A 998,231-nucleotide genomic window follows, 5' to 3' on the forward strand; every position below is an offset into this window, starting at 1 on the left:
CCTAGTCAGATTCTAGGAACTCCTGGTGTTTGCCTTTTTAATGACCTGACTTCATCCAAAGATTAAATTGTAGAGTTTAGAGCTAATCCTTCCCAACTTTTTTTTTTTTTTGCTTTTTAGGGCTTCACTGCAGGCATATGGAGGTTCCAAGGCTAGGGTTCCAATTAGAGCTGTAGCTGCCAGCCTACACCACAGCTCACAGCGACACCAGATCCGAGCCCCCGTCTGAGACCTACACCACAGTTCACACAGCAACGCTGGATCCTTAACCCACTGAGCGAGGAGGCCAGGGATCGAACCCACAACCTCATGGTTCCTAGTTGGATTTGTTTCTGCTGCACCACGACGGAAACTCCCACCTTAAGCACTATTTACTGCAGTGGAGCTGTTGGTAAGTATGGCACAGGAGGATTTCAGATAACATCTAGTCTACTGCCGGATTTAGGCAGCTCCCTGGCTTTTACCTCCAGTGACTGGAACTTGGAGGCCTTCAGGGGCAGGGCACTCAACAGGCCCAGCCCTGAAAAACAGAGAGGAAGAGAAGGCCTCTTGCTGTAGGTGAAGGAAATCACAAAGGGAAGGAGGTCCTGGTTCTTGACAAAAGAAACCCAGGTTGATGATGTCATGAAGTTCTTTTCCATTTTCAGCTACAGTGAGCCCCTTCCTTCCCTTCAATCTCAGCAGGATCCGGTGTTTTGGTGTGGTAGGCAGGGTGTGTGGCTCAGGCATGCCCCAGAGCGAGCATATGATAGAGAACAGGGATGCGCTGGTAAACACAAAATGTTGGAGGTGTCCACTTTATCAGAAGGTGGGAGGGGAGACTATGTCTGTGTCAAAGCTTAGACTACTAACTTTTCGGGGTCAGGAGGTTTAGTTGACAGGTTTGACTTCAGTTAAGCGGCAAATGTTGGTCCAGGAGGCCGGCTGAAGGTGGTTCAGCCACCAATCTGGAGTCACATATGGATCCCAGCAAAGGCCTGAGTCAGGGGGCATAGAGGCAAGGTCAGAGGAGGTGGGCGGGTCCCCAAGTGGGGGCGGAGCCTGGGAAAGGCTGGTGAGAAGGCAGGGGCGGTGCCAGAGGTGGGCTGAGGCCGGATCCGGGCGGCGGGGGCGAGCTCGAAGGCGGGGCCTAGCCACATGAGGCTCGCGCCTGCGCAGGCCGTCCCAGGGGGGCGGGGCTGCGCGCGCGCGTTGCGCGGGCCCGGGAGGGCGGAGTCCATGCAGGCGCCGGCCGAGGGAGGGGGCGCGGTGGCTCTGGAGTCCTGCGCTCCCTCAGGCCGTGGACGTGATGCTGGCTGCTGCGGGTCAGGCGGTGGGGCTGGCGGGGATGTGATGGGCGGCCCCTCGCCTCACCTGCCGTCCTTGGGCCTGTAGGTCGCTGGGCGACCCGCAGCCGGGCAGAGGAGGCAGTGCGACCTCCGCACGGTGAGAGCCGGGGTCGGAGCGGGAGCCGGGGCCGGAGTCGGGGCGGGGCGAGCGACCGCGGCTGCTCCGGGCGGGGGGCGCGGTTTGGTGCCCAGGCCCGGGCGTCTAGGATAAGGCAGTGGCGTTCTCTGGTCTCCTGCTCTCCGGAGCTACCCCCTGAGCCCCCGTCAGCTGCCTGAGGCCGAGAGGGCGCGGAGCCCGGAGGCCGGACTTCCCTCGCCTCTGGGACTGTGACAGGCGCATAGGGGGCCTTGGGCCGCTGGGTTTGCGGCCCTTCTCTCAGGAGAAATCAGGGCGCGGCTGAGGTACCCAGTGATTTCAGAACCAGGATGCTTGTGAGGTTGATAGAGGGGAAGTACTTGGGTTCCCAGAATGACTTTTTTTAATTGCTGGGCCCAAACAAAGACACACCCTGAAACATCCTGAGAGAAAACTTTGGTGGACCACACCGTTGCCATAGGTTCAGATGCTGCTTCTCTCTCCTTTTTAGGCATCTGCTGTTTTTATACATACATACAGACAGACAGACATATGTATTTTTTAATGCACCTACTTTTTTTTGTCAGGCGAAAAGGGAATGACTCTTTGAGGGTTTGATGGCTAAGCGTGAATTTGAATTTCAATAATTGCAAATTCATCTTTGTAGGCTACCCAGCCAATTAGGCTTGCTGTTCCTACACTAGGCCCGAACAGTGTGGAAATTACTGATGCAGGGACTCTTAGCAGTCTCAGATTAGAATGTGTATGTTTCATTTCTGTTGGTGAGATAAATGGAGCTCAGACTTTTCAGAATAACCCTTTGGGAAGTCATTCTTTTTCTTTTTTCCTGAGCATTAAAATATTAATGGAACCTATTAATTTTGCCATTTTTCGCCCCCATTCTTAAGCATCATCTTTTAGGCTAGTTTAAAGAGAGTTGGGTGGTGGTACTTCTTCTTTAACCAAAGGGAATTTAAGATACCTTTTGCAAAAGATGTTCACAAAAGTCATAACTGTAATCAATATATGTATTATAAGGATTTAAACATTCTTAAATGTTTTGCTTGTAGTCAGTCTTAGACATTTTCACTGTTTGCCTCTTTTATTACTTAATGTCTTTAGTATTTTTGGCTTGTTTTCTTTGGTGTTCTCAACAGTACTGATGTCAAATAATCTTTAGATAAACACACACTTTCTTGAACCATTTAGATGTGATGTATACTGTTTTTCTTTAGTGTTGTATTAATATGCCATAGTCAGAAACCACCAGAAGCCATCCTGAACAGCAGGAGCTCTCCATTTAAAAAAACACAACAAAACAATTTATCCTACCTTTCCACATTCAGACCTACATTTTCTGTTTGTTGTCCTGACTCATCTTCTTTGGTTGGTGGAGAAAGAGGACTTTGATTCCATGTTTAAAAGGCCGTCAGTGACTCTTCATAATTTGTATTTGATAAAAGTCAGAGTACTTCATGATTTCTGGTAATTGCTTGTGTTGCTGATTTCATCTTCTACCATTTTGCCTGCCCTCTCCATACAAAGACTACTTAGAGTTTTCTGAAGATGATAACCTTCTTTTGTGGTTTTACACTGTTGTCTCTATTGAGAATTCTTCTCTATCTAGTAAACAACTTGCCCTTCAATACTAACCAAAATATAACCTCTGAATCTTGTCCAAACAGCTTACCCCTGCCTTGTCTCCACTGATCCATTAGTACATTGTTCATTCTGCAGTTAGTATTTGTCAGTTGGTAGTTAATGATTTGTTAATATGTCTATCTCCACCAGACTTTTGGGCTTCTGAAGGGAAGGGACCTTTACAGCTCTAACACGTGCTGTGGTATGGCACAGGGGCTCACAAACTATTTACTTAATGAATTTTTGAGGAATGCCCCTAATGTTGAATATAGTTTTAACATAAGCAAAATATATTTACTACCTCTTTCCATGTTAGAAAACTTAGAAAAGAGGAATGCATAAGTTATTTCAAAATTTCCAAGAATAAAGTCAGAATTGTTGTTGCTGGTTAGAAATGAAACCCAACTTAGGACAGAAATAACCATATGTTTTATGACATAAGGATAAAAAGGATAAGGCCACCAGTAGGGATTGCTGCTTCTTTAATCTTAGAACCTGATTTTGAGACAAAGAAATTTGCCCAAGGTCATGCAGGTAGAAAGGGACAGAGGTGGGATCCAATCCAGGTGTTTTTGACCGTATGTGCCCTTGCCCCCAGTTTCCTAATTCTAAGTCTTGTTTTATAATTACGGTGGGGAGGTTGAGGGATTTGGTCATTTATTGGTCAAGGAGGTCTAGTAATAGAATATTGAACTTGAAAGCATTAATAGATTATTTAGTTTAACTTTTAAAATTTTACGCATTAAACAACTAAAGCCCAAAAGGGCAAGTAACTTGCTTGAGGTTATTTAGAGTCAACCTCATCCCACATCTCCTGACGTCATGCTTGTGTATTTTTCATTATTCTATGGTACTTTGGGGGAAAATGAGGAATTTAACCATTTTTCAGTGGGAGAACAAATGAGCTTCCACTGTCACCCTCTGGGACTGCTTAGCTGCCTGCCACTCCTGGGATCTTAGAGCACTTAGGGCTAAGAAACATGATTCATTTGGGAATATAGGAGAAACCCAACCTTCTCTATTCCATTTGTCTGGAGAGTTTTTGATCTCTGTGCAGGACAGAGTGCCCCATAATTTCTGCTCACCATATGGAGACCCAATGTACAGTTAAATTTTGATGGTAAAATGAGATTTAATAAAATAAGGTTACAGCTGGCCAGTAGCATGGCTCAAATTACATATATGGCTAGTTTGTACAAGAGAAAAGCCTGTCTGATTATTCCTATGTGATAGATTTTTTTGGAAAGAAAAATTGTGATTTTTATGCTTTTGAATAGTTAGTTTTAAAATGTGAGCTTTCTGTGGTAGGCCTGATCAGTCCCAACAGGTTTATTTCTCATATATACATGATTTTGTACTGTAATCAAAACATAAATGTTTAATATTTGCATTAATATTTAATATTCTTATGCTAATGGTTTTTGTGCATTTAAATTATACAGTGATACAGTGAATTGATTTACTTATTTTTAATAATTGGACATCTAAGCTGTTTTCCATTTTTCACGAGAGGCAGTTAATGTGTAGATGTCCTTTGTTTCGCTTCTTTCCTTTAGGGTAAAGTCCTGGGAGGGGGATTATAGGGTTTTTTGTCACTTTTGGAAAATATTGCCAGGTGTATTTCTGAAAGGTAGTATTGATTTACACTGCTTCTGTCAGTTTAGTTGATCAGTTTATCTTTTATCTTTACAGGCTTTTGTTTTTAATTTTTTTTTTTTTTCCTAATGGGTATAAGAATACCTGCTATCTAAGATCTTAATTCAAATAGAAAAGGACATGTAGTATTTTTCTAATTTTATTTTCTTCTTTGTATTAATTGTCCTTTACCTATAAATTTACTGGATTTTTCTTACCAATTTTCAGTAGTACCTGACATAAATATATCATTCTCTGGAAATAAGTTTGTAATCTGTTTTATTTTTGTTATATTGTTGTAGACTTTGCAATTTTAAAATTATTAAAATTGCTGACTTAAAATTTTATTATTTCATCTTTTGATTGTGAAGTCTGTGAACAAATGTCACTCCACCATCTGGTGCATGTTTTTTTTTCTTAAGTTTTTAGAGTTCGTTTTGTGATATGTATATATCTTCAACAAATGACACATGCAGTTGAAATTGTATTTAATTTATGTGGATTTTATAGAGAATGACATGCTTTTAAATATCTAAGTTTTCATTGGTAAACTGCTGCCTTTTTTCTTCTTGAACTTGAATAGGAAACAAAAAACGAAACTAATCTTTTTTTTTTTTTTATAAATAGGTACTTGTTTTTTAATAAATGTAGTAAATTTAGGCGAACCAAAAATTTCATGAAAGCAGTATTTTGGTTGATTGAAGTTTTTACTGGTTCAGAGTTAAATAGAAGATCATTTCTGATTTAACTCCTACTGTTAATCATTCTGAAATATACGAAAATAAAACCTTGGTTATGTGCTTCCTTTGGGGAGTAAGACATTCTAGATGGACGAGACAACCCTGGGGTAATAGTTAACATTGATTGGAGTGCTGGGTGTTTTGTGGGTACTTGGATGGAATTTCTTACTTATAAGGGCCCTAAGAAGTAGGTTCTTTTCATCTTTTTGCCAATGAGAGAGGTAAAGTGACCTGCCAAAGGTTAACATAGCTAGTAAGCTTTGGAACTAGAATTCAGACTGTCTGCTTGCTTTTAAAGGGCTTTGTTTGAAAAGTATGTTATCTTATTTTGTCTGCTAAGTATTTGAACTTATCTCCTAGATACTGGAAAAATATTAGACGTTTCAAAGCGAGGGGATGATATAGTATGTTATATCTTTTAGGGAGATGGCTAGTGTGGCAATGTAGAAATATATCAAATTGTGTTTTCTGATGTAAGTGGCTGAAGTAGGTCTAATGAGGAACAAAGCCTGAATTGCAAGTTGGAAGGGGAAATCAGTGGGTTTTATGGAAAGATAACAGGGCTCAGTAACTGATATGAGAGTGGGAAGCTGGAGTGTTGATTGGACTTATTGACAGATAATCAATAATGGGGTAATGACAGATGAATATGTGCTCACAGCACTTTGTTATATTTCTTTCATAGCATTGGTTGTGATTTATTGTACCTGAGCTAGTGACATATCTACCTCCCCCACTGGATTATGTGCTTGTGAAGGACAGGGACTGAGTAGAAGGCATGTGCTCACACAGGAAGATGGCAAGAGACTGAACCTGAGGTAGGAAACACCAAATCACCAAAGTCACAGAGTGGCTGGAGGAAGAGGAGCTCTAGAGAGTGACAGCTCTCAGGAGGAAGGGGGAGAGCCATCAGTGGAGGATTAAAGGAGGGGTGTTAAGGAGAGGTAGTATTAGCTCAAAAGTAAACATAGAATGTCCCCTCAGGTGACAGTTTTGATTGGTGCCCTAATGTGATTTGCCCATGGCCAGTGGCTGTATAGAGTTAAATTGACTTTACTTTGTTATTGACTTCTTTTCCCCCAATACCTTTCTCAAAGTATCCTGTGGCCTCTTTAGCTTCTAACAGCTGCTTGCTGCAAGCTCTGATACTGGGGAAACTCAGCCTATAGAGAGCAACCAATCAGAACACTCCTTTCTTTTTAAGTGAATTGACCAATCAAGAATATGATAGGTGTAATCTCTGAGTTTTCAGTTCTTCTCTGCCAAGTTGATTGCTTTTGAATGCCCCCAAGAGTTACATCTCTGACTTGAAGACTTCTAATTGGTTATTTTGATATTTGGAGCCATTGGGAAGCCAGAGGATTCTTAAAGGCTGCATCCATGAAAGCTGAAGTGTGATTTCACCTTTTCCATATTGAGCCATAAGTTAGTTTGAAATATGTGGATCATCTTTGAGGATTGTTGATCTAAAATATATCCCACAGAGTTCCCTGGTGGCTTAGCAGGTTAAGATCTGGCATTGTCACTGCTGTGGCTCAGGTCACTGCACTGCTATGGCATGGGTTCAGTCCCTGACCTGGGAACTTCCTGGGAGTGGCCAAAAAGAAAAAAAAAAACGCCCTGGGACTATCATTCCAAATAACTAAGAATCTCTGTTCTCTATATAGTTCTGTAGTTTTCTAAGATATGGGGACTTGTTTTAAATTTTCTTGGTCACTCCCTAACTTCATATGTCTGTTTTTCAAAGAGTCACTTGGAAAATGAATTTGTGCTTGATTTCTTCTGTTACCATTTGCTTCAGAGCATCTTTGTCCTTCATATTCTGCCTTTTCCTTCCTAGTATTCATCTGCCCAGTTTCTGTACTTTGGTAAGTAGAATGAAAGTGAAGCTGGGGCGGGGGGAGGAAAAACATGGATAATTATACCTCTCTTCCTCTCCCTTTTCATGGTTGTTAGCACTCTTGTCTCCCCATCACTGCTCCCAGCTGTACCTTGTGGCATGGTCTCCTACCTCATCTCTTTAACTCTATGCAGTACAGCTCTTTAGCTGAGGAGTGCTGGATATCTTAGAATTTTGGTCCTTCTGTGATCTCTTTTTTGGTGTCATAATGAAGAGCCCAGGTGACATATTTTAACAGAGGCATTCTATTCCATAGAAAATCTACCTCTCTTTAAAATGTAAAAAATAAATCCAGATCCTGTTTATTTGAATCCTCTCTCTCTTCCTCCCTCTCTCTCTTACGCACACTCACACACATACACACTCCTCCCCCATACCAAGATCCCGCAATCTTTGATGACTGATACCCTAGTGAATGCACTGAGACAATAAAGATAGGCAGACACCAGAAAGTACTTTAAATTGTTGTTGTCATCGTATTAATGATATTTGGTTGCAGCCTGAGTGCTTTGGGGAAATTTGAGAGCTTTCTCTGACCATTATGTCTTGGCAGCGAGGGCTAGGGTTGGGAGTTACAGTTTTCTCAGAAGACCCTAGTTTAGAAAAGCAGGGACTACTGTTCATAACAGCTATTTAAGTGTGTAGAATGGGTCTGGTGATATTTTGGTCTGACTTGGTAGGCCAGCTTACAGGAAACATATCCAGGTACTGTTTCTTTTCACAGAATAGGGAGGCAGGGATGGCCATTTCTTCTTTCTTTTATTTTTAATTTTTTTCCTTGATGTATTTCCTTTACTTTACAAATAGTCTGGACTTATCAACCCTTATTTATTGTTGACACTAGCTAGAGTTGTAGTCTTGGCCATTGTTGTGGCCGCTTTGCAGTTGACATTTTTTCAGGATATGAGGATTTCTGCAGTGTAAATTTCCTCAACCCAGGCTTTGAGACCAGATTTTGAGTCTGGATTTTCCTCATTTGTGCCATCTATCCATTCAACAAATATCCACTGGGCACTTGCTAGTAATTATGTAGTGAAGGAAACACATTCTCTAACCTTGTGGAACTTATATTCTAATAACAAATTATAGAAAATAAGAAAGTATATATGTAAAAATGTCAGCTGCTACAGTGCTGTGGAACAAAGAGCAGAATAAGGTGGAAAGAACTTGTCAGGGGGATGCTGCTGTTTTACATAAGGTAGCTAGAGAACACTGCAGTGATGAGTGGTGTTTGAGCAGAGATGTGGAAGAAATGAGATTGTGATGGGCACAGTTAGTACTGATTAAGGTACTCTAGAGAGTGAGCGTGAATGGAGAAGTCCAAAGACTTTGCCCATGGTACTAACAGAGACAGAGGGACTGGGAAAGGGAGAGTTAGAACTAGCAAAGGAGAGTAAAAAGCACCCTCCGGAGAAAAATTAAGATCAGGTGGTATCCCTGAACCCAAGGGAAATGTTTCATTAAGAAGGAGGAAGTGAGTGATCAGTTGTGTCAGCTGTTATTCAGCTGCTATTAGATCAAGGACTAACTTGTGACTTAGATTTAACAGTATGAAAATCATTGGTGATCCTAAGTTGTTCATGGTGGACTAGTGGAGATGAAAACTTGATTGGAGAGGGTTTAAGAGAGAACTTTAGGAGAGGAATTGGAAATAGCCCGTTCTTTCAAGGACTTTGCTCTAAACTGAAACCAAGAAAAACAAGGTGATAGCTTGAGGGGATGTGGAGTCAAGGATTTTTTTTTCTTTTTTTTTTTTTTTTAGGGCCGCACCGTGGCATGTGGAGGTTCCCAGGCTCAGGGTCCAGTCAGAGCTGTGGCCGCCAGCCTACATCACAGCCACAGCAACTTGCGATCTGAGCTGCTTCTGCGATCTGCACCACAGCTCATGGCAACAACGCCAGATCCTTAACCCATTGAGCAAGGCCAGGGATCGAATCCCACAACCTCATGGTCCTAGTCGGATTTGTTAACCACTGAGCCACTACGGGAACTCCCAGTCAAGGGAATTTGACAAAAAAAATTACAAAAGCCATTTCTTTGAAAAATAAATGAAATTAATTTTATCCTGATTTGTGACCCCAAGGTCTGTCTATCATTATCATATATATGTTCTTATGTACTGAGTTCTCTTTCTTTCTTTCTTTCTTTTTTTTTTTTTTGGTGGTCTTTTTAGGGCCACACTTGTGGCACATGGAGGTTTCCAGGCTAGGGGTCAGTTGGAGCTGTAGTTGCTGGCCTGTGCCACAGCCACAGCAACTTGGGATCCGAGCCATGTCTGTGACCTACACCAGAGCTCATGGCAATGTCAGATCCTTAAACCACTGAGCAAGGCCGGGGATTGAACCTGCAACCTCTTGGTTCCTAGTAGGATTCGTTTCCGCTGTGCCACAATGGGAACTCCTGAAATTTGTTAAATGGTCTTTGCTGTTGTTGTTAGCCTTTTTATCTGTTAACTTTCCACTGATTGTCATTCTCAGCAGTTTTGCAGTTTTAGCCGTGTGGTAAGTTCTGAATTTTGATATGATGATCTCTGCTTGCTGTGATAGTCTGATCATAAAGTATTTGTATAAATGAAGTAATTTTTTAAAAAATTTATTATTATTTAAAAAATTTTTATGGCTGCACCTGCAGCATATGGAAGTTCCTGGGTCGGGGATGGAACCCATGTTGGATTCTTAACCCACTGTGCAACAGTGGCAACTCCTAAATGAAATACTTTCAAGGGGAAAACTTAATGGCTACTCTTTTTCCCTTTCTTCTTTTCTACTGTCTCTGACTGTACTTTTGCTGTAATTGCTTCTGATGATTGAGTTGTTATCCAAGATGAGTTTGAAACTCATGTTGAAAGCTCATATTACAGTTACAGCACTTTATGTGCCATTTTCTGTTGTTCATTTATGTTTGAGTAAGTAGTTGTCAGTACTTAGTGCTGGAGCATTATTGCAGTTGCTTCTTTATTGTCTTCATTGGTTTTCCTCCAGATTTTTTTTCCCATAGCCACTGATCCATGCTACTGACTTTTGGATTTTTGAAACAGGTTCTGTTTTTGTTTTAAAATCATTTGTGGCTCCTTGTTGTTTATGGAAGTTAGTTCATCCTAGTTTGCTTTGTTTCCATCTCCTGCCTGTACTTGCACTCTGCTTTAGGGGGTTTGAAGTGCTTCTTAGGGAATTCTAACAGACATCGGAGATTTCTGACCACAGGACTGCAGGATAAAGGTCAAATTCCTTACTAGTGTGCAGAAGGTCCTCCATGAGCTGTGGCCCTCATCTTCTGTCATGGTTCCACGAAGATGAGAAACTCTGATGTCTCATGCTTTTGTACATACTGTTCTGTTTGTTTTTCCAGAATATCATTAGCTATCTTGTTAAATTACTTCAACCTTCCCCCACCCCCCAGGGCTGTACCTGTGGTATAAGGAAGTTCCCAGGCTAGGGGTCAAATAGGAGCTACAGCTGCCAGCCTGAGCCATAGCCACAGCAATTCGGGATCCTAGCTGCATCCTGCACCACAGCTCATGGCAACGCTGGATCCCCGACCCACTGAGCAAGGTCAGGGATCGAACCTGAACCCTCATGGATACTAGTTGGATTTGTTTCCACTGCACCACAACGGGAACTCCTTGATTGACGTATTTTATATCCACTTAATTTGTACAGAATATGTAAATCTTAAAGGTAGAATATTTTGTTAAATGTTTGTTCTTATGAGCAAATAAGATTTGTTGATTATTTCATTATGTATCTCAAATTTCTGTTTTTGTCTGAATGTCTGAATGTAGTCAATCCTTGAACAACACACGTTTGAACTTCGTGGGTACGCTTATACATGGATTTTTTCCAATAGTAAATACTATAGTACTATATTATTGTGGTTAGTTAAATCTGAGTATACACAGGGACTCAGTACGGGGAGGTAGATTTTTGGCTCTGCAGAAGGTCGCTCTTCCTAACCCCCTTGTTGTTTTTTTCTTACTGTGGTTTCATTTTTTTCTGTTTGATGTTTTTTTTTGCCTGTTGCCCTTAGACATCCCCCCTCCAAATATATTTTAAACTCATTCCCTAAACTGGATCTTAACTTTTTCATTAGTGTTTTCTATATCACCATCTTATAAGTCACTTAGGTTCCTTGGCAGTAATTTTCAGTCTGTTTCACTTCTATGTCTCATTATTACTGAATTGTTTTATAATTCAACAGAATTTTTTTGGCCTCTTCTTAATGTGCCTGTTTTGTTAGTATTAGTGATTAGCGACTGAATAAAGGTCCCCATCCACAGGTGATTATGATGCAAAATGGTGAGTGTAAATAAATATAGAAATGATGGAATATCCAGGGAACCCGGGGATTAGAGAATCCCTTAGTTCTTACTTTGTCTACTGCCAACCTCTTTCAGGCCTTCATTACTATGTTTTGATAATATTAAGACTACATTATAGGAGTTACTGTTGTGGTGCAATGGAAACGAATCAAACTAGTAACCACGAGATTGCAGGTTCGATCCCTGGCCTTGATCAGTGGGTTAAGCATCCAGCATTGCTGTGAGGTGTGGTGCAGGCCAGTAGCTGTAGCTCCAGCTGGACCCCTAGCCTGGAAACCTCCATATGCTGAGGGTGCAACCCTAAAAAAAAGAACAAAAAAATGTCTACTTTATAGCTTATAACTCTCTGGTTATTCTAGTTCATCATGGATGCTATCACCAGAATAGTTGTCTCAAAAAGAAAAAAAGTTACGTGTTTTTCTTTTCCTCACAGAATAAAGTCTAAAATAGAATAAAATTTGGAATGCAAAGCCTTTGGCCCAGACTTCCTTTCTTGTCTTCTGCTATATGAACCTTCTGTTCCAGCAAAACCCTTCTGCATTCCGTACCAAATGCCCTTTGCCCTCTGCCTTTTTTGTTTCCCCCTCCCAACAGTGTTTTTACTCTTGCCGCCTCTTCTTATTGAAATTATATCTATCCTTGGACATAGTTCCTAACAGTTAAATCCTGTGTGAACCATTTAGATAATCATGCCCATATCCTTGACACCCTCTTTTTCTTTGCCTTCCATGATATCATTCTCTCCTGCTTCTCTTTCTTACCTCTTCTTTCTCAGCTGTCATTACTAATTCCTGTCTCTTAATGTTCTTGTTTTCCGAGGTTTCAGCCTGACCTCTTTTGTTCCTCATTGTTATGCTTTCTTGAATATGTGTTATTTTTTGTTGTCTCATATCTGTTTCATTTATTCAGTCTGCTTTCTCTCTTGAGCATTTCAGTCTCTATGTTTGCTATTTAGAATGCCCACCTGATTTTCAACAGAAAACCTGAGACTTAAAACATCAAAAATTAGTACATGGTCTTCTCCAGACTCACATAGTCACTTCATTTCATGCCTTGGTCAATGATGCTGCCAGTCATTCAGTTATACAAATTATAAACCTGAGAATCATCTTGACTTGTGTTCTTCTATCCTTCATTTTCCTTTGGCTGTCAAGTTCTGCTGATGGAGCTCTTCCTTCTCCATTCCCTTTACTGTTTCCTTGGGTCAGGCTCTAATATTCCGTGTAGACCATTGTAAAAGCCCCTTTGAAAGTAAGTCTTCTCCTTGGTCCTATATTTTATAGGAAATGCATGTTGGTTGTATCCATTAGGAATGCCACCTGAAATAGTGCTTGAACCACAGAATTTGTGTATCCATTGAAGGTCAATTTCCTAAATATGTCTATTAGGGGACATTGTTAGGAAATAATTTATGCTTTTTATAAGAAATTTGTTTAAGGGTTAAGAATATGACTTGTAAGAATTAGTTGGGGAAAGCAGTAAAAGATACATGGATAAGTGCCAGAAATGATCTTTTAGAACATTTTCTCAATGAGCTAGAAAAGACATTAAAAGTTTGAAATTAGGAGTTCCTGTAGTGGTGCAGCAGAAACGAATCTGACCAGAAACCATGAGGTTGCAGGCTTGATCCCTGGCCTCATTTAGTGGGTTAAGGAGCCGGCGTTGCCATGAGCTGTGGTGTAGGTTGCAGACACGTCTTGGATCTGGCGTTGCTGTGGCTCTGGCGTAGGCTGGCAGCAACAGCTCTGACTAGACCCCGAGCCTGGGAACCGCACCCTAAAAAGACAAAAAGACAAAAAAAAAAAAAAAAAAAAAGTTTGAAAGTAACGCTTGGTACTTAGTATCCAAATGCCAGTTAAAGAGCAGCTAAGTATAGGAGTATCTTGAGACTATGGATAGATAAAAAAGGGGGCTTTAGTGTGGGGAATTGTAAGCTAATATATTTGAGTAGTACTTTGAAAAGATGCTGTTTAACTGTCAGTTAATACCAGGAGAGACTCCTGATATCATTGTCGGATGTTTCTGGAAGATGCTGGCCTAATATACTGATGCTGCAGATGTGATAACATAATCATTGTACCTCTCCATCTTCTAACATGTTTCATAAGCACAAGTCATTTAGTATTGAATCATCATTTTCTGAACCCAGATATAGTCAGAGAAGAGCTCTTTAGTTTCTTGAATTTTTTCTTGGTTTGTAACAGATTTTAAATAGAACTTGTTTTGCTTGTAACATTTAAAGAAGTCCAAATTTGCAGAAGAAAACACTTTAAAACTTGAGTCCTTTATATTCTGGATGATGTAGCACATATTTCAAAATAATTGAATTTTACATGTTGGGAGTTTTACAAAAGTTTTAAGTGTATTTTTATTGGGTTTTGCTATTGCTTCATTGTCGTTCTTTATTTACTTTCTGATAAATTTAGGGTTTATGAGTCTGGCACTAGATTTTCACTTGGAAACTACCTTGGAAAATTGATTTAAGCATTGTCTTTTTGTTTTTGCTTTTTAGGGCTGTATCTGAGGCATATGGAAGTTCCCAGGCTAGGGGTTGAATCAGAGCTGCAGCTGCTGGCCTACGCTACAGCCACGGCAATGCAGGATCTGAGCCGAGTCTGCAACCTACACCACAGTTCACAGCAGTACCAGATCCTTAACCCACTAGCTAGGCCAGGGTTCAAACCTGTATCCTCATGGATACTAGTTGGGTTTGTTACTGTTGAGCCACGATGAGAACTCTGAGCATTCTTTATCATAGCATTTTAAAATTTAGAGTTGGGTATGTGCACCATTTTGCCTTGTATTCTGCCTAGGGAGCTCCCTTGTGGTGGAGGTAAGAACAAAAGGAGGTAAGAAAGAAAGGAAAAAAGTCTTCAGAGGGAGTTCCCAAAGTGGACCATGTTGGCTGAGTGGGCTTTTTTTTTTTTTTTTTTTTTTTGTCCTTTTTAGGGCCACACCCACGGCATGTGGAGTTCCCAGGCCAGGGGTCAAATCAGAGCTGTAGCCGCCGGCCTACACCACAGCCACAGCAACGCCACGTCTGAGCCGCATCGGTGATCTGCACCACAGCTCATGGCATTGCTGGATCCTTAACCCACTGAGCTAGGCCAGGGATCGAACCTACAACCTCATGGTCCCTATTCAGATTCATTTCCTCTGCACCATGACGGGAACTCCCTGAATGGGCTTTTTTTTTTTTTTTTTTTTGACAGGCCTTTTTTGTTTTTAATTTAAAAATTGTATACAATTTTAAAGGTTACCTTCCATTTATAATTATTAGAAAATATTGTCTATATTCCCCATGTTGTACAGTATATTCTTTTTTTTTTTTTTTTTTTGTCTTTTTGCCTTTTCTTGGGCCGCTCCCATGGCATATGGAGGTTCCCAGGTTAGGGGTCCATTTGGAGCCGTAGCCGCCGGCCTACGCCAGAGCCACAGCAATGCGGGATCCGAGCCGCGTCTGCAACCTACACCACAGCTCATGGCAACACTGGATCCTTAACCCACTGAGTGAGGCCAGGGATCGAACCCGCAACTTCATGGTTCCTAGTTGGATTCGTTAACCACTGAGCCATGATGGGAACTCCTGTACAGTATATTCTTGAGCCTATTTTATATCCAATGGCTTATACCTTCCATTCCCCCAACTTATATGGTCCCTCCCCCACTGGTAACCACTAGTTTGTTCTTTATATCTGTGGGTCTATATCTTTTTTGTTGTATTTACCAGTTTGTTATATTTTTCATATTCCATATGTTATATCATACAGTTTTATATCTTTGATTTATTTTGCTTAGTATAATGCCTTTTGAGTCCATGTATGTTCCTGCAAATGGCAAGATTTCATTCTTTTTTATGCATTTTGAGCCAAGGGAGTAATGTGGCACCAAGACTGATAAGGAGTTCTGAAAGATTATAGCATGGTCACAGATCCTTGGGTGGTTTGGTGTAAGTGGAAGGCAGAGTTTGCTGGGTAGTGGTGGGAGAGAGCTGCTGCAGAGGAATAAAAGCCATATTTTGAAGGCTTTTGTAATCTTAACTGCATTTGCTTACTGTCCCTCTCTCTATGGACAGAATATGTGATTTCTCTTAAGTTTCAGTTTGTTTAAATCTGCAAAATAAGAGTAATGAAAACATCTACATTGCAGGACTGTTATGTGATTTAAATGAGGTAATGCAGGTAGGTACCTGGCACACTAATTCTCGATAGCTGTCACCTGGTGTTCTGTTTTAAGGTGTTTGTTCTTTCATGGGTTACTGAAGGATTTTAAATTTAAGAGTGATGTGATCAGATTTACAATTTTAAAATATCAGCTCTGGGGGAAACTAGGGATGGATTGAAGGGAAAAAAACTAAAGATAGGGAGTTAAGGAAATTTATGCTAGAATACTGGCTAGAGGTGGTGAGATTCTAGATTAAGGAATAAGCAGAATTCTCTTGTGGCATAGCAGGTTAAAGATCCAGTTTTGTCCCTGCAGCATCTTGGGTTGCTGCTATGGCGTGGGTTTGACCCCCGGCCTGGGAGCTTTCACACACTGCAAGCATACCCCCCCCCACCAAGAAAAGGGAATAAGGTAGTGTTGGAGAAGATGAGATGGGGTTGAGAATTATTGTGAATTGACATGTGCACTGTATTCCTTGGGTTGGAGAGATCTTAAAGGGAACTAGGAGAATCCACAGCATGTATACATGTAGACAGAGTACCACTTTGAGTAGGAAACATTGTATTCTCTTACTCATAATAAGAGAGGGCAGAAGAGGGTAATGACTGAGCTGAGCTGCCTGCTGTCCCCTAGATGGGGTTGGAGCATTTGGGCAACTCTAGGGGAGTCCGGAGCGTTAACTTTGGGCAGCACACAAGGTCATGTGCCAAGTGACAGGAAGCTCTCATGAGTGGAAGAGATAAATGACATAGCCCACAGGTAGACCTCAGCAGTACCAGGCATGAAATAGAGGAAGAGCTATTCTGACCTAAGGGGTTGGAAGGACAAGCTGGCAGTGTTATATTTGGATTTGAATCTCTCGGTTTTGGTTTTTCTAAGTACAAAAAGAGGATCAAGCCCTACTAGGGACTCATGTAAGTTTTGTTAATATTATGGGCTCAGAAGTATCCTTTATTTATTTATTTTATTTTTATTTTTTGCTTTTTTTTAGGGCCACATCCGCGGCATATGGAGGTTCCCGGGCTAGGAGTCCGGTTGAAGCTACAGGTGCCAGACTACACCACAGCCATAGCAGTGCGGGGTCCCAGTCGTGTCTGCGACCTACACCACAGCTCATGGCAATGCCAGATCCTTAACGCACTGAAACTGCATGGTTCCTAGATCGAACCTAGTCGAATTCATTTCCGCTGTGCCATGATGGGAACTCCGGAAGTATCCTTTAAGTATTTGGTATTTTAACATTTTGATAGTGGGACATTTTGAGTATTACCATATAGTCATTTTGGGTAAACACGTATTTCTACACTATAGTTCTATTTTTGAGGTATTTTATATGTATTCTCATTTAATCATATTTTTGGCAAATTTAATTATAGCATTTGAAAAACTGCCTTTCAGAGTAAAATTGTTACTTTTTAACTTGTTTCCTAAGTTGAGTATTTTTATCTGACATAATTTAACTTAAAAGTTCTTTCGCAATAGAGAACGAAGTTCCTTCTAGAATATTGTATTTTTTTTGTCACCGAAGTGTTCCTTGCCTTGTTTGACTAGTTGGCTAGTATAGGTTAAATATAAACGTACTTTGATTTTAAGGTGTGGTTGATACTCAGGCCTCAGCCTTTAACTCTTCATCAATCATATTTTGTGAAAGTATTAATTATTTGTATTATTGAAGTAAACTAAATTTTGACTTTGTGCATAGTGTTATTAGCATTTTCAGTTGTTTATCAGCAAACTCTAGATGTTTTGTTTCCTTTGCTATTGTATTAGAATAAGACTTTTTCTACATATTGTTATGTACAAGGTAAAAAAAGAAAACAAACAAAACCTTTAACCAGAACTGTAGTCATAACCTACTTAGATTTTTTAAGCAACTTCTATTTCTTCACTCATTAGTTTTAATTGAGTGTTTTTTCTACACCTTTAGGAATTAGAAAAAAAAACAAAAACAAATATGGTATGGTCGTTTTTTTCATGAAGCTTCCAGTCTAGTAGAGAAAGTAGACATGATTTTAAAGATAAAATAGTTGGGGAGTTCCTGTTGTGGCTCAGTGGTTAACGAATCTGACTAGGAACCATGAGGTTGCGAGTTTGATCCCTGGCCTCGCTCAGTGGGTTAAGGATCCGGTGTTGCCATGAGCTGTGGTGTAGGTCGCAGACGTGGCTTGGATCCAGCATTGATGTGGCCCTGGTGTAGGCTGGTGGCTATAGCTCTGATTAGACCCCTAGCCTGGGAACCTCCACATGCCATGGGAGTGGCCCAAGAAAAGACAAAAAAAAAAAAAAAAAAAAAAGATAGTTTGATAATTGCTATGCCCGGAGAGGTTATGGGAGTGTTTAGGAAGAGCACTTAATCCAGGTAGATATCACGGTACTATGCTAATTCCACCATGAGATTTATTGCTATATATTACATGAGAAGAGAAAATGTAAAACTGAAGCACTGTCATCCAGCAGCCTGATATACATCAGAGCATAGGACAAAGAACATTCCAAAGAGCAGAAATATAGATATTGTACTTCATGGGAGATTGCAGATTGCAAGAAGCCATTTGCAAGAAGCCTGTTATTACAGTCTTCACCTCTTATCATGCCATCTCTCTCTCTCTTTTTTTTTTTTGGCTGTGCCTGCGGCCTGTGGAAGTTCCTGGCCCAGGGATTGAAGTCAAGCCACAGCAGTGATAACACTGAATCCATAGCTATTATGCCACCAGGGAACTCCATGCCATCTCTTTATAGAGCTATTGTATATGCTTCTTGTCTCCCTGATGGGAACACTACGCTGGATAATGAAAAGACAAGATTGGTTGCGGCGGGGGGAATACATATGAGATGGGTTGAAAAGAATTGTAATTCTTTAGCATGAATAAGAGAAATCTTAGACTCACTGCTTAAATTTTTTTTAATTTGAAAATTACTTCATACTCAGAGAAGTCGCAAGTGTAAGAATAGTATAAAGAGGATTTTCTGGAATTCCCGTCGTGGCACAGTGGTTAACGAATCCAACTAGGAACCATGAGGTTGCGGGTTCGATCCCTAGCCTTGCTCAGTGGGTTAAAGATCTGGCGTTGCCGTGAGCTGCAGTGTAGGTCGCAGACGTGTCTTGGATCTGGCGTTGCTGTGGCTGTGGTGTAGGCCGGTGGCTGCAGCTCCGATTGGACCCCTAGCCTGGGAACCTCCACATGCCATGGGAGTGGCCCTAGAAAAGGCAAAAAGACCAAAAAAAAAAAAAAGAAAAAGAGGATTTCCTGTCATGGTGCAGCAGAAACAAATTCGAATTCGACTAGGAATCAAGAGGTTGTTAAGAATAGTATAAAATCCCATCATGACACAACGGAAGTGAATCCCACTAGGAACCAAGAGGTTGTGGGTTTGATCCCTGGCCTCGCTCAGTGGGTTAAGGATTTGGCATTGCCATGACCTGTGGTGTAGGTCACAGACGCAGCTTGGATCCTGTGTGGCTATGGCTGTGGTGTAGGCTGGCATCTGTAGCTCTTATTGGACCCCAGCCTGGGAACCTCCATATGCCATGGGTGCTGCCCTAAAAAACAAAACAAAAGAAAGGAGTAGTATAAAGAGGAATTCCTGTTGTGGTTCAGCAGGTAAAGAACCCTATAGGATGTGGGTTCGAGCCTTAGCCTCACTTAGTGGGTTGAGGATCTGGCATTGCCGCAAGCTGCAGGGTAGGTCACAGATGAGGCTTAGATCCCGTGGCTGTGGTGTAGGCTGGCAGCTGTAACTCTGATTCGACCCCTAGCCTGGGAACTTCCATATGCTGCAGGTGTGGCCATTAAAAAAAAAAAAAATAGACTAGTACAGAGTCTTTAATCCAGATTTACTTATTGTTAGTATTTTATGCCATTTACTTACCATGCTTTCACATGTCTACATATACATGTACGTGTGTACATATATGTTTACGTATATATGTTCTTGTATATGCCCACACATGCCAAGCATTTGCATACATCATGATACTTTACCCCTGAATACTGTGTCATGCACTTCCTAAGAATAGGGTTTTAAAAATATTAATACAACCACTGTATAAATTACTTCACTAAATTTAATGTTGATACAATAATTTTTTTTTTTCCTTTTTGGCTGCTCTGCAGCATGTGGACTTCTAGGGCCAGGGATCAGATCTGAGTTGGATTTGCAACCTGTCCTGCAGTTGTGGCAACGCTGGATCCTTTAACCCACTGGGCTGAGCTGGGGATTGAACCTGCATCTCTGCAGTACTGGGAGATGCTGGGAGACATCCCATCACTGCAGAGATGCCACTGGTCCCACGATAGGAACTCTGTTACGATAATTTAATCTAGTATTCCAGTTTTTAAAAATTGATTTGAGTCTCCTTTGTAGCCTTAACCCCCTTCCACAAACTGCCATTTAGAGAGCAGAGAATGAATTATGAGAGATTTTTGGTAGAAATTTTCTATTAAGGGTCTAATGAAAATCACAGAGACTTAAAAGTTGGATTCCTCTTTTATTCCACATTTCTCTTTCCTCCAGTCTTTATATCTCAGAGAATGGCAGCATCATTAGAACAACCATTAGTTATTCAGGACAGAAACCTGAAAATCATCCTTGATTTCTCTCTTTCTCTTTTTCCTCATCCTTTGCATTTAGCCAAGTGCTCCAGCTCTTAACTGTTTCTTTCATCTTGAACTCTTTTGTTTATTATTTATTTATTTGCTTTTTAGGGCTACACCTGCAGCATATAGAGTTTCCCGGGCTAGGGGTCCAGTCAGAGCTACAGCTGCCAACCTACATACTCCACAGCCACAGCCACATCAGATCCAAGCTGCATCTGTGACCCCTACACCACAGCTCACGGCATCACCAGATCCTTAACCCACTGAACGTGGCCAGGGATCAAACCCCCAACCTCATGGTTCCTAGTCGGATTCATTTCTGCTGCACCACGATGGGAACTCCAGGAAGATGTTTTTAAATAAGAAAAGAGGAGTTCCCATCTGGGTCAGTGGTTTATGAACCTGACTAGTATCCATGAGTACGGAGGTTCAATCCCTGGCCCGGCTCAACAGGTTAAGGATCTGGTGTTGCCAGGTGAGCTGTGGGGGTAGGTCGCAGATGTGGCTGGGATCTGGAGTTGCAGTGGTTGTAGCCTAGGTTGGCAGCTATAGCTTCTATTCACCCCCTAGCCTGGGAACCTCCATATGCTGTGGGTGTGGCCCCAGAAAGACCAAAAAAAAAAAAAAAAAGAGTAAGAAAGGAGAAAATGTATTGCTTATAATGTCATTGCAGCTACAGTTAAGTGAGACTTTAGTAGTCTACATTACCTCTTCTGACTTGGATATTGCATTTTAGTGTGATCTAGGATTGCCTGTTTTGTGGGCTTATCACACATTAACGTATTTGAACTTGTCAATTGAAATTGCTAAAGTTAAACTAAAGCACAGAATTTATTTTCTTGAGATTTAAAAGCATTTTACTTTTTCTATGGTGACATTCCAAATGAGATAGACTGAATGACTGGTCAGGGTGTTCTTTCCTAAGTTATTTCTTGAAGGTACCAAAATCTTGGACTTATTTAAATGTTTTCTACCAATACTGTAGTTCCTAATATCCTGACATAGGCTACTACTTTAATATTATTTTTAATCAAAACTAATAATTAAGTGGTAATTATAACAAGTTTAGAAAGTTTTTTCTGAGAAAAAGCTTACTTTTATACCATAGCTAGCATATTTAAAAACAAACTTAAAAATAAATTCATACTTTTGTTTTTAACAGAGAAATATCTTTAGAATTGAATTATTATAATCTTCAAACTTAAATATATTCAACACTTAGATTTTCTTCTCATAAAAGCATTATTTTATATTTTCAACCCAAAATAATAGTAACACCATTGGATATTAGTTAAATCCAGGAAATAAAATTGATTGAAATTATTCTTTTTAATTGATATGAGATAAAATCAGGGTTTATTAGATATGCATTAAAAAGATAGGTAGACATTTAAGAAGAATGATGGGCTTGAGAGAGGGATTTCTACCTTACCGTTCTTTTATTTTATTGAAATGTAGTTGATTTATAATGTGTTCATCTGCTATGCAGCATGATGATTCAGCTATACATGTCGATATACAGTCTTTTTCATATTTCATTTCCATTATGGTTTATCACAGGATATTGAATATAGTTCCCTGTGCTATACAGTAGGGTCTTGTTATTTATCCATTCTGTGTATAATAGTTTGCATCTGCTAACCATAAACTCCCAATCCATTCATTCCCTACCTTGGCAACCGCAAGTCTGTTCTCTCTCTCTGAGTCTGTTTCCATTTTGTAGATGAATTTATTTGTGCCATATTTTAAATTCTACATTTAAGTCATAGCTCATGGTATTTGTCTTTCTCTTTCTAATTTACTTCACTAAGTATGCTAATCTCTAGGTCATCCATGTTTCTGCAAATGGCATTTCATTCTTTTTTATGGCCAAGCAGTATTCCATTATGGGTACATACCGCATCTTCTTTATCTGTTCATTTGTTGATGGATATTTAAGTTGTTTCCATATCTTGGCTATTTTTGAATTATGGTTTTGTCTGGATATATGCGCAGGAGTAGGATTGCCGGATCAAATGGAAACTCTGTTTTTAGTTTTTTAAGGTACCTCCATTCTGTTTTCCATAGAGGCTGTACCAATTCTTTTTTTTTTTTTTTCGTCTTTTTGCTATTTCTTTGGGCCAGTTCCGTGGCATATGGAGGTTCCCAGGCCAGGGGTCGAATCGGAGCTGTAGCCGCTGGCCTACGCCAGAGCCACAGCAACATGGGATCTGAGCTGCATCTGCGACCTACACCACAGCTCACGGCAACGCCAGATCGTTAACCCACTGAGCAGGGGCAGGGACCAAACCTGCAACCTCATGGTTCCTAGTCGGATTTGTTAACCACTGCGCCACGACGGGAACTCCCCAATTCTCACTAGTAGTGTAGGAGGGTTCCCTTTTTTCCATACCCTCTCTAGCATTTATTATTTTTGTAGATTTTTTAATGATGGCCATTCTAGCCTGTGTTTGTTAGCACCCCACTATAGTTTTGATTTGCATTTCTCTGTCTTATTGTTCTTTGTATCTAGTAATTTGTTATAAATGGTTGTTGAGGGAATTCTGAAAGAATTTGTGGGCACAGTCTATGTTAGAAAAGCTGGCTCTGTGGTCAGCAGACTCTGAATGGCAAGTCTCTTAACTTCTTGGATTGAATTTCCTGTATGATTGGTAATTTCCTAATTCTAAAATTCTTATTTATTAAATTTAAGGTACACTGTATGGCAGTGACATTTTTAAGGGCATAGAGGTTGTTAATAGCAATTTTATTTGTTGTATCTAATTTTACTTAGAATATTTTTCATGGTAAGTATTTTTCACTGGTTTATCTAATTTTCAAAGCTTATCTATCTTTAGGCACACTTTATTATTTATAGTGGAGTGAAAATAAACAAAAGGATTTTTTTCTCTGACATAGTAACTGGACAAGAGTTTGAAAAGGCAGAAGGGGAGATGAATAAATACTTTGTTTTTAAGTTTGTGTATAAGACTGTACTACCCATTATGGTAGGCTCTAGCTTTATGTAGTTTTTAAATTTAAATGAGTTAAAGGAAAATAAATTTAAAATAAATATTCAGTTCCTTAGTCTAGTTACATTCTAAGGCTCAAGAGCTGCTTGTGGCTAGTGGCTACTGTATTGGACAGGACAGATATAGAACATTTCCATTTTTACAGAAGGTTCTGTGGGTAGTGCTAGAATAAGAGATTGTAGGGGATGGGATTATTCATGACAGTGAAAGCAGACAAAATGGTGACTCTTGTGCACACATTCCTTTTCAGGCTAAAGAGGCCAAATCTTAAAGAGGGGTGCAGGAGAGGAGGTGTGTGAATATGGCCTGAAGACATATGGTTCTTTTTTTTTTCGTCTTTTTTTAGGGCCACTCCTGCAGCATATGGAGGTTCCCAGGCTAGGGGTCTAATTGGAGCTGTAGCCACCCCCCTACGCCAGAGCCACAGCAATGCGGGATCCAAGCCACGTCTGCAGCCTGCACCACAGCTCTTGGCAACACTGGATCCTTAACCCACAAGCAAGGCCAGGGATTGAACCTGCAACCTCATAGTTGCTAGTCAGATTCGTTAACCACTGAGCCACAACGGGAACTCCCATATGGTTCTTTATAATGGCATCAGGCGACAGTGTCTACTCAGGTCAGCTGGTTATGGGAGAAGCACTGGGGACAAGGGAAAAATGAGGGGAGCAGTCCCCTGGCTGAGGGGCAGCTGGTGTGCAAAGTTCTCTGTATATGCAGAAGTTCGTTGGTTGGGTCTTTACGTTTTAGGAGTATCTACACTAAAGAAGTTTCTTAGACATTGCAGTAAAATGTTTTATCCTTTTATATTTTACAACTTAGAATGTTCAGAATATTTTACATGCTGCATACACATACATACAACAGAAACTGAAGTGTCATGAAATTGTCTTCACTATGTGTGATGCCTTCTGATACTTTTTGTTGTCGTTGTTTTATTAATGACTGATTCTGTTAATGTACTGTGGCTGCCTAATTCTTTTTTTTATGATTTTTATTTTTCCATTATGGTTGGTTTACAGTGTTCTTTCAGTTTCTACTGTACAGCAAAGTGACCCAGCCATACACACACACACACACACACACACACACATTCTTTATTTCACATTATCCTCCATTGTGTTCTATCATAGGTAACTAGACACAGTTCCCTGTGCTATACAGCAGGATTTCATTGCTTATCCACAACAAGTGCAATAGTTTGCATCTGTTAACTCCAGATCCCCAGTCCATCCTATTCCTTCCCCCAGTATTTTTTATTTTGTTCTGTTCTTGTTGTATATTTACAAGGATATCAAATCATTATTAAGTAGGAAAAAAAAAAGTGCTTTAGGATATTACTACAGTAAATCTAACTTCCAAAATTTAATATAAAAGAGACTGAAATGTTGCAAAATTAATTTTAAAAATCCAACTGAACATTATAAAAACTGCTGAAGCTGTAACCATCTTAGATTCTACATTGGTTTCCTTGTATGAAACATTTAAAAAAGCAAAAATGTTTACATAAAATAATTGCATTTTATAGTACTGTTTTGGGTTTTAACAAGTATTGCAGGCAAGTTTCTCACTCTGCTCTAAGTGTACTGAATGTGACATGCCTCCTTTGATCTGACAAGTAAGAGACATTAGTACATACACATGGAATCACTCCACATGAAGAGATTGAGTCTGTCTCCATTTTACAGTCTTTAATCTACCTTAATCTTTCATCTACGATGATAGAATTCTGATAAAACATTTTGAGATTTTATGGAACTTCTGTCCTCCTTTGCTGGTGTTTTCCCTCACAGTGGTCCATTCTAGTATTGTTTTGCAGTTCACCCTAAGTAACATAATAATTTTTCACCTTCAGACAGTTTTGATTTCTCAGTTAAATCAATCAGAATTTCCGCTTGTTTGTTTTTCTCCTTCAAACAATCAGTGCCTACATGTATTTGTATACTCTTCCAACATCTCTTTACCTTCTCTTTGTCCTATAATAAGTTTTAGATTTCCCTGAAATTTACCTGCTACCTCTTTACAAAAATATGTCTTCTTTCATCTGTCCTCTCGTCTCGCTCAGAATTTCCCAGTTGTCATTGTATAGTTTCATTTCTCCTTATTTGTTCCTTAGCTTCCTTTTAATGACTAAGCTGACTGGTTTCCAGTTCAATATCTCTGTATCTCTCCTTTTACCTAAGATTTCTTCCCCAAACTGCTTTTCAAAACTTCTCTCTCCATCATTTGAATCAGACAGTTCTACTTCCAGTGCTCTTATGTCATCTTCCTGTTTACAGAATTGCTTTTCATTTTCCTCTGTTTTTTTTTTAGCTACCTCTAATTCCTTTAGAAGTATCTTCTTTGACTTAATGTATAAGAGATTTTAGTTCTTTTTTTGTTTGTAGTAGTTCCGTGTTCCATTTTCTTGGCTTTAGCTATGTTTGCATAAAGAGTTATTTTAAGATACAGTTCCTACCCATGTTATAATTCATTGTTAAAAAGTGAATTTTTTTCTTACTGTGATATTCTTGGAAAAAAAGGTAATTTGCTTATTGTTTAATTTTCAGTTCTTCGGGAGGCTCTACTAACTGTTCCATCTCCTCTTGTGGCTACATTTTTTTTTCAGATTAAACTGAGCATCTTTTTCAGCTTTCTGTTTGTTCATTTGTTGGCCATGCTGGCAGCATGTAGAAGTTCCTGGGCCAGGGATTGAACCCTTGCCTCAGCAATTACTTGAGCCACAACAGTGACAATGCCACATCCTTAAATGATTCTTGTCTCTGTGCTGACAATTCCCAAATCATTATCCCCATCCAGACCTTGCCCTTGTGGTTCAGACTTATTTACATGACTAATTAACACCTCCACCCCTGTAGTTACCTTAGAGTCAGCTTGGCATGCTAAGTTTATGATCTCTTTTCCCAGATGTAATATTTGCCCTCAGTTAAAGGCACCATCCTCTGGTGCCTAGAATCCTAAATTTTTCCTCTATATCTAATCAGTCAGTCAGTTATTCATCCATTTCCATCAACTACACTTGATCAGTCATTAAATTATTCATCCATTTATTCATTAAATATTGTGCTCTCATTTTATGTCCACTATTGTGATAAAATTCTCGAGATTCAATATTGCTAATATCTTATGTATTTGTACCTTTTCTCTAACCTTTTTGCTCTAATTCTTGCCACCTTTCTACTGTTAAAACCTCTTAACCTGGGAGTTCCCGTTGTGGCACAGCAGAAACGAATCCAACTAGTATTCATGAAGATGTGGGTTCGATCAGGAATCTGGCATTGCCGTGAACTGTGGTTTAGGTCGCAGATGCAGCTCAAATCTTGTGTTGCCGTGGCAGTGAGAGGCTGGCAGCTGTAGCTCTGATTTGACCCCTCACCTGGAAACGTCCATATGCTGCGAATGCAGACTTCTTAACCTATCTCCCTTTCTTCTTCTGGTCCATCCTTCATACTGAAATCAGAGTAACTTTTCACAGTTCAGATCAGATCATTTTTTTTGTTTTCTTGCCTAAAACCCTTTGGCTTCCTAACTGCTCATAGTAGAGTTCAAATTTCTTAGTATAGTGTTTAAGACCTTTAGCTGGCTGTTTTTTCTCCATTGATCTCTTTTTACTTGGTGCATTTCTTTGAACCTGTTCACTACCCTTGTTTAATTAATAGCAGTTTCTTGAATATGCCATGCTGTTTTTCTGCTTTTGTTAATGCTCTTTACTTAGGCTATATTGCTTCTCATATTCAGTGTCTTTGTTATTATTTACTACTTATCATTTGAGACCCAACTCAAGCATTGCCTCCTCTATAAAGCCATTTATGAAATCCCCTTCTTTGATTTAAGCACTTTCTTTTTTGTGCCCCCATGTACTACCCTATACACTCTCCAGTAGCAAATATGGCACTTCATTGCCCTTTTCTTGTCTATATGTCTTTTTCTCTATATTGGAGTGTCTGTTATATCCACAGCCTCTACTAGCACAGAGCCTTATTTGTAGTAAATCCTTGAATAAATGTCTTCAAAGAAGCTTTCAATAAATGTTTGATGACTGAATTAATGTACTCTAAGTCATTATCATGTTGAAAACATTCCTTCCTTTGCCAGATCATAAGCTTCTAGCAGGTATTATATCTTGTTCGTTTTTTAGAATCCTGTCTCGCAGGTGCTTAAAAAAGTGTTGTAAAAAGTGTAGTAATCTGAGGTGGAGGTATGTGGTGAACTCAGTGGGGCTTCTCTGCATAGGAAGAAGTTGAATTGAGTTAGTCTAAGCACAAAAATATTGCTTTTATATTTAGTGGTCCTTATGTCTTACATCATGATCAACTTATAGATGGAAACATTGCATTTAACTTAAATCACTTTGATTTTTGCCAAATCAAGAGGATTCTCAGTGTCAGTACCTCTAGGGATTGGTTAAATGTTGTTACCTAGTTTGAGGATTTTTTACTTTTTAAAAATGTTAAAGTATGGGTGTCCTCCTTCTATTAAAAGTTGCAGAGTAATTATTTAAAATACTTGTAATTAATCACACAAAGAGCATTTAAAGAGCACAATCAGACTGAGACTGCTGTGTCATGTCCTATTTCTTTTGTAATGTAGTTATTTTTTTAAATAATTTTTTATGCCAAAAGTTTTAGGTTTCTTGAAAAAACCTGAAAGAGCTAGGTGCCATGGATGTAGGTAAGGATTGAGATTCTAAATTAGGATAAATTATCGTGCAAGAAGGAAGCCATCAGGGAAGAGAGTGGCTCCTTCAATGGGTTAATAACCTAGTGTGGTTTGTGGAGGGGCAGGAAAAATTAGTATCATGAATTTGGGTACCTATTTTACCAAGATCAATAACAGTTTATAAACTGAAACTGATAGTTCTTTAGGATCTCAGTTAATAGTTGAAATATACTACCTATTTTGTGTCAGGCTGTGTTATGCTTTATACATATAAATGTTTATATTGTTGATTTGAAGTAAAACTAACAAAATTCTCAGAAAGTCAGTGTTAAGGGATATGGCTGTTCTTACTTTCAACTGATTTGTAAAACACCATCCTGTTTCCGAGGGGCACAGTATGGAAATAGATGAGTGAAAGGCATGATTTGTGTTCTCGAAGAACTTGGTCTCCAGTGAAGGGAACATAAACGTGGTGTGGTCTCAGGAATGCTAGGCTTTTTGTCAAGAGATAGGAGTCCACATTCATTTGAATGCCTTACACAATTTTTGAGTTTTACTTGAACTAAATAATAAAATTTGGAGGGAGACCATTTGTGGCTTTGTCAGGGGAGCTTCTAGTCTTCTTTACCTACTAGTATTCTGTTTCTTAAAGTTTCAGAAAGTAATATACTTTGAATTTATGTTTAATAACATCATTTAATGTTCTTTTTTTTTTTTTTTTTTTGGTCTTTTTTTGAGCCGCTCCCGGTGGCATATGTAAGTTCCCAGGCTAATTGGAGCTGTAGCCACCGGCCTACACCAGAGCCACAGTAACTCGGGATCTGAGTCGCGTCTGCGACCTACACTGCAGCTCTCGGCAATGCCAGATCCTTAACCCAGGGATCAAACCCACAACCTCATGGTTCCTAGTTGGATTCATTAACCACTGCGCCACGACGGGAGCTCCTCATTTAATGTTCTTAAACCACCAAATTCATTTTGAGACTTTCACAAGTTGCTTTGATCCCTATCTGCCTGAGTGAAAAGTTGTAGCTAGATACAAAAATGGGGTTTTGTGTTGAGCTTGGTGTGCACTCTTTAAAATCATGAAGAATCTGGAATGAAGTTGTATTGTTTTAAACATTTGCTTTTGAAGGTGTTATTTTTGCTTATTTAATTGCTATAATCAAGGCTTTGAATCAGTTTGACATAGGTGACAGCCAAAAAACATGGGAGAAGGGGATATGGGGGAAGGGGTTGAGTAACACAAGGTAAAAAAATTAAAAAAAAAAAATTAGTTATTTGAATGTGAAAGCAGGTTTCAAGAAGTGACTGGTAGGAACATGTCATTAGCATTGTTGTTCAGTTAATTAATTGCCCTTGGACTCTAGCGAATTTATGCCTTTAAAATCCCTAAAAATGCATGCAATTCACACTGTCTAAAAAGCTCTTTGAAAAACTAAAAAAAGAATGTGAGTGGGTGGTTCCTCAGATGATAAGGTAATGGATATGAAAGGAGTTTGAAAAAATGAAAGCTCTTACTTGTTCCCCTGCAAAAACTTCTTTAATCAATTAATACCTAGGTTCTTTGCAGGCTTCATGCTGCTTTTCTAACCTTAGCTATCCAGTTTATTCCTTCACTCTTGACCCTAGCCATCAGTAAACCTCTCACAATATTTTATTCCTTTGTCAAGAAGACAGACTTCATGGATCCCAGAGTCAAGTAGACTTGAACCTGAATTCTCTTCAGTAGTTTATGAGCTTGTGACTTTGAACAAGTATTTTAGCTTTTCTGAACTGTGGTTTATCTATTTAAAATGAGATGAAATCTGCCACCTTAAAATGTTAAGATTAAACAGTTAACAAGGACAAAGTGGTAAGCCTGGTACCTTTCATGTAAGTGCTCAGTAATGTTTGCTCCTGCTTCTCCCTTCTTATCTCATTGTGGATTCCTTTTATTATTATTTTCATTTTTGGCATATGGAGTTCCCTAGGCCAGGGGTTAGATTTAAGCTACATTCAGGACCTAAGCCACAGCTGTGGCAGTGCCTCCTTAACCCATTGTGCTGGGCCAGGGATCGAACCTGTGTCTTAGAGCGCCCAAGATGCTGCTGATTCCGTTGAACCACAGTGGTAACTCCAGTGGATTCCTTTTAAAAGGAAAAAATTTTGATTTACTTTTTTTTTTTTTTTTTGCTTTTTTAGGGCTACATTTGCAGCATATGGAAGTATGTAAGTTCCCAAGCTAGGGGTTGAATCAGAGCTACAGCTGCTGGCCTATGCCACACCACAGCAACAAGGTATCCAAGCCAAGCTGCATCTGCGACCTACACCACAGCTAAAAGCAATGCCGGATCCTTAAACCACTGAGCAAGGCCAGGGATAGAACCTGCAACCTCATGGTTCCTAGTTGGATTCGTTAACCACTGAGCCACAACGGGAACTCCGGTCTGTTTTATTTTAAAGTTGTAAAGAATGTAGGAGAAACTTTTATGATACTTAAAGACAGGTAGCTCATCAACAAATGAAGTGACAATATTCATAATATAAGCAGATATGAAAATTTTATAGTTAAGCTGTCAGATTAGTTTAGTCTCACGACCACAGTCCAAGACGATTGATATCATTTAGGTTGTAATTATTTGTGCATTTAGAAATCAATAAATATTCTTGATAGGAAATAGTGCAGTCAGGTTCTCATCTCCCCACCCCCCCAAACACTTTGTAGTAAATAACAGTGTGTCTTTTTTGTGGGCTTATTGTGTTATATTGAAGATGTTCTTGGGAGATAACATATATTGCCCTTGTTTCAGATAGTTACCTAGAAGCATAGAGAAGTAAAAGAACAGAATGTTCTGTTCTCAGTCTACTTGTGACTGGCAGGGAAATGTTAATGCCTTTCTGACTCACAAACTGACTCACCAGAGGACAGAATCTCTAATGTGTTTTATTTAGTGATATGCAGAATGACCCTTATATCTAGTATTATTACCAATTTCTTTCTGGTAATCCTGAAAGTATTTGTAGGTGTGGAGTATATTTTGTGCTAAAGATCATTATCAGAAAATGGAGATGGCAATCATCTGGCATGGATATACTGTCCCTTTTTTTGCTCATGGCACGTATTGCTGTTTGATCATGATTTTTACTGTAGAGTCTAAATTTTTTTGGCTATGACCACATGGAAGTTCCCAGGCTAGGGATCAAAACCCAAGCCATAGCAGCAACTCCCGCCACTGCACTGACAATGCTGGACCCTTAACCCCACTGTGCCACAAGGTAGTCTAGGGATTTAAGTTACCATAAAGTGCTTGGAAACTATCTGTAAGTTGACATGACTATAAAAAGTAAACTAAAAGTTTATCAGGATAATCATTCAATTTAAAATTTAAAGTTTTGCATTTTCATAATCGTAAACATAGTATGTAAGTAATACTGGTTTATTTGATCAGTAAACCTATATACGTTTTAGAATGTTACTGTAATAGAATAAATATGTATGCTTGTATTGTACTTACCACTGATTGAAAAAAGGAGAAGATAAACTTATTTTATTAAACGGTTTTTGTTTGCCATTTACCTTGATTATACAAATTTGGTTCTTAAAACCTTTCTGAGTTAATTTCTGTAAGAATAACAGCCATTTAAAAGATTTTTAAAAGATTTTTCCTGCTGTGTAGCACCGGAAACTATATCTCATCACTTATGATGGAGCATAATAATGTGAGAAAAAAAGAATGTATACATGTATGGGTCACCCTGCTGTACAGTAGAAAATTGACAGAATACTGTAAACCAGCTATAATGGAAAAAATAAAAATCATTATAAAATAAAAATTTTTTATTATAGTTGATTTACAATGTTCTGTCAATTTCTGCCGTACAACAGAGTAACTCAGTTATACATGTTGTTATACATGAACATACGTTCTTTTTTTCACACTATCCTCTATCATATTTCATCCCAAGTGATTAGATATAGTTCCCTGTGCTATACAGCAGGATCTCATTGCTTATCCACTCCAAATGCAATAGTTTGCGTCTCTTAACCCCAAATTCCCAGTCTCTCCCACTCCTTCCCCCTTCCTCCTTGACAAACACAAGTCTGTTCTCCAAGTCCATGAGTTTGTTTCTTTTCTGTAGATAGATTGATTTGTACTGTATATTAGATTCCAGATATAAGTGATATAATGTGGTTTTTGCCTTTCTCATTCTGACTTACTTCACTTAGTGTGAGAGTCTCTAGTTCCATGTTGCTGCAAATGGCATTGTTTTGTCCTTTTTTATGGCTGAGTAGTATTCCATTGTGTATATATATCACATCTTCTTAATCCATTCATCTGTTGATGGACATTTAGGTTGTTTCCATGTATTTTTAGCTATTGTGAATAGTGCTGCAGTGGACAGAATGCATGTAGCTTTTTACAAAATGCATGTAGTTTTGCCCAGATAGATGCCCAGGAGTGGGATTGCTGGATTATATGGTATTTCTGTATTTAGTTTTCTAAGGTCTGACCAGTACTTTTTAAAGTTTAAAGGTTCTTAGTTTAAACATTTTCTTTTTTGACTACATCTGGTGGGTTTTTGGCTGAAAAATTACACACACACACACACACACACACACACACACACGTGTACAGTCTGTCCCTTTTATTAGTTATTGGGATAGGAAGTTCTGTAATTCTGTTTGATCCATTGTCTTTACTTAAAAGTGTGTATGATTTTCTAAATACTTATTTTTGGTATGACTAATAACACATGTGTACTCTAGGAACTCTAATTTTTAAGGCCAGGGAAGACTTGGAATCATTTTTCTCTAATTAAAAAAAAACAAAAAATTAAACACAGTGTCTTAAGGTACATAATTTTAAAAACGCTAGTGACCCTGAGGCATATATTTTTCTTTTTATTTGAATTTTGCTCTTGTGTGTGGTCTTGTAACATTTTTATATTAACCACAGTGAATATATAGCGAGTGTATTATATTTCTGTTAATGTTAGGACATTTTAATATTTTTATCTCATCTTTGTAATCTTATCACATGATATAATTTATTAAAATTACCTAAATAGAGGATACTCGTTTTCAGCTTTATGGTCTTGTATGTTCATTGAACCTTTTGGTTGTTTTTCTATTACCTATAAAATAAATGTGAGAGGTTGAGATTAATGGGCTAATCAATGTGATAAATCATTTTACCTCTTACCCTACCAATAACTGTAGTGTATTATATTACTAGATAGAAATTCTTTTGAGATAGTTACATAAAATGACAGCTTATAGCGTAGCCCTCAGTGCCAGAAGAATTTTTTTTGTGCTGTTGGTTTCTTTACGAACGTCCTTCTCATAACTTTTTTTTTTTTTTTTTTACTTTTATTTGCATTTATTTTTGTGAAATTTATTCCTGGGCCATAAGTTTTTGCTTCTTCAGTTTCTTCTGGGATATCTTTTTCTTTGGTGCAACCTCCTCTTCTGGCTTAGGAACAGTCTGCTCTTTTTCAGTAAGAATCATCTCAATGTGGCAGGGAGAACTCATGTAAGGGTTGATCTGACCATGAGCTCTGTAAGTCCTGCACCACATCTTGGGGGCTTGGTTCACCTGGATGTGCTCAATGACCAGAGAATCCACATCTAAGCCCTTAAGTTTAGCATTACTTTCTGCAGTTTTAAGCATGTGTGATAAAAATTCATCACTCTTTTGGGGCCACTGACCCTGTGTCCAGCCCCACTGTTTGGCCTGGGCATACCTATGAACTCTGTCATTGTAACAACGGAATGGCACACATTGCTTCTGTAGAGTGACGTCCTTTGGATACTTGGTGGCTTTTCAAATATGCATACCCTTAATGGCCTGGGCAGTTTCACGAGTGTTTTTAAAGTGAACACGAAGATTTGAACATCTTCATTTGCATGATTTTGTGGGGTTTTCTGGGTCAAGTGAATAGTGAGCCATTTTTAGAGGTCACCTCAGGCCACTTACTGGAACAGCCTTCCCATAACTTTAATAATGAAGATTTTAATATGTATTCCAGTTTTTATAAGATCATGTATGCTTTAAAAAGAAAAACAAGATCACTTTTTTATTTTTAACAAATAATATTACTGAAAATGAAAAAAATAATTTGGATTAGAAATTGGAAAATGTGCTGTTGAAATTTTTTTTTAGTACAAATTCAATAGTCTAATTTTATTATTTCTGGATTTTGCTATTACCATCCATAGCCCAAATTTATAAAGTGTTCACCAAAATGTTCTATATTTTCTTCTAACATAAAGTTATTAATTTGTGCATTCAGTATTTATTAAGAGATCTGTAGGAATCACGAGTAGCTTTTGGGCTTTGCCACGTTTAATTATTTAAGATATGTATTCATATTATGTAATAATCATGTAATTATCCTTATTTAAGAATGTTCAATCTGCTGTTTTGTCTCCTCAGATTCTGTCAAATTTTAAGAACAAATGCACCATATAGCTCATGGAAGAAAAAACACAAATCAAGACTTTTTTGGGTTCCAGGTTGCCAAAGTATGGAACAAAATCTGTAAGAAGTACACTGCAGCCAATGCCAAATGGAAAACCTGTTAATTTATTGGGAACGTCAAAGAGTAGCAACATCAAAAGTTTCATCAAAAATAATGGCTCTGATTGTTCATCGTCCCATTCATTCAATTGGAGAACGGCAAATAAATACCAGTTTAGTGCACAAAGTCCTGAGGAACCTAACAATACTCAGAGTTCACATGATAAAGTAATTGATCCTGAAAAACATGTACCTACTCAAGGAGTATTTGATAAAAATGGGATAAAGGGAGGTTTGAAAAGTATCTCTTTATTCACATCAAAATTAGCGAAGCCAACAACTATGTTTGTGTCATCTACAGAGGAGTTAAATCAAAAGTCTTTGTCTGGACCATCTAATTTGGGTAAATTCACCAAAGGCACATTATTAGGAAGGACTTCGTATGCTTCAGTCAGTGCTCCAAAATCACAGTTGAATGGATTTTATGGAAACCGATCAACTGGTAGCATACAAAGGCCTAGAGCAAACTCCTGTGCTACCAGAAGCAGTTCTGGAGAAAGCTTAGCACAATCCCTAGATAATATTAAATCTCTTGCTTGTGAAAAAATGGTAAGGTCACAAAGTTTTTCACATTCCATTCAGAATTCATTCCTTCCACCTTCATCTATAACCAGATCACATTCCTTCAATAGAGCTGCAGATCTTACAAAGCCTTATCAGAACCAACAGCCACCCATTAGAGTGCCTCTGAGGTCAAGTATGCTAACAAGAAATTCCCGACAGACGGAAGTACTCAATGGGAATGAACATTTAGGGTATGGGTTTAATAGGCCTTATGCTGCTGGTGGAAAGAAGTTGGCTTTACCAAATGGCCCAGGTGTAACTTCCACTTTGGGTTACAGGATGGTTCACCCCTCTTTACTGAAATCTAGCCGACCGCCATTTTCTGGAACTATCACAGTTGATGGTAATAAAAATTCACCTGCTGACACATGTATAGAGGAAGATGATACACTTGTGACTAAAGACAGAGCTGCTAATAAGGACCAAGAACTAATTGAAAATGATAGTTACAGAACAGAAAATGACCAGACCGTGAAGCATGATGCTAAAATTAGATACTTGAGTGATGATGTGGATGACATTTCCTTGTCTTCTTTGTCATCTTCTGATAAGAATGATCTAAGTGAAGACTTTAGTGATGATTTTATAGATATGGAAGACTCCAACAGAACTAGAATAACTCCAGAGGAAATTTCTCTCAAAGAAGAAAAGCATGAAAATGTACCACCAAAGGATATATTTGATTCCCCTAAGGAAAATGAAAAATCCTTCATTAAAACTGAAGAGTGGATAGATATAAGTGTCTCTGGTAAATATTAATGTCCTTATTTTTTTGCATTCTCCTGGATAATATAACTGAATTTACATTTAGAATTATCTTCTGTTGGAGTTCCTGTCATGGCTCAGTGGTTAACGAATCCGACTAGGAACCATGAGGTTGCAGGTTCCATCCTTGGCCTCGCTCAGTGGGTTAAGGATCCAGTGTTGCTGTGAGCTGTGGTGTAGGTTATAGATGCAGCTCGGATCCTTCGTTGCTGTGGCTCTGGTGTAGGCTGGCGGCTACAGCTCTGATTAGACCCCTAGCCTGGGAACCTCTATATGCCATAGGAGCGGCCCTAGAAAAGGCAGAAAGACAAAAAAAAAAAAAAAAAAAAAAAAAAAAGGATTAATCTTCTGTTTAATTCCACAATACTGATAATTTCATGGAGGGATGGATCTAGATAAAATTGGAATGGGGCAACATTTACCTTCCTTATGACTTTTGTTCCTTGTCCTGTTTTTTACTCTGAAACATCATCTGTAAAAACATTTTTCCCCCTGTGGTGTCTTACCTTTGTTCTTTGTCATACACAGGCCTATTCCTGGTTGCTTCAAAATTATTTTTTCTTGGGAGTTCCTTTTGTGGCTCAGTGGTAACAAACCCAGCTAGTATCCATGAGGATGTGGGTTTGATCCCTGGCCCCACTCAGTGGGTTAAGGATCTGGTGTTGCCGTGAGCTGTGGTGTAGGCCATAGACATAGCTTGAACTGTGGTGTAGGCTGGCAGCTACAACCTTGATTTGATCTCTAGCCTGGGAACTTCCATATGCCCCAGGTGTGGCCCTAAAAAAAAACAACCCAAAAAAGAAATATTTTTTCTCCTGCTTCCTCACATCAGTGGCAATCTCTTCCTTTATGGTAGCAGATTACTGCTATTTGTTGAGTGGAGCTATACCAAAGGGTGAATGAACCTAATATAGGTTATGTCTGATCTAATTTTTATCCTAGGCAATTTTCATTTTTGTGAAGGAGGACTTAGATGTCTTGCCTAGCAAACTTAATAGTTGTACTTTCAGAGGAGCTTTATTTTTTTAATTGAGGAAAGTGAGAAAGTACCTGTTAAACACTTCTTCTTTTACTTGGTAATCCTGGTGTCAGTGCTGGCAGAAATATATCTCTGTGCCCATATAGCCTGAAAAAAGAACAGACTGAGGAATTAGATATAGGTATGTAGTCTGGTTGGGGGACTAGGCCATGCCTGGAGATGTGCATACGACTTTGACTGTCAGAGAGTCTTTTAGTTAGGAGTGACTGCTTGGCTAAGTTATTTCCTTATAAAGAGGCAACTGCAAGATTAAATAATATACACAGAGTAAGGAATTTCCTGGGCAGTGCTTAAAAATAAATGTCTTAGGAAATATTCAAATGATATGAGACTTTTTACATTTCTAGAAATATTGCAGAAGTGAAAAGCGGTTCAATGAATTTTCTTTATTAGGAAACATTTCAGTAGGTTATTTTAAAGATTTTGTGTCTTTTTAATTTAAATTTAGAGGATGCTAGTTATGAATGCCTTTTTTGCCAACTTTTTTGCTATAGTATATCAAACTATTAGAGCTTATTAGAACTTGAACCTGAGAAATAATTGTATTTTTGTGAATTAATGACTTTTTTTCTCTCTTTTAAAACATCAATTGAAGACAGGAGTGAATGTTCAAAACATACTTCTGGAAATAACTTGATCTCACCAGATACAGATTACAGAGCTGGTTCTTCGTTTGAACTCTCTCCATCTGATAGCTCTGATGGGACATACATGTGGGATGAAGAGGGCTTGGAGCCCATTGGAAATGTCCACCCAGTTGGGAGCTATGAGTCCTCTGAAATGAACAGCATAGTATGTATGGATTTATATACCCTTTCGGAACATTTTGTTTACCTTATTATACAGAGACTTGGGATACTGATTGGATTTTTTAAGTTTATGAAGAAGTCTCCTAGTTTGAGAAGTAGGAATTCATTTCTATTAAGGGCCTGTAAGACGTGTGATGTTAATACATAATAAAGCATATATTTGTCATATGACACTTGAGTTGACTATGGTCTCATACATATATGTTCATAATACCCTTGAACAACATGGGTTTGAACTGCAAGGTTTCACTTTTATGTGAATTTTTTTTAATGGTAAATACTGTAGTACTACACGCTTTGTGGTTGGTTGAATTTGTGGATGCAAATATGGAGGAAAAGTGTATTTGGAGAACAGGCTGTATATTATATGTGGATTTTCGACTGTGAGGAGGGTTAGTACCCTTAACCTTGTGTTATTCAAGGGTCTGTACATAAGTAAATACACACACACATATATATGTGTACGTGTAGACATACGGTATAGTTCAGGTTAAGCTAGGCTGCTGGTTCTCAAAGTAGGAAAAGGCAATGTCTGAAAACATTGTTGGTTGCCACATTGAGGGGTGCTGCTGGGATTTAATGGGTAGAGACTGGGGATACTGCTTAATGTGTTGTAATGCACAGAATAGCACCCACAACAAAGAATTATCCAGCCTAAGGTATCAGTAGAGCTGCTGTTAAAAATCCCTAGGCTAGGCTGTGCTGAGGTAACATTCTCAGTGCACTAGTCTCAGTGACTTAACACAATAAAAGTTTATTTTTTACTTCTAAAATGTCTATTGTAGGTCTGGACAGATCTCTTCAGTGTTCTGAGCTGGTTTGATCTTGAGGCTTTACCATGGCTTTTGGAGGCCCAGTGTCACTTTGGTAGTGCATGTCAGAGGGTCTCACATAAACGCAATTACTTGCTTTGGCCTGCAGATGGCATATGGCACTTTTACTCATAACATAGTGACCTGAAATAATCTTATGTACTGAGTGGGCAGGAAGTGTAATTTTCCTGTGTGCCTGGTAAGCAAGGGAACTGGATATGGATGCACACCAGAAGACTTAACATACATTTTTAAATACATATTTTAAGAAAAATTGCAAATAATGTGAATTATATGCCATGTGGGTAAAGTATAGTTGATGTGATTCGAGTTAATCCCTGAAATTACTCAGTATATGGAATATGATTTTTCAGCAGTTGTATGGGAAAATTGGTAGTCTTTGTGGTATATTAAATTCTAGATGGATGTCAGGTGATATAGTTTTCTACACTCATAAACCTGTGACTTGGAAAAAAATAAATGTTGTTACTAGAAGCATGTTAAATTGTACAAACATGGAGAGGACATATAGTTAATTTAGAGGCAGCATCTTTATTTCATTAGATAAAGAAAGTCCAGAAAAGATTACAGTTTAGGGCCTTATGTGTGCTCTTAATAGATTTGAGTATGATTGAAGTGAAGGTGAACATTTTGTCCAGCAGATGGCAGTAGTAACCCACCCGACATTTTTCAGACACCTCGTTCTTGTATCTTAGATGATGTAATAACCTAGAGGAGTTCAGTACATACCTGGGTTGACCTTTAGTCTCTAAGATCCATGAATTTCCCCCATGATCATTTGGCTTTTATATATAGGATGAAGTGTTCATTCTGTGCTTTGGAAGAAAATGGTGTCTCTGTGTCCTCTTCAGATTTAAGAGGAAGAGAGTCTGAGAAAGGATGGGGAATTGATGGCAAAAGTTGAAAAGGGTGTGTTAAGATCTAGAGTTCCTTTGTGGCACAGCATGTTAAGGATCCGGTGTTGTCACTGCAGCAGCTCAGGTCACTGCTATGATTCGGGTTCCATTCCGGGCCCAGGAACTTCACACACTCATACACAGCAAAAAAAAAAAAAAAAAAAAAAAAAAAAGAAAAAAGAAAGAAAGAGAAAAGATATACCATGATGGTGGGTTTACCATTTTTGGCTCTAAAATTCTATCAATTTTCTGTTTATTATACTTTTAAGTTAATTTTATTAGATGTGCACCTGTTTACTATTGTTTCCTTGGTGAATTGGACTTTGTCATTATTTAGCAATCCTCTCTAACCCTCATACTTTTTGTCTTAAGGCAAAATTAGTATTTTTTTTCAGAATTAGTATATTTTACCAGTTTTATATATATATTTTTTTTCCATCCTTTTACTGTCAATTTTTTTGACATATAGTAAATAGGTTATTATTTTAAAAAATGCAATCTGTCTTTTGCTTTTCTTTCTTTTTTTTTTTTCCTTTTTTAGGTCCGTACCCACAGTATATGTAAGTTCCCAAGCTAGAGGTCGAATCAGAGCTGTAGCCACCAGCCTACACCAGCCACAGCAAAGTCAGATCTTAGCCTCATCTGCAACCTACCCCACAGCTTATGGCAGCACCGGATCCTTTAACCCACTCAGCAAGGCCAGAGATCAAACCCATGTCCTCATGGATACTAGGTACTAATCGGGTTTGTTAACTGCTGAGCCACAACAGGAATGCCTAGATTGGATTTCTGTTCCTTTTTTCTTTCTTCTTTTTTTCTTTTTAGGGCCACACCCACGGCACATGGAGGTTCCCAGGCCAGGGGTCCATTCGGAGCTACAGCTGCTGGCCTACACCATAGCCACAGCAATGCCAGATCCGAGCCGCGCCTGTAACCTACACCACAGCTCATGGCAGCGTGGGATCCTCAACCCACTGATGGAGGACGGGAATCAAACCCACATCCTCATGGATACTAGTAGGATTCGTTTCTGCTGCACCACAGTAGGAACTCCTAGTTTGCTTTTTCTTTTCCAAAATTCATGACATGGAAAGCTAGAATATGATTTTCAGCCTTTTTTTCTTCTGATATATGAATGGATTCTCATAAAGAGAAGGTTTTATTATTTAGTAAATAATTCTTTGGTTAGCATCCTAGTGTAAATGTAAGAATGAGTTTCTTCTAATGTGCCTTACTTTAAAACATGAATTCTAAGTCATGTTATATAGGCCATCTTCATTTTTATTTTAACCTTTAATGTGTTTGTGTATCTGAACAACACATCATATTGTTTCTTAGGTGTATTTTACAACTTATATAAGTGATACATAGTGTTCTGTAACTTTTTTAAAAATCAGTTTTATTGTTTTGTGCTATACATGTATTCCTGTTATAAGTCTAGTTTATTTAGTTTTAATACAGTATAATATCATTTAAATATACCTTTTTTGGAGGGGGGCTGCACCTGTGGCATGCAGAAGTTCATGGGCCAGGTATAGAACCTGTGCCATAGCAGTGACAATGCCGTATCCTTAACCTGCTGTACCACCATGAAGTTTTGTAAATATACCACTTTTTTCTCTCTGTTCCTTTGCTAATGGACATTTGAGTTATTCCTCTCTAATAATAATCACAGTGTAGAATGAACATTCTCTTCATGTCTCTTTGATCATATATGTTAGGATTTCTCTAGATTATAATCCTAAGAATAGCTTTACCAGATCAGAGGATATGTGGATCTTCAGCTTTACTAGATGCTGCCAGATTATCTTCCTAAAATGGTTCTACTGATTTATATGTCTCAACAGTGACTGAAGATTTCTCTTGATCCTCATCTTCGGCTATTATCTGACTTTAAGATTTTAAAGTCTGAGTATGCAATGATAACTCATTTTAATTTGCATTTACATCACTATTTTATAGTTTTTTTCATATATTTACTGGCTGTTTGATTTCCTTTTATGTGAATTACTTATTTTTACTGATTTTTCTACTGAGTTGTTTATCTTTTTCTTACTGATAAGAAAAAGTTTCTTATGCGGTCTGAATTTAATTCTTCTTAAACGTGTCACATATAATCTCTTAGCCAGTGGCTTTTAACTTTTTTTGTTGCCTTTACCATGCATAGTTTTAGATTTTTATGTAAATAAACTTAGTAATGTTTTTATTTATAGTTTTTAGTGTGTGTGTGTGTAAGACATAATTTTCTGTCCCAGGGCTGCACAAGGTATTTAGTATGTTGAGAGACAGTACTGTGCAGTGATTAAGAGCTGGGGAACAAGCTAGACTAAAAATCCCATCTCTGTCATGTACTCATTGTATAATCTTTGGATTCTCTGTTCCTTTTTTTTTTTTTTTTGGTAAGAAAAAAAATGGAGGTAAGAGTGGTACCTACTTCTGGGGCTGATATTAGAAGTACATGTCTGAGTGTTGTAGCAGCCGTGGTAATGATAATTGTTGTTGAGTGATCTGAGTATCATCTTAGACTACCTCAGGGGATTGCTGTGAAAATTAAATAAGGTCATACATATAAAATATGCCAGGGAAATGGCAAGAGCTCAATAAATGTTAGCTATTTATCATTTTCTTTTTGTTTTTATTTTTTATTTTTTGCAATTAAGACTTTATATGAAGTTGGTATGAGGCATAATGAGTTCCTTCATTAATATTCTTTTGTAATATACTTGAGGTGCTATGCAAAAAAAGACAACATAGCAGGCCTGAGATTGCCTAGCCTTAGAAAGGCCAGCCCTTTGCTGGTAAACAGTTCCCTTATTGTGATACAAAACTTTTCCTAAGTGATGAGAATGGTTCACTGTGACTGAACTGTTTGGGCAGTGTGGTTTTTGCTGCACATGTGGTTTTTGCTGTGCACGTGATTTCCTTCTGGGGCTCTAGAGTCTTGGTATGTGCTAGGCAAAGGATGCCCATGTCACCAGCCCTCAATAAAAAACCACAGAATTTCTTAGGAACATCTGTAATAGACAACATCTTTCATGTGTTGTCGCAGCTTGTTGCTGAAAGAATTAAGTACTGTGACTCATTGGGAGAGGCCTCTTGGAAGCTTATATATACTTCGTTTCTTCAGCTTCCTCCCATGTGTCTTTTCCTTTTCTTATTTTGTTTTGTGTCCTTCTGCTGGAACAGATCTTAGCTGTGACTGTGACTGCTGAGTCCCGTGAGTCCTTCTTGAAAACCATTTAACCAGGGGAGCAGTCTTGAGGACTCTGACACGTCATGATTTGAAGTTATCTTTGCTCACTGCAAGGGCGGTGTCTTTTTTATTTATCATGTTTTATATTTTTATAGTAATAATTTGAAGTAGCTGTGGACCAGTTAGTAACTCCTATATCAGATTTGAATTTCAGATGAATTGAGTAAATTGATATTGATAGTTTGGGAACTAGCTTACTGACTGTTATACTCTCAGTCTGGTATTCTTGATTTTCAGCCTTATGTCTACTCAGGATAACTGAGCATTTTAAACATCAGTAAACTTTTAGTTGATATTTAACTTTTTGAAGATGAAATAAAGCTTTTTTGTTTGTTTGTTTTTGGCTAGCAGATACTGTCAGAACCATATTATATGTTCACAGTGTGAGGCAAAAACATTTTCCACTGCTGTTAGAACAGTGAACCATACTTAGACTCCTTTGGTTCAATGCTGTGACCAGTATAAGAATTCTCATTGCAGAAGAGTCGAATTTCAATGTCATGATGACTGAGTTCCTAACACTAAAATATTTAGGGATTGATAATTTTAAATCATCACATGGAGTGCTTTTATTTTTGGAAGGATTTTTATAGAAAGCTAAACATGTGGTTGAACCAGGTTATCCCTGAGAGTGTCTAGCTTTATTTTTCTGTTTTACCAGCCTTGACCTATCTTCACATAGTAGGCAGGTTTAACTTTCTTATTCTTTAAACAGAGTATTTTTCACTTTAAAATGTAGATTCAGACTCTTTCTTGAACACCTTTGACATATCATTAAGTAGTTATGCCTTATGATGCTAACATATTTTATTACACAGTTCTTTACCTGTTTTTACTAAAGGAACAACTGCCTAGAATTTGGGATTCTACCTTGGTAACTGATGCTGTTAGACTTTACTGAGACTTAAAGCTATGATGAATGTCATAATATTCTTGGCAGTAATTTATGTGGGAATAGACATTCCCTAGGTTTTTTAGCACTGAATTTTGGAATTTCCTGTAGCCCAGAAATATAGCAGAGGAATACCAGAATATCAAATTTGGTTTGTTTTTTTCATATTTGGTCTTATTTTAAATTTTAGAGGAAATCCCAATAAGTTGTAAGTTACTCTCTAATTTTGCAGCAGTGTTCTTAATTTAGCTTGGGTTATTTTACTTTAAGGAAGGCACTGGGAATGCTTTAACTTTTTAAAGTGTATTCACATATATTATCCCAATGATGGTGGCAAAAAAATTGGCTTCCTTCTGCTTGTTTTCCACCCCATTCAACAGTCTTTCATACCACTGTTACTATTTTGTTAAACTCTGGTGAGATCATGCTGCTTTAAATCCCTTTGTTCAGGGGCCTTTTATCTTATGCTGCTTCTCTCTTACCTGCATCTCATGCAAAGACCATTTGGGATAATTTACATTTCTCTAAGTGTACCCATTCTGTGCCTTTCCCTGTGTTGTTCTTTAGCCTAGCATGCTCTCTTCCCATGCTTCCTCTGTATATCAAGTTTATTCATCCTCTGAGGCTCTATTCAGATCTGTTATCTCTTCCTACCTCCTAAGGGTTATCTGTTCAGTGATGGGACCTCATGGCACTCTTAAATCATGTCCTGGTTTTCTGCTTTTCTTCTTTCTGCTAAATAGTGAAGACTGCTGTTTTTCATCTTTTTTTTTTTTTTTTTTTTTGCACAAATTCTGACTTAGTGTGGGTAGATAGTCCTTTGAATTACAGTTAATCACTACTTCCTCTCTGCTTCTAACCATATTGCTTCCTTCTAGTTTTAGCACTTTATTTGCTTCTGATGTACTACACTGTATTGGTCTCCCCACCTACAGGGAGGTACTTTTGAAGGCAAGAACTGGCCTGTGTCTTATTCATCTTTTTTCCTGTCCCAGGGTAGAACCTGTCATAGTTTGAAGTGAAATTAAGAACCTAGATAAGGTCCAGTGATATGAATTATATTTAAAAATTTTAATTTACTTAGTGAATTTCTAATTTTCTGATGTTTATGTCATCCTTCAGTCAGGTTTTACCTTAGATCTTGAATCAATATTAGGTTCTTTGTTATTTATGTTTGTCTTTTTTTTTGTTTTGGTCTTTTTTTTTGTCCTTTTATGGCTGTACCCATGACATACGGAGTTTTCTGGCTAGGGGTCTAATTGGAGCTGTTGCTGCTGGCCTACGCCAGAGCCACAGCAACACCAGATCCGAGCCGCGTCTGCGACCTGTCCTACACCACAGCTCATGGCAATGCCGGATCCTTAACCCCCTGAGTGAGGCCAGGGATCAAACTCACAACCTCATTCCTAGTCAGATTTTTTTCCTCTGTGCCATGATGGGAACTCCTGTTTGTTGCTTTTTTTGGGTGGCACATGAGGCATATGGAGGTTAGGGGTTGAATTGGAGCTGTAGCCTCTGGCCTACGCCACAGCAGCGCCAGATCTGAACAGTGTACCAATCAGATTTGTTTCTGCTGAGCCGAGACAGGAACTCCTATTTATGTTTAAATTGTATTGTTTCAGTTTAGAATAAAGCCCCAAATTTTGGTCTGTGGTCCATGAGGCTACTTTCATAGCTATACTTTTGACTCTTATAGTATCATAGTGCTTGAGTTTACATAACCCTCGTTTTATTTAATAATGGCCCCAAAGCCTAAGAGGAGTGATACTGGCAATTTGGATATGCCAAAGAGAAGCAAAAGACTGCTTTCTTCAATGAAATGGTAAGAGTTCCTGACATAGTAAGGAAAGGAAAAGTATATGCTGAAGTTGCCAAGACCTAGATAAGAACAAATCTTCTATGTGTGAAATTGTAAAGGAAAAAGAAGTTTGTGCTAGTCATGTACCTCAGACTGCAAAAGTTAGGGCCACAGTGCATGGTAAGTGCTTCATTAAGATGAAAAAGGTGGAGTTCTCCTTGTGGCTCAGTGGAAACGAATCTGACTAGTATCCATGAGAACATAGGTTCGATTCCTGGCCTTGCTCAGTGGGTTAAGAATCCGGTGTTGCCGTGAACTGTGGTGTAGGTCACAGATGTGGCTTGGATCTCGTGTTGCTGTGGCTCTGGCGTAGGCCAGCAGCATCAGCTCCAATTAGACTCCTAGCCTGGGAACCTCCATATGCTGTGGGTGCCGCCCTAAAAAGAAAAAAAAGGGCATTAAAAGTGAACAGTAAGATATTTTGAGAGAGAAGAGAGAGACTACATTCATATAACTTATTACAGTATATTTTTATAATTGTTTAATTTTGTTGTTAGTTATTACTGATCTCTTACTGTGCCTAATTTATAAATTAAACTTTATCATAGGTCTATATGTACAGGAAAAAACACGGTGTTTGTTTTGTCTGGTACTATCTGTGGTTACAGGCATCCACAGGGAATCTTGCAAAGTATCCTATTTGGATAAGGGGGACACTGCTCTACCTGTTTACTGCTGTCCTCTGGTTTTCTGTTTGTTATCAGATGTCAGCCTTTTGGAAAATGATTAATATGCAATTATTGGAGAATAATCTCTTTTTGAAAATGAAAACAAAAAGTCATCTGCTTCCCCTCTTACTCATTTCTGCACTGAACTATAGTAGACTGGGGAAAAGAAAGGGGAAAAAAGCTAATATATGGAGGATTTCATTTGTATATTTGCTCTTTTTGGTTCATTTATTTGTTCAGCATATATTTTAAAATTTTCATGTGTGTTACTACTGGTTACTGAGAAATACATGTGAAGAAAGAGACTGTTGCTACCTCAGCAGAAACTCATGATCCACATTAAGAGAGGGGATATACTTGTGGCCATTAAAGGAAGGTTCCATGCTGACCTATTTCAGGTTCAGAGTTTGGGGAAGTTTGTATGGTATTTCAAGAAAAGCTTCTTATGAGTTTAAAATGTAAAGGAAAAATTTTTGGCTTTAATTTCTGTCTCCTTTTTCTTCAGGATGTATTAACAGGGGACAGCAAGATACAGCCTTCAAGCTGCCCACCTATTTTTGTAAATAAATTTTTGTACATGTAAAGTTTAAATTACCTACAGTCTGTGGCCGCTTTCATGCTACTGTGGTAATATTGCATAGTTGCATCACAGACTGTATTGCACACAAACCAAAAACATTTACTATCTGGCCTTTAAGGAAAAGTTTGCTGACTCCTACATTAGAATGCTGCAGATAATTTTAAAGATCCAGAAATTAACTTTGTAAAGCAAATATAAATCTGTGGAAACCTTTTGGGCACTCAGTTTTCTCTGTTGTCATTGCTATAACGTTCTTCCTCTGGCCCCCAGTGGACGGTATCCATCAATCCATTTAACATATTTGAGTGACTACTATGTGCAAAGCATTGAGAACACAGTGACCAAGACAGCTATGGGTTCTGTTCGGGCTTATATTTTGTTGAGGCACATGTAGTTGAAATATTTAACTAATTAGCTTCAACTGATAAGTGGGAAAAATGTCACAAAGGAGAATCACAAAGTGTGAAAGTGTATTATTGGAAAATTGGTCTGGTGTGGTTTTAGCTAAGGCTTTTTCAGGAAATGATGTTTAGGCTAAGTTGGTCCAGGAATACAGGAGGTAAAAAGGGTATATGTAATTGGAAGAATGTTAGGTGTTTTTAGTAAATGGCATATGGAAATGCCTTGAGGTAGGAAGGGATCATGGAATGTTTGAGGAAATATGAAAAGGCCAGTATGGGCTGAGAACTGAAACAATGGGGAGGAGTGGCAGGAGAGAAGAGGCTATTGTATAGAGCTTTTATGGAGCTTAGCAGGTTTGGATCTTTACCCTAAAAATTAAAGACAAGCTGTTGGAGGGATTTCAAGCTGGACAGGGACACAATTCAAATTATATTTTTAAAATGCTCCATATAAAGATCGAATTAGAAGGGAGGTAGACAGTATGCCGGAAGCTATCATGCAAGTGAGGGAAGGTAGTGGCTTGGGCCAAGGTGGTGGCAGAGTTGAGATGTAGAGGGTCCAGCAGTTTTGGAAACAGGTTTAATGAGAGTTCAGCTGTTGAAATTCTGTTATTCATTGAGCATAGAGGAAAAAGGTATCACCTCCCCACTTTCAGACATTATGATTAGTACTATTGCTCTCATTCATTCTCAGATCCTCAGAATCATCCTGAATTGCCAGTTTGAGTTGTTATTTTCCTGTTGGTTTTCCCATTCCTTATAATGTCAAATCTAAACTCCTTGACTGGCTCTCCATGGTCCTTTCTTACTTTATACAAGTCTATCTAGTTTCTTTTAATCTCCAGTTCCTACTATGTGCCTTGAATATAGTTGATATTTCACTCTCTCTTATCACTCTTTTAGGTTTTTGGCAATAAATATTCATTATATGTTTGTTGAAGTGGGTGCCATAATGGTATGTCATTTAATTCAAAAGAAGTAGAAACTCAAACTAGATATAATGTTTAATATTATTCATTATTTTCTGTACACATTATGACATAACCTATTTACAAAGTAAGTTTCTAAGGTACCACGTGTCATAATAGCAAGTTGCAAGTAACTAAAGGGACAGCTTACAGAAAGTTGAGACCGTCCTAATATAGGTAAATGAAAATCTTAAACTGATATTGATACTTTCAGTATGTTCTGATGCAGAATATAAGACTTAATGGCATAGAAGGAATCTAATCCAACTCAGTTGACTGTTTTATAGATAAGGGGGCAGAATGAGATGAGGAAACTAAATTTTTCTTAATTTCACATTTTTGGGGCCAGACTTGGCGAATCTCCCATGTGCATTTAATTACTAGCATGGCTTCCTTTTGACCTGTTGATTTAATTTTTAACAAAAAGTTTAACCATGAGGTTGTGGGTTCGATCCCTGGCCTTGCTCAGTGGGTTAAGGATCCGGCGTTGCTGTGAGCTGTGGTGTAGGCTGCAGACACGGCTCAGATCCCGCGTGGCTGTGGCTCTGGCGTAGGCCGGTGGCTACAGCTCTGATTGGACCCCTAGCCTGGGAACCTCCATATGCCATGGGAGCGGCCCAAGAAATGGCAAAAAGACCAAAAATAAATAAATAAATAAATAAGTTTAAATTTATCGTATATTGTTGTTGCGACCCTTTAAGCATATTTTTCTTCACTCCGTATTGTTTTGTCTAGACTAAATCTATTTAATATGAAGTTGGATTCAGTAATTGTTTATTGAGCTTCTACTATGTTTCAGATACTATTAAGTTCCAAAGGTACTGAATATGTAAAAGTCTTTTTTGGTCCCTAATTCAAAATCTAGTATGACAGGCAAACTTATAAATAGATAATCATAAATATAGTTTTTAAGTGATATCATGCATGCTGTGTTAGCATATGAATGATATGCTAAGAGGAAGTGATATCTGAGTTGAGTTGAATTTTGAAGATGGATACAAAGTTGATCAATTGGTCAAGGAAAAGAGAGGGTGAGCATTTTAGGCATAAGAAATAGCATGTATGGTGACATGGAGGGATTACAAAATCATGTTGTACTTGAGAGGAGTAATTGCATTGCTAATAAATTGTGAAGTGGATAGTACAGATGAAGTTAGTTACAGAATTAAGAAAGTAGAAAGGAAGGAAAGTTTTGTATCTCAAATCAGAAAGACAAACGAGGAGTTCCCGTTGTGTCTCAGTGTGTTAAGGAACCCAGTGTGGTTTCCTTGAGGATGCAAGTTTGATCTCTGGCCTCGATCAGTGGGTTAAGGATCCACCTTTGCCACAAGCTTTGGCGTAGGTCACAGATGTGGCTTGGATTGGTGTTGCTGTGGCTGTGGTGTAGGCCTGCAGCTGCAGCTGTGATTCAGTCCCTAGCCTGGGAACTTCCATATGCTGCAGGTGCAGCCATTAAAGAAAAACAAACAAAAAAACATGTGACATTTGCAAATCAGATTTTAGAATAGTGTAAGACAGACATAACAAATATTATATCAGGAAGTTCCCATTGTGGCTCAGTGGTTAACAAATCCGACCAGGAACCATGAGGTTGTAGGTTCAATCCCTGGCCTGGCTCAGTGGGTTAAGGATCTGGCATTGCCGAGCTGTGGTGTAGGTCGCAGACACGGCTCAGATCCCTCATTGCTGTGGCTCTGGTGTAGACCAGCGGCTACAGCTCCGATTAGACCCCTAGCCTGGGAACCTCCACATGCTGCAGGTGCAGCCCTAGAAAAGGCAAAAAAAAAAAAATATATATATATATATATATATATATCTGTCTGTATTTCAGATCTTTTTTTTTTTTTTTTTTTTTCTTAATTTTATTTTCCCACTGTACAGCAAGGGGGTCAGGTTATCCTTACATGTATACATTACAATTACAGTTTTTCCCCCACCATTTCTTCTGTTGCAACATGAGTATCTAGACATAGTTCTCAATGCTATTCAGCGGGATCTCCTTATAAATCTATTCTAGGTTGTGTCTGATAAGCCCAAGCTCCCGATCCCTCCCACTCCCTCCCCCTCCCATCAGGCAGCCACAAGTCTCTTCTCCAAGTCCATGATTTTCTCTTCTGAGGAGATGTTCATTTGTGCTGGATATTAGATTCCAGTTATAAGTGATATCATATGGTATTTGTCTTTGTCTTTCTGGCTCATTTCACTCAGTATGAGATTCTCTAGTTCCATCCATGTTGCTGCAAATGGCGTGATGTCATCCTTTTTTATGGCTGAGTAGTATTCCATTGTGTATATATACCACCTCTTCCAAATCCAATCCTCTGTCAATGCACATTTGGGTTGTTTCCATGTCCTGGCTATTGTGAATAGTGCTGCAATGAACATGCGGGTGCATGTGTCTCTTTTAAGTAGAGCTTTGTCCGGATAGATGCCCAAGAGTGGGATTGCAGGGTCATATGGAAGTTCTATGTATAGATTTCTAAGGTATCTCCAAACTGTTCTCCATAGTGGCTGTACCAGTTTACATTCCCACCAGCAGTGCAGGAGGGTTCCCTTTTCTCCACAGCCCCTCCAGCACTTGTTATTTGTGGATTTATTAATGATGGCCATTCTGACTGGTGTGAGGTGGTATCTCATGGTGGTTTTGATTTGCATTTCTCTTATAATCAGCGATGTGGAGCATTTTTTCATGTGTTTGCTGGCCATCTGTGTATCTTCTTTGGAGAAATGTCTATTCAGGTCTTTTGCCTATTTTTCCATTGATTGATTGGTTTTTTTGCTGTTGAGTTGTATAAGTTGCTTATATATTCTAGAGATTAAGCCCTTGTCAGTTGCATCATTTGAAACTATTTTCTCCCATTCTGAAAGTTGTCTTTTTGTTTTCTTTTTGGTTTCCTTTGCTGTGCAAAAGCTTTTCAGTTTGATGAGGTCCCATGGGTTTATTTTTGCTCTAATTTCTATTGCTTTGGGAGACTGACCTGAGAAAATATTCATGATGTTGATGTCCGAGAGTGTTTTGCCTATGTTTTCTTCTAGGAGTTTGATGGTGTCCTGTCGTATATTTAAGTCTTTCAGCCATTTGGAGTTTATTTTTGTGCATGGTGTGAGGGTGTGTTCTAGTTTCATTGCTTTGCATGCAGCTGTCCAGGTTTCCCAGCAATACTTGCTGAAAAGACTGTCTTTTTCCCATTTTATGTTCTTGCCTCCCTTGTCAAAGAGTAACTGACCATAGGTGTCAGGGTTAATTTCCGGATTCTCTATTCTGTTCCATTGGTCTGTCTGTCTGTTTTGATACCAGTACCACACTGTTTTGATGACTGTGGCTTTGTAGTACTTCTTGAAGTCTGGGAGAGTTATGCCTCCTGCTTGGTTTTTGTTTCTCAGGATTGCTTTGGCGATTCTGGGTCTTTTGTTGTTCCATATAAATGTTTGGATTGTTTGTTCTAGTTCTGTGAAAAATGTCATGGGTAATTGATAGGGATTGCATTGAATCTGTAGATTGCTTTGGGTAGGATGGCCATTTTCACAATATTGATTTTTCCAATCCAGGAACATGGAATATCTTTCCATTTCTTTACATCTTCTTTGATTTCTTTGATTAAGGTTTTATAGTTCTCGGCATATAGGTCCTTTACCTCTTTGGTCAGGTGTATTCCGAGGTATTTGATTTTGTGTGGTACAATTTTAAAAGGTATCGTATTTTTGTATTCCTTTTGTAATGTTTCATTGCTGGTATACAGAAATTCAACTGACTTCTGAATGTTAATCTTATATCCTGCCACTTTGCTGAATTTATTAATCAGTTCAAGGAGTTTTGGGGTTGAGTCCTTAGGGTTTTCTAGGTATAGAATCATGTCATCTGCATACAGTGACAGTTTGATCTCTTCTCTTCCTATATGGATGCCTTTGATTTCTTTTGTTTGTCTAATTGCTGTGGCTAAGACTTCCAAAATGATGTTGAAGAGCAGTGGTGAGAGTGGGCATCCCTGTCTTGTTCCAGATTTGAGTGAGAAGGCTTTCAGTTTTTCCCCATTGAGGATTATATTTGCTGTGGGTTTCTCATAAATGGCTTTGATTATATTCAGGAATGTTCCCTCTATACCCACTTTGGCGAGGGTCTTGATCATGAATGGATGTTGAACTTTGTCAAATGCTTTTTCTGCGTCTATTGAGATGATCATATGATTTTTGACTTTTTTTTTGTTAATGTGGTGTATGATGCTGATTGATTTGCGTATGTTGAACCATCCTTGTGAACCTGGGATGAACCCAACCTGGTCATGGTGTATAATTTTTTTGATATGTTGTTGGATTCGGTTGGCTAAGATTTTGTTGAGAATTTTTGCATCTATATTCATCAATGATATTGGGCGATAGTTTTCTTTTTTGGTGGTATCTCTGTCTGGTTTTGGAATGAGGGTGATGGTGGCCTCATAGAATGTCTTTGGGAGTATTCCTTCTTCTTCAACCTTTTGAAAGAGTTTAAGGAGGATGGGCACCAATTCCTCTTTATATGTTTGATAGAATTCACCTGTGAAGCCATCTGGTCCTGGACTTTTATTTGTAGGGAGTGATTTTATGACCTCTTCAATTTCATTTCTAGTGATCGGTCTGTTCAGTTGGTCTTTTTCTTCTTGATTCAGTTTTGGCAGGCTGTAAGATTCTAGAAAATAGTCCATTTCTTCCAGATTGTCAAACTTATTGCCATACAGTTGTTCATAGTATTCTCTTATGGTTTTTTTGCATTTCTGCTGTATCCGTTGTGATTTCTCCTTTTTCATTTATAATTTTGGTGATTTGGGTTCTTTCTCTCCTCTTTTTAGTGAGTCTGGCCAGGGGTTTGTCAATTTTGTTCACCTTTTCAAAGAACCAGCTCTTGGTTTTATTAATTTTCTCTATTGTTTTTTGAGTCTCTATTTTATTGATTTCTTCTTTGATCTTTATAATTTCCTTCCTTCTGCTGACTTTAGGACTTTTTTGTTCTTCTTTTTCTAATTCGTTTAGGTGGAGGGTTAAGTTGTCAATTTGGGATCTTTCTTCTTTTTTGAGAAAGGCCTGTATTGCTATAAATTTCCCTCTGAGCACTGCTTTCGCAGCATCCCATAGATTTTGAGAGGTTGTGTCTTCATTATCATTTGTTTCAAGGTAGTTTTTAATTTCCTTCTTGATTTCCTCATTGACCCATTGGTTTTTTAGTAGCATGTTGTTTAGTCTCCATGTAGTAGGTTTTTTCTCTTTGCTTTTCCCTTGGTTGATTTCTAATTTCATGGCATTGTGGTCAGAGAAGATACTTGAGATAATTTCTATGCTCCTAAATTTATTGAGATTCGCTTTATGTCCCAATATGTGGTCGATTTTTGAGAATGTATTTGAGATCTTTATACACACTTCCAATGTATTGGGACTATGAGCAAAGTAATTTTTTTCTGAGCATTTTTTTCTTTTTTTCCATCAAAATGGAGTTATTGGACTCTCTAAACTCCTCCTGGGTCAGAGCCTGTGTTTCAGAGAAAAAGTTAGTAAACTTAAAAGTTTGTTAAAAAAAAAAAAAAAGTAATTTGTTCGCTACCAAGTCCCTTTTACCTATCATAGTACCTAGCATAGAGTATATGAGTAATTAGTAATATTTATGAAGAAAATACTAAATTTTGTGAGTTACCTCATGTAGATATTATAAACTAGTTATGGTTAATGAGGACACTGAGGCTAAGGAGTAAAATGCTTTTTACTAATTAAATGAAGTCACAAGTTGTTGAATTGCTGTTATAGCCTGAATGAGTAGTCCTTTCAAAAAAAGTGTTAATTTAGAGCACCAAAGTAAATACCTTTATCAGTTAGACTATTATAGAATGCCTCTGCCTTTGGTCTTATAGACTCCATTTATTTCCAAAGTTACTTAGGACAGTCCTTTCTTCCCCTCACCTCCTTCAATGAGGTTTTTTTTTTTTTTAAACTTTTTTTTATTTGTATGCATTAAGGTTTACTCTTTGTGCTATAAAGATCATTGGATTTTGACAAATACTTAATGTCTTGTATTCACCATTACAGTATCACAAATAGGTTCACCATCCTAAAATAGCCCCTGTATTTCATCTAATTCTCCCTGCAATGAACCTCTTGAAAACACTAATGTATAGACCATCTCTAGAGTTTTGCCTTTTTTCTTTTCTTCTTTTTTGGCTGCCCTGTGGCATATGGAGTTCCCAGGTCAGGGATCAGATCTGAACTGCTGTTGCACCTATGCCACAGCTTTGGCCATGCAAGATCCTTTAACCTACTGCACTGTGCTGAGATTTAAACCTGTGTCCTGGCGCTGCAGAGACACTGTACTACAGCAGGAACTCCAATTTTGCATTTTTAACAGTATTGTATAATTGAAATCATACACCATATAGCTTTTTCATACTGGCTTCTCTCATTTAGCAGTATGTATGCATTTGGGATTCATCCATGACTTTTTGTGGCTTGTCACCTGATTTCCTTTTATTAATGAATAATACTACACTGTATGGATGTACCACAGTTTATCTCTGATTCAGCTATCAAAGGATATGTCGGTTGCTTCATTTTTGGCCATTTTGACCAAAGCTGCTATAAATATTCATGTTTAGGTATTTCTGTGAACAAGTGTTTTCAACTTGGGAAAATACCAAAGAATGCAATTGCTCAGTAATGTACTAAGACTGTTTAGCCTTGCAAGAAACTGCCAAATTGTTTTACAGAGTAGCTGTAGCATTTTGTATTCCCACTGGCAGGGAGTGAGAGTTCCAGTTGCTGTGCATCCTCACCAGCCATTGGTATTGTCAGTGTTTTGGATTTTAGTCGGTTTTAACACACGTGTCTTATTGTTTTAAATTTGAAGTTCCCTCCATGGTGAATGATGTTGAGCATCTTTTCATATACTTGTCATCTGTGTATCTTTGTTGAAGTGTCAGTTTAAGTCTTTTGACCATTTTAAAATTAATTTCTTAATGTTGAGTTTTTTAAGAGTTCCTTTTATATTTTGGGTATGTCTTTTATCAGATATGTGTTTTACAGATGTTTTTTCCCAGTCTGTACCTTGTCTTTTCATTCTCATAAAAGTATCTTTCACAGAACAAACTTTTGTTTTGTTTTTGTTTTTTCTTTTGAGGGCTGCATCTGGGGTATATGGAAGTTCCTGGGCTAGGGATCAAATTGGAGCTGCAGCTGCAGCCATAGCAATGCAGGATCTGAGCTGCATCTTCGACCTACACCACAGCTTGCAGCAATGCCAGATCTTTAAACCACTGAGTGAGACTAGGGATTGAACCTGCATCCTCATGGAGACTATTCGGGTTCTTAACCAGCTGAGCCACATGGCAACTCCTTGGAGCAAACGTTTTAATAAATTCCACTTAACAATTTTTTCTTTCACAGATCATGGTATAGGTGGTGGTATTTAAAAATCATCACCAAAGTAGTTTTTTCACTTTGTTTACTTCAAGAAGTTTTATAGTCTTGTTTACTTTTTGGTTCGTATCCATTTTGAGTTAATTTTTGTATGATGCCTGTGTTTGGGTTGATTTTGCATAAATTTTATTTGAGTTCCAGCACTATTTGTTTGGAAGACTATCCTTTCTTCATTAAATTGCCTTTGCTCTTTTTTCAGGATCAGTTGAGTATATTTGTGTGGGTCTGCTTTTGAGCTCTCTCTTCTGTTTCATTGATCTATATGTCTTTTCTTTTGCCAGTAACATTCTGTCTTGATTATTGTTTTGTTATATCTTATAAGGAAGTCTTGTGTTGTATAATAAAGAATCTAGCTGGTTTTTGTTCCCAGTTTCTGCGTGGGAGCCTCTACATCTTTGGAATTTTCCAAGTGATGGGAGTGTTTTTGTTCGTGGTGGGCCCTAATAGTTTATGCTAACAAGATGACTCAGGGTGGGGATAGCCCATGCAAGAAAAAATAAACATGTGATTAGATGGTTGGGGTGTTGAGTCCTGTGATATATTGTTGAAAACTAGTCAAATTTTTTAATATCACAACATGGAAATTCCTTTTTTTTTTTTTTTTGGTCTTTTTAGGGCTGCACCTGTGGCTAGGGGTTGAATTGGAACTTCAGCTGCTGGCCTACACCACAGCCATAGCAATGAAGGATCCGAACCACATCTGTGACCTACACTCCAGCTTGTGGCAACAGCAGATCCTTAATTCACTGAGCGAGGCCAGGATTGAACCTGTATCCTCATGGACATTATGTTGGGTTTTTAACCTGCTGAGCCACAGTGGGAACTCAAAAAATCATATTCTTTGCCTTCCTTGGGGTTTGTTTTTGTTACTTTCTGTGGGGTATATCTGTTCTTTTAGTGAGTTTTCTAAACTATATTTGCAAAATCTCTTGTCATGCGTGGCCTATGAAGGCTGTTACTTTGGCTTGTGTTTCTTTAGTGTTTTATACTAGACGGAAAATAGAAAAGAAAAGAGAGAGGGAGGGAGAGTGGGTATAAAAGAGAGGAAGAGAAGGAGGGAAAGAAGAGAGGGAGGCAGAAAAAGAACAAAGAATTAAAAAGAAGGACAATAAAAAATCTTAGAGTCAAGGAGTTCCTGTTGTGGCTCAGTGGAAATGAATCTGATTAGCATCCATGAAGATGCTGGTTTGATCCCTGGCCTTGCTCAGTGGGTTAAGGATCCAGCATTGCTGTGAGCTGAGGTGTAGGTCACGGATGTGGCTTGGATCTGGCATTGCTGTGGCTGTGGTTTAGGTCAGCAGCTATATCTCCTATTCAGCCTCTGGCCTGGGGACCTCCATATGCCATGGGTGTGGCCCTAAAAAGACCAAAAGAAAAAAAAAAAAAAACAAAACCCACAGAAACTTAAAGTCAAAATTAACAAATAAAACCACAAACATCTCAGTGTTCATGTCTTTGTATATTGGCTCTGCGTTGGGGCAGTCCTTCTGTGTTTATCCTGACCATTTACAACTTTACCTCAGCCTTCCCTTGCTACTTTTTCCTGGCCTGCAGATTAGCCAGAGTTGAAAGGTTTGGGTTTTCTTAGGTCTTTACTGAGAATCCATTCTGCCGTGGGCATTTTTGTGGCTTTCTAAATTCCCCAGCATACATGGCACTTTTGAGTTACCTAATTTTCCTAAGAAATTCTCTCCTCAGTCTTTTTTCTCAGTCATTTAGTATTCTGTTACGTATCCCAACTATAATCTTTTGCCTCAGGGTGATTGTGGATTGTTTGTTTGACTTAAAATGTTTTTGAGCAATTCCCACAGCTTCTCTGCCTGAGTGACTTCCAAGTTAGGCAAAACAAAGACAAGCACTTTGTGTTAGTCATTTGGGTAACCCTAGGCAGGTTAGAGCAGACACAATACTTTGTGAATAAAGTCACCATTGTGCCTTTTGGAACCAGGTAGCAGAGTCCCACACTAGGGACAAAGTCTGCCTTAAGTCTTCACTCAAGCCGGGAAGGGGCTTATGGGAAAGGCCCTTGGATGATTGGAATGCAAATTGTTACAGCAATTCTGGGAAATAGTTTAGGAGTTTCTTGTGAAGTTAAATGTAAACTCACTGTATCATCCAACAATCTCATTCACTTGGGTATTTACCTTAGAGAAGTGAAAGCTTATATCCATACAAAAACCTGCACATGAATGTTCATAATAGCTTTGTTTAAAAACTAGAAAAACCAAAATGTCCTTCAGTGAGTAAATAGATACACAAACTGGTACATCCATGCTGTGGAATATTATTCAACAGAAAAAAGTAATGTTGTGTATTACTGATATTTTTAGGCATGCTGCTGAATAAAATAAGCCAATTTCAGAAAGTTATATTCTGTATGATTCTGTTCCTATCACATTCTTAGAAGATAAAATGTAATGATGGAGAACGGATCATTGTCTTCTAGAGGTTATGGGTGGGAGGAGGGTGTGATTATAACTGGATAGTACAAGAAAGTTTCTTTGGGTGAAGAAGTTGTTATGTTTCCTGATTATTGGTGTTTACAAAAATTTACATGTTATTTAAAATTCAGAAACTGTATGCCAAAAGAAAAATTAATTTTACTGCATGGTACTTATTTTAAATTAGTGATGGTATCATTCATTTGTCAAAAAACATTTAGGCTTCTGCCAACTTATTAGTGAAAGAGAAAAAATTGTTGAAGGAAGCACTAGTCCACCATCTCATAATTCACTCTTTTTAAATGGAAGATTATTCTCAGAGGCCAAGGAAGTTCTGTGGCACTTCTGCTAGTATGTGCTCAGACAGGGTTTTAATTCCAGTGAGGCTTGTGAGAAGCCTCTGAAAGCCAGAGAGTATACACATTTAGGTTTTCATTGTCATACTCCCAGTTAATAATTGTACTAGATGGTTTCCCAACTAAAACAGGTATGTGTGGATATTGGCTTCCAACAAGTGTAGGCTTGCCAGTGAGAGGAAGAGCCTGCCATCACAAACATGGAACAGAAACTCTTTCCCTGTTAAGTAATCTCCATGCTTATATGGCTTCCTTTCTTCCTCTAATAATGCATTTTCCTGGTCTGTGCAGATGACAGATTTCTAAACTGGTGAAGAAAAATTATAATAGTTTAATTTTTTTCTTAACTCTTTGCCTGAATACTTATTGAAAGGTCAAATAATCTCTGACAGAACTCTTCTCAAAATTGATACTGGAGAAAAAGAGACCTTCCATAAAGATGAATATGGGAAAAACTGTCTAAGACAAATATCAGAATCCATTCTTCTCTCTCAGCACTGTCTCTCTTGTCAAACCCATTATTAAGTATCTTTCAGTTCTCATCTGTATGACTCCCACACCTTAAATCTCTTTGCTCACCTCCACGCCCCTGTATATTCAGTTGTCTGGTGGTCATGTCTTTTTGAAGATGCAGTGGATGTGTCAAAATTGTCAGATTCTAAAATTATGTATTAATTTTTTTCAACTCCCAGGTCTGGTTATCTTTTTTTAATACTTTGTTTCAGTGAATCAGAATCATCCATCTGTTTCTAAATCCAGGGACCAAGGAATCATTCATGGCTCTTTCTTACTTAGTTAACTTTGGTTCTATAGATACTAACTCCTCAGTATGTCTCATAATTGCTTATTCTTTCATTATCATGAATACTGGTTAATATCAGGTGCTGTTATATGTCACATGGATTCTGCAATGGCCATAAAACTTTTTGACCCCCATTTAAATCCGTTGTCTTCACTGCAACCAGAATCATGTTTCTTTAATACACATCTCAATTTGTCACTTCTTTAAACTCAATAGTCATACCCCCTCATTGAAATAGAGCCCAGACTCCTTAATGTGGCTTAAATAGTTGTTCATGTATAGGTATACTTCTGTCTCTTCCCTTTGCACTCTGTATTTAAAGTGTTTGTCTTAGTTCTGGCTACTATAACAAAATACCATATAGACTGAGTGGCTTAAGCAGCAGACATTTGCTTCTCACAGTCTTGGAGCCTGGAAGTCCTAGATCACAGTGTTGGCAAATTCAGTTCTTGGTGAAAGCCTTCTTCCTGGCTTGTAGACAGCCCTCTTTTAACAGTATCTTCACCTGGTGGAGAGAGAGTGTATGTGCTCGGCTCTGGTCTCTTTCGTTTTTCTAAGGACACTAATCCCATCATCTTGTCCCCACCATCCTGACCTTGTCTAAACCTGTTACCTCTCAAAATCCTTACTTCCAAGTACCCTTACATTGAATAGGGGAGGGGGTGGGTGCAGCAGACAAACATTCAGTCCCTAACGAGCGTTAATGAGTTACTGGGAAGTCATTTGACTAGAGTAGGTCAGCAGTAGGTCCTGTAATCCAGATTTGACCAACCACTTGCTTTTTCACAGCCTGCAACCTGGGAATGTTTTTTACATTTCTAGAGGTTACACTTTAAATGCTTGTATAAGTACCTACATAATTAATATACTTGATTTCTCTGTAGGTCTCTAAAATCTAAAATATTTACTTTTTGTCTTTAAAAATAGTTTTTGTCAACATTTGGAGTAGATTATGCTTTTTGCTTCCTTGCCCTAAGGCAGAAAATAGTCTCCTGTGTTCTAGAGCTCAAATTTGCTTGTTTCTTAGATTGTCTTTGACTTGACTTTGTTATAGGTTGTCTCTGATTAGCCAAGACTTATATATCTGTCTGCTGTACCCTCATGGCACTGCCCAAGTTACCATACCATGAAGAAAATGTCTTGAGAGGAGACATGTAATCTCGGAGGGTTGTTGTGACATTGTTAAATTAGCATTCATTAAGTGAGACCCAGTGTGTTGGCTGGTGAATTCCAGTTCAATAAAAGACCACAAGGGAAATTGAAATAGAGATGTTTATTACTAACAGGTCTTGGAGGAAGCACATAGCACTCCTGGAGTGGCCACATGGGTGATACATGGCATCCCTTGAGGAGTCATACAAGGGAAGACAGAGTGGCAAGAACCTGTGTGTCCAAAATATGGACCCTAATAATAAAAGTGCTTTGAGGTTCCTAGGCTAAGGCTAGAGCCAATTCAAACTAAAAAGTGCAGGATTTTAGTAAGCTCTGTGGGGGTCTTACCCTAGATTGTACAAAGGGAAGGCCTGGGAGCCAGGGGAGACTAATCCTCATAGGGGCTACTGGAGAAGTCATATTAGGAACTTTTGTTTGCTTGTGACTCTGGGGCTGTTATCTAAGGCATCACTCATGGGAGGGGCTAGTTTTAGTTTAAGGCCTCTGCAGGCTGCTTGGTCACATAAAATGGATGCCAAGGCACCAATATTGTGGAGTAGTTTAGCTAAACTCTCAACAAAGATAGGGACTCTTTTTATATGGATATACCCTGTGCCTAGAATTATGCCTTGCATACATTGTTTTTTTATATGTGTTGAATGTTTGAAAGTGTGTCTTGTAGTTGTCACATGGAGGGGCAGGATGAACTCCCCTCCCTCAAAATTTGTTTGAGTGTTAAGAAGAACGGTGCCACACCCACACCAAGAGAATGTGAAAAGATTTATTACTCACATAATGAGACTTTCTGGGAACACCAGGGCAAGCACCCAAACTGGTCCAGGATGGCCTGAGTGGAGAGGGGAGGGGCAGGCGGCTCTGGTTATCATTGTGGTTAGGGTGGGCTCCCTTATGCAGGCGAGGTTTGTGTGGTTTGAACTTCCTTACTGTTGCCAAGGAAGGTAGACTTTTTTCAGCATGAAGTTTTGCTTATTATAAAAGCAGTATGTCTTTATTACAAAATCAAAAAGAAGTATAAAAATGAAAATCAAAAAATACAAAGAGCAATTAGCATATATCTCACATAATGGAAAATAATAATTATTTGGTTTATCACTATTCAGATATTTAAATGTATTTTTCAGCATTAAAGGTGGAATCATATTTTATATATATGATTGCTTTCTCCCCACCCCTACCATTTTCCAGAACGTCTTTCCATAAATTTCCGTAACATCATGTATAATTATTTATTGGTGAGTGTTAACTTGAAGCATGAACATGAATGTTTTTCTCTTCCTGTAACTTTGCTAACTTTGGTCATTTCCTTTTCCACTGAGCTTTGTTAGTAACTTCTCAAAGTGATACAGTTTTTTGACCACTTTAGCATTCATTAGAACAAGATCATTCCCATTTTTTAAGACTATGTTTTTAAGCCTTTCATTATAATATGAAACCTACAGAAAGCCACACAAAACAAATGTAGAGTTTAGTTAGTTATTAAACATTGAACACCTTTTTGTCAGTGGGGGCAATGTTCCTTTTGCTAACTGGTGCATCTCAGCAAGCCCCACTTTAGACTTAGAAAAGCAAAGGTTCATTGCTGCCTTGTCTGCAACCTACTCCACAGCTCACGGCAACGCTGGATCCCTAACCTACTGAACAAGGCCAGGGATCGAACCTATAACCTCATGGTTCCTAGTCGGATTCGTTTCTGCCGCACCATGAAGGGACCTCCTATTATCTTTCTTTAAGAACAACATAATATTCTGTTGTTGGACCACATCATGCTTCCTGTTTAACCACTTTTCTATTATTGGGCATTTAGCCTATTTCTACTTTTTTGCCATTCTGTACAATGCTGCAGTAACCACACTTATACATATATTTTTGCATTTGTCTATTTATAGGAGATTAATTCTTAGGAGGGAGAATTTTTCCTTTTTAAAAAATGTTTTATCTAAATTTTAAGAAATTTGCCTCCAGAAGCTTTGTGAATCTAATCCTATCTGGAATATAGATGAATACTAGATTCTTCTAAATCACGCAAAGTCACATTGGTGTATTAGCATTCTTTCTACATCATATTTATTGGCAATTTATTTTATACTTATTTTTTTGAATTATCCATTATGGCTTTTGCCAGTTTTTTTTTAAGTTTAATTGAAATATAGTTGATTTGCAATATTGTGATAATTTCTCATGTGCAACAGTGATTCATTTGTACATATATACACATATCCATTCTTTTTCAGAGTCTTTTCCCATATAGATTATCACAAAATATTGGGTAGAGTTCCCTGTGCTATACAGCAGGGCCAGTTTTTTTTTCATATTTATTTTTTTCCTTGGGTTTTTTTTTTTTTTTTTTTTTTTTTTTTGGAAGACTGTATTAAGGACAACAAATATTTCATGATGAAAAGAGGTTCTGCAAAATATCTTTTTCTTATGCTAAGGTTAAATAATAATGCAGTTTTTGTTTGTTTTAAATAATAGCAATTATTCCAAGTACACTTAGTTTTTACTGGATCCTAGAAGGAAGGCCCAACAACACAAAATTGGGAGGATATTTATGGAATATCCAATATAGGGAACAATTCTAATTTTATTCATATTATCTGTGATAAAGTAGATATTCTCCTTCTGTAAGAGTTTTTCAAGTCCATAATCTCCACATAATTTCAAGATTTGCAGATTATCATCTTTTTTAGTTATAGATACTAAGGCAAGGTCTTGCAGTACTGGATCGGTTCTTCAATTGGAGGGATTCACTAGTGGGCTATAGGCCAAACTGAGTTCATTACCTTAAACTTAGTTTTTGTTTATTTAGTTATTTAGACTTAAGAGTAAGTCTTTGCAAGCAAAACACTACTTTTCTGAGGATAGATGATAGCTAACAAGATTGCAAATAGAACCCAGGAGGGGATGCTTTTAGCCAGTTTGACTAGTCTAGTCCTATTGTAGAAAAAGAACAAATTAAGGTAAACCAGGGACATAGTGGTGCTGAAGGTAGTAGTAGGTGTGTTTGGCTCAAGAAAGGAAATGGAATAATCACATTGTTAAAGACTTATTTCATTATTTTATGTAAGTAGTCTAATTCCTTGAGATAATAAAATACTACCTTTCACACAAAATATGAATAGATTTTGAGATTGTTTACCATTTTTGATTATTCGGTTTGTTAGGGAAGTTAAAAGGATGGTAGACCTCTTGTGTTCACAGTCTCTTTTGGCTAGGGATTTAGGTAATCTCGCATTAGTCTCATCATTTGTTACATGGAGATTGTATTAGTTACTAAATCAGAGTGAAGACTAAAGAAATCTATATCTATAAAGTAATTTAGAATAATATCTTGAAGTTTGTGAATACTGCATAAGTTTTTGTTTTTTTTTTTTTTTTTTAGGGCCATACCTGTGGCATATGGAGGTTCCCAGTCTAGAAGTCTAATCGGAGCTACAGCTGCCAGCCACAGCCACAGCCACAACAACACCAGATCCGACCTACATCACAGATCATGGCAATGCCAGATCCTTAACCCACTGAGCAGGGCCAGGGATCAAACCTGTAACCTTATGGTTCCTAGTTGGATTCGTTTCCGCTGCACCACGATGGGAACTTCTGTGTAAGTTTTTAAAAATAAAAAAATCTATTGGTGGAGAAGAGGACTAGGAAAGGGATTTTACAAAAACAGCTTAACCAAGTAAACCAGTTGAATATTTTTTCATTAAAAAAAATTATCTTTAAAATCTATTCTTGTGAATTCCTGTTGTGGCTCAATGGGTTAACGATCTGGCTTGTTTCTGTGGAGGTGCTGGTTCAATCCCTGGCCCAGCATATTGCTGTGGCTGTGGCTTAGGTTGCAGCTCTGGCTTGGATTTGATACCTGGCCCGGGAACTTCCATATGCCTTGAAGTTCCATATGAGTGAAGCTGAAAAAGAAAAAAAAAAAATCTGTTCTTAGCCACACAAACATTGAGTATAATCAGATTCTCATACAGTATGTTCAAAACTGGTGATTACACTGAGGTAGGTTATAACATTTTTTCTGCTTTTTTCCATAGGATATTCTGAATAATCTTGAATCATGTGACCTTGAAGATGATGACCTTATGCTTGATGTGGATCTGCCTGAGGATGCACCTCTTGAGAATGGTAAGTAGGGACAATATTGAACCTCTGGAAGTATATATTTGAGCTACTTGACTACAGCTGATTTAATACTTGTTAATTACAGACTTCCTAATCTCTGTGGAGGTAGACTGAGAACAAATCTTAAGTGATATTAGATAGGTTCATTTGCAAACTTATTTAAAACCTTGGGGGAGGGAGTGGGATGACTGGGAATCTGGGGTTAATGGCTGCAAACTATCACCTTTGGAATGGATGAGCAATGAGATCCTGCTGTATAGCACTGGGAACTTTATCTAGTCTCTTGTGATGGAGCATGGTAATGTGAGAAAAAAGAATGTATACATGTATGTGTGACTGGGTCACCTTGCTGTACAGTAGAAAATTGATAGAACACTGTAAACCAGCTGTAATGGAAAAAATAAAAATCATTACAAAAGAATAAAATAAAAATTTAAAATTTTATTTTGTAGATCTTTGATATAATTCTGTATGATCCAGTACTATTTTATCCCTATACCATAAAGCAGGTGGTACATAGGATTTGTCCTTTTTTTTCCTATGTATATATCCAATTTTTCCTCCCTTTGTCTCATATCAATTTTAAGAAAAAATACATTTAGAGAAACAGAGATATCATTTGATTCATGAAAAGCAGTAAAAATCATTGTTAATAAATATTTTTTAAAAAAATCTGGGAAAATGGTGACTTGAATGAATTGTTCTATCCATTTTTCTCCTAAATGCGATCTGTCTTCCTCTCTGGATCCCCAAAACTACTGAGAGTGGGATTTTAGATAATCCATGTGCAAGAGAGGCCTGGGTGCTCTTACCCCCACTGCCACAGCATTTGTAGGATTTTCTATCCTTTTTTTGGGGGGGGTATCTTTTAGGGCTGCACCCGCAGCATATGGAGGTTCCCAGGCTAGGGGTCCAATCAGAGCTGTAGCTGCTGGCCTACACCACAGCCACAGCAACACCAGATCCTCAACCTACTGAGCAAGGCCAGGGATTGAAGCCACAACCTCATGGTTCCTAGTTGGATTCGTTTCCACTGTGCCACGATGGGAACTCTGGATTTTCCATCTTAAAGATGGTCAAGGAGTTCCTGTTATGGTGCAGCGGAAATGAATCCAACTAGTATCCATTAGGATGCAGGTTCGATCCCTGGACTTGCTCAGTGGGTTAAGGATCCAGCATTGCCGTGAGCTGTGGTATAGGTTGCAGATGAGGCTTGGATTCTGTGTTGCTGTGAATGTGGTGTAGGCTGGCAGCTGTAGCTCCAATTCGACTCCTAGTCTGGGAACTTCCATATGCCATGGGTATGGCCTTAAAAAAGAAAAAAAAAAGAAGACTGATCAAGAACCAGAGAGATCTAGGGAGCTCCTGGGGCAAGGGTTGAAATGAAGAGGATCCTCCTGGGAAGAAGAATCTCAGAGAGCTGCACATTCCCTGTCAACATTCTCCAGGTTTTTCAGGCCTTCCAGGGGCCAAGGATGAGCTAAAAAGAGTGGTGAAGTGCTTTTTGTACATAATGCTAGAAAAATGCAAGGATATTTCAGAGAGGCTGTTTGGTTGTTCTAATGCTTCATTGAGTACTAGGAGCCAGCTTGCTTCTCATATTTATCATACCTAATAAGGTTTTTTTGTTTTTGTTTTTGTTTTTTTCTTTTACTCTGCTCTCTTAGAATCTCAGTGGCTTACAAAATAAACATTTATTTTCCTCATTTACAGATCTTTGGATTAGCTAGTTCAGCTCAGTCTGTGGGACCAAGTCTACTCCTTTCTTCTTCATTTTGAAACCAGGACTCCTTAGAGCAGGTGGTGCTCATGGCAGATGGCAGAAGGAAAACAGATATATACATATAATATTTCTTCAAGTCTTCACTTAGAACCAGTACACTTGCTCCTACCCACATTCTGTTGGCCAAAGCAAGTTACGTGGCCAGGCCTAACACCAGTGGGCCTGGAAAGTATACTCTGTTCACTGCGAGAAGCTCTGTGGCAGAGGATATTGGCTTTATAATTCTATTGAAGGTTAGCGTGTAGAACTTGGAGCAGTCTCTACTCTACCTACTCTGTGATTCTGCTGTCACTTGGGATATTTTAGCAATCAGTGCTGAATTCTAGTCAAATGAGAAGGAAAAATCACAGCCAATATCCAGGAAGAAGAACAGGGAAAACAGCAGAACTCCCAGGATTAGAGTGGTCCAAAGAGATAGTAATGAGAGCACTTAGATTCACTTGCAGCGCAGTGCTTTCTGGAGCTTATTGTAGAAAAAGATTTCCCAACAGAACAGTTCAATTGATGACAGAAAGTGTAGCTGCTGTTGAAAACTGAATTAGTGGCCTGGAAAATCAAGTGGAAAAACACTGTAGAACACAGAGGAAAGACATAAACCATTAATGATTATAGGGGAAAAATATTGAGACTGGATGATCCAGGAGATTTAATGTGAAGTTTTAAGGGCCGGTAGTGAAGAATGAGAGATTTATTTCTGTGGAATAAATTACACCCTAAATAATGCATTTTACTTTGACAGAACTATAACAAATTTCTCTTTGGAAACCTTATGTCTTTCTGAGCTAAAACAAGAAGTAGAGAGATGGAATTGGTCTTAGAGCCTGCCTCATCTTTAGAACACAACAAAAAGTTATCCAAATATTTGGTAAAAGTAGAATTGAAAGGAAATTTAAAGTTTGGAGGTCTTGGTTGGAGACTTGTGTAAAATAGGAGGGAACTCTTGAGGCATAACATCTCCCATAGGTTATAGTTTTCCTAGGAGGCAAACAGGTATTGACTATTTTTTGAGCTAATTGAACACTGAAGGAAGTGGAACCTTAATCTAAAATATGTAGCCTTCAGAAATGCCAAAGATTAAACAGTATTTAGATTGGGTACTGCTGGAAAGTAGGGAATGACTTCTTCATAGGTCTGTGGTCCTGAAGACTATACCCACTGCTGCTGAGTTTTTTTTTTTATTGGGAGGATAGGAATGTTACAGGGACTGGTACAAAGTTTAAGGAGTCTTCTAGTATACTTTGACTGTTGGTTTTAGTTTCCTTTAGCTTCTGGTTTTTGAGGCTATTATGCAAATTTGGGTAGAGTTTTGAATGGGTCACTCTTGGTTTTGATGGGTTTAGCCCCATTACTTCTGCCAATATCAGTGGAATTTTTGTTGGCAGGAAAACCGATACCTTGTTGAGATCTTCTCTTTGGATTTGATTTGGATTCTAGTTTGCTGTGGCTTCATCAGGAATAGGGGAATCTTCTGGGATTTCAAGAAAGGCCATGAGGAGAATATTTATCTGGCAGTTGCACATGTGTAGTCAGTCATTACCTATTAAGGTTTTATATGTGGAAGAACAGACAAGGAAAGAATGTGTGTTGGTCAAATGTTTCTGGGACAGTTATGGGCTAGGATTTGGGAACTGTCTGAGTTATTGGAGATATCTCTCCTGGGTGGTTAGGTGACACTGAGGGGGAGGTTATAGAATAGTCGGAGAGTTTATAAAGATGATATTTTAGTGCCTATATAAATAATGTATTTGCAAGGTTGTTTTTTAATGTTTAGAACAGTTTACTTTTGAGTTTAAGGGTAAAACCAGAAATTGGGTGCTTGATTTCCCCCTCAGAACACTTTGATTAATCACCCACTTTATTTTTTTCCCTTTTATTTCTTAGGCAGTACAAGACACTTGTGTTTTTTCAATGCCTGCTGTTTATAATATCTAAAAGTATATTAAGTGGTTCCTCCTCCAGGAGTTCCCACCATGGCTCAGCAGCTAATGAACCCAATGAGGACACAGGTTTGATCCCTGGCCTCGCTCAGTGGGTTAAGGATCTGATGTTGCTGTGAGCTATGGTGTAGGTTGCAGATGCAGCTCGGATCTGGCATTGTTGTAGTTGTGGCGCAGGCTGGCAGCTACAGTTCTGATTCAGCCCCTAGCCTTGGAACCTCCATGTGCCGAGGAAGTGGCCCTAAAAAGACCAAAAAAAAAAAAAAAAAAAGGTTCCTCCTCCAGTGTTTAATTTTCCATGTGGAGACATTTAATTGTTATAGTTGAAGGACATCATTTTATTCTGAGTCTTATTCTGCTTCTTTCTAAGGCTCTTTCCAAGCATTGGAAGTCTAACAATGAGGCCATTTACCCTATTTCTGCCTTAAAATCTTTCATAGAAAGTGAGGAGAGAGATGGGGTCATATCTCTTTCGGAATCAATTCCTGCTGTCTAATGGCGTTAGTCTATCCTTGAAATCTATAGTGGATTTATTCTTTCTTTGCTTAACAGAACTGAATCAGAGCCCAGTGTGTGTTCACAGAAGAGACTTTACTGACAGCCTCTGAAAAAAGTCCTTTTCTAACTTCTTCTGATTTCCCCTGCAATTAATGGAGTTCAGGACACAATACCCCAAAATCTGGCACCTTTACATATTGAATATTTTAAGTTGAATGAGTACGAAAAAAATGACAGAAGCAGAAAAGTCACTCTAACTCCCTCACCCTCTCATCCATCTTCTTTGAAATGGATCATAAAACCCTCATGTGAGAGGGTTTCCTCACATAAGAACATCACCAAATTGGGTGCTTGATTCCCCTTCAGAACACTGATTAATCACCCACTTTATCCTACCTAGAGAAAAGGAGCATCCTTATCTCTGAAGACAAATGAGACCAAGAAGATCCTAACTTTCCCTCAGTTTACCACACTTATCTCATACTCCTTAACCTGTCATATTCTCCCTTGTTTTATTCTCTGCATAAAAACACACAGGTCTGCAGAGTTCCTGCTGTGGCGCAGTGGGTTAAGAATCCGACTGCAGCAGCTTGGGTCACTGTGGAGGTGTGGGTTCGATCCCCTGCCTGGTGCAGTGGGTTAAAGGATCCAGCGTTACTGCAGTTGTGGCTTGGATTCAGTCTCTAGCCTGGGAACTTCGATATGCTGTGGGTACAGCTATAAAATTAAAAAACAAAACAACGACGCCAAAAAAAACAAAAACAAAAAACAACCACAGGTCTGTTTCTTCATTTCCTCATGAAGGTTCCCCATGTCACATATTAAATAAATTTGTGTGTTTTTCTCCTGTTAATCTATCATGTCAGTTCTATTTTCAGACCCTAAGAGAATTGAGAAAAACTTCCCTCTTCCACAGTCAGTCATGGGTTCTTGAGTCAACTTTAGGTTTTTCATACTGTGCTTTTCCCATTGTACCTCGAATTCCCTCTAATGTGTGACCTAATGGGTATAGACCTGGGGGCCCTGGAATATCAGTTCCAAAAACTATTAAAGAAGTTAAATTTCTCCCATTCTTGGGTAGACCTTAGAAAGTTTGTAGCCCTGGCTGTCAGGTCAGGATGAGACCAGATCTAAGCAATTGACCTTAAGGCATTTTTCTCTCTTCCGAAGGAAGGTTAACTTTAAGAGTTACAGAGCTTTTGAAGTTCCTGGTCAGCTTGAGGAGTAGGGAAAGAGGTCAAAGGGAGAGATGAGGCAGAGGAAATCAAAAAGAATGAGGGAAGAGGAGTAAAGAAAGGACTTTAGATTTGAATTGAGATTTGGGAGGATTTAAAAAGAGAGAGCGATTTCTTTTATATTTTCCTTTTACCTTGGTCACAGAATCTCTTAAGGAAACAATTTTGGAATCTGAATTTCTTTTAGGAGACCAATGGGTATTTGAGATTTACTCCCTTTTAACTCTAAAGTGTCTCTTCGATGAACCATTTTGTTATACCAAAGGCTTAGTTGTATTGCTTTATTCTCTTGCTCAGAAACTTCTCATGGTCACTCACTGTCTATAGATTTGGTACTCACTGCCTAGCATTTGGTATATTTATAGTGTCATCCTCAGGTTTAGGGAATTTTCATAGTGTATATTTTCTTAGATGTGCTCTTTCCTTGTTGTTTTAAACTTTTCTCTGTTGAAAAAGATGTCTTTCTAATTATTTTCTGAATTCTACCCCACCAAGTTATAAGTGCCTGTTAAATTGCACTTATTTCATGTATATTTCTTAAGGTCACATTTTTGCTAAACATTTTATTGAGATATAGTCATATGAAATCAATATTATTGCTCGACCACTTTCTGATTATTGTATTTTCTTCTGGAAATGTATATTTCCTTTTCAGTGCTAATTGTGTTTAGTAATAACAAGTTCATGACTTTTTTGAAACAGGAGCTTTTCTTCTTTCAAGCCAAATTTTATTTAAAAGTTTTCCTGCTCAGATTATAAAATTTTGTGCAAAGCGCATTCTTTTCCAGACTCTATGATGTGTAATTTCCTCCTGCTATATTCATAGCCATTATTAGTTATAGATTTAAATACTACCTGTGTTATCCATTATCATCTTAGGACTTTAAGTTATCAGAGGAAGAATCTAGGTTACTTTTGGCATCATATTTCATTCCTTATCAGATCAGAAGAAATGGATAGTGTTAGACATAGGCATCTCCATATCCCATACCTTTCAGTTAGCCATATTAGATTTTCTTTCCCTCTCTAAACGGTAGGAGTCCTGATGTTATTGTCTCCTACTCATATTAAAAGAACTACTGAAATATGCTGCCTTTTACTCTTGGAGCTAGAAATCACTTTAGAAGGCCTGTATTTTCTGTCCCTAAACTTATGGGTAGATAGCATATTGGGTTGAATTTTTCTTTGAACTGGAATGGCTTTAGGTTAGCCCCATCCTTCTCTATGGTATTACACATTTTAGAAGGATTTTTTTTTCCTTTCTTAGTCTTATTTGCCCTGTTCCTTCATTGCTCTGGACACTGATTTTAAATTAACTCCATCTTGTCATTGTTTTGGCTTTCCATTTTATTTTCTGTATTTCTTTTGTTCTGTCAGAGAATCCTTAATGTTTTCCAAGAAACCACCACTAATGCTATTTCACAAGCATAAGGCTTCTCTAAAATTTTTTTCTGAGAGTTCTTTGGTGGCCTAGCAGGTTAAGAATCCAGTGTTGTCACTGCTGTGGTGCAGTTTTGATCCCTGGCCCAGGAACTTCTACATGCTGCAGGTGTGGCCAAAAACAACAAAATTTTTTTCCTTAAAAACTTTTTTTTTAAACTATAAAATGTATTTTTTTCTGAAATTGATTCCTCTAATGGAAATTTTCTAGTAAATAAAATTTTAATGTCCTTTAAAACCTTATTTAAATAGTATGTGAGTATTGAATATCTATACTTTAACTACATCAACTTTTTTTTTTTTGGAGTGGGGAGGTTTGTTTTTATCTGGTATACTGTTATTAAACACTTTGCATATATCAAATTCAGGTTTAAGTTAAGTGACGATAATCATTGAAATAATTTTTTTTAATTGGGCAGGATTACATTGATTTCTAAAGCTTTCCTAATCACAAGGAATTCTGAACATGCAGGATTTGAACTTTCTCATGTAATAATTCTTAGACTAGAGAAACCTCTCCTGTTCCTGGCTTGGGTTAGTGTTCAGCTGTATTTTTAGTAACAGTCCTAACTCAGTAGCTATGTAAGCCCTGAGCGAAGATGGAGTCACAGGGTAAACTGGGCTTGCTTCCCACAGGGAGGGCTGGGAGTTGAGCAGGAAGGAAGGCCTGTTTGTCTCAGTGCCTTGTATGCAACTATGTCTGAGTAGGCAGCAGGGGACACAATGTCTCCCTTGTACAAAGTAACTCTCTTAGTGAGTGCTCAGATATGTGAGGAAAAAGTGTTTGGGTAAGTGAAGGAGAAGCTTGGGGTGTTTCAAAGAGATTCTTTTCATGTTTTTGTGGCATTTGGATTCCAGGGAGTGTACTGTTTGTTGCTGCAAAGTACTGGCTTTGTTTTCAGTGGTATTTTAGACTTTTTGAACAAGCTCTACTATCGGCAGATTAGAACGTTTTATTTTCTAAAACTGTGAGCTTAATTTAAAAAATATGATTTGTTTGTGATGAAAAGCTAATTTGTACTTCTTGAAATCAGTAAAAGTTGATTGTGGCGTTCATTTTTAAGAATGAGTTCTCTATAGAACTTAAAATCTTCTACTTTTTCTTGTCGTTTTCATTCTAAAGTCAGAACCAACTACTGATAATGATGAAAACCTCTTAAAACTGATTACTGGTGTTTAAAATGTATAATGTTGATTTCAGGGATCACTTGCTTGTTTTCAAACAGTGGGGCTGTTGTTACTTCAGTGACTGATATGAAAGTTCTAAAATTTACTTCAGTTTGAATAATATAAAGTTTAATTTTCACCAAAAGAACTAGTTATTTTTCTTCTGGAGATCTTGCTTTTGTGGTTAGCTAACATAAATGGCTGGTATTTTTAGAATACTACTTATATATTTTCAGCAGCATTTAATTATCAAGTTATAAGTAGTTAACTTTTATAGAGTGTGCATACATGTTTAATAGTGTTTTGCTTTTGATTTTGTGTAGTGGAGTGTGACAATATGAACCGCTTTGACCGATCAGACAGAAATGTTCGGCAGTCTCAGGAAGGATTTTGGAAAAGGCCACCCCAGAGGTGGAGTGGACAGGAACATTACCACCTCAGCCATCCTGACCACTATCATCACCATGGAAAAAGTGACTTGAGCAGGTGAGACTAATTTAAATTATATTTTCTTTCTTCTGATTAGTTTTGAATCTTATTCCCCCGACCCCGCAAAAACTGTTTTTTTTGGTCTTGTTTTTAGAGGCACCAGAAAATTATTCAAGTTATATGTGGTACTAATTGGAATGATATGTCTAATTCTTTTCTTTTGGCTCAAATCTTTTTTTCATTAGCTTTGTCCTGAACAAAAATATTTCTGTCTGCTTGTTTGGATTTTAAATTTTGGTGTGACATTCTAGTTCTCATTTGGGAATGATCAGATGTTGACTTTGTTAAAGTTTATTATATTTAAAATATTAATCTGTAAAATTGGATTTGTCTATTTTTACTTATATAAGAAATTGAAATTTTGAAATTCCTCAAGTCCTGCACTAGAATTCTTTTTTCTTTTTGAAGCATAGCATCATCTTTCATTTGATCAGACCTTATGTGTAATGTGGCTATGTAGTCATTCAAACCTGGGATCAAACCCTGGGCCTGGCACAACTTAGCTTTTTGAGCTTAGATAAATTTTTAACCCCTCTCTACTTCAGTTTACTATCTGTAAAACATAGTAATACCTTTCTCTCAGTGTTCAAGGATGAGGGATAAAAGTGCCTGGAGCAGTGTTTGGCTTACCGTAGGCACCCAAATGGAAGTTGTTATTTTTATTTTTTTCCTTTTTCCTCTCTCAACTCATTCTCTTAGGGTTTAAAATCATTTGGAGCACATTTATAATACAAATAATAAAATTGGGATAAAGAAGGGAGTTCACGTTGTGGCTCAGCAGTAATGAATCTGACTAGCACCCATGAGGATGTGGGTTAAATCCCTGGCCTTGCTCAGTGGGTTAAGGATCTGGCATTGCCATGAGCTGTGGTGTAGGTCGAAGACTCGGCTCAGATCCTGCATTGCTGTGAATGTGCTGTAGGCTGGCAGCCGTAGCTCTGATTTAGCCCCTAGCCTGGGGACTTCCATATGCCGCAGGTGCGGCCCTAATGAAAAATAAATAAATAAATAAATAAATTCACATAAATAAATAATGGCAGTGTGTGTGGGGGAACTAAAGGTACCTTATAGTTTCTGAAGTAAGAGAAAAAAAATTGGCTCTAAGATTCCTTGCAGCAAAAGCAAAGAACAAAGCATGATCTATTACAAAATTTAAAATGTACAGAAGATAAAGGATATGTTTCTCCTTTAATCGATTTGCTTTTATGAGACAGAAATATGAAAGAATTGCCTTGCATGAGTTCCTATAAGGAGAATACCTTGCTATATAATGGACAGGTCTCACACAGCTTCCCAAAGCAGAAATAACGATTAATTCCTTAAGTCTGTTTCTTACTTACATTCTGCAATCCATGTTAAAAGGAACTCTAGTACAAGTGAGAAAAGGCAGTTCTACAGTGGATCGTGAAACAATGAGGTCTAATTAAAGATCCTTCTATTGGTAATTTAATGCAAGGATAAAATTTAGATCTGGAAGAATGTATGGAGTGCATATCCTTCCAGGCATTGTGGCTGTTGCTCACCCATGGGCTTTTGATAAGGAATGGGCATCAGACAGTTGGTATTATCAGGCAACAATGTAATATAAAGATAGTCTTCCTTGCTCAGAATGATGATGTTTTTATCTTTAATGGTTGGTTTGTAAGAAGGTAAATTTAAGAAACTCATGAAAATTTAGAAGTTTCACTAAATTATGAACCTTTGCTTATAAAATATAATTTATTCAACCATTTAACAAGTATTCATCGAGAACCTGTATGTTGAGCTCTGTGCTAAATTCTCAAGCTAGAATGAATTTAGAGGTGGTGTGAGAGGTAAAAGCTATAGATTGGTAATGGTTTTTTTGGAGCATTGTTTTGAGAAAGATAAAAAGAATTGTGCTCAGTTGGAACCATTGCAGTTATTAGGTGAGTAGATTCTTATGCCTCTGGCATCCCCTACAAAGATGAGTAGTAAATACTTCCTGCTGCCAGGGTTTGAGTCTATGGGAGAGACTGGTATATAGATAGTTATAATACACTTTCAGTACAGTGCAATGATAATAGATGCCTAAATAAAGTGATGTGTACAGGACTCTAGGAGCATGCATATTTTGTCTAGGATAATAGTGTATAAAGGAAGTTACTATTGAACTGATAAGTATGACTCTAGCAATTGCAGAGGATCAGTTTCTATAGAAGGGTGAGTACTCGATGGAAAAAAATAGCATGTAAAAACCATGTTTGAAACAGTCCTACCAATCCTTTAGACGTATGAATAAATGCTATCTCTGACACCAGATAGCAAAAATATCTATGCATTTTAAGATAAAGTGTGGCACATTTCAGCTTTGAGAGACTATTAATCAGAATGTCCAAAATGGACAGATTAGTTATCTGTTAGAACGTTAAGCAACATTTTCCAAAAACTATATTTCTGGGTGTCAATAGTTGGAGAAAAGAGAGACTGATCAGATGAGTATAAGAACAAATTAAATGAAGTTCACAATTTTTAAAAATAATAAACTCCACAGTGCCTTTAATATACAGTTATAGTCCTGTGATGTGGCAAAAATTGGCAGAAGATAAAATACTTGCCATTTCCCAAAACAAATGACCACAGATTCCTTCTACACAGTGTATTTTGAGGGACTAGTGATTTGGTGATCTTCCACACTTGTTATTTTCATTGTGAAGAGAGAAATGTACAACATTCTTGGGGGTTGCTAATCTGACTGATTTAGCATAGAACTCCCTAGCAAGTGGACTGACACGCAATGGTTTGTTATGACTAATTATAGGTTAACCAGTTTATTAATCCCCTCAGGCTCTTGGGTGGCTGTGCAGGATTGGGACTTGCTAGATTTCTCAGAGCCCATTATGGGGATGGGTGGTAGAGAGAGGAACCTCATCCAAGATAGCCTTACTCCAGCAAACCATACAACAATTATTTTCTTTCAGTTCCTTAATTTTTAAAAGATTTGGATATACTAACCCCAGGGCCTTTTAATATATATGTATAAAAGTTCCTCATCTCTTTCTATGACTTCTTGAGTGTTGCTGGTTCCCTTTCCTTCTGTCCTTCAATTCTCATCTTTATTATAAGATTATGTCTTATCTACAACTCAGAGGACTGGTGGTTCAGAAACACTGATCTACTTTATCTATATTTTTGTCAGTAGTGCTTTTTCTTTTCACCTGACCCAAGCTTTCACTCTTTTCTCCCCAGACCTTCCCTTTTCCACTAAGCCATGTCAGATTTTCTCACGTCTTAACAAACCCACATCCTGGATCTCTTCACCTACATTCTCCTGCTTGTAACTTTTTCCTAAATGTACTAATTCTTCAGTAGCATTCTTACATAAAAGATTCTTATTTTCCAGTGACTCCAGTGCTTTACTGTTTAGAGGTGAAGTCTTTTTCTTCACTTTTCTTCGTCACTTCTAAATGAAATATTCTTAAGCCTCTTTCCTTTGACACTTAGGGCATTTGGCTGTACCAGCTCTTCCTTAATGGTCCCTGTCCCTATCTCAAAAATCTTACCCTTGGCTCCCTTTCCCTCTTCATTATAGGCTTTGTTACAACCCTGAGTGTAGCCTCCAGTGTTCATGCACATGATGCATTTAACCTTCTGCCTTCCTAGTTCCCTAGTATGTAAGATATGTCATCTGAGAGTAGAGATAGTTTTACTTTTTTCTTTCCAATCTGGATACTTTTCTTTTTTTCCTGCATAATTGCTATGGCTAGAATCTCCAGTACAATGTTGAATAGCAGGGATGAGAGCAGACATTTCTGTCTTGTTTCCGAAAGTAGGAACAACATTCAGTGTTTCACTGTTAAGTATGATATTAGCTGTGGATTTTCATAGATATCTTTATCAGGTTGAGGAAGTTCCCTCCTTTTCATATTTAATTGAGTGTGTTTTTTTAAAATCATGAAATAAGTATTAGATTTTGTCAAATGCTATTGCTATGTCTGTTCAGATAATCATTTTCCTTCCTTCCTTCTTCCTTCCTCCTTCCCTCCCTCCTTCCTCCTTTCCTTCCTTCCTTATGTGTTTTAGGGCCACATGTACAGCATGTGGAAGTTCCCAAGCTATAGGTTGAATCAGAGCTGCAGCTGCTGGCCTACCCCACAGTAACGTCAGTTCTGAGCCACATCTGTGACCTGTACCACAGCTCACAGCAGGGCGGTGTCCTTAACCCACTGAGTGAGGCCAGGGATTGAGCCCTCACCTTCATGGATACTAGTTGGATTTGTTTCTGATGAGCCACAATGGGAACTCCTATCTTTTCATTCTCTTAATGTGGTACATGACATTGACTGATTGTCAGATGTGGAACCAACCTTGCATTTCTCAAATAAATCCCACTTGGTCATGGTGTTATATGTTACTCAATTCAATTTGCTGGTGTTTTGTTGAGGATTTTTCTGTATATAGTCATAATAAATATTGGTCAGTAGTTTTCTTGAGATGTCTGTGGTTTTTATATTATCACATAGATTGAATTGGGAAGTGTTTCTCTCATTTCTGTTTTTGGAAGAATTTGTGAAGGTTCTTGTTAAGTCTTCATTGAATGTTTTGTAGAATTCACCATTGAAGTTATTTGGGCCTAGGTTTTTCTTTGTGGCAAGTTTTTTGATTACTAATTTAATCTCTTAGATGTTCTACAGATAGCGGTTAGGTTTTGTTAGTTTGTAGTGTTGTTCAAGTGTTCTATTTCCTTCCTGATATTCTTTCTAGTTGCTCTGTCCATTAATGAGAAGACATTATTGAAGTTTTCAACTTCAGGAATTAACATTGTGGCTCAGTGGAAATGAAACTGACTAGTATCCATGAGGATGCAGGTTTGATCCCTGGCCTCACTCAGTGGGTTAATGATTCAGCATTGCCATGAGCTGTGGTGTAGGTCGCAGATGCAGCTTGGATCTGGCATTGCAGTGCCTGTGGCGTAAGCCAGTGACCATAGCTCTGATTTGATCCCTAGGCTGGGAACTTGCATATGCCGTGAGTACGCCTACCCCTCTCCCCCCAGAAAAAAAGAAAAGAAAAAAATGGTGAAGTCTCCAAAGTCAGTATACCTTGTAACCAAGGTCTGATGACAACAAATTATCTTGGTTTGTGTTTATCTGGGATTTAGTTACTCTTTAACATTAAAGGATAGTTTTGCTGGATATAGAATTTTTGGTTAACAGTCTTTTGGGCTTTCTTTTAAACATTTTTTTACCCCTAAGCTTTCTAATGAAAAATTAGCTGTTAATCATACTTCTACATGATAAATCACTTTTTTCTTGCTGTGTTCAGGGTTCTTTATGTTTTCTTTAGCTTTCAACAGTTTAACTATGATGTTTGTTACTCATTTAGTTTATCATATTTTGGAGTTTGTTGAGCTGATGATTAGAAAATGATTTCCTTCAATGCTCTGAACCAGTAAATTTCCCAGCTTTTGCCAAAGGGGCTCTGTGTGTGTGTCCAGGGATGCCTTCAACAACCTGATAAGCAGTTTGCAGCACTGCCTTGGCCTTCATTTCCTGCTTGCTCAGAGTCTCAAGGTCAGCCAAAGGTGAGAGATTAAGATCTTCTCAGGTATTTCCTTGGCATGCACACAGCCCTGTACATGTACATGGCCTTCTCTATGCCCAGGAGTATGTTAATGCTTTTCAAAGCCTTTCTTCAACATCTCATTCCTCAATTTTGCCTCTTCTGTTTCTTGGTGATCTTCTTGCTTGCCCCACTGGTATTGATATCTCAGTCAGCCGAGATTTTAAACAATTGCCACTGAATTTTTTTAATTTTTTAATTTTTTTTTTAATAAATGTACTAGAGATAAGACAGTTCCTACTGAGGGAACTCTGAATCAGGTCAAATAAAACAACTGCTGAGAATGGCCTTTTTCTAGGGAGGTGTCATTTAGGTCACATAGTATCAGTTCAGTACTTTTGGAGAGTTCTAAACCCAGTTTACCTCCTATCCCACATCCTAAAGATTGCTGAATTTCATAGCTACTGCAGTTGTAAAGTTCTTTTCATTCAAGCCACCACAGGGCTAGGAAGATAGACAGGGAAACAGAATAAAATGCCACAGAGCTGGTTTTTCTCATGAGATTCTGTTTTGTTTTGTTTTGTTTTCCTCCAATAAGTGCTCCTCAGTTGTTACAAGTAATTGATTTTAGAGTTCTTAAAAAGTTGATTTTGAAAAATTTACCAGTGCTTTCTGACCTTTTATAGAGGATTGGATTTTTAGAAGTCTTTTATTCTTCTTTTCTATAAGTAATTCTTTTCCTTCTGTCATGATTTTTTAAAATTAATAAACTTAATTTTTTAGAGCAGTTTTAGGTTTGCAGAATGTTTGAGCAGAAAGTACAGAGAGTTCTTATACACTCCCTCACCTTATTTTATACATGGTTTCCCTGCTGTTAACATCTTACATTAGTGTAGAATATTTGCAATGTTAGTGTAGTATATTTACAATTAGTGAGTCAAATATAGATACATTATTATTAACTAAAATTCACAGTTTACATTAGGATTCATTTTAAATGCCTTGAACCATTAAGTTATGTGTACATTCTGTGGACGTTGACAAATGTATAATGATGTGTATATACCATTATTATATCATGCAGAGTAATTTTGCTGGCTCTTGAAATCCCACATTCTCCATCTGTTCATCCCTTTCTTCTACCTATCCCTACCCTCATCAACAGTCCTGGTAAACAATGATCTTTTTATGGTCCCCAAAACTTTACCTTTTACAGAATGTCATGTAGTTGGAAATAGCAGTATGTATTTAAGGTTCCTCCATGTCTTTCCATGGCTTTATATCACTAAAGAACAGTCATTTCTTTTTAATCACTAAATAATAGTCCATTATATGGATGAACTACAGTTGTTTATCCATTCACCTACTGAAGGATATCTTGATTGCTTCTAAACTTGGCAGTTATGAATGAAGCTGCTGTAAACATTTATGTGGATAAGTTTTCAACTCATTTTGGTAAATAGGTTGAAAGCATGATTTTTTGTGTGTCTTTTTTTTTTTTTTTTTTTTTTTTTTTTTAGGACTACATCCATGGCACATGGAGGTTCCCAGGCTAGGGGTGGAATTGGAGTTGCAGCTGCTGGTCTACACCACAGCTGCAGCAGCACGGGATCTGAGCTGCATCTGTGACCCACACCACAGCTGATAGCAATGCTGGATCCTTAACCCACTGAGCAAGACCAGGGATCCAACCTACATCCTTATGGATACCAGTCTGATTGGTTTCCACTGAGCTGCTACGGGAACTCCAAAAGCATGATTACCTGGGTCCTATGGTAAAGATATGTTTAGTTTGGTAAAGAAACTGCCAATTTATCTTGCAAAGTGTCTGTACATTTTATATTTCCTCCAGCAATGAGTGAGAGCTCCTGTTCATACACAAACTTGTCAGCCTTTAGTGTTGTGGATTTTAACTTTTGTAATAGGTGTGTAGTGACATCTCATTGTTTTAATTTGCAAGTCCCTGATGTATGATGTTGAGTATTTTTTCATATACTTATTTGCCATCTGTATATTTTCTTAGTGAGATTTCTGATTAGATCTTTAGCTCATTTTTAAGTTGGGTTATTTTCTTGTTGAATTTTAAGAGGTATTTATACCAGTTTTTTATCAGATAAGTATTTTACAAATATTTTCTCCAGTGTGGGTTTGGCTTCTCATTCTCCTAATGGTGTTTTTCATAGAGCAGACATTTTTAATTTTATAGAGTCCAACTTGTCAGTTTTTTCTTTCATGGATTGTACTCTTTGTGTTCTATCTAAAAATGTACTGCCAAAGTCACCTGAATTTTCTCCCTTGTTATTTTGTAGTTTTGCATTTTACATTAAGGTTTTTTATCCATGTTGATTAATTTTTGTGAAAGGTGTGAAAGGTCATTTTTTGGAAATCAATGACTAATTGTTTCAGTACTATTTGTTGAAAAGACTATCCTCTCTCCTTTGAATTGCCATCATTGGAGTTTTCTTGTGGTGCAGTGGGTTAAGGATCTGGAGTTGCTGGGTTGCTGCTGTGGTGTGGGTTCAGTCCCCAGCATAGGAACTTCCATATGTTGATGCAGATGTGGCCAAAAAACAAAACAAAATGAAAAGATTGCCCAGGTTGAATTGTCATTGCTCCTTTACCAAATATCAGTTGACTATATATATGAGTGTATTTCTGGATTCTGGATTCTGTTCCACTGATCTTTCTGTCTCTACCACAGTCTTAATTACAGTCACTTGATACAGTAAATCTGGAAGTCAAATAGTGTCAGTGTTCTGACTTTCTTTTTCAGTATTATATTAGTTATTCTGGGCCTTTTGCCTGTTTGTATAAACTTTAGAATCACTCTATTGATACCCACAAAATAACTTGCTGTCAAGCTGTGACTCAGATTAAAAGAATAACAGTCTATCTGTCTTAACTGTCTGCTGGGACTTTCAAGAAATAGGAGCCTAAGGGTGTGTCCAAACTGCAAATTAATAAGGGTAGCATAGTTAGTGGCTAAAAAAACATGAGGTTTAAGAGGGTAATTAAAGTTAAAAGCCAAAGATCAGACAATGAGTGCAGGGAAAGAAAATAATTGTAATTTTTTCCTGATGAGGCCTTTTCCCAGAGGTTTTTGTTTCTACTCTAGTTCTTAAGGAATAAAATTTATTTATCCAATGTGTAAAATACACAAAAGGGGGAATACAGATGATAATTGTATTCATGACAGCTAAAATTGATTGAACCTTGCAGTGGAAACAAATTTAGTATCTGAGGGGAGTAAAAGTTGAAGGTTTTGTGATAATGATAAATGATTTGTAATAATCACTATAATAATTTCATAACTGTTATTTCTTTCTGAAATTATATTGTATATCTTTTCCCTCCAACTTCTTCCCTTGTCCTTCCAGAGGCTCTCCTTATAGAGAATCTCCTTTGGGTCATTTTGAAAGCTATGGAGGAACCCCCTTTTTCCAGGCTCAGAAGATGTTTGTAGATGTACCAGAAAATACAGTGATACTGGATGAGATGACCCTCCGGCACATGGTTCAGGATTGCACCGCTGTAAAAACTCAGTTACTCAAACTGAAACGGCTGCTACATCAGGTGAGTACGCAGTGAACATTTTCAGCTCTCATACTTTGAATTGCAAAATAGATCTACTTCTTTTTTCAAAGTAAAGTTGAGATTCTAATGTGTATTTAGATTTGTGGAGAGAAAATGATTGTAAATAGTTCATAGTAGAAACTTTTCTGAGAAGAAAAAAACATGGGATTTTACATGAGAGTCTCCACAGTCCCCAGCATAGCTGTGTGATCTTTGGTAAGCCAATCTCTGTTTCTGTTTCCTCATTTTTACAGTACCAACATTGTAAGATTATTGAGAGAATTAGAGTTAGTAGTTGTAAATTGAGTGATCTAATACCTGAAACATAGGTATTCAGTCATCAGTGACTGCTACTATAATTTCAGCTAAGTTGGAAATAAGAAATAGCCATTTACATGATCATAGTCATATAATTTCACTTTCATCTCAAACTTTCAAGTTTAATCTTTCTGGATCCCCTCTGTCTCTCATTGAGAAAATCTAGACTCATGCAGTGATGTGGTTTGTTCATACACAGAGTGAGCTGATGGTAGAACCTGGCTTCTGAGTCAACTGTACTTTCTTTGTTGGAACATGTAGCACATACAGACAAGGGCCAATGCAAAACAGAAAGCTAAGGAATAAAATACTAATTTTAAATCATGAATGTCTTTTTTTCATTTTTTAAAGCTTTATTGAATTATAGGTGACTTACAAGGTTGTGATAATTTCTGCTGTACAACAAAGTGATTCAGTTGCACATGTACACACATCCATTCTCTTTCAGATTATTTTCCCACATAGATTGTCACAGAATACTGAGTAGTGTTCTCTGTGCTTTACAGCAGGTCCCCATTGGCCAGTCATTCGATTTATCTCAGTGTGCGTATGCCAGTCCCAAACCTCCTGCTATCCTAAACATGAATATCTTTTTTTTAGTTTTAAATCTATATTTGTCTTTTGTTGACTAGCCAAGTTTAACTTAAAATTATTGTTGAGAAAAAACAGTCTAGATTCTTTGGTCAACTTACTTTCTGAGTTACCTTCCTCAGGGTTGTATATTCTAGTTTCTTTTGAGTGGGAACCAAGTCTTAGAATTTCTGGTGGCCATTAAAACCAAGCTCAAGATATATGCTTAGTAAAGCCTAGTTTAAGTGGAATATGGCTCCTATGCTCATAACTACAATATCCTGTAAATATCCTGTTAGTCATGCAAACTATTCTATGTTGCTTGATTGTAGATTCTCTGGACTATTCCATTGTTGTAGATATTTGACTACCTTTTGAAAAGACCCTTTTCTGTGCTAAGGCTGGGAGTAAGAAAGTGAAGGATCCTTTTTGGATTTGAGATTGTTGGACTCATCTCAAGGCAGAACGAGATTCCATGACTGAAATACCCAAAGAGCTTACAACCTAGTTTAACTGTAACTAGGAGATAGATTCTGTTTATAGTATTTATCTGCTTGCTGGTCTGGGGAGATTCTCTGATAAGGAGATTCAGAGTCAAGCAAAAGAGGAGGTAGAAAATGTGGGAAATAGCTAATATATGTTAAATATCTACTTAGAGTTAGTCATTGTACTAGCTATACCACATACCCTCTTTTGTGTTTGGGTTATTGCTCTGAAACATAAAACGTGATTAAATACCATCTAATTAAGACAAGGCTACTTATAATGATGAGAGAAATAACATAATTCAGTATAAAATAGATCAGTTGGTAACCAGTGTTAAACACCATAAAAATAGAAAACTGTTGAGGTACTTTATGAAAAACTGTGAATATGTTAATGGATCTTTTCTGTCATTATTGGCTCTGAAATTTTACATGGTACATACACATACTGATCAAATTGACTTTCCCCTTTGTTTATGCAGTGGAAACAAAATTATGAGAGGAAAATTTCAGAATCTTTTTAGGACATCTTTAAAGTTTCCCAAAAGAGGTTAAAAGCTGAATTAGTCTAATATTTCATATAACTGCCTCTTAATTTTTCCCTTTTAATATTACTGAATTAAAAAAAACTTTAGTGTTATAAAAAATGGTTCAAAAAAATTCTCATAGTGTCCAGAGGCTTAGTGAAAAAACAGTAATTTTGCCCTCTCTCCATCTTAGTCAACCTTTTTGAATCTAAACAGGTTGTTATCCGTAGCTTCTTTAGAACTTTTTTGGGATTTGTTCTGGTTATATTCTGGAATTGGATTCATTATTTCCTGGATAATGTTAGCTTTTTTTTTTCTTTTTTTTTTTTAGTTTACTCTCTTCATTTTAGCTGGGGAATATCCTTAATTACTTTAAGAGATGGTAAATGGATAGTACATTTTTTTGTAGTTACTTCATTATAGAAGATCTCTCTTAACTACTCTCACATTTTGATATTCATAATTTGGCAGGGATGGAATAGTTTGGCTGGGGTAGAAGTGAGTTTTCCCTTAGAAATTTGAAGGCATTGCTTTTCTAGCATCCACTTTAGCTACTGAGGAAAGTCTACTACATTCTAATCCATTTTACATTGTATTTTTTCTGTTTTTTTAATGATTTTTATTTTTTCCATCATAGCTGGTTTGCAGTGTTCTGTCAGTTTTCTACTGTACAGGAAGGTGACCCAGTCACAAATACACATATACATTTCTTTTCCTCACATTATCATGCTCTATCGTAAGTGACTGGATATAGTTCCCAGTGCTAGACAGCAGGATCTCATTGCTTATCCATTCCAAAGGCAATAGTTTGCACCTATTAACCCCAATTCCCAGTCCATTCCACCCCCTCCCCCTCTCCATTGGCAACCACAAGTCTGTTCTCCGTGTCCATGATTTTCTTTTCTGCGGAAAGATTCATTTGTGCCATATATTAGATTCCAGATATGTGATATCATATGGTATTAGTCTTTGTCTTTCTGACTTTATTTACTTAGTATGAGAGTCTCTAGGTCCATCCATGTTGCTGCAAATGGCATTATGTCATTCTTTTTGTGGCTGAGTAGTATTCCATTGTGTATATATACCACATCTTCTTAATCCATTCATCTGCCGATGGACATTTAGGTTGTTTCCAAGTCTTGGCTATTGTGAATGGTGCTGCAGTGAACATAAAGGTGCATGTGACTTTTTCAAGGAAAGTTTTGTCCAGATATATGCCCAAGAATGGGGTTGCTGGATCATATGGTAGTTCTATATATAGGTTTCTAAGGTACCTCCATACTGTTTTCTATAGTGGTTATACCAATTTACATTCCCACCAACAGTGCAGGAGGGGTCCCTTTTCTCCACAACCCCCTCTAGCATTTGTTATTTGTGGACTTGTTAATGATGGCCATTCTGACTGGTGTGAGGTGGTACCTCATAGTAGTTTTGATTTGCATTTCTCTGATAATTAGTGATGTTGAGCATTTTTTTAATGTGCTTGTTGGCTATCTGTGTATCTTCTTTGGAGAGATGTCTATTCAGGTCTTTTGCCCATTTTTCAATTGCATTGTTGGCTTTTTTGCTGTTGAGTTGCGTAAGCTGTTTGTGTATTTTAGAGATGAAGCCCTTGTCAGTTGCATCGTTTGAGACTGTTTTCTCCCATTCTGTAAGTTGTCTTTTTGGTTTTTTTTTTTTATGGTTTCCTTTGCTGTGCAAAAGCTTGTCAGTTTGATGAGGTCCCACTGGTTTATTTCTGCTTTTATTTCTGTTGCTTTGGGAGACTGACCTAAGAAAACATTTGTAAGGTTAACGTCAGAGAATGTTTTGCCTATGTTCTCTTTTTAAGTCTTTAAGCCATTTCGAATGCATGGTGTGAGGGTGTGTTCCAATTTCATTTATTTACATGCTGCTGTCCAATTTTCATAGCACCACTTGCTGAAAAGACTTTTTTCCATTTTATATTCTTGCCTCCTTTGTCGAAGATTAATTGACTGAAGGTGTCTGGGTTTCTTTCTGGGTTCTCTATTCTGTTCCATTGGTCTGTATGTCTGTTTTGGTACCAGTACCACACTGTCTTGATTACTGTGTCTTTGTAACAGTGCGTGAAGTCTGGGAGAGTTATGCCTCCTGCTTGGTTTATGTTCCTCAGGATTGCTTTGGAAATTCTGGGTCTTCTGTGGTTCCATATAAATTTTTGGATCATTTGTTCTAGTTCTGTGAAAAATGTCATGGGTAATTTGATAGGAATTGCATTGAATCTGTATATCACTTTGGGTAGTATGGTCATTTTTGTAATATTAATTTTTCCCAACCAGGAATGTGGAATATCTTTCCATTTCTTTGAATCCTCTTTAATTTCCTTAATAAATGTTTTATAGTTCTTAGCATATAAGTCTTTCACCTCCTTGGTCAGGTTTATTCCCAGGTATTTGATTTTTTGGGGTGCAGTTTTTAAAGGTATTGTATTTTTGTATTCCTTTTCTAATATTAAATAAGAATTTTTGATTCTGATTTAAAGACATAGTCACATACAGAAAATAAATTTTTTTAGCATTATCATATCTCCTTACTTTAATTTTTTACTTCCTGTTTCAACCACTCGAAGCATTATATGCATGTAGAGAAAGGTGCATTTCATAAATGTCTATCTCAGTCAGTTTTCATAAACTGAAAGTACTCATGGAGCCAGCACTCAGCAAGAAAGAGAACTTCACCAGGACCTCAGATCAGAGCCCCTTCCAGTCACTACCCACATTTCTAATAGTGACCCCTTGATTTCTGAAAATGTAAATGTTTTCCTGTATTTGAACTTTACCTAAAGGAAGGAGTATGTTATATCCACTTTTTATATCTGACTGCTTTCGCTCACCATTCTATTTGTGAAGCATTCATTTTTTGCATTTGTTCTCATTGCTGTAAAGCATTACATGATGTGAATATACCACAATTTATTTCATTTGTTCTACAGTTGATAGACACTTAGTTTTCCAAATTTTGGTTATTATGAATAGAGCTGCTACAATATTATCACATATGTCTTTTGATGAATATATATGTGTGTATTTTTGTTAGGTATATGAGTGGAGTCAGCTTTAGTAGATACATAAAAAACAGTTTTCCAAAGTAGTTATGCTTATCCATTTTCTTCCCTCTTATTTCATTATTTTCCCTGTTGGTTTTTATCATATTATTACAGTCAGCATCTGTTTTGACCTTGGAGTAAGAAATGAAAAATCTAAAGTGGAATAATGAGAAGAACATGATGTTACCTCTTTCTGACATTTTTATTTGGGATTGCAAAATATTTGATCCTGGCGATTCATACCCTGCCTACCTGTTTGGGTGATAAAAATAGAGAAGTATACAATAGTGTTTTATGAACTGTCAAGCATGATATACAAATGTTTTGTTATTTCCTTTTGCCTCCAGTGTTGAGAATAAACCAATAATTTGCCCCTCACATAGTTCTCTTGTCTGTCTCTCTCTCTGAGTATCCCTCTCTGTGTGTGAGGGGAGAGGGTTGTTGGGTGCAGGGTATTGGATGGAATATTTACAGCAGCAGCATCCTGGGTGAGTGCACTAAAAGTGAGTGCCCTAAGAATGATTACCACTTGAGCACAGAGAACCACAGAACAGTCATGTATTCATGTTTCTCTATCCTCAGACTTTTCCCATCAATCCAGGAGAAGAAAAGTTTATGAAATATACATAAAAGAGCATACACAACATAATGCTTTAATGAATAATGTGAAGCAAGTTTGTACTCACCATCAGAAATGAGACATTAAGAAGCTATGTGATCCTTCCTGATTGCAGTGTCTTCCCTTTCCAGAATCTACCATTTCCCTTGTTTTTTCTTTTATTTTTTTAACCATCTTTGTGTCCTTATGAACACTAGTTTTGTCTCTTTTAGTACTTTATATGAATGGAACTATACTGTATTTCTCTGTGAATTGCTTTTTACATTCAGCATTTTCTTTAAGGTCCTTTCATACTTATGTTTAGTTCTACCTCATTCATTTTCATTTTTGTACTATTCTATGAACAATTTCTTTGTTCATTTTACTCTTGATATCCATTTTGTTTCTACGTAGATTTTTTCTTTTTACTATGACAAATAATGTTGATATGAAGTTTTCCTGATATATATGTGTGAAATTTTTTCTGAAGTAATAACTAAGTAGAAGTGGAATTTCTTAATCATGGAGCATGGAAACATCCTACTCTAGAAATACCAAACTATTTTCCAAAATTGTTCAATCTGTTTCACTCCCTTCAAGTAGTTAGATGCTTTTTTTTTTTTTTCGCCATTGTTCTATGTCTGTGCAACACTTGGTATTATCCAACTGGTCAGTTTTTGTCATGTAATGGAATCTAAGTGATATTTAATTGTGGCTTTATTGCACATTTCAGAATCAGGAGATCAACACTGACACCATACCACCATTTAATCCTCAGAGCCTGTTCAGGTTTTGCTGTTTGTTTTGGTGGTATCCTTTATAGTAGACAGATTCAGTTTAGAATCACACACCATTTTTACTTGTCATGTTTCTGTAGATTTCTTCAGACTGCAGCACTTCCTCAGTTTTCTCTCAACTTTGGTGACCTTAATGTATTTACTCTTTTGGGAATTCCTGACTAGCATCCATGAGGATGTGGGTTCCATCCCTGGTCTTTCTCAGTGGTTAAGGATCTGGCATTGCCATGAGCTGTGTAGATCGCAAACATGGATTGGATCTAGTGTGACTGTGGCTGTGGTGTAGGTTGGCAGCAGCAGCTCCAATTCTTCCCCAGCCTGGGAACTGGGGCCACAGATGCGGCCATAAAAAGCGAATACATATATACATTTTAAACTCTTTTGACCAGTTCTCCTGACTGTAACGAGCTTCTCACCACCACCGTCATCACCTCTTCTATTCAGATGCCCCCCCTTAACCCACTAAAATTCTGAATCCCCATGCCTGGCTGCAGGTGCGGCCCTAAAAAGACAAAAGACAAAAAAAAAAAAAAAAGAGAGAGAGAGAGATACAGAACTTTCTCTTGCTGCTAAAATTCTCTCATGTCCTTTTGCAGTCAGTCTTGTCTCAAAGCTGGCCCAGGCAGCCTTTGTTCTGCTTTGTCTTACTAAAATTTTGCTCTTTCTAGAATTTCATCTAAAAGTTTTATCTTCTAGATTATCTAATGTGTGTTCTTTTTGTTTCTGGATTTTTTTTTTTAACTCATCATAATGGTTTTGATACTCATTTGTGTTTTGTGAGTTTCAGTATATTCTTCTTTATTGTTAAATAGCATTCCATTATATACATAAGTACCACAATTTTATTTTTATCCATTTACCTGTTGATCGATATTTGAGTTAGTTTCAGTTGTGGGATAATTGAGATAATGCTGAATCTCTAGATTAATGATGAAAGTTAGTAAGAATAGATATATTAAAAACTTTAGAATTTTAATTTAGGCCACTTCTTCCACTTGTTTGTTGTATGATCTTGGATAATGTACTTAAGCTTCCTATGCCTGGATTTCCTTATAAAAGAAATAGATATTACAATAGCTACTATCTTAAGACTGTTGTAAAGGAAGCATGAGGAAATTCAGATAAAGCACTAAGCATAGTGTCTGATGCATAGAAAGCAGTTAATAAATGTTAACTATTAATTTGCTGCCAATAATAGCAACATCAACAATGATAAAAATGTGAAGGTCAAAGGTTTTTAATTATTTGTATTGCTTACAATTTTATGTAGCTGCTCAAAAAACTAATTCCATTTACTTTAATAATTCATTTATTGTTATTTCATCATTCAGTATACCTTACTAAATACTTGTTGAGTATCAAGGATTGTGGTAGTAATGAAGATGCAAAGAAAGAAGACATAATTCTCTTCCTATACCTAGTGAATTGTTCTCAAAACTGTGCATTAAAATTGTTTAGTGAGGAGTTCCTGTCATGGCACAGCGGAAATGAATACGACTAGTCCATGAAGATACAGGTTTAATCCCTGGCCTCGCTAAGTTGGTCAGGCATCCAGTGTTGTCATGAGCTGTGGTATAGGTCGCAGACATGACGTGGATCCCACATTGCTGTGGCTATGTTGTAGGCGAGAGGCTACAGCTCTGACCAGACCTCCTAGCCTGGAAACCTCCATATGCCACAGGTGCGGCCCTAAAAAGCAAATAAAATAAAATAGGTTAGCGAGTTTTGAGATAAATTTTGTCCATCATAACTAGCCTTTTTCTCTAATAAAATAGAATAGTATGAAAATTATCAAGGGGACAGATACTGTTTTGTGAACTTGTTTTTAGAGTGACATCTATATCTACCTCTCTGTCTGCCATCTATCCAGTATCATCCTTTTAGATGTATGTATGTGCACACATGCATGTGTGCGTGATACACATTCAAGTATATGTGTATATGGTTGTAATGTAAAATATATTCTTTATTGTGGGACATATTCCAAAAAAATTCTGTTCTAGTAGTTAAAACAGTACAATATTCAGGACTCCAAGGATAATGAAGATTTAAATTTGAAATAATGAAATAACCACCTCATCAGTAAAACATGAGATTATCAGTAAATCTACTGAGAGATGTTTGTGATGCTTCATAAAGAACCCTACAGGCGTTCCTGTTGTGGCTCAGTGGTAACAAACTCAACTAGTATCCATGAGTGGGTTTGATCCCTGGCTCCGCTCATTGGGTTAAGGATCTGGCGTTGCCCTGAGCTGTGGTGTAGGTCGAAGATGCAGCTAGGTTCCCTGTTGCTGTGGCTGTGGCATAGCTCCGCTAGCTCCGATTTGACCCCTAACCTGGGAACTTTATACGCCACAGGCGTGGTCCTAAAAAAAAAAAAAACAAACCCTGTACAACTTTGTATGAAATATTTAAAGAAAACACTTATGATCTGTAGGAAGGATAAATATTGTAAAAATTACCATATCCCATGGATATTAATATAGTAACCAAGACAACTACCTTATAGTCTAGGAGGACATGTATGTATTAAATAATTGTAAGAATGATGTGTTGGCGTGTCACATGGGAATTTCTGGGGGACACACTGAACTGTTAGGGTCCTCAAGCTTCTAAACAGAGTTGCTAATTCCCCTGAAGCCAGATCTCATGTGAATGCCTTAGCATTTCCTTCCAGGGCATTGCCAGGGAGTCCAGTCCATGAGAGGCACCTAGGAGACCTATCTCCCAAGATTGGGGTATTTGTGTGTATGGGGTTTTGGGTGGGTGGAAAGAATGATGTTTTTAAAACAACAAAGATAAGCTATAATCGGAGTGTATGATTGGAACCCATAGTTCTTCCCAGTACTATTTGTAGAGGTAATACAATTTCAGCCAAAATCACAACAGCTTTATTTTGGGGATTCATCAAAAATTGTTACTACCAAAGCATAAGATTTGTGTACATTGAGAAGGACAAAAAGAGAAGGGAAAACCGTTTAGAGTAGGGTAATATTTTTTTTTTATGCACTTGAGGCATATGGAGGTTCCCAGGCCAGGAGTCCAACCAGAGCTACAGCTGCTGGTCTACACCACAGCAACGCGGGACCTGAGCCGCGTCTTCAACCTATGTCCCAGCTCACAGCAACGCTGGATCCTTAACCCACTGAGTGGAACCAGGGATCAAGCCACCTCATGGTTCCTAGTCGGATTTGTTTCTGCTGCACCATGACGGGAACTCCTAGAGTAGGGTATAATATTGACACAAACAGAAGCAGAACAGTGGAAGAGAATAAAAAACTCAGATGTGTTGAAGTACCTACTAAAATCGGTTGGATACAGATGGGTTTTGAAGTAAATGCTGAGAAAAAACTAGTTCTAGCAGCAATTATTTAGTTTCTTGTTCTATATTATAGTAAACCCAGATGGTTTGAAGAGTTAAATTTTTTATTAAAGTATAGTTGATTTGGAGTTCTTGTCGTGGCTCAGTGGTTAACGAATCTGACTAGGAATCATGAGGTTGTGGGTTCGATCCCTGGCCTTGCTCATTGGGTTAAGGATCCGGCGTTGCCATGAGCTGTGGTGTAGGTGGCAGATGCGGCTCGGATCACATGTTGCTCTGGCTAGGCTGGTGGCTACAGCTCTGATTCGATCCCTAGCCTGGGAACCTCCATATGCCACGGGAATGGCCCCAGAAAAGGCAAAAAAATAAAATAAAATAAAGTATAGTTGATTTGCAGTGTTGTGCCAATTTCTGCTGTTAAATATTTTTAAATGTAGAATAATTAGAAATCTACAGCTAATATTTTTAAGTGAAAAAAGGAAACCTATAGAAAAGCATATCCTGATTCACATATGTACAAATTAAACACAGGTTTAATTAAAAAGTCTAAACTTTTAATTTGTAAGTAAAGTTTGTTTAGAATATTACCGACTTCACCCATATACAGCAATGTTCTGTCAATCTGAATGTCAGGTAGATTATTCTGATTCTAAAATGTCTTTGTCCCAACCATCTGTGAGGATCAGCTCGTCTCTGAAACACTGCAAATCAGGCTTAAATGTAGTTTGGATCACTAGATTTTAAATCCCATAGATGAATTATATTATTACTCAAAAATTATTTTCAGTGCACATTCTACATTTTGTATAATGTGGTGTTCATCCATATACTTTTTTTAAAGTGACTTTTGAAAAGAAAATGAAAACAAAACAAAACACCTCTTCTCTTCCTCTATTCCCTTTCCTAGGATGCCTCTTGTAATTGTGTTGTAGCATATTTGAAACACAGGCAGCTTTGTTGACATCACTGATGATGCTTGTCAGCAGAGATTAGTCAACACTGCCAAACTTTTTGGTTAGTCATTTCAAGTGTCCATGTCCATTGCAGCTGCTCTGGAACTCATAGGAAGATCCCAGTTTTTGCAAACGCATGGAAGAACCACGTGGGTAAGACTGAGTTTGTTATAGGGTTTTCTAACAAGTTAATACAAAGAGTTTAATATTAGAACACAAGTTTATCTTTATGCTTTGTCAAAAAACGAAAGTGATAGATGGTTCGCTGGCATCGGTTCTCTTAAGCGATCCTAGAACAGAAGTTTTTCCTGTCTTTTTGAATCTGTAGTAACATGCTAATGACAGGAGTTAATCAGCTTAAGGTTAATTGCGTTCAGAGTTTAAAAATCCTAACTAGAACCCATAGAGACTGCTAAGATACTTAGTAAAGTAGGGAGAATACTTGGACAATCAGTTAACTATGAATTGCTTACTTTTGTGCAGTTGTGTTTTATAATTTTTATGTATTACTTTTTCATTAATGCATTTATTAAATATGTTTATGTAAAATGCTTAAACAGCGGCCAGCACTGGTCAGTAAATGTTAGCTCCTTAGGATGTGTAGTGTGAAGCATGAACATTTCGTTCATAGTTGTTTGTTATTCAGTGTGTTTTTTTTTTTAAAAGAATGTTTTCTCTACATTTTATGATTCCCTTCCCCTGTGCTTAAAAAGCTTTTCTCAGAGTGTTTCCTGATTTTGGCCTAAACACTATTCATCTTAGTCAAGGTTTTATAGAGACTACTACCATTATTTCATATCAAAGTTATTTGGGTAGGTGGTTTTATTATTGATTTAGTTGAAGATTACATTCATGATCTTTAAGCTCTTATGCTTTGATGGAAATAAGCTTTTTCCGTCTTTGATCTCATGAGTCTAGACTACTAGACTGTTTTAAAAAATTGAAAGCCTTTTTTCTTTTCCCTTTGAGGCATGGCAATACCTTAATCATTACTGACTGTCCCAATTATCTTGGGCTGTACTATAAATTTATTTTATTTCAATGAATTTTTTTCATTTTTCAAAAATACTGGTTTGGTATATGAGGCTTTCATATTTTAATTGATTTCTAATCTTAATACATTAATAATAAAGAATAATATTTATGTGATATAAATCCTTTGAAATGTGTTGGTATTTCCTTTGTGTCCTAAAGCAGGTGTTGGAAAACTTTTTTTTGGCCATATAGTAAATAGTTTTAGCAGTCTTAGGCAAGAGGCAAAATTGAAGTTATGTAGATATTAATAAAATAATTTAATTATTAACCATTTATGGAGTTCCTGTCATGGCTCAGTAGAAACGATCTGACTAGCATCCATGAGGACGCAGGTTCAATCCCTGGCCTTGCTTAGTGGGTTAAGGAGCCATGAGCTGTGATGTAGGTAACAGATGCAGCTCAGATCTGGTGTTGCTGTGGCTATGGTATAGGCTGGCAGCTACAGCTCCTATTCAACCCCCAGCCTGGGAACCTCCATATGCTGTGGGTGCAGCCCTAAAAAGACCCAAAAAAAGTAACCATTTTAAAATATAGAAACCATTTTTAGCTTATCCACTGTAATAAAAGTAGACAGTTGACTGGATTTGTCCTGTAGACTATGTTTGTTAACCCCTGGGTTAGTATGATCTGTTTTCATTTGTTTGAATAAGACATATATTCTCTATGTTTCAAGTAGCAGTATATTATTATATTAATCTTTTAGTGTCTTTAGGATATTTTATTAGGTATATAAATCTTTATGATTGGCGTGTCTTTTTGGTGGATTGTTCTGTGATCACTAATTAAAGTTTTTCTTTACCCTCATTAATGCTTTTCATCTTTAATTATACTTTCATTATAACCTCTTATAGTGATACTGCTATGTCAGCTTTATTTTACTTGTGATTATTGAGATTTGTCTGGTGTTTCTTTTTGTTTGCTTTTAATTGTTTTTTATTAGTCAGGTCTTATATTAGTTTTCTAGGGATGCCATAACAAAGTGCTATAAGCTGGATGGCATATAACAAAATTTATTCTCTCGAAGTTCTAGAGGCTGGAAATCTGAAATCAAAGTGTCATTAGGGGAGTTCTTTTCGTGGCCCAGTGGGAACAAATCTGACCAGCATCCACAAGGACGCAGGTTCTATCCCTGGCCTCACTCAGTGGGTTAAGGATCCAGTGTTGCTGTGAGCTGTGGTGTAGGTCGAAGATGCCGCTTGGATCTGGCATTGCTATGGTTGTGGTGCAGGCTAGCAGTTACATTTAGCTCTGATTCAAACCCTAGCCTGGGAACCTCCATATGCCATGGGTGTGGCCCTAAAAAGACAAAACAAACAAAAACAAAGTGTCATTAGGGCCATCTTTTCTCTGAAGGCTCTAGGAGACGGCCCTTCTTCGCCTCTCTAGCTTCTGGAGGTTGCTGTCAGGCCTGGGCATTCTTTGGCTTGTAGATGCATCACTCAAATCTGCTTCTGTCTTCACATGACCCATGTGTCCAAGTTTGTCTTCTTATAAAGGCACTAGTGATGTTAGATTTAGGCCCTACCCTCACCCAGTATGACTTCAACTTTATTACATCTCCAAATGAAGTCATAGTCATAAGTTCTGGGTTAGCATGAATTTGTAGGGGGACACCATTCAACCTAGTATTGTTGTATTGAGGTATGATGTACATGCAGTCAAACTCAGTCTTTTTTGTGTACAGATCTGTGAGCTTTGACATATGCATGCATCTGTGTAGCTATTACAGTTACACCTTAATTTTTCCCTTTTCCCCCCTTTAAAGTCAATCCCTTTATTTACTTCTAGCTCCTCACAACCATTGCTCTGTTTTATGGCTATGTAGCTTTGCCTTCTCAAGACTGTCACATACATGGAATTGTGTATTATTCAGTCTTTGGAGTCTGGGTTTTTCAATTACTGTAATGAATTTCAAATTCATTCATGCTATAACACGTATCAGTAGTTTGTTTCTGTTTATTACTGAGTAGTATTATATGCATATACCATAGTCTGTTTATCCTTTACCAGTTGAAGGATATCTGTGTCTCTTTCCAATTTGGGGCAGTTTTGACTAAAGCCTCTCACTATAAACATTCATGCATAGATTTTCATGTGAGCGTGGTTTCGTTTCTTTTGAGTAAATATCTAGGGGTGGGATTGCTGAATTGTATGGTAAGTGTATATTTAATTTTTTTTGTTTGCTGCACCCGCAGCTAGGGATTGACCCAAGCCACTGCTGTGACAACACTGAATCCTTATTCCACTGTACCACAAGGGAATTCCAGTATATATTTAACTTTTTTAAGAAATTGTTGAACTGTTTTTCAAAGTGGTTATGTGAGTTTGTATTCCCACCAGCGCTCATGAAAGTTTTAGTTATTCTGCATTCTTATCCACACTTGGTATTGTCAGTGTTTTTCAAAAGCCTTTCCCAGGAGTTCCCACTATGGCACAGTGGATTAATGATCCAGCAGCTCTCTGGTGACCTGAATTCAATCCCCAGCCTGGCACAGAGTGTTAAGGATCTGGCATTGCCGTGGCTGAGATGTAGGTTGCAGCTGCAGCTTGTATTTGATGTCTGGCCCAGGAACTTCCATATGCCTCAGGTGTGGCTGAAAAGGGGAACAAATGCCCTTTCCATAGGTGTGTGTTGGTATCTCATTGTGGTTTTAATTTGCATTAGCCTAATGACTAATGCTCTTGAACATGTTTTCATAGGCTTATTTGCCATTTGTATATCTTTGATAAAGTGTTCTTTTGCCTATTAACAAAAACATCTGTTTTATTATTATTATTATTATTATTTGTTTTTTAGGGCTGCACGCATGACATATGGAAGTTCTCAGGCTAGGGGTCAAATCAGAGCTACAGCTGCTGGCCTATACCACAGCCACAGTAGTGCTGAATCTGAGCCGTGTCTGCAACCTACACCACAGCTCATGGCAGTGCCAGATCCTTAACCTACTGTGAGGCCAGGGATAGAACCTGCATCCTCATGGATCCTAGATGGGTTTGTTAACTGCTGAGCCATGAAGGGAGCTCCCAATTATCGATTTTTGTTGGTTCTTTATAAGTCCTTTATCATGTAGATACATGATTTGAAAAAATGGATTTAGCTTTTTGGGCAAGTACTTACAATTATGTGTTAATGAAGTCAGTTAAAAACATTAGACTTTCATGTTATTATTACTTTTGTTGTTACTATTGTAATAATAGTCACTTTATGAATTCTCTCCAGGAATTAGAATCCATGATCAGTATTTTACCTGAATTATTGCAAATATTTTCTCCTAATCTGTGGCTTCTCTTTTCATTCTGTTGATAGTTTTTGTTTGTTTGTTTGTTTGTTTAAAAAACAGAAGTCTCAGGACTTCCCATTGTGGCTTAGCCAATTAAGAACCTAACATAGTGTTCTTGAGGATGCGGGTTCAATCCTGGCCTCACTGTGGGTTAAGGATTCAAGTGTTGCCGCAGGTTGTGGTGTAATGTGGCTTGGATCCCATGTTGCCTAGGCTGTGGCGTAGGTTTGCACCTATAGCTCTGATTCGACCCCTAGCCCATGATCTTCCATATGCCATAGTTGCAGCCCTAAAAAAAAAGGGGGAAAGAAAAGAAAAAAAACAGAAGTCATATTTTTGAGGTCAAGTTTATTATTTTTTTATGAATCATGTTTTTGGTATCGTATTTAAGAAATCTTTGTCCAGCCAAAGGTCACAAATATTTTCTGTTTATTTGGAGAAGTTTAATAGTTTGAAGTTTAACATTTAGATTTACTGTTTTGAGAATTCTTGTATATGGTGTGAGGAATTTTATTGCATAGGGATATTCTAAGACCATTTCTTAAAGACTGTCTTTTCTCTATTGATTTGTCTTTGCACTTTTGTCAGAAATGCTTTTGAGCATATATGCGTGAGTCTTTCTGGACTTTTTTCTGTTTCTTTGATCAATGCTTGTCCTTTTGATCACTCACTCTTAAAATAACTTTAGAGTAAGTCTTAAAGAAGTGTAACTCCTCCAGCTTTGTTCTTTTTAGAATTTTTTGACTATTTGATTTCTTTTGCTCTACTATGTAAATTTTAGAAGCAGCTCTTTTGTTTCTACAAAAAATCCTACTGGGATATTGGTTGGGAAGACACTGATCTCTAATTGAATTTGGAAAAGGGTTGATATCTGAGTAATACTGCATTTCAATCATTAGAGTATTTCTCTCTGTTTACTTAGGTCATCTCTGCTTTCTTTCTCATATATATATTATTTCTTGATATAGAAAGTTTGTCTATATTTTGCTAGTTTTATTCCTAAGTACTTCTTTTTTTATTTTGGAATTCAATTTTTTCTTTTTTATTTATGCTTGTTTTGTGGATTTAGGTCTGTTATAAGTGGCATTTAATTTTTCTTTGTAAATTTCCAGTTCTTTGCCATAGAAATAGTAGATTTTTGTCTATTGGTCTTATATCTTTGTACTTTCCTAATTGTTACTTCTCATAATAATATTATAGATACTTGGGGTTTTTTTTACACCAGTAATTATATTGTCTAAATGGAGATGGCTTTATTTCTATTTCTCTGTATTTTTCTTCCAGTTTTATTGAGGTAAAATTGACATATAGCAGTGTATACAGTGTACACCATAACGATTTGACTTACATACATCATGAAATGATTATCACAGTAAGTTTAGTGACTATCCACCATATCATAGATACAAATTAAAGAAATAGGAAAGTACTTTTTTTCTTTGTGATGAGAATTCTTAGAATTTCCTCTTTTAACAGGCTCTCTTCTGTTCCTAGTTCACTGAGTTTTATTGTGAGTGGATGTTGAATTTTGTCAGAAACTTTATCTGTATTTGCTGGAATAATAATACAGTTTTTTAATCTCTTGATTTAGTGGGTTATATTGCTTTTTGACTACTGAACTAACTTTTACATTCTCAGAATTACCCACTTGCCCATGATGTGTTTTCCTTTAAATATATATTTTTATTTGATTCACAGATATAGTGGTAAAGGAGTTTTGTGTCTCTTCTTGAGAAATATTGATCTGTAGTCTTATACAGTGGTATCATTAATTGATTTGATTATTTTTCTAATTTAATTAACTTGGTTTTTGTCTTCTCTAACAGATTGTATAGAACTGATATTAATCATTTAAATTTTGGAAGAGTTTGCCAGGAATACATCTGGCTTTGTTTTATGGAAGGGTTTAAACTATGAATTCATTTTATCGGTAGTCATGCATCTACCCAGGTTGTCTAATTTTGTGTAAGTTTTGATAGTTTGTGGTTTTTGAGTAATTTCTCCATTTCATAGAAGTTGTCAAATGTATGTGCATAGTCACTTATAGTATTTTTTGCCTTATTTACTTTTAATGCTTGAGATATCTGTAATGGTATCCCTGCTTTCATTCTTGATATATGTCTTGTGTTCTGACATGTGCTTTCTATCTTTCTCCTTTAGCAGTTTTGCTAATGGTTTTGCATTTGTTTAAAAAAACCTTTTGGTTTCATTGATTTCTGTTTCTTGATTTTCAAGTTCATTAATTTCTACTCTATTATTTTCTTCTTTCTGTTTGTTCCAGGTTTATTTTGCTCTAACTATGGATTTGATACCTTTATTTTACTTATAAGCATCTCATATAATGATTTTTCCTTCTAAGCATTGCTTTAGTTGCATTCTGCAAATTTTGATAAGTGCTGTCTTCATTTTCCTTCAGTTCAAAATATTTTCTTATTTGCCTTGAGACGTCTTCTTTTGACCCATGGATGATTTAGAAGTTTGTTGTTTACTTTCCCAATGTTTGAAGATTATCTTTCTCTTACTTCTAGTTAAATTACCTTTTGTTCAGAAAGCTCACTCTATTTTCTATTTTCTATTTTTTTAATCGAGGTTCTCAAATATATAGGTTTATGTTTTTCACCAAATATGAGGTATGTTTATCCATTATTTCTTCAAATATTTTTTCTACCTTATATCCTTCTTTCTATGACTTCAATGATACAAATATTAGCTCTTTTGTTACTGCCTCACAGCTTCTGCAGCAGGCTCTGTTTTTTCCCCCATACTCCCCTTTTTTTCTCTTTATTGTTCAGATTGGATGGTTTCTGTTGATCTGTAAGTTCACTCCATTATCTCAAATGCTGGTATTTAGTTCATCTGCATTTAAAACTTTTGCTTATTGAATCTTTTCAGTTCTAAAATTTTCATTTGTTTCCGCTTTATGTATTCTGTCTTTATTGTGACTTTCTTTTCATTCCCTTATAGAGTTTGCTCTTACTTTCAAAGAATTGTTATAATAGCTCTTAGCTGCTCTTTTATTTTGGCATTGATGTTTGTTGATTGTCTTTTTCTGTGTGAGTTGAGGTTTTCTTTGTACATTGAATAATTTTGGATTGCATCTTAGATATTTGAATGTTGTGTTATCAAACTCTTGATCTTGTTTAAATCCCTTGGAGAATATTGATTTTTTTTTTTTTTAAGCAGAAAATAAATTGGTTGGAGTCAGACTACAAGTTCTAATTAGCTACTTTTGGATTGTGGTTGTAATATCAGTTGTTTACAAATCCTACCCATGCTTGCTAGCTCTATTCTGAGTGTATACCTTTCAAAGACTACCTTGGGACCTGGGCATTAGTCTTAGTTTATTTCTCAAAGGCTTTGATAGGCAGATTAGGATCAGATCCAAGCAAGTGGGGTGCTCAAGGTTGTTGAACCTAGAAATTTATATGCAACTTTTTGGGGTCATTTTCTTGATGGTCTTACTGATATTTTCTGTTTCTCTGGGCTCTCCTCATTATTCCTCCACATTGAAAGCTGATCTGTTATTTTTCCTGTTGTGCTGCACCCTTCCCGCAACTGTACCCATTTCCCAGGCAAAGACAGTGTGTGTGCTTACATTGTCTCCTGTTTCTTGGGGTTCCTGCTTTGTAGTGGGCAAGAAGATATTGTGACTGTTGGGAAATAAGTTAAATTTTGCAGTCCCTCTTTTCTCTAATATATACTTGTATGTAGGACTGGCCCTGTTTTTATATGTCAAGGCATTTACACCAGAGATGAACTTTTTACTGAGATGAGTCTTGTAAAATTTCTGACTTTTTCTTTTTTAAAATATTTTTATTTATTTTTTGTTTCTTTTTTTATTACTCAAATGAATTTATCACATCTGTAGTTGTATAGTGATCATAACAATCCAATTTCACAGGATTTCCATCCCATAACCCAGGCACATCCCCCCACTCCCCTAAAATATTTTTAATGTGGTGTTCTGAGAATATTTTTTATTTATTAGGACATTATGATCTCTCTCAAGTCCAATTCTTATTTTCTATATGGCGTCACCAATAAAAATGTGACTTATCTCTGTTGGAAATTTGACAAATGCTTATACTTCACTGGCAGTCACTAATTTTTTTTCTTTTTATGGCTGCACCTGCAGCATATGGAAGTTCCCAGGCTAGGGGTAAAATTGAAGCTGTAGCTGCCAGTCTATGCTGTAGCCGCAGCTACCCTGGGTCCAAACTGCATCTGCAACCTGCACTGCTACAAGCACAGCACCAGATCCTTAACCCATGGAGTAAGGCCAGGGATTGAACCCACATCCTGATGTTGGATTCTTAACCTGCTGAACCACAACGGGCACTCTATCAATCGCTATTACCTGTTGAATTTTTCTAAGTACCGATTTCTAGGCCCCATCCCTAGAGATTCTGATTTAGTAGATATACAGTATAATACATAAAGAAGAAAATGTTCTACATATTTATGTCTCCTATTTTAGCACTCCTATTTCAGTGCAGGACATCCATAGTCTAGAAGATTTTCTTCAGGACAGATGGGTGTGAGGAATGTTGTTAGGGTCGTGCTCTTTAAAGGCTGTTCACTTCGTGGGTGTCCCAAGGCAGCTAATAAGTACCATCTGAACAAATAAAGTATCGAATTGCAGTTGTACTGCCTTGGTCAGGAGCTCAGCTCCTCACCATCATCCCAGGCATATTCTTTAGTGTTTCATCTTTCTTGAGATGGTCTGTGAATCACTGAAAATACCATTTTTGAGCCAGTTATTCCTTAACCCTTTCAGCAAGGGGTAGGAGTTATTATTATCCTGTCATTTTAAAAATTGGATTTAAGGATAAAAAATTTAATTTCTTCAACTTTTTAAATTGAGGTATAGCATACAGCCAGTGAAGTGCTTAAGTTTTGAGTCTTGAGTGTAAGGCTTGTACTTTTCATTTGTATATACCCATGTAACCGCCATACAGACAAAACATAGGATGTTTCCAACATCGTTATAGGATGTTTCCAACATCGTTATAGGTTATCATTGCTCTTTACTGTCAATAAACACTTTCCCTGGAGTTAATCACTGTGATTTTTAGTACCATAAATTAGTTTTGCCTGTTCTTGGCATTCATATATAAATAGAGACATGCCATATATCTGTATACTCATGTGTCTTGTATTTTTAAACAAATGATTTTTGTGGTCTGACCTTTTTGAGCCATTTAATATTGTTTCTGACTCCTTTATACTCAAAACACCACATCTGAGTTTAATTTGGCTTTTATTTTACATTTTTACTTGGGTGAGTTAATCTTAAAATTTTTAAGGAAATTTCCCATATTCCTTTTCTCACTCTAAAACTTTCAGTGGCTTTCTATGTCATCCACTTATATAGTGTATGTTACTTATTTCAACAAAATGTTCTTTCCTGAGTTCTCTTGTTTCCTCTTTCACATTTCCATCTGCTTAAAGAGGAAAAGGAGATTTCCAGAATCTTACTTCCTGTTTACCATGCTAGCATTTGGTCAGGGGTTAATTAGATTGAACTGAATGCTGTAGTTAATTTTATTGATCTTGTGTTTTCCTTTACTTCTTTCTCACAGCATGATGGAAGTGGTTCATTGCATGATGTTCAGCTCTCATTGCCATCCAGTCCAGAACCAGAAGACAGTGATCAAATATACAAGGTATGATGACTAGGTAGCCTTGCTGAACTTTTCAAAAGAATTTTTTATTACTAAAATTATAAAGCAGTAGAAATTAAAACATTGAATAATAAGTGTATTAAAACCTGCAGCTTTGTTGTCTTGGGTTTTTATTAGAGTTACTTTGACTTTTACTACCTTATTAAGATAAAATGATATCCTTGTGGTACTTTGAGTTTGTTTTATCAATTGAATAATCATCTTTCCCTGTATTAATATTGGTTACAGAATTCTTTTTCAAAAAATTTTTAAATCATTAAATTCTTTTTTCACATTTACAAATAAAAGATTTAAAAATATTACTAATAAAAATTAAAATGGATAATAGATGCCTCATATATAATCAATGATATTGAAAAAATATTAACTAAAAGTGAGATTAATTTTTTTTGTATTTAAAGATATAATTATAGAATGCAGAGGCATTTTAGTATTTGAAGGTATTTCTTTTTATATAGTTTTCATATTTAGGTCTATTTTGCATTGAAAAAAGCTTTTTAGGTTTTCGTAGCTACCTGAATCACATATTTATTTCTTAAGCACGTATAAGTATTCTTGATTTCTTTCATATTTCCAAGTAAAATTATTTCCTTTCAAATTCTGTTTTCAAAGTATGCTAATATGTGCTATTCATCTGTATTAACTGCCTGAAAAATTGATGGCTTATAGTAATAAAAGTTTGTTTCTTGTTATTTCTCAGTGTGTTACATTTGGTTGTAGATCAGTGGGACTTCATGTGTCCTCTTCATTCTGGGATCCAGACTGAAGTATCAGCCCTTAATCTGGGACATATATTTCATACCTGAGGGAAAGTAGCATTGGCAGAATAACCTGTGGATTCCACTTGGATGTGACACATGTCGCTTCTGAAATAGGCCAAGTGGCCAAGTTTGGGATTAGGGGTCAGAGAAGCATAGTTCTCTCATGGGCTATGGACTGACTTATTAGGAACAAAATTATATATAAAAGGAAAAATCAAAATAATATAGGATAGTAGTTGTATCTAGTTATCTAATCTTTTCAACATGTTATCTACCTGTCCTTGTGCAAATTTCTTCCCATCCCTGGGCTTCTATCCTATTGTGAGCACAATAATAGGTCTGTAGTACGACATCTTTTCTTAACAAAAATTTTACATGTATTGAGGACAATGACTTAGATGATTTCTGATTATCTCTCAGTTTAAGTTTTGTGACTGATATTTTAGAAGTAAAGTTGATGTTTCCTGAATTCTTTCCTATGAAAAGTTTTTCACATATAAAGAAATTCTTTTTAACTGAATTAGTGTCTTTATTTTTTTCCATGTTCCTTTATAGTTTGTCTCTATTTAACATTATATGATAGACATATTATTATACAGTATTTATTTTTTAAAAATTTATTGGAGTGTAGTTAACTTACAATGCTGTCTTAGTTTCAGGTGTACAGCAAAGTGAACCAGAAATATAGATCTCTATTTTTTTTTCCCATATAGGTTATTGCAGACTATGGAGTAAGATTTCCCTGTGCTATATAGTAGGTTCTTGTAATTACCTGTTTTATACAGTAGTGTGTATATATTATTCCCATCCTCCCAGTTCCTCCCTACCCACCATGGTTTCTCCTATGGTAGTAACCCTTAGATTGGTTTTGAAATCTGTGAGTTTGTTCTGCTTTATAAATAAGTTATTTTGTATCATTTTTTATTAGATTCCATATATAAGTGATATCATATGATATTTGTCTTTCTCTGACTTACCTCACTAAGTATAATAATCTCTGGGTCCATCCATGTTGCTATAAATGGTATTATTTCATTCCTTTTTATGGCTGAGTAATATTCCATTTTATATAAGTACCACATCTTCTTTATCCAGTCCTCTGTTGATGGACATTTAGGTTGCTTCCATGTCTTGGCTGTTGTAAATAGTGCCTTAGTGAACATTGGGGTGCATGTATGTTTTCAAATTATGGTTTTATCTAGATATATGCCCAGGAATGGAATTTCTTGATCATATGGTAATTCTGTATTTACTTTTTTAAGGAACCTCCATACTGTTCTCTATAGTGGTTGTACCAGCTTACCCTCCCACCAACGTGTAGGAGGGTCCCCTTTTCTCCACACCCTCTCCAGCATTTCTTGTTTGTAGACTTTTTGCTGGTCTGAAGTGATAGCTCATTGTAGTTTTTATTTGTGCTTCCCTAATAATTAGTAATGTTGAGCGTTTTTTTCTCTCTTTTTTTGCCATCTCTTTTCTTTGGAGAAATGTCTATTTAGATCTTCTGCCCATTTTTTGATTGAGTTTTTTTTTTTTTTTTTTTTTTTATAAAGCTATGTGAGATGTTTGTATATTTTGGAGGTTAACCCCTTGTCGGTTGCTTCATTTGCAAATATTTTTCCATTCTGTGGGTTTCTTTCTTTCTTTTTTTTATGTTTTTCTTTGCTGTGCAAAAGCTTCTAAGTTTAATTATGTCCTGTTTATTTTTGTTTTCATTTTCATTAGGAGGTGGGTCCAAAAAGGTTTACTGCAAGTTATGTCAAAGAGTGTTTTGCCTATGTTTTCCTATAGGAGTTTTACAATTTCTGGCCTTATGTTTTAGGTCCTTAGTCCATTTTGACCCAGTGTTTATTTCCTGTCCCTACTACCTTTCCTTCCAGGCAGATCATTCATGGTCTTTCTTCCTTCTTTCTAAGGTTAGATGCAGTAGCTCATACTACCTCTCTCTGGTACACTAGACTATCCATCATTTTCATCACCTCATCCAAGATGGATTTGTAGTTCAGTTTCAAATGATACGATATGATGAGTAATGCCATTCAAATTTAGGGTCTAAAGTCGCCGCTGGACCTGACATGTCTCCTTTATCTCAGGACAGCTCCCGCTTTCATTCACCTGTGGTGCTGTTACAGACATTGAACACTCTACTCAGCCATTCTTCTCAACTTCTGCAGGTAGCCTGGGTTTGTCAAGCAAATCTTCTGCTCTCCGCCTTCCTGACATCTGACCTATCTGTACCTATGTTACTCTCATTCACTTTGTTCCAATTATGGCAGAAAAGTGATGACTATGCTGTGGCAGACCACCCTTTCTTCTCATGTTCTCGCCTCTGTCTTCTCTTGCTGTTGAAGACCCAAGTACATCCTCCTCCTCTCCTCTCTTCTGTGTGCTTTCTCTACTGCCTCTTCTTCCTCACTTTATAAATTTCTCTATTTCTATATCATAAGTTCAGTAAATCAAATAAACCTTCTCTTGATTCTCCTTAAACTACCTTTTCAGTTAAAGTGAAAACCTGGAAAAATGATAATAGCTACTTTTTTAATGCTGTAGACATTTGGCATGGCCTTTGTTTTGTCTTTTGTTTTTGTGTCACTTCTCTTTGAATTCCCTATATGCTTCTCAACACTGCCCCCCTCTCCCATTTTCTTTGCAGGTTCATTTTCTTCTTTAGAGTGTAGATTTATATCTTCAATCCATTCCTCATTGAACTTTCTACTGTCATGATTTCACATGTAACATATGTGTTGATAATACATAAAATCAGTCTCTTTCATACTTGGTAATCCATTTGCCCACTAGACATTTGCACTGTGTATCCCACGTACAGGTCCCTCTAACAATATATTTGAAACTCAAAAACAACTTCTTTGGACATACTTTTCCTCTTTCAGTCTCTGTTTATTCACTGTATCATCTAAGCTAGAAATTGGAGATGTCACTGTTGACTGTTCTCACTGCTCTTCTCTCACATGCAGTGAACCACCAAAACCTCTTTTCTTTTTTCTTCTCCTCCCTATGATCAATCTTTTGAGTCAGGTTCCTGCTCTTACCTGGCGTATTACAACATCTTGATAACCAGTTCCTAGCCTAGTTTTGTTGTTGCCTTGTCAAATATATCCTCCAAACAGCCTTCAAAGCTGTCCCAAATGCAGATCTATCAGTTACTCCGTGGCTAAAGCCATGCTTGATGCTCAGGCCCTCTATGATCTGGTCCTTCCCTAGTTTACTGACCACATTGCTCTCCACTGTTCACCCCAGCCTTTGTGGAACAGCGTCACTGCTTGTCATTCTCCAAATATACTATATTTGACCTCATCTCTGCATTGTCTTATGACACTTAAAATCTCTTACCCTAAAACCAAACGTTGCCAATTTTGTGTCTTCAGAACTTATTTATCCTTTAAGACTCTGCTGGAGTTAACCCATTTCCTGATGTGTTCTCCTTTGGCTGTCTTCATGTGTAAAATCCTTAGAGCAGTGCCTATCATAAAATAAGTGCTGTATGCATGTTGGCTTATAGATGTTATTACTGCATTGTATTTTGATTTCATTTTAAGTCCATTTCCTCCAACACCAGCAGAACCTAGCAATGAGCAAATGATAGTTTTGTAGTATTCCATCAAGTTGCTACCTTACATTTCAGTTGTACTCTTATAGGACAATTGTAAATTTGTAAACTTAAGATAATATCTTATAGGTTTTCTTGTACTTAAGATCATTTCTTTGGCATAGGAATTGGAGAACTGAATCAGAGAGTGCAAGTATTTTTATGATTCTTATATATTCAGGCATATGTTTGTCTAGAAAGGTCAATTAGTATATCTGATAATGTACCATTTTTCTGCAGTCTTGTTAATCACATTGAGTATTTCTCCCCCTAATTTTATTACCTATGAAACAATACCTTTTTAATACTTTAATTTGTATTTCTTCTATAAGTCAAATAGAACATTTTGCCAGTTGTATGCATATTTGTGAGAACCGACTATTTATCTATTGGGGCCTAAAAACGTTCTTATATGTTTGAACAGGCTCTTAACATACTTGAGATATAAGTTATTTGTCATATTAGCATAGGTTTTCACCAGCTTTTAACTGTAATGTTAATTGTGTAGGTGATTTAAATTTTTATATAACCAAGTATATTTATCATTTGTTAATAGCTTCATTTACTACTTAGCTTAAAAATGTATCCTTAATGATTTGTAATCCATCTATTTTTGGGGTCTTGATTTATGGTTTTTTTTGAAGTATCTAAACTCTTTAAATTCAACTGGAAGGTTTTTTTTTTAATATATACAATAAATGCTCTTTTCCAATTATGGTATACATAACAGTATTTTAAAAAATCTTTCCAATGGATAAATAACAAGGTCCTACTCTTAGCACAGGGAACTATATACAGTCTGCTGGGACAGACCATGATGGAAAAATCAACTATAATTTTTAAAAAATTAAAATAAAATAAAATCCTTCCTTCCCCATTGTTTCTTCCCTATTACGATGCTTACTTAATATGTCAAAACCTTCATAAAATGTCTGTTTCTGATCTCTTCTTCTTCTGAGACTGAATAATTTTTTTTTGTTCTCAGTGTGTCTGGGGAAGATGATATATTTTGCTCATTAACGCATAATTACTTGCTTACTCATTTTTCTTTATGGAAAAATATATCATTAACATATTCTACAGTTGGCCCTTGAACAACACAGGTGTGAACTTCATGGGTCCACTTAAATGCGGTTTTTTTTTCAGTAAATACCCCTACACCGATCTGTGGTTGGTTGAATCCAAGCGTGTGAAACTTGTGGATATGGAAGAACTGTGGATATTGAAGACCAACTGAAAGTTATACCCAGATTTTTTACTTTCCAGAGGGTTGGCGCCCTTAACCCCTGTACTGTTTCAAGAGTGAACTGTAATTTACTTGCTTCTACTTCATCAGTGTGTATTTGCATATAATTGAATAATGAACAAAATGGGCCTAACTCTAGGGTAGTAATACTTGGAAATGTAACTGGATTCCTACTTACCTTGATGATAGGTTTCCACTAATACTGCTTAGAATTTCTTATAGACTAAGCTTTGTTTTAGGCAGTTATCATGAAAGTAGTTGATGGAAAAAGAATTGGCCTTGTTACCTTCTGGCACGTTTTACCTTTCTGCTGATTTCCGAACCAGCCATGACTCTGTGCTTTTAATTATGCAGTTTCCTCTGCTGGTTGAGCCTTTCGTTTCTTTTGACAGACACTTTTATATATTCCTTGGAATCTAGCTGAAGTTACTGTTTTGTGTGTAATTTATTTTACTACATGGTTTAGTTCCTAGTTTTCTTATCTGTAAAATAGGAATAATAGTAATTACCTCAGAATTGCAATCACCTGCTAGGATACCTAACAGTACTTAGTTCTTGGCACCTGATTAGTACTCAGTGAGTGTGAGCTACCATTATTGTTCATTGTTTACATGTCAGACTACATTAGGCTATGAATTCTTGGATGACCAAAGTGGTTTTTTTTTTTTTTTTTTTTTTTAATGGTTAACAGCTGGCATATTTAAGAAGAATTTCCCCCTTAAATAAACAGTTACTTACTCAATCTTTATCATTGATTTATTGCTTATCATTAGAGTTTTTAAGTACAATTAAATGCTTCATGTTAAGTTTTTTAAATGTTTCAGAATGAAGATTTGTTAAATGAAATAAATCAACTTAAAGAGGAAATAAAGAAAAAAGATGAAAAAATCCAACTATTAGAACATCAGCTTGTAAGTATTGTAGTGTGTAAAATGAAGGTTTTTCAAACTGGGTAATATGTATATTTTTAATAAAACTAGCCAGAATTGAAATTGGACTTTATATTTGGCTTTTAAAATCACATAGTATTGTGTTATTTTTAGGTTATATGCACTCTAATAAAAGTATGTGGTTTAACTTTCAGTCTAAATAACACATTTTCAAGCTGAAAAACTCAACCTACCTTCAGTTGCCTCTGTTTGGGAATTATAAACTCAGCAGTTAACATTCATGTTATTGATGAATGAAATTGGATATTCAGTCTTAGGAATCTGAATGGCTGTCTGTTGGAGTGAAGTTTATTCTAAAAAAAGTTTCTTCCTTTGATGTTGGGTAGTCTCTCAAAGCTATGTTTGAATATCTATAATTGTATAATTGTTACAATATCAAGTGTTAGTTCCATATGAAAACTGTATGTGCTGTCTCTTGAATTTAATTATAATTTAGTTTGTAATAACAAAAGGCCAGGATAACAAGAACAGAATGGCATAACAATCATAACAGACCAAAGAAAATCTTTGTGGAAAATCAAAAGCTCATTTTTGGCATAGCAAAGCAATTCAGGAATATGAAATAGTAATCTCACTCAGAATATAAAAGATACACTATATTGAACTCTGAGCCACTGGGGTCAGATCAGAAATCCAGTTTAAGAATAAAGAGTAAGGATAGATGGATCGGATGTTATGATTAAGGGTGTCAGAAAAGAAAACTTACGAATGTGAAAAAAGAATAACCGAATATTGCAAATTGAGGACTTATCAAATATAAAATTTTGAAAAGAGTGAGACCAGTATTTGTATTTAAAAGCTAGAGACAAAACCCAACCAACCTAGTCAATTTTTAGGGAGAAAAAAAAGGCACCTTTAGGAAATTAAGCTTCAAATTTTGCAAAAATGTATTATAGAGCGTAACAAATTGTTGTATCTAGAGCACTTTAGAAAAAAGGATTATAACCTTCATATTTTGTAGCTAAACACGTTTTTATTTATATACAAAGGCATATTCATAGATCTTTGATGTGCCAAAAAATATGCCACCCAGAAGGAATGATTTGGGTAGATGTTTTTCTGTCTCTTGAAATGTCACTAAAAACTGGGTTTTTCCAAATTAGGAAAATTCAAATATTTGCCAGTTGTTGTTCTTCATATGTTAGGGTACAGAAAGGAAATTATTTCTAGAATTGCAGCAGTCAGGCTATAATAAAATGTGCTTGCATTAAGATAAATGCTTTGTATTATCTTTCTCCTTCTTTACATATATCCCATATATGTTAAAAATTAAGTTCTATTATGTTTAATTCCAAGAGATCTAAGTTGATCTGCTTATATATTGAATTTTGTTTCAATAACTATCTCATGTTTTGGAATGGGAAATATGTCTGTACTAAAGAGATTTTTGTTTTGATTAGATTTTATTTTGATTATGGAAATTGTGATGATCTAATTGCAATTAAGAAAGAATTTGAATATTTTAAAAGAAAAATGGTACTTTAGCCTGATGCAGTAATCAAGAATTTTTTATATAGATTTTCCTACAAGAAAGTATATTTACCTCCAGCGGGGTTGTTTAATAAATAATAAGGTTATATTCCAACTTCACACTAAGGAGAAATTCTCATTATCAATCTTTTCTTTTTTAAAATTTGGTATTTATTTGAGAGACCATAGGTGTGTTACTTTGTGTTGTATAAATGACTAAATGAGTGAATTCATGTGATGAGAGTTTATTTATGAACTGAGATGATCAGATGGTTCTTTGTCAAAGGGCAGAGATCCTTCAAAATACTCCAGTCCAGTAAAATCAACACATTATTAAAGGTACTTTTAAAAGCATTTTACATGTGAAGAGGCAACCTTACTTGTAGACTGGTGGTGTTTAATATCTAACAGAGCCCTATCAAAAATGAATTTAAAGGGAGTTCCCTTCATGGCTCAGCGGTTAATGATTATGACTAGGATCCATGAGGATGTGTGTTTGATCCCTGGCTGTGCTCAGTGGGTTAGGGATCTGGCATTGCCCTGAACTGTTGTGTAGGTTGCAGATGCAGCTCAGATCCCACATTGCTGTGGCAGTGGCATAGGCTGGCAGCTGCAACTTGGATTCAACCCCTAGCCTGGGAACCATATGCCATACACTGCAGGTGTGGCCCTAAAAAAAAAAAAAAAAATTAAGAACCCCTGCATCAGTGACTGTAGTAACATAATAGTTGAGGGAAATATTTAAAGTTTTGGAGTTAAATTCTTTGTACTGTATATTGCTATATATATTCTACATCTATATACATTTGTTTCTATACATAAAATCATAGGTAGTATGTTTTGTGGGCAATATAAGAGATTGCTAAGGGTAATTTGAACTACTGAAAATTTTAGCCTTACTGTGTGATTCTAAAACCCAATCTGTGAAAAAGGTGGGAGACTACTGAATAGACCTTTATGTTTACCCTTTTCTTGTTAATCCGCTAAGAGAGACCCTGATTACTTTGTATGTATATGTGTATATGTAGAATTATACCAATGTAAAAATTTGTGTTTTTGTTCAGGCAACTCGGTGTAACTGCAACCAAAAATCTAAAGAAGAAAAATGTACATATGCTGATAAATATACCCAAACACCCTGGAGAAGAATTCCTGTAAGTAATTCATGCTGTTGTTATTTTTTTCTTGTCATTTACTATTTTGATGTTTTGTTCTACTCTTTTTTCTCTAATAATTTTGTACCTGCCATGGCTGTCAATTTTTTTTAGGTAAGTTGATTTTCCTTGTCTCTTCAGTATTTATGTGCTTTTTCTAAAGCTTCTCTTCTGTGTCTTTTATGAATGAATGTGCATTTAATAGCTTTTCTGTTCTGCATACTGTAGGTCATTTTATTTGAGTGTCTAGTCTCCCTCTCATTGCATGTATTATGAGAGTAGTATTTCCCCATGCCTGAAAAGAAACACATCCAAAGTGCAGTCTTCTCTCTTTAGCAGCATGTGACTCTGAAAATATATGATGTAGCATGTTCTTTTTGTTGACACTTTTCAAATACTTTCTATTATGATGATTACTCAAATAAATGTCAAGGCTGTTAGAAAGTATAAATGGATTAAGATACAGACAGTAAAGGTTATGTTTTAGACATAGTTAGGGTAGGGAATGGTTTCTTCTAAACAGTATAAAATAACCATGCAGCCTGTCTTCTTTGTTGTTTTTCAGAAAATATTTTATTTTAAAACGTATTTAGTGCTGAAAATATACTTTCTGAACTCAGTTTAGGATGTACCTGAGCCAGAGAATTATCATGGCCATTAGTCATCATTATCCTATTGTATGGTGCAAGTAATAGGTATTTCTTGGCAAGAGAAGACCTGATAAGCCAGCCTTGACTCTTCTTTTGCCTTATATTATGCAGGAGTCCTAGTAACACAAGTGGAAAGGGAATTACAATAATTAATTAATCAACAATCTGATTTTTAAAACTTAGCTCTGTGCCTTTAAGGTTTATAAAATAGTTCTTTTTATGTAATAAGTAGTTATTTTTGTGTGCTCTATATAAAGTACAGTGCTAATAATTTCTTCCATATAAGTTTGGTGAGCCTTTTTCATTTCAGCTGTTTGGCTCTTGAAGTGGAAGTGGGGGATTGGGGAAGAAAATACACAGACGAATAATGATTCCTCCATTAACAAGTGCTTATTGAAGGAACTAGTGATGTAATATAGTTAAAGCATAAAAAGTTTTGTAAGGGTCAAAGGATTGGGAATGTCTAGGTAGCAATTGAGCCTGGTGAGAAAAGTGAAGGTAGTAGTTGAATCATAGAAAGCAAAAATGTGAGTAGATAAGGATGAGTTCCAGAACTGAGAAAGAGAGGCTACTTTATTTTGGCTCCCTTTTTTTTTTTTTTTTTTTGTCTTTTTGTATTTTTAGGGCCGCACCTGCGGCATATGGAGGTTCCCAGGCTAGGGGTTGAATTGGAGCTGTAGCCACCAGACTATGCCAGAGCCACAGCAACACCAGATCTGAGCCACGTCTGGAACCTACACCACAGCTCATGGCAATGCCAAATCCTTAACCCACTGAGTGAGGCTAGGGATTGAACCCACATCCTCATGGATGCTAGTAGGATTTGTTAACCCCTGAGCCACGACGGGAATTTCTGGCACTCTTCCATAGAATTTTCATTGCTGTCCAGTGCAGTAGCCACTAGCTACATGTGACTAGTGAGTACTTGAAAATGTGGTTCAGAACCATGACTACAGAAGGTAATTTTAAATAATATTTAATTGTAATTAATTTAAATGTAAATAACCACATATGGCCAGTGGATACCATATTGGTCAAAGCATCTCTAGAGTTAATGATGAAGTAGATTGATATGGATATAGGAAAGCTACTTGGAGAAATAAGTAAAGGGAAAGTCAGGGAAGGTAATTTTTGGAAGAAAGCAAAGGAGAATAAAAAAGATGGAGTTCATATTTAGGTAATGGAAAAAAAAGAGGGACAGGGCTAAGGATGAGTTGTAGGAAAAGATGGTGCCTTCAAAGGAGACTAGATAACTGTGCTTCTGATCAAATATTCTCATCTGAGGGACAGAATACCCAGACAAAATGGCGAAATGGATAACGTGAAAAGAAGGATAACATTGTGGAAGGTGCCTAATCATTCACTCAAGAATACTTGAAGAGACTAGGAGTATGCAGGAAAATAGTGATTATGTGAGAAATAAGGATACACTTTAAACGTATAAACTTATAAAACTTTATTTTGAATATGGTATGACAGTATTGATCCTTGTACATGCATGTTCTTATAAATAGCATTATTTCTGACTGAATTATAAGCTTTTTATGCATTTCCAATATTGTTTTAAAAGCATATAACATCAGTATTTGATTTGAATAGTTATTTTATACATTAAGTAAATTCTAAATTTTCATGATATATATTTTTACAGAACATTTGCTTGAACATCTTAAATTAACTAGAGAAGCCAGAATATCAGAAAAAAAAAATTCTAGACTCACACCTTCAAAACTCATTATTTATGCCCTTGAATCTCAAAGAAGGGATTGCAAGTTGGACCCAAAAGAGTCACATGATGACCCAGCCTGGGTTACTCTGAAAATTGAGTATAGAAGTGGTGTCAGTGAGAAAAGCTGCTTATCAGTTAAAACTCAAATTGTACACAATTTGATCTGATACTAGTTTTCTCAAATTTTAAGAACTATTATATATAGCAAAGCAGTGGAGAAAGATAATTTTGTATCAATTTTGAATATTCTGTTGGAATTAGTTTCTAGTATTGAATCAAAGTTTTATTCACTAAAAGATATAGTAGATATGAATAAAATTTATATAAATTCCAGAATCAGAATTTGGTCAGCATTATTTGTAATCTTTTGTACTTAGAATTATGTTCTCATGTCTCAGATTTATTGGATCATGCATATATTTCAAAATATCATGGTTGTGTTCCTATTGTAACTATTTATAAAACAAAATATTGAATAAGAAAAATTTATCACAGACATATCACAAAAAAAGTATCAACTGTTTATGATTCCCAAAGGAGAAACAATTTACCTAGTCTTAGCAGTCCTGATATATGTACTAGCAAAAAATTCTGCTCCTTTTTTTTTCCCCCTTGCCTGGGGGATTAGATGAAATGTTAAATGAAAAGAACAATGTAACTCAAAGATTTGTCTCAAGAACTCTGTCCTAAGTCCTTTTTCTTTTAGACTACATGCCTTTCTGATTTGGGAGTAGGCAGCATTATTGGCTAATTTTTATGTTAAGATTAGTGTCCTGATTTTAAACTTAGATGTGCCATTTTCTCCCAGTTGGAGAGACATTACATTCCTATTTATTTATGTTTCTGAAGGAATTAAGGGATTTATTTCTTTACCAAGGTCTTTTATTTGTTTACATTTGCTATTACTTATATTTAAAGTATGCCACTGGAAGTATTTTAAGTGAAACACACACATACACACGCACACACACACACATTTTGGTGTATAAATGTGATATTTATCATGTGGTCATACAATAATGTTTAGTCAATGTTAGACATTGAACATTGAATATGGCCCATGTTTCAGTGAGCTAAATGCTGATAGGAACCATCTTTGGACTGAGGCATTACATTCTAGCATGCATGTAATGACAACACAAGAATTCTATTATGTGTGTCTTTTACACTGGATTTTATAAACAATAGTACCTGAAACCAATAACTGAAAAATAGAATTGCTTTTCAAGGCTAGGTACAACTTAAATATAGATATTAGAGCAGTTGAGTGACTTCTCTGATTATATTTAAGGGTATCTAAATAACTGTCCTTTAATACAGAGTACCAGAACTGAAGTGGGCATTTTTGTTTATTTAGTTATTTTTTCTCTGTCTCTCTCTCTCTTTTTTTTTTTTTTCAAGGGCTACACCTGTGGCATATGGAAGTTCCTAGGCTAGGGGTTGAATCTGAGCTGCAGTTGCTGGCTTGTGTCATAGCCGCAGCAACATGGGCTCTGAACTGCAGCTGTGACCTACACCACAGCTCATGGCAACGCCAGTCCTTAACCCACTGAGTGAGGCCAGGGATCAAACCCAAATCCTCATGGATGCTAATCAGGTTCATTACCACTGAGCCACAACAGGAACTCCCTAAAGTGGGCATTTTTGGAGCTTTGTTTAAAATATCCACTGAAAGAAGCAAAGTTTGTTTGCATAGCAGTTAGAAAACAAAAGACAGCACCAAAATTTTCCACTACTGGGATCCATTTCATTTGTGTAATGTAGTTTAATTTACATTAAATTACTTGATTCCTGACTTGTATGTTGAGGGTGTTGGCAAGACATAGATTTTACTTTAAAAATTAAACGTTTGGAGTTCTCTTGTGGTGCAGTGGGTTAATAAGGATCCAGCGTTGTTACTGCAGTGCCTTGGGCCACTACTGTGGCACAGGTTCGGTACCTGACCCAGGAACTTCCACAAGCTCACATGCTACAAGCATAGCCAAAAAAAAAAAGAAGGAAAGAATTTAATATTAGACACCAGGCAGTGAGCATAGATGATTTGGTTAGCGTTCCAAGAAGTAGCATAATCAAATCAGTCTCTCAGAATAAATTAATCAGCTTCCGTAAGAGGTAATGAAAGTTGCTCCTCTTTTAGTCTCTTTAGCTAGCAGAGTGGTAATTTATTAGGCCTTTATTCTGGAACATTCTAACTTTTCTTTTTCTTAGGTAATTAGAAAAATGTATTTACAGATAATTTTAAAAATACTATTTTTTAAATGTCAGATGTAACTAAATTTTTTTTCCTAGAGAATGTCTCTTTAGTACTGTGCTCACAGGGTTCCTTCAACAAGTTACATTGATATTCCTGATATAGCAGAAAATAATATCTCTCTTACTTAGTCCTAAAGTTTCTAAACAATATAGCTATCCTGATCATTCAGAGCGATGAAGTGTCAATAACCTTGAGCCAAACCCCAGGTGTATACTCAGTGAAACAAGTTGGGTGGATGACTTCTTTTGGCCAAGGAGAACACAAGGACATCATGAGAAATGATCTCAAGCCTGGGTCAGAAAGAAACTTATAGGATTTGAGCTTTTCTTGGGTCATTTGAGGGAGGGTCTCAGGAAGCAGGGGTTTGCTCAGATTAGGTGCTATCAGAACATAGAGAAGTCTAGGGTACTTTGTGGTTGGAACAGTGTGATCTAGCTTTTATCTGTACTTAGACAAAATTATGAAGTGACCTTGTTTTGTTTCATGTTACCATGGTCTCAGAGTAATCTTGGTGTTCTGTAAGATTATGTATGAGATCACTGGGCACTAGAGGCCCAGAAGGTATACCTGGGCATGGATTGAATACACATTTTCCAACCAGAGGAAATTTCTTCTGTTATTAAAACTAACATTTGGATTGTTACCTCTCTATTTTTTAAAATTACTTAATATGCTTTGCCATGTTTTTGTGTAGTTATTGCTGGTGGTAGTAGTAATGAGTACATAAGAATACTATGAGAAAGGAGAGAAGTTTGAAGATTTATACTTGGATCCCATTATGGAGGGACTTAATGTTAGACTGAGAACTTTGAACTTAATTCTGCAGCCAGAAAGTTTTAGCAGGGGCCAGACTTAATTATATTTTGCTATAGGAAAGTAATGTGAGAGGAAAAACTGAGACTGTCCTGAGACAGGGGCTGTGTCTCATTCCTTCCTGTGTGCCAAGTGGCCTAGCACAGGGCCCAGCAAAATTAAATCAATCCCAGTGAGAACAGACTGAAGGTATGGAAAACTATTTAGAAGTTGTAATAGCCTAAGCAAGAGGAGATAAAGACAAGCCTATGATTTTTTTTTTTTTTTTTTTTTTTTTTTGGTCTTTTTGCTATTTCTTTGGGCCGCTCCCACGGCATATGGAGGTTCCCAGGCTAGGGGTCGAATCGGAGCTGTAGCCACTGGCCTACTCCAGAGCCATAGCAACATGGGATCCGAGCCGTGTCTGCAACCTACACCACAGCTCACGGCAGTGCCGGATCGTTAACCCACTGAGCAAGGGCAGGGACTGAACCCGCAACCTCATGGTTCCTAGTCGGATTCGTTAACCACTGCGCCACGACGGGAACTCCAAGCCTGTGATTTTTAAGCTTTCATGGAGATGGAGAAAAGATGGAGGCAGAATCTGTTGTCTTGATAAGTGATTAGATGAAAAAAATGTGAAGAATGGAAGATGAATATGTTATCAAATGTGGATGACTGCAAGGATGGCATGCCAGTTAAGAAAATCAGAGAACCAAAAGGAAATATTTTATTTGGGAAGAAAACTGCTAAAGATTTTAGATATACATTTTAATCACTTGAGTTTGAGATTCTGGTAGGACAGTAAGGTAGAGGAGTTTGAATATGTAGGATTGGAACTTGGAAGGTACAGGAGAAGATTGATAAAGATGTATATTCAGAGTGGAGTAGGGGAGGGAGGCCTTGAATGTTTTGGAAGACAGAAATCTTTAGTTTCATCCACTAAGAAAGCTCAGTGCTACAGTGCCATGTGCCGCAGACACTTTTGGGAGCAAGGAAGACCATTCCAGGAGGCTTTCTAAGCTCTCCCAGAAGAGGGAGATACAAGCAAACTAATATTCATGAATCAGGGAAAGTTTCATCTCTTCAGTGCTAAGATAAAAATTCCCTATCCTTTAACCCCGGGTGGTAACTCTCGTCTCTTCTCATCTCTGCTTTAAGAAAAAGTAGCTGCTGAAGGAAGAGCTGCAAGTGTTCTGGAGGACTTGGCTTACAGTTCTTTTATCTCAGAGTTAGAGTGCACAGAAAAATGTTTTCATTTGGTCTCCATAAGAACTATCTTGAGAGAAATGAAAGTTCCTCTAAACCCTGAGTCCAGATACTCCTGTATTTTTATTTTTAATGTTTTGTTATTCCTTCATTTTCTTCTTGTTTATATATGTATGTGTGTGTTTTGTCCCACAGATTTGAAGGGTAGCTACATACTAGGCATATGATCAAATTATATGTCAGGTATTCTAAGTTTTCCTACAAGTATATTTTTTCCCCCTTGGATGTGATATATTTATATATACCTACTGCTTTTTATTTTTATACACAGCCACTACGGATGGTCTAGCAGAAAGCATTTCGTATATACCATTTCATCATAAAAGTCAACACAAGATTTAAAGTAGACTCACATGAGCAAAGGCGCTTTCCTGGGCAGAGCTTAGGGATCTTTATGGCATCAACTAAGAAAGAATTAATGCACTCTCTGTCCTCTAGAGCAGTGTTCCAATATAAATATAATGTGAACTACATATATAATATAAATGCTTCAGTATACAAATTAAAATAAAAATGCAAAATTACTTTTAATGTTTTATTTAACCCAATAGTACCATTTGAACATGTAATAAATATAAAGAAAATATTGGGATATATTACATTTGAATTTTTGTTTTTTGTTTTATACTAAGTCTTTGACATCTTGTGTGTATTTTACACTTACAGCACATTTCAATTCAGACTATCCACTAGCTTCATTTAGCTGCCAGCAACCATATTGGACAGTGCATCTGTATGGAGGTCACTGGGTTTGGCTTTAAACCTGGACTAGGTAGTAGGATTTGACAACCCCTCCCCTCTCAGTAGTAAATTTCTCAGCTTTTAAAGTATAGGTCCATTCATTCATTCATTCAGTGAACTTTGACCAGTTTTTTTTTTTTTTTTCCTATATTTCAATCTCAGTGCTAAGGGCTTTAGATACTAAATCAAAGACTTTGCCTGACTCTGTTTATGACACTCATGGACAGACAGCAAAGTATAAAATCAGATGATAGGTCAGTGAGGCCTTGTTTTTGGGCCAGAAGATGGTGGACATGTCTTCCAGATGTGGGGACTAGACATTCTGGCTCTCAAATCTATCTTCAAACTGCCTTGACTTCCAGCAGTCTTCAATTCTGGAGTGCAGTGTATTCCAGCATTCATCGCTGGAACAGATCAGTCCATCTGAGAACTTTTTCTTTCATTGGTAATGCTGTCAAAATCAGGTTTCCCACCCTTTCCTTGCATCGTAAAAATTATGCGTCATCTAAGTTTCTAAGTTAGGGTTTCCCTTTTGTAGAAACACTTCCAGTAGACATGGAACCATGAGGAGCCAACACATGCTGTTTCTTAGTGCTGCTGCTTGGTGTTGCTCACATGTCTGCTGTCTCTGAAATTGCCTAGTCTCAAGGTTTAGTCAGTCATATTTTATAGCTGGTTTAGCTTATGTAAAAATCCCTATCTGAAAGTTTCTTTACCTAGTGTGGTGAGTAGAAGCTGGCCCTGATGAAACCCATAGTGAGGGAAGTTCATGCTGCTTCTTGGCTAAGGACTTACTTTGTGTAAAAGTTTTGGTCAAAACATCTCTGAAACAGCAAAATGGAGTTGTATCATGTAATATCTATGGAAAGCCCCTGGGGTCATCACCCTGTTAAATATTTTCTATTTTCACAAGTATACATGGCTAAATTGGTGGAGACATTATAATAATTTTAAAAGGTAGGATCTTTATTTACTAGGATGCTCTAAGGATCATTAATTTTATTTAGTTTCTTGTGTTTTGTCCCTTTATCACCATACAAAATGGATCTTTTTTGGTTTTTGTTTTATAGTGAGTAGTGATTGCTCTTAAATTTAAAGAAGTGTCTGATTATACTGAACTTGAATCAAGAAATATTGATACAAGGGTGGATAAAAGTGTTTTATTTTGACCAATGTTCCTGAGAATCTCTGAACACCAGTAAAATAGTAATCTTCTAACACATCATTTCTATATCAGATTAATTGTCTCATGAGGAGACTAGGAACAGAGAGACACGAAACCCAATCTGATTCTATTTGTGTTACATTGAACAATTCTCTCTTGAAGACCCAGTTTTACTTGGAACATGAAGAAATTGATGTAAATGACATTTCAGTTGTATTCCTTTTTTTTTTTTTTTTTTTGCTTTTTAGGGCCACACCTGTGGCATATGGACATTCCCAGGCTAGGGGTTGAATCGGAGCTGCAGCTGCTGGCCTACACCACAGCTTATAGCAATGCTAGATCCTCAACCCACTGAGTGAGGCCAAGGATTGAACCCACATCCTCATGGATACTAGTTGGTTTTGTAATCTGCTGAGCCACAATGGAACTCTAGTTGTATTCCAGTTCTGATAATCAGATTAAAATAAGTAAAGTTAAGAAACCACAAGTTATTAAAATTAAAAAGCTTGCATGTAGAGAGTTGCCATTGTGTTCCGCAGGTTAAGGACCCAACATAGCCCATGAGTATCTTGATTCAATCCCTGGCCTTGCTAAGTGGGTTGAGGCTCTGGCCGTTGCTGCAGGCTACACACAGGTTGCAGATGTGGCTTGGATCTGGCTCTGGTGTTGCTGTGCTTGTCGCCTAGGTCTCATCTGCAGCTTCGATTCAACCCCTAGCCTGGGAATTAGCATATGCTGCAGATACGGCCTTAAAAAAAGCTTGCATGTGAAACCTATAGCCTATATGTCACATAGTACTCACTCTCACATCCTAAGTCTTTTGAATGCTCTGTTGGTTCTGCTATCTTCAGCTGATGTTCTTTATTTTACCTGCTAATCCTTTGAAAACCTATCATTTTAAAAAGCAGTGCAAATTTTTGTATGGTAATTTTTTATTTCCTGATTTATTGTTGATGAAGTTTCTGTATGTTTAACACCTAAAGTCTATCTTACCTTTTAAATGCTTTCATTTTTTGTAAAAAAACAACAACAAAAAGCCCAAAAAACCCCCTGGAACCTGCTACTTTAAAAAAAGATACATAATGATAAATGTAATTGTATGCTAGAAAAAATGTTATTTTATGCACTAACTACAAATATTAGAGGAAAATAATTTTTTCTTAATATATGAAAAATAACTTGATATGGATTATGATGTATTTTTAGTGATTTGGACTGCCTATATTTTAAAAAATGAAATCTATCTTTTCATTAACACTATTGTTATTTTTTTAAAAGTGTGACTGTGGTTTCTCTATTTTTCGGTTCCCTTTTTTATTATACCTCCCTGCCCCCATCTCTCTCTGCACAGGGTGGGTATTCTGCTCCCTCCTTCTCTCCTTGGCAGGGCTCCTTCCAAGGGATCCCACGGACTGTTCCGCCGCACCGCAGACAGAGTGAGTCTGTGTCTCTCACTCCTATCCTGCTCTGGCTTCCTGTTCATGGTATTCCCTTCTGCATGACTGTCCCTCCCCAGCACCTTCTCTTCCGTCCAGAGTGACCTGCAGGCACATGCTAAACCAGCACTCCCTGGGCTCTCCACTCTTGATTAACACTTTCTTTGACTGCATGTAAAATAGACTTCTACTTAGAGCCTCAGGAAAGCTGTCTGGGATTAATTCCATTCTAATGCTGTTTAAACCTATTGCCAGTGACCCTAGACCTACCGACATGCATCTGTCTTTAATGTATTTTCTATTTTCATGACCTTGAGGTATATGAATAAAAAATTTTTTTTTTAAATCTAGTCATATTAAAAATGTATACACTATCCACAGTGGTGTAATGAACAGATGCATATTGTTTAGGGAGCAGGCTTACTAGACCATTGCACATTTCTTTAAATATTTCCTAATCAAAAGGCTTTGATTGTGTTTCACTGTAATCTAATAGAAAAATCTTTTAAATAATTTTTAAGGGTTTTTTTTTTTAACAACTAATATGTCCTTGTAATTTATCAGCTGCTTTACAGTAAGAAGAAATGGCTTCTGAATATGCATGGTTTACTAACATTTCTAATGATTTAGTAATTGTTTGACTTAAAAAATGTTTTTGTTTACGTTAAATCTGCTTTCCAAAACAGTGTTTATTATTTTGTGTTTTGTACTTAAGTATACCTGGTAAGTTGGTTATATTTTATCTTTTCTGAAAAGTCACCCCCCAAAAGCTAATATTAATGAAAAAGATGTAAATACTGTCAGTCACTTTTATGCCTTCTCCATGTATTTGCCCTGATTTGTGATTCCTATCAGTTTTTTTCATAAACTATCCTTATGTAAGTAATGTGAAGTATCAAAGGTCTAAAAGGAGGATATTTTAAGCACTTAAAATTTATTGTGATTTATTCAAATAGAAATTTATTTCTTGAATTAGTCAGTTATGAGGTATCAACATAAATTTGAGGCAAGGTTTGAAGTTTATATTTTGGCCAGTATACCTTTCCTTCCCTTTTACACTGTTTTAACAGTGGAATAGAGAGTTTACATAGGCTTTTATATCATTTTTTAGTAGCAAGTTAATTTGTTGAGCGGAAACATCCCTCTTTCTTTCCTTTTCCATCTCCTATCACCTTTGTAAATCCTCCTTTTTACTTCCTTTTCTTCAATAAAGTTGTTTTCTTTTCTCCTCTAAAGATTGCTAGTATATAAAGAATAATACTAAATTACAAGTGAGCTAATCTGAATTTTAAAGGGCATTTATAACATTTAATAATGTATTCTTAGGCTTCTAAGCAGTATGCTGCATGGTTGACAGATTTACCTCAGATTGATGTACCTACCTTAAATTTTCTGAAGCCCCTTTCAGTCTCTGCGCTTTTCCCCACTATTCTCCTCCCCTATTCTGCCTCTCAGCTAGCTGTAAAATGGAATTGAAGTTTAAGGTTAATTATTCAGTATTACAACTAGTTTTAGATTTATTTTGGAAACATGTTTCCAAGGAGCACCCATTTCACTAGTTTCTCATTTGTATAGCTTTAGAATTTTCTTGTCCCTCATCTGAGTCTTTGGCCTACTTCCTTTTGGGTTCTGAGCTATTTTTTTCATTTCCAGTTATGCAGCAGCACTGTCTGTTGTTCAACACTACTATCAAGATGTCTTTCTAGCTTTTCTAGATCAGAATCCTTTCTCTGGATCTCCAAGTTAGCAAAGAGAAAGTTTTGGTTCTCCAGAGTTTGGATGCGTTTGCCGCCTAGAAGAGACAAATGCATTGGGTAAGTTCTCCTGCCTAATGCAGCTAAGAGAACTGGCCCTAAGACTTGATCAGTGAGACTATAGGACCCTGTTTGTGGAAAGTGATGACTGGAGGACTTTTTGATAGTATTGATTGAGCTTCCAAGTTTCCTTTAATGGAAACGTTTAAACTACTACACTATTTTTAATTTTCCCTGATAACAGCTGGAGGAGTTCAATAATAATTATTATTTTATAGCGATAAAGTATAGAGAAGGAAAAGGGTATGAACTTATAAGGGTAAATCCAGTAGTTTTTCAGAGGGTTTTGGAATGGATCTCCCCTTTTCCTATACTAAACTTGTACATATTCAGTAAAATAATATTCATCTCCACATTTAGTCAATATGTGCTTGCTAATGCTGATTTTTGGAGAGGTTGATTCTGTACGTGATGGTAGGTAGTTGAGAGAATCCTCTTCCTCATACATTATCATGTTCAATAATAAATTCTTTTTGATGCCCTCTTGAATGTCAGCTTGAGTGAGCTACCTTTTTTTTTGGTAAATGCAGAAGCCAGGTAAACTTGGCTGTTAGTCTTTGTAAGGAAGTTTGTTATTCTGGTCTTGTTTTTTAAAATGTATGAGAGTAGTTAGGCCTAAAAAGGTAGCCTATTGTAGATACTGCAGAGTGAAATAACAAATGTTTGCATGGGCTGCTTTGCTGTGGTCACTCCAGAAAGCTGCAGTGGCCAATGTTCCTGGTGAATTGAAGAATGATTCTTTAAAAATGGAGGTAAAAGGGGAGTTCCCATTGTGATGCGGTGGAAACGAATCCAACTAGGAACCATAAAGTTGCAGGTTCAATTCCTGACCTCACTCAGTGGGTTAAGAATCTGGCATTGTGGTGAGCTGTGGTGTAGGTCACAGACACAGCTTGGGTCTGGCGTTGCTATAGCTGTGGTGTAGGCCAGCATCTGTAGCTCCAATTCAACCCCTAGCCTGGGAACTTCCATATGCTGTGGGTGCAGCCCTTAAAAAAATAAAAATTAAAAAAAAAAAGGAAAGAAAGGGGGGCGAATAAAAGGGACATTCTGGTCTTTAATATATTTTTTTCTTTCTCAGGAAATTTTTGACTTCTATTTCTTTTCTCAGTGTATTACCAGTCTTAACTTGATGCTTATCTTCCAGTGTCAAATTAAAATTTTCTCTAAGTTAGCAGAAAATAATCTACATTTAGACATTCAAGGGTCTTCCTGTTGTTGGTAGGCATTTTTGTCCAAATTGACTTAACTGACATTGGTAGACTCTTTCTAATTTCCAACTGTGTAAAATTAGGAATGATAAGTGTAGCCTAAAATTTAGGTTTCACAGTATAGAAATTTAATAGAAATAATTACTTTTAGCAAGTAAAAGCCTTTATGGTAATCTCAGATAACATTTCTTGTCAGAGCATATGCTTCTAGGAATACTTGGCTTTTCAAAAAGTATATTTTGAGATAATACCTATTTCTGACCATGCCTAAAAAGACTTACAATTTGCTCTTTAGCACTTTGCTTTAAAGACTAGAAGTCTACCTACCTTTACCTTCCATGTGCAGTAATTTAAATTGAAAGAAAAAGTTTTTAAGCAACAAAAATAATACTTGTTTGTGTCTTAATAGCCATATCCCTTAATAGCTCAGTAGTTTCTTGATACAATGTTGCATAATTTCTAAATGTATAATAGTAACTAAGTCTATTCATCAGAATTTTATTATGGATGACATTCTGTTGTCTTATATTTTACTCCTCCTCTTATAATCTTCAGGAGTTGTTTCACAAACCTTTTTTGGCAAGTGACACAAATTCATTTTACATCATAGCCCCGTATGTATTTACTGAATGAAACTATGTGTTTACAGCCAACACATACATGTGTGTATATTTAAAATTTAGATAAAAGATTCATGAAACAGTGCTTTCTCTTAGAAAAATGATCATGTTTTCTCCATTTTTGTTTTGCTTTTTTCATGTAGTATCATATGAGCATTTTTCATATAGTAAATATTTCCTGAAAACATCATTTTAATGGCTGCATGATAATACATTATCATGGGGATATTATCATTTATTTAATTTTTTCCTGCTGTTGACATTGATATTGTTTCCATTTTCCCCTGTTAGAGATGTTGTTGAATTGCAGTTTATTATTTTGTATAGCTCAGTGTCAGCAGTAGAAGGATGGTACTTGATTAAGGGGTATTTTCTTTGTAGAGGTGCTTAATGTGTATTCTTAAACTGTCAAACATATTCATAAAGTATACATTAACATGGTGCAATTTGATTGGCTTCCGTAAGTGACTGCAATCAATTGTATATGTAAGGAGAACATCAGCTTTAGTGCTTTGATGAGAAATTAGCACTGGGAATGACTTTTCATAAAGATAAAATATATTCATTGGTGAAATGGAAAAGGGTAAATAACTTGATAAAAACTGAACAATTTGATTTTACAGTAAGCTATTTTTTTAAAGTGTGATTGATATAGAATATGTCATTGTGTTCATTTTTGCGGCTAATTGAAGTGCATATTCGTCACTGGTAATTGACTAGAAATGTGCATCAAACTCATGGTCCAGGAGGCCATCCCATAAACATAGGCATAGGTTACTTCCTCCCTCAATACTTTAACAATTACGAGAAACACAGCAATTGCTGTTATCTGTATAATCCTTTCATAACAACCTGCTCTATAGATTGTGGAATTGTTCTGTTAGCTGTATTTGTTGCTGTATCATAGTGCCTGCAGTATCCTACTCTGGATAAATACGCCATGCATATTGGTCACACCAGTGGAATTGTACTATTATGATGTTATTTAGGTTTTTATTTTCCTCTGAACTGTTCTGCATCCCAGAGGTAAATGCCAATGGGTTCTGTATCTTAGAGATGTAGGCTCTAGAAAATTCAGCATCTCACACTGATTATGCCTGTGTTGTAAATGCTTAAGTCACTATTATTCACTTAGTTTTTAAAAGCGGTTAATTGATCAACTTATAAAAACCATTGAATTCCTTGTTTCAGAAATTGTTTGTTTATAACATTTTATTAGTCAGGTGTCTTCCCCAAGTTCTCTTAGATTTAGAGGCACTTTTCTGAGATCTAGGGAGTAAGAGCATTTCTAGTCCCCAGGAATCCTTGGAAGCTGTGATTAGGTTCCTGTGAATTTTGGAGTGGAATTCTTTGGATCTAGTTACACTAGGGATTCATCATGTCTTCCATCTCTAGTGATGTATTGAGCCTTGCAATGTAGAACATCATATTTAAGACATACTTGAAGATTAGATTATTCTCTAATTGGTCTTTAATGCAGCAGCAGTAATAAACTAACATTGAGTTGTGTTTATTTATAATATGCAAGACCCTGAAATTATTAAAAATAATTTCTACTTTCTTTATTAAGGATTACATGCAGCCAAACCTTTTTAGATGTTTGGAATATGAATATTCATTGTGTCAGAATTATTTTCAATATTCTATTTGGTAAGATTCTTCAAGTGGTTCCTTTTAAGGGTAAGAAATTTATATACACTGTTCTGTGGATATAAATATTTGTATTAACTTGCAGACAACTTCAGCGAAAGTATAAATCTATTAAAATATGTTTTCATTTTATATAAATATATTAAAATAATGATACTTAGAAAAATGCAACAAAAGCAAAGTAAATAACTGTTGGCTGCTACCCAGTCATGGCAATTCCTTGGTGTTGTATGTGGTCTCTGACACCATTGTCCTGTCTTTTTCTTGTCTCTGCTCTCCCATTATGCCATTGGCAAGGAGTTGAGAAGTTAGTCCATTACTTCTCTGACAAAGCGTGGTACAGTACAATTTCAGATTTTTTCCTACCACCTTCATTATCACCTCCTTCCCCAGTTTGCATGATGCATGTCAGAGCCTGCATGAAATTACAGGCATGTTACAGATGGCCCTGTTTCCATTTTCTTTTTAATCTATAAAATGTATTTAATAATAATAATAAACTTAGATGAACCAAGAAATAATATTAGGTAATTCCTGTATCCGTTATGCAATAGTGTTTTTATGCTTTAGAACATTTTCTGCCCTCCTGCATACACACATTGACATATTTTTACTCCTTCAGGGCTTGACTAGCTACCATCTTACTGTTGGTGACAAGAATGTTCACAGAAACTGATACGAGCGTTTTTTTCTTTTGTTAATGCTAGACTTGGAATTGGTATGAAATAGTAAAGGTGAAGAGTTTTTCTTAGTGATGAGTGCTTTTTGCCTTTCCTTGTATTCAGTGTGTTTCCTCCAGTGGGCCATTTGGAACTACTTTTTCCCAGAAATTCTGCTCCACAGTATGGCTTGAATTTGGAGTCTGAGTGTTATCCTGTGTAAGACAGATCAATTAAGAAGGAAATAGGGCTTTATCTACCTGAATGTTGTTAATACCTGAATGTTGGTTTTAAATCTGCTTTTTGAGTTTTGAAAATAATTATCTGATTATATTGCATATTCTGAAAGTCTGTGAACTCAGTGGACTTAACCCACATATCACAGAATAATAAAGTTTTAGTGTTGCATTTAAAATTCTTCGTCAATTCAAATTCGGGATTTGCCATTTGCTATAAAGTGTGTGAGTCTGGACATACTACTTAATTTCATTAAACTTCGGTTTACTTATGTTCAAAAAGAAGACAATGCCTTCCACTTAGGGTGTTGTGATAATTAGAGATCATGCCTGCAGACTTAAGAGTTGGACTGTCTACCATTGGGAGCCCTTCTTTTAGAGTCCAGAGTATACTTCTTATATTTGTAGTTTTTCAGACAATATAATAAGCACTTTGTGTGTATGTTATTAATTATTTACAGCAATTGAATGAGGTGCTGGTACTCTTAATATCCTCATTTTACAGTTATGAAATCCCATTTCTGAGTAGTAAGATAATTTACCCAGTATCTGATAGTGATAGAGCCAGAACTGAAACCCAGATCAGTCTGACTTCAAAAGCTAAGAGTGTTATACCAGCTCCTTCATATACATTAAACATTCTCTGTAAACATTAAAGTGTCTTGCTTGTCCTAGCTCTGGTTTATCTCCAGGAGGGCACTTGAGGAACCTTGACCTCTGTGTCATATCAAATTTTTGCCTGCTGTGGATTTGAACATTAAGATATGAATGACATTATTGAAATATGTTTTTTTTTTAATTGCCTTTTTTAGGGCCACACCCATGGCATCTGGAAGTTCCCAGGCTAGGGGTCGAATTGGAGCTACAGCTGCTGGCCTACGCCAACAGCCACAGCAATGCCAGGTCCGAGCCATGTCTGCAGCCTATGCCACAGCTCACGGCAACACCGGATCCTTATTAACCCACTGAGCAAGGCCAGGGATCGAAACCGCAACCTCATGGTTCCTAGTCAGATTTGTTTCTGTTGCACCACAGCTGGAACTCCAAAATATGTTTTTGGAGCCTAGAAACCTTGTATTATATAGCAACTAGTTTAGAATTTGCTTTCTTTTTTCCAAGACCCAGCTACAAAAGGGCTTTGGCTTGAATTAATCATCTTCACAACTTTTAATACCCATGAGTGACATTTATTGAGCAATTTTGATGTGTTCTGTGAGGTCCTATCCTAGATGTTTTACATGTTACAGTCATTTTCATTATTAGAATTAGAAATGGAAAGTAGTTGAATGTATGTTAAGACAGTTTCCCTAACACACTTCATCCAGAAATACCTAGTTTTCAACTAAAAAACATTTTTGACATAGCTGGTAGGTCATTATAGGAGGTGCAGGTCATGTTGGGAAGTGCTGTGTTCATGTTAACATGTAATGAATCCTTCATGCTATGCTTCAAACATGAATCATTAAGCTGACCCCAAGCTTACCTAGAGAAAAAATTTTTTTAATTATGTGTTTTCCATCAGTGTTTTTTTAAAACTTGTTGAAATTACTGCTGTTATCATTGACCTAATAGAGAAATACCATTTTGATAGTTTATTACCAAAAAAGCAATTCTGGAATGTACTACTTACAAATATTCATTTATTATTTTATTTAGCAAATATATATTTAATCCCTACCATGTGCCTAATTCTGAGGATACTAACTACAGCAACAAAAAATGAGTAATAAAGCATGATACCTGCCTTAAGGAGCTCATAGTCTCTGGTTATCTTTGTAAACAGCACAGAGTAGACATTTAAGATAATCATTGAAGGAGTTCCCATTGAAGCACAGTGGAAACAAATACGACTAGTATCCATGAGGACAGAGGTTCGATCCCTGGCCTCTCAGTGACTTAGGGATCTGGTGTTGCCATGAGCTGTGGTGTAGGTTGCAGACATGGCTTGGATCCTGTGTTGCTGTGGCTGTGGCATAGGTCGGCAGGTACAGCTCTGATTTGACCCCTAGCCTGGGAACTTCCATGTGCCATAGGAGCAGCCCTAAAAAGACCCCCTCCCCCCAAAAAATTATCATTTAAGATGCCTATCAATCCCTTGCATAACAGCAACAGTAGTGCCTGGTGCTGGCCCTCTTGACCTTGATACCTATAACTGTTCCATCTGAGAATTCTCTGAGTAATGTGCTGATGTGTATTATCTGACTGCTAAAGTAAGACTTGAAGTTGCTGAATCCAATGAGAAGCACTTAGCTCTTTAAGTCTAGGAATGGGTCCACATTTTAAACCTTCAGTAAGCAACCCTTCTACAGGTTGCAGGGATGGAGTACTAAAGCTCTGGTTGTCTGTGACTGCATGGGGTTTCCTGACATCCCCCCAGAAGTGGGGAGATTCCTTTTGTCTCTGAGTCTTGTGGGCCACTGAAGCTGTGAAGTGAATGGGCTGGTGGGCAACTTCCCCAGATGTCTTTTTTTGATGCAGAGCAGTACCACATCTTACATCTTCAAAACCAGAAACCCAGAATTCATCTTTAAGTTTCTCCCAGCTAGCCACCTATCTGTCTCACCTTCAAAATCTGTTTCTATCCTTTCCAACTTTCCTCCTTCCCGACATCCTAATTTTAAACTCTTATATTTATAACTTGGGCTGTTAAGCAATAGCGTACTACCTGGCTGTTCTGCTTAACAGTCTCATCTCCTTCTGTAACATTCCTCACTGATTCCATCAGAGTGACATTCCAAAATACACATTGGATATTATGATTCCTCTGCTTAAAATTCATCAATGTCTCCCCTCATCTATTGTACAGAATGAGAACTACTTGGTCTGACTTGCGTTCATTTATGAGCTGGCCCTTGCCAACACTTTCCCACCAGCATTGTGCTTGCCAGTTCAGTCTAACAATTTGAAGTTACTGGAACATATCATTTTCTTGTTGTGCCTTTGTGTTTAGTATGTTCTTCCCTTCTTATCTACTTGGCAAACTCCTACTCATCTTAAAACTCAGTCAAGATGTTTGCAGTTCTTGGATGCCTTCTGTGACCTGTTGAACCAGGCACGTGTTTTCTTTTTTTTTTTTTCTACATGTTGTTATGCTTGAGACATGGTCTCTTCATTTTTTTTTATGTGACTCTGTCTCTGTCTTTCTCTCACTCTCTCACGAAGCCTCTCAACCACAGGAATGCATTGTTTTCAGCTTCTTTTTTTTCCTATACCTACTACAGTGCACGATATGCCAGACAGTTTTAAAAATGATTGAGTGGTTTTTGATATTCCTTCCTATTGATCTTATTATCCATGAGAGCATGGGATTTTTCTTTTTATATTTAGAATTCATTCTAAAAACCATTTGTAGTAGTACAGTAGTAAATCTGGGTAAGATGAATTTTTAACATCTTGCTTTATATTAATATGGTGGGAGTGTTTAGAATTTGGGTAATTGTACTACAAGCAGCAAGCTGTCAGAACACATCTCTGCTTTGCCTGCAGATGTTAAGAGGCAACTAGCTTGTTCAACTTGCCAGCAGGTAATTAATAACAGTCCAGTCTTTAGTGGGAAACCAGTTCCACACAATCTTTTGCACATCAGGAGTAAGTCATTTCTTTGATCTTCACTGAGGCGATGTCTTGATCTTCTTCAAGAGACTTTTTTCTTTATAAGTAGCAGAATGGATTTCCAAACTAAATAATAATAAATAATAAAACAAGATGTTTATTTTGGGATAGGGAAATTATATCACTAAAATAAACTTTTAATAAAAATAGAAATACTATTTATTCAACATTTAGAAATGATGGATTTATTTAATGTAATTAAATGTTTTGTAGACTTTTTTGTGTAATCGTGGACTCTAACTCTTCTCAGTTAAAAGACTCAAAATTTTATTATTCTTAAAAACCTGATTATTTTCTAATCTTTATTATTTGATATTAAGCTTTATTGCATTTAATACATGCAGAACATCTTCTGACACTCTGATGTATTTCCATTTAGTTCTCTTATAAGCATTAGTTATTTGGGTAGTATAAGTAATCAGAAAATTGAAAATGGATAATTTATCTACAGTTCATACTGCCCCTTTTCTGGAGGCTTGATTGTCTTTATTTTTTTCTTCTCTGCTTTTTAGGGCCACACCTGCAGTATGTGGAAGTTTCCAGGCTAGGGATTGAATCTGAGCTACAGCTGCTGGCCATAGCAACACAGATTCTGAGTCACATCTGTGACCTGTATGACAGCTCATGGCAATGCCGGATCCTTAATCCACTGAGCAAGGCCAGGAATTGAACCTGCATCCTCACGGATACTAGTTGGGTTCATTACTGCTGAGCCACAACGGGAACTTTTGAGGCTTGATTATCTTAATAATCAGTTTAATACATTGTCTTAATTAGAAAATTTTACCTTTTTATGCTTTGAGCTGATAGTACATGTTTATACATTTTTTATGGGTAATAGACATATTACAATAAAATCATTTTAAAATTGTCACTGATATTTTCAACGATCTTAAATTGCTTCAAGATTTTTAGCTCGAGACTAGAATATCTTGTTTTTAAAGATGAAAAAAGGTAAATAGGGAAAACAAATCCCCATTCAATCAGCCATTTGTTGTACTTTTCTCCTGCTTAGTTGCTTTGTTTTTTCCTTAGGTAAATTTTGGTTTGCTTAATATGGTCATCCTTTATACCTTTACTAATCTTTCTAAAATGTGTATCACTTTGGCCTGGTCAGTTTTTTCTACCTTGAAGAGAGCCATGAATTAACTCTTTGGTGATTTTACCTCTAAATCATCTTGGTGGTAATATATTGTGAAAATGTCCGGTGAATTTAAGTAGGACATTTATCTTGAATTAGATCTTGAGATAGCTTATTTATTTTAAATATTCCAAGATGAGGAGTTCCTGTCAAGGCACAGTGAAAATGAATCCATTTAGGAACCATGAGGTTGCAGGTTTCATCCCAGGCCTTGCTCAGTGGATTAAGGATCCGGCGTTGCCTTGAGCTGTGGTGTAGGTTGCAGACGCGGCTTGGATCCTGCATTGCTGTGGCTGTGGCATAGGCCAACGGCTATAGCTCAGATTATACCCCTAGCCTGGGAACTTCCATATGCCGTGGGTGCAGCCCTTAAAAAAAAAAAAAAATTCCAAGATGAGAAAGAGTTTAATATTCTGTGTAGATTAATTTTGAGCAGTCATTTTCTTGACTTTATTACTTTTTTAAATAGCAAGTAAACCCCATTCAATCACGACCAACCATCTTTCCATGAATCAGTGAATTTTGTTCTCAGTCACCATAACCCTTTCACCATCTGATCCCTGACACTGACTCTGGCACTTATTGTCAAGTGCTAGTCAAAGAGGTGAAAAAAGTAGCAAAACACAAGCATTATAAATAGATTCACCCTTTCTGTTGGAGAAATTAGAGATATGGTGTAGATTTGTTTGTGGATTAGCATGGTAAAGAAATTATTTTATGAATAAAAAATGGTCTTTCAAAAATGTTAATGTTTTTAAAGCCCCTTTGCCAAACCTTTTGACATTTTCAGCCCACATTAGTTAGTAGAGAGTATATGTGAGTGTATGTATGTGTATGTGTTTTAAAATATTTATAGCAACCATCCCTATATCACGATATGACCAATAGGCTCATCACCCATATACTTTAACTATTTGGCTCATTGAAAGATAACTTTAAGATTCATATTTCTTTACGGAATGCCCCAAAGTAATGAAAGTTGAATGTTTCCTCTGGTTTGTATATAATGTAATCACACAGTGAGCTCCAAAGAAGTGTGTACAAGGCATATCGGCCTTAAGAACTTTGCTATTGTAGGCTTCTGAGCTTTAGTGGTCAAGTTACAGGCAACTTCACATCTGTTTCATTCTCAGACATCATTCAGAAGTCTGGTTATTTTCGAATCCGACTAGGAATCATGAGGTTGTGGGTTTGATCCCTGGCCTCACTTAGTGGGTTAAGGATCTGTGTTGCCATGAGCTGTGGTGTGGGTTACAGACTTGGCTTGGATCTGGTGTTGCTGTGGCTGTAATGTAGGCTAGCAGCTGTAGCTCTGATTCTACCCCTAGCCTGGGAACCTCCATATGCCACAGGTGAGGCCCTGAAAAGACAAAAGACACACACAAAAAAAAGTTTGGTTATTTTTAGTTTTATTTATGGACATTCACTCTTGGGAAGTGTAAATCTGTTTTCCCCATATCAGCCATAACAGAATGGCAGTGGGACAGAAGAAATAAGCTGTGAAAACATTTTATTCTAAAAATTTTCAACAAGAATATTAAAGGTAGGTTAATATTAGATAAATGTGTTGATCTGTTTTTGTTTAATTACAGTTTCATATATACTGAGAATAAAATCATTCTAAACTGTGTTTATCTTCTGGTAATTTTAATTCTTGATAGAAGTACAGCACCTGATAGTTTAAATTAATGCATCTTTTAGCAAAGTGTACTGAAGTGGTATTATACAATTTTCCTTTTTTAAAAAATTTTTAAATGGGTAATATTCTGAAGGTCATAGTTACTATCTGAAAATTTTATGGAGATTAATCCAAAGTGCTGTAGAAATTACTGTGTCAAGCTCTTATATATAGTTTTAAATAATTAATGAGCCAGTAGGATAGGAATCTTTTTTCAGCAATGAATCAGTACTTTAGGATACTTATTTTCTCCTGTTCGATTTTGGATGTTGTTTAATGTTTATTGCCTGTACCATTTCTTTGTTTGCATTATCATAGTGTGTGTCTCATGAATTACTTGAATACTGCAATTTATTTTTTGATTTAAAAAAACCCCACATACTTTCCATATTAAAACATAATAAGTATCAACACAGCCTATTTGGAACTTATATTGATTCTGGATGATATTTCTAAAATGAATTCTTGTTAATACTATTTTTAATTTTAATAGCCTCCAGTACTACAGCCTTCCAGCAGCCTTCCCAGACCCACAGACCACGCCCAGGGAAAACTAATAAAGCCGCAACATATCGAGGCCCACAGTGAGTGCACAGTCCAGAGCAAACATCAGGGTGTTGCACATCTGGACGAAGGCTTTACACATGGCTTGCAACAGGAAAGCAACCATGGTCTGGAAGATCAGCCTTTTTCTCCGAGCCCGCTATTCACTAAGGATGTGGTGAAGAGTACACCTTCTGAAGCAAACTTGAACATGACCACGAATTGTCAAGAGCCTTATCATTTGGCAAATGATCAAATTAATGACATGCAAGTTGTACCCACTTCTCTTCAGACACTTGCCCCGTCAAGTACAGTAGACCAGGCTAAGAGAGTTGGAAGAAATCAAACTTTACCAGAGGGCTACGCATCTCAGCCCAAGTCCTTGCATCTTTTGAAGCCATCCATCTTAAATTCTTTGGTACCTCCTCCAGTTCCTGAAACATCTCCAGGTAGGACTCCCACTTGTAAGAAGTCACCAACAATCACACCAGATAATTCAGCAAAACTTCAGCCAACCTCTAGTCAAACAAATCTTGCAAATAATCCAAATCCAAAAGTATCTAAGCTCCGCCCCCCTTCTGGCTCTTTCAAACAAAAACAAATAAGCAACCCCCGCCTAGAACCTCAAAACTTCCAGGCCAAGACAAGCATCCCAAGGCCACTGACAAGAAGAAAAGAAATCATGCAGAATACTAATGACAATTTGAATTCTGGGGATTGTTTGGCCTCTAATCAATATTCTCGTCTTCCTAAACCAAAGATACATTAAATACATAGCCATCACCTGCCAATTTAAAAAAATCAACAACAATCTGTTCTGTACTAGCTTTATGTGCAGTTTGCTACCATGATGGAGGTTCCTTTGAAAGCTTGCAAATCTTAAATTAAAATGTGGAAGCTTCTTCTAGTTCGGCTCTTCCATTTATATCCTGGTTGAAGTACATAGCATTTGAGCATATTTGTCTCAGGTAAACAAAAAGTTTGCTTACCCACTCACAAGTCTACAGAAGGCTCTAATCATGTTATCCATCTCTCTGCACATTAGAAAATTCATAATATTCCATTTGGTGGGCAACAGATGTGCTTTGCTGATCTAGTCCTTTTAAGGTCTGTGTTAATTGTGGTTCTGAGAGCCTCACCCTTTTCACTTAGTCCCTCCTGTGAATATGGTTACTATTTTAACTAAAGATTTGATGATAATGGAAAATGGTAGTCTGTAAACAGAGTTCTGGCCAGTGATTTGTATATATAAAAGGTCTATGCAAACGCTCTGTGATGAATAAAGGAGATCGGGCTTTTAATGGGAAGTTTATGTAAATTTTATTTTTCTTTGCTCTCTAGTCTCAATATTTATTTGTTTACCAAACAAATTCTCCAGGCTACAATGTTTCACATTTTATATATATATAAATATATATAAACATATCAATTATATGTTGCTTTAACATTTTGTTTTACACACACACACACACACCCCATTTGTGTTTGTTTTTACTGGATACATTTGGGAAAGCTTGAGTGAGGATACATCTTGAAATCTGATCTAAAGATGTATTCTTTTGTAACATACGTTGGTGCTAGAGTTTTGCTGGTAATTCCATTTTGAACCCTATAGGTTTATGGATCCATGATAGCTGTTTAAGGTTCCACAGCATATATTTTAAATTAAGTGTTTATTGTAATACTTATATTTATTGACTTTCTGCTAATATCTGAAGATTGGAATAATGGACTTGAAATGTTTGCACAAAACATAGGGATTTAAAACTATTTTCTATAGCAAAATGAGTTAAAATATTTTGAGTATAATTATAAATTTAAGTAAGACTATCTTGAGAAAACTGGAATTTGTAATTGTGTTTTTCTGAGTTTTCCAGGTTTCCCTTTTATGTTTGTCCGTGTTTGAATAACAGTTTCTTGAAAAGTAGATTTGGGAAGGAAAATAAAATTGGAAAGGGAAATTGCATTTTATTAAAAGGTTTTAAAAGCTATTTCGATGGCAATATGCTTACTTGTTTTAGTGTGCTAAGAAGGTATCTGTGGAACTGCCAAGGGACCACACACACTAACCTAATCGTGCTGTGGGCCACTCATCAGTGGTTCAGTGCACTTGCCCTCTCCTTCTTCCAAATCATGGCATCTCTAGGCTGTTCACCTGTTACTGCTTTCATTAGAATTAATGTATTTCAGACAGATAGTATTTACAAAGTCAGTTTTGTTGTCATCAACTGACCAAAAATTTACCAAAAGAGATTATGGCCAAAAAGTCACTCAAATTTCTAGGTTCCCTATGAAAAATGTACATCATCCCTTTTTCGAGAAGCAGCACAGCAGGTGCTTTAGTGGAGATTTGGAAAGAGGTGTTTACCATTTTGATGCCATCTTCCCTTACCCATTGGGGAACCACTTGAGTAAACTCGCCATTCACTGGATACCAGCCATTCTTGGCTTTGGTAACAGGTGGGTAACGAATCTTGTATCATTCTTTCATCTAATAGCACTTCTGCTGCAGAAGCACTAAAGTTTAGAAAGTTTTTCACATAGTCCAGGTATCATTAGTATACTAAGTGATCAGACATATCAGGAAAGCTTCTTTTCCTCGCAAGGGGGAGCAGTAATAGTTGATGCTGTAAGTGGGTACATGTAGTCTTTCATTTTGAAGGAGAAAGAAAACTGATCTCAGATACTGCTAATGGGATGTTTCCCTAAAGTAAAACATACTGCTTAGTAGGCTTTGGTTTATTTAGAAATTGATATAGACTCTTGTGAAACATCATTTACAAGTAACCCTTTATCTTGAGGGGAAAAGTGTTAAATTTTTACTTGATTTTTAACCCCCTTAGTCTGAGGGGAATGTCTTTGTGTGTTAAAAATGTTTCTCCTGCGATGTGTTTATTCTAGTTCTTCTCCTGATCTATATTTTTCTCCCTGATGAATTTTCAGAAATATTAATCCATCAGTTCAATTCCTCTGTACCTCTGTTGAGCCTTAATCTTGGCAGAAGGCTCATCAATACAATATAATTATGAAGCATACTATATTTAAGAGAAAAAAATCTAGATGTTTGTGTGAAACAATAAAATATTTGCCTGCAGTTTTATTTAAAAACTGCAAGAATATTATGCTTCTCTGCTCCTTAGTAAAGTTAAGTTAGAAGTGAGGTGGGGATGTGGCTCACTGGAATAATCAGAGATCTCTCCCAGATTTGGCTTCATCTCTCTTTAGTGCTTCTACCCATCAACTCTGTGCCAAATCCTTCTCCACGGGAACTCAGATCACTTTTTATTCCTTGGTTCTTGTGATTTCAGTGAAGATGGTTGCAGTGCAAGAGTTCCAAATCCTGAGGAAGAAGTCTTAACGGGTGTTGATGAAGCTTCACATCTGTGAAAGAGAAAATAGAGTATGTGGAATACATTTGGCTGTTAGTGGGATGCATATCAAATTCCTTAAAGACAGCTTGGCCTAAGGAGTTAATCAGTATAATAAGTGCAGTTGATTTTAAGGCATTAAAGGATTACATAGTTATTTAGAATGTTTCTAATAACTGAGACCCTTCTAGCACTTTTCTTTTGGAGTCTTTTAATTTGTGCAATATTTTCAGGCATATAGACTACTGTTCATTGTATTTATATAGATATTAGGGAACTTTATTAAGTATTTTAACAAGTAAAAATCTGAATCTGAAAGAAAATATCAGATTTGCACTTTAAATGAGCTGAATTGCTTGGAGTTGTGCCTGAAATATCGAAATGCCTCCTATTGGGTGTGGCTTTCTTTGTTGAAATGAATTTCTATGTATTGTTGCTGTTTGAAGTACAGCCTCTCACAGTTATATCCTAAGCATGTCACTTTTCCCATTAAAGCACTAAGTTCTTTGAATGTTTCATTGTCCCCTTAAGTATTTTATTCAAATGCATCAGAGAACATGATCCCCCGTAGCTGTCACTTCTTAATCATCTTGTAGCATAGATGGTGTAACAGACACAGAGATGCACTCTTCATTTCTGAGCAGAGTTGTCCTGATGGTTTCCTGGTCTGTAGGGCACTGAGGATGGAATTTGGGATCACTAAGTAGGCTTGCAATGAAGAGCGGTAAGACTGCAGCATAGTTTCAGTTTATTCTCTTACATAATAGTTTTCGTGTTTATGAATTAGTTGGGGTGGTTATGTTTGCATGCTTATGCACACACTTGAACATTAATTATAGCTGTAATACAAATAACCTGATGTTTTTCCTTGGGGATGATGGCCTTGCTATTTTTCTTAATTCCGATGCCTGAATTATATTTTAAAATTTTCTTTCCACACCTCCCTTCAATTTTTCTGCTGCAGTATTTGAAAGAAATGTTCGGAGAAATGATTTTGATGGTGAGCACAGATCTACAACTGTACTAGTAATTAAAGATACATCATATGTTGTAACCTTGTTGGGAAAAAGCTACTCACTTTCTCCTTGGTAAAGCATCACCATAGCAAAATAATACTGACCTTAAGAATTTAAAATCTCTTAAGTCATTACTGACAAAAGACAGAAACACCATGATCTTTAATATCTGCAGTATTGTTTTTCCCATTGATTTAAAAAGTTCAGAATAAATACTGTATATTAGAATTTGCTTGTAAAGTGAATTATAAAAACTGGATGTAAAGTCTCTTTCCTGAAAATGTTGGCATAGTAAATAAAAATAAAGTTCATAATTATAAGTTTCCTTGTCCTCAACATTGAAGTCCACAGTGTACTTTTTTCTCATATCTTTTCCCCACAAGATCTAAAATACTGTTCATTTGGTTGATTTTTTTTTTCAAACTCTCATTTCACACAGTCCCTTCTGCACATGCATCACTCTCCCCTGATTGAGTAAAAAGTATTCTTAGGGAATTCGTAATTTATTTTCCAATTCAGCTATATGTGATAGACATTATATAATAGGATGTTAAAAGTTGATGTGGTGATTATGTCATGCTATTAACTCCAAATCATTACATAAATGCCAGAAAGAGTGAAGGAAATTTGATGATGGCATTCTTTTTTTGGGGGGGGGGCCACACCTATGGCACATGAGGTTTCCAGGCTAGGGGTCAAAACAGAGCTGCAGCTGTCGGCCTATGCCACAGCCACAGCAACACCAGAGCGATACACACCTGCGACCTACACCACAACTTAGGACCAATTGGATCCTTAACCCACTGATCAAGGCCAGGGATCAAACCTGCATCCTCCTGGATAGGAGTTGGGTTCGTAACCCACTGAGCCACAACAGGGACTCCTGTGTTTACTGGATCTTAAGACACTTTTATCAGTTTTAAGGCCAAGTTATTAGCAAGTTTTAGATTAACTAAAAAAAGGTTCCTTTTTAATCTGTCATCATAAGCAGTCATTTGTTTCATACTGTTTTTTGCTACATTTTCCATTCTGAAAATCCTTTTTTCCCCCCACAGAAAGGACAAGTAGAAGTTAATTCTAACGTCTTCTGTTGATTGGGTTTAAGTAATTTTGCTGGGGCGCCTTACGTATGTTATCACCATTCTAGCTGCTGGGTGTGCCCATGGCCTCTGCCTCCATCAGTTTAAGGACCCACAGGTGGTTCTTAACACCATCCCCTCCAGCACTATCTTGTTCTGAACGTAAGGGCAAAACTCCTTTTCCCCTTCTTTCATTTCATTCTGGATTTTAATTCCTTTGCGCCATTCTCACCTTTGTGTCTCTATTATGTTCTTGGTTACATGCTTTCATTTCCCTTTGAAAACCAGGCCTTTTATAAACCTGATTTTATTCAAGAATTCCTTTTTCAGCTGTATCTTATATTCTTAAATAGTCTGCCTTCTCTTTTAGGTTATTGGTTGAGACTTCACTTCTAGTTTTCTTAACAGTCTTAAGTCACCCTTCCTTTTTGACCTCAGCCCATAAGATCTCAGTTTTCTGAAGTCTACCTTTAACATTCAACTTATGTTGGGGCTTTGTTTTCCTTACATCACCTCTTTCAGAGACATAAAGTCTAGTATGTCTAGTAGATACGTTTGGCTACTTGCCATTTTTTGCCCTGTTGTCTTTGAGGAGAAATTTTAGGTCATTTAAAGGAACCTTCATGAATTTTCCCCAAATAACCCTCAAATTAGCATTCGTTCTGTGGAAAAAAACAATTCTTCACAGACATTTCTCTGATTTTTCAACCATAAAAACATTGCTGTTTTTCTAGATTCCAAAATATGACCTATTAATCCCCTCATAAATTCACCCATTTGCAATCTATTTTGAGTATGAATAATGCTTCTTTGTTAATATTTTAGATGATTTACAGTTTCTGCAAAAGTACATCTCATTAATCTGCTAAAGTGAAAGGTAACTCTTTCCATTCTTCTCAATAAATATTATTGAAAAACTTGATGTGTGCCAGGCCCCTGGATTCGATCGTGGGGTAGGGGGTGAATGAGACCGTCCCTGTCATGGAAGAGATCAAATCCCAGCAGGACAAAACAAGATCTCCAAACAGAAAAATGGAAGAGGACTAAGTATCACTGAAGAGATGTTTGCAGTTTACATGTGAACTCACCTCCAAAACTTCTTCCTCGGCAAATGTGCATTTGTGTTAGAATTTTTTTAAAAAAAGATTACACTAAAATTAGATCATGATCATGTAATCTCTGGTAGCTAATGATACAGTTAACCAGCCTGAGACGTTTAAGCAATGATGAGTTCAAAATACTTGTGTTATAGGGACGGTTTTTTTTTTTTTTTTTGACAAATTTTTAGTTGAGACTTAGGATACACACACACACACACACACACATTCAAGTGTAGATGTGAATTGCAATGAAATTCAAAAATACTAGGACCTGTGATAAATTATTAATGGATGTTGTCTCTAAACTTGTATTGCAGAGTGATGCTGAGATGAAAACATGTGCACTCCAAACTCCTTGCCATCTTAATCAGGCTCAAAGATCCAGGCTAATCTTAGAGGAGGTGTCAGGAAAGGGTCTTGGCCTGATCTGGGCAGCTCATCTCAGGCCCACCTCCCCCAACCCTGGACCTTGGTTAGACTTGCTCTTATTGTAAAAGGAGATTGGGGCTGGGCCAAGGGAGGTGGGGTAGGGGCAAAGCCCACTGATCTGCCTTTCAGAGCTCCCCAGGAATTTTAAGGGAGAAGCAGAGGAGACCAGGGACTTAAAGCCATTTGTATTCATAAAATATGCTACAAAAAGCATTACTTAAGTTGCAGAATGGACCAACTACAGAAGTACAAAAGGTTAAAACATGAAAAATATGCAGGCCACTTACATACCTTTATATGCAAAGAGCTATTTAGAAGAAAATTAGAAACGTTTGATAGCATGGCCTACAAAATTGTTGCATTTTCTCTGTTAACTTTATTTACCACGTGAAGCCACATATAAAAAAATAAGCGAAACCCTAGAGAAGGATGCACTCAGAGATGAGGTGAAATATATCATGTATGTGTATCATGTATATATATCGTATATATACATGTATACACACACACACACACACACACACACACACACACATCTTTATACACACAGGCAGAGCCAGACGAAGAAAACAGCAAGGGCCTGAGAGACCTCCATTCCCCACCCTCTGACAGCCCATTTGCTCTGGTGACCCTCAAAATCCCATCAGTCTATATAGGTCAATATCCATTAGAGCCAATCCCTTGTCGCCTCCCTGTTGATATCTGCCTCTCTCCCCGTCCTGTAGTTGTCCGTGCCCTGTCTCCTGTGCTCCTCCATACTTCTGAGCAGGAACATGTATCCTTGGCCTCCTTCAGGGGTCCCCAAACCCAGCAATCTCTGTTTACAGGATAGCCACTGAGCTATTAGCTGACTTGGTTCAGTGCCCTGTTATCAGCGGAGCCAGCAGTCAATCCTACAACTTCATATACAGAAGAGCCTATGGGCCAAATGGAAGTCCCATTTCAAACATCCTAGGTTCATTCTCACAGACAAACTAGTACAAACCTCAGTTTATAAATAAGCACGGTGCCAAGAGCTCTGATGAGTGCTTTACTGTTAATTACAACAGTAGCTAGTAAACTTGATGTGCTGTGCGTACCAATCATCATTATAAGAACTTACATACTACTCTTCAGTTCCATTATTAAATAGCAGAATTGTCACTGGGGCAGGGTTGGGGGTAGCAGGCCAGCTGAAGCCAAAATATTTTATTGAACCATACTGCCATCTAGTGGTACCATCTGGAAACTTCCTTACACATACATACCTTGCCCATTTCCAAAAGACTTAAAATTTCTTAGTATTTCAGAAGTCAGAACCCTTGCAAAATACCCAAGGCATTAAAGTATGAGTGAAGGGACAACAACTAGATAATAATGTATGTGTGACTGGGGCAAAATATTTTAACTGACAGCAGACTGGTTCTGAGTTTCCTGGCAGCCAAGGCAAAGAGGGGAACTTGAGTGTTCTATTTTTCTCAGTACAAAAAAAAAAAAAAAAAAAAAAAAAAAAAGTAAGTAAATACATCACAAGAGTTTTCCTGGTCTTGGCAATTCAACAACAATAGCACTAAAAATGCTGGAGGTGCCTTCCGTGTGGACATCCATTTACCTGGAAAACCCAACCTAGAATCTCAATGGAACAGGTGTGCCTATTTCATGGAACAGGAGCTCAGCCTCCTCTTCTTCCTAGACAATCACTCCTTGGATGGGAATGCCCTATGAAAGCTTCAGCAAACTATCCACTAGATCTTTCATCCCCAGGCGCCTTACATTGATGGTACTTTGGTCACAGCTGTGTTTCAAAGGCAGCACCAAGGACCTGACACCCTGGTTTGGACTTTGGAGGATGACAATTATAGTGCTTAGTTGTGTGGTGAGCTGCCTAGACCTGAGCAGTCCAATAAGGTATCCATGACCAAGTGGCTGGTGAGCACTTGGAACGTGGCTGGTCTGAATTGAGATGTCCTGTGGGTGTAAAATCCATACCAAAATTCATATAAAAAAGTAAAATAGCTCATTAATAATGTTCATTCTCATTACATTTTGAAATAAATTATTTCATCAGGTTAAATAAAACATGTTAAATTAATTTTACTTGTTTCTTTCTAAATTTTTAAATGTTTTCTAAAAAGTTTAAAACCACATGTGTGGGATAGCATTGTATTTCTCTTGGTGCTGGTCCAGAACATTTACTCCCCTCTTCCTGTCTCCTAGCAGAGAGCAGGTGGACTGGGCATGGTGGTTGCCCTGCTATGTCCCAGACACCTGAGAATCTTCCCTGCCATCTAGAGGAGAGACTTTGTCCTTGTTTTCCAAACACAACCTGGCTCCAGAGAGGATTTTCAAAAGCCTGATAGGAACTATGCCAAAACTGGGTTAGGATGGGAGAATTTGACTAAAATGTTCAAAAGGCCCACACAACTTGTGCGTAAACAGGTAAACAGTCCCCAGACAGGGATGGGGGTATGAGTGGGGGTAGTATTGTCAACAGTGGAAGAGGTGGAAGCTGAAAGCAGGTCTGTTTTTCTGGGGTCCAGAATGAACAACCCCGTGTACCTGAAGTGGGTCTCTCTTTCATAAAAGTTTCTCTAGGAGTTCCTGTCATGGCTCAGCGGAAATGAACCCAACTAACATCCACGAGGATGCAGGTTCAATCCCTGGCCCCAGTCATTGTGTTAAGTATCCGGTGTTGCCAAGAGCTGTGGTGTAGGTTGCAGAGGCGGCTTGGATCCTGCGTTGCTGTGACTGTGGCAAAGGTTGGCAGCTAAAGCTCCAGGTGGATCCTTAGCCTGGGAACTTCCATATGCCATGAGTGTGGCCCTAAAAAGACACAAGATTCACTGTGCAGGTCTGGCCTGAATTTTGGGGGGTAGATTTGAAAGCCTCTAGTAACACCTAGAGGACACAGCTTGGGAGCCTGGAAAGACTGGCTCTTGGTGCACAGGCCACAAGTCCTGAGGAATAACTGGAGGGATGAAGCTTAGTGAGCTTTGTCAGTCTTGCCATCTGTTACACTGGATCATTTCTATTATGCTTGCCTAACTTAAGAGGCCTGAAGATGGAGGGGCCTTGGATCCAGTTCAGGCTGAAGCTCTCATGGGAAGGCCAAGTCCCTAGCTAAAGGGTGCTTCTTGAGCCCCCAAGAGGAAGAGGAACACTGGGGGTACAGGAGAGAGATGAAGAGGGGAGATACTCCTCAGGGGGTGGCTATCATATGAGATCCAGTTCTATCAAGTGTCTTCCAATTTGAGTGAGGCCTGTCTAAGGGCTTCTGGGGCCTCCCTCCTCCTCCTCCTGCTCCAGTAATTCTTTCTTCCTGGAGGGCCTTTCCCTGTGGATTCTGAGCTTTTTGTGGCCCGGTTCCAGGATCCGAGTTCCCATAAATAGCCACACGAGGGCGCGCGGCTTCCGCTCTCGAGCAGCTTCTGAGTCTGGGTCGGAGAGGAGCGAGAAAGGCAGGAAGCCTGGGGGCCCAAGACAGCTCCTGTTAGGGTCTCAGGAGCCTGGGGTCGTCTCCTCGAGTGCCTTTTTGAGGGGCTGGATCATCTTTTAGCATTTAAGGGTGGGAGGGTGGGTGACGCTGCTGTGCCTGGGGCTCTCCTATGACTTCGTTAGGGGCACCCTGGCAGGGACCTCTTGTACAACCCAGGTTCCCGCCCATAGTACGGGAAAGGTGACAGAAGCTTCTTCTGCAGGGTTGTTGAGAGATGGAAGAGGTTAACAGGGCACACAGTCTTTCTCAAGTGCAGGGGAGACTGACTGGAGTCTGTTTTGGGGGTTCTTTCCTGGCGGCGGGGGGTGGGGGGGGGCGCAGAACAGGAGACAGGGCGCCACGGAGGCTTGGGAACCACAGGCAGGTAGGCAGGGAGCCCCATCTGGGACCCTCTGCAGTCCCCGGCCTCCTTCCTCCCTGCCTCCCCACTCTTCCTCGCCTCCTCCCCACCTCCGGTTGGTCTGTTTGTCAGGGCTCCAGACTGTGCCCCCAGTTGGGGAACCTCTGAGGTAGGAGAAATGGGCTGGCCACAAAGTTGACAACTGAAACAGGGGTTCCTGATCTTCTGTCCCGTCCTGAGTGGTACCAAGAACCAGCCTCCAGACTCTCCAAACGAGAGGGGCTGGCGCAACCCTGCCCTGTCCAGGTACAGACAACTGGGGAGGTGGGGACTGGGGACCACCCTATGCAGGCTGGGGGCACTGCATGCCTCATGGGGAACCTCACTTAATACCATCACCGCTCAGGGACATAGGTGCTCATGGTTCTCCTACAGGTGAGAAAAGGAAGCACAGTCAGCTTAAGGAACTTGCCCACAGCTTCCGAGCTGTAGGTGGTGCAGGGCTGTGGAATCTCACCTTAACCACTGCAATTCTGTGGCCCCAGGACCTAGAGTCACCTCAAAGTTGAATCCCTGCTCTCTTAGTAGTGGCAGCTTCTAAGTTTTCTGGTCTGAGTTTAGCATCCTTGTCTAACGTGGCCTAGACCTTCCAGCCCTGGTGGGGTGAAGTGGGTTTCTTGTAAGGTGCCTAGGGCAGGTCCAGGCCCAGAATGGGGGTTCGGAAAATACTTTTCTCAGAGAGCCAGGGTGCAAAATTCCAACTGTGAAGGACCAGGGGGGTGTTGCATCAACTCTGTATTTCATAAGTGAAGGTCTGGCTTTCATTTATTCCACAAATATTTGTCAGGTGTTTGCTCTATGTCAACCCTAGGTCTAGGTGTTAGCAATGCATTAATGAGAGGAGAAGGATACAAATCCCTGCCTTCACGAAACTTACATTCTGGTGGAAAAGACAGAAAATGGATGATAAATAGAGCTTTAAGTGGTGATGCGTACTTAAAAAAAAAAAAAAAAAAAAAAGCAGGACAGGAGAGAAAGAGCCTGTGCGAGTGGGTGTGTAGGATTCTGTTTTTGACCTGGAGGCAAGGGCAGGGGTCACGGAGGAGATGACATTTCACTTGATGCCAGAGGGGTGTGTAGTGACCCACACTTCGTCCCAAGGCTGCAGGGGCTGGAGAAGCAAGTCCTGGTGCAGATGAGGTGCATATAGAGGGCCCCCCAATGTCCTTAGCACTGGCATCTGTGTTAAAAATGATGGGTCATGTTCTCAAAGGCTCTAGAGACAGCAATTCATGGTTTTTTTCTTTTCTTTCTTTTTTTTTTTTTTAGGAGCCAGCATGTGGAGACAAGTAAATCTACTAAAAAGGTGAATGTCCTCTAGAAGAGTAGCTGGTTACAGTTGTAATATATTTGACTGTATGATAATGTGGAATTTAAAACTTTGGATAGCAGCAGGCAGAAACGCTGAATTTGACCTTCATAAAGTGTTTTATTTAAAATCATTAAAAGCTACTCCAGTTAATGTGCTGAGGAGGCAGCTGCAAGGCTCCTACACACATGAGTGCCCCCAGGGTCCTGCTCCGGGAACTTACTGTCTCCTGTGGATGGGCCTTCAGGGGATCAGCCCTTGGTGGCCCTGGAAGTCAGGGCTCCCAGCCAGGGCCAGCATGGTTCTCAAAGTCTGCTTGGCAGGTGGATGCCCCAGCCCTATGTGCATGAGCACCCATCTCTGTGTGATTAGATTCCAGAACCCAGGTCTGGGCACAGCCCTCTGCTGTCTTCCCAGGGTTGACCATCTGGTCCTGATTCGGCCTGGTTCTAGGACAGAAAGTCTCACCACCAGAGAGACCCCTTCAGTCCTGGGGAAACCTGGAAGGTTGGTTGGGGGACCAGACACCCTTCTGTAGCCTCTGCACCACCTGCCGATTGATGCTGTGTTCCTGTAAGGGCTGTGTACTTGGCAGGACTCAGCTTGGCACGGGGGCTTTTCAGTTCCATGCAGCTACTTCTGGACTTCTTCCCTGGCCCTTGGGCACAGTGGCTTCCCAGGCTCAGTGTGGGAATCCCAAGGGAGGGCTCTGATTGGGCCATCCCGGAACTGTGGATTTTGACTAGCCAGGAGAGGGCTGCTTCTAGGAGAAGGGATATAAGCAGCTGTCACAGAGCCACTTGTATGGCAGACACCATTTCTATAGAATGATATTGATTATCTCCATTTTACAGAGGGGGAAACTGAGGCTGGGGGAGGAAAAAACTTAATCCACATCGCATGGCTTGAAGCGGTGAGCTGAGATTTGAACTCGGATCCAAAAGACTCCAAAATGCTTTTCCCTCCGTACCCCAGGCCTGTTCTATGGGGATTCAAGTAGAGGGCCTGTGAAAAGTGGCTGACTTAACCTCAGATAAGGTAAAGGCCTCCGTTCTGTCCCCTTGGCTTCCCGGCCTGGCTTTGTAGGTGTCAGTTCCTGTCTTGGCCTCTAGATGTCGCCCGCCTCCAACGTCCGGTTTCGGTGGCATGGTGCTCTTCCCTGGGTTGGCGGGCAGAACCCACTAACTCTGTGCCTAACCCAGCTCAGGTGGAAGGGCTGGGCCTCCTCCTGCAGGCCCCTGAGGCCCCAAACACTGTCTCTACCCCGGAAGGCTGCGCATCTGGGCGGCAGGGGAGGTGCGCGGGCCACTGCGTGGATCCCCAGCCCCTCCCCGCAAAGAAACTCCGCCAGCCCCGTGCCCACATCTCACCCGCCTCAGGTACGTCCCTGGGGCACCAGAGCTGGTCCCTGATGGAACAGCGCCAGTGCTCAGGCTCCATTCTGAGCAAATCCTCACTTCTCATTATTCTGGTGCTGGGTTTTCTCTCTTTGCAGAGCCTTTAGCCTTCCTTTGCCGACCCCACAGCGCGGGCCCACGTAGGCTGGAGGAGCCCTGGACATTCCGGCCTCTGCCTATATGTCCTGGCTTAGAGGGGTGCCCCGGCCGCCTCTATGGAGTTACTGGGCAGCCCTGGGGGACTCATCGACTCTGCTGCTTGAATTCCTCCACAGCACGCGGCAGATGTGAATTGGACAGTCATGGACTTGGATGTACCAAAAGAGTCGTGTTATTTCTCTACAGCACAATTCTGCTTGACTCACAGCTCCCGTTTCCACTAGAGAGCAGTTCTTTGACAATCTGAGGTAAGTCAGCCACTTTTCATTTTAGTGGGGTCGCTTTAGGTGAATGCTTCTGTCTGCTGGCTGGGAATGTGCCTGCCCTCCACCTTTCCTTCCGGGGTCAGGGGTGACTTGGCTGCAGGAAGCTGGGTTAGAGTGGCATCTCATATCGGAGCACCTCTGCCCTCATTGGCCTCAGTTGGGGAGTCAGTGGTCCAGCCAGGATCAAGAGGCCTTGTGCCTATGGAGCTCACTGGTCCTACCATCATCTGCTTTGCCTCCTCTTCATCCCAACCACAGGGCCTGTTCCATTGCCTCCATCCTGAGGACCACACACAGGTGCTCTGGGGCAGGGGGTGTCCCCTGCAGTGTTGGGCTGGGTCTGAAACAAAGAAAAGCCTTCTCTTCCATTGTATGACCTTTCAACTCGTAAAACCCAAACTGCTAGCCACCATTTCTCATCCAAGGAGCCCAGTTAACAAGGACATGGGCAGTGTGAAATCGTACCTCACACCTGCTGTGTCCACATGCACATCACACCTAATTATAGTCATCATGCCAGTTATAGCCAAACCCGGACTCGCCTGACTCTGAGCCCAGGCTTTCCACACAACCCACAGGGCCCCACGGAGGAAGGTAGATCGGAGGGAACTCCAACAAGAAGCAGTACCGGTGTTCCAAGGAGGCCAGCAAGGAGGGAGCCCCTACGGAGACCCTGAGGGAGAACAGGATGGTATAGAAGAGAGAGAATTGGAAGATGAGCAAAAAGTAGGGGGAGAAGTAAAAGAGCCCAAGGATGATCATCCTTCGGCCCTTTGGGGGAGGCCCAGCCATGTTTTTCTTTTGTGGGGGAGAGGGGTTAACACAGGGTGCCTGTCTTTGTCTGTTTGGGCTGCTGCAACAGACTAGCTTTATAAACAACAGAGATTTATTTCTCCTAGTTCTGGAGGCTGGAGGTCTGAGGTCAGGTTCTGTAAGAGCCCACTTCCTGATTGAATGCTGTCTTATCATTTGGCAGAAGGGGTGAGGGAGCTCTTTGGGGTCCTTGCTTTAAGGGCCTTAATCTCATTCACAAGAGCACCATCTGCAAGGTTTAAATACCTCCTATAGGTCCCAACTCCAAATACCATTGAATCGGAGATTAGGATTTCAATGTAGGAAATTTTTAGGGGACACCAGCAATTAGATCTGAAGCAATGACAGAGCTGTGACTCATCCCCTGTTCATCTGTGAAGGGTGCCTGTGGCGAGGTCTTGCCCTGAGCTCCTGGCTTAGGTCCATCCCTGGGAGTTTAAGGTGCAGCCTTGAGCAATGTCTGCAGTCAGCTTGGATGGATGGGGCAGGCCCAGGCTCACCCTTTAACTCCTTCCCCCACCTCTGCCTGACCCAGATCCCCATTTCAATAGGGGGTCCTTTCCTCCCAAGTATAGACTTAGCTCTGCCTCCCGCCCCCCCCAACTGCACACACAGAAACTCACACCCTTCCACAACTCACCAGTGGGGCAGCTAGACTCAGCTGGGTACACCCCTTTCCCTTTTAGGCTGAGTGAGGAGAGTACGTGTACGTGCAGAGTCCCAGGCTGGTTGTGGGGTATCTGGTGTCTCCCACCTCTTAATTTACAGCCTGTGCTGTCCATGCCACCCCCATCCCCTCACCATGACCCACTGTGATAAAGTTTCTTGGGTCTGAGTTCTTGAGCCCAAGTCCCCCAACAAGTACCCCAATTAAAGATGATTTTCTCCATTGTCCCTGATTTTAAACTCCTTTGTCCTTGCTATATATATATATATATATATATATATATATATATATATATATATCTCCTGTGGTTCTTGTGAAAGAACCTAGTTGCCAACACTTTGCTCAGAAATCTGATGATTTCATCCATAAAAACCCTGAGAAGTCTCCATAGGTAGATTGAAGTATTGGTGATAGGATCTATCTTGCCATGGCCACGTGCTCTGCAGGTTGTACTTCCTGGCCCTGTTGTTGGCCTTGGCCATATGACTTTGGCCAGTGGAATGCTAGCAGACATGAGGTTAGCAGAAGCTTTGTGATAGGCTTGATGAGTTGGCTTTGCCTCCTGCCCTCTGGGGACTGAACATGAGATCAGTCTCCCCTGTAGCTGCTGCCCTTTCATCCTGGGCCCCAGGCTGAGCAGGTATAGCTCAGGCCTGAGCCCACAGTGGGCAGATCACAGCTGAAGCAGAGCTGCCCTGTGGAGCCCAGCCATGACCCAGGGGCCTCAGTGGGACACACTCATAAGCATGAGAGTAAGTGTTGATTGTGACACACTGCTGAGGGTTTGTGGTGGTTGTTCGGCAAAGCTGAATGATTAGTGCTCTTTTTTTGGGTCAGACCTGGATGATTTATAGCTCAATTCCATGATATAAACAACTTCATGGAGACACTAATATTTTGAAGATTGTGTAAGTCAGACTGCTTTTGGTTTTCCTGCAGAAGGAGATTTTATAGTGTGTGTGTATGGTACATGTGTGTGATGAATGTGTGTATGTGTGATGTGTGTGTATGTGTTTGTCAGGGAGAGGACACAGTTTGTAGTCAGGGCTCAGGCAAATGGCCTGCATACCTGTCCAAGGTGAGCACCCCACCCCTGCCCCAATCCGTGGATGGAAGTCCTCCTAGACTTTACAGATGAGCTTGGCTTGATACTGTAACCTCATTGTTTGTTGTCTCCCAGTCCAACTTTTTTTTTTTTTTTTTGTCTTTTTATGGCTGCACCCATGGCATATGGAGGTTCCCAGGTTAGGGGTCTAGTCAGAGCTGTAGCTGCCAGCTTACGCCAGAGCCCCAGCAACATGGGATCCGAGCCATGTCTGTGATCTACACCATAGCTCACGGTAACGCTGGATCCTTAACCCACTGAGCTGAGGCAGGGACTGAATCCACATCCTCATGGATGCTAGTTGGGCTTGCTAAAACTGCTAAGCCACCCAGTCCAACTTTTATAGAAATGTTGATGCCTGTGGGTAGATTCTGATTTTGTTTTATTTTCTCTTTTGGGTGGAGGTAGGGCAGTTGTCCCATCTCTATTCCGAAGCCACAGCAGGGACTGCCACTGGTTAGATGAATATTTCTAAGCATTACAGACGTCCAAGTCCTTCTGTAATTTAAGTACAACACTGTGTTCCAAAGACCCTGATTTGTGCTGAGTTTACACAGCAGATAAGTGGTTTCCTTCCCCAGAGCTATAATGCACTGTGGCTGGGAACCTGAGGGCCCAGGCCAGGTATTCCACAGCAATCAGCCACCAGCCAGGAAAAACCATTCCATGAGCAGTGGGCCAAGGTAAGGTGGACAGGCAGCAAACTATACAGATTCAGTGTTAGAACTCGGAGAAAGAGGAGGCAAGGCAGGCTCCTAAGGTTCCACTCTGGTTTGACAAGTAGGTAGAAGCCTCCAGAGGCTTCCTGGAGGGCAGTAACAGCTGGCCTTTGGCCATCACTGTGGGCTTTCTTTCCTTCCTTGCTGCCCACTTGGACATGGTGGGGATTTCTGCCCAGCTCTGGATCCCTCCCCTACCTGCACCCCCTCCCCATTCCCTACCGTCACATGTCTTCTCTGGACATTGGTTTGTGCAAAGACAGAAAACACCAGGGAGTATTCAGAAAAGGCAGGGACCCCAGAGGATCCCTGTGTTCCAAGTCTGAGCTTCTTTTCTGAAATGTGGTTTCTAAAACTCCAAAACAGGAGCAGATTTTCAGCAGCCACTCCAACTCCTTTCGGTATGATGAAATAATGAGAAGCAATTGCCCCATGACATCTGACACAGAACATTTCTGTTTCCAGTTTACCCAAATAACAAGATAGTTTCATTTATAATGAGATAAACGGGAAGGATGCTCTGTACGGCTTGGTGTCATTATAGAGCTATTTCTATGTTAATGGCGATGAGAAGAGAATGCAGAAATGGCTGTCACAGATTGAAAAGGGTGATGTTAAATATGCCTCTTGCAGTGTAGCCAAGGTGGAAGGCCCCATTTCCATAAGGAGGATGAACAAAGAGTGTATGACTGCGTGTTTCCCGAAAAAGAGGGGGGGGTGTGGCCTTCTGAGCCCCTTTCTTGGAGTCCTGCCAGCCATCACTTTGGTCTTCTCAGGCATTTGGCCCTCAAGGTCTGGTGCAGCGGTTCCCAGGTGTGACCCCAGGGATCCTATGGGATGGATGCAAACCTCAGGTCACTGGGCAACAGCAGGCCGAGGAGGAGACAGACCATGGTCTAAGCGGCCAAGCAAGGGACCGGACATCGAAGATGGGGGAACTGACCCCACGCTGGGCCAGGGATGAAGCCTTGGGATTGACTCAGTAGATGACAGAAAACTAGGTGCAACCTGGCTTCAGCAGAAGGGGTTCAGGTGTGGCTTGATTTGGGCTTAAAGGAAGCCATAGAGTGCTGCTTCTCCTTTTTCCTTCTTTGTGCTCCATTCTCCTTTATGTTGAGTCTTGTCTCAGACTCCCCGTCTCGGTCAGGCCCCTATCCCTGGCAGTGTAGTCACATCCTGGCAGGCTCTGGGGAAAGAGAGAGAGTCCCTTCCTGGGGCTCCCAGGAAAGTGTCATTGCCTACCTTTGACTCTGATTGACCCATGTGCTCATTCCTCAAACAGCCCTTAAGCTAGTTCAAACACCGTGGTCTGGTTGGCCAGGCCTGGGCCATGGACTCCACCTGAATCCCACAATCCCCAAATGCTGGTCCTCTGTGAGCGAGTCACCTCCAGAGCCTGGTGATTTATAGTCACCGACAATGCTGGATGACAGGGAAGCAGGGTGGTGAAGCAGGGTCCAGCCCAGAGCCCAGTGGGAGGTTTTCAGAAGGTGGATCAGCCTGGGTCCTGCATTCACTTCCGTATAGCTCTTAGGTCCAAGCGCTTTTCTGCCTGCTCTGCTGCTGCTGCCTTGTTTTGAGCCCCCATTTTTTTTTTCCTTTTGAATCATTACTGTCCAAGACCCTTCTGTGGATCACAAAACCTAATAATGTCAGATTCCTCTTTTGTCATCCCAATGGTCCTACCCCCATGGGATGAGGCCAGAGTCCGTGTGGTCACAGAGCCTGTCCTAGTTAGGCCTCTGCCCCCACCCCAGCCTCCTCAGATCACTCCAGGTCCTTCAGTCATTGTGCTTTTCCCCATGCTTATGCTTTGCACACACATCTGCTTGAGGTGCCCAGTCACCTCCCCCTCCAGCTAGAAAACTCCTGTGTATCTCTCAGGACCCAGGTCATGTCGCCCCTTCTCTGATGCCTCGCCTGAGTCTTCCCAGGCCTTTTTCTGTCTATTCTCAGGCTCTCTGTCCTGGCTCTTTCTTTATTGGCTCTAACAGCTGCCTCCTTGCCTCATGTCCCAGGAGTCTGGACGTTCCTTAAGGACTGTGCTACAAAGTAGCCTTTAAAATTTTTTATTGTGAAACATTTCAAACATTGGAAAACTACAGAAAATAACAAATATGTTCACAGCCCAGATTTAATAGGTAACAACAGCTTGCCACATTTGTTTTAGCTCTCTCTTTGAAGAGATAAAGATTAAAAAAAATACCACTGACACCCCAGTTCCCCATTCCCTTTCCCTCCGCTCCCAGGCTCCTGAAGTTGGATGGAATCTCTAGGCAACCTTACGTTCTTGAGAAGAAATCATGCTGATTTGTGTAAATATGTTTTGCTCGTTTGTACCACAGTGGAGGGCTTTTGATTTTAAGAATAAGCCCTAGTTTACTTATCCTTTCTCCTCCCAGTGAATGGCTCTGTTGTTGACTCTTCAGTGTTATAAACAGGCTGCAGGGAACACCCCTGAGCGTGTCTCCTGAGATCCAGGCAGGAAGGTATCAACGGATAACCCAGGGTGGACATGTGGGCTCATAAGTATGTGGGGTCCATGCATCCTCAACTATGAGGAGCTTTGAGTTCTCACCGGGGTTGTACCTGTTTACATGCCCTCCAGGGATTTCAGTGCCCGGCTGCCCTCAGTCCTCCCCAGCACTGACTGTGAGGAGACTTTTAATTGTTTGTCACTCTGACTGGAAGAACATAAAGTTCTCTTTGATTCACCTTCCCCGTGACTGGTGAGGCTGCACCTCTTCTCCTATGTTTGTTGGTTATTCAAGTTTTCTTTTCTGTGAGTGGATGGTTTTCCTAGTGGCTTGTTTGTTGCTCTGCGTCGTGGAGCTGATGCCTTTGTCTGTTGTACACCTTGTCCTGTCCATCGCTGCATGCTTGTGTTCTAGCATTTCCCTCAGGGCCAGAGCCAGGCTGCCCCCGCCAGTGTTTCCTGGGAATAGAGGAAGGAGGAGTGAACCACGGGGAGCAGAGGAGCTGGCTGACTTGGACTGTAGGAGAGGGGTGACCTGCCTGAGCACAGCCTGCTTTAGAGGTATGTCTGCCTAGAAATGAGGTGCTGGGGCCTAGAATCTGACAGAGGGGAGTCGTTGCCCAGGCAGATCAGGAAGGCGGAAGACGGCTTGAGATAGAGAAGGCCTTGGGGAAGAGACTCTGGGAAAGGGGCTTAGCAGGAGCAGCTGACCCACCCTGTGAGGAGTGAGGAGGGCACGGCCCCTATAGGCCAGGACAAGGGGTCGGGGAGGCTGCCAAGTCCAGTGACCCTTCTCAACTCCGTCCTCTGAAAAGCAAGGAGGCTCTGGATCCTACTGATTTTGTTACAACTCTTTTTTTTTTTTTTTTTTTTTGTCTTTTTGCTATTTCTTGGGCCGCTCCTGCGGCATATGGAGGTTCCCAGGCTAGGGGTCCAATTGGAGCTGTAGCCACCGGCCTACGCCAGAGCCACAGCAACTCGGGATCCGAGCCGCGTCTGCAACCTACACCACAGCTCATGGCAACGCCGGATCGTTAACCCACTGAGCAAGGGCAGGGACCGAACCCGCAACCTCATGGTTCCTAGTCGGATTCGTTAACCACTGCGCCACGACGGGAACTCCAATTTTGTTACAACTCTTCTTCCCGAGGCATCCCTATGCTCTTAGGGGGCAGTAAGAAGCCAGCCTCTCCGTCCCCTTTCCAAGGGAACCCATTAGCAACAGTCCTCAAGATTTACATCTAGACATTTCATTTACAGTTTCTTCCTATCTTACTCCTGTTCTGAGTCATTAAATAGGCTTCCAGGCTCTCTCCGTGTGGACACACACTCGAGGGAGGGCAGCTCCTGGGTGCTCTGTGGAGTCAGTGCAACTGCCCTCTTCCTTCATTTGCCCTGGGACACGTGGAGGGTGGGGTCTTGAGTCCCTTCCATGGTTTGTCCTGGGACAGGTTGGGGAATGGGCTCTTGAGTTTCTTCCATCGTTATTTGTTCTGGGATATGGGGGGACGGAGTCTTGAGTCTCTTCCATCACTATCCCTGGGATATGTGAGGGATGAAGTCTTGAGTCCTTTCCATCATTTGCCCTGGAGCATGTGAGGGATGGGGTCCTGAGTCTCTTTAATCATCATTTACCCTGGGCATGTGGGGGATGGGGTCTTGAGTCTCTTCCATCATTTGCCCTGGAGCATGTGGGGGATGGCAGTCTGGAATCCTAATCATGTTCATTAGCAAAGGCCCACTTGCAGCCACTCTGTGGCCACAGTTCCTTTCTCACGTATGTGTGAGTGTTTCCTTAAGTAAACAAAGTTCAAAATAAACATTGAGAAGACAGGGATCATAGCTGACATTGCTCAGTGTCCCCAGCACCTTCAGTATACTCCACATGTAGAAGGCCTCTCTAATGATTTATTCAAAAAATGAATTAAACGGGAGTTCCCGTTGTGGCTCAGTTGTTAACGAATCTGACTAGGAACCATGAGGTTGCGGGTTTGATCCCTGTCCTTGCTCAGTGGGTTAAGGATCTGGCATTGCCGTGAGCTGTGGTGTAGGTTGCAGATGTGGCTCGGATTCCGCGTTGCTGTGACTCTGGCGTAGGCCAGCGGCTACAGCTCTGATTACACCCCTAGCCTGGGAACCTCCATATGCCACGGGAGCGGCCCTAGGAAAGGCAAAAAGACAAAAAAAAAAAAAAAAAAAAAAGAATTAAACGACCAGAACTCCCAGCACCACAAAGATGGCAGTTCTCCCTGAGTTTGTCTATAGAATTCCAGTTAAATTAAAATATTATCAGGGTCTTATTTTATTTTTTAAACACTTAATCAAATTATTCTTAAAGTTTGTCAGAAATCATAAACATAGAACAGCCAAGAAAACCCTGAGATGAAAAATTTCCATAAATTAAACTTCCTTCATATAATAAAATCTATCATAAAGGGATAGAAATTGAAAGAATATGGCACTGGTCCAGAAATGAATATGTACATGGACAATATTAAAATGTAGTCCCTGGCCTGACTCTGGGTCAAGGATCCAGCGTTGCTGTGAGCTGTGGCGTAGGTCACAGACACGGCTTGGATCTGGCAATGCTGTGGCTCTGGCGTAGGCTGGTGGCTACAGCTCCGATTCGACCCCTCACCTGGGAACCTCCACATGCCGCAGGCATGGCCCTAAAAGGACAAAGGACAAAAAAAAAAAAAAAAAAAAGAAAAAAGAAAAGAAAAAAGAAATATGTTCACGTAATATTGGAATTTTGGTCACAATAAAAATGGCATATCAAAACAATGGAAAAAATGATTATCTAATTGATGGTGTGGCAACTTCTGCCAGAATATTTGGAAAACCAGGACAATTCAATCTTGGCCTGACCCCACGCACAGAATGAGTTCCAGGTCCCAAGGGGAGTCTTTTCTGGAGTGCATTTCCAATTCCCATTGGATTGACGGGCCTGGAGAGGTGTAAGGGTTTGGGGTGCTGATTAAGGAAAAAGATATGACCGTGAAAGGCAGTGAAAAAATAAGCTTTGTTGGGTGGTGCTTGAACAGGGTTGTGTATGGGAGAAAGGAGTCCTGACCAGAAGGCTGTGGCATCTCAAGGTTGCTACTCAGAGGGCAGGGGAACAAGGGAGTTCCCCGGGAAAGAAGGGGATCGAGAGGTGGGCTTATGTTTCTGGTGAGGTCTCTCAGCAGCATGGCAAGGAGAGCCCCTTTAGTAGCTTGGGGCCTTATGACGGCAAAGCCCCATCTTCTCAATAGGTAACAACAGTTGGGTGAGGTGGTGTATGTAAAGCAGGCAGTCTCTAAATGGCTGAAAATGTGCTTGTTTGGACTATTTTAAAAATAATTGGGGGAGTTCCTGTGGTGGCTGAGTGGTTAACAAACCTGAACTAGTCTCCATGAGGACGCGGGTTTGATTCCTGGCCTTGCTCAGTGGTTCAAGGATCTGGCATTGATGTGAGTTGTGGGGTAGGTCGCAGACACGGCTCAGATCCTGCATTGCTGTGGCTGTGGTGTAGGCCAGCGGCTATAGCTCTGATTCAACCCCGAGCCTGGGAACTTTCATATGCTGCGGGTACGGCCCTAAAAAGACAAAAAAAAAAAAAAAAAAAAAATGGAGCGTTCCCTGGTGGCTTAGTGCGTTAAGGATCCAGCATTGCCACTGCTGTGGTTCGGGTTGCTGCTGTGGCACAAGTTGGATCCCTGGTCCCAGAACTTCTGTATGCCAGGGGTGTGGCCAAAACAAAACAAAACAAAGCAAAGCAAACTGGATGTGTAAAATGTTGAGTTTAGCATTGACAGGCTTTTGAGCTAAGGGTTCTCAGCCTGCGGTGAAGAAGTAAAAGCAATATGGAGGCCAATACAGAGGCCATGTTTGATTCATTTATACAACAAGTCCCCATCAGCAACTTCAGTGGCTGTGGCTGGTGGGGCACCCCTTCCCTTGCCAGAGGAGCTGTGTATGAGCAAACCCTGCGGGTAGGGCCCAGAGGCTGGGATTTTTTTTTTTTTTTAAAGCTTCCCAGTGATTCTCATGTTTTAAGCTGCACTGGAAAACACAGATGTAAGTCAGTGACCCTTAGACCTAGCTGCCTGTTAGTCTTATTTGGGTGGCTGTGAAAGTGATGATAGCTTCTGAAACATATTAAAACCTAGACCCCACTCCCTGAAATTCTAATTCTGTCAGGGCACACGTAGTCCTTTAACTCTCTGGTGAGTGTAATGAACTTGCAGCCAAGACAGAAGCACCCTGGGGGGCCTCGGGATGGGGAACTGGTACAGGTGTCTACTGAGGGGGGGTGCGTCCACAATGCCCACAAGTAGAGGGAGTGAGAGCATTTGGTTACAGGCTGCTTACACACTGCACGTGCCAGACATTGTGCTGCCTGCGTGATCTCTGGTCTCCTTGTATCATTTCAGATAGGATACCACCCCACATGGCCTTCCACTCTCTCCTGTTCCCTTCTCCATGTCACTCAGGCTTTGCCAAGAGTTCTCCTTGACTGGCAGTCCCACAGTGGTCATGTCTGCTTAATTCCCACTCCTGCCATGAGTTGAAAGAACTTGTCCTTTGCCTGTGGAGCTGAGATGAAAGGGTGGCTTTCCAGCTGAGAGGTGCTTCTTAATACCTGGCACATCTTCCTATGGACCAGATTGAGGCCTGTCTCTCATGCTAAAAGACATGTCTCTTTGCCACTTCCTTTCACAGGCCAGGTGGGCTCTGCTCAGCCTTCTGGCTGCTCTGCAGTGCCCTGGATTCCAGGTAGCCATTGTACCCTTCTTTGGGGGTGAAGATGGCTGAGTTCCCTCTCTAGACTGAACTGAGAACCATACACAGTACATCCTATGCATGCAGGGCCTGAGACTCAGCCTTGTTCACGTCCCCACTGCTGGCTCTTCTAGAGCCTGGATCCCGCTGAGTCCGGGGCAGTTAGCAAGTCCCTTCTAACGGCCTCTTCTTGGAGACAGTTCGGGCTGGGCAGTGAGGGAGGGAAGCTGAGTCCTCCGTACTTTTCTCCTTTCCCTGCTCACCTGCTCAGCTCCTTCCTGTCACATGTGTTTGCCCAAGCGTGGTACCAACACCTCAAGCAGAGTTTGACCTTTACAGAAAGGAATGATTTGATTTCCCAGGGAAGGTAGTGAACATCAGATAGACTTTAGCAATATCAAAGCAGCATATCAATTAAATATCTGCCTGAGAGTCCTCTCTGGGTTTCCATATTCCAAAAGGCTCACAATAAAATTAACTCCAAAGTTACTGAACTGAGAAATGTACAATTACTGTCTTGTTGGTACAATAAAATAGAAAAGGATGGTTTAGGCATTTAATTGGCATCCAACAACAGGCGATGGTATGTTAATTAGACATCAATTATGGCAGAGCACTAATTGACATTTGATAAGCATTCTGACTGATAACCAGTGTTTGCTCTGCCAAATTAAATGGCTCGGTGGACTGTGTTTGACAGCAGGGAAGGGCTGCAAGAGCCTGGAGGCCTCCAGGAGGCGAGGGCTCTCTCTAGAATGTCCTTCCACTCATTGAAAAAACACTTCCAAGAGTCTGGTGATTGCTTTCTGGTCTTGAGTTTTCTTCAAATGTCACCTCTGAGAAAAGAGATGGTCTTCTCTCTGGAACCAGGCTTCACCTGCCTCACATGCAGATAATCCTCCCATCTTCTGTTTTTCCTTCTCAGCTTTCTCAGCCCCGAGTTTGAGCCCCATTTTTGTGGGCTCTACAGTCAGGTCGATTTGAATGTGAAGGCTGGCTCCACCACTTCAAAGCTGTGAGCCCTGACAGTCCAGCTGGCCTCTCTGGACATTTTCTGTCTTGGTGCAGCAGGTGCACTGCCTCAGTGTCAGCACTACTGGAGAAAAGTACCAACCAGATTTTTTGCACAGAAGAGGAGCTTAATATGTTTTAGTCCTTCTTCTCTCTCCTCTTTCCCTTCTGGTCTCGTATTCTTCCTCCTGGGCTTTGGCTTTGCTCCATTCTTCTCATTGTGGCCCTGATGTCATCCTTCCCAGTGCTGCCACCAAGCTTTGACAACCACTGGAGAAGCAGAGTGGCTTGGGTGCAGGATTTAAATGCTAGTCTGCCCCTTGTTAGCAGTGTTACATCGAGCAAGTTTCTTCTGTTCTTTGGTTTCTCTCATCTGTGTTGTGGTGATAATTGACAATACTTAACCTTCTAGAATTGACAGAAGGACTTAGGATGATGCCTGTGCTTTTGAGTGCTCAGTATGTTTTGGCTGTTGTGATTATTAGACCCAATCGTGTAGGGTGAAGCCATTGAACTTGGTTCTCTTTTTCACTAACCAACCTTTGAGCGTATGCAGGCCTCCACAGTCCCTTGTTCCTAGGTGGAAGCATGCCAAGTGGCCTCATTCCATCCTCTTTACCTCCTTTCTCTTGAGTACTGCTGGATCAGTTCAAATAGACTCTGGCTGCTCTATGCGGCAACCTCGTGCTTTGTTAAAAGAGTGCTTTTGTGTGTGTGTGCACGCGTGCGTGCGCCCGCGCATGTGTGTGTGTACTCTTGCATATTGGCATGCAGACTGATTAAGAGTTAGTGAGTCCTAATTCCCTTACAATGTAAGAAAAATGTGACTCTTTTTTGCTACCAGTTGGCATTTTATTCTAAAATATCACTTGGGAACTTAGATTGCCGATGGAACTAGGTCAATTCAACGGAAGCTAATTTATTGAATGGCTAATTTGCCAAAAGTTAATTTGCTGAAAATAAATTTTGCTGAATCATTAAATCACTGAATGACCAGATCACTGAAAACTGTCAACCCCTCAACCCTGTTTAGGAATGGTGGCTGTAAATGTTCTGTTGCCTGAGCAAGAAACACATGTAAGGAAGGCTCAGAAGCAAAGGCTAGGGTTAGGCAAAGGCCCTTAAAAATAAAGAAGATAGGAACCTGAATTTAGGAGAAAGTCCAGTGGTTTACAGTTAAATACCTTCCATTTAAGAAGTACTCTGGGGTGTTCCCACTGTGGTGCAGGGAGTTAAGGATCCACTGTTGCCACAGCGGTATTGCCGGTTGCAGCTTCAACTCAGATTCCATCCCTGGCCTGGGAACTTACATAAATGGAGAATGCAGCTAAGAAAACCCCAAGCAAATGAACCAAAACCCCCCAAGCCCCCAAAGACAAACAAACAAAAGAAATAGTCTGCCTTTGAATAGTGAAGCAAAGAGGAATTTCATATGCAAGTGACCTGGGCAGGCTGCTCTGTGGTTGAATGGCTACAAAAAGCTATGAAGAAACTAAAACAACAGTTAACTCTAAAAAATTGACAACTCAATCATTTACTAATTGGCTTTGGCAAACTGATTTTCAGTGAATCAGTCTATTTTTTTCCTCAGTATGACCTTAGCCCAAGGCTGAAGTGAGAATGGCCAACTAGGAGAGGCCAGCCATCCGCCCATAGAAACAAGGGGCTAAAGATTTCGTCTGGTCTGCATCTGCCTCTCAGCTAGGGCTGGGGAGCAAGGTCCAGCAGCCTGTGCCTCTGGGTGGTGGTTGGATTGATGATTAAGCCAGTAGTGGTTCTCTGTTCTGGTGGATGCTTAGAAGGATGCCAGAGCCAGATGCTGCTAAGAACAGAACAAGTAGAAGCTCAGAATTGACCTGGATCTGAGGCAGTAGGTAGGGCTCTGGAAGGGACCCTATAGCTCCCTCCAGATCTTCTATTTAGGAGCAAAACAAATCTGGAAGGTGCCTGGGGCAGCCCCAGCACAGCAGGCTAAGCTGGGGACCCCAGGCTCCTTGAATGGAGGCTCACTTATTAAGTTAAAAAAATCTATTGTGTGCCCATAATGGTAAGAAGAAATGATATTAGCTGAATATATTGAGCATTTACTGTGTTCCAGAACTATGCTAAGTACTTGTGTGCATTATCTCCCTTAATCATGGGAGCACTTCTACAAAGGAGTTGCCATTCTTATTTCCATTTTACAAAGAATGGAGACGGAGAGATAGTAAGAATTTTGCACAAGAGCTAACAAGAATCAGAGATTGTCTTTACATCTAGCACTGTCTGGCCTCAGATCTTTTCTTTTTTTTTTCTTTTTTCATTTTTGGCCACCCTGCAGCATACGGAGCTCCTGGGCCAGGGATCAGATCTGAGCTGCAGTCTCGACCCGAGCCAAAGCTGTGGTAACCCTGGATCCCCAACCCACTGTGCTGTGGGGGAAGGAACCCTGAGCCCCAGTGCTTCCAAGACACCACCAATCCCGTTGCGCTACAGCAGTTGCTCCTCAGATCAGTGCTCTTGACTCAAACCTCACCTTATCTTCTCACCATGAAGCAAGCATTGCACTGGATTCTGGCAACAGTCTAAGTACCTCTGTTTTCTGCTTCACAGAGCTCGTATGCCGTCACATGCAGTCACTAGAACTCATCCTCTGCTTGTGGCTTCACCAAGTATTCAGAGGCCTCGAACAAAAGGCGCTGGGCCCTGGGAAGGACTAGGTATGCAGTGGGCAGATGTCAGCAGCAGGCAGAGCTGGTCTCCCACCTCCTACCTGCTTGGCCTCACACTTTGCCCACACTGAGAACTTCTTTCCTAGCAAGCATTCTCCCAGCCGTTGCAGAGTACTGCTAGACAGAGGTAGGCTGGGCTGGGAAATACCCAGGAAAAGAATCATGATCAGCTAAAGGACTGGCTGAAGGCAAAGAGATTGTAGGATGGGTAGTGGAGACAGAAATTTTAAATCCCTAAATATGGCTTCATATCTAGTTGCAAAAATGATTTGTACATGTCTTCCTTTTTCTGTAATTTATGTAGGGTGTGTTATGATGTTGAGCTTTACTATTTAGGCCCATCACTCCCAGAATATCAATACATGATTACCATAGAACTGGAGGAAGAATTGATATTATTCAGTATGCCTAAATGTAGAGTTGGGTGAAATACCTAATAAGGCTTTGGATTTTCTCTATTTTAGGGAAAGGCTTAAGTACTTTTTCTGGGGTTTCTTTATTTTATTTTATTTTATTTTACTTTGCTTTACTTTACTTTATTTTATTTTATTTTATTTTATTTTACTTTACTTTACTATTTTATTTTATTTTATTTTACTTTATTTTACTTTACTTTATTTTATTTTATTTTACTTTACTTTTTTATTTTATTTTATTTTATTTTATTTTATTTTACTTTATTTTACTTTACTTTACTTTTTACTTTACTTTACTTTACTTTTTACTTTACTTTACTTTACTTTACTTTATTTTATTTTACTTTATTTTACTTTATTTTACTTTATTTTATTTTATTTTATTTTATTTTACTTTACTTTACTTTACTTTACTTTACTTATTTTATTTATTTTATTTTATTGTGTCTTTTTGTCTTTTCTAGGGCTGCTTCCCGCAGCATATGGATGTTCCCAGGCTAGGGGTGTAATCAGAGCTGTAGCCACCGGCCTACACCGGAGCCACAGCAACGCGGGATCTGAGCTGCAACCTACACAACAGCTCATAGCAATACCAGATCCTTAACCCACTGAGCAAGGCCAAGGATGGAACCTGCAACCTCACGGTTCCTAGTCGGATTCGTTAACCACTGCACAAAGACGGGAACTCCACAGTTTCATATTTTAGGTGGAACTATTGGGATTTGGAAGGCTAGGTATGGAAGAAGGTCATATGTCGACATTGGGCAGTTAAAGGGAGACTACAGTGGACATTTCTCATCCTCTTTGGCTACTCAGAAGCACTGCACACATTTCTCATGTTTGGAAGTTTTCCCACTCTGTGCATCTTCTGGGAGGCAGAGACCATGTCCCCTTTATAAATTTCCTATCCTCCCTTGAAACCAAGACTCAGGCCTTTGACTTCAGCTTTGCCAGTTAATTATATCTTTCCAGACGTTGAATCAGAAGCCAGTGATGTAGAAGGATGTCCTGAGGCATTCTGGCATGTTTGAGGTAAAGTACGTAAAGTACGTAAAAACTTGCAGGGACAGATTTTCTGGTTGTGACATGTGGTGCCTTGCATCTATGGGTTGATGGCGCATGCTGCGATGCCTGGGCCTGGTCAGGGCAGTTGTAGTGACCCTACTGCTCCATTTCTGTGGGAGAATTAATTCTGTAGAATAAGTAATGCCACGTCCGAATCTCTGGCCCTCCCAGAGTTTCTCTATCTTTTCATACATTTCTTTTCAGTTTAGACAGTCCAAATTCATTGTTTATGCTAGGAATTCCCTGACTGTGACAGGGGAAAAAAAACAAAACAGTCTAAAGATCTTTGTAAAATTACCTTGTATTTAGCCACTGTATCACATTCATTCATTGTAATCATATGATGAATGTGATTCATTGCATGATTTTAAAATTTTAAAATAAAATTTCTGTGATTATCAAGGAATGCTGTCATATCATGTGTACATTAAGATACTTTTGATGTTTTTCCCAAGTAATGTAATGAATGAAGGTACAGATGGCAGAATTAACCCACAGTTACCATTCCTAAGGTCTGTTGAACAGGCTGTAAATGCTAGGCCTGTACACCTTGGCTCAAGGCTCTCCTGTGAGCAGACTAGGGGTGCTGTGGTCTAGGTAAAAGCAAGTTCTTGCTCAGACATGATCAGCATCAATACTCCCTGTGGATGTTATACAGAGTTCGCCTGGTGGTGGTCAACGGCACTAGGACTGTGATTTATGTCTTAAAAAGTCAGGAGTGGTTATCTATCCAAGTCAACTAAAAGTAGAATGAATCAAATTTTTAGAGATCATAAAGGACAAAGCAAAACACCCAGACATTGTTAAAATAATAAAAGTTAGCTGACTGCAAAGATAAAGCTGTGAAAGTGAAGTCAGAAATCAGGAAGCATCGGGGATGGGTCAGGAGCAAGGTTAATGTCAGAACAAGCGAAGTGCTAGGTGATGGGCAATGACGCCTCTGGAATTCCTCTGAATCGCTTCTGTTCACTCTCATTGGAGTAGCATATGAATTGTTTTAACAAATTATGGGTGCCCAGAGTTTATGAAGCTGAACCCTCACTCCCTCTGTAGGGCTAGCCTCCTGCCTTGACTCTCCACCCTGAAGTTAGCTCCATGACCTGCTTATGGCAGGACTATGGCTCCAGTATGGGATGGGGCATCTTATTTCCCTAAACCGAGCCTGTCCTCAGTGGTCGATTGGGCTATTCTATAATCATTTCTAGAATTAGGGCATTAGATTGATATTCTAAAAAACAAGTCATTTTTAAAATGATTTTTATTTTTTTTCATTATAGGTAGTTTACAGTGTTCTGTCAATTTTCTATCAAGTCACTTTTTTTGTGTTTGCCAACATTTAAAAGATTATAGTAACTTTAAAAAAAAAGATTTAGATATTTAGACATTGAAGCGAAAAATGGGGAGTTCCCGTTGTGGCTCAGCGGAAACAAATCCTACTAGTATCCATGAGGATGTGGGTTTGATCCCAGGCCTTGCTCAGTGGGTCGGGGATCTGGTGTTGCTGTGAGCTGTGGTGTAGGTTGCAGACACAGCTCAGATCCCATGTTTCTCAGGCAGTGGTGTAGGCCGGCAGCTGCAGCTCTGATTCGACCCCTGGCCTGGGAACTTCCATATGCCGTGGGTGCTGTCCTAAAAAAACAAAAAACAGTGAGCTGCATAATGAGTGTGTACATGTGTTTGTGTATACGTGTATTATGTAAATGAATGTGTACACATGCATATGCACTTGGTAAGTGTGAACACTATAAAATGTAAAAGCCTCTCTCTACCTTCAGTTCTATTTTTTTAAAAAACTCTTTCAACACTTTCTCGTGTATATTTCCAAAAAGTTTATGTAGCGATAAGTGTATTAACTTATATGTAAATAATACATGTTTGTATCTTTTCTTTTTAAAATCCGTATGAGATCACATACTATTCTTCCTTTCACTCTTTTCATTTAGAAACATGAATTAGAGTTCTTTCTATGTAAGCACTCATAAATACCTCATTCTTTTTAAAAAACTGAGTGGTATTCCATTGTGTAGATATATGGAATCATAATGTATTTAAACAAATATGAGAGTTCCAGCTGCTATTTTTGACAGTTCTTGGTCTTACTCATCTTTTTAAGTTTAGCTGTTTTGGTGGGTGTGGAATCATATTTCATTGTTTTTTTAGTATACACTTTCATTCTTTTTTTTAATATTCTTGATGACTAATGAAATAGAGTATATTTTCATATGTTTATTGAGGGTTTTTCTATTCTTTTATGAAGTACCCATTCAGTCAGGAGTCTTTCCCATTTTCCTATTGCAGTATCTTTTTTTTTTTTTTTTTTTTTTTTTGTCTTTTTAGGGCCTCAATCATGGCATATGGAGGTTCCCAGGCCAGGGGTCAAATTGGAGCTGTAGCTGCTGGCCTATGTCACAACCACAGCAAGGCAGGATCGCAGCTACGTCTGTGACCTACCCCGAAACTCAACGGCAACGCTGGATCCTCAGCCCACTGGGCAAGGCCAGGGATGGAACCTGCATCCTCATGGATGCTAGTCATATTGTCTTCCACTGAGCCACAATAGGAACTCCCTGCAGTGTCTTATTTTTATTTACTTGTAGTAGATCTTTATAAACTATAGATTCAAGTCTTTTATTATTTACATATGTATATTGCAAAAGTTCTCTCATCCTATGGCTTGTTTTTGATTCTCTTAACAGTATCTTTTGGAGAACAAGAGTTCTCAATTTTAATCAGGTTCAACTTAGTAGTTACTTTCCTTAAAGTTAATTCCTTTTGGGTCCTGTTTAAGAGATGATTCTTTACTCCAAGATAATGAAGAAATATCCTCTGTTCTAGAATTTTTATGTTTTTATTTAAATGTATAATACACATATATTTTTTCTTTTTTCTTCTTTTATTACTCAATGAATTTTATTACATTTATAGTTGTACAACATTTATCACAACCCAGTTTTATATCATTTCCATCCCAAACCCCCAGAGCATTCCCCCCATCTAATACACATATGTTTAATTTTTGTTGGTGGCATAGAGGTCAAGATTCAAGTTTTTTCCACATGTTTATCAAATTGACCCAACACCAGGTTGATGAAAAGTCCATTATTTTTCCCTCTGCTATACAAAGTTACCTTTGTTATAAACCAAGGAGTCATACTGGATTGACTATTTCTGGACTCCATAGTCTATTACATTGCTGTAATTACTGCCTTAACTATTTTGGTTTTCTAAGTCATTATATTGAGTAGCTCCTATTATTCCTTCTGGTTCTTCTTCCTCAAGAGGTTCTTCACTTTTCTTGGCCTCTTGCATTTCTTTCTTTCTTTTTTTTTTTAAGCTAAAGAAATCCTGTTTTTCTATTATAGTTGATTTGCGTTGTTCTGTCAATTTCTGCTGTACAGCAGGGTGACCCATATGTTTTCAATCATGTTCTGTCCCAAGAGATTGGATATAGTTCCCTGTGCTATACAGTAGGACCTCATTCATTGCTTATCCATTTTAAATGTAATAGTTTGCATCTACTAAGCCCAAACTCCCCACCCATCCCACTTCCTCCCCTCTCCCTCTTGGCAACCACAAGTCTGTTCTCTGTGTCTGTGAGTCTGTTTCCGATTTGTAGATAAGTTCATTTGTGCGATATTTTATGTCTTTTGTCCTTTTAGGGCTGCACCCATGGCATATGGAGGTTCCCAGGCTAGGGGTCTAATCAGAGTTGTTGCTGTTGGCCTACGCCAGAGCCACAGCAATGCTAGATCCGAGCTGCATCTGTGACCTATACCACAGCTCACGGCAATGCTGGATCCGTAACCCACTGAGTGAGGCCAGGGATTGAACCCGCAACCTCATGGTTCCTAGTCGGATTCGTTTCCACTGTGCCATGATGGGAACTCCTGTGCGATATTTTAGATTCCACATGTAAGTGATATCATATGGTATTTGTCTCTTTTTCTGATTTACTTCACCAAGTATGAGAATCTCTAGTTGCATCCATGTTGCTGCAAATGGCATTATTTTGTTCTTTTTATAGGTGTATAGTATTCTATCATATAGATGTACCACATTTTCTTAATGCATTCATCTGTTGATGGACATTTAGGTTTTTTCCATGTCTTGAGTATTGTGAATAGTGCTGCAGTGAACTTAGGGGTGCATGTATTTTTTTTTTAGGGCTGTACCTGCAGCATATGGAAATTTCCAGGCTAGGGGTTGAATTGGAGCTGCAGCTGCTGGCCTATACCACAGCCACAGCAACTCGGGATCTGAGCTATGTCTGTGACCTACAGCATAGCTCATGGCAACACCAGCTCCTGAACTCACTGAGCAAGGCCAGGGATCGAACCTACACCCTCATGGATCCTAGTCAGGTTCATTACTGCTGAGCCACAATGGAAACTTCTGAATGTATCTTTTTGAAATATTTTTTTGTCTGGGATTTCCTGTCGTGGCGCAGAGGAAATGTATCCGACTAGGAACCATGAGGTTGTGGGTTTGATCCCTGGCCTCGCTCAGTGGCTTAAGGATCTGGCATTGCCGTGAGCTGTGGTGTAGGTCACAGATGCGGCTTGGATCTGGCATTGCTGTGGCTCTGGCATACACCAGCAGATTATACCCCTAGCCTGGGAACTTCCATATGGTGCAGGTGCGGCCCTAAAAAGTCAAAAAGACAAAAAAAAAAAAAAAGAAAAAGAAATACTTTTTTGTATGGATATATGCACAGGAATGGAATTGATAATTAATTCCCCTCTTCTCTATTAGTTTGATGGCTTTTATATTTTTTTTTTACTATTTTTAAAATGGTTATCTTAGCTATTATAGTGGCGACCTTAATTTTTTAAACTCTAACAAATTATCTTTCCCATCTTAGTAATTAAGGGGCTTTAGGATACCTTAACTTAATGTATTTCTTGCCCTTTTTACTATTTTCCTCATGTATCTTAATTGCACTTTTATTTTATTTGTTTTTGCCTTTAGGGCTGCACCTGCAGCATGCGGAAGTTCCCAGGCTAGGGGTTGAATTGGAGCTGCAGCTGCCAGCCTATACCACAGCCACAGCAATGCAGGATCAGAGCTGTGTCTGTGACCTACACCACAGCTCACGACAACATTGGATCCTTAACCCTCTGAGTGAGGCCAGAGATCAAACCTGCACCCTCATGGTTACTAGTAGGGTTTGTAACCGACTAAGCCACAAAAGGAACTCCTGCATGTATATTTTAAAACCCCACATGATATTATTATTGTTTTTGTTTCATATAGTCAGTATTCACTTAGATCTATCTGTATGTCTGCCTGTCTATAAGTATGTATACCCTTTCTAATTCTGTCTGCTTTTTTTTACTGGAAATCCATGCTTCTATTTAGAATTGTTTTTCTACTGCCTGAAGAACTTTCTTTAGTGTTTCTTTTAACGCAGATCTGTTTAGTTTTGATTTTCTGAAAAAATGCCTGTATTTTGTCTTTATTTTGAGGGACGTAAAGGATTTTTATGCTGGGATAACATTCTTAGTTGTCAGTTAGTACTTTGCATATATAATTACACTATTTCAGACATTCTCCTCCTTGTCTCCACTGGGAAGCAGCCATTCTATTTCTCCTTGATAATCAGGGTCAGGTAACCCAGTCTGTGTAGTTAATCCCCATTATTGCTTGCTGGTGTAATGGCATGAGAAACTCAAAATTGCCATGTGGGAATCTCTACTCCCAGTGTCACTGGTGGAATAATTTCTCCCTTAGTAATTACAAACTTGAAACCAGGAGAGTTCCACATTTTGTCCTACTAGACTCATACCCTGTGTTATACTGGGGGTCTGAACTGAGTAATGAGTCTTCAAGTGCTGGTGGGGTGAAGGGGCTTGATCTTAAGGAGAATGGAACTCCTCTTGTAGTTAATCCTCTTGATCCCATGTAAGATCAAGGCTCTCGCAAGGCAAAGCAATGCACTTATCACTGAGGCGAGAGCGGAGACTTCTTTTGGCAAAGATATCCGAGAAAGATTTGGGAATTCCACGTTTTCAGTTTCATCCAAATCTACCCAAATGACCCCATTCTCAGGGTCCAACCCCGTTATTAATCTGTTACCATGAAAGATCTGGTGGGGGTGTGATTCTGGTTCTTTAAGCTGTGTGTGCTTAGACTCAAAACCTGCAGGAGATGCTTGCTTACCTCAAAATAATCACGCACCCTTAAGGTGGGTGAAAGGAAAATGACTTCTAAATCTGAAGAGAGCAGAGTCATAAACAGTATCAAAAAACAAATTGTAGGAGGAGTTCCCTGGTGACTCAGTGGATTGAGGATCCAGCCTTGTCACTGCTGCAGCTTGGGTCGCTGCTGTGGTGTGGGTTCAGTCTGTGCCCCGGGAACTTCTAAATGCCATGGGCATGACCAAAAATTGTTAAATGTAGTAGGCAGAATCATGGCACACAAAAACACTCATACCCTAATCCTCTGAACTTACGGATAGGTTGCTTTATGTGGCAAAAGGGCCTTGCAGATGTGATTAATGGACTTTGACACGGAAATCTATGCCCGGATCATCCAGGTAAGTTCAATCTAATGCATCCTTAAAAGCAAAGAACCTTTCCTGGCTGCAGAAAACCAGAGAGATGGCAGCATGAGAAAGACTGGGATTGTTGTTGTTTTTGAAGATGAAGGAAAGGGCCATAAACCAAGAAATGTAGGTGATCTCTGGAGGCTGGAGGAGGGAAAGAAATGGATTCTCTCCTAGAACCTCTGTATAGGAACATAATCTGGCCAGCAACTTGATTTTAGCCCAGTGAGACTCATTTCTCACTTCTGACCTTCATAGCTATAAGTTTTTGTTAAGTTACCAAGTTTGAGGTAATTTGTTATGGCAGCAAGTTATGGCAGCAATAGTAAGAAAAAGACAAATAACTCAACAGAAAAACTGGCAAAGAATATGAACAGACAATTTACAGAATTAGCCAATTAACATTTGAAGAGATGCTTAATCTTACTAATGAAGCAGGTGAATGCAAACGAAAACGAGATGCCATTCTTCAGTCATCAAGTTGGCAAATGTTAAAGCAATTGATAATATACCCTAATAGTGAGAAATAAGCACCTGTAAATATTGCTGGTGGGAATGTGAATTTCTGTAACTTTTGGGACTGTAATATGCTCATATCTAAATATATAAATAACATACAAATCCTTTGGCTTTGTAAATCCAGTTTTGGCTATCTTTCTTTTACAGAAACAATAGGGCTATCCTTTTTCTATAAATGTACAAGAAAATTTAGTGTCAGAAAACTGGAACTAATCTGAAGGTTCATCTTGGGGAATTGTTACATAAATTTTGATAAATCCACGATATGAAATATTATGCATAAGGTAAAATTAACTAGATCTCTGTACAAAGATCTAGAAGATGGTCCATTGTAAACAGTTGACTTAAAAAAAAGTTGGAAGATAATGTCCATAATATGAATCCATTGATATTAAAAATAATACAACAAAGTGTCAAGTAATATTTGTGTACATATGTTTATAAACATTCTTGTTTGTGTAGAGAAAGATGTGGAAAGAAACATGCCAAGGAGTGAACACTGATTATCTCCAGGAATAGCGCTGGGGGTGAAGCATGTGAGAGAGTGAGAGAGCTAAACTTTTCTTTATACAACTCTGTTGTTCAGCATTTGACAACACACCTTTTCAACATTTCTAGTACAGTATTTAGTAAAGGGATGAAACCTTGCATTATTGAACTTACACATTTGCCCATCAGCTGATAAACAACCCTTTGAGCTGGTGCTTGAGGAACTGCCTGCCAGCCAAGAGTCCAGTTCTGGCCACAGCATGCCATTGTTGACACAGCAGTGAAGGACCTTATGCAGCTCCTTCGGTGTTTTGTCCCTCTTTTATAAAAATGAGAGGAAGGTGGGAAAAAATGAAAGTGCAGATAGGAAGTGTAGGTTTCATAAATTTAAAACAATAGAATCAAAGATGGAAATCATTAGGCATACCAAAAGTAATAAATCTCTGACCTGAATCAGATACTCAGTGGACTTGAACCAGTTGACCGCGAGTTTGGTTGTGAAGGGAAAGAACAAAATTAAGGAAAAGAGGCAGAGATCGTACATCTTCTGAGACAAATATCTGGGGATTACGTGATATATTTATCTTTTCTCTCCAAGGAGGAATCACCTCTAAACACACTTAAATCATGTAGGTCTATTGCAAGTTTTTCTCATGTTAAACTTTTTCTTCTGGTACACGTTTGTGTTATGCAGTGGTAATTGTTTCTGTTACTGTCTTCCCCTGACATTTGCCATTTCCTTGTATGCTTTCCTTGTATGTATTCTCATCTCTAGTCAGTCAGGACCTTCATGTGGTCTTCAGGATGAGTAAGATAAATATGAATAAAAAGAGCAAGATATAGTCAAATTTCAACTATTTGTTTGCCCAAACAGGCTTTTAAGATTTCAAAGGGCACACCCAAATGAGGCAAGGTATAGAATTTTATTGAAGTGATAAGACTGGAGAGAAAACAAAGGAAGGAGGAGGCTCTCTCTCTTGTGTCACCTGGAAGCAGAGAAAAGGGTGGCCAGCTGGGGAGGAGGGGACCAGCAGGGGGTCTTTCATGGAGGTCTGTATGTGACCCAGGCAGGGAGTCATGGCAGCCTTTGGTCTTTGCTTTGAGCAAGAATGAGTGTGCGCTTTAAAACACCCCCACAAAACCCACCCTCTACCCCAAACAGCTTTGCTTATCTGTCTAGAAGCTACACTAACAATAACATTATGTATTCTTTAGTATTATTTGTGTTTTTCTCACTTCATCCTACCATAAGCATTACTGATCTGGGGACCTCTTGGCCTGCCTGTCGCCCACCTTCTTACATCTGCTGATGGGGTGGGGGGCTGTCACCTCCAGTCCTGCCTGTAGCTGATTGGTTGGGGCGGGACACAAGACCTGGATTTGTCCAACCTGGAATTTATAGTAGGACTCAGAGACTCTGCTTCTATAGTGCTGAGTGCTGGATGAAGCTTCATGAGGAACTGGGACGGCCGTGTGCCATGTGTGCAGAGAGGGAAAGCTGGGGAGAAAGAAGACTGAAGTCAGGCTGCTAGGACATAAGAGCTGCTAGAGGAATGAGACCTGTTGGCGTAGCCTTGATAGACAGGGAAGTCTACTTCCACACTTTTCCATTTTTGCTTCCCTCCAGAGCCTTGACTGTTATCTTTCAACTTTTTGCCACGAAAAGAGAGGCATTTAGGATATTTATATCTCCTTTCCCCTCTTGCCTCCTCCCCACTATTTTTATTAGTCCAACTGTTTTGTTTTAAACTTTCAATTTTGAAATAATTTTAGATTTACCAAAGTGTTGGAAGGGTGGTACAGGCTATTCTTGTATAATCTTCACCAGCTACCCCTAATGTTACCATTCCATAACCAGAATACATGAGTCAAAACTAGGAAATGAACTTGGTACAGTGGAATTACCAGTGTAGCTAACTCATCCAGGTTGTTCTGAGACTTTCCTGGTTTTAGCATTGAAAGTGTCCTGCACCAGGAAGCCCCCAGCTGCAGATGAACCTGGGGTATTCTGATTTTTAAAACTTCAAGTCCCATGCCCAAGGAGCCTCTTTGGTTCTGGCAAACCATGATGGTTGGTCACCCTACTACCTAAAGTATAGACTTCTTTTGGATTTCCCCAGTTTTCTGACTGATGTCTTTTTCCTGTTTCAGGATCCAATACAAGATATCACTTTGCCTGTAGTTGTCCTATCTGCTTGGTCTCCTCTGATTTGTGGCTATTTTTAGTCTTTCCTTAATGTACGTGACCTTGACACTTTTTAAGAGTACTGGGCAAGTATTTTGTGTATGTTCCTGAATTTGGGTTCGTCTGGTATTTTCTCGTGAATAGTCCTGGGTTACGAATACAAGAGAGTGAAAGGATGCAGTGCCTTTCTTATATCATATCAGGGGTACCTGACATCAACATGACTTATTACTGGTGATTTAACTCGAACCGCTTGGTTAAGGTGGTATCTGTCAGTGTTCTCCAGTGTAAAATTACTATTTTTGCCTTCCCATAGTCTGGAGGCGAGTCACTAATTCAAGCCCAAACTCAAGAGGGAGGAGTACCAAAATATTTCTGGGGGCATGTGTTAAAACCATCATAGAAATGTTTTGGTTTTTTTTGTGTGTGTGTGTGAAGATATTTTAAGGCTACGCAAATATCCTTGTTTTTAAGTTTGCCCACTTTTTTTTTTTTTTTTTTTTTTTTTTTTTTTGTCTTTCTGCCATTTCTAGGGCGGCTTCCGCAGCATATGGAGGTTCCCAGGCTAGGGGTCTAATCGGAGCTGTAGCCACCGGCCTGCACCAGAGCCACAGTAACTCGGAATCCGAGCCACGTCTGCAACCTACACCACAGCTCACGGCAACGCCAGACCCTTAACCCACTGAGCAAGGCCAGGGATCAAACCCGCAACCTCATGGTTCGCTAACCACTGAGCCATGACGGGAACTCCTGCCCACTCTTTTTTAGCATACATCCGTGAGTCTTGCCTATAAGCAGTTACTACTGTGGTGTTATAGTTGTGAATTTTTTATCATTTTATTAATTTAATTGTCAAATTTATAATATTGGTACTCTGTCCAGGGTGCTCCTTCTGCCCTTTAATTCTGTGAGCTTTATCTGAATTTTTGCATGGATTCTCCATTTTGCTTGGGTTAGCTCAGCTGGATTCTTTTCCTTACAGGCAAGTGATGCCTCCAAGAGTGACTTCCTAGAATATAGAAGGTGCTCAATAAGTGACTTTTCTCTATTGCCTTTCTCCCCAAGGTGCCAGGGATCTTTGCACAAGGGTAGCATCCATTTAGAGCCCTGTGGCTAGAGATTCTAGAAGCAGAGGGCTTGGGACCTTAAATGCTACTTCTCAGAATTTCTCTTCCACTTTGGCAGAGGACCCACCTTAACACAGAAGCACTTGCCTTCTGTTGTTTCCCTTCCTTCTATTCACTTCTCCTCCAGAGACCTTCTGCATGGCTGCCAGAGTTCCAAGCTATGTTCTGCAAACACAATACCAATCATGGTTCTCCCTGGAGGGCTATTTATTACAAACAAAATTACATTCTTACTTTTCACAAGACCCTCTGTGCACTGACCTCTACTTCCCCCTCCTCCTCATCTGTTATCATCCTTGTCTTAAGATCTGAAACAGGGGCCACATTGTATATTTTTACTTTTCCTAAAACATGGCTGCTATTCCAGGCCTCTGTGACTTTTCATAGGGAGTCCTTTCCAGCTAGAATGTCCTTCCACCACTTTCTTTCCCTGAAATCTTTCCTGACTTTCCCAAGATCTAGTTTCTGTGTTCCTACAGCATCTTTCACCTATAAACCTCTGGAATGGATCATACTGTGCTTTATAATGTATATGTGTCCTTTTCTGTCTTTATTTGATTTTTTGTTAAAATGTAGTTGATTTACAATGTGCCAATTTCTTTTGTACAACAAAGTGACTCAGTCATACATACACAAACATATGTGTGTACATATATATATTTTTTTTGGCATATGGAGGTTCCCCGGCTAGGGGTCAAATCCTGCTACAGCTACAGCAATGCAGGATCTGAGCTGCATCTGCGATCTATACCACAGCTCATTGCAAGGCCAAATCCTTAACCCACTGAGCGAGGCCAGGGATTGAACCCAAAACCTCATGGTTCCTAGTCGGATTCTTTTCCATTGCACCACAGGGGAACTCCCACTATATTTTTAATATATTATTTTCCATCATGGTTTATCCTAGGATTAAATTTTTGTTTTTCCAACTAGAGCGAGACCTCTTCAAAAGCAGATCATCTTGTTGATTTATATATTTTCATCACAGAGCCTGGCACCTAATAATATGAGCTAACATTTTTCAAGTGCCTCCTTTTTACCAGACAAAACAAATTATTTCATTAACTCCATTTAAGAGCTCCATAAGGGAGGTATTTTAAATAATTCATGGGCAGGGGGAGAATAGTCTTTTCAAGAAACACTTCTGGGAAAACTGGATATCTACATGATGTTGAACCCTCTACCTTACAACATTTACATATTGAATTGGACTGTAGACCTAAATGCAAGAGAAATTGCAAAACTCTTAGGTTAAAACATAGGACTAGGGAGTTCCTGTTGTAGCTCATAGGAAATGAATCTGACTAGTATCCATGAGGGTTCAGGTTCGATCCCTGGCCTCACTCGGTGTGTTAAGGATCTGACATTGCCACGAGCTGTGGTGTAAGTCTCAGATGCGGCTTGGGTCCCACATTGCTGTGGCTGTGGCATAAACTGGCACCTATAGCTCCGATTTGACCTCTAGCCTGGGAACTTCCATATACTGCAAGGGCGGCCTTAAAAAGCAAAAAACCAAAAAAAAAAAAAAAAAAAAGAGAGAGAGTTAATCTTCGTGAACTTGGGTCAGGCAGTGGTTGTTTATTATATTGCCAAAAGCATAAGGAGCAAAAGAAAAACAGATAAATCGGACTTAATCAAAATGAAAAAGCTTTATGCTTCAAAGCACATTATCCAGAAAGTGAAAACAACCCACAGAATGGGAGAAAATACATGCAAATCATATATCTGATAAGGGACTTGTATTGAGAATATTAAGAAGAACTTTTGCAACTTAATAATTAAAAGACAACCCAATTAGAAATGGGCAAAATATTTTAATAGATATTTCTCCAAAGAAGATACCCAGATGGGCAATAAGCACATGAAAAGATGCTCGATATCATTAGTTGTTATGGAAATGCAAATCAAAACCAAACTGAAATGCAACTTCGCATCCACTAGGATGGCTATAATAAAAAGGATCGATAATGACAAGTGTTTGTGAGGATGTGGAGAAATTGGAACCCTCATGTATTACTGGCGAGAATGTAAAATAGTGCAGCCACTTTGGAAAATACTTTGAAAGTTTTTCAAAAAGTTAAACATGGGAACTACAATATGACCCACAAGTTCCATTTCTATGTGCAATCATCTCTCTGTATTCATAGGATATTGGTTCCAGGACCTCTGCCTCAGATGTTCAAGTCATTTTTCTGAAATGGTGCCAAAATCCTCAGATGTTCAAGTCATTTTTCTGAAATGGTGTAGTATTTGCATATAACCTATGCACATCCTTCTGTATATTTTAAACCATCTCTGGATTATTTATAATACCTTGTACAATGTGTTATATAAATAGTTGCTAGTGCCCTGCAAATTTGAATTTTGCTTTTGGGAACTTTCTGGATTAAAAAAAATTTTTGATCCATAGTTGTTTGAATCCACAGATATGGAACCCGTGGATATGGACAGCCAACTGTATATTCTCAAAAGAAATGAGAACATGTCCACATAAGACATGTACATGAATGTCCATAGCATTATTATTATTATTTGTCTTTTTAGGGCTGCAGCAGTGGCATATGGAAGTTCCCAGGCTAGGGGTTGAATTGGAGCTGTAGCTGCTGGCCTATGCCACAGCCACAGCAAAGTGGGATCTGAGCTGCGTCTGTGACCTATACCACAGCTCATGGCAATGCTGGGTTCTTAACCCACTGAATGAGGCCAGGGACCAAACCCATGTCCTCATGGATACTAGTAGGGTTCATTACTGCCAAGCCACAATAGGAACTCCAGCAGGATTATTCACAGTATCTAAAAAGCAGAAAATAACTCAATGTCCACCAACTGATGAATGTGTAAACAAAATATAGTATATCCATTACAATGGAATATTATTCAGCAATAAAAAAGGATGAAGTATGGGTACATGTTACAACATAAAAGAACCTTAAAAACATTATTCTAAGCAATAGAATACAGTCATAAAAGGGTGTGTATTTTTTGATTCCATTTGCATGAAGTATTCAGAAGAAGCAAATCCACTGAAATAGAACATAAGTTAGTGTTCACTTGAACTTCAGGGATAGTGAAATGGGGAGTGACTGATAATGGGTATGAGGTTTCTTTTGGGGGGTAATTAAAATATTCTAACATTAGATAGCAGTGATAGGAACACAATTCCGTGACTATACTAAAACCCACTGAAGGATGGTACACTTTAAAGGGCTGAATTTTATGCAGTGTGAATTATATTTTGATTAAGTGACACCGATCATAATGTCATATGCATATGTTCAGATACACACACACTTGAAGGTATGAGGTGGAGATAGCTTGTGTTTGAGGACATCAACCGTAATTGAAACTAGTTTATTAGTTACTAATAAATTTCTTCTAATTAAAAAAAAATTGAAGGTATGTAAGTATTTATATCAATGCTATGTTCCTGAGAGTTTAATCAAATAATATTATGTATTTTGAGAGTGTTTCCTTACTCAAGGGTTTAAATAGTTCAAGAGGTGAAAAACTTCTAATCTCATAAGTCAGAATTCTGAGGATGTATGGAAGAAATGAAAATAAATTATTAGAGATGAGATAAAATAAACCCAGACACTTGAATGAAGTGCGGGAGCCATGAGGAAGGGCAGAGCACGTCGAATAAAGAGAAGTGTACTTGGGGAAGAGAAGCTTGAGAAGTCCCCTGGGACTCATCCAGTGAAAGTATTGCCTCTACAATTATCAGAAAGCTGGAAGGAGCAGAGAAGGGCAACCAGGGGAATATGTGTTTAACCCTAGGATCGGCAATGCAAGGCACTAGAGACAAGTGCCAAACACATCCCAAACCTATATAACCTTCTTCTTAATAACTCCTGAGATCTGCTGGAACAGTTTAAGTCACACTAGGTGCCTCTAGTCAGAAAATGAAAGGCCTGGAAGGAAAGTGTTCATTAGTTATTTCTCTGCCTTCTCTCTGTGCACACATTCCTTGTTTCATTTCCTACAGTTAATGTTTTCTGCCCTTTAAGTGTTCCATGCAACAGAAAACTCCTTAAGCCATTGTCTATGGGCTTGTTCTCCAGGGACAATGACAATACCACTGTCCTCAGCTTCAGTTGGAGAAAAAAAATTAATGGACAGCCAAGGGCAATGCTTCAGCATGAGTAGAAATGGCTGGTGGTTTCTGAAGACTTGGTGAACTGGGCTTTCGTACATTTTCATGTTGCCCTTCAGGCGATCTCACAGTAGGTGTACCTCTTAAAGCTTTGGCAGCTGCAAGGATTGCCTTTCTCTCCTGTCTTCCAGGACCAGCCTGGGTGGGCAGAGCCTGGCAAAGCATCTGATACTTCTCCTCATCCTCCTCTTCCTTCTCCTCACTCTCTTTTCCTGATGGTCTTTGGGCAGTGTGCACTGTGGGGAAGAGGGTGCCCCCCAACAGGAGTCTCCGCTGCTCAGGCATTTGTTTCAGGGCTATGTGGAGTGACAGTCTTGAGTGTGGTCATCAGTATTACATCTATTGATTCCTGACCAGTCCCCAGAAGGTTCTCCAAGTTCCAAAGGAGAAGAGGTTTCAGATCTTCTAAAACTGAGCCAAATGAAAGAGCTGTAAGAAAAGGCACTCAAACTGGTTGTCCCAGGCCAGGGAAGAGAACACCCAGAGCTGGTGTGTCAGGATACTACACTGAATGCCATGATTGCAGTCTGATGGATCTGCAGTGGGGTGGCAACAGGAGCTGCGGCTTCAGCCAAGATGGGTGAAGGTGAGGTTTACTTAATCGCTGTGAGCCTAGGGCTGCCTGGGAGGAGAGGTTTGGATGGGGACAGTGAAGACAGGAGTGTGATGCCTGTCTGCCCAGAAGCACCACAGGGCTCCGAGAAGCGGGTTCTTGTCTGAGGGGCTTTTGAGGATTTCACATCTGGGGCTGAAGTCTGAGACCCTTGTAAATTGGACCCATATTTCATGAGTTTGGTTTTCCAGTCTGGCCTTTGGGAATGGATGCTATTGCTAGCCCTGTTGGGTGCCCATCCTTCTAATCCTTGCAGGTGCCTTCCACTCAAGCCCCAGGTGGTTCACACACACACACACACACACACACACACACACACACACACACACACACACGCCCCTTTGCTGAGTACAGAGAGGACGACCTGCACATCTCTGGGGTTCCCTCCCTGTGCTGCTCTGTCCTCACCCACACTCTCCTCTGCAAACTCCTCCACTTTGGAGTCCCTGGCCTCTCCCTGCTGTCTCCTCAATGCACAGAGCCCGGGGACCCTGCCTGAGCCCTGCCTTCCCCCTTGACGCTCTGCTCTCTCAAGGAGGAAAGCTCCCCCTGTGGGTTTCCCATCTCTCAGAGATCACCGTTCTTCAAAGCGAGATATCTAGTGTCTTGAAAACCATAATTTCATACATTTTATCTGTTTTTGTTGTTGTTTCAAGGCAGGAGGGTAAATCCAGTCCCTGTTACTCCATCTTTTTCAGAAGCAGGAGAAACCATGTTTGGACTTAGACTCGGTCCACCCCAGTGCATACCTCACTTCCACCCACCTCAAGCACCAGGCAGATTCTTAGTCAGCATATCTCAGTTGACATGTCACCTCCTCAGCCATCCCGGCCTCTGGGTTTGGGTTGGGCCTCCTCCTGCTGTGCTCCCAGATCTCTCTTGGCCCCTGTGAGCTGCTTGCTGAGTCTTGTCAGCAGTTCTCCCCCACCTCCACCTGAATTCTGGGGCTCCCCACTCTCCCTACTAACTGGTCCCCTCTCTACCCTGTGCTCAGTAAAGACTAGTCCAGTGGATGACTGAGGGGATGAATGAGCTTATGAGACCCAGCAGACAGGGCAGGAGGCAGTCTGGGGAGGGAAATGAGCTGTTTTAAGCCCCTCGTAGTAATCCTGGCAGAAATTCCCTCTGGGGGCACAGTTTCTGGGCTGGTTGACCACGTGTGGGGAGTTGAACCTGTAAAAACAGAGTAGCATTTTCTAGGGAAGGAACTTTGCCTTCTTAGATGGCATATTTTCAAGTGAGAAAGGCACCCATCCATTGAGGTCAGGGTATGGCTCAAGAAAAAGGTCTGTCATCACGGCCACCTTCTCACAGGGGCCGCAGAAGGGGGCTCAGATTCAGATGTTCAGCATGATTCCCTACATCCAGGAAGATGTCAGGATCTGTCTTGCTGATGACGACAGACCTGGGCCCTGAGGGAGGTGTAGGGGGAGGTGCCTATGCAGAGTGGTGTGAATTGGGGAAAGCAAAGAAGGGGAAGACGAGGGTGCTTTGTTTTTAGGCAGGGGCTGTGTCATCTTATACTCTTTGTGACATAAAGGAAGGGGTGTGACTTTGGGGTCAGACATGCCTGGGTGTCAATTTAAGAACACTGGGGCTCATTGCTTCACTTCCTGGGGGCTCAGGTTTGCTATCTGTTGAATGGGTTGCTTGGATACAGGAGTCAGTATATAGGAAGCATTAAGCCCAACATGTGTAAATTCCTCCTCTTCTTCTTACCTCTTTCCACCTTTTGCCTCTTCACAGAACATGGGAAAAGAAAGGCCAGGTGTATGGTTTCCTTTCCTTAAGGAAATGATGACATGGGAGCAGATGCTCTCTCTCAGCCCATCTGGTGCTTCAGGGGGTGGGTAACTGAGCTGAGCCTCCTAGTACCTGGCTGGTTGAGGATGCTCAGATCAGAGGGATGTAGGCATGAGCAGTTTTATATTTTCCCAGTCATTTCTTTTATCCATGCCCCGTTGAATCTCTCTCCCATCCTTAATAGCATCATGGTCAGATTCCGTAACTTTTAGGTCTCTTTTGGATATTAAAATTTCACCCAAATTTACACCTTCAATCTCAACCTCGATTTAAATCCCACCTCCTTGGAGTACAGGAGATGCTTTTAGCAGGGTCCCTAACCACAAATTCTCAGGTAGTGGGGAGTCTTGTCACTCAGCAGTAGGAATTTCTCCCTTATGATGGAAGGGCAGGGATGGGCTCCTCTGGGGCTGTTAGAGGCACTGTACTTTCCTTGTCACCTTCAGCGGTTAGTGACTGCCCAGGAGTGAGGATCAGCCTCTGTCGGCTGTGGTTGTGAGCGAGCAGAACGCTGTTGTCTTGCTCTCTCTCCTGTCCCCAAACATGTGATGTCCATCTGGGGCTTTGGAAATTCACTGAAGAGCTGTTGAAATCATCTCTACCCCTGAGTTCTAGTTAGACAGTCCAATTGTCTTTCTTTCTGGTCCACACCATCAAGAAATATATCTCTTGGGGTTTCTGCCATGGCTCAATGGATTAAGAACCCGGCTAGTGTCCATGAGGATGTGGGTTCAATCCCTGGCATTGCTTAGTGGGTTAAGGATACAGTATTACCACAAGCTTCGTGGATTCAGTGTTGCTGTTGCTGTGGCTGTGGTGTAGTCTGGCAGCTGCAGCTTCAATTCCACCCCTAGCCTTGGAACTTCCATAGGCTGTAAGTGTGCCCCCCCCCCACCAAAAATAAAATAAAATAAAATAAATGTACCTCTCAGGTAGAGGGGTACCTGGTTCACAGCCCCATCTCCCCTTTGCCGTCTGCCGATGAGTGGGGAGTCTGGCGAGGGCTCCTGGAATGCCAGTTGGTCCTCTTTTCTCCTATGTCTAACTACCCACACTCCTTCCTGAGTCACAGCCACCCATCCTGGCTCTATGTGGGCTCTTGTCATTGCCCTGTAGTCTGGTCCCAGCCCCGTTCCTTTCCTTCATCTCTCTTGAGATGGTGTCCCCTTGTCTGATTATCTTTCCGGGCATACTGGGCCCACAGGTCAGGGCAGATGCCTGGCCCTGGGTCGGGAGTGGGTACTGCAGTGGTGTGGTGCAGGGCCTTGAGGATAGTGGTCCAAGGGCACAGGGCCAAAGGCACTGTCATCCCAGGACAGGGAAGAGAGTGCAATCCTGAGTAAAAGGGAAAATTCCAGGGTCTTGGAAAAGACAGGGAAGCTCAAGAAAATAGAAAGGTGTTGTCCCAAGTCTTCCAGGGTAGACTGTTTCTCATCAGCAGCAAGGGATGCCTTCTGGTCATGTGAGCATGTCCCCAGCCATGGCTGAGTTCCTCTTTCCCCCTGGACCCACTCGTGGCCACCTACCATGTCCAGATATGCACTGCCTTCTTTCTATATAATTTCTTAGAAGCTTTTTACACTTAATTTTAATCTCACTATCTATACCAGACATAAAACAATTTTATTTTGTATCACTGGTCTGAACATGCTCAGGAGACTACATTTTCAGTGAAGGCAGGACCACCCCTCTCACCACGTACTAACCAACCAACTTTAATCTTCGTAATGCAGTTTCTTCTGGTTTAAGACGTTGTCCATTTGATTAAGTATTTAGCCAAATTCATATCTGATCCCCCCCCCCCATCCCATCCTCACCTCTGGGGAGAAATAAGTTCTCAGTGTGTGTTCTCAGTATTTGTTTCTCCATTGTCCTGGCTTTGGAGGAATGTGGCAGAGAGGGCTTAGGAAAGTACCAAGAAGGCAGGGTGTAGCCAGGCACCATCATGGAGCTGTCTCTTCCAGGACAGGGGCAGCTGAGAGTGGAGCCCTGTTCACCTTGGCCATGGGCATTGCTGCTGCTAGATTGCTGGACTTCATCCCACCTCTGCCACCATGGAAACCAGCTACCTGACCCTGAGCCCTGGCTTCTTTCAGGAGCCAAGGCCTGGTGATAGCACCTGATTTGCCATATTCAGGTCATGTGTCCACTCTGTAGGTGGTAGGTGGGAAGATTTAGTACTTTCTCCCTTCTCTTGAATGCCTTGGCTTCAGAGGTAGAACTGCTTCCTTTCTGTCTTGTCATTCCCCCAAATAGGAGATATGTTTGGATTTGGGGGAGCCAAAATGAGAAATATTTTCTGGCACCAGAGAAGGCCCGAACCAGCCTCTGCCCACCCACCCACCCTAGCTCTCTCAGCTTGTGCAGAGCCTAGAGAAAATCCACAACAATTTTTGCACCCCTCAGAGAGGGCTGCAGACATTGGCTGAGGATTATGAGATGTTGTGCCTGCCAGAGGTTGTGGCACAGTCCTACCAGTGAGTGAGGAGTAGGCTGGGGACAAAAGTGGGCATGGCTGAGTCTCAGAGGGTCGGCAGTGCAAGAAAGATGGTATCATCTCCAGAAGGACATGGGTCAGCTTTGTGCAGCCAGCAGAGAGAATGAATTGCACCAGCTGCAGACACTCAGCCATGGCATCTGCAAGGGCAGAGGCCAAAGGTCGGAGATCTCCCAGCTGACTGCTCAAATAAGCCTGCATGCTCTGTGTCCCTTCTGTCTATTCTTTGGACACTCTGATATCTTACTGATAAATGTCTTTTCTGATTATTTAGTCAGAATTGCTTTCTTTATTTTAAACCAAGAATCCTGATAAATATGTTACCTAAACATACTGTACCACCAGCTCTGTCCTCCAGGGGTCCCATGTTGCTGTAAGGCATCTAGGTGATAATATTCAAATATTTCAGGAGGAAGTGGGGAAGCCTCCCACCCTCTGCTTTCAGGTTCTCCCTCTACATACCTCAGCTCTCTCTGTCCTTTCAAAGAAACACATGTCATGTCCCATTCCTGGTGTCACCACTTCCAAATCCTGTTGATGACCCCCAGCCTGGTCTCTGCAGGGAGCTTGTTCTTTGTCCCATCTTATCCTCCTCCTTCATCCCATCCTCCATCTTTCTTGGACTTCAACTCCTTGCTGCTTCTCAGAGATCTGGTTCCACCTCATCCAAGTCAAATATATTCTTTAAAAATCAAAGGAAAACCAGTTCCCTTTTAAGCACCTAGCTCTTAGGATTGAGCTCAAAGGTGAGGATTTAACTCTTTGTTCTGGTCTGAATCTCCCCTCCCTCCTCCACTGAGGGCAGTTCTGGGAAAAAGCCAAGTTTCCCAGAAAGGTGGGAAAAGGATCACAGGACAAGACGCCAGGGAACAGCCTTTTAATATCTGAAGATATTATGCCACTACATTTTACTTTTTAAGTTAGGTTACATTTTTATTAATTATCTCTGGAGGGCTTATTAAATTTTGAAGATTATGGCATGAAATTATTAAAGATGACTTTATAAATGGTAACACATTTTCAAGTCCAGATATTAAACTCAGTCAAAGATGCTCAATCCCTGATGAAGACGGGTTTGCAGGGAAGTCAGCTGCAGGCCCTCCTTGCCTCAGGGAGCAAATGTGCAGAAGCCCAGTGATCCCACTGTCCCAGCTCTCTCTCTGCAACCTCAAACCAGGGAGCTCAGCAACTAACACACCCCTGCCCACTCAGAGTTATTCCTCTCCCCTCCCCCAGGGCAAGCCTCTGGGATTTGCAGAAGCAGATTCAACCTACCCAGCCACAGTGACTCCACAAAGAGGAAGAGCACAGCCCCCATAGGAGGATACAGAGGTCTGAGGGTGGGCAGCAGTGCCGATGGACCTGAGGACCCTGTAGAGAATTCTAGGCGTGCTTCCTGTGTCCTTGAGCCACAAATAACTGAGGCCAGAATGACTCTCTGGGGGGAGGCAAAAAGCTTGTGGTGGTGTCCTTTTCAATCTGTTGAGGAGTGATTTTATGTGGATCTAGGAGTAATCAGAAGCATTGCATCCTAGACAATCTGAATTTGCTGGGACCTCAGTGACCTGGGAAGCCATGGCCATGGGAGGCCCGGGATCTAGGAGTGGAGTGAGCAGGCCTGGGCAGTGAGGTGAGGCTGGCAGCAGCAGAGAGTCCTGATCTGGGAGGTGGGAGGGGCAAGCTTTCCAATGACAGTATCTAAAGAGCTGTGGGTGCTTCAGGCCTGATTTGGCCAGATGCTGTTCTCCTCCCAGTCCTGGAGGGAGGGAGGTACCCAGGACTGTGATTTCTGCTGAGTCTGTGACAGTGAGTGGCTTGGCTCATGAGGAACAAGGTCAAATCTAGATGGGGAGAACTGGGCAGGTGAGCAGGGTATCAGCCTCTGTCTGGCACCTGTCATCTGGGCTGGACCCTGCCCTGCAGGGATCAGGGTGCAGGAAGTAGAAAGAGGCACACGTGTTCAGGTGCAGCTAACCCCAGACAGCCAGGTCCCTTGACTTTCCTACTCACCTGAGGAGGGGTATGGGCAGCAACTGGCCCAGAGGCCCTCCTCTCCCTGTTTAGAGACCGTTCTGTCCTAGAAGAATCAAAGGTCGAACCCCTCCCTCCCTGCAGCCCCTCCCCCCAATAATCCTTGTGTTTTCAGAAGGCTGAGGCCCCGAAGACTGTCCTTGGAAAGATCCAAGCAGGAATGTCTTGTCCCGTCCTGTACTCATTAAGAATCAATACAAGTAAAAGAACATGACTCGAGACTATTTAAATGAAAAGAGGGTAATATTTTTTAAATGCCTCCTCTGGTGACTTCCCTTAGGATAAAGCAGTTTTTCTCTCTGCATCGCATCTGACTAAGGATGGACGCTGAGACTCAGAGGTCTAGGGAGTAGGAAATGTGGGTTCTAGGAACAAGGAACCCTTCTCCCACTTGGCCTTCTGGGCGTTGGATAGAATAGTGGGCTGAGAAGAGAAGAACTTGGGGCTGCTGTGGGGAAGCCAGAAGTACAGGGGTCTTGTACCTCCAGTGCAGTTAACATTCTGGAACCAGTGGCCTGGGCTGGCTGTGGCTGAGGGACAGAATGGCAATGGGATGTTTAGGCAGAGAAAGGGCTTGAGATGCCTGAGGGTCTGCCTCCCAGCCAGTAATGCCAAAAGTATCCGAGAGGCAGGAGACTGGGAGCCTACAGTTGTATCGCCTGAGGATACCAGGGGGCGTCAGGGGGCTGAGTGAGGCCATTCGACATCCCACAGGGGAAGCCAATGAGGACTTGGAAGAGAGGTACATATCTGAGGCCACCCTCATGGGCCACAGGGGGCTGTCAACACAGCAGACCTTGGCTAGGAGAGGGAGGAGGGGGGTAACCTGCAAGTCTAAACGTTGACTCATAAAATTTAACCTGATAGAGGCTGTTTTATCTCAAAAGAGATGGATTTATCTTTGACAATCTTATAACACCCCCTCACTGCTCCAGACCCACACCTGTGCAGGTGTAGGGAACCAGGAAGAGCTGCTTCATTAGCAGGAATTGGGATTTCAAAGAAGAGAAGGATAGGGATGGAGAATTAAGAATGCAATTTTGTTTTCCAATCTGAGTTTCACAGCATAATTTTCGACCCTGATCCATAAGCAAAGGGACATTGTTGTTTTTAAATAAAGTATTGTTTTATGGATTCTAAGGGCAGAAATGCCTCTGGGCTTAGGAAAGGATGGCAACCGTGAACCGAAAAGTCCATGAGAAGAGCCTCTCCCCTCTGCCTTCTACCTGTCAGTTTTATTCTTTCTCTTCCATTGGCCCTTGTTTGCACCCATAGGATGTCAAATGCTGGTCAACCATGGGCCAGTTACTTCTTCTCCATTAAGAGGTTAGTCCCTCTTTCTCCTAATTCTGAATTTCCAGAGACAGAATCTCATCAGCTCAGCTTAACTTCAAGGTCTATACTAGATGCAACTAGTATGGCTTCATGGGTGTGTTCTGCTGGTGAGTGCACTGGGCAGGTGGGTCCTGACTTTTTGTGACCATTGTCTGTCCTGATTGCCAGTCTCATGTGATACTAGTGGTTAAACATTTTGACTTCCACCCTGGTGTTATTGTGTGTTTGTGTGTATGTGACTCTGCACACATGGCTAACTGGCCCTTACCTCCATGGGAGAAGGGAGCTCATGGGATTACGGTGAACTTGGACCTGATGGTTTCTGAACGTTGATGCTATAGCTACAAGAGCCAGGGAGTTGCTTTGGCCAAACTCAGGGTCACACAGGAGTCAGGCTGGGGCTACAGAGAGTGAGTGTTGTATGGATACAGTTCTATTCAGCCACATGGCCTCTTGGTGATGGGACCCAAATGGGCTTCTTACACTGTGTATGGGTCCATGCTCACTGATCCTGTCTCATAGAGCCCCCACTTAGGTGACCCTGTGTCTGACAAGGACTTTGCACTAGGAAGCCTGCTATGGTTGTCCCCACTGTGCCTGGGACATCCCCCCCTGCTCCCACCCTAGCCTCCAGAAGGATGGGCCACAGAAGTGCCTTCTCCCTGGATTTCCCCACGCTGGAGGCAAGAGCAGAGGCTGGGGCTTCAAAGGCCTGGGTTTTAACTGTTACTCTAAGACTTAAAGATAAGTGGTCTGGAACTCGTTAAGCCTCAGTTTTTCAATCTGTTCCAAAGGTTCAAAAAAATTCTTCTCATGCCATTACTGTGAGAATCAAGTGAGATGACAGGTTAAGCTGATTCTCGAACTACATCTGCCACTTGCTGATCCTTTGAAAAGTGCTAGTTCCTCTCCCCCTGCTGGGAAGAGGTGCCTTTGTGATTCAGAATAAAAATCAGAAGAATATCAATGTGTGCTCACTCTTGAGGGAGAATGTATTTTTTCCTGAATGTCTTACAATTCCAACTTCTTATGATAATAACAAGGTTTGCTTATGGCTCATTTGGATTCAGAAGGAGCGCCATGGATTGGGGCCTGGGGGTGAGGGGCACCCCACTTTCTCCTGCTCTGCTCTCCAAGTCAGGTTGGCACAACCAGGGCCCCATGGGTCCGTGGCTGGTGGTGTGACCCAGAGTACAGGTGGGCAGAAGGCATTCCTAAAGGAAAAGCTGAAATTCAGGCCTCAGGATGAGAAGGCTAAAGTGGGATTGTTTTGAAGGCACCCAGCTCTAGTTGGAATTCAGATGCCTGAAAGGAAGTCGGAAAATCAGAAAAGGGAGGCCTTTTTGTCCTCCTCAGCACTGCTTCCCGCTGAAAAAGGCTCTCAGTTCTGCATTGCCAACCACCTGAAACATCAAACCCCCAGAAACCAGTTTTACTGCATCAGAAAATGATTTATTCTCTGAAGTTAATGATCTGGAACAATAGATTGGCCTTGGTCAAAAATCAATTTTTATTATTTGGAGAAGGGGCTGGATAAAGTCTCCTTTTCATTATCAGGCCCACAGATGACAGTCCTAAGTTACGATTGTTCAAGGACAAAGCTTCATTTGGATTGTGGTTTGGGCACATTCACAATTTTTTCCTTTCATTAATTCTTAAAGCTTAAATCCAGACCTGGTGATGACTTGTGTAACTCTCACTTAAAATAAATCAGCTTGATTTGGTTTCTACCTAGAAAAGAGTGGCTGGGCACTCTTGGCTACAATCCTGAGTGCGTGGTTATTAAGCAGGTTGTTTGTGTGATGCTGCCTGGAGCATACTGGGTTGGCTCTGAGAATACAGCACTGAGCTGCTCCAGCACTAGGGACTAGTCTTAGGACTCTTACAGACCACAGTTCTCTGGGTCCTTGTATCTGGTGTGAAGAGAAGGACCCCCTGCTTAGCTGCAGAAGAGAAGGAGCCTAGAGGAAGATGATAGACTAGCTGAGGCTGCAGAGATGAACTTTCTTCCCAATGCTCTGGTTCCCCCTCCAGCGCCTCCCTCTGACTAATGAAGCTTATTCATTCTCTCTTTTCCCCAGAGCCAGGAGTCCAGCTGGCATTTCTTTCTTTCTTTTTTTTTTTTTTGTCTTTTTGCCATTTCTTGGGCTGCTCCCGCGGCATATGGAGGTTCCCAGGCTAGGGGTCTCATCCGAGCTGTAGCCGCCAGCCTACGCCAGAGCCACAGCAATGCAGGATCCGAGCTGCATCTGCGACCTACATCACAGCTCATGGCAACGCCAGATCCTTAACCCACTGAGCAAGGGCAGGGATCAAACCCGCAACCTCATGGTTCCTAGTCAGATTCGTTAACCACTGAGCCACTATGGGAATTCCCAGCTGGCATTTCTGATACTTCCTGTCTCATCAGGGCTCAAGGACTCTTGGGGTCTGGTACCCACCTTTACTTCCCACCCCACTGACCTCCCATGGACAGACCATCCCAGCTCAGGGGCCCTGCTGCTCTCTCTCCTGCCTGGACTTGCCTTGTTCCTTTGCTTTAAGCTTGGAGCAGTTTTTACTTTGGGAAGACTTAGTGCCTCCCTCCTGCCTGGATGGCACTAGTGGCCCCCTTCTATACTCCCACAGCCCCCGGATGGACTGCACCAGAGACCTTGTCACAAGGCTGCAACCCGCTCCCCTGCGAGGCTCCGAGCCCCTTGAGGGCAGCCCTGACTTCTCTCTGTGTCCCCAGAGTTTGGAGCAATGCCCAGCATACTCCTGAGAAGTGCTTCGTAAATGTTCAGATAAAGAACAAACATGTTTTTTTTTTTTTTTTTTTTTTTCTGAAATGCCTCCCTGGAGTCCTCAGCATATACTGACCTTAAACTTTTCTGAATTTCAACTTTCTTGTTATCTGTGGTATTCAAGCTGCCTTAGATCTCAGGCTATTGTGTGTAGTTAGAGCTGGTCTCCCTCGCCAAATATAAACTCTGTCCTTCCTGCAAGGAGTTGTGTCCTAGGTGCCTAAAATGATGCCTCTTTTCTTTGACTCTCTCCGGAGAGGCGCTCATAGCATATGTGTGTGCTTTGAATACCCCAGAAACGTCAGCATGTACGTACCAATAGATAACATCCCTGATATTAATCTGAAAGCTGGTGGCTGATTACTGTCACAGCAAAGGCAGCATTTTAGCTTTCCAGTTGTGCTTAGAGATCTCGGGGTCCTGGGGAATGTCGCATGTGATCACAACTATCCCCTCATTTTCTTCTTCTCTGGTCTCCTTTCTGGTCCTCTCTGGCTGTCCCTTGAGAGAGGCCTCACACCCCTGCCTCTCCTCCCTGGCCTTTGTCTCTGAGTGCCCTTCAGATGGGGCTACACAGTGTTGTATATGCCTCAGCCTTCCTGCATCAAGGTGGGCCCTGTGCCAGGAAGAAATGGAGCTCACATGCTGTGCCACCTTTTCACCTCGGCCCTAGGCAGCCCAGCCTATGTCTGGAACCTCACAGATGCTCATTAAAGGACCTCTTGGCTTTTCCTTGTGGTCACTTTGCCCCCGCAGGGTAAGTTGGGAAAAGACATCAATCTAGCCTTCATTTCTTCATCTCTACTTTTATCCTTTGCCTACCTAGGTGCCAATTCATGAGGATAGGTCCTAGGGCAGGGGAGGGGCTTCTACGGGGGCGGGGGAGGAGGGAGCAGTTGGTCTGGGAATCCCTGGTTGTGCGTGGCAAGGGCCCCTGCTCTGTGTGGTTGGTGCAGGCCTGTAGCTTTTGATCCTCAAGGGGTGATTTCATGGATCTTTTGAATTTGTTGCTCTAAGCCCCCCCCCCTTTAGATTTCCTGAGACCCATGGATAAGATTATTAGACACAAAGAGGTTGTGCCAGGGAAAAATGCCAATTGGAGTCTGCAAGTGCCACAGGGAGGAAGGCCAAAGACTGGGTCACGCTAGAGAGGCTGAGCTGGTCGGAAGCTGCACTATGTGGGGTGGAGGTCAGGGTGACCGGGTGTACGGTGAGGGGCAGGTGTATGGAGACGGCAGGTCAGAAGTGAACAGTGGCCCTGTATCTCCTGTGTGGACACTGTCTCACAGTGGCCTCCCCACCTCCTGGGACCTGATGATCTACCTCGTGTGTGCACTAAGATTTCCCAGTCGTGGTACTATGCCTTGAACACTGTCTCTGGCTCCCGTGGCTCCTCTGAGTCCTCGTCTTTACTGCACTGGGCTTCCCATTGTCTTACTGGCCTCCACTGCCAGTGGGAAGGAATCTTGCCTACTTTGGGCACTTTCTCTATGTCTGGACTTTTTTTTTTTTTTTTTTTTTTGTCTTTTTGTCTTTTTAGGGTCATGCCCACGGCATATGGAGGTTCCCAGGTTAGGGGGTCAAATTGGAGCTATAGCCGTCAGCCTGCGCCGCAGCCACAGCAACACAGGGTCTGAGCCGTGTCTGCAACCTACACCACAGCTCACGGCAATGCTGGATCCTTAACCCACTGAGAGAGGCCAGGGATTAAACTGCAATCTCATGGTTACTAGTTGGATTTGTTTCTGCTGTACTACAATGGGAACTACATGTCTGGATCTCTTTTTAATAGGTACACACCTTATTTCCTTCTCCATGAAAACTCATTGAAGGGGTAACAGAGAATATAATCTGCCCAGAGGCAGAGCGAAGACACAGGTTGAGTGGAGAGCAAAGGCCATGTCCCACCATGTCCTCTCCTCCTGTCTCTGAGTGGTGCTTATCTGTCACTTTTATTTAGTGATGTGTCGATACACTTTCCATTGTAGTGCTTCTAGATTGGAGGGTGTTGATGGGAGAGTCAGGGAGCTATTCAGCAGTTGGTTTTTACAGAATGCCCATAGGTTTAGTAAGACACCTGCCACAGGTGTTGGGAAGGACATGATGGGAGTTGCTAATCAAAAAGGAAATTTACATAAGGAGTTTGTAGGTTAGGTAGCATGCTTAGGAAATTTATCTTATCAGATGTGTGTATTTAGAAATATTTTGAGTATTATGCTTTTAAAAGAAGAATTAGCATGTATTGATTCAGCTGAATCAAGACACATATATCTAGGTCAGCAATACAGTAAGAGAGATAGGCATGACAATTGGGAAGAAACTACCTTTCTCTTTTCTTTAAAAATGTTCTTATTATGAACTATTTAATAATTACACAAAAATGGAGAAGAGAAACTCATATTCTCTATATATTCATCACCTAGCCTTTATAATTATCAACCATGGCCAGCTTTCTTTTTTCCTGAATCCTTCTGAAGCAAATCCCTGACAAATCATATGAACATTAAAAAATAGCCCAAATATAATTATATCTAAAAATTTCATAATAATTCTTTCAACATCGATGTTCAGTTAATGTTTAAACTTCCCTGATTGTTTAATAAATGTGATTTTTAAATAGTTTATTTTATTTTATTTCATTTCGTTTCATTTCATTTCATTTTATTTTATTTTATTTCATTTCATTTTATTTTTTGGTTCTTTAGGGCTGCACCCACGGCGTATGGAGTTTCCCAGATTAGGAGTCGAATGGGAGCTGTAGCTGTAGGCCTACATCACAGCCACGGCAACGCAGGATCTGAGCTGTGTCTGCAACCTACAGCACAGCTCACGGCAATGCTGGATCCTTAACCCGCTGAGAGAGGCCAAGGATCAAACCTGAGTCCTCATGGAGTCATTACTGCTAAGCCATGATGGGAACTCCTTAAATAGTTTATTTGAATCAGGATCCAAATAAGGTACACATTTTGAGATTAGCTGATGTCTTTTAAGCCTCTCCTTCTTTTTCTTTTCTTTAGCTTTTTAGGGCCGCACTTGCAGCATATGGATGTTCCCAGGCTAGGGGTTGAATTGAAACCATAGCTGCCGGCCTACACCAAAGCCACAGCAAGTCATGTCTTTGACTTACACCACAGCTCATGGCAACACCAGATCCTTAACCTACAGAGTGAGGCCAGGGATCAAACCAGCATCCTCATGGATGCTAGTCGGGTTCCTTACTGCTGAGCCACAACAGGAACTTCCCCCCTTTTAAAATTTTGTTGCATTTTGTTGTTGTTTTCTCTCCTGTAGAGTTTCCCACAATCAGTTTGGTTGATCCTCTGGATTGATTACATGTTCCTTGTCTCTTGTATTGCCTGTAAATATATACAGAGGCATAACCAGATCCAGGAGAGGTTTGTTGGCAGGGCTACTTCCTTGGTGGTGTTGTGACTCCCATTAGGGGTCATGGAATGTCTGGTTGCTTATTTTCATGATTTGCAGCCACGATGATCATAACCTAGGGCCATTAATTCATTAGAAGTAGCAATAGAGTGTCATTCAAGTTTTATCATTTTTCTTCATTTATAAACTGGAAAACATCTACAAAGAAAAAACCTAACTTTATTGGCTATTGGATTATCTAGAAATCTAGCTGTGTAGGAATGAGAATTAGGCTTAATTCTTCCCCTTTACTTGTAAGGTTTCAAAACAGTGAGCTGATTCCAGAACATTCTTCAGAGGTGACCAATGTAAATTTTTTTTTCTTCTATTGAGCAGCATTGTGGAACTCATGGATTGTAATCTATCAAATAGGGGTCAATCCATTGTAGCTTTTATCCTTACTGATGCTCAGTTTGCCTCTTCTTTGCCTGGAAGATCAATCTGTTAAAAGTGGCTCTAAGTCCTGTGCTTGTGACTGATGGCTTTCTCACTTCCCAGTTTAACAAGATGTAATGGACTCATCTTGTTTACATCCTGGTCTGGAATCTACACTTCCCCTTGGAACTCTCGCTCCCTTTCATGGGATTTGGAGACCACCACCTGACTGCTAGGGATACTTATTGCTATTAGGCTTGTTGTTATTTCTAGACCTTTCCAGTACATATAGTTAGGAAATGTGTACTTGTATGTATGTAGTAAATGAAATACATATTGACGCTTCCAATGCTAGTTCAGGGTTGCTGAGTTTTTACTTAACCATAACAATCTGATATCTGTGTTTCTGTTCTCTTATGCTGAAAACCCCAAGTCTCATTGATACTGACATCATCTTTTGAGAGGAAGTGATTTGCAGTTTGAGAGGAGCCTATGCAGAGTGTAATGACTCCATATGTATGTGGACACATTTGATTTAGAATAAAGGAGAAGGAGTTCACTGGACCTGAGATACTGAAAACTCCCAGGCATGTCCTATCTGTGGTTTATCCTGCTGCATCACTGAGTGTTTCTGAATCTACCCTTCTTATCTGTCAGCTCTCCTACATAGGAAGGCTCTGTCCTGGGAGCAGTAGAGCTCAGGCTATTGGTAACTGTAGTGAGTTACTCATGATGGTGGTAAGTTGGCTGCCTCAGTTAATCTTTTGCCTCCTGTTTTCACTAAAGGGAGGTAAATTTATTTCTCCCTCAGGGGTAGGATAAACCTCCATCTCAGTGTGAATTTTTATTCTACTTTACTTCCGCTGACTAGTCAATTTGGTGTGAATCTTGGCTTGAGTCTTGGACCAAGAACTAAAAACAGTATCAGTCTGGAGAGGAGTAGTGGGCTGCTGCCAGAACCTCTGGCCATTGTGGTCTGGTCCTCATGTTCACTCCCTGGTCTTTAGTCTGAGATTGCTGCAGGGCCCCACACTGGGCTTACTGTCCCTCTCCTCTTAAGTGCAAAGGAGTCCTTTCAAGGACCTCTTGACCACAGCAGGTGTCATAAGTGCTCTGGGACTACTTGCACTTGATCTTCTACTCAGTTTTGCCAAATTGGGTTTAAGATCAGAGCTTTCCTATTTTGGGAAGGACTTGAGCATCAGATAACAAGATATGCACTGTCTTCGCCTCCTGCCTGAGAAGTCTTCCCAACTCCCAACCTTGGCTCCAATCTCCCTGAGGCACAGGGTGTTACCACTCCACCCCAGGCCATCTGGAGTGCTGATTCCAGCCTGGGCGTGCACTCAGCTCATGAATGGTCAAGGACCATAAATAGTTTATTCTGCAAGAGGGTGTATAAAGGTAGAAACATATGCTGAGGCTTAAGAGCATTAACAAGAAGGATTAGCACTAAGCAAAGTTGGTAGTGAAGCTCAAGAAGCAGACATTTTTTATCGTGCCCTTGGGCCGATTATCTGGGCTTTAGAAAAGTTTCCAGTGATCACTGACCAGGTATCTGCTCAGAGGTTTTTCTCTCCCTCCTCCCCCTGTCCTCCTCCTCCTCCATCTCTTCCTCTTTCTTCTTCTCTGTCTCTGTCTCTCTCTCACAACTGGTTTAGAAGTCCTTTGTTATTTCCGGGGTTTCTTGGCCAAGTAGCCAACCCCAGATATACATAAAATTTACAACCCAGAATCACGTTGATAAGCATTAATGGTAGGGTTGAAACTTAAGAATATCCTAGGGGGAGATAGATCTCCTGAACAGGATTTCATCAAGGCTTTCTTCAGCTACTGTCTTGATTTGGTGGGTGAGGTACGGGGCTCCTGAGAATAGTGAGTGACTGGCTGGGTCACAGGTTTGCCCTTCCGTTCCTTGTTCTCAGACAAGAATCTCTCTGATAGATTGTTTTACTTAACCAGCTGGCCAAATCAGCAGATGGAGTGTTTTTAAAGCCTTTCCCTCCAACTTTTTATTATGCCAGCTTTTAAACTGTGGAGGGTTTAAGAGCATAGTGTTGTGAACACCTATAGATGGCTCATCTAGGTTCAACTGTCGTTAACATTTTGTCGAATTTGCTTCTGGCTCTTTTTTTCCCTTCTGAGCCATCTCACAGGAAATTGCAGGCATCATAAAGCTTCACCTCTAAATACTTCAGCATGTATCTCCTAAAAATAAGAAACTTCTCCCACATAGCCACCATACTATCCTTACACCTGAGAAAATAACATCCCCAAATAATTTAAAACCCAGTCTATACTCAAACGTTCCCAGTTGTTCCCAAAATATCTCCCCCCCCCCTTTTTTAAAATCAAGAGCCAATTAAGTTTCTTGCTTTGAAGGATGTGGAAACCAGGGCCTCCCGCTTGCACCCCTGGAAGTGAATAAGTGAGCAACCAGTGAGTAGTAAACCTGGGTTTCCGACCATGCCTGTAGGATTCCAAGTTCACATTCTCCCCTATATCACAGGTCCCCAGATCTGGTCTTCACAGGTTAGTTCCATTTCCCCAAAGAATTTTAGATACTAACCCAACCTTTTATTTTAAGCCTACCTGTTATCATCATCATTGACTATAAAGAGTAACATTTTAATGCCAAAATCAAGGACACAATTTTAGAATGTAGGATAGTCCAGTTACCATGGTGGCTGTGGCTCATAGGGCTGGGAAAGAGAAAACTACACCCCTGGACAGCTGAGCTCACCGGAAGGGCCTCTGAGGACCAGGAGCTGATTGGTTGTTGGGGTGGGGCATGGAGCAGGGCCTGAGGACTCAGGGATTTTCACATGAACTACATCACTTCACATTCCCCTGTCTCCTGCAGGTGCACCTGTTCCCCCACCATCCCAATATTTTATCATAACCATTTTCTAACATATAGCAATGAGGAAATACCTTCACAGGGAACACTGGGTACCCACCACCTGTATTTTCTCCCTGACATTTTATCAAATGCTTTTAGCCCAAGCCTGGCCTTCTCTGCCTCTAGGCTCAGTTCCTTGTGATCAGCTCCTCAGTTGCAGGGAAGGTTTTGAATCCTGATTGTCTCAGTGGTAGGGTGGCCTGCACGCCTGGGGTTTTACCAGCCCTGTCTGATGGGACAGAGCAATTGTGGGCTGGCCCTCCTCCCGCCTGGAACCTGATTGTTGGCTCCTATTTCAGGTTTCCCAGTGCGTTGGGTGAAGGCTTATTTGTTCTGCGGGATGACCTAGTTGAAGGCTAGCCAGCCCTGGCCAGTCCAGGGCAGGTCCTGCTCTTGGGCTCTCCGTGGCCAGGGCACCCATGGTGGCTTCCTTCCTACACTGTTCTCTGGCCTCAGCCTCCATCTTACCACAGACCTGGCTCAGGTGGTCCCCGCTTTAATTTATTGATCACTGAATTTTGTGGTCCCTGCTTTAATTTATTGATCACTGAATTTTGTTGTCCAGGTTGGGAGATATTTGGGAGAAGGAGAAACTTTAGCTGGAGTGGAGGCCATGATTTTCTGCCCTGCCAGGGCCTCTTAACACCCTGGTCGGGGCAGGTCATCCCCACTGCGCCCATCCTTGCCCTCCTCTGCAGATCCCTTACCTTCCATCAAGCTCATTGGGGAGGCCTAGGGAGTCAGGTCTGTATCCTAACAGGCTGCTCTTCTGCATAGAGGTACAGGAGCTCTCATAGGCTGTGAGCCCCACAGGATATGCCACTGTGATGTACGCTGCCTCTATCCAGTTTTATGTGGACTCATCTCTCACAGCCACTGCCACTGTGGGTCAGAGGACTGCGTGGGGTGGGGGTGGGGAACAGACCAGAAGGCACTGGAATTCAGGAGGAGGGGTGAGGGGACACTAGTCTGGGGACCCCTGTGAGGTTAGGTAGAACAGAAGCAGTAAAGGCAATGCAGGCTGCTCATAACTGGAGCCTGAGTGGCCAAGACACAGTGGTCTGTCTGTAGACTGCAAGCCTCCCTCGTACCGGGAGGGTGGATTTGGCTTTACCCTTGGGGGATACCCTGGTCCCCTGGAAGCACAGGGACAAAACCTCACAGGGTTGTGTGGAAACTTGATCCAAGAGAAGGGGACCTTTCCTCTAGAGCACCACCACTCACGCCAGTGAGCTCCAGGGGGGCTTGGTGGGCGCTTGGATCTCCAGGCTGCCCTGCTGTCCTCTGAGCCCACTTCAGTTGATGTCTCTGCCAAGGAGAGGTGCCCACCAGGCAGGGAGACCCATGGATGGACAGGCTGTTTCCAGGACACTGGCTACAAGGGGCTGCTTGCTCAGGGGATCTGATGGAATATGATCCACATCATACCTCTCTGCATGCAGCCTACACTGTACCACACACTACACACCCATACACACACACACCATACACGCTACACATGCAGCCCCATACTACACACCACACACACACATCATACATGCTACACATGAACCACCATACTACACACCATACCCCCCCACACTCACATAGTAAACACACACCACATACATCACACACACTATACAAGCACCCCCCACACTACACACACACCATACACACTACACATGCACCCCCTCCACTACACATTATACACACACACATACATCATACACACTACACCCCCTCCCACTCACGTTCTATACACACATCACACACACATTAGATACACTGCTCCTATACGTACCCCCACACTACACACACAAACAAGCATACACATCATACATACTACAACCCCTACTATGCACTAAATACACACATCATATACACCCCCCCACTACACACTAAACATACACACTATACACACTACACACCATACACACTAAACACCCCACACCTTACATTCCAGACAACATATATCCCACATACACCCCCATTACACACCCCCACATACACACACCACACAAAACACACAAACACAGAACACACAAATACCACTACACATGCCCTACTCATCATACACACACCTTAGAAGATTTCTCTCTCCTCCCTTGGTCTTCCAGGGCTGACCTGTCTCTTGTCTCTTATGTAAATCTTGTAACAGGCACGTATGTAGATCAAATGGAACAACCACAGACCACACCCCTCAGCCTGAGACCAGGGAGCAGCCCGCTGCCTGATGCTGGCAGTCAGTGTGGGCTGAAGTCCTAAGACCTAAGAATGCATGATTGCTGGAAGAAAGCTGTTACTTTTTCTCGAATTTTTAAATTCAGGAGGTGTCTGGTTGAGAAAATTGTACATCCCCTCAAACAAATAAACATCCAAGGAGAGAACAAGAACCCTAGATAACAGAATATTTTGCTGAGGTAAATGCCAGAGCAAAACAACCTTTAAATATATCTTCAGCCAGATTTTGTAACTGTTTCCTTGTAAGTTAAATTCATCTCCTGTGAGTTTAATGCTTTCAAGAAAGGTGTAGAAACATTGAGAATTGAAAGACAGGCCTGGATTTGTTAAAATGTTATATAATGTTCTGTAGATAAAAGTAACCCCTTCTTCAGTACAGAAACATACAATTTGTCCTAACAGAATATTTGTTTTGCTTTCTTCTGCCATGTTGAATACATTTAAAAAATTGGTTTGAAGAGGCTCTGTAGGATTGGCCCACCTAGAATTGGCATCCTCCCGCAGTGGTGGAAAGGCCAGGCTCATAGTCATCTGCTCAGCTTCTCCCTCAGCCTGGCTCTCAGTGGCCTACTGCCCCCCTCGCCTACCCCCACACTTGGGAGTGATGCTCTTGCTCCATAGGGGCCTTTTGTTCCAGCATCACAGGGAGGGGCTCTGGCCATTGCAGGGAGGAAGGCAGGGAGATAGAGGGGACCCCATGGAGGTGGCAGGCTATCTGGATGCTGTGGCCTCCCCTCCCTGGCAGGCCAGGTCTGCCCTTCAGGTGTAGGCCTCCCAGGCACAAGGCTGGGACCTGCAGAGGGCAAGGGGGAGGATTTTGTACTTGGAGACCTAGAGGAGCTGTAGTACATCTTCTTGGAGTCCTCTGAGCTTCTACAAGGGGGCAGTTATCTGTGGTGACAGCCCTGGGGCTGGAGAGGAAGCTGGGCTCCTAGGAGGCAACTTTCTTTGAGTCCGTCTCAAGGTCCAGCCACAGAACTCAGCAGCTCCTTCTTGGCTGGCTGTGGTTGGCCCCATGAAGCTGACCATTTATCTGCCTCTGGACAAAGCTGGACCTAGTATTCACCATGTATACCTATCCCTGGTGTGGCATTCCACACTGGAGGTGTTTGAAGGGCAAAGAGAATCCTGAAAACTTTTGCCTACTTCAGAGTGGAAAAAGAAACAGTGTCATAAAAATTGGAATGATGAGGGCATCTGGTACATATTAAGTGCTCAATAAACATTCAGCGAAGGCACAGAGGAGAATGGCTTCATGGGTCAGGAAATAAAAAGAGGCTGCCTGTTTGTACCTGACAGCCACCCTGAGGAGCTTTGCACACCCCAGAGGGGACATAAGATGGACAGTTTAATGGGTCACAGGGCCCACCATCGAGCCCACCTGCTCCCCCTCTGCAATACTGGCAGCTGTGTGGGGCCCTCCAGTTCCTTCCTGTCTGCTCTGAGCTTTGAAGAGCCTTTTGTAAAATAGCTCAGGACCTTCATTATAAAAGGGTTTGAGGGCCCTGGCAGGGAGGGAATTTCTGCGGAATCCAGGAGAATTGGCTTCATAGCTTAACCCACCCGAAACCAGAGAGGGGAGAAAATAAGATTTTTTTCTCTTCCATTCCACAAGAATGAAAGTAAGACTTTTCATCTTAGGGAGGAAGGACATTTATGCTTAAATATCTCCTGAGTCTTTAGGCTGTATCAAAAGAAAGAACTCTGCTGCAACCCTGTGGAGTGATTCTGTGAGTGGAGGTCAGCCTTTGTCTCGGCTGAAATGGAGACTGCTTCTGTTCAGAAGCCCTGGAGGGTGTTGGCAGTATGGTGGTGAGCATAGCTGCTTTCCAGAAACCCTGGGGTTGGAAGGACTTGCAGCAGTGGCTAAGCTTTTGCAGGGGAGAAATGGGCTTCTCCCAGGCTGCACAGGCCCTCCCTGTTCATTTAGCATACTTGCAATGTGGATTTGGGTCAGAATTGGCTGAACTCCATCCACCTGGTAAAGGCTACACCTTTTCTTTAGTTTGGAGTCTGTTTCCAAAAGATGCCCAGGGTAAATTGTGCCAGGTTGAAGCTTGGCTGAGCCCTCTTCCTGTTCGCTTAAATGGGGCCAGCCAATATGCTGCTGCACTGAAATCTGGAAATCTGGATCAGGAAAAAAAAAAAAAAAAAAAAACCTGCGCATGATTTTTTTTTTTTTTTAAGATGGAAAACTTCCCAAGCTGAAAAATGAAGCTACTGAACTTGGCAGCTAAAGTGTGAATACAGAGGTTTCTAATTGAAGGGCTCAGTGACTTCTGAGTGACATTTACAAACACTGGAGGAGTGGGGGTGGAGTGGATGTCTTCAGACCAGCCGTGGAGCTCCATCCTGCCCTGGAGCGTCTGCCATTTTTCCTGTCCCTGGCGATGCCTGTATTCTCATTAGTTTTCTATGGGCACCTTGCTTCCCCACCAAGGCAAGGATGCCATTTATCCCTGGGGCACAGAGAACTCAGCCTGGAGTGGCTCAAAAGTGCTAGTTATTCAGCCACCCTCTAGGTGGGTGTAGGGGCCAAGGTGCTCACCAGTTGCCCAGGACCCTCCATCCCCTTCTTATGCAGAGGACATCCTGCTTGTTTTTCCTGAGCTACCCTGGCACCTGCTTGCAGATGGGTGGTTTCTAGATAGTTGGAGCCCTAGATAGATGCATGACCTTTTTGAAGCCTACCGATGCCTTTGGAGGGTAGGCAAAGGGGGGGGGGGCTCTCTATAAGTAATTGACCTTGGCTGGTTGACAAAGCAGCCAGTCTCCTGTCTGGTTGACTTCATAATCTAAGTAGTTCCCAAATAACTCCCTTTCTCTTCAACGCACTGTGTTGCTCAAACATTTAAATAAAACTTTATTAGGACTTTTTGTTTACAAGTAACAGAAATTGAACTTGAAATCTTAACCGAAAAGGAAAAAAAAAAGATTCTCCTTCTAACCCCGTGAAATGCAAAGGAAGGACTGAGCCAAAGTTGGGCCTTAGAAGTGGGACAAGAGACTGGGCAGTGCTGAGCCCAGATAGCTTTCCATCATGACCTCACCTCTCTCTGTTTCTCCTGTATCATTTGCTTCATTTCTTGGGGAATAGCTCCCTCTATGCTTTATCTGGTAGCACATAAGACCACCAGCTTCTCTCAGGTTCATGGTTATAGACCAGGGTCCTTTAGGAGATGAAATTAAGCTTCTCTGGTTTCCAGTGCCAAGTTCCCCGGCATGGGACTCACTGGCCAGCTCAGATCAGGTTCCCCAGCAGGCCTGGGACTGCGAAAGGGCCTGTAATGTGTCCTGTTTATGTCACTGCTCATTTGTGGACCAGGACAGAATAAATATGAGATTCTTACTCTCTGGTAGGTTTCCACTGCAGTGGTAGGGGCTGGGCAGACAGAGTGTCCACTGTAGTTCCCCGTGGCTGTTCTGCCTTCGGTTTTCTCTCCTGTGCCACCATCGTCATTCCTCTAAGAACAAGCCTGATGGTCGCTCATCTGCTTACAGACCTGGCTGGCTCTCTTTGCAAAAAGGAGTGACTCCTACCTCCCAGGCACTGCACACGGTTTCAGCTCCCATCTTAAACATGTTACCTACCGCCAGAGACCCCAAACACTCTGGTTTGTGTGTCTGCTCCTTGGCTTACACTGTTTACGTTGCACAAAACTCTGACCTACCTCTCTCCTGTTCAGCTGCACCTCATCTTTCAGGAACCTGGCTCAGACACAACTGCTTTCTCCAGCCTTTCCCAGACGCAGGGTCTGCTCTTCCCACTGCCTTCCTCTGTACATGGCGCAGATCCTCTGCTGCCCATCCAGTGTGCTGTTATGAGTCTGTCCCCCAGTGGATGTTGACCTCCTCCAGGAAGGAGCTGTCCAGCTTCCCCTGTAGGAAGCCCTGATTAAATGCCTGTGAGAGGCAGAAATGAATTGCTAGTGCCACATATGTGGTCCTGGGTGACAGCAATGGACAGAGAGGGAGGGGATGCAGTTCCTTTGGCACTCTGGATATCTGGGTGCCTTTCTGGGCCCTGTCCTCTGAAAGGGTTGCACACTTTCCCATACAGGGCTGGGGGGCGGGGCTTTGAGACCCCCAGGGATGAGGTCTCTCACCTGTTTCACTTGTTTTTGGAAGCAGTCAGGCCGAGGTGTCTGGTTCGGAGGCTGCAGAGCTGAGCAATGCAGATGGGTTGGGGAGGGAAGATTGGATTCAGGCTGCAACCTTTGCTTCCTCCAGGGAAATTTGGGTGAAGTGAGAATGGAGAACAAGAGGGCAGAGACATCAAACCAGAGGCCCACGCAGGGCTGCCGTGTTTTCCCAGGGCTGAGCTCCCGCTGAGAGGCTCTGGCGGGTTATCCAGATGGGGAACCGTGTTCCAGCCTCGGGCCCTTTGAAATACACTGGAAAGGGGCACCACGCAGTTTCAAGGTGAGTCAGGTTTTAGATATCACCCCCCTCCCTTATTGTAAAGCAATGTGTATCTATTGTGGAGGATTGTGAAATACAGAAAAGTCAAAAGAAGAAACACTCTTAAGCTCATCATCTAGAAATAACCACTGTCAGCCCTAGGTGACTTTCCTATTTGGCTTTTCCTCTATGAATTTTTTTTTTTTTTTGCATTGTTGATCTCATGCTATGAATGTGAATGTGTATCTATTACTATTTTTTTATTATTAATTTTACATATAAGCGTTTATTTCCAGGGCCATAAAACACTTTGTAAACATGCTTTTTAAGGGCTCTGTAATATCATATTTCCAGATAATCCACACTGTGTTGAGTAATTTCAGGCCAGGATTTTAAAAGTCAGTTTATAAGTGCTTCCACCACCTTCAGGATGTGAAGGGTTGGTGATGACTGGGCCCCCCCCCCCCCCAAGTCAAGCTTGGGGACAGAGGAGGATGCCCAGAGGTGAGGCTGCAGGGTCCAGGTTGCCTTAGGCCACATCCTAGTTTTGACTGAGCATGAGATCCATCCAAAGAGCTGACACAAAGAAAAAGGCACAGTCTGGTTGCAGGAAGATGTAGGTGTGGATTCCATTTGTCACTTCTTTTTTTTTTTAATTATATAATTTTATTTATTTATTTATATTTAAATTTTTTTTGGTCTTTTCTAGGGCTGCACCCGCGGAATATGGAGGTTCCCAGTCTAGGGGTCTAATCTCTATGGAAAGTGTAGCCATTGGCCAAGCCACAGCCACAGCAATGTGGGTTCTGAGCCGTGTCTGTGACCTACACGACAGCTCACAGCAACACCGGATCCTTAACCCACTGAGAGAGGCCAGGGATTGAGCCCACAACCTCATGGCTCCTAGTCAGATTCGTTAATCACTGAGCCACGGTGGGAACTCCTATTGTTAAAATTTTTTATTATTTTATTATTTAAATTTTTTTAAACTAATTTAGCTTTACCCCAATACAATTTTCTTTCTACTGTACAGCATGGTGACCCAGTTACACATACATGTACACATTCTTTTTTCTCACATTATCATGCTCCATCATAAGTGTATTTGTCACTTCTTAATTGCAGAACTTTAGACAAGTTATCTAAGCCTGCTGGGCTTTAGTTTTCTCATGGAGTGACTAATAACTGATTCAAATGATTATACTAAAAATAAAATGTATAGTAAGGCACATGGGATATGTTTAATATTTATGTATTTATGTGTTAAATATAGAAAATATTTAGCTTTATTAACTGTCAAGTACATAAATTAATATGTATTTCATTAATTATATATTTATACATAAATAATTGAGTATAAATGTATAAAATATGTATGTATCAAATATATAATAAAGGTACATGAAATATGTAATACATGATGTATGATATACTTTTATATAACATGATATAGGAAATATAGTATAGCCTATAGAACATGGATATGGCTGAAGTGAGGGGATGGACAATGTCTGGCACAGGACACACTTCCTAGTACCTGCTGGAAGGAGGAGTCTCTTTCTCATTTAGCTGAATTAGATGCAGGGATGTGTTGAGTTCAAGTTACCTTTGTTTAGGGAACAGATTTAACAGGAGGAAGGACAGGAGAACCCAGGTCAGTGAGCCTGGCAATGCCTGGCCTCTCCTGGACATTTCTGTGTGGAGCTAAACCAAGAACTCAGTGGCCCTGTCAAGCAGAGAGGATGTGATGGTCCTTCCCAACTTCCTCAAACCTTGACCTCCCACTTTATTTCCTGGTGGACCATTCCAGAAGACTGAAATCCTGGTTTGTGTTAACACTTCGCTCTTAAAATTGCAAGGAGTTCCCATTGTGGTGCAGCAGAAATGAATCTGACTAGGAACCATGAGGTTGCGGGTTTGATCCCTGGATTTGCTCAGTGGGTCAAGGATCCGGTGTTGCCCTGAGCTGTGGTGTAGGTCCCAGATATGGCTCAGATCCTGCATTGCTGTGGCTATGGCATAGGCTGACAGCTATAGCTCTGATTAGACCCCTAGCCTGGGAACCTCCATACATGCCTTGTGTGGCCCTAAAAAGACAAAAAAAAAAAAAAAAAAAAAAAAAAAAAAAAAGAGAGAGAGAGAGAAATTGCAAGAAAACATTTGTAAAAAAGTATTAGCTTCTGCCTCAGTGGCAGAGGTGCAGAGTTGCCTCGCACAGGCTTTCAGTGATTCAGTGAGATTCCACTTGATAGGTGGACACATGGGAGAGCTGGGCTTCCAAACATTCCAGTGTCCTAGTCTCAGCTCCCTGTGATCAGGGCTGGTTAGAGATTTGGCCTGAATTACAGCTTCATCACCTGTACTGGCATGTCCTTGGACAATTCACTAATCCTTTCTGTAGCATGGGTACCATGACAGCCACATTGCAAGATTGTGTGGCCAGGATTAAATAAGAGAAAATGTGTAAGGTGTCTGACACAATTTCTTTCCCTCCCACTTCCTCCCCTCTCTCTCAAGAGGTGCTCCTGTCTCATCATCACCACATTCACAGACACACTTATGGACATATTCACACACAAGGCACACATGTGTTCAAAGCTCACATACATAGTCACACACATACACATGCATATATGCACTCAGGCGCATGTGCACACATGCACACAGAGCCATATACACATGCTCACACACACACACACACAAATACACTCCTGCACATTCACACACACACATGCTCACTCACTGTAGTCTACCCACGTTGAACCATTCAGCTCCCTAAACATGCTGTGCATTTTCACATTTGTGTGACTCTTCTCTCACAAGGCAAATGTCTTCCGTTCTTCACCCCCTACACACCTCCTCATCTTGTATAATCCACGTCAAATGTCACATCTTCTGTGAAGCATTTCCCGGCTTTCCTAGACAGAACTGCTAGCTCTGTTTTCATTTCCCTGGAAACTGTAGGCAGGCTGAGGGACATGTCTTTCTCATCTTTGGATCCTCAGCATCTGACATGGAGCTGGGGCTGCTGAAATGATGTCTGGATGATAAAGAGGCAGATGTGAGCCTTATTCTCTCAGGTTCTTCAGTCTGTGATCCCCTTAAAGAGGTTTGGGGGCCAGTCTCTGGGGAAAAGTGCTGTTTTAGAAGCACTTGGAAGGAGGAAAGACAGCTTGTCAGGAAAGCAGGAGAGAGGAAAGAAAACCAGTCTATGTCCAGAACACTGTCGGCCTAGCCTTGCCTGGGGCCAGGACACAGCTTGGGGTGAGGGGAGAGAAACAGAGAGAGAAAGAGAGAGGGAGGGAGAGGGAGAGGGAGGCACCTGATAGGAAATGTGCTAGATGTCCCTTGAGAACACAGGGATGAGAGAGGAGGACCATCCGCTGTAGGTGGGGGACACGGGCAGGTGCTGGGGTCAGGGCAGGGAAGGGTACTGAAAGATAAGCTGGAAAATAAAATTAGAGGTTCTCAAATTTTTTTGTCTTCTGACCTCTTCATACTCTTAAAAATTAGTGGAGATCCCAAAGAATTTTTGTTTAAGTGGGTCCTAGCAATCAATGTTTATGATATTATAAATTAGAAAAGGTAAATTTTTATGAACGCATTAAAAATAAAACATTTAAATATTTAAAAATAACTAAGTAAATAACTAAAAATGTAAACCTAACATTTAAAACTAACATTTAAAAATAAGTATGTTTTCTAATTCAAAAATTAGAATAAAAAATGAGAAGAGTGGCATTGCTTTATATTTTTGTACCTTTCTTTTATGTCTAGCTGATGGGAGACAGCTGGGTTCTCATCTCTGCCTTTGTATTCAATAGATTCGATGGAATAAAGTTTGCACCTACCTCTTCGTCATTTGACAAACTTTCAGGAGCCCCTTTCAGTCTGTAGCAATATTTTCAAGTCACCTCAGAAAAGTCCTCTGTGTGTTCATGCAAGAACTTGAGTGTAGAATCCAGATTGTACCTTAGTGTTACTGTGAAAATAGCTTCAACTTTATGGACCCACTGAAAAAGTCATGGGGACCTTTATGGGCCCTGGAACCCCACTTTGAGAATCATTGGATGCAGTCCTATAAAAGAGCTGATATTCTACTGTTTCCTTTTTCAAGTGGAGCTTTATAATATGTCTTAGTGTGATAGAGGGCTCTTGACCTTGGCCTGTGGAAAGGCAGACCCACCCATAGGATTTGGCGCTACCTGTGAGGCTTTGCAGAGCTGTGGGTCCTTGTTTTGCTCAGGCATACACCTTATGGGAGGTGGGGAATAGCAAGGGAAGGAGGTAAGGGCGTGAGTGAAAACCAGGGGCTGAGGTTGAATCCTGGGGTCCTGGAGGGCTGTGTGTCCTTGGATGAGCCACTGTCCCTTCAGCATACCTCATTTCCCTGGTCTGAAGCACAGGTTTGGGTAGATTCCTAAGGTGCCTTCAGTATGACGGATGCTGATCCCCTATCCTGAATCTTACGTGGTCGTCTGCCTTACCCCCTTCCTCATGGATGAGACGGACCATCACAGTGGGCAGCTTCCAAATCTCACCATTCATATGCTTCCTACAATAACCTACATTGTTATTTCTTTCATTGTAAAGTTAATAAAAAAATGCATTGAAATGGAAAAACTAGCTATGCAAAAAACAAAAGAAAAATAAGGATACAGGTAACACATGTAGTCCTCTGTCCTAGAGAGAACCACTGCTGACATTATGGGGAGTATCTTTCCAGGTGTTTCTCTATGCAAATAGTTCATGCTTCATTTTTTCTGGATTATTGCTTCTTAAATACACCTTTGCTATGTGATACCCAGCAATCAAATGTAGTTTGAACTGTTCATTCTGGCATTTGAAGCTTTCTCTATTGAGACTAATCTTCTGTTCTTTCCCTATCTATGCCCCCTACTCTTGCTCCTCCCCAAATAAACCACGTGCCTACCCCTTCCACACTTTTAAAGTCGTCTCCCTAGCTTAGTCCTCCACCTCTAAATTGAATTTATTCTGCAAGGCTCAGAAATTCTAACTTATTCATTCCTCACCTTCTTCCTTGATGACTCCAAAGAATTCTTTGAGATTCTGACCCAGTGTCACTTCTGAAGTCTTACCTTACCTTCAGGCTGTTTGTCCCTACCTCTTCTGGGCTCCCGCAGCTATCATACTTACCTTAATTGGCACTTTGCTCCATGGATTGTAATTGCCTGCAAGCCTCTTATGACCACCTGGTTCTGGAGCTGCCCACAGTATTGCACATTGATTGTTTGCTGACTGGGTTGGGATCCATGTGCATGGCAGGTCTGTTGCCATCACAGACTGTAAAGCCCAGTGTATGTACATTGTTGGTTGCTTGGTCATCCTGCTGGACTGTGAGCTCCCTGCAGGCCAGGTCTCCATAGGACCGATCCATTCCCACCTGGAGGATAGGGAAAAATCTCCTTCTGGTGGGCCTGGGGGCAACTTAGTCCAATGATGCTTGGGGAGGCAGGATTCCAGACCACAAGATGTCAGTGTTGTCTCAGCTACTAAGGAATGGCCAGGCCTTGACTTCCACACCTCCCCGGTGCTGGCAGTGCCTGGAGCTCAGAGGAACTGGCAGGGCTGGACAAACACTCCTTCCAAGCTACGGGCCTGATCTGGAGGAAAGTGAACTGCAGGGTGAGGGTGGAACTCTATCAGGGGAAGGCCCTGGACAGGGACAAGCCATTGAGTGGTCTCAGGCTGCCGTCAATGTGCTCGACGGGTTAGCAGAGTTAGAATCGCACAAGAAGGCCACTTATTATCCTACCATGTGTACTGTTGAGAGTGCTAGAGGGTCAGAAAGGGCCATTCAATGAGTTGGGCAGAGCCAGATTGAAACAGAATGTCAGTGGTGTGAGGATATGTGTATACTTTTTTTTTTTTTTACTGCCTTCATATCTAGCAGCCAGCAGAGTAGGGGCCACTGAGTTCATTGCTGGTTGTGGATCTCCTGAATCTGCAGAAGCAACTTTTCTTTGGTGGGGAGCCCAGGGGCTGCTGTCCTCAGCCCTGACTTCCAGTGGTTCATCGAATCCCTCAGCTCAAGGGGGCTGCCTAGAGCTGCATCTGTGCTGGTGGAGGATGATGGAGCTTCTGAGCTTTTCTCTGTAATGTGGAGAATGGGAAGGGTGCTGGGCAGCAAATCAGGAGGGCTGGGTCCCTTCTATCTCTGTTCCCTGAGGGCTTGGAAACTCAGGTGAGACACAAGCGCCTCAGAGCCTGCAAGCTTCCAACTTCTCATTTCCTTCCTCTCCCTCCCCTTCCAACTCCCCCACCCCGGGCCGCCTGCTCTTCAAGGGCATGGCTTCTGCCTTTGGCCTCTACTATTTCCACAGTGAGTGATTCACATTGTTTCTTCTCACATGGCCTAGGTATAAATATTTTAGTGGCCCAAAGCAGCATCGTGTTCTAAATGATGTTCTGCTATTCATGAGACAGTAGGTAAAGATAGGATTATTCCAAAGCTCCTTCAAAAGCTATTTTTAGTTTGAATGGGAAATAAGTCATTTTCAGTAAATCTGTTAATTTACCTTGAATTTGTCCTCATGTAAAAAATTTGCTGGCCTAAATACTCTCCACGGGCCCTTCCAATTCTGTTCTGGATCCTAATGAGAAGTTTTCCACAAACGCCAACACGTCAGGATCTCACAAATCCTGTGATTTTGTGCAGACACTGTTGTAAATGTCATCTTCACAATAAAATCCAAGTTGATTGTGTTGTTTAATATCTTTTAAAGACATCAAGACTGCTTATTGATTTTTTTTAAATTTAAAATTAAGAAGAAAAAGAAACCCACATGATTGTTTATAATTCAGTAGATGTTAGGATCTGGAATCTGCTGAAGCCAGATTCTCATTTTAAAATGTCGGAAAAACAATTTCAATGAAAGATCAATAAAATACATGACAGTAATGAAAAGATGAATAAAGATCAGAAACAGCTCTTGACCCCTGAGTCAACGTTCTATAAAACATTGAGAGCATCCAAAATATACTTGCCTGTGAGTTAAAGGCTGGGGTTGGGAATGCACAGGACAGGGATGGCTAGGGAAGACACAACATTTATTGGATACATTATGTGTCAGGTACTGGATTAGGTACTCAGGATTCCCAGTTGTTTACAGTATGTTTGAAATGGGAACATATGGTCTTATTGCCATTGCTACTGCAGTAGCTCCTGTGCATTTACTCAGTTATGTTCCCAATGCCCCAGGTCTCATCTGTGCAGCCCCAGCTGACTTGGGGATGAAGTGAGCCCAAGAGGCTTATCTGAGCCTGGAATAAGAGCCATAGCACCACAGTAGCACTCACATGTCACTCATATGCCATTTGACTCCTCTAAGCACTCTAGCTTTATGAATCCATTTGGCTCTTAAGACAGAATAAGGATAGACTTACTGTTATTATCATTCCCATTGTTCAAGCACTCTAGTTATAGTAATCCATTTGACTCTTATAGTAGTGTGTGAGGACACGGGTAAACTGTTATTATTATTTCCATTTCACAGAGGGGAAGATTGTGGCTCAGAGAGGTTAAGTAAGTTGTTTAAAGTCACACAGCTAGTAAGATGTGAACCTGAATTGAGTCTGGGGAGTCCAGCTCCAGAGGCTGTGTACTCAACTGTTATTGAATCAGGCTCTGCCACTCACTGCTTATGAAATCAATACTCACAAATGGTAGAAAGCATGCAGGCAATCTGGGGAGATGGTGGACTCAGCGTCACCTAAAAAAACACCTCTGAAGATTCTGCATGGCCCTGAAAGCTTTTAAAGGGAAGTGGAAGTAATCTCAGTTAATCATTGAGATGGGGGGTCGGAGTTGTTGCTGTCCTCAACTGCGTGCAGTCTTGTGTGTGGGCTTGTTGACTCCTCGGGACCTTCCTCTAGATGTTATCTTGTCCATACAGTTCGGTCACAGTTTACTGAAGGGGAAGCTAGGAAAGAGACCTGGTCATCTGTTCATTACTTAGTCTTCATTTCTACTTCTTTGATCTGCAGAAAGAACCAGCGTTAGGCCAAGTATCCTGTGATTAAAAGATTTGAAAGATGTGCTTGGGCTGGAGATGAATAGAGCAGGGAGGGTGCCTGGTTTAAGTTAGTTAAACAGTATAGCTTTGCTAAAGCAACAAGGAAAGGGGCTTCCTGCTGAGGGCAGTTTCCAGTCCCCACCTGATCCACCACTTGGAGTAGGTACTTGAATTGTGAGGAGAGGAGATTTTCCAGGAGTATTTTTGTTTCTGGCAGGTCCCTAATGGCCCACGAGGAGAACCTGAGTGACTCCCCTCACAGGTGAAAGGCACTGATGCTAGTCTAAGGCTTTGCATGTGCCTGGTGGACCTACCCTGCTCCATAGTTTTTCTTTCTTTTCCTTTTTTTCTAAGAAAAAGCTATGTATTTCAGGGAGGTGCATATGTTTGTGTGTGCATATGTGTGTGTGTTGGGTATGTCAGGAAATGCTTAAGGCAATGAAATTTGAATTTAGCCTACAGGATTAATAGGGGATAACTTGGAGGAAAATGGATTTGGGGATGAGGGCAGGAGGTGTAGAGGGCAGGGCTGAGAATCAGCAGGAGCAAGTACGGCCGAGCAGTGAGAACATGGAACAGTCATGCGTGAGTAACTTAGTATCAAAGCAGGATATCCTCAAATACCCCCAAATATATAGTGATCACAAGTCGAAGATTGATTTAACATATTGAAGAGAATACCAGCAGAGTGGTAAAGCTGGTCTAAAGGACCAGATGAGAACACGAAGCATATTGTCAGTGAGAGGAAGAGTGCTAAAATCAGATTGTTAATATTCCACATGGCATTAATACTGCAACCTTTGGTTATCTTTTCTATTGGACAAAATTAATTTAGCACTCTACTAAATTAAATTATTTGCAACTTATCAATATTCTGAACTTAACATCTACCTTCACGGAGTCTCAGTCTTAGTCAATAGGAAATAGTAAGTCAAACAAAATTACTGTTCCCTAGTACATCAGGAGATCCTTAGGTGGGCTTGCTAGGCAGTGCGCCAGAGTGACAGTGAAAAGGCACAAGACATCTTTTGCCTTATTTCCAAGCTTAGCATTTGTTTTTCCAAGTACCGGAAGGTTGGCGCTAGGGCGAGCTGGGGGATGAAGGGGTGACGGGGGCAGGGCTCATGTGGGGGCTTTGCCTGCTGTGGAAGGAGTGAGGACTTCATCCTGGTGCAAGTCCCTGGCTGGTTTTAACCAACGAAGTGACAAGATTCACTCTCCTTCCATCCATTTACTCAATATGACTTTATTGAAAGGGCTGAGTACTAGTCTCAGAGTTGGGAACAGAGAGGGATGGCTGGGAATAAGACAAGGCCAGTATGTTTCTCTTCTCACGCAGCTTACCTCTGATGGAGGGAGAAATATAGTAAGTGCCTTGATTTCCTGGGTGTACCAACCTGCGAGGGCCAAGGAAATTCTTGTGGAGAGAAGGGAAGTTGGCTGCATAGGATCTGGAGAAATGGATTCCAGCCGGAAAAAGTGACAGGGACAGAGGTTGGAATGAACTGGTTAGGTCCCACAGATGCAGGATGACACATGTGGGTGGGGGGCCTGAGTGCAATGAGCATCAAAGATGCAGTAGGATGAGTGGGTATACACGGTCCTCTGATCTGAGTTCTTTTCAGTGTGATGGTGGCTAAGCTGGGAAATGACCTAGTTTCTGGTTTTCACCTTACCATTTTGGCTGTTGTGTGGAGTGTGGTTATGGAGTACAGCAAGAGAAGACGTAAGGGGCCAGTATGGGTGGCTCTTGGGGAAGACAATTGCATTCATTTCTGTGGAAGAGGGCAGGGCCTGCTCCTCAGTGTTAGCTTGACCAAGTTCTTATTTTTGAAACTTGACCTTGGCAGCTGAGAGGGGTGCCTGGAGAGGGGTGGGGCTGGAGTGAAAGAACTTTAGAGGTTCAGAGAAGACTAGTGAGTCTCCAGACTGGCCAATAATATGGGGAGAAGGGGCTGGATTGGGATGTTTGAGCTTGAAAAAAATAATTCCCAAGCTGCTTCTAAGGGTCCCTTTGTTCTCAGGAGGAGTCTCATTTCTGTACTCAAAGCCCAGCTAGACCTAGGGATAAGCTCCCATTCAGACCTGGTTCTCCCTGATGTCTGCCCATTCTGCAGAGTGGAAGTTACCCTCAAGGGAATTTGGGGGGAGATTGGGTCAGCACCCCATAGGGGGATATCCTTTCTGATGTTCCAAGCTTTTCCTGGGGTCTTGTGGGCTACCCAGAGTTTAAGCCAAACTTTGATGAGAACTTCTCCCCTTGAAATGACCTTAGAGGCCCTTCCTGTGGTGGTGACTGAGTGTGTTGGCTAAGCAGCAAATGGTTTCAAAAGGAGAAAAGAGGCCCATGCATTTTCAAACCCATTTCTGCCTGGAGCCAGGCTTGTTTAGGATCCAACAGCCAATAAATAGTGGGGCAGGCATTTTCATCCAAGTCTCTGTCTCCCAAGCTCATGCTTCTCCATCACTCCAACCTGGAAGGCTGGGACAAGCCCTCAGGCGGAAGCTGTTTTCAATTCTGTTTTGCAATAAACTGCTAACCCTGGAGGCCCAGGTTGGAGGGTAAAGTCCCAGGGGCTCATTCAAGCAGGTTCCTGGAACTCCTCCTTGAGCTTTCTTTCTGATTGGGGTGTTTAAGCACCAGTCTTTTGTTGGGAAACAGTACTTTCCCATTCCAGAGCAAGACTAGCATGCAGTGAGCTTAGTGATGCTATTTATGTAGGAATGAAAATGCCAGGACTTGAGGAGCACGGAAGAGCCAGATGCGATCTCATTTGTTCTAATAAGTAACAAGGAAAATGTGATTGTATTTCCAAGTTCTAGTCTCTCTGGGTAATTACTTACGGTGTTGTATCCTCCGAGATCAAAGGGTGACTCTTTGGATTTGGGTTGCAAATGAGTCATTCCGTTTTGCAAGCTAACCAACTGCTTCCTAGGCCTGTTGTGAGCTGGGACAGGTGTTCCAGGACACGTGGCTTCAAAGGATTACGCTGCAAACCCAGTGAGGCAGGAGGTGCAGCTTTAAAACCAATTGGTGGGGAGAAGGAGGGCTTGAGAGTAGGACATGGGACACAGACAGTGTGCACAGAAGAATCCCAAGAAGAGAAGAGATTTTCAGGAAACTTCAGCTTGGAAGCTGTTCTTACAGCGAAGGCAGGACTGTCAACAGCCCTAATCCTCCACCCCAGTGCAGCAGCCAAGAAGAGAAGGTGTTCTGCTGCCGGTATTTACAGAGTGGTTTGGAAGGAAATGTTGCTCCTGAAGTTCCAGTAATTGCAGGCATCTGTCACTAACAAATGGAAAATGGAAATAGCTCAAGAAATAGACTTGCACTTGCTGGAGTTAGTACTTGCAAGGCTGAACTTGAAGCAATTTTAGACCCAGTTTGAAGACTCTGCAAATGAGTATATCGACACTGATTGAGAGGAAAGCCAAATTGGGTATGGATGGATCAGAACTGTGTGTGTGTGTGTGTGTGTGTGTGTGTGTGTGTGTGTGTGTGTATTCCTATGGACCTGGCCATGCTAGGTATGTTACACATGTAGATATTACGCTGCTCCTTTGACCAATAAAGAATCTGATACCCAGAAAATTAGTCCACTTGTCCCTGACAGAGAAGACTAGATCCATGTCTACAGAGCTAAACCACCCTCCTCATTCACAGATAAGGGGGACCAGGGCAGCCCTGAGGTGGGTGGGAAGGGGAGAGGCAGACCAGACAACAAAAGAAAAGGAATCTGAGAGCATGACCAGAGTAGCTCCATTGCTCAGCCTCTCCTGGCATACATTTATATTAGTATGTACGTCAACAAATATCAGCCTTTCTCAAACTGTGTCCTTTTTTTTTTTTTTACCATGTTACTCATATTCTATGAAACATTAAGAAGTGCCCTACATGAAACGCTTCTGTGTTCAGAGAAATTTGAGCTAAAAAATGGTCCTTTAAGTGGAGGACTTTTCCAAGCCTGAGACTCTTATGCATGATGAAGAGGAGATAGAGTGTGTTCTGTTTCCTAAATTTATTTGATCTTGATGCCTCTTCTTTTTCTGGATGGTCTCTATGGCCATAGCTGTATCCATGAATCGATCTGCTTCATTTAGTAAAATGCATATGAGTTCATCCTTTGGAGTCAGTTTAGGTCTCTCTGATTTTTTTTTTCTTGAAAATGTTCTGCATTGCAAGAGCCTCTACACAGTTTTCAGTTCAGAACGTTGTTGGGGTTTGTGAAGTGTTGTTGAGAAAGGTCAGGGAAAGAGACCTAGACCCTGGGGATCAGCAGATTTAGCTATATAGGGGAAGGATGCAAGCCTGGAGAAAGAATGGGATATGGAGAGAAAATGATGAGGGGGAGCCATCCAGACAAGGGAGGTATGAAAAGGCAAGCCAGTAGGCCCGAGGCTCTTGCAGTAGAGCAAAGAAAAGATGAAGGAAGATAAAAAAGGTGAGACTGCTGTTCCATGAGCCTGCATGTCCCCACAAAGGGAAGATGTCTGAAGGCCTTATCACTACTCGTCCCCATGCCCAACAAGAGTGTAGTGAGATAAGCAGGGGCTTTGTGATCATGCATTCAAGTCCTGCTCACCACTCTACTTTGTGACTTTGAGTAAATTCCTTCAGCTGTCATCTCTTGACTGCTCAGAGGCTTTAGTGAAATAATGCTCCCCAGCACAGCACCTGCCCCACATAGCGAGATACCCAGGCTGGCCTGATCCTCAGCCCCTTCACTTTCCTTTATGGGACTCAACATCCCTTTATCTGACATGGGCTCTGCCTTATCAACTTTTCACCTTCCACCCAGCTGGTCTTACCTCCTTTTCTAGGTCTCCATGTCAGGCTCAGGGCTGTTCAAACCTTGAGGATTCTGGATAAATGGTTTCTGCTGTTCTGAGACTGAATGCTTAAAGCCTGGAGATGGAATCTCCCCACACCATGTGGCCCTGTGTCTTGGTGGCTCTCTCAGACTGAAGGAAGGCAGCACACAGTCCCTCTGGGAATCAGGAACTGACAGCTGCGTGTCCTGGTTTATCTGTTTATCTTTGCAGCATTATATTCTGCCAAACAGGTTTAAAGAGAAATTTTGACCCCAATATGATGGATCTAGTGGCAGTGCAGCATTGGGAAATTTCTCGCTGGTTTTCGTTTGTTTGTTTATTTTTTGCCCCTTGACTCTATTTGTTACATACTCTCTTTGAAAATGTGAATCAGAACCCCCACTGTGTCCTTTCTTTCTGCCATTATTTTACATTATGATATCTTTCTGTTACATCTGGGAGAAAGAATGCTAGAAGGTCTGAAATGGCTGCTGTCAGCTTTCAAAATTCCAGACAGATGACTTCAATCTATCTGAAGGAACAATGGGTTATTTAGGAGAGTTGCTAAAACACTAACCTTGATGAATACTGTGCTTTTAAAAATGTTGAATGAGTAAATTTGAAGATTTATTATTTTCCCTTTGATTTATAAATGTGTTACATATTCATTGTAAAAACTAGAAATGAAGAAAAGAGAGTTATCATCAAAATTAAAATTATGACATATTTTCTAAGTCTCTCTTTCACAAACCAACCTGTGATCATACGTGGGTTGGCTTTTGACTTTTGACATTATACTATGAAGAATTTCTTATATTAATCTTCTGTCCATGATTTTAATAGTTATTATGCTATATGGGTATACCTCAGATTATTTTACCTATTCCTTATTGCTGTTGACTCCTACTCTTGGAAGTTTAGGTTGCTGCTAATTATCGTGAATGATAAATATCACTGGGAGGAACATCATTGTATAAATTCATCTGTGTATGTCTCTAATTACTTCCTGAGAAGTACTTTTTAAAGAGCATGACCTGATTAAAGGCCGTGGTTCTGTAATTCCAAATGCCACTTGGGAACTGCAGCACCAGTGTACATTCTCATCAGAGATTAATGGCCATTCCAATGCACTTCACTGAACAACGTAAAGGAAGGCAAAACCAAAGCAACGTTGCCAATTTGCTGTGTGAACCATGTCAACTCATTACTGTGTTATGTTCCATTTCTTTGATTTCACATGAGATTGACTATTTTATCTAGTGTTTATTTTCCATTGATTTTCTTATTTTTTAAATTGGCCTATGCATGCCCTTTGTCCATTTGTCACAGGGGCTGTCTATTACAGATGAAATATTTTAACCCTTGATCTGGTATATAGGTTACCCATATTTTTCCTATTTTGTCAGTAGGCTTTTTATTTTGTTTATGAGTTTTTAGAAAAGATATTCAGAAGTTTAAAATTTGTATAGTAAATTCAATCAGACTCTTCATTCGCTTTTGTGCTCACAAAGATCTTCCTACTCTAAGTTCTGAGAGCTCTTCACTGCTATTTTCTTCTATGGTATATTTCTTAGATTTAGCTTGTTAATTGTTTGGAAGTTATTTTAGTGTGTGAGATAAGGTAGGGACATTGTTTACACAATTGTCTCAGTATTAAATGAAACTCCTGTTGTGAATTGGTTTCAAGTGCCTGTCTTATATCAATGGTAAATATAAATACTTGGGTCATTTTCTGAGCTTATCAATTTTTTCCCCTCAATAATGTCTTTTAATTCTTCACTAGTGCCACATTTGTGTGGCTGGAAATATATAATAGGCTTCCTTAAAAAAGTAGATGCTTTCCTCTCTTTATTCTTATGATGGAATATATTTATTTTAGTGAGCACCACATAAACTTCATTGTAATTTTGATTAGAATTCCATTAAAATGAAAAATAATTTTGCATTTAATTTTCTTCTATATTTATGATATAACTTTCTGTTGATTCTAGGTTTCTTTTATTTTTATAGAAAAATAGTAATTTTCTTCACATTTGGTTAATTGGATATTAAGTGTTTTACATTGTTTGTTACTATTATGAGTGAATCTCTTCCACATCAATTGATCAGATTTTTTCCTGGTTGTATATAAATTTAATGGCTTAATACATATTTATTTATTTATTTATTTTGCTCTCTAGGGCCGCACCTGTGGCATATGAAAGTTCCCAGGCTAGGGGTCAAATCGGAGCTACAGCTGCTGGCCTACACCACAGCCACAGCAACGCCAAATCCAAGCCGCGTCTGTAACCTACACCACAGCTCATGGCAATGCCAGATCCTTAACCCACTGAGCCACACCAGGGATTGAACTCACATCCTCATGGATACCAGTTGGATTCATTTCTGCTGCACCACAATGGGTACTCTGTACATATTTATTTTGTAATTATTTACTTTAATAAACTCTCTTACTGGTTCTAATAGGTTCTTATTGATTTTTGAAAATAATGAATTATATATATGCATGTATGTTTATACATAATATACGTCTTATGTGTATATATTTATCTATGATCTTTTTTCTTTTTCTTTTCAATTTTTTTGCTTTTTCTTACTGCACAGATTAGAAATTCCTGAAATAATGATGGCCGTGGCAAACATTCTTTTCTCGCTCCTGAACTTAATGGGAATGCCTCTAAATTGGATCATAAAGAAAAATGTCTGGCCTTGGCTTGAAAAATATATTTTTGTCACATTAAAGAAATATGGTTCAATTTTTAATTTTTCTAAGAGGGTATTTTCCCACCACTATGAATGAGACTTTGATATAATCAAACAAGTTTTTTTTTTTTTTTTCCTGCTTCTGTCCAGGTAATAATGTAACTTTTCTCTTTATAACTTATTGATGTACCACAGTACTTTAATAGATTTGCAAGTATTAAACAACTCTTGAATTCATTGGCAAGTTTTTATATAGTTTATGTTGTATATTAATCTGAATATATTGTGGATTCAATTTCACAGATAATTGCATTTATATTTGCAATTGATTTATTAGTTTCCTTTTGTACTCTTATTTCGGCCATTTAGAAAACAGTTGAAGTACCTCTTAGGAGATTTGAAGGAACTCACCTGGAAGATTATATGTGCCGATGATCTTTTTTGTACTTAATTCTTTGAGTGTTTTCAAATGTTTGTCTGTGAAAATTTCAAATTTTTCCTCTCATCTTGGGTCAGTTTCGATGATTTATATTTGCTTTTTAAAGTTTTAATTCCCTTCTGGATAGCTGCAGCTGTGGCATAGATCACAACTGCAGCTTGGATCTGATCCCTGGCCTGGGAACTCCATACTCCAAGAGGGCAGCCAAAAAAGAAAAAAAAAAAGAAATTGCTATGTGCAATTTAGCCATTGCCTTGTCTATTTTGTGTTATTTCTAATCACTACCTAGGCAAATTCTCGCCAGGTCACTTTTTTACAGTTTTCTATGTAGCTACCAAGATGTAATTCTTTAGTCAGGATTTTATCAGGTGATTGTTCTGTTGTGTTTTGTATTGCTTATATCTACTAGTAATATTATAAATTGGATTTAAGGGGTTTCCATTGTGACTCAGTGGATAATGAACCCGACTAGCATCCATGAGGATGCAGGTTCAATCCCTAGCCTTGCTCAGTGGGTTGAGGATCTGTCGTTGCCATGAGTTGTGGTGTAAGTTGCAGAGGCGGCTTGGATCCCGCGTTGCTGTGGCTCTGGCATAGGCCTGCTTCTAGAGCTTGGATTGGACCCCTAGCCTGGGAACCTCCATATGCTGCAGATGCAGCCCTAAAAAGACAGAAAGACAAAAAAAATTAAATTGGATTAAAAAAAAATTTTAATTCCTTTAAAATTCCTAAATTCATATACATAAGCTTTTTAAAGTATAACTCTCTATTAAAAAAAAATTTCCCTATTTCTCGTTCTTTTTCCTTGCATATTTTTTACTTTTCTGTAAAATTCAGCTGCTTATTTTTTTTTGGTTAATTCTATTATTTTCTGTTTTATGAATAATTATTTTCTGTTGTTATCTTTACTACTTCATTTTTTTTTCATTTCTTAGATGTGCTTTTTTTTGATTTCTTAGGTCAAACAGTTCATATACTTTTATTCCTTCTTTTCTAAAGCAGTAAATTTGAATGATAGATTTGGTCACATCCCACATGTATTTATATGTAGTAATAGTCTCCATTATGTTGTATTTTTTTTAAAAAAAACAGTTTACCTTTGAAATTTTGATTTCTTTTTGACATCGTATAATTATTTTGAAAAGTTTTTTTTTGATGAGCAGGCTTTTTAAAATGGGAATGCTATTAAGTTTTTGTTTCTTTCTTTTGTGGCAAGGATATCTGTTTTTTAGTTTTGCTTTTTAGCATTTATTGAAATTCAATTTGTGATCTTAAAAGTAAGTATTGTCAATAGGGCAAAAATAAATTAATGTATATCCTTAATCATTAAAATTATTTAGATCCCTGAGAATCAGTAATATCAAAAGTGGTTTTTATATAGTTCAGAGGATATATGCAGGCTTTAGAAAGTAAATAATAAAACCATTATTTATTTTTATTTTAATAAAACAAATTTGGTTGTATTAGTATTTCTTGTATGCTTGACATGGCTACTCTAACTGCAATAGATGGAGTACAGTGATAGCCCAACTCCATCCTTCCCTGCATCCACACTTTTGGTATTCTCCCTCTCTGACTTGGAGTTCAGACATATGACTTACTTTGCCCAGTGGGATGGGAGCAAACATGATGCAAGCTGAGGCTTGAGGAGTGCTTACAGGCTTGGGTTTGCTCACTTTTGCCTCCTGTCATTGTCATTGAGAATACACCTGGGAGATGAGAGGAGAAAGAAGCAACCTGCTCCAGTAGTTCCAGATGAGGCCATGCTAGATAGTCACCCAACCCTCATACATGACAGCAGCCAGCCAAGATCAGCAGATCCTCTGAGCTGACCTCAGAGGCATGAGTAAACCCAGCTGCAAATCAGCTGATCTTCTCAGATTTCTGAGTGAAGTAAGTATTTATTGTCATATGCCATTAAGGTTTTGCGGCTGTTTATTACACAGCTTTATTCTGGCCATAGGTAACTGATGCCAGATAGTCATATGCCATATGCTGTGTGTAAGTTACCCTAAAAGATTGGTGGACATTTCCAAACAGTTATGTCGATAGCATCTCCATCCTGCTTTAATAAAAGCCTTTGATATATCGTGATGCGTTGCAGTTTACCTGTTCCCAGCTCAGTAGATTTAATTTTGTAGTTTTTACCAAACTAATTTCCCCTAAGTGGAAAAGTGAATTATAAAGATTCCTAAAAAATGATCCTAGAGAGAAGATGATTCTAATAATGCAAGCATAAAAAGACCACAGCAAAACACACCTCTACCCCCCAAATGGAAGAGCAACACTTCTTTTGCTCCTAGTATAAGCCTTCTTCAGTCACACTTAGAGGTGAAAGCAAAAAGCAATGATGATGTAATCAAGTTTTACCTAGGTGTTACAAAGTATATACTGTACCTTATCCAGGTAATGTGAAGCCCTCACAAGAGCAAGGCATTTGAAATTAAGCATTCAGTACCTGAAGACAAGCATCTGCATTTATTTCCCAGCCGTATTTAAGTTATATGATATTCAACCCATGTATGTTAAAAAAAGTATAAAACCTGTTTTGAGTTTTTTTTTTTGGCTACCCCAGTGGCATGCAGAAGTTCTAGGGCCAGGGATTAAACCCATGACATAGCAGTGACCTATGCCATAGCAGTGACCTGTGCCATAGCAGTGACAAAGCCAGTTCCTTAACTTACTAGGCAGCTAGGGAACTCCTGAGATTTCCTTTTGTATGGTAAATGACAGAAAACCACACATCATGGGAGATACACTTGTTCTTCCTTTCATGATAAAAGTCACTGAAATTACATGCATAAAACTGTATCAGGACAACCTAAAAGTATAATCCTTTGTTAGCAAAAAGGATTTGATGATAGGTAAAATGAATTGTTATATATTGGAAGAAACAAGTTTTAGAATAAATTCTTTGGTATGGGAGGTTTTCTACATCTAATTGAATTAAAGTACGTCTCTACAGTGTCAGCTTAGAGTGTTTATAAGATGATCTTTCAGTAATTAAATGCACAAAGCCCAGTGTGCGTGTGTGTGTGTGTGTGTGTGTGTTGAGCCTCTATGACACATTCTCTAAGTGTACTAGAAAAGATTGTTTTCCTACACGACATTACTTCTTTAATAACAATTTTTAAAACCCTGCTGTTTTATGGAAGAGGGGAGTGGAAAACTGAGTAAGTATTTCAGGTGGAGCAGCTGCTTCTGCTGGAATAAAATGGGTCTTAGGGTAAGTTATGGGTTGTGTCTCATGTGTACTTTATCCATTGCCTCCACAGTAAGTTAGGAGGTGGAACTCGTTGAAGCCAAACATATCAGTGACATAGTTAATAAAAAAGTGAGAGAATCTTTGTAACATTTAGGAGAGAAGGGCTGTGCTCATGGATATTACTTGTATCTCACAGAGGAGAGTTGGTTATCTTATGGTAAAATGTTTCAAAGTTTTGTCAAATTTGAAGTGAAACACATTTTCTCATGCAGAAAGATAAGCATCCCACATTTGATGACTTCTTCCCCTTTGGTGACCAAGTGGATATTTTTTAAGAAACAACCCATTTCATATGTCCCTTCAAGGTAGAGATGATGTTTTAACAAGTGAGAAACTGCTTTTTGACAGAAACTTATGCTAAGGAAACAGCATTTTGAAAACAGATGTCTGAAATGTTTCATGCATACATGATTTTGTTGCTGGAAACAATATATGTCACTTATAATACTTCTCACATATGCACATTCCGAAACCTAGGGATTAAAAAAAAAAAAAAGACTAACTTGCTTTAAAAACTGTTCAAAGAATTTTATTGCTTTTGAGCTTATTTGTTAAAAAAAGAATCAAGACACATCACTTTCCAATTATTTGGCATGAATAACTGATTGACAGCCAGGATGATGAAAATTTACTAACGGAATTTTAGCACAAAAAACACTTTGCATAATAGATTCAGAGAGTGTAGGCAATAGTGTGATTCTTTTAACTTCTTTTGTAAGTAGCTTTTTGACTATGTCGGCCATTAAAACTAAATATTGACATACACTGAATATATAACTTGATTTTTGGATCGGTGTCATGGAGATTTTAAAAAACAATTAAGTGTATTTATTCTACCCTTCTTAAGGCTGTGCTCTTCAAATGCAGGGTCATCTGAAATGCTGATATATAGTCCAAAATTTGCCTTCTAAGCCTGTTTTGTTGCCCCTCACCACATATTTATTACTATGTTATTTGGTGTATGAACCTTTTTTTAAAAAAATCAGAATGGTAGTGTAGAATTAGATGGTTCTTTTCATCAGCTTTAACACAGGAAAACATACTTTTACTTTCCCTTAAGTTTCATGTTTTTCACTTTTTTTTTTTTTCTTTTTTTTTGCTTTTTAGGGCCCCACCTGAGGCATGTGGAAGTTCCCAGGCCAGGGGTCAAATTAGAGCTGAAGTTGCCAGTCTGCACCACAGCTGCAGCAAAGTGGGTTCTGAACCATGTCTGCAATCTACACCACAGCTCATGGCAATGCTCGATACTTAATCCCCTGAGCAAGGCCAGGGATTGAACCCACGTCCTCATGGATTCTAGTCAGGCTTATTACCGCTGAGCCACAACAGGAACTCCAGTTTTCCGCTGTCTTTATGTTCATAGAATTATTCATTTATTCTTGTCATTTTAAAAGTCACGAGGACAATAAAAGGAATCCAAATTGGAAAGGAAGAAGCAAAACTATCCCTATTTGCAGATGACATGATACTATACCTAGAGAATCCTAAAGACTCCACCAGAAAACTGTTAGAGCTCATCCACGAATTTGGCAAAGTCGCAGGATACAAAATCAATACACAGAAATCGATGGCATTTCTATACACTAACAATGAAAGAGCAGAAAAAGAAATTAGGGAAGCAATCCCGTTTACCATCACATCTAAAAGAATAAAATACCTAGGACTAAACCTACCTAAAGAGACAAAAGACTGTACTCTGAAAACTATAAGCCACTGATGAAAGAAATCAAAGATGATGCAAATAGATGGAAAGATATACCATGCTCGTGGATTGGAAGAGTTAATACTATCAAAATGACTATACCACCTAAGGCAATATACAGATTCAATGCAATCCCTATCAAACTACCAAGAACATTTTTCACAGAACTCAAACAAAAGATTTTAAAGTTTGTTTGGAAGCACTAAAGACCCAGAAGAACCAAAGACATCCTGAAAAAGAAAAATAGAGCTGGAGGAATCAGGCTCCTGGATTTCAGACTATACTACAAAGCAACAATCATCAAAACCACATGGTACTGGCACAAAGACAGAAATATAGATCAGTGAAACAGGATAGAAAGCCTAGAATTAAACCCACACACCTACAGCCAACTAATCTATGACAAAGGAGGCAAGACTATACAATGGAGAAAGGACAGCTTGTTCAATAATTGGTGCTGGGAAAACTGGACAGCCACATGGAAAAGAATGAAATTAGAACATTCCCTAACACCATACACAAAAATAAACTCCAAATGGATTAAAGACCTACATATAAGACCAGACACTATAAAACTCCTAGAGGAAAACATAGGCCAAACACTCTCTGACATAAATGACAGCAACATCTTCTCAGATCCACCTCTTTAAGAGTATTGACAACAAAAACAAAAGTAAACAACTGGGACCTAATCAAACTTCAAAGTTTCTGCACAACAAAGGAAACCCTAAACAAAACAAAAAGACCACCCACAGAATGGGAGAAAATATTTGCAAATGAAGCAACTGACAAGGGATTAATCTCCAAAATTTATAAACACCTTCTGCAGCTCCATACCAAAAAAAACCAAACAACCCAATCAAAAGATGGGCAGAAGATCTAAACAGACAGTTCTCCAAAGAAGACATAAAGATGGCCGAGAAACACATGAAAGGATGTTCAACATCACTCATTATTAGAGAGATGCAAATCAAAACCACAATGAGGTACCACCTTACACCAGCCAGAATGGCCATCATCAGAAAGTCTACAAACAATAAATGCTGGAGAGGGTGTGGAGAAAAAGGAACCCTACTACACTGTTGGTGGGATTGTAAATTGGTGCAACCACTGTGGAAAGCAGTATGGAGATTCTACAGAAAACTAAACATAGAACTACCATTTGATCCAGCAATCCCACTCCTGGGCATCTATCCAGAGAAAACCATGACTCGCAAAGACACATGTACTCCAATGTTCATTGCAGCACTATTTGCAATAGCCAAAACATGGAAGCAACCTAAATGTCCATCGACAGAGGAGTGGATCAAGAAGATGTGGTACATATACACAATGGAATATTACTCAGCCATTAAAAAGAAGGAAATACCAGCATTTTTAGCAACATAGATGGACCTAGAAACTATCATGCTAAGTGAAGTCAGTATGAGACAGCAACATCAAATGCTTTCACTGACATGTGGAATCTGAAAAAAGGACAGATGAACTTCTTTGCAGAACAGATGCTGACTCACAGACATTGAAAAACTTATGGTCTCCGGAGGAGAGAGTTTGGAGGGTGGGGGGATGTGCTTGGGCTGTGGGATGGAAATCCTGTGAAATCAGATTGTTATGATCATTATACAACTACAGATGTGATAAATTCAGTGAGTAATAAAAAAATTAAAAAAAATTAAAGGCACCAGCACATATACCTGTGTTGATCCTTTTTGTTAATTATGTTCTCTTGGAGAACATGTTTAATCTGAGTTCTCAGAAGGTATTGCCTTTGTTTAGAAAATTTTTCTTTCATTATATCTCTGATGATTGCTAATTTTCAGTGTCTTATGATCCCTTTCCATTGCATTGCATATGTCTGTGTGACTTCATTTCATGTTATCTATATTTTTCATCTTTTTATTTCTTTGCTCTTCTTTTTTGCACTAAGGGCTTTCTCTTCTGCAATCTCTAAGGAAATATTAAATTTGAATATGATGTATTAATTCTTTTATATTCTTCCCTTAAGTAGGTCCCTCTTCTCTTTATCTTTCAGTTTACAGACTCTGTGCTTTCCTTAATTTCAATGAAAAACCAAAACATGTCGTTTTAAAAGCATTTTCTAAAACATTAACAAAATTTCTTCCTGCACGTTGGTGGCTGTGTTCTCTTTTTAATGAAACATTGCTGCTCAACTTTCTCTTTGGAAGCCTAAGGGTCCAGATGCTTCCTCCGTCCCTTCTTCTGATGGCCAGGACTCAATTCTAATTTGTTTGCAGAAGCAGGAGCAATAGTAGTGGTGTCAAGGAGTGACAATATTGATGTTCAGTTGGAGTGGCAATGATGTCCTGCCAAGAACATTCATGTTGGGTTGTCCATTGAATGGTCATTTGTCATTTCCTTTACTGACCAGAGTGTTGTCTTGTTGAGGAGGGGAGCGCTGAGAAAATCCTCCACAATTAAAGCTAAAAAGTCTGATGTGAAGTCCTAGGCCCTGCAACAAGCCATGAGCTGGGCACATGACTTGGCTGATGAGATGGACTTTCCTGGGATCCTAAAGCTCATGATGCCAAGATCTGGGTCATAGAGAATTCACTGGTTCTATGCAGTGGTGACAGCCATGACCAGTTGCTAGGGCAGGATCTGAGTTGTGGTTACTTGGGGCTGAGACAATGCTCGCATGTCACAGTGTTTCGTCTCTGAGGCAGATGTGCCATCCTTGTGGGAGGAATTCATGTGTTTCTGGCCATGCCTCTTATGAATCCTGATCATTTTCTGAGCCTGATTTTCCAATCTGTCTCTCAATTCTGGGGCTCCCAACAATGCTGTCAGTAAATTTATTTTCATTTAAATCAGCCAGGGACAGTTTGTGTAGCATTTAAATATGAGCCTGACTGATGCATTCTGTTCTTTCGGTGCCTGAATTTGTTGGTTTCTGCTTCTTTTCACCCCTTATCCTGTAGCCATCTGTTATATTACATCTAAATTCCCTGTTTAGCTTAAGATAATCACAATTGTTCTCCATTTAATGCAGCCGAGAGCCCTGACCAATACCATACGTTTTTGCATAAGCTCCGATGTTTCCCTGGATTACCCACAAGGTGAAAGATCTATCTAGGTCTTGTGTTTCCTCATTAGCTGGTCGATCAATTTGCTTGAACTGTTTTATCCCAGATCTTAAGCTATGGGATGGCTGACACACACAGCCCATAACCACATTTGCTAAGGTTTAGTAATTAATTATTTAGTGTTAATCTATTGACTTTGGAAGGACTCTCCCAGTTCCATTTATTTATTTATTTATTTATTCGCTATTCATTGCAAGGGGGGGAATTTGATTTCTTGGACAATGTAGCTTTGTTTCTAGAAAATAGGAATGAAGACCTCATGCTCACTGTTCCCCTAACTCACGCTCTGTGCCCTCTGTGTCTTACTTGCTAACCTCTTTAAAGTCCAACCAGGAGTTCCTGTCGTGGAAATGAATCTGACTAGGAACCATGAGGTTGCAGGTTCGATCCCTGGCCTTGCTCAGTGGGTTATGGATCCAGCGTTGCCCTGAGCTGTGGTGTAGGTTGCAGATGTGGCTCGGATCCTGCGTTGCTGTGGCTGTGGCATAGGCCGGCGGCTACAGCTCCAATTAGACCCCTAGCCCGGGAACTTCCATATGCCACAGGTGCTGCTCTAAAAAGCAAAAGAAATAAAAAAATAAAAATAACATGAATAAAAAAGAAATAAAGCCCACTACTGAGAATTTTCCATGGTAGAGAATTTAGCACTAAACCCACTTGTATCTCTGCTTTATGTGGCTGAGAGTTAGTATTGTTGAACTGAATCGTCTAGAACTCTTTGAGGGGGAAAAGCTATGAATCTGGAGAGGAATCCTGTGGATTTACCCCTTGTCCCTTCAAAGAGCAGCTCTTTTCCTCTCTGGAGTGCCTTCCCATCTCATCAACCAAAGCCTCTTCTTTTGGAGGAAAAAGTATGCAGCAGGGGTGGGTGGACACACACTTTTCTTTATCTTTTTTTGACTTGTGGACAGTCTTTTGCCCATCTGACAGATGTTACCTAAATTACAAGTTTAATTCCTGTTGAAATTTTGCAACTCCTTTTATAGTGTGTGTTTTAGGAACCATTAATTAAAAGGTGGAGTAGAGCATTCGATGTCTCTAGCTTCCTATTGGCATACTCTGTTCTATATTGCTGAGGGAAATTTTAAGCATTTTGAGAGTTTAATATTGCTAACACTGAAAAAGAGCTTGTAACCATAGCTTGTTAGTGAATGTGGAAGCTTTTATTATCAAGGAATTGATTTAGGTAATAATGTGAAAAAAATAAAGTTGGATTTCTAACTCACCCTTTATGCCAAAATAAGAAGTCCAGATATATTGACTATTAAAAAAATGGAGAAAATAAAAGAACTAGAGGAAGACATGAAAGAAAAATTTTATAATCTTAAAATAAAATAGATATTTGAAAGGACTTTATAAAATCCTAAAGTCTTAAGAGGAAAGATGGATACATATAACTATAGACATCAATTATTCTTCATGGTAAGAAATAATAAATGTGGTCAGAAGACAAATGAAAAACTGAAAAAAAATGCAAAACGTATGACAAAGGACACATCCTGTGACATATAAAGACTATTTATAAATCAATGAGAATATAAACATCACTTCCCTAGTGGGCAAAGAACATGATAGATAATTCGTCAAAATGGATTGAACTTTTAGGAAAAATGCTCCACTTCACTTATAATAAAGTAAATGGAAATTTAAACCAGTGAGTTGTGTACCTACATATATTTGTGAGTTATAATAGGCTTTGAAATAATACTGAGGTTTCTTAGCTTTCTGAAGGGATGCAGGGACAAGTAATACAGCTATAAAGTATATTCATATCTTTGGAGGACCAAGTGACTTCCTAAGTGGGCAAGCACCAAGGTGTATGTGGGCCACCCTGGCACTCTCTTTTATACCTGTATTCATGGTGGCTTGAGGCCTGCATGTCCATTCACAGTCCCTTTAGTCTAAGAACAGGCCCACACTGCAGGTGAGGCAGACATACCATTCCACATTTACTCTGTAGTTCCTGGAGAAATAGGACTCTGAGGTCATTGTCTCAAGCATTCCTGGCTCAGCCCAGATCTGAGGTTCATCCTCACCACCCAGATTGGCAAAGAACAAAAGGCATCATAAAACACTGTGCTGGGTGAGGGGGTAGTGTAACTTCACTCTTTTACATTGTTGGTTGGTGGGAATGTGAGAGGGCGGTTTAGCATACCTATGAATATCTTAAATGCACATGTCCTTTAACTTAGCAGTTTCAATTATAATTTGTCCTATGGATACACCCAAAGAGAGAGCATTTACCACAGCCCTGATTATACTATCAAATAGTATAAACAAATTAAAAGTTCATTCATAAAGGTCTAATGAAATAAGATATGCTAAAAAAAAAATCAATCCAAGGAAATACCATACAGCCATTTCAAAATGAGAGGCAGGTCTGTATGCAAGGAGATGGAACAGTGGAAAAAGCAAGGCATGAAGCAATGTATACAAATGCCAAAAGGGAAGGCATATACCTATATGTCTGTGTCCACATGGACCACCCCTAGAAATACTGTCAAGATATTGGTGCCTGTTTTTAATGGGAAAATTGGAGAGAGAGAGATATTTACTTTATACCTTATACTCTTCTGCACTCTGTGAGTTTTAAAAGAGGTCATGTGTATATTGGCTATTAAAAATAAAAACATAATGAATATATACATAGAGAAAAGAGTTACTAGCTTAAGGTTATTGTGGCTAATGAGAAAAAAGCACATTTGTCTTTGAATGAAATAAATTATTTAACTTACTAAAAAATAGAAGTAGGAGACAAAGCTGTGGTCCAAAAATGGAATAATTTTCCTTCCATCAAATTGAATTGTCATGACAACATTTAATGCTGGGTTATATGATGGAAATACTTCTGGTTTATTTTTGGTGGGCGTAAAAAGCTGAGTCAGTAATCATTTCCCCAATTCCCTTTGTTGCATTTTCTACTTGACCCATTATTTTGAGGTCATGAACTTTTGAACTGCCAAACCCAATCATTACTTTCCTATATTTACCTTGTTTGATTTCTTGGTCCCTGTTTTGGTCGTGTTGGGGGTATTGTTGAGTATGATTTTTTTCCCCTAAAATTATCTTATTCCTTGCTTTCATCACACCACTTCAGAATCTGTTATCTCTTCATCCTTCACCTGATCCTTTGATTTTTTGCCTCAGAAACATCTCTAGAATCTTCCCTCTTCTGTTCATACCAACACAGTGGGCTTAACTTCTGCCCCAGTTGTGTTCCACCGTGTTGCTGGGAACCTCTTGAGTGGTTCTTTCTGGGTCTCACCCTGTTTCAGTCCAGGTTCTGCAAGGTCACACGTAGCTCTGTGTGCTTCAGAAACATGCACTGACTTGTCTTTTGAAAGTTGTCCTTCGAGTGGCATTTAGGAGCCTTCATGTTTTTGCCCTCAGATTTCATTTCAACCTCCCCTACTTGCACACACCTCGTTAAGCAAGTATTCTTGGTAACAAGTGAAGAAGCCCAGCTGGAGCTTAGTTTAGCGAAGCTAGGACTTTATTGGAAGGATCCTGTGGCATCTCCCGAAATGACCAAGCCTTGGGGGCAAGTCAGGCCTGCAACTGGCCTCAGGGACCCCTGCAGCCAGAACCTGAATGTGGCTGGTATTCCTGCACTTCTTACCACTGATCTTCTCTAGGAACTGAATCCTTGCTTCTCTTTTTATCTTAGAGCTTCAGTCACCAAGGAGGAATGGATTCTCTCCATTCCAGGTCCAGATATTCCAGGAAAGTGATTCAATGGCTCATTCTAGTCTAGGTAAAAATAGTCAGGAAAGACAATGGTAGCTTCCCTCAAAACTTCATAGAGAGAGTTTGGGGAAGGATAGCTCATAGTCTGTGGTTGGCTCTTAGCAGTCAAATGCCCTAGATGTTCAGACCTTGGCATGCACCGCCCAATCTCTGCTTTAAACACATTCCTCTTCCTGCTGGACTCTCTTCTGCTTCCATGAAGTCCTCTTTATAATGCTCCTCTCCCCAGGACACACAAATGCAGAGATGGTGATGATTTCCCTTGCAATCTAGTATCTCCTTGCACATATCATCATTAGCACTCACCACACTGTGTTCTAAAATATCAGTCCACCTGAACCAGCAGACCCTGAACCTTTTCTGGTATTTCTCCCTTGTCTGTCACACTGCTGTCACTTACTAGAGCTCTGTTGAACTGAGGAGGAGGGAGGGAGAAGAGGACCCCTCACCTGCCTAGAGCTTTATCATCAAGGCTGTTCTCTTTTCTCCCTTCCCTTTGGTCATCTGGGTAAACTTGCTTGGTGCACTGGAGACAGAAGGCAGGGCTGGGGACTTGCTGTCCCTCTCTAGGACTGGCATTGTAAGTGCTTTGGTCTCTGCTACTCCCTGTGCGTTAAGAACAATGTGCCCTCCTGGCTAAGAGGAGGCGGGGAAGGTGAGAGTGAAGATGCTGAACAGAAACCTGATTCTCCTGGGAAGAGCTGAGCTCATCTGAAACTCTCAGAACTTTACCAGTGTTTCCTCCCTGGGACCTGATTTCTATCAAAGTCACACCCAGTTCCCAGGAATTAGGCCTTTGAGAGAAGAATTTCTTTCTCATCCTTCACAGGGAAGATTTAATGCTGAAAATGCAGCCAGATTAGTTGCCACTTTTGTGAGGCTCTTCTTCAACTGTGCTCATCACAGCTAGTCTCCAGAGGTGGTGCGCCATCTCTAGGGTGTTCTTCACTGTTCTTTTCAGGCCATAAATACTGCTGGGTAGTATTTAGGTACTTATTAAGTCCTTTCTCAGGTGCCCCTTTATTTTTAAGCTATCACACTTTAAAGGATAAAAAAGGTTACAGAGATAGGACCCCATGGTACATGTCAGTTTCTTGCCCAAAGCAGAGAACCTGGGGGAAGAGCGAGGAAGAGGGTGACCTTCACCTCCAAAAGTGCCTTTTGGAATCCAGAGAGGGATTGATCCAAAGGGAAGTTTGGTATCATGCTGTTAGACCATAGTAATTCATGGCAGCCCAAATATATGGGGTATCTGGAAGAAATTGATCAATCAGAAGCACTGAGGGCAGGGAAGCTTTGAGTCTTCCTGACCTGTGGTTTCCAGGCTCCTCCAGCCTCTGGTCAGGCCCATATCCCTTTCATCTGAACTCTGCGTGCTCACCTTTCTCTGACAAAGTGCCCGTGATGAGACTCTGAAAGTCCGCTGGGGTTTGGGTTGTAGGCTCCTCGAGTCTTGGCCAAGTCCCCAAGGGTGAGTACATTCCAGAGATAATTGACATAACCAAAGGGGTCATTGCAGCCATCCTTCCAGCTTCTTCCCCAGTATCACCCATTGCTGTGGATGGTACCCCATTGCCCAAGCCAGAATCCCAAGAGGCATTCCTCCTCTCCCCTTTTCTAGGTCCATTGCATTAGTCACGAAGTTAATTCAGTTTGACTTAAAAAATGTCTCTAGATCCATTCCTTTGCAGACCCTGCTCATTTCTCACACAAACTAGTCCAGTAACAGCTCTCCTTACACCTCACTTCCAGCGTTGTTTCCTCCCATCCACTCACCCTTCCATTGTCCACAGTTAATCACTGAGTTGCGTAGCACGTCGTTTGACTCTTAAACACCCTTTGCTGCCTCTGCTCCAGTCTGTGTCAGGAGTTGAGGTGGTAATGCATATTTCTACATTTTATTTTTTTATTCTTTGAGCATCTACATTTTTTTTTTTTTGGGCTCTGTACACTGGAGTGTGATGTGCCCATGAGTGCCTGGGCATGTGAGTATGCCTGGGTCTGGAATTGAACATCCACGGGTCTGAGGCTGTGAAGGTCCAGGTGGATGAATGCTGGTTTGTTTCTGGGCACGCCTAAGTATCTGTGTGAGTGGTTGTCTGAGTGTGTGTTCACTGCGCATTGGTGTGTGAATTTCCGTGGGTGCATCTGTGTGCTTCCATGTACCTTGCAATCCTGCATATTCTCTGATCCTTTGTTGCCTCTCCAAGCCGGTCTATCTGGGCAGGTGAGTGATTGCTGTCGATGGGGAATGTTCCAATAGGAACAGTGTGAAAGAAATCATTTCACACTCCCCACAGAGCAGACCGTGTGCTCCGTTCTTGGCGAGTGAGTGGTTGCTGAGTTACTGAAGGTCGGCACCTTTCCTCTTCAGCTAGGAGGCACCCACGGGTTGCTGGCTATTTTAAACTCAAGCTTCTCTTACTTTCTGTGATCCCTCTGAGGTTGGGAGTGCAGGGCTGGGCAAGCCCCCATCTTTCTCTAGGATTTACAGAGCCAGGGAGATTGTGGGGCAGCCGGTGTGGGGAGGGCTGCTTGTGCCTATCTCCTGAAGAAGAGACCAGGTGCCATGCAACATCTGAGGCTGAGAGTAGCTTCTCATTGCTGTGGCTCTGCTGGCTTTAGGGCCATTTATAACAGCAGATGAAAGTGAAAGCTTTATAGGAAAGTGTTTATTTGAAAAGAGCTGGCTGAGAGGAAGTGAGGAGTGAACAAGTTCATGCGAGATAAGTCTGGGCCGGGAGGACTCCAGCAGAGTTAAGAGAGCCAGGGCAGGCAGGTCAGAGCCCGCATCTCAGGCCCATATTTCCTCCGGGGCCTCCTGGTCCTGGCTTCATCCTTAGATGAGGCCAGTACAGACTGTTCTGTATTCCTTTTCTCCCCCCCCCCGCCCCCCGACCCCCCACCAATCATTTTATCAACCTCTGTGCGTCCTTCAAGGCCACTCTGACAACCAAGCATGTCACCATCATGCTTGTAATGATGCCTGGTAAACACAAGACAAAAAAGGCTTTGACCCATGGACAACACAGCTCTGGTCTTGGCTTTCCCCGCTAGTCCCTGTGGGAGTGGGGGTGAAGCCCTCACCAGATGGTGCCTCTTCTCCGTTCTGCGTCAGCCGCAGAGCAGCGACTGGAACTCGAGTGTCCCGATACCCCGTTGAGTGTCGCTCCCATCACACAAAGAGTTTTGGATGACTTTGGGGGTGTCGGGTGACTTTTATTTTATTTAAAACCAGAAAATCGCTTCCACTTGCGGGACCGTACGAGTGAAGTGGCAACTCCTGTAACGAGAGTTAGGAAAAGAGCATGTGGCAGTGGAATAGAAGACTTTCATCTGGAAGGAATGTGCCTGCCTTTGAAGAGGCAGTTGCAGGAAGGTTTGATGTAGGCCAGATATGGAGAGTTCTGAGAATGAGTGGCAGCGTGGCCAACTTCAACAGTCAGTTCAGTTCAGTTCAACCGCCCTTTACTCAAGACCGAGCATAGGTCAGGGGCTGGGAAGGGGCCAGGCACACAGAGAAGGCTAAGACTCAGCTCTGCCTTCAAGGAGTTCACATGCTGGTGGGGGAGCCAGGACGTAAAGAATTTTCCCAACTACAGTGTGTGGTGAAATTTCAGATGTCAGTATGTGAGGGTTGCTAAGGGAACATGGAAAAGGAGATATACTCCATCTGCTCAGCCTCGGAGGATACACAGATGCAAGTGTGGCATACAGTGTATGGGATGCTACAGACCTTTGGTTTGGCTGGAGCTTGGTATGCAAGGTGGGGAGTGAAAGGAGGAAAATCGAAGTTTTCTAAGAACAGATGATGTGGTTTATTGGAGGCTTTGATAAAATGCTTGAAAATGGGAATCAAAGTTTTGAGCAGGCTGGTGAATGGATCAGATTTGTGTTGGATATCTCCCTCTAAGACCACATGCATGGAAGGTTTAGGACAACAAGATCAAAGGGGGAAAATCAATGAGAAGAAAATCTTCAGGTAAAAGATGGTGGTGTCATCATTTGAGGTGAGGAATGTTGGGCATGAGGAATCAGGAATCAGGAATCAGAGAGGATGATGAAGTCCGAACATGTGTCTGAGGTCCTTTGGGTGCATCCAAATGAAGATTTCAGGTGACCAATAAGATATGACATTTAAGAAAGAATCAAAAACTGGACTTAGAGATCTGGAAACATGCAGCCACATAGGAGGATACAGTCACCCAGGGAGGGTATACAGCATATGAAGAGCAGTAGGTTGAAAAGAAAATTCTAGGAAACCCAAACCTTTAAGGGGAGTTGGAGGAAGAGGATTCCATATACATGCCTGGGCAGGAAAGGTGGAGGGAGGCAGAAAAAACCTGGGAGGTGTGTTGATGTGGGTGCTCACACAAGGGCTGGGGTGGAGGAATGGGGTGTTAGATAAAAAGGAACTGTTATTAGTGCCAGAAGTTTACAGGAGTTGAAGTTAAGAACTGACATAGATGGAGTGGTGGCAATGGAGGTCTGACTGGAGGAGGCTGAGGGAGGAATGGGCAGACTGAGTTAGACCCCACTTGTAGGAATTCCCATAAGAAGAAGTCTTACTAGAAGGAACACCAGTTAAAACTTGAGTTTTTCCTTAAGGGTAGGGGAATGACTAAGACACATCTATTTACCAAATGAGTAAAAAGGCCCAGTAGGAAGGCTGAAGGTATAGGAAACCGTAGTTGATGGATGGAGGTCCTGGAGGATCAGAGGATGGACAGAGAGGACGTTTGTTCTTGGACAGGAAGGGGGCTGGAGGAAAGGAGGCAGTTCTCTCTGTGGTTCTCAGTTAATAGGTTACAGGAGCTAGAGGTTGAGGGCATTTACACCTGGGATCTCCATTTTCCTAAAGAAACAGGAGACAAAGTTTTATGCTGGGCATGTTCAAGGATTGTGGAAGTAGCTTGAGAAAAATTAGGAATATGTGGATTGAAAATTAGGGGAAATGAGTGTGAGGCATGGCTGGTGGCATTGAGAATCCAGCGAGAACACCCATGTTTAATGGCAGGGATGGAAGCTTCTCAGAATTAGAAGATTTTATTTAGCACTACTCCATTTCCTAGGTATCAGATTTTAGAAGATGGGTTGTGACATTGAACCAGAATTGGGGTTTTGATGGACAAGAGTGGGGGAATGAGAGTAATAATGATACCTAATGTTTACTTAGTGCATCCTCCGCTCCAGACACAAAGATCTATGCTCTTTACGTGTATTGTCTTTTAAAATTTCTTAACAACTCTTGGAGGTCAAGTTAATATTAAGTCCACTTAACAGATGAGGAAACTAAGTGTAAATAAAATTAGCCCAAATTCACGTATGTAGAACATGCTAGAAATAAGATTCAAAACCAGGCAGTCCCACTCATTCCAGAGGCAGAAAATGATTCAGATAGTCAATGATTCAGATAGTCAATGAATTTGAAAGAGAATGAGGCTAAAAACTGACTGGTAGGTTGGAAGAAAATTAAGGATCTCAAGGACTGCTTCAAACACTCCCAGGTGTATGGAAGGATGGGCTGGAAGGAGAGCTGGTTGTGTTGATAGTACAGACAATTGGTGTGACTATGGGAATGGAGCTCAGGTACAGGTTTCTGGGGTTGAGAAGGCCAAGCAACCAAATGCTAGTGTTTTGGATTTGGTTGAGGATGTTGAAATATCTCAAATCGATGGAGCTGAAGGCAATCCATTAATAACTGGCTCCACAATGGAGGAGGTTGACTATGCTTGATATCTGCACCATGGATTGGACTTTGTTTTTTAACCATGGCCACTTTCTCTGCTATTCCTGGTTCTCAGGAACTGTCCATTCCTAATGGCGCATTTCCTCCAAAGGGGACTTTCCTAGGCACACTTTCCTCCTCACAGGGGGCAGGACTGGAATTCCATGTGAGGACCCAGGTGACTGTCTCCTTGGAAGGAAGTGATGGTGTTCCAGGGAGGCCAGGGCCACATCCCCCAGGTGAGGGGCTCGGAGAAGCCACAGACCCATCTGAGAAGAAACAAGGCAATCGCTAGAGCCATCAGTGTTTTTCCTTTGCTGTTCCGTGCTGGTTGGCTTGGCAGATTTACGTCCAGGAAAGTGTGTGTGTGTGTGTGTGTGTGTGTGTGATTTGTTGATGACAACTGCCCTAAAGAATGAAAACAGTGTCTAGGTGTGCAGGGATCGCTAGTCTATTCCTGACAGAGAAAAAGGCCTCTGGGTTGGTCTGGGGAAGACATAGCAGGAGGGGACGCTGTCTGCCTCACAGTCAGGCTGGGGAGGGGACTGCACGGGACAGAGCACAGCTAGCAGTGCCAGGAGGATGGGAGGAGCTCAGGCCACCCCACCTGAGCCAACCTGGCCAAAGAAGTAGCCTGGAAATAGAAGTAGAAAAGAATTATGGGATTCTCTGACAGTCCCTATGTCCATGAGGGACTTTTTAGATTGTTTTTATGACTTTTATGGAGCCACTATTCCCATGGTTTATTCCCAAAGCAGTGTTGTGGTTCAAAGGACACAGCATACACAACCCAAAGTAATTTCAAAACAATTTATGTTCTTTTCTTGTACATCTGCAGACCCATGAAGTGAAAGCATGGCCTCCACCAATACTTCTTAAATTCTCCTTTTCTTCTCCCTCACATTGCCTCCCTCACAGCAGCTGTTCCCCACGGCTTGGGTCTCAAAGTCCCCTGAACACAGCCATGGGCTCTCACCTCTGGGCCTGTCACTCATCCTCAGCCTCTGTCCCTTCCTCTCCGCTCTCCAACACAGAAGCCCTGGCAGTGACATGGTGAGGTTGGGGACCCAGGGGGTGGGGAGGGGAGAGACTGCATCAGGCCAGGCTAGAATGCTGCTCAGCAAGCATGGGCTGGCGACTAGGGCAAAGCCATCTTGTATTAATAAAGTTAATATGTTTTATTCCTACCACCAATATAATGGCCTCCTCAAGGAGATGTCAGTCATCACTAAGCCCCTTATCTGCTTCTTCTGCTCACATTCTCATGCCTCTCCTGCCAGCTCTGCCTTCTTTTACTCTGAGTGTGTGTTAGCATTTGGGGCGCCTGCAGGTGCCTGGCTGAGTTCACTCAGACCCTGTTACCAACCTCAGGACCAGGGAGCGAGCAACCTCATGAACTGAGATGAAGCATTTAACCCCCTTCCCTTTGTAAGACCAAGAGCTCTGACATGAGGAGTTCAAGGAGCTCTGAGAACAAGAAGCCACTTGACCCTCTGGCTGTCACTCCAAAGCAAGGGTGGACTCTTCTCACCTCCAGAATCCATTCACACCTGCTCTGTGACAGACCAGGGGGCAAGTGCCTGACACCTGTAGGATTTTAGCACGGGGCTCGTCTTCTGCCTTGGAAGCACAGTAAGGGCCAAGTCTTCAACCAGCATTAGCTGAGGACCAGTTTATCTCCATCCGCTGGAACTATGCCCAGACAAGCTCCATTTCTGAGGTGTGAAACCCCAGAGACCTCGTTTTTGGCTTCTCCAGCCTGAGGTGCTGCCTGAGGTGCCCTTTCCTGCTGTGGGTCCAATCCCTCCCCTTTTTCTTCTGTCCTAATCTGATCTTCCCATAGTGAGGATGGGGTGGCTCCTAGGAATCCAATGCTGCATGTTAATTTCTAACTATTCATAACCCCCTTATTTCCCTTTCCCCTCAGTATGTTTAGATGCTTCTGAGTCTTCAAGACCCATTTTCCAGCTTCTATTAATGATCATCTTTCAGAATATGGAGGCAGACATTTTTACTCAAGTATCTGCTACAGGGACCTTGGACCTGTAAATAATTATCTTTAGGAGCTCCTGTTGTGGCTCAGCATGTTAAGAACCTGACATAGTGTCTATGATGATGTGGGTTCAATCCCTGGCCTTGCTCAGTGGGTTAAGGAGCTGATGTTGCTGTGGCTGTGGCCCCGGCTACAGCTCCAATTCGACCCCTAGCCTAGGAACTTCCATATGTCCTAAGTGCAGCCCTAAAAAAAGAAAAAAAAAAAAAAAACTTTAGCTGCTTTAGCCCAGGCTCCTTCTTTATATTCTGCTGTTCTTGGCTTACATCCTTTCTTCTCATGGTCACCATTTGATGGAAAAATAGTGGCTACTCCCTCTCTAGCCTCCTATTTATGTCTCTGGCAGGAAGCAAAAGAAGGGACTGTGGGAAAAGGGGTGCTGTCTATGGAAAGCAAAACTTCCCAGATATTCCCCGCTGACTCCTCTCCTGTCCCTTTGGCACACAGGCCACAACTCTCAGCTGCAAGGGAGATTGCGAAATGTAATTTTCTAGTTGGTACCTTACCTCCTGGTGTGATTCTGTGTAAGGGAGAAGGAATAATTGACACACGACTGCACTTGTCAGTGTTTGGCACACATGCGAACCCTCTGCCATGAGTGAACCGTAAGTCTGAATATCTGAGTCACCCCCGAATGCTACTTCCAACCTCCATGAGATCTCCAGTGCCCTTGTGGCTCCAGGAGAGCCACTCCAGGGGCCCGATGCTCGCCTCATATCTTTTCACCTTGAATGCAGCCTTTGTGCGCTCATGGAGGAAACAAACATTCAGGCCATACATGATTGATCTTCTTAATCTGAATTCAGCCCTGCACCTTAGATCCAAGCCCCAAGAGACCCGCAGTCCTCTCTGCCCCAATAAGCTGCAATGAGCCATGTTGGTGTGTGGCCCCAGCTCCACTTCTTGGCACCCAGCGCTCTCACCACTGCCCCCTAGTGGCCGACTTCTGCTCTCATTACAGTCTTGCATAACCTCTTGCAGTGCTCACTCCACCTGGCTCCTGTTGATCTCCTTATCTCCCAACAAGCCCAAGGATCAGTGTGGCAGTGCAGGACATTTGTTAGAATGTAGTGAGTGGGGAGGCAAAGAGACTGAATGTGAAGCAAACTCAGGGTATGGCAAAACCAGAAATGCTGTCAGGTTGATAGTTACGTTCTCATCACTTTTGTTTTGCCAAAGGAGCCTCCAGGAAATGGCCAGGAAAGGGACAGGAGCCAGTCAGGGAAGAGCCTGTGGGGCCAAGCGGTTACTAGAGAGGCTGAAGGGGTCTCTTTTATGGTGATGACTGCCTGGCGAGGAAGACACGCTACTGGAACATCTTGGTGCTTTGCCAAGACCCCGCCAAACCCATCCTAGCAGGACCCAGGCTTCCCAGCTTACTGTAGCCCTGACCTTTCTCCATGAAGTCATGGATGTGCGGATTGGCTGGAGCAAGGTTTTCCTGTGGCCATTTTCAGCCTCACCTGCTATTTACTCATTTCTCCCTACTTTCCTGGGAAGTCCCTCAACCTTCACTGCCTTCCACCTGTAACTTCCTCCTTCATGCTCTGGGCGTTTGCCCACTGAGGCCTGGTGGGCGCTGCTAGATGCTTAAGGCCTTAATAAGATCTGTAAACACACACCTCCAGCAGCATCACTCTTGCCTGCCTCAGAAGCTTCTTGTTTAAGTGAAATCTAAACAGGCTTTAATTATATATCACCTCTCAAGGACCATTTAAGAACCAAACCAGTATTTACAAATGGATTTGAAATTTTCTCAGTAAATGGAATTAATTCTATCTGTTACCTCTTAGTACTTAGAAAAGCAAACAAAAGAGAAGGAAGGCTTATTATTTGTCCAATGATATGGGCATTGGGGCCTCCAGCCCACAGCAGCCAGCCTTAGGATTTTATCCAGTTGGAAACACAAACTTGTAATGTATTTGATCAGAGAGAATAAGAATTGCTTCAGAGAGGGTTATTGTTCCTTCTGAGTAGAATTTGCCCAAGTCAAAGAAGGCAGATAGCAGCAGTGTCGGCACCCACCTTACACAGCAGCATGCTGATGGCACTGGGGAGAGCCTCCTTCTGCAAGTTTCACCAGCACAGTCCCTGAACAAGGCCAGTGTCCATCCCACCTGGAGTGGAGTCTGGTCTTACCTATGAGGTCAAAGCCAAAGATCTGAGGAGTCCTAGGCCCAGGGAAGCCCAGTCACCCCTCACCCCAACAATGTGAGCTCAGCTGTATTAATGGTTAGTGCCTCAGTTTCCCTATTAGTCTGTGCTGTACTAAGACTAAAAATGTACCTTGAATTTTAACTTTTTAATCTGGACCCTCATGCTACCCCTTATCCTTGTTAACTCATTTCTACCCAGCCCTCTCGAGCACCACTGGCCAAGAGAAATCGAATGCGAGCCCTATATATGACTCAACATTTTCTAACAGCTACATTAAAAAAGTAAAAGGAAATAGGTAAAACTGATTTTAATATATATTTTATTTAAACCAATATGTCTGAATATTGTTATTGTCCTTTGACATATAATAAATATTAAATTATTCTTAAGATAGTTTACTGTTTGTGTTTGATACTGAGTCTTTGAAATCTTGTGTTTTGCTATTACAACCCTTCTTAATTAAGACTAACCACATTTCAAGCATGTGTCTACTCTATTGAATAGTACGGCTCCAGGGACTGGCATATGTATTCAAGACTTCCCATTTTTGGCTGTGGTCCTCTTAATTCCTGTGGTGGTTAATTATGTGTGTCAATTTGACTCGGCCATGGAGGGCCCAGATATTTGGGTAAATATTGTTCTAGGTGTGTCTGTGAGGGTGTTTCTGTATAAGATTAACATTTGAATGGGGATGGGCCTCATCCAATCCATTGAAGGCCTGAATAGAATAAAAGGCTGTGTAAGAAAGAATTCTCTCTTCTCTAGTCTTTGAGCTGGGCTATTGGGTTTCTCCTACATTTGGACTTAAAACTCAGGCTGGAATTTATACAATTTAATTTCTTTTTTCCTTTTGTAAATTTTGTGGCTGCACCTGCAGCATATGGAAGTTGCCGGGCTGGGGAATGAATCCAAGCCATGGCTACGACTTAGGCCATAGCTGCAGCATTGTGTAGGGCTGGGGATTGAACCCATACCTCCACAGAAACCCAAGCAGTTGAATTTTTAATCTACTGTGCCATGGCAGGAACTCCACAGTTTTAGCTTCTTGGTTCTCTGATTCTTCTGGTTCCTCAGGTTACTGACTGCAGATTTTAAGACTTCTGGTAAATTTCTTTGTGTGCAAATCCTGTTGGAGAACCCAGATGAATCCCCATAGACTGAGCACATGGAGCTGTCATGTTGATGCCCCAACATGCTAAGAAGATACCAGTTGGTGGGTTCTACCTCCACATGTCAAGGTATAGCAGAGGCAGCTTTCTGAGCTAATCGGGGTCAGGATCCAGGGAGAAATTAGTAGCAGTTATGCAGTGTGATCCCGGTAACAAGATGGCATCGCGGAGCCATCAGCAGAAGGTGGTATCAGAGAATGGAACTAGAAGTCCAGAAAACTGGAACTCTGAGGAATCATTTTCTTTTTCAATTTTTTCTTTTAATTTTTAATTAAAGTATAGTTGATGTACAATGATGTGCCAGTGTCGGCTGTACAGCAAAGTGACCCAGTCATACATATCATACATTCCTTTGCACATATCATCCCCCATCATGTTCTATCCCAAGAGAATGGAAATAGTGAGGAGTCATTTTAGAACGGAACTGTAAAAGTGCGATGAATGCATCTGCCTTGTGAAAGTTGAGAAAAATTAATTCTTGTAGGTGTGGCTGAACTTTGTGTTCTGATGATCGGGGAATGTGCCTTCCCTGAGAAATGTTAGGAGGTTACTACCTGCCATGATGCCCTTGCTCCTGCGGCCCTTCCTGGACACTGAGCTCTGGGATTACTTCTGTTTGCCTTCCTGGCTCCAGCCTTTCCTCGCCCTCCAGTGATCTTTACATGAGGCAAACAGCATTCGGCCAGTCAACTCCTGGCTTGCAACCATTTTGCCTGTGGTGTGATGCTCAAATTCCCAGCAGCGTATTCAAGAATATTCATATCTTCTCAACTGTGGTGGCCTCAATCCCTATTCAGCACATGACATTTTATGCTCCTTGCCCCATCATGTTTTTTTCGTATCCCCACCTTTGCGAATGGTTTTCTCCTTGCCTGGAAGTCACTACCCTTCCCATTCTTCAACTGAATGCCTCTATTCCTCTTCCAAGAAAGAGTATGGGCATCACTTCCTCCAGAAATCTTCCCTGACATTCTCTCTTCTCTTCATTCTAGGTTAGATTAGATGCTAGTATCTTATATTCTTCATTCTAGGTTAGCTTAGATGCTAGTATCTTGTATTCTCAGCTTACCTCTGTAATAGCCCTCATCTTACTACATATTAATCACTTGTTTGCATGTTTGTCTTCCATATCAGACCAAGATTCTATATTCTCAGGACACAGCTGAGCTCAGCCTGGGTGGCCTCACAAAAGTTTAGGTAGTGACTAATGCCTGGGTCTGCCTAGCATCTCTGAAGCCCATCCACTGGAATTAGGCCTCTCTGCTCTGGGCTTCCTATTTGATTCAAACCATGATTCCTCAACCATCTCATGGCTATGTTAGCATTTGCAGGGCCTGTGCCTTTAGGAAAGCAGTTTGTCAACATGTATACAGAAAAAGGCTGTGTGTCCAGAGATCTTTATTGCAGCATTGCCTCTGATAGAAAAACAGAAGAAACAATCAAATTATGATGAATAAGTAAATTATAGCATGCCAGCGAGTTGGAATTTATGCAGTCTTAAAAACCATGATTATGAAGACAGCGGAGCAGCATCAAAGAGGAAGGACTCAGTACTTTTTGTGTCCCCTGCCAAAGAGAAAAATCCAACTCCATTAAACAATCCTTGGTCTGTTGATTCATTCATTAATTCAACAAATATTTGTTGAATACTGACAGTATACAAAGCAAGAAGTCTAGATTTTTAATAAGGATTTTAAGGGGAAACAAGATATAATTACATCACCCATCACCCAAACAGCATTTGTGCTCTCACAAAGTTCCACTTTGAAATGCTCTTAAAAACTCTTTCCACCTTGCCAGTCTAGCTGCACCTTTCCCCCTTTCTAACATTCCCCATTTCTTTATATCCTTTCATGTCTTGAGCGAGTAGTTTAATCTATCTTTCTCCTAGTTTCTCCAGTCTTGCATTCTCATGTTCATTACCTCTGTCAGCAAGCCCAAAGGATTTTTTAGGATTTATTTTCCTTAGAAGGCAGTGGAGAGATTGTAAATGATGAAATGTGTTTCTCTGCTACAGTATTTGTTCAGTCGCCCCAAATGTGCTCTGGGAGCAGGACACCTGATCGGAGAGGTTGGTCACCTGGATCGTGGTCCACTCTGAGCTCAGGTTGGTGCGGCAGACACAACAGCCCTCTGTGCAGCTACCCCTCTTGGGGACTGGCTAGCCACTCCCTGGAGTTTTCAGGAGGGTCTGAGGCTAGTGCTGATTACGCTCACAGGGGGTTTCAGGGAACAGCTCCTGGCTAAGGCACACTCGCGCTAGGGATAATTTCCCCTCTTAGAGCTGGGAGGAGGGGGAGCAAGAGTCCCCTGGCCTAGTTCTAAGTATGGCCCAATGGTATGTAAATAATTCATATATTTTAAATAACAAAATAAATATTTTATGGGTCTTTAAAATTCAGGAATGAACTAAATCCTTGAAACCCACAGATTAAAAGCTAGCCTTGGAGCAATGTCACTAGGATGGCAACATAGGTGGTTCCTGATTCTGTTCCCCTTCACAGGAGGATCAGCTACAACCATTCGTGGACAAGGTGCCACTGAGAGACTCCAAGAACATGGTAGTGAGTTGGAAGCACCCCCTGCACGCACCAAGTCAGAGGGCATTAGAAGGGTGAGAGGAGCTAGCTATAGGCTGAGCACTGCCCCTCCCCCCAGCTGGTACAGTACCATGGCCAGAGGTCTCCTGGAGTCTAGATTCCTCCAGCAGGAAGAGGGAACTAGGGGTGGCATTCAGGAGGTCACATCACAGGAGCCCGTACTCTGGTTTTTGCCTTACAGGGATTGTGGGCAAATCTGCAGACTCAACCAGTGGGAATCTGACTGAAAGCTAACCTTGAGTCACAAACAGCATTGCATGGGTAAAATGTTGCTGTTCGTGGAAATGCTTAATTCTGAGCTGACAGAATTTCACACTCAAGGGCCTTAGAAATCCAGTTTGATTGTCTGGGCTTCCTCTTGTGAGATACCAAGAAGGATGTTGCCTCTTTCTCTGTCTCACGAGGCTTCTGTGTCATCTGAACAACAATCTCTTGGTCCAAACATAGTAGAATTCCTGTTTCTGCACACCGTTGTTGCTGAGGGAAGATTTACAATCCATTCCTGACCATTTTGGGTAAATCTCAGAAACACGGTTAATTAAACTTGGTGGGAGGGTGTGTAGTTATCGAGCAGAACAATAAGGTTGGTGGGAGTTGCATAATTTTTCTGTTTGTCTCTATTTCCCATGAGGATTTCAGTGATGATATAAAGTACTTGAAGCAATATGACTAGAATATTTCCTCCAAAGAGTTGCTTATTCTCAGTCCATCTATTTTAAAGTATAATGCTTATTGATTTTTTTATATAATTATAGATGTATGACCATTACATCAAATTTGGAAAATATGGAAAAGCATAAAGAGGGAAAGAAAAGGCATCCATAATTAGGTCACATGGAAATAACCACTGTCATTATTTTGCGGAGAGAGAGAAGGTCTAATTTCTATGTATAAGAGTTTTTTTCCCCTTCTCTTTGTTCTCTTAGCACACCCCTTGTGGTTTGTTTGTTATCTGGGTTAAAAGTGGTTTTGAAGGAGGGTATCCTCTTCTTCAACTTGGCTCCCCCCATCTTCTGTATCATAGGTTCTGGCAATGGCCCGTTTTTGGAGTTAATTTAAAATTTGTGTAATGTGAGCTTTTGATGTAATGATCCTGGAAGACTTATGAAAAAGATTTAAGGCAGCATCTCTCAACTTTGGCACCAGGGACATTTCAGATCAGATGATTCTCTGTGTGTGGGGTTTGCCTGTGCACTGTAGAATATTTAGCAGCATCTCTGGATTTCCCCACTAGATGACAGGAGCATAACCTCCTCCTCCCACTTTTATTTTATTTTTTGTTTTTGGGGGGCTGCACCCATGGCATATGAAGGTTCCCAGGCTGAAGGGGTTGAGTCAGAACTGTAGCTGCCAGCCTACACCACAGCTCATGGCAACACTGGATCCTTAACCCACTGAGCAAGCCCAGGGATTGAACCCATGTCCTCGTGGATACTAGTTGGGTTCATTAACTGCTGAGCCAAGATGGGAACTCCAAGAACCACTATTTTAACATGTCTTGCTGAACATCTGCAAGTTATGGACACCAGAATTTCTGGACTCTTAACTGGTCCTATTTTAGATCATGAAATGTCAAGAAGATAAATATGTTAATAGAATTTCTGAAAACATTAATATTAACATCTGTGTTCCTATTTTTCTTTTGAGCCAATGCCTTGTTTGGTGGGATGTAGATTTTTATAAAGATGTGAGAGGTTGAAATGTGGAAGTCCTGTCAGTCTCAGTCTGGGGTTGGTCAGGGACAGAGCAACTGCCCTGGGTATTTTAATCAGAAAGGGAGTTGATCTAGGGGTTGAGGAGCTTACAGAACTCTTAGAAGAGCTGGGCAGGAGAGTGAGAGCATCAGGGATGCTGCTGGCTTTCAGGGAATCCAGAAAGCAGGAATCCTAGCGCTTTCTTGGCGATTAGGAGGCTGCTGAAATCCCAGAGGGCTTGCTACTGATGATCTCAACAGTTTAGAGCAGCAATGTGAGCCGTTTTTAGGAAGAAAACTGGAAGCTGCTGAGGCATCCACATATCTGCCATCTGCTGATGCCTGAGAGTCTGTGGCTGCTGTGGGACAAAATAATGGCTCTTCTCTCTCTTCTGTTTCGTAGACCTCCTGTGAATGCCTCTCAGTAGCCACGTCTAACAAAAGAAAGGAGCCTTGGAAATGTAGTTTCAAGACTTTCAGCCCTGTGTTACTGGGAAGCTGCCGACAAGGAAGGAGTTCAATAGAGACAGGTGAGAGGATATTGTATTGTGTAATATGGCAGAGGACCCTTCATTACCAGTGTCCCTTTCTTAGCATTTGATTCGAAAAGAGGCATGGCCTACTTCAGTGCCGCTATATTGATAAAATAACCTTAAGGTTCTTTGATCTAAATTGTTTGCCAGATCTTGCCTATTGCTGTGAGATGTGTGGGAGGGATGATATTTCCTGGTGCCAATAAAACAAACATCCACTTGAATAAAAATATGTAAAAAGGTAGAATGATACAGCATATATAGTCTCATATATTATTCATTTATTTAATAATATCTCATGAGGTTACCCAGTAATATTCCCAATTTCAAATGTTCAAGTACAACTTTTTATCATAAAAATAAACTTGGGGAGTTCCCTTTGTGGCTCAGTGGTTAACGATCCCAACTATGATCCATGAGGATGTGGGTCTGATCCCTGGCCTTGCTCAGTGGGTGAAGGATCCAGCATTGCCAAGAGTTGTGGTGTAGGTCACAGATGCAGCTCAGATCTGGCACTGCTGTGGCTTTGGTGGAGGATGGCAGCTGTTGCTCCGATTCAACCCCTGTTTCAAAATATTTCAAAAACATTATTTTAATCCACTTTTTTAGTCATGTTTATTCACATTTGTACACAAATCTTTGTTCCAGGGGAGTTCCCATCGTGGCTCAGTGGAAACGAATCCAACTAGGGGGAGTTCCTGTCGTGGCGCAGTGGTTAACGAATCCGACTAGGAACCATGAGGTTGCGGGTTCGATCCCTGGCCTTGCTCAGTGGGTTAACGATCCGGCGTTGCCGTGAGCTGTGGTGTAGGTCGCAGACTCGGCTCGGATCCCGAGTTGCTGTGGCCCTGGCATAGGCTGGTGGTTACAGCTCCGATTTGACCCCTAGCCTGGGAACCTCCCACATGTCATGGGAGCGGCCCAAGAAATGGCAAAAAGACAAAAAAAAAAAAAAAAAACACCCAAAAAAAACAACAAAAAAAAGCAACTAGGAACCAAGAGGTTGTGGGTTCTATCCCTGGCCTTGCTCAGTGGGTTAAGGATTTAGTGTTGCCCTGAGCTGTATGTAGGTTGCAGACATGGCTCAGATATGGCATTGCTGTGGCTCTGGTGTAGGCCAGCAGCAACAGCTCCAACTGGACCCCTAGCCTGGGAACCTCCTTGTGCCATGGGTGTGGCCCTAAGAAAAGCAAAAAACAAAAATAAAAACAAAAACAAAATCTTTGTTCCCAACTTTGGCTAACTCCCTAGGCACAGATTTCTAGAAGTGAATTACTCATATGAAACTGTGAATTAATTGCTTTACCAAATGTTTGTAGTGATCACCACCAGCGGTGCATGTGATGCTCCATTTTCTGACACTTCGGAGCAGTGAGATCAAGCTGTTTGTCTTAAAACAAATCAAGAAGATTTTGCCATTTCTATAAGCAAATATTATTTCATTGTTGTATAATTTTACATTTCTTTGGTTTCACCAAAGGGGTGGAACTATGTGATTTTCTTTATTTAGATCCTGCACATGTCTTTAAAAATACTTATTATAATACAATATAAGCTCAAGGTACAAAATTCAAAATGAGCAAAAAGACATATGGTGAAAAATAAGACTCTTTTCCACGCTTCTATTCTAGCCAATCAGCTTCCTTCCCAGGAGACAACCATTTGCCTATTTTTAGTGTATACACCAGAGAAATTATACATAGATGTAAGCCAAAATATATATGTGAATATGTGAATATGTAAAATTATGTGTGTATATGTACACATTAAAAATTTTTATATATGAATTATACATAAATTATATATACTATAATTCACATATATACATATGTAATTTATACCTTTTACCAAAACGTAGACTATAATTCATGCTGTTCTGAAACTTAACAAAATCAATTAGAGTTCTTTCCATATATTAGTACATAAGGATAGTTCTTATTTTTTTAAATGGCTGTAACATGTCCTATTTTATGCATGTGCTATGATGTATTTAACAAGCCCCCTACTGATGGACATTTTATGTTGTTTTAGATTATTCTAAGCAATGCTGTATTGAATAACTTTGCATCTGCACATTTTGTAAACATACATAAAACATCTCTTGGATAAATTCCTAAAATGAGAGGCACAGGTTATATGTGTTATAAATTTTAATGGATATACACACAGTTATTTCTAGTTTAATTGTAAAATCACTAGTGTTCATAATTGGAAGGAAACAACTACCTACTTCTCTGAGTCAAATGGGGACCCTAGCCTAAGAATTTATTCAAATAATGATGGCTATTGTTTATTATCTGCTAGTCACCGTTCTGAATACTTTACATATAGAAAGAGATTTAATTTTGATCACGGCCTTATGTTTTGGGTACCATCATTGTCTCCATTTTGTTGTTGAGCAAACTGAGGCATGAGTTTAAGGACCATGCCTAAGGCCTTTGGGGGCTGTGAGTGGAGGTGCTCAGATTCTGAATGCAGGCAGTCTAGCTCCAGAGCCTAAGTGGTTAAGTACTCTGCTACACTTGCAGTCAGCCTGAGCTTTTCTTCCTTTTTTCTCATTTCCCACTGGTTTCTAAGGTGTAGATACTGGTAAATTTAGTGATCTTTGTTTGTTGGGTTTTCTTGTCCCCTGGGCTCTTTTTTTATGAGCAGTAATTTCAGATCTTTGTCTAGTTCATTTGGTGTTTAAGGCAGTAATCCTTAGATGTTCATGACACAATGATAGATCACTTGCTAATTTTTGACAGGCGGAAAGGCACATGGGTTTTGATAATTGTGGCTCTGGTCCTTTTTCTTAATATTTTAATTTCGTTCAGTTTTTGAGGTAGACAACCATATCATCTATGAATGTTGTTAATTTGATCTCTTTGATGATATTACACTTCTTATTCATTTTTTCTTTATTAGTGTATTGGCTTGAAGGTCCAGCATACTCTCATGTAATTTTGATGCTCTTTATCTTGCCTCAGATTTTAATGGGAATGAATGCCAACAGTGGTTCATAATGTACAAGGTGTTGGTTGTTTTCTGGGCCCAGAGTCATGATCATTCTCAAGGACGCTCTTTCTTTTTTTCTTTTTAGGACCGCACCCACGGCACATGGAAGTTCCCAGGCGAGGGGTCGAATTGGAACTGAAACTGCTGGTCTTTACCACAGCCACAGCAATGGCATCCGAGCTTACTGTGACCTACACCACAGCTCACGGCAATGCCTTAACCCTGTGAGCGAGGCCAGGGTTCGAACTTGAATCCTCATAGATACTACTCGAGTTCGTAACCTGCTGAGCCACAACGGGAACTTCAGATGCTCTTTCATCATTTACTATGTTCTCAATAAGGAATTGATGTTTAATTTTATCAAATGCTTTTTTATTATTATTATATATTATTACATTAATTGATTGACTATGTTTGATGATTAGATATGTTCTACCGGTCTATTGCTCTAGAACAAACTACCACAAAGTAGTGGCTTAAAGCACTAACAAGGAGCTCCCATCGTGGCTCAGAGGAAACAAATATGACCAGCATCCATGAGGATGCAGATCTGATTCCTGGCCTTGCTCAGTGGGTTAAGTATTTGGGGTTGCCGTATAGGTTGCTGATGAGGCTTGGATCTGGTGTTGCCATGGCTGTGGTGTAAGCCAGCAGCTGCAGCTCTGATTGGACCCATAGCCTGGGAATCTCCATATGCCATGGGTGTGGCCCTAAAAAAAAAAAAAAAGCACTAACCACCACATATTTTTCTTATGAATCTGTGAATTGACCTGGCTCAACTTGGGAAATCTCACACGTTTGCAGGCAGACAGACAGTGGCTGAGATGAGGTCATCTCAAAGGCTTCCTCACTTACCTGCCTGGTGCCTGGGCTGGGGAGACTCAGACTGATGGGGCTGAAGCAGCTGGGCTCCAAGGGTGTCCCACACTTTCTGCATGGTTTCTCCACGTGGGGTCCCAGGGTACCTAAACTTCCCCTGGAGGCTCCCAGGTTGAATGTTCTAAAAGAAACTGGCAGAATATACACGACCATGACAAACAACACCAGAACATAATTCCGGAACATAATTCTGCCACATTCTGTTTGTTGAGGTCATCATAAAGGTCCACCCTCCCAGATTCAAAGGAAGGGGACACAGAGCCACCTCTGGATAGGAGGAGGGTCAAGGAATTTGTAAGCATGTTTTAAAACCATTCCACTTTATGTACCAAATCTTATATGTAGAAAATTCTATGTGGTTGTGCGATCTTTTACTTTGAATGTACAGCTGGACTCAGTTTGCTAGTCCTTAATGTTGACTTTTTTTTTTTTTGGTCTTTTCTAGGGCCACACCTGTGGCATATGGAGGTTCCCAGGCTAGGGGTCTAATTGGAGCTGTAGCTGCCAGCCTACGCCAGAGCCACAGCAATGCCAGATCCTTAACCCACTGATCGAGGCCAGGGATCAAACCTGCAACCTCATGGTTCCTAGTCGGGTTCGTTAACCATTGTGCCACAATGGGAACTCCTATTGACTTTTAATTTGACTACATATTCTTTGATTTCTTTTTGGTGAGTTATGTCTATCTGGTTTTAGCGTCAGAGTTGTGCTAGCTTTCTAACATTTCTAGACTATTCAATAGAATAATTTTTTTTTTTGTCTTTTCTAGGGTTGCACCCACAGCATATGAAAGTTCCCAGGCTAGGGGTCTAATCAGAGCTGTAGCCTCCAGCCTACGTCAGAGCCATAGTCACACCAGATCCAAGCCCCGTCTGCGACATACGCCACAGCTCACAGCAATACCGAATCCTTAACCCACTGAGCAAGGCCAGGGATCGAACCCACAACCTCATGGTTCCTAGTCGGATTCATTAACCACTGAGCCACGATGGGAACTCTCTATAGAATAATTTTAATAGCAGAGGAACTAATTTAAATTTGGTGACTTCTGTCACCATTAATTGGCTATTTATTACCTGGATATTTACTTTTTCTTGAATTATTGTGGTAATTCATGTAGTTATCAGGAACTCATGGAACACTGATATTTTCAAATTTGCAAGAATAAACTTAAATATTTTATGTAATTTTGTTAATGTTCTTTTCTGGTATTTATCTAATTTCTCATTTATGATTTTGCTTATTGTTTTGATTTGATTATCTTGAAATATATCTATTTTAATACTTTTTCTGAATATAATCTCTTGCCTTTGTTTATATTTTTTCCTCTCCCAAAATGTTAAATACTTTTCTTTCTTTTTTTGGATTTGTTGTTTTTTTTTCTCATGTTCCTAAAAACCTCTTTAAGTTAATCATTAATTAACTTACAGTCTCCATTTTCAATAGCAGACACATTTACATTGGAAGAATTTACTGCTACATTTTTGCTTTGGCCTTCTCCCCAGTCTTTTGACCTGGAGATGAAACTGGCTCAGGAAAAAGAAGGGGTGCCAGGAAGTACTGAGGACCCCCTGCAAGCTGTGCCCACGAGTGTGTGGCTCCATCAGCTCTGTGTGCCCATGGGATCCTTTTAGCAACACTCAAGCCCCGGTGAGCTGGATTCTGTGCTGGACTTTTGCCAGGCAGCTGCAGTGCAGGCAAAGATGGAGGTTCTTAGTAAGAACGTGGTTGAGGGAGTTCCCTTGTGGCATAGTGCGTTAAGGATCTGGCATTGTCATTGCTGTGGTGTGGGTTTGATCCTTGGCCTAGGAACTTCCTCATGCTGTGGGCACTCCCTCCACCCCCTGCCAAAAAAGAGAAAATGGCTGAAGTGAAACTGACCTTTGGTTGGCTCTATTAATGCTTCTGTCTGGGACCCTCAGGGCTGGGAAGGTAGGGAATGGGGCTGGGGTTGGGGAGTGGGGGAGGAGGTAGGCAGTGGGGGTGAGGAGTGAGGGGTAAAGAATGGGAAGTGGGAGTAAGAGGTGGAAAGTGAGGGGGGTGGGGAGGGGGAGGCTGGGTACAGATTCTGCTATAGCTCTAAGTCAGTCTGGGTCAGACCCATGCACCTAAGTTGGGATGGGGGCTCCTAGTCACCCTGAAACTGGTAAGAAATCCTTGAGTGGCCTTGGGAAAGAAACAGCGACCCCCTTGAGAAGCATGTCAGATCCCGAGGGAAACAACATTCACTGTCAGCAGGGAGAAAGCAGAGCCTCAAGGCCTAAAACACAGTGAGTTGTTCAGTGAAAGAGGGGCTGATGTGGGGACATGAAGGGGGAACTGATCTGGACTGCACAAAAGACTTCCAAAGCATCACACTTGAAAATTCACTCTGAAAGCACTACATGCACTCCTGAAAGACAGACTGTTGGGAAGCAGGATATTGTTTTTAAGAATATTTAGGCTGTAACAATAAATACATAAATGAATAAATGAATAAACAAAAGTCACAGAGATAGGGCACTTGACGGGGGAGACCTGGGAGAGCTATGCTCCTGTCTCCTCTCCAACCACCTAGGATGAACTCCCCAACTAGCAAGTGCTCTAGTTCGAGTGACTGATTCCATTCCCTCATTCCATCCCTTAGCTGTGACCTTCAGCAAGGTGTTTAATTTGTCTGGACCTCAGTTTCCTCGTTACTAAAATAGGACAAAAATAGTGCCTACTGAATAAGAATATGAGTAAGGCTTAAATAAATATGTATATCTATTTATCTATCTGCTTACCTACATATCATCTATTACCTTCTAACACTCAGGCTTTTACAATAAGGACTTTAAGTTAGTGGCAATTATTACCTTTTTTCATGGTTATATATACAGTCACCAAACCACTCCAGATCTCTCCTCTGAATGTCCTCCTCTATATCCATCATGTCTTATCAATCCTCAGGACAACCATACAGGTGTCTTTACCATCATCAATTGCCCTGACTCAAGCCTTGACTTCCTCTGTTTACCCTGCACAGCTTTCTACACCAAGCATTTTGAAAGCATAAATCTGCTGTAGAGGCACCCTTCCTATTTCATAATTCTTCAAGTCTAACCTCCTTTGCCTGACCTTCAAGACTTTACTCCATCCTTTACTATGGATATATATGGTATATATATATGTATTCATATGTGATATATATTCATATGTATCATATATGATACTATATATCCATAGTAAAGAATGTGTGTGTGTGTGTGTGTGTGTGTGTATAGACACACTTAGGTACATGTGCATATACAAACATAAACATATATGTACATTTATATGCTTGTACATACACACATATATGTTTGTATATAGAGAGAGCCTTTCGTTTGGGTCTTACATAAATGGTAACTTATCATGTGTTTTATGTAACATTTCTGAAACCACAGAAAAGCACTTCATGGGGTGGGGGTGCTCTGAGGAGGCCTGGTTCTCTAAGTCTCAGTGCAGAAAGAATTCAGGCAAAGGTAAAAAGTGATTTATTAGAATAGGATGCTTGTGAGGTTTACAAGCTGATAGGCAAGGGAGTGCCGTACTGAGAACTTGGTGGGCTGCAGTTCTATAATCAAAGGAAAAATGAGGAGGGGAGAAGACCACCTTCTTCCTCATTCTTGAGTAGACCTCCAGCTTCCATCATCAGTTCCTCCTCCACAGTGGGGGAGTTTTCGTGTGCCTGGGTGTTATTGCACAATGGAAATGAGTAAAAAGGTGGTAACATATACTAAAATGTGGTAAACCATCTCAGATTTCAGTGTAATATCACATTTCTTTATATTTCATTTTTAGTGTGTGCAGAGAAGCATGTTCTATGAATCATTAACTTACTGACCTTACTGGGCAGGATGTGGGTCTCATTCCGCCACTGTTTTATTGTTTGGGGGCATGTTTCATGCTTCTGTTGTATGGCTTTGTTGCTAAGCAAGCCTACTTTCTGGAGGGATCATTAATTTACAAGGGTCTTCCATACTTTTTTTTCCTACTTACAATCCCCTTGTGGGATTAACTGTTCAATCACCTATGTTGGCCTTTACACTGTCCCTATCATTTCCACCATAATCTTCCTTGCTTTTATATATCAAGCAGGCTAATTTATTTTACCAATGTCTTTCTGATACACAGGTTCCTGGTTTTGGGCCAGTTTCCATCCCACTCTGCACGAGGTCTGTATGGAAGGGAAGATGCCTAAATCCTCTGCCCCAGGAGGGTGGCTTTTGATATGTCTCTCTAGTCATTTTGGTGTCATTCCGCTAATGGAGTCCAGTGCAGCTATTAGAAAAGAATGAGCTAGCTCAATAAACAAAGACATGAAAAGTTAAGGGGAAAAGTATTACATACACATATGGTAAGTTACTACCATTGGTGACTGACATGGGCAAGTGGCATAATTTTGACGATGAAGAATGGGGGACTTCTGGGAAAGGTTTCTTTGTTCTTGAAAATAAACACAAGGAAGAGACAGCCTCTTCCCTGCCTTTGGACTCTGTTGTGTCTGGACATGGTGCTTGGAGTTGCTGAAGTTGCTTGTGGTGTGGTGATGAGGGGCCTTCATGAGGGCCAAGCCAGGCGTGGAGGAGGCAAGGTCAGGGTCTCCACAGAACAAGGATGGAGTGTGGGGGAGCCCATGTGTGGACTGCTGTCTTGTGAGAACACCTTCCTTAGTCTTTAAGGGGTTCAGTGGTTTTCTGTCACTTGCAGCTAAGCAATACCTACCAGATGCATCTTCTTTATCATAGTTCCGCTTTATCTGTACAAGAGTCTCTCCAAACTGAGAAAAGGCAGAGTGACCCTGAGGCTCTGCTGATATGCACTGCTGCTAAACGTGGCAGGCAGGGGTGGGGGGCATCCTTCTCAAACTGCCTGTTGCACTGGAATCCCTTGTTACCTATTTTTGCAACTTTCCTGTGTTGTCATGGAATTTTAATGGCAGATCAAGAGAAGCTGAATCGTGTTCAGCCCAATGGCATTTTAGTCCAGAATTCCCATCATGTCCTCCCCCAGTATGTGAATGAATGAAGCAAATTCATGTCCCAGGTCAAGCCTCACTGCCTCTGAGAAGTCTTTCCTTTCTCTCCCCAGATAAAATCAAACCTCCCTTTGTCTATATTATTTTCATCCTTAGCATACTTCAATATTTGGATGTATAGTATTGTTTTGTTTATCGGGCCAAACACTGTCATAAACTTTTTATAGACATATCTCATTTAATCCCCATGACAACCAGTTCAGCAGGTGTTATTACTGACATTTTACAGTTGAGGAAAATGAAGCCTAGAAAGGTTAAATGACTTTCCCCAAATTACACAGCTACAAAATGGCATCAATACTATTTGAGACTCTTAAGCTTTACTCTTAATCATTATGCTGTGTTCTCTACCAAACAATCAAGCCATACGCCTGTGGGCCCCTGCCAGCTTCTTGAAGGTAGAGACTGCATCTTACTCCCTCTCCATCACCTGCTCCATTCACAGTCTTTGGTACACAGGAGACATGTAAAGTGGGAATGGGCTTATTAGAGCATGCTTTGGGGACCTTTGGAAAGAAGGGATAGAAGGGGAAGGGAAGAAGGGTAGGAAGCATGATTAGGTAAAGGGAGAAGTTGATCTGTGATGCAATTTCAATGGAAACCTCAAATGACCTTATGGGGACATCTGGAGATGGGATAAGTGTTCAAAGCTGTCCCAGTGGGAAGAGAGATCTGAGCCTTTATGCCCCCATATGCACTATTATTGGACATGGGCTGCCCTGGGTAGGAGCATGACCTGGGCACTCACTGGCAGCACTTGCAGCAATTGGGAGAATAAGTTCTTCATTCCTGGAGGGATCTGGTAGAGCCTCCCAGCCTCCATCACACCATTATGTAACTGCACTTGCCATTACTTTTGACATTTCTCAGCTGCTGTCTATCTCTCACACATGGATGTTTGGACTAGATACAGCAATTTTCTAGTTCTTCACCCAGCACCCAGGAGGATGAGCCTCAAACAGTGGAAGCCTGTAAGAACTGACTTGCCTGGGGTTTGTGTGCCTGATTTTGGTGCTTGCAGGCTTGCTTGTCTCTCTTCCCCCTGAAGCTGTTTCCTTCTGCTTTGGAGGCTGTTCTGAGGCTTGGCTTGAATATCAAACTCCCCAGAGGCTACTGAGTTGGAGCCAGACTTCACCCTCACACCCCAGCAACCTGCTCACTGCTGCTCCCTTCAGCTCCCAGTGGGGAAGGCATTTCCTCAGTCTCCAGGGTAGCTGTTGGTGATCTTGGAGCATGGTGACTTGAGAACAGCAGAACACTGACCACTCATTGCTAGCAGAACACCAGAGTTGCCTTGAGTTCCCCAGACAGTCTTAGCTCTGGGACTGAGAAGGAACCACACAGCAGACAGGAAGGCTGTGACCATCTGATGAAGACACTTGCAGGTAAAGGCAGGAGAGGGGGCCAGAGGTGTTGAATGAGTCCATTCTTCTCTGAAATTCAGTCTCAGTCTTTTGCTCTCAGATTTGTGTCACTCCAAAGAAAATATATCTAACTTCAAATTACTTTCATCCAGATCAGGATCAGCAGTCAAGCCAAGCCATGGGGTTGAGGTGAATAGCCCCATTTTAAGGGTTAAGGCTAAATCTCTTCCCTGGCTGGGGCCCAAGGGGTAGCTTATAGAAGCAAAAAAAGCACATACAGAAATCCAAGCTAAGGTCCCTGAGGGCATCTCGGAATCCCAAGGTGGCCAGCTCTGTTCCAAAGAACCGGGTCAGTGTGGAAATATCTTAGAAGCAAGAAAGCTGGCCCAAGAGTAGCATGTCCAACTTTAGCTGCTGGACTCAGCTCTCCTTAGGGACCCATCCATAATGCTAGTGGCCACAGGATCATTGGTCTGCTGTGGGACAGTCTGAAGGACAGGTAGCACCATACTCTGCCTTTGGAATTGACTGTCATAGTTGCTCCCTCATCACTCAAGGAACATTAGTTGAATTTCTACTCTGTGCCAGTTACAGGTACAGATTGGAGATGATTAAGACTCAAATGTTTTCTTCCCTTTATCGACTTGAAAGTGGGGTGAAATGCACAAAAGGTCATTTGTTTGAGGGAGTCTGTGAAATATTTTTGTAATAGAGAATTTCGAACATACACAGAAAAAGAGTAAATAATAGAATGAACCTCTGGGGACACATCTCCCATTATTTGTTTATTTATTTAGGTGTAGTTGATTTATAATATTGTATTAATTTCAGGTGTCTAACAGTGATTCAGTATTTTTATAGATTGTATTCCATTTAAAATCATTACAAAATAATGACTGTAATTCTCTGTGCTATATAATCTATGCCTGTAACTTAACCTATTTTATACATAATAGTTTGTATCTCTTAGTCCTACTTCTGCTTTGCCCCTCCCTCCTTGCCTCTCACCACTGGTAACACTAGGTAGCACTTCTTTGTATCTGTGAGTACGTTTCTTTTTTGTCATGTATATATTTGTTTCCTTTTTTAGCTTCCAAGTATAAGTGATAATATAGAATATTGTCTTTCCTGTCTGATTTATTTTCTAAGTATAATATAATATTCTCTAGGTCCATCTGTATGTTACAAATGGCAGAATTTCATACATATCCTCTTTTTAATAGTTATCAAACTAATGCCAAGAGGTATTGTCTAATACACCCACATAATATCCCCTCTTGCATATCCTAACCTCAAACCATTTCACCTCTAGTCTAGTATATCTCTAAATGACAATGATTTTTAAAAACATTACCACAGTACAGAGTTCCCATCGTGGCGCAGTGGAAACAAATCTGACTAGGAACCATGAGGTTGCAGGTTTGATCCCTGGCCTTGCTCAGTGGGTTGGGGATCTGGCATTTCTGTGGCTGTGGTGTAGGCTGGCAGCAACAGCTCCAATTAGATCCCTAGCCTGGGAACCTCCATATGCCACAGGTGCAGCCCTAAAAAGACAAAAGACAGGAAAAAAAAAACAAACCCCATAACCATAGTACCAATAACTAATGATAATTCCTAGTGTCATCAAACATTTAGTTAGTGTTTATATTTTCTTGATTGTCCGATAAATAAGTGTACTTTTTGAACAGTTATTTTGTTGAACTTATATCCAAACAAGTTCAACTGTATTTTACTACCTGCTGGATGCCACAGTAGAGTTGACGACCTTTATGACAGAGTTCATTGGAAGGCTACCTGGATTTGCCTCTGGTGAGGAGGGGTTATGGGCACCAGCTTTGGAATTCTGGTTATGTGAATGTAAGCCAGTGGACCACTTCAAGTCCCAGCTCCTCATCTGCATGACTCACAGGGTGGCTGTAAATATTAAATGAGATAATCTGCATAAGGTGCTTAGCACATGGGCTGGTGTATAGAATATGCTCAATAAACTCTGGATATGATTATAATAATAAAAAACAAAGTAACATTTAATTTAGATCTTTAAGCAAGCAGTCTTGTGCAAAGTAAGGGAGAAGTGATCTGTATTTTTAGGATAATAAACAGCTTTATGTAAAGGTAAGAATTGGAAATCTGACGTATTGGTCAAATGGTGAGAAGGCTCAAGAGTTGGGTGTGTTAGCTTAGAGACTGGAGTACAGTTTTTGCTGAGACTATATATCAGAAGTCTTGTGTATAGAGCTAAAGAATTGGGGCTTAATCTTATAGGCACAGGAGTAAGGGGTAGGCAGAAGTTTGTGGGGAAGTGGTAGTATTGGATTCCTGTGGCAGCAGGATGGAGGGGCAGACCCTGGAGGAGGGTGGCCAGGCATGAAGTCACAGCAAGAGCCCTGCAAGGAGACAGGGATGCCCTGAACCAACCAGTAAGTATGGTGATGGGGAAGAAACACTGCTGAGACAGTCTGGAAGGATGTGGTGAAGTTTAAATGTTGGCAGTTAAGCAGACAGGAATAATTTAAAAACCACTCCAGAATTTCTGGTTCAGTTGCTAGCTAGAAGGAGATGCCTGTGAATGAGTTTACAAACACAGGAGTCTGAGCAAGTTTCAGTGATGGGGTAATGAATTCTGCTTAGGATGTGTGCAGTAAGAGCTGCCTGCAGGACCCCCAGGTAAGACTACACTCTTACTTCCACGTCTTCAAAAGTCCAAGGAATCACTTAGAAGGAAAATTGAGAAGGGGTGAAGTTTATGCCTGGTGTGTCTCCTCTACCTGCTCCAGACCTTTCAGTGAAATCTTTGCACTGAGAGGATTCCAGGAGGGATTGATGGCCTCTTCAAAGGCCACATCATAAATGTAGTGTTGAAGGCAAGCGAATAAAATCCAGAGTGATTTATTTAAAATGTATCTGGTCACTGGACAATATAATTTTTGACAGAGACAAAGGTCCTTGCAATCCACCAAGCCACAATTCTTGAATGTCCACCCCCTTCAAGGATCTGATAACTCTGATCAAGCAGCCCATCATTTTGTCTCACCTTCTTGAAGTTTCCCATTTCTCATCCTCAGCTCAGACCAAAGTGGCCTAACATGAAGAAAAATATTTTTCTTGGGATAAGTCTGATTTGGTAAAGCAACTGTCCAAATGTAAATCCATTATTTTGGGAAGAGAGAGGTCTCCCTGTCATTGAAGTTTGGTTGACCATTTCAAGAGGGGTATTTGTAAAGAGGGTTGATGCCTTGAGTTGGTGGTAGTGGCGAGGATGGACTGGATGACTCTAGAAGATGGTCTTTGTTGTGAAATCAACAGCCATTTTCCCTTCTTCCTTGATGTAGGACCTTTATTTTGTTCAGTTTTGTTGACCAGCCTATTACAGTTGGTTTAGGGGCTGATTTAAATTGTGAGTTCAGATTCTTTGACATGCCTCCCATTGAGTTGAAGGGTTTCCCTTCCCTTGTGTCTGGGAGGGTTGTGACTGCTTCAACCAGCAGAACATGGAGGTATTGACACTGTATGACTTCCGAGATTATGCAGCATCCATTAAATTCTCTTGTAATGTCTTACCTGAATGCCTCCTCTTGGAATTTCTCCACCATGCTGTGAGAAAGCTCAAGTTACCTGGAAAAGGTACATGTGGGTGTGCTGGTCAACAGTCCTGAGCGTGAGCTTTGAGCCCACGTGTCAGACATGAGAGTGAAGAAGCTTCCAAGTTGAGCCCCCAGCCTTTCAGATAATCCCCTGCCAATGCAGTGTTCCAAGCTAAGGCACCATATCTCACAGGGGAGATACCTGTCACAGTTCCTGATCCACAGACTCTGAGAGTAAAATAAAATGGTCATTGTTCTATGTCGCTAGGTTTTGTGGTGGTTGATTATGTAGCAATAAAAATTAGAACCGTGTATGACCAGTTCTGAACAATGGGGTGTAAGTGGTAGTTCACTGAGGAGCTTCTGGGAAGGATTTCCCTCCCTGCAAAGAGGAGAGAGTATAAGAAAAATGCCCCTTTCTTCCCACTTTTCATAATGTTGGGACAGCTTGATGATTGAAAGGGCTGCAGTCCTCCTGAGACCAGGAGGGCAAAGCCAAGGAAAGTCTTTCATAGCCCTGACAGTATTTAGCTGGAGACTTTCTTCTTTGGGATTCCTCATTATGTATGAGAGTTAATAACCTTTGTGTTTCAGCCACTTGTACTGGGATGACATTTCAGCTGTGACATGAAGGATGAGCAGGAAAAACTCAAACAAAGGTGTCAGGAGAACTTCAGGCAGAGTCACTGGTATGTAAGAGGATCCTGAGGATTCAGAGGGCCTTAAGACAGCATCCAAAGTACTCATAGAAAGCAGAAAGAAGAAAACACCAAATGAAGCTGGCAAGGCTGGATCTCCTGGATCTTCTGAGCATTTTGGACTTTCTTCTGGGAACTGTGGAGACTAGTGATGGGTTAAAAGGGGGCCAGTAACACATTTGACTTGCCCCATGGAGAGAGGCAAGAGTGAGAGTGGGTAAGGTAGCTATTTTGGAAATCCAGGCTAGAATGTGGAGATGGCCAGCAGTAGTTAGACCTTAGGTATAATTTTTTTTTCAGGTCAAAACCAAAAGCCTTGATGATGGCTTAAAGGTGATGGACAAGGGAGAATGTCATGTCAAGGATTGCATTTGTGGCTTTTGCTCCCATGACTGGCTTCTTATAATTGATGCTCTTTACTGTGACATAGGCTTAGGAAGATGATGCATATTTGTTTAGCAACTTTTAGCAAGTATTTATTAAACACTTACTCTATTTAAGAACTTTTATTAGACCTTGATCAAACCACTGAGAACACTCTTTCTGCCCTTATGGAGTTTATATTCTACTGGGGGGGGGGAGGAGGAATTAAAACTAATCATGAAATAATTTAAATAGCAAAGAGTGAATCAAGAAGTTGAGAAAACTATGAAAGCTTACATTTGGATGCCTGACTTGGTCAGGGAGGATAAAGTTCATTTTACTGTGTGGAGAGTGGATTTGGTAGGAGTGGGGACATGATATGGGGAGAAGAGTTGAGAACATGCTGCAGGATGAGAGTTCAGAGTGCTATTGGTGGAAATGGAGAGACAGTGATGAATCTGAGACCTCTTTTGTTTGTAAAACTGGCATGAATTTTGAGGAAAAGAGAAGTGTTGAGGATGACTGCAAAGTTTTCTACTGTCGCAGTAGAATGGATGTTGGTCCCATAGGGACACTGGAGGAGGGACAGCAGGTTTTTGGGAGAAACACTGGGTTTGAAGTCTCTATGAAATAATCAAGTGTGGATGATTGTTTATTGGTGTCTGAACCTCAGTTTAGAGAGAGAGTTTTAGGCTGTAACTATAAATAGAGGTATATAAATGGAAGGCATTTAAAATTAAAGCAGCAGAAGAGATTCTTTATAAAGAGAGTAGAAAAGAAGAAGAGAAGAAAATTCCAGAAAAAATATAACATTTGAAGACTAGAACTAAGTGGTTAATTTTACATTTCACCTCAATAATAATAGAAAAAAAATCAGCCATAAAGAACAGAACTATGACAAAGATCCAGCAAAGGAGGCTGAAGAGGAGCTGGATAGATAGGAATAAGGAGGCCTGGAAATCAAGGAAGGAAGGCATTTCCATGACAGGTGGTGGCCAGATGTGCCGGATGCTGATGAAAGCTATGAAGAAAATGTCCAAAGGTCTTAATCATCATATTTATCATATTATTTATTTTATATGTCTTATTCCTAGAACAGTGTTTGGTACTGATTTGGGGTACTCAATAATTGTTGATAAATGAAATGTAAATATCAGAGCCATTTTAGCTGCCTAGTGGACATAGAACACAGCTAAGAATGGGTTAAATACTAAGTGGAAGGTAAGGAAATGGAGCCACAATTTGTAGCCAAACTTATGAAGAAATTTGGCTTGAAAATAGAGAATGAAGCATCACTAGAAGGGCTTCCAAGCTGGGTTTATTAGCTGAGGTCCACGCTCAGTATATTAAAAAAAGGTAAGTTTAAAAAAAGTCCTAATGCAGCTGGAAACAATTCAGTAGAGCTGAAACAGATGAAGATGCAGGTGAGGAGAAGGAGAATAAATGAGATGAGGTTCTTGAGAGAGCAGGAAGGGTTGCATACAGGAAACACAGGCATTGACATTTGCCAGGAAGAGGGGCTGTCATACCATTGTAACAGGAGGAAAGAAGAAGAATGTGGGAACCAATATGGATATATTGATATATTTGGAGGTGGAAGGTGGAAGGTATTTTTGGTCTGATATTTTCAATGGTGAATAAGCCAAAATTATCAGCAAAGATGGTGAGATAAAGAGGAAGTCAGAGTTTTCAGAACAGTGATAATGTGCATTCCTGAAGAGGTATGAAAAGTTCAGTTCATCAAAATTGAGGGCTCTTTGGAGTTCAGTTAACAATTATTTATCATGGTACCCATTTGTGGAGATTGTGTCTATTTACTAGCCTGTGCTAAAGATCTGTTGTTGATTTATTGAATGCCTACTATGTGTCACTGTGATATAATCTAGAAAGATAAAATATAAAACAAAATAAAGACATTGTCTTCATGACACTTAATGATAAGGGAAGAGACACATATTCATGAAGCAATTGCATAGATAAAATTCAACTGTGGTAAGTGCTTTAAAGAAGAGGAGCCAGAACTTCTAGAATAGTGGAGTGAGAATCTTTATAAATCCACTCCTCTGTAAAAGCTTCCCAAAAATTGGCAAAAAAAAATGTCAAAATCAACTTTGACAGAACTCTGGAAATTAACCAAAGGCTAGAAAGGATCTAAAGCATGTTATTCAAGAAAAATGACTGACTCTCAGTAAAAATAGTGAACTCTGTGTGGCATTTTACTTTCCTCTATTCTCAACTCCCTTCCTTCAGCTCCATGGTAGCCTTGAAAACCAGAGGCATTGTAACCATAGTAGCATGAAAACCAGCAGCACTTAATAGCCATTGGAAGGGGCAGACTGTGTTGGTGCTCCTCAAAAAGACTTATCCCGAGAACTGCCACTACTTGACATGTCTGCTACCTCCCTGAAAAATAATCATTTATAAGACTGTTATATTTTATGCCACTTAGAGCACAATAGGAAAACTGTATCTCTAGGGCATTTGTCAAAAACAATCAGTATCAGTTTTTTAATATTGCAGCTACCTGAGGTAGACATACCAGTTGGAACAAACAAGAAGCTGGCCAAAACACTTAGAATGTCTGGGACATGAGATGGTTATAAGGGATTTTAAAAAGGTATGGGGATTTAGAGGCCACAATCAGGGGTAGGGCAATGAACATGACTAAAAAATACCCAAATGGCCCTGATGTCTTAGATTTGGCTGACCCTGAGACTCTCCATAAGTAGGAGGTGATGACTACACTAGACCTGTAAATTACCACAGTGCTGAATGTATGCCTCAACATGTAACAGAGCTCCTTGGTAAAGGTGGAATATTTATTGCCTTGAAGTATTTCAGGAAACATCTGTCAGTCATTAGCTGACCACAAAGATAACCATGCAGAGGTTTCAGTGACTGTACACTGCAAGAAACAAAGAATCAGCATTAACAACAAAAACAACCACAGCAGCAAAATATAGCAACAAGAACAAAGCCTGGGAGAATGGGTGGATCTGATTTCCAAAGTTGTCACATAAGATTATCTAAAATGTCTGGATTTTCACAACATTTATAAAATGCACAAAAAAGCAGAAAGATATGGATTAGACATAGGAAAAAAAGTGATCAATAAAACTGTCCCTGAGGGAACCCAGATGTTGGACTTACTAGGCAAACACTTTACATCGGCTGTCATAAGTATGCTCAAAGAATGAAAGGAAATCATGTTAAAAGAAGTAAAGTGAATTATTACTCTCACTAATTAAAGAGTATCTCCTAAAGAGATAGAAATTATACAAAAAATAGAAATTTGAGGGTTGAAAATTATACTTGAAATTAAAAAAAAATCACCCTAAGAGCTCAACAACCAATTTGAGCAAGTAGAAGAAAGAATCAGCAAATATGAACATAGGTCAATTAAGATTATCCATTCTGTAGAGCAGAAAGAAAAAAGAAAGAAGAAAAATGAACAGATCCTAAGAGACTCATGGGTCACCATAAAGTATACCAACATACACAAATAGGAGTAACAGCAGGGGAGGGGGGAGAGGAAGAGGCAGAAAGGATATTTGAATAATGGCCCAAACTTTTCCAAATTGATGAAAAGCATCAGTATAAACATATAAGCAATTCAACAGACTTCAGATTAAACACAAAAGAAATCCAGACCTCAACAGTTAATAATCAAATTATCAAAAACCAAAGACAAGCTAACAAGGTTGAAGGATATATGAAACTCAGTAGCTTCTTCTATACAATAGCTCTGAACAATCTGAAAATGAAATCAAGAAAATAATTTTATTTGTAATAACAGAAAAAAGAATATTACTTAGTACATGTTGTACGTTAAGAATACCTAGGGTACATTTAACAAGAGAATTTCAAGACTTGTGCACTGAAAACTTGAAAATATTGTTGAAGGAAGTTAAAGAAGGCCAAAAAAAGAGGAATGGCATTGCACATTCATGGATCAGATGGCAGCATTCTCCAAATGAACTATAGATTTAATATGTATTTACTGAAATTCTAGCTGCATTTTTTTTTTTTTTTTGCGTGTAGAAATTGACAAGCTGATTTGGAGATTCATATGGAAATGCAAGGAACTTGAAGTAGCCAAAATAATCTTAAAAAAAAAAGAACACAGAGTATTCAAAGTTCCTGATTTTACAACTTTCTAAAAAGCTACAGTAATCAAGACAATGAGATACTAACATAAGGATAGATATGTAGATCAATGGAAGAGAATTAAGAGTCCAGAAATAAATCCTTATATTTATGGTTAATTGATGTTTGACAAAGGTGCCAAGACAATTTAATGGGGGGTATAATAGTCTTTTCAATAATTGGATATCCACATTAAAAAGAATTAAGTTGAACCCCTGTATCACAGCCACATACAAAACAACTTTGATGAGAGGATAGTCCTAAATGTAAGAGCTAAAACTATAAAACTCTTAGATGTAAGAAATAGGATCTTTGTAACCTAGAGTTAGGCCATGGATTAATCTTGATTATTTTAAGTGAAAGATACCAGTCACAAATGACCACATCACATCTTGTATGATTCTATTTATACAGAATGCCCAGAATAACCAAATCTATAAAGACAGAAAGTAGATTATTGCTTGCTTGGGCTGGAGGAGAGGGGCAGGAATGGGGTATTACTGTGAATGGCTATGAGATTTATTTTGGGGTTGATTTTGTTCTTTGGATCTTTTGTTCCAAAATTAAATTGTGATGATTTATTAAAATCATTTATGAAAATATTAAAAATCATTGAATTGTTCACTTTAAAAGATTTCAATTAACAACAACAACAACAACAACAAAAAAAAACAGAAGAGAGTCTCCAGCTCCATCTGTGTTGCTGCAAATGACATTATTTTGTTCTTTTTTATGGCTGAGTAGTATTCCATTGTGTATATATACCACATCTTCCTAATCCAATCATCCGATGGACATTTGGGTTGTTTTCATGTCTTGGCTATTGTGAATAGAGCTGCAAGATAAAATGTGTACATGTATGTGTAACTGGGTCACCATGCTGAACAGTAGGAAAAAAAAATTGTATTGGGGAAATAACTATTAAAAAATAATAATAATAAAAAAAGCAGAAGAGGTTCATGGTACAAGAGCAGGTCTGGCCACCTGTACTAGGTATGGATTCCCGCTTTGAGTAAGAGTGCATTCCTATGTTGATGTTCAAAAACTTGTAACCAAAGATATTTTTCTGGACCTTGCTTTTCATTTCCTTCATTTCTTCCCTCCTTCCTCCACTTTTTTCTCTTCTTTAACTTTTTTTTTTCCTTTAAAACTTTTGAAATGTTTTGGATATTTACTAAGTAATATAAAGTGATACAATGAATGGCTCTGTGTGTATTTCCCAGCTTGCACAATCAAACATTATTAATTTGGTTGAAGACACTTGGGGGGTTTTCTTTCTCTGTTAAAGTTTCTATCCTTGAGATTTAGTTTTATCTAGACTGTATCTCTACCCTCCTTAAACTTTAGTTGAATACCCCTCAGTCCACATGCTAGGTCTCAGAGAAACATGCTCTTCCCAAAGCCTCAGGTGCCCCTTGTTTCAGCCTTTTAATTCAGGTCTCTTGGAGGAGGCTCTCAAGGGGATATGATCTCCAGGTGATGTATGAACTGGATCTGGGCAGTCAGAGGCTCCCCAACCCTTCTTCTGTCATAGAATGTACGTTCTGCACACTGGTTCTGCAGTGGGAGCCATTTCAAGGAAGTAGCCTGGAGAGAGTAAGGTGTCATTGGGACCAATAGGGATGGAGTAGGATAAGTACATAGGTAGTAGTTGAAGTCCCAGTAGGGGACCATAGATAGAGAGGGAAGCCTAGGGAACTCTGGGAGACCAGTGTAAGATAATAATTACTAAAGAGGGCCATTGGAGCGAAGCAGGCTTGATTATCTAATGGGAACACAAGATATGCCTCAAGTCATTAAGTGAAATGCCTTCAAGCTCAGACCAAGGGCAGAAGTTTAAGGACCGCCCTTCTCCTGATTTGAATAAGCCAGAAGTCTACCTGGAGAAAGAGGAAGAGGCGGTCTTTTCCCACCCCCCACTTCCTGTGGATTAAAAACAGCCCACTGAACCCTGGGAGGGCAGAGCCTCCTTGCCTGCCCTATTTCTTGCCTGTCGCTTTGTCTCTCACTGAATTACTTCTGCGCTGAGGCACAAAAAACCTGAACCTCAGTAAATCCAGACACTGGGTGAGTGATTCCAATTTAAAAACTGTGGGTTCAAATCCCAATCTGGGTTTAGGCAGGGTTTGAATCCCGGCCCGTGGGTTCAAGTCCTAATCTGGGTTTTGGCTAGGTTGCAGTCCTGGCACATGGTTTTAAGTCCCAATCTGGGCTCTGACTAGGTTCAAGCCAAAAGTGTTGTTAAGTTTCAAGACCATCCAGATGGCGTATGTTACTGAACTCAGTTAAAGCCTTGTAGAAACTTCAAAGATTCTGGTGGGTGCATGTGCAGATTTATTTCTCTAGCTCCTGCCAGGACAAGCCTCATATGTAAATTCTCTTGCTTATTAAACCTGCTGTCTATCGGCCTGGAGTGGCCTGCATCCTTCTTCAGTCTCCTCCTTGTCCCCTGTGCCCGGAGGACACCACCAATAAGGTCTCTAGAAAACCGAATCTGGTCCATTGTGCAACCTAAATACCCAGCCATTCACTTCCTGGTGCCTGATTTCTTTTCCAGGGGTGCCTGTGGATGAAAGGTGGAGAAACAGCTTAAGCAGTATTGCCTGAGGCCTCTGTGACTTAATGAGGATTAAGAAAGATATCAGTTTCCTCTCAAGAAAGATATCAGTTTCCTCTTTCCTATCCATGGAAGGAGCTGGGGTGACACTGGGTCTTTGCAGATTTAACATCACCTCTTGTAGAGATTATCTAGAACATCCCCTCTTTTTTCGAGTGAATAAACAGGTCCAGCCAACACAGATCTAGTAGGACCAGTTCATGCCATGCGGGCAGGTAAGAGTCATGGTTGGCTATATTATCAGCTGTCTTATATTAATATGGGTATAATCTCTGAAAATGACATTTAAGGAAGATCAATGTAAAAATGTGCACTTAGGGTCTTCAAATACATGGTGTGCAATTATGTACTAAGGTATACTAATTAGACATCTCATGCTTTGCTGTATTCCTTCCCGGAAACCCATTTACACATCCTAGGGTTAGAGGCCTGCTCTCTCCAGTGCTCAGGCACAGGGAACACAGACATCAAGGGCAGTAATAGGGTCACACCCAGGAGACCCTGGGAGGAGGTTCTGAGCATCTCTTGCTGACAGACTCCTCAGCACCCCCTGGTGGTGTCACAGTTTTATGGTCTGTGGATCATGTTCCACACCTCACTTTTTTGTGTCTTGTTTCTGTTCTTGTGGTTGTGTCTCGAGTTTGTTTTTATTTTTTTTTAAGGCTGCACTAATGGCATATGGATGTTCCCAGGCTAGGGGCCTAATCGGAGCTACATCTGCTGGCCTACGCCACAGCAACAGCCACGCCAGCGGCATCTGCAACCTACACCACAGCTCACAGAATGCCAGATCCTTAACCCATTGAGTGAGGCCAGGGATTGAACCCGCAGCCTCATGGTTCCTAGTCAGATTTGTTTCCGCTGTGCCACGATGGGAACTCTGTGTCTTGTGTTTCCTAAGGCTGACGTTTCTCTAGCTGTTTCAAAGGCCCTGCCATTGTCACATTTGGCTGAAGCCTTTACAGCATGCTCCCTGCAGTACCTCCCCTTCCTGGGCTCAACTGCAGCTCCAGCTTTTGTTTAGGGAAGAGAAATAGCCTCGGACAGTTGCACTTGGAGTTTGGACTGGACTGTGCCACAGGATGGAAGGGGCCCCCTGGGTCTGCTCCCGCTGCACCATCCTCGGGCTCAGCTCTGGGAGGGTACATCCCATGAGTCAGATCCTAGTAGGATAAACCTACCTAACTCCAGGGATTCAGGGGCTGCTCAAATCACCCTGTTCGTGTGTCCTTTCTCTCCTTTTGGGCTATAAAATGAGACCTGTAGCTCAGCACGGCACTTCTTCCCCAAGCCTCAGATGAGTGGAATGGCTTTGCTCAAAACAAACCCAGCATTTTCCCCCAGGCTCCTCTGGTTGTGCAGCATTGAGGCCCTAAAAGCTTTTTGAGTACCAGTGCTGGGCATTTAGCTTTCTTTCCATTCTTTGTAAACAGCAATGACAGCAGAGTGTACTTTAAGGACAAAGCAGCAGGAAATCTTTTGAGACTTGAGTCCCGTTCAAGTGCTGAGTTGGGCGCTGGCAGAGCCCTTTCTGTGAGTGGAGAGCCATTATGAGCACCACCACCCTCCGCCTCGACCCCGAGGCTCCCTCAGCTGCACAGGCTCCTGGTCGGCCTGCCTGCTGCTGCTTATGGCCCCAGACAGGCCTTCCTTCCCCTGGTTGGCTCTCATCTGGGGCTTAGCAAACACTCTGCTAAGTGCCGCCCACTTTCCTCTGGGTCCAGCTGGGGCAGCCTGTGTCAGGAACTTTCCTAGAACGTAAGTTTCATAAGCGAAGGCTTTCTGTCTAACTTTATTCTTGTGTCCCCACTTTCTAGAAGGATGCCTGGCACACAGCTGTTGATCTATAGTGAGCGGTCTGTTAGCCATGGCAAGCCATTTACGATCTGATTCTCCATTCCTATACCATAGCTATTTTATAGTGATATTGTGATGATAATGATGTATAGGGATCTTCAAGAAGTGTCCAGCTTTGTTTTTTTTATTGAATATCATTTATTTTTTAACTGTGCAATCCTATGAGGTAAGTGTTATTACCTCAAATTTTATATAAAGGGAAATTGCACAATTGACAAGAAAGTGTCTGGATTCAAAATCTTTTTTTTTTTTTTTTTTTGAATTGCATTTTCTTTTTTTTTTTAATTTTTTTATTTTCCCACTGTACAGCAAGGGGGTCAGGTTATCCTTACATGTATACATTACAATTACATTTTTTCCCCCACCCTTTGTTCTGTTGCAACATGAGTATCTAGACAAAGTTCTCAATGATATTCAGCAGGATCTCCTTGTATATCTATTCTAAGTTGTGTCTGATAAGCCCAAGCTCCTGATCCCTCCCACTCCCTCCCCCTCCCATCAGGCAGCCACAAGTCTTTTCTCCAAGTCCATGATTTTCTTTTCTGAGGAGATGTTCATTTGTGCTGGATATTAGATTCCAGTTATAAGTGATATCATATGGTATTTGTCTTTGTCTTTATGGCTCATTTCACTCAGGATGAGATTCTCTAGTTCCATCCATGTTGCTGCAAATGGCATTATGTCATCCTTTTTTATGGCTGAGTAGTATTCCATTGTGTATATATACCACCTCTTCCGAATCCAATCCTCTGTCGATGGACATTTGGGTTGTTTCCATGTCCTGGCTATTGTGAATAGTGCTGCAATGAACATGCGGGTGCACGTGTCTCTTTTAAGTAGAGTTTTGTCCGGATAGATGCCCAAGAGTGGGATTGCAGGGTCATATGGAAGTTCTATGGATAGATGTCTAAGGTATCTCCAGACTGTTCTCCATAGTGGCTGTACCAGTTTACATTCCCACCAACAGTGCAGGAGGGTTCCCTTTTCTCCACAGCCCCTCCAGCGCTTGTTATTTGTGGATTTATTAATGATGGCCATTCTGACTGGTGTGAGGTGGTATCTCATGGTAGTTTTGATTTGCATTTCTCTTATAATCAGCGATGTTGAGCATTTTTTCATGTGTTTGCTGGCCATCTGTATATCTTCTTTGGAGAAATGTCTCTTCAGGTCTTTTGCCCATTTTTCCATTGATTGATTGGTTTTTTTTGCTGTTGGGTTGTATAAGTTGCTTATATATTCTAGAGATTAAGCGCTTGTCGGTTGCATCATTTGAAACTATTTTCTCCCATTCTGAAAGTTGTCTTTTGGTTTTCTTTTTGGTTTCCTTTGCTGTGCCAAAGCTTGTAAGTTTGATGAGGTCCCATGGGTTTATTTTTGCTGTAATTTCTATTGCTTTGGGAGACTGACCTGAGAAAATATTCATGAGGTTGATGTCCAAGAGTGTTTTGCCTATGTTCTCTTCTAGGAGTTTGATGGTGTCCTGTCGTATATTTAAGTCTTTCAGCCATTTGGAGTTTATTTTTGTGCATGGTGTGAGGGTGTGTTCTAGTTTCATTGCTGTGCATGCAGCTGTCCAGGTTTCCCAGCAATGCTTGCTGAATAGAATTTCTTTTTCCCATTTTATGTTCTTGCCTCCCTTGTCAAAGATTAATTGACCATAGGTGTCAGGGTTTATTAGTGGGTTCTCTCTTCTGTTCCATTGGTCTGTCTGTCTGTTTTGATACCAGTACCACACTGTTTTGATGACTGTGGCTTTGTAGTATTTCTTGAAGTTTGGGAGAGTTATGCCTCCTGCTTGGTTTTTGTTTCTCAGGATTGCTTTGGTGATTCTGGGTCTTTTGTGGTTCCATATAAATGTTTGGATTGTTTGTTCTAGTTCTGTGAAAAATGTGATGGGTAATTTGATAGGGATTGCATTGAATCTGTAGATTGCTTTGGGTAGTATGGCCATTTTTACAGTATTGATTTTCCCAATCCAGGAACATGGAATATCTTTCCATTTCTTTACATCTTCTTTGATTTCTTTGATTAAAGTTTTATAGTTCTCGGCATATAGGTCCTTCACCTCCTTGGTCAGGTGTATTCCGAGGTATTTGATTTTGTGAGGTGCAATTTTAAAAGGTATCGTATTTTTGTATTACTTTTCTAATATTTCATTGCTGGTATACAGAAATGCAACTGACTTCTGAATGTTAATCTTATATCCTGCTACTTTGCTGAATTGATTAATCAGTTCAAGTAGTTTTGGGGTTGAGTCCTTAGGGTTTTCTATGTATAGTATCATGTCATCTGCATACAGTGACAGTTTTCTCTCTTCTCTTCCTATATGGATGCCTTTGATTTCTTTTGTTTGTCTAATTGCTGTGGCTAGGACTTCCAAAACGATGTTGAAGAGCAGTGGTGAGAGTGGGCATCCCTGTCTTGTTCCAGATTTGAGTGAGAAGGCTTTCAGTTTTTCCCCATTGAGGATTATATTTGCTGTGGGTTTATCATAAATGGCTTTGATTATATTCAGGAATGTTCCCTCTATACCCACTTTGGCGAGGGTCTTGATCATGAATGGATGTTGAACTTTGTCAAATGCTTTTTCTGCGTCTATTGAGATGATCATATGATTTTTGACTTTTTTTTTGTTAATGTTGTGTATGATGCTGATTGATTTGCGTATGTTGAACCAACCTTGTGAACCTGGGATGAACCCAACCTGGTCATGGTGTATAATTTTTTTGATATGTTGTTGGATTTGGTTGGCTAAGATTTTGTTGAGAATTTTTGCATCTATAGTCATCAATGATATTGGGCGATAGTTTTCTTTTTTGGTGGTATCTCTGTCTAGTTTTGGAATGAGGGTGATGGTGGCCTCATAGAATGTCTTTGGGAGTATTCCTTCTTCTTCAACCTTTTGAAAGAGTTTAAGGAGGATGGGCACCAATTCCTCTTTATATGTTTGATAGAATTCACCTGTGAAGCCATCTGGTCCTGGACTTTTATTTGTAGGGAGTGATTTTATGACCTCTTCAACTTCATTTCTAGTGATCGGTTTGTTCAGTTGGTCTGTTTCTTCTTGATTCAGTTTTGGCAGGCTGTAAGATTCTAGAAAATTGTCCATTTCTTCCAGATTGTCAAACTTGCTGTATAGTTGTTCATAGTATTCTCTTATGGTTTTTTGTATTTCTGCTGTATCCGTTGTGATTTCTCCTTTTTCATTTATAATTTTGGTGATTTGGGTTCTTTCTCTCCTCTTTTTAGTGAGTCTGGCCAGGGGTTTGTCAATTTTGTTCACCTTTTCAAAGAACCAGCTCTTGGTTTTATTAATTTTCTCTATTGTTTTTTGAGTCTCTATTTTATTGATTTCTTCTTTGATCTGTATAATTTCCTTCCTTCTGCTGACTTTAGGTCTTTTTTGTTCTTCTTTTTCTAATTCGTTTAGGTAGAGGGTTAAGTTGTCAATTTGGGATCTTTCTTCTTTTTTGAGAAAGGCCTGTATTGCTATAAATTTCCCTCTGAGCACTGCTTTCGCAGCATCCCATAGATTTTGAGAGGTTGTGTCTTCATTATCATTTGTTTCAAGGTAGTTTTTAATTTCCTTCTTGATTTCCTCATTGACCCATTGGTTTTTTAGTAGCATGTTGTTTAGTCTCCATGTAGTAGGTTTTTTCTCTTTCCTTTTCCCATGGTTGGTTTCTAATCATGGCATTGTGGTCAGAGAAGATACTTGAGATAATTTCTACGCTCCTAAATTTATTGAGGTTAGCTTTGTGTCCCAATATGTGGTCGATTCTTGAGAATGTTCCATGAGCATTTGAGAAGAATGTGTATTCTGATTTTTTTGGATGTAGTGTTCTGAAGATATCAATTAAGTCTAACTTTTCTATTGTTTCCTTTAGGATCTCTGTTGCTTTATTAGTTTTCTGTCTAGAGGATCTGTCCATTGATGTGAGGGGGGTATTTAGGTCTCCTACTATGATTGTATTCTCATCAATATCTACCTTTATGTCTGTTAATATTTGATGTATGTATCTGGGTGCTCCTATATTTGGGGCATATATGTTGACGATAGTAACATCCTCTCCTTGGATGGATCCCTTAATCATTAAGTAGTGTCCTTCTTTGTCTTTCTTTATGTCTTTTGTTTTAAAGTCTATTTTGTCTGATATGAGCGTTGCGACTCCTGCTTTCCTGTCATGTCTATTGGCGTGAAATATTTTTCCCCACCCTTTCACTTTCAATCTATATGTATCTTTTGTCCTAAGGTGAGTTTCTTGTAGGCAGCATATTGGTGTTTGCCTTTTTATCCACTCAGCCAGTCTGTGTTTTTTGATTGGGGCATTCAGTCCATTGACATTTAAGGTGGTAATTGATAGATGATTATTTATTGCCATTTTGAACCTCGTGTTCCAGTTGATTCTATGGTTCTCCATTCTTCCTTTCTTTTTTTTTTTTTTTTTTTTGGTTGGATAGTCTCCTGTTATTATCTGCTTGAGTGTATTTTTTTTTTTTCATTTTTTGCAAATGCAATATTTGGTTTTGGCTTGTGGTTGCCCTGTTTTTTAAGTATGCTAACCCCTTCCCATAATTGTGTGTTTTAGCCTGATGGTCCTGTAAGTTCAAACACTTCATTGCTATATTAAAATTAAGAAGAGAAACATACAAACAAACAAACAAAAAGGGTTATTTACTTCCTAACATCCCTTGCCCACATTTTATGGTTTTGATGACTCTTTTTTATTTTTTTCTTTTTAATTTTATTTTGTTTGAAGCATGTTCATGATTAAATCTGTGTGCTGGCTTATTTGAGTGACTGCTCTCTGATTGCGGTTTCTTTTCTTTTCTTTTTTCTTCCCTTTCCTTCCTTTCTTTTTGGTTTAGAGAAGCCCTTTCAATATTTCCTTGAACCTGGGTTTTGTGTTGCTGTATTCTTTAAGTTTTTGTTTGTTGGAAAAAATTTTTATTTCCCCTTCTATTTTAAATGATATTCTTGCTGGATAGAGTATTCTAGGTTGCATATTTTTTCCTTTTCACACTTTAAATAACTCTTGCCATTCCCTCCTGGTCTGTAGTGTTTCTGTAGAGAAATCAACTGATATTTTTATGGGGGTTCCCTTGTAGGTAACATTCTGCTTTTCTCTTGCTGCCTTTAGGATCCTGTCTTTATCACTAACTTTTGCCATTTTTATTATGATGTGTCTTGGTGTGGGTCTGTTTGGGTTCAGTTTGTTTGGGGCCCTCTGTGCTTCTTGTATCTTGAATCCAGTATCCTTTAGATTTGGGAAGTTTCCATTGATAATTTCATCAAATATATTTTCCATCCCCTTATCTTTTTCTACTCCTTTTGGAATTCCTATTATGCGTAGATTGGCCCACTTTATATTATCCCATAGGTCTCTTATATTGCTTTCCAGTTTTTTGATTTGGTTTTCTGTCTGCTGACCTGATTGGGTGATTTCCATTATTCTATCTTCCATATCACTGATTCGTTCTTCTGCATTATTCATTCTGGTTTTTACTGCCCTTAGTTCAGTTTGCATCTCTGCAAATGAATGTTCTAGTTTTTCTTGGCTCCTCCTTATATTTTCTAGTTCCTTTCTGAGGGTGTCTGCATTACTGTTCATATCTTCTCTTAATTCCTTCAGTATTTTCACTATTTCTCTTTTGAACTCCAGGTCTGTCTGACTGCAGAGATCTGTTTCATTGTTGACTGCTTTAGGCGAGTTCTCCTGTTGGTTTGACTGAGGGTGGTTTCTCAGCTTCTTCATCTTGCTTGTTGTTTTCTTTCTCCTGAGGGAGTTGTACTCTCTGTTAACGGGCAGTGTTTGCCTTGTCACTGCTGTGGAATATTCCCTGAGGGCTGGCGTTGTTGGTCAATCTTTTTTGAGGCAGTGTGGCTTTTCTGGAGTGTTGATGGTGCTAACAGTGTTTCTTTGAAGCAAAGGAGGACTTCCTGAGGGCAGACAGGCCTGGGAGGTCCACACCACGATGGTAGCAGATTTCACTTGGTCATGCAGAGCTTGCTCTGGTGTTTTTAGGCTGTGGGGTTCTTGCAGGGTGTTGGCAGTGTTGGGCAGCTGCTCCTCAGGAGTGCACCACCCCCTGGGGGCTGGAGCAGCTATCTGGGTCACTGAGAACCTAAGAGGCTCTTCCCTAGGGCAGCCCAACTCAGAAGGACGGCCTGAGAATGTAGGCGGATCTTTTCACAGTCTGGCCAAGCTTGTTGCAGCTTTTCTGGGCTGCAGGGGCTCTTTCAGGGGGCTGGTGGTGCTGAGCAGCTATTCCGTGGGAGTGGGGCACCCCCTGAGGGCTTGGGTGGGTAGCAGGGCCGCTGAAAACCCAAGAGGCTCCTCCCCAGGGCAGCCTGACTCAGAAAGACTGTCTGAGATCTTTTCCTGGCTTGGCCAGGCTTGTTGCAGCTTTTCTGGGCTGCAGGCCTTTTCTCGGGGGCTGGTGGTGTTTGGTGCTGCTCTGCAGAAGTGTAGCCCCTCCAAAGGGCCAGCAGGCCTGTGCAGGGATAGCCCCTGCGGTGGTAGGCTTCAGGCAATTGTTGAGGCCAGCCCTCACAGATGGCAGGCAGCCCCAGGTCTGGCGAGAGCATAGGTGGTGGTGGGGGTGGTCGGAGGGGATGCACCAGGAAGCACAGCTTTCTGCTAGCTATCGGGCCTGTAAGCTTGCTGTGGCATGGGGAGTATTCTATGGGGACCAACCCCTTCTTCTCTCCCCTCCCCAGAATGGGTGCAGACCAGGCTCTTCTCCCAGGTTCCCTCTGATGCGGCTTTTCACTTCCCCGCCCCTAGGGTATTGCTCCCTTCCTCTGCAACAGCTTTGTTTTCTAGTCTCCCAGGCAGTCTCTGCCCCATCAAACTTGACAGACCAGTTTCTAGACCTCCCAATCAGTTTCCGCTCCGCCCCGCCCCCCCAGCCTGTTCTTGGGGACTAACCTCTGGAGCCGAGGACTCGGTGCCCAGCCCCCACCCAGGCATCTCAATTTTTGGTGACTGTGCCCGTAGTTCAGATGGTCCATTCGGTTCTTGATCGGCTTTTCCGTACTCCAACTTACTGCTACACTCTTCTCTGCATCTGGAGATTCCTCCGGTTTGTTTGATCTTTCGCCCGGTAGGTGACTTTCCAGGGTGCGGGATCCCTTTCTCCTCCGCAGTTCCCTTTCGGGAGTGCCCGTCCAGCTCGGATTCACCTTCTCTCACTCTTCTCTTTTCTCCTGTTCTGCCCAGTAATGTCACGAACTTCTTGCCGTTATTGTAGTTTAGGTTCCTCTGCCAGCGATTGGTTGTTGTTCTGTATGAGTCATTTATTCTGTAGATGTGCTTTTTTTGTTGTGTTTGTGGGAGAGGGCGAGCGTGTCCCTCTACTTCTCCGCCATCTTTCCTCCCTCCGAATTGTCCAGCTTTGGATGTAGGATTCTTAACGTTGGCTTTGGAAGATTTGGAATTTCTCAAAATCACCATAAATGGAGCTATATTTGTTTGTGGCCAAGAGCAGAGATCTCTAGCCATCTCAAGTCCATTTGAATTGAGAATCTGGGCTTTACTCTAGTCCCCACTCCCAAAGAGCTGCTCTTTCTATACTCGCAGGGACCCAAGTGGAAGTTGGGGCTAATTAGTGCCCGAGGGAACCAGAGTGGAGCCTGGGGATATTCTTAGAGCGGTGAGCCCTGGAGCTAGCAGTGCCCTCCTCGGAATGGCAATGGCCTGAGTATTCCTCCAGTGGGAGCTTTGACCATGACACATGTGGGCCTCAGAGACAGGGAGCTGATGGAGCTGGCTTTTAAGAATAGTCTGTTCTTTGAGTTGCTGTTGTGGCTAGTGGAAACTAGGAACCATGAGGTTGCAAGTTCGAACCCTGGCCTTGCTCAGTGAGTTAAGGATCTGACGTTGCTGTGCTGTGGTGTAGGCCAGCAGCTATAGCTCCGTTTAGACTCCAGCTTCTGCCCCTCATTAGCTGCATGGCTGTGCGCAAGTGACTTCAGTGCTCCAACTTCAATTTTCTTATCTTTAAAATGGGAAATTCAACACCTACATAATGCGTATAATCATTGCTAGTGTGTGTGTTAGTGTGCCTGGCAAACAGAAACACCTTCCTTCTCTGCACACTCCCTGGATTCCAGTGGGGCTCTGTGACATGAAATTCACAGCTAACTGACCTTGAGGTCTGCATCATGTCTTTTTTTTCCCCCTGGTGGGTTGGCCAGGTGCCTGATAATAAGCAGGGGAAGCTCCAACAGGAAAGTCATCTAGAAAGCTTTGAATCCACAGAGGAAAAATAGTAGTACAAATATCTAAGTGCCATGTATGTGATATAAATTCATAAGGTATATCACACATTTTAGAAATATATCGCCACACTATATATTCTAAATGTCACATAATGGGCTCAGTTTTCTGATATCTCAAATGTATATTCCAAACTGTCAAGTATATTTTAAAAATAAGTATCTTTTTAATGGCCTGTGGAGGGTAACTTCAGCAGAACAGGAGAAAATTCATTATTTCTTCTGGTGCTAAGTGACTTGTACATCTAGAGGTGGTTAGCATGAGTAAAGACAGACAATTCTTTTCAGTTTGGGGCTTAGGAGGGGTTAGGGAAGTAAGATTAGGAGTTAGGAGACTGTGTAAATGACCCAGATGTAAGATGAAAAGTATGCTAAATAATAGTTGGGAGAAGAGGGAGGATAAGAAGCTTCTACTGAGCCAGAGGAATAGCTTGGGTGGAGAAATACTGGCCACCAGGAGCCTGAGATGCTGCTTAAAATTCTCGCTCCACAGCACCTTCTAAAAAGGAAGGGAAGGGAAGGATTTGTTGCCACTGCTATTGGGATGGGAAGGGAGGACAGAAAGTGGGAGTGAAACTGTATTGGACACTGGCAGGACAGACACTTTATCTAGGTTATCTTATTTAATCCTCCTTGGATTCTTTTGAGGTGGTGGTGGTGCCGGTTTTATCTCTATTTTACTGATAAAAAAACTGGCTCAGAGCAAAGTCACGTGGTTAAGGTCATACTCCCTGGGCCTAGGACTCAGGTCTGTTGGACTCCAAGTCCTACTCAGCTGATTAAGGATGTGAGGTTGGCCCCTTTTGCATTTGCTGAGGTGGCTTTCCGGATATGACACTTTGAATTTTCTCCTGGAGTCAGCGGCCAAGTCTTCTTCAAGAGCTCCTGCTCCTGCTGGTTGTTCATCATCAGAATCTGCAGCAACAGAAGCAGATCAGCCACGGCAGGTTTTCCTAAACACATCCAGGGAGAAATACTAATATCCATCCCCATATCTTTCTCTTTGGCAAACTCCATTCCTCACCCAGATACATAGAACTGTCAATCACAAGATAGGCAGCCTGGACCCAGGCACTGTTGTTGTGGTTCTGCCTGACTAGGAGTTTTTGCCCAACCTCATCCCAAGTGGACAGTGGATACCCCTCCTGGCAAGAAGCTGGTCAGCTCTATTGGCCTGGAAGATGGAGCCCACTGAGGCTTCAGAGGGTCTCAAGCCCCATGATCATCTAATGTGAGAGACTGGCAGGGCTTGGGGGCAAGGCAGTGTCCAGAGTCTTGTCCTTGAGGAGAAGACTGAAGAGTTGGAGAAGGGTTATCAGTAAAGTGGGACCAGATGGTTCATGGGAGTTGAAGTGCAGACAGAGGGAGAAGGAAGGGTCATAGTGGCCAGAGGGGGGGCGTGGTTGGCATGAATTCTGAAGCTGCAGGCTTGAAGCTCCTGTTCTTGTTACTACTCACGTGTATTTTCACAGGGGGAGACCAGGACTTATTAATGTGCAGGAGGAAGAGAAGGACATGGGGGACTAAGCTGTCCTAGCTAAGCTGGACCACTGTGGTCCCCTGTGGCAGGATCCATAGTGCTAGATGGCTTCTCAGAGAAGAAGATCTTGGTGTCACAGAATTGTTTCTTCCAAGGCTTTCCAGCCCACTCCCCTCCATTCCTCCATGACCAAGCCCTACTCCCTCTATAGGCAGACAGTCTCCTGGGACAATCCAGACCTGAGTCAGGCAGGACAAAAGATCTGTAGTTCTTTGGGGTTCATCTCTGGATCCCATTTGGTGTGGTTCCAGCCATGTTCTTAGTCCCAGGACTCTGGTCACATTAATAGATCATGTCTTCTTCTGAAGCCTCCTTCCTTTCCTCGACCAGAGTCCCTGCCCAGGACATCTACCCCTCAGAGCTGGGGTTCTGTTCCCAGTTGTTCCCTCCCCCACTCTGGCTCCAAAAACCTTCTGGACGCTGCTTTCCCAGCCTTTTTGGCCAGCTCTGCTCTCCCGCTCCTCCCTCCACCTCCCAGGTCAGGTCCACAGCTGGAAGGTTCATGTTCAGTGTGTCAGGAGGGACTGGACATACTGGTCGTTAACGCTGAAGTCTGTTCCAGAGGGTCACTGTCTCTCCTGTACCAGACAGGAATTACTTTCTTTATTACCTCAGACACACTGTCATTCTGCAGCAATTTCTTTGCTGCTGGTCTTGCCCTGCCCAGCTGTGTCTCCCAGTAAGACACTATTCATTTTCCATCAGTGGACAGGATGGAACCCAGCTTATAGTAATCGTCATCATGAATATTTTTTTGCTTGCTCCTCCTGGCATTCTTTTCTAAGCACTTTCGGTCATCTCACTTATTTAAGCCACAAGCAACCCTCGGAGGTAAGATGATGTTGATCCCATTTTACAGATTAGAAAGCTGCCCAAGATAGAGGCAATCTACTCAAACCCTGGCGACTTTATACCAAAGCCAACATTTACAGTTCCCAATGCAGGCAGGGCTATGGGCTAGAACAGCTAGCATTCCTGGAGTTTGGCTGGAAATCTAGACCCAGAGCAGCGTTTCAGAGGCAAAGAGGTGTGCAGTCTAATATAGGCTTTGGAGAGTGACATGCTTTGGAATCACCAGCCTTGTGACTTAGGGCAAGTTTTTATGTTTTTATGTTGGGTTACCAACTTATAAACTGGGCTTAATAATTGTTACTTTGCAGGGTTGTGTTTGTGGGGATAAATTAAATATTAATCACTGAGCACGGTACCTGTAGGATGCATGGGAAATTTCTTTGGAGGGACAGACTTTGCAGCAAGTCACTGACCCAGGCTGTTTGTTTCTTCTGCTTGAGGCATCCCTGGGAAAATGCCACAGAATTCTCTCCTTATAAATCTTATTAATTGCCCAGTGGCTGTGACAGAGGGTTCAGGAAAACATTGTTATTGAGGCTTCTCTAATGGCCTCTTGGACAAAACTCTGGCCTCCTGCAGCAGCTACTGCCTGTCCCCAGCCAGCTGGGCTACAAGGTGAGTATTGCAGGATAAGGAGGAAGCAGGATTGGGCTGTTTCAAAGAGGCTTCTCATGCGGGGGGAGGCACAGCCCTGAACAGTTTGTGGTTGCTTGTTACATGAATGGCCCCCCAAATCACCTTCCTGAGTCCATATCCTTGTACAGATCCCCTCCTGCATTGACTCTGGGCCAGACTGTCGTTTTGCTTTGCCTATTGATTGGATGCCAACAAATGTGATGTGAACATGGGCTAGATCATCACCTGTACTCTGGGGCTTGCTTTCTGGGACCCAGCTTGTGAAGAAGGCCAAGTGGCCATATGAGTGCCCAACAGCCCGGATCACAGTTGCCAGACATGTGAATGAGGCCAGCAGATGCAAACCAGCCCCCAGCCGACCCCAGCCAACTTGCCATGACCACACATTGTGGTGCTTTCCTGTCCAAAATTAGAGATGTATTGGGGTTTCCCTCCTGTGTCCCTCCAAGGGTCTGGCAATTGAGGATGCTTTTCCCCTTTGTATCTCTCAAAGATAGAAGTCCTTTTAATCTGCTTTTTGTGGGTGTCTCTGCCATGACTTATCTGCACATGTTAGAGGGTGGCTTACCACATCTGTGCAATAGATGGCTGTGTTGAACAAGCTGCTCTTAAAATGTGTCATCAGGGACGTCCCCTACTCCCTCCATGTCCCTGCACCTCAGGCTCCATCGTACACAGAGGTCCCAACCGACCGGTCATTCCTGCTTCTTTACACAGAGTAAGTTCTGTGTATTTGCATACACTTAAAAAGTACACATACCAGGTCCTTCCCAGGTTTACAGCAGCTCATTTTCTGTGTGTGTCAAAGACAGTACTTGCACTTGAAATTAGGTCTCCCATTCAGTCCTGGACTGTAGAGGCAGACCCATTAAGAATGCACAGCCAGCCTGACACTCCTTCCTGCAAATGGTGTTAAATACTCGCACACTACAGCTCCGCCAAGGAGCAGGGATAAATATGGCAGGCATGAAATGGGTCTAAATTGCTCTTGATGGCTCTATTCAGTAATGTTGGTCTTTTCCTTACAGTGCTATATAACAATAGTCATTTTCAAAATGGGGTGCTGCAGTTGTTTTTAAAGAAGAATTGACAATTTTGACCTACAGAGTAGTAATTTGCAAAATGTTCTTTCTTTAAGCCATTTGCTGGGAAATGCAGGAAGCCCGCAAGTGCTGGACTTGAGGCAAAAACGGCTGTAACTAATGATAGCTCTAAGTGTGCGCAGCCGTGGTTGTGATCTTCCAGAATCAGAGCTGGGGCCAGGGAGAGGCAGAAATGAGAGCTTCATTACGGACAATTGGGCTCAGAAGTCCCCGAATAAACCTTTTTTACTTCACTTTGCGGGTACGTTTTACATTGTTGGCTCTGCACTTTACAGCCCCGAAATGCGTTTCAATCCAGGAAGGTAACTGCATTAGACAAAGGGACAGTGGCTTCTAGAACCACTTATCAGAGGTACCTGTTAAATGCTCTGAATCCACCAGACCATCTGCTGAGCACTTACAAAATTCTTAACAATTCATAAGAAATAGTCTGAAAAATTCTGTCTGGATTTGATTGCACTTGAAAGTTACAAGTGTAAATTGTTCTTTACTCTCTGATGCTTGTTTATGTGGCTCTCTAAGTTGTATATGTGTATGTATATTTTATATGTACTCATCTGAGGTATTTCTACCCTATTTTTCTCTGCTTAGTGGAGGGAGATTAATTTTGGAGTTTCTCTCTGTTTTTCTTCATGAAAATAGATAAGCTGTTATATCCTTGACACGGTTGGTGGATGTGGGAAGTGGGGGAGACAGTGTGTTACAAGGTCCAAAGCAGAAGTGGCTTTTAAGACATGGCCCTTTGGAGGTTTGATTTTTCTAAAACTTAAAACATTGAAGAAATGTTGTTAAAGGCCTTTCAGGGCAACAAGAAGAGAGAATGATGTTTATTATTCCCTAAGAAATGAGGTTGGTGGTTAGAACAGGAGTGAAAGGGCTGGTGACAGTAGGCCCCCATCTTCCCCCACTGTCTAATGACAGCTCTGTAGAGGGAGCTCTTCCCTCAGGGGAAACAGCTGCATTGTATATCCAGGGAGAATGACATATCATTTCTGCTTGCTTTGGGATTGTTAGCCTTGGTAAAAACTCCCACAGTCTGTCTCATGCCATGGAAGGGAGTGTTGCTGGTTCCCAAGGGCCCCCTGAGGCCTTGAGCTGTGAAGTGTAGTAGTAGCAACCCTGATAGGAGATGGAGGCCTCCTGGCTATTTTAGGGGCACCATTTAGGGGTCCATTTGTTGCAAACTTGGGAGGAAGGGAGGGCTCAAGAGCAAATGGGAGTAAATTTCCTTTTTTCCTCAAATATTGCATTATTTTAGCAAAGCTGTATTTAAGTAAATGTGAAGGCTCATTAATAGAAAACGGAGCAGCAAGCTGGGTAAGGAAATGCATTATTACTTTCACCAGATGAAGTCCTCCAGGAGGAGATCAGGTGAATGAGGCCTTTGGTTCATTGTTCAGCCCTCATGTCCTTGAGGTTTTAAAAAAGTACCTTCTGAGGAGGTCCATGGGAGAGATTGTGTGAGAGGCTCAGGAGCCTGGAGGAGCAAGTGATAGAAACGTAGTGTGGGCAAGATGCTGGGCATCAGCAGGAATATGGTCAGGAGCATTAGACTACTCTCAGTTTTCTGCTTTTAATTTCACCATGGCCAGTGTCTAGCTCTTAGGATTAGGAAAAAGCAGAACACCTTAATATGGGTATAATTTGTCTTCTAATGAAAGAACTCCATTATCTCATGGTTCCTTTAAATATTGTGTAAGAATAGGGGTTAGGTTTTCTCAAACATTAGCTATTAAAAATATGTAAAAGTTGATAACAGTAGAAAGCATATTGGTGCTGACCCCCCTCAACATTTCTTCCTATTGAATTACATTGCTTTGACCTGAACTGATAGTTCTTTGCATGATGACATCTGTTACCCTGTGCATCAGTCAGGATGGACTAAGTTACTGTGGTAACAGCCCTGAATCTCAATTGCTCAAAACAATAACAGCCATTTCTCTCTCATGTATTACATCCTCATCACAGGCTGACTTGTGTGCTCTGCTGTCTGTTATTCTTATTCAGGCAGTCAGGGAAGCTTTTATTTTCCATGCTTCTCAGGACATGGAGCTCTTGTCCAATGTCCTATGCTTCAGAGGAGTACATTCCTTGAAATTGTCTGTGTCCCTCTCTGGTGGCTGTGACCAGTCAGGGCTGACAGGATACCCTGAGATCTGACCTAGTCCCTTGTGGGTCCCAGTCACTGGGAGTGTACACCTGGAAATTTTCTAAATCCCCCTCACTAGTGTCTGGGGCTGGCTGGACCAGAGCTGGTAGAGCTGTCTTGGTGGTGTGCTCTAATCCTGGACCAGGAGCTGTGGTGTGGCCCTGGCCTCTGTTTCTTCCTTTTGGGATGCTTGTTGACCTTCTCTCTCAACCAGATGCTTCAGGGAACATCTCACCCCAACCTTGCACCTTTGGGGCCATTCTAGACTCAGGGGCCAGACTTAGGTTCCAGAGGAATGGTATGGAAAGTGGATTATTTCTGCTGGTTATAATGGTTTATTTTATGGGATTGTGTGAGATTGGGCCACCAGAATGGTGTCAATAAGCTGATTTTTAGTGATTCTCACTTATGTTAGATAGTAAATGAAATTAGTGTTCTGGACTATCAGTGGTCCACTTCTGACTGATGTGCTTGACCTGTGTGTCACCATGCATGTTCCAGCTTCAGTGCTGCCTCTGATCTGCAGCAGCCGAGAGCAGATGGGCTGTGTATGACAGGGGTCCTTTATTCAATGCATCTTTTCATTTCTTGGCTACCAGATAGTCACCCCATCCCTCTGCAGGCTTTATGACAAGTATCTAAACCTATCTCCAAGTCTTGAGGACTTTCAAGACTATTGCTTTGCAATGCAATAATCCCTCGTTTCCAGTGCCCTTTCTTGCTGCGGACCCATGTGGTGATGTGCTCGCCCAGGTGATCTTAAGTCATATAGGACAAGGGACAGATATTCTTGTGCAAAAGAGATGACTGCTTTCTTTCTATCCATTAGCCTCTTGCCTATGTCCCCACTGGAGGCAGTGCTTGGCAGGCAGGTGTGTGGTCTACACTGATGGAGATCCCATTTTCAGAATGCAGTGATTGCAGCACAAGGAACTCAAAAGAAACATACTTGGGAAAAGTGGGAATTCTACTTTTACACTATGAAATACCAAACAGTAAATTCAACATGACCAGAAAATGAATTATCTCTTGTGTGTTCCTGTGCATTCTGCTTAGGACTTGCATCTGTGGTCATCATCAGAGAAACACAGTAATGACTTGCAAGAAAGTCATTGGAAGCCAGTATTCATGGATGACATGACAGGTGATGTAATGAGCAAGCATGTACATGAATAAGAATTTAACCATGAATAAGAATTTAACCAGGATTAAATAGATGAAATTAGGGAATTTTAGGGGCAAAAATATCTGTTATTTCAGTACAATCAAGTTTCAAAGAAACAAAGCCATGGCCTTGTAAATAATAAAAGTATTACTATCTTTGTGTGTGTGTTTGTGCGTGCCCCTGCATGGCAGCATGTGTGTGATGGGCAATATGAAATTAGCTAGTAATGGTGTATTTGACAATGCAGAACATAAAGAGATACTTCCTGGACCTTAACAAGAAGAAATGGTATATTTTTTTCATTTTTTGTTTTTATTTTTTTAAGGAATGGTGTGTTAATTGGACAACAAATACATAAATAACCATGTATTTATAAATAGACCCACGAAACTATTGCTATAGTAATGTTAATGAACATACGATTCACTCTCAAAAGTTTCCTTTTGCTACTTTGCAGTCCTTTCTTTTGCTCTTTGTAGACCCCAGCCCTCTTCAGACAACTACTTGATCTACTTTCTATCAAGACAGGCTAGCTTGAATTTTGTAGAATTTCACATGGTATGCAAATGTATTTTTATGGACACCAGCTGCTTTCAGTTCTCTTAGGTAAATACTTTGGAGTAGAAAGCCTGCTTCATTTCGTAGCTTTATCTGCACTCCACAACTTTGTTGTTTGTAGCCTGTATGAAATTGTTACACAACAAGTTTGTTGTATTATCAGTTTGATTCAGCTCAGAATGCATTCTAATTTATCTTTGGATTTATTCTTTGATCCATAATTTGTTTAGAAGTATGTTGCTTGGTTTCTAAAGATTTAGTAATTTCACAAATATCTTTCTGTTATTGATTGCTAATTTAATGCCATTATAATTAGAGAATGACTTAAATTCTTTGAAACTTGTTGAAATTTGTTTTATTGCCTGCCATATGGTTTTAGTACATGCACTATACTTACTTGAAGAGAATGTTTGATCTTCTGTTGACAAATGGACTGTTTTATAAATGTCAGTTATATCAAATTGATTTATAGAATTGTTTAGTTTACTGTATCTTTATTGATTTCCTGTCTATTTTTTCTAGCAATTATTGAAAGAGATTCATTGAAATATCTGACTAAAACTATGAATTTGTTAATTTTTCCTTGCAGTTATTATCAGTTTTTGCTGTATTTGGTATGAAATTGTTATTAGATGGATAAACCTTTAAATCTTGATGGTCTCTTATAAATATGAAATATATCTTTTTACTTCTGGTGATATTCTTTGCTCTGAAACCTTTTTCAATATTTTGTCTATGTTCATATGCATGGTATTTTTTTTTCTTTTACTTTTGGCCTTTGGAGTCTTTTTATTTTAAGTGAATTTCTCATAGGCAACATATCTTGCTCTTTAAAATCCAATTTGACAATCTCGGACTTTTACTGAAGATGTTTAGACCATTTACATTTAGGCTATTTAGCAATATATTAGCTTTAAATTCACCAGTTTGCTATTTGCTTTCAATTTTCCTCATATGTTCTTTGTTTCCCCTTTCTTCTTTTTCTGCTTTCTTTTAAATTGAGTGTATTTAAAAATTTTTAAATCTCCTTTATTTTATTATCTTTTTGTGTAGTTACCATAGTATTTATTTATAGTATTCATCTATAAATAAATATATAGATAGTATTTATAGTATTCATCTATAAACCTATAACATTCTACCCTCAGATAGGATATTACAGCATGTGTAATACAGGAACCTGCTAACACTATACTTTTAATTTTCCCTTTTCAGCCTTTGTGCTTTTTTGTCAAACATTTAATTTTACATATATTATAAACAACCTGATAAACTGTTATGATTTTTTACTTTAAACATTAGTAATATTTTAGACAGATTTAGATAGTAATAATTAAAAACAAATTTCCCTACATGGTTAGCATTTCTAGTGCTCTTCCTTTTGTGTAGATCCAGATTTCTAACTAGAATCATTTTTATTCTACCTAAAAAAAATGCTCTTTAACATTTATTTGTAGTTTTATTACAGGTCTTATATTGGATTATTACTGATAATAGATTATTTCAGCTTTTGTGTATCTAACATTGAAACAAATCGCTTTCATTTTTGAGGGATATTTTCAGAATTTAGGTTGACTTTTTTTTTTTTTTTTTTTTTTTTTTTGGTTTTTCTTTCTGTACTATAAAGCAGCTGTTCCTCTGCCCTCCTGGTTGCATTGCTTCTACTTAGAAATATACTACCACTTTGTCTTTGCTTCTCTTTATGTGCTGTGTCTTTATTTCTCCAGATGCTTTTGAGATTTTGTCTACCATTGTTTTTCAGTAGTCATGAGCTATGGCATAGTTTTCTTCGTGTTTCTTGTACTTGGGATTAATTGAGTTTGTGAACCTGTAGATTTATAATTTTTATCAATTTGTAGCAATTTTGTCCATTATTTCTTCAAATATATTTTGTCTACCCATCTATGTTCTCTCTTTTGAATACTCCAATTACCTGCATGAAATTGTTACACAACTCGCTGATACTCATTTTTTCCCCCAATACTTTTCCCCTTAGGGTTCTAATCTGACCATTTTCTATTTATGTGTTTTCAAATTACTAACTTGCCTCCTGCCCCCACCATGTTAAACCCATTTATGGGATTTTTCAATTTAGTCATTTTAGTTTCATCTATAGAAATTTGATTTGGCTCTTTTGTATGACTCTATTTCTACTTAACACAATCGGTCTTCCTTCTAGCTTATTAAAGATATGGAATACAATTATAATACTTGTTTTAATGTCTTTATTATTTTTTTCTTTTTAGGGCCACATCTGCAGCATATGGAAGTTCCTGGGCAAGGGATTGAGTCAGAGCTGCAGCTGCAGGCCTATGCCACAGGCACAGCAATGCCAGATCCAAGTGCATCTGCAACTTACACCGCAGCTTGTGGCAGTGCTGGATCCTTAACCCACTGAGTGAGGCCAGGAATTGAACATACATCCTCACGGATACTAGTCAGGTTCTTAACCCACTGAGCCACAATGGGAACTTCTTGTTTTAATGTCTTTAATTAAAGACTTTTAATTCTATCAGCTTTATCATTTCTGGCATTTTTAAAAAATAAAGCTACTATTTATTTGTTTATCCCCCCCTTTTTTAGGCATATGGAAATTCTCAGGTTAGGAGTCCAGTCAGAGCTGCAGCTACCAGCCTATGCCACAGCCACAGCAACACAGGATCTGAGCCACATCTGCAGCCTACACCACAGCTTGTGCAATGCTGGATCCTGAGTGAGGCCAAGAATTGAACCCACATCCTCATGTATACTTGTTGGATTCTTAACCTGCTGAGCCACAGTGGGAACTTCCCATTTCTGGTATGTTTTGATATATTTTTCTCTTCATTTGGGTCATATTTTCCTCTTTCTTTACATGCTTGCTAATTTTTGGTTAGAAGCCAAGCATTGTAAATTTTATCTGTTGACTGCTGAGTACATGTTCTTACAATTTGTTCAGATAAGCAGGTAAATTAATTGGAAACTGATAGTTTTGTTTCTTGCTTTTAATCAATGTTCGGCAGTACCAGATAGATCAGCATTTAGTCTAATGTTAATTTCCCCTTACTCTTGTAAGATATCTTACTGATATCCTGTGAATTATAAGGTTGGTTGACTTTCTTGTTTTGGTGGTAGAGCATATCATCAAGTAGTTTATGAAGAGGTAAAATATTTGAGATTTTATGTATCTTTTTTCTTTTTTAAGAAATTTATTTTATTGGAGTTCCCGTCATGGCACAGTGGAAATGCATCCAACTGGGAACCATGAGGTTGCGGATTCGATCCCTGGCCTCACTCAGTGGGTTAAGTATCTGGCATTGCCATGAGCTGTGGTGTAGGTCACAGACACGGCTTGGATCTGGTGTTGCTGTGGCTGTGGTATAGACTGGCAGCTGTAGCTCCAATTTGACCCCTAACCTGGGAACCTCCATATGCCATGGGTGAGGCTCTCAAAAGACAAGAAAAAAAAAAAGAAATTTATTTTATTGAAGTATAGTTGATTTACAATGTTGAGTTAATTTCAACTGCACAGTAAAGTGACTCAGTTATACATATATATGCATTCTTTTTCATATTCTTTTCCATTATGGCTTATCACAGGATATTGAATGTAGTTCCCTGTGCTATACAGTAGAACCTTGTTGTTTATCCATCCTAATAGTTTGCATCTGCTAATCCCAAACTCCTAGTCCATCCCTCCCCCTTGGCAAGTACAAGTCTGTTCTCTATGTCTCTGAGTCTGTTTCTGTTTCGTAGATAAGTTCATTTGTGTCATATTTTAGATTCCACACGTTATATTACATGGTATTTGAGACCACACACACACACACATTTGCTTTTTAGGGCTGTACCCATGGCTATGGGTCTATTGGAGCTACAGCTGCCGGCTTACACCAGAGCCACAGCAATGCCAGATTTGAGCTGTGTCTGTAACCTACACCACAGCTCACAGCAACGCTGGATCCTTAACCCACTGAGCAAGGCCAGGAATCAAACCTGCAACCTCATGGTTCCTAGTCGGATTCATTTCTGCTGTGCCATGATGGGAACTCCAAGACTTTATATATCTTAAAACATCTTTTTCTCCCCTACTTTTATGTTTGGTTTACAGTTTTTCTAGGTATGAATTATAATATGAATTGGAAAAAGTTCTTTCAGCATTTAAAGGCATCATTCTATTGTTTTTAGCTTCTAATGCTCCCAAGAATTCCAAACCCATCTGGTTTTTGATCCTTTGTATATGACCTGATATTTCTTTATGAAAACTTATATAATCTTCTCTTTGTCCTCACTTCTATAAAGTTTGATTATGCTGAATCTGGGAGTATATCTACTTTTTATCAGTTTTCCTGGTCATTTGGTGAGCCCTTTCAATCTGAAACTCGTGTCCTATAGTTCTTGGAAATTTGCTTGAATTATTTTGCTGGTAATTTTTTTTCCCATTTGTTTTTTGGAAATCATATTATATGGATGTTGGATCTTTTGTTATAGTAATTGTATCTTTAAGAATATTTTTCATCTCTTTTCTTTTTCCTTATTTTCTTTGTCATTTTAGAACTTATCTTCCAATCATTCTATTGAGCTTTTTGGTTTTTGCTATCATGTTTTAAATTTCCAAAAGCTCCTTTTTGTTTTTTGATTTTCTTTTTTCCCCTTATGATATCCTGTTATTTTTTTCCTTGATGGATGCAATGTCGTTTCCTTTTCTACTGGTCGTTCTTTCTTATTTGTTGGTGTTTTAAAATTCTCTGTGTAACATATTAGAGGCTTTCCTCCATGTCTGATAATCTTTGGCTGTTAAAATTTAAGAGTCAAGTGGCTTAAGAAATTAACACAAACTCTGGATACTTGGGTGTGGCTTCTAAACTATGAACTTCACTATAGGATGGTCAGCCTGAAAACATTTACTGGGGAACCTCAAGTGTCATTATTGTGGTTTTTTTTCCTCTTGGGATGGTCAGGTTCTCCAGAAAAGGCTGTTCTAAACTCCTACTAGGAAAGTATGGCCTGGTTTCCAGTGTTCTGGGAACTAAGGAGAAAGAGGGTGGTCAATGTTTAGTATGCAGTATTTCCTAATACTTCTATTTTCTATGTGCTACGCTGCCTCTAACTATGCATGGTATTCTATTCACATATAGTTTCTTTTATTCTTTCCAAAGGAAAAAAGGCTTCAGACAAGCTGAGGTGGAGAAGAGGTAATTGCCTAGTGTTGTGTGATGGCAGTGAGGATTCATTCCTTCATTCATTAAAATTTTCTGTGTGCCAAGCCTGGGTATATATTTTACAGACCTTATCCTATAAGGAGGAAAAAAGTGTTAATGCCTCATTTTTCAGGAATTTCCATTGTGGCTCAGTGGTAATGCACCCAGTTAGTATCCACGAGGATGTGGGTTTGATCCCTGTCCTTGCTCAGTAGGTTAAGGTTCTGGCATTGCTATGAGCTGTGGTGTAGGCCCAATCCTGCTTTCCCATGGCTGTGGTGGAAGCCCACAGGTATAGCTCTGATTCAAGCCCTAGCCTGGGAACCTCCATATACCACAGGTGTGGCCCTAAAAAAACCCCCCCAAAATCCCCAAAACAGAACAAAAACCTCATTTTTCAGATGTAAGAACAGAATGATAAAGTCGCATGCCCCAGACTTCTCCCAGTAAGTGGCCAGCTGGGACTTACAGCCAGGCAGTTGAGTTCCTTAATGTGTCATCTTGACCATTTTGCAGTGTCAGCTTGTTGTCTGATAGTTACAGCTTACAAATAATCCTTTGCTTAGCCATCCCCACCATTCTACATCGATTCTAGAGGTGGTATCTGGTGCTACCCATTCCTTGCCCATTCCTAAGTCCTTTTGAGAGGATTTTGCATTCTCTTTTGGCTCCTTTTTTGGCTTTCCTCTCTACTGGCTTAGAACTTCCAACTTGGTTCTCACTCATCTCTCTGCTCTCCAGCCTCCAAAATTCAGCAGATATTTCCTTCTCTCTTCTTCTCCTGGTCCTTTTCTTTTCTTTTCTTTTTGTCTTTTCGCCTTTTCTAGGGCCGCTCCCTCGGCACATGGCGGTTCCCAGGCAGGGGTCTAATCAGAGCAGTAGCTGCCGGCCTATGCCAGAGCCACAGCAACATGGGATCCAAGCTAGGTTTGCGACCTACACCACAGCTCACAGCAACGTTGGATCCTTAACCCACTGAGCAAGGCCAGGGACTGAACCCGCAGCCTCATGGTTCCTAGTTGGATTCATTAACCACTGGACTGTGATGGGAACTCCTCCTGGTCCTTTTTGATTTCATTTTTGTTTAAAAAACAAAATCTCTTTTCTATAGTTTTAGGGGACTTACCAGAGAAGGTGCTTTGGATGCAGATGCTCAGTCTGCTCTCCTTACCTAGAGGTCTTGAGACGAAAGTTTCTACCACTCTGGTGGCACACAGGTTTAATTTGATGTATAGGTTATAGATGAATATTTCTTCTAGCCCTAAATTTGTAGATAGAACTTATCCCATGTTATCCCATGATGTGTACTTATTCTTATAATTTTGAGAAATTCATATATGTGTCTCTATGATGTGGACATTTTGGGGTCAATGTGAGTGTTTCATAAGCTGAAAGTGGCCTTAACCTACACCCCCATGCCAAGCCACCTGATCATCTGAAAGACATTAACGTCTAGTTTCAGCTTTCTCAGTGGCAAAATCCTCTTTCCTTTAGGAAGAAATCTGGGTCAGAAAGCTGGCATTCTTCTGCTGCTAGTGTGCTTGATTTTTTTTTTTTTTTTTTGGTATGTGATGTTAGTTGTGATAAAATTTCCCGTTTTAAAGAACTTTCCCTTCTTGTGGAAGTTTCCATTGTGTGTACCCCTTTGGTTTCCTGGTCACAGGTACAAGGCCTTGCCAGCTCCCAGCTCCTTATCACCCCACTGGTCCAGATGGCCAAAGCCTTGGTAGGTTTGTGACTGATTCAACATTAGTTAGAGCTGCTTATTGACCTTCCACTCTAGGGCAGGCACTCTGTTATGCATGGCGTACACAGAGATGAAACAGTCAAGTTCCCACTGACCTGGAGCTAGTGATCCAGCAGGGCAGACAAACAGAACTTGCTGACGTACTAAAAAAAAATATGTCCTTTGATAGCGCTAAAAGTAAAATGTGCTGTGCGGGAGTATGGGGAAGGAGCGATGAATTTTACCTGGAAAAATGAGGAAGAGCTTCACACACACTGTGACACATGCGTCAGTTCTCAAGGGAAAGTATGACAGTCCTAGGCTATGGGAATGGTGTTGGTAAAGTGGGTGGTGATGGAGAGGGAGAGAAGAGGGAGAACATGCAGTAAAACAGTGTGAACATGTATTGCTATTTTTCTGCATGTCAGCAGCCTAGTTAAGACGTGGGTGGGCATAGGGTTACTCATATAGAGCAGAGACGGTTGGCTGAGCAAAGTCCAATGACCTGGTTGAAGTCAGGCTCTAGAGTTTGATGCCCTGGTCTCCAGACTTTGCTTTATCACTTACTGACTCTGATCCCAGGCAAGAGACTTAAACTTTCCTCAATTTCTTTAAGTGAAAAATAGGAGTAATTATACAAATCCAACCAATTGATCCCTGTAAATAATTTTGCATAGTGTGTGGAACATACATACTCAAATGTTACCTCTAATTTTATCTGCCTATCTTTCCATCGTTCTGTACAAGTATCCATTTCTCTTTATGTCCTCTCTCATTCTACAAAGGATTGGGCAGCAAGAAAAAGACGTTGATGAGCTCTCAGGAACAGTATGATGAGTTCAATTTTAGACATGATGAGTTTGCTAGGCCAGGGGGACACTCAAGTGAAGATGCCAAAGATTTTAAAATTTGGATTTAAATGCTCAGAACCAAAGACAGGTCTGAATTAGAGATGTGGATTTGTGAGTTATGGGTAAAGTCAAGGTATGGAATGAGACTAAACCTGGGGGAGAGAGAGTGAGGATGGAGAGGACAGAACCATTATTACCTTGAGGAACTTCTCCATTTCAAAGCAGAAAGAGGAGTCAGGGAAGGTATATTAGTGTGCAGGGCTTGCCCTAACAATGGACCACGTGATGGGTGCCTTAAATGATAGAAATTTACTTCTTACAGTCCTGGAGGTTGGAAGTCCAAGATCAGTGTCTGACAGGGGTGGTTTCGGGTGAGAATCCTCTTCCTGGCTAATAGCTAGCCACTTTTTTACTGTGTCCTCAGGTGGCCTTTCCTTGGTGTGTATATGGGGAGAGAGTGCTCTGGTGTTTTTTCTTATATGGACACTAATCCTTGTTGGATCAGGGTCCCACCATATCACCTCCCTTAATTTTAATTACCCTCCCTAAAGGGCCTATCTCTATTATAGTCTTTTGGGGGATTATGGCAACAAATATGAATATTGTGGGGGAGGGACAGAATTCAGTCCATAGTAGACAGTGACTTAGGAAGATAGAAAAAAGGGGTAAGAGAGAACTAAGGGGACCAACAGGGAAATGAGGAAGAGGAGAGTTCATGGACACATAAGACCAATGATATCCAATGATGCAGGGATAATAATAAAATAAGTAAAATGTACTCTGAGCAGGGCCCTTTCCATAAGTTAGCTTGTAGTTCCTCATGTCACTCTCATGTCACCCCATATCCTCATGTCCATCCCATTGTAGAGTTTCAGAAACTGAAGCTCACCAAAGTTGAGTAACCTGATCGGGCCCCCTCAGCTGGTGAGTAGAGACCCAGTTTCAAGCTTTGGTCTCTCTGATCCCAAGGTGTGTGCCCTTTTCACGATGCTCAGCTGCCTCTCTAGGTGGAAGGTTGATGTTGAGAAGAGGCCATTGACTCAGTATGTATTTGGAAGGGGTCAATGGTGGTACAGGAATAAGAAGGGCAGGCATCAGGCTGCAGGTTGTACAGGGAGACAGAGAAGTGCACAGAGAGGGTAGCCTAGCAAGTCTACACCGTTTTGAGGAATGTAAGTCCTATGACATGTGAATTGGATACTCATGAATAAGATGACTCCATGGCCCAGTAGCTTTGGGAGTCTCAGCATGCTGTGTTCATAGGCATCAGAATGCATGTGCACCACTTCAGGTCTTTTTCTGCTTCATCCCTTTCTTGCTCTACCTGCATCTCTGGCCAGTAGCTCTGATGGTACCTTGCCTCAAGCATACACCTTTGGCTTCCACTCTTACTCTGATTCTGCACAGGTTGATGGAAAAAATTTCTCTTTTCCCGAGACTAGAATACAAAGGAGCCAGCATCACCCCCCATCTGGTGGCAACCAGCCTCATTTTTCCTCTTTGCTTTCTCTGCTTTCCCCTGCCTTGTTCCTCTGCTTTGCTCCTTGGGTTTGCACTTCCTAATAAAGTAATAGCACAGAAAGCCTCTGCCCAGGCTCATTTTCTTTTGAAAGTGAGGCAAAAACTCCTAGACTAAAACATTCATTCCTTTGGAATTCATGATATATATGAGCCATAATATGGTTTCTGAGAATTCTCCTAGAAATGTCTCTGCATAATCTAGAGAACTTTAAACTCATTAAATTTTGGAACTTAAAAAAGTAAGTCACACAAATTCAACTTCCAGGATTCTAGTGCTCCATGGGACACAAATTAGTTTTACCTTGCGTGGTGTATTCTGAAGGGCAAGGGTCAGTAAACATTTTCCCACAAAGGGCCAATTAATAAATATTTTAGGCTTTGTAGGCCATCAGGTCTCTGTCACAACTACACAAATCTGCCATTGCCACAAAAGCAGGCATAGAGCATGAAGAAACCAATGGGCATGGCTATGTGCCAATAAAAATTTATTTACAAAATCAGATGACAGGCTGAATTTGCCCTGTGGGCTATAGTCTGTTCACTCCTGCTAAGAGGAACACAACTGTGACTGGAAAGAAAGAAGAAGCCTCTGGCAATTGGTCTGGGAGAGACAGCGGAGCTAGATAAAAGGACAAGGAAGTTGAAGAGACTGCTGGAGGTCTCTCATTTTTCTTCCTCTGCCTCCTGAATTCTTCAATCTTGTTGGCAAGCAAGGAACATATCCTCTTGCTTTGTACATAATCTGTTTTGCATAATTAAAGTGGAACAGGTGGTCAGAGTCACCCTATGACTCCTCTGCCTTTGATGATGATAGATGCACAGCATTTCAAGTCCTTTTCTGCTGTGGGACATCAGGGATTAATGAAATCCTATCATTCTTACCCAAGGATAGCATTGATTTCATGACTCTGCCACTTTGAGCATGCTTGTTGTCTATGTAATGCATTTTGGGGAGATTGATGGTACCAGGCCAGGTGGAAAGGGGACTGAGCAGTCTTGCCCACCTCAAGCTGAGCTGTGGATGTCTGTAAACAAACCTGGCTTATGCAGAGCCTCAAGTATGCCTAGCACATTCTGATTCTTAACATTTTTCTTTACATGGTTAATATAACAGGAATACATCAGTAGGCTGATTTCAACCCAGATATATAAGGACAGAGAAGAGGAAGAAGTGAAGCAGGGGAGGAAAATTCACAGGTAGATGGATCTGCTGATGCCAGCCCCTCTGGTAGAAACGTTATACATATAATCCTCAGTGTCCTTGAGGAGTTATCATTGTTTTTAATCCTTCCTAAGGACCAGAGTGGATGTGTCTTTTGCCCCAAGTTGTGTAGGTAGCACTGGGGACAGCCAGAAGTAAAATCCAAGACAGACAACATTAAAACCTGTGTGGTCCTGCTACACTACACTGAGACATACCTCCTACGTAGCAAGTCCACCCATGACTGCAAATGGAATCCCCAAGGCACTGTGGTCAGTCTTGTCCATGGGTAAAAGAATTTGGGACACTGTTGTCAAGTGTAGACACACTCTACAATTTAAGCATGAAACCAGTAATCCTTGCAGTCGTCACACTAGAGCATGAGAGAAGCTGTGTCTCCATCTAGTGCCAATATTAGGAGGCAGGAGCTTGGGGCTAAAATGCTTCAGTGTCCATATGTCCACCTGAAGGACTAAACGGTTAATAGAACTCAGGGTTTCTTGACCCAGGTAACTGGTAGGGAGTCCTGCCAATTATTTAGAAATCTTGAGCATATATTAGTGGCAGAAATGAAATAGAGTATCTTTGTGCTGAGCTCATGGTATGTAATGGATTTTTTCAGCTCCATATTTCTCTGTGTGTGTTAAATCAACTGACCTGCTCCTGGCAGCCCAATTTGGCATCTTTTCTTTGTTTTTATCCGTAAGTGTTACTTCCCCAGTACATCTTGAGCTTCTCTCTCCATCTCAGTGTGTGCTTCCTGGAGAACAACAAGTAAGATAAAGTTTTGTCACTGGATCACTTCCCAGCTGGCGATACTCCCCATCCCAGGTGGTCACTGGACCATGGGTAGACTCTGGCACAAAGTGGTGGCCCTACTATCAAAACTTCAATGTGATAACTTGGGAGAATGCTGCAGTGTAAGATAATGCATTGATCAGTGTGATGATCCAGGTGTTTGGAATACATGGGGGGAATGATAAATATTAGGATAATAGAATTGAGTGGTTCTTACTAAGTTTCATTGACACCCCAGAGATAGATCATGAAAGGCTGAGAACAAGTAACTGGCAATTGAATATTGAATGTTAGAGCCAGACAGTCTCTTTGGTAGTCAATGAAAAAGCTTTATCTCATTCAGTGAACAAAGAAAAAGCTGGATATCAGCCCAAGATCTAATAGAGTGGCTGTATTTCCAAGATGGTTGAATGCTCAACTAAGGCAGGTCCTTTATGATGAAGTCAAGTCCCTGACTAGGGAAACATAGGGCTATAAACACATGGGACTAGGGCAATCTGGATGGATTTTCCTAAGAAGTTTGCTTCCCAAGACTTAAATTTTTTTATTTTTATTTTTAATTAAAGTATAGTTGATTTACAATGTGTGCCAATTTCTGCTGTACAGAGAAGTGATCCAGTTATACATATATATACATTCTTCTTCTTATATTATCTTCCATCACATTCTATCCCAAAAGATTGGATATAGTTCCCTGTGCAGTACAGTAGGACCCCATTGATTATCCATTCTAAATGTGATAGTTTGCATCTACAAACCCCAAACTTCCAGTCCATCCCACTCCCTCCCACCTGCCCCTTGGCAACCACAAGTCTGTGAGTCTGTTTCTGTTTTGTAAGTATGTTCATTTGTGCCATACTTTAGATTCCACATATAAGTGATATCGTGCGATATTCATCTTTCTCTTTCCGACTTCACTCATTCTTTTTTTATGGGTGAGTAGTATTCCATTGTATGTATGTACCACATCTTCCCAGTCCATTCATCTGTCAATGGACATTTAGGATGCCTCTATGTCTTGGCTATTGAGAACAGTGCTGCTGTGAACATAGGTGTTCATGTATCTTTTTGAATTCTAGTTTTGACCAGATATATGCCCAGGAGTGGGATTGCTGGATCATATGGTAGTTCTATATTTAGTTTCCTGAGGAACCTTCATACTGTTTTCCATAGTGGTTGTACTAATTTGCATTCCCACCAACAGTGTAGGAGTGTTCCCTTTTTTGCCACACCTTCTCCATCATTTGTTATTTGAAGACGTTAACTGTGGCCATTCTGGCCAGCGTGAGGTGGTACTTCATTGTAGTTTTGATTTTCATCTCTCTAATAATTAGTGATGTTGGGTATCTTTTCATGTATTTACTGGCCATCAGTATGTCTTCTTTGGAGAAATGTCTATTTAGGTCTTCTGTCCGTTTTTTGATTGGGTTGTTTGTTGAGCGTTATGAGTTGTTTATATACTTTGGAGATTAAGCCCTTGTCAGTTGCATTGTTTGCAAAGATTTTCTATAAATCTTCAGAACTTGTGGAAGTGCCTCCGGACTCTTGGTTAAGAGTTACTACCTACTACCCCAGTGTGGGATAGGAATACAGAGCTTTTTCTCCTACATGCAATAGTTAGCCCCTCTGGAGTTGATCCATTTCCTCTTAGGCTTCCCAGGCCTATAATTAGCATGGAATCGCACCATAATCCAGCAGGGAGTGTTTTGAGACTCAGAAAGAAGGAAATCATCTACACCTACCAGAATTTCATGACCTAGCCAGGGGCTGGGGGAGACTAGGTTCTGAATGTGCTCAAAGGGGGCAGAGCATAAGATTGGACAAGGGATACAAAGTTAACTGTCCTGGAAGAAACCTAGGGGTTGGCATGAATTTGCTGTTAAGGTGATTCTTAGAAGTATGGAAAAAGCATTGGCCCACTTTGAGTGATGTTGAAATGCCTCAATTTCTGTGGCAGATGGTACAGGAAGGGATTAAAAGGATCAGGAAGTGGGTGTACTGAAATGGATATATTATCTGAGGTTAAAAGACCACCAGAGGATTATGTACTATCAGAAGGCCTTAGGGGACACATAATCATTAAGGTCACTGGCAATGCACTTACTAAGAAGTTTGGATATGTCTCGCCTCTGCAGGCTGGGGCTAATAGTTGGGGAGGCTGTCGGATTTTAGCTTCATTAATAGCTATGGGGATGATAGCCTTCCCCACCCCACAGAGCCATAGAGGCCAGGTGGTGGTGCTTAACTATCAGAAGCGGGTTTGAGTGGGTGGGATTGCAGGGATCTGTAATTAATATAATGGTAGGCAGGGTTGGAGGGAGAGATAAGAGGACTTGGGATGTGGTTAATACAACGTGGTATCTCTAAAGCCAAAAATAGTTGGGCAGCCAAGGAGGGTGCTGCTTAACCTCTGTAATCAGAAGGTAAGAATGGAGAAGCAGGATGCTAAGGGTGGTCATTGGAATAAACAGCCTCAGTCAAGTTTCTGGACTTCCATCAATTTCCAGACCTGGAGCATCTATTGAAGAGATAGTAGACCATCAGGGGAAGACAGGGCAACACTACTATGAATAGGAATTGTCTTCAATCTTGTATCCTTCCCAAAAGGTCTATGGCTATTTGTTCAAGTAGGGAAAGGGAAATGCTCAAGCATTTTTGGGAATTTTGAGAAAGAGTCTGAGTTGCCATTGACTGACCTTATCCAGCTCCCCCCATAGCTCAGCACTGTTTGTGGCCACCATGGTGCTTGTGCAATGGACACACAAGGAAGTGGCCACAGTGGCAGAGAGATGGAGCTATACAAGCCCCTAACGTTAGAGTCAGACTCAACATGGCCATTCTATTTTTTTTATTTTTTAATTTTAATTTAATTTAATTTAATTTTTTTTGTGTGTGTCTTTTTGCCATTTCTTGGGCCGCTCCTGAGGCATATGGAGGTTCCCAGGCTAGGGGTCTAATCGGAGCTGTAGCTGCCAGCCTACGCCAGAGCCACAGCAATGCAGGATCCGAGCTGCGTCTGCGACCTACACCACAGCTCATGGCAACGCCGGATCGATAACCCACTGAGCAAGGGCAGGGATCGAACCCTCAACCTCATGGTTCCTAGTCAGATTCGTTAACCATTGTGCCATGATGGGAACTCCTAATTTAATTTTTTTTACCTTTTTTTAGGGCTGCACCTGTGGTATATGGAAGTTCTAAGGCTAGGGGTCAAATAGAAGCTGCAGCTGCTTGCCCACACCACGGTCACAGCAATGCCAGATCCGAGCAGAGTCTGTGACTAAACCACAGCTTACAGCAATGCTGGATCCTTAACCCACTGAATGAGGCCAGGAATCTAACTTGCATCCTTATGGATCCCAGTTGGGTTCATTACTGCTGAGCCATGATGGTAACTCTAACATGGCCATTCTAGCTACCTCTTCTTTTGAATGTCCAATCTGCCAGTAATAGGGACCTATGTTCCCACACCTGGGAGAGCTTTATTCCTTGAGTAGATCAAGTCACTTGGTGGCAAGATTTGTCTCTTCTATTCTGGAAGAGCTAGCATTTTACTTTTCCAGGAATGGATACCTAGTCTGGCTATGGGTTCACATTTTCAGCCTATGGATGTCTGCCAGAACCATTATCCATGGAATCCCATACACTATAACATCTGACAAGGTAGCCAAATTTATAGCAAAGAAGTGTGGGAATAGACCTATGACTATGGGATTCACCAATTGTATTAGATTCCTCTCCACCCAGAAGCTGCCAGCCTGGTAGAATTTTGGAATGACCTATTGAAGGCACAGCTGAATCACTAGTTCAAAGGAATACCCTGCATAGATGGGGGCATTGTTATTCAGAAAGAAGCACATATATTGAAGCAGAGACTTAATGCAATGCTATATCCTCAGTGGGAACAATATATAAGTCTGAGAAACAAGGGGTAGAAACAGGAGTGGTCCTACTTGATTTCATTGCCAATGACTTGCTGGAGGAATGTGTGCTTCCTGTATGCAACTCTGAGTTCTACAGGGTTAGAGGACTTGGTCTTCAAAAGTGTTACATACTCACCCACAAGGGTTAGATTTAACTAAAAGCTATTTTTTGTTTGTTTGCTTATTTGTTTGTTTTTTATGGCCACACCTGTAGCATATAGAAGTTCCCGGGCTAGGGACTGAATCTGAGCCACAGCTATGACCTACACTGCAGCCGAAGCAATGCTGGATCCTTAACCCACTATGTCAGGCTGGGGAATCAAACCTCACCTCTACAGTAGCCCAAACTACTACAGTCAGATTCTTTTTATTTTATTTTATCTTAGGGCCGCACCTACACCAAAACCATGGCAACACTGGATCCAAGCCGCCTCTGTTACCTACACCACAGCTCACAGCAACACTAGATCCTTAACCAATTGAGTGAAGCCAGGGATTGAACCTGCATCCTCATGAATACTAATCAGCTTCATTAACTGCTGAACTATGATGGGAACTCCTACAGTTGAATTCTTAACCCACTGCACTACAGTGGGAACTCCCTAACGAAATGCTATTGATGCCTGTCTGGATCCTCTGGATTCCCTGTGTCCAGAAATCAGCAGGCACCAAGGTGATGCAGCATCTTGTAGTTGACCCTATCAGCAGAAAAGTTAAAGCTTCTGTTATTCCATGGGGGTGATAGCCAAGGGAAAAATAAATTATAATGGGTAATAGAGATGGAAGTTGAAGAGTGGCAATTATTATAATCACTTGTTGGTTCCAGGAATTTTTGGTTGATTCTTTGAGATTTTCTACACAGACAATTATGGCATCTGCAAATGAAGACAATTTAATTTCTTCTTTCCCAATCAGTATATTTTCTATTTCCCTTTCTTGTCTTATTGCATTAGCTAGGACTTTCGGTATGATGTTGAATTGAGGTGGTGAGAGGGGATATTTTTACCTTGTTCCTTATCTTGGTGGAAAAGTGTCTAGTTTCTCACCATTGAGTATGATATTAGCTGTAGTTTTTTTTTTTTTTTGTAGATGGTCTTTATTAAGTTGAAGAAATTCCTCTTTACTCCTAATTTACTGGGAATTTTTTTTTTAATCATGAATGAGTGCTTAACTTTGTCTTTCATGTTTTCCCGCACCTGTTGATATAATCATGTGATTATTTTTAGCCTGTTTGTGTGATTGGTTTCATTAATTGATTTTCAGATATGGAACCAGTTTTGTATACCTAGGGTAAATAACGCTTGATTTTGATGTATTATTCTTTTTATACATTGTTGGATTCAATTTGCTAATATTTCATTGAGGATTTTTGTATATATGTTTATGAGAGATATTGCTCTGTAGTTTTCTTGTAGCATCTTTGTCTGGTTTGGGTATTAAGGTATATAATGGTCTCATAAATGAATTAGGAAGTGTTTCTTTTTTTTTTTTTTCTTTTTATGGCCTCGCCTGTGGCATATGGAAGTTTCCAGCCTAGGGGTTGAATCCGAGCCACATCTGTGACCTACACCACAGCTACCATAGCAACATTGGATCCTTACATCATCATGGATACTAATTGGGTTCATTACCACTGAGCCACAACAGAATTCCAGGAAGTGTTTCTTTCCCTTGTATTTTCTGAAAGAGATGTAGAGAATTGATATCATTCTCTCTTAAATGTTTGGTAAAATTCACCAGTGAAACTATCTGCACCTGGAGCCTTCTGTCTTGGAAGATTATTCATTATTGATTCAATTTATTTAATAGATAAGGGCCTATTTTTACCATTGAGTATGTTAGTTGTGGGTTTGTAATGATTTCTCTAATACTTAACCAACTTTACACTTGCAAGATAAACCCCACTTAGTCATTAAACTTTTATGTATTGCTAGATTATATTGTTAATACTTTTTGAGGATTTGGGGGTATATATTTATGAAGTATATTAGCATATAATTTTATTTACTTGGAAGATATTTATTTGATTTTGGTATCAGAATAATTCTGGTCATGTAAAATGAGTGTTTCATTCTCTTCTATTTTCTGAATGTATTTGCCCAGAATTGGTATTATTTATTCCTTAAAGAATTGGTGAAATTTACCAGTGAAGTTATATAGGTCTGGAAGTTTCTTCATTTAAAAGCTTATCACTATACATTCAATTTCTTCAGTAGATATTAGGCCTTTTTTTATATATTTATTTTTTAGCATGTTTTAGTATTTGTTGTCTCTCAAGGAATTTTTTCATTTCATTAAGTTATTGAATTTATTGTCATAAATTAGTTATAATTTCTTACTATTTTCTCAGGCCTGTGGGATATGTAATGATGCCCCCTTTTTAAAATTCTTAATACTGGCAATTGGTATTTTCTTGTTTTTATTTCCTGTTGAGTCTCACTAGAGATTGATAAATTTTACTGAACTTCTCAAAGAAAGAAGTTCAATGAATTTCTGTTTTTGATTTTATTAATTTCAGTTATCTTTATCATTTCCTTTCCTTCTGTATGCTTTGGATTTATATTGCTATTTTTTCTCAACTATTAAAATAAAAGGAAGGACTTCCCCTTGCATATGACCTATCACTCTATTCAAATAAGGCTCATTTTGCGCTACTGCTACATCAAACACACTACTCCAAAGGAAGCAAACTTTGGAAGGGATTCAAACCTCACTGGAGAATGTATGATTTAGTCCAGTGGATAGAAAAAAGTTTTACTGGCTTAGTCAGGCAGTAAATGGTCTGTAGTCATTGAGAAGCCAGAGGGCAAGGCTCTAGAATGCAGGTGGTTTGCAGGCAATCAACAGCCAATATTGAGTATGAGGTGGGGGTAGGAGTTTTTGAGGGCAAAGATGAGCTAGGTGGGGCCCGCAGAGGGAGCTAGCTCAGTAGTAATCTCCTGGGGTAAAGGCGGGCCACACAGGGGCTGGTGGGAGGTCTTTGGATGCCTACATGGAGAGGAAGCCTTCAGGGGCCATATGGATGGGAGGTCTTCAGGCATTGGTACAGGTGGGTGGCCCCTGCTGCTGGCAGGAAACCTTACCTGTGTTAAGAGGACGGTGGAGATGTTATCGTCAGGCTGACTGCAAGGTCACCAAATGATCACACATTCTGAGCCTGTGGCTTGTACATAGCTCCACTGGATGTACTCACACTCACACCTTGACCCTATTCCCCTCCCTCCTCTGTGCAGCAGCTGGAAACCTCAGGAGGGCCACTTCCTCCTGAAATTTTCTCCATTAAATCTACTACAAAGCTTAAAATTATGATAACTTCAAAGGAAAAATGCTCAAATGAATTCTATTATCAGAGAACATACATTGAAGGGTAAATTTGTAGATGAGATGTAATACATTGATAACTACCACACCTCTTTTCTAATATATATATGTTTTTCTTTTTTCTTAGGGCCATACCTGTGGCATATGGAAGTTCTCAGGCTAGGGGCTGAATCTGAGCTACACCTGCCAACCTACACCACAGCTCACAGCAATGCCAGATCCTTAACCCACTGAGCAAGGCCAGGGATCGAACCCACATCCTCATGGATACTAGTCAGGTTCATTACCATTGAGCCATGAAGGGAACTCCCCTAAATATAAATATTAATATTAAAATTTATCTGTAGGTACAGCATTCCACAAATTTTGATATTCTGTGTTTTCATTGTCTTTCAAATCAGTGTTTTCTAATTTACCTTATGGCTATGATTCCCATAGTCACTTGAATCATTGCTGTAAGTAATACATTGCTTGTCTCTGGATGCTTTCAAGGTTTTTTCATTCTTTTAGGCCTCAGTAGTTTAATTTTATATCTTGGCATGGATTTCTCTGGGCTTGTCCCGTTTAGGATTTTTTGAACTTTTTTTTTTTTTTTTTTTTTTTTTTTACATCTATGGCATATGGAAGTTCCTAGGTTAGGGGTCAAATTGGAGCCTAAGCTGTGGGCCTATACCACAACCACAGCATCTCAGAATCTGAGCTGCATCTGCGACCTATACCGCAGCTTGTGGCAACACTGGATCCTTAACCCACCGAGACAGGCCAGGGATTGAACGTGCATCCTGGAGACAGTGTTGGGTCCTTAACCTGCTGAGCCACAATGGGAACTCCTATTTTTTTTCAGATTTATACTCTTTCTCCTTTCCTTCTGGAACTCTAATGACATAATAATTTTTACAATCTATTATCTCCCTATTGTTCACACTAGATAATTTTTATTGGTTTGTCTTGGGTTTGCTGTTTCTTTCCTGTTATCTCCATTATGATATTGAGACATTTAGTGTTATTTTGAATTGCATGATTGTATTTTTCAATTCTATGATTTCCATTTAATTCCTTATATCTTCTATTTCTTGCTGTGACTTTTTTAAAAAATTTGTTTCATGAGTATTAGCAATTGCCTCCTGGAACATTTTAATAATAGCTGCTTCAAATTCCTGGTCATATAATTTTAACATTTGTTATTTCTTGGCATTAGCATGCATTGATTTTTTTCCCCCTATGGATTTATACTTTTCTGGTTCTTTGTATGTTGAGTATTTCTGGATTTTATCTTGGAAAATTTGAATATTATGTTACAAAGTTCTGGGGTTTAAAAAAAAAATCCCATGGAGAACATAGTTTTTGTTTAAGCAGGTAATCAACCTACATTTCTGCCCACCTTCTGTGGGCTGTGGTTTCAGAGTTAACCAAAAATGGCTTAAAGACAAAACACCATAAAACTCCTAGAAGAGAACATAGGCAAAACATTCTCTGACAACAACTGTACAAATGTTTTCTTAGGTCAGTCTCCCAAGGCAACAGAAACAAAAGCAAAAATAAACCAATGGGCCTAATCAAACTGAAAAGCTTTTGCATAGAAAAGGAAACCATAAAATCAAAAACAAAAACAAAATGACAACCTCCTGGGAGTTCCCATTGTGGCAGGAAATGAATCTGACTGGGAACCTTGAGGTTGTGGGTTCCATCCCTGGCCTCGCTCAGTGGGTTAAGAATCTGGTATTGCTGTGACCTGTGGTGTAGGTTGCAGACGTGGCTCAGATCTGGTGTTGCTACGGCTCTGGCATAGGCTGGTGGCAACAGCTCCGATTAGACCCTAGCCTGGGAACCTCCATATGCCTCAGGTGTGGCCCTAAAAAAAAAAAAAAAAAAAAGACAACCTACGGAATGTGAGAAAATAGTTTTCAAATGATGTAACTGACAAGGGCTTGATCTCTAAAATTTACAAACAACTTATACAACTAAACAGCAAAAAACCCAACAACCCAATGGAAAAATGGGCAAAAGCTGTGAATAGACATTTCTCCAAGGAAGATATACAGATGGCCAGCAAGCACATGAAAAAAATGCTCAACATCTCTAATTATTAAATAAATGCAAATCAAAACTACCACGAGATACCACCTCACACCAGTCAGAATGGCCATCATCAATAAGTCCACAAATAACAAATCTGGAGAGGGTGTGGAGGGAAGTGAACCCTCCTGCACTGCTGGTGGGAATGTAAGCTGGTACAGCCACTATGGAGAACAGTATGGAGATACCTTAAAAATCTATACATAGAACTACCATATGGCCCAGCAATCCTACTCTTGGGCATATATCTGGACAAAACTTTCCTTGAAAAATACACGTGCACCCATATGTTCATTGCAGCACTATTCACAATAGCCAAAACATGGAAACAACCTACATGTCCATCGACAGATGAGTGAATGGATTAGGAACATGTGGTACACACACACACACACACACACACACACACACACACACACACACACTGGAATACTACTCAGCCATAAAATGGGCAAAATAATACCATTTGAAAAAAAAAAGAAAAAAAGAATGTATGTGTGTATGTGTGTATGTGACTGGATCACTTTGCTGTGTAGTAGAAAATTGACAGAACACTGTAAACCAACTATAATGGAAAAAATAAAAATAATTTAAAAAATAATGCTATCTGCAGCAACATGGATAGAACTGGAGACTCTCATAATAAGTGAAGTAAGTCAGAAAGAGGAAGACAAATATCATATGATATCACATATCTGGAATCTAATATATGGCACAAATGAACCTTTCCGCAGAAAAGAAACTCATGGACCTGAGAACAGACTTGGGATTGCCAAGGGGGAATGGGAGGGAGTGGGAGGACTGGGAGTCTGGGGTTAGTAGATGCAAACTATTGCATTGGGAGTGGATGAGCAGTGAGATCCTGCTGTGCAGCACAGGGAACTATATCCAGTCATTTGTGATGGAACATGATGGAGGATAATGTGAGAGAAAGAATATATATATTCTTGCTATACAGTGGAAATTGACAGAACACTGTAAATCAACTATAATGGAAAAATAAAAATCATAAACAAGAAAAAAAGTCAAAGCAAAACAAAACAAAAACCCAAAGTTAATTCAGTTTTCAGAGCTTTTACCGTGTTAATTGAAGCTATCTTATATGTGTATGGTCTGTTTGAGAGCTGGGGATCTGTTTTTTCGTTCTGTTGTCAAATTTTTTACTGATTTAATCAAATCACAACCATGCATGCACAACTTTGGGGTAAGCCCAGGAATTCATTGAAAAATTAAGTAGATGTTGTCTCTCTTCCTAAGCTCCTTTCTCTACGATTTCCTATTACTTTCTAGTTCTGTGAGTCTCCTTTTCTTAATCCTTAGGCCAGAAAGCTAGGGCTTCAGTTACCAGTCTCTGCATGTGCTTCAACTGCTTCCACTTTCAGAGATAAGCAGCAGGAGGACAGAGGGAGAAAAAAAAATCAATAGGGATTTGAATCACCCTCTTGGGACCAGAACTCCATGGATTGTAAAGCATGCTTCCCCTCTCAGCCCTGGTTCCTGTGGGCTCCTATTGCTGCCACAGGAGATTGCTTGGGGCTGGAACACAAGTCAATGGGAAAAAAAAAAGGAAAAAAGAAAAAAAAAAAGAAACAGAAAAATCAATCCTGGGGAATTTCCACAGAGTGCTGGAAATCCCCTTTACTGCTTACTGAGCTGGAACTAAAGGGCTTCCCCTGGAGCTCTTTCTATACCCTCCCACCCAATTTTGGATATCAGATTGTTTTTTTGGGGGTGGGGTGGGGAGGGCTAATGGAATGCCAGAGGGGAAAAAATGGTAAATTTACCATCAGTTTGGTGGCATTTCAAATTCTGCTCTTCTTCCCAGATCTGCCTGCTGCTATTTACTTTTCAGATTCGTTAAATAACTGCTCCATGCATTTTGTCAGGTTTTATAGCTGCATTTGGTGGAAGAGCCAGGGTGGACTGTGCTTAGTTTATCTTACCCAGAACCATAACTCCTATATTGAATTTTTATTACAGCAATTTCATATTTTGTTTACTTTCAAGATGTCTTTTTGTTCCAAGCCCTTTTATTTTTTTCGCTTTCTTTCTTCTTTTAAATATATAATAATAAAATTCCTTGGTCAGGAAAAGGCTTACTTATGCAATCAGGATAAGAAAAGGGAAACCTCTTATAATTTCAAAATAATTTTTTTTTCTTGAATAGATTTGCTATTGTCTTTTTTACTTATATTGTAATTTCCTGTGGTTTTCTTTATTTCAGTAGTTCATTTACTGGTTCAGTAGTTAATCTCCTAATGGGACCATAGTACTAGAAATGGTGAAAACATTGAAAGCATGTTTCTCTCTTTATATAGTTGTGTTTATATGTCACAGATTATAATACACAGTTTTATAAAATTTGCCCTTTTCTCCAAAACAGACTGTTGAAACATTTTCATCTTATTTTAGACTAATGCTTAGTTTCTGTGCCTTTGCATGTATTAATATATGTCCTGAGAATAAAAAATATAAAATTTGTTTTTAAGTGCATTAGAATATTCTTGTTGTCTTGTTATGTTATTTTTTTGTATAGCACCTGTGGATACTATAAGAAAAGATATACTTTTGCAATTCTAGGGTAGTGAGCTGGTATCAGTTAATAATATCTATTAATTAACTGTTTATTTCTCTACCTCCTAAATTTGGCTGTGATTACCTTGAGGGAAGATGAAAATGGCTTCTTCATTTTTATATTCCCAGCATCCAGAAGAGTCAGGTAGACTGTGGATATAAGAAACATTTATTCATATTCTTTTCCATTGTGTTAATTTCTTTGACTTCTTTATGTATCTCAAGTATGTTTTCTATTTTACTAATGGATTTTTTTCTGCAACTTCAATTCTGTTTTTCACCACTTCCAATACTTATTTAAATTGCTTCATAGTGGGATTCGAGTTTATTCTCTTCCTTTTTGAAGATGCCATGGAAATATCTCATTATGATTTTAAGCTTCTTCCTGTTTGCTCAAATGTTCTCAGAGGTCCAGTTTTCTGAGAGGCTGTTTTGAAATTTTGCTTCTGCTGTTCCTCTAATGGAAAAAGACTGAATCATCCAAATTCTGGATTTGGGGTTGGGTAATTATGAAAGGAACATTCTTTTTTTTTAATGGCAAGAGATTTATTTCAGATAAGTTTTCATAATTCTTGGTAAATAGTCTGCATATTTTCTTTTTTATCTTAATGTTTTAATTTTTTAAAAAGTATTGTTAATTTACAATGTTGTGCCAATTTCTGCTGTACAGCAAAGTGACCCAATCATACATATGTATGTATTCTTTTTTTTAATATCATTTTCCATTATGGTCTATCCTAGGAGACTGGATATAGTTCCCTGTGCTAAATAATAGAACCTTACTGTTTACCCATTCTAAATGTAATAGTTCATATCTACTAATTCCAAACTCTAAGTCCATCCCCCTCCTTCCCCCCTCTCCCTTAGCAGCCACAAGTCTGTTCTCTATGTCTATGAGTCTGTTTCTGTTTTGTAGATAGGTTCATTCATGCTGCATTTTGTGTTTCAAATATAAATGATATCATATGGTATTTGTTTTTTTCTTCCTGACTTCACTTAGTATGAGGATCTCTAGTTGCATCCATGTTGCCGCAAATGGCATTATTTCATTCTTTTTTGTGGCTAAGTAGTATTCCATTATGTATATATACCACGTCTTCTTAATCCATTTATCTGTTGATGGATATTTAGGTGGTTTCCATGTCTTGGCTATTGTGAATAGTGCTGCAATGAACATAGGATGCGTGTATATTTTTGAATTCTAGTTTTGTCCAGATATGTGCCCAGGAGTGGGGTTGCTGGATCATATGCTAGGTCATATGTTAGTTTTCTGAGGAACCTCCATACTGTTTTCCATAGTGGTTATACCAGTTTATATTCCCAGCAGCAGGGTAGGAGTATTCCTTTTTCTCTATACCCTCTCTGGCATTTGTTATTTGTAGAGTTATTAACAAGCCATTCTGACTGGTGTAAGGTGGTACCTCATTGTAGTTTTTTTTTTTTTTTTAGGGCTGCACTGATGGCATATGGAGGTTCCCAGACTAGGAGTCTAATCAGAGCTGTAGTCACTGGCCTACGCCAGAGCCACAGCAATGTGGGATCTGAGCTACGTTTGTGACCTACACTACAGCTCATGGCAACGCCAGATCCTTAACCCACTGAGCAAAGCCAAAGATCAAATCCATGTCCCCATGGGTGCTAGTCGGGTTCGTTAACCATTGAGCCATGATGGGAACTCCTCATTGTAGTTTTAATTTTCGTTTTTCTAAATATTGAGCATCTTTTCATGTGCCTACTGGCCATCTGTATGTCTTCTTTGGAGAAATGTCTATTTTAGATCTTATGTCCGTTCTTCAGTTGGGCTGTTTGATTTTTGTTGTTGTTTATAAGTCGTTTGCATATTTTGGAGATTAAGCCCTTGTCGGTTGCATCATTTGCAAATATTTTCTCCTATTCTATAGGCTGTCTTTTCATTTTGTTATGGTGTCCTTTGCTGTGCAAAAGCTTGTAAGTCTGATAAGGTCCCATTTGTTTATTTTTGTTTTCGTTTCTATTGCCTTAGGAGACTGACCTAAGAAAACATTGGTACAGTTTGTGTCAGGGACTATTTGCATATGTTCGCTCCTGGGAGTTTTATGGTGTCATATCTTATATGTAAGTCTTTAAGCCATTTTGAGTTTATTTTTGTGCATGGTGTGAGGGTGTTTTCCAATTTCATTGATTAACATGCAGCTGTCCAATTTTTCCAGCACCACATGTTGAAGAGATTGTCCTTTTTTTTTTTTTGGCCATTTTACATTCTTGCCTCCTTTGTCAAAGATTAATTGACTATAGGTGTCTGGGTTTATTTCTGGGTAAAGGAACATTCTTAATTCTCAGGTCCAGTCAGAGTTGAGTGATGCTGATTCCTCAGTGCTGCTGAAGTTTGTAGTTTCAGTTGAAAAAAACTTGTTATTTCTCTCTTTTCAGCATGTCAAATTATTTCCATATATGGACTATGATTCATAACAAAGTTTTTTTTTAAATTTTTTTTTTTTTTTTTGCTTTTTAGGGCTGTATCCTTGGTATATGGAGATTCCTAGGCTAGGGGTTGAATTGGAGCTACAGCTGCCAGCCACAGCCACAGCCACAGCAACCGCAGATCCAAGTTGTGTCTGTGACCTACACCAGAGCTCACGGCAACACATGATCCTTAACCCACTGTGCCAGGCCAGGGCTAGGGATTGAACCTGCAACCTCATAGTTCCTAGTTGGATTTGTTTCTGCTGAGCCACAAAGGGGACTCCTGTAACAAAGAGTTTTCTTCAATTTGGAGTGAAGACCCTAAAAGCACCTCTCTTTTTGTAATCATATTGGCAGTAATAGAGGCGGGGCTGGGGCTCAGGATAGTTTGTACATTTTCACCTTAAATCTCTCAGATGAGAGGAAATAAGCTATCACTGCATCATGGCCTGAAGTGTGAGCCCACATTGTGAGGTTTCTCAGTCATGTCCTGCCTCTTTAGTTATAGGTAGAGTATAAGCCCTGAGTTGGCTCCAGGAGCTCAGGCCATAGCCAGTCTCTTCTCTTGACCCAATGTCCCTTATAAGATGGGGTCCTGGGCTTGGTCTTGCTGCTGGTGCCTACTCAGTTCTCTCCAAATTTTGTAAAAAAAGAGTATACATTCATTTTTGATGTTAATGTAGACTTTTCCCCATTTGACAGAGAATGTCACGGATATTTTACAAGGAAATGGAAAGAAGGACACTTAAGTGGATTCTCTCGCAGCAGTAGCTTTCTGAAATGACAATATATTTTCTTTCTTTTTTTTTTTTTTTTGGTCTTTTTTTATTTTAGGGCCACACCCACGGTATATGGAAGTTCCGAGGCTAGGGGTCAAATCGGAGCACAGCCACAGCAATGCCAGATCCAAGCTGTGTCTGTAACCTACACCACAGCTCACAGCATGGCTGAATCCTCAACCTCCTGAGTGAGGCCAGGAATCAAACCTACGTCCTCCTGGATGCTAGTCAGATTCATTTCTGCTGAGCCGTGATGGGAACTCCTATATTTTCATCTTAACTTCCTTATCTATTGTTTTTATCAGAGAATCCTTTCTGTGTTAAGTCTTGCACCACCTTAGTTTCCAGGTACATAATTTTTGGATGAAATTTTCATCTTCTTTGACAATTCTGCCTATCATCATTGTTGATCCTGTTTTTAAGTCTACTGCCTCACATCCTTCCCTGTCCTTATAAAATTCCTTCTGTCCTTTGCCATGACTCAGCCATTCTGCCATGCAAAGCCTTGAGTCGGAAGACTCAAGTCTTGTGTTAGCTTCTCCTATCTTGTAGCTGCATAGTCCTTTTCCTTACAGAGTTATGATCTTAAGAAAGAAAAAGAAAATGAAAACATAACCACTGTCTTTACCTGCTTCTGGTTTTACTGAGGTCTCTAAAATCTCTTGATGTGCAATCAATTTTCTTTTGACTTTATTTGCTCCCATGTGATAGGGATAAAATTCTTGATCCATGTGCTGGGTACATGGCATAAAACTCTCCATCATGTAGCATACTCAGGTTTCAGAAGGAGAGCATATCTGCTATAGCAATACATGATGATGGACACCAGGCATGTTGGTTACTATTTCACCAAATTCAGTCAGGCTAGTTTAAGCACTGCGGGTCAAGATCTGTAAGGATCTGTATGAATATCACAGGAGTAACTGGGAATCAGAAATATATACAGACTTACGGGAGACTGGAGTCAGGACCTGAAACAACCTGAAAGAACCAGTTTATTCTCTGTGTTTTAAGGGCTACAAAGTCTCATCTCTGTGCCTCTTTGTCATCTACACCTTCCTTTCTCTGTTGTGTATATGAATAAGGCCAAATATTGTCATGTCCAGTTTAGTTTCTCATCATTTCCTTGTTCAAGTATACCACAGAGATTGACTAATATCTCCCCAATCCAAGCTCCCGCAAAGGAAAATTTATTGGCCCAGATTGGGTCCAGTCAGCTGTGTCACGTAATACTGCAAGGGTTCATCTCTGTGAGTGGGGTGGCTGTTCTCAGAAAAAGGGTTAGTTGGAAAGATATCAGGAAAGGGACCTGCCACAGTGTCCCCCTATAGGACCTCACTGAGTCACACTGTCTTGGACCCAACAAGGGTAGTTTCTCTCCATTGGGTACACTTCACGCCTCAGATATTTCTATTACTCCAGAATTCCTGGTGTTCATCTTCCAAGGGCAGAATCCTGAATGTGTAGTTTTGGCTCTAAAATGGTTCACAGATTCCTCATTCTTTAATCCTTCTCTCTGTATATCTGTGCCCTCATCTGTAAAAAGTACACATAATGATACCTAATGGCTTTTGAGAAATTAAATAAGATCATGTATAGAAAGGTACCTGGAATAGTACTTGGCATGTGACAGATGTGAGCCACAGTTGCTTGGATTCTTGCTCTGGCCATTGGTTTATCTTTTCTTCTTTGGAATATTTTTCTTCTTTGTGGTTTCCTTTCCTTAGTGCTTTTTATGACAGCACACCGTCTTTGCCAAGGCCACTGTCTGTGGTTTGCAGAATTCTGCTTCCTGAAAATGAGAAGAGCATTTCACCATTTTCAGTCTACCAGAAATTTGCAATTTTACATCTGTTTCTCAAAGATCGCCGACAGAAGCTTGTTGATTCCACTTGAAAATTCTCTTTGAAGCTCTAATGAGTTGGCCAAGAGACTCGAAAACACTGGGGGGGGGGGGAGGTGCCTTCATAATGTCCTAATGAATTTGGGGCTTTCCTTCTCTCATAGCGGTTTAATCCTATTCTTCCTTGTCCAAATACCATGCTCTTGGAGGAGTGAGAAGCAAATGCAACATAAGGGAAGTCGCTTTCCAGTGTTCATCCATATTCCACAGTTGGTCCCAAGTTTATCCCTTCCATGAACGTTTCCAGGCTGTCAGTGTAACTGAGAAAGCCTTATGGAGAGCCTTAGCATTTTGTACCTACAACTCACACTGGTCCGTTTTTCATGTTTCTGTTCATCAGCTTTGATTATGTTCCTCCTTCCCATCTTTTAAGTGTGTTCTTTTACAATCTGAATTAGTTAGTGCTTGGTGGGCAGATCTAATGCTTTCTTTAGATAACAGTCTGATTAGTTGACTGACAAAATGATTCACTTATTCCATATCTAATTCCTGGGAGTGTTTGAGGCAGCTATAGCTGTATTATACTAACCATTACCCACTGCGTTTAAGTATTTAAAATAGCAGTTGCTTGGGGGCAGGGACCAAGCTTCATCTTTTTTTCTTTGTCTAGAATGGAATCTGGCACCTAAAGATAACAATAGCTTCTATCCATTGTGCTGTACTAGATGCCAGGCTCTTTAAAGATATTGTCTTATTTAACCATCACAGTAATCACGTAGAAAAATGCTGTTACATCTTCGTTTTTATGTGAGACAACTGTAATGTAGCAAGGTTAGTTAACAGGACCAAGATTCCTGCTATAAAGTGGTGGGGGTGGGGCTCAAATACCCCTGTCCAAACATGAGAGCCAAGCTCAAAGCTGCTCCTCTGTTCTGTCTTGTCCACTGGAGGCCCCCATCATGACTATTGGATTGAGTCCTCCACCTTTTCTTTTTCATCAGGGTTATTTACAAATGCAAAATGCAATCACAGTGTTGAGCATTATCTTCTTCACCAAAGTATCATTACTCATAATCCTGCTTACCTTTGCTCTTAAATTTCTGAAATCTGCCTTCTAAAATCTAGTACAAACCTTCATCTTTGCCCAGATGATTCTTTTTTGTTACCATGATATAGTATTGTAATTTTCTCTTAAGATTCTTTATTTTCTACCTCATTAACCCTTCCTTCTTGGTGGTCAGAAGGAAGTCTAAGGCCTTCGTGATCACTTCCTTTACTTCGGCCACTTCTCTCTCCACTTTAGTAGCTTTTCAGCACAACAGACTCTTACATCTGATTATTCCCAGCTTGAGTTCCTTCCCATTAAGATGAAGGGATAGCTCATGAGCGTCTTTTCCACACCATTTTAATTTCTCTTAATACATTGTGTGTTTTGTTTGATGTCAAAAGCGATAGATATTATTACCTGAGTCAGCTATTTCTTTGAATAAATTTTGGCTACTATTATTGTTTAAAGTCATACTTCTCTCTTCTGTAGGAGTTTGTTACATGGATTTATTTAGGCATTTGTCTCGTGGTCTTAGACCAGTAAATGTTTAGAACACTTACCTCCCCATCCCCTTGGATTTTTAGGATGGATTTTTTTTCCCTGTGGGATTACTGAAAACAACAATCCCAACTACTTATACACTAAAACAGTTCAAAGATTAGCAGAGGAACACCTGGAGAACTAAAGCTACACGGATGGTCTTCCTTTTCTAAGGTGGAGATGGGGACCTACAAGGTGTCTGGCCACTAGGTGGCAGCGAAAATGGTTATCACAAAGTTTATTCATTACTAATTTTTCTAGACTGACACAGAGAAAAGGGAAAAAGAACTGTAAACATTGGGGTTTAAAGAAGTTTTGTGTTAAAATTTCATGTTCATGAGCTTTAGAAAAATAACCTTAAAGAAGGGCTGTGGCTATCACGTATAGGCTCTGAGTTCAGCAACAGGTATGGTAAGGGTACCACTGCATCAGAGGAAAGATCTGATCCGTGTCATGGTGTGTATGTGTGTACATGACCAAATTCTCTGCTCACTTTAGCTATTTCCCATCTTTTTCAGCTTAAAGTCTTCTCTCTGAGATCAGCTGGTCTCTGGATACAGGCTTTAAAATTATCATCTAAGGTAAGAACTCACTTTTTTTTTCCTTCTTTTTAGGGCTGCACCCGTGGCATATGGAAGTTTCCAGGATAGGGGTCAAATTGGAGCTGCAGCTGTCAGCCTATGCCACAACTGGAGGAATTCGGGATCTGAGCTGCATCTTCAACCTACACCACAGCTCACGGCAATGCATGATCCTTAACCTACTGAGTGAGGCCAGGAATAGAACCCACATCCTCATGGATACTAGTCGGGTTTGTAACCTGCTGAGCCACAGCAGGAACCCCCCTAAGAGCTTACAATTTTGTCATCTTTAATTTTGGTCCAGAAATCCAAATCCTCATCTTCTCTTTCTCACATCAAATCTTCACTGGTAGGATAGGTGAAACTGCCATCCGAGCTTTTAGACCAACCACCTTCCCCTTGCAGACCCTACCAGCCCATGGGTCCTTGTTTTTCACAGTTATTTTCTTGAAACTCTGGCTCAGTTTCTGAGGGGATATTTATAAGCATTATTGCCTCTCTAAGGGTTTGGCATCTCAATTCCTCCTCTGGATCTTGAGTCCAGATGATGTTCTCCCCATTCTGCTGATGTCAGTGTTGAGGGTCAGAGGTCACACAGCCATTCCCCAAAGGAGCTGGGATTTCAATCCAGATAGACCTCATATCAAAGGGCAGTTGTCTTCACAGCCCTGTGCAGCATCCCTATGGGAGAGTCTCACTATTGGCCTCAGAATACAAGCCGTTGCTGTTTCTCCAGAAAGACAGGTTCTTCTTTTGTGGAGAGTTTCTCTGAATGCACAGCTCCCTCTGGGCTGTTCTTTGGATCCTTATGTGAGGCCAGCGTTAAAGAGATTCTTTATTAAGATACAGGCTTGAGTCCTGCACGCTGCCAGGGACAAAGCACATTTCTCTGCCCAGTTTTCTATGAAGTTTTCTTTAGACACATTTGCACTTTGTCTGAAAGGGAGAACTGCTGTGGGATGGTCCCACTCCGACACCTGCAGAAAACGGCTCCAGGACTCAGAGGCAGAAAAGATCAAGATTGTCCCACAGTGTCCCCTGGTTTACTTACTATATTTGTCCCTTGAGATGAGACGTTTATGGAAAGGAGCTGGTTTAAAGAGGATGCCACTGTGAAAATATGAAGAGAAATCAGCTATTTTCAGCTCTGCTATGCTTTAAAGCTTGGAAAATCAGGAGCCACATAGAAGATTAACCCAATCTGTTTCCTGCTGTGCTTCCACTGGGCCAGACTCTCTGAAGGCCTTGCTGTCTGACTCTCATTAAGAATGTCTCGTCATCAAGTTGAATCAGGCCCTGACTCTGAGGTGGGATTGCTTTTTAGGGATATGTTCTGAGAGGCTCAGTGGCAAAACAGTTGCTTTAGACATGGCCAAGGAGGAGAATATGGTTTTTGTTTGGTGACAAAATGAGATTGTAGCTATCAGGGAAAATAGGAAAGGTGAGAATTTCTCATGAGCGTTCTTAGCATAGTGTCAAGACCTCTAAATCTGCAGCCTATAAGTGACTAATTGGATCAGCCCCAGGAGTCAGGACATGCCATGGTTAAGCTCTGAATAATGCATGAGGACAGATGGTTTGGTTCGGCAGCTCTGGGCAGGCTCACCACACTTTACACACGGGAAGAAGGAGAGGATTCAAAATGTATGAATCACACTCCAAAGGTGCTTGATAATAAAATAAATGTTATTTTATTTAATCTTAAACCCTTTGAGAGTGAGTACTATTATTATCATCCCATTTGGTAAATTAAAATACAGATGTTTATCAATATTTAGTAACTTGCTTAAGGTCACACGGTGGTCAGCTGGTCAGCGGTGGGACCCAGATCTGACATTGTGGCCTCTGATTTGGAGATGATAGAACAGTGTGTATTATCTTGTACACGACCTAGCAAATGGTGGCTCTAAATGTAGGATATTATTTGTCACACACACACACGCACATGCATGCACACACAGCAAATAATGGCCTGTGAGCATTTGCAGAGAAAGTTTGAGTACTAGGACACAGATGGGATTCTGAGAACAGATTTCCATTTAACTTCATTCCTTTTGTGGATAAGTTTACTGGATATAACATGCTGTGAGGAGTGACCTTAATAATTATCTCCAGGAATAGCAATGGTGACTGGGAGTCATGGACTTGTAGAATATTGCTCTGACTCCCCAACTTTTGCAGGTGTTTCCTCACTTCATTTGATCCTTGATCCTTGTAACTCTGCTTAAGTTGTCACATCTCGACTCTATATGATGCACCAGGCCTGGACGCATTCCTGGACACTGGCTCTGAGTCCCAGTTTGCCCCACATTTATAACTTACACAGCCCCTCAAATTTTGGAGTCCCCTCTCTCTTCTAGTCTCTCCAGATGGCTTGAGTTTCAAGTTCTTATATAAACCTGACAGCCACCTTGGACAGGTGACTAGACCAGGGTGGTTTCCTGAGAAGGGAGTGGAGCTAACCTTGCCTCAAAAGCAGGGCAGGTGTGGCCAAAAGTAGGCGGGCAGAGGTACTGAAAGTTTCATGCACTGAAAGGACAAATATTTTGATTCAGGGTGAGGTGAGTAAGTCAGAATATCCATGAGTCAGGTCCAGAGACGGGGACAAAGAAGGCAGCACATCTGCTGTGTGATTGGGAGGACGTACGTGAAGTGAAAGGGATAGTGACCGTTTTGGGTAACTGTCCATGTGTAACAAATGCAGTGGCTCAAAACAATAAGTCAATTTAACTTAAGACTTTGCAGCCTGATTGAGTAGGGCTTTGTGAGGGAGGCCCATTACTACTGAATCACCATTAGTTGGAGAGGCTCTTCTGGGGCTGAGGTTTCCACCTCCAAGGTGGCACAGTCATGTGGCTGGCAAGCTGTTGCTGGCTGTTGACTGAGGGCTCAGCTGGGCTGCTGGCTGGGGTCTTGGTTCCCTCCTACAGAGGTTTCTTGATGTGGTTCCCACAAACTGCTTGGGTTCCTTCACAGCATGGTGGCTGGATTCCCAGAGTGAGTGTTCCAGAAACCAGAACCAGCTGCATTGCCTTCCGTGATCCTCCCCTCATGCAGCATCACTTTTGCCACCTTCTGTTTGTGGAGTCAGTCACAGAGGCCTGTCCATGTTCAAGCAGAGGGAAAGTAGAACTCAGTTCATGATGAGAGAGGTGTCAACATCGCATTGTAAGAAAAGAAGAGCAGGTGGGATGAAGACCTTGTTGTGAGCATTTTTGGAAAATGCACCCTGCTGCCAAGGCTATTGGAAGGAATGCAAAGAAGGGAGATTATACAATGTAGTCCCAGGCCTTGGTTTCAGAACCTTGGATCTAACTGTCCTGAATGGATTGTTACTCCTATGAGGCAATTAGCTGATGCTGGGAAAGCTCAGGAAAAAGGTAGTGTTCTGTCTTAAGAATATTGAAACTTCTGCTGATAGAGGTAGTCCAGTTATTGGCTTCTTCCTGCCCAGTTACAGCTTTGGTGTGATTAGTGGCGTTTGTCTTCAGTCTAGTCTGGTGTGAAAGGAGTGGCAATCTTTTATCACTGGAGTCATGGCAGAGGAAGGCCTAAAGCATTTGTGTGGAAACGTCACCTGTGTGTGTGTGTTTATGTGTGTGCATTTATGTCTTCTAGAAAGTAAGTGGTACTAAAGGTCAGCTATCATATACATAAGCTAATAGCTGCTGTAAACAGTTGGTCCTTAGGGCCAGTTCAACAGTGTAGGTGGAGTTTGGCACTGCTCAGTCACTAGGGTGAAAGGCAAGACTCCAGAGCCCACATGGCAAAAGTGATGTGTTGGGCAGAGTTATACAAGGATTGCCCAAGCTTATGAGCCTGATGATGTGTATCATGTGCAGAAAGAAGTCTCTGCTCACAACTGTTTCCCCTTTGTCTCTCTAATTCTCCTTTATGGGTCCTCATTGGATTTAGCAAACCATAGTTCCAGTAACACAAGGATGGGGTAGAGTTTCAACCTTTTAAAATTGTTAACGATGTATTTCTGTAAACGTAACTGGGCATTTGTTTCAAATGTAGGAGAAGAATATGGAGAAGAATCCTGGGCTAGAGAAGCACACAGCCAAAGAGTGATAAATGTTGAGCGAATCAGTGATTATACGCTCTATTTGTTTAAGGAGCTGGTACCTCTCTTAAATAGTTACCGCGGCTCGATGGGGAAAATTGGCTTTCAGGGATGTTAAATGTGTCTGTACGTGTGAGGGTTTGCACCTGGTTGGGATAAATATGTGTGTATGCAGGGTAAATTTCACTTTAAATGCATGATTTTCTTCATGAGTCGTAACTACCAGAGAGAATATGATTTTGTGCTTTTTCAAAGCTGTAATAGTTCTATCAACGAAAGAACAAAATTAGAAAATTCAAGCTTCTGAATATAAAATAATCATATAAATTGTACCTTCCTCAGGTTTAGGTGTTAAATGACCAACTTTGCATTTTCTTTAACTCTATTTGTCAGCCAGTCAGACAACAAATGTTTATAGGGAGCTTACCTTGTTTCAGGAGCTGCTTTAGATGTTGAGCAGATGGTGGAAAAATAACCGAAATCCTGCCTTCAATGATCCACAGACTAATTTGGTGATAAAAATAACTACACAAATAAATACAAGTACACATATGCTTATGTGTATATGTTATATGTTATAGATGTGTTATATATGTTTATATATGTTCAATGTTACACGTATGAATATAAAGCCGATGATTTCATGAACTGATAAGTGTTATGAATACAGTGAAAGTTATATAATAGAAATTGACTAGGGAAAGGGGCAGTTTAAAAGTCAGGCCATCAGGGAGGGTCTTTCTGACAGGTGACATTTGATTTTGGCATCAGGGTGGTGTTGGCCTTGTAAAACGAGTTAAGGAGTGCTTCCTTCTCTTCAGTTTTTTGGAAGAATTTGAGAGGTATCGGTATTACATCTTTGAATGTTACGTAGAATTAACCTGTGAAGCTATATGGCCCTGGACTTTTGTTTCTTGGGAGCCTTTTGATTACTATTTTAATCACTACATTAGTGATCCATCTCTTCAGATTCTTGATTTCTTCCAGATTCAGTCTCGGAAGGTTGTGTAATTTTAAGTCCGTCCATTTCTTCTAGGTTGTCCAATTTGTTGGTGGATAGATGTTCGTAATATTCTCTTATGATGTTTTGTATTTATGTGGTATCTGGTGTTGTTTCTTCTCTTTCATTTCTGATTTTATTTATCAGGGCCTTCTCTTTATTATTCTTAATGAGTGTAGCTAATGGTTTGTCAACTTTGTTTATCTTTTCTTTTCTTTTTTTTTTTTTTTTTTTGTCTTTTTGTCTTTAGTTGTTGTTGTTCTTGTTGTTGCTATTTCTTGGGCCGCTCCCTCGGCATATGGAGGTTCCCAGGCTAGGGGTCGAATCGGAGCTGTAGCCACCGGCCTACGCCAGAGCCACAGCAACGCAGGATCCGAGCCGCGTCTGCAACCTACACCACAGCTCACGGCAACGCCGGATCGTTAACCCACTGAGCAAGGGCAGGGACCGAACCCGCAACCTCATGGTTCCTATTCGGATTCGTTAACCACTGCGCCACGACGGGAACTCCTGTTTATCTTTTCAAAGAACCGGCTCTTAGTTTCATTGATCTTTTCTACTGTCTTTTTAGTCTTTATCTCATTTATTTCTATTCTATGTTTATGATTTCCTTCTACAGAGTGACATTTGAGAAGGAAACAGCTATTTGGAGATGTAGCTGAGGAACCTTCCAGGATGATCTTGATGGGATAAAGTGGGAAGCTTAGAAGGATAGAAAGAATACCACTTGCTGGTGAAAAATGAGCAAAGGGTCAGGGAAGTAGAATGATTTTGGAGAGACAGACAGGGATGCAATAATACTGGGGCTTTTGGGTATGGTAGGGGGTTTGGTTTTATTCCAACGGCAATGAAAATCTGCCGTAGAGTTTCTGCTGTCTGGGTTGCAGTTTAGGATGATTTTACTCTGAATAGATAGAAAGAATTCACTGTAGAAGTTCAAGTTTGAAGGCAGGAGGCTTGGCTTAGTTTAGGATTTAGCAACAGTGATGGTGCATAGTGATGTGGGGAGGAAAAGGGGTACTTCAATGAGAAGAGTAAAGGATACTGACCCTACCTCCAGGCATAGTGGTACAGGCCTGCTGGGGGGAAGGGTAGCCATCATTGAAAGGGCTGCAGGATATTTGGCACACATAGTGGATCAGCAAGAGGTTCCATTAAATCAAGAGAGAAGAAGGAAATCAAGAAAGTCAAATGCCAAAGCCCTAGGAGAATTTATTGATGATGGAATATGAATCCAGTGCTCACAGAGGCTGTCCTCTCTTAGCTGATGGGGGAGCTCTTGGGGGTGAGCACTTTGGTAGTGGCCTCTTTGCAGGAAATACATGGTTGGGGTGTGTACTGTGGCACTCAAGAGAGCAGAATAGTGAAAGTTCTGGGTAATTGTTCCTTCTAGAGTGCATGAAGGATTTCTCTGGGGAAAATTCTTTGTCTTTATAGTAGAACACATTCTAGAAGTGTCTTTGCACGAAGGGGAGGGGCAACTGTTGAGACCTGGTCCCTGAAGATTGTTCAGAAGAGTAAAGAAACCACAGAGGAGGGATGCTCAATGGCAGGTTGCAGCTCAGTGTATCATGGGACATGAGCGCTACATTTTGTGTCCCTATAAATGGATATGTTTTAACTTGGCATTTCCTTTGCTCACAAAAAGGAAGAAAAAAAATGAGGATAACACCATATGACTAAATGATATAGGAAAATTTGGGAATGGAAATGAGGTCATATTAATAAAATTTTAATTATATAATTACAGTCTCTGTTGGATGATTGCTTTACTTATTCTTAATTTGGATGGGGAAAATTTTTCTGAGCAATTATTGTGGAATTTTATGTACTCTTTGGTGGGCTTTGGGTGAAAGCACAGAGGAACTTAAAACTATCAATAAACAAAGCCACAGGCTCTACTGGAAATACCTGCCACTAGACTCTGACAGAATTTACTGAGAAATACTGAGCCATTTTGATTCCATAATTTCTCTCTGTGTGTATATGTGTGTGTTTGCTATATTTGGAAAGGATTCCAGAATTGTGCCATAGATGATGGGGAACCAATTTAAATAATTTGGGGGAATGCCTGAAGGCAATGAAATATAGAAATGCTTCTGGAACTACTGAGGTATGCAGGCTGTTTCAGAGTTCTCCTGGAATGCATGTCAACAGTACCATCTTTTTGAAAGAAAAACAATTTTCACTTAAAATTGTAACTGACATCTCTGATCAGTTTCTTGCAAAGAGTGGAGGTTGATTAATGAGTTCTAAGAAATCATCAGTTTCAGTTGTTTGAATTTCAAAAGATGCTAGGAATCTCCAAGAAAATGTTAAGCAAATCATAAGGAATATTGAAGGATAGAAGTTTGGCATGGAGGATTAAGTATCAAAAAGACTGATGCAGGAGTTCCCATCATGGCTCAGTGGTTAACGAATCCGACTAGGAACCATGGGGTTGTGGGTTTGACCCCTGGCCTTGCTCAGTGGGTTAAGGCTCCAGTGTTGCTGTGAGCTGTGGTGTAGGTTGCAGACGTGGCTTGGATCCTGTGTTGCTGTGGCTGTGATGTAGGCTGGCAGCTGCAGCTCTGATTCCTCTAGCTTGGGAACCTTGTGTGCCGTGGGTGCAGCTGTAGAAAAGAAAAAAAAAAAAAAAAGGACTGATACATTACTTCATCAAATACTTGCCACTTATTATAAAATTCTTCTTACTCTTATCCATAAGCCAGGCATCTTTCTGGGAGTTGGAGGCAGAGCAATAATCAAAAAGATAGAAATTTCTACTCTCATGGATCTTGTAGAGTAGTGGAGAGAGGCAGACTATAAACAAAGTAAGGAAGAGAAAACAAGGCATGTAGATAAGTGCTATGGAGAAAAATAAACTTAGAAGGGTAGGTAAGGAATCCTGGAGGTGGGGAGTCACTTTTAAATAGGGTGGTCAGTGAAGGCTTTTCTGAGAAAGAGAATTCCAGCAACAATTTCAGGATGTGAGGGAATAAACAATATTGTAAGTGTGATCTAGACAGATGGAATAGCAGTTGCAAAAGCTGTGACACTTAAGCATGTTTTAGTAAGCTCATTCTGGCTTTAATATTGAGAATAGAGCATAGGCCAGCAAGAGTGCAAGTGGGAGGATTGAAAGGCTATTGAAATAGTCTGGGTGAGACATGGTAGTCGGTTGGACCAAGGTGGTAACAATGAATATGGGAGGAGGTATAACAGTCTGGATATATTTTCAAGAAGAGCTAACTGGATTTGTTGACAAATGGAATGTGGGAAGTGAGAGAAACAGAGGAGTTGAGAATGAGGCTAGGCTTTGGTCCTGAATTACTGGAAGGATGGGATTGCCATTAGTTGCACTGGTGAAGACTGTAGTAAGTTTTGGTGGTGGGCAAGATCAGGGTTTCAGTTTTGTTCTTGCTAAGCCTGAGCTGTCGCTTAGGCATCTGCATTGTGAGGTCTAGAGGCAATTGGACTGATGGGTCTGGAAATCAAAGAGAAGTCCAAGCTGGGGCTGTAAGTATGGGTGTCATCAGCCTAAAGATAGTATCCAAATCCACGATAATGGATGAGAACAAACACTAAAGGAGGTATTAGAGAAAAAGTGAAGGTCAAGTAGAATGACTGACTATTGTTCTTAGCAACCTAGAGGCCGCTGGTGATGTTGTTAAGAATGGTGAGGGTGAAAGACCTGAAAGCAGTGGATCTGAGAGACAATTGGAGGAGAGAAATTAGAAACAGCAAGTAAATACAGTTCATTTTATTATTAGTTTGATTGTAAAGGGCAAGCAGAGATAAAGGGATGGAGTTGGAAGGGGAAGCAGAATAAAGGGAGTTGTTGATTTTTTTTTTTTTTTTTTTTGATTTCTTGGGCTGCTTCCACGGCATATGGAGGTTCCCAGGCTAGGGGTCTAATCGGAGCTGTAGCCGCCGGCCTACACCAGAACCATGGCAACAGGGGATCCGAGCCGGGTCTGCAACCTACACCACAGCTCACAGCAACGCTGGATCCTTAACCCATTGAGCGAGGCCAGGGATGGAACCTGCAACCTCATGGTTCCTAGTCAGATTTGTTAACCAATGAGCCATGATGGGAACTCCCTGATTTTTTTTTTTTTAATGTGGGAGAAATAACATCATATTTGTGAATAATGCATTAGCAAGAGAAGAAGTGATGCTACAGAAGAGGAGAATTATTGAGCTTCATTTGTGAGTAGGTGAGAAGGGCAGGGATCTAGTATGGAAATAAAGAGGCCAACCCTAGCTAGGAGTTAGAGCAATTTATTCAACGTACCGGAAGGGAATATTAAGTATTGAAGCCCTGATTCTGGGGGTGGAGGTGTTGTAGTTAATTCAGGGCACCTTCTAATTACTTCCGTTGGATTTAGGAAGGAAGGGGAACAGTGCAGGGAGTGTGAAGTTAACTAAATCTGCAGACCCTATCAGTGAGCTTGTAGTCAAGACTAGATCTGATCTGAGATGCTTCAAAAGCAGTGTGTGGGGTTGGTAAGACTTCCTGTGGAGTCTCCTTTGGCACCCAGTACCACCTCACCCATCACCACCCAGGATTCAGTCATTGATGTGGGTCCCTGTGTCCTGGGTACTCATCTGTGCTTTATTCCTGATTTCTATATTCCAAGGTTCTGCAAGCGTACACAGAAGGAAATCCTAGATTAGAGGAGAAGGCTGCTATCTGGAAAGTGCTTATGTGAATAACTAGATTGCAAAAATTTAAGTTTTTTTTTTAAGTGGTTGCCTTAGAATTTGCAATATGCATTTACGACACTTCTAAATCCATTTTCAAATAACACCACACCACCTCACAGGTGGTGTGAGTACCTTAAACACATTTCCAAATTCCTCCCTCCTGTCCCTTCTAACACTGTTGCTATTCATTTCACTTAACCTTAAGTTATAATCCATAAGTTATAATCACCCAGTATATTCTTCTATTCTTATTTTGAACAAAATATTATCTATTACATCAACTAAGAATAAGAAGAATAAAAGATTTTCTTTTGATTTCATTATTCCTTTTCTAATGTTCTTTTTCTCTCTGACCTAACTTAGATCTGAGTTTCTGACCTAACGCATTTTCCATCCTTCTGAAGAATTTCTTTTAACGTTTAACAGGTTTACTGGTGACAAATACCCTCAATTTTTGTCTGAGAAAGCATCCTCTTTCACTTCCGAAGGATAATTTCACTTCAGGATACAGAATTCTAGCCTGGTGTTTGTTTTTTCTTTCAACAGTATAAATATTTCACTTCACTCTCTTCTTGTTTGCATGGTTTGTGAAGAGAAATCTGATGTTAATTCTTATTCTTGCTGCTCTGCAAGTAAGGGACTTTCCCGCTTTGGCTTCTACAAAATTTTCTCTTTGGCTTTGATTTTCTACAGATTGAATGTGGTATACTTAGTTGTAGATTTTTTTTTTTTTTGGTATTTATTGTGTTTGATGTTCTCTGAACACTTGGATCTGTGGTTTATTTTTTGTCGCTAATTTTGGAAAATCTCAGCCATTGGTATGTTCAAGTATTTCTTGGGTTTTTTTTTTTTTTTTCTTCTAGTATTTACATTATGTGTGTGTTATACCTTTTATAATTGTCCCATAATTCTTGGATATTCTCTTCCCTTTTTAATTTTTTTTTTTTTTTTACTGTGTTTTTCAGTTCAGGAAGTTTCTATTGACATATCTTCAAGCTCACTGATGCTTTTCTCTTGGCTGTGTCTACTCTTCTGATGAGCTCATCGAAGGCATTCTTTATATTTGTTACATTGTTTTTTTGATTTCTAGAACTTCCTTTTGATTCTTTCCTAGAGTTTCTCTCTATTCATAGATTCATATCTGTATCCATACATTCTTGAATGCCATCCATTTTGTCCATTAGAGTCCTTAGCATATTAATCATAGTTATTTTAAATTCCCAGGCTGATATTTCCAGAATATCTGAGTCTGGTTCTGGTGCTTGGTTTGCGTCTTCAGATTTTTTTTCTTTTAGCTTTAATTTTTTATTTTTGCCTTTTAGCATGCCTTGCAGTTTTTTTTTTTGAAAGCTGAATATGATGTATAAGGTAAAAAGAATGAAGATAAATGTGCTTTTAGCATGAGGTTTTATGTTTATCTGGTAGCACTTAGGCTGTTTGTTTACTTTTTGCTGTAGTTTTAGGTGTCAGAGTCTAGAGTTTCCTCTGGTGTCCTTGTTTGTGTCCCCCTGTTGTCTGTGAGTTTCCCTAGAGGCTCTTTGCTAAGTAGAGCCTGAGCCTTGTAGTTCTTTTCAGCTGTTACCTCCTGTCATTACAGTTGATGTGGTAGTAAGATGTAGGGGGAGGGGACACCTTCTCTTTCCTTATGAGAAGGTCTCAGTATGTTGATGAGCCTGCGTCCCTGTGCTGTGGTCTTTACACGTGCTCCTCAGCTCTCTTCCATAGTCCCTGTCTGAGGGGACACAGGAAGCCGAGAGTGGCTGAGGGTGGGTGTTTCCCTTTCTCCCTGGTAGTTAGGCTTGGGTAAAACCCATGTTCCTTAGGCCCCAGTGAAGTGGTTTTCCTTGAGTGTTGGCCTTTGTTAATGAGAACGGAAATCTCTGGATGCATTACGAAATGGTTAGTTTCCCTCTCCCCCTGCCTACAGTGTGAGGAGATATTTCTCTCATCTTTACCCTGATAATCAGTTGATAGGGATCCTAGAGTTAAAACTCATCAAGCAATTCCCCTCTGCATCCCCCAAAAGGGTAAGTCCTCTTGAGGTTTTATCTCTTAAATTAGTCCACACTAAGCCTTGAGAAATTAGTTAACCTTGAAGTCTTCTTACCAGGCTCCAGCTGTGGCTCCTGCTGATTATAACCCTTATCCTCTGTATTTACCTTTCTCTCTAGATTTGGGGCAAGTGATTGCCTCATGCCCTCTATTCTCTGGTGGTTCTAAGAAGAGTTGCTAATTTTCAGTTTCCTTTTTTTCTTGTGAGGATAGAGTGACAACCTCCAAGTTTTTTTACATGGTGAAACTGTAAAATGTGGAAACTGAAGTCCAAAGGTTTTTCAATGGGAAATGCTTTAGGCTGTGGTACCCTTAGCCCAAAGGAGAGCAAAGGAGAGAAGTCAGTAAAGATTCCCCATTGTAAAGAGATAAGGAAGTGGGATAAGTAAACAGAGATAAGGGGAAATTGTCAGCTTCTGACAATAGTTTATAATTCTGTTTAACCCAAGCAAAAATGTTCTCTTTCCTCCTCTCCCTGGACCCCCTTTTCCTATTGTCTCTTTCTTCCCTTTACTCTCACCTTCCTCTTTGTCCTCACCAGTCTCCTTCTTCCTTTTCCTTTTCTTCCTTTGTGTTAAGATTATGAGAGATTTCCTCTGTGGTTTCAGGTGTGTCAGCTGTTGGCATTTCTCCCAGGGGGAAGGCAGCTTATCTCCTTTGCAGGCTGGCTTTGCTGGATTGTCAGACAGATGCAAAATGTTAGGATCTCCTTGATGCTCACATTGGATCCAGTCCCAGATCTTTTACGTAATGAAACAGGAGAATTCTTCCATGATCTTTGTTGTACATTCTATTTTTTTGTGTGGACAACAGGGTAGACATAGGATGGCTTCAATTGTTTTTAGAGGTAACTCCTTGGGCTCTCAAGTGGGGATGATTTAATCACTTGCCAAATGTTGAAGACAACTGTTCAAGGAGGCTGGATGGAAGCTACCAAGTACCCGTTCCATCTGCCATGTTGGAGTTTATGGAGGTGCTTCCCATTGGTTTTAATATGCTTTGCTTATACTCTTGTGAGCCATTTTATTCTTCATTAATTTTCACAGGGCTCTTGCTATAGACAGAGTGAACATGTAAGCGCTTCAATTTGGCTTCCATGGGAAGTTATTCGGAAGCAACTGTTGTAGCCTGGAGAGTCAGCATTCCAGGCCTTTTAAATGGCAGTCTCAGGACCATCCTTGTGTGGAGGCCAGCACTTTGCTGGGTAATGAACAAAGGCATAATAGTATGTACAGTGACCGTAGATATTTGCCTTATTGTATGGCGATGCTGTGAAGACTGAGGCATTAAAATGTCTGTAGAATTTCAGTTATCCAGGGATAACTGTCTTGTGGGGGACTATAACCCTAACCAGAGTTTCAAGAAGTCTTTAAATATAGTATAAAGTGTGCAAGAGCTTTTACTAGGAAAGCAGTGAGAAGAAGGCATGACATTGATTTTAGATGGAAGAGAGCAAGAATGTATCTTGCAAAGGAAGCTAAGAAGGGCCAGGTGTTACATCCCTGGCTAGAATGTGTAAAGGTAAGCAAACAAGGCTTGTGAACTGGGACAAAGGAATGCCCATTATTCATGAGAACTTGGATGTGAATCACCTTCAGGGAAAGGCAGCTCAGAAGGGTGGACGTATATTCTGGCTTTTACTTCTGTTTCTTGGGATTAATTATTTTTCAAGAACATTGCCCCAGGAGTCAGACTTCAGGGGATTGAAACCCAGTTTTGTCACTTACTAGCTATTTAACCCTGGGCTAGGTACCTAACCACTCTGTACTTAGAGCTATTATGAGAATCAAATGATTTATTTATTTATTCATTTATTTATTTTTCTTTTTAGGGCTGCGCCTGTGGCATGTGGAGGTTCCCAGGCTAGGGGTCGAATCAGCGCTATAGCTGCTAGTCTATGCCACAGCCACAGCAATGCAGGATATGAGCCAGATCTGTGACCTACACCACTGCTCATGGTAATGCCAGATCCTTAACCCACTGAGCGAGGCTAGGGATCAAACCCACAACCTCATGGTTCCTAGTCAGATTCTTTTCTGCTGTGCCATGATGGGAATTCCAAATGATTTATTAATTATAGAGCTCCTTGAATACTGCCTGGCAGGTTGTCATGCTTGAGGCACTCTATGTGTATGAAGTCTACATTCTTTAAGTATGGTTTGCTCCCTCTGAGTGATATTCTAAATGTAGGGTGCCCATTTTTTTGTGTATACTTGTGGAGCTTGGTTCTTTCACTAAGGACATTTTCAAAAGTGCAAAACCTAGAAAAATACTTTATTTGGTTTAAACAAGACTTTCTGTAAAGGCCTCTCATGATTTTTTCCATGGACAAGATTAAAAATACCAGTTGGAGCCAGGATAATAAGGAGACCATGTTGACTGTCCACTTCATATGGCTTGTATTAACTGATGAAGGTCAACTTGGAGAAGGATTTCCAGAGGTTTTGTGCATCCTCTGACCACAGCAATCCTACAATAATGTTCTTTAGTGATTTTGGTGAAGATATAAAAGGTGTGCACATTGGAGCTTTGGGAGACATAACATCCTATATGTTGGATAAAAGAATTTGAATCACCAAAAGTGTTTTCAGCTCAGGCCTTTCTAGCTTATTTCACCGTTAAGTCCTAACATTCTTCTTCTTTGATGGCTGTGCTACACTGCTTGCATTTTCTTATTCATGCTGTAGATTCCCACCTCTAAACCCTTTCCTCATGCCACTCTTTCTTTTTACATTTTTGGGTATGCTGTTCTTAGATGATCAGCCCTTTCTCTCTAGGGTACTTTCAAGGCTGTCGTGCTTTAGTCAAGATAGATCCAGAGCTTTGTTGGTGAATCCTGGCTTTGCCTTAAAGAGCATGATGCAGAAAGGCACCTGTACTTATGCGCTCAGTTTTTATACATGTCTTTATTTCACACTGAGCAAGAAGCTATTGACTTTGTTAAGGGAAAGGGATCTTGCCTTGCTTGTATTCCAGTTTGGTCAAAATACTAAATCGGCAGTGAAGAAGGGCTCCTGGTTTATTAAGTCAACAGAACTAGGCCAGGAGCAACTACGAAATAGCTTTAGTGTTCTCTCACACTGGCTTTAAATCTGTTCTGTCAACTCTCCCTTCCCTATCACTGGATCATATTTAGGGAGGTCTTGGAGCTTTTTAGAATCTATTTCAGGTATTAGAATAGTATTATCTGCAGGTTTGACCAAGTTGAGAATTTAAATCAAAACTTCCTCCCCAGATGCAGTATAAAGTTCTCCTTGAGCCCTAGTTCATGCTGACTCTCTGTTCCTAGATCAATATTGTGGTGGGGGTCCTGTCTCTTCTCTCACCCTTCACCAGCACTCATGGCATATGGAGTCCCTTGGATAAGGGGTCAAATCTGAGCTGCAGCTGCCAGCATATACCACAGCCACAGGGATGCAGGATCCAAGCCACATCTGCAACCTTCACTGCAGCTTGCAGCTCATGGCAATGCCAGATCCTTAACCCAGTGAGTGGTGCCAGGGATCAAACCTACATCCTTATGGTTACAAGTTGGGTTTGTTACCACTGAGCCACAAGGGGAACTCCCCTCCCAGAATTTTTTTTTTTTTTTTTTTTTTGTCTTTTTGCTATTTCTTGGGCCGCTCCTGCGGCATATGGAGGTTCCCAGTCTAGGGGTCCAATCGGAGCTGTAGCCACCGGCCTACACCAGAGCCACAGCAACTCGGAATCTGAGCCGTGTCTGCACCCTACACCACAGCTCACGGCAACGCCGGATCGTTAACCCACTGAGCAAGGGCAGGGACCGAACCCGCAACCTCATGGTTCCTAGTCGGATTCGTTAACCACTGCGCCACGACGGGAACTCCGCCTCCCAGAATTTTTGACTGCTCTGGGTCCTCTTGGATTTGGGCTTGGAGGAGGGAACCATTCATTCACTCAACAGATATTCTGTGTGTTCTATATTTGTGCCAGGAACTGTTCTGAGTTCTGGGTATGAAAAATGGGGGTACCGTTCCTGCCTTCATGAAACTTATATTAAAGAAGGTCAAGACAAAATATACTAATAACAATATGATATATCTGAAAATAGTGGGGACTGTGGGTAGAAGTATAGGAAAAGGGAAACAGTAGATGCTGGAAATGGAATTTACTACTTTATGTGGAGCCATCCATGAAAGACTTTTTGGTAAAGTGACATTTGAGAAGAGACCTGAGGTAAGTAAGGGAGTGAGCCATGGAGAGAGGCTGGGAGGAAAATCTAAGCAGAGAAAACCAATTACTCAGAGAACACAGGGAGCCCACTGTGGCTGGTGGGATGAGTGAGATGGAGAATATCAGACATTGTGGCAGAGAAGAAATTGGGGTGGGACAGTCATATTAGGCTTCTAGGTCATGGCTGGGATTTTGACTTTTACTTCAGGTAGGCTGGGGGGCCATTGGAGATGTGTGTGGGGATGAAGGGTGGGATCTGACTTTAACATGTTTTCTCTGGCTTCTAGGTGAATAGACTCTAGAGTCAAGTTCAGAAGTGGGGAGACCAGTTAGGGGGTGATTACAGTAATCTAGGTGACGGGTGGCTTAGACTAGGGAGATGGATGAGTAATAGTCCTATTCTGGATCATTTGAAGGTAAATCTGACAGGGTTTATTTATGGGTAGTATCTGAGATGAAGAAGAAAGAAGGGACTCCAGGTGACTCTACTAGCAAACAGACTGATGGATCTGCCATTTACTGAAATGGGAATGGCTGCTGAAAAAACAGGGCTCATTTGGGGGTTGGTGGAAAACGGGTTTGATTTTTGGACCCATCAAGTTCAAGGAGTGGAGTTCAGGGTCCTAGGCTAAAGATTTAAGTTTGGGTATTGTCATTATTGATACTCCATATAAAGTAGTAGGATGGCATCTGGAAAGCCTGACACTATCCACCTCAAAGGCCATCTTCTGGGAATAGTTAAGGAACTGAAGGTTTGAGGAGAAGGTGAAGATGTAAAGAGGAGGAAGACAAAGGACTAGGGAAATGTGATTGCAGGTTTGCAGCAGCCTTAATGACACCTTGGGGTTAGTCAGCATGAATTTAAACCAAAACCAGTCAGTTTGGTTTTACTTCAGCCACATTCTACAGCCTGAATAAAGAAAAATTTTAAAAAAAACTTAATTTTTTGGCGTTTTTGGATATCCCTGCATAAGGATCTCTGGTGCACCTCACCCTTTTGTGACTCCCGTTAGTCCCTGTTGGGCTGAGCACTTCTGAGTCCTTGCCTCTTGGTAGGCCACCACCTCATTCAGGATCTTTCAAAGTAACTTGAGTTTTTGTTTGTTTGCTGTTTGCACAGCATCTATTTGCCCCATGGGAAGCCTTGCAAACTTTTTCTGCAGATGGTAGACATGTAGCTGACTGACGGTTGTCCTCCTTCCTTCCCTAGCCGTTTCCCAGACTTGTCCAGGTGAGGGTTGGCAGGCTTCCTCTTTGCAACCCATCCTTTAGGGAGTACATGTTAGGTTCTTCCAAGAACTTTCCAGGCAAGACCTTTCAAGCCTTCATGTTTTTGTAGCACAGAAATTCTCTAACTAGAGATAAGATGGTAATTTGCTCCTCAAAAGTACAAAGTCTGATCTCTCTGCATTATTTCCTTTTAAAAAACTTTTGCTTAAAAATAGTTTCACATTTACAGAAAGATTGTTAGAATAAGAATAGTGTAAAAGACAAATGTACACGTTTTACCTAGATTCACCTATTGTTAAATTTTTGTCCCAAAAGCTTTATCATTTGCATGCTCTTGCTCTATAGACTGTTAAAGAAATTGCCCTCATTTTTTCCTTGCTCTCTCCTTAAATAATTCAGTATGTATTTCCTGAGAGTAAGAGAATTCTTACATAACTCCAACACAGCTCTCAACTTCAGAAATATCAAAATATATTGATATAATATTCTATATTTACACTGAAATACTATTCTATATTCTAATTAAGCAGTTGATCTAATAATATCCCTTAAAGCATTTTCCCCTTGAGTATAAGATCCAGTTTAGTATCAAGCACTACTGCATTTAGTTGTTATTCCTCTTCATTATCCTTTAATCGAGAACATTCCCACATAATTTCATGAGATCAACATTTTTGAAGCAGCCCCCTAAGGGCTTCCTTTGGTAGGAAGCGAGAGGGAGGGTCTTGGGCTGGATGGTGTGTGCACAGGTGACCATAATATCAGACACTGTATTTTCTGATCGTTGAACGCTTCATTATAAAAGGGGAGAAAAAAAAAGAATACTTTCCTTTCTTTAGAAAAATAAAACATTTCTCATTTGTGTTTGTATTTAAGTTATAGAATCTTTTTAAAAATTGAGATAAAAGTCACTTACCATAAAGTTTATTCTTTTTTTTTGTCCACACCCATGGCTTATGAAAGTCCTGGGGGCCAGGGATCAAGCCTGTGCCACAGCAGTGACAATACCAGATTCTTAACTTGCTGAACCACCAGGGTACTCCAAAAATTATCTTTTAATGTGTACAATTTAGTATATTTTAGCATATTCACAAAGTTGTGCAACCATCACCATTATATAATTCCGGACTATTTCCATCACCTCCCATGCCAAAGAAACTTTGTGTCTATCAACACTTACTCCCCATTTCCCACTCCTATCTAGCCCCGGCAACCATTAATCTACTTTCTATCTCTATGGATTTGCCTCTTCTGAACATTTCACATAAATGTTACCATGCAATAGATGACCATTTTTGTCTGGCTTCTTTGATTTAGCATAATGTTTTCAAGGTTCATCCTTATAGTGTATATTAGTACTTTATGGCTAAATAACATACCATTGTAAAGATATATAATATTTATTTATCCATCCATCATTTGGCAGACATTTGAGTTGTTCTCATTTTGTGGTTATTATGAATAATGCTCTTATGAGCATTTTTGTACATGGATTTTTTGATAGACATATTTTTTTTAATTTATCTCGAGTTCATATCTAGGAGTGGAATTGTTGGGTCATGAGTTAAATTTAATTTTTTGAGGGACTCCCAATTGTTTTCTAAAGTGTGTTCACTATTTTATATTACTACTCCCAATGAATGAGGTTTCCAGTTTCTTCTCATCTTTACCAATGCTTGTTTATCATCTGTCCATTTGATTATATCCATTCTAAGTGTATGAAATAGCATCTTGTTGTGCTTTTGATTTAAATTTCCCTAATAATTAATGATTTTGGGTGTATTTTTCATGTGCTTATTGGCCACTTGTGTATCTTCTTTGGAGCAATGTCTGTTCAAATTTCTTTCTTTAAAATATTGGATTATTAGTCTTTTTATTATTAAACTGCAAGTGCTCTTTATATATTTTGAATACTGGGCTTTTACTCTCTCTCTCTCTCTCTCTCTCTCTCTATATATATATATATATATATATATATATATATATATTTTTTTTTTTTAACAGCTGCACCTGCAGCATATGGAAGTTCCCAGGGGTCGAATTGGAGCTTCAGCTGCAGGCCTACACCATAGCCACAGAAACACTTGATCTCAGCCACATTTGCAACCTTTGCTGCAGCTTGATGCAATCCTTAACCCACTGAGCAAGGCCGGGAATCAAACCCACATCCTCACGGACAATATGTCAGGTTCTTAACCCACTGAACCACAACAGGAACTCCCAGTTTTATTTTGCACATGATTTTCCAATTATGTGTACTGTCTTTTCACTTTCATTTTTTTCTTTTCACTTTCTTGTTAGTGTTTTTTGATGCACAACATTGTTATTTTTTATCAAGTTTTATCTAATTTTTCTTTTGTTGCTTTTGCTTTTGATGCCATATCTAAAAACTATTGCATATTCAATGGTAAAGAGGATAAGCCCCTATATTTTCTTATAGGGTTTTTTAAAAAATAGTTTTAAAGTTTTTAGGTCTTTGATGTATTCAGAGATAAATTTTGTTGTGTGCTATGAGGTAGCTCAGTTTCATTCTTTTACATGTGGATGGCCACATGTCTCAGTGCCATCTTTTACAAAAACTATTGTTTCTCCATTGAGGTATCTTTATTTATTTATTTATTTATTGTCTTTTTGCCTTTTCTAGGGCCACACCCGCAGCATATGGAGGTTCCCAGGCTAGGGGTCTAATAGGAGCTATAGCTGCCGGCCTACGCCACAGCCACAGCAATGTGGGATCCGAGCCGGGTCTGCAACCTACATCATAGCTCATGGCAACGCCGGTTCTTTAACCCACTGAGCAAGGCCAGGGATTGAACCCGCAACCTCATGGTTCCTAGTTGGATTTGTTAACTGCTGAGCCACAATGGGAACTCTGATTGAGTTATCTTTAAATATTTGCAAAAAGCAATCGACCATAAGTGTATACATTTATTAATGGACTTTAAAATCTATTCCATTAATATATATATCTATCCTTATGGCAGTTCCATACACTATTTATTACTGTAGCTATGTAGTAAGTTTTGAAATTTGGAAACGCAAGTTTTAAATTTTGTCTTTTTTTTCCATTTATTTATTTATTTTTGGCTAAAGTAAACAATCACAACACTTTCCCATCAGGTTTTGCTTTTTGTTTTTTTTCCCCACTGTACAGCAAGGGGGTCAGGTGATCCTTACATGTATACATTACAATTACATTTTTTCCCCACCCTTTTTTCTGTTGCAACATGAGTATCTAGATAAAGTTCTCAATGCTATTCAGCAGGATCTCCTTGTAAATCTATTCTAAATTGTGTCTGATAAGCCCAAGCTCCTGATCCCTCCCACTCCCTCCCCCTCCCATCAGGCAGCCACAAGTCTTTTCTCCAAGTCCATGATTTTCTTTTCTGAGATGTTCATTTGTGCTGGATATTAGATTCCAGTTATAAGTGATATCATATGGTATTTGTCTTTGTCTTTCTGGCTCATTTCACTCATTATGAGATTCTCTAGTTCCATCCATGTTGCTGCAAATGGCATTATGTCATTCTTTTTTATGGCTGAGTAGTATTCCATTGTGTATATATACCACCTCTTCCGAATCCAATCCTCTGTCGATGGACATTTGGGTTGTTTCCATGTCCTGGCTCTTGTGAATAGTGCTGCAATGAACATGCGGGTGCACGTGTCTCTTTTAAGTAGAGCTTTGTCTGGATAGATGCCCAAGAGTGGGATTGCGGGGTCATATGGAAGTTCTATGTATAGATTTCTAAGGTATCTCCAAACTGTTCTCCATAGTGGCTGTACCAGTTTACATTCCCACCAGCAGTGCAGGAGGGTTCCCTTTTCTCCACAGCCCTTCCAGCACTTGTTATTTGTGGATTTATTAATGATGGCCATTCTGACTGGTGTGAGGTGGTATCTGATGGTAGTTTTGATTTGCATTTCTCTTATAATCAGTGATGTTGAGCATTTTTTCGTGTGTTTGTTGGCCATCTGTATATCTTCTTTGGAGAAATGTCTCTTCAGGTCTTTTGCCCATTTTTCCATTGATTAATTGGCTTTTTTGCTGTTGCGTTGTATAAGTTGTTTTGTTTTCTTTTTGGTTTCCTTTGCTGTGCAAAAGCTTTTCAGTTTGATGAGGTCCCATGGGTTTATTTTTGCTGTAATTTCTATTGCTTTGGGAGACTGCCCTGAGAAAATATTCATGAGGTTGATGTCAGAGAGTGTTTTGCCTATGTTTCCTTCTAGGAGTTTGATGGTGTCCTGTCGTATATTTAAGTCTTTCAGCCATTTGGAGTTTATTTTTGTGCATGGTGTGAGGGTGTGTTCTAGTTTCATTGCTTTGCATGCAGCTGTCTAGGTTTCCCAGCAATGCTTGCTGAATAGACTTTCTTTTTCCCATTTTATGTTCTTGCCTCCCTTGTCAAGGATTAATTGACCATAGGTGTCAGGGTTTATTAGTGGGTTCTCTCTTCTGTTCCATTGGTCTGTCTGTCTGTTTTGATACCAGTACCACACTGTTTTGATGACTGTGGCTTTGTAGTATTTCTTGAAGTCTGGGAGAGTTATGCCTCCTGCTTGGTTTTTGTTTCTCAGGATTGCTTTGGTGATTCTGGGTCTTTTGTGGTTCCATATAAATTTTTGGATTGTTTGTTCTAGTTCTGTGAAAAATGTGATGGGTAATTTGATAGGGATTGCATTGAATCTGTAGATTGCTTTGGGTAGTATGGCCATTTTTACAGTATTGATTTTCCCAATCCAGGAACATGGAATATCTTTCCATTTCTCTACATCTTCTTTGATTTCTAATTTTGTCTTTTGTTCTCAATACTGTTTTACTATTCTGGGTTCCTTGAATTTCAGTATGAATTTTGGCATAAGTATGAGAAAAAAAAGGACACCAGAATTTTGATAGGAATTATACTTAATCTATAGCACATTTGGGGGGTATTGCCATCTTAACAGTAATAATTCTTCCAATCCACAAAGAGAAATGTCTTCCCATTTAGACAGATCTTAAGTTTTTATGCAATTATCCTTCATAGATTTTAAATTTCGAGTCTTGTGCATTTCTGATAAATTTATTCTTAAGTATTTTATTTATTTATAATTGGAATTATTTCTTAATTTCATTTTTGGATTATGTATAGAAATGAAATTGATTTTTGTATACTGATCTTTCACCCTGCCTCTCTGAACTTATTTATTAGCTCTAATAGTTTCTTGCTGATTTCTCAGGACTTTCTATGTGCAAGATCATGCCATTTGAAATAGAGATAATTTCCGATCTAGATATGTTTTATTTCTTGTTCTTGACCAATTGCCATATCTATACCCTCCAATGAATGGTGAGTAGAAGTGATGAGAGCCAAAATATTTGTCTTGATCCTGATCTTTAGGAGCAAAGCTTTCAATATTTCACCTCTATATATAATGTTGGCTCTGATTTTTTTATGTATTCCCTTTATCAGGTTGAAGAATTTCCTTATATTCATAGTTTGTTGAGTTTTTTTTATTTTTAAGTCATAAAAGGATATACATTTTGTCAAATGCATTTTTAGTGCCTAAAGAGATGATCTGTGTTTTTGTCATTATTCTTTTTTTTTAATACATAATGCTTTTTATTTTTTTTCCATTATAGCTGGTTTACAGTGTTGTCAATTTTCTACTAAAGCATGGTGACCCAGTCACACATACATATATACATACTTTTTCTCACATTATCATGCTCCATCATAAGTGACCAGACATAGTTCCCAGTGATACACAGCAGGATCTCATTGCTAATCCATTCCAAAGGCAATAGTCTGCCTCTATTAACCCCAAGCACCCCATCCATCCCACTCCCTCCTACTCCCCCTTGGCAACCAAAAGAAAAAGATTTTCTTTTCTGTGGACAGGTTCATTTGTGCCTTATATTAGATTCCAGATATGAGTGATAACATATGGCACTTGTCTTTCTCCTTCTGACTTAACTTCACACAGTATGAGAGTCTCTGGTTCCATCCATGTTGCTGCAAATGGCATTAATTTGTTCTTTTTTATGGCTGAGTAGTATTCCACTGTGTATATATAACACATCTTCCTAATCCAGTCATCTGCCAATGGACATTTGGGTTGTCTCCAAGTCTTGGCTATTGTGACTAGAGCTGCAGTGAACATGCGGGTGCATGTGTCTTTTTCAAGGAAAGTTTTGTCTGGATATATGCCCAAGAGTGGGATTGCTGGGTTATATGGTAGTTTATATATAGTTTTCTAAGGTACCTCCATACTGTTTTCCATAGTGGTTGTACCAATTGATATTCCCACCAACAGTGCAGGAGGGTTCCCTTTTCTCCATATCCCCTCCACCATTTATTTTTTGTGGATTTATTAATGATGGCCAATCTGACTGGTGTGAGGTGGTATCTCGTGGTAGTTTTGATTTGCATTTCTCTAATAATCAGTGATGTTGAGCATATTTTCATGTGCTTGTTGGCCATCTGTGTATCTTTTTTGGAGAAATGTCTATTCAGGTCTTTGCCCACTTTTCCATTGGGTTGTTTGCTTTTTTGCTGTTGAGTTGTGTAAATTGTTTGTATATTTAGAGATTAAGCCCTTGTTGTCCTTATTCTATTAATATATTAATATGATTTATTGCATTGATAGATTTTAGGTTGTTAACCAATCTTGCATTCTTGGAATAAATACCAGTTGTTCATGGTGTATAATCCTTTTAATGTGCTGTTGGATGTAATTTGGTAGTGTTTTGTTGAGGATTTTTTCATCTATATTCATTAGGGATATTTGTCTATAATTTTCATTACTTGTGATATATTGGTCTGGTTTCAGCATCAGGGTAATACTGGTCTTCTAGAATAAGATGGAAAATTTTTTCCTCCTCAGCTGTTTTTTTTTTTTTTTTTTGAAGAGTTTTTGAAACACTGATTTTAGTTATTCTTTAAATGTTTGGGCAAATTCATCAATGAAGCCATCTGGTTTTGGGTTTTTCTTCATGGGGAATTTTTTTTACACTAATACAATTGCTTTTTTTTTCTTTTTGCCTATGCGTGTGGCATACAGGGGTTCCTGGGCCAGGGATCAAATCTGAGCCCTCTGAACCCCAAAACCTTAACCTCTAGGCCACCAGGTATCTCTCAATTTCTTTTTTGCTATTTATATATATTTTTAAATTTTCTATTTCTTCTTGAATAAATTTTAGTACTTTCTGTCTTTTTAAGAATTTGTTCATCTAGAATACTAATTTATTGGCACAATTTTTCATAGTATTCTCTTTTAATCCTATTCATTTCTGTATAGTAATAGCCCCTCTTTCATATCCGATTTTAGTAACTTAAATCTTCTTTTTTTTGTTCATTCTAGCAAAAATTCATCAATTTCGTTAATCTTTTCAGGAAGCTAACTTTTTGTTTCATTGGCTTCCTGTGATTTTTTTTTCTATTGTTTCATTTATTTCTCTAATATTTATTTTTCTTTCATCCTATTTGCTTTAGGTCTAGTACATTTGCTCGTAGATTTTGTTCTTCTAGTTTCTTACAGTGGAAGTTTATTTACTGATTTGGTATTTTTCTTATTTTTAATTATATGCATTTACAACTACAAATTTTCTTCTGAGCACTAATTTTGCTGCATCCCATTAGTTTTGGTATATTGTGTTTTTGTTTTCATTCGTCTCAAATGATTTTCAGATTTCCTTTTTTATTTCTCCTTTGACCTACTGGTTATTTAGGAGTGTTTTATGAAATTTCTATATACATGTTCATTTCCCAAATTTCTGTCTGTATTGCTTTCATTTTTACTTGACTGTGTTTGGAGAACATAGTTTGTATGATTTCAGTACTTTTTAATTTATTAAGACTTGTTATGTCACCTAACATATACTCTATCATTGAGTTTGTTAAATATATACTTTGAAGAATATATGTTATGCTGTTGTTGGGTGGAAGGCGCTATTGATGTCTGTTAGGTCTAGTTGGTATTTAGTGTTGTTTAAGTCTCATATTTCCTTGTTGATTTTCTGTTTTTCTATCTGTTATGGAAAGTAGGGGGAAATGAGCCACAGCAGGTGGTAGAAGCTGAGTGCTGGGAATGACTGAGTTGATCCAATTTTCTGTGTCCAAACATGGAAGTGATTAGGTCTCAATGTCTTCAGAGTGGAGTAAAGTCAGTAACAGAGTTAGAAACTGATCTGGTTAAGGTCAGAGTGGTTAGTGTAGCACAGGTGAAGTTGAAAGACATAAATTGAGAATGAATGGCTATCAGTGTCTGAGATGAGGGGTGGGGGTGCCAGAGTGGAGATAAAAACATACAATAAAGTCAAAGTAAAGGACTCTCTCTGGAAGTGTACCATTAAGTCTGGTGAAATCTTTCTTGATATCTTATTTCTGGCTTCTTTTATTTGTGCTTTGCCCTCAAGAGGATATTCCTACCTCTTTAAACCCAGGAGTTCTGATAGTTGGTGAGTTCCCTGTGTGCTTTCAGGAAGAGGGCACCTATGTTTGGCCACACAGACTCTTCAAGGGCCCAAACAGGCTGACCATGGAGAGAGTCTGGCACTGCCACCAGCCCATAGTAGAGACTCAACAGAGATGTCCTCCTGTTTGTTTTTCTCAGGTTGTGGTGTGTCTTGTATGATTCTGAATTTTCACTGAGATAGATAGATAGATAGATAAATTTATTTCTTGTCTCTGGGCAGTCCTTGAAGTTCTACTGGGGAAACAACATGGTCTAATGAAAAGAAATCTTTGGAACCATAAATCCTGATCATGCCTAGCTCTGACAGTTACTGTAATTTAGGCCAATTCTTAAACTTGCATTGTATCCACATGCATATGTCTAGTCATGCAGACATGTGCACCTACATAGAGATGTATATACTGGCACATGCAATGGAGAGCATAAACGATGCAGGTATTAAATAAATTACCATCATTTATTTATTTAACTTGATTTTTGGCTGTGCCCACAGCATGTGGAAGTTCCTGAGCCAGGGACTGAACCCATGCCAGAGCAGTGACCTGAGCCACAGCAGTGACAATGACAGTTCCTTAAGTTTCTGAGATACCAGGAAACTCTTTTTTAAAAAATGTATTTATTTCATTTATTTTAAATAAGTTACTGTGAAAGTATTAGTGCCATGTCTGGTGATCCAAAGAATGGAAGTTCTTAACATCCTCTCCCTTTTCCCCTTCCTTTCTGTCTTTGTGCCTGTGCCTGTGCGTGTGTGTGGCGGGGGCAGGGGGTGAAAAAGTGAAAAAAGGAGAGAGAGAGAGAACATACCTCACTCAGTTGGAAAAGCAAGCTTAAACACATCTGTTGCAGAGAGAGATAGCCTGGCTTTAGGCAAGTCAACCAATGGCGGTAATTGTTTTATTTCTGAAATTGACCATTTCTTTTAGGTAAATGAACTGGGTGGAGCAGAGGTTTTGATCAAGTGGAGGGTTAGGTGGAAGAGTATTACTGTGCTTTAGTACTCTTGTGAAATAGCTGTGAGTGTCCCTACCCTCTCCCGGACAGGACTAAGTGAGGACAAGGGTGGGTCCTGGACAGACCCCAGGTCGCTCATGAACATTTCAGCACCTCTTTTTCCTTTTGCCCTCTCTGTGCTCCCCATCCTCATAGAAACGGTGGCTGTGCTGCTGCACCTGGATTTTGTTACCGTGGTTACAGATGCAGTCCCTGATGGAGCAGGGGGAGGGAACTGTGTTTTTATAAGGGTGAATTGTACTGACATTTAAATTAGAGACATCACAGTGGAGTACAGCTGCCAAGGCACGCAAGAGTATGCCCCTCTATTTTCAACTGGGATGTTTGGAAGACTCTTGCCTCCTCCTCTTTCTCTGTGTTTGTTTGCAGTGGGGATGTGAACTCATCCTTTATTTTTTTTAATTTATTTATTTTATCCTGTGTATTTTATTTTATTTTTTAATTGTTATTTCTCCAATACAATTTTTTTCCTATTGTACAGCATGGTGATCCAGTTACACATACATGTATATACATTCTATTTTCTCACATTATCATGCTCCATCATAAATGATTAGACATAGTTCCCAGGATCTCATTCTTTAGAAGACTAAGATTCTGGTTGGGATCAGAGAGAGAACCTTTTTCAGTGAGATTTTGAGGAGTCATGGCTGAACTAGGGGTTTCTCCACAGACCCTATAAGTGATATCAGAACAAAGAGGGAGAACTAGTCAGATGTGAACCAGCAGACAAATCCATAAAGCCTGAAGGAGGTTAGAAGAGTGGTCAAATAGACAGGTCTGGGGATGATATGACGGAGAGGAGGAAGCAACGTGAGGGTAAGGAAGATAGGAGCAGCCTATGGTGAGGAGACTGGGACCTTGCTTTGAGTAGGCACTCGTGTTTGCAGTCAGCTCCTGGGGAATGGTGCCTGTGTGAGCTGGTAGAATTACCAGGTGGATCTAGATCTAGGATGCCCATGCCATCTGGAAGGTGGGAGAGGCAAGCAGGATGCTAAACCAGGGGCTCTTCTTCATCGTTAGGGAAGATGATAAACTAGGTTAAATTTGTTGCAAATGTTTTCTTCTAAGGAGTAGCAGGTTCAAAGTCTATAAATATAAATCATCATTACCCACAGAAGTGAATTTACTGATGGAACTTCTGGTCTCCTTTGTTGGTTGTTCAGTTGGTCATTTGGTCAAGACACCTGTTGAGTGGGTTCCCACTCTACCAGGGATAAAGGTGCCTAAAGGCTAAGTTGCTGCTCTTGTTTTCAACTCCATCATCCTACATTAACTAAGTCTCCACACTCAGCAGGTCAAGCATACTCCCCATTTAGGTCAGGAGTTGGTTACAGGATGTTGGAGGTTGACAAACTCAGAGCCCTGAAAAATTCTCTGAGTGGCCATTGGTGTAGCTTCTGCCTTCAAGCAGGCAGATATTTGAGGGCTCCTTGGGGTTGATGTGCCAATTATTGGCTCAGTCAGCCAAGAGTCTAGGGCAGTGTGGATGGAAGGCCTGCTTGGTCCACTTTTAACTTAATTTTCTGGTACTGAGTAAACTAAGTGTAAGCACGTGCTGATATGAATACTTCGAGGTGAGCTTGAGCCTTCTCTATCCCACTGGTCAGTCCAGATAGAATGTATACATATACAGGTGTGTATGTACAAAGCTTTTATCTATATAGACATAGACTATATGCTTGTGTTTGTCTCTGTAACTACACCTAAGCGGGTACCTACATGTGTCCATGTATGCAAATACATGTGTGTGTACATGTGTGCACATATATGGGTAAAGGACCTCTTGGTTCAGACATTTGGAAATCAGAGAGCTCTGGATTTGAGGGTTGAATATTCCTTTTATTAGCTGTGTGATTCCAAGCAAGCAGTGTTAATGTCTTTCAGCCAGTTTTCTCTTCTACCAATGGAAATAATCCTATTTCATAGGCATCTTTGTGAGGATTATATCCCATAATTAATATAAAGCATCTGGGATCATGTCTGGCATAGAAAAGGCAATTAACAAATAATTCAGCTCCTGTTACTTTATATACCTTTCCCTCTCCCTACCATGAGACGGCATGTCTCAAATTTTGTGTCATTATTCTCAATTGATGAAGGAGCAAACGGCTCTCAAAGCAGGCATGTCAATAGCTTGAATGGTAGGCAATTTATAGAATTTGTAAAAGCATATTCACATACTTGTTCTCCTAATATCCATTAACTACAGTAAAGCAGTCAAAATTATCTTGGTTGGCAATATGCAGAAGAAAGAACCAGAAAGCACAGTCAGAGGAGTTGTTATCATGGAGCAACCCCTGGTCCATGACTATCAGCACTCACCCTGGCCAGAGGAAGGGGGTACTGCCCTCTCCATAGGGACAGTCAAGTGCAGGGGAAAGTGACATCTCTGCCACCCTTCTTTGTGTTGGGCCATGACTGGTCCATTGGTCACAAGTCTTGGAATGGCACCCTAAATTGGAGTTGTGCACATCAAATTCCCATACCCTCTAGACTGAAGCAATTCCCAGCTTGTCATTTCACACCTGGCTGAGGAGAGGTCCTGCAGCCAGTGTGAGGGGCCCTCAGGAGGAAGTGAGCTCAAGACCCCTCCTGACAGCTTAGCCTGGCCAGGAACTGCTAGCTGCTTCCTGCTGGGAGGCAGTGCACACTGCTTTTGCAAGGCCAGCCTTCCATGCTTGAGACACACAGCCCAGCTGTGATAGGATTTCATGTGCATGTGTGGTGCTCACGTCTTCAGCAACATTCAGCAGGAATCACACTGGGTCTGTAGCCATTCTCTTTGGGTAAAGTCATTCTTTGTTGAACCCAAGTGGACAGGGATAAGGAGAAAAGATGTATACTGCAAAGAGCAGGATTTAGGGTAAATGTAGGGAATAACTTACCTCTCAGGCTGAGGGAGCACAAGAACAGATATTCTGAAGTGTTGGTTCATCTCTTTTTTTATGGCATTTCCTTTAGTCTTATGTCTTGGCCAGTGTTAAAGAGGGCAAGGGGAAAAGCTGAAGAGAAGGAATGGCCCTGAACACAGGTGTAACCAAAACTCTGAGATATTTACTACAGTGGAATCAAACTAATTCTTTTTTTTTTCCAGGGCCAAACCAGTGGCATATGGAGGTTCCCAGGCTAGGGGTTGAATTGGAGCTATAGCTGCCGGCCTACGTTACAGCCACAGCAACATGGGATCTGAGCTGCATCTGTGACCTACACCACAGCTTGCGGCAATGCCAGATCCTTAACACACTGAGTGAGGCCAGGGATAGAACCTGTGTCCTCATGGATACTAGTCATATTAATTTCTGCTGCACCACAATGGGAACTCCCCCAAACTGATTCTTTATTTGTTTCTGTCCCCACATGGCCATCCTGATTAATAGAAGCTAGAAACCAAAGATACTTACTAATTTCCACTTCATTCTCCAAGCCACCTTTTGAGCAGGCACTAGACTCTGCCCCATCTCATCCCTAATCTGGGCAGTGGGCTCAGGCCCACCAAACTATGTAGAAAAAGAAGGGGTGGTGGGGGGGAGAATTTTCAAAGGGAAATCAAGCTCTGACACCAAAAGAGAAGGAACCACAGATGACCAGTGTAATGACTTTATCCAGCCCTCACTAATTTGTCTTCTTCTGAAACATTTGGGGTCATTTGGACTCTAGAATTAATGCCCACGTCTTTGTGTTCTGTGTTCTTTTATTTCCTTTATTTAAGGCTTCCTTTCCTCTAACACTGGAAACTGTAGAAGGACCGTACTTCATCTGGGAAAAATGTGGTGCATTCAGAAGGAACCATACTTGTTTGAAACCAAATGTAGGTTTCCAAATGCTCCTCCTGTGTCATCATCATCCCCACTGTCATCATTCCATCACAATCATCGTCACCATGATAGTACCACCATCACTGTCATCAAAACCCTGTTTTTGAATACTTAACATGTGCCAGGCCCTGAGTAAGTGCCTTCAGTTATCTTCACAGCAACAAACAAACAAACAAACAAAAAACTGTCATAATCTCATGAGGTAGCTTTCTTTATTTCCTCTTTTTACAAATAAGAAAAATGAGGCTGAGGTCACAGTAAATAGATCCAAGATTTGATGTGGATCTGCCTGATTCTAAACTCCATGTGTTTAACTGCTGTGCTAGACTATACTGCATTCCCCCTGCCCCCCTCCTCCAAGCATTTTAAATAGTAATAATTTATAAAATATTAAATATAGACCTTTTTCTGTTCTAGAGTTTCTCAACATATGGTCCAAGGGCTGCCTATATAAAAATCTCTTGGGTTAATTGTTAAAAATTCAGATTCCTGAGTCCCATCCAGAAATACTTTTATTGAAATATAATTGACACATAACATTATATCAGTTGTAGGTACATAGCAGTTTTTAAAGATTCTACATGTAAGTGAGATCATATGGTCTTTGTCTTTTCCTGTGCAACTTATTTCACTTAGGGTAGTGCCCTCAGCTTCCATCTATATTGTTGCAAATAGCAGGAGTTCCTTCTTTTTTATAGCTGAATACAATTCCATTGTATATATATACACACATATATATATGTACACATATATATATATGTACACACACACACACACACACACACACACACACACACTGAGCAAGGCCAGGGATCAAACCCGCTGTGTGTGTGTGTGTGTGTGTGTATGTGCGCACGCGCGCATATCACCTTTTTATATATCCCATTCTCTCTTTCTATCTATCGCCTTTTCTTTATCCATTCATCAATCCATGGACTCTTAGGTTGTTTCTATGTCTTGATCATTATAAATAATGTTACAGTGAACATAGGGTGCAGATATATATTCAATATAGTGTTTTCATTTCCTTTGGATAAATACCCAGAGGTGGAATTTCTGGATCATATGATATTTTGATTTAAAATTTTTGGAGGAACCGCCATACTGTTTTCCACAGTGGCTGCATCAATTTACATTGCCACAATGGTGCATAAGAGTTCTCTTTTCTCGGAGTTCCCGTCATGGTGCAGTGGTTAATGAATCCTACTAGGAACCATGAGGTTGCGGGTTCGATCCCTGGCCTTGCTCAGCGGGTTAAGGATCCGGTGTTGCCATGAGCTGTGGTGTAGGTCGCAGACGCGGCAAGGATCCCACGTTGCTGTGGCTCTGGTGTAGGCTGGTGGCTACAGCTCCGATTGGACCCCTAGCCTGGGAACCTTCATATGCCACGGGAGTGGCCCAAGAAATGGCAAAAAGACAAAAAACAAAACAAAACAAAAAAAGAGTTCTTTTTTTTCCACATCCTTGCTGACACTTGTTATTTCCTGTCTTTTTGATAATTGATAGTAGCCATTCTAGTAGGTGTAAGGGGATAACTCATTGTGGTTTAGATTTGCATTTTGCAGTTCTCTGATGAGTAATGATGTTGAGTAGGTTTTCATGTACCTGTTGCCCATCTGTATCTCTTCTTTGGAAAAATATCTATTCAGATCTTCTGTTCATTTTTAAATTGGATTGTTTGTGCTTTTTGCTATGGAGTTGTATGCATTTTAAAAATATATTTTGGATATTAATCCCTTATTGGATATATGATTTATAAATATTTTCTCCCATCCAGTAGGTTACCTTTTTATTTTGTTGATGACTTCCTTTGCTGTTTAGAAACTTTTTAGTTTGATATCCATCCACTTGTTTATTTTTGCTTTTCTTGCCAAGAAATATTGAATCAGAATCTCTAGGGGTGGGATCGAGTGATGATATGTCTTTCACATGGTTCTTGCCAAAGTTTGAGAACTGTTGTTCAGAGAATAGGAAAATGTCCTGTCTTAATGATTGTCTTCAAACCTTTGGTCAATTCCTCATAATCGTACTCACAATAGCCATAATTTTATAGCTGCAGGGCATGCTGTGAAATCAAAGGGGGACCCACAGAGCAGGGATGGCCATCATCAATAAAAACAGTCTGACTGTAGAGTTCAAGTTTGTGTCTGTGGGGTGTAAGAAATTGTAGCTTCATCTAGAAGAGTCCTAATATGGCTCAGCAATTGCCCATGACTGGCTTATTCCCATCCTTCAGTTCAGATGTAATTTATTCTACACTATCTCATCATTTTTGTTATTTATTTCACAGTATTTATGCAGATCTATAATAGTATTTCCTTCAGTTACTTTTTATTTGTTACTTTTGTTACTTTTCTATTTACTTTTCTATTTATCTAATTAGAAAGTAACTTTCAGGAGGGTAAGGGCTGAGACTTTCCACAGAGCCTATTTATATGCCTGAAATCTTGTAGATATTCACAAATATTTTACCAAAAGAATGCATTAGTGATCTAGTGGGAGCGGCATGGTGGGAGCAACCTTCTGGTAGTGACCTATAGACTGACATCAGACAGACTTGTGGGGTGGGATATGCTTCATGTTGTTTGAAGTAGAGCCTCATCCACCACAAGGGGGTATTAGAACAACCAAGAAGAACCAACTGGGTAGGATTCAGGGCAGAGCTCCAGTCCAAGCAGAAGTCTGAACTAAATCAGATGCCAGACTGAGGAAGTACGATAGGAATTATGGAAAAAATAAACCTGATTGGTTTAGAGCATACCAGGCCCTGGATGTAGGTTCTATTTCCTTTTGTCCATGACCAGAGTAGGTTGTGCCTACCTATTCTGTTTGGCTGGGTCAGGACCAATCGAGGAATGGTAGGGTGGAACCTGCAGAGTGTAATTGTCCCTGTTTGAGCAGGGTGAAAACTCTCTCCACCTTTAAGCCTTCTCAAAGTCATCCTTCTCCCTGGGAGTGGAGTCTTAGGCAATGCAAAACAAATCGTTTAATTCCAAATAACCGAAAATCCACTTTGTATCATGGGTGGTAAATGTAGCCACAGAGGTCATATGAAGGTCAATGATTTCAAAGAAACTTAAGATAAATTCATGATTGCTATTCCTGATAGGCGTGAAGTAGGGATGTTTAGGAGTATTCCTAACATAACCATCCCATGCTGATTGGGAAAATGCCTTTTATTTTTGGTCCTTCATGGACTGTGCCCAGAGTTGTTTGGGGGTCAGGTGATGGATATTGAAGCATTTCTGGGGGCATTAGTAATACTCTTAGACTTTTGATGACAGGCATTGTCTTTCCTTCTTTAAAGCTTCCCATATCTCTGGCTCCTGCTCTCAATCAGGATTCCTGGAGCAGGTGGTGTAAAGTAATTTCTTTGGCCCAGGTACTGAAACATCCTCCATAAATGCTGAAATACCACATCAGGTGTTTTAACGCCTTCATGTCTCAGCCACGGAATTTTGAAAGGTTTTAATTTTCCCTCTAATTTCTAACTCTTCTCTGCTTCTAAAAATGCATTGGTGGAGATTTCAATGTGAAATGAATACATGCTCATTAAAATATTTGGAAAATATAGTAAATAGAGTGGCAAAAATAAGCATCAGTAATCCTACCACCCCCAAAACAACTGCTGCTAATATCTTGGCTAATTACCGTCCTGCATTTTTATTGTGAATAGCTGTTAAATTTTTTTGTTTGCTTTGCATAGTAGTAATCATGCTGTATACACAATTTTGTATCCCTAAGTATAAAATTATAATGATAGCATAACAGAGCTTTTTCCTGTGTTATTATAAACACTTCATAAATACCAATTGTGTATACCACAGCTGATTTAATCATTTCCTGACTATTGGACATTTAAGTTGTTTACAATTTTTGAATAATGCTTTGATGAATATCTTTGTAAATAAAACATTTTCCACATTGGGGAATTTTTTATTTTGTGCAGATTTTGTGGAAATGGAGCTAATGTGTTCACGTATGTGAATCATCACCCTTGCCAGTAGCTGACAAGGCAACTTTGTGCAAATTAGAAAGAGGCACCCTTTCCTCTGGACACTTGACTCCTATCTATGGGAAAATTGTCTCAGTAACTACACTGTAATTCCTACAAGTGAACGGTGCCCCTTGGGCTTGTGCAAAATAGAATTTGCACAATCATAAGTGGCAGACATTTTCTTTCCACAATTTTTTGTAGTAATTTATTCTCCTAATAGCCATGTAGTAGTTTGACAATTTGCCTCACCTTAGTCAGTATGGAGAATTATTTTAATTATTCTGATTTGATGGGGGAGAAATGCTACTTTATTGATTTATATTTATTTAGATTACCTGTGAGTTTTAGAATGTTACTTTGTTTCAGTTTTCTCTATAGAACAAAAAACCCTACTCTTTCCTCTCTTTTTTTCAACAAAGAAATGTTAAGCAGAAGTTGACAACTGAGCCCAGATATAGTTCCCCTGCTAAACAGAAGGTGTTTTGTGGCACAGGACCAAGACTTGTGCTTTCTGTCTCTGTGGCTGGGAAAACATGTAATTGATTCTTTGCCTTCCTTCCCAGGTAGGTTTCCTCCTGCTCTTCTGTTCACTTCTGGGCTTACCCACGAAACATGGGAGAGGTCAGGATTCTAAGGAGTCCAGAATGAGAGGGTCTCAGCATGATCTGATCTGATGGAAGCTTCTGCCCTTTCTCAGCTCCTTACCAGAGACTTTGAGAGATTGTGGAGGCATACAAAAGTAGATACTATGCAAAAAACCTCTTACCCCTGAGCTCTGATTCATCTGCTTAGTTGGGACCCTGTGTTAGTTGGGGTTTTCCAGAAAAGAAAACTGATAGTAGACAAAATAGGAATTGGCTCCTGCAATTAGTTAGCTGGAGAAGTCCCAGGATCTACCATTCATAAGCCAGAGAATCAGGGAAGCCTCTGGTGTAATTCAGTCCAAGTCTAAAGATGTGAGAATAAGGAGTGCTGATATCTAAGGGCAGGAGAAGATGGATGTCCCAGCTCAAGCAGAGACAACAAATTCACCCTTTCTCCACCTTTTTGTTCTATTAAAGGCCTAAATAATTTGGTTGATGCCTTCCTGCCTTGGTGAATGTGATCTTCTTAACTCAATCCATGGATTTAAGTGCTAATCTCTTCCAGGAGCATCCTCATAGACATACCCAGAGATATTGTCTTACCAGATATCTGGTATCCTTTAGCCCAATCAGGTTGACACATAATATTAATCATTACAGGCTCAGAAGTTCATGGCCTTCTTGTGAAGGTTTACCAAAGCCCTGGTCCCATAACACAGCAGGGTGGCCATACCTCCCTCTTCATACTGTGAGATCTTCTCAGCTAGAGCCCTCGCCTAAAGTTATTCACCCAACAAGTCTTTGTGGGTCCTCTCTGTCCCAGGAACTTCTCTGGGTATTGCATAAAGTGGCCAACAAGAACAGACAAGCTCAGAGTTCCCTTCGTGGCTCAGCAGTTAAGGAATCTGACTAGGATCCATGAGGATGTGGGTTCAATCCCTGGCCTCACTTAGTGGGTTAAGGATCCGGCATTGCCATGAGCTGTGGTGTAGGTTGCAAATGTGGCTTGGGTCTTGCATTGCTGTGGCTCTGTAGTAGGCCAGCAGCTACAGCTCTGATTCAACCCCTAGCCTGGGAACCTCCATGATGCTGCAGGTGCAGCCCTGAAAAAACAGACAAATTCCTGACATTCTGGAGGTTGTAGGAGTTTAAAAGGTACAAAATGAGCAAGTAATCAAATAGATGAATGATTAAACAAAATCTAAAAGGTGACATGCCCCTGAGTGGCTGAGGGTGAGGGCTGGAGGGTGCTTTAGCATGGGTGATCAAGAAGGGGTTTTTGGACACTTGGGCTGAGACCTGAATGACCTCGTTGACTTGGTATATGACAAAGAAAGGAACAAATATTTCTTAAGACATTACGAGGTTCTTTGGGGGTATAATTTCATTTAACTTACATTTCAAAGTGTAAGGTGGTACATGATACAGAAAAGAAGTCACTCGCCTGAGGTCTTGCAGCTTGTAAAGCACAGAAGCAAATTTGTAGCTGTATGGGCACAGGTCCAAAGCTTGTGCTCTTTCCACAAAACCACATCAGACATGAAAGGGAACTAATAGGCCAGGGGCTGAGGAGTTGGTCTCTGGTAGTTTAGGAACTGGTGAGGGAGGGCAAAACCAAGGTCAAGGATTATTTCCTTCTGTTTTCTTTTCTGAAGCTGCCCATGATTAAAATTTGAGTTCTTTTTCATGGAGAAGGCTAGCACAGTGAACAGAGAAACATAACAGTGGACTGGTTCAGGAAATCTCATGTGGGATCCCCGTCAACCTCCAGAGATAATTATTTATCCTTGAGGAGATAGGTGACATAGTTATTTTTATCATCTTGGTCATCAATAAATAGGAGCATCTGCCCTAGATGAAGACTCAAGTTGGAGCAAGACCTCCGTGAAACTCATTTCAACTTGTTCTAACGATGTTGTTACTTCTGGGAGATATTTTGGCTGTATGCTGATTCCAGAGTTCTCTTAGGATAGAAGTATTCTGGAAGGACGTGGAAAGAAGTAACCACCCAGAGACCACTGGTGGCGCTCTCAAGCCCTGACTTCCTTGCTCTGTGTCTCCATTGACATTTTCTTTTCTTTTTTTTTTGAAAGAAATATCTGTATTATTATTATTTTAATAGTTATTTCCCCAATACAAATTTTTCCACTGTACAGCATGGTGACCCAGTTACACATACATGTACACATTTTATTTTCTCACATTATCATGCTCCATCATAGGTGACTAGACATAGTTCCCAGTGCTACACAGTAGGATCTCATTGCTAATCCATTCCAAAGGCAATAGTTTGTATCTATTAACCCCAAGCTCTCCAACCACCCACTCCCTCGCCATCCCCCTTGGCAACCACAAGTCTATTTTCCAAGTCCATGATTTTCTTTTCTGTGGAAAGGTTCATTTGTGCCTTATATTAGATTCCAGATATAAGTGATATCATATGGTGTTTGTCTTTTTCTTTCTGACTTACTTCACTCAGTATGAGTCTCTAGTTCCATTCATGTTGCTGCAAATGTCATTATTTTGTTCTTTTTTATGGCTGAGTAGTATTGCATTGTGTGTATATATATATACACCACATCTTCCTAATCCAGTCGTCTGTTGATGGACATTTGAGTTGTTTCCATGTCTTGGGTATTGCGAATAGAGCTGCAATGAACATGCAGGCGCATGTGTCTTTTTTAAGGAAAGTTTTGTCCAGATATATGTCCAAGAATGGGACTGCTGTGTCATATGGTAGTTCTATGGATAGATTTCTAAGGTACTTCCATACTGATCTCCATAGTGGTTGTACCAGCTTACATTCCCACCAACAGTGCAGGAGGGTTCCCTTTTCTCCACACCCCAACCAGCATTTGCTATTTGTGGACTTCTTAATGATGGCCAAACTGACTGGTGTGAGGTGGCATATCATGGTAGTTTTGATTTGTATTTCTCTAATAATCAAGGATGTTGAACATTTTTCATATGCTTGTTGGCCATCTGTACATCTTCCTTAGAAAAATGTCTATTCAGGACTTTTGCCCATTTTTCCACTGGATTGTTGGCTTTTTTGCTGTGGGGTTGTATAAGTTGCTTGTATATTCCAGAGATTAAGCCCTTGTCAGTTGTATCATTTGAAATTATTTTCTCCCGTTCTATGAGTTGTCTTTTTGTTTTCTTTTTGGTTTCCTTTGCTGTGCAAAAGCTTGTCAGTTTGATGAGGTCCCATTGGTTTATTTTTGCTCTTATTTCTTTTGCTTTGGGAGACTGACCTGAGAAAATATTCATAAGGTCGATGTCAGAGAATGGTTTGCCAATGTTCTCTTCTAGGAGTTCGATGGTGTGTTGTCTTATATTTACGTCTTTCAGCCATTTTGAGTTTATTTTTGTGCATGGTGTGAGGGTGTGTTCTAGTTTCATTGCTTTGCATGCAGCTGTCCAGGTTTCTCAGCAATACTTGCTAAAAAGACTTTCCCATTTTTTGTTCTTGCCTTCTTTATCAAAGATTAATTGACTGTAGGTGTCTGGGTTTATATCTGGGTTCTCTATTCTGTTCCATTGGTCTGTCTGTTTTGGTACCAGTACCACACTGTTTTGATGACTGTGGCTTTGTAATATTGCCTGAAGTCTGGAAGAATTATGCCTTCTGCTTGGTTTTTGTTTCTCAGGATTGCTTTGGGTCTTTTGTGGTTCCATATAAATGTTTGGATTGTTTGTTCTAGTTCTGTGAAAAATGTGATGGGTAATTTGATAGGATTTGCTTTGAATCTATAGGTTGCTTTGGGTAGTATAGCCATTTTTCCAATATTAATTTTTCCAACCCATGAGCATGGGATATCTTTCCATTTCTTTGAATCCTCTTTAATTTCCTTGATTAATGTTTTATAGTTCTCAGCATATAAGTCCGTTACCTCCTTGGTCAGATGTATTCCCAGGTACTTGATTTATTGGAGTACAATTTTAAAAGGTATTGTATTTTTGTATTCCTTTTCTAATATTTCATTGTTAGTATACAGAAATGTGACTGATTTCTGAATGTTAATCTTGTATCCTGCTACTTTGCTGAATTTGTTGATCAGTTCAAATAGTTTTTGGGCAGAGTCCTTAGGGTTTTCTATGTATAGTACCATATAGTCTGCATACAGTGACAATTTTACCTCTTCTCTTCCTATTTGGATGCCTTTTATTTCTTTGGTTTTTCTATTTCTGTGGCTAGGACTTCCAAAACTATGTTGAGTAGCAGTGGTGAGAATGGGCATTCCTGTCTTTTTCCAGATTTTAGTGAGAAGGCTTTCAGCTTTTCTCCATTGAGTATTATATTTGCTGTGGGTTTGTCATAAATGGCTTTTATTATGTTAATGTATGTTCCCTCCATACCCACTTTGGTAAGAGTTTTATTGTGAATGGATGTTGGACTTTGTCAAATGCTTTTTCTGCGTCTATTGAGATGATCATATGTTTTTGACTTTTCTTTTATTAATGTAGTGTATGACGTTGATTTATTTGCATATGTTCAACCATCCTTGTGAAACTGGGATGAACCCCACCTGGTCAGGGTGTACAATCTTTTTTATTTGTTGTTGGATTCGGATGGCAAAAATTTTGTTGAGAATTTTTACGTCTGTATTCATTAACCTATTGGCCTATAGTTTTCTTTTTTGGTGGTATCTTTGTCTCATTTTGGAATTAGGGTGATGGTGGCATCATGGAATGTCTTTGGGAGTGTTCCTTCTTCAACCTTTTGAAAAAGTTTAAGGAGGATGGGTATAAGTTCCTCTTTGTATGTTTGGTAGAATTTGCCTGTGAAGCCATCTGGTCCTGGACTTTTATTTGTAGGGAGTGTTTTTATGACACACTCAAATTAAATTCTAGTGATCGATCTGTTCAGTTGTTCTATTTCTTTTTGATTCAGTTTTGGCAGGCTGTAAGTCTCTAGAAAGTTGTCCATTTCTTCTAGGTTGTCAAATTTGTTGGCATATAGTTGTTGATAGTATTCTCTTATGGTTTTTTTTGTATTTCTGTAGTATCCATTGTGACTTAATCTTTTTCATTTCTGATATTGTTTATTTGGGTTTCTTCTCTGCTCTTCTTGGTGAGTCTAGCCAGAGGTTTGTCAATTTTGTTTACTTTTCAAAGAATCAGCTCTTGGTTTTATTGATTTCTTCTATTGTTTTTTGAATCTCTATTTTATTGATTTCCTCTTTGATCTTCATGATTTCCTTCCTTCTGCTGACTTTAGGTTTTGTTTGTTTTTCTTTTTCTAATTCATTTAGGTGTTAGATTAAGTTGTTGATTTGTGATTTTTTTTCTTTTTTGAGGAATGCCTGTATTGCTATAAATTTCCCTCTGAGCACTGCTTTTGCAGCACCCCACAGATTTTGAGTGGTTTTGTCTTCATTATCATTTGTCTCGAGGTATTTTTTAATTTCCTTCTTGATTTCCTCATTGACCCATTGATTTTTTAGTAGCATGTTGTTTAGTCTCCATGTGGTCAGTTTTTTCTCATTTCTTTTCCTGTGGTTGATTTCTAGCTTCATGCCATTGTGGTCAGAGAAGATACTTGAAATAATTTCTATACTTTTAAATTTGTTGAGGTTAGCTTTGTGCCCCAGTATGTGATCAGTTCTTGAGGATGTTCCATGCGCACTTGAGAAGAATGTATACTCTGATTTTTTTTTTTTGGATGTAATGTCCTGAAAATGTCGATTAAGTCTAACTTTTCTGTTATGTCCTTTAGGATCTCTGTTACCTTATTGATTTTCTGTCTAAATGATCTGTCCATTGATGTGAGTGGGGTGTTAAAGTTTCCTACCATTACTGTATTCCCAACAATTTCTCCTTTTATGTCTGTTAGTATTTGTTGTAGGAATCTGGGTGCTCCTATATTAGGGGCATATATATTGACAATTGTAATATCCTCTTCTTGTATGAATCCTTGAACCATTAAATAGTGTCCTTCTTTGTCTTTCTTAATGGGCTTCGTTTTAAAGTCTATTTTGTCTGACATGAGTGTTGCAACTCCTGCTTTCCTGTCTTGTTCATTGGCATGAAATATCTTTTCCCATCCCCTCAATTTGAATCTATATGTGTCCTTTGCTCTAAGGTGAGTTTCTTGTAGGGAGAATATTGAAGGTTTTTGCTTTTTTATCCAATCTGCCACTCTATGTCTTTTGATTGGAGCATTTAGTCCATTGACATTTAAGGTGATTATTGATAGATACGTGTTTATTGCCATTTTAAACCTTGTTTTCCAGTTGATTCTATGTATTATTTTCTTCCTTTCTTTTTTTGCTTGGATGACTTACATTTATTTTATGCTTGAGTACTTTTCAGTTTTTGCGAATGTAATGTTTGGTTTTGATTTGTGGTTGCCCTGTTTTTTAAGCACGTTAAGCCCCTCCTAAATCTGCTTGCTTTTGCCTGATAGTCATATAGGCTCAAACACATCATTAAAATAATAAAAAAAGAATCTATATTTTCTTACTTTCCTCCCCCACATTGTATGATTTTGATATATATGTTTTTAACCTCTTCATATTTAGATCTGTATGCTGGCTTATTTAAGTGACTGCTTTCCAATTGTGGTTTCCTCCATCCTAATACTTCTTTCTCTTTTCTCTCTCTTTAATTTAGAGAAGCCCTTTCAGTATTTCTTTTAGAATGGGTTTAGTGTTGCTGTATTCTTTTAACTTTTGTTTGTTGGAGAAATTCTTTATTTCCCCTTCTAATTTAAATGATATTCTTGCAGTATAGCATATTCTAGGTTGCAATTTTTTTTTCCTTTCAGAACTTTAAATATATCTTGGCACTCCCTTTTTGCCTGTAGTGTTTCTGTACAGAAATCAGCTGATAGCCTTATGGGGGTTCCCTTATAATTAACGCTTTGCTTTTCTGTTGCTGCCTTTAGGGGCCTATCTTTATCTTTAACTTTTACCATTTTTATTATAATATGTCTTGGTATGGGCCTGTTTGGATTCAGCTTGTTTTGGGCCCTCTGTGCTTCCTATATCTTGAAATCAGTATCCTTTATATTTGGAAAGTTTTTAGCCATAATTTCTTCAAATATTTTTTCAATCTCTTTTTCTTTTTCTTTTCCTTCTGAAATTCCTATTATGCATAGATTGGCCCACTTTATATTATCCCATAGGTCTCTTGTATTGCTTTTGTGTTTTTTCATTTGGTTTTCTTTTATTTATTTATTTATTTATTTTATTTTATTTTTTTTTTATTTTTGTCTTTTTGACTTTTTCTTTTGTCTTTTGTTGTTGTTGTTGTTGTTGTTGTTGTTATTTCTTGGGCCGCTCCCAGGGCATATGGAGGTTCCCAGGCTAGGGGTTGAATCGGAGCTGTAGCCACCGGCCTATGCCAGAGCCACAGCAACGCGGGATTCGAGCCGCGTCTGCAACCTACACCACAGCTCACGGCACCGCCGGATCGTTAACCCACTGAGCAAGGGCAGGGATTGAACCCGCAACCTCATGGTTCCTAGTCGGATTCGTTAACCACTGCGCCACGACGGGAACTCCTCATTTGGTTTTCTGTCTGCTGTCCTGATTGGGTGATTTCTATTATTTTATCTTCCAATCACTAATTCGTTCCTCTGCATTATTCATTCTGCTCTTTATTGCCTTAAGCTCAGTTTGTATCTCTGCAAATGAATTGTCTAGTTTTTCTTGGTTCCTCCTTATATTTTCTAGTTCCTTTCTAGAGGAATCTGCATTACTGTTAATATCCTCTCTTAATTCCTTCAGTATTTTCAATACCTCTCTTTTGAACTCAAAGTCTGTCAGACTGCAGAGGTCTGTTTCATTGTTGTCTGTTTTAGGTGAATTTTCCTGTTCCTTTAACTGCAAATGGTTTCTGTGTTTCTTCATTTTGCTTGTGTTTTTCTTTTTCGTGAGTTTGGGGAAGCCAAACTATAGTCTTGTAAGGCCACTTATATGCAAGAATACCTCTTTGTAATTTTTTGGGGAGGTTATTATTTATTTTTGGTGTGGGGGTTTGAATATTTACTGTCTATTTCTTCTGTGTGAGCAAAGGCTGCTCAATGTGTTTTCAGGGAGAAGAAGGCAATGGGTAGGGCAAATAGTCAGTACCTGGTTGTTGGGCTTTCAATCGCAGCAAGGACCTGCAGGAAGGTGGCACAGGCTACTCCTAGTTTCAGGGCCCTGGGAAGTGGTAATAAGCTCTAGCCAGATCTTCAAGGTGACCACAGCATTTGGCAGTAGCAACAGATGGGTGCATGAGTTCCCAGGGGAGTGAGAGCAACAACAGCTTGTGTTTGCCCTCCTCTGAGGTGACTGGAACTGCAGGTGGTGCCTGCTCAGGGACCCCTATTGGGAGCAGGCCATGACGATCTCTAGAGTCAGTGATAACTGTGGGTGGTTTGCCCCTGCCACCTGTAGACCATGCACGAAGCAACCCATCTCACTTAGCCCACATATGAGGTGCTGTACAGGGTGTCCTAATTGCAGAATCCTGGGAAGTGATAGAGATCGGGTGTGTGGGTACTTCCCAGAATGATTGGCAGTGGCAGCAGCAGGGCGGGTGTGTTCCCAGGGGTGTGAGAGCACCAACAAGTGGTGTTCATTCACAATGCCCTCCTCTGAGGTGCCTTTTAGGTGAGTGGGGCTGGAAGGTTTTTGTTCAGATATCTCCAATGGCAGCAGGCCATGCCCTCCTTTGGAATCACGGATAACTATGGTGGTTTGCCCCTGCTGCCTGCAGACCACACAAGAAGCACCCTGTCCCACTTAGCCCACGCAGGAGGTGTTGCACCAGTTGCTCCTACTTGTAGGGTCTTGGGAAGGTACAGTGACCAAATGTCTGGGGGTCACCCTGAGCATTTGGCAGTGGCAGTTGCAGGGTGGGTGTGTTCCCAGGGGAGTGAGAACAACAGTGTATGGTGCTTGGTTGCAATGCTTTCTTTTTTGCCAATCCCTGAGGTGACTGGAATTGCTGGTGGAGCCCACTCACAGGTCCCTAGTGGTGGCAAGCCACGCTTTTCTCTTGCTTCTGAGACAACCGCCACAGTCTGTCCCTGCCACCTGTGGATTGTGCAAGAGGCACCACGTCGCACTTAGCCCACACAATAGTTTCCTGGCCACTGGTAGCCTGGACAAGAAGTGCCTAATCTCCCCTAAGTGAGCAAGAGGCTTCTCCATGCCCATAGCCTCCGCTGAGCAGCCCTGCCCTCTAAGCCCACAGGCATGTGCATGCTCTGGGGCAGGGAGTTTCCTATGGCCTCCTCTCCTCCTCTCCTCTCCCCAACAGTGGCACCTTGCCTCTCCTGCCATGGTGTTCCCCTCCTTAGGCTGTGGTTCACTGCTCCTTAACCCCTCGTGCCATCCCAAGTTCTCTCCTTGGGACTGACCTCTGGAGCCTAAGCCTCAGCACCCAGCCCCTGCCCGAGCATCTCAGACTGTGGTGTCTGGGCTGGTGATTCAGATGGACTGTGTGGGTCTCACTCTGCTTTGCTGTTCTCAATCCAGCTGCTGCACTTTTCTCAGCGACTTTGAGATCCTGCCAACTCAGCCAATCTTTTGTCAGTTAGGTGGCTTCCCAGGAGGTGGGTTCATTTTCTCCTTGATGACTCCTTCTCAGAAATGCTAGTCCCATCCTGATTCCTTTTCTCTCTTTTTTTTTTCTTTTGTTCTACCCAGTTATGTCAAGAGTTTCTTGCCCTTTTTGGAGGTTTAAGTTCTTCTGCCAGCATTCAGTTGATGTTCTGTGCAAAGAGTTTTACATGTAGATGTATTTTTTTGATGTGTTTGTGGGAGAAGGTGCGTGCGACCTCTTACTCCTCCGCCATCTTGCTCTGCCTCCGAAATATCCTCTGTTGACATTCTCTAATATCACATGCGGGAAGGAAAGCAGTAGGACCCTTTGTCTGGACCAGTTCTGTGGGCCACATATGAAATGGACATCACTTATATTTACTGTGTCCAGACAGGGCAGTGTCCTTTGGAAATCTGACAGCTTAATTGTGTTCTTACTCAGTCACCCACAACTAATGCCTCTTCTTGGCACAGCAGGTGTCTTCCATAAGGAGAACAACGGAGCAGATTGCTATAACAAGAGTCTGCCAAAGTCTGCTCTCAATTGTTCCTGAACCAGTGTTAATAAACCAAATTGCTACAAATAGACATCAATTTGCAGAAATGTGAGCTGGCCAAAGGATGCTTTTGACTTGGGGAGTAGAGGCAAATGTGTGATAGAGATCAGATTTTCAGGGAAGGGAAGGAAATTAAGGTTGTCTTGTGGGACAGCAGTAGAGCTGATCCCAAAAGATACTGATTTTCCTCCATTATTTGAATTACCAAGAGTTCAGCCTTTGGTCCCTTCAAATCATAATTTGTATCTTTGGCCACATGAGCCGATGGGCTGGACAGGTTTGCAGTCTTGGGGTTCCTGGGCTATTTGAGAGACTAAACATTTGTGTTTCAGGATGAGTAAGATTGAAGCCTGTGGGACAGTGAGAAATTGTGATCCTGTTTCCATTTAGGATGTGCAATGGAGACTGAAACTACTGTCCCCTTGGAAAGAATGGCCAGCATGATTTGGTATCACTCTCTTCAATTTCAGTTCAGTTTTCTTTTTTCTTTTTGGCTTTTTAGGTCCGTACCCACAGCATATGGAGGTTCCAGGCTAGGGGTCAAATCAGAGCTTCAGCTGCCGACCTACACCATAGCCACAGCAATGCAGGATCCAAGCTGCATCTTCGACCTACACCACAGCTCATGGCAGTGCTGGATCCCTGACCCACTGAGTAAGGCCAGAAATTGAACCCATATCCTCATGGACACTAGGTGGATTTGTTTCCACTGAGACACAACAGGAACTCCCACTTCAATGTTTATTGAGTACTCAGACCTTGTTCTAAGCACTGGGGCTGGAAAACAGTAAAATCCTACCCCTGCTTCCCAGATGCTAAGAGTTTAGTTAGCCAGACGTGGAGGGACACTCTTCCTTGGCGACAGGCAATAAACCAGCGATGCATAAGCCCTTCCTCAGGGTCAGTCTCTGGGTGGGACCTTTCGAAGGTCAGGGAGAGGAGGGAGGAGAAAATAAATGTCTTCTTTTCTTCCCTTTCTCCTTTAGTTCTTATTCTTTGTCTTCCTTCTTCTTTTCAAAACAAAGCATATTTCATTTAAAATGTCTTTATTGGAGTTCCTCTTGTGGCTTAGTGTGTTAAGAACCTGACATACTGTCCGTGAGGATTTGGGTTCAATCCCTGGCCTTGCTCAGTGGATTAAAGATCTGACATTGCCACAAGCTTTGGCATAGGCTGCAGATGTGGCTTAGATCCAGTGTTGCCATGGCATAGGCCTTGGTTGCAGGTCCAATTCGACCCCTAGCCCGGAAAACTCCATATGTCATGGGTGTGGCTATTAAAAAAAAACAACAACAACAAAAAACTCTTTATTTTACTAAATTTAGAAAATAAAAAAGGAAAAAGAGAAAAATTATATCTGTAATCTTGCTAGCCATAGACAAGTAATAATAACATTTGAGCCCTTTCTCTTTCAATTTTTTACTCTGCCTAGATACTCTTTCATAACTCTGATATTTTAACATACATTTTATTTCATATTATGTGTTATTACTAACTCTTTATTTATTTATTTTATCTTTTTTAGGGCTGCACCACAGCATATGGAGGTTCCCAGGCTAGGGGTCTGATCAGAGCTACAGCTGCTGGCCTACACCACAGCCACAGCAATGCAGGATCTGAGCCATGTCTTCGACCTACACCACAGCTCACGGCAACACTGGATCCTTAACCCACTGAGCAAGGCCTGGGATGGAACCTACAACCTCATGTTCCTAGTTGGATTCGTTAACCACTGAGCCACGACGGGAACTCCACTAACTATTTATAACCAGCTTTAATGGCCACATAATCTTCCAACAGATGGGAATAATGTAAATTACTTAGCACCTCCCCTATTGTTGAACATTTAGATTTTTTTCAATATTCATTTTTATAAATAAGAGTATAATAAACATCTTGGCAAATGACTACTTTCTGTTTTTAGAAATAATTCCTGAGGGGATTTCCCATTGTGGCTCAGCAGTGACAAATCTGACTAGTATACATGAGGACCTAGGTTTGATCCCTTGCCTTGCTCAGTGGGTTGAGGATCCAGCATTGCCATGAGCTCTGGTGTGGGTTAAAGACATGGCTCGAAGCTGGTGTTACTGTGGCATAGGCTGGCAGCTGCAGCTCCAATTTGACCCCTGGCCAGGGAACTTCCATATGCTGTGGGTGTGGCCTTTAAAAAAAAAGCTAAAAAAATTTCCTGAAGATGCAGTGCTCAAAGTGTAATTACTAGGTCAAAATATATAAATACACTGAATATTCTTAATAGAACAAAAGGTGATGTGTGTGTGTTTGTGTGTGCGTGTCTGTGTGTGCATGTGTATGTATAACCAGATTGCTTCCTGAAAGAGTCATATCAATCTACAAAACCAAATCTATTTTCCTAAATTTTGTATACTATATTAAATAACCACTACCACCACCACCACAATAAGCTTTGCTAGTTATACAAAATCAATTTTTATTTTGGCAAATAAGTGAAATATTTTTCAAGCACATTTTGTGGCTAAAATACACCTGATTGCCAAGTGTATTTGTGGCTAAAATACACCTGATTGTCAAATGTATTTGTGAGTCTCCAGCTTGTGGGAGCAGCAGCCTGGTTTGGTGGAGAACTGGTGCTGAAGCAAGAAACTCCTCCTGACATCTCAGGGACCCTGGCATATCACTCCTAGACATCCAGGATCTGCTTATCAGTGGAGCATGGTGACCTTCAGATCAGACTCAGGTTGGAGAGACATAATCTATTAATTCCTGGTCTGGCAGAACTTACATGTGATACCAGTTTAAAGAACATAAAAATTACTCTCTGTTCCATAGTAAGATAATCATATCAATATGAAACTTATAAATAAGAAGCCAAGTAGCAACTTTGAGAACTTTTTCTGGGACACAAAGGAGATCCTGCCAGAAAAGGATAAGTAAAATTATTTACATTTATATTTATATACTTTATGTTAACAGATATTTAATTGTATTATAATTACAGGTAAATTATGTGTATATATGTGTGTGGGTGTGTATATAATGTGTGAGTGTATATATATAAATATATTCTTTTTCTCATTCCCCTAGGCATACAACTTTAGGCTTCTCATTTTTCTATTAAATTATGTTTGTTTATCAGGATTTACAAATACTCAGTAGCTGAGAATGAATTTAAGTGTGTTTAGGAAACGCATCCGAGTTTAACTACTGGTGTGACAGTAACAAAAATAGAAAAGCTAACATTTATTGCTTATTGTGTGTCAGATACCATTAATGTACTGGGTGTTTTACATACATTTTCCCATTTGATCTTAATAGCAGTTCAGTGGGGTTGGTATTACATCCTTTTTATAGGTGAGGAGACTGAGACCTAGAGAGGGGAAATGAGTTGCCCAAGTTCGCACTGTGAGTAAATGGGGTTTCCTGGAGACAGATATTCTCAGTATGAGGGAAAGATGGAATAAAATTTGTGGGTCAAACCATAGGTCCTCTTCCTATGGAAATTAAGGAGTCTTGCCAAGATGAGCTTTACTAATTTACTGTGGCCTCATCCCTGAGTGGGGCACCAGGCTTTGTATCTGCAGTGCTGGCCATTCATCTAATAGTTTCAACCAGTGCCCACCTGGGACTGGTGTGGTCCATGGTCAAGGCTTGGAGAAGAGGGAAATAACTCTCTCTTGATAATGAATCCTGAAACACAGCATCATCATGGAAGTGGCAGATCAGTGGATCCTCTCTTCCCAAAATTTAAAAAGATAAGTAACTAGATTGATATAACTTATATGTTAAAAGTGAACTTATGGTGGTAAAATCATAAGGCAAAGCATTCCTTTTAGGTGTAGTAAGAGTGACTCTCAATTGTCTCTCCCACTCTCACAGCTGATGGCAAATTGTGTTCTCTGCAGATACTAACAGAAGTAGCACTGTGAGCTGAGCCATCCCTGAGCACCGATGTGGGGTTCACACCAAGGGCAGGAAAACTCTAGAAGGAGGTACTAAGGCTGGTGACCTTACTGTTAAAGGAAGAACCTCAGAGGAGAGACCCACACAAATGGTCTGCTAGTCTCATTACATGGGTGTTTGGTGATGCAAACTCAGTAGCCGTGCTTCTGAATGTTGCAGGTCCTGTTTTTAAAAACTTAATTTCAGGTCTTTAGATATTACAAGACCTAGATTCCTACCAGGAATTCAGCTCAACCTATGCTTTCAAATATATCATCATCAGGGAATATGGAAATTGAGTTAAACAAAATTAACAGTCAATTACAGGATTTGATGGGAAATAAAATATGCAGTTACGAACTAACTAGGAAGTAATGATAAGGATGTATCATGGTAAGATTTACAGTAGATGGCTAAGGCCATACCTTGAGGAAATTTTACTGCCTCAAACACCATCATTTTTTAAAATCTAAAGCTAAAAATAAACATTGTACACAATAAAAAATTCAAAGAATAAGAAGATAAATCAAAATAAAATGGAAGAAATATTTTAATGGAAACAAATAAAATAGAAAATAAATAGGAGTTGCTCAAAGCACAGTTTGTAAAAGAGGAGCAGTTTTGTGTTGGGAGTTTTTTACTCTCTCCAATCCTGGAGTATCCTGGGCAGGTTCTGCCAAAACGTTCAGATGCAGGCCCTGAGGGGCTCAAAGAGGGACCCACTCCAACCATAAACCCATTCCACTCCTGAAAGGGGCTTCTATCAGTGACTATGCTTGATTCCCTGCTATTCTCTATGATAATAAATAGCAATGATAATAGTAGTAATAATAATGGTACTGACAGCAGTTACTGTTATTACTGCTTACTAGCCAGGGGCCTTCCTGCATGAACACACTAATCCTTCCAACATCTCTATGTGGTAGGTATGTTTTCCACTGTTCTTAACACTAGAGAATGAAGCTTAGCTTAGGTACTATCATTCATTCAACAAATACTTATCGAGTATTTGCTTTCTACTGTACGGTCTTCTCAGCTCTGAGTTACAGTAATAAACAAAGCAGATTAACCTCTCTGCCTGAGTGGATTTTCATTCCAATAGCAGCTGCCCAAAGTTACCCATAGTGGACATTTGAGCTTAGTATGTAGTTGTAGTCACTTTGCTGTACAAGGGATCTTCCATCTGCCTCACTGGGAGCTGAAGGCTGGAGGAGAGGGAGTCTTAGTACAGTTGAGCACTGGTTGCATGGCCTCATGATCCTTGCCTGCACCATTTGGGGGGCGAGATAAAAGCACCTATTTCATTAGGGAATCGACACTTCCGAGAGCTATAACACAGGGCCTGGTGTGTAGAAAAACTCAGCAAATATGACTGATGCTGTTAATGTTCTCTTCATTATCATCTGGCCCTGATCTCTTTCAACTCTCCATACACACTACCTGAGCTGAAGGGGCAGCTCCTCTGTGCGGTAAAAAATTTACCCTCACCCCCAAAGAATCTAACTGTTGTCCTCTTGGAATGTTGTGCCTGATAGGAGTGTCTTTGTTTGCCTAGAGGCTTTGAGCCATGCTGTGTAATCTAACAATATGTCGTAGGGTGGGAGCTGGCCGCACTAGATACTCCTAGAGTGGAGACTGCCAAGCTAGAAAGACCAACAGTGTGATACAGGGTAGGGGCTTTGGGTCCTGAAATCAACCTCTAGAGGGCCTGGAGACGGAGATCAACCACATGGGCAATCAGTCAATCCCGTCTGCACAACTGGCCCCAGTAAAAACTCCAAACACTGAGGCCTCAGTAAGTTCCCCTGGTTGGCAATGCTCCATGCGTGTTGTCATACAACATCACCAGAAGAGTGACAGTGCCCTGGTTCCTTGGCGAGAACACAACTAGAACTCTTGTTCGGTTCTTCTCCTAGACTCTATCCTGTGTACTTCAGTCCTTAGCTAATTTTAATCTGAATCTTTCCCTTTAATAAACCATGACTACAGCAGCTATCAGCTCCTAGAAAATTATAAGACCTAAAGGTGGTTTGGGGAAACTCTCATACTTGCACCTGTCATCAGAAGCCAGAGTGGTCCTTGGGCTGTTCCCACGACATTCACAGTTGTATAATTGCAAAACACCAAAACCAAGCGTTCTTAGGTCTCATCTGGGAAGATGTTAGGTTGAAAGGAATGATCCAGAATCCCTAAAAGATATACACAAAACTCACAAATAGGAGGGCAAAAAAGTGAGACAGTTTTAAAATAATAACAAAATGGCCCTTCTTCATGCCAAAGTCAAAGGCTATTGTAAAGCTTCAGCAGTGGCCAAGGCTGAGCTGTATAGCTCAACAGTCTTTGACTTGACTGGAAATAATGGGGTCACAGAGAGATGTTCTAAAACCATCACCCAGAAGGCTCAGGGCTCTGCCTCTGGCAAGGGCAAAGGCACCCCATGGGTTCTGTAGCTGCAACAACTTCCTTCATAGCCTTGGAACAGTTTTCGTTTCTTATTTGATTATTTATTTATACTTATCATCATGCTAAAGGGATTTGAATTAAGTTATGTATATATATATGTATATATTTATTTATTTATATATCTGCTCCAGTTTCCTCACTTTCTTAAACAAAAAATGAGTGAGGAAACCAGAAGTAGAAGGGGAAGGGAGGATGGAGTGAACAGGATAGGAAAAAAGAGGAGCTTGGTTAAAGTTACTGTCCAAAGTGCATGCCATAAAAATTCTTCACATGTATTTATTATATTGTTTCAAACCTCCACGCCCTTATTTATTTGTTTATTTACTTCTACTATTTATTTTTGGCTTATTTAATCTTTCTTTGACATTTGGAACCACTAAAAGCCTTCTAGAGTAACAGTTTCTGTCGGTTTTCTACTGCATTCATAATAATTTTTGCCCTACACTTTGATGCTATGTAATTCATTCATTTCCAAAGTTCATGATTCTTAGGTTCTTCATTATAGGCTATACTTTCTGTGTAAAGTAACCTTTTCCTACTTAATGCATTTTGCCTTGAATTCTACTTTGATACTAAAATGCCAGCCTCTGGGTTATTTTCACTTGTTGGCAGCCACTATAACCTTGAGTAACATTTTAATTTTAATTTCTTAGCATCATTTGGTTTTGGTTGTATTTTATAAAAGTAGCATATATTTGTATTTTTATTTTCAACTCAATCTGAAGATTTTGATTTTGAGAGACGAGTTCAAAACAGTTGCATTTCTTTGTCCAGAGCTGATGTTTGATATTTTCCCATATACACATTAACATGTCTGAAGTAGAATTCTGGGTTTCTTTCACCCATTTCCTCAAGTCCCCATTACCAACTCTAAATTAATATTCTCTTCATCTTCCTTACCTCTGCAAACTGTATTCCTGTGCACAAAAATTGCTGCATACTTATGTGTAGAGATGAGTCCTTTTTTCTAACAAATGTCACCTTTGCATAGAAAGGTCAGTTATGACTTTGAATAAGTGAGAGAGGGGTCTACATTGGGTTTGTGGGAGTAGAGCAAGCTAGGGACCTCCCTGCTTCCTCATGACCGCCAAAATAATAAGGTGTTTACTTGGGCGGTGACCTGTTGTCAGGGTATCTATTCTGTGCATGTTATGTGTTTTTCTTTATTCCCTTTTCTCAGTGTTGGAGAGCTTTGGAGTTGGTTCTGCTGTAATCATCTTCCCTTTCCAAACTTACCACACTTACCTTAGAAAGTATTCCCCCCCCCCCACATTAACTGCTTTCTTTAGAGAATTGATATATGATATTATATGATATGACATAATGTATTTTGGTTTTGGGATGAATCCAGAGGCCTCTGTTTCCATAAGCTGTTCTTATGGGGAGAGAGTGGAAGAGAATTATGTTTTCAGCTTTTCAAGACCCAGGTTTTAAATCAATTACCTTAACACTCTGGCTTACTAACTACTGAGTTGCTGGAAGGGCTCTTGGTTCCAGAGAGCTCAATGCTAAATATTTTCCAGAAAGATCTTTAGGGGTTATTTTCAGGCAACTCTATTTCTCCACAGATTATGCTTCCTAAGGACCTTCAAAATTTTGTCAGTAACAGAAATATCTTTAAGTTCCTATTCAACCTTGAGAATCTATGAATCTGTGATTTTAATATTGTCTGTGGCTATCACAGTTTACCATACAATTATTGCTGTATTTAAAAAAACATTTTATTTTGAAATAATTTTAGACTACAGAGAAGTTGCAAATATAGGGAAAAGCAAAAGATTCATGTGATCTGAGGAAAAATCAGTGTATGGAAAGTTGCAAAGACAGTACAGAGGGTATATACCTGCGGAGGAAGAATAATGTCCATTTTCCAATATGTACCTGACCTAACCCCCTGAATCTGTGAATATGTCACTTACATGGCAAAACAGACTTTTCAGCTATGATTAAACTAAGATTGGAGATGGGGAGATTATTTTGGATATCCTGGTGGGCCCAATGTAATAATAAATGTCCTTAGACGGGAAAGAGAGAAATCGGAGAGCCAAACAAAGATTTGATGATGTTATGCTATGGGTCTTGAAGGTACAAGTGGGCTATGAAACGGGGAACATGAGAGAATTCCTACTGTGGTGCAACAGGTTGAGGATCTGGCATTGTCTTTAGGGTGGCATGGGTTTTATCCCCGGCCTGGCACAGTGGGTTAAGGATTCAGCATTGTCAGAGCTGTGGTATAGGACACAGCTGTGGCTCAGATTTGATTCCTACCGGGGAATTTTTGTATGCTGTGGGTTCAGCCAAAAATGAAAAAAAGAAAAAGAGAACCAACAAACAAACCCCAAACCCAAGGAAATTGAGTAGCTTCTAGAAGATGGAGAAGGTAAGTAAATGTATCATCCAATGGGTACAGAGTTTCGATTTGGGAAGATGAGAAAATTCTGGAAGTGGGTGGTGGTGATGGTTGCACAACAATGTGAATATACTTAACGCCATTGAATTGTGCACCTAAAAATAGTTAAAGTGGTCAATTTTATCTTATGTATAATTTACCACAGTAACAAAAAGTCAAAGAAACAGATTATTTCCTGTAGATGGAGTGTACGCTGCCAGAATCTTGATTTCAGCTCAGCCTTCTGACCTCCAGAACTATTAGATATTTCTATAGTTTAAATCACAAACTTATATTAACTTTTATAGCAGCAGTTGTCAACTAATACAGTTTTCCCTAATGCTGAAATCTTACATGAACAAAGTACAATGATTAAAACTAAGGAATGTTCTCCAAGTCCATAAGTTTGTTTCATTTTATTTTATTTTATTTTCCCACTGTACAGCAAGGGGGTCAGGTTATCCTTACATGTATACATTACAATTAAATTTTTTTCTCCACCCTTTGTTCTGTTGCAACATGAGTATCTAGACAAAGTTCTCAATGCTATTCAGCAGGATCTCCTTGTAAATCTATTCTAAGTTGTGTCTGATAAGCCCAAGCTCCCAATCCCTCCCACTCCCTCCCCCTCCCACCAGGCAGCCACAAGTCTTTTCTCCAAGTCCATGATTTTCTTTTCTGAGGAGATGTTCATTTGTGCTGGATATTAGATTCCAGTTATAAGTGATATCATATGGTATTTGTCTTTGTCTTTCTGGCTCATTTCACTCATTATGAGATTCTCTAGTTCCATCCATGTTGCTGCAAATGGCATTATGCCATTCTTTTTTATGGCTGAGTAGTATTCCATTGTGTATATATACCACATCTTCTGAATCCAATCATCTGTTGATGGACATTTGGGTTTGTTTCTTTTCTGAAGAAAGGTTCATTTGTGCTGTATAATAGATTCCAAATATAAGTGATATCGTGTAGTATTTGGCTTTCTCCTTCTGACTTACTTAACTTAGTATGAGAGTCTCTAGTGTGGTTGCCAAGGGGGAGAGGGAGGGAGTGGGTTGGACTGGGAGTTTGGGGTTAGTAGATGCAAACTGTTGCATTTGGAGTGAATAAGAAGTGAGATCTTCTGTATAGCACAGTGAACTATATCTAGTCTCTTGTGATGGAACATGAAGGAAGATAATATGAGAAAAAGAATGTATATATATGTATATGTGTGTATATATATATGTATGTATGTATGTATGACTGGGTCACTTTGCTCTATGTACAGCAGAAATTGACAGAACAATGTAAATCAACTATAATAGAAAAAATAAAAACCTAAAAAAACCTAAAAAAAAACCCCGCAAGGAATGAACACTGGTAGAATAATGTTCACTGAACTTCACACTGTATTCAGATTTCACCCATTTTCACAAGTGTTCTTTTTCTGATCCATGATCCCATCCAGGACACGACATTGCAATTAGTTGTTTCTCCTTAGTCTACTCCAGTTCATGAGTTTCTCAGGTCTTTACTTTTATGACCTTGACATTTTTGAAAAGTACTGGTCAGGCATTTTGCAGAACATCCATCAATTTAGGTTTGCTTGATGTTGTCCTATGATTAGAATAAAGTGTGGATTTTGGGGAAGAATATGTGTCCTCATCCCATCATGTTGGAAGGTATGTAATGTCATGAGGTGTTGTTAATGAAGCTAACTTTGGTTAAGATAGTACCTGCAAGTTTCTCCACTGTGAGATTCCAGTTGACTCTTGAACAGTGGGGTTTTGGGGCAGGGTTAATCTGTGTATAATTTATAGTTGACCTTCCATATCCATAGTTCTTCTATATCCTTGGTTTCAACCAACCCTGGGCCAAGTAGCACAGTAGTATTTACTATCAAAGAATATCTGTGTATAAGTGAACCTCTGCAGTTCAGACACACACTGTTCAAAGATTAACTGAACTAATTTTCCCTTTTCTTACTATTCCTTAAAGTTGCTGCCATTTTGTCTTATAATCTTCATTAGGGAAGGTAGGAAAGTCTTTAGGAGTCAAAAAAACTGATTTTGAATGCCAGATATGCCACATCTTAGTTGTAAAAAAGATGAAGAAAATTATTTCATGTTCATGTGTCTCTGGCCCTCCTCTCTACAACTGGGAGAGTGGTATCTCCTAGGACTGACCTGAGGATTAAATGAGATAGCTACCTATTTACATAGCAAATAGTTCTTGAGCATCCACAATTTGGTAAGAATTACATTAAGTGAAAAGGGTAACAGTGGCAGCTATCAGTTGTCACAGTGGTAGCTATCTTGAATACAAGATACAGGCTTTACCTATGGGCAGTTCCCAATATGACAGGAAAGATGAATTACTGAACAAGAAGTCACAGTAAAGCATTATACCAGTTATAGCTAGGGAAGTACAGAGTGCTGTGAGAATGCCTAGTGTGATGACCTATTGTAGACATTGGGAAAGTCACTTAGCACAAGTTCTATTGTGTGCAGAGGCCCTGAAGGAGGGGTGGATGTACCTTCCTTACCCTTTCCCCTGCTTGGATCTCTCCCTCCTCCCTCAATCTCTTAAACACACTGTGTAAGAGAACACCAGGTTTCTTTTCCTTTCCTCCCTGTAGGATTCAGCACAGTCCTTCAAGTGCTAAAGTATGTGATGACTCACTGAGCAGGAGCCTCGAGTGCAGCTGTTTTCTAAGTGTACATGGCAGTGGAACCCTTTCTTGCTTGGAGCTTGTCACAAGCCCAGTGTTGTGCAGAAGGGCTTTAGAGAAATGTCATTTTAGCACATTGGTTTCTTCACCACAAGAGATGAAATTCACCTCAACAACATCTGAGTTTTTAGCATGTTCAGATTTTCAGAAGCATTTCACAGGGGTATTTTGGCCATATCATTCCAGATCATTTCACTGCTAAAGGAGAGATTAATCTCTCCAAGGATTGAGTTGAAGGAAGATTTTTACATTTTGAATTTAAAAAACAAATTAAAAAAATTTTTTAAAAAGGACCCCTACATTCCATCACCAACATTCAACAATTACCAAGACTTTATCACATTTGCTTTATACCTCTCTCTCTTTGCTGAAATATTTTAAATTTTGGATACCATATTACCTCACTCCTATTTAGTATACATCCTTAAAAACACAAACATTTTTGACATAATGACAAGCCCTTGCCCACCTTTTAAAAACAACAAAGATTTTTAGTGTTATTTAAAAGAGAAAGTGTTTGGCAAGGCCCAGAATCCCTGTTTTAGAATTGGGTGCCTCCAGTTGGGGCTTCGTTTTTCTCACATATCTTCTGCCCAGGCAAAATTACTCTTCAAAGCCTTGCAGTGTCTCAGTCTCCCCCGCACCTATCACAGCTTTTCAATAGGGGACCAAGCTAAGGCGGTATATTCTGAGTCCAAAAGATAGAGGTCCCAGAAAGCAAAAAACATTTTTATATGTTAGATAGTCCAGAGGCTTTGAAGAAGAAATAGATTGTTCTTATTGCCATAGGCTTCTGTTATTCTTCAGGGAGAGACCAAACATTTAGTTGATCTAAATGGGTATAATGCAATTCAGTAATAAAAATTAAGCTGATTGCATTGTGATTGAATATAAACCAGCTAATTACACTGCTTTCTAAGACATTGTGTTGCACGAGGTAAATAAAACGGCCAACACAGTGTTTAGTGGGCTGGATAGAACCACTTCTTTCTTACCTCTGCGCAAATTTGGCCAAGTCTGAGGTCTACTGTTCTCTTTTCAACCAAACTACACAGTGTTTTTAAACTGGTTATCTGGTGGATCCACTAAATGACAGAGTAGAGGAGAGTTGTAGACTGACCAGGCACCCATACCTGAACCCATGGAATTTTCCTCTTTACATTTGTTCTTGCATTTATTCCACAATGATTTATGATTCCATGGCTCCAAAAATGTTAGAAAGACAGTGGTCTAGAGGGCAACATCTGTATCGAGAGAGCTGGCTCAGGCAGCTCTGCAGTGACTTCCCTTCACAGAATAGCTGAGGTCTGAGGAGTATGTATCTCCCTTTCCCCCTCTGGATCTGAGTTGTCCAAACACATGGTAGGACAGTGACAATAACCCAGTCTCCTCTTGTGTGGCCTCATCCCAAGAGAAACCTGTGGCTGGATTCCCGACTTGCAGTGTTCACACCAAGGAATCCCAGCTCCTCATCTTCCAGCAAGAGGGGAGACTGCGATTGAATGTAGCCCAGCTGTGGCTTCTCTCTGGAGCAGGACCCCGTCACCAATCATCCCATTTGTCTGACAGCTGAATAAGCCTGTTAAACAATGACCAAAACACTTACTGTCTGGGGCTCACAGGGAAGTGACAGCTTTCATATGTATACACTGATAGTTTTATCTGTTATTTACCTTAACATAGCAACTCAATGCAATTAGTGCAAACTACTGAAGGCTCCTGGTTATATTTAGCTAACAGATTCCATTTTAAAAGCAAGTAGCTAATGATCTGAAGCACAGACTGCTATCACGGCAGCCCTGATAAGCTGAAAATCACAAGAAGAATAAGCCCTGAATATTTGCCTGGTGGGGGAGTGATTGAACTTTGAAGGGCAGCAACAGGTTCCACTACATGTCCTCAGCTGTTTTATGCAGGGATACCCAAAATCAAGAGACCATGTGTAAAAGCACTGAATCCTAGCCACTCAAGGACCTCAGCTGTCAGAAAGAGAAAGACAAATACCCTATGAAATCACTTATATGTGGAATCTAAAATATGGCTCAAATGAACCTACGACAAAACAGAAACAGACTCACAGACATAGAGAACAGACTTGTGATTTCCAGCGGGGGCAGTAGGGGAAGGGAATGGGGTGGATGGGGAGTTTGGGATTAGTAGATGCAAACTATTATATTTAGAATGGATAAGCAATGAGGTCCTACTGTATAGCACAGGGAACTATATCCCATTTCCTGGGATAGAACATTATGGAAGGTAATGTAAGAAGGGGAATGTGTGTGTGTGTGTGTGTGTGTGTGTGTGTGTGTGTGTGTGTGTGTATGACCAGGTCACTTAGCTATATGGCAGAAACTGACACAGCATTATAAATCAATTATACTTAAATTAAAAAAAAAAGAGACCACATGAACTTTGCCCTCTTGTGGTTAATCCTTTTTTTTTTTTTTTTTTAATTATCAACTACCAGCTGTGAGCTTCCCTGGCTTCAGGCCAAAAGTGGTCAGCAAAGCCCTGACAGAACTCGGAAAAAAAAAATCACGGAGGTCAAAGTCCCAGATGCCAAGTTTAGAAAATAAAAAAGAGTCAGTGCCAGGGAGCACACTGACAGCAGAATTTTGAAGAGGTAGGAGCCAAAGGGATCCCCTGGCCCACAGGCCCTGTCAAATCATGGGTGGAATGTGGAAAAGGGAAAGGTAGGTACAGTCAAACCACAGCAAACTGTGGAGCTGGCATGGAGCCCGAGACCTGAAGGCTCTTGGTACAGGAGAAAGAGTAAAACTTTGGGATGGAGCTATAGTTTGATTCAAATGCTAATGCCTCCTCATTTGGGGTGATCCTTGCATGTTCTTGATCTTAGTTTTTTTGATCTATAAAAGGAGGAACCAGTAATGCCCATCTTTTAAGACTGTGTGACATGTCAGTATAATAATGTTAAAAAGAAAAAGGCATCTCACAGTGCTTGGCACATAGAGTGCTCGGCGTCTGGGGACGGCTTTGGTCTTTGACATTGTTGTCACAGCGCCTGTTTGTGGCTAGACGAGACATTAGCTAACAGTGGAACATCTTTCTCAGCGTACTGTGTTCTTGCTCTTTAACGGAGAAAAGATGTGGCTTCTCATTCCACTCTGAGTTTTTCTTAGGTCATAGGTCAGATGTTTTGACTTTATTAGCCAGATTCCTTGTGAATATTTTGGCTAATGTTTTTGTCCTCTACCAGGATGGGATATGAAATGACATTTTCAAATTCAGTGTCTTTGTGATGGGAACAGACTCGGGGAGAGCCAGTAACAGTTTTACATATACATTTAGGGCAGGTGTCTTTTGTGAACTGACATGGAGAATTATGGGTCAGCCTCTGTAGCGTGCATACACATTCTTATTTAATTCTCATACGCCTTAGGAGAAGTTATTCGTACATACTCCTTTCTTAATGGGAGAGGAGACTGAGGTGACTTGCCCACAGCCGCAGTCTTTGACATTGGTTATTCAGAGATGCTGTAAATCATTTGTGTTCCCTTCACAGTTTGGCAGTTGCCTGTTTTGTAAATCCTGACTTTCCAAAAAAATACACCACTACCACCACTACCATCAATCCCCTACATTTCCAAGCCTCCCTTACGGTCAGGGTGCTGACATGTGACTTAGATTCTATCGGGGTAAGATATAAGCCACTTGGGAAACCAAGCAAGGTATGGGGTGCCCTCTTTGCCATGGGAATAGAGTCAGAGGTGCCATAGTTGTGGGTTCCAGAAGCAGTGACTTCCAACTGGAACTGTAGTAGTTCTGGGTGATATTTCTGAAAGCTCAGCTTAGAACCTGATGCCTCTGACTTTCCAAAGGGTCAATTATTATTATTATTTTTTTTCAATTGCTGAACAGATTCCCCACTGTCTACAACTCAGAACCTCAACTGAGAATCTGGTCTTTATTCCTCTAAAATGTGTTATAACTAAGAAGAGTTCCTGCCTGCTGCCTGTGTCTCCTCCTGCTGTTCCAGTGGCCTTCTTCTGGGCAGAATGTGGGGTGGGGCCAAGCCCAGTGGTTTCGCCAACATCTATCTCCCCTTCCTGGGGACTGTGAAGCCTCAGTGATGAAAAGCATAGGCAGGGCCATCTCTCCAGCTCCTGCTGTCCCTTTCCTCGCAGTTAGATATTTAATTAACCCTCCCAAGACTCTAGGGCTCCAGGACTGAGATCCCATTGTGTCTTTGTCTTGCTTTCAGGAACACTGAGCCACATTGATGGCCATGACTTCTTTCTAGAAGGTTGGAAGATAACAGGTGCTTTTGCAACTCACTGCCTGTTCTGGTCCCAGCCGCATCATCTGCTTTGGGGCCAGCCACAGCTCTGAGCCAAGGAGCAGCCCTGGCAGGAATTTCCTGAGGGAGCCTCTATATAAGCTGATTGATTCCTTTAGGGGACCGAGCTTTCCAGTGCCATTGGTTGGTGTCTCTTTAGCTCTTATTCTATATCTAGGCTGTTAATAGTGTACTTATTGACTGGAGAAAATCTGTGATCCCATTTCCTTCCAAACCTTTCAGCTGTGTAGCCAACCCAGTAGTCCTTGCACTGAAAATGCCAGCTACTTTTGCCTACTGCTTGGAGAAGTGCCAGCTGTAGAAACAGGAAGTCAGTTTGCAAAACAGAGGAAAACAGGCCTTTCTCTGAGCATTTCCTTAAAACATTTTCCAATTTATCTATCACTTTTTAGCCTGTTCAGATTTCTTCTTACTGTGTCAATTTTTGTATTTTATCCTTTTCAGGATTCTCCCCCCCAGTGGTATCATTTTACTAGTATGCGGGATATTCACTTATAATTTAAAACAATCTCTTGTGTACAGCTGGCTCCGTCTCCATCCTCCTTCCATATTTTTCCGATTTATGCCTTTTTTCTTTGCCTTGATTAATTCCAGCATGAGTTTGTATCTCTTATTCGTATTTCAGAGTACCAGGTTTTAGATTTATTAATTTTACTGTTTTTCTCTTCACTTATGTCTACTTTTGTTTATGTTATTATTCTGAGTTATTGTCCTCTTTTCTTCCTAAGATTTTTAAGTGGAATGCTTAGCATCATTATTTTTGCTTTGATATTGCAGCAGAATCATCTAATGCTCTAATTTTACAAATGAGGTCTACTGTGCCAGGATCCCATAAGTTTTGCTATTTTTAGCATTATTTTAATTATCTTCTAACTTTACAGTTATTGTGTTCTGGATTCCTTTCTTCATCTATATCATGCAATATAGCATGAAAGTTAAAAGTGTGGATTTATCATAAGATCAGATAGGTTAGAAACCCAATTCCTATACTAACCAACATGTAACCTTCTTCAAAGGCATGGTGAAGAATGCACAGCTAATATATATAAAAGGTTCTGCTGAAACCATTGCACAAGTATTCAGGGCAAAGTTCCCTTGGGCATACTCCAGGATCTAAACATTTGGAGTGTGGGGGTATTGCTTACAGGCACAGGTGTCTCAGCAGGGGTACTGTATAGCCCTCAATTTTTTTTTTTTTTTTTGCTTTTTAGGGCCACACTCATGGCATATGGAAGTTCCCAGGCTAGGGGTCGAATCACTGGATCCTTAACCCACTGATTTAGGCTAAGGATTGAACCCATATCCTCATGGATACTAGTCGGGTTCTTAACCCACTTTGCCACGACAGGAACTCTCAGCCCTCATGCTCTTAATTTTGGGCTGTACTCCTATTCTCACTGCTGCTGTCCTGGGTTCTTTCTTTGGGTTTCCTATTTGTTCAGATGCCTTCGTTGAAGAGTCCACCTTTCCCCTACTTATGTAACTTCCTTTCTTTACATGATATAAATTATTCACCTCGTAAAGCAGCACACACCTTATTATTTTTCTTTTATTTAACCTTTTGGTTGAATGGCCATACTTTCTTTATTCTTAGTAAAGTTTCTTGTTTTTAGCAATTAAAGTGATTATTTAAAGACAGAAGGAGGCATTCTTATGTAATCATCCAGGTGTTATAAAATGCAATCATTTTAAACTCTTTATGGAATATGAAAACTTTTGGCTTTTTGGCTTGTTTTTGAGACTCCTTATCCTTTTCTGTCCTTTATTAATTTAATCTGTGACTTAAATTGTTCAATTTTTACATGAGGATTTTGTTTAAAAATCAGTATAGTATATTTACTAAAACATAGTGTAGTTTACTTATTAGCAAAAACCTTTGCCCTCTGTTTAGTTCATCTTGATTTTGTTCTCTCTTGGATAGTATCTCTGCCTCTTTAACAAAAAGCCTCTGAAGCAACAGTGCTTTAATTCAGCCCTTAATTTTCTGGATAATGTCTTCTTCTTTGAGTCAGATGGATAATTGGTTGACATATTTCTGAGGTTTGGTATGGAAGCATGTCTCTACAATCTTTACTTATCATTGATAGCTTGACGGGAATTCCCATCATGGCTCAGTGGAAATGAACCTGACTAGCATCCATGAAGACACAGGTTCCATCCCTGGTCCTGCTCAGTGGGTTAAGGATCTGGTGTTACCGTGAGCTGTGGTGTAGGTTGCAGATGGGGCTCAGATCCTGCATTGCTGTAACTGTGATATAGGCTTGCAGCTACAGCTCCAATTCGATCCCTAGCCTGGAAACCTCCATGTGCCATGGGTATGGCCCTAAAAGGATTAAAAAAAAAATAAAAATAAAGAGCTTGACTGAGGCAGTGCAGATGCTGGGTTGCATTTTCCCCTTCAAGTTTTCTGAAAATGAAATGAGATCTGTCATAAACTTTTGGGTCCCCTCCCCCACCATCTTGATTAAAAAAAGTTTTATAATCCCAGTTATAAGTCTGCACCCATGGCATATGGAAGTTCCCAGGCTAGGGGTCAAATTGGAGCTACAGCTGCCAGCCTACACCACGGTCACAGCAACACCAGATATCAGCAACATCTGTATCCTACACCATAGCTCACAGAAATGGATCGAGGCCAGGGATCGAACCTGCATCCTCCTGGATACTAGTTGGGTTCATTACCACTGAGCCACAATGGGAGCTCCTGTGGTCCATTTTAATTTGATTTATTTTTCTTTTTCTCTAAGAAGGTGTTAAAAAGTTTAAAATGTTCTTCCAATCCACCTCCCTGAGTGGAATCCTTGGGTCTCAGGTTATGCCAACAGAGACTACCTGAAAAACATTGGCAACTCTGCCCTTACCTATGGTTTTCATCATTTTGGAGGTTCTGGGTCTTTCAGTAAGTAAGGATCCACCTTCTGGCAGAGGAGAGAAATGTTGCTTGTAATATAGAGACATTAATGGACACTGATATTGAGTGGGAACAAAAGGAGAATGATGTCCTTTGATTGTTTTTTTTTTTCCCCAGGGTGAGGATGCTGTCCAGATATTGGCATAGCATAAAGCAGTCTCCTCTCCCAGATCAGTGGGTCTCTAAGTTTTGTGGGTATCAGCATCAACTGGGAAACTTAGAAACCATACAAAGGTCTAGGGTTTCACCCATGTTAATATACCTGGGTCACTCCCTACTGGCTCTCTAGATGATTGTGATATTCTGGAGAACCATGCTGAGAATACTCCCCTAAAAAAAGGTTGCCCCACTCATTTTTTAACAGGATGCATTTCATCTTTCCTGAGCACCACCATGACCCACCTGCTCTGCTCTCCTGAGAACCCTCAAAGAAACTCGAATCCTCTTATTTTCTTGCCCCAAACATGCCAAAAATTTGATTGAACTTCTGATTCATCTATATGAAAGGATTTCCAATGTTTTTCCTGATGTGAATGGCCAAGCCTCACCCTTGTATCTCTGCTTCTTCCATCTTAAGCTGCTCGCGGGGGCTCACAGACACATTGTGATTCTTAATTTTTTTTTCTCTTTTTGTCTTTTTAGGACCGCACCCATGGCATATGGAGGTTCCCATGCTAGAGGTCGAATCGGAGCTGTAGCCACGGGCTTACACCACAGCCACAGCAATGGGGGATCTGAGCTGCGTCTGCGACCTATATCACAGCTCATGGCAATGCCAGATCCTTAACCCATTGAGCAAGGCCAGGAATCAAACCTGCATCCTTATGGATGCTAGTCAGATTCATTTCTGCTGAGCTGCTAAGGGAACTCCTGCACTTTGTGATTCCTTGATAACTTTTCTGCCCTTATTGAAAACTTATTTCATTTTTCTTTTCCAATTTTTATTTTCTTTAAGTACCAATGATGTCATTTTTCTTAGCAATCCACCTGCCCCGCCCCCAAAGTCTGTTCTCAGAACAACAGCTAGATAGAGCCTTTTAAAATATATTTCCTCAAGTCCTCCAATGACTACCCGTGGCTTTGTAATAACCTGGTTCCTGGTATATTTCTGTCCTTTTCCCTCACATTATCCCCCTTGGTGTAGCGGATGCTTTAATGTGTGACCTGGATCCCCCTTCAGGACTGAAAGAATTGTTTCCTGTAGCCTCCAGGGTCCTGTGGAAGTTGTCCACCAATGGAGAAAGTTGCTTCTTCCAAGGCCATGTCCTCTTCCTGGGGCAGCCTGCATCCCATTAGTGATGGATAAATGGGAATAGAATCCAGCCTCTGAGCGGTGATGCAGGACAACTCCGAAGTGTCTTTCCAGCTTGAGAGCTCCCTGAGGGGCTGCCTGAGCCCTCTGTCAGGATCATATCAAATTCCTCTCTTGTTCAATTCTGCTTCCTCCCCTTTCTTTTTATATGTGTTGATCCTGAGCTTACTCATACTCCCTAAATACACTTCCTGAAAAATCATCTTTCTTAGAGTGTGCTTCCTAGGGACCCTGTTCTGTAAAATGTAGTTACTTCCATCAAGCTCCTCAGCTCCTTGCTTGGCTCAAACAGTGTCAAGCCTGATTGCACCTCAGGCCTTTGCATGGGTTCTTTCTTCTGCCATATTGTTCCTCCCTTGCCTGTCCTAATGGCTTGTTTCCTCACTTCAAGTCTCTGGTGAAATGCCACCTCACTGAGGAGGCTGTTGTGAGCGCCCCATTATAAAATAAAACCCTTTCCTCATTACCTAATTTTCTTTTTTATTATGATCTTTATGATCATTTGGCAGAAATATTTTTGTTTACTGTGTCTTCCCCTACCAGTGTATGCATTCCATGGGAATATTTTGTTTGTTATTCTTTCTCCAGTGTCTGGCATATAGTAAGAGCCCAGTAAATATGTGTTGAAAGAATGAATCAATGAGTGGATTCTCTCTGCTTTCTTGCTCTAAGCCTACAAGTACTTTCTCTTTCCATGCCTCCTTTTGTTTGGTTGCAGTTGGATGGCTGGGATTTCCAACTTGAGAGAGCACATTCTCAAGTATGCTCTCCACTAGCTGATTTAGTTAGAAGGGGGAAAAAGGTGGGATTCTTGGAAGAATGCCTGGAGAAAGCCCATTTTTCTATGTGGGGAAGGGGAGATAATCTTTGGCTTGTTTCTTTTCTTCCTGTGCTACTACTACTGCTGCTGCTACTAGTATTGCTGCAGCTGTTGCTACTACCACTACCACTATACTACCATTGCTACTACTACTGCTACTTCTGCTACTACTACAACCACCACTACTACTACTGCTACTACTGCTGCTGATGCTACTACTACAACCACCACTACTATTACTGCTTCTGCTGCTGCTACTCTTGCTGCTGCTGCTGCTGTTGCTACTGCTACTACTGGTGCTGCTGCTGCTGCTGCTACTTTTGCTGCTACTGCTATGACTGATTCTGCTACTGCTACTACTACTGCTATTGCTCCTGCTACTTCTCCTTTCCTCCTCCTTTTTCATCTCCTTCTCCTTCCCCTCCTCCTCCTTCATCTCCTTCTCCTTCCCCTCCTCCTTCTTCATGTTTCTTTTGCTCTATTTGCGCTGTCATGTTTCAAAGCATTGAACGCTGACCTCTGTGTCTATAGTGCTTTTGCCTTTAACCTCATCATTGTCTGTTACATGTGAATTGGGGGGGGGCAGTGGGGGTGGAGGGGGAGCAGGGCCTAGCTGATGTTCATAATGATCAGCAGCTCTTTGTTTGGCTGAAGAGGTAGATCTAATCATCATTTCTGAGGATCAGTTAGTCACTGGTGAGTCTGCTCAATTCATTCAGTCACTGACTTACGTACTTTGCTTATGTACAAATCCCTTCTTTATTAAAAAAAGGGTGAAGACCGAGCCCTTGTGACACAGTATTTCAATTAAGAGAAATGAATATGAGTAAGTCCTAAACCCACACTTATCCTATGGTTAACACTTTTTCTCCCACATAGGAATATGAGACCTGCACCTTCCTTTCCCATTGTGGGTGTGCTACAATTTGAAGGAAGCCAATCACTTATCCATCTAATTTATGGAAGATCTTGATGTGAAGGGCTCTTTGTAGATCCCATCAGAGCTACCCAGGTAAATGAGCAATGACTGATTCAATTAACTGATAAGAATCTATTACCACTGATCCAAACTATCTTATTTGAACACAGAGCATTATGTACCAGTAACTATCAGAGTGGCTGTCATTTCCTTTTGATGAAATAGAAGAGCCTGTGTGTGTTGCAGCCCAGAAGGTGGCGCCATACACATTCAAGGGATAATTGATTTTTAAGTGCCAGTGCACACTGCGGATAGCATTTCGTGAGAAATTCCTCTAACTGGATAGTTTGGAGAGCAGAATCTACCCTTTTTGTGTCCAACAAGCCTTCCCCTTTGAGAAAGTCAAGGCATTCACCCTCTACATGTTTTCTTCCACTGTCAAGTTCGGTGGGAGATTAGTGGGCATGTGAGTTGGAGGACTTTGAAATCCTGGCTTTGCCATTCACAGACTGTATGGCCCTGAAAAACCTTGGTTTTTCTCAATATGATTTAGGATTAATAAGAACTCTGTCATGAGGCTCTAAGGATTAAATGAAATAATGTATGCTAAGTGTGTTTTCTGTGGTCAGGCTGCACACCTGTCTTTGAATTAGAAAAGGGTATCATTTTGGAGTGATGGTAGCCCCTCAGACTGGCATGGGGAGTGGAGAGTGGGCTGGACTGCAGCCCCCACCAGCCCCTGCCTGGGCCAAGTGCCTGTACAGCTGCCTTGCCTCTTCTCCCCTCATCCCACCTTACCTTAGAACTTGTGAACCTAGAGTTTTTTGATATGGCCATGCTTATCTTAGATGATTAAGAGTGGCAAGTATTGGAGTCCTCTGATGGCTCAGCAGGTTAAGGATCTGGCATTGCCACTGCTATGGCTTGGGTTGCTGCTGTGGCACAGGGGCACGGAAAAAAAAATTGCAAGCATTGCTTAAAAGGAGAGGGTGCAATGTTATTCCTTTTCAGGGAGATGGAGAGATAACCAGGACAATTTAAGCCTTGTAGCCTTAAATACAATCAGTATGCTACAGAGCCAGGCTGGAGGAAACAAAAAGGCATGTAATTTGAACAAAGAATTGTTGGAGTTCTGAAGTGGAAGCTCAGCCCTCAAAGCAGGAAATTCTACCCACTTGGAAAATTGGATTTGTTAACCTCTGGGATGTTGAAATTCCTGGGTAACTTAACGGAGCATCTAAAATGTGGGTTCCTGTGAATGATGACTTAGAGCTGGAGCCAGAGTGCAGTTCTTGCAGCGGGGACACGTTGCTATGGAAACCATGAAGCTGGAAGTTCCTCCATGCCTCGGAAAGGCTGTCAATTAGATCCATGCACTTGGGGAGTCTAATGAAAACAGACACTTGTCATTTTTCCAGCAGCCATCTAACATTATATACATTTAAAATATGTCCATGGAAAGAAAAGCCTGCAGTTAAGTTTAGCTGTTTATTTTAAGAGAATTCCCTTGTGTGGCTTTGACAGGGCAGGTTTTTTTTTCACTCCCTCCACATTAAAGGAGAAAACTGAGGCCCTCCAGTGTTGAGCAGAAGCACAATTAGGAGAGTCACTTATGGTGGTTCATTGGAGGCTGTAGGAGGGGAGCCTCAGTCCTACAACCCTTATTTACATCACAGTGGGGGTGAGTGGGCCTTCCCTTCTTATTCACCCCTCTCACATTGGCTCCCCAGAGCTTTTGGAGTTGTAAGCCCACACTGATTGGCTGATAGGTACTTTTCTCTTAATGGGGCAGCTCAGAAGAAAACCTTCATTAGACATCACTCTCTTCAAATGTCATATGCTGAGGAATAAGGAATCATAGTTTTTGCTTAGATTGAACTTGCCATCTGAGGCCAACTGCTGGGATCTGACTCTCCCTGAGAACACAAATCAATAGTCAGTACAGAAACCACAGTCAGAAGAAGAGCTGGTTGAAGATGAGCTCTTACTATTCATTTTCAACTGAATGTATATGTGTATTCTCTTATTTTTAACCAAACTCATTAACTTTGAGTTGTGATTTTCAGAAGAAACACTTACACTCCTTATCGTGGGATGATTAATAATAAGATAGGAGTACTTTTTTCAGATTGGGCTGGGAACCGAGGACCTGGTGGTTTTGAACAAGGTCAGGCACAAAGAGCTGAAAGCACATATTCAATCAAGCCTCTCTTTGCCTAACCCATTAGGCTGCCAAATGACAATTGAAAATCCAATTCCCTACATTGAAAACTAGAGATTGATGCCTCTTTGACTTCTTGGTTCAGGGCATCCTACTCTTTCTACTTTCCTTTTAAATGTCAAATCAGAAGTAGGTCAATAGAAATCAGTGTTGTTAGTTCTCCAGTTAAGTTTGGTTCATGAGAATGTAGCCAACTTTACTACAATTTGGTTTTCAGCAATATTTGGAAATTGCCTTTAATGCTCTGAATCTGATTGCATCTGGTAATTATCATATTTCTGCTTGTGGCAAAGAAGCTAACAATATTGATATGGAAAGACAGATATTGCTTGGCTTCACGATTGGTTTGGGGGGTCAGTAATTACACATATCCCCAAAGTACCTATATTATGTGGCTCTAGATAAAGATTATGCTAAGAAACCCTTTCTTGGTGTAGTTATCATAATGAGGGTAATTAGTACAATAAAAACAGCAAGTCCAAGTCACATATCTGTCCCCATAGCTCTCTCCTCTAATATATAACACTGTAGATGGATGGCTAGATGAATGATTACCCATGGCAAATATATATTAAGTACAAAGTGTGGCTCCATTGTTAGAATGTAAGACTTAATGTGAACGCTACCACTCACTGACTGTGTAAACTTGGGAAAGTTACTCACCCTATCTGGCTATCAGTTTTAATGCCTATATTATAAAGGAGTTGATCTAATTGAGCACAAGTTTCCTTTTTTGATTCTGTGAGTATAGTCTGCCATGTGGTCTTTAGGAGCTGAGTGGACATCTACCTCCCGGATGGGCAGGGAAGGTCCCATTCCCAGAAGCAAGAGTTGTACTACAGCTTCCCAGTCTAACCACGAGGACATATGAGGACCAGAACCTTTGTTCTGCTTGTCGAGCAGAGTCAAGAGTCTAAGCACACCTCTCTCAATTAACAAGAGTTAGTTACCCAGGCAGTGCACTCACCAACACATTTCTCTAAATGTTCTTGCTTGAGAAGAAGAGATGTTTCTCTAACTGGGTCTTTTGGTCTGTATTTGTAGGATTGCAAAGTTGTGGCTACTTGGTAATCTCAGATTCCCTTAAATTTTGTGATTTAATGCATGATATGGTAGCACAGAATTGGACCTTGGAAAAGAACAAAGGGATGACCATCTTTCCTAGAAGCTCCATTAATGACAATCATTTTATAGAGAAAATTGCTCCTTTCTGGGCAGTGCCTCCTCCGACTTGATGCTGTCTGTAAGCAGAAGGTGAAATTACAACAATTACGGACTTAATCTTGGCTGTGACCCCTGAATTGACCCTTTGAAGGAACCTGGATTTCATCTGTGTGTGTTATCTCTGCAAGGAGACAAGCTGTCTTCAGAATTGCTTTGGGGGCCCCATCATGTCATTGTGAAATTGCAGTTAGTAATCTTGGCAACAGTTCTCAGATTTGGTGCAGATAAGCTCGAACATATCCAGTTCCCTAGTTTCCAGTGTTATTTAGAGAATTGGATGATTTAAGGCCCTTATTTTCCTTAACTCAATTCTCATCATAATCCATCAACATCACAGTACATTTACTCTCCATCTCATTCTTATATGATCCTATTAGTTGGGAGTAACTCAAATGATATTTTTCTTTACTATGGCCCTGTCACCTCTTTGTCTTTGCTAGAACCTTTTACTAATTCAGAATTCAGCCATACTCTATGGAATAATTTTCATAATTCTGGTTTTATTTTTTGGGTTGTTCTAGGCATGAAGCAAAAGAAGTTCCTCCTGCTCCATGCAAATGACATTAAAACAATGTCTTTAAATCAGAGGTTTGAAATGCCTCTCTTAGATTGTTGAGGCTGATACATGGTGGTCACCACACTCCATGGTGTCTTCGTGCTGCTCCATGGAAGTGAATGTAAGCTTTGGGGAGAGTGAGTGACATTTTCAGGCCCTAAGGAACATGGCCTCATGGTGGCTCCAGTGCAGTGATTCAGGCAAAATGTAGTCTAGGATGTGTGAACAGCATCGTTCTTGGCTATGTGGTCCTCTCCCACTAAGTTTCTAGGCAAAAATGACATTCCCTGTTGTCAAGGAGCCAGTGGCTCTGAGTGAGCTCACATAGAAGCAGGGGTGCTGGCCACCTTCGAGGGGAATTTCTGCTTTTCCTGAGTCTTTTGCTTCTGTGCTGGACACCTCATTTATCACCAGCCAGGAGAGGAATGCAAAACTTACTGTCTCTGTTCAAGGTCATATAAGAAATGCAGATTCCTCCTGTACAATTTTTTTTCCCTCCGCCACAGCAGTAGTATATATCAGTTGTTGAGTCCAGTTTGACAAAATACTCATAGAGGATCTACTGCGCTGGTTGGGAGTAGTGAGAGGAAGAAGAGGGAAGGACTGCCCTGCTTACGAGGTACCACTTAAGTAGATTTGGTGTGGGATGTGTCGAACTTAGGGACATGGTCTGTGGGGAAACAGGAGGAATCAAGGCTGGGACTCTGGAAATAAAATAGCTCTGGAGTTTTCTTCTCTAAACAGGTGGCCAGCATTGTTGTAATATTACTGAATAAAAGGAATTCTAATACTTTGTATTTAGTTTCCAAATGAATGTGATGAATGCATGGCTGGACTACAGTGGTCCTCTTTATCTGTGGGGATATGTTGTGAGACACTCAGTGGATGCCTGAAATCATGGATAACACTGAACCCCATATAAACTATGTTTTTTTTTTCCTGTACATACATACCCATGATAAAATTTAACTTTTAAATTAGGCACTAGAAGAGATTAGCAACAATAAGTAATCATAGAGCAATGATAATAGTATACTGTGAAAAAATTATGTGAATGTGGTCTCTCTCTCAAAGTGTCTTATTGTACAAACTTAATGCCTTTCCATCTTATCTAGGTTCTTACCCTGCACTGTGGCTATAACTTTTGCAGTCTGAAGTGTGACAGCAAAGCTAGCACAGATTTCTTTTTCCTTATTCACAATTTTTCAACAGAAGATTTGTTCTTCCTGTAGATTTTAGCAGCCTCAGCTTATGAATTTTTTTTCCTTTCCTTATTAAGTCGAAAATTTCACCTTTTTAGTGACAATTTCAGATAATTATATGGTCCAACCTCAGTGACTTTTCAGATTCATCCCCTAATGCTCAGTGGCTCCACTCCAGCCTCTGGCCCCTCCTGTACCCAGACAACCTCCTACCAGTCTCCATACTGGCTTTTCACCACTTATCTGCATCCTTAACCTTCCCCAACTCCTTCTAGTCTTTACTCCATTGCTACTATCTCAATATGGTCTGCTTAGATCACCCTATTTTTAAAAATTTTTTCTTTTATTGAAGTATGGTTGCTGTACAATATTTTATAAATTACAGGTGTACAATATAGTGATACATAACTTTTAAAAGTTAAACTTGATTTATAGTTATTATAAAATATTGGCTATATGTTGTACAATATAAACTTGTAGCTAATTTTATACCTAATATTTTGTACCTCTTAATCCCTTACCCTTATATTGCCCCTCCTCCCCCTTCCTTCTTCCTACTGGTAACCACTAGCTTGTTCTCTATGTCTGCGAGTCTGCTTCATTTTTGTTATATTCACTAGTTTGTTGTATTTTTTAGATTCAACATATACATGATATCACACAGTATTTGTCTTTGTCTGACCTATCTGCTTAGAGTAATGCCATCCAAGTCTATCTATGTTGCTGCAAATGGCCACATTTCATTCCTTTTCATAGCTTAATAGTATTCCATTTCATGTATATGTATATGTGTGTGTGTCTATACGTACACATCGGGGTGCACATATCTTTTCAAATTAGTGTTTTTTTCAAATATTACTGGGTCACATGGTAGTTCTATTTTCAGTTTTTTTGGAAACCTCCATATTGTTTTCCACAATGGCTGCACCAATTTACATAATTATCAATAGTGTATGAGGGTTCCATTTTCTCTGCATTCTTGCTAACACTTGATATTTGTGTTCTTTTTGATGATAGCCATTCTGACACATGTGAGTTGACATCTCATTGTGCTTTCGACCTGCATTTCCCTGATGATTAGCTATGTTGAACATCTTTTCACATATGCCTGTTGGCCATCTGCGTATTGCAACCTGCATCCGCCCTCCTTCGGCAGGAATTCCTGTCCTAAGTAAGTAGCAAACTTACTCAAGTTTTTTTTTTTGCCACAGAAATGATCACCTTCCGGTGTACCATGTTTTTCACTTATTCACTATGTTTGCCATTTGTCTTCCCTCAATCCGCTCCAAATTAGAATGTAGGTGCAAGTGGCAGGGTTTTTTACTTGTTTGTTCTCTATTTCATCACAAGCGTCTTGGAAAGGATTTGGTGGATGGTGGGGGACTTTTGTTGAATAAATGAATCCAGCAAATCCATGCCTTCTCAATAAGTATATTGCTTTCAAATAAGCAGGGATTCAGAGTTTGGTAGGTAGTGGATAGCTTTGGTAGATGGTGGGGGGATGTTTGTTGAATAAATGAATCCAGCAACTCCATGCCTTCTCAATAAGTATATTGCTTTCAAATAATCAGGGATTCAGAGTTTCCATTTGGAAAGGAGTGGTGAATCAATTCTTAACCCACCTGTTGGTTTTTCTCAGCTCTGGAATGTATTTTGTCATATTCTCCCATAGAATTTAGATGTGACGTAGTTTTAAAAATGACATCAACTAGGTTTTTTCCCCTCTGAGAAAAAAAAAGATACTCAAATGTTTTGGGGGAGAGTCAGACTCTTGGTAATCAAGCAGCTTGCACCACACCTTGGTCTTCTTAGGAATTCCTTGGCACATCATTCTTCTCATTAAACACAAGCTCTTTCATCCCTGACATGCTGGGTTCAGGGTGTTTGAGATAACTGACTCCATCACTGAGATATGCCAGTTGAGTAAGCCACCTGAAGTCATAGCAGTTGTCTTTGCTGGCATTATCAGTGCCATGAAAAACCTGCTCTTATCACACCTTTCATTTTGAAGACTGTGTGTGCATCTTTCTCCTTGGAAAACACAATAATGGATCTTACTCATTTCTTCATGTAGAAATTAAAATGACAGTCACTCAGGCATTGAAAAGATGAAATCCATATTTTCTTCAATAAATAATCAAGATCAGGAAATAACATTAACCTCAATTCATTTCTAAGAATACAGAATAATGAAGATCGGTATTTAAGTGCAAACACTTGCATGATCCAGCACAGCTAGCTGACCCACCAGTGGGGATTTCAAGCACTAAACCCTGCTTTCTAGTTTATTTAGGTTTGATGCTGTCAGGAGTGTTTTTAATTATTTTTTAACTCTTTGGCAAAAGGAAGATGATTGATTCTGATAGTTCTTCTCTAACCCATAATCTATTCTAGCCCTTTATATGCCCTTTGGAGTAAAGAAAGACAGAAAAATACATTGGTGATGGCTTTGCAGTATGAATTATAGGGGAGATAATAGGAACAGGCCCTTCTGAACTCACATTCTTCCTTTCTTGTGAAAACATTTCTTTGATTCCTTGCAATTCTCTCAAGACTGGAGGATAAAGATTGTGTTGTAGATGTAACAGTCTTAATTAGTAAAACTGACAAGAAAATACTTATCTCTTCATATTGAATGACAGGAAAACACAACTTAGGGAATTTGTCACTTATGATTGAATAGAATCACATTCGAGTCTTACACATTTGTCTTAACCTGATTAGTTCACAGGCAGGTTTTTGTTTAGCTTTCTGTATCATGAATATTCTGAATTCTTAGCTTTTCTTATCAGCAAAGAAAAGCAGTTTATAATATGAGGCCTGAACAAACAAAGTACTTTAGACATTTTTACCTTTTCCCTGCTAGAGAAGCTGATTTTCTGCATAAAAAGGAAACTCTTTTTAAAATTTCATATTTTTCTTTATCAAAGAGGGAGGGGCTTATTTATTTTCTAAATTTTTTTAAGGAAGGGAAGATTCATATTTTTATTTTTATTTTTTATTTTTTTGGGTCTTTTTGTCATTTTTATTTTTATTTATTTATTTTTGATTCATATTTTTAAATTATGCAATAAGTCTAAGATAACTTTTCTCTCCATAATTGTGTCTCCAAAAATTGTCTTAAACAACTGTCTCTTCTAAAGAGCATAGATATTTGTCATCTCTCCTTTACAAATACTACATACATATGCCAAGAACTGATTCATTCTTTGCAAGTCAGCAGTTTCATCCAATATTAAAGACACATGTCTACTATCATACATGATGTTATTTACTATAGAAGATTCTCCAAAAGCCTTTTCTGAGTCTCTCTGAGCATGATATTTGGCATTAATTCTGTGTGAATCACAAGAGTCTTATCAATAAATAGTGTAGCCGGTACCTTTTTTTCCTTATGTCAAATACAGCTTTGAAAAATTCCTCTTTGCTTTTGGTCTCTTACATAACTTAAATGACTGGATTAATTTGGGAACACTAGCATTATTTTTATTTTTACAGAAAAGACATTGCACCTCTGAAAGTGAACCACAAGCTCTGATGACTACATGTCATCACTAGCTGGGGTTTTCTTACAGTAGCAACATGGTTTTTCTGGGTTCCTGGGAGGCTGGAGGAAGGCAGTGCTGGGGTCTTGCTTAATTCAGTCCATGAACCAGGAGAGTGTCATATCTGTAAACATTTCTTTCAAAAAAGGGAAAAGTTTCCTGGTATAAATTTGTCCACATTGGTAATGTCAAAAAAAAAAAAAAAAAAAAAAAAAAAGGCAAGTAAGAATTGGCTTTCCTGTACTTCTGGCTGAGCCCTACCTGACTTGCAAAATTTTCTGGAGACTTAGATACCAGGAACAAGAGAATCCCACAATAACAAACTGTGCTGGTTTCTGTTTGGGGCCACTGCCATGCTTCATGCTTCTCTTAAGGTCTGTGTCCTTTGCCAAAAAACTTAGGAATTTATATAGGTGTGTAGGTATATGGATGGGTGTTTACTATCCACAAATCCAGACTCTATTTCCAGAGGTAGAGTAAAACCATAACTAAAGACTAGGAGTTTAATAAAGTGGTTGGTTCCATCAATCCACATTTTCAGATATTCATCATGGTATTTTCTAGTCATATTTTATTTTTTAGGTGATTGTGCTAAATCATTGTAGATACAAATTCACTTGTCCCAGTACATAGAGTTATGTTCCCACTTACGTCCTCTCTTTTATTTATATTTACAGCATCAGTGTGAGTGGTACTACATTTTCAAACTTTTCAGTGGCTTCATTGAAGTGAGTTGATTTATAATAAACTGCACATATATAGAGTGTATCATTTGATAAGTTGAATAGATGTATGTACCCATGATACCATCGAGAAACCATTTCACAATCAAGTTAATGAGCATATCCATCATCCTCAAACTTACTTTGTGTCTATTGGTAATTCCAGCATATAGCTCTCCAAGCCTCCATCCCCAGGCAATCACTGATATCCTTTTTTTTTTTATTGTAAATTAATTTGCATTTTCTGGAATTTAATACAAATTGAATGACATAGAACGCACTCTTTCTTGTCTGGCTTCTTTCATGTACCATACTTATTTTGAGATTCAAACATGTTCTATGTTATTTGTAGTTTTTTTTTTCTCCATTTTTATTGTTGAGTGGTATTCCATCATATGGATGTATAGTAATTTCTTAATCTTGTTTATGGACATCTGTATTGTCTTCAGTCACTGGCTACTACAGACAAAACTATTACTAACATTAATGTGTTCATCTTTTTTTTTTTTTTTTTTTTTGTCTTTTTAGGACCGCACCTGTGGGATATGGAAATTCCAGGCTGAGGGTTGAATCAGAGCTGCAGCTACTGGCCTGCACCACAGCCACGGCAATGTGGGATCTGAGCCGCTCTGCAACCTGCACCACAACTTGCAGCAATGTTGGATCCTTAACCCACTGAGAGAGGCCAGGGATGGAACCCGCATCCTCATGGATACTAGTTGGGTTCCTAACCCACTGAGGCACAACAGGAACTTCAATGTGCAAATCTTTTTTATACTTTAATTTCTTTGGGGTAAATACTTAGAAGTGGGATGGCTGCATCATATAGTAGATGTATTTTTAACTTTTTATGAAACTGCCAATCTCTTTTACAAAGTGTTTTTATCATTTTACCTTCCTTTTTTAATTTTAATTTTAAAAATTTTATTGGAATATAGTTAATTGATAAAGTTGTGTTAATTTCAGGTGTACAGTAAAGTCAGTTGTCATATACATATATCCATTCCTTTTCAGGTTCTTTTCTCATATATATTATCACACAGTACTGAGTAAATTTCCCTGTGCCATGCAGGAGGTCCACATTACCTGTCTATTCTATATATAGTAAAGTGTATATATCAGTTCCAACCTCACCCCAACCACATTTCCCCTTTGGTAAACATGAGTTTGGTTTCAAAAATCTTTGACTGTGTTTCTGTTTTGTAAGTTCTATTGTGTCATTTCTATTAGATTCCACATATTAGTGATCTCATATATTTGTTGTTCTCTTTCTAACTTAATTCACTTAGTATAATTATTTCTAGGTCCATTGTGCTGCTGCAAATGGCATTATTTCATGCATCTGATGGCTGAGTAATATTCCATTGCATAAATGTATCACATCTTCTTCATCCATTCCTCTGTTGATGGACATTTTGGTTGCTTCCATGTCTTGGCTATTATAAATAGTGCTGCTGTGAACATAGGGGTGCACACAAATTTTCAAATTATGGTTTTATCTGGATATATGCCAAAGAGTGGGATTGCTGGATCATATGGTAGTTCTATATTTAGTTTTTAAAGGAACCTCCATACTGTTCTCCATAGTGGTTGCACCAACTTGCACTCCCACTGACAGTGTAGGAGGGTTCCCTTTTCTCCACACCTTCTCCAGCATTTATTTATAGTTTTTTTTTTAAACATACATTCTTTTTTTATATTCTTTTCCATCATGGGCTATCCCAGGAGACTGGATATAGTTCCCTGTGCTGTATAGTAAGACCTTGTTGTTTATCTGTTCAAAGTGTAATGGTTCAAGTCTACTAACCCCATACTCCCAATCTATCCCACTCCCCCCCCCACCCCCATATTTGTAGATTTTTTTTTTTTGATGATGGCTATTCTGACTTGTATCTGGTGATTCCTCATTGTAGTTTTGATTTGCATTTCTTTAATAATTAATAATGTTGAGCATCTTTTCATGTTTTGTTTTGTTTTTTTTCTGCCATCTGTCTGTCTGCTTTGGAGAAATGTCTGTTTAGAGCTTCTTTGGTTGCCTGTTTTTCTGATATAAAGCTGTATGAGATGTTTGCATATTTTGGAGATTAATCCCTTGTCAGTTGTTTCATTTGCAAAAATTTTTTTCCCCTTCTGTGGGCTGTCTTTTTATTAATGGTTTCCTCTGTTGTGCCAAAGATGAGAGTTCAAAGTGCTCCACATCCTTGAAAGAGTTTTTATGGCCATTCTTTGTTTTTTAAAATTTTATTGATGTATAGTTGACTTGCAGTGTTGTGTTAATTGGTCGGTCTTTTAGTTTTCAAGTTTCTAACAGTGGATAGTGGAGTCTTATTGTGTTTTAATTTGCATTTACCTGATGTCTAATGGCTATTGACTGATGGGTTCCTCATGGTGACAGTGTATTTGCCATCATATATCTTTTTTGGTGCAATATCCATTGAAGTGTTTGGTCCATTTTGAAATTGTAAAGTTTGTTACTGTTATTTTTTATTGTTTTAGACTTTATATATTCTGGATGTAGTTTCATTGCCTTTTCTCTAATGGCCTCCTGTTATCTATTTCATTGATTTCAATCTAATTTTTATTACTTCTTCCTTGTATTTATTTTGTCTTTATTTGTTCTTTTTTTATCCTAATTTTTAAAGAGAGAAGCTGTGGTCTTTGAATTAAAAACTTTCTTCTTTTTAAAATACAAGTACTTCAATACTGCCTTTGTTACATTCCACAATTTTGATACGTTGTATTTTCATAATCAATTCAGTTCAAAATACTGTTTTCCCATTTTGATCTCTCCTTTGATCCATGAATTATTTGGAAGTGCAATCCAGTGAGAGGATAAAATGCATATGTAAATGGGGAAATAAACATCCTCAGCGGAGCTAGCTCTGAAGTGCAGGTCATTGTGGATGCTTGGGAAGAGAAGGAACAGGAAAGAATGGAATGCAGTGTCCCAGTAATGGTGGGCCCTAATAAAATTATTTGCAGAGAGAGGGTTTTGCTACAAATGGGAAAATACAAAAACAGGTCTGAGTCCTCTTAAGGTAGAAGGCTGTTATCAAGGAATTGAAATAAACAGACTAAAAAATATACACAACCAGAGTGATATTCTGGGGAAGGTTCTTTTTCTGTAGGTGTCTTGAAAGGCACAGGTACCCCTGGGTTGCTTTGTGGTAAAGATGAAGAAGGAAGCAGATAGAAGAAATAAACAATCCTACACAAGCAAAAGAGGATCGATGAATTGGAAGAAACTCCAACCCCAATTCTCTGTATCAAGTGAAATGGATACTCTGCAACTAAGAAACTCAGTAGACTAATCTGAAAGTTTGAATCTCCCTACATAGAAAAAGGTCAATTGCTAATCTAGGAAAATAGAAGATATTTTAAAATGAAAGGAAATCAAAAGCAGTAGCAGATGAAACCACCCTAAATAGAAATTGAAAATAAAAATCAGTTTATTTAGCTAATGAAAACATTTGCCTAAAATGAAAGTGAAACAGGAAAATGGTAATTCAACATTCTAAAAGGAATTAAAAACTATTAAACAAACACTTGCAAATATTAAAGAACTCCGTGGTTCAGAATTTACAACTTTGATTCAAAATTAAAAACTCACAAGAAAAATGAACCAAAGAAATTAAAGGAATAAGATGAAATGACAACTGATCAAATTCAGGAAAGAATTGGAAGAACACAGACAAATAATCTGAGGAATGAAGACTAAATTTTAAGTGCCCAAAGGTTAGTAGTAAAAATAGAAAGAAAAGAGACATGAATGCAATTAAGAAAGAGGCTAGAAGAATCAGAAAAAAAAGTTATGAAAGATAAGCAAAGAAGATCCAAAATACCTATTATTGGAATCTCTGAAGAAGAAAAACAAAATATAGAATGAAACTAATACCTAAAACTGTAATGCAAACAAAATCTATAAATAAAAAATGATCTGTATCTATATATCAAAATGCCATACTGTGTGTTTGGAAAATTGACTGGTAATGAACAGCTCTGGGACATATCTGGATGAAACTTTTAGACTTTAAAAATAAAGGAAGAAAAATCCTCTGGCCTCCAGGCAAAAAGATCATATAGCTGACAAAGGAAAAGAATCAGTGTGGCATCAAACTCCTTTCTAGCAACCTACAAAGCAAGAACAAAAAGGAGCATCATTTTTTAAACAGCACAAGGAAAGAAAGTGATATCCAAGGACTTTCTGTCCAAACAAACTGTTCTTTATATACCAAAACTAGAAAAAAAAACAGTTTTAGTACATTCACCCCTCCCAATGTGTAGGTTCTGCATCTGTGGATTCAACCAACTGAGGATCAAAAATATTTGAAAAGAAAAAAATTCCAGAAAGTTCCAAAAAGCAAAACTTGAATTTGTAGCACACCGGCAACTATTTACATAGCATTTGTTTTGTATAAGGTATTATAAATAATCTAGAGATAATTTAACATATTTGGGAGGGTGTACATAGGCTACTAAGTAAATACTACTCCATTTTATAGAAGGGGCTTGAGCATCCATGGATTGGTTCCAGTAACCTGTGAATACTAAGGTATGACTGTATTCAAAAACTCAGGGAACATTGTACTCTGAACCTTTCCTAAAGAATCTGTGACAGATGAGCTTCACCTCCACCAAGTGTGACTGGGGAGCTTTGGCAAAAGGCTAGAGATGACTATGACCACTGAATGAATCACTTCCACTCTGCCCTTGCCCTGAGGAAGGTCCAAGTTCAGCTCTATCTGCCTTCTATACTAGCTTAAATTTCAGAAAGGCAGCCCAAATGGACAGACCTGAGATGTTTTCTATGTGAATGTTGCCTGCATGTGAGCTGCTAAATCTTTAAAAACAAACTGAAAATGCGTTGCTGTTTCAATAGCAAAATATGTTCTCCATGGATTCCATTCCCAGTTGTGGCTGCTTGAGATAACAGACAACTGAATGACAGAAACAAAAGGCAGAAAAGGGCAGGAGGCTGCAGGATGCCCATGAAAATTTGTGGAGGAGAATTTATTAATTTGAGTTATACAGACAGGAGCAGACTGTCTTGCATAGGGGAAACAACGAAGAAGGTGAGATGTTTTAATTGTCCCCGTTGTTTATCCCATGGGTACTTGATGCCTTTGTTGCCTGATGAAGACAATGTTCTCTGTCCTTCCATATTTTGTTAAATTTGGGGATGAATGTGTTCTTCTAGTTTCCTAAGTAAGCTGAGCCCTCATAGAATCCTTGATGAGAGTAGGAGGATATTGGTATCCTTGAATTGTTTTAAGGGTTTCCTCCCTCTGTTTACATCCCTTGTGAGTGTAAACCCTTGTGAAATAGACCATTGCTATTCAAAGTGTGCTTAGTACCAGCAGTACTGGCATCATTGAGGAGCTTCTTAGAGATGCAAAATCTGTCTGCCTTTCTAAAGTGTGTCTTAAACTTGAACATACATACCAATTATCTGGAGATCTTGTTAAAAGTAGATTTTGATTCAAAAGTCTGGGATGAGGCCCAAGATTCTGCATTTCTAACAAGCTCTCAAGTGATTTCAATATTTTTGGTCCTACAACACACTAGATCACTTATATTCAGTTCCCTTCCAGAAGGGGTTTGTTGAAGGAACCCTTCCTGATATTCTCTGGCAAAGTAGTGTTCTGTGTTTTCCTATAAATATCTAAAAAGTGCAATAAGCCATCATAAGTGGAATCTCCTACTAATTTTCTGAGGACCCTAAACTAGATTTTATCTGTAGCGGTTATTTCTGAACTAAATTTCCCTTTTCTAGTCTTAGGAAATCACATAGAGTCAGAAATCACAGGTTTCCATACCTGTCTTGAAGTTTTTAGTGATCTCTTGCCCATTGCTCATAATATAGTGAAACCCAACAAACAAAAAACAGTGCTACCTCATCTTGATTGCTTATCACATCACAGGGGGCCTTTTATAAAGGTAATTTCCTAAACCTACCCTCAGAAGTATCCAGTTAGAATGGGGGAAAGGCAACAGGTACATGCATATTTAAAAACTCATGAATTATTCTGATGTCAAGACAGTTTGAGAACACTATTCTGTGCAAATGATTCTCCTGGAGTTATATAATCTTGTGGTACAAGATCAAACAGACAAAAAAAAAAAAAATGGACGAGACTAATAAAAATACTGGAAATTCAGACAACCCAATTAACAAGCTTGGTCTAATGGAGAGATATAGAACTGTGTTCTCAGTAACTGGAAAATAAATATTATTTTCAACCACACATGTAATACTTATAATATTGTTCACATACTAAGATATTAAATATTAAATGTAAAAGTGATAAGTATACAGATCATATTTTCTATCAACAATGAATTATATTAGGTTTCAACAACAACAAAAAACAATTTTTACTGAAAAATATCCACAGGCTCAGAAATTAAAAATACACATTTCTAAGCAATAAATAAGATGAACAATCATAGTGAATATTAGAAAATGCTTAAAATGGAAAAATAATAAAACCACTAAATATTGAAGTTTGTAGGATGAAGGCAAGTGGTAATTCAAGCTCATATTAGGAAAAAATAAAAGCTAAAAATCTACAAACTAACAATCCAACTTAAGATATTTGGAAAAGAATAACAGACCAAAATAACAAAAAAAGGAAGGTGGATCAAGATGGTGGAGGAGTAAGACGTCACACGTACCTTTTCCCAGAAACACATCAAAAAAAACACACCTACATGTAAAACAACTCACATGGAACATCTCCTGAATGCTGGCAGAAGTACTTAAACCTTCAAAAAGGGCAAGAAACCCTTGATATAACTGGGTAGAACAAAAGAAAAAGAGAGAGAGAAAAAAGGAATTAGGACAGGACTAGCATTCCTGAGAGGGAGTTGTAAAGGTGAAAAGAGCTCCATACCCTGGGAAGCCACCTATCCAACAGGGAGGTCAGCTGGGCTAGAGGGACCTCAAAGTTGCTGAGAAAAGCACGGCAGCTGGACTGAGGACAAAGCAGAGTGAGAGCCACACAGATCATCTGCACCACTGCCTTGGACACCGCAGCCTGAGACACTCTGGCAGGGTCTGGGCTCTGAGACTTAGGCTCTGGAGGTCAGTCCTGGGGAGAGGGCTAGAGTTGGCTGTGTGGGGACAGCCTGAGGGGCTAAGGAGCAGTGCACCATGGGCGAGGGAGCAGTGTGTATGGGGTGGGGAGTGGAATGCCACAGCAGAGGGAACCTGGGAGAAGGTCTGGGCAGCAGGAGAAGAAAGGCACCATTGTTGGAGAGGGAGAGAGGAGGAAGGGCAGACCACCATAGGAATCTCCCTGCTCATTCCTACTTGGCCTATCAGAGGATGGGGCGCCTCTGGTGCAGGCTATGGGCTGCAAGAAGCCACTTGCTCTGGCTATGGGAGACTGGGCACTTCTTTTGCAGGCTATGGGTGGCCGGGAACCTGTTGTGTGGGCTAAGGGCAGCATGGGGATAAGTGCAATGTGGTGTCTCCTGTGTGATCTACAGGCAGCAGGGACGGACTGTGGTGGTCGTCTTGGAGGACAGAGGGAGGCATGACCTGCCACCACTGGGGGCCTGTGAGTAAGCTCCACCTGCAGCCCCAGTCACCTCAGGTGTCAGCAAAAACAAAAACAAAAACAAAACAAAAAACAAAACAACAACAAAAAAAGAGGGCACTGCAACCAAGCACCACACATTGTTGCTCTCACCCTTCTGGGAACACCCCCACCCTGCAGCTGCCACTACCAAACACTTCAGTGCCCAGAAGCTTGATCATGTCCTTTTCCAAGACCTACAACTGGGAGCAGCTGGTGCAGCATCTCCTGCATGGACTAGGTGGGACAGGGTGCTTCTTGTGTGGTCTGAGGTGGTGGGGGAAAGCCACAGAAATTATCTCTGACTCCAGAGGTGGATGTGGCCTGCCACCACTAGGTGTCCATTAACAGGCATCACCTGTGGCCACAAATTATTTCAAGGGTACCACAGAGGAGGGCATTGTGACTGAATATCACCTGTTGTTGCTCTCGAACCCCTGGGAACACACCAGCCCCACTGCTGCCATTGCTAAACACTCCAGGCAGTGCCCACACACTTGATCTCTGTCACTTACCAGGTTCCTTCAACTAGGAGCAGCCCATGCAGTGCCTCCTGTGTAGGCTAAGTGAGATGGGGTGCTTCTTGAATGGTGGTGGGGGCAAACCACCACAGTTATCACTGAAACCAGAGGTAGGCACGGACTGCTGCCACTAGGGGCCACTGAACAGGCACCACTTGTGTCTCCAGTCACCTCAGAGAAGGGCATTGCAATTGAACACTACCTGTTGTTGCTCTCATTCCCCTGGGAACTGACGCATCCTGCTGCTGCACTGCCACATGCTCTGGGCACCTTGTTAATCTGCCTAGGCTCATTACCACTTCCCAGGGCCTTGCAACTAGGAGTAGCTGGCACCACCTTCCTACAGGTCCTTGCTGCTGTTAAGAGTCCAGCAACCAGGCACTGACTACTTGCCCTACCCATTCCCTCCTTATCCCTGCAAACACACTCAGTACCCTATAAAGGGGATATATTACTCACACTGAAGAAAAAGACAGCAAATATTCAAACTCCCACACCAAAAATAAGTAGTAAACCCCTACAAAACACAGAGGGGTGCTCTTGCATAGAAGTAGCCCTCTAAGACTATAGTTTGACTTCCTTAAACTCACAAAGAAAAACATAAGCAAGATGAAGAAGCTCATGAACCATTCTCAGTTAAAAGAACATAATTCACATGAAGCAGCAAACAGTGAAACAGACCTCTGCAGTCTGACAGACACAATTCAAAAAGGAGGTAGTGAAAGTACTGAAGGAATTAAGGCTGAATATTAAGAAATTAAGAGTGGATATGAACAGTAATGCAGATTCCTTTAGAAAGGGCCTAGAAAATATAAGGAGGAACTTAGAAAAATTATAAAATTCATTTGCAGAGACACAAACTGAGCAAAAGGCACTAAAGAACAGAATGAATAATTCAGAGGAATGAATTAGTGACTTGGAAGATAGAATAATGGAAATTGCCCAATCACAACAGCAGACAGAAAATCAAATGAAAAAACACAAAAGCAGCATAAGAGATTTATGGGATAATATGAAGGGGGCCAATCTACACATAATAGGAATTCCAGAAGGAGAAGAAAAAGAAAAGGGGATTGAAAATACATTTGAAGAAATTATGTCTGAAAACTTTCCAAGTCCAAAGGAAACTGATATCAAGAAACAGGAAACACAGAGGGCCCCAAACAAGTTGAACCCAAATAGGACCACACCAAGACATATTATAATAAAAATGGCAAAAGTTAAATATAAAGAGAGGATCCTAAAGGCAGCAAGAGAAAAGCAAAGCATTAATTATAAGGGAACCCCCTTAGGCTCTCAGCTGATTTCTGTGCAGAAAGACTACAGGCCAGAAGGGAGTGGCAAGATATATTTAAAGTTCTGAAAGGAAAAAATTTGCAACCTACAATACTCTATACAGCATGAATATCATTTAAAATAGGGAAATAAAGACTTTCTCCAACAAAAAAAAGCTAAAAAAATACACCAATACTAAACCCATTTTTAAAAGAAATACTGAAAGGGCTTCTCTAAATTATAAAAAAGATGTAAGGATGTAAGAAGAAATAGGATGGAGGAAAGCCCACAATTGGAAAGCAGTCACTCAAATAAGCCATCACACAGATCTAAACATGAAGATGTTAAAAAAAGCCTTCAAAATCATAGAATGGGGGGAAGAAAAGTAAGAAAATATAGACCCTTTTTTAAATTTTAATAAGGTGTTTAAGCCTATATGACTATCAGGCTAAAGCAAGCAGATACAGGAAGGGGTTAACATACTTAAAAAACAGAGCAACAACATATCAAAACCAAAAATTACATTCACAAAAACTAAAAAGTACTCAAGCATAAAATAAATGGAAGTCATCTAAGCAAAAAGAAAGGAAGAAAATAATAACATAGAATCAACTGGAAAACAAGGTTTAAAATGCCAATAAATATGTATCTATCAATAATTACCTTAAATGTCAATGGACTGAATGCTCCAATCAAAAGACATTGAGCAGCTGATTGGATAAAAAAGCAAAATATGCTGTCTACAGGAGTCTCATCTTAGGGCAAAGGACACATATAGATTGAAAATGAGGGGATGGAAAAAGATATTTCATGCCAATGAACAATACAGGAAAGCAGGAGTTGCAATACTCATATCAGACAAAATAGACTTTAAAACGAAGGCCATTAAGAAAGACAAAGAATGACACTATTTAATGGTTCAAGGATCCATTCAAGAAGAGGATATTACAATAATCAATATATGCCCCTAATATCGGTGCACCCAGATACCTCCAGCAAGTACTAACATACATGAAAGGAGAAATGGATGGGAATACAAGCATAGTAGGACATTTTAACACCCCACTCACATCAATGGACCGATCCTCTAGAAAGAAAATCAATAAGGCAACAGAGATCCTAAATGACACAATAGAAAATTCAGACTTAATAGATATTTCCAGGACATTACATTCAAAAAAATCAGAATATACATTCTTCTCAAGTGCACATGGAACATTCTCAAGGATTGATCACATACTGGGGCACAAAGCTAACCTCAACAAATTTAAAAGTATAGAAATTATTTCAAGTATCTTCTCTGACCACAATGGCATGAAAATAGAAATCAACCACAGGAAAAGAAATGAGAAAAAATTGACTACATGGAGAGTAAACAACATGCTACTAAAAAACCCATGGGTCAATGAGGAAATCAAGAAGGAAATTAAAAAATACCTTGAGACAAATGATAAAGAAGACACAACCACTCAAAATCTATGAGATGCCGCAAAAGCAATGCCCAGAAGGAAGTTCATAGCAGTCCAGGCCCTCCTCAAAAAAGAAGAAAAATCTCAAATAGACAACTTAATCCAACACCTAAATGAATTAGAAAAAGAATAACAAATGAAACCTAAAGTCAGCAGAAGGAAGGAAATCAAATAGATCAGAGAAGAAATAAATAAAATAGAGATTCAATAAACAATAGAAAAAATCAGTAAAACCAAGAGCTGGTTCTTTGAACTGGTAAACAAAATTAACAAACCTCTGGCCAGACTCACCAAGAGGAGGAGAGAAAAAATGCAAATAAACAAAATAAGAAATGAAAAAGGAGAAATCACAGTGGATACTGAAGAAATACAGAAAACCATAAGAGAATACTGTGAACAAGTTTGCCAACAAATTTGACAACCTAGAAGAAATGGACAACTTTCTAGAGACTTACAGCCTCCCAAAACTGAATCAAGAAGAAATAGATCAACTGAACAGACTGATCACTAGAAATGAATTTGAATATGTCATAAAAACACTCCCTACAAAAAAAAGTCCAGGACCCAGGTGGCTTCAGAGACAAATTCTACCAAACATACAAAGAGGAACTTATACCCATCCTCCTTAAACTTTTTCAAAAGGTTGAAGAAGAAGGAACACTCCCAAAGATATTCTATGATGCCACTATCACTCTAATTCCAAAACCGGGCAAAGATACCGTCAAAAAAGAAAACTATAGGCCAATAGGTTAATGAATACAGATGTAAAAATTCTCAACAAATTTTTTGCCAACCGAATCCAACAACATATAAAAAAGATCCTACAACACGACCAATTGGGATTCATCCCAGGTTCACAAGGATGGTTCAACATATGCAAATCAATCAATGTCATATACCACATTAAAAAAAGAAAGGTCAAAAACAGCATGGTCATCTCAATAGATGCAGAAAAAGCATTTGACAAAGTCCAACATCCATTCATGATCAAAACTCTTACCAAAGTGGGCGTAGAGGGAACATACCTTAACATAATAAAAGCCATTTGCAACAAATATAATACTCAATGGAGAAAAGCTGAAAGCCTTCCCACTGAAATCTGAAACAAGACAAGGATGCCTACTCTCACAAATTTTATTCAACATAGTACTGGAAGGCCTAGCCACAGCAATTAGACAAACAAAAGAAATAAAAGGTATCCATTTTTAAGAGAAGAGGTAAAATTGTCACTGTATGCAGATGACATGATATTATATATAGAAAACCCTAAGGACTCAGCCCAAAACTACTTGAACTGATCAACAAATTCAGCAAAGTAGCGGGATATAAGATTAACATTCAGAAATCAGTCACATTTCTTTATACTAGCAACGAAATATTAGAAAAGGAATACAAAAATACAATACCTTTTAAAATTGCACCCCCCAAAATCAAATACCTCCTGACCAAGGAGGTGAAAGACTCGTATGCTGAGAACTATAAAACATTAATCAAGGATATTAAAGAGGATTCAAAGAAATGGAAAGATGTCCCATGCTCCTGGGTTGGAAAAATTAATATTGTAAAAATGGCCATACTACTCAAAGAAATCTACAGATTCAATGCAATCCCTATCAAATTACCCATCACATTTTTTCACAGAACTAGAACAAACAATCCAAAAAATTGTATGGAACCACAAAAGACCCTGAATTGCCAAATCAATCCTGAGAAACAAAAATCAAGCAGGAGGCATAACTCTTCTGGACTTCAGGCAATGTTACAAAGCCACAGTCATCAAAACAGTGTGGAACTGGTACCAAAACAGACAGACAGACCAATGGAACAGAATAGAGAACCCAGAAATAAACCCAGACACCTACAGCAATTAATCCTCAACAAAGGAGGCAAAACAAAAAATGGGAAAAAGACAGACTTTTCAGAAAGTGGTGCTGGGAAACCTGGATAGCTGCATGCAAATCAATGAAGCTAGAACACACCCTCACATCATGTACAAAAATAAACTCAAAATGGCTTAAAGACTTAATGTAAGACAAGATACCATTGAGCTCTTAGAAGAGAACATAGGCAAAACAAAACATTCTCTGACATCAATCTTACAAACGTTTTCTCAGGTTGGTCTCCCAAAGCAACAGAAATAAAAGCAAAAATAAACCAATGGGACCTAACGAATCTGACAGGCTTTTGCACAGCAAAGGAAACCATAAAAAACAAAACAAAACAGAAAGACAACTTACAGAATGGGAAAAAATAGTTTCAAATGATGCAACTGACAAGGGCTTCATTTCTCAAATATACAAGCAACTTATACAACTCAACAGCAAAAAAAACCAACGACCAAATTGAAAAATGGGCAAAAAACCTGAATAGACATTTCTCCAAAGAAAATATTTGGATGGCTAACAAGCACATGCAACAATGCTCAATATCCCTGGTTATTAGAGAACTGCAAATCAAAGCTACTATGGGGTACCACCTCACACCAGTCAGAATGGCTATCATTAAGAAGTCCACAAATAACAAATGCTGGAGGGGGTGTGGAGAAAAGGGAACCCTCCTGAACTGTTGGTGGGAATGTCAATTGGTATAGCCACTATGGAGAACAGTATGGAGGTACCTTAGAAAACTATACATAGAACTACCATATGACCCAGCAACCCTAACTCTTGGGTATATATCCAGACAATACTTTCCTTTAAAAAGATACATGCACCTGCATGTTTATTACAGTACTATTCACAATAGCCAAGACATGGAAACAACCTAAATGTCCATCAACAGATGATTGGATTAAGAAGGGGTGTGTGTGTGTGTGTGTGTGTGTGTGTGTGTGTGTGTGTGTGTGTATACACAGTGGGATACTACTCAGCCATAAAAAATAATGACATAATGCCATTTGCAGCAACATGGATGGACCTAGAGACTCTCATACTGAGTGAAGTAAGTCAGAAAGGGAAAGACAGGTACCATGTGATATCACTTATATCTGGAATCTAATATATAGAAAAGAACATCATGAACATGGAGAACAGATTTGTGGTTGCCAAGGGGGAGGGGGAGGTGGAGGGAGTGGGAAGATTGAGAATTTGTGGTTAATAAATGCAAACTGTTGCTTTCAGAAAGGATAAGCAATGGGATCCTGCTGTGTAGCACTGGGAACTATGTCTAGTCACTTATGATGGAGTATGATAATGTGAGAAAAAAGAATCTATACATGTATGTGTGACTGGGTCACCTTGCTGTACAGTAGAGAATTGACAGAACACTGTAAAACAGCTATAATTGAAAAAATAAAAATCATTATTAAAAAAAAAGAACAGGTAAAAGCAAATGTAATGCAAATTTAAAGTTTGTCCTTTTAAAAGATCACTTGAAAGTTATTCAGTAAGACTGATGAAGGTAGGAAAAGAAGGACAAAAAGCAATATTAAGAATAAAAAAGGGCATCCCTCGATATCCAACAGAATTTAAAAGTTAGCAAGGTAATTCATAAATGGGACTTGTCTATAAATTTGAAAATAAAAACAAAATTATTGGAAAGTAAAATTTATCAAAGTTAAACCCAGTAGAAATAAAAACCAACAAAATTAAACTTGTGGCTAAATATATATATATATATTTCCATTCAAATACTACTACCACCAAGAAAAAAAGACCAAGACAGACAGTTTTACATTTGAATTCTAATGTATGCTCAAGTAACAATTATAATAGTATATAAATTTTACTAGATAATATAATTGCATTTTATAAGAATAATAACAAAACTGTATGAGGACAGGACAAGAAAGATAATTGTAGGCCAATCTCACTCATTAGCATAGATGTAAAAATTTTAAATATTTTGTTAAATGAATCCATGGTATAAAGAAAAATATCATTTCTGGTATGAATTATCCAAGGAAAGCATGGATGATTTAATATTAGAAAATTATTACTGTATTTCACCTCATCAATGAACTAATGGAGAAAAACACATCAGTAGATATAGAAAATCTCCCCATAATGTCCGCATGCATTCAATAATAAAAATGCCTAGAGAAATAGGAAGTAATACTAATGAAACTTGCTGAATCTTATTATGGATATCTATCAACAACTTACTGCATATAATACATGCAGAGTTAAAGTCTAGGACCATTCTCTTTAAAATAAAACACACTATAAGGAGCTGGAGTCTTGTTCTGGAGGGCCTAGCAAGTGCAGTAAGACAAGAAAGGAAGAAAAAGATATAAAAATAGAAAAAAGGTGTCATTATTTGCATATAACATAAATATAGCTATACCTAAATATTATGCAGGTGAATATTTATAAATATAAGAATTATTTGAGGAGTTTCCACTGGTGTGCAATTGGATCAGCAGAATCTCTGGAACACTGATACATAAGTTTGATCCCTGGCCTGAGAACTCCATATGCTGTGGAGCAGCCAAAAAAACCCCCAAAAAACAAAAGAACTATTTGGAAATTTGCTACACATAAATTCTATATCCAAAAATAATTTGTGTTTCTATATCCCAGCCACAAAAAATAGAAAATATTATTATTTTACAAGATGAATGTAGTAAGAGAAACCACAAACTAATGGATCAAAGGATATATTTGACAAAGAATACCCAATACCTCTATAGAGAAAATTATAAAATTTTGCTATTTCAAAGAAAATTAAAATTGATGTAGAGATATACCAAGTTCAGGGAAAAGGAGACTAAGTAATTTAAAAATGTCAAGCACCCCTTTGATTTGAATAATAGTCTTAAAAGAATTTTTCTTGGAACCTAACAAGCTTATTATTAAACTTATTAAGAGAACAATGTCAAGGACAGTTGAAACACACTTCAAAAGGAAGAGAAAGGTGATGGAAGATGCTCTATTGAGTATCACAACTTGTTATAAAGCTGTAAGTATTGTTAGTTAAGGAACAGACAACTGAAACAATAGAACAGGATTTAGGGTCCAGAAACAGAATAAAACTTGAACTGTGATGGAACCAGTGTGGCAGACTTTTATAAAAGATAACTATTTAAAACAATTGTATTGGGGAGTTCCTGTCATGGTGCAGGGGAAACAAATCCAACTAGGAACCATGAGGTTGCGGGTTTGATCCCTGACCTTGCTCAGTGGGTTAAGGATCTGATGCTGCCGTGAGCTGTGGTGTAGTTCTCAGACACGGCTCGGATCATTGCTGTGGCTGTGGTGCAGCTATAGCTCTGATTAGAGCGCTATCCTGGAAACCTCCATATGCTGAAGGTGTGGTCCTAAAAAATCAAAAGACAATAAATAAATGAATAAATAAATAAATAAATAAAACAGTTGTATTGGGACAGTTGTTTATATACATGGAGAATGATAGATTCGTATTTTGTATAGTTCACAAAAATTAATTCTAGATGCATATTTTAATTGGAAAGGAAATACCTAAAAATTTCTTATTAAAAACACGAGAGAGGGAGTGGGATAGATTGGGAGCTTGGGGTTAATAGATGCAGACTATTGCCTTTGGAATGGATTAGCAATGAGATCCTGCTGTGTAGCACTGGGAACTATGTCTAGTCACTTATGTGGAGCATGGTAATGTGAAAAAAAAAAGAATCTATACATGTATGTGTAACTGGGTGACCATGCTGTACAGGAGAAAAATGATAGAACACTGTAAACCAGCTATAATGGAAAAAAATAAAAATCGTTATAAAAAAACACAAGAAAATATTTCTATGACTTTAAGGTAGAGAAGGACTTCTTAATCAAGACACAGCAAGCACAAACTGATTGACTTGACCGCAATAGAATTAAGAGACCTGCTCATCAGACCATAGAGAGAAAGAAAATACGAGTTATAAACTGGGAGAAATTATTTTCCATAGACATAACAACAAACTGTTGGTATACGGAATATACAAAGAACTTCTCAGACTTAATAAGAATTAGATAAAGAAGTCCACAGAGTAAAATAATGAACAAAAGATACAAATAGTCATATTACAGAGGAGGAAATGCAAATGGCAATAAATATATGAAAAGATCTCAAACATTCATATCAAGGAAAAACATATTAAATGCAATATAAGATAAAAATTTATAGCTTCCTGAATTACAAAAGTTAATGTCAAATGATACAAAGACTGAGTGAGAATGTGGAGCAAGGCTAATTTTTATAGACTGTTGGAGGAATGTTGATTTGTTAAAGAAACTGCTTTGGAAAACAGTGTGTCATTGCTGAGTGAAGCTGAAGCTGAATGTTTCCTATGTCCTGGCCATTCTCTATAACATAGAGACACTCTTGTGATACTTGTAGTATCAGAAAACTATAAATAAGTATCAGTTGAGAGGAAAATGGAGTAAGTAGTTTTATGATTGTGCAAAGAAATACTATAATACTATAGTAATACAACAATGAGAAATAAGTGTGATGTGTGGATGAATCTCTTTAAAAAAAAAAAAACTTCCAGAAGAGCTAGTTTTGAATAATAAAACTTTTACGTTAAAAAATACAAAAAGATTTGACTCAATGCTGTAAATAAACTATACCCCAATAAACAATAAATTAAAAAATACAAAAAATAAATGAGAGTGCAAAATAGTAGGCTAAATGCATGCGTGGGAAAGCTGTATAGAAAAACAATAAGGAGTTCTCTTGTAGCACAGTGGGTTAAGGATCCCACCGTTTCACTGCCATGGTTTGGGTCCCTGCTGTAGCTCGGGTTTGATCCCTGGCCAGGGAATATCCACATGCTATGGGAGCAGCCAAAAAACAAACAAACAAAAAATCTGGAATGTAGTTATCTTTAAGTGGGAGAGAGAAGGACATAATTAGAGATTTTCACACAGAAAGCTTGAATAATGTTGAGATACATAGAAATATCTCAAATCAGGTGGTGAGTTTGTGGCTTCATTGCTATCTTTTATATCTTATGTATAATGTAAATGTATCCAATATTTGATATTAAAATACTTGAAATGATTAACTTAGTCAAATATATTTTTAGGAATTAAAAAGAAAAAAAAATCATACAAATGGCTACTCCAAAGCTGAGGCAAAACTTTGCTTGTCCCAGTTCTTGAGGCAGCCAGAATGCCTTATGTCCTGAAATAGGAAATGAATTCATTAAACATTTTTAGTCAAGACCCTCTACAGCCCATGTTTAGAAATATAATTGATTATTATCTTTTTTCGTCTTTGACCTCTGAGCTGAATGTCTTCTTCCTAATTACTATACTTTTCTGAGAAATCCTCTTATTTTGGCTTCTGAGCTATGCTCACCTGTTTGTTTTTTTCTGTTTCCTTGCCTTCCAGACATTTTGCTGGTTCTCTTTATTGGTCATGGAAAACAGAAATCACACTAGGTATTTAGCAGAGAGAATTTATAATGAAAGCTGGTTCCACAGGTGTTAGAGCTATATTTTAAAAAGTGGACCACAGAAATAGTACCTGCAAGAACCAGCGAATATCCTGAGGGCTGAGAAACACATGGGAGATGTTGGGGTTACTGGAACTAGAAACTCAGAGGAAGGTCCTTATGGAGTTGGGACTGAAACCTCTGAGGACTGGATACCATTTGGCTAGTGATGACATTTCAGCAACTGAGAGGAGATCCCTGGCAGAGTGGAGCTCAGACTCTGGGGAGTGGGTACTGCTGGTTTGCTTCCTCTGTTGCAGAGAAGATCAACACTCTAAGGGACCAAAACCATGTACTTTTGTCTGGGGAAAAGGCTGCTGCTGAGGCAACAATGGCAGAATCAACAAGCAAAGGGGAAATGAGAAGGAACAAGTCTCTCTCATTTCTTCCTCTCTTAGATTTCTTTTTCTTAATAGATTTCCTTTTAATGCCTCCTATTGACGGAATTTAAAAGGAAAAGAGCTGGCCAAGAATAAATTTTGTTTTCAGGGTTCCAGCTCTGGCATCACAAAGCAAAATGTCAGACGTTGGATTTCACTGTCTGAAATTGACTATGAGAACATATCATAATTGACTATCACTCTTTACTTGCCTTTGAGCTTCAAGTATCAGAGACCATTAGAACTTAGTCCTTGGCCCATTTCTTTTCCTAGTCTATGCTCTTTCTTTATGGAATCTTATCTGGTCTCATGCTTTCTACATCAGAGAAAATCAGATGACTCTCAGATTTATTTCTCCAGCTTTCAGTTGAGCTCCAAACTTCTATATCCACCTACAGATCTGACAACTCTGATGCCCAAAAAGCAGTAGTAAACTCAGTAGTTGTAAGACAGAATTCGTGCATTTCCAATCTGTTTTGTTTCCCTTCACTTTTGTTCTTCTCAGGTAGTATCACCACCACTTACAAGTCTTTCAAGCAAGAAAAGCTGGCATCATTCTTGCTTTCTCCTTTATATCTCCCCTCTCCCCACCCCCAAACCTTCAAAATTCTTTAGGTGTAACCACTGAAATATTCACACCCCTCACCTTCAGCCAACATGCATGACCACACCTGTTACAGATTGCCTTTCACATGGACCACAGCAGTAGCTTTTCAGTGGCTCTCCCTCATTTATTTTTCCATCCTTTTTTTTTTGTCTTTTTTTTTTAGGGTTGTGCCTGAGGCATATGGAGGTTCCCAGGCTAGGGGTCCAATTGGAGCTGTAGCCGCCAGCCTATGCCACAGCTACAGAAATGTGGAATCTGAGCCACATCTGCAACCTACACCACAGCTCAAGGCAACACCAGATCCTTAACCCATTGAACTAGGCCAGGGATCAAACCTGCATCCTCATGGATACTAGTCAGGTTAATTAACAACTGAGCCATGATGGGAACCCTTATTTTTCATCCCTTTTAACTCATCCTTCAGACAGTAGCATAAGTGATCTTTTAAAAATGTAAATTGTATTGTGCCACTCCCCCATATAAAATCCTTTGGATTTCATTAACTGAATCACAAAAAGCCTCACCGAGCCTGCATGACCTGGACCCTACTTCTCTATCCTGATCTCACACTGTTCTTCCAGCTCGCTACTCTCTAGCTATATTTGCTTAGGGTGCTCTGTGTGGTACCATGCATGGTTGGCTCTGACTGTGTTTCAGATATAAGCTTGAACAGCATTTCTACACAGAGGTCTTTCCATATTGTCTGTGTAAAGAAGCCACTTTACAATAGAAGTTACTCTCTATTGTTTTGTACTGTTTATTACCTTCATAATCATACTTGTAACTAACAATATTTTTGGCTAGTTTGATAGCTAAATTCTAACATCTCTGTGGGAAGTGACTCTGTCTTTAAACCACTGCATCTCCAGGATCATCTATAACAGTATCTAGCACGTAGTAGGTGTTCAATAAGTTGTTGAATTAAAGTTCAATAATTTGTTGAATTAAAAAAAAAAACTATGGGAGCGGTCCAGCTTTCAACCATCTCTGTGCTCATTGTTTAGGGCAAATTTAACAAAGAGTAGACCAAGGTGTGAGGGAGTCTCATGATATTCGGCAACATATTCACTTTTCTAAAGGTGAAGGTGACATCCAGTTTCTCTTAATGCCTGAAAAGTAGCTTAGAAAGGTTTAGTTCTGGAATTAGTATGTCAAAAAGCACCACCACTAGCCTCCCAGCTCCCCAACCATTTACATCTTCAAACTCCTGTTGGCCTCCCTTCCAGCCAGAATTGCTGATGAGAACCAGCTCACTGGGCCAGGCTGCGTTCTTGCCTCTGGACAGAGTTTATGATCTCCATTTGTATCAAAGAGGCCACACAGATCCTACTTCTGATGGGCCCTTTCGACATTATTTGTGTTCTTTTCCTATGGTGGCCTACCACATGGCTCAGCATACAAACCTTGGAGATTTGGATTTAAACGCAGTTTTCCCTCCTCACGTTCTTTGCATCTCGTCGGAGTTCCAGTTTCCTCGTTTGTAATGTGCCAACAGTAATATTTATATCATGTTTGCGAAGATTAAAAGAAACAAAATGTGCAAAGTATCTAAAGGAGTATCTGGCACCGGAAAGGCATGGGATTGCTAGGGATTTTGTAAAATGAATCTCATGGTGTTTGGTATCTAGGAGTTCCCTGCCAGCACTAGCCATTTCCTTTGCTTCTCTTTGTATTTCCTGGAAAGGAAAAGTTCTCCCGCTCAGTAACAACTGTCTTTGCTCCTTCCCACCACGGCCCTTTCTTTTCCCTTGTTCACCTGGCTCTTGACCAGGGAGGCTGTATGGGCCACACCCCTGGTGATGTGGGGCACTGGCAGGAGTGAGGAGGAGCGGGTGTTCCTCAGCCCCCTCCCTGCAGGGCTGCCACAGGGGCCCTTTCCCTGGTCCACAGGTCTCAGCTCTGACAATGAGCCCTCTGCATGGCATCCTTTCTTTCTCTGGATTGCTCTAATCTATCCTTCACCTTGCTCCTTTGGGCCTAAAGCGAGCAACTCCACTTACTCAAGATACTCTTTTCCCTTAGTCACCCTTGTCAGTAGTCCCTTTATTAAGCACTCTGTGGATTATTTTGATGCCATTTGTTTCTGCCAGAATTGAGCTGATGCAATCTTCCTAAATAGCCAAAGCGTGGTGCCAGACTGAATTCCACACTCAGGCTAGACTGAACATGTACACATGTACAAACACACACACGCACACACACATCATATGCTCCTTTTTTACCCTCTTTGTGGGAGCCACTGAGACCTCTACTGAGACCACCTAGATCTATCCATTTGGTCTTCTGTGGTCACCAGCCAACCCAACTATGATAGAGGATACTGCCCACCATCACCACTCATGTGGAGAGCTAAGACTCTGCCCTGCAGTTATAGCTCCAATTTGCCAGCTGACATAAGGTGCTAATCTGAGCAGGTCTTTTCGGCTTCCATGGCCTGTGGACAACAGTGATGTTGTGGGTCACTGACACTTGAGCAATGAGATGTCAGTTACTTCCTCAGCTGAGACACTTCCATGGACTCCGTTTCTTTTCTCTTAGCTCCTTGGCCAGGGCAGATCTGTAGAGCCATGGTGCTATCAGGAAGCAGCAGAGGGTGAATGGCAAAGAAGCCAGCATGGTGGATAGATGGCTTTTTTGAATAGATGGCAGTATCTAATAGTATTTGGTGGTAAGGACTGTGGGATGCTATTATTGGTAGATCCTGCACCTACTCAGAATCAACTCTAATGCTTCGGATAAAAGCATTATTCACAGCCACTTAGAGATAAAAAATTGCTTATTTTTTTAACATTTGAAAAAATGTTAAAGAGGCTTTTAAAATACTTTATTACTACCAAGACATATTTCTAATCTCTAAAGCATAGTAAAAGGATAATATCTACATTTCCTGCCTTGACCCTTTGTGTTTCTCCTGTCAAGTTTAAACTGTACACTTATCCCTAAACCCCATAAGCTATAGCTATACACACTTATTTCCATTTTCAGACTTACTCATCATGGCATAGGTATAGAAGGATTATTGTGAGTTATTACTCAAATTCCCCTGTGGTGCCGTGGGTTAAGGATCCAGCATTGTGCAGCTGTGGCTTAGGTCAAAAATGTGGTATGGGTTTGATCCCTGGCCCTGGAGCTTCCACATGCCGTGGGTGCAACCAAAAAAAAAGAAGTCTTTGTTAGGAATGCTATACTGGTAAATCAGAGAAATATAGTAGACAAATGGGACCATTTGACATGGTCTTTATAGACAAATTGGAGAAATAAAAATGTGCCAATGTTATGGTTAGATGTACCACTATTGGTGACCCAGTGATATCCAAAGTCTATTAATTCAATGACAGATATCTATGTGGAGGGAAGCTTCTTAGAAACTGGCCCATAGTTTTCCTCCCTCTTCCATCCTGCTCAAGATTTTATCATAAAATTGAATAAAAATCTAAGAGTAGTATTTATAAATTTACATATGACATTAAGTTATGAGGGATGGAAACTATTTGGGTGACAAAAATAGGGCCTATGTCCTCAGTGGATAGTAATAATGGACTAAAAATTGCAAGAAAAAAATAGTTTCAAAATATCAATTACAGACACACAAACTCACAGACAGACAAAACAACAACTTCTAATAGCAAGGCAGAATCTGATGGGAATTGCCACTAATAACAAAGCAAACTATTTTGAAAAACTCTTATCCAAGTTTGGCTTCAGGATGTAACTGCTTGATAGAAGATAAGATTCTTTATACTGCCTCCACTGTTTGCCTCCTCACTCTTATCCAGAGTTTGACAAAACTTGAAAATATCTTAGCAGTCACTGACAGTTTCCTGCAAGGAGACTGACTCCATGTGGTCTAAGAGTCAAATATTATTGCTTCCTCTTTACATATTTCTGTATAAGAGGTCATAAATGCAAATGGCTCCAGAGTCCAGGCAGGCAATATGTTGAGTGAAGTAAGGGGGTTGGGAGGTGGGAATGTAGTGAGCTGAAGTTGCTGAAGAATTCATGATCCTTGCTGAGTCTGGACACCACGGCTCATTTCCAGTTGTTAGTATCTTTGACTATGGGTAGGTACACTATTATTAGAAAGTCTTTTCTTTTTGTATTTTTTTTTTCTTTTTATGGTGCACCTGCTGTATATGGAAGTTTCTGGGCTAGGGATCAAATTTGAGCTGCAGCTGAGGCCTGCACCACAGCCACAACACCAGATCTGAGCTGCCTATGTGACCTATGTTGCAACTTTCAGCAACACCAGATACTTAACCCATTGAGCAAGGCTAGGTTTTGAACACACATCCTCAAGGAGACTATGTCAGGTTCTTAACCTGCTAAGCCACAATGAGAACTGCAGATAGTTTCTTCTTTAGGTTTATGTTAAGTCTCTTTGTAATTAAACATTAGAATATATTCAATTTCCTTTTTTGTTTTTTCTTTTTTTTATTGTGGTAGAATATACGTAATACAAAATTTACCATTTAAACTATTTTCAAGTGTATAGTCCAGTGACATTAAGTACATTCACATTATTGTTCAAACATCACCACAGTCCATCTCAGGAAAGTTTTCATTCTCTAGCTGAGACTCTGTCCATAGAATGATATCTTCCCATTTTCCCCTCCCCTCTTGCCCATGGCAACCACTATTCTACTTTCTGTCTCTATGAATTTGACTGCTCTAGGAAGCTCATATAAGTGAGATGATTCAATATTCATCCTTTTGTTTCTGACTTACTTCCCTTAGTATAGTGTTTCCAATCATCCATGCTATATTGCATGTGTCAAAATTTTACTCCCTTAAAATTAAAAAATATTTTTTATTGTGGTAAAATACACACAATATAAAATTTACCATCCTAGCTATTTTTAAGTATACAGTTCAATAGTGTAAAGTAAATTCACCTTATTGTACAACCAATCTCCAAGACTTTTTCATCTTGCAAAACTGAAACTCTACTTATTAAATAATGACTTCCCATTACCCCTTATCCCCAGCCCCTGGCAACCACCATTCTACTTTCTGTTTCTATGAGTTTGACTACTCTAGATTTCTCAGAAAAGTGGAATTGTGAGATATTTGTCTTTTTTGTGGCTTGATTTATTTTACTCAGTACAGTGTCCTCAGAGTTCATCTATGTTGTAGCATATGTCAGTTTCCTTCCTTTTTAAGGTGGAATAATATTGTACTGCATTTATATAATACATTATGTAATGTGTAACACATCCATCACCTGTGGATGGGCACTTGGTTTGCTTTCACCTTTTGGCTATTGTGAATAATGTTGTTATGAACTTCAGTGTACAAATATTTGTTCAAGTACCACCTATAATTCTTTTGGGTGTATAGCCAGAAGTGGTATTGCTAGATCATGTGGTAATTCTATTATGTTTTTTAAGGAACTACCATATTGTTTCCCACAGTAATTGCAGTATTTTACATTTCTATTAACAGAGCACAAGGGCTCCAACCTCTCCACAGCCTTGCTAACATTTTTTATTTTCTGTTTTTTTGATAATAGCCATCTAAATGAATGAGAAGTGTTATATAATTGCAGTTTGATTTACACTTCTCTAATGATGAATGATGTTGAACATCTTTTCATGTGCTTATTTACCATCTGTGTATTTTGGAAAAATGGCTAAAATCCTTTGCCCATTTTAAAATCCTTTGCCCATTTTAGCTGTTTCTTTTTAGTTGTTGAGTTGTAGAACTTCTTTATACATTCTGGATATCAATCACTTATGAGATATAGGATTTGCAAATATTTTCTCCCACCTCTTGAATTGCCTTTTCAAACTGTTGGCAGTGTCCTTTGATGCACAGTAGTTTTTAATTTTGATGAAGTTCAGTTAATTTCTTTTTTCTTTTGTTGCTATGTTTTCGATATCACATCTAAGAAATCCAATGTCATGAAGCTTTCCTCCTATATTTTCTCTGAAGAGTTTTATAATTTTAGTTTTTATTCTTAGGTCTTTGATTTTGAGTTAATTTTTGTATATTATATAACATAAGGGTACAGCTTCATTCTTCTGCATATAGATATTCAGTTTTCCCCATCATCATTTATTGAAAAGACTAACCTTTCCCCATTATCTTGCTGAAAATGATTTGATCATATGTGCAAGTGTTTATTTCTAGGCTTTCTATTCTGTTTCATTACTTTATATGGCTGTCTGTATGCCAGTGCCACACTGTTTTGATTACTATAGTTTTGTAGTAAGTTTAAAATCAGGATGTGTGATAATTACAACTTCATTTTCATTCAATATTGTTTTGACTATTTTGTATCCCTTGAGATGCCTTATGGATTTTAAGATGAATTTATTGTCTCTGAAAAGAAATCTTTGGGATTTTGATAAGGATGGCAATGAATCTGTAGACTATTTGGGTAGTATTCATATCTCAACTGAATTATCCATTTCTTTTTAAAGTACTGGTAAGGTAAAACAAAACCCATCCATGATTTATGTGACCTCTGTGTTTTTTTTTTTTTTTTTTTTTTTTTTGCCACTCAACGAAAGCAAATTCTAGATATAATTATGTAGAAAGTGATGTTGGGAATGTCCACAGTAACACATTGCATCCTGGAAGGTGAAGAGCATTGCATTTTGTTATTTACATTATCTGAAAAATAAAGAAATATATGTAATAAAATATATCTATAATAGCTAAGTGGCTCTTGGCAGATGAGAACTGAAGAACTGAACTAAGGCTCTATTCACTAACTTGGCCCTAAGTTGAAGTTCAAGGAGACAGATTTACCATCACTTAAGTGAGCAGAAAACATGTCAAAGGTTATCCACATAGCCTGTCTGTTAGCATAGAGAAACCCTCCATAAAAAGATCATAAAATGAAGAGTAATCAATCAAATAATTAATTCTCTAAAAAGAAAAAAGAAGTGATAATCAAAGGCATAATAGAAAAAAAAAAAAAACCTTCCTGGAGTTTCCTCTAGGCAAGAAGACAAAAAAATTACATTTTTTTTGGTCTTTTGCCATTTCTTGGGCCACTCTCACGGCATATAGAGGTTCCCAGGCTAGGGGTTGAATTGGAGCCATAGCCTCCGGCCTACGCCAGAGCCACAGCAACGCAGGACCCGAGCTGCATCTGCAACCTACACCACAGCTCATGGCAGTGCTGGATCCTTAACACACTGAGTAAGGCCATGGACCAAACCCGCAACCTCGAGGTTCCTAGTCGGATTCGCCAACCACTGAGCCACGATGGGAGCTCTCAAAAAACTACATTTGAAAGAATCATAAAATTCTTGAAAGAAGTCAATGAAAAACATTCATAAATGGATACTTTAGGGAAGAAACTATTTTTAGGCGCCTTTTTAAAGGAGAAAATGTCCTGTTAGTTTCTAGCCAAAAAAATAACATTAGCATCCCACAAAGACACAAGACTCAGGGAACCATGGCTCTCTAACACATCAATAAAAAGAAGAAAACAATGGAGTAATTTCTATGAGGACTGAAAGAAGAAAGTTTTTTCCTCCAGAATTTCAAACCAAACCAAATTCTCTGTCAGGAGGGACATAGCAGAAAGACGTGAAAGATTTTAAGTAAAGGCAAGAAAGATTTAAATAAATACCTACAAACATGTAATTTTAAGAAAAAAATTCTTGAAGACTCACTCCAGCCAATTTAAAGATGAAGTCAAATTAATAACTAAAAAATGGAAAAGTCATAGAATAAAAGTACTGGAGGGATCTCTGACATGAACCAATATCAACTGGCTACCAACAAGAATCACCGCACAGCCACAGGAGAACTCAGAATTGAATGAATTGGGCTTTGTGTCCTTGGCGGCACTCTTCTGGAATTCCCCAGTGAAAGAGGGATTAGCTGCTTTGTACAGTGCTTTTTTGAGAAGCTTTATACTCACATGACTCTAGAACAAGCCAGAATGTGATAAAGAAGAAAGATGATGAGAATTGAGTCTTGATTTTCTTATTTGTATCATAAGGATACTAATCTCAAAGTATTTCAAGAAACATAAAAGTACAGAGAAAAATAGTGCTTAGGTGAGTACCTCTCACACAATATACTAAATGAGACTGAATGTTAATCAAATTGAAAAAAAAAATAAATACCTTTATAGTATTCAACATTGGCAATGGGGCAGTCATTCAAGTACGGAATGCGAGAGGACTTGCTTGTCAGTTCTTCTTGGGAAGTACCTTGAAGCCAATCGCAGCTCATTACAGGTTAAATATTTGAAGGGGCTGCTTAAGAACTGATTTGACCCCAAGCAGCAAAATAAAATAGAGGATATAGGAATAGAGTGGAGATGGTCTAATTTCATTCTGAGCTGGTAAAATCATATCTGAGCCCAGGATTTTAAAGGCTGGAAGAATCCTAGGATTGTGGGGGCAGTTAGCAGTAAAAATGGTGATGTTTCACCACCCACTTCCCCAAACCAGGGGTCCTGAGTCCAGGTGGGTCTGGGGATCTCCTGTGTTGCCACATCGCCTGGTGAAGGGAATGAACAAATAATTTCTAATTTGAAGCCCTGAGAAATGCAGGGATTGGACAATACGTGGGCCATTATAGGAAGTAGTGGTTTGGGTTTCAAATGGAAAATTGGATCATAGAGGAAGGATGTTAGAAAAGATTTAAGGGTTGATCCTCAAACACCTGGGGTTTAGGGGTATGGACTGTGGTGTAGCTGAGTATAACTTTATTGTGGACTCTTCATGTCTGTGGTTCCACATCTGCAGATTCAACCAACCTATGGCTCTTGTAGTACCATAGTACGTATTTATCAAAGAAAAATTCTCCTGTAAGTGGTCTTGCACTTTTCAAACCTGTGCTGTTCAAGGTCAACTGTATTTTTAAATTTCCATATTACCATACATTTCTGATGACATTCTTTTGAGCAAAGGTATTATCTCCCAGGGGATGGGATATACTCTGCACCTCTGGAGGTTGTCTGCCAAACCCTTCACACTGGTCTGGATTCAGGCCTGGCCCAAGACCAAGGAAATGTTGGCAGGAATCTGATTTGGAAAATCTCCTACCTCCAATGCTATCAAAACTTTTTCTAAGATATTTTTGCACTGGTGAATGAAAGAACAAAATTTGATTTCGGCACATAGACCTTGAACTATAATACATCAAGGTAAAGAAATTTCTAATTTCTAATTCAGTAACAAATATGTACTATGGTTAGACACTCCCTGAGTCATCTGTGACTTGGCCTGTCTCTACTGGGCAGTCAGCACATTCTGGCTATACCAAGACTACAATTCTTGCCCAAGAATTGAGTCTGGGAATTCTGAGGCAAGTAAAATTCTTCCTATTTAGCTTCTTAAGCTAAATGCAAATGACTTTTTGTGATCTGATTTTGAGATATCTCTGTTCCTGACCTCTCTATGCATGGTCAAAATGGGGAATATTCATAACTACAGCATGAATTTTGTTTTAATTGAGTGTAACACTTGAGTGAGTTGGCGTGTCGTGTGTATGCTAAGGAAGGTTCAACAGGTCTTATTTGGGAAGAGGTACTCAATCAGAGAAGAATAAGATAATATTAATTGCTCTGTGAGATGGCAAGTGCCTTATGCAAACTAGGTCATTTATCAATATATTCTCAAAACAACCCATTGGTCGGAGGGGGAGCTGGGGGGCACCAGTGAGGTTTAAAGCTTGTGTGCAGATATATGGCTGGAGTCTAGATTTGAATCCAGCTCTGGGTCACTGCTTTGCTCCAGAGGGATACAATACTGTTTTATTAACTCGGCCCTACAGCTCAGGCCAAACCTTGGTCTAAAAGCTGCTGCTTTCATTAACCTTTCCCTTCATAACTCATGCCTCCTACCCCAATTCCTCTACCCTGACTGGGGGGACTATCTGTAAGAAGGACTTGAGCAGGGTCATGCCAGGGGTTTATAATCATTTTGATTTTATTGCTTCTCTCCAAGCCTGTCACTTAGAGCTGTTTTCCATTCATCAAGGTAATGATAGCCCATCTAAATTAAACATGATTTTTCTTCTCAGGAAAAAAAAAAGCTCAAAGGAAACATCAGAGTTAATTAGAGAAAGTGATACTATAGCTGCTGACAGAAAGAAGCCCATCAAAGGCAATGTTAAGGGGGATCCCAAATCATCAAAGCAGAGCCATTCAGCTGGAAATTGCTTTCTATTTCAGTTTTGTAGGGCAGAGGGTGTTCTGAGATCATGCTGGTCTGCAAATACAGGGCTTCATACCCGTGGTGTCTAAAGAGAAGTCCAGATGGCCCTAGAGAAAAGGAGCTTAGAGTCAACATGGTCCCTCTGGGTGATTTTGGAGCCACAGTGTTCAATTGAGTGTTCTCATGGTATGATGGTATGAGGTCTTTGACACATAAAACATTTATTCTTTGAGGTGGAAAAGTCTGTAGTCTCTTAGGTTTCCAATTCAAATTCACCCATGTGCTATGCGTAAGCTTCTGTGCTAGGTTCTGGTTGCCTTTGTTCACCTAAGATACTTTGAGACCTGTTTTTGATACCCAAAGTGATTCAAAAAATTGAAACCCAAAAGTATTTTTTTAATTGATGAAGAATTTGGCACTGCATGAAATAAATAATGCCCTACTCCTGCTTTGGGGTCTGTAATATTCATTTTCAGTTTCCTTCAAGTCTCTTGGAATTATTATTTTTTAATTTAATTTAATTTTTATTCAAGCATGGTTGATTTTCAGTCTTATTTTCATTTTTTAAAAATTTATTTATTTTTTTCCACTGTACTGTATGGGGACCAAGTTACACATACATGTGTACAAAATTTTTCTTCCCATTGTTGTGTTGCGATGTAAGTATCTAGACATAGTTTTCAATACTACACAGCAGAATCTCATTGTAAATCTATTCCAAGAGCAATAGTTTGCATCTGTTACCCCGAGCTCCCGATCTCTCCCACTCCCTCTCTCTCGCCCCGGGCAGCCACAAGTCTGTTCTCTGAGTCTATGATTTTCTTTTCTGTGGAAACGTTCATTTGTGCTGTATATCAGATTTCAGATACAAGTGATATCATATGGTATTTGTCTTTCTCTTTCTGATTTAGTTCACTCAGTATGAGAATCTCTAGGTCCATCCATCTTGCTGCAAATGGCATTATGTCATTCTTTTTTATGGCTGAGTAGTATTCCATTGTGTATGTATACCACCTCTTCTTAATCCAATTGTCTGTCAGTGGACCTTTGGGTTGTTTCCATGTCTTGGCTATTGTGAATAGAGCTGCAATGAACATGCGGGTGCATGTGTCTTTTTTAAGGAGAGTTTTGTCCGGATATATGCTCAAGAGTGGGACTGCTGGGTCATATGGTAGTTCTATGTATAGATTTCCAAGGTACCTCCATACTGTTCTCCATAGTGGCTGTACCAGCTTACAGTGCAGGAGGGTTCCCTTTTCTCCACACCCCCTCCAGTATTTGTTATTTGTGGACTTCTTAATGATGGCCATTCTGACTGGTGTGAGGTGGTACCTCATAGTAGCTTTCATTTGCAGTTCTGTAATAACCATGGATATTGAGCATTGTTTCATGTGCTTGTTAGCCATCCAGAATTTTCTGTGGAGAAATGTCTATTCAGGTTTTTTGCCCATTTTTCAATTTGGTCGTTGGCTTTTTTGCTATTGAGTTGTATAATATGTTTGTATATTTTAGAAATGAAGCCCTTGTCAGTTGCATCATTTGAAACTATTTTCTCCCATTCTGTAAGTTGTCTTTTTGGTTTCTTTTTGGTTTCCTTTGCTGTGCAAAAGCTTATCAGTTTGATGAGGTCCCATTGGTTTATTTTTGCTCTTATTTCTGTTGCCTTGGGAGAATTACCTGAGAAAATATTCATGAGGTTGATGTCAGAGAATGTTTTGCCAATGTTCTCTTCCAGGAGTTTGATGGTGTCTTGTCTTACATTAAGTCTTTAAGCCATTTTGAGTTTATTTTTGTGCATGGTGTGAGGGTGTGTTCTAGTTTCATTGATTTGCATGCAGCTGTCCAGGTTTCCCAGCAATACTTGCTGAAAAGACTGTCTTTTTCCTATTTTTTTGTTTTGCCTCCTTTATCAAAGATTAATTGACTGTAGGTGTCTGGGTTTCTTTCTGGGTTCTCTATTTTGTTACATTGGTCTGTCTGTCTGTTTTGGTACCAGTACCACACTGTCTTGATGACTGCGGCTTTGTAATATTGCCTGAAGTCTGGGAGAGTCTGCTTGATTTTTATTTCTCAGGATTGCTTTGGCAATTCTGGATCTTTTGTGGTTCCATATAAATTTTTGGATTGTTTGTTCTAGTTCTGTGAAAAAATGTGATGGGTAATTTGATAGGGATTGCATTGAATCTGTATATTTCTTTGAGTAGTATGGCCATTTTTACAATATTAATTTTTCCAATCCAGGAACATGGTATATCTTTCCATTTCTTTATGTCTTCTTTAATTTCCTTGATTAATGTTTTATAGTTCTCAGCATATAAGTCCTTTACCTCCTTGGTCAGGTGTATTCCCAGGTATTTGATTTTATGGGGTGCAATTTTAAAAGGTATTGTATTTTTGTATTCCTTTTCTAATATTTCATTGTTAGTATACAGAAATGTGACTGATTTCTGAATGTTAATCTTGTATCCTGCTACTTTGCTGAATTTGTTAATCAGTTTGAGTAGTTTTTGGGTTGAGTCCTTAGGGTTTTCTATGTATAGTATCATGTAGTCTGCATACAGTGGCAGTTTTTTATCTCTTCTCTTAGTATTTGGATGCCTTTTATTTCAGTCATGTGTCAACTTCTGCTGTACAACATAGTGACCCAGTCATATATATATACACACACTTTCCTTTTCTCATACCATCTTCCATCATGTTCCATCCTGAGAGAACTGATAAAAAGTTCCCAGTGGTGTACACAGGACTTAGTTACTTATCAATTCTAAATGTAGTAGTTTGTAACTACCAAGTCCAAACTCCTCACCCATTTCACTACCTCCCCTCTTCCACTTGGCAACCACAAATTTGCTATGTCTGTGAGTCTGTTTCTATTTTGCAGATAGATTCATTTGTGCCATATTTTAGATTCCATATTTAAGTGATGTCATATGGTATTTGTCTTTGTCTTTATGCAACTCTCTTTGCATTCTTGATTGGCTTCTTCCTCCAATTCTCAGATCCCTCCTCTTTTTCTTAGCTGCTGGAACTCTGACAAAAGGTCTATTTCTTCCCTTCCAATGTAGGTACTTGTACAGGTGCTTCTCATACACTTGGGGTTCTACTCCCCCTCCATCTGCCCAGCTTTATTGAGATATAATTGACATATAACACTGTGCTAGTTTAAGGTAAAAAATTATGATTTTATATATGTATACATTGCAAAAAAGATCAACATGATGAGTCAGTATATCACCTTACATAGCTACATTTTTTTTTCTAGTGAGGAAAAATTTTAAGATCTACTCTCATAGTAACTTTCAAATATGCAACTACATTGTTGTTAACTAAAGTCACCATGCTATAAATTACATCCCCAGAATGGATTTATTTTAGAACTGGAAATTTGTACCTTTTGACCACCTTTACCAGTTTTCCCCACTCACCGCCCCTGACTCTGCTAACCATCCATCTGTTCTTTGTATCTGTGAGTTTGGATGTTGTAGATTCCACATAAGTGAGACCATGCAGTATTTGTCTTTTTCTTTCTGACTTGTTTCACTTAGCATAATACCCTCAAGGTTCATCCATGTTTTTGCAAGTGGCAGGATTTTCTTCTTTCCAATATATATATATATATATATATATTTACTTAATATATATATTTAAATATGGACACTTAGATTGTTCAGTAACTTGGCTATTGTAAATAGTACTGAAATAAAAATGAGAGTGCAAGTATTACTTCAGGAGAGTGGTTTAATTTCTTTTGGATATATATGGGTTCTATTTCTCTTGTTCCTTTCACATTGCTTTCATTAAGGTGACTCATGGTGTCTATCTATTTTTTTAGATATGTCTCCTTTTGGCTTCCCAGCCGCAGTCATGCTGTGAACACATATTCTCTGATCTTTTAATTCTCTTGCCTAGTGCCCAGGACTCCTTTATCTTTCCTACTGGTCAAACTCTCTCAAATATCCTTTAACTATCCTTTCCTGATCCTTTTTTGGGACTATTTTTGTTTTTATTTTTCAAAACTTTTTGTTTGAATCATGATCAAAATAAGGTCCATGTATTATAATTGTTTGATATGTCTTTGAAAAGTTTTTAAATCCAGGGATTCATAAACTTTTTCTATAAAATACCAGATAGTAAATATTTTAGTCTTTAGGGATCTGTGATCTCTGTGCCAGCTGCTCAATTCTGGCGCTGTAGCACAAAAACGCAAGTCATAAGTAACTGGACATAGTTGTGTTTTAATAAAATTTTATTTACAAAAACAGTGTGGTGACCAGGCTTGGCCTGAGAGTGTAGTTTGCTGACCCTTTTTAATCTGTAGGTGATCCCTTTCTCCTGTTTCTCCTATGCAGTTTATTTGTCAAAGGAACTATATAATTTGTTCTATAGACTAAATCTGGATTTTGCTGATTACATGTTCTTCTGTTTCCTGTATTTCCTGGAAATTTGTATTTAGATCTAGAGGTTGAATCAGACTTAGTTTTGATTTTTTTGACAAGGCTATTTAATTCAAAGGTGGTAATATAAGTTTTTGTCAACTGGCCTATAATATGAAATTGACCCTCTTTTTGTGATTTAGCAGCTATTGATGACCATTACCTAGATTTGTCATTTTATTAGGGCTTTGCTTTTATAATTATGTAATTCTTTTTTTCATTTACTAGATGGAACACTTCTATAAAAGAAACTTCCCTTCATCAGCTATTTTCTTACCTCAAGATAGATTTTGTATAGAAAAGGTAGAATAAGTGTTTGATTTTTTTCCCCTTTATTTACCAGTTTTCAAAATAATGAGTTGGTTACCTAGCATCCTCCAAAATTGACTAACGAAGTAATTTTTTTCTGTAGTATAACTTTGAACTAATGGCTTTAGAATACTTGAAGTGTTACAATCTTTTGTACTGATATCCTTTTAACACTCAAATTGGGCCATTTTTGGCCATTTTGGGGAAATTTTTCAAGGTGACTTCTCAATCCTTTAGGCAAGCTCTCACTTGTTTTTAAGATATTCTTTGGTTTCAGGTATGAAGAGATATTTAGCATGTCTTATACATTTCTTGCTCTGGAACTGGAATCAAGGAGTTCTGGTATAGTAGAAATGGAATTTAGAGACCGCAATTTGGGCACTAAAGACGTTCCTTATCACTGAGTTGATCTTTATTTCTGAGGCTTTTTTTTTTTTTTTTTTTTTTTAATGAACAATGCTAAGAAAATTTAAAGTTAAAATCATCCTGGGGTCATAGCGATAGTTCCATTCAATTTCAGGACCACAGGACCACTGTGTTTGTTTTATATTCAATCAAATTGCTCTAAAAAAACCACTAAAAATACTTTCTTTTTGTGTTATCCTGCTATAGTGGCATGCCACCATGTATTTGTGTTCCTTTGTTTTATTCATCTTTTTATTTTTAGAAAATTTTAAATTTAATTTTATTATGTAATTATATAAAATGTTTGTAGAATTCCAAAGTCAAAGCTACAGATCTAAGAAGTATAGGTTCATTTGCCTCTGCCCTTCTTTACTCAATCTGCAAGTAATCAATCTTTCATTTATTTATCCATTTATTAAAAATAAAAACAAATAGTTATATACCCATATTACACCCAGTTTTGGATAATTAGTAGTATGCTATAAATACTTTTCTCCATGGTGCTTTTTTTAAGAAAATGATATATCCTGGAGATCATTCCATAGCAATATGTGGAAATATCCCCAATTTTTTTCATGGACTTGAGGGTACTTCATTGTGTGGACATACCATAGTTAATTCGACCATTTTCCTGTTAATGGACATTAGGGTAATTTCCAGTCTTTTGTTGATCAGTTATTTCTGCAGCTAATTTATGCAATTTTCTTCTTTTTTTTAAAAAAAATTGCCAAGGTATTATCTAGGTATTGCTAACTGAAGTACCCTCAGCGATATCGGTTTTATCATTTGGTATTTCCACCAACAATTTATAAGAATGCCTATTTCCCCAGAGACTTTTTAAGAGGATGTTATCAAATTTTTTTTCAAATTCTGGCAGTCTGATTGAAAAATATTATATGTGTAGATTTCATTTTTATGCCTTTGATTATAGGTGAGTCTGAGCATTTTTTTCAGTTTTTTTCTCTGAACTAGCTCTTTGAATATCTTGTCATTTTTCTATGAGATTTTTCTTGGTATTTTTCTCTCTTTTTATAAAATCTTTATATACTAGAAATTTTAACCCTTTTTAATATAAATTGAAAATCTTTTTTTCAATTTTCCATTCAATTTTGAAATTTCTCATTGTTATTTTTGCCCTGAAGTTTGTTTTTATTTTTATGTCATGTATATAAATCCTTTTCCTTATTGCATTTGTATTTTAAATCATCATTAGAAAAGTTTTCCCTACTAGCAGATTATGGATGAATTCACCCATTTTTTAGTACCTATAAGATTTCATTTCATTTTGTTTTTTACATTTAAATACCTTATCCATTTGAAATGTATATATACATATACACACACACATGTATATATACACACACATGTATATATACACACACACATGATATGAGGAATAGATTCAGTCTTAATTATGTGGTTATCCAGTTATCTTAATAGTGTTGATTTTTTTCCCTACTGATTTGAGATATTGCATTTGTTGCACACTAAATTTTCTTATAAAATTGTGTATTTCTGGATTTTCTATTTTTCATTGACATGTATGTTTATTTATTACATTCTCACCACACTATTTTAATTATAAAACTTTTGTAATTAACTGTAATGTCTTGAAGTAGTAACAACATTTGCACTAGACCCTACTCTTCTTTTTTTCAGGATTTTTATGGCTATTCTTGCTCACTCATTCTTCCAAATACATGTTATAATTCACTTGCATAAGCTCTAGAAAACTATATTATAGAGTTTTTTGCTAATCCATTGAATTTATTAATTAACTTAAAGAAGATCTGTGTAATATTGCTTACTTCCATCTAAGAATATGGTGTGTCTTTCCAGTTGTTCATGACTAAGACTTCAGATTTTTTCTTTTTGTCTTCAGATTCTTCTTTGGTCATCTTCCTTTCCCACTTTTCTTGCTCTTGAGGACTTGAGGATCTTATTGGATCACATGTATTTCCTCTAAGTTGGAAATGCCACATGTATGTTACTAGTCCTCTGTTTCCTTCAAGTGCCAAACCTGAAGATATACATATCCTACCTCTCTATGTAGACTGTTTTTTCAAAACGTGTTAATTATATTATGTCTTCTTTGTCCATGAGTACCTGTGTTCTACTGTTTATGACACTATTACTGGAAATCTACTGGTCAGGAGTGTGCAATAGCATCTTCTATTTAATCATCTTCTGCATGCAGTAAGCATAAGCCCATCAGTAATGGGAAATATTTGGAGAGTTTGATTATTTCTAGAATGCATTACTTGGAAGGACTTCATTTATAGCTGCCAATCCTGTTTATAAAAACTAAAATCAGAAAGGCTGAGCTTGCAAAAACTGTCTCAAAATGACAGGCATCAGTCATTCTTTCCCAAATCTTATGTAATCCTCTACAACTGACAGTGACACAGAAAAAGAAATACAGCAAACCAAGAAATTCATTTGCTGTGAATCAGAACATCTAAAGCTCCCTGCCTCTCCCTTGTTCCCTGCAGTGAGATTGGAACTTTAAATGGAACCTTAATAATGAAACAGTCTCCAGGTTTATTGATTTTCTTCAATAAGTTGCTTAAACTACTCAGGCATGTTTTTGTTTTCCAAAATAAAGCAGTGTCTAATTCCAAGTGCTTGATATTAAGTTATTTGAAGTTAGATGGAAAGTAATTCAATCAGCTGTAGTTACAAAGGGAAAACAATTTAAATACTCCTTAGACAATATTTATTTAACAGTACAGAGCATAAAAGTTAGCTTTCAAAAATATGTAATAAAATCTATGTACTGTAAGACAATAGGTCCCAGGATCAAGAAAAATTTAAACCAGGACACAAGGTGAAGATTGCTGAAGGTGGGCTAGGGTGTTAGAATTCAGAAAGAGAGACAAGTGAATCTTGGATATTTACTACAGATGAGTTCATTTGTAAAAGTTAAAAAGAGTGCCAAAGTTAAAAAGAGAAACATAGTAGTAAACTTTGTTTCTCTGTAGGAGATGTTGAATGGTAGACTTGAAATATCTTCAGCAAAATCTTTCTTGAATATATGAACAGGTCTTTTTTGCTCTTTCTTGTGGTAGCTCTTACCATCAGGCAAAGTCATGATGCTGAAGTATAATGAACAATTCAGAAGGAGATGCTGAGACAGTATGGTCCGAACCTTGTGGTCTAGCTAAGCCCATAGACTTGATGATCACTTTATAATGTCTTTTTAACGGGCTTAGAGGAAAGTTCATCTGAGACTGATTATTGTTAAATTACTCAGAATTATAAAATCAGAATATTTTTAAATTGTACTTAAAGGGAGCTGTTTTTGGAAGTGCCAATGGAGCCCTATGCTTCATAGTTTCTAGAAAACCAACATTCTTTCTCCCCCCCCCCCTTTTTACAGCCACACCTATGGCATTTAGAAGTTCCCAGGCTAAGGACAGAACTGGAGCTGCAGCTGCAGAACTATGCCACAGCCACAGCAACATGGGATCCAAGCCACGTCTGTGACCTATACCACAGCTTGTGGCAATGCCGAATCCTTAATCTACTGAGCGAGGCCACGGATCAAACCTGCATCTTCATGGATACTAGTCGAGTTCTTAACCCACTGAGCCATGATAGGAACTCTAGAAAACCAACATTCTCAAAGCTTATTTTCCACTTTTTTGGCACATCAGTGATACTCTAGAGCCCTATAGGATGCCTTCCTTTAAAGGTATAATTGTTGATATCAAATGCGTGGGGCCAAAAGCCCACACTGGTGAAATCTAAAGGAATTATGAATACACCTGGTCCTAAAACACCAAAAAACCACGTTGTAAAAACGTCCGCATCTACAAACCTCACAAAGCTGGGGAGGGGAGTCTTTAGAGTTGCCAGCTGTTGGTGAACCTCACTAGATAGATCAGACTTTTCTTGGAAGTTGTGAATTAGATTTTTTTTTTTTTTTTGGTTAGGAATTGCCGTGCAAAGCCTCCTGATCTTAAATTTATTGGCCTCATTAGTAATTAGTAAAGGTTTTATGAGCAAAGCAATGGCACATAAACATTCAGCTTATGCTACACGCTGCTTCCAAATCATAGTACTTGCTGTGATTTATGAGATTAAATGAGAATGAAGAAATGTGGGCTCTGGCAGATGTCACCAATGAAAGAAAGCAATTGAGATCCTTTCCTAGTGTCACACCGAGCCTCTCAGTAATGAACAGAAAGGAGTTTAAAGGGCACCTGTCATTAATGCATTTCACCAACTTTTGCTTGCTGGAAACCAGCGTACAGGCTACATTCAGATGGTACAAATGTACTTTCTCCAATGACATCTGCATTAACATGACATCCCAAGGGTCAAGGGAGACCTGGGAGCTGACTTCTCCAGATATACACTAAGGATGGCTCAGAAGCCTGAGATCCCCTTTCTCCCAGCCTCTCTGCTGTTTTGGACTACTCTCTCTCAGCCTTTTATCTTAGAAGTAAACACAAGAAGAGGATCAAATGTACAAAATCAGCTAAATAAGCTTTAGTTATTCATTAAGTTTTGCTTTTCTGCTATTTTCCTAGCATCCTTTATTACTTGACCAAAAGCTAACTGGTTGTTTGCATTGGTATTCTTTTTCCAAACAGGGGCAAGAGAGTTGCTTTTGAAGTCAGATAGACCTGTGCTTGAATCTTACTTATGCCACTTAGTTATCTGAGCAAGCCACGCAGTTTCTCTGAGCCTCCCTATCTTCTCTGTGAAATGGGGACAGAGCTTCTTGTCACACAGGATTGTTGTAGAGTTTAAATGAAATAAATCATACAAATCACATTGTGTAGTGCTTGGCACAGAGTTGAGCCAGTAAAAATAAAGATTTGTATTCTGACTATTCCCATAGTTGCAGTTGTTTTTGTTTGTTTGTGTGTTTGTTTTTGGACACACCCATGGCATATGGAAATTTCCAGGCCAGGGACTGAATCTGAACCAGAGATGTAACCTACATAGCTATAGTGACACTGGATCCTTATTAACCCACTGTGTGGGGCCAGGGATTGAACTGGCACGTCTACAAAGACAAGTTGGATCATTAACCCATTGAGCCACAGCAGGAACTCCCCCATAATTGTAGTTGGTTGCCAGGTTTAGACTCTTTTAAAGAAGGGGCCCCTCCGTGGCCAATGGGAAAGCAGATGGAAGCTTTTGGGAAGCCATGGATTACCCTCAGAATAGCTCAGACTTTTCTTTGCTGTCTCTTCTTTCCAAGGCTCCACACAGAAAGCTTGACATCCTACAGCCCTGGGAACTGAGAAGACTGAGAGATTTCCAGAGCCCTGGGGCTACTGGGTTCTTCCTGCCTAGAAAGTTGGGTTCATCCTCTCCAGCGACAGGCATATTCTCCTAGAATTAGACCGGAGCGAATGTTGGCAGGGATATCAAGGCATGGAGGACTGGAGGCTGGGGCCAGGCTGCAGGAGGGATGGGACTTCTGGGGCTCCTAAATTTCAGATGGAGCCCTCAGAATATTGCCAGGTCTCCCATAGGCAGTCAGTCTGGAGACAAACCATCATTTCTTGAGTATCCACTGTGTGCTAAGTACCAACATTCTCTTCATCATAGGTGAAGATTCCCCAAGAGCTTGGCTTGAAACCACAGCTTGAATGCAGTTCGTTTACTTTGGGATGTGATCCCAGGGAATAAGAGTGAGTGTGCTGAGAAGAGTAAGATCAGAAAGAATGTAAGGTGATCTAAAAGTCTGTTATTGGGTTAGTCACTGTTGTGGGCAGCTGGGGCTCCATCCCACCAGAGAACAGCTTCATAGAATGTGATTCAGAGTTGTCTGCCCCCGGATGTAGAAGTATCCATTTACTGATTTCTGTCTATTGTTGGTTATGCCCAGGTTGTGGTGTTGATTCCTTCCAGTTTCCAGGGTTGTGCATTTATGCCAGAATTGTTGAATGAGTTCCTGCAGGCATCTCACAGGGAGTGGCAATGGAACCCTCAGGGAAGAATGCAAGAGATGCTTGATGCAATGGACTGAGGGGCTCAGAAGCTACCCCTCTCTGCAACTATTTGCTGCAGCAATTGGCCAGACCAAAAAAGTCATCTGAGAGGATGTGAGAAAGGGCACATGAGATGTCTAACATAACCTTTAATCCTTATAGAAACCCCACAAGGCCAATAATACTAGCGTCATTTTAGCAAGGGAGTAACTGAAGCTTGGAGAAGTGAAGTAACTGGCTTATGGTCTTGCAGCTCTAAATGGCAGGGCAAGATTTTAAATGTTGGCTTGTGTTAACTTTAAAGCGTGTGTCAGACTTCTATGCTATGATGCTGGACTAGACACCTTCCATTTATCCCTCTAAATTATCTCTCCAAGATTCCCTGCCTGTGGAACATGATCTATATGAATAATATCAAAAAGCTCTTTCACATTGGCTTCTGCTTGAGGTATTGCAGGGGGAATCTCCCGCAAGTGACCAGAGAGAGGGGGATGGTGTCATCAGGGTAGTTATTTCCTTGATTCCCTTCCTGCAATGTTGCCTGGGACTGGCTTTTTCCCCAGATGGACTATTACTGCTCTTCCCAGGACATCTGTCCATACTTTTCTTTCCATCTTTGTTCTCCTGAGTTCCCTTTCTTTGCTCTCTCAATCCTAAGGGGCTCCCTTATACTCTTTCCGTACTTCTGTGAGTTGTCCTGGTTTGAGTGTGCTGTGTCACCTGCTAGGGGGATCCTGATTGAGACAGCTACCTCCCAGACATGGCTGGAAAATGCAGTCATAGCACAGGTGTTATCTACCTAGAGCTGCCTCCACATCACTTACCCACAGCAGAGAGCAGTGTCTCTAGCAACCAAACATGCCTCTGGACTAGGGCCACGCTCTCTGTCCACCAGTGCTGAGAAACATCAGTACCTTACTGCTCACTCCTTATCTAAGTTCCATGCAAACAATCATAGCGTAACCTTCTGCTGTACTTTGCTTTGATGTCCAGGCCCATTTTTTCCTTCTTTAGTTGGGGTGATAGCTATCCTTTCAGGTGTCCTTTGTGTGGCTAATCTCTTTAGTTCTGGATGGATTATGCTCATTTTCCTCATGGGGAATCTGAGTATTTCCAGGTATTTGGGAGACAAAGCTTATCAAGTGGTAAGCCTGTTGGACTGATGCGCCAACTACCTCCTTGAAGCTCAGATCATCTTCCCTTTGTAGGTAGCCAGGACTCAGCTGGGAGGAGCAGGGGGAGAAGAGGTTTGCCCCTGCCTCCTCTCTGCACACTGTAGCTCCACTTTTATGCCTCTCACTGCCTCTAGGTGTTCAACAATTCGCTGCATTCATTTTGGGGAAAAAAAAAAAAAAAAGACCAGCTCTGGATTTGAACAAAACATGTTTTTATTCAAGGTTTAAAGCATTTCTTTTATGGCTCCCCTGCTGTGCCTCTGATTGTTTCCCTTTCCTCAGAGCATGAATGATTGTTTATTAAACATAATAATAATAAAGTGGAGGTAGGGTCCCTTAGCTGGCATTAGTTCAGATTCCAATTTAATCCTTCCCAAGTCTCACTTCATTACAACTCTATTCAGTTGTGTATTTCATAAGCAGCATGTGTCATGGTGAATGAAGTCAAGCATCAGAATAACATGTCAGTAAGATGATTGTTCATGGAACACGCAGTGCTTTTGGTCTATAATTAAACAACAACAACAACCTGGTTCAAAAAAAAAATAGCGATTAGAAACTTGCTTCATTGCATAGAATCCAGGAGCTTCGAAAGAGCAAAGGCTACTTTTCTGAGCCAAGAGACTATCTCTGTGAATATCAGGATAGGGAGGGATGATTTCTAATCTTTCTGAGGGGTGAGCAGAGCTCTTCTGAACCACTAAAAGCCAGGAGGGGCATGAGACTTCAGTCCTTACCCTTCTAGAAACTGTGCTTAGGATGATGGGCTCTGCCTCTTGTTAGTAATGTGACCTCAACTCCTTCAGCTCTAAAGTGTGAGTGATCATAGCTGTGTCCACGGCTGTTGTACAGATTACAAAACATGACATACTGCAGGTGATATAGCAGAGTACCCACCATGGAGACAGTGCAAAATGCATGGAAGCTGCTTTTATTATGTGCAAGATTACATTGCAAATAACCTCATCAAATTGTCAGAAATAATGATTGTTTCAAAGGGCCTCAGGTCATGATTGGAGGAGGAAATAAAGATGATGCTGTTCAGAGTGTAAGCCTACGTGAATACATAGACTCAGAAGTGTAAGAAACACCACAGAAATGGTCTTTGGCTATAAGAAGAAAGGACATTGATGAGTTTGGGGTTGGAAGCAACTCTTCAAAAACATGCTCAAGTTACATTAAAAAAGCAGTTGTCTCAAAAATAAGATATATAGATGGCAAATAAGCATATGAAAGGATGATCAACATTGTATGTCATCAGGGAAATGCAAATTTATACAGCAGTGAGATACCACTACACATCTATGGAATGGCCGCAATCCACATGATTATGAAGATGTGGAGCTATGGAAACTCTCACTCATTGCTGTGGGAATGCAAGAGGGTACAGCCAATTTGGAAGACAGTGCAGTGGTTTCTTACAAAACTAAACATAGTCTTTCCATATGATCCAGCAATCATGCTTTTTGATATTGACCCTCCAAAATTGAAAACTTAGGTCCACCCAAAAACCTGCATGCAGACATTTCTAGCAACTTTATTCGTTATTACCAAAACTTGGAAGCAACCAGGTTGGTCTTCTGTAGGTGAATGGATAACTGTTGTATATTTGGATGATGGAATATTATTCAATGCTAAAAAGAAATGAGCTATCACGCTATGAAAAGACATGGAAAAAACTTAAAATTCATATTGTTAAGTGAAAAAAGCAGATTGGAAGGGCTGTATCCTATGTGATTCCAACTATATGACATTTTGGACAAGGCAGAACTTTGGAGGCAGTAAAATGTTCAGTAGTTGCGAGGGGTTGTAAGGGAGCATGGATTGAATAGTGCAGTGAAACTATTATGTATGGTACTGTAATGATGGATATATGTCATTATGCATTTGTCAAAACCCATAAAACGTGCAACACCAAGAGAGAATCCTAATATAAAGAGGGGCTTTGGATGATTGTGATTTATCGGTGTAGGTTCATGGATTGTAACAAATATACCACTCTGGTGGGGATGTTGATAACAAGGAAGTCTTTGTGTGAGTGGGGGCAGGGAGCATGTGGGAAATCTCTAAACTTTCCTTTCAATTTTGCTGTGAATCTAAAACTGCTTTTTAAATCCTTATCTTATTTTTAAAAAGGTGGTTGCCAACATGGATGCAACTAGGCATTATCATACTAAGTGAAATAAATCTGAAAGAGGACAGATACCCTATGATATCACTTATATGTGGAATATAAAATATGGCCCAAATGAACCTATCTACAAAACAGACACAGATTCACAGACATGGAGAACAGACTTGTGGTTGCCAGGGGGGAGGGGGAGGGAGTGGGATGGATGAGGAGTTTAGGGTTAATAGATGCAAATTATTACATTTAGAATGGATAAACAATGAGGTCCTACTGTATAGCCCAGGGAACTGTATCCAATCTCTGGGATAGACCATGATGGAAAATATTACATATTTATATAACATATATTATATATGTAAAGAGAATGCATATATGTATGACTGAGTCACTTGGCTATACAGCAGAAATTGGCACAACATTGTAAATTATCTATACTTTAATTAAACAGAAAAAAAGACTGTTGCCAGACTGCTATGCATAAGACAAGGATAGGATTTTGGAAGAGATGGAAGTCAAGGGTCTGACAGTGAGAGATTGGGGTGGAGTGGGTGGGTGTAGCAGGGTGTGGCCCAAGGTTAAAAGAAGTCAGAAACTTGGGATAACAGAAATGTCCAAGGGGTCTTTGAAGATTTTTTCTGTAGGGCCTGTGATGTAAACCATCTCTTTTCTCTCCTCCAAGATAGCCTCACGCACATACATCTAGTTTACAAATTATTTTGTTTGAATGGATTTTTTTAGGGGAACTAAAGTTGCTGAATTCTGTCAGTGGGCTGTTGTAGGTAAAAACTGGTACAGTTTTATGAGACATAGGAAGCAGAGAAAGAAGAGGCAACTGGCTTCTTGGTTATAGTAAGAAACACACTTTCCATGTCTTCTGAGGCTGCTTAGTCTCAGCCAGCTATGTGAGCATCCACGCAGGATCTGCTGGCCTCCTGAGAACAGGTGCTGAGCTAAGCTCACATAGCCCCCGTGAGGACGTTGGTCAAGTCTAGTTACCAGTAAAGCAAGTATACCCCTCCCCCATCAACTCTCTGCATGTGGTGGTCATATTTTGAAATGAAGTTATCTATAGAATTTGTATTCAGGAGACTTTTCACTGAGGCTCCTGCTTTGGTTAGTTTAGAACCAATAAACTTATAAAGAAGAGCTAAAACCAGGAAGAGGAGTATAACAATTATCTGTATCACATTATGGGAGTTTTGGGTCCTGGCTACCGTGTTGAAGTCAGCTAACTCTACCCAGTCATGCCCAGGTGGCCCATCTGGGGCTGGGCCCATAGCTTGGAGGGGATGCAGAAAACCTGTGGGGGTATGGAGTGCATTCCAGATTTTAGACCTGGACCACTTCTCTGATTGCATGTATGTCATTTAATAAACCACTATATTGCTAAATAACACTGAGACTTTCTTGTATTCTGATACTCCAGGCACTTGGGACTGAGAGAGACAAGCAGTCCTCTCTGACCACGGGATCTGTGGTGACCAGCTAGCCATGTAGCTGCAGGTACATCCTGTGCTCAGGGAGGAGTATGTCCCCTGAGATTCATCCAAGACCTGAAGAAGTTTGTAATGGGCTATGGGTTGGCCCTGCTGTCCCTCAGCATTGACGTTTTTCCAGAATGAAGCTCAAAGTCATGATGTCAGGGTAGCCCTCTTATGGGAACTTCTCCCTCGCTCGCCCAGGCTATGACATGGCTCTACTGCTCAGCTCTTAGAAGCCCAGGCAGAGACTGGGACGTGGGCATTTCCCAGCATTGGGGAGAGATAATTCTTTCTTCCTTGAAACCCTTTCTTCCCTGGTTTTGGGATATCGTACTCTCTGGCGATGTCCCTCCTGCCTCAGTGGTGCTCATTCCCAGCACCTTTGCTGGGGCTTCTGCATCCTCTTGATCCCTAAATGCTGGATGTGCCTTCTTCTCTTCTCATTTATATGTGTGTCCTGGCTGACCGTATCTAGTCCTATGACCTTAAGTATAATCTGGATGCTGATGATAATCACATTTTTGTCTCTCCTCTTAGAATTCTATACATATATTGGTCTGCATGCTTTATATTTTCACTGAAATGACTCATAGTCATCTCCAGGTACACATGTTGCAAACTGGACACTTGAGTTTTTGCCCCTCTCCTCCCCAAATTACACCCCCTGTATCCTCTAAATGAGGGCATGTTGCCTCAATTCCCTCTTTCGCAGACTCGTATACTGACTCCACTCTTCTCTTCTCTCTCACACTGCACATCCAGTTGGTGGGACTATCTCCAACCTCACCACTGCTCACAGGTACTCTGCTACCATCTGCTCTAAGCCATCATGTCCTGTCACTTGGTCACTAACTAAAGATTCCTAACTGGTCACCCTGACTTTGTGCAGTCTTGCTGCAGCCAGAGAGACCACTGTAACTTTTGAAACTGGTCATGACACTCCCATTCACTAGCTTGATATTACTCTGAGTAAAATTCTAAATCCACATCAAGTCCTCCAAGCTCTTTATTATTGGGAGCCTGTTTCAACCTCATCTTCTCTCCAGCAATGTTGGCCTCCTTGCTGTGCTTTGAACACAAAGGATTCTTCTACCCCAGGGCCTTTGCACTTGCTTTTCTCTGTCAAGATTGATCTTGTCTCATATGTCCCCATCACTTGGCCCCTCCCTTCATTTAAGCTTCTGCTTAAATGTCTCTTCTTCAGAGAGTTGTCACTGACCACATTATCTGAAAGAGCACTTCCCACTGCTTTTTTCTTTACTTTGTTTGTAGCAATTCTTCCTATCTGTGTTTATATTACATATTGATCTGTTTATTGGCTTACACTTATCACACTTCACTGGATTATAAATTTTGTCTTGTTTGGTTATACCTATATTTGAACACCTAGAATAGTGTCAGACATAAGCTAAGTGCTCTATAAATATCTATTGAATGAATAAAGGTGTAAGTAAACTAAGAAATTAGAACACATGTGGGCTTCCTGCGCAAAGAAGGAGTATACTCAACAGAATTGGAGTCACTCAAACTTTTCTAAAAACCAATCAACCTTTTGGGAAAAGAGCTTCTGTTGACACTTGGCAATGTCCCTGTGTGTGAAAGTGGTACAGTGTTGCATTGGTGGGGGGTTTTTGACAAGACTCCTCCCCACCTTGTTCCTTTTCTTTAGCTCATTCTAGGGTCTTTGGAATAGAAAAGACCCTATGTGGTATGAGGCTTGATTCTGACTTGCAGCAGCTATTTGTTATCAGGGATATTATATAACCTTTCTTATAACTGGCATTTGTTGTGAAAAACTGAGATATAACCCAGGCCTCACACAGTTATTGTGAAGATCAGACATAGTATATGTAATATACTTAATACTGTGCCTGACACATACTTAGTACTTAGTGAAGAGTAGCTGCTCTAAAGAAGATGGTGATGATAATGATCAGCATCATAAAGAAGAAAATAGATTATAATGTTGCCAACTGGAAGGCAGTATGGTTTGGAAAAAGATGGTAGCCCAGGAATAGGGGACTGATTGTTCAAGGCTTCCACTAGCTGAGCTGATAGTAGGCATGGAATAAATATATACTGGATGAATGATTCTCTTCAATTGATGGCCTTCTCCTATAAGAATCTTTCCACAGTGAGGTTCAGAGCCTCTGGGCAAGCATGGTGAGGGTATGACTTTGTATCATTCTTGGCTCCTGGCTGGAGCGCCACCATAGGCATTAGTAAACAGCTGTGATTGTGTGGTCCATGGAAGGAAAGTAGGCTAACCTTACTCTCAGCCATTCTCCGTCTATTGGTGGCCATCCTCCTGGCCAGTCAGAAACCCAGCCCCTTGTTAACAGCAGCATCAATGATTCTGTAACTCACCTTCTTTTTGTGACCCTGGCCTCTGACTCACTGTCACATTGGTCTCTTTCTATGTGGCCAGTCATATCTCTCTGTCTCTCCTTGTCTTTCTTTTACTTCTTTTTCCCCCTTGCCTCCCTTATTCTTTGTCTTCCTCATTTCCCCTTATGATTTTTTCCCCGCTTTACCTCCATTGCAAAAGCACAGAAATGGAGGGGTTAGGGCTGGGTGTCCAAGTAGCTGGTCACTATCTGGGGTCACCCTGGAGAACAGGCAGCCCCATGTATTCCAGGGGGAGCAGTAGAGTGTCTCTCTCTCCTTCATCTCTAATATAAGTAAGGTCAGGATCCTAACCCTGGTAAATTACAGGGCCACTTAGAGAGGGAATGGGGGTTATTGATTTTAACCTAGTTTCACCTAATGGGAGTTGGAAAGAAGCATCTAAGTTTGGATGGCCCAAAGTAATGGACTTTCACAGACTCTAGGAAAAGAACATAGTTCTGGGGTCTGGAAATTCTGACTTCTAGTCTTAAGCCTTCCAAATAATTACCTCTGCATTTTTGGACAAGTCACTTCCCCTGTCTGAACCTCAATTTCCTCATCTGAGAAACAGAGGGCTTAAACTATCTTCCAAGACAACTCTGCTTCCAGGGCCCCAACAATTTTAAACTGAGAAGTAAAATTCTGTTACTCATGGTACCTAACACTTTACCCTGATCCAGTACTGATCCTAGGACAATTGTGGCTTCACCTCTTGTCTCCTTGCTTACGTGGATCCCACTCAATGCATTGAGGTCCTATGTTGGTGTGGACATTTGCCTTTGACCTCTAACAAATGCATGCACATACTTTTCCTAAAAATATGCCTTCCAGTTTTTCCAAAGGTTATGGCATGAACAAGTCAATCTGTAATTTTAAAATCTGTGGCGAGGCCCCACCCAGTTACAGTCACTGTTAGGGGCTCCCTCTGCATGCAGGTGGCACAGAGAGGTGAAGAGCCTCCTTTCTGTCCAAACATCCTGATGTTTTTTGAGGACTTATTTTTTTTCTCACTCCTCTCACGTGGCTCTAATGTCATAGTATCCCCAACCCCAAACACAGAGGGCTGGGCATGAGGAACAAATAGCAGCCAATATTCTGCCCTGGGAAGGGCCACGGAAATGGCTTTTTGCATCAGTAGAGATAGGGAACTGATGGTAGCAATAAGTTCTGAAAAGGAAAAAATAGAGCTAGTGCTCCAAGAGAAGCAGAGACAATGGTTGGGAAAAGTGAATCCTGATGACATTTGAGTTCCAGGTTCTCCATCTAAGGCCCACATGATCCAGGTCTTTGCCACTCTGAAGCTTGGTTGTTGGGCTCTTCTTTAAATGCAGCCCAGCAAACCACCAAGAGCTCTGATAAGCCTCCCTTTTTGCTGAAGCCAGTGTGAGTTGGTCTCCCTCACAAACTTGGCAACAGAGTGGGAGACCAGCAAAGATGGCTGTGTTAGTCAGAGTTCTTCAGAAAAACAGGACCGATAGGAGATTAATTTCAATAAATAATGAAATTTATTATAAGGAACTGGCCCACATGATTATGGAGGCTGAAAAGTCTCATGATCTGCTGTCTTTCAAGCTGGTGTGTTGGTTGAAGGCTTGAGAGCCAGAGAGCTGATGGTGTAGATCCCAGTCAGCTATAAAGGCTGGGGAGCCAGGAGGGCCAAAGACAGGAGAAAATCCATGCTCAACTTGTAAGGCAGGGAGAAAACATTCAACTTTCTTAGCTTTTCTGTTCTGTTCAGACCCTCAGCAGGTGGGTGATGCCAACTCACACTGGTGAAGGACATATGCTTTATTCAGTCCACCAATCCACAAGGTAATCTCTTCCAGAAACGCCCTCACAGACACACCTAGAAATAACGTTTAACCAGATAGCTGGGCATCCTGTAGCCCACTCAAGTTGACACATAAAATTAACCCTCTCCACAGCCATAAGGTTGGGCTGGTTGGTGGCATCGTGTGCTGGGCTGGGGAGCAGGTCTTGACCTCCTCATTGTACCTGGACTCTGCCACCTGCCTGCTGTGTAACCATCTATGATCTCTTTACCTGCTTTGCTACCACTGGCAGTTCACTTGGCCTCTGAGCTTCACCTTCAACCTGTCAGTTGAAGAAAATTGAACTAAATAGTCTCTTGGGGTATCATTCCAGCACAATCATCTTATTTGTTATAAGGGCATCAGAAACTTTATCCTAAGAGAGAATTCTCTCCATTTTCTCCCCAAACCTCTGAGTTGCCAAAGGCACCACCACTGTTCCTGTTTGCAGCTGTGTTTCCCTCCATCCTTGCCTGAAGCCTCTGGGCATCTCAATAGGGAGTCTGAGTGATTGTTATAGATTCCACTGATGGCTCCTCCAGATGACTTTCTCTGGCTCCAGGAAGGCTGGAGGTGGTTTTGCAGGAGAACTGAGGAGAGCAGAAGGGATAGATATGTGAGAAGGTAAGGATCCCAGGAATTATGGAAATAATAAACTAGCATGCTTCTTTCTCAGGACTGTAATGCAGTCCCTGTCTTATGTAACATTTTTATCAGTCTAGGAAACAGGTCTGGGGCATTAGATGTGTGGCCAGGCCTGAGACATATCTGTCCCTTCACTTGTTCACTGAGAGCAGCCATAGTGCTATTATTCCAAGTACATGACTGTAACTTATAGCTTAGACTCTGGGTCAGATGGTCCTAGGATTTCAGCACCAATACCACTGCATACTCTGTTACCTTGAGCAAATTGAACCTCAGTTTCCTCATCTATAAAATGGGGGTGATGGGAGTTCCTTCCATGGCTCAGCAGTTAGCGAACCCAACTAGCATTCATGAGGATATGGGTTCAATCCCTGGCCTTGCTCAGTGTGTTAAGGATCTGGCATTGCCCTGTGCTGTGGTGTGGGTCACAGATGCGGCTCAGGTCTGTTGGTGTAGCTGTGGTGTAGGCTGGCAGCTGTAGCTCTGATTTGATTCCTAGCCTGGGAACCTCCATATCTTATGGGTTTGGGCCTAAAAAGACCAAAAAATAAAAAAATAAAAAGGGGGTAATGATACCTATATTCCAGGGTTGCAGTAAGAATTAAATAAATTGAGGCACAGTGCCTGGCATATGGTAAAGACTTAACATAAATGAAAATCAACATTTTTGCGGACCAATTCTAATCTGAAACATGTTTTCATTTATTACTATTATTATTATTACTATTATTTTTGCTTTTTAGGGCTGCACCTGCAGCACCTGGAAGTTACCAGGCTAGTGGTCAAATTGGAGCTATAGTCACCAGCCTACGCCACAGCCACAGGCAATGTGGGATCTGAGCCTTGCCTGCGACCTACACCACAGCTCACAGCATCGCCAGATCCTTAATCCACTGAGTGAGGCCAGGTATTGAACCCGCATCCTGGTGAATACTAGTCGGATTCATTTCCTTTGAGCCATGATGCGAACTCCTACGAGTGTGTTTTTGAAAGGTGGGTGGATCAGAGACTGAATCCTGTTTCTGACCTACACTTAAGTTTTAAACTGTATTTCTTATATGTGAAAAGTATTCTCTTGCCACAAAACTGACCTAAAGAACCTACATATAACAAAGGCCAACAAACAAGCCCAAACTACCCTTATGTTTTAATCTTGTTTATATATTCTTAGAGCACTTTTTATATGGATCTCCTTTATGGCTTTCATGCAGGACATTCAGTTGTTTTGAAAGATCTTTCTAGTATTAGATCCACCATCTATAAATAGACTTATTGATATCTTACCTACATACTTTTTGGGAGACAAATTTTTCCAAAGTTTTTCATAAATATTTTAAATAATTGCTGTTGAAAATTGCTCACAACATCCAAAGGAATATATTCAAAGCACTCATTCTCTGTGGTATCTGACAGGAAAACTGCCTGCCTGTTAGAACAAACAAAATAAGCTTGTCAATGATTTCTATAGAACTTTCCCATTATTTCTCTTTTACATAAAATCCTATAAAACAACTTATTCTTGGTACAGAAACTGAAAAAAAAAAGAAAAAAGGTTTGAGTGGATGCAGCTATCTTACTGAATGAGAAATAATTTTTCTTACTCTTCAATTATTTCTGTTCTGCTGGTCTCCTCCAGTGTTGGGAAACAGCGAGGTAAAATACTCTTTATTTCAACCTATTGTGGTAATTTAGATAATGACAACAATTACAAGACTGACAAAGATTTTATAAAGCAAACTTTTCCTGACTTCCATAGATGAGATCAAAGAGAGTGAAGAAGGAAGGGGGCACATTATGACTCCAAGCCCTATGGTGAGTGCTTTATAAGATTCTTCACCAAATTGAATCCTAGAAATCCTATTAAAAAAAATCCCACAACTGAACACATGTCGAAGCACTATGCTCACAGATACAGGAAAATGCATACGTATAAATATATGCACACATGTCCCCAGTTATCTTAAGGGCTTTAAAGATCTGCCCTCTGAGGCCAGAGGGATTTCTGGATTGGAACTTGGGAGAGGGCACTGTTTATGTGGACTTGTTCTAATCCCCCCCAGCTGGATTTTCACATCTGTGCATGGAGGAATTTGATAGGATCTTATCATATCCCTTTCTCTTTAATATTGCTTTGATATGGAGGGTCCCTTTGGGAAGTGAGGCAAGGCTAGAGTAGAGCTAACCGCCAGGCTTGGCCAAGCTGCTCGAGGATGCTGTCTCTGGTGCTGAAGGGAAATCATTAGCAATGCTCAAATCTAGGGATGGGGAGGCCTTACCCCCAGGGCTCTTCATGGTTAGTGCTGGCAGAAGGTCATTTCCTTCAACTTTGATTCAGCAGAGAGAAGAAAAAGCCTGTGTTTAAATTACATGTCAGAGGGAAGGCCAAGAACCATGTTTAAGTGTCCCCATGTGAGTGGTCCCACATGGATAACTGCATGAGCTACTTCAAGATCACAACTCTCCTTGGAGCCTTTAGGGAATGAGACCTTATACAGATCTAGCCTTGCCTTCAGGGAGGTAACCAATCACTCTTCCCATATGGATAGCACAGGGAAAATTGGGAATGGGGAGGGAGCACTGTGTGACAGCTATGTGACAGCATTTGTAAGGGGTGATATTAGGTGGGAAGCAGGGGTGGGGGGCTGAGGATGCAAGGGAGCTAGAAGTTGCCTCAGACTCCTTCTGTGGGCTGAGCTTCTGTCCCCTGGGGCCTTCCTAGGGTGGACCTCTACCAGAAGTGTGGAGAGAATCTCTAGGTATTCTGATGCAAGTCTGGGGCCATTTAGTTTCCCTTGGCACATGGTTATCTGTATCCCCTGGAGTACAAACTGCATGGGTGATGATGCAGTTTCTTCTTTGGAGTAGGAAGGATGAATGGGATGGAAGCTAACAAGTGGGCTCTGCAGGCTTCTTCTAGCTATTTGAGGGATTGGCTCATGGCTTCAGGAGACAAGAAAAAGAGGGAGATGGAGCCGAAAGACATGAAGCCAAGGAGAGGGAGAGTGGAAAGGATGCAGCAGCATGGGGAAGAATGAGAAAGGGGAAGATGGCAGGAGGGAGAGGGAAAGAACAAGAGGAGGGAAAGAGTGAGAGGAGGAAAGAGAAGCAAAGTTAAAGGGTAGGAGAAAGAAAGAGACAGAGATGAAAGAGAGGCAGGAAAATAATATAAGAAAGTAGAAAGAGGCCTGAGAACTCACTTTGGGAGATCTCAGTTGCCAATGATGGCCCTGTCTTTTCCCAGCCCCAGGGGGCAGTACCTGCCCACCAGCATATACCATCAAACTTTCTGAGGCTGCTCCATTTCTGGGGGGAGCTGGAGTCATGACTCATAGCCTAGGAACCCAATCAAGCTCACATGGGGCCCAAATAAGAGGACTTGTCTGCCTGAGACTGAGCCCTGGATGCTGGGAGAGCAGTAATATTTGGGTACCTCAGAACAGGGCTGGGGGGCCAGGTTGCAGGATGCTGCTCCAGTTGTAGGGCTGCTCACTGGCAAGGCTTAGGGAAAGACCTAAAGCCCAAAGAAGCTGACAGTGACATCTAAGACACCTTGGTTTGCTGCAAGAGGTAGGGCTCCAAGAGTCCTGGCCATTCTGGCTTAGACAGGGAACAAGAGCCTGTGTCAGGTGACCAGAGGCTGAGGCACAGGATAGAGCCCCTGAGGAGAGGGCCCCGCTCAAGTCTGAGTACCTTTGGGCAAAGAGGACCACTTCTCTCCAGTCCTCAACTTCCTACCCCACTGTATATTTCTTTTGATCAGTTCTCTCTTCCAACCAGAGCTACAGTTTGAACCCAGTGCTGTCTGAGGCCAAAGCACATGATCTCTTTGTTGGACAGAGAAATGTTTGAAAGAGCTACAATTTGAACCCAGTGCTGTCTGAGGCCAAAGCACACGATCTCTTTGTTGGACAGAGAAATGTCCTTGTGGTGGTGAAATCCAGGAACAGAGAGACAAGTAATGGGGAGAAAGAGGCATGAGGCTCTCCTCTGCGATTGTGCCTTATGCTAGATGGATAGAGAGAACACATACTTGCATTGAGATTATGAGAGCGAGGAGGGGAAATGCAGCTGGAACCAGATCCAAGGTTTCAGGATACATACATCCATAAACCACAGTGAGAACCTCAACCACAAAGAAACTGAAGGTGCACACACTTGGCCTTTCTCAAGGATAGGGGCTCATTGTTTTTGAATTTGATTCATCACCTCTTCAATTTAGGATTCCTCCTCCTGAGTTCACTGTACCCCAATGCCTGATTTCAACTACCTGCCAGGAGCAACTTTCAGAAGCTTGGATTTTTCCTGCTGCCTCTTTAGCCATTGAGGGCTTTATCCTACAGATAAGGTCAGAACTAAAACTGCCTTTTCAGAGCACCAGACATCTGTTTCCATGGAAACATGTACTCTAGAGGGTGGAGGTGGAGGACTAAGAAGAGCCAGTAGGTGCTGGAGGCTTGGAAAGAAACTTGTAGCTGTTTCTTGGTTTGTTCAGTGTGTTCCCCTGATTCAGAATAAAAATTAAACAACTCATCATACATTGATGGTTCTAACTGGGAGGAATTATGAACAGCTCCAGAAGCCTGATGCCCAATCAAGACAAACTGTGATAAAAGCTGTTTTGCTCAGGAAGATTCTGTGAGTCTTCCTGATAATGAGAAATTCAGCATTAACTTACCTTTCCCATTAAGTGACACTGCAAGGTGTTTACAGAGAACCCAGGAACTGTCCTTGGTGTAATGTCTTGTCAGCAGACTATGGAAGTGGTTTGAGAAAAAAAGCCTAAGCTCTAGCTTCAAACAGACCTGCATTCTACTCGGACTTTGGCCATTTGGTATCTGAATGCCCTCCCAGACACTTTCTTGGGACCTCAGTCTTCATGTTTCTAAAGTGGGATGGGTAGCAGCCCAGCATACTTCATGACACTTTGTATTGCTGATTGTTCACAATTCCTTTAATGTCTTATTTTGCTGAAATTCCCTGAACTTCTGCACAGGTGTGTTTTTAGAAAGGCATTGGGCAGGTCACCATAATAGAATATTTTTTGTCTTAAGTGTGAGAGACCCAACTTGAATTAGCTTTTTAATTAAGCATCTACAACAAAACGCTCTTTGGGAAAGCTGGAATCTCCCAAGAAAAGGCCATTTTATACCAAAACTTCTTTCTTCGTTCCTAATTTTGTTCAGTAAAGGAGTCATATCCTATAGGCACATGGTGACTATTCAAGCTTAGGTATGATGTGGCATTTATTGAAGGCTCCTCAAGGTATTGTTTATATAATTGTGGGGAGGGCAGGAGTGCATCCAGTGTTCAAGTCAACTGGAAGCAGAGACTTGCATGTTGCCAGGGTCCTCTCTCTGTCCCTTCACTCATTTCTTTATTCTCTCCTACTAAAACTTGTTCCTTCCTGATTATGAGAAATTCAGTTGCTTACAACTACCCAATATTCTGTATTCTGCCATTCTGTGTCTGTCAGTTAATTTTTCTTTTCCTTCCTTTCCTTCCTTCCTTCCTTCTTTCCTTCCTTCCTTTCTTCCCCCCCTCCCTCCCTCCCTCTCTTCTTTCTTTCTTTCTTTCTTTCTTTCTTTCTTTCTTTCTTTCTTTCTTTCTTTCTTTCTTTCTCTCTCTCTCTCTCTCTCTCTCTCTCTCTCTCTCTCTCTCTCTCTCTCTCTCTCTCTCTCTCTCTCTTTCTTAGGGTCATACTAGTGGCATGTGGAAGTTCCCAGGCTAGGGGTCCAATTGGAGCTGCAGCTGCCAGCCTACACCACTGCCACAGCAACACCAAATCTGATCTGTGACCTACACCACAGCTCATGGCAACACGGGGTCCTTAACCCATTGAGCAAGGCCAGGGATTAAACCTGCATCCTCATGGATACCAGTAGGATTTGTTACCGCTGAGCCACGATGGGAACTCTAGTTTCATTTTGAAAATGTTGGAAGGTACCTAATAATGGTCATGACCAGTAAATCAGGGTCATATGTCTGGCACAGGTGAAAACATGGGGATCATCTCTGTATTTACAGGCAATTTCCACAGATGGAAGATATTTGACATAAGTAATAATTTCAACTACTGTCAATTCTAGATCTTCATCCTCATTCTGATACCCATGCTAACATTGAATGCAAAGAGAATTCCAATATAAAACATAAGGTTAGGTCAGGTCTCTAGAGAAGGAATCCAAGAAGACTCTGTGAGCCATGCTCTAAGGTTTACGTATTCCAGGAGAACCCAGTCCTTTCTGCTAACTTCTGACTACTTCTATCTCATTAAATGATTATTCCTCTTGGTCAGAAAATAGTTCAGTGGAACTCCTGGCATTTCCTGTCCGTCCACATATTCTCCTTGGAAAAGTTGCCTGACTGCTGACTAGGAAGGGACAGCCCTACAGATCATGCAATTGCATTATACTGCCAGTGGTGTTTGGATCATGGGTAGCCTCTGGATTGGAGCTCAGCCAAACAGAATCTTGCTTCCAGTGTATTAGCTGAAGCTATTTTGGTTCATAATAGAGCCAAAACAAGCTTAATTAAATGTTCCCTCTTATCCTTACACAAAAGACTGTTGTACAACAAGGATTTGAGGAAGGAGTGATTAGATTTTGTGGATATGCTCTATAGAACCAGCTCTTTCTACCCTTTGGAATCATGATCCAGAGTAAGAGTGGCATTTTATGTTTGCCCTAGAAGACATACATATGCAACTGAAACAAAAGTTTATGAAACAATATTTATCTTTATTATGTTAAATGCACTATAACATTTTCTCATATCATTTTCTTCATTTAGATTTTTGTCAAAAGTGTTGGTCATCACTCACTATTTTTTTTACGTGATATACTAATCAGTTGTGTTTCACAGTTTGAAAAACAATCTTAGTCTTGAGTGCTTTGTTTGATATCCTTCAGTATGAACTCCATTCCAAAATTCTCAAGAAAGATAACATTTTTCAGTTATTTTTGGGGTATGGGGTCTTTTCTTGTCCTAATCAGCAATGGCTGTTGATGCCTGTGTCTAAAGATTAAGGGCATATATTCAAACTCTTGGAGTTGGACAGACACTTCAGATAGTGTTCTACTACATTCAGACATTGGGGATTGAGACAGAGAGCCTAAACCAGTCAGGTGGGAATGGGTACCATAGCTCTAAACCAGGAATAACTGGGACCAGTGTTGAAGCCATGGCAATACAAACAGATACACATACAAGAAGACTTCATGCTGGAGTAGAGATGTTCAACAAACAGGAAGAGAATAGAGGACAACCACATGACTCTCCAGGTTTTTCTGGAGGTTGGGGTGAAATAACTGTAGTTGAACTCTGAGATTTCCCTCCTGAAATAAGTTTTCCAGGATGTAGGATCTTAATTATCTCTCTTGTAGAATTTTTTTTACTCAATGAATTTATTACATATATAGTTGTACAATGATCATCACAATCCAATGTTATAGGATTTCCATCCCACACCCCCAGTGCATCCCCCAACCCCCAAACTGTCTCCTTTGGAAATCAAGTTTTTCAAAGTCTGTGAGTCCATATCTGTTCTGCAAAAAAATTCATTGTGTTCTTTTGTTAGATTCCACATGTCGGTGATAGCATTTGATGTCGGTGTCTCATTGTCTGACTGACTTCACTTAGCATGATAATTTCTAGGTCCATCCACGTTAGGAAAAATTCTGGTATTTTCCCCTTTTAATGGCTGAGTAATATTCCATTGTGTATATGTATCACTTCTTGATTCACTCCTCTGTTGATGGACATTTAGGTTGTCTCCATGTCTTGGCTATTGTAAATATTGCTGCAAGGAACATTGGAGTACATGTGTCTTTGCGAGTCATGGTTTTCTCTGGATAGATGCCCAGGAGTGGGATTGCTGGATCAAATGGTAGTTCTATGTTTAGTTTTCTGAGGAATTTCCATACGGTTTTCCACAGTGGTTGCGCCACTTTACAATCCCACCAACAGTGTACTATGGTTCCTTTTTCTCCACACCCTCTCCAGCATTTATTGTTTGTAGACTTTCTGATAATGGCCATTCTGGCTGGTGTAAGGTGGTACCTCATAGTGGTTTTGATTTGCATTTCTCTGATAATGAGTGATGTTGAACATCCTTTCATGTGTTTTTTGGCCATTGTATGTCTTTGGAGAATTGTCTGTTTAGACCTTCTGCCCATTTTTTGATGGGGTTGTTTGTTTTTTTTTTGGTATGGAGCTGCAGAAGGTGTTTATAAATTTTGGAGATTAATCCCTTGTCAGTTGATTCACTTGCAAAGATTTTCTCCCATTCTGTGGGTGGTCTTTTTGTTTTGTTTAGGGTTTCCTTTGTTGTGCAGAAACTTTGAAGTTTGATTAGGTCCCATTTGTTTACTTTTGTTTTTGTTGTCAATACTCTTAAAGAGGTGGATCTGAGAAGATGTTGCTGTCATTTATGTCAGAGAGTGTTTGGCCTATGTTTTTCCGTAAGAGTTTTGTAGTGTCTGGTCTTATATGTAGGTCTTTAATCCATTTGGAGTTTATTTTTGTGTATGGTGTTAGGGAATGTTCTAATTTCATTCTTTTCCATGTGGCTGTCCAGTTTTCCCATCACCACTCGTTGAACAGGCTGTGTTTTCTCCATTGTGAATTCTTGCCTCCTTTGTCGTAGATTAGTTGGCTGTAGGTGTGTGGGTTTAATTCTGGGCTTTCTATCCTATTCCACTGATCTGTATGTCTGAATGTGTGCCAGTACCATATGGTTTTGATGATTGTTGCTTTGTAGTATAGTCTGAAGTCCAGGAGCCTGATTCCTCCAGCTCCATTTTTATTTTTCAGGATGTCTTTGGCTCTTCTGGGTCTTTTGTGCTTCCAAACAAACATTAAAATCTTTTGTTTGAGTTGTGTGAAAAAAGTCCTTGGTAATTTGATAGGGATTGCATTGAATCTGTAGACTGCCTTGGGTAGTATAGTCATTTTGATAATATTTACTCTTCCACTCCAAGATCGTGGTATGTCTTTCCATCTATTTGTGTCATCTTTGATTTCTTTCATCAGTGGCTTATAGTTTTCAGAGTACAGGTATTTTGTCTCTTTAGGTAGGTTTAATCCTAGGTATTTTATTCTTTTAGATGTGATGGTAAATGGGATTGATTTCCTAATTTCTCTTTCTGATCTTTCATTGTTAGTGTATAGAAATGCCATCGATTTCTGTGTATTAATTTTTCATCCTGTCACTTTGCCAAATTCATGGATGAGCTCTAACAGTTTTCTGGTAGAGACGTCAGGATTTTCCTAGGTATAGTATCATGTCATCTACAAATAGGGATAGTTTTACTTCTGCCTTTCCAATTTGGATTCCTTTTATCTCTTTTACTTCTCTGATTGCCATGGCTAGGACTTCCAAAACTGTATTGAAGAGTAGTGGCAAGAGCAGACATCCTTGTCTTGTTCCTGATCTCAGTGGGAATTCGTTCAGCTTTTCAACATTGAGAATGACATTAGCTCTTGGTTTGTCATATATGGCCTTTATTATATTGAGGTAAGTTCCCTATATTCCCATTTTCTGAAGGGTTTTTATCAGAAATGGGTGTTGGATTTTGTCAAAGGCTATTTCCGCATCTATTGAGAGGATCATATGGTTTTTATTCTTTAGTTTGTTAATGTGGTGTATCACACTGATGGATTTGCGGATGTTGAGGAACACTTCCATCCTTGGGATAAATCCCACTTGATCATGATGTACAATCCTTTTCATGTATTGTTGGATGCGGTTTGCTAGTATTTTGTTGAGGATTTTTGCTGTGTTCATCAGTAAAATTGGCTTGTAGTTTTTTTTTTTTTTTTTGTGGTATCTTTGACTGGTTTTGGTATCAGGGTGATGGTGGCTCATAGAATGAGTTTGGGAGTGTCCCTTCCTCTGAAATTTTTTGGAATAGTTTCAGAAGGATAGGTGTTAGTTCTTCTCTAAATGTTTGATAGAATTTGCCTGTGAAGCCATCTGGTCCTGGACTTTTGTTTGTTGGGAGTTTTTTAATCACAGTTTCAATTTCAATACTTGTGATTGGTCCATTCATCTTTTTTATTTCACCTTGGTTTAGTCTTGGGAGATTGTACTTTTCTAAGAATTTGTCCATTTCTTCTAGGTTTTCCATTTTATTGGCATATAGTTGCATATAGTAGTCCCTTATGATCCTTTGTATTTTTGTGATATCCGTTGTTACTTCTCCTTTTTCATTTCTAATTTTATTGATTTGAGTCCTCTCTTTTTTTCTTGATAAGTCTGGCTAAGGGTTTATCAATTTTATTGATCTTTTCAAAGAACCAGCTTTTAATTTCATTGGTCTTTTCTATGGTTTTCTTTGTTTCTATTTCATTGATTTCTGCTCTGATCTTTATGGTTTCTTTCCTTATACTATCTTCTGGTCTTGTCTGTTCTTCTCTCTCAAGCTGCTTTAGATGTAAAGTTAGCTTGTTTATTTGGGCTTTTTTTTGTTTGTTTCCTGAGGTGGGCTTGTATTGCTATAAACTTTCCTCTTAGAATGGATTTTGCTGCATCCCATATGTTTTGGAGTGTTGTATCTTTGTTGTCATTTGCTTCTAGGTATTGTTTAATTTCCTCTTTGATCAATCCATTGATTGTTTAGTAGCATGTTGTTTAGTCTCCATGTGTTTGTGTTTTTTCCAGTTTTTTTCTTGTTGTTGATGTCCAGTCATATAGTGTTGTGGTCAGAAAAGATGCTTGATATGATTTCATTTTTTTTTAAAGTTAACAAAAGTTTGATTTGTATCTCAGGATGTGATCAATCTTAGCGAATGTTCCATGTGCACTTGAGAGCATGTGTATTCTGTTGCTTTTGGATGGAATGTCCTATAAATATCTATGAAGTCCATCTGGTTTAAAGCATCATTCAGGGCCTGTGTTTCCTTATTGATTTTCTGTCTGGATGATCTGTCCATTGCTGTAAGTCGGGTTTATATTCCACAGACCGAGGGGCAGCCTAAAACATTTTTGTTATAAAATTCAGGATGGAAAATTCTCTAATCTTAATCAGCATGTTTCTCCTAAAGTGGGAGTAAGGGACTCTGTATTTGTAAGAGGCAGATCCTTGGAGTGAGCAGTTGTCATAACCTTGGCTGATTGATGGTCAGGGTCACTCTTTCCAGAGCTACATCTATACCCAGAAGTGGTGGCCAAGTGTCATCAGAAGACAGGTACTGAAGAGAGTATCAGGATCCCCAGAGTAAATAAAATAAAGTATTCCAAATACCTTTAGTCGTGGTGATGAAGGCAGAGATGGAAGACAGTGTTGGCATGGTTTGGGACTGAAACTGAAGCAATGCATCCATACAATGAGATTTATTCACAAATAAAAGGAATAAAGCGTTTTGCCAGGCAAAAGCATCGGTGGATCTTAAGTGCGTATGCATAAGTGGGAGAAGCCAATCCAAGAAGTTGATGCAGTATATGAGTTCATTAATGTAACATTATTAAAAAGATTAAACTGTTCCAGAGTTTTAGTGAAGAGATGGCCAAAATATATGGTTCTCAATGTGTAACACTTTACAATATGAACTCAGTTAAAAAATATTAGTGGCATACTCATACCTAAGAGAGAAAAGCATGAGAACCAGCATAGAGGTTGGGCAAGGGTTTACATTTGTCTTAATTTCAACATTGTTCTGTGAGTTCAGGGTTACTTACATCTCCTTGGGCACTGAAGCTCAGAAAAGCCTTGAGGCGCAAGGTGGGTCTTGAGGTGAGAGAACTCAGTCTATTAGTGAGTATAAAATATCTGGAGCATCCTCCATAGAGCTCTCCTGTGTCAATTATAGAAAAGTAAATTCTTGAGCAGAAGAGCAAGAAGCCCATGGTTCTTGTCTCCTTCTCTCTCTCCTCTGAGAGTACCTTGCTACTTTAGAAGGGCAAATGCATGATGTTTGATATTGCCTTGAGAACATTGACTTCCTTTAAATGATTGTGACATGCATTTTATCTTCATTGTTTTATTCTAAAAATGTTGAGTCAATTAGGAAATTATTCTTCCTGTGGATCTTAAATTGTTTATCTTCATTTTGTTTTAGCTTAGTGTATTCCTTTCATCATGAAATACATTTTTATGAATGTTTAATTGGCACTTGCTATTTGTCCTTTATCACTGTGTACTGATTCCTTTATGCCAGGTTATTGTAGTTATTTATGTTGCCCTTATTCAATGAAATCCATGTATTCCTGTTGATACCAGCTCATAGATACAATAGGATCACAATTATTAAGCTGTTTTTATTCCTAAGCTCAGCCTCCATGTAAAGAATAATCACAACTTTCACTTCAATCTTCACACCCAAACAGAACATCAGATATCTAGGAAGTGGCTCATGTGTGCTTGAAACTCATCCTTCTTTGTTCTAGGCGATACTTATAACTTCCGTCTTTCTGTCCTTGGTCCAATGGCTCCCTTCACCATAGGAAGATTTATTGGGGATGCCTTTGGGTGTTTCCAAACAAGGATGCCTCAAGTCAATCTTGGATTCTTTCCCAACCATCACCTTCCTTTACTGGTACAAATGTATTCAACCCTTGTGTGGAGCAAGCTAGGAGTGCGGTGCCTCTTTTCCCAATATCTGAAAGAGATTTGCACTTTTTAATGATTTTTTCTGACTTCAAATTTAGCCTCTTTTCACTAGGTCTTGGGCATAAGTCTAAGAGAAGCTGGGTCAGCAGATAGCTGAAGAGCAACTATATTGTGAAACTCAGCATCTTTCCTCCACCTCAGTATTGCCCAGATTCTTGCAATTATTATATACTTCAAGCTCTTTATACCCTTGGGGATACTTCCTAAGAGGCTCACAGACAAAGGTTCCCTGGTGGAATATACCCCAACATTATTTTAGAATATACCACACATACATGCACACACACACACACACACACACACACACACACACACACGAAAACTTACCTTTCCCTTAAGTCTAATTTTTAAAAAATGGATGGATTTTGTTCCCAAACTATTAAAAGCTCTGCTGAAAGCATATTAGAAAGAGGTCAGCTGGAAGGGCAGTTAATAATTGAGCAAAGAAATCCACACACCTGTATTCTCAAGTTTAGCTGGGTGTAGTGTAGCCATCACAGAGCCTATGACTGGGTCTTCGTTTTCCTGTTACACTGAATGCTGACCAATGTTAACATGGAATGCTGATATATATATATTTCCTGAATTTATGAATAAGTACCATTGTTTCAGATCCTGTGTTATTATCCTATACCTTCATGAGAATGGCTTAATAAAAAATATGTGATACCTATCTTATCCCATCAGTGCACTATTCATTGGCAAAGATGGCTATATAACAAGATGGGGATAGGAGTTCCTGTCATGGTGCAGTGGAAACAAATCCAGTTAGGAACCATGGGGTTGTGGGTTCAATCCCTGGCCTTGCTCAGTGGGTTAAGGATCCAGTGTTGCCGTGAGCTATGGTGTATGTCTCAGATGCAGCTTGGACCTGGCGTTGCTGTGGCTCTAGCATAGGTTGGCAGCAACAGTTCTGATTAGACCCCTTGCCTGGGAATCTCCATATGCTGTGGGTGCGGCCCTTAAAAGACCAAAAAAAAAAAAAAAAAAGGGACAAAACCTCCCAAAAACAAGATGGGGCTAGAGTTCTACTTAGGAAAAAACTTTTAAGATAATGTTCATGGTTTAATTTTCTAAAGCAGCTAGATAGTCTTGATACTTATGATAATAGTCACTAAAAGGTGATACAGTAGGTTTTTGAAATATCTGTGCTTTCATAATTCACATTTCTGCTTTCAGGATTGTCTTGGCATAAAGATGTACCAATAAAAGCCTTTTCTTAGTCTATAGTTAATAAGAATTTGGTAAATATACATTGTATCCAGTGGGGTTTTTTAAGATAAAACTTTCCTTTTTGTTTGTCAAAGTTATAGATGCTTATTATAGGAAATAGAAAAACAAAAAGAATCACATATAAAATAATCATATCACCAAGAAATGGTATGTATGATTATTATTTGGAAATGATTTTATTATTTTGAAGTGTTAAGACTTTGTCATTGGACATCCTTGGTGATCCTAGGGAAGTTACTTAATCTTTCTGAGTCTTAGTTTCCTTTGTCTTAAAAATGGGAATAATTGTAACCGAATTGAAATCATAGAGTTGTCAATGCATGTAAAATATAATAATGCCTGACACATAGCAAATGCTCAGTAAGTGTTGGTTGTTAACATTATTATCATTGTTGTTCTTATAATGAGTCGTTATTTCTTTGTAGTTTTAGTCTTTTTCCTATAAATTTTTTTTTTACATGTTGAGTTCATGCTGTCTATATAATTTTGCATACTGCTTATTTAGGAACATTAAAACATAAACATTGCTAAAAGTTATTGCAAATTCTTTGTATGCATAATTAAAAATAGTGAAATAATATTCTACTTAGATGCTGAACCTTAATTTACTTAACTATTGTTAGATATTTATGTTGTTCATAATTTTTTAGCATTACAAATAATGAGACAAGACATCTGTGTATAGGCTTTTGTGCATGTGCTTAAGCTTATTTCTTTGGAGTGAGATTACTAGTTCCAAAGCAACCCTTGGAATACATCATGTAAAATTATTTTCTGAAAGGGTTGTGACAAACTATATTGCCAAGAGCTGTGTGCAATTGGGCATATTTCACTGTACCCTTGTCAACATTTGAAATTCTTTTTTAAGATTACTTCTATATTTTATAAGCGAGAGTATGCTAATTCATGCAATACATATTTTAAGGAGCCTACTGTGTGCCATCCACTGTACTAGACATTGAGATAAAATGAGGAGATGATAGGTATAGTCCCTGTTCTCATGGAATTTTTACTTTGGGATAAACAGGAAACAAGCTGTAACTCGTCACTTAACTGTGTGTATGATGTGTGCTATAAAGGAGAAGTAACTGCTACTATGAGAAGCTAAGGGGGAAGACTGACATGGTATTGTTAGTCTACAAGAGTAACACCTCATCTGACATGCAACTGTGAGTAAGAACATCCTGCCAAAGGGAAGGTGTAGGAGCAGCATTCCAGGCAGAGGAAAGGAGATGAGGGAGGACAAGGGAGCATGGCTTGCTGAGACATGCCAAGAGATGTCCATTGAGCTGGGGCGCTGAGAGTTAGGGAGGCAGCCAGGGTCAAGTCTGGGCTGAAGAGGAAATGAGGATGATGGCCTTATCCCAAGAATTATGGGAGCCAGGTGGCTTAATTTTTAGCATGAAAATAACATTATATTAGTGCTTTAAAGAGACCAATTTGGCTAGAATGTATAAAGAATGGTTTGGAGGGGGAAGGAGAGAAGACTCTTGAGCTTTATCAGTGGAGGGACCATGATAGCTTGAGTGAAGGTGGTTGCAGATACAGAGAGAAGTTTTGCCCAGGGCTTGATAGAAGGAAGAAGTTTGGGAGTTTAGAGGTTTTTAAAGAATGATGGACTATGAAGTCTAAGTTGGATGAGAAGAAAAATGGAGGCAGTGGAATGGGAGAAGGTAGAGAGGTCAATGGATTGGATGTCATGATGGAGGCAAAGCAAAGGTCCATGAGGACTGGAGAACAAGTGGAAAGGAGATTGTAGACCATGGAAGAGAGATTGTTATAGGAAATCCAGAGTCTACCTGGGGACTTTGTGGACTGAAGTGGATTGGTGGGGAGTGTTCTGTAGAAGTAAGGATATTAGTGAAGAAAAAAAGCCATGTTTTACTTATTCAGTAAATAAAACATCTGGTGGAGCTTTTAGGAATTACAGATGTTAGGAGCTGAGCTAAAGAAGGAGTAGAAGGAGCATGTGTCATTGGAGATCCATGAGTGTGAGCAAATATAAGGAGATGATGATAATGGAAAAGCTTGGTTCAGCCACAGAAGCTGAGCCTCATTATTTTCATTTGTTCATTTTATAGTGGTACATTTAAAGGTATAAAATTTGTACATTTTAAAGTTTAATTTGGTTCCATGGGTTCACTCTTATCTACATTGTGTTTTCTCTTGTGGCTTCTCAGCTAATGGCTTTCCACTATTTATCTATTGGAATTTTAGTATTTCTACTAATTACTGTATAAGTAATTTACATGTTAGGATTATTAAACTTTTCTCTCCTATTTGTTGCAAGTGTTTTCCTTACTTTTTAATTGTATATTTGGGGAGGAGTTATTAACACACAAATCAGAGTCAAATATAGAACTTGAAGGCTTTTAGGCCATGTATTTATGTTTTTTCTTTTGTTTCATTACTTTGAAATTAAAAATATTCTCTCAGAACCAAAACTTGATTAAAATTGATTATGTTAATTTTTATTATACATTTTTAAATGATCGTGACATTTAATATGTTAGTTTTTTGTTCCTCCAACTTTTCTCTTATATTTGATGAGTAGGTAGTTTTCTATAATTTTCCCTCCAAATATCTACCCTTGAGGAATTAATTTTCCCACTGATTCCAAGCTATAGTATGATATCAATCATATCACAAAATTCCTAAAAACTTAGCAATATGCTCTCCTAAGCTGGAACCTGTGGCTATAGCACACCACTGCTTCTTCTGATTCATTACTCTATTTAGAGAACTTCATTAGACTTCATCTTTGCTTTATCTTCCTTGGTGAACCTTGGAATTATTTCATTAAGTTCCTCTCAAAACTACTCAGTTTTATGATAAGAATAAAATTAAATCCATTCATTAATCAAATAATTAAAATTATGTAGTATATATTAATCTTCTCTATCCCAAGAATTGTCTTAAAATGTGTGTAATATTTCATAGTTTTTTCCATATACTTTTCCACATTTCTCTTTCTAGGGTATTTATGCTGTCATTCCTTTTATTTTTAAGAAAGTTTTATTATTATTATTATTATTAACATGGCATGTGGAATTTCCAGGGCCAGGGATAAAACCCACACCACAGCAATGGCAATACTGGTTCCTTAACCTGCAGAGCCACCAGGGTACTCCTCATTCCCTTTATTTTTATTGCTTATGCAATTTCATGTAATTGGTTAATTCTGGTTACATGGAATAAGTAGATTTTTAAAAATGTATTTTATTGAAGTGTAGTTGATTTACAATGTACAGCAAAGTGATTCAGATATATATGTACATATATATATTTTATATTCTTTTCTATTATGGTTTATTATAGATATTGAGTAGAGTTCCCTATGCTAAAAAGCGGGTCTTTGTTGTTGTCAATTCTATATATTCTACATATAATGGTGTACATCTCCTAATTCCAAACTCCTAATCCATCCCTCCTTCCCCCTTGGCAACTACAAGTCTATTCTCTATTCTGTGAGTCTTTTTCTGTTTTGTAGATAGGTTCATTTGTGTCATGTTTTAGATCCCACATGTAAGTGATATCACATGCTGTTTGTCTTTCTCTTTCTGACTTACTTCACTTAGTATGGTAATCTCTAGTTACTTTACTTAGTATGATAATCTCTAGTTCCATCCATGTTGCTGCAAATGGCATTATTTTGTTCTTTTTAATGACTGTGTAGTATTCCGTTAGATATATATACTGCATCTTCTTTATTCATTCATCTGTTGGTAAACATTCAGGTTGTTTCCATGTCTTGGCTATTGTGAATACTACTGCTATGAACATAGGGGTGCATGTATCCTTTCGAATTATAGTTTTGTCTTGATATATGATCAGGAGTGGGATTGCTGGATCATATGGCAGCTTTCTTTTTAGTTTTTTGAGGAACGATGATACTGCTTTCCACAGTAGTTGCATCAGTTTACGTGGAATAAGTAGATTTATGTCATTTAAATCTACTTTGCTAGACTGATGCTTACAAAATCATTATGGAACTCATTAGTGGATCATAAAGCTAACTCAACATTCACAACCCATAATTTTACAGTTTTTTAAAAACTCTTTTAAGACAAAAAATACATTGCAAAACTACTATAGGGAGTTTTCGTATAAACTTCACCCAGTTACCCCCAAATATAACATCTTATATAACCATAGTACATCATCAAAACCAGAACATTGGTATTGATGCACTCCAACTATAGTTTTTATTTATATCCACAACAAGTATTCCTTTAAAACATGAACAAAAGGGAATAGAATGGACTAAGAAGACTATATCAGAGTACCTCTTGAGTAATAAGAATATGTAACTTTATGAAAGTAAAATGTCAGGACTGTGATTAAAGAGCTTAAAAATATATTGTGTAGACTCTACTATTAATTATAATAATCTTTTGTGGTGTTTGAAAATGTTTACACATAGGCATTTCTGTTCTGTTTAAAATGCACTACTCCTCCAGACGATGGTATGTCACTTCCTGGCTGCATGCCTCTGCATCATTTTGCGTGCCCTATGGTTTAGTTATTTTGATGCCAGGTTTCAGTTGGACAGTGTCTTAAGTTCCATGTACTTTACACACTGGGTAATTAGAATAATTGTTTCATAATATATTAATTTCAGATTTGGAAGGTCCATAAGATAATTTGGATGGGGAGAGTTAGGTGACTAGCCAAAGTCAGACAGGTTGTTCTGATTCTGATGTGCATATTTTGGCATATAACAGTATTTTTATTGAACAAACACCTTCTCTGCTTACAGTGTGTGAAAATTCGAGTGTCTGTGGTCCTTAATTTGTCCCCCTGGTGGCTTCTCTTAGGGAAGGTGTTTGAAACAATGGCACTCGTGTATTATAAAGGTTCTGAGGGAGGGGTTTATGAATGTTACAGGAGGTGATCAGAGTACGGCATCTGGACACAATCAGTAGTGGCTTCATAAGCAGTTAAAGGACCCCTTACCTGGAATTCCCATGGTGGAGCAGTAGTAATGAACCTGACTAGTATTCATGAGGATGTGGGTTCAATCCCTGGCCTTGCTCCATGGGTTAAGGATCCCGTGTTGCTGTGGCTGTGGCGTAGGCTGGTGGCAACAGCCCCAATTTGACTCTTAGCCTGGGACCTTCCATATGCTGCCGGTATGACCATGGAAGGTGTACAGTGAGAGCCCAGTGAGATGCTCAGAGAAATGAGAGGTGTGGCCTTAGGGATATAATAAGTTACAGGGAATTTCCTTCCCTTCACCAGTGCATTTTTTTGGGGGGTGGGGGTTATACAAATTGGGAAGAAAATATATAATTCTTGCAATGGAAAAATAGAAAAAAGGACCCTTGAAGTCAGAAGATAGAGTGGGCTGGGCTTGGAGCACTGCCCTCTGGGCATTCCAAACAGAGCTCTGTAATTACTGTTCATCTCGGACAAAAGCAAATTTGATGGCAGAAAGGACCTATATACCTCAGATATCTTACAAGTGCATCATCTAATATTTCACTGAAAGCCTGCCAGATCTGCACTAGGAGCTCTATTTCTTATGACAGAAATATCCCAGCCCTGGCATTAGTACGCCACTGTACTTGGGTTCACTCTGCTGCATTAATTTGTTGTTTCACAGGGAAACAAGCATAAGTCAATAGTAACCACCCAGGGCACAGGGATTGTTGGAGGTTCAGCGCTCAGTGAAAGCAGAACAAACCCTTAACCACAGGCATACCCACATCCCAGACCCAAAGGCATCTCTGAAGGCCTGGGGAGTTGGGGAGCTATTCCAGCCCTCTGTGAGGGCCATAGGTTAGGAATAATAAGCGAAGTTATTTACCGTTTAACCCCTAACCACCTGAATTCCCATGAATACTTCAAAGTGTAAAAGGCACTTATTTGAGGGCTGTCATGGGAGGAATTCTGATGATGCCAAGCGCCTCTCCCAGTTTGCACAGTGAGGTTCCCCTACCTTCTCATAGCAACTGCCTCTGAAGACCCTCGGGATTATGGTGTGTGGACCTGATTTGGCTGTTGACACAGCAGGTTGCAACCAGCAGGTATGACAGACCACTCAGAGGGCATGCTCTTCTTCATCTCCTCCTAGCCCTGTTCAAGCATGTGATTGGGATTTTTTAACAAGGAATACTGAAGACAATCATTCTTGTGAATGTTGTTTTAAAAAACACTTTAGGAGAGATAACAAATTCCAAGGCATCTAAAAACACCCTGTAACATTCTATTTTGAGACTATCTTTGGGGACTACTACAGAATTTCCTTCCAAATAATGGTCAAGGACTTGGGAAGAGGAGCCCAGAGCTGGAGATGATCAAATCCCCTCATCCTTACACTGAAGACTTCTGTCATTAACCCTGAGTGACCAGAACTCAAAGAGTTGGAGATCTTAACCCCTGAAATTTTCCTCTGGTACTGAGGAGAAGTTTCCCTCCATGGCACCTGAGGCAGCAAAAGGGCACCATGGAGCATGTAGACCAATACCAAATAGGAATTGGACTATGCAGAGTCTGGGAGAAGGAACAGTTGAGTTCCAGCCAGAGAAATTTAAGGCTTCTGTGAATCCTCTCCTCTCCACTCAATAATTTGCTCTTGGATTTTGCCACCCAATTTTAAGTTTCTGTCATTTCCCTCTCCAAGAGTCAGCCACCTACTTAGGGGCAGACTTATTTCTTTACTTCCTCCTTATTGGGGAATCTTAATCTAGTTTAAAGGTCTGTCTATCAATGATCCAGATATTTTGTTTATGGCATAAACATTGAAGACCAAGATTTTCAAAACTCAGTCTTTTGAAATCCAGAAGCCTTTTAACTGCTTTTACGGTATGCCAGTTTTCTCAAGAAAACAATGTCACTGCTGACTGAAGTGGGTGTAAAGTGCAACGGGTACAAACAACTATGGGGAGCTATTTCAAAATACTATCCCACAATCCTTACATGATGGAAAGTAAACTTCTAAGTACTTGGATGCCCAGTGTCTTCATTAGCAGCTAATGGTATCTTGAAAATTCTTGTAATAAGACATGAAAAAGAAATGAGACTTCATGCTGGAAAAAAAAAAAAACTGATGATTCGATGGTCATATGAGTACCTACAAAATCTGAAGTAATCAATTTAACAACTATCATTATTATCCTTCAAAACAGAGAGGAGTGGCATTATAAAGGATTGGCAAAACTCAGTAGTTTTTTTTTTTTTTACTCCAACCACCATCAATAAGAAGAGATAATCTTAAAAATTTCAAGTTACAGTAATAGAAATAAGATGGACTTATAGTGATGGTTTCAGGGACTTCATTTTTTTTCTGTTAACTACCATATGTCACACACAGTATTATCCCTATTTTTAAAATAAGAATCTTGAGTGTCAAGGGCCACTTTATTGCTAAGTTGCTATGCTATCTCATCTTGGAATCAATAAAGCCACTGCATCTAATAGATACACAGATTCTAAAAACAAACAAATAAATGAACAAAAGCCCTCACAGCACACCTCTATAAAATGGAACATAATAAAATCAAGAGAACATAAGGACTACCTATTTAGAAAATGTCCATATCAAAGCTTACAGGCTAAGGAAAAAAGGTAATGAGTTAAAGAGTTTATTTTGCAAATGCATAAGTATTCCTAAGAACACAGTTTAGAGTGTAAAGAATGAACAAACAAAAGTTCACATACAATTAACAAAGATACGATTGAAAAGTGCACATCATTTTTAGTATTCCAGGAATTGCTAATGTAAAAAGTCTGTAGAAATTATTTTGTAGCTATTTAAGAAGCAAAATGAGAATTTATGATAATAGAACTTGAAGTTGGCCAGTGTATGGTCCTACTGGCAGGGTTATTCATTGCTGGTGGAGTTTGAAGTGGAAAGAACTCTTTTGAATGGTGCTGCAGACATATTTAGTAAGAGCCATAAAAGTATTCATATTTCTTGACCCAATAATTTCAGACCCTATGAATTTATTCTAAGGAAATATTTGCCAGGAAAAACCCCCCACATTTGCAGATAGGTTTGTTGCAGCAGAGAGAGGCACAGTGTTTCAGTGTGTGTGCTGAGGAATCGGATGCCCTTGGAGCTTCCCACTCAACTCACTACCTGGTGACCTTGGGCAAGTGATGTGACTTTCTTGTGCCTTGATTTCTTCATGCATATAATAGTGTTGAAGCCTAAATTACTGGTTGTTGTGAGGATCAAATGAGTTAAATGTGGAACCTTAGAAAATGCCTGGCATGTTGCAGGCACTCTGTTGCATAAACTATAATTATAGCAAAAATTTAACAAAAGGAATCAACTTAACCACCCCACATTTGGAGGAGTATTTAAAAAATATATTGCCCCGGCATGATGCCATTTTATAAAACTATCAAGATGGTATTTTGAATACTCTGAAACTGAAAAACAAGTTTATGAAGGAATGTTCATTAAAATGAAGGACGAAAAATTCTTGAGGTCACTGCAATCACAACCATACAAAATATGTATGAAGGAGGGAAGAGGAAAATGTTCTGTAAGAACATTTGCTGTTGGATGGCAGGCTGTTTGCAGAGCATTTAAAAAAAATCTCATATTGCCTTTTTTAATTAAAAAAATAAAGGAATACCATAACAAAACTAATTCCTTTTAAACATTGCCCTTGGCTTTGACTGTTCTGGTGTGCGAAATCAAGTACACCTGGAATGAGGCCGTTCAGGAAGCCTCAGGGAAGTGCAGATGACAGGCTGGGTAGTGGCAGCTGCAGCAGCAGCAGAAGCCACATGCTCACCTGCATTATTAAGCACTGCATTTCCTATGGTGGGGGCGAATCACGAGACCCCTCTTGCCAGATCACCTCACTGTCAGAGTAAAATTCTTTGTTTTTCTTTTTATCTTTTTTTTTTTTTTAATTTATGGTAGTAATGTCTTTTTTTTTTTTTTTTTTTTTTGTCTTTTTGCTATTTCTTGGGCCGCTCCCGCGGCATATGGAGGTTCCCAGGCTGGGGGTCGAATCGGAGCTGTAGCCACTGGCCTATGCCAGAGCCACAGCAACGCGGGATTCGAGCCGCGTCTGCAACCTACACCACAGCTCATGGCAACGCCGGATTGTTAACCCACTGAGCAAGGGCAGGGACCGAACCCGCAACCTCATGGTTCCTAGTCGGATTCGTCAACCACTGTGCCACGACGGGAACTGCAGTAATGTCTTTTTTAAAAACAGATTTTTTTTTTTTTTGCTTTTTTAGGGATGTATCCATGGCATATGGAAGTTCCATATGCTGGGGGTCAAATTGGAGCTGCAGCCACCAGCCTATGCCACAGCAACGCCTGAACCCACTGAGACAGGCCAGGGATTGAACCTGCACTGTCACGGATACTAGTCGGGTTCATTACTGCTGAGCCACAATGGGAACTCCTAAAAAAACAGCTTTTTTTGAAGAGTAATTGATATCCAAAAACTTGCCATATTTAAGGTATACAATATGATAAATTTGGACATATGCATATACCTGTGACACCATTGCCACAATCAAGATAATAAACACATCCATTACCCCCCAAAATTTCCTTCTGCACCCCACACCCCCTCTTTAAAGTTACTGTGGTGAGTGAGAATACTAAGGTGGAATGGGGAATTGTGAATCAACAGATATAAAGTTTCAGTTATACAAGATCAAAAAATTCTAAAAGTGCTATATGACATACTTTTTATACTTAACAACACTGGATTATATATTTAAAATGTATTAAGAGAGGAAATTCTTTGTTTTTCATTGAAAAGATCTTAAGGGCCTTGGGAACCTGCCATTATTAAAGGTTTATAGTCTAAATTTAAATGTTTTTCTTGAGGAAGAGGTGGGCAATGAGATGACTAGAATGCTAGGAATTTGGTCTGGCCTTGTCCTGGGGGAAGTGAAGTTGCACCAGAATGAAGGCTAAAACTAGGGCACTAGTTAATAAGAATAATTAAGATGAAGATAGTCTAGAGTAGTTGTCAAAATTCCAGTCTTTTAGATAGTAATGGTCCATTATTGATCTATTATTTTCCTTATGTGTAGAATTGGGATAAGACTAAAAAGCAGATGAAAATGATGTCAGTGCCTTACATCTAGTAAATACTCAGTAAATGTTTGTAATTCTGTTGTAGAATTCTTTTTTCTCACATTATTATGCTCCATCATAAGTGACTAGACATAGTTCCCAGCACTACACAGCAGGATCTCATTGCTAATCCAGTCCAAAGGCAATAGTCTGCATTTATTAACCCCATGCACCCCATCCACCCCACTCCCTCTCCCTTCCCCTTGGCAACCACAAGTCTATTCTCCAAGTCCATGATTTTCTTTTCTGTGGAAAGGTTCATTTGTGCCATATATTAGATTCCAGATATAAGTGATATCATATGGTGTTTGTCTTTCTCTTTCTGACTTACTTCACTCAGTATGAGAGTTCTAGTTCCATCCATGTTGCTGCAAGTGGCATTATTTTATTCTTTTTTATGGCTGAGTTCTCTTTTTAAAAATGTTTTTATTATAGTTGATTTACAGTGTTCTGTCAATTTCTGATTACAGCAAAGTGACCCAGTTATACATACATATATATACTTCCTTTCTCCTACTATCCTCCATCATGTTCCATGACAAGTGACCAGACATAGTTCCCTGTGCCATATAGCAGGATCTCATTGCTTGTCCACTCCAAATAGTTTGTTATCTACTAACCTCAAACTTTAAGTCCATTCCCCACACCCTTCCTCCCCCCTTGGCAACCACAAGTCTGTTCTTCATGTCCGTGAATTTGTTTCTTTTCTGTAGATAGGTTCATTTGTGCCATATATTAGATTCCAGATATAAGTGATATCATATGGTGTTTATTTTTCTCTTTCTGACTTATTTAACTTAGTATGAGAGTCTTTAGTTCCATCCAGGTTGCTGCACATGGCATTATTTTCTTCTTTTTTATGGCTGAATAGTTTATCATTGTAGATATGTACACATCTTCTTAATCCATTCATCTGTCTATGGACATTTAGGTTGTTTCCATGTCTTGGCTACTGTGAATACTGCTGCAATGAACATAGGGGTGCACCTATCTTTTTCAATGAAAGTTTTGTATGGATATATTCCCAGGAGTGGGATTGCTGAATCATATGATAGTTCTATGTTTACTTTTCTGAGGCCCCCTCCATAGTGTTTTCCATAGTGTTTGTAACAATTTACATTTCCACCAACAGTGCAGAAGGGTTCCCTTTTCTTTAGAGCCTCTCCACCATTTTTTTATTTGTAGACTTACTAATGATGGCCATTCTAACAGGTATGAAGTGGTACATCATTGTAGTTTTGATTTGCATTTCTGTAATAATTAGCAATGTTGAGCATTTTTTTTTTTCATGTGCCTATTAGCCATCTGTATGTCTTCCTTAGAGAAATGTCTATTCAGGTCTTCTGCCTATTTTTCAATTGGATTGTTTGTTTTTTTGCTGTTGAGTTGTATGAGTTGTTTGTATATTTTGGAGATTAAGCCCCTGTATGTTGCGTCATTTGAAGATATTTTCTCTTATTCCATGTATTGTCTTTTTTTTTTAAATGGTTTCCTTTGCTGTGCAAAAGCTTGTAAGTTTGATTAGGTCCCATTGGTTTATTTTTGTTTTTATTTCTTTATTGCTTTGGGAGACTGACCTAAAAAAACATTTGTATGGTTGATATCAGAGAATGTTTTGCCTATGTTCTCTTCTAGGAGTTTCAGTTTGATTGTTAATGAGCTAGATTGTTAATTTCTAAGGTCTTGATGGATCAAACTGTCTCACTGTCATCAGCGGTACAATTAACCTTACAAAAGTGGTCATTTCTTCTCCAGCTCCTCCCTTTTGATGACTTTCCTGTAGCTTTCAGCTCAGCAGTCTATGTACCATCACTAATCCTCAGAAAAAGATATTTTCCACTAAGGCTAATGAAGTGACACATAATGAAGGAGACTCAGTGATTGGTTTTCCAGACATGAGCAGATTCTTGCATCTCTCACTTCTTAGGGTGTCTCTTCCAGCTCTAGATGAAGCTGTTGCCAGTGAGGCCAATTGCCGTGATCCTACTGAGTATCAGAACGTAGCCTTCACAAATCAGGCAGTCTCTTCCATAAAAATCATAGCACACAGAATCCTAGGGGTCCCTTTGGCCAGACTAAGATGGCTTTTGTTAATTTTCCATAGTGCTGATGATACTTGCAAATACTTTTTAAGATGCTTGACTGACAATGAAAAGATCTACATAAAAGTACTAAGGCATGATTTCCAATCCTAGAGTTCCTAGGTCACAGATTGAAATTGGAAATCAATTGAATGTTGTTGAACAAGATGGATGAGGAAAAGAAAATATATGAGAAAAGAAAATGTATGCAGAGCAAGAGACCTTTGATGAGACTTTGGCTCTGGGCACATAGATCACAGCGGTGCTAGGCTTCAGGCCAGGTCACACTTTTCTTTCACCACTGATATGACCCCCCTCATCACAATAAATATGCTGCAGTAGAGGGCTTTGTGTATTTATTGCTTGATATGTTAGGAACAAGATTTGTGGCCCCAATAAGATTGATGGCATTGATTAAGTACTCATTTAAGAAATATGTGAGTGTCAACTATAGACTAGGGCTCTGGGGTTACAGTGAGGGCAAAGTCCAATCTATGCACTCATGAAGAGAGCATTTTATTTGGAGGGACAAGTAATTAACAGGTCAAAAAATTCATACATAATGTAATTTCAGGTAATTTCAGGTTTCCTTCCTGTAACAGCAGAAGGAAAGGGAAAACAGGAAAAGATGGAGAGTGGTAGGCCATGAAAGGGCTACTTCAGATGGAGTGTTTGGGGAACCTCTGAGATTATTACATTTGGACAGAGGGCTAAATGAAGAGAAGTGAGATGTGAGATCTAGGTGAATCACAACAGGAGATCAAGGTGGCTCTACCTTCCAAATATATCTAGAATCAGATACTTTTTACCACTTCTATGGTAACTCTTTGGACCAAGTCACCATTAATTTCTTGTTGAGAGTTATCCATTGGCTGCCATACTGCTCTCTCTTCTTTACCTTCCCCACGCCACACAGTCTGTTCCAACACAGCAACTTTGGTACATCTTCAAAATTCTAAGACATATAATGCTGAAAATCCTGAATGGCTCCCCACTTCATTCATCGCCATATTTCAAGTTCTTATTATGGCCCACAGGCCTGACATGAGCTGTATTTGTTTCCTGTGGATCTGTAAACAGGATGACTGCCCTCCATGGTATAGAGATTAGCACTTCCCTCCACTGTCATCCTAAACCTGGAGAAACTGAGGCTTTTCTTGCTCCTTTGCCAGTTGTCTGGGCCTTTTGTTCACTCTGGGAAGATTTGAGGAGGCTGGAGACAGTGGGGACTGTAACAAGTGCTTAGGACTACAAGGGATACTTATCTCTTAGACTTCATACTGGAAAATGATGAGAGAATCTGGTAAATGTCAAAGGGTCAAACCCAGTGTATTATTAAAAATAGAATTACCGTATGATCTCACAATTCTACTTATGGGTATTTATCCAAAGGAAACAAAATACTAGCTCAAAAAGCTATCTGTATCCCCATGTTAATAACAGCATAATTTGCAAAAACTAACATATGGAAATAACCTAAGTTTTCATCACGAGATGAATGGATAAAGCAATTGTGGGGAGGGAGTTCCCTTCATGGTGCAGTAGAAACAAATCCAACTAGTATCCATGGGGATGTGGGTTCCATCCCTTGCCTCACTCACTGGGTTAAGGATCCGGTGTTGCAATGAGCTATGGTGTAGGTCACAGATGCAGCTCAGATCCCATGTTGCTAAGGCTGTGGTTTAGGCCAGCGGCTGTAGCTCTGATTCAACCTTTAGCCTGGGAACTTCGTATGCCATGGATGTGGCCCTAAAAAGCAAAAAAAAAAAAAAAAAAAAAAAAAGAAGAAGAAATTGGGGGGATATATGTAATATGGACTGTTACTCACCATAATAAAAGGGGAAGTGCTGCCCTTTGTGAGAGGATGGGTGGACTTTGATGGCATTATGCTAAGCAAAATAAGTCTGGGAGAGATAGACAAATAGTGTATGATCTCTTTTCTATTGTGGAATCTGAAACAAACAAGAAAACATACTGAAAAACCTCCATCAAACTCATAGAAAAAATGATCAGATTTGTGGTTACCAGAGGTGGCGGAAGGGAGGAGGGTGAATTGGAGGATGGTGGTCAAAGGTAAAGGTACAAACTTCAAGTAAGATAAATCAGTCCTAGGATGTAATGTACAACATGATGACTGTAATTAACATTGCTCTATGCTATGTGGTAAAGTTGGTAGGAGAGTAGTTTTTCTTTTTTTGTTTTTGTTTTTTACTTTTTAGGGCTGTACCCGCAGCATATGGAAGTTCCCAGGCTAAGGGTAGAATCAGTGCTGCAGCTGCTGGCAACAGACACAGCCACAACCACAGCCATGCTGGATCCAAGCCACATCTGTGAGCCACACTACAGCTCAAGGCAACATTGAATCCTTAACCTAGAGAGCAAGGCCAGGGATTGAACCTGTATTCTCACGGATACTAGTTGGGCTCCTTGCCACTGAGCCACAACAGGAACTTCAAGAGAGTAGATCTTAAGAGTTCTCATCACAAGAACATTTTTTCTTTTTAAAATATTTGTATCTGGGAGTTCCTGTAGTGGTTCAGTGGTTAACAAACCTGACTAGCACATCTACGAGGACTCGGGTTTGATTCCCTGGCCTTGCTGAATGGGTTAAGGATCTGGCATTGCTGTGAGCTGTGGTGTAGGTCACAGACATGACTCGGATCCCGAGTTGCTGTGGCTGTGGTGTAGGCTGGCAGCCACAGCCCAATTTGACCCCTAGCCTGGGAACCTCCATCTGCAATGGGTGTGGCCCTAAAAAGACAAAAAGGAAAAAAAAAATGTATCTAAATGAGATGATGAATGTTAACTAAATCTATAGTAGTAATCATTTCACAATATATGTAAATCAAACCACCTTGCTGTATACTTTAAATTTATAGTGATGTGTATAGATTATTTCCCATAAATAAATAATAAAAAACTAGAGGAGTTCCCGTCGTGGCGCAGTGGTTAATGAATCTGACTAGGAACCATGAGGTTGTGGGTTCAATCCCTGGCCTTGCTTAGTGGGTTAAGGATCCAGCATTGCCGTGAGCTGTGGTAGGTTGCAGAGTGGCTCGGATCCCGCATTGCTGTGGCTGTGGCATTGGCCGGCGGCTACAGCTCCAATTCGACCCCTAGCCTGGGAACCTCCATATGCCGCAGGAAGCGGCCCTAGAAAAGGCAAAAAGACAAAAACAAAAAACAAAAAACAAACAAACTAGGAAAAAAGCTCTAAAAAACCCCCAAACCTAGTGTATTAAAATACACAGCTTCCAATAATAATATCTAAAAGCAATAAAAGTTTATTTTAGGCTCATGAAAAATCCAGGGATTAGCAATATTTTCTTGACAGTCATTCCTCAGGATCCATGGGGACTGGATCCAGGACCCCCCTGTGAATACCAAAATCATTTCTAGGTTACCTATAATACCTAGGTATTAAATGCTATGTAAATATTTGCTGGTGTGTGGCAAATTCAAATTTTGCTCTTTGGAATTTCTGGAATTTTTTTCTAGTATTTTCTATCTGCAGTTTGTTGAGTCTGTGTAAGAGGAACCTGTGGATAGAGAGGGCCTACTGTATACTTGTTCTGACATCTGCTAGAGCCCAGAGATGCTCTCCATCTGTGGTCTGAAGAAGAAACAGAGAAAACATAGAGGAGGCCACAGAGTATTCTGGGATCTTAGCCTAAAAGGAACATACATCACTCTCTACCTGTATTCCTCGGGCCAGAGCTGGTCATATACTGCACCTAGATACAGAAGGATTTGGAGGTGTTGTTTGCCTGTGTTCCTAGAACATATTAGGATCTCGGCATGTTTCACCACACCTAGGAGAGTTGCATCTTGAGACATGAGTTGGATCTAAGTGTTGAGAATTCTAGGCAAAGGAAATGACAAAATAGGGCATGGTTCGTAAAGGCAGCAGAGAAATCAAGGCATATTTGAGAATTTGAAAGGTGTTCTTTTTGACTTGAGAATAGACTGTGAGAGAATGTAAAAAGCTGGCACTTGAGAGGTGGTGGAGGTCATTCCACTTGGGGCTCTCTGTGTCTTGCTAGGATGTTTGGAGTTTGTTCTATAGTAAAAGAGGAGAGGGCATTGAAAGGCTTTAATTCAAGGATTGTCACATTCAGAGTGACGTTTTGGAAAGTCATTCTGGAATGGAAGACAAAACTAGAGGGAAGGACAATAGTTGAAAGGCTGTTGTTTTTGTTTTGTTTTGTTTTCCCTCTGGTATTCTATCCTATCTCAAAGATTCTCAAACTTGATTCATACCAGGGGCTATATTTTACAACTTGAGTCAGTATTTATATACTTATGTACATACATATATAAAAGAAGTTCATGACATTTTTTATTCTTGTCTTTTTCGTTTAAACAAGTGGTGACTGCCACCCAGTGAACTGAGGGGAATTATCTGCCCTCTAATGGATTACAGCCTGCATTTTGTAAACCACTGCTCTATCTTGTTGAAAGACACCACTTTACAGTCACCAGCCTCAAATCTGGGTGTCACAGGAGACACTTCGGCAACCCGTACCACCCTCCACAGTCCATTAGTCGTATTATTTCTGGTCTATTTCTTAAGTACACATCACCCAGTTTCCACTGTTACTATTGTTTCGATGAGTGGTTTGCCACAAGGGCCCAGGGGGTCCATGAGGCTCTCCAAAGCCCTTTTATGGGGTCCACAGGGTCAAAAACATTTTCACATTTTTATAAGAACACTCAGATGTTATTTTTCTTTCTCATTTTTATCCTTTCACAAGTGTGCAGTGTAGTTTTTCCAGAAGTTACCTAATGAGTGGTGACATTGATTGTTCTAACGCTTCATCTTTTCAGTATTAATTTCAGATATGTTAAAAAGTAATAGATGTGACCTTTCTAATTAAAACCTCAATAAGTTTTAAGATTGCAATGGCGTCCTGAGACCAAGGAACTTAAGACTCCTCGGTTTAGACCTACGACTCTATGTTCTCACTACTATTATTAATGCTATTAATGACATGATTTTTGTGGCCTAGGGCATCTCTAAACAAACACTCTTGCTAGATTATTAGGTCTTCCATCTCAGCAGAATTTTCCTTTCTGATTAACCAGAGCAATGTCTGCACTATGATTCCCAGAGCTCCAAGGCTAACTCTGTTCTTGATCCTCAGCCCCTTGTACCAATTTTTGAACATCAGGGGTCCTCTAAATGTTGGCGTGCCCTACTACTGCTCAGTCATTGGACCCTGTGACATAACAAGGAATGTATATTTGTTCTCTGCCCAGGGGATACAGAGCTCCTAAAACCCTTGTAATTTCTTGAGTAATAGGGATGATAGGAACAACTGACAAAGAGCTTCTAAATCCCTTAAAATTTTCTAGGTGATGTGGGAATCTTTTGTTCTGATTAGGACTCTTGGTGGGCTCCTAGATAGCTTCAGGGTGGAGAGGGGTTGCTGGACATAACCAAACTTTCTAAAACTTTGAGCCCCTACCTCCATCTTCTAAGAGAGAAGAAGAGCTGGAGACTGAGTTAATAAATGATCATGCTAGAGTTCCTACTGGGGCTCAGTGGTAATGAACCTGACTAGTTTCCGTGAGGATGCAGTTTTTATTCCTGCCCTGCTCAGTGGATTAAGGATCTGGTATTGCTGTGAGCTATGGTGGCAGGTTGCAGACATGGCTCAGATCCCATTTTGCTGAGGCTGTGGGTTTGGAAAGATTCTGGGTTGGTGAATGCATTCATGTGTCAGGAGAGTGGCACATCCCACCTCTATGGACAGAAGCTCCTGTGCTCAGGACCTTTTCAAGTCTTCATCTGGCTTTTCATTTGTATTCATCAATATCCTCTGTAATAAACAAGTAAATGGAAGTAAAATGTTTCCCTGAGCTCTGTGAGCCATTATAGCATATTATCAAATCTAAGGAGAGGGTGTGGGAACCCCTGATCTATAGCCAAGTCAAACAGAAATGTTGGTACCCAGGGAACCCAGTACTTGTGACCAGCCTCTGGATGGGGGCAGTCTTGTGGGACTGAGCCCTTTACTTATGGAATCTACACTAACTCTGGGTAGTCATTGTCAGAAGTGAATTAAGTTAAATTAATTAAACCCAATTGATGTCTGTAGAGGATTGGAGAATTGCTTGGTGTGGAAAATCCATACATTTGGTGTTAGAAGTGTGAGCAGAGGAACAGTTTTCTTTCAGACCTCTTTGCTACTCTGTCACTCTTCATGTCCCAGTCATCTCATCCTCTAGCTTTAAACACTATTTGCAGTCTGACAACCCATACATTTTAGTCTTTGATTCTGACTTGTCTTCTGAAACTCAGATTTCAATGTTGTATCCAGCTGCCTGTTGCATCTCTCTGTCTGGATATTGAACATGTAACTCAAAATTAATATTTCCACCTTTGCTCTTAATCTCTTCCACAGCTTCTTCTCCCTCAAACTTCCTTATTGTAATGAAAAACAATTGCATTCTTCTAGGTCCTCGGGCCTAAACCCTGGACTCTCATCTTGTCCTTTTAGGGCTGCACCCACAGCATATGGAGGTTCCTAGGCTAAGGGTTGAATCAGAGCTGCAGCTGCTGGCCTTCGCCACAGCTGCAGCCACGCCAGACCTGAACTGGTCTGTGACCTACACCACGGCTCATGGCAGCGCCGGATTCTTAACCCATTGAACAAGGCCAGGGATCAAACCTGCATCCTCATGGATACTAGTCAGAGTCATTCCTACTGAGCCATGAAAGGAACTCCTGACTCATCTTCTTGTTAATCTATCCAATTCATCGTCAAGTTCTGTTGCCTCTATCATCAATGCAGCAACATATCCTTGGCTTTTTCTTACCTCTGCCACTGCCACCTTCAACTTAGCAACCATCCTCTTTTGTCTGGGCTTTTTAAGTTGTCTGCTGATGGATTTCCTAGTTTTCACCTTTGCTCCTTAAGATCTGAATCTCCATGCAGCTGATAGATGTCTCCATAGAATTTTCTGAAAAAAAAAAATCCCATTTTTAGTAGATTGTGTTTGTGAAAGGACTTTTCCAGGGCCATTCCCACTCTCCTTTGGGGAGCCTGGATGGGAGAAATTTACACTGTGCCCTCATTCTTAGATTGTCTGGTTACTATCATGTCTTCAAGCAGCTGATCTCAATGCTATCAAGTATTTTTTCATTAAGACCACTTTTCTAGGGATGGTGGAGTCTGAGTACTTGGTACTAGATCTGAAGTTATTTTTAACTTCAGATCAGCTATTCATGCTTAATCAGTCAGCTTCATAGTGAAGGTGTTAGACTTTCTGGAATGGAGGTTGGGACCAAGACTCCAAGGAAGTCACATAATTCTAGTACAGGGGCCTCTGGTCTACCTAGAGCTCATTCATATGCTCCATCACCTGGACTTCTTCATCTGATTCAGAGCTAAGAGAAATCCCCAGTCTTGTTTTACTCTGAAGCTGAGATGGAATGAGTGGTTCTCAATATGTGGGGCTATATCTTATTACTTTAAGAGGCAGATGAGTCAGTGAACCAGACCTCATTTGTGGGGCCACAGAAATAAGACTCATCTAAAAATAATGAGCAAGAAAATGAGAAAGGCATGTCAGTAGTTCCGTAGGAGATGGGCGGTAAAGTAGAAAACTGAGATGGGATTTCAGACATAGGGAGAAGGGCAGGTAAGACAGAGACCTAACTGAATAAGACCGGAATGAGGGCCCAAGTCTCAAAGCAATAGCCTAGGTACAAATCAGAATGGTGTCAACATCCAGAGTGACTCGAATATAAAACTGTAAGCCTGTTAATTTTCCATCCTGTTACAATTTCAGGTTATAGGTAGGTGTGGGGACTAGGGCTTGCAGATGCCAGCTTCACAGTTTTAGATGTCACTCTTAGGCATGCAGCCTGAAGGACAGGAGCCAAGAAAGAAAATGCCTCTTATTCTCTCGCTTTGTGTCAGGTCTGATATTCAGTGCTGCACAAGCATTTTCTTATTGATTCTTTAACAACCTGTTAGTGAGGAATTATTGTCTCTATTTTAAGGGGGGGGGGAATTGAGATTCAGTGATATCAATAAAATCATTTAGAGCCACACAGCCAGTGAGCCGTAGAGTCAGGGTTCACACCGCCTGTTTCTGATTCTATGGTCCATGCTCTTAATGATAGCACTGCATTCTTAGCCTCAGGTCCTAAGGCTAACGGAGAAAACCACATCTAAGTAATCAGACAGTGAGCAGCTTGAGGGTAGGGACCAGCTGCTTTCATCTATGTGTCATTAGCATCTGGCACAGTAATTTGCAGACGCTTAGTAAAAATACACTGAATTAAAGTGGACTCATCTCATGTTATCTTTCAAATAATTGAAGAAACACATGAGAATAATTTGAGCTCCTAACAATTTGATAATCTCTAGTATAGGTTAGTGTGCCCATTTTTTTTTTTTGTCTTTTTTGTCTTTTTTGCCATTTCTTGGGCCACTCCCGCGGCATATGGAGGTTCCCAGGCTAGGGGTTGAATCGGAGCTGTAGCCACCAGCCCACACCAGAGCCACAGCAACGCAGGATCCGAGCCGCGTCTGCAACCTACACCACAGCTCATGGCAACGCCGGATCCTTAACCCACTGAGTAAGGGCAGGTATCGAACCCGCAACCTCATGGTTCCTAGTCGGCTTCGTTAACCACTGCGCCACGACGGGCACTCCAGTGTGCCCATTTTTATCAGTGAATTTTTATTTCATTGCACCTAGACTTCTATTATTATCCTGCATCTTATACTTTATACATCTCAAACCATTTGCCTCTTGGCGATATAGCTGAAATACAGGCTTACTTTCTGATCTTGGAAAATCAACAGCTTTGTTTTCATTATAACTAATATTTCTCTGAGCATCTAAGTCCATTGTCATGGTTACTACACCATGGAAACATGCCCCTTCTGCCAGACTCTGTGTCCTTAAAGGCACAGGAGGACACTAGGACAGGGCATGGTGGGATGTGAGAAAGCTCAGTTTGTTACACAAACCAGAGTTCATTTGTGGCAGAGCCTATACATGCATTTTAATGTTTAATATCATCCACAAAGCAACTCTCCCTTACCTTAGAGGAAAAGAAGCAGCCTAAAAGAATCCCAGCATTAAAGATGCTTCATGTTGTGAAAAAAACACATAAGTGATTCACAGAAATGCAGTGTTTGAGCCTCAACTCAAGGGTGAATGGAAATAACATAACTATACATTTCATTGAGTTTGTTGGGGGATGTGAAGACCCATGTGCTGTGCCAGCTGTGAGAAGCTGTTGAATTGGGATTTCTGGTTTGAGCTCTGAAAATAGCCAAGGACTTTGCACCAATATCTGGATTCCTAGGACCTCCAGTGTACTTGTTGGAATGGCAAGAGTGAGAAGGGCCTTCATGCCAATTCCTCCACCCCCTTCTTACTCACCAATGGTAGGGGCTGTGGAAAACTGATCTCCGTTTCATACCCAGAACAGTTTGAGGATTTTCTTTCCTGGAGGTCTCTACACTGTTCTCTCTTCCTAACCCACAGACTTTCCTTTATACAAAGAATAAGGCCTCTTCCTCTTAAGGTCAAGCCTCTATACTGTGGTTGTCAAAGCATGGGCCCTGAACCAACAGCATCGATATGCAGATTTTCAGTCCCCATCCCTATCTGTTGAATCAACAATCTGTGTGTGATTATTTCTTTTCTTTTTTTTTTTTTTTTGCCATGGTATATGAGAGTTTCCAGGCCAAACATAGAACCCATGCCTCAGCAGTAAAACAGGCTGCTGCAGTGACAATGCAGGGTCCTCAAACCTTGCACTAGAAGAGAACTCAAACAATCTGTGTTTTAACAAGATCCAGGTAATTCTAATGTCCATTAGGATTTAAGTACCACTGTTTTAGGAGTTCCCAGTGGCGCAGCAGAAACAAATCTGACCAGGAACCATGAGGTTGCAGGTTCGATCCCTGGCCTTGCTCAGTGGGTTAAGGATCTGGGGTTTCCATGAACTGTGGTGTAGGTCACAGATGCAGCTTGGATCTGGCATTGCTGTGGCTTTGACATAGGCCAGTAGCAACAGCTCTGATTCAACCCCTAGCCTGGGAACATCCATATGCCATGGGTGCGACCCCAAAAAGACCAAAAAAACAAAAGAACCATGTTTTAAACTCTGAAAGAAGCTCATTTTGATGTACAGAGGACTTGATAATAAAGAGGGAAGCTGGCATTTGATTTTTGCATCAAATGTCTTTTCATTCAGTTTGATCAAATCCAGTGTTTAAACTTTCTTTGTCTCACCAGAGCTTGCAAACTGAGCACTTGATGCTCCATCATTTTTGTGTTTCTTTGCAAATTGTATTCTTACCACTGTAGGTGAACCCTGATGCCTCTTCACTTTATTAACAGGTCCTGGATAGAAGGTAAAGATAAGGAACTAGTCTTTGATGCAGGGCGTGGGAAGTTAGCCTGGACATTGTGGTGGTGGAGGAGGGGGGGGGCAGGAGTTAAAGCAACCACAGAGAGATGAGGATTGAAAATGGTCCAGCTTGGTTTGGAACAAATTTCCTTCCCGGAAAATAGAGGGTAAATGCACATTTAGGGTCAGCGTGAGGTTGGTTCTGAAGCAGGTAGCTGCCCCCTCCTGGGATGGGGAGAAGTATTGTTGCCAGTGCTGGGAGGTATCTGTGCTCCTGGAACAGAGAGATCCATGGCAGAGGGGCATAGAAAGAACCATTCCTAAGAGTGGAACTGCAGAGAGGGCAGCAAGGTGTTTGGGCAGAGATGGTTGTCACAGGAAGCTGGAAGCAATAGTTGCAGAGGTGAAAGTGATGGAGAAGGCAGTACTTATAAGCAGGTGTGACAAAGTTTGCTCTGGCTGACTCTGCTGAAGGCTGTATCCTTGATACAGCCTCTTGCTCTCTTATTAAGTGCTCTGTTGGGAGTGGGAGGGACATGAATGCATTCCGAGGTATGGAATATCTCTCTGTGGAGAAAAGGAAGGAGGTACTAGGATTCTAGCAGAGAAGGATGAGTGCTTCAGCAGATTCAGTGGATGTGCTTGAACTGAGATGAGGAAGAGAAATGATTTATTCTATAAATATGAACTCCATAATCACAAGGTCTTAGGCAACATGCCTTTCCAGAGCTTGGGAATGAAGAGCTATATTTCAAATTTCTTTTTGTAGTTCTAACATGTCTTTCTCTTTTCCTCCTTTTCTTCCAGCTCATGAGTCATGTCTTGTTAGTGTCTGTAGATTGCTGTAGTATCATGTCAAGCTGAGGTTTCCGTAGAAACAAATAGAGACCTTGCTTTCTGAGTCTTGCAGAGTATTTCTGGCAATTTATCTGGAACAGCAGTATATTCTTTTGGACAAGGTATTTGCGCTCCTTGGAGGAAAAACATAATAAACAAAACATTATCCTAGAACAGAGCTCTTCCACTTTCTTTTTTTCCCCCCTTCTTCACCATGTCTGGCTCTGCCAACTCATCTTCAAGTGCTTCCTGAGCACCTCCTGGTGGAGGTTTGTTGGATCCCAGCTGTTCTCCACCCAATTCTGGTGCTGTCTTGCCTCCTCAGGACACAGGCCAGAGAATGTGTGAGAAGGAAGAGTAATGGAAGGTAGAATGAAAAAAGTATCATTGAGGGCACTCATTGTAACAAAGAAAGAGAGTGGAAGGCAGAGGGATCAAATAAAGCTATTGATTATACTCTTGAAAATTTTGGTTATTTGAGATCAAAGTTGCAAATGCTCTGTGTGCTCCAAAAATTTGGGGCAAGTTTGAATTCTAATCAAAATACCTAGGTGGTAGTCTGGAAATAATTGGATTTTAGAAGGAAAGGGAAGCTCAAAAGATAATAAAAATTCCTTATGACCATGTCAGGTGGGCTTAAAGAGGGGGTACTAAATTAGAATTGGGATCAGTAATGGCGTTGTGAGGGTTAAGTTAATAGGAATAGGTCTGGAGTCAGCAGATTTTCCAAACTGCTTTGGCCTTTACACTCAACAGTCTGTCCCTATGGACAGAGGTTGTTCAACAACCCACATTTTATTATCTATGGTTGTGCCTTGTGGTGATAATCCACAGCCTCTTTTATTTTAGATACATCTATAGTCTCCGTTTGCGATACAAGCAGAGCTAGATAGTTAGTGCTGAGATTCTTTCCCACCCCCCTTTATTTAATGTTTAAGGTTTATGCAAGTTTACAATTCATTTGAATCTCTAACATGTAGCTGCTGGATGTTGTTAAAGACATATCTATATCTGGGTATACCCTTGGCAGGAACACCCAGATGCATGAGGAATCCATCTGTGGGTTTTTTTCTAGAAGTGATGGGTGGCTTCCATAGGTTATAATGGGCTCTCAGGAGGTTATTATCATTTCACAAGACCCGCCTTGGACCGTGTTTCACAATCAGGGGTAAGGGTTGCTTTTTTTCTCACTCCATCCATCTCATCTGATGACGACCCTGCTCCATATTGTGGAATGTGTATCATTTGGAGAACATAAGAAGGTAAACTGTGATAAGATTTTAAAATATGATACAATGTGGAGATACAGCTGTAAAAATGGTGTTTTTCTTCTAGGCTCGAGATGTCCCATAGCCTCGTTCCCTAGAGCTGTGTTTTCATGTGAACAATTTGGCTATTCACAAATATGGGAAACAAACAGTTCTTTTTCCTCTGTTATCTTAGTGACCCCTGGATCCACAGTTAATTCACAGGCTGTACATTATTCATGATGCAACAAAAAGATGATGTTTAAGACAGAAGAGCTAATTTTATTTGCATACCATTTTCCAAGAGAATGGTGAGAGTGGTGGTTTTAATACAGGCCTACCTGTTCTTTGACTGTTTAACCATAAAGTGGGTATGTGTCCTGTGCCCTTACCTCTGAATAGGCTGTGACTGCTTCAACCAAAAGGGTATTACAGAAGGCTTTATGTGTGACTTCTGAGGCTAGCTCATGAAGGCCATTCAGCCTCTGCCTCATTTTCTGGACCATTCACTCTTGGGATCCTGACCTACCATGTAATAATTACAACTACCATTAGGCTGCTATGATGGAGAGAGTAGATGTAGGTGCTCTGTTTGAACCAACTATCCAGACTTATGAGTAAAAGATCTCCAGATGATACCAGCCCAGCTACTTGAATCAACCTCACCTAGTCAAGTCTTCTGAGCTGGGGCCCCAGACATTGTAGGGCAGAGAGAGTCAGGCCATCCCTGCTCTGTCTGGTCCAAATATCCAACCCATAGAATCTGAGATTATATGAAATCATTGTTGTCTTATGCCACTGAACTTTAAGGTAGGCTGTAGATAATCAGAATAGTAGTTCAAGTTGGAATTTGTACATGAATAGTTGTACAGTGTTAATAACAACACACTGTACAATTCCTATTCTACATTCAGGAGACTAAGGCAAAAGTAAGGTATTTCCAGTGACTTGAAGTTGGAGTGGACTACATAAATGCTTTAGTCCTGGGTAATCATGAATTCACTGAGAGGCAACCATGCCTCACTTAGGGGCCACATCCCCAGGGAATAGCCAACTCACAGGAGCAGTCACCAGAATAGTAACTGGCCAACTGGATTGTCCTCAGGAGAACCTGTCCCTACAAACATTAATGGCCCTGTTGGATACCATCAAGCTGTCCAAGCCCCACTGTGCCCCTCACTTTGGCAGGGATAGTTGGTGTATTAGTCAGTGTTCCCTAGGGAAAAACAGAAAAGCGTATTTTATAAAGGAGGTTTAAATTGGTTATGTAACTTGTAATGACTATCTATGTAGTGCTGTATATCATCTTCCCTAACTAATATTTGGTGGCTTAATACAGAAGCACACATTTATCTCATAAATATAGGTCTGTCCCTAGAAAGAGAAGTCCTCATGAAAGAGTAGTGAGGACTCCAGAGCTGCACTGGTAGGTTAAAGAGGAGCCTCAGCAGGGTGGTATTTAAGCTGTGTTGGAGATTGCCATGCTGCAGATGTTCAAATTTATGGTGGGGCCACTCTATGTCAGGGCTCCAGCCACTAAGATGAAGCATGCAGCTGTCGATGGCACTACTGATAGTGGCTGGGACCAGGAGTGTAAAAAGATGCTGGAAACATAGCTGTCTGTTCACTGTCAGAAAATGAAGCTGCACATCTTTTCTTCCCTCTACTTCTTTTCTAATCTTCTACCACTGCCTCCCATTGGCCGAAGCTAACAGGAAGATAGTTCACAAAGTGTTTGGGGATATGTAGTTTGCTGGCTGCCAGTTCTAGACTCACTGAACAGATGAGGGATAGTATTAGAGCTGAGAAATAATAAGTACCTAATGGACACGGCTGGAAATTTTAATCCCTGGAATCTTCAAGAAAACCCTCTGAAATATCGTCTGTATATAACAATACATTAGGACTCCTTTTTGGTTGAAAATCAAATTCAGACTAACTTAAGCAAAAAGTAAAATTTTGGCTCCTGTAAGAATCAAAAAATAGCTAAGTTCAGGTATATGGTTAAATGATGTCATGAGGGTCTGGTCTCTGTCTGCTTTTCTTTGCTTTTCTATTCTTAGGCAGGATCTCCTAGTATCAAAGCAAGATTTCTCCCAACTGTTTTATTATAATAATTTTTTTGTATTGAAAGTTTAGTTGACTTACAATATTGTGTTAGTTTTAGGTATACAGCAAAGCGATTTATATATTTATATATTTATATATATATATATATATATACACACACACACATATATGTATATATATAATTTTCCATTATAGGGTATTAAAGATATTGAATATGGTTCCCTGTGATATATAGTAAATCCTTGTTGCTTATTTATTTTATGTATAGTAGTTCATATCTGTTAATTTATCCCTAATTTATCCCTCTCCCCCCTTTCCTCTAGTATAATTACTTTATAGCTATGCAAATAACAGAAATAGAGATTCTTCCTCTCCCTTTCAGCCACTTTACTTAACATACCTGGGTCAGCTGTGATTGGTTCTAATATGTCATAGGCAGATTCTGTTAGGTTCAAGCACAAAAGCTGGCTGGGGTTCAAGGAATGGCGATAATTCCAACTTGGACTTAGTTCAAACATGCTTTACCTCCAAAGCATCGTCTAAGCAGGGCAAAAATCATACATATAGATAAGATGAGGGTGCAAATGTGTGAACAAGGCTCCCCAGTGACCTTGTTTTGCTCATAGGTAAGCTTAAGGTCTTAGCAACCCCTATAGAAGAGATGTTCATGAAGTCAGAGGACCAGATGCCTTTAACTCACTCAGCCACTTCAGCACCCAAAAACCACCTCTACTATGATCCAAGGCAATATTATCTTATTCAGCAAGAAATGATCCATTCATAATATTCAGATCTTCAAATTCTTGATATACTAGCACTTTAGCAGCCTCCTCTTTCCTGCAGTAAATGGCAGAGCCTAGGGAGTTTCTAATTATATCTACTTAGGGTGTTTCCATGGTCATCCCTGATCATGGTTTGTCACCCTACCTCTGCCTCTGACTTTGATAGCCCAGTTGTATGGATTAGGGCCACATGTCTATCCCTGGACCTGAAGTAAGGTGAGCCTAACCCAATATATATTCAAAGTCAAGGGGAGAGATGATTTCACAAAAGAAAATATTGGGCACTCTTTTCAGAAGAAGAGAATATGGGTGCCAGGGAAGCAAAAACAATATGTCTATTAGAATGGTTTCCTTTTATTCTTGTTACAGAAGATCCTGAGCATAAGCCCCTGCCTGCTTTCAACAACTTGGGAAAGGAGCCCTCAGTACTTTCTCCAACTCAGGCTTTTGTTTCTCTACACCCAGCATTGTCCACCGTTTCTCAGCTGCCATCTATTTATTGAGGATCATTGTCAATGCACCTCTGAATGCCATGCCTACATCTCTGGGTAATGTTCCTCCAAACTTGGCAGCTGTCCACTCTTTTTCAGCATGTACTGTCTTAGCAATGCTGTTCTTGCTGTAAGAAAGCGTTCCCATGTTGATTTTCTAGCAGGGTTCTGAATTCCTTCCAGCTCCTCTGGTTTTCTAAGGTGCAATCCATTCTATTGTTTTCAGTTGAGGAGTTCCCTCTAGCCAAGAATTACTTTTTGTTAAATCATCCTTTCCAAATGTTTTCTCTACAATCTCTGTAATGAACTGACAGATGGGTGTCTGATCTTCAGGAGATATAATGAAGATTTATTTTCTAAACTGTCAGGACAAGCCAAGGTTATCATACAAGAAAACTAACACACTGCAAATTGCACTCAATTCAACCAAAAATGTCAATTTCATTGGCTGTGACTTTTTCCTCTGTATCCCGTTGATAATATAGATATACTTATATATTCAGAGCTTGTATCATCGCATTGATTACCTTGCTGATAAACACTAATTTTTGAGAAGACCAGAGCTTTCATGAGTTCCATAAATCTTATCACATTCAGGATAATACTTTTAAAATTTTAACTAAGAATGGATAATGGTTCTGGTCATTTGGTTATTCTGTGTCCTTCAGAGAAATGATCTGAATATCCCACTTGGGCAACTTGAAGAAAAATGCCCACATCTATAGATCATCAATGAACACTGAATAAGCTTAGGTCCAGTTTATGCCTGCCCATAGACAGTGAACTCTGGAGGATAGAAATATTACTAGGTGACATCATGGTAGAAGGAATAGATCTGCCACAAAGAATTTCCAATTTTCTAAAACCAACACAAACTTCTACCCTTGCTAATAAATAACATCTGAGCCACTTGACTTTCTAAAGGGCTCTGTTCTCCTACTCATATCTCAGCTTCCTCCCCTGTTCCTCTCTTAAAGAGTTGTTGCTTAGGAATTTTTTCATAAATTGAATCCACCTGGATCCCTATAGATCGCTTCTCTTTGTAAAGAACAGTAACAGGCAAATATTCTGCAAATTAATACCACAAAATAGTTGGCCTCTCTTTGTCTGAAATCTACACAGTAGCTGCAATGCCACAGCTCGGTAGCCAGCAATTCACACTAAATGCTCTGGTGGATGAATTGGCTCTGTACCCAGAGTGAACAGTGCAAGCAAACCATAAAAAAGTAAAATGTACTAAACCACCAACTGACATTATGGAAATAAGACACTTGCTGGCCAAAAACCACAGTGTATCAATTAGCGGGATCTTAGTATTTGGCAGTGAGAACTCTTGGTTCTGGAAACAAAATGCTACATGTTTTATGCAGTCCTATAGTAAATATTTCCTTTGTATTCAAGGAAGACAAACACCTGCAGTATGTATTGGGAAAGCTCAGAATATGGTATTAAAGTTTACATCTATTCATTTTGAAGCTTCCATCAATTAATCTTGGTCAACACCATAACTGCTATAATCACCTAATGGGTTAGCCCATTTGCTTTTTTTCTCCACAATTCTCTGTAATAATTTCAAGGACACAAGTTGTTCCCCCCCCAATCCTGTGGAAGGGATGATGACAAGTACTCTTGATTGCCTGATAATTTCAAATGAGACATTGCAGGATGTTTCAACTTTGATGGGGTCCTCAGAACAGATGTAGGCAAAAGGTTTTGAATCTGTCAGTTCTCCCAGAGTTGAGAGGTTCAGAGAAGAAAGTTCACATGAGCCAGATTCACAGGGGCCTCACCTGGTGGAATCCTGGAGATAACATGTTCTTGGATCAGCCTGACAAGGATCTGGCTTTGCTGTTTATTAGTTCATTGACTTTGGGAACATCCCTTATCCTTTGTGAATTTCAGTTTCCTCTTTTGGAAAATGGAGAGATTACCTACCCAATAAAATTATTCTGAGAATGAAGAATAACATATGTAAGTGAAGTAAGAGTTTTAACTAAAGAAACAAGCCCCCCACCCCTGCTGAAGAAGCAGGTATGTGACTGACAGCAGCTTTGCTGGGCCCATACCACCCTTATTTTAATCTTGCAGCAACTATGTGTTTTATGTTCCTGCTAGCAGCTCTGCTAGCAATGCTACAAGAATTGCTTATCAATTTCATTTTTGTAATCTTGTTTACTCAGCTTCTTAGGCGGGAACACTGTCTGCTCCGTAAAGGGGGAGGGCTGGGCTACTTGTGCGTGGAGCGGGGGAAAACAATGCTGAAGTCTTGTATAAAAGTTACAAAGACCTGCTTAGACTCTGGAGGCTACTCCTGTGCTGAATAAACCTTGCTATTCTGCATCTCTGAGTGCTATTTGTCTCTTTTCCATGCCACGGTTTCTGCAACATAAGTAACCTAGCCTCCTGCTTGGGGTACAGTAGGTGACCTTAAATAGTATTACTCACAGCAATGTAAAATGTGAAGGGACACCAGTGGCTGGTTGACTGCTCAGGCAGGTAAAAATTATACCCCAGAAAAGTGTTTTGTGGCCATAAATTCAGGATAAAGATTTTTGGGTACTTTTGATACTCTTTAGGGAGAGTTATGTTTGATTTATTATTATTTATTATTTTTTACATAATGATTTTTTTTTCCATTATAGCTGGTTTACAGTGCTCTGTCAATTTCTATTGTCAATCAAATCATGGTGACCCAGTTACACATACATGTATGCATTCTTTTTTCTCACATTATTATGCTCCATCATAAGTGACTAGACATAGTTCCCAGCACTACACAGCAGGATCTCATTGCTAATCCATTCCAAAGGCAATAGTCTGCATCTGTTAACCCCAAGCACCCCATCCATCCAACTCCCTCCCCCTCCCCCTTGGCAACCACAAGTCTATTCTCCAAGTCCATGATTTTCTTTTCTGTGGAAAGGTTCATTTGTGCTGTATATTAGATTCCAGATATAAGTGATATCATATGGTGTTTGCCTTTCTCTTTCTGACTTACTTCACTCAGTATGAGAGTCTCTAGGTCCATCTGTCTTGCTGCAGATGGCATTATTTTGCCTTTTTTAATGGCTGAGTGGTATTCCATTGTGTATATGTACCACATCTTCCTAATGCAGTCATCTGTTGATGGACATTTGGGTTGTTTCCATGTCTTGGCTATTGTGAATAGAGCTGCAGTGAACATGCAAGTGCATGTGTCTTTTTAAAGGAAAGTTTTGTTCAGGTATATGCCCAAGAGTGGGACTGCTGGGTCATATGGTAGTTCTATGTATAGCTATCTAAGGTACCTCCATACTGTTCTCCATAGTGGTTGTACTAATTGACATTCCCACCAACAGTGCAGAAGTGTTCCCTTTTCTCCATATCCCCTCCAGCATTTGTTATTTGTGGACTTCTTAACGATGGCCATTCTTACTGGTGTGAGGTGGTATCTCATAGTAGTTTCGATTTGCAGTTCTCTAAAATCAGGGATGTTGAGCATTTTTTCTTGTGCTTGTTGGCCATCTGTATATCTTCCTTGGAGAAATGTCTATTAAGGTCTTTTGCCCATTTTTCCCGTGCATTGTTGGCTTTTTTGCTGTTGAGTTGTATAAGTTGCTTGTATATTTTAGAAATGAAGCCCTTGTCATTTGCATCATTTGAAATTATTTTCTCTCATTCTGTAAGTTGTCTTTTTGGTGTCCTTTGCTGTGCAAAAGCTTGTCAGTTTGATTAGGTCCTATTGGTTTATTTTTGTTCTTATTTCTGTTGCTTTGCAAGACTGACCTGAGAAAACATTTGTAAGTTTGATGTCAAAGAATGTTTTGCCTATGTTCTCTTCAGGAGTTTGATGGTGTCTTGTCTTACATTTAAGTCTTTTAGCCATTTTGAGTTTATTTTCGTGTATGGTAGGAAGGTGTGTCCCAGTTTCATTGCTTTGCATGCAGCTGTCCAGGTTTCCCAGCAATACTAGCTGAATAGACTGTCTTTTTCCTATTTTTTGTTTTGCCTCCTTTATCAAAGATTAATTGACTGTAGGTGTCTGGGTTTATTTCTGGGTTCTCTATTCTGTTCCATTGGTCGGTCTGTCTGTTTTGGTACCAGTACAACACTGTCTTGATGACTGTGGCTTTGTAACATTGCCTGAAGTCTGGAAGAGTTATGCCTCTTGCTTGGTTTTTGTTCCTCAGGATTGCTTTGGCAATTCAGGGTCTTTTGTGGTTCCATATAAATTTTTGGATTGTTTGTTCTAGTTCTGTGAAAAATGTGATGGGTAATTTGATAGGGATTGAATTGAATCTGTAGTTTGTTTTAGGTTGTATGGCCATCGTTACAATATTAATTTTTCCAACCCAGGAGCATAAAATATCTTTCCATTTCTTTACATCTTCTTTAATTTCCTTGGTTAGTGTTTTATAGTTCTCAGCATATAAGTCTTTCACCTCCTTGGTCAGGTGTATTCCCAGGTATTTGATTTATTTTTTTTAAGATCTAAGACAAATTACTTTCATCTTTGACTATTTGAAAAACAGGCAAGTCTTCCTATTCTCTATGTGGCCTTTGGAAACTTACTGGATCTTCCTGAGTCTCAGTTCCTCTGTAATAAAATGGATTTAATATGCCTGGTTTTCTATTTTTGCTGTGAAGATTGAAAAAGATGACATGCATGAGACACTTTGCATAGGGGCCTTAATAAAATAAGTGAGATAACTCACAAGCAAACCAATATTGGCCCTTCTGTTCTTCACTCTCAAGGTGATATTTTCTCTAAATGCCAAGGAAGACCCTTTTCACAGAACTGCCTGTTGGACCTATGAATATGTTCCCAGGAAGAGAAATAAGACTGAAGGTGAAGTTAAAGATTTTTACCACCCAGTGAGCATTATTAGTTGATGATAACCTCCTTGGCTTGGCTCCAATAAGAGTCTAAGAATTTTATTTTATTTTTTTAACCATTGAAAACATTGTATATCCTTAAGGGTCAGAAATAGAGAAGAGGGGAGGAGAAAAGTAAAATTCAGCATTACCTCTGGTGTATCAATTACTGGCATCCTAGTCCATGCTACAAATTTGTAAACCATCTTAGAGTTCCCTCTTGGATTAGTTTTCTATTGCTTCTCTAAAAAAGTGCCACAAATTTAGCTGCCTATACAACACTAACTTGGTATCTTATAGTTCCTTGGTCAGAAACTTAATACATTTCTCATTGGGCTTTAAAAAAGGGTGTCCACAGGGTTGAGTTAGTTTCTGGAGGCTTTAGGGAAGGATCTGTTTCCTAGTTCATTTGGGTTGTTTGAAGAATTCTGTACTTTGCTATTGTAGGGTCCAAGCACCATTTTCTTGCTGCTTATAAACTGGGGGCATCCTCAGCTTCTAGAGGCTACTGCATTCCTTGGCTGTGATTGGCTTTCTCCTTCTCAGAAGTTAGCACTTGCTCACCTAGCATCTCTCTGACTTCCCTCTTTTCTTCCTTCCTCTTCCACATTTTAAAGGAGCTAGAAGATTAGACCTGGCAAGGATGATCCAGGATAACCTTTTTAATCTCAAGATCCTTACCTTAATCATATCTAAAAGGTCCATTTTACCCTGTAAGTTGTCATAGTCACAGGTTCCAGAAATTAGGATGTGAACATCTCGGGGGGTAGTGGTTATGATTCTGCTGGCCACATCTCTGGACAGACCTGGGCAGATAGGAAGAACCAACTGTAAATAAATCTGAGATTTATTGATTTCACTGCAAATGACTTGAGTATTTGTGTGTAAAAAAATAGCTAATGAAATTGTACATGTTAAGATAAGATTAAGATATTTAAAAAAGAAAAAAGTAAACAAATTTTCTAGGATGTATTTACAGGTCCTGCTAACTGCAGTTTAAATTGCTCTTTAAGGAGTTTTTGACAGATTGGTAAATTACAACCTACACAACCTTAATTAATTTTGTCATATCTCAAATTCTCTCAGATTGCCTGAGTTTTTTTCCTTCCACATTTTGCTAGTGGCTTTGGGTTTGGTTGCTCTCCCAAGAAAACTGAGGCAAAGCAGAGAGATTGACTGGCTAGTGAGTGTGTGTGTTTCATTTATGCTCTGCCTTTTGGCTAAATTTATAAAGGCACAGAATATGGAATGGATTGTGTTGATGTAGAAAAATAACATGAAATAATAATGTGGGCCAATATCATGGAGTACTAATGAGAAACAATAATGTGAGACTACAGGTTAAGTAGCAATTAGAATCTAAAATCCAACAACCTACTCTTATAAGCATTCTGTTATGTGAAAATGGGCTTAACAAAGGCTCCAAAGGCAGAGACTGGGAGGAGACCAAGAGGCAGACTGGGAGAAGGTAACACTAGAAGAATTTTTCTCATGCACATTCAGAAATTTATAGTAATCCTGATACTAAGGTCCCCACTGCAGAAATTCAGACTGAATTGGTCTAGAAGGGGGTTTTTGTTTTTGTTTTTGTTTTGTTTTTACAGTGCTCCAAGTTACTCTAGTATTCAGTCTGGGTTGAGAATCATTGCATCTGATTCACCTTCATGACACCGGTGAGAGCTAGAAAAATTCTTGTGGCCAGGCATGAAACCAAGGGGATCTCAAGGGCAGGGATACAGCAGCAGAGGTAACCTACCCTAGGGTTTCCAGGTGCAGATATCTCTAGGCTGGGCCCTTCTGCATTCCTATATCCCTAGTTTCTTGCCTGTCCTGTGAGATGGAGATGGGGTTTCATGACTCTGACAAAGGATCAGCATTGATTTCTACTTCCAAGGAGCCTGAGCTCCTCATTTCTAGAGGAAAGAACTCCCCTTTCTTCTCACTGCAATTCAAACTCCTATAAACATATTGTTATGGAAATAAGTGTAAAGGGGGAGGAAAACTCTAAATGATGGTAAAGGTAATTCCTAAGCTTCTCGCTTCTTTCCATCTTGGGGGTCCAGTTTGTCTTCCCAATTGGAAGTCATCACATTCGAGTATGCAGTCTCTCTTCGGTCTGAGGCTCTTTCATCTCTACTGCTTACCTGATTCCTCCTTGGTGCCATTTCTCCACCTCCATTTATGGTGGCTAGCCTCTGCCACAAGATTTGGAGAGAATTTGGATGACCTTACTAATGTGACCATCAGTGATGTTGCAGGTTCTCCACAGAGCTGCTGCTGGGACAAGATTGCAGACGGTAATGAAGCCCTTTGAAAAAAAAAATAGGCTTAATATTGTAACTCTCGTGTTTCTTTTCTCATTTCAGTTTGTTTTAGTCTTTCTTCCTAATTGTCTATAGGAACCAGTGCAAGTTCTATTGGGGTTAAGAACAGGGCAGACATGTAACCATATTGAACATGGAGGTTTGGCCCTCCTGCCCGAGCTAAGTGGGCCTTTTCTATTTTCATACCTTTTCTCTTCTGTAGCTTTAATGTGGAAACAGCATTGTTGCCTTTGGTGTTCCTAAGAGTCTACATCCCATCGCTGTAACAGGTGAGAGACAAATTCCATGCATTCCGTTGTGTAAAGAGTCAGGAGAGGGCCTTCCAGAGATGCATTCAAGCTAGGAGATGTGGTTATCACAAGTAATAAATGTTCTATTCTCAGGAGGTGAGTCAGAAAAAAGATAAGTGACTGTGAATTCTGGGAATTAGGACATTTCCATATAATTCATCATCATCTGAGTATCTCTCAAGTGACACTTAATAGTAGCAGGCTTTGCGCTTGGATGGTGAGTGCCCTGGGTCACCATCTTAAATCTATGGTCAGAATGAGGTTAAGATGCGCATTTGTGTCTGGTATGTCTTCTCTCTACTGAATGAATTCATTTTGCCAACCCTCAGTACCTTGTGCGATGAGGCAATGAAGACTACAATTTCAGTAGACTTTGATTACAGTGTCTTTTGAATTTCAGCCCTTATTTACAACACTTCACTTGTAGGTACCACACTTCTGCAGTGCATTGGCAATATCAGTTTGCTTCAGCTATGGTTTTGCTTCAATATTTTCTTGGAATATGCATTTTATACCTCTGTTAAAAATATGTGTCTGGGTGAAGGAAAATTGAATCAGAGTTCAGCCTGTTTTACAGAGCACCATTTTCGGTGGAAAAGTTGGGCTTGTTTCCCAGTTTTCTGGTTGTTCCCAGGTCTCTGGGTCAAACAGCAAATTACAGAGAAGGCACTCCTTTTCTTCCTTCAGTTTTGCATATGGTCTCTGTTGTGTAACATTAAAATGGGATTTTTCTCTGATGAAAACCTTATTAGGATCTTACCAAGTCTGCTTTATCTAAATCAAAATGAGAGTCCTTTGTTCTCTAAGTCTGCATGACTTAGTTTACCATATTTTATTTTCATGTTTTCTCTGGGTTCTTATCTGTATGTTAGCAAGAGTTTGGAAGAGCTTGTACTGGAAGCTGCTGCCAGCCATCATTTTACACCAGAAGTCATCAAAGCTTTTTATCATTTCTCCTTATTTCAAGACACTTAATTTTTTCTCACTCATGCTCTTCTTGTTTCTGCCTTTTGTGTGATGGAAATATCGTAATTCTTGTGCTTTGTGTGAACATGATTATTGGTGATTGTAATGCTTCTTTGCTTAGGAAGGTCATAAAGGCAAAGAGTAAGTCTCTCTCAAAAAATAAGATAAAGGATGCTCCAGCTTGTCCTTTACCAAGAAAGTTCATTCTTCATCTTCCAAGGCTATTATGGGGACTATAATGATGCTGAAGGATGACATATGCATCTTTATATGCCTCCAAACTGTCCCAGGAATTACCTGGAAAGATGGTCCCTAGGAGGACAGGCATCATTCAGGGTTTCCTCACACCCCGCAAAGGTAGAGATGCTGCTTGTTTCCTTACATGACTACTGATGAAAGGGTAGGCCCCAGTTTCCAAGCTTTGGACACTTAGGCAGAGAAAACTCTGGGTTGGGCAGGACTGGAGTGTATTGATCTCTATTTAGAGAAGAAGTAAAAATCATTCCAGGTGAGGTGATATGATAGCGTGTCTGGGGATGGAGAGTGCTCCACAGAAAACAGATGTGAGGATGAGGAAGCATGTGTGAGAATGGAGGGGAGAGAGAAGGGCTATCGTGACAGTAGGATATGAGGCTGGGACAGGCTTTGAAGGCAGAGTGGTGGAGGATAAAGTGAGGATGAAGAGAAGATGGGATGGAAAGAAAATCTGTGTAGAGGAAGGAGGAGGGGGTAAGAATAGGATGAAAGATAAGGTTGAGGCAGTAGAGACAGGTGTGCTGGGTGCAGATGGAGAACAACTGGTATAGATGAGGAGGGGGCTTCTGAATAGAGAGGAGGATGTGTAAGAATGAACAGTGAGCCTGGGAAGAAAGTGACTCATAAATGGAACTGACTGTAAAAGTAGCTTCATATATAAAGCTTCATAAAATACAGACCTCATCAACCTGCAGACAACATGGGTGGGGCAGGGGAAAGAGATCTTGACAGCTTGAAAAATCAAAGGAAAGGTGATAAGCTATGGTGATTTTGACGAACTATGGTGGAAATAGTTCTTTCTCTGATCCTTGGCACAGCTCCCTCCCAGTTTGGAAGTTCTGAGGATAAAGTAGGGGTAAAGTAGAGGTAAAAGTAGGGGTGAAGAGGGTAATCTAGGGGAGGTGGTTGTTTCTGTGCCATTAGAGGTAGTCCAGTCAGAGGTGAGCCAGTGTGTCCTAGGAATACTGCATTATCATCCCTCTGAGGGTCCTTTTGTGAGATGTGATAGGATGAACTCAGGGGACCTCAGGTGTTAGCTCCACCTGGTGTGTCATTTATCTTTAGGGGCCTTTATTCTGCTCTCTGCAGTGTATTTGGACAAGGTGGAGCCCCTTCAGGTAACTTGCACTGAAAAGATAAACTACTTTCCCATCCCTCCCCAACATCCAGGAAAGATCAGATTGGCCATGACCTCATGGGACATGTCTTCAACCTGAAGATAGCCCAGGTGAAGACTTCTCTCTGGGGGCTGAGGCAAGTTCTCTGCTCCTTCCACTGCCTTCATGTTTGCCCAAATGGATGGGTTCATCCTTCAGAATTGAAGAGCCATTCACCCTTGTGCTGGGAAAGATGGATAACCCAAATGCCAGATGCTGTCCCCAGGGAGGCCATCCTTTGATTATGCTACCATTCATGCCTAACCCCAAACCTGTCCCACCCTACCAATCTGTCCTGCTTAAAACACAGCAGGCCGCAGAAGAATTTGCACAGGATCCAATTCTGCCTCAGCTTGCTAAAACAAAAAATAAGTCTGGAGAAAGACTCAGAGTCATATTTCACTGAAGTCTCTTAGTAAATTAATTATAGGCAGCTATAATTCATCATGCTTTCAATGAACAATTAATTATGTACAAGAGAGACAAATGTTTTATTGAGACCAAGAAACAACATGTATCATTTGTAGTGTGGCATTTTCTCCTCACACCGCAGGGAGGGCTTTATGGGCTACAGATTGCACAAACCAGTCTTGCTCTGGAAAATACAAATCCACCTGGACCCACTATGAAAATAATTTCCTGGAGTTGGAAGGGCTTGAAGTGTGGCACTTGGAATTATACTTAGGCGTGCTCCTTCCTCACCAGAGCAGGAAGGTCCTATACAGAGGATGTGGTCCTGGCAAAGACCTCAGAATGCAGGGCAGCCCCTCTCTTAGTCTACGGCAGATCTGGAAAGGTTGTGGTGTGGGAAAAAGGAGTCAGTGGCAGGGAAGCAGAACCAACCAGCTCCCCTGCTGCCCCGTCAATGCCCCATCTCTGTGAAGCACAGTCTCCACACACAGAAATGCTCAGAACAGAATGAGAAAGTCTCTTATTCTAGATCAGACCAATTAAGGTTAGTCTTTTCATGAGTGGCCTTTGAAGAAAGAAGAGGCATAGCCAAGGTGGCCTCAGCCATATGGCAATGAAGCCTGAGGACTGAGATTTCCTCTTACTAGAGGACATCTATTGCCTCTATGGAATCCATGACCCTTTTCCCCTTCCTGGCAGAGCCCTTCTTTCCCAGCCTAATTGGATTCACCCCACATTGTCTCCAGGTATCACTCCAAGCCCCTTGAGGCAATTGGTGTATTTCACCTTTGGGACCCTGTGATGGGTTCAAGGAACCCCAAAGGAGCCAAGGAACCTCATGGGATGCTGGAACATCCATTCCTTTTTCTCTGCTGTACTGGATGGAAGTAGAGAATGTTACTATTGTTACTGCTACTGCTAATGCTACTACTTTTACTGTTACTGTTGCGGAAACCGCAAAAACCATGGCAATGGAAGGGAAAAACAGCACTCAGAGATATGGAAAAGCAAGGTTTATTCAGCACTGGTGCGGGCTCAGAGGAGTCACCTCCAGAGTCTGAGCACCAGGTCTTTGTTCTCAGTAACTTTTACACGCTACAAGGTCTTGATTTTCCCATGTAAGCATCCCGGACCTCCCCCCATCCCCAAGCAGACAGTGTTCCTCCCTAAGAAACTGAGCGAGCAAGGTTACAGAAGCGGAACTGATAAGCAATGCTGGGTACATGATTAGCAGGGCTGCTGGCTTGGACATAGGGCACACAGTTGTTACATTATTGCAAGAAGGGTGGTGTAGTGACGAGCATAGCTGGAAAGGCTTGCAGCTGCCTTCTTAGCCAAGGGGGGTTGTTCTTTAGTTAAAACTCTATTTCATTACTACCAATAACAACAACAGTGCTAACATTTTAGGGCTCTCACTCACTGGTGGACACAGTTTTAAGTGCTTTATATATATTTACTCATTTAATTCTCAAATCCCTATGAGATATATTATGATTAATTTCTCCATTTTACAGAAGAGAAAATTAAAGCTTTTTTCAACTTGCCCAAGGTCATAGGTTAGTAAAAGCTTGGGCCAGGCTTCAAATTGAATCTTTGTAATTATATGAAACTTGTAACTGCTAAAGACCTGAGGGAAGTTTAAAGCTACTGGGAGCCCAGGATGAGGACCTGAAGAGGAAATGGATCTCAAAAGAACAGAGGGAATATCTTGTGAGTCTTCCTGGAGGCAGAATAAAGTCTGCCCTTTTAAATTATGTGAATCAAAAGATTTCCTCTATATTTAAGCCATTCTGGAATGAGTCCTTTCTTTGTTTCAACCGAATGTAGAATTTGGCACCAGGAAGCAGGAGTTGAAACTGTCAAGCACTGATACGTACGGAGTTGACTAAATTGGCATATTGGGAAAGGTTGTGGGTGGAAAACACTCTCTTTCAGGCAGAGGGATTAGCGCACCTTGTTATGCAGTAATGAATTAACTGGCTGAATTGTCATGTGTTGGTATTTGAGATTCAGACTACTGATCTTTCAAACTTGCAGCAGTAGGAATCTTGTAATAAAATCAGGATATTGAGCTTGGCCACTTCTCCCCATCTTTAGTAAGGCCTGTTCTGATTGTCTAATATATATTACAAATCACTCCAGAACTCAGTGGCTTAAAGCACATATTTATAGTGATCTGGCATGGTTCTGCAGGTTGCCTGGGCTTAGCTTGGTGGTTCTTGCTTAGAGTCTGTCATGTTGCAGTTTGATGGTGGCTGGGTCGGCTGTCATCTGAAGATTCAGTGGGTTGGATGATCAGACGGCTCACTCACAGGGCTTGAAGATAATGTAGGTTTCTTTCTGGGAGTTCAGCTGGGCTGTTGACCAGAGTGCCTTCATGTGATCTCTCCACGTGACTTGAGATTCTCAAAGACTGGCAGCTGAGTTTAAGAGGGACTGTTCCCAGAATTCCTAGAGGCCCAGGTGGAGATGGGTACAAGATGGCAGAGTAGAGGGGCTTAAACTCATCTTTTCTCATGAAAACACCAAATTTACAAATAACAGCTGAACAACCATCAATAAAATAGATTGGAAACTACCAAAAAAGGTATCCTACATCCAAAGACAAAGAAGAAGCCACATCAAAACGGTAGGAGGGCGCTTTCGCGATATAAGCAATCTCATACAGGTCAGGTGGGTGACCCACAGACTGGAAAATGACTATATCAGAGGCTCTCCTACAGGAATGAGCATTCTGAACCCCATGTCAGGTTCCCCAGCCCCGGGGTCTGGCTTTAGGAGGGGGAGCCCTCAGAGTATGTTGAGGTCCTATGCGACTTATGTGAAGGAGCTCCACAAGACTGGGGGTGGGGGAGCAGGGACTCTGCTCTTGGAGGGCGCACACAGGATTCCATGTCCACTGTGCCCCAGGGCAAAGCAGGGACCCCATGAGAATCTGGGTCAGACTTGCCTGTGGGTATTGGAGGGTATTCTGGGAAAGCAAGGGGCAGCTGTGGCTCATTGTGGGGGCAGGACATTGGAGGCAGAGGTCCCAGGAATATTTATCCATGTGAGCTCCCCTAGAGGCTGCTATTTTGGAAAAACCTGGCAGCAGCCATGGGACTGACAAGCCCCAGGCCAAACAACAAGCAGGGTGGGAACACAGCCCCCCCACCCATCAGCAAACAGCTGCCTAGTAGATCTTCCCAGGCACACAGCTACCTCTAATCATACCCAGATACAAAGCCCCACCCAACAGGGATAAGAATCAGCTTCACCTTCCAGTGAGCAGGCACCAGTCCCTCCCATCAGGAAGCCTATAACAAGTCCCTGTATCACCTTCCTCCACAAGAGAACAGACACCAGGAGCAACAGAGGCTACGACATTGTAGCCTGCAAAAAGAAGGCCAGATGAAAAGCTATACAAAATGATAAGGGAGAGGAATATAAGCCAGATGAGGGAACTAGACAAAATCACTTTAAGTGAACTGTAGATTAGCAGCCTCCATGAAAAAGACTTTAACATAATGATAGTAAAGGTGATCTAAGATCTTGGGGAAAAACTGGAGGTAAGGATTGATAAATTACAAGAAACATTGAATTAAGAGGCCCAGGTGTAGGCTGAAAGACTAAATATAATTCAGCCTGGGAAGTCAGAAAGTGTCACTTGCACTGTATTCTCTGGGTTAAAAGAGAGTCGAATGGACAGCCTAAATTCTAGGAAAGAGGACTGCGTCAGAGCGAGAACATATGGAGATATGGTTTATTGGTTGGCCAGTGTGGAGACCAGATTATGTTAAGACACTGTAAGGAAGTAAGGTGCTTCCTGTGACCTGGACCAAGGAGAACCAGAGAGACCATAGTCAGGAAGACTGTCTGAAGCCTGCAATCCAAATCCAGTGGTGGTAGAATATAACCTGTAGCCTTGAAGGTTTGGAAAAGTTGATCCCATGATATAGACAGTGAGACTAGGCTAGGATGTGGGAAAGAGGGTAATACTGGGGTGCAGAATGATACTGATCCTCTCATCCACCCCAAAAATACAACTCTAGTTCAGGTCTTGCCCAGCTGGCTGTAATTCCACACTCTCTGACTGGCACAGTGACAATGTCCTGCAACATTTCTTTGCACGAGTCAAATTTGAGGTGCCTCCCATTCTTAGACCGACTTGTCCAGGCGGAGTGTAGGGGGAACCTGAACACTGTGGTGGAGAGGGATGGGCAAAGCCCCTGGGCCTGCCACCAGATGGCGTTTTCCCAGGCCCATCTCACTTGAACGGCGTCACTTAAGACCTTTGGCTGAGGCTGCCTTCACGGATTAACTAGAAGCAAATAGACCAGAACGCCCACAGAGCCTGTAAAAGACTGATACCTAAGTTCCACCAAACCTAGTCTGTAATTGCTCAGGCCCAGATGAATGTGAAGAGAGATTACTTTAACTTGCATTTCTGTTGTTCCTAGTGAGGTTGAGTATCTTAACATGTTTCTTGAATGCATTTTCCCTTCTGTGAATTTCATTGTATCTTCGTGTTTCTATTGGATAGTTGTCTTTCTGTTGTACATTTTGGGGAAGTTTTGTCATATTATTTATCTCTGCTATAAATGTTTTCACAATCTATGTTTTATCTATTGACTTTAATAATCATATAATTCTCTATTAAAATATATAGTAATACTTCTATCTTCTAAAAAATAACTTCTGGATTCTTACCTTTATTTTAAAGGTATCCCTAATACTTCCTGACCACCCTCCACTGCTCATTCCGGTGGCTTCTAAGGGTTTTCTCATCTACTGTGAATTCTCAGAGCCCAGTTCTACAGCAAGCACAAAGTTACTGCTCAGTAAATGCTAGTGAAAATCTTTAAAAGTGAATGACAAAGGATGGTGGTTTCAGCCAAATCAGTGTTGTAACCGAGATGCAATTATCTTTTGCTTATGCTGCTGGAATCAAAGGGAGAGTCCCAAATGGTAGGCCTGACTTGGAGGGAGACAGCAGGCATCTCTCTGTGTCATCTTGTAACTATAGGTCAGCTTGGCAAAATATATATGGTGAGTCCTTGGGCTGATGAGAAAGGTCTGAGCTGAGAGGAGTCCAGTGTTTGATTCTTCTTCCTTCCTGGAACCAGTCATGCCCTTCCTCTTAGTCTGTCATTCCATCACATTTGTCACTCTCCCTTCCTAGTCCTGTTGTCTCATTTCCTACTGTTCCTACTACTTCTCTTTCTTTCTTTGAGTTGAGATCTTATGAGCACTAAATTCAGTCCCACCTTGGGACCACCCCAGAACAGAGCTCATGCCCCTGTTTTGTCTTTCAAAGACCCTGGCCCCTTCTTCTACAGGCAGCATTACTTCTTTCTTTTGTGAGCAAGGATATTAGATGCCACCCACATCCTTTTCCTTTGAGGAATTCATTACTCCTGTGAATAATGGGAGCTTCCCTCAGAGAACAAAATTTTGATACCATCTCCCTAACTCCCTCTTCCCTTAGTCCCCGATCCCCTCAATTATAGTCTGATCTGGGTCTCAGACACGTAAAAGACAGGATTATGTTCAGAGCATGATCAGGACAGGAAATTAATTTTATTTATTAAAATTGCTAAGCAGATATAAGTGATATCATATGGTATTTGTTGCTGCAAATAGCATTATTTCATTCTTTTTTATTACTGAGTAATATTCCATTATATATATATATATATATATATCTACATATATATCACATTTTCTTTATCCATTCCTCTATTGATGGACATTTAGGTTGCTTCCATGTCTTGGCTATTGTAAATAGTGCTGCAGTGAACATTGGGGTACATTTAAAGATGACTTTATCTTGTTTCAAGAGAAAAACTACAGGCTTGGAATTTTAATTGGAATTGAATTAAATGAATTAAGTATTTTTATATATCCCATATTAATTATGGGAGAAATCATGTCTTAATGATATTGTCTATATCCCACAAATATCTTTCTTTTATTTTTTATTTCATGTCCTTTAAGGCCTAATAGTTTTAAATTATAAGCATAATACTTTTATTTGTAAATTTATTCCTAAAAAATCTATTTCATTTAGTTGCTACCATGAATTGATTGTTTTTCGTCCATTTATGTCTAGCATAGAAATATGCTATTGATTTTTTTATACCTGTTTTGGACCCAGTCACTTTATCAAATACTCTTACTCATTTCTTTTTTTTAAACTGGAGTCTCTAGAGTTTTCCAGGTATACAATCATATTACCAGCAAAAATAATTTTATCATTTTCTTTTCGTTTTCATAGAAATGTTTATTGCTTCATTAATCTAGTGACTGAACAACAACTAAAAAAATAAATGCCTATCAATATGAGAATGGTTGGATAAATGTTGGCTTGTGCACAAAATTGAATGTTCACTGACTGTGGAAATAAGTTAACTTGGATAGATTTTAGCTATAAAGGGTGAAAGTGAGCAAGGCAAAATGCAGTCATATGGTCCTATTTTTCTTAAACAACAGAAAAAGTATCTGTGTGTATTTGTACATGCAATATATATGTATATAATTATTAAATAGAAGGAAGATTATGAAAAGGTGTCAGTTAGGTTATATTGGCAGTGGTAGATGAGCAGAAAAGGAGAGAGAAGCAAAAACAAACAAAAAAACTGCATTAAGAGGTTATTCACCATAGAAACAGCATGTACGATACAATCCCATTCATGTTAAATTACATGAAGCTGTGCAAAAAGAAATATGAAGAGATGGTCAAAGCAGTGTTAGTGGTGCTCATAATCTCAAGTAGGATTTCAGGAGATTTCATTTTCATTTTTGCTTTTTATGAATTATTCAAAATTTGTACTACAAGAGTATATTATCATAAAAACATAGATGATTTTTTTTCTATGAGAGATATTTTTTAAAAAGGCAAAATGCAATAAGGACAATTCTAGCTTGAGTATCAACCCAGCCGTTTTCCAAATTTGTGCTATGTTGTTTGAGTTTCTTTGGTGGAAAACATCAGACACTGGAAGACTAACGGTAAGAACTAGGAACTTAATTACAATATACTGAATTGAAGATAAAACTTTGCAATAGTCTTTTGGAAGGACAAGTTCCTACAGAGCACAAGAAGAGGGAATTAGGAGGTGGGAATTAATGGACAATTTCTCAGTACTTCAGGATGTATCATTTCTGAGAGTTTTCCTTCTTGGCACCCTTGTGGGCAAGAATCAAAATCTTAATTAGACAAGTCTGAATGTCCAAGTTTGGGTCACATGCTCAACATGGCCAGTGGAGGATGGATTTCATTGGTTCATTCCTTCCAAGATTACATGCAATAGGGAAAGGGAATAGTTTTCCTATAAGGGATTGGGGCGCATTAACCAAATGAAAGGGGAGCCAGTCTGGAAAGTTAAAAAAAAATACCAGATGTCTCTACAGAGTCTCACAGAGGCTGAGGTCTACCAGAGCCTGGATCTGCTGATGAGACACCCACTCGTCAATCTATGTGCATCTGAATTTCTCTCCCTCCCCCCAGGGCATTAGGTGTTCAGCCTGCTTTCCTTTCTAGGATGTACATTCATGGGACTCCTTTTAACTTTAGGTCTTACAGACGTTGATGCTTATTTTTCCTTCACTTGCTTGTTGGAATTCAGGCTCACTTCTTCCAAAGGAGACGGCGTAAAATCAAAACAGAGTAAGGAGATGAAGATGTCTCAGTAGAAGGGATAAATGATGCAAGGAAAGTCAGGTTAAAAAAGTTACTGCTATGATGAATTAAATCTTCATTGGGCCACCATGGTACCCGAGGGAAAATAGAGGGCCATGGTGGTGGAAAAAGTATTCTTAAGGGGTCCACCCTGATGAGGGGAAGTTCTATACTCAGATGAGTATCACCCATTTGAAGTAAGTCAAAGAGAACTTAAGAGAGGAAAATCTCCTTCTCGACATGTAGAAGTGCATCAATGAAGATCCTGTGCAGCATCTGTAGTGTGGACTCTGTCTTGAGGTACCTTTCTATGTTTGAATGCCAATGGTCAGTGGCTTAAAGCAACAAACATTTATTCTTTCTTCTCTGGGTCTGCTGGGGTGACTCTGCTCCTTGCCTCAAGCATGCAGTTTCCCTGAGACATCTCTGCTCTACTCTGGGCCCCCCACAGAAGGGGCAGCAGCCACTTTTCTCACAGGCACAAGTAGGAGAGGACAAGCCTCCCCATGCAAGCACATCTTAAGCTTTTGTTTCATCATTCAGGTGTCTCATTGGTAAAGGCAAATCATGTGCTGGGATGGACATTGTGGGAATGGAAGTTCCTATTCCCATGGAGGTTGTGGTCATGGCAAAGAGCAAATGTTTTTGAACAACAATCGAAACTACTTCGGTCACCACAAGATCTTACCTGAGTGTGCTGGGGGATAGTCAGAGGTCAGAACTGGGCAGTTATGTTAGAGAACTGCTTCTTTTTTCAGTGGCCTAAGAAAAAATTTTGAAAAAAGCTATTGAAAGAAGAGAAAAGGGGAAAGAGAGAAGGGAGAGATCTGGAACTATATGTTAAATGTTCACTATCATTGTTTTGGAGTGAATATAATACATGATTGAGATTCTCTGTATCATTTTTGGGATTTTCCACATTTTCTACAATGAATGTCTAATGATTTCATAATCAAAAATAACACACATGCACACATACATGAAAGAACAAAACTGTTCTCCAAGGAGTCTTTTTCTTTGCAGCTAATGAATGCAAGAACAACACTTGTTTTGATGGAGAGGAAGGGATAGCTTTCAGTTTTTTGTTTTTGTTTTTTGTAATATCTAGCTTTTAAAGGGAAAATGAACACTGCAAAACATTAATTTTTTTCTCTGCTAGGTAAATTTTGCTCTTAGGGAAGAGGCTAAGGATCACATTTTAAATTTAAATTTTGATTTTTTGAAGGGCAAGAGATCAAAAACACTTTAAGGAATTAATGTCCATTCTCAATTTTGTTAAGAGGGCGATGGCTTATTGGGTCAAGGATGCTGACTTTCTTCTCCTATTCTTCTCTCAGTTTCCTCATCTGTAAAATGAAGAGGTTAAATGCAATGATCTCTAAAGTGCCTTGAAGACCTCACTTACAGTAAGTAATTCTAATATTCTTCCTGTAGCTCAGTTATTTACCATCTGAAAATGCATGCTCCAAAATGAAAGGTCTGCTTTATACTGACATTTATGTAGTTACTAGCACAGAAGCCCATGTGGGAAGTTCTTTTATTATTGTTTTCTAGTTGTACAAATATTGTGTCTCATAGAAATTCAAAAATATAGAGAAAGGAAAATTACCAGAAAGTTACCACCAGTGTAGGGTTCACTGTATTTCTAGTATTTTTTCAGTGCATGTATAATTTATTTAAAAATTGATCTAATTTTTAATTTTATCTATTGTGATGTATTCCTATGCAGTTAAGTTATCTTCTAAGCAGTCATCTACAATGGCTAGATGAGATTTAATAATTTAAAGTTTTTATTCATTATCCAGTCTTTTTACCTCTTTGCTCTGTCAGTATGGGCTAGGGATTAAATTTATGATCTTTGATATTGGACAACCTGAATTGGAAAACCTGGGTCTATTACTTATGGACTATGAATCTAGACATGGGTCTTAACTAGGTTACGTTCATTTTCCTGATCACCAAGATGAAATCTATATTTTCTATTTAGTTTTATAAGTAATAAGACTATATCCTGAGTATAGAATGTTTCTTGTGAAAATTAAATGAAATAATGGCTGTGTAGCGGGGTAATATTTCAGGTAATATCATATGCTTACCCTCTGTCCCGCCCTGTGCCTTCACTGTTTGTCTTCTGGTTTATTTGCATTGGCCCCTCCCACCTCAGAGTGATTGACATACCTCATGAACTTTGGAATCAGAAAACAGTCTGTAAATTCTTGACAAAATTTGATATTTCTGGTCTGAGTAGAAGAAAGACAAATCTGTATAGATACTTGTAAAGTAATTGCTTCCGTTGCCAAACTAGGTAAACTGTAACATGGGCTAAAAAGGAAAATGGGGGGTTTGGGGGCATCTGAGTCTCCCTTGCATCTCAGCATCAGTCACCTTTGCAGAGTTGCCCCAGGGGACCATCTGTCTTCCACATTGCTCTATGGTGGGGATGCGCAATAGATAGTGTGCAGCAAAGCATCCACAGGCCACCCTTCTGGTAGTGGCTCCATGTTCCCCAGACTGCTGGGCGCCACACCATGGAATCCATTCAAATTGAATAACAATCTGTTTAGCAGCCCAGAACAGTCATGATCCCCCAGGCCATGGATTCCTAGAGGGCTTGTAGTGACAGAAAGAACAGGCTTTTTGCCTCAAAAGGAGGCAGGATCGTATAGAAACACTCCAGCTCTCCTACTCAGCAGGGCAATACACAATGGCCGGCTGCACACAGATGAGCCCAGCACAGTTCCTCCTAGTGTACAAGCTCAGAGCACTTGAATTGTTCCCAGTACTTCCAATTCTTCACTGGATAAACACTGAACATCCTTGATGTGCATATTTTCATATCTTATTGTTTCCTTAAGGTAGTTCTTAGAGGTGTAATTATCCTTTTGAGTAGAGACATTTTTAAGACTTTTAATAAATATAGATGATCTTGCCCTGAGAATAATTTAATAAATTTACTCTTTAATGAGAGGATATACTATCCTATGTTTTTGCCAAAATTTGTTAGTATAAATAAATAGCTAAGTTCTGGCTTTCTCATGTAAAAATAATATATACAGGCTTATTGCAAAATCATCTGAAAATTCTGAAAAGCAAGTACGTGTTTTTGAAAAAATTAGCTCTGCATCATTATTTGTAAGCCAAACTAGTATTCCATTGTATGGCAGAATTTTATTTAGCCACCCCTTATTAAGAGGCTTTTAGGTTGGATGTGTGATTTTGCTACTTGCTAAATTGTACAATGAATTTCTTGAACATACATTTTTGTGATTTTTGTCTAAATATGTTCTTAATATCCTCATCCACTCTACTATATCTCAGATATTTTTAATTTCGTCTAGGTATGCAATCCAATTATTCAAAAAGCATGATAATTTTGACCCTTCCTTTTCATTATTACATTTTTTTCTTTGTGGCAAAAATAGAAGTTTTAGAAAAATACACAACAATTACAGTGATGCTAGGTTTTCTCTTTCTTCCTGACTTTAATGGGAATATTTCAAGATATGGACAATGTTTTCTATTGATTTCAAAATTTTATTTTTTATTATTTTTAATTGAAGTAAAATTGATTTACAATGTGTCAATTTCTGCTGTACAGCTACGTGATTCAGTTATACATACATATACATTCATTTTATTATTCTTTTCTATTATTGTTTATCTCAGAATATTGAATACAGTGCCCTATGCTGTATAGTAGGACCTTGTTGTTGCATAGTAGGATGTTGTTGTTTATCCATTCTATTTGTAAAAGTTTACATCTGCTAACCCCCAACTCCCAGTCTTTCCCTCTTCCACCTCACCACCCCCTTGTCACACAAATCTTTTCCCTATGTCTGTGAGGCTGTTTTTGTTTCACTGACAGGTTCATTTGTATTATATTTTAGATTCTACACATAAATGATATCATATGGCATTTATCTTTTTCTTTCTGACTTACTTCACTTAGTATGGTAATCTCTAGTTCCATCCATGTTGGCAGTATTTCATTATTTTTTGTGAATGAACAGTATTCCACTGGATAGATGTACCATATCTTCTTCATTCTGTTAATCTGTTAATAGACATTTATGTTATTTTGATGCCTTGGTATTGTGAATAGTGCTGCTATGAACGTAGGAATGCATGTATCTCTCTGAATTATAGTTTTGTGAGGATATATGTCCAGGGATGGGATTGCTGGATCATACTTGTTGTTTTCTGAGGAACTTCCATACTGTTTTCCTTAGTGGTTGTACCAACTTACCTTCCTTCAAACAGTGCAGGAGGGTTCTCTTTTCTCCACACCCCCTCCAACATTTATTATTTGTAGACTTATTAATGGTGGCCATTCTGACTGGTGTGAAGTAATACTTCATTTTGATTTTCATTTCTCTAATAATTACTGATGTTGAGCATCAGAGGGCTAATTTCAAATCATACTAAATAAGTAGCTTTCTATGTTAAATTTTCCTAAGTTTGTTTTTAATTAGAAGAGGATGTTTAAATTTATCAAATGCTTTCTGGCATTTTTTAAATAGTCTCACATTTTTTCTCCTTTTACCTAATAATATAGTGAATTAAAATAAATATTTTTTTAATGTTGAACTCTTTTGGCATTTCTAGGTAAATTGTATATGACTTCTTCGAGTCTACTTTATAATACACTCCAGGATTCAGTTTGCTAAACTTTCGATGTTGTAGCAATTCCACCACCATCCCTACCATCATCATCATCTATTAACAGCATCATTAAGCCATAAACTGAATGTATACAATATTTTAGAACTTATTTACATCACTTTTTAAAACCCTCAGTTCTTTCTGAAAATATAATTCTCCCAGTTTTATTGAGGTATAATTGAAAATAAAATTGTAAGATATTTAAAGTGTGAAATCCTGGCAGTTGTTCTTAAGGTAGGTATTATAATCTCACTTTAGAGAAAGGATTTAGAATAGTTAAGTATCCAAGTCACAAAATATTTCTTTAAAATACAAGTATTTAAATACAGATGTATTTAATTCCCAAGCCTGTAATTTTAATCGTTTTATGTGTCTCTATATTTAGTGGAAAGATTGGTTGGTAGATTATTTCTTTGTGTTCTATTTGACAACTTTTATTATCAGGGTTATTCTAGTCCAGTAAAACAAATTAAAATGCTTTCCATCTTTCTGCTTAAACTATTAAATATTTTTAAGAGCATAGAATTAAATCTTTTTTTTCTATATCTGAGAAGATACCTACTTTATGATTCCCCAAAGTGTGCATTTCTATTTCCTTTCACTTTTCCTTGATCAGACTTGCTTGATTTTACATATGTTGTGGGTCTTGTCAAAGGGAAAAAAATTATGTTTCAATTATTTTTCTACTATTTTCTATGTTTCACTTTGAGGACCTTTTTTTTTTTTTTTTTTTTTTTTGGCTTCTTGGATTGAATATTTACTTCATTAAGTCTCTAAGTTGATGATCAGTACTGTGACCACAGCTCTTGCTTTTGTCTCCCTCCTACTTCCAATGACTTGCTGAAATGGCTCTATCAGTGTAGCAGGGAAAAATCCTATACAGTCAGTAAAACAAAAAGGGTGACCCTTAACATACCAAAACTGGGTGAGAAATTCAGCAATAGATTGAGTATATGACAGCAGAGGGATTTTATTGGGGGGTGGGGGAAAGAAAAGCCCACCAGGGTGGTAAAGATTCCACTCTGTCTCCATACCTCCACTAATATGGGAAATAGAGTGAATTAATTAAGCCATGACAGAAATGTTTTCTGAGTGAATCTATTTTAGCTATCAAAAGATCACATCAGCTGTAAGTTTGTGCAATGAATAAATAGCCAAAAAATGACTCCCAAGAAAATATAAATTTTTTTTAAAAATGGCGTTATTAGACACTTTTAAAGATCAGAGTATAATAAAAATCTGATTATAAGAAAAAAAATTCCATAGATTGCAAAAATTTCATTAAACTGAAATTTTTGCAGATAGTAAATATTGTGTAACAAAACAAACATATAAATTAGATAACTACAAGTCTAATGTGATAATTTACTACTATTCAGCCAAATAATCCCATTCTGTGGGGTTCCTTCTAGATTATGGTTCCCTCGACTAGATGAGGCTTTGCCTCTGTCAGTAGGCTTGGATATTTGACTTGCTCTGGGTACTGAAATGTGAGTGGAATTGTTGTGTGTCACATCTGAACAAGACCTTAAAGAGCCTACAGTGGATCACCCTCCTCTCTTTGCCTCTGCTTCAAGAGGGAAATGCCCTAGATAAGGGCTGCTCCTTCACTTTGGTCCTTTTCTTTTTTTTAATTTAACCCCCCCCCTTTTTTTTAAACTGAAGTATAGTTGATTTATAATAGTGTGTTAGTTTCAGATGTACAGTATAGAATCAGTATTTTAATAGATAATACTCTATCACAAGTTATGTATTTTATTTTTATTTATTTAATTACTCAATGAATTTTATTATGTTTGTAGTTGTACAGCAATCATCACAACCAAATTTTATAGAATTTCTCTCCCAAACACTCACAAGTTACGTATTTTAGCTTCATCATAAACATAATATGGAATAATATGTAGTAAATAGCTAAATTCTATAGTATAGGTCATATTTAGTGAACAACAGAATACACAGATAATAAACTCTACCCCCAATAATTCGCTATTATTTTTTCTATGAATTTTTTTACATAGTTGAGATTGTATTATATGTAAAATTTCACACCATGCTATTTTCTTGATAGCTTAATTAAGAATAGCTCATATTAATAATAAATTATAAACATAATTTAAGGAATAATAAATATGCTGATTCTAATAAAAGTGAATGGTTTGATGTTACATGTCTTATCCCTACATTAATAAAAATCAAATATCAGGGTCAGTTGCTTTTTGGGGCTACCCTTGGTTTAAAATGATTAAAAATAATTAGTGGCTGTATTTGCCTACTATTGCTATAAAATGTTATACAACCATATACTCAGTAACTTGCAACAAGCATTTTAAAAGCTTAAACTCAGATCTGATAACTCAGATCAGACCTATTCCACCATATCCATATTGAAGGAAAGCCACATGTTATGCTCAACATCAATGGGTGCAAAGCAGAATTTCTCCATAGAGGTTAGGATGGGAAGAGTAAGAATGTTTTCTGAACAGTAGTCTTATTTCTACAGTGGCAAATCTGTTCTTTCATTCATTATGACAGGAACATGTTCTGAGTTCATGTAAAAGTGGCTTAAAATTATTAAGGAGTATTAAGGAATAAATTTAAAAGAAGAGGTTTTTTGTTTTTTTGTTTTTGTTTTTTGTCTTTTCTAGGGCCACTCCTGAGACATATGGAGATTCCCACACTAGGGGTCTAATCGGAGCTGTAGCTGCCAGCCTATGCCAGAGCCACAGCAACACGGGATCCGAGCCGTGTCTGTGATCTACACCACAGCTCACAGCAACGCTGGGTCCTTAACCCACTGACTGAGGCCAGGGATGGAACCCGCAACCTCATCTTTCCCAGTTGGATTTGTTAACCCCTGAGCCATGACGGGAACTCCAAGAAGAGGTGTTAAACATGTCTAATTTATAATACTTGAAATTATTGTGTTTGCCAAGAGGAGTTGCTGCATTCCCAGAATCCTGCAGGAAATATAGAGCACAGATTTTGTAAAAGTGCTAATGCATAAGAAATTATGTCTTCAGAATTGAAGGTTAATAATAGTTGCAAATATTCTTATAATTCAGATCTCTCCATGCATAGATTAATGGGGCATTATTGTACTTATAATCAGACTTTTCTGATATGTTATTAAATAGAGAAATGTATATCTTAAAATAAAACTGAAAATTTGAGGAAATATCTAGCAAACTGATGCTCTTTGGGAAAGGTTTTCCTTTGTGAAAATGAAGTGTGCTGTCATTTGAGTTGATCTGGAATGGGTGGCATGCTAGACTGAATAACATCCCCCAAAGATATCCAGGTTCTAATCTCTGGAACCTGTGAATGTTATCCTGTATGGAAAAAGGGACTTCACAAATGTGATTAAGGATTTTGAGATGGGAAGACTGTCCTGGATTATCTGGGTATGCCCTAAATCTAATACCAAGTGTTCTTCTAAAGGGAAGGTGGAAGTGGATATTTAATTTCTTACAGAACAGAAGGCAGTGCGACGATGAAAGCAGAGATTGGAATGACACACTTTGAAGATGGAAGAGGGGGTTCATAAGCCAAGAAATACAAGTGGACACTAGAAACTTTAAAAGCAAAGGAAATGGATATTCCCTCAGAGCCTCTGAAGGGCAAATGGCCCTGACAATACCCCAATTTCAGCCCAGTGAGACCCATTCAGAGTTCAGATTTTCAGAACTGTAAGAGAATACATTTATGTTGTTTTAAGCCACCCAAGTTTCTGGTAATTTGTTAGAGCAGCCATAGGAAACTCATACAGGTGGTACCTGAGAAAGTTTGTCAAGTTTCTAAATTGACCTACAGTTTGGAAGTTCTGCTCTGCAAAAAAAGAAAAAAGAAAAAAAGAAAAAAAAATCACAAAATATTGTTCAAGGTATAAAATTAAATGAGTTTCTGTAGGAAATAAATGTATCTAAACTAAAGTTCTACTCATTTGGGGAATTTGTGTTGAAAACTAAAAACAGGGGCCTTCAGCTAACAATAGGTTGAATTGTATCCACCAAAAAGATAGTGACCCCCAGTACCTAACCCCCAGTACCTGTGAATGTGAACTTACTTTTAAGTAGAGTCATGGCAGATGATTAAGTTAAATGAGGTCATCTAAGGTGGGTTCTAATTCAGTATGACTGGTGTCCTTATAAGAAGGGGACATGTGAACACAGTGGCAGAAACACATATGGGGAGAATTCATGTGAAGATGAAGGCAGAAAATGAGGTGATGCCGCAGATTGTCACTCGCAGCCCTCAGAAAGAACCAACTCTGCTGACACTTTGATCTTGGATGTGTAGCTTTTAGGACTTTGAGACAACACATTTGTATTGTTTAAGCCACCCAGTTGGCAGCTTTGTTTTGGGAGCCCTAAAAAATGAATACACGGAAATCAATGAGAATTTATTCATCACAGCTGTTTTTTTTTTTTTTTTTAAACCAAACTATATCATGGATAGTTACACTCTCCAGTCCTCTTAATTATTAGTCCTAAAAGCTAATGTCAAGTCTTCCCTCTGGAATTAGTTTTAATCAATTTTTGTTTAGTTTTGATTTTTGTTTATATTTAAATTTTAAGTACATGAATTCTTAAGTAGCTAATTCTGTGTTTAATTTGGCAAGCTGCCTTGCTAACACAGCTAACCCAAGTTTTCCATCTATATGTCTCTTTCTGTCCATGTGTCTCTGTCTGTCGTCTTCCCTGTTATTTTCTCTCTCTCCCTCCCTCCCTCCATAAGAGAGCTATAACAACAAAGTCCTGATTTTGTGGAATATGGCATAGAGAGGATGCTTTTAACAAAAATAGATTGGTATGGGCTATCAGAGAAGCTTCTCATAAGACCCAATGAGAACAGAGCCCATCAGAGAATCAGATCATAAAAGGTTATTTACAGAGTTAGAAAGCTCTTCATTCCCCATCCATCTATGTGTTCCACAAAGCCAGAACTAAGTTATATGTATTAAGCGGTGAGTGGGCTCCTTTGGTTTGGGTTGATTCTGCTGGCTGACTGGGTGTTACTTCTGTTAAGAGGGCTTGAATCCAGCTGGTTGCACAGGGGCTGAAGGATCTGCATCCTGAAGGATTGATATGAGGGAGTTGTGTGTACTGTGCATCTTTACTTGTATCTATTTGTTCACAGTGCTCTTTCTTATCAGAGGAACACCCTCCCAGCCTAAGGTTTGGAGATTGGAGGCTACCCTCTAAGGAACTTCTGAAGTCTAAAGGATGAGGTCTGAGAAGATTGCACTCAGAGCAGCTTTCTCCCAATGCCATGCGAAAGGAGAGCAGGGTCATGGCCCCACTTACTCTGTCTGCCTGCCATACCTACACCGGGACTGCAGAGGGGGCTATGATAAGGGCTGGATTTTCTTTCAGTTTTACTCTTAGAGAGTTTTTTTTCTGCACTAGGACCTGGTGAGGTGATGCTGGGTGGAGTGGAGATGGGCTGGTGAGTGGTGGAGACACACATATTAGTTTGGTTTCTCTGAAATGTGTAAAGTTATTGTCACCAGTTTTTAGTTACTCCTACTGCTGACAAATGAATATGGAAGGTGTAAAGAATAATTTGACAGGATTTAGAGTGGAAGAAAGTTCATGTCATTTTGTTCACTCTACGATTGTTCAGATAATCACAATAGCTAACAGAGTCTACCGTGTGCGAGATCCTGTTCATGTATTTTTCCTGAAACAATTTACTTAATCCTCATAAGACCCTCTTAAGGAGGGTGTTGTTGTTACAACTGCTTTTATAGGAGAGAAGACTGAGAGACGGTTTGAGCAGTTGTTGAACCAGCAAATCAGAGGCAAATGTGGCTTAGCCATTTAGCAAATGGATAATGGTTTTTTTGAATTCTGGAGACCCTGTTTACAACTGTTGAGAATAAGCTAAAAAAGAAGGAGGCAGGAGTTCCCAATGTGGCTCAGCAGATTAAGAGCCCAGCGCTGTCTCTCTGAGGGTGTGGGTTCAGTCCCTGGCTTTGCTCAGTGGGTTAAGGATCCGGCATTACTACAAGCTGCAATGAAGGTAGTAGATGTGGCTTGGAGCTGTTATTGCTATGGCGGTGGTGTAGGCCTGCGGCCACAGCTCTGATTCAACCCCTAGTCTGGAAACTTCCATATGCTGCAGGCATGGCCTTAAAAAGAAAAAAAAATTAAAAAGGAGGCAGAGCAACATATCCCTGTCAAACTAAAAACATATTGCCTAAAACCTTTCTTCCATATCTAGATCACTGCTGCTTCCTGCACCTGATGTTTGTATGTGTGTGTTGTGTTTGTCTGCTTAAATTTAATATTGGTTAACATTATAATAACTAGTTGGTTTTCTTTTTATGTTGAAACTATTTCCCTGGGACTTATTTGCTTACTTATTCAGCATATACTGATTAAATAAATGCTTACGATGTGCAGACTTGTGCTAGGCATTGAAGATGCATCAGAAAGGGAGATAACCACATTCTTTGCCATCTGTATCTTTCCAGTCTAGCTTTATTTTAACTCTACCTGCTATAATACTCAGAAAAAAATCAGCATTTAAGCACAAGGGAAAGAAGAGAGAGAAAGGCAAGGAGGCAGGGGAAAGGCAGTCCCTTGGGGAGCTGTCTCCATGCCCTGGAAGTCAGAGCAGGGGTGTGCTGAGTTCAGTACTTGCCTCAGCTGGTTTCTGTCCTAGTTCTTTCTCTTTCTTCTTAAGCCAGATGAACAGAGATGCAAGTAACTTCCAATTAGCTCAGCTGAAGGGATTCCCCAAAAGCTGAGGGGGCAGAGCTTAGGTGTCCGCTGGGCTCTAAAGGTCGCTAGCTTATCTAAGCAGCTGGTAGAGCATCCTGTCCCTTTTTTGATCACAGACTTTGCCCTAAGCTGTGGCCATTTGCTTGTATGAATGCAGATGCGAGGGTTTTTATTTTTTCTCTCCATCCTCCACTGAAATACAATTAAAAGGTCAACCAAGGATCCTGAACAAATTGTGCCAGGGTTGTGGGGAGAGGAAGCAGAGGGAGCACTTTGTCTGTGGATTAGCTTGCTTATGAGAGAGCTAAAAAACATTTTGTTTCAAGCAGAGTTGTATGCTTTTGTTAATAAAACAAGACTTGGAAAGGGCAAAAATTAGCCTGTTTGTCACAGAGTCCCCCAATGCTTAAGAATCCAGCTGTAGCAGAGGGGCTTGGAAATGTCTCTACTCATCCTAATAACACTCCTGCTCTGGCCACTCAGCAAGGGGGAATGTGGAATGCTTTGTCCCAAGGGACCCTGGGACAAGGACTTGAATGCATGTATTTGTGCCAGAATCCACCAGTAAGGGACTGAGGAGATGAAATAAGGCAGGGAAGGAACTCAATATAGGGTGTGCTAATGTAAGTTACTACTGTTGGCAGTTGGGGCTCAGATTGGCTGGGGACCTCTGCTGCCAGAGTTGTCCTATCTAAGAAGTGATGAAGCTGCAGTATACATGCACCAACTCCCTTTGTCGTTGACAGAGGGTTGTTCCCAGGGGTTCATATTCTGCAGCCTTCTAGTCAAGTACTCTTTTGCATGCAGGGGAAGCTTTGCAACAGAAAATTGCTGTGCTTGCAGTAGGAAGTGGTGTGTGCAGAGGTATATAGGAGGACTCCCAGCTTTATTGCTACACACTGTAATCCTGATAGGGAGGGTGCAAAGAACTGGTGAGTTCATCCCACCCTGAGCCAAATCACCTTGTCAGAGTGATAAGACCATGGTCCAAGAATGAGCCACATTTCTCTCTGATGGTGACTGCTGGGAACAACAGGATGCCTTGAGGGGCCTGAGACTCTGGCTTCTGAATCAGATCTCCCCAAAAGCAGAGTCTATAGAACATACCTTTCGGAGTTGGAACTAGCAGCCCATGGACCTCATCTTTATCAAGTTGCATTTTGTTTTGCCTTCAGTATGTGTATTTGTGCATTTAAATAAATTGCTTACCAAATTACACAAATCTAGAGAGTTCATATAATAATTCAGATTTCTAGCTATCATTAAAAACAAACAGCAAGGAGATCCTGCTGAATAGCATTGAGAACTTTGTCTAGATACTCATGTTGCAACAGAAGAAAGGGTGGGGGAAAAATGTAATTGTAATGTATACATGTAAGGATAACCTGACCCCCTTGCTGTACAGTGGGAAAATAAAAAAATTATAAAAAAAACCCCAAAAAAAACCAAACAAACAGGAGTTCCTGTCATGGTGCATCAGAAACAAATCTGACTAGGAACTATGAGGTTGTGGGTTTGATCCCTGGTCTTGCTCAGCAGGTTAAGGATCCGGCGTTGCTGTGAGCTCTGGTGTAGGTTGCAGACATGGCTCAGATCTGGCTTTGCTGTGGCTGTGGTGTAGGCTGGCAGCTGTAGCTCTGATAGACCCCTAGCCTGGGAACCTCCATATGCTGCAGGTGTGGCCCTAAAAAGAAAATAAAATCGAAAACCAAAAACAAACCAAAAACAACCAGAAGATCTGACAATGCTGCTTTTATATGTGGCCACTGTACCTGGAAGGGAAATAGTAACTCCCATCCATGGATGGGAGGTCAAGAATCAATCACCACCTCAACTGTTCCCTGGCCATTCAGATCAACAGTCAGTTGCATTTACTAGCGAGCTTGTGCTTCTGCTTTCTTACATCCTGCTTCACTCATCTGTGTTCCATACCTGGCCTCTCTAAGCGTTTGGGTGGGTAGCCCATGATTTTTATAATCTACAACCTTCTCAACTACATTCTAAGGGCCACTGATGGACAGCTGGTTTCCAAGCATTTTAATGGCCTTCTATGACCTCATCCTCACCGTCAGAAAAGTATTCAAACTCTCATCTCTCTTATTTAAGACATTCAATGACCTTCCATTATCTTGACCCAAACCCCTGATTTACATCAGGGTTTTCATGCCTATAACACATTTTTCAGGCAAACTGACCCAACTGTGATATTCAGAATGCATAATATGAGTTATACTTTCCTGTCCTGAACCAAACCTCTTCTTTTCTCACTGAAACCTGATTGTTGCTTCTTATAAGTGGCAAACTATAAAACAACAGATTCATTCTGACCCCTCTCTTTAATCACAAAGCACACCCAATCCATCAGCAGATTCTTTCAGCATTACCTTCAAAATTTACCTTTGTTTTAAAGGGCCATATTCCATGTTGAACTCCAAAGCCGCCTTTAGAACACATGCCACTGTCACTTCTCTTTTGGATTAAGCTAGTGGTCCCCTGATGGCACTCTCTGCCTCCGCCATTGCTTCCAATAGTCTGTGCTCAACACAGTCTCGAGTGTGATTCTTTTGACACCTAGCTCAGATCATGCCATCCTTTGCTCAAAGCTCCTGTCCCATTTCCTCTCTGATCTCGTACTACTCCCTTCCACTCTCCTACCCCTCCCTGATCAACCTCTTCAAGTTGCACTTGCATCCTTACTCTTCCCTGGAAACCCTAAACATGCTCATGCCTTGGGCATTGTGCCTTTGTTGTTTCCTCTGCCCGTGTGCTCTTTCCCTGAATATCTGCAAAGCGTATGATCTCTTCTTCTTCAGGACACCTATCAAATATCATCTTCTGAATAAAGCCCTCTCTGACCATGTTTTTAAACACTGCAACCCCCAGAAATGCCAATTTTTCTCTTTCTCCACCTCTTCCCACCCTCTGACAATATTTCATTTATTTGCTCATTACCTGTTCCCTTGCAGGAATTTTATCTGTTTTCGTTTGTTTGTTTATGGGCCTGACCCCAAGGAGCTGCTCAGTCATATTTGTTGGATGAATCAGTCAGGGACTTCCCTTGCCAAATTCTCCTTTCCATGGACAGGAAACTTCCTGTTAATATTTAAGTAAGTCTAACCCATCTTGAGAACTTGGGTACCTTCCCACATCCTCCAAGAAGCCTTTCTGATTATTCTTGTTTAGTCTGACTGCTATATTTCCTAAAGCTAAAACTATAGATTAAAAAACCCTTAGAAGTGATTGTGTCTATCCGGAAAATTGAGGAGGGGATTGTGTGGTCTTCATGGTAATTTCAACAAATATTTGGAAATAAAGAGAGTGACCAAAAAAAAAAAAAAAAAAAAACCCAAAACAAAAACCAAAAAAAAACAAAAACAAAAAAAATGTCTGTGTTATACTCCCATTTATGCTGCAAAGCATTTCTATCTGGACCTGCTGATCTTTCTCCCAGACTCTACCAGGCTGGAGTTAACATACCTGTGAATTCCCTGAATAACTGAAGCAGACAAAGATGCAGGAGAAAAGAAGAGATGAAATAACCATAGCTTCCAATGTATGGGTTATCTGCTGCTACATAACAAACCACCCCAGCACTTAGTAGCTTGAAACACTGTTTAAATCTACTGATGATCAGTTCTTTTAATATGGGCTGGGCTCCCTTGATGCTTATGTGTCTTCAGGCAGCTGATGAAGTGTGGGGCTGTTTGAGTCACATGTCTATTGTTTTCCAACATGCTGACCTGGGGTTGTCCACTTGGGGGTGCTAGGGTTCCCAGCGAGTGCTTTGTAACACAGACCGTTAGGGGTGGGGAAACTCACTTGGGCAGTGTTAGCATATATATTTGCCCTAAGTGATTGTATTTTAATATTTCAATTCTCATAGAAAAGTTAGAGATGGAACATTAATTGTAAGATCAGCCTTTGCATTTATACCAGGATATTAGCTGCAACCTTCAACTGTAGAACAAACAATATCCTGCTTTGCTTAGGAAGAGCTTGGAGTGCATTTTGCCACCTTCAGACTCAAACGGGGAAAAAGGAGCACCAAAGCAGTCAGCTTGCTACAGCAGTGAGAACTCAAGAGGGGTCTCCAAGTCCTCTAAGCTCCAGGGGCGGGACAAAGAAAAGTCTGGGTCTTGTATTTGATGCAATGGGACAAAAGGAAGGGACGGGAATGAACTCGGGAGCAGAGATGGAGGACTGCTAGTGGACTTGAGGGCATTTTGGAATGAAGAAACTCAGCAGGGCCAGCTGAGTGAGGGAGGAAGTAGTGCTGAGACCCAGTATGTTCAGAGCCCTTTGGTAATGGACATGGTCTTGCTCTGTGAAGATGTGGCTGAAACAGTGTGTATTCTACAGCATATGCTCTAGCACCCCTGATTGTCAGATGGGGCCAAATCCTCGGTGGTATGGTCAGATCCCAACAGGACAAATTGAGGAGACTATTTTCCCTCTCTTTCCCACACTTTAACAAGTATTTTACCAAATTGCCTGCTATCAGCCATGTCGTAATTTAATTTTCTTCAAAATTAGCTTGTTTCACTTTGTTTTCTTTACTCACTATTTGGGAGACAGCCTGGTTAAAACCTTCCCACTCACTAAATTGCTAGTCAAAATATTTTAGGAAGGAAGCTCAAACATTCATTGTTTGCCTTATTAAAAATTAACTCAGGCAGATGGAGAAGAATACAATGTGCGTTCTTGTCTCAGTCCCACTTGTTCTCTGTCCCTGCACACCAGGTCTCACGTAATCTCACCCCACAAGAGCCCTGGAGCGCTCTTACCTGTGTTCACATGATGAGGCTGAGGTTAAAATGTCCAGCTCATGTATGCACAGGGTAGAGGATCAAAATCAGAACTAGACTAGAGGTTACATGGGCAAGACCAGTGGCACTCCCCAGGTACCATAGAAGGGCAAGAATAAGGCCTCAGAGTTTCCTTGTTCAGAAAACAGTGAGAAAATGTATTTGCTCTAAGCCCTAATCAGCTCTCTAGAAAATAAATCAGAGGCTTGCCTTTCAAGCTACTCTGCCCTCCATTTGTTTTTGTTTTTGACATTGTATAAGTTTATCTTCACCACAATAAGTTTAGTTAACATATTCATCATCTCACATAGCTACATTTTATGTGTGTGTGTGTGTGTGTGTGTGTGTGATGAGAATTTTTAAGATCTGCTTTCTCAGCAACTTTCAAATATACAATAGAGTATTTTCAACTATAGTCACTATGCTGTATATTACATGCCCAGGGCTTATTCATAACTTGGAGTTTGTACCTTTGACCCCCTTCCCTCACGTCTCCCAACCCCCACCCCTTGTCTCTGTTAACTACCAATCTTTTGTCTGTTTCTATGAGTTTGTTTTTTAGGTTCCATATATAAATGAGATTGTATAGTGTTTGTCATCTCTGACTTATTTCACTTATCACAATGCCTTCAAGTTCCATGCATGTTGTCACAAATGGCAAGATTTCTTTTTTTATCTGTCTGCCTGCCTGCCTGCCTATCTATCTATCTATCTATCTGTCTATCTATCTATCTATTGAGGGCCACACCTGTGTCATATGGAGGTTCCCAGGCTAGGGGTCAAATTGGAGCTGTAGCCTACACCACAGCCACAGCAACACAGGATCTGAGCCGTGTCTGCGACCTACACCACAGACCTTTTGGACCTTTTGGGTTAACTCAAGCTTGCATTCATTTCTACAGAGGTTCATTGAGCCCCTACTATGAGCTAGGCATGGTCCAGGATATTACAACAGGACATGCTTCCTGACCTCATGGAGGTCACCATCTTGCAGGGTTGCTGATGATAAGAACTGATTGTAGCAAAACGTTATAGTGAGTGCAAAGTGTTATAGGAGGAGATAGAAGGGGCACCTGCCATGGCCTAAATTATTGAAATACCTGTGTTTGGGAGTATAGCTCCTATCCTTACCTTTAGCAGTTTTTTAAAGAAATAGGGAGCACTTAGAAGGGGAAAAGAGGCCATCACCCTCCAGCCAGAGTCGGATGAACTGCTGAGCTGGCACAGGCCACCTCAAACAACAGTCTTTAAAATGGGTCACAGCCTAGAGTCTTGAAACTAAATATTTTGTAGTGAGATCAATTTTGAAAAAAGAAGAAATGCCCCATATTTTCCACTCCTATCCACACATTCTGATCCCCTCCCCCCAAAACACCATTCCCATTTTATCCCTCATGATCTGAGGATAGCCAGTGTTATGTCAACCACTGTGTGCAAGAGCTTCACAGACTTAATATTATTTAATCCTCCTGACAGTGCTCTGAAGCGGTTATAGATAAACTAAGACAGGGAGCAGTTTTGTTTTTTTTTAATGATTTTTATTTTTTCCATTATAGCTGGTTTACAGTGTTCTGTCAATCTTCTACAGTACAGCAAAGAGACCCAGTCACACATACATATATACATTCTTTTTCTCACATTATCCTCCATCATAAGTGACTAGAAATAGTTCCCAGTGCTATATGGCAGGATCTCATTGCTTATCCATTCCAAAGGCAATAGTTTGCATCTATTAACCCCAAATTCCCAGTGAATCCCACTTCCTCCCCTTCCCCCTTGGCAACCACAAGTCTGTTCTCCAAGTCCATGAGTTTCTTTTCTGTGGAAAGATTCATTTGTGCCACATATTAGATTCCAGATATAAGTGATTTCATATGGTGTTTGTCTTTCTCTTTCTGACTTCACTTAGTATGAGAGTCTCTAGTTCCATCCACATTGCTGACAATAGTATTCTTTTTATGGCAGAATAGTATTCCATTGTGTATATATACAATGTCATCTTAATCCACTCATCTGTCGATGGACATTTAGGTTGTTTCCATGTCTTGGCTATTGTGAATAGTACTATAGTGAACATACGGGAGCATGTGTCTTTTTCAAGGAAAGTTTTGTTGGGTTATATGCCCAAGAATGGGATTTCTGGGTCATATAGTAGTTCTATATTTAGTTTTCTGAAGTACCTCCATCCTGAGACAGGGAGAAGTTTGCTAATTCATCAAAGGTCACACTACTCTAGTAGGGCAAAGGGTAGTGAATGAAACCTAAAAGTAGACCAAGACCCAATGGGCAAGACTGTAGCCCAAAATACACTGTTTAAAAAAGCTTAGGAACCATGGGGCCAGCATAGTTTGGTATTGGTGAGCAAAATGTTTGTCCTAATAGATATGGGCAAAATACCAGGATCCCTGGAGAGTGGAGGTAACAGGCAGAGAGGTGTGGTGTCATGGCTCCATCAAATCTGCTTCTACCAGGGTCAAAAGGAACCAAACTTGCCCTTCATATGGATTAGAGGGATTGGGAAGGCAACGCATGCCAACAGGACAAGGGAGTTTGTGGCAGGAGTCTAGACTCAACCAATACCTGTGTACCAGACCAGGCTTGGGCATGCTTGGGGTTTCTGGTCGGAAGGCTGTCCTTCAGTCTGGAGACCCATTCCAGACTCATCTGCCAGTGGTAAGGAGTCTTTGAACAGACAAACAAGCCTGCCTAGAATTTTATTAGAACCAGTTAGATCTGAAACTCAGCTTGAACTTCTCATCCAAGCATTGGAATGGGTTGGGGTATATAGACTGTAAGTGCTGGTACTCAAACCTTTGTGAAGCAGAACCCAGTGTTTCCTTGGCAGGTGATGCCCCTGATTGGCCACTGCCATGATGAGTGGATTACCTTTTGGCAAATGTCATCCCATGGTCAGTATTCTCTCTTGAGGATTCTCAGGAAGAAGATAATCAGCCCCTCTGCTTTGCCAGAGACTCTGCCTTTGGGTCCTCTATTGGCTTCTCTCTGCATCCCTGAAGACAGAGATTTCTTTGTGCAACTTGATATTTTAAATTCTGAGATGTTTCCCAATAAATCTATCCTAAATCTTTAATCTGGATGCTTAGTAAAACCATTAGTTCCCAGCTGTGAACCATTGCCTGGAAAAGGCTTACTCTAGGGCCTTGGGTCTGTGCCTCACAAAATGGCAGAAAGATTCAAAGATCAGAGTGAGACAATGAGAAACACCCATCATTCTTACTCTTAAGTAAGTGAACACTCCTGTCTGAACTCCTAAGCTCCAGTTCTCCCCCGGCTCTGTTGATCTTCTACATGGATGCTGGAGAAATTTCCTAAAGTTCCTTTCTAAGGAACTTCTGGGACTCTCTGTTATGCAACAAACATAGTCCTAAGCAAAGAATAAAATCCAGAATACTTGGAATGCCACCCTTCTATTACCAGCTAATGTTTTCAAATTCAAAGCTATTTTTCCAGCTTCAGCTGTTCTCTAGTCTCCTTCTGTTTTCTCTGATGCAGTCATCCCCAGATACTTGCTTATCCCTGAATATGTCCTTTAGGCTTCAAGCCCTTTGTCATTGTTCATATTGTTAAAAAGTCGTACATATTGCCATTTCTTGAAACTGTTGTTCCTTCAGAGACCAGGTTTTACAGTCAATCTGTCTTTTATGCCTCCCAGGAGAATATAAACTTAATGTCTCTTATTCTCATAAATCTCTGCAATAAGCCTTTATTATTACTGGTTCTCGAGGTTTGCTTTTGACTCTGAGGAGTCTCTCCTGCTAGATCAGGAGCTTCTGGAGGGCAGGAGCAATACTTAATTTTGTATCCTGCAATGCAAATCACAGGGTCAGCCCTGAACATAATGATTCAGTACATGTCTTGGGGTTGAAACTGTACTGTAACGTCAGGCCCTTCTCAGACAACTTCCTAGATGGAAGCTGAGGAAGTGGTGAGAAAGATAATGGACTTGAGATTCAGATAGACTTTGTGCAATCCTGGTACAATCACTTACTAGTTTCATGTTACTTATCTCTCAGAGCCTTCAATTTCCTCCTGTGTAAAGCAGGATTATAAATACGTGATGAGAGATAATGCCAGAATCTAGGTGTCTGAACACCAATCCCGGTCCTGACAATTCTCACCACATGGGGGAAGGATGTATGCCCAGGACAGTCTTATTTACCCATGGAAGTTCTAGCTCCAAATGCCCACGTGGCTCCTACTCTCATGACCCTATTGGACCTTATGTAGATTAAACAGTGTAGCTGTTGTCTCAGTCCAAGATAGATACTTGAAGGTGTGTTTCAGAGACTTGCTGCATAGATATCCTGTCTCTAAAGCTCCCTACTGGCTAGCCCTTGGCTATTTGCAGAAAAGGGAAGGAAGTAGCTGTGGATCTCCATCTTAATTATTACTGGATGCAAAAGATAAGACCCCCACTCCCCACAGAAAAGGAAGTTTTTCTGCAGTTTGGCTCTGTTTCAGATCTTTTCATTTTTCCCACAAATATTCCTACCCCACTGAACCAACCTGTTTTATTAGCTCTATGTGCCATTTTGTCTTCTACCAGTTTCAAAGCTCCCCCTTGGTAGTGAGGTGGTAAGTGTCTATGTGTTTAGGATATAAACCGATTGTTTAAAAAATAACATTATGACCTGGATTAGGCAGATGTAGAGTGGAAAACAAAACAAAACAAAAACAGAGAATATACTGATGTTGGTGTCAGGTTTTGCCTCATCAACTACAGCATGGGAAAGTTCTCTTAACACCTTGGGAATTCAACTGTAAAATAGAGACGATTCTATCTACTACCTAGGACAGGAGGTATGAGCATCAAATAAGACAATTGTGTGGAGATCATGGTAACTAGTATGAAATAGGTGTTTGCTTAATGTTGAAACCTTTCTTTTCTCCTTTGAAAGTTAATCCAATAAAATACTTTCCCCCTTTGGCCACAAGTTGTTAGTTTCTCAAGAAGGAAGCCTAGGAAGTCAGGACCAGAGGCTCATGCTAATTTTATTATCTCACCATTTCCTGTAATCAAAAGGTATGGTACTATCAAGGGATAATTCCAAACTTTCTCCAGAAATGAATTTTTTAAATAATCCCATGGTGTCTTCCTAGCCCACTTAATTAGTACCTGCCTCTTTGACAAGTTCAAGACTCTCAGATTAAACCTGATTGTATCTGTTCCAAGTTGCTCAGATCAAAGCAGCTACTTTTTGCCCCATGGAGAGTTGTGAATGTTGTTGATCCGGAAGGAATGAGCTTCTAGAATTTTTTTGGTTAAAATGGATTTATTGTCCTTAATTTTCATGACCTATCAGGTACCTGGACTCAATACACTGTTACTTGAGGTCGTAGAGCCTGCTGACCTGCTCCTAGTTGTTCTTTCCCATACCCCTTCCAGCCATTGCTCCTGGAGCAAGTTATTTTCTTCTCTGGTAGTTGTACTTGAAGCAGAGTTTTAGACTTGAAGCCAAGTTGAGAAGATCATTCTGGCTAAGGAGAGTACCTCCCCTTACTTTTAGGGGTGTGTATTAAGCGACCACAGTTTTTCTCAGTATGTTTTTGGGAAACAGGAAAATGAGATAAAGTTAGCATATTTTTCGTCAGACCCAGGGAACCAAACTAAAGTCCTTCCACCCCACATATTAACCCCAAGCAGAAAGAAATGATGTGAGGCAAGCTTGGGCAATTCTGTCTTAAGAGAACCATTGCAGTGCCATTCCCAAAAGCACAGGTTTTGGGGTCAGTCTTCTGTGGCTGTGAATCTGAAATCTTCATAAATGTTTGACCATGGCCCAGGTCCTGAACTTCATACTCACTTGCCCCTCTGTGCAACGGATATAACAATACCACCTAATTCAGCTATTACGAAGATTCAATAAAGCAGTGTATGTAAAATGTGAATGGGGTGTTTGATGCTACTAATTAAATGCTACAAACTACTTAAGAGTGAGGACCTCCATGAATTTAGAAATTACTGATTTATAGGAACCAAAATGAGTTTGGGTTGGATTGATTTATCAAAAAACCGAAGAGTAATAGTTTACCTGGGGCAAATGTTAACTAAGTAGGGAGAAAACTGAGGCATTTTCTCTTCCTCTTTAAGCTGTTAAAAAACCGTCTATTTGTTATAGCTCTCAACTCTTTATGTCAAATGAGACATTGGACCAATCAGAGCCAGGAGTTGGTGGAATTTGCTGATCTGATTCCCAGGCTTGCATTTCTTTTTCTATTCATTTCCTTTTGCTGTTTCTGATCTTCCTCACCATGATGGAGGAAGAACTCACCAAGATGGGGAGCAAGTCCATTATCCACAGACAAAGGCAAATCTTCCCTTGGAGGAGCCATTTAAATGGTATACTGACCTCACAAAGCTGCTGTATCTGGATGGCCCTTTTCCTTTGGCTATGTTTCATTCCTATCACCTTGTCTTATGCCCTCCCGGTGCACAGAGAACCATGGATCATTATCAGCCATACTGTCCCAGCCATATGGACATGTCTGCACATTTTCCTCCACGCAAAAAAACATATGCATACGCAAAGAAAATGTATATACAGACATCCACACAAACATATCAGCTATGTCAGAAACACTCTGATAAGCATAAATACACACAAAGAGGCCACATTTAATCAATATGAAAAACAGTATTTGCAAACACTCTTAGCCACTCCTACTCTTACACATACACACACACAAGCATCACATGCGCACACTTTGATCATGTGACCAGTCTGTGAGAGTATAGGGTACAGAGAATGCAGTTCTTCTTCTAATCTCATTCTTTTTATTAAGAGCTTTCTATAGATCCCTAGATCAGCAGGACAATTCCATATCCTATTACAATCTGCCAAGAAGAAATAGATAAATCTATTAGCCTGCTCTTTGCTTGTTTCATCATTGTGACAGCCTCTCATGGGTCCACATCCATCAGGCTCCCACACCACCTGACAGCCAAGTCTTCACCACCACGCTGCAGGTTAATAGCTCTTTAATCTCTATTTAATTGCTCATTAATAATTCCAATACTGCTTTCTTCTGTTAATTGATTAAAAAACGGTTTCAGTGGAAGTGCATAATGAAATTTAGTAGCAGCCAACTATGGAAGGAGTTTTCTTGTCATCAAGATAATCAAGAATAAATAGTGACCAAAACACTCCCTGCTTCATTTGCAGATTTTTAGAATTCCAGAGCTGGCAGGGCCTTTGGAATTCAACTACATCAGCGTTTACCAAACTGTGATCCACAAGTGATTAGACAGTTTTCTAGGGAAAACAATGATTAAATAAGTCTGGCAGACAAGGTATACAAATCTGTCTCACATTTTAGAGTTTTAAATCAATGTTATCCTATTAGAGGCTCTGACAGTGCAGTTTGAGAAAACTATTTATACTGCACAGTTGATCTTCACCCAACTTATTTGATAATAAAATCATATTTATATTGAACACCATTTCAGTTTTTTATTGTTGCATGTAAATCACCCCCAAATTTAGTGGCTTAAAACAACAATGACGAATTATTTTTTTACAAAGTTCTGTGCATTTTCTGTGCTGGAAGCTACAAGACAATTGGTGTCATCTGAGGGTTTTTACTTCTCTACGTGGCTTCTCATCCTCCCAAAGGCTTCCTTGCAAGATGGACTCAGGACAAGCAACAGAAACTATAAGGCTTCTTAATGCCTAGTGTTGCATGTCAAATAATGTCACTTCTGCTGTGTAATTTTTAACTAAGCAAGTCTACAAGGCCAGGCTAGATTCAAGGGACATATAAATTAATGTCCACTGTTGGTGAAAGAACAGACATTGCAAAGGGGCACATGGAATGGATGGAGGAATTATTGTGGCCATCTTTGAATGTAATCTACCACAAGCCACTGAAGAGTTTTTTTGAGGACTATTTAGGAAATGCTAAAGAACTAACTCCATATTTTCCAGATTAGATATTAAAACTTAGGTGTGGCAGAGTTTGCCCAAGGGCAAATATCTGGTAATCACAAGAGACAAAATTAGAATCCAGACCCCAGACTTCAAGTTTTTTATTTTCATCATTGTGCTTCCAAAAAGATTCTCAACTGACTTTGATAGACTTGAATGACACCCAGATGCTTACTCCCCGGATTTTAGGTGTTCTAGACTCTGATCCTGGTCTTCCAGTAAGTCCACCAGGGCCTGTCAGGTCATGAATAACTCAGTAAACCAGAAACACAGCTGTTTAAATCTCTATTATGGGGATGATAGGTTCTGTGAAAAGCTAAACTTGGAGATTCTGAGTGGTGTGAGCTATGTCTCAAAAGTTCTGTTAGGTAAAGTAACCCTTTTTTTGGCCTAAATTTTTAACCATATTGACTGCATATCCATTGATTCCTATACATTTATGACCCATACTCAGATCTTCACCTAATCTCCCATGTCTCTTAAGCTACAGCTCAGCCTAACCCTTTGACATCTCATAAATGAATTTACATAATGCTCCACTGACTTGGAAACCTATCCCAAGCATGACTTCCATGCTGTTACAATGCTTCCAGGAAAATCCTGGGATAGTAATTCTTGCACAAAATCTTTCCGAACTGGTCAAGATAAGCATGAAAACTTACCCCAGTTTTTATGTCTGCAAATTCAGCTCAAGCCTTCTCCACTTATTTATCAGTATGGCCCTTTAACTTTGCATAGTCTGCAAGATTTTTATTGAGTCTACTGACAATGTATTTGTTACTTGAATGTATTCTATCTGAGTTCAGTTTATCTATTTATCTATCTCTCTATATCTTTCCCCTTTTTACTAATTTGCTACATGTTTGCATTTATTTTATTATAACACCATTACTATAACTCTTGGACTTGAAGCTATCTGATGACGGGACTGCATCTGCAATGCTTTTTGAAAATTCTCAAGGTCAAATGCCGCCTCAGTGCCTGGGGAATACTTGATGGTGATAACTTTTTCAGTATGCAATATCTCCAGGACATTGGCTCCTAGCAACATTGCTTAAACATTTTGCATTAACTCAGCTTTAAATTTTGCAGTTTTCTTTGCTCAGAAAGCTAATGAAAGAGAAACATTAAAATGAAGGCTAATGATTGTAGAGAAAAGTTATGTAGCACACATCACAGACAATACATAAAGGCTGTAGCCTCATTTTCCTTCTGTAACAACATATTTATTATGATCAGAACACAACCTTTTTTCAGGATGTCATTTTCAGCTGATGTGTCTCAGCATGAAAGAGTCTAAAGATTATATCTACTTCCATTCTTTGTTTTTTACAAGGCCAGAGGAACTGAAGGCCAAAGGATCTTGTAACTGTGATTTATACATGAAGAGCCAGGGTGGTGTTAAGTCCCTAGGCCAACACTTAAATCTATGACTACCTGGAAACTAAATAGGAGAGGGGAAAAAACAGGCTATATTATGAACAGAGCCAGTATCAAGTAAACTCTGAAAGATTTATTTGGCAATGCTGTTAAAATTCAGCTCAAACCACTATTTGTTTACCAGTTTGATTTTCACTGAGGCTGAGGCTAGAAGAAGAGAAAGGCAAATACCCAATGTGTTGCCTGTATTTGAGAACTATAGTAAAGCAGGTTAACTGATGAAGTTCATGTGCCAAGGAGAAAATCTCTTTTGAGCCACTTTAGATCTTGGGAGGTGCCAATCTTCCTGGGCCCTTATATAAAGTCCTCTGAGTGAGAAACTAGGTCTAGTTGGCAGGGTAGAACAGTAAATGACATTCTGGAGACTGGCCTAATGTGATAAACAATTAAATCACATTCCCCTGAAATTTGCCTTTCCAAATATTGTCCATGCTTGAGTCAAGATGAGAAATAAAACTGTGAAAATGTATTAGTTTAGAAATGAAATGACCTCTAACATGAATTAAAGCGATCCCTCTGTTCACTGTGTCACCTTTCTAGAATTCTTCTCACATCACCTGAAATCCCTTTTCCCCTCTAAACTACCTGTCCTCATATCCATCCATTCTATTTCTTACCTGGCTTTCTTTATTGCCTCACTGGCATTAGCTATTTGATGCTATTTCTGCTTTAGGACTACTCAAGTTAATATGTATGTAACTGCAGCTTACTTGTAGTTCTCTTGAATTTGATAAGTCAGAGGCAAATGCAGAATTAAAGAGGTGAGGGGACTCTAAAGGCGAGAGCAAGGTTATTGCAACCTCCTAACGAGATTTTCACTGGTGATTGGGACCAGTTTTCTGTGAAAATGTCAAGTTTCATGGACTCATATTTGTAATGAAACTAAGATCAAATGCTTCAGTTTTTACTTTTAAAGTAGTGGAACACCGAGGGCACAGATGTGTGCAGTCCTAGGTGAGGAAGGACTGTTCAAATGTGTATGTGTGAAAGAGAGAGCAGAAGGACCACCACACCCTAAAACAAACTTCAACGACAAGATCCATTGAGCCAATATATTGGGAGGCAACCCAGGAAAAGATCAAATGAAGAAAAAAATCACTCATCAAACTAAGAACCAAGAAGATCTCAGACTGAATGCAAAAAGATAATCATTAGATGCCAACAATAAGATGGCAGAGAAGTTAGAATTCCCTGAAAAATATTTTTAAAGCAGCCAAAATAAAAATTCTTCAACTAGAAATTATGAACATGCTTGAAAAAAAGTGAATAAATAAGAAAGTCTCTGCAAAGAAACATAAGAACCAAATGGAACTTTTAGAATGGAAAATTACAGTAGCTAAAATAAAAGGAAAAACATCTCAATGGATGAACTCAACATCAGAAGGGAGAGGAGAGTGTAAAGCATTGGTGAATTTGAAGATAACAGAAAGTTCTCAATCTGAACAATAAAAAATAGGCTGGAAAATAAATGGATAAGAATTCATGGACCTTTAGGACTCTAACAAAAGATCTCTAGTATTTGAGTATCATTGAAGTATTAGAAGGAGAGGAAGGAGTGAGAGGCAGGGTTGAAAAATACTCAAAGAAACAAGGTCTGAAAACATCCAGAATTTGACAAGAGATAAACTGACCAACTCAAGGAGCTGTTCAAGCCCCAAATAAGTTAAAAAAAAAAAAAAAGAGAGGACACAAATTACTAACATCAGGGATGAAACAAGGGATATTATCATAGACTACAGACATCAAAGGGATAAGGTGTGGTGGGATGAATGGTGGCCTCAAAGATATCAGATTCTCATCCCTAAGATATGTAAATATTACCTTATTTAGGAAAAAGTTCTTGGCAGGAGTCATTAATGACTTTGAGATGAAGAGATTATCCTGAATCATCTAGATGGGCCCTAAATGCTATCAAGTGTGTTTTTATAAGAGAGGAAGGAAGCAGATGGAAATTGGATACACACAGAAGAGTAGACTTGTAGCTACAGAGGCAGAGAGTGGGCAGATGTAGCCACAAATCAGGGAATGTCTCCAGAAGCTGGAAGATGGCAAGGAAGGATTCTTCCCTAAGGTTGCCAGAAAGAGTGTGGTCCTCCTGACAGCTTGTTTTGGTCAAGTGAAACTGACATTGAGCTAATTTTCTCCAGAAGTGTGAAAAAATAAATTTCTGTTGTTTTAAGCTACCAAATTTGTGTTAATTTGTCACAGCAGCCATAGAAAACTAACACATATAGACCCGTTGTAAATAACTAGTGCACATAACTGTGACAACTTAAATGAAATGAATCAATACCTAGAAAAGCACAAACTTCCTCACTTCACCCAATATGAAGGAGGTAATTTGAATAAAACCATAACTGTTAAGGAAATTGAATTCCTAATTCTAAAATTTCTCCAAACAGAAGTCTCTATGGCAAGATGGTTTCACTGGAGAATTCTACCAAATATTTAAAAGATAATTAACATCAATTCTACATAATTTTTTCTATAAAATAGAAAAAAGGTATCACTTTCCAACATATTTTATGAAGCTAAAATGACCCTGATATAAATACCAGATAAAAGGTTGTACAAAAGAAGAAACTAAAAACCAATATCCCTCATAAATATAGATGCAGACATCCTCAGCAACGTATTAGCAAATAGAATTCAGTGATATGTAAAAATAATTATATACTACAGCCAAAGGGTACTTATTTGTAAATGTAAAGCTGGTGCAACATTGACAACAATTAAACAATGTAATCTACTATATCAACAAGCTAAAGAAGAAAAGTTGTATGAGCCCATCAATTGATATAGAAAAAGAACATTTTAAAAGCTTAGTATTTATTCATGATGAAAATGTCAGCATAGTAAGAATGGGGTAGAATTAACAAAAATCTACAGAACCCTACAACAAACATACTGAATGCTTTCCCCTTAATATTTCAAAAAAGCTAAGGATGCCACTATCACATTCTTATATATCATAGTTTTAGAGTACTACACTGGGCAACAAGGCAAGAAAAGGAAACAAAGGCATATAAATAGGAAAGGAGGAAATAAAAACTATCCCTTTAAAGATGACATGTTGTTTATGTGTGCCATCCCAAGGAACCTACAAAACAGTGGCCAGAACTAATAGCGTGAGTTCAATCAGTTCATAGAATACAATACTTATAAATATCAATTATATTTGTATATACTAGCAATGGACACATGGACATCAAAATTAAAAATTAGGAGTTCCCATCGTGGCTCAGTGGTTAACAATCTGACTAGGAACCATTAGGTTGTGGGTTCAATCCCTAGCTTTGCTCAGTGGGTTAAGGATACAGCATCAGTGGGTTAAGGATACAGCGTTGCCATGAGCTGTGATGTAGGTCGCCTATGTGGCTCAGATCTGGTGTTGCTACAGCTCCGATTAGACCGCTAGCCTGGGAACCTCTATATGCTGTGGGAGCGGCCCTAGAAAAGGCAAAAAGACAAAAAAAAAAATTAAAAATTAAATATCATTCACTGTTGTTCAAAAAAAATCAAATACTTAGGTATAAAACTAACAAAGCATGTTCATGACTTGTATTCTAAAACTACACAAGGCTGATGGAAGTAATTAATTCTAAATAAATGAACAGACATACCATACTCATGGATTGAAAGATTCAATAGTAAAAATAATTTCCCTAAGTTTATATACAAGTTTTTAAATTAATTTTTTCCACTGTACAGCATGGGGACCAAGTTACACATACATGTATACATGCTTTTTCCTCCCATTGTTGTGTTGCAATGTAAGTATCTAGACATGGGTCTCAATGCTACACAGCAGGGTCACATTGTAAATCCATTCCAAGAGCAATAGTTTGCATCTGTTAACCCCAAGCTCCTGATCCCTCCCACTCCCTCCCTCTCCCTCTGGGCAACCACGAGTCTATTCTCTCAGGCTATGATTTTCTTTTCTGTGGTAATGTTCATTTGTGCTGTATATTAGATTCCAGTTATAAGTGATATCATATGGTATTTGTCTTTCTCTTTCTGACTTAGTTCATTCAGTATGAGACTCTCTAGTTCCATCCATGTTGCCGCAAATGGCATTATGTCATTCTTTTTTATGGCTGAGTAGTATTCCATTGGGTATATATACCACCTCTTCCTAATCCAATCATCTGTCGATGGACCTTTGGGTTGTTTCCATGTCTTGGCTATTGTGAATAGAGCTGCAATGAACATGCGGGTGCATGTATCTTTTTTAAGGAAAGTTTTGTTCAGGTATATGCCCAAGAGTGGGACTGCTGGGTCATATGGTAGTTCTATGTATAGCTTTCTAAGGTACTTCCATACTGTTCTCCATAGTGGCTGTACCAAAGTCCCACTAAAAGTCTTTGTAGACACCTGTAAGATCATTCTAAAATTTGTAGGTTTTGTTGTTGTTGTTGCTTTCTAAGGCTGCCATGGCATATGGAGGGTCTCAGGCTAAAGGTCCAATCTGAACTGTAGCTGCCGGCCTACACCACAGTCACAGCAAAGCCAGATCCATGCCATGTCTGCGACCTAAACCACAGCTCATGGCAACACTGGATACTTAACCCACCGAGCATGGCCAGAGATCAAACCTGCATCCTCATGGATCCTAGTTGGGTTTGTTAACTGCTGAGCTATGAAGGGAACTCCCATTCTAAAATTTATATGGGGAGATTTCCTGTCTTGACTCAGCAGAAATGAATCTGACTAGTATGCACAAGGATGCAGGTTCAATCTCCGGCCTTGCTCAGTGGATTAAGCACCTGGCATTGCCCTGAGCTGTGGTATATGTTGCAGACGCTGCTTGGATCTGGTGTTACTATAGCTGTGGCATAAGCCAGCAGCTACAACTCAGATTCAATCCCTAGCCTTGGAACCTCCATATGCCATGGGTGTGGCCCTAAAAAGACCAAAAAAAAAAAAAAGAAAAAGAAGGTAAATTTTATATGGAATAGCAAAGGACCTAGAGCTAAAAACAATTTTGAAAACGTAGTCAAAGTTGGAGGGATCAGTCTTCTCAATTTTGAGTATTATATAACTACAATAATGAAGACAGGTGGTATTAACAGAGAGATAGGCACATCAATCCATGGAGCAGAGCAAGATCCAAGAAACATACGCAAAAATATACTCATTTTACTTTGACAATGATAAAAAGTCAGTTGAATAGACTGACTTTTCAACAAATAGAGTAAATGGATATCCATAGTCTAGGGGAAAAAAAAGAAGCATAATCTAAGTCTCACAACATATGCAGAAATTAATTTAAAAGATATTGAGTTCAGACTAGTTGCCAAGGATGAGGCAGGAGAGAGAGGGCTAGTCTGGAGTGTAAATAAGCACATGAAAGATGTTTATCATTAGCCATTAAGAAAACACAAAACTACAGTGGGATATCTCCAAATCCCTATTGGAATGGCTAAAATAATTTATAAAATATTGGAGTTGCCATTGTGACTCAGCAAGTTACAAATCTGACTAGTATCCGTGAGGATGCAGGTTCAATCCCTGGCCTTGAAGTTTTGCCACAGCTGTATGGTAGGTCGCAGATGTGGATTGGATCTGGCATTGCTGTGGCTGTGGTGTGAGCCAGCCTCTGCAGCTCTGATTTGACCCCTAGCCTGGGAATGTCCATATGCCACAGATGTGGCCCCTATAAGCAAAAAAGAAAATAAAAAATAGTGACAACATCAAATGCTAATGAATACTGAAAATCTGGATCACATATAACACGTTTCTCACAGAAATTCAAAATAGTGCAGATACTCTGGGACACAGTTTGGAAATTTTGTAAAAAATGAAACTAAACATACAACACTACCATACTGTCCAGCAAGCACACTGCTGGGACTTTCTCCCAGAGAGAAGGAAACTCATGTTTACACAAAAATGTATTCACAAATATTAATAATAACTATTTTTTTAAATTTTAGTGGGGTATAGGTCATTTAGAATGTTGTGTTTCAGTTGTACAGCAAAGTGAATCAGTTATACATATGCATATATCCATTCTTTTTTAGATTTTTTTTTCCTGTATAGGTTATTACAGAATACTGAGTAGAGTTCCCTGTGCTATACAGTAGGTCCTTGTGGTTATCTATGTTATGTATATAGTACTGTGTATATGTTATGCATATGTTGGAACTCCTAATTTACCCCTCCCCACCATGGTTTTCCCTTTGGTAACCATAAATTTTATTCTAAGATGTGTGAGTTTCTGTTTTGTAAATGAGTTTATTTGCATCATTTTTATTAGATTCTGTATATGTGATACCATATGATATTTGTCTTTGTCTGATTTACTTCACTTAGTATGATAATCTTTAGGTCCATCCATGTTGCTGCAAATGGCATTATTTCATTCTTTTTTACAGCTAATATTCCAGTGTGTGTGTGTATCACATTTCTTTATCTATTCCTCTGTCAGTGGCATTTAGGTTGCTTCCATGTCTTGGCTATTGTAAATAGTGCTGTTATGAACATTGAGGTATACATATCTTTTCCAATTTTGATTTTCTCTGGATATGTGCCCAGGAGTGGGATGGCTGGATCATGATAGTTCTATGTTTAATTTTTTAAGGAACCTCCCTACTGTTCTCCATAGTGGTTATACAGACTCTAATAACTTTTTTGTATTGGCTATAACCTGAAAACAACCCAGGTTTCTTTCACTGGGTGAATGGTCAGACAAAGTGTGGTGCACTCATTCCAAGGAAAATTCTCAGTCATAAACTAAGTGATGAACTGGTGATAATACAAAACAACCTGGATGGATCTCTAAGGAACTATGCTAAGTAAAAAAGGCTAATCCCCAAAGTTTAAAGATGTATGAATCAATTTAAATAATATTCTTGAGAGGGAAAAATTATAAAACTGAAAATAGATTAGTGGTTTCCAGGGTTAATGAAGGGTTTAGGGCAGCAAGAAAGTGGGTATAGCTCTAAAAGGTCAGCATGAGGGATGCTGGTGGTGGTGGAAGTGCTCTGTATTTTTGAGTACATCAATGTCATTACCTAGGTTGTGATATTGTACTTAGTTTTTCAAGATGCTACCATTAAAAGAAACTGGGTAAAGGGTGCAGAAGATTAGTAAGTACTATTTCTTATAATTACATGTGAATGTATAATCATTTCAAAATAAAAGTTTAATTAAAAAATCAATGAGAAAAGAACTTTTTATATAAAGCAATTTACATTTAGAAGATATTAGAAAGTGTGTAAAAAGTAAGGGTAAATTTAAAATAAAAATTCTATACAGTTATACTTTGATGTATGTAACTTTAGACATTTTTCTATGCAAACATGAACATATGCATTTTCTTTGGAAATGAATCATGCTGTATATAGTCTTCTACAAACTCCTTTTTCCAATAAATATATGTAGTTTTATGCCTCTAAATATTCTTCTACAGTGTTTATGATTGTATAGTTTTATAACCTGTATATACCATCAGTTATCTAACAGATACCCCTTTGTTAGACATTTGGGTTATTTTCAACCTTTATATATGATCCTATAGCAAATATCCTTATTCATAAATGATTGTTCAATATTTTCTGTGTCAATGTATATAAGTATTTTTAAGATGTTTAAGAAATCTTGTTCTTTTATATCTCCAATCCCTCATGTTAGAACATTTAATAATTCAATAATTATTAAATTGGTGTTTAATAATTACATATTTGATAAGTAGATAAATAAAATATTGACAAATTGTTATCCAAAATGTTCATATTAATTTAAATTTTTTATTTTAAATTTGGGAATTATCATTAAAAAATTCTAGCTTACTTAGACAAAGCATATTATTAAAATCAGTACATATAAATATATATACATATATATATTTTTTACTAATTAGATGGAATCCTTTTTCAAATGTTGAATGCCCATTTGTGTTTTCTATTTTATGAGTATAGGCTCTGTGAATTTTACTACTGTTTCCACTGGGTAATTTGTGTTGTATATTCAAGAGCTCATTATGTAATAATATCATAACACTTTCTTAATTAATATTGTAAAATTTCCCAGTTTATATCTTGCCTTTTGATGTTTTGTACTCACATACATTTCATATGTTAAACAACATTTACCTAGTAGCATACTTAAGAAAGCATGACCTTACCTTGTTTGGGCTGCTTATTTGTATATATCCCTTAAATCCAAGAACTTTTTGAGGCTTCTTCCAGCAATGATAAATATTTTTCTATTGGAATGTACCTAGATGGAGTATTAAACACAAGATTTTTTTCTAACTTGTGTTCTAACTTTTCTAACTTTCTGTATTTTAAAATCAGAATCTAGGATTATAGATAATATAGTCTTTAATGTCCTATAGATGCTCTATAACATACTGCAGATAATAGTCCTTAAATACAACTAATAGCAAAAAGATCAAGGTGTCCACTGGGATTTTTTTTAATCTCAGGGGGACTGTCATCCAATTCAGGTGCTAACTGAAATCTGAATATTTATAAAAATGGATACAGATTGCCTTCAGAAAATATATTCACAGCATTCAAGGCACAAATATATATGTTTTTCTCTTTAATTTTGTTCAATGAAACTTCTGGCCAAATAACCATAGAAGACATAAGTTAAAGAGTAATAATCTCAATTAAAGAGGAAATCATGGTGTCAAACTCTTCTCTAAACCTTAATTCAGTTTTTTGCAAAGTGTTGTCATCAGACTACCTCCAGCAGAAGCTCCTGATATACCCACCCATATCTTAGGGGCCACCCAACAGGAATGCTAATATTCTTCATTTGTAAGAAATTCCTCAGGTAATTCTTATGCAAATTAAAAGTTGGAGAGAATCATTGCCACAAATCAGTATTGCCAAGTGGCAGTCTATTGACTAAATAAAATTTTGCTTTTGCTTATGGGCTTTTATTCCTGACTAGATAATAATTGGCTTATTCTTAGGTCCTAGTCAATATCTGGGAGATGAGCAGAAAATCAAGAAGTGGCTATTTCTTACCTGAACACTCTTTCCTTGTCAATTTTATGGGCATTAAGAACATCAGACTGGCATAATGAGGGTGAGGAGTGAAAGAGGCTGAGATGGAATGAGAACCTAGTTCATTACTGGTTCCCAGGAAAGATAGGCATATCCACATGTACTGCTGAACTCACTATATGCCTAAAATAGTGAGAGGAAGCTAGCAAATCTGGGGGTAGCAGGGAGGAGCAGGTGGAAGGAGGGAGAGGGTGAGGAGTGGTGTGCAGGGCTTAACCATGGGAAGAAGTTCATACTTGCAAACCATGTTCAGGGAGGAAGTCTGCAATTTCAGGTCATTTATCAGTAGATTTTTGAAAAATGAACAAAATATTGTTATGAAAACAGATCGTGTGCGTGTGTGTGTGTGCATGTGTGTGTGGTGTGTGCAGGAAGTACAAAAACAGAGGCAGGGATATTGGCCAGAACCAGATAATATCTAAATAATTCTACCTTAGCTTCACTTGCTCTCACCAGCTAATATAGACACAGATAGCCAAACTAGTTATGATGGCTCAGTAGGTGGGTCTGTCTCCAAAACATAGCTTACAGACTGTCCTCACAGAGTGTTCCAAAGCAATCTAACTTGTCTCAGTTTTGAATACCCTCTGGGGAGAAATGATCACCAGTCCTCTCTTTTGTAAGAGTGTGATGCTGAGGGTGGGGTGAGATAGTGGTGAGAGGCAATATTGGTAAATTTTAAGGGGAAACTCAATATCCCATCACTTTCAGCTTCTTTAAAAAAATTGGAATACGGGGATTTCCTGTCGTGGCTCAGTGATTAATGAATCTGACTAGGAACCATGAGGTTGTGAGTTTGATCTCTGGCCTTGCTCAGGTTAAGGATCCAGTGCTGCTGTGAGCTGTGGTGTAGGTTGCAGATGCGGCTCGGATCCCCTGTTGCTGTGGCTATGGCATAGGCTGGTGGCTACAGCTCTGAATAGACCCCAAGCCTGGGAACCTCTACATGCTGCTGGTAGGGCCCAAGAAAAGACAAAAAAAAAAAATTGGGATACAATTGACATATAGCATTGTAGTAGTTTTAAGTGTGCCGCACACACACAAATTATTACTTCAATAAGCTTAGCTAACATCCATCACCACACACTGTGACAAGCTTTTTTTTTTCTTACGGTGAGAACTTTAAAAATCTACTCTCTTAGCATCGTCTAAATGCACAATAGAGTATTGCTATCTACAGCTACTGTGCTGTACATTATATTCTCAGGGCTTATTTATCTTATAAATTTGTACCTTTTGATCACCTCCATCCATTTTACCCATCATTCTTTACTTAATCAGCCTTCATTCGTTCTTCATTCTGAAGAAGAGATTTCTGACATGTTCTCAGGAACAGAGTGAAGTTCCTGAAACCACAGAGGGGCTTTGGTGGAAGATGGCTGGGGAGACTGGGCTTAGAGACACCCCCCCCTTACCAATTCCTATTTTAATTTTTGGAGCTATTCATTCTGCAAGTGTTTTTCTATTCTTTATCAGGGATATTCTTGTTGCTGTAAGAATGGGTCTCTGGATGCCTCCTCAAGAGGAATCTACAACCCCAAACCAAGGAAAATCAGAGTGGGGTTCCTGGGAAGGGAGCCTTACACAAGCCATTTGGACAGCTTCTGGACCATGACATGAACTAGAAGGGTCATGAAGGTCATATGGTTCCAGAATCACAGTGGGAAAACAGACTGGCATTTGGAAGCAAAACTCTGGTCAGTGGCCATAGTGGACATTGTCCAGTGTGTATTCTGGGTATTAAGGGTGTATTACCTCATGGTGGCCATTTGAGGATTGGGGGATTATGGTTCTAGGCATCTCATTTCCACATTAAGACATAGCTAATGAGGTCTATGAGGGTGTTGGGCAACCGCTCCATACACTGTATGGAGTATACTATATAAACCCCATGGTTATTTCCCCATATGTGTTCATGTAGTCTTCATATAAACTGAGTCAGGTGTCTCAAAGCAGCAGTGATAACAAGTTAAAATCTAATTCAGAGAGAGGAATGTTATTTCAGCAAAGCAATGGCGTAAGAGAAAGTGTATCCTTGTAGATATGTACAAATTTCTTCAGACACTATAAATAGAGAGAAACTGATGGGAGGGTCCTAGAGATCTCCATCAGTTGGCAGTGATTTTCTGATACCTTAGTATCAACTTTGCATGATGTTTAAGACTATGCCCTAGAGAACTAGGTGCTCCCATTACTCTCTCTCCTGTCCAGTTGAACTTTGTGTTTGCTTCATGGGTAGGTGGCAACGTGGAGATGCCACTTAGTTGTTAGCTGAATGCTATAGAACGTGCCTTTCTACTGTAGTAAATGGATGAGTGTTTATGTAGAAGAATGTCCACCTCTTAAGAGTTCTATCTCTGTCTCTGACTCTGTATCTCTCTCTCTCTACACACAGACACACACACATATATGTCTATGCCTCCAACTATTATAACCCTCCTCTATGAATTTCTGTCAATAAGTTAAAACTTGAATGATTATTATATAGATTACATTAATAAAATATATAGATTATTACATGGCTAAGTTATGAAATAGATGACTCTTATGTAGATTAGAAGGTAAGAAGCCAGGAAATTCACAAATTAAGCCATTTTTATTAGGTTGCACTGCTCAGTAAAGTGGAAACATGGAGCAGATCCCAGACCTTCTGGCTCCAAGGGATTGCATCCAAAAGACATGACAATTCTATTTGCACAGTGTCTGGCACATTGTAGGTGCTCAGAATATATTGTTGAGTCAATGAATAAATGTTTTGAAGTCTTTGGGTCATGACCTGATTACCTCATTCTTTTTTCTTTGTTTGAGTCTGCTGTGTCAGCCTAGGCAAGTACTCAATTTTTATCATGGTAAAATCCCTCAGTCACCTTTTGCCCCCTTGGGGACTTTCTATAGTTTCTCCATCAAACTCTTTACTAGCTTTGCCAGGGAGCAAATGTTTTTATTGGAACAGCATGAAATGTGACATTACTCATAGATTCTGGCAGAAAATTAGTGGTAGTGAAAACTAGCTCAGCACAGCTGGGCAAGATTGCAGCTCCTCCCTGGAAGCAGTAAGCTGAGGGACTGCAGGGAGTCATAATGGTCTAATGACGGCTAATGGTGAGGAAACGATGGACCAAAGGCCCATAAATCAATCTGAACACCAGGATGGCTAATGAAATGCTCAGGAGATGCTTGAGTTCATCTGAGCATTGTTCATGGGGTGTTTGTCTCTTACTAGACCATTCTTTTCTGTTACATAAGGGAAAAATATGACAATTTGTAGTATATGGAAAATCTCAGAAGGCTGAAAAAATTGGCAGGTTAGCAAATAAATGGGGAAATATGAGGCCCATCTTCATGTTCCAGAGCTCAAAGTCCATGATTCTTTCACTGCCTAGAATTTATTCCCTAGGTTAAGCATTTGTCAAAATCAAAGATTGCTCTAGTTTTTAGTTTTGGTCTATTTTCTGTTTATATGTGATGGACAATGAGACAGAGGTTTAAGAGAACAAGAGACTAGAGTTTAATCAAAGGCTTATATGCTTACCTTTTCATTCTCCCATCCAACTGGTAGTATTAACCCTTCTGAAATCACAACACTGGTTTCAGTCTTCCCTATACTTGTAAGGTGCTTTTGTTTCAAATACTCATCTTTTAGGAAGAATCAAAATAGGAAGTGTGACTGTAACCACAGAAAGCTTCAAAGATGGGATTTGTCCAACCCTTATAATAGTTTTCTCTGAAGCATAAATGATTGGTAACAGTGACGTGTGATCAAAATGCCATGACTCAACATGACGCAGATTTGGAAGCAGACCCTTCTTTCTGTTCTTTCATAGAGATATTCAATGAAGAGTTGGCAGTGCTTGTAAATAGACATTCCTAATGTGAACTCTGCAAGCATAACACGCTACGTTTGTAAAAAAATATATAAAACATAGTCTGGAAGAAAAGCATAAATATCTTCAGATGATTTACTTGAGAGTAATAGTCAATGGTTACAACTTATTATTTCTGCTTTATTTTCCAAAATATAACCCCCACCCCACCTTTTTGGAAGTATATGGTGAGAATCAGAAAGCTATGGACTGATGGGACACTTGCCCAAGGGACTCCTGTAACATGCTCACATGTGAAATTATAACAACTACGTGTTTAGGATTTGAGATGTTGCTGAGTTGTGCCTGATAGACTCCACTAAAGCCTTCTTTATGACCCCTACAGCGATACAAGTCTTTTATGCAGCGTGGTTCCTGTGTTCCTAGAGGAAGGTGCTAAAGTGGACAAGCTATTTCAGAGATTGGAATGGGAAGTGGAAACTTCTTGGGACAGTTATATGACTCTTTCAGTTGCCAGAGTAACCTACTGGTTTTCAGAGATGTTGATATCATTTCTCTATCTTCAACACACTGCAAACACCCATTCTCTGTGGTAATTCACTTTATGGGGGTGTGGAAATGAGTTGCAGCCATGGATGTTAAGGTTAGGGGGAGAACAAGGTCATGACCCAGAGGAAAGGGCCGTGATTTACCTGAAAAACGAAACAGAAGAAAAGCAAAATCATAGCAGAAAGGAAAATAAGGCAGTTGTTTTGGCAAAACCCCATTCTGACAGCAACAATAATTAGGGTGACTGTCCCTGATGCTTCTAGCGAAGGTTGCTCCATAAATGGCCTTTTCATCTTCTGACTTCTGCCCTTCAACTCAGAATCATTCTCTTACATCAGCTGATTTTGTCTTGACCCCTTTTCATGCCCAACCATTTAGTCTAAACCTATTAAGAATATCAGCTCAGTCTGAGTGACCATGCAACTTCCTTTAAACTTAGATGAAGCAGTGTCTCACCCTAGTCCCAGGCTTTTCTTTATTTTCCATCTTATTACTTTCACATTCACCCCATTATTACCAGAAATAAAAGTAGAGGAAAATTCAAAGGGAAAGTAGCTTAGACTTTTCACTTCTAGACCTCTAACTTTCAGCTCTACATTGCCTCAGGAAGAGAACCTCTTATCATGCTATTCTGAAAATACCTCTTTTGCTGAGATCTGGGCAGAGGATTTCCAAGGGTAAATGACTTCCAGATTGGTGAGGGCTGGAATGAGTGCTTCCCATCTCCTTCTCCAATCAGTGTCTGCCTAGACAGTTCAACAGATATTTGGCCTTCTTGCATTCATTCACTCATTGAGAGATCAGTTAGAAAAAATGTTGTCATTTGCACCATGACATAAAGGAGGGTGCTGGTTATTTAAGATTTTTGAGTGTAACTTACATGTGGGAGGACTGGCCTTTTATTCTGAGACTGAAAATGGCGTGTGGATCTCAAAGATGCTTGCTGGATCTAATGATGTGTACATTGCACCTCGCAGAAGGATGGGGTTTTTCTAGAAAGGACTATCATCCAAATGCATTTTATGAAACTTGGATGCAATCAAAGAGTGAGAGATGAATAAACACATTTTAAAATGAGAAAAAAAGGTCTTCCCTTAAGTAAATAATGGTTTCTGGTTATTTACCTATTACTCAAATGACTGGATAGAAGATGTCAAGAATAATAATCCTGCCCTCTTCTTCCAGGGGATAAACAAATTCCTTCTTTGTGTTATTTACTTACAAAGAAATAACTACCTAGTATTTCTATCAAAGTGAGATTGTCATGTTCTAACAAATGCCAGGATCCTAAGCCCAATATAATCAAAATCTTTTATCCTGCCCCAAAGTTCCACTCCTGGGTGACCTGGGCCATGCTCTGAGAAATGTCTGGCAAAACTAACTAACCTCTGGAGGTCATAAATAAAGACACTGCTGCTTGTTGAGACACGTAGCTCCTTCTTGGAGTAGCTGGGAATCAGTGATAACAAACCACAATAACCCTGAGCTTAGAAATGGATTTGAATTTTTTTATTATACATTTTGCAATTTTGGCAGTTTTGAAGGTAAAAATGTGTCAAAGGGTAATATGTCTCAAGGACAGTCAGTGTTAAATCAATATTAATTAAATAGGCTTATTCTTATTTAACAAAGCATCGAAATGTGGAGGAAAGGATCTGCCGTGACCATTTTCTTTAATTTTCTTTTGCCATCTGTCAGGTAAGGTAAGACCTCCAAATCCCATGCATCAGCATTTTAAAAATATAGCCAATTTTCAGCTTAGGTTGCTTACTTAATGATGTATTTACTGTGTCTCAGTTATGATTTGCCAGAGATAAAGCTATATTATTAAGCTGAAATGAGGAGCACCTATGAAGACAATGTAAGTTTGGAAGCAAGAAAAAAGGGCAGATTAGTTCTTTTAATCAAATCAGAAATCCCAAAGAGTGTGACAGCACATAGGATTGAGATAACAAGTACTGTCTTACCATGAAAAACATAAAAGAAATCATTTGTGAGTCAGCCATGTAATGGAAATATGGCTATAGGGTCTTTATCCATTTCATATCTATTAAGGGCTATGGTCACTATTCCATACTTAGCATCATAGCACATAAAGGAAAAAGAGATTTCTATGAAAAGTAAAAACCCCATTTTGCCAATTGGTTATATCATGTCAAAGGTGTAGCTGTCCTAATGGAGTGGTCAATAAGACCTGAATATCACTTCTGTTGAAGGTGTTATTAAAAGCCGGAAAGAGTGGTGAGTACAGATCCCAAGAGCCACAAGAACAAAGCTCATTGTGAATGTGATTGGTCCTTTTGCCAATCAGGAACTTCAGAACATCACGCTGAGCTTTTTACAGATGAAAATGTATCAAATTTTATGAGAACCAACACCATGGAACTATCCAGGGTACTGACTTAGCTAGTGTCAAACTGTGGTCTCAGTTGAAAAAAGTCGGGTCCTGACCTCCTGTCTCCTTTGACTTTGTGCTCCTGACATCAAATGCATGCCGATTTTCACCTCCACAGTTTAACTTCCAAAAATTGAGTATGTTGGGATTAATCCAGGAACTATTTTATTATCTGCCTCCTATTACTTACCATAGCAAAGAGCAGTATGATGTAATTTGTACCATCAATGGCATTATAAAGCTGACAAGAGGTATTTGACAGTTAATCAAATAAATTGCATGTACCTTGATGGGGGGGGTTGAAGTATTTAAATTTTGACGGGTGTAGAATGTTTTGTAACGTCAGAAGGAAGATTTTTCTGCCTATGCATGGAAAGAAGAGAATACTCTTAAATATTTTCTTTCCAAATTTAAGTCGCTTCTGAGTTAGACTTGGAATTGGTTTACTACAGGGATAAAGGTGTCCCTGTCAAAGCTTTATCACCTGAAAAATGTTTCCATAGAGATAGCAACCTTTGACGTGGACCCCACCAATGACTTCCCGAGAGTGGGTTGTTTAGCAGCAAAAGGCATAATACACTTCTTTGAGAAAGGTACAAATATATGCCTTGATGCCACCACCACACCCATACTTACCTTGTGCTATAGACAGGGAGTTTCTAGCACAGAGTTTGAAGTCTTCGATTCTGAGGAATGTATTATTTCAACTATGGTAGTTATTTTCTTTTATTTCTACCTAAATAACCCACTTCAGCAATCAAGGCTAGTTGTCTTTTTGGGAGGGCCACAGAACTCCATGGTAGAACTTATCAATTCTCTTTTATTTTATTTATTTTTGGCTTTTTAGGACTGCACCCTCAGCATATGGAGGTTCCCAGGCTAGGGATAGGATTGGAGTTATAGCTTTAGGCCTGCACTACAGCCACAGCAACACAGGATCCGAGCCATGTCTGTGACCTATACCACAGCTTATGGCAATGCCAGATCCTTAACCCACTGAGCGAGGCAAGCGCTTGAACCTGAAGCCTCATGGTTCCTAGTCAGGTTTGTTTCCACAGTGCCATGACGGGAACTCCCCTATTCTCTTTCTAAACATTTTTAATTAGAATATAGTTGATTTACAGTGCTGCGTCAACTTCTGTACAGCATAGTGACCCAGTTATACACACACACACACACACACACACACACACACACACACACACATTCTTTTTCTCATACTATCTTCCATCATGTTCTCTCACCTCAAGAGATTAGATCTAGTTCCCTGTTCTGTACAGTAGGACTTCATTGCTTATCCATTCTAAATGTGAGAGTTTGCATCTACCAACCCCACACTCCCTGTCTATCCCACTTCCTTCCCACTCCCCTTTGGCAACTTCAAGTATATTCTGTATATCTATGAGTCTGTTTTGTGGATGGGTTCCTTTGTGCCATATTTTAGATTCCACATATAAATGATATCACATGGTATTTGTCTTTCTCTTTCTTCTGACGTACTTTACTTAGTATGAGAATCTCTAGTTGCATCCGTGTTGCTGCAAATGACATTATTTTGTTCTTTTATATGGTTGAATATGTTCCGTTGTTATGTACCACATCTTCTTAATCCTTTCATCTGTCAATGGACATTTAGATTGTTTCCATGTCTTGGCATTTCTTTTCCATGTCTTTTGAATAGTATTGCAGTGAACATAGGAATGCGTGTATCTTTTTGAATTATAGTTTCACCTGGATACATGCCCAGGAGTGGGATTGCTGAATTGTATGGTAGTTCTGTATTTAGTTTTCTGAGGAATCACCATACTGTTTTCCATAATGGTTGCAATCAGGTCTTGATTTAAGCCAAACACTTATGAACCTTATTGAGACCAGTATAAATGATACAAGAACATGATCATTTTCTACTATATGCATATATAGCAATAATAACTGCTTTTGAAGGAGCTTTAATTGCATAGAAGTTTTTCTTCAGGACAGGTGAGTGAACCACATGATGAAATAAATTCTATGGGATTTCCCACTTTAAAATTCTGGAAAATTGAAACCCTTATTTCCTCCTTTTGAAGATAAAATGGGAAAATAGCTTTAAAATACTTATGGAAACTTTGTTCTTATGTCATTCCTTCAATATGAAACACTTTATAGCTAGAAATAGATAAGAGAGCCAAGAAGCTGAGTGTTTTCTGACTATTTGAATATCTTATTTGTATTCTTACTGCACTAAGAAACAATTCCAGATTTAGTAAGAATCCATAGAAATGCATTTGCTTGTATTATGGATGGTATGATCATGAGAAACAATATTTTGGGATCAACAGTCAAATTAAGCTTAAGCAGCACTGGTCAGATAGCATCCTTATTTGTTGTGTTCATTAAGGGGCCTGGGGATACTGAATAGTCACAGATGGGACTATTCCCAAACCATGATGGGAATCCCTTTTATCATATTACTTTGTTCTATGGACTTAATTGTGTTTCTTCAAAATTCATCTGTTAAAATCCTAACCCCCAGTGTGACTGTATGGGGAGATAGGGCTTTTAAAATGTAATTACAGTTAAGTAAGGTCATAAATTGGGATCTTAATCTGATAGGATTGGTCTTATAGGTCTTATAAGAAGAACAAGAGATAAATCTCTTTCTCTCTCCATGTGCACACATTAAGAAATGGCCATGTGAACACATAGCAGGAAAGTGGCTATCTGCAAGCCAGGGAGGGGATCCTCACCAGAATCCAACCATGCTAGAACCCTCATCTTGGACCTCCAGCCTCCATAATTGTAAAGAAATAAATTTCTGTTGTTTAAGACACCCAGGCTGTGGTATTTTGTAATGACAGACTGATCTGGCTAATACACTTTTGTCCTAAAAAAAACCCATAAATTCTTTCTGAGGAAACACATTCATACCTGTGTTTGGATCACTTGGGCAATTGCTAATCCAGTTTCATGGTGTATATTGCCCTTCTTGAAGTGGAACACATGCGTAACCTTATAGTGCCCCTGGTAAACTTGTGCTTATCCTTCATTGACCTTATAAAACTCAGTGGTCTTAAACTTAGGACAATTTTTTCCTGACTACTCCCTGTCCATGAATAACCATTGAGAGACCACTGCAAACTTCAGGTAGTGTAACATACTATCTACACATGTCAAGTAATTGATAAATGGTGGAAAAGTGGGCAATAGCAGAGCATCTTTGGTTGACACTTGTCAGATTTCCACGTAAAATATTGAATGGAGAAACCTCACTTTCTAAAAAATAGTTGGAATCAGATTGTGAAAACATATCCCATGACCTGACAAATAAGAGGTTTGAGGGGGTGGAAGACTCCTTTGGAAAAATATGATTATCGTCTTCAAGATTTTTAGAATGTAGCCTATACTACAAGTTAGTAAAAGTAAATACTTTCACAAGGTTAGAGCAACCTAAATCCTGAAATGCTTAAAAATAGCAGTGAAGGTTAACCCTGTATCAAATATATGCTTTGTAAATATTTTCTCCCATTTTTTAGTTTGTTTTTTCATTTGTTGATGGTCTCCTGTGCTGTGCAAAAGCTTTTTAGTTTGATGGAGTACAATTTCTTGATTTTCATTTTTGTGGCCATGGCTCCTGGTGTCAAATAAAAAAAAAAAATCATTACCAAGACTGATGTCAAGGATCTTACCCCTTATGTTTTTTTCCTAGGAGTCTTATGGTTTAAGGCTTTATGTTCAAGTCTTTAATCCATTTTGAGTTGATTTCTGTGTATGTATGCTGCAAAAATAAGGGTCCAATTTCATTCTTTTGCATGTGGCTTTCTAGTTTCCGCAACACGATTTATTGAGTAAATAACCCTTTTCCCACTGCATATTCTTGGCTCCTTTGTCATGAATTGATTTACATTATATTATTGGGTCTATTTCTGGGATCTCTAATCTCTTACGTTGATCTATTGTTATGCCAATACCATACTGCCTTGATGTATCTGCTAAGGGGTTAATATCCTGAATATATAATGAACTCATACAACTCAACAGCAAAAAATGCAAACAATCTGATTTAAAAATGGGCAAAGGAACTGTATAGACTTTTCCCCAAAGATGTACAAATGGGCAACAGGTCTATGAAAAGGTGATCAACATCACTAATAATCAGGGAAGTGCAAATCAAAACCACAATGAGATATCCCCTTGCACCTGTGAGAATGGTTTTTGTCAGAAAGATAAGCAACACACGTTGGCAATAATATGGAGAAAAGGGACCTCTTATGCACTATTGGTGGACATATGTATTGGTTCAACTTCTATGGAAAACAGTATGAAGGTGAAAAAATAAAACTAGAACCACCACATGATCCAGCAATCCCACATCTGGTTATATATCTGAGGGAAATGAAAACAAGATATTAAAAACTCAGATAAATATATCTGTGTCTGTTCTTGCCTCTCCACTCCCGTCTTTTCTTTTTTTCTTTTCTTTTTTTGGTTGCACGCTCAGCATTGGAAGTTTCTAGGCCAGGAATCAAATCCAAGCCGCAGCTGTGACCTATGCCACAGCTGCAGCAATGCCAGATTCTTAGCCCACTGCACTGGCCTGGGATCGAACCTGTGCCACCACAGAAACAACATTGAATCCTTAACCCACTGTACCACAGCAGGAACTCCTCCACTCCAGTCTTTAAATCCAGTCTTTAAATGGTAGCTGGACTGGTAAGATAGCTTCCATGCTGGAGGTCTTTCAGTGTACTCTCAGGCTACAATGCAAAATTCTTAACATAAATTTCTAGGCTCAGAGTGTCTTACTAGCACTTTTAATTCCCTTTATTTTTTCCGCTGTTATCCAGTCACACCGGCCCTGATAATGAGGTACTTGAGAAGGCTACAAAGCCCCAGTTAATTATTAGATGAATTGAAATGAAGGAGTGGAGAAACCGTGGCAAGAAAAAAGCATAGAGAGCATTGATTCAAAGACAATAAGAGCCCAGGGCTGGCTATCTATGAGAATGAGAGTCATTAAAGAGAGGGGAGAAGGGAGTAGATCTTAAATATTCTCACCACATAAACACATGAAGGTAACTTGGAGGTGATGGAATTGTTAATTAGCTTGATTGAAATGCTATTTCACAATGCATGCATCTATCAAAACATCACCTTCTACATCTTACAGTTATATATAGGTTTTGTTAATTACACTTCAATAAAGTTGGAACAAAAAAAATTGTAGGTGTTATAAACCAGTACAAAGTAAGACTAATAAGGTAATGCATAGAGCTTGGGAGGATCTTGGGGAAAGGTATCAGAGAGCTAACTCCTCATCTTTCTTAGTATGGAGATAAATGCTACTGTCATAAACTTAAACGTAACATTAACAAATGAGTAATGACTTCAGGTTCCTCATTTTTTCCCCCATAATAGTATTTCTTTTTTTTTTTTTGGTCTTTATTTCTTAAACCCAAGGGAATCATTTATAAAATAAATACTGAAGAAATACTTTTTTGAAGTTTGGCAAGCCCTTTGACTTCACATAAGCATATTTGTTCATATTAAATTCAAGTAAAAAAAAATTCTGTCTTTATATCTATATTTATACAAATAGACATCTGAAATGATAGGAAGCTAGTATTAATAATGATTTTAAGGAATATAAGTGTGGTTAGCTCTTGCAGGAGGGACGAAAATGGATAAAGGACAGCTTTTCATTCTTTCATTTTCTATACTGTTTGAATGTTCTAATATCCCTACTGTGTGAATATTCGTCAGCAGGGGTTATCTGAACAGGAGCTCACAGCCAACTTTTTAGTTTTATCTTTGTACAATTTGCCATATTTGTGTATATAAATAGGCTGTATTTGGATTTGGATACTTTTAAAAAGAAATAGCTGTAAATATAGACTATAATTAAAAATAAAAGTAATAAAAGTAATAAAAAATTATATAATAAATATCCAAAGTTTTAAAACAGAAAATAGATACAGTACACTGATCTCATATTACAGAGAATGAGTGGAGGACTAATATTTTTGAGCATTCAATACATCTAAGGAATGTAGGAATTTAAAATTTCTTTTCAGTTACTTATATACTGATGAATGAAATGACTGAAGTGCATAAATATATAGTGTCAAAATAACATGTAAAGGCAGATGTACAATTAAAATATATAAAAATTCTAATAGAATATGGGCAAATAAAACAAAACAAGACCAAAACTCTAAGAGCTAGGAGATTTAAAAGGACAAAGAGTTAAGATAAGCTAAAACGAACAAAAGTAGAAATATTTACGCAGAGTACCTTACATATTTACATAGAAAATTAAATTTATTTAAAATAGGAAAGTGTTAAATGAAAAATTACTACTAAGTGCAAAGAAAAGACTAGATCAATATACAACATACTAATAAAATATGAAGAAAAGTACTAAAATTATGAAAGGACATAGAAGATAATGATTAGATTAAAATCTAAAAAGGAGAAATATAAAAAAATAATTCAAGATTACATTTTTTATTGATTGTTAAAGTTAACTAAAAGGAAACAGGATCTCCAAGTGCCCAGAGTGTGCAGGTTTGGATAATACACTTGCTAGCTGTTTGCTTTTCATACTGGTAATAACTGCGGACAGATTCAATCTGAATACTTTCTTCTGTGTTGCAGTTATTCCAAAAAAAAAAAAACAAACAGAAAATGCATATAAAGGAGAAGAAAATTTAAGCAAAAAACAGAAACAACAACAAAAATCAGTGATTGTTTCTATGCTACGAAGTCCTCATGCAGGTAATAATCAATACTCTCACCAGAGCAGAAAAAAAGGAAGCATGCATAAGAAAAATAAAACAATATTTCAAAAGTCAATATCTATGGTGAAGTATTGCGGAATGTAAAAATATTCAATCACAAAGGAAATGAGATAATGACAATAACATGAAAAATAAGTGAAATTAGTAGAAATCAAATGATGGTAAAAAATAAGTGCTTAGAAATAAACAGACAACAGGTGGTTGAAAGCAGAACATTAAATGAGGCTGGACAATGTCTAAATTCTAACAGCTTCCTAGTATGAGAATGACAAGACAAAGAATATATAATTTTATTTTCCTTTTATTTCTGTGAAGGTTAATGGAAACGATGGATATGGATCCTAGGGATTGCAGGAGCTAGGGCAGAGCTCAGTTTCTTGGAATAAGAGGGGGTAGGGGAAGAACAATGAAGGTCAAAGTATGAGGTCCAAAGCTGCATGGAAATTACAGCTATTAGGTTCAGAGTTCCAATTGCCAAAGTTCTAAACACTAGCAACCAAAGAAGCATCTGGTGGGGAACAGATATATCTGCTCTTAGGTGTTATTAAATATTGCTTGTTTTTTGGTATGAAATGGAATCCACTTGTCTTCATCTTGAACTGACACATTCCTGGGTGAGAGTGCTCATAAACACACACACACACACACACCACTAATTATTTGGGTAAGGGTTTGTTTGGAGACACTGAACACCCAGAACTCATTTCATCACTTTAGATGTAAAGAAGTGGGGATCATTTCTTTTCCCATCTCACAGATGAGGAAACTGAGTCACAGGGAGGTTAAGTAATGTGCCCAAGATAATAGAATTGGAGAGTGGCAGGACTATGCTGCAAAGCCATACAGTATATGCCAAACTCTGTACTGTATCAAAGTCGTACATGATGGGGGCAAAGGGGGCTTCCTGTACGAAGCCTCATATCACACTTATAGTTAACAATTTAGGGAGTTCCTGTCATGGCTCAGAGGTTAACAAACCCGACTGGTATCCATGAGGATGCAGGTTCGATCCCTGGCCTTGTTCAGTGGGTTAGGGATCCAGTGTTGCAGTGAGCTCTGTTGTAGGTTGCCAACATGGCACTGATCCCATGTTGCTGTGGCTGTGGTGAAGGCTGGCAGCTACAACTGTGATTCATCCCTTAGCTTGGAAACCTCCATATGCTGCAGGTAGGGCCCTAGAAAGATAGACAGACAGACAGATGCACACACACACAAAGAATTTGAAGATCACTCTCTCTTCCCTTAGACATCAAACAGTTGACCTATTCTTGTTTTAAAACTATTACATTTAGAATGGATAAGCAATGAGGTCCTACTGTACCACACAAAGAACTATACATAATCTCTTGGGATAGAACATAATGGAAGATAGCATGAAAAAAAGAATGTATATATATATGACTGGGTCACTGTGCTGTACAGCAGAAATTGACACAACACTATAAATCAACTATAATAAAAATTTAAAAATTAAAAAGGGTAAATAATAACCTCCATATTGCCAACCCCCAAAAAACAAACAAACAAAAAAACAACAAAGATGAAATAGAATATTCAAAGTCTTCTTGAGAATATTTACACTACAACTTGGGTCAAATATTTAGAGCACCTAGTTTCTGTGTTTTCATTTCTTCTGGTTCCTCCTTTATCCTAGGTAAGAAAAGATAGCCACCTTCCTAGGGTAGCGTGGTGTGACTTGGCCCAGCAAGGATCAGCTCTCGACAGATGGAAGGTGTTTGCTTCTTTGAAAGCAGGACAAAAAAGTCAGTCTGATTCTTCACTTGGCATCTTCCAAAGCCTTTAGAGTTTAGCCAGTTAGCCAGGGTTGTAAACCCCCCACTATTTTGGTGGCTCATTTCATTCCAGATCAACACCCCATTATGGTTGGAAGTCATTGGCCCAAACCTTATCCAACTTATTGGCTGAGGAGATGGATGTCTTCCTCTGTGGGGAAGTGAGTTTGCTTTCCACCCTGACAGCTGCTTCCTTGACCTACTTAGGGGATTTTAAGTAACTGTTGTCTCTGCAGATTCCTACACCTTACTCACTAGTTCCATGCTTAGGTTGATAAACATAAGCATGGAACAAGTGAGTAGGGTGTAAAGGCAAAGTACTTTGTAAAAGCAAAGTAAGGAGGAATAAATTGCACAGAAAAATATAGCAAAAGATGTAGCATAGGACATTCTAAGTTCTGGCTCATCATATGCCTTTTAATCACAGCATAATACTTCATACCTGCCCATAAGGCAAAACTTGAATTCCTTATCTTGGCCAGCCTTCCATGAATTGCCTTCGAAGATTTGCTTCTACCCTTGGCATCTCTTGATGATCACAGTTTTCTCTACAAGTATTTTCACCAGTCAGATGAGTCACTTTCACTCTATGGAGTCCTCCTCCTTCTCCCACCTCACTGCCTTTGCCCTATTCTCCTGAAGTGATCACCTGTACACTTTCCTCATCCAGCTTTTGCTTGAATTGTGCATGTGGTAGCTCATCTCCAGGTGAGGACCTTACACTTGGCAGAGAGCAGTTTGTTTAAGACAAGAGAGTCCTGTCCTGGGCCCACATGTCCTGGTGCTTCAGGGCCACTGAAGCCCCAGAAATGCAATTAGCAGTTCTCTTTACCAAGAGTAGTGGTGAAGAAATGAACACCTCTGTTTTGTTAATTTGCAAATAGGTGCTATATCTCCTCCTGCTCTCTGACCCCTTAACCTGGAGAGTAGAACCCACCAGCCAGGAAGGTCCAATGAGCTTTCAAAGTGAACCCAGGGCTGGGACCTAAGTGTTGGCATGAAATCCAAACATCTGCACAGAAAATTTGTTTCCATGCCAGGATGAATTTCCCTTCAATGTGGAATACAATTACACTTTCAGAAACAGCATGAAACCATAGTCGGTGTCCTTTCTTCTTTTCCTTTTATACTTATGACCTTCTCATTCTGCCATCTATTTGGCAGATCAAGGGAATACACCCAGTCTGTTAGAACTTCTTACCTGCCTTCCACTGGCAGTGACAACCCCACTTCCCTTCCCACCACCCCAAATTCAAGAACACAGCTGGGTGATAGGAATAAAGCTGTAATGTAGTGAGGTCCAACATGCGCCCAGAGATTCTTAAAATAATGAAGCATGGGAGAATTTTATCCATGTGGAATTGAAAGTAAAAATATCATAAACACCTACGCACAGTACATCCAATAAATAGAAAATTAGTTGAGCCTCTTGTTTACCCCTCATCAACTGTATTATTTGGAAGTCCTCCCTCTAAAACATGCCAACTATACTGCTTCGCTGTTATCATTCCTATACATTTCTTTCTTCTGTTAATCTCCATCTAAGTGTCTCTAAGGAATATATGGGGTTTAGTTGTATGTTTTTCAACTTTATGTAAATTGTAATATCCTGCAAGTATTATTCTGCCATTTGCTTGTGTTTTTTTTTCTCTCAGCACCTTGTTTATAAGATTTATTTATTCATGTTGATTTTTCCGGGTTTATTCATTTACTTTAAGTACTGTATGTTGTTTTGTTATGTGACTATGTTATAATTTACTCTATTGTGCTGTGAACATTTTTACATACAGCTCTTTATGACACGATTTTAAGGTGGTCTATAGAACATACATGTGAGTATAGAGTTGCTGGGTGGTAGAATATCTACATTTTCGACTTTGTTAGATATTTACAAATAGTTCCTAAGGTGGTTGCACCAGTGTATATTCCCATCCATAGTTTTAACACATGTCTCCATGTCTCTACACCATCGTCTTTACTTGGAATTGTCATACTTTAAAATTTTTACCAACTTGTTGGTATGGAATCATATTGCATGTGATTTTAATTTTCATCTCTCTAATGTCTGTGAAGTTTGGCATCTTTTCTATATTTCTCGGCCATTTCATTTATCTTTTCTTAAAATTCCTAAGAATAGTCATTCTTTTTCCCTCTCTCTGCCCTCAAGTCTACTTGCATTTGAACAGGAGCATATCTGTATCCAGAAATTTGCCTCATTTCTTGCTCTCTGACAGAGTATAGGGTCTCTCCCCAGCAGCTGAAGTTTCTCACAGAATTGTTAGCAGAGGAATTGGAAAGGTGAGGAAGATTGGGTACCAGGTCCCTGGTATGCTAAGGGCTAAATAGTGTTACTATTTTTATTAGAATAGACAAGAGTCAAGGACCCATGAAACATAAAATGATGACTCATGAAATGACTTTATGTTTCAATAGACAACTCTTTCCTACCATGGAGTAAATAGAGTTGCCTGAATTAGATAATTTCATAAGTTATGTTATAGAGAACTGAGAAATATTGGGAGCAAAGAAGAGGGAGAAATAGAATATTTTAATGATCATGCAAAGATTTTTTTTTTAACCTCGTTTTAATGTTCCTGCGATGTCACATTGTCTGCAGGATAAGTGCACAGGCTACCAGAAAGAAGACACAATTCTCTGGTTGGTTTTTCTCACTCCTTTTACCTCTGTGTTACTTTGGGTTGATATTTGGGAAGGAAATCAGAAGCTCTTTGCCTGAAAACCTGTGTCAATAAACACATGAAGAAGCTGGAAGGTGGGTGCTTAAGGTTGGGAAGGAAAGCAGGATAAAGAGCCAGACAATGCTGGGAGCATGATGTGCTTGCTGCTCTGGAGAAGCTCTGGGAGCTGAGATTTCTGGGGCAGAGGATGCTGAGTTCATCAGAGGCACTGCAATGAAGTGTTACTTACTTTCCTATTTGTGCTCTTTTGAGGGATGCAAGAAACCCCTTTTGTAATTACTTTGACTTTTCATAACTTCAGAAAAGGGAAAATCTTCTAGGAGTCTAACATTTGTTAGGATTACATAACTATCCTAAAGTCATACCACCCAGGAACCTTTGAAAATTCTCCCTTCTTGCCCTTGAAACATAGAGACTAAATTGAGACTTCTCATCCAATGGTGATTAGAGGTATATTAACATTGAATTAGTGTACTGTCAAATTTCAGACACAGTCTCATATTATGGAATACACACTGAAACTTGATTTAAAAAGAAAACTTCCAGGGTTTGATCTTTCTTAGCTTAGTGTGTGGTGTATTTGTGTATAGTGACTTTAATCTCTTTGAAGATGTTTTTGCCTGTGTAATATGATACTGAGTACCTCAGTACCTCCTTTCTGTCAATCTGATAGGGTTGTTGGGAAGACCATCAACTGAAAATATTTATGCCAATCCGAAAAATATACAGTAATATCACAGTGGTGGGCTAGTGCTTTTTATTTTTAAACATAATTAACCATTGTGGAGAAGTGATTGGCCGTGCCTTGTGACCTGTGGGTGTTGCTGCATGAATGGGGAAAGATATATATTGGCAACCCACAACTACTCCATCCCCAATTGACACGGCATAAAAAATCAGACTATGGAAAAAAATTGAAAAAATAAATAAATAAAACCATCTATATATACAGATATTTTGTTCCCTGGATTGGAAGGTTTATTGCAGGATACTATTCTGTGCATGTTTGTGAGGAGATGTGGTAAAGGCTTTGCCTTCCCATTTAGACACTTATTGTACTCAGAGAACTGCTGTAAATTACTAAGTGTGACAAAGGAACTAGTGTGAAGCATGGACCAAAGTGTCTGCCCCCCGTTGCCGGCATCTTCTCCCTGGTGGCAAATGTCTTCCAGAGAACGAGGGGCACGCAGGCCGGGAAAGACAAACCATTCTGTCAGGGAGGAATATGACAAGTGTGAGATTGCTTTATTTAAAAAGAAAATCTTCCTTGTTGGAGGCTTCTTATGTTCTTGGGACACAGATAAGATAACATGCAGGCTCTATGGCCATTAATACTTCCAAATGAGAAACGAAACATTTCTTTTTGAGTGATAATTTGGGCCAGCAGGTGTGTTTGCACATAGATAAATGGAAAGTCTGGAGGGGGCACAGAAGTGGGGATAGAGAATTCAAGTAGAGCCAACCCCACCCCCCAAACCCCCAAAAGACCAGGCCCTCCTAACTCCTGAGGACAGAGACAATTGGCAATCCACATAAACTACCAAATAATGATGGGCTGAAATGTTCAAATGAGCTTATGAGAATTGAATTACCTTTAGACTTCTGGTTGCTAACCATTTCATTTCAAAACACTGAGAAACTGATAAAAACAAAAGATTTTTTTCATGAAAAAAATGCAGATATTTATACCGGCAAAACATTTTGCATAATATCCATAAGGTTGATGATTTCTGGAATCCACCAGTGTATGTCTCCCAGGACTCCATGCTGACCTTCCTTATCTCTCTGATGTGACATGATGTGATATGTTATGATGTTGTGTGATATGATGTGATACAATATGATATGATAGCAAGGAAACATTGACTAGGTTGAAGAGGTGACTCTAAGGTGCGTGTAGGAGTTCCTCTGGTGGTGCAGTGGTAATAAATCCAACTAGCATCCTTGCAGATGCTGGTTTGATCCCTGGCCTCACTCGGTGGATTAAGGATCTGGAGTTGGGGTGAGCTGTGGTGTAGGTCATGGATGCGGCTCGAAGCTGGTGTTGGTATGGCTGTGGCATAGGCCGGCAGCTGTAGCTCTGATTCAACACCTAGCCTGGGAACTTCCATATGCCACAGGGTCAGCCCTAAAAAGACAAAATAAATAAGTAAATGAAGGAAGGGAGGGAGGGAATGTATACAGGGAGGTTAGACTTTGTTAGGGAGACCTTGCTCTGGAACAGTTGTGTTTACTGAATCTAGATTCCTGACTCTTGTTCACAATTAGGGGCAGATATATTTTAGAGGTTATAAGGACATCTGTTGTTCAACAGTATCCAAATATCAGGTATCAGTGTATGTTCTGGGTTCCAAATATAAAACTGCCATAGACAGCCCTGCAGACAGGAGAGTCAGTATTCCAGGGATACTTTCAAATGGGTTTTAATGTGAATGGTGGCCTCTGGGGTGGTTTAAGATGCTGATCTGCAAAAGAAGCTCCTCCAGGATGACCATCCCATCACTCCAGGCAGATGGCAACAGGAGTAGCTGCAGAACTGGGTGTAAATGAAGAAGCCTTTTGTTTTGTCCTCACATGTAGGCTGGGGTACATCTTTAGCATATCTTTACACAGACATATCCAAACCAGACAGTGGCGTCTCCTAAAAAACAAGAACCACAAATGGATCTTTAGAACGCTCACAAGGAAGGGGAATACCTTTGTGCTGAAGCCAATGGAGTGGCCTGAGTAAAGATGCAAATTGATTTGGGACTTTCAGTTCCATAGCTGTGGATTATGAGATGCAAAGAAGCACATTTGGCATTAATATTAGCTGCGTGAAAGTCTCTGCTGGCCCCCTCCTCTTCTTCTAATGTTCTTGGCAGAGGGTAGCCAGGATACCCAGGGGCCCTGTGCTGAGACATCTGAGTGAGAGAAAGGCCACAATTCTGGCCTGAAGTCTAATGTCCATCAAAGTCTGCCAGAAAGCAGTTCCTTTAGGGTTCTCATCTTTCTGACGAGAGTTTGCTTCCACCTACAGAAGTATTCATGGTGGACACTGCCAGAAATCATAAGGCAAATGGCAATTACTTCTCATTTCTTTTAACAATTGGATCACGGGGGGCTAACTTCATAACTCTGGAGTAAAAATATTCCTCTCCAAAGAATGTACCACAGATTTCTGGGGTGCCTAAGATTCCATCAACTCTATTTTGCTGTCACTGATATAATTGCATCAATACCTATTAAAACAGCCAGTTTTGGGTTCTACTATCCAGGAACTCTTTGGAACAAGAGAAGACAAATGAGCACTTATTGACCACCTGCAGTGTGCAGTTTGTACTGCCTCCTTCTGCTTTCCCAGAATTGTTAGAAGGTCATTTGTCTAAAGGTTAATTCTCCATTATTTCTTCTTAAATTAAATGGTCTAAGTATCACTGGCCCCCTCCATTTAGCAGCATTTATTGGAATTCAAACCAACATGCCGGCTTTATTGTGGAAAACAATTTAGAATATAAAATTAGTTTCAAAGAGAAGTGGGCAGTTTGGGTGTTTGCGACAGTGACATAGCTGTGTAAAATGTCAGATTTATGTCAAGGATCCAAAGTACCAGACCCTCAAGGTACCTATTGTTGTTTTCTGTTCCACAAAATGGATTTTATGTCCATTATCCATTTCTACCTAGAGAATAATAACAGAGAGCTAGAAGTTACCCTTGCAATAGCCAGGTCACCAAATGCAAGCCTTCCTCTGAGAGCATCCAAAAGCACTGGATCCTGGGCTGCTATTTCACACTATTCTATGCTTTCTGCAAAGTCACCAGTGGCTCTTTTTCCTTATCCATTCCCTCAGACATTGAGACAATATTTACTGAGTACTGTAAAAATACGACGAGTACCCTTCCCTCTAGAAAGTTTTTTCCCATGGGCATAAACATAACTAATCACTCTACAAAGTGACAAATAGGTGGTGAGGGGACAGGCTCTGAGTATGGTGTGATGCAGGGGAGCCATGCTAACTGCACTGGGGGGCTAAGGAGGGCTTCCAGAGGAGGTCACTTAAGAGATTCGTGATTGCAGAGAGAGTGTTTTCTCTGTGGAAAAACTGAGATAAGGGGTGTCAGCTGGTAGGAACATCACGAGAAGAGACTGGATACATACAGGCTGTCAGGGAGCTCCATGCAGGTGGAAGTCAGGCTTTGTGTGTAGGGAGAGCAGGACATAATGCCTGCATAGGGTGTGGGCATGGCATGTCAGAAAGCCTCCCGCTCTGGCTGCTTTGTCCTTACCCTTTGGGTCAAAAGACACACCTTACCATGAGGTGGAGGTAGACAAATAGGGGCTATGGAGGAAAAAGTGCATTCCCAGTGAACCTGATATAGCTGAAAAAACTTCTCGTGAAGAGAAACATTTTGTGGTAATCAACAGAAAGAACTTCTAGGGTAAGAAGAGAGTTTTTCTATGAAGATTAAAAGGGGAAAATGAAATTTTACCTTTCTGGAGTATTTTACAGAGAGATTTATACAAAGGCATGATTCCAACAGAACCTGTCCAACTTCTTTATTTGGGGTTAATAAGATCACATTTATCAAAAATTAGTAAGGTATTAATATTGACTTTGCTGGGCTATTGTAGGGAATAAGCAAATGACATATGAGAAAGTGCCTATTACAGGGTCTGGCACATAATATAGAATCAGAAAATAGGCTTTTCTTTATTCCCCTTCTCTTTCTCATTTCTTCCTTTCAGATTCCTCTTTCCTTGATTAGTTTGATGGCTAAGGGAGATATGGTTTTTCACAAGCTAGCTGTTGAATTTATATCTTGCACAATCCATGCATTCAAACAACAGTGACAGACTCTTTCAAATTTTTCAGCTCATTTTCACCCTGTGATTGTTGACAGTAAACCCGTGGAACTGAAATATGTTTCCTGACCACATTTCCCCTCCTCGCCTCACTCGGGAGCCCTTATTTGCTGTGAGAAGTTATTCCTAAATCTAATACTGAGAAGGCTGTTGCTGATGTTGTAGGAAAAGAGACACAAGCTCTGGCCTTGGGAAATTAAAGAAGGCATGGGACAGTGAGGTCTCCAGAGATCTGGGAATGCAGTATATAGTCCCGGAGTCTTGACTTGAGCTCTTATTTTTCTTTGGGTCTCTTTGAAGTAGAGAGATTTTGCCAGGCCCAGCAGTGGGCAACCAGGTAGGACCAGATGTTATACAGAGAACTGAAATTGCTGATCAGAAAACTTGCATTTTCAAAGGAGCCCTTGACTAAAGCACAGGGATACCAGAAGCTCAGAAAATATGGGTGTTTCAAGAGAATGAACTCCAACCACTTGGCATTCTCCCAAGCAAGCCACTGCCAGAGTTGTTTCTAAAACTTAGGTCTGATTATGTCATGGCTATGTGCACAAACCTTCTTTAACTGCCCATTGACTTCAATATAAAGTTTTAAATCTCTTTTCATGGATTAGTGAAACTCATGCATTTAGACTTACTTCTATTTTTGACTTTCTGTTAACCTGCTCTGAGTCTCTCAGATCCCCATGGAAAGCTGAAATCAAAATGGAGCCACTGCTCACTGTAGGAGAAAGACTTTTGAAAAGGAGTGTTCTTCACCTGTCATCATGAGTGTTGTCCCCATGGTTGGCTCATGAGAGTGACCTGCGAGGAGGTTCAGGTGCCCTGCAGCAGTTATTGCGAAGTTCTCTCTCTCTCTTTTTTTTTGTCCTTTTGCCATTTCGTAGGCTGCTCCTGCAGCATATGGAGGTTCCCAGGCTAGGGGTCGAATCGGAGCTGTAGCCACCGGCCTGCACCAGAACCACAGCAATGTGAGATCCGAGCCGCGTCTGCAACCTACACCACAGCTCATGGCAACACCGGATCCTTAACCCACTGAGCAAGGCCTGGGATTGAACCTGCAACCTCATGGTTCCTAGTCGGATCCGTTAAACCACTGTGCCACACCGGGAACTCCTAAGTATGAAGTTAGTACCACAGGGAACTAGGATTCAGGCTGGTGCATTTCCTCACTCAGGCTCTGCTCTGAGAGCAAGGCTGGCTGTTCATCTTGTGTCCAGGTCTTTGTTTCCTAATTCCTGGTCAGCTAGCTGACACCAAAGTACCTTTTTACCTCTTCTTTCTCACACCCAGCTCAGTTACAATGTAAATAAACTGTGAGTAGAGAAGTCAAAACAAAGCAAAACAAAATCCTTGGGTCTTGGTTTTCCAAAGTTACCACCTAGAAAAAAAGACCCATTTTTCTGGACAGAATGCTAGTTCATAGGTGCATTACAAATATATGTTCCAGCCCCCAAAACATTTCAAAATGGGTATTGTGAAGAAGAGGGAGCACAGCTATTGTTTAAAAGCTGGAAGGGGGCAGTGGACCAGGTCAGGAACTAGTGGAAAGATAAAACAATAATGTCTTCCTGGACTGAACCACCTGGAGGGAAGCAGTGTTCTTGACCAGTGGTTTCCAAAATGGCTTGTTCACACTATAGGGTTGCTCAAGATCATCTGTTGCAATACGGATTTTAAAATTTAGGGTTTCTATTTTAATACTTTATTAGAAAAGAATAAGAATGAAGTTCTGCTAGTTATATATGGATTGACATTGGCATCTTTACTTGGTTCACATGTCACATGGTCCCACCTCAAGTTTAGCTGATGAAATATCAAGATTCCAAAACAGGGAGGAGTTGACAGTGGTGCCTTACACTTCATTTACTCTTGGTGTATGGTGACGTTTTACAGTTTCAGTGTGTCTGGTTTAGTGGATTTGCCACTTACCTCATGTTGACTAACTTTCCATAAGACAAATTTTTAGAAATTCCTATAACCCCCCCCCCAGATTGAGTACATATTAAGGTACTATTTTGAATGCAAATAAAAGAGAATGTTGATAAAATGATAGGGTGGACATTTCCACTCATACAATGAACTCTTTGTTATCAACATTGAGAGTTGAAGCAGTGATGATATAAAATCTGAAAAGAATCAGTTAAAAAAGTATCCAGTAAGCTATCTGAAATATCTTTAAAACAATGTGATCTGGGGAAGCTTTGCCCTTAGTCTATATTTTGACTGGGTATTAGCTAATGACAGTACAAAGTACACATGACAAACAAAATTTTTAAAAATATGGTTTATTTCATTTTAACCTCTAAAATTTACACTTTTATGTATATTTTACAATAGTCATAACATAATGGCATGAAATGCAATATATACATTGTTAAAATACATAGATATATTAGGAAAATGCTCTAGTAATTTTACTGATTGGGAATATTGTTTATGTAATGATTTTTATTTTTTTTCCATTATAGCTGATTTGCAGTGTTCTGTCAATTTTCTACTGTATAGCATGGTGACCCAGTTACGCATACATGTATATGTTCTTTTTTCTCACATTATCATGCTCCATCATAAGTGACTAGACATAGTTCCCAATGCTACACAGCAGGAACTCATCACTAATCCATTCCAAATGCAATAGTTTGCATCTATTAACCCCAAGCACCCCATCCATCCAACTCCCTCCCCCTCCCCCTTGGCAACCACAAGTCTATTCTCCAAGTCCATGATTTTCTTTTCTGTGCAAAGGTTCATTTATACCATAAATAAATGATTCCAGGTATAAGTGGGATTTGCCTTTCTCTTTCTGACTTGCTTCACTTAGTATGAGAGTCTCTAGTTCCATGAGACTCTGCAAATGGCATTATTTTGTTCTTTTTTATGGCTGAGTAGTATTCCATTGTGTATATATACCACATCTTCCTAATCCAATCATCTGTCAATGGACATTTGGGTTGTGTCCATGTCTTGGCTATTGTGAAAAGTGCTGCAATGAACATATGGGTGCATGTGTCTTTTTCAAGGCAAGTTTTGTCTGGATATATGCCCAAGAGTGGGATTGCTGGGTCATATGGTAGTTCTCTGTATAGTTTTCTAAGGTGCCTGATTGGGAATATTGTTAATGCATTGCTCTAGGAGATGAAGGCAATCAGAAGAAAAAAAACATGTCAATGAGGCTTAATGTTTGTTAGTCCACCATTCTACCTGCCTGTCAATGTATCATGAAATGGTGATGGAGAGTATTTTAATTGTTTCCTTAGTAAACTACCCCTGAAGTTTTGAGCAAATTTATCTTTTCCAAATGGAAAGTGTCGTGATGTTTTGGTACATTGGATTATGTTGAGTACAGCACTTTATTCATCACTTGCTGATGGTAGATTTGTTCTCCTTCTGTGCTAAGTGGGTCTATCTCACAGTTTGCAGGAACTTCCATAAGAGGGGCCAGTTGGACTCTTCCTTCCATACACACCCTAAAGGAGAGAGGGCTCCATGAAGTTGTGAAGTTTTATTTATTTATTTATTTATTTTTTTTGTCTTTTTGCCTTTTCTAGGGCTGCTCCCGTGGCATATAGAGGTTCCAAGGCTAGGGGTCGAATCGGAGCTGTAGCCACTGGCCCATGCCAGAGCCACAGCAACACCAGATCTGAGCCACATCTGCGACCTACACCCAGCTCATGGCAACGCCGGGTCCTTAACCCACTGAGCAAGGGCAAGGATCAAACCCGCAACCTCATGGTTCCTAGTCGGATTCGTTAACCACCGTGCCACGGCAGGAACTCCATGAAGTTGTGATGTTTTAAGGACTGTTCTGGTTGGGAAAAGAGGGAATAATGTGCTTCGCTATGGATGAGTAGAAGGTGTGATATCCAATAACACATCAATTTAAACTGCATTAAACAGTGAGATCAGAGTGATTAGTTTTAAGTCAGGAGTTGAGACATGGAACTCAAAATTATAGAGTGCTTTGTGGCAGCATTATTTTGATGTACTGGGTCAGCCATAAAGGCCAGTAAAATGTGAGAGATGTCAAGAGGGAGATTGAAAACAATATCTGCCTTTAAATCTTGATTCAGCAAATTGTTGATTGAATACCTGTTATACGTCTTCATGTTGGGATGATACAGGTCTGCTTACTGTAATTTATGGTCATTTCAGAGAGTTTAGAAAGCTCTAGGAAAAAGCAATTAGAATTATCATTGGAAACAGCCAAATGAAGATAGAATACAAATAACAACAATTCCTTAGAAAGGTGGAAGAGGGAGGAGGGGCAGGGACTAGATTATAAGATAAAAAAGAACAACAGCTCTTTGTTAGAACCATAGTTTGGTCGTTTTTATTTGTTAGTAAGATAAAGAACAAGGCAGGAGATAGGACTGGGGGCAGGGAAGAGAGAAGAAAACCATTTGAACCAATGGTGTTTACATGAGTATGGTGACAATTCCCCCAGTCAAGTAGCCCAAAGTCATATTGTTGGAAAGGTAGGGTATCAACAACAAGACTCCAGCTCTCTGTTCCCAGAGATTTGATGAAATTTTCCCACATCTTATCCTTACCCCAACAGCTGCCTCTTCCTAAACCACCCTCCTCACCCGAGTCCTAGCAGCATCTTTTTCCCAGATGGGATTATCCAGGAAAGCAGAAAGTACTGTAAGATCCTAAGAAGGAAAGTTTTTCATATGGAAACTACAGTAGCATTAGATGGACTGGGGGAGTGACGGAGAAAGCTTCTAATGGCTTCTTAAAAAATTAGTATGTGAAATAATAATGAGAAACCACTACCAATTACCTCACCTGCATGTAGCACTATTAAAATATGCTCCAACCCCCTGGCATACTTCTAACATCTGCTGAAACCCATGCCTCGGCCTATGTCTACCACAAAAGCAATATGACTCCAGCTTCCTTTCCACCTTACACCTTTCATAGGAGTGCCTCTCACTGGTAGAATCTAAACTGGATCCCAGGTGGTTGGGAAGTGCAGGTCCTAGGCTGGTAACAGCAGGAGAGGACAGAGAAGGAGGCCAACAGGGCTGGGGTCCTAACACATGATCTAGCTGAGTTTTTCTCACTCTGCTTTCTCACTGGGACTCATCAGAATCTTTCTGCTCCGCTGGTAGTCTTGAAGGTGTTTCAGTCCAAGCTCCCTTAATATATAGAATTAGTTCATATAGGCCTTCAATAGACACTATATATGCAGTAATAAAATAATGTGACCTGATATCTGTTTTTAATGGTGTTAAAGCCTAAGAAGAAAGGGCCTCCTCAACTGCTTCAGGCAGGGCTTCCATACACACTGTGCTGATGTCATACTTCCCTCTGCCCCCAAGATAGGTGTTCATCCTCTCTTGAAACCTACTCTCCACAAACCCCTTACTCTCACTTTCAGCATTGTTTTGCCCCTCAATACCAAGGCTTTTCCTGCTCTCCTTCTGAGATGGCCAATAAGGAATACACCTTTCTCACTCAGCCACAAGATAGGCTTTGTGCTCAGACTTTTTGAGTGAAAAACCAGGAATTATACTATTACATTCAACTCAGGCTTTCAGTTTATCACTGGAAACTTGGAACATCTTCCTTTCAGACTGAAGACACTGTGAAAGAAAATACCCCTAGGTGATGCCCCCAATTACTGGTCATGAACAAAATTAGTCTTATAAGACTTATTTCGCAGACAGGGAAGTGTGCAGGTGTTGGGGGTGAGGGGCGAGGGTGGGAACACGGTTTCTTGTTTACTTTAGTGCCTGGAATTAAGAGCATGGTGTTTATTTTCATCTACTTTATCAAATTGTTTTCTGAACTCAGGGCAGGTCCTCAGCTTCAATTGTGCTTTTGCCTCATCCTTGCAGGAGGGTAAAATAAATACCATGAGATGAACCAGCGCTAGGAACTGAGCTGAATAGGACAAGACATGGTCAGGCATACCTGCATTTGAGCAATGGGCATACAGAAAGAAAGTTTGCTTTCTTTCTGTGACATCTACTGAATCTCAACAAGGAGATCAGCATTAAAGCTTTGAATAATGAAATTAAAAAAAATAGAAACCTAAAGACATTTATTTCAGCTTCAAAGTTAGAGAAATTGTGCATTAAGAGTTCTCAGTCAAGCCTGAAATTATAACCCAGGGCATAGAGCAGTGGTGATCAAGGGTGTCTGTTTTCCCTCATTCCCTGGTAGCCCTAGAAGCTAGAAAGACCCTGGGTAGCTGGGTAGAATCCTCTCCTTGTGGTAAAACCATGGGCTTCTCCTTATTAGCCATTGCAGATCATCAACACCTGAGACCCATAGGTGGAATAAGGAGATGCCATGAGTTGTCACACTTTGCCTTTGTACATTTCTTCATAGAGCACTAAAGTGTAATATTGATCCCAAAGACACTGGCCACAACTGATATTTCCTTCCCTAAATTAAAAGAATGAGAGAGAGTTTTGATGAATTGAAGAAAGTCTAGATGCTTTGTCTTGCACTGACATTTTGATTTTTTTAAGGAAATGCATTTCCTAACTGTATCCCGCAGATAGATAACTCCATTATTCCACTTTGTAGGAACTGTAGAAAAATAATCAAACTTGCCAGCATGCCCAAGTCTTAGATTTTTCAGCTTGTCATGATTCACACAGGCTCTGCCACAAGATCTGCTGGGATGCCAAGAAAGGGAGCCTAGAGATAGGAGAACAAGTCTGAAGAGGGCAAAGTTAAACACTGGTATTTATTGTTAGAACTAAATCCCAGAAACAATGGCCAGTGGACCAAATTGAAACGTCCAAGTTGATGATCAGAAAGCCAAAACATAACATCCTAAGACACTGGTCTAGAGGCTGCATATAATGTATAAGGAGAATAGTCACAAGACCATTTTATTATGTCTGAAGGGGCAGTCAGAAGGCCAGTTTCCAGTTTATCATGTCTTGGCAGGGTAAGGAGAGCAGATCATGAGACTACATAATGAAATCCAAAGTTATTATTTAAAAAAAAATTTAGTGTCTTTTTTGGTAAGATTTTTATTTTGTATATTATACTTGATTTACAATGTTCTGTCAGTTTCTGCTATAGAGCAAAGTGACCCAGTCATACATATGTGTGTGTGTGTGTGTGTATTCTTTTTCTCACATTATCCTACATCATGTTCCAACACAAATGACTAGATATAGTTCCCTGTGCTTTACAGCAGATCTCATTGCTTATCAACTCCAAATGCAATTGTTTGCATCTACCAACCCCAAACTCCCAGTCCATCCCACTCCCTCCCCCTCAGCAACCACAAGTCTGTTCCTCCAAGTCCACAGTTTGTTTCTTTTGTGTAGAAAGGTTCATTTGTGCCATGTATTAGATTCCAAATATAAGTGATATCATATGGTATTTGCTTTCTCTTTCTGACTTACTTCACTCAGTATGAGAGTCTCTAGTTCCATCCGTATTACTGCAAATGGCATTATTTTGTTCTTTTTTATGGCCGAGTAGTATTCTATTGTGTATATGTACCATATCTTCTTAATCCATTCATCTGCTTATGGGTTTTTAGGTAGTTTCCATGTCTTGGCTATTGTGAATAGTGAACGTAGGGGTGCACATATCTTTTTCAATAAAAGTTTTGTATGGATATATGCCCAGGAGTGGAATTGCTGAATCATAGGTAGTCTATATTTAGTTTTCTGGGGTACCTCTGTACTATTTTCCATAGTGGTTGTACCAATTTATATTCCCACCAGCAGTGAAGGAAGATACCCTTTTCTCCATACCATCTCCAGCATTTGTTATTTGTGGACTTGTTAATAATAGCCATTCTGACTGATGTGAGGTAGTACCTCACTGTAATTTTGATTTGAATTTCTTTAATAATTAGTGATGTTGAACATTTTTTTTTTCATGTGCCTGTTGGCCCTACATATCTTTGGAGAAATGTCTGTTCAGATCTTCTGGCCATTTTTCAGTTGGGTTGTTGGGTTATTTGTTGTCCAGTTGTATAAATTCGTATATTTTAAAGATTAAGCCCTTGTCAGTTGCATCATTTGAATTATTTTCTCCCATTCTGTAGGTTGTCTTTTTCTTTTTAGGGTTTCCTTTGCTGTGCGAAAGCTTGTCAGTTTGATTAGGTCAATTGGTTTATTTTTGTTTTTATTTCTATGGCCTTGGGAAGCTGACCTAAGAAAGCATTTGTATGGTTGATGTCAGACAATGTTTTGCCTGTGTTCTCTTCTAGGAGTTTGATGGTATCTTGTCTTATGTTTAAGTCTTTAAGACATTTTGAGTTTATTTTTGTGCATGGTGTGAGGGTGTGTTCTTGTTTCATTGATTTACATGCAGCTATCAGTTTTCCCAACATCACTTGCTGAAGAGACTATTCTTTTCCCATTTTATATTCTTGCCTCCTTTGTCAAAGATTAATTGACCATAGGTGTCTGGGTTTATTTCTTGGTTCCATTAGTGTGTATGTCTCTTTTGGTCTTTATCCATCCCCCAACTTTCAATTAATATGTGTCCTTTGCCCTAGAGTGAGTCTCTTGTAGACAGCATATTATGGGCTCTTGCTTTTTTATCCAGTCTGACACTCTATGTCTTTTGATTGGAGCATTCAGCCCATTGACATAGACGGTGATTATTGATAAATATGTATTTATTGCCATTTTAAACCTTGTTTTCCACTTGACTCTATGTTTCTCCTTTATTCTTTCCTTTTTTTGGTTGGTTGATTTCCTTTTATTTTATGCTTGTGTCTTCTTCTTTTTAGTTTTTATGGATGTAATGTTTGGTTTTGATTTGTGGTTGCCCTGTTTTTCAAGTATGATAACCCCTTCCTATATCTGCATGCTTTTGCCTGATAGTCCTATAGGCTCAAACACATTCTAAAAAAACCCCTCAATTTACTTAATTTCCTTCTCCACATTTTATGATTTTGAATACCTTTTTTAACATCTTCATGTTTGTCTTTTGTTGTTCCTTGTGTTTATCGTTGCTTTTACCATAGTTTTACTATTATTATTATTATTTTCCATTTAGATCTATATACTGGCTTATTTAAGTGATTGCTTTCCAACTGTGATTTCCTCCATAATATTCCTTCTTACTTCTTTTTCATTTAGAGGAGCCCTTTCAGCATTTCTTTTAGAATGGGTTTAGTATTGCTGTACTCTTTTAGTTTTTGTTTGATGGAGAAAATCTTTATTTCTCCTTCTATTTTAAATGATATTCTTGCTGGGTAGAGTATTCTAGGCAGCAGGTTTTTTTTCCTATTAGATCTTTGAATATATCTTGCCACTCTCTTCTGGCCTATAGTGTTCCTGTAGAGAAATCAGCTGATAGCCTTATGGGGGTTCTCTTATAATTAAGTCTTGGTTTTTCTCTTGCTGCATTTAAAATTCTCTCTTCAACTTTTATCATTTTTATTATAATACATCTTGGTGTGTGTTCAACTCATTTGGGGCCCTCTGTGCTTCCTGTATCTTGATATCTGTTTCCTTTAGATTTCAAAAGTTTTCAGCTATAATTTCTTCAAATATATTTTCAATACCTTTTTCTTTTTCTTCTCCTTCTGGAATTCCTATTATGCAAAGATTGGCCCACTTTATATTATCCTTAGATCTCTTATATTGCTTTTATGTTTTTTCATTTGGTTTTCTTTCTGCTGTCCTAATTGGGTAATTTCCATCACTCTGTCTTCCAAGTTAGTAATTCATTCCTCTACATTATTCATTCTGCTCTTCAGTGACTTTAACTCAGCTTGCGTCTCTGCAAATGAATTTTCTAATTTTTCTGTTGCTCCTTATATTTTCTAGCTCCTTTCTAAAGTAATCTACATTACTGTTCATATCTGCTCTTAATTCCTTTAGCATATTCACTATCTCCTTTTTGATCTCAGTGTCTGTTAGAATGCAGAGGTCTGTTTCATTATTTGCTCCTTCAGGTGAATTCTCCTCTTCTTTTAACTGGGGGTGATTCCTAAGCTTCTTAATTTTGTTTATATTTTTCTCATTCTGTGAGTTTAGGGAAAACTACTACTGTGATCTTGGAGGGCTATTTATATGCACGAGCATCCATGGGTATTTTGTGAGAGCTTACTTTTTATTTCTAGGGTGTTGTGCATGCTTTCAGGGAGATGGAGGCAACGGGCAGGGCTAGTAGGTAGTGCCTGTTTGCTGGGCCGTTGGCAGTGGCAAGGATCTGCAGGAAGGTGGTGCAGGCTACTCCTAGTTGCATGGCCCTGGGAAGTGACAGTGATCAGGCAGGTGTAGGTGGTGCCCTGAGCATTTGGCAGTGGCAGCAACAGGGCGATGCATTCCCAGGGGAGTGAGAGCAACAAAAAGTGGTGCTTGGTTACAGTGCCCTCATTTTGCTGACCTCGGAAGTGACTGGGGCTACAGGTGGTACCTGTTCACAGACCGCTAGTGGTGGCAGACCATGGCCCCCTCTGGTGTCTGACATGACTGCTGTGGTTTGTCCTCACTGCCTATAGATCACACAAGAGGTGCCGTGTTGTGCTTAGCCCCTCACTACCCTTAGCCCACACAAGTGGTGCCTGGCCACCCATAGCCAGCACAAGAGTTGCCCTGTCACCCGTAGCCTGTGCCAGATGTGCCCCCACCCTCTGAAAGTCCGAGTGTGCATAGGGAAAGATATTCCTATGGTGGTCCTCTCCTCCTCCTCCTCTCACTCTCCCCAAAAATGGCTACTTGCCTCTTCTGCAGACTCAGACCTCCTCCCGGGTTCCCTCTGCTGTGGCGTTTGGCTCCCCACTCCATGGTGCCCCACTCCCTAGCCCCTCAAGCTGTTTCCACACAGCCAACACTAGTCTTCTCCCTGGAACTGACCTCTGGAGCCTGAGTCTTGGCACCCGGCCCCTGCCTGAGCATCTCAGGCTGTAGTGTCTGGGAGCAGTGGTCTGTGTGGCTTTCTCTCTGCTTTGCCCTCCTCATTCCAGCTGCTATGCTTTTCTACATGACTTTGAGATACCTCCATTTCCCTTAGTTAGGTGGCTTCCCAGGGTGTGGGTTCCTTTCTTCTTTAACAGCTGCCTCTCAGGAATGCTAGTCCTGTCCTGATTCCTTTTCTCTCTCTTTTTTTTCCTCTTGTTCTACCCAGTTATGTGGAGAGTTTCTTGCCCTTTTTGGAGGTTTAAGGTCTTCTGCCAGCATTCAGTAGATGTTCTGGTGAATCGTTTTACATGTAGATGATTTTTTTGATGTGTTTGTTGGAGAAGGTGAGTGCCACATCTTACTCCTCTGCCATTTTGATCCTTCTCAAAAGTTATGATTTTAATGCTATTATCTACAGGGCATGTTTAAGGAAGTCGAATGATAATTTCAAAGGTCAGAAGACCAAAGGCCATGTCGTAGTGATCAAGAAGGTTCTCAGAGGCTGCACATTATAATACCTTGAAATGTTCCAGCGAAACCCATTTTTCTAATGGCCAATGGATTGACTAGCTGGTTATAGAATAGTGCCCAAGGATTTGGATATATTTCCCTGTGAGTTCTCTAGTTTTTGGACAAAGGTAGAGAACCAAAGGTCTGGGAGTGTCAGGAGTGAAATCATTTACTAGTTCAAGGGGGGATTTATTTGGTTTGAAATATCACCTTTGTTTACATTTACAGAGTCCTACAGGGCTAGCCCAGGTGGAACAGGCAAGGTCTCACAGAAAGTCTGCTGACAGGAGCTCTCGTCGTGGCGCAGTGGTCAACGAATCTGACTGGGAAGCATGAGGTTGCGGGTTTGGTCCCTGCCCTTGCTCAGTGGGTTAAGGATCTAGCGTTGCCATGAGCTGTGGTGTGGATTGCAGACGCGGCTTGGATCCCGCGTTGCTGTGGCTCTGGAGTAGGCCGGTGGCTACAGCTCCGATTCGACCCCTAGCCTGGGAACCTCCATGTGCCATGGGAGCTGCCCAAGAAATAGCAAAAAAGACCAAAAGAAAAAAAAGTCTGCTGACAAATCTCAGAGTCCAAGTATATTAGCCTTAGGCTGCCAAAACAAAATATCACAGGCTGGGTGGCTTAAACAACAGACACTTTGTTTTTTCATAATTCTGGAGGCAGGAATTCCAAGATCACGGTGTCACAGATTTGGTTTCTGGTGATGCCTTTCTCTCTGACTTGTAGTTGTCTACCTTCTTGCTGTGATCTCATATGGCATTTCCTCTGTGCTCTCAGGTAGGACAAGAGATCTTTGGTATCCCTTCTTCTTCTTATAAGGATAGTAGTCCTATCAAATTAGGGTCCCACCCTGATGACCTCCTTTAATCCTAATTAGTTCCTAAAGACCCTATCTCCAAATATAGTCACATTGGTGCTTAGGGCTTCTACATATAAATTTGGGGTGGGGAGCAATTTAGTTCATAGCATCATGTATCACTGGATCTGTTGTATATCACTCAGTCTTTGATTGGCCATGTTGGAAACTGGTCTTCCTAACCCTCCTGCAATGTAGGAATACCAGTTCTCTCTAAGGAAGATATTCTAAGAAGGATTCGAATAAAGGTACAAGTATGCTTCTGCTCAAATTCATAACATTTTATTCAAACTTCTTATAGCACTTCTTATAAGTATTTAGAAGTTAGGCAGTTGTGATACATACTTATATTCATGACTATTTTTGTATGTGTGGTTTTCTGGTTGCTTTTTGTGACTTTCTAGATCTATTCTTCTCTCTTTCTGTCCTATTTTCTGCCTTGGAAAGTTAACATGTATAATCCTCTTGCTATCCTATGGGTTTGGGAGCTGTATCTGGAAACATGAACGTAAAACAAGGAGGCTAGTATATTAATCCTTGAAGCTCTCTCCCTGAAAAGTCTCCTAAGACTGCCTACATTCTGCAACCAAAGTGTTCTGCTCCTCTTCAGCAAATTTTCTGTGCATGGGTCTAGTAACTACTTTCTTCCCTTATCCTTTTAGGCCTAGGGGTGGATAACAAAGTCCTTGCTGCTATGGTCAGATCTCTGTACTACCTCTCATAGTTCCTTAAACCAGCTGACACATTTGTGAATAGTCCCTTTATTAATAAACCTTAAGTGTATCCCAAACATGCTGTTTGTTTCATAGAGAGGCACTGACTGATGGAAAATGCATCATGTAGCTAGTGTTCCATTCTTGCTTAGTCTGCTTCAGTTAAATTATATGCACATAATTTCCCAGAAGAATCACTTTTATTGACTGGGATGATGCTATCATGATTTGGACATGCTATGAGCTTTCTAGGAGCTCAGAGTATGCAGGAAATGGAGGGGAAGCTGGGATAATTGAGGGCGTGGAATGTGGTGAGTTCAGTCCAAATCACAGTGTCCAGAGTATGTGTTGAACCTGAACCCTATCCAGTCTGGAGCTGAGATCCAGGGGAGTAAGAAATGCTTGTGGAGTCCATCTAATTTCAGGACAACAGATTGGAAAGAAGCCTCTACTATTCACATATATTAAGGTAAAATGTTTCCATGATGCTAAATGTATGTATTTCCCCTGTGGGATTCAATAAAATTTTATTTATTTTGAGTTAATAAATAATGCTTCCCTTAATTCCCCCCCACCTTTTTTCCTGAATGGACCTCATGCTCCAAAGTTGCCTACCCTAGTTCTAAGCAGTTATGTTAATCAAGATGGCCTAAAGCTTGGACTGTAGAGCCAGAAAGAGTTATACCCAGATACAGTCTTCATCATGTAGTAGCTGTCATCTACAACTGGGTATACTCTTATTATCTATCTTGAAGTATTGTTGTAAGATATGAATAAGGTTCCTTTTGTAGACTGCTTAGCTCAGTTCCCTGGAGACAGTAAGCATGGAAAAAATGATGGCCACACTCCTCCCGTCCTCCCCCTGCCTCCCTCCACTGCTCAGCATCCGGCAGGGGGGTACTTCATAGCCCTGGTTAGTCAGTGTCTTAGGGGCCTTCTCAGTTCATTTTAGCTGTTATAGAGGACAGGGTTCAACCCACATGGAAAGGGCAGCTTTGCAGAATAGCAGGTCTTCTTGAAATAGAGGTAGAACCTGACATACCCCAGTTCCAGACATGGGTCAGTTCCCCATCCAGAAAGGTGGCTGGATGGGAAAGCCGAGAACAGCAGGAATCTCAGCAAACCCACAGGGTAATGGGCTTTAAGAGCATGACTAAACCATGGCAGTCCACCCTGGCCAGGATTTGTTCTGCAGCTGAAGGCAGGGGGCATCATGGTCAGCCCTGGAAGCTAGAATGGGGGAGCATATAGAATTGACTGTGAAGAAATTTGGGTCAATTCTCCCAGCTCTAATATCCTTTGACACTGAGTAGTGGTTGAGTCAGAAAAATGAGAAAGTATGGTCCCAGAGTCTTCAGGAGAAGACACAAAAATATTGATCAAATAGGGCAGATGCTGATATATGTTGTTGTGTTTTCTGTTTGATATTAGATGTTCAAATGTATTGGAAATGATTTTTTCTTAGTTCCAATGGATACTATGAGCAATAATAGCTGTGATTTGCTGAGTGCATACCATGTACCAGTCATTGTGCTTTTTTGCTTTTTGCAACTTAATTCTGAGATAAATGTGGCTGTTATTCCAGTTTAGAGTTGAAGAAACAGGCACAGAAAAGGTAAATACATTGATCAAGTTCTTCTGGCTAGTAAATATCAGGACAACATTAAATCCGAGTCAATTCTTAATACTTACAAGGCTCAGGGTTTCTGATCATATTCTCATTTGTATCTCCAAACCAATGAATGGATGCATTCCCAGCAATTGCTATGTTTATCTGTTCAATCCATAGGTTAGTCCAGTTTTTTACTGCATGTGGGAATCTCCTTAGCCTGAAATAAAGAGTCATCTTAAATACCTTGCAAAAACAGGTGCTGCTGGTGAGATGTCTTAGTGGAATTTCTTCTGAATCTTATCTAGATGATCATGGATGGATTGGAATCTTTGATGACAGATCCAACAATCTGAAAGGTTACCTTTCTTAGCAGTGGCCTGGGAGATACAAATGAGTCTTTCTAAGCTAATGCCAACATAAAGGAAAGAAAGAAAAGCAAGGGTTTCATGCATAAAGTAGGAAGTCTTGATCTGGCATCCTGGGCAGAAGCAGTCTATCTTGATATCAGCCTCTTCTCTTCCTTGATAATTTGATTCAGAGATCTCCACATACAAGACCACATAAAAGGTGGAGTTTTCCTTAGCTCTGAGATAGCAGTGTTCCCAACGCTCAGTGCCTTGTTGTTTTGCATCAGTGGCAATGGTCAGGATGATTTAGTAGGCAACATGGTTATAGACGATTAGACTAACTCCTTATTTATTGCTTCTATCTCAAAAGCAAATATTTTGGAAAGACCCATGGAGGCTGGCTTCTGGCTTATCACTTTCTAGCCATGCCACCTTTGGCACATGACTTCATTTCTCTGAGTCTCAGTGTCCTTATGTATAAACTGGGAAAATACTATCTACCTCACTTAGGCAGGTGTTAAATGATAGAAGATTTGAAAAGTCTTATCATAGCGTAGATACTAATTTATGGTCATTCCTACTTTTCTGGCATTCTCCTCCAAAAGGTCATCCATCATTTTGGATACTTTCAGTGACAGGGACCTCACCACTTCCCTGGAACTCTTATATTTATCTATGATAGAACAACTCTATAGAGAGTTTACATTTTATAACGAAATGCTTTTCTGAGGTCAGTTCTCTGAGTTGACATAGGCTAAGTTGAATCCCTATTTCACAGTACTGGCCTTTTTGTATTGTAAAGCTAATCATCATGATTGCCTAGGTTTTTCGTTCTCCAAAGTAAATACCTCCAGTTCCTTAAAAAAAAGTCCCAAGAAGCCGATTTTCACCATATAAAAAGGAAAAAAATATACAGACTTGATTAAATAATGATTTCTGAGGCAACGTTTGCTCTTTCACAGTCCACCCCAGGGATCTTCATTACTTTGCCATCATGAGTTATCTGGTACATGTCGTTGATACCATCTCATGCTCTCTGGCCTGAAAGTAAGTGACAAAATATAAATTGCATTAAATTCCTAATTAGAGATAATTGAGAAATGGATGAAGAAAGGAGTGGTGACCCCTCTAAAAGATGCAGATACTACATTAATCTGCCTCATTTTCCACTACTCTTAGCTCAGATAACGAATTTCCTATACTTTCATTATATTTGTACAGCAAAAGAGTACCTGCCCAGAGAATTCAAGGAATGAGATGGACCTTGTGTAATGTGGCCAAGAATAGCATTCATTCCTCTGATCTTGGGTGATAGGAATCATAACCTGTTCTGTAAGGTCAAGTAATTTCTTAATTCATCCAGTTGTTATTTCCCATGACAATGTTTTTTGCCTAGAACTTCTTATTGTTATCCCAGGAATGATCTTATTGAAGTGTTTATTGAAACCATTACTTCTTGACTTGTCCCAAGTTCAATCATCTCCTCTCTCCCAATTCTCAGTCCTCTCATGGTTCTGAATACCTAGAATATATTGGATGTTTAGAAAGAGAAGCTTATGTAGCCAGTGTGGTTAGGGAAGATAGGTACTCTTCCCTGGAAAAGGAGAAGTAGTTTTCCAGATTTCCATAGAGTTTTTATCATCCTAAATGTACTCTCAATCACATCAGTCCACTCTGTAATAGGATATGTGGTCTCCAGCAGTGTCCTAGCTGCCTTACTGCATGCACATGCATACACACACCATGAAAGACAACTCAGGAAGAATTGGTTCTGAGGTTCTGAGCTTTGCTTATTTCCCTCAAGGCATAATTATCTCTTGACTTTCCAATCTCAAATCCTTTTTGTGAAGCTAAGCATTTCCTTTACTCACTGCTAGTGGCCTGATTCTAAGTATCCACTGAATTGATAATAAATTTGCAAATTTGTAGCTGACATGTGACACATCCTCCCACTCCCTGCATGTGTAAAATTCTGCAGTTCACAGTGAAAAGTGATAAGGTTAAAATGAGGATCAGGGAGGAAAACTAAAGTCAGAAGCTCTTGACTATCCAGGATTAGACTCCAAGGCATGGCAGAAAATTTTATTCATGTTTGTTTGTTTTGTTTGTTTTTCTTGTAAAAAAGTATGAAAGTGAAGAAGAATTTGGATCCCCAGAATTTGAGAGCTATACAAACTCTGTGGTATAAACCCAAGCTTTTGTTAGACCATGTGTTTCACAAAGGCAGGAGCTTCTGTACTGTTCATCACTATATTTTCAGCTTCTGGTACTTAATGAGTGCTCAATAAATGCTTGTTAAATAAAGGATTGACCAATACATGAAAGTTAAATGAACTTTTTTTTTTTTTGCTTTATATTTTCTCCATGGTTTTATTTGTTTGTTTGTTTGTTTTTTAGGGCCACACCTGTGCCATATGGAGGTTCCCAGGCTAGGGGTCCAATCAGAGCTGATGCTGCCAGCCTACGCCAGAGCCACAGCAATGCCAGACCCGAGCCATGTCTGCGACCTATACCACAGCTCACAGCAACACCGGATCCTTAACCCACTGAGTGGGGCCAGGTGTCGAACCTGCAACCTCATGGTTCCTAGTCAGATTAATTTCCGATGCATCACAATGGGAACTCCTCTATGTTTATTTTCTTTTTCTTTATTCTTTCTTAGTTTATCCCAAGTCATTTTGAAAATTCTGTGCTATCTCATATGCTTAGGGGTTTAAGTTTTAGAAAACTTGTATCAGTATTTGAGCCAGAGGTAAAAAAATGACATACCCTTGGAGCCGTGTGGGTGTAGGCTGGGACAAAAATGTGAATGGAAGAAAGAGAAGGAAGTACCCATAAGGTCAAATCCAACCATCTAAGTTCATCCATGGTGGAATTTTAATCTTTGTTTTGGATGGGATGCTGATTGCTTCATATACAGGGCATTTGGAAAAGCTGTCTTTCTTTAAGAAAAAAAAAAAAAAAAACAGGCAGAGTGAAGATAGTTGAAAACTAAGCTATCTGGATTCTGAGGCCAATAAAAGGGTGAGAAGTCAAAAAGTTTCATGTGGAGAGATGTAAACCACTTCAGGAAGAAACCACACTTGGGACATATTTTCAGTGCTCTGACCCTGTACTGGATCTGCCTGATGTGAGAAAACATTCTGCTTTTGGAATTTTAAGACCACAGTTTGCGAAGATTGTTTTTTCCTTTGAGTACCTAATGAATAACACTAGAAGACTACCTTAGGGAGGAATGAAATGAGTGAGAATTGCCTTATAGCTAAGTGGGTACTTCATCCAAAAAGTTTTCTTCTATGAGGTTGTGATCTGAGTGGTGGCTTGGCTTATGAACGGAACATGTGTTTCAGAAGCTCCCACTCCACAAGGCACAAGAAGAGATAAAGGACCTGGACACCCAGAGTCTCTCTGGGATCCCACTTGTTTTCTCTCAGACCTCAAACTCTCTTCTTTCATACTGATGCAGAACATCATCTGATGAATGTTGCTTGCTGAAGGACTGAGCAGACAGCAAGAATCCTTTTGTTGAATATTTCCCTCATCCCTGTCATCTAATCTCACATTCTTCTTCAACGATTCACCCACTCCCTACCCCACATCACGCTGGATGGTCCCACTGTACTGACTGATTCCAGACAGTGTCCTTGGAAACAGTCATAGTCTTGTTCAAGGCCAAGATGGGAATGAGTGTGAACAGTGTTTCCTTCCCAGGCAGAAGACTTTATGGTCCTGGTTTATCTCCTTGAAAGACTTTCCATACTTTTCTAAGGAAGAATCCTCGCATTGACTCTGTCTGGTTAGAAGAGTAGCTGGTGTGCCCTTTCTCCTTGTGCCCAACTCTTCCCAGGAGGCCCATGCATGCTGCTTTTTATAAGAAGGACAGAGGTCAGGCTAATGGTGTCAAAGCTCTGCGGGGCTGGACAAAGACTCCCCCAGGGAGGCAGACATCCACCTTTCTGAAGCTTGTTAAGGAAGAGCAAAGGAAAGTGCACAATCAGAATTAAAATGAATTGCCTTGGATAGCCAGGATGAAAGGTAAAGGATTTGTGAAAGATTTCTTGGGTCTTTCTTTTTTGAAAAAGATAACAGCCTTTAAAATAAGTAAGACTTTCTTCAAGGCCTAAAAGACCCCATGATCTCACTTTGAGCTTTGAGTGACAACACCCCTGATGCTTATTTCAATAGAGGCCTTCAGAATTCATAACTTAAGGGGAGGAACAGAGCATGGGGACAAAAGAAAGCGGAGAAAGGGGGGTGATCCCCCCAAAAAGTCTCGAGATAATTTCTTTATCCTGATGTTAAAGAGAGAAAAATAGGTGACGGCTTACTATATGATAAGTTACTAAAATCAGTTTTAAATCATGAAATAAATCCATTTTATACTCAATTTAATGAAAAAAAAATTAAATAATAATTATGGGAGAGAGAGAAACTGAATTGAAGCTGAAACACTGAATGCCATTGCATGGAGGGGCCTATTAGATACTCCCCTGGCTCCAGAGCAAACATTTTAGCTTTGTTCTCTCTTGGCTCAAGGGGCTTTGCAAATGCAAGTGCGCTGGTGTTTGGGAGTAAAGGGCACATGGTGAAGTGTTGGGAAACTTCTAGAAGCACCTGGGCCATTCACAGGCTGATTGGTGGTGCAGTAAGTAGACCATGACAGCAGGGGAACTGATTGCTTATTATGAGATGTAAGTTGTTAAAGTGATGGTGAAAGGGGAGAAATTGGGGAGGAGAATGGGGATTTTATTGCAGTTTGACAAAGAGCCTAATTCCTATAGTCTCCTCTAAGACTGACATACCACGGATCTTGTTTACCCGTGTTAGTAAGCTTTACCTAGGCGACAAGATATCTGCCTAGGGTATAAAAACTATATAATGTTTTTAATTTTTTTTCATTATAGCTGGTTTACAGTGCTCTGTCAATTTTCTACTGTATAGTATGGTGACCCGAGGTTCTGATCGTCAAAAAAGACTTCTTTCTTCACTTTATTACTCAATGCCTCCAATGACCATAACCACTAGATTAAGTACTGATGCTAGAGAAAATTTCTTAAAGTGATTCAAGGAATTCTGTTAGGGATAAATGTGACTACCCCTGCAAGCTTCATAGTCAGAATGCTTTTCTGGTTGGCAGATGGAAATAGTTTTTAGTATTGAAAGCTGTACACTCTCTCCATTATCTTCTATCTTCCTCATATTGCAAATCGAGAGAGAGAGGGAGAGAGAGGGGGTCAAATGCCAAAATTGACAGCTGTAGCTGCAGCGCTTCTTGAATAGGTGAGGGAGAGTGAGAGAGAGAGGAAATCCTGAACTTGATCAGGGTTAATGAGTGTTTTGTTTCAAACTTAAAATCCTGAACTTGATCACTTGATCAGGGTTAATCAGTGTTTGGCTTCAAACGTAAAATCGCATAGTGAAGTCATTATCATCTGCTTGAGTATGGTCCCTCAACTGCATAGACCTGGCTGCCTCCCTGGAATGGTGTACGTGTCTGAGGCTATGGAATGGGTGGAAATAAATGCATAGAAGATTTGGGCATAGACTTTGAACCTGTGCTTTAAACCCACAGCTGCCCTTCAGTGTTCACATTATGTATATCTGGAATGGGATGCTCCTTCTAGACTCTTACAGAGATCCATAGGCATCCTACAGGGAATAAAGATGTTTCCCAAAGAAATCATTCCTCTTTGGTGTGGAACACTTGCTTGAAGAGATTGAGAGACACAGCTAATTTAGCAAAACTTTCCAGCTATCTCTCTCTGCGATGGACTTTTTTTTCTTTGAAAACATTGTTATGAGATGTTCCCCCCATTAGTAGGGAAAGCCTGGCAGGCAGGCAGGACAAAATCTTTCTAAATTTGATCTCTTAATTAGGGCCCAGAAAACACAAATCATAAAAATAAAGTGGTAATCTTGATAGCATAATTAAGTGTTCTGTTTATTAAGAAATACACATAAAATGGCAATGCAAATTCTGGAAGAAGGCTGTGTGAAATATATATAAACTCCTCTCCACAATAGAAGAAATGATATACAGAATATATACAAAATTCTCCAAAGCACTAAGAAATCAAATAAGCAGGGGATGGGATGGAGAGGGAGGCTCAGCCAAAAAGGTAAACAGAAAATTCCCAGAAGAAATCTGAATAGTCAGCAAAGATATGTCAGAATGTTCCATCATTAGTAATCATGGATATTCAAACTAAAATCACAAATTTCACACTAATCAGGTCAGTAAAAATGCAAACGTGATGATAGCGTGTTGGTAGGGCTGACACAGGGATACTTAGACTTTGCTGGTGAATATGTAAATTGGTACAATTTCCTTGAAAAACAATTTAACAACAACCAGTAATGTTGAAGTTACCCATATTTCCTAACCTGGCCATTCAACTCATTGGTATATAACATTGAGGTATTTTGAACATCTATGCCAACAAACATGTAGAAAACACTCATACAACATTGTTCCTAAATAGTAAGATCTGGAACCAGTACAAATCTATCACCTGGAGAATAGATAATTCAGTTGTGATATATTCAAATACCAAAAAAAGGAATACAACACAATAGAGAAATGAAAGAGCTAGAGCTGCATATATCAGACATAACTGAGAAAAGAAAAAAGTTGTAATGAACATGACTGCATGTATATGAAATATATACATTTTGTTATACATTTCATGAATTTACATTATGCAAAACAATCTACATGTTGCTTGAAGATTCATAAAAATTTTTAGTTAATATATGAATAAAGATATAGGAATAAAAACTACTAAATTCATGACAGTGTTTTTTCTGGGAAAGGAAAGGAGAGAATTGGGGAGAGGTTCAAAAGTGTATTTAGTTCTACTGACAATATTTTGTTCCTTATCAGGGATGCAAATGCACAAGTATTCAGTATATTGCTTTAATATCTATTTGTATGTCTTAAACAGAGCAAATTAACTTTTTAAAAAAGAAATCATGGTAGCTTGCAGCATGTAGTAAGGCTTTTATTCCCCTCTCCTCAAGCAAAAGACTGCTCTCAGGAACATTCTCCACACTTTTCAAAAATGTAACAAGAAAAGAGAATGGGAAAAACAAATAAACAAAAATGCATTTCATATTAGGAAGACATTATGCCATGGCTCAGTGGACTTGGCCACCATGTGAAAAGGATATTTGCTTTTGTCACGGGTGTGTCTGACCACCTTTCATTCCTTCTTCTCTTTTAAAAGTTAAATACTTTCATTTCCCTCTGAAGGACTCTCTTTCCTCCATTCACAACCCCCATGTTTTGCCTAGACCTTTGTGGAGGAAGAGGACGTGATCTAAGTTAAAGCTAGTCGTCAGAATGCAATGACTGATTCAAGGATATATTGTTCAAATTCAATGAGATACAAAAAATTTTGCAGCAATCTTTGGGGAAAAAAATTCTTGCTTTTTCCCCTCCACTAGCTGAGACCAGGAGATAATATAGGTTCCAAAACTGCTTTAAAATTTTTGTGACGCTGAGGCTCACCAATTTCTGAACATGAAAGCCGTGAGGTGGAAATCCCTGCAAATAAATAGAGTGGGAGAAACTAGGTCCTGCTGGATTGTCAAACCTTCCAATCCAGCTGTTTTGACACCAGCCCCACCTCTGAGCTCTTCAGAACTGAAGGTCACTATACCCTCTTTATGAACATGTTGACTCTTCCCTTTCTTGCAACTCAAATGATCTTGACTGACAAATCTTTCATTCGTAGTAAAATATCAAAATGAACCCATCCTGTTATTAATACAAGCAATCACAATTTTGGCTGAAAAGAGATCTCTCTGTCCTCCTTGCCCACCGATCTCCCACCTGCAGGGTCATCAGCTCTCCTGAATTCCTTTCCTAACACCTCAGCAGCTAATAAAGGGAACACAGCTGGCTCCACTCGGATTCAATACCTGGTCCTTTTGTCTCAGAAATTGCCTAATCAAAACAACTAAAAATTGCCTTCCCATAAATTAAATCCTTTTTTTGACTAGAGACACTTGTCTCAGCCAAAAACACTTGATGAAGACCTAGTGAGGGGGTCATTGTTATCTTCACTTTGAATAGCTGAGAAAAATGAAGGAAACAGGAGATCAGTCCACAAGGAGGTAATTTGTTTCTACTGTCAAATGTTTCACAACACAGGTGATGGTCTAAATTTAAAGATTCTTTAAACAGCAGGTACCCAAACTAATGAAAATCAAAGTTCAAGGGCTTATTTCAATTCTGATGAACAATCCACCCATTTGTAAGGATTTATTGACTAGCTGGGGAATATTTAAAATTTGCATTTCACTTGCCACTTTAGAGTTTTTTCCAAGAGCATTTAATCTCCTTTCCTCTTTCTCTGTTCTTTGAAAGGTCTTGACTTGCTATTCTTAAATGAAATTATCCTTGTCTGCTTCCTCTTCAGTAAAATGAAACCAACTTTAAATAACTCACCTAGATGGCTGAGTTTTAAAACTTTTGAACAAATACTTTCTCTCAAAGTCCCTATGTGTTGTGATGTTCTATTCTATACTATCCCATTCCATTCTATTTTAAAGTTTCTTGGCCAAGACCCACTAAATTGGCTGGTGCTGAAATGACTGACCTCTTCCAGAATTGTTTGATATGTGTTTAGGAAAATCTTTGAATCAGAAAGCCAGTTTTAAAAACTTCCCTCATCTTATGTCTAATCTAAGACTACTTCTAATCTGTCAATGAAGGTAATGGTACCTGGAAGACGTGTATTTCTACTAGTTTCTCTGCAATTGGCTCTCAGAAAGGAGAGAGCCATTTGCCTTTTGCAATTTGATGCATTAAGTGTTCTGTTCTACACAAAGATGACTGATCCTACATTTCTCAGGCACTTTTCCCAACTATCAGTTAGGTTCATCCAAAAGGAAACATTGGCAATTGAGTGGCAGGCAGTGGAAAAGGAGAATCATACCTCTTCCTCTCTTCTTGGCACCAGCTCTGTCTCCCATGTGGTCCTCACTCTTGTGGGAAGCCTCCGTTCTGATAACCTCTGATAGACAACCTCTCTCAGGGTGTCTACCTGATAGACATGGCTCCTGGACTCTGTAAATACCTTAACACATTGTTCTCTGTCCTAAAAGCAGAAGCTGCTTTCTGTTGATGAGAATTGCTGGATTGCTTTCCCATCCCTTATTTGGCTTTGTAATGTTTCCAATAGCTTTGTCAACTGGTTCTCATACTAAATTCCTTCCACTGAACTACTTGGCACTCTATTTCTTTAGACTGGTTCATTGGACTGATGTATGTCAGGACTGGGTTATACTTGTTATTAATTTGATCCACATTTTGAACGTTCATTCTGGAATGAGTGGATTTGAGGGTCTAAAATTCGAAACACAAGGGTATCAGAGGAATGTGAGCCTGACATTCTGCACGAAGTTTTTTCTAGAGACATATACCAATTCCTAAGAGGCTGAGGGACCAAACAGATGTTAAAAACATTATAAAACTTAATCTCAGGGAAAAAGAGAGAGAATATAAGAGAGAATTTTAAGGTCTGCCATGGGAGAGGGATCTTGGAAACAACACAGACATTTAGTTGAGACCCATGGATGGCTCCTCCTAGGAATGAGTACAAACTGGAAGAAGGCCAAAAAAGCCTGAAACACAACCTGAAGTCCTCTTAATTCCTGATTAAATCAAGGTGGTCTTCCCAAGGTGGTCTGTCAGAAGAAAATTAAATTCTGTCTGGAGGAATATAAATCATCCAAAGCCTCTATATTTTAAAAATATACAATAAAACTAACTAAACTTGACAGGAAAAAAAAAAAGGCCATATGGCTGAAAATCAAGAGAAAGAAGAAGAAGAAAGAAACAGAACTATAATGTAAAAAAACCAAAAAACAAAAAACTCCAAATATACCAGTATTTGCATTAACAGACAGATACTTTAAAGAAAATATAGCTCACATGTTCAAGAAAATAAATAAAAAATTTCATTAGAGAACTGGAACTTATAAAAAAGTAAAATGGAAATTTTAGTGCTGAAATAATTCCAATAGATGGGTTCAGCAGAAGTTTTGTTGTAATAGAACTGAGTAATAGTGAACTAAAATATGCAGCAGAAAATATGTAGATTGAATTACAAAGATAAATATATGAAGGAAAAAAAATGGGGCATGCCAAAATGTCTAAATATGCAGGTTGTGGTCTTGGGAAAAAAAAGAGAGAGAGAGAGAGGAAAAAAAAAAAGGAGGGGCATAAGAAATATTTGGAGAGTTACAGGCTAAGAATTTCACAAGGTCTAATGAAAGACCTCAAGATCAAATTCAAGAGGTTCTGAAAACCATAGCAGAGTAAATACAAAGAAATCTCCATTTGAATATGTTATAGTAAAATTGCTGTAACCAAAGTCAAAATGAAAATCATAAATGCAGCCAGAGGAAAAGAAGATTCATTAGCTTCATAGAAGAAATAGTAAGATACTCAAGCAACAGAAGGTAAAACAAGACCAAGGTCTGAAAGGAAATATTCACTAACCTATTGTTCTGTATTTCAAAAATGATGGAAAAATACTTTTCAAAGAAACAAAAAGATATATTTTTTTTAATTTTCAGGTGTACCATTATAGCTGGTTTACAGCAGTCTGTCAATTTTCTATTGTACAGCAAGTTGACCCAGTCATACATACATGTATACATTCTTTTTTCTCACATTATCATGCTCCATCATAAGTGACTAAAGTTCCCAGTGAGACACAGCAGGATCTCATTGCTTATCCATTCCAATGGCAATAGTTTGCATCTATTAACCCCAAATTCCCAGTCCATCCCACTCCCTCCCCCTCCCTTTTGGCAACCACAAGTCTGTTCTCCATGTCCATGATTTTCTTTTCTGTGGAAATATTCATTTGTGCCATATATTAGATTCCAGATATAAGTGATATCATATGGTACTTGTCTTTCTCTTTCTGACTTACTTCCCTTAGTATGAGAGTCTCTAGTTACATCCACGTTGCTGCAAATGGCATTATTTTGTTCCTTTTTATGGGTGAGTAGTATTCCATTGTGTGTATATATACCACATTTATTGCCAGTGGTCCCACACTAAAATAAAGAATAAAAATGTAAAAATAAGCACGTCATAATGATTAGAGGCTTTGTTCAACTAGAAATTATAAAGACAAATTTGTTTACACTTAATAAGATTAATTATATAAGCTTAATATATACATGTGGCAAAATGATGTGTGTATAAAGGATTTTGTCAAATTCAAAATCATAATTGAGATTTTAGCATTTTTCTCCCAGTAACTGATAAGAAAAAGAGATACAAAGTTGGTGGAGCTATAGAAAACTTTCATAATAACAACAAATGTGTTAACAAGTAGAAACAAATGTCATCTGGTTATGTATATATAATCAAACACTCCAGACTATATTGTCTTTTAAAGTACGCATAAAGTTTTTATTCCGATAGACCATATGCTGGACCCCAAATTTCAAAGATTTTAAGTCATAAAGAGTGTATTCTCTGACCACAGCGGAATCCATCGGGAAATAAAATCCCCAAGTACTTGGATATTAAGCAAAACACACTGGAGTCAACCATGGCCCCCCAGAATAAATCACATTAGAAATATGCAAATATTTTGACTCAAATAATGATGAAAATACAACATTTTAAAATTTGTGGGATGCAACAAAAGCTATGCTTAGAGGAAATTTTATACTTGAATTTGATATAAAATAAAAGACTGAAAATAGATGTTATAAGCATGTATCACCAAAATTTAGGACAAAAGATACAACATAAAAGAGGAGTATTTTATTTATAATTAATTATGTTTATTTTATTATTAATACTTGATTAGAAATCAACAAAACCAAATATTTTTTCTTTGAAACATCATTTAAATTGACATTTCCTTGGCAAGATGAACATGAAAGTAAAAAGAGGATTATATTCCTGATATCAGGAATAAAAAAGGGAGCATTACTATAGGTTTTACAGATATTAAAATGTTAATAAGAAATATAGTTGCAGGAGTTCCCACTGTGGCTCAGCAGTAATAATCTGACTAGTATCCATGAGGATGTGTTTGATCCCTGGCCTTGCTCAGTGGGTTAAAGATCCAGTATTGCCATGAGCTGTGGTGTAGAGGCAGCTGGGATCCTGTATTGCTGTGGCTGTGGCAGAGGCCAGCAGCTGCAGCTTCAATTCAACCCCTAGCCTGGGAACTTCCATATGTTCTGGGTACAACCCTAAATAGACAAATTAGAATACACCCTCACACAATGCACAAATATAAACTCAAAATGGCTGAAAGACTTAAATATAAGACAGGACACCATCAAACTCCTAGAAGAGAACATAGGCAAAACACTCTCTGACATCAACATCATGAATATTTTCTCAGGTCACTCTCCCAAAGCAATAGAAATAAGAGCAAAAATAAACCAATGGGACCTAATCAAACTTACAAGCTTTTGCACAGCAAAGGAAACCAAGAAGAAAACAAAAAGACAACTTACAGAATGGGACAAAATAGTTTCAAATGATAAGGGCTTAATCTCTAGAATATATAAACAACTTATACAACTCAACAGCAAAAAAGCCAATCAATCAATGGAAAAATGGGCAAAAGACCTGAATAGACATTTCTCCAAGGAAGATATACAGATGGCCAACAAGCACATGAACAAATGCTCAACATCACTGATTATAAGAGAAATGCAAATCAAAACTACCATGAGATACCACCTCACACCTGTCAGAATGGCCATAATTAATAATTCCACAAATTACAAGTGCTGGAGGGGTTGTGGAGAAAAGGGAACCCTCCTGCACTGTTGGTGGGAATGTAAACTGGTACAACCACTATGGAGAACATTTTGGAGGTACCTTAGAAATCTATACATAGAACTTCCATATGACCCTGCAATCCCACTCTTGGGCATCTATCCGGACAAAACTCTACTTAAAAGAGACACATGCACCTGCATGTTCATTGCAGCACTATTCACAATAGCCAGGACATGGAAACAATCCAAATGTCCATCGACAGATGATTGGATTCGGAAGAGGTGGTATATATACACAATGGAATACTATTCAGCCATAAAAAAGAATGACATAATGCCTGCAACATGGATGGAACTAGAGACTCTCATACTGAGTGAAATGAGTCAGAAAGACAAATACCATATGATATCACTTATAACTGGAATCTAATATCCAGCACAAACGAACATCTCCTCAGAAAAGAAAATCATGGACTTGGAGAAAAGACTTGTGGCTGCCTGATGGGAGGGGGAGGGAGTGGGAGGGATCAGGAGCTTGGGGCTATCAGATACAACTTAGAATAGATTTACAAGGAGATCCTGCTGAATAGCATTGAGAACTATGTCTAGATACTCATTGCAACAGAACAAAGGGTGGGGGAAAAATGTATACATGTAAGAATAACTTGATCCCCATGCTATACAGCAGGAAAAAAATAAAAATAAAAATAAAAAATTAAAAGGAAAGAAATACAGTTGCAAAGAGAGGCCACTATATATGGAAAAAGAAGACCTTTCATTTAAGGACCAGGAGCCAAGGAGAATAATAAGTTCCAAGATGAAATAAAGAATAATGGAAAAGGGAGCTGATCCAAGGGAGCAGAACTGAGCCTTGCAGGAATTGGTTTTTCTGAGGTCCACTAATTCCTCTGCTTTCATCATATCACTCCCCTCCCTCTCTAGTCCTACCCACCTTTTGTTACACGAGAGTTTTGGAAGGAGGCTGCTACCTTCCCCCCTGTGTCTCCCATATATGATGTTTATGGCACAGATAGCACTTCCAAAGACTAGTGCTATTGAAAACGAAAGCCAAGACTTTGGCCCTAACTCACTCCCACTTTATCCCCTCATCACATTCTTTTCCCAAAGCAATGACCATGATTTACCTAGAAGAAAGAAAAAATGATTAACAATTCAGAAATATCTTTTAGTGGAAATTGGCTTGTCACTGCCTATTTTCAATTGCTTTGTATCTTCCAAAGTATTTTTGAGGTTAATATATATGGTTTACCAAAAAAAATTAATACTTTTAAATAGAGTTCCATGCTTAGTTGATAGTAGAGTATCCTTAATACAATTGTGATTCAAGATCTTCTCAGATGAAGATGCATCTGAAAACCTCTTACCAGCAACTTGAACGGTATTTGGAGAGTTGTATTTAAGTATGAGTCAGGCCAGATAATTTGTTAATAACCCTTGCCAATTCAGGAAAATTTTGTGTGTTTGCTTCAGAAATCTTATACCTATTTAAGTGGGATTTAAGGGAAAGCTATTCATGACATGTGATGGGCCCATGATTTCTGGTTGCTTTCCTAAATGGTATTGTCCTACTACTCCACAATTAAGAAGTCTCAGTGCACTACCAAAAAAACATCTTTCAAATGCCTTGAATTTAAAGCATAAAGTCACTCATTCTGGCCTACCTATATTCATTTTTATAGAATTATTCTTTCTTTATGGGCTAATTAGAAATGTACTTTGGATTTGCCTTGAAATCCATGCACGCCCCAGGCCATATTCTTATAGATTTCATTGAGCACTTAACTTTAATAGGAACTGTAGGATACAATTCTTATTTTCATCTCAGAGTTCTAGTCTCTTTACTTTAGTCCTTAGAATTAAAATGATACAGCAATTCCAGTACTCAGATGAACATTAAGTTGCAGAATCTTTTATTCCCTATGTCTCTTACTTTTTAATCTTCCCCAGATGCCAGATATAGTCTGCACTTAGATGTGAGGAAGGCTCATGAGACCCTTCTCTCCTGACTCAAAGCCATAAAGAAACCAAAGCTATGCTTCCTCCTTCTCAATCCCTGAAGCCTCTCTTTGGCAACATTCTGCATAAATAAATAAGATCCTGGTAATCTCTTATTGCTGAGACTCTTCAATGCCCAGGGATATTTGAGTTTTTAAACCACCTTATGCAAACTTCAAGGACAATGACCCAAAGCCTTCTAGAGTGAGGAAGTCAGATAGTCTTACCAATAAAGGAAAAAATGATTTTCAACAAAATGGGTAGTAATGTTCCTGACTAGCTTGTCTAATCTACCTTCCAACAAACATACTTTTGCCATGGACATACATGCTCCATATCTCCCATGGCAGTTCATACATGAATGTTTAATTCCAGGCTTCAAATAAATGAATGGCTGGAAGCTTCAAATGAGAAATCTTTTATTTCTTCCTGGGGCATAAGATTGAGAAATAGAGTTAATCCAGGTAAACTCTGTGCTAGAAAAACCTGCTTACTTTGGCTCAGCCAGGATTATTCTAGTTACTACTGTTGCCTAACAAATTCCCTTAAAATGTAATAGCTTAAAACCTCCTCTTTATTTTGCTTAAAATCTTGTGGATCAGAAATATGGAAAAGGCTCAAATAACCTGGGTTTTGTCATAGATGCAATCACATGTTGGCTGGTGCTGCAGAATTGTGAAGGCCTGATGTGCTGAATATGCAAAATAACTCACAAGACTGGTAGTTATTGTTGGTTTTCTGCTGGGAACTCATCTGGACTGTTGAATTGGTATGCCTATACATGGCCTTTCCATTATGTTGGCTCTAGGGTAGTTGGAGATTCTGCACAATGACTCAGGGCTCCAAAAGTGGTTCCAACTCATAAGATGAAGGCTATATCACCTTCTATGAATCAGCCTTAGAAGTCATACAGCATCACTCTGCCACATTCTGCTGGTTTCACAAGAGCCGCATTCCTGCCCAGACTCAAGAGGGAGGGAAATAAGACTCTCCCTCTTGATGCCGAAGGAGCAAGGTCAGAGATGAGGGTGTGGGACGAAAGTGTCCCAGTCAATTTTGGGAAATAGAATCTGTTTCAAAGATAATACAATATTAGAATCTTCAGCTGGACCAAGAAGTATCAGAAAAGCCACTGCTGAGTATACATCTGAAAAAGGCAGCTGGGGCTGCAATAGACCTACACAGAGGCAAAGTGGAAGCTAAAGATGGGGCCGGGAGGATGGCCGAGGTTTACATGGGAGTGTTTTCTCTCTCAGAATGTGTGGGTGCCAACTGGCCAAGATATTTCCTTTGTCTCCCACTTCCAATCCCCCTTGAGGATCTGACCAAGAGGACTTTAAGGATTGAGACAAAGGAGGGGAAAAAAAATTCACTTATTACTAGTAGATTCATAGAAAACATTGGTTAAATTTTGTATCTGCAGACTAGAGCAAAGACAATGTCTTTCTGAATACTCTGAAAATTAATGAAGAAACTGGGTAGATCCTTCATCAAGTGACTAGTGATGAATTACTCTGAGTAGAGGAGGGGAGAAAAGGCTTGTGACAAAGCTGCCTGATCACTGGAATGAGAGGGTTTCATTTGTGTGCTCTTTTCAGAATCTTTCCTACGAAGTAGTATTTTCAGGTTTTCTGAAGACTCAGCTTTGCACTATGGCAGGGGGTGCTTTCCACAGGGCTTTAGAGATCCTCCTCTTTTGGGTTACTGCACAGGCTGGAGTGGAAATTTCCTGAGGGGGCCTTTACTCCTTCTACAACTGGAGATGAAGAGTGACCTTTGGAAATCATAGAAGGAGGGAAATTAATGTCTTTTTGATCCAGACACTGTTTTGGATGTTCTACTCTCTCATTTTATCTTCAAAACGATCCTGAAATATTAATAGTATTATTCTCCCTTGACAGATGAGCATAGGCTCATCTTTTTAAAAATTAAAATAAATATATATTGGAGTACAGTTGATTTACAATGTTTTAGACATTTCTACTATACAGCAAAATGACCCAGTCATATATATATATATGTGTGTGTGTGTGTATGTATGTATGTATATACATTCCTCTTTTTAATATTATCTTCCATCATGGTAAAAATATGGAATGCTTCATGAATTTGTGTCATCCTTGCAAAGGAGCTGTTCTAATATTTGTATCATTCCAATTTTAGTATATGTGCTGCCAAAGTGAGCACTATATTATCTTTAAAGGAGCAATTCTGAGTAAAGTTTTCATAGCTTTCTCTGCATCATAATTTAAAAAAACATGTCAAATGCCAAAGCTTTGGTCTATCCTGCTCTTCAATGCTTTTTAGATCCCAGTGATATTCAGAGGGAAATATTTGCCATTAATATTTTTGTTCTTCTTGATCTTCTCTAAATTGCTATTTTGATTTCCTCCAACTCACAGCAGAAACCTTGGCATAAAGAAAAAGAAAGCCTGTGGTGAAAAGGAAACCCTAGATAATTTTGTTTGTAATCCTGCTGAGATACAATGCTGGGCAGTTTTAAGACAGGTTGAATGAGACAGGACTACAGATGCACTTCTACTCCAGTTTCAGAGACAAAAGAGAAAGGTCTCAGCCCTCTTACAGGTATTAAGTGAAACAAGTGATGGCACATGCCAAATGAGACTAACCCAAACTCAGTGGTTAAAATAATTTCAGGCAGAGATGGCAGAAAATTGGATGAGAGCATTCTAGGATCTCCTGCATCTCTACCCATATACGGATATCATATATAGATTCACTATAACAAAATCAATCAAATTGATTAAATTTCAGAAAATGGGATTTGATTTAGTACTATTATTTTATTCATTTGCAGATATATGGAACTTGTTCATATTTCCACAAAGGCATAAAGGTATATTGAACTTCTACTATTTGCCAAGCAGTGAGGATATATTGGTACATAAAGAAGGCATGATCTCCATCCTCTTGGGTGGTCTAGTTGGGAAAGCGTACAATACACAATTTTTACAAACTTACTGTGAAGTCACCAGTTTTGCTAAGTACTGTGAGAGCAAATCATAGGGTGTAGAGATGGGCATTCGAATGACCTCCTCTGGAAGCGTCAGCAGAAAGCATCTTGCTGTGAAGCTGAGGCCTGAGTGCTATGAGAATCCACAGGAAGTATGAGCTAGGCAGATCCCTTGGGATGGAAGTCCAGAAGAGGGAAGGTGTGCATGGCTTTTCAAGAGCTGAGAGAAGGTGATTGTGAGCATCATGGAGCACAAGGAGCAGCACGTGGCAAAGGTGGGCTGGAAGGGATAGATCAGGACCAAGGCAGCCATTCCTGTGGGCCATGGGAAAAACTTTGATTTTATTCTCAGTGTAGCAGATAGCTGTCGGAGGTTCCTTGAGAAAAGAGTGACATGATCTGATTTACATTTAAATAGTCATCTATGGATAAGACGGGTGTTTGATCCTCAGCACTTTTCTGAAGGCTAAATTAATAATGAAATGTACCCGGGCTCTTTTCCTGAGAGCCAATAATGGGCTGTTGGCCTATTTTCTTCTGTTTCTTCTGTTTTCATCTAAATTCTCTAAGAGCAAGGCAATAGGAGAAGGAATTCTTGGTAACCAGTCAACTCAAGTTTTGATACTTGGTTCTGCTATAACCAGAACTAGACCAATCAGCTGACATGATGGGGTCTCCTCAAAACAGAAGGTAATGGACTGAGTCAAAGGTTGAGGACTGAGAGGAAGAAACAGGAAGCTGGCAATGAGGGAACATCCAAATTCTATTTCAAGCTCAGTGATATTGGGGTTATATGAAAAGCATCATCTACAAGGGAGGCCCCTTGTTCAATGCAGAAGCAGATCATAGTGTTCGGTGGACTCCTGAATCCAGAGAGAACTGTCTACATTGATTCATTTGTCATCAGATGTAAAACCCACTCTGGATGGGCAGTAGCTGGCCAGACCAAGGCTGCCACTGGCTAGGTGAGTGTTCAGGTGAAGGCTTCCAGCCCAGTGTGTGCAGCAGTGAATGTAGGCACAGAGCATTCTGCTGGATGGATCACTCCTGTTCAGTGCCTGCTTTTGCTTATCCCATGTTTTTCAAGGGCAAGATAGAGGTGATAGCCTTTTTTTTTCTTCCTGTAGTGGTGGAGGAAAGAGGTGAAAATTCTGAGCTTGTTCAGAGAAATGGAAATATCTGATGGGCTATTTCTAGCTTATGCTTTTTGCTATGAAGTATAGTAGATCTTACTGCTATGTTCTGTGTCTCTAAACTCTGGAATGGTGCTGACATGTCACTGTGAAACCTCTATCCCTGGCAGGAACCTCCCTGCCCAGGAGGAGGCAGCACATCATTCACAGACTAAATATGGTTCTACATAGGACAGCAGTGAAGCAATCAACCAGACTGCATTTCCTTATCAAAATGCCCCTTCCAGGCTGGCCACTGCTCAAAGCAAGAGCATGAGACTGAAGTCCAGAGAAGCCCCCTATCATCATAGCAGCTATAGGAAAGAGATCTCTAAAAATCACAATCTTCATTGGGATAATAAAGTGGTTTTTTTTTTTTTTTTTTTTTTTTTTTTGCTTTTTAGGGCTGTACTCTAGGCACATGGAAGTTCCCAGGCTAGGGTTTGAATCATGAATTGGAGCTACAGCTGCCGGCCTACACCACAGCCACAGCAATTCAAGATCTGAGCTGCATCTGTGACCTACACCACAGCTGATAGCAACACTTGATCCTTAACCCACTGAGCAGGGCCAGGGATCGAACCCACATCTTCACAGATACTAATCAGGTTCATTACTGCTGGGCCATGACAGGAACTCCAATAAAGAGAAAATCTTATTTGCAGTGTCTGGTTTCTGGGGCAATGATGGAACAACATAGAGGGGTAGGGTAGAGACCACATCCTGGCCAAAGGTCAACATGCTTTTCATTACACCTGATGACAAGAAGCAGAAATATTGAAGAGTATCTGAGTATCTTTGGCTAGAAGTTGTGTCACTAAACAACAGTTTTTAAGATCACAGACTCAAATGAGCACAAGAGATGTGATATGAATAGTACAGTAGGGAGTGCTGAGGACTTCAGTCAACTGGAGAACCAATGTTAGTTTCAAGCCCAACAATTGGTTATTCAGTTCTGGCATATCCTCGCCATGTTCAAGTCTGCGGCCAGTATTATCAGATATTTCAAGGTTTAAGAATAATGATGTATCCAGAAGTGAAATGGCATATCCCATTAAAAAAATTATTGTGTAACTTGGTTGGAAACATTGTGTGGACAGAACCTAACATATCTGCAGTGTTGCACCTGTCATGGAGGCTATTATTTGTAACCTGGAGCTTTGCAAAAATAATGATTATGTATGGTGGTTCTCCTACTCACTCTAATCCAATCTGATTCTCTGTGGGACTCTAGTTCTGCTGGTAAGAATAGCAACAAAGCAAGTTTTATGCAGAACAAATGAGATTGTGAATAGATGACCCAGCTGTAAGCTCCTTAGGTACTAGAATAATGTGACAGATTCTCATCCCAGGAGATAGCTGTCTGTGACAATGGTATTTCATCCCTGAGACTTCAGGGACAAACCTATCTTGCAAGATCTGAGCATCCACAGGATCTTGGCTTCAGAATTGACAAACAGCAATGGATGATGAGAACAATCTGTATGTTCTCTGTACTCCTGGCCTAATCTGATCCAATTCCCCCTGTCCATTGGCCAAGGCTGTAATTGCAGCTGACAGATGATCCAACTTTAAAGACAGAGCTTTCACAGACTGGAGAGGACCAAGCAGAAACTCCATACTGGGATGGCGGCACAGGAGGCAGTCTAGACATCATGCCTGGGCCCCAGCTGCAGGTTTTAGTCTCTGTGGGCTCCGGAAAACAGCTCTTGATTTTTTACCAATTTACTACAGCCTGCTACTTTGGAAAAATGCCTCTAAATATTTCATGGGCAGCTCAGCCCCTCTTGGAGCCTCCACAGGAAACTCAGGCCCTTTCTCCTTGTCTCATTAATTCACAAAATGTACTCTGTTTTATATGATGAAAAATTCCTTTGTTGGAAAAGGGGAAAAAGCATTGTTCTGTTGGGAATAAAATGCAAAGCACTGCCCTGGCATCTGTCTGAGGTAAGCCAGACCTCAGAGAATGACCAGGAGAGTTGTGGGAAGTAGCAGTCCAGCCCTGGCCTTCTGCTCAGTTATCTGGGGCCCAGAAGAAGCTGGGCCGGGGAGATGGGTGCACATCATCCAAGGACAGAGACCCCAAAAATGGATCTGTAGAAATCTTGGTTCTAAATCCTGAAAGTCTGCTTTGTAGAAGGCCTGGGATACACACACACACACACGCGTGCACACACATACACAGACACATACAGCCAGAGCCCATGATTTAGATTGTTGCCTGGGGGAAGCTGTGCTCAGTTCAGCATTTGGTGGCTGTACCCTTTAGTCGTGAAATAGCAGACGTAGATGAGATCCGTGTTTGGCATTGCCACCTGGCATAAACTCTAGTTATCACTCTTCCCTTGCTCATAATCGGAGGTTGTTGGAAGCATTTCCCATTCTATTCTGTATCCCCCACAGAGCACCTGGGCCCAGGCTGAAGGCATGGAACCTGTTACCTGGTTCTTTATTTCCTCAGTCTTTCTCAGAATGAGGAAGGTCTAGTAGCAGGCTTGGGAATCATAGCCAGTGTGCTTTGAATATGTGTCAGTGTCATTGGCCCTATATCACATCATGGAGAAGTAAAGCAGCCACATTATACCTGTATGGAATCACTAACATCTTAGAATGGCTCTACTACCTGTCTGCTTCAGCTCGGAAGGTTGGAAGATCATCCTGGAAGAATTCCTAAGCAGGATAAGGACACTTATTCCAGAGAGCACTTGCTCACTGCTCACACACAAACATCCTGGGTCAGTGAACTTCCCCCTTCCATACCTTCATAAGGCAAGTGTAGGCTACCCAATGCAGTGAAACACTTGGTCCCAGATGGCAGTGGCCTACAGTGCAAAGTATTTATTTCTCACTCCTGTCCCTTGTCTTTGTAATGATGGAGTGTGACTATGTCACATCATGCCAGGACTGGAGACAAAGGTTAGCCTCTATTTGGGATAAGGCTCCTAAAACTTCAGCTTGTGAGTGGTACCAACTACTTATACTCCTGTTTTCTTAGTCAAAGCAAGTCACCAAGCCAAACCGGAATCACTGGGAAAGGAAAATACAATATTTTTGCATGAAGGAATAGCAACTACTTGGAAAGGATCATATACCATTTCACACCTTTGTTTCTTGCATGGTATGTCCTGCCTTAGGGAAAGAAAGCATAAAGCACAGAAAAATGAGCTATTTGTTAATTTAACTGATATTAATTGAATACCTACCATATGTCAGAAAATTCTAGGCATAAGGGATAAGACAAAACAGGATAAATTCCTATGCTTGAGGAATTTAGATTCCAGAGGCCATACGGAAAACAAAGAAACATGTAAATGTATAGTGTGTTTGTGATTGGTGCTGCAGAAAATAATACAACAAACTAAGATGTAAGGAAATGTCCAGGATATGTGCGCGCGTGTGTGTGTGTGTGTGTGTGTGTGTGTGTGTGTGTGTGATGTTTTATTTAGGGCTGGGAAGCTGGCTTTAAGTGGAGGCATGACATTATCCTACTGACATTTTGAAAGGTTACTCTGGCTGCTGACTGGCAGAGGCAGAAGGAGGACAAGGTGGGGGCTTTTGTGGGAATTTAGGCTGTAAATGGTGGTGGTTTGAATCAGGGAGGTAGTGAGAAGGTGTGAAAGTGGTCAGCTTCTGAATATATTTTGAAAATGGACAATGGATTCATGGATGAATTAGATGTGGGGAATGTGAGGAAAAAAAGAGAATTTGAAGACTGCTTGAGTATTTCATCTTGATCAACTAGAAGAAATGAATTGCATTTATGGAGTGAGTGAGCTGCCTGGGAAGAGATTTGGGGCTGAGAAGAAGAGGGCAAGGAGGGATTTCGGCCTTGGCCCTGTGATGTTTGAGGTTCCCATTGGACCTCTGATGGACACGTCCTATGGGCAGTGGTAAACGTGGTTTTGGAGAACAGAGAGATGTTCACACCAGAGGGTTGAATCTTGAGTCATCACTTGTCTGCTTTTAAGGCCATGAAGACAGATGAGATGACTCAGGGAGTGATGTGGGCATGGAAATGGCCTGAACTCAGAACGTGGAAGAAGAGAAACCAGTGAAGGAAGCTGGGAATGGATGCCCAGCAAGGCTCAGTGAAACTGGCAGAGCAGTGTTATGGAAACCATACACAGGGTGGTTCCAAGGAAGATGGAATGACCAGTCCTACCCAGAGTGGCTAGAGGGACTGATCACTGTCATTGCATTTAGCCGAAGGTGGCAGAAAAAAGCTGCTACACAGAGAAGATGTCTAGGGGGGAAGTGGCACACAGTCCCCTCCTTTCTGACCCTCTCAGCTGCTATCACTGAGGATTCTCAGTGTCCAGACTGAGCACACCCAAGCCTCTGTTGGCCCAGAATCCCAGGCTCCTAGCTGGCTCAGACTCCAGCCTGCAGAGTCGGGAGGCCCTTTTGGACGGCTGGGTATCAGGAACTCAAAAATCCACTGGGCCACATTTGTTTAATCACATGTAATCCACATAAAACTGGCCCAAATACAGGGAGATGCATTTAGAAGCAAAACTCCTATAACATCCCATGAGCATTGGGAAGCAATCAACTTCTCTATTGAGGACTCTTTAAGAAGGACTAAGTGGGGATTACTTGCTAACCCAAATCCAAAACTCTAAAATTCTTTTCCTGGGTCTCTCTCCTACCCTTTCATTTATAAGGTGCTCAAGCTGCCCTTGATCTCTCTTTTCACATCTACCAACTCCCATAAATGCCTGGTAAATGTGACTAGACTAGCTCTTTACTCTCTCCCCTTCTCCTCCAGTCTCTTTGGCTCTGTGGTCTATTGGTTTATTTTCCTATTGTGCATGGCTTTCTGCCCTTTCTAATGTAGATGAATTTAGCCTTCCTGGTGGTCTTTCAATTTTCTTCTCCATCATGACCAAGATCAATAAAGCAAAGGCCAGGAAGCTAGCTGACAAACACAGAAATCTCAAAAGGAAGGAAGTCAGACTGTAATGCACAGTTATCCACTGGGACCTGGCTCCTTGCCCTGCATGTGGACTTGCATGTACCCCAAGCTCTCTTCTTGGTCCAGGAGCCACACAGAGCCCCCATACCCCTCTCTGGGTGCTCATGTCTGCCAGGGGCCATAGAGGGGTCTCCAGTCAAAAGCATAGGCCCTCCTCCTGAGACCTGCCCACTGCTAAGGAATTTCACTTTGCATCTGTTTTGACCTATTTCTGCTCCCTTCTGGGCTCTGTGGGTTGATTTTCCCCTTTGAGGATTTGCCAAATGCAAAAATAACCATCCCAACTGCCTGTCACTTAAACAAGAGGAGATTTATTAGATTTATCACAAAGTACATAGTGCAAGAGAGATAAAAACACCAGGTTAAACTTCAGGTCAAGCGGTCTCAACTCCTGTCCAGTCAGGCCTTCCCAAGCAATCATTTTGGGGGCCCTGTGGCAGTCTTGCTGGGCTCAGCATCTGACCTCCAGGGAGCAACCAGGAAAAGGAATCAGATGCTCCTGCAGCCCAGGGAGGCTCCCCCAGTTCTCTAAGCAGGAGTCATTTGGCTTTTTAGCAGGGTGAGGGGCTGTGACTCAGAATGGCTGCTACCTTCTCCCACCTGCCAGGCAGGTGGTCTGTTCAGGGTTTGGGTTCCAGGAGACTAGTTACCTTCAGCCCTGCTAGAAATTCCAAGGGCACAACAGAGCTGAAGTCAGCTTTCAACTGGACTTAAGGAAGTGAGGGGTAGGGTTTGCAGCTGATGATTCCTGTTGCCACTTTAGTCTACAGTGGGTGCATTGAGTGGTGAAAAGTTGAAATTGAAAGTTCCGTTCAAGCAGCAATCAAAGCTTATTAAGTATCTTAAACACACAATCCTATATCCCCTTGGATTGAAAACAACAGTCATTTCCATGGTTACAGAGACTTATTTTTCTAGGAAAAAAAATACAGGATGTTTCAAAATGAGTGATTGGAAGAGAAAAGAAAATATGTGCATGTGTATCTATTCTGCTCCTATGTGCCCTCTCTCCCCTATCCTATCCTAAAGCAGAACTGTGTATCACCCTTATAAGATAGCAAGCTCTGTGTCAACAGGCATCATGTTTATGGTGCTCACTTCTATATTCTCGGAGGGGATCCTGCCCAGAATATGCTGAATTAATGAAAGAGGAGAGAATCATCAAGGTCACTCCAGTTCCATCTGGTTGAAAGAACACATCCACACCCGCAATTGTGCTTTCCCCACCTTCTCTGAAGCCCACAGATGATCTAATTCCAGATATGAATTTGAGTTTGCCATACCTCCTGGGATGCTTATATTTGGACCAACCCCCTGAAAGCCACAAAGGGTTGGCTGAACGCAACCCTTAGGTTATGACCCAGATATTTCCACCACCATTCCTCTTCCTCAGCAATAGTTTGAGCAAGAAGCCTAAAAATAGTAAGATTAAAAAAGCATTCATTTAAAAAATATCTTAAAGATCTCAGCATTCAAGGTGAAAAACAATAGCACTGGGTCTACGACCTCCCCTTCCTGTGAAAATTATTCACCATACACTCAAAACTGGTCCTCGCTTCCTTTCTTAGTATAATGTGGACTGACATGCAACAGTAGTCAGTGCATGAGAGTGTAAGATATTCTCCAGGAACAGATAACACGACTGCTTCCTTGTGTGGGAAGCAGTGTTGATGAGGACTAGGGTGAGTGGTAAGACGTGTTTACCAGGAGGCACAGAGACACTTTCTCAGGAGTTTCAAAGCATGTCCTCGAGGGATGCAACCAAACCAGAGGGTTGTGCATCAAAGCATTAGGAATACCAAGGTAAACACATGGTTATTCAGGGAGTCTGCTGGTCACTCTGGTCTGTTTCATGGAGCATCATTTTCATGCTTATTTTGAACAGATATATAGTATTCCATTGTATGATTATACTTTGATTCATTATACTCATTTCCTATTAATGGACATTTAGATTATTATTCTGTTGTTGTTATAAACAGTGCTATAATTGTGCTATTATTTCTTAGAATACATTCCTCAAATTTGAATTATCAGGTCATGGGTGAAGATATTTTTAATTTTGGTAGATATTGCAAAATTAAAACCTAAATATTTTAATACAATTAAAATTCTCATCAACTGGTAGATGAAAGTCTTATCATTATACTTACCAGTAGTAAACATTCTGTTTCATTCATGGTTTTACTTATCTATGTGATAATGAATATCTAAATACTTCATTTTTGTTTATTTATAAATTGTACCTTTTTCAACTTATTCATTTTTATATATCTTTGTACAGAATTTTGATAAAATTTTGACTCTTTTTTCTTATTGATGTGGTAGTGGTTTTTTTTTTAATTTGAAAGAATGTTTTATATATAATGGATAAGGAATTTGTTATATGGTTGAAAAACTTTTCTAAGACAGAAACTGTCTGTTTTTTATATGATAGTTTTTTTCATATCAATTCACACGGTGGTTGGCTCAGAATAGACAGTCAGTAAATCTGTGTTAAAAGAAATGATGAACACATGCGCAATGCTATAGAAGTTAGGAGCACAAGGACCCTTGCTTAACTTGAAGCCCTTTTGGTATTGGCTTATTGAGTAATACTAACTTTGTCCACCTGAGTCCCAAGTGAATGTCTTGTCTCATTCAGACAAAGACAGTTAGTTCTTCCTAGGTAAAACTCTTCTTTTCCTGGTGTCTGCTTTCAGATCATCTGTGGACTTCGTAGTGATGGCAGCACAGTTTCTCCTCTGCAGGGAATAATGACTGTTCAAGGAACAGTCTTGAGTGATGAAATGCAGAGTTACTTGCCTATGTCAGCTTTGTTCTGTTACTAATTATTTGATCACTAAGTAAGATATTCACTGTTATCTCTTTGGGAGTTAGCGCATCATCTGTGGCCTCTTCCAATTGTTTGTCTTGGGCTCCTGAAAGTGAAACATGCCCTTCATACAGAAGGAAGACTTTTCAAAAGTTGATTTACCCTGAGCAAAATACAATAATCACAGCCTGTATAATTTTATTATCTTAACCCCTCAACCCACCAAGAAAGACAATAATACAAACAAATGTCAGACTACATCTTATTCAGTTGAAGAGCTGAAGTAATCTTAGCCTCTTCTTAATATTCCCAGAATCCTGAACTATCATCTTCTGCCCAAAGACATGGAAGAGCTTGGTAATGACTGAGAGATATGACTTACTCCTGATAGTGGGAATTTAGTGGCAAACTTATGCTGCAATCTGTCAAGCATCCAGCTGGGCACTGAATCTCCTTGTGCTTATTCCCATTGCAGAGGACTCACAATGAATGAGCACAAGCACTATCTTCCCCACCCCAAATAATTTGCAGAACACCTGACCTAAATGGGTACCCTAAGACAAGAGAAAAAGAACAAATAAATTCCAATGAATACATACCTTTATAGCAAGAGGCTTGTTAAAGAGGAGACGATTCTGATTAATTTCTTCATATCACACATACTACATTCAACTTTATAGGAAGGAGGGTGGCTAATCTTCAATGGATTAGGGAAGCAAAAATTACAGGAACATTAGTAAATATTTTCTTCCTATTAAAGAAAGAAAAACCCAAACAAAGCAAAAACAAACAACTTCTGTAGAAGAGTTTTATAAATATATTTATAAAAATCCAGTTTATTTCAATTTGCCCAGATATTCCTACATACCCAGGGTGTGTCTAGAACTGCACAGGATAAAGGAAAAGTTGTATTTTTTTTTTTTTGCCCTGAGAAAAACTTGGATCTGATTGATGAGTCAAGACTTATACACTGTAATTAGACTATTACAGGAAAAAAAAAGCATGTGGAATATGGTGCTAGGCTCAGTTCAGTTGAACTTGAGGACCAAGTTTTAATGCATAATGCCTTCAAAGTGCTGTAGAATATAGGATAAATAAAACAACTCCCTATATCCAGGATGTTTATCATTAAATTGAAGAGTGTGTACACGGGCAATAAATATGTAGGAAGTTCATGACTCTAAAGCTCCATCAGTAGCAGGGAATGTGTTTTAGAATGCATGGGGCTCTCTCCACGGAGGTTAATGAGGACAAGCTTTCTAAAGGTTGTTTTTAAATTCTATATGCCTCAGTTTCCTTGGCTGGAATGATCTCTCCCATTAACGAAGTGGACCCATGGGCATGGAAGCACCATATCATTGCTAAGAGTGAGCTGTTGGGATACTGCAGACATCCTTGCAATGTTGAGTTTTTAGGGGTAACAGTGGGGCTGAGCAGGAGGGGATAGTGTATAGATACTATCTTTACTACTCTTAGATTAGGTACAGTAGTTTTATCTTACTGCTTTGTCTCTCAGGGATTCTCCCACGTGACTGTTTACTGTTTGGCCTTATTTCTAAGATTAGATGTCTTTGTGACCCGAAGCAGGGAAAAAAACAGAGAACCAGGAACTCTTCAATTACAGCCTGACTTTTCAACAAGGATAGGAAATATGCAATCTATGAGGTGAGAAAATTCATGACCAGAGGCTCACCCAGCATCACTGCATTAAGCAGAAATGGATGTCAGGACATTTGGGGAAACTGCTTGGCTGAAGTTATTTTCCAGTTATTATCTTGAATGCTTAATTTTTTTCTAAACCTATCTCTGCTTTAGTTGATTTTGACCTAACAACTGAAGGCAGAGAGTTATTTAAAATGTTTTTTTCCTATTTGAACCCAGCTATGATCCGATACTATGAAATCTTATATCTTAAGAAAACAACCACACAAATCAAAACAGCTATTGAAAAAGTTGGCTTACAGGAGAGCAAGCCACTGAATCAAATAAGAATCCTTTCTAATAACCCATCTTGTTAAGTACATGGATCAGGATTCAGACTGGGCAGGTACCTGGGAGATAGGACACACCTGGAGCAAACCTGAGATGACATCAGCTCCTAGCAAACAGAAGTCTCATTGGAAGCCATTGGAGAAGCAAACAAAACAGAAGAGTAGACCCATATAATCTGTGGGAGAATCTAGTTAGGTAGAGTATGGTCATACATCTTGGAGGCTGCCAAGGCATATGGTTACTTCCTTGCTCTGAGTTCTGCTCTTACCACACCTAATTTGCCTTTCATCTTCCTGACTCTGGAAAGATATTTTTTAAGCTGATGCTAAGGTATAGACAGAGGCAGTGGGGAAAATCAGCAGTCACAGTGTATTTATAATTTAGGGGAGACACATGTATTATGCAAAATGGTTCTGTTCTTTCTAAATCAAGGATATTAAGTGACAACAGAAGGCTTCCCTGTGGTTCTGCTGGGGAAGAGAAAAGAGAATCATTTAGGACAGTCATCAGGGAGGGATACAAACCCCATTCCCAGAGTTTAGCCATTTATTTTCTTGTTTGCCCACCCTCTCCTTGGTGGAAAGCCAGGTAAGAGGTGAGCATGGCTGGTCCAACCCTGAAGTCAGATGGAGAATAGTATATCTTTTCTCTCCAGTTATCTCTCAAGGACCAGAAGTCATACGCTAAATTTATGTCATTTGAATATCCTGAAGTTTAATTCAGATAGACAATTCTAAACATGGCTCTAAGGAAGAGATGAAGATATCATGAGAGTGTTATTCTTAGGAAAAATCTGCAAGACTAGTAAAGAGAAAGGGGGTCTTAGAGAACCTATAATGTCAATAGTAAGGGGAAAGGATTTAGGCAAATAGAAAGTGGACACAGAATTCCATTGTCTAAGGTCCCATATCCCTATCTGATTTGTGATGATATGAGTTTGTAAGAGTTGGGTAGGTTGACTCAAGAGCAGGGCCAGAGAGCTCGTTCCTTCCCACTATTAAAGGCCTGTGTCTTCCTTGCCCTGTGGTACCAAATGGAGGTTTTGGCTGTCATTTCTCAGAAAAAGTTCAGGGGTGTGGTGGGGAAACACCAACAATTATACATAAGACCCAAATTAACTGAAACAGAGAGGAGAGGCTCTCCCAGGCTTCCCAACCTCTGACTTCCAATAATTTATATTTATAAATATGAGGGTTTTTTTTAAAAAAATGAAAATAGTTGATTTACCATGTTATGTTAGTTTCAAGTTTCAGCACAGTGATTCAGTTTTCCTTTTCAGATTTTTTTCCCTTATAGGTTATTATGAGTTGTGTCTTTGGCTCTCTGCATGTCCATCTGGCTTGACTGCTGCCCCTGCCATTCTGGACCCTGAAAACCAGTAACCTCCAGTTTCCACCTGGCTCAGCACGAAATCTTTGAGATATTACTTCAGTGAGGGGGAAACAAGCGTAATAACTCCAAAGCATGGAATAATATGAGTCTTAGAAGAACATGTGGTTCATCTTAAGAAAGGGGTTCTATCTTGAAGGATACCAGGATGTCCCCCAACCACATGTGCTAACTCTGGGTTCTCAGACTCCACCATTTAGGCAGCTATAGGTGAGCTTGCCTTCAAAGTCATGATGTCCTTTGTTCGTGCTGGTGTCCATGATTCCTCCTGACTGAGACACTCAAGATCTTCATTCTGGTAGAGGCTGTCTTAGTGGAGCCTTCAGAATTCCTTCAACCTTCTGGAGTTCCTGTTCCTGACCTTGACCCGATGTGTTATGTTAACCTAAAGTTCATTCAGACAAGCTTGGTGGTGAGGCTATGATCCCCTTTGCAGACTTTAGCTTCTTCATCTGAGCCAAGGCAGAATCTGGGCCAGAACAACTCCTGCTTTTGCAAATGCCATAAATCTCCTCCATCCTGTTACCAGTCAAGTCGTTTCCTCTTTTCTCTCCTCTTGAGAAGAGGCATCTGCTCTGACTGCTCTTGTCCCTTCACTCCTATTGCCTCCAGAACCTCCTGTAGTCCAGCTTCCTTTCCCATCACCGCGAAGAAAAGTGCTCTCTGGCCCTTGACACAGGCATCTGGGACTTCACTACAGTGTTTGACACAGTGGGCAATTCCTGTCCTAAATCCCTCTCCTCCTTTGCATTTCTGGGTTATCCTCTGGGGTCTTCATTGGTCTCTCTTCCTCAACATACCCTCCAAGTGTCTGTGTTCCCGAGGTTTCCTCCTTGTCATTTGCTGGTTGAAGAAAGTACAAAGTGTTGGCTAAGCATCTATGAAATGACACCAAACTATTTGGTTGGGAATCCCAGCTTGGCCATTTCCATTCTTGGACAAGATCTTAACCTCTTTGTGCTTCCTGTGGATAGAAAAGACAGCTATAATACTTAATTTACGGGGTCAACATAATAATTAACAGATGGAACTAAAGATTCTCATCTAAGTGAAGTAAGTCAGAAAGAGAAAGACAAATACCACATGATATCACTTATTTTTGGAATCTAAAATATGGCACAAGTTGTCCTATCCACAAAACAGAAACAGATCACAGCCAAGGAGAGCAGACTTGTGGTTGCTGGGTGGGGGGCAGGGGCGTGGAGGAATGAGATGGATGGGGATTTGGGGGTTGGTGAATACAAACTTTTACATTTGAAATGAATGGGCAATGGGGTCCTACTATACAGCACAGGGAACTGTGTATGATTGGGTTACTTAGCTGTACAACAGAAACTGAAGAAACATGATAAATCAACTATAATTAAAATATTAATAAAAAAGAATTAAATAAATGAGTATATGCAAAGTGGTCACACAGTGAGCACCCAACACACATCCTATTTTGATTTTTTTTTTTTTTTTTAATTTTAGGGCCACACCTGCGGGATTTGGAAGTGCCCAGGCTAAGGGTCGAAACAGAGCTGCAGCTGCAGGCCTATACCACAGCAACAGCAACAACAGATCTGAGCCACATCTGGGACCTATGCTACAACTTGCAGCAACACGGGATCCTTAATCTACTGAGTGAGGCCAGGGATCAAACCTACGTCTTCAAAGGGATGTCAGGTTCTTAACCCACTGAGCCACAATGGGATCTCCCCTATTTTCATTATCTCTCATCTAAAGTTTTAACTACCAGCACTATACTCTTGAGTCTCAAATCTATTTTATAATTCAAAACTCACCTTTAAGTTCCAGACCTATTTTTCCATTTTCTACATTACTGGATATACCAGAGGAACATGCAAATCAGCATGTCCAAAGCTAAACTCATTATCTGCTTTATAAAACCGGCTCTTTTTCCTGCATTCCGTATCTGGGTTAATGATACTGCTGTCCGCTGGGTTGCCATAATTAGAATTTTCAGAGTCCTTATCTACTACTCCTCTCTTACCCTCCACAGTCAATTTTGAATCAAATCCTGACTATTCATCTTTCAAAATGTTTCTTAAGTCTTTTTTATAATCCTTTCTTAGTGTCAAAGCTTCAGTTCTATCCCTTATCTCTTGCTTAGAGTGTTATAATTTCCTTCTCCATTTTTACTCCTTTCTTCAAGACTTCTTTTTTTCTTTTAAATAATGATCATGTTTTGCTTCTGAGCTTAAGACATTAAACAAAATAACATCAACGACAAAGGTACCTTCATGGAGTCTCTGATGCCTAAGGAGGAAGTTACAGCTATGCAGCCCTACATCTTCTCATCTCCAAAAACTGTCTCTAACTAACTTTGAACTCATATTTGCCACTTTTCACCAGACATACTTAAACTTTGGTACTAAAAAAAGGATTTATGACTGTATAAGCAAGTAATACCCTTTCAATTTTCCTTATCATTACTCCCCCCCCCCCCTTTTGTTTTCTATTTGACAAAAACCTTACTCTGGCTTAAGATTCAGAAATATCCCTTTTTTTCTGGGCAGCCTCCCCACTTCCCCACTGACTTCCAACCCTGTCCTGTAATGTTCAAGGCAGATATGCTACTCCCTCTTCTTGGCTCTGTTTGCATTTTTTTTTTTTTTTTTTTTTTACGGATCTTCATACTGAGCTTGTAATAGTACAATGATACTGTTTCTTTCTGTTTCTCTCTTAGTTGCATGTTCTTAATGCTCTCTTATTCCCTATAAATGACACATATGAGCACTGAGAATCTAGTGACTGCATTTTCTAAGAATCTTCCTTCCTCCTGTCAACCTCCCTACCAGGACAGCCAAATCTAGTGCCTCTTCCTTTTCTACTCAGGCATTTGCTGGGCTTGTGTGGTATCTCTGTGTGCTGGCAGTGGGTCCTCCCTGCCCACCCCCTCCACATTGTCATTGTGCTGGGCACTTGCCTGGGTGCAGGCAAATTTGCCTACAGCCCATTTGAGTAAAATTATTTAGTTCCATTGAAAATGGAAATGTTCCAAATGAAAATTATTTAGTTCCATTTCTCTGTTTTATTCAAAATTTGATTAATAGAAAGTTTCCTGATGACCCTCAAAAATCCCCATTTAGGCAATGCAAGGCACTTTATGGAATATACATAGAGTTACACCTGTTAGAATGAGTGCTTGCATCCTTTTAGAAATATTTTGATTTGTTGGGCTACTTTTGAGTATTTCAAGTATTTTTAGATTCAGAAACCTTCCATTTATGATTTTTACATTATGTCATATGCAATTTGTCAAATGCATCCCTTTTGGTGTTTTGGCCTACATTTTGCTCTTTGGGGGCTATTTTAGGACACTTGGCACACTCTGTGGACCTATTGAGACAAATCACCTGATACCCAGTTTGCCATTTTAGTGAACATTATACTTGGACACTAAGAATGAAAATTATTTAGTTCCATTTCTCTGTTTTATTCAACAATCTACATCATAAAATACTGCTTGATGAAAAAGTTCATCACATGTTGTAGTAACTTAACCTAACACTTTGAGGTTTATAGGTTACTGCTTTCACTATCAACACTGTATATACTCATTAAATAAAAGTAGAAAAATGTAAAAAAGTAAGAAAAATAAAGCTTTCTTGGTTATCATTCAAAAAAATTGCTTTAATATTGATACATTTCCTTCTAATCTTTCTATGATCATTATTGATGCAAATTTGATTTTGATATTTTATCATTAATATTATATTTATGTAATATTTTTATTTTATAGGGACGTTTTATTAATTTGACATCATAATGACACAAATTTTATAAAATATGTGATATGTGTATTTCTCCCTGAGGTTCACCGTGTAGTTGTATTCATTCACATTCATTGCTGAACAGTATTCTGTTTTTTAAATATATTGGAATCTGGTTATCTGGTCTACTATAGATTGATCCTTTTTTTTTTGCTAGGAAAAAATTTTATTCTAGGAATAATAATGTTTAATATAATATATGAATATTATCAATTATATGTTACATACAGATATAGATATCTACTGTATTGGTATTATCTAATATATAGATTTAATATATAATAAAATGTATATATTAAACATATACAATGTATTAAAATACATCAACATAAAATATATAGACATTATATGTAATATAAAATGTATATATTATACATTTGTATATAAAATATATATATATATTCTATATGTATATAGAATTGGAAGGACCAGAGACTAGACTGATTTCCAATTGCGTGGGTTGGAGGGTGTGCTTTTTTTCCAGTTTTGTCAGGTGATGTAAGATTATTTTCCAAAAAATAGAACATTCCACAAGTATGCAGATATATTGGTTGCTCTGCAACTTTTTCAACACTTATATTTTGGGGAGTTAAACCCAGTTTAATTATAATTTTGTATAATTGACATATTTTGTATAATTGACATAAAATAAACTGCACATAAAGTGTATAATTTTATTATACACTGTCTATTTTTGTATAATTGAACAGATAATAAATTGTATGTGAAGTATATAATTTGATGTTTCACTATGTATATACACCAGTGAAGTGATCAAAACTATGAAGATAATAAATATCCATTATCTACCCTCCCCTAAAATTTTCTCATGCACCTTAGTAATCCCTCTCTGATGCCTTCCTTCCCATCCCCAGGAAACCACTAATTGAGTTTCTGTCATTATAGATTAGTGCGCATTTTTTAAACTTACATATAAATGAAGTCACACAGTATATAATTTTTATGTCAGGCTTTTTTTCACTCACATTATTTATTTAAAAATTGTGTGTATAAAAATATTTCATTCCTTTTTTACTGCTGAGTAGTACACCATTGTATGTATATGTAACAATACATATTGTTGAGCAATCAACATCTGTTGATCTGCTGATGTTCATTTGGGTTGTTTCCAGGTTTTGGCTATTTCAGATAAACTTGTATGAACACTCACCTATAAGTTCTATATGTTTATATGCTTTCATTCATTCCTCTTGGGATGGCATGACGGAATTGTAAATTGGCGTGTGTTAACTTTTTTAGGAAACTGCGAAAATGTTTTCCAAAGTGTGCCATTTTACATTCCCAGAAGCTGTGTATCAGAGCTGTAGTCGCTTGACATCTTTGGCAACACTTGGTATGATCATATGTGTCAGGTTATATCTCACCGTAATTTTAATTTGCAATTCCTAAGAGACTAATGATGTTGAACATCTCTTCATATGCTTACTTTGTATACATTGTATATCTTTTTATTTTCCTGAAAATTTTGCCCATTTTCTTATTGGGCTGTTTGTTTTCTTACTGTTGAATTTTGAGACTTCTTTATATATTCTGGATATAAGTCATTTATCAGACATAAAATTTGCAAATATTTTCTCCCACCATTTGCTAATCATTTCACTTTGTTAACAAATACTTTCGAAGAACAGAAGTCCTTAATTTAATGACATCCAATTTACCATCATTTTAAAAAAATGTGGATTATGTGTATGGTTTTTGTATTAGTTTTCTAGTGCTCCTATAACAAAAGTTTCATGAATTGGCTTACAAAAGCAAACATGTTTTATCCAGTAGTTCTGGAGCCTCGAAGTCCGAAAGAAAAATGTCAGCAGGATTGCTTCCTTTGGAGAGCTATGGAGGATAATCTGATTCATGCCTTTATCCTAGTGCCTGGTAGTTGCTGGCAATCTTTGGTTTCCCTTGGCTTGTAGTTTCATCACTCCCATCCTCTGCTTTCACATAGCATCCTCCCTGTGTCTCTCTCGAAGTCTTTTCTCTGTGCAAATCTGTTTGTATGGTCTACATTTTCCCTTTTCATAAAGATGCCAATCATTTCACATTAGGGCCCACCCTGAGTATCTCAATGAAGTTTAATTACTTCTGTAAAAGCCCCTGTTTCCAAATAAGTCATATTCTGAGGAATTGGAGATTAGGGCTTCACCATATCTTATTTGGGAGAATACAATTACACCTATAGCAGTATTATAGCTAAGATAATTTTGCCTAAGTTCACAGGGGTTTGTTCCAGTGTTTTGTTTTGTTCTTTTCTAGAAATATTACAGTTTTATGTTTTAAATTTTAGGTGTATGATCCCTTTGATTTTTGTATATGGTAGGAAGTATACACTTAAGTGTGTGTGTGTGTGTTTTCTTCATACAGCTATCCAATTTTTCCACCACCATTTTTTTGGAAAAAGACTATATTTGATCTTTTGCATCATGTCAGAAATCAGTGCTCATGCTTGCGTGGGTCTATTTCTGGCCTTTTTAATTTGCCTACCTTTACCCCAGTATCACGCTGTCTTGACTACTGAATCTGTTCTTCAAATAGATTCTTTCTCTCAATAGTTTTCATTTCCTCTGCAATTTCAGCAGATCTTAGGCCTTTTAATCTTGAATGTTTGTTAAAATTTCTTTCCAATTTTCTATGTTTTTGTTACTGTTCTTCATTCTTTATAATTTCATTTGATCCTATCCTTTAATTATTTTACTCTTCAGTTTTGTTGAATTAGCTTTTGAGCTTGCTGAATTTTTAAATTTTAATTACTAATTTTGCTCTACTTCTAGAATATCAGTTTGATAATTTGAAAAATCTATTTTGGTTATATTCCATACTTTCTTATTCTTCAATTATAGTTCCATTTTTTTCCTTTAAGCTTATATCTTTAAGTTGATAATTCTAATATTGAACATTTTGCTGATTTGATTTGGCTATATTATTTCTTCTGTACTTTACTTGTGATTTTTTCCTTAACCATATGCCTTTGCTTTAATCTTTAACCAAGAAACCTCATTCCTTGAAACTTTGTATATTTAAATTCTTTGACATTTATTTTCTTTGCTCCAGAGAGGATTTGCCATTTTTTCTCTCAAGCTTTAACTTTTCCGTTTGTTTACTTTTGGTTTTTGTTTTTTAAATCAATATCATTGGTAAATATAAAAATAATTTTTGCTATATTTGCCAAGAACTTTTAATAGTTCCAGCAATTGTGTTCATCAAGTCATCTGGTTCCTGGGCCACTCAAAATATAAACATCTGGGCTTTTGCTTTCATGCAGCAATTTTTCTAATGACTTATGTACTACAAACACAATTATGTTGTATTACCTGATGGAATAAGCACATTGAAGCATCTCTCCTTACCTAATGTTATCTTATGTTCATCACTGATGTTATTAGATATCATGGATGTCAACCAGATGTCAAGTTTGAGATGTGTATAGGATAAATATAACAGTACATTAACATTTTCCAAATTATTGGCCTTTTAATTTAGGTTTTTATTGTACAAGTGACATTTATTTTGGGGTAGTCAAAATTGTCTTTTTTCTCCTCTTTGTTATCTCTTCTATTGAACTTAGCTTCAAAGATCTTCCCTACAGAGATTGAATAAATATACAGTTCTATTTTTTTAGGGATCTATTGCTTTATTTTAAAAATACTTAGCTGCTCAGTCATTAGGAATTCATCTTTTTTTGTGTGGCTCTGTGAGTCTCTGGACAAATGCCTCTCTACATCCTCTTGAAGGAAAGGATCCATAGTGATCCAGTCTGCTGCTCTCGCTGCTCTCGTCATCACCTCCCAATTATTCATTCTCCTCAAGGCTTGGCAGAGAATAAGACAAATATGTGCTCTGAGATGACTGTCATTCTACTTTATAGGGAAGACACTGGACTTCCTGTACATTTACTTACTTCCTCTAATGATCTACATTTTTTATTATTACATTGAAATTTCCTTTTTTTTTTTTTTAAAGAGATGCTTAAAAATAGACTAGATGGAAAAAAAAAAAACCTCATGGAATATAAGGATTTCAGTAGCTGTTTTAAAATCAATCTATCAGGTAAGAAATAAATTTGATGCACAGACATCTTATTTAACAAATTATTATGAGAATTTAGTAGAACTGGCCTAGGCCAGATGATCTGGAACCTGAAATCTCAGCTACTCCCAGGTCCATAGCTATTCTTTGACTTTTCCACAGGAAACCTGACTAGATCCATGGGGATGCAGGTTTGATCCCTGGCATAGCTTAGTGGGTTAGGCAATTGCCATAGCCATGAGCTGTGGTATAGGTTGCAGACATGACTCAGAGCCTGCGTTGCTGTGGCTGTGGTAGCAGCTGTGCTCCAATTCTACCCCTAGCCTGGGAACTTCCATGTGCTGAGGGTGTGTCCCTAAAAAGCAAAAAAAAAAAAAAAAAAAAAAAGCAAAAAAAAAATCCTTAAACCCCAAAAGGTTTTCCCCATCTAAATCTCTTATTTGTTTCCTATTGTCCATGCCCAATACTTCTGTCTTGGTCCAGGCCTTATCGTAAGAACTTTTTTTGTAAGCCTTAGTTGACCATTCTCACTCTGCAACCTGTTTACCACATTAGGGCTTAGATGGGCCTCTCTAAGACACACGACCTGCATCTTTCTGGGAAAAGTGAGATGGCTTATGCAGTGTATAATCTCCCCTGTGATCTAGGCTGTGCTGCTCTACTTTTCTACTTGTCTTCACAATCCATGTTTCAGCTAGCAAGACCATACAAACTGCCTCTGTTCCTCTGTTGTTCTGGTGCTTTTGTGAGAAAAGCCACACTGCAGACTGCCCCTTGCCCCTTGAAGTAGCCCTCATTTATCAAGCCTTAAACATTACCTCTTAAGGAAAACTTCCTCTTTTACTTAAGATAAGCCCTTTTGTCCCTGTTTAACTGAATTGAGTATAACTTAATCATGCATCCTCTACACTGAAGTTGTATTTCATTTTCTTGTGTCCATCCCCTCATGTGGTATAGGGTAGTGGTTAGCAAATCTGGAACCAGAGAGTCTGAATTCTCTTCCTTATGTGCTAATTACTGGCCATGCCACTTTAGGAAATTTACGTATTCTCAGACTCCGCCTCATGTTCCTCATCTGTAACAGGGATACTAAGGGTATGCAATTCATGTCATGCTAATTAGTTAGAAAATAAAGTACCAGGAGAGTCTTCAAACAGAGTAAATACTCAATGATTGCTATCTTTTTCTTAATATCAAAATTTTAGTTGAATGAGTTGAGCATACATTCTATGTAGGACAATACCAATAACTAGCATGTGACTGAATCAGCCCAGTGTGGCAAAGAATATAACATACTTTCTGGTTAATTTTCACAGCAAAACGATGAGGTGGCTACTACTATTATTTCCATTTACAAAGGAAGAGATGGGACCTAGAGGGAAGTTAATAAAGTTTCACCAAGTCATAAAACAAATATGTGGTGAAGTGGGATTCAATTGCAAGCCTCCACTCTTAACCACTATTCTAAACCCTTCCTCCAAACTTTGTGTTGTTTTCTCAATACATATTGGCTGAATGAGTAAATTTTTAAAATGATATGTAGATTTCCTCTCTATAGATCATATATGATGTGAGAAATTATAGGAACGTCCTGACCCAAAAGATATTTGGATTTTTGCAATTTCTGATATTCACTTTATCGGATATGAGCAACATTAAGGTCAAGGACATAGAGTGATGGCTGGATGTACCACAGATAAAATGATGTGTGTTATAAAGTTCCCAGAAAAGGGCCATAAGCTCTGGGACAGGAGACAGAGAAATAGTAAGGAGAGAGTCAGAACATAATTGAGTAGGAAAGCCAGACCTAGAGATAAGCACATCTTATTCTGCTTCTGCCATGTGTTAGCTGGCTCATTTAGTCAGTAGTTTGTCCACATCTATTCAGTGTTTGCTACACTCCTGTATGTTTGAGGAACTGCAACTTCTTTCTGAACTTCAGCCTCCTCTGGTGTAAAATAGTCATGATAGTTCAAACTTGAAAGATGTTTGAATGGATTTAGTGGGAAATATGGAAAGCTGCAACCCAGGGACCTTCTGTGTGTGGATTTCTCACCCTTTCACAAGGTTGTCCCTAGCCAGGGGCCAGTTCAGTTTTACATGAGTAGTCAGAAAGATGATTATAAACCTCACAAGGGGAAATGAGTAGGATCATCAAGCTGAGGTCCAAGGTAAGGTTTGTGGCAAGTTAGTGGAGCCAAGGACAGATATCTGAGATAGGCTGGTAAGCCAAGAGTTTGAGGATGGACAACAAATGAAGAGCATGTTGGGATTCAGGAACAGGGTGGGAGGCAGTCTTGATTATTACATTGATCGCTTGCTGGTTTTTGAGTTTCATCTGCATGTCTGGCTAGAGTTTGAGGATGGATATTCTTAGAAGGGAGAGTCTTTTCCTAGTTCCTGGTATCTTTTTATTTTCTTTCTTATTTTAGCAGAACTTGTTTTACCTTTTTCTTTCTTTTTTTCATAATGCTTTTTATTTTTTTCCATTATAGCTGGTTTATAGTGTTCTGTCAATTTTCTTCTGTACAGCAAGTTGACCCAGTCACATATACATATACACTTTTCTTTTTTCTCACAGTATCATGCTGCATCATAAGTGACTAGATATAGTTCCCAGGGTATACAGCAGGATTTCATTGCTTATCCAATCCAAAGGCGATAGTTTGCATCTATTAACCTCAAATTCCCAGTCCATCCCACTCCCTCCCCCTCCCCCTTGGCAACCCTTGAAAGTCCATGATTTTCTTTTCTGTGGAAAGGTTCATTTGTGCCATATATTAGATTCCAGATATAAGTGATATCATATGGTATTTGTCTTTCTTTTTATGACTTATTTCACTTAGGATGAGAATCTCTAGTTCCATCTAGGTTGCTGCACATGGCACTATTTTTTTTTTTATGGCTGAGTAGTATTCCATTATATATATGTGCCATATCTTCTTAATCCAATCATCTGTCAATGGACATTTAGGTTGTTTCCATGTCTTGACCATTGTGAATAGTGCTGCAGTGAACATGCGGGTGCATGTGTCTTTTTCAAGGAAAATTTTGTCTGGATATATGCCCAAGAGTGGGATTGCTGGGTCATATGGTAGTTCTATGTATAGTTTTCTAAGGTACCTCCATACTGTTTTCCATAGTGGTTGCACCAGGTGACATTCCCACCAACAGTTCAGGAGGGTTCCCTTTTCTCCACACCCTCTCCAGCATTTGTTATTTGTGGACTTATTAATGATGGCCATTGTTACTGGTGTGAGATGGTACCTCATAGTAGTTTTGATTTGCATTTCTCCAATAATCAGAGATGTTGAGCATTTTTTCATGTACTTATTGGCCATCTGTATATCTTTGGAGAAATGTCTGTTCAAGTCTTTGGCCCATTTTTACATTGGGTTGTTGGCTTTTTTGCTGTTGAGCTATATAAGTTGTTTGTATAATTTAAAGATTAAGCCCTTGTCAGTTGCATCATTTGAAATTATTTTCTCCCATTCTGTAAGTTGTCTTTTTTTTTTTACGGTTGCTTTTGCTATGAAAAAGCTTTTCAGTTTGATTAGGTCCCATTGGTTTATTTTTGCTTTTATTTCTACTGCTTTGGGAGACTGACCTGAGAAAACATTTGTAAGGTTGATGTCAGGGAATGTTTTGCCTATGTTCTCTTCTAGGAGTTTGATGGTGTCTTGTCTTACGTTTAAGTCTTTAATAAATTTCAAGTTTATTTTTGTGCATGGCATGAAGTTGTGTTCCAGTTTCATTAATTTACATGTGGATATCCAGTTTTCCCAGCACCACTTGCTGAAAAGACTGTCTTTTTCCCATTTTTCTTATACTTGTTTCCTTTGTCGAAGATTAATTGATTGACCATATAAGGGTCTGGGTTTATTTCTGTGTTCTCTATTCTGTTCCATTGGTATGTACATTTATTTTGGCACCAGTACCACATTGTCTTGATTACTGTGGCTTTGTAATATTGCCTCAAGCCTGGGAGAATTATGCCTCTTGCTTGGTTTTTGTTCCTCAGGATTGCTTTGGCAATTCTGGGTCTTTTGTGGTTCCATATAAATTTTTGGATTGTTTGTTCTAGGTCTGTTAAAAATGTAATGGGTAGTGCATTGAATCTGTAGATTGCTTTGGGGTAGTATGGCCATTTTTTAAATATTAATTTTTCCAACCCAGAAGCATGGAATATCTTTCCATTTCTTTGAATCCTCTTTAACTTCCTTGATTAATGTTTTATAGTTATCAGCATATAAGCCTTTCACCTCCTTGGTCAGGTTTATTCCCAGGTATTTGATGTTTTGGGGTGCAGTTTTAAAAGGTATTGTATTTTTGCATTCCTTTTCTATTTCCTTGTTAGTATACAGAAATGCAACTGTTTTCTGAATGTTAATATTATATCCTGCTACTTTGCTGAATTTGTTGATCAGTTCAAGCAGTTTTTGGGTTGAGTCCTTAGGGTTTTATATCTATAGTATCATGTCATCTGCATACAGTGACAATTTTACCTCTTCTCTTCCAATTTGGATGGCTTTTATTTCTTTTGTTTTTCTGATTGCTGTGGCTAGCACTTCCAGCACTATGTTGAATAATAGTGGTGAGAGTGGGAATCCTGTCTTGTTCCAGATTTTAGCAGGAAGTCTTTTAGCTTTCTGAAGGAAGGAAATCATAAAGATCAGAGAGGAAACCAATAAGATAGAGATTAAAAAACAATAGGAAAAAAATCAATAAAACGAAGAGCTGGTTCTTTGAAAGGTAAAACAAAATTGAGAAATCTCTGGCCAGACTCACCAAGAAGAGGAGAGAAAAAAACCCAAATAAAATAAGAAATGAAAAAGGAGAGATCACAATGGATACTGCAGAAATAAAAAAACCATAAGAGAATACTATGAGCAATTATATGTCAACAAATTTGACAACCTAGAAGAAATGGACAACTTTCTAGAGACTTATAGCCTGCCAAAACTGAATCAAGAAGAAATATATCAACCAAACAGACCGATCACTAGAAATGAAATTGAATATGTCATAAAAACATTCCCTACAGATTAAAGTCCAGGACCAGATGGCTTCACAGGCGAATTCTACCAAACATACAAAGAGGAACTTATACCCGTCCTCCTTAAACTTTTCCAAAAGATTGAAGAAGGAGGAACACTCCCAAAGACATTCTATGATGCCACCATCACCCTAATACCAAAGCCAGATAAAGATAACCACCAAAAAAGAAAACTATAGTCCAATATCTTTGATGAATATGGAAACAAAAATTCTCAACAAAGTTTTATCCAACCGAATCCAGCAACATATAAAAAAGATGATACTCCCCAGCCAAGTGAGAGTCATACTAGGTTCACAAGGATGGTTCAACATATGCAAATCAATCAATGGTGTACTGCACATTAACAAAAGAAAAGTCAAAAAACACATAATCATCTAAATAGATGCAGAAAAAGCATTTGACAAAGTCCAACATCCATTCATGATGAAAACACTTACCAAAGTGGGTATAGAGGAATCATAACATAATAAAAGCCATTTACGACAAACCCACAGCAAATATAATACTCCTGGTATCTTTGAGAGGATTTTTCTAAAATGCTCCTGGCCTCATGCCCCACCCTTTACTCCTACCTATTAGGATGGACTGCATTACTTAGGGCAGAGGACAGTAACCACTGCTGCACAATTCTCAACAGATAATCTATTGAAGATTCTGAGCATGAGGTATGGGTTATCTATCATTCTTATTTCTTCCCTGGGAAGGGTGGTATACAGCGACCTCTCTAAGTGTGTCTCCTTTACAGACTCGTGTTTGTCTCAGATGTGCTACCCACAAGTGTAGTCCAAGCTTTCTCAGCCTCAGCACTATTGACATTTTCACCAGATGATTTTTGTGTTTGGGTAGGGTGGAGTTTAGGAGCTCTCTTGTGCATTGTAGGATATTTAGACATGTCCCTGGACTCTACCCATAGCATTCCCAGTTACACTAGCCAAAAATGTCTTGAGATATTGCACAATTGAATCCCTCCACCCTTGAGAACGCCTGCCCTAAACAAATATGGGAGGTTGCCAGACCCCAAGGACCTGACACCAAATTGTGACCTCTAAGTTAGCTTTATCAGCAACAAAGCTGATATTTTGGGCTCTGGTTTTACTCTTCCTTTTAAGAGTTTATAGCTTATTCAAAACCCAGATGAGAGTCTCTTCAGAGAGCTCAGGGAACTGCTTAGGTTCAGTGTGTAGGTTCCAGTTGGAGAGAACCTCTGTTACATGAGTGCTTTACCCCTAAGATAACTATCCCTCTCATAGTGTTCAGACAGTTAGAAAAGAGAGGGCTCTGAGCCCTGTCATTGATATTTGTGGCTGAAGTTCAAGAAGAGGCTCTGTTAGGTCTCCTTAATGTCTAATTCCCAGATGAGACATGTAACCTCAAAAGCTGGGTCAAAGGCAGGCACTGACCCCCTTAAGCACGTTAGCAGCCTCATCTCCATAGACACCTGGTAGGCAGACCAGTTGGCTTTGATCTCAGTTACCTTTTCTGGAAAGGTGAAGAACAATAATTTTTGAGCCTGGAAAAGTTCTCTGTAGGGCTTCTTGTACTGTCAGAACCCAAGGCTGAGCCTGCAGTGTTTGGATTGGGCATTCGAGGGGCTGTTTGCCAAACTTGGGCTATGACCCTGGCTAAGCATTTCCCATGGGCACTGTGCCCCAGACAGGCCCAATCCACAGAGCAGAAAGTCTTCATTCTCAGCTTTGCAGAGGCAGCAGCCTTACAGCTAATTAATAAATCATCAACGCATTTGTGGTGTGAAAAATGAAATATTTATGTTCGCCAGAGTAATATTTCTGTCTTGCAGCCCCATGCTCTGTTGATGCCTGATGGAGGATGAAGTAAATACCAGCTGGTGTAGAATGAGTGGAATATAATTACTCTCTACAAAGTTAAGTGAATATTAAAGCACAGAAGTCACAGGCACTGGCACTCATCCCTCCCCAACTCTGCTGCCCAGTAACTGGCATCTTGACCTGATGTTGGCTTCACTACAGATTCTAGCAGGGATCTCAGTGGAGGGCTTGGTTGTCAGCAGTGTGAAGCAGCTGCGGCAGAGGCTGCTAAGCAAGGTGGGTGGGAAGTCAACCATCTTCCAGGAGCACAGGGAGAAGAGTTCCCTGATGCCTGAGGAACATTGTGATATTCTGAGAACATGTGGCTTTGGAGTGAGAGAGACTGAGTTCTGTGCCCTACCTCTGAAATTTACAAGCTGTGTGATGTTGGCCAAGGTCCTTCACTTCTATATACCTCAGTTTACTTACTTAGGAAATAAACTGTGCCAATGCAGATCCTGAAGTCCAGTCCTGTTTATGTTTTAGGGGGGACTTTCCCTCTCAATAGTCATTCTTTCATCCTCACTGGGATCTCATTTTGAAGGTCCATCCTTACCTCTACATAGAATCCCTGTGTCACCAGCCCTGCCCAGTGTCCAGGGTAGAAGATACATGGTATCCAAAGAATGTGAATATGTTATAAAAGACACATATCTTTTATGGAATCCCACAAGATCCAGAGTCTCTGCCCTTGAAGAGCAGAAGCTCTCACTATGATCCAATATGACATCCATGAAACAGAGAACCAGATGTGTGCACTTGAATTTTTAATACTTAAAAAACGTACTTCTTCTCTAGGGAGAAAAAGAAAATCTACTTTCATAGCACCTATTGTATGCAATCACTATTCTAAGAAGATTACTAAGTAATTTCACTTAAACCTTTAAACAAAATCTTTTAAGATAGGCATTTTGCAATAGGGGAAGCAGACTCAAAGTAACTAATTTGCTTTCCATCAAAAAGTGTGGAAGTAAGGACAGCAGGATCTAAACCCAAGATTACTGTATTCCAGGTCTATGTCCATTCCATCTTTCTTTCTGTACTAATCCTTTCTTCCTTCTTTCCATTCTCCTCCTTCCTTGATTTTCTTTTTTCTCTTCTTTTTCTTTTTTTATTACTCAACGAATTTATTACATTTATAGTTGTACAATGATCATCACAATCCAGTTTTATAGGATTTGCATCCCACAACTCCAGCGCATCCCCCCACCTCCCAAACTGCCTCCTTTGTGTACCCTAAGATTTTCAAAGTCTGTGAGTCAGTATCTGTTCTCCCAAGAAGTTCATTCTGTCCTTTTTTCAGATTCCACATGTCAGGGAAAGCATTAGATGTTGGTGTCTCATTGTATGGCTGACTTCACTTAGCATGATAATTTCTACGTCCACCCATGTTGCAAAAAATTCTGGTATTTTTTTCCTTTTAATGGCTGAGGAATATTCCATTGTGTATATGTACCACCTCTTCTTGATCCACTCCTCTGTTGATGGACATTTAGGTTGTTTCCATGTCTTGGCCATTGAAAATAGTGTTTCAATGAACGTTGGAGTACATGTGTCTTTTCGAGTCATGGTTTTCTCTGGATAGATGCCCAGGAGAGGGATTGCTGGATCAAATGGTAGTTCTATTTTTAGTTTTCTGAGGAATCTCCATACTGTTTTCCACAGTGGTTGCACCAATTTACAATCCCACCAATAGTGTAACAGGGTTCCTTTTTCTCCACACCCTCTGTAGCACTTGTGGCCATCATCAAAAAGGTGGTACCTCATAGTGGTTGGTGTAAGGTGGTACCTCGTAGTGGTTTTGATTTGCATTTCTCTAATAATGAGTGATGTTGAACATCTTTTCATGTGTTTTTTGGCCATTGTATGTCTTCTTTGGAGAATTGTCTGTTTAGATCTTCTGCCCATTTTTTGATGGGGTTGCTTTTTTTTTTCTTTTTTTTTTGGTATTGAGCTACAGAAGGTGTTTATAAATTTTGGAGATGAATCCCTTGTCAGTTGATTCATTTGCAAAGATTTTCTCCTGTTCTGTGGGTTGTCTTTTTCTTTTGTTTAGGGTTTCCTTTGCTATGCAGAAACTCTTAAGTTTAATTAGGTCCCATTTGTTTATTTTTGTTTTTACCGTCATTACTCTAAGAGGTGGATCTGAGAAGATGTTGCTCTGTTTGTATCACAGAGTGTTTGGCCTATGTTTTCCTCTAGGAGTTTTATAGTGTCTGGTCTTATACCTAGGTCTTAAATCCACTTTGAGTTTCTTTTTGTGTATGGTTTTAGGGAATGTTCTAATTTCATTCTTTTCCACGTGGCTGTCCAGTTTTCCCAGCACCACTTATTGAACAGACTGTCTTTTCTCCATTGTACATTCCTGCCTCCTTTGTCATAGATTAGTTGGCTGTGGGTGCATGGGTTTAATTCTAGGCTTTCTATTCTGTTCCACTGATCTATATGTCTGTCTTTGTGCCAGTACCATGCGGTTTTGATGACTGCTGCTTTGTAGTATAGTCTGAAGTCCGGGAGCCTGATTCCTCCAGCTCCATTTTTCTTTTTCAGGATGTCTTTGGCTCTTCTGGGTCTTTTGTGCTTCCAAACAAACTTTAAAATATTTTGTTTGAGTTCTTGTGAAAAATGTCCTTGGTAATTTGATAGGGATTGCATTGAATCTGTAGAGTGCCTTGGGTAGTATAGTCATTTTGATAATATTGACTCTTCCAATACAAGAGCATGGTATATCTTTCCATCTATTTGTGTCATCTTTGATTTCTTTCATCAGTGTCTATAGTTTTCAAAGTACAGGTCTTTTGTCTCTTTAGGTAGATTTACTCCTACGTATTTTATTCTTTTGGATGTGATGGTAAATGGGATTGCTTCCCTAATTTCTCCTTCTGCTCTTTCATTGTTAGTATATAGGAATGCCATCGATTTCTGTGTATTAATTTTGTATCCTGCGACTTTGCCAAATTCATGGATGAGCTCTAACAGTTTTCTGGTAGAGACTTTAGGTTCTCTAGGTATAGTATCATGTCATCTGCAAATAGGGATAGTTTTAATTCTTCCTTTCCAATTTGGATTCCTTTTATCTCTTTTACTTCTCTGATTGCTGTGGCTAGGACTTTGAAAACTCTGTTGAATAGTAGTCACAAGAGCAGACATCCTTGTCTTGTTCCTGATCAAACAATATGCTACTAAACAACCAATGGATCACTGAAGAAATCAAAGAGGACATTAAAAAACACCTAGAAGTAAACAACAACAAAGATACAACACTCCAAAACCTATGGGATGCAGAAAAAAACCATTCTAAGAGGAAAGTTTATAGCAATACAAGCCCACCTCAGGAAACAAGAAAAAGCTAAAATAAACAAGCTAACTTTACATCTAAAGCAGACAGAGAGAGAACAGACAAGACCTAAAGTTAGTAGAAGGAAAGAAATCATAAAGATCAGAGCAGAAATCAATGAAATAGAAACACATAAAACCATAGAAAAGATCAATGAAACGAAAAGCTAGTTCTTTGAAAAGATCAACAAAATTGATAAAACCTTAGCCAGACTTATCAAGAAAAAAAGAGAGAAGACTCAAATCAATAAAATTAGGGGAGTTCCCTTCGTGGTGCAGTGGTTAATGAATCCGACTAGGAACCATGAGGTTGCAGGTTCGGTCCCTGGCCTTGCTCAGTGGGTTAGGGATCCGGCGTTGCCATGAGCTGTGGTGTAGGTTGCAGATGCAGCTTGGATCCCACATTTCTGTGGCTCTGGTGTAGGCCAGCAACTACAGCTCCAATTAGACCCCCTAGCCTGGGAACCTCCATATGCCCCAGGAGTGGTCCTAGAAAAGGCAAAAAGAAAAAAAAATCATTAAAATTAGATGAAAGAGGAGAAGTAACAATGGACATCACAGAAATACAAAAGATCATAAGAGACTACTATATGCAACTATACGCCAATAAAATGGAAAATGTAGAAGAAATGGACAGATTCTTAGAAAAGTACAATCTTCCAAGAATAAACCAAGATGAAATAGAAAAGATGAACAGACCCATCACAAGAACTGAAATTGAAACTGTGATTAAAAAACTTCCAACAAACAAAAGTCCAGGACCAGATGGCTTCACAGGCAAATTCTATCAAATATTTAGAGATGAGTTAATACCTATCCTTCTGAAACTATTCCAAAAAATTGCAGAGGAAGAAAGACTCCCAAACTCATTCTGTGAGGCTACAATCACCCTGATACCAAAACCAGACAAAGATACCACAAAAAAAGAAAATTATAGGCCAATTTCACTGATGAACATAGATGCAAAAATCCTCAACAAAATACTAGCAAACCACATCCAACAATACATTCAAAGGATTGTACATCATGATTAAGTGGGATTTCTTCCAGGGATGCAAGGATTCTTCAATATCCACAAATCCATCAGTGTGATACACCACATTAACAAACTGAAGAATAAAAACCATATGATCCTCTCAAGAGATGCAGAATAAGCCTTTAACAAAATCCAACACCCATTTCTGATACAAACCCTTCAGAAAGTGGGCATAGAGGGAACCTACCTCAACATAATAAAGGCCATATATGACAAACCCACAGCTAACATCATTCTCAATGGTGAAAGTTGAAAAAATTCTCCTTGATTTTCAAAGAGTTGTACAAGTCCACCAATACTGTTAGGAGCCTACCATTGATTGTGCTCAAGATGGTAATAAGCTGGCTTAAAAAAATAGATTCCTTGTAGATGAATGTGACCATGTGACATAATTCTGGCAATGACATGTAAGTGGAGAGGATAAGCTCAGCTTACTTGCTACCTGGCTGCCCTTCCTCTTCTTGGAAGGAAGACTGGATAGTTAAGGTAAAGCAGTCATTCCATGAGCATTAGGTGATGGGTACATAAGCCTACCAGCAGTCAAACATAGGACCTTAAAGTTCCCATTGTGGTACAAGCCGAAGCGAATCTGACTAGTATCCATGAGGATGTGGGCTCAATCCCTGGCCTTGCTCAGTGGGTTAAGGATCTGGCGTTGCCAGGAGCTGTGGTGTAGGTCACAGACATGGCTCGGATCCTACATTGCTGTAGATGTGTTGTAGGCTGGCAGCCATCCTCCAGTTCAACCCTCTAGCCTGCAACCTTCCATATACTGCACATGCAAAAACCAAAAACCAAAGACATAGGACCTTGATCTTGGAAGACACAGTCCAGCCCTACACTGCCTGCCTTTGGACTTGTTAAAATCAATATTTTCAAGGGTCTGTTACTTGTAGCAGAATGTAATTTCTAACTTCCCTCAGTTAGATGCACTAAAACATTTTTAAGGCTGTTTTTAATGTCAAAAAAAAAATAAAAAGGAACAAACCAAACCAAACAAAAACAAACATGTAGATCCAGAGAACAGAGTATTGGTTAGCAGAGGGGTAGGTGTAGGAGGAGGGTGAAATGGGTAAAGCAGATCAATTGTACGGCAACAGATGGAAACTATATTTTTGGTGGTGAGCACACTGTGGTGTGTACTACAGTGTAATAAGACAACATTTCATGTGTACTAATCTACACATGAAACTTACATAATGTTATAAACCAATGTTACTTCACTGAAAAGTAAAATTAAAAAAAAAAAACAAAACAACCCACACACCTTCCAAACTCCCATTCTCCACTCAGAGTAAACCACTGGCAACAGGGGACTGGTGTTTGTCCTCCTATCCTCCTTTTGTGTTTCTCCATTTACAGACATATATGTTCACATATATCTTTTTAGTACATTAATGGTGTGATTTTTTTTTTTTCTGTAGCATGCTCTTTCCACTTGTGTGAAACTATGAATTGGAACCCTCCTATTTAAAATATTTAGATATTTACTAGGGACTTGCCTCTTTATGTCTGTGGAACAGAGTTTTTTATGATCTTTAAATGGTGATCATTTTGACCCAGCCCCACAGGCTGTCTAGTGTCAATATCTGCACACACGTTGTCATATGGCCATGTCTGGAAGCTTGTTTGGTTGTCAAAGTTGTGGGGGAAGGGGTGCCAGGAAGGAAAGAGGCCAGAGATGCTCTGAACATCCTACAATGCACAGGACATCCTCCCATAACAAAGTATTATCCAGCTGAAAATATAGAGGTTCAAATTGAAGTGCAGGACTGAGGTTGAGAGACCTTGCTATGGAATGTCCAATAATGGAAAAAGTCATATCATAATTTGTTTAAATAGCCCTCATTAGGTAACATCCAGATTGTTTCTAACAATGCCGAAAAGACTACTATTGCCCCATCTTTTGCTAGTATGCATTCATGCTTTTTAAAAATAAATTTTTACACATGGAATTGCTTAAAGAACGAGTATACGCAGTTAGTATTTAGATGCTGCTGCCAAATCACCTACCAGAAAAGGCTCCTGTAATTTATACCCCATGGATGTGGCCCATTTCCCTGAATCTTCACCAACATTAGTTATCATCAATCTTTTTAATCTTTGTGAACTAACAGAATTATTGTTGTTTAATTTTCATTCTCTGATGTGAATAAGGTTGAGCATCATTTTGTCTGTTAATTGGCCACTTTATTTCCTTTTATGTGAAATGCTTCATCTATTCTCTTACCCATTTTCTTTCTGATTATTGTCTTTTTTCTTAGTGATTTGAAGCTCCTCTTACATAATTGAATGTTGTGGGGTTTTTTGCATTGAATATGTTAGAGTCATGTTCCATTTGCCATTTCCTGCTCTCTGAGGAAAAGATTAAATGAAGATTGTGTGAAAGTTCAAAAACATTTCATTCACTATTAATTAAACCTGATTTATTTGGGTGCTTCTATGTCATGTAGGTACCATGGGAAATGAAGCAGGAGGAGAGGCCCTCTTTGCTCTCAGGTAGCTCAGTCTAGATGCAGATGACAAAACAGACACATACCTTACTGTAATCCTTATTAGGAATCAAATGTATAATAAATGTATTTCTCCTTTATGAAGAGTTAAATCTAAGACAAACAAGTAGCAGAAGTGATATCAAAATAGCTTTTTTTTTTAACTCTAATAATGATACTGCAGAGGGAGGGAGATGTTTGTAGGTCATGGCTCCAACACAGATCCCCCAGGATGAGATAGACCTGCCCCTTTATTATCCATCCCGTGGCAGAGAGCAGTGGAGGTCATGCGCCCCCTGCTGGCAGGGCTTGCTCTTTGGAGGAAGAGGGCCGTTCTGAGTCACATGCCCTGAGTTTATTCTTTCAGTCTTAACCAATAACATAAATCCCTCTGCACACCCTGTGGGAAGGGAAAGTTTGGGGACAGAGAGAGGCTAGCAGTGTTGTGTTAATGATGAGTTTTCACCTGGAAGAAAAAGAAGGGCTGGGGAACAAAAACTTCCTTCCTCTCAGTGATAGAAAACTCCCATAAGGTCTTTATTTCCTCCACCATTTTGTCTTCATGTGATTCCTCTGACAGTGTGTCAACTTTTTCATACCACCTCTGCTAGTCAGTGTGTCATGTATTCTTTCTTTCTCCCCTTTGTACAGATCTTTGAGTGGTAGCAGCTTTCTTCACTTTCATGGTTCTCACATTTCTGTCTATGGCTTTCCCTATTACCTGCTGAAATATTTTCACACCTGCAATTATTTAGAACAACTTACAAAGAAGACCATAGAGGCTTTGTTTTGTTCATAATTTACTCTTCTTTCTTTAAGTCAATGTCTATTCTCCCCTCCACATTCTAAGAGGCTTTTTTTTAAATGTTTGTTCACCATTTATTCTGTGTATTTTGTTGTTGTTGTTGTAATTCTTCCTTTACCCTCTCCCAGCTCCCTCTCACTATATAAAATACTTGTATTCACCAGAATACCACCTTCAGCTCTTTTCTTATTCTTTGTTCTCTGGAAATGCATGATTTTAGCTGTCAACTAAGTAACAATTTCAAAATTTATATCTTCTAACCTAACCTGTACACACATACACATACACACACACTCCTGTGTTTCCAATGCCTCCTGCATATTCATACCTGGCTGTCACACTGCTATTTCAAACTCAACATGACCAAATCCTATTTTTCTTTCTATATTTGTCTCAGTTAATATCATTAGCATCTGTTCAATTAAAAATTCAGGCATCATTTGCAATGCAACTCTACCTATTTCATAAATCATTATTTGATTAAAACTTTTCAAGGGCTCTGTATTACCCAAAAGATAAAAAACCAAAATCCTTGGGATTCTAAGCATGCCTTTTTACTTTATAGACCTGTAATGGCTAATTTTATATGTCAACTTGGCTGGCCAGTGCTCAGATGCTTGGTGAAACATTATTCTGGATATTTCTATGAAAATATGATGAGATTAATTAATTGGATGAGAGTAATGTTCAAATTGATGGACATTGAGTAAGCAGAGTATTCTTCATAATGTGTTAAGTATTATCCGATAAATTGAAAGCCTAAGTAGATAAAGGACACATACACACAGCAGCAAGAAAGGGTTCTGCTAGAAGCTAGCCTTCAGACTTGAACTGCAGTACTGGCTTTTCCCTGGGTCTCCAGCCTGCCAGCTGACCCTGCAGAGTTTGGAGTTACCAAGCCTCCACAATTGCATCAACTAACTTCTTAAAGTCTCTCTCTTTCAACCATTTTGTTGGTTCTATTTCTCTGGAGAAAGGTGACTGATATAGGACCAAATCCTCTATCTTAAATGAGATAATTCACCTTTTGGAGAAAGCTGATTAATGTAGGACAGAATCTTCTCTTTAAATGAAGTAATTCACCTTTTAGAATATTTTTTAAAAAGAAAAAAAAAAAACCATAGATAAACAATCCAACATAATAACCAAACAAAAATCCAACAACTAGAAGAACAATTCAAAACAACTACCAAAGCCAGCCTGTGATAGCATGGTGTCAAAGCCCTCATTCTTCTGGATAATGATATTCTTTAGTGCCTGTGTACATGCTCCTCTCTCATCTTGAGATATGCTTCCTTTTTTCTTTGCCTAACTTTTCTAAGCTCCTCCAGGTATATTTAGATGTGACCTTCTCTGTCCTCCCATAACACTTTATCCTTATCTTCATTTGGTCAGTTCCCACACTGAGCGACAATTTTTCACATCACAATTTTTCACTTCCCCATTGACCTCCCCAGCCTCAGCACCCAGTGGGCCCTTACTTAATCTTTGTGGAATGGAAGATCTTTAACCTACACCTCACATCTCCCAACTAAATTTTTGTCTACAGGAGATATCATCAGTTCTTCAAGAGGAAGTCAAATCCAGCACCCTCCCCACTGAATCCCTGACATTCAAGCATTGTCTACCTTTTCAGTTCCTTTGAGTGTTGCCCTAACTTGCAGTGAGAAGTCCAGGAGAAAAGACGACTGTCCTTTGAGATCCCATATCCTGCAGTCTTTTGACATCCTAAAACCTCACAATGGCCACTAGCAACTTCAGGAGGTTGCTGAATTTTACTCTGCTGAATGGCAGGACAGAGAACATCAGCCTAAGACCATCCCTGAGTTTCTGTACTTGGAGAAGTGGCTAAAATCTCTTGATTGTAGACTTGGGGCTCCATGAAGGCAAAGGCTGTTTCTTATGACTCTCTATTGTGTGCAAAAATAAGCAGGTGAATAAGTGTTTTTTTCTCAGTAACTGTCGTTAAATATTGCTTTGAGTTGACTGGTATAGTAGGAAGTATTTTGGTCTAGGCGGCTGGCTTATTGAAGTCAAATAAGCCTATGTGATGAGTTTTGAGGGAAGCTAGGAAGGACTGTGTTCCTTCCTAAAAGCTACATCTATAACATTACAAGGTTTTACCTCACCCAACATCATAGGATTTAGCAGGAGATGGATTCAGTTTTGAATTTAGCCTTACTATGTGATACAGAGCAGTTACTTCACCTCACCATTCTTAACTCATCTGTAATTAGGTCTAATAAATCCTTCTTTTGGAGAAGAATATTTGAATTAAAATATGTCAAAGTGCCCATCACTAAAAGTTCCTCAATAAAAGGGTTGTTGAATCTGAGTCTTCAATACCCTCTTTATTATAGGCAATCACAGTTCTTATTTTCTCCCCCACTCTCTGTGCTGCAAACCTTGCCAAAAACACTCAAGACTACATTAACCTTGCAATAATAAAGAAAAACAGCAAGCTAATTTGGGAAACTTCCAATAGCAAACATGCCTATTAAAATTTGAGAATGGTATAAAAACTATATGACCACAATAGCCTCTTTCTGTTTTGCTTGGGAACCAGAGGTGAATATCAGATTTCTATTTCTTAGTTTTCACTGTTTGCTTCCAGAAAAGATAATTTAAGTGCTGGTTATTAGAGCCTGTCAATAAATTTCAGAAGTGAAGCAAATCTTGCTCAACTGACTGACAGCTACAAATTAGTTTTGCTTTCTTTAAACAACTAACCAGCCTACTGTTCATGCAGCCAACAAGCCGTGCTGTTTGTGTTTGCTTGGCCCAGCACAGGGTGATCTGAACATCATCATATGCAAATTCTTTTGCCTTTACTCAGGTTCTTATTGGGCAAGACCGTGCAGTGTATTAACAGACACCTGGGTGGTAGAGGATGGCAGTTTGTAATTCTGCCTGTTGAAAAATATATAGCCCTACTAGGAGCCATTTAGGGTAGGAATGGCCCCACACTTGTACTCAATTCTATTTGTAGTTTCTTATTGCATTCATTCAACATCATTTGATCAAACACTGTGTTAAGTGCTGGGGAGGAAAAGAAAAATGATATTCTAGTCAATCCCTTTTTATAAAGATGCCCCAGGCTAAGAGCAAAAGAGATACCAACAATAAGGGCCATCTGTTATCTTTAGAGCTGCAATGGGCAGTGGGAACATAAAAGATAGAGTGATTATTTTATGGGCAGAGGTTGGGTAGTGGTGGCCAATTGGACACAGGAAATACTTCTTCCAAAATGTCTTATCTGTTGATGTTTGTTTTCTTTTTAAGTGAGGTATAACATAATACAGTAATGTTCACACATCTTCATTGCATAACTCAATGAATTTTTACATGTGTGCACTCCCCTGTAATTCCCACCCAGATTAAGATATTGGATGGGGCATGTCAGTCTCCCAAGAAAGTTGCTTTGTGCTCCTTCCTAGTCAACCCTCCCCACCTCTAAAAGATAATGACTAGTTTATCACTATGGATTTATTTTGCCTGTTTTTGAATTTCATATAAATGGATTCATATGATATGGGTTTTGAGGGGGAGGTAACTTTTTTCCTCAGCTCAACATTTGTTTGTGATATTCACCCCGGACAGTGTTTACCCAGAGTTCTTTTAATCTCTATGAAGTGTTAGACAATGCTGTTTGAAGGATGGATACAAGTTGCTCCCAGGTGGACAGTTGGTAGAAGGCACCACATAGATTTAAGCATGGTATATTTGGAGGGTAGCTATAGTTACATTATAGGAATTTGGGGGTTCATGGAGGAGATGGCACTGAAGAAAAGATCGGAGCTACCCTGGGAAGGATATAAAATGTACCGCAAGATATTTGAACTCTGTTTTGGTAGATCATCTGCCAGCATCTTCAGAGGTCAACAGGAGGTGTGATATGATCAGATCTAAGTGTTGGACCTATTATTCTGAGTTGAACATGATCAGAGTATGGAGTCGAGGAGCAGTCAGCATTGGGAAACTAGAGGATAGGCCAGCATGGTGACCCAGCTGGCCTGATTCAGGGTCAAGGGAATGAAAGAAGTGGAATAATCAGAGTGAGATTGACATGTGATCAGGAAGGGAGGGAGGATTCAGACACTGAGTTGTAGCATGTAAGGCAGAAGCAGTAGAGGAAATGAGAAATTGGCTCCCACTTTGGATATTTATTTAAAACTGGGGTGTGAAAGTGAGTGAGCACATCCAGGTTCTGCTGAGACCCCCTCCGGTCCCAGCCCACCCCTCCCTAGCAAGACCTACCCCGACCCACACCCTAGCATCACTGCCCTTAAGGGGAGATGGATGAAAACACCTGGAGGAATTATGCACATTAATTTACATCTGGGTCTGAATTCCCCATGCCCGCCCTCCTGTCATTTTGCTATTTCAAAGAATAACATACCAGGGCTTTTTATTCCAGCCCTGTGGTGGTGCCCTTTTTGAGAGAATAAATCCCAAGTAGTGTTGCCAAAAGCCAGTGACATTTGCCATGTTTGAAAAGGCCTTATTTTGAAGAATGATTATTGATTCTTTTTCACATTTCAGATCATTCCTTTGATGCTGCCTTTGACTGGCCCTGGTGAGCAACCCTCAGCTGCGTTCCTGGCTCCTTGACACAGCAGTTCACCCGAAAAGATTGGTGTGTTCTTCCAAGTAGTGCTTGCCCTGAGCCTAACCACCAGAAAGCTACTGTTTCTCTGATTATTTCATCACACAGAGGAGCTGCTCCAAGCCTTGGCAGGGTTATTGAGAATATGCAGATATGCTTGTAAATGAGCACAGGTAATGATGGCACATGGGGTAGGGATGAGAGGTACCAGTGCCCTTCATTAGAGTGAGTCATAGCTACTCTGGGACTCTCTTCTTGCTCTGGACCTGCACTTTCCGGGGTTGGAAAGAAAGGGGAGCAGAAGGGAGTAGTAAACCAGGAGAAAATGGTAAAGAGTCCACTGAAATCACTCACAACATATTGACCCCCAAGGAATAAACCAGAAAAGAACCACTGGATATGGATGGTGCCCCTGCAGCAGCAAGAGACCCTGATTTCTAGGTTTCAGAATTAGGAAACTGCTCACCGAGACATTATAGGAATCTTGACATCATGTATGAGTGAGTGTAAGAAATTTCTCATTCAATTGCAGTGATGGTTTTGTAAGCCTAATAGGGGCAGTTTTTTGTTTGTTTGTTTGTTTTTTTAAGAATGAGGCTTCAAATCATGCCATAAACTCTGCATATTTGAAATGTATTGTTCATTTTCTGTTACATATGTCCCTTGATATTATGTTGCCTTTGAGGTGTTGGCAAGGAGAAGGGACAGGATGCTACTTGTGAATGAACTTTTACAATTAGGAAAGAACTTTTCATCAAATACAAATTCCTCCATGGGAGGCACCCATGTGTATGTGTGCGTATATTTATATATATATATATATATATATATATTTATTTATTTATAATTACATATAGTTGAAAACATCTCTTGGAAGGTAAATCCTTACATTGTGACTAAAGCGTTTAGCATATTGCATAAAACAAGATTATTACTATTCTTTTAGACCAACTTCCTGCAGTGGGTATGGATTCTTCTGTTTTAGACATGAAGATCCAAGCCTGTACTATTTTTTTTTAATTAAAGTATAGTTGATTTACAACATTTTGCCAATTTTTACTGAATAGCAAAATTACTCAGTCATTTATGTATGTGTGTGTGTTTATCTTTCTCTTTCTGACTTAACTTCACTGAGTATAACCTCTAATTGCATCCATGTTGCTGCAAATGGCTTTATTTTCTTTTTATGGCTGAGTGGTATTCCATTGTGCATATGTACCACATCTTCTTAATCTATACATCTGTCATTGGACATTTATGTTGTTTCCATATCTGGGCTATTGTGAATAATTCTGCTATGAACATTGGGGTGCATGTATCTTTTCAAATTACAGTTTTTCCTGGATACCTGCTTAGGAGTGGGGTTGCTGGATCATATGGTAACTCTATTTTTAGTTTTTTAAGGAACCTCCATACTGTTCTCCATAGTGGCAGCATCAATTTACATACCCATCAACAGTGAAGGAGAGTTCCCTTTTCTTTATACCCTCTCCAACATTTGTTATTTGTAGACTTGTTAACAATGGCCTTTCTTACCAGTGTGAGGTGGTACCTCATTGATTTGCATTTCTCTAATAATTATCAATCTTTTCATATGCCTACTAGCCCCTATATATCTTCTTTGGAGAAATGTCTGTTTAGGTCTTCTGCCCACTTTTCAGTTGTTTTTTTTGTTGTTGTTGTTTTTTTTTTTTTTTGTTTTGTTGTTGTTGTTAGGTTGTATGAGTTTGTATATTTTGGAGATTAAGCCCTTGTTGGTAGCATCTTTTGCAACTATTTTCTCCTATTCTGAAGGTTGTCTTTTTATTTTGTTTATGGTTTCCTTTCTTGTACAAAGGCTAGTAAGTTTGACTAGGTCTCATTTGTTTATTTTTGTTTTTTATTTAGTTATTTGAGGAATCTTCGTACTATTTTCCATAGTGGCTGGACCTATTTACATTCCCACTAACAGTATGGGAGGGTTCCCTTTTCTCCACATCTTTTCCAACATTTGTTATTTATGTTCTTTTTGATGGTAGACATTCAGACTGGTGAAAGGTAATACCTCATTATTGTTTTGATTTACATTTATCTAATAACTAGCCATCTTGAGCATCTTTTCATGTGCTTGTTAGCCATCTGTATGTCTTCATTGGAAAAAGTGTCTATTTATGTCTTTTGTCCACATCTTAATTGGGTTGTTTGCTTGCTTGTTTGTTTTTGATATTGAGTTGTAGAAGCTGTTTATATATTTTGGATATTAACCCCTTATTGGTCATATCATTTGCAAATATTTTCCTCATTCCATAGGTGGTCTATTTGTTTTGTCAAGTTTCCTTTGCTCTGTAAAATCATTTGTTTAATTAAGTTCCATTTGTTTCTTTCTGCTTTTATTTCCTTTGCCTTAGGAGACAAAGCCAAAAAAATAAAGAGCTATCATTTATGTCAAAGAGTGTTCTGCCTATGTTCTTTCCTAGGAATATTATGCTTTCAGGTCTTACATTTAGGTCTTTAACCCCATTTTGGTTTTCATTTTGTATATGATGTTGAGGAAATATTCTTATCCCATTCTTTTACATGTAGCTATCCAGTCTTCCCAGCACTGTTTATTGAAGACACTATTTTTTTCCAGTGTATATTCTTGCCTCATTTGTCACAGTTTAATTAATAAGAGCATGGGCTTATTCCTGGGCTCTCTATTCTGTTACATGGACCTATGTGTCTGTTTTTGTGCTAGTGCCACACTGTTTTAATTACTATAGTTTTATACTATGGTCCGAAGTCTCAGAGAATAATACATCCAACTTTGTTCTTTTTTCTTAAGATTGATTTTTTTCTGCAAAATTCTCCAGAAGTTGTGATCTAAAGAGACTAGTACTCCTTCTGGTATAAAATAATTTTCTACGATGTATAATTAGAAAAAAGGTTATTAAATAGTTAAAAAATGATCTTGTTTTGCAGATATAAAGGACAAACTCTGAAATGGATATGCTGGAGAGGCTGGGTTCTAAGGAGCTAGACATTCACGTGTCCCACCAGACTGTAGAGACTCACGGGTGTGGTGAGTGCTATATGTTTTATACTTAGATGTGAAGTCCATGTATATGCCTAGACCAGATGTTACCAGAATGTTCTCTTTCCTGATGCTGGCTAGTGACTAGAAGTTGCTAAGGTGATGAGTATAGGATCCTACTCTTCCCTCCCAGAAGGAGAGACACTGTCCATTGTTTTAAAAAATATAATTGAGGAAGAGAGTTTGGCTCTATGTGGGAAACCAACAGCTCTCGTGGGAGGAGCTAAGCAATGCAACAACTTGATGAGAACTGCCTCTGACTTTGGAGAGGCAGCAGGTCATCTTTCTTTGCCACAACAGGGTTAGTTACGCTCTTAATCAGCTTTCAGAAAGAACTGAGATGCCATTGATGTTAACTCTGCTATGATATCAGTTGTCTGGGTTTTAATGATATATGCAAGGCATTTATCATGGAAATAGATTTCTATTCCACATCACTTTTATAGCAGTAACCCTTGAGCACTGGGCATTTTTGAGTACTTACTATGTGTACTATAATAGGTATTTGTGGACACAACACAATCTAATTTGTATCTTACAGTAACCTTATGTGAGGGTACTATGTTATCTCCATATTCCAGAAGCAAAAAGGCCCAGGCTTAGAGGTGTTTCATCTCTTGCTCACGGTCACAGGATAATTAAATAGCAAATCTGCATTTCCATCCAAAACCTGTCCAGCTCAAAAGTCTGAGCACCAGTCTCAAGATAAAACAGCTTTGGCTTTTCCTACAAGCTTCCTAACCTACTCAATTCATAAATATTTATTGAACAGATACTGGACTAAATGCTGAGAATAGAGCAGTAAACCAAAAAGACATGATCTCTCTCAGTATGAAAAATACATATTAATAGAGATTATTGCAATTAAGTGAAAATTACATAAGTAACCATTTAAATGCACTTGTGACAAGGGCTGTGATGAAGAGTTCAGGGCATTGTGAAAGGATTGAGGAGGGCCTGTGGTATCAGAGGGGTCCCTGAGAAGGAAGCACTTAAGTTGGGAGCTACACCTAAGTACACTTTAGCCTCAAAAGAAGGGCAAAGAGCATGCCAGGCAGAGGAGTAATGTATGTACAAGCCCAGAGAGAGGAAATGGCTGGTCATAAACCAGAAACTAGGCTCAGGGAGAGCCTAGACCCCACACATGTGGTAGAGAAAGGCACAGACTAGTTCCCCAGTGATGCCTATTGTCCAATATTCTGGAAGCCTGAAAGCTTCCGAAGGTTCTGGTTTGCTTTTTAACATGACTTTATAAACATAATCATTTATAATACATTAACACTTTGTGGCAAAACATTTTATCCTTCCTTAGAGAAGTTAACACAGAATAAAAATGTTCAAAATGTCAACAATAGCTAGGAAATCAATGAAGGCAGATTTTCCAAAATAGTGAGTTAAGAAAGGCAATTTGTAGATTATTAAATAGACTGTGTACATGAGCTATGCTGTTTTGGATGATCAAATTGCAAATAACTGGATATCATTAAATACTTAAAAATGAAAACTATAATAATGTAATTTACTTTTCTCTGAGGTAACCTGTTAAATATGGCATCTTACTAGATAGTCCAGTGCATTCTCTCCTTCAGCTTCTCTCAACTTCCCACTGAAACCATGACTGATGACATGAGAAAACAAAACCTATCAAACAAATACAACATTTACCTAAAATTAAAAATGCAGGAGTTCCTGTCTTGGCACAGTGGTTAACGAATCTGACTAGGAACCATGAGGTTGCGGGTTCTATCCCTGCCCTTGCTCAGTGGGTTAACGATCCGACATTGCTGTGAGTTGTGGTGTAGGTTGCAGACGCGGCTTGGATCCAGTGTTGCTGTGTCTCTGGAGTAACCTGGCAGCTACAGCTCCTGATTAGACCCCTAGCTTGGGAACCTCCATATGCCATGGGAGCGGCCCAAGAAATGGCAAAAAAAAAAAAAAAAGACCAAAAAAAAATTAAAAATGTAAATTTCTGGAAATCCTGCAATCTGAAAACCCTCTAAATAATAATCGTTCATTGAACACCAACTAGGTGCTATGTGAAACACTTTCTATGTTAAGTGTTTCATATGCTTTATAATCCTTCCAACAACTAGGACTTTCAAATTTCAATTTTAAATGATAATTTAAGTAACTCATTCAATATCACATAGCTGGTAAGGGGTGGAACTGGACTCTATGCCTTTAACCACAAAGCCTCATGTCTTCTCCCAGAGAGATCTAAGGTGTCAGTGAAAATCCCCTAAACAGAAGCACCAGAAACTTCTTTTGCCCTGCTTGCCAATGTCACCTATTCCTAATGAGTACTATTGTCACTGATCTCTAGATAAATCCTAACTTATTCTCCAGAGAGTCAAAGTTGTACTCATGTGAGCATGAGCTATTGCTAGCCTGCAGTTCCCTGTTCTTTCTTCCATTCCTCCATTTCTAGAAAGAGCTGGTCCACCTTATCCTTAGAAGGGTTGCAGCCCAAAAGTGGCCTGCAGTCTTCCCAGCTGAGGCTCAAACACTGCCCTCACCCCCTGAAGTGCCCTTGTTTCGTATATAACATTCCCCTGGGCTGAACCCAGATGGTGGGTAAATCCCATCTGTTCTTATAACTGGGTCACCTTTTCTGCAATAGAATGGTACAGAGTGGGTGGGGCTGAGTCCTGATCAGTCTCATCCAGTAGGTGAGGCAAGCTGGGAATAATTCAGGTATTGAGAGAAAGCTTAGCACAGCAGATAGAATATGAGTTGGTTCCTGACAGGTCCTTGGAAGCAAGGTATCTTATTTAGGTGTATTCATGTCACAGGTATTTTCCTGTGGGTATGCAAACAATCCTGCAGGCCAGTTCAGGAGAAGTGCAGTGCTGTCCCTGAGCACTGACCTGTATCTTGTGCCCCAGCCCACACCTGAGATTCTGTGATGACTGCACCCATTCCTGACCAGGTCAGCATAACCCCTGGGACTTAGGTGCCTGAACCATCTCAATATGGTGTTGCCTCTGCTGTATCAGGGGCATTCAGAAATGCAGAGTTTGGATGGAAAAGTATTAACTCTCTATGGATAACTCCAGAAAACTTGCATAAAGGAAGGTGTTATAGGGGAAAGGGCTTTTTTTTATGTCAGACTGATGGGAGAAGGTGGGCACAGAGGGGGAAAAACGTTTTATAGACATGAAAGAACAAAACTTAACTCAGGGAATAATAGACATGGAATTGCTAATATAAATCAATCTCTTGGTATAGATAGTGTGAGAAATATTTTGGTGAGCCTTCCTCGTGGCCACTGCACATGTTCCTTGGATGGCAGAGAGATGTGATTTATTAAGAGCATGTGGACATTTCTGAATCTCCACTAAACAAGGTCCTTTCCCCTGTATCAGCTCTATTATCTTCCCAGTCTTACAGTAGAAAACCAGGGATTATAAAGTCAAGAGATTATTAGCCTATGACCATGGTCATTCTTTAACAAGAAACAAAATTTTAGCATTCTTGTCAGGAACATACTCCTTCTTACTTGGGTTAATGCATTTCGGCCTCTGTGGATATGATCATCTCAGTCTCCTTCACATCTTGACCAACCCACTGCATTCTTGTCAAGGTTTCTTGTGACTGCCTCATCACTAAATCTAAGGACTCCTGTCAACCTTATGGTATTGCAGGCTCTGAAGGCTCTGTCATCCTTAACACTTTCCATCTATCTTTAAAATGATCCTGGCATTTTCCTTCCTTTGCCATTCATGGCATTCTACCTCCAGGTTTTGTAGTGATCTGCCTGTTTGCATTTCTGGCACCTTTTTTTTTTTTTCCTGAGAGTAGTCCTTACTTCTCAAAATCCCACCAACACAGTTGCAGTAGGAGTGCTGTGGCTCTAGCCCAAGTGGGCTGGTCCAGCAGTAGAAATCTGACCCAAGTGGGACAAATCTTGATTCTTTGTATTGTAGAGAGAGCACATAGGTACTGGTGGAAGCAGTTTGGGGCTGGTTTTAATGAAGAGATTCTCATTGGATATCTGAATTCTCAGATACAAATGGTAGGAACTAATGGCAAGTTTCTGTGCACTAGAGAAATGGGTCCTTTGTAAGACAGTGGAAAATAAAGTAGACTCAGAAAGAGGAGAGAGGAGAGTCAGAGAGAAATAACTGCTGACATTTGAAACTTGGGCTTGCTCCTCATTGTGAGCCCTTGGTTTCTTATTTCCAGAGGTAGCAAAGGAAGGATGTGGAGGTTTTGAGTCAGGGCAGCATGGACCGTGGGAGAAGTCTAGTGTCACCACAGTGATGACACCTGAGGATTTCAGGTGGAAATCCTTGAAGGGAAGTCGATGTGCTCTTTGCAGAAAAGTGGAATGAACCCAATGTAAATAGAAACAGCAAATATCCTCCACAAATGGCCTCACTAAGATTTTTTCTTAGCTTTTATGGAAATGCCAAAATATTGGTATAAATTGACAGATTAGGGTTCATGTTATGCAAATGATGCATGGCCATATAGATAATGAGAGGTGGAAGAAATGTGAAATTGAAGTTGCTTTCCATGGTACCTGCACACTCCAATGCAATGGGTTTTCCAGCACCTTTATTTTTCTTTATCTTTCTTTTTCTTTCTTTGTCCTTACTCCCATCCCTTCCTCTTTATCCCCTTCTCATTCTTCTTGATAGAACATTTAAAAAAAAAACAACTCTTATCCAGAGATTTAACGTATGTATAAGCAAATCTTCTCTGATAGAAATGGGAGTTGAAGACAAAGCCTCACTCTCCTCTCTGGCACCTTCTTGGTCTTGATTAATAGAAAATACCCTATGGGTTGCTTTCTAATCAAACAGTAGATTTCTAATCTATAAATGCCATCTCTCTTGTTTTCTGATTACCAAAATGACACCATATAACACTTAAATATATAAATTTATATAAATATATAAAATATAATCAAATATCCTGGTCTTTACCAAATTGATAGGCAAGAAATGATGTAGCAATTACATGTGCAATTTGCGTCTTCCTAATTATCAGTATGAGAGAACATAGTTTAACATATTTCTGAACATTTATACACTTTCTCTTTAAATTATCCATTTTTGTCATTTATTTATGCTTCTCTTGGTTTGCTTCCTTTTTTTTTTTTTTTTTTTTTTTTTTTTTTGTCTTTTCTATGGCTGCACCCACAGCATATGGAGGTTCCCAGACTAGAGGTCAAATCTGAGCTGTAGGTGCCCTCCTATACCACAGCCACAACAATGTTAGATCCGAGCTGCATCTGCGACCTACACCACAGCTCACGGCAATGCCAGATCCTTAACCCAGTGAGTGAGGCCAGAGATCGAACCCGCAACCTCATGGTTCCTAGTTGGATTCATTTCCACTGCACCACGATGGGAACTCCGGTTTGTTTCCCTTTTATCTTTTTGGTACAAAGAAGCACATTAAAGAATATGTGCATATTTTATGTATTATATATGTTTGCAAATCATTTCCCTTGAGCTATGATGTCTTTTAACCTTGTTTATAGAATGTTTTAAAGGGGGAAAGATCCCAGTCAAGGGGTCAAAATATCACTGCTTTCCTGTCAGAGGAAGGTCTGAACTTGAATCCTAACTCCTTCCCTTGCTGTCAGACCTTTTGGAAGTTGTGTAAATCTCTCTGAGCCTTTATTTCTCTTAGACAAAGAAGGTCAATATTATCTGACTAATATGGTTTTGTGAGGATTAAATGAGATAACACAACTGAAAGCACTGAGCAGTTATCAAAGCGCCATTCATATTAAGTGGTCCATTGTGATTACACGCATGCTCTTCAGTAGTACCTGATGTGTTCCTGGGCCTGAAACAGACATAAGTGCTATCTTTCCTACAGGCAAAATAGGCCACGTTTAAAAATGGCTGATTGAAAGCATTAAACCTGAGGTCATTGTTTCCAGTCTGGTCTTTTTCCATAACCCATAGTACATATATAGAATGAGGAGCTTGCTTAATGTTTCCCTTTTGTTGGAATGAGAATTGCCTTTTGTGTAAAATGATCCATCCATTTAATGAATTCTATTCTCATTCTAAAATGCACTTGGAGAGTTCCTGTTGTGGCTCATCGGTAAGGAACCCAACTAGAGCCATGAGGACACAGGTTCAATCCCTGGCCTCGCTCAGTGGGTTAAGGATCTAGTGTTGCTATGAGCTGTGGTATAGGTCACAGATGTGACTCAGATCCTGTGTTGCTGTGGCTGTGGTATAGACCAACAGCTGCAGCTCTGATTGGACCCCTAGCCTGGGAGCTTCCGTATATCTCAGGTGTGGCCCTAAAAAGTAAAAAATAAAAATTAAAAAATAAAATGCACTTAGTACAGTCTATTTCTCTATTTGTTACCCCAAATCCATTTCTCTTATTTCCCCTGCTTTGTATTTCAGAGGATTATATTTTCCAGGCTCCTGTGTCTGCTGGCTTTGTTTACCACATCTTCTGTAATTAAAAAATAGAACAAAACTTTTTTTAGAAATGTATACAATCAAATTTGTAACCTTTTTTTTTTTTTTTCCCTTTTCTTTTGGCCACACCTGAGGTATATGGGCCAGGACTCAAATCCACGCTACATCTGCAACCTATGCCCCAGCTATGGCCTTTCCTGATCATTAACCCACTGCATCACCACAGCAGGAACTCCATGGGGTTTGTTTGTTTTAGTACTGATTAGGAAAGATTTTACCCTATATAAGAATATGAAAATATTCTCTATATTTTATAGAAGTAAAAAGAAACGTTATTTTGTCTATCTAGAATCTGAGTCTGTGAATGGTGTGAGGTATTTATGTTTTGGTCTCAAATGAATAGTGAGTTGTCCCAATACCATTTATTGAATCACTGAATAATCAATTCCTTTCTCACTGATTTGAAAAGCCATCTTCTGCAGCTATTAAATCACATATACACATTGTCCTTTTCTGTTTCAATGATCTATTCATCTATTTCTATACATTTTTTGCACCTTTTATGTTACAAACAAATTTCAATTTCTTCTTCATTTTAAGGCTTTTAAGCACATTAAGTGATACTAAAAGACTTATTTCATCATCAAGTTCCACCATCAAAACTTTGGCAATACTGCTAGTGCAATATCAGTATCCTAGTTTAGTTACTATATAACTTTATAGTAATTCCTAATATAGGCTAGAATTTTTTTATTGAAGTATCTTTGAGTTATAATGTTTCAGGTTTACAGTGAATATAGTTCCCTGCGCTATACAATAGTTCCCTGTTGTTTATTTTATATATAGTAGTATGTATCTGATCCCAAACTATTACTTAATTTATCCCTACCCCCTTCCCCCTTTGGTAACAAAAGTTTGTTTTCTATGTCTGTGAGTCTATTTCTGACAAACTCAATTTTTAATCCACTATTAATCCACTGTCTTCTGCAGTTTCTAACCTGATATTCCTGACCTTCATTGACTTTACACTTGTTGATAATCTAATTTTTCATCTGAAAACCATATTTTCTCATTGTTCATTTATTGCTTTTTACACATTTATTTTTAACTCAGATCTTGATAAGTATATGAAGTAAAATACTTCTTGAAGGTTTTTCTTTGGTTAAACTGTTTAGGAAGGAAACATTTAGTCCTATTCACGGTTTTTTTTTTTTTTTAAATCAAATATACTGGGAATTAAAGTGGGCAGAGTTAGAGACCATGCAGAGCACTGTTCAGATTTCTAGGGCTGGATGGGTGAGAGGAACATATTTACATTTGCTGACTTTTGCACATGGATGTACAGTGGTCCAAGCATAGGAGGTAAATGTACTTGCATGCTCTGAAGGTGCAGAAGGCCTTTTCTCTGACTTTTTCCCCTCTCTTCTCTCTCTCCTTTGTTTGTTGATGATCACTTAAAGATATGTGATTGGTATACATATTTTTAAAGGAGAAGGTCTTCCTTTATTAGGAGCCAATTTGAGCAAGGCCTTCTCATCTGCCATGCTGGTTACCCCTGGTCCTTGTAGGGCAGTGTTTGAACTGAGCCAATTATGTAATGACCAAAGGTTGCCTTCAGGTCTGGCTTCTTGAAATCTGGAATTGATGTTGGGGATCTGCTGGAGGCTCTCCACTCACTCCTAAGCCCAGGCAGCTCTGGAGGAGAGTGTTAGCCCTTCGTTTTTTCCAGCACTTTTATGCTCTAGTTCACAGAGTGTTTGAATTTTGTTGTGCCTTTGGGTGCCATGTTCCCTTAGTTTCAAGTGGTAGTACATATTTCTCCCAATTTTGTATTTCATTATTCATTTTACTGGGGTTGTTGGAGGGGCGAGTTAAATCTGTGGTTTTAAATTACCATTTGAACTGAAGACCCTCTGTTTAGCCATTTCAGACCTGTTCTTTTTTATGCTCTAATGTGAATTTAATTTTTTTAAGTTGTTTAGATGCCTTGTAAATCATTCTCTGATTATCCACCTCTCTGTAAAGTTCATCCTCTTCATTCTTTACCACATGTTGTTGAATTTCCATTTCTTTCCCATTGGATTTAGGTTTTCTACTCTTGTTTCACTGAGGATATATCTTCTTCTGTTTTATTGAAGATGCCAAATATTTCTGATTTTTATTCTCAGCCAGTGTTTTCCTTATTCTTCCCAGAACTGTGCTCTTTGTATTGTGTGCTTCTTGTTTCATGCTACGGCATTTTATTATGTGCTCCTTGTGTGTTTTCTCTCTCATTTATTCACTGTTAGAGTCACCATATAATTTATCATTCATGGGTGAGACAATTTTGGAAGAGAAATAGGGTACTTAAATGATAAATAATATCATTTAAAACATCTCTGTATTAGTAGACAAATTGACTTTATTATATTCTATATAATCTTTATTATATTATAGTTATATAATAGTTATAACATCTATTATGTTATAACCTATAACATAGTTCTGGTCCAAAAATCCTAACCATAATATTACCGAGTCAAATTCAAAGGTATATTTAAAATGATAATCTATCATGACCTAGTAAGGTTTATCTGGATCCGTAATGCTGACTTGCATTTGAAGATCAATATGTTATTTACACACTTACAAAAAGAAAGGAGAAAAAAACATGTGATCACTGTGACAATTGTAGAAAAAGCATTTGGTAAAATTCTACACTCATTCATGATTAAAAAATAAATAACAAACTAGAATGAGTACTTCTAACATATCTACAGTAAACATCATATTTATTTTTGAAATATTGAGTTTTCTTCATAAGCTAAAGAATGAAACAGAGGTCTCATCTTTTATTCAACTCTGTGCTAGATGTCCTAGGCAGTGCAATAGGGTCAAAATATTAACTTTAATAGTGGATTCCAACACTTCTTCGGCGATTTTTGACTTCTTGTTTCCATGCAGCAAGAAAAAGTAAAAAGTAAATTTTGACAAAAAGTTGTTACAGGTTTGTCATCAACTTTCATAAGAGATGGAATTTCAATCCTGTTTTTTTTTTAATGAAATGTGCTTTGACATGTTTTTGTTCACTACTGCTAAAGGGCTTAGTGCAAAAAAAAATTTTTAAAGCGTTACAAAAACCATAAAGTAAATACATACTTTTAGATTTACAACATATAATAAATAAAATCACAGTAGCAACAGCCCTCAGAGAATTTCCTTCACTCTGTGACAGGACTGCTTAGCTTTTATTTTCTGCATGTATTTCATATACGTCTAATCTATAATTTACCACATTTTTCTCTAACTCTTCTGACAGCAGCCCAGCAGTTTCATGTGTCTGACAGACTACACAGTGAACTTGTAACTAAGCAGCTGGTTGGGACAGCAGCATTGAATACCTGAGATAGAAAGAATTAGCCGAACCTGGCCACTCCTATCTGAGCACATCTTGTTTTATTAACAAGTTTCCTGCATACAGTCATTGGAAGGGAGGGTTTAGTAAAATTGAACCTGGGTGGAGTTACAAGGGGAGGAAGGGTCCTATTTGCTGGCCGTCTTGCAGATTTCTTATTTTAACAGGTGGTTAAAATACCTTTGTGCATTACTTTTTAGTGGTTGCTTTGGGGATTACTATATATATATATATATATATATACATGTATATATATAGTATTACTTCATGTAAAATGTAGAAGCTTTGCAGTCATGTAGACTCATTAACTGCTTACCTCCTTTTTGTTATTGTTGTCATATGTATTGCATCCACTTACACTAAAATGTAAAAGAATTTATATTTTTTACATGTATTTCTATAGCATTTGTATTGGTAAAGAAGTTAAGAGAAAAAAATCTTTTGTATTTACCATTTCAAATGCTTTTCATTTATTCCTCAAGAATCTAGTTTTCTTGTGATTATCGTTTCTCATTTCTCTTCATTGAAAAACTTCCTTTGAACATTTCTTGTGTTACAAAGTCTGGTGACAGTGAATTACTCTATTTTTCCTTTATCTATCGGCATTTTTATTTTTAACTGTTTTAACTTTTTTTTTTCCTTTCCATATCTGTAGAATATGGATGTTCCTGAGCTAGGGGTTGGTTTTGAGCAGCAGCTGCCAGCCTACACCATAGACACAGCAAAGCCAGATTGAGCCACATCTGCCACCTGCACCGCAGCTCGTGGTAAAGCCAGATCCTTAACCCACTGAATGAGACCAGGGATTGAACCCACATCCTCATGGATACTAGTTAGGTTCTCAACTCACTGAGCCACAACGGGAACTCCCCATCAGTATTTTTATTTTCCTTTCATTTATTAAGATATCTGCCAATTATAGGATTCTTGGTTGACAAATATCTTCCATTCTTAGTCTCTTAAAGATGTTGTTTCATCATCTTTTGACCTCCCTTGTTTCTCATCAGAAGCATGTAGTCATCCACATTATTATTTCCTTGTTTGTAATGTTTTGAGACTCACTGGTTGCTCCCAAACCTTTTCTCTTTATGTTGTGTTTTAGCAGCTTGATTATGATGTGCCTGGGTGTGGTTCTCATCAAATGTACCATGTTTGGTGTTCACTGAGCAGCTTGAATCTATACATTTGTTTTTGAACAAATTTGGGAAGTTTTTGACATTAATTCTTTGAATATTTTTCTCCCTCTTCTCTCCCCCTCTTCTAGACCTTTTGAAATTTCCTTCAGGATTCCTAGACTGTGTTATTTTGATACATTCCTTTCTTGCCTTTACATTGTATGATTTATATTGATCTATCTTTGCATTTATTGATTCCTTCCCTTTCATTGCTACACTGTTATTAAACCCATCTGTTGAAAAATTTATTTCTGGTATTGTATTTTACAGGTTTTGAATACCCAATGGTTTTATTATCCATTTTTTGCTAACATTTACTATCTTCTCAGTTTAAGTGTATTGTCTGTGTGTTATTTTATTTCAGTGTGCATACTTCTAATAGACTTTTAAATATCCTTATCTGATATGTCTGTATCACCTCAAATTTGGCATCTGTTTTGTATTTTTTCTTCTTGTTTTTCATTTGCCAAGTAACTTTGGATTGTATCTAGGAAATTTTGAATGCTATGTTTTGAGGGTTCCAGATTCTCTTATATTTCCCCAGAGATTGTTTATTTTTTTTAAGCAGGGAAATAACTTTTTAGACTCAATCCAGCTTATCATCTGTGGTGAGTAGTGGTTGAAATGTCAATTCAGTTCTTTAAGCTCAAGTTCAAGCTGCTTTCAGTTTGGCTCTAATAAACATGATTTAGAAGTCAGTTGTAGACTTTTACAGAGTTGACATATAGAATCAGGAGTTCCATAACTACTTCTCTTTTGCTTTTTCATTTCTAGTGTTTCGCTCTCATTTTTTTTTTGCTTCCCCTTGTGGTGCAAAAGGGTTTTCTCCACTGACAAAGAAAACTAGTGGATTTTCTACCAAAGTTTTAGATGCCTGGTGCAATTGCGATAATTGTAACAATGGCTGCTCTTGAAGTAATTGAAAAAAGAGAGAGAGAAAGGGAAGGAGGGAGGGAGGGCGTAGAGAAATGAAGGAAGGAAGATTAGGAAAGCAAAAGAAAGCTCAGGAAAAAACGATAGCGTGGAACTGACTCCCTGCTAGACAGCATCTCTAAATTTGGACTCCCCTTTAAATACTATCTACTTTTGTTTCAGTTCCAAAGCCCCCAAAATAGGTATTTTGGATTTTTGTTCTCTTGTTTTGATTTTAAGTTAATTCAGCTTTCATAGCTACTCTTTTGGGGTAGATAAGTTTATCAAGAACTCACCCCTCCTTGCTGAGTCCCATTCCCAGAGCTTTAAACTGTCACAACACAGGGTCAAAAATCCATTTAATCTTCATGCCATAAATGGTTGGTTTATACTGGATTTCTTACCAATCCCAGGAGGTGGGGCTGACTAAGATTAAGATTAATTAGAACAAGTGTTTTCATACTCCCAACTATTCTACATGCATGTGTGTGGATTTGTGTATCATAAGATATTGAAATTAAAGTTTTAACCAGGAAACCAAAATCCTAAAGATGCTGCTTGTAAAGTGAATTATACCAGACTTAACAGGCAGGATTTCATAATAAGTGACTGGTCACTATTTCATGACTCATGGTCACCTTAAGTGGTGAATCCTAACACAAATCTAAACTATAAAAGATTGAGAGAATGGAGACAAAAGTAAGATTTTAAGATGAAATTTCTTTGGCAAGAACTGATGTGGTACCCAATTTACCTGGTTCCCACCAAGGAGGACAGATGGATGAGGGTACTACCTCTTTCACTTCACTGCGAGAGACAGGGATTTCACAGGAATCTCAGAGGCCCTGAGGTGTGTGGGAGACAGGAAAGGGGACTGAATCCTGTGAAAGTATATGGGGGTGGGGGAGGAGGCAGCAGAAGCTGGAAATCTGCTATACTCATAGTGAAGAAGACAAATTGCTGCTGTTTCTAGGGAGCAACTTAATTCCCCTCTGTTGCAGTTCAAGTAGGAATGAGCATTTTCTGGGAACCAGATGCATACTCTGTGGGAGAGAGAGATATCCTGGAGCTATTTTGTGGCTTTTCCAAGAAACCCATGTAAGAGGTGGCAGAATTCCAATGAGAGTGAATGTGGACCTCTAAAACCAGGCGGCTGGGGGAAGTGGGAATTTGAAAGGGTATGGAACACTGTATGTAACATACCTTAGCAGGGGAGCCTCCAAAATGCTGCAAAAACACCCAAGAGAGTCACTATTGACACTGGCAGTCAGGGCTGAAGACCACCAAAACATCTTGTGGAATGTTCTTTTTAGAGACCATTCCTTGGTCTCTCAGGAATGATTGATAAAAAGAATTGTGGCATCTTCTGCCACTCCCAAGTTGCCAGTGTTATTTTTGGAGATTATTAAGTTTTTTGAAGTTTGACATTCTAACTTCTGAGTTGAGGCTATGCTTGCAAAGTAAAGAGACAGGAGAAGTTACTATTATCTAAGAGTGAAGCAGTCAATCATGGAGCCTAACCAGTACTGAAATATGGAAGTCAAAAACAAAGTCTTTTTTTTTATTACATATGGCAATTTGTGCTTGTGCAATGTGCTGATATTATACACATTCGTAAAGAGAAAGGTGAGCAATCGATTTTGTTCCAGGATCCTGGGGAGCAGCAGAAAGGATGTGACATTTGAAATGGATCTTAACAATGTTGAATAATAAAGAAAGAATGCAAAATGAACAAAGTCTGGAATTTTGAAATTACACAGTATGTTACAGGCAACGAGGAGAAATACAGTATACATAGAGAGGAGGGTTTTGAGGAGAAGAAAGGTGCATTTGCAAGAGTGACCTAAAGCCAGTATATTAAAAATACGGTGTGCCATGTGGATTTACAACAAAATAATTAGGTAGTGAGAAGCTACCCATGTCCTAGTATCAGAAGAAAAAATTTGGTGTCTTATAAAAGTATTGGGTTTTAGAAGTTAGTCTCATCAGTAGGTTGATGGACATGTTGGAGGGATGAAGATTAGAGGCAGAGGCATGTTTGTAAACAGTTGAGGTAGCACAGTTGAGAGGTGATTCTTACCTGGAGTGGAGGTCGAGTTGCTGGCCTGGGTGATGAACAGATAACCAGGATCAGCAGGAAGGAGGGGCTTGGAGCAACACTCAGAATGTCCCATGTAGGGTCTTCAGCTGGCCCAAGAGACTCATAAAACAGAATTGGTTGAAGGAGGAACTTCAGGTTTGATGGCACAGAAAACAAGGTGGACTTTAAAGATATTAATGTCAACTCACTTGCAGGATATCTAGGTGTAGATGTTCAGTAGGTCATTAGAAAGAGATCTCATTGGTTCAGGAGCTAAGAGTTGGGCAAAGATTGGTATTTACAAGTTGAGTTTGAGGTAGGTAGAGAGAGATGTTGCAAATCACTTTAGAGAGAGTGGGAGGAAGAGAACTTGACAATCAAGAAAAAGAGCTGCCAGAGGTATGAGAAGCAGGAGAGAGCAACATTATAGGAATTAAGGAGGGCAAGAGAGGCTTTCATAAATGATGGGGGTTACACTCACATCAATTTCTGCAGATAAACCAAATAGGATTTGAACTGCGAAGAGTCCACTATGTTTGATTATTAGTCAATTGTATCTGGATTTTGCCTAAATCATTGAATGGGGTGGGGTTCAGGAGTCAAGATGCCCTGGAGAGTGAATGAAAGCCAATAAATTAAAAACATGAATACCACCCTGGCAACCTATAATAGCACTGTAGAAGGGAAGGAGAGAGCTGGAGAGCTTTGTGGTGATATATGCACATGCCAGTTTTAGAATGGAGAAGTTGAAATAACATGAGATGCCAGAGATGATATGAATATAACCTACTAGAGAAGACACAAAGTCAAAATTAGCTCAGTGCTGCCCTCTGTGACTTCTGCAATGATTAAGAACCATGTTGATGGATAACAGTGCCTAATATGCTCTTACAAAATATGTTTCCTTGTCTTTGACCCCTTTGGCCAACTTTAATTAATTTAGATCTAGAGATAATACTTGACAATTGTGTAAGAAAAATTGGATCGTTAAAATGCAAGTAGCCTGTTTACAAATGATCTGAAACGTAGTGGTAAATGATTTTACTCAGACCTCTGGGTTATTATATCTCTAAATTATTTCCTTGTATTTGTCTTAAGGATAGAGGGGTTATTAGCTGACCAATTACAGAGCACTTATGGTCTGGTTTTGTTGGGGTTTTTTTGTTTCTCATTTATGGTTATTCGTTTTAGCACTTGGTTTTCTATTGATTTATACAGTGGGTTTCTGACTAAACAGATGTGAACTTGAATACCAGTTTTACTTCTTCTTAGATGTATGATCTTGATTAAGAATGAATCTCTTTGACACTCAGTTTCCTCAGCTGTCTGTGGACATAACACTTCCTTGCCTTTCTGAGAATTTGTGGTGATTCATGCTAGCCTATTTGCATACATATAGTAGATGCTTAATGTACAGTAGGTGTTCTCATTGAAACATGATCCAGATTGGGAAGTCTGACGTGTATGTGTGTGTCTGACAGAGAGAGAGGGCGCGCAAGTGCGCAGGCAGTGATGGTGAAAAATGTTATCATCTAAAGTTATTTCATTCTCTTCTATTTAAAAATCACTTTCAGATCAGTTGATGCTGTCTTGATAAACCAGTAAATATTCAGTCAAATTCAATGTTCAAACTTCTCACCAGGATTGATTTTCCTTTGGCTAAAGTGTTCTTTAGGTCCTCAGGGAGATTGGGAAGGGATTACTGCTTTACACAATGGTGTTTGTGTCATCCTCCAGATTCATGAGCCCTCTGTAGTCATGTCCATTACCTTTCCTGGAAACTTGGCATCCCCTTAGCATGCTTTGCTCACATCTGCAGCTGGTGAAATCCATGACCTATTTTCATAACATAGTTCCCTAGTGACTCTGTGCTAACTTAACCTCACTATGAATCCTGTGGGCCCTTCAAATCCCTGTATTTAAGCCAGCTCTTCTAACTACTAGATGTCCACTACATAGGAGCTATTTTTCTTGCTCACACTGATCACAGGGAAAGCCCATGGGTCTTAATTTCTTGTCTCCTCCTCCTGCATCCTGGAAGCATGTAGAATTTTGGATTTCTTCCATGCCACAAGGGAGCAGACAGAGAGCAGGGGTGCTTTCTCTGGTTCTCCCTCTTTCTTAGCACACAATGTGGTTAATCCTATGTCATTTCTAGGTCCTGGACTGAGGGGAATTCCCTCCAGGAATTCCAAACTTGGCTTCTCCTTCAACCTCCTTGGCATTTCTTTCACTGTTTCACCTTCCCCTAGAGCTTTAGCAACCAAGATTCTTATTTCTCAGTTTCTTTCATTGTTCTCCTCTCATTCTCACCTCCTAGAATCATAAGAACTTCTAGCTCCCCTTCACTTTGATAAGAAATGAGAACATCTCTTAGTCAGAGCCTCCATCTTCCCTCCAAGGGGTTTCTATGTTCTTAGATGGCAACTACTTCTTGTCTAAAGTAAACAAAAAAAAAAAGGCTTTGTTTAATTGATGGAAAACCATAAGGGGGCATGGTTTAAGGAACAGGATACTTCACAATTTTACTTTGATTTTCACATTTTCTCAACCCAGTTTTTCCCAGATCCTTTACTTATATACCCCGCCCCCTGCAATGTGTGCGTCAGTTACTACGCTCTTAGTTATTGTCTGTCAGCTCCAAATCCATCCTAACGTACTGAGCTCTGCGATGTTGAGGCTGGGCCTCTGCAAACCACCAGGTGGTTTCTGTTTCTCTTTGACCCAGTGCTCCTTGTTAGGCTCTTCAAATGGCGGACACAAGGCAGGAAAAGGAAAAGGTAGAAATGCACCTTCCCATGTGTTTCCTTTTATCTTGTGCTTTCTTTTTCTGTGTCACCCCAGCAACACCTTTTCACACCAGCAGAGGCAGTTCTTCCTGGAGCAGCAGCTGAAGCCCCTTTGCAGTTTTTCCAGCTCTTGCAGAATCAACTTTATTACTTCTCGCTTAGAAATACTAGCACCTTAGGTGCCCAGGCTCATGGATCTTCTCCCTCAAACTCAGACAGTGGCCCCAGGGGTCTTTGTTTCAGCTCTCAGGGGCCTTCCTCTGAAGCTTCTAAGTTTGAATAGTTCATCCTCTTCCTTTTCTTCCCCCATCTCTGGGATGGGAGCTGCTTCTTTCATTTGTTATTTCCATACCTAGTTAGCAACTTTACACCTGATTTACAGTTGTGTATATCAAATATTGTTCATTAAAATTACTGGTATAAGTTCTATCTACTGACTGAATCCATGTGGATATAAACCACCAGAACTAGTATTGAGTGAAGTCATAGTGGAATGCATTCATCTAACTAACCATTTGTGGCTGGGACTGGGATGGTGAGGGTGGTGATGGATGGTGACTGTGTGAACAAACCTGCATTTGGTGCACATACTTGTGCTCAGTAGGGTGATCCTCAGCCCAGGAGAGAGGGAGACACGGAGCCACAGAGGACTCAGAAAATACAGGAAAGAAAATTTTGGTTTGTGATTAAAACAGCTTAGCATATCTCTGACAGACTTTCCCCCAAACCCAATACTCAGGGTCATTTAGGCATCAGGAATTCAAAAATGTCTAAGAGTCAACTTTTAAGTATAATTGCGGTGCCAACACAACCAGATTAAAAAAACAAACAAACACATCTTGTGTTTTGTATGTGCTCTGCCTTTCAAATCCAGAATGCTTCATTTCAATTCAATAGGAGAAACTCGTGGAAAGTGTCTTTTATGCTTCTGGCACTGAGCTAAATTCATGTAATGTGATCCCTGCCTCAAGGAGCTCAGTCTGGCACCTCAAAGTGTGGTCCATGGATCAGAAGTATCCACATCATCTGGGAGCTTATTAGAAACATAGAATCTCATGCTCCATCCCAGATCTACTAAATTAGAATCTCCATTTTAACTATGTTCCCTGGTGATCTTTATACACACTAACATTTGACAGTGCAAGAATGAAACAGGCGCTACATTAAGGAAAAATCATATTTACTTTCAATTTCCAGTTTCTATCACACTCCTGTTTCTGGCTTTCTTCATCCCTCTCAGAACCTCACTGTACAGTATGCCTAAAAGTTAGAGAAGATGGATGGGAAGTCTTTAGAATTACAGTTTTTCCAGGTTAAGTATGTTAGACTAGGTGGGGACAGCAAGAACTGTAGGAGGAGCACAGAAACAGTGTTTTGGGTACCAGAGTTAGTTTATAAAGAAAAACAAAAGATGATTAAAGACCACCACATATTTGCCGTCTTTATTTTTTTCATTCTGTGCTGGGAGAATTAGGTGGTTACAGTATGATACAGTTATATTTTTCAGGCCAGTAGAATGTGGGCCATGGAATTGGCACCCTCTTTCCAGTTACATCCGCCCCCCCCCCAAGGAATTTTCTCTGAGGATCCAAGAGGGTATAGAGCCATCTAGGGCTGTTCACATTCCTGATCCATTGGTGAAGAGTAGTCATTGATGGTGGCTCCCTATTCAAGAGCTGAAAATGTGTCCACAATAGCAGATGCAAACTATTACATTTACAATGGATAAGCAATGAGGTCCTGATGTATAGCACAGGGAACTATATCCAGTCACTTATGACAGAACATGATAGAAGTTAATATGAGAAAACAAATGTATATATACATATTGAATGGGTCACTTTGCTGGATAGCAGAAATTGACAGAACATTGTAAATCAACTATAATAAAATTTAAAAAAATATTCGTAGTTGGGATTTTGTATAAAGAAAATAGGTTGGGACGCTGGCTCCAATATTGGAGTGTAATGTTGGGGGAGCAGAAGGGCTATTTGCAAACTTTGAACTCATATTTGCATGACACTGGAGACTGGGGCCTGCCTCTTACTTGGGAGTTTCTGCAGACCTGAAAGAGCCAAGTGGGGACAAGTGACAAATTAGACACAGAGTGTATCCCCTGCAGTCTTTCTCTGAGGACCTTCAGAGACAACATGATATAAATAAAGAGCTGAGGGAATTTGGTTCTCTGACAAAGAGTTCACTATCTTGCTGCATGTAATATTGGGGCCTATGAGAAAATTCTACAGCAGAATAGGTGTGGAGGATTCAGAAGAAAAGCCTGTCTTTGACTCTGGCTGTGAAAATATATCAAGTTTTAAAAAATATGTATCTGATTTGTGTTCTTGATAAGATAAAGAGGAACCATGAAACAAGAAAATGACATATAAGGAAAGAACAGGTAAGATAAAAAGACAAAATTCTGAGGTAAAATAGCATAAGCTAAAAATGTTAAAAGTCTACCACAAAACCAAAAATTAAAAAAAAAAAAATCTATATCAGGTTTAAAATTGGCATTGGGGTCAAAAAGGAATAAAATTGATGGCACAGAAAACTGAATTATGTTGAAAGAAACAACTGAGAGATTATTCCAGAAGTCACAGGAAAGGGCCAGAGATGATAGTGAAGAGACAAAGATTGATAGTATTTGGAGAGGGAGGGAGAGGAAATAGGGAAGAGAGAAAGATATGGGGGTGGGGAAGAGGGAGAGAGGGAAAGAGAATAGATAGAAAAGATATACAGTTGGAAACCACCTATAAATTATAGGCTTTCCTGTGGAAGATCTCATTCTATAAAGTGAGCCAGAATATCTGGAGAAAAAGGTTATTTTTTTTGAGATGAAATACAAAATACCCCAATCTATTTATTTATTTATTTTTCATTTTTTTATTAGTTGATTTACAATGTTCTATCAATTTCTGATGTACAGCAAAGTGACCCAGTTATACATATATACATATACTCCTTTTCTCACATTATCCTCTATCATATTTCATCAGAGGTGACTGGATATAGTTCCCTGTGCTATACAGCAGAATCTCTTTGCTTATCCACTCCAAATGCAATAGTTTGCATCTCTTAACCCCAAATTCCCAGTCTCTCCCACTCCCTCCCCCTTCCTCCCTGACAAACACAAGTCTGTTCTCCATGTCCATGAGTTTGTTTCTTTTCTGTAGATAAATTCATTTGTGCCATGTATTAGATTCCATATATAAGTGATATCATATGGCAAAATAGCCCAATCTGAAAGAAATATCATAAATCAGTAGGGACAAGGTTGATTATTTAATACTTAGTAATGAATGATTGGGAATAAATTATATCCCTACTTCATGCAATAATGCTAAATAAATTTTTTGGATTTAAAGTTTTAAAAATCACTGAAAAATTTAATAAAATAGAAGTAAATGTTTATTACATGTATGCATAGAAGAGAATTTTCAATATGAGATGCAATGAAATAATAATTCTCAATAAAAAAGTAGACATGTGGCTAAATTAAAGATTATAGAGGTGTCCAAATTTAAAAAGGCAAATTAATCTGAGGATGATGTTTCAGTAAATAAAACAAACAATGAGATCTCGGGTCTATCCAAAGTGAATTTATTCAACCTGTGATGGGTGTGTGAACCAGAACTCAGATTCCTATGTCCAGCTGGACAGATTAGACAGTGTGCATTGACGATGAATGGACCTGCAGTACTGAAGGTCGCCCTGTGTCATACTCATTGACTCAAGATAAAACAGTGTTATGGTTGATCACCTTAGCACTCATTCATTGCCCTATAAGGAAATGACTTATGCAGCTACTCCTGTATTTATTATAAGGACCTGAAAATTCATGTGGTTTCTATGCTGTCGCTGTGCCTACTTCATCAACCATACTGGTATAGAAATCTGCAAAAACTTCAGATTACTTCTTGAAGAACCAAATGTAGGGCAGGACTAGCTTGAGGCGAAGCAGGAAGAATCTGAGGGCCAGTAGATCTGCTCAGTGTTAATTATCCTGAGATCCCCTTCCAGCACAGAATCAGGGGAAAGGACTTCTGAGCCCAGCTGCCTCATCTTTTTCACCTATGATGCAGCCTTTGTTTTTCTCTTTCTTTCCTCTTCTCTTTCTCTTCTTTGTCCATTGCCCTTTCTTCATTTCCCCCTTTCTCTCTTCCCAGTTAAATGGATCGGAGGCTTTGGACTGAGGCAGTGTAGTCAGTTCATACATTTTAATGACTTTTAAACCTTACATAAATTGTTTATGAGCCAGCTTTCTCCTCTGTAAAATGGAGGAAAGAATACCTAGTCTTCAGGATTTGGGGGGCATTAAATGAAATAACACATGTTAAAGTGCTTGGCAATAGTCAAAGCTGAGGAAATACTAGATCCCTTTTCCTTGTAGCTCACCTCCCTCCCAAGTATTCTACTAGGCTGAGCTTTTCTGGGGTCTCAGGCTAGACATTTCATAAAGCCAATGCCAGTCGGCGGAGTATCCAGTTGCTTTTCAGTAATAGGAAATTAGAGAGGTTAGAGTAGTTCTACACTGGTCTTCTACCCCACAAACCTCACCCACACCTCTCTCTCTCATCCAGCTCCCAACCTTCTACCTGCTCATACCCTGTGGCCTCTGGTCTAATTAGTTTAATCTTTTTAAACTAGAGGTGTAAAGAGTATGAGGTTTTCCATATTCAAATGGCTTTCAGGACATAGACTCTGTCTGAGGAGAGATTTACTCAACACCATTTACAAAGATTCAAGGGTTCCTCTCCTGGATTTTATACATGGATGGTGTCTAGGGTTTGGCCAGAGATAATAATCATTTCTCCCTCCATAGCTGTCCAGACCTGTGGTTCTTTCATTCCTTCTAAGGCAGGCAGTGAATTTCTAACCCCTCCAGACAAGCCAGGAAATAGGAAACTTGCTGACTCTCCAAATGGGATGTCCCAGCTTCCTTTCACTATAGCAGGCCCCATATCATCCTCATCAGTTAGAAGTGTGAGTGTATGACGGTGCTCATTGGTGCAAGGGCCGGAGGATGTACTGTTACATGAAGATGTGTGAGATTTCTCTCCCATACTTACCTGCTTGTGAAATGTGGAATGAGAAGGTAAACCTAATCAAAGAACATAAAAAGGGCACATTTCTGCAAGTCATAGAAAGTATAGATGGCCTTTAAAAAAAGCTTAGCTCAAGTGTACTTACACTGATGGTGGGAATGTAAATTGGTACAATCACTATGGAAAACAGTAAGGGAGTTCCTCGAAAACTAAAAATAGAACTACCACATGATACAGTAATTCCACTCCTGGGAATATATCTGAGAAAACCATAATTCAAAAAGATATATGCACCCCAGTGTCCATTGCAGCACTATTTACAATAGCCAAGATATAGAATTAACCTCAATGTCCATCGACGGAGGAACAGATAAAGAAGAAGTGGTACATGTGTACAATGGAATATTACTCAGCCATAAAAAGAATGAAATAATGCCATTTGCAGCAGCATGGTTAGACCTAGAGTTTATCATACTAAGTGAAGTTAGGCAGTAAAAAACAATCAGCATATGATGTCACCTCTATGTGGAATCTAGAAAAAAGGATACAAATGAACTTATTTTCAGAACAGAAACAGACTCACAGACATAGAAAATAAACTTATGGTTACCAAAGGGGACAGGTAGGGAAAGGGGATGGACTGGGGGTTTGGAATTGGCATATGCACCCTCTGGTATATGGAATGACTGGCTAATGGGGACTTGCTGTATAGCACAGGGAACTCTATTCAATATTCTGTGGTCATCTATGTGGGAAAAGAATTCGAAAGAGAAGGATGCATGTACACGCATACCTGAATCACTTTGTTGTACAGCAGAAATTATCACAACACTGAAAATCAGCTATACGTCAATAAGACTTTAAAAAAAAAATAGCTCAAATATAGCCCACTAAGTGCCAAGATCTGTAAAGATACAGGCAAAGGTAACATAATTACAGTATTGAAGTGCTCTCTCTCTCTAGTGGGACACACTTGTGTAAACAAGTAGATGCCCTTTAGTAGTCATCATAACCGTTTAGATAGAGCCCCTTGGTGGTATGTTGAGAAGCATCATTTAGGGCAGCAGGAGGTGGTGGCAGATGGTGGTGATCAAGAAATGCTTCTTGGTGAGGCTGTCCTAAAGAGTTTTACTGCACGCACTTGCATGCTCTATGACGTGGTGTCTCCAAGACTCCATGTAAACATCAGGGCTTTCTCAATGCAGCTGAAACACTCATCCATACACCATTTGGCCTTTTAGGGTCTTGATAAGATTTTCATATCATGTCTTTTTCAACTAGAAATATAGATTCCAATTTCAATTACATTTTCTGAGAAAGACTTATAGGATCCAATTTAGCAGAAATGCTGAAAGTGGTTTTGTAGAATTCCAAATCTGCCATCCTTCTAACTCCCAAGCTGAGGTCCCTAGTAGAATGCCCAATGTGGGCAGATTGTATAAATCATTCAGGGAAAAGCAGCATCAAGGCAATTGAGAGACATCAGCCTCACAAGAGCTGCTCGCCTTGTCACAGCTAGTCCATCTTATTAACCAGCCATAAAAATATTATGGTAGAAATCAAAGAGGAGTCAGAACTGGCCCACGTGATCGATTTGCCCTTTTTTTCATGCCACTATCCTCTGAGTTCCATTTTTACTCTTTTCCAGGAAATGTTCGTATCTATGAATTTTCAAAAAGATGTTTGCATAAGCCCTTCCTGTACAGCATATCTTACCAATGGTGAAATGTTTTGCAGTTAATTCCAATAAAGGAAGAGTTTTAGAGCCTTTGGCATTGTCATGGTCAATTACATTTGAATTAAAACTGTAGAGTAAAATCTGCAAAGGAGCAGACCTCGGTTAATGCACACTGTTTGGCATTTTGTGCTTCAGAACCCTTGCACACAAACACACTATAGAGGGCAAAATGGTTCCCTCAGTAACTATTTGAAGACTTTGGAGCCACATTTGGACAGAGAAAAGTCACTTGATCTCTAGTATTGAATGTTAGACAACTGATTTCCATATTGCCCTGCAAAATGACTCAGGCAGGGGGAAAAAAACCCTCTTTTATGTTGAGGAGTACAGGCAGTCTGTCCTTGCTCCTCATTTCTGGAAGCTAAATTAATGAATATGGCTTCTTGCATTTTGAAAGAGGAGTGCCTCCCATTCTGGCTACAAAGGCCTAATAAATATGGCTTCTTCTTAGTGGGATGGTGACACAACAAAATTGGAGTTCAAGGAGGAACAAGAGAATGACTACTATATACAGGTAAATGTGCTAAATGTGCTTGGATGCACAAAAGATAATTAGCATGTAAACTGAATTCTCAGAGGAGAACACAAATAATCGTGGCACTAAGGAACTACCTGCAGTAGATTTTTGGTGCCAGAGTTGGACCTGCAATCCTCTCTAACGAGGTGATAATGAGCTGTGAAAGCCCAAAGGAGCTGTTGGGTAGCAAGCCTTACAGGGTAAGGTAAGCACATTTCCACACACACAGCCAGTCCTAGAATGTAGGAATGAAGTTACTAATGTCAGCTGCCATAACTGTCCTCAGAAAGCACATGTCATTTTGAACATGACACTAGCTAAGGCTTCTCATCTTTTGAAGCTGTCAGTGTCTCATCTTTTGAAGTTGTAGACATCAGGAAATGAGAGCAGACCTGGTAAGATATAAAGATTCTGGCATAATAAGGACAATCTGCATTTACCTATAGATGGAGATGTCTGACTGAAACATCAGATCCAGCCCACTCCTCCTCATCAGAATTAATTCTTAATTAATTCTCACCCTCTGAACTCATCATTAAGATTCTCTTCTCTGGGTGGTTTGGAACTCTGGTTATTTATTGAATTCAAGAGTAAAGTGTCTGCCTCACAGTAGAGAAATAAAACTACTTATTGTAAGATTCGTTCCTCCTAAAGATTAAGACCTTCTTTTTTTTTTTTTTCCTGGGGATTTTAATTCTTCCTCAGAACACAAATGGAGGCCTGGACACTTATATTTAAGGAACAGCTGAGATTGGCTAGTATCTGACCAGACCCCTGCTAAAAAATGACAGATGCTGAAGTCCAAGAGATGTGCTCAGAGCTATCCAGAAAAGAGGCCATGGGAGGGGAGCTCAGTTAACTAATAAGAGGGTACACATTCTTGGAACAAAGGTAAAGAGGAATAGCCAGGAATTTGAATAGGTCCATGACAGAAAATTATCTTAAAGGCAGAAGAATACATATGTAACAGCAGAACTTGGTTGAAAATACATTTTTAGATGGGTTTAGGACAGTGATGAATTCCTTAAAGTATAAGAATATCCGTAGAGCAAGAAGACAGAGTTAAGTTTGCCCAAAGGTCTATCCTAGCTAGAATTAATTGGAAGTTGCCCCTACAATACTTGTTTTGGTTGCGATGCTCTAGAAGAGCTATTGTATGCACATTGCGTGAACTATTATATACATATCAATTGGATGCCAGTTGGCTGCCTTGGCCTTCTAAGACCTTCCTGGTTTGGCTCTCTGGCTCCTGCTGACCACTCAGAATTCCTTTGCTCTACCTTGTAATAAATTCTAAAGAGAAGTCTGGTATAGGGGAAGAACCAGTCACCAGAAATTCGGCCTGGTCTGTAGGGGCAGATGAAGCCTTTCTGGGGAAATGACATTTAATATGAAATCTGAAGGATGAGGGAGGATTTGGCCAGAAGGGTAGAAAGTGGAGGTTGTCTCCCAGTCATAAGGCATGGCCTGTGCACAAAGCTGGGAAGGCTGCTGGCTCTGTATATCCTGGGTCAACCTTACTCCTATAGGTCCTGCCTAGCCACAGCCTTGCCCTGAAGGTAGTTGCCAAGGGAGGAGAAAGAAAGGATATTAATGTATTTATATGTAGATACCCAACCTTCTCAGGAAGGAAAGAGCTGGAGAATGGTTAGGGTAGGGGTGGGGGGAGGAGACCCAGGGCTCAGGCAGCTAGTTTCCTATTTCCATCACTTTGGCCAACATTTCTGAATTGGAAACTAAAGAGACTGTTTGGCAGTTCTGACATTTCACAACATTCTAGCTGACCTCCAGTCAGAGCCAGAAAGAATGGCAAACCTCAGTGTCAAGAGAAGTTGTTGTAAGGAAAAGTTTTATACACACACACACACATACATATATATGGTTCCATTTTCTTAGTATTGAATGATTTGGAACTCAATGTATATTTACTAAGCTGTGCATAGCAATTACCAAACAGCTAAATGGTCAAGAATTTCCATAAAGTAAAACACAAATACCTGATATTTATGCTTTAATGTCTCCCTTTTCAAACCATCATATTTTAACCCTCAGCTTTGGGATTCCCTGCTGACATTGGGATTTGAATGACAGATGGGATCAACCACTATATTTTGTTACCATTGGGATCACATTATCAACCTGTAATTTCTCCATATTAGAAAATAGCATGTGATTTCGGCATAATCAGCAGTAGGGCAATGGCTTTGCCCTCCTGCCACCTAACACTAGTGCCATTTATATCGATGTGGAGGTTGACACAGAGACCTGCTTCGTGTAGTTTCTTGTAGACAGGATGCTGGGGCTTCTGAAAACAGAACCAAACCATTCCTTAGAAACAGCACTACCCAGAAGCTACCTCCTTGCCTCCTGCTCTTGCTGCTGAGAGCTCCAGGTACAGGGGGCTTTTGGTGCCTCTCTGAATAGGAGCATTTTCAGGCTTCCTCCATGGACTGAGGCCTTTCCTGAGTGAGAGGGCTACTGTCCTCTGGAAGCTTCAGGACACAATGGGTTGCCCATAGAAATATATTTAAAAGAATGCAGTTCAGGCAAACCTTTTTCAGAGAAGATCTGTCTGGACAGTAAATTTATTTCGAGAGCCTTCCAGTAAATAAATTCTGAGGTTCCATGTCCAGGGAAAGATCCCAGAATTCCCAGGAGCAAATGCATCCAGAAGAGGGTTGCACCTCTTGTACAACATTGGAAAGGAAGGACACAGACTAAGAAGGATAGAGAACTTGCAGCCCTTCAAGTCCAGGGAGACCAGAATCACTGCAAAAGAAGATAAATGGTTGGGTCAAAGCTGGACTCCCGTTATTGGCACATGCTCTTCCCTGTGGAGGTGGTGTGAGGTGTGTACTTCAAAGAGAGGCGGATGTGCGCTTAGCCCTCAGAGTCTAGATGTGCAGAACTAAGTTGTGTCTAGGGATAAACAGTAGAGATGTCACTTAGGTGATGAAACACAGGAGCTCACCTGGAACAGTGGGCAGGTTTCCCAGGAAGGGAGAATGACATGGCACTGCTTTCTCCAGGTTTCAAAGAACCAGAGCAGCAGAGAAGCCTGGAGTGCCCTCCTGCCAACAGTGAAGGGCTCTGCATCTTTTAGCTGCAGTCCCTTTGGGCCTGATGGGCTTGTTCACCGTGACTTTTGAAGGAGATGGTCCCAGGTGTGACTGACTGACTAATCCCATTGCCCATCTAGAAAGAGGCTTGCACTGGGACTGGCCACAAGTCAGGGCCAATGATACTTTTCAGTCACATGAAGCCTCTGCGCTCAACAGTGTGTGCCTGTCACCTGCTCTGGCTCTCTTCTAGCAGAAATGGTGCATTTGGCCTGTCCTTAGGATGTGACTTTTTTCCCAGGCTGGAAGGTATGCGAGCCCATCTATTGCATACTGCCCATACACATGCAGGCCTGATTCTGATTTCCTTGGCCTTTGCTGACAAGCTTTATTTCTACTTATCGAGGTCCCCCTCCAAACACTCCCCACTCCGTTCTTCATAAGGAATATATTCTTACAGAAAATCATCAGCATAAGAGTCAGGAAGACTTGAGATAACTAACTGCGTGAAGACGGGCAAGTCATTGAATTTGTCTCCCACTCTACAGAAAGAGAGATGGCAATGACTTGAAATTTAAAATGCTGGGACGAGGAAGGAATGATATGTCTTGTACTAAAAGTCGACCATTTTCCTCAATCCAACATGCCCCAAGCTTCTCCTTGACCAGAGGTATCCTTCTCTCTCATCTAACTCTTACATTAAGAGGATGAATATAATTCCTAGAAATACTTAGGAAAAATCCCAGCTGTCCCCATCTGCAGATCCCCATTTCCCAGCCACCCTCCTTTCTGTGCGCATAAGATGCAAACCCTTAGGCTGGGACATTGCAATTCCTTTGCCTCAGGCTAGCCAGCCTCTGTTGGATGTCAAGATATTGTGAACTCTCACTGGGGATCCCCTAGTGGCTTTTTTCCAGGCTGGTCTGAGGATCTTTGCCAAGATGACTCCCACCCTGTGACCTCCCTGCATTTATCATTTAATGGGATACATGCTTGGGTTTTGGCAATGGAGTCTTTTCCTCCTAGATCATTATGGGTCAAGGATGTTTTTCAAGGACCCTCTCCCATGTCTTATTGATCTTTTATGAAATTCCATCACGGTCACATAAAGGTTGATGTGACCTTTGCCTATGTTGCTAAATGATTTGAGAGGATGGGAGAAGGGAACTGAGAATGAATGGGCCCTTCTGAGTGTTCCCAGAGGAGGATGCAGTGTGGCCACGGATATAGGTCTAGAAATCTATGGAGACAACTCACCCACTGCAAGATGGGGCACTCACCCCATCTTGAGAAAGATGAGCAAATAGAGAGGTTATTCAATTGGTCTGTGTTCATGCAACTAGTGGTATTGGATACATGTCATTTGTTTTTTCTACTGCAGAGCCATGTACCATCACTCCTCCACTTTAGAAAGCTTGAGGTTTTAGTGCTGGCATCTCAAGATTTGCTCTGCCTTGTGCTATATCTGTGGATTGCACACAAAAACTCAGCTGATTTTGTCAAGCTGACAGTTGAGGCTACAAAGGTCCAGAGGACTGAGAATCCTGGATGATGAACTTTCACCACTTGACCTGGTGTCCCGGGAGATGCCTGAGTGATTGATCTCCTCACTGGGCCCTGGGAAGGTCCGGTTCAGAGATCAAAGCAAAAGGTCCCTGAGGAGGCATTGGGCCAAGAGTGCACCCTTCACAGAAAATTTGAAGACAATACCCTTGCGTAAAAGGAGCTATGTAATTAAATATAACTGGAATATTAAGTTAAAATTGGCACACATGCCAAATTTTATAAGCTTTATTCTAATCTCCAACAGGGATTTAAGACCTCTTTGGTTCATAATATCCACCAGGAAAATTAGAATGATAGCTTATTTTTGTTATGCACCTTAAAGTCTTTTTTTTTTCTTTTTAATTTTCCTACTAGATACAATGTTAGGTTATTTTAATTAGTTTTTCTATAAAAACACATTTGCAAGTACACTCTGGTTTAAAAATCTAATGGAACCATAGTTTGTAAATGCTCAATTAAAGATTTAGGTGAATGTGACTGTCCCATTGGTGAGTGCTCTGAAAATCTGTTCATGGAAATTAGAGTTTTGATGCTGCTTCATTTCCCAGGTGGCACGTTATCAGCTCTTTAGCTACATTTTCCATTGGGTTATTGCTGCAGATCTAACCTCAGTGTCAACACTAATGGGAAAACAGTGTCATATAGTGAACAGAGTCAATGATATTTTGCTTCTATTTGGGGAAGGTAATAGGATATTCAGGGTACATCATCATCATGCCCATCATAACCTTAAAGAAGATCACACACTAGTGGGCTGGTGGTCCCCTGCCTAGATCAAGAATGAGGCTTGACAAAGTTCCCATCGTGGTGCAGTGGAAATGGATCTGACTAGGAACCATGAGGCTGCAGGTTTGATCCCTGGCCTCACTCAGTGGGTTAAGGATCCGGCATTGCTGTGATCTGTGGTGTAGGTCACAGATGTGGCTCGGATCTGATGTTGCTGTGACTGTAGTTTAGGCCAGCAGCTGTAGCTCTGATTTGACCCCTAACCTGGGAATCTCCATATGCCATGGGTACAGCCCTTAAAAAAAAAAAAAATGAGGCTTGAAAGCTGCAGGTTTCTAGGATGGATGTGGATGGCAGAGGCAGCCCTGAAATCGTCAATTTGTAATTCTGTCTGTGCCAGGTTATCATTATTCTCTCTGGGTTGCATAAGGATCACATTAATATACTGACAACTGACTCCATAGAATGACTTGGCAGAAAGTCATCCTGGATCAGAAACAATTCAGTACCCAATCAGGCGAGCTATAGAAGCCAATAACCCTTAAGTCCCTCTCTATCTCTTTTTCTCTGATGAAGAAATGAAGAATCCCATTTACAATTATATAAAAAAGAATAAAATACCTAGGAATAAATTCAATCAAGGAAGTAAATCTCTGGGAGTTCCTAGAAATGAATGTGACTGGCATTCATGTGAATACAGATTCGATCCCTGGCCTCACTTAATGGATTAAGGATCTGGCATTGCCATAAGATGTGGTGTAGGTTGCAGATGTGGCTCAGATCTGGTGTTGCAGTGGCTGTGCCACAGGCCAGTGGCTACAGCTCCAATTCAACCCCTACCCTGGGAACTGCCATATACCCTTAAAAAAAAAAAAAAGACGGAAACTAAAAAAGAACGGTACTCTGAAAACTATAAGACATTGAGGAAAGAAACTGAGCATGACACAAATAAATGGAAAGATTTACTGTGTTCAAGGATTAGAATAATCAATATTATTAAAATGTCCCTTGTACTCAAAGCAATCAACAGAGTCAATGCAACCCCTGCCAAAAGACAAATAGCATTTTTCACAGAACTAGAATAAACAATCCTAAAATTTGTGTGAAATACAAAAGACCCCTAATAGCTAAAGCAATCTTGAGAAGGAAGAACGCAACTGGAAATGTCACACTCCCATACTTGAAACTATACTACAAAGCTACAGTAATTAAAACAGTATATACTAGCACAAAAACAGAAACAGATCAGCAGAACAGAAGAGAGAGACAAGAAATAAACCTGTGCTCACATGGTTAATTAAACTAGAACAAGGAGGCAAGAATATACAATAGGGAAAAATAGTTTCTTCAATAAATGGTGTTGGGAAAATTGGACCGCTACATGCAAAAATCAAACAGGACTACTCTCTCACACTATATATATATATATATATATATATATAAAATCAATTAAAGATTAAATGCAAGAACTGAATCCCTAAAACTCCTAGAAGAATACATCGGCGGTAATTTTTAAATTTCCGTCTTAGCAATATATATATATTTTTGTATATATCTCCTGAGGCAAGAACAACACATGAAAAAAAAAAAAATGGGACTACATCAAACTAAAAGCATTTGCATTGAAAATGAAACCACCAACTAAACCAAAAAGCAACCTGTTGAGTGGGAAAAAAAAAATTGTGAATGAAATATCCAAAATACACAAAGAACTCATACTACTCAGCTTAAAAAAATTAAAAATGGACAGAAGACCTGAATAGATAGTTGCCATTGAAGACACTCAGATGACCAACAGACACATGAAAAGGTGTTCAACATCATTCATCATTTGGGAAATTCAAATCAAAACCACAATGAGATATCATCTTACACCTATCAGAATGGCTATCATTAAAAAGGCAAGGAAGGAATAACAAGTTTCGAAGAGGAGGTGGAGAAAAGGGAAGCCCTGTGCACTGTCAGTGGGTGTGTAAATTGTTGCAACCACTGTGGAAAACAGTATGGAGTTTCCTTAAAACTCTAAAAATGGAACCACCATATAGTCCAGAAATTTCACTTCTGGGTACTTACCCAAAAAAAAAACATAGACGCTAATTTGAAAAGGTATATGCTCATTCGTATTCAATGCAGCATTTATTTACAATAGCCAAGATGTGGGAGTAACATAAATACACATGGATAAATGAATGAGTAATATTTAAAAAATAATGTAACCTTGCCAATTGTGGCAACATAGATGGACCTGGAGTGTATTATGCTAAATGAAATGAGTCAGAAATAAAAAAAACTGTTTTCATATGAGTTCACTTATATGGGAAATCCAAGACATAAAACAAATGAACAAACAAAACAGAAACAGACTCATAGATACAGAGAATAAGCCGGCGATTGCCAGAATGGAGGGGTTTTTTGGGATTAGGTGAAGTGAGATTAAGAGGTAAAAACTTCCAGCTAAAAAGTAAATAAATTAAGGAGATGTAATGTACACATTAGGGAATACAGTCAATAATATTGTATCAACTTTGTGCGGTGACAAATGGGAACTGATATTATTGCGGTGATCATTTCATAATGTATAAAATTATTGAATCACTATATTGTACACCTGAAGCTAATATAATATTGAATAATAATTATAACTCAAAAAACAAAGTGCATTTGGCTGGAACTTCATCTTTTATTTCTTTCCTTCTTTATTTCTCTCCCTTTTCTGCCCCCTTTCCCTTTACTTTGCTTCTTCCCTAACTGTCCTTCATTTATGCATTCAAGAAACTTTACCGATCTCTTCCTAGGTCCTAGGGTTACAGAGAGAAATGTTAAATAAGTACATATAGTAAGTACTGTTAACAAGTTTATTTTCTGGGAAATGTTGGACAAAAAATAAGGTAACATGATTTTGTCACTTGGGAAGGACTGAACAGATGTGATTAATGGACCGAGTCCTAAAGAATAATTCAGAGCCTTCCAGGTCAACTGGGAATAGAGGTGGTGGTGGTGGTAGTGGTATGGAGGTAACTTCATTTCCAAAGCAAAGTGAACTGCCTATATAGAATGGGAGCGTTGTGGAAAATCATGGCTTTAAAACAACCTCTATTATGGTAGGATGGCGCTCAGTGACACAGCAGCCCTGAGAAGCAAAAACCATTTCTTCGGAGCAGTCATCCAGTGGTATGGAACCCACATTATGCCTGGAAGTTTGTAAAAAAAACACGACTATTTTTAAGAAGATAGGATTAGATCTTAGAATCTGGTGGGGTCCTTCCTGGCCTCCTGAAGCCTGTGTTTGGCCATCTTGGTTTACATTCAATTTATTAATGTAATTTCCCCAAAGAGAGTGAGGTCCTCTTACTCAAGTGGCTTCTCTATCCTTTTTTTTTTTTTTTTTTCTCTAAGCAGATATATGCATTTGAACCCATGAACAGACACAGATTTGTCGGTAATCCTGGAAATAATGAAATGTGGCCAAATGGATCAAAACTTAGGGAAAGCTGAAAAACCAGGAAACCCCAAGGACTCAAAATTGGGCTAAGCTAGTTCCTTCAAAAATATGTAGCTACTGTCACTGGTGACATTTCAGGGAAACTGTGCTCTGAACCGTGCCTTTGGCAGTGGCTTGGACTGCCCACCGCCAAATTACTCTCTTCCTGTGCATGGGCCCTAACAAACCACACCCCGCTTATGACCATGACTTCTGTTTCCTCATTCACATTCTGTGTTCAGCTTTTCCAGATTTAACAAAATTCTAAATTGGTATAGGATTTTGACTGAGCATATTTAGTTGATTGACATTTACAGTTAAATGTTATGTTCTTGTTTCATGGTTAAGTCAAGTGCGTCATCACACACACACACACGCACACACCCTCTTCCTCTTGCATTGGCATCACTGAATATCTACCCTCTGATAGAGTTCTTAGCAATAGTCGCACTACATTTCTGTCTTCAACTCACCAAGATTACTATGGCACTTAGCCCTTCTTGCCTCTGGAAGAAAAAAATGTGAAAAAGCACTGGCATCTAACACACCTGACTCTTGAATAGACTGATATATCTGTCCCAACACATTGGATGGGAGGCAAGTTTATAGAATTTTTCAAGGTTTTCTAGAGATTGAGTCTTGTATGTCTCGAGACTGAGCTCAGGTTGTCAATAAGTAGAGGAGATGAGGTCACTGAGATATTAAATTAATGTCCACCAAGGGAAGCTGCTGGGAAATGCTATGTAAAAGGAGGAAAATAGGAAATATTAGACAAGTATACCAATCCAAATCAAACTAGTATGACCTTGGTCAGGTTACTTAACTTTTCCCTGTCCGGGTTTATAAAAATGGAAAGATAATTACATTATATTCATCATAAGACTATTATGAGAATGAATTGAAAAAAGAAAAGCCATCAAGCCCTTGCACAGTGCTTGGAATATAGCAAGTGCTCCCTAAATGTTTGACATTATTATTTTTGTTCCCTAGCTTGACTGAAAAATGCCATGTTTACAGGCAGTCACAGGAAAAAGAGAATTCTAACTTATGTTTCACAATTTATGCTGCAGACTTACCGTTCTTTTGACAATTCCATCATATTTCCAAGTGTGGTTATGTCTATTCCTCTGGGCCATTGAGGTTTTAGTTTGGATGGTAAGAGGGAAATCATTCACTTGTCTTCCCAGTCTGCTAATACAGCATGAGCGGCCCAAAGATCATGTTCGGTCTAATGTATCATGCAATCTGTTCAGTGTTTTACTTTTTCACAAAATGAAATGTTAATGCTCGAAAGATCATTTACATACGGCCTACTAGTTATTTAAGAAAACGGCAATTAAACATGTAGAGATAATTAACAGTGCGCACCCGATTAACAATGCTTTTTAGATGCTAGACTTTAATGGAGTAGATGCCAAATAAATGTAATCCACACTTCAGTTAGGATTTCTTCGTTAATTATATTAATTTACAAATTTAAAACAACAATCACATTCATTCAAACAGAATGAGTATTTTAAAAGTTGAAATAATCAAAGGGGGTCTGCACTCTGAGGATGGAATGTAATGGATTAACCTCATTTTCTGTCCCCACCATAGGACAGTGTAATTAAGGACAAGAAGTAGCCTACTGGACTGCAGGCCTGTCCACAGTGGACCCATGCAGCCCTTTCGTAGATATAATTTGTTTTCATGCTAACTTGCCTGCTGGTGTCCAACAAAGTGGAATTATTCTGTGGCTGTGATGCATGTGCTCTTCCCTGGATCTGAGTCCTGTGTTGACCCCACAATACGGATTCTAAATGGAATACGTGGAGACATCCAGCAAGCACACTTGTGCACCAGCCCCTTGGCTGCCTGTCCTGTAATCACAGATGTGGCAGACTGAGGGGACTCTCCTATCCACTTATGTTCACAGTAACATTTCCCAAGCCGAAGACTGTTCTCAAGATCATCATATTCTGAGGGTAATGACCCAACCACTACTGCAACTGGGGCATCTCTAGGGTCTGCTGAGCCACTGGCACATGAAACAGTCCAATTGAGGGGCAGCCTGACCCAGGGAAACCTTGCATTGACCATTTCCACCACTGCCTAGCTGGAGGGTTTTGGTTAAGATGGTATGGCTCGATGTTGCTGAACTTATAAAATGGGGATAGTATATTATTATCTACTTCATGGAGCTATTTTGAGGATTGAAATGACATCATCTCTTGAATGTGAATTCTCTTCCACTTGTTTCAGAGTTTTTTAAGTCCTCAATATTTAGGCAGCTGCAGCATGAACATTTAAATTGAAAGGAAGGAAGGGAGGGAGGGAGGGAGGGAAGAGAAACCTAAACTTTTAAGTTCTGTAGTTGACTGCTGCCTAAATAATGTGTGACCAAGACGAGAGGCACTGCCTGTAAAGCTAAAGGTCAGCTACACACACACACACACACACACTCATATTTATTTATATCAGGCAATGTAAGGGAAGTGAATAGGGCAACTGACAGACAGGTGAAATCTCCTCCAGGAAGCCTTCTCTGGCTACATTTCCACCTTCAGTATATGGTTTTGGGTCTTCTTTTCTGGGGCTTTCATTTTGAACAATTCAGGTTTCTTTGATCCTCTTCACCTCTTAGTATACCAAGTACCTCCAGGCTGACACTGGGACTTGATGTCTGTACCATTCCTGGAACTAAACAGGTTCATCTCCAAATGGTAACAATCTGGTCAAGATGTTAAGGTTCCATGGAATCTGTACATGGTTTTAACAGTCTAGACAAGAGCTTGTTGGAGAATCCCAGCCCATCTTCATAGGATGGACACAGATGAAACAAGTCATTAACATGTACCAGCCACACTTTCTGGAAAAAGAATGAGATCTATTTGGAGCAGGCAGTTTAACCCAACTCCCTTCACTAAGTTCATCAGTAGCCACAGGGACTGGGAAGGAAGGTCAGCAGTTGTTCTGTAATTTAATCTGTGTAAGAGATAAACATGGCAGTTCATTCTAGAGGAACAACCTATGCATCAATGGTCTTTTGTTTGGACCTCATTACAGTTCAGTCTGAAAGTAAAATTTCGTTCCTGTTTTCCATTCCTCAGCATTTTGCCCTGCTCTGGAACAGCACTTCTCAAATTCTCCTGTATCTGAGATCCCCAGGAGATATTGCTAACACACTGACTCTGATTCAGGAGTTCTAGGATGGGACCTGAGATTCAGAGATTCCAGGACGCTCCCAGGTTAAGCATTGCTGCTGCTGGTCCATGGAGCACATTTTGAGCAGCAAGGTTTTTAGAGAGGTAATTTTCAGCCTCAGCTGTGCATTCAGATTTCCTGGGATGTTTTATTGAAGTGCCAGTTCCCAAGCCCCACCTCAGACCATTGAAATCAGTTATCACTTGGGAACTTGTTAGAAATGCACATTCTCAGTGAAGAGATAAATTGTGGTGTATCCAATGAATAGGATAGTATTCAGCAATAACAAAAGGAATGAAGTACTGATACTTAAAACAATGTGGCTGGACCTCAAGAATATTACATTTAGTGAAAGAAGGGAGATGCTAAAGATCACATATTGCATGATTCCAGATAGGCCAGTTATAGAGACAGAAAGTAGATTAATGTGTATCGGGGTCTAGGGGTAGGAACCAAGAATGACAGCAAACAGGGACAAAGGCTCTTCCTGCAGGGATGGAAATGTTCTAAAACTATAGGGTGGTGACGGTTGTACACGTAGGTAAAGTTAGGAAAAAAATCATTGAATTGTACACTTAAAATGGTTGAATTTTACTGTCTGTCAAATATATTTCAATGAAGTTGTTAAAATGAAAAGAAAATGAACATTCTATGGCCATACCCCTTGACCTACTAAATTGACAACTCTGGAGTAGGGCCCAGAAATGGGGTAACTTGGAGGTGGAATCCCACTTAAGAACTCTGGTTTAAGGTGCTAGGGTCTTGAGAGCTGCCTGTTGCTGGGATAGGGGTCCTGGTCGAGTTTTAGAGTCTCCAGGAAACTGTTCTGGAGAATTGCAAACATGGAAGCAAAACAGTATTCCAGAAACCATGAAGTGAAAAACTTGGTCATTGGAGGAAAAAGCCTGTGTTCCACATCTCAACTGCATTCTATCTGGCTGTGTGACCCTTGGAAAATTATTTGCCTTTTCTCAGCCCTGGTAGACTAATATATAAATGGGTAACACACACCTATTAGGGTTGATGTGTAGATAAAACTGGAGGGCAAACATGAAAGCTCTTTAGAATAATAGACTCATATTTGGCACTGGTACAATATACATTGAGAAGAGAATGTGGGTCCATTTTCCCTTCATATAAACTGCTATAATCCAGCCTCTTCTGAGAAGTTCATCCTGGAATTTTCTGTTGCACTGGAGAAGCTCTGTGCTGCTATATTTAGAAGGTTATTATTCCAGTAAATGCATATTCTTCTGGATTCTGTTTGCCTCTGGTCTTATTTAAGGCCACTTATTTTCAAAGTCATATAAATATATATGGAAAAAGCTACTTGGAAAAATTTTCAGGATAATACCCTGGATTCAGTTTTATTCTCTTTGTTAACCATGAAGCAGAATCAGTGTTTTTACTAGAGAAATGGACATCCCTGAAAAGAGTTCTAATCCTTATCTTAGAACCAAGGAATTTCTCTTTGCCCTCTCTGACCTAATAAATGAACTAACCATTACAAGAGAAGACTGCTTGCTTGATCCCCAAAGATGCCCCTTATATGGGCTAAAAGAATCTCACTTTAGCCTCAGTGACACAGCAAGAAGCAAATAGAAGTGTTCAGTGGAATATATTTTAGGGTGACATATAGCACTTTACAGCAGTTAGAGCTCAAGTCAAGACATAATCAACTAATCATTGGTAATCATTGGTAATTCAGATATGAATCAGGTTAATTTCAAGACAAACAGCCCTTCAGATGGTCCTATCCAATTGCAGACATAAATGTTTATGATGAGTAGCATTTGGACTCAGGGAAAGAGGCAAAGAACTATACTGTGGGACAGTCAGGCTAATCCTCGTCATCTTCTGTTGCCCCCATGCACTTTACCAGCTCACAAAAAAGACAGAGCCACTGGCTTCTTTCCTGAAACCCTGCTGTGTCCTTTAAAGGCAGTCATTTTAACTGGCTTCATCTTTCACCTGCTCAGTTAATGTAATGCTTAGTGATTCAAAAAGAAAAGGCTTCATCCCTGCTAATATAGTTTGCCTGTCATCTACATCCCATTGTACACCTCCTTAAGGAAGTCTCTTGGTCTTGTCCACTGATGTGTCTACCCAGAGAACTCTGCCCATTGCAGCAGAACACTATGCATTTGACATTCTGTTAACAGTTAACATCCGCACTGATCCTGGTGGGGGTGGGGGGCATTATATGGAATTTATCAGGAAGCACGTGGTAAAAGTGGGGCATGAACATAGACCTCAGACTGTGCATTTGGTCCCTCTTGGCTTCATCCTGTATTTATATCTAGGAAACATGCAGCAAGTTTGATGCACTGAAACTTGACCCTGTAGCTCATCTCTTAGTTTTTTGGGTTATCTGGGACAATAGAGGCTTATAAACCTTACATGTCCGTGCAGTGGCAAGAGAACAAGTCCACACTCCTCGCTTACTGTTTTCTGAGGCAGCCCTGATTGTTTGAGCCAAATCCATCTCTGCTGAAACCTCTGAGTCCAGTTCTACCCATAAGCTCTTTAAACAGCTTGCTCATCCTGTCTATAACAGTAAAAATCCCTGGTACAACAAGCGAGGAAATGCATGAAATTCCAATTAAGCCAAGTCTTACCAAGGCCTTTTCCATTATCTCAGTAAGCTGCTTTCTACATTAAAAGGCTCCCCTTAATTAATTCTTCTTGCTGGTCTGTGGACATGGAATGCTTTATTATGACCTGCAAATTCAAAAGCAAGAAAATAAGGTGTAGATAAGCAGTGTGCTGAGCTCCCATCATCAAATCAGATCAGCATCGAAGTAGCTGGACATGGCTATTTCTCATCTCAAAGAAGAAAGCATTGCTCAAGAGAGCTATGGGGAGGCTCAATAAAGGGGTCTCAGGGTCTTCAATATGAACAATGGCATCTTTTGGGAGGCTGCTCGGGTAGCTGTGTCATGCCTTATTCTAGATGGGAAGTGAAACAGTAAGGGATGATACTTTCCCACAGTTAGAACAAATGCACAGTGGTGACAGTTTTGGCATGCTGGGTTCTGACGTCTTACCATCAGATGCCCACCTGCCAGGGGATCTATGTAGAGCCCAGCTTACTGAGGTGCTTTTTGTCTTGTGACTGCTCTGCTCTACCAGCCTCCCAGCTATCCTGGTTATCCTAGTCACAGAGGCCTGATATCCTTCCAGTGAAATCCACAACAGAGACTGAAACAGTGGACCTCCTAACAAGTTTATCCCGGGCTTGTTCAGTGCCAAGTTGGGGTCTGAAAAAGTGGAGTTATCCCTGCAGGGTATATAACACTTTCCCTGTTTCATTATGAGGGTTTTTGGTCTCTCAGCTCCCCTGATGTTTGTTTCTCTTCATTGCTGAGTTCATCCCAACACAGGCTGATATTTTTTTAAAACTAAATACCCCAGGATCTACTACCAATCCCTGGATTGAAAAAAAATTCTTCTTAAACTTTGCAGTGTTTCTTGTTCATGTAGTTGTTGTTCTAGTAGTAGACTGCCCAAAGAAAGTCTTCTGTATGAGAGCTGAAGTCCCACTATACTCAGCAACATAGAAAGGCTCCAAATCCATGTGACCATGATGAAATTTCATAAAAGATCAATAAGACATGGGAGAGGGTCCTTGAAAAACATCCTTGACCCATAATGATCTAGGAGGAAAAGACTCCATTGCCAAAACCCAAGCATGTATCCCATTAAATGATAAATGCAGGGAGGTCACAGGGTGGGAGTCATCTTGGCAGAGATCCTCAGATTATCAGAGCCTTGTCAGACCAGCCTGGAAAAAAGCCACTAGGGGATCCCCAGTGAGAGTTCACAATATCTTGACATCCAACAGAGGCTGGCTAGCTAGCCTGAGGCAAAGGAATTGCAATGTCCCAGCCTAAGGGTTTGCATCTTATGCGCACAGAAAGGAGGGTGGCTGGGAAATGGAGATCTGCAGATGGGGACAGCTGGGATTTTTCCTAAGTATTTCTAGGAATTATATTCATCCTCTTAATGTAAGAGTTAGATGAGAGAGAGCGAGCGAGAGAGCGAGAGAGAGCAGGATACCTCTGGTCAAGGAGAAGCTTGGGGCATGTTGGATTGAGGAAAATGGTCGACTTTTAGTACAAGACATATCATTCCTTCCTCGTCCCAGCATTTTAAATTTCAAGTCATTGCCATCTCTCTTTCTGTAGAGTGGGAGACAAATTCAATGACTTGCCCGTCTTCACGCAGTTAGTTATCTCAAGTCTTCCTGACTCTTATGCTGATGATTTTCTGTAAGAATATATTCCTTATGAAGAACGGAGTGGGGAGTGTTTGGAGGGGGACCTCGATAAGTAGAAATAAAGCTTGTCAGCAAAGGCCAAGGAAATCAGAATCAGGCCTGCATGTGTATGGGCAGTATGCAATAGATGGGCTCGCATACCTTCCAGCCTGGGAAAAAAGTCACATCCTAAGGACAGGCCAAATGCACCATTTCTGCTAGAAGAGAGCCAGAGCAAGTGACATGTGCACACTGTTGAGCGCAGAGGCCTCATTTGACTGAAAAGTATCATTGGCCCTGACTTGTGGCCAGTCCCAGTGCAAGCTTCTTCCTAGACACTTTTCTCTGGACAGAGAAACCAAGACAAAAAGTCATGAAGTTGAAATTAAACAAGATCCCTGGAGACTGGGGCTCTGGCCACATGTGGATGCCGACAATGTCAAAAAGTGGTGGTGATATTATAAGAGGAGAAAGAATCATCTCCATTGAATCTGACAACAGGTGTAGATTTTAGCAAGGCCAGGATAAAGCTTTAATAAAATTGATACCACAACCACAATTGTATCTATTTCCCCCAAAGTGTCTATTTCTTTCTCTGTGGCTCCCAGGCTGGGCTATAAGAGGCAGAGTCCTCACTTGTGTGTTTCATCACAAGCAGTATGAGCAGGTGACTGAATACAGGGTTGAACTGTTACAGTGACGTATATTTCTCCTGAGTGTGCAGAAAGACAACCTTGATTTTGATGAAGATGACAGTCTGAAAGTATTTCTAATTGCTTTTATTGAAAGGGATAAAAAGAAACAATTCCAGCAGATGAAGTGAGATGGTTTCTGGGAATAATATCTGCTTCCCAAGATTATGTTTGATTTATTGTTTTGCATTACCGAATGCTAGAGTTCTGCCTCCACCTCACTCTAAAAGTCATTTATTTCTCTCCATCCCCATGGACATATTTTTTTAGGTCAAGGAAGGGTCTTTCCTCATAGGAACTATCACAGCAGCCTGTTGTCTACCCCACTGCCCTCGCAGCTCCATGAAGCACTTAGAGCAATTTTTCCAAAATACAAAACTGATCATGTCAGCCCTTGAAGGAAACCCTGCACCATGGCTCCCCATCTCCTTCTTTCAGATGTAGGGGATGTGCACACATCATGAGATGCTCCTCAGCATGATGTAAGCATCTGCTGAGCCGGACACCAATACCTGGTTACTCCTCAGCCCTTCACTTCCACTCCTCTCCTTCTATACTATAGTCTATGACATTTTCTTAGTACATACTGCCTTCCTCAGCATCTGTGTAGTTTCTCATTCCTAACCTGTTCTTATATGTTTTGAATGAATTCAGTTATTCCACTACTATTTAAGGAGAACTGCCTCAAGCCAAGTAATGTCCTGGACACTGAAGATACAGCCATGAACCCAAGAGAGGTCATTGCTGTCATAGAATTGACCTAGACAGTGATGGGGGCCAATTGTTTATGAAGTATCCAGGATAGCGTCTCTGTTAAGCAGAGATTGGAAAAAGTGAGAAAAAGAGTCTTTAGATAACTGGTGAATGAACACAGCAAGCAGAGGGAAGGGTTAGTGCCTTCCCTGAGGTGAAGCCATGCTCCTAAGTCTCCAGGAATAGTGAGGGACGGCACTGGAAGAGAGGAGTTGTGGAGAAGGATGTGATGAAGTCAGAGAGGAGGATGGGAGGCAGGTGTTCGTGTTTTATTATCAATAAGATGAAAAACCATTGGAATATATTAAAGAAGTAATGTGGCCTGACTTAGGTTTTCAAACGACAGTGTAGGATACCATATTTGGATGAAATCAAAAGGGGGGAAGAACGGGAACTGGGAGAGCAATTGGGAGACCATGGGATGTGAGTGGTGGTTGTGCAGGAGGTTAAGAATTGGATTCTGGGGTCGTTTTGAAGGCAAAGCTAACTGGATTTGCTTATTTTTTATGTTTTATTTTATCATTTATTTATATACATATTTTTTCTACTGTGCAGCATGGTGACCCAGTTACACATACATGTATATATTCTTTTTTTCTCACATTAAGTGCTCCATTCATAAGTGACTAGACAGAGTTCCCCATGCTACACAGCAGGATCCCATTGCTAATCCATCTTGAAGGCTATATTCTGTATCTATTAATAAGTCTTCAAATAACAAATGCTGGAGGGGATGTGGAAAAAAGGGAACTCTCCTGCACTGTTGGTGGGAGTGTAAGCTGCTACAACCACTGTGGAGAACAGTATGGAGGTATCTTAGAAAACTATACATAGAACTACTGTAGGACCCAGCAATCCCACTCTTGGGCATATATCCGGACAAAGCTTGCCTTGAAAAAGACACATACACCCATATGTTCATTGCAGCACTATTCACAATAGCCAAGACATGGAATCAACCAAATGTCCACTGATAGATGATTTGATTAGGAAGATGTGGTATATATACACAATGGATTTGCTTATTGATTGGACAAGTGCTACAGAGAAAGCTAAGAGTTAGAAAACAAGGAAGAATGGCTACTAGTTCTCAGCCTGAATAGTTGCAATAATGGAATGACCTCTAATTCTAGAATCTTTACTATTTTCTCCTGTATTCAGGAATTGCATCACCTATGATCACATCCTATTTCCATTGTCTGACACTGCTCATGATGTTGACCAGACACTTCCCCATGCTGGACCACTGCCATCACTTCCCAGCCAACATGGCTTCTCTTGCCCCTCCACCACCACCTCCAGGGTGAACCAGATTCCGGGTTATTCCCAAGACTTCCTGTCAAATTAGAATATAAAAACTAAACTCTTGGTCCTGGCCTAACTCTCCCACCACTTTGCATATCACTTAGCCACTGCTGTCTCCTTTTTCTTTCTCTTTCTTTCTTCCTTCCTTTCTTTCTTTCTTTCTTTCTTTCTATCTATCTATCTTTCTTTCTTTCTTTCTTTCTTTCTTTCTTTCTTCTTTCTTTCTTTCTTTCTTTCTTTCTTTCTTTCTTTCTTTCTTCTTTCCTTCTTTCCTTCCTTCCTTCCTTCTTTCTCTTTCTTTCTTTTCTTTTCCTTTCTTTTTCTTTTTTCTTTTCCTTTCTCTTTCTTTCTTTCTTTTTTCTTTCTTTCCTTTTTTCCTTTCTTTTTCTTTTCCTTTCTCTTTCTTTCTTTCATTCATTCTTTCTTTCTTCCTCTTCCTTCCTTTCTTTTTTCCTTACTTCCTTTCTCTCTTTCTTTCTTCCTTTCTTTCTTTCTTTCTAATTTTATTGGAATATACTTGACTCACTAAATTGTGTTAATCTCAAGTGTATAGCAAAATAACTCAGTTATACAGGTAAATATATCCATTTTCTGTTCAGATTCTTTTCCCATATAGGTCACAAAAGAGTATTGAGTAGAGATCCCTCCCCCAGGCTTGACACCTGCTATTCTCCTGACTTCCGTACCTTTCTCTCAATACCTTGATTTGATCTCATCTTCCTGATTTCATTTCTACTGTTGCCTCAGAGAAGCACACCTACCCTGATTACTCTGTTGGAAGGAGTACCCAGTTACTCCCTATGTGTACCTTTAGAGCTCCTGTTCATGTTTGTAATTAATGACCTTACTAACTGATTAGTTCATTTGTTTACTGGCTACTCCCCACTGAAATAGACAGGGCACATCTGTCTTGCCAAGCACTGTATCCACTGGCTTCCATAATGCTTGGCACCTAGTAGACATGCCATGACTAGAGGGTGCGTGGAAGACCACAGGGCCCAGTGAAATGTAATCGTAAATGCCAAAGATATAAGAAAAAGTGAAAATTACCCAAGTCTCCAAATAAATTGCTGATATAATGTTAATGCAAATCTTGAAATCTTTCTTACAAAGATGCTTTTTTAGCAAAGATGAAAACATACTGAACATAATGTTTCATCATTTAAAAAATTTAGAATTAGATTGTGACTATCACACCATATGAACAAGATTGCTAGTAATAATACACTGGTAATATATTCTATTAATGTACACATCATATTTTGTACCTTATATATAATATATAAAATGTGATAGTATTCTTGCTGGTGGCCTTGTGTCATATAACATTGATATATCATAATTTAAAGTACAGATAGTCTATTTTTAGATGTTTAATTTCTGTTCCTTTAATTTGGGAGTTTATAAACAATATTCCACAGAACGAACTTATCTTGGCACATATTTCTAGCTTTTACCTAACATTTATACCTAAAACTAAGTTAGTTCGACTATTTTGTATTGGACTTTTACTTACTAATTTTCAAGAGGTTTGTTTTTTTTTGGGGGGGATTAAAAACATAGACTCTGCCTGTCCTATATGTGGTCTTCTGTTTTCTGTTTACTTGATAATGATTTATAGTAAGTTTCTTCATATACAACTTTTTTATTTTTATTTAGTAAAATCTAATGATATTTTTCATGGATTCTGCCTTTGATGTTATTCTTAGAGGGTTTCCCAGCTTGCTATTTAACATATGTTTTTCATTGTTTAACTCTGTGCCTGCTTTTATTTATCACTTATCTCATAATCCATCAGAAAATTTTTGGTGTATATTGTGGTATGAGCATCTAATTATACCTTTCATTTTTTTTAAACCTTTTATTATTATTACTATTGTTTTTCCTGCTGTACAGCAATAGTGACCCAGTAATTATACCTTTCTATAGTAGTGTACCAATTGCTTAATTTAAAAAATAGGCATCTTTTCTTCCAAAGACTAAAAAAACCCTATCATTCATATTATCCAGATACTTTGTTGAATGTCTTTGGGTTTCCATTTATTGTTTATCATTGCCTTTTCTAATTTAACTACATTTTTATGGTAAATTCAATGTAACATATGATAGTTCAAGTCCATTACTTTGGGCTAGTTACTGAATCACTATTCTTATTTGTGAAATGAACGTAATTATATTTACCTCATAGTCTTGTTATGAACATTACCTTATATAATGCATATAAAGTGTTTATTTTCTTTAGTAAAAATTTATGCTTTGCCCAAAAGAATTCTGCAGATGAGTTACTAAAGTTTTTATAAGACATCTGATACTGAAAAGGGATTTAAAAAAAAATCTTTTCCAAATTATTATTTCTGAATGGTACAGTAAATTTTTAAACAATATTATATATAAACTAGCTTCCTTAGATTATTTCACTCTTTCTAAATTTGTTGAATAGAGTCTTTTGATTTGCCGAGTTACCAACTGCCTATGCCTCTTCCATTTTTCTATAGGTATGTATGTCGTATTGATTTGTCTTGGATTTTTGCACTGGCCATAGCAATATTAAGTAACAGCAATGCATCCGAGACCCTCTGGGCTCTAGGGCAGTACCACTAGTACATCAGTTTAACATAATGATAGCTGTGGACTTCAAACTGTGGGATTATTCTTATCTTCCTAGTGGTCTATGTTAAAATAGTATATTTGATGCAAGTTTTCATCAAATACCTTGTATGCTTATCTTTATAAGCATAATGATAATCAATTTTTCCCTATTAAAGTAATTAGGATTTCCAAAGTTTTTAAATTCCTTTCCCTTGCTGCTTTATTGGGATTAACACTTGCATGTCCATAGCATATAATTTTAAACATTTTGAAATACTTTATTTGTGATTATACACACACCTATTCATAGTGAGATTGAGTTGCAGGTTTTAGTGCTATCTTTTTTCAAGTTTTGCACTAGTTTTATATAGCTTATTGAGAAATTGGCATTAGTTTCTTATAGTTTGACAGTTTAAATAGCATTAGATAAAATTCTTTCAAAGAATGATTTGGTTTAAATACTTATTTTGGAGGAAGTTCTTTGACAACTTTTATCATTTTGTAACATAGTTAATGACCTATTTCCCTTTTCTAACTTTCATTGAATAAATATTTGTAATTTACATTGTTTCGAGGAAGTCATGCACTGATCAATGAGCTGAATTTTATTAAGCTTATAATGACATTTTGAATTCCATTGTAACTATTTTACCCATTCTCATGTCTGTGTGTATATGCTATTTTGCACACTGTAATATATTTTTGTGTTTTTATTTTTGCCATTTTTTTATACTGCCATCTTTTTACTGATTTTTAGGAATCAGGTCTTAGGCATCTCAATTTTATTACATCTTATTGTAATTCATTAATTTTTGATTTTATTTTATTATCTGTTTATTATGCCTTTGTGGGATGGTCTCATCGTTCTTTTCTTCTAGAACTGAATGAACGTTTATTTCATTAGGATTTTTCATATTGAGTAGTAAATTTTATAAGCATACAACTTTTCTTGAATGTAGTTCTGTATGAGATAAACTTTGAGTTGTAATGATAGCTTGACACTAATTACTTTTAGGAAAAAATCTTTAATGTTAATTTTGTTCTCTGCTTCAATCAAAATTAAAAAGTAAAAAATAAATATTTGGAGTGGAGCTTTTTGCTTAAGGCCTTTTTACTTAGTTTTAAATATGTATTAAATATATTTAATTACAATGACTAAGTCAGTATTTTGTCAAAAGTTATTTAGCATCAAGTGTTTGGTTTTTTTACTTTATACTTAGTCACTTGTGACTTATAGAATTTCTATTTTTGGGATCAATGAGACTTTTTTATTAGTGATATGGTCTCTCTGTATAAATATTACTTTGGCATCAAAGTGTGTTTTCGTTAAATATTTTCTGTAGTTATATTTTGATATATGCTTATTAGCGAAACATTAATTAATGAAGTTCTCCGTACCATTTTTAAAATTTTGAAATTTTGTCTTCTCAATGTGACTGGAATTTGTGTTTTGGACTTTCACTATAATTATGTTGTGGTCAAATTCTCCTTGGGATTCTAACATTTTTTCTTTTATATTTTCCAATGTTTTATTATTCATTTCATAAATGTTATATCTTCCTAGTGGATTATTCATTTTAAAATATATCATAACTCTCTCAGCATCTTTTTATGCTTTTGCCCTTCCATTTTCTCTTGTCTGCTAATAATTTTGCTGCATCTGCTTTCTGCATTTTCATTTGTCTGATCTCTACTTCATCTTTCCTTCTGTATTTCTTTTCCCAGCTTTACCAAGGTGTACTTGACAAATAAAATTATAAGGTATTTAGAGGGTGCAACATGATAATATATGTGTGTATATTCAGGTTTATGTATGTATATGCATAGGAATTCTCATATCAAGTTCATTATCACCATACATACCTACTATTTTTAGTGAGAACATTTAAGTTTTAAGCTCTTAGCAAGTTTCAATTATATAATATATTGATATCAACTATAGTCACCTTATTATAAGTTAGAGCCTAAGACCTTATAACAGAATGTCTATACCCCTTAACTAACCTCTCCTTAATGTCTATACCCCTTAACTAACTTCCCCCACCTCCCAGTCCCTGGCAAACACTTTTCCATTCTCCTTTCAGTGGTTTCTGATTCAGGCTTATCTATTTGCAAATAGCTCATATTCTAATTTGCTTTTGTGTTTTGACCCTACCCAAGACATTACTCTTTAATCATCTGCATTATTTTTATACCCAATACATTTTGCCTTACATCATTTCTCCTACAGTTCCTTACTGTCATTTTTCTTTTGGTCCTTTTTCTTTTCCTTCTTTATTTTATTTTCTCTAGGTGATTTGGAAGTTGTAGCTTTCATGGGTAAGTCAAAACTGTGCTGAAGCATTCTATTCAATTAAATAACAATCAGTTTTATCCATTCGGTGGGCAAATGCCATGTGATGGTGGCCTGGACTGTCCCCTCTGGGAGCTCCCTCATCATCTACAGAGGCTACATAAATACTCTTCACAGTACTGAGGGGAAGATGTTCATGCTCACATGCACTCCTTTCACTCTGTCCTGTCTGTGTGCCAAGTAAGATTCTCCCATTATTATTTTAACCTCCTATTAAAAATTAAAACTACACAAAAGTTGTAAGAATAACGCAATGGACACCCACATACTGTTTACCTTGATTGGCCAAATGGTAAGATTTTCCACATTTACATTGTGCGTGCGTGTGTGTGTATCCTGAATCATTTGATATATGGTAATTATAATGCCCCTGTATCCTTAAATACTTTAGTACAAATTTCCTAAGAACAAGGACATTTTTAATATAACCACATCACAGTGATCAAATAATGGAAATTTAATATAGGTGAATTGCTATTACTGAATATACAGCCCATATTTGAGTGTTACCAATCTTCCTGATAATGTCCTTTAGGTCAAAATAAAATACTGTTTGTCCTGGTGGGCACCACCTTAGCCCACTGACCAAAGGTAACATCATCAATATTGGGATAAACCATTTTAAGAGTTCTCATCATAGGAGAATGTTTTTGCTTCTTTCTTTTCTTTTTATTGTTCCCCATTGAGAAGATAGATGTTAACTGAGCCTATTATCATTTCATTTCACAACATATGTAAATCAAGCCATTGAGTTGAATGCCTTACATGTGTCCAGTGATGTCAATTATTTCTCAGTAAAACCAGGGAAAAAAAGCAAATAAACTCACATGTCTCTTGATATGATGTCTTGAAAAGGATGTAACATAAATTCAGTGGTATTCAAGCCAGAAATGTGTAACCTGAATCTAATCATGAAGAAACATCAGACAAACTCAAGCTGAGTGGAATTCTACAAACAGGTCTGTAGTCTTAAAAAAAAAGTCAAGAAAGACAAAGAAAGGGTTAGGAACTGATTCAGATTAAAAGAGATGTTAAGAACCTGGCAAGTGAGTGCAATACATTACTCTGATGAGACTGGAGTAACAGAGCTCCAAAGCAGGGGTTGGCAAACTATTTCTATAAAGAGCCAGATAATAAATATTTTCGGCTTTATGGACCATATGGTCTCTGTTGCAACTACTCAACTCTGTGGTTGTAATGCGAAAGCAGCCATAGACAACATGTAAACAAATGGGGCATGGTTTTGTTCCAATAAAACTTAACTTCTGAGAACAGATGGTGGGTGGGCTGTAGTTTGCAAACCTCTGCTCTAAAGGACATTATTGGGATGATCAGCAAATGTGAATATGATAGATAGCTAGAGAATATTTTACTTTTATCCATGTGAAATTTTCTAAAATTGATGACTGTGTGCTAGTTATGTGAGAGAATATCCTTCTTCTCATGAGAAACACACATAAATATGGAGGGAAAATTATGCTTTTTAGATTGATCAATAGAAAAATAGATTGATCAATTGATCTTCAATCTCTACCTTTTCTGTTTTCTAATCCAGGGCCACAGCTTTAATGGAAAAAAAAATTCTCTTCTTATCTTTCTTTTTTAGTATTTTGATTTTTTGAAGAATCAAAACTTTAAAAAAAATTTTTTTTAGATTATCCCTCAATTTGTCTTTATCTCAGGATTAGAATCAAGCTATGCATTTTTGGTACAACCAATATGAAAACAATATTCTGTCCTATTCAACACATCACATCAGGGAGGCATATGATGCCAATTTATGCTATTATTGGTGAGGGTAGCATTGATCAGTCAGTAGACATGGGTTTTCCAGATTTCTTCATCATAAAGGTAATTTGATTCATCACTCTTATTATTTTAAATGTACTCAAACAGCCTTCATGGTGAGATCTGACATCTTCTCCTGTTCAGAGGAGCTTTTATCTTTTGCGTTTTATACACTTATAAAAAAGAACCATCTGCATTGTATCAGCGATATTCGAACTCAACAGATGCTTGTGAAATCTTCTTGTAAGAGTTGACATTTGTTTCTGCCACATTAAAAATTCTCTCCATTATATTTTCACATAACAGTGCAACACAGAGGCTGGGCCTCTTAATCATGTGGGTGGACCCCTTGTTGAGGCCCAGTATGTTTAAGAACATACTCTTCTATTTAAAGGTTATTGTGTGAATACCAAATAACTTCCACAGCTGGATGCGCGGTGGTGCATTGATTCATAGAGCTTTCAGGGCTGCTATGATTTGCATGACTATAGTTGGAAGGTTTTATTAAAAGTTATACATTGTAAAACCTAGATTTTTTTAAAAAATAAATATGGTTCTTAAGATATTGATGTACCAGCTACAAAGCTAATTAAGAGTTCAGAAAATCAAAAATACTATTTAAGGTTCTTGATGTTTTAGATGATTTTTAGAATTAAAAAGGCATATTTTATGAATGTTGTCCACCAAAATAATTTGCTTTGCTTCAGGTGCACACCTCAGGGGGCTCTGATAAGCAAGCTGAGACCCAGGGAACTCAGGCACATGCACATCTCTCATTAGATCTACTTTAACAACTGGACATCCTGGCACAGTGATAGACATATGATGGGTTGCATGTGAAAAGAATAAACAAATATGCTAATTAAAAGAAGAGAAGAGAGGAAGTCATAAATCCAAACAGAGCAATGGGATTAGCAGTGTGGGTACATCCTTTTCGAGGAAATAGGCAACATGATGTGCTCACCTGTGATGGAAAAGGCCAATCACTTGCACAGCCAGTGGATTAAGAGAATCCTCAAGCTTGACACATTGGAGCTGAAATAGGAAATCATTTGGGGTCCCTTCACCTTGATGGATGAGACTGTGTAGTACATTTTAGCTTTGAAAACAAATATACCCAGAAAAGTGAAAGGGAGGTGACTGCTGAAAGAGAGTAAATGCGGAAGTCACTGTCCTTCCAATTATCTTCAGAAGAGATAAAGATTTATTGAAGGATGTTTGTTCAGGATGATCAATGGTCTCCCGTTTGGCTCTGGGTACCCAGCAGAAAATTTTCATTTTCTATAGTGAGTGGAGGACACCGATTTATCTCTTTTTCTAAAGGCTGCACTTGACTGGAGCTGCAATGTGAGCACACCTAATTCAGGCTCTTCCATCACCATCTTCATGCAAAGGGACTTGATAAATTCCCCTTATGAGAATATCCTGCAGTGCATTTGCTTCCTCCAGGAAGTTTTGGGCACTGGTTTCTCTCCAGCAGACATGGGCCAGTAGAACCCTTGGACAGAAGTGAGTCTGGGAGGAGTGGGCAAGGGAGCTGAGGCATAGCCAGAGTACACAGTTGCTTGTCAGCTCTGAGACACAAACAACCTTGAGCAAAAGTTGATCTGAGAAGCCCAGAGCTACTCCAGCAGGAGCCAGGGAACCAAAGCTTCAAGCTGGAACTGAGCTGTGAGAGGGTGGCCGGGGATGTGTGTGTGTGGGGGGGGGGGATGAAGCAGGGATGTTTCCTTTGTTCTCACTGGCCAGGTGTGTATTGACTGGCTTTCATTTCTAGAGCACTGCTCACTCCCCAAATGCTCACTGTGTTTCTGCAACCCACAGAGGCCCAACCCAAGTCTAGGTAGTAATCCTCACTGTGGTTTGACAGAAGGCAGGGACTTTGGCAAGAACTTGTGGTAGAAAAGGAAAAAGATTTTCCAGGAGGGTGTTTCTGATGGTAATGAGGATTCCTGCTCCCCCTGGGAGCTGGTACCACTTCCTCCTCCCCATCTACCCATCTACCTTAGCTATCATTTCTTCCTCAGAGACCCCACTGCCCTGTAAAGTGAGCTGGGTAGCTGCAGCTGTTCTCTACATATGTTTGCTTCTAACCCAATTTTCCATTTGAGTTAATAAGACCAAGTGCAGTGAAGCGTTTTGACCTCTATCCCTAGTGAGCCTGTGACTGAGTACATTTAGAAGAGAACTCCCTTTTGGTCTCCCAGGGCCACTCACAACAGCCACTATGTCCCTGAGCTTTCCAGCTGCACTTAGATGTGGTCTGATTAATGTCCACTTAAGCACCAGATGGATATTTGCCAATGCTTATCGCCTGTCAGTCCACACTGAAGAAACCTTCATCCCTCCTAAGCTAGGCACCATCAATTCTTCCATCCATCCATCTATCCATCCATCAATCGGTCAGTCAACTTTTGTAAATTAGTAAGACAAAATTTTCCAAAGGGCATGTTTGTCCCTCAGTCATTCCTTTTAGCATTCCTATCACTAGAGACTATTTGCAACTCTTTTTTTAAAAAAAACAAAGAAGCCTGAAGAGGCATACATGAGAACCTTCAGAGGAACTTTCTTACTTGATGGGGATAAATTATTTTCCAGCCTCTTGTTCTATTCTTTCTTTTTAAAATTCACGTCTTTTTATTTTTATTTATTCATTTATTTTTTGGCTGCATCCTTGGCATATAAAAGCAGGAATCAAATCCATGGCACAGCACTAATCCCAGCCACTGTAGTGACAACACAGGATCCTTAAACCACTGCACCACAAGGGAACTCTGATTTCTTTTTTAAAAAGCAGCAAAACTGTCTATAATCTGGTGCATTAAAATAGTTGCTCTATTATCATTTAAACTGATTTTTAGAACTAGCATTCAATTTGACAGTTTTAATTATGGACATACTTCCAAGTCGGATCAGAATATATAAGATATAAATCTGAGATTGGGTATGTATTGGGTTGTGGCTTCATGTTTAATTCTAGGAGGAAAAATGTCTGCCTTCGTTTTTCCCAGAGTACTTGCTTAGCACAATGACAATCAAGAGCATTGGATTGGTGGAGGACATAGATCATTCAGAAAGATGGGGATCTTGTCCAGAAGGGCTTAGAGGCATAGAAAGACACAGTCATGGTTGCAGATAAGCAGAGCCAGAGAATAGCAGGGTGGGGTTCAGTGAGCATGCTGAGAGGAGAAAAACATGGAAGTGAGTCAGAGCCTTTTGGAGTCTGGAAACTATGGGGGAGGGGCGGTTCTATGAAAGATTTGGTTTAAATCCTCCCTCCCACCCCAACCTTGGATGTAGAGTCATTGAACAGGTAGGGGGACATTTAGCACATGTGGAACATTTCAGTTCCCTCTGCCTGTACAGACACCACTATATGACAGGAAATTCATTGGTGTACCAAGCAGGACTTACTGGAGCAGGATGTGTGGATCCAGCCTTCCATGTGTGGGGATTCTGGCTTCTGGAAATGCTCAACCCAAGGAGCTGTGCATAGGAGGCAAGGCATACAAAGCACTGAGCCCAATACTATCCATGAATGGAGCAGAGGCTTGATGACTAGCTATTGAATCCATAAAACAATGAATAAATGGATGGATGGATGGATGCAAGTTTATTCCCTTGGCACATTCCAATTCCTGCAGGATCTGCAATTTGGAGACCAAGCCAGGCTCCTAAGTGATCTTGCTAATGTGGTCAACCACTCCAGGACTGGGAGCATGTCTAAATAATCAACTTTGCCAGTGCCCCACACAGCACACAGTGGGACAATAAATAGGCTTGATGCAGAGTGCACCGTCTGCCAGGGACTCTTTCAAATGAACCACATGTCTTAAAATTTTAATCCTCACTGTCTACCTGTAATATGGACACAATTATGACAGATGAGGAAACTGAAGCTCATAAAAATTCAGTAACTTGCTCGAAGACACTCTGCTGGGACTGACCCCACTGCTAAGAACCATAATCCAAAAACTATAGCCAGATGAAGGCTGTCCTTGAGGAGGATTATGAACACAGGTATCCCCAGGACATGGATGACTCATGGTCAGTTGGGAGGTGGTTTATGGCTCAAAGCAGTCCATTCAGTTTGGCAGAAAACCTCTGCCAGAGATCAAGGGGATAAGGATGTTCCCTAGGAGAGGTATGTGGTAGTAATTAGGCAGGAGTTTCAGACCCCAGAAACATATGGAGAGCAGGGAAACAAAGCAAGAAGTGAAGCAAAGGTACAAATACAATGCACTGGGAGTCTATGGTAGAGATCAATAAAAGCCTACATCTACCTCAGATAAAGCTATGATCCAGGCTTAAAGCCATGAGACAAATCCAGTCCCTGTCTACAAATGGCCTAGCCTGCTGAAACTCAGCTGGCTTTGCTCAGGGACTGGATGACCTGGATGTGAAAGTTCCAAGCTTGAGGACTCAGGGAGTGTGGTGGCTGAGTATCACCAGCACAAGTATGCAAAAGTAAGCACAAAAGTGAGCCAACTGTCCTAGGGAGGGGAGAATAGGTGGCACAGGTAAGTGGTCCTGGCAAAAGGCTGAGATGAATCCAGTATCCAGAGTGGACATTTACGTAGAGGATGAGCAGACAGTTGGCAGATGGGTGGCATCAGGTGGAGTCAGAGTCCCATAGGTGGGCAGCCAGGTGGTACCTCTTGGAAAGATAGCTGGCAACACATGACTATGATCTACGTATGGTCCAGACAGGTTACTGATGAGATCTGAGAGACCAGCAGAGACACAGGTGAACAGAGAGGTGGCACCATGGGATGGCCTGGCATTCAGAGAGCATCGCGGAATCCCACCAAGCAGTCTGCATATCCCTCACTATCCAAATTGTCTGCTTTTCAAACCCATGTACTGAATAGGCTTGGATGGCTAGGCATTCTTGTATCAGGGATTCAGTCTTATGGGGATTGAGTTCATGGGGTAGATTATTTTGAAAGTGGAAGGAGTGTGAAGGACTGAGTTTCCAGATTAGTGAAGATAGTTTCCCCAAGTTAGTGTTACATGGCCTTTGCACATGGAGTATCAACCCTACAAGCAGGTCGGACAGGCTGTAATGTCTAGACCCCACTAGACAGTGTGTCATTTAAGATTCCAGTTCCTTGTACACCTGTTCCCCACACTGTAAGAGGCCCCACATAAAGAGGCCCAACCCAGTAGAAAGTAATGACCCTATAGACCCATGAGGCTACAGTAAAGGCCCTGCCCAGTGGTTCCAAGTCACATGGTTCTCAATCCAAGGCAAGGGTCTAAAAAGTATTGATACGTGAGGATGGCCCATCCAAGGCCTCTTCCCCCAAATGGGATTTTCTGATTTTGCTGGACTTGTTAATAACAAGGATGCAAACTAGAACCCCCACTACCACCACTCTACCCCATACACATACACTTTCTATGCTTTTGGGAGTGTGGCCTCTTTCCCACAGTGGCATTCTTCTCCCTTTGGGGGACACTTCTTCTTTAGCCTTCCTACCCACAGTCATCTTTTCTGCCAGATAGGGTTTAGTCATCCTTCTCCTCCTTTATCAGTAAGCCAACCTCTGCCAGCACTGTGCTCCCTCCTCAGCTTCCCTGGACCTCTGGAGTAGACTGTAGATGACTCTGCAGGACCCTTCAACCCCATGGACAATAAGAGAGCAAACAACAACAAGGTCTGGGCATGGCTGAGGTCAGGAGCCATCACCGATGTTGTGATCTCAGGTAGCTCAGCCAAGCCTGGCTCCTGCCCAAACTCTGGTCTTGCTTTGCCCAATGGCTCTCCTCCTCTATTCTCAAGTAGTTCCTCAAGTGGATCACACTGTCTCCTTCAATGGATTCCTTCATTCTTGCTTTTCTACCTGCCTAAAATGATTCTCCCTCTCCTTTTCACCACTGATGCCTCCTTTAAACCTCAGCTCAGTCATCTCTTCCTTCAGGAAGCCTTCTCTGACCCCCTGATGAGGCACAAGCTCACTCTGAGAGCACCATGGGCGGCACTTCCCTGTGACAGTTGTCATCATATATCCATTCTTGTGACTATCTGATTAGTGTCCAGAGCCTTCCCTGCACTGCAACATCACTTATTTCATTCACTCCAGCTTCTAGCACAGGACATGATCCTTGGTAGATGTCTAATGAAGTGCTGATAAATGAACAAACAAATGAACATCCTTGGGGAACAGATTCATAGCCTCAAGTCTATATTAATAAACAAGCAGAATGAGGGCAATGAGCGAGATCTGCCAGAGTGATTGTGGTAAGGATTGAATCGTACTGGCTCTCAGAGGGGGCCTGGCATGCAGTGGCACCCCATACCTTCCAATTCTCTTGGTCTCTTCTTCCCAATACCTAAGACTGATGAAGCCTCCCTTCCCCTGCCTTGGGCTCCAAACTGCTCTTAGCCTTGAGAGGGATGCAATATGCTAAGAGTACTAATTAAGGTGCAAAATTAACCTATAGTGGCCATGCAAGGCTTTATTCTCTTATGCCTCACTTTGCTCACCTGTAAAGTGGTGATTTGAATGATACTTGCCTTATAGGGTTATTATGGATGATACATGGAACAGTATTTAGAATAGTCTCTGACATTTAAGAGTCTTAAATTGGTAGTTGTTGTGATTTTATTTATCTATCACAGGCACCCAATTCCAGTTAGTCACTCATGGGAAAGGAATGATGAAAACTGGCCCAGAGTTTTCCATACTCCAGCTATTCTATTAGCATCTCATATAGTTTAACCAGCTAGATGGTTATCTCTCAGGCCAGGTGAGATTCAAAACCAGGGGAACATTTCCATGCTGTTTTGGTTAGAGGATTGTCTTTTGTAAGCTGGCTTCTCTGTCTTGTCAATTCAGCAAAATGCATTTTACTGAGCCTTGAAAATGCTCTCTTGATCACATTTCCACTTATCTTTTCTGAATACATCTCTCTGAACCTGCTAAGATTGGCAGTTGCCTTTCTCAATTCTCAAAGGACATCCCAGTGGATAAAAAAAAATTCTCTCAACTGTAGTTGGCTGTGTATTACTCAGAAAAGAGTTCATAGGAGACAAGCTTGAGTTCTAGGTGAATAAGGGACAAAAACTGCAAAGGATGAGCCAAAGAGATGAACAAAAACAAAAACAAAAACAAAAAAAAGAAAAAATGAAAAGGAAAAAATGTTTAAGAAATGCATACATTATGTCATCAAGAGCAGACTGTATCCAAGTCTTAAATAGAAGCAGGACCACCTTAATGGAGAAAATGAGGGAGGAGTCCATGCTAAAGTCAAGATTCACCCAAGAGGTTCCTCCAAACAGGATATTACAAAGAGAGGCTGGGATTCCACTGAGGGAGTCTACCAGCAACTCCTTATCCTCAGACGGAGGGTCTGCACTCAGCCTCCAAGTAAGCCTCATACTTATATACCTACTAGAATAAGAGGAATTGCTTGAAGAAACTCTAGCCAAAATATAGGACAGAGTAGAGAGAGGCCAAGTAGGTCATTTGAAATTGTTTGAAATGCCTGGTGTCAAGAATGCTGCCCTGCATGTGGATTTAACTTCAGGCAATCTCTGCAGGTCTGGGATTAGAACGTGGAAAATGAATGAGCCTACTTTGAGCAGGACAGGGTTAAGGTCTGCCTTACCCCAGTGGAGATGGAACTTGTTTAGGTGCTGTATTATGCTAGGGTGTGGTAACCTACTCTGCAAGCCACATGGTCCATGGATTTTAAAGACTTCAATGATTCTTCAGTATTGATAGGGTCAAAGAGGAATATTTGAGAGTAACTGAACCATATATACTATGAAATGAATGATATGCAATTATGCACAGCTATTTTTGGTGCATACACACACATATTCATCAAGCTGTAATTAATATGCTTTGGGATTCTGAATTATCTCTCATCATTCCTTCCACACCAAATTAAAGAGCTACTTGATCTTCTTGGTCAGGTATCTACAAAGAACATCTTTCTTCCTTTGTCAGGTTTTCCTCCTCTTCTCCACATCTTCCTAGTTCACTCACCTACCCATTTACACAATTGCAGATTAGAAAGCTATTGTAGCCTTTGAAACCACAGAGACCAGAGCTCAGCTGACTTATCTGCCATTTACTAAGTCCATAGCCTCTGGCAAGTTGTTAAACTCTCTGAGTCCATTTCCTCTGTTAGAGAATCAGAAGAACAATAATTGCCCTAATAGTACTAGTATAAGGATTAAATGTCATCATAAAGGTAAAACACCTTTAAAAATGCCTGGCAAGAGAGGGCTACATAAGTGATAATTCTCCTTTTTTTTTTTTTTTTTTTCTCCCATATCGTAGTGCACTTTGGACTCATATTTACTTCATGGTGTCAAACTACAGAAAACCTGCCCTTTCTTAAATTTTGGGCTTTAATCTAGAATCTTCATCAAGTGTATAAAGAGCACTAGCTGCTGCTCTTCCTATTTTGCTATTCTTCAGAACTGTGTACTTCTTGAATTATGGGAGATCATCTCTGCCTTAACTCTAAACTGATTGTTGGGAACAGATTTGGCTTCTCTTTTTCTTTCTGCATCATGTTAGGAGGAAGATATTCTGGATTTCCGTGGATTTTCGTGGCAAGAGAACCACTTTCAAATTAAATGCCCATTAAAAATTTCTCTCTGGTTGACAAAGTCATTGCAAACGCCAAATATGGCCTTAAGTAATTTAACCATCTCTTACCTTGCCATAGTGATACAGACAAAGCAAGAAGTAGCTACCATTCTGACTGGACTTGGACCTGAACCCTCTTGTGCTTAGAGCTGAGAAGAGGGCCCATATGTTTAGCCTGGAATGGCAGGGGCTTTGGAAATCAACCACTGTAGTTGGCAGGGGTGTAGATCCCTGGGAGGTCAGGGCAGAGTGTTCATATAATTGAGAGTAATTATGTTGACAAAAAGGGGAAGTGTAAGGGCACCTCATAATTACAGACAGATGTGTTGAATAATGGCAACTAGTCTTTCAGGGGGCCAACAGACTGATGCTTCAGCAGGAACTCCTCTCCCCAGTGAGACAGGGAGGCATCTCTGATAGCCCTGGCATGGCAAGCCAGAGTGACTGGGGTATTTTCGGAGAAATCTATATACCAAGAAGTCAGATGATGGGGATAGCATAGGAAGAAAAACAGGTTTTAGAACCAGGTAGTCTGGTTTAAATAGCAGATATACTATTTAATAGCTGGGTGATTTCACAGTAGCTATATAAACAATCTGTATCAGTTTCCTTATCTCTAAAATGGGCAGAGGAGTTCCCTTTGTGGCACAGTGGGTCAAGAATCTGACTGCCACGGCTTGGGTCACTGTGAAGGTGTAGTTTGTATCCCTGGCCTTGCACAATGGGTTAATAATCTAGCATTGCTGCAGCTATAGGGTAGGTCAAAGCCATGGCTCAGATTCAGTTCCTGGCCTGGAACTTCCATATGCTGCCAGTTCATCCATAAAACAAAATAAAAATGAAAAATAAAATGGATGAAATAATACCTACCTTATGGAATTGTGAGTAGAACTTAAGACAGTATAGATAAGCTGCTTAGGCTAGTTTAGCCAGCATCATTATTTGCAGTCTCCTATCTGGTCTTCCTGCTTCCATTCAGACCCCAGGATTATCTCCTTACCAGAGGAATTTTTTTAAACATAAGTCAGAACACACAACTGCTTAAAACTTTCTAATAGCTTTCCATTGTATTTGAAGTAAAATCAGGATCCTTATCCTGTAAAATCTGGGCTTAGCTCTTAGGACTCTCCGACCTCCTCTTTTTCACTCTCCCTCTTCCTGTGCCCTCCACCCAAGATTTTCTCTTGGTATTTTTAAAGCACGTCAAGCTTGTTCCACCAGGTGTTTGCATTCCTGGCTACTTCTTGTGACTCATTTCTCAGCTTAAATATAACTCAGAAGAGACCTTCCTTGACCACTGTCTTGGTTGGGTTTCCTAGAAATAGAGCATAAGAGAAAGTTTTAGGAGCACATGCTTTATTTAAAGTGTATACTTAGGAAAAACCTATAAAGGGTTGAGGGCAGCAAAGAGGGGAAGAGAAAAAGAGAAAAAGGACATGGTCTGAGATGTGATCTTAGGTAATGTCTAGCTTGGCCTGATCTATGAGTTGTGGCAGTGAGGCCAAGGAGGAACTAGAGCATAAATCACTCCCCATAGGTGGCCTGCCTTGAAGGAAGGAGCCAGGCTTTTGTTCCACTCTATCAATCAGTCATTGGCTGCCTCAAAGTCATCTCCTACCAGCTACGGATGATTCTTCTGAACAGGTTGCAGGTTTGAGCCACTGGCCACAGAATTTCCCTCCATCAGCTGGAGGATGTGTGCACTTGTCAGTCGGATCTAGCAGGGTATCAGCTCACCTGCTGCAACGTGCTGGCCCAGCATTGCCAACTACATGCTCTTCCATGTAAACCTAGTTTAACTTTTGGCTCATATTTATTCTATGAGATTTTTCTTGCTTAATTACTTGTTGATTTTCTGTCTCCCTGACTAGAACACAGGCTCTTAAGAGCAGTGACCTTGTCCGTTGGTTCATAGATACATCTCTAAACTCTAGAACAAATGCTGCCTTCATGAGTAAGTGCTGATTGTCACTCACCTTCTCATGAAATGGAAAAAAATATGTTCAGACAAAGAATGTGTCAAAAATGAGAAGACCAGCTTGAGCATTGTCTTTGTTATGGTCATCTGCTCCCTTGAGTTCTTTTCTCTCCTTGGCCACTTTCATGTTCCATCAGTGGAAAGTTTTTTTCTTTTCTTTTTTTAAAAAGTATTCCAAAAAAAACTTTCTTATAAATTGTGTTTTCTAAAACAATGATATCTGCCACTGGGGAGACAAAGGCAGCTCTCAGCACTTATCCTGAAATATTTACAGAACAGATTTGAAGTAAGAGAAGGAAGAGCTGTCCCCAGAAGCTTATCTCCACCGTTTATTTAACATGGCTTTCCCCCAAAGATATTCCCCAACCAGTTAATTGCTACTGGGGCCAAATTTTATGGAGTAAGTATTTTCTGTGGATGAAGTGATTCTCCCCCCGGATCACTCATGGGTATCAAAGCACAATCTGTTTTGTGTGGTACTGTTGTTTTTTCCCTCTCCCTTCCCATCCTTGGGCAAAGAAGATTATGGCCAAGTAGCAACATGTTAGAGGATTAATAGGATAATGAGATGTGTACTTCTGTCTCATACTGTGTCTACACAAATCATACACACACAACCGCTTTGAAACATGATGGCTACCAATAGCTTTTGTAGCAGCCTTTCTAAAAGTTCCAACTCCCCTGGAACCCACTGGCCATCAAAAATTCAGATGGTGTAAACAAATTCTAGGCCATTTAAATAAGGAGCCAGAGGCATGAGGAAAATAATGCAATGTGGTTACATGTAAGAAGGCATGAGAAGGGAGTCTTGAGGTGTGGGGCATTTTAATATAAGATAATACAATGCTATTTAGAAGCCTTGTAAAGCATCAAGCATTATGCTAAGCTTGATGTTATCGATGCATCCTTTTCAAATGCTGTGAGATACACAGTTATGTTTTGCAGATGAGGAAACGGATATACACACAGGATATGCAAGCTACTCTATATCACACAGTTGGTTTGGTGGTTATTTATTGTTTTTACCTGTCCAGCAATCCTTTGCCATTATTTGGGTCATAGTATCCTGGTTTGAAAATGCCTTTTCCCAACTTTTAGTACATGTTGTGTGGAAATGGGTCTGACTCCATTCTATGACCTGTGTCTGGCTAACCAGACTGTTCTGTTATCTTGACCACTTAGTTCAGGATGGACATATGGCCTTGGCCAGATCAGTGAGACTGAACTCCTACATTTTCCTAGACATGTTAGGAAAAATAATACCTCTTTCTTGTGATTGCTCAGGTAAGATAAATGTAGCCAATTGAAGCAACTTGTCACCTGAAAGAGAGGGCTTGGTAACAAGATACTGATTTGAAAGAAAATAGAGATGTGTGATAAAGAGAGACATACATATTCCCGAAACCCTAGTCTTAGCACCTGTTTTCTACCATTCCTGAAGTTGCTGTTGCCCATGGCACTTTTTAGGAGTCCAACACTTCTCCTTTATTCTTTAAGACAGTTTAAGGTGGATTTCTCTCTTTAGCAATGGGATCAGTCTTAAGATAGAATTCAATAAGTAATGGTTGACCTTGACTGTTCACTGAAGAATGACTGACCCTTCAATGCCTGTGTACATAGCTGGAGAGTAGATATACTCCAAGGATCATGCAAGGGAAAAGGATCAGATATTTAATCTGCTTTTTCTATTGAACCTTTGACTATTTTAAACACAGCTCTTATTCAACTGGCCACCTCACCAGCCTAGGAAGAGAAAGAGTGAGACTAGGAATATAGATTGAAACACTAAAGAAACCTTGGCTTGGAGTCAGTCAGTACCTGGTTGAAATCTCAGCTCTGATGCCACGTATCAAATGACTTCAGAGAATTACTGACCTTCCCTGAGCCTCAGTTGTCTCATCAGTAAAATATGATGATACAAGCTATCCCATTGGGTTGTTCTGAATAAATAACAATATTCATGTAAAGTGCTCTCACTCTGTAAATACTAATTCTCCACCTGCTCTCAGGTACAACCTAACTCTGACTACTGAAGCTCCCAAATACTGGCATAGGGAAGTGGTTAGTTTCCCCCTATGTCCACCCACAAATAGCAGTTTCTAGTTTTAAGACAAAAATGAGGCACTTTGGACTCATTCTCTAGGGATTGGAGGAATTAGGTGTATGTGTACTTTATAGAGTCTTTGATGGAAGGCATATTTCTAAACAAAACCAACCTAGCCGATAAAAAATTTTGTTTCAGCCAAATGACTGAAGTGTCTTTGACACCTTGTCAAATAACTGATTTGACCCGATTTGTCTCTCCCCTCTGAATAAAGGTTGTCTGGATTGATCAAGCCAGTGAGGTTTCATGACAACTTGTGGTAATAATGGGACCATTGTTCCTGTCCATGCTGGCTCTTGAAAGGGGAACAGGTGTGTACAAGGTCATCTGCCCTCCTAAGAGTTCCTTAAAGTCAGTGACAACACGGTAAGGAAAAACTAGTGAGTTAGGGCATAGATGATGACTGTGAAAAAGTCTAGATAGACTGCCCTAAAGAAAGGGGCAATGCCTTTATCATCGTCCTGCTGTGGGCAGCCTGTGGGGCCAGTCAAGGGCCATGGGCAAAGCAGTGAGGACTAAAGCCATGAGGGGATGGATGGACAGATGACCAGATCCCAGTCTTGGGTGCAGTTATTAGAGTCCATTTATTCAACATGCATTTATTAAGGGCCCACTACATGCCAGGAAGTATTTTAGGTGCTGGGATACAGATAAAACTCCCATCCATAGGAGGAGAGAGATGAAATAATTAAAGTATGTAGAATATTAGAAAATAAAAAGTACTGTGAACAAAACAATAAGGCAAAGAAGAGGAACCAGAATGACAGATGCCACAGTACAGGAGGTAAAAACTGCAATTTAAAATGGAGTGTTTGCCGAAAACCTCAGTGAAAAGGTGATGTTGGAAGGGGGGGGGAAGGAAATGAAAAAACAAAATTTGCTGGATTTCTGGGAAAAGAGCATTCCTCTGAAGTCAAGGTCTGCCTAGCATGTTGGCAGACAGCAGGAAGGAATCAAGGGGTAGAGAAGGAAGTAGGAGGTGGGGTCAGGGAGTGGGCAGCCTGGGGTGGAAAGCAGAGGGGCCAGGATGCTGAAAGCTTTTTCTTCCTCTCGGGGAGAGGGAGCTATAAGCCAGTTCTGAGCAGCTCTTACTTGTGTTTAATGAATCCCTCTGTTGCTGCTCTGAGAACAGACTCTGGAGGCACGTGGGGATGGTGGGGGCACCAGACATGGGCAGACGGACCAGTTAAGAGGTTATTACAACACTGCAGGTGACCCTCAAGAGTGGCTTAAACCTGGAAGAAAGGTGGCAGTGGAGAGGATGAGGCATGGCTGGCTTTACAAGATGTTTTATACTGTGCTTCACCTTCACCTTTAGACAGGATAAAACAAGTGGCTGTCCTGCTGGCAAAGTCCCAAAAGATAAGTTCTAAAGCCTTGAGTAAAATGGACAGCATTTCACATCAAGAACCTTAAGGTCGTTTAGCAAAGTGCCATGTTGGAATCACAGGCAGGAATACATGTTTATAATTCCTCAAGCCCTAAAAGTGAAGGAAATGAAAGAGGTGGGGGACATCTGTGAGCTTGGCATGTCTCAGAAGTGAGGCCAAGGATGGTGGCTGCTGTGTGGGGGTGGGGGCATTGCAGAGCCCCCTTAGATGCCCTGTGTGCACAGGAGGCAGAGACAAGAAACTCTGTCTGCATAGCCCAAAGGGGTGAGAGAGGGGGTCAGCCGTGGCACATCTCTGAGAAACAAGGTGGAATTGAGGTTGGCAGAGAATGGCACTCTCTCCTAAGCCTGTGGGCTGCTTTGTGCTCTTGGGGAGGAGGTGATGGCATTTCAGGTGGGGAAGGCATTCTGGGGAGGACGGCATATGCGAAGGGGTGGTCTCATCATGGTTTTCTTTTTGTGCGAAATCAGAGGGAACATATAAAGTGGCTTCTTCTCTTCCTGGGAATGACACTGATTGAAGATGATCCTCCCAAATTTCACTGCAGAAAATGAAGAACGGCTCCTGGTGAGCGTGATTTTCTGCCTCCCTGACCCAGTGTGGAGAGAGGGAAGGCTCATCTTTCATGCTGCTTCCTCCATGCCGTAGGGCGGTGCTCACCTCAGGGCCATGTGTCTTTCACCTGGACAGAGTCCTGGATCTGAAGAAAGTCAATGCTCATTTTATTCATTTCCCCAATCCTTAGGGGCCAGAGATCAACCCCTTGCAAAGGCGTGAAACTGCCCATGAAAAGAAATACAGAGAGAGTATGCACACATTAACCCTTTCCTCTCAGTCAGGCATCATACCAGCTGCTTCTCCTGTGTCGTCCCACATAACTTTCTGAACACCCACAGGGGCAAGGTCTGAAAGGTGACTGAATCAATGAACTGAAAACAATTAAGTGACTTGCTCCAGGTCACCTCCATCCTAGGTTTCTTACCCCAACATCATGATCACTGTATTTCATGCTGCTGCCTCCCAGACAGGCTCTAGGAAGAGGATATTCAGCCTGACCCTGCCATCAGGAAATATTTTACAGGAACATGTTCCATGAGGCTGCTGCTGTCCGTGGTCCTGCCTGGCCCTAGTCTGCACTTAACAGAAAGGGAATGAGGGCAGGCATTTATATTTTCCAGGCACATCCTTTGTGACAGGTTTCATACTAGCTTTGACATACAAGATTTCATTTAGCACTATCACAGCTGCTTGAGGAAAATATCGTTTCCATGAGGAAACTCAGAGTGTTTACCCAGCCCATGAGAAGATTTCCTGGGAGGCAGGGGCAGCCCCCAGTAAGTTTCCAAATGCCATGCTCACAGGTGCATGGGCTTTGGGGAACCTCCCTGGTTGGATAAGCTCCAGGGGCAACTCTCTGATTCTTTTCATCAAGAGTCACAGAAGTTAAATTCAGAAAATCAGACTCTTTTCATCAAGAGTCACAGAAGTTAAATTCAGAAAATCAGATTACACTGGTTAGAGTGTACTGAAGAAGCATCCTGGATTTTCTGCTCATGTGGGTAAGCAATCAATGGGAAGGCTGGATTGTAACCCATTCACTGTCCTTATCAAGAGTGTTGATATCCAAAACCTGGCTTTGCCACTCACTAATAGTGTGACCTCACACGTGTTATCTAGCCTTTATGTTTCCTCAGCTACTAACTATATTGGCTATAAGAACTTGTATTCTCTCATGTTTCTTATGAGGTGAAAATGAGACACTGTTTGATAGCATTCAGTACCATGTGTGCTTATTGTGTGCTGAATAAACCCTAGTAGTACCGGTTGTTCAATAACTAGTATTTGTAACCAGTCTTTTCACAGTTAACAGCAGCCTGCTCTGTAGGGTCATATTTATTTGAAATTATTTAGAGTCACCATTGCAAGGAGGAGATGAGAAGGGAAGAAAAGGATCAGGAGACAAAGGATAGGAAAGCTGATGGACAATGCTTGAGGATGCTCGGGGACCACATCACTATGTGTAGGAACACATTAGCCTAAGAGGCTGCTGACAGTCAGGATGGCTTTCCCAGGAGGCAGCAGGGCCTCACAGATGAGGGGAGGAGCACCCAGACCTGGGCCAGTGGTGATGGGTAAAGGAGGACAGGAGCCATAACTTATCTGCAAGGTCATTTAATATGCCCTGTGCTTGGCAGGGCACAGGCATGGTTGGTGGAAGGTGGGGGGTGACTCCTTCTTCACTTCTGCTTTATCAAGATTCCAAACCATCTCCCCTCTGACCAGGAGCAGCCAGCCCTACATTCCAACTGCTGTGAGAAGGAGAGGCAAGCTGGATGTATTTATCATGCAAACAATTGCAAATTTTCCGCTTGGCCTGCCCCAGCCCCACCATCCCACCCACACACAGACATATACTTCCATCCCTTCTGGACAATTTTATTTTGCTCTGATGGCTTTAAGAATCATTATTTCTCTTGTGCTTTCTACTGAGAAAGACAAAAAAGAGAAGTCTTAATCCTCAACTTAGGCTGTGGCTTCTAATTATCTTATTAAAACCATTTGGGTTCCTTAAGCCTTTTCTGTTGGTGGCCCTAGGACAATCATCCTACTTTCTGATGTCAATTTTCAGGGAAGTCTTAATACCTGCTGATGAATACGAGGTGAAGGGAACTTTGCTTTTAAAACTATTTATCAAAACATTATTCTCACATAACAAAATAGTCTTGACTTTAAGAGGTCAGCAGGGGAAGGGCAATTTTGAAGGTTTATTCTTTACAGTGGAAGCCCACATGTCGTAGATCTAGGAAATAGGAAGATTTGCAGAAGCCAAGCTTATTTTTTAATAAAACAATAATTAAAAAAACCACCTCTGTTGTTAGTCTGAAGGCAGCTTACCTTCTCATTTGTCAAACATGTGAGCCTTATTGTCAACAAAATGAGAAACTGGTATAGGACAAGGGAGAAGAGAAGATATTTATTTCAAAGCAGATAATAAGGATCTTTTTCTAATGTGATTACCAGTGCTACAACTCCCCAGTGGTAGACAGTGCAACAGAAATCTGAGTCATTGTATGGCAGCCTCTTTGGATCAAATTTTCAAAATTATCCAAGCAGGTATGGGTTAAGGGAAAGTAACATCATTAGAAGCCTCCTCGGTCCACAAAATAGACCAACCTGAGAAGAAGCCCAGTTACCCACAAGATGTCCCTGACACCTTATCTGCCGTATATGACTATTATGTCCCCTCATCTGTTTGTTTAGCTTTGTCTTATAAACCCCTTCTCTCTCAACATTTGTGCTTATATCATATTTAATTACATCTTTGACTTCCCCAAGCCATCTTGTCTCTAACACTTCCAGGTTGGCTCTATCCATGCTCTCCACCTTCTGACTCAACCCTCTCCCTCTCGCCTACCCAGCAAATTCAGCACAAATACCATCTCCTCTATGAAACCTTTCCTTACCCTGACAAACAGCCTTATATCCTTCCTTTATGCTATTTCTGCACAGCTCAATTGAGCCTCATTCACCATCAATCAGTGTCAAAAAGTGGTAGAAAGAATAATATCTTAAAACATTGTATCTTTATATATCTCCAAGTATACATCATTTAGGTTTATGGACTCCTGGAGATTTCTTTTGTACATGTGGAGAAACTGAGGCAGAGTGCTATTTTTAGTCTCAAGAAGTTATGTACCAAAGGGAATGTAAATTAATATTTTAGCATGCTGGACAATCCTTATTTGCATATCACCTGTAGTGAGTGAGCCCCAAAAGATATGTATAAGAAACTTCCCTCCTGGACCCAAATCAACACCAAAGCAGTGAATCCATTTAATTCAATTGATTATACATTGACTCATCTCCTACTAGGAGCTGGCATTATACAGACTGCTGGCTTGGGGGATCTATCCAAAGCTCCAAGATGAGGTCTTGACCTCACAGAGCTATACATTGAATGAGGCTGTAGACAAGGCAACTGTATATCCTATTTCAGGTAAATGATAATACTGGAGGGATTTTTTTTTTTCCTGACAGTTATACAAATAATATTTCTTATGGTATCCACCTACTGTCCCTAGTTCTTCCCCCCGGCAGGACCCACAAAAAATTCAAATTCTTTATAATACAACAGTATAACATTATTTTTTTCAAATGAGCATTCTTAGGCTACTCTGCCCTTCGCCTCAAGCCATCTCTTCTTTCATGAAACAAGAGTCTTCCAGTTCTTTCCTATTCTAAACCAAGGCTTCCACACCCTGGCCACCCTTTCCTGGGCTCCCTTGGTCAGTGTTACTCTTGGAGTAGGTTGCCCAGCTCAGACCCAGTGTGTAGCTGTGGTCTGAGCCATGCCGTCAGGCCCCATCTTCCTCACCAGTCACTTTCAAAATCCATCTCTCTAAGGCACTGGCAGTTTTCTTGGAAAGTCTTGGATCATGATTCTGCATATTAAATAGCTACATATTAGACCCCTTTCTTATTCCTGTCGTGCAGAAACTCGATAGGAATATCATCGTTGTTTTTATAAGTCCATAATAAACATTCAAGCAGGATAAAATCAATGTGCAGCCTCTGTCAGGAAGCAATGATTTCTACCCTGAGAGTCATGGGCCAGGAAGGAAGGTGGAGTATTAACATAAAGTTGCTAATATTTTACTTTGACAAGTAAGGATGTTATTTATTTATTATAAAAAGGAAAGAACAGGAAAGGAAAGAAAAGAAAAACAAAGCACTGTCATCCACTATCACCATCATTTTATTTTATTATTTTTTTAGGGCCGATAGCCTGTGGCATATCTAAGTTCCTGGGCTAGGGGTCAAGTCAGAGCCGCAGCTGCCAGCCTATGCCACCTCTACTATAATGCCAGATCTGAGTCACAGCTGTGACCTATGCTGCAGCCTGTGGCAATGCCAGATCCTTATCCTGAGTGAGGCCAGGGATTGAACCTGCATCCTCATGGACACTTTGATAGTTTCTTAACCCACTGAGCCACAACAGGAACTCCACCATCATTTTATAAGAGAAAGGACAGACACACTCCCATATCTGCCACCATTAATGTGCCACCTATCATGGTGCCACAGCACACATTTAACCAATATTTGTGAATAAATGGATATAAAATAAATATGATTTATAGGAAATATGCTCCACTGAGTTAAAAATTCTCTCTCAAAATTCTTTATCTCAGTGAGTATTGATCTGGTAGCAAAAGAGGTTTCATTTGTCAGAGAGGACATGGCTAAGAGAATAGTTTACTGCCCTTGTGTGACCAAGAGAACTTGTCTTGTATGATATGAAATCCTGAGTCTTGCAAATACCCTGTCTTCCAGAAGGCCTTAAATCCTGGCCCTACAATCTCGACATTCCATTTCCACCAATAAGATGGAACAACCCTTCCACCATACCCCATATGCCCACAGCTGTGAAAACTCAAAGATTCCTGCAGCCACCCCCAGGCAACACATAAAACTGAGGTTCCAGCTGCAAGAAGATTCATTTAATACATGACCAGTAACAGCTCTCTTTTCCCCAGCCCTAACTCGAGTCATCTTTATCTCCTTATCCTCTACAGCATTGCTTGATACACTTCCCTAAAACTAAGCTCTCTCCATAGCTTTCTCCAGCTCAAAAGTCTTTAGCAATTTGCCATTAGGCCTAGAATAAGGCCAAAATTCTTAGTAAAACATCAAAATATAAAATACTCTCATAATCTGAATTTATTTTTTTCAACCTTTGGGTGGTTTGTCTTGAGCTCCTTCCTGGCCTATTCAGTATCTGCTTTGCCTCTCAGTAAGTATGTCTCCTATCCTCTGCTAGAGAATGAGCTGGGTGCCTCCCTGACCGCAGCACAAAGTCCTTCAAATTTCACCTCAAATTACAGCTGTTAGATGAATGCATATGGTAAGCAGGCACAGATAAAGCCACATCTTTACTCAACTGCTCATGCTGTGGCCTGCCCCAGCAGCCAGCTCAGTGTTAAGTTCATCACAGGTACTCAATGCATAGGACTTGCATAAAGAGAGGATAGAAAGCAGGAAGGCAAGAAGAGAGGGAGGGAGTAAGGAAGGGGGAAAGGAGGAATGAGCTCAAGGGAAGGTCAAGATTTAACTGTATTACAGTCCCATCAATTAAATTTTCTCTTTGGGGCCACAGAGCAAAGGTGGGGGTGGAAATGCCAGGAGAATGAGAATGATTCAGACACTATTAATCAAGTTTGTCCACAAAATGTTAGAGAAGGGAGACACGGTCTTCTGTCATCTGATGTCCTCAGTAAAAGAGAGAAATTAAACGTCTGAGGTAGAGTCAAGTGTGGTGAAGAGTTGCTGAAAGTCAAATGTAGACATGCCCAATGGCTTCCATTGGATCCTTTTGCTCATCTGCTCTACGTCCCTTCGAGATTCTAGCTCTGCTATCCAGTAGTCCTCCTTGGCCATCATCAGACAGTTGTTTGCAGTCCCCCAAAGGAAATATCCACACAAAAGCAGCAGTTTTCCATAGATGTCTTTCCCAGATCCTCTTTCTGGTGCACCTTGGTGCTATTTAGCAAGGACTCTGCTTGTCTACCTGCTCCTTTTCTCTAGAACACCCATGATCATCCACCTTTTCCTTCTAGACCTTAACTGATTCAGCTCTTTCCACAACCATGGAATTTATTACTAATTACTGTAATAAATCCCCTCTTCCTCATGCTTGTAGTAGATCTCCTTCATGGTTAAATTCCAGTAGAAAATGAGGAGGCTTCCATACCCACAATCTTCTTTAGAAAGGAAGCAGCCTGAAAAAGCTCCTGTACACATGGACCATTACTTACAGAAGGAAATATAGTAAAATGTACTCAGGGTGTGTTTCGATTAGATAAGGTAAGATGGCAGACATAGAAATGACTGTCATGAATGAAGAAGTTTATACTCATAAATTCCTAAAAGCTGAAGGCATGCCATCCATGCAGGGCCTTATGGGGAAGGACCAGGGATGGTTAGGAGGCAGAGAGGGGAGAGCATGATCCAGAGACTTTATTGGGGTTTCTGTAGGGAAGATTGGGTGAGGCAGGGTAGAATATGCTAAGTTTAGGATTGAATCATTTGAATAATTTCAAGTGGGTTCTGGGCTATAGGAATGGTCCCCAGTTCTAAAGCATCTCGCCCTGGGGTGATTTAAGACAGAGGAATCATTGGCCTAGTATATGAGAGTTTGATTGAAAAAACAAACAGTGGGGGTGTAGGTTCTGTGTTGGCTGATATCAAAGTGTACTCTTAAGGGAGGCGTTTTCTATCTCTAGAAATTAGCTAGCCTTGGGAGGGGCCCAAATGTTGAAGCATCGAGAATACATAAAATAAGATTATATAGTCAGGGAGTTCCCATCGTAGCTCAGTGGTTGACAGGTCCAACTGGGAAACATGGGTTGCAGGTTCAATCCCTGGCCTTGCTTGGTGGGTTGGAGATCTGGCTTGGATCCCAAGTTGCTGTGGCTCTGGCGTAGGGCGGCAGCTACAGCTCCAATTGGACCCCTAGCCTGGGAATCTCCATATGTTGAGGGAGCGTCCCTAGAAAATGCAAAAAGAAAAAAAAAAAGATTATATAGTCAGTACAGGATAAGTGACTCAGATAGGTAGAATCAAGCGCCCAGACAACAAAGCTAAGACCTGAGGGAGCAAAACCATGTCCTAATCAAAAGAGATCTTTGCCCCCAAAGCAGGGGAAGTTGTGACATATGCCCAGTTGGATTTCAGAATCTTTATGGAACACTGATGTTTATATGCATCATATTTCCTCCCTTTGTAAACATGAGTTTCTATAGTAATTGTCCTATGCTTGTTCCATCATTGCATTCTAGGCTGTGTCTCTTTAATTCCTAGGTGATCAAATCAAGAAGAAACTTACTAAAGGACTTATCCCTAAAGAATGTCACATCAGGGTAAGTTTCTCATACAATCTTTTTTAAAAAAAGAACTCTATTATTATATTTATAGTTGTACAATCATCACAACCCAACTTTACAACCTTTCCATTCCAAACTGCCAGTCCATCCCTCCCCCACAACCTGTCTCCTTTGGTAACCATAATGTTTTCAAAGTCTGAGTCAGTTTCTGTTCTGCAAATAAGTTCATTGTATCCTTTTATTAGATTCCAGATATAAGTGATAGCATATTGACATTTATGTCTCACTGTCAAACTTCACTCAGCGTGATAATTTCTAGGTCCATCCATGTTTCTGCAAATGCCATTATTTCATTCCTTTTTAAGGCTGAGTAATATTCCATTGTGTATATATGTACCACATCTTTTTTATCCACCCCTCTGATGATGGACATTTGTATTGCTTCCATGTCTTGGTTATTGTGTATAGTGCTACAGTGAACATTGGGGTAAATGTATCTTTTTGAGTCATAGTTTCCTCTGGATCAAATAGTAATGCTATTTTCAGTTTTTTTGAGGAATCTATACTGTTCTCCATAGTAGTTGCACCAATTTACATTCCCACCAACATTATGAAGGGTTCCCTTTTCTCCACACCCTCTCCAGCTTTACTATTTGTGGACTTTTTGATAATGGCCATTCTGGCCAATGTAAGGTGGTAACTCATAGTAGATTTGATTTGCTTTTCTCTAATAATTAGTGATGTTGAACATCTTTTCATGTGTTTTTTGGCCATCTGTATGTCTTAGAGAATTGTCTGTATAGATGTTCTGCCGTTTTTTGATGGGGTTGTTTGCTTTTCTGGTATTGAGCTGCAGTTTTTTATGTATCTTGAGATTAATCTCTTCAGTCTCTTCATTTGCAAATATTTTCTCCATTTCTGTGTGTTATATTTTTGTTTCCTTTCCTGTGCAGAAACTTTTAAGTTTAATTAAATCCCACTTCTTTAGTTTTATTTTTACTGTCATTACACTAGGAGGTGGATCTTAGAAGATATTGCTGGGGTTTATGTCAGAGAATGGTCGACCTGTTTTCCTCTAAGAGTTTTATAGTATCTGGTCTTATATTTAGGCCTTTAATCCATTTTGAGTTTATTTTTGTGTATGGTGTTAGGAAGTGTTCTAATTTCATTCTTTTAATGTAGATGTCCAATTTTATCAGCACCACTTATTGAAGGAACTTTTTTCCATTGTATATTCTTGCTTCCTTTATAATAGATTAGTTGATGATAGGTGTGTGGGTTTAATTCTGGGCTTTCTATCCTGTTCCACTAATCCATATTTCTGTTTTTGTCCTAGTAACACACTGTTTTGATGGATGGAGCTTTGTAGTATAGTCTGAAGTCTGAGAGCCTGATTCATGCAGTTCCATTTTTATTTCTAAGGATGGCCTTTGATATTCTGGATCTTTTGTGCTTCCAAATTTTAAAATATTTTGTTCTAGTTCTGCGAAAAATGCCATTGGTAATTTGGTAGGGATTGCACTGAATCTGGGGATTTCGTTGGGTAGTATAGTCATTTTGACAATATTGATTCTTCCAATCCAAGAGCATAGTATATCTTTCTATCTGTTTGTATCATTTAAAAAAAAAACTCTATTTATTTTTTTGTTTTTATTTATTTTTTAATTAATTAATTTATTTTTCTGCTGTACAGCATGGGGGCCAAGATACACTTACATGTATACATTTTTTTCCACCCTTCATTCTGTTAATATAAGTATCTAGACATAGTTCTCAATGCTACTCAGCAGGATCTCATTGTAAATCCATTCCAAGTTGTATCCTATAACCCCAAGGTCTTGATCCCTCCCACTACCCTCCCCCTGGGCAGCCACAAGTCTATTCTCCAGGTCCATGATTTTCTTTTCTGTGGAAATGTTCATTTGTGCTGTATATTAGATTCCAGTTATAAGTGAAATCATATGGTATTTGTCTTTGTCTTTCTGACTTATTTGGAGAAAATAGTTTCTATTTCTATTCTTTATTATTTTCTTCTTTCTGCTGGCTTTAGGCTTTGTTCTTCTTTTTCTAATTCTTTTAGGTGATAGGTTAGCTTGTTTATTTGAGATTTTTCTTCTTTTTTTGAGGAAGGCCTGTATCACTAATGAACTTCCCTCTAAGAAATGTTTTGTAGCATCCCATACATTTTTGTATGGTTGTGTTTTCATTGTCAGTTGTCTCAAGGTGTTTTTTTAATTTCCTTTTTGATTTTTTTCTTTTTTGTCTTTTTAGGGGTGCACCCGTGACACATGGAGTTTCCCAGGATAGGGGTCCAATTGGAGCTACAGCTGCTGGCCTATGCCACAGCCACAGCAACATGGGATCCGAGCCTCATCTGCGACCTACACCACAGCTCATGTCAATGCCAGATCCTTAACCCACTGAGCGAGACCAGGGATTGAACCCACAACCTCATGGTTACTAGTTGGATTCACTAATCACTGAGCAACTACAGGAACTCCTGTTTGTGTCATTTTGATTTCTTTCAACATCCTCTTCTAGTTTTCAGAGTATAGTTCATTTGTTTCTTTAGGTAGGTTTATTCTGAGGTATTTTATTCTTTTCAATGAGATGGTAAATGGGATTGTTTCCCTAATTTCTCTTTCTGATCTTTCATTGTTAGTATGTAGAAATGCCATTGATTTCTGTGTATTAACTTTGTATCCTGTGACTTTACCAAGTTCATTGATGAGCTCTAACAGTTTTCTGGTAGCATCTTTAAGATTTTCTAAGTATAGTATCATGTCATCTGCAAACAGTGATAGCTTTACTTCTTCCTTTCCAATTTGGATTCTTTTTATTTCTTTTTCTCTCCTGATTGGTGTGGCTAGGACTTCCAAAACTACTTTGAATAGTAATGGTGAGAGTGGACATCCTTGTCTTGTTCCTGATCTTAGTAGGACTTTTTTCAGCTTTTCACCATTGAGAATGATGTTAGCTGTGGTTTGTCATATATAGCCTTTATTATGTTGAAGTAGGTTCTCTCTATGCCCAGAGGGATTTTTATCAGAAACGGATGATTTTTTTTTTAACTTTTTTGCTTTTTAGGGCTGCACCCATGGCATATGGAAGTTCCCAGGCTAAGAGTCGAATCAGAGCTGCAACTGCTGCCCTATACCACACATGGCCATAGCAACATGGGATCTGAGCTGTGTCTGCAACCTACACCCAGCTCACAGCAATGCCAGATCCTTAACCTGATGAGCAAGGCCAGGGATCAAACCCATGTCCTCATGGATACTAGTTGGATTCATTTCCACTGAGCCATCATGGGAACTCCAAGTGTTGGATTTTGTCAAAAGCTTTTCTTGCACAATTGAGAGGATCATATGGTTTTTATTCTTGAGTTTGTTAATGTGGTATATCACACTGATTGATTTGTGGATACTGAAAAATCCTTGAATCCCTGGGATAAATCTGACTTGATCATGGTGTACAATACTTTTAATGTATTGCTGGGGTCAGTTGCCAAGTGTTTTGTTGAGGATATTTGCATCTATGTTCATCAGTGACATTGGCCTGTAGTTTTCTTTTTTGTGGTATCTTTGTCTGGTTTTGGTATTAGGGTGACAGAGGCCTCATTAAATGAATCTGGGAATGTTCCTTCCTATGCAAATCTTGGAAAAGTTTCAGGTATTAACTCTTCTTTAAATTTTTGATAGAATTTGCATGTGAATCCATCTGGTTCTGGACTTTTTGTTTTTTGGAAGTTTTTAAATCACAGTTTCAATTTCAGTACTTGTGATTGGTCCGTTCATCTTTTCTATTTCATCTCACTTTAGTATTGGAAGACTGCACTTTTCTAGGAATTTGTCCATGTCTTCTAGGTTGTCCATTTATTGGCATATAGTTGCCTATAGTAGTCTCTTACAATCCTTTGTACTTCTGTGATGTCCATTGTAACTTCTCCTTTTCATTTTTAATTTTACTGATTTGAATTCTTTTTTTCTTGTTGAGTCTGGTTAAGGGTCTATCAGTTTTATAGATCTTTTCCAAGAACAAGTTTTCAGTTTCATTGATCTTTTCTATGATTTTCTTCATTTCTATTTCATTTAGTTTTACTCAGATCTTTATGATTTCTTTCCTTCTGCAAACATTGGGTTTTGTCGGTTCTTCTCTCTCTTGTTTCTTTAGGTGTAAAGTTTTTTTTTTTTTTGAGCTTTTACTGTTTCTTGTGGTAGGCTTGTATTGCTATACACTTCCCTCTTAGGACTGGTTTTGCCTCTGCATCCCATAGGTTTTGGATTGTTGTGTCTTTGTTGTTGCTTGCTTCTAGGTATTTTTAAATTTCCTCTTTGATTTCTTCAGTGATCCATTGGTTGTTTAGTAGCATGTTACTTAGCCTCCATGTGTTTGTACTTTTTGCAGTATTTTTTCTTGTTTATTTCCAATCATATAATGTTGTGGTCAGAAAAGATGCTTGATATGATTTCAATTTTATTAAATATACCAAGGCTTGATTTGTGACCCAGAATGTGATCAAATCTAGAGAACATTCTGTGTACACTCAAGAAGAATGTATATTCTGCTGCTTTTGGATGGAATGTTCTATAAATATCTAATAAATCCATCTGGTCTAATGCATCATTTAAGGCCTGTGTTGACTTTCTGTTTGGATGATCTGTCCATTGCTGTAAGTGGGGTGTTGAAGTCCCCTATTATTGTGTTATTGGCAAGTTCTCCTTTTAAGGTTGTTAGCAGTTGCCTTACATATTGAAGTGATCCTATGTTGAGTTATTTACATTTACAACATATATATTTACACACATATACACACATATATTTATATATTTATTTACAACTTTTATATCTTTTTGAATTGATCCTTTGATCATTATGTAATGTCCTTCTTTGTCTCCTACAGCATTCTTTATTTTAAGGTCTATCTTGTATTTTATGAGTATTGCTACTCCAGCTTTCTTTTGATCCCTGTTTGCATGGAATATTTTCATGTATCCTCTCACTTTCAATTTATATGTCCCTAGAATTGAAGTGGGTCTCTTGAAGACAGCTTATATAGGTCTTGTTTTTGTACTCATTCAGCCAGCCTATGTCTTTTGGTTGGGGCATTTAGTCCATTTACATTTGAGGTAATTAATGATATGTATGTTCTTATTGCCATTTTATTAATTGTATTGGATTTGCTTTTGTTCCCTTTTTCTTCCATTCTTCTCTTGTCCTTTTCTTTTGTGGTTTAATGACTAGGTTCAGTGTGTGTTTGGATTGCTTTTTCTTATTTGTGTTTGTATCTGTTGTAGATTGTTGATTTGCAGTTACCTTGAAGTTTTGATATAGGAGTATACACACACATACGATTGTTTTAAGTTGTTGGTCTCTTTATTGCACGTGCATCACCATTGTCCTGCATTTGTACCCTCCTCTTCACATGATTTCTGATTTTAGTAGCATATTTGTGTGTGGATGACTTCCTACCTTTACTATATATGCCTTTACTGGTAAGTCTTGTCATTTGTAATATTTTTGTTTCTAGTTGTAGCCTTTTCAATTTTATTTCTGTTTTCTCTTCTGTGTCAGTGATTTCCATCAGTCTGCCTTCCATCTCACTTATTCTTTTGACTCCACTATTCTGCTGATGGTTCCTTCTAGTGAATTTATTTTGGTTAGTGTATTTTGCATCTCTGCTTGCTTAATATTTAAATCTTCTATTTCTTTGCTCAATGTTTCTCATAATTTATTTCCAAGATCTTGAATCATCTTTACTATCATAGTCTAAAGTCTTTCATGGAGGTTGGTAATCTCCAGATCACTTAGCTCTTTTTCTGGGTTTTTTTCTTGTTCCCTTATCTGATTCATAATTCTCTGCCTTTTCATTTTGGATAGATTTTTGGTGTGGTCTCCTTTTTTGCAGATAATAGGGTTGTAGCCTCTCTTGCTTCTGATGTCTGCCCGTCTTGTGGCTGAAGTTGGTACAGGGGCTTGTTGTAGGCATCCTGATAGGAGGACTGGTGCCTGCCCATTGGTAGGTGGAGATGATTCTTATCCCTCTGGTGGGTGGAGCTTTGTCTCTGGGTGTGATTAGAGGTTAGCTGTTTGCCTGGCGGGGGGGTCTTTAGGCAGCCTGTTTGCTGATGGGTGGGGCTCTGTTCCCACCCAGTTTGTAGTTTCACCTGGGACTTTTCAACATTGATGGGCGGGGCCAGATTTTTCCAAAATGGCCACCTCTAGAGGAGTTCACACTCATGATTATTCTTGAGACCTTTGCCTCCAATATCCTCCCCCCACAATGAGCTGTAGTCACCCCCTGTTTACCCAAGTGGTCCTCCAAGGACTGCAGGCAGGTTTGACCCAGATTCCTATGGATTCTCTGCTTTGCCCTAGGACCCAGTGCATATGAAACCCTATGCATGCCCCTCAAGAGTCTAGTCTTCATCTCCCCCAGGCCCATGAAACTCCTGCACACAAGCCCAGCTGGCCCGCAATGCCAAAGGCTCCAGGGATCCTCCTCCCAATGCTATATCCCTTGGCGTGGGAACCTGACATAGGGTTTGGAACTCTCACTCCTGTGAGCAAGCCTCTCTGATATAGTTACTTTGCAGTCTGTGGCCTATCCACGTGTCAGGTATGGGGATGCTTATATCGAATAATCGCCCCTCCTACCATCTTGATGTGGCCTCCTCCTCTTTGTCTTCTGGAGTAGGATCGTTTTTGATTGCCATCTACTTTGTTGAGGGTTGTTCAGCAGTTGGTTGTAATTTTGTTGCTTTCATGATAGAAGGTCTCTCATACACTCTTCAACATAATTGAACAACGAGATGTTGGACTTTTTTTTGTCCTTTTTTTTTTTTTGGTCTTTTTTTGCCTTTTCTAGGGCCACACCTGTGGCATATGGAGGTTCCCAGGCGAGGGGTCGAATCAGAGCTATAGCCGCTGGCCTACACCAGAGCCACAGCAATGCGGGATCCGAGCCACATCTGTGACCTACACCACAGCTCACGGCAATGCCGGATCCTTAATCCACTGAGCAAGGCCAGGGATTGAACCTGCAACCCCATGGTTCCTAGTCAGATTCATTAACCACTGAGCCATGCCAGGAACTCCCAAGATGTTGGACTTTAAACCTAAGTTTGTTGCTACAATTGAATAAGACCCTTGTGGTTCCTGGGATGTGGGGAAGTGTATTTTTATGTGGGAGGAATGTAAAAAAATCTGTGGCCACAGTATAAACTATGGATAGTTAAAGATTGTGGTCATTTTTCTTTCTTCTTTTCTTTTTTTTTTTTTTTGCCTGAACCTAGAGGTGAAACCTATTCCATTCTAAAATGTGGGCTTGCCTTTGGACTTGCTTTTACCAACAGAATGTGGTGGAGGTGACCTTTCATGTTTTGCAAGTCTGTATCTTAAGAGATGCACAGCTTTTGCTTGCTGGGAACACTTTTCTCTTGGAGTCCAGTTACTGCACTGTGAGACACTCAAGCAGTTGGAGTGTCTGGGTAGAGGACATAAAAACTTTCTAGTGGACAGCCTGTGGCAAGCTCCCAAACAACAGTGCTACTAAACATCAGTCTTGGGGTGAGTTATCTTGGTTGTTCCAGCCTAGCCAAGCCTCCAGCTGATAGCAGTCCCAGCCAATGCAGATGAGTATAAAACAAACCCCAGATATGCCCAAGTGATGTGGATTTCTTAGAGATAATAAATGGTGCTTTTATTTTTATTTCATGTGTGTCTGTATGTGGAAGAGAAGTGTGGTTAGTACAGAGCAATAGACAAAAGAAACAAGAAAGTGGCAAACTTGGAAAGGCCTCAAGAAAATCTAGATTATGGAATCTAGCCTATCATCTCAGACTTTCCTAATGCACCTCCTTCTAAAAGCCTATTTGCCTCTACCCCTCTCCAAAGAACCACCTTTCTCTAAACAATGAATAGCCACAAACCAGATATTTTACAAGGACACAGTGTATCTACTATTTGGACTAATCTTACCTGTCCTTTGGGAAGTTTTTTCCTCCTATTTCTTATGTTAGTACATACAAAGAAATATCCTTAATACAAACAAAGGTAAGGCTTCTTTGGCAACAGATGCTCCCAGATAGAGAAATAACAAGTATTCTATGGGTTTTAGACACTGTGTTCTCATTTTGCTTTTATATTGCTGCTGTCAAATCTACATATCATAAAAGTATATCTCCACATTATTGGGACAAAACTTTTAAATTTCCTAACTTAGATTGATGCCTCTGAATGAAGGGGTAACGTGGTTTAGCTAGTTCTAGCTGCTCTGTTTCCATTTTGCTATTGTATTGCTTTTGGCAAAATCTACATATCATAAAAAAAGATATTTGTGTCTACTTGCCTGCAGCTTGTTAATATCTTTCCAATGTTGTCTAAATGATGAAGATTATGCTGGACAGTCACCATAACTTGGGATCTAAATTAGGCAACCTAATTTGATGAATGCCCTTGAGGTCTTAATATTGCTCAAGCAGGTAAGGCAGAATGAGAGCCATGAGATACACACACAGGTAGGGTGCCAGAATTAGTGAATCAAAATACAGGACAGCCTGTTAAAATTCAGATAAACAATGAATAGTTTTTTAGTTTAAGGATATCCTATGCAAGTTTGGAAATGCTTAAAATTAAAACCATATTTAACTGGATGCCCTGTATTTTACCTGACAACCCTATTATAATTCTCAGTAAGGTATAAGGGGGCCAGGTGTGTTTATTATGGTTATACATTCTTTAAAAAAATGTGTCTCTGGATTTCCCTTTGTGGCTCAGTGGATTACAAACACAACTAGTATCCATGAGGATGCAGGTTCAATCCCTGGTCTCGCTCAGTATGTTAAGGATCTGGCATTGCCATGAGCTGTGCTGTAGGTTGCAAATATGGCTTAGATCCTGTGTTGCTGTGGCTGTGACACAGGCTGGCTGCTCCAGCTCCAATTTGACCCCTAGCCTGGGAACTTCCATATGCTGCAGGTGGGACTCTAAAAAGGAAAAAAAAAAAAGTGTCTCTGTGTCTACTTTTGTGGCATCCATAGTTATGTGGTTATACTTTAATATGTGGCATGGGAAAGGTGATACAGAGATCTGGGGACCCAGAGTAGTGGGGAAGAGCCCTCACATCTATGGGGCACTTATAATAAGCCCAGTATTTCACACATGTCATTTCATGTGAACCTCTCAACTATCCCAACAGATATGAGTGTCACCACATTGAGGAAACAGACACTCATAGAAAGACTTGCTCATGATTACACAGCTGGTAAGCAGAGGCTCAGCTCTCAAATCAGAGCTACCTAGTTCTCATGCCTGTATGTCCATAGTGCCATAGTGTGCTCATCTCTAGGGAGGTGCCTCAGGAGACTGGGGCATGTGAGGAGGGTGTGGTGTTCTTGCTATTTTTCTGTCACTTTTGTCTTTCCTGTGTGTACCTTCGTCGCAGGGCATTTGAGAGGCTTGTTGATAACTATATACTTTATGGAGGACAAATGAAGGTAAGAGAAACAGGGAAGATGTAGAAAAGATATAAAATATGCCTATTTTTTAATCTCTGGGGGAGGAATAAATCCTTATTCAGTGACTCAAACAGTCCCCTAGCCACTTCCTCTTGTCACATACAGACAGTAGTGGATTCCTCTTCCACAGGAAGGGAGCCTAGTCACGAGATTGCTCTGCAGTAAACTTGTGGTTAAGTGATCCCTCTTCGGTCAATCAGAGTCTGGGTGGAATGGAGTCTATTTTTACATGGAAGAGCCCCTTGACACAAAGTAGATTTAGTAGAACTCCTCTTCTAAAGTTTTAGAACACGTCTCTCTGTCCTGGAATATTCCAAGAGGGAATAAAGTGAGAAGAAAATGAGGACACAGGGCAATGTCAAGTAAGTTATGGGTCCCTATGCTGCGTAGTTCTGACTTCTGTTGCTTGGGAGGTAAGAGAAGCCTTAGCAAGGCAAGTTTAGGAATTTAATGATTAAAAAGTTGGCAGAATATTCTACCACCCCCATGTAGAGGTTTCCTTTCTCAAAAGGAACAAGCCAAGATTTATATTCAAGATATCAGGAGATTGGTGTATATTTTCCATGAAAGACTGACATCTATTAGCCAGGTTAAGCAATTCCAAACTTGGCCTCTATTTTCCATCACTACTTTTCTTATACTTGAGAGCTTGGAATAAACCAGTCAGCATTTATCGTGCAGCTTGACCTAAATCATTTTCTAGAAGGACAGTGACATGAAAGGAAACCAATGGCCCAAAGCTTAAGTGAGCAAATTATTCACAAAATGCCTTTGTCTCTGTTGAAGCATGTGGTCCTGATGCTGCTGGGAACCAGAGTACAGACTAAAGGTCCTATCTGGCTTTCATCCACTCATAGACACCACTCAGGATGTTTTTCTTCCAAGAATCCACACAGGCTTAAGCTAACACCAGGATTAGGGCTTGCAAATGCTCACAGCAGGGAAAAACCCAGCAGATTCACTAAATGTGCTCTAACTTTACTGCTTTAGAGGACCCATCTGAGGAATGAGTTGATATTTTGGCTAGACCAGATGCTGCCTTTTGTTGTTTGGTTTTAAGGCAGTTTTCAAGATGCAAGAACTTAATATCTTGAGCAGCAAATGTGTGTCTGGTGAGTGCAGTGTCAGGATCTATCAGGGTTTATCCCCTGGAATCTTCTTATCCACTCTGTATGTGGACATCAGTCCCCCTGGCTCACATGTGAGTTGACCTTAACTGAATGGAAGGTTGTGGGCACATTAGCCCAGGTCAGTCACTACCAGGAGATGACAGAGCAAGCATATATATCCTAGTCAGGTCTATCTGGTTCTGAAACTTTTCTTTCTGTTGCCTCTCTTTTGCTTCCTCCTTCATTGAAGACCAGTTTGTTCCATTGCTATTGAACTGGCCCTTACCACCTATAATTGCCTGAATTTTTTTTCTGAGGGCCTCTGGAATCCATTTTGCTATTTTGCATGAAAGCATGGAAGACTTAGCTCTTCCACCTCTGGGATTTCCCAGCTATGACTAGTGAAGTCAGTAGATGAATACCGACTCTGTTGCTCCTCAGTGAGTTAATATTGCTATGTGTGGTCTACAGTGTTTTCTAGTTTCCCTGTTAGACCAAACCTAGGCTCTGTCATTGGAAGTTGCCTTGCTAACTTATCCTTTCTTGGCTGCCTTCCCTTCCTTTTGGCACTTCTCCAGTCCCCTAGTGGTGCTACTTAGGTTATCTCTTGCATTTTTGGCTCAAGGCTTGCTTTTGAGGGACCCCCCTGCCAGCTGCGCAAATGTGGCTTCAGCTACTGGAAAACAGAGATGGAGGGACAGAAGAAACATAGTATATGGTATATGTGTGTGTATGATGCGAAGGTAGGAAGGTTAGCAGAGTGATAGTTCACAACAGGAACTACTACCATTCCTGTTTTTCATTTTTAAATGTGATTAAAAAAATACCTATTCAAGGTATCTGTTCAGAGTTTTAAATTGCATGACTTATGGAAAGCTGCTGTTCATAATGGATACTTGGTAAATGTTGAGCAACTGTAGAGTTAAATGGTCATGAACTTTGAGCTTAACCCAAATTAAACATATAGATTTAAATTCTGGATCCATCACCTACTAGCTGTAGGAATTTGTATAAATTACTCCAAGTCTCAATGCCTTTATCTATGCAAAGGGCATAAAGATATGTTCCACACAAAACCCTACTGAAGACTAAAGTAAGCAATGTGTGCACAGCAGCTGCAGACAGAACACTGTAAGTTCCCAGACCATGGGAACACCTTTGTTTCTGCTTTTCCCACTTCATCAAGGGCACAGACCAAGTCCTCTGGGAAGAGTGGTTTTCCAGCTTTCTTATCCTACTCCAGCAGGAATTAAAATCACGCTTGCAATTTCTCTGAGTGATTGATAGGCGTTGCATGATGATTTTATCACTTGGTAGAGGGTGAAAGTCACTCAATGATTAGCTGGATTCCTCCATTAAAACCCACTGCCCAAGATATACTCTAATTACTCACAAATTCCTGTTAGGCTTTATAGTGTAATTGCTATTCATGGTCCAATTAAGGGGCAATTGCAAGCTGAGAAAAAAAAATGTGCTTTATTGCTTCAATTTTGAAACCCGTGTATCTTGAAGCCTTAATCTACTCCTGGTCTTTAGGGTTCCTCATAGAACAATGCCCACACTCTGCAATGAGGCTTGTGGGACTCCCTCCCAGTGCCCACCTCCTGCAGGAGAGCTCTGTGCTCCACAGCAGAGCTGCCACAATGTTGTGCATTTTAGAAGGCAGAAAAACAGACAGACAAAGGGGCTTGCTCCTTCTGGCATGCGTAAGACCTTGAAAGAAAATCATCAGGTCTTTTAGAGTTTGAGCAACCAGGGTGGGTGGATCTCTGCTGGGTTAGAGGCTGATATTCCCCCCCAGGGAAGGCAGCCTGCAATTGCTTAGAACAAAAGCAGACACCACCTGGGGGCTGAGAATTGAGGTGAATCTGGGATCAAACCCCTGTTCTACCATTTCCTAATGATGAGACTTTTGGTAAGAGAGCTCTCAATATTCCAGTGTCCTCATCATGTGACCTTTGGTAAGACAGCTGTCAATATTCCAGTGTCCTCATCATGTGACCTTTGGTTAAGACAGCTGTCAATATTCCAGTGTCCTCATCTACTATGGATAGGGATGATGATAACACTCACTCTCTAGCAAAGTTGTAGGAATTGGATGAGATAATACATGGAAAGCACCTTGCCCATAATAGTCTCAGTAAATGCTATCATCACCATCCTCACCATCACCACCACCACCATCAATACTACTGCTCCAACCTCTACACCATTGTCCTATTCTGAACACATAGTTTAGGAAGGGATACACTTGCTGATTGTGGCAATGGTAGCTATCAGAGCCTAAGAAAGCTCTTGATGTAACTTAAGCTTAAGTAACATTAAATAATGTTTTTTACTGAGTACCTCTGAGGGCATTCACTTCTCTACTTTGTATTGTATGTCTGACAAAGGGAGTTTTGAGGCAGCACAGAGCATAATGGTCAAAGATACAGACTTTGAAGTCAGAGGCATTTGGGTACAAATACCTGGTTCTATACTCTCAGTCTCTTGATTCTCAGTCTCTGCATCTGTAAAATAGGAATAAAATGTTTTCTTCATAGATGTATGTGTGGTGGTTAAATGAGTTAATTTATGAAAAGTTCTTAACCACAGTAAAGACATCCAATAAAAGTTAACTCATTATATATAACTCATATATATATAATAAACTGATTTTATATATACAGCTCACAGTAATGCCAGATCCTTAACCCACTGAGTGAGGCCAGGGATTGAACATGCGTTCTCATAGATACTAGTTGGGTTAGTTACCACTGAACCACGATGGTAACTCACTAATTTTTACTTTAGTTTTTAAAAAGAGGTAGGAGCATACTAACTCATGGAAGCTACTCAGAACCTCTCTTCCTAAAATTACTGAATTTTAAGAAAAGAGCAAGTATCTGTCCTAAAGATTCCTCTCAGAAATCCAGGTGCTATTATACAAAGGGAGGATGGATGGTACGCAAGGAAGAACAGATTTCTATGACTTCTGCATTTGATTCACATTTTCCAGTGACTGCATAAGGACTCTGAGGGGGAGAGGCTGTCATTCTGGACCTAATGGATCAATCAGATTTTCATGAGGAAGACACTTCTCTAAGAACAGAATTCCCAAGTAGGCAAGGATTTTGGGAAAATTCAAGCTCAAGTGGAGATAGAATCAGAGATATCCTCTGATCAATTAGAAATTTTACCTTTGTCAAAAAGGAGCAGGGCTTGCTGAAGAGTCCTTGTTCTAATCTGTATTGTGTTGGATGCTGTGTCCAGCTTCCTAGAGTAGCCTTCTCTTCCAGTTGCCATCTTAAGAATGGACCTGAGGAATGGGGGAAAAGCCCAGATCTTTAAAAACAGCCACATTTGCAGGTATGTGGCCAAGTGACTTCAACTCACCTTCAGATGAATTCCCTCAAGCATCTTCCCATATGTCCACATGACTATGCTTGAGCACCTTCCAGATCCATAGATCTTACAGCCAAGGAGTAGGTGGTTAAGCTGCCTTTCCTCTGTTTTGCCAAAGAACTCATTTTATGCTGAATAGAATGGATCATTCTGCTGAAGGCTTGGACTGATGGTTCCCAGGTTCCCACTGGTGAAGCATTATCCATTCACACTCTGGCCCATTTGTTTTCCCTGCAGATTCCCGGGAGACTTATGGATATGATGTTCATAGATTTTTTTCCATTTATGCTGTTTCCTCGAGCATAACAAGGATCTGCCGGATTTCATTTCCTTTAATGATCCTCTGAATGGGGGAAATGTTCCCATGTTGTGTCGCATGTCTGATGCTGCCTGACTTCAGAAGCTGAAACCATCTAGCCTGATGCTGACATAAAAAAGGGTCACTCTCCACAATTTTGCAGGCTGGTGGCAAGACACCATCCAAAAAAAAAAAAAAAAAAGAAAGGATGTCCAGGTGGGATCAAGATGGCAGAGGAGTAAGACGTGGTGTTCACCTTCTCCCACAAACACATTAAAAAAAAAAAAAAAACCATCTACATGTAGAACAATTTATACAGAACATCTACTGAACACTGACAGAAGACCTGAAACCTTCAAAAAGGGCAAAAACCCCTCTGCATAACTGGATAGAGCAAAAGGGAAAAAAAAGGAATCAGGAAGGGACTAGCACTCCTGTGAGGGAGCTGTGAAAGAGGAAAGGAACCCAAACACTGGGAAGCCACCTAACTGATGGGGAGATCAGCAGAAGCAGAGGGACCTCAAAACCTCGGAGAAAAGCACAGCAGCTGGACTGAGGAGGGCAAAACAGAGAGATAACAGCACAGAGATCAGTACCACTTCCCCTGGACACCACAGCCTAAGACACTCAGGTCGGGGCTGGGAGCTAAGACTCAGGCTCCAGTGTTCAGTTCCAGGGAGAGAACTAGGTTTGGCTGTGTGGAAAGAACCTGAGAGGCTAGGGAGCAGTGTGCCATGGACTGGGAAACAGAGGGCCACAGCCAAGGGAACCTGGGGAGAGGTCTGGGCCTGCAGGAGAAGAAAGGCATCATTGTTGTGGAGGGTAAGAAGAAGGGTAGATTGCTATAGGAATATCTTTCCCTATACACCTAAAGACTCTCAGAGGGTAGGATGCCTCTGGCACAGGCTGTGGTGTAAGGTGCCTCTTGCTTAGGTGATGGGTGGTTGGGCACATTTTATGAAGGCTAGGGGCAGCAGGGTGCCTTCTGCACAGGCTTAGTGAGACAAGGTGCTTCTTGAGTGATATACAGATTGTGGAGGCAAACCTCTACTGTCATCTGAGACTCCAGGGGTGGGCATAGCCCACCCACACTAGGGGTCCATTAACAGGAACCACCTGCAGCCCCAGCCACCTCAGAGGTTGGCACATAGAAGGGCACTGCAACTGAGCACCACCCACTGTTGCTCTCACTACCCTGCAAATGCCCTGTTGCTGCCACAAATACTCTGGGTGCTGCCTACACCTGCCTGAAGGGCACTGCCACTTCCCAGGGTCCTGCAACTAGAAGCAGACTTTTCCACCTTCCTGTGGCAATGTCAAGGGTGCAGCAACCAGGCATTGGTGACTAGCACTACCCGTTGCCTTCCTTTGCCTGGAAGCACCCTATCAAGGGGATAAGAGCCTGCACACACTGAGGAAAGAGATAGCAAGCATCCATATCAAAGCATCCCTCAGGAGAAAAATAAATAGTAAGCCCACTCAAAATACCCAGGGGCACTCTCACATATAAATAGCCCTCTAAGACTAAAGTAGTTGTTTTCCTAAACTCACAAAATCAGAAAAATAAAAGCAAAATGAAGAAACTCATGGGACATTCCCAGTTAAAAGAGCAGGAGAATTCCCCTAAGGAGCAAACAATGAAATAGACCTCTGCAACCTAATAGACACTGAGTTCAAAAAGGAGACAGTGAAAATACTGAAGGAATTAAGAGCAAATATGAAGGAATTAAGAATATATATGAACACTAATGCAGATTACTTTAGAAAGGAACTAGCAAATATAAGGAGGAGCCAAGAAAAATTAGAAAATTGATTTGCAGATCTGGATCCTCCATACACTGCCCTGCCCCATGTAGGTCAGATCTTTGTGAGCAATTCCACTGCATAAGTCAGGAAACTGGAAGTCAGCCTAGATGTTTGCTTCTCTGTCACCACTCTTCCCCAAATCTGTTTGGTCACAACGTTCTACCAGGTTTCTTCCGTAAATAGATATCCTGTTGAGATGGGATTAAAATGGCGGAATAGAAGGACTAGAGCTCAATTTCTCTCCTAAAAACAACAAAATTCACAACTAAAGGCTGAGCATTCTTCACCCAAATGGACGGTAAACCTTAAAAAAGATATCCTACTACAGAAGAAAAAGAGAAGGACACATCAAGAGGTAGGAGGCGTAATTTTGTGATATAAAAAACTCCATACCTCCTGGGTGGGAAGCCACACAGACTGGAAACTAACTGGTTCACAGAGACTCACCTACAGGAGTGAGAGTTCTGAGCCACACATCAAACTCTCATGTGTGGGGATCTGGCACTGGGAGAAAGAGGCCCTGGAGCATCTGACATTGAAGGCCAGTGCGGCTTGTGTTCAGGAACTCCATGGGACTAGGGGAAACAGAGACACCATTCTTAAAAGGTTCACACAGACTTTCACGTGCACTGGGTCCCAGGGCAAAGCAAAGTCTCCATGGGAATCTGGCTCAAACCTGACTGCAGTTCTTGGAGGACATTCTGGGAAAACAGGGGCTGAATGTGGCTTGTTGTGGGGGAAGGGTATTGGAGGCAAAGCTCTTGAGAATATTCAGCAGCAGTGCCTTTCTCTGGAGGTGGCCATTTTGGGAAAATCTGGCCCCACCCATCAGTCAGTGCTGAGAAGCCTCAGGGCAAAAAACAATCCAGCAAGGATCAAAGTCCTGCCTCTCAGTAAAAAGGCTACCTAAAGACCCCTCAGGCACACAGCTGCCTCTAATCCCATCCAGAGACTAAGCCCCACCCACCAGAGGGACTAGAATCAGCTCCACCTACCAGTGGGCAGGCATCAGCCCCTCCCATCAGGAAGGCTACAACAAGTCCCCCATACCAACATCAGCCACAGGGGGACAGATATCAGAAGTAAGAGAGGCTACAACTCTATTATCAGGAAAAAGGTCACCACACCAAAAACCTATAAAAATGAAAAGACAGAGAACTATAACTCAGATGAGGGAGAAAGGAAAAACCCCCAGAAAACCAGCTAGGCAAGGAGGAGATTCTCAGCCTCCAGGAAAAAGACTTTAGACTGTTGATGCTGAAGATGATGCAAGACATTGGAAATAAACTGGAGGCAAAGATGGATAAGTTACAGGAAACACTGAGCAAAGAGATACAAGATATAAAACTTAAACAAGAAGAGATGCAAAATACATTAACTGAAATAAAAAATTCACTAGAAGCAGCTAACAGCAGAATACAGGAGGCAGAAGAACGAATAAGTGAGGTGGAGGACTGATTAGTGGAAATAGCAGATGTGGAACAGAAAAGAGAAAAAAGATTGAAAACAAATGAAGAGAGTCTCAGAGAACTCTGGGACAATGTTAAATGCACCAACATCCATATTATAGGGGTGCCAGAAGGAGAAGAGAGAGAGAAGGAGAGAGAAAAAATATTCCAAGAGATAATAGCTGAAAGCTTCCTTAACATGGGGAAGGAATCACTCGCTCAAATCAAGGAAGGACAACGAGTACCATACAAAATAAATCCAAAGAGGAACACCCTGAGAAACATATTAGACAAAAATTAAAGACAAAGAGAAAATCTTGAAAGCAGCTAGGGAAAAGAAACAAGTAACATACAAGGGAACTCCAATAAGGTTATCGTCAGATTTTTCAACAGAAACTCTGCAGGCCAGAAGGGAGTGGCATGATATACTTAATGTGATGGAAGGAGAAAACCTCCAACCAAGATGACTCTACCCAGCAAGGCTCTCATTCAGAATTGAAGGAGAAATCAAAACCTTCACAGATAAGCAAAAGCTAAGAACATTCAGCAACACTAAACCAGCCTTACAACAAATACTAAAGGAACTTCTCTAGGCAGAAAGGAACCAGAGATGAAGGAAAGGAAAAAGAGCAACAAAACCAAATCCAAAGCAATTAATAAAATGGCAATAAGAACATACATATCAATAATTACCTTAAATGTTAATGAATTAAACATCCCAACCAAAAGACATAGACTGGCTGAATGCATACAAAAACAAGACCCATATATATGCTGTCCTCAAGAGACCCACTTCACTTTGAGGGACACATACAAATTGAAAGTGAGAGGATGGAAGAAAACATTTCATGCCAACGGGGGTCAAAAGAAAGCTGGAGTAGCAATACTCATATCAGACAAAGTAGACTTTAAAATGAAGAATATTTTAAGGGACAATGAAGGACATTACGTAATGATCAAAGGATCAATCCAAGATGATATAACAATTTTAAATATCTACACACTCAGAAGAGTTTCACCACAATATATAAGGCAACTGCTAACAACCTTAAAAGGACAAATTGACAATAACACAATAATAGTGGGGGACTTTAACACCCCTCTTACAACAATGGACAGATCAACCAGACAGAAAATCAATAAGGAAACACAGGCCCTGAGGATGCTTTAAACCAGATGGACTTCATAGATAGTTATAGGACATTTCATCCAAAGCAACAGAATACACATGCTTCTCAAGTGCACATGGAACATTCTCTAAGATTGATCACATCCTGGGATACAAGTCCAACCTTGGTAACATTAAGAAAATTGAAATCATATCAAGCATCTTTTCCCACCACAACACTATACGACTAGAAAACAATAACAAGAAGAAAACTGCAAAAAAACAAAAACAAAAACAAAAACATGTGGAGAGGAAAGTTTATAGCAATACAAGCCCACCTCAGGAAGAAAGAAAAAGCTCAAATAAACAAGCTAACTTTACATCTAAAGCAGCTCAAGGGAGAAGAACAGACAAGACCTAAAGTTAGTAGAAGGAAACAAACCATAAAGATCAGAGCAGAAATCAATGAAATATAAACAAACAAACAAACAAAAAACCATAGAAAAGATCAATGAACTGAAAAGCTGGTTCTTTGAAAAGATCAGCCCCTAGCCAGACTTATCAAGCAAAAAAGAGAGAGGACTCAAATCAATAATATTAGAAATTAAAAAGGAGAAGTAACAATGGACATCACAGAAATACAAAGGATCATAAGGGAATACTATATGCAACTATACGCCAATTAAACAGAAAACTTAGAAGAAATTGACAAATTCTTAGAAAAGTACAATCTTCCAAGACTAAACCAAGAGGAAATAGAAAGATGAATGGACCCATCGCAAGAACTGAAATTGAAACTGTGATTTTAAAACTTCCAACAAACAAAAGTCCAGAATCAGATGGCTTCATGGGCGAATTCTACCAAACATTTAGAGAAGAGCTAACACCTATCCTTCTGAAACTATTACAAAAAAACACAGAGGAAGGGATACTCCCAAACTCATTCAATGAGGCCACAATCACCCTGATACCCTGAAACCAGTCAAAGATATGACCAAAAAAAAAAAAAAAAAAAAAAAAGGAAACTACAGGCCAATTTTCACTGATGAACACAGATGCAAAAATCATCAACAAAATACTAGCAAACTGCATCCAACAACACATTCAAAGGATTCTACATCATGATCAAGTGGGATTTATCCCATGGATTCAAGGGTTCTTCAATATCCACAAATCCATCAGTGTGATATACCACATTAACAAACTGAAGAATAGAAACCATATGATCCTCTCAATAGACACGGAAAAAGTCTTTGGCAAAATCTAACACCCACTTCTGATAAAAACCCTTTAGAAAGTGGGCACAGTGGGAACCTATGTCAACATGATAAAGGCCATATATGACAAACCCACAGCGAACATCATTCTCAATGGTGAAAAGCTGAAAGAATTCCCACTGAGATCAGGAATAAGACAAGGATGTCTGCTCTCGCCACTACAATTCAACATAGTTTCGGAAGTCCTAGCCACAGCAATCAGAGAAGTAAAAGAGATAAAAGAATGCAAATTGGAAAGGAAGAATTAAAACTATCCCTATTTGCAGATGACATGATACCATACCTAGAGAATCCTAAAGACTCTACCAGAAAACTGTTAGAGCTCTTCCATGAATTTGGCAAAGTCGCAGGATACAAAATTAATACACAGAAATCAATAGCATTTCTATACAGTAACAATATAAGAGCAGAAAGAGAAATTAGGGAAGCAATCCCATTTACCATCACATCCAAAAGAATAAAAATACCTAGGAGTAAACCTACCTAAAGAGACAAAAGACCTGTACTCCGAAAACTATAAGACACTGATGAAAGAAATCAAAGATAACACAAATAGATGGAAAGACATACCATGCTCTTGTATTGGAAGAGTCAATATTATCAAAATGACTATGCTACCCAAGGCAAACTACAGAATCAATGCAATCCCTATCAAATTACCAAGGACATTTTTCACAGAACTCGAACAAAAGATTTAAAAGTTTGTTTGGAAGCACAAAAGACCCAGAAGAGCCAAAGACATCCTGAAAAAGAAAAATGGAGCTGGAGGAATCACGCTCCCGGACTTCAGACTATACCACAAAGCAACAGTCATCAAAACCATATGGTACTGGCACAAAGACAGACATATAGATCAGTGGAACAGGATAGGAAGCCTAGAATTAAACCCATGCACCTACAGCCAACTCATCTATGACAAAGGAGGCAAGAATATACAACGGAGAAAAGACATACTCTTCAATAAGTGGTGCTGGGAAAACTGGACAGCCACATGGAAAAGAATGAAATTAGAACACTCCTTAACACCATACACAAAAAGAAACGCTAAATGGATTAAAGACCTAGATATAAGACCAGACACTACAAAACTCTTAGGGAAAAACATAGGCCAAACACTCTCTGACATAAATGACAGCAACATCTTCTCAGATCCACCTCTTAAGAGTATTGCAAATAAAGGCAAAAATAAACAAATGGGACCTAATCAAACTACAAAGTTTCTGCACAGCAAAGGAAACTCTAAACAACTCAAAAAGACAACCCACAGAATGGGAGAAAATATTTGCAAGTGATTCAACTGACAAGGGATTGATCTCCAAAATTTATAAACACCTTCTGTAGCCCAATACCAAAAAAAAAACCCCAAACAACCCCATCAAAAAATGGGCAGAAGATCTAAACAGACAATGCTCCAAAGAAGACATGCAGATGGCCAAAAAACACATGAAAAGATGCTCAACATCACTCATTATTAGAGAAATGCAAATCAAAACCACTCTGAAGTACCACCTTACACCAGCCAGAATGGCCATCATCCAAAAGTCTACAAACAATAAGTGCTGGAGAGGGTGTGGAGAAAAAGGAACCCCAGTACACTGTTGGTGGGATTGTCAATTGGTGCAACCCCTGTGGAAAACAGTATGGAGAGTCCTCAGAAAACTAAACATAGAACTACCATTTGATCCAGCAATCCCACTCCTGGGCATCTATCCAGACAAAACCACGACTCTCAAAGATACATGTACTCCAGTGTTCATTGCAGCACAATTTGCAATAGCCAAGACATGGAAACAACCTAAATGTCCATCGACAGAGGAGTGGATCAAGAAGAGGTGGTACATATACACAATGGAATATTACTCAGTCATCAAAAAGAACGAAATACCAGCATTTTTAGCAACATGGATGGACCTACAAACTATCATGCTAAGTGAAGTCAGCCATACAATGTTACACCAACATCTAATGCTTTCACTGACATGTAGAATCTGAAAAAAGGACAGACTGAACTTTTTTGCAGAACAAATGCTGACTCACAGATATTGAAAAACTTATGGTCTCCGGAGGAGACAGTTTGGTGGGTGGGAGGATGTGTTTGGGCTGTGGGATGGAAATCCCTTGAAAGCAGATTGTTATGATCATTATAAATAATAAAATTGCATCAAAAGAAAGAAAATTGATTTACAGTGAGTTAAAGTTACTGAAGAGCAGAAAGAATAATGCAGAGGAATGAATTACTGATTTGGAAGATAGAATAATAAAGCACCAATAAGGACAGCAGACAGAAAACCAAATGAAAAAATACGAAAGCAATGTAAGAGATCTATGGGAAAATATAAAGCAGGCCAATCTATGCATAGTAGGTATTCCAGATGGAGAAAAAAACAAAAAGGTGATTGAAAATATATTTTAAAAATTATAGCTAAAAAATTTCCAAATCTAAAGGAAAGAGATAACAAGATACAGGAAGCACAGAGGGCCCCAAACAGGCCCACATGAAGACGTAATTTAATAAAAATGGCAAAAGTTAAAGAGAGGATTCTAAAAGCAGAAAGAGAACAACAAAGTGTTACTTATAAGGAAACCTCCATACAGCTATCCACTGATTTCTCCACAGAAACACTACAAGCCAGAAGAGAGTGGCAAGATATATTCAAAGCTTGTACAGGGGAAAATTTGCAGCTTAGAATACTGTACCAGCAAGAATACCATTTAAAATAGAAGGAGAAATAAAGAATTTCTCCAACAAATAAAAACTAAAAGAGTACAGTAATACTAAACCCATTCTAAAAGAAAATACTGAAAGGACTCCTCTAGATTAAAAAAGAAGTAAGAAGAAATAGAATGGAGAAAATCACAATTATAAAGAAATCAATCAAATAAGCCTATATACACACCCAAAAAGCAAAAAATTAAAAAAAACTATTATAAACACAAGGAACAGCAAAAGGATAAACATGAAGATGTTACTGGTTGAGGCCTTTTCTTTTCTGCCTTGAGAGGTTCCTTTAGTATTTGTTGTAAAGCTGGTTTAGTGTTGCTGAATTTTCTTAGCTTTTGCTTACCTGTATAAAGCTTTTTATTTGTCCTTCAATTCTGAATGAGACCCTTGCTGGGTAATCTTGGTTGGAGTTTTTTTCCTTCCATTACATTAAGTATATCATGCCACTCCCTCTGGCCTGCAGGGGTTCTGCTGAAAAATCTGCTGATAACCTTATTGGGGTTCCCTTGTATGTTACTTCTTTTCCCTAGCTGCTTTCAAGATTTTCTCTTTGTTTTTAATTTTGGTCCGTTTGATTAATCAGTGTTGGGGCTTGCTGTAGGCTTCCTGATGGGAGGGACTGGTGCCTACCCACTGGTAGGTGAAGCTGATTCCTATCCTTCTGGTGGGTGGGGCTTTGTCTCTGGGTGACATTAGAGGCAGCTGTGTGCCTGGGGTGTCTTTAGGCAACATGCTTACTGATGGGTGGGGCTGTGATCCCACCTGGATTGCTGTTTGGCCTGGGGCTTCTCAGCCCTGATGGGTGGGGCCATATTTTCCCAAAATGGCCATCAACAGAAAAACACATGCTGATTAATATTCCAAGGAACTTTGCCTCCAATACCCTTCCCCCACAACAAGCCACATTCAGCCCCTGTTTTCCCAGGAGATCCACCAAGAACTGTAGTCAAGTTTGACCAATATTCCTATGCAGACTTCGCTTTGCCCTCAGACCCAGTGCATGTGAAAGTCTCTGCTTTTCAAGAATGGGGTCTCTGTTTCCCTCAGTCCCATGGAGCTCCTGTGCACAAGCCCCACTAACCTTCAATGCCAGATGCACTGGGGGCTCTTTCTCCCAGTGCCAGATCCCCAGGTGTGGGGATTTGACATGGGGCTCAGAACTCTGATTCCTGTAGGTGAGTCTCTGTGATACAGTTACTTTCCAGTCTGTGGGGGCTTCCCACCCAGGAGGTATAGGGTTGCTTATATCATGTAATCACCCCTTCTACCTTTTGATGTGGCCTCTTCTTTGTCGTCTGGAATAGGATATCTTTTTGAAAGTTTTCAGTCAATTTGGTTGAAGGTTGCTCAGCATTTGGTTGTAATTTTGTTGTTTTTATGAGAGAAGTTGAGCTCCAGTCCTTCTATTCTGCCATCTTAATCCTGTCTCTATGTGGAATCAAATATATTAAAGAAGGACTCCAAAATCATAAAACCTGAGGATGAAAAATAAGAAACTCTAGACAGTTTGTTTTTTGTAATTATGCATTTGAGCCTATAGGACTATCAGCCTAAAGCAAGCAGATATAGAAAGGGGTTAACATACTTGAAAAATAAGGCAACCACAAATCAAAACCAAACATTCCATTCACAAAAACTAAAAAGGACACAAACGTAAAATAAAAAGAAAGCATCCAACCAAAAAAATAGAAAGAAACAAAGGAGAAATATAGAATCAACTGGAAAATAAGGTTTAAAATGGCAATCAATACATATTTATCAATAACTACTTTAAATGTCAATGAACTAAATGCTCCAATCAAAAGACATAGAGTGGGAGTTCCCATCATGGCTTAGCAGAAAGAACTCTGACTAGTGTCCATGAAGATGCAGGTTTGATCCCTGGCCTTGCTCAGTGGGTTAAGGATCCAGTGTTGCCATGAGCTGTGGTGTAGGTCACAGACGTGGATCAGATCTGGCTATTGCTGTGGCTATGGCATAGGCCAGCGGCTGTGGTTCCAATTTGACCCCAAGCCTGCAAACCTCCATATGCCACTGGTGTGGCCTTACAAATGCAAAAAAAAAAAAAAAAAAAAAAAAACACCGAAAAAAAAAAAAAAAAACCCCAAAGAATTGAAAAAAAAAAGAAGAAGAAAAAGAGCATGGAGAGGCAGAGCAAGATGGAGGAGGAGTAAGAAGTCATGAACACCTTTTCCCACAAACACATCAAAAAAACACATCTACATGTAAAACTTCTCTCAGAGAATGTCAACTGAATGCTGGCAGAACTTAAACCTCCAAAAAAGACAAGAAACTCTTGACATAACTGGGTAGAACAAAAGAAAAAAAGAGAGAGAAAAGGAATCAGGATGGGACTAGCATTCCCAAGAGGGAGCCATGAAGGAGAAAAGGAACCCACCTCCTGGGAAGCCACCTAACTTATGAAAGATTGGCTGAGTTGGCAGGACTTCAGAGTCGCTGAGAAAAACACAGCAGCTGGACTGAGAACAGCAAAGTGGAGTGAGAGCCGTACAGACTATCTGAACCACTGGGCCAGACACCACAGCCTGAGACACTTGGGCAGGGGCTGGGCACTGAGTCTCAGGCTCCAGAGGTCAGTCCTGGGGAGAGAACTGAGGACGGCATGAGGGGCTAAGGAGCAGCATGCCACGGGCTAAGTAGGGTGACATCACGGCAGAGTGAACCCAGGAGAAGGTCCAGAACCACAGGAGAGGCAAGATGCCCTTGCTGGGGAGGGGAGAAGGGGAGAGGTGGGCCGTCACAGGAAACTCCCTGAACCAGAGTGGGTGCATGCCCGCAGGTGTAGAGGGCGGGGCTGTTCAGTGGAGGCTACAGGTGGCAAGAAACCTCTTGCTCATTTAGGGGAGATTAGGTGCTTCTTGTACAGGCTACCAGTGGCCAGGCACCTATTGTGTGGACTAAGGGCATAAGGGAGCTAAGTGTGACGTGGTGCCCCTTGCCTGATCCACAGGTGGCAGGGACAGACTGTGGCGGTCATCTCAGAGGCAAGAGAGCAGCATGGCTTGCCACCACTGGGGGCCTGTGAGTGGGCTCCACCAGCAACCCAGGTTACCTCAGGGGTTTCCAAAAGAGAAAAAAAGAGGGCACTGCAACCAAACACCATACGCTATTGCTCTCACTCTCCTGGGAACACACCCATCCTACAGCTGCCCCTGCCAAACACTCTGGGTGACCCCCAGACACTTTGTCACTGTTCCTTCCCAAGACTCTACAACTAGGAGCAACTGGTGCAGCACCTCCTGCATGGGCTAAGTGGGACAAGATGCTTCTTGTGTGGTCTGCAGGCAGCAGGGGCAAACTGCCATAGTTATCCCTGATTCCAGAGGTGGGCGTGGCCCACTGCCACTGGAGATAGCTGAACAAAAATCACTTGCAGCCCCATTTACCTAAAGGGCACCACAGAGGAAGGTATTGTGACCAATCACCACCTGTTGGTGCGCTTACACCCCTGGGAATACACCCGTCCTGCTGCTGCCACTGCCAGTCATTCTGGGAAGTACCCACATGACTGATCTCTGCAACTTTCCAGGATCCTGCAACAAGGAGCAGCCTTTATACTACCTCATTTGTGGGCTAAGTGAGATGGGTTGCTTCATGCATGGTCGGCAGGTGGCAGGGGCAAACCACCGTGGTTATCACTGACTCTAGAGATGGTCATGGCCCGCTCCCAATAGAGGTCCCTGAATAGGCACCACCTGCGGTTCCAATCACCTCAGAGGAGGGCATTGCAATCAAACTCAAGTTGTTGTTGCTCTCAGTCCCCTGGGAACTCACACACCCTGCTGTTGCTATTGTCAAATGCTCTGGTCACCTTGAAGATCTGCCTAGAGCTTATTACCACTTCCCAGGGCCCTGCAACTGGGAGTAGCCTGTGCCACCTTCCTGCAGATCCTTGCTGGTATTGAGACCCCAATGTTCAGGCACTGACTGCTGGCCCTACCCATTGCCTCCTTCTCCCTGAAAACACATTGAGCATCCTGGGAACAACAGCCTGCTCACACCAAAGAAAGAGACAACAAATATTCAGACTCCCACTCCAAAAATAAATAGTAACCACTCAAAAAAATACAAAGGGGTATTTTCACATAGAAGTAGCATTACAAAACTACAGTTTGGCTTCCCCGAACTCACAGAAAAAGAAAAACACAAGCAAGTTGAAGAAACACAGAAACCATTCCCAGTTAAAGGAACAGGAGAATTCACCTAAAACAGACAACAATGAAACAGACCTCTGCAGTCTGACAGACATTGAATTAAAAAGGGAAGTATTGAAAATACTGAAGGAATTAAGAGAGGATATGAACAGTAATGCAGATTCCTTTAGAAAGGAACTAGAAAATATAGTGAGGAGCCAAGAAAAACTAGAAGATTCATTTGCAGAGATACAAACTGAGCTTAAGGCAATAAAGAGCAGAATGAATAATGCAGAGGAACAAATTAGTGATTGGAAGATAAAATAATGGAAATCACCCAATCAGGACAGCAGACAGAAAACCAAATGAAAAAATATGAAAGCAATATAAGAGACCTATGGGATACCATAAAGTGGGCCAATCTATGCATAATAGGAATTCCAGAAGGAAAAGAAAAAGAAAAGGGGATTGAAAATATATTTGAAGATATTATGGCTGAAAACTTTCCAAATATAAAGGATACTGATATTAAGATACAGGAAGCATAGAGGGCCCCAAACAAGCCGAATCCAAACAGGCCCACACGAAGACATGTTATAATAAAAAGGGCAAAAATTAAAGAGAGGATTTTAAAGGCAGAAAGGGAAAAGCAAAGCATTAATTATAACAGATACCCTATAAGGCTATCAGCTGATTTCTCTACAGAAACACTATAAGCCAGAAGGGAGTGGCAAGATATATTTAAAGTGCTGAAAAGAAAAAATTTGCAACCTAGAATACTCTATCTAGCAAAAACATCATTTAAATTAGAAGGGGAAATAAATAATTTCTCCAACAAACAGAAGCCAAAAGAGTACAGTAATACTAAACCCATCCTAAAAGAAATACTGAAAGGGCTTCTCTAAATTAAAGAGAGAGAAAAGAGAAAAAGAAGAACTAGGATGGGGGAAACCACAATTGGAAAGCAATCACTTAAATAAGCCAGGATACAGACCTAAACATGAAGATGTTAAAAAAAAATCAAAATCATACAATATGGGGAGGAAAGTAAGAAAATATAGATTACTTTTTATTATTTTAATGATGTGTTTGAGCCTATATGACTATCAGGCAAAAGCAAGCATATACAGGAAAGTCTTAACGTGCTTAAAAAAACAGGGCAACCATATATCAAAACCAAACATTACATTCACAGTAACTGAAATGAAAAGTAGTCATGCATAAAATAAATGGAAACCATCCAACCCAAAAAAAGAAAAGAACAAAAGAGAAACATAGAATCAAACTGGAAGACAAGGTTTAAAATGGCAATAAATATGTATCTGTCAATAATCACCTCAAATATCAATGGACTGAATGCTCCAATCAAAAGACACAGAGTGGCAAATTGGATAAAAAAGCAAAAACCTTCAATCTGCTGCCTACAAAAAACTCACCTTAGCTCAAAGCACAGATTGAAAGTGTGAGGATGGGAAAAGATATTTCATGCCAATGGACAAGATGGGAAAGCAGGAGTTGAAATACTCATATCAGACAAAATAGACTTTAAAACAAAGGCCATTAAGAAAGACAAAGAAGGACACTATGTAATGGTTAAAGGATTCATTCAAGAAGAGGATATTACAATCATCAATATATATATACCCTTAATATAGGCGCACCCAGATACCTCCAACAAATATTAACAAACATAAAAGGAGAAATCAGTGGGAGTACAATCGTAGTAGGAGACTTTAACACCCCACTCAAAAAAATGGACAGATCCTTTAGACAGAAAAATCAATAAGACAACAAAGATCCTAAAGGAAACAATAGAAAAGTTAGACTTAATTGGCACTTTCAGGACATTACATCCAAAAAATTGAGAATATACATTCTTCTCAAGTGTACATGGAACATTCTCAAGAATCGATCACACACTGGGGCACAAAGCTAACCTCAATAAGTTTAAGAGAATTGAAGTTATTTCAAGTATCTGACCACAATGGCATGAAATTAGAAATCAACCACAGGAAAAGAAATGAGAAAAAACTGACTATATGGAGACAAAACAACATGCTACTAAAAAACCAATGTGTCAATGAGGAAATCAAGAAGGAAATTAAAAAATACCTCGATACAAATGATAATGAAGACACATCCACTCAAAATTTATGGGATGCCACAAAAGCAGTGTTCAGAGGGACATTGATAACAATACATGCCTCCTCAAAAAAGAAGAAAGCTCTCAAATTGACAACTTTACCCACCACCTAAATTAATTAGAAAAAGAACAAACAAAACCTAAAGTCAGCAGAAGGAAGGAAATCATGAAGATCAAAGAGGAAATCAATAAAACAGAGATTCAAAAAGCAATAGAAAAGATCAGTAAAACCAAGAGCTGGTTCCTTGAAAAGGTAAACAAAATTGACAAACCTCTGGCTACACTCACTAAAAAGAGGAGAGAAAAAACCCAGATAAACAAAATCAGAAATGAAAAAGGAGATGTCACAACGGATACTACAGAAATACAAAAAACAATGAGAGAATACTATGAACAATTATATGCTAACAAATTTGACAACCTAGAAGATATGCACAACTCTCTAGAGACTTACAGCCTGCCAAAACTGAATCAAGAAGAAACAGATCAACTGAACAGACCAATCTCTAAAAATGAAATTGAATACATCATAAAAACACTTTCTACAAATAAAAGTCCAGGACCAGATGGCTTCACAGGTGAATTCTACAAAACATACAAAGAGGAAATTATACCCATCCTCCTTAAACTTTTCCAGAAGGTTGAAGAAGGAACACTCCCAAAGATATTCTATGATGTCACCATCACCCTAATTCCAAAACCAGGCAAAGATATCACCAAAAAAAGAAAACTACAGGCCAATATCTTTGATGAATATAAATGAAAAAGTTATCAACAAAATTTTAGCCATCCGAATCCAACAACATATCAAAATGGTGGGATTCATCCCGGGTGCTCAAGTATGGTTCAACATATGCAAATCAATCAATGTCATACACCACATTAACAAAAGATGAGTCATAAACCACATGATCATTCCAATAGATGCAGAAAAAGCATTTGACAAAGTCCAACATCCATTCATGATAAAAACTCTTACAAAAGTGGGTATAGAGGGAACATACCTAAACATAGTCAAAGCTATTTATGACAAATATATACTCAATGCAGAAAATATATTATGCAAATATAATACTCAATGCAGAAAAGCTGAAAGCCGCCTCACTAAAATCTGGAACAAGACAAGGATGTCTACTCTCACCTCTGTTATTCAACAAGTACTGGAAATCCTAGCTACAGGAATCATACAAACAAAAGAAATAAAAGGCATCCAAATAGGAAGAGAAGAGGTAAAACTGTCACTGTATGCAGATGACATGATACATAGAAAACCCTAAGGACTCAACCCAAAAACTACTCAAACTGATTAACAAATTCAGCAAAGTAGCAGGATATAAGATTAACATTCAGAAATCAGTCGTATTTCTGTATACTAACAATGAAATAGTAGAAAAGGAATATGAAAATACATTTTAAAATTGCACCCCCCAAAAAAATCAAATACCTGGGAATACACCTGACCAAGGAGGTAACGGATTTATATGCCGAGAACTATAAAACATTAATTAAGGAAGTTAAAGAGGATTCAAAGAAATGGAAAGATATTCCATGCTCCTGGGTTGGAAAAATTAATGTTGTAAAAATGGCTATACTACACAAAGCAATCTACAGATTCAATGCAATCCCTATCAAATTACCCACATTTTTCATAGAATGAAAACAATCCAAAAATTTATGTGGAGGAGTTCCCTTCATGGCTCACTGGTTAACGAACCTGACAGGGTCCATGTTCGTTCCCTGACCTCTCTCATTGGGTTAAGGATCCAGTGTTGCTGTGAGCTGTGGTGTAGGTTGCAGATGTGGCCCAGGGAACTTCCATATGCTGCGGGTACAGCCCTAAAAAAAAAAAAAAATTTATGCGGAACCACAAAAGACCCAGAATTGCAAAGCAATCCTGGGAAACAAAAACCAAGAAGGAGGCATAACTCTCCCAGACTTCAGGCAATATAACAAAGCACAGTCATCAAGACAGTGTGATACTGGTACCAAGACAGACATACAGACAAATGGAACAGAGTAGAGAACCCAGAAATAAACCCAGACAGCTATGATCAATTAATCTTTGACAAAGGAGGCAAGAACAAAAAATGGGAAAAAGACAGTCTTTTCATCAAGTATTGCTGGGAAACCTGGACAGCTGCATGTAAAACAATGAAACTAGAACACACCTTCGAAAATGCATGAAAATAAACTCAAAATGGCTTGAAAACTTAAATATAATTGAAGATACAATCAAACTCCTGGAAGAGAACATAGGAAAACCCTTCTCTGATATCAACCTTACAATGTTTTCTCAGGTCAGTCTCCAAAAGCAACAGAAAGAAAAGCAAAAATAAACCAATGAGACCTAATCAAACGGACAAGCTTTTGCACATCAAAGGAAACCAAAAAGAAACCAAAAACGCAGCTTACAGAATGGTAGGAAATAGTTTCAAATGATGCAACTGACAAGGGCTTAATCTCTAGAATATACAAGCAACTTATAAAATTCAACAGCAAAAAAGCCAACAACCAAATGGAAAAATGGGCAAAAGACCTCAATAGATATTTCTCCAAGGAAGATATACAGATGGCCAACAAGCACTTGAAAAAAATTCTCAACATACATGATTATTAGAGAAATGCAAATCAAAACTACAACGAGATACCACCTCACACCAGTCATTAATGGCCATCATTAATATGTCCACAAATAACAAATGATGGAGGGGTGTGGAGAAAAGGGAACCCTCATGCACTGTTGGTGGGAATGTAAGCTGATACAACCACTATGGAGATGAGTATGGAGGTACTTCAGAAAACTGTACATAGAATTACCATATGACCCAGCAATCCCACTCTTGTGCATATATCCAGACAAAACTTTCCTTGAAAATGACACAAGCACCTGCATGTTCATTGCAGCACTATTCACAACAGCCAAGACATGAAAACAACCTACATGTCCATTGACAAATGATTAGATTAGGAAGATGTGGTACATATACACAATGGAATACTACTCAGCCATAAAAAAGAAAAAATAATGCCATTTGCAGCAACACGGATGGACCTAGAGACTCTCATACTGAGTGAAGTAAGTGTCAGAAAGAGAAAGACAAATACCATATGATATCACTTGTGTCTGGAATATAATATAGGGCGCAAATGAGCCTTTCCACAGAAAAGAAAATCATGGACTTGGAGAATATATATTTGGTTGCCAAGGGGGAGGGCAAGGGAGTGGGATGGATGGGGTGCTTGGGGTTAATAGATACAAACTATTGCCTTTGGAATGGATTAGCAATGAGATCCTGCTGTGTAGCACTGGGAACTATGTCTAGTCACTTATGATGGAGCATGATAATGTGAGAAAAAAGCATGTATACATGTATGTGTAACTGGGTCACCATGCTGTACAGTAGAAAATTGACAGAACACTGTAAACAAGGTATAATGGAAAAAAAATCATTATATAAAAAAAGAAAAAAGGTATCCAAATTGGAAGAGAAGAGGTAAAATTGTTACTGTATGAAGATGACATGATACTATAAATAGAAAACCCTAAGGACTCCACACAAAAACTACTCTGATGAATGAATTCAGCAAAGTCGCAGAATACAAGATTCACATTTAGAAATCAGTTGCATTTCTGTATACTAACAATGAAATATTAGAAAAGGAATGCAAAAATACAATACCTTTTAAACTCATACACCCCAAAATTAAATACCTAGTAATAAACCTGACCAACGAGGTGAAATGCTTATATGCTAAGAACTATAAAACATTAATCAAGGAAAATTAAAGAGGATTCTAAAAAATAGAAAGATGTTCCATGATCCTAAATTGGAAGAATTACTGTCATTACAATGGCCATACTACCCAAAGCAATCTACAGATTCAAGGCAATCTCTATTGAATTACCCATGACATTTTTCACAGTACAAAAACAATCCAAAAATTTATATGGATCCCTAAAAGACCCAGAATTGCCCATGCAATCCTGAGGGAAAAAAAATACAAGCAGGAGGCATAACTCTCCTAGACTTCAGACAATATTACAAAGCTACAGAAATCAAGACAGTGTGGTAGTGGTACAAAGGATACATACAGACCAATGGAACAGAATAGAGAACCCAAAAATAAACACAGACCTCTATGGTCAATTAATCTTTGACAAAGGAGGCAAGAATATAAAATGGAAAAAAGGCAGTCTCTTCAGCAATGATATGGGAAAACTGGACAGCCACATGTAAATCAATGAAACTGGAACACACCCTCACACCATGCACAATAATAAACTCAAAATGGCTTAGAGACTTAAACATAAGACACCATCAAACTCCTGGGAGAGAACATAGGCACAACATTCTCTGGCATCAACTGTACAAATGTTTTCTTAAGTCAGTCTCCCAAAGCAATAGAAATAAAAACAAAAGTAAAACAATGTGATCTAATCAAACTTACAAGCTTTTGCACAGCAAAGGAAACCATTAAAAAAGAAAAAAAGACAACCTACAGAATGGGACAAAATAGTTTCAAACCAAGTAACTGACAAGGGCTTAATCTCTAAAATATACAAATGACACAGCAAAAAAGCAAACAACCCAATTGAAAAATGGGCAGAAGACCTGAATAGACATTTCTCCAAAGGAAGAGACATACATATGGCCAACAGGCTCAGGAAACAATGCTCAACACCACTAATTATTAGAGAAATGCAAATCAAAACTACAATGAGGTATCACTGACACTGGTCAGAATAGCCATCATTAAAAGGTCAACAAATAACAAATGCTTGAGAGGGTTTGGAGAAAAGGGAACCCTCCTTCACTGTTGGTGGGAATGTAAATTGGTACAACCACTTGGCAAACAGCAGGGAGCTACCTTAGAAAACTAAATATAGAACTATCATATGATCCAGCAATCCAACTCCTGGGCATATACCTAGACAAAACTTTTATTGAAAAGATACATGCACCCGTATGTTCATTGCAGCACTATTCACAATAGCCAAGACATGGAAACAACCTAAATGTCCATCAACAGAGGAATGGATTAAGAAGATGTGGTACATATACACAATGGAATCCTACTCAGCCACAAAAAGAACAAAATAATGCCATCTGCAACCACATGGATGGAACTAGAGATTCCCATAAGTGAAGTCAGAAAGAGAAAGACAAATACAATATGATATTCCTTATATCTGGAATCCAATATATGGCACAAATGAACCTATCTACAGAAAAGAAACAAACTCATGGACATGGAGAACAGACTTGTGGCTGCCAAAGAGGAGTCAGGGGGGAATGGGATGGTCTGGGAGTTTGGGGTTAGTAGATAGAAACTATTGCATTTAGAGTGGATAAGCAATGAGATCCTGCTGTATAGTACAGGGAACTATATCCAATCACTTGTGATGGAATATGATGGAGGATAAGGTGAGAAAAAATAATGTGTATATTTATGTGTAACTGGGTCACTTTGTTGTACAGCAGAAATTGACAGAACACTGTAAATCAACTTAAAAATTTTAAAAAAGATTGGTGTCAAGAAAGGCAGGCTGGAGTAAGATAAAGAGCAATACTTTTCGAGCCAAATAGGTTAAAAATTTGATTTATAGCTCTGGCACTTTCTCAATGTCTGGCCTTGGACATGTTCTTTAACTGGTGTACGCCTCAGTTTCCTCCACAATATGATGGCTCTGGTGCTTACAGATACTTGAAGACTATTGAAACTCTCACTAATAATGTGAGATTCTAAGGATTTATAAGTCTGTTGCCCTTTTTGACCTTGGCCTCTCCAGAGATGAACACATATCTAGAAATGCAAACATCTCCGAATTACAAAGGACACTTAACGTAATCTACAGAACTTATTTGTTTACTTCACTCTCTCTCCTCTAGAGTGATTTTTTCACAGTCAAGAGCTATGTCTTATTTTCATTTGTATCCCCAGTAATCAGTAAACATTTACTGAAGTAATGCAAAGGCCAGCTGTGTCCTAAGGCTCCAACAAGTGTAGTGGTCCCAACTGCAGTAAAGAGTGCAGCCTTATATGGATACTCTCTTACCCTAGGAAGGGATAAATCTCTGGGAAGAGGGTAATAACCTATTCCAACCAAGGCCATGGAGAAGGGAGCAAGGCAGTTCTGAAAAGGGAGGAGCCAGTCCAGGGTCTGTTACTACAGAGATCCAGGACCTCCTCTAGGGTTCAAGGTTTCAGTCTGGGAGGAGGTGGGAGCAGAGTTCTAAGGAGCTGAGCTGGGACAGATAAGACTGCTTATCACTGGGGGAAGGGAAGGAGGGAAGATGGATCAGACCCGTGACCAGACCATGGATGCCATTTGAGATTGAGCTATTTTGCGGTGGCCCTTGTCAAAGTCTTGATATAAAATCCTTCACAGCAAATGAGTTTGCCAGTGTTTGCAGTTTCCTTTGGAACTTTTGGGGACTCACAGTGTAAGTAGCCACTGTGCTCTGAGCAAGTCCTCAAGATGCTTGGCTGGGAGGAAAACACAAGAGGCTATGCTGGGCCACAGTGGACACTGCATATACACACAAGGACAGGAGAGCCACGTGCCCACCTGTGTACTCCACTCCAAGGGACAGAGGCAAATGTGAGTGTGTCCATAGGCTTCCTGTGATTCTCACCTATAGCGCCCATACTGAGAAGTTCTGTAGGGTGGTACCTGACACTCCCATAGATGCCCCAGTCAGTAAATTGCCAGGCTCCACATGCATCAGGGCACCTGCCTCAAGGATGATTTTCTGGTGTCACAGGAGAAGACAGCAAAATCTGAGAGAGAGGAGGAGGAAGGGAAATAGAAGTGGGCAGGAGGAAGAAAGAGAGGGAAGGAAAGGAGGGGATCAGCTATGGATAAAATGACTTCCCTGGTATGTCAAGCTCAGCCTTGCCCTAGATAGGTTTCCATTTCCAAAGCCCAGTGAAGAGGAATTTATCTTAAGTTCTTGTTAATGCTGTGCACAGGGAATGCCCTGCTGGGAGTGCCTGTTTGCATCAAGAGCCAGCTGCCCTGTGCAGCTTAATCATGGGAGATGCTTGGTAATCATGTCATTGCTGTCTTAGTTCCCATTAGAGTTGATAGGGATTATTTCCTTGCAGCTACTGAATCATCCAATGCTGCTGCCTTTCCTCTGATGATGTACACAGCTTTGCCTGGCAAATCGTTTTAAATGAGAGCCACATTAAGGGCATTGTTGGGAAGGGGGGTGGATGGGGGCCTTGCTCAGGCCTTGTCCGGAGGCCCTGGCAGGTGGGGCCTGGGGCTGCCATCCCTTCCTTTGTTGCTCCCTCTGGAGCAGCCAGACACTCTCATCCAGTTATTGGGTCACATTCTATACAAGGAAACAGAGAGTAATAAAAATAGCACCTCACATTTGAAAAAATGTTTTACAATTGCCAAAGTGCTTTTCATACCTGCCATCTGACTCAGTCCTCACAATACCCTTCTCCAGGGAGCAGCAAAATATCTTATTTGACAGAAAGGAGCCCTGCACAGCAGAGTCACCTGCCCGACATTTCCCTGGCAGATTCCCCAAAGACCTGCCTCCCTGTCTGTCTTCCTCGTATCTTGAAGGGAGGTGGGGAGAGGTGTGTCCTGTGGCTTCCCCCTCACATTGCCTAAGTCCCTTTGCCATCCAATCCAATCCACAGCAGTTTACTGCCCCTCCTAAATATCTCTATTGCCACCTTTCCCACTGCTCCCTCCTGGAGCTGCCTGCTGGCATCCCCCCATCCCACAGTCTTGCTCACCTCCGCCCACTCCCCACGCTGCATAGAAAGTGAACAAGATGACAGGCACTTTTCCTAAAACGCATGAGCATGTCACCTTGCTATCCAGATTTCTCCCCCGGCTCCCAAGGACAACATCCAGGGTCCAGCATGCTCCACAGATCTGTTACTGAGTCTCAAGTGTTGTCACTCACTCCCCCAAATGTTTCAGTGCAACTGACCTATGACCTTTCCAGATATACCTGGGAGGTCATGCTTCTCTGGGCCTTGCAATGTATGCTTGCATTCCTGGCATTATAGTCATTGTAATTGTCGTAATAATGATAACAATAGCAGAGATAATAAAGAGAAAAATGGTGGTGATAATAAGCATATTTTAATGATAGCTGACCATTAGAGTTATTTAACTTACATATCTACTCAAATGCCCCCCCCATATATAAAATACAGTCTCCCTGTTATCATCCATACCTCAGTTCAAATGTTACCTGCACCATCAGGACTTTTTTGACAGGCTTTCCTAGCATCGTCTGTCTTCCTTTATCTCTCCCTGTTCTGCTATCCTGTTTGTACTTTGTCACAGCTTATCTTATTTATACATCTGCCTGGGAGTGTCCTGTCTCTAATCCCACTGCCACTAGCAAGTGTGAGATCCTTGGGAACAGGGACAGGATGTCAGGTTTGTTCTCTGTGGCCCTGTGCCTAGAACATGCCCGTGTCCATGGTGTTGAGTAACTCAGGATCATTTGGCTGACAAGGAATCCGAGGCTCAAAGAACCTAATTAACTCACCTAAGGTCAATCAGGTATGAAGGGGCAGAGCCAGGAGTTGAGGCAGGGATTTCTGACTTTAAAATCAACTTCCAGTTTCAAGGTCATGTGGTTCAGAAACTTTCTCTAGTGTCCCCAGGACTGTATGTCTCAGTACACATGTGCACACAGGCTCATGGGCTCACCTGCCCCAGGAACTACTCCTGTCTTGGCACTTGCTCTGCCTCGTAACTGCCCATTCATGCATCTCTAGACAATAACCGATATCAGAGATTCCGTCTTATTTCTTTGGGATATCTCTAGTTCTTGGTATGGTAACTGAAATCAACAAGGGGCTAAAGTTGTTGAATAAAGTACAGAAGAAAAGCAAACACCACTTTCCTGGGTGCTCTTTGGCTTACTATTTATTTTTTATTTGGCCATGCCTGCGGCATGCAAAAATTCCCAGGCCAGGAATCAAACCCATGCCTCAGAAGTGATCCAAGCCACTGCAGTGACAACACCGAATCCTTAACCCACTGCACCACAAGAAAACTCCCTTAGTATTATTTTAGACCAGAGCTACTCAAAGGGTGGTCCCTGGACCAGCAGCATCAGCATCCTTGGGAACTCATTAGAAGTGCACATTCTCAGACTTTATCCAAACCCACTGAATCAGAAACTCTGAGGGTGGGGGGCAACTATCTGGGCTTTAAAAAACCATCCAGGCGATTCTGACACATGCTAAACTTTGAGAATCACTGCTTTAGACCAAGGATTCATCTTTCTAAGTACATTTAACACAACTCTGACTGAATCCCAGATTCCCTCAGGCTGTGGGATACTGTGGTCTCAGAGTATAAAGCAGTATAAGTTGTAATCCCCCAACTCCTGCAGGGAGAGTCAGTTCCTGCTTGCCCTGCCTGGGCTGGTGCAAAGTCGCAATGACCTTCTGTAAGAACCTCAAGCCCAAGGGCAGGAGCACAGAGCAAAGGAATGCTCCCCACCCCCAACATTCTCTCCCACCCTCCCCCACCCATTTGTGCCTAAGGCACATCAGTCCACTTCTCTAGAGTTCCAGATTCCTAACTGGACCTCAGTACCCGCTCCGTGGGGTCAATGACTTGACCTACTACTCTGCTTTGAAAGCAAAGCTGGCCCTGCTCCTTCAGACACTGCCAGATGTCTTGTTTGGCTTCATTTGTTCCTCTGTTCCCTGCTAAACTGGGTTAATACCACCACCCAGCCTGCTGATGTGGGGAACTACCATCCTACTCCCATGCAATTGCAGTCTAGTTTGGATGGAATATCCCCTGGAGAGGTTGGGATTGGGCTTGTGGCCTCCTTCATAGGCAAGCACATAAACTAGTTATTTCCCATAACCCTGTCCCCATTGTGCAAGCCTGACATGTAAATTTCAGTCTACATGGGGGCCAAGATTTCAGGTGGGTGAGCCCTTCCTCTGCAGCCTTAAATGCTGCTGCAGCCTCACTTTCCATGACAAGAAACTCTCAGCCTTCCAAAATGGTTATTTCAGCCTCAAACAGCTCAGGCTATTAGAATGTCCTCATGTGACCATAATCTACTTGTCTATAATTTCTTCGTATAACCTTCCTGCCCTGCATAGCTCCACCCCAAGTCATGCACTGCGCGGCTCCGAAGATCTCACTGTTGCTCTAGGGATGCTTAGAGCATTATCTGCTTTGATCTTCACTCAATATGTTTTATCTTTAATGAAGTGGAGACTAAGAGCATCTGCACTGGTCATCCGGGGCCACAGAGCCAGGCTGCAGAATTTTGAGGTTAGGGGAGTAGATGGCAGTGCTGTTAAGAGATGGGACAGGTCTCTGTAAGTGTGTCGGTGACTGCCTGGAGCTCCCCAGAAGCTTAGCTCTGAGCAAGTGAATATTCCTACTTCAGAATAGCTGCATTTTATTTTTAGAACATGCCCTGTGGAATTACAAGCTTGGAGGGACATGGGGAAGCATGTGAACCTTCTCAAATCACTGCGGACATGTGACGGGGGCATGAGAGAGAAAGTCTGTAAGGGGAGTAAAGTGTCAAAGAGTGGGGGAATAAGGAAGGTAAAGCTGCTTGCTGGGTCCAAGAGGCCCTAAATTGAGCATCGTAGCCCAGGTCAAACCCTCCAGTGCTTACCCTTTATCCATGTGGTGAGCTCCTGCAGGGACCAGCCCTTTTAGCCCTGCCTCTTTTGGCCTTGAGGAGCCTCAGCACCCTGAGTAGCACCATGGCAAAGAAATCCAGTTGGGCTATATACATCAATAACATCCTGCCTCATCAGTATATTAGGTTTAGAGACCCTCTAATTTCCACAGATAATATTAAAGTGTAGCTCCCTGAATATCTCTGAAAAATCAGTATGAGTTCTGGAATCACAGAAATCTAGAACATCAGACCAATTAACTAACCTCCTTGAATCTCATATTTCACGTATTTAAAATGGGTATACAAGTATACCAAAGATTTGTTTGGAAGGCAAAAAGAAGGAACATTTGTCAGGTGACATTGACTATTTTCATTACTATTACATGGCAGGCTAGACCTTTCCTGGTCTAACCCCTTTTGCCTCCCTCTGTAGGGTTTCTTCATCACTGTTGTCCAGAGTCATGATGTTCTCACCTGATTCTCCAGTCACACAACCTGGATTCATGGCCCTGCTTCATTTCCTTCTACACTCATTTCCTGCTGTCAGGCCTCAGGTGCATTTTTGCTGCCTCCTTTTGAATCCAGATCAAAAGATCAAATGACTAGCAGTTCCAGTATGCCCACCTAGCACTTTGGGACCCACTCTTGTTTTATAAACCTAGATTGGATTCTACCCCTCTGCCACTGGGCAGGGCTTGCAATGATCCATGTGATATTGCAAAGAGATAACCTGAAGATCTAAAGGACCAAAAAATCAGTGGAAAGGAAGCTAAAATGTTTTCCTGCTATTGGAATGTGCACACTGTCACATTTTAGATCTTAAGAAAGAAGCATGATGTTACTTTGCAAAAGAGGTGAAGCCAGGTTCCCACAACAATTTAAGGTTTGTCTGGGTCACCTGGCAGGAAGAAGCAAGAAGGGAGCTTACATACCCAAGCCCTCAGTGTAGCAGGAGGGCAAGGAGGGGGTGTCCTTATGGAACACAGACCAGAGACTTAAAATAAAACATTCACAGAGAATCCAGGTGATACCAGGGACCTAACATGAAAAGTATCCTCAGGAAGGACCAGAGCTGGAAATGCACATCCCACCTAAGCACTGGAACCAGAGGTTATTTGCACATCATTGGCTGGGTTCTAGGCTACAGAGTTACTGCAGCCCCAGTTTCTTCCCTGGTTGCTTTGGTGAGTTCTCATATCTTGACTCACACAGTTCTGTACACCTATACTATGAAGTATGGGTTCTTGAAGACTCTACACTGCTTAGTCTTATCTTTTCATACTGCACCAGGTTGAAATGCCCATGTCCTAACACTGGCCTACCTGAAGACAGGTGGTGTGCTGCAGTGCATTTGAGTCAGAGGGGCTGGGGGTACAGGGTAATCAGACCGGGGCTTAAGGTCATAGCCCACCACTTCCCAGCTGAGCAACTTTGTAGTGGATTCCTAGGCATCTACAAACCTATTTCCTCACTTGTAAAATGAGAAAGGAGCCATGCCTATGCTCGCCACGTTGTATCAAATGAAAAAGCAGATAGAAATCATGTAGTGCAGTCTCCCATGTAGTGGGGTTACTAGATGTTTGTATCATCAGTACAGTCCTACCTATAGTCTGGTATAGGAGTATCAAAATTATTACATGTTATACAGCTATGAGTCATTGGTGAGGGCCCCTTTCCATGAAAAGACATTGTGTTCAGCTCCATGGACAATAAATAGATACAAAGCATGATTCATAGGTTTAAGGGATTTATGAATGAGTAGGAGAAATAAGAAAAGTAATAGTCATACAAGAAGTAAAGTGAAACCTAAAGAAAGAAATATGACTGTACTGTGCCACTGGAGGAGGGAAGATAACTTGTGTCTGTCCCAGGCCCTATGTTACAACCTCATAACCTTACATTTTGTAATCCTCCCAACCATATCACGGGGGTAGGTCTATGACTATCCTCATTTACTAGTTGTGACAATTGAGGCTTAGAAAGGCCAAATGACTTTCCAGGAAGCCCCAACTAGCAGATGATGAGAGGAATTTAATACTTTCTCAAGTTCTCTTTCTGGAATATCTCCTTGACTCTAAAGGAGAGAGAAAGTAGAGAAGATAGATATTGACACTATCCCTAGTAAAAAAGAGAACCATGCTATTGCTGCAACTTTCCACTGGCTATCAGGGAAACTCAAGTAGTTCTGCAAAAGAGATGTAGGAATCGTGGGCATTTTTCCCCCCCTGAAATGGTAACGGAAAACATAAATACAGCTTCTTCCATCAGCACTGAGTGTGAATAACATGGGTCATATTGGTAAAGGAACCCCATGCAGGATCTCTGATGGTTCAATAAGGAAATATCCAATGATGATTAATTGAAAATCAGCCGAGAATTTCATCATGAGTCAATGGGCTATGGATCTTTTCCAAACTGTGGCCTCAGAAGATAGATCAAAGATGAAAAATAAAAAGATAAAAATTACTTTAGAAAAAACCAGAGTTGCCTGTTGGCTCAGCAGGTTAAGGATCTGGCATTTTCACTGCTGTGGCTTGGGTTCAATCCCTGGCCCTGGAACTTTTGTATGCCACAAGCATGACGAAAAAGATAAAAAAGAGAGAGAGAGAGATTCCGTTACATTTAGAAATAATAAAAAATAAAAAGCAATGAAAGGAAACAACTTGGTTGTCCACCATAAGGGATGCAGCCTTGTAGGTCAAAGGTGTGAAGAGATAACATTTATGTAGCACCTAATGTGCCAGACATTGTGCTTGGTGCACACTGGTGCTGGTGCAACACAATGTGCTTGGAGCAACATTCTCTTTATGCAAGAGAATACTGAGATAGGATCATAATTGCCAAGAGGAGGAAAGGCAGTACCCAGAGGACTTGGTTTTGATGCAGTGAGAATATAATTACAGAGTTGCCACGTTGGGAGAACTTGCATGAAAGGTAAGTCCACAAAGAGGGAAGCAGAGCCAAGGAGATGAGCTGGAGAGCTAGGAAGATTAGGTTCTGATGAAACTCTTAATAGCCTTGGACTCCAAATACACATGAAATCAGGTCCATCCCTGGATTCTGTGGTTGTGTAAGCTATTGCATCTTTTCTTTGGTTTAGCTAGTTTGAGTCAGTTACCATTACTTACAACCAAAGAGTGTTGACTAATATGCAAAAGAACTCATACTCTATCTCCAGCAATGAAGACAATGTAGGACATACAGTAGATGCTCAAAGGTATTATCAGAATGAGTGATAGCATACTTGATCATTACAGCAATGACTCAAATATTATTGGTACAGTGACGGAAACAGGAGTAAAATTCATCTCCTGATTTCTAGTTCAGTGCTCCTTCAGTTTCTTTACATAAACCTTTACCAATTTGAGGAAAATGTTATTCCTCTACATATGGAGGGATGCTTCTTTTTTAACTTATATTTCTGTTTTGCACAATTTAAAAAATTCTACATGAATACTTCTCCATCATAAAAGATCCACCCACTCCACTGCACCCTTATTCTATTCTCAATCACAGATTGATATGTATCTAATAGACCTTCTCCTATGCATTCATATAAAGTTAATTAAGTATCAGATTGATGATAACATTTGAATTAAAAATAACACTTCAATTTGCTTCAAAATAATACAAAGAGCATAAGGGTAAGGTTCAGATGAAGTAGAATAGACTGTGCTGATAATTACTGAAGCAGCATGATGTGTACGTGGAAGTCTCACTTTAGTCTCTATACATATGTTTGACATACACAAATAAAATTATAAAATAAATGTGTACAGGGTAAAGAATTGAAAAAAATGAGGAAAATATCATATTCTAAATACCCACAACTTACTGCAGTTGAAAGTATGTTTTTGTATTGTTATGTCCTTTCAAATCTCTTTATCTATGTGTAAACACACACACATGCACAAACACACACTCCTCCTACCCACTCTATTTTTTTATTTTTTATTTTATTATTATTATTTTTTTTTTGCTATTTCTTGGGCCGCTCCCGCAGCATATGGAGGTTCCCAGGCTAGGGGTTGAATCGGAGCTGCAGCCACCGGCCTACGGCCTAGGCCAGAGCCACAGCAACGCTGGATCCGAGCCGCGTCTGCAACCTACACCGCAGCTCACGGCAACGCCGGATCGTTAACCCACTGAGCAAGGGCAGGGACTGAACCCGCAACCTCATGGTTCCTAGTTGGATTCGTTAACCACTGCGCCACAATGGGAACTCCTCTCTATTTTTTTTAAATTTAACTGAAAGTAGATAGAAGTATACATTTTTAATTACCTAGTTTTTTTTTTTCCTTTTAATGTGTTTTTTGGGAGAATTTTTTTTTTCTGTTGCTTTTTTGCGAGAAGCAAATTCTACCTTTATGCTTCCATTCGATTATCTTTATCTCAATAATGCTCATTCCATATTAAAATTTCTCTGTCTCTAATAATTCATGTATTTGTTTGTGAGCATCCAATACAGAACTAAGTACCATATCCAGTTTTTATGCCCTTTAAAACTCATAGAAAAAACTTCATCTTTATTGAAATTTAATTCATGTAACATATCATTCACCCATTTAGAAAGTACATTTTGTTGTTTTTAAGTATATTCAGAGAACTTTATTTACAATGATCACAACAATCTAATTTTAGAACATGTCATCATTCCCCAAATTAGTAGTCACTCCTCATTCCCCACTTTTCTCTCAATGACCCTATGCTGGCTTCTATCTCTATACATTTGCCTGTTTTTATATTTCATATAAAAGAATCATACTTTGTTGTCTTTCATAATTGGCTCCTTTCATTTAGCATAATGTTTTCAAGGGTTAGCCATACAGGAGCATGTGTTAGAACTTCACCTTATTTTATTATCAAATAATATTCCACTGTATGAATATAACTAGTTTATTCATTCATCAGCTTATGGCTACTTGAATTGCTTCTACTTTTTAGGTGTTTATCAATAATGTTACTTTGAAATTTACTGTTCAGGTTTTTCTGTGGATTTGTGTTTTCTTTCCTTTTGGGTGGAACTGTTGGGAATACGATGACCCTATGATTAGCATTTTGAGGATTTGACAAAGAGCACAGTCTAAATGGGTGAAATATATGGTATGTGAATTATATCTCATAAAGCTGTTAAAAATGTTGAATACTTTCCTTCCAGGTTTATTTGTTCTTAAATAGTTCAGCCCTCTTAGTAAGATTCCTTACTGAGTTGTTTATGGAATGTTCTGGATACTCACCAAGGCCTTTGCATGTTGATTTGTTGGAACTAGGAAGTTTCCTATCCCTGTGTGATGTTTGACAATTGCTCAATTTCTAGGTCCTGGGGTGTTCTTTTCCTGGCCTTGTGGGGGAATCACTCTATATACACACAAAGATTCAAGTGGAAACATGAAAATTTCTGTTGCTTTTTCTTAATGTGACTTCTTCTTCTCTGGTGTCTGCCCTGGAAATTCTAGATGCCTTGGCCTCTGTGAATTCTGATCTCTGTCCTCAAGGAAATAAGACCACAGCTGCATGTTTGGGCTCCCCTTCCCTCCAACTAGAAAGCCATTCTCTGGAGAGTGGCTCAGAAATCTAGGGTGATTACAGGGTTCACTCATTTATTTTCCTTCACTCAGAGGTCAAAATCTATGAAACAGGTATTTTATATGTATTTTGTCCAATTTTCTACACATGTGTGGAAGAAGAGTAATCCAGTATTTACTCAGTCTTGGTTAAATATACTCTTTTATCTTTAGCCCCATTTTGCCAAATGGTTTTCACATACAATTTTACTAACAGAACTAATTGTTAATTCGTTTTCTTTAATTTCTAAATTGCCAATAAAATTTCATAAATTTACTAGAACTTGGATCATTATCATTCATAACCTTTTAACAAAGGAAGGAGCATATTCTGCAGTGACTGGTTTTCGTGTGAACATTGGGTTAAGAGGTCTAATCAAACAGTGCCAGATCTGCTCTGACTTTAGATATCCATCTGGTTTCAGAGTTGCCTGATTTTACCTAGAAAATAAGAGCACAAAATAGAATATTGTTCCATGAATTTATTGAGAAAGGACAGACATGTAGCTGAAATTGCTGAAACTGTCTTCTAACAAAAGTCATGGCTGTAGATTAATAGTTCACCATTTCTTTTCAATGTATATCCTTTCTCCACAGTTACATAATGATAGACTTTTTTGATCTGGAACCCAGTGTCTGCTGCCAGTGAGATATGTGAGGATAGGACCACACATTATTCCTTCCTGTCTCTCCAGTTCCTGACATTATCCTGGCATAAGGTTTGTGTGAATTTATTCTACACATTGAGTAACTAAGTATAGAAGATGATACACATGGCCCAGACCTGCCTCCAAAATAGTCTCTCAGAGATCACTAGAACATTAAAAGTCGTGATTTAGCAAACGCTATATGAGAGGAGGAGGAAAAGGCAAAGTCACAGAGGTACATGCACCCCAATGCAACATATGAGTAACTTTTATTTCAGTTCTTTCTTCTGTGATCAGAGCTGTTGTCTTCCTATGGAGCTAGAACAGTGAAATATAATCAGGTGGATGGAAGATCAGACATTCCTTTTGCTCCAGAAATAAAAAGAACTTCTCTGGAGGCAACATACTCCTCAATAATTAACACTCAACATTACTTCCTCCCCTGCTCAGATTGGTCAGAAACATGGATTGCAATGGGCCGTCAAAACAGTATCACAGTGGAGCTCAGTAAGTATGGTGAAACAGGGAGCTTCAAGAGGGTCCATCTAGAAAAATGACTAATAAGCTGGCAAAATCTGTCAGAATTAACTCTTACAGAACTCATGAAAGTAGTCACAAACTTACAGTAGCCACAGAAAAGTTTAATGGAGAAAGAAATGGTTTCATTATGGTAAGAGAATGCTGTGGCATTTTGCATCACCTGTCTGTCAGCTTCCACCCTGCAGGATGTCAGAAGCCATGAAAAAAGCAGCCTGAACACCTGGTTCATGTTGCAAGTACCATAGGGAACAGTAAATACCGTATCATCAAAAACTGTGGCTTTAGGTTTCAATCTGGCTGGGAATTTCCTCAAAGATGGGCACAAAGGCTGGCACTGGTTTTCCCTGGCTTGGAGCATTCCCAGGCCTGGATGGCTTCCCAGGAAGCTTTTAGTAAAAGTATTTAAAGGCAAAAGTATTGACTGCAGCATCTTGGAGCAAGGGAAAAGAGTCAGGGCAGGCAATAGACAGAACAAAACTCCTGAGAAAGAAGAGGCTGGGAAATGAGATAGTGGGAAAAATAAGAGCTTTAAAAACTCCTATGTATACTATAGAATCAAGAAGGTCGAACCCATTCCCAAGGATAGATGTGTTCTTAGTAAAAACCTGAAGAGACTTTAAGTTTTCACCTCTGACTGACCTTCAGGCTCCACACAGTAGGAAATGAAGGTTAAAGCAAAGTTGTAAATGTCCTGGCTAAGCACTGATAAAAGTGTCCCAACACAGAGCTAATCTACAAGTATTGGGAGAATTTTCTTTTCTTTTCTTGGCTCCAGGAATTTAAGAAAATTCTGTCAAAATACTGACTATTAAGTTAATAGAACAGAGATTTCAGTAGCCACATATAGCAGAGAATATAGACTTTAGAAGAATAGTTTAGAAGAGTCATTAACAATCAAACAACTTCTATCAAACAGCAACACAAACCCAAGGAGAGAGAAGAGTATGATTTCTAGAGTTGCCACAATAAAATATTCAGAACAATATTTTCAACAAAAAATGATAAGGCTACAGAGAAACAGAAGAAGTATGTCCCAGTCACAGGGGAAAAAATATAAGTTAATATAAACTGTCCCTGAGAAAGCAGACATTGGACTTATTAGGCAAAGACTGAATTAACTATGTTCAAAGAACTAAATAAAACTATGGACAAAGAACTAAAGGAAACCAGGAAAATAATGTCCTATCAAGTAGAGAATATTAATAAAGAGAAATTATAAAAAGGAACTAAGTAGAAATTCTGGAGCTGAAAATTATAAGTGAAATTAAAAATTCCATAAAGTGGTTTACATCAAATTTGACTATGAAGAAGACAGAATCGGCAAACATGAAGATAGGTTAATTGAGATTATCCAGTCTGAGGAGCAGACAGAGAAGAAGAAGGAGGGAAAATGTACAGAGCCAAACAGATGTATCATGAAAGTCTGAGATGAAGAGGGGAGAGAGAGGCAGAGAGAATCTTTGAAGAAATACTGGCCAAACTGTGATGAAATACATAAATGTACGTATTCAAGAAGCTCAAGAAACTGCAAACTAGATGAACTCAAAGATATCCAGAATGACAGAAATTATAGAAAAGTTTTCAAAAGCCAGAGACAGTGTCTTGAAAGCAGCAGGAGAGAAGCAACTTGACATGTACAAGGGATCCTCAATAAGGTTAACACTACATTTCTCTTCGGAAACCATAAAGTCCAAGAGGCAGTGGGATGATATATACAAAATATGTAAATTAAAAAAAAAAAACTGTCAACAAAGAATTCTATATCCAGGAAAAGAAAATCCTTCAAAAATGAAGGATAGATTAAAATAGGCTCTGATTTTTAAAAAAACAGAGTTCATTTCGAGTAGAGATGACCAACAAAGAATGCTAAAAAAAAAAAACATTAAATTGAACTGAAAGGACATTAGACAGTAATGCAAAGCCATGTAAAGACACAAAGGACGTTGGAAACGGTAGCCACAGAGGTAAACATAATAGTATTTTTGCATTTTGGTTTGTATTTCCTTTTTTTCTCTCTATACAACTTAAAGACAAACCCATAAAACAGTAACTGTTGATCTATATTAATGGCCAAACAATATGTATATATAGATGTGATTCAGATAGTAACACATGAAGGGAGGAGGGATAAATCTGCAAAGGAACAGAGTTTCTGAATACTACTGAAATTAAGTTGGTATAAATTCAAGCTTAAGTCGTTGTAAAGTTAGATATTAATTGTAATCTCACAGTAACCATTTAAGGCAAAAAAACCACCTAAAAATATACACAAAGAGAAAGGAATCAAAATGATGCAATGTAAATCATTGGGAGAGGTAGTAATGAAGGAACATAGGCACGTAAAAAGACAATACACAAAGAAACAAATAGCGAAAATGACAGAAGTCTTTTATCAATGCCTAGTGGTTGGCAGGATCTAGGAGTAGAGAATGAGAAATGAGTATTTAAAGAGCATGGGGTTTCCTTTTGGTGGGATGAAAATGTTTTGGAATTAGAGGTAGTGGTTGCTGAACATTGTGATTATACTAAATGCCACTGGATGGTGCACTTTAAAATGGTGAAATTATAATTTGTGAATTTCAATTCACTCAAAACAAACTAATAAACTTTTTCCCAACTCATATAGATTCTAACTTTAAATCTTGAATTTATTTATTTCAGCTTCCATTTAGGCTAACACATTTTGAAAAGCATAAAATAATCTGCACACACCATGTAATCACACATATATATGACTATATATGTCTCTCTATAAAAATGCATATAGAGATTAAAAACTTACAAAAACCAGAGATATTATTTCCTTAATCTTATTCATAAATAAGTCATTTCACAAGTACAGCAACATTTGTTTTCCCCAGCATATAGAAGACACAGATATTTTCACACAGTATCTTCATTTTCTATGATTCCTCAATGTCTACAAAATGCAGTTTCTGCTTCTTACTGTGCCCTTTAACATCTGGCATATACCTTTGCTAGTTGTCATCTGTCATTGATTTATTCATGGTTCATCTTCACTCCAAGACACCACTGTAATTACCTAAACTTAATGGACTGTGGGCATGCTGGTATCTCTACCTTAAATGCCTGTAATGCCTGCATCAGGATGGAAACAGCGATGTAGCTGCCAAGATGTAGCTCAAACCTTGGAGCCTTTGGGAAAACTATCCTATTCCTATACCATCAGAGGATATACTTCCATTACCCTATGTTTCCAGCTCCTATAGTTATTCAAAGAACAGTGCCTGGACTAGAGCATCAGACAGTGTGAGAGCTTGTTACAAATGCAGAAAAATCTCAGGACCTGTCCTGGACCTACTGACTCAGACCCTGAAAATTATCAAGCATCCCATGATTTGTATGCACATTAAAGTGTGGGAAGCACATAAGACAGACCTATGTTTTTATATTTATACCTTTACATTTTTTCTCTTTACTGATCTCATGAGTTCCTAGACTGTCAAGTGTCTTGAGAATAGGAAGTCTGTTTTTTTTTTTTAATCAATGTATCCTCACATATACAGCTCATATCACCTCATAAAATATTTTTAGAATTATTAGAGAAAGAGTGGTTTCTATAATCCCCCAAGAGGTACTTCTTTTTCCAAGTTATTAGTGAATCACCTTTGGAGGTTTGGAGAAGATGCTGGAGTTCAAGCTCAGCTATCTGTACATCAGGATCTACCCAGTGTCATGAAACTAATAAAGCTAACATTAATGAGAAGCACACAATGACAGAAGTTATCCCAGAGCAGAGGCTAATTTGACAGTTCATTGCTGCCTGTTTGCCAAAATGCTTCTGTGGCCCATTTCTCATTATGGAAAGTAGCCCTGTGGGGGCATGTCACTGTGCCTGGGTGACAGGGGTCCATGTGGAAAAGTGCAGCTCAGTGTTTGCCCCTAGGCTTGGAAGGTATTGAGTGACAAGAGGTGTTAGGAGGATTCCTCATTCAAAGGCCCCCTCCAATCCCACACACACTGCTCAAGCCTAAATAAAGACATTGCTAGGGAGTTCTGTAGTGGCTCAGTGGTAATGAACCTGACTAGTGTCCATGAGGACTCAGGTTCTATCCCTGGCCTTGCTCAGTGGATTAAGCATCTGGCATTGATGTGAGCTGTGGTATAGGTCGCAGACATGGTTCAGATCCTGTGTTGCTGCAGCTGTGGCAGAGGCCAATAGCTGTGGCTCTCATTTAACCCCTAGACTAGGAACTTCCATTTGCTGAATATTTGGCCCTAAAAACAAACAAACAGACAGACAGAAATTGCTGGAAATGTTCTGCTACTCTGGGCTCAGTTCCTTCTTCTCTCCCTTCCTCACTTCCTGGCTTTCCTACAATGTCTATTATCTCAATTAAAAATATAATTGAGGCACAATACTTGCCTTCAGAAAGCACTTTGTGTGAAGATAAAAAAGCTTGTGCCAAATAATTGAATGACATAATGCCATTTGCAGCAACATGGATGGACCTAGAGACTCTCATCCTGAGTGAATAAGTCAGAAAGAGAAAGACAAATACCATATGATATCACTTATAACTGGAAGCTAATATACAGCACAAATGAACGTTTCCACAGAAAAGAAAATCATAGACTTGGAGAATAGACTTGTGGCTGCCAAGGGGGAGAGGGAGGGAGAGGGAGGGAGTGGGAGGGATCGGGAGCTTGGGGTTAACGGCTGAAAACTATTGCTCTTGGAATGGATTTACAATGAGATCCTGCTGTGTAGCATTGAGAACTATGTCTAGATACTTACATTGCAACACAACAATGGGAGGAAAAAGTACATGTATGTGTAACTTGGTCCCCATGCTGTACAGTGGAAAAAAAATTTTAAAAAAACCATATAAGGGCAAATTGGATACTGTAAAATTTTATTTTTACCCACTGAAACCTAAATTTCAGGTTAGTTTCATGTATTACAAAGCCCTATTCTTATTTGAATTGTCTTAAATCTTTGAAAAATGTATAACCATCATTTTTCTATGTGCCTGAAACTAAGACAGCACTGTAAATCAACTGTATGTTAATTAAAAAAAACTTTAAGTAAAAAAAAAAAAAAAATAAGAAATATACTAAGTATCATACTGGAGTGTTTGAAATACACTAAGTATCATAGTGGAGTAAAGTATAGGCATCATCGTAGAGTAAATTATAATATACTAAGTATCATAGGGGGCAGAGAGGTGGTAGTGAATTGGCTTTGCAGAGAATGCATTCGAGCTGGGCATTAAACGACCTGTAGAAATGCACTTGGTGGGTGAGTTAGGGAAGGATTCTCATTTGCAAATATATGGGACGTGAAATTATACAGTGCATTCTAAAAACTGCAAGCTGTTAAATAATGCTAAGGAGAATCATAAAAGAAGCATGGACCAGGAGGATCGTGATGAGGGAGGGGTAGGCAGAGTCAGGGTTAAGAAGAGTCTCCCATAACTTACAAAGGTGTTTGGACTTTATTCTCTGTGGTGTTCCTCATACTTTTGTGATGTGAATCATAACAAGAAGTAGGATTTCTATCATGATTCAGTAGACATACATAGAATTGAAACAAAAGTTTCATTAAAACTCATTAAAGACCTAAATTCCTATTATTTTCATTTTATTCTATTTCATGTTTTAGATACTGCTTATGCTTTCATCCGAGTGTCTTCTCTCAAGAGGACCTGATATGTAATAGTGAATATCCTTGTCTTCTTGCTCTAGATCTCAAAGGAAAGCTTTTAACATTTCATGTAACAAACTAAATGGCATGTTTGTTATATGAGTTTTATAAATTTCCTTATCAAATTAAGGAAGTCTTATTTACATTTAAGTAAGAGTTTTTAACGGGAATATTAAATTCCATTAAACATTACTGAGGTTATCATGTTTTTCTCTTCTATTGTTATTAATACCTACATTAAATTGCTTTATTTTTTTAAATATTCTTTAAAAACTTGTATCCAAGGGGTAAAGTTAATTTGGGCATGATATATTTTCCTTTTTATGGATTTCTGGCTTTGCTTTGCTACTTTTGTTTAGAACTCTTTAAAATTTACATATAGGCAAATGCAGTCTTCTTGGTGTAAGCCCTACAGGTAGGGACAAATGAAAAGAGCCAAATCACCATCATCACAAAAAATAAGGTGATGTTCAAGTTTCCAATTGTCTCATAAATACCATTTAAAAAAATTTCTTAGACTCAGTATAAAACTAAGTTCCATATGTGAAGTTCGTTTCCATTTTTCTCCATCCCCCTTACAGTGTATTTGTTGAAGAAACGGGATCATTTTGTCTTGTAGAGCTTCCAACAAGCCGAATTTTGCTGATTACAGCCCTATGGTTGTTCTTTAACATCTGTTATTTAACATAATATGTTGTTCAACATATTGTTCTGTCTTTCGTATTTTTACTAAATTCAATCTGGAGGCTTGATCAGGTTCAGGATTGATTTGGGTGAAGACAAAGCTAGTTTATATATAGATTTGTGTGTTTCATCAGAATAAATGGAATGTTCTTTTGCCACTTTTTGTAATGTTAGCAGTAGTTAGTGACCAATGCTTTAAATTATGGATTCACTATGTGTGACACAATGATGATGTTCTAATTCTTTGATTTCTTCCTTATGCATTAGCTAGAATACTTCTATAAAGAGAAGCTGCCTCTACTCCAGAAGAAAAAGAGGAGGAAGGGAGATTGCATGATATAAACAACCCTTTACCTCCAGGGTGGGAAGCTCCACAGACTGAAAACTATCTGGTTCACATATACTCACCTACAGGAGTGAGAGTTCTGAGCCACACATCAAACCCTCATGTGTGGGGACCTGGCACTGGGAGAAAGAACCCCTGGAACATCTGGCATTGAAGGCCAGTGGGGCTTGTGTTCAGGAGCTCCAAAGGACTGGGGTAAACAGAGACCCCATTCGTAAAAGGTGCACACAGACTTTCACATGCACTGGGTCCCAGGGCAGAGCGAGGTCTCCATAGGAATCTGGGTCAAACCTGACTGCAGTTCTTGGAGGACATCCTGGGAAAACAGGGGTGAATGTCGCTTGTTGTGAGGGAAGGACACTGAAAGCAAAGCTCTCAGGAATATTCAGCACCCATGCCTTTCTCTGGAGGTGGCCATTTTGGGAAAATCTGGCCCCACCCATCAGTTAGCCTTGAGAAGCCCCAGGGAAAACAACAATCCAGGTGGGATTACAGCCCCACCCTTCAGTAAACAGGCTACCTAAAGACCCCTCAGGCACACAGCTGCCTCTAATCCCATCCAGAGACTAAGCCCCACCCACTAGAGGGATTAGAATCAGCTCCACCTACCGGTGGACAGGCATCAGTCCCCCCATCAGGAAGCCTGCAGAGCAAGCCCCCACACTGACTTCAGCCACAAGGGGGGCAGATGCCAGAAGTAAGAGAGGCTATAACTCTATTATCAGGAAAAAGGTCACCACACCAAAAACCTATAAAAATGAAAAGACAGAGAACTATTAACTCAGATGAGGGAGAAAGGAAAAACCCCAGAAAATCTGCTAAGTGATGAGGAGACTCTCAGCATCCAGGAAAAAGACTTTAGATTGTTGATGATAAAGATGATGCAAGACATTGGAAATAAACTGGAGGCAAAGATGGATAACTCACGGGAAACACTGAGCAAAGAGATACAAGATATAAAACTTACTGAAATAAAAAATTCACTAGAAGCAGCTAACAGAAGAATACAGGAGGCAGAAGAACGAATAAGTGAGGTGGAGGACAGATTAGTGGAAATTATGGATGCAGAACAGAAAAGAGAAAAAAGATTGAAAACAAATGAAGAGGGTCTCAGAAAACTCTGGGACAACGTGAAACGCACTAACATCCGTATTATAGGGGTGCCAGAAGGAGAAGAGAGAGAGAAGGGGACAAAAAAATATTCCAATTCCACACATGACAAGGCTCACCAGTAAAGGTATGAAATCATCCATGTGCAATTATACCACCAAAATTGGAAATCATGAGAAGAGGTGGGTACAAATGCAGGACACTGGAGATGAACTTGCAATTAAGAGACCAACAACTTAAAACAATCATATACATATAGACTCTTATATCAAAACTTCAGAATAACTGCAAACCAAAAATCTACAATGGATACACAAACAAGGAATCTCTGGAGAAGAAATATATCTCATAGTAAATAAGTGCATAATCCACCATGAAGGGGGTCATTTGACATCATTCTTGGAATGCTGAAGTCTTCTTAGATCTGATTCTGATTTCCTCTCCATCAAAGAATTTATGATAATTATAATTGAATAATGCAACTCTACAATTAAATAATACAGTTCTGCAATTGTATTATCAATAACCATTTCTCTCCATGGTACAATGTAAGGTCTATAATGTCTTGTTTATCACATCACCTAGAATGGTGTAATGCCTATGTTGAAGAATCAGTAAGATGTAACAAATTGTGAGGACAAAAAAAAAAAAGAGAAGCTGCCTCATCTACTTATTGGTGACTAATAGGTCCCATACTACTAAGTATGGGAAGATATGATAAATGTTGAATTATTGTCCTTTATTTTCAAGTTTCCAGTAGTCATTAAGCCTTTTTTTTATTCTTTCAGCATAATGTTGCACCCTATAATTTTATACATATTTTATGTGTTTAAATTCCTAGCAGAAATTAGTGATGCTCAAATGGTCCCACTTTTGGCTAATAACCACTTCCTTGGGTTGATTTTAGATTTGTTTAGACATGACCCTACTAGTCTTTAATAGAGTTCTTGTTATCCAGTATAAAAAAGATATTCCATGATCACCAGACTTAGAATGAGTCCTTCTGAAAGGAGCTCTGGTTACTTTTGGTATGGAAATGTCATTTCAAGACTATAATCTGTGATACCCATGTGTTCCCCAATACTGGTTTATTATGTAGAGAATTCACATGCATACAATGTATGTATGTATTTATACATGTGTATTCATGGATATACTTGTGTAGGTGTATGTATATAATTTCTACATACCTATCTTATATGTTTTATGTAATAGACATATAAAGGATATGTAAATTACAGTTTGAATCCTAGTACTCCAGGACACAGGGATGACTGAATTAGAATGTCATATAAGTACTCATTCGGTGAATACCAAAATACACATACCCAACAGTGTCATAAATAAGAAAATAGAAATAAATAACAGCAATAATATGTTTAGCTTAAAAATTATTTTGTTGCATTTTTTTTCCCTCTAAGAATATATCCTACTAGGATATTAGAGTCAAATGATTGGGGTTCTCCTGTCAGTTGTAACAGTTTCATTCCGAATGATTAGCCACCAAATAGACAAACATTTCATTTTTCCATATAACTTTTCAATTTTTCAAGTATCTGATACCAAAATTAACCATCTAAAACAAAGTATATTTAAAGATGTCTGGATTCTAACTCTGTCCCTCCTAGAATATTTCTGCCTCATCCCCCAACTATAGTTAAGTTCATACACACATCCATGCACAGTTTGGGATTCTCAATTTTCTTACCTAAGTGATAGCAAGCTCTACATACTTCTCCCCTTTACTTTTAGGCAATAAGATACTCTTAAGAACTCCTCAAATTAAGATATGGAGATATTTCTCTAACTTTCCTCAACTGCTTAGTACCCCACTGTGGTATACTGCAGTTTATTCATTCAGTCTCCTATCTGGAGACTTGGTCACTTGGGTTATTTGTACGCTATTGATATTTCAAATATTTCTGCAAGGAATATCAAGCACATAAAGCTTTTAATATTTTTGTCTGTGCATTTTTTATATCAATTCCTAGAAGTGGAATTGCCAGGTCAAAGGGTAAATGAAAATGTAATTTTCCTAGAAATGACCACCTAAACCTGGATTGGGATTAGGGGAGTGAGGCACATAAGGTACATGATTTGAAGGGCACTTGCTCTTAGGATTTTATAGGTATAAGGCCTACCTTGAGAGTGATTGCCTCTTGGATTTTTGTGCCCTGAGTATCTGACTCACCCCACCGTAGTTTTAGCCTTGGAACTGATGCCCATGGAGACAAAGTGCTTGATCAGTTCATGTAGTTCATTGGTGACAGAGCTGGAAATCATACAGGTGCTCTAATGCAGGTCTGGAACCCCCACCCCTACAACCCCCACACACACTAGGCTATCTTTACTTTTTCCACTGCTCCGAAGAAACATTCTTAAGACAGAGTGGTTAACCTCTAGATAAGACCTTTTTTTTTGGTCTCACCCAAGGGCCAGGAATCAAACCCAAGCCACAGCAATGACAATACTGAGCCCTTAAGCACTAGGGCACCAGGGAACTCCGGGATAAGAGACTGGGCTTCAATTTGGTCATGGCATTATGACCAAGGAGAGCAAAGTGAGACCTCACCCACGAAAAGATAATTACACTGTTCAAATGGGAAAAGGTTTATGAGGTGAATCAACAGGTTAACAATGGAAATGTTTATCCTTCATAATGAAAATCAAGAAACTAAGTGCTCATAAAATTACTAAGGAAAAAAGTCATTTTCAGCAAACAGTTACTTTGCTAATTTATAAACCATTCCTTGCATTGATAGAGAATCCTCCAAGGAATGAAATAGTTTCACCTAAGACAGCATCTGTTAACAATTTTAAAGACATAGTTTTGCAGCTCTTTAAGAATATTCCAAACTTGGAGAACAGACTTGTGGTTGCCAAGGGGGAGGGGGAGGGAGTGGGCTGGATGGGGAGCTTGGGGTTAATAGATGCAGTATTCCTTTGGAATGGATTAGCAATGGGATCCTGCTGTGTAGCGCTGGGAACTATGTCTAGTCACTTTTGATGGAGCATGATAATGTGAGAAAAAATAATGTATACATGTATGTGTAGCTGGGTCACCATGCTTTACAGTAGAAAATTGACAGAACACTGCAAATCAGCTATAATGGAGAAAAATAAAAATCCTTATTTAAAAAACCTGGAGTTTTTAATAAAACAAATATACCTAACAATTCTTTTTCACCCAAGAGAAGTGAACATTTATGTTTACATACACACACACACACACACACACAACGCCGTACTTAATGTTTATAGTATCTTTTTTCCTAATCCCAAAAGGCTGGAAAAAAAGCACAATGTCCTTCAATGGGTGAATGAATAAACAAATTATGGTGCATAAATACCCTGGACTACAACACAGGAATAAAAAGGAGTGAACCATTGACATACACAAGTAGATGGATCTCAGATGCATTATACTGAGTTATAAATCTAACTCATAAGATTACATGCTATAGATTCCATTTATATGATATTGCAGAAAAGGCAGAACTATAAGGGGAAAAGATAAAGCAGAGGTTGCCAGGGCTCCAGGATGGTAGAGGGGTTGACAACAAAGAAGCATGGGGAATTTTTGGAGGTGACAGAACTGTTTTATATCCTGTTTGCCACAGTGGTTACTGGACTGTATGCATTTGTCAAATATCATAGAATTACACACTAAAAAGAACAAATTTCACCATAAAACATACTTTGAAAACTGTTTTACTCTATAACTGCTTTGTCATCCTAAGGATTTCACATATGCATTTAAAAACTTACTCTGAGAAGGCATATATAAGCTTCATCAGACTGTCAATGAGGTCCATGAGAGGAAAAAAAAAAAAAGATTAAGAATCTCTGTCATATAAGGTGTTTTGGCTTCTGTTTTTAGTAGATCTGAGCTTCCATCCTGTGAACACCAGGTGTCAACCAAAAGCTCTGCTCACCTCTCAGCTGTTTGTTGGGGATGAACAGATGGGGAAGAGGATCCTTCTGTGTGTGTGTGTGTGTGTGTGTGTGTGTGTGTATGTGTGTCAGACAGGAGTCTCATTGTGTGTGTGTGTGACAGAGAGGAGTTTCTCTGATCCCTGCTGTGTACGGCAGGCACTGGGCACTGTCAGACATCCCCTTTCCTCACAGATCTCCACCTCTTAGGTTCCGCCCTCCTGACTCCTAGGAAGATGTTCCTGAGCAGAATGCTTTTTTTGCCCATAAATTTTATTGGGGTATGGTTGACTTTCAATGTTTACAGCAAAGTGAATCAGTTACACGTATACATATATCCATCCTATTGTCCCATATACATTATTAGAGAATAATTGAGTAGATTTTCCTGTGCTAATAGTAGGTCCTTGTTAGTTTTCTATTTTATATAGTGTATATGTGTTAATCCCATCCTCCCAATGTATCCCTACCCCCCTGCCCCTGACACACAGTTGCCCCTTTGGTAACCCTAGGTTTTATTTTGGAATTTATGAGTTTGTTTCTGTTTGTTCTGTAGTTTCTATTCCTATTTTCAGCCAGTGACTTGGCCCAATAATCTTCAATATCTTATTTGGTCTTTGCTGTTATTAAGCAAATCCTTCTTCATTTTCCCCAAATTTTTATTTGTTGTTAGTGAAATAATTACTCTGAAACACCCAGTCTGTCATTGCAAAACCACATATTAGGAAGTGGAGCTATCTTGTGTTTCTCTCTTGAGTTTCTGCATAATGTTTTATCTAAATGGATGTTTTTTAGGAGTAAGGATACATCATTATTACTTTTAAGAATCCAACATTGTATCCATGAGGATGCAGGTCCAATCCCTGGCCCTGCTCAGTGGGTTAAGGATCTGGCATTGTCATGAGCTGTGGTGTAGTTCACGGATGTGGCTCAAATCAGGCAGGAGCCGCATCTCTGATTTGACCCCTAGCCCAGGAACTTCCATATGCTGTAGGTGTGGGCCTAACAAGGAAAAAAAAAATGAGTGGGCACCAATGATAGAAAATACAATTATCTCCTTGATGGATTAAATCTCAGATTCTCTCGATCTAGTTTTGAATACTCATTAAACTTCATTTCTCTTTGAGGTTTCAGTCCTGACTAGATACCATGACCCTTCAGAATAAAACGTATTTAATAGATCATGGTTACAAATTTAAGACTGGACTTTTATATTTTATCTAAGAATTATTTCTATGGCAACACTTAATTCTGTTTGTCTATGTGGCTCACAATTACACTTTCAGTCCAGTTAGGAAGGGAAGAAGAGTAATTACACGCCTCACAGGGCTTTTGCAAGCTATAGAAGTATGTTTTTGTGTTGTACAGTGAGGTTGGGAGACTGAAGAAGATCCTTTATCCAAACATTCCTAAGACAGCATCATGACAATTGAAGATTTAAATACAAAGAAAATTGGTCACATCCATGGTATTATGTTGAGACTATAGTAAATGAGATAAAGGAAATCAGGAAAAAGAAAGCCGAGTCCTAGAGCCAGGCAGGATTTGAGATTTTCAATCACATTTTGAAGATCTTTCTAGCAGTCACAGTTACCCAAAAACAGCATTGTCCCTGCTATAGGTGACTCTGAGCTCTTCATCACCCAAGTGCTCTGTGCCAGGCTGCACACATGCATCCTACAGAGTCTGAGGGGATATTCAGTATCATAAGGTACATGGGGCCAGTGGCCTCAAGGGTGCCCTCCAACTCGAAGAATTTGTGAGTTTCTGACCCTGGAATGCTTGATTTTGTCTTATCTAAAATAATTTAATTAGATATCAAATGATATCAGATTTTCTTTTATTCCCCTTGAAGTGCAGAGTTGAGTTAATCATACTACTTAGTTCTTGGTATATTATTTCCCATGGCCTATGTAAAACTCTCCTCTTATTTGTTTATTAATTCAGTTATCAATCATTTCCTCTTATCGCCACACAGTCTGCTCTCATTTCTCTCTCCTGCATTAGGCAAAATTCAAATATATTTAGTACATATCTTTCTGTTTATATGAAAACCTGTATCCTTGCAAAATAGGCATTTGTTTTGTAAAATGTATACTGTTGTTTTACACGCATGCATTTTCAATTTACACTAATGATAGTGTGTAATAGATCTCATTCTTTTTCCACCTCTTTTCATTAAGCACTCTGTCTTCACTACACATCCGTTTGGCTCTGTTTGGTTCATTGCTTCCAACTGTGGTATAGCCCTCCTCCGTGTGAATTGAACCCCTTTTTGTCCTTGCCACTCTCTACCTCCACAAATAAAATGAACACTCTTATTCATGTCCTCATACAGATTGGTAAATAAAGATTTTGGCGTGTATATTAGTCAAGGTTCCCTGAAAAACAGAACCAACAGTGTGTGTGTGTGTGTGTGTGTGTGTATTAGTATATCAAGATAATTATTATAGGAATTGGTTGCCATGATTATGAAGACTGACAAGTCCCAAGATCTGCAACGTGAATCATAAACTAGAGGCCCAGGAGAGCTGATGGTGTAGTTCCAGACTGAAAAGTTGCGGACCTAAGACCCAGGTGGAGTGGATGCTCACTTCTAGTCCAGAGGGAAAAAAGCTAATGTTCCAGTTTGCAGAACAGTTCCATTTTGGGGAACAGTTAGTCTTTTTGTTCTATTCAGGCCTTCATCAGACTGGATGAGACCCACCCACATTATGGAGGGTAATCTGCTTTGCTCAGTATATTGATTTAAATGTTAATCTCATCCAAAAGCACCCTTGCAAACACAGAATGTTTGATAAATATTTAGGCATCTCATAGCCCAATCAAATTAACACCCATAAAATTACCTCACACTCAGAGTTCTCATCATGGCGCAGTGGAAGTGAATCGGACTAGGAACCATGAGGTTGTGGGTTCAATCCCTGGCCTCGCTCAGTGGGTTAAGGATCTGGCATTGCCGTGAGCTGTGGTGTAGGCTGTAGATGTGGCTTGGATCTGGCATTGCTGTGGCTGTGGCATAGGCCGGTGGCAACAGCTCTGATACGCTCCCTAGCCTGGGAACCTCCATATGCTGTGGATGTGGTCCTCAAAAGCCAAAAGCCAAAAGCCAAAAGCCAAAAAAAAAAAAAAAATTACCTCACACAGTATGGAAAATCAGGAACATAAATCTGGATCTTGAAGCAAGGGTACACTTAATTTGATCAGGTACTGTCAGCTCATTCCCTGATTCCTAGAACTAGTGTATATCTACTCTCAGAGGTTTTAGTACTAGGATTCTTTTTTTTTTTTATTTTTTATTTTTTTTATTTTCTTTTTAGGGCCATACCCACAACATATGGAAATTCCCAGGCTAGGAGTTGAATTGGAGCTGCAGCAGCCAGCCTACATTATAACCACAGCAACGCTGGATTTGAGCCACCTCTGTGACCTACACCACAGCTCATGGCAACACCAGATACCTGACCCACTGAGCAAGGCCAGGGATTGAACCCGCATCCTCATGGACTAGTCTGATTTGTTTCCTCTGTGCCACAAGGGGAACTGCACTCCTAGGATTCTTAATCCCTGCTAATACTTGGCATCACCCAGCTTTCTAATTTTCCAATCTACAAGGTTTAAAGAGATATCCCATTGTTGTTTTAATTTGTGTTTTTCACATTACTAATGAGCTTGAACAGCTTGTCATATGCATGCTGTCTGGTTTCCTCTTCTCTAATTGTTGTTTTAATATGTTTAAATCTCTAATGTGTCTAAATTATCACCCCTTTTCATTTGGTATTTATTTGTACATTCTGATTTTTCTTGTTTAGTCTTGCCTGAGGTCTATCTTGTTAATCTTTTCAAGAAACAAATGCTGGGCTTTTAAAAATCCTCTCTATTCCTTTTGTGTTTATTTCCAAATTTCCTAAATCTAATATTTCTCTTTTTTACCCTTTTTGAGAGGAGTGATGATGGTTTATTCTACACAGGATCCCCGTAAAAGCACAACAAAGAGTGTTTCCCATATTACACAGACAATATGTTTGTCAAACGACTGAATTAAAGAGAAAAACACATCATTGTTGAGGTATATTGAATTATTCTTTTTACAAATTGAGTTTTATGCAGAGAAAAAAGGGTAGAAGGACATAGGCATGACCAAAGGAGAGAAATAGGATGTGTTAAGGGGACAAATTGCTCATATATAACTTGCCTCTCTACCATGATTTGATTGTATCCACTGAATGCAGACATGCTTAGGAGTGTGGAAAGGGAGGAGGGCAACTCTCTCTCCAAATACAATATCAAAGCCCGGCACACAGAGTTTTTTTATAAACCTATTTTTCAGAGAAGTTTTAGATTCACAACCAAATCTAGGGGAATGTATAGCTATTTCCTGCATACCTCCTACCCAACACATGTGTAGCTTCCTACATTATCTATCAATATCCCCCACCAGAGTGATATATTTGTTATTATACTTATTGAATCTCTACATCCTTATCCCCCTGAAGTCCACAGTTTACATTAGAGTTCACACTTGATGTACATTTTATGTGTTTGGATAAGAGTATAATGATATATATTTAAACATCTTTACAGTGTCATATAGAAGAGTTTCACTGCCCTAAAAATCCTCTGTGTTTGGTATTGTCATCCCTCCCTCCTTGCAATCCCTGGCAGACACTGTTATTTTCACTATTTCTATAGTTTTGCCTTTTCCTAATGTCATATGGTTGGAATCATATACTATGTGGCCTTTTCAGATTGGCTTCTTTCACTTAGAAAAAAGCATTTAAGAAATCATCTGTACTTCTTGTGGCTTGAAAGCCTATTTGTTTTCAGCACTGAATAATATTCCACTGTGTGGATACACCACTGTTTATCTATCCACTTAAACTGAAGGACCTCTTCACTGCTTCCAAGTTTTGGTAATTAATAATAAAGCTGCTAGAAGAGAAACAGACTCACAGACTTTGAAAACAAACTTATGGTTACCAAAGGAGACAGATGGTGGGGGAGGGATGGAGTGGGGATTTGGGATTAGCATATGCACCCTGCGGTATATGGAATAATCGGCCAGTGGTGACCTGCCATAGAGCATAGGAAAATCTACCCAATAGTCTGTGATGGTCTATATGGGAAAATAATCTGAAAAAGAATGGATGTGTGTACATGTACAATCAAATCACTTTGTTGTACAGCAGAAATTATTACATCGTAAATCAACTATACTTCAATAAAACTTTGAAAAAAAAGAATAAAGCTGCTATAAAGATCCAAGTGAAAGTTTTCATGTGGACATAAATTTTCACCTTCTTTGGGTAAATATCAAGGAGCACAACTGTTAGATTGTATGGTAAGAGTTTAGTTTTGTAACATGCTGCCAAACTGTCTTCTGATGTGGCTGTACCATTTTGCATTCCCACCAGCAATGGATGATAATAGATCCTCTTATTCCACATCCTCACCAGCATTTGGTGCCAGTGGTTTGGAATTTGGTCATTCTAACAAGTGCATAATGGTAACTTGTTTTAATTTGAATTTCCCTCATGAAATATGATGGGAACATCATAGGTACATTTTACCACTGTTAAGCTAAGATACATAGAATTTAGAAGCAGAAAATCACCAAAAAAAAAAAGAAAGAAAGAAAAAAAGTGAGTTCCAAAACTAGAAATCCCAAATAAGAGAAAAACTGATTATTGAAAATATTGAGTAGAGGAATTCCCCAAAATGGAGATCAAAAGTCCAGATATACTGATTATAAAAATAGTATCAGAAGCCTCAATATCATAAACACTAAAAGATGGAAACCAAGAGTATCAGTGATGAGAATGTTCTCAAAAAGTCCTTCCCACCTACAAGGACTTGTACACAGGTTAAAAGCAACAAAGCACTTGTGAGTCTTCATGAATAATGTGAAATATCCTGGAAGTCATCATCTTGAAATCAAAGAGGCTTGCTTCTCCTTAACCTTTTACTAAATCCTCTTCTTTGTCACCTCTCTTGTGTGACATTGACCACCCGGTTTTCCAGAGGATGGTTTACAGTGTTTTTCAAGAATAGCTGAAAAGCTGAAACACTTCCATTTCCCCATTTATTGACATGTCAATCTTTCAGAGAGGCTCTCTAGTTTCCAAGGTGAATAAAAAGAGTAACCAAGACACAAGGTGTTAAGAATAATAATTACAATTAATTTTCTCATTTGAGAGAATCCACAATACAGGCTATGGAGAAAGGGAAGGATCATTTTGGGGTCTTGGTGAAAAGTTGGGTGGTCTACCCCATGAGAAACCCAAGGGTCCCTAATCCAGCAGAGCAGATGGGGGGTCAGAAAAACAAGCAGAGCCTAGACCCTTAAGTATTGGAGATTTGTGCGGAGAGTTCTGCTTGTTTGGCTTGTTTATTTCACTTGGGACACAGTGGCCCCAGTGTCCTTGAACAATGTCGTGGGTTCCTTTGCACCTTGCATATGTGTCTGGTAATCTGTTTGAATCAAGGACGTGCAAATAACATTTCACTGTGTGCAAATAAAACATAGTATTTCAGGTGGACGAAGGCAAGCATTACTACAAACCAACTATTCAGCCTTTGGGAAAGTACTTCAATATTCTGGGCCTTAGATCCTTCAATCCTTAAATGCATACATACCACCTCTGTCATAGATTACTGTTATTATTATTGAATGAGATGATAGAAGAATATCTGGCAGGCCAAAGGTATAGCATAAATGCTCAGGTGAAGGCTGTATTCTTGCCTTGTAAGACCCCAGCCTCCCACTGCAGATCTTGCCTGCCTTCGGATCCTGAGAATGCTGCTCTGGGCTTTGTCTGTCACTCTCCCGTTTCAAGCTCCTTACTACTCATGGTATGAATCAGCTCCTGTTGGACCACATACCATAGAGACTACACACTCCAATAATAGAATTGGACATCAAGTAACTTAAAACATGGATCCATTAATTACTAGCATCATGGTCTTAAGCAAGTGATTTAACCACTCTGAATCTTGTCTATATATATGACAAAAGAGATAGGTGGACTTGGTATATAGTAAACACCAAATAAATACTGGCTATTTGCTTTATTAGTTTGAGAGGTAAATAATTGTTCTTTTTAAATAGACTTTCTCTTTCTTAGTGTGGTCTTAGATTCACCAAAAAATTAAGAGGAAAGTACAAAGAGTCCTCATATACTCCCTGTCCCTCACATGCACACTGTCCCCTTCTATCAACATTCCATCCAGAGTGGCACATCTGTTACAACCAATGGACCTGCACTGACAATTGCCCAAAGTCCATAGTGTACATTAGAGTTGACTCTTGGTGCTGGGTTTTAACTAATATATAATGACATAGATCCACCATTGTAGTATCATATAGAAGAGTTTCACTGCCCTAGAAACTCTCTCTGCTCTGCATATTCATCTCGCCTTTCCCCCAGCCCCTGGAAACCACTGATCTTTTCAATGGCTTTATATTTTTGCCTTTTCCAGAATGTCATATAGTTGGAACCATGCAGTATGAAGCCTTTTCAGACTGGCTTCTTTCACTTAGAAGTATGCGTTTAAAGTTCATTCATGCTTTTTGCAGCTTTATAGCTCACTTTTTTTTTTTTTTCACTGAAAAATATTCCCTTGTCTGGATGTACCATAGTTTTTCCATTCACCTATTGAATGACATCATGGCTGTTTTGAAGTTTTGGCAATTATGAATATAGCTCTATAAAATTTGTGTGTAGGTTTTTGAGTAGATTTTAACTCCTTTATATAAATGCTAAGGAGCATGATTCTTACATGCTATGGTAAGAGTTTTTTTTCAAGAAACTACAAAACTGTTTGCCCACATGGCTTCACCATTTTTCACTGCCACCAGCAATGAATGAGAGTTCCTATAGTTACTTATGTTTAAGAAAGAGACAACAGTAACATCTGGCCTCTAACAGTACTATGCTGACATTTCTTCCTTCCCAATGGTATTAAAGTTTACCTTATTGACCCTGGAGTTTTCAAACAGGATATGCAGGTAAGAGGCATTTGTTCATGAAAAAGTCTGAGTTTCCAGGATAATGTGTACAGGAATAGAAGAAGGAGAGGGAAGACATTATTATAATGCAAAATAGTCACTAGCCTGTTTCAGAGAACAGCTTAAAAATTCTGCCAGGATGGTTACTATTTTAGACTATATTGATGGTTCTGCAATAATATAATTAAGCTTTTTCCTCCCCAAGAAAAAACAAGTGATCAGTGATTCTTTTTGTAAGGTTTCTTGTGATTGTGTAGCAGAATGCATCTCTCAAATGCTGTAGTTTGTGAAGCCTTCAATAGAAGACTTAATGAGGGTTCGGAGGCATGTGAACTGAGTAATCATCATTTAGCTGACAAAAAAGTGTTAACATATCTAAAAAGGCCCAAGGTTAATTGAAATTTGGCAAAATGAAAGCTCTGTTTACGATATATTTCTTGCCACAAATTGAAGTACACCAGATTTACTTCATAAACCTCTTATCAATGTAACTCTGCTCACTGCCTCCTCTATCACAAGTCTCAGTCCAGGTTTCAAAAAATGCAGAAGCCAAAACAGAAGAGGAAGCAGAAGGGCTCTCTTAAACAGTTATAAAACTTAGTGTACATTTTTAGTAAAATAATACGCATTATACAAAATTTGTAATACACAAACCTTTAGAGAAAAAAGGATGAAAAATATAGATCTATATATCAAAGCCACCAGGTACAAACATTTTAATGTATTAAATTTTATATTTTATACATGCATATTCTTAGCATATTTAAGATTTACTCTATGTACAATTTTGAATCTTATTTTTTAAACTGATTCAAGGATCACCATTCTTGTACATTTTGAGGGTTAAATAATACATCAGAAGCAGATTCTTTTTGAATCATAGTTTTGTCTGGATATATGCCCATGAGTGGGATTGCTGGATCATATTACAGTGCTATTTACAAAAGCCAAGACATGAAAGCGACCTAAATGTCCATTAACAGGTGAATGGATAAAGAAGGTGTGGTACATATATACAATGGAATACTATTCACCCCTAAAAAAGAATGAAATAATGCCATTTGCAACAACATGGATGCAACTACAGATTATCATGCTAAGCAAAGTTATGTCAGAGAGAGAAAAACAAATATCTTATGAGATCACTTATGTGTGGAATCTAAATATGACTCAAATGAACCTATCTCTGAAACAGAAGCAAACTCGCAGAGAGAGAACCGACGTGTGGTTGCCATGTGAAAAGGGATTGGGAGGAGGGGTGGATTGGGAGTTTGGGGTTAGTAGATGCAAACAATTTTATATAGGATGGATAAACAACAAGATCCTACTGTATAGCACAGGAAACTATATTCAATATCTTATGATAAACCATAATGAAAAAGAATACATATGTAAAAAAAAGAATGTATATATGTGTGTATATATATAAAACTGAATCACTTTGCTATGAAACAAATTAATACAACACTAAATAAACTGTACTTCAATAAAAAAATTACAGTTCAAAAAAAAGCAGATTCTAATTTGTCATTTCCCTATTACTGAGAATTCAGAATTTAGCTTTCTTTTGTACTTTTATTAATGCATCATTGAGATTTTTTGTGCCTATTTATTTCCAAATTCAGTACAATGTTCCCACTCTACAGCCCCATTGGTAGACTATATGGATCAAAGATTGAGAGAAAATTTAGAACTCTGTTCCCAAATTTCCAAAATTTTTCTTTCCAAAAATATTGGACCACGTACTTTACCTCCTTTACTAGAAATGGAAATTAATTACTCTCAGGCTTGAGTCTTTAATGGAATGTATGTCACCACCCTGACCTTGAACTTAACCCTGTCCACAGCAGATGGGACCTGGCCTGACTTAAGAAAAGTATTTTTTTTCTCCCACATTATATTTTTTTTCCTGAGAAATTCAAAGTGCATTAGACTTTTGTTTGGAACTGTAACTCGACTTGGGGCCAGAGTTAGTACCAGGATTGCCTAGAATCACTAAAGACCTGGAGGCCAAGTACACAGAAACCATGGGAGAAAACAAAGGGGCTTGTAGAAGTCAGTTTCACTGAGACAAGAAGTTACCTGGCCCCTGGAGCAGGAAGAAGCTGATAAAGAAGACTGTGTTGGCCTAAAGGGTTTACACTCCCCTGAGGTCTGGCTGCACTTTTCCCTCTTCTTATACTCACATCCCATTTCCTTAAGCTTTTCTAAGTGTGTTTCTTCTCCTTGCAACAAAAAATCCCCAACAAAGCACATGTCAGTGCCAAAAGGGACATTTGTTTCGTATATAACTGTTTCTAGTTTCTCAGGAGCTTCCAGAGAACCTATATTGTAGATATAGGTTTACTGCTTTGGGGCTCACATCGACTTCAGAGTCACTTGTTTGACCTCTCTGTAGGTATAAATTAACATACACCTACAGATATAGTTTATGTATATATTATAGACATATATACACACACACACACACATACACAAACATACACACTCATGACTAGTTTTTGGATGGAAAGTTTCCACAAAGATTTGGAGGACAAGGTTAGTTACCTGCAGGCATGACTTACTGCAATCCTCTCATCTCCTGAAGCCTACAGAGAGAAGACGATGAAAAGCAAAGCTATAACTTCAGCTTGGGACATATTTTAAAAGAATATATAGGGTGTTTGTAGCAAACCTGTAACTTAACCTAGAGAAATTCAAAATTAGCTTCCTAAGAAAGGGTCAGGGAGGGTGATGTCATGTCATTAAAATAATAAAGCATGTCCTAAACTGTGAACATGCTACAGGGTCGTATTTCTGCATCTGAATTAGCAGACAAGAGATTATAGGGAAAGAGGAACTTACTGGTCCTTTTATGATTCCACAGTGCACCTTGTGTGTGTCAGGGATGGTGCGTGTGTCCTCTCCTGTACAATAGCCACAGTGATTCTTCACAGTGGGGATGAATGTACTCTTAACTGTGAGGGAAGCTGAGTCGAGGCTGGCTAGGTTGCCTCCTGCCCCTATGTTAGCAAGTGACAGAGCTGGGGCGTGACCCTGGGTCCACTCTGACCCCATGCTCTTTCTCCCCCGCCACCCCATCAGACCTCCATGTGTTTCTCTTTCTCTTTTCTGGAAACAGAAAATGTACTTAGGGCCTTTTTTTGACTTATCCTCAGGCCAAACATAGTATGTAGGGTTTGTTTTTCTATGGTCAAGGGCTAAAATCTATTCCTCATTCGACTTATCATTCCCTCAACTCACACCTTCCCATACTTCTTAGCTTTGGACATAGCAGAATTTTGGAACAAAGATAAATAACCACTAAGATAAAAGGCTGAAGGGACCATGCTCTCAAAATAGAGGAGTTTCATGAACTGGCTACATTGTAGGGCAACGTCATGCTTAAAAGTGAGAAAGGTACAGCAGAAGGAAGAAGAAAGCCTTCCAGATTGTGTTTCCTGGTTCAGGCTTCCCCCACCCCCAACCTCCACCATGACTCGTCAAAAGGAGTTTCTTCTACTCCCCCAGATCCTGTAGAGTGTTTTTATAGCATCACTACTTAGCCTCATCCATTCATCTACCTCTGATTTCAAGGGAAGTTTCCTATTACTGAGTTTTCTTACCATGAAACTTTTATTTTCAGGCCCCAGTAAATTGTTGTTCATCTTCAATTCCCCACATAATCTCCCAGGCACGCTCATTCTATTTCATGTGCTCTACAAGACATACAGCTCCACGGTGGGCGAGATAAGATATAGTTACTGAAATGAAATGTAAAAAGCAAGAAGAAAAACCACACTGCAGCCCTCCCTCACCCCATTTCCAAAGGGTCAGACTGGAATTTACCTCCTAAGTATTCTCTTAGGCTGCATCTCACCCCAGAGCAAGTCTGAGATGGTGCGTTCAAAGGTACCAGAATGAATTTTCTATCAATAATAACATTCTACTCTATGATCCTTATGTATTCATTTATTCACTCATTGAACAAATATTTATTGAGTGACCTTTATGTACAGGGCACTGGGCAAATTGCTTAAGGGAAAAGATGCAGAACTTGTAAGATGCAGATTCTGTCTGTTGTAGGAAGGAGAGTAAACCATTGTTGATCAGTGAGATAGGGCTTCTGGTCAAAACTCTGGGGCATCTAGAAGGATACCCTCATTCTGCCCCAAGGGCAGCAGAAGAGATTTAGCCAAAGAGGATACTTTTGATTGAACACTTGCAGAATTAATAAAGAGGGGACATGCAAAGAGCCAGTGTGTCTACAGAAGCAATGGAGATGGGGCTGCATAATCCTGTGAATGACAGAGCCTGGGGCCAGAGGCTGTGGGGAGGCCATTGGGAAGAAGTACCAGGACACCTGCCATGCCTGATGCAGAAATAGCCACATCACGGAGGAAAGAATGTCAACTTTACCCCCAGTCACTCATGGGGTGCCATGGCACCAACACAGCTACACCCCTGGTGGCTCTCAGGGCTGAATTTTCCCTAGTCCAGGGCTCCCTCTGGGCAGCATATGTTAAATTATAGCTCCAGGAGGGGGCTCTAAATTCCTAGTTTGAAGGAGACAATTAGAGGAGAAAAGAGAATCCCTGTTTTGCTGTTTATTCACTGAAATTGGAACAAATTAACTCTCTCCTGTTCTTCTTACTTATTTGCATTTTGAGGGTGAACTGGGCTGCTTTCATGGGTAAATATCGTAGTGTATAAAATGCCTAGCTCACTCTCTTCATGGAGATAAAGTGTGAAGTGATATTTACCAAGACTCCCTCGTCGTCACCCCCTAACCCAGGCATTTCGCCTTCACCGTTGTGTCAATTCTTTGCTTTGGAGTGGCCAAGGCCACAGCTCTGTCAACAGGTAAAGATTTAGGAGTCAGAATCTGACAGGAAGGCAAACATTTGGCACGTAAGGGTGTGGGGTCTGTGCCCTATCTTATTCTGTGTTTGGTGGGGGGCATGATTGGAAGCACCCCAGATAGTTTGGGGGAAGCCAAGGGTGGAAGGAACTGGGCTCCCAATTCATTTCTCAATGGCTGCTAGAATAAATCACCCCAAAGTTGGTAGCTTAAAACTACACACATTTATTCTCTTATAGTTCTTAATGGGTCACAATCAAAGGGACCGTGTTTCCTTTAAAGGCTCAGGGGATATGTTTCCTTGCCTTTGCCAGATTCTGGAGGCTGTCCATTTTTCCTTGGCTGGTGTCTTCTTCTATCCTCAAAGTCTGTAGCATAAATTTCCCTCTCTCTGCTAAAGCCATGGAATTGCCTCCTCTCTTCTGTCTCAGTAGTCAAATGTCCCTTTACTTCTCTCTTATAAGGACACTGTGTTCACATACAGGGCCCAAGTAGATGATCTAGGATAATCTCTCCCATCTCAAGATCCTTAAATTTATCAGTATCTATCAAGACCTTTTGCAGTTTAAGATAACACATTCACAGGTTCCAGGGATAGGACCTGGACTTCTTTGGGGGTGACTCTTAAGCCCTCCAGTGTTCCTTTAATGAGTAAACACTGGGGAATCTTGGAGCAGGGCAGGGACTAGGGTAGGGGGAATGAGGCACTCAGGCCAAGGGATTTAAGGAATCTCTCACTTTCAGGGTTATCTTGAGTGAGTAATCAGCTCCTGAAAATGAGTGCATCCTTAAGTTTTGTGCACTAGATGCCCTGCTCACCTCATCCCCTGTATAGCCTGTCTTGGAGTGGCGAAGCAGAGCTAGAGCAGAAAGAGGTGGGACTGTAGTTCCCACTGTGACACAACAGGATCAGAAGTGTTTCTGGAATGCTGGGATGCAGGTTTCATTCCTGGCCTGGCACAGTGGGTTAAGGATCCAGCTGTGGCATAGGCTGCAACTGTGGTTCAGGTCTGATCCCTGGCTTGGGAATTCTATATGCCCCAGGTGGCCAAAAATTTTAAAAATAATAAAACGACATAACTAAAAAAAAGTGGGGCTATGTCTAGGCTCAGAGAGTCTATTAGAGTTCCTGCTGGTGCCAGGGGCTGGGATGTGTTTGCCTGAGCGAGTGTGTGTGTGTGTGTGTGTGTGTGTGTAGCAGGCAATGAGTAACAAACAGACAGGGAGGAAGATATAGAGCCATAATACAGAGCCATAAGGATATTCTTCTGATCAGAGGAATAACACTCCACTCTAGTAACACCCTGGAGTACAGTCAGTTTCATTCAGATGGAGTGGCCTTGCCTCTTTCTGGGAATGGATCACAGGCTAGAAGTGGAATGAGCTTGTCTCAAGAGTTTGCCTGCATGGACACCACTGAGGACCAGATGAACACTCTGAGGAAGGTATAGGCAACAGGGAAAAGTGATGAGAAGATCACAGACTGACACCTATCCTATTAAAACCACTCCTGGGGAATGGGGCCTCGAAAAGGAAGTGAAATGCACACATGCCACATCTTGGACGTACATTCAGTGTCTTGTCTGAGTCCCACTGAGCAATGATGTTCCTTTCCTCCTGGCTGCCCCACTAGGCCCAGAAGCTTTTGGGGTACCATTTGTTATGGAGCTCCCATCCCTTGGAAACTCAACGAAGAATAGCCCCTTCCCTAGTCCCGGGCCTGGCTGTCTTCCCCCACACCTCCTCCTTCTCTCCCTTGCACACTCCCAGCGGGGAGGACAGTGACTCATGCTAATTATACAGTAACAGGAGAAGAAAAAAACACACACATTTTTTTTTTCCCCAACAGCAGCTGGGACTTTCTATTTATTTGTCCGCTATTTATAACTCACTCAGACAAGGAGGTCTTATCTCCTCCCACCACCATTTCCCCACATGAAATTTCTCAAGGGTGGATCCAGTTTTATCTAAATTGGTTGGACAGAGAAGCACAGTATATATAATCCATACCGAAAGAGATAAGACTTTCTCCTTGTACCTGATATAAAAATAACCAATAAGCAAAAATGAGCATGGATAGGGAAAAATTAATTTACTTCCCTGCCTAATTAGTAGATGCAGGATAAATGTATCTGCTTAGCTCCCTAATGATAGTAATACTTAGCAGTTACATGAAACTCTTCATCATCAGAAATATCACCCTCGTCGGACACTAAATAATTAATTTTCAGCACTCTTACATGAGCATCTTATCTGAGCAAGAGAAGTACTGTAAAGTGGGAGGACATCAGAAGATCAAGGAGACGTGCTGAGGCCACCTCTTATCACTAAAGCAGAAGCTACTCCATGTGTCCTGGTGCTCTCGAATCAGGGCTTGGGAGCTCAGGGACAATCTGCCCACTCCGACCAGCTAAGGGCTCCACCAGCTGCAGTAGGAAGTTCACCACCAGGTCTCAGAGCCTGCAGATCCCAGCCTGCCTGGCCGTGTAGCTAGAATCCTCCTCCCACAGTGAATGAGGCCTGTGGTGGGAATTAGCGGAGGCAGCTTCTGGGTACCACGCTACAGCAAGGGCCAGTCACCAGATGAGCCCCACTGGGTGCTCTGGTCTGTTAATGAGCTTTATGCTCAGTTCCTGGTTTGATATGCATTTGTTTAGCCCTGGCTTTCCCTATTTCCTCTGGTGGGAGCTAACTCCTGGCACCTCTTGTATCAACTCAGAATTCCTGATAAGGCCTGTGACTCTTACCTTCACCAGGTGACAGAAACTTTGCTTCCAAACCCTGTGGCCTCACAGTCTTTGATCGGATACCTGATGCAGACATAATTTTAGCCTCCAATAGAGTCGTGTCTGCTGCCTCCATCCTCCTGAGTAACAAGGGGTGTTGCTTCTTTGCCATCCTGGGATGGGTGGGGAAGAGAGCATAGTCATCTCCCACCCCCATCCCATGCCTTCCTCAGCCTGCTCCCCCTCAGCTGGGAGCTCTCAGTGTGCCCCTAGCTGGGCCATGCTAGCTAGGGCAGTAGCCTTTGTCCAAGACTAGCACTCAGGTCGTAGGAGAAACAGAAGCTTGCCCTGTCTCTCTGCCCCTTCTACTTTACCCTTGCCAGAAGGTGCACAAGCCCCTGTGGTCTGTGGACACTGGAAACACATTAGTATTATGAAAGAAAGGAGGAAAAAAAAAGCCAATACAATCATCATTGCATTTGGTGCTTAATAGACCTTCAATGAAGTTTGTTTAAAAAATTACATCTCAAATGATTAACTAAAGCCTTATTTTTTGTGACTTTCAGAAAAAAGGAAATAATATAGCCAAGCTATGAAGAGCTTCTACGACTATGAGATCTTGCCTTTATCTTGTAGACAGGGTGGGGAATGGGAGATCAATAAAAATAATTGTTACTTAAATTGCAGCTTTTATTGTCTTTTTATTTTTTTCCTTATTTTTGTAAACATAATAGGCCATACAAATATTGCTTAAATTTAAAATTTGTTAAAGCTCAAAGCTACTATAATGAGATAAGAATTATAAGTTCTAATTATATGCTTTGAGGCAATGTAATTATGCAATGGTTTTGGGGGAAAAAATGAATGCAACACAACAGCTCTCTCCCTCTCATTTTCTTAATTTTGGGCTTTATCCTTAACCAGGGAAGAAGATCTAACTCCTACCAATTATTCCTCCACAGTTCGGCTAACAATGCATTTCTGGTTCAATCATATGGGTCCAGAAAAGGGAGGAGGCAAAGAAATGAACATGTTTGCTACATTTTCTCACAATGTGCCTGTGAGGTAGTGATTCTTAGCACCATTTCACAATTCAGAAATCTGACCCCACAGGTTCTGTCTGATGCCCAATCCCATTATCTACTTCTGTTTGCCATACACTAGGCTAGTTCAGAGCATCTGTCAGGGTGGGGGAAGGTGACAATGAAAGGCTCCAGGCAAGGCAAAATTCAGTATAGCATGGTACTGCCATGGTACTGAGCATGGTACTTCAGTAGAGCATGGTACTGAGTCATTCACACATGGGAGGGTCATCCTCTCCCTTCAGGGAACCCAGGACTGGAATGAGAATGGAAGCTTTAAGAGGTCGGGCTTCTATCTGATACTAAAAGGAAACTGCTGGACCATCAGAGCTCTCACTCTGGACTTAGCAGTTTTCTGGAGATGAATAAACAGAGGAAAGGAATAGACTTGACAGGGATGTCATGGGAGAAATACAATCCGCAATGGGATAACTGCTTCTCTTGAGGTGATGTCCGCCTCTGAGGAGCTCTGACTCTATTTAAACTCTCTGTGTCTTCATGTCCTCATTCCCAAAGTGAGAGGAAGTGAATTAATGCCTAAACAAAATGCTGCCAGTTGTACAGATGTGTGTATGTCCATGACCTTAAATGAAAGCCACATTAAGTCTAACTTGGGATGACTTCACATTGCACAGCTGCCTTCAGCCTGCTAACCACATTTAGTGGAAGAAAAAATAAATAGATGTTATTACCTGACGCATGCTTAGTTGATTAATAAAAACAATGGGGGATAAGAGAATAGTTACCTTATTTAGAGGGATAGAAAATGACAGTCAGGAATGAGGATCACAGCTGAATGGCCAGAGTTTTTCTCAGAGGATGTCCATCTTTTTTTCACAGTAAAAATGGCGGGTGTATAATCCACATAATCCATACCTGCTGCTTTCCAAGTGTATTCTGTGTGTTCCCCACACTCAGTCTGCACAACAAATTATTAGTGTTGATTATTGCTCCCATTACACAGAAGAAGAAGGTGAAGCTCAGCTAAGATGGGTAATGTTCCCAAATTCCCAGTCTGGTTCAGAAGCCCTTGCATTTGTCACTGCACCCTCTGCCCAAGGATAATCAGAGAAACCAGAACTCGAAGAGTTAAAATGTGACCCATTCTCCTAATTTCATGAGGAATTATTTGTACGTAATGTGGGCCTATCAAGGAGGTGAAACAATTTTCGCTAGTAGAAGCCGTCCACCCATCTTTGAGTTTGTGGCATTCTGTCTGGCTTGGCTGTGGGATCCTATCACTCTGGAGGCTGCCTTCACTGGTGAACATGCCCAAGATCACCCACTAGAAATTACACCAATTTCCACTTCAGACCCAGACCCCCTGTAAGAACTTCCACCAGGATTCTCCCCCATAGCTTCCTTACTCATCCACAGAACCAGCTTCTTTGATATTCCTGGCACCACTATCTGTTCTCAGCTATAACACCTTAAAAGGTTAAAGACAAACACATTCTCTTTTTCAGAAAATTAATTCTGCTTCACGCTGACATATGCTGTATTGACAAAGGGCCGCAGGCCTTTCTCTCCCCCAAATTTTCAAAACAGAAGGTCTCTGTCCAAAATAGAAGTGAATGTTACACTGTTCCCATAAAATAAGGAGACAAGAGGAGTCTCAGAGCCACAAACATTCTATTTCCAAGTTCAGAGCAAACAAAAAATATGTCAGCCCAGAGGGGATGGATTTGGAGGGAAGGGGGAGCGAGACATGCAAACTTTATTCTATGTTTAAATCCCAACATATGGGCCATTCCTATTTTGGGATGACAAATACTGGCTTCCATGTTTTGTAATTAATGATATGAAAAGAGGAGCTAAACTACACTTTAAGGTCCCAGTAGGCTCTCCCCCTACTAGTGTGGAGACCCTGTGCCCATTTTGCAGTTAGATTTGAAGAAGTCAGCTGGCATTGCCCCATTTGAGAGCAGTTTACAGATGAGAATCTGGGCCAGGGTACTTACTACTCCTTTAAATCTCATTTTCTGGGATCAACTTTTAACAACTTGATGTATGCCTAAGATGAAATCTGCCAAGATTCAGGGCTTGTGGGAGGCCCCTTGAAGGTGCTGAGCTGATAGACAGATGTTTCTGAGGGCTAATGATGGGGACATGGCATTGGAGCCCTAGTAAGGGGAGCAGTGCTCTATATGGGCCTAACTCAGGTCTCAGTAGATCTCTGGGCCATTCCCATTTGTCAGGCTAATTGGAAAAGCACTTGAGAAGTCAAATGAAGTAAACCTTCCCCTCTTTCCCATGAAGGAAGTGGGCTAGTTCTCCCAATCCATGAACACGATGCTTCTAGCACAGGGACCCATGTCCCGAGGCCGCAGCATGTAGCCTTTCTCTGTGTCTAAGCTGCATCCCTATTCCTCCCCTGGACTAGCCTTTGACCCAGATCACATTTTTAATTATGACTATAGACATAGTCATATTTCTGCAGTGGTTCCTGGTTGCTCCAAAATTCCAGAGCTATATCTTTCAACCCCAGGATGCTCATTGAGCATTTCACCAACTGAGGTGTAAGGAAATGTGTAGCTTTTTAAAATTTCTTTTTCTCTAATAAGATACGATCTATCAGCAGCTTGGAGCTGAAAAACATAATAGTCCACTGAGGGCTACCCATCATCTTGCTCGAGGTTCCATCTAGGTTTCCAATGTTTTGCATATGTCAAGATTTTCAGGTGGTGTGGGAAACTTGTTTGTGTCATTGTTTACCACACTGCCTATGCTTTGACGTCATGGTTTGCAGTTGATTTGGGGCAGACAGTCCACACAGATGACTGTAGTTTCCAGTTTCCTGTCCTCCAGCCCTGCCTGTGTAGCTCTCAGGTGACTCAGGTACCTTTTTATGGTATAGGAGATATTTTGCCTATAGTCACATCACCATGGACTTGAGAAACCATTCTTTTACCAAGGCCGTGTTACTCCTTGCAGAGACATGTTTTCCTTCCCTGGAAGCCTCCTGTGCCAGAAAATATCCCAGACACTTTCAGGGCATAGTTTCAGTTAGAATTTTCTTTTGTATTGTGTCAAAAGTAGCAGTTTTATCCAAAAGTTTAGCTCAATACACCACCAGTGTCTACACTGCTCTGGCAAATGGATTCTCTTTTCTACTGCATTTTTTAAATCATTGTTTCTAAAGACATTGCAACAAATTTTCAGGTCTAAATTTTCTTTCTGCTAAGACTTTGACAGTTCACATATGAAATGAAGAACTGATGAGTGGAATGGCACTGAGGTGTGTGTGTGAACTTATGAGCATGAGTGTTTCGTTATTTACTAATTAAATCGTTTCTCTACCTTAACCAATCTTTTTGATATGATCATGTGATTGCTCACCTCGATTTTATTTATGTGGTAAATTACAGTGATTTTCTTTTTTTTTGGTTTTAAAGCATAAGTTATATTTACATTCCTCTTAGCCGTACCTTTGTGTAACAGCATGTGAAAAACTACTTCAAGCAACAGCTTCTCTGAGCTGAAGCCTTATTTCTTCCTTTATAACATATATATATATATATATATATATATATATATATATATATATGTTAGTAATTTAATTTTATTGGACTATAGTTGATTTACAATGTTGTATTAGTTGCAGGTGTATAGCAAAGTGAATCAGTCATGCATATAAATATAACCATTCTTTTTCCAATATAGGTTATTACAAAAAATTGAGTAGATTTTCCTGTGCTATACTGTAGGTTCTCACTAATCACCTACTTTATACTTGGTGTGTATGTGTTATTCCCACCCTCCAAATTTTTTCCTCCTCAAAACCGTTTCACCTGGGGTAACCATAAGATTGGTTTTGAAATCTGTGAGTTTGTTTCTGTTTTTTAAATAAGTACTTTTGTATCATTTTTATTAGATTTTCAAACTTTAATTTCCAGAACTGAAAAAAAAATCTTAGTTAAAAGAGTCCATTTGCTTTGATGTAGCTCTGGATTTGGTTGCATAATGAGAGTTTAGAAATTTTTCACCCACGTCCCTCAAGAGGCTGCCCTTCCTTGAAAACCCCTTGTCAGCTTTTGATATCAAGTCATGCTCATTTCATAAAATAAAATGGGGGAGGATTCCTTCTTCTTCTATTATCTGGACAAGTTTATTAATATCTGAGTCTTTTCTTTCACAAATATTTAGTAGAGTTTACTGGTCAAAGCCCCTCAGCCTTCAGTTACTCTTGTGGCCGGGCTCTTGTTTGCTGGGAAGCACATCTCCTTGAGTTTTAATAGATCAGGACAAGTTAGACTATTTATGATTTTTCTGTGTTTCAGGTTTGGTTAGGCTGTGTTCTCTAGGAACTTATTTCCCCAATATTTTCAGAATTATTGAGTGCCCTCTATCATTTTTTTAAAAAGTTTTTATTGGAGTATAGTTGATTTACAATGTTATGATCATTTCTGCTCTGTAGCAGATTGCCTCATTATCTTTTAAAAGTGTATCTGGATTCTGTTGGGATGGTTTTCATTTGATACACAGAAATTTATTATATTCTTTTTATTTTTTAAAGATTTTTATTTTTATAGTAGATATATATATATATTCTATTTCTCACATTAAAGTTTTTATAACTTACTGGTGAAGCGAACCTTCTATAGTTATTAGATATTCCTGTTTATCCATGCTTTTTGCCTTAAAGATTATTTTGATATTAATATTACTACTCCTTCCTTCTTAGTATTTCAGTGGTGTATCTTTTGTGTCTTTTAATTTTCAAACGTTGAGTATTCATTTGTGCCCTATGTCTTACAAGATTTTAAAATAAAAGCCTGATAATCTTTCCAACGTAATTAAATTACTTCATTTTCGTATATCCAATGTCAAGATTTTTATTTAAAACTATCATTTTATTTTTTATTTTTATTTTTGTTTTTTTATAACATCTGTAGTTGTATAATGATCATAACAATCTGATTTCACTGGATTTCCATCCAACAGCCCAAGCATATCCCCCTACCCCTCAAACTGTCTCCTCTGGAGACCATAAGTTTTTCAATGTTTGTGAGTCAGCATCTGTTCTGCAAAGAAGCTCCGCCTGCCCTTTTTTCAGATTCCACATGTCAGTGAAAGCTTTGGAGGTTGGTGTCTCATTATATGGCTGACTTCACTTAGCAATGATAATTTCTAGGTCCATCCATGTTGATAAAAATGCTGGTATTTCGTTCTTTTTGATGACTGAGTAATATTCCATTGTGTATATGTACAACCTCTTCTTGATCCACTCCTCTGTCGATGGACATTTAGGTTGTTTCCATGTCTTGGCTAGTGAAAATAGTGCTGCAATGAACATCAGACTACAGGTGTCTTTGCGAGTTGTGGTTTTCTCTGGATAGATGCTCAGGAGTGGGATTGCTGGAACAAAGGGTAGTTCTATGTTTAGTTTTCTGAGGACTCTCCATACTGTTTTCCACAGTGGTTGCACCAATTTACAATCCCACCAACAGTGTAGTAGGGTTCCTTTTTCTCCACACTCCACCACTTACTTATTGTAGAATTTTTGATGATGGCCATTCTGGCTGGTGTAAGGTGGTACTTCAGAGTGGTTTTGATTTGCATTTCTCTAATAATGAGTGATGTTGAGCATCTTTTCATATGTTTTTGGCCACCTGTATGTCTTCTTTGGAGAACTGTCTATTTAGATCTTCTGCCCATTTTGTGATGGTGTTGTTTGTTTGTTTTTTTTTTTTTGGTATTGAGCTACAGAAGGTGTTTATAAATTTTGGAGATTAATCCCTTGTCCACAGATGCACTTGCAAAGATTTTCTCCCATTCTGTGGGTTGTCTTTTTGTGTTGTTTAGGGTTTGCTTTGCTGTGCAGAAACTTTGAAGTTTGAGTAGGTCCCTTTTGTTTGTTTTTGTTTTTATTGTCAATACTCTTAAGAGGTAGATCTGAGAAGATGTTGCTGTTGTTTATGTCAGAGAGTGTTTGGCCTATGTTTTCCTCTAGGAGTTTGACAGTGTCTGGTCTTATATCTAGGTCTTTCATCCATTTGGAGTTTCTTTTTGTGTATGGTGTTAGAGAGTGTTCTAATTTCCTTCTTTTCCATGTGGCTGTCCAGTTTTCCCAGCACCACTTACTGAACAAGCTGTCCTTTCTCCATTGTATATCCTTGCTTCCCTTGTCGTAGATGAGTTGGCTGTAGGTGCATGGGTTTACTGCTGGTCTTTCTATCCTGTTCCACTGATCTATAAGTCTGTCTTTGTGCCAGTACCATGCAGTTTTGATGACTGTTGCTTTGTAGTATAGTCTGAAGTCCAGGAGCCTGATTCCTCCAGCTCCATTTTTCTTTTTCAGGATGTCTTTGGCTCTTCTGGGTCTTTTGTGCTTCCAAACAAACTTTAAAATCTTTTGTTTGAGTTCTTGTGAAAAATGTCCTTGGTAATTTGATAGGGATTGCATTGAATCTGTAGACTGCCTTGGGTAGTATAGTCATTTTGATAATATTGACTCTTCCAATACAAGAGCATGGTATGTCTTTCCATCTATTTGTGTCATCTTTGATTTCCTTCTTCAGTGTCTTATACTTTCCAGAGTACAGCTCTTTTATCTCTTTAGGTAGGTTTACTCCTAGGTATTTTTATTCTTTTGCATGCTATGGTAAACGGGATTGCTTCCCTAATTTCTTTTTCTGCTCTTTCATTGTTAGTGTATAGAAATGCCATCGATTTCTGTGTATTGATTTTGCATCCTGTGACTTTGCCAAATTCGTGGATGAGCTCTAACAGTTTTCTGGTAGAGTCTTTAGGATTCTCTAGGTATGGTATCATGTCATCTGCACACAGTGATAGTTTTACTTCTTCCTTTCCAATTTGGATTCCTTTTATTTCTTTTACTTCTCTGATTGCTGTGGCCAGGACCTCCAGAACTATGTTGAAGAGTAGTGGTGAGAGTGGACATCCTTGTCTTGTTCCTGATCTCAGTGGGAATTCTTTCAGCTTTTCACCATTGAGAATGATGTTTGCTGTGGGTTTGTCATATATGGCCTTTATCATGTTGATGTAGGTTCCCGTTTTGCCCACTTTCTGAAGGGTTTGATTTGTATCAGAAATGGGCATTGGATTTTGTCAAAGGCTTTTTCCACGTCTATTGAGAGGATCATATGGTTTTTATTCTTCACTTTGTTAATGTGGTGTATCACACTGATGGACTCGTGGATATGGAAGAAGGCTTGAATCCCCGGGATAAATCCCACTTGATCATGATGTACAATCCTCTTAATGTATTGTTGGATGCAGTTTGCTAGTATTTTGTTGAGGATTTTTGCGTCTGTGTTCATCAGTGAAATTGGCCTGTAGTTTTTTTTTTTGTTTTGTTTTGTTTTTTTTTTGGTGGAATCTCTGTCTGGTTTTGGTGTCAGGGTGATGGTGGTGGCCTCATAGAATGAGTTTGGGAGTATCCCTTCCTCTGTGGTTTTTTGAAATAGTTTCAGAAGGATAGGTGTTAACTCTTCTCTAAATGTTTGATAGAATTCGCCTGTGAAGCCATCTGGTCCTGGAGTTTTGTTGGATTTTTTGTTTGTTGGAAGTTTTTTAATCACAGTTTCAATATCAGTTCTAGTGATGGGTCCGTTCATCTTTTCTATCTCATCTTGGTTTAGTCTTGGAAGATTGTACTTTTCTAAGAATTTGTCCATTTCTTCTAGGTTTTCCGTTTTATTGGCATATAGTTGCACATAGTAGTCTTTTATGGTCCTTTGTATTTCTGCGATGTCCCATTGTTACTTCTCTTTTCTCATTTCTAATTTTATTGATTTGAGTCCTCTCTCTTTTTTGCTTGATAAGTCTGGCTAGGGGTTTATCAATTTTGTTGATCTTTTCAAAGAACCAGCTTTTCGTTTCATTGATCTTTTCTATGTATTTTTGTTTGTTTGTTTGTTTGCTTCTATTCCATTGATTTCTGCTCTGATCTTTATGGTTTGTTTCCTTCTACTAACTTTAGGTCTTGTCTGTTCTTCTCCCTCGAGCTGCTTTAGATGTAAAGTTAGTTTGTTTATTTGAGCTTTTTCTTATTTGCTGAGGTGGGCTTGTATTGCCATAAACTTTCCTCTTAGAATGGCTTTTGCTGCATCCCATAGGTTTTGGAGTGTCATATCTTCATTGTCATTTGCTGGCAGGTATTGTTTAATTTCCTCTTTGATTTCTTGAGTGATCCATTGGTTGTTTAGTAGCATGTTGTTTAGTCTCCACGTGTTTGTGTTTTTTGCAGTTTTTTTCTTGTTGTTGATTTCCAGTCGTATAGTGTTGTAGTTGGAAAAGATACTTGATACGATTTCAATTTTCTTAAAGTTACCAAGGTTGGACTTGTATCCCAGGATGTGATCAATCTTAGAGAATGTTCCATGTGCACTTGAGAAGCATGTGTATTCTGTTGCATTTGAATGGAATGTCCTATAAATATCTATGAAGTCCATCTGGTTTAATGCATCCTGCAGGGCCTGTATTTCCTTATTGATTTTTCTGTCTGGTTGATCTGTCCATTGCTGTAAGAGGGGTGTTAAAGTCCCCCACTATTATTGTGTTATTGTCAATTTGTCCTCTTAAGGTTGTTAGCAGTTGCCTTATATATTGTGGTGACCCTGTGTTGGGTGCGTAGATATTTCAAATTGTTATATCATCTTCTTGGATTGCTCCTTTGATCATTACGTAATGTCCTTCATTGTCCCTTAAAATATTCTTCATTTTAAAGTCTACTTTGTCTGATATGAGTATTGCTACTCCAGCTTTCTTTTGACCCCCGTTGGCATGAAATGTTTTCTTCCATCCTCTCACTTTCAATTTGTATGTGTCCCTCGAAGTGAAGTGGGTCTCTTGAGGACAGCATATATATGGGTCTTGTTTTTGTATGCATTCAGCCAGTCTATGTCTTTTGGTTGGGATGTTTAGTTCATTAACATTTAAGGTAATTATTGATATGTATGTTCTTATTGCCATTTTATTAATTGCTTTGGATTTGGTTTTGTTGCTCTTTTTTCTTTCCTTCATCTCTGGTTCCTTTCTGCCTAGAGAAGTTCCTTTAGTATTTGTTGTAAGGCTGGTTTAGTGTTGCTGAATGTTCTTAGCTTTTGCTTATCTGTGAAGGTTTTGATTTCTCCTTCAATTCTGAATGAGAGCCTTGCTGGGTAAAGGCATCTTGGTTGGAGGTTTTTTCCTTCCATCACATTAAGTATATCATGCCACTCCCTTCTGGCTTGCATAGGTTCTGCTGAAAAATCTGACGATAACCTTATTGGGGTTCCCCGGTATGTTACTTGTTTCTTTTCCCTACCTGCTTTCAAGATTTTCTCTTTGTCTTTAATTTTTGTCAGTTTGATGAATATGTGTCTTTGTGTATTCCTCATTGTCTTGGTGTATTATTTGAAATGGTACTTGTCCTTCCTTGATTTGAGTGAGTGATTCCTTCCCCCTGTTAGGGACGTTTTCAGCTATTATCTCTTGGAATATTTTTTCTGTCTCCTTCTCTCTCTCTTCTCCTTCTGGCACCCCTATAATACAGATGTTGGTGCATTTAACATTGTCCCAGAGTTCTCTGAGACTCTCTTCATTAGTTTTCAATCTTTTTTCTCTTTTCTATTCCGCATCTGAGATTTCCACTAATCTGTCCTCCACCTCACTTATTCGTTCTTCTGCCTCCTGTATTCTGCTGTTAGTGTATTTTTTATTTCATTTATTGTATTCTGCATCTCTTCTTGCTTAAGTTTTATATCTTGTATCTCTTTGCTCAGTGTTTCCCGTAACTTATCCATCTTTGCCTCCAGTTTATTTCCAATGTCTTGCATCATCTTTATCATCAACAGTGTAAAATCTTTTTCCTGGAGGCTAAGAATATCCTCCTCATTTAGCTGATTTTCTGGGGTTTTTCCTTTCTCCCTCATCTGAGTTATAGTTCTCTGTCTTTTCATTTTTATAGGTTTTTGGTGTGGTGACCTTTTTACAGATGGTAGAGTTGCAGCCTCTCTTACTTCTGGCATCTGCCCCCCTGTGGCTGATGTTAGTTTGGGGCTTGCTGTAGGCTTCCTGATGAGAGGAGCTGATGCCTGCCCACTGGTAGGTGGAGCCGATTCTAATCCCTCTGGTGGGTGGGGCTTAGTCTCTGGATAGGATTAGAGGCAGCTGTGTGCCTGAGGGGTCTTTAGGTAGCCTGTTTACTGAGGGGTGGGGCTGTCATCCCACCTGGACTGTTGTTTGCCCTAGGGCTTCTCAAGGCTAACTGATGGGTGGGGCCAGATTTTCCCAAAATGGCCACCTCCAGAGAAAGGCATGGGTGCTGAATATTCCTGAGAGCTTTGCTTTCAGTGTCCTTCCCTCACACCAAGCGACATTCACCCCTGTTTTCCCAGGATGTCCTCCAAGAACTGCAGTCAGGTTTGACCCAGATTCCTATGGAGACTTTGCTTTGCCCTGGGACCCAGTGCACGTGAAAGTCTGTGTGCACCTTTTAAGAATGGGGTCTCTGTTTCCCCCAGTCCTGTGGAGTTCCTGCAAACAAGCCGCACTGGCCTTCAATGCCAGATGCTCCAGGGCTCTTTCTCCCCATGCCAGATTCCCACACGTGAGGGTTTAATGTGTGTCTCAGAACTCTTACTCCTATAGGTGAGTCTCTGTGATCCAGTTAGTTTCCAATATGTGGCACTTCCCACCTGGGAGGTATGTGGTTGTTTATATCACGAAATTGCCCCTCCTACGTCTTGATGTGACCTATTCTTTTTCTTCTGGAGTAGGGTATCTTTTTTTAAGATTTCCAGGCCATTTGGGTGAAGAGTGCTCAGTCTTTAGTTGTGAATTTTGTTGTTTTTAGGAGAGAAGTTGATCTCCAGTCCTTCTATTCTGCCATCTTAACCCCGTCTCCCAACATTCTAAATCTGTCATTTTCTTATTGCTACCTAACCATCTGTTTTTTCTCCCCCTTCTTCCTTTTTTTTTGAAAGGAATTTCTGTTATTATTACTGCTATTACTAAGTACTCTTTGTATCAATTTGTTATTAGCTTCTTACCCTAGAAAAATCCAACATGTATCTTTGAGTAAAGTTCAGAGTAAATCAGTACTTTTATTATTCATCAGACAAGGAAAAGACATTAAAACACAGTATCTATTTTTAATCACCTCCCACCATACATGCTCCTTTTTTAATTATTTGAATTCTATAGTTTTAACCCCCATAATACATTATTTTTGTTTTAATATACTTAGCATTCATTTAACTTTATCTACATTTTCCCCTTTATATTCCTTTTTATTCCTTTATGCTTTCTTGAGCTTCTGTCTGGGATTATTTTTTACTTCTCCCTAATAAATCTGCTTTAACATTAGGTTAACTGTGAGCCTGCTGGTGATAGTCTCTAGGTTTTTGTGTTTGTGTGTGTGTTTGAAAATATCTTTATTTCTGCTTCATATCTGAAAGCTATTTGTATAGAGTATAGAATTCTAAATTGACAATTTTTTTATTTTAAGACTTTAAATATATAATATGATTGTCTTCCCTTTTCTATTATTTATGTTGAGAACATATCTACTTGTCTTATTGTCACTACTTGAATATTTCTCTACCTCTGCCTCAAGGCTGCTTTTAAGATACTTCTCTTTGATTCTGGATTGTAATTTTATTTTTATATATTTACGTATGGTTTTAAAATTGTTTGCTTCTGTTTAATATTCAGCTTTTTTAATATTTGGCATTACATTTCTTTCAAGTTTATGAAAAACTCTAAGCTATTATTTGTTAAAATACTGATCTTTCACACTTTCTTTCTCTTTTCACTTCCTGGTTGTTGAATTACATATATGCTGTATCTTTTCACCATATTACATATGACTTTTACTCTTTTTTTGTATTTTCCTTGTTTTTGCCTCTCCATTCTTTGGTATTAACATTTTCTTAGGATTTATATTGCATCACTATTCTCTTTTCATTGTAACTAGTTGGCTGAAAAGCCTTATATGAGTTTTTAATTTCAACTGTTTAAATTCTAGGTTTTACATCTCCTTTATAGCCTCTAGAATTTGAAAGCCTTATTTGCAGTTTTTCCTAGAGACACAAATGGGTATCTATTACAGCTGGGTAAAATGGACAGAAAAAAAATGAAAACCAAAAAAGAATCTAACTCTGTGTGAAGGGAAGGAATACATGCTAAGCACAGCCTAAAACCTGGAGGAGGTATGAGATGACTAGGAAGGAATATACTATCTACCAAAGACTGATGCTTAGTCAAAACATCAGAGAACACCTCCCCCTGACACTTGCTGCCCTTCAACATGCTAGTAAGCATAGAATGGAAAATAACAGTGGAGTGATAACTGTGCAACTGCAGGAGATAAACTCTTTCTAGAGTACAGAGTAAAAGCAAGATACAAAGCCAAGAAGGATGCAGACATTTAGAAGTAACTTCTGGACAATAGCTCATAATATAAACTCAAGAAATCAACACAAAGGGATGAGGGTATATTTAGGGTCAAAATTTTTCTGTTTTATTATTGTGGTAGTGGTTATGTGAATCTACACATTGAAATACACACTAAGAAAAGGTTGATTTTGCTGAATGGTAACAAAAAGATGTTTTAAAGAAATAGGGAATAAATATGTTCTCTTACAAACTCTGAGGTAATACACTGCTCACAGGCCTACTCAGTAAGAAATATCAATGGAAGTCCTTGAGGCAAAAGGAACGTGATAGTGTTTGGAAATATGGATCTAGAGAAGAAGTAATAGTCACTGGAAATGGAATATATAGTGGTGAAATAAAATTCATAATAGTTACTTATTTTTAATTGCTATAAAAGATAATTGATGTCCTATGGTAAATTTACCATAAATGTATTGCATATTTATAACAAGTTTGGAAGTAAAATATATGATAACAATATTACAAAGGATGAGAGATTGGGAATATACTCTTATATGATCCTTACACTTGAAGTAGTTCACTATTGTTTGAAGGTAGACCCAGATTAATTAAAAATGCATACTGTAAACTCTTGAGTCACTCCTAAAATGTTTTAAGTGCTATAAATAACAAGTCACTTGAGGAAATAAAATTATGAAGTAACCCAACAAAATTTAGAAAAAGAAGAAAAATAAGTAAATAACAGATGGACTCCCATCCAATTACTAACCAGGCCTGTCCCTGCTTAGCTTCCGAGATCAGACAAGGTCAGGTGCATTCAGGGTGTTATGGCCATAGATGAAGATGTGGTATAGATACACAATGGAATACTACTCAGTCATTAAAAAAGAACAAAATAATGCCATTTGCAGCAACATGGATGGAACTAGAGACTCTCATACTGAGTGAAGTCAGTCACAAAGAGAAAGACAAACACCATACAATATCACTTATATCTGATATCTAATATATGGCACAAATGAATATTTCCATAGAAAAGAAAATCATGGACTTGGAGAATAGACTTGTGGTTGCCAAGGGGGAGGAGGAGGGAGTGGGATGGATGGGGTGCTTGGGGTTAATAGATGCAGACTATTGCCTTTGGAATGGATAAGTAGTGAGATCCTGCTGTGTAGACTGGGAACTATGTCTGGTCACTTATGATGGAGCATGATAATGTGAGAAAAAGAATGTATACATGTATGTGTAACTGGGTCACCAGGCAGTGCAGTAGAAAATTGACAGAACACTGTAAACCAGCCATAATAAAAAAATAAAAATCATTAAATTAAAAAGAAAAAAAAGCAGGTGAATGAAATAGAAAACAGCTAACAAAGTGGTTGATATAAATCCAATGCTACCTATAATCACAGTGAATGTTATAAACAAATTATTTAAAAGATTAAGATTGTCAAATTGAACACAAAGCAAGACATAATTATTGCTGTCTACAAGAAAACATATTAAAATTTTAAAAGATGTTATTAAGTAGAAGGATAAAAAAATATATCATGCAAACATTAGCCAAAATAAACTGGAGTAACTATATAAACACGAAGATTTAAAAACAAGGAATATTTTCAGGGGTGAAGATGGGCATTAATTAATGATAAAAGTGTTTAATTATCTGCAAAGACATATTAACCAAAAGTAATGCATTTTAACAAAGAGCTTCCTAGCATATGAGGAAAAATTGGTAAAACTAAAATGAGAGAGTCAGAAGCTTCAACACCTCTCTCTCTCAATTGATAGTACAAGTAAGCAGAAAATAAGTAGGTCCCAGCAACCCAAAATGTAATCTAAACTGAGAAATGCATTTAACTATGTTACAAAAGTAAAACATAACCACGCTACGCTGTGGGAAAGACAAGATCTAACCTAATTATCTTTGTGAAACAATATCATATCATGAGGTTCTAGACAAAAAGAAATGTACATAAACACTATATTCTGTTTGGTAAATGTACTTCTCATAGGAATACAAGTAAGTTATTCTGAAACTACTTTATATATGTGCTATTTGGACAATATCATATGTATTTTGACAGTGAAAGCCAAATATTTCACTATTAGAGAAAGATGTGGCAATAAGCAAAGAGTTAATTCTAGAAGGAACCCATGGTGTTGGACTGGAGTTGAATATATCAGTATGAACTTACATTTTTTAATATGTATACAAATATGCAGTTATAGAAATAAGAAAATCTTGATACCTAAGTACCACTGTGGTTTCTTAAGAGAAGTGGGCTATATTCTAGGACTGGGACAGGATGAATATAAGATAGGCCTGGTATCTTTTGGTGCCAGAATTAAGGAAATGCTTAAAAAAGAAGAAATATAAAAGCATGGGGGTATGTCAAAAATTCACGGGAATCAATCTGAAAGAGCTCCCAGTGACAAATGTGGGAATCATTTGAGCAACAAAATGAAAAAAAAAATAGTATTGAGTTATGACCCAAATAATAAATATATAAATGTCTAACTGAATAAATAAATAAATGAGGTATAAAGGACAACTTTTCTTACAGAAGAATCCCAGTTAATACACATCGAAGAATAACAGAAATAGAAAAATCATCATTAGAATGCCACAATAGTAATTGATGAAAAAAAATCCACCAATAAATGTTAAAGTTAATGGAAGAAATATTAAAAAGAAATAGGACATTTGCATGTCTTCAAAGGATCTCTCCTGAAATATTTATTAACTGCTATGGTGATTTTAATGTATGTCCACAAATTCCTTGATACTTCTCCCAGGTGGAGAAACATAATTCCTCACTCCTCAGACATGGGTTGGGTTTAGTGAGTTACATCTAGCAAATAAATTAAGAGAAAGGAAATAATAATTTTACAATACAGAAACCAGGCAGTCACATCTTTCAGCAAGAGATCAAGATTAATATCACCTGTCATATTGATAACACATGCCTCTGATAATGATGCAATATAAAAAGGCCATTACCTCTCAGATGTTCTTCCCCAAAATGTCTAACTTCAGTCCAATTATGAGAAAATATACAAAAATAAGTGAGGTGATGTTTTACAAAACACCTGACCAGTACACCTCAAAAGTGTCAAGGTCATCAACACAAGGGATAATTGATGGATTATCACCAATTAGATTAAGGGTACATGACAACTCAATGTAATGTACAATGCAAGACTGAGTCTAAGAATTTTAAAAAAGGACATTGGTGGGAAAATTGAGGAAATCTGAATAAAGCCTACAGTTTAGTTATTAGTATTGTTTGGACACTAATTTCCTAGTTTTGCTCATTGAACCACAGTTACGTAAAATATGAACATTAGGAGAAACTGTGTGCAGGGTATCCAGAAACTATCTTTGCAACTCTAAGTTTGAAATTATTTCAAAAAATTAAAGAAAAAAGTGATAGGGAGTTTAATAACATTCTACCTTATAAAACAGATCCCCTGGGTTGATGGCCTATTTAGTTGTCCTGTTTTGAATTATCACCAATCTTCCGTCAATCCTAGTGGTTTCTATGTCCTAAGAGTAAAGAAATTCTCTCCTCACTATGAGTCCCTCTTTGGTGTCATCCAAATAGGGGTAGATTCCATTTGTTATACCTTTTGCCCAGCTGGATGTAGCTTGGCTCCTGCAAATATGAATCATAAATCTCACTAATCTAGAAATAAAAAAGTTAGTCTTGCGATCATTTTTTACATTGTTCATGCCATTTTGCTGACGGACTCACAAAAGAGGATGTGTTTTTTTTCCTCTGAAATTGTCTGATAGTTATTCTTTATGTGATACACCATACGTAGGTTGTCTTATTAAAACAATTTTGTTTTATAATAATAAAAGGCACTAGGCACTATACAATTTGTATTTTAAACAGTTTATATATTTACCAACTGCATTGTTCATTTAATGGTGTGTATGTGCACCTTTTGTTTTACTTGTGGTTTATCCTACAATTAATATTTCCCAGTACATGTAGATAAATTCAGTGGCCTTTCTATGTCTCCTTCTCTGAGGCTAGGAGAATCACAAACCCAGTATGTCCATGGTAGTCTAAAATAGCCCTTCTCAAAGTCCATTGCAAGGAACATTGTTCTCTCAAGGAAGGTCCCAGGTCAAAGAAACCCATAATAAAATATGACAAATTCTGTATATTATATATTTTTTTTCTCAGAAATTTCAAAGTACAATCAAGTCCCTATGCCCTAATGGAAAATACAACTCTTTGATTTAGATTTCCCAACTTTTTTCTGGTTCATAGAATACCTATTATTTTTAGAAGTCAATTTGGGAAACATGCTATAACAAACAGAATATACCATAAGGGCCAGACTGGAATGCTGTTTCACGATGGCTTATTGCTCATGTTGTCCAGTCTATGCATGAAAGAAGACTTCTAAGTCTGAAGCTGTATAGATGGACAGATTAGATAGATAAATGATAAGCAGGTAGACAGATAAGAGCCACTGTTTGGATATATGCCAGTAATGTCCTATCAAATGAGGAGAGAAGTGTGGTGGAAGTAATACACAAGAGTAGAATCAAATATTTTGGGTAATGCCTTAAAGATGAAATGGACAAAAAAGCAAAATAAAAACAACATTGAATCTTTGTATAACATTTTATGATACTTCTTATATGTGCTTCTTTTCTTTTCTGTGTTTCCATGGGTCCCTGCGGACATTAATACTTACCATGATGTTTTATAAATCCTTATTTGCCAATCTCTTTTTCACCCATGTAAGTTCCAAGTGGTAAGAAAAATATCATAGTCATAATTATATCATAAATGTCTAGTAATGGTCTAGTACAGAGTTATAAATAAATATGGCTTAAATGAATCAAATTTATAAAAGCACCTTATCTAGGGTTATGTGTTGTAGTAATGGTACAAAAACAGGTGAGGTGACAGATTTAAAATTTTAATAATAATGATAATAATTAAATAAGAATAATGTTATGCATTGAGAACTTAGAAAATAATATGAAAAGGGTCAAAATGAATCGGAAGACAATAATATTCAGTGTTTTATCAGAAAAATAAATATCCAATAAAACAAATAAAAAAGGAAAAAAGTGTGCAAAAAAGTGAGAAAGAAGAAAGGAGATGTAACAGTAATTTATAAGAAATGTTTAACTTATAATAACATAAAGCCATAAAGCTTAAATTTTATGTAGCACATTTTTTGCCATAGAATATTAACAATTAAAATTACAAAAGTCATTACAAAATGAAGTAGAAAAACTGAATAAATACATAAAATGAAAAGTGGCTCATAAATTTGTTAGATAGTGACCCAAGTGAAGCCTTAGGTCTTGTTGATTATTAAAACTAGTTTTTATAAATATTCAGCAGCAGAAAATTTTTGTGGAAAAGAAATGATCTAATACCCAGAAGAAATAAACCAAAAACAATTTGATATATATGGGAAATATGACGCTGATATAAAAAAATTAGGATAATACAGATAGAAAAACATAGATCAATGAATATAGATTTGGAAATCCTTAACTATTTCTCCATGGAAGTTCGTGTATCACCAAAACAATTCTAGCATGACCAATAATGTTTAATCTTTTAAACACAAAAATGGTTAAATATCAAGAACTTTACTGTAACTAAACATCAATTGGCCAAATTAAAGCAAAATAAACTTCGCCTCAATAGAAACCCAAAAGCCTTGTTTAAAATATAAAATTCTTTCTAATATGTGGTATTTACTGAGAACTAATATTCAAAATGATAGTTAACAGAGTAAAAATAATAAAAATGATTTTACAAATATTAGGAATCAAATAAGGACAACTCCTGCTGTCATTGCTCTTCTATACTCTCTGAATAGTCAAGTGACTTATGTAATAAGAGCAACAAAAACAACAATACTGGAGTTCCCCTCATGGCTCAGTGGTTAACGAACCTGACTAGTTTCCATGAAGATGTAGGTTTGGTCCCTGGCCTTACTCAATGGGATATGGATCCGGCATTGCCATGGGTTGTGGTGTAGGTCACAGATGTGGCTTGGATCCAATGTTGCTGTGGCTGTGGCGTAGACCAGTGGCTGCAGCTCTGATTCGACCCCTAGCCTGGGAACTTCCATATGCTGAGGGTTCAGCCTTAAAAAAAAAGACAAAAAAACCCAAGCAAACCAATATTGTTATCAAGAATTGTTTCTTGGATTTCTCCTTATTTATAGTTTTACATCTTATAGCTATTCAAATGCCTTATATGTCTGAGGTTTATAGACGAAAAAGAAATTATATGACTTGCTCAGGATCTGACAATTCTGGCTTCAAATCCAGGCTTTACAGGGAACTAGTTCTATGACTTTTGAAAAAGGTAAATGAGCAAAAACAAAAACAAAACAAAACCCAGACAATTCCTAAGAGAAACGGAAACTAGTAAATACTATAAGCAAGGACATGGAAAAAAGTTCATCTTTACCAATAATCAAAGAAATGTGCATTATGACAACCAGTTCTTTTTTCATTTCTGAGACTGGTAAAATATGAATAAGGTAAATATATGGCCCTAGGAAGAATAAGAAAAATGTTTTATATAATGAAGGTGACAGTGAAAATAAGAACAGAAAGCACCAAGGAATAAAAATGACAGATGTGTTAAGAAGCATAGTTTTTTGTTTTGTTTTTAAGGATTAAATTAACAGGATTAAATTAACTGTTTACTATTTGGGGGAAAACTACTATATTAAATAGATTCCCACGTATGTAGTATTCATAGCAGTGGAAGATAGGAAGCAGCCTACTGTTTTTGTAACAGTATAATGGTTGAGTGAGTTACAGTTGATTCACTAAATTGACTGTTATAAAGAACTGTTAAAATTATGTTTTCAAACACCACACAGCAACTATGATATCCATTAATTTTAACTGAAAAAAAAAGAAAATAGAATGAATATTTTGATATGACAAAGGTATCTGCACATGAAACCTGCCATGACACTGGGTGTAAAGCAATTAACCAGTGATGCCCTTAAACTGTGGCTTCTGGAGGTTGTTCAATGGTAAAATGCAAAAGGCACCAGTGTTCTGCACAATGGGTATCTGTTTTCATATCAGCCTCTCTCTACTAATGTTACTGTAAAGCACTACTTTTATTCCTAAGCTGCTGCAGAATGCTGATGATGCCAGAGACCACACAGAGATGATGCTCTCACTTTAAGGAGACAGAGAGTTGCAGTTTCGTCCAGCCATTAACCAAGAAGAGCAGGACACCTGCAGGTCGCGCTGCACGTGGTAGGAAAACCAAGTATTGTGGGCATGGCTTGGGGGGAAATTAAACAGCTGAAGTTTGAGCAAAGATTAAGAACTGTAGGATAAAGACTAGAAGCAAAGCTGAGCAATCCAATGAAAAAAATCCAACAAAGGCCCCAAAGGAGCTCTCCATTACATAGAAGAAGATGAATCCAGACGCAACAATATTTTTCATGAGTTGTTTTGATTAAAGTTAACATGTTTCATGGTGGAGATGAGGCTAGTACCAAGGATTGTACCCATAGGTAGATACAAGTAGAGATGCATCTCTGGAGAGAGAATTTCCTGAGTGAAAGGATCTGTTGTGTTTTGGATAGAGATTGTTGAATTGTACAGACAGGGAAGAAGTGTTGTGTGTGTGGGCACGTGTCTGTGTGCACATGAAAATATCTTCTTTTTAAGCAACAGCGTACAGAAAACCAAAATGTGGATTTAGAGAAGAGTCAGAGTTCCGATTGTGGCTCAGTGGATTAAGACACCACTAGTATCCATAAAGAAGAACAAGCTTGAGAAGATGGGGGGATTAGAGCCACTATATTTTGGCATAAACGTACACATGACTAGCTTTTAGCCACATTTGGAAAAATTGGAGCATATTTATTTCAAAGGCTGGGAGTGTAAACATCTCAACATACATAGCTTTTGTTTCGAGTTAGTTAGTGCTTCATAATAAATAACCCATAGAACAATTACATTTATTTTGCCCATAAATCTACAATTGGTGTCGAGCTTGAGAATGTTTGGCTCCTACAAGCATCATCAGAAGGGCTCTAAAGGCTGAGGACTGTACACATATTCATATTTCTGGTGTTAGTCAGGGCTTCACTCAGTTTCTGCTCCTCCATATGACCTCTCCACATGGCCTCTCAACAGAGGCTAGTTTGGACTTTCTCACAAAATACTGTCTACCTTACCCAGAGAGTGAGTGTCTCTCAGAGAGAGAGGGAGAAAGAAGGGGGGAGATATTTTTCTGAGGTCTTTATAAAGCATAATTTAGTTCCACCCAAGATTTCATCATTGCTCTAGATTTTATCATTGCTCTAGATTTTATCATTGCTCTGAAGCTCTTTCTTCATTTTGGAGCTTAGGAAACAGAATGAGAAGAATCCAGTAAGCCCCAGTCTCTTTATATTTAACAATTATTTCTTTAGCTTGCCTCTATCATTTGCATTTTGTTACAGGCAGTTAAAAGCCAGACAACACATTTATTCCTTTACCTGAAAATCTCTCTAGCAAGACCATCTGGTTCATTAGGCACATATTCTACTTTCCACATTATAACACACAACAGTGTTGATAAACTTCCTGAAACTACTTAAAAGTTCCTCTTCAATTTTCAAGAATATTTTCCTTACTTTCCTTTAAGCCCTCACCAATAGCCTCCAAAAGGGCTAACAAACACTATCACTTAATCATAAAGCTACTATCACATTTTTGGGTTTTGTTTATGGTAGCATAAAACATTCAGGTTTCAAGATCTGTACCAGTTAGCTAGTGCTGCATGACAAACCAACCCAAAATATAGAGACTTAAAACAATAACATTTAATCAGGTCATGAATCTGCCATCTGCCCAGGGCTCAGCAAATCCTGTCTCCAAACTCTCAGCTGCACATTTAAAGCCTGCAGACTGAGATCTACCACAGGCTTGTTCATTCTTAAGTCTAGCATAGGATTTTGGCTCTCAGCTCCAGGGTCTTAGCTTCTTTCCAGGTAGTCTCCCCACAAAGGCTAGTCTGAGTTTTCCGGTGGCATGGTGACTGGCTTTCCACAGAATGAGCATCCTAAGATATAGAAAAGTGGCCAGATAGAAACTGTTTGGCCTTTTCAAGATCTGTCCTTAATTGTCTTGCAATGTTACTTCTGTCTACACTTTCACCAGTTGTCGTAGCTACAAAGCTCTACATAGATTCAACGGAAAGGGACACAGACTAAACCAACTAATTCAAGGGTGTCAATACTGCACCTTAAGAGGAGTATGTGAAGTGGAATATAAATTGATGTAGCTATTTTTGGGAAATGCAAAATGGACAGTTGTTACTCCAGATTATAGGTTTAGTGATTCTGAATACACCATTTTGCTTTCTTCATATACCATGTCATTATTATAACAATTCTTAAACAAGTTGGGCTCAACTAAATAGAAACAAAATTCTAATTTGATGAGAATCTTTACTGAATGCTTAATTGGATTTAAATTTTACTGAATGTGTAACATAATAGGAATATAAAAATAAAGTTTGAAGGAGGATTTCATCAAAAGTCTCAAAGGGATATGTCATCCAGGTTTATGAATCTTTCTTCTCTGGTAACTATTCCTGAAATGGGGGAATCTGTCTGCACCCCATCGGTCCTGTCCTTATGATATTACTTTGTACCTCAAGGAAGTTCTGATTGAACTGGGCACCACATCCATGATGAGATGATCAGATTATGAGCCGAATCATATTTACATTAACAATTGGACAGAAATTTGGTGAACTCCTGATATCAAAGACCTTGGATTAGATAAGCTCTAGATGATATCCTATGTAATGTTTGATTCACTAATTTTCTGATTCCATAAGACAACAGAGTATAGTCCCAAAAGTTTACATTCGTGCTTAAACTAGTTACAATTGCTTAATGTTGCCTGAAGCAAAGTAATCTTTATACATGTGAGTGCATATATATGTGTATACATATATTATATGTGTGCACATATGTATATATTTAATAACAGGTAGAAACCAAGTATATATTAAAATTTAATAGTCCAAATCTTCTTATAGCCAGAAAAAATTACACATGCATAAAGATGTATCATTATTTGGAGGCTATGGAGTTAGCAAACTAATTGATACCCTGCCAAAGAGAGTAAGGTTCCTATAACTTTGGATATCAAATCAGATCTAGAAATGCTTCAAATGGGTTCATGCTGCAATCACTACAAGTGGCAAACAGGTGAAGTGTGTATTTTCCTTGACAACCTTATTCATCCCCAGGAAATCTTTCCCTTTATTTTTTTTAGCCATGTTTCAAAATCTGGTGTGTTTTACTTCTTAAATAAACCCAATCAGCAAAAGGTGCTGTAACACCTGCTCTGATTTATCTTATGGTCACTAGCAATTGAAAGGTTCACTGTACATTTTAGAGACTCATCTCTTATAGGGAATGATGATGCAGGCAAATTATTTTGCATTTAAATTTAACATTATTATGTAGTAGCAAAAGAAGCATGCACTTTGGAATTAGATGAAGGGTGTAATGTTATACCACCTTTGTGACCTTTGCCAAAGTCCCTAAATTTTGTAGACTTCATATACATATAGTCTGATGTTAGTGTCAATATATAAAGGCTGGTTTGTGAATTAAATCCAATAAAAAGTGAAATGATATAGATAATACATTTTACAGCCTCGTCACTCACTCAAATTTAGCTTCATGACCCTACTCCCTCTTTTCTTTGTTCTCTTTCTCCCTGGTCCTAGAAACAAAACTAAAATTTGATTTTTTCACTTTTGGGAGCACACAGTGACTTCTGGTTTGCTTCCTTGAGATGGGGGTTGGGTATGTTGGGTTCCTAAACAAACAACAGAATTTAGGAAATGATATAAGGGAGAAACTAACAAAAAGTTTATGAATACAGAAGGAAGAGTATTTTAACTACCCAGAAAACTACAAAAAATGTCTATTTAAATTAAAGCTTATAGAATGAATATGAGTTTTTGTGGTTAAAAATGAGGCTGGATGAGGGTGGAACCCCTGGTGAAGGATCCATCTTCAATCCAGCTCTTAATCTCTGTATAAATCAAAGATCTAGGTGGGGAGGCTTCCCTGAATTTCTCTCTACTTCATTAGAAAGAAAAGGCTAAGCAAGCTTCTTTTTAATTAAAAAAATAATAAAAGGAATAGGTCCACTATTAGTTAATTCTACTTCTTCTTTAGCATGTATTTCAGAAGTAAGGCATATTTAATTTATACATCTCTATTTTTATTCCAAGAAGAAAGATTTTCATAGCATCTTTCTACTCATAGGACACTCAATGGGTTTTGCTTACAAAAATCAATAAGTCCAAACTCTTTGGTGGTGTTGTTTTTTCTTTTTTAAGCCAACCTATTTCATCTTTCACTGTCTGCTGAAGGAAGCCATGTATCTTCCAGCAAGCAGTTGGATTGTGTCAATTCTTTGCGGTCCATTATCAGCCAGCCAAGATTCAAGGTCACTGTTTTAGTGTCTGCTTCCTGGCGGAGCTCCCTGGACCTGAAGAGGGCCCTTCAAGTTGTAAATGGGCACAGACTATTTTGGGGCTATATGAAAGGCAATTCATCACTCTGCCCAATGCTCTCTATCTCATCTTGCCCTGTGTCTGACCATTTTGCATTTTCAGCAGGTGAATGATCTCCTCACTTTCTCTGGTCTTCTCTGAAAGTAAGATGGGTCAGGTGGTTGGGATTATCGACTATAAAGGAAGCAAATTCTGCCAAGGATTAAGTAACACAGTCACTTCCCTGAATGTCAGGACACTGAGAAATAACCCACATTGATTTCCTAACTCAAACACATTGCTATAAATTTTATAAATAATTTTATTCATTAATATTATAGATATTAATATAAAGCATCAATACTTCTCTGGGTTTTCAGCTCACTCCATGTTTTATGTTTTGGTTTTTTTTTTTCTTTTTAGGGCCACACCAGAGGGATATGGAAGTTCCCAGGCTAGGGGTCAAATCAGAGCTACAGCTGTCAGTCACAGCCACAGCCACAGCCACAGTCATACCAGATCTGAGCTGCACCTGTAACTTACTCCACAGCTCACTGGAAAAATCAGAAACTTTAGCCCACTGAGCAAGACCAGGAATCAAACCTGCATCCTCATGGATACTAGTTAGGTTCGTAGCCACTGAGCCACAATTGTAACTCTGATGTCATTATTTTTGACTGTTTATGATTTTTGCTTTTATTTTTTATTGTCACCTTGGCCTAATCTAGTTTTTAAAAACTAAGTTCATTTAATTCCAAAATTTCTTGTTTTGGTAGTACTTTATTTTAAAGTCATACATTACTCAAAGTTTACTCTTTAAAAAAAATCAATGTGTTGTCTTTACAATGAGTTTTGAATAGTGATTTCTATTTTTACATTTTCTCTAACTCAACAGTTCTCTACAACTGTGTGGTTTTTATGTATTCATATATTTTACTTTTCAGGGTATGCAATTATTTGCTACTATTTTATTTTTAATTCTTAATTATCTTGTGTTTGGTTTGCTGAATATAGATTACATTACATCAGCTTTTTGTAATTTGTTGAGATTTTCTTAGTCCTAAATCATAAATATTTTTAAATGTTTCATATGCATTTTTTAAAAGTATAGTTTTGTGAAATTCAAAGTGACATATTTTTTCTCAAATAAATTTATTACTAAAATTCACAAAACAATGTGAAGTTTCTAGTGAATTCAAATTCTGTTTGTTCAAACATTTTATTATTCAATATACTTATACTTATTTTGGCCAACTTATCTGTTCTGTCAGTTTTGAGAGGGGGCAATAAACTCTCTCACTAGGTTTGAAGCTATGTCAACTTGTCCTCCATATCTAGGCATTTTTCTATTAAATATTTCAAGCTATTTTGCTGGGTACATATATTATTGACTATAAGATTTTCATGGTGGATTGTTCCTTTTATGAAACAAAAAAATTAGATTATTGCTTTTAAATCTTTTTATCTTGAATTCTACTTGATCATGCTGGCTTTATTTTGTTTGCATTTAAAAATCCATTTTTAAGACATAAATTTTCTTCCCATATAGTCTAATGATTTTTCATATATTTGGGCATTCTCCATTCTTTCAGTGATTTATATTTATTCTGAGTTCTAATTTCTCCTTCCCCATACTTTTTAGATTGTTATGTATATCTTTCTCATTTCCTACAAATATATTGTTGTTCTTCTTCCTCTAATGATTTGCAAGTTATTAATCCTATTTCCATTTTTAAAGTGTTTGCCCTAAGGTGTTAACATATATACTTAAAATTATATTTGTCAGAGAAAATGGATTAAGATGGCAGAATAGAAGGAATGGAGATCAACTTCTCCCATAAAAACAACAAAATTCACAACTAAAGAGAGCATTCATCACCCAAATGGCCTGGAAACCTTAAAAAAAGATACCCTACTCCAGAAGAAAAAGAAGAGGACACATCAAGAGGTAGGAGGGGCAATTTCATGATATAAACAACCGCATACCTCCTAGGTGGGAAGCTACACAGACTAGAAACTAACTGGTTCACAGAGACTCACCTATAGGAGTAAGAGTTCTGAGCCACACATTAAACCCTCACGTGTGGGAATCTGGCATGGGGAGAAAGCGCCCTGGAGCATCTGGCATTGAAGGCCAGTGCGGCTTGTGTGCAGGAACTCCACAGGACTGGGGGAAACAGAGACCCCATCCTTAAAAGGTGCACGCAGACTTTCACGTGCACTGGGTCCCAGGGCAAAGCAAAGTCTCCATGAGAATCTAGGTCAAACGTGACTACAGTTCTTGGAGGACATCCTGGGAAAACAGGGGTGAATGTCGCTTGTTGTGAGGGAAGGACACTGAAAGCAAAGCTCTCGGGAATATTCAGCAACCATGCCTTTCTCTGGAGGTGGCCATTTTGGGAAAATCTGGCCCCACCCGTCAGGTAGCCTTGAGAAGCCCCAGAGAAAACAACAACACAGGTTGGATCATAGCACCACCCCTCAGTAAACAGGCTACCTAAAGACCCCTCAGGCACAGAGCTGCCTCTAATCCCATCCAGAGACTAAGCCCCACCCACCAGAGGGATTAGAATCGGCTCCACCTACCAGTGGGCAGGCATCAGCACCCCCCATCATGAAGCCTACAGCAAGCCCCCACACTGACTTCAGCCACAAGGGGGGCAGACATCAGAAGTAAGAGAGGCTACAACTCTATTATCAGGAAAAAGGTCACCACACCAAAAACCTATAAAAATGAAAAGACAGAGAACTATAACTCAGATGAGGGAGAAAGGAAAAACCCCAGAAAATCTGCTAAGCGATGAGGAGACTCTCAGCATCCAGGAAAAAGACTTTAGATTATTGATGCTGAAGATGATGCAAGACATTGGAAATAAACTGGAGGCAAAGATGGATAAGTTACGGGAAACACTGAGCAAAGAGATACAAGATATAAAACTTAAGCAAGAAGAGATGCAAAATACAATAACTGAAATAAAAAATTCACTAGAAGCAGCTAACAGCAGAATACAGGAGGCAGAAGAACGAATAAGTGAGGTGGAGGACAGATTAGTGGAAATCTCAGATGCGCAACAGAAAAGAGAAAAAAGATTGGAAACAAATGAAGAGGGTCTCAGAGAACTCTGGGTCAACATTAAACACACCACCATCCATATTATAGGGGTGACAGGAGAAGAGAGAGAGAAGGAGACAGAAAAAATATTCCAAGAAATAATAGCCAAAAACGTCCCTAACATGGGGAAGGAATCACTCACTCAAATCAAGGAGGGACAACAAGTACCATATAAAATAAACCCAAGGAGGAATACACAAGGACACATATTCATCAAACTGACAAAAATCAAAGATAAAGAGAAAATCTTGAAAGCAGGTAGGGAAAAGAAACAAGTAACATACAGGAGAACCCTAATAAGGTTATCGTCAGATTTTTCAGCAGAACCTATGCAGGCCAGAAGGGAGTGGCATGATATACTTAATGTGATGGAAGGAAATAACCTCCAACCAAGATGCCTTTACCCAGCAAGGCTCTCATTCAGAATTGAAGGAGAAATCAAAACCTTCACAGATAAGCAAAAGCTAAGAACATTCAGCAACACTAAACCAGCCTTACAACAAATACTAAAGGAACTTCTCTAGGCAGAAAGGAACCAGAGATGAAGGAAAGAAAAAAGAGCAACAAAACCAAATCCAAAGCAATTAATAAAATGGCAATAAGAACATACATATCAATAATTACCTTAAATGTTAATGAACTAAACATCCCAACCAAAAGACATAGACTGGCTGAATGCATACAAAAACAAGACCCATATATATGCTGTCCTCAAGAGACCCACTTCACTTTGAGGGACACATACAAATTGAAAGTGAGAGGATGGAAGAAAACATTTCATGCCAACGGGGGTCAAAAGAAAGCTGGAGTAGCAATACTCATATCAGACAAAGTAGACTTTAAAATGAAGAATATTTTAAGGGACAATGAAGGACATTACGTAATGATCAAAGGAGCAATCCAAGAAGATGATATAACAATTTGAAATATCTACGCACCCAACACAGGGTCACCACAATACATAAGGCAACTGCTAACAACCTTAAGAGGACAAATTGACAATAACACAATAATAGTGGGGGACTTTAACACCCCTCTTACAGCAATGGACAGATCAACCAGACAGAAAAATCAATAAGGAAATACAGGCCCTGCAGGATGCATTAAACCAGATGGACTTCATAGATATTTATAGGACATTTCATTCAAAAGCAACAGAATACACATGCTTCTCAAGTGCACATGGAACATTCTCTAAGATTGATCACATCCTGGGATACAAGTCCAACCTTGGTAACTTTAAGAAAATTGAAATCGTATCAAGTATCTTTTCCAACTACAACACTATACGACTGGAAATCAACAACAAGAAAAAAACTGCAAAAAACACAAACACGTGGAGACTAAACAACATGCTACTAAACAACCAATGGATCACTCAAGAAATCAAAGAGGAAATTAAACAATACCTGCCAGCAAATGACAATGAAGATATGACACTCCAAAACCTATGGGATGCAGCAAAAGCCATTCTAAGAGGAAAGTTTATGGCAATACAAGCCCACCTCAGCAAATAAGAAAAAGCTCAAATAAACAAACTAACTTTACATCTAAAGCAGCTCGAGGGAGAAGAACAGACAAGACCTAAAGTTAGTAGAAGGAAACAAACCATAAAGATCAGAGCAGAAATCAATGGAATAGAAGCAAACAAACAAACAAACAAAAAAACATAGAAAAGATCAATGAAACGAAAAGCTGGTTCTTTGAAAAGATCAACAAAATTGATAAACCCCTAGCCAGACTTATCAAGCAAAAAAGAGAGAGGACTCAAATCAATAAAATTAGAAATGAGAAAAGAGAAGTAACAATGGGACATCGCAGAAATACAAAGGACCATAAAAGACTACTATGTGCAACTATATGCCAATAAAACGGAAAACCTAGAAGAAATGGACAAATTCTTAGAAAAGTACAATCTTCCAAGACTAAACCAAGATGAGATAGAAAAGATGAACGGACCCATCACAAGAATTGAAATTGAAACTGTGATTAAAAAACTTCCAACAAACAAAACTCCAGGACCAGATGGCTTCACAGGCGAATTCTATCAAACATTTAGAGAAGAGTTAACACCTATCCTTCTGAAACTATTTCAAAAAACCACAGAGGAAGGGATACTCCCAAACTCATTCTATGAGGCCACCACCATCACCCTGAAACCAAAACCAGACAGAGATTCCACCAAAAAAAAAAAAAAAAAAAAAACTACAGGCCAATTTCACTGATGAACACAGACGCAAAAATCCTCAACAAAATACTAGCAAACTGCATCCAACAATACATTAAGAGGATTGTACATCATGATCAAGTGGGATTTATCCCGGGGATTCAAGCCTTCTTCCATATCCACGAGTCCATCAGTGTGATACACCACATTAACAAAGTGAAGAATAAAAACCATATGATCCTCTCAATAGACGTGGAAAAAGCCTTTGACAAAATCCAATGCCCATTTCTGATACAAATCAAACCCTTCAGAAAGTGGGCAAAACGGGAACCTACATCAACATGATAAAGGCCATATATGACAAACCCACAGCAAACATCATTCTCAATGGTGAAAAGCTGAAAGAATTCCCACTGAGATCAGGAACAAGACAAGGATGTCCACTCTCACCACTACTCTTCAACATAGTTCTGGAGGTCCTGGCCACAGCAATCAGAGAAGTAAAAGAAATAAAAGGAATCCAAATTGGAAAGGAAGAAGTAAAACTATCACTGTGTGCAGATGACATGATACCATACCTAGAGAATCCTAAAGACTCTACCAGAAAACTGTTAGAGCTCATCCACGAATTTGGCAAAGTCGCAGGATACAAAATCAATACACAGAAATCGATGGCATTTCTATACACTAACAATGAAAGAGCAGAAAAAGAAATTAGGGAAGCAATCCCGTTTACCATAGCATGCAAAAGAATAAAAATACCTAGGAGTAAACCTACCTAAAGAGACAAAAGACCTGTACTCTGGAAAGTATAAGACACCGAAGAAGGAAATCAAAGATGACACAAATAGATGGAAAGACATACCATGCTCTTGTATTGGAAGAGTCAATATTATCAAAATGACTATACTACCCAAGGCAGTCTACAGATTCAATGCAATCCCTATCAAATTACCAAGGACATTTTTCACAAGAACTCAAACAAAAGATTTTAAAGTTTGTTTGGAAGCACAAAAGACCCAGAAGAGCCAAAGACATCCTGAAAAAGAAAAATGGAGCTGGAGGAATCACGCTCCCGGACTTCAGACTATACTACAAAGCAACAATCATCAAAACCATATGGTACTGGCACAAAGACAGACATATAGATCAGTGGAACAGGATAGAAAGACCAGCAGTAAACCCATGCACCTACAGCCAACTCATCTACGACAAAGGAGGCAAGGATATACAATGGAGAAAGGACAGCTTGTTCAGTAAGTGGTGCTGGGAAAACTGGACAGCCACATGGAAAAGAAGGAAATTAGAACATTCCCTAACACCATACACAAAAAGAAACTCCAAATGGATGAAAGACCTAGATATAAGACCAGACACTATCAATCTCCTAGAGGAAAACATAGGCCAAACACTCTCTGACATAAACAACAGCAACATCTTCTCAGATCTACCTCTTAAGAGTATTGACAATAAAAACAAAAACAAACAAAGGGGACCTACTCAAACTTCAAAGTTTCTGCACCGCAAAGCAAACCCTAAACAACACAAAAAGACAACCCACAGAATGGGAGAAAATCTTTGCAAGTGCATCTGTGGACAAGGGATTAATCTCCAAAATTTATAAACACCTTCTGTAGCTCAATACCAAAAAAAAAAAAAAAAAAAAAAAACAAACAACACCACCACAAAATGGGCAGAAGATCTAAACAGACAACGCTCCAAAGAAGACATACAGGTGGCCAAAAACACATGAAAAGATGCTCAACATCACTCATTATTAGAGAAATGCAAATCAAAACCACTCTGAAGTACCACCTTACACCAGCCAGAATGGCCATCATCCAAAAGTCTACAAACAATAAGTGCTGGAGAGGGTGTGGCGAAAAAGGAACCCTACTACACTGTTGGTGGGATTGTAAATTGGTGCAACCACTGTGGAAAACAGTATGGAGAGTCCTCAGAAAACTAAACATAGAACTACCCTTTGTTCCAGCAATCCCACTCCTGAGCATCTATCCAGAGAAAACCACAACTCGCAAAGACACCTGTAGTCTGATGTTCATTGCAGCACTATTTTCACTAGCCAAGACATGGAAACAACCTAAATGTCCATCGACAGAGGAGTGGATCAAGAAGAGGTGATACATATACACAATGGAATATTACTCAGTCATCAAAAAGAACAAAATACCAGCATTTTTATCAACATGGATGGACCTAGAAACTATCATGCTAAGTGAAGTCAGCCATATAATGAGACGCCAACATCCAATGCTTTCACTGACATGTGGAATCTGAAAAAAGGACAGACTGAACTTTTTTGCAGAACAAATGCTGACTCACAAACATGGAAAAACTTATGGTCTCTGGAGGAGACAGTTTGGGGGGTGGGAGGATGTGCTTGGGGTGTGGGATGGAAGTCCTGTGAAATCAGATTTTTATGATCATTATACAAGTACAGATGTGATAAATTCATTTGAGTAATAAAAAATTTTTTTAAAAAGTTATATTTGTCAAGCAAATTCTCACTAGCATTAATCCTTATCTATATCACTCTCTTCCCACTTTCAATTCCTTATTCCAAAGGAAAAATATCTCCACATATCCTTTTTTTTGTTTACTAGATATTCAGTTTTGCATTGTTTGAATATGGTTTCTGTCTATTACAGCATAGATTTTTTTCTTGAGGAGTTGGTAGTTACATTTCTGAGTGTAGTTTTGTATTTGAGAGTTACTTCGCCAGATTGGAGCACCTTGGGAGCCACTGTAGTGCTCCTAGGGGAAAGCTGGGATGTACCACATCTTCCTGTTGATTTGGAGGAATGGTCCTACCATGCTGACATCAGTGCCCAAACTCACTGCCCCTGCCCTGAGCAAGCCTGCTTTGCTATTTTGCATATGATGTACAGGACAGAGGAACTGCACAGATTTCAAAATGCTGGCTTGGTTGTGTGTTTCAACTAGTTATACACAGTGTTGGCCTACAGGGCTCCCTACTATTCCCAGAATTTTCCATTTTCAGGCTTAAGGAGACCCTGGAAACATCTCTACTATTTTAGCAGTCTTCTTTTGTGCCTGCTTTTGCTTGTGATTTCTTTCTTTCCTTTTGGTGAAATATAAAAGTAACAGTTTTATAAGTACAGATTTGTTTACTTTCTACCAAAAAGTATGTTTTCAATGAATTGGGGGATTTATTGTATTTCTTTTCCACTTTTCAGTGCTGATGTGTTGCCAATGCTATTGCTGTTTGTTTTAGTTTGATTGGTTTTCCATTTAATGTTCTCGACTATGTGAACCCATTTGTGGTATAGGCAGGGTGAGTGGTTGGCATAAAGCTCATCCTGCCAATCTGAAATATGAAAATTCCTCTTTTGCTAAAAAACTGTTCTTTTCTACCTGATTGTCGTAGTTATGGTATTAAATTTAATAATTTTAAAATAAATTTGATTTATTTGTATTTGGGCTTACCCCTCTCATGTCATTCTGAAAGTTTTTTTTAACTGTTCTAGTCTTTTTCTCCTACACTGACCTTGTTAGTAATTTGTTTATTTTACTGTTCTTGGAGGAATAGGGATTGCATTGTTTTCTTTCACCATTTAGTTGTTTTCTATTCCTTCAATTTTTGTTCTTAAACTTTATTACTTCTTTTTTAGTTCTTGTATTAATTTTTTCTATATTTTGTAGGCAAATATTCAATGTATTTTTACTGGTTTATTAATAATAGAAATGTTTGTGCTATAGATTTTGCTATGTATGTGTCATATATCTATATGTCTCTATATATTTATAGATGTCTATATATGTCTGTATGTATCTATATATGTATCTTAGTGCTATAGCTGTTGCTATATCATATATATATATGTTATTTATCCATTTCTACTTCTCCAGATTTACAAAAATAAAAATTTTGATAAGGTTAAACATCCATTTATGATAAAAATGCTCCAGAAAGTGGGCATAGAGGGACATACCTCAATATACCAAAGTCCATATATGACAAACCCATAGCTAACATTACTCAAATAGTGAAAAATGGAAAATATTTCCTCTAAGATCAGGAAAAAAACAAGGATGTACGCTCTCACTGCATTTATTCAACATAGTTTTGGAAGTCCTAGTCACAGCAACTAGACAAGAAAAAGAAATAAAATTAATCCAAATTGGAAAGGAAGAAGTAAAACTGTCACTATTTGCAGATAACATGAAATTATACATAGAAAATCTTAAAGACACCACCAGAAAACTACTAGCACTTATCGATAAATTCAGTAAAGTTACAGGGTATAAAATCAATACACAGAAATCTATTTCATTTCCATATACTAACAATGGACTATCAGAAATTAAGGAAACAAATCCATTTACTATCAATGGACTTTCAGAAATTAAGGAAACAAACCCATTTACTATAAAAAGAGCAAAATACTAGGCATAAATGCACCTAAGGAGGTAAAAGACCTGTACTTGGAAAACTACACAACACTGATGAAACAAACTGAAGACCATACAAACAGAGCTTGGAGTAAATAGATGCAGAATGTTGCCTTCGGGATGGATGAGCAATGGGATCCTGCTGTGTAGCACTGACAACTCTGTCTAGTCACTTATGATGGAACACAATGTGAGAAAAAAGAATATATACATGTATGTGTAAGTGGGTCACCATGCTGCACAGTAGAATGAATATATATATATATATATATATATATATATATATATACACACACACACACACACACACATATATGTATACGTAAATGATAAAAAAGAAAGATATACAAAGTTCTTGGATTGGAAAAATTAATATTGTTATAATTACCATGAATCAGGCAAATTTCTATTTTAATACCAGGATTTCTATAGAGAAAACAATTACTACCTTCCCTGAATGTTCATACACCAACCCTCAGAGTGTGCATTTCTTAGGTTACATGGCAAAGAAAATTTAAGGTGGTGAATGGAATTGAAATTGCCAGTCAGTTGACTTTAAGATGGGGGGGATTATCCTAGATTATCTGGATGGGCCCAGTGTAACCACAGGTGTCCTTATAAAAGGAGAGAGAAGCAAAACAGAGTCAGAGATGAAGATGTGGTCATGGAAGCAGAGTTCAAAGTCACTTGGTCTGAAGAAAGATTTAATCTGTCATTGCTGACTTAGATGAAGTAGGATTTGGGAAACCTCTAGAAAGTTGAAAGGCAAGGAAACAGATGCTTCCTTAGAGCCTCCTGAAAGGAATACAGCTCTCCGACCCCTTGATTTTAGCACAGTGAGACCATTTTCAGAACTTTGACCTCAAAATCTATAAGACAATATTAAGCCATCATGTCAATGGTAATTTGTTACAGCAGCCATAAGACACTATGGAATCAGTTTCAGACCCCAAAATTATATCCTCTTACCCCAATGATTCTGACATCCCCAATCTTTTTTCCCCACCTCTTACCTTCCTCAGCTCTTTCTCTCACTTTCCTGCAGCTCCTTCCTTATATCTTCCTTCCCTCCTCTAACAAAATATCCTATATATCTTCCCTCTTCCAGCTCTTCCTCTCACATGTATCTTCCCCATTCTCTACCACTCTGTTAGACTCTTCCACTTCCTCCTTTCAATTATTCCATTTTCTTACCCACTATCCCATATTTCCTACTTCCCATATCCTTCTCCTTCTTTACACTAGGTACAAGTCAGAAGTGAGAAGAAAGTAGTGTAGGGATATCCAAGTTCTCTTGCTGTACACTCTTTTTTTCAGAAAAGAATTTCACTGAGCTCCAGCACTTGTTTTGAGAAACCAATGAACATAAACAACATTCCAGCAAAGATCCTACAGAATGATAGGAACAATGCATGGCTCATAGTAACCCAGCCCCAAGAAAGTCTGAGTTCAGCTGCAATTCACATGCATCTACTGACTCTTGATCTTAATGGAAGTCTACTCCATTAAAGAGTTTCTCTGAGTGGAGCTCTTAAAAATGAAAAGATTTCTGTCAAAAGGCACAAATCCATGAAGAACAACCGAATGCAATTGAAATTCTGCAAGTTTATTTTAATTAAAAATATAATAAATGTAAAAATTGTACATGAAGCCAAAGAGGGCTGATTTCCTGTTGTGACTCAGGGGTAACAAACTCACCTAGTATCCATGAGGATGTTGGTTCAATCCATGGCCTAGCTCAGTGGGTTAAGGATCCAGGGTTGCCATGAGCTGTGGTGTAGGTCACAGTCACAGCTTGAATTCCAATTTGCTCTGACTGTGGTATAGTCCAGCAAGTGCAGCTCTAGTTCAACCCCTAGCCTGGGAACTTCAAAATGCTGCATGTGCTGCAGGTATGGTCCTAAATTAAAAAAAAAAAAAAAGCTAAAATCCATTGGGAAATTGCAGCCAGGTGTTATATTTGTGAAATACTGTGCAAATTTTGAGTAATATTTGGATTTTGGTCAAGGAGTCAGTCTGGATGGAAGAGACATGAAAAGTTCTCCATCTACCTTTTCATTCTTTCTATTTCTGCTATTTCCCAGCATTCTGAACTGTAGAAGTGTCATGGGCACTTGTGAGGACCCCTGAGCAAGACACAAAATATGGCACATTGCCAACTGTCTATGAAGATTAGCCATAACTGAAATGGCTCATATTTTAATTTGTACTTTGTAACACAAGCAGTAGATGGAGGAAGAGCCAGAAGCATACACAGTGCAGATTTTACCCATAATCCCAGAGATAGACAGTGAAGAAGAAATCAGGACGAGATGATAAACCAGTGCAAAGTAATTTTGGAATCAGACATTTAAGAAGGGAACTGGAATTTCTGAAACTAGTAGTGGGAAGTCAAGGGGAAATTAGAATTAATTCTTCTGAAAGGTGTTCCCAAGTAGGTGGGTTTGTGTCATAGTATGTTAAAGATGGTATTAGTGATTCCCACAGGGAGAGATTTTAGGAAAACTAGCCAGGCATGATACATATCTGCTCCTTAGCTTTGGCCTTGAAGATGAAATCATGATTGTGAAGCACTTAGTATAAAATCTATACTCCTCACCGTGACCTTTCATGACCTGTCTCTGTCTGTTCCTCTAGCTTTATCCTGTGCCTTTAAGACACTATTCACGACACTTCTGCTGTATTGCACTTCTATTCCAAAAGCACAATGATTTGAAATCACACATTGATTTTAACCTCTTTTAATCCCTGATATGTTTGAATACCTAGTTCCTGTGAGAAAAAAAATTCATCTTGAGAAGTAAGTTGAAATACTGTCTCCTTTATAGAGACCTTCCTGAATCCATAACTATTCCCATATCTATAGATGTTCTAGCACCTTTAACTGTGTATGGTCATTTTCTCATTGCAATGCTATCTCTAACTTATTGTGAACTGCTGGAGACAAGAATTTTGATTTCTCCCATAGACAGCTGCGCAACAATTATCACAGTGCTAGACACAAAAGTAGGTGTGCAATAAATGCTAACTGAAAAGAAAACATAGGCTTCCACTGCTTTGTTCCTAAAAATGAAGGTCATAGACATTGATCCAGTGAAATTATGCCTTCAAGAAATCATTGGATAGAGAAACACAATTAACAGCTAATAGAAATCAAAATATCAGTTACAGTATACCCAAAGTGCCTTGAATATCTTTATTAGTATGGTGCTTTTAAATGTAGAGTGATTATATTTTTCCAACATCATTTGAGATAAAAGAAGTGTCTCAGAGCATATCATGATTAGTTGTGTGTTAATACACACACACACAATGCATACTAGTTGGCCTTAATTTATTTAGGATTTATTTTTTAATATCAAAGACCCAATGTCATTCCTATATGACACAAATCATTTCAAAGTAGATTTAAAACATAAGAGGTAATTTTTTTACTTGTTATGAAGTGAATGTAACTTTGATTGTCAAATATGATGTTAAGGGCAAAAAAAAGAAGATTACATTCTAATCTAACTTACAGCAATCCATGCAAAGCTATTTTTTTTCAAACTTATCCTAACCAATCTAATACCTTGCTTATCTACCATGACCAAAATGACTTATTCTGTAAATAGAAGGTTGTTTTAATGCAAGCACTCTATAATAATAAAATTTAATTTCTTGTATGCTAATTTGTTCATTCTAAAGTGGGACTAATAGCTCACGCACATCTACCTTGTTTTTTTTTAAAATGAGTATTAAGTGAATTAACATATGTAAAATACGTTAAAATAGTGCCTAGCTCTTGAAATGCTTTATAAATGTTAGTAATAATTAATGGCAGCAGTAACACTAATCATACTTGTAAGCACTAATGTGTCTCCTGCATTATTTAGATCCATTTACATATGTTAATTACAAATGTTAATTCTTTTACAAAAATTAATCTTTTCAACACATATTGAGGTATTAATAAATACTCTTTTTTATAAAAGTGGAAAATGAGACTAAAAAGCATGGATTAAATGTACTTTCTGAACTAAAGATGTGAAAAGTCACCTTCTCATAGCTAGTTAAAATTGCAACTCATTCCAGACAAGGCCCTTTCTGGAATTTCATGCTTGGCTATCCAGTTGCATTGTCTCTTAGAACAGAAGGGATTGAGTTTTAGAACTGAGCCTCCCATTTTATAAAAACTCACTATTTGTTTTACACTCCACATACTTACTATTACATAATCATAATTCCTACAATTAGTAATATGAAATAATGTTACATTTCAGAAGAATTTTATTCTCTCTATATATCTACTACTGTGTAAAAATTATTACAGTAAATAATATGTAATAGAATAAATTTCATCTGTAAAACCTGTAAATTGACACTATATTATGTACGTTATAGATTGTATGAAAATTATAAATTTGAGCAATGAGATAAAAATGAATAGCCAGGAGTTCCCACAGGCACAGTAGATTAAGAACCTGACTGCAGTGGCTCAGGTTGCTGTGGAAGTGCAGGTTTGATCCCTGGCCCAGTGCGGTGGGTTAAAGGATTAAGCATTGGCACAGTAGCAGTGTAGATTGCAGCTGTGGTTTGGATTCAATCCCTGGACCAGGAACTTCCACATGCTGTGGATGTGGCCATAAACAAAACAAAACAAAAAAAAGAATAACCAATGTTTACTTTTTAACATTTATTTTACATATTGAATATATATAAACCTTTTTACATAGTGAATATTCTCATTAATAATAAAATTTTAATAATGACAATATGTTTCAATATGCATCATCATTTTTGAATATTTGTTTCACTCTTAGTGATACAGAAATACAAAAGTCTGGTTTTAAATTTATTTTGATTCTTGGTCTAGAGCCTATAGTATATGAAAAAGATGACTCCACAAAGATTCATGAATCTAAATGAAAAATCATCATTGGTTTTGCATAATTAATCATATATCATTTTTCATTCAAATTGGGAGATGGTTTTGGCAGAAATTGAGCTTTTATATTTCCATGATTCCTGAAGTCAATCGGCAGTTCTTACACACTAATGGGAAGATATTTCATGTTTATATTTTAACGCATTTGCTCTACGTACATTGAAATTTTGTGTCTGGAAATTTTCTAAACACGTAAAAATTCCAATTCCAAGTTTTGTATATGTGTGCAGTGTTCAGACATAATAGATTTTATGACTGTATTTCATTTTTTAATTGGCTTATTAACTATTGTGTATTTAGTGGTTGCTTCAGGTTTGCAGTATGTATCTTTAACTAAGCACAATTCACCTGCAAGTAACATCATAGCTCTTTACGTGTCATGTAAGGACCTTGTGCAGTTCACTCTTATTTTTCCTCTTGGCCTTTCTGCTGTTGTCATCATATGTTTTACTTCTACATGTGTTATAAACTACATGACAGATTTGCTTTGCTTTAGTCAATTATCTTATAAAGATATTTTTATAAAACAAGACACTTATTTTATGTTTATCCACATATTTGACCATTTCTAATGGTGTTCATTATTTTATGTAGATCTGATTTCCATTTCACATATTTTTTATCTTCTTTCAGAGGACCTGCCTTTAATAGTTCTTACAGAATAGATCTGCTGCTCATAAACTCTTTCAGCTTCATTTTGTCTGAAAAAAAATCTTTATCTTCGTCATTACAGAATATCTTACTGGGCATAGAATTCTAGGTTGACAGTTTTTTTTTCTTTCAGTACTTTAAAGATATTTCCCCACTGTCTTCTGCCTTGTGTTATTTATAAAAGAAGTCTATTATATTTTTTCTTTCTTTTAAGGTTCATATTTTTGTGTCTTATCTAGGAAACCATTGCCTAATCTAGGCTACTAAGATATAATTATGAAACATACACCTATAAATATTTTAAAAGAAAACATTTCATGACATAGATTTCCTTTGCTTTTAAAGCCACTACTAGTCAAATTAGGAGAAAATATTAGAGATGCAAATATTTTTATCCAGAATATATAAGGAACTTTTAAATATAAATAAAACAAGCAAAGGTTTTCTCTCTTTAAAAGAGAGAAATTTAAAAAATCAGGCAAAAGATTTTAATAGAAATTTTACCAAAGAAGATATATGAATAGTAAATAAGAGAAGTGATTAACAGTGTCATTAAATATTTGGGAAATTCAAATTATGACCATGATGAAATGCTGCTACTACCCAGTGACTAGAAATGCTGACCTTAAAAAGAACTTCAGGAGTTCCCTTGTGACATAATGGGTTAAGGATCTGACGTTGTCGCTGCAGTGGCTTGGGTCACCACTGTGGCTTGGGTTCATTCCTTAGCCCAGGAACTTCCACATACTGTGGGTGTGGCTAAAAATAAAAGGAATCACAATACCAAGTAATGAGGACCATGGGCAATGGTCTAGACTAACTGGCACTCTCATATGCTGCTAGTGGGAATGCATGTTGATAATTTCTTATAAAATTAAATATGCATTTTAATAGTAGACTCAGAAGTTCTACTCTCAGATATTTATCCAAAAATGAAAATTTATGTTCACACAACATTTTCATGCAAAAGTTTATAGAGACTTTATCAAAAATAACTCATATTTCCATTCAAAGGGTTGGTGAGTAAACAATCGTTATGTGGCATATCCATATATATAATAAAAAGGAAAGTACTAATGACTTGCAATCACATAAATATCTCTCAAAAGCATTATTTTAAATGAAAGAAGGCAATAGGAAGAAATAATTTAAAAGAACATGATAAAAATTAATTTGTTGATCTCAAATTCAGAGAAGAGAGAGAGAGGCTGAAGTTGAAAAAAAGTGAAGATTTAATCTGGCTTACAGGCAGAAACACTCATCCTGGTCCTAATCCCTAACCACAATAAAAACCCTAAGCCAATCTGCTTTCCCTGCTCTCTCAATCCATTTGAGACCTGCTTGGGAAGCCCCTGCTCTCCCCATAAATATTCACTATGTAAGTAATAAATCTTTACATACTCTTTTGGTGTGTGTGTTTCGTATTATCAAGTCCGACATTTGTACCAATTTTTTGGAGTGGGGGGAGGGGACTCCAACCTGCTTCTGTGGGTATTACTAAAACACACCACAAATTTACAAATTAAAAAGCCACTAAATTCCACACAATTTTAAAACACACACACACACACACACACACACACACACATACACACACTCCTAAGAACATCAGTTAACATGCTGAAACAGAGTGAATCTTAAAAGCAGCAAGAGAAAAGCAAAACATGGCATTCAGAGGTATAATGCTTTGAATTATCACTGTCTTCTTATAAAAAAATATGGAGTTCAGAACACAGGAAAAACTCATCTTCAATGTAATAAGAGAAAAATAATCTCAATCCAGAATGCTGTATCTTTAAAAGTAAGTGTGAAGTAAATACTCTTTTAGATAAAGGAAACTTAAGAAAATCCTTTGGCCCAAAACTATAAGAAATACCACAACTTGGAAAAGGGTGCTATGAGCACTTAGTGTTTAGAATGTAAGGCTTAACCTAAATCTTCTATAATGCACAAGACAGCCCAAAGCAACAAAAAAGTATACAGTCTAAAATGTCAAGAGTGGAAAAATTGAGTATCACTAAGTTACAATATACATGACAATGTGGTTATGACATAAAAACTGACAAATAGATCAATGAAATAGACCACTTGTACCCAATAAGTTAGATCTAAATGTAGAAGTTCAAATGGAGTAAATTTCAATGGAAAACAGAATATATTTGCAATTTAGGAATATTCTTAGACAGGTTACAGAAAGCAGTAACACCAAATTAAATTGATAAATTCAACTTCATTGTTATTTTAAAAATGCTAATCATCAACAAATACTGTTTAGATTATAAGGAAACCCAGTTGGGGGGAAATTAAACAGCCTACTGCTACATAACCTATTGATCAAACAAAATAAAAGGGATATAAGGAAATATTTTTAACTGAATAATAATGAAAACGCAACTTTTTTTTTTTTTTTTTTTAATTTAGGGCCATACCTGTGGCATATGGAAGTTCATTCACAAGCTACGGGTTGAATTAGAGCTACAGTTGTCAGCCCTTCACTTGGCAACGTGAGATCATTAACCTACTGAGTGAGGCCAGGGATTGAACCTACATCCTCATGGACACTATCTGGGCTCATTTCCACTAAGCCACAATGGGAACTCCCAAAATAACATATTTGGATCAGTGAAATACAGCTAAGCAGTGCTTAGAGGAACATTTATAGATTTAAATGTCTGTATCAGAAAAGAAGAAAAGTGTCAAGTTATTGACCTAAACTTCAACTTTATGAAACTAGAGAAACAGGAGAAAAGTAAACACAAAGCAAGCTGAAGAAAGAACATAATAAGTAGTATGCTGAAATTCAATGACATAGAATACAGAAAAACAAAAGTATCGATAAAACCAAAAGTTCTTTCTTGAAAAATTAAAAAAAAATAGTTAAATCTTTACCTAAATTGTCAAACTGAAAAATTAGAAGAGACAAATTATCAAATTCACGACAAGGAATAAACATCAATCAATAAACTACACCAAACTTCAAAAGTTTTTGAAGGAAATACTATAAATTAAAATATTAACAAATTAGACAACTTAGATGAAATTAAAAACTATGGACACATTATCAAAACTGACTCAAGAAGAAATGGAAAATCTCAATAGATCTATAAGTAAATAAACTTAAGTAGTAATTTAAACTACTTTCACATAAATAAATCCAGGCCCTGATGAATTCGATGGTGGAATCTATCAGATAATTTATTATTTAAAGAAAAATACAAACCTTTGACAAACTTATCCAGAAAATATTAGTAGGGAAACAGTGTTAGTTCCATTTTATTCAGGGCAATATTACTTAGACACCAAAGGCAAGGTCACGAGACTAGAAGTAACAGATACAAAAACCCTCAACTGCTTGTTAGCAAACTAAATCCAACAACACATTTGATTAAAAAACATTACCAACAGGAATTTATGATGGAAATGCAAGATTAGTTTAACATCCAAAAAGCAGTTACTACAACATATTAATAGAATGAAGGAAATGATCACATGACCATCTTAATTAATTTAGAAAAAAGCATTTGATAAAATCCCACACCTATTAATGAGAAAATCTCTCACCAAACTAAGAATAGGAATATCCTCCATATAATAAAGGGCATTTATGAAAAACCTACACCTTATATCGTTTTCACTGGAAAGAGATTGACTCTTGTCTCCTTAGGATCAACAATGTAAGGCTGCCTGCTCTTGCCACTTCTAGGTTATAGGGAAATTTAGAGCCAATGCAATCACACTGAAATACAGCACACTTAGATTGGCAAGGAGAAGTAAGACTAGCTTTATTTGTATGCATGATCTCATATGTAGAAAATACAAAGAAATCCACACATATGCACATACACACACATACACACTTAAAACTACTAGAACTAATAATGGAAATGAGTGAAAACACTGGATTATATATAAAAATCAAGCATATATATTTAATAGCAAAGCAAGTTGAATATTAATCCTACTCACAGCAGCATTTTAGAGAATAAAAATTGATAGAAAAAATGAACAATTTCTAGTACATCTAAAACTATAAACATTGCTGAGAGAATTTAAATATCTAAATAAATTAAATCATACCATGCTTATAGATTGGAAGACTCAATACTGTCAATATAGTAATTCTACCCAAATAAATCTATGGATTTCATATAGTCCCCATAAAATCTAGCAGCCTTTTTGGGAAAGACTCTCAAGTTGATTGTGAAATTTATATGAATATGCAAAGGACCCAAAATAGCCAAAGCGGTTTAGAAAAAAAAGAAATCCTGGATGCACAAAATAGATTCTACTAAAAGGGTCTAAACTGATACTGAATTTGTGTACACACACACACACACACACACACACACACTTTTGTAACAAATACAGTCATGCAAAAGAAAACAAATCCATGTCCAAATCATGTGATTCAATAGGTGTTTGGTGAGAATCTACTATGTGCAAGTTATTCTTCCAGGTGCTAGAGTTACTTCAGTGAACCAAACAGACAAGATCAGCCAAGCGAGGAGGTGAAAAATAATCAAATAGGGAGTTCCTTCCTTGGCTCAGAGGTTAAAGAACCCGACTGGGATCCATGAAGATGCGGGTTTCATCCCTGGCCTTGCTCCATGGGTTAAGGATCCAGCATTGCAGTGAGCTGTGGTGTAAGTCGCAGACGTGGCTCAGATCCTGCACTGCTGTGGCTGTGGTGTAGGCCAGCAACTGCAGCTCTGGTTTGATTCCTAGCCTAGGAACTTCCATATACTGAGGGTGTAGCCATAAAAAGACAAAAAAAAAAAAAAAAAGGGTAAAGAAAGAAAAGAAACATGCATGAGTGTGGAAGATAAGTATTTCAGGCAGAGGAAGCAGATGAAAATTCCCAGTAGTGAAAGTCTGCTTCTGGTGGCTGAAGAGTGGGAAGGGATCCCAGTAACTCAAGCAGAGTAAGCAAGGAAACACATGGTTAGTGTGTGACAAGGATGCAGTATAGCTCCTGAAGCGCAGTTCTTTCAACCTCTAAGAATGAGATCCTGCTGTGTAGCCCTGGGAACTATATCTAGTCACTTTTGATGGAACATGATAATGTGAGAAAAAAGAATCTATACATGTATGTGTAACTGGGTCACCATGTTGTACAGTAGAAAACTGACAGAATACTGTAAATCAGCTATAATGAAAAAATAAAAAAGAAAAAACATTACATTAAAAAAATGAATTTCAGAGAAAATAAAACATAATCTGGACCCAATGTTTAATTCAGTCATATAAACTCAATGGCTTTCAAAGCTGAAACCAAAGTACTTTCACTGTTTGGCCTTATGAAAATTGTGTTACTGGATAGGGAATCCTCAGCTTGGATGTTATCAGAGAAGTCAGTAGTTTCCAGGCACTGCTCATAAGAAAGGAATATCCTGCTCAAGAGTCCATGACTTCCTGGTCCCCTTGGAGGTTCTGACCAGTGGGGGAGATGGTAAGATGAGCCTCACAGCTTGATGACACAGGCCATTAAGAATACTGAAGCTTGTTTTATTGCTTCATTTTTTTTTAAGTGGAGTGAATCATTTCGCTTCACAGGAGTTAGCATGCAGGGAGAAAATATTTTAGGTATTTAACATTGTCTCCATGGCAGTGCTGTTCCATCTCTTGGTATCTCCATCTCTGTGAGTTTGGTTAATATGAGTATGATTATATTCTGGTATTTTCTTGGAAATTGTTGTATATCCAGCATCTACTTCCCCTTCCTAATCATTCTGTTTTTATTCATGTGTTCTCCCCTTTCCTGACAGCTTACCTCAAGCCCTGCTCTAGGGGGTTGACCCTAATTGGTTACTTACCATACATCTGCTCCTTGCAGGGATTGTCTGGGAGCAGTACAGAAATTCAAGCCTAAGATAATATCCACATTTATTGCTGGTACACAGTAACTAGTTCAGAAATAAGCAAGAGACCCACTTCAATACAATGAGACACAAGGGGATGTATCTGCAAGGGGAGAGAGGTTATTTTTGAAAAGCTTCCCAAGTGTAAAAAAAGATCACTAGAAATCGTTTCATTGCTTAACTGGGTGTTGTCATATACAGAAATGAGGCTTGCAACTGCTTTAGTAAGTCTCCCTCCAACATCAAGTGGACACCAAGGAGAAAGGAAAGCCAAGAGAATGGTGGCCATATGGAGGCACAGTCCTGACAGACAGAGCAGTGACCTGACTCAATAAATATGCTTCAGGATATCAGTAAGTTTGATTTTTTTCTGTTCTCTGTTGCTTGAAACATTCCAAAAGATACAGGCTCTGATAAAATTAAGTTTTTAGAAGTGCAGAAATGACTTCTTCACTCTGCAACATAGTGACTCTACTATGTGATTTGCCCCTCATGCAATTTTCCATGGGTGCCTCCCAACATATCTAAATTAGCAAAACAAGGTACAAATGATAAAAAATGCTTTTTAAAAAAGTCAATGTTGCAAGACTATGGGGAAACAGACACAGTTGTACTTTGCTTTTGGCATAGCAAATTGGTTCAGTCTTTCTAGGATAAATCTGTTGCTATGTAATAAGACCTTTAAAATTGTTCACAGTTTTGACCCAGAAATTCTATTTCTGTGTTTATATCCAAAGAAATTCTCCTGGATAAAATAAACAAAAATTTAGGCACTCATAGAAGTACAATTGACAATAGAGAAAAACAAAACTGGTAAATAATCCAATTACCAAGCAAATGGAGAGCAGAATAAATCAACATAAAGAAACACTACATTGCCTTTCCAAACAAAAAATATTAGGACTCTGTCCAACTTGGAGTGAATATGAAATAAAATGGAATGAGAGCAGTAGAAGACAAAATGATGATAAGAGCATATTATTTTCTAGGACATCAGTCTCTCTTCCTATGCTCATAATATATCACATTAAATCATCTTTTTCAGATGTGGGGAAGTTATCCCTACACACACACACACACACACACATACACACACACACACACAATGTAATGTGGAGCACAGCAGATCAATGAGAAAACACATGAATAAAGGTATTCATCAGTTGTAAGTTTGGTGGAAATAAGCATGGCAATGTCTAGTATAACTGGGTGAATATAGTGGGGCCCCTTTGGATTGGGGGCAAGGGAACAACCTGTCTGAGAAAGAGAGATTTAAGCTGAGATTAAAATAATGAAAGAAACCTTTAAAAGAGCTGGGAGAAGAGACTGTATGTAGGGTCATCAACGAACGTGATGGCCTGAGGTGAGGAAGGTTTAGCATGTTCCAAAAGCAGAAAAAGAACCAGTGTAGCTGAAGCATGCCCTGCTCCAGGATTAGATTATAACACACTATAACTTTTGAGAAGAGGTCAGGAGACAGATTGTGCAAGGCCTTCTCTGTCAAGGTAAAGAACTGGATTTATATAAGCATAATGGAAGCCACTGAATGGTTTTGAGAAGGGAAGAGTAATGATTAGATTCACTTTTCAAAGGGATCAATCACTCTTGCTGATATGAAGGGAATATGCTTTGGGGGCCCATGCTCAGAAGCAAGAAGATGGTGAGGAGGCCATGGTCCCAGTGAAACATCATGGTGGATTAGACCAGAGTAGTAGCAGTGATGCCTAGAGCAGCAGAGGCATGTTTTGGAGGTAATATCAATAAGACATATGAAGGGATTTAAGGTGGGAGAGAGAACAGAAGACTCACCGAGGCCAGATCCCAGGAACATGGGCTGGACTTCCTGCTACTTCACTACAGGTGCAGAGCCCTGAGTCTTGGGCACATAATGAATGATATCATGTGATCTTTACATGGATGGGATGAGAAGCATGAGCCAGGATGTGAAGCTAACAGAGTCCGGAAGTGAAGAGTCAAAGCCTGGATGAACAGGAGAACCACAGAGCCTTTTAGTCATGAGTAAGCACCTCCGGTCACTTTTGTGGTTCCTGCTGCAGTGAGCAAAGATACAGGTTGAGGGAGGTTTCTCGTCCTTGGATTATATCCTTCTTTATGACTCTAACTCCCACCTTTGTGCTGAAAACTTCCAACTCTACACTCTGGCCTAGATCTCTCTGAAGACCTGGATTAAACTACATTCTCCTGGACATCTTTATCTGGCTGGCCTAGTGGCATCTAATAATGTATGTATACAAAAGAGAATCTGCATCCTCTCTTACTATACCCCCCTGTTTCTCCTGCATACCCCACTTCATTTAACAGGCTTGTCTGGCAGTGCTAGGTTTTTCTTTCGTTTAAAGAAGATTAATGTCTGATGAGCTTGTCATTTAAGGCCATTGCTTACTCCTTTTGTGTCTCTTCCTGATCTCAGGTCTCTTCTTGGAAGTAACAGTCATTCTTTGCCATTTCCCATCATGAAAACTTGTATCTCTTTGTTACCACCCACCATGTTTTAACAGTTATCTGTAGACTACTCTACCAGCATCATCCATCCCTGTACTCCTGGAATCTGCTAAATGACTAAGATAAATTAGGTGTTAGATACTCATACTTATTTGGTGAATTTAATGGAGGTATGCAAATCTATTCACTAGCAGGCAAGGCCATGAGTCAGAAATGAAACATCGTGTTAGGAACATCCCATTTTGCAGAAATATCATGTCCTGGGAACGGAGTTGCTCAAGAAGGACTTAGAAGAAGCACTTGTTGCAGCCATGCTGTACAGATTCCTCATCACATGCTATGTGGATCACCCCCAGTATACTTCTCAACTAGAAAAACAGAACTACAGACGTGGATGTCTTGCCAACACCAGGGCCCTTTGTTACAGAACTAGACGCACACCTGGCCAGGAGTCATAAAAGCAAAAGGAGGCTCCAGGGGGAGGGTGGAGCAGTTGCAGGCCCAGCAGCAGCATCATGCCCACCTGGTGATTCAGCTGATCAGCAACAGTATCTATGAACTGCAAAATATCTCCAGCCTCCTTTCCACCTCCACATCTCCCAAGCAACCCCACTGTGGCTTACTCTAACCAGAAACACAGAGGAAAGGAGTTTAGGGAAATGCAATTCAGGCTAGCCAGGCTGGCACCTTATTAACAAAGCCACCACACCCAGAAATGTTGATGCTGGAGTTAAAGAAGAGGATTGTAGAAGTTCTGAGGTTTCATTACTATTATTGGAGCTGGTTCATCAAAATGATGTTGGATTTCCTGGGACAATTCCACAGTTAACTCATCACTCTTAATAAGAGACACTCAAATCCTGAGCCTCAGCTGTAACAGCCTCTATTAATCCTTTTAAACTGAGACACAGGCTCAAGGTCAAGTTGGACAGAGCCCTTCCTCCTAAAATGGAAAAGCTGAATGCCTGCCAGTCCTGACTCAGAGAACAGTCCCATGCTCTAAATACTGTAGAACAGGAACAGCCAAGTCTGGTCCTACCATTAGGGCTGGCTTTACTATATGTACACCAAGGATTGATTTGTTGGTTAATGATGGGTGGGGGGGGATGGATTCACGTCTAATTATTTGTAAAGCTTATAGTCTCTATAATATAAAAACAAAATAATGGCTCACATTTTTGACCAATTTTAGTTGAGAATTTCTCCCGGGTATCTTCACACAGATGGCCATATGTGATAACAGAAACAGTCCTCAGCAGCATTCTAACAGAACTCACAATAATACATCTCACAGGGCTATTCCTTATGGTGTCTCTGAATTTAATCAAATGGCACCACGCAAAAGCACAGTTTAATAAAGTGGTTTATAGGTGCCCAGAATGATGTGCCTGAGCAGGAACAACATTTTAATATAGTAAATGGTGTGTTACTGTTTTCCTTATTGCTATTTTTTATCCTCTAGTCTTCCCCAGTGAAACCTCAGAGAAGAGTTATTAGAACTTTAGTTTCAAAAGCCTATTCCTGAGAGGACCCAGGGCATCAAAAGAAAAAAAAAATTGGGGGGCAGAACATGGCTCCTTCCTCAGCCACAGGCTAGACAAAGTTCTCCAGGTCACAGAAAGAGGCTGAGAGGGATGTGGCATGAGGGAGAGGCTAACAAAGTTGGGGTTAAGGTGACCAAACCTCAAGGGAATGAAGAGGCAGAAGGGGAGTCAATCAATCAGTTGAAACAGGGGAGGACATGCTACAGTAACAAACAACCCCCAAATCTCAGAGTTTTCAAAGAACAAAGGCTTACATCTTATTTTCTGTATATGTTTATCGAGGGTTATTTGTAAAACTCTGCTCATTTCTGTTATTCAGAAACCTGGGCAGACAAGCAGCTACCATCTTGAATGTGGACAACTGCTTGTTAGAGTAAGAGAAATCATTGCTCTTAGACTGAAGATTAAATATTCTAGCCAAGCAGATAGCCCAACTATTCAAAACACACTGGCCAGAGTTGGCCATATAACTCTTCCCAACCTCAACAGTCCAGAGGGTTGAGGCCTGGAAAGAGAAGGGAAGGAGCTGTCTGTGAGCAGCACTGATAACAAACCCAGGAATCAAGAAATGCCCTGGCCTCCATCTGAATGATCATGGGCTCATGCTGCCTCCCACCAGCTTCTGCTTCATCTGCCCCTTCACTGACCTGTCTTTCTTTTACCAACTGCAGAACTCCCTCAAGGTCTCTGCAGCTTTCATATATACCTTATTCTTCACATCCATGAAAGCACATCCATTTCATAACTGCATGGTATATCCATTCAGTATTGTGCAGATGTTAAAAGTTAAGGTTGAGAGTGTTTAGTCATGTGAAAGGGAAAACACTCTCCCCTTTCTTCCTCTATGAAACCATGGGCTCATGCTGCTTCCCACCAGCTTCTGCTTCATCTGCCCCTTCACTGACCTGTCTTTCTTTTACCAACTGCAGAACTCCCTCAAGGTCTCTGCAGCTTTCATATATACCTTATTCTTCACATCCAGTGCTAAAACCAGTTTGATGGCCACATTCCATCTTCATAACTCCAGTCTAGGCCTCTTCTCTGAACCCCAGAGGAAGAGATCTAATTGACTACCTAAAACTTTTACTTGCCTATTTCACAGCATCTCAAATAACAAATGCCCAAAATGCTTCTCTAGAGTTCTCTATAGCCACCTCCCCCCAAAAGAAAGTAACTCAAAGGTAGTCTTCTCCCAACCTGACACATATTGGTAAATATCACGCCATTTGAGAAACCTTGAAGATATAACTGACCATCACGTCACAAGCCAGTAGCATAGATAGCTGATCTACTCCTAAAGTATCACTTAGAGGCATGTGCTTTTCTCCATCTCTGAAGCTACCGACTTAGGCTAACCCATTGTGGCACACTGCCTATTCTACTGCAATAGCTTCCTAGTATCAGTCCCTCTGCTTCTGATGTACCTACCCCCTTTATTACACAGCAATCAGAGCAATGCATTAAAACAATTCATAAGATTATAGCATATATGGAGTAAACTTTCTTGCTTTAAATCCATTTGTGGCTTTTAGATTTATTTAAATTAAAATCTTCCTATGGCTCACAGGCCCTGGCCTCTCCCTCCAGCCTGACCTTGTCCTCCACCTGGAATGCTTTTCTCCTGGCTGTCACCTTCTCAAACAGGTCTCAGGTGTCAGATCACCTGGCTGAAGAAGCCCCAATCTAGTCCTGCTAGGCTCTATGTCAGCACCTCATTCCCATCAGAATACTGGATCCAGAGATCTAATTTTGGGTTTGCAGGATGCTGTATCCTTGTGTGCACTGTAGGCTCCAGAAGGGCATGGAAAGTGTTGATGTCACTACATCCCCAGGCCTGTGAGGGGGCCTTCACAAAGAAGGTGTTAATACGTGCTTTATGAATTATTAGTTAATGCTAATAATCAATTTTATAAAGAGTACCATTCCATTGTAATGGTCAAACAATAATTACTAAATGAGTACTTATGGGTGTGTGTGTGTCAGAGGGGCGGGGGCAATATCGGTATAAAAGGATTAGAAGGATTTAAACCAAAATTTTAACTGAGTAATGCGTGTAGATGATTTAATTTTTTTCTATTTCCTAAAGATTCTACAATTCATATATTTTTGAATAATAAGAAAAATGGTTATTTTTAAAAAGACATCAAATTTAAGTGGAAGTTTTCAATAGGCAGTGGTGACCTAGCCGATGCCTGGAGGTCATTGGTAAACACCCTGGTTCTTGAGAATTCCTGTCTCAAGCAGACATAATGAGTGCCTCCTTGAGTTTGGCCAATTTGTTGATTTTAATTTGCTCAGGAGTGAATCCACTTCCCCCCATATTTCCTTCTTACTGAGGTGAAGAGTGGCTGGCCTCCTCCTTCTCTCTCATTTGGGCTTTTTCTTATCTCTTGCTGTAATTGAAGAAAGTTAACCCAAGATCAGAGGACAGAAAGGAGATAATGCCTTAAGCTTAATTCAAACTGCATTTTAACAAGCTGGCTCTGCTCGACCTGGGTGATTATAGAAGCTGCCTGCCCAACTTCCTCCGGCCGAGCTCCTCATCTCTCCACCTGCAGGAGATGTTCTGTCCCAATTCTGGGGCAGTCAGATGGCAGCACACTGGGTCTCCCTCCCTGAGGACTGACCTAGAACACAGCTTCAACGCTGACCACCTGACTCCTCTTTTAGCAGGAAACAAGGAAGGTGACCTGAGGGCGGGGTCAGTCCTACCTTCACATTTCCAGTTTCATCCATGGGTATTTACCCCCATATTAATTTCACCAGCTGCCAGTTAGCTCAGGTTCCTTAGTGCAACCATGTTACCTTTTCTTTTTTTTTTTTTTTCCTTTCTCTCTCTCTCTATTTTTTTTTTCCTTTCTCTCTCTCTCTCTTTTTTTTTTTTTTGCCTCACCCTGTGGCAAATGGAAGTTCTAAGGCTAGGGGTCGAATCAGAGCCGCAACTGCTATCCTACACCACAGCCACAGCAACACTAGATCTGAGCTGTGTCTGCAACCTACACCACAGCTCATGACAATGCTGGATCCTTAATCCACTGAGTGAGGCCAGGGATTGAACCTGCATCCTCATGGATACTAGTCAGGGTCTTAACCCACTGAGCCACAACAGGAACTCCCATATTACCTTTTTCAATGCTTGCTTCTTCCTGTAATAGGCATAACTTCTCCCTGATCTAGACCACATTAAAATTCTTTTCCTCCTTTGGGCTCATCTCAAGCACCACCCTATGGAAAGCTTCCCAGGTGCTCTCTTAGATGTCCTCCCTGTCCTTGATGTCCAGCTAAAGTAACTCACTTTGTCCTGGACCAATGGGGACAGCTGGCTTTCTCCCAGACACACCAATAGCACTTGCATAGAAAAATCCACAGCAAACTAATAAAAATCATGCCCTCCCAGTATTGTATAGGCTCATTCTGCAATACACAGCTCCTCTGCCATCGCCCTGGAGTTCCACTGCAGGGAAATGACTCTGTACGCATTTTCCAGTATCTGGAGTGTGCCATTCCCAACATAAGCTCTAGGGGATTGTTTGGACTTGGTGAAATGACTCCAAGCTAGACACTCACTGGCATTTGCTCTCCTGAGTTTGGAATTACACACTTTGTGACAGAAGCTCTCTGTGAAAAACCAACACACTCTTCCCCTCTTTCTCTTGGCTAGATGAGAAAATTTGGTATCTGGTGAGTTGTGTCTGTACCTTGATTCCTCCAACACACTGAGTTCCCAAGGGCAAAGATCTGTCCCCATGATTTGTATCCTCATGCTTGTCAGAGAACTTTGCAGCTGGCAGCAGAGGGCTAGGGGGAACTTGGCTACATTAAGGAGCAAAGGGCAGTTGACAGTTCCTAGAATCCCAAAACCCAGAGGCTGGCCCTGAGTGTCCAGATGGGACCTTGGGCTCTGCCTTCCCTAAAGTGAGAGGTCTTCTGCTTCAACACTATATCTTGTGTAGAATGGAGCCCCTTTGCAGCGTCCTGAAGGTCCCTGTGCCTGGCCTCACCAAAATGGACTTCTGTTTTGGTTCCAGTGCTAAGTAAGATACCACATGGGAAGAGTGCTACCTAAGAACAGAATCCAGGTTTCCTGCTTACACCCTAGTTATTAGATGCCTGCATTTTAATCCATGCACCCCCATGGGCTCCCCTCACCACCTTTCCCCTCTAAATCCCCAATATTAACTGCTTTCCTGGAGCTAAAGATCATCATGCACTGGCTTTTTTGGTTTTTTTTTTTTTAAAGCATCTTCATCTTCTTTACGACTTAGCTATTTTCAGCATTACTCATATAAAAGTAAAGACCAGAAATAAAAAAATAGAGTGAAAATTTTGTATTGAATTTCAATTATGCAATTCTAGCGATAATAAAATAATCATTTGCTTCATTCTTTTAAAACTTAAACATAAACCCCAACTGAAGAAACTTGAATTTTGCTATTCTTTAAGATTACCCTTAATTTTGAATCAAGCATTTAAATGCAGGTATATGGAATAAACACAGGAGCTGGAGATATGAATTCTGTCAGATACAAGCTTGAGTGATTCCAAACTTTTAAGAACTTACTCTTGAAATGACCACATGTAGTTGTCAGGAGCCGAGTATAAAACCAGAGTCTGTATAATTTCAATGTTAAATATAATGTTTATTAATGTTGAAGTAATAAAAATCTAACAATAACTAGAGCACTAGCTTAGAACTTATATCACAAAAATATTTTGGTGGGGGGAGGAAAATGTTATTACTGACTTTGTTTAGAATTACTGGCACATGAGAATACCATTTTTTATAGACTGAATTGTATCCCTTCAAAATTTATATGTTGAATGTGACTGTGTTTGGAGACAGGACCTTTAGAGAGGTAACTAAGTTAAAAATGAAATATTTAGAGTGGAGCCCTAATTCAAACTTACTGGTATCCTTATAAGAAGAAGAAATTTGGACATATAAAGGAGACACTGGGAATGGGTGCACAGAGCAAAGACCATGTGAGGATACAGCAAGAAGATGCCATCTACAAACCATCGAGTGAGGCCTTGGACCTACCAACCCAGTTAATACCTTGACCTTGGACTTCCAGCATCTAGAACTGGGAGAAAAAATACCTTCTGTTGTTTAAGACACCCAATTTATGGTACGGATTATGGCAGCTCTAGCAAACTAATACAAATATAAAGCAGATTACTGTTTAGAGTGTTTCAGTATTATTTCTAAATTCTCTGCAGGCAAGGCAGCCCCTTTATTGCACTCAGATGACCAGTGTTGATGAACATCCCTGCAGCTCTTGCCCAGCATCCTTCCAGTCTGAACTGACAGCTCTGGTGCCAGGCAATGCCCCTCCCCTGCTACAGGATAGTAGGATCCCCTGATAAATCCTAAAAAGATACTGGAAGAAATCATTGCAGTCATAAGGGCAAACAAATACCTTTCCCAGAAAGTGCCATTCTAAGGATCACAATGGAGTGAGAGGCTGTTCCTAGGGAGAGTCGGGGACCTCAGAACCATAGGCAGACACTCGACAGATCCACGGGAGGGCAAAAAGCAAAAGCAGAATTTTCTACAGATATGTCATGTCTGTAGCCTTAGAGGCATAGACAGATGTTGCAGAGAAAATGCCCCTCTGTGTAATCACAGAAACCCCTAGGATTGTCTTAGCTCCAACCCTGGACAGAGACCATGACAGAGGCGATCTCTAGACACAGAAGGGTGTTTTAGAAAACACATCCCAGCCTGGAGATTAAAGAGGCCCAGTAAATGTTTCTAAAGATGTCCTGTAGAGATGACCCCCAAAGCTCAGAACAATGACATCCCAATGTCAGATAAAGGAGCAGGGATGCCCCAAAGGACAAGCCTCTTAGAACCTCAATCTAGATGGCTGTATCTCCCCTTTTAGCCTAGAACCCAACTTCTTAGCTGCCAAGAGATGGGGTGTGAAGCCTTGCAAGTTTCCCTGCCCTCTGCCAAGAGAGGTCAGAATGGATGCAGACACAATTTCTGGATCTATTTGAAGATGCTGTCCTCATATCCTGGTGTAGACACTGGAAGGCAGGGGGTTGGGGGGGATTGTTACAGGGCGCTGTGCTGAGGACATTTCATAAAAAAAGTGAAGGTTTGCAAAGGACAGATAAAGCACAGTGAGGCACTCCAAGGTAGAAAGGGCAAGACACACTTTGTCTTCAACCTTCAACACATCCCCTGCTCTCTCTCCTAGGCAAGTTAATACTTTTTGAAAGCTGAATAGGATGAGGAATCTTAGGTAATGACCCAAGTGAGGGCTGGCTGCTGAGAAAGGTGAAGGAAAGAAAGGTAGAGCCACGGTTAATGCAGGAGCTGCGGGTTGGACAGGGTAAGCTCAGTCATTCTCTCTCCCTCCGATTCCCTCTCACTCCCAAGGAAATAGCCATTTGCCTCTGCTCTCACCCACAGCTCTTTCTGTCCAACCCCTCCTCTTTCCCCTGCATATCCCCTTACCCAACTCAGAGTCCCTGGCTTATTCTCATGATCACTCTATCCCTTCCTCCTTCCAGTGCTGCAGTAGCAATACCACACTGACAGCCTGGGTCCTTATGCTACCCCAAGGGATCCCACTGCTGAACTCTTCCTGGATGGGAGCTGCTCTGACAGTTTGCAGGTATAGATCAGTAGCGACCTTCCTGCTGAGCATGCTCCTTCAGAACGTCTATGGGCAAGCTCCGGGAGGGGCCGGCAGCAGAGAGGAAAGTGGGGTCTCAGCTTCAGTAAATGCCGAGCATTGGGAATTTCCATCCCACTCCCCCCTGGCCCCCATACCTATTTTGATCTACCTGTAGAGTTACATAAAGGATACAATGGTGGTGGTGAGAACAGTTACCTCTGTGGGGAGAAGGGTTTTGTCACTGATGCTGAGTCTGGGAACACAGTTGTAATAAAAAGCAGATCAAATTTTAGTCAATGTTAGTATTGTTTTTAAATCCCCTGAAGACAGTGTCCCCTACCCAACCCCCGCTGTGTAGAGCTAGGACAGACTTCCACACTGCCCCACCTCTGATACACTGCTATCCTAGGCTTTAGTGACCTTGATCACTAGAAGGCATAGCCAATCCTAGACACTAAGGTCCTAGTGGTCTTAGGATCAGACCACTTAGACTGGCATGTCCTTCCCCTAATGTATGAATCAGAGGGAGAATTGCAAAAACAGAAGTGTCACATGAACAAGGAGAGAAGCTAAGAGCTCATCTTCCTCATAATATTGTTAAAATATTTCTAGAAAAGCAAAAACACATTAGGGCCAACAGAGATTCTGGTGGGACCCAGACTTCTCATTGTGGCAGCAAGTGTGGTTTTGGGTGTAATGCTGGTTTTCAAAACATCATAGGTATTCATCTACTTCTAGACCATTTCACTTGGTTTTTTCCCCCTCAGGACAAATAAAGAATTCTGCTTTATGGATACTTAGGATTTCACCCTGCTCCTCAGAGGGTTTGTGCTTGGCAAAGAAAAAAAAAAAATCATGAAAATAAAGAACTTGAGGTAGTTAAAAGGACTCTGAAATAAAAGAAAGGAGATCCAGTTTCTAATTGTGACTCTCTTCGCATTATCTAGGTGACCATGAGAATTATCTACATTCCTCTTAGCTTCAAAAAAAAAAAAAAATGGAAATATAAATACATGCTTAAATCATCAGCAAGTGATAAAATAATGGATGGAACATACTTAGAAATTTATATATATAATATATAACATATAGCATGTAATATATATACACCTTATATAATATCATGTAACAATATCATCTCATGCAAGATTCAGAGTATTAAAATATACTTTGAGAAGCCAAACTTAAAATTTTCTGAGGAAAACTGAGCAAGATAATTTAGTATCCAGAACATGGAATATGGAGTTAGAAAGATAAGGACTCAAATCATGATCGATTAATTTTAGAGTGTTGTAGTATTACTACATTTGGCATCAGTTGCCAAATTTTCCTAAGGAAATGTCTTTTTTTTTCACAATAGTGAGATAAAGAAATAAAATTGGAGTGATTATATCCCTTGTAGCATCCATATTTTTCTCTTCCATGTAGTTTAAGTGGGATTGTTCCCAGTCTATGCACCATAGGTAGTCAGAGGGACCAAGCCTAAACCAATCACTGTTCTTTATATCCTTGGTCATAATAATTGGACCAAGTACGGACATATAACTTGACTTGATCTAATGAGAAGTGCATCCAAAACTTTCAGTGAGGAAGAGACCCTCACTGTTCTCACTGTTTCTGAGAAGTTGATATTCTATAAGCTCAGAGCTGTAACTACCATCTTGCCACCTCAAATGGCACACATTCCTGAGTGTGGAGGTAATACAAGGAAAATATAACTGGGAGAGTAGCAAATATGTGTTCTGAATGGCCTCATAGAGTCAGCCATCCTAAGTCAATCTTCTCTGGTGTATATACCAATAAATTGTTTTCCGTCTTTTTTTTTTAATTTAAGAAATTTTAGGATTTGAAGTTGCAACAAAAAAAGACGTAATTAATGAAGTGACTAGAATCAGGAGTAAACTATTGAAAGGGATAACCTTTAATATAGTATTGGCTCTATCACTGGAAGATCAAGGGAACGCCTCCATCAGCTGATGGAAAGTTGTCTGCTGATATCATGCTGATGCGAACCATACAAGCTCACTTATATCCCAGGGCTCAGGCGATGGATCTACAAAGGCTAGAGAGTTAAGTGATTTCATGAGGAAAAAATAAACAAATTGCAAGACAGTAGCCTCTGTGCCTGTCTGCAGTAAGGTTATATTTGTTTTGAATTTCTTAGAGAAGAAACCAAAATGTAAACCGTAAGAACACTAAAGCCTAAAGCTTAGAGGGCAGAAAACCCTAGTGAAAGCTTTATATTCAAGTAATTACATGAAGAGAGAATTGAAAGCAAAAGATATAGGTTGGTAGTCACTTAATCCCTATATCTGAGGTTGCTCAACTTGCAGACTCCAGGCCTATCAGCTCTGCTCAGCTATCTGCTAAAGTGCTTTCTGGGCAGGTATTTTTCTAAACCCCAGTTGATGAAAGTTTTGTCTTCATAATTAGCACCTTAGTAGACACACATCATACAGATACACACAATTCTATGGTCCACTTGGGAACCTATGAAAACAGACTGAGACAAGTAGAGGGAGCTATTCCTTTTCAGGAATTCAGCCAGGAGATCACCAGGGAATTATGCCGAACCCCCACATGTCACAGACATTCAGTCTAAATTACTGATGAATTTTAAATGGAGATAATGAAATAAGTTTACTGCAGCATCAAGTGAGACGAGAACACAAAAACGTCCAGTAAAAGACAACATTATTAGGAGTTCAATCACAGTCAATTTTGAGGACAAATCAGATTAAGTGTTCTGATTCAAAGAAGATTTTTTTTTGAGGGACTTTAATACATATGAAGACTCAATGGCTGACATCTGCCATATTGTACCTTCTGAAATTTGGTTGCAATGGAAAGTTGGCTCTCAGGATAAGAAAGTAGAACTACTTAGAAACCTGGACTTTGGCTACCTACTATTGTCCATGTGATCTGGGAATCTCTTCTACCACTGCCCCCCAGTTGAATTGTTTCGTCCATTATGAGATGGTACCTAACAGATCACATGGCAGAATTAGATGTGTGCCTTTTCTCAGCCCAACCCCAGGACTGGTCAACAGAGAGGATTAAGGTTTCCCTTAATTATTAGCGGCTGGGCTCTAGTCATTAGCAGTGTGAGCATAATCTCTGCTTAGCTTTTTCAGAAAGCTGAGGGCAAGAGCTGCAGTTTGCTATACATTTCCCTTCTTGCCTCCTTGCTTCACAAGTCTGGGGCCAAACCATGGGATGGGTCAAAGGTCTATGTTTCTTCCATGGTGGTCTTTGAAGGACCATACCACACTTTTTTGTTTTTCTTTTTTCCAAAAGTGCTATGCTGCACCTTTGTTTTTAATCCATTTTTTTCTTTGAGGGGAAACAAGCAACCTTAGAAACATGTACTTTCTGTGACAATGGAATCAAGAAAAATCACTCAGTATAAATTCACCTTCCTTTCACTTTTGTTTACTTTTGGAAGGTAACCTATCTTTGTCTAAGACTGAAGAAGCCAGGCCTGGACTCCAGGTACTCCTGATTGCTCACTGCCATTTGCAGTGTATTGCCAAGACCTCCTGCTATGACTATCTTTAATAATGATGTTTCATAGGGTCATGCTATTTCTCCATCAGGAACAAGGTCCACTCATACTCTCCAGGCAAGGAGGAGCCCAGGCTTGGGAGCTATGCTAAGGGTCTCCGGGTCAAACGAAGAGACTGGGCCTCAGACCCAATCAGTTCATGTATCTGAAACTGAGGGAAGCAATCTTGAATGGACTACACCAGGAGAAATCAACAGGAAACATCCATCTCGAAGGGCTCATCAAAAAAGGGAAATCTTGCTGCTGATAGTAATTTCTAGAGAAATCTGACAGGGGTCAATGGATCCTGTGATGCTTTCCTTCACTTTCATCAGTGAAATGAGGGAGATGGATCAATAGTAAGGGGGAGATGATTTGAGGCCAGCTGAAGCAGACATTCCAGCCCAGCCAGCTACCAGGAGACCCCTTTGGTTACCATGGAAACAACTCTGTGAAGCCGAAGAGTAGATCACACACTTTAACTCGGTTTAAATGCAAATTCTGGAGGTAATTAAGAAGCAAACCACAGTAAGAACATTACAGGAGATATATAGTCACTGGAAAGGTAATAAATGCTTGCCTTGAAATGGATATAATGAAAAATTTGACAGTTTGTCTCAGCAAGAGATTCTGTCTTTAAAAAACCTCCACCATTTGGATCTTCCCGTCCACTTTTGGATATTTTCATTCTAGGGGTGATTTTTTTTTTTAATAATAAAAAACTCAGGCTTGCAATGGTTTAAAAACTCTTCTCATTAGCAGGTGTCTTCTATTTCCCCCAAGCCCTCACTGGAGCCTTTCATGAGCTGGAGTTCCATCGACATTTCAGCTTCAATTTTCCTGTGGTTGCTGAAGAATCAATTGGTTTGAAGTGGAAATTTTTTCTTCTGTTCGTTTTCCCTCAGACTTGCTCCTTGGTGTGAACATGTAAGTGGGCTCCTCAATTAAGAGGCCCTGGGTGTTCAGCCCACCTGCCCCAACGTGTCTCCATAGGCCTCCGGTACTTTCCCAAGTAATTGGAAGGCTCATCTCAAAAAGCTCAAGTGAAAGAGGAGGAGAGGGTCCATTCAGGGCATACTGGGGCTGGGAGTTAAAACTTTCACAACTTGCTCGCCTCCAGATGAATGGCCTGAATGGGGTCTGAAATGGCAGCAAACTAGGGCTGTGTGGCTCTGCTTGAAAAAGGCAGCAGCTCCTTAATTAGGGTTTCATTGCCTTTTGACACCTATGCACTTAAATGAGGGGTGCTTGGCTCTGAGTGGAAGGGACTGTGATTGGGAGGGATGGGCTCTCAGCACAGCGGCTCCCACCCCCACACAGCTTTACGCAGCTGTGATTCGTGCTCCCCTTATGCTTTTCCCAAAGGACATCTTGGCCAATTTCTGCCTTACATTCTTCAATCCACACTTTAAATTTCATGGATTGGAGCTGGCCACTTTAAGAGTCAAATTGAAGACGTTGGGTTGTTTAGAGTTGACTATATGACAATAGAGGTGCAGAGGAGTGCTTTTAAACAAACAAACAAACCTCCCTGCTTAGCAATCTCATTATTTATAGATGCACAATTAAAATTAAAAAGGAATCATAGGAAATAAGAACTGATATTCTAAGAAGAGATATTGGAATTTATCTAGCCTGTGGTTTCTTAATTTGGGACCCATATATTTGTGTCAAGGTAAGCATAAACATCTTTCCAAGGAGGAGGCTGCCTATTGCTAATATCAGGAACTAAAATAAATTTGTAACATTGAAAAAAAAAAAAAGATGAAGAACCAATGCTATATTATGACACTGAGTGCAAACAAGTGCAACTCTCGGATGAAGAGTTCATAAATAAACAGGACTCAAACCCTGTGATTAAGATTTCACTTAATCCAAAGACACTTTTTGACTGATGTGATCTCATCTCTCCTCTCCACTATCAGGCAGAAAAATGGATAAATACATTAGTGAATAAAAAGAGAAAAGGAAAACACATTGACAAATAAGCAAGAAAACTAGAAATAAGGATTTTGTTTTATCTTATCATAGATGCCTTTCTATGATCATGAGAGTTTGGGACAAAAATGCTTTCATCCACAGGGCACATCATGACTGTGAGAGTCCATGAGGAAAAATCATGGATGAAAGGGTCCATGGGTTCTTATTCCTTGTAATTGCTGCTGCTGCTGTAATATTTGAAGTGCAATATTCAGAGCTGGCCCAAGCAAAGATGTTTCCTTTCCTGAAGTTACCAAACTGATGTCTTGAATTGGCAGATCTCACAGCCAAGTGTAGAGTAATGTTTCCCATGTTGGGCCATGGGTAGTGCTATTATTGGGCAAAGAAGCAGCCTCTGGGGAACTGCAAATGCATCTCACCCTGGGGGAATCAGAGCTTCCCCTGCTGGAGCCTCCAGCCTGCCTCCAACAACAGGAGCACATGCTCACCACTTCTAAGCTCCTAATTCCCAGAGCCCAGCTTTGAATTTCTTTTTTTAACCTATTTTTCCCCCTTTTAAAATATGACTTCAAATATTTTAGTCATCCTTGAAACAAACAAACACTCCATTTACATGACATCTGTGTACTCCAAGAGGCATGAACATGTACTAAGTCTCATGCTTCCTAGAGCCAGGCCTCTAGGGCAAGAGTACATGTGGGATGTCTGGGTTAAAGATCTTTTTAGGAACAAAAAATGAACTGGTAATGCATCTGAAAGTGATATAATAAAAACAGCTTCCGACAAGTAATTGCAATGGAAGCTAATGAATAGTAACAACTTATAGGAAGGCTTAATGACAGAGGAACACCTTGAATCCAGCCTGCCCACATTCCAGTTCCAGGAGGAATATGGAATAGACAATGAAGGAACTTTGATTTGGGGGAGGGGAGGGTGGGGAGGGGAGGATGAGGGGGAGGGGTGTGAAGCCTCTTCTTATTCACCTGCCCCTAAATGACTCATCAAACCCTGATGATAAAGGACTCTGATCCAAAACCAGGCGAAGCCAATGGAGAGAAGCTCTGGGAAGGCCATTATGTCACCTGTACAGGTGACATGTAAGTTAACCTTTGAGGGATGAGTATATTTCCAGGTAGTGTGGATTTGAAACCAATGAAATTCCTAAACCTCCTTCAAGTGTAGATATCAGTTTCCTCATTTGCCAAATGGGGATACTCATTTCATTTGTCAGTTTGTTTCATGGCACAAATAAAATAACACGAGTAGAGACTTGATCCCAGCACCTAATACTCAATTAAGTACTCAGTAGAGGCAAGTTCACCTCTTTCTCTACCTAAATCTCTGGAAATAACACCCCCCCCAAAAGCACTGGAAAACAGTAATTGGAAAGGATTCCTTTTTACTAAGAAGACCCTCTCTGGTGGCTCCAATTATGTTAAGCGGGTTTTTATTTTTTATGACAAAAATTTAATTTTCAATTATCTCTGTTTGAAGATAAACTGGTGAAAGAATTCCAAAGAGATGGCAGAATAAGATGAATAACAAGGAATCCATTCCCCCTAATGCTCATCATTATTACTAAATCATCTAATTCAAGGAGTTTTCAATAGCAACAGCAGTAGCAGCAGTAATTAGAGGGAATAACAAGGGCTCCCAGGAATGGAAGGCACAACATATTTTTCCTTTCAGCCACACTGCTCCCACAGCACTGGAGGGCTGTCTCTGTATTCATCCACACCTCAGTGTTGTAGAGACCTACTCCCATACCTGGTCTGTGCTAGCACCTAGGATCTAGGAAACCATCTAAAAGCACCTGGGCCTCTGGGGTGATGGTCAGGAACAGCTCCTATGCCTTATGAACAAAATGTGAATGCACAGGCACAGAAATCAACCAAATAAAAATGAGATTGAAATCAGTAGAATGTGGCTTTGTAGATAATCAAATAATGGCAAAGAAGATAAACTTAAGAAAAAGAGTTCACAGACAAGCCCCTCATCATTCCAAAGTCCCCCATCTTTGTGTTCCCTGGTATGTTGGGAAGGCATCCATTAAAGCCCTGTTGTTCTGGGAATTTGTGCACATGTGTTTTCACTATTGTGATCCTAAACACCAACCTTAACTATTAAAATGGGCTGAATGCTTGTGTCCCACCAAAGTTCCTGTATATGGAATCTCTGATTCAAATGTGGTGGTATTTAGAAGTAGCCTTTGGGAGGTAACTGGATCATAAGGGTGGAGACTTCATGAATGTGATTAGTGTCAATGTAAAAAAAAAAAAAAAGAATAAAACAAAACAAAAAATGGAGAGCTAGCTAGCTCTGCTCTCCACCATGTGCGGTTACAAGGAGAAGATGCCCATCTGCAAAGCAGGAAGTGGGCCTTCACCAGACACAGGAACTGCTGATTCCTTAATCTTAGATGTTCCAGCCTCCAGAACGATAAGAAATGTTTGTTCTTTAAGCCACCCAGTCTATGGTAATTTGTTATAGTAGCCCAAAGTGAGATAGTTATTTCTGAATCTTCAGCATCTCATAATACCCCCAGTGAGTATGGATGCTTGAGATTGTTATTGAGTGAACAAATCCCTGACTAAATAACTGAATAGGTTAGAAAATGAATGACAGGACAGAACATGGAAATCTAGCCCCCAGATGGTCAGTATTACCAAGGATGAACATCAGTAATTACAGATCTAATAGAAGAAAACTTTGTAGAACTGTAAAGAAAATATTAAAAAGATCTGAGGTGAGAAATTGAGAGGAAGCTTCACATGCCAGACAGAGTTAATAATAAGAAAATATGCCAAGGTATATCCTAGGAGGAGGAGGGAAAAGCTTTCAATTTCAAAGATAAAGAAAGACTCCTGCAAGCTTTCAAACCAAAAAGGAAAAAAAAAAATCTTACATGCCATCCTTCAAAAAGATCCTTTGACTTACAAGAATAAAACCCTGAGTGTTCCTAATTCAAAGAAAAAGAAAATGGAGCAGCTGATCTTCAGACAGAGAAGGTTTTGAGGAGAGGGTACCTTTGTTTTGGCATAACCCACTACCCCTGAGGATTGTGGTCCTCTCCCACAGGACCTACATCCTCAAAGGCTCCAGGCAGCATGCCTGAGTACCAGCTGTCTCTGCCTTTGTAGGAGGAATGGGGGGCCTAAGGCATGTTGTCACTGTTCTGGAGTCTGGACTCCCACTGAGTTGCCAACCGCCCTAGGAATGACAGGGAGAGGAACCAGCACAAGATCCATGGCTGCAGAGAAACAGTTAATGTCATGGGTCTCAACTGTTTGCAAGGCGACCCCTTGACTGGTGTCTGGGAACTACCATTTCAGGAGGGTTCCTATCCTAACCTGGTGAGGGTGGCCTACTGTTCCTAAGCTGTTTGTGGCAACAGTATGGTATAAGCTGAACACCTGCTTCCCTTCTGGGAGCCTGGAAATTGCGTACAATATAGCAGAGGCTGCCTATGTGGTCAGGCCCTAGTAAAAAACCTCTTTACTGAGTTTCTAATGAGCTTCCACAGTTGGCAACACTTCACACATATTGCTTAGGGGATGAAGTGTATCCTGTTTGATGCTGATGGGGGAGGACTCTAGAAGCTTGAGGCTGGTCTCCCTCAGACTTTGCTTTATTTGCCTCTACCCTTTGCTGATTGTGCTTAGCATTCTTTCCTTATAATAAATTATAGCCATAGGTAGAGCTATATGCTAGTCCTACAGTCCTGCTAGCATATTCAGTCCCAAATCCCTTATCTTTCTACTCTACCGTATGAACTGACCTAATTGGCTCCATCCAGGCAAATATAAAAAACTTTCAGAGTAATCCTCCACATGAAGTTCTACAGGCAGGCAGATAAGCTGGAGAGCAGCATGGTAAAAGATGGAGGAAAGGCAACCTCTGGGCCCCAGGACTATCACACAAAATATCTGGCAAGAACAAGACCTGGAGATGAGTCTTAAACACTCCACCAACATGTCAAGCAGATGCTCAACATGCTTCTTGAGCCACCCCAGTGTCCTGCCTGGTCCTTGCTCATTCCTGCTGGGATGATAAAGAGCTTTACTGACCCTCTAAAACAAACATTTTTTCTCCAGCTGTGCCATCTGGTTGTTTTTCTTTTTACAGGCAGTCAGCAGAAAGACTCATCTGTTGAGAGATAGATGGGGCAGTATGCATGTGTTATGGGGGGCGCATCTGTGTCTACTTGTGCTCATCTGTTTATGTATGGGCAGAGGAGTTGCAAAGTGGGCACGGCAGGGAAGAGCAGAGGAAAAGCATTCTGAGATTCATGGAAAGATGAAGCCTCAAATGTTTCCTGAAGTACACATGCATTAGTGCTAAGAATGATCAACATTGGCTACCTCCTGCCCTACCACCCATAGCTAGGATCTCCCTACTGGGTTATCTTTTTTTCCCGTTCTCAGAGCAAACCAAGGGAGGCCCAGGAAATCACCAGAAGTTGGATTCTGCGCACCCATGCTTTTCCAGGTCAAATCCATGTGCCACTGAGATGAGAAAACACTATTGCCATTGGAATAGTCAAAGACAAACTACCAAATTTTCCCAATCAACTGACCTCCATAATTTGCTAATTTGTGAAACAACTTCTGTCAATGTCTGCCAACAATGGGGATTGAAAGCACCATTTTTTTTTCTTAGAAATCTAATATTACAGATTCAAGAGACAGTCTATGCCTAGGGTCTGCCTGTATAATCTGAAGCATCTCTGAAATACCCAATATTTATATAGATATACAATAATAAGTACTCAAGAATAGTAATTGCTTTTCTATAGGTATCCAAATAAGATAGTATTTTGATTTTCTTTCAATTGATAGCAAGTACTATTGAACATTTATTACATATCCAAGCATTCTGCTGACCTTAGGTAGTTCTCCAAAGAACTGAGTATTGTAAGAGTTACAGCAATTAAGTGGAATGGTCATGGGTGGACCTTAGATAAACTAGCTGAAAATCTGGGTTCTTTCTCCTATAGCAGGATTTCTAAACTTCAGCACTGCTGACATTTTGGGCCAGGTAGTGCTTTGTTTGGGGACTGTCCTGTGCTTTGTAGGATGTTTAGCAGTATCCCTGGCCTCTACCACTATATGACAGTTTCATCCCTCTAGTTATGACCATCAAAAAATCCCCAGACATCACAATTATCCTCAAAAAGGGGAGGTAAGCCCTACCCCCTCTTATCCACACCTACTCTACTGAAAGCCCTCTAAAATCTTGCTACTCCAAGTGTGGTCCAGGAACCAGTAGCTTCAGCATCAACATCACATAAGAGCTTATTAAAAATGCAGAACTGCATGCCTCTTCTTGGTCCTGCTGAATCAGAATGTGCATTTCAACAAGCTCTCCAAGGCATTTGTAGTTCACAGTCAAGTTTGAGAAGTGCTATTTTAGGTATCTTGGGGTCAGTTGTCCCCCTAGATTTTCCTGGAAAAATTCAGTCTTATAAATTGAGATTCCTAGAATAAGAATTGAGATTCCTAGATTGAATTATGTTTCTTCAATCAAAGATGGAGAGATTTATGTCATAAGATCATAAATGTTTTAACTTACCACACTATTTTCCTAAAAGCAATCACCCTGGGATAGGGTAAATAGGGCCCTATGCTTTAATCACTGCATCTATTCATTCATTTATTAATTCTTGTCAAGAAAGTTTGTTGTGCAGGGCACTAGAGACATGGGGTGTGTGGCAGTCAGGGCTGCCATCTGGAAGCCCAGACACGCTCCATAATGCCCGGCACACATCATGGTTGCTGAACACAGATTATTTCTCTGCTTTTCTTTGGCCTCAGTCCATTGTTCATTGTCCACATACTTCTGAGAGTGCAATCTGGATTCGTTGTATCTGCCAGAACCCTCAGTGCTGGAATCTTGAGTTTAGTCTGTCTATTAATCTGCCCGAAATGTACAATAAGGCCAGCCAACAACCTTAAGTTAATGACTGACTCACAAAGAGAAAGGCTTAGTCCACAATCCACTGTTTTAGAAAAAGTGCTGGGGAGGGTTTGGGTTTGGAAATCAACCTTGTCCCTAGCAGTAATTCCATTTTCCCTACCAATAATTTGACAGTGACATTTTGAGCCTGGTACCTTCCCTGCCTATTAATGCCAGATAGTTTTACAGTGAAACTTAGCCTAAGGAGAGAGCTCTTAGCATCATAAAGCCACTGTTATCATTTCTAAGGACAAAGACCAAGCTTGGTGGCATTTAGAATACAATTTATTCTCATAAAAATTAATATTCTCTGGCACAGCCCAGGTTGGAAGTCCCCCTGACCACTGCCAATTTTCCTGTCTAGAGTTCAGTTACAGCCAATAGAACTGAGACCAGAGACCATTCTCCTTCTTCCACAAACAGAAATTGAGCAGAGAATAAATTCTGAGGCTCTGGAACTTATAGGACATAAAAGTATCTGAAGACTGAAAAGAATTGCTGTCATGAACTTGGAGACAGAGTGCTTCAGGGCACTGGGAGGCAGACACCAGACAGGGAGGGCTGCAAGGAAGGAAAGTACAGAAAGAGAAGAGAAAATGGGGAGACCCAGGGAAGGAGGGGGCATTTTAGGGGGTTGGCAGTGAAGCTCTGCCCCTTGTCAAGTTCAAGGCAAAACACAGACATAACACATTATGTGGTCTTGAAAACGTTTCACTACATGAACCTATATATGGGAGAAAAGGAACCCTCCTACACTGTTGGTGGCAATGCAAATTGATGCAACCATGATGGAAAACAGTATGCAAGCTCCTTAAAAAAAAAAATCTAAAAATGGAGTTACCATGCAATTTTGCAATCCCACTCCTGGGCACTTATCCAGAAAAGATGAAAACTTTGAATTCTGAAAGATACATGTACCCTAGTGTTCACAGCAGCACTATTTGCAATAGCCAAGAAATGGATGCCACCTAAATGTCCACCTATAGGTGACTGGATAAAGAAGATGTGGTACATACATACAACAGAATACTACTCAGCCATAAAAAAGAATGACATAATGCCATTTGTGGCAGCATGGATGCAAATAGAGATTATTATACTAAGTGAAATAAGTCAAAGACAAATATGTAATATCACTTACATGTGGAATTTTTAAAAAGTAATACAAATAAACTTATTTTTACAAAAACAGAAACAGACTCACAGACATAGAAAACAAACTTATAGTTATCAAAAGGGAAAGGATAGAGGAAGATAAATTAGGAGTTTGAGACTAGCAGATACACACTACATCTAAAATAGATAAATAATAAGATCTACTGTATAGCACAGGGAACTATATTCAATATCTTATAAAACCTACAATGGAAAAGAATCTTAAATACACACACACACACACAAACACACACACACACACACACACACACACACACAAGTGGATCACTTTGCTATACACTGAAACTAATACAACGTTGTAAATTGACTATTCTTCAATTTTAAAAAAATGCCTGGCTTAAAATCTCTTCTGGGTTAAGCATGTTTGCACTTTGGGATGGGTGGAAGAGGTGTTTCTCAGAATGGGAGAACAAACTCACTCATGATCACCCAACAGAGAGGTCACATATTCTTTCTGTGCAGCAAAGAAATGTGAAGTCTCCACCCACTGACATCTACTAGCTGGTGAAATCGTACAAAGCCTAACTTCAATAGTATTGTGCCTATAAACAGCTACTGATATGCAGAGTGAGCCACAATTATATATATTTTATATATCAATATATAGAGAGACATCTATCATGTCATAATTTTCCCATTGCTGATTTAAGCTGGCCCTTTATAGTCTTTCTTCAAAATTCATATAAAAAGAAAATAATTATTTTAAAAATTTCATAGTAAGAACCAATTTAATCAGTGCACGTACAATTTATTAAGATCAAATTTCTTTTTTCTTTTTTTCTTTATATATATATTTTTTTCTACTGCACATCATGGTGACCCAGTTACACATACATGTATACATTCTTTTTTCTCACATTACCATGCTCCATCATAATTGACTAGACAGAGTTCCCAGTGCTACATAGCAGGATTCCATTGCTAATCTATCCCGAAGGCAACATTCTGCATCTATTTACCCCAAGCTCCCAGTCCCTCCCACTCCCTCCCCTTCCCCCTTGGCAACCACAATTTTATTCTCCAAGTCCTTGATTTTCTTTTCTGTGGAAAGGTTCCTTTGTGCCATATGTTAGATGCCAGATATAAGTGATATCATATGGTATTTGTCTTTCTCTTTCTGACTTATTTCACTCAGGATGAGAGTCTCTAGTTTCATCCATGTTGGTGCAAATTTCGTTCAGATTTATGATAATTAACCAAGGATATTCTTTCAGTCAAACAAAACAAAACAAAACAAAAACAAATGACTGGGTGCCTATGGCCCAGGTTCTGTAGTTATCCTTAGGAATGCAAATGTGAGAAAGTCATGCCCCCATCTTTAGGGGCTGAAATATCTTGAGGAAAACAGAAATATGAACCAGTACCTTCATTCCACATGTGATACCTGCTGGAATCAAGGTGCTAGAGATGCCACTGGCACAAGATGCCACCATCCTCATTGCCCAACTTTTGATGGTTAAGTCCCTGAAGTGTCGTTGGTTGTGCAGAGATAAAAAGATCAGTGGTCATGTGAAGTTTTGTTTTGTTTCTTTTTGTTTTTATCTCATGATGCTCACTGCCATTATGGGAGATGACTGGGTCAGGGCTCAAGTATAGCTCAAAGTATTCTATTTTAGCAAAGAGAGTATGTGTTTTTATATGTCTGTATGCATAAACACACACACATATACAGTGTACATACACATATATTTAATGTATATATATATATATACATACATACATATATATAGTCATCATGGAATGTAGGCATTAAAATAATGGAAGAAACAATATATCTCTTTCCATGTTTTATAATACCTTCCTAATTCAGGTTTAATCCCCTCCTGGCCTAGGTCTCATCCAATATTTTGGTACCCACATCTCATCATGGGTTTCCAGGGTACCATTCAGAGAGATGGGAGATGTGGCATGAAGCATAAACTCCAACCACCCCTTGGCAAGATATTTGTACTCAGGAGCCCTATCCAGGACCCAGCTTGCCAACTTGAGGGCTTTAGACAATGTGAAATGTAGCATATGGATAAAATAATTAAAGGTTTTTTTCAGTTAAATAAAGGTTATATTTTCTTGGAATTAAGAAGAGAAACCCCTCAAAACTGAACATAAGTAGATGAGAGGGGGAAGAAATTCATAAACTTTGCCTATACTTAGACAAAGCCTTCAAAGATGAGAAGCGCTGATGATCACTGGGTGGTATTCCTTAATGGACAGGCAAATGAAGACTGATTGAGAGCTGTGACATTGCCTAATCAAAGGTAGATGTATGTCAGGCATTCTCAGTAGCAGAGTGCCCCTATATCTGGAGCCCTCCTGGTACAGATGGAGTGTTACAGGATCAGAGGAAAGAATGCATCTACTGAAGAGTCCTAAAATTGTCTTAAAAGAGGTGACAATTATGACTAGGGGCTATGATCTGCTGACTGCTAGAACAGATTCCTCAGCACAAGCAAAGATAGATTTCAAGTTGCTTAGGCCTAAAATTACAATAGTAGATAGTTTAGCTGGTACTCTTCCCTTCCAGCTCACCTCCAGTGTTCTCAGATAGCCTGTGTATTATATTGGAGGTGTCCTTTCTCCAACATTCTCCAGTTTCACCCCACCCTCATCTCCACACCATCCTTCCTTTCCAGGCCCCTGGTTCACCTATTACAATGTGAATAGTACTGGATTTCTGGATTCGTCCTCATCCCCCACTCCCAACACCAGTCAGTTCCTCCTCCAACAATCATTCCCTTAGAATTCTCCCCCTTTTCTATTCTCTTTGCCTAAAAGCCCTGGTACTTTTGCATAATAACTAAAACTCTAATGCAAATTTTGAGTTTTATCTGTATCGGTGGGCTCAGAAGGAGAATATTTCATATTTTGTGGCCAAGTTCACTGAGATCAGGTACCTCTAGCATTTGAACTAGACTTGAACAGGTTGGTAGGAATGTGCTGGATGGAGAAAAGAACAAAGAGCCTCTGGGCAGTGGGAGCAGCATGTGCAAAGTCCAGCACAGGGATATGAGAATAATATGGGGACTGCAGAAGCAGTGAGTGGCAGTGAGGGGCTATATCACAGAGCCTAGGGGAGGTCGTGGGTGACATGTCTGTGAAGTATATAGAGTTATTATATCCTAAATAATAAGTCACTCTGGGAGCAATGTGAAGGATGAACTAGAGGCAGGGAGACAAATAGAGTGCTATTTAAACAATCTTGGGGGGCCTGGAGAAAAACAGTCAGCAAAGCAAGCTAGGGCTTCAGGAGACACTTCTGAGATTAGAACCGTCACATTTAAACAGAGCAGGACCCACTGGTCCTTCCCTTCATGTCCTGCTCCTGCCTTTTGTCTGTAGAAAAACTTTAGCCAAATAATCAGAGAAGTGAGAAAAAGCAGAAACAAAGGAAAGCAGTCAAATAGGACAAACTAATAATTGTTTAGTCCTTAAAGTCAAAGATCTTCAATTTCTCCTCTAGGGCTATAGATAATATTCTGAGCCATATCCTATGAGCTCTTTTGTAGAGACTGAAACCCTCACCAGGTGGAAGAAGTTAACTGCATGATGACCAGACTGTAGCCATGACAGAAGCTGCCACAGTTCTGAGAACTGGCCTCAAAGAAATGGGAACAAAATGACCCTGGAACTGAAGATTAACTGTACTCAAAACAATCAAGATGACACTGATCAGAACACTGCATGACCAATTTCAAGACGATTGCTGGAACTGACTGTGCTGTTCTGGATGTAGCCCCCTCCCTCCACCTATGCACCCCGGAAACTCCCCTTTAAAAACTTTTGCCCACTGATCATCAGTTAGGGAGTTGGCCTCATCAGTTAGGGTGGACATGAGTCCACCCTATCCACCACCACCCCCTCCCCTGAGTTTCCAGCCTCAGGAATAAAGCAAACTTTCCTTTCCACAAACCTTGCTCTCCAGTATTGACTTTTGAGTACAAGCAGCTGGGCTCTACTTTCAGTAACAGTATCTATGACAGAAAGGTTATCAGTGGTTAACTAGAAAGAGGACTTGAGAATGTCCCATAAAGACTACTGATTTAACTGATATTTGACCAAAAAAAGGGGGGACTACAATCCACCCCTCACATTTTAATAGGAATTTAGGTCTGCCAGTGGGAAAGCCCACGTGATTTTGCTCAGTTAATGCCAAGGCTGTTTACTTTATGGAATCTAGGATGTTATCCTAAGTCAAAGAAAATGCCAAGATTTTGGAGAAACCAGCAAAGGAATGATTCATCTCTCCAAAGAATAGTCCTGGGTTCTGATATGATATATGCTATTCCACCAGATCTGGGGACAACTGTCATGACATCACTTTTTTTTTTAAGAACTTTCATGGGATGTTTAATGCCAGATCAGTTCCCTCTATGCTAAGGATGTCAGCTGGGCCTGACATGGATTTCTTGGATGGCCAATATTTATGAAGTCAGGCCATGTCATCCAGCTGCAATGGCAAGCTGAGCAGGGCGGGCCAGGCTGGATTCCATTCCACTTTGGTCTTTTGTGCCAGGGCTGTTGTCCTGTGTACAGGGAGGCTGCTGGCAAGAAGCATCCCCAAACACTCAGTTGCAAGGTTGTAAATTTCAGCGAGGCTATTCAATATTCATGTAATTACCCTGGAAAGCACATTTGACATTTCATAATACAGCAGAATATTTAGCATTTGTTTCTGCTTCTCTGATACCTAAGCACACACGGAAAAATAATCCCCAGGGATCCCTGCTGTCTGAAATGGCAACAGTTATTGAATCCATAAATTTGATGGATCAAAGTCTTCCTTCTTCCTCCCTTTCATAATTTACAAATGAAAGTGAGACCATACAAAGGAGGCAGCCTGATGTCCTTGTGAGCCATGCTTTGCCTACATCTCCAGTTCCTTAGGTTCGGGTGTCTCCTCCTAGCGCAAACCCACAGATCCCAAGCAGACCAGGGATCTGAGTGTGAGGCTCCCAGAGGCCCAGTGCTGATTATAGCCTGCGCTCCAGAGCCATTGAACATGAATTCAATTTCCCAAGGACTCCAGGACTCTGCAGACAGCAAGGATGCTGGTGCTTTGCACACAGCACTCCCAATGTGCACACAAGCTCAGGAATACAACCAGCAGCTCTCTAGCAGCTCACCTTAGAGAATATTGCTGAGGGAAGAAAACTACCTTGTACTAACCAGACCCAACCTTCTGTAAGCCAGCACGGAAGACAGGGCTTCTAAATGAGCAAAACCCATCTCACAGTTGGCTGAGTTTCCTCCATGTAGGACTAGGGAAAGACCGGTTCCTCTCCTCATGCTGGCAAGTGGGTGTCTCTCCTCCATGCCTGACATGGAGTGATAACCTTATCCACCACCACTAGGCTAATCAAAATAACAGTGTGCATGTTTGCAACTAGGTTTTTTCCCCCAAAAGAAGCAACAGAAGTCCTTTCTCATATGTGAGGCAATAAGATCAGAAGACCAGAAAGATATTTTCAGAGCTATGAATCATCTTGACGTGTTTAAGTGTCAGAAGTGAATTCTTACTGTATAAAATGTGTTTTTTATATATATATACACATATACAATATATATATGTGTGTGTGATATGTGTGTATATGTCTAATGATGTGAGTATGTCCAAGTTGATGTATGGTTACACGTGTGTATATTTACACACACACACACACATTTGTATATGAATGGTTGTAAATGTTTATACTATCCATGGGTGTGTAAAAACTCATTGTGTATATGGTATTTATGGTTGTATACGTGCTTGTATATGTACAAAGATGTATGTGTACAAAAAATATGTGTATACATGTATGTGAATGAGTGTTGTATGCTCGTGGGTAATAATATATTTGAATAATAGTTTATATTTCCTTTAAATTTATACATGACTAAGTACATGGTAGGCATTTAGTTTTTTACAGATATTATTTCAGTTTATTTTCACATCACCATTGAAAGTCTCTAATTATTTTCACTTTATTAATGCAGAAAGTGAACATCAGAGGGATAGAAAGATTTGCCCAGGATCGCAGAGGAAGCAAGAGACAAAGTTGGAATTATAACTTAAATCCCTGGTCTGACACATGGTAGATCTGGTGCACCAGGTGTGTGTGTGTGTGTGTGTGTGTGTCTATGCATATGATATATGTATATGATCTCCATGCATGTTATGTAGGGGTGTGTTGGGCACAGAGAGCCCTGACAAACTGCATGCAAGCAGGATTGCCCTATATGTCCATGTAAACAAAACCATCTCCACTAATAGATCTATTTCTTCTCAAAGCTTTTCCTTCACCAAACAGTCTTCACAGGATATCTGTCTGTGGCCCCATGGCCCTCTTAAGTGCTGCTGCTACAATGGCAAAAGCAGTAACCAGATGCAGAACCCGGTCCTTTGGCAAAGGCACCCTGACTCCTCCAGCACATTGTGGAGGGTCTCAGAGCCAGGGGTTGAGGAAGGCCTGCGGTGCTAAGGAGTAAGATCTAGTGACAGCATAGCCCTGCCAACTTGCTCTTATTCATGAAGAATGGGGTTAAACCTTCAGGTTAAACTGTGATTCTCACCCTAAAGTGGTTATGAGGCTCCAGGCAAGTCACCAATTTTCAAACAGGGGCCACCATGTCTCCCACTCAAAGTGGCTGATAGGAGAAAGTGAGATTGGGGGAGGGTATTGGCATGAGGCCCTGCAGACATGATGCTCTAAAAGCCAGTGTCCTCTTCTCATGGAAGAAATACTCTGAACTGCACCAATTCGGCCCAACAGGCAGGAGGGGATTTTCCTATTAACCTGAATTCTTTGAAACTCGTTCATTTCACATGTGAGAATCCACTTCCACGCCACCTGCCTCCACTCCCAGGTATAGATGACTGGAAAGGAGAGAAATTCCCTACTCAGCAGCCAATCCACAGGGACAACCTAGTGAGTCGGCCCCTTCCCCCACACCACCCAGGAAGCTGATCTGAGGAGGGAGGTGCTAGCCTCCCTGGAGCCATTGATCTGAGAGCTCAACCTGAGCTTATCTAGAGCAAGGCTGGGGGATGCTTGGGTGGAGGAAGTTGTCTGAAAGAAAGACAAAAACACAGTTTAAAGAAACAGAGAGACCAGGTGGTCTTTTGAGAGCAGGCAGTGGCCTTGATTCTGGACTTCCCAGGTCTGTACCTATTCCCTCCCAGATCTGGCTCCATGTCTTGCCTTGGGTTCCTTGAGGTAACTGCAGTTTCCTCCCAGAATACCCTCCCTTTAGTTCCTGATATTTGGATTTCTGTCCCTTGCTATTCAATGACACCTGAATAAAAAAAAAAAATAATAACATCCAGTCATTTCTGAAGCACTAAGAGATTTTGAACATTCCTCACATTCTCTTCTGCTGTTGGTGGTGACGGAGTCTTGGCAGCACTGTGCCCTGGTACCATCTATTTCATGGGCTTAGTGAATAATAACCTGTGGCTAAACCTGAAAGGTCAAGATGTCCTAGTATCACTGAGAAAGAAAAGTGGCTATGAAAATTTAACATTCAGTTAAGGATCCCCAATTTAAAATCAAAATCGACCATCATCATTTCTCCTGAAGATGCAAAAGCTGCATGCTGTATTCAAAAAAGACTTCATGCCTGCAAAGATCACAGATGACATATGACATACATGTGAAGGAAAGTAATAGCTGGTGTCTATTCTTTAACATGTAAATAAAATCTGTTTAAAAGTTCTGAAGTTTAATACCCCCTCCATATTTTTGTGATTTCCTGGAGGCTTTTGTGTTTATGTCACCTGATTTCCACTCTATTTTGATACCTTACCTCTTATTTCTGCCTTGGGCTGACCTTAGTTTGGAACTCAGCCCTGTCCCTTCATTTCTCACAAACACCATTTGTGTAGGCTGTTTGGCTGTGCAGCCACTTTTCCTGAAGATGCATGATAGCACTGCACAGCCAACAGCCTAAAACCGTGTGACAGACAGCTCAAGTGACAGACAGTTTGTCCTCTTCTCAGAAGCCTTGAAGCCTCCTCCCCACCCTCCACTCTCTCTCTGGCAGCCAAGTCCAATCAGCGCAGATTCCATGCTCCCTTCCCCCTCAGCCCCTCTCTGGGTTTTGCTCCCCACTGCAGCTCCCCTCCCCATTCCTGTTCATCTCTTCTGCCCACACTTCCTGTAATTTCTCAGCTATCCAGTTCCCTCTCCTTCATGTACCCCAACCTATTCTGACAATCTCCAGAGGGCTTCCCATCACATTCCAAAAGGCCCATTAAAGCTTGTTTCTAAACAAGCACAATTCTCCCCCTGAGTGGAAGTCTGCTCCTAAGTATCCAAAATAATATTATTTCCCTACCCCTTACGCAGGCAATTGAAGGAAACCAGGTCCTCTCAAGGAGTTCTGGGACCTCTTTCTGCCCCTATTCTCCTGTCTAGGTCCATCCCCTGGCCCTTCCCTCCTGACAGACTCCACCTGCACTTCTTCGTGTTCCCAGATCAAAACACAGGTCTTGCATGGCCCAATTTCTTCCCACAGGCCCATCCTTCTGCTTGGAATAACTGACCTTTTCAACTGTCAAATTCCCCCTCATCCTTCTAAATTCAACTCAAATATCACGTTCTCTGTGACTTCTCCACAATTCCCTGGACCAGGAAAGAATTAGATGCTTCTTCCCCTGAGCACCCTCAGATCTGTGTTTTCATCTGCAGAACAACTGCCACCCCCACCCCCCATACTGCACTGTGTATCACAAGGCATTTGTTTACCTTCGTTTCCCTCTTAAAACCAGGAGAGCCTTTCATGGAGCAGCCAGGTCTCTTCCATCCCTGTATCTCTGCATAATTTGCAGCTGGCAAGTAATTGCTGCTCTGAAAATGTGATTTGAATAGAAGTATAAATAGACAGTAGATGATACATATTTAGTGTTCACTCTGTGCAAGGCAGTGTTCACTATCTCATTTAACCACCTGCATGCACTTCCTCACCAGGGCACTATAGCAATTACATGTGTGCATCTTGAGGCTCATCAGTGTTAAAAAGGACTTACATAAGACAGCTTGGGTAGAGAGTGCTAGAGCCAAGATCTGAACCCACCCTTGGCTCCTAATAATTGTGATGGACCCTAAGAAATAACATTTTGTTTGAGAAGGTAGAGGGGATGGTGATGAAAGAGTCCTTCATGGACATAATTTCAGGTTCACTTAATCATACAGTGGACACCGATTAAGGGGCTGTGTTGACGCTTCTATTATAACTGGCATTGTTAGTCTCTCTGGGGTCAAGGAGCTTTGGTGGGAATTCCTGATCCATCTTTCAACTGGGGTTGGAAGGATCTATTAGAAATATGCAGGACTCCTTGAAAGACAGCCATTTAAAATTTCACTACTGTACAATACAATGTGGGAAAAAGACACACACAGGCACATATTCACACATATCATAATTACACAAGCCCTAATAAATGCTACAAGCCCTGTAGGCTCATGTGAGGCCACTAGTTGTTATAGGACCTTGAGTGTTCTTTGGCTATCCAGACAAGTGCCCTAATGCTGTAGCCAAGGAACAGAATGTACAACAAGGGAGTTCCCGTCGTGGTGCAGTGGTTAACGTATCCGACTAGGAACCATGAGGTTGCGGGTTCGGTCCCTGCCCTTGTTCAGTGGGTTAAGGATCCAGCGTTGCCGTGAGCTGTGGTGTAGGTTGCAGACTCGACTCGGGTCCCGCATTGCTGTGGCTCTGGCGTAGGCTGGTGGCTGCAGCTCCGATTAGACCCCTAGCCTGGGAACCTCCATATGCCGCAGGAGCGGCCCAAAGAAATAGCAAAAAGACAAAAAAAAAAAAAAAATGTACAACAAGGACCCAGAACCATGACCATGGCACTCAGGCCTGTTGGACTGGCAAGTTTGGGAGAAAGTGGACTCCTTCTGTAACACATTAATGTCATTTGAATTGTGTTCTCTTTGTGAAAAGTGTCACCCTCTTTGCTAAAATCAAACACTAAAGACCTCATAAAAAAATCTGGGTTCCACATGCCAATATTGACACAAGAGCAATGAGAAGCATTGTAAAGACAGTTTATTTTCTTTACATGGAAATAAAACTTTACTGCTCTCATTTGTTGTTAGAATCATTATCCAGTAGCCTGTGTGGATCTTCTCTTGTGAACCCATAGGGGGAATGTGAGTACATGAAAGCACATATAAGAGAGAGGATGCTCTTCTGGGTAAATGTGAGCATATTTTTGAGCATTTTCTAAATAATGCTATTAATATCTCACTGTATCAGTTAGCAATTGCTGCATAACAAACCACACCCAAATTAATAACATAAATGACAACTGTGTCTTATTTCTCAGAAGTTGACAGGATGGCTGTGTGGTTATCTGATCTCAGCGGCACTTGTTTATGCATCTATGGTCAGCTGTTCAGTTGGCTGGGGCTGTCTGGTCTAGGATGGACTCAGCTGGGATAATGCTATTCTGTACCATGGAGTTTTTCATTTTCCATCAGGTTAGTCCAAGCTTGTTCTCATGGTGGCAGTAAGAGTCCATGAGACAAAGTGGAAGCGTGTAAGGCCTTCTGAGACTTAGAACAGATAAGCTGCCACTTCTGTCACTTTCTTTGGGCCAAAACAAGTCCAGAGGCCAGCCCAGACTCCAGGGTAGGAAGGTGAGTGTCATCTCTCGATGGGGAGAACTGCAAGGTCATAGTGCCACCAATCTACCACACTGCTCAATGGGGTCAGGATAAGTGGTTATTTACCATTTGCTATTGAACATTTAAGATCCACTATCACCTAGTTATTATTATCCCCACTTTTATGAGACTCAAAGAAGTTAAGTAACTTGGCCAAGAACCAGGAGAGATGAGGTTTGCAGCAAGATTGACTTAACTCTAAAGACTGTATTTTTCCCTTTTCTCCAAATGGATGTGATGGTGTTCTCTGCAGTGTTGATGTGATGAAATGACTGGGCTTGGTTCTGAGTATTCCCAAGGGATGTGTGATAGGAGGGAGGATCACACTAGGCTCTGGGGGATAGGCAGTATCCAAGCAAACAGGCTGGCACAATGGAAAGAAAAAATGGTTTTAGAATTAGACAGCCCTGGGTCTAAACAGCTATAAATCTCTTTCCTCATTTGCAAGATGATGAGAGCAAATACTCCCTGAAAAGGCTATGTAAAGAATAGCTATGCTCTTGAATACCTGGTTTCAGGAACAGGCTCTATGCTGGCTGTGTATTTGATCTCAGACAGGTTGCTCTGCTTCCTGGATCTTCAGTTTCTTCAGCAATAGAATGGGGATAATGGAGATCCTTGTTTCCTAGGGCTGATGTGGTGATAAATGAATACCTGATACCAAGACAATTAGAATATCTGGTACCAGGTAAGTGGTATGTAATAATCAATGTGCAGATACACACATATCCCTACAATGCCACAGAGTTTGAACGGTGGTCAGACAGTGTCAATGGGCTAAGCTGGGTGAAGGGCCAGGCTTAGAGTGAGTATTTGTAAATTATGTTCATGCATCCTTGGGGTCTGAGCATACCGAAAGGACTGACAATCAAAATCAGATTTCAAGACAGAACCTGGCTTCAGGCCCTCTTTAAGGAGTTAGCACTTCTGCCCAGCTCAGGGGTCAGTGATGGAAGTGGGCTTCAAACCTGGATTATGTGGACATGCTTAGAGATACCTTGTCCGTCTGAGGGATATAGCAGTCATGCTCTTTGGAGGTACACAGTTCAGGGGGCTGACCATGTGGGTTGTTGAAAACTAGGGGAAATTATTATTAGGGAGAAAAAGAATTGTTTCACATTCCTACATACACACATACACATTTCTGACTAGACATTTGGTCTTACTTGAGGGGAAAGTATGGAAAAAGTTGATGTCATAGGGTGAATTGTGCCTCCCTACCCGATTCAGATGTTGAGGTCCTAAACCTGGGCAGCTCAGAACGTGATGGTATTTGGTGACAGGGCTTTTAAGGAGGTAGGTATGTTAAGGTGAGGTCATATGGGTGGGCCCTACTCCAATATGAACAGTATCCTGAGAGGAAGAGGATGTTAAGACACAGACACACACAGAGGGAAAACCACATGAGGACACCGGGAGGAGATGGCTGTCCATAAACCAAGGAGAGATGCCTCAGAAGAAACAAACCCTGCTGACTGCTTGGTCTTGGACTTCTAGCCTCCATAACAGAGAAAATGAAATTCTGTTGTTTAAGCCATTCAGTCTGGGGCACTTTGTTATGGCAGCCCTAGCAAACCAACACAGTCAATGATTTGCCGTGAACTCTAGAGCCAATTTCAGTAAAAGGGTCAGAGGCTCTCAGGTGTAGCCTGCTTTTCCCAGGTCAGGAGGGCAGTGGGTCCCTGAAGCCAGGGGCACAGTGTCCAGCCAGCAGAACTGTGGGGAAAATCCTGGGCTGCAGGCATGGTGCCATCTACCTTACCCCATGCAGGCCTTCTGATTACAACCCTGCATCCCTGCCTTGAGAGCCTTGTTTCTGGGTCCCTTCCTGGGTGGTCTGGGCTCACAGTCAGGCTTTGGCTTCACCCTATCTTGTGGACTTTTCTCTCTGGTGTCAGTCTTACCTCTCCCAATCCTGCCTCCCTGCTCTTCTCCTACTGGGCACAGGAGAGCTGGTAAGGGCAGACTCTAGGGCACTGCTCCCTGCTCTCTGCCCCTCTTTGGCTTCAGGCCCAAATAAACCTGAACACTATGTACATGTCCATAATACCTGATGCTTCTACAGGGTCCCTTGGTTTGTAACTCACTTCACATTAACATGAACCAGTTGACATTTTTAAAGTTAATGATCCAGTTTCTTATAAGACAGGTGGAGTTTGAAATCAAACAACTCCTCTGAACTGGAAGCCTGTGAAACAGCCTTTATTATGCTGCTCAGGAGCCTCTGAGAAAACTAACTTGTCCTTTGGCACCAATACAACCATCTAGGACCCATGTCCTTCCATCTAATTTGCACTTTGAAAAATTTTTCCCAAGTCTTCTCACTTCAGCAAGTGTCTCATGGTTTTCAAAATGATGTACTTCGTGACCCAACTTGTTGCAGCTGCTAAAGGTGAGCAGCTAAAGGGACTTGTTGAAATAGAAGACTATAAATCAACTCTTCTCTTAGGGATGGTCTGCAGTGGACAACAAAAAAGAACTATGGTAAGCTACAACAAAGGTAAAAGCCATATGTATTTTTGATGAATTACAATTAAAGTTGGAATATTTTCAATTGCATGGCAAGCTGCATATCATCATTTTTCTCATTCCTTCTTAATATTAACAGGCTGTGAAATGTGAAGGTCTCTTACACATCTCCCATCTCTGCAGTCAGTCCCCCTTTCCATCTGGAAAGTGGGTCCTGAGTCAATGCAGCACCTGGATAATGAAATAATCAAGCCACACCGAGTTCCGTAAAAGGCCAGATCTTCTTGCCTGGCCTAGCTAACTACCTACTCCTTCTTTATGCATAGCAAAACACCAAATTTTACCTCTCTATTTGATTTTATATGTTTTCCCTTTTAAACTTGCTTTTATAAATTAAAAATTAGTGTATAGTAGTTTCGACACATTTAAAAATGCAAAGTTATAAAAATAAAAATATCAGTATTGCAATTTTCCAAACACCCAAACCCACTAAATTCAGTTAATCAGCATTAACAATTGGTTCTCTGTGCATTCTTTCTCACCTTTCTCTCTGATAGTATGAAGATATAAAGACATACATGCAAGTACAAATGCTATTTGTCATCTATATTGTTTTACGTAAGTATAAGGATGCTACATACCCAGTTCAGCCCCTTGCCTTCTTTTCATGTAGTAACCCATCGCAGCCATCCCTCTGACCCACATACATGTACCTCATTCTTCCTTTTTCATAGCAGCATAAATTTCATAGTTAGTAGATGCAAACTATTGCATTTGGAATGGATAAGCAATGAGATCCTGCTGTGTAGCACTGGGAACTATATCTAATCACTTATGATGGAGCATGATAATGTGAGAAAAAAGAATGTATACATGTATGTGTGACTGGGTCAGTTTGCTGTACAATAGAAAATTGACAGAAAACTGTAAACCAGCTATAAGGGAAAAATTAAAATCATTATAAAAGAAAAAAATAATAGAATGCTTCATGGGAAAAAAAAGAAAAGAATGTCTCATGGATTATTCAATCATCCCTCTTTTGGTGGATATTTAGATTGTCATATCTTCGTACTTTCTTTTTTTTCCAGATACTTCAAATATTGCTGTGACAAACATCCTTGTACACATATGTTTGGACTTAAACTACAGAAGGGCAAAATGTATAGTTATTTTCAATCACACCTAATACCCTGCTATTACTTTCCTAAAATGCTATGGCAATTTACAGTTCTACCAGCAATTGTGTGCCCCATTCCTAAACTCATTCCAATATCATCCAATATTGTCAAAATGTGGGATTTTTTTTATGTATTCAGGAAAATGATCATTAGTGCCATGTGCAATTTGGATTTCCAGCTACTGATGTTTTTTTCGTTTAACTTAAAAGAATGGTGATAATCTCTGAGACTACCCTACCTTTTATATTTGTTAAGCTAGTTTTAACTTAAGCTAGTTTTACTTGAATTCTTTCACTTGCAACTGAAAGAGACCTAAGGCACTACGAATTTTGCTATACATAGCATACATATTTTTAATATACAGTTTGAGTTTTCTTCTTTAAAATGTGCATCCATCCAGCAATGCTACGATTATTCTCCTAAATTCTCACCTAGAATTTTTGTTTCCTAGATAGTTTTTCTTCGTTATATTGGGTTAGATATTAGTTACCTAGTAGTTTAGGATTTTCTCAAGACTAGGGAGGCATTGGGCATGATTTCAGGTCTGTATGACCCTTAATACCCTGTGCTCTATATTTCACCTAAGGAAAGCACAGGAATTATTTGGGGGGAGAGGAGAGAAAGGAGGACAGATGAAAAAAAAAAGGAAAAGAAGGAAGGAAGGGAGGGAGAGAGGAAGCAAGGGGAAAAACAGGAAGAAAAGTCAAGTTGAAAAGAAGGAAAGATGGAAATGAGTTTCTAATCCTTTAGAAAAAAAACTGATTTTTTTCCCTAAATTACCCAAAATGGTAATATTAGTCTCCTAGTCTACCAGAGCTTCCACAGTTATTAAGATTCTGGGTGCTGCTTCTACTGATGATGACTCTTTTACATTCTCACTCTCTTTTCAAAAAGTTCAAACATGGGAGTCAGGCATATTTGAGTTTAAAATCTTAATCATATAGTTATTAGCTGGTTTGCCTTGAAAGAGATGCCTAGCATCTCTGGGCTTCTTCCCCTCAGTGTAAAACACAGCTGACAGCATTGCCTTTAGAGGTTATCCATGAAACTCCAATAGGATTACAGAGGCAAAGGGTTGACCAAGAGGATGCAGCAAAGACAAAAGCATGCCAACTTTGCTCATTCTTCCTGCCCCCCTTCCAGATTTCTTTCGAAGGCCCACTCTAGCACAGACACTTTCAAAAGGAGAAAATATCAGAGCCTGAGGAGATTCCCACACACCTCCCCGCCTGCTCTCCTTTCAGGCCCCATGTTCACTGGAGCTCACAGTGTGGCCAAGTTCCAAGCTGTTCCCTCCATGTAAGGGACTGTCATCTAATTTACATTCCCTTAATTTTTCTGGCTCACGGAGATCCTCGAGGAACTGGTGAATGCTCTGGATCCCTACCTCAGGAAAAAGTGCATGCAAGTTGGGTGTCAGAGACGCCCCATGTGAGTTCATGCTTAGATCTACGTTAAGGAAAGTAGTAGGCAACAAGCAAATCCAGTCCCTGTATCTCCCATGAAAATGCAAGCTTCTGTGGCAGCTGTGCCTTCACAGGCTGGCATCTGCCTGAATAGCACCTGCATCTGAACTGCAGCCCACAATGTGAGTGATAACACCTGTGCTGGGCATGGTGAGATGGCCAGGAATTCTCCATCAGCCAGGACTGGATGAGGGATTTTGTCTGGGGAGGGGAGCAGGGTGCCCAGAGATATTCACATGCTCACTCTTGCTTACTCAAACCTGTCCACTTAGTCAGAGAAAATGCCCAGTGGCTATCTCTCTTAAATGGCTATCTATCTGACCCCACAACAACCCTAAGTGGGAGGGTATTTTTTTTATATATATCAGACTATCAAGAAGGCTTAAGAGAGAATGTGACTTGACCAAAGTGACATCAACAGGAGGACAAGTCCATCCCCAAATCCAGGGCACTTTAGCCAAAAGCAGGCTGTGATGCACGTCCTAGGACTCCACTGCTATGGGAACCTCTCAATCAGCCCCCCATACTCAGGCATGCTCCCCCCCTTGACTATTCTCCTTGAACCTCACTGGAACTGAAGCCACAGAACACGGTGTCTAAAGGTGTGGGCCTCAGAGTCACACTCAAGTCCTAGTTATTTAACTCCTTTGGGCTTCAGTTTCCTCATCTGAAAAGTAGGGATAATAATAACATCTGCATTGTCAAGTTTTAAGCGATTGCTAAATATAATGATGTACATCAGCAGGGTCCCCATAAAAGTGTGTCTAACATAGCTGAACCACCATAATTATCACCACTGCTGACCCCATGTGCTCAGAAGACCAATTAGCCCAGCTTTTCCTGGTAACTGGCCACAGAGCCCCATGAGCCTTCATGGCTTCATGCACCACAAGTATAGGAAGGAAATGATCTTGTTCCAAGCTCCCGTTCATGGCCCCACAGTAGTATGTCAGCCCCTGGGACAGTGACCATCAAGCTTAATTAGCATGTTGCACAGCAATGGTTGGCAATCAGATTCCACAGTATGGCAGAGAAGCCCATTCCAGGGAACCAGAAATTGCATGCACACGAATGAAGCTGAGTTAGAAAAGCAGGAGGAGCAGACAGATATCAGAAACCAGATCTATGTGCTCAGACACACAGCCTCCAAACCAAAAGCACAAACTTCCAAAGTGATTGTAAGGTGCAGCCCACTCTCTTGCTACCACATGTTATCTTAGAGAAGCAACTAACTTTAGTCCCTGGGTCTGCAAATCTTCCTGAATCTTTCCTTTTTGGATGGATAAAATTCCTGGCAAAACAAGACCAAGGAGAAAGCTTTGAATTCATATAATATATCACGGCATTTGCTCCAAACACCTGACTCAACAGAAATGGATTTATGTGCTTACGCCTTTCCCTGGGGATAGATGACGCACGAGAGATGAGTTCCTGCTGTCACAGGCTCATCAACAGGTAAAAATATAAGTAGGTATAGAAATTCAACAAATAGTTAAATCTACAGATTAAATAGAACAAGGTAATGAGATGGAGAAGGCTGGAGGAATAGGGGATTGTTTAGAATGTGGAGGGGCAGAGTGTGGCCATTGGGAAGATGAAAACTCTTGTCATCCAAATCTTGCGTGCATGGGATAAGGATACTCAAAAACAGGGCTGTGTGTGTGTGTGTGTGTGTGTGTGTGTGTGTGAGTTCCAGAATCTATTAGTGTCTCAAGGAACAGGAAAGAGAGCTTCTGGCTGAAGGGAAAAAGAGCCAGATAATAAGGCCAAATTGCAGGCACCCCCTCCTGGGAGAGGGCACTGTAAGCAAGCTAGTGGCGGCAGCTGTCCCCTGCATTCAAAGATGCTGCTGCTGCAGAGACTGCCAGGTTTCACGTGTGTGGGGCTGGCTGGAAACCAAGGGGCCCTTTTTGCATTAAAGCACAGCGGTCTATTCTGTTCTCCTGTTAGGTCATAAATAAAAGGGCATTGATCTCAGAAGATGGGCGTCGCAGGCTTTGGTGTGAGCAAAATGCCTGAGGACAGATGGTTTTAACTGCACTGGGTAACTGAGAATAGAGAAGTCAGCCACCTCTGTAGAGCAGGGAGTGTTCCGGCAAGGAGCAGCTGGAGCCTTCAGTGTGCTCCAGGAAGCTACATGAAAACCTCTGGGCCAGAACATTTGCTGAGGTCAGAGCCCAGTCCAGGTACCTCAAAGCCTTTCTTCTTCCTCACTAATTGTGCTCGTGCTGGTGTCACAGATCAGAGAGGAGGTGCCAGGACCACGGGCTCAGGAAGCACAGGTTAATGAGCACCCATTTCCATACAAGCACGAGGAAAGCCATTAGGAAAAGCCAGTGGGCAACGCACCTGACCTTAAACCTCCTCTCTCAGTGCCTCCCAGGATCTGGGAAGGATTCTCCTGCTTCCTGTGAACTGAATCACTGGCAGCTCCCTCCTTTCTCAGTGCCTCCCTCTCAAAAGCCATGACAGAGGACACATGGATCCCTCCAAACTCCTCCCTTCTCCAAGGGTGGGATGCCCCCTGGAGTGCCTGGCTGAGATTCCAGGGAAGGGATTCCTCAAAGTGTCAGCTAACATTTATGGCTCAATGTGATTCTTTTTTTTAGGAAAAAGTTTCCCAAATTTCACCTTATCTCCGAAGGGCCAATGACTCTAAATGTCGTAAAGAGGTGTAGCTCTTACAGAGTCACTGAGCCTGATGGGATCTAGCCTGTGAATCACCTCCCAGAGGAAGAATCTTCCTACAGGGAATGTGAAGTGAAGAAGCACAAAGGACATGGACACTGGACCAGCCACTGTGCCAGCTGCTTCATACCTGGTATTTGGTGTTCATTCATTACCCCCATTAGCTGCGAGATTGTATTATTTCCCCCAAGTTACAGAAGACGGAACTCAGGCTCCAAACAGTTGAGCAGGTTGCTGGGGATGGACAAATATTATGACAGGATGTGGACCCAGCTTTTTCTGATTCCCACCTTATCACAGTGATTCTTTCATAGAACGACTGCAGAGGAGTTGGACCTCAGAGTAGGAATCATATAAAGCACCATGTCCATTTGGGCCGACCCCCCCCCCCCAACCAGTCCACATGAATGTTCGCCCTCTCCTTAGAGGCATCTCCAGACCCTCAGGTTCTAGCTTGGAGTCCCAACTCAGTGTGGGTCCTCTCGGAACCTGCAAGTTCCAGGATGGGTTAGTGAGTTTTGCTGGCATAAGATTTTAGCAGAGGAAACCCAAAGAGCAGACTTTTATCCAATTCAAATCCCCATTTGACAGATGAGGGAATTGGGGCAGAACTGACAAATAACCTATGAGAGTCATATCCTGTTCTGGTTCCTACACTTGGTCAGGCTGGAAGGGAGAGCTAGCCTTGACCATAGTGAGAAGGGCTTCTTCCTTTTTGTATATCTTACGTTCTCACACCACTTCTTGGCTCTGGGACAAGCCTAGATAGTCTTGTCTCATAGTTCAGGAAGTTCGGATGTTATCCATACCCCTACAAAAAGATACTCTAGACAGAACATAGCTTTGAAGTCACATCAATCTGGAATAAATTCCTCCTGGCCAATGCTGAGCTATGTGACCTTGAGCAAATGTCTTAAATTCTCTGAGACACTCAGTCTCTTTCTATAAAAAATGGGGGGGGGGATATTCACCTTACACAGTTGCTGTGTAATAGGCCACACAGAGCATCCAGTAGGTGCTCAATACATGTTAAATGCCCCTTCTTACATACCTGCACTATACACAGCTACAGCTGAGCCAGCAGGCCTAGCCTGGACTCAGAGGTACAGCACTGCCGGACCAGGTGGAATCCCTTGCCCTTGGGCTGGTCACATGTTCTTCCCTTGCCAGTTGTTCTTTAAGAGGAACCAATTTCACACTTCCAGAGAGATCCACACTCCAAATTGTGTTTGTTTTAAAATAATGAATAGTGGCATTATTATCCCCACCGCTCTCCAGGGCGCTGTGTGCTGAATGCATTCCTTTTGCATTAGGAGAGCTTCACTGCGGCAGACAAACGGGCCAGTGCCTGAGCAGAATGCACTGAAGAGAGGACAGCCCACCCCGGCTGTCTCCCATCTCTCTCGGTGAAACCTTCCCAGGAGGCTGCCAGCAAGGCTTCTGCTGCCTGGGAAGCAGTCAAATGTTTCAGCAGGCTCCAACAGCACTGGGCCGATAAGAACAGAGGGGACAGCCAGGTCTCTGTCCTCTCCAGCCTCTCCCTGACTCTCAGATGACAGCAGACAGCAGGTGGACATGTTGAGGAAGCCATAAAGGAACTGAAGGAAGGGCAAAATACTATCTTTCATAAAACACACCAATAAAAATATTGTCTATGTGTTGAAAACCAGAGAAATTCAAATGTCTCAAATGCATGACAATAACATGCTATGGCTGGCTCCAGAGATGTCAGGGATGGAATCCTTGCCCAGAGAAATCCCAGGCCAGAGGAGTCCTAGTCCAGCCACATGGCTTCCCCTTTTGTGATCTTGACCAAGACCACATCTCTTTGCTTCCCTGATAGTAGGTGAAAATGTGCTGACGGTGCTCATCAGGCTTCTGCTTTCAGGAGAAAGGTGGGTGGGGTGGGAGAGTACATACAAACCTCCCGCTGTATAGTCATTACTGATGGATGGAGTCTAGGGCTGGGTTAAGGGCTGCAAACATGTGGATATGGTTTCAGCTTGGGATGCTGTTACAGGTTGAATTATGTTCCCCTAAAATTCAATCCCAACCCTCAGTACCTTAGAATGTGCCTGTATTTAGAGAGAGAGAGAGAGAGTCCTTAAAAAGCTAATTAAGTTAAAATGAAGTCGTATGGGTGGGCCCCAATCCAATATGACTGGTGTCCTTTTAAGAGGAGAAAATTTGGACAAAGACACGCACAGAGGGGAAAATCACATGAGAACACAGAAGAAAGGTCAATAACTACAAGCCAAGGTGAGAGACCGAAGAAGTCAATCTTGCCAATGCTTTGCTCTTGGACTTCTGGCCTCCAGAACTGTGAGAAGCTAAGTTTCTGTTTTTTAAGCCATCTAGTACTATATTGTGGCAGCCCAACCAAGCTAATATAGCTGCCATCTTCTCTGCCACACTGCAATAATGGACAGGTTTAGGACAGCTCTGAGCCCATCATGAGCCTGGCAATACAGGAAGACCATTTAGTTAATGCGTCATATGACACAGGGATTCAAATGATTCAGGGGCTTCATATTATATTTAAAAAACCCTTATAGGAGTTCCCTTCGTGCCTCAGTGGTTAATGAATCCGATTAGGAACCATCAGGTTGCAGGTTCGATCCCTGGACTTGCTCAGTGAGTTAAGGATCCAGTGTTGCTGTGAGCTGTGGTGTAGGTTACAGATGTGGCTTGGATCCCGTGTTGCTGTGGCTCTGGTATAGGCCGGTGGCTACAGCTCCAATTAGACCCCTAGCCTGGGAACCTCCATATGCCATGAGAAGCGGCCCTAGAAACAGCAAAAAGACAAAAAAAAAAAAATAAATAAATAATAAATTTTAAAAACCCTTACATTTGCAGTCATAGAGCTAACTTGACTGATTCAAAGAAGGAGACACCCATCATACACCTGTAAATGTGTGTTATTTCCTGGCCCACCAGCCTGTGATATCCTCTATATGCATGTGGCTCTTAAAATTCTGGGACCATGTTCTGCAATTTTAACTTTGCTTTACTTTTGCTAAAGCATTAATTTGCTTTAGAGAAACACTGACTATTATTTTTATGAACCTCTTTTAAATTTCTTTGAATTTTTAATGTAGCAGGAGCCTCACAAATAGAAGTATCTTGGACCTCTATCAACATCTCCATGGCCCTGTGGGAGTTTGCCTCTGCTGCTTTTTTCCCAACTGCTTTCTCTGGCATCTGTCTGCTGGGACAAACATTTCCTATCTCTGGCGTCCCTCTCTGCTTCTTCCTGCATGTGTGACCTTTCCAGGACTGTGCGATGAAGTTCTGAGATACATTTAGGTTTTCAGGTAAAGAAGGTCAGAGCAGGAGACCTGCCCAAGGTCAAGAATTCCTTTAGTGCAGGCAAGCACTCAACACTTATTCACAGTGATTGGGGCTGAACTGCATTAGGAATAAAGTGTTGCTTTACTTGGCTTTATTCTCTGCACACATATCTCTCATGAGGTCCTTACAGGGAAAGGTGGTTTGTCATTGGCACTTACGGTGGATTTGACTGTTCCTGGATCCTCTTCCCAAATATCACAAAAATATCATTTGAGTATTTTTAAATCGCCCTGACATCCAGTATAGTAGCAACTACAACATGATTAATATTTTGCATCTGTTTAAAATTTTCAGTAAAAGAACCTCTGACCAAGCTGGGGGATTCTGAGGATGCAGAGCTGAGCTTTGACTGGTCTCTGTGTTGACTATCATCTGTTTCATGTCATACATCAGCCAATTGAAACAGAGCTGCATCATCTAAAGAGATCCACAGGCCAGAAGCATTTAGCTGATAATGTGTCCTTGGGCCTCTGGCCTTCAAATTACTCTCCCTTGTTTCCAGTCTCTGGGGTGTGAGTGTCCCTTCTTGATACCAATATCTCCATTCACACCCTGAGATGTCTCTACCTGAGCATCTCCCTTTGTTCTTCAGGGTTTTTTTTTTTTTTTTTTTTTTTTTTTAGCCACTGCTGGAGACCAAAGCTGTACCAGCTCCATCCAAGTCCTCAGTCACAGAAATGTGACATGACCTAGAGTCCTTTGTGTAATCCTCGGCAAGGGGCTGGCAGAGCACTGGGACCAATTTTAACTTGTGGGGCTTGAGTCTCCATGGGACAATTATCTACCCATTCGTCCATCCTGAGGAATCCCTAATGCTCAGTCATCCTGGGCTGAACAAAGAAAAGTCCTTTAGATGAAATTCATGGCAAGAAGTCTGAACTTTAAAAAAAAACGTGCCTTCTTCCTCCCCACACCAAACCTCTAAGCTTCTTTGTGTTGTGCTCTTGACTGTGGTACCAGTTTCCCGAAGAGGGAGTGAAGAGATTAGACTAATAGATCCTGGGTGAGAACCTGTAGTAGATTCTTCTAACTCATTTGTTCTTTCACTTTAGCAAACCTCAAAAATCCCACGGGAAGGCCGGTTAAAATATAGTTGCTGGGTACTCGCTTTGGCAGCACATATACTAAAATAAATTTGCTGGACTCACCCTCAGAGCTTCTGACTCTATGGGTCTGGGGTGGAGCCTGAGGATATGCATCTCTTCCACATTCCCAGGTAATGTCGCTGCTGCCTTTCTGCACCCACACATGGAGAACCACTGCTGAAACTCACTTCAGGATGGAATCCCCAGTGCACACAGGAAGGCCAATGCTATTCCAGATCCAACCCATCTGTCTCCACCGCAGACTTCTTCCACTGTGCTCCTTTCAGAGACTTAATCTTCTGTTGTACCAACTCCTGCAGAAATGCTTCTTATTTGCCATAGCACCATGTTCTGGGACCCCTCCCAAGCACTCCTCTCTCCCTACAAGTAACACAAGCCATAGCTAAGGAGATGGTGTCAAGTGAGCATCTTTACCATGCCAGGTTGAGTGGGGTTTCTTTCTGGGGAGTTGCTTCTCCACAATTTTGTCTCAGCCAAGAGCCGAGGTTCCATGTCCCTGGAGATCTGTGTCACTAAATAGCTTCTGGCCCTGTTTCCCAGGGAATCTGCCTTTTCTAGACTGCCAATCAAATATTTCTATGCACTTTCAATCCAAGAAAGAATCAGAATAGCCTTTGGGGAATTTCATCACATATAGGAAAGTGGTGAGGTTTGGGCAAGAATGAGATAATGTGACCCAAGTCTATCATTCCACTACTAGGCAGTAGGCATTTCTGAGTTCCAATGGCTATAGAAGAAAGAAAATCTCAGCCATGGGTCTGACTAAATTCCATTCTACCACCCTTTCCAAAGCAATAGCCATGTGCTGAACATTAGGGAGACCCAGAGATGCTTGGTGACTGTCACGCCCATAGTTCATAAGAACGGCCAAAAAGGCACCTGCACTACCATTATTTCAGGGCTCTACAGCATCAGAGAGTGCTTAGACATAGTCCATACTTCCTTCCCATCACCAGTGTTTGCTAGAGTTTATATGTTGGGTCCTGTGTATCTGGACAGAAAAGAGTAGGAATTCAAAGAAGAGCAGACAGTGCACTGTCTCGTGGAGTCCTGGTAGCAAAGAGATGGCATACTCAAACAGTTACAGGAGAGCTTAGTAGCAGGCCTTTTGTGAAAATATAGGCAGGGTTTGGGAAAGTGAAACAACGGATAGTGTGGTATTCTATGCAGTTTGTAACAGCAGGATCAACCTTTATCTCCCATAAATAGTAAGAGGGAGTGCCTAAAAGAAGCCAAGACCTTTGATCAAGACTCCAGCCAGCCTGCAATGATGCCTCCAGAAGGAGAAGCCAGAACAAATATCTCTCTTCTTCTCCAATCTCCTCCTGAGCTCCCCACTGGACAAATTCAAACCAAAACCAGCTGGCAAAGGAACTACTCAATGGACTCCACACAGTTAAGCCTCTGGGGACACAGAGCAGGGTAGAGAAGGATGGGGAACACAGTTAGGAGGACAAATAGATGATACCCAGCATGTTTCCCAAAGCCTGGAACTCCATCTGAAATCAAGGGAACCCTGAGGATGGACATTTAATCCCAGATAGGAAGTTCGGGAGCGGTGGAGAGAGACCCCAATGAATGGTTACTCAAATTTGTGTCCTTAGTACTATTTCAAATGGAAAAAAGATGTGGCTACAAACTTCATGGATGACAAGACATACAATTACCAAGCCCTTCTTAGTCTGGAGTTCACTCACCGCTCCAGATATGGCTAACTGTGTCTTTGCTTTGGGAATGAGAATTATTAGTTTCCTATTGCTGCTGAAAACAATTCCCACAAACTTAGTGGACTGAAATAATACAAATTTAGGAGTTCCAGCTGTGGCACAGTGGGTTAAGAATCTGGCTATGGCAGCTCAGGACGCTGCAGAGGTGAGTGTTGAATCCTCGGCCTGGCACAGTGCATTAAAGGATCCAGAGTTGATGCGACTGCTGCATAGGTCATAGCTGTGGCTCCGATCCAATCCCTGGCCCAGGAATTTCCACATGTTGCAGGTGTAGCCATAAAGTTTTTAAAAAAATACAAATTTATTATTTTATACTTTTGGAGGTCAGAAGTCTGAAATAGGTCTTATCAGGCCCAAACCAAGGAGTTGGTAGTGTCATGTTCCTTCTGGAGGCTCTAGAGGAGAATTCATTTCTTTGCCTTTTCTACCTTGTAGAAAATGCCAGCCTTCCTTGACTCATGGCCCCTATTCTCAATCTCCAAAGCTGACAGACTAGCATTTTCCCTTCTGTCTCTGACTCTGACTCTCCTGCCTCCTCCCTCTTTCACTTATAAGGATGCTTGGTATCAGATTAAACCTACCTCATCTCCACATCTTAAGTTCCTTACCTCAATCACACATCCTCAAAGTCCCAACTGCCACAGAAGGTAACATTCACAGGTTCTGAGGATTAGGATATGGAATTTTTTTTGGGGGGGGGGGCATTATTCTTCCTACCATGGGACTATATTCTTGCCCTTATTTTCCCTGGAATATTCCAGACATTCTTTAAAATACAGTTCAAATAATATCGACACCACCAGGAAGAGCTGCTTACTTCCCCCTCCCTGTTCCTGCAGGACAGGATCCAGTCCTCAGGAGACCACCATACGAATTCTACTATCACCATGACCCTCTCCTCTGAGAGTGAGAATAAGAAACTTGGTTAAGTCATTTCCATATGCCCAAGAACCAGCATAGTTTCCTGTTTTCAGGATGATATGTATATATCTTTTGAAGAAAGGAAGGAAGGGGAAAACAGTGAAAATGATTGAGTCTATTTGAACCTGGCCATCTATACATTTTCTTGGTCCATCCTCCATGTAATCCAGCGTAACAGGCATTATAATCCCTATTTTACACATAAGCATATTGGGGCTCAGAAAAAATAGTTGCCTTGTCCAAGGTTAAGCTAGGAAGTTGGGAAGTGTTCACAGCCTGCCTGGTTTTTTATCACCATATTTTCAAACATTATCTCTTAGTGTAAACCACCCTGGCCACACTTGACTGAACTGTGTGCTGTTCTATAAACAAACACATCAATTTATTCCCAAAGCAGCACCTTCATCTATGTTGCCTTCTCTGCCTAGAATATCCCTCCCTCCATTTCTGCACATCACTTGCTCCTAAGCTTTAGGTATCTTCTCAAACATCATATCTTCAGTAAGGCCTTTTATAACTATTCTTTTTCTAAGAGGTCCTGCCCCAAAACACTCTTGGACCCTTCCTACAGTATACTTTTCATCATGACTATTATCACCAGCTGAAATAAAAAAAAATAGAGTTTTATTATTATTACACAGATCTAGGGAGGGAGGCACTTGATCTATTTTGGGCACCTCAGTGTCCCTAAAACCTAAAACAAGTGTCTGGTGTAGAGTACGTGCTTCTCACTAAAGAGCTATTCAGTGGATGAATGAATGAGGTGAAAGATACCACTGTGACACAGGAAGGCTGAGAGGATGAGATTCCAGGAAGCCTGAGCTGGGGGAGGAAAGGCTTAGCAATCAGGCACCTGGGCCGATTCTTAAGGTAAGATTCTTAAGGAATATTCCACAAATGGAATATTCCATTTTCACCAGGGCCAAGGTGTGGAGTTTGGCAAATGTGTGGATTCTCCAGAGAAAATTAAAGGCACAGGCTGTACATGTATAGGTATTTTGTTCCCTGGTGGCCAGCTTAATTCTGATCCAAATGAGGCCTAACATTTTGAAAAGCAGAGTCATGTGGATGTGAATGTGGCTGTGTAGCCAAGCCAATTTGGGCTTCATAGCCATGCTCTGCTGTTTACCAAACTTCAGCAAGTCAGTTACTCTCTCTGACCCCAGTTTTCACTTCCTCATATAATTAAGATGATAAAGTCTAGTTTCCAGGATTTCCCTGAGTGTGCAATTAGACGAAGGCATTTAAATCACCAAGTACTTAGAGAGTGCTCAAGAAATCTATATTATCTCTTCATTCCGGCTTCCCTAACTAGCTTGGACTTGGTCTGTCTTTCCACCCTCCCCCCGCCAAAGTGTGCTAACATATTTTATTCTCAGTAATTTCTTTAAACTTCAGGGTTGTATCTAAAGATTATCACTGTCTCCTTCAGCTGCCCCAGGGGGACGGCTGTGTTTTAATGGAATTGCTTTCTTCCACAGAGCCTGCCCTGAAGGGCTGTTACTGGGGGCGGCCATCAGCCTTGGCTGTTTCTTGCTCGACCTTGGGGAAGAAGAAGGGCACAGGGTTCCCTTGGGCCAGCTAAGTACACAGGGGATCAGATGATGTGAGACCAGCCTGAATCTGATTTCCTCTCAGCAGGTCTGCCTCCAGTATCCATCCTCTCCTCACAGACCAAATGTGCTGCAGTGGGAAAGGGTTCCTACAGAACCCTGCAGGACCTTGGGTAAAAAGGTGATCCCATTACCCTTCAGTCTTCATTACAAAGAGAGAAATTAGAGCTGAGGGGGTCCCACAGGGTGGCCCAAACTGCCTTTACCTCTTTCCTAAAAAGGGTGGCTCCTATGCTCAGCCTGCAACAAGAGCTTCTGAGCAATACACAGAATAACAATTTTTTTTAATATAATGATTTTTATTTTTTTCTATCATAGCCGTTTTATAGTGTTCTGTCAATTTTCTACTGCACTGCCTGGTGACCCAGTTGCACATACATGTATACATTATTTTTTATCACATTATTATGCTCCGTCATAAGTGACCAGACATAGTGCCCAGTGCTACACAGCAGGATCTCATTGCTAATCCATTCCAAAGGCAATAGTCTGCATCTATTAACCCCAAGCTCCCAATCCATCCTACTTCCTCTCCCTCCCCCTGGGCAACCACAAGTCTATTCTCCAAATTTTATGATGAAAAAGTTCAATCAAGGAGTTCAGCCTCAGTCCCCTTCCCTGCTTTCTTCCACCACTTTCTGGTGTTCAGGTGAATCACCTGAAAGAGGCCAAAGTAGATGCTGGGATGGATTCTGAGTGATGAACACAGACAACAAGCCCTGGACCACAAAACCCAGAAAAGGACATAACTAAGTCACTGTTGCTTCTGGAGAAACCAGCCCTCTAATATGTCCAGGCATCCTGCTTTCCCCAACTTTCTGAGCATCAAGGAACATCAGAGCATCTCACTCTAGTGCAGCTGTTCTCGCAGTGGGGTTTCCAGACCAGCAGCATCAGAGTCACTGGAGAATTTGTCCAAAATGCAAATTATTGGGACCCAGTATGACCTAATGGATCCAAAGTTCTGAAGGAGAAGCCAAACCACCTGTGTTTCAACAAGACTTCCAGGTGATTCACAGGAACATTCAAGTTTGAGAACCACAGGTCTAGAAGTCCTACCTCTCTGCAAAGCCACTAGGACTGTGGGACTCTGGGACTCTGGGACTCTGGGAGGACATTTGATATGAGGGAGGGGAAAAGCTATCCAGCAAAGTAGTGAAAGATGGGACCTTGTTCTAGTTGACTGAGGACTGAATGACCCAGGAAAGACCAGTGGCTGAACCTACCCTGAAGCCCATTAGTCACAGTTCTAACCAGAAAGAACTTAGAAAAGAGATAAGTTCTCTTATCTCTTAGAAAAGAGATAAGTTCAGAAAAGGGCTGACAATCTGGCCCTAAGTCACAGTTGGTTTTTTAGCATCCTTAGCACTAAGTTTGGGGTTAAAATCATGACAAAATATCACACTTGTGATGAATTTCATATTTTACCAATACTGCATTAACTAGATCATAGGAGGAAAGGATGGAAAAATCCCAACCATTCATACCCAAGGTTTACTTGGGTTCCCCCTTTGACTGATATTTTTTTTTCTTTCTGACTCCATTTCTTTTGGTTTTAGATAAGTCAAGACATTAGAATATCTTCATCTAAGAAATCAAGGACTTTTTACCCTTTTTATATCTACTCTTACATCCTCACCCAGAAGAAGGTAAATTAATATAATTATTTTAACATCCAATATATATTTGGTATTTCACTAAGCCAATGACACGCATTATCCCAAATAATGCCCAGACAACCCTGTAAGGCAGTTATTATTATTCAATTTTTAAATAAAGCATCTGAGGATCCAGAAAGTGAAGTTACTTGAACATGGTGCATGCCTAATATAGAATGGAACAACTTCTCTCTGCATGTCTAGAACTGAAATATGAGCTTAGTTTATATTGAGAAATTTACTATATGCACAAGAATAAATAAATAAATCAGATAAGTACACTGCATTAAAAAGGAAAGACTAGTTTATGCTATAGTAACAAACCCCTCTATCTCAGTGACTTAACACATACGCTATAGTTCTCACTCACACGAAGTCCACTGCAGGTCCAAAAGTTCTCCACATTTCTGCAGCAGGAAGAGGTCTAAGAATCAAGAGGTCTAAACAGTCTCCATTCCAAAAGGAAGCCAACAAAACAGGAGAAGAGTGTGTCAGAAAGAGCACGTGGTAGTGTCACTGTCTCAGCCTGGAAGTGATGTGCATCATTCACATTTCATTGGCTAAAATTGATGTCATGGGATTCCCTAATGGCAAGGGACTAGAATGGGCTGTGCTCCTATATACCTAGAAAGAGGAAAGGGTTTGGTCAACACAAATGTGAAGCCTTTGGCAAATGTGGTTTAAAGAAAATAATTAAATGACAATCCATATACCTACTGCTTAGCTTAATAAATAGATTTTTACAGTACAATAGAAGTCTATATGTGGTGTACCCCATTTCATTACCCTCCCACAGGAAAATGCTATCTTAAATTTTGTGTTAACCATTCCCTTTCTGTTTTTTAATAGATTCTAACAGTTGCCATATATATATATTATATATAATTAATATATATTATATAATATATAATATATAATTAATATATATGTAATATACATGTAGTATATATTATATATAATTAATATATATGTGTAATATATATTATATATAATATACATAATATATATGTAATATATGTGTGTAATATATATAATATATAATATGCATAATATATATGTAATATATTATATATATAATATATATAATATATGTAAGAAATAATATATATATAATTTCTATTTTCTCTTCTTGAACTTTATTCACATAGAATCAGAACTTGCATGTTCTTCTATGGTTTCTGTTCTGGGTCAATATGTTTTTGAGATTTACTCGCACTGAAACCATGTAACTCTAATTCACTTATTTTCACTGTTTCCCAGTGCTTTATTATGTGAAATACCAATATTTATTTATCTGTTCTACTGTTGATGTACACATAGATTGTTTCCATTTGTTTATTATGGTGAATGATACTCATAGGAACATGTGTATATGTATCCTAGCATAAACTTTCTCAAGAGCATTTTAGGTTGCAATGATTTGCTAAACTACAAGGTGTGCTCACTTTCAGTTTCACCAGAAAAATGACAAAATGTTTATCCATAAATGGATCTGAACAATTACCAGTGTTTTCAAGGGTGAGTGCCACACTAACACAACCACTTCCAAAAGGAGCATGTACTGACACAACCACTTTGGAAAACAGAAAGGAAATGAGTTCCTTAACCAGAAGCAATATTGTTGGGATAAAACGACATGTGAATAAGGCATTACATAAATCTATAGATAGTGATGCTGGCAAAACTATTGGGATATTAAGGCAAGTCCATATCTAAAGCAAAAGGCTTTTTTTTTTTTTTTTCTTTTTATGGTCGTATCTGTGGCCTATGAAAGTTCCTAGGCTAGGGGTCGAATCACAGCTGCAGTTGCCAGCCTGCACTACAGCCACAGCAACACTGGATCTGAGCCACATCCGTGACCTACACAGCAGCTTGCGGCAACAATGGATCCTTGACCCATGGAGCAAGGTCAGGGGCTGAAGCCACATCCTTATGGAGACTATGTGTCCCCCTGCTGAGCCACAATGGGAACTTCTAAAGCAAAAGGCTTTAGCTATGGATACAAACACATTCATGGTTGAATGCCTATTCATGACGGAGGAGGTCACTGTAATCAACCTGCCACTAGGTAGACAAATGATTCTGCTACAGAATGTAGTTGTATTGGAGATGCAACATTGTCTCTGTCATCAGCAGGTGGACACATACAGTAAGAGATGGATAAATAAGTTTGGGTCGGGGAAACCTATGTTGTTTAGATCATATATAATCTTTCATCCCTGCTACTATGGTTGCTTTATTGTTGAATTCTGTGAACAGGTACTTTACTCATCTACAGCCACAGTTTTATGATTTTGTCACCCTGACTGTTGAAAGACTCCTCTACAAAGGATCTCCGGTGTGCATTCACACAAAGAAAACAAATATCCTCCATTCTGAGAGAATTCCCAAGCATATCTCTGGCATTTCTTGGAGATACTGGGGTTTTGTTCCATACCACTGGAATAAAGCAAATATGGATAATAAAAAATAAGCAAGCTGCATAATTTTCTTGACTTCCCAGTGCACTTAAAAGTCATACTTAATGCATCATACTTAATGCTCTACTATAGTGCATTAAGAGTATAACAGCATTTTGTCTAAAAAAAAAAAACCCAATTTACACATCTTAATCAAAAAATATTCTATAGCTAAAAAATGCTGTCATCTGACAATACAGGATTTGTCATAAAATTTCAATCTGGAAAAAAACGCAAAATCTGCAAAGTACCATAAAGTGATGCACGGTAAAACAAGGTACACCCACCTACATCTCTTTTCTAGATTTCTTGTCGTTAATTCTCAAATGTTGTCATTCCAAATCTCTGACCATTAGACATAACATTAGCCATTGTCCATGATGCAGTGTACATCTATACTTGACTATTTCTTCCTTCAAAGTGAGAAAATAAACTCACTGGCCAAAGTCCTGCCAAGTGAAAGAATCTACTTCTCCCATTGTAATTTATGGCTCCTCCTGATAGGAGTGATAAAAACTCCCTGATGAGGGCACATTGTCAAAACCATCTGTAAATCAGGAATAAAAAATGTGATTACAGGAAACTCCTCTTAGGTTGAAAATGTGAGTTGGAAGGTAGGTGTCAATGCAAAACAGGTAAATGCCATGGAAAACAAAATCATTTCTTCATTCAGCTCACTTGATTTTTTTTCAATACCTCCTTAGGCCTGATCTCATATAAACCACTTCCAGGTGCTTATGAAGAGTTGTAGAACATGACTGACATTATAACAGGATCAAGTAGATAGCAAATTATCTATGTATCCAATGACTACCCGGTTCCAATAAGAAACTAGTAATTTTCTCAAAAAGGAAATATTTGATGGGTGACATCAGAAAAATGATGGAGCTGGCAACTACATGCTTCCATTACTCCACAGAAACACTAAAAAACAAGCAGAAGCAGCAAGAACCAAATTTGTCAGAATTCTGGACAATAGTCAAAAGCTTAGAGCAACCAAGAAAATGCTGAACAAAGAAAAATATTTCATAATAGTAGAGAAACTCTCAGGGATTTTCACGTGCCCCACTCCAACCCCTCCCCTGCACTGTCTTAAAGACTGCAGACAAAATAAACCGATGGGACTAATCAAACTGACAAGCTTTTGCGTAGCAAAGGAAACCAAAAAGAAAACAAAAAGACAACTCATAGAATGAGAGAAAATAGTTTCAAATGATGCAACTGACAAGGGCTTAATCTCTAAAATATGCAAACAGATAATACAACTCAAAAGCAAAAAAGCCAACAACCTAATGGAAAAGTGGGCAAAAGACCTGAATAGACATTTCTCCAAGGAAGATATACAAATGGCCAACAAGCACATGAAACAATGCTCAACATAACTCATTATTAGAGAAATGCAAATGAAAACTACCACGAGATACCACCTCACACCAGTCAGAATGGCCATCATTAATAAGTCCACAAATAACAAATGCTGGCAGGGGTGTGGAGAAAGGGGAACCCTCCTGCACTGTTGGTGGGAATGTAAGCTGGTACAACCACTATGGAGAACAGTATGGACATACCTCAGAAATCTATACATAGAACTACCATATGACCCCGCAATCCCACTCTTGGGCATATATCCAGACAAAACTTTCCCTAAAAAAGACAAATACACCCAACATGTTCATTGCAGCACTATTCACAATAGCCAAGACATGGAAACAACCTACATGTCCATTGACAGATGATGGTGTTAGGAAGATGTGGTATATATACACAATGGAATACTACTCAGCCATTAAAAAGAACAAAATAGTGCCATGTGCAGCAACATGGATGGAACTAGAGACTCTCATACTGAGTGAAGTAAGTCAGAAAGAGAAAGACAAATACCATGTGATATCACTAATATCTGGAATCTACTATTTGGCACAAAGAGAACTTTCCACAGAAAAGAAAATCATGGACTTGGAGAATAGACTTGTGGTTGCCTGGGGGGAGGGGGAGGGAGGGGGATAGATGGGGTGCTTGGGGTTAACAGATGCAGACTATTGCCTTTGGAATGGATTAGCAATGAGATCCTGCTGTTTAGCACAGGAACTATGTCTAGTCACTTATGATGGAGCATGATAATGTCAGAAAAAAATAATGTATACATGTATGTGTAACTGAGTCACCATGCTGTACGGTAGGAAAAAAAAAATAATGTATTGGGGAAATAAAAAAAATAAATTAAAAAAAGACTGCAGACTGAGCTTCTAGCCCGGAACCCTGGTCCCAGGTCCCAGAGCAGATCTTATAAGTTATTTTGTTGTTATTCTAAGCCTCCTGGGAAGTACTTGAAGGACATGCAAGGCATTTATCTCTGTTTGGCCTAACTCAGAAACTCAAGCATTATAAGAAATCAGCAGTCAGTGCTAGAAAGCACTATAAGGTGAACAAAAAAACCCCTACAGCTACCTGGCAAAAAAACATTAGTTTAGACACACAATAGAGCATCTAAATCTTGGAGAAAAGGCTGGAGAGAGAATTAACTTAGAAAATTGAGACCTTCAAAAGCAACATATGCATGCCTAGTGCAAGATGCTTGCGCAGAAATTACCCGAGAAGAATGGCCGATCTTTACGCTCAGTGAAAGCAGTCTGGCCAAGTGCTGAAGGAATACCCCAACACAGAACCGATCCAGATAGTCTTGGAGAAGTGGTTTGTTTTTGTCATTGTTGTTTTATTTGTAGTTCCTGGCATTTGAGAAAATGTCTGTCAAAATACCCGCTGAATATAAGCTAAGGAAAGAGGAACTTTGGGGACCACACACAAAAAAGAATACAGTTTGTGCAAAAATAGTCTGGAAGAGTCATTAAACAAATGAATAACTGCAGCCTACTGATCAAAAACAGAAAACCCCAGAAAAGGAAAATCTGATTTCCAGTGACATGACATCATAATATTGTTTAATATAAAATATTTAAATGTTCAGTTTTCAACAACAGCAGCAATAGAAAATCACAGAGTTACAAAGAAACAGTAAAGGGTGCCCCATTCGAAGGAAATAAATAAATTGAGGGAAACCATCCTTGATGTAGTCCAGATAGAAGACTTAATCGGAAAAAAAAAAAAAAAAAAAAAAACCAAACTTTAAAATGACTGTCTTAAATATGATCAAAGAGTTAAGGAAACTATACAAATAAATAAAGGAACCAAATGTAAATTCTCAAGTTGGAAAAAATAATAACTGAAGTGAAAAATTCACTAGAGGGGTTGAACAGTAGATTTGAGCAGGCAGGAAAAAAAAGAACAAAGTTACAAATTTGGCAACAACTTCAAGAGTTAACATTATTTTAAAATGATGCCTCTGTTTGATGATATAATGCATTTGCTGCAGGAGCTGCTATATTTATTTATATAATGAAACATGACTTTTCCTCCAGATCAAATGACTAATTTTCTAAATTATTTCAGTTATATCTGATTCCAAATTTTCTTATGAATATACAAAGGAGTGAAGGAGAGTTGCTAACAAGTTTCAAAAGCAGAAGGTAAATTTTGCAAATAGTTATATGAGGTAAGACATATACGTTTTCTCTTATGTTTCAGAAAGAAAACCAGTCAAGTTATTTCCAGTAATGGGTCAAATTTATTCAATCCACAGAATCTAAATAAAAAGCATTAGAAGTTCATTCTTTTGCAGGTGAAACATCCGATGTTATTGTAAATGCCATTTTTTTTTTTTTCTTTTTAGGGCCGCACCTGTAGCATATGGAAGTTCCCAGACTAGGGGTCAAATGAGAACTACAGCTTCTAGCTTAAGCCACAGCCACAGTAACGAGGGATCTGAGGAGAGTCTGAGACCTACACCACAGCTCATGGCAGTGCTGGATTTTTAACCCACTGAGCAAAGCCTGCAATAAACATGTTTGCTCATGGATATTAGTTGGGTTTGTAACCCGCTGATCCACAAAGGGAACTCCCATGAATGCAATTTTTTTTTTTTTTGTCTTTTTGCTATTTCTTTGGGCCGCTCCCGCGGCATATGGAGGTTCCCAGGATAGGGGTCGAATCGGAGCTGTAGCCACCGGCCTACGCCAGAGCCACAGCAACGCGGGATCCGAGCTGCATCTGCAACCTACACCACAGCTCAAGGCAACGCCGGATCGTTAACCCACTGAGCAAGGGCAGGGACCAAACCCGCAACCTCATGCTTCCTAGTGGGATTCGTTAACCACTGCGCCACGACGGGAACTCCCCCATGAATGCAATTTCAAGTTCAGCTGAAAATTCAACTTTGAGAATTAATTTTTTTTTCAGTAAAAATACAAACAAAAAGTTTAGGGAAGCATAACAGCCTTATGGCAAAAAGAACATTTTTACTGAATTAATGGACAAATGGAACAAAAATGTACTCAAAAATTTTGCAGTGCACACATAATTCCTAGTTGCTTTCAAAGAAGCACCAATATCCTATGGTTGTGGTAAAAATTATTGTCAAAATACACAAATGTTTACATATACACAAAGTAACTGAATTTTGGAATCAGTGTGACAAAAATGTTGATTATAAAAATTCTGCTTGGCTACCTTGCTTTCATTGTTTTTTAACATCAGTCAAATTTTAGAAACATTTGATCTTTTGAAGAACTACTTTTTAAATCGACTTAAATGTCCTACAATGGTATTAACCATTTTAAAATGAGTTTTCTAAATCTGGCATGCATTTTATTACAAATCAGCTGAAATCTTCAATCAGTATACTCAATAAATGGGGTACCAAAAAAATCCAGCCTTTGTGCTTTCAGCAAATTGAGACTTTTGAAAGCAAAGCTTGCAAACAGGAAGACATTTAAATGTAATCCTGCAAAAGCAAATGTGAAGCTGAACAAATTAAACAAAAGCGAATTCAAATGGTGTTCAAGATTTAATTTTAAAATTCAGTTATTACTCTTTCAAATATCTCAACTATAGAGAGAATCTTTTGATAGAACTCCTATTTTTATTTCAGTAAATTGATATTCAACACCAATGCAGAATGAAATTGAGATGGCTTCTAGTTTAACAGCATCTACATTTGGTGAAACTAATTTTATGAGATTTTAGTTGTAAAAATATTTTTAAAGAAAAATACACTTGTTTGAGGCAAAATAACTGTCCTGTGAAAATATAGTCTAAAATAGATATCAATTTACTTAAAAAAATTGAATTAAGGGTAAGTTCCATTTAGACTATTAAGCATAAACATTATCTTTGTAATTACCAAGTATCTCAGCACTTGTAAACACAGTTCTTTTTCATTTAAAAATATTATGGTCAGTGAGTTCCCATTAAGGCTCAGCAGAAACGAATCCAACTAGTATCCATGAAGATGGAGGTTTAATCCCTGGCATCATTCAGTGGGTTAAGGATTCAGCATTGCCATGAGCTGTGGTGTAGGTCGAAGACATGGCTCAGATTTGGCATTGCTGGGGCTGTGGTATAGGCCAGCGGCTGTAGCTCTGAATCGACCCCTAGCCTGGGAACTTCCATATGCCGCAGATGTGGCCCTAAAAAATTACGGGCAACAGAGACTGATTAATTGAAATTTCATAATTTGGAAAATTATTAATCATAACATGCAACTATGAAAAAGTTTCAGACAATTTTATTCAAAAAAATAAGATTACACTAAAAAATGCAATCTTAAAAAATCCCAGTGAGAAATATAAGGCTACAAAATTAAGACATATGAGTGTATGCCAAGGACGCATTGTTTCATTTTTTTTTTTTACTCCAGATAAACAATATAAATTTTTTGATTTAGTTTTAATATACATAGATATACATCATTATTTTTAGAAATAATTATGGAAAGTATTTTTGAAGAGAAAAATTTTGTATGTCTACAAATTAGTTTTTAATCAGTATAGAAATATTTCTGAAATAATATAATTTTAATTCAATAAATTATATAGTCAGCCTAGCCATCACCCTCCCCAATTCCTGACCTTGAGCTAGTAGTCATAGGTGGCCAGATGGAGCATTACGTAATCTCTAAAACCAGCTAAACAAATACAAATAAACATAAAGCCCAAGAAAGAATATAGTTTAAGGGTTAAGAAAACGGATCTTTGCCATGCCACTGGGCTTTGGGGCCCCAGAACTGCAACTTTCTAGCGTGTGATTTTGCTTCAGTTGCCTCATCTGTAAATGGAAGTAACATTCCCAGCCTTGTGACAATGAAATGAATCAGTGTATGTAAAGCACTTACAGCAATGTATAGAACAGTTCAAGAACACTGTAAGTGTTGCTGATCTTAGTTTTGCAATCTAAGTAACTACATTATTACAGCTTCATTACAGTTCTCTGCTCTGTAATATCCCTTGGATTCATACCGATGTCCCTAAGTCCCATGTTTTCAGAAACATGGGAGCCTGTCACTATCCAGCAACGTGCATTCCACTAACTTCCTTCCCTTCCTTATCCCTAGCATTTTTTAAGTTACTCTCTCTGATCCCTTCCATATTTCAGCCTGCCTTGTGGCAAACCAATCTTAATTCCCAAGTTCCTCTTTGCTTGAATTGCCAAATCTGTGCCTCAGCCATAGCATATCAGCAGTAAGGAGACTCCTGAGCCCAATCTGCCAACAGATGAGGCAGTGATGTGAATGAATCGAAATTCCCAGAAGGCATTTTCAAAGGCTCAGAGGGAAAATATGGTGGGTTTCTCCTGCCACTGATCCTCAAGCTAGAAAATGACAGATTCATGAATGGTATCATCTTCAACAAGGCTCCCAGGCTCCAGTCTAGCAGCCCTCTTGTTTTGCTTGAATCCATGGGCTGTACTAATTACTGAGATAGCTTCATGCATGATTATGCCAAAGAGCATCTTTTATTTGTTTGGATTTAGGGTCCTAGCAAAAGGAAAACAAGAATGGCTTTCAGCCCAGGGATGCATCTGTAAAAAGATGAAGCAAACAAAAGGAGGAGGAAAATGACTGGTCAGTAGTTCTAAACAAATGCTTCTCATTAATAACATGTACCAGTAAAATAGGATGGCTGTGCTTGGCTCCTAAGGCAAGATGAGCTATGGGTTTTTAGCCAAATTCTCATCTGAATTAGAGAGGTTAAGCATTCCTGGGTGTCAAGGAGTTAATTCTCATTCACTCTGCAAGTTCTAGAGGCCCCTGGGTCTAGGTAATTGAATCACAACTGGCACTCAATTTTATGAAGGCTAAGCCCTCATATTAATAGAAGCATAGAGTGCTTCTCTAATAACAGAATTCCAGTAACAAATTCTTTCTTACTTCTTCCTCTAGTTACCTGACATATCTGTTTTATCTGCATTGAAATATATTCACCTTGTGACTAAGAATTAGCATATTTCTCTGCTCCTTCTTTTGCTGGATCCTTGTTCTCTTTGGTGAGAACCCTCCTACTCTCCCCTCCTAATACCTGGCTCAGAGCTCAGACACTGATCTTCCAACAATGGCAGGCATTGGCCATATTACTTTCCAGTTTCCTGTTCTGATGCTACATCTCTTTGACTTCTGCATATATATGAACCCACCCAACTCTCTCCAGTATGCTAAACTCAGGAAAGCATCTCTGTCTCTCATCTCTCAAAGTCCTAAGCAGAGGGCCACAAGCAGGGTTGTCAAGTGCTCTTTTTTAATCTAGTGTTTGGGGCTCAGTCTGCATTATACTCAACAAGATAGACCCATCAGCCCTAGTACCAAGCTTGCATGTTAAGATCTCTCTTTTGCTTTGATCATTCATTCAACAATCACTTCTGAAGAACCCACTTTGTACGAGGCTCTGAGTTAGAAGCTATGTGTAGGAAAATGAATGATACTACCCCATTTTGTATTAGTTTTCTAGGCTGCTATAATAAAGTATCATGTACTGGGTGGCTTAAACAACAGAAATTTGTTATCTCACAGTTCTTGGGGTCAGAAATTTAAAATTATGATTTTGGCAAGGTTGATTTCTTTTCAAGGCTCTGAAGGAAGTCTGTTCTACTCCCCTCTCCAGCATTTGGCTGTGGCTGGCAAACCTTAGCATTCCTTGACTTGTGAATTCATCACTTCAGTGTCTACATGTATCACCATACAACCTTCTGCCCTGTGTGTTCCTGTGTCTTCATATGGTTTTCTTATGAGAATACCTCTTATTGGTTTTGGAATCTACCCTAACCCAATATGACCTCATCTTAAGTTAAATGACTATATCTGTGAAGACTTCATTTCCAAACAGGTCACATTCTGAGGTTCCAAATGGACCTGAATTTTGGGAGAACACTATTTAACCGAGTATTCTGTTCTGAAGGAGTTTGGTCTACTGGTAGATTGAGATAATTAAGGAAGAAATCACCAGCCAGTTTGATGTGAGCTGTGAGAAAGATAAGCTAGGATGCTACAAAAGCACAGAGGAGGAACACCCAACTAGCTTCCCATTAGGGGAGATTTCTCTAAATATTTATTTTCTTAAGTGACAGTGGAAAGAAAAATAGAAATCAGGTAAGACAGGACGACTTGGAACAGTTACCTGGAAATACTAATGCCTTAATAGACAATAGTGATCACGTACTTAAAGTAACACCAAATTTCAGGTTTGCTCTAATGTTTGCTAGGAATATCTAATAGTCCTAACATAAGAGGAATGAAAGCAGATGTTTGCATTTATCCAGGCTCATGGAATCATTTAAGGACAGAGGGAGATGAGGGTATCAGCCAGAATGCTCTACGTAAAAATGGTGAATCTGAAAGATCATTGATATTAGAGAACATAGAAAAGCAGAGGTCTGTTGTCTTAACAAACTGAAGGAGTAAATGAAGGGCCTAAACTGCAGAAGGCATGGAAGCTTAAATTCAGAGAGTAGTAAGATCTGGAAATGGGAAGATTTCAGGTGCAAAGATATTAGATAGATATTTCCAAATACCAGGGTAAAGCAAAGACTGTAGACCAGGTGGCCAAGTCACTCAAATTGTGATGAGTGGCTAAACAGATGGTGAAAAGAGGGCAGTGGAGAGTTTTACAGCTGGTCATTATGAGCCTCGAACGAACAATAACCATTGTAACTGACAGCATTTATTAAGGGCTTTCTGTGAGACAGGGTCTAATACATATATTAAGTTAATCCTCAAAATGTCCCTATAGGGGATGTACTGCTCTTCTCTCCAGTTTACAAATGAGCACCGAAAGGTCAAATAAACTTTCAGTAGCAGTTCAGCAAGAATTTCCTATCAGGCCGTCTGACTATAGGTTGTCCACATTTAACCCCTGCTGTAATGAGAGGCCTGGTCCAAGTGAGTGGAGTGATAGATTAGAAGCGGCACTGAGGAGTAAAAGGATGATTAAGCTGACTTTCTACCTTAAAAGAAGCATCTGCTAAAGAGGACTGCCAGCGATTGGCCTCATTGGGGAATATGCAATCTTAGTTTTATCAGTTAGAGGGTGAGGATGGCCATGTGCTCTTTTAACATCTAGTGAGATCTTAAAGGCCCCAGTGTTTGAGGGAGGCCAGTAGTGCAAAAGTGGATTTTGGAAAGAGAGAAACTCTAAAACAGCATGGGCTTAAGAATAAGCTTGTATATTGTGGTAGAATAAGAAGTTGTGTGGATGTGAGGCAGGATGAATTGGCTATTTTTAAGATTTCACATAAGACTCTGGATAGTCAACTATTTACTACTAGCAGGTACCATGGCCCAGGGAGCCTCCAGAAACCTGGTGATGTTGCTGGACTAGATAGCATGGTGAGTACTTTATATAAAGCATAAACTTTGTCCTTCCAGCTTCATTGTAACATTATTTACATTCGTAATAAAGCTCAGCTTGTATTCTCTCTGAGCTACAGAACAAAATGCAGTAAAGATAGGACCATACCATTTCAAGGCTTTTTGTCCATTGTTCTAGTCCCTCCTTGAGTTTATCATTGGTTGACAGGCTAAATTTGGCAGGTGAAAGTATATATGAGGTTTTAGAAGGAGCTGAGGTTTGCTAGAGCCAGAGGCGCCCTCCAAGCTATCATTTAGAGCCATGACAACCCAGATGTTATCCATCAGACAGGTTCAAGGAGGCAGGTCTGGTATGAATCCAAGGAAATAAGGAATTGAACAAGATATAATACAGTAGTGGGATTTCAGGTATTGATCACATCCTTGGCTTAGTGTAGAATGGTTTTCAACATCATATCCTAGTAAATGAGCTAATGATAACATTCTGAAATAAACAGTTTCATAGCCTTTTTTTAAAGCCCTAATGTAATCAGACATTCAAGGCCACACAAGATACAGACAAAAGTACTGCCTACTAGAGTGTGCAAGATACCATGTTGACTACAGTTGTGTACACATATATTCATGAACACACACTCAGGTTCATTCATAGACACATGCATACATACACAAAGAAAGTGATTGATCTGACCTTTCATCCAGACCTGTATCATCCAATAAAGTAGGTGCTAGCCATAGGTGGCTACTGAACACTTGACATAAGACTGGTGTGATTAAGGAACTGAATTTATAAAACACGGGGTCTTACAAAGCCAGGAGAATGGTGGGAGGGGAAGGAACAACATTATCAAGTACCATTGTAGGTTTGGTTGTTTATACATGTTGATATTCCCAGCGAGTACATGACTGATTACTCTTTGCCTCTGTCTCCATTAAGCCTGCACTGCCGTTTCACTGAATGACTAAAATCTGATGATCATCTTGTTCACACTTTCTGCACTGCCTCCCCTAATCCAATCACAATCACTGACTTCTGAAAATTCCGCAGCCTCAGAGGTTTTTGATTTTGTTTCCTGATCTCCAGTCCATGAGCCTTAGTTCAGGACCATCTACTGCTTTGCGTGGAATTCTGCAGGAACTATCAAACAAAGTGCCTGCTGCCCACATACGATATTGTTGCCAGATTTATTTGGTGAAACATAATTTCACAATACAGATTACAACCTTGCAATGTCTCCCTAGGGGCTTTAGGAAAAATCCAAACTCTCAGCAACCAAAGAAATAGCCAACCTGGTAGTAGTGTCAGCCTCATGTTTCCCAAAATTTCTTTTCTACTCCAACATAAACTCACAATATATTCTCTGTCACTTCAGTCTCTTTGCATATGCTTGCCCCTCTTCTTGGATGGCCAAGCTCTTCAGAAACCTTTCTGGACCCACTATCTACCCACAAGCTCTGAAAGATAATCTATTTGTTCTTCTGTGGTACTCCAGTATTTATTTCTGTAGCATCCCTGTCTCTTTGCAATGAAACTGTTGTAATACTAAACTATAAATTCCTTGAAAGCATATTGTTTGCTGTCTTCACATCTGGACTCCCAGTGTTGAGTGAAGAATCTGAATTATTCTTTCAACTGAACTGCCTGAACTAAGGTTATTCTACCAAGTATATTTTGATACTCAAGAGGGATCTCAGGGTGCCTTCAGCAGGATTTTTGTCCCTTATGAGTTAAATAGAAAGGGTCAGTTATTCCCTGAGTAATTTTCAAACCTGAGATTAGCGACCCTCACAGGTCATCTACCTAGAATTAGTTTTTATAGATAAGAGTATAACATCAAAAATGAACATTAATTTTAAAAATGCAAACTCCATGCTTTGTTCATTTATTAAAAAGATATTTTTTTGCATGACAGTGGAAATGTAGATTTTTGTGTTTTTGTTACATATGTATTGTCTTCTATATCTCACTTTCAATACTGTAACTTTCACAGAAACAGCAGTATTTAGAAAGTAATGATACATCATGTTCAAAGAAGTGGAGGAAAACAAAGTTCAAACTAAAAGTCTATACCGAGAAAAAAGTATTCATCAATAGAGAAGGTAAAATAAAAACATTGAGACAAATAAAAACTAAAAATATGTCTCCTAGAAACCTTTAAAAACAAGATTAAAGAAAATTATTCTTGTATATTAAAAATAATAATAATCCAGGAGGGAAGAGAAGTGCAAAAAATGTGAACAGTGGTCAAAAAGAAAATATGTAGGTAAAATAAGTGCTTTTCTATATTGACTATATAAAAACAATAAGAGTGGGTGAGAAGAGGTATCTACCTGTGATTTTGATTTACATTTTCCTGTTAACTAATGATGTCAAGAATCATTTCACATCTGTACAGCAGAAATTGGCATAACACTGTAAATCAACTATACTTTAATAAAATATTTTAAAAATCATTTCAAGTACTTATTGGCCATTGTGTATCTTCTTTAGAGAAATATTTATTCAGATACTTTCCCATTTTTTAATTGGGGTATTTACTTTTTGTTGAATTGTAAAAGTTCTTTATATGGTCTAGCTATTAGATCCTTATCTGATATATGATATACCAATATTTTCTCCTATCTGGAAAGTTGGGGTTGTCTTTTCGCATTCTTGAGAATTTTTCATTCACAAAATTTTTAATTTTGATGATGTCCAACTTATATATGTTCTCTTGTTACTCATTCATTGAGTGTCATATCTAAGAAACTACTGCCAAATCCAAGATAGGGAAGGATTAAACCTGTTTTCTTGAAGGAATTTTATACTTCTGCCTTCTATATTTTGGTCTTTGATCCACTTTGAGTTATTTTTTATATGGTATAAGGTAGTAGTCCAGCTTCATTCTTTTGCATGCGGTTATTGAATTGTCCCAGCATCATTTGTTAAAAACAAAACAAACAAACAACAGTTCTCTTCCCATTGAATTGTCTTGGCAGTCTTATTGAAAATCAATTGACCACTAATGTAAGTGTTTACTTATGGGCTGCAAATTCTATTCCATTGATCTATATGTCTACCTTTGTACTAGCACCACCACAGTGATTTGATTATCCCAGCTCTGTAGTAATTTTGAAATCCGGAAGTGTGAGTTCTCCAACTTTACTCACTATTGTCAAGGTTATTTTGACTATTCTGGTCTCTTGCATTTCCACGTGAATTTTAGATCTTCTTGTTAATTCCTGCAAAGAGAGGCAGTTGAAATTATCATAGGGATGATACTGAATCTTTAGGTAACTCTGAGGAGTATTTCATTTTAATGATAAGAAATCTTCTAGCCCATGAACAAGGTTTGTCTCTCCATTTATTTAAATCTTCTTTATTTTCTTTGGGGGGAGGGAGAACAGTATTTTGTACTTTTAAGTCTTACATTTCTTTGTTAAATTTAATTTCAATATTTAATATTTGTGATGCCCTTATAAATTGAATTGTTTTCTTAATTTCATTTTTGGATTGCTATTTCCTACAGTATAGGAAAACATCTGATTTTTATGTATTGACTTTCTATGCTATAACCCTGTTGAACTTGTTTATTATTTCTAATAGGTATTTTTTATTGATGATTTAAGGGTTTCTGTATTTAATATCATGTCATCAACAAATAGAGATAATTTTACTTCTTTCTTTCCAATATGAATGCCATTTATTTAACCTGACCAGAACCTCTAATATAATAATGAATACAAGTAGCAAGGATGGACATCCTTGTCTTATTCATGATTTTACAGGGAGAGCTTTCAGCATTTTTGGCCATGCCCATATCATGTGGAAGTTCCCAGGCCAAGGATCAAAGCCATGCCACAGTAGTGACAATGGTGGATCTTTAACTTCTAGGCCACCAGGGAATGCCCCAAATGCTTTTTATGCTTCTATTGAGATGAGCATGCGTTATTTTTCCCTTTTATTCTGTTAATATGCTGCATTACATTGATTTATTCTCATATTAGTATCAACCTTGCATTTTTGGGGTTAAAAACCAGTTGGTCATGGTGTATAATCTTTTTTAATATGCTACTGGATTCAATTTCCTAGGATTTTTAAGAGGATTTTTACATCTATATTTGTAAAGGATTATCATTCTTTTGTTTTCTTATACATCTTTTATGATTTTGCTCTCAGGGTAATGATGGCCTCATATAGAAAGTTAGGGAATGTTCCTTCCTCTTCTATTTTCCTGAAGAGTTTGTGAAGAACTGATATTAACTCATATTTAAATGTCTGACAAAATTCACAGTGAGGTCATATGGTCCTGGACTTTTCTTTGTGGTGCGATTCTTTGATTTCTAATTCAGTCTCCTTGTTAGTTTATTCTGATTGTCTGTTTCGTCTTGAAACAATCTTGATAGTTTGTGTCTTTCTAGAAATTTGTCCACTTCACCTAGGTTATCTCATTCGTTACCACAGGATCGTTTATTTACAATTCTTTTTTTTCTCTAATGTTGTTAATTATGTCACCTCTTTTTATAGCAATGCTCCCTTTTTCATGTATATACTAAAAGGTCATAAGAGCCAACTTGAAGGGCTCCTACTAGACAATCCTCAGACAAATTGAGAACCAAAATATAGAATTAAGTGGAGCAAGGAATCATGAGTTCATACTAATATACCTAAATAAATGTATAAATGAATAAACTTGGGAGAAGGGAAGCTCTTCCTTACAGGAGCATGCCAACTAACTATAGAGGAAATGATAAAGTTAGAAAATCTTCATTGACCCTAACCAGTGATTTAACACTTAATGAGGAAAAGTATATTTATATGGTCTCAAAGTATCTCTCCATAAATTATATATTATAAAACAGAAAAATAGTAATTTCACAGTAGAGAAACCTGGTAAATACCATATTACCAAGTGATCAAAGTTAATATCACTAATATTGAGCTTATCTGGAATCATGTGATGCTTGACTTGATACACTGCAGAGAATGTAACACTCCCACTTCATTATTGCCAAACGACAACAACGAGAACATAAAAATAATCATGAGATGTGAGACAAACACAAACTGATAAGCATTCTATAATGTTACTGAGCTTGTCAAGAACATCAAAGCCAGGAGTTCCTCATTGTGGTGCAGCGGAAACAAATCCAACTAGAGTCCATGAGGATGCGGGTTCGATCCCCAGCCTCGCTCAGTGGGTTAAGAGTCCAGCATTGCTGTGAGCTATGGTGTTGGTCGCAGACGTGGCTCAGATCTGCTATGGCTGTGGCACAGGCTGGCAGCTGTAGCTCCAATTTGACCCCTAACCTGAAAACTTCTGTATGCCATGGGTGTGGCCCTAAAAAGACAAAAAAACAAACAAGCAAACACACACAAACACAACCCCCCCCCCAAAGTCAGAAAACATGAAGAAAACCTTAGGAAGAATTTCATATTAAAGGAGAATGAAGATTCATGACAATGAAATGCAAAGTCTTCGACTGGATACTGCATTAGGGAAAATAACTATGTAATGTTCAGTGGGAAGTGGACAAGACACTTAATCGGGTCTCACTTTCCTGAACTCCCAAGTCGAGGTAAACCTATGCATCTCCTGGAGTTCTTGTAATGGTGCAGTGGAAAAGAATCTGACTAGGAACCCTGAGGTTGTGGGTTCGATTTCTGGCCTTGCTCAGTGGTTTAGGGATCCAGCATTGCTGTGAGCTGTGGTGGAGGACAGCAGCCATAGCTCTGATTAGAGCCCTAACCTGGGAACCTCCAGATGCCATGGGTATGGCCCTAAAAAGCAAAACAAACAAACAAACAAACAAACACCTATGAATCTCCTAAGGCTGTTAGCATATGAAATCAGATATCATTGGAAAATATATAGCACTGCTCTAGACACCATAAATATTTAATGTAAGCTCACTGGAAATTTCCTTATCCTCTATAGTCCTCTTAATCTACTCCATGATTTATTTTTACCTAGTGGTTGGGCTCATCCTGATAACTTAAGCTATGTTTACCACCTAATTTTAGCCTCAGGGTCACTTTTGCAATTGTCCTAACCAGTGTCAGACTATAACAACTTTGCTTTTGGCTTTTTCTTCTAGATATTACCATAAGATGAGCAACTCTGATACTGCTGTTTTCAAAGTGACCCAGTATTAGAATTTTATCTCTCTCTGCTAACTACCCATACTGTGTGTGTGTGTGTGTGTGTGTGTGTGTGTACGCACGCACGCGCACACATGGTCTTCTACACATTCAATTTTTCTCTTCCGATATTAGGCAAATTTGCTCTCAAATGTTAAATGTCACTTTTTCAGTGATACTTTCTCAAACCACATTAAAATGGCAATCCACAATCACTCAGAAACCTTCATCTTTTAATATTTTTCTTTACTTTCCCTCCTAGTACATTTTACCCTTAAACATACTATATGTGTTTACTTCGTTGTTGTGAGTATTTTCTGCTTCTTCACAGGAATATAACCTCCATGAAGGGCAGGCTATTTTGGCTGTATCTTCACTGATATAGCTTCATTATATACAATAATGCCTGATACTTGTTAGATACCTGTAATATTTGTGACTATGAAATCTTCTCAGATGTTGGGGAGGAGCCCCACTGCTGCCTTTGATAAAACCTGAGCGCCATCCACATGGCAGCTACTGTGGGAACCATGTTCTTTTACTAAGTTGAGTGGTGTTTCTCAAACTGGGCTTCACCAAAAAAACCCCAGAAGTTCATGAATTCATGTGGAATTTAAAAGATTTAAAGTAAATCCTTCGAGATCTTATTTGAGACAAAGAATTACAGAGATCACAGCAAACATTTGGGACTGTGATAAATTTAGGGAAATGAAACATGCCAGAAGAGTTTCTTTCTTGAAAACACTGAATATGCTGGTTACCAAGAGAAAAGGGACCACCAGTCTCCATTCAGATGCCAGGAAGGAAAGGGAAAGAGAAGTAAAGTACATGTGAATGACAGACAATGGGGGAAGAAAGAAGTCTCAAATTACACCTGAAGATGGATTTAAGGTGCCACCACCACAACCATTTTCTAAATATTTCAGACTGAACACTATCTTAGTGGCTTCATTCTAAAGAAAAGTATGAACAGCTGATTGCTTTTCAGGATAAGGGAACTCTCATTCACAATCTCACAGTGCAGCTCTTGTTGGGAGATTTCTCCCATGGCAGAGATGTTCATGTAGGATACATGCACCACATAAGTGGAGCAGACTCCCTAGAAGGATTGACATTCTGGTGACGCTTAAACCAAGAATACTTATCCTCCCCTCTCCCCATTTTTTCCTTTATCTACAAGCTTCTGGATAGCATGAAGTCCCCGCTATTACTTTTGACTTACAGCAGCAATGTGAGCCTAGATTATGCTCTGTACTGTGGTCCAGGAAAAAAAAAAATACCAGAAAAATGAGAAACTTCCTTGTGTTTTCTAAGTTTGGGTGTGTGGAGCAGACACCGTGATTCTTACATGATCCTGTGGGCTATTCACAAATGGCTTGAAGATGGATAACTCAATTTGGAGGTGCTGGCAATATGCACTGTCCATTGTCACCTTCCTTGGAGCTTTCTGTTGGACAGGATGTCTGGACTTAATGTGGGTGGGAAACAATCATGGGTAAACCATTTGCCAAGGGCAAAACTTGACCTTAAAATTTAATTTAATTAACTGCCCATTCTAATCCATTTCAGAGTCTCCTGGGTGGAGGAGCTGATCTGAGCATCCACTTCTAATCAAGAGTGAGCTTAAGAAAGGAAAGACAGTGTGCTCTGAAAGTCATAGACCTCCAGCCTCCAAAATGATAACTACAGTCTTGATTGACTGCAGACTCCCACATCCAATATATCAAGATTGATATTTTTGGAGAATGTGAGGAGATCCAGTATTTCCCTGAGTTCACTTTGTCCACAGAAAGAAGACCTTTATTTAACTCTTCAGAAGGAGGTAATACTGGAGTAAATAGTTTCAATTTTTCTCTCTACTCTCTTTCTGTGTGTTGGTAGAGTCCAGGACACTCACTGGCTTAGAGGAGCACAGAATAGGCATTAGTACTTGAATCTTATGCCCCCTGCTCTCACTTTCTGATATCTGGGCCTATTATGTGGGCATCAATTGTTTTTTTGGCCTCCTGCATTGAAACCAGTGTCTCTGCCCCTAACCCCCTGGTTCATGACAGAGAAAACTGGGGGCACCATTTTTTTGTTTTAAGGCAGCATCCATGGCATATGGAAGTTCCTGGGCTAGGGGTCGAATAGGAGCTGCAGTTGCTGGCCTATGTCACAGCCCCAGCAACACGGGATCCAAGCTGCATCTTCGACTTATACCATAGCTCACAGCAATGCTGGACCCTTAACCCACTGATGGAGGCCAGGGATCAAACCCACATTCTCGTGGACACTCTGTTGGGTTTTTAATCCACTAAGCCACAACTGGAACTCCTGAGAGCACTATTTTGTTTTCAATTAAACAGAACACCTATATTTAAGAATTAGAGGTACAACCCAGAAACACAATAGTCACATAGATATTCATGCTTTTTGCTTTTACTCTGAGAACTCAAGAGAGATGGAGAGGGGATCTTAGTCACTCCCACCCAATTTCAACCAAAGCAGCTCTAATTTAAGCTTTTGGAGATTCCAAATTGAGTTTAAGTATGCAAAAAGATTTCAATACACAACCACATCTCCATAGATCAGCTTTGTTTTCTATCAGGAATAGAACAGGAGAGACTGAGGGAATACCTAATAAAGAGCTGGTAGAAGGGAAGGGGTGGGGATGTCAGAAAACCTCTTTTTTTTTTTTTTTTTTTTTAGAGCTGGTATTGCTGCCTCCTTTGTGTTGGGCCAGCCCTGGAAGGAGGTGTGTGGGTTGGCTGTAGAATTAATTGAATTTCACAACTTGCCTCACATTCCTGCTGACACAAAGTGCCTTGCAAGGAGGGAAGCCTCACAGGAGGCCAACACAATGGCAAGACCAAGGCTGGGCACTGCTGTGAGTCTTTCTTTAGGCAACTCTTGGCTCAAAATAGCTTGCCTGTTATCGTCCCAGCCAAGAGCCCCTACAGGCAAGGGAGGAAGAAGTATGCTGTCTCTAAGATACAGGCTGTCCTCTGCTCCAAGATGAAGCCATCAACCTACACTAGCCCTTCTCCTCTCAGGTCTGCAGAGACCTCAACTGAAAAGGAAACATTCTAACTCCATGAATTTTAAGTTCCTTCTAGCGGTGACACTGTATTTATCTGAGGATCTGAGGATCAACACAAAACCTTCTTTAGCATCAATCCCCCAGACCCATTAATGTGCAGAATCTGACTTAGGGCCCAAGCTTCCTGCTTCATTTTTCCACCAAGATATTAACCAAGGGCAGGACATGGCTATGCACCAGGCATCTTATGAGTCTTTACATAGGTTACCTTGCTCAGTCTTTACAAAAATAATCTCAGAGATGAATGAGGAGTCTTATTTTACTAATAAGCAGACAAGGACTCAAAGAATTTAAGGGACTTAGCCACTGCCAAAAAAAAAAAAAAAAAAAATGTGTAGGAAAAGGAGCTAGAATGAAAATTTAAACTACAAACTCCAGGGAGTTCCCATTGTGGTGCAGCAGAAATGAATCTGACTAGTATCCATGAGGATGCGGGTTTGATCCCTGGCCTCACTCAGTGGGTTAAGGATCTGGTGTTGCCCTGAGCTGTGGTGTAGATCGCAGACACGGCTGGAATCCCAAGTTGCTATGGCTGTGGTGTAGGCCATCAGCTGTAGCTCCAATTCAGCCCCTAGCTTGGGAACTTCCATATGCCATGAGTGTGGTCCTAAAAAAACAAAATGAAATACAATGAAATGAAATAAAATAAAATAAAAATAAAACTATAAACTCCAAAGCCAGGGGCTATTCCCACAGAACAATTTTACTTACATGAAATATGAATTGTTTCTGTGACCATTCCTATAATATCATTACTAAAAACATGTTTATTAATGATTGGCTGTCTAAATGAAAATATGATTTATTAGGTTAAATATATTAGAGTATTTGATCAGTGAGCAGAAACATTATTGCTAATATTTCTTGCCAACAAATTCTGACTTCTTCAAGTACTGTTTCTAAGAATATTCTGTATGACTTGCATTTATGCATGCATTCATGCATTTAAAAAATGGCATCTACAAGATGTTAGGCATTGTGCCAGTGGTGGGTCTAAAGAAGAAATACTCCCTGAATACAGAGCATATACTGTCTTGTGGGAGGACAGCCTGTATTAAATGAATATGAAGTCACAATAAGGATCTGTGCTGTGAGAGAAAGTTCCCCAGGGAGTTGACAGTGTGTCCTGGGGAGTCAGGTCAGGCTTTTCTGCGTAGGCAGTGGTTTAGCTGAGATTTACTGGATGTGCAGGCATTAACCAGGTGGAAGGGGCTAAGAGTACAATCACTCTGTGCAGCAGAGAGCACATGCACAAGTTATTTCAGTAGCAAAGAGCATGATCTTCTGCAGGAACAGAAAGAAAGCTCCACAGAATGAGATGAGCCTAAGGGGGTGCTGAGGTCCACAGATACCAAGGAAAAGGATGGTTTCCTAATACTCATACCTGTAAACCTTGCTGCACTTAGATTCATATCAACCTCCTTCAAGACCCTTTGTGGAGGAGCCCCTTCTTTCCAAGGCTGAACCCTGCATTCATGGCCTGAAGCTCACTCCCACCATCTTCGAGGGCCTTGTGTTCTGTCGCTTTCTAGGGGTTCAACCTCACTGATGTCCCTTTTCCTTCTGCAAAACTGTCATTAGTACACAAACGTACTGTAAGTTCTCTAGTCTTAAACAACTGCACTGATAACCATGTTCCCTTAACATCTTTCATGATGCTTCTCTTTTTAGAGACAGAATTCTTTACAAAGTTTTCTTCATAAGCAATTTCTCACCACTCAATCTCAATCTCCCTCTCTATCACTCCTCTCTCTCTCTCTCACACATACACTGATGTGCAATTTTTAACTGGTAAATACAGTACACATATACAAAAAGACAGCAACCAATGAATTGCCATTCAGGTCAACAACGGAACAATGGAATAGTGCCAGCACCTCAGGAGCCCCCTCCACTCTCTCCAATTCTTCTTTCTCTATACTCCAAAGTTAATTATTCTTAGTTTTACTTAAGCACTTTTTAAACTTGGCTTTGTAGTTTTACCACCTATGCTTGAATCCTTAAATGCTATACTTTATCTTGCCTGATGTTTTAAATTTATATGAACATAACCATATGGTATGAACTTGGATCTGATTTCTTTCCATTAACATTCTGTTTGTGAGAGTCATCATGTTACACAAAGCTGTAATTTATACGTTTTTTGATGTTACAAATCTTCCATTATATGAGCATGCCTCTTTAGCCATTCTATTTTTGATAAGCATTGGGTTATTCACAGTTTGGGGCTCTCATGAATAATGCTGCTACCAGCATCCTTGCACAAGTCTACTGGTACACACCAATAGATGTAAAGCGAAAGATCATAGGCTTTATATATCTTCAACTTGAAAAGAAAATTCACTAATAGGATAGCATTTTCCAGGACATTTACATCAGCTTACACTCCCATTAGTAGCCTATGAGAGGGTTTTTTTTATTTTTGGTTGGTGGTTCCACATCATATTTGTCAGTCCTTAGTAATATTAGTCTTTCTAAAATTGTTCCCTTAGTTGTTCTGATGAGAGGAATGATGTATTAATTGTAATTAAAATTTACATTTCTCTGATTAATAACATAAAGTTGAGTACTTTTTAAAAACATACATTAATAATCAACTGGACACCTTGGCAAAATGTTAGTTCAGTTCTCTTTACCATTTTTCTATTGGGTAGTCTCTTATTTTTTCTTAATGTAATAGTTCAGATTCTTTATACAAGGGCTTTATTGGTTACATGGGCTGAAAATAACTTCAACCGCTCTGTAGCTTGTTTTCTCCTTTATTAATAGTCTTCTTTAAACAAAAGTGCTTAACTTTAATAGAGTTTTATTTTTCAATATTTTCCTTTATATTTACAGATATTTATTCCATTTAAAAAAGCTTTTCTAGGAGTTTCCATTGTGGCGCAGTGGAAACAAACCCGACTAGTATCCATGAGGATCCCGGGCCTTGCTCAGTGGGTTGGGGATTCAGCGTTGCCGTGAGCCATGGTGTTGGTTGCAGGCTTGGCTCAGATCCATCATTGCTATGGCTGTGGTATAGGCCAGCAACTGTAGTACCAATTTGAACCCTAACCTGAGAGCTTCCATGTGCTATGGGTGTGGCCCTAAAAAGACAAAAATAAATAAATAAATAAATAAAAACACTTTTTTCCTACATCAAGATCATGAGAATAATTTCATATATTATCTTCTGGAAGTATCATTGTTTTGCAATCCATATAGGCTTTGAAAATCTGTATTTACAATCCCCTTGAAATTTCTTTTTATGTTAGGTATAAGATAGGGGTCAAATTTCATTTTTGTCCACTTGGATATCCTATTGACCAAACACTTTATTATTTGTTATATTTCTGTTCCTACTGCTTTGTAATTCCTCCTTTGTTTAAAACAAGTGACTATGTATGACTTAAGTATGAATCTGGGATGTTTACTATTTCTTCAGTGTACTTGCATAATTTATAAACTATCATATTGCATTATGTATGATATTTGAAACAAAACTCTTTACGGCTATTCTTTATCAGATCAAGGCAATTCCCTTTTATTCCTAGGTTGCTAAGTCACCCAAGATGAATGGAACTTAAATTTTATCAACATCTTTGCATCTTTTGCAATGATCATATAATTGCTCTTCCTTATTTTGTTCCCATGGTAAATGCTATTATTTAATTTTCTGACATTTAAAAAATCATGCCACCTAAAATTAATCCAATGTCATCATGAAGCTTTATTATAGATGTTATAAAGCTTTATCATATATATATATGTAATATATATACATAAAATGGTCTCTGTTTGCAAAAAATGTGTTAGGTTCCCTGGCTCTATCTTCAGGAATGAAATTATCCTCTATTTTTAATTTACATAATGAAATGATACAACTTGTCAGATTGTGATATTAAGGTTATTCTGGACACAAAAAGCTTGTACAGTAGTAATCTTTATGTTCCTATTCTGAGGAAACATGTTTCTTTCCAAATCTCAGAGAGGAAGATTTTTTTTTCACCATTATTTTTTCCTAAATATTGGAGAATTTTCCAAGAACATTTCATTGGGTATAAACTTTTCTTTGCTGAAAAATTTTAAATTTCAGATATAACTTCTTTAACATTTAGAGTGTTCTTCCAATCTTCTCTGTTCACCAATTTTGGTATTTTTCTTCCTAGATATTTCTTTAGTTTATATTTGCAAATTTACTGTCAAAGTGCCATTCATCATGGCATCTCATCTATCTATCTTGTGTCTTCAGCATCTAAACTGTTTCCTTTTTATTCCTAGGAATGAATATTTGAGTCCTCTTTCTTTGTGTCTTGTCAAGGACTTATCAATTTAGTTTTGTCAAGGAACGACTTTTACATTTTATGCCCTCCCTGCATGTTTTCAATTCTACTTATTTTGTATTATTTTATCTTTGTGGCTTTATTCTCTAAGCTTTACATTAGTTTAATTTTCTATTATTTTATCTTTGTGGCTTTATTCTCTAAGTTTTACATTAGTTGGTTTTATTTTTATAACTTTCTGAGACACATGATTAGGTCACTAATTTTTCAGTTTTTATTATTTTATTATGTTCACACTTAAGGTTATAAATTTTGCTCTAAGATAATGTTTGCTTACATTCCAAAAATTTTTATAAAAATTTTCAATATCATTCAGTTCAAACTTCTCCTAATTTTGTATTTATCTTGACACATAGGTATTTAGAAATGTGCTCCTTAATTTTTAGACAAGTGGGAATTTCCTAGTTATTTTTTGCTACTGAGTTCTAGTTTAATATCATTGTGTTCAATGAGCCTACTCAAGAATTTCAATCCTTTGAAATTTGTTAAAATTCTCTTTACCACCCTGCATGTGGGCCATGTTGGCAAATGTTCCATGTATACTTGAAAAAATAATTTTTATTGTGTGTTTGTTGTGTGCAATTTTCTCTATATAACCTATCCTGTCCAATTTGCTAATCGTTTTGCTCAAATATTTTATATCTTTATTCTTTTTTTATTAGTTGCTGAAAGAAGAGTATTAAAATTTCTAGATTTGATTTAGATTAGTCTATTTCTCTTTGTACTTTTGTCACTCTTTGCATTAAACTCAACATTCTGTTATCAGAAGCATGCATATTGGAATTGATAATTAAACTGTTAGCATTATGAAATGTTCCTAACTGAATATTTCCAGACCTAAGCTGTTTCTTGAACTCCAGACTTATACATCCAACTGCCCACTCAACAGTTCCACTTGATGGTCTAATGGGAATCTCAAATATTACATACATGAAACAGAAGTCCTGATTTTCCCTCTTAAACTCACTCTTTCTCTAGGTTTCCCTCTTTCAATAGAATCATTCCTCCAGTTACTCAAACAATAAAATTAAAAACACTTCATGATTTCTCCTATTCTCCCAAATTGACTGGGCTAAACCCAAGGTGTTGACCAAATTATAGTTCTTTTAGAGGCTCTAAGGGAGAATCTGCTATTGTTTTGGTTTTTGTTTTGTTTTGTTTTTTTCTAGCTTCTAGATGCCATTTGCATTCCTTGGCTTGTGGCCCTTCCTACCGTTTTCAAATCCAGTTGACTATCATCCTCAAATCTGTTTCCTATTCTGATATTCCTGTCCCCCTCTTATAAACACTCTTGTGAATATAATGGACTCATCCAGTTAATCCAAGATAAACTCCCCATCTCAAGATTCTTAACATCACATATTCAATGTTCCGTTTTCTATGTAAGATTTGGGAATTAGTACCTGCGCATTTTTGAAGGTCCATTAGTCTGCTGCCACAGTGGGTACAAAAACTAAGCCTTAATGTAAGAGCCAAGCAAATTAAGTACTTTTTTCCATGATTTATAGATCCCCTGTTGGGTTCATGGCACCATTGAGTGTGCCATGAATAGCAACTCTGGAAGATGGTTTAACATCTTTACAGCCTGAAATTTACATCTCTCCAAACTTCCCGACAATTTGCTTCACCAAACCAAATGATCAGATATCCTTCCTGGCTCAGGCCTGGATCAACATTGTTCCCTCCATGCCTTCCCTCTCCTTTCTTCCTTGCTCTGATACATCTCTTTCAATCATATGGTAGCACCATCTCAAGAGTGCTACTCTGGAAAAGATAATGGGGGTCTTAGAACTAAACATGTTCATATTTCTTATTGACCTTAAAATGTATCAAGATAGAATAGGGAACTCTACCCAATATTCTGTGGTAACCTACATGGGAAAAGAATCTGAAAAAGAATTCATATGTGCATATGTATAAATGAATCACTGTTGTACAACAGAAATTATCACAATTTTTTTTTTTTTTTTTTTTTTTTTTGCTTTCCAGAGTTGCACTCACAGCATATGCAAGTTGTCGGGTTAGGGGTCAAATCAGAGCTTAGTTGCTGGCCTACATTACAGTCACAGCAATGCAGGATCTAAGCCACGTCTGTGACCTACACCACAGCTGATGGTAATGCTGAATCCCCAACCCACTGAGTGAGGCCAGGATCAAACCCACATACTCATGGATACTAGTAGGATTCATCTGTGCTGCACCGCAATGGGAACTCCTATCACAAAATTGTAAATCAACTATACTTCAATAAAACTTTAATGAAAAAAAAAGACTATCATTTGGAAGCATTTGATATTTTTACATAGAAATGAGGAATTTTTGTCTCATCCTTTATCTTCTGTAGAACTAGACATATCTTCTCTATCTCCTTTGTAGGCTCAAATTCTCAATGTCATCATTGAAATTTTTAAAGCCTTGGTGCTTGATCCCCTTTTTTCCTCAGTCTATGCTCTCTCCTTGAGCAATAATATCTATTCCTAGTACTTAAATTAAATCTACATGAAGAAGACTGCCAAATTTGCTCTGATACTGACCAAGCTCTAAGGCAATAAGGCAATAAATCTAAATAAAGAAGTAATTTTGAAAGTGAAAGAAGGTACTATGGATTATAACAGGAGCTACTGGCATAAAACTGACAGCCTAATGCAAAATGGAACATGTGGTCACCCCAGGCATAACAATATCCTTCTTGGTTTCTCCACTTGGATGTCCCTAAGGTATTTCAGACCCATTACCTCCAATTTTAAACTCACGGTCTTCCCTGATAATAAGAAATCTCTTGTATTGTTCCCTACCTCAGGGACTGGTATAAACATTCAACTGCATAAAGAAGAAACCCAACTGTCATTATTATTATTTTTTTGGCCACACCTGCAGCATGTGGAAGAGATGCTGGGACCATGGATCAAACCCATGCCACAGCGGTGACCCAGGTCACTGCAGTGACAATGCCAAACCTTTAACCCACTGTGCCATAAGAGAACACCCCAACTGTCATTCTTTACACCTCTTTCTCCCTGACATCAAAGTGTCTCTGCATCTTCATCACCATTAGGTCAAGCGGGTATCAGTTCTTATGTGGACTGGCCTTCATGCATTCAGTCCTGTTTTCTTTGAACCATTCTATATATATATATATATCAGCCAAGTCAGTATTTTTTAAAATGTAAAAAGGTCATGTCAAACCAATCTCAATTTTACTCTCTTTACAATTTTCTTCAATATTGGAGTTCCCCTAGTGGCTGAGTGGTTAACAAATCCGACTAAAACCATGAGGTTGCAGGTGTGATCCCTGGCCTCACTCAGTGGGTTAAGGATCCAGTGTTGCTGTGAGCTGTGGTGTAGGTCACAGATGCAGCTTGGATCCTGTGTTGCTGGGTCTCTGGCATAGGCCAGCAGCTACAGCTCCGATTAGACCCCTAGCCTGGAAAGGCAAAGAGACCAAAAAAAATTTCAATATTAAGATAAAGACCAAAGACTTTAAAATGACTCCAAGCCATTGTTGATTCATTCATTTAACAGATATCTGTTTACTTGCCCCATACTAAGCATAATTCAAAGATCTAGAGACAAATGAACAAAGCAAACATGGTTCCACTTTTCAAGGGCTTGTTTTCTACTAGTGAAGCAAAAAAGAAAAAGATATGAAAAACAAATGTAAGAAATAATGACAAGAATGGGAACACATAAAGGAATGAAATGTTTAAGGAAATAAGTGCATAGGTTAAAAACAGGGGAAAATCCAAGTATAGGTAAGAATGTGTGCAAAATCCCATGTTGGAAAAGACCACAGAGAGTTGAAAGAAGTAATGTACTAAAATATAAATCATGAAAGGGAAAACAATGCAAAACAACATAGGAGACATGAAGGCCCAGTCATATATAACTTTGCAGCTATGCATGGGAAGAGGACTTAAAAACCTGGGGTAGTGTTTACCATCACATCCAAAAGAATAAAATACCTAAGAGTAAACCTACCTAAAGAGACAAAAGACCTGTACTCTGGAAAGTATGACACTGAAGAAAGAAATCAAAGATAACACAAATACATGGAAAGATATGCCATGCTCATGGATTGGAAGAGTCAATATTATCAAAATGACTATACTACCCAAGACAGTCTACAGATTCAATGCAATCCCTATCAAATTACCAAGGACATTTTTCACAGAACTTAAACAAAATATTTTAAAGTTTGTTTGGAAGCACAAAAGACCCAAAGGAGCCAAAGACATCCTGAAAAAGAAAAATGGAGCTGGAGGAATCACGCTCCTGGACTTCAGACTACACTACAAAGCAACAATCATCAAAACCACATGGTACTGGCACAAAGACAGACATATAGATCAGTGGAACAGGATAGAAAGACCAGCAGTAAACCCATGCACCTACAGCCAACTCATCTACGACAAAAGAGGCAAGGATATACAATGGAGAAAGGACAGCTTGTTCAATAAGTGGTGCTGGGAAAACTGGACAGCCACATCGAAAAGAATGAAATTAGAACACTCCCTAACACCATACACAAAAATCAACTCCAAATGGATTTAAGACCTAGATATAAGACCAGACACTATAAAACTCTTAGAGGAAAACATAGGCCAAACACTCTCTAACATAAATGACTGCAACATCTTCTCAGATCCACCTCTTAAGAGTACTGACAGTTAAAACAAAAATAAACAAATGGGACCTGATTAAATTTAAGAGTTTATGCACAGCAAAGGAAAACCTAAACAACACAAAAAGACAACCCACAGAATGGGAGAAAATCTTTGCAAGTGAATCGACTGAAAAGGGATTAACCTCCAAAATTTATAAACAACTTCTGCAGCTCCATACCAAAAAAGCAAACAAGCCTATCAAAAAATGGGCAGAAGATCTAAACAGACAACGCTCCAAAGAAGACATACAGATGGCCGAGAAACACATGAAAAGATGTTCAACATCACTCATTATTAGAGAGATGCAAATCAAAACCACGATGAGGTACCACCTTACACCAGCCAGAATGGCCATCATCCAAAAGTCTACAAACAATAAGTGCTGGAGAGGGTGTGGAGAAAAAGGAACCCTACTACACTGTTGGTGGGATTGTAAATTGGTGCAACCACTGTGGAAAGCAGTGTGGAGATTCCTCAGAAAACTAAACATAGAACTACCATTTGATCCAGCAATCCCTCTCCTGGGCATCTACCCAGAGAAAACCACGACTCTCAAAGACACATGTACTCCAATGTTCACTGCAGCACTATTTGCAATAGCCAAGACATGGAAACAACCTAAATGTCCATCGACAGAGGAGTGGATCAAGAAGAGGTGGTACACATACACAATGAAATATTACTCAGCCATTAAAAACAATGAAATACCAGCATTTTTTGCAACATGGATGAACCTAGAAACTATCATGCTAAGTGAAGTCAGCCATACAATGAGACACCAACATCCAATGCTTTCACTGACATGTGGAATCTGAAAAAAGGACAGACGGAACTTCTTTGCAGAACAGATGCTGACTCACAGACATTGAAAAACTTATGGTCTCCAGAGGAGACAGTTTGGGGGGTGGAGGAATGTGCTTGGGCTGTTGGATGGAAATCCTGTGAAATCAGATTTTTATGATCATTATACAACTGCAGATGTGATAAATTCATTTGAGTAATAAAGAAAAAAATCTGGGGTAGGTAGAACAATGGACTCTTAAAGATACCCTCAAACTAATTACCATACCTGTGAATATGATCTTACATGGGAAATGACCCACTTAGGACTTCTGACCTCCAGAAAAGTAAAAGAAAAAGTCTGTGCAATTTTAAGTCCCTAAGTTTACGGTAATTTATTACAATAGCAACAGGAAACTAAAATATGTAGATACCTAGAAAGGTGAAATGATGTGTACTTTGTCATGCTCTGCAATCACTCTTTTCAGGGAACACTTTCCAAGAGTCCAAGTCCCTAAATGTTAAATGGGACTTTGCTACAGAAAACTAAACAAAAATTTATATATAAATTTATATTTTTTAAAGACAGAAAGAAGGGAAAATTTTATTCCACAAAAGTTACTTATTCGAATCACATATCCAGACATTGCTAAATCAACAGGAGAACCCAAGTCCTTTTACATCCCCATCAGTGTACATCTTTTTCTACTGGCCTTTATTTACTGAACCTGTGTATATTTTTATAAATGAACTAAGAATGTTTCATTTCTTTCTAGAATTGCTGATTTATAATTTGCATTATAGGGAAAAACTTATTAGTTTAAAGAGTATAGTTGCTGAAAAAGAGAAATTTCTACTCATTCATTTAGTCATTCTTTTAAACTATAGTCCATGCATTTATTTATCACTAAACAAGAAATTATTGAGAGACTAGGATGTACCGACACTGTTATAGAGACTGGATATGGTTTTGACTAGGAAAGACAAGAGGTCTATTGTTACAAAATTTTTGTTTTAAGGAAGACAAATAATGAAGACCCCAAATAAATAATAAAATGATAAGTATTGATAATGGTCGCACTATGAAAGAAAGTGATGAGAGGATAGAGTAGTTATAAGAGGCATTATGAGGAGATAATATTTAAGCTTATGCTTGAGTGGAATGAAGATTCCAGTCACCGGAGAGGAGTGTTCCAGGTAAAGGGGATGCCAAGTGTTATAGGGTACTAAGTTATCACAGGGATGTTCCATGCATTATGAAATGCAATGCACTGGGCAAGACAGACTTGGTTAGAAATTATAGTTATATTATAAAATGGATAGATCATCATAAGTAAATCACTTACCTGAGACTCAATTTCTTTATCTTTAAGATGGCATAATAAAACATATTCCATTGAGGAGTTATCTTGTAGTGCTGTGAGTTGAAGATCCAGCATTGTCACTGTAGTAACTTGGGTGGCTGCTGTGGTACAGGTTCAATCCCTGGCCTGGGAGATTCCAGTTGCTGTAGACATGGCCAAGAATAAACAAACAAAGAAATAAGGAAGCATACTCCATTGAGTTGTGGTAAAGATTAAATCAGATAAAATTAATGGAAATGCTTAGCATTCAGGGGAAAGGCAATGTGTTTTAGACTTTTTCGTTGCATGATAAGGCACATATTGCACACTCTGGTGCAATTCTTTTTTCAAAGGCACACTCTTAAAAGACTCAGTGGGACACAGGGGAGGGGAGCCAGAGGAGAAGACCCAGGAAAACTACAACCTATTTGCAGCTCAGAGGAGAGATAAAATGGTGAGCCTGGGTGGCAGTCATTCCTGGCTGAGGAAACATTTCTACTCCAGAAGGGATAGCGAATTGAGATGCAAAATGGTAGCAGAGAATGGTGGGTTGTGCTGATCAGCTGGTCAGCATCCCAGAGTTAAAAAGAATAATCTAGTTCACAAGTTTTAGAACACTATCTTCCACTTGATAATTTTTTTCAAGGCAGCTAATTAAAAATGTCTTTGCCCAGTGAGAGACCATGATTGACAACACCATCTCTTAAACCTACAGCTGTTAAACAGCATGTTTCCTTTATTCTAACATTTGCACTTATAATGGATGGATTGCCATCACTCTGTGAAATTATCTAAGCAAAACTTGTGTATGCCCTCTCTATCCTCTCTGGGATAATAAGGAGCAAGCCCTCACTAGTGAGCAGGCTGAGGTCAGCTGCTGCAAAATGGGGCTGATGGCTTAATACTAAGAGTTCACAAGGGTGCATATCAAGCACCCTTAGGAGGCACACTAGATCCTAGGAGGAGTGCCCAGAGCAGATCTCCAGAGGAGACAGAAAGACACAGACTCCAAGGGAGCAAATGGGGATATTATTAAACATCTGCCATGTGCCAGATTCTCCACAGGGGATTATTGGGAATGCAAATTTCAGCCAGAAATACTGTCTTTATTTTGTTTTTAAACATCAGACTTCTTCATCTCATGGTCATTGCTCAACCAATACAACCTATCTTACATTCCCACCACTCACCAAAACTGAACTCTTCAATACCAAATAGAGTATTTACATCTCAGACTCCTACAAAATTAAGTCCCTGAACTTCGTACCATCTTCTTTCACTTGAGTAATTATGATAAACAAAATACTATCTTGCTGCCATTTTTTGTTCTGTATTTGTCTCCAATCTTTGACCTTGCCTGCTCCTTAGATATTTGGTCTCCCAAGACTACTTTTGAGTCTCTTCCACTCTTTCTGAATGTTTCTGCTACTAGTATTTCCAATATTGTCCATGGAACCAGCTACCAAGCAAATACTGAACAATCTTTCTGGTAGAAATGTTTTTGCCAACTCAAAATTCACAGACGTGCATTGGGATATGAGTAGACAAATGAGCTTAGGTTTTATTATCTTGGCCGTTCTGAACATCAAAGGGACAGTTTACATTAGCTGGTTACCTTGCAGCCCAAATACACACATCACAAACACAGGTGATTATAATGAATCTAGAGCCACTTTAAATTTTCAACTTATTTCCAAACATATTACCAATTTTACTATTTTAATCAGTACAGTCCTGCCTGATCTCATGATTAAAAAAAACAAAACAAAATAAAACACCTAGCAACTGGCATCCCCTGGCCTTTCGATACTTTAAAAAAAAAAACATATAGAATTCTCATTCTTTATTTTGTGAAAGTTTTAGCTTTCTCAGAGGTTGTTTAAATAGAAGACTGAGGGTCTTTGGCTCTGATTTCATCTACTGCTGGAGTTATTTCATTTCTGGATTAATTCCTCTTTCTAAAAATGCTGTTTCTAGTTTGACAGAAATAGTGTGGATTTGAGGTTTATGTTAAATAGCTTCATACTATTTTTCTAGGTTTTTTTTTCCCTTCTTTCCCACATTATTACAAGAAAATCCTTATTTTTCTCCCTACATTAGGCAAGATTTTTCAATTCTCCCAACAAATTCCAAGCCAATCTCCAAAGGAACCTTCAAGATATTCTGCAGAATAAAAACTCTTTCACCATTTTTAGTAGGAAATTGTGTTTCATATTGGATTTTTTTTTCCATCCCTAAATAAATTATTCTCCTGCAACCAAACTTTTGCAAAGATGCTCCATATGTTCTCTCCTCTTAAGGTCAAAAGGGCCTATGCCCTTTTTTTTGTGTGTGTGTGTGTGTGTGTGTGTGTGTGTGTGTGTGTGTCTTTTCTAGGGCCACTCCCATGGCATGTGGAGGTTCCCAGGCTAGGGGTCTAATCGGAGCTGTAGCCACTGGCCTACGCCAGAGCCACAGCAACGCGGGATCTGAGCCACGTCTGCAACCTACACCACAGCTCACGGCAACGCCAGATCCTTAATCCACTGAGCAAGGCCAGGGATCGAACCTGCAACCTCATGGTTCCTAGTCAGAATCGTTAACCACTGTGCCATGAGGGGAACTCCCTATGCTTTTTTATTTTTCTTATTTGCTCTCATGTGTTTCTCATAGCCTTCACCTGCTCTTCCACATCACAAGTGACTGAACAATTGAACCCTTCAAACTACATTTCCTAAAACTTCTTTCCTAAGTGATTTCCAGCTAAGTTCAGGAAAAAGGAAGCACTAGAGGGATACCGAGAAGCAGGAAGAAGGGAGAAGCCTCCCTTCTCTGTTTTGTATTAAGTGTTTCAGAAGCCGAAACTGTCTGTGGCTGCAATTTTTCCATGATTTCCATTCCCATAAGCCTCCCGCTATGGTCCCAGGACCACTGAATATCCCTGCCACTGTTGTAACTTCCATAGACTGGCCCCTGCTCTAAGGCTCTGATGACACCACTTGCTTCCCTCCATCCCTCAGAATGTTAGTGGATTCTTGCAGTGGTTAACTCTAGGTGACCTCATTGTCTCCTAATGAGCTTTCTTAGCCCTTCCAACAATGATTTAAACTCTTTCTTTTGGTTCCCTAAGTCAGGAATTCAGGCAGGGTAGAGTTTCACAGTTCCGCCTACTTCAAATAGCTTTGACACAGGTCACTCATTGGCTGTCTTCAGCTGGTGGGCTCAAGTGGAAGGTCTGAGAAGGCTTTGCTCACAATTCTAGTATCCCCGTCCTTTTCCACATGGCTTCTAATCATTTAGAAGACTAGCCTAGGCTTTTTTACATATCTATAACTGTTTGGCTCCAAGAAGAAGCCAGAGCTATGGGTCAGAGCAAATCACAAGGCCAGTGCAGAATTAAGGAAAGGAAAAAAAATAAGGAAGCTCTAGCACTTGATAGGAGTGGCAAAGTCTTATTTTAAAATGTATAAAGGACAGAGATAATACTTTGGCCATCTTTGGAAATAATACACCATACTTTTTTTGTTTTTCTAGTTTTGGATTGTTATTATAAAGGTTTTATTGACATATATATGTTGTTTATTTGATGTACAAATACACTTCTCTTCTTGATTGTATACTTCATTGGAGGACTGAAACATTGATAGCACTGATAGATAATGGCAGCTATCCAAAGTATGGACAGTTTCTTGTTTTTGTTTTTGTTTTGTTTTGTTTGCCCTTCTAGCGGCATATGGAGACCAGGGATCACATCTGAGCCGCAGTTGTGGCCCTGTGGCAATGCTGGATCCTTTAACCCACTGTACCTGGCTAGGAATAGAATCTGTGTGCTACAGAGACACCACTGATTCCCAATGCATCACAGCAGAACTCCGAAAGTGTGGATAATTTTGATCCAAGTTCTCATCAACAGTTGGAATTGAAAATGTTAATGATAACCATATCAGTGAAATACAGACATATTATTATGTGCTTTTTTTTTTTTTTTTTTTTTGTCTTTTGTCTTTTTTGTTGTTGTTGTTGCTATTTCTTGGGCCGCTCCCGCGGCATATGGAGGTTCCCAGGCTAGGGGTCGAATCGGAGCTGCAGCCACCAGCCTACGCCAGAGCCACAGCAACGCGGGATCTGAGCCGCGTCTGCAACCTACACCACAGCTCACGGCAACGCCGGATCGTTAACCCACTGAGCAAGGGCAGGGATCGAACCCGCAACCTCATGGTTCCTAGTCGGATTCGTTAACCACTGCACCACGACTGGAACTCCTATTATGTGCTTTTAAATTTTATTTCTCTGTTGACTAAAGTTGATGAGCATATTTTCACATACCCATTAGACATGTAGATATCCTCTTCTGTGCACTATATATGTTGAAGTATTTTTCCAATTTTTTGTTCTATACATTAAATTCTTTTTCTTAGTGATTCATATGTACTCATGTAAATTTTTTAGACAAGAGATCTTGATAAGACAAATTACTGTTCTAAATATAAATTCTTACTCTAATGAAGTCCAATTTATCAAATTTTTCTTTAATTATCTTCTATGTGTTTGACATTTCTGTGCACCCCAAGGTCATGAATATTGCCCTATGCTTTATTCTAGAAACTTCATTGTTTTATCTTTCATATTTATGTCTATGATTTGCCTCACTTTGTGTACATTTTGTAATGAGATAAGGGTCAAGAATTGTTCTTTGGCTATAGAAGTATCAAATTGTTCTAGCATTATATCTATTCAAAAGACCACTCTTAAATCATTATGAGAATATTAAAACAAAATATTCATTATATAATAAGTAACACAATGAGTGGATTGTTATAAAAATTTTATGGCATACAGTATTACAGTCACATTCATAATACAATAAACACAGTATTGGAAGCATTATTAGATTTTTTTTTTTAAATTACTTACCTGTGATGCTAGGGTGATGTGCAGTTTCTCTAATTATTGGAGACAGAGGTATACTGTTATTTGAAAAGTCTTTTAACTGAACAGTTGAAAGGCAATTATTTGAAAGCAAAGTATAAAAGAGTAGGAATATTAACACATTATTAAACTGATATTAAATACCACTCACTTTATTACTATGTAAGGATAAGCTATCCACTTCAATGCACATCTTGCAAATGATGTTCTAATTCTTAGTCTGTGAGGATGATGGTGACACAAAACTATCTCATACAGTTCTTGCCATTCAGTTATTAGACTTTCACATGAGGAAACTCATAGACATATACAACAGATATGTTTATTAATCACATGGCATGATTCTTCACTGTTCATTAAGTGAAAGTGGATAATCATAAAGTCTTTATCCTTGTCATCTTCATCCTGAGTAGGCTGAGGGGGAGGAGGAAGAGGAAGGGTTGGTCCTATTGTCTTGGGTGGCAGAGGTGGAAGAGGAAGGAGTGGAAGGGGAGGCAGGCACACTCCACACTCAGTATAACTTGATCAAAATACATGGTAATTTCTGTCTGACTTTTTGCTTTTTTATTTCTTTAAAAATGTTTCTATATGGTGCCAATCCTCCTTCCACCATTTGCTTTAGTTTCAGCACCCATATCATAGAAGGCTCAATGTCCTAAAAGAAGTTAAAGAAAATACTTGGACCCCTTCTGCCAGACTGTCCAATGTCAGCTTGTTTTTTGGCACTGCTTCTTCTCTGTCTTCTTTCTCAGATGGTTCAGAAGCACCCATCTCCACCAAGTCATCTTGTGTTAATTCCTCTGGTGTGGTATCTATTAGCTCTTGAATTTCTCCATGATCATATCTTTAAATCCTTCACCACACATACACTTTTTTTGGCATATCCACAATCTCTTCCATGATTTTCTTGACTGGCCCTGGTAGTTAATTCTATAAAGTTATGAATGACATCTGGACACAGTTTTCTCCATCATAAATTCATTGTTTCAGGCTTCATGGTTTTTATGACTTTTTCTATAACAATGATTGCATCTTCAATGGTGTAATCCTTCCAGACTTTCATGATGTTCCCTCCACCAGAGTTCCCCTTCATATAGCTGACATTACTTTCCATAAAGTACCCTGTATAATGAGCCTAAAAGGTCCTTATGATCCTCTTATTTAAAGGCTGAATTGGAGACATTGTGTTTGGGGGCAAGCAGACCACTTTGACACCTTTAGTGTTGAACTTGGGGCTCTAGGTGACCAGGGACATTGTCCAATATCAAAAAATTATAAAAAGCAGTCCTTTACTGACAAGATACCTTCTGACTTCAGGGAAAAAGTGTTCATGGAACCAATTCAGAAAAAGGATTCTCACTGCCCAATAAGTTCCTTCTTATTGTACAACTGAAAGATTGGCAGCTAGTGTTTATCTTCTCCCTTCAAGGCTAGAGGGTTAGTGTCCTGATTATAAACCTGACAGGATTTGCACAAAACCATAGTTAGACTATCCCTTCCTGCCTTAAATCCTAGGTGATTGCTTCTCTTCCTTCCTGATAAGTATCTTTTGTGGCATTTTTTTTTCTAGAATAGGGCACTTTCATCTGCATTAAAAAACCTGTTCCAACAGATATCGTTTCTCCTAGATAATTTTCTTAATGGCATCTGGGGACTTGTCTGATGCCTCCTGGTTGGCAGAAGTTGCTCCTCCTATAATCTTACATTTTTTTAAGCCAAATCTTTTCTTTTCAAAAACTTATGAAACCATCTTTTGCTAGCATTAAATTCCTTGGCTTTAGATCCCTTACCTTCCTTTTGCTTCAAGTTATTATATAATAATGACTTTGCTTTTTCTCAATAAAGGAGACATATTAAAATCTATAGGTATCCCTTTATTACAGAAATCTTTCACCTATATAAAAGCTGCATTTTCAATATGAGATAAAAAGGTGCTAGGTGTAGCTGTAGCCATGGCTTCACAAATTTCCTTTTCTCTTTTTACAATGCTCCTTACCCTGGATTCATTTATTTTGAAATGGTGGGCAACTGAAGCTGCAGACCTCAATCTACAGTACACATCAAGCAATTCAACTTTTTCTTGTAACGTTATGTAGGAGCATTTCCAGCATCACTAGTAGCACTTTCCAGCATCACATTTCCAGGATGGTATGTCACCTGGAGATGTGACACTTTCAGATGGGTACAATGAGTAACAGAACACTTTGTCTCTCCTCTTGCCCAATGAAGTTGCTGCTATAAGAAAGTTAAATAAAGGTAGAAATTGAGGATGAATGTTGAGTAGCAGAAAAGTGGGCTGTGCTGGTCTCACATGTTTGCTTTCAGACTTAAGTCCAGACCAGGGTCCAGAAAGGAAGCAACAGAAGAGCATGGAAGCAGGCTTAGCAAGAAGTAAAGCCATGAACAGATAGGAGGAACACTTTCAAACAGTAAGAGGAGGACTGAGAAGAGAAATCCAGGATTGTAATTTCCCTGTACTTCACCAGGGCTGTAGTAGACTGCCAGAAACAGAGCAATGGTGAGAATTTTGGGACAGGCAGAAGATTCAGATCCCTCTCTAAAACTATGACAGATGTTCTAAGCAGAAGAAGAGATTGGCAACAATGGGAAAAAAAGCATGGTGCATGGCATAGTAAAAGGAGGAAGGCTATGCATAGTGGGCTGTGTTCAGAGAGGGGGTCATCATGGTGGGAAGGAGAAAGTACGGACATTGGAGTCAGGCAGGTCCAGAGTTGCGTCTAGAAACAAATACTCTGTAGTGGCTTATCTTACTTGCCTGGATTTTGACTTATAATCAGATGAGGATGTTGCGAATTCGAATGAGGATGTGAATACAGTGCAACTGCTGGCTCATGACATTTAAATAAAGGTGAGAGTTTTGTTGATGAGCAATGGCAGTGAAGGGACTATTTGGCAAGAAAAAGGACTCTTCCTCATGAAACCCAGGCACTTAAGAACAAAAAGAGAGTGATGGGGCAGCTAGAGGTGAAAAAGAGAGAAGCTGAAGACCAGATGTGGGCTGGCAGGAGGATCAAAACATCGGTAACTATTGGAGAGAATTTCAGAGGCAAAGTTAGTTTCATTTAAAGATTAAACTGTAGCCCTAGGGTATGCACTGATGGAGTGCTACCAAATGATATCAAATTCACAGAAAATATCAAATTAAACACTTGGGAAGAAAAAAAAAAAAGAAAACAAAGGAAACTATCCAACTGTTCTGAAGGCAGCCGGCTTCCTCATACTATTGAGCATTCAGCTGCCAACCCAAGCCACTGAAATAGATGGGGGTGGGGGGAGATCTGAAAAGGCAGCAGAGAGAATAACACTAAATAGTACTGGGCAGCCAGAAAGATGAAATACGCCTGATGAGCCTTGAACTCGGGAGGCGGCTAGCCTGGGACTTTCCTGCTCTGTGATGGAAGCTACATCCATGGCCAGAAGGATTCCTGTGCACTGAAGCTGTGATATACAGAAAGTTATTAGTGTTAAGAAATAGGAAAAGCTTCCCAGAGCAACTACCCAGTCTTCAGAAATGGTCCAACAAAAATAAAGCATTTCAAGCTCCCTTTCACATAGACAGTGATCATACCCACTGTGCTATTTGCAATGATTCCACTACAAAGTCACAGCATTTGGCAGGCAGAGTTCTGCCAAAAGGAAATAGAGCTTCCACTGTTTGCCCTGGCCTGTACCCCTGCAGGGAGAGGGTGGACTAAGAGAAAGCCACTGTCCTCGAGGAGCACACTGTCTAGAACGAAAGCATGATTACTTAAATATACATATAAGAAACAGTAGGATGTGATAGGGCCACTGAGGAAAAAGAGAGATGGTGCCTTCTCTCAGCACCTCTCAGGCAGCTTTGGAGCTGCTCTTTGCTGACTCATCCTGAGAGGTGTTCTATTCATCTTTCTCTTTAAACTCACTTTCTGCAATATAGTGGCTTCACAGTTTTCTTCATATGGCCCCAGCATCATTCAGTCCATAACCAGATCTTATCTTGGTGGCTTGGGGCTCCATTCAGGACTGATATGGCAAATATCACCCAGTAGGTCCAGTACTGAGTTAGCCGGCATTGCAAATTCTAAGTGAACTTTAAAAATCTTTCTTCAGCCACGGCATGCCTGGCTTACATAAACCTCACTTCAGGACAGGGGACATAGTCTCTTTTTCAGCAGCCTTCTTTCCCAGATGCAGGAAGCCGGTGCTTATCCTTGTCTCATGCAATGTGCTGGCTCAGGACCCATTTGGTTCTCATCACCCCCCAGATGTCACATTCACTCCAGGCTGCTTCTGCCTGCTTCCAGACGAAGAGCTCAGCAGGCCTGTGAATACTACTCTGCTCACCGCAGAGCACTTCAGTTATGCTCTGGCCCTGGGGAGGTTCCTCGTGTTTGCAAGCACAACTCATCCACTGCTAATGTGTTGAAAGCAGAGAGAAGTTACAGCATGAACCCCTAATGCCATTCTGATACGTCATCAATCTCATCTCATTTAATCTCCGTGATATTTTGCGAAGGTCAGAAACACCATAAATCATGGACTAGATTTTGTACAAAAATTATTAGAATAAAAAAATCATAGGCAATTGGTTATGCCAAAAGAAGTAGGACCTAATATCCATACTTTACTGGATGAATAAGTTGGCTTGAAAAGTTATGACCAAGACCAAGACTCTAGTGATATGAGAACAGAAACATGATTCCAAATCTGTTGGGATCCAGAGCCTGTAGACAATGTTGCTTTAGTGCTTAAAGAGAGCTGAATTCCTTCTACTTAAGCGCACAAGATTCTTACCAGGCCTTTAAAAAGTGAGTGAGGAATTGGGATTTTTTAGGCAGAGAGAACCTTTACAAAGTCTTAGAAATCAGAAATACTAGATACATTTTCAGAAAGACCAGTACTCCACACCAAGCATTCTTTCCTCCAATTATCATCAGTGAGTTAATGCATCTACCCCTTCAATTCCAAAAGATCTGCAACTTTGAGTTATTACTATGTGCCAACTACTAGATACTGAGAATGCAAAGGATGAGTAACATCTTGCCTGGTCTGAAAGGATCCTACACATTAGAAGACAAAGAGATATCTTAACAAAAATATTCAGTACTGTCTATATCTTAAAATTTTATGATGGCTAAATGACCAGGCTATAGGACATTATCAATACTCCTTACAAAAAAGAAAAGGAAAAGCTTCATAGAGGAATTCATATTTGAGCAATTTTGTGAAATTTGAGCAGTTTTCTGAAAGACATGCAGAACTGCAAGAGGTGCACAGGGTGAGGGCTGTGGGCATTCCAGGTTGAGGGAAGAGCATGTACAAAATATGCAAAGCACACAATACTACTTTCAGAATTGCAAGTGATCCCCTTAGCCAGATCCCCTCCTTGCCTTCCTCCCCAGGTGCAAAGACTGGACACAAGTGGAGATGAATAGGAATGGACTGAGTAGTTTGGAACTGCCACCCTTTAGACTGACCGGCAGCTGAAACTGCAGATCAGGGGGCTTTAGGAATCAACAGATCAGAAGCAGATGAAACCTGGGGCTGTAGGTGCAACACTGCTGCAATCCAATCCCAGGCTTGTCACTGGCCTTATCTAAGTGAGCTCCCTGAGCTGCATGTGCCTGATGTCTGACATGGAAACAATAACACTCATTTCTCCCGCTGCCCATCCCCGTCTCCACAGAGCATCCCAGCTACTGCCTCGTTATCCTCTTCCTGTGTTAGGCAGGTCATGCCAAGAGGTGCCTTGTAAGGAATGATTTCACACCACCAAGCTGTCAAACATACAGTGTTTTTATCTGGGAGAACTGTCACATGAACAGCATGCCATCTGACCTGCTTTGCTCTAGAGCAAAAGGTGAAGGAAGAACATGCAGGGGAGGGGGGTTTAGGGTGGGATTGGCTGCTAACAGGCTGAGAGGTGGGTGCGCAAAGAGAAGGATTTACAAAGGGAGCTGGGGGCGAGACGAGGCTGGAATGCGAGGGCAGTTTTTAAGTTGGCTACATCTTCCTTCTGTTTTCAAGTTCTTTCTGTTTTCAAGTTCTTCCCATTTTCTGAATTTACATATAGCACATCTTCCGAGGCCCATGATGACTGTTTCTAAATACTTATTGTCTTTTTTCACTTTTCTTTCAATTCAATTCAAGGTACATTTACCCAGCTCTATCCCAAATCCAAGAACTATGCTAAAGCTTGGAACTTAAATGGAAATAAGGCATGAACTCCATTCTCATGAAATTCACAGTCTAATGAGGAAAAACATCACACAACGCATCATGTTAATAAAACGCTTTAGGTACACCAAAAGAATTAAGCACAGTGGGCTGGAATGTAGAAAAGGAAGCTGGGGGATCAAGGTAAGATTCTTAGAAGAGGTTCTTCTAAGAATTGGATATTTTAAGATAAGTGGGAAGTATTTTTCATATAAATAACATTGTCAATAATGATAAATGCTCTCAATGGATCTGCCATGAAGGGTTTATGGTGAAGAGTACTGCAGCAACATAAATGTAATAACTGCTATATGAGAGGAAATTAATGGAACTATCATCAAGTTGGGAAACCAATTCAATTCTCTAAATCTTTAGTAGATCGAATAGACAAGAATAAGTGGTTTTTCAGGGAAACTGAACAATGCAATAAATAAAGTTTATTTGCCAGATGTTTATATTTTGTAGTCTACCGTCTTTTTAAATGACCGTAGAATATTGGGGGAAAAAAAACCCATAATATTACAATCTGGACACACACTGACTCTTAATAAGTCTAAAAGCTGAAATTATATTAAAACAAGACATAAACTAAAATTAATACCTTTGGGGGCCTCTGTAAATGTCAATAAAACAAACAACATTCTGATAAATTTAACTAACGACTAAAAGAGAAAATACATCGGTACTGGGGATGAGAAAGCAGGCCCGTTTGCAGATATAACTGACTAATACTTAGGCAGGTTTTTGTTTGTTTTCTGTTTGTTTGTTTTTCTTTTTAGGGCCATACTTGGGGCATACAGAATTTCCCTGGCTAGGGGTTGAATCAGAGCTACAGCTGCCAGCCTATGCCACTGCCACAGCAACAGTGCATCCAAGCCACATCTGCAACCTATGACATAGCTGTGGCAACACCAGAGCCTTAACCCACTGAGGGAGGCCAGGGATTGAACCCACACCATCAAAGACACTATGTTGGGTCCTTAACCCAGTGAGCCACAATAGGAATGCCTAATCAGTTTTTTGTATACAGGTTCATGAAGGTATTTTTCTGCAGTTTTCTTTTGCAGTAATAGTTGTGTCTGGTTTGGGAATCTGGACAATGCTGGATTTATACAATAAAGTAGATAACATCTCCTGCTCTCTTTTCTGTCAGGGTTGTAATAAGATCGGAATTCTTCTTCCCTAGAATATTTGCTAGAATTCCTTGCTGAAATCACATGTGCCTGGGATTTCTTTTTGTCTCTTATAAAGAGCATAATTTGGATTTTGCTTCTTCTTCTTTTCTTTTCTTTTTTTTTTTTTTGTTTGAGCAGTTTGACTTTTAATAGTGTTTAGTCCTTTTACATTTTTCTTTGTAACTATTCCTGTGGTTGGCTGAAGTCCACAACCTTACTATTTGTTTTCCATTTGCCAGTATGGATGGATAATCTAATTTTTCCCATTCTGTCTTCTAGTTTTATTCTTCTATTATTCTTTTCTCATCTTTTTCTTTTGGAAAGGGGTGTTTTGGGAGGGGGATTACTCAAGTATAAGAACCTCTTATTTCCTCTATTAACTTCTAAGCAAGACATATTTTGTTTTATTTTGTTAGTATTTGTCCCAGGGCCAACAGGATGTATTTTCCACTTTTAATACCTAGTTAGGTCAATATTGTACCGCCTCACACCTGAGCATTCCACTTCTGAAGTTACAGTGTTCTACTTCACACTTCCCACTTATCACCTTTCAAAGGGAATAACTAAGGAACAGTCTTATTCTACATACACAACTCTCTTCTTTAGTGCCATTGTGTTTTTCTAAATTTCCATATACATATAAATTCTACCTTATGATGTTATTATTTTTAAAGTCAGTTAATGTTTAGAAAAATTATAGATAAGGCAAAATGCATAGTCTTTTATGTTTAATTGCCTATTTGTCATTTCTGTTGGCTTGCTTTACTTCCTAAATATCTGAGTTTCTCTCTGATATCACTTCCTTTTGGCTTTAGGATATCATTTGGAATTTATTCTATTGCAGGTATGTTGGCAACAAATTCACTCAGCTTTTCTTCCATCAGAGTATTTCTTCACTAAACTCTCATTTTGTTTTGTTTTGTTTTGCTGGATAAAGGAGAAAAAGATAGTTTTATTGCTTTGCCAGGCCAAGGGGGCCACAGCAGGCTAATGATTTAAAGATTGTGCCCCCACCACCCCTGCAAACTCTCATTTTTGAAAGTTGTTTTAGCTTTCTGGTGAACTGAACCCACCACCACCACCCCAGCACTGTAAGGGAGTCATTTCATTGCATTCTGTTCCTCTATCTTCTTGAGGAGAAGTTAGTGGTCAGTCTCATCTTTGTTCCCATGTACACAGCACTACTCCTTCCACTGGACGCCTTCAAGCTTGCATCTTTATCTTTGGTTTCCAGTAGTTTAACTATGATAAGCATGAAGTGGTTTTCCTTGCATGTATCCTGCTTGTAGTTCATTGAGCTTCTTGAATCTCAAATCAATGTTTTTCATCACATTTTGTAATGTTTCAGTTATTATATTTCAATTCACTTTCTGTATTACTATTAGTCTATTCTAAAAGACTAGTCCTTCTAGAAATTCTGTTTATGTGTCACACTGTGATAATACTGACTCACATATCTGTAGGCAAGTTCACTGTCTCTTTTTTTTCTATTTCTCTAATCTGCTCTAATGACCATTCAATGAATTTTTCATCTGTTCCAAAACTGGTATTTGGTTATATTATATATAATATAACCTATATTATATATCTATATCTACCTCTCTATATATGGAGATTTTGATCTGTTTACTTACTCAAAAAGATAACTTTAAAAATTATCTGAAAATATTTCCTTTAGTTATTCCATTGATCACCTAATAAAACTAGCAGCTACTCCTTCCCTACCTCCATTATTATTTGTAACGAGATGTTATTTTGTTCTCAAGGCGGTACTAATCAGTTCTAAGTATTGTACTCATTTTGTCATTTATTATACTTTTTGCCTGCTACAAAGGGCGATACATACCTCCCTATGATCCATGATCCATGAGGGAAGGACCATATATGTTTCATCCACTCTTTTTTTTTTTTTTTTTCTTTTTATGGCTGCCCTCACAACATATGGAGGTTCCCAGGCTAGAGGTCGAATCAGAGCTGCAGCTTCCGGCCAATGCCACAGCCACAAGAATGCAGGATCCAACCTGCATCTGTGACCTACACCACAGTTCATAGCAACGCTGGATCCCCAACCCACTGAGCAAGGCCAGTGATCGAACCCACCACCTCATGGTTACCAGTCAGATTCGTTTCCACTGTGCCCCAAGGGGAACTCCTCATCCACTCTTGTATCACCTTGACTAGAAATACACAAAAGCTTCAATATTCCCAAATTTACTCATATTGTTAACCATATTTATAAATCAAAATAATTTCAATAGCTCCTAAGAAAGACTGATAAAATTAAGCACCCATGTTTGGTAAAACTGTGAAATTTAAAACAAGGTAAAGTGATATACTATTGCCAATGTTATTTTTTTGTTTTATTGAGATACAATTAACAGACAACACTGTGTAAGTTTAAGGTGTACCACATAATGACTTGACTTACATACTGTGAAACAATTATCACGATAAGCTTAGTATCAATCATATCATACAGATACCATATATATATATATTTCTTCTTGTGGTAAGAACTCTTAAGACCTACTTTCTTAACAACTTTCAAATATACCATACGGGAGTCTGGTACAGTCATCATGTTGTACATTACAACCCTAGGTTTTTTTTTTTTCTCACAACTAACTAGAAGTCTGTAACCTTGACTGCATACATCCAACTCTCCTACCCCCCCACCCTGCCTCTGATAACCACAAATCTGTTCTCTTTTTCTAAGAGTTTGGATTTGTTTGTTTGTCTGGGTTTTGTTGTTGTAGTTGCTGTTATAGGAGTGGAGGGGGGTGTGGGGTTCTTTTAGATTCCACATATTAGTAAATCATATAGCATTTGCCTTTCTCTGCCTGAACAATTTCCCTTGGCATAAGGATTTCTTTCAAATACATACATATATATATGTATAGGGACAGAGAGAGACAGACTTAGGTAGGTTATTTCTGTGTCTCAGCTATCATAGGTAATAATTCTATGAGCATGAGGGAAGAGATCTCTTTGACATAACGATTTTGCCTCTGGTTTGTTCCAAAAACCAGAGTTGCTGGATCATATGATAGTTATACTATTAAATTTTTTGAGGAAACTCCATACTGTTTTCCATTTACATACTGGCTATACCAACTTACATTCCCACCAGGAGTGCATAACGTTTCCCTTTCTCATGTCCTCACTAGCATTTATTACCTCTTGTCTCTTTGATGATAGGCACTGCAACAGGTATTAGGTGATACTTCACTGTGGTTTCACTGATTTGCATTGCCAATAGTACCGAATATCAGTCTGGAAGTGGAACCCAAAGTAACTGGTCAAAGAGTTGTGAATATTAGAAATAAAGGAAGCTTACTAACAAAATAATAATGAGATTAACCTGCCCCTTCTTTTCTTGGCAGGATAGGTTAATAGTCAAGATGCTACACTCCGACGCAAACACACTTTGTTTAGAATCCTAGTTTGCCACATACTTGCTTTGCCATCTAAATAACTCAATCCCTCCAAGTCTCAGTAACAATGAGATGTGTAATTCACATAAAACACTTTGCTTAGGGTTTAGTCATCAAGTGGGAGCCTAGGAAATATGAGTTAGCATCCTTTTATTTAATAATGTTTCTGAAATGAGATTTTATTTTGTGTATAGGAAGAAAGTCTATTGAAAACAAATATTGCAAAAAAAGAACAAAGCATGAAGAATCTTAAAATTCAGAATTGGCTATAATCCTGTCTACTGCAATCTCTTCCCTCTTGCTTGAACCCTTTCCATCATTGTTTCACCCTTTTGATATCACTGAATCCAAAAGATCAGGGGAAATGAGCTGTTTCTTTGTATAAAGATGGCAACAACCCCTTCCTCCCAATGGCTCATCTCCATGAATCTGGATTGGCATGTTGCTAACAAGAAAGCAGCCCCATTCTGATGGATTCTGCTGGCCCACTTCTCTGTAGAGTAGAAAAGAATCCAAAAGATAGCAGTAATTACAGAGGAAACACTGTAATTTTGCATGGAAAAGGACATGCTGGTATGGGCAGACTTCTGTGGTGGGGTCCCTTCTATGCTGTCCTGTCTGCCAACTGGCCTGTGAACTAGGGTGGATTATGGACCTTGCTTACCTCCTTGTCCTCATACAGAGTCTGTGGCTTGGGGAATCAGTCAATTTTGTTGAGGAAAACAAGGAGGGGTAGGATGCATGGGAAGAAGAGAAAGAGGAGAGGCAAGTAGAAGAAGTTTGCACAGACCCCTTTGGTCACGTTGCTAGTGTTATTATATTGAATTTTTTGCTTTTTCTTCTTTGGTAGCAGTTCTTAAAATAACCTCAACCTATGTTCCATGAAACTGAGAAAGAAAGCAAATCAGGGGTAATCCGATTCTGCTCTGACTCTCCTTTTCTTCTGTCTCTGAGGCACTTGGGAACAACTGAGAGACTGTTCCAAGTGGAGGAAATTAAATGTTCTCTGTCATATATTACAGTCATCACTTTGGGATAGGCCTGTGTTTAAAGCAAGCCTTGTAGAAGTTTCTGGAAAGCACTAAAGCTGAGATTTTTCTCTCAGTCCTCCAACATCATGAGACACATACCCCAGTGTCTTTGTTCCTTTATTTCCCCTCTTCTTTATTATGCATACCTATGCAGCTGAGGAAAGGCCTTCCTATCAGAAGTTAGAACACCAGGCAATTACCCAACCCTCCAAGTTGTCACACAACAACAGAATTATCCTGAACAGTTTGGATACATTAGGTCATAGGGAAAACTGAAGTTCATTGCAGCTGAGATTCCCAAGAAGGTGTTGGAAAGAAACCAGTCCCAAAGTTTTTCTGGGATGAAATGGATCCAGCCCTGTGCTGTTTTACTAAGGTATAAATGTGTGTGTGTGTGTGTGTGTATTTGAGAATGAGTTAGTGTATGTGTCAGGGGCCGGGGAGAGCAACAAGAAGGAGAATATAACAGCGTTAGATGCTAAAACTCTCCCTATTTTCTCTTCCACATTCTATGCACTGTTCCAGACTATTATGCTCTGGGAATCACCAGAAGGTCAGGACATGCCTAGTGCTACTCTCATCAACTGAGGCTTGCACTCAGCTGGGCTAGGAATAACATTCTCCCCTTGACTGTCTTACAATCCCTCAGATAAAACAGCTCCAAACCTCTGGAATAGATCAAGCCCTGTTTAGAGTTGTTTGTGAGCCATAAAGAAGGCAGAGATCCATGGGCACTGAACTTGTTAAATGGATGTTCCCTGGCACTGGAAATAGTCTGGAACATAGTGGAAAGGTTGAGCCTGAACATAGTGGAGGTTGAGCCTAAACAATGTGTGCCAGTGGGTGGGAGTGAACAGGTGAACAGGTGGGCTGCAGTAGAACTCTTAAGGAAGGGGGCAGCAGGAAGGAGGCAGGTAAAGAAAGCCTGGTGAAGGGAAGGCAGAGTATAGAAGGACTTGATCTAGGTTTCCAACTCTAGATTTTAGTCACTCTGCAAGTCAGAACTTGTTTTTTTTCTTTAAACTTTTATGGCACAGTGACAGAAGTTTCAGAAATGCACTTTCATTTAAATCTTTCCACGCTTCTGGGTGGCAGGCATTATTATTATTCCCATTTTACAAATAAGGAAATAAAGGAGTCTGAGAGATGTTAAGAAGTGTATCTATCGGAGTTCCCGTCATGGCTCAGTGGTTAATGAATCCAACTAGGAACCATGAGGTTGTGGGTTCGATCCCTGGCCTTGCTCAGTGGGTTAAGGATCCAGCGTTGCTGTGAGCTGTGGTATAGGTCACAGACACGGCTCAGATCTTGCGTTAATGTGACTCTGGCATAGGCTGGCGGCTGCAGCTCCAATTTGACCCCTACCCTGGGAACCTCCATATGCCGCGGGAGTGGCCCAAGGAATGGCAAAAAGACAAAAAAAAAAAAAAAAAAAAAAAAAAAGAAGTGTATCTATGGTCTATCACAAAACCTATGATTTTTTTTCCTCCTTCCTTCCTTCCACCCTCCCTTCCTTCCTTCCTTCTATCACATCACCTCTGGCCTGGAAAATCCCTCCTTCTGATAAATATGCTTGTCACTTGAGAAGACTGACCCATTCTATGAAGCATGAATACTGACCTAAAAGGTCTGTGAGATCCCCTCTTACTTTAAAGTTCTAGATGCCTCAGCAGGAGCAAGGGGAGAAAACCCAGTTAAAATATATCACAAAAACATACAAACTGAAGTTCATTCTTGGGCCTCACAAAACTCACTTGTGATTTTCTTTATGCTAGAGCATGATCATTTGAATGCTGAAATTGTTCCTTTCAATCCCACTTGGGTCAGTAACTCTGAGAGCCTGCAGTATCCATACCATCTCTGAGATTCAATTTCTACATCAGGCAAATGAGAATAATTGTATGGACTTTAAAAACTGTATTGAGTATCAGGGGAAATGAGCTGTTTCTTTGTATAAAGATGGCAACAACCCCTTCCTCCCAATGGCTCATCTCCATGAATCTGGATTGGCATGTTGCTAACAAGAAAGCAGCCCCATTCTGATGGATTCTGCTGGCCCACTTCTCTGTAGAGTAGAAAAGAATTCACAAATACCTGCTCTCCCTTGAGTGCCTGAGAGCGATGAACAGTTCTTGCAGATGCAGTTCCAATGAGATTGGATCATTAAGGGCTTACTCAGAATTCCGAGTTGCCTTTGAGTGATTAGGCCAGGGCCATGCACTCTGGGGGTTGGTCCCCAAAGAAATGTGTTAGAATGGCAGACATCACACAGAGCAGAAATGCTCAGAATGCCCAAGTACTTCCCTTTGAAGGAGGAAGCCAGGCCAATTATGTCACAGATACTCATACCACTAAAAGCCTAGCAACGGCTGAATCACAAATGAATCAGGAACAGTCATTTGGAGTCATTAGCAGGTGACAACCTTCACCTTCATTATGCCCCAGTTGGGGATACGGAGTCTGGCCAGTGTCAATGCACAGAAGTTCATGTCCCCCAAAACTCATGTGTTGAAATCCTCACCCCCAAGGTGCTTGTATTAGGAGGTGGAGTCTTTTGGAGGTGATTAGGTCATGAAGGTGGTACCCTCATAAATGTTATTTGTGCCCTTACAAAAGAGACTACAGAGTTCTCTTGTCCCTTTTGCCATGTGAAGACACTATGAAAAGATGGCTGTCCAAGAACCAGGAAGTTAGTTCTCCCCAGATACTGTAAATATATTTGGTACAATCTGCTGGTAGCTTACCCTTGGATTTCCCATGCCAGAACTGTTAGAAATAAATGTCTCTTGTCTACAAGCTTTTCAACTGTGGTGATTTGTTAAAGCACTCAAATTAAGATAGATAACATCTTTACCTTTGGAAGAAGCAAAAGAAAATCCAGTTCGAAACTCTAGCCATCTTTTCCATACTTGGAACATCTGAGCTGAAAGGAAAGAGCTTTGCATATTGAAGAGGAGTTAAAGAAGGAAAGATCTCATCCAGAAGTCTTCTCTTCTTGGAGTGCTTCCATTGACAGGAGTGAAGAAAGAGTGAGGCTGTGAAAATGCAGGGAGGTGGGCAAGTGGACCTACACAGGATATTTAGCCACAAGACCAAAGAACTGTGTGGAGGCAAGCCTTCACGAGAACTGCTGGAAAGCCCTATAAGAGCCCCTCTTTGCACCCTGAGAAGACTACTGTTCTCTCAACAGTGATGGGGATCATTAGGGCTCATTATGGTGAAAGTCTGAAATGGTAATTGCTGTGCACAGGAGCTGCACTAACCTGGCACACATATCATCTCATTAAATTTAATTCCAATACTGAGAAAAGTTAAGGAGGACTCAAGGTCAGAAATCTGTAAGCACTAAATAAATATTATTTGAATGAATAAACAGGATTGTTCATGATTGGGGCTAAGGCTCAGCTGTGCTGAGTCAGAATTAACATGGAGGCTTGGTTAGAGCTTAGTGAGCCTGGGGACAAGTCCAGTTGTGAGTAAGGTTAATGCTTAGTCTTGGAGATGGGCTCCATCTGAGGCCAGACGCAAATCAAACTGAAGACTTACCACATTTGTGCTTCAGGATCTTCCTTCCACTACTTGGAGTCTATCCTGCCGGCTTGGGGCTCATTCCTATCCCCACGCTTCTCCCTCACTCACTTCTAAGTTGATGGTCAGTATCACTGCCCACAACCTCTCCCACATGTGTCCTTCCTCCTTGCAGACCATGGGCTGTCTGGCTCCTCAGCACTATGCCCTGCCTTGTACCAGAAACAGACAAGGCTCTGTTCCAAAATGGCAATGCCATGATAATATAGGATGCTACGAGGTGATACAGGATTCCGTCTCCCATACAGTGCATGCTATTCTCACATCTTCCACAAGGAAATGTGTCCCAAGACATGTGACTTTCAACAACAACCAAACACAACCTCTGGGGTGGAGAAGAACCCACAACTAAGTCACAAGACAATTTCAGTTCAACTTAACTGCAATTAAATTGCCAGATAATCAAAATGGACCAAAAAAGCAATCATGGGTGGGTCTTTGGACCCAGTCCACCTTCTGCACATCATGTGACCTACCGGGATGGAGAGGGCAGCTGGAGGCACTGAGTGCTGGGCGTCCCACATCAGTGGTTGCTTCCTCTGTTGGCTCCTTTCCATTTCCTTCCCTGAAGACACAAAAAGAATCCAAAGCTACCGTGACCCAAATGTATAACATACGGTGCAATTAGTAAAACTGCATTAAGAACCAAATTGGTCCTCCACTGCCACTTTTCTGATAATGAGAGGAAGGAAAGCCTGGGCAAAGAATTGTGAAGCAAAACAGCAGGGACAGTGGGAACTTCCTGGAGGAGGAATGCTCTGAGAATCGGCTCGGTGTCATGATCCAGGGTCATGTCTTGAGGGAGACACCTGTAAAACTTCCTTTCCAGAAAACAGCATTTCTGGAATTTCTGGAAGGCAGCTTGGCAATGTGTAGCCAAAAATCTTAAAAAAAATGTCTAAAACCACTGCTCTAGTAATTTCACTCCTAGGAATTTATTATAAGGAAAGCACAAAAAAATGTAAACCGAGATTTATTTCAGCATTGATCCTAACAGTGAAAACTTGAAAATAACTTAGGGAGAACAGAAATTATGATGGAAACAAACAATGGAAAATCATGCAACCATCAAAAATGATGTTTACAAAGGAGTCCTAATAACACAGGGAGATGCTTCTAATAAAATTTTAAACCAATTGAAGCACATAAATCTAAAAATGCAGCGTGAGCTTAACTGTTTTATCTACGAGTTGATGTTTTCATCTAGCTTAAAAACTCATTGTAAATATATAAAAATTGTAAATAGTGGTTATTGCTAGACTTTGAGCTCTGAGTGAGTTAAACAGTTATTTTGGTATTTGAAGTATCTTGCAAATGATTTGTGAAAGATATACAATGCTTTGATAATCTGAAGGGGGAAAAATGTATCCTGTAGAATAACAAATGCATCTATTTCCCTGCCTCATCCCTCTTCCATACCAAGTAAGGCTGCCTTTGAGACAAAGGGTCCTGACGTTTCTCTAATGCCAATGCCTTCCCCACCTCCTGGGAAGAGGATCTGATGCCCCATAATTCAGATTCTCTGGGGTTCTCTGATAATTGCCCTTTTTCTTTCACAGGGCCAGCTCATTTAAAGCTTATTTAAAGCAGTTGTTGGCATGGTTGTTAGAGCATGCAAGATGGGGATCAGATAGCAAAATGCCTCTTTTGAAAGTGGTTTTTTATCTCTAACAGGGAACTGAAGACCAGGGTCATATGCCCAACCTCCTAATACCTTGCTACTCTAAGTGTAGTCCCTGGATCAGCAGGACCAGCATCGCCCAGGAGCTTGGTAGAAATGCAAAACTTGTGGGTCTCACCCCAGATGCTCTCAATCAGAATCTGCAAGATCCCCAGGTGATTCCATGCACAATAAATTCTGAGAAGTGCTGTTCTATACACTATTGTGAAAGATATACAATGCTTTGATAATCTGAAGGGGAAAAAAATCACTATTTTTCACATAGTGTAATAAAATAAACATAAGATCATGTGTTGAGGCACTTGATCTTTGGTGCCAGGTATAGGGGAGGGAAAAAATTTCCCCCGACTCATCTTAGGTTCATTAGCTGGGGCCCTATTAATTAGACTGACAAAAGACAGATTAACAAGAGAAAACCAAACAGAATTTTATCAACATGTGCATGGCCCATACATGTGAGAATAACGTAGAGGTGGGTAATTCAAAGGGGTAGTTAGAACTTGGTCTGACACAGCATCCTAACCAAAGAAGAAGTGACAGGACAAAGAAAAGGACTTTGAGTTTCTAGGGGCAGCTAATTCTGAAAAAGGAAAACATATGGGGAAATTAATGGTAATAAGGAATAGTTTCAGCAAGGTTTATGATCTAGAGTCTTCTGGTGATTTATCTGGGCTGATAGGGTCTAGAGTTATCTCCATTGATTAACTTCTATCCTTCCTAGTGGAGTGGAGACACCTTTACAGATGTATGACCTACTTTTAGGCAAATAAGAAAAGCAGGGGGCTTTTCCTGTGTTTACTGAATCTCAGTTGCCTTCTGTTCCAAAAAAAAATAAATAAATAAAAGGCATATTTGGGGTGTTATATTTTGCTACCCTTCACAGCTCGGTAATCAAAAGTTAGCATGACCTTAAAAAGCTTCATGTTTCTGACTATGGGATATTCAAATTTTAGTTTCCATCTCTGAAAAAGGGGGAATAATAAAATCTCTTCATTATCGGGTTTGAGAGAATTGAACTGGGTAACACAAAGCTTATAGGATACTGCCTAGAACAGACTAAGCATTAAATAATTTTTATAATCATTAGTATGATTATCCATGACAGCTAGGATCAAAAGAGATAATGAGTACTCAAGGCTGCTACAGACATAAGAGATTCTTACGCAGATGTGAAGAGAAACTATTTTTACAGATGTTAGGACTCATTCTGATCCAGAAAACCAACAGTGAAATGACAGCTGGGAAAAAGAAAATAGAGGAGAGAGTCTGGATGTCCGGGCCTGATCTCACAGAGAATCGGCAGAAGCAGTAGCCAACGGAGTGGATGAAGCTTCCATAGACTGAAAGCTTCCCTCACTGCTCTCAGTTGCTTCCCACTCAGGGAGGAGAAGAAATGATTCCTTTATTACAAGAATGAAGGGAGTTCTCAGTGAATCCACTCTCTCACATCCCTGGCACCATTACCCAACAATCCACTCATGCCCGAGGCGGCTGGTGAGTAATCATCTCAAATTTTCTTTCCATTTTCAAATGTTAGCAGATTCTGCCTTGATGTCCTTCAATGAGGAAGAAGAAAATGTCTGACATTACACAGGCCTCATCAGCTGTCAAGCAAAGTGGCCAACTGCCCTGGACTGGGAAATGGATAAGGGAAAGGCTTTCAGAAATGGTTCAAATCCACTCAGCCTTGAAGAAAAGCAGAAGGAAGATGTCCTCAGAAGGGGGATTTGAGCTGGGAAGTTAAAGAACAGAAGGGGCCCAACTTGGGAAAAACAGACACAGAGGATCTCCGGGGGCACATATGAGAATGGTATCGGGAAGCAGGGATGAAAACGTGGGGAAAGGGGGAAGGAGTATTCTGCCTTTAGACTTGGTTCATGACAATTTGAATCCAATTTCAATTGGATTACTCAGAATCCAGGCAGAGAAGTCAATAAGGAAGGAAATGGACTCTAATAAACTTGGTTCTTAAAATGCAAAAATCCTGACAATGTCACAGGGACCAGACAGGACCCCATTTGGTTTTGCTCAGTGCTATATTTGTAGCAGAGGATGCTACAAATATATATCTTGCCTGATCTTCCTCTGACACTGCACTCGGGTTCACACCTTCCTCTCTGCAAACAGTTATGCTTCCTCCAGGCCTGCACCATGCCCCTCTGACTGCTCTTCCTCTGGTCACTTTTATTTGGTCATCCCCAGGCTTATCCATTATCTATTTTCTCACAGGCCTTAAACTTAAATAACTAGAGGTTCAGGGAAGGAGAATGAAGGTGTTAATAAACCAGATGTAATAGGAGTGGTGTGGAGCATGGAAAACTGGAAATTATATGTTCTGCTAAAAAGGATTCACGTTTCTTTTTCTGAAACCATTGTCCAGGCCAAGTCTATCCATCCCCAATGTCAGGTCGTCTCTCCCAAATATCCATCCCCAGGGTTTGAGTCAAGATGCCACCTTGTCTCAAAAATGTAGCAAAGGTTGGATTTCTACTGAGGTTCAGGAGGCCCAGGGAAGCCAGAAGTTACTTCAGGACCTGGGGTGTGGGCGTTTGTCTAATATTTCTCCACTCTCTTTAGACCTTGGGCTGCACTATTTCAGGCCCCACCCTGCTTTTATCTTGATCTCAGATGGGCCTCCTGGGCTTCCTGGAAGTGGCAGCTAATCCAAGAGAACTTAATCCCAAAGTCACATGCATGATGTTGCCCCAGTTGTCCTCATGACATCTTTCTGGCCTCTCTCACTTTAGCCAGTGGGTGGTTTCATGTAAGCTCAGCCTCACCTTACAGGAACAGTGTTCCACTTCAAGCAGAAGCCAGGCATCTAGCAGCTTTGCTTCTCAGCCAGAACCTTGTCGGACACCATGGTTATCTGCTCAGCCCACGTGTAAGCACAGCCAGAAGTACAAGGGAATTAGGCTGACCTTTCCATCTCGTTCTCATGCTTTGTTTCAACACATCAGTCAGCCATGTCTGAGCTCCTCAATGTGTCCCTTAGAATATCACTCTCAAAAGCTGCTGCTTTGTCCTTCATTTCTTTCCTTATTCACCTGGATGAATCCTACTCATTTTTCATGATTCCCCCTCATTTTTTCACTCCTCTAGAAAGCCTTTCATCATCCTTTTACCCCCCCTTCTTCCATTCTTGTTAGGTCTCTTCTCTGTGTTTGCATTCCTCTTTGAATCTTGCCAATACAGAAGGACTTACCTTTTTTTTTTCCTTTTTTCTTGTAACTGATAATGTCTTCTTTCTCTCTTACATATATTGGGAGATCTGTAAAGGAGAGAAGACTTGTCGGTCACCTCTGTACCTGCATTCCTAGTGTGTGACAAACAGCTGGCTCTAAGTAGACGTTCATTGAAAGGACAAATCAGCACTTTGCGGTTAAGCTCAGAATCTTAATGTCACCATATAGATCATTTTGCATAAGACAAATATCAAAATTAGTAAATATTTTGGGGGAATTTGTCACATAGAAATCTTTCAATAAATGTGGAACAGTTATTTGAGCTCAAAAAAAATCACTCAAGAGAGTAAGGAAAATGAATATAACTGTAACAAACCTTATCATAAGAGTTTTAATTATTCAATGAGTCAGAGAGTGGGAGAGTATATGACTGAATGCTTCATAGAACCCATAGGATTAGGAGGAAGAGCCAGAGTTAGCGAGAGACCAATATTATTCATTTAAGAAATGCTATGGGATGCCTACTTTATGCCAGGAGCTGATAGGATGAACTACTAGAGCATTCACCAAGCTGTAATTATATTGAGAGTAAAAGAATGCTTACTTTGTTTGAATAAATTCTAAAACATTTAGTATCTTAAAGGTAAAATGTGAGTTCAGGGCAATAAGGTATCCTAGCAGTGGATGGTCCCCCGTTCCATCGCAGGTGTTGACTAACAGACTACTTGTACCTAATGTTTCTCTGCTTCAACTAAATCTTGAGTCTAACCTTTAAAGATAATTGTGAAAATTATTAGGACTAACCACAATTTTGTCAATATATATAGGAGGAGGAACTGTCTAAACACTTAGGAATCTGTCAGTCAAAGTGATGCATTTGTTGCTACCTGCCCAGAGTCCCAAGAATGAATTGATGTCATCCTAGTGTTGATTCTGTAACTTCTCTTCATTGTCTGTCCACTTCTGCAAATATCTGGAGAGGCAGGTTGTTAAAACAAAATAGCAAGGGCTGTTCCCAAGGAACCAAACTGAGTCTGCTCTTTTTTTAAATGTTTGTAAAGTTGCACAGATAGGTTTTCCTCTTGAAACCTTGGTTTATTTACCTGAAACATGGGGCAAAACTGTATACCCTGCAGAACTGAATGAGACAATTTAAGTCAAGTGGGCCAAATGACAAAGATTCTTTGGTTGACCAAACTTTAGTCACGCTCCTAAACCTTCTCCTGGGTCTATCTAAGCACATCCTCATAAAAGCCAGTTTTAGAAAGAATCCTGCTAATTCAGATTTCCCCCACCCCCCCACCCCTCAATATCTGATCACCTACTTCCTTGATATCTGACCAAGTTCTTCATCCTCCAGGTAATGTCTGATTACCGGCCTGCCTTCTGCAGGAATCCTGTTAGATCAGCTGAACCAGAACTTTCTTTTCTCCTAATATTTCTTCCTCATAATTTTCTGCCCAGTAACCCCACCCTAATTCTTGGCTATAAATTACCACCCACCCATCTGTATTCAGAGATTAGCCCAATCTCTCTCCTGCTGCTGTAAAATGCCACTTCAGTGGTCCCATGGCAATAGTCCTAAATAAAGTCTGCCTTACCATCTTTAACAAGTGTCATTAAATTTTTTTTTCTCTTCCCACCAGGAAGTCCCTGGGAGTGAGAACCTGGCAAAGGTTTCCCCTATTCCTTTCCCCAGAATAAAGATTCCTGCTATTGGGATTCTTTACCCCAACTTCAGAAATCATAGGTATTTTTGCTCCTGCTCTGCTCCTCTAGTCTAAATTTCAGTGTTAGAAAGAATGAAGTGGCAAAGGACTGGAGGGCAAGAATTCTTCATCTCCCTTTGTACTTCTGAGTTCTCTGGAGCTGCAGTTTCTTGCTTGCACTAAAAGTGACTTGAGTAGAAGGGTAGGTGTCCTAGAGAGAAATGGAGATTCTAGAATTTTTGCTTTCAGTTACATAAAATGAAAATATTTTTGAAATGTACGTGTAAATGCTCATTTGTTATTATTATAATCTCACACTTATTTTCAGTTTTTATTGCTATTTAATCAGCAATAGCTTGGAACACTTCAGCTTTTAGTTTCTTCCTCTGTTAAGCAAGTAATGATCTGTAAACAAACATTTAAATAAGTGCTACTTAAAGGAACCTCTAAATCCTTTTGTAAGGTAAAGAATTCCCTTATCCTGCAAACGAGTTCACCTTCTAATTTAGTTTTTGCAACTAGGATATTCAGTAACTCCATTCACCTCATCTGTTTAGAACTTAACTACACAGAAAGAGTAGGCATTAGCCTTTCATTGCTGCGATAATAAATTACCACAGATTAGCAGCATAAAACAAAAATTTTTTATTAGCTCACACTTCCATAGGTCAGAAATCTGGGAAGCCTCTGCTACGTTCTTAACTCTGGTTCTCACAAAGCAAAGGCAAGCTGTAACCTGAATGGGGCCTTTTTTGGAAGTTCTAGAAAGAATCCACTCCCAAATTCATTTAGATTGTTGGCCAAATTCCATCCCAGCTGTCAGTAAGAGGTGCTCTCTGCTCTTAGAAGCCACCTGAATTCCTCTATATCTCACATTATCCCGGTACTTTCATACCTGCAGTGGTGCAGCAAGTCCTTTTCACTCCTGTAGCTCTGAATTTTCCTTCTGCTTTCATTTCTGTGCTTTAGAGGCTCATGTTATGAGATTAGCTCCACCCAGATAATCTCCCATTTTTTCAGTCAGGTATGCTATACAACACATAACACAGCCTCAGGAATGACATGTCTTCATGTTCACAGCTTCCAGGGGTTAGGATATAAAATCTTAAGAGATGTTCCTAGAACTTCTGCCCACCACAGGTGCATCCCTGCAGAAAAATAATTTCCTACTCTTTCCTCTTCCATCTTCTCCCAAATGTTCTTGAAGAGGATACCTCACAACACTTGACAAGAAAGCCTGAGAGATTGACTAGAAGTGAGAGAGTACCAGTGGCAGATGAGAAGTCAAATAAAAGCAGAGATTTGTTCAAGAATTTTCATAAGTTAACGTCACTGAAATACTGAAGCTTGTGATATGTATGGAGCCAAACCCAAGTTCTGAAATATGTAGCTAGGGCTGAAATAAGTGACTAGGAATATACAGAAACTCCTTTTGTTAAAAAGAATAATCCCATTAATCCTCATGATTTAGTTAGATTCTCTGAGGTTCTAGATATATAGCTAATCTTGGCAATATCCTTTGATTGTAGTAGGTACTTAACATTTGTCTATCAACTATTAGATTAAACCAAGATGAGACAAAGCAGATATGGGAGAGGTAAGAAAGTTCTTAATTAAAACTAGATGTTTTTGTGCCAGTACCTTACAGTGGTAAATACTATAGTTTTGTAGTATAGTTTGAAATCAGGGGGGTATGACACCTCGTTAAGATTGATTTTGCTCTTTGGGGTCTTCCATGGTTCCATACAAATTTTAGAATTATTAGAAATGAATACAATATTGTATGCAAAGTATTTTAATTAAAAATGAAATAAAATATAAATTAGATGTTTATTTATGTATTGATTACAAATTTAATTATCTGGTTTTTTATATTTAAATATATGTCATAATGTTCTCTTCCTAAAGCTGAAATAGTTTATTATATCTTCCATGTGCTCCAGGGGTTCAAAACCTGAATCCAGATAAAATACAGGATGAAAAGCATCTAGCCTATAAGTGTATTCATTCATTATCTAGTAAATGTCCAGTGCTTACCATATAAGACACTGTTGTGGGCATGAGAGAATAAGACCAGCATAGGTCATGTCTTCATGGAACTCATGTTCTAGGCCCTTATGGTCACACAAGTACAAAGGTGTGGCCAGCAGGACAGTGACAGCTTCCAGGGCAGGGCCCAAGATAGATACGTGTCAAGAGCGGAGACCATTTGTGACCATGTGACAGAGATTGGTCAGAGTGACAGTTACAGCCAAGACACTGTTCCTGTTATGTATGATGAGAAGTGCTCTGTTGTCTCTTGGAAACTGCAGACCTCACCTGAGCCTGCTCTGGAAAGATGCTGGAATCAAACAGAAGTATGTAAGCTAGTGACATCAAGCAGGTTTATCTAAGGGATATATCAGCTCTGTATTATTGAAAATAAGTAACATTTTGTCTTCCATTGGATTTTGGGTATGATTGTGATTTGAGCACAGGAATCTAACTGCCTCTATTTCCATTAATTTCATTAGAAAATTGATAGATAATAAAAATGGAGAATTTTTTTATCAGGTCTTGGTTGCAATCAAAAGTGAAAAATAAACTTGAGGGATTTCTAAATTATACCTTATTTTCATCCAGGGGAAAATAAAGAGGCATGACTAAATCAGAGAAGTGTCCAGGAGGCTGATAAAGTACAGTCAATGAGATAATCAGTTCATAAACAAACTTCAAAAAGTATATTTGACAAAATCTTCTTGGCTGATTGGGATTTGCAGATTCCCAGTGAAAGATGGAATGCTGGTTGCAGAACACTGCCTAAAATCTAGCATGGGAGGGGGCAGAGTGAAGGAATCCCCCCATAGCCAGGAAGGGAGCACACCATCCTCCTGAGACTGAAGTTTGTCCCTGAAGGAAGGTTACGTGAGTGACCACTTACTTGAGTTGCAGACTCTTCTGTCATGGGGAGACTATCACCTGTCTCCTGAACTGCTCTAAGAATTGAATGTTATGGATACATTAGCCTGGCAAGTGACTGTCACTTACACACAATCTTCCCCTTGTCCACCCCAGTTTATTTTCCATGTAGCAACATAGCACCCAAAGTGAACTTCTTAAATCACAGACAGGATCATGCAGTTCTCCCATTTTAAGCCTTCCATCGCTCACCATTGCCCTGAGAACAAACCCGCAAGTTTTGCTAACAGTTTGCAGAGTCTGCCCATGGCTGCTGTTCCTACCTCCTCTTTGACTCTCTCCCTTTGCCCATTGGGCCATGGCTGTACTGATGGAATCATTGCCAAGCATGCCCAACTCAGGGTCTTGACATGCACTGCTCCCTCTTACTACTCAATGCTCTTCCCCAGGTATTTACACGGCTCACCTTTTCAGTTCCTCAAGGCCTCTGTGCAAAGGCCACATCTTCAGAACACTCTTCTCTGACCAATCATCAAAAATACCTATCTCTTTATGCTTCATCTCCTTATCCAATTTTAGATGTTACATTATGCATCTATTTATTCATCTATTGTCTGTTTTTTGTAGCACACTGTGAGCTCCAGTCCTCTGTTCCCAGTGCTTAGATCAGTGCTGGCTTACAGAGGTAATCAATCAACGTGAGTTACCTCTGCCCTCCTTTTTTCACTCCCCATCCTCTCTCACAGCTGCAGAATCTCATTTCAGAAAATATGAGAATCACAGATTTCAGAACTAAACAGTCAAGCCACCATGCTATTACAGATATCATCACCTAGGCTTGTTAAATCCACATCAAGATTTCGTGTCTTGTCCACTTGCTTCTCTGTGCCCTGACCACATGGAGCTTCTCAGGCTCTGCATCCATGTACACTGCCAGGACGAAGCAGGGTATATGAGACTGCTTCCAAAACTGCCTGCTCCAGCCTTGGGCCTCCAGATCCAGCTCCCCAATAAGTGCCTGAGTGTGTCAGTAAGCGCCACAGCTGATGGCTGGTATCATTATAGGTACCTGGTAAGCTTTATGAGCCTTTATGGCACTCGATACGTAATAAATAATAATATACTGCCAGATGATTGCTGTATGACTGCGGCTATGAAGAACTATTCAGGAGGAAGTAATAACCACGAGCAAATAGAAAAGCAAACAAAGAAACAATCTGCTGTGCTGCACCTAAAAATAAATCTAGAAACACAGAGAGATTCATCAGGGGTTGAAATATTTTGTTGACTAAGCCACAGGGATAATAGGTGTGTTTAAATGTGCCTTTTTGTGCATAGCTTTCCTGTGGCATGCTCACACACTTTTCTCCAGCTCTGACAGTCACATGACAGCAGAACAGGCCACTTATGGCCAGGGAGAAGGCACTCACTGACCCCTTGTCATACTCTGTAACCTGAGGCAATGACTCAGATGTTTTATGTTTCATTCTGATTCTTGAAGGCTAGGAGTTGGATGCTCAGAAATGGGCAATAATGGAGTATTTGTTGCTTTAACAGACCCTAGCCGCTAGATATATCCTGGGCTGTGAGTCTTTCTCTTTAAACTATTGTACTTGTTAGAGAGACTTGAGAGGATGGACCAGTATTTCAAGTTTGTTTTGTTTTTTTTTTGTCCCAGTAAATAAATATTTCTGGATGTCTAAATGCCTAATAGAAGCAAAACTCATGGTACTAATGACTGAATTCTGTTAAAAACAGATGGATATACTGTATGATTCCATTTATAGAATTACCTTGAAATGACAAAAAATTACAGTGACGGAATAATCAGTGTTTGTCCAGGGTTAGGTTGGGGCAGGGTGTGACACTTTGGAGGTAGCAGGAAGGAGTTTCTTTGTAGTGACGGAAGAGTTCTATGTTTCATGGGGGGGGGGGGTGTTAATACAAGTATATATAAATGTTGGCATTTCATAAAACCATACACAGCCACCACCATCGACAATAACAACAAAAACCTGATGGAAACCAAAGAGGACCTGTAACATAATTGATACTATTGTGCCACTTCCAATGTCCTGGTTTTGAAATGTACCATGATATGTAAAACATTATCACCAGGGAAAGCAGAGTAAAGCCCACACAAAAATTCTCTGTATTATTTTTGCAACTTCTGTGAGTCTAACGTTAGTTTCCAATAAAAAGTTTAAAACTGCAAAAAAAAAAAAAAAAAAAAAAAAAAAGTTTACAAAACCTCATGGCAGAGGTTCCAGTTCTGTGATGTGGAATAACCACATCTCTCCCGATACTGAACTACTGTAGCACCTGAAGGACCTCTTTTAGGGCTCTGAAAAGTAAGCAGGAAAGAAGACCAGAATTCCAAATACCATTAAAATAACCAGTGAGTTTACATGTTTGTTTGTTTTTTTCCCTCTAGTATCCTTTGGCCTGAATTCAACTCAAGCAAAAACCTAAAGGTGGCCACCAGCACAGAGTGACTTCTAGGTCTCCAATTGTAGCTATTGGAGCTGGAAAGGGAACTCTGAAATCTCAAAAAGAATGTGGAAATCCCTGAGTTTTGTTTCCTAGTTTTCTTTTCTCTGACATTTCATGCTCCACCCCCAAGCATTAACATAGTGATCCTTACAAAGGCCTCTCCAGTGAGTGGGGTTGGATCCCAAGAATGTGGAAGGAATGACTAACCATTGCTTTTTTTTTTTTTTTTTCATGTTCTCCTTCCACTTGATGCTAGGCAGAGCTGCAGTGTTAGAAGTGCAGGGGAGGGCAGGGAAAATTAAGCCATAGCACTTTGTCTAGAGAACAGAAAAGAAGAGTGCCAAGGGGCCCTTTGGAATCCGTTAAAAACTGATGGATATATTGTATCTGGGAGACTGCAAAGAGGGATAATATATTGAGAAAACAGCCCTATAAAGTTGTTTAAGAACTAGTCTTCAAACTGCCTACACAGGGGTCTGATTCTACTGAGCACACAAAAAATTTTAAGGACTGAACCAGCCCATGGATCATTCTCCAGGCTCCATACTGACAGCAGGGTGGCACATATCTGGGACAGATCTGAGTAGCACTGCAAGACACTGAACACTGAACTGAGATTAGATCCACAGTCTACACAAAGCAGGATGAAACCTGTGGTCTGAAGCTATCCAGGTCAATTGACTAATAAAAAACAATACCAACAATTTCCATAGAATTTAAATAAGATCCAGAAGTACATGACATAACATTCCAAATACCAGAAAATAATCCAAAACTACTTGCCTTCCAAAAAGCCAGGACACTCTCAACTTGCATGGAAAAGGTAATTAACAGATATAAACACCAATATGACACTGATGTTGGAATTACCTGATAAGGACTAATCAACAGTTACTATGGAAATGGTCTGACAAGGAAGAATAAATACTTCAAATAATGGAAAAATAGAAAGTCAGCAAAGAAACAATACATAAAGAAGAAACAAATAGGAGTTCTCGTGGCTCAGTGGGTTAAGAATCCATGAGGGTGTGGGTTCAATCCCTGGCCTTGCACAGTGGGTTAAAGGATCCTGCATTGCCACAAGCTGCAGTGTAAATTGAAGATGAAGTTCAGATCTGATGTTGCTGTGGCTGTGGCGTAGGGCAGCGGCTATGGCTCTGATTTGACCCCCTAGCTGGGAACCTCCGTATGCTGTGGGTTAAGTCCTAAAAAGATGAAGGAGAAGAAGCAGAAGCAGAAGAAGAAAGAGAAGAAATAGGAGGAGGAGATGGGGGATGAGGGGGTGGGAGGAGGAGGGAGGAAGTAGGAGGAGGGAAAGGAAGAAGAGGAAGAAGAGGAAGAAGAAGAAGAAAAAACAAATAGAAAGTTTAGAACTGAAAAATATAATAACCAAATTTAAAAACTTACTGGATGGACTCAATAGTAACCACTGAAGGAAAAAAATTGAAAAAAAAAAAAAAAAAAAAAAAAACAGACAACCACCAGGGACCTGTGTGACAACAACACAAGATTTAACATTTGTGTTATTGGAATTCTAGAACTGGAAGAGAAAAAGTACAGTTTGAAAAAAGTTATTTTAAGAAGAAATGGTTGAAAACTTTCCAGTTCCATCAAAAGACATATAAAGTCTATATCAGTAAAAATTAACCAAGATAAATCCAAACAACTTCATACCCAAACATATCTTAATCAAATTGTTAAAAATTAAAGACAAAGAAAAAAATTATGAAACCATCAGAGGAAATTAACACTACCTTTAAAGAAACAGTGACTTCAAATGACTGCAGATCACTCACCAGAAATTATGGAGGCCAGAAATAATGGCGAAATATTTTTAAACTGCTGAAGAAAAGATCTATTGACTAAGAGTTCTGTACACAGTAAAAATATCCTCTAGAATCAAAGTGAAATAAAGACTCCCACACAAGAGAAATTAAAACAATTTGTTGTTAGCAGATTTGCTCACAGAGGATTGTAGACCAGAATTTTTCAGACAGAAGAGAACTGACACCAGAAGGAAATCTGAAACATCAGGAATGAAGGAAGAGCCACAGATAGGGTAAATATCTTAGGGGATATGATAGACTACTATCCTCTTCTCAATTTTTTTTCTTTTTTTTTTTTTTGCTTTTGGCTGCCCTGAGGCATGTGGAGTTCCTGGGTCAGGGCCATAGATCAGAGCTGAACTGCAGTTGTGACCCAAGCCACAGCTGTGGCAATGCCAGATCTTTAACCCATTGTGCTGGGGCAGGACTTGAACCTGTGTCCCAGTGCTCCCAAAATGCTTCAGATCCCATTGCGCCACCATGGGAACTCCTCAATTTTTAAAATTTATTCAGTTGTTGAAAACAAAAAATGTATACCATTGTGTGATGAGGTTTTCAATATAATTGCAGCATGTAAGACAGTTATAAAAGAGGGAGACTTAAAGGACTTCTGTGATGACAAATTTTCTGAATTCTACTTGATGAGGTGAAATTATTAGGAGTCAATGAAAGACAGTATGCATATTGTGAGAACAACCATTAACATTCTATATTACTAGATAAATTAAGATGTGACAAAAATGTAAAATTCACCCAGTGAATGCAAGAAGGGAGAAACAGAGGAATGAAAAAACAGAGGAAACAGTCAGAAAAAAGACAATGAAATATTAGATCTAAATCTAAATCTATCAATAATTATATTAAATGCAAATGATCTAAAGACAGCAATTGCATGAAAATATTTTTTCTTTTTTTTTTTTTTTGTCATTTGCAGCAACATGGATTTGAAGGGTATCATTCTAAGTGAAATAAGTGATCAATGTGATCTACCATATTCAAAGTCCAAAGAAGAGAAAATAAATTAACAGATCAATTGATCAAAGAGAAGAATTTGAGAAAACTCGATAGTCATTTATTATAAAACCTAGGACTAAAAAGAAACTTAATATGATAAAGGGCATCAAAAAAAAAAAAACCTCTATCTAATATCATACTTACTAGTGAAAGACTGAACGCTTTTTCCTTGAAAATATTCAATGAAGTTTCAGCCAGTGCAATGACCAAGAAAAATAAATTATTTTTTAGAAATTGATTATAAATGAAGAAATAAAATCATCTGTATTCACAGATGACACAATTGTATACATAGAAAATCCAAGAGATAGGAATTCCCATCATAGCTCAGAAGTAACGAACCCAACTAGTATTCATGAGGATGCGGGTTGGATCCCTGACCTCACTCAGTGGGTCAAGGATCTGGTGTTGCCATGAGCTGTGGTGTAGAGGTTGCAGGTACAGCTCGGATTCCACGTGGCTATGGCTGTGGTGTAGGCCAGCAGCTGCACCTCCAATTTGACCTCCAATTTGACCCCTAGCCTGGGAACCTCCATATGCTGCAGGTGCAGCCCTAAAAAGAAAAAAAAAAAATCCAAGAAATAAAAAATAAAAATGAAACAAACATAAAAACCTTGAAATTATACTAAGTTTAAGAAGATCACAGGGCATTACAATAATCAATTTTTTCTATGTACTAATAATATAATATTAAAAACAGAAATTAAATCACTACCATTTATAATAGCTCTAAGAAAATAGTGAAATACACTGGTATAAATCTAAAAAAAAAAATCAAGAATAGGATTTACATACCAAAAACTACAAATCACTGACGAAAGAAATTAACAAAGACCAAAATAAATGGAGATATTCCCAATGTGATAATATTTGAAGGTAAGATCTTTGGGAGTTAACAAGGCCATGATAGTAGAGCCCTCATACCTAGAATTAGTGCCTTTATGATAATAAGTATGAATGATATGATCTCTCTCAACCTTGTGGGTACAGAACAAGAAGATCTCTGACTACCAACCAAGAAGCAGACCATTATCAGACACTGGATCTGCCAACACTTCAATCTTGGGTTTCCCAGTTTCCAGAAATGTGAGAAATAAAAACATTTTTTCGTTTAAGCCACTCAGTCTACAGTATGTTTATTACAACAGCTCAAAAGACACATGTTTATAGATTAGAAGATTGAATATAGTAAAAACATTAATTCTTCCCAACTTGGTCTGTAAATGAATGTAATACTAACCAAAAGTTCAGCAAAACATATTGTATATTTAGACAAGCTGATTCTAAAACTTATATGAAAAGATAAAGAAACTGGAATAGACATAACAATTTTGATAAAGAATAAAACATTTGGAGAAATCATACTGGTCAAAATTTTTAAGACTTGTATTTAAGTCTATAGTAATCAAGACATTGTGTATTGGTGATGGAATAAATACATATATTGACGAATCAGAATAGAGTGTCTAGAAATAGGCCTTCACAGATATGGCCAACTGACATTTGTCAAAGATGTAAAAGTAACTCAATGGAGAAAAGACAGCCTTTTTCACAAATGGTTGAATTTAGACATCTTATACAAAAATTAATTCAGAATTGAGTATACATCTAAATATACAATTTACAACTATAAATATTTTAGGAGAAAATTTTCATGACTTAGGGCTATGTAAAATATTAGAATTTCTCAGACATGATACCAAAAACCTGACACATTATATATGCATGTATATGTATATATGTGTATATATATTATTTTGATAAATCGAACCATCAAATTTAACAACTTTTGCTCTGCACAAGGCACTATCAAAAAAATGAAAAACCTAGCTATAAACTGGGGAAATATGTTAATAAGTCACTTATCTGACAAATGACTTCTAGCCATCATGATAAAGAATTCTCAAAACTCAAGAGTGAAAAAATACTCATTTTTTAATGGGAAAAATATGCTAACAAATCCTTCACCAAAGATATGGGGATGGCAAACAACACATGAAAAGATACTCAACATGATTCACTAGTGAATGCAAATTAAAATCATGATCAAAAACAACTGTCACCTACTGAATATCCCAACTAAAAATTACTGACAATACTAAGTGCTGGAGAAGGTGTATAACAACCAGATCTTTCATACAGTGTTGGTGGGAATGTAAAATGGTGCAGTTTACACCACTGGTCAGAAAATTGGTCAGCAGTTTCTTCTAGAGTTAATCATGTACTTATTATGGCCCAGCAATCTTACTTCCTGGTACTGACCCTAGAGAAATGAAAAATTAAGTTCACACAAAACATGTATATAGATATTTATAGAAGTTTTACTCTTAATCACCTAACTCTGAAAAAGACCCAAATGTCTCTCAATCAGGGAATGATTAAAGAAATGGTGCAACATCCATACCATGGAATATCCCTCAGCAATAATAAGGAAAAGCTATTAATACACATTAAAAAAGGATGATTCTCCAAAAGCATTATGCTATTAGAAGCCAATCTCAAAAGGTTACATATCATATGATTTCATTCATATGACATTCATAAAAAAGAAAAATTATTGTAATGGAAAACAGATCAGTGGCTGACAGATGTGAGTGGGTAGGAAATGTGAGAATAAAGAGAGAACATGAGGGAAGGTTTTTTTTTCTGAGTGATGAAATTGTTCTGCATGCTGATTATTATGGTGATTACATAAATCTATACATTTATTAAAATTCATAGAAATGACATAATCAGAATGGTATGGTACTGGCAAAAGAATAGACAAATAAATCAATGGAACAGAATAGAGAGCCCAGAAACTGACCTACACAAATATAATCTATCGCACTTTGACAAAGGAGCAAAGGAAATTTAACGGCGAAAAGATAGTCTTTTCAACAAATGTTCTTAAGGAGAGTTCCCATTGTGGTGCTGGGGAAACGAATCTGACTAGTATTCATGAGGATGTGGGTTTGATCTGGTGTGCTGTGAACTGTGGTGTAGGTCACAGACATGGCTCGGATTCTGCATTGCTGTGGCTGTGGCCTAGGCTGTAAACTGGCAGCTGTAGCTCCGATTCAATTCCTAGCCTGGGAACTTCCATGTCCCATGGGTGCAGCCCTAAAAAGCCAAAAAAAAAAAAAAAATCTGGACAAACACACAAAAATGAATCTAGACACAGACCTTACACCTTTCACCAAAAATTAACTGAAAACATATTATAGGTTTAAATGTAAATGCAAAATGATAAACTTTTGGAAGATAACATAGGGGAAAATCCAGCTGCCCTGGGTTTGGTGCAGATTTTTTTAATAAAACACAAAAGCATGATCCATGGAAGAAAAAAATGATAAAATGAACTTTATTAAAATGAAAAGCTTCTACTGTAAGAAATACCCTGCTAAGAGAATGAAAAAGACTAGACACAGACTGGGACAAAACAGTTGCCAAATTCATGTGTGATAAAGCACTTTTGCCCAATATATATGAAGAACGCTTAAAACTCAAAAATAAGAATGCACACAACTTGATTAAAGTGAGTAAAAGATCTGAACAGACAATGTCACAACAAAGATCAACAAATGGCAAATAATCAAATAAAAAGAGGTTATACATCATCTACCACTGGGTAATGATAAATTAAAATACCAATGATAAACCCCTACACACCGATTAGAATAGCTAAAATCCAGAACATGGACAAGATCACAAGCTAGTGAAGTCTTGGAGCAACAGAAACTCTCAATCATTGCTCATGGAAACCCAAAACAGTACAGCCACTTCGGATGAATAGCCCAGCAGTATATTACAAAGTTAAACTGTCTTACCTTACAACAAGCAATATCTCTCCTTGCTGGTCCACAAAAAGACCTACACACTAATTTCATAACTAAGTCCTGGAAGCAACCAAGATGTCCTTCAGTAGGTGAATGGGTAAATAAACTGTTACATCCAGTTAACTGAATATTATTTAGCACTGAAAAGAAATGAGCTATCAAACCACAAAAAGATGTGAAAGAAACTTCAATGCATATTACTCAGGAAAAAAAATCAGTCTGAAGGGGCCATATACGGTATGATTCCAACTATGTGGCATTATTCTGAATTGGCAAAACTAGAGGAGATTCATAGTTTCTAGGGGAAAAGGAGGAGGAATGAATAGGCAGGGGGATTTTAGGACAGTGAAGATATTCTGCATGATAATACACTGGTAGATATATGGCATTATATATTAGTCAAAACCCAACACTGAGTCTGCTTAATGTAAACTATGAACTCTGGGTGATAATGATGTGTCAATGGAGGTTGATTGAGTGTAACCACCATACCCCTCTGATTCAGAATGTTGACAGAGGGAAGGCTGTGAATGTATAGGGGCACCGAGTACATAGGAACTCTCTGTACCTTCCTCTCAATTTTGCTGTGAACCTAACATTACTCTAAAAACTAAAGTCTAGGAGTTACTCAGTTTTCCTGGGTCTCTCCCATGTATGTGAGAAACATTCATGTTTTTAAACTTGTTTGTTTTTCTCCTGTTAAAAAACAAACAAAAAGCTAAAGTCTTAAAAAAATTATTTTCTTCCCATCCTGATAACGCAATAACAGACAATATTTATTAGGTGCTTACTGTGGATAGGGGAAATACGACATTTACATTGGTCAAAATCCAAAGAACTCTGCTACCTGAATATCTCTTGAATTCTATATATTTTATTCCAATGTCAACCATAACCCAAGTAAACCCACCATCATATCTCATATGAATTATGCATCCAGTCCTTTAACTTGTCTCTTACCTTCAATTTTGTCCCCCTCTGGTGTATTTTTTCACAGAGCAACCAGGGTTATCTTTTTCAAGCAAGGTTCTGATTAAATCGCTCCACTGCTTAAAATACTTCAACGACTCCTCTTGTGTTTAAACTAAAATTGTGTCTCCTTAGCAGACAATCTTCCACAATTTGACCTCATACTGATACAGCTCTTACCACTTCCCATTCACATTCTATTTCCCAATCAACCTGAGCCATGTGCACTTCCCAGAGCCTACTGTTCTATTTCATGTCTCCAGACCTTGGAGAATGGTACCCTCAGTCCCTAGAATGCCCTATGCCCTCGAACTTGTTTTTTTGTTTGTTTGTTTTGTTTTTTTGTCTTTTTGTCTTTTGGGGCTGCTCCTGTGGCATGTGGAGATTCCCAGGATAGGGGTCGAATCGGAGCTGTAGCCACCGGCCTACACCAGAGCCACAGCAACACAGGATCTGAGCTGCATCTTCAACCTACACCACAGCTCACAGCAACGCCGGATCCTTAACCCACTGAGCAAGGCCAGGGCTCGAACCTGCAACCTCATGGTTCCTAGTTGGATTCGTTAACCACTGAGCCACGATGGGAACTCCAAACTTTTTTTTTTAAACCACACTAGCTTCTATTTATCCTTTAATTACCCTTTAATCAGTTAAGATAGCATTTTCTCTAAACATCTTTTTCTGGGATAAGTGCTACCACAATACTCTATTTCTGTCACATCCTTTGTTACATTATGTTGTAATGGTCAGTTATGTGCCTGATCTCATGCTAGTGGAACTTCTTGAGGGCAAATTTAAAATTCTGTGCTTATTATCTCTGTGTTCTCAATGTCTAATGCTATAGGCAATCAAGAAATATTTAAACAAAACAAGAGACATGGTTATAGAAGGAAGTTGGAAAGTTAAGGAAGGAAGGGTGGGAGAGAGGAATACTTAGGTACATGTATTCTAAGCTTCTGCTTTGTAAAGTTGCATAACAACTAACAGACATTTTGTTCCTGGCTTGGGATTATGGGTTATTCCTCCCTAGTTTTGAAACACTATTTTAAATGCTATTATGATTGGATTAGGAAGATGTGCTATATTTACACAATGGAATACTACTCAGCCATTAAAAAGAACAAAATAATGCCATTTGCAGCAACATGGATGGAACTAGAGACTCTCACACTAAGGGAAGTTAAGTTAGAAAGAAAGACAAATACCGTATGATATCACTTATATCTGGAATCTAATATATGGCACAAATGAATCTTTTCATAGAAAAGAAAATCATGGACTTAGAGAATAGACTCATGGTTGCCAAGGGGGAGGGAGCAGGATAGATTGGGAACTTGGGGTTAATAGATGCAGACTATTGCCTTTGGAATGCATAAGCAATGAGATCCTGCTTTGTGACTGGGAATTATATCTAGTCACTTATGATGGATCATGATAATGTGAGACAAAACAATCTATACATGTTTGTGTAACTGGGTCGCCATGCTGTATAGTAGAAAATTGACAGAACACTGTAAACCAGCTATGGTGAAAAAATATAAAAATTATATATAAAAAAATAAAACATAAAAATCATTATAAATGGAAAAAAAAAAAAGCTGTTATGCTGTTTCTACAATTAAAACAAAAGTAATCTGTGTTCTGAAGATGCCTGACAGGAACTCCTGGTGTGGCAGAGACTGCTCTGTGTTCTCTGACCAGGAGGTGACCAGGAAGAACATCCAAGAACCTCAAAAAGGGAAGAACCATAAGACAGAAGAATCCTGGGTGCTTAAACAATGGCCTGGAAAGCTACCCAACTAAAACCCCTCAACAGAACATTTGCATGAGTAAATTTGTTTCTATTGCAATAAATCATGGAGGTATGAGAATTTAGATATATGACAGTTAAACTAAAGCAATATACTAGGTAAACAGTTTCATATGGTCCCCCCTAGAATCTGAGATTACCATGATTTATAAATGGCTTGTTCTAGGGCACATGAGAAACTATCACCAAACCTGACTCCTGTAACTCTGGAATGATGGAATTTATAAACTAGTAAAAAATATTCTATGTAGACTGAGCTGAAGGAGATAACAGAGATCATACTGGCCTTCTTGATAAAAAAATAATATATTTTGTTGTATCCTACATATTTAAGTATATATACATATTACATGCATGCGCGCGCACACACACACACACACACACACACACATACACACACACTCTGCTTCGTTTTATACTTTATTCCCTCAGGATTTGTTTAATAGTGTTCTTAGTATTAGCTGTGTTGCTCTATGCAGATTTTCTTCCATGTTTCTGAGTGCTGCAATTTATTCCAATACTCATATCTCACATCTTACTTTCATTCCTCTAGCAGTGGATTCCTTCCAGCATTTTTACTGTCCTCTTATAAAACTATGCAGTTTTCTTCATGTATTCCTGGATATACATAAAATGTACACCTATGTGATTTCACTGTTAACTCTAGGTCAGATCACTCTAAGTCAGTTAGTGCCAAATGACATCTCATTCTACACTTCTACCAGAAGTGGATAAGGGATTCCATTTTTATACAATCTTCTCCTAGTCTGTCATTGACGAACAAAATCTACAACATCCTTTGTTGAAGGGGAATTCTTAAACGTGATGTAGAAAAGTTAGTTCATTCTAACCTCAAACTATGCGCTTTTTTTTTTTTTTTTTTTTTTTTGCATCTGATTTAGGAAGTTCATTGCAACACCAAAGTTACGAAAATATTCTGGGCTGAGGAACGGTGTTCTAAAGGTCGCTTGAGTGTTCTGGATGGAGAAAGTGGTCCTTATTAACCACAGGGGCAATTTCAGGAGGAATGCCCATGGAGGTCTGAGGAAGAGGACTGCACTTAGACAGGCAAAGAACACATGTGGTCTTGAACAAGAAATGGAGTACAAGCTGTTCCAAACAGGGCATTCTCTTGTGTGAGTCAGGAGATTTAACTCAGCCACATCGGACTCAGTCTTTCCCTATCTGCGCCTCAAAGTTCTCATGTGTAATATGCAAAGGATGACCAATAAGATCTACCTTAGCTTTTAATGATTATAGTGTTTATAATATCTACTAAAGAAGTTAGGCTCCTCTTGTTCCTCTTTTTCAAATTATTCTGACAGTCTTAGTAATATAGATAGATAGATATAAATTATTAAATTGATATTAATATTTTATATAAATATATTTATAATAGATGTAAATGTTATATACTTTGGTAAATTCATAAAAATATATATTATATCACATATATGTAAATCACTAATTTGTATGACATACCTATATCTTAGGTGGGATTTTCTAAACGTAGAGCTTGAGAAAAAGATACTTTTAGAAATGTTTCTCTTGAGAGAAGGATGAGTGAAGTTAGGTAGGACAAGAGAAAGTTCTCCCAGGCAGCTAAGGACAATTCTCCAAAGAAGGGACAACTAGGAATGTTATCAGTCAATGTTCATGGCAGTTAAGGGATGCAGTAGGCTACCAACATTATCTATTACAATCTTTCCATTTTTCAGAATGAATATATACTCCCAAACATGTAGATTTTACATATTATTACAACTGTTGGGAAACAAGAAATAAAGTTAGGGATGGGTGAAATAAACTCTTAAATGCATAATACCGAGCGAACAAAGCTATCAGGAAAGCCTACATACATTGTGTGTGTGTGTGTGTGTGTGTGTGTGTGTGTGTGTGTGTACACATATGTGTGTGTATATTTTGTCTTTTTGCCATTTGTAGGGCCGCTCCCGTGGCATATGGAGGTTCCCAGGCTAGGGGTCAAATCAGAGCTGTAGCCACCGGCCTACGCCAGAGTCACAGCAATGCAGGATCCGAGCCGTGTCTGCAACCTACACCACAGCTCACAGCAATGCCGGATCCTTAACCCACTGAACAAGGCCAGGGATCACACCCTCAACCTCATGGTTCCTAGTAGATTCATTAACCACTGCGCCACGACAGAAACTCCAAGACTACATACATAGTATATGATTCCAGTTGTATGACATCCTGGAAAAGGTAAAACTATGGGGACAGTAAAAGACCAGTGGTTGCCAGGGGAGAGGAGAGAGGGAGGGATAAATAGGTGGAGGACAGGATTTTTAAGGCAGTGAAAATACTCTGCATGATACCTATCATCGTCCACTTGTGTAAACCCATAGAACATACAACACCAAGAGTGAACTCTAATATCCACCACGGACTCTGGGTGACTATGACATATCAATATAGGCTCATCAATCATAACAAATGCACCACTCTGGCGAGGGAGGCTGATAATAAGAAAGGATGTAGATGTGTGGAGCAAGAGCTCTAACTCTGTTCCCTCCTCTCAATTTTGCTGTGAATCTAAAATTGCTTAAAAAATAAAGTTTAACAAGGGTTTTTTATTGGATTATTAAATGGTGAAGTTCAAGTAATGTACTTCTCTGAGTGTGAGATAAGGTAAAAGATTGACAGAAATAAATACAGTAAGCAAGAAATACACAATCTCTTCCCCCAACTGCACACTCACCCTTTAAAAACATTGATTTGCCAAAACCAAGGATGGGTTGTGAAGAGTCAAGGTCTACAATTTAGGTGGTTTTTGTTGAGCTTCTATAACTCTCTTACCAATAAGTCTGTGTTCAGCCACTCTTCAGTTGTAGCTTTTAATTGCAAACTTTGGAACACTCTAAATTAGGGGTAAGTGAAGCCGTATTCACTAAAACCCAATACATGCTGATGGGCTTAATTTTATTCCCAGTTTGAACTTATTTTAAACTTCATAGCTCACATATATTTGCATTATGAAGAAGCATAAGTCTTGTCCTTTTTATTTATTTAAGATGAATTTCACAGGCAATTCTTTACCAAGACCTGTTTGATATCTAAGATGTCTCAGAAGTGGTATTTTTCTATGTTGTCTATTTTATAAGCAGAGTAAAATGTATGTTACAAGTTCATCCATTTTGTCTTTTTCCTGATCATCCAAATGCATTCTTACATTTCTGTATTAACCTCACTGATATTGCCACACCCACCACCTCATTTGAAACATACCAATTAATCTGATTCCAGTCTAGCCTTTATAAGGTAGCCTAGAATCAAAAGCTGAGAAAATGGTGAAAGAGCAGCAACCTCTACCCCAATGGTGTATCTCTATTCTAAAATTTAAAAGAAAAGAAAATCCAGAAGTAATGTGTATTATTAAGCATAATAATAAGCCCTACAGATGTCACTGCAGAAGCCTCAGCATGGCAGATTGAGGCTTCAGAGGGAAGATTTGGAATGTAAGTGCTGTCTCAGAATACTTGGTTTTGGGCCTAAGTGAGTCAAGGAGGACCAAGGAGGCCTGGTTCAGAATCAGAATCTTGGGGGGATTATACCTGAATGACAGAAGGAAGAGAACATCTGCACCCCTCCTCAAAACACAGGGAAATGAAAAGTGAACAGCTTCTGCCTAGGGCTTTGGGTGGGTAAAATGTCGTCTAGGTCTCCTAGAGAAATTTAATTCATAAGCCTGTTTCATGTGTGGAAATGAAGTCAAAATTTTCTCTATTCACTCAGGTCAGGATGGTAATTCAGAAATGAGAAAAACAAAAGTAAAATGGAATTTCCAGTTGTTGAAACTCTTAGGACATTTGGCAGAACTAAATGCAAAGCAATCCAGATTAACTATCATACAATTAAGTCACATGAGAAAGATGTTTTATAGACCAATCTCGGCTAAAGATGTGCTCACATAAAATAAGAAAATGATCTACCATGAGGGAGAGTCAGAAGACACCAAAAAGCAAATGAAGTCCAAAAAGGAAGAGCAAAGGAAATATATGAAGAAACTCAATATAAGGGAATAAATATATTAAGTAGATAACAAAAATATAACAGAAAGGATTGACAAAACCAAAACTCAGTTCTTTACAAAGAATAAAAAAATAGATTAACAATTTTTTAATACTAATGAAAAGAAAGGAAAAATTTCCAAAATCAGGAAGAAATATGATTCCACATTTTAAAAAAAGATATTATGATCAACCTTTTGACAATAAATTTCATAATTAAGATGAAATGAAAAAATTCTTAGAAAAATCATAATTCACTGCAATTGACATAAGAACAAAGAGAAATATAGCCTTTTCCTCTTTTTTTGGCTTTTTAGGGCTACATATGTGGCATATGGAAGTTCCCAGGCAAGGGGTCAAATCAGAGCTGCAGATGCCAGCCTATGCCACAGCCAGAACAACACCAGATCCAAGCCACATCTGCAACACCACAGCTCATGACAATGCTGGATCCTTAACCCACTGAGTGAGGCCAGGGATGGAATTCATATCCTCTGAATACTAGTCAGGTTTGTTACCACTGAGCCACAACGAAACTGCTAAATAGTGTTTTTTCTATAAAGGAAATTATAACTTTAAAAAAACCCAAAACAAAACAAACAACTCCTCACAAATTAAATGGCAGTTCCATATTATGTTACAGTACAAGTCTGGTAAACTTTTAATGGTAAAATAACACCAAGCTCATAGAAATCTTTCAGAGAATGGAGTAAGAAGGAGAACCCACATTTCATTTTTATGAAAACAGAATTTGTTTGGTTTTATTTTTGTTTGTGTTTTTTTTTTTTTTTTTGGCTGTGCCTGTGGTGTGTGGAAGTTCCTGGGTCAGGGATCAAACTCATGCCACAGCCTGGCAACAGTGGCATCGAACCACTGTAGTAACAAGGCCAGATCCTTAACCCACTGCCATTCTTAATACAGGAACTCCAAGAATTAACGTGGTTTTAAAACACAATGAAGACATTATAAGAAAGGGGAAGTACTTGCCAATCCTACATATAAATGAATCTTTTAAAAGATAACATTTACAAAAACATGGAGTAATATATAAAAATGATAACATTATGTCCAATATAGATTAATTTCAGGACTGCAACTTTGTTTAACATTCAAAAATAAATCAATGTAATATGACTCATTAATAGAACAAAGGAGAAAAACATTACAATAGATGCCTAGGTATCACTTGATAAAATTCAAGCTCTACTAACGACAAAAATTAAAAACTACTAGTAAACTTGGAATATAAAGATTTGCTTTAATCAACAAAAAAACCCTACAATATTTAGCAACTAATATGTTCCTTCTTACTCCTTCTTTTCAACATTGTGAAGCAATGGAAAGAAAACAAATGTATAAGGCTCAGAAAGTAAGAAATAAAGCTATAATTCTTTTAGATGATATTGAAATTACAAACAAAATTTCCAATGGCAAATATCAATGAAAAATAGAGCAGCAAAATAAAGTGCATGCTATTCATACAATGGAATATTATTCAGCCACACCAATTAATTAAGTAAGGTTTTACATCAAAATCATTCCTGACTCTTAGAAATATCTTATTGAGTAAGCCAGACACAAATGAATGTCTATATGATTTCACCTATAAAATTTGAAAAGCTGATATGACTAACCAGTGACAGTAAAAACCTGGATAATGGTTGTGTTCAAGGAGAAAAAAAGCATATTAATTGAGAGAAGACATGAGGGGGGCTTAGGGGTTCCTATTTAAATTTTGTTTCTTGGGTGGTGGATCAAGATGGCAGAGGAGTAAGACATTGTACTCACCTTCTCCTACAAAACATATCAAAAAACACATCTACAAGTAAAAACTCGCACAGAACATCTACTGAATGCTAGCAGAAGAACTTAAACCTCTGAAAAGGGCAAGAAACTCCTGACATAACCGGGTAGAACAAAAGAAAGAGAGAGAAAAGGAATCAGGATGGGACTAGCATTCCCAAGAGGGAGCTGTGAAAGAGAAAAGGAACCCACACCCTGGGAAGCCACTTAACTGATGGGGAGATCAGCTGAGAGGGAGGGACCTCAAAGTCGCTGAGAAAAGTGCAGCAGCTGGACTGAGGAGGGCAAAATAAAGTAAGAACTGCACAGATCATTTGCACCACCACCCAGGACACCACCTCCTGAGACAACTGGGTGGGGAGTGGGCACTGAGACTTATGCTCTGGAGGTCAGTCCCAGGGAGAGGACTAGAGTTGGCTGTGTGGAGACAGCCTAAGGCGCTAAGGAGCACTGTGCCATGGGTGGAGGAGTGGTGTGCTACGTGGGGAGTGGAATACCTTAGCAGAAAAACCTGGGAGAAGGTCTGGGCCCGCAGAAGAAGCAAGGCACCATTGTTGGGGAGGGAGAGAGGAGGAAGGGTGACCATCATAGGAATCTCCCTGTACACACCCATGCAGGCTCTCAGACGGGGGGCACCTCTGTTGCAGGCTACTGGTGGTGAGAAGACACTTGCTCGGGCTATGGGAGACTGGGCGCATCTTGTGCAGGCTATGGGTGGCCAGGAACCTCTTATGTGGGCTAAGGGCAGTGGGGGGCTAAGTGTGACATGGTGCCTCTTGTGTGATCTACATACAGGCAGACAAGCAAACCACCATAGTTATCTGTAACTCCAGAGGTGGGCGTGGCCCGCCACAACTGGGTGTCCATTAACAAGCACCACCTCGTGGCCCCAGTCTCCTCAAGGGTACCACATAGGAGGGCATTGTGACCAAACACCACCTATTGTTGCTCTCATACCCCCGGGAGCACACCAGCCCTGTTGCTGCCACTGCAAATGCTCTGGACAGTGCCCACATTCTTGATCTCTGTCACTGCCCAGGATCCTGCAAATAGGAGCAGCCTATGCAACACCTCCTGTGTGGGCTGAGACAGGGTGCTTCCTGCGTGATTTGCAGTTGGCTGGGGCAAACCACCACAGTTATAACTGACTCCAGAGGTGGACGTGGCCCTCTATCACTAGGGGTCCCTGAAGAGGAAGCACTTGTGGCTCCAATCACCTCAGAGAAGGGCATTGCAATAGAACACTACCTGTTGTTGCTCTCACTCCCCTGGGAACTGGCACATTCTGCTGCTGCCACTGCCAAATGTTCTGGGCACTTTGTAAATCTGCCTAGGCTCATTACCATTTCCCAGGGCCCTGAAACTAGGAGTAGCCTGCACCACCTTCCTGCAGGTCCTCACTGCTGTTAAGAGCTCAGTAACCAGGCACTGACTACTAGTCCTACTCATTGCCTCCTTCTCACTGGAAACATACTCTGGGGATAACAGCCTGCTCACACCAAAGAAAGAGATAGCAAATATTCAAACTCCCACACCAAAAATAAATAGTAATCCACCCACAAAATACAAAGGGGCACTCTTGCATAGAAATATATAGTTTGGCTTCCCTAAACTCACAGAAAAAGAAAAACATAAGCAAGATGAAGCAGCTCAGGAACCATTCACAGTTAAAACAACAGACAAATTCACCCAAAGCAGCAAACAATAAAACAGACCTCTGCAGTCTGACAGACACTGAGTTCAAAAGGGAGATAGTGAAAATACTGAAGGAATAAAAGCTGAATATCAAGGAATTATGAGCAGATATGAACAGTAATACAGATTCCTTTAGAAAGGACCTAGAAAATATAAGGAGGAACACAAAAAATTAGAACATTCACTTGCAGAGACACAAACTGAGCTAAAGGCACTAAAGAGCAGAATGAATAATGGAGAGAAACAAATTAGTGACTTGGAAGATAGAATAATGGAAATTGCTCAATCACAACAGCAGACAAAATCAAATGAAAAAACATGAAAGCAATATAAAAGGTTTATGGGATAATATAAAGTGGGCCAAACTACATATAATAGGAATTCCAGAAGGAGAAGAAAAAGAAAAGGAGATTGAAAATATATTTGAAGAAATTATGTCTGAAAACTTTCCAAGTCCAAAGGAAACTGATATCAAGAAACAGGAAGCACAGAGGGCCCCAAACATGTTGAACCCAAATAGGCCCACACCAAGACATATTATAATAAAAATGGCAAAAGTTAAACATAAAGAGAGAATTCTAAAGGCAGCAAGAGAAAAGCAAGGTGTTAATTATAATAGAACCCCCATAAGACTATCAGCTGATTTCTCTAAAGAAACACTACAGGCCAGAAGGGCGTGGCAAGATATATTTAAAGATTTGAAAGGAAAAAAATTTGCAAAGTAGAGCACTCTATCCAGCAAGAATATCATTGAAAACACAAGGAGAAATAAAGAATTTCTTGAAAAAACAAAAGCTAAGAAAGTACAGCAATACTAAGCCCATTCTAAAAGAAATACTGAAAGGGCTTCTCTAAATAAAAAAAGGAAGTAAAAAGAAATAGAATGGGGGAAACCACAATTGGAAAGCAATCACTTAAATAAGACAGCATACAGATCTAAAAGAGGAAATAAAAAAAAAAAAAAAAAACCTACTGTAAAAGCAATGATAGGAGTTCCCGTCATGGCACAGAGGTTAACGAATCCGACTGGGAACCATGAGGTTGCGGGTTCGGTCCCTGCCCTTGCTCAGTGGCTTAAGGATCCGGCGTTGCCATGAGCTGTGGTGTAGGTTGCAGACGCGGCTCGGATCCTGCGTTGCTGTGGCTCTGGTGTAGGCCGGTGGCTACAGCTCTGATTCGACCCCTAGCCTGGGAACCTCCATATGCCGCGAGAGCGGCCCAAGAAGTGGCAAAAAAGACAAAAAAAAAAAAAAGCAATGATAAACACAAGAAACAGCAAAAAGACAAACAAGATGTTAAAAACAGGACTTCAAAATCATAGAATGTGGGGAAGGAAAGTAAGAATTTTTTTTTTTTAATTTAAATAATGTTTGAGGCTATATGACTATCAGGCTAAAGCAAGCAGATACAGGAAGGGGTTAACATACTTTGAAAACAGGGCAACAACATATCAAAGCCAAACATTACATTCACAAAAACTAAAAAGAAAAGTACTAAAGTGCAAAATAAATGGAAATCATCCAAACAAAAAAGAAAGGAAGAAAAGAGAAACATAGAATCAACTGGAAAACACGGTTTAAAATGGCAATAAATATGTATCGATTAATAATTACCTTAAATGTCAATGGACTGAATGCTCCAATCAAAAAGCTCTGTGTGACTGAATGCTCCAATCACACAGAGCGGCAGATTGGATAAAAAAGCAAAACTCTACAATCTGCTGTCTACAGGAGACTCATCTTAGGGCTAAAGACACATATAGATTGAAAATGAGGGAATGGGAAAAAATACTTCATGCCAACGTACAAGACAGGAAAGCAAGAGTTGCAAAACTCACATCAGACAAAATAGACTTTAAAATGAAGGCCATAAAGAAAGACATAGAAGGACACTATTTAATGGTTAAAGGATCCATTCAAGAAGAGGATATTACAATCATCAATATATATACCTACCCAGATACCTACATCAAATATTAACAGACATAAAGGGAGAAATTGATGGGAATACAATCATAGTAGGAGACTTTACACCCCACTCACATCAATGGACAGATCCACTAGGCAAAAAATCAATAAGGCAACGGAGATCCTAAAGGACACAATGGAAAAGTTAGACTAAATTGACATTTTCAGGACATTACATCCAAAAAAATTGAGAATATACTTTTTTCTCAAGTGCACATGCAACATTCTCAAGGATCAATCACTTCCTGGGGCACAAAGCTAACCTCATCAAATTTAAGAGTACAGAAATTATTTCAAGTATATTCTCTGACCACAATGGCATGAAAGTACAAATCAAGCACAGGAAAAGAAATGAGAAAAAACTAACTACATGGAGACTAAACAACATGCTACTAAAAAGCCAATGGGTCAATGAGGAAATCAGGAAGAAATATTAAAAAATACCTTGAGACAAATGATAAGGAAGACACATCCGCTCACAATCTATGAGATGCCACAAAAGCAGTGCTCAGAGGAAACTTCATGGCAATACAGGCCTTCCTCAAAAAATAAGAAAAACCTCAAATTGACAACTTAACCCACCACCTAAATGAATTAGAAAAAGAAGAACAAACAAAACCTAAAGTCAGCAGAAGGAAGGAAATCATAAAGATCAAAGAGGAAATCAATGAGACAGAGATTCAAAAAACAACAGAAAAATATCAATCAAACCAAGAGCTCCTTCTTTGGAAAGGTAAACAAAATTGACAAATCTCTGGCCAGACTCACCAAGAAGAGGAGAGAAAAAAACCCAAATAAGCAAAATCAGAAATGAAAACTGAGATATCACAACAGATACTGCAGAAATACAAAAAACCATGAGAATACTATAAACAATTATATGCCAACAAATTTGACAACCAAGAAGAAATGGACAACTTTCTAGAGACTTACAGGCTGCCCAAACTGCATCAAGAAGAAATAGATCAACCGAACAGACTGATCTCTAGAAATGTCCCACACCTTCCTTAACTTCTGACAACTTCTGAACCAATAATCTGTTCCCCATTTCTAGTTTTTTTTTTTCAGTTCAATATATGTAATCATAGAATGTGAGAATGGCCTTCACACAGTATAACTTTTTGGTCATTTATTCAGGTTATTATAGGTATCATTATGTCTTTCCTTTTATTACTTAGTGTGTGATATAGATTCACCAGAGTTTGTTCACTCATTCACTGGTTGAAAGATATTTGTGTAACTTCCACTTTAGAGTTATTAAAAACAAAGCTTCTTCTATTAAAAAACAAAAAACAAAAAAAACAAAAAATACACTTCCTACAAATAAAAGTCCAGGACCAGATTGCTTCAGAGACAAATTCTACCAAACGTTCAAAGAGTACCTTATACCCATCCTCCTTAAACTTTTTCAAAAGGTTGAAGAAGGCACACTCCCAAAGATATCCTATGATGCCACCATCACCCTAATTCCAAAATCAGACAAAGATACCACCAAAAAAGAAAACTATCAGCCAATATCTTTGATGAATATAGACAAAAAATTCTCAACAAAAATGTTTTACATATTTAAAAATCCACTTTAAGAAGTAACTCCCAAACTGAAAAGTCAACTGAAACAAACTTTCTCCTGTTAGCTATTAGCAAGTTGCAGAGAAATCATTGTTCTATCAACCAAAACAAGCTGGTTATGCAATAAAATCATAGTTTTTAAAAAACCTATCAGAAACTTGCGAATGCAAACACACTAAATTCTAAAAAAGGACTGGAGTTCCCATTGTGGCTCAGTGGTTAATGAATCCGATAAGGAACCATGAAGATGAGAGTTCGATCCCTGGCCTTGCTCAGTGGGTTAAGGATCTGGCGTTGCTGTGAGCTGTGGTGTAGGTTGCAGACGCGGCTCAAATCCCGTGTTGCTGTGGCTCTGGCGTAGGCCGGCGGCTACAGCTCTGATTGGACCCCTAGCCTGGGAACCTCCATATGCTGAGGGAGCAGTGCAAGAAATGGCAAAAAGACAATAAATAAATAAATAAATAAATAAATAAATAAATAAAATAAGGATCAAGATGTTATAGGATAAAAGAAACTGATGGCTTCAGAGTTCCCATTGTGGCACAGTAGAAATGAATCCGACTTGTATCCATGAGGATGTGGGTTCCATCCCCGGCTTCCTCCTCCAGCATAGCTGTGAGCTGTGATGTATGTCATAGACGCTGTTCAGATCCCGCATTTTGTGGCGTAGGTCAGTGGCTACAGCTCTGATTTGATCCCTAGCCTGGGAACTTCCATATGCCATGGGTGCGGAAGGAAGGAAGGAAGGAAGAAATGAAACTGATGGCTCATGGAGAATAGATTGTTTTTTTTTTTTTTTTTTTTTTTTTTTTTTTTTTTTTTAGGGCCACACCCATGGCATATGGATGTTCTCAGGGTAAGAATCGGACAGAAGCTATAGCTGCAAGCCTATCCCACAGCCACAACAACCTGGGATCAGAGATATGTCTGCAACCTACACCATAGCTCACAGCAATGCCAGATCCTTTAACCTGCTGAGCAGGGCCAGGATCAAACCCACGCCCTCATGGTTGCTAGATGAGTTTGTTACTGCTAATCCACGACGAGAACTCCACAAGTGTGAATAGGAAATGTCCATCATAGATGACATTTAGAAGAATGTAATATGCTTACCACACTTGCAATGGCAATGAGTAGGTGTGCATCAGTTTGAAATTCTGAGACACCTCTGTCACAGAGCAAGTCTTTTTTAGCCACCTACTCTTTTCCACGAACCTTCACTAAATGCTGAGAGGTACCATGGAAAAGTGGGTACAGGGAAAGAGCTGAGAGAGATGCGTGTCCATCTCTTAGTGAGGTGCATGGACCCTCCCAAGTGTGGGCAAATATCTTCCAAAAGCACAGGCAGGAAAGAAACTGAGAGAAATTGATGGATCAAGGTAAGCCAGCCTTTCCATGACTGGAAGGCTGAGGGCAGAACAGGAGTGCTGAGAGAAACTGTAGTTGGGTATTTTTACACTCCTCTCTGAGTAACTGATAGAGGAAGTACACAAAAATTAATAAAAGACAAGGTTTGAAAAATGCTATCACGCCACTTGACCTAACTGGCATTTACAGAACTCATCTCGAAACTGTAGCAAACCCATTATTTTCAGTTACATATGGAACAGTCCCCAAGAAGGACCAATAATCTAGGTCATAAAACAAGTTTCAATCAATATGAAAGAGTGAAATCTTGCCGATTATAGTATCTGGGCAAAAAAGTTAAAATTAGAAATAAACATCAAGATACTCAGAAAATCCCAAGACACGTGGCAATTTAGTAATACCACCTTAAATAATTCATCAGTCAAAGAATCAGAAAGAATAAAGTTATTTTGAACTAAATGATAATGAAAACACAACATATCTAAACGTGTGAGTTAGGGATAAAGAGGTGCTGAGAGAGAATTAAACAGCTTTAAGTGATTCTATCAGAAAAGTAAGAAGGGCTGAGACCAGTTATCTTAGCTTCTACCTTAAGAAGCTAAAAAAGAGAAAATTATACCAAAAATAAGTAGAAAGAAAAATACTAGTAGTCAATAAAGTAGAAAAATGACAAATAGAAACTGATAACAGAGTTCCGAAAATAGCAATAAACTTAGTAAAAATCTAGCAAAAGGGGTTAAGATAAAAGGGTGAAACACAGGGAGTTCCCATTGTGGCACAGCAGAAATGAATCTGACTAGTATCCATGAGGATGCGGGTTGATCCCCAGACTCACTCAGTGGGTTGGGGATCTGATGTTGCCAGGGAGGTGCAGTAGGCTGCAGACGTTGCTAGGATCCCGTGTGGCTATGGCTGTGGTGCACGCTGGCAGCTGTAGCTCTGATTAGACCCCTAACCTGGGAACTTCCATATGCCCTGGGTATGGCCCTAAAAAGACAAATCAAAAATAAATAAATAAATAAATAAATAAAGGCTGAAACACAAATTGCCAACCTCAGGAATAAAAGAGAGAACATCATTATAGCTCTATTAACATTAAAGTGATAATGAGAGAATAGTATAAAGAAGTTTGGCAATAAATTCTTTAACGTAGCTTAAAAGAACAATCCCTTGAAAAGCAGAATTTAACCAAGGTTAACACAAATAGAATAGAAAATCTAAAAGTCCCAATATCTATTAAAAAATGAACCTGATAATAAAAAATCATTCCATAAAGAAAATCCCAAGCCCACATGACTTTATAACAATTCGATAAAACATTAAGAGAAGTAATGTAAATTCTACAAAAGCTTTTTAGAATATATAGGAGAAAGGGGAAATTTCTTACACATTTATGAAATAAAATATGATTATGACATAATACTGAAACCATACCTTACAAAAACATTAGAAGGAAAACAATTACAGATCAATATCCCTTATGAACATGAACACAAAATACTTAATAAAATATCAGCCAATCTTTTCCCACAGTCGATAAAAAGGATAATAAATCATCAAATGGAATTCTCCTCAGGAATGCAAGGTTATTTCAACATTTGAAAGTCAAGCAATGTAATTCACCACATCAATAGAATGCAAAGAAACAGAAATGATCACCTCAGTAAATGCAGAAAAGCATTTGATTGAATTTACCACTTCATCATGATAATAACTCTCAGGAAACCGAGAACAGAAGAGAAATTCTTCATTCTGATAAACTACATTTATGGAGCAAAGACAAAAAAAATCCACTATTGCTAATACCATGCTTAACTGTGAAATACGGAATGTCTCTCCACCAAGATCAGGAAGAGGCAAAAATATCTGCTTCTAATTTGTATTCAACATTGTACCAGAAGTCCAAACTAATGAACAAAAGTTCTCTTGTGAAAAAAATAGGAGTCTAAACTAGTGAAAAAGAGCAGCAGGTTAAGGATCCCGTGTAGTCACTGCAGTGGCAAATGTTTGAGCCCTGCCCTGGGAACTTCCACACGCTGTGGGCACAGCCGGGGCAAGAAAAAAAAAAAGATAAACCAGTGAAAAATAAGAAGAAAGAGAGGAAGAAGAGAGAAAAGGAAGAAAGGAAGTAAAGGTAGAAGAAAAGGAGAATTAAGATTAGAAAAGAAAAGGTAAAATTGTTACATGTTATCATTGGCAGATAATGATTACATATACAGAACTCTCTAAGGAATCTATTAAAATAAACTACTAGAAGCAAAAATTAAATTTAACATGGTTACAGAATACATAAAAACCTACATAAATATAATTCTATTGGTAGCAAATCAAAATTGACAAATGAAACTTACACAATAATGCAATACAGCCAATATCATAAATATATTTAGGAGAAAATTAACAGAGTCTGCAAGTCTTTTAGAGTAAAGACTACAATATATTGCAGAAAGAAGACAAAAAAAAAGAAAGATATTAAAGGTATATACCTTATTCACATATTAGAAAACTCAGTTAGATGTCAAATCTTTCCAAATGACATGTATTCAATGCAACCCCTATCGAATTACCAGCAGCATTTTTTTTTTTCACAGAACTAGAACAAAAAAAAATTTAATTTTTAGGGAATCACAAAAGACCCCGTATAGCCAAATCTGGATTTTTTAATGTAAAAATCATGTCTGTGAACACAGACAATTTAACTTCTTTATTTTACCAAATATTTATATATTTCATATTTTATTTCTTCCTTATTGCACTGACAGGGACTGCTGCTACAATGTTAAATAGAAGTGACGCGATCAGACATCATTGCCTTGATCTGAATCATAGGATGAGGATGTTTAGTATTTTATAACTGAGTATACAGTTAGAAGTAGTTTCTCATATTAGTTTTTTTTTAATTAAGTTTTTGTTGAAGCATAGATATCTGATTTACAATGTTGTGCCAATTTCTGCTGTACAGCAAAGTGATCCAGGAATACATACATACACACACACACACATATGCATGTATATGTGTGTATATACATAATCTTTTTCTTATATTATCTTCCATCATGTTCAATCCCAAGAGATTGGATATAGTTCCCTGTGTTATACAGCAGGGTCTCATTGCTTATTCATTCTAAATATAATAGTTTGCACCTGCTCACCCCAAATTTCCGGTCCATCCCACTCTCTCCCCCCTCCCCCTTGACATATGACCTTTTTCTTATTGAGGAATACTTCTTCTATTTCTAGTTTTCTGAGGGTCTCAACATGAATAGGTTTTAAATTTTATCAAGCTATTTTTTAGCATCAACAACAACATTTGTATGATTTTTCACCTTTGTTCTGAAAATCTAGTAAATTACATTGATTTTCGAAAGGAAAATAACTTTACTTCTTGAATATTTATTTCTTGAATAAACCCTATTTCATTATTATTTATTATATTTTATATACTCTAGATTCGCTTTGCATTTATGTTAAGGATTTTATTTTCTATATCCATGAGGATGTTGGTCTCTAATTATTATTACTTTTGTTGTATCTTCGTCAGATTTTGATGTCAGTGTTATGATGGCTTTGTGAAATAAGTTGAGGAAATTTTCCTCTCCTTTATTTTTGGAGTTTATGAAAAGACTGATATTATTTCTTCCTCAAGTGTTGGAGAGAATTCATAAGTGCATGTAAATCATATTTGGATATAACCTAAAACCTTTTTTTGATGGAAATTATTTTACTATTCAGAATTTCCTCCTCCTCCTCAGAATTTCTTCCTCCTCAGTTTTAAGACATGTTTTCAAGGAATTAGTTCATTTAAGTAGTGAAACTTATTGGCATAAAATCATTAATAATAGTTCCTAATCCTTTTAATAAGTGTAGAACCTGTAGCAATGACCTCTTCTACAGACTTGATAAAGACAATTTGTTTTCTATCAGTCTTGCTCAGGGATTATTTTTTTTTTCCAGAGATAATTTTTGCATTTGTTAATTTTCTGCATTTTGTCTGTTTTCTATAATTATCTTTATCATGTTCTTTTTATTTGCTTTGTTTTCAATTTGGTTATATTTTTCCAGATTTTTTAAGGTAAAAAATTAGATCATTCTAAATCTTTTTTTCTTTACTAATATGATCATTGATACCTGTAAATTCTCTTTAACCATGGCTTTGGTTTTATTCCCCAAGTTTTGTTATGTTGCATTTTACTGACATGAACTTTGAAATATTTCCTAATCTCCCTTGATTTATTCTTTGAACCATGTAAATATTTTATATTTATTTTATTTTATTTGGTCAGATATATTTTAGCTTTAGCTTTAAATATTTTGAAACACATTGAGATTTATGCTATCACTCGGTGAATTTTTACATACACTTGAAAGGAATGTTTAATTTAAAGCTGTTTAACTAGATGTTGCAGCTTATAAATATCATTTAGAAATTCTATATCCTTACTGCTTTTGCATCTGGTTGTTGTATTAGTTATTGAGAAATAAGTGATAAAATTCCAAGCAGACTTCGGATTTGTCTGTTTTGCTTTTTATTTCTGTAACTTTTGGATTCATTTATTTTGTAACTTTGTTATTTGAATACATTTTAATTTTTGCTATTTATTTCTAATGGATTGACATTTTTATCTTTTCAAAGTATTTTTCTTTCTCTCTGGTAAGTTTCCATGACTTGAAGTGTATTTGGTCTACTACTAATACTGCCTTTCATTTTCTTTTGGCTATTGGTTTCACACTCTTATTTTATCAACTTTTACTCAAACATTTAAGTATATTTAAAGTTCATTTCTTTATAGCATAAAGCTAACCCTTTATAGCACATAGTTGCATATAAAGAGCTAAGTTCTCTTTATAGCATATAGCTAATAATAAAACTAATTATTTTATCAATTTTTACTCAACCATCTAAGTATATTTAAAGTTTATCTTTTTGTAGCATATAGTTGTCTTGTAATTTTTTTTTTTTTTTTTTTTTTTTTTTTGCTTTTTAGAACTGCACCCTGATAGGCAACATCTTTTAATTGGAGTGTTTTATCTTCTTCATTTAATATATTTATTGAAGTGCTGTATTATTTTATTAGTTTTTAATTTATCCTTTTTTGATTTTCCATTATTTTCCCTTTTTTGCTGTTTAAATCTTATTTAAGTAATTGATTTTTATGTCTCCATTAGCTTTCCAGCTATATCTCTCTGTATTACATTTAGTGTTTTTTCTAGGAATTACAGTAAGAATCTTCAATTTAAAAATTAATATTATATACCACAGGTGTGGCCATAAAAAGAAAAAAGAAATAAAGTATTATACTAATTTACCATAAATATAAGAATTTTCCTATACATAGATTCATTTTTTTTCTTGTCCTTTACAACTTTTTAGTCATATCTATGCAATACAATAGTGTATTATACACCTATACTCACTGTAATTGGCAAGTGACCAGGCAATGTTATATTTGTTATTGTGCGAATTTTTCTCCACCCCTAAAAAAAATTCACCCAAAGGTTTTTGCATCAAATGGTAATATTTGCTTGAATAAGTTTTTACAATATTACCATTTGATGCAATATTAGCATTTGCATCAAATGGTAATATTTGCTTGAATAAGTTTTTACAAATTCATGATTTTCAAACTCTACATTGATTAGCTGTCATTTTGCCTCTCAGTAACATCTTCTCTGCATAAATTGAAAGCTAATAAATATGAATTAGAAAATTATCATTTCAGGAGTTCCCATCGTGGCGCAGTGGTTAACGAATCTGACTAGGAACCATGAGGTCGCGGGTTTGGTCCCTGATCTTGCTCAGTGGGTTAAGGATCCAGAGTTGCCGTGAGCTGTGGTGTAGGTCGCAGACACCGCTTGGATCCCGCATTGCTGTGGCTCCAGCGTAGGCCAGTGGCTGCAGCTCCGATTCGACCCCTAGCCTGAGAACCTCCATATGCCGCGGGAGCAGCCCAAAGAAATAGCAAAAAGACAAAAAAAAAAAAAAAAGAAAGAAAATTATCATTTCAAAGATCATCATCAGCAGGTCATCTGCTCCTTTCCAAAGGTCCAATGTCATGTTGGGGTGCTGGTGTGAAGGCCAGTTTGACTAGAGTTTCCTTTATCAGAGCAGGATGGTAGCTCCACACCTCCATGAAGTTCCAAGAGCCATTACCCAGGGATCTCCCATGGGCTCTGTAGTTCCCATGGAACTGGTTATGGAAAGGGCTTTTCCTTATTAATTTAGTCATAAGTGATGAATTTCCCAGTAGAGACAGGAAGGCTTCTGAGTTGCAGTGGCTTAAGGTGTGTGTATCTCCACCTGATTATATGTCTTCCAATCAGCTTCTGTAGAAACAGATTTCATGCCCAAAGGCATCTTCTCTTTTCAGAGCTGATTATCCTCTTTCAAGCCAAGAAGAAATAATCCCTGACAAGCTCTTCTGGGTAGACTGCAGCATATCTATTTCATTTTATCTCCGCCTTATTTGCTTGGAATGGCCAATACTCTCCTTAGAAATTCAGAGGAGTGGTTATCTTTCTTCTTAAAAAAATAAAAATTTCAGGTCGAAAAAGTCAGCTCTTTTGAGAACCATCAGCACCCTGTAGCTCAGACACTTCAAACCAAAGTAATGGCTTCCCTAGCCATCCTTCTCAGTAGAAGGGCCTCCCTAGGGCAGTGAAGCTCACAACCCTGGATTTTTCACAACTCCACTGGCAAGGAAATTCCTTCAGTTGTACCTATGCCCTTATCCCTACTATCAGGTTCTCAAATGTAACTCCACTGTATTTCAGTCATACAACTCTGGACAAGTGACTTTGTACCTCACTAATTCTTTTTTTTTTTTTTGTCTTTTCTAGGGCTGCACCTGCGGCATATGGAGGTTCCCAGGCTAGGGGTCCAATCGGAGCTGTAGCCGCCAGCCTATGCCAGAGCCACAGCAACACAGGATGTGAGCCACGTCTGTGACCTACACCACAGCTGGATCCTTGACCCACTGAGCGAGCAAGGATTGAACCTGCAACCTCATGGTTCCTAGTCAGATTTGTTAACCACTGAGCCACAACAGGAACTCCATTCATTTTTTTTTCTTATCAATAAAAAAGTCAAATGATACTAATAATACAAATAAGTATTAAAGGATATATTGTAGTGATTTTTAGTTTTAGTTCCTTGTTAGTTTAGTTCCTTGATTTTTAGTTCCTTGTCCCTTTTTCTCCAATGCTCATTGTAGCCCAGGCCACATGGTAACCACACACAAGAAGAATCCTTCTCTCTACTTCATATTTAAGGTCACTGAGGTTGAGAGGGATAATTAAATACCATGCCAAGTATTTAGCTGCCCCACCATCCCTCCTGATGTTTTTCCTGTGCCTCTCATGATATCTGCATTGAAGACTCATCTCCTATTTATTCCAGACTTGGGGTTTCCCAGAAGTAAGGCTTTCAATGAAAAGCCAAGACAGTCCTAGGCAAACTGGTTGGTTAAGCATCTTAAATCCCAAATCCTCCTGGACTTTTTTCTTTCTTTCTTTTTTTTTTTTTTTTTTTTTTTTTTTGTATTTTAGGGCTTCATCCATGGCATGTGGAAGTTCTCTGGCTAGGAGTCAAATAATCAGAGCTACAGCTGCCATCCTATGCCACAGCCAAGTAATGTGGGATCCTAGCTGCATCTTCGACCTACACCATAGCTCACAGCAACACTGGATCCCCTACCCAGTGAGTGAGGCCAGGGATTGAACCCACATCTTTATGGATACTAGTCAGATTTTTTTCTGCTGCACCACAAAGGGAACTCCTGCAACTCCTGAACCTCTGCTATTTCTGTTGTATTTACTTTTTTTGTGCTGAGGAAATATCACATTGACTCTACCAGTTATCCCAATGAAATCCTTCAGCCAGAAATTTGGGTTCCCTCATACATAACATCCTGATGCCATCCCTGTGTCCTCCTCATCTGACTTGTCACTTAATTTCAGGCGTTTGAACCAAAGAGAAAAATGGTTGTCACCCCTACATAGTGACAATCTCCAATTAGATTCAGGACTAACAGACCTTGATCTCTGATCTTCTTGAAAGTTTGCCATTCACTTCTTGAAACTTTGGACAGTATAGGTTCCCATCAGCCCTAGTAGTTTTCATCATCGTCTTCCCAGTAGGCTTTGGGCCCCTGGATTAACCTATATGAATGTCTCATCTTAGACCTGGATGTCCCCCACACAGGTGGTCTTACAAGCTACATATACATAGTCCTTAATGTAATTTGTTTAAATTTCCCAGTAAGCCCCAGGAAACACACACACACACACACACACACACACACACACACACACAGGTGGGGGGAGACACTTAGTATCCATTAAGAATGTAAGCCTTATATTTCATAACACCTGCATTTATGTCCCAGTTTCACCACTTTGTGTGATCTTAGACGAGGCATTTAATTCTTTGAACCTGGATCTCATTGCTATAAGACAGACTACTAACTAAATTATTTGCTATCATTAATGGCACTTAGAATAGTACCTGGTACACAGTGGGCCTTACAAACTGCGAGCTTCCTTTCTCCCCTTAATCTAGGAATTATGATTTATCTTCCTAGGTCTTTCAGCCTATGTTGAGCATCTAGACCTGTGGGCTTTAATGGGTCACCAACAGACCTACAGGGGCCCTGCAGCTGCTGACATAATTGGTGTCTGCGGAGGCAACACATAAGTGCCATTTTGCAGGAGCCAGAGTCTCTCCATCTTCTATGCAGGACACGTGGTAACCAAACACTCCTGGGAAGTACCCGGAGTCACTCTCAAGCCCACCTGAGTCCTCATTGACTACACAGTGCCAAATGCACACGTGGGCACTAATTGAATAAAGCTTTCTCAGAATCAATATGGCTTGACTCCAAGTGAGCTGGTTATTTAAATAAGCAAAAGAAAATGCTACCGACTGGCCTCTGCTGTTTGTCTCCTAATTATGAGTCTATTTGGCTGATTCAGAACCAATTTCACGTGCAGAAACCAAACAATTAAAAAGGTCTCATTACTAAAATCTGTGCATCCTTTTACGCAAATGAAGCACTGTGATATACTGTGATATACATGAAATGACTAGGAGCAAACAAAGCTGAACTTGGCTGCACATGTACCTCCAGTTGCAAGGAAGTCCCATCTGGGTAGAGTGTTGGCCTGCCCTTGCCAAGTGCCTTTTGTGAGACAGGGGAAGCCAAGAGCACCATCCCCAGCCTACAGCTGTGGCACCCATGCTGGTAATGGAGGCAAAGCAAGAATATTGGTCTTCACCCAAACTGCCATGTGGATTACCTTTTCTCTACCCTTGTCCCAAGCCTTCTCCTCTCCAAAATTCTGTCCCTCTGCACATCTTCAGCCACTCACAATCACAGCCACATTCTGAGGTCACATCATGATCATCATAAAATTGAGACTATAAATATCCACCTACTCCTAGAAAGCTTACCATAGTCTACACTGTGCTAAGTGCTTCACATGCATTAGCACATTTAATTCCTGCTAGAAGCTTTTGACACAGGAACTATTATTATCTCTACTTTACAGATTAAGCAATTGAGTTCCAAGTTCACACAGTTAATATCTAAGAGACAAGATTTATACACAGGTGTGTCTAACGTCAAGGTGTATATTTTTATCAGCTTCACACTGCTTCTTTTCTGTGATCTCTAATTTAACTGTTCAGTTTCTCTCTTTACCTGATTCCATAGAAGTGCCTGAATTTAAGCCTTGTGGAGAACTCTAGTCTCAGAGTCCTGCTTTATCTTTACAGCCCATCAACCTCAGCCCAGCTTCACTTCCTTCCCTATCAACCTCCCAGCTGTTGTCAGTCTTTTCAACTACATGTTTACCAATGTCCTCCACTCCCCTGATCCCTTAATCTTTCTCAGCGCTAACTCTGAGGATGTCCATACCTGGAATAATACATCCACTTATTTTTCCCTTCGCTGGCCACTGGATGCAAAGTGCTGCTGGCTGAAATGCACTACACATGTATGGATTCAGCATGTCCTTGAGCTCTCTGTCTCACTCCAAACCCTTTATCTTGCTCAGGTTGGCTCCCTTTCCTAGTCCCTGCAGTGAAGACTCTCAGTCTTGTCTTCCTTGCCAGGAACCCCACCAGGCTCCCGCCCTCATTCTCTCAGCTGATGAGTAAGTGGTCTGTGTCACTGAGAAAATGGAGATCATTAAGCATGAACTCTATCTTTCCTCTGAAATCCCCTATCTCCATTATTTCTATCCCCCACATGCCCCCCAGATTTCCAACATCCTGGTTTGCAGTGGGACCTCACTTTGTCAGAAAGCTCCGTGGATCATACCTTGCCATTAAGTGTCCACTGGGTCTTTATGTTTATTATCGATCATTCCATTCACTCTCAAGTCCCCTGCCATCTTCCCATGGCAACTCTGGAAAGACTAAATATATAGTCTCCACTCCATTCCTCATCTTAATGGAAATTTTAAGCTACCAATAGTGTTCATCATATTCTCCTTTTGAAGCTACCTTTTGTCTGTGACTTCTGTGATAACACACTCGTAATCTTAGGGTGAGCTACCCAGGGTCTTATGGTTGAGCCTTTTACCTTTCACTCTACCAGTTCTCCCTCCTCCACAGAATAGATTTTATCTACATATATGACTACAAATAATCAACTGAATGCTGGAGAGCTGTACTTATACAGCAAAAATTGTATGTCAAAGAGTAAATTCAACCTCCTCCTCCTCAAATCATTTTTGGGATCTCTGCTTTAGTTAATGGCATTAATATCCATCATATTACCCAAGGCCAAAAGTAAAGAAAAACATTTTACTTTTTTTTTAATCAATTACTCCCATATATATGCCCAATTCAGTATTAAGCCCCATTGATTTCACCTCAGTCATTCATACCAAAGTATTTATTTTAAATCTTTTGCATGTGAAGTAAATAACTCCAGCTATAGCAAAGCATGACTCTAGGTACATTACACATTCATGAAACCCAGTGACTCTGTGACTCCCCTTATATACACAGGGGATATACGGATGTGCAGTAAATGAACTTCTCTGTCTTCATGGACCTGAAAATCTAATGCAAGGGCCTGGGCATAAACACTTTAAGCATCAAATACATAAATCATGATAATTCAGGAAATGATGATTGAGCCAGGGATTGATGGAAGAGGAAAAGATAAAGAGTTGAATAGAAGAGGATAAATGGGTTTGGGCAGAATCACACAGTCAAGTGCCATGGGACAGAAGCACCATGGAGCATACTTGCCACCAAAAGGCCAAGGTGGCTAAAGCAGAAATTGGGAGAAAATAATGCAAAATGAAACTGAAGATTAGGGGAGAAGCTGACCAAACAGAGCTTTGGACTACAGAAACAAGCTAGGTCCCTGTTCTAAGATTAATGGCAAGACAATGGAGACATCTAAAGATTCTGAGCATGAGTAAGAGTGTGTGTGCAAGTGTGTGTGTGAGAGACAGAGACAATCAGAGAGACAGGGAATCTAATACGAATTTTGAAAAAACTACTCCAGCTACAGTGTGGCAACCAGCCTGGTAAGTAGCAGGGGTAGCTGTTGGGAATGTAAGGCAGCTATGGCATTAGCAATGACAGGAGAGATGTGATGGGGTCTCAGATCAGTGTGAGGTCAGTGGGGACAGAGACAAGTAGATAGGTTGTTAAGTAAATTAACAGGGCACAGTGATATACAGAATACAAAAAAATAAAGGAGATGATTCCTATATAGGTTCCTGACTTTTAAAACTGGAAGGACCATCATGCCATTCACTGACCCAGAGAACAGGGGAAGAGGATTAAGAATATAGGCGACTACTAAGGAGATCTTTATTTCAGTTTGGGACATACTGGTTTACAGAGACTGTCAGTCTCCTAAGAGAGATTATACTTTACAAGTATAGTGATCAGAGGTGAGATGAGGCTGGACATAAATGTGTGAGCTTCCTGCATTTAGATATTAACTGAAGTCATGGTATAGATGAAAATGTCCACTGAGAACACGTGAAAGATCTGAGAACAGAACATGGGGCCAAACTCTAAGAACAGCATTTACAGGTAGGGTAGAAAAGAATGATCTCAGAAAACAGAAAAGTGGAATGAGAAGAGAAAAATCAGGAGAGAGCTGCCTCATGGAAAGCTAAGGGCAGAGCGTGGTTCAGGAATCAGGGAGTGATCTTCAGAGCCAAAAGCTGCTAAGAGTTCAAGAAACATGCCACACATAAATACCTCTATTCAGTAGATCCACCAAAGACACAATGGAAAGGTTGAAGAGTAAATGGGATTTTTTTTTTTTAAAAAAAGGACATTTTCTTTTGATAAATTCAATGAAAATAGACGGAAGCCCAAAGGAATGTGGAACCAAGACCTGACTTGTATTTAATGCAAAGGGCCTGAACACAATTAAAAGCTAATAGAAAAATCCAGTTACAGAAGAATATTTGTATAAAGGAAAGGAAAGATAATGTATGTTTTAATGCCCTTAGGGAAGCAGGACTTGATGGGATCTACTGTTCTAAGTCTTGGTCTTAGCTCCCAGATGGGAAGCAGGACTTGATGGGATCTACTGTTCTAAGTCTTGGTCTTAGCTCCCAGATGGTGATATTAGAGGCAGTGAGTTCCCTGGGTTTTCTATTTTGCCTCGTATATCCCAGATAGGGAGCCAAAGGAGCAGGTTCAAGGAACAAAAAAAAAAGCTTTAGTAGAACCCTACTCTCTCTAACCAAGGACGAGGAAATGGAGAGCATACCAAGAAAGAAAACTATAGACAATAATCACTCCACTATAATGAAATGTAACAACAACAAAAACAGTTGTGGCCCTGCCTCTACCCATGTCAACAAAAGCACACTGGGGAGTCTCGACTTCTACCCTTGTCAGGTCATAACAAATCACCTCTTTTCCAAATGGAGTACTCATAGGAAAGGACAAGTAGAAAACAACAACAACAACAACAACAACAACAACAAAAAAAAAAACAGTGGGGCTGAAATGTCCACCACCACCCAAAAGAAACAGAATCCTCCAACAGTGGAGGTCACTGGAGGCCAAGTGCTGAACCTAGAATGTCTACTCCTAAATAAAAGTAACCAGGCTGTGCCTATACATCCTCCTACCAGAGCAGTATCAGTCAGAGGAAACTAGCTAAAGCAGAAGGTTTAAACAAAACCCCGAGCCTTATCATATAACACCCCAAATGTCCAGAGTTCCACTGAAAAATCATCCACCATACCAAGAACCAGGAACATCTCAAATTGCCTGAAATAAAATGATCAGTAAATGTCAACAGTGAGATGACAGGGATAGTAAAATCATCTGACAAAGTTTTGAAGCCGCTATTGTTAAAAAATGCTTTGATGAGCAACTAGCACTGAGCTCGAAATAAATTAAAAAATGGAAAAAAGAGAAAGAAGTTCTCAGCCAATAAATAGAAAGTTTCAAGAAAGAAATGGTGAATTTAAGTAAGAATAAAATGGAAATTTTGGAGCTGCAAAATACAATAACAAAGGTTAAAAAAAAAAACGAAATTCAATGGATGAGCTAAACAGCAGAGTAGAGGGATTCAGAGGAAAGAATCAATGGACATAAAAATAGAATAAAAATTACCCAATCTGAACAAAGGAAAGAAAATAGACTGCAATAAAAATGAACAGAGCCTTAAAGACAAATGGGACATCATAAAAATGTCTGACATTCATGTTCCTGGAGTCACAAGAGAGAATAAAGGACAGGATTGAAATGTACTTGAAAAAATAATGGCTAAAAACTTTTTAAATATCACAAAAAATATAAACCTACAGATTCAAGAAGCTGAATGAATTTCAAACTGTATAAACCAACGAAATCCATATAAAGACACACCATAGTCAAACAGATGAAAACCAAAGACAAACAAAATACCTTGAAAGTAGCATGAGAGCAACATCACCTTACTTAGAAAGGAAAACTGATTGGGATAACAGTTGCATTTCTCATCAGAAACGATGGATAGCAAAAGGATGTGATACAACATATTTAACGTGTTAACCCAGAATCCTATACCCAGTGAAAAGATTCTTCACAAAAGGAGACAAAATTGAGACAGTTTCAGATAAAGTACAAATAAAGGAATTTGTCATCAACAGATCTACCCTAAAGGGATGATTAAAGGAAGTTCTCTAAACAGAAAGAAAATAATAAAAGAAAGAATTGTGGAACATCAGGAGGGAAGAAAGAACATGTAAGCACAAGTACTGTCAATAGACTTCCTTTTTTCTCTTGAGTTTACTAATAATGGATGAAGCAAAGTTATAATAGTCTGACGTGGTCTTTTTTTAATGGCCACACCTGGGGCATATGGAAGATCCTGGGCCAGAGACTGAATCCAACCCTGCAGGTGCAACCTATGCCACAGCTGCAGAAACGCTGGACCCGTTAACCCCCACTGCACTGGGCCAGGTATCCAACCCACACCTCTGCTGCAACCTGGGTTGCTGCAGTCAAATTCTTAACCCACTGCGCCATAGCGGAAACTCCCCAAGCTACTCTTTTTTTTTTTTTTTTTTTGTCTTTTTTTGTCTTTTTTTGCCTTTTCTAGGGCCGCACCTACAGCATATGGAGGTCCCCAGGCTAGGGGTCTGATTGGAGCTGTAGCCACCGGCCTACACCACAGCTCATGGCAACGTCGGATCCTTAACCCACTGAGTGAGGCCAGGGTTCAAACCCTCAAACTCATGGTTCCTAGTTGGATTCGTTAACCACTGAGACATGATGGGAACTTCCCCCCAAGCTACTCTTGAATGAAGCTTTTCTTTTTCCATATTCCTTCCAAATGCAAACTATAAGGTCTCATCTTTTTCTTTACCTTAATGCTTGTTCCTTTCAGCTGCCTGTCACCTCTCCCCTATCCCATGTTTACAGCCTTCCTACTCTATCTTCTCTCCTCTAGGGCCCTGACTTCTGCCTTCTATTACTGGGCATATTATACACACAGATCTTGGCTTAAACATATACTGAATCCTTTCACACCAAAGTCAACATGAAGTGAAGACTCCTTCACTGAGTCCTAGCAGTGCCCCTGGATGTGTGGTTTTCACCATATTTCAGTCTTCCCTTGATGTATAAACTAACCTCCTAAGTTCATTAAAACTTAGCCTGTTTTTATGCAACCATTTTCTAACCATGGAGGTGGTTTGCTACTGTGTACATGGACACACTAGATATGTGTGCACTAAATAAATGAATGTTACACACACACAAAAAGTCTGATGGGGTTCTAAATGTATGTTATGGAAAGAAAATATTTAAGGAAATTATATTATAAACAGAAAAAGTAAAAAAAAAAAAGGCAAGGGTTGAAAAGTTATAATACTATTTCCCTCTATGGGATAAAAGGGCAATACCATTAAAAAACAATGTTATATATATATAATGTAATACCTACAGCAAACATTATGAAGTCTATGCAAAGAGTTCCCTTGTGGCACAGCAGGTTAAGGATCTGGTGTTGTCACTGCAGCTGCATGGGTTGCTGCTGTGGTGTGGGTCTGATCACTGGCCCAGGACTTCCACATGCTTCCAAAAATAGAAAGAAAAAAAAAAAGAAAAGAAAAAAAAGAAAACTATGTGAAAAGATGCATTTGAAAATGCTATATAAAATGGAAATAATTTGAAATTAAAAAAAGGTTCACATAATCCATAGGAAAGCAGGAAAAACTAAAAGGAAACAAAGAAATGGAAAATAGAGACAGAAGAAAGAGGAAAATAAATGAGGGACTTTAGGCCTTTCAAATAAATAATTATAATAAAGGACAAATACTTCAGAAAGGATTAAAAATGTGACCCAATTATACACTGCTTATTTTTTTAAAAGCTACAAAATAATAATATAGGCAAGTTGAGGGTACAAGAATGAAAAACTTCAAACTATACATACATCAGTCAAAGGAAAGCAGGAGAGCAAACTTTCAGATAAAGTGGACCTCAGAAGAAAGAAATTTACTACCAATGACAGATATGGACATAATATAATTTAGAAAAAATCACTCCACCAAGAAGACATAGAGATCCTAAATGAATATATGTGTTCGCCAAAAAATAGAGCTTCAATGTATATGGAGAAAACTGATAGAATTGAAAGGGAAAATAGACAAATCCACAATTACAGTTGTAGACTCCAATATGCCCCTCTCAACAATCAATACAACTAGACAAAAAAATCAGCAAGGAAACGGAAGAACCTAATAACATTGTCAATCAACGAGATTTAATCGACTTGTAGAGAATATCTCCCCCAACAACAGCAGAATACACTTTTTTTTTAAAGTTCTTGTAAAACATATATCAAGATAGACTTTATCTTGGACCATATAATCATCTTCAACACATTTTAAAAACTGAAATCATACAGAATGTGCACTTTGACTACAATGGAGTCAAACTAGAAACATAAATATAATAACATAAATATAACAATAAAATCTCCAAACACTTGGAAACCAAATAATATACTTCTAAAAAAACCAAAGATCAAAGAGAAAATCTCTAGAAACATCAAAATTGCATTGAATTGGAAAATCAAAATGCGTGGGACAAGAAAAAGCAGAGATAAGAGAAAAAAATTAACATTAAATATATACATTAGAAAGAGGAAAAAAATCTCAAAACAATAATATAAGCCTCCAGCTGAAGACCCTAGATGAATAAAAAAGGAAAATAAATCCAAAGCAATCAAAAGGAAGGAAACAGGAGAGATAAGGACAGAAATAAACATCATTGCATACAGAAAAACTAAGATCTGATTTTTTGAGAGGATCAATAAACTGACAAATTTCTACTAACACCGATAAAAATGAAGACATAAATTACTAATATCGGGAATAAAACTGAAGATGTACTACAGGCCTTGTAGATTTCAAAAAGACAAAAAAGGAATAATACAAAACAGCTATACAACTTTTGACAACTTTGATGAAAGTGACCAATTACACAAAAATCAAAAATTATTACAATTTATCCAACATAAAACATCACTTAATTGACTATTAATGAAATTCCATTTTTAGTTTAACTATCATCCCCCCAAAAATGCAGTCCCAGAAGATTTCACTGATGAATTCTCCCAAATATTTAAGATGACTTAATACCCATTCTACATGACCAGTCCTAGAAAGCAATACTAATTAATTTTATGAAGCTACTATTTTCTCATACCAAGACAAGTCAAAGATAGAACTCCCTCCCCCACCAAAAAAAAACTCTACAGATAGATTTATCCCTTAAATATAGATGTAAAATCCTTACAAATATATATTAGTAGATAAAATTCAACAATGTACAGCAAGAATTGTACAAGTGAGGTTTATCAAGTTTATTCAAGGGATGTAAGGATGGCCCAATACTTGAAAATTAATCAATGCAATCTACCACATTAAAAAGTTAAAAGTGGAGTTCCCATTGTGGCACAGTGGAAACAAATCTGACTAGTATCCATGACGATGCACGTTCGATCCCTGGCCTTGCTAAGCGGTTCGGGGATCAGCATTGCCATGAGCTGTGGTGTAGGCTGCAGATGCGGCTTGGATCCTGTGTTCTTGTGGCTGTGGTGTAGAACGGCAGCTATAGCTCTGATTCAACCCCTAGACTGGGAATTTCCAAATGCTGCAGGTGCGGCCCTAAAAAAACAAAGAAACAAACAAAAATGTTAAAAGGAAAAAAAAAAATCATTCAATCCTATCAGTCAATCTAGAAAAGACATTTGGTTAAACTCAACACCCATGACACTCAGGAAGGAGACTAGCCAAGAGAGCAGAGTACAAAGACCCTAGCTGACCTCCTCTCAGGAGCAGACCACAACTGAGTCAGGAAGACAAGAGCACAGCCATTTTGGAAAAAGACCAGGAATGGCCTTGGGAAAAACAGGCCTTGCAAGCTAAAAAACAAAGCCCTCAGGGGCCTGAATCCCAGAGACAAAAACCAGGCTGGCAGAAATAAAAGATTCACTTTATCTCTGTTACACTAACAAGTGTACATAGCTGTGCCGCAAGACACAGAAGCTCAACTATAAATTTTAACCTTAACTGTCCCTAGGCGTTCTTGCAGGAAATTCTCATGCATATCTTTCCCTCACAGGAGCACTCCCTATCCCTCCAAGTCAAGATGGAGCCACCTGATGCTGATTAAAGAAGTTTGATGATTTTGGTAAATTATCAATGATCAAGAGAGAAACCCTCCCTTTTATAAAAGCAACTTGCCCCTTCTACCTTCTCCTGTCACAAGCTATCTCTCTCATTCTCTCTCTTTCTCTCTCTGGATATTTTTTAATTGTTTTAAATTAAATGTTATTGGAGCATAGTTGACTTAACAATGTTGTATTAGTTTCAGGTGTACAGCAAAGTTACAAATATATCCATTTTTTCCTATATAGGTTATTCCAACTATATAATAATACATAACTAATAAACTATCAGTGAGTAGATTTTCCATATCCTTAATCATCTATTTTATAAGCTGTCTCTTTGAATAAAAAGCTTTGTTTGCCTAAGAGTCTTGTAGAAGCAATATTCATTTCCATGGTACTGCTAACCAAGGATCGGAAAGGGCTTGATGAGGTAACCCCAACCATCTGCAGAGCAATCACTGATGAAAAAGACCAGAACCTACCAGAGAAGATCCTTTAGAACTAAAGACATAAAGGAACCACAATGAGACTGGTAAAAGCGCTCACTATATAATCAAGTCCGTACCCCCAGATCGGTGACGCACAAAGTGGAAGATGATTATGCGGCAGAGGTTCTCCAACAAGAGAGTTCTGAACCCCATGTTGGGCTCCCCAACCTGGGGGGCCCGGCACCAGGAAGACAAACCCCCAGAGCGTTTGGTTTTGAAGGCCAGGCAGGGCTTAATTTCAGGAGCCCTGCAAGACCTGCAAGGACCTGGGAAAAGGAGACTTCACTCTTAAAGGGTGCACACAAAAAACAAAGGCACAGAGGGGCCCAAGAATAAAGCAGTAATTTGATAGGAGACTGGACCAGACCTACCTGCTGATCTAGGAGTATCTCCTCCAGAGGTGAGGGCAGATGGGATGGGGAGGGTGTGTTGACGCTGGCAGCAGCCATGTTTGGGAACATTCCCAGCTTAGTGCTGGCAGCTGCAGCTCTATCCTGGGCTCCTCCCTCTAGCTCTTTAGCGCTAGCCACACCCAAAAGCTTGTAGACCCCCTGGCTCTAGTTCTCCTCAGGCCAAACAACTAATTGGGCGGGACACAGACCCAGCCAACAGCAAGCAGCTGCCTAAAGGCTTCCCTAGCCCACAGCCACCTCTAGACAACTCCCTACACACAGCCCCGCCCACCAGAGGGGCCAAGAACCAGCTCCACGCGCCAGTGGGAAGGCACCAGCCCTGCCTTCCAGGAAGCTTGCACAAGCCTCTAGCCAGACTCACCTACCAAGGTGCAGACACCAGATGCAAGGAAACCACAATCACCCAGCCTACCCACGCAGCAGGCCACACCCTATCCTGGGACCAGCTGAGCTCTGGTCTTGCAGGCCAACACAAGCTTCAGGATACCCCAGACCCCAATCCCCAACTGTGTTCAGGAACCACTCCCCACCATGACCACTATCAATCTGACAGCATCTCTGAGATCCCTAGACCTTGTGGCCAGAGTCCAGAACCCGACTTGGCCTGCCGGTGGTCTGGCACAAATCCCAGCACCTGGCTTCACCCACCAATGTGGGGGCAACAGCCTTAGAGTGTTCTGGACCCTGACTCTGTCTACCAATGAGCCAGCACTAGCTCCAGGGGCCCCTGGGGCTCTGCAGTTAGCAGACCAGGCCCTACTAACTAGAGGCTGGCAGCATGTGGCACAGGACAGGGCTTGGCAACCAACTGGGCTAAGGAGCCAACCAGGCCTATAAGACTGTCCATGTTGTCCACCCACAACAGAGAGACCCATACAGCCCTCTTAGGGGGAAAACCCTCAGAGCATAGAGCTTGGATGCAGAGCGGAGTGATCTGCTGGGATGCACAGGATCTCTCCTACAGAAAGTGTCTTCTTCAAGGTCAAGAAACATAAGTAACCTGCCACACTCATAAAAATACAAAAATACTTGGGAAAATAGGGAGAGAGTGAAATTTCTTCCATTTAATAAAGAACATCTACAAAAAAAAAAATCTACACCTAACATTATGCTTAATGGTGAAAGAATAAACCAGGAACAAACAAAACATGTACATACAGACGGCCAACAGTTGCATGAAGAGAAGTTCAACATCACTAATTATTAAAGAAATGCAAATCAAAACAACAATGATGTATCACCTCACACTGGTCAGAATGGCCATCATTAAAATGGTCTACAAATAATAACTGATGGAGAGAATATACAGAAAAGGGAACCCTCTTACACCATTGGTTGGAATGTAAATTGGTGAGCCACTATGGAAAACATAATGAAGATTCTTTTAAAAACTAAAAATAGAATTATCATATGATCCAGCAATCCAAATTCTTGGCAAAAATGAAAAAAAAAAAAACCCTAATTCGAAAAAGATATATGCACCCCAATATTCAAAGAAACACTATTTACAATAGCCATCATATGGAAGCAACCTAAGTGTTCATTAACAGTGGATAAAGAAGATGTGTCAGGGAGTTCCCATTGTGGCTCAGCGGGTTACAAACCTTACTAATATCTATGAGGATTCGGGTTCCATCCCTGGCCTTGCTTAAGGATCTGGCATTGCCATGAACTGTGGTGTGGGTCACAGATGCAGTTCAGATCCTGCATTGCTGTGGTGGTGGCATAGGCCAGCAGCCGTGGCTCCGATTTGATCCCTAGCCTGGGAACTTCTATATGCCATATGCCACATGCCACAGATTCGGCCCTAAGAAGCAAAATAAAAAAGAAAAGAAAAAAAGATGTGGCATATGTATACAATGCAATATTAATCAGCCATAAAAAAGAGTGAAATAATGCCATTTGCAGCAATATAGATGGACTCAGAGATTACCATACTAAATGAAACGTAAGACAGAGAAGAGATAAATATTATGATATCGCTTATATGTGGAATCTTTAAAAAAAATGATATAAATGAACTTATTCACAAAACAGAAATAGTCAAACAGACCTAGAAAACAAACTTATAGTTACCAAAGGGGGAAGGGGAGGGGAGATAAATTAGAAGTTTGGGATTAACAGATACTTGCTACTATATGTAAAATAAACAAGATCCTACTGTACAGCAGAGGGAACTATATTCAATACCTTGTAATAATCTATAATGGAAAAGAATCACTTTGCTGTCCACTAGAAACTATCATATAATTTATCCTTCTAATTGGAGCTATTAATACCTCTGCTGGAACAATAAGCATAAACTAGGACTCTCTCTGGCAAATGAAGATGTAAGGTCATCCTCATTATAGTCTCACCGATGCACACATTTCTGTGCATCTCTGCATCCCCAGAAGAAGATGGTGCCCTGCATATTGTTGTGTTTGATAAATGTTGACCACCTCTCCTGGCCCTTGTCAAAAATATATGCAGAATTAAAATAATAAAAGGAAGTAAAATAATACATTGATTTAAAGTGTTTTAAAGTGCTCTCTTCCAGTGCTTTAAAATGCTCTCTTCCAGTTGGGGCATGCTACAAATACATATGCATATCTTTAGGGTAATTCCTTTAAGAATTTAGAGAATAGAAGAATGTATAACCAAAATGCTAGCAGAGACATGGTATTGAATGACAAAGCAGTATTTTAACTATGAAGAAGGCAAAAAAGGAAGATAATCAACATAGAACAAGAGGAACAAATAGAAAAGAAGTAAGATTATAGATCTAACCCAAATGTATCAGTAATTAATTGAATGCAAATGGACTAATTACTACAGTTAAAGATTTTAAAAGATATCTTAAACACAGACATTCCCCCAACACACACACACACACACACACACACATTTAATCTGTAACAAATGCCACACCTCAAAGATAAGTACACAGAAAAGTTGAAACTAAGGAATGGAGACGTGTCAATATCCCCCCAATTTATTCCTGGATTCTCTGTAATTTCAATCAAAATGTCAAGAGGAATTTCGTGGAAAATAGGATGGTGATTCTAAACCTGATATGTAGATGCAAAGGATTGACTTAAATTACCAGATATCACAAGTGATTACAAAGATACAGTAACCAAGACAGTGTGATATTAGCGAAAATGGACAAATAGGCTGTTAGAACAGAATATGAAAACAGGCCAGCACAGACAAGCTCTCTTGATTTATGATAAATATGACACCACAATGGTGATGACAAAGAGATATTTTTCTATGAATGGTGCTAGAATAATCAAAATATCTGTGCTTTTTTAAAAAAGGATTTTAACCTCCATCTCAAAAGTTAAGTCCAGGAGGATTATAGATGTAAATGTGAAAAGCAAAACAAACAACAACAAAACCATCCAGAAGAAAACAGGATTGAATCCCCTCCCTGGTCTGAGTGAGGTAAAACTTTCAGAAACAGGGCAAATGGAGCCCTGAGGATAAGAGAAAAGTTGATACATAAAACTACATTTAAATTAAGAACTATTGGCCTTCCCATTGTGGCTAAGCAGGTTAAGAACCTCACATAGTGTCTTTGGGGATGCAGGTTCAGTCCCCGGTCTCACTCTGTAAGTTAAGGATCCGGCTTGCACAAGCTGTGGCATAGGTCGCAGATGTGACTTGGATCTGGTGTTGCTATGGCTGTGATTTAGGCCAGCCACTGCAGCTCCTATGCGACCCCTAAGCTCAGGAACTTTCATATCCCGAAGGTGCAGCCTTAAAAAAAAAAAAAAGAAAGAAAGAAAGAAAAGAAAAAGAATAAAAAATAAATTAAGAATTGTTCATCTGAAAGATACCAGATAGAGAGGGAGAAGGCAGGTCACAGAGAGAGAAGGCAGGTCACGGTGTGGAAGCAGAGAGACATTTCACAAAAGCAGAAATTCAGACAAGCATGTGTAAAGGCTTGGTCTCATTACTCAACTGGAAAATGCAAATGAAAACCACAATTTGGAATACTACATTCCCACTAGAACGGCTCCAATTAAAATATCTGAAAGCACTAGTGTTGGTGAGGATGTAGAATAATTGCATCTCTCAAACATCACAGGTAACGTGCATAAATCTGTACAACTGTTTCTGAAAACTTTTTAGCAGTATTTACATAAAGCCCAACCCATGCATACCTCTGATCCAGTACTCCAACAGAAAGGCATATCTAAATTTGCTCAATATCATGTACAAAAAAATGTTCATAGGGACAGTATTTGTAATAACACAAAATGAAAACAAACCAAAAGTCTATCAACAGTAGGCTCCATAAACTGTGATATTCATATAATCAAATCCTCTATGGCTATGAAAATGAACTTCACATAGAAATAGGGAGAAATCTCTAAGGCCAATGTTGAATGAAAAAAAGTCAGGCCAAAACAGGATAATTGATTCTATCTGTACATATTTCAAAAATACATGAAATTAATCACTGCTTATAGAATTGAAGGGCAAGGGTTCCAGAGGCATCAATTTAGGAAGATGGTAATGTCCTATTCCTGTTTTGACTGATGGCTGCATGAGAATTAAGCTGTACATTTGTGATTTGTGCACTTTTCTTGGGTGTATTTTTTAATTTTTTGAAAGTGTATTTTAAAACTGTGCTTTTGTAGTTAGCTGGGCCCTGTTGCAAGCCTAGTCCCTGCACTAATGATGGTCACCACTGATTAAGCACCTGCTATGTGTCAGCCGCTAATGCTGGTACTAGATGCTTTATTCCAAGTTTTATTATTTCATACTTTGAGATGGGGTTGCTTCCCTTATTGTATAGATTTTGTAGATGTGGAAGCTGATACTCAGGGCGGTTAAGTGACTTACTCATGGTCATACAGCAAGAAAATAGCAGAACTTGATTTCAAAAGCATGTCTTTCTGATTCCAATTTGCTGCCTCCTATGTAGTTCCCCACCTCAGTATTATTCGGGAATCCATTTCAAAGAGTGGTCTCCAACAACTAAATTAGAATTTTGAGGAGTTCCTGTGGTGGCTCAGTGGTTAACGAACCCAACTATTATGCATGAGGACTCAGGTTCGATCGCTGGCCTTGTTCAGTGTTGCCATGAGCTATGGTGTAGGTTACAGAGGTGGCTCAGATCTGGTGTCGCTGTGGCTGTGGTGTAGGCCAGCAGCTACAGCTCTGATTTGACCCCTAGCCTGGGAACTTCCATGTGCTACAGGTGTGGCCCTAAAAAGACAAAAGACAGAAAAAAAAAAAAAAAAAAGAATTTTGAAGGATGCAGTCACTCTGCCTCAACTGTGAAAAGGGAAATGAGTGCTTTCTCCACAAATGTCACACACTTCACTCTGTCTATATAGAAATATCACACTTGCAATCCATGATGGCTGAGCCCCAAATGTGGCAAGGTGACCCTCTGCCTGACGGTATGTCTACAGCTTCTGAACTCGTGGGGAAACGTGAGGGGGCAGAGCACAAGTTTTATTTAGGCTGACAGACTAGCTGGACCACCTTGAATAAACCACTTAATTATCCTGAGTCTCTTTTTCCTCATTTGTTAAAGGGAGATTTCTTGATTTTCCAAGGTAGGAAATGAGTTCACTCTCCTAGAACACGATAGGCATATGAACCATGTGACTCCCACCTTCCCCCTGTGGATCCTGATATACTCAGTATCTTTCTTTCTCCCCCCACCCCACCATACTCCATCCTCCTCCACCCTCTCTGTGCCCCAGAAAGGCTGGTCAGTGAACAGTCTCAGTGGGCTCCCTGCTCTCTGCTTTTAAGATTAGCAGAAGATTAGGCAGGGAAGAGGGGGGAACCAATGCAGTAGGAGTGTGTTTCCCCCCTTGCTGGATCCAGACACCAGATCTGAGCCGCCTCTGTAGTGCAGTCATGATCAGATGACTCATTCCCTAGAGGTGGACTCGACCCATTGCACACCTCCTCTCTCCCAGTTACAAGACCCGCTTTGCCTACTGTCCTTTCCAGCCTGTTCCTTCTAACCACAGGCTTCTCCACTGTCCTTATGTCTTTCCAAGACTTTGGTACATCCTTCGGATATTCCCCCTCTTCAAATTCTCTTTCTTACTGGGAAGGTTCCTTACTGATCTGGCAGCCTGCTCTGTCATTTTCCTCTGAATCGAGAAGCAGCTTCTACTTGAAATAACATCACTTGTCCAGATGACAAGTTGCAGATTGAAGAAGATTCAACCACGGTGAGCTTCACACCTAAGGTAGTGGTAGAAACTGAAAAACAGACACAGACAGAGGAAATGTAAAATCATCTCACCACACACACTTATACATCTATTTTTCTCATAGGACACAGGGAGTTGGGTCCTATCTCAGAAAATAAGGGTAATCGCCTCAGAAAGCCCCCGAAGGTCTGGGGTTTTATGGCATCAATTCATGCCATAGTTCATAGCTCTATGTGACTATGAACCTCACCCCTCAAATTATATTCCCAAGGACTCAGTGCCTCTACCTCTGCCTCTCTGTAGGCTGGTCCTCACCAGAGCCTGCTTTTGTTCTCATCTGAATATATTATAAGCACACATGGAAGTCAGGTGCTGAGAGGGCACTGGTTGAACAGTTCCCCATCAATTCTTGCCACCCTAGGTGAGCCAGGCTGCTTTTTGTTTGCTTTCTGGGAACAATCAGAATTACTACCTGAGTGGGTCTTGGGAACAGAGGTCAGGGCTACAGGCACGGTCAGCTACCAGCAGGCAGGGCTGGGCACAGGGCAAGTGTCCCAGTCCTGGGGTGAAAATGGAAAGGGAAATGTTGCTTTTCTTTGCCCTGGCAGGCAACTTTGCCTGCTGCCCAAGCTGAAAAGAAGTGTTCCATATGTGAACACTATGAATGAGACAGTTGGATAAGCTCAGAGGCTGAGCAGTTCCCACAGAGAAGTGGGATGCTGTAGATATGCAAATTACCTCCAAGAGCTGCCATTTATGAGAACATATTTGTGCAGGTGCCTTACCTGCCTTATCACTGATCCTCAAACCGATGAGGACTTACGACCCATTCTACAGATGAAAGGACACTAGAGAGGCTCAGAGATGATAGCGATGGGACAAAGCATCCTAATCTGCTGAGTGACAAAGGCCAGAGTTTAAGCCAGATCTGTTTGATTCACACTTTGTACTTATTATATGAGCGATAAACCTTGCTGCCTTCCATAAAGGTTAATTCAGCTCTATCTTAATGCAGAAGAAAGAAATTTGACCTCCATGAAGCAAAGGTAAGCACGACCTTGCTTGTCAGCCTCTGTGTAGGTTGGACAGAAGGCTCAGATATTAGAAAAGGAGAGCTTATGAGCTGGGCAAACTTCATTCTAGCCTTAATAGGTCACAGACAGCTCCATAGATTTATTCTGACCACCTTAAATCCAAGATCACAGAACTAAAAAGTCCAGAAGCAAAAGGAGAAGCCAGGTCTTACTTATTTTATTGACACTCAGTAGTTACCAAGCTTGAGGTCTAAGGGATGCTTCTCTCTTCTCCCTGTCCCACCCACCAAGGAGCCAAGCATAGGAGAACATGCGTTGATTTGTCCCAGGCCCTGTGCTGACACTTTTGATGTAAAGTGTTAACACTGGGTCATGAGTAAAAGCCTAGGCTCTGCACTCAGATTGCCTGGACATCCCGTTCCTGCTCCACCACATAAACTAATCACTGAACTTCTCTGAGCCTCATTTTCCTCTTTAGCTACCAGGCACATAATAATAGGAACAAATGAGATGATACAGAGAAAGCTTTGGCCCATAATAAACACAGAATAACTTCCAGGAATCCTTATGATTACTGACTATAGGATTCTCACAAAAGACAATGAGAGAGATTATCAGCATCAATATAAGAATAAAGCAGTGAAACTCAAAGTTAAAAAAAAAAGTACTCAAGATATCATGGCTAATATGCGCCAGAGTTGGCATTCTAGCCAAGACTCGGCCAGTTTCAATAACTGTTCCTGGAGTTCCCGTCATGGCGCAGTGGAAACGAATCCAAGAAACACGAGGTTGGAGGTTTGACTCCTGGCCTCTCTCAGTGGGTTGAGGATCTGGCGTAGCCGTGAGCTGTGTTGTAGGTTGCAGAAGTGGCTCAGATCTGGCGTTGCTGTGGCTCTAGTGTAGGCTGGCAGCAACAGCTCTGATTAGACCTCAGCCTGGGAACCTCCATATGCTGTGGGTACAGCCAGAAAAAGGCAAAAGACAAAAAACAAAAACAAAAACAAACAAACAAACAAACAAAATCATCTGTTCCTTTGCCTTATCTGGACCACCTTTCTGTGCACCAGATTATGGCATCAGCATGGCCCATCACTCCTGCATCCTGCAGTATCTAGTGGGCTCTGCCAGTGGGACTTCTCTGCCTCTGGGTTCAAGTCCCAGGGGTCCTACCTGTAATGTATTTCGCTCACTCCCCTCTCTGGCTACTTAGATGGGTACCCATCTGCGATTATACCTAAGCCCTGGCACTGGAAGAGTGGGACACCAGGGCTTACCTGACTCCCCTTTCTTATGGACAGTGAATTAGAGCTTTTAATAAGAGAATTTTAAGAATGTACTGGAAGATATGGACCTCTTCTGGAAAATATGCACACACACAGAGTGAATCCACAATTTGACAAACAGTTTTAGAAGATTCTCAGGTACCCCTGAGATCCATTCAGGGACTTCAGGGGAGGATTTCCTGCTCTGGGGAGAATCCTAGAGAGATTTAGAGCACTAATGAGTGCTGCAGCTTCCTTTGGCATGATGCTCAGTTTGCTTTCTGGAGAAGGAGGGGCTTTGGGGGGAAGAGATTCCCTGGAGAAACAGCACATCTTCTGAGTGAATCTGGCAATGCGAGATTCTCCAGACGCCTTGCCTGGTTAAGGGCTCTTTAAAGGAGAAGGTACCTGGCCCCTGTGTGCTCTGTGGCTAGAAACTACCCTGTTAGCCCAGGATAGCCACAGCCACTGCTGGGGCACAGGAGCAGATACTCACCGACACACCCTGAAGCCATTGGAGAGGAGGCAGCAGATGCAGAGGCCACTGAGGAAGCTGGTGGGGCCAGCACAACCACCTCTTGGGACAGAGAAGGGCAGCAGGAGTCCAGCAGCCAAGGGACAGCAGGTGCATTTCCTACCGAGGTAGAGCCAGCTGTGTTGGAAGGAACATATGCTATGGACTCAGATGAGGAAACAAGTGAATCTCAGCACTCTCACTTACCAGCTTTGGGACCATGCCTTTTTGAGTCTCATCTTCCCTTTCTACAAGTTTGGGATAATACTTTCCACCTTGCAGGGCTGGTCTGAGAAGGAGAGAACATTTGTATGTGAAGGGTGGAATACAGTCTCTGGAACACTATCCAGGCAGACCTCCCTTTATCACACTTTGCAGATACTGCATTGTCTATAAATTGCAAGTTTGTGGCAGCCCTTTGTCAAACACACCTACTGGGTACCATTTCTCCAATACTATTTGCTTACTTGATGTCTCTGTGTCATGGCTTGGTAGTTCTCACAATATTTCAAACTTCTTCATCACTATTGTATTTGGTATAGTGATCTGTAACCAGGCATCTTTATATCATTATTGCACTCCCCAAAGGCTCCCATGATGGCTAGCATTTTGCAGCAATAAAACATTTTTAAATTAAAGTCCCTATATTGTTTTCTTAGACATGATGATATTGCACACTTAATAGACTACAGCACATGTAAACATACGTTTTTTTTTGGTGGGGGTGGGCTGCTGTGAGCAGTGACTTGATGTGTGATCTCAGGTCCCAGACCCAGGATTGAACTTGGGTCCCAACAGTGAAAGCATCAAGTCCTAACCACTATACTACCAGGGAACTCCCGATTTAAATAGAGGTTTTGTATGCAATGAGAAACAAGACAAAAAAAATTTATGTGACTCATTTAATTGTGATAATCACCTTATTGCAGTGGCCTGGAACTGAACCTGCACTATCTCCAAAGTCTGCCTATACCTGATCAATGAATAGTCAGTCGCTGGTGTGGATGTGATCATGTCTCCTCTTATTTGGAAACAATTAGGATGCCTTGGAGAATACTTGAGCGTTCTTTGTATATTTCAAGGATGTTGATTAAAATCAGAAGAATTTCAGAATAACAGTTTGGTGACAGAGGACAGTTCACTGTGCACACTGGGCTGCCGGGCCAGAGAGAGGGCATTTTGCAGGATGTGCATCTCCCTCCTGGGGGCTGATTGCAGAGTACCACTTGGCAGACTGTTGCATTGAAACTATGCCCTGGGCAGAGAAGCCTGGAAACAGCCTCTTTCCTCTCTGGACTCTGTTTCCCAGATTTGAGGAGCAGGACTTCACCTTTTCACCTGCTTCCATCGTCCAAGTGTGCTTTTAAACTCTGCATGCCTATGCCTGCAATGATGAGTGTGTGTGCATGGACCTCCACGTCAGTGCGTGAGTGTGTGTTTATGTGTATCTTTGCCCCTGTGCACTTATTTTATTTGTTGCTAAGTCTCAGTGTGTTGGTGGATATTTTGTTTTCCTCTGAGCTTGGATACCTGGTTGCCCGTAGCAACTGTAAGCTCAAATCTTTCAGCAACTGAGCCCTCCCTGAGATACATTTGATTGCTTTTTCTGGATCTTCCAAATCCTGGCCATTGACCATTGCAAGTTTCTGTAGCAGGAGTTTTTTTTTTTTTTTTTTTTTCCCTCCTTTCCATGGGGAGAACCTCTCCTCTCTCTCAGCCCCAACGTGAAGTTCAGAGGTCAGAGAATAACAGTGGGAAAGAGGGTCCGATATCATTGACAGTGGTCCCTTCCTCCCTTATAGGAAGTGACTAGTAACTCACCTGATTTATCTGGAACATGGGCACTTCTTTCATATATAACCTTTCTGACCACATACCACAAAAAGAGAAAAGACAACAATTAAAGTTACTGGCACAGAAAATTATTACCTATCTGGAGTTTCCTGGAATGAAGGGTAAGAATATAATAAGGATCAACCATCATTCAGTTATTAACAGCAACTAATGGCATGAAGTAAAATCATATTTTAGATATAAAGTGTCACACTAGGCACAGAAATGCTGTCTCTCTTATTATGTTTACAGCTAGGAAAGGCCTGTTAAAATATTTTGAGCTTTTATCTAATCTTGTGTTGCCAAAGCTCAGAGTGCAAAACAAGGCTTTTGTTAATACATAGGTGCTAGTGCATGAGTGTGTACCTGTGGGGGTGAAAGAGGAGTTCCTCTAGAAAGTCTACTAAAAGTGAAGGCAGAGGCCCATGAGTAAGAAACCCCTTAGCCTTAGAAGCATAAGGTCACACACAGAGCCAAGTTCTCCATCAGGCCTTGCTCATCTCTGTGTTTATTAAATGAGAAAACATAGGCTAGAGGAACCAAGTGTTTCTTCTATGCAATCATGGACTTTAGGATCTGTGGTCTTTTCTTCCCTTATGTGTCCTTCGTCTTCTTTCAGTGCTTGAAGAGACAAGATTGGAGTTCCCGTTGTGGCTCAGGGGTTAAAGAATCCAACTAGGAACCATGAGGTTGTGGGTTCAATCCCTGGCCTCACTCAGTGAGTTAAGGATCTGGTGTTGCTGTGAGCTGTGGTGTAGGGTGCAGTCGAGGCTCGGATCTTGCATTGCTGTGGCTCTGGCATAGGCCGGCGGATGCAGCTCTGATTAGACCCCTCACCTAGGAACCTCCATTAGTTTCACCTGGGCAAAATTTAGAAGGATTTAGAATTTAGGAACTGAAGATATTTTTTTCTTAAGAAAACATAACCCTTTGGGATTCCTGTCTAGATCCATTTGTCTGTTCAGATAATATGGGAATGCCTGAGGTGTCTCTGCCTCCCTGCCCCCAGGCTTTGGAGTCTGTACCTGACATTG

General features: G+C 39.6%; 1 protein-coding gene, 1 long non-coding RNA gene, 1 other non-coding gene and 1 pseudogene across 27 annotated transcripts; 2 read left to right on the top strand and 2 right to left on the bottom strand.

The window, feature by feature from the left end:
- The first annotated feature begins 1,218 nt into the window (after positions 1-1,218).
- CCSER2 (coiled-coil serine rich protein 2) lies at positions 1,219-139,871 on the top strand. 17 transcript variants are annotated; one of them, XM_021073341.2, is made up of 12 exons: positions 1,219-1,425; positions 34,490-35,945; positions 37,597-37,793; positions 64,400-64,490; positions 72,871-73,033; positions 81,934-82,129; positions 102,665-102,748; positions 109,202-109,288; positions 111,862-111,951; positions 121,903-121,987; positions 127,580-127,619; positions 135,102-139,871. In XM_021073341.2, the coding sequence occupies exons 2-12, from the start codon at positions 34,529-34,531 to the stop codon at positions 135,163-135,165; spliced, it is 2,514 nt and encodes an 837-aa protein (XP_020929000.1). In that variant the 5' UTR covers positions 1,219-1,425; positions 34,490-34,528; the 3' UTR covers positions 135,166-139,871. The 17 variants fall into 17 exon arrangements, 10 of the variants coding, with proteins under 10 accessions (XP_020929000.1, XP_084852529.1, XP_020929001.1 ...); XM_084996403.1 differs by lacking the exon at positions 127,580-127,619 and having other exon boundaries at positions 121,903-122,035; XM_021073342.2 differs by lacking the exon at positions 127,580-127,619.
- LOC106506067 (large ribosomal subunit protein uL22 pseudogene) lies at positions 33,402-34,003 on the bottom strand (annotated as a pseudogene). Its single transcript, XR_014827417.1, has one exon. The product of XR_014827417.1 is annotated as a large ribosomal subunit protein uL22 pseudogene (transcript).
- Positions 139,872-147,287: 7,416 nt separating the features above from the next.
- LOC102160043 (uncharacterized) lies at positions 147,288-877,482 on the top strand. 8 transcript variants are annotated; one of them, XR_014827486.1, is made up of 11 exons: positions 147,288-147,324; positions 148,182-148,706; positions 148,823-149,131; positions 247,914-248,040; positions 318,215-318,277; positions 385,198-385,330; positions 391,458-391,611; positions 505,842-505,910; positions 633,900-634,136; positions 636,904-637,003; positions 708,762-708,821. It is a non-coding gene; the product is annotated as an uncharacterized LOC102160043 (long non-coding RNA). The 8 variants fall into 8 exon arrangements; XR_014827487.1 differs by lacking the exons at positions 147,288-147,324; positions 148,182-148,706; positions 148,823-149,131; positions 247,914-248,040; positions 318,215-318,277 and adding exons at positions 377,550-377,650; positions 803,048-803,178; positions 870,218-870,429; positions 874,864-877,482 and having other exon boundaries at positions 708,762-708,820; XR_014827489.1 differs by lacking the exons at positions 147,288-147,324; positions 148,182-148,706; positions 148,823-149,131; positions 247,914-248,040; positions 318,215-318,277 and adding exons at positions 377,558-377,650; positions 486,466-486,644; positions 754,568-754,689; positions 761,777-764,356 and having other exon boundaries at positions 708,762-708,820.
- LOC146396921 (U6 spliceosomal RNA) lies at positions 593,752-593,853 on the bottom strand. The gene has a single exon (XR_014828649.1). It is a non-coding gene; the product is annotated as a U6 spliceosomal RNA (small nuclear RNA).
- Positions 877,483-998,231: the final 120,749 nt, after the last annotated feature.

Source organism: Sus scrofa, chromosome 14, assembly GCF_054392235.1.
Source record: "Sus scrofa isolate SSC_HxYL_T2T_F1_AM1 chromosome 14, Sscrofa_HxYL_maternal_Yorkshire_Landrace_v2.0, whole genome shotgun sequence".
NCBI lineage: Eukaryota > Metazoa > Chordata > Mammalia > Artiodactyla > Suidae > Sus > Sus scrofa.

What these genes read in the sequence shown, in the direction of transcription:
- CCSER2 (XM_021073334.2), top strand. Translation starts at nt 34,529, where the DNA reads ATGGAAGAAAAAACACAAATCAAGACTTTTTTGGGTTCCAGGTTGCCA. An exon ending in GGATGCACCTCTTGAGAATG is followed by an intron (nt 64,491 to 72,870) that starts GTAAGTAGGGAC and finishes GATTTTGTGTAG; the next exon opens with TGGAGTGTGACAATATGAAC. An exon ending in AACTATTAGAACATCAGCTT is followed by an intron (nt 109,289 to 111,861) that starts GTAAGTATTGTA and finishes GTTTTTGTTCAG; the next exon opens with GCAACTCGGTGTAACTGCAA.